The sequence below is a fragment of the Pleurodeles waltl genome, chromosome 4_2, assembly GCF_031143425.1.
Source record: "Pleurodeles waltl isolate 20211129_DDA chromosome 4_2, aPleWal1.hap1.20221129, whole genome shotgun sequence".
Classification (NCBI taxonomy): Eukaryota; Metazoa; Chordata; class Amphibia; order Caudata; family Salamandridae; genus Pleurodeles; species Pleurodeles waltl.
The window spans coordinates 181,238,466-182,391,898 of record NC_090443.1 but is presented as its reverse complement, the minus strand read 5'-3'; the positions used below and the strand labels follow the sequence as shown (position 1 = coordinate 182,391,898).

General features: G+C 45.6%; 1 protein-coding gene across 2 annotated transcripts; it reads left to right on the top strand.

Moving 5' to 3' along the window:
• The first annotated feature begins 190,894 nt into the window (after positions 1-190,894).
• Positions 190,895-1,008,619, top strand: VDR (vitamin D receptor). Of its 2 annotated transcripts, XM_069231046.1 has the most exons (10): positions 190,895-191,167; positions 278,950-279,055; positions 478,766-478,916; positions 514,134-514,264; positions 625,232-625,416; positions 720,693-720,783; positions 883,938-884,106; positions 931,552-931,703; positions 998,779-998,895; positions 1,004,845-1,008,619. In XM_069231046.1, the coding sequence occupies exons 3-10, from the start codon at positions 478,768-478,770 to the stop codon at positions 1,005,102-1,005,104; spliced, it is 1,254 nt and encodes a 417-aa protein (XP_069087147.1). In that variant the 5' UTR covers positions 190,895-191,167; positions 278,950-279,055; positions 478,766-478,767; the 3' UTR covers positions 1,005,105-1,008,619. The 2 variants fall into 2 exon arrangements, 1 of the variants encoding a protein (XP_069087147.1); XR_011202689.1 differs by lacking the exons at positions 478,766-478,916; positions 514,134-514,264; positions 625,232-625,416; ... (3 more) ...; positions 998,779-998,895; positions 1,004,845-1,008,619 and adding an exon at positions 284,750-284,985 and having other exon boundaries at positions 191,031-191,167.
• Positions 1,008,620-1,153,433: the final 144,814 nt, after the last annotated feature.

Genomic DNA, 1,153,433 nt, shown 5'->3' with positions numbered 1-1,153,433 from the left:
CAATTTTACCAATTTACATTGGCTTACTGGAACACCCTTATTATTCCCTAGTATATGGTACTGAGGTACCCAGGGTATTGGGGTTCCAGGAGATCCCTATGGGCTGCAGCATTTCTTTTGCCACCCATAGGGAGCTCTGACAATTCTTACACAGGCCTGCCACTGCAGCCTGAGTGAAATAACGTCCACGTTATTTCACAGCCATTTTACACTGCACTTAAGTAACTTGTAAGTCACCTATATGTCTAACCTTTACCTGGTAAAGGTTAGGTGCAAAGTTACTTAGTGTGAGGGCACCCTGGCACTAGCCAAGGTGCCCCCACATTGTTCAGGGCCAATTCCCCGGACTTTGTGAGTGCAGGGACACCATTACACGCGTGCACTACATATAGGTCACTACCTATATGCAGCTTCACAATGGTAACTCCGAATATGGCCATGTAACATGTCTAAGATCATGGAATTGCCCCCTCTATGCCATCCTGGCATAGTTGGCACAATTCCATGGTCCCAGTGGTCTGTAGCACAGACCCTGGTACTGCCAAACTGCCTTTCCTGGGGTTTCACTGCAGCTGCTGCTGCTGCCAACCCCTCAGACAGGTTTCTGCCCCCCTGGGGTCAAGCCAGGCTTGTCCCAGGATGGCAGAACAAAGGACTTCCTCTGAGAGAGGGTGTTACACCCTCTCCCTTTGGAAAATGGGGTGAAGGCAGGGGAGGAGTAGCCTCCCCCAGCCTCTGGAAATGCTTTCTTGGGCACAGATGTGCCCAATTCTGCATAAGCCAGTCTACACCGGTTCAGGGACCCCTTAGCCCTGCTCTGGCGCGAAACTGGACAAAGGAAAGGGGAGTGACCACTCCCCTGACCTGCACCTCCCCTGGGAAGTGTCCAGAGCTCCTCCAGTGTGCTCCAGACCTCTGCCATCTTGGAAACAGAGGTGCTGCTGGCACACTGGACTGCTCTGAGGGGCCAGTGCCACCAGGTGACATCAGAGACTCCTTCTGATAGGCTCCTTCAGGTGTTAGTAGCCCATCCTCTCTCCTAGGTAGCCAAACCCTCTTTTCTGGCTATTTAGGGTCTCTGTCTCTGGGGAAACTTTAGATAACGAATGCAAGAGCTCATCAGAGTTCCTCTGCATCTCTCTCTTCACCTTCTGCCAAGGAATCGACTGCTGACCGCGCTGGAAGCCTGCAACACTGCAACAAAGTAGCAAAGACGACTACTGCAACTCTGTAACGCTGATCCTGCCGCCTTCTCGACTGTTTTCCTGGTGGTGCATGCTGTGGGGGTAGTCTGCCTCCTCTCTGCACTAGACACTCCGAAGAAATCTCCTGTGGGTCGACGGAATCTTCCCCCTGCAACCGCAGGCACCAAAAAGCTGCATTACCGGCCCCTTGGGTCTCCTCTCAGCACGACGAGCGAGGTCCCTTGAATCCAGCAACTCTGTCCAAGTGACTCCCATAGTCCAGTGACTCTTCAGTCCAAGTTTGGAGGAGGTAAGTCCTTGCATCCCCACGCCAGACTGCATTGTTGGTAACCGCGACTTTTGCAACTTCTCCGGCCCCTGTGCACTTCCGGCGGAAATCCTTTGTGCACAGCCAAGCCTGGGTCCACGGCACTCTAACCTGCATTGCACGACTTTCTAAGTTGGTCTCCGGCGACGTGGGAATCCTTTGTGTAACTTCGGGTGAGCACCATTTCACACATCCTCATAGTGCCTGTTTCTGGCACTTCTCTGGGTGCTACCTGCTGCTGAGAGGGCTCCTTGTCTTGCTCGACGTCCCCTCTATCTCCTGGTCCAATTTGCGACCTCCTGGTCCCTCCTGGGCCACAGCAGCGTCCAAAAACGCTAATCGCACGATTTGCAGCTAGCAAGGCTTGTTGGCGTTCTTTCGGCGGGAAAACACTTCTGCACGACTCTCCACGGCAAGAGGGATCTGTCCACCAAAGGGGAAGTCTCTAGCCTTTTTCGTTCCTGCAGAAACCTCAGCTTCTTCTGTCCAGTAGAAGCTTCTTTGCACCCACAGCTGGCATTTCCTGGGCATATGCCCATCTTCGACTTGCTTGTGATTTTTGGACTTGGTCCCATTGTTCCACAGGTACCCTAGATTGGAAATCCACCGTTGTTGCATTGTTGGTTTGTGTCTTTCCTGCATTATTCCTCTATCACGACTTCTATGTCCTTAGGGGAACTTTAGTGCACTTTGCACTCACTTTTCAGGGTCTTGGGGAGGGCTAATTTTCTAACTCTCACTATTTTCTAATAGTCCCAGCGACCCTCTACAAGGTCACATAGTTTTGGGGTCCATTTGTGGTTCGCATTCCACTTTTGGAGTATATGGTTTGTGTTGCCCCTATCCCTATGTGTCCCCATTGCATCCTATTGTAACTATACATTGTTTGCACTGTTTTCTAAGACTATACTGCATATTTTTGCTATTGTGTATATATATCTTGTGTATATTTCCTATCCTCTCACTGAGGGTACACTCTAAGATACTTTGGCATATTGTCATAAAAATAAAGTACCTTTATTTTTAGTATAACTGTGTATTGTGTTTTCTTATGGTATTGTGCAAGTGACACTTGTGGTACTGTAGTAGCTTCACACGTCTCCTAGTTCAGCCTAAGCTGCTCTGCTAAGCTACCATTATCTATCAGCCTAAGCTGCTAGACACCCTATACACTAATAAGGGATACCTGGGCCTGGTGCAAGGTGTAAGTACCCCTTGGTACTCACTACAAGCCAGTCCAGCCTCCTACAACAGGACTCCTTCTGATCTCCTTCTGATTTTTTCACGGAGTCCCATTATCATACCTTTGAGAGTTTTATTAAACCTTTCAACCAGACCATTGTTTGTGGATGATAAGGAGTAGTGAACTTGTATGTTACACCACACTCCTTCCACATTGCTTTGAGACATGCAGACATGAAGGTACTACCTTTGTGTGACACCACTTCCTTAGGGAAGCCCACCCACGAAAAGATTCCTAGGAGGGCCTTTGCCACTGCAGGAGCTGTAGTGATCCTTAAGGGAATGGCTTCAGGATACCTAGTGGCATGGTCCACTACCACAAGGATAAACCTATTGCCTGAAGCTGTTAGAGGGTCAAGGGGGCCAACTATGTCAACCCCTACCCTTTCAAAGGGTACCCCAATCACAGGAAGTGGAATTAAGGGCGCCTTTGGTGTGCCGCCAGTCTTGCCACTGGCTTGGCAGATCACACAAGAGCGACAAACTCTTTGGTTTACTCTGACATATGAGGCCAGTGAAACAGGGGAAGAAGTCTGTCTGAAGTCTTACTTTAGTCCAAATGCCCAGCCAAAGGAATGTCATGTGCCAAGGTAAGAAGAAACTCTCTGTATTGCAAAGAGATGGCCAATCTTCCGGCAGCTCCAGGTTTAGGGTCCCTTGATTCAGTATACAGGAGGTTGTCTTCCCAATACACCTTATGGCTATCACCTACATCCCCATTCTGCTGTTTGACAGCTTGCTGTCTCAAACCCTCCAGTGTGGGACAGGTCTGCTGTGCCACACTCATGCTCACAACAACACTGTTAGCCACCCCATGCTGTTGTGAATCTCAACTGGGGGAGTTACTGGTTCAAAGAAAGTTGTGGTAGCCACTGATTTACCAGTAGAGTGCTTACTAGGCAATGATTTGGAGACATCAGCTTGGGCTGAAGTGGAGTTGGAGGCTCATGCAGCAATGCTGGGCATTCCAGAGCATATCTTTGCTCTCACAAGGGCTCAGGCCCAGAAGCAAAGAGGACAGGGAAACTTGGATCCTGGAAAAATGGACCAAGTACTTCCAAAAGCTAGGGGTAGAAAGGGTAAATCCTTGCCCACCATCCCTCTCTCTCCAGAAGATTCCCCTTTTGAGGAAGAGGAATCCTCTCCCTGTGCAGAACCTGCACCAGATGAGCTGGCAGCAGACACTGCTGAGCTTTTGAGTGCAGGGGGGCCTGCTAGGGAAGAGCTGAGTGTGTACCTTGTGGTACTTACACCCTGTGCCAGGTCCAGTTATCCCTTATTAGTAGAATGGGGGTGCTTCTGGCAGCTTAGGCTGATAGAAGGTAGCTATGGCAAAGCGGCTTAGCCTGAACTAGGAGACTTGTAAAGCTCCTACTATACCACTCATATCAGATAGCACAATATCATAAGATAAACACAATACTCAGAGTTACTAAAAATAAAGGTACTTTATTTTTATGACAATATGCCAAAAGTATCTCAGGGAGTACCCTCAGTTAGAAGGTAAGTAATATACACAAGTTATATGTACACAAACCCAAAACAGGTAACAGTAAGAAAAGTAGTGCAAACTATGTAGAATCACAATAGGATGCAAAAGGTGAACATAGGTCTAGGGGCAACAAAAACCACATACTCCAAAAGTGGAATGCAAATCACGAATGGACCCCAGACCTATGGGAGCTTGTAGAGAGTCGCTGGGACTGTAGGAAAATAGTAAGGGTGTCCAAGATACCCCAACCCAAGACCCTGAAAAGTAGGAGTAAAGTTCCCCTACTACCCCAAAACGACACAATAGTCGTGATAGGGGGATTCTGCAAGAACCACAAACACCAGCAAAACACTGAAGATGGATTCCTGGACCTGAGGACCTGCATGACAAGGGGACCAACTCCAAGAGTCGCAATAGTGTCCGGGGGGGCAGGAGCCCAGGAAACCCCGGATGAAGGTGCAAAGGGCTGCCTCCAGGTGGAAGAAGCCAAACATTCTGCAACAACGAAAAGGGCGAGGAACTTCTCCTTTGGATGGAAGATGTCCCACGGCATGCTGGGTGTTGCAGAAGTGTTTCCATGCAGAAATACCGCAAACAAGCCTTACTAGCTGTAAGGGTCGCTGTAGAGGTTTTTGGGTGCTGCTGGGGACCAGGAAGGACCAGGATGTTGCCCCTTGGAGGAGGAGACAGAGGGGGTACTCAGCAACTCAGACAGCCCCCACAGAAGCAGGCAACACCCGCAGAAGTACCGGAGCAGGCACTTGGAAGATCTGAGGATGGCGGTCGACTCAGAGTCACAAAGGAGGGTCCCACAACGTCGGAGTCCAACTCAGCGGGTTGGGCAATGCAGGACAGATTGCTGTGGACGTGGGCTAGGCTGTGCATGAAGGAAGTCTTGCAAAAGTGCACAGAAGCCCAGGAGCTGCAGTTCACACAGTACACAGGTTTACTGTCTGGCGTGAGGTGGCAAGGACTTAACTCCACCAAATTTGGACAGAAGGGCCACTGGACTGTCGAAGTCACTTGGACCCAGCTCCTGTGTTCCAGGGACCGCGCTCGTCAGGATGAGAGGGGAAGCAGAGGACCGGTGATGCAGAAGTTTGGTGCCTGCGTTAGCAGGGGGAAGATTCCGTCGACCCAGGGGAGATTTCTTCTTGGCTTCCAGTGTAGGGTGAAGGCAGACATCCCTCAGAGCATGCACCACCAGGAAACAGTCGAGAAAGCCGGCAGGATGAGGCACTACAATGTTGCTGGTAGGCTTCTTGCTACTTTGTTGTGGCTATGCAGGCGTCCTGGAGCAGTCAGCGGTCGATCCTTGGCAGAAGTCGAAGAGGGAAGTGCAGAGGAACTCTGGTGAGCTCTTGCATTCGTTATCCAGTGAGATGCCCACAGGAGAGACCCTAAATAGCCCACAGAGGAGTATTGGCTACTGAGAAAGGTAAGCACCTATCAGGAGGGGTCTCTGACGTCACCTGCTGGCACTGGCCACTCTGAGCTGTCCATTGTGTCCTCACACCTCTGCATCCAAGATGGTAGAGGTCTGGGAGACACTGGAGGAGCTCTGGTCACCTCCCCTGGTAGGTGCTGGTCAGGGGAGTGATCACTCCCCTTTCCTTTGTCCAGTTTCACACCAGAGCAGGGCTGGGGGGATCCGTGAACCGGTGTAGACTGGCTTATGCAGAGAGGGCACCATCTGTGCCCTTCAAAGCCTTTCCAGGGGCCAGGAGAGGCTACTCCTCCCAGGCCCTCCACACCTATTTCCAAACGGAGAGGGTGTAACACCCTCTCTGAGAGGAAATCCTTTGTTCTGCCTTCCTGGGGCCAGGCTGCCCAGACCCTAGGGGGGCAGAAACCTGTCAAAGGGGTTGGCAGCAGCAGTAGCTGCAGTGGAGACCCCTGAAAGTTAGTTTGGCAGTACCTGGGCTCTGTGCTGGAGACCTGGGGATGCATGGAATTGTCCCCCCAATACCAGAATGGTATTGGGGTGACAATTCCATGATCCTAGACATGTTACATGGCCATGTTCGGTGTTACCATTGTGACGCTACATATAGGTAGTGACCTATATGTAGTGCACGCGTGTAATGGTGTCCCAGTACTCACAAAGTCCAGGGAATTTGCCCTGAACAATGTGGGGGCACCTTGGCTAGTGCCAGGGTGCCCACACACTAAGTAACTTTGCACCTAACCTTCACCAGGTGAGGGTTAGACATATAGGTGACTTATAAGTTACTTAAATGCAGTGTAAACTGGCTGTGAAATAACGTGGACTTTATTTCACTCAGGCTGCATTGGCAGTCCTGTGTAAGAATTGTCTGAGCTCCCTATGGGTGGCAAAAGAAATGCTGTAGCCCATAGGGATCTCCCGGAAACCCCATTACTCTGGGTATCTAGGTACCATATACAAGGGAATTATAAGGGTGTTCCAGTGTGCCAATGAGAATTGGTAAAATTAGTCACTAGACTGCAGTGACAATTTTAAAAGCAGAGAGAGCATAAACACTGAGGTTCTGGTTAGCAGAGCCTCAGTGATACAGTTAGGCACCACACAGGGAACACATACAGGGCATACGTTATGAGCACTGGGGTCTTCACTAGCAGGATCCCAGTGACACATAGGGAAAAACAAACATACATACAGTAAAAATGGGGGTAACATGCCAGGCAAGATGGTACTTTCCTACAAGGTCTTATTCTTTTCTCAACTTTATCCTAAGTTTTTCTATCACTATTTTTTCTATTGAGTCCACCCCTAGGGTTATCAAGACAACTTATGAGAATCTTAACTTTAAAAGTCTGAGGGGACTGTGCTTAGAGAAAAGCTTAGGGATTGGGAAGAACTCCAATAAGCATTTCCCTTTAAATCTCCTCTTGCAAGACGATCAGGAGCATTCTGATAGTCATTTAGAACCAGAGGGGGAGGTTGAGGGGGAGTCCAACCAGGTAGATTCAGGAGAGGGTCCTCAAAATCAAAGGGAGGGTCCATCCACAGATCTTTCCACTAATAAACCTTCTAGTGTAGCTGGTTGTGGGAAGGGGGTCACACACAGGAAGGGCACCCTTCACACCTAGCTGCTAGGCCACTAGGGTTACACAAGTTAGGGAAAGATCAACTTCTGCTCATTCCTATGTCACCTCTGTCTCAGAGGTGTCCCACACATGAAACCCTGAGGACAATACCCTAGATAGGGAACTCAGAAAGCTGAAGTTGGAGGAGGCCAGACTGAGGCTGCAACAGCTGGATTTAGATTGGGAATCCCTAGCTGTGGAAAGGGAAAGACAGGGGTTGGGGTTAGTTCCCCATAGTGGCAGCAGCAAGAGCAGTTTTAGAAGCTATGGTGTTAGGGAAAACACATTTGATTCTAGAAACTTGCACACGATTGTTCCCCCTTACAAGGAGGGGGATGACATCTACAAGTGTTTTGCTGTACTTGATTGGGCCTGTAAAGTTCAGAGGGTCCCTCAAGGACAGTGAGCTGCTATACTTTGGTTGTACTTCTCTGACACAAGGAGGAGGTCTCAGACAATTACAACATTCTCAAAAATGCACTCATTGATGGTTTTGGGCTCACCACAGAGCAATACATAATTAAGTTCAGGAAAACCAAGACATAATCTTCACAATATTGGGTTGACTTTGTGGACTGTTCTGTGAAAGCTTTAGGAGGTTGGTTATATGGCAGTAACAGTGCCTGATTACTAGGGTCTGTATAATTTGATTTTGAGAGAGCATATACTGAATAGTTGTGTGTCTTATTTGTTACACCAGTATCTTGTCGGCTCAGATCGGACGTTTTCCCACGGCGTGTTGAAGGTTGCAGAAGTGTTTCCATGCAGAAATACCGCAAACAAGCCTTGCTAGCTGCATGGGTCGCGGTAGAGGTTTTTGGGTGCTGCTGGGGACCAGGAAGGATCAGAATGTCGCCCCTTGGAGGAGGAAACAGAGGGGGAGCTCAGCAACTCAGAGAGCCCCCACAGAAGCAGGCAGCACCTGCAGAAGTACCAGAGCAGGCACTTAGAAGATTTGTGAACCAGAGCTGGCTCAGAGTCACAAAGGAGGGTCCCACGATGTCGGAGGCCAACTCGGAGGGTTGAGCACTGCAGGACGGAGTTCTGGGGACCCAGATTAGGCTGTGCACTAAGGAATCCTTGGAGGAGTGCCCAGGAGCCGGAGCAGCTGCAAATCACGCAGTACACAGGTTTGCAGTCTAGCATGGGGAGGCAAGGACTTACCTCCACCAAACTTGGACTGAAGTATCACTGGACTGTGGGAGTCACTTGGATAGAGTTCCTGTGTTCCAGGGACCATGCTGGTCAGGATGAGAGGGGATCCAGAGGACCAGTGATGCAGTCTTTTGGTGCCTGCGTTAGCAGGGGGAAGATTTTGTCGACCCACGGGAGATTTCTTCTTGGCTTCCAGTGCAGGGTGAAGGCAGATGACCCCCAGAGCATGCACCACCAGGAAACAGTCGATAAAGCCGGCAGGATGAGGGGCTACAATGTTGCTGGTAGTCGTCTTGCCACTTTGTTGTGGTTTTGCAGGCGTCCTGGAGCAGTCAGCGGTCGATCTTTGGCAGAAGTCGAAGAGGGAACTGCAGAGGAACTCTGGTAAGCTCTTGCATTTGTTATCTGAAGAATTCCCCAGTGGAGAGACCCTAAATAGCCAGAAAAGGAGGTTTGGCTACCAAGAAAGGAGGATTGACTACCAAGAAAGGGAAGAGCCTATCAGAGGGGGTCTCTGACGTCACCTGCTGGCACTGGCCACTCAGAGCAGACCAGTGTGCCCCCACACCCCTGTTTCCAAGATTGCCAGAGGTCTGGGACACACTGGAGGAGCTCTGGGCACCTCCCCTGGGAGGTACAGGTCAGGGGAGTGGCCACTCCCCTTTCCTTTGTCCAGTTTCGTGCCAGAGCAGGGCTGGGGGATCCTTGAACCGGTGTAGACTGGCTTTTGCAGAGATGGGCACCATCTGTGCCCATCAAAGCATTTCCAGAGGCTGGGGGAGGCTACTCCTCCCCAGCCCTTCACTCCTATTTCCAAAGGGAGAGGGTGTAACACCCTCTCTCAGAGGAAATCCTTTGTTCTGCCTTCCTGGGCTGGGGCTGCCCAGACCCCAGGAGGGCAGAATCCTGTCTGAGGGGTTGGCAGCAGCAGCAGCTGCAGTGGAAACCCCGGAAAGGCAGTTTGGCAGTACCCGGGTTCTGTGCTAGAGACCCGGGGGATCATGGAATTGTCCCCCCAATACCAGAATGGTATTGGGGGGACAATTCCATGATCTTAGACATGTTACATGGCCATGTTCGGAGTTACCATTGTGATGCTATACATAGGTAGTGACCTATGTATAGTGCACACGTGTAATGGTGTGCCCGCACTCACAAAGTTCGGGGAATTTGCCCTGAATGATATGGGGGCACCTTGGCTAGTGCCAGGGTGCCCACACACTAAGTAACTTGGCACCCAACCTTCACCCAGTGAAGGTTAGACATATAGGTGACTTATAAGTTACTTCTGTGCAGTGAAAAATGGCTGTGAAATAACATGGATGTTATTTCACTCAGGCTGCAGTGGCAGGCCTGTGTAAGAATTGTCTGAGCTCCCTATGGGTGGCAAAAGAAATGCTGCAGCCCATAGGGATCTCCTGGAACCCCAATATCCTGGGTACCTAAGTACCATATACAAGGGAATTATATGGGTGTTCCAGTGTGCCAATGAGAATTGGTAAATTTAGTCACTAGCCTGCAGTGACAAACTTAGAAGGAGAGACAGCATAAACACTGAGGTTCTGGTTAGCAGAGCCTCAGTGACACAGTTAGCCACCACACAAGGAACACATACAGGGCACATACTATGAGCACTGGGGTCCTGCCTAGCATGATCCCAGTGACACAGGGGCTGAAACATACATACATACAGTGAAAATGGGGGTAACATGCCAGGCAAGATTGTACTTTCCTACACACCTCCCCCCCAAACAAAGGACAATAAGACTAGCTTTGTCACATGAGTCTTCATTGTCTAAGTGGAAATATCTGGAGAGTCCATCTGCATTGGAGTGGGTACTCCCAGGTCTATGTTCCACTGTATAGTCCATTCCCTGTAGAGATATGGACCACCTCAACAATTTAGGGTTTTCACCTTTCATTTGTTTTAGCCAAAGTACAGGTTTGTGGTCTGTCTGAACAATAAAGTGAGTGCCAAACAGGTATGGCCTCAACTTTTTCAGTGCCCAGACCACAGCAAAGGCCTCCCTCTCTATGGCAGACCAACACTATTCTCAAGGGGTCAACCTTCTGCTGATAAAAGCAACTGGTTGATCCTGGCCCTCAGAATTCAGTTGTGATAGTACTGCCCCAACCCCTAATTCAGATGCATCAGTTTGAACAATTAATTTATTGGAGTAACATGAGTTTTTTAGGACAGGTGCAGAGCACATGGCCCGTTTGAGCTCCTCAAAAGCTTTCTGACAGATAGCTGTCCATAACACCTTCTTAGGCATTTTCTTGCTTGTGAGATCATTAATAGGGGCTGCTATGGAGCCATAATTCTTGATGAATCTCCTGTTTTACCCTGTGAGGCCTAGAAAGGCCCTCGCCTGGGTCTGTGTTGTAGGGGGAACCCAATCCATGATTGTTTGGATTTTCCCCTGTAGTGGTGCAATCTGTTCTCCACCAACCAGGTGGCCCAGATAAACCACTTTCCCCTGCCCTATCTGGCACTTTGAGACCTTGATAGTGAGGCCTGCCTTTTGCAGGGCCTCCAAAACTTTCAAAAGGTGGGCCAGGTGATCATCCCAGGTTGACAGCAATATCATCTAGATATGCTGCACTGAAAGCCTCCAACCCTTGCAGGACTGTGTTCACCAACCTCTGAAAAGTGGCAGTAGCATTTTTCAAACCAAAGGGTGTCACTGTGAATTGGTAATGCCCTCCTATGGTAGAAAATGCAGTCTTTGGTTTAGCATCTTCTGCCAATCTAATCTGCCAATACCCTGCAGTTAGATCAAAAGTGCAAAGATACTTGGCAGAAGCCAGTGTATCAATGAGCTCATCTGCCCTGGGTAGAGGGTGAGCATCAGTTTTGGTTACCTGATTGAGCCTCCTGTAATATACACAAAACCTCATCTCCCTCTTTCCATCTTTGGTGTGAGGTTTTGGTACAAGCACCACTGGGCTAGCCCATGGGCTTTCAGATGGTTAAATCACCCCTAAATCCAACATTTTCTGCACCTCTTGTTTGATGCAGTCTCTGACATGGTTAGGCTGCCTATACATTTGAATTTTGACAGGCAGGCTGTCTCCAGTGTCAATTGTGTGTTCACACCAGGATGTTGTACCTGGTATAAGTGAAAAGAGGTCTGAAAATCAGCTTAGGATGCAGTTGTCTTTCTGTTCTGCAGTCAGACAATCTGCTAAAACTACTCCCTCCACTAAGGCATCTGCTTCAGTGGTGGAAAAGAGATCAGGGAGAGGGTCACTCTCTTCTTCCTGTCCCTCATCTGTTGCCATGAGCAGGGTGAGATCTGCCCTGTCATAGTAGGGTTTTAGCCGGTTGACATGAATCACCCTAAGGGGACTACTGGCAGTGCCCAGGTCTACCAAATAGTTAACCTCACCCTTCTTCTCAACAATTAGGTGGGGTCCACTCCATTTGTCTTGGAGTGCTCTTGGGGCCGCAGACTCCAATACCCACACCTTCTGTCCTGGTTGGTACTGGATCAAGACAGCCTTCTGATCATGCCATTGCTTTTTTAGCTCCTGGCTGGCCTGAAGGTTTTTACTGGCCTTTTTCATGTACTCAGCCATTCTGGATCTTAGGCCATGTAACATAGTCTACTATCCTGTTCAGGAGCTTTTAAAGGCTGTTCCCACCCCACCTTTACAAGAGTAAGTGGACCTCTTATAGGGTGTCCAAAGAGGAGTTCAAAGGGGCTGAAGCCCACTCCTTTTTGGGGTACCTCCCTGTAAGCAAAAAGAAGGCAAAGTAACAGGACATCCCATCTCCTCCTGAGTTTTTCAGGGAGTCCCATTATCATACCTTTTAGAGTTGTAATAAACCTCTCATCCAGACCATTTGTTTGTGGATGGTAAGGGGTGGTGAACTTGTAGGTGACACCACACTCCTTCCACATTGCTTTTAGGTATGCAGACATGAAGTTGCTACCTCTTTTGGAAAACCCTCCCTGGAAAAGATTCCCAGGAGGGCTTTTGCCATTGCAGGAGCTGTAGTGGTCCTCAGAGTTATGGCTTCAGGATATCTTGTGGCATGGTCCACTGCCACCAATATAAATCTATTACCTGAAGCAGTAGTAGGGTCAAGGGGGGCAACTATGTCAACCCCTACCCTCTCATAGGGTACCCCAACCACTGGAAGTGGAATTAGAGGGACCTTTGGAGTGCCGCCAGCCTTCCACTGGCTTGGCAGGTCACACAAGACTTGCAAAAATCTGGCCCAAATGCCCAGCCATAGGAATGTCAGGTGCTAGAGTGAGAAGAAACTCTCTGTACTGCAGGGGAATGACCAATCTCCTGGCTGCTCCAGGTTTTGGGTCCCTTGACTCTGTGTACAAGAGGTTGTCTTCCCAGTTTACTCTATGGCTGTCACTGACATCCCCATTTTGCTGTTTGACAGCTTGCTGTCTGAGACCCTCTAATGTGGAACAGGTTTCCTGTGCCAGACTCAGCTCTTCCCTGGCAGGCCCCTCTCCAACCAAAAGCTCAGCAGTGTCTGCTGCCAGCTCCTCTGGTGTAGGTTCTGCACAGGGAGGAAATTCCTCTTCCTCAGAAGGGGAATCATCTGTAGAGGGAGGGATAATGGGTAGGGATTTACCCTTCTTACCCCTAGCTTTAGGGAGCAATTGGTCCATTGTTCCAGGATCCAAGTCACCCTGTCCTTTTTGCTTTTTGGCCTGAGCCCTGGTTAAGGAAAAAATATGCCCAGGAATGCCCAGCATTGCTGCATGGGCCTCCAACTCCACTTCTGTCCAAGCGGATGTCTCCAAATCATTTCCTAGTAGACAGTCTACAGGTAATTCTGTGGCTACCACAACTTTCTTTGGACCAGTAACCCTCCTCCAGTTGAGATTCACAACAGCCATGGGGTGGCTAAGAGTGTTGTTATGAGCGTCTGTCACTTGGTACTGCTGACCAAGTAGGTGTTGATCAGGGTGGACCAGTTTTTCTGTCACCATAGTTACACTGGCTCCTGTGTCCCTGTAGGCCTCAACCTCAACACCGTTGATTAGGGGAAGTTGTTTGTACTTACCCATATTAAGGGGACAAGCAACCATGGTGGCAAAATCAATGCCACCATCAGAGACTACAACAGCCTCTGTGGTCTCCCTAACAAGACCAACCCCAACTACATTGCCAATAGTGAGCCCAGCCACACCCTTGGATTGGCTATTAGTAGTAGATTTCCCACCACCACTGCTATTACTAGGGGCATTAGAATTTGCAGCAGGGGCTGTGGTGGTGGGAGGTTTGGTGTTTTTCTCTGGACAAGTGGAACCACTTGCCCAATGGCCTTTGACTTTACACAAATAACACCAAGGCTTTTTAGGTTGATTATTAGAAGAGGATTTGGACCCACCTCCCCCAGAGGATTTTTGTGGGCCTGATGAAGACTCAGAATGTTTACTTTTGTCCCCACCTTTCTCAGAAGACTTACCATCCTTCTTCTTGCCATCCTTGTCACCCCCTGTATGAACTTTTCTGTTCACCCTTGTTCTGACCCATTTGTCTGCCTTCTTTCCCAATTCTTGGGGCAAGGTCAGATCAGAGTCCTCTAGGTATTGGTGCAACAAGTCAGACACACAATTATTAAGAATATGCTCTCTCAGAATAAGATTGTACAGGCTTTCATAGTCAGAAACTTTACTGCCATGCAACCACCCTTCCAAGGCCTTAACTGAACAGTCCACACAATCTGTCCAGTCTTGAGAAGACTCTTTTCTGGTGTCTCTGAACTTAATCCTGTATTGTTCAGTGGTTAAGCCAAATCCATCCAAGAGTGCATCTTTCAAAACCTTGTAGTTATTGGCTTCACTTTCTCTAACAGTAAGGAGCCTATCCCTACCATTTCCAGTGAAAGATAGCCACAAAATAGCCGCCCACTGCCTTTGAGGGACCAACTGTACCATACAGGCCCTCTCAAGTGTAGCAAACCACTTATTAATGTCTTTCCCCTCCTTGTAAGGGGGGACTATCTTGTGCAGATTCCTGGAATGTTGCTCTTTTACAGGATTGCTATCAGAAATACTGCTGCTGCCACCATGGGGAACTAACCCCAACCTCTGTCTTTCCTTCTCTATGTCTAGGGATTCCCTATCTAAGGCCAGCTGCTGCTGTTTAAGCTTCAGTCTGGTCTCTTCAACCCTCAACTTTTTGAGTTCCCTTTCTAACAAGTTATCCTCATGGTGGGTGGGTTGGGAATGCTTTGACAGAGAGAAAATGTGGGAAGTTTCAGAGGGGGACCTTTCCATAACTGTCTGGACCCTAGTAACCTGGCGTCTAGGGATAAAAGATGCCCTACTGTTGTGGGAGCCTTAATCACTACCAGCTTCACTATGTGTCCGGCTAGGGGGCAGGCTCTTGTAAGAATCCTCCCCAGCTTTCTCAAGGAACTCTCCTGAGTCAGACTGGGAAGCTTCACCATTCCCCAATCTCTCATGTGATGGTCCAGACTGGTTCTGGTCATCTACAACAAGCATGTTAAAGAGAAACTCTTTTGCAGGATTTTTTCCTATATTCAAACCTCTATCCAGGCAGAGACCATTTAACCTTTTGTAGTTTACACTCTCATATGTTGCATTAACAGTTTTGGGAGTGGGCTCTACAACAGACATGATAGTATAGGTTTAAGGATAGTGAGAAATAATTTTTTGGGGAACTTTTGAAAGCACAGAAAAAAAACTTTTTCAAACTTTGGAAAACTTTTAGAAGTTTTAAGAAATCTTTCAGAACTTTGTAAAAAGTTTTAGAATAGAAAAGTAAACTTTTTAGATTAAGTGTACATACACTGAACTATTTGGTATTTGATTCTTTTATGGAAAGTACAAAATGACAAAGTGGTAAAGCAGTTGCAAGTACTTATCCCACCGCTGCACCACCAATGTAGGAGACTGGCCTAGCTTATAGTGGGTGCCTTGTGGTACTTACACCCTGTGCCTGGTCCAGTTATCCCTTATTAGTAAAATAGAGGTGTTTCTAGCAGCTTAGGCTGATAGACGGTAGCTATGGCAAAGCAGCTTAGGCTGAACTAGAAGACATACAAAGCTCCTACAATACCACTTATATCATAAAGCACAATATCATAAGAAAACACAATACTCAGAGTTACTAAAAAAATAAAGGTACTTTATTTTTATGACAATATGCCACAAGTATCCCAGTGAGTACCCTCAGTTAGAAGGTAAGTAATATACACAAGTTGTATGTACACAAACCCAAAACAGGTAAGTAAGAGTTAGAAAAGTAATGCAAACAGAGTAGAATTACAATAGGTTGCAATAGGCAAACATAGGTCTAGGGGCAACCAAACCATATACTCCAAAAGTGGAATGCGAATCACGAATGGACCCCAGACCTATGGGAGCTTGTAGAGGGTCACTGGGACTGTAAGAAAACCGTCAGGGTGTCCAAGATACCCCACCCAAAGACCCTGAAAAGTAGGAGTAAAGTACACCTACTACCCCAAAAGGACACAATAGTCGTGGCAGGGGGGTTCTGCAAGAACCACAAACACCAGCAAAGCACTGAAGACAGATTCCTGGACCTGAGGACCTGCAAGGTAAGGGGACCAAGTCCAAGAGTCGCGATAGTGTCCGGGGGGGCAGGAACCCAGGAAACCCCGGATGAAGGTGCAAGGAAGCTGCCCCTGGATGGAAGAAGCTTAGGATTCTGCAACAACCAAGAGAGCTAGGAAATTCTCCTTTGGATGGAAGATGTCCCATGGCATGCTGAAGGTTGCAGAAGTGTTCCCATGCAGAAATACCATAAACAAGCCTTTCTAGCCGCAAGGGTCGCGTTAGAGGTTTTTGGGTGCTGCTGGGGACCAGGAAGGATCAGGATGTCACCCCTTGGAGGAGGAGACAGAGGGGGAGCTCAGCAACTCAGAGAGCCCCCACAAAAGCAGGCAGTACCCGCAGAAGTGCCAGAGCAGACACTTAGAAGATTTGTGAACCAGAGCTGGCTCAGAGTCACAAAGGAGGGTCACACGACGTCGGAGGCCAACTCAGAGGGTTGAGCACTGCAGGACAGAGTGCTGGTAACCCAGGCTAGGCTGTGCACAAAGGAATCCTTGGAGGAGTGCACAGGAGCCGGAGCAGCTGCAAATCACACAGTATACAGGTTTGCAGTCTAGCGTGGGGAGGCAAGGACTTACCTCCACCAAACTTGGACTGAAGGATCACTGGACTGTGGGAGTCACTTGGATAGAGTTCCTGTGTTCCAGGGACCACGCTCATCAGGATGAGAGGGGACCCAGAGGACTGGTGATGCAGTCTTTTGGTGCCTGCGTTAGCAGGGGGAAGATTCCGTCGACCCACAGGAGATTTCTTCTTGGCTTCCAGTGCAGGGTGAAGGCAGATGATCCCCAGAGCATGCACCACCAGGAAACAGTCGAGAAAGCCGGCAGGATGAGGTGCTACAATGTTGCTGGTAGTCGTCTTGCTACTTTGTTGCGGTTTTGCAGGGGTCCTGGAGCAGTCAGCAGTCGATCCTTGGCAGACGTTGAAGAGGGAAGTGCATAGGAACTCTGGTGAACCTTGCATTTGTTATCTGAAGAATTCCCCAGAGGAGAGACCCTAAATAGCCAGAAAAGGAGGTTTGGCTACCAAGAAAGGAGGATTGGCTACCAAGAAAGTTAAGAGCCTATCAGAGGGGGTCTCTGACGTCACCTGCTGGCACTGGCCACTCGGAGCAGTCCAGTGTGCCCCCAACACCTCTGTTTCCAAGATGGCAGAGGTCTGGGACACACTGGAGGAGCTCTGGGCACCTCCCCTGGGAGGTACTGGTCAGGGGAGTGGTCACTCCCCTTTCCTTTGTCCCGTTTCGCGCCAGAGCAGGGCTGGGGGATCCCTGAACCGGTGCAGACTGGCTTATGCAGAGATGGGCACCATCTGTGCCCATCTAAGCATTTCCAGAGGCTGAGGGAGGCTATTCCTCCCCAGCCCTTCACATCTATTTCCAAAGGGAGAGGGTGTAACACCCTCTCTCAGAGGAAATCCTTTGTTCTGCCTTCCTGGGCTGGGGCTGCCCAGACCCCAGGAGGACAGAATCCTGTCTGAGGGGTTGGCAGCAGCTGCAGTGGAACCCCAGAAAGGCAGTTTTGCAGTCCCCGGGTTCTGTGCTAGAGACCCGGGGGATCATGGAATTGTCCCCCAAATACCAGAATGGTATTGGGGTGACAATTCCATGATCATAGACATGTTACATGGCCATGTTCGGAGTTACCATTGTGACGCTATACATAGGTACTGACCTATGTATAGTGCACATGTATAATGGTGTCCCCGCACTCACAAAGTTCGGGGAATTTGCCCTGAACGATGTGGGGGCCCCTTGGCTAGTGCCAGGGTCCCCACACACTAAGTAACTTGGCACCCAACCTTCACCCAGTGAAAGTTAGACATATAGGTGACTTATAAGTTACTTATGTGCAGTAAAAAATAACTGTGAAATAACATAACGTGGACGTTATTTCACTCAGACTGCAGTGGCAGGCTTGTGTAAGAATTGTTGGGGCTCGCTATGGGTGGCAAAAGAAATGCTGCAGCCCATAGGGATCTCCTGGAACCCCAATATCCTGGGTACCTAAGTACCATATACAAGGGAGTTATATGGGTGTTCCAGGGTGCCAATGAGAATTAGTAAATTTAGTCACTAGCCTGCAGTGACAAATTTAGAAGCAGAGAGAGCATAAACATTGAGGTTCTGGTTAGCAGAGCCTCAGTGATACAGTTAGGCACCACACAGAGAACACATACAGGGCACATACTATGAGCACTGGGGTCCTGCCTAGCAGGATCCCAGTGACACAGGGACTAAAACATACATACATACAGTGAAAATGGGGGTAACATGCCAGCCAAGATGGTACTTTCCTACACAGGCCTTCAGACCCTGAAGGCTGGGTGCAAAGTACCTGTGTGTGAGGGCACCCCTTCACTAGCAGAGGTGCTCCCACACTTCATCTAGGCCCATTTTCCCGGACTTCGTGAGTGTGGGGACTGTAGGAGGCTGGACTGGCTTGTAGTGAGTACCAAGAGGTACTTGCACCTTGCACCAGGCCCAGTTATCCCTTATTAGTGTATAGAGTGTCTAGCAGCTTAGGCTGATAGATAATGGTAGCTTAGCAGAGCAGCTTAGGCTGAACTAGGAGACGTGTGAAGCTACTACAGTACCACTTAGTGTCATATGCACAATATCATAAGAAAACACAATACACAGTTATACTAAAAATAAAGGTACTTTATTTTTATGACAATATGCCAAAGTATCTTAGAGTGTACCCTCAGTGAGAGAATAGGAAATATACACAAGATATATATACACAATAGCAAAAATATGCAGTATAGTCTTAGAAAACAGTGCAAACAATGTATAGTTACAATAGGATGCAATGGGGAAACATAGGGATAGGGGCAACACAAACCATATACTCCAGAAGTGGAATGCGAACCACGTATGGACCCCAAACCTATGTGACTTTGTAGAGGGTCGCTGGGACTATTAGAAAATAGTGAGAGTTAGAAAAATAACCCTCCCCAAGACCCTGAAAAGTGAGTGCAAAGTGCACTAAAGTTCCCCTAAGGACAAAATAGTCGTGTTAGAGGGAAAATGCAAGGAAAACACAAATCAGCAATGCAACAACGATGGATTCCTGACTGAGGGTACCTGTGGAACAAGGGGACCAAGTCCAAAAGTCACAAGCAGCTCGGAGATGGGCAGATGCCCAAGAAATGCCAGCGGTTGGTGCAAAGAAGCTCTTACTAGGCTGAAGAACTGTGAATACTGCAGGAACGACAAGGGCTAGAGACTTCTCCTTTGGAGGATGGATCCCTCACGCCTTGGAGAGTCGTGCAGAAGTGTTTTCCCGCCGGATGGATGCCAACAAGCCTTGCTACACGCAAATCGTGCGTTTGGCGTTTTTGGACGCTGCTGGGGCCCAGGAGGGACCAGGAGGTCGCAAATTGGACCTGCAGAGAGAGGGGACGTCGAGCAAGACAAAGAGCCCTCACTGAAGCAGGTAGCACCCAGAGAAGTGCCAGAAACAGGCACTACGAGGATGCGTGAAACGGTGCTCGCCGAAGTTGCACAAAGGAGTCCCACGTCGCCGGAGACCAACTTAGAAAGTCGTGCAATGCAGGTTAGAGTGCCGTGGACCCAGGCTTGGCTGTGCACGAAGGATTTCCGCCGGAAGTGCACAGGGGCCGGAGTAGCTTGCAAAGTCGCGGTTCCCAGCAACGCAGCCCAGCGAGGTGAGGCAAGGACTTACCTCCACCAAACTTGGGCTGAAGAGTCACTGGACTGTGGGGGTCACTTGGGCGGTGTCGCTGGATTCGAGGGACCTCGCTCGTTGTGCTGAGAGGAGACCCAAGGGACCGGTAATGCAGCTTTTTGGTGCCTGCGGTTGCAGGGGGAAGATTCCGTCGACCCACAGGAGATTTCTTCGGAGCTTCTGGTGCAGAGAGGAGGCAGACTACCCCCACAGCATGCACAAGCAGGAAAACAGTCGAGAAGGCGGCAGGATCAGCGTTACAGAGTTGCAGTAGTCGTCTTTGCTACTATGTTGCAGGTTTGCAGGCTTCCAGCGCGGTCAGCGGTCGATTCCTTATCAGAAGGTGAAGAGGGAGATGCAGAGGAACTCGGCTGAGCTCATGCATTCGTTATCTAAAGTTTCCCCAGAGACAGAGACCCTAAATAGCCAGAAAAGAGGGTTTGGCTACCTAGGAGAGAGGAAAGGCTACTAACACCTGAAGGAGCCTATCAGCAGGAGTCTCTGACGTCACCTGGTGGCACTGGCCACTCAGAGCAGTCCAGTGTGCCAGCAGCACCTCTGTTTCCAAGATGGCAGAGGTCTGGAGCACACTGGAGGAGCTCTGGACACCTCCCAGGGGAGATGCAGGTCAGGGGAGTGGTCACTCCCCTTTCCTTTGTCCAGTTTCGCGCCAGAGCAGGGGCTAAGGGGTCCCTGAACCGGTGTAGACTGGCTTATGCAGAATTGGGCACATCTGTGCCCAACAAAGCATTTCCAGAGGCTGGGGGAGGCTACTCCTCCCCTGCCTTCACACCATTTTCCAAAGGGAGAGGGTGTCACACCCTCTCTCAGAGGAAGTTCTTTGTTCTGCCATCCTGGGCCAGGCCTGGCTGGACCCCAGGAGGGCAGCTGCCTGTCTGAGGGGTTGGCAGCAGCAGCAGCTGCAGAGAAACCCCAGGAAGGGCAGTCTGGCAGTACCAGGGTCTGTGCTACAGACCACTGGGGTCATGGAATTGTACCAACAATGCCAGGATGGCATAGAGGGGGCAATTCCATGATCATAGACATGTTACATGGCCATATTCGGAGTTACCATGGTGAAGCTACATATAGGTAGTGACCTATATGTAGTGCACGCGTGTAATGGTGTCCCCGCACTCACAAAGTTCAGTGAATTGGCTCTGAACAATGTGGGGGCACCTTGGCTAGTGCCAGGGTGCCCTCACACTAAGTAACTTTGCACCTAACCTTTACCAGGTAAAGGTTAGACATATAGGTGACTTATAAGTTACTTAAGTGCAGTGTAAAATGGCTGTGAAATAACGTGGACGTTATTTCACTCAGGCTGCAGTGGCAGGCCTGTGTAAGAATTGTCAGAGCTCCCTATGGGTGGCAAAAGAAATGCTGCAGCCCATAGGGATCTCCTGGAACCCCAATACCCTGGGTACCTCAGTACCATATACTAGGGAATTATAAGGGTGTTCCAGTAGGCCAATGTAAATTGGTAAAAATGGTCACTAGCCTGTCAGTGACAATTTGGAAAGAAATGAGAGAGCATAACCACTGAGGTTCTGATTAGCAGAGCCTCAGTGAGACAGTTAGTCACTACACAGGTAACACATTCAGGCACACTTATGAGCACTGGGGCCCTGGGTTACCAGGGTCCCAGTGACACATACAACTAAAACAACATATATACAGTGAAAAATGGGGGTAACATGCCAGGCAAGATGGTACTTTCCTACACAACCCCCCCCCCCCAAACGAAGGACAATAAGACTAGCCATTACCTGATGAGTCTTCATTGTCTAAGTGGAAATATCTGGAGAGTCCATCTGCATTGGAGTGGCTACTCCCAGGTCTATGTTCCACTGTATAGTCCATTCCCTGTAGGGATATGGACCACCTCAACAATTTAGGATTTTCACCTTTCATTTGTTTTAGCCAAAGTAGAGGTTTGTGGTCTGTCTGAACAATGAAGTGAGTGCCAAACAGGTATGGCCTCAACTTCTTCAGAGCCCAGACCACAGCAAAGGCCTCCCTCTCAATGGCAGACCAACGCTTTTCTCTAGGGGTCAACCTTCTACTAATAAAAGCAACAGGTTGATCCTGGCCCTCAGAATTAAGTTGTGATAGGACTGCCCCTACTCCTAATTCAGATGCATCAGTTTGGACATAGAATTTTTTAGAGTAACAAGGGCTTTTCAGGACAGGTGCAGAGCACATGGCCTGCTTCAGCTCCTCAAAAGCTTTCTGACAGTTTGCTGTCCATAATACCTTTTTAGGCATTTTCTTGGATGTGAGGTCATTAAGAGGGGCTGCAATGGAGCCATAGTTCTTAATGAACCTCCTGTAATACCCAGTGAGGCCTAGGAAGGCTCTCACCTGAGTCTGAGTGGTAGGGGGAACCCAATCAATAATTGTTTGGATTTTCCCCTGAAGTAGTGCAATCTGTTCCCCACCAACAAGGTGTCCCAGATAAACCACCTTACCCTGCCCTATCTGGCACTTTGAAGCCTTGATAGTGAGGCCTGCCTTTTGCAGGGCCTCCAAAACTTTCCAAAGGTGGACCAGGTGATCATCCCAGCTGGAGCTAAAGACAGCTATATCATCCAAATATGCTGCACTGAAAGCTTCCAGCCCTTGCAGGACTGTGTTCACCAACCTCTGAAAAGTGGCAGGTGCATTTTTCAAACCAAAAGGCATTACAGTAAACTGGTAATGTCCTCCAATGGTAGAAAATGCAGTCTTAGGTTTAGCATCTTCTGACAATTTGATCTGCCAATACCCTGCAGTCAAATCAAAAGTGCTTAGATACTTGGCAGATGCCAGTGTATCTATGAGCTCATCTGCCCTGGGTATAGGGTGAGCATCAGTTTTGGTTACCAAGTTGAGACCTCTATAGTCTACACAAAACCGCATTTCTTTCTTTCCATCTTTAGAATTGGGTTTTGGTACCAGTACCACAGGAGAAGCCCATGGACTGTCAGAGTGCTCAACCACTCCTAGTTCCAACATTTTCTGAACTTCTTGCTTTATGCAGTCCCTGACATGGTCAGGCTGCCTATAGATCTTACTTTTGACAGGTAAACTGTCTCCAGTATCTATAGTGTGCTCACACCAAGAAGTGGTGCCTGGCACAATGGAGAAGAGTTCTGAAAATTGTCCTAGGAGATTTATGCAATTATCTTTCTGCTCAGCAGTAAGACAATCAGCCAAAACTACACCTTCCACAAGAGCATCTTGTTCTGTGGAAGAGAAGAGATCAGGTAGAGGATCACTGTCTTCTTCCTGTCCCTCATCTGTTGCCATGAGCAGGGTGAGATCAGCCCTGTCATAGTAGGGTTTCAGGCGGTTGACATGGAGCACCCTAAGGGGACTCCTGGCAGTGCCTAAGTCAACCAAGTAGGTGACTTCACCCTTCTTTTCAACAATTGTGTGGGGTCCACTCCATTTATCTTGGAGTGCTCTTGGGGCCACAGGCTCCAAGACCCACACTTTCTGCCCTGGTTGGTACTGAACCAAAACAGCCTTCTGATCATGCCATTGCTTCTGGAGCTCTTGGCTGGCCTGAAGGTTTTTACTGGCCTTTTTCATGTACTCAGCCATCCTTGATCTGAGGCCAAGTACATAATCCACAATATCCTGCTTAGGAGCTTTTAAAGGTTGTTCCCAACCCTCCTTTACAAGTGTGAGTGGACCCCTAACAGGGTGTCCAAAAAGAAGTTCAAAGGGGCTGAAGCCCACTCCTTTCTGGGGTACCTCCCTGTAGGCAAAAAGGAGGCATGGTAGAAGGATATCCCATCTCCTGCGGAGTTTTTCAGGGAGTCCCATAATCATGCCTTTGAGAGTTTTATTAAATCTCTCCACCAGTCCATTTGTTTGTGGATGATAGGGTGTTGTGAACTTGTAAGTTACACCACACTCCTTCCACATGGCCTTTAAGTATGCAGACATGAAATTGCTTCCCCTGTCTGATACTACTTCCTTTGGGAAGCCCACCCTGGAAAATATTCCCAGGAGGGCCTTTGCCACTGCAGGAGCTGTAGTGGTCCTTAAAGGAATAGCTTCAGGATATCTTGTGGCATGGTCCACTACCACCAAGATAAACCTATTGCCTGAAGCAGTAGGAAGGTCAAGGGGGCCAACTATGTCAACCCCTACCCTTTCAAAGGGAACCCCAACCACAGGCAGTGGGATAAGGGGTGCCTTTGGAGTGCCACCTGTCTTGCCACTGGCTTGACAGGTTTCACAGGACTTGCAAAATTCCTTTGTGTCCTCAGACATCCTAGGCCAATGAAACAATGGTACCAATCTGTCCCAAGTTTTCATTTGACCCAGGTGCCCAGCTAAGGGAATGTCATGTGCCAGTGTTAGGAGGAACTTTCTGTACTCCTGAGGAATCACTAATCTCCTGGCAGCTCCAGGTTTAGGATCCCTATGCTCAGTGTACAAGAGGTTGTCCTCCCAGTAAACTCTGTGTGAGTCACTGACATCCCCATTAGCCTGTTTGACAGCTTGCTGTCTGAGACCCTCTAATGTGGGACAGGTTTGCTGTGCCACACTCAGCTCCTCTCTGGCAGGCCCCCCTTCACCCAAAAGCTCAGCAGTGTCTGCTTCCAGCTCCTCTGGTGTAGGTTCTGCACAGGGAGGGAATTCTTCTTCTTCAGAAGTAGAATCCACTGTAGAGGGAGGGATAGTAGGAAGTGGTTTGCTTCTACTAGCCCTAGCTTTAGGGAGCACTTGGTCCATTGTTCCAGGATCCAAGCTTCCCTGTCCTTTTTGCTTTTTGGCCTGAGCCCTTGTCAAAGCAAAAATATGCCCTGGGATGCCCAGCATTGCTGCATGGGCCTCCAACTCCACATCTGACCAAGCTGATGTCTCCAAATCATTCCCTAATAGACAGTCTACAGGTAAATCTGAAGCTACCACAACTTTCTTTGGACCAGATACCCCCCCCAGTTGAGATTTACAACAGCCATGGGGTGGCTTTGTGTTATGTTGTGAGCATCGGTTACTTGGTACTGGTGTCCAAGTATGTGTTGTTCAGGGTGCACCAGTTTCTCAATCACCATTGTGACACTGGCACCTGTGTCCCTGTAGGCCTGGACCTCAACACCATTTATTAGGGTTAGTTGCTTGTACTTCTCCAAGTTATGGGGGCAAGCAACCAAAGTGGCTAAGTCAATAGCCCCTTCAGAGACTAAAGTAGCCTCTGTGGTCTCCCTAATCAGACCAACCCCAACTAAATTACCAAAAGTGAGCCCAGCTACTCCCTTGGATTGGCTATTAGTAGGTTTGCTCCCACCACCACTGCTATTAGTAGGGACACTAGGTGTAGCAGTAGGGGTTGTAGTGGTAGGAGCTGTGGTGCCTTTCTTTGGACAACTGGGATCTGTTGTCCAATGGCCTTTTATTTTACATAAATAGCACCATGGTTTCTTTTCCTTGTTCTGATTAAAGGAGGATTTGGACCCACCACCCCCACCAGAGTGTTTTTGTGGGCCTGATGAAGACTCATTTTTAAATTTGTCCCCACCCTTGTCAGAAGACTTACCATCCTTCTTTTTGTTGCCATCTTTGTCACCCCCTGTATGAACTTTTCTGTTCACTCTTGTTCTGACCCATTTGTCTGCCTTCTTTCCCAATTCTTGGGGAGAGGTCAGATCAGAGTCCACCAAGTACTGGTGCAACAAATCAGACACACAATTGTTAAGAATATGCTCTCTCAGGATCAAGTTATACAAGCTGTCATAATCAGTAACTTTACTGCCATGTAACCACCCCTCCAAGGCCTTCACTGCCTGGTCAATGAAATCAACCCAGTCTTGTGAAGACTCCTTTTTGGTATCTCTGAACTTTATCCTGTACTGTTCAGTGGTTAAGCCATAACCATCCAGGAGTGCATTCTTAAGAACTTGGAAATTGTTAGCATCATTTTCTTTTACAGTAAGGAGCCTATCCCTACCTTTTCCAGTAAATGATAGCCATAGGATAGCAGCCCACTGCTTTTGAGGGACATCCTGTACAGCACAGGCCCTCTCAAGTGCAGCAAACCACTTGTTAATGTCATCCCCCTCCTTATAAGGGGGAACTATCTTGTGCAGATTCCTGGAATCATGCTCTTTTGCAGGATGACTATGGGGAATACTGCTGCTGCCACCATGGGTATCTAAACCCATCTTCTGTCTTTCCCTCTCTATTTCTAAAGACTGTCTATCCAAATCCAGCTGTTGCTTCTTGAGCTTCAGTCTGGTTTGCTCCACTCTCAATCTATTGAGTTCCCTTTCTAACAATCTGTCATCAGGGTGGGTGGGAGGGACATTTCTAGATACAGAGGTATGATGGGAATGAACAGAAGGAGACCTGTCCCTTACAGAGGGCACCCTAACAGCTTGGCTACCAGTATAATGTGAGAGCACACCATTAGTATGGTGTGATTCAACCTCTGTACCAACTATGCTAGACTGTCTAGTAATGGGCAGGCTGAGAAGTTTCTTTCCTGAACCTTTTCCTGGGGGAGTCCCTGGATCAGATTGAGAACCATTAGCTACTTTTTCTACAGATTGGGCACTTATGGCCTTATCCTGTACTCTAAGCATATTAATTAACAGTTCTAAAGAAGGATTCTTCCCTACACTCAAACCTCTCTCTATGCAGAGACTCCTTGCTCCTTTCCAGCTAAGGTGATCATATGCAAGTTTGGACAGTTCAACATTTTGGCCTGTGCCAGACATTTTTAGAGAGAGTTAAAGTGATAGACAAAGAGAAAAAAGTTTTCAGAACTTTTTGGAAAGACAGAAAATAAACTTTTTAAACTTTTAAGAACTTTTTGAAAGTTTAGAAGTACTTTTCAGCTCTTAGAAAAGAGTGAAAAGAGGAAATGCAAAACTTTTTGGCTATGTGTATATACACTGACCTTGTTTTGTATATTTTTCTCTTATGAAAAGTATAATGACAAGAGTGGTAAGTAGTCTCAAGCACTTATCCCACCACTGCACAACCAATGTAGGAGGCTGGACTGGCTTGTAGTGAGTACCAAGGGGTACTTGCACCTTGCACCAGGCCCAGTTATCCCTTATTAGTGTATAGGGTGTCTAGCAGCTTAGGCTGATAGATAATGGTAGCTTAGCAGAGCAGCTTAGGCTGAACTAGGAGACGTGTGAAGCTACTACAGTACCACTTAGTGTCATATGCACAATATCATAAGAAAACACAATACACAGTTATACTAAAAATAAAGGTACTTTATTTTTATGACAATATGCCAAAGTATCTTAGAGTGTACCCTCAGTGAGAGGATAGGAAATATACACAAGATATATATACACAATAGCAAAAATATGCAGTATAGTCTTAGAAAACAGTGCAAACAATGTATAGTTACAATAGGATGCAATGGGGAAACATAGGGATAGGGGCAACACAAACCATATACTCCAGAAGTGGAATGCGAACCACGTATGGACCCCAAACCTATGTGACCTTGTAGAGGGTCGCTGGGACTATTAGAAAATAGTGAGAGTTAGAAAAATAACCCTCCCCAAGACCCTGAAAAGTGAGTGCAAAGTGCACTAAAGTTCCCCTAAGGACAAAATAGTTGTGTTAGAGGGAAAATGCAAGGAAAACACAAATCAGCAATGCAACAACGATGGATTCCTGACTGAGGGTACCTGTGGAACAAGGGGACCAAGTCCAAAAGTCACAAGCAGCTCGGAGATGGGCAGATGCCCAAGAAATGCCAGCGGTTGGTGCAAAGAAGCTCTTACTAGGCTGAAGAACTGTGAATACTGCAGGAACGACAAGGGCTAGAGACTTCCCCTTTGGAGGATGGATCCCCCACGCCTTGGAGAGTCGTGCAGATGTGTTTTCCCGCCGGATGCACGCCAACAAGCCTTGCTACACGCAAATCGTGCGTTTGGCGTTTTTGGACGCTGCTGGGGCCCAGGAGGGACCAGGAGGTCGCAAATTGGACCTGCAGAGAGAGGGGGCGTCGATCAAGACAAAGAGCCCTCACTGAAGCAGGTAGCACCCGGAGAAGTGCCAGAAACAGGCACTACGAGGATGCGTGAAACGGTGCTCGCCGAAGTTGCACAAAGGAGTCCCACGTCGCCGGAGACCAACTTAGAAAGTCGTGCAATGCAGGTTAGAGTGCCGTGGACCCAGGCTTGGCTGTGCACGAAGGATTTCCGCCGGAAGTGCACAGGGGCCGGAGTAGCTTGCAAAGTCGCGGTTCCCAGCAATGCAGCCCAGCGAGGTGAGGCAAGGACTTACCTCCACCAAACTTGGGCTGAAGAGTCACTGGACTGTGGGGGTCACTTGGACGGTGTCGCTGGATTCGAGGGACCTCGCTCGTCGTGCTGAGAGGAGACCCAAGGGACCGGTAATGCAGCTTTTTGGTGCCTGCGGTTGCAGGGGGAAGATTCCGTCGACCCACGGGAGATTTCTTCGGAGCTTCTGGTGCAGAGAGGAGGCAGACTACCCCCACAGCATGCACAAGCAGGAAAACAGTCGAGAAGGCGGCAGGATCAGCGTTACAGAGTTGCAGTAGTCGTCTTTGCTACTATGTTGCAGGTTTGCAGGCTTCCAGCGCGGTCAGCGGTCGATTCCTTATCAGAAGGTGAAGAGGGAGATGCAGAGGAACTCGGCTGAGCTCATGCATTCGTTATCTAAAGTTTCCCCAGAGACAGAGACCCTAAATAGCCAGAAAAGAGGTTTTGGCTACCTAGGAGAGAGGAAAGGCTACTAACACCTGAAGGAGCCTATCAGCAGGAGTCTCTGACGTCACCTGGTGGCACTGGCCACTCAGAGCAGTCCAGTGTGCCAGCAGCACCTCTGTTTCCAAGATGGCAGAGGTCTGGAGCACACTGGAGGAGCTCTGGACACCTCCCAGGGGAGGTGCAGGTCAGGGGAGTAGTCACTCCCCTTTCCTTTGTCCAGTTTCGCGCCAGAGCAGGGGCTAAGGGGTCCCTGAACCGGTGTAGACTGGCTTATGCAGAATTGGGCACATCTGTGCCCAACAAAGCATTTCCAGAGGCTGGGGGAGGCTACTCCTCCCCTGCCTTCACACCATTTTCCAAAGGGAGAGGGTGTCACACCCTCTCTCAGAGGAAGTTCTTTGTTCTGCCATCCTGGGCCAGGCCTGGCTGGACCCCAGGAGGGCAGCTGCCTGTCTGAGGGGTTGGCAGCAGCAGCAGCTGCAGAGAAACCCCAGGAAGGGCAGTCTGGCAGTACCAGGGTCTGTGCTACAGACCACTGGGGTGATGGAATTGTACCAACAATGCCAGGATGGCATAGAGGGGGCAATTCCATGATCATAGACATGTTACATGGCCATATTCGGAGTTACCATGGTGAAGCTACATATAGGTAGTGACCTATATGTAGTGCACGCGTGTAATGGTGTCCCCGCACTCACAAAGTTCAGTGAATTGGCTCTGAACAATGTGGGGGCACCTTGGCTAGTGCCAGGGTGCCCTCACACTAAGTAACTTTGCACCTAACCTTTACCAGGTAAAGGTTAGACATATAGGTGACTTATAAGTTACTTAAGTGCAGTGTAAAATGGCTGTGAAATAACGTGGACGTTATTTCACTCAGGCTGCAGTGGCAGGCCTGTGTAAGAATTGTCAGAGCTCCCTATGGGTGGCAAAAGAAATGCTGCAGCCCATAGGGATCTCCTGGAACCCCAATACCCTGGGTACCTCAGTACCATATACTAGGGAATTATAAGGGTGTTCCAGTAGGCCAATGTAAATTGGTAAAAATGGTCACTAGCCTGTCAGTGACAATTTGGAAAGAAATGAGAGAGCATAACCACTGAGGTTCTGATTAGCAGAGCCTCAGTGAGACAGTTAGTCACTACACAGGTAACACATTCAGGCACACTTATGAGCACTGGGGCCCTGGGTTACCAGGGTCCCAGTGACACATACAACTAAAACAACATATATACAGTGAAAAATGGGGGTAACATGCCAGGCAAGATGGTACTTTCCTACAGGGACACCATTTTAAGTGTGCACTGGACATAGGTCAATACTTATGTCCAACTTCACACTGGTAAGCCCGAATATGGTCATGTAAGATGTCTAACAACTGGGAACTGTCCCTTAATACTGATTCCAGTGTTAGTTGCACAATCCCATGCACTCTGGGGGCTCCACAGTGGACACCCAGTACTGCCATACCATATCGCTCCAGGTGCCCTCATGACATACAGAATAGGGGGAACATTTTAAGACTCTTTAACGCCACCCGGATCTTAACAACATTGGTTCTAAGGACATTGCGTTTATTGAATTTCTGGACTCTAGGGGGTCCTACCCAAGGGACTCCACCCTGGTTTCGCTATTTTCTGCCACAATAGCTCAGTTTATTTTTTCTAAGAGAGATCTATTTCTCTTGTGGGGCATCACAATTATTCCCTATAAGGAGCCTGGTTATCCTGTGTTACTATCAGAATCCCAATGTTCAGTGGCTCCCACAGTATTGAAGCCCTTTTCAATTTTGAAAAGTGCCGTAGGTGGCACTTCTACTTTCAATGGCGCTCCTCGTACTGGTTCTGGTTCCCAGGGGTTCTCCAATTGGGATTGGTTGCCCTCTATCCTTTTGCATGGGTGTCCCCATTGACCCCTACTGATGAGTGGTTTTGTGCAAACACCTGGATGTCTGTCCTTATGCTCATGGAACATCAATGGGGTTGTGCACAAGTTTGCCTCAACTGACCTTTTAACATTTTTGAACAGTTACAATGTAATCAACCTTCAGGAAGCCTGGGCTGAGCACAGCTGTCCGCTGCCAGGGTATTTACAAATATGGAAACCTGCCCATAGAACAAGCAAGAATGCCGTGCTAAGGGAGGATTGGCCACCTACTTAACTGTTAAATTAAATGGGAGTATTTTGCCACTGGTTTGGGATGATAACTAGATCCAAGGGATTGTCATCGGGAACGGGACCGCGCAGCAAACCCTCATAGTAATTAATGTCTACATTGCTCCCGGAACAAAGGAAAAAAGGGGCAGGTTGTCTCGACTGATGCAGATTGTGGGCGACTTAGAGGGGAAATACACATGTGCTAATTACCTTATAACTGGTGATTTTAATAACAACCTGTTTCAGGATACAATGGAGGCTCTTGAGGGTCCCGATCTCTGTAATCGCCAGTTAATTCCCAAACAATTTAGGCCTCAGGGTTGTCTGCATTGCCCGTTAGGAGAGTACTTAGTAATGCACCTTAACAGCATGGGCTTCAAAGTTTTGAATGGCCGTTTACATGACAACATCCCCCCCCCGGTGGACAAGATCAGATGGTCGTTCCCACTCCTATTTAGACTATGCCATTTGTAAAATTGAACTGTTTCCTTTCATCTAAAGGTTTAGGATTTCTTCCCGGAGTGAGAGTGATCATTGTCCACAAATTGTATCCATCAAATCTAGATTTCCTGTACACGACGTCATGTAGGCTGTGGGTGTCGGTGTCTGCTCCGAGTCACTAAAGCGTATAAAATGGAATGCTTCTATTGGCGGCATAGTATTGACTGAATGTATTAACTTTTTGGATTCTGAGGGATCGGGTTGTGTGTCCCCAATTAAGTCATGGGTTAAACTTGCTTGCCTTTTATGGTGAAGGTTTCATCAAACCGCACGTAACTGCGCTCTATCCCGGTCTTTTGTCATCTCCAGGGAAACCAGGAATCTAAAGAAAGTGCGCTACAGACTAGCAAGGGCACTTAGAAAAAGCCTTGATTCTGAGTGTTTATTTACTAAATACAAACAATTGAGGAAAGATTATAGGAAGGCTGTTTACGATGACCATCAGGCCTATCTTAAACAGTTTTGGGTTAAACTTTTAAGTGCAAGTAAAGATCCAAATTCTATGACATTTTGGTCCCTTTTCAACAATCTAAATAGCAACCAAAGGGGCACTGGTGCTGTCAATATTTCAGAAGGAGTCTGGACGTCTTACTTGACTACCCACTTCTCCGCTAATGAACAGGATGGGAAACTGTTGGATGAGGGGGCTTACAGCTCTACTCCTGCTTTGTTTAAAACGTGTCTTTTGTTTACAGTGTCTTCAATTCCCCCGCAGGGAGTGAAGAAGTCCTTTCAACTACGTCTCCCTCATATCATCGAGAGAGCTAAGCAATTTGGAGCCCCCAGTCCCAACGGCCTTCCACAGGCACTGTTAAAACAGGATCCTCTCTTTTGGGCCAACCATTTTGCCCATCTGTTTGAGCATTGCCTCTTGACTTCAATAATTCATGATTCCTGGCCTGATGCCATCCTTCATCCTCTATATAAAATTGGTTTAAGGTAAGACCCTGCAAATTTTAGGATGATAGCCCTGCTGGACAATGAGGCCAAGTTTTATGCTAGCCTTTTGTTGCAAGATCTTCGTGACGGGGCTGATTCAAAGGCTTTAATTCCAATTGTCCAAACAAGGTTCTCTGCTGGCTCAGGCACTTCAACTAATTTATTAGCACTTTCAACTCTGATTGACAGGGCGATTCTGTCAGGTTTGACGTTGAATTGGTGTTTTGTGGATTTTAAGGCGGCATTTCATTGGATCCCCCGGAGTGCCCTGTGGGCTAAACCACAAAACTGGGGCATCCCTCCACTACTCCTGGGTGCTATCATAGAACTCCACACAAATACCTGGGTCCGTATTAAGCTTGGTGATGGGTGCTCCCTTTCTAGAAAAAATTCCCACCACCCGTGGTGTGAAACAGGGCTGGGTGCTTGCTCCCCTTCTTTTTAATCTTTTCTTCACAGACACATCAACGTCTCTTGACGCTGTTAATTCTCATCCCCCCCCAAGGTTGGCGGCTTTAGGCTTAGTCATCTGTTTCATGCTGATGATCTTGCATTATTTAGTTACACTAAGATTGGCCTTCAATGGCTGCTTAACAAACTTGCATCTTATACTTCCGTGAATCAAATGGAAGTTAATTTGTTTAAAACAAAAGTGGTCTCCTTTGGAAGGAAAAAACATTCAGGCTCTAGTTGGTATTATAAAAGCTGTAAACTTGTTTCCGACCAGTCTTATAAATATTTAGGGGTACACTTCGATTCCAGGGGCAGTTTTGTTAAACATAATAAGGAAATTGAACTCAAAGCTGTGCACTGCAGGTGGACTTCTCTAAATTATCTAAAGTTTTAAAGGGGCCGACCCTTCTTCCCCTAATGGAAGTTATGAGAGCGAAGATTATCCCTTCACTGGCCTACGGTCAAGAAATGTTGTTGGGCAAACTCTTGCCTATTGTAGGAAAGTAGCCTCTTTCTAGCAAGGTTACCCCCACTTTTGTCCTGTTTGTGAGTGTGTGTCAGTGTGTTCTTACTGTGTCACTGGGATCCTGCTAGCCAGGACCCCAGTGCTCATAGATAAAAACCTATATGTCAGTATGTTTTTGCCTGTCTCGCTGGGATCCTGCTAGCCAGGACCCCAGTGCTCATCGTTTATGGCCTAATGTGGGTGCCTGTGTGATGCCTAACTGTGTCACTGAGGCTCTGCTAACCAGAACCTCAGTGGTTATGCTCACTCTGTTTTTAAATTTGTCACTGTAGGCCAGTGACTTAATTTACCAATTTCAATTGGCACACTGGACCCCCCTTATAAGTCCCTAGTATATGGTACCTAGGTACTCAGGGCATTAGGGTTCCAGGAGATCCATATGGGCTGCAGCATTTCTTTTGCCACCCATAGGGAGCTCAGACAAACCCTTACACAGGACTCCCATTTCAGCCTGTGTGAAATAGTGCACACATTATTTCACAGCCATTTTCACTGCACTTAAGTAACTTATAAGTCAGCTACATGTCTAACCTTTACTTGCTGAACGTTAGGTGCAAAGGTACTAAGTGTGAGGGCACCCTTGCACTAGCAGAGGTGCTCCCACATAATTCAGGGCCATTTCCCCGAACGTTGTGAGTGCGGGGATGCCATTACACGTGTGCACTATATATATAGGCTAATACCTATATGTAGCTTCACACTGGTAACTCCGAATATGGCCATGTAACATTTCTAAGATCATGGAATTGTCCCCACATTCCAAAACTGGTATTGAGGAGCCAATTCCATGCATCCTGGGGGCTCTACCATGGAACCCCAGTCCTGCCAAACCAGGTCTCTGAGGCTTACACTGCAGCTACAGCTCCTGCCACCTCACAGACAGGGTTCTGCCCTTCTCGGGTCTGGTCAGCCCAGTCCCAGGAAGGCAGAACAAAGCATTTCCTCTGAGAGCACGGTGTTACACCCTCTCCCATTGGTAATAGGTATTACAGGCTGGGGAGGGGTAGCCTCCCCTAGCCTCCGGAAATGCTTTGAAGGGTACAAACGGTGCCCTCCTTGCATAAACCAGTCTACACTGGTTCAGGGACCCCGTCTCCCCTGCTCTGGTGGTAAACTGGACAAAGGCAAGGGGAGTGACCACTCCCCTGTCCATCACCACCCCAGGGGTGGTGCCCAGAGTCCTCCAGTGTGTCCCAGACTTCAGCTATCTTGCTTTGCAAGGTGTGGGGGCACTCTGGAGGGCTCTGAGTGGCCAGTGCCAGCAGGTAACATCAGAGACCCCTCTGATAGGTCCATACCTGATAAGGTAGCTACTCCCCCTCTCAGGGCTATTTAGGGTCTCTCCAATTGTTTCTCTTCAGATTCTGCTTGCAAGTTTCCTTCAGGAATCGTCTGCAATAACTTCAGACTCTTCTGACCTCGGATCAACCACAACCTGCTCCAAGAAATGCTGTAACTGCAACAAAGTGTCTAAAAGAGACACTTTTCTTCAGCAACCTCAGCTCCAAGTCAGCAACTGCAACAGTTTCCACAGTGTGCATGCTCTGGGGACTCCCTGTCTTCATCCTGCACCAGAAGGACCGAAGAAATCTCCCTTGGAGTGATGGAGTCACTCCCCTGCTCGAAGCAGGCACCTTCCAAGGCAACGACTGGTACCCTGGGACTCCTCTCACGGCGATGAGCGTGCTCCTAAAGACACAGACAACATAGACTGTCCTGAGGTCCTGCTAACGTAATTTGGAGGAGGTAAGACCTTGCCTTCCCTGTGTATTGTGTCTTCTTCACCTCCTGTGGCCTTTGTGCACTCTTTGCCAAATTCCTTCATGCACAGCCTGGCCCAGGTCCCCAGCACTCCACCTTGCGACGCTAAAAACGCTGAGTTGTTCTCCAGCGCCGTGGGACCTTCTTTTGTTGTGCTGCATCAACCACGTTTTGCACCTCCTTTGAACCCAGATCCTGCGGCTTCTGGGGGTTCTGGCTGGCATCCTGAGGGCTCTCTAAAGTGCTGAGAGCCCCCTCTTCTTCCTCACACAAGTTGAGGCCCCCAGGTCCCTCCTGGGTCCACCCAGCGCCATTTTGATGAAAAACACACTTTTGTAGTAGCCAATGCTTGTTGCCACCTTCCAACACAAAATCTCATCTGCAACAATCTTCACACCCTGGAACAACCTTTACATCATGAAGGAACCCTCTGGCATCTTCCTAGGGTGCATTTCTGCAGTCTTCTACTAACCAGGGACTCTTCTTTTGCACCCTCCTCTGGGTTGACAGGGGCTCCTGTCCTTCCTGGAATTTATTTCTACTTCTGAGCTTGGTCCCCTTCCTTTTCAGGTCTTCAGGTCCAATAATCAAGCAGTTGTTCTTTGCAGACTTGGTTGGCTGCTGCAAAATCCCAAAAAAGAGGTGTAGTGTGTCCTAAGGAAACTTGCAGTACTTTACTCCTCCTGTTTCTCTGGGCTCTGGGGTGGGGTAATTTACTTACCTTTACTGTGTTCTTACTCTCCCAGCGATTCTGCACACACTACAATTGTCTAGGGGGGAATTTGTGAAGCACATTCTACTTTTTTAGTATATGGTTTGTGTTGCCCCTTAGACCTATTTTCTCCCATTGCATTCTACAGCATTTCCTACTGTTTGCATTGTTCTATGACTATTTGCTTGTCTAATTTTGGTGTCTAGTGTATATATTGTGTATAATACTTACCTCCAGAAGGAGTATTGTCTCTAAGATATTTTTGGTACTGTGTCACCCAAATAAATACCTTTATTTTTGGTAACACTGAGTATTGTATTTCCTTGTGTGTAAGTACTGTGTAACTATAAGTGGCATTGCATGAGCTTTGCATGCCTCCTAGTTCAGCCTAAGCTGCTCTGCTATAGCTACCTCTATTAGCCTAAGCTGGTAGAACACTACTACATTTCACTAATAAGGGAAAACTGGACCTGGTATCTGGTGTAAGTACCCAAGGTACCCACTACAAACCAGGCCAGCCTCCTACACCTATTAAATAGGCCGGTCAATAAAATCTACAAGAGGGTCTTTCATCTCCTGCGCCTTGCTTCACACGCGCAGGTACAGTTGGAATTTGGGCTTCCAGAATTGGTGGCAGTTGGTGCTGGTGCTTTTTAGAAGCTTGTCATAAGCTGCGTCAGGCCACGGACGGTCACCTCGAGGCAGTCTTGTGGCAAGAAATTAGTGAGTCAAAATCGAAGGGTACTTAATCAAATTTTTTGGTTGAATGCAAACGGCGAATAGGTGCTGGCAATCTTTGGGCAAGTAATCCCCTCTATTCTCTGTTTAAACTAGATGTAAAAAGGTTTATTCAACTGTATTCGTATCACTCAGATTGTTCCCTCCTTGTTCAACGGAAACATGCCTGAGCAGTAATTGAATCCTTTAAGCCAGGTTCGTCCTCTAGCTTTTTTTCCTGCTCCTATAGGTTTTGGTTGAAAAAGGCCTTTATGGCCTTAAGGATGGGCCATTGTTTCTTTTTTTTTTAAACATCTACCCCAATGGCAGCTATCTCCCGGGGAAGGTGTGACATGTAGAGGCTGTAGTAATGCGAACAAAACTATTGATCACGTGGTTTGTCTGTGCCCAGGTTTACTAAAGGAGCGTAGATTTCTGCTTTGGAGCAAATGGAACGAACTGGGAATTTGCTCCTGTCGACAGGCTATAATCTAGACTTTGGACCCAGCCAACTCAATGCTAAATGTGTTATTGATTATATTTATTAACATTGCGCAATCTAAATTTAGTGTAACGCCGTGCATTGACACAGCGTCTTTCTCTGCCTCCGCGGTAGGAACGCGCTGGCGATATTCGGAGCGCCGTTCCCCACGTTTTTTGGTTTCCTTTGTATCGTGTCCTGGGAAGCGCATGTTACGCTCCCGGTCACATTGCCCTTACCTGTAGGCATTTTTTCTTCTTTCCTGTCGGTGGTGGCTTTTCTCTGGTCTTTTTTTGCTTCTTTTTCCTTGCCTTTGTCTTCTTCCTTTTTCATGTCCATGTTGTGTCCATCTTGTCTTCTTTCTGTTTGTATTTCCCAGCATGCTCTCTTTTTTATATACTGCTTTCTTTTTCCTATTCTTGTCTATGGGATTTTCCCAATTCAAGATGGTGTTCTTTTCCTCTCCTGTGATGTCACTTCCCCTTTTTCAGTATATAAGCCATTCAGTCTTGCTCTACCTTGCATTGCAAACACTTCCCTTTGGTTGTTCTCCTCACTCCTGTCCTTCTTTCCTGTTTTTTTGCCTTGGAGTATTTTTGCCTTGTTTTGTTCCTGTTGTCAAGTCCTGTTTTTTTCTTCTTCTTTTTTAGGAGTTCCTGTTTGATGTTTTTCCCCAGTTCTTGGGTTTTTCTTTTCCTCTGGGACTCCTTCTGGAGGGTACGATCTGCTTTGGCGTTCCCTGTCAATCAGCACCGTGGCTAATAGAAAGGGTCGCCCCTATCTGGGATTATCCAGAACCTGTAGAAGACCGGGTGTGTTCTCCAACCCTGTATCCAGAGGTGAGAAGTCAAGTGCAGTTTGTGACATTTAGTGCCACTGGGAGCAATGGATAAGCATAATCGGAATTATTTCCACGCTCTTGCCATAATGCCCGTTATTGGTCAGGTTGTGGAGTTCCAACGGTATCTGTTGGTATTTAGTGTAATTACTATTTAATGCACCACACACTTTAGGGCTTGTATTTTGTCTTTTTATGTATTATGTGGGGTTCTGGGCTTGGTGTTTCGTTTTATCCTTATATTTCAGGATTGTTTTACATTTCCTGGCAGGAATGTTTTCTTTTAATATGTCATGCGTGTTTAGATCAAGGCGTGTTTTTAGCATGAATTTAGCCTTTGGTTGTATTGTATTTCCGATTGCTCTTTCGCCTTTTGGTTGATTTGTATTGGATTTTATTATCTGTACAATAAATTATTCATTCATTCTATACCAACCTTCTTAGGTTTTCCAGGCAGCCCCAGCTGCTGCCACCTCACAGACAGGGTTTTGCCCTCCTGGGGTCTGAACAGTTCAAGCCCAGGAAGGCAGAACAAAGGATTTCCTTTAGAAGAGAGGGTGTTACACCCTTTCCCTTTGGAAATAGGTGTTACAGGCATGGGCGGGGTAGCCTACCAGAGCCTCTGAATTGCTTTGAAGGGCACAGATGGTGCCTCCCTTGCATAATCCAGTCTACACCGGTTCAGGGACCCCCAGTCCCTGCTCTGGCACGAAAATGGACAAAGGAAAGGGGAGTGACCGCTCCCTGTCCATCACAGCCCCAGGAGTGGTGCCCAGAGCTCCTCCAGAGTGTCCCTGTGTTTTGCAATCTTGGATTCCAAGGTGGTGGGGCACTCTTGGAGCATCTGAGTGGCCATGCCAGCAGGTGATGTCAGAGACCCCTCCTGATAAGTGCTTACCTGGTTAGGTGACCAATCCCCCTTTCAGGGCTATTTAGGGTCTTTCCTCTGTGTGTTTCTTCAGATTCGGACTCCAGCAGTAATACTCTGTATCTTTTACTTCATCTTCTACCGACAGAACAGCCTCTGACCGCTCCAGGAACTCTACAAAACTGTAACAAAGAAGCAAAGACGACTTCTGCAACATTGTAACGTCAGCTACTGCCAGCAACTGCAACAGTTTCCAGGTTGTGCATCCTCTGAGGACTGCCTGTCTTGAGCCTGCACCAGAATAACCAAAGGAATCTCCTGTGGAGTGACAGATTCACTTCTCTGCTTCAGCAGGCACCTCTCTGCAGCGACTATCCAGGGTCTTGGGTCTCCTCTCCAGAAGACAGGCGTGGATCCAGCATCACAGGTAGTGGACTAAAGTGACTCCGACAGTCCCAACGTCCAGCTGTCCAACTTTGGTGGAGGTAAGAGCTTGCCTCCCCAAGCATGACAGTACCCCCGTGCGCTGCATGACTTGCAGTTACCAAGGCTTGTCTGTGACCTTCCAAGAAGTTCTTCATGCACAGCACAGTTTAGGCTCCCAGCACTCCATCCTGCGACGCACAGCTTCCTGAGTGGTTCTCAGGTGGCATGGGATCCCTTTGTGTCGTGTTGCGTAGGCCTCCATTTGCACCTTCTTTGTCCCCTTGCTGTGGTATTCCTGTGCATGCCGCCTGGTCTTCTGAGGGCTGTCTGAGTTGCTGAGAGCCCCCTCTGTCTCCCGCTCCTGGGTAGAGGCCATCAGGTCCCTCCTGGTCCCAGGCAGTGCCATTTTCCGCTAACCGCAAGCTTTGCGTGTACCAAGACTTGTTGGCGGAATCCAGCACCGCAAACCAGACTGCATTCATCCGTCCAGCGTGGGACATCTTCTGCACCAACCAGCAACCTGCATGTGTCTTCTTTGGTGCAATTCTGACTTTGTCTTCTCACCGGTGGTTCTTCTTTTGCACCTTCATCCGGGTTAGCAGGGGCTCCTGTTCTCCCTTGACTCTTCAGTGCTTCTTGGACTTGGTCCCCTTCTTCCATTGGTCTTCAGGTCCAGGAATTAGCGTTTGTGTCTTGCAGTCTCTTCTGGTTCTTGCATAATCTTCTATCACAACTTCTTGTGTGTTTCAGGAAACTTACTGTGATTTACTCCTGTTTTCCTGGGCTCTGGGATGGGGTCTGTTACTTAGCTTTGGCGTTTTCACTCCCAGCACCCCTCTGCACACTACCCTTGCCTAGGTGGGAGACCGACTTTCGCATTCCACTATTTTGGTATATCGTTTGTGTTCCCCCCTAGGCCCATTGCAATCTATTGTGATTTTCACTATTTGCACTGTTTTCTGACTGTGTACTTACCTGGTTTTGGTTACTAGTGTATATATTGTGTATATTACTTACCTCCTAAGGGAGTATAGTCTCTAAAGTGTTTTTGGCATTGTGTCACTAAAATAAAGTGCCTTTACTTTTGTAACACTGAGGCCCTCATTACAACCTTGGCGGTAAATCCTGCTTACCGCCGTGCCGACGGCCGCCAAGATACGGTGCCCGCAGTGGTAATCCGCCACGGGTATTATGAGCCACACAGAGAGAATACCGCCACAACACAGACACCTACACAAGTCCGCCACACCAAAGGTCAGTGATAAACTGGCAACAGCAAAACCTACACCGTCACGCCAACATGAATACGCCCACAGTATCACGACCCACGAATCAACGCAGCAGTCTTTCAACCGCGGTAAACCATTGGCGGTACACACCGCTGCACTCAAAATACACACACACTTACAAAACACCACCACATTGGACAATTAAAACTACAAACACGTGACACACATACACACACCACACCCACACACTCACACCACTATAAAACCCACACCCACACTACCCACAACCCCTTACAATGAAAAAAAGGGACCAAGCACAGAGAGACAAGCAAAGAGCACACACTCAATCAGAGGCACAGAACACCATCACCCATACAGCATCCACGCACATCACAGTATACACCAAAACACATGACCCCACACATCACCTCGCACATCCACACAATATTACTCACACCACATCCATGGCACCCTAAAGTCACCCCAGGTTTTCTGAGGAGGAGCTAAGGGGAATGGTGGAAGAAATCATCCGGGTAGAGCCACAGCTATTCGGATCACAGGTGCAGCAGACGTCCATTGCTAGGAAGCTGGAGCTATGGTGGAGAATAGTGGACAGGGTCAACGCCATGGGACAGCATCCAAGAACCAGGGATGACATCAGGAATAGGTGGAATGACCTATGGGGGAGGTGCGTTCTGTGGTTTCAAGACACCAGATTGCTGTGCAGAGTACTGGCGGTGAACCCCATCTCCTCCCCCACAACTAACAACATGGGAGGAGCAAGTCTTGGCAATCATGCATCCTGAGGGCCTCGCAGGAGTAGCAGGAGGAGTGGACTCTGGTATGTCAAATCTTTCCTACTTCATCCCCCACCCTACGTGCATGCCATCACATACCCCCACCTGTACCCTCACTCCCATCACTCCATCACCTCCCATATGCCCCACCATCACAACACAACACACCCATCCCAATACCAAGCACTGCATGCAACAACAATGTATGGACACCCGTCACAGCCCTGCATGGACACCCATTACCACAGCATGCCCAGTAGAGAGACTCACCCAGCCCACACAATCAGCACTTACACAAGGCCAAGGCAACAGGGAAAGCACAATTATACAGGGAAACACATCTATTGCACAAGATGGCACACACAGATACAATAACAATGCATTTGCATCCCAACAGGACCCCTTCCCAATGTCACCAGAGAGGAGGTGCCCCCACCAACCAGTCCCCCCCAGAATAGGCCCACAGGGATGACAGCAGCTGTGCACGCCTGGATCACGATGACCAACCTGGCCCATCAGGGACCTCTGGACAGTCGGTTTCCCTGCCACAGTCCTAACCCACCACAGAGCCTCCCCCCTCAGGAAACACCACCACAACACCCCCCCCCCCCCCAGCATGCCTATACCTCTGTCCCCAGGACACGTCAATCAGCAATGTGTCCACCACTAAAGGGACCCCAGGCAACCCCACTAACACAGGACGATCAGGGACCTGGGATCAGTGGCAGTGGGCACACGGTTCAGGGGACAGAGGCACAGGACAACAGGGAAGCTGGGAGGACTGCTGTGCGCCAGGGGGAGGACAGGCCCAGGGAACCGACCCTCCAAGAGGCACTCTCCAACATCATGGGAGCATACCACCATTCCCAGGCGACCATGGGCACGGTACTGGCCTAGTTACAGGAGACCCAGCGGCTGCAGGAGGGACAGTACCTGGGAATCAGGGAGGACCTCACAAAAATCTACACCATCCTGGTCACCATAGCAGGGGTGCTGGCAGGCATGGGCAAGACCATGAGGGAGGCATTGGCACAACTAAGGGCCCCTGACACTAGCCAAACCGATGAACAGCCTTCCACCTCCACCGGCGCTAGTGGACAGGAGGCCCCGCCACAGGACCAACAGGCCACCAGTACCCCACCCCCTGCAGAAGGAGAACCACCCTGCAAACGGTCCCTGTGATCCAGGCAGAAGACAGAGAACATTGCCAAGACCCGTGCCAGGAAATAGGACTCTCCTGATTGTCACCCTTCTGTCCCACTATGACACCCTGTCCACCTTGAACTGCCATTACTCCCCTTAAAATGCCCCTTTGGACAATGCACCTGTGATACCAAGAGACTGGACTCTACCATGGACCTTTCTCCACCATTACCCCTGCCCCTTGCACGTACCCCCATACTATTTAGCACAAACAATAAACACCATTGAAATAGAAACCATACTGGAGTCAGTGTAATAATTGGACAGATTTATTCTTACAACATTCTCAAAGCATTGCAACATCTGTGTTCATTGAATTATACCAATATATGACAGTTGGTGGGCAGCAGTACATATAGCAGGAGCCAGATGGGGCACACAGATCTGAAAAAAGGGAATCTAAAGGGAACAGTCAGAGGCCATAGACAGAGGGTAAGAGGCTGCCATGGACAATGTCCTAAACATTACTGAAAAGTAAAGTTGAGTTACAGTCTCTTACCTGTGTGTCACTATAAGTACTGCTGTATAATGTTTGTTCTGTTGTCCACATCTTCTTCATCTGCCTCCTCTTCCTCATTGTCCACAGGCTCCACCGCGGCCACAAGACCATCACCAGGCTCATCCTCCAGCAGAAAAGGCAGCTGACATCTCAAGGCCAGGTTGTGCAACACACAGCATGCCACGATGATCTGGCACACCTTCTTCGGTGAGTAGTACAGGGATCCACCTGTCAGATGGAGGCACCGGAACCTGGCCTTCAGGAGGCCGCAGGTCCTCTCAATAATCCTCCTTGTTCGCCCGTGTGCCTCATTGTAACGTTCGTCTGCCCTTGTCCTGGGATTCCTCAGTGGGGTCAGAAGCCATGAGAGGTTGGGGTAACCAGAGTCACCTGCAAATATCAAGGGACAACTGTTAGACACACACTAAGCCTTAGGGACAACCTCATACTCAGATCCCAACTTATACTGTGTGGGGACCTTGGCATCACCTAATGGCCACACCCGGTGCCTCTGGAGTTGCCCCATCACATAAGGGATGCTGCTATTCCTCAAGACATAGGCGTCATGAACTGAGCTAGGATATTTGGCATTCACATGGGAGATGTACTGCTCTGCCAAACACACCATTTGCACATTCATTGAATGATAGCTTTTTCTATTCTTGTAGACCTGTTCATTTCTGCGGGGAGACAAATGCCACATGTGTACCATCAATGGCACCAATGATGTTGGGGATATGTCCAAGGGCATAGAAGTCAGCTTTCACTGTGGCCAAATCCTCCACCTGGGGGAATACGATGTAGCTGCGCATGTGTTTCAGAAGGGCAGACAACACTCTGGTCAACACGTTGGAGGACATTGGCTGAGACATTCCTGATGCCATGGCCACTATTGTTTGAAAGGGGCCACTTGCCAGGAAATGGAGCACTGACAGGACCTGCGCAAGAGGGGGGATTCCTGTGGGCTGGCGGATAGCTGACATCAGGTCTAGCTCCAATTGGGCACTGAGTTCTTGGATTGTGGCACGATCAAGTCTGTGTGTGATGATAATGTGTCTGTCCTCCATTGTGGACAGGTCCACCAGGGGTATGTACACTGGAGGATGCCGCCATCTCATGATCTGCCTCAGCGGTTGTAGCCTATGGAGGAGAACAGTGAGCAGAAGGTCATTTATCACATACATGGCACAACTGTTTTTGAATTAATGTCACAGAAGCAGTGTGTGAATTTAAGAGTCAGTATATGTGCCAATATGTGCTGTGACGCAGTTAGGTGCCATGCCATGTGCCCCCCTGAAATGGTGGCTGCCTGACCTATGAGGAGGGACAGGGGGAAATGAGGTAACTGCGCTGGCGTTGTGCTGCGTCGTGGTAGGCGGTCGATGACCGCCGCGCAACTCCGCATTGGTTATCATTGGGCCCTGTGGGTTCCAGGAGCCAATGGCGATGTATGCCAGTGGTGACAGTATGCACCGCCGCAGACGTCACTGACATTTTCTAGCTATTCACTCAATTGCTACCTGACTATCAACAGGAGAGGACGTACACTGCAAGTGCTGCTGTGACCTGAGTCTGGAAGCGACAATGGCTGGAGTGTCTGGGGAAAGGGCCCCTGTCTTCATTGCAGAGGAGTGGAGGAAACTGGTGGATGGGGTCCTCCCCCAGTACACATTACACTATGGTCCTCCAGACAAACAGGTGAGCAGGATGTGTGGGAAATGCCTGTTTGGAGTGGTGTGGATGTAAGGCACATGTTGGGGCGTGCTAAGGCGTCCTGGCCTGAATGCTGCATGAGAAGTGGTCAGTGTATGTGCATCAGGGCATGGGTGGGAACTGGTAGGCAATGAGTATGACGCTCCGGTCAGGTGAGTACTTACATTTTCCCCTGTCTTTTCCCTCTAGGTCAGCACCCACCAGAAAAGGGGTATTTGGTGTGCAATCGCCAAGGAGGTGCAGACCCTGGGGGTCTATCATAAGCAGAGCACCCACTGCCGCAAGAGATGGGATGACCTGCGCCGCTGGATCAAGAAGACGGCGGAGGCCCAGCTGAGGCTGGCCTCCCAACGTGGAAGGGGTGCCCGTTGCACCATGACCCCCTGATGTTCCACATCCTGGCAGTGGCCTTTTCAGAGTTGGATGGGTGCTTGAGGGCATCACAGCAGCCACAAGGCGATGAGTACAGATTCAGAAAGCTGACTTTGCGCGCTTTAGGTACTAGCTAGATGGGGGATGTGAGCTGTGGGTGCCCCTAGGCCAGGGCGTTCATGGCAGGGTAGGTCCCTTGTTTGCAGGCTCTGAAGCACTCCTACCCCAGTGGTACAAGTGGCCAACTACTACTGGGCAGGGTCCTGTGGGTGTCAGGTGTGCAGATGCTGGCATTAGGCATTGTACCCCATGGGTTGGTGACTACCTTAGTGACTGGTTGGGCATGGCCTAGTGCATAGGGCAGCTCAGTGTGTGTTGTGTACGCCAACGGTAGTGGTATTGCTGGCATTAACCAAGTGTATCCTCTGTCTCTTCCCCCTTCTTGTTTTGTCACCCTGTCCTTGTGTGCATTAGCATCACCTGGCAGAGGAGCAGAGGCACCGGCGACGGAGGGAACTGTAGCCCACATGGCCCATGAGGGCGAATCCACTGAGGGTGAAGGCAACAGTGGGACGGAGGGCGAGGGGAGGTCCACAACGGGGACAGGAGGGGATACCAGTGACAGTGACTCCTCCTCTGATGGAAGCACCCTGGCGGTGGCAGACACCTCTGTGCCCACCCCAACAACAGGTACAGCCGGCACCCCCCCACCAGCACCGCCCTCCCAGCAGCCCCTCAGCGTGTTTCCCGTGCCCGGTCACCCAGGAGGATGGGCATCTCCTTCGCCCCAGGCATCTCAGGCGCTGCCCCAGTCAGCCCTGCTGCCCTCATTGAGGAGGCTATTGCCCTCCTGAGATCCCTCACTGTTGGGCAGTCAACCATTCTGAATGCCATCCAGGGTGTCGACAGACATTTGTAACAAACAAATGCATACCTGGAGGGCATTCATTCTGGTGTGGCAGCCCAACAGCGAGCATTTCAGGTTCTGGCCTCAGCACTGATGGCAGCCATTGTCCCTGTGTCCAGGCTCCCCCTCCAACTTCCATTACCCCAACCCAATCCCCTCTACCTCACCCTATCCCAAGCACACCGTCAGACCAGCATGCACACACATCAACACACAAAAGTGGCTCAGGAAAACATAAGCACCACTCATCATCACACAGGCACTCACACAAGCACCATACCCATGCACACATACTAACATCCACTTCCTCCATTGTGTCCCCCTCCTCCTCTTTGTCCACCTCCCTCCCAGTAGCATCTCCACTCACACCTGCATGCACTACATCATCAGCCACTGCTCAATCACCAGCACACCCATCACAACACACCCCTCACAAGCAATCACCACCCCTCAACCATGCACACATTCCCTGTGTCCTCTCCCACTGTGTCTGTGAGCCCTCCTCCCAAAGTACACAAACGCAGGCACACCCCCACTCAACAGCCATCCTCCTCACAACAGCCTCCAGCCCATGCACATTCATCCAAACTCAGCAGACGTTCACCTCCTACAACCACTACCTCTTGCTCCACTCTCACACCCCCTCCATCTTCCCGTCCCAGTGTGTCAAAGAAACTTTTCCTGGCTAACGTTGACCTCTTCCCTACACCTTCCCCCCATCCATTCTCTAGGGCCAGGATGTCTAGATTACAGGTGAGCACCTCAGCCACCAAGTCCGCATCCACTGTGGTCCCTGCATGTCTGAGAGGATTGAAGGGGGCAACCGTCAGGGCTTGCAGTGTGCCACCTACCAATGCAAGAGACCACCCGATTTCATCACCTGCCAAGGTTAAGAAGGGGCCGGCATGCAGCACGGACAAGACACACCACCCATCCAGCAAGGCCTCATCCAAAACAAAAGAGGACAGTTCCAAGGGCCTAGCAGCGTCTACCAAGGTGGGGAAGGGACAAAAAAGCAAAGGCAAGGCACTTCAGGACTCGGAGCCTCCAGGTGAGGGACTGGTGACCACCATTTGTCCTGACAGGCCAGCAACCTGTACCACGGTAAGCACCGGCGCAACAACCGCCACCTGCACCGCCACCTGCACCGCCACCTGCCCCCCCCATCTGCACCGCCATCTGCACCACCCCCTGCACCGTTGCTGCCACAACGACAGACACCAGCATCATCCCCAGTGAGCAGCCATCCAAGGCTGCTGGAGACCGACTGGTGTCTCCCTCCACTACTACTAGCACCTGCACCACGGGCTGCACCAGCAGCATCTCCGCAGCAGACACTGCCACAGGCACCACCACCTGCACCGCCATATACACCGCCACATTCCCAGCCAGTGCCACTACATCGGACATCAGCAGCATCCCCAGTGGGCAGCCATCCGAGGCTGCAGGAGACGTTCTGGACCCTGCACCCACCACTTGAGGAACCACCAGCAGCACTGGCACTACCAGCAGTTTGCAGCCTAAGTCGCCGTAGGATGGAGTCTGTCTCTGCCTCCATGGAGTATCATGCTACCTGTTCCCTGCACATCTCGTGCCTCAGACACCCAGGTGAGGGAATGTTAACTGCCACACCCCAGGTGCAGTATCACTGGGCACAAGGCCCCCTCCAGAACCAGTGGAGAAATGCATCCACTCACCCAATTCTTGGCAGGATGAAGCAGACTGGGCACAAGGCCCCCTCCACAACCAGTGGAACATGTCACCCAGTTGAGAGACTGTGGCTTTGCACTCCCCAGGACCAAGCAGTGGGCAAACCACCCACTTGAGAGACTTGAGTGACTGTGGATGTGCACTCCCCAGGGCCAAGCAGTGGGCAAATCACCCACTTGAGAGATTTGAGAGACTGTGGCTTTGCACTTCCCATGACATCGTTGTGGACATGTTCCCCCTCGAGGAGCAGTGGCGTAGTACCATCTTCCGGCTGAGGTGCCCCCCTCCCATTCCCCCTGAGGTGCCTGTGTTTTTCGACCTGATACCCCTGCAGTGTTCTCTCCGTTTTGAGGCAGGAGTCAAGTATGGGCTTCGCCCATGATTTTTGCAATGGACAAAGTACGGCCCTCTGTACATATTGTACATATTTGTATAAACAGTTGTTTGCAATCGTTAACTTTCTATGCATTTTCTAAATATCACAGATTTGACTCAATTCCTTTTGTCCTTGTGTTCTTCCAGGGGGTTACAGGTGTATCTGTAATGTTCTTGGATCTGTTAGTGTGAATGGTGTTGTGGGCGGGGGTGGGGGTTGGGGGTGTTGTGTGTTGCATGTTTGTGTCCCTCTCTTTTTCCTCCCCCCTCCTCTGTGTGCTAGGTGCAGTAATCTCCGTCGTCGTCGCCGCCGCCCTCTTTCAAATTCCTGGTGTATTAGCAGATACATAAGCATTGGGAGGACCTGCAGTTCCGGCTCCATAGCATCCTGGTTCTTCGCTGAGTGTGGAAAGGTGAGTGGTTCCCCTTCAGTGTACTGTTTCTGCCGTGTTTTTGATGTCATTGGTACTGCCCCGGAAAATCTGGTGGATTGGTGCCTTGTAATACGCTGGGCGGTACAGGAAGGTAGCCTCTTTCGAGTCTTGTTACCCCCTCTTTTGGCCTGTTTGTGAGTATATGTCAGGGTGTTTTTATGTCTCACTGGGATCCTGCTAGCCAGGGCCCAGTGCTCATAGTGAAGACCCTATGTTGTGAGTGTGTTTGATATGTGTCACTGGGATCCTGCTAGCCAGGACCCCAGTGCTCATAGGTTTGTGGCCTATATGTGTTCTCTATGAGGTGCCTAACTGTATCAATGAGGCTCTGCTAACCAGAACCTCAGTGTCTATGCTCTCTCTGCTTTTAGAATTGTCACTGCAGGCTAGTGACTAATCTTACCAATTCTGATTGGCACAGTGGAACACCCTTATAAGCCCATAGTATATGGTACCTAGGTACCCAGGGTATTGGGGTTCCAGGAGATCCCTATGGGCTGCAGCATTTCTTTTGCTACCCATAGGGAGCTCAGACAATTCTTACACCGGACTGCCACTGCAGCCTGAGTGAAATAACATCCACGTTATTTCACAGTCATTTTACACTGCACTTAATTAACTCATAAGTCACCTATATGTCTAACCCTCGCTTAGTGAAGGTTAGGTGCAAAGTTACTTAGTGTGAGGGCACCCTGGCACTAGCCAAGGTGCCCCCGCATTGTTCAGGGCAATTTCCCCGGACTTTATGAGTGCGGGGACACCATTACACGCGTGCCCTACATATAGGTCAATACCTATATGTAGCTTCACAATGGTAACTCCGAACATGGCCATGTAACATGTCTAGGATCATGGAATTGTCACCCTAATACCATTCTGGTATTTGGGGCGACAATTCCATGCATCCCCGGGTCTCCAGCATAGAGCCCAGGTACTGCCAAACTAACTTTCCTGGGTTTTCTCTGCAGCTACCGCTGCTGTCAATCCTCAGACAGGTTTCTGCCACCCTGGGGCCTGTGCAGCCCAGTCCCAGGAAGGCAGAACAAAGGATTTCCTCTCAGAGAGGGTGTTACACCCTCTCCCTTTGGAAATAGGTGTGAAGGGCCTGAGAGGAGTAGCCTCTCCTGGCCTCTGGAAATGCTTTGAAGGGCACAGATGGTGCCCTCCTTGCATAAGCCAGTCTACACCGGTTCAGGGATCCCCTCAGCCCTGCTCTGGCGCGAAACTGGACAAAGGAAAGGGGAATGACCACTCCCCTGACCAGCACCTCCCAGGGGAGGTGCGCAGAGCTCCTCCAGTGTGTCCCAGACCTCTGCCATCTTGGATGTAGCGGTGTGAGGGCACAATGGGCAGCTCTGAGTGGCCAGTGCCAGCAGGTGATGTCAGAGACCCCTCCTGATAGGTGCTTACTTTTCTCTGTAGCCAATCCTCCTCTGTGGGCTATTTAGGGTCTCTCCTGTTGGTATCTCAGCAGATAACAAATGCAAGAGCTCACCAAAGTTCCTCAGCACTTCCCTCTTCGACTTCTGCCAAGGATCGACCGCTGACTGCTCCAGGACGCCTGCAAAACCGCAACAAAGTAGCAAGAAGACTACGAGGAACATTGTAGCGCCTCATCCTGCTGGCTTTCTCAACTGTTTCCTGGTGGTGCATGCTCTGAGGGCTGTCTGCCTTCACCCTGCACTGAAAGCCAAGAAGAAATCTCCTGTGGGTCGACGGAATCTTCCCCCTGCCAAAGCAGGCACCAAACTTCTGCATCACCAGTCCTCTGGGTCCCCTCTCACCCTGACGAGCGTGGTCCCTGGAACACAGGAGCTGGGTCCAAGAGTCCCCGACAGTCCAGTGGCCCCTCTATCCAAATTTGGTAGAGGTAAGTCCTAGCCTCCCCACGCCAGACAGTAATCCTGTGTACTGCGTGAACTGCAGCTGCTAGGGCTTCTGTGCACTTTTGCAAGACTTCCTTTGTGCACAGCCTAGCCCTGGTCTCCAGCACTCTGTCCTGCATTGCCCAACTCGCTGAGTTGGACTTCGACGTCGTGGGACCCTCTTTTGTTGCTCTGAGTCGACCGCCATCCTCAGATCTTCTAAGTGCCTGTTCAAGTGCTTCTGCAGGACCTGCCTGCTTCTGCATGGCTCTCTCAGTTGCTGAGTGCCCCCTCTGTCTCATCCTCCAAGGGGCGACTTCCTAGTCCTTCCTGGGCCCAGGCAGCACCCAAAATCCTTAACCGTGACTCTTGCAGCTAGCAAGGCTTGTTTGCGGGCTGTCTGCGTGGAAACAACTCTACATCCTCCAGCATGCCGTGGGACATCTTCTGACCAAAGGAGAAGGTCCTGGCACCTTCTGTCGTTGCAGAATCTTCGGCTTCTTCCGCCCGGAGGCAGCCTTTTTGCACCTTCATCCGGGGTTTACTGGGTTCCTGCCCCCCAGGACACTTGTGTGACTCTTGGACTTGGTCCCCTTCCTTTACAGGTCCTCAGGTCCAGGAATCCGTCTTCAGTGCTTTGCAGTCAGTTGTTGTCCCCTATCTCGACTTTACTGTCTTTCTGGGATAGTAGGGTAACTTTACTCCTATTTTTCAGGGTCTTGGGGTGGGGTATCTTGGACACCCTTAGTGTTTTCTTACACTCCCAGCGACCCTCTACACATTACACTAGTCCTAGGGTCCATTTGTGGTTCCCATTCCACTTTTGGAGTATATGGTTTGTGTTGCCCCTAGGCCTATTTTTCCCTATTGCATTCTATTGTGTTCGATAGTGTTTGCACTACTTTTCTAACTGTTACTTACCTGATTTTGGTTTGTGTGTGTATACTGTGTGTATATTACTTACCTCCTAAGGGAGTATATCCTCTGAGATACTTTTCGCATATTGTCACTAAAATAAAGTACCTTTATTATTAGTAACCCTGAGTATTGTGTTGTCTTATGATATAGTGCTAAGTGATATAAGTGGTATAGTAGGAGCTTTGCATGTCTCCTAGTTCAGCCTAAGCTGCTCTGCTATAGCTACCTCTATCAGCCTAAGCTGCTAGAACACCTCTAATCTACTAATAAGGGATAACTGGACCTGGCACTAAATGTAAGTACCACAAGGTACCCACTATAAGCCAGGCCAGCCTCCTACAGGTGGTACATTGTCTTCGGCCTTTCTATTGGCGGTGACCGCCGCAGTGTTTGCTGCTACCGCCATGGTGGTCAGTGTGTTAAAGTGGCTGTCTATGTTGGTGGTTTCCGACGTGGTCGTGATCCCATTTTTTTGTCCGCCAGCCTGTTGACGGTATACCACTGCTTTATCACCAACCGCCAGGGTTGTAATGAGGGCCTGAGTATTGTCTTTCATGTGTGTGCGTAATGTGTCACTACAGTGCTGTTGCAAGAGCTTTGCATGTCTCCTAGTTCAGCCTTGGCTGCTCTGCCTACAGGTACCTCTAGACAGCCTGGCTTCTAGACACTGACTACATTTCACTAATAAGGGAGAACTGGATCTGGTATAAGGTGTAAGAACCTTTGGTACCCACCAAAAACCAGGCCAGCCTCATGCAATTATTATGAAGAACTCTCCCTCTATCATGGCATCCTTCTTGCTAGGCATTTGGACAGTGAGCGAGCCTTTTCATGTAAAGCTGTAATTCAAAATGTAAATTGTTTGTTATTACTCATGGTTTAAATATGTGGGGTGAGGGAAAACAGAATGCACCCCTTCCTGTGTAAGGCTGGGGCAGGGAAAAACGCAAGGGTCCAGCTATTGTGCCAAATGGAGACCAAGAGGTGGTCATCTCAGTCAACTGGTGTAGTGTGGGTCCACAAAACAGACTAGGCTGTGGCACCATGGTGTATTTTAGCAGCAAACGTTTGTCTCCTGGGATGAGAGTTGCTGCTAGGTCCTGCATAAACATTGCCTGGCCACATTGTATCGGCCATAAAGTTATCGAAATGTGCTGAAAAACGGAAGCACACAGTGCAGCCTTTTGAGGCTGAGACCAAAGAAAGAGTCACAATTATCAAACAGTAACTGAAATAACCACGGCTAAAATGGGCAAAGGCTAGACATTTAAGAGAGATCTTGAAGTTTGAACAAAAACCTAAGTGTGACACCTGACAGCCTTAGAGTGGTCTTCCACCACTTTTTGCCTGCCTCCTCCACTCTTCTGATCTACTTTTTGCTTGTATTAGGACTCTGTGCACTTTAACACTGCCAACCAGCACTAAAGTGCTTGTGTGCTCACCCCTAAATTTGATTATATTGGTTCAACCCGTTGACATATTTGATTTACTTACAAGACCCTAGTAAAGTGGTTCTACATGTACCCAGGGCCTGTAAATTAAATGCTACTAGTGTGCTTGCAGAACTGATTGTACCACCCACTTGCGCAGCCCTTTCACCATGTCTCCGGCCTGCCATTGCAAAGCCTGTGTGGGCAGTTTTCCACTTCCATGTCGACATGGCAAAATAAACCTTTTGCCAGGCCCGAACCTTCCATTTTTATACATTTAGGTCACCCTTAAGGTAGTCCCTGCACAACCCAGAGGGCAGGGTACAATATATTTAAAAGGCAGGACATATACTTTTACGTTTAACATGTCTTCGTAGTGAAAAATTCTCAAATCTGTTTTCAATTGCTGTTAGGCCTATCTCTCCCATAATATAACATTGTGATTACCGTATTACAATTATTAAGTCTAATTCCCAATTAGGAAGAGATAAACACACAAATCTGGAGTCTCTGGAATCACAATTTAAAATCCAAACTGATGGTGAAGTCAGATTTTAAATTGCAATTCTGAAAATGCACCTTTTAGAAAGTTGGCATTTTCTTGCCTTAGCCATTTACTGCTGCCTGTCTCTGATCACATATCTGGGGTAGTTGGCAGTTGGGCTTTGTGCATTCCTCCTAGAGAGCCACATACAATGGGAGCTAAGGTGTGTGTCAATGGGCCATCCCTGACAGAATGGGAGGGAGGAGCTGGGCACAGCCTTACTTACACCTCAATAGGCTCTGTCCTGTCTACACACAAATGCTGTATACCACCATTTAGTGAGCCTTAAGTCAAGGCAGGAAGGGCAGGACTTCTGTACACTTCAAAGACCTGTCTTTGAAATCTCCCCCACTTCAAAGGTACTATAGGATATAAGTACTGGAACTTAGACACCACCATTTCAGTACATTTCTGGACTGGTAGATACTCTGCCAGGAAGAAGGACTGCTGTGCTGCTGAAGGGCTGCCACTCTGCTGGACAGCACTTTGCCGGACTCCTGCTTTGTTGTGCTGATCTGCTGTCTGCTGACCTCTTGCCTGGATAAGAAGCAATGCACCTGCCTCCCTCTTGAACCCAGAAATCAGGGTGACTCCCAGGCTAGTTGGCTGGCCTCCAGATCTGAGGTCGCAGGGAAATAGCAGACTTTCAAGCACCCTGTTTCTGCACCTAGACTATGCCATCTGTGAGTCTGTTCCACCAAGTGGTGCCATCCAGTCCTGGACTCTTAGATGTGGGCCTTAGGTGCTCTGCCTTTTCTGGTCCTCATTGGAACTGATGCAAAGCATTGCTAAGCCATCAAAATGTCTGACTGCACATTTGGCAGCCTCACCGGACAGAAAACAGCCATTACAACACAGCTGTTTCCCCGACTAGCCTGTACCACGCATGTGTTACAACGCATGTGTCATTAACACGAATAGCCTTTGCCATGCGTGGTAATGCTGGTGAAGGCTATTGGCGTTGTTAGAGGAAACAGAAAGATCATTCAGTTTCCTCAGAATGAGATGCACAGGACTTAGGAGTGAGGTAAGAGGGATTGGGCCTGCGGGCTGGGGGTACTGCTTTAGGGAAAGGGGGTAGGTTCTAGGGCAGGGTAGATGGTTTTCGGGCTTAGGGGAGGGGGATTGTGCCTGGGGTGGGGGAGTACTGTTTTAGAGAGGTGGGTTATGTTTTAGGGCAAAGGGCGATTTTCTGGCTTAGTGTGGGGGGATTGGGCTGTGGGTACTGTTTTAGGGAGGGGGTGGGGGCATTAGGTTTTAAGATGGATGGGGTTTTGGGCTTAGGAAGTGGGATTGGGTCTGGGGGTGGTGGTACTGTTTTAGGGAGAGGCAGGATGGTTTTCAGGCTTGGGGGATATTGGGCCTGGAGGTGTACTGTTTTAGGGAGGGGGCGGGGTTACGTTTTAGTGCAGGGGAGACAGTTTTCAGGCATAGGGTGGGGAGGATTGGGCCTTGTGGGTGGGTACTGTTTTAGAAAGGGGCAGGGGTTATGTCTTAGGGCGGGGACGTTTTCAGGCTTAGAGTAGGAAGACAATTTTAGGGCTCAGGACAGGGAATAGGGTTGGACTAATTTAGGGTTCAAGGTGGGGGGTATTTTTTTAGAATGACTGGGTGGGGGGGAGTCACGCTAGGACCTTTACCACGAGTATGCCTTTGAAACACAAACGTTCACCATATAATTAGTTGTAAAGGCGTGCATGGTAAGGGATATGGGTAGTAATGGCATATTTGTTATAATGCATGCGTAATGCGTGGTTGCGACATACATTCCACCGGACTTGATGCCGAAGCCCCACAAAGCCTTGCCACACAGCTGCCAGCTCATCAGAACCAATGAAACTCAATGACAAATCCTGCAAAGCCTCCCCCCACAGCTTCCTAGGACCAACGCAAAGTGGCGGCAAGGCCCGCACAGCCTCCCCATATAGTTTCCCAGGAATGATGCAAAGCAATGACAAGTCTCGCAAAGCATCACCACACAGCTTCTCAGAACTGATGCCGGACAATGAGAAGTCTTGCAAAGCAACACCATGTAGAGTGGCCACCAGTATTTGGGGTAGTGTGTTCAGCAGGCTCAAGTGGGTCCCTGTAGCCACCCTTGCTCCATCGGTGTCAACCTAAACTTGTCACTTTGTCTGGGTCTGGATGACCGGATTACCCACTTGGCAATTTGCACTTTTCTGCTCTATTTTCACCGAAATCTTTAAAATTGCATATCTCATGATCTACTGATTGGATTTTTGTAATTTTGGTCTTGTTTTATTTATTAGAATCCGAGTTATTGTTGTAAACTGTGTGTGGTGTTTTGACTGTTTTACTATTTGAAGTGTTGCACAAGTACTTAACACACTGCCTGTAAGTTGAGCCTGACTGCTTTGGGCCAAGCCACCAGAGGGTGAGCACAGGTTAATTTAGGGTTTGTCTGTGCTTTACCCTTATTAGGATTGTGGTTGCTGCCTGACCATGGTTCACACCCTAGTCAACCAGTAACCCTTCTAACACTCTGCAGCAAGGAGATGAATTATTTGCACATTATAGAGCATCATAGGTGGCTGCATTGCCAGTATGTCACTCTGACAGTCTCTGTCAGGATCTCTGAGAGGAACTTGTGCGATAATCTTGGGCGAAGTCCTCTCTGAGTCAGCGGTCACTTCATGTGGATGTTATAGTATTGGTCACCAACCTTTACCTTATGCTGGGATTTTGGGGGGGCATTTCCATTAAATTCTTGACATAACCTTTATGCATCAATTCAAACTACATGGTTTATGTTATATGCATTACCTGACCTTGAAAGGTAATAATAGTTATCGGGGAACATATGCCAGACTGATGTTGCATTAGGTGTTTTTTCAAGGTTGCTGCCTTGGTGATTTGACATTTTCACAGGGTCTTCAAAAGTAAGGACAGATGGTACATAGGTCAAAGGTAGACAGGCACATGATCGAGATAAAATGGAGCCTGGTCTGCACAAAATAGAGTCTGGCCTTTGGGTCTTTACAACATCCCGAGTTTGTATGTCTGAATATTAGGTAGTTGGGCCAAAGGTACATAGATGATCTCCTAGTTAGGGATTCAGTTTGGTTGATAAGAATATTTTAACTAAAATTCATGCTTTTGGAAGGGAAATAAAAAAACCTTCATGTCTATTAAACATTTCTAAAATCAGCATAAACATAAAATTAATATATATGAATTATCAGTAAATATGTAAAACAGCATAAAATAATGCAGTAAGCTTTGCGTGCTTCAAGAGATAAGATAAAAGGTTAACTTTTATAAAAATACATTATCATAAAAGACAGTGTCATACTATATTGTCAATCAGGAATATATGTGTTTTGACATTTAAGCAAACCAAGCATGATACTGAATATGCTGAATTGATGAAAAATGATTGCTCATGAGGTGGTCGCACCAGGTAATAGCTATATCTCTTGAGCACTCAGAGATGGTGAGAGTTCTCTATTCAGTGGCTCAGATGCTACCAGTGATGTGAGCCAGTGTTCAGGAAGTTCCTCAAAGGGTGATGCTGGTCCATCATAACGAGCATCTTGTAGAATTGGCAAATGCATTGCTCGCATTACCTCTGGTGTGTCTGCTATGGTTGTAGGACCGCTTCCACATCTAGGAAAGCCACTGGGGCTTGCTTCAGGTGTAGACCCAAGACTATTTCAGTTGTACCGTTCATACACCAGAAGACAGGTTTCACTTGCAGAGCATCAATTTAGTGAATGTGAAAGGACATCATCCAGCCCTCACTGAGTTTGAACAGCAACTTATATCCCAGATAGTAAGCTAAGGTTTCTTTGCACTTTTGCTTATTTAGATAAGTGTTCTCCCTTTTAGTGATTTCCTTGTTCGGGTGAAAGATGGCAATACAACCGTTGATAAGCAGAAGTATGGTAAGGAAAGACTGAAGAACAAGGAATTAAAAAAAGTATGGTATCACTCCCAACACAGCCTTAAATTCAAGCCACCAGACGAGATCTGCTGTTTTTAAAAAAGTGCACAATACCAGTTGTTGTCAAGTCTTTAAACATTGTATGAGCAATATCAGAAAAATGATTTGGGTATTGTGCTAGTAACGCCTTCTGAATCTCTTAAGCATTTCTGTCCATCTGCAAATCATAAGTTTCTGCCACAGAGGTCAAATACCTCTTTTTGTAGGAACACCTCGAACAGTTTGCTAATTGTGTTATAACGCATATCTTACATAAGAATTATAGGCCAAGGTTCACCACTGATCACGTGTTGAGGTGATGGGTACAAGGTTCTTCCACAACACTGTACTGTTTTACAAACTGTTCACATAAGGTTGGTCTGGTTCCAACCCGCAGCAACTGATGTGGGTTAGCATTAAATAATATTTAATAGTTTATGGTTCATGGGGATAGACAAAATCGGAGTCGCTAATAGGACACACCTAAATCCAGGCATCAAAGTATTACACGTTTCATGCAAAGAAATTGAATCACATAGTAGTGAATGGCCAAGAGGATTTCTGTAGCTAGAAGCACTGATGAACACAGGGTCGTCTTCGGGAGAACACATGTAGCAAAAAAGAATTTTCCATGAATTAAATAAGTGTGAATTATTATTTTTTTCATACCGGCTTAGTGATGGATATTTTTGGCAATTATGAAAATGAAAAGTTTTAATGAGCAGAGAAATCATTCCCTGTGCAGCCATGTTACAGGTGGATTTTCACTAAATGAAAATGGTGCTCCATCCATTTGCTCAATACTTAACAAAGCGTATGTGAATTCTTTTTAGCATTGTTCTCTGTGTCAAGGTCTAATTTTAAGACTCAAAAATGGCTGTTTCATTCAGAAGTTGTCAGGGCACAAAACCTACGTTTGTAAAGCCCAATGTAATAGTAATATAGCTCTGAATTGAGCATAGCCATCCTGTAAAAGACCTAAGGCTCCTTTAAGGGGATTTAATGCTGAAGACATTATGGCCCTCATCATGACATTGGCGGTAAATGCCGCTTACCGCCCTGGTGATGGCCGCCAACATACCGCCACGGAGGCGAACATTGGTTAGCCAAATTATGACACACACACAACAATCTGACAGAATACTGCCACATACACAAATCCGCCAGACCAAAGGTAATGTGGTAAAGTGTCAATACCAACACCCATACTGTTACGCCAACAAAACAACACCCACCACATCATGACCCACGTATCACCACGGCGGACATTCAATGGCGGTAAACCATTGGCGGTACACACCGCCACGCTCACAATGGACACCCAAATACTAAATCACACAACATTGGCCAATACCAAAAACACACACCTGACACTAATACACAAACCACACCCACCCACAGCACTATAAAACACCCACCCACAACCCTTTCCAAATACAAATTATTGCCATGAAACTGACACCAAGACCACTGTGAAAACTAGACAAACACACCACATACACCCATACATCCCTCACGCACCCCACTTCACACACCCAACCACATTACCCAACACCCACACACCTAGACACCACACAACACCCATGTCCCCACAAAGGCACCCTCATTTCACTGATGAGGAGTTGTGGGTCATGGTGGAGTAAATAGTCAGAGAGAGCCACAGCTGTTTGCAGCACAGGTACAGCAAATATCCATTGCCAGGAAGATGGAGCTATGGCAGAGAATCGTGGACTGGATGAACGCCATGGGACAGCATCCAAGAATAAGGGACGACATCAAGAAGAGGTGGAACAACCTACGGGGAAGGTATGTTCCGTGGCAGCAAGGCACCAGCTCGCCATACAGAGGACCGGCGGTGGACCCTCACCTCCTCCCCCACAGCTGAAGAAGCAGCAAGTCTTGGCAGTACTGCATCCTGAGGGACTCACTAGGGTAGCCAGAGGACTGGACACTGGTGAGTCAAGATTTACTACTTATCACCCCCATACTTGCATGCCATCTCACACCCTCACCCACACTCCCATCACTCCACTCCATCCCACACACTGCACCTACACATCTGACTAACCCCAATGCCAAGCCCTGCATGCTATACCAATGCATGGACAGCCCTCCCTGCCCTTCACGGACACCCATCACAAAAGCATGCACAGAATAGGGGAACTAACAATCTCACAATACATCAACATACAAAGGTGAAAGTGCAACAGCAACGATAGCGAGGAAGCTAGGGGTGTACAATATGTCACAGACATGAAGCATAATACATCACTTACATCCCCACAGGTGCCCCAGCCAATCTCAGCTGAGAGGAGGTGCCACAACAAACCAGTCCCCCAACAGAAGATGCCCCCAATGATGACAGTAACTCTGGACTTCTGAATCTGGATGAACTACCTGGCCCATCAGTGACCACTGGTCAGTCGGTCACCCCAGCCCACTCTCAGTCAACCACAGAGCCTCCCCCATCAGCATCCAACACCACAGCACCCACCCAGCATCCCCACACCTCGGTCCCCAGTACACGTCAATCAGCAGTGTGCCCACCTGTACAGGGACCCCAGTCCACACCTCGCCCCCAAGACAATCAGGGACCTGGGGTCAGTGGCAGTGGGCACACCATTCAGGGCACACAGGCAAAGGGCAACAGTGACACTGGGAGAACCGACTCTCCAGGAGGCACTAACCAAGATCCTGGGGGCCTACCAACAATCCCATGACACGATGGGCCAGATCCTTACCAACATGCAGAGGAGAACAAGCAGCTGCAGGAGGAACACCATCAGGAGATCAGGGAGGACTTGCAGGCCCTCAACACCACCATGATCTCCATAGCAGGTGTGCTGGCAGACATGGCCAACATCATGAGGGAATCGACAGCACACCAGCAGGCCCCTACCACTAGCCAGTCTATTGACCAGCCCTCCCCTTCCACTGCAGCTAGTGTGCAGGAGGCCCTGCCACAGGACTCACAGCACACCAGCACCCCTCCCCCTGCAGAAAGGGAACCACCCCACAAACATTCCCTGCAACCCAGACAGAAGCCAGAAATACTTGCCAAGACAAAAAGCACCGCCAGGAAATGAGACTCTCCTGATTGTCCCACTTGTGTCCCACCCTGTCACCTTGTCCACTTTGAACTGCCTTTGCTCCCCTTCCAATGGCCCCTTGGATACTGCACCTGTGCTACAAACAGACTAGAACAATACCCTGGACTTTCCTCTACCATCACCCCATTCCATTGCACCTTTCCCTCAAATATTTGCACTACAATGAACAACCTTGAACACAACTTGAGTGACACTGTTTTATGCGTTGAAAATGTGCATTTATGGGAACAGTGACATCTATTGATAATGATCTGAACACTGTGATTGCATACACATAATGACCTGTAGCTGTCTGTAGTAATCACATCAGGACACTGTTGTCATATCACCAACATCTGTAAAATGACAAGCCATAGGTGACAGTAAGTTGTGATGCAAAGGAAGTGAATGCCTTCATGCCACAGCCACCCAGATAAAATCAATAGTCAGAGTGATGGTCAGTTCCACTGTCTCACCTGTGTCTCATTGGAAGTATTGACCTATAACTGACGTTCTGTTGTCCACATCCTCATCTTCTGCCTCCTCATCCTCACTGTCCTCAGTGTCCACTGCTGCCACAGGGTTATCTCCAGTCTCCTCCTCCTGCAGGAAAGGCACATGTTGTTTGAGGGCCAGGTTGTGCAACATGCAGCACGCCACTACTATCTGGCAGACCTTCTCGGGTGAGTAGCACAGGGATCCACCTGTCAGATGCAGGCATCTGAACCGGGCCTTTAAGAGGCCAAAGGTCCTTTCGATCATTCTCCTGGTTTGCCCATGTGCATCATTATAACCATTCTCAGCCCCTGTCCTGGCATTCCTCACAGTGGTCAGGAGCCACGATAGGTTTGGGTAGCCAGAGTCACCTGCAAGTATTGAGGGACAAACAGCCTTACACAATGCTATGGGGATAACACCTGAAGGCATACACTGACATACAGTGGGTGGGGACTCTGGCTCACCTATCAGCCACACCCTGTGCCTCTACAGTTGGGCCATCACATTTGGGATGCTGCTATTCCTCAGAACAAAGGCGTCATGCACTGACCCAGGATACTTGGCAGTGACGTGGGAGATGTACTGGTCCGCCAGGCACATCATTTGCACATTCAGTGAGTGGAAACTCTTCTGATTCCTGAACACCTGTTCATTCTGGCGGGGGAGGGGACAAACGTAATATGTGTACCGTCATCACCCCAATAATATTTGGTATTTGTCCCATTGCACAGAATGTTGCCTTCACAGTGGCCAAATCTTCCACCTGGGGGAAAGCAATGCAGCTGCACATGTGTTTCACCAAGGCAGACAATACCCTTGCCAGCACGATTGAGCACATTGGCTGTGACATTCCTGCTGCCAAGCCCACTGTCACTTGGAAAGAACCAGTTGCCAGGAAATGGAGCACTGATAGAACCTGCACAAGAGGGGGGATCCCAGTGGGATGACAGATAGCTGATATAAGGTCAGGCTCCAATTGGGCACACAGCTCTGTGATAGTGGCCCTGTCCTGTCTATAATTGAGTATTATGTGCCTGTCCTCCAGTGTAGCCAAGTACACAAGGGGTCTGTACACGGGGGTTTGTCTCCTCCTCCTATTCATCCTCAGTGGTAGATATTTAAGGGACACAAGAGTGAGTAGGCTGTCACAATTTGAACAATGGAACCACCACCTCAGTGTGCATACAGCATTAATGTGATGGGACAGTGGGTACGGCAATGTATGTGCAATTTTTGACAATGACGAAGTTATGGAAGATCTGAATGTTGTCCACCACCAAGAAATGGCGACCGCCTGTCCTGTATCTAGGGGCAGGTGGAAGTGAGGTAACTCCGCTGACGTTGGGCATCATGGCAGAAGGCATTCTTGCACGTCGTGCAATTCCTAATTGGGTAATATGGGGCTCTATGGAGTACAGTGGCCAATGCGGATCAGCGGCAGCAGTGACGGTGTACACCACCACGCCATTTTCCAACTAAATCCTTACTTGATTCCTGAATCTCCACAGGACAATACCTACACTGCGTGTGCTGCTGTGACCTGTGTCTGGAACCTACAATGGCCTGTGTGACTGGGGGAAAGGGCCCCTGCCTTCACTTTGATGGAGTTGGAGGGCTTGGTGGATGGGGTCCTACCCCAGTATGGACAGCTGTATGGGCCTCCAGACCAACAGGTGAGTACAACTTGGGCACAATGCATCTGGGAAGGCTGCATGGAGATGTGTGTGCAGGCATCCTGTCATTTGGGGGGGCATGTTTGGTGGTAGTGTACATGTTGGTGCTGGGCGATGTGTGTGCAATGGAGTTGGAAATGGGATTTGTGGGCCGTATGTGTGAGAGGCTGGATTGCATGTGTAATACTGTCCTCCTGTCTGTATTACCTCTGCAGGTCAGTGCCCATCAAAAGAAGGGATTGTGGTGTGCCATTGCCAAGGATGTGCGGACCCTGGGGGTCTACAGCAGGCGGAGCACCCACTGCAGGAAACAGTGAGAGGACCTGAGACACTGGGAACGGAAGACTGCGGAGGCCCAGCTGGTGATGGCCTCCCAACGAGGAAGTGGTGCCAGTCGGAACCTGACCCCCCTGATGGCCAGCTAACTGGCGGTGGCCTACCCAGAGCTGGATGGGCGATTGAGGGCATCACAGCAGCCACAAGGGGGTGACTACAGTGGGCATTACTACAATAATTGGTAGGTGGCATGGGATTAGGGTGGTGGGTGTGAGTTAGTGGGTGCCCCTTAATGCTAGGACAAACATTGCAGCGTGATCCAGCTCAAGGGTAATGGTGTATAGCAAATGCAGGTAACCTAGCTCGGTTGCATGCCATGCCAGTCAGGGCTTTGTGGGTCCCAGGAGGGGTGCAGTTGGCAGTGTTTGGCCCTCATCTTGCTGTGGCATATAGCCAATTGAATGCCAGTGCAATGCATAGTGCTCAATCCTGATCCCTGTGTGTGACAGTACTGTGTATGCCAGCTGTGGTCTTGGTGCTGTAATAGACACGGTGCTCCCTTTCTCCCCCCCCTCCTTTTCCTTCTGTCATCCTGTTCATGTGTGCATTAGCATCATCTGGCGGAGGAGCAGGGGCACCGGCGACAGGGGGAGCTGTATCCCTCAGGACCCAGGAGGCAGAGTCCACCGACGCCGAGTGAACCAGTGGGGCAGAGGGTGAGGGGAGCACCATGCCAGAGACAGGAGGTGACAACACAGACTCTGATTCCTCCTACGATGGAAGCTCCCTGGTGGTGGCGGACACCTCTGTGACCAGCCCAGCTACAGGTACAGCCGCCATCCCTCGTACCAGCACCGCCATCCTAGTAGCCCGTCAGCGAGTTGCCCATGCCCGTTCACCAAGGAGGGTGGGCATCTCCTTTGCCCCAGGCACCTCAGGCCCTGCTCCAGTGAGCCCTGCTTCCCTGAGTGAGGAGGCTATTGACCTCCTGAGATCCATCTCTGCAGGGCAGTCAACCATTGTGAATGCCATCTAGGGGCTGGCATCCCAGATGCAGCAATGCAATCAATTCCTGGAGGACATCCATGGTGGACTGGCGGACCAACAGATTGATTCAGTCTCTGGCCTCCTCTCTGATGGCAGCCATTGTCCCTGTTCCTACCGTCCCCCCAGCAAATACCACTTCCCAGCCCCAGTCTCCTCAACCCCAACCCATCCCATGCACACATACAGACGTGCATGTACACAAGACATCACACAAGAGTGGCACAGTCAAACACAGGCACCACACTTCAGTCCACAGAGACTCACACAAGCAACAGACAGTTGCACACACATCCACATCCACTGCCTCCACTGTCTCCCCTCTTTCTCCTCCAGCTCCCTCACAGTCACTTCCACACTCCCACCTGCATGCACTGCTTCAACAGCCACCACCAGCATCACCACACCAAGCAGCACACACACCTCACTAGCAGACACCTCCACAACATCCATCCACGTGTCCCCTGTGTCCTCTTCTACCCTGTCTGCCCCTCCCTCCTAAAGGACACAAACGAAGGGACTCAGACACTCAACAGCCATCCACCTCACATCAGCACACTGCCCATGCACCTGCACCTAAGTCCAGCAGCCAGGAAAAAGAAGGATCCCACTCCAGCAGACAGGAAAGGGAAGGATCCCACTCCACCAGTGAGGAAAAGGAAAGATCCCTCTCCACCAGCCAGTAAAGGGAAGGATCCCTCTCCACCAGCCAGGAAAGGGAAGAAGCTCTCACCTCCTGCAGAGACTGTCAGGGTCCCAACACCACCACCACCAGTGGGCACGGGCCCTCATCCCCTGCTGAGACACAGCAGCCCTCACTTCCTGCAGAGGCTGGCAGGGTACCAACACCACCACCACCACCAGTGGGCACGGGCCCTCATCCCCTACTGAGACACAGCAGCCCTCGCCTCCACCAGAGGCCGGCAGGGTACCAACACCACCACCACCAGAGGGCACGGGGCCCTCGTCCCCTGCTGAGACACAGCAGCCCTTGCCTCCAGCAGAGGCTGCCCAGGAGGCACCTTCCCCAGCTGAGACACATCAGCCCTCACCTCCTACAGAGGCTGCCCAGGAGGCACCTTCCCCAGCTGAGACACAGCAGCCCTCACCTCCAGCAAAGGGCATGTAGGCCACCCTCCAGGGACTGATGTACAAGGGGCCCCCCTCCAGAACCAGTGGGCAAGTTTCCCACCTCAGAGACTGTGACCTTGCACTCCCCAGCAAAGGGAAATGGGCATGGATCCCCCTCCAGAACCAGTGGACACGTTCCCCACTCAGAGACTGTGACCTTGCACTCCCCAACAAAAGGAAATGGGCATGGAGCCCCCTCCAGAACTAGTGGGCAAGTTCCCCACCTCAGAGACTGTGACCTTGCACTTCCTAGCAGAGAAAAATGGGCATGGACCTCCTTCCAGAACCAGTGGACATGTTCCCCACCTCTGAGACTGTGACCTTGCACTCCTCAGCAAAGTGAAATGGGCACAGAGCCCACTCCAGAACCAATGGGCAAGTTCCCCACCTCGGAGTCTGTGACCTTGCACTCCCCAGCAAAGGGAAATGGGCATAGAGCCCCCTTGAGAACCAGTGGGCACGTTCCTCACCTCAGAGACTGTGACCTTGCACTCCCCAGCAAAGGGAAATGGGCATGGAGCCCCTCCAGAACCAGTGGGCAAGTTCCCGACTTCAGCTGAGATGCCCCCCACCCCCCTTCCCCCTGAGGTGCATGTCCATATCCAAGATGTTGCCCCTGCACAGTTTTGTGCAGAGTTAGTCAGGATCAAGTTGGGGCTTGGACTGTGCCCTGTGGCTATGTGAGCCTTTTGTACTTTGGACTGGGCATTGGCCCTTTCTGGTCAATTGTTCATATATCTTTGTTCTCCAATTGGTTCATATGGTGGCTGTTGGCATGCAATTACAATCTCAGTACCGCCGACCTGTAGTCCTTGTATTATTATGCCATGTGCCATTGGTTTACATCTGCAGCTGGTTGTGTGCATGGTGTGTGTGTGTGAATGGTGTGTGTTGTGTGTGTGTGTCACTCTCATTTTCCTCCCTCCCTCCCTTGTGTGTTAGGCAGCTGTACTCACCAACATCGTCTTCGTCGGCATTGGTGGTCCAGGTGGAGCATGGCGTAGAAAAGCATTGGGAGGACTTGAAGTTCCAGTTCCATGGCGGGTTTGATCTTCTCTGTGTCTCAGATGGTGAGTCTTTGGTCTTCTGTGTTCTGTTTCCTCCAGGCTTTTGATGGTGTTGGTACAGCCACGGATATCGTAGCAGTTTGCTGTGTCATGGTATGGTGGGCGGTACCTTGTCTTCTGCCCGGTTGATGGCTACCGCTGTAGTGCGGGTTGTTAACGCCCTAGTGGTTGGTGTGATACATTGGCTGTCTATGGGAGTTATCACCGCCAGGGTCTTAATTTGGCGGTAATTACCGCAAGCCTGTCGGCGGTATTACCGCCACTTTTACAGTCACAGTCAGTTTCATAATGAGGGCCTCTATTATTTATAGAATAAACTATTTAGGAAACTGTTTGCATGACATTTTTGATAATTTTAAAAAACTGGTGGCAAGTTTTTTTTTCTAAATGTGAAATTCTTTTTGCATCTTCTCTTTATGAGTATTTGTTCCATTCATTAAAAATGGCATATGCCCTTATTGCTATATTTCAGTTATTTCTAGTGGAACATGGTCATAGGAGCAAATAAAAAAAAAACATTGTTAGACTTGGCATCCTTAGGGTGGTCGTACCCCAGATGTTTTGCCTTTACCTCTGGTTTTGTTGCTGTATCTTTTTGTTGATCTCAGGACTTTAAGCACCTTACCACTTCTGACCAGTGCTAAAGTGCATGTACTTCTCCCCTAAACATGGTAACCTTGGTGTATCTACAATTGGCATATTCAGTTTGCATCTAAGTCCCTTGTAAAGTGGTATACCATATACCCAGCTCAGGTAAATCAAATGCTGCTAGTGAGCCTGCAACAATGATTGTGCCACCCACTTAAATAGCTCTGTACACATGTCTCAGGCCTTCCACTGCAGAGCCTGTATGTGCAGGCTCACTGCCACCCTGACTTGGCGCCTAAAACCTCCTACCAAGCCCTAAACTCCCCTTTTCTTACAGATGAGTCACCCCTAAAGTAGGCCCTAGGTGGCCAATAGGGCACAGTGCCATGTAAGCAGGACATCTACTCTTACATTTTTCATGCCCTGGTGTTGGAAAACTCCCAAAGTCATCTTTCATTACTGTGAGGCCTGCCCCTCTCATATGCCAGCATTTGGAATTTTTTATGATACCTTTAGGCTGTAATTCCTGATCCGAGACAAGTAGCTGCATCATGTTTAGTACCTTTAAAGTGGTAATAATAAATCCTCTTTACTCTGATTTATTAGTACTGTTTTAGAAATGCCACTTTTAGAAAGTTCAAAAAAACAAAACAAGGGGTTGGACTCATTTAATGATCAGCAAGGCTAAGCAACAAAAATCACATAAACAATCTTGGGATATACAGCTGCATAGGAGAATGTTAACTGTGAAGGCAGCCAGTGCTGATGAGGCAGAGGGAGAGGTAAAAGAACTGAATATGATTTGAGAGTGGGATGAAGCAAGAGAGCGGCTCCATGGAATAACCTTTTAAACCTTATTGTCCCTGATGGATGTTGAATGGACATTTGTGGCTAATGGTTCCTCCCCTTGGTGTTCTTCTATGTATATTGGGGCCTTGAAATGAACAGATTGACAGGCCCCGTAGGATTAAGTTACGGAACGCCCAATACATCTACTTACTATGTATCACTATTGTAATGTTTATGTGATTTTTGTTGTAACAAACGTTTAATCAATAATATAAGTTGTGATGAGCTAAAATCATTTCTGCACATTGAGTGTGTTTTCTGTGGTCGTCTCTGTGTACAGCAAAACATTATACGTTACCTTTTAATATGCATGCTGCATGTTGAATAAGAATCACTGTGACTTATCCACATGACCCCAGATTAAAAGACCAGAGAGTCAATTATTATGGTGAGCACTGGATTTTTTTCTTTCATTGCTTTTAGAAAGTGGGCATTTCTCTGCACTCAATGCCCTGGGACCCCACGGCCTATCTCCTATACATGTCTGCCCTGGGCTGAGTGACAGCTACACTTGTGCATTCCCTCCAGACACCCTCAACACAAGATACTCAACTGCATCTGCATACTGATGGGTCTCCCTCGGGAGGAGGTTGGGAAGGGCTCACACTTACACTTCAAAGGATACTGACCAGAACCCACACAAAGGGGGTGATTACCTTCCACTGATAGTCTGGAGCCAAGGCTGAGCTGAAAGGGGGGCCTGTGCACTTCACAGAAATCTTTTGAAGTCATCCCCCACATCAAAAGCACTTTCTTGTATAAGTACTGGGTCTCTGACCCACACAAGACAGTACACTTCTGGATTCAAGTAGACTGTGCTGGAGTAAAGACTGCAGTGTACCAGGATCGCCACTCTGCCAGATTTGATGGTTCTCAGGAACTGCTGCTCTGCCCTATTGTGCTGCCCTTCTGCCTGCTGCCCTTTGCCCTGTACCAACAGAACGCAGCAGGCATCTCCCTGGGGCTCAGAGTGTCCACAAGGACTTGCTGGTCTGCCCTCCCTGTCAATTACATCTTGGGGACTCAAAAGACTATGCTCCGTGACCTGCTGCAATTAACTTCTGCACTTCTCTTAACTGTCTCAGTCAGGGCTTCTTGCCATGCGCTACCCGAGTACTAGCATTACTAAGCCACTGACCATTGCAATTTCTGGTTGCCTGCCAATCTGAGGCACTCCGGGACCTGCTGTCTGTTGCTGCTTCAAGTGATGTAGGAGGCTGGCCTGGTTTGTAGTGGGTACTTTGGGTACTTACACCTTATACCTTATACCAGGTCCAGTTATCTCTTATTAGTGAAGTAGTAGTGTTCTAGCAGCTTAAGCTGATAGAGGTAGCTATAGCAGAGCAGCTTAGGCTGAACTAGGAGACATGCAAAGCTCCTGCAATACCACTTATAGTTACACAGTACTTATTCACAAGTAAAGGCAATACACAGTGTTACCAAAAATAAAGGTATTTATTTGGGTGACACAGTACCAAAAATATCTTAGAGACAATACTCCTTCTGGAGGTAAGTATTATACACAATATATACACTAGACACCAAAATTAGACAAGTAAATAGTCATAGAACAATGCAAACAGTAGGAAATCCTATACCATGCAATGGGAGAAAATAGTTCTAGGGGCAACACAAACAACAAATTCCCCCGAGACAAGTGTAGTGTGTACATAATCGCTGGGAGAGTAAGAATACAGTAAAGGTAAGTAAATTACCCCACCCCAGAGCCCAGAAAAGCAGGAGTTAAGTACTACAAGTTTCCTTAGGACAGACTACACCTCATTTTTGGGATTTTGCAGCAGCCAACCAAGTCTGCAAAAAACAACTGCTGGATCATTGGACCTGAAGACCTGCAAAGGAAGGGGACCACGTCCAGAAGTCGAAAGAAGTTCCAGGAAGGACAGGAGCCCCTGCCAACCCAGAAGAGGGTGCAAAAGAAGAGTCCCTGGTTAGTTGAAGACTGGAGAAATGCACCCTAGGAAGACGCCAGCAGGTTCCTGCATGATGCAAAAGATATCCCACGGCGTGAAGATCGTTGCAGATGAGATTTTGTGTTGGAAGTCGCCAACAAGCCTTGCCTACAACAAAAGTGCATTTTTCATCAAAATGGCGCTGGATGGACCCAGGAGGGACCTGGGGGCCTCAACTCTGTGTGAGGAGGCAGAGGGGGCTCTCAGCACTTTAGAGAGACCTCGGGATACCAGCCAGCACCCCCAGAAGCCACAGGATCCAGGTTCAAAGGAGGTGCAAAACACAGTTGATGCACCACAACAAAAGAAGGTCCCGTGCCGCCGGAGAGCAACTCAGCAAGTTGAGCGACCGAGGGTGGAGTGCTGGGGACCTGGGCCAGGCTGTGCATGAAGGAATTTTGCAAAGAGTGCACAGAGGCCTCTGGAGGTGAAGAAGAAACAATACAAAGGGATACTGTTGTTCTTGTGGAAGGCAAGGTCTTACCTCTTCCAAATTGCGTCAACAGGACCTCAGGACAGTCTACGTCAATGGTGCCCACCCTCTGTGTCCTTAGGAGCATGCTCGTTGCTGTGAGAGGAGTCCCAGGGTACCGGTCATCACCTTGGAAGGTGCCTGCTTGGAGCAGGCGAGTGACTCCATCACTCCGTGGGAGATTTCTTCGGTCCTTCTGGTGCAGGATGAAGACAGAGAGTCCCCAGAGCATGCACACCGTGGAAACTGTTGCAGTTGCTGACTTGGAGCTGAGGTTGCTGAAGAAAAGTGTCTCTTGTAGACACTTTGTTGCAGTTACAGCGTTTCTTGGAGCAGGCTGCGGTTGATCAGAGGTCAGAAGAGTCTGAAGTTGTTGAAGAGGATTGCTGAAGGACACTTGCAAGCAGAATCTGAAGAGAACCCACAGGAGAGACTCTAAATAGCCCTGAGAGGGGGATTGGCTACCTTATCAAGTATGGACCTATCAGGAGGGTCTCTGACATCACCTGCTGGCACTGGCCAATCAGAGCCCTCTAGAGTGCCCCCACATCTTGCAAAGCAAGATGGCTGAAGTCTGGGATACACTGGAGGAGCTCTGGGCACCAGCCCTGGGGTGGTGATGGACAGGGGAGTGGCCACTCTCCTTTCCTTTGTCCAGTTTCCCGCCAGAGCAGGGGAGAAGGGGTCCCTGAACCCGTGTAGACTGGTTTATGCAAGGAGGGCACTATCTGTGCCCTTCAAAGCATCTCCAGAGGCTGGGGGAGGCTACCCCTCCCCAGCCAGTAAAACCTGGGAATGGACACTGGTAAGTCAAATCTTAACTACCATATACCCCACCCTACCTGCATGCTATCACACACCCCCACCCTCACCCCCTCCCCTATCACCCCAAATCCTCACTAATGTACTAATAACACAAACCACTCATCCCAACACCAAGCCCTGCATGACACAACTAAGCATGGTCACCCCTCACCAAAGCATGCTCACTGCACATACCCAGAACAACCCCCTAACCATCATCACACAAACCCACACACAGGAATGCTTGCACTGGGGTACACGCACACCCACCCATTGCACACCATTACACACACACATGCAATAATCATGCTCTCATATCCCTGCAGGACCACTAAGGAACGTCACCACACTGGAGGGTCCAGACCCACAGAAGAGGCCCACAGTGACGACAGCAGCTCTGCCCTACTGGATCCTGATGACCAGCCCAGACCATCGTGGGCCTCGGAACAGTCGGTTCCCCTTGCACAGGCACAGCCCAACACTGACCTTCCACCCTCTGGTAACACCAGCACAGCACCCACCCAGTGGGCCCATACCTCCATACCCAGGACACGTCAATCAGCGGTGTGTCCACCACTGCAGGGAACCCAGGATAACCCACCACCCCAACAACAACAGGGACCTGGGGGCAGTGGTAGTGGGCACACGGTCCAGGGGACGGAAGCACAGGAACACAGGGGAACTGGGAGGGCTGCTGTGCGACAGGGGGTGGATAGGCCAAGGGAACCCACTCTCCATGATGCCCTCTCCTCCATCATGGGAGCATACCACAACTCCCAGGAGACGATGGCGACGGTCCTGGCCAAGTTTCAGGAGACCCAGCGCCTGCAAGAGGAGCAGTATTTGGGGTTCAGGGAGGAGCTCAGAACCATCCGCTCCGCTCTGGGCACCATCGCAGGGGTGCTGAAGGACATACAAAAAACCATGAGGGACACCCTGGCACTCCAAGGGTCCCCTGACACTAGCCTGGACGATGAACTGCCCACCACCTCCGCCGGCGCTAGTGGACAGGACACCCCGCCACAGGACCACCACACCAGCACCCCACCCCCTGCAGACGGACAACCACCACGCAAGCGGTCCTTGAGATCCAGGAACAGGACAGAGCAAGATGGCAAGACCCCCGCCAGGAAATGAGACCACCCTGATTGTCCTCCCACTGTCCCACTTTGTTACCCTGTCCATACTTTAACTGCCCCAGCTCCACTTCCTATGCCCATATGGGAAGTGACCAATAGACTGGACTCTGCCATGGACATTCCTCCACCGTCCCCCATCACCATTTTACAACCCCCCTCCATTTTTGAGCACTTAAATAAACACCCTTGAACCACAAAACAATCTGGAGTCAGTCTGTGATTTGGTTAATTTGTATTATCAATGACAGTGTCAAAATGCGTTTTCAATTTTAAAACCAACATACCTATGTCACACATCACAAGTCCTTGAAGGATGCAAGCAGATGACACACGTTGGTAACCACACCTGTGAAACTGTAATGGAAAGGTACAACTCAGTGACCAAATAGTGCTATGGAATGACAGACATGATAGAGGTAGAAGTGTGAAAGTGAATGTAATGGTAAAAAAGAAATGTTCTCACCTGTGTGTCACTGGAAATATTGCTGTATGACTGACTCCCTGTTGTCTATGTCTTCTTCCTCAGCTTCCTCCTCATCACTGTCCACAGGCTCCACAGGCTCCACAGCTGCCACAACACCGCCATCTGGACCATCCTCCTGCAGAAAAGGCACCTGTCGTCGCAAAGCAAGATTGTGAAGCATCGAGCAGGCGATGATGATCTGGCACACCTTCTTCGGTGAGTAGAATGGGGAACCACCTGTCATATGGAGGCACCTGAACCTGGCCTTCAGGAGGCCGATGGTGCGTTCGATCACCCTCCTAGTCCGCCCATGGGCCTCATTGTAGCGTTCCTCTGCCCTGGACCTGGGATTCCTCACTGGGGTCAATAGCCAGGATAGGTTGGGGTAACCAGAGTCCCCTAATAGCCACACACGGTGCCTCTGGAGTTGACCCATCACATACGGGATACTGCTATTCCGCAGGATGTAGGCGTCATGCACAGAGCCAGGGAACATAGCATTTACCTGGGAGATGTACTGGTCTGCCAAACATACCATCTGTACATTCATCGAATGATAGCTCTTCCGGTTCCTGTACACCTGTTCACTCCTGTGGGGGGGGGGGGGGGCAGAGCTACATGGGTCCCATCAGTAGCACCTATGATGTTGGGGATATGTCCAAGGGCATAGAAGTCACCTTTAACTGTAGCCAAATCCTCCACCTGAGGGAAAACGATGTAGCTCCTTACATGTTTCAGCAGGGCAGACAACACTCTGGACAACACGTTGGAAAACATAGGCTGGGACATACTTGATGCCATGGCCACTGAAGTCTGAAAAGACCCACTTGCAAGGAAATGGAGCACTGACAGCACCAGCACGTCAGGGGGGATTCCAGTGGGATGGCGGATTGGTGACATCAGGTCTGGCTCCAACTGGGTACATAGTTCCTGGATAGTGGCACGGTCAAACCTGTAGGTGATGATTAAATGTCCTTCTTCCATTGTCAACAGGTCCACCAGAGGTCGGTACACCGGAGGATTCCGCCATCTTCTCAAATGTCCAAGCTGACGGTGCCTAGGAAGGACAACAGCGACCACAGAGTCAACAAATTTCCAGGTATGTATCCACAGATACACAGAACACGACACCAAACACAAAACTCTTCCTGTATGTGTGTTGAGTGTAGGCCCAGGTATGTGTGACGAAGTAGTAAATGAAGCCATGTGGGCCCCTGAAATGGCGGCTGCCTGGCCTCTAAACTGGGACAATGGGATGTGAGGTATCTGCCCTGGCGTTGTACCCCGTCGCGGTAGGCGGTCGTAGACCGCGGCGCAATGCTGCATTGGTTAACATTGGACCCTATGGGTCCCAGGAGCCAATGATGAAGTGCGCCGGCGGTGATGATACGCACTGCCGCGGACGTCACCGCCATTTTCTATCTGTTCAATCACTCGATACCTGATCTTCGACAGGAGAGGACCTACACTGCATGTGCTGCTGTGACCTCGGTCTGGAAGAGACAATGGCTGCTGCGTCTGGGGAAAGGGACCCTGCCTTCACTGCTCAGGAGTTGGAGAAGCTCGTGGACGGGGTCCTCCCCCAGTACACGCTACTCTACTGTCCTCCAGACCAACAGGTAAGTACACAGGGAACACGTTGTATGGGCTATGCCTGGGTGGAGAGGGCTGGTTGTAAGAAGGAAGGGGGCAGAGTTCAGGGAACATGAAGGACTGTGAATGCATGTGCCACATGGCAAGGGTAGGGATGGGGGCCACTCACATTGACGGTGCAGTTGGTAATGACTTTTCTTCTTCCCCTGTGCATGTCATGTAGGTCAGCGCCCACCAGAAGAAGGACATTTGGCATGCCATCTCCAAGGACGTCCGGACCCTGGGGGTCCACCAGAGACGGGGCACCCACTGCCAGAAAAGATGGGAGGACATTCACCACTGGAGCAAGAAGACGGCGGAGGCTCAGCTGGGGATGGCCTCCCAACGTGGGAGGGGTGCCCGTCGCACCATGACCCCCCTGATGTTCAGGATCCTGGCGGTGGCTTACCCGAAGTTGGATGGGCGCTTGAGGGCATCACAGCAGACACAAGGGGGTGAGTACACTCTCATTCTGGGGACTTTGCGCGCAGTGGAGGGGTCTGGGTTGGGGGAGGAGGAATATGGGTTTCCCTAGGCCAAGGCGACTTACGTAGGCTAGGCACCTCCGTAATGCAGGCCATGTGCCACTCCACCTCACCTCAGTAGAGGGCCAAGTACAGGTATACATGCCCCTGTTGCATCCATGTGTGCAGATGTCCACCATAGCCATGTAGGCCAGATCCCAGGAATTGCATCCGTAGTGGCCAAGAGCACGGCGTAGTGCAGGGGGCTGCTGTGTCTGTATTGTCGGCCAACGGTAGCTGTAAGCCATGCACTCAACCTGTCTTTCTTCTGTCGCCCCCCCCCTTTTTCTGCTCTCCCTGTTCTTTTGTGCATCAGCATCATCAGGCGGAGGTACAGTGGCACCAGAGCACGAGGGAGCTGCATCCCACATGGCCATGGAGGGCCACACCACGGACTCTGAATACACCAGTGGGATGGAGGGCGAGGGGAGCTTCACGTCGGTCACTGGATCACCAACCAGCGACACGGACTCGTACGCCGATGGGAGTTCCCTTGTGGTGGCGGCACCATCTGTGCCCCTCACTTCTACAGGTACAGCTGCCACCTCCCCTACCAGCACCGCCCTCCCAGCAGCCCCTCAGCATTCGCCCCGTGCCCGCTCACCCAGGAGGGTGGGCATCACCTTCGCCCCAGGCACCTCAGCCCCTGCCCCTGTCACCCCTGCTGCCCTCAGTGAGGAGGCCATTGACCTCCTCAGGTCACTCACTGTTGGGCAGTCTATCATTGTTAATGCCATCCAGGGTGTAGAAAGGGAGTTGCAACACACTATTGCATTCTTGGAGGGCATTCATTCTGGTCAGGCTGCCCATCATCGAACCCTGCAATCTCTGGCCTCAGCACTGATGGCAGCCATTGTCCCTGTTTCTAGCCTCTGTAGGAGGCTGGACTGGCTTGTAGTGAGTACCAAGGGGTACTTGCACCTTGCACCAGGCCCAGTTATCCCTTATTAGTGTATAGGGTGTCTAGCAGCTTAGGCTGATAGATAATGGTAGCTTAGCAGAGCAGCTTAGGCTGAACTAGGAGACGTGTGAAGCCACTACAGTACCACTTAGTGTCATATGCACAATATCATAAGAAAACACAATACACAGTTATACTAAAAATAAAGGTACTTTATTTTTATGACAATATGCCAAAGTATCTTAGAGTGTACCCTCAGTGAGAGGATAGGAAATATACACAAGATATATATACACAATAGCAAAAATATGCAGTATAGTCTTAGAAAACAGTGCAAACAATGTATAGTTACAATAGGATGCAATGGGGAAACATAGGGATAGGGGCAACACAAACCATATACTCCAAAAGTGGAATGCGAACCACGAATGGACCCCAAACCTATGTGACCTTGTAGAGGGTCGCTGGGACTATTAGAAAATAGTGAGAGTTAGAAAAATAACCCTCCCCAAGACCCTGAAAAGTGAGTGCAAAGTGCACTAAAGTTCCCCTAAGGACAAAGTAGTTGTGTTAGAGGAATAATGCAGGAAAGACACAAACCAGCAATGCAACAACTGTGGATTTCCAATCTAGGGTACCTGTGGAACAAGGGGACCAAGTCCAAAAGTCACAAGCAAGTCGGAGATGGGCAGATGCCCAGGAAATGCCAGCTGCGGGTGCAAAGAAGCTTCGACTGGACAGAAGAAGCTGAGGTTTCTGCAGGAACAAAAAGGACTAGAGACTTCCCCTTTGGTGGACAGATCTCGCTTGCCTTGGAGAGTCGTGCAGAAGTGTTTTCCCGCCGGAAGCACGCCAACAAGCCTTGCTAGCTGCAAATCATGCATTTGGCGTTTTTGGACGCTGCCGGGGCCCAGGAGGGACCAGGAGGTCGCAAATTGGACCTGAAGAGAGAAGGGACGTGGAGCAAGACAAAGAGCCCTCACTAAAGCAGGTAGCACCCGGAAAAGTGCCAGAAACAGGCACTACGAGGATGCGTGAAATGGTGCTCGCCGAAGTTGCACAAAGGAGTCCCACGTCGCCGGAGACCAACTTAGAAAGTCGCGCAATGCAGGTTAGAGTGCCGTGGACCCAGGCTTGGTTGTGCACAAAGGATTTCCGCCGGAAGTGCACAGGGGCCGGAGTAGCTGCATAGTCGCGGTTCCCAGCAATGCAGCCCAGCGAGGTGAGGCAAGGACTTACCTCCACCAAACTTGGGCTGAAGAGTCACTGGACTGTGGGGGTCACTTGGACAGAGTCGCTGGATTCGAGGGACCTCGCTCGTCGTGCTGAGAGGAGACCCAAGGGACCGGTAATGCAGCTTTTTGGTGCCTGCGGTTGCAGGGGGAAGATTCCGTTGACCCACGGGAGATTTCTTCGGAGCTTCTGGTGCAGAGAGGAGGCAGGCTACCCCCACAGCATGCACAAGCAGGAAAACAGTCGAGAAGGCGGCAGGATCAGCGTTACAGAGTTGCAGTAGTCGTCTTTGCTACTATGTTGCACACACTAAGTAACTTTGCACCTAACCTTTACCAGGTAAAGGTTAGACATATAGGTGACTTATAAGTTACTTAAGTGCAGTGTAAAATGGCTGTGAAATAACGTGGACGTTATTTCACTCAGGCTGCAGTGGCAGGCCTGTGTAAGGATTGTCAGAGCTCCCTATGGGTGGCAAAAGAAATGCTGCAGCCCATAGGGATCTCCTGGAACCCCAATACCCTGGGTACCTCAGTACCATATACTAGGGAATTATAAGGGTGTTCCAGTAAGCCAATGTAAATTGGTAAAAATGGTCACTAGCCTGTTAGTGACAATTTGGAAAGAAATGAGAGAGCATAACCACTGAGGTTCTGATTAGCAGAGCCTCAGTGAGACAGTTAGTCACTACACAGGTAACACATTCAGGCACACTTATGAGCACTGGGGCCCTGGGTTACCATGGTCCCAGTGACACATACAACTAAAACAACATATATACAGTGAAAAATGGGGGTAACATGCCAGGCAAGATGGTACTTTCCTACACAACCCCCCCCCCAAACGAAGGACAATAAGACTAGCCATGACCTGATGAGTCTTCATTGTCTAAGAGGAAATATCTGGAGAGTCCATCTGCATTGGAGTGGCTACTCCCAGGTCTATGTTCCACTGTCTAGTCCATTCCATGTAGGGATATGGACCACCTCAACAATTTAGGATTTTCACCTTTCATTTGTTTTAGCCAAAGTAGAGGTTTGTGGTCTGTCTGAACAATGAAGTGAGTGCCAAACAGGTATGGCCTCAACTTCTTCAGAGCCCAGACCACAGCAAAGGCCTCCCTCTCAATGGCAGACCAACGCTTTTCTCTAGGGGTCAACCTTCTACTAATAAAAGCAACAGGTTGATCCTGGCCCTCAGAATTAAGTTGTGATAGGACTGCCCCTACTCCTAATTCAGATGCATCAGTTTGGACATAGAATTATTTAGAGTAACAAGGGCTTTTCAGGACAGGTGCAGAGCACATGGCCTGCTTCAGCTCCTCAAAAGCTTTCTGACAGTTTGCTGTCCATAATACCTTTTTAGGCATTTTCTTGGATGTGAGGTCATTAAGAGGGGCTGCAATGGAGCCATAGTTCTTAATGAACCTCCTGTAATACCCAGTGAGGCCTAGGAAGGCTCTCACCTGAGTCTGAGTGGAAGGGGGAACCCAATCAATAATTGTTTGGATTTTCCCCTGAAGTGGTGCAATCTGTTCCCCACCAACAAGGTGTCCCAGATAAACTACCTTACCCTGCCCTATCTGGCACTTTGAAGCCTTGATAGTGAGGCCTGCCTTTTGCAGGGCCTCCAAAACTTTCCATAGGTGGACCAGGTGATCATCCCAGCTGGAGCTAAAGACAGCTATATCGTCCAAATATGTTGCACTGAAAGCTTCCAGCCCTTGCAGGACTGTGTTCACCAACCTTTGAAAAGTGGCAGGTGCATTTTTCAAACCAAAAGGCATTACAGTAAACTGGTAATGTCCTCCAATGGTAGAAAATGCAGTCTTAGGTTTAGCATCTTCTGACAATTTGATCTGCCAATACCCTGCAGTCAAATCAAAAGTGCTTAGATACTTGGCAGATGCCAGTGTATCTATAAGCTCATCTGCCCTGGGTATAGGGTGAGCATCAGTTTTGGTTACCAAGTTGAGACCTCTATAGTCTACACAAAACCGCATTTCCTTCTTTCCATCTTTAGAATTGGGTTTTGGTACCAGTACCACAGGAGAAGCCCATGGACTGTCAGAGTGCTCAACCACTCCTAGTTCCAACATTTTCTGAACTTCTTGCTTTATGCAGTCCCTGACATGGTCAGGCTGCCTATAGATCTTACTTTTGACAGGTAAACTGTCTCCAGTATCTATAGTGTGCTCACACCAAGAAGTGGTACCTGGCACAGTAGAGAAGAGTTCAGAGAATTGATCTAGGAGATTTATGCAATTGTCTTTCTGCTCAGCAGTAAGACAATCAGCCAAAACTACACCTTCCAGAAGAGCATCTTGATCTGTGTAAGAGAAGAGATCAGGTAGAGGATCACTGTCTTCTTCCTGTCCCTCATCAGTTGCCATGAGCAGGGTGAGATCAGCCCTGTCATAGTAGGGTTTCAGGCGGTTGACATGGAGCACCCTAAGGGGACTCCTGGCAGTGCCTAAGTCAACTAAATAGGTGACTTCTCCCTTCTTTTCAACAATTGTGTGGGGACCACTCCATTTATCTTGGAGTGCTCTTGGGGCCACAGGCTCCAAGACCCACACTTTCTGCCCTGGTTGGTACTGAACCAAAACAGCCTTCTGATCATGCCATTGCTTCTGGAGCTCTTGGCTGGCCTGAAGGTTTTTACTGGCCTTTTTCATGTACTCAGCCATCCTTGATCTGAGGCCAAGTACATAGTCCACAATATCCTGCTTAGGAGCTTTTAAAGGTTGTTCCCAACCCTCCTTTACAAGTGTGAGTGGACCCCTAACAGGGTGTCCAAAAAGAAGTTCAAAGGGGCTGAAGCCCACTCCTTTCTGGGGTACCTCCCTGTAGGCAAAAAGGAGGCATGGTAGAAGGATATCCCATCTCCTGCGGAGTTTTTCAGGGAGACCCATAATCATGCCTTTGAGAGTTTTATTAAATCTCTCCACCAGTCCATTTGTTTGTGGATGATAGGGTGTTGTGAACTTGTACGTTACACCACACTCCTTCCACATGGCCTTTAAGTATGCAGACATGAAATTGCTTCCCCTGTCTGATACTACTTCCTTTGGGAAGCCCACCCTGGAAAATATTCCCAGGAGGGCCTTTGCCACTGCAGGAGCTGTAGTGGTCCTTAAAGGAATAGCTTCAGGATATCTTGTGGCATGGTCCACTACCACCAAGATAAACCTATTGCCTAAAGCAGTAGGAGGGTCAAGGGGGCCAACTATGTCAACCCCTACCCTCTCAAAGGGAACCCCAACCACAGGCAGTGGGATAAGGGGTGCCTTTGGGGTGCCACCTGTCTTGCCACTGGCTTGACAGGTTTCACAGGACTTACAAAATTCCTTTGTGTCCTCAGACATCCTAGGCCAATGAAACAATGGAACCAATCTGTCCCAAGTTTTCATTTGACCCAGGTGCCCAGCTAGGGGAATGTCATGTGCCAGTGTTAGGAGGAACTTTCTGTACTCCTGAGGAATCACTAATCTCCTGGCAGCTCCAGGTTTAGGATCCCTATGCTCAGTGTACAAGAGGTTGTCCTCCCAGTAAACTCTGTGAGAGTCACTGACATCCCCATTAGTCTGTTTGACAGCTTGCTGTCTGAGACCCTCTAATGTGGGACAGGTTTGCTGTGCCACACTCAGCTCCTCTCTGGCAGGCCCCCCTTCACCCAAAAGCTCAGCAGTGTCTGATTCCAGCTCCTCTGGTGTAGGTTCTGCACAGGGAGGGAATTCTTCTTCCTCAGAAGTTGAATCCACTGTAGAGGGAGAGATAGTAGGAAGTGGTTTGCTTCTACTAGCCCTAGCTTTAGGGAGCACTTGGTCCATTGTTCCAGGATCCAAGCTTCCCTGTCCTTTTTGCTTTTTGGCCTGAGCCCTTGTCAAAGCAAAAATATGCCCTGGGATGCCCAGCATTGCTGCATGGGCCTCCAACTCCACATCTGACCAAGCTGATGTCTCCAAATCATTCCCTAATAGACAGTCTACAGGTAAATCTGAAGCTACCACAACTTTCTTTGGACCAGTTACCCCCCCCCAGTTGAGATTTACAACAGCCATGGGGTGGCTTTGTGTTATGTTGTGAGCATCGGTTACTTGGTACTGGTGTCCAAGTATGTGTTGTTCAGGGTGCACCAGTTTCTCAATCACCATTGTGACACTGGCACCTGTGTCCCTGTAGGCCTGGACCTCAACACCATTTATTAGGGTTAGTTGCTTGTACTTCTCCAAGTTATGGGGGCAAGCAACCAAAGTGGCTAAATCAATAGCCCCTTCAGAGACTAAAGTAGCCTCTGTGGTCTCCCTAATCAGACCAACCCCAACTAAGTTACCAAAAGTGAGCCCAGCTACTCCCTTGGATTGGCTATTAGTAGGTTTGCTCCCACCACCACTGCTATTAGTAGGGACACTAGGTGTAGCAGTAGGGGTTGTAGTGGTAGGAGCAGTGGTGCCTTTCTTTGGACAACTGGGATCTGTTGTCCAATGGCCTTTTATTTTACATAAATAGCACCATGGTTTCTTTTCCTTGTTCTGATTAAAGGAGGATTTGGGCCCACCACCCCCACCAGAGTGTTTTTGTGGGCCTGATGAAGACTCATTTTTAGATTTGTCCCCACCCTTGTCAGAAGACTTACCATCCTTCTTTTGGTTGCCATCTTTGTCACCCCCTGTATGAACTTTTCTGTTCACTCTTGTTCTGACCCATTTGTCTGCCTTCTTTCCCAATTCTTGGGGAGAGGTCAGATCAGAGTCCACCAAGTACTGGTGCAACACATCCGACACACAATTATTAAGAATATGCTCTCTCAGGATCAAGTTATACAGGCTGTCATAATCAGTAACTTTACTGCCATGTAACCACCCCTCCAAGGCCTTCACTGAATGGTCAATGAAATCAACCCAGTCTTGTGAAGACTCCTTTTTGGTCTCTCTGAACTTTATCCTGTACTGTTCAGTGGTTAAGCCATAACCATCCAGGAGTCCATTCTTAAGAACTTGGAAATTATTAGCATCATTTTCTTTCACAGTAAGGAGCCTATCCCTACCTTTTCCACTAAATGGTAGCCATAGGATAGCAGCCCACTGCCTTTGAGGGACATCCTGTACAACACAGGCCCTCTCAAGTGCAGCAAACCACTTGTTAATGTCATCCCCCTCCTTATAAGGGGGAACTATCTTGTGCAGATTCCTGGAATCATGCTCTTTTGCAGGATGACTATGGGGAATACTGCTGCTGCCACCATGGGTTTCTAAACCCAACTTCTGTCTTTCCTTCTCTAGTTCAAAAGACTGTCTATCCAAATCCAGCTGTTGCTTTTTAAGCTTCAGTCTGGTTTGTTCCACCCTCAACTTATTGAGTTCCCTCTCTAACATTCTGTCATCAGGGTTGGTGGGAGGGACATTCCTAGAAACAGAGCTATGATGGGAATGAACAGAAGGAGACATGTCCCTTACAGAAGCCACCCTAACAGCTTGGTTGACAGAAACATTACTACCAGTATGGTGAGAATAAATGCTTTTGCTATGATGTGAGACAACACTATTTGTATGGTGTGGCTCATCATCATTACCAACTATGCTAGACTGTCTAGTAATGGGCAGGCTAGGAAGTTTCTTTCCTGAATCTTTTCCTGGGGGAGTCCCTGAATCAGATTGAGAACTATTAGGTACTTTTTCAACAGATGAGGCACCTATGGCCTTATCCTGTTCTCCAAGCATGTTAAGTAACAGTTCCAAGGAAGGATTCTTCCCTACACTCAAACCTCTCTCTATACAGAGACTCCTTGCTCTTTTCCAGCTAAGGTTGTCATATGCAAGTTTGGACAGATCAACATTTTGGCCTGTGCCAGACATTTTTAGAGAGAGTTAAAGTGATAGAAAAAGAGAAAAAAGTTTTCAGAACTTTTTGGAAAGACAGAAAAAAACTTTTTAAACTTTTAAGAACTTTTTGAAAGTTTAGAAGTACTTTTCAGCACTTAGAAAAGAGTGAAAAGAGGAAATGCAAAACTTTTTGGCTATGTGTATATACACTGACCTTGTTTTGTATATTTTTCTCTTATGAAAAGTACAATGACAAGAGTGGTAAGTAGTCTCAAGCACTTATCCCACCACTGCACAACCAATGTAGGAGGCTGGACTGGCTTGTAGTGAGTACCAAGGGGTACTTGCACCTTGCACCAGGCCCAGTTATCCCTTATTAGTGTATAGGGTGTCTAGCAGCTTAGGCTGATAGATAATGGTAGCTTAGCAGAGCAGCTTAGGCTGAACTAGGAGACGTGTGAAGCCACTACAGTACCACTTAGTGTCATATGCACAATATCATAAGAAAACACAATACACAGTTATACTAAAAATAAAGGTACTTTATTTTTATGACAATATGCCAAAGTATCTTAGAGTGTACCCTCAGTGAGAGGATAGGAAATATACACAAGATATATATACACAATAGCAAAAATATGCAGTATAGTCTTAGAAAACAGTGCAAACAATGTATAGTTACAATAGGATGCAATGGGGAAACATAGGGATAGGGGCAACACAAACCATATACTCCAAAAGTGGAATGCGAACCACGAATGGACCCCAAACCTATGTGACCTTGTAGAGGGTCGCTGGGACTATTAGAAAATAGTGAGAGTTAGAAAAATAACCCTCCCCAAGACCCTGAAAAGTGAGTGCAAAGTGCACTAAAGTTCCCCTAAGGACAAAGTAGTCGTGTTAGAGGAATAATGCAGGAAAGACACAAACCAGCAATGCAACAACTGTGGATTTCCAATCTAGGGTACCTGTGGAACAAGGGGACCAAGTCCAAAAGTCACAAGCAAGTCGGAGATGGGCAGATGCCCAGGAAATGCCAGCTGCAGGTGCAAAGAAGCTTCGACTGGACAGAAGAAGCTGAGGTTTCTGCAGGAACGAAAAGGGCTAGAGACTTCCCCTTTGGTGGACGGATTTCTATCGCCTTGGAGAGTCGTGCAAAAGTGTTTTCCCGCCGGAAGGACGCCAATAAGCCTTGCTAGCTGCAAATCGTGCGTTTGGCGTTTTTGGACGCTGCCGGGGCCCAGGAGGGACCAGGAGGTCGCAAATTGGACCTCAAGAGAGAGGGGATGTCGAGCAAGTCAAAGAGCCCTCACTGAAGCAGGTAGCACCCGGAAAAGTGCCAGTAACAGGCACTACAAGGATGCGTGAAACGGTGCTCGCCGAAGTTGCACAAAGGAGTCCCACGTCGCCGGAGACCAACTTAGAAAGTCGTGCAATGCAGGTTAGAGTGCCGTGGACCCAGGCTTGGCTGTGCACAAAGGATTTCCACCGGAAGTGCACAGGGGCCGGAGTAGCTGCAAAGTTGCGGTTCCCAGCAATGCAGCCCAGCGAGGTGAGGCAAGGACTTACCTCCACCAAACTTGAGCTGAAGAGTCACTGGACTGTGGGGGTCACTTGGACAGAGTCGCTGGATTCAAGGGACCTCGCTCGTCGTGCTGAGAGGAGACCCAAGGGACCGGTAATGCAGCTTTTTGGTGCCTGCGGTTGCAGGGGGAAGATTCCGTCGACCCACGGGAGATTTCTTCGGAGCTTCTGGTGCAGAGAGGAGGCAGGCTACCCCCACAGCATGCACAAGCAGGAAAACAGTCGAGAAGGCGGCAGGATCAGCGTTACAGAGTTGCAGTAGTCGTCTTTGCTACTATGTTGCAGGTTTGCAGGCTTCCAGCACGGTCAGCAGTCGTTTCCTTATCAGAAGGTGAAGAGAGAGATGCAGAGGAACTCGGATGAGCTCTTGCATTCGTTATCTAAAGTTTCCCCAGAGACAGAGACCCTAAATAGCCAGAAAAGAGGGTTTGGCTACCTAGGAGAGAGGATAGGCTACTAACACCTGAAGGAGCCTATCAGCAGGAGTCTCTGACGTCACCTGGTGGCACTGGCCACTCAGAGCAGTCCAGTGTGCCAGCAGCACCTCTGTTTTCAAGATGGCAGAGGTCTGGAGCACACTGGAGGAGCTCTGGACACCTCCCAGGGGAGGTGCAGGTCAGGGGAGTGGTCACTCCCCTTTCCTTTGTCCAGTTTCGTGCTAGAGCAAGGGCTAAGGGGTCCCTGAACCGGTGTAGACTGGCTTATGCAGAATTGGGCACATCTGTGCCCAAGAAAGCATTTCCAGAGGCTGGGGGAGGCTACTCCTCCCCTGCCTTCACACCATTTTCCAAAGGGAGAGGGTGTCACACCCTCTCTCAGAGGAAGTTCTTTGTTCTGCCATCCTGGGCCAGGCCTGGCTGGACCCCAGGAGGGCAGCTGCCTGTCTGAGGGGTTGGCAGCAGCAGCAGCTGCAGTGAAACCCCAGGAAGGGCAGTTTGGCAGTACCAGGGTCTGTGCTACAGACCACTGGGATCATGGGATTGTGCCAACTATGCCAGGATGGCATAGAGGGGGCAATTCCATGATCATAGACATGTTACATGGCCATATTCGGAGTTACCATTGTGAAGCTACATATAGGTAGTGACCTATATGTAGTGCACGCGTGTAATGGTGTCCCCGCACTCACAAAGTTCAGGGAATTGGCTCTGAACAATGTGGGGGCACCTTGGCTAGTGCCAGGGTGCCCTCACACTAAGTAACTTTGCACCTAACCTTTACCAGGTAAAGGTTAGACATATAGGTGACTTATAAGTTACTTAAGTGCAGTGTAAAATGGCTGTGAAATAACGTGGACGTTATTTCACTCAGGCTGCAGTGGCAGGCCTGTGTAAGGATTGTCAGAGCTCCCTATGGGTGGCAAAAGAAATGCTGCAGCCCATAGGGATCTCCTGGAACCCCAATACCCTGGGTACCTCAGTACCATATACTAGGGAATTATAAGGGTGTTCCAGTAAGCCAATGTAAATTGGTAAAAATGGTCACTAGCCTGTTAGTGACAATTTGGAAAGAAATGAGAGAGCATAACCACTGAGGTTCTGATTAGCAGAGCCTCAGTGAGACAGTTAGTCACTACACAGGTAACACATTCAGGCACACTTATGAGCACTGGGGCCCTGGGTTACCAGGGTCCCAGTGACACATACAACTAAAACAACATATATACAGTGAAAAATGGGGGTAACATGCCAGGCAAGATGGTACTTTCCTACAGCCTCCCCCCTCCAACTTCCTCCACCCAGACCCAATCCCCTGTACCCCAGCCTATCCCAAGCACACCATCAAACAAGCATGCATACACCTCAACACACACAAGTAGCTCAGGCAAACATAGGCATCACACAACCCACAGGCACTCACGCAAGCATCACCCACATACAGACACAGCAACATCCACTGCCTCCACTGTGTCCCCCTCCTCGTAGTCTCCCTCCTCCCTCCCAGTGTCGTCTACACTCTCACCTGCATGTACTACATCTACAGGCACTAGGACTCACACCAGAACACCCAGCACCACACCCCGCTCACCTGCACTCACCACCCCCACTACCATTTACACGTCCCCCTGCCCCCAAAGTACACAAACGCGGGCACCCACACATCCAACATCCATCCACCTCACGACAGCCTCCAGTACCTGCACCTGCACCCAAAACACCTAAAGTTACACCTCCTACAACCACCTCCTCTTCCTCCACTCCCAGACCCCCTCCAGCTACCCATCCCAGTCTTCGTCAGCAACTCTTCCTCAGCAACGTTGACCTCTTTGCCCCCACCCCCACCCCTCCAATTCATAAGTCGCGTAGTAGCACCTCAGCCAAAAAAACTCCAGGACCTGTGGTGCGTGTTCAAGGTGTGTGGAGTGCACTGGCCACCAGGGCAGCCAGTGTGACACGGAGCCAAAGCACTGCCAGTCCACCCCCTGTAAAGCACCTCAAATTGGAAAGTGGGCGACGGGACAGGGTGAAGACTTCTGGCGGCAAAACTGCTCACAAGGGTCCCAGGGGGATTGCAGAGTCAGCTGTGAATCCTCCCAAGGTGGTGAGGGACCAGAAGAAGTCTGCACAGTCTGGTAAGAGCAGAACGGCGGAGCAGGGCGCCATCCTCACCCGGCGGCCGGGACGCCACCGCCAGCACCGTCGTCACTGGTCAGGAGACCACTGCCAGAGTCAGTGCCCTGGAGGGCAGCAGTATCGTCACTGGTCAGGAGACCACCGCCAGAGTCAGTGCCCAGGAGGGCAGCAGTATCGTCACTGGTCAGGAGACCACCGCCAGAGTCAGTGCCCAGGAGGGCCCTGGCAGCCACAGCCACGCTGGGCAATGAGGGACCGTCATGCCACACACCAATGCACAGGTCAGAGACCGCCATGGCAAAGCACCGCTGCACAAGGAAAACACCGCCATGGCAAAGCACCGCTGAACAGGGCAAAGCACCGATGAACAGGTCAGAGACCGCCATGGCAAAGCACCGCTGAACAGGGCAAAGCACCGCTGAACAGGTCAGAAACCACCATAGCAAAGCAACGCTGAACAGGTCAGAGACCGCCATGACAAAGCACGGCTGAACAGGTCAGAGACCGCCATGCCAAAGCACCACTGAACAGGTTAGAGACCGCCATGGCAAAGCACCGCTGAGCAGGGCAAAGCACCCCTGAACAAGGAAAACACCGCCACATCAAGCATCGTTATCCCATGTGCAGCTGGGACAGTGACGGAACAGGAACCGTCACAGGGAGCCTGATGCAGTCTGGGCACCATCCCCCCTCCAGAACCAGTGGAGACATGCATCCACTCCGTCTGTCCTTAACAGGATGAAGCACTCTGGGCACCAGTCCCCCTCCAGAACCAGTGGAGACATGCATCCACTCCATCTGTCCTTAACAGGATGAAGCACTCTGGGCACCAGTCCCCCTCCAGAACCTGTGGAGACTGTTATCCACTTGAGAGACTGTGGTTTTGCACTCCCCAGGATGGTACAGTGGGCAAACCACCCCCTGTAGAGACTTGAGAGACTGTGGCTTTGCACTCCCCAGGATAGTACAGTGGGCAAACCACCCACTGTAGAGACTTGAGAGACTGTGGCTTTGCACTCCCCAGGATGGTACAGTGGGCAAACCACCCACTGTAGAGACTTGAGAGACTGTGGCTTTGCACTCCCCAGGATGGTACAGTCGGCAAACCACCCATTATAGAGACTTGAGAGACTGTGGCTTTGCACTCCCCAGGATACATCAATGGGCATGGAGCCCCATCGTGGATCTGGCGTGGTGCTGTAATCCGGCTGAGGTGCCCCCCCCTTCCCTTCCCCCTGAGGTGCCTGTTGTATTTCTATCTGATGCCCCTGCAGTGTTTTCTCCATTTGTGGACAGGTATCTAGTGTGGGCCTCGCCCATGCATTTTTGGACCAGTGGTGCACGGACATTGATATGTGCATACCTGCACTACTTCTCATAATGTATATCATTTTGAATGTGCATATATATATCTGTATATATTTGGAACTGTATTTTGATACACTACAATGTTTGAACTGATTTCCTTTTGTCTTTGCATTCTTCCGGGGGGGGTTGTAGGTTGTTACTGTGATGTTTGGAAATGCATTGATGTGTGTGTTGTAATGTGCGAGGGTGGGGGTGGGGGTGTTGCGTGTGTGTGTCCCTGACGTTTGCCTCCCCCTCCCCTATGTCATAGGTGCAGTACTCACCGTTGTCTTCGGCGCCACCATTGCTGGTGTTCGTAGATGAGCAGGAAGACAAGGAGTATTTGTAAATCCGGCTCCATGGTGTCCTCCTTCCTCGTGGAGTATGTTGAGGTGAGCGTTTTCCCATTGCAAAAGCTGTTTCTGCCATGTTTTTATCCACGGTGAAACCGCCCCGGAAAAGGTGGCGGATTGGCGGGTTGTGATACTGTGGGCGGTACATTGTCTTCCGCCTGTCTGTTGGCAGTGACCGCTGCGCTGCTTGTCTGTACCGCCATGGTGGGCGGTGTGTTAAAGTGGCTGTCTATGTTGGCGGTTTCCGCCACGGTCATAATTCCCTTTTTTTGTCCGCCGGCCTGTTTGCGGTATTACCGCACCTTTAACACCGTCCGCCAGGGTTGTAATAACCCCCTAAGGCCCATATTTATACTTTTTTAGCGCCGCATTTGTGTCGTTTTTTTACACAAAATCTGCGCAAATGCGGCGCAAAAAAAAGTATAAATATGGGCCTAAGGGTGTCCAAGATACCCCACCCCAAGACCCTGAAAAGTAGGAGTAAAGTCACCCTACTACCCCAGAAAGACAGTAAAGTCGAGATAGGGGATTCTGCAAAAACAACAACTGACTGCAAAGCACTGAAGATGGATTCCTGGACCTGAGGACCTGCAAAGGAAGGTGGGGCAGGAGCCCACTAAACCCCGGATGAAGGTGCAAAAGGGCTGCCTCCAGGTGGAAGAAGCCGAAGAGTCTGCAACAACGGAAGGTGCAAGGAACTTCTCCTTGGGTCAGAAGATGTCCCACGGCGTGCTGGAGGATGCAGATTTGTTTCCATGCAGAAAGACCGCAAACAAGCCTTGCTAGCTGCAAGAGTCCTGTTTGAAGATAATGGGTGCTGCCTGGGCCCAGGAAGGACCAGGAGGTCACCCCCTGGAGGAGGAGACAGAGGGGGCGCTCAGCAACAGAGAGAGCCCACGCAGAAGCAGGCAGCACCCGCAGAAGCACTTGAACAGGCGTTCAAGAATCTGAGCAAGGCGGTCATCTCAACACAACAAAAGAGGGTCCCACGAAGCCGGTGGTCAACTCAGCAATTTGAGCAATGCAGGACGGAGTGCTGGGGACCTGGGCTATGCTGTGCATGAAGGAATCCTTGCAAAAGTGCACAGAAGCCCTAGCAGCTGCAGATCACGCAGTACACAGGATTACTGTCTGGCGTGGGAAGGCAAGGACTTACTCCACCAAATTTGGACAGAAGGACCACTGGACTGTTGGGGTCACTTGGACCCAGGTCCTGTGTTCCAGGGACCTTGCTCGTCAAGATGAGAGGGGACCCAGAGGACCGGTGATGCAGAAGTTTGGTGCCTGCGTTAGCAGGGGGAAGATTCCGTCGACCCATGGGAGATTTCTTCTTGGCTTCCAGTGCAGGGTGAAGGCAGACAGCCCTCAGAGCATATACCACCAGGAAACAGTTGAGAAAGCTGGCAGGATTAGGCGCTACAATATTGCTGGTAGTCGTCTTGCTACTTTGTTGTGGTTTTGCAGGCGTCCTGGAGCAGTCGAAGAGGGAGATGCAGAGGAATTCTGGTGTGCTCTTGCATTCGTTATCTGAAGATGAACATACAGGAGAGCCCCCTAAATAGCCCTCAGAGGAGGATTGGCTACCTAACCAGGTAAGAGCCTATCCGGAGGGGTCTCTGACGTCATCCTCTGGCACTGGCCACTCAGAGGTCTCCATTGTGCCCTCGCACCTCTGCATTCAAGATGACAGAGGTCTGGGACACACTGGAGGAGCTCTGGGCACCACACGCCAGAGCAGGGGCTGGGGGCTCCCTGAACCGGTGTAGACTGGCTTATGCAAGGAGGGCACCATCTGTGCCCTTTAAAGCATTTTCAGAAGCTGGGGGTGGCTACTCCTCCCCAGCCCTTAACACCTATTTCCAAAGGGAAAGGGTGTAACACCCTCTCTCAGAGGAAATCCTTTGTTCTGCCTTCCTGGGCCAGTGCTACCTGGACCCCAGGAGGGCAGAATCATGTCTGAGGGGTTGGCAGCAGCAGCAGCTGCAGTGGAAACCCCAGAAAGGTAGTTTGGCAGTACCCGGGTTCTGTGCTAGAGACACGGGGGTCATGGAATTGTCCTCCCAATACCAGAATGGTATTGGGGTGGGGTGACAATTCTATGATCTTAGACATGTTACATGGCCATGTTCGGAGTTACCATTGTGACGCTATACATAGGTAGTGACCTATGTATAGTGCACACGTGTAACAGGTGCTAAAAATACATACATACAGTTAAAATGGGGGTAACATGCGAGGCAAGTAGGTGTACTTTACTCCTACTTTTCAGGGTCTTGGGGTGGGGTATCTTGGACACCCTGACTGTTTTCCTACAGTCCCAGCTACCCTCTACAAGCTCCCATAGGTCTGGGATCCATTCGTGGTTCGCATTCCACTTTTGGAGTATATGGTTTGTGTTGCCCCTAGACCTATGTTTGCCTATTGCATCCTATTGCAATTCTACACTGTTTGCATTACTTTTCTGACTCTTACTTACCTGTTTTGGGTTTGTGTTCGTATAACTTGTGAATATGACTTACCTTCTTACTGAGGGTACCCACTGAGATACTTGTGGCATATTGTCATAAAAATAAAGTACCTTTATTTTTAGTAACTCTGAGTATTGTATTTTCTTATGATATTGTGCATGTGATGTAAGTAGTATGGTAGGAGCTTTGCATGTCTCCTAGTTCAGCCTAAGCTTTGCCATAGCTACCTTCTATCAGCCTAAGCTGCTAGAAACACCTCTATTCTACTAAAAGGGATAACTGGACCTGGCACAGGGTGTAAGTACCACAAGGTACCCACTATAAGCCAGGCCAGCCTCCTACAATGATCCCTCTCCCTCCCTAAGTGTGGCCACTTCTTCAGACCATGCATGCACCGTGGCCCAAACCACAAGGAAACAGCAGCCGCCCGTAGGAAGAACCCAGCACAACCCATTCTCCGAACAGAGTGTATGACTCTATTGCTCTCACTTAAACTAAGAGGACACAATGCCAAAAGAATTCAGCACTCCTAGTCTAAATAATGAATTTATTAAGCACTTCCCAAATACCAAATAAAAGTCATACAAATATATGAAAATAAGCATACAAATCAAATGCAACAGAAAATGTGTATATACAAAGATAAATGCAATTATCAAGTGGTCCAGACTTAAAAGAAAGAAATGTGCAATGTGTTCACAGAGCATGTATACATACGCTAAATAATCATGATTTAAAATGCATCACCAAAGGGGATTGACATCATCCTCGCCAGCGAGACTGGGGAACACTTGGCCAGCCAAGCCAGGAGACCCCCGATTGGGATTACAAATTAGATCCTGGGCAGCGCGTCTGCTCCACAGGCAAGTTCCTTTCTTAGCGCCAGTACAGGGATGCCCCCCACATTATTGGATAAACAAGAATGTCCAGAAGGTCCGGGCCCCTTTGGACACGAGAGCGGATATTCAGTGGAATCAGGGACATAGGGAGGTGATGCCTCAGGTAAGACAAAAGATATTGAAATTTGCTACACCTTGTAATAAGCAAGAAACTCAGCAGTTCATTGGCTAGTTTTGTTTTTGGAGGCAGCATATCCTTCACTTGGCCTCTTTGTACAAAGTGATTTGAAAGAAACATGAGTTTGAATGGGGAGAGCAGCAGCAGTGTGTGTTTGAATTGGCAAAAGAGGTGATTCAACATGTTTTAGACTTGTGGCCAGTACAGGAGGGAGACACGGATTAACATGTGACAGTTCAGGGGAAATATGCAAACTGGATTATGTGGCAAAGAAAGAAGAAAGGGAAGAAAGAAAGTGCCCCTAGATTTCTGGACCAAAAAGTTACCTGAAGCTGGAGAGCGGTACACTCCATTTGAAATGCAGTTGCTGGCGTGTTATTGGGCTTTGGTGGATACAAAGCAGATGACAATAGGGCAAAATGAGATTCTGAGGCCCGAGATCCTGATAATGCAGTGGGTGATAAGTTCACCCAAAACTCACTGAATAGGGCATACACAAGAAGCGAACGTCATTTAGTGGAAATGGTACATGCCGGACAGGGTCAGTTTGGGACCAGCGGGAACTACAGCCCTGCATGAGAAGGTGGCACAGGCCCCAGTGGAACAGGAGAGGGTGTTGCAGGAGATGCCAGAGATAAGAGTGTGACCAGTGAGTCACCAGTGAAGTGGGATGAGCCATTTGAGTCCTTGTCCCGTGAGGACAGGAAGCATGTATGCCTCATCGATGGTTCAGCAAGTATGTGGGGGCCAAGAGACATTGGAAGGCAGTGTGTATAATCCTGTAACCAAGAAGCTGCTTTATACTACTGGAGATGGGAAGAGTAGTCAATATGCAGAATGGTATGCTGTGTATCAAGCTTTAAAGCAAGAATTACCTGGGAAATGTCACATTTATACTGATTCTTTGTCTACTGCCAATGGGCTAGCTACCTGGCTCCCGACGTGACATGCACATAACTGGCAAACACATTCGAAGGAAGAGTGGAGTAAAGAATTGTGGCAGGAAATTTGGGAATTGTTACAGCAAAGTACCATCACAATATATCATGTAGATGCCTACTCTCCCACTGACTCACTAGAATAGTGGTTTATTCCCTTGAAGACAAAAAAGCCAAAATCTCAGAGGCAGACGTGGCGACACAGAATTCTGACTTGGTGGGGATGGCTAAGTGGGCTCACCAAAAATGTGGCCACCTGGGAGCGAAGGCGACTAACAGATGGGCAGAGATTAAAGGGATGAACATTGCCCTAGATATACTCAAAACTGTAATAATCCAATGTCCTGTTTGTGAATTCACACAACAGAGATCTGTCACGCTGACTGATAGAGGTCAGTTGGGGAGAGGAAAGTTGCTGGGGCAGATATGGCAAATCGATTACATCAGGCCAATGCCAATTAGTCGGGGTTGTCAGTAAACCTGCACAGTGGTAGATACTTACTCTGGCTTTTTGATAGCATTTCCATGTAAACACGCTACTAAGACACTAGGGCCCTCATTCCGACATTGGCCGGCGGCGGTCGCCGCCGGCCTGTCGGGGGCCGCCAGAATACCGTTCCGCGGTCGAAAGACCGCGGCGGTGATTCTGACTTTCCCGCTGGGCTGGCGGGCGGCCGCCTTCAGGCCGCCCGCCAGCCCAGCGGGAAAGAGGCTTCCACGATGAAGCCGGCTCGGAATCGAGCCGGCGGAGTGGAAGCTGTGCGACGGGTGCAGTTGCACCCGTCGCGTATTTCACTGTCTGCGAAGCAGACAGTGAAATACATTTAGGGGCCCTCTTACGGGGGCCCCTGCAGTGCCCATGCCAGTGGCATGGGCACTGCAGGGGCCCCCAGGGGCCCCGCGACCCCCCCCTACCGCCATCCGGTTCCCGGCGGGAGAACCGCCGGGAACTGGATGGCGGTAGGGGGGGTCGGAATCCCCTCGGCGGCGCAGCTAGCTGCGCCGCCTTGGAGGATTCCTATGGGCGGCGGTACACTGGCGGGAGACCGCCAGTGTTGCCGGTCCGACCGCGGCTTTACCGCTGCGGTCGGAATGCCCATTGGAGCACCGCCGGCCTGTCGGCGGTGCTCCCGCGGTCCTCCACCCTGGCGGTTTGAAACCGCCAGGGTCGGAATGAGGGCCTAGATATGTTGATGTTGTACTATGGAGTTCCACTCCAGATTCAAAGTGATAACTTGTCACATATTAAAGGTAAGTTGGTGCAAGACTACTGTTTGCAGCACAATATGGAATGGATTCATCATGCTGCATATTACCCACAGGCTGCAGGATTGAGTGAGAGAATAAATGGATTGTTGAAGTCTCAGTTGAGAAAGCTGTCAGATGGATAGCTGAAAAATTGGAGAGATCGTTTGAATGAAGCGTTATAAATACTAAACAATAGACGTTTGATAAATGCAGAAACTCCTTTAAGGTGAATGCTGACCCCAGCCTTACAAATACAACCACACGTGGCGACCAATACTATTACGAATTGGGAGACAAAGACAGGAGCATTAGCTCCGTACTAAGCAAAACCAGAGGCTGCAGGTCTTGATTTGCACGATTTGAACATGTACAGACTGAAACCAAAAGATGTGGTACTCATTGAGACAGGAGTCAACATATTTTCCCCAGAGCATTTCGGATTGATTGCTCCCCAATCTGGGTTGGCAGTCAAGGGTATTCAGGTCATGGGGGGGAGTGATCAATGTAGGTTACGAAGGCAAAATCGAAGTAATTTTTTATTGAACAGCTGAGACACTGATTTGATAATGCAAACGGGATCATTCCAGCGTAAGGAGGAATAGTAAAAAAGGAGACTACCCCAGCCCTTCTTACAGGGTGAAGGGAGGGAGGCTTTGGTTCCACTGATAAAAATCCGGGTGCTAAATCATCCCCCTGAGCCAGCAGAAATCATAGCAAAAGCAAAAAAATGTATTCTGTTAGTCATGAAAAAAAGACAGGAAAAGTGAGAACATGTTCCTTGCGAAAATAATCAAACTTCTCTCTTTTACAGATCATACTACAAGATTTCTTTGTTCCGGTTGTAATTAATGGAGTGCATTTGTGCATGTCTGAGTGGAGCAGAGAGGGACCGAAAGCCCCCAACTCCAAAGTGATCGACCAACAGCGCAGATCGGCACCTCTGCTGCATCTATCTGAAAATATATGGATATACTCAGCAAAGACTGTGCTTAACAGGTCAGATTTTTGCATGACGAATATGAAAAGTACCACTGGTGTCATTTCCACCTGCCTAATTGCCATTTCAACTCCTGCTGTGTTTTGCTGCAACTATTTAACACTACCAATAAGGATGAGGCGGTGGAGGAAAGTGACGTATAAAATCATTTTTTACCTTATGAGTACTGCCGGTCTTGCCAAGAAACCACTGATGATAAGTGGAATAACTTACACAAATAAACACCTACAATGTCACCGCCGGTGACGTGTTATAATTTAACTTGTGATGCCAACAACAGCAAATGTGCCCATATGTGACTCCTATTCTTAAGTCTCCCTGTCTTTTATACCTTAAACCATCTCAAGAAGAAGGTTCTAGCCCCCCCTTCTATCATAATTGCTGGCTGTACTTCGGTCAAGAAAACCCATAGAAGCTGGCCAGGCTCCCAATATTTATTCTGAGACAGACTTGTACATTCCTCTGATAAGAACAGTCTCAGCCTTGAGAACTTGTATCTAGCCCGCATCTCACATAATATGTTCCAGCACTGTCTGGCTCTTCGCAGGGGAAGAAAAAAACCTGTTTTGTAAGGAAAAATACCTGCGCTGCCTGGCAACTTCAGCAGGGCACAAACTGGAGTCGCTCCCGTAAAATGGAGTTGAAGGTCGTATAATGGTTACATCTAAATAGCATCACAGTGATGCAGCCAGGTGCAGTAAGAAACAGCCGCCACTCATAAGGACAGCCTCAGCGTGGCCCCCGCCTTCTGACTATGGCTCCCACACTCATCCACCAGCAGCCTTTGAGCCAACACCGTACTGCAGAGCCCGAGGGCCCAACACCGGTTGCTCTAGTAAGCAAGATACTAAGGGTTGTGGGCATACGGAGTAACAACTACCAATCCGATCCTCTTCACCCATGGCCGTATTGCCACCTCAACCCAGTCGGAATGATTGGGTTCACACTACTACTGACAACCCCAATGGAGACCGCACTGTGGTGATTTTTATGAATCGCTGTGGTGACTTCCAGATTACAACACAAAGGCATTAGTGATTTGACAGCACTATGGTGATTATAATAATTCTAAAATTAATAATCCTGTCTTTTACTGATGGGATTTTAAATACCGTCTATTTTTACAAACTTGTGTGAAGCCTAGGTACTGTAGGAAAGTACCATCTTGCCTGGCATGTTACCCCCATTTTTACATGTATGTCAGTTGTTTTCGCCTGTCTCACTGGGATCCTGCTAGCCAGGACCCCAGTGATCATAGTTTGTGGCCTGAATGTGTGTACCTGTGTAGTGACTAACTGTGTCACTGAGGCTCTGCTAATCAGAACCTCAGTGCTTATGCTCTTTCTGCCTTTAAAATTGTCACTATAGGCTAGTGACCATTTTCACCAATTCTAATTGGCACACTGGAAAATCCTTATAATTCCCTAGTATATGGTACCTAGGTACCCAGGGTATTTGGGTCCCAGGAGATCCCTATGGGCTGCATCATTTCTTTTGCCACCCATAGGGAGCTCAGACAAATCTTACACAGGACTGCCACTGCAGCCTGAGTGAAATAACGCACTCGTTATTTCACAGCCATTTTACACTGCACTTAAGTAACTTATTAGAAACCAGCTCTCTGTGGTTTTCTCTGCAGCTACCGCTGCTGCCGCCCCACAGACAGGGTTCTGCCTTCCTGGGGTCTGGGCAGCCCAGTCCCAGGAAGGCAGAACAAAGGAGTTCCTATGAGAGAGGGTGTTACACCCTCTCCCTTTGGAAATAGGTGTTAAGTAGCCTCTCCCAGCCTCTGGAAATGCTTTGAAGGGCACAGATGGTGCCCTCCTTGCATAAGCCAGTCTACACCTGTTCAGGGAACCACCAGCCCCTGCTCTGGCGTGAAACTGGACAAAGGAAAGGGGAGTGACCACTTCCCTGTCCATCACCACCCCCAGGGGTGGTGCCCAGAGCTCCGCCAGTGTGTCCTAGACCTCTGCCATCTTGAATGCAGAGGTGTGACCACACAATGGAGGCCTCTGAGTGGCCAGTGCCAGCAAGTGACATCAGAGATCCCTCCTGATAGGTGATTACCTCACTAGGTGGCCAATCCTCCTCTGAGGGCTATTTAGGGTCTCTCCTTTGGGCTTTTCCTCAGAAAACGACTTGCAAGAGTTCACCAGAGTTCCTCTGCATCTACCTCTTTGACTTCTGCCAAGGATCGACCGCTGACTGCTCCAGGACGCCTGCAAAACTGCAACAAAGTAGCAAGAAGACTACCAGCGACAATGTAGCGCCTAATTCTGCCGGCTTTCTCGACTGTTTCATGGTGGTGCATGCTCTGGGGGCTGTCTGCCTTCACCCTGCACTGGAAGCTAAGAAGAAATCTCCTGTGGGTCGACGGAATCTTCCCCCTGCTCCAGCAGGCACCAAACTTCAGCATCACCGGTACTCTGGGACACCTCTCATCCTGACGAGCCTGGCCCTTGGAACACAGGTGATAGACCCAAGGGACCCAGACTGTCCAGTGGTCCAACTGTCCAAATTTGGAGGCAGTAAGTCCTTGCCTCCCCTCTGCAGACAGTAATCCTCTGTATTGCGTGAATTGCAGTTGCTAGGGCTTCTGTGCACTTTTGCTAGGAATACTTCATGCACAGCCTAGCCCAGGTCCCCAGCACTTCGTCCTGCATTGCTCAACTCGCTGAGTTGACCACCGTCTTCGTGGGACCCTCTTCTGTAGTGTTGAGATGACCGCCATGCTCAGTTTTCTTGAACCCATGCTGAAGAACGTCTGCGGGTGCTGCATTCCTGTGCATGGACTCTCTGTGTTGCTGAGGCCCCCCTCTGTATCCTCTTCCAAGTGGCGACCTCCTGGTCCTTCCTGGGCCCAGGCAGCACCATTTTTCTTCAACCACAACCTTTGCAGCTAGCAAGGCTTGTTTGCGGTCTTTCTCCAAAGAAACAACGCTGCATCCTCCAGCACTCCGTGGGACATCTTTTGCACAAAGGATAAGTTCCGAGCACCTTTCGTTGTTGCAGAATCTTCAGCTTCTTCCATCCAGAGGCAGCCATTTTGCACCTTCATCCAGGGTTTAGTGGGCTCCTGCCCCCCCGGACACTTTTGTGACTCTTGGACTTGGTCCCCTTCCTTTACAGGTCCACAGGTCCAGGAATCCATCTTCAGTGCTTTGCAGTCTGTTGTGGTCTTTGTAGAATCTCCTATCACAAGTTTAGTGTGTTTCTGGGAAAGTAGTATCACTTTACTCCTACTTTTCAGGGTCTTGGGGTGGGGTATCTTGGACACCCTTAGTGTTTTCTTACACTCCCAGCAACCCTCTACACATCCCTCTACGCATTCCACTTTCTTAGTATATGGTTTGTGTTGCACCTGGGCCTATTGCATCCTATTGTATTCCATAGTGTTCACACTATTTTTCTGTTTACTTACCTGATTTTGGTTTGTGTGTATATTTTGTGTATTTTACTTACCTCCTAAGGGAGTATATCCTCTGAGATATTTTTGGCACATTGTCACTAAAATAAAGTACCTTTATTTTTAGTAACCCTGAGTATTGTGTTATATACCTATATGATATAAGTGGTATAGTAGGAGCTTTGCATGTCTCCTAGTTCAACCTAAGCTGCTCTGCTATAGCTATCTCTATCAGCCTAAGCTGCTAGAACACTACTAATTTACTAATAAGGGATAACTGGACCTGCACAAGGTATAAGTACCATCAGGTACCCAGTATAAGCCAGGCCAGCCTCCTACAGGTGTCTGCGGTGGGCGCTTAGCAGTGGAAACTTCAATTTGTTGGCAGATGTCACAACAAAAGACATACTGCTTGGCCTCATTGTATAGGCCTGGCCACCAAAAACGGGCTTGTAACAATTGTATTGTAGCCGCCACACCAGCATGGGCAGATGCAACCCCCTCATTTGCTGCTTTAATCAACTCTGGTCTTAAATCTTTATTGGGAATTTCTCGAACCCCTACCCCTGGTCTCTTAACCTCAACGTTTAGGCAGCCTCGTATGCGGTAGGAATATTTAGCAGGAAATGCTTTTGGATAGGGCGTACCATCAGCAGTAGCTTTCACAACAGCCCATATATCTTTGTCCAGTTTCGCAGCCAAGCGAGTTACTGCAGCAACAGTGGCCGTAGTGACTACTGATTTTGCAGCTGCATCAGCCAGTGTATTACCAGCATAGTGGATTCCAAAGCGCTGGTGTCCAAGTGTATGCACAACATTGACATTTGGTAGCGTTTTCTTAAGATCCACTACTTTTCCCCACAGTTATCTGTGTTTAATGACGTTAGCTTTAGAGTCTCTGAACCCATTCTGGTGCCAGTAATGCAGGAATCCATTGAAGGACTGGACACAATAGTACGGATCACAAACAATCAGTGTTAGCTGTGCAGGAGCCACATATTCCAGTACAATCACCAGAGCCTTTAGCTCTGCTAGCTGTGCTGTGCAATCCCCTAGGGTTTGCGTAAATGTATGTTGAGGACAAAATTTATTATCCTCCATGTAGCCACTTACGACTGCGCAAGCAGCGGAGTATTGGTGCTTGTGCCAATTGCAGGTTGTGCAGAGCCATCGGTGTACATGACTCTTTGATACTGATCAATAGGCAGTGTGTTTGCAGGAACTAGGTATTCTAGTGATTGCGATATAACGCGGGTGCCTACGCCAATGCCCAATCAATGGCGTAGGATTCTGCAAGCTCCTCTGAAACAAGAGGTGAGAAAGAAGGTTTGATAATATCTTCCCCATATGGGCAGGTACGGACAAATTCAGGCGGCCAATCTTGTTCGGCCAACAAGTTATCGTATATGTTCACTATGCGATCCCAAAAGATTGTGTTTATTGTACATTCAATATCTCCTTCTAACTGTAGCGTTCCTTTGTACACCCTATCAGGCGTGGAGACACGCATGTCCGCAGTTTCTACCTGTAGAAAGTCATCAGTTGTTTTCACCTCCAGATGATCTAGAAGATTCCGGTGAGCTATTGTGACCTCTGACGCGCTGTCTAGTAGCGCTACTGCCCATGTCCTGTTCTTCAAGAGGACCCTCTTCTTGAGTGGCATGCCGAACTGCAACAGCTGCCACCTTTTTCTTTTTAAATTGGGGTTTTTGTTGGGAAGGTTTCTCTTCCTTTTGAACAGAAACCTCTTATGAGCGTTGTGATTCCTGTCTTGGATTCATGTACTCTGTTCTTTGCTCTGACCAACCTACCTCTCTCACTGCGTTTTTCCAGTGAGTCCTGAAAGGTACAAGATTGGCGTGTATCAGTATATTGATATCTGTCAGGCGTTTTTATATTATCTCTATTTCTGAGATTATATTTATTCTGTGGGGTTCTCCTCTTTCTTTTTTAGGAGTTTGTTGTTTTTTATCCCAGCATTTCCAATTACCCTCAGGAGCCTGCTTGGTAAAATCTTTATTAGATTTACCCTGAAATTGTGGTTTTGTTTGTCTGTCCCCCAGACTATGTCGACTACTGCTAGAGTAGGTCTCTGCGCTAATCTTTGGCAACTCACATTCATGATCCTGTTGAGGAACATCCCAGAGCCGCATGTGCTAGTGCTAGTGCGACCGCTTCCCCTCTAAGGTTACTTAAAATGATTGAGGATACTGTGGCAAAGTTGCCCATTAATTGCATCCCCAAGTCTAGGGCCGGGCAGCCCCGTATTCTTCTTGAATTTGTTTCAACACTTCCAGTAAGTTGGCAAGTGTCGGTGCACTGTGTGCGGTAGTATAGAGCGTAGCAAATACCGTGCCCCATGTATTACAGTTATCTGCTGTGGGAACCGTCCCAAATGGCAAGCACATTGTTAGTATTCTATGATTATCTTGAGGTCCCGTATGGGAAAAAAGTGCTTCCAGTGCATTTATTTTTTTGAGCTAACTAAAACAGAGTTTCTTCTCGTTTGGTGGGTACTTTACCCATGATCGAATGTACAGTCGTAGGATTAATTCCTGGTGTCACTGTATGTGGTTGCGCTGGAGCAGCACGTACTGGGTTTGTATTTAATGTTTGAACTACAAACTGTACTAAACGTCTGTATATTGCCATCAGATCAGTATATAAACGATGGACTTCAGTTACCGTTAGGTTCGCGGCAGCAGGGTGAGGTGTATAAGTGGCCAAGAAAGGCCAGGTAGGACCATCATTACTTAGAGGACCTAACCTAACAGGTAAAATTGTGTAGGGTAGAGTGGCATCAAGCCAATTATTATGTTCTTGATAAGATAAAGGTATTTCTAAATATGCATACACTCTGTATTGTCCAGGTACGTTTACAGGTGTATAATGATAAAATGTATTTGTGTTCCCAGCAATTGCTGGAAAAGTGACTCAAGAATAAAATAGTTCTGTTCTAAATGTGCAGTAAGGGGCGGTCTCATATTTACTGCAAATGCTACCTGTTGTAGGTTTCGCCAAAATAAACGGTACGTTTGTTCAGAGATAAGCACGCCAAATGGGGATTATCCTTTTAGAGTTCAAGCTTGAACAACCTCCAGCGTCAGATAGGCGTTCCCTACTTAGCTGAGGAGGAAATACTCAATACCACGAACATCTCTGTATATAGTACTGAGGTGTCTTTGTATATAGTGAGACGGAGACACTCAGGAGGACCCGAAAATTAGAGCCTGACCAAACGTTGGCGGCACCATGTCGCGTAGGCTCTCATTATTCTAATGAGACTACTGGATTTTGAGCGGCAGGATCGCCTGCGGTGTGGGAGACTTGATCTGACCCACTACAGGTGACACCTGTCCCCCCAATCCGGGTTTTGATCCGGCTAGCTAGCAGTGACTCCTCGATTGGGCAGCCGAGCGCATGACATAGATTCTCAGGGAAACCGTGGTCACTCAGGTCTCATCCGTTTCTCTCAATTACATTAGTCTCACATACCCAATGACAAACAGAGGCAGTATATGTTTCAATAATGTTTTAATGAAGCGACTGCATCTTGTACCACGTTCATTGGCAACCTATCTTACTACAGCCTTGAAAGAAGCACAGAGTGAGCAAGAATGTCTTGTTTGAGAACGCAGTGCTGGCCTACGCAAAAACAGCTATATAGAGTAAAATAAAACAAGACCGCAAAAGTGGCTATTGTAAGAAGAATAAAATGAAGCTGAATAAAATATATCTAGGTTAAAGTGCACAGGGGCAGGCCTAGTATGCTAAAATAACGTGCATGGAGCTATGACTAAAACGGCTACAAAACAACACAAGTAGGGCACCCTTTACACCTAGAGACCAGGTCTCTAGGGTTCCACCAGTTAGGGAGAGATCTATCTCTGCTCATTCTCATATCACCTCAGTCTCTGAAGGGTCTCACATCTTCCATCCTGAAGATAACTCCCTAGATAGGGAACTCAAAAATCTGAGATTGGAGGAGGCTAAACTGAGGCTGACACAGCAACAGCTGGCCCTAGATAGGGAAGCCTTAGCTATAGAAAGAGAAAGGCAGGGGTTGGGGTTAGTTTCCCATGGTGGCAGCAGCATTGAAAGTTTCAGGACTCATGAGGTCAGGGAGGACATTAGCTCCAGAAACGTGCACAAAATTGTTTCCATATACAAGATGGGGGATGATATTCAAAAGTGGTTTTCTGCACTTGAGAGGGCCTGTAAGGTTCAAAGGGTCCATCAAAAGCAGTGGGCTGCTATACTTTGGTTGTCTTTCTCTGACAAAGGGAGGGACAGACTCCTCACTGTTAGGGAGGAGGATGCAGACAACTACTACATTTTAAAGAATGCACGTATTGATGGTTTTGGCCTAACCACTGAGCAATACAGAATCAAGTTTAGGGAACCCAAGAAAGAATCTTCACAAGATTGGGTTGACTTTGTTGGCTGTTCTGTGAAAGCTTTAGAGGGTTTGTTAAATGGCAGTAAGGTGTCTGAATACCAGGGCCTGTATAATCTGATTTTAAGAGAGCATATATTGAATAGCTGTGTGTCTGATTTGTTGCACCAATATCTTGTGGACTCAGATCTGACCTCTCCCCAAGAATTGGGAAAGAAGGCAGACAAATGGGCCAGAACAGCGGTGAGCAGAAAAGCTGATATATGGGGTGACAAAGAAAAGAAGATAGCTGGTGAAAAGTCTCAGGATAACCTGGGGATAAAAGTAAGCACAAGGATCCTTCTTCAGGTCCACAACACTCCTCTGGGAGTGGGGATAAATCATCGTCCTCTTCTTCTCACTCTGCACACCATAAAAAGCCCTTGTGCAATGTGTGCAGAGGTAAAGGCCATAGGCCAGGGCACAGGTCCTGCCCAGGTAAAGCCCCTGAGCCTACCACCACTAATACATCAAGCCCTAGTGCCCCTAGCAGTAGTGGTAATAGTGGTAGGACTACTGGCAGTAGTCAAACAAAGGGTGTAGTTGGGTTCACTTTTGGGTCCATCATAGAAACTGGCGTAGACACTCCCAAGAAAGTTTCTGTCACAACTGGTGGCATTGGCCTTGCCACCTTGGCTGTTTGTCCCCTTAACACAGAGAAGTACAAGCAGTCAATTAAAATAAATGGGGTTGAGGCGCGGGCCTAAAGGGACACAGGTGTCAGAATCACTTTGGTGACTGAAAACTTGGTGTCACCTGCACAACGCCTCTCTGGACAGAAGTACCAGGTTATTGATGTCAACAACTCCACTCAGTCTCTCCCCTTAGCTGTAGTGCAACTTAGTTGGGGTGGAGTTACTGGCCCAAAGCAGGTGGTGGTATCACCTAGCTTACCTGTAGACTGTCTCTTAGGTAATGACCTAGAGGCCTCAGGTTGGGCTGAGTTTCGGACCCATGCAAACATGCTGGGTATCCCTGAGTAACTGCTTCCTCTCATTTCAGGTGAAATGAAAAAGCAGAGAAAAAGACCTGAAATCTCAGGATCCTTCTCCACCAACAGGAAAAACGTGTATCAAAGTATCCCTTCCCCACCCTACCAATAACAATACCATTCCTGTGGTAGGACAAACCTCTCCTGGGGTGGAACCTGTGCCAAGGGACCCCAATCTACCACTGCTGGACTCCCAAAGGTAAAAGTACCTCTCTGTGGAACCACTAAACCAGATGTGCAAAATTGAACGGTTTTAGTAAATTTGGAGCAACCCTCGGGCCCTCCCAGAGAAACATTAGTGCAGCAGCCCTGCACTACCTCTGAACACTTAGGACAGCAGCCCTGCCGTGCTCCAACCCAAGAGAAACGGCAAACCTGTTCTCTCTTTCAGCCATATGGACAAACTTTTTGCCCAGCTATGGCTTTACTGAGACAGCATCCCTGTTTTGCATACTCTTCCTTAGGACAGCAACCCTGTCTTGACATAGGCTCAGTGGAACAATCCCACTTCCCAACTTTACATTTTACTAATAGAGACTCTGAGAATTTACACTTGCACTGTTTTCTAGGTAAAAATCTCCAAACAGGGTGATTTACATCCCCACAGGGAAGTAACCATACAGGGGATGATAAAGGGAGTAAATACTCTATTGCAGATCTACTCTCCACTTATCACCACTTAGACAATAAAGTCTCAACTGGCCAAGCTTAGCCTAATTGTCCTTCGTTGGGGGTGGGGGGGTTTATGTGAGAAAGTAGCCTCTTTCTAGCATTGTTACCCCCATTTTTGGCCTGTTTGTGAGTGTTTGTCAGTGTGTTTTTACTGTCTCACTGGGATCCTGCTAGCCAGGACCCCAGTGCTCATAGTTAAATCCCTAATTGTCAGTGTGTTATGCCTGTCTCACTGGGATCCTGCTAGCCAGGACCCCAGTGCTCATAGTTTGTGGCCTATGTTTGTTGTCAGTATGCTTGACTGTGTCACTGAAGTTCTTCTAACCAGAACTCCATTGCTTTTGCTCTCTCTACTTACCAAATTTGACAGTACACTTTAGTGACTCCATATTCCAATTCTGATTGACACACTGGACCCCCCTTATAAGTCCCTAGTATATGATACCTAGGTACCCATGGCATTGGGGTTCCAGGAGATCCTTATGGGCTGCAGAATTTCTTTTGTCACCCATAAGGAGCTCATACAAACCTTTCATCAGGACTGCCACCGCAGCCTGAGTGAAATAGTGCGCACACTATTTCACAGCACTTTTTACACTGCACTAAGTAACTTATAAGTCACTTATATGTCTAACCTTCATTTACTGAAGGCTAGATGCAAAGTTACTGTGTATGAGGGTACCCTTGCACTAGCAAAGGTGCCCCCACGTTGTCCAGGGCCAATTCACCAGACTTTGTGATTGTGGGGACACCGTTTTAAGCATGCACTACATACATGTTAACACATATATGTAGCTGCACAATGGTAACTTCGGATATGGCCATGTGAGACATCTAAGATCATGGAAGTGTCTACCTGATCCAAATCTGATATTGGGGGCCAAACCCATGCACCCTGGGGCTCCACCATGGGCCCCCATTACTGCCAAACCAGCTCACTGAGCTTTCCACTGCAGCACCAGCTGCTGCCACCTCACAGACAGGTTTCTACCCTCCTGGGGATTGAGCAGCTCAATCCCAGGAAGGCAGAACAATGCATTTCCTTCAGGCTAGGGGTGTTACACCCTCTCCCATTAGAAATAGGTGTTACAGGCATGGGAGGGGTATCCTCACAGAGCCTCTGGAAATGCTTTGAAGGGCACAAACGGTGCCCTCCTTGCATAATCCAGTCTACACAGGTTCAGGGACCCCCAGTTCCTGCTCTGGCGTGAAACTGGATGAAGGAAAGGGGAGTGACCACTCCCCTGTCCATCACCACCCCAGGGGTGGTGCCCAGAGCTCTTCCAGAGTGTCCCTGGTGTTAGCCATCTTGGATTCCAAGGTGTGCGTACCATCTGGAGAACTCTGAGTGGCCAGTGCCAGCAGGTGATGTCAGAGACCCCTTCTGATAGGTGCATACATGGGTAGGTGGCCAATACCCCTCTCAGGGCTAAGTAGGGTCTCTCGTCTGGGTATTTCCTCAGAATCGGTATGCAAGATTCCTCCAGGACTCCCCTGCATCCTCTGCTACAGCTTCTGACCGTCGGATGAACTGCAGACTGCTCCAGGAACCGCTGTAACTGCAACAAAGTATCCAGGATGACTCCTGTGACCTGCAACTTCAGCTTCAGCCAGCATTTGCAACAGTTTCCAAGGTGTGCAAGCTCTGAGGACTGTCTGTCTTCACCCTGCACTAGAAGAACAGAAGGAATCTCCCATGGAGTGACGGAGTACCTTTCCTGCTTCTGCAGGCATTCTTCTGCGATGACAACCGGTACCCTGGGCCTCCTCTCCTGACAACAAACGTGCTCCCTGGAACACAGGTTGTGGACCAAAGTGACCCAGACTGTCCAAAGCTCCAGCTGTCCAAATTTAGTGGAGGTAAGAGCTTGCCTCCCCGTGCTGTGACAGTACTCCTGTTCACAGCGTCATCTGCAGCTCCTTGGGCTTCTATGCACTTCTTTCAAATGTTATTCATGCACAGCGTAGCCCAGGTCCCCAGATTCCATCCTGTGACACACAGCTCCCTGAGTTGATCTCTGGCTGTGAGGGACCTTCCAGTGTAGTGCTGCAACGACCGCACTTTGCATCTTCTTTGTCCCCATGTTCTGGGACTCCCATGGGTGCTGGCTGGTCTTCTGAGGGCTCTCTGAAGTGCTGAGAGCCCCCTCTGTCTCTCCTCTGTCTCCCTCCTGGGTCCAGGCACCATCTTTTTGACGCAAACAGCATACTTGCTTGAACCAAGGCTTGTTGGCGGAATCGAATGAAGCAAACAACCTGCATCCAACAACTGGACGTGGGACATCTCCTGCACCACACAGGAACCCGCAGCCATCTTCTTTGGTGCTCTTCTGTACTTTTCTTCTCACTGGAGAATCCACTTTTGCACCTTCTGTTAGGTTGGGAGGGGCCCCTGTCCTTCCTGGACTCTTCTTTGACTTCCGGACTTGGTCTCCTCTCTCCACAGGTCTTCAGGTCCAGGAATCTATGGTTTGTTGCTTGCAGTCTTGCTTGGTTCTTGCAAAATCCTTTATCACGGCATGTAGTGTGTCCTGAGGAAACTTGTACTTTACTTCTGCTTTCCTGGGCTCTGGGGTAGGGTATTTTACTTTCCTTTGGAGTTTTGCTACACTCCCAGCGCCCCTCTACACACTACACCTGCCTAGGGGGAATTTGACATTCACATTCCACTAATTTAGTACATGATTTGTGTTGCCCCTAGGCCCGTTGCAATCTATTGTATTTTCTACTGTTTGCACTATTCTATGACTGTTTACTTATCTGATTTTGGTTACTAGTGCATATATTGTGTATACAACTTACCTCCAGAAGGAGTATTGCCTCCAAGATATTTTTGGCCTTTTGTCACTAAAATGAAGTACCTTTATTTTTGGTAACACTGAGTATTTTCTTTTATTCTGTATCAGTACTGTGTAACTATAGTGCTATTACAGGAGCTTTGCATGTCTCCTAGTTCAGCCTAAGCTGCTCTGCTACAGGTACCTCTAGACAGCCTAAGCTTCTAGAACGCTGCCTACATTTCACTAAGAAGGGATAACTGGACCTGGTATTAAGGGTAAGTACCTTAGGTACCCATTACAAACCAGGGCAGCCTCGTACATTGGTGGTGCAGCAGTGGGATAAGTACTTGCAATTCCTTTACCACTTTGGAATTGGTGCTTTTCACAAGAAAAGTGTACTCCAATACTTAGAGCTATAGACAGTTATACCTAGCAGTCATTTGTTCAGTTTCAAAAAGTTCTTTCAAACTTTCTAAATGTTTTACAAAGTTATGACAAGTTTTTCTTTTTCCACTAAAAAAGTTAGGTGCAATAGTTTGCTAAGGTCTTACTCTTCTCTCTAACTTTTTCTATCACTATGTCTTCTATATTCTATAGAGGCTACCCCCAGGGTTGTCCAGACCACTTATGAAAACCTTAATTTCAAAAGTCTAAGGGTCATGTACAGCCAGATGAGGAGGTAGAGGGGGATTCTAACCATATAGATTCAGGAGAGGGTCTTGAAGATACAGGGGAGGGTCTTTCCATAGATCTTTCCCTTAACAAACCAAATAGTGTAGCTGGTAATGGAAAGAGGTTTCACACAAGTAGGGCACCCTTGAAACCTAGAGAACAGGTCACTAGGGTTATACCAGTTAGGGAGAGATCTACTTCTGCCCATTCTCATATCACCTCAGTCTCTGAAGGGTCTCACATCTCCCACCCTGAGGATAACTCCCTAGATAGGGAACTCAGAAAGCTGAGATTGGATGAGGCTAGACTGGGGCTGAAACAGCAACAGCTGGCCCTAGATAGGGAAACCTTAGTTGTAGAAAGAGAAAGGCAGGAGATGGGGTCAGGTCCCCATGGTGGCAGCAGCATTGAAAGTTTCAGGACTCATGAGGTCAGGGAGGACATTAGCTCCAGAAAATTACACAAAATTGTTCCCTCATACAAGGTGGGGGATGATATTCAAACGTGGTTTGCTGCACTTGAGAGGGCCTATAAGGTTAAAAGGGTCCCTCAAAAGCAGTGGGCTGCTATACTTTGGTTGTCCTTCGCAGCCTAAGCTGCTAGACCACTGCCTACAGTTCACTAATAAGGGATAACTGGACCTGGTACAAGGTGTAAGTACCTTAGGTACCCATTACAAACCAAGCCAGCCTGCTACACAGACACCCTTCTGCGGTGACAGCCGGTACTCTGGGATTCCTCCACTGACTATGAGCGTGCTCCCTCGAGCACAGGTGGTGGACCGAAGTGACCCAGACTCTCCAAAGGTCCAGCTGTCCAAATTTGGTGGAGGTAAGAGCTTGCCTCCCCATGCTGCGACAGTATCCCTGTGCACTGCGTCATCTGCAGCTCCTTGGGCTTCTGTGCACTTCTTCCTTAACGGTCTTTGTGCACAGCATAGCTCAGGTCCCCAGCATTCCATCCTGTGACGCACAGCTCCCTGAGTTGTTCTCCGGCAACGTGGGACTCTCCAGTGTAGTGCTGTGATTACTGCACTTTGCATCTTCTTTGTCCCTGTGTTCAGGGACTCCTGTGGGTGTTGCCTGGTCTTCCGAGGGCTCTCTGAAGTGCTGATAGCCCCCTCTGTCTCCTCAGTCCGAGTTGAGATCCCCAGGTCCCTCCTGGGTCCAGGCAGCTCCTTTTTTATGCAAACCACGTACTTGCTTCAACCAAGGCTTTTAGGCGGAATCCAGCAACGCAAACAGCCTGCATCCAACAACTCGACTTGGGATATCTCCTGCACCACGCAGGAACCCGCAGCCATCTTCTTTGGTGCTCTTCTGTACTTTTCTTCTGACCGGAGAATCCACTTTTGCACCTTCTTCTAAGTTGGCAGGGGCTTCTATCCTTCCTGTACTCTTCTTCAACTTCTGGACTTGGTCTCCTCTCTCCACAGGTCTTCAGGTCCAGGAATCTATTGTTTGTTGCTTGCAGTCTTGCTTGGTTCTTGCAAAATCCTTTATCACGACTTGTAGTGTGTCCTGAGGAAACTTGCTGTACTTTACTCCTGCTTTCCTGGGCTCTGGGGTAGGGTACTTTACTTACCTTTGGTGTTTTCTTACACTCCCAGTGCACCTCTACACACTACACTTGGCTAGGGGGGAATTCAACATTTGCATTCCACTATTTTAGTATATGTTTTGTGTTGCCCCTAGACCCATTGCAATCTATTGTATTTTCTACTGTTTGCACTATTCTATTACTGTTTACTGTGATTTTGGATACTAGTGTATATATTGTGTATAATACTTACCTCCAGAAGGAGTATTGCCTCTAAGATATTTTTGGCCTTGTGCCACTAAAATAAATTACCTTTTTTTTGGGAACACTGAGGCCCTCATTACAACCCTGGCGGTAAATGCCACTGACTGCCATGCTGACGGCCCCGACATACCGTGACCGTTATGGGCATTATGACCCACACAAAGAAATCCGCCACTATACAGACACCCACACAAGTCCACCAGCCCAAAGGTGAGTGATAAACTGGTGGTACCAAAACCCACACTGTTATGCCAACAGAAATACGCCCACAACATCATGACCGACGAATCATGCAATAAACCATTGGCGGTACACACAGCTGCGCTCAAAATACACACACACTAACAAAACAACACCATATTGGACAATTCAAACTGTACACACCTGACACACATACACACACCACACCCACACACCCAATCCAATATAAAAGACACACCCACAATACCCACAACCCCTTACAACAAAAAACAATATTGCCACCAGAGAGAGAGAGACAAGCCAGGAGCACCCACTGAATCAGAGCCACATAACACCATCACCCATACACCATCCACACACCTCACAGCACACACCCCAACACATCACCCCACACACCCTCACACATACCACTCACACTACACCCATGGCACCACAAAGACACCCCAGGTTCTCAGAGGAGGAGCTAAGGGTCATGGTGGAGGAAATCATCCAGGTAGAGCCACAGCTATTCGGATCACGGGTGCAGCAGACGTCCATTGCAAGGAAGATGGAGCTATGGCGGCGAGTCGTGGACAGGGTCAACACTGTGGGACAGCACCCAAGAACAATGGATGACATCAGGAAGAGGTGGAAAGACCTACGGGGGAAGGTGCGTTTCATCGTAGCAAGACATCAAATAGCAGTACAGAGGACTGGCGGTGGACCCCCACCTCCTCCCCTACAACTAACAATATGGGAGGAGCAGGTCTTGGCAATCATGCATCCTGAGGGCCTGGCAGGAGTAGCAGGACGACTGGACTCTGGTAAGTCAAATCTTTATTACTAACACCCTCCCTACCTGCCATCACAAACTCCCACCCGTACCCTCACCCCATCACTCCACCACCTCCCACACACACCACCATCTCAACCCACCCATCACAATATCAAGCACTGCACGCTACACCAATGCACTGACCCCCATCACAGACCTGCATGGAAACCCATCACTAAAGCATGCACACTCTAGACAATCACCTAGCCCACCAAATGACTATTCACACAAGGCAAAGCTGCCAGGGCAATAACAACCATAGAGGGCAACACACCCATGCACAAGATGTCACACGCAGAAACAATAACACTGCATTTACGTCCCCACAGGTCCCCCACCCAAGGTCACCGGAGAGGAGGTGCCAGCATCATCCAGTTCCCCCCCCCCCAGGAGGGGCCCACAGTGATGACAGCAGCTCTGGACGCCTGGATCTGGATGACCAACTTGGCCCATCAGGGACCTCTGGACAGTCGGTTACCCAGGCATAGTCCCATACCACCACAGAGCCTCCCCCCTCAGGAAACACCAGCACAGCACCTACCCAGCAGGCACATACCTATGTGCCCAGGACACGTCAATCAGCAGTGTGTCCACCACTACAGGGACCCCAGGACACCCCGCAAACACAGGACAATCGGGGACCTGGGGTCAGTGGCAGTCGGCACACGGTTCATGGGACAGAGACACAGGACAAAAGGGAAGCTGGGAGGACTGCTGTGGGGCAGGGGGAGGACAGGCCCAGGGAACCCACTCTCCTCAAGGCACTTGCAGGGATCCTGGGAGCATACCACCATTCCCAGGAGACGATGGGCCAGATACTGGCCAAGTTGCAGGAGATCCAGCGGCTGCAGAAGGGACAGGGGATCAGGGAGGACCTGAAAGACATCCTCACCACCCTGGTCACCATTGCAGGGGTGCTGGCAGGCATGGCCAACACCATGAGGGAGGCAGTGGCACAACAACGGGCCCCTGACACTAGCCACACCGAAGAACAGCCCTCCACCTCCGCCGGCGCTAGTGGACAGGAGGCCCCGCCACAGCAACAACAGGCCACCAGCACCCCACCCCCTGCAGAAGGAGAACCACCCCGCAAACGGTCCCTGCGATCCAGGCAGAAGCCAGACAACATTGCCAAGACCCCGCCAGGAAATAAGACTCTCCTGATTGTCACCCTTGTATCACACTCTGTCACCCTGTCCACCTTGAACTTTCATTGCTCCCCTTCCTATGCCCCCTTGGACAATACACCTGTGATACAAATAGACAGGACTCAATCCTGGACTTTCCTCCACCTTCACTACAGCCCTTTGCACATCCCCCTCTACTTATTGGCACTTAAATAAACACCATTTAAAAAAATACAAGTATGGAGTCTGGCAAATGATTGAACTATGTATTAGTTTAACAAGCTTTAAATACTGCAATACAACTGTACAGTAATGTATACATAGGAATGACCTGTAGTAGGCTGCAGTCAACACACCAGGAGCCAGAGTGGGGCACAGATATCTGAAAATAGAGATGTAAAAGGGTACAGTAAGTGGCCATAGAATTGGGAGATTCTGCCTGCTATGTACAATGTCAAACACAGAACTGTCAATGTAAAGTGAAGTATTGTCGTATTATTACAGTTCTGTTGTCCTCATCCTCATCCTCTGCCTCCTCATCTTCACTGTCCACAGCGCCCACTACTGCCACACAGTTATCTCCAACCTCATCCTCCTGTAGAAAAGGCACATGGCGTCTCAAGGCAAGGTTATGCAACATGCAGCATGACACGATTATCTGCCATACCTTCTTGGGTGAGTAGTACAGGGATCCACCAGTTAGATGGAGGCAACAAAACCTGTCCTTCTGGAGGCCAAAGGTCCTCTCGATAATCCTTCTTGTCCACCCATGTGCCTCATTAAAACGTTCCTCTGCCCTTGTCCTGGCATTCCTCACTGGGTCAGTAGCCAGGAGAGGTTCGGGTAACAAAAGCCACCTGCAAATATCGAGGGACAACTGTTAGACACACACTAACTCTTAGGGCCCACACCATACCCATACACCAACATCCACTGGGTGGGAACCAGGGCTCACCTATTAGCCGCACCCTGTGCGTCTGGAGTTGAGCCATCACATATGGGATGCTGCAATTTCCGCAGGATGAAGGCATCATGCACAGACCCAGGATACTTTGCATTGACATGGGAGATGTACTGGTCCGCCAGGCACACTATCTGCACATTCATTAAGTGAAAGCTCTTTCTATTCCTGGACACCTGTTTATTTCTCCGGGGGGGGGGTCAAATGCAATATGTGTACCATCAATAGCCCCAATAATGTTGGGGATATGTCCCATTGCATAGAAGTCAGCTTTCACTGTGCCCAAATCCTCCACCTTTGGGAATACAATGTAGCTGTGCATGTGTTTTATCAGAGCAGACAACACTCTGGTCAGCGAGTTTGAGAGCATTGGCTGTGACATTCCTGCTGCCAAGCCCACTGTCACTTGGAAGGACCCAGTTGCCAAGAAATGTAGCACAGATGGGACTTGCACAAGAGGGGCGATCCCGGTGGGCTGACGGCTCCAATTGGGCACACAGCTCTGTGATTGTGGCCCTGTGAAGTCTATAGGTGAGGATGATGTGCTGTCCTCCATAGTTGCCAAGACCACCAGTGGTCTGTAAATGGGAGGATGTCTCCATCTTCTATTCATCCGCAGCGGTTGTAATCTAGGGGGCAAAACGGTGAGCAGCTGGTCAGTATTCCACATTTCCAAACACAACGCTGCATTGCATGTTGTGACTGTAACAGTATATTGTTGTAAAGGGCCAAATGGTGCATATGTGTACTGTGACGCAGTTAGGTGCTAAGGCCTGCTCCCCCTGAAATGGCATCTGCCTGTCCTGAATGGAGGAACATGTGGAAGTGAGGTAATTCCGCTGACGTTGTGCGCCGTTGCGAGAGGCAGTTGAGTACCGCTGTGCAACTCCTCATTAGTTAACATTGGGCCCTATGGGTACTGTGGCCAATTGGGATGTATGCCGGCGGTGATGGTACGTACCTCAGAGGACATGACCACCATTTTCTATCTGTTCACTCACTTCCTACCTGACCTTCAACAGGAGAGGACCTACACTGCAAGTGCTGCTGTGAACTGTGTCTGGAACCGGCCATGGCTCGTGTCACTGGGGAAGGGGCCCCTGCCTTCATCGCTGCAGAGTTGGAGAGACTGGTGGATGGGGTCCTACCCTAGTACTGAATGCTGTATGGGCCTCCAGACCAACAGGTGAGTACACTGTGAGCACGATGCATGGGGCATGAATGCATGGAGTGCTGTGTGTGAGTGCCGCGTGTAAGGGGGGGTTGGTGGAAGGGTCCTGGGCAGCGTGCTGCATGTATGGTGGGCAAATGTCTGTGCGTAAGGGGATGTGAGGGCTATGGTGGGACATGTGTGTAAGAGGCCAGACGGTCTGACTGATCCCTTTTTCTATGTGTATTTTTCTGCAGGTTAGCGCCCATCAGAAAAAGGGTGTCTGGTGTGCCATTGCCAAGGACGTGGGGACCCTGGGGGTCTATGGCAGGCTGAGCACCAGCTGACGCAAACGGTGGGAAGACCTGAGACGCTGGGCATGGAAGACGGTGGAGGCCCAGCTGGGGATGGCCTCCCAACGAGGAAGGGGTGCCCATCAAACCCTGACCCCCCTGATGTCCCACATACTGGCGGTGGCCTGTCCGGAGCTAGATGGGCATTTGAGGGCATCACAGCAGCCAAAAGGGGGTGAGTACAGTTCCCCAATATACTACTTGTACGTGGTGGGATGGTCTCCGGGTGGGGGATGTGGGACTGTGGGTGCCCCTAGGACAGGCCGGACATTGCAGGGTGGGTCTCATGTTGGGCAGGGTATGATGTGAACCACCTCCAACCAAGCTAGTAGGCATCAATTACTGGGCAGGGGTCTAAGAGTTTCAGGTATATTGCTACTGGCGTTAGGTATTCCTGTCCATGGGCTGGTGACTAGCATTGTGACTGTTAGTGCATTGTCTAATGCATAGGGCTGCTCCCTGTGTGTGTGTGTTTGTGTGTGTGTGTGTGTGTTGTGTACGCCAATGTGGTGTTGTTGGCACCATTGATCAAGTGTATCCTTTGTCTATTACCCCCTTTTTGTTTTGTCACTCTGTCCTTCTGTGCATTACCATCATCTGGCGGAGGAGCAGAGGCACCAGCGACAGAGGGAGCTGGATCCCTCATGGCCCAGGAAGCCAAATCCACTGACGGTGAGGGCACCAGTGGGACAGAGGGCGAGGGGAGCACCACGGCAGAGACAGGAGGGGACAGTTCGGACAGTGATACCTCCTCCAATGAAAACTCCCTGGTGGTGGCGGACACCTCTGTGCCCACCCCAACTACAGGTACAGCTGCCACACCCCATACCAGCACTGCCTTTCCAGCAGCCCCTCAGCGTGTTTCCCGTGCCTGCTCACCCAGGAGGGTGGGCATCTCGTTCGTCCCAGGCAACTCAGGCCCTGCCCCAGTTAGCCCTGCTGCCCTGAGTGAGGAGGCTATTGACCTCCTGCGATCCATCTCTGTTGGGCAGTCAACCATTGTGAATGCCATCCAGGGGCTGGCAGCCCATTTGCAACAAACAAATGCATTCCTGGAGGGCATTCACTCTGGCATGGGGGCCAACAGAGATCAATCCAGTCTCTGGCCTCCTCTCTAATGGCAGCCATTGTCCCTGTTTCTAACCTCCCCCCTCCAACTTCCACTACCCAGTCCCATTCCCCTCAACCCCAACCTATCCCAAGCACACAGGCAGGCCAGCGTGCACCCAGGACAACACACAGGAGTGGCTCAGGCAAACACAAGCACCACACATCATCCCACAGGCACTCACACAAACACCATCCAGATGCAGACATACCGACTTCCACTGCCTCCACTATGTCCCCTTCCTCCTCAACCTCCCTCCCAGTACCGTCTCCACTCACACCTGCATGCACTACATCCTCATCCACTACCTCCATCACCAGCACGCCTATCACTACACACCCCTCACTGGCAGTCACCACCCCTACACCCATCCACACGTCCCCTGTGTCCTCTACCACTGTGTCTGTGCCCCCTACTCCCAAAGTACACAAACGAAAGCACTCAGACACCCAACAGCCATCCACCTCACAACAGTATCCAGCCCATGCACCTGCACCCAAACACAACAGACTGACATCTCCTACAACCACTTCCTCTTCCTCCACTCCCAAACCTTCGCCCTCTTCGAGCCCAAATGTCACTACGAATCTTTTCCTCTCCACCGTTGACCTCTTCCCACCTCCCAATCCCTCACGTCGGGCCAGGGTGGTCAGAACCCAGGCAAGCACCTCAGCCACCCAGTCCACGGCCACAGTAGTGTTGACAGCTACTGCAGGTGGGAGGGGATCCCAGGAACCAGCCAGCAGCACAGAAAGTGTGCCAGCACCAGGTGCATCAAGGAAGTGCAAGGAGGCGCCATCAGCTGCGAAAGGGAGGGACAGGGGCAATGAGGCACCACCAGCTGCGAAGGGTAAGGGCAAGGAGGCACTCTCAGCTGCGAAAGGGAAGGGCAAGGAGGCACCACCAGCTGCGAAAGGGAAGGGCAAGGGGCCTGCACCTGCAGGCAGGAAGGACAGGATGCCTGGTGCTGGAACTCATTCGGAGCCCCCACCACCAACCATGGTGGTTCAGCCATCTGAGGCTGCAGGGGAAGGGCAGGAGCCTCCCACCACCACTGCCAGCACCGCCACCACCACCAATGCCAGCAGCAGCAGCCCCAGTGGGCAGCTGTCGGAGGCTGCAGGGGAAGGGCTGGAGCCTTCTCCACCACTGCCAGCAGCAGAAGCTCCAGAGGGCAGCCATCCAATGCTACAGGGGAAGGGCTGAAGCCTCCCCCCACCACTGCCAGCACCACCACCAGCACCACTGCCAGCAGCAGCCCCAGTGGGCAGTCATCCGAGGCTGCAGGGGAAGGGCTGGAGCCTCCACCCACCACTGCCAGCACTGCCACCAGCCCTGCCACCACTGAGCAGCCGTCACCGCCGGCAGGCAGTGTGTAGTCCTGCCTCCATGGGCTGTAGTGCGTCCTGGCCCCTGCAAATCCTGTAGGTGTGACACCCAGGTGAGAGACTGTGACCTTGCACTCCCCAAGATCTGCACCACAGGGCACAAGGCCCCCTCCAGAACCAGTGGAAGAAGCCATACACTCAACCCATCCTTCCCAGGATGAAGCACACTGGGCACAAGGCCCTCTCCAGAACCAGTAGAAGAAGCCATCCACTCACCCCATCCTTCCCAGGATGAAGCACACTGGGCACAAGGCCCCCTCCAGAACCAGTGGAGAAGCCATCCACTCACCCCATCCTTCCCAGGATGAAGCACCCTGGGCACAAGGCCCCCTCTGGAACGAGTGGGCAAACCACCCACTTGAGAGATTGTGGCTTTGCATTCCCCAGGACCAAGCAGTGGGCAGACCACCCACTTGAGAGACTGTAACTTTGTACTCCCCAGGACCAAGCAGTGGGCAAACCACCCACTTGAGAGACTGTGGCCTTGCACTCCCCAGGACCAAGCAGTGGGCAGACCACCCACTTGAGAGACTGTGGCCTTGCACTCCCCAGGACCAAGCAGTGGGCAGATCACCCACTTGAGAGACTGTAGCCTTTCATTCCCCAGGACATCGCACAGGGCATGTAGGCGCTGTACCATCTTCCATCTTCTGGCTGAGGTGCCCACCCATTCCCCATCTCCCAAAGGTGCCTGTGTATTTTCGACCTGATGCCCCTGCAGTGTTCTCTCTGTGTTGTTGCAGGAGTGAGGTTAGGCCTTGGCCTATGTGATCTGGCCCTGTAGCCCACGGACATTGAGGACTGGGCAGTGTCCCAACATTTGTAAATATGTATATACGTTTGTATTTTGCTGGACTTCTTCATGGTATTTTATCGTATTACACTCACTTTCTTCCAATCATTTTGTCCTTGCATTATTCCTGAGGGGTACTGGGTGTCTATGTAATGTTACTGCATCTGGTTGTTGCGTGTGTGTGTCACTCTCTTTTTCCTCTCCTCATCCCTTGTGTGCTACGCGGCAGTACTCACTGTGGTCGTCTTCGCCGGCGTTGGTGTTCATAGTGCAGGAGAAGGGAGACGAGCGCGGGAAAAATGTGCAACTCGGGCTCCATGGCGTTGTGGTTGTTCCCTGATTCTCCAGAGGTAAGTCCTTTCACTTCTGTGTTCTGTTTCCGCTGTGCTTTTGATGTCGTTGGTACCGCCCCGGAAAAGGTGGCGGAGAGGTGTGTCATATTACTGTGGGAGGAACATTGTCTTCTGCCTGGCTGTTGGCGGTTACCACCGTGGTGCTTGTTGATACCGCCAATGCGTCGGTGTGTTAAAGTGGGGCTCTGTCTGGGCGGTTTCCACCGTGGTCATAATTCCATTTTTGTTACAGCCGGCCTGTTGGCGGTATTACAGCCGCTTTATCACCGACTGCCAGGGTTGTAATGAGGGCCTTAGAGACTTTATTAATATACACTTTATTTGTCTGTAATATTAGTTAGGTTTCTAAGCAGTCACAGATCCCCTGAGGAGGCTTTGCGGACCCCCAGGGGTCCCCGGACTACAGATTGGGAACCACTGTGCTAGAATGTAGAGCAGTGGTGATGTATGCTGAATCTGAGTAAATGGTGACCTCTAATCTCTCAGCTCACAGTAATGCTTCACTAATGGCCATTCATTCTGCAGCCTGTGCTGAAAAAATGAGAAGGTAGTGTCATCTGACTAATTATCTGTAATGTATCAGATGATCCCTGCTGTTCACTTCTTACGACTGCTATCCAGAATGTCTAATCCCAATTTCCTGATCTATGAAAGAGGACCAAATAACAAAGAGAAACATGCTCCCTGGGATGGGGGTCTTCTCCCACCTTAATTCCCTCATCTGGTATGTAATTAGCACAGTCATGTACTTTTTCAGCGTCAGTAACTAGGTGTGCAAAGAAATTCGCTGAATTAACTGTGTGACAGTACACCACTTGCAGTGATGCTACTGAAAGTACTACTTTATATCCAGATGCTCTCTGAGCTGTGAGGCCTTTTGTAAGATTGTAAATACCACATGCTCTACATAAGGTGTTAAAGGTGATCCCATCACTATGGTGGTGATTTTCTGTAATGCAAATACTGCCTTAGCAAGCGTTTGCTCACATGGGTAGTGACCTTTCATGACAGCATCTAGATATCCTTTGAGTCAGTACTGCTGTCATTGTTATTCCATAACAATGACAGAAGAGGTTGAATATTTTATTGTAGTCAGGTGTACCTAACACTGGAGCATTTGTGATTGATAACTTTAGCCCCTGAAATGCTGTCTCTCTTTCATCAGTCCAGTTTATTTTGATCTCATTGGTATGGGTCAGAGGTGGTGCAGTCAGAGTGGCATAACCAAATACCCACTGTTTCACGTAATTGCAGAGTCCTAGGAATTGCTGCATTTGTTATATGGTGGTGGGTTTAAGCATGTTTCTGATGCTCTCTGCTCTGTCAGGTATCACCCTCCTCCCAGTTTTCGATATTATCTGCACCAAATAGTGGACTTCTATCTGCACATATTGCAATTTGTGCTTGTCCACTTTGTATCCTTTTTCTGCAAGCATGCAAAGGAGACCAATAGTGTTATCTCTACATATGTATTCAGTGGTACGTATACCATAATGTCATCCATGTACTGTAGAAGAGTACTTTTGCATTTTAGGTTTGCTAAATCTTTTTCACTGTCATGTTAAAGATACTCAGGGACTCACAATAGCCCTGTGGAAGCCTTCTATAGCAGTTTTGGGTTTGTTTGTATGTGAAATCTGTTAAATATTGACTATCTTGGTGCAATGGAATGCTGAAAAATTCATTTTTTAAACCAATCACCGAAAAGTGGGGGCATGTGTAGGAATGCTTGTCAGTATGGCAAACAGGCCTGGTACCATTGGAAACTCTGGTATTACTATATCGTTCAGGGAGCGGAAATCTTGAATCATCCTCCAATTCCCCCACCTTAGTCTTCTTTATAAGGGTGAGGTTCTCTCACATATTGCTCCCTGCTCAATTAATGCCTGAATTGTGAGAAAGATACCTTTTTCTGCTTCTTTGGGCAAGATATACTGATGTACCCCAGGCAGTATCGCCCCAGGTTTCAGTGTAATTTTCACAGGCTCAGCTCCTTTAATCAGCCCCACATCGTGTGTCCCCTTTGCCCACAGACCTTCTGGTACTATTGCCAAATCTTTTTCTCTTATTGTACTGTCTTATGCATGTTTTGGCACTGTCCTGTATTTCAACTGTACTCTAAAGGTGATATTCATTTCAAATACCACTGTCTTAATTGGTTGGCTGTCATCAAAAATGTCTTCAACTGATATATCTCTCAATTTGACCCCTGGATCCGTAAATACTATTGATGCCCACATTTCCTGTCTCCTGTCAAATACTATCAACAATGCATATGTTGGCCTTATTTCAAGTGCTGGTATTTCAAATATCAAATCAGGTTCAGCTATAGGATCCACAGACCTGTCAGGCCTGAATAGTAGTTCTTTTGTTATTTGCGCTTTCTTCCCCAGCAGTGCTGTTGAGCGTGCAATCAAAACATTTATGCCATGCAAAAAGGCCTCTGTGTCAATTGGACTTGCTCTGACCTGTTGTCTCAGATCCTCATGACCTATGAGTGACAGCATCCTCCCTGGTGTGACAGAGGTTGTGGAACATGCATTTTACCCATGTTCCAGAAAAGAGATGGTCTTTTTAACTTACCCAATAGATCTCTTCCAAGAAGGTTGATAAGTGACTTTGGGGAATATAACAATGGTCCTTCAATTTGTGTGTCTCCTACAATCATGCTCACTGATTCAGCAAAAGGAACCCTCCTGACAGCCCCAGAAAACCCCTGTGTGTCCAATGACTTGTGAGAAAGTGGTAGTGTTCCTTCCTTTATACACGATTTGGTGGCCCCAGTGTTGATTAGAAAACGATAGGGCCGATCTTCTATGGCTACCGTCACAGTGGGCTCCTCATTTGACCTGTGGGTTACCGATTGAATTGGGCACATAGTGGTTGTCTGTAGGCTCTTTCATTGACTACAATTGTTGGCCGTCACTCCAGACATTTGGGGTTGTGCATAAAATGAATTGCCTCCTTGTACTGTTACTCCTCCCATCTGGACTTGTGTTTGTCCTCCTGTAGTGTTTCTGACACCGTGGGGTATACTCTGTGGTATTGGTCCCTATTGTGTGGTCCACTGAACTTGAGGGACCTGCGGGGGTCCCTGTATTGCTTGTTGCCGGGGTGCCCATTGCATCTGTTATGGCTTCATCTGCCTCTGCAGAGTGATCCATCCTTGTGCTTGCTCATCGTTCTACTTTGGCCTCCATTCCCTTGCAAAATGACCCATATTGTGTTCCCTCTGTGTTTTTCCAGTTACATCCTACTTCCTGTACCCATCATTCTTTAATTCTGGTGACGAATTCTGCAATGTCCTCCATCGGTTTTATACTCTCTGTCATAAGGGCTCCAATATCTGGTTTGTCTGGGTATGTCCGTTGGATCGCATCCCAAACATTTTGACAGACATTGTTAAAAAATGACCCAGCAGACTGTGTATTTATCAATGGTATTTGATGGAACCCTCCTCTGGCCAAAATTGTATTTACTTAATCTCCCACTACAAAACTCAGCAAGCTTTTAACATAGCCCAAGGTGACTTTAACGCTGTGTTTTTCAAAGCATCCTATTCATATTCCCGCTCCCTTAGACAGCGCAGGTAATGCTCTCTTTAAATTCTCCTTATACAATTGTGGCCATGGTATATATGTGGGTACTTGCCCACCCTTGAAAATGAGGGGTAACTGAGTTATTGGTTGAGGGTTTATTGGTTTATTGGCCTTAGGCCTAACCATGAATCTGGTCTATTACTTTGTATTACTTCAGTTGGTTTGTCTATAGCATACTGCTCCCAGACTGCAAGGCACTCTTGCATGTGGGGTAGTTCCAATCTGGGGCACCCTGTCCCTGCCATATACAATATTTTGCAATTGCTAAATCAAAGGGTTGAAAAGACACTTGTCGGGCCATGGCTTCCTCTCCTCCTTTTTAGTCCACCTTGCCAGTTCATCTGAGAAAGATTGGCAATAGTAACTACCCTCCTTTTGTTCTATTATTTCTATGGGTGTTACCTGCTCGTCTTTAGGATTGATTTCTTCCTCATGTCTGAGGTGTCTCTTGCTGCCATTAGTAACCCCATGTAGGGCACGGGTGGAAATTATATGGTCTCCAGTTAGTTTCCTGTTCCTCTGCACTCCTGTTAGGCCTTTCTTCACACTCCCCATTGTCCTCTGGCCCTGCTACGTCTTATGACTTAGTCAGGGGTTTATTATGTTGTGGCGTCTCTACATCCCTTTCCCATCCTTCTTCTTCTCTTGTCCGTTCTTCAACTGCCTCTTTCAAAATCTCTGCAGAAGTGACATCCAGCCTAGGAACAACATGTCTCATAGTCCATTGCCCTCGAAGAGGAGCACGACTTCTAGATCGTGCTGCCTGTCTGACGGTATGCTACCATTCATTTATTAGACTTTCCCTTCGGTCTGGTTCTGGACTGGCCCGAGGAGTTGTAAGGGTGGGGCCGAATTTGCCTCGGCTCCCTGTGATTCTTGTTTCTCCTCTTTGGGTGCAATCCTAAAGAGATCCTGGTACCCTAAAGCTTGCAGAATGGGATAAAGATCATAAGGGGGGTGGCTTTCCCCCCAAGGCTTCTCTGGGGGCTGTGTTATTGCCTCCTCGGGTGCTGTTGGTTTCACATTTTTTTTGTATCACAGATTACCCGCCATAACGACAGGGTAGCTTCTCTTTTATGTCTTTTCTTTCTCTTATACTTAGAGTGAATATAAGTTTATGTATGTTCCGCTATGTCTTCATCGAATGTCCCTTCCTTTGGCCATGGCTGAGCTTAGACTTTAGTACCTTTGTACCATTGTTTACAATTGTTAGAAATGGGGTCTCTAGTTGGCAGTCAGTCTGCACTTTGTCCAGATAGGGACACTCATTCTAATCAGGGCAATGGAGATCCACAGTTCAGATAACCCCTTCTTACCTCTTTGGTAGCTTCGCTCAAGCAATCAGGCTTATCTCAGAGGCAATGTACAAAGCATTTGTACAAACACACACAGTAGCACAGTGAAAACATCACAAAAGCACTCAACACCAGTTTATAAAAATAGTTAATATTTATCTGAGTAAAATAAGAGCAGAATGACAAAATTAAACATACACAAGCAAAGATACCAATTTCAAAGATTAAACTTCCATATAACGCTTAGAATCACAACAGCTCCAACTGGGGTTCTCACGGAGACGTAGGCGGAGCCGCTCTCAACAATATGATGCCACACGCAAGGAGGGCGGCACCGGTCACGGAGCGGTACAGACCCCTAGGTACAGTACCTTTGGTAATGAGGAAAGAGGCTGGTGCAGGAAGTTTGGGAGGTGAGGCGTTGCTGGATCCAGTGCGGCATTGGTTCCTTACTGCAGAGCAGGGGAGGTGATGAAGCATCAGATGCAATGGGAGACCTCTCAGTGGCTGTTGTCATGCCATGGGGCTACAGGGCCTGCAACGGAGTCTGGTGTCAAGGATGTCAGTGACACGGCACTCGGGACTCACGAAGTCGAGGGACCAGAGAAGCTGCAGCGGCGTCAGGCCTGCGGTGTCAGTTGTAGTCGTAGCACTCTAGCAGGGTCCACGACTTTGGGTGCAGGCGGAGTCGGGCAGCAGCATAGTTCCTGGAGTCAGTGCACCTGGTTCGTCTTATTTTTAGGCCAGCTTTCACTCCCAAGAGCCCAGAAACCGGAATAGGCACCACCTGGCGAATTAGGGTCCACAGCAAACAAACCCAGAGGCTGGAAGGTAAAGTCTTTGATGTCCCTGAGACTTCTTAACAGGAGGCTAGCGTAGTCCAACCCTTGGAGAAACTTCACAAGCAGGATACACAGCAAGGTCCAGTCTTTGTCCTTTTTAAGGCACAAGCAGCAACTGCTGGCCAACCCAGCAAAATACACACAGCAAAGAGGCAGTACTCCTCCTCCAGCTCTTCTCCTTGGCAGAGGTTCCTCTTGATCCATAAGTGTTCAAAAAGTCTGTGTTTTTGGGTCCACTATTTATGCATTGCATGTTGTGACTGTAACAGTATATTGTTGTAAAGGGCCAAATGGTGCATATGTGTACTGTGACGCAGTTAGGTGCTAAGGCCTGCTCCCCCTGAAATGGCATCTGCCTGTCCTGAATGGAGGAACATGTGGAAGTGAGGTAATTCCGCTGACGTTGTGCACCGTTGCGAGAGGCAGTCGAGTACCGCTGTGCAACTCCTCATTAGTTAACATTGGGCCCTATGGGTACTGTGGCCAATTGTGATGTATGCCGGCGGTGATGGTACGTACCTCAGCGGACATGACCACCATTTTCTATCTGTTCACTCACTTCCTACCTGACCTTCAACAGGAGAGGACCTACACTGCAAGTGCTGCTGTGAACTGTGTCTGGAACCGGCCATGGCTCGTGTCACTGGGGAAGGGGCCCCTGCCTTCACCGCTGCAGAGTTGGAGAGACTGGTGGATGGGGTCCTACCCTAGTACTGAATGCTGTATGGGCCTCCAGACCAACAGGTGAGTACACTGTGAGCACGATGCATGGGGCATGAATGCATGGAGTGCTGTGTGTGAGTGCCGCGTGTAAGGGGGGGTTGGTGGAAGGGTCCTGGGCAGCGTGCTGCATGTATGGTGGGCAAATGTCTGTGCGTAAGGGGATGTGAGGGCTATGGTGGGACATGTGTGTAAGAGGCCAGACGGTCTGACTGATCCCTTTTTCTATGTGTATTTTTCTGCAGGTTAGCGCCCATCAGAAAAAGGGTGTCTGGTGTGCCATTGCCAAGGACGTGGGGACCCTGGGGGTCTATGGCAGGCTGAGCACCAGCTGACGCAAACGGTGGGAAGACCTGAGACGCTGGGCATGGAAGACGGTGGAGGCCCAGCTGGGGATGGCCTCCCAACGAGGAAGGGGTGCCCATCAAACCCCGACCCCCCTGATGGCCCACATACTGGCGGTGGCCTGTCCGGAGCTAGATGGGCATTTGAGGGCATCACAGCAGCCAAAAGGGGGTGAGTACAGTTCCCCAATATACTACTTGTACGTGGTGGGGTGGTCTCCGGGTGGGGGATGTGGGACTGTGGGTGCCCCTAGGACAGGCCGGACATTGCAGGGTGGGTCTCATGTTGGGCAGGGTATGATGTGAACCACCTCCAACCAAGCTAGTAGGCATCAATTACTGGGCAGGGGTCTATGAGTTTCAGGTATATTGCTACTGGCGTTAGGTATTCCTGTCCATGGGCTGGTGACTAGCATTGTGACTGTTAGTGCATTGTCTAATGCATAGGGCTGCTCCCTGTGTGTGTGTGTTTGTGTGTGTGTGTGTGTGTTGTGTACGCCAATGTGGTGTTGTTGGCACCATTGATCAAGAGTATCCTTTGTCTATTACCCCCTTTTTGTTTTGTCACTCTGTCCTTCTGTGCATTACCATCATCTGGCGGAGGAGCAGAGGCACCAGCGACAGAGGGAGCTGGATCCCTCATGGCCCAGGAAGCCAAATCCACTGACGGTGAGGGCACCAGTGGGACAGAGGGCGAGGGGAGCACCACGGCAGAGACAGGAGGGGACAGTTCGGACAGTGATACCTCCTCCAATGAAAACTCCCTGGTGGTGGCGGACACCTCTGTGCCCACCCCAACTACAGGTACAGCTGCCACACCCCATACCAGCACTGCCTTTCCAGCAGCCCCTCAGCGTGTTTCCCGTGCCTGCTCACCCAGGAGGGTGGGCATCTCGTTTGTCCCAGGCAACTCAGGCCCTGCCCCAGTTAGCCCTGCTGCCCTGAGTGAGGAGGCTATTGACCTCCTGCGATCCATCTCTGTTGGGCAGTCAACCATTGTGAATGCCATCCAGGGGCTGGCAGCCCATTTGCAACAAACAAATGCATTCCTGGAGGGCATTCACTCTGGCATGGGGGCCAACAGAGATCAATCCAGTCTCTGGCCTCCTCTCTAATGGCAGCCATTGTCCCTGTTTCTAGCCTCCCCCCTCCAACTTCCACTACCCAGTCCCATTCCCCTCAACCCCAACCTATCCCAAGCACACAGGCAGGCCAGCGTGCACCCAGGACAACACACAGGAGTGGCTCAGGCAAACACAAGCACCACACATCATCCCACAGGCACTCACACAAACACCATCCAGATGCAGACATACCGACTTCCACTGCCTCCGCTATGTCCCCCTCCTCCTCAACCTCCCTCCCAGTACCGTCTTCACTCACACCTGCATGCACTACATCCTCATCCACTACCTCCATCACCAGCACGCCTATCACTACACACCCCTCACTGGCAGTCACCACCCCTACATCCATCCACACGTCCCCTGTGTCCTCTACCACTGTGTCTGTGCCCCCTACTCCCAAAGTACACAAACGAAAGCACTCAGACACCCAACAGCCATCCACCTCACAACAGTATCCAGCCCATGCACCTGCACCCAAACACAACAGACTGACATCTCCTACAACCACTTCCTCTTCCTCCACTCCCAAACCTTCGCCCTCTTCGAGCCCAAATGTCCCTACGAATCTTTTCCTCTCCACCGTTGACCTCTTCCCACCTCCCAATCCCTCACGTCGGGCCAGGGTGGTCAGAACCCAGGCAAGCACCTCAGCCACCCAGTCCACGGCCACAGTAGTGTTGACAGCTACTGCAGGTGGGAGGGGATCCCAGGAACCAGCCAGCAGCACAGAAAGTGTGCCAGCACCAGGTGCATCAAGGAAGTGCAAGGAGGCGCCATCAGCTGCGAAAGGGAGGGACAGGGGCAATGAGGCACCACCAGCTGCGAAGGGTAAGGGCAAGGAGGCACTCCCAGCTGCGAAAGGGAAGGGCAAGGAGGCACCACCAGCTGCGAAAGGGAAGGGCAAGGGGCCTGCACCTGCAGGCAGGAAGGACAGGATGCCTGGTGCTGGAACTCATTCGGAGCCCCCACCACCAACCATGGTGGTTCAGCCATATGAGGCTGCAGTGGAAGGGCAGGAGCCTCCCACCACCACTGCCAGCACCGCCACCACCACCAATGCCAGCAGCAGCAGCCCCAGTGGGCAGCTGTCGGAGGCTGCAGGGGAAGGGCTGGAGCCTCCCCCCACCACTGCCAGCAGCAGAAGCTCCAGAGGGCAGCCATCCAATGCTACAGGGGAAGGGCTGAAGCCTCCCCCCACCACTGCCAGCACCACCACCAGCACCACTGCCAGCAGCAGCCCCAGTGGGCAGTCATCCGAGGCTGCAGGGGAAGGGCTGGAGCCTCCACCCACCACTGCCAGCACTGCCACCAGCCCTGCCACTGCCACCACTGAGCAGCCGTCACCGCCGGCAGGCAGTGTGTAGTCCTGCCTCCATGGGCTGTAGTGCGTCCTGGCCCCTGCAAATCCTGTAGGTGTGACACCCAGGTGAGAGACTGTGACCTTGCACTCCCCAAGATCTGCACCACAGGGCACAAGGCCCCCTCCAGAACCAGTGGAAGAAGCCATACACTCAACCCATCCTTCCCAGGATGAAGCACACTGGGCACAAGGCCCTCTCCAGAACCAGTAGAAGAAGCCATCCACTCACCCCATCCTTCCCAGGATGAAGCACACTGGGCACAAGGCCCCCTCCAGAACCAGTGGAGAAGCCATCCACTCACCCCATCCTTCCCAGGATGAAGCACCCTGGGCACAAGGCCCCCTCTGGAACGAGTGGGCAAACCACCCACTTGAGAGATTGTGGCTTTGCATTCCCCAGGACCAAGCAGTGGGCAGACCACCCACTTGAGAGACTGTAACTTTGTACTCCCCAGGACCAAGCAGTGGGCAAACCACCCACCTGAGAGACTGTGGCCTTGCACTCCCCAGGACCAAGCAGTGGGCAGACCACCCACTTGAGAGACTGTGGCCTTGCACTCCCCAGGACCAAGCAGTGGGCAGATCACCCACTTGAGAGACTGTAGCCTTGCATTCCCCAGGACATCGCACAGGGCATGTAGGCGCTGTACCATCTTCCATCTTCTGGCTGAGGTGCCCACCCATTCCCCATCTCCCAAAGGTGCCTGTGTATTTTCGACCTGATGCCCCTGCAGTGTTCTCTCTGTGTTGTTGCAGGAGTGAGGTTAGGCCTTGGCCTATGTGATCTGGCCCTGTAGCCCACGGACATTGAGGACTGGGCAGTGTCCCAACATTTGTAAATATGTATATACGTTTGTATTTTGCTGGACTTCTTCATGGTATTTTATCGTATTACACTCACTTTCTTCCAATCATTTTGTCCTTGCATTATTCCTGAGGGGTACTGGGTGTCTATGTAATGTTACTGCATCTGGTTGTTGCGTGTGTGTGTCACTCTCTTTTTCCTCTCCTCATCCCTTGTGTGCTACGCGGCAGTACTCACTGTGGTCGTCTTCGCCGGCGTTGGTGTTCATAGTGCAGGAGAGGTAGACGAGCGCGGGAAAAATGTGCAACTCGGGCTCCATGGCGTTGTGGTTGTTCCCTGATTCTCCAGAGGTAAGTCCTTTCACTTCTGTGTTCTGTTTCCGCTGTGCTTTTGATGTCGTTGGTACCGCCCCGGAAAAGGTGGCGGAGAGGTGTGTCATATTACTGTGGGAGGAACATTGTCTTCTGCCTGGCTGTTGGCGGTTACCACCGTGGTGCTTGTTGATACCGCCAATGCGTCGGTGTGTTAAAGTGGGGCTCTGTCTGGGCGGTTTCCACCGTGGTCATAATTCCATTTTTGTTACAGCCGGCCTGTTTGCGGTATTACAGCCGCTTTATCACCGACTGCCAGGGTTGTAATGAGGGCCTTAGAGACTTTATTAATATACACTTTATTTGTCTGTAATATTAGTTAGGTTTCTAAGCAGTCACAGATCCCCTGAGGAGGCTTTGCGGACCCCCAGGGGTCCCCGGACTACAGATTGGGAACCACTGTGCTAGAATGTAGAGCAGTGGTGATGTATGCTGAATCTGAGTAAATGGTGACCTCTAATCTCTCAGCTCACAGTAATGCTTCACTAATGGCCATTCATTCTGCAGCCTGTGCTGAAAAAATGAGAAGGTAGTGTCATCTGACTAATTATCTGTAATGTATCAGATGATCCCTGCTGTTCACTTCTTACGACTGCTATCCAGAATGTCTAATCCCAATTTCCTGATCTATGAAAGAGGACCAAATAACAAAGAGAAACATGCTCCCTGGGATGGGGGTCTTCTCCCACCTTACTTCCCTCCTCTGGTATGTAATTAGCACAGTCATGTACTTGTTCAGCGTCAGTAACTAGGTGTGCAAAGAAATTCGCTGAATTAACTGTGTGACAGTACACCACTTGCAGTGATGCTACTGAAAGTACTACTTTATATCCAGATGCTCTCTGAGCTGTGAGGCCTTTTGTAAGATTGTAAATACCACATGCTCTACATAAGGTGTTAAAGGTGATCCCATCACTATGGTGGTGATTTTCTGTAATGCAAATACTGCCTTAGCAAGCGTTTGCTCACATGGGTAGTGACCTTTCATGACAGCATCTAGATATCCTTTGAGTCAGTACTGCTGTCATTGTTATTCCATAACAATGACAGAAGAGGTTGAATATTTTATTGTAGTCAGGTGTACCTAACACTGGAGCATTTGTGATTGATAACTTTAGCCCCTGAAATGCTGTCTCTCTTTCATCAGTCCAGTTTATTTTGATCTCATTGGTATGGGTCAGAGGTGGTGCAGTCAGAGTGGCATAACCAAATACCCACTGTTTCACGTAATTGCAGAGTCCTAGGAATTGCTGCATTTGTTATATGGTGGTGGGTTTAAGCATGTTTCTGATGCTCTCTGCTCTGTCAGGTATCACCCTCCTCCCAGTTTTCGATATTATCTGCACCAAATAGTGGACTTCTATCTGCACATATTGCAATTTGTGCTTGTCCACTTTGTATCCTTTTTCTGCAAGCATGCAAAGGAGACCAATAGTGTTATCTCTACATATCTATTCAGTGGTACGTATACCATAATGTCATCCATGTACTGTAGAAGAGTACTTTTGCATTTTAGGTTTGCTAAATCTTTTTCACTGTCCTGTTAAAGATACTCAGGGACTCACAATAGCCCTGTGAAAGCCTTCTATAGCAGTATTGGGTTTGTTTGTATGTGAAATCTGTTAAATATTGACTATCTTGGTGCAATGGAATGCTGAAAAATTCATTTTTCAAACCAATCACCGAAAAGTGGGGGCATGTGTAGGAATGCTTGTCAGTATGGCAAACAGGCCTGGTACCATTGGAAACTCTGGTATTACTATATCGTTCAGGGAGCGGAAATCTTGAATCATCCTCCAATTCCCCCACCTTAGTCTTCTTTATAAGGGTGAGGTTCTCTCACATATTGCTCCCTGCTCAATTAATGCCTGAATTGTGAGAAAGATACCTTTTTCTGCTTCTTTGGGCAAGATATACTGATGTACCCCAGGCAGTATCGCCCCAGGTTTCAGTGTAATTTTCACAGGCTCAGCTCCTTTAATCAGCCCCACATCGTGTGTCCCCTTTGCCCACAGACCTTCTGGTACTATTGCCAAATCTTTTTCTCTTATTGTACTGTCTTATGCATGTTTTGGCACTGTCCTGTATTTCAACTGTACTCTAAAGGTGATATTCATTTCAAATACCACTGTCTTAATTGGTTGGCTGTCATCAAAAATGTCTTCAACTGATATATCTCTCAATTTGACCCCTGGATCCGTAAATACTATTGATGCCCACATTTCCTGTCTCCTGTCAAATACTATCAACAATGCATATGTTGGCCTTATTTCAAGTGCTGGTATTTCAAATATCAAATCAGGTTCAGCTATAGGATCCACAGACCTGTCAGGCCTGAACAGTAGTTCTTTTGTTATTTGCGCTTTCTTCCCCAGCAGTGCTGTTGAGCGTGCAATCAAAACATTTATGCCATGCAAAAAGGCCTCTGTGTCAATTGGACTTGCTCTGACCTGTTGTCTCAGATCCTCATGACCTATGAGTGACAGCATCCTCCCTGGTGTGACAGAGGTTGTGGAACATGCATTTTACCCATGTTCCAGAAAAGAGATGGTCTTTTTAACTTACCCAATAGATCTCTTCCAAGAAGGTTGATAAGTGACTTTGGGGAATATAACAATGGTCCTTCAATTTGTGTGTCTCCTACAATCATGCTCACTGATTCAGCAAAAGGAACCCTCCTGACAGCCCCAGAAAACCCCTGTGTGTCCAATGACTTGTGAGAAAGTGGTAGTGTTCCTTCCTTTATACACGATTTGGTGGCCCCAGTGTTGATTAGAAAACGATAGGGCCGATCTTCTATGGCTACCGTCACAGTGGGCTCCTCATTTGACCTGTGGGTTACCGATTGAATTGGGCACATAGTGGTTGTCTGTAGGCTCTTTCATTGACTACAATTGTTGGCCGTCACTCCAGACATTTGGGGTTGTGCATAAAATGAATTGCCTCCTTGTACTGTTACTCCTCCCATCTGGACTTGTGTTTGTCCTCCTGTAGTGTTTCTGACACCGTGGGGTATACTCTGTGGTATTGGTCCCTATTGTGTGGTCCACTGAACTTGAGGGACCTGCGGGGGTCCCTGTATTGCTTGTTGCCGGGGTGCCCATTGCATCTGTTATGGCTTCATCTGCCTCTGCAGAGTGATCCATCCTTGTGCTTGCTCATCGTTCTACTTTGGCCTCCATTCCCTTGCAAAATGACCCATATTGTGTTCCCTCTGTGTTTTTCCAGTTACATCCTACTTCCTGTACCCATCATTCTTTAATTCTGGTGACGAATTCTGCAATGTCCTCCATCGGTTTTATACTCTCTGTCATAAGGGCTCCAATATCTGGTTTGTCTGGATATGTCCGTCGGATCGCATCCCAAACATTTTGACAGACATTGTTAAAAAATGACCCAGCAGACTGTGTATTTATCAATGGTATTTGATGGAACCCTCCTCTGGCCAAAATTGTATTTACTTAATCTCCCACTACAAAACTCAGCAAGCTTTTAACATAGCCCAAGGTGACTTTAACGCTGTGTTTTTCAAAGCATCCTATTCATATTCCCGCTCCCTTAGACAGCGCAGGTAATGCTCTCTTTAAATTCTCCTTATACAATTGTGGCCATGGTATATATGTGGGTACTTGCCCACCCTTGAAAATGAGGGGTAACTGAGTTATTGGTTGAGGGTTTATTGGTTTATTGGCCTTAGGCCTAACCATGAATCTGGTCTATTACTTTGTATTACTTCAGTTGGTTTGTCTATAGCATACTGCTCCCAGACTGCAAGGCACTCTTGCATGTGGGGTAGTTCCAATCTGGGGCACCCTGTCCCTGCCATATACAATATTTTGCAATTGCTAAATCAAAGGGTTGAAAAGACACTTGTCGGGCCATGGCTTCCTCTCCTCCTTTTTAGTCCACCTTGCCAGTTCATCTGAGAAAGATTGGCAATAGTAACTACCCTCCTTTTGTTCTATTATTTCTATGGGTGTTACCTGCTCGTCTTTAGGATTGATTTCTTCCTCATGTCTGAGGTGTCTCTTGCTGCCATTAGTAACCCCATGTAGGGCACGGGTGGAAATTATATGGTCTCCAGTTAGTTTCCTGTTCCTCTGCACTCCTGTTAGGCCTTTCTTCACACTCCCCATTGTCCTCTGGCCCTGCTACGTCTTATGACTTAGTCAGGGGTTTATTATGTTGTGGCGTCTCTACATCCCTTTCCCATCCTTCTTCTTCTCTTGTCCGTTCTTCAACTGCCTCTTTCAAAATCTCTGCAGAAGTGACATCCAGCCTAGGAACAACATGTCTCATAGTCCATTGCCCTCGAAGAGGAGCACGACTTCTAGATCGTGCTGCCTGTCTGACGGTATGCTACCATTCATTTATTAGACTTTCCCTTCGGTCTGGTTCTGGACTGGCCCGAGGAGTTGTAAGGGTGGGGCCGAATTTGCCTCGGCTCCCTGTGATTCTTGTTTCTCCTCTTTGGGTGCAATCCTAAAGAGATCCTGGTACCCTAAAGCTTGCAGAATGGGATAAAGATCATAAGGGGGGTGGCTTTCCCCCCAAGGCTTCTCTGGGGGCTGTGTTATTGCCTCCTCGGGTGCTGTTGGTTTCACATTTTTTTTGTATCACAGATTACCCGCCATAACGACAGGGTAGCTTCTCTTTTATGTCTTTTCTTTCTCTTATACTTAGAGTGAATATAAGTTTATGTATGTTCCGCTATGTCTTCATCGAATGTCCCTTCCTTTGGCCATGGCTGAGCTTAGACTTTAGTACCTTTGTACCATTGTTTACAATTGTTAGAAATGGGGTCTCTAGTTGGCAGTCAGTCTGCACTTTGTCCAGATAGGGACACTCATTCTAATCAGGGCAATGGAGATCCACAGTTCAGATAACCCCTTCTTACCTCTTTGGTAGCTTCGCTCAAGCAATCAGGCTTATCTCAGAGGCAATGTACAAAGCATTTGTACAAACACACACAGTAGCACAGTGAAAACATCACAAAAGCACTCAACACCAGTTTATAAAAATAGTTAATATTTATCTGAGTAAAATAAGAGCAGAATGACAAAATTAAACATACACAAGCAAAGATACCAATTTCAAAGATTAAACTTCCATATAACGCTTAGAATCACAACAGCTCCAACTGGGGTTCTCACGGAGACGTAGGCGGAGCCGCTCTCAACAATATGATGCCACACGCAAGGAGGGCGGCACCGGTCACGGAGCGGTACAGACCCCTAGGTACAGTACCTTTGGTAATGAGGAAAGAGGCTGGTGCAGGAAGTTTGGGAGGTGAGGCGTTGCTGGATCCAGTGCGGCATTGGTTCCTTACTGCAGAGCAGGGGAGGTGATGAAGCATCAGATGCAATGGGAGACCTCTCAGAGGCTGTTGTCATGCCATGGGGCTACAGGGCCTGCAACGGAGTCTGATGTCAAGGATGTCAGTGACACGGCACTCGGGACTCACGAAGTCGAGGGACCAGAGAAGCTGCAGCGGCGTCAGGCCTGCGGTGTCAGTTGTAGTCGTAGCACTCTAGCAGGGTCCACGACTTTGGGTGCAGGCGGAGTCGGGCAGCAGCATAGTTCCTGGAGTCAGTGCACCTGGTTCGTCTTATTTTTAGGCCAGCTTTCACTCCCAAGAGCCCAGAAACCGGAATAGGCACCACCTGGCGAATTAGGGTCCACAGCAAACAAACCCAGAGGCTGGAAGGTAAAGTCTTTGATGTCCCTGAGACTTCTTAACAGGAGGCTAGCGTAGTCCAACCCTTGGAGAAACTTCACAAGCAGGATACACAGCAAGGTCCAGTCTTTGTCCTTTTTAAGGCACAAGCAGCAACTGCTGGCCAACCCAGCAAAATACACACAGCAAAGAGGCAGTACTCCTCCTCCAGCTCTTCTCCTTGGCAGAGGTTCCTCTTGATCCATAAGTGTTCAAAAAGTCTGTGTTTTTGGGTCCACTATTTATACCCATTTCTGTCTTTGAAGTAGGCAGACTTCAAGGGAAATACTCTCTTGTTCACAAGATACTGCCTTGACCAAGCCTGGCTCTAGACACACTCCAGAGGGTTAGAGACTGCATTGTGTGACGACAGGCACAGCCCTTTCAGGTGCAGGTGTTAACTCGTCAACCCGAGGAAGACCCATCAGGATATGCAGGACATACCTCAGCTCCCTTTGTGTCACTGTCTAGAGAGAATTTACAAACAACCCAACTGCCAGTCTGACCCAGAAGTGGATTCCACAGGCACAGAATGGTTAAGCAAGAAAATGCCTACTTTCTAAAAGTGGCATTTTCAAACAGACAATCTAAAAACCAACATTACCAAAAGATGCATTTTTAAATTGTGAGTTCAGAGACCCCAAACTCCACATCTCTATCTGCTCCCAATTGGAAATTACATTGAAATGAGGTTTAAAGGCAATACCCTTGTTAACCTATAGGAGAGATGGGCCTTGCAATAGTGAAAACCAATTTAGTAGTATTTCACTATCAGGACATGTAAAACACTCAGTACATGTCCTACCTTTTAAATATACTGCAACCTGCCGATGGGGCTGCCTTAGGCCTACATTAGGGGTGTCTTATATGTAGTAAAAGGGAAGGTTTGGGCCTAGCAAGTGGGTACACTTACCAGGTCGAATTGGCAGTTTAAAACTGCACACACAGACACTGGAGTGGGTGGTCTGAGGCATGTTTACAAGGCTACTCATGTGGGTGGCACAATCAGTTCTGCAGGACCACTAGTAGCATTTGATTTATAGACCCCGGATACCTCTAGGGCACTTTACTTGGGACTTACTAATAAATCAAATATGCCAATCATGGATAAAGTGATTAGTAATACAATTTAGACAGAAAGCATATGCATTTTAGCACTGGTTAGCAATGCTAAAGTGCCCAGAGTCCTAAAGCCAACAAACATTGGTCAGAAAAAATAGGAGGAAGGAGGCAAGAGGGTTTGGGGATGACCCTGCAAAAAAAGGCCAGTTCCAACAACAATACTTTTGTATCTTTTTCGTGTCTGAAGAAAATGTTTTTATCATGTGTTCCAGAGAGGTCTCCATGATCCCCAAACGATGCATTTCCCATGTGTAGCTCCTGTTTATTTGTCTACTATCTTATACCCCTTTTGGACCTCATCTCCTTTACTGATATGTATTCTTCTTTATAAATATTGCTAACATTTGGCAATGGTAACCGCATATTGATCTTATGCAGTTTTATGTGACTTCATATATATTGTTGTGAGACCAAATCAGACAACATCAGCCATACTTATTGCTGGCCTGTGTAACACTTCTTCCATGGTTATATCTGGGGCGGGTGCATTCATGGAAGGTCTAAGTGGATAAATGCGTTACAACATTACCATCAATGTAAATAACTTGTTGCAGTGCTCGGGATGTGGTCTCCCACTCATGTTTTAAACTCCTGAATTGTGAATGTGTGTGAGAAGTGCATCAAGGAGAACCTCTAATATAATAGGTGACTATGGCCCTCATTAAGACATTCACGGTATAAGCTGCCTACTGCCGCAGTGACGGCCGCCAAAAGACAGACGCCGCAGCTAACATCCGTCCGCCAGATTATGACCACAGTCGGATTTCCGTCACAAGAAGGGCGGAAATCTGGCTGTGGCCAAACTGGCAGATGGTGTTAAGATGGCACTGCTACCACCAGCAGCGCCACGCCAGTAGACTGTCGCCAGCCATATTATAACAAATAATACGGCCTGGCAGTCTTCTGCTGGCGGGCGCTGCTGGCGGTAGCAGCGCACCATCCCGTTCCCTGCCAGAAGACCCCCTGGATGCAGGTAAGTCAGGCTTCTGACAGGAGAGTGGGGTGGGGACTGTTGTGTGTGGGGGGGGTTGTGTGCATGAATGTGTGAGTGTGTGTGTGAATGCAACTGTGTGTGTAGTATTGTTTGCGTGGGTGTATGCATGTGTGAGAATGTGTGTAAGAATGGAAATGTGAATGCGTGTCTGCATGTCAGTGTGAATGTGTGTACGGATGTGTGTGAGAATGAATAGATTCATGCGTGAATGAATGTGTGTATGCCAGTGTGAGTGAGTGTGTGTATGCATGGTGCGTATCTGCGAGTGCGTAAATGGGGGGGTGAGGGTTCAGAAGGGGGGGAGCGTGGATGGAGGGGAGGTGGTGGCATCTGGGGAGTGTTTGGGGGGTGGGTGAGTGTGAGAAGGTAGCCTCTTTCTAGCCTTGTTACCCCCACTTTTGGCCTGTTTGTGAGTGTATGTCAGGGTGTTTGTCACTGTTTTCACTGTCTCACTGGGATCCTGATAGCCAGGCCTCAGTGCTCATAGTGAAAACACTATGTTTTCAGTATGGTTGTTATGTGTCACTGGGATCCTGCTGGTCAGGACCCCAGTGCTCATAGGTTTGTGGCCTATATGTATGTGTCACTGGGACCCTGTCACACAGGGCCCCAGTGCTCATAGGTGTGCATGTATATGTTCCCTGTGTGGTGCCTAACTGTCTCACTGAGGCTCTGCTAACCAGAACCTCAGTGGTTATGCTCTCTCATTACTTCCAAATTGTCACTGACAGGCTACTGACCATTTTTACCAATTTACATTGGCTTACTGGAACACCCTTATAATTCCCTAGTATATGGTACTGAGGTACCCAGGGTATTGGGGTTCCAGGAGATCCCTATGGGCTGCAGCATTTCTTTTGCCACCCATAGGGAGCTCTGACAATTCTTACACAGGCCTGCCACTGCAGCCTGAGTGAAATAACGTCCACGTTATTTCACAGCCATTTTACACTGCACTTAAGTAACTTATAAGTCACCTATATGTCTAACCTTTACCTGGTAAAGGTTAGGTGCAAAGTTACTTAGTGTGAGGGCACCCTGGCACTAGCCAAGGTGCCCCCACATTGTTCAGAGCCAATTCCCTGAACTTTGTGAGTGCGGGGACACCATTACACGCGTGCACTACATATAGGTCACTACCTATATGTAGCTTCACAATGGTAACTCCGAATATGGCCATGTAACATGTCTATGATCATGGAATTGCCCCCTCTATGCCATCCTGGCATTGTTGGTACAATTCCATGATCCCAGTGGTCGGTAGCACAGACCCTGGTACTGCCAAACTGCCCTTCCTGGGGTTTCACTGCAGCTGCTGCTGCTGCCAACCCCTCAGACAGGCATCTGCCCTCCTGGGGTCCAGCCAGGCCTGGCCCAGGATGGCAGAACAAAGAACTTCCTCTGAGAGAGGGTGTGACACCCTCTCCCTTTGGAAAATGGTGTGAAGGCAGGGGAGGAGTAGCCTCCCCCAGCCTCTGGAAATGCTTTCTTGGGCACAGATGTGCCCAATTCTGCATAAGCCAGTCTACACCGGTTCAGGGACCCCTTAGCCCCTGCTCTGGCGCGAAACTGGACAAAGGAAAGGGGAGTGACCACTCCCCTGACCTGCACCTCCCCTGGGAGGTGTCCAGAGCTCCTCCAGTGTGCTCCAGACCTCTGCCATCTTGGAAACAGAGGTGCTGCTGGCACACTGGACTGCTCTGAGTGGCCAGTGCCACCAGGTGACGTCAGAGACTCCTTGTGATAGGCTCCTTCAGGTGTTAGTAGCCTCTCCTCTCTCCTAGGTAGCCAAACCCTCTTTTCTGGCTATTTAGGGTCTCTGTCTCTGGGGAAACTTTAGATAACGAATGCATGAGCTCAGCCGAGTTCCTCTGCATCTCTCTCTTCACCTTCTGATAAGGAATCGACCGCTGACCGCGCTGGAAGCCTGCAAACCTGCAACATAGTAGCAAAGACGACTACTGCAACTCTGTAACGCTGATCCTGCCGCCTTCTCGACTGTTTTCCTGCTTGTGCATGCTGTGGGGGTAGCCTGCCTCCTCTCTGCACCAGAAGCTCCGAAGAAATCTCCCGTGGGTCGACGGAATCTTCCCCCTGCAACCGCAGGCACCAAAAAGCTGCATTACCGGTCCCTTGGGTCTCCTCTCAGCACGACGAGCGAGGTCCCTCGAATCCAGCGACTCTGTCCAAGTGACCCCCACAGTCCAGTGACTCTTCAGCCCAAGTTTGGTGGAGGTAAGTCCTTGCCTCACCTCGCTGGGCTGCATTGCTGGGAACCGCGACTTTGCAGCTACTCCGGCCCCTGTGCACTTCCGGCGGAAATCCTTTGTGCACAGCCAAGCCTGGGTCCACGGCACTCTAACCTGCATTGCACGACTTTCTAAGTTGGTCTCCGGCGACGTGGGACTCCTTTGTGCAACTTCGGCGAGCACCATTTCACGCATCCTTGTAGTGCCTGTTTCTGGCACTTCTCTGGGTGCTACCTGCTTCAGTGAGGGCTCTTTGTCTTGCTTGACATCCCCTCTCTCTTCAGGTCCAATTTGCGACCTCCTGGTCCCTCCTGGGCCCCGGCAGCGTCCAAAAACGCCAAACGCACGATTTGCGTCTAGCAAGGCTTGTTGGCGTCCTTCCGGCGGGAAAACACTTCTGCACGACTCTCCACGGCGAGAGGGATCCGTCCACCAAAGGGGAAGTCTCTAGCCCTTTTCGTTCCTGCAGAAACCTCAGCTTCTTCTGTCCAGTCGAAGCTTCTTTGCACCCGCAGCTGGCATTTCCTGGGCATCTGCCCATCTCCGACTTGCTTGTGACTTTTGGACTTGGTCCCCTTGTTCCACAGGTACCCTAGATTGGAAATCCACAGTTGTTGCATTGCTGGTTTGTGTCTTTCCTGCATTACTCCTCTAACACGACTATTTTGTCCTTAGGGGAACTTTAGTGCACTTTGCACTCACTTTTCAGGGTCTTGGGGAGGGTTATTTTTCTAACTCTCACTATTTTCTAATAGTCCCAGCGACCCTCTACAAGGTCACATAGGTTTGGGGTCCATTCGTGGTTCGCATTCCACTTTTGGAGTATATGGTTTGTGTTGCCCCTATCCCTATGTTTCCCCATTGCATCCTATTGTAACTATACATTGTTTGCACTGTTTTCTAAGACTATACTGCATATTTTTGCTATTGTGTATATATATCTTGTGTATATTTCCTATCCTCTCACTGAGGGTACACTCTAAGATACTTTGGCATATTGTCATAAAAATAAAGTACCTTTATTTTTAGTATAACTGTGTATTGTGTTTTCTTATGATATTGTGCATATGACACTAAGTGGTACTGTAGTAGCTTCACACTTCTCCTAGTTCAGCCTAAGCTGCTCTGCTAAGCTACCATTATCTATCAGCCTAAGCTGCTAGACACCCTATACACTAATAAGGGATAACTGGGCCTGGTGCAAGGTGCAAGTACCCCTTGGTACTCACTACAAGCCAGTCCAGCCTCCTACAGTGAGCCTCCTACCAGTGACAGGGAAGGAATTCCCTGTCACTGGTTGGGCCTACCACCATGGTTTTCGTGGCGTTATGAACGCCACAAAAACAATGGCGGTAGGCAGGGTCAAAATGGCGCAGGTTGTACAATAGCAGCTGTTGGGCTGGAGATTGTTATCTCCGGCCCGGCGGCTGCTACTGCCATGGCGGTCGGAGTGGTAAATTGGCGGGTTGGCTGCAGCCAGTGTCATAATGTGGCGGTATGTACCACCAGCCTGTTTGCAGTACTACTGCCACATTATCACTTACCGCCGCGTTCATAATGAACCCCTATGTTATTATTTCAACCCGAGGGGTGTTACATGGGCATGGGGGATCTCCATGAGCCCATTGAAATATTCGTTTTAATTCATGGTATATGTTTTCTACCACAGTGAATCATCAGTCTCACTCAGGGGAGTTATTATTAATCTTTACATTTGATATTTCATTTTTGTTCCTCGTGTTTTTATCTGAGATGTTTCCCCACTTCCAGGACACTGTAAGGCTTTCTATTTGAATATCAAAAATATGGCAAAGATCTTGCACTCCTTCTTCCTCACTTATATCAGACTGCATGACAGTCGGAGGGGACCCTTGCCACTTATCTATATTTTGCCCCTTATGATCATGAAATACTGTACCCTTTATGTCATCCTCCTTACTCAATGGGGGATATCTACTTGCTACTACTGTGCTTTTCGGGCTCGCAACCAAGGCTCTGACGGTACTTAGGGCAAAGTCAATTGACACCAACCATCCGGTCGTCCCCTTACCTAAACATCAGACTGATGCCTCAGCCCTGTGTCACTCTCCCCTAAAGATGCTTTCCAGATATGTTAAATCTGGGAATTTGGGAACCAGGCATCTGAATTATTCAGAGTAAGGCCTGCTGGCACCGGTCCCATGACCGTCTCTTTGCTACATCAAACTGCACACGTTACCTGTTCCACCTCACTACTTCTACTCTGGCCCTCCGGATCTAACCGAGATACAGCTCAGCCACTCCTAAAGGACTGTCCCTTCCAGGACCTGTCTCCAGGGAAATACACTATTATCTGTTATTCCTCCCTTCTATATCAAAGGGGATTCACACTACCTAGTCTTCCAGTCTAACCGAGAAATCACCACATTTGATTTTCCTAAACATAACACTTCATTCTGAAAAAAACTCATGGGCCAGCGGTGCTTGAGATGGCGGTGCCCTGTTCAGCGTGGCTTGAGATGGCGGTGCCCTGTTCAGCGTGGCTTGAGATGACGGTGTCCTGTTCAGCGGTGCTTGGGATGGCGGTGCCCTGTTCAGCGGCGCTTGATATGGCGGTGCCCTGTTCAGCGGTGCTTGAGATGGCGGTGCCCTGTTCAGCGGTGCTTGAGATGGCGGTCTCCATTGCAGGGACTCAGCTGCTGGCGGTCCTTCATGGCCCAGCGGGGCTTTTGCTGGTGGTCCGGTCCTGGGCAGCTGGGCTGGTGCTGGCGGTCCAGTCCTGGGCAGCTGGGCTTGTGCTGGTGGTCCGGTCCTAGGCAGCTGGGCTTGTGCTGGCGGTCCGGTCCTTGGCAGCTGGGCTTGTGCTGGCGGGCCTGTCCTGGGCAGCTGGGCTGGTGCTGGTGGTCCAGTCCTGTGCAGCTGGGCTTGTGCTGGCGGTCCGGTCCTGGGCAGCTGGGCTTGTGCTGGCGGGCCTGTCCTGGGCAGCTGGGCTGGTGCTGGCGGTCCGGTCCTGGGCAGCTGGGCTTGTGCTGGCGGGCCTGTCCTGGGCAGCTGGGCTGGTGCTGGAGGTGGCCTCCTGGGCAGCGGGGATGATGGCGGTCTTCTCCGCCGTGCTGCTCTTCCCAGACTTGCCGGGTTTCTTGTGGCCCTTCACCACCTTGGATGGTGTCACAGCTGACTCCACACTCCCACCGGGACCCCTGGGAGCGGCTTTGGTGGCTGGAGTCTTCCCCCTCTCCCGCCGGGCACTGGCCAACTTCTGATGCTTCACAGGTGGGGGACTGTCTGTGCTGTGGCTCCGTGCCACACTGGCTGCCCTGGTGGCCGGTGCACTCCAGATTCCGGTGACTACAGGCACCACTGATCCCGGAGATGTTGTGGCTGAGGTGCTAGTTCGGGACCTAGGAGATGGACGGGGTGGGGGAGGTGTGGGAAAGAGGTCAAGGTTAGACAGGAAAAGTTTTTTGGACACACTGGGACGGGTAGCTGGAGGGGGTATGGGAGTGGAGGAAGAGGTGGTGGTTGTAGGAGGTGTTCGTTGGTGACTTTGGGTGAAGGTGCATGCTCTGGAGGCTGTCGTGAGGTGGACGGCTGTTGGGTGGGTGTGTGCCTGCGTTTGTGTATCTTGGGAGGGGGTGTCACAGACACACTGGGAGAGGACACAGGAGACGTGTGAATGGTAGTTGGGGTGCTGACTGCACGTGAGTGGGGTGTGGTGGTGGGTGTGCTGGAGAGGGACGTAGTAGCTGTAGAGGTAGTGCATGCAGGTGTGAGTGTAGATGAGACTGGGAGGGAGGAGGGAGACGAGGAGGAGGGGGACACAGTGGAGGCAGTGGATGTTGGTGTGTCTGCATGTGTGTGATGCTTGCGTGAGTGCCTGTGGGATGTGTGGTGCTTATGTTTGCCTGAGCTTCCCTTGTGTGTTGACGTGTGTGCCTGCTGGTCTGTAGGTGTGCTTGGGATAGGCTGAGGTACAGGGGATTGGGTCGGGGTGGAGGAAGTTGGAGGGGGGAGGCTAGACACAGGGACAATGGCTGCCATCAGTGCTGAGGCCAGAGTCTGAAAAGCTTGCTGAAGGGCCACCTGACCAGAATGAATGCCCTCCAGGAATGCATTTATTTGTTGCAACTGCCTTTCTACACCCTGGATGGCATTCAAAATGGTAGACTGCCCAACAGTGAGGGACCTGAGGAGGTCAATGGCCTCCTCACTGAGGGCAGCAGGGGTGACTGGGGCAGGGCCTGAGGTGCCTGCGGCGAAGGTGATGCCCACCCTCCCGGGTGAGCGGGCATGGGGCGAAGGCTGAGGGGCTGCTGGAAGGGCGGTGCTGGTAGGGGCGGTGGCGGCTGTACCTGTAGATGGGGGTGGCACAGATCTTGCCGCCACCACAAGGATGCTCCCATCAGAGGATGAGTCTGTGTCACTGGTGTCAGCTCCTGGCCCCGCCGTGGAGCTCCCCTCGCCCTCCGTTCCACTGGTGAAGTCCGAGTCCGTAGTGTGGCCCTCCATGGCCATATGGGATGCAGCCCCCTGGTGCTCCGGTGCCACTGCTCCTCCGCCTGATGATGCCAATGCACACAAGAACAGGGAGACCACAAAAAGGGGGGGACGACAGAAGAAAGACATGTTGAGTGCATGCATTACCTCTACCGCTGGCGGACACGACAGACACAGAAGCCCCCTGCACTACGCCGCGCTCTTGGGCTCCACTGTTCAATACCTGGGAAATGGCCTACAAGGCTATGGACGACATCTGCACACATAGATGACACAGGGGCATGACTAGGTGTACTTGGCCCTCTACAGAGGTGGGCTGGGGTGCCACATGGCCTGCCTTACGGAGGGAAATTGCCTACGGAACTCGCCCTGGCCTAGGGGAACCCACAACCCACCTCCCCCACCCAGACACCTCCACTGCGCGCAATGTCAGCAGAATGAGAGTGTACTCACCCCCTTGTGGCTGCTGTGATGCCCTCAAGCGCCCATCCAACTCTGGGTAGGCCACCGCCAGGATCCTGAACATCAGGGGGTCATGGTGCGACGGGCACCCCTCCCACGTTGGGAGGCCATCCCCAGCTAAGCCTCCGCCGTCTTCTTGCTCCAGCGGCGAATGTCCTCCCATCTTTTCTGGCAGTGGGTGCTCCGTCTGTGGTAGACCCCCAGGGTCCGGACATCCTTGGCGATGGCATGCCAAACATCTTTTTTCTGGTGGGCGCTGACCTACATGAAATGTACAGGGGGAAGAGTAAGTAATTACCAACTGCACCGTCAAACTGATTGGCCCCCATCCCTACCCTTGCCATGTGGCACATGCATTCACCGTCTTTCATGCACGCAGCACTCTCCCCCCTTCCTTCTTGCATCCAGCCCTCTCCACACAGGCATAGCCCATACAACATGCTCCCTGTGTACTTACCTGTTTGTCTGGAGGACCGTAGAGTAGCGTGTACTGGCGGAGGACCCCATCCACGAGCTTCTCCAACTACTCCGATGTGAAGGCAGGGGCCCTTTCCCCAGACACTCGAGCCATTGTCTCTTCCAGACCGAGGTCACAGCACCACTTGCAGTGTAGGTCCTCTCCTGTCGAAGATCAGGTATCGAGTGATTGAACAGATTGAAAATGGTGGTCACGTCCACGGCGGTGTGTACCCTCACCACCGGCGTACATCGTCATTGGCTCCTGGGACCCATAGGGTCCAATGTTAACCAATGCAGCATTGCGCCGCGGTCTTTGACCGCCTACCGCAACAGTGTACAACGCCAGCGCAGTTACCTCACATCCCATTTTCCCACTTTAGAGGTCAGACAGCCGCCATTTCAGGGGCCCACATGGCTTCATTTTCAACTGCGTCACACATACCTAGGCCTAGACTCAACACACATACAGGCCACCTTTTGTGTAAGAATGGTGTTCTGGGTAAACTGTGGGTATGTACCTCTAAGTTGTTTGACTCTGTGCTCGCTGTTGTCCTTCATAGGCACCGTCTGCTGGAACATGTGAGGAGATGGCAGCATCCTCCGGTGTACCGACCGTTGTTGGACCTGTCGACAATGGAGGAGTGACATGTGATTATCACATACAGGCTTGACCGTGCCACAATCCAGGAACTGTGTACCCAGTTGGAGCCAGACATGATGTCAGAAATCCGCCATCCCACAGGAATCCTCCCTCATGTGCAGGTGCTGTCAGTGCTCCATTTCCTTGCAAGTGGGTCTTATCAAACAACAGTGGCCATAGCATCAGTTGTCTGCCCTTCTGAAACACATGCGGAGCTACATCGTTTTTCCTCAGGCGGAGGATTTGCCTACAGTGAAAGGTGATTTCTATGCCCTGGGACACATCCCCAACATCATAGGTGCCATTGATGGGACAAATGTGGCTTTGGTCCCCCCGCAGGAGTGAACAGGTGTACAGAAACCGGAAGAGTTATCATTCAATGAATGTACAGATGGTATGTTTGGCAGACCAGTACATCTCCCATGTGAATGCCATGTTCCCTGGCTCAGTGCATGACGCCTACATCCTGCGGAAGATGCAGCATCCCTTATGTGATGGGTCAACTCCAGAGGCACCACGTGTGGCTATTAGGTGAGCACCTGGAAGCAAGACGGTGGGAATGGTTGTCTGGGTCTGGGGATATCCCTACAGGTTAGTGCGTGTCTAACAGTTGTCCCTCGCCATTTGCAGGTGACTCTGGTTACCCCAACCTGTCATGGCTACTGACCCCAGTAAGGAATCCCAGGACAAGGGCAGAGGAACGCTACAATGAGGCCCATGGGCGAACTAGGAGGGTGATCAAGCGGACCTTCCGCCTCCTGAAGGCCAGGTTCTGGTGCCTCCATATGACAGGTGGATCCCTATTCTAGTTACCAAAGAAGGTGTGCCAGATCATCGTGGCCTGCTGTATGCTTCACAACTTGGCTTTGCGACGACAGGTGCCTTTTCTGCAGGAGGATGTCCAGATGGCGGTGTTGTGGCAGCTGTGGAGCCTGTGGACAGTGAAGACGAGGAAGCAGAGGAAGAAGACATGAACAACAGGGGCTCAGTGATCCAGCAATATTTCCAGTGAGACACAGGTAAGAGTACAGACCTGCCTACTACATGTACTTTAACACTACTACCTCTCTACTGTCTGTCGATTTCACCCAGTGTACGGTCACTGAGTTGTCACTTTCCCTTACGATTTCACAGATGTGGGTCCCACTGTGTGACATCTGCTTAGATTCCTCATGGACTAGAGCTGTGTGACATAGGTATGTTGACATTACAATTGAAAGAGCATTTTGTCACTGTAATTGCTAATACACTATTTCAAAATCACAGACAGACTCCAGATTGTTTTGTGCTTTAAGGGTGTTATTTAAGTGCTCAATATTGGAGGGGGTAGTGAAATGGTGAGGGGTGATGGTGGAGGAATGTCCATGGCAGAGTCCAGTCTATTAGTCTCACAGGTGCATTGCCCATATGGGCATAGGAAGTGGAGCTGGGGCAGTTTAAGTAGGGACAGGGTGACAAAGTTGGACAGTAGGATGACAATCAGGGTGGTCTCATTTCTTGGCGGGTCTTGGCATCATGCTCTGTCTTGTTCCTGGATCTCAGGGACCGTTTGCGGGGTGGTTCTCCCTCTGCAGGGGGTGGGTGCTCGTGTGGTGGTCCTGTGGCGGGGCATCCTGTCCACTAGCGCCGGCGGAGGTGGTGGGCAGTTCATCGTCCATGCTAGTGTCAGGGGCCCCTTTTAGTGCCACAGTGTTCCTCCTGGTGTTCACAAGTTCCTTCAGCACCCTACGATGGTGCACAGAGTGGAGATGATGGTTCTGAGTTTCTTCCTGAAGCCCATATACTGTTCCTCCTGCAGGCGCTGGGTCTCCTGAAACTTGGCCAGTACCGTTGCCATCGTCTCCTGGGAGTGGTGGTAGGCTCCCATGATGGAGGAGAGGGCCTCGTGGAGAGTGGGTTCCCTTGGCCTGTCTGCCCCTTGTCGCACAGCATCCCTCCCAGTTCCCCTGTGTTCCTGGGCCTCCGTCCCCTGGACCGTGTGCCCACTGCCACTGCCCCCAGGTCCCTGTTGTTGTTGGGGTGGTGGGTTAGCCTGGGTTCCCTGTAGTGGTGGACACACAGCTGATTGACGTGTCCTGGGGACGGAGGTATGGGCCCGCTGGGTGGGTGCTGTGCTGGTGTTTCCAGAGGGGGGAAGGTCTGTGATGGCCTGTGACTGTGTGAGGGGAACCGACTCTCCAGAGGTCCCCGATGGGCTGGGCTTGTCATCTAGATCCAGTTGGACAGAGCTGCTGTCATCACTGTGGGCCTCTTCTGTTGGTGGTGTGGACATGTGTGGACCCTCCTGTCCGGTGACATTGGGTAGGGGTCCTGCAGGGTATAAATGGATGGTTATTACATCTGTGTGTGGCATGGTGTGCAATGGGTGGGTGACTGTGTACCCCAGTGGTTGCATTCCTGTGTGGGACCTTGTGTGATGATGGTTTAGGGGGTTGTATGGGTATGTGCAGTGGGCATGCTTTTGTGATGGGTGTCCATGCTTTGTTGTTGCATGCAGGGCTTGGTGTTGGGGTGGGTGGTTTGTGATGTTGGGACATATGTGAGGAGTTGGAGTGCTGAGGGTGAGGGTGGAGGTATGTGCTGGCATGCAGGTAGGGTGGGGGATGTAATAGTTAAGATTTGACTTACCAGAGACCATTCCTCCACCTACTCCTGCAAGGCCCTCAGGATGCAGAATCGCCAAGACCTGCTCCTCCCATGTTGTTAGTTGTGGGTGAGGAGGTGGGGGTCCGCTGCCAGTCCGCTGAACCGCCAGGTGGTGTCTTGAGACCACGGAACGCACCTTCCTCCGTAGGTCGTTCCACCTCTTCCTGATGTCCTCCCGATTTCTTGAGTGCTGTCCCACAGCGTTGACCCTGTCCACTATTCTTCGCCATAGTTCCATCTTCCTTGCAATGGAGGTGTGCTGCACCTGTGATCCGAATAGCTGTGGCTCTACCCGGACGATTTCCTCCAGCATGACCCTGCGCTCCTTCTCCGAAAACCTGGGGTGTCTTTGCCGTGCCATGGGGTGGTGTAGGTGATGTGTGGGGTGGCGTGTGTGGTGATAAGTGTGCTGATATGTAGTGGTGTGTTGTGTGAGGTGCGTGGAAGTTCTGTGGGTGATGGTGTTGTGTGCCTGTGGATGCTGTTGTTCTTACTGGTGCTGTCTCTCTCGGGCCTTCTTTCTGAATTTTTGGTCATAGGGGTTTGTGGGTGATGTAGGTGTGTGTTTTATATTGTAATGGTTGTGTGGGAGTCGTGTGTGTATGTGTATCAGGTGTGTGTATTTTGAATTGTCCAATGTGGATGTGTTTTGTAAAAGTATGTGTATTTTGAGCGCGGCGGTGTGTAACGCCAATGGAATACCGCAGTTGAAAGACCGCCGCGTGGATTCGTGTGTCGTGATAGTGTGGGCGTATTTCTGTTGGCGTGACGGTGGAGGTTTTGTTTTCGCCAGTTTATCACTGACCTTTGGTGTGGCGGACTTGTATGGGTGTCTAGATTTTGGTGGATGCCGAACTGTGGGTCATAATAGCTGTGGCGGAATTCCGCGGCGGTGTGTTGGCGGTCTTCTGCACAGCGGTAAGCGGCTTTTACCGCCAATGTTGTAATGAGGGCCAATGTCTTATATAGTCACACAATCACAATGATGTCTTATTCATCAGCATGCATATTAAATGAAGGGGTTGCTCAAGCACATTGTAATCGCTAATAATTTCAGCAAGAAGCAATAGTTTCTGCAAAAACATTTAACTACAAAATATGACTGAAGTGCATTGACTATTGATGCATTTTTAGGAGTAATCACATTGTCTTTCAGTCTCATGCTCTGAAGCATATCAGCATTTCCCTTCCTGTGCATCTGCTGCTCTGCAATGTGTAACCAAAAGGCTTATCATGTTCCCCTGTATTGCCGTGATCTGCATTCTTTCTCATACACCTGTATTACAATGCAGCCTATAATGCATGCTGTGATCTTCCATTTCTGTTGTGTTACTAATTATGTTTATCATCTATAACTTGTGTCTGCCTTTCATCCAGGCCCCCACTCTATTATTGTTCACTAATCTGACATCGTAAACAGCTGGGGCTTGTGTTTGTCCTTGACCACATACAATTCTACACTTTTTTTGCTGATTTGTGCTTAAGCAAGAGTGGGCCTTCTCTCTTTTTTACATTTACTATGAGGGGGAAGAGAGTTGATGCAATGCAGGTGAGAAGGACTCCGCAAAGTTGCACTCACCCATGCGGCCTCATGTTGGAGCAGCCGCTGCTGCCTGGCACATCCCTGAGCCTCCCAGTCGAGCACCTGGTGAGCCCTCTCTGGAGGGTGGTGGTGGGGGAATTCGTCCACCTGAAGCAGTGGGTCCCAACAATGTCTAATTTGCCCCATCTTGCATCCGTCGTGAAGCGAGCAGCCACTCCTGATGGAAGATACCCATGGGAGTAGGGGCCGCAGCGTAGCACCTGCAGGTCATGGGCGATAGCAGCAGGCTGCGTCACACCACCACATGGGCCTAGGGGCCGCTTCAGTAACGCAGCTTTCGGTGGCACGAGGCCATCGCTCACCAACACAGCCTGTGCAGTATAACGGTGCCACAAAAGTCCAGTGAGGGTTCTCCTGCCAGGGGTAGGAGGCTGGCCTGGCTTATAGTTGGTACCTGAAGGTACTTACACCTTGTGCCAGGTACAGTTATCCCTTATTAGTAGATTAGTAGTGTTCTAGCAGCTTAGGCTGATAGAGGTAGCTATAGCAGAGTAGCTTAGGCTGAACGAGGAGACATGCGAAGCCCCTACTAAACCACTTATATCATATGCACATTATCATAAGAAAACCCAGTACTCAGAGTTACTAAAAATAAAGGTACTTTATTTTAGTGACAATGTGCCAAAAATATCTCAGAGGATATACTCCCTTAGGAGGTAAGTAAAATACACAAAATATATACACAAACCAAAATCAGGTAAGCAAACAGTAGAAAAGTAGTGCAAACACTGTGGAATACAATAGGATGCAATAGGCCTAGAGGCAACACAAACCATATACTAAGAAAGTGGAATGCAAACCACTTAGGGACCCCCATTGCCTAGTGTAGTGTGTAGAGGGTCGCTGGGAGTGTAAGAAAACACTAAGGGTGTCCAAGATACCCCACCCCAAGAACCTGAAAAGTAGGGGTAAAGTCATACTACCTCCCTTGAAACACACTAAAGTTGTGATAGGAGATTCTGCAAAGACAACAATTGACTGTAAAGCACTGAAGACAGATTCCTAGACCTGAGCACCTGCAAAGGAAGGGGACCAAGTCCAAAGGTCACGAAAGTGTCCAGGGAGGGCAGGAGCCCACTAAACCTCGGATGAAGGTACAAAATGGCTGCCTCCGGGTGGAAGAAGCTGAAGATTATGCAACAACAGAAGACACCAGGAACTTCTCCTTTGCACAGAAGATGTCCCACGGGGTGCTGGAGAATGCAAAGTTGTTTCCATGTAGAAAGACCGCAAACAAGCCTTGCTAGTTGCAAAGGTCGTGGTTGAAGAAAATGGGTGCTGCCTGGGCCCAGGAAGGACCAGGAGGTCGCCCCTTGGAGGAGAAGACAGAGGGGGTGCTCAGCAAGACAGAGAGCCCATGCAGAAGCAGGCAGCACCCGCAGAAGCACTTCAGGCGTTCAAGAAATCTGAGCACGGCGGTCGTCTCAACACTACAAAGGAGGGTCCCATGAAGCCCGTAATCAACTCAGCGAGTTGAGCAATGCAGGACGGAGTGCTGGGGACCTGGGCTATGCTGTGCACAAAGAATTCCTTGCAAAAGTGCACAGAAGCCCTAGCAGCTGCAGTTCACGCAGTACACAGGATTACTGTCTGGCGTGGGGAGGCAAGGACTTACCGCCACCAAATTTGGACAGAAGGACCTCTGGACTGTCGGAGTCACTTGGATCCAGCTCCTGTGTTCCAGGGACCACGCTCATCAAGATGAGAGGGGACCCAGAGGACTGGTGAAGCAGAGGTTTGGTGCCTGTGTTAGCAGGAGGAAGATTCCATCGACCCACGGGAGATTTCTTCTTGGCTTCCAGTGCAAGGTGGAGGCAGGCAGCCCTCAGAACATGCACCACCGGGAAACAGTCGAGAAAGCCAGCAGGATTAGGCACTACAATGTTGCTGGTAGTCGTCTTGCTACTTTGTTGTGGTTTTGCAGGCGTCCTGGAGCAGTCAGCGGTCGATCCTTGGCAGAAGTTGAAGAGAGAGATGCAGAGGAACTCTGGTGACCTCTTGCATTCGTTATCTGTAGAGAAACCCACAGGAGAGACCCTAAATAGCCCTCAGAGGAGGATTGGCCACCTAACCAGGTAAGCACCTATCAGGAGGGGTCTCTGACATCACCTGCTGGCACTGGCCACTCAGAGGCCTCCATTGTGCCCTCACACCTCTGCATTCAAGATGGCAGAGGTCTGGGACACACTGGAGGAGCTCTGGGCACCACCCCTGGATGTTGATTGACAGGGGAGTGTTCACTCCCCTTTCCTTTGTCCAGTTTCACGCCAGAGCATGGGCTGGGGGATCCCTGAATCGGTGTAGACTGGTTTATGCAAGGAGGGCACCATCTGTGCCCTTAAAAGCATTCCCAGAGGACAGGAGAGGCTACTCCTCTCAGGCCATTAACACCTATTTCCAAAGGGAGAGGGTGTAAAACACTCTCTCTGAGGAAATCCTTTTTTCTGCCTTCCTGGGACTGGGCTGCCCAGACCCCAGGAGGGCAGAAGCCTGTCTGTGAGCTGGCAGCAGCGGTAGCTGCAGTGAAAACCCCAGAGAGCTAGTTTGGCAGTACCCGGACTCCATTCTGGAGCCCCAAGGATGCATGGGATTGGCACCCCAATACCAGATTTGGCATGGGGGAACAATTCCACGATCGTAGACTTGTTACATGGCTATGTTCGGAGTTAGCACTGTGAAGCTACATATAGGTATTGACCTATATGTAGTGCACGCGTGTAATGGTGTCTCCGCACTCACAAAGTCGGGGACGTTGCCCTGAACTATGTGGGGGCACCTTGGCTAGTGCCAGGGTGCTCTCACACTTAGTAACTTTGCACCTAACCTTCACTAAGTGAGGGTTAGACATATAGGTGACTTATGAGTTACTTAAGTGCAGTGTAAAATGGCTGTGAAATAACGTGGACGTTATTTCACTCAGGCTACAGTGGCAGTCCTGTGTGAGAATTGCCTGAGCTCCCTATGGGTGGCAAAAGAAATGCTGCAGCCCATAGGGATCTCCTGGAACCCCAATTCCTTGGGTACCTAGGTACCATATACTAGGGAATTATAAGGGTGTTCCAGTGTGCCAATCAGATTGGAATATTGTAGGAAAGTAGCATCTTTGTGGTGGAAACCGCCAACAAAGACAGCCACTTTAACACTCCGACCGCCACGGCGGTACAAACAAACAGCGCAGCGGTCACCGCAAACAGACAGGCGGAAGACAATGTACCGCCCACACTATAATGACAGGCCAATCCGCCACCTTTTCCGGGGCGGATTCACCGTGGATAAAAACATGGGGGAAACAGGAATTTCGAAGGGAAAACGCTCACTTCTACACACTCCACGAGGAACGAGGACACCATGGACCCAGAACTCCAAATTCTACCTGCGATAGTCTTCCTGCTCCTGTACCAGGAGCACGAACGCCGGCAGCGAAGACCACGGTGAGTACTGCACCTACGACACAGGGGAGGGGGAGGCAAAATACAGGGACATACACAAGCAACACCCCCATCCTCACCCACTACAACACACACACTAATACATATCTACATATTATAGTTACACCCCCCAAACCCCTGGAAGAATGCAAAGACCAAAGGAAATGATTGTTACCATTGTAATCTATTAAAATACAGTACTATAAAATATATATACAGGGAGTGCAGAATTATTAGGCAAATGAGTATTTTGACCACATCATCCTCTTTATGCATGTTGTCTTACTCCAAGCTGTATAGGCTCGAAAGCCTACTACCAATTAAGCATATTAGGTGATGTGCATCTCTGTAATGAGAAGGGGTCTGGTCTAATGACATCAACACCCTATATCAGGTGTGCATAATTATTAGGCTCTGCATAGAAAGAGGTTTAAGTGTAGGGAAGAATCCCCCTAGAGAACTGTTAGTGAATATGCTTGTTGAACAGGATAAGACCAGAGCTGGCACAACTGTTGAAAAGTTAGCTGATGGTTCCCACTCTGATTCTGGGGCACCCCTAGCAAAAGAGGTGGGAGGGAAACTTCCAAGCCTGCCCCCTAGTTGATAACCTAGCATAGTTGGAACTGATGTTGAGTCACATCATACAGATAGTGTGGTCTCACATCACAGTAAGAGTATTACTTCACATCATAGTAGAAGTGCTGTTTCTGTGAGCCAAGCTGTTAGGGTGCCATCTGTTAGGGTCAGGTCTCCTTCTGTCCTTTCTCATCATACTTCTGTTTCTAGACATGTCCCTCCCACCCACCCTGATGACAGATTGTTAGAAAGGGAGCTCAATAGATTGAGAGTGGAACAAACCAGACTGAAGCTCAAGAAGCAACAGCTGGATTTGGATAGACAGTCTTTAGAAGTAGAGAAGGAAAGACAGAAACTGGGTTTAGAAACCCATGGTGGCAGCAGCAGTATTTCCAATAGTCATCCTGCAAAAGAGCATGATTCTAGGAATCTGCACAAGATAGTTCCCCCTTATAAGGAGGGGGATGACATTAACAAGTGGTTTGCTGCACTTGAGAGGGCCTGTGTTGTACAGGATGTCCCTCAAAGGCAGTGGGCTGCTATCCTATGGCTATCATTTATTCGAAAGGGTAGGGATAGGCTCCTTACTGTGAAAGAAAGTGATGCCAATAATTTCACTATTCTTAAGAATACACTCCTGGATGGTTATGGCTTAACCACTGAACAGTACAGGATGAAGTTCAGAGAGACCAAAAAGGAGTCTTCACAAGACTGGGTTGATTTTGTTGACCATTCAGTGAAGGCCTTGGAGGGGTGGTTACATGGCAGTAAAGTTACTGATTATGAAAGCCTGTATAACTTAATCCTGAGAGAGCATATTCTTAATAATTGTGTGTCTGATTTGTTGCACCAGTACTTGGTGGACTCTGATCTGACCTCTCCCCAAGAATTGGGAAATAAGGTAGACAAATGGGTCAGAACAAGGGTGAACAGAAAAGTTCATACAGGGGGTGACAAAGATGGCAATAAGAAGAAAGATGGTGAAAAATCTCAAGATAAGCATGGGGATAAGGGTAAAACCAAAGATCCCACTTCTAATCTTAAACACTCTTCAGGGGGTGGGGATAAAACAAATTCTTCCTCTTCTTCTCAACCTACACAAGTTGAAAAGCCTTGGTGCTTTGTGTGTAAAAACAGAGGCCATAGGCCAGGGGATAAGTCTTGTCCAGGTAAACCCCCTGAGCCTACCACCACTAATACATCAAACTCGAGTGCCCCTAGCAGTAGTGGTACTAGTGGTGGGACTGCTGGCAACAGTCAAGCAAAGGGTGTAGTTGGGTTCACTTATGGGTCCATCATAGAAACTGGGGTAGTCAGTCCCAAGACAGTTTCTGTCACACCTAGTGGCATTGGCCTTGCCACACTGGCTGCGTGTCCCCTTACAATGGATAAGTACAGGCAGACAGTTTCAATAAATGGTGTTGAGGCCTTGGCCTACAGGGACACAAGTGCCAGTATCACTTTGGTGACTGAAAACCTAGTGCATCCTGAACAACACATCATTGGACAACAGTATAAGATGATTGATGTCCATAACTCCACTAAGTTTCTTCCCTTAGCTATAATTCAGTTTAGTTGGGGTGGAGTTACTGGCCCTAAGCAGGTGGTAGTATCACCTAGCTTACCCATAGACTGTCTCTTAGGTAATGACCTAGAGGCCTCAGGTTGGGCTGATGTAGAGTTTTATGCTCATGCAGCCATGCTGGGCATCCCAGAGGAATTGTTCCCTCTCATTTCTACTGAAATGAAAAAGCAAAGGAGAGAAGGCCTGAAAACTCAGGATCCCTCTCCAACAACAGGAAAAAGGGTATCACAGTATCCCCTAACCACCCTACCATTCAGGATACCATTCCTGTGGTGGGAGAAACCTCTCCTAGGGTGGCACCTGTTCCAAGGGAATCATCAGTTGGCAAAACTGTACTCCCTGAGGTGGAAGTACCTCTCTGTGGGATAACTAACATTGGTGAGAAAAAGAGCACCATTTTAGTTAACATGGAGCATCCCTCCAACCCTCCCAGAGAAACTTTAGTGCACAAACCCTGCACTACCTCACAACACTTAGGACAGCATCCCTGCCCTAGCGTGGAGCTCATAGGACAGCATCTCTGCCCTGCTCCAACTAAAGAGAAACAGCATCCCTGTTCTCTCTTCCAGCCATATGGACAAAGTTTTTGCCCAGCTATGGCTTTACTGAGACAGCATCCCTGTCTGGCATTTCCATCATTACAAATAGGTTCAGTGGACAATTCCCACTGCTCTAAACTAAAACTTACTGATAGAAACTCTGAAAATACATCTTCACATTGTTGCTTAGCTAAAAAACTTCAAACAGGGTGGTTTACATCCCCACAGGGAAGTAACCATATAGTGGATGATAAAGGGAGTAACCAGTCTATTGCAGAGCTACTCTCTACTTATCACCACTTAGACAATAAAGTCTCAACTGGCCAAGGTTAGCCTTATTGTCCTTTGTTTGGGGGGGGGGGGGTTGTGTGAGAAAGTAGCCTCTTTCTAGCCTTGTTACCCCCACTTTTGGCCTGTTTGTGAGTGTATGTCAGGGTATTTTCACTGTCTCACTGGGATCCTGCTAGCCAGGGCCCAGTGCTCATAGTGAAAACCCTATGTTTTCAGTATGTTTGTTATGTGTCACTGGGACCCTGCTAGCCAGGACCCCAGTGCTCATAAGTTTGTGGCCTATATGTATGTGTTCCCTGTGTGATGCCTAACTGTCTCACTGAGGCTCTGCTAACCAGAACCTCAGTGGTTATGCTCTCTCATTTCTTTCCAAATTGTCACTAACAGGCTAGTGACCAATTTCACCAATTCACATTGGCATACTGGAACACCCTTATAATTCCCTAGTATATGGTACTAAGGTACCCAGGGTATTGGGGTTCCAGGAGATCCCTATGGGCTGCAGCATTTCTTTTGCCACCCATAGGGAGCTCTGACAGTTCTTACACAGGCCTGCCACTGCAGCCTCAGTGAAATAACGTCCACGTTATTTCACAGCCATTTACCACTGCACTTAAGTAACTTATAAGTCTATAAGTCACCTATATGTCTAACCTTTACCTGGTAAAGGTTAGGTGCAAAGTTACTTAGTGTGAGGGCATCCTGGCACTAGCCACGGTGCCCCCACATTGTTCAGGGCAAATTCCCCGGACTTTGTGAGTGCGGGGACACCATTACACGTGTGCACTACACATAGGTCACTACCTATGTGTAGCTTCACAATGGTAACTCCGAATATGGCCATGTAACATGTCTATGATCATGGAATTGCCCCCTCTATGCCATCCTGGCATAGTTGGCACAATCCCATGATCCCAGTGGTCTGTAGCACAGACCCTGGTACTGCCAAACTGCCTTTTCAGGGGTTTCACTGCAGCTGCTGCTGTTGCTAACCCCTCAGACAGGTTTCTGCTCTCCTGGGGTCCAGCCAGGCCTGGCCCAGGATGGCAGAACAAAGGACTTCCTCAGAGAGAGGGTGTTACACCCTCTCCCTTTGGAAAATGGTGTGAAGGCAGGGGAGGAGTAGCCTCCCCCAGCCTCTGGAAATGCTTTCATGGGCACAGATGGTGCCCATTTCTGCATAAGCCAGTCTACACCGGTTCAGGGACCCCTCAGCCCTGCTCTGGCGCGAAACTGGACAAAGGAAAGGGGAGTGACCACTCCCCTGACCTGCACCTCCCCTGGGAGGTGCCCAGAGCTCCTCCAGTGTGCTCCAGACCTCTGCCATCTTGGAAACAGAGGTGCTGCTGGCACACTGGACTGCTCTGAGTGGCCAGGGCCAGCAGGTGACGTCAGAGACTCCTTCTGATAGGCTCCTTCAGGTGTTGCTAGCCTATCCTCTCTCCTAAGTAGCCAAACCCTCTTTTCTGGCAATTTAGGGTCTCTGCTTTGGGGATTTCCTTAGATAACGAATGCAAGAGCTCATCAGAGTTCCTCTGCATCTCTCTCTTCACCTTCTGCCAAGGAATCGACTGCTGACCGAGTTGGAAGCCTGTAAAACTGCAACAAAGTAGCAAAGATGACTATTGCAACTCTGTAACGCTGATCCTGCCGCCTTCTCAACTGTTTTCCTGGTGGTGCATGCTGTGGGGGTAGTCTGCCTCCTCTCTGCACTAGAAGCTCCGAAGAAATCTCCTGTGGGTCGACGGAATCTTCCCCCTGCTACCGCAGGCACCAAAGAACTGCATCACCGGTCCCCTGGGTCTCCTCTCAGCACGACGAGCGAAGTCCCTTGAATCCAGCAACTCTCTCCAAGTGACTCACACAGTCCTGTGACTCTTCAGTCCAAGTTTGGTGGAGGTAAATCCTTGCCTCCTCACGCCAGACTGCATTGCTGGGAACCGCGACTTTTGCAGCTACTCCGGCGTCTGTGCACTTCCGGCGGAAATCCTTTGTGCACAGCCAAGCCTGGGTCCACGGCACTCTAACCTGCATTGCACGACTTTCTAAGTGGCCCTCCGGCGACGTGGGACTCCTTTGTGCAACTTCGGGTGAGCACCGTTTCACTCCTCTTCGTAGTGCCTGTTCCGGCACTTCTGCGGGTGCTGCCTGCTTCTGAGAGGGCTCCTTGTCTTGCTCGACGTCCCCTCTTTCCCCAGACGCAATTGGCGATATCCTGGTCACTCCTGGGCCACAGCAGCATCCAAAAATCCTAACCGCATGATTTGCAGCTAGCAAGGCTTGTTGGCGGTCTTTCGGCGGGAAAACACTTCTGCACAACTCTCCACGGCGTGGGGGATCAATCCTCTAAAGGGGAAGTCTCTAGCCCTTGTCGTTCTTGCAGAATCCTCAGCTTCTACTGTCCAGTAGCAGCTTCTTTGCACCCACAGCTGGCATTTCCTGGGCATCTGCCCATCTCCGACTTGCTTGTGACTTTTGGACTTGGTCCCCTTGTTCCACAGGTACCCTCGACTGGAAATCCATCGTTGTTGCATTGCTGGTTTGTGTCTTTCCTGCAGAATTCCCCTATCACGACTTCTATGTCCTTTGGGGAACTTTAGTGCACTTTGCACTCACTTTTCAGGGTCTTGGGGTGGGCTATTTTTCTAACCCTCACTATTTTCTAATAGTCCCAGCGACCCTCTACAAGGTCACATAGGTTTGGGGTCCATTCGTGGTTCGCATTCCACTTTTGGAGTATATGGTTTGTGTTGCCCCTATCCCTATGTGTCCCCATTACATCCTATTGTAACTACGCATTGTTTGCACTGTTTTCTAAGACTATACTGCATATTTTTGGTATTGTGTACATATATCTTGTGTATATTTGCTATCCTCATACTGAGGGTACACTCTGAGATACTTTGGCATATTGTCATAAAAATAAAGTACCTTTATTTTTAGTATATCTGTGTATTGTGTTTTCTTATGATATTGTGCAAGTGACACTAGTGGTACTGTAGGAGCTTCACTCGTCTCCTAGTTCAGCCTAAGCTGCTCTGCTAAGCTACCATTATCTATCAGCCTAAGCTGCTAGACACCCTATACACTAATAAGGGATACCTGGGCCTGGTGCAAGGTGTAAGTACCCCTTGGTACTCACTACAAGCCAGTCCAGCCTTCTACACCTTCTGTCTGTGATTCTGGACGGAGGGGTTTGTGGGCGATGTGGGTGTGTGTTTAATATAGTATTGAGTGTGTGGGAGTGGTGTGTGTATGTGTATTAGGTGTGTGTATTTCGAAATGTCCAATGTGGTTGTGTTTTGTATATGTGTGTGTACTTTGAGTGCGGCGGTGTGTACCGCCAATGGAATGCCGCGGTTGAAAGACCGCCGCGTGGATTCGTGGGTCGTGATATTGTGGGTGTATTTCTGTTGGCCTGATGGTGGAGGTTTTGTTTTCACCAGTTTATCACTGACCTTTGGTGTGGCGGACTTGTGTGGGTGTCTGAATTTTGGTGGATTCCGTGCTGTGGGTCATAATAGCTGTGGCGGATTTCCGCGGGCACGGCGGTGTGTTGGGGGTGTTCTGCACGGCGGTAGGCGGCTTTTACCACCAATGTTGTAATGACTGCCATAGTGTGCACAGAGTCCAAGGGTTCCCCTTAGAGGAAAGATAGTGGCAAAATTAGATAATTGTAATGCTCTATTTTGTGGTAGTGTGGTCGAGCAGTAGGCTTATCAGAGGGTAGTGTTAAGCATTTGTTGTACACACAAAGGCAATAAATGAGGAACACACACTCAAAGACTTAACTCCAGGCCAATAGTTTTCATATAGAAAAATATTTTTTTTTAATTTATTTTTAGAACCACAAGTTCAAGATTTGAAGTAAATACATAACATGCAAGGTACTCCGCACAGGTAAGTTAGGAACTTTGAATTAGAGCAATAGCATACACAGTTCTAGTAAAAATGGCAATAAGCTAAGTTCCAGGGGGAGGTAAGTAAAGGTTAGTCTGTCAGGTAAGTAAGACACTTACAAGTCTAAGTTCCTGGCCATAGGCAGCCCACTGTTGAGGGTTCAAGGCAACCCCAAAGTTACCACACCAGCAGCACAGGGCCGGTCAGGTGCGGAGGTCAAAGAGGTGCCCAAAACACATAGGCGTCTATGAAGAACAAGAGTGCTCCAGTTCCAGTCTGCCAGCAGGTAAGTACCCGCGTCCTCGAAGGGCAGACCAGGGGGGTTTTATAGAGCACTGGGGAGGGACACAAGCAGGCACACAAAACACACCCTCAGCGACACAGGGGCAGCCGGGTGCAGTGTGCAAAGCAGGCGTCGGGTTTTGTATTGGATTCAATGGAGGGACCCGGGGCTCACTCTAGCGGTGCAGGCAGGGCACAGAGGGGCTTCTCGAGCCAGCCACCGACTGGGCTGGGCAGAGGGTCGCCTGAGGGACACTCCTGCATTGAGGTTCGGTTCCTTCTGGTGCTGGGGGCTGCGGGTGCAGTGGTTGGTCAAGGCATCGGGTTCCTTGTTGCAGACTGTCGCAGTCAGGGGGAGCCTCTGGATTCTCTCTGCATGTGTCTCTGTGAGGGTCCACGGGTGTCGTCTCGGGCTACTCACGAGGTCGCAGTTGCCTGGGAGTCCTCCCTGTGGTGTTGGTTCTCTGGAGCTCGAGCCGGGGGCATCGGGTGCAGAGTGTGAAGTCCCATGCTTCCGGCGGGAAGAGTGAGGTCTTTAAAAGTTGCAAGAAAGTTGCAAAAGTTGTTTCTGTTGTTGAGAAGAGCCGCTGCTCACTGGAGTTTCTTGGTCCTTTGGCTCAGGGCAGTCCTCTGAGGCTTCAGAGGGCACTGGTCCCTGTCGGATGCGTCGCTGTTGCAGTTTTCTTCAAGTCAGAAGACAGGCCGGTAGGGCTTGGGCCAAAGCGGTAGTCGTCTCTGTCGTCTCCGCAGGGCTTTCAGGTCAGCAGTCCTTCTTCTTGGTTCAGGTTGCAGGAATCTGATTTCCTGGGTTCTGGGGTGCCCCTTAATACTAAATTTAGGGGTGTGTTTAGGTCTGGGGGGCAGTAGCCAAAGGCTACTGTCCTGGAGGGTGGCTACACCCTATTTGTGCCTCCTCCCTGAGGGGAGGGGGGCACATCCATATAGGAGGCTGGCCTGGCTTGTAGTGGGTACCAAGGGGTACTTACACTCTGTACCAGGCCCAGTTATCCCTTATTAGTGTAGAAGAGGTGTTTCTAGCAGCTTAGGCTGATAGAAAGTAGCTATAACAGAGCAGCTTAGGCTGAACTAGGAGACATGCAAAGAGCCTACTATACCACTGGTGTCATATGAACAATATCATAAGAAACCACAATACACAGATATACTAAAAATAAAGGCACTTTATTTTTATGACAATATGCCAAAAGTATCTCAGCGAGTACCCTCAGTATGAGGATGCCAAATATACACAAGATATATGTACACAATACCAAAAATATGCAGTAATAGCAAAAGGAAGTAATGCATGCAGTGTTAAGTTACAATAGATTGCAATAGAAGCACATAGATATAGGGGCAACACAAACCATATACTCCAAAAGTGGAATGCGAACCACGAATGGATCCCAAACCTATGTGAGCTTGTAGAGGGTCGCTGGGACTGTAAGAAAACAGTGAGGGTTAGAAAAATAGCCCACCCCAAGACCCTGTAAGGTAGGTGTAAAGTGCACCTACAACCCCCAGAGAGCACATAAGTCGTGATAGGGGGATTCTGCAAGGAAAACCAACACCAGCAAAGCAACAACAGTGGATTTCCGGACCTGAGTACCTGTGAAACAAGGGGACCAAGTCCAAGAGTGGCGACAGTGTCGAGAGTGGGCAGATGACCAGGAAATGCCAGCTGAGGTTGCAAAGGAGCTGCCACCGGATGGAAGAAGCTTGGTGTTTTGCAAGAACGAAGTGGACTAGGAACTTCCCCTTTGGAGGATGGATGTCCCACATTGTCAAGAAGCTTGCAGAGGTGTTCCCACACAGAAAGACTGCAAACAAGCCTTCCTAGCTGCAAGAGTCGTGGTTAGGGTTTTTGGATGCTCCTGTGGCCCAGGAGGGGCCAGAATGTCGCCACTTGGATAAGGAGACAGAGGGGACGCCCAGCCAGTGAGGGAGCCCTCACAGAAGCAGGCAGCACCCGCAGAAGTACCAGAACAGGCACTTGGAAGAGGAGTGAACCGGAGTCCACCCGAAGGCAGAAAAGGGAGTCCCACGACTCCGGAGGACAACTCAGAAGGTTGTACACTGCAGGTTGGAGTGTCAGGGACCCAGGCTTGGCTGAGTACGAAGGAAATCCTGGAAGAGTGCACAGGAGCCGGAGCAGCTGCAAATCATGCGGTACCCAGCAATGCAGTCTAGCGTGGGGAGGCAAGGACTTACCTCCACCAAACTTGGACTGAAGAGTCACTGGGCTGTGGGAGTCACTTGGACAGAGTTGCTGAGTTTCAGGGACCAGGCTCGTCGTGCTGAGAGGGGACCCATAGGACGGGTGATGCAGTCTTTTGTTGCCTGTGGTTGCAGGGGAAGATTCCGTCGACCCACGGGAGATTTCTTCAGAGCTCCTGGTGCAAGAAGGTGGCAGGCTACCCCCAGAGCATGCACCACCAGGAAACAGGCGAGAAAGTCGGCAGGATGAAGCGATACAAGGTTGCAGTAGTCGTCTTTGCTACTGTGTTGCGGTTTTGCAGGCGTCCTGAGCAGTCAGCGGTCAATCCTTTGGCAGAAGGTGAAGAGGGAGATGCAGAGGAACTCTGGTGAGCTCTTGCATTCGGTATCTGAAGAATTCCCCAAAGCAGAGACCCTAAATAGCCAGAAAAGGAGGTTTGGCTACCTAGGAAGGAGGATAGGCTAGTAACACAGGTAAGAGCCTATCAGAAGGAGTCTCTGACGTCACCTGCTGGCCCTGGCCACTCAGAGCAGTCCAGTGTGCCAGCACACCTCTGAATCCAAGATGGCAGAGGTCTGGGGCACGCTGGAGGAGCTCTGGGCACCTCCCCTGCGAGGTGCAGGTCAGGGGAGTGGTCACTCTCCTTTCCTTTGTCCAGTTTCGCGCCAGAGCAGGGCTGGGGGAACCCTGAACCGGTGTAGTCTGGCTCATGCAGAGATGGGCACCATCTGTGCCCATCAAAGCATTTCCAGAGGCTGGGGGAGGCTACTCCTCACCAGCCCTGACACCTCTTTCCAAAGGGAGAGGGTGTAACACCCTCTCTCTGAGGAAGTCCTTTGTTCTGCCTTCCTGGGCCAGGCCTGGCTGGACCCCAGGAGGGCAGAAACCTGTCTGAGGGGTTGGCAGCAGCAGCTGCAGTGAAATCCTGGGAAAGGCAGTTTGGCAGTACCCGGGTCTGCGCTGGAGACTCGGGGGTTCATGGAATTGTCTCCCCAATGCCAGAATGGCATTGGGGTGACAATTCCATGATCTTAGACATGTTACATGGCCATGTTCAGGATTACCATTGTGACGCTATACATAGGTAGTGACCTATGTATAGTGCACGCGTGAAATGGTGTCCCCGCACTTACAAAGTCCAGGGAATTTGCCCTGAACAATGTGGGGGCACCTTGGCTAGTGCCAGGGTGCCCACACACTAAGTAACTTTGCACCCAACCTTCACCAGGTGAAGGTTAGACATATAGGTGACTTATAAGTTACTTAAGTGCAGTGGTAAATGGCTGTGAAATAACGTGGACGTTATTTCACTCAGGCTACAGCGGCAGGCCTGTGTAAGAATTGTCAGAGCTCCCTATGGGTAGCAAAAGAAATGCTGCAGCCCATAGGGATCTCCTGGAACCCCAAATACCCTGGGTACCTCAGTACCATATACTAGGGAATTATAAGGGTGTTCTAGTATGCCAATGTGAATTGGTAAAATTGGTCACTAGCCTGTTAGTGACAATTTGGAAAGCAGAGAGAGCATAACCACTGAGGTTCTGATTAGCAGAGCCTCAGTGAGACAGTTAATCTCAACTTGGGGGGGGGGTTACTGGTCCAAAGAAAGTTGTGGTAGCCACAGATTTACCTGTAGACTGTCTACTAGGAAATGATTTGGAGACATCAGCTTGGTCAGATGTGGAGTTGGAGGCCCATGCAGCAATGCTGGGCATCCCAGGGCATATTTTTGCTTTAACCAGGGCTCAGGCCAAAAAGCAAAAAGGACAGGGAAGCTTGGATCCTGGAACAATGGACCAAGTGCTCCCTAAAGCTAGGGCTAGTAGAAGCAAACCACTTCCTACTATCCCTCCCTCTACAGTGGATTCAACTTCTGAGGAAGAAGAATTCCCTCCCTGTACAGAACCTACACCAGAGGAGCTTGAAGCAGACACTGCTGAGCTTTTGGGTGAAGGGGGGCCTGCCAGGGAGGAGCTGAGTGTGGCACAGCAAACCTGTCCCACATTAGAGGGTCTAAGACAGCAAGCTGTCAAACAGGCTAATGGGGATGTCAGTGACTCTCACAGAGTTTACTGGGAGGATAACCTCTTGTACACTGAGCATAGGGATCCTAAACCTGGAGCTGCCAGGAGATTAGTGATTCCTCAGGAGTACAGAATGTTCCTCCTAACTCTTGCCCACGACATTCCCCTAGCTGGGCATCTGGGACAAATGAAAACTTGGGACAGGCTTGTTCCCTTGTTTCATTGGCCTAGGATGTCTGAGGACACAAAAGATTTTTGTAAGTCCTGTGAAACCTGTCAAGCCAGTGGCAAGACAGGTGGAACTCCAAAGGCACCCCTTATTCCACTGCCTGTGGTTGGGGTTCCCTTTGAAAGGGTAGGGATTGACATAGTTGGCCCCCTTGACCCTCCTACTGCTTCAGGCAATAGATTTATCTTGGTGGTAGTGGACCATGCCACAAAATATCCTGAAGCTATTCCTTTAAGGACCACTACAGCTCGTGCAGTGGCAAAGGCCCTCCTGGGAATATTTTCTAGGGTGGGCTTCCCAAAGGAAGTAGTATCAGACAGGGGAAGCAATTTCATGTCTGCATACTTAAAGGCCATGTGGAAGGAGTGTGGTGTAACTTATAAGTTCACAACACCCTATCATCCACAAACAAATGGACTGGTGGAGAGATTTAACAAAACTCTCAAAGGCATGATTATGGGTCTCCCTGAAAAACTCCGCAGGAGATGGGATATCCTTCTACCATGCCTCCTTTTTGCCTACAGGGAGGTACCCCAGAAAGGAGTGGGCTTCAGCCCCTTTGAACTTCTTTTTGGACACCCTGTTAGGGGTCCACTCACACTTGTAAAGGAGGGTTGGGAACAACCTTTAAAAGCTCCTAAGCAGGATATTGTGGATTATGTACTTGGCCTCAGATCAAGGATGGCTGAGTATATGAAAAAGGCAGTAAAAACCTTCAGGCCAGCCAAGAGCTCCAGAAGCAATGGCATGATCAGAAGGCTGTTTTGGTTCAGTACAAACCAGGGCAGAAAGTGTGGGTCTTGGAGCCTGTGGCCCCAAGAGCACTCCAAGATAAATGGAGTGGTCCCCACACAATTGTTGAGAAAAAGGGTGAAGTCACCTATTTAGTTGACTTAGGCACTGCCAGGAGTCCCCTTAGGGTACTCCATGTAAACCGCCTGAAACCCTACTATGACAGGGCTGATCTCACCCTGCTCATGGCAACTGATGAGGGACAGGAAGAAGACAGTGATCCTCTACCTGATCTCTTCTCTTCCACAGAACAAGATGCTCTTGTGGAAGGTGTAGTTTTGGCTGATTGTCTTACTGCTGAGCAGAAAGACCATTGCATAAATCTTCTAGATCAATTCTCTGAACTCTTCTCTACTGTGCCAGGTACCACTTCTTGTTGTGAGCACACTATATATACTGGAGACAGTTTACCTGTCAAAAGTAAGATCTATAGGCAGCCTGACCATGTCAGGGACTGCATAAAGCAAGAGGTGCAGAAAATGTTAGAACTAGGAGTGGTTGAGCACTCTGAAAGTCCATGGCCTTCTCCTGTGGTACTTGTACCAAAACCCCATTCCAAAGATGGAAAGAAGGAAATGCGGTTTTGTGTAGACTATAGAGGTCTCAACCTGGTAACCAAAACTGATGCTCACCCTATACCCAGGGCAGATGAGCTCATAGATACACTGGCATCTGCCAAGTATCTAACCACTTTTGATTTGACTGCAGGGTATTGGCAGATCAAATTATCAGAAGATGCTAAACCTAAAACTGCATTTTCAACCATTGGAGGACATTACCAGTTCACTGTAATGCCTTTTGGATTGAAGAATGCACCTGCCACTTTTCAGAGGTTGGTGAACACAGTCCTGCAAGGGCTGGAAGCTTTCAGTGCAGCATATTTGGACGATATAGCTGTCTTTAGCTCCAGCTGGGATGATCACCTGGTCCACCTATGGAAAGTTTTGGAGGCCCTGCAAAAGGCAGGCCTCACTATCAAGGCTTCAAAGTGCCAGATAGGGCAGGGTAAGGTGGTTTATCTGGAACACCTTGTTGGTGGGGAACAGATTGCACCACTTCAGGGGAAAATCCAAACAATTATTGATTGGGTTCCCCCTACCACTCAGACTCAGGTGAGAGCCTTCCTAGGCCTCACTGGGTATTACAGGAGGTTCATTAAGAACTATGGCTCCATTGCAGCCCCTCTTAATGACCTCACATCCAAAAAGATGCCTAAAAAGGTATTATGGACAGCAAACTGTCAGAAAGCTTTTGAGGATCTGAAGCAGGCCATGTGCTCTGCACCTGTCCTGAAAAGCCCTTGTTACTCTAAAAAATTCTATGTCCAAACTGATGCATCTGAATTAGGAGTAGGGGCAGTCCTATCACAACTTAATTCTGAGGGCCAGGATCAACCTGTTGCTTTTATTAGTAGGAGGTTGACCCCTAGAGAAAAGCGTTGGTCTGCCATAGAGAGGGAGGCATTTGCTGTGGTCTGGGCTCTGAAGAAGTTGAGGCCATACTTGTTCGGCACTCACTTCATTGTTCAGACAGACCACAAACCTCTACTTTGGCTAAAACAAATGAAAGGTGAAAATCCTAAATTGTTGAGGTGGTCCATATCCCTACAGGAAATGGACTATACAGTGGAACATAGACCTGGGAGTAGCCACTCCAATGCAGATGGACTCTCCAGATATTTCCACTTAGACAATGAAGACTCATCAGGTCATGGCTAGTCTTATTGTCCTTCGTTTGGGGGGGGGTTGTGTAGGAAAGTACCATCTTGCCTGGCATGTTACCCCCATTTTTCACTGTATATATGTTGTTTTAGTTGTATGTGTCACTGGGACCCTGTTCACCAGGGCCCCAGTGCTCATAAGTTTGCCTGAATGTGTTACCTGTGTAGTGACTAACTGTCTCACTGAGGCTCTGCTAATCAGAACCTCAGTGGTTATGCTCTCTCATTTCTTTCAAATTGTCACTAACAGGCTAGTGACCAATTTTACCAATTTACATTGGCTTACTGGAACACCCTTATAATTCCCTAGTATATGGTCCTGAGGTACCCAGGGTATTGGGGTTCCAGGAGATCCCTATGGGCTGCAGCATTTCTTTTGCCACCCATAGGGAGCTCTGACAATTCTTACACAGGCCTGCCACTGCAGCCTGAGTGAAATAACGTCCACGTTATTTCACAGCCATTTTACACTGCACTTAAGTAACTTATAAGTCAGCTATATGTCTAACCTTTACCTGGTAAAGGTTAGGTGCAAAGTTACTTAGTGTGAGGGCACCCTGGCACTAGCCAAGGTGCCCCCACATTGTTCAGAGCCAATTCCCTGAACTTTGTGAGTGCGGGGACACCATTACACGCGTGCACTACATATAGGTGAATACCTATATGTAGCTTCACAATGGTAACTCCGAATATGGCCATGTAACATGTCTAAGATCATGGAATTGCCCCCTCTATGCCATCCTGGCATTGTTGGCACAATCCCATGATCCCAGTGGTCTGTAGCACAGACCCTAGTACTGCCAAACTGCCCTTTCTGGGGTAACACCCTCTCTCAGAGGAAATCCTTTATTCTGCCTTCCTGGGCCGGGGCTTGTAGGAGGCTGGACTGGCTTGTAGTGAGTACCAAGGGGTACTTGCACCTTGCACCAGGCCCAGTTATCCCTTATTAGTGTATAGGGTGTCTAGCAGCTTAGGCTGATAGATAATGGTAGCTTAGCAGAGCAGCTTAGGCTGAACTAGGAGACGTGTGAAGTTACTACAGTACCACTTAGTGTCATATGCACAATATCATAAGAAAACACAATACACAGTTATACTAAAAATAAAGGCACTTTATTTTTATGACAATATGCCAAAGTATCTTAGAGTGTACCCTCAGTGAGAGGATAGGAAATATACACAAGATATATATACACAATAGCAAAAATATGCAGTATAGTCTTAGAAAACAGTGCAAACAATGTATAGTTACAATAGGATGCAATGGGGACACATAGGGATAGGGGCAACACAAACCATATACTCCAAAAGTGGAATGCGAACCACGAATGGACCCCAAACCTATGTGACCTTGTAGAGGGTCGCTGGGACTATTAGAAAATAGTGAGAGTTAGAAAATTAGCCCTCCCCAAGACCCTGAAAAGTGAGTGCAAAGTGCACTAAAGTTCCCCTAAGGACAAAGAAGTCGTGTTAGAGGAATAATGCAGGAAAGACACAAACCAACAATGCAACAACTGTGGATTTCCAATCTAGGGTACCTGTGGAACAAGGGGACCAAGTCCAAAAGTCACAAGCAAGTCGGAGATGGGCAGATGCCCAGGAAATGCCAGCTGCGGGTGCAAAGAAGCTTCTACTGGACAGAAGAAGCTGAGGTTTCTGCAGGAACTAAAAGGGCTAGAGACTTCCCCTTTGGTGGACGGATCCCTCTCGCCGTGGAGAGTCGTGCAGAAGTGTTTTCCCGCTGAAAGAACGCCAACAAGCCTTGCTAGCTGCAAATTGTGCGGTTAGCATTTTTGGACGCTGCTGTGGCCCTGGAGGGACCAGGAGGTCGCAAATTGGACCAGGAGAGAGAGAGGACGTCGAGCAAGACAAGGAGCCCTCTCAGCAGCAGGTAGCACCCAGAGAAGTGCCAGAAACAGGCACTACAAGGATGTGTGAAATGGTGCTCATCCGAAGTCGCACAAAGAAGTCCCACGTCTCCGGAGAACAACTTAGGAGGTCGTGCAATGCAGGTAAGAGGGCCGTGGACCCAGGCTGGACTGTGCACAAAGGATTTCTGCCGGAAGTGCACGGAGGCCGGAGTAGCTGCAAAAGTCGCGGTTCCCAGCAATGCAGTCTAGCGAGGTGAGGCAAGGACTTACCTCCACCAAACTTGGACTGAAGAGTCACTGGACTGTGGGGGCCACTTGGACAGAGTTGCTGGATTCGAGGGACCTCGCTCGTCGTGCTGAGAGGAGACCCAAGGGACCGGTAATGCAGCTTTTTGGTGCCTGCGGTTGCAGGGGGAAGATTCCGTCGACTCACGGGAGATTTCTTCGGAGCTTCTAGTGCAGAGAGGAGGCAGACTACCCCCACAGCATGCACCACCAGGAAAACAGTCGAGAAGGCGGAAGGATCAGTGTTACAGAGTTGCAGTAGTCGTCTTTGCTACTATGTTGCAGATTTGCAGGCTTCCAGCGCGGTCAGCAGTCGATTCCTTGGCAGAAGGTGAAGAGAGAGATGCAGAGGAACTCGGCTGAGCTCTTGCATTCGTTATTTAAAGTTTCCCCAGAGACAGAGACCCTAAATAGCCAGAAAAGAGGGTTTGGCTACCTAGGAGAGAGGATAGGCTACTAACACCTGAAGGAGCCTATCAGAAGGAGTCTCTGACGTCACCTGGTGGCACTGGCCACTCAGAGCAGTCCAGTGTGCCAGCAGCACCTCTGTTTCCAAGATGGCAGAGGTCTGGAGCACACTGGAGGAGCTCTGGACACCTCCCAGGGGAGGTGCAGGTCAGGGGAGTGGTCACTCCCCTTTCCTTTGTCCAGTTTCGCGCCAGAGCAGGGCTAAGGGGTCCCCTGAACCGGTGTAGACTGGCTTATGCAGAATTGGGCACATCTGTGCCCAAGAAAGCATTTCCAGAGGCTGGGGGAGGCTACTCCTCCCCTGCCTTCACACCATTTTCCAAAGGGAGAGGGTGTAACACCCTCTCTCAGAGGAAGTCCTTTGTTCTGCCATCCTGGGCCAGGCCTGGCTGGACCCCAGGAGGGCAGATGCCTGTCTGAGGGGTTGGCAGCAGCAGCAGCTGCAGTGAAACCCCAGGAAGGGCAGTTTGGCAGTACCAGGGTCTGTGCTACAGACCACTGGGATCATGGGATTGTGCCAACTATGCCAGGATGGCATGAGGGGGGAATTCCATGATAATAGACATGTTACATGGCCATATTCGGAGTTACCATTGTGAAGCTACATATAGGTAGTGACCTATATGTAGTGCACGCGTGTAATGGTGGCCCCGCACTTACAAAGTTCAGGGAATTGGCTCTGAACAATGTGGGGGCACCTTGGCTAGTGCCAGGGTGCCCTCACACTAAGTAACTTTGCACCTAACCTTTACCATGTAAAGGTTAGACATATAGGTGACTTATAAGTTACTTAAGTGCAGTGTAAAATGGCTGTGAAATAACGTGGACGTTATTTCACTCAGGCTGCAGTGGCAGGCCTGTGTAAGAATTGTCAGAGGTCCCTATGGGTGGCAAAAGAAATGCTGCAGCCCATAGGGATCTCCTGGAACCCCAATACCCTGGGTACCTCAGTACCATATACTAGGGAATTATAAGGGTGTTCCAGTAATCCAATGTAAATTGGTAAAAATGGTCACTAGCCTGTTAGTGACAATTTTGAAAGAAATGAGAGAGCATAACCACTGAGGTTCTGATTAGCAGAGCCTCAGTGAGACAGTTAGTCACTACACAGGTAACACATTCAGGCACACTTATGAGCACTGGGGCCCTGGGTTACCAGGGTCCCAGTGACACATACAACTAAAACAACATATATACAGTGAAAAATGGGGGTAACATGCCAGGCAAGATGGTACTTTCCTACACAACCCCCCCCCCCCAAACGAAGGACAATAAGACTAGCCATGACCTGATGAGTCTTCATTGTCTAAGTGGAAATATCTGGAGAGTCCATCTGCATTGGAGTGGCTACTCCCAGGTCTATGTTCCACTGTATAGTCCATTCCCTGTAGGGATATGGACCACCTCAACAATTTAGGATTTTCACCTTTCATTTGTTTTAGCCAAAGTAGAGGTTTGTGGTCTGTCTGAACAATGAAGTGAGTGCCAAACAGGTATGGCCTCAACTTCTTCAGTGCCCAGACCACAGCAAAGGCCTCCCTCTCAATGGCAGACCAACGCTTTTCTCTAGGGGTCAACCTCCTACTAATAAAAGCAACAGGTTGATCCTGGACCTCAGAAATAAGTTGTGATAGGACTGCCCCTACTCCTAATTCAGATGCATCAGTTTGGACATAGAATTTTTTAGAGTAACAAGGGCTTTTCAGGACAGGTGCAGAGCACATGGCCTGCTTCAGCTCCTCAAAAGCTTTCTGACAGTTTGCTGTCCATAATACCTTTTTAGGCATTTTCTTGGATGTGAGGTCATTAAGAGGGGCTGCAATGGAGCCATAGTTCTTAATGAACCTCCTGTAATACCCAGTGAGGCCTAGGAAGGCTCTCACCTGAGTCTGAGTGGTAGGGGGAACCCAATCAATAATTGTTTGGATTTTCCCCTGAAGTGGTGCAATCTGTTCCCCACCAACAAGGTGTCCCAGATAAACCACCTTACCCTGCCCTATCTGGCACTTTGAAGCCTTGATAGTAAGGCCTGCCTTTTGCAGGGCCTCCAAAACTTTCCATAGGTGGACCAGGTGATCATCCCAGCTGGAGCTAAAGACAGCTATATCGTCCAAATATGCTGCACTGAAAGCTTCCAGCCCTTGCAGGACTGTGTTCACCAACCTCTGAAAAGTGGCAGGTGCATTTTTCAAACCAAAAGACATTACAGTAAACTGGTAATGTCCTCCAATGGTTGAAAATGCAGTCTTGGGTTTTGCATCTTCTGACAATTTGATCTGCCAATACCCTGCAGTCAAGTCAAAAGTGCTTAGATACTTGGCAGATGCCAGTGTATCTATGAGCTCATCTGCCCTGGGTATAGGGTGAGCATCAGTTTTGGTTACCAAGTTGAGACCTCTATAGTCTACACAAAACCGCATTTCCTTCTTTCCATCTTTGGAATGGGGTTTTGGTACCAGTACCACAGGAGAAGCCCATGGACTGTCAGAGTGCTCAACTACTCCTAGTTCTAACATTTTCTGGACCTCTTGCTTTATGCAGTCCCTGACATGGTCAGGCTGCCTATAGATCTTACTTTTGACAGGCAAGCTGTCTCCAGTATCTATAGTGTGCTCACACCAAGAAGTGGTACCTGGCACAGTAGAGAAGAGTTCAGAGAATTGATCTAGGAGGTTTATGCAATTGTCTTTCTGCTCAGCAGTAAGACAATCAGCCAAAACTACACCTTCCACCAGAGCATCTTGTTCTGTGGAAGAGAAGAGATCAGGTAGAGGATCACTGTCTTCTTCCTGTCCCTCATCTGTTGCCATGAGCAGGGTGAGATCAGCCCTGTCATAGTAGGGTTTCAGGCGGTTGACATGGAGCACCCTAAGGGGACTCCTGGCAGTGCCTAAGTCAACTAAATAGGTGACTTCTCCCTTCTTTTCAACAATTGTGTGGGGTCCACTCCATTTATCTTGGAGTGCTCTTGGGGCCACAGGCTCCAAGACCCACACTTTCTGCCCTGGTTGGTACTGAACCAAAACAGCCTTCTGATCATGCCATTGCTTCTGGAGCTCTTGGCTGGCCTGAAGGTTTTTACTGGCCTTTTTCATGTACTCAGCCATCCTTGATCTGAGGCCAAGTACATAATCCACAATATCCTGCTTAGGAGCTTTTAAAGGTTGTTCCCAACCCTCCTTTACAAGTGTGAGTGGACCCCTAACAGGGTGTCCAAAAAGAAGTTCAAAGGGGCTGAAGCCCACTCCTTTCTGGGGTACCTCCCTGTAGGCAAAAAGGAGGCATGGTAGAAGGATATCCCATCTCCTGCGGAGTTTTTCAGGGAGACCCATAATCATGCCTTTGAGAGTTTTATTAAATCTCTCCACCAGTCCATTTGTTTGTGGATGATAGGGTGTTGTGAACTTGTACGTTACACCACACTCCTTCCACATGGCCTTTAGGTATGCAGACATGAAATTGCTTCCCCTGTCTGATACTACTTCCTTTGGGAAGCCCACCCTGGAAAATATTCCCAGGAGGGCCTTTGCCACTGCAGGTGCTGTAGTGGTCCTTAAAGGAATAGCTTCAGGATATCTTGTGGCATGGTCCACTACCACCAAGATAAACCTATTGCCTGAAGCAGTAGGAGGGTCAAGGGGGCCAACTATGTCAACCCCTACACTTTCAAAGGGAACCCCAACCACAGGCAGTGGAATAAGGGGTGCCTTTGGGGTGCCACCTGTCTTGCCACTGGCTTGACAGGTTTCACAGGACTTACAAAATTCCTTTGTGTCCTCAGACATTCTAGGCCAATGAAACAGGGGAACAAGCCTGTCCCAAGTTTTCATTTGTCCTAGATGCCCAGCTAGGGGAATGTCATGTGCCAGGGTTAGGAGGAACTTTCTGTACTCCTGAGGAATCACTAATCTCCTGGCAGCTCCAGGTTTAGGATCCCTATGCTCAGTGTACAAGAGGTTGTCCTCCCAGTAAACTCTGTGAGAGTCACTGACATCCCCATTAGCCTGTTTGACAGCTTGCTGTCTGAGACCCTCTAATGTGGGACAGGTTTGCTGTGCCACACTCAGCTCCTCTCTGCAGGCCCCCCTTCACCCAAAAGCTCAGCAGTGTCTGCTTCCAGCTCCTCTGGTGTAGGTTCTGCACAGGGAGGGAATTCTTCTTCCTCAGAAGTTGAATCCACTGTAGAGGGAGGGATAGTAGGAAGTGGTTTGCTTCTACTAGCCCTAGCTTTAGGGAGCACTTGGTCCATTGTTCCAGGATCCAAGCTTCCCTGTCCTTTTTGCTTTTTGGCCTGAGCCCTTGTCAAAGCAAAAATATGCCCTGGGATGCCCAGCATTGCTGCATGGGCCTCCAACTCCACTTCTGACCAAGCTGATGTCTCCAAATCATTCCCTAATAGACAGTCTACAGGTAAATCTGAAGCTACCACAACTTTCTTTGGACCAGTAACCCCCCCCCCCAGTTGAGATTTACAACAGCCATGGGGTGGCTAAGTGTGTTGTTGTGAGCATCGGTTACTTGGTACTGGTGACCAAGTAGGTGTTGTTCAGGGTGGACCAGTTTCTCTATGACCATAGTCACACTGGCTCCAGTGTCCCTGTAGGCCTGAACCTCAACACCATTTATTAGGGGTAGCTGCTTGTACTTATCCATATTAAGGGGACAAGCAACTAAGGTGGCTAAATTAATAGCCCCCTCAGAGACTAACACAGCCTCTGTGGCCTCCCTAACAAGGCCAACCCCAACTAAGTTACCAATAGTGAGCCCAGCTACTCCCTTGGATTGGCTATTAGTAGGTTTGCTCCCACCACCACTGCTATTAGTAGGGACACTAGGTGTAGCAGTAGGGGTTGTAGTGGTAGGAGGCTTGGTGCCTTTCTTTGGACAACTGGGATCTGTTGTCCAATGGCCTTTTATTTTACATAAATAGCACCATGGTTTCTTTTCCTTGTTTTGATTAGAAGAGGATTTGGGCCCACCACCCCCACCAGAGTGTTTTTGTGGGCCTGATGAAGACTCATTTTTAGATTTGTCCCCACCCTTGTCAGAAGACTTACCATCCTTCTTCTTGTTGCCATCTTTGTCACCCCCTGTATGAACTTTTCTGTTCACCCTTGTTCTGACCCATTTGTCTGCCTTCTTTCCCAATTCTTGGGGAGAGGTCAGATCAGAGTCCACCAAGTACTGGTGCAACAAATCAGACACACAATTATTAAGAATATGCTCTCTCAGGATCAAGTTATACAGGCTGTCATAATCAGTAACTTTACTGCCATGTAACCACCCCTCCAAGGCTTTCACTGAATGGTCAATGAAATCAACCCAGTCTTGTGAAGACTCCTTTTTGGTCTCTCTGAACTTTATCCTGTATTGTTCAGTGGTTAAGCCATAACCGTCCAGGAGTGCATTCTTAAGAACTTTATAATCATTAGCTTCATTTTCTTTTACAGTAAGGAGCCTATCCCTACCTTTTCCACTAAATGATAGCCATAGGATAGCAGCCCACTGCCTTTGAGGGACATCCTGTGCAGCACAGGCCCTCTCAAGTGCAGCAAACCACTTGTTAATGTCATCCCCCTCCTTATAAGGGGGAACTATCTTGTGCAGATTCCTGGAATCATGCTCTTTTGCAGGATGACTATGGGGAATACTGCTGCTGCCACCATGGGTTTCTAAACCCAGTTTCTGTCTCTCCTTCTCTACTTCTAAAGTCTGTCTATCCAAATCCAGCTGTTGCTTCTTGAGCTTCAGTCTGGTTTGTTCCACTCTCAATCTATTGAGCTCCCTTTCTAACAATCTGTCATCAGGGTGGGTGGGAGGGACATGCCTTGAAACAGAAGTATGGTGAGAATGGACAGAAGGAGACCTGTCCCTTACAGAGGGCACCCTAACAGCTTGGCTAACAGAAACATCAGTACCACTGTGGTGAGAATAAATGCTTTTGCTATGATGTGAGACAACACTATTTGTATGGTGTGACTCCACATCATTACCAACTATGCTAGACTGTCTAGTAATGGGCAGGCTAGGAAGTTTCTTTCCTGAATCTTTTCCTGGGGGAGTCCCTGGATCAGATTGGGAACCATTAGCTACTTTTTCAACAGATGGGGCACTTCTTGCCTTATCTTGTTCTCTAAGCATGTTAAGTAACAATTCCAAGGAAGGATTCTTCCCTACACTCAAACCTCTCTCTATGCAGAGACTCCTTGCTCCTTTCCAGCTAAGGTGATCATATGCAAGTTTGGACAGATAAAAATTTTGGCCTGTGCCAGACATTTTTAGAGAGAGTTAAAGTGATAGAAAAAGATAAAAAAGTTTGTCAGAGCTTTTAGAAAGACAGAGAAAAAAAACCTTTTTAAACTTTTTAGAACTTTTTAGAAAGTTAGAAGTACTTTTCAGCACTTAGAAAAGAGTGAAAAGAGGAAATGCAAAACTTTTTGGCTATGTGTATATACACTGACCTTATTTTGTATATTTTTCTCTTATGAAAAGTACAATGACAAGAGTGGTAAATAGTCTCAAAGCACTTATCCCACCGCTGCACAACCAATGTAGGAGGCTGGACTGGCTTGTAGTGAGTACCAAGGGGTACTTGCACCTTGCACCAGGCCCAGTTATCCCTTATTAGTGTATAGGGTGTCTAGCAGCTTAGGCTGATAGATAATGGTAGCTTAGCAGAGCAGCTTAGGCTGAACTAGGAGACGTGTGAAGTTACTACAGTACCACTTAGTGTCATATGCACAATATCATAAGAAAACACATTACACAGTTATACTAAAAATAAAGGCACTTTATTTTTATGACAATATGCCAAAGTATCTTAGAGTGTACCCTCAGTGAGAGGATAGGAAATATACACAAGATATATATACACAATAGCAAAAATATGCAGTATAGTCTTAGAAAACAGTGCAAACAATGTATAGTTACAATAGGATGCAATGGGGACACATAGGGATAGGGGCAACACAAACCATATACTCCAAAAGTTGAATGCGAACCACGAATGGACCCCAAACCTATGTGACCTTGTAGAGGGTCGCTGGGACTATTAGAAAATAGTGAGAGTTAGAAAATTAGCCCTCCCCAAGACCCTGAAAAGTGAGTGCAAAGTGCACTAAAGTTCCCCTAAGGACAAAGAAGTCGTGTTAGAGGAATAATGCAGGAAAGACACAAACCAACAATGCAACAACTTTGGATTTCCAATCTACGGTACCTGTGGAACAAGGGGACCAAGTCCAAAAGTCACAAGCAAGTCGGAGATGGGCAGATGCCCAGGAAATGCCAGCTGCGGGTGCAAAGAAGCTTCTACTGGACAGAAGAAGCTGAGGTTTCTGCAGGAACGAAAAGGGCTAGAGACTTCCCCTTTGGTGGACGGATCCCACTCGCCGTGGAGAGTCGTGCAGAAGTGTTTTCCCGCTGAAAGAACGCCAACAAGCCTTGCTAGCTGCAAATCGTGCGGTTAGCGTTTTTGGACGCTGCTGTGGCCCTGGAGGGACCAGGAGGTCGTAAATTGGACCAGGAGAAAGAGGGGCCGTCGAGCAAGACAAGGAGCCCTCTCAGCAGCAGGTAGCACCCAGAGAAGTGCCAGAAACAGGCACTACAAGGATGCGTGAAACGGTGCTCACCCGAAGTCCCACAAAGAAGTCCCACGTCACCGGAGAACAACTTAGGAGGTTGTGCAATGCAGGTTAGAGTGCCGTGGACCCAGGCTGGACTGTACACAAAGGATTTCTGCCGGAAGTGCACGGAGGCCGGAGTAGCTGCAAAAGTCGCGGTTCCCAGCAATGCAGTCTAGCGAGGTGAGGCAAGGACTTACCTCCACCAAACTTGGACTGAAGAGTCACTGGACTGTGGGGGCCACTTGGACAGAGTTGCTGGATTTGAGGGACCTCGCTCGTCGTGCTGAGAGGAGACCCAAGGGACCGGTAATGCAGCTTTTTGGTGCCTGCGGTTGCAGGGGGAAGATTCCGTCGACCCACGGGAGATTTCTTCGGAGCTTCTAGTGCAGAGAGGAGGCAGACTACCCCCACAGCATGCACCACCAGGAAAACAGTCGAGAAGGCGGCAGGATCAGCGTTACAGAGTTGCAGTAGTCGTCTTTGCTACTATGTTGCAGTTTTGCAGGCTTCCAGCGCGGTCAGCAGTCGATTCCTTGGCAGAAGGTGAAGAGAGAGATGCAGAGGAACTCGGCTGAGCTCTTGCATTCGTTATCTAAACTTTCCCCAGAGACAGAGACCCTAAATAGCCAGAAAAGAGGGTTTGGCTACCTAGGAGAGAGGATAGGCTACTAACACCTGAAGGAGCCTATCAGAAGGAGTCTCTGACGTCACCTGGTGGCACTGGCCACTCAGAGCAGTCCAGTGTGCCAGCAGCACCTCTGTTTCCAAGATGGCAGAGGTCTGGAGCACACTGGAGGAGCTCTGGACACCTCCCAGGGGAGGTGCAGGTCAGGGGAGTGGTCACTCCCCTTTCCTTTGTCCAGTTTCGCGCCAGAGCAGGGCTAAGGGGTCCCTGAACCGGTGTAGACTGGCTTATGCAGAAATGGGCACCAAATGTGCCCATGAAAGCATTTCCAGAGGCTGGGGGAGGCTACTCCTCCCCTGCCTTCACACCATTTTCAAAAGGGAGAGGGTGTAACACCCTCTCTCAGAGGAAGTCCTTTGTTCTGCCATCCGGGGACAAGCCTGGCTTGACCCCAGGAGGGCAGAAACCTGTCTGAGGGGTTGGCAGCAGCAGCAGCTGCAGTGAAACCCCAGGAAAGGCAGTTTGGCAGTACCAGGGTCTGTGCTACAGACCACTGGGATCATGGGATTGTGCCAACTATGCCAGGATGGCATAGAGGGGGCAATTCCATGATCATAGACATGTTACATGGCCATATTCGGAGTTACCATTGTGAAGCTACATATAGGTAGTGACCTATATGTAGTGCACGCGTGTAATGGTGTCCCCGCACTCACAAAGTCCGGGGAATTGGCCCTGAACAATGTGGGGGCACCTTGGCTAGTGCCAGGGTGCCCTCACACTAAGTAACTTTGCACCTAACCTTTACCAGGTAAAGTTTAGACATATAGGTGACTTATAAGTTACTTAAGTGCAGTGGTAAATGGCTGTGAAATAACGTGGACGTTATTTCACTGAGGCTGCAGTGGCAGGCCTGTGTAAGAATTGTCAGAGCTCCCTATGGGTGGCAAAAGAAATGCTGCAGCCCATAGGGATCTCCTGGAACCCCAATACCCTGGGTACCTCAGTACCATATACTAGGGAATTATAAGGGTGTTCCAGTAAGCCAATGTAAATTGGTAAAATTGGTCACTAGCCTGTTAGTGACAATTTGAAAGAAATGAGAGAGCATAACCACTGAGGTTCTGGTTAGCAGAGCCTCAGTGAGACAGTTAGTCACTACCCAGGTAACACATTCAGGCACACTTATGAGCGCTGGGGCCCTGGATACCAGGGTCCCAGTGACACATACAACTAAAACAACATATATACAGTGAAAAATGGGGGTAACATGCCAGGCAAGATGGTACTTTCCTACACAACCCCCCCCCCAAACGAAGGACAATAAGACTAGCCATGACCTGATGAGTCTTCATTGTCTAAGTGGAAATATCTGGAGAGTCCATCTGCATTGGAGTGGCTACTCCCAGGTCTATGTTCCACTGTATAGTCCATTCCCTGTAGGGATATGGACCACCTCAACAATTTAGGATTTTCACCTTTCATTTGTTTTAGCCAAACTAGAGGTTTGTGGTCTGTCTGAACAATGAAGTGAGTGCCAAACAGGTATGGCCTCAACTTCTTCAGTGCCCAGACCACAGCAAAGGCCTCCCTCTCTATGGCAGACCAACGCTTTTCTCTAGGGGTCAACCTCCTACTAATAAAAGCAACAGGTTGATCCTGGCCCTCAGAATTAAGTTGTGATAGGACTGCCCCTACTCCTAATTCAGATGCATCAGTTTGGACATAGAATTTTTTAGAGTAACAAGGGCTTTTCAGGACAGGTGCAGAGCACATGGCCTGCTTCAGCTCCTCAAAAGCTTTCTGACAGTTTGCTGTCCATAATACCTTTTTAGGCATTTTCTTGGAAGTGAGGTAATTAAGAGGGGCTGCAATGGAGCCATAGTTCTTAATGAACCTCCTGTAATACCCAGTGAGGCCTAGGAAGGCTCTCACCTGAGTCTGAGTAGTAGGGGGAACCCAATCAATAATTGTTTGGATTTTCCCCTGTAGTGGTGCAATCTGTTCCCCACCAACAAGGTGTCCCAGATAAACCACCTTACCCTGCCCTATCTGGCACTTTGAAGCCTTGATAGTGAGGCCTGCCTTTTGCAGGGCCTCCAAAACTTTCCATAGGTGGACCAGGTGATCATGCCAGCTGGAGCTAAAGACAGCTATATCGTCCAAATATGCTGCACTGAAAGCTTCCAGCCCTTGCAGGACTGTGCTCACCAACCTCTGAATAGTGACAGGTGCATTTTTCAATCCAAAAGGCATTACTGTGAACTGGTAATGGCCTTCAATGGTTGAAAATGCAGTTTTAGGTTTAGCATCTTCTGATAATTTGATCTGCCAATAACATGCAATCAAATCAAAAGTGCTTAGATAATTGGCAGATGCCAGTGTATCTATGAGCTCATCTGCCCTGGGTATAGGGTGAGCATCAGTTTTGGTTACCTGGTTGAGACCTCTGTAGTCTACACAAAACCGCATTTCCTTCTTTCCATCTTTGGAATGAGGTTTTGGTACAAGTACCACAGGAGAAGCCCATGGACTTTCAGAGTGCTCAACCACTCCTAGTTCTAGCATTTTCTGCACCTCTTGCTTTATGCAGTCCCTGACATGGTCAGGCTGTCTATAGATCTTACTTTTGACAGGCAAGCTGTCTCCAGTATCTATAGTGTGCTCACACCAAGAAGTGGTACCTGGCACAGTAGAGAAGAGTTCAGAAAACTGACCCAGGAGATTTATGCAATGGTCTTTCTGCTCAGCAGTAAGACAATCAGCCAAAACTACTCCTTCCACCAGAGCATCTTGTTCTGTGGAAGAGAAGAGATCAGGAAGAGGATCACTGTCTTCTTCCTGTCCCTCATCAGTTGCCATGAGCAGGGTGAGATCAGCCCTGTCATAGTAGGGTTTCAGGCGGTTGACATGGAGCACCCTAAGGGGAATCCTGGCAGTGCCTAAGTCAACTAAATAAGTGACTTCACCCTTTTTCTCAACAATTGTGTGGGGTCCACTCCATTTATCTTGGAGTGCTCTTGGTGCCACAGGCTCCAAGACCCACACTTTCTGTCCTGGTTGGTACTGAACCAAAACAGCCTTCTGATCATGCCATAGCTTCTTGAGCTCTTGGCTGGCCTGAAGGTTCTTACTGGCCTTTTTCATATACTCAGCCATCCTTGATCTGAGGCCAAGTACATAATCCACAATATCCTGTTTTGGAGCTTTTAAAGGTTGTTCCCAACCCTCCTTGACAAGTGTTAGTGGACCCCTAACAGGGTGTCCAAAAAGAAGTTCAAAGGGGCTAAAGCCCACTCCTTTCTGGGGTACCTCCCTGTAGGCAAAAAGGAGGCATGGTAACAGGATATCCCATCTCCTGCGGAGTTTTTCAGGGAGCCCCATAATCATGCCTTTGAGAGTTTTATTAAATCGCTCCACCAGTCCATTTGTTTGTGGATGATAGGGTGTGGTGAACTTGTAAGTTACACCACACTCCTTCCACATGGCCTTTAAGTATGCAGACATGAAATTGCTTCCCCTGTCTGATACTACTTCCTTTGGAAAGCCCACCCTGGAAAATATTCCCAGGAGGGCTTTTGCCACTGCAGGAGCTGTAGTGGTCCTTAAAGGAATTGCTTCAGGGTATCTTGTGGCATGGTCCACTACCACCAAGATAAACCTATTGCCTGAAGCAGTAGGAGGGTCAAGGGGGCCAACTATGTCAACCCCTACCCTTTCAAAGGGAACCCCAACCACAGGCAGTGGAATAAGGGGTGCCTTTGGGGTGCCACCTGTCTTGCCACTGGCTTGACAGGTTTCACAGGACTTACAAAACTCTTTTGTGTCCTCAGACATCCTAGGCCAATGAAACAAGGGAACAAGCCTGTCCCAAGTTTTCATTTGTCCCAGATGTCCTGCTAGGGGAATGTTGTGAGTAAGAGTTAGGAGGAACTTTCTGTACTCCTGAGGGATCACTAATCTCCTGGCAGCTCCAGGTTTAGGATCCCTTGCCTCAGTATACAAGAGATTGTCTTCCCAGTAAACTCTGTGAGAGTCACTGACATCCCCATTAGCCTGTTTGACAGCTTGCTGTCTTAGACCCTCTAATGTGGGACAGGTTTGCTGTGCAACACTCAGCTCCTCCCTGGCAGGCCCCCCTTCATCCAAAAGCTCAGCAGTGTCTGCTTCCAGCTCCTCTGGTGTAGGTTCTGCACAGGGAGGGAATCCTTCTTCCTCAGAAGTAGAATCCACTGTAGAGGGAGGGATAGTAGGAAGTGGTTTACTTCTACTAGCCCTAGCTTTAGGGAGCACTTGATCCATTGTTCTAGGATCCAAGCTTCCCTGTCCTTTTTGCTTTTTGGCCTGAGCCCTGGTTAAAGCAAAAATATGCCATGGGATGCCCAGCATTGCTGCATGGGCCTCTAACTCCATGTAGGAGGCTGGACTGGCTTGTAGTGAGTACCAAGGGGTACTTGCACCTTGCACCAGGCCCAGTTATCCCTTATTAGTGTATAGGGTGTCTAGCAGCTTAGGCTGATAGATAATGGTAGCTTAGCAGAGCAGCTTAGGCTGAACTAGGAGACGTGTGAAGCTACTACAGTACCACTTAGTGTCATATGCACAATATCATAAGAAAACACAATACACAGTTATACTAAAAATAAAGGTACTTTATTTTTATGACAATATGCCAAAGTATCTTAGAGTGTACCCTCAGTGAGAGGATAGGAAATATACACAAGATATATATACACAATAGCAAAAATATGCAGTATAGTCTTAGAAAACAGTGCAAACAATGTATAGTTACAATAGGATGCAATGGGGAAACATAGGGATAGGGGCAACACAAACCATATACTCCAAAAGTGGAATGCGAACCACGAATGGACCCCAAACCTATGTGACCTTGTAGAGGGTCGCTGGGACTATTAGAAAATAGTGAGAGTTAGCAAAATAACCCTCCCCAAGACCCTGAAAAGTGAGTGCAAAGTGCACTAAAGTTCCCCTAAGGACAAAGAAGTCGTGTTAGAGGAATAATGCAGGAAAGACACAAACCAGCAATGCAACAACTGTGGATTTCCAATCTAGGGTACCTGTGGAACAAGGGGACCAAGTCCAAAAGTCACAAGCAAGTCGGAGATGGGCAGATGCCCAGAAAATGCCAGCTGCGGGTGCAAAGAAGCTTCTACTGGACAGAAGAAGCTGAGGTTTCTGCAGGAACGAAAAGGGCTAGAGACTTCCCCTTTGGTGGACGGATCCCTCTCGCCTTGGAGAGTTGTGCAGAAGTGTTTTCCCGCCGGAAGAACGCCAACAAGCCTTGCTAGCTGCAAATCGTGCGTTTGGCGTTTTTGGACGCTGCTGGGGCCCAGGAGGGACCAGGAGGTCGCAAATTGGACCTGAAGAGAGAGGGGACGTCGAGCAAGACGAAGAGCCCTCACTGAAGCAGGTAGCTCCTGGAGAAGTGCCAGAAACAGGCACTACGAGGATGCGTGAAACGGTGCTCGCCGAAGTTGCACAAAGGAGTCCCACGTCGCCGGAGACCAACTTAGAAAGTCGTGCAATGCAGGTTAGAGTGCCGTGGACCCAGGCTTGGCTGTGCACAAAGGATTTCCGCCGGAAGTGCACAGGGGCCGGAGTAGCTGCAAAGTCGCGGTTCCCAGCAATGCAGCCCAGCGAGGTGAGGCAAGGACTTACCTCCACCAAACTTGGACTGAAGGGTCACTGGACTGTGGGGGTCACTTGGACAGAGTCACTGGATTCGAGGGACCTCGCTCGTCGTGCTGAGAGGAGACCCAAGGGACCGGTAATGCAGCTTTTTGGTGCCTGCGGTTGCAGGGGGAAGATTCCGTCGACCCACAGGAGATTTCTTCAGAGCTTCTGGTGCAGAGAGGAGGCAGACTACCCCCACAGCATGCACAAGCAGGAAAACAGTCGAGAAGGCGGCAGGATCAGCGTTACAGAGTTGCAGTAGTCGTCTTTGCTACTATGTTGCAGGTTTGCAGGCTTCCAGCGCGGTCAGCAGTCGATTCCTTATCAGAAGGTGAAGAGAGAGATGCAGAGGAACTCGGCTGAGCTCATGCATTCGTTATCTCAAGTTTCCCCAGAGACAGAGACCCTAAATAGCCAGAAAAGAGGGTTTGGCTACCTAGGAGAGAGGATAGGCTACTAACACCTGAAGGAGCCTATCAGCAGGAGTCTCTGACGTCACCTGGTGGCACTGGCCACTCAGAGCAGTCCAGTGTGCCAGCAGCACCTCTGTTTCCAAGATGGCAGAGGTCTGGAGCACACTGGAGGAGCTCTGGACACCTCCCAGGGGAGGTGCAGGTCAGGGGAGTGGTCACTCCCCTTTCCTTTGTCCAGTTTCGCGCCAGAGCAGGGGCTAAGGGGTCCCTGAACCGGTGTAGACTGGCTTATGCAGAATTGGGCACATCTGTGCCCAACAAAGCATTTCCAGAGGCTGGGGGAGGCTACTCCTCCCCTGCCTTCACACCATTTTCCAAAGGGAGAGGGTGTCACACCCTCTCTCAGAGGAAGTTCTTTGTTCTGCCATCCTGGGCCAGGCCTGGCTGGACCCCAGGAGGGTAGCTGCCTGTCTGAGGGGTTGGCAGCAGCAGCAGCTGCAGTGAAACCCCAGGAAGGGCAGTTTGGCAGTACCAGGGTCTGTGCTACAGACCACTGGGATCATGGGATTGTGCCAACTATGCCAGGATGGCATAGAGGGGGCAATTCCATGATCATAGACATGTTACATGGCCATATTCGGAGTTACCATTGTGAAGCTACATATAGGTAGTGACCTATATGTAGTGCACGCGTGTAATGGTGTCCCCGCACTCACAAAGTTCAGGGAATTGGCTCTGAACAATGTGGGGGCACCTTGGCTAGTGCCAGGGTGCCCTCACACTAAGTAACTTTGCACCTAACCTTTACCAGGTAAAGGTTAGACATATAGGTGACTTATAAGTTACTTAAGTGCAGTGTAAAATGGCTGTGAAATAACGTGGACGTTATTTCACTCAGGCTGCAGTGGCAGGCCTGTGTAAGAATTGTCAGAGCTCCCTATGGGTGGCAAAAGAAATGCTGCAGCCCATAGGGATCTCCTGGAACCCCAATACCCTGGGTACCTCAGTACCATATACTAGGGAATTATAAGGGTGTTCCAGTAAGCCAATGTAAATTGGTAAAAATGGTCACTAGCCTGTTAGTGACAATTTGGAAAGAAATGAGAGAGCATAACCACTGAGGTTCTGATTAGCAGAGCCTCAGTGAGACAGTTAGTCACTACACAGGTAACACATTCAGGCACACTTATGAGCACTGGGGCCCTGGGTTACCAGGGTCCCAGTGACACATACAACTAAAACAACATCTATACAGTGAAAAATGGGGGTAACATGCCAGGCAAGATGGTACTTTCCTACACTCCACATCTGACCAAGCTGATGTCTCCAAATCATTTCCTAGTAGACAGTCTACAGGTAAATCTGTAGCTACCACAACTTTCTTTGGACCAGTAACCCCCCCCCAGTTGAGATTTACAACAGCCATGGGGTGGCTAAGTGTGTTGTTGTGAGCATTGGTTACTTGGTACTGGTGACCAAGTAGGTGTTGTTCAGGGTGGACCAGTTTCTCTATGACCATAGTCACACTGGCACCAGTGTCCCTGTAGGCCTGAACCTCAACACCATTTATTAGGGGTAGCTGCTTGTACTTATCCATATTAAGGGGACAAGCAACTAAGGTGGCTAAATCAATAGCCCCCTCAGAGACTAACACAGCCTCTGTGGTCTCCCTAACCAGACCAACCCCAACTAAGTTACCAAAAGTGAGCCCAGCTACTCCCTTGGATTGGCTATTAGTAGACTTACCATCCTTCTTCTTGCCATCTTTGTCACCCCCTGTCTGAACTTTTCTGTTCACCCTTGTTCTGACCCATTTGTCTGCCTTCTTTCCCAATTCTTGGGGAGAGGTCAGATCAGAGTCCACCAAGTACTGGTGCAACAAATCAGACACACAATTATTAAGAATATGCTCTCTCAGGATCAAGTTATACAGGCTGTCATAATCAGTAACTTTACTGCCATGTAACCACCCCTCCAAGGCCTTCACTGAATGGTCAATGAAATCAACCCAGTCTTGTGAAGACTCCTTTTTGGTCTCTCTGAACTTTATCCTGTATTGTTCAGTGGTTAAGCCATAACCATCCAGGAGTGCATTCTTAAGAACTGTAAAATTATTGGCATCACTTTCTTTCACAGAAAGGAGCCTATCCCTACCTTTTCCACTAAATGATAGCCATAGGATAGCAGCCCACTGCCTTTGAGGGACATCCTGTACAACACAGGCCCTCTCAAGTGCAGCAAACCACTTGTTAATGTCATCCCCCTCCTTATAAGGGGGAACTATCTTGTGCAGATTCCTGGAATCATGCTCTTTTGCAGGATGACTATGGGGAATACTGCTGCTGCCACCATGGGTTTCTAAACCCAACTTCTGTCTTTCCTTCTCTAGTTCTAAAGACTGTCTATCCAAATCCAGCTGTTGCTTTTTAAGCTTCAGTCTGGTTTGTTCCACTCTCAACTTATTGAGTTCCCTTTCTAACATTCTGTCATCATGGTTGGAGGGAGGAACATTCTTAGACACAGAAGTGTGATGAGAATGGACAGAAGGAGACCTGCCCCTTACAGAGGGCACCCTAACAGCATGGCTAACAGTGTAATGTGAGAGCACACCATCTGTATGGTGTGACTCCACCTCTGTACCAACTATGCTAGACTGTCTAGTAATGGGCAGGCTGAGAAGTTTCTTTCCTGAATCTTTTCCTGGGGGAGTCCCTGGATCAGATTGGGAACCATTTGCTACTTTTTCAACAGATGTGGCCCCTTTGGCCTTATCTTGTTCTCTAAGCATATTAAGCAACAATTCCAAAGAAGGATTCTTCCCTACACTCAAACCTCTCTCTATGCAGAGACTCCTTGCTCCTTTCCAGCTAAGGTGATCATATGCAATTTTGGACAGATCAACATTTTGGCCTGTGCCAGACATTTTTAGAGAGAGTTAAAGTGATAGAAAAAGAGAAAAAAGTTTTCAGAACTTTTAGAAAGAAGGAAAAAAAAACTTTTTAAACTTTTAAGAACTTTTTAGCAAGTTTAGAAGTACTTTTCAGCACTTTAGAAAACAGTGAAAAGAGGAAATGCAAAACTTTTTAGTTATGTGTACACACACTGAACTTGTTTTGTATATTTTTCTCTTATGAACAGTACAATGACAAGAGTGGTAAGTAATCTCAAAGCACTTATCCCACCGCTGGTCCAATGTAGGAGGCTGGACTGGCTTGTAGTGAGTACCAAGGGGTACTTGCACCTTGCCCCAGGCCCAGTTATCCCTTATTAGTGTATAGGGTGTCTAGCAGCATAGGCTGATAGATAATGGTAGCTTAGCAGAGCAGGTTAGGCTGAACTAGGAGACGAGTGAAGCTCCTACAGTACCACAAGTGTCACTTGCACAATATCATAAGAAAACACAATACACAGTTATACTAAAAATAAAGGTACTTTATTTTTATGACAATATGCCAAAGTATCTCAGTGAGAACCCTCAGTATGAGGATAGCAAATATACACAAGTTATATGTACACAATACCAAAAATATGCAGTATAGTCTTAGAAAACAGTGCAAACAATGTATAGTTACAATAGGATGTAATGGGGACACATAGGGATAGGGTCAACACAAACCATATACTCCAAAAGTGGAATGCGAACCACGAATGGACCCCAAACCTATGTGACCTTGTAGAGGGTCGCTGGGACTATTAGAAAATAGTGAGGGTTAGAAAAATAGCCCACCCCAAGACCCTGAAAAGTGAGTGCAAAGTGCACTAAAGTTCCCCGAAGGACAAAGAAGTCGTGATAGGGGAATTCTGCAGGAAAGACACAAACCAGCAATGCAACAACGATGGATTTCCAGTCGAGGGTACCTGTGGAACAAGGGGACCAAGTCCAAAAGTCACAAGCAAGACGGAGATGGGCAGATGCCCAGGAAATGCCAGCTGTGGGTGCAAAGAAGCTTCTACTGGACAGAAGAAGCTTAGGTTTCTGCAGGAACGACAAGGGCTAGAGACTTCCCCTTTGGAGGACGGATCCCTCACGCCGTGGAGAGTCGTGCAGAAGTGTTTTCCCGCCGAAAGAACGCCAACAAGCCTTGCTAGCTGCAAATCGTGCGGTTAGCGTTTTTGGAGGCTGCTGTGACACAGGAGGGACCAGGATGTCGCAAATTGCGCCAGGAGGTAGAGGGGACGTCGAGCAAGACAAGGAGCCCTCTCAGCAGCTGGTAGCACCCGGAGAAGTGCCAGAAACAGGCACTACGAGGATGCGTGAAACGGTGCTCACCCGAAGTTACACAAAGGAGTCCCACGTCGCCGGAGACCAACTTAGAAAGTCGTGCAATGCACGTTAGAGTGCCGTGGACCAAGGCTTGGCTGTGCACAAAGGATTTCCGCCAGAAGTGCACAGGGGCCGGAGTAGCTGCAAAAGTCACGGTTACCAGCACTGCAGTCTGGCGTGGGGAGGCAAGGACTTACCTCCACCAAACTTGGACTGAAGAGTCACTGGACTGTGGGAGTCACTTGGACAGAGTTGCTGGATTCAAGGGACCTCGCTCGTCGTGCTGAGAGGAGACCCAAGGGACCGGTAATGCAGCTTTTTGGTGCCTGCGGTTGCAGGGGGAAGATTCCGTCGACCCACGGGAGATTTCTTAAGAGCTTCTAGTGCAGAGAGGAGGCAGACTACCCCCACAGCATGCACCACCAGGAAAACAGTCGAGAAGGTGGCAGGATCAGCGTTACAGAGTTGCAGTAGTCGTCTTTGCTACTATGTTGCAGTTTTGCAGGCTTCCAGCGCGGTCAGCAGTCGATTCCTTGGCAGAAGGTGAAGAGAGAGATGCAGAGGAACTCTGATGAGCTCTTGCATTCGTTATCTAAACTTTCCCCAGAGCCAGAGACCCTAAATAGCCAGAAAAGAGGGTTTGGCTACCTAGGAGAGAGGATAGGCTAGCAACACCTGAAGGAGCGTATCAGAAGGAGTCTCTGACGTCACCTGGTGGCACTGGCCACTCAGAGCAGTCCAGTGTGCCAGCAGCACCTCTGTTTCCAAGATGGCAGAGGTCTGGAGCACACTGGAGGAGCTCTGGACACCTCCCAGGGGAGGTGCAGGTCAGGGGAGTGGTCACTCCCCTTTCCTTTGTCCAGTTTCGCGCCAGAGCAGGGCTAAGGGGTCCCTGAACCGGTGTAGACTGGCTTATGCAGAAATGGGCACCAAATGTGCCCATGAAAGCATTTCCAGAGGCTGGGGGAGGCTACTCCTCCCCTGCCTTCACACCATTTTCCAAAGGGAAAGGGTGTAACACCCGCTCTCAGAGGAAGTCCTTTGTTCTGCCATCCGGGGACAAGCCTGGCTTGACCCCAGGAGGGCAGAAACCTGTCTGAGGGGTTGGCAGCAGCAGCAGCTGCAGTGAAACCCCAGGAAAGGCAGTTTGGCAGTACCAGGGTCTGTGCTACAGACCACTGGGATCATGGGATTGTGCCAACTATGCCAGGATGGCATAGAGGGGGCAATTCCATGATCATAGACATGTTACATGGCCATATTCGGAGTTACCATTGTGAAGCTACATATAGGTAGTGACCTATATGTAGTGCACGCGTGTAATGGTGTCCCCGCACTCACAACGTCCGGGGAATTGGCCCTGAACAATGTGGGGGCACCTTGGCTAGTGCCAGGGTGCCCTCACACTAAGTAACTTTGCACCTAACCTTTACCAGGTAAAGGTTAGACATATAGGTGACTTATAAGTTACTTAAGTGCAGTGGTAAATGGCTGTGAAATAACATGGACGTAATTTCACTCAGGCTGCAGTGGCAGGCCTTTGTAAGAATTGTCAGAGCTCCCTATGGGTGGCAAAAGAAATGCTGCAGCCCATAGGGATCTCCTGGAACCCCAATACCCTGGGTACCTCAGTGCCATATACTAGGGAATTATAAGGGTGTTCCAGTAAGCCAATGTAAATTGGTAAAATTGGTTACTAGCCTGTTAGTGACAATTTGAAAGAAATGAGAGAGCATAACCACTGAGGTTCTGGTTAGCAGAGCCTCAGTGAGACAGTTAGTCACTACACAGGTAACACATTCAGGCACACTTATGAGCACTGGGGCCCTGGATACCAGGGTCCCAGTGACACATACAACTAAAACAACATATATACAGTGAAAAATGGGGGTAACATGCCAGGCAAGATGGTACTTTCCTACACGGGATCTCCTGGAACCCCAAAACCCTGGGTACCTAAGTACCATATACAAAGGAATTTTATGGGTGTACCAGTGTGCCAATGAGAATTGGTAAAATTAGTCACTAGCCTGTAGTGACAAATTTAAAAAGCAGAGAGAGCATAAACACTGTGGTTCTGGTTAGCAGAGCCTCAGTAATACAGTTAGGCACCACACAGGGAACACATATAGGCCACAAACCTATGAGCAATGGGGTCCTGGGTAGCAGGGTCCCAGTGAGACATATCAAACACACTGACTATATAGGGTTTTCCCTATGAGCCCTGGGCCCTGGCTAGCAGGATCCCAGTGAGACAGTAAAAACACCCTGACATATACTCACAAACAGGCCAAAAGTGGGGGTAACAAGGCTAGAAAGAGGCTACCTTCCTACAGTAGGCTGAATGGAGGTGTGAGGACAGTGTCCTCCAACGCAAGGTTTAAGCTTATACAATATAACTACTTTCATCAGGTGTACCTCACCCCCAAGACACTGAATGTTATGTATCCCACAAAAGAGGCAAGTTATTCACGATATGGAGTAGGGAAGGCAGACCTTTTACACATTGCTTGGTCGTGCAGGTCCCTCGGCCCCTTCTGGCATGAGATAGTGGGGAAGCTTAATGAGGCTACGGGGTGGAATTTACACCTTGATATCAAAATGCTATTGTTGTGCCAGCTTCTGTATCCAAAAGTAAGGAAACGGAGTAGGAAGTTTCTGCTTTTGGGGCTGGTACAAGCGAAGATCCATATAGCTATGTGGGGATTGGCGAAGGAGCCCCCAATGGGGGGAGAGTGGCTCAGGGACATGTCGAAGTGGGCGGTGGTGGTGGAGGTCCATAGAAAACAGACTAGGTGTGATGATAGGGTGGAAGACAATATCTGAGCATAGGCGCCATGTTGGGCGCACTGAGGAACCCCCCAGACTCCCAGTCACCTTGAAGAGGCAAGGGTGGGACTATTTGTAGGCTTGAAAAATGGACGGCCCCAGAGAGGGATATCAGGCATGGTGCACTGAATGGCTAGGTGGGCCCTTAACACAGGAGTGTTTCCTTTTGTTCTTGGCGGACTGCAATCAAAAATGGTATGTAGATGATCATGGAGAGCAGTGGGGGCAGGTAGGTGAGTTCTTCGTTATTTGTCAGATCTGCAGATGACCATGTGGTACTGTGATATATTGTATGTGATGTTGAAATGCAATAAAAACCGTATGGAAAAAGATTTAAAAAAAAAGAGGCAATGAACCTCACTTGTGTACATAATTCTATAGGAAATGTCACACAAAACAGTGAGGAATGCCGTTCTGTGCATTGCATGGTTCACATTCGTTGCAGCTGGCATATTTACCCTGCGCTACTTTATGATGAGTAGAAACTGCCACTAGACACAACTTCATCTCTCGCCAGCAAAAAGTATAATCACCGGCGCTATCATGACATTTTTGTGAAAACAGCACGTGCTTTGAATATCGAGTTCTTTATTTCTGAACACGGCGCCTCTAATGAGGTCAACGCCAGGAGCGGCTGCACCACTCCACCGCCCAAAAGTTGGCCCCGAACGACGCCCGCAGCCAGCCTGCCTACAAGCACGTGCGAAGCTGTACGTTTATGCCTAGACTAACTGAAAATCATGTGAATTGTGACAGCCGGCACAACCCACAGAGTTTTCACACACATGCTCAGGAGCTGCGCCACACTCCACTAGCAAGACTAACTAGTTTTGAAATTCCCGACTCCCCGCCAGCGGTCACTGGATGTAACTCTTCAGCCTGACGCACAGAACTAGGACATGACGTCCATATCACGTGGCGGCGCGTCATGCTCTGGTTTCTTCCTCTAATGGGAACTGATCAGTACTGTGCTTGATGTCAGGTGAGAGAGTCCGGAAGATCACTGAAACCTTACGGGACGTCCTATGAAACAGGCATTGGATAGTTGGAACGTCTGTTGAGCTTTTCAGTGAGCCACAGGGCTGGGGTTGTAAACAACCTAGAACCCTCTGACATCCGGTTAAACTATGGACGCCATTTAAGAGAACCTGTGGCACGGAGTGGTATCCCTCACCGCCTTTTGGCCACGGACCTCCAGAGCTCAGGTAAGAAGTTGAAGGGGTGTTTTCTTAAAGCTGTGAGTGAAAGACATTCGGGACCGAGGGTCAACTATTATTCTCTTCAGGAGGAGGAGCTCCCTATTGACAAGTATACGAACCCCCGTAGGTTCCGTTTGGTACATGGGGAAGCTCATTGAGTACGGCTATTTAACGTTGTTTGTCCCACTCCGACGGTACTCAAATTAAGTTTCTTAAGCGTGTGTTTATCATAAAATGCCGTTTGCATCCTCCGCACCGCAGGGCGCTTCTCCGAAGTACACAGCAGAAAGAATCCGTGCTGATTTGCAACGGACTTTATTTTGAAGAGCTGTGAAGAACCGCACTTCACAAAGATACCTTCATTATTCCTTTAGCAAGTCCAGAAGTCCGAACCTCCTTCAAAATACCATACTACATATTCTGTGCTGTAGAACCTTTAAAAAATAATCAAAAATTGACATTTTATTTTCGTTCTTTTTTTTTATAAACATCCACTGTTCGGACAACGGCAGTTATTTGTAATATATTGCGATATTATTATTGTCTATAATTATATGAATTCGGATTAATTTCAGAAACAGGTAGTGAGTATGTATAGACGCCACCATGCCTTTGAAATATAGTATACAGGGGCAATACTTTGGCTGTCTCGAATTACCTATATATGATGCTTATTTTATAAGCATGTCGTTCAGCCCTATTTGCATTTACATATTCCTCACGAGTCTACTTTTAAAGATCTCTCTGACATTTATACAATGTTTTTATTTTTCATATACTCCAGCTAATTTCTTGTAATTGTTAGTTCACTTTTAATTAATAGTTTTCTAAAGCTTGTTACTGTCTGTTGCATAGCGATCGGAAGCCTTGCCTTGTCATGCTGTTCACACCAGTTTGTTTCTCTTATGCCCACCCCAGTTGTCTTCAGGCAAATATGAATCACACAGGCTTCCGCATACCGTTGTCCAATTACCAGGCACACGTTTCCCTCTTGTGGTCATTTCCCGAGATTGCTACCATTGCCGATTATAGAGTCAGGCTCTATTCCTGTGAAACCTCCCACGTGTATTTTTTTTTTCGTGTGTTTGTGTATAAGTGCAAGCTTTTATAGACGTTTTTCAGATCCAATTTGTGTTAGTTTTACTTGTCAACTATTTGGAATGAGTTTCAAAGGTGTGTGTGTGTGTTTTTTTTAATGTATTTTTTTAAATGCCATCCTAGTCTTTTTATCTTTCCCAGTGAACGCAGTCACACATTTTTACGAAGTGTATTGTTTATAGTTGGTTCTACACGCCTTCTAAATTTGCATGCGTCAGTGCCTCAGTCTGCGAGAGGAAGATCTGTAGTCCCCATTTATAAGCCTCCGATTTGCCTCGGTGACTTGATTTTTAAGAATCGGAAAGTTGAGAAACCATCAACTATGGCTTTCACAGCTATACACCAGTCTGGCTGCTGTTCAGCATGGCTAAACGTTAGTGGGGTGGGGTAGTTTGGGATAGAGTGGAAAGGGGTAGAGTGGGGTAGATTGGCGTAGAGTGGAGTGGGGGAGTTGGGTAGATTAGCGTGGTAGGTTGGAGTGTGCTAAATTGGAGTGCAGTAGATCGGGGTAGAGTGGAGGGGGATATATTGGGTTAGATTGGAGTGGGTAGGTTGGTGAAGAGTGGGGTAGATTGGGTGGATTATAGTAGGATGGAATGGAATGGATTAGGGTAGATTGGAGTAATTTGGATTGGGGTAGAATGGAGTTGAGTGGGGTAGATTGGGGAGTGTGGGAGTTTGAAGTGGTGTGGGGTAGTTTGGAATGGATGGGATAGATTGGAGTGGGGTGATGTAGTTTTGACTGGAGTAGATTCAAGTGGGGTAGACTGGGTAAGAGTGGATGGGGTAAAGTGGAGAAGAATAGATTGAAGTGGGGTAGAGTGGAATGGGATTGATTGGTTGGATTATGGTAGGGTAGATTGAAGTGGGGTAATGGAGCAAGATAGATCGGAGTGAGGTAATCTTGAGGTGTAGAATTGGGTAGATTGGAGTGGAATTGAATAAAGTGGTATGGGGTAGATTGGGATGGGGCGGAGTAGATTGAAGTAGGGTAGATTGGAGTAGGGTGGATTGCATGGGAGTCGATTGGAGTAGGGTAGTTTGGAGTGGGTGAATTGGGGTGGAGTGGGTTAGATTGGACTGGAGTGGGGTATATTTGAATGGCGTGGGGTAGGTTGAGTGGAATGGAGTGTGTTGGAGTGGGATAGCTTGGGTAGATTGAAGTGGGGTAGAAAGGGATGGAGTTGGATATATTAGAGCGGAGTCAAGATTAGAGGAGGGTAAATTGGATGGAATATAGTAGGGTAGATTTAAATGTAGTGTGGAAGATTGGAGTGGAGTAGATTGGGGAGGGGTAGGTTGGAGCAGCATAGGGTAGATTGCAGTGGGGTAGATTGAGGTAGAGTGGGATAGAGTAGATTGAAGTGAAGTAGTTAGAGTGGAATGGGTTAGATTGGGGAGGGGTAGATAGGACCAGGGTGTAGGAAAGTACCATCTTGCCTGGCATGTTAACCCCATATTTCACTGTATATATGTTGTTTTAGTGTATGTGTCACTGGGACCCTGCCAGCCAGGGCCCCAGTGCTCATAAGTATGTGCCCTGTATGTGTTCCCTGTTCGATGCCTAACTGTCTCACTGAGGCTCTGCTAACCCGAACCTCAGTGGTTATGCTCTCTCTGCTTTCCAAATTGTAACTAACAGGCTAGTGACCAATTTCACCAATTCACATTGGCATACTGGAACACCCTTATAATTCACTAGTATATGGTACTGAGGTACCCAGGGTATTGGGGTTCCAGGAGATCCCTATGGGCTGCAGCATTTCTTTTGCCACCCATAGGGAGATCTGACTATTCTTGCACAGACCCTGGTACTGCCAAACTGCCTTTCCTGGGGTTTCACTGCAGCTGCTGCTGCTGCCAACCCCTCAGACAGGTTTCTGCCCCCCTGGGGTCAAGCCAGGCTTGTCCCAGGATGGCAGAACAAAGGACTTCCTCTGAGAGAGGGTGTTACACCCTCTCCCTTTGGAAAATGGTGTGAAGGCAAGGGAGGAGTAGCCTCCCCCAGCCTCTGGAAATGCTTTCTTGGGCACAGATGTGCCCAATTCTGCATAAGCCAGTCTACACCGGTTCAGGGACCCCTTAGCCCCGCTCTGGCGCGAAACTGGACAAAGGAAAGGGGAGTGACCACTCCCCTGACCTGCACCTCCCCTGGGAGGTGTCCAGAGTTCCTCCAGTGTGCTCCAGACCTCTGCCATCTTGGAAACAGAGGTGCTGCTGGCACACTGGACTGCTCTGAGTGGCCAGTGCCACCAGGTGACGTCAGAGACTCCTTCTGATAGGCTCCTTCAGGTGTTGCTAGCCTATCCTCTCTCCTAGGTAGCCAAACCCTCTTTTCTGGCTATTTAGGGTCTCTGTCTCTGGGGAAACTTTAGATAACGAATGCAAGAGCTCATCAGAGTTCCTCTGCATCTCTCTCTTCACCTTCTGCCAAGGAATCGACTGCTGACCGCACTGGAAGCCTGCAAAACTGCAACATAGTAGCAAAGACGACTACTGCAACTCTGTAACGCTGATCCTGCCGCCTTCTCGACTGTTTTCCTGGTGGTGCATGCTGTGGGGGTAGTCTGCCTCCTCTCTGCACTAGAAGCTGCGAAGAAATCTCCCGTGGGTCGACGGAATCTTCCCCCTGCAACCGCAGGCACCAAAAAGCTGCATTACCGGTCCCTTGGGTCTCCTCTCAGCACGACGAGCGAGGTCCCTTGAATCCAGCAACTCTGTCCAAGTGACTCCCACAGTCCAGTGACTCTTCAGTCCAAGTTTGGTGGAGGTAAGTCCTTGCCTCCCCACGCCAGACTGCATTGTTGGTAACCGCGACTTTTGCAACTTCTCCGGCCCCTGTGCACTTCCGGCAGAAATCCTTTGTGCACAGCCAAGCCTGGGTCCACGGCACTCTAACCTGCATTGCACGACTTTCTACGTTGTTCTCCGGCGACGTGGGACTTCTTTGTGTAACTTCGGGTGAGCACCGTTTCACGCATCCTCGTAGTGCCTGTTTCTGGCACTTCTCCGGGTGCTACCTGCTGCTAAGAGGGCTCCTTGTCCTGCTCGACGTCCCCTCTACCTCCTGGTCCAATTTGCGACCTCCTGGGCCACAGCAGCCTCCAAAAACGCTAATCGCACGATTTGCAGCTAGCAAGGCTTGTTGGCCTTCTTTCGGCGGGAAAACACTTCTGCACGACTCTCCACGGCGTGGGGGATCCATCCTCCAAAGGGGAAGTCTCTAACCCTTGTCGTTCCTGCAGAAACCTCAGCTTCTTCTGTCCAGTAGAAGCTTCTTTGCACCCACAGCTGGCATTTCCTGGGCATATGCCCATCTCCGACTTGCTTGTGACTTTTGGACTTGGTCCCCTTGTTCCACAGGTACCCTAGATTGGAAATCCACTGTTGTTGCATTGTTGGTTTGTGTCTTTCCTGCATTATTCCTCTATCACGACTTCTTTGTCTTTTGGGGAACTTCAGTGCACTTTGCACTCACTTTTCAGGGTCTTGGGGAGGGCTATTGTAACCGGGCGCCTCAGGACGCCCCTTCCCCGTCGAAGGAAACGACCGACAAGGGATACCCCGGGGGCACCCGAGGGATTCCTGACGTGATGACGTCCAACGTCATCCGTCAGACAAGAACAGTCGACGAGAGGCGAGCGGGACGCGTCCGAGAAAGAGAAGCCGACGTCAAGCAGAGCCGGAGAGAGGAACGCCACGGATCGCCGAGACGGAAAGGAAGCTCCGCCGTAGACGAGGATCGACGCGAGGAGAGCGGAAAGCCTTGGGCGCCTCCCGCCCCTGCCGAGGCGAAGTCGGGAGATCCCCTGCAAGCCGGCCACGTCCCTGGAGGGGCGTGGCCAAGCCAGGTACGAGCGTACCGGGACTGGGGCTGGGGTTCTGGGTGGTTGGCTGGATTTAAGGGGGTTAAGGAGGGAGGGCTGAGATCCTGTAAGGAAGGGGAGCTCATCTGAGTAGGAATACCAATAATTAAAGAATAACCACACCCTCCGTATCCAGACCAGGGAATAAAAGTGTGAGAGGGTCACAGAGAGGACACAACAAAAGGAAGGCACGAAAACGAAAAGTAACCCCACATTCCTCCACCTCCACAGATACCCCCCCCCTTCACTCCTTACTAACCCTTATTAAACCGTGTATAAATAATTTGCCCCACTTACCTGTTCCTTTTTCCTTCTTTTGTTTGGGAAATCCTGGGCCATGAATACCGGGTGAACAAGACCTCTCCCTCCGAACCGGACCAGGCCGTCCCAAGAACACCAAAGAGCCCTGAAAAGAAAAGGGAATTATTTTATTTTGGACTTGGAGTATAACAGTTTGGCGGACAAGTCAGTGTTATAAATCCCAAACGAGCAAGAAAATAAACCTACTACCCCCTTAAGTGCTGCGTCTATCACCTTCTTCCAATATTCCCTCGACGCGGGAAAAAGACCCCGCCACAGTGGTGTCAGAAGTGGGATATTGGAAGAGGCGACCGAGACGGCCCAACCATGGAGGAGAAGTGTACCATATCCGATATGATGCAACAGTTGGCCTCCGGACAAAGACACCTGCAGTTAGTGTGGGAAGAGCAACAAAAAGAGGCCAAATTGGAAAGAGAGGCACTACAAAATGCCCTTAAGAGTCAGGCCACCATAATGGCCAACAACCAGTTGGTTCATGAAACCGCCATTAAGAATCTCACAGATACCATCGCTGCTACCCGTGTACACCCAAATGTGCCCAGTTCGGTCTTACAACGATATCAAGAAGGTGAAGACCCCGATGCCTTTTTCACCAATTTTGAACGAGTTGCTACTTCCGCTACTTGGCCTCCGGAACGATGGGGCCAGTATATCGCCCCCTTATTGACGGGGACTCTCCAAGCCGCCTATCAAGCGGTAAACCCCGGTGGAATAACCCCCTATAAGGATATTAAAAAGAGCATCTTAGAACGGGTGGGTTTTGATTCTGAACATTATCGCGTCCGGTTTAGGAAAGCCAAGTGGGGACCCAACGAAAATCCCCGGGCCCTATATTTTAGGATCAAAGATCTGGGTCTCAAATGGTTGGGCCCCATAGGGACAAATCGGGAAGACATTATTGAGATCGTGCTCTTAGAGCAATACATGGACGCGCTGCCTCCGTCCACGCGCAACTGGATCAAACAACATCCAAACCCAGATACCAATGCTACCATCGAGTTGGCCTGCGCCTTTCATCGCTCCCTTGAGTTCAAAGTAACCCCCCCCCCCCGGTCAACACCTAGTCCCCTGCGTCTGACTTCGGGAACATCCTCGACAGGGGGACGAAGAATCAATGAGGACATAGGGAGGACCCGGGGACTGGATAGGCCCTATATACAACAACCTCAGTGCTTCAGTTGCGGGGAATGGGGTCACATAGCTCGAGGATGCCCCCTGAAAACAGAAAAACCGGAACCCATGGAAATAGGGGTTACTAGGGGAAGAGTCTTTTATACAGGGAAAAGAGACACCCCTTATAAAAAGAGACTCGTTATCAATGGGAAAAGCACAGTGGCCCTCATCGATTCAGGTTGTAGCCAGTCTGTGGCCCGGGCTGGGTTGTTCGACGCCCATGACTGTACTTCGGGACTCACGGTATCAATCTGTTGCATCCATGGAGAAACCAGAGAATATCCCCTAATCTGGACAACCCTTACCTGGGGAGGAAAAGAAATACCCATAAGAATGGGTTTAGTAGAACAACTGGTTGAAGAAGCTATTATAGGAACTGACTTTTCGAAATTCCCACAACTCCTAGACAGCCTCAGACAGCTCGAAGAAACTAACAACTGGTGGAAAGATGCACCTTTCTCCGGTGAGCCTTTATCACCTCCGAGGGTACGACCTAAACTCTCCCGGAAGGAGAAAAGAATAATGAAGACAGCCTATACTCAAGACCTCTCCAGCACGCCCCGGGTAATTACAAAGGTCCTCGCCTTCACTGCCCTTCCCAGCTTCCGGACTTCTCAAAGAGAAGACCCCAGTCTGATTCATGCATGGAAAAGTGCACGGCCACGGAAACCTCAGGATAAGGGTCCCTCGTTCACCATAGTCAAGGACCTATTATACCGAGTCACATACAAAGACCAAGACGAAAAGAAACAGTTGATAGTTCCAGAACCCTATAGACAACAAGTTCTAGACTTAGCACACAGTCAGCCGGGGGGCGGACACTATGGGAGGGAGAAAACCGAGGAGTATTTGTTGAGAAAATTTTACTGGCCAGGGATATTTTCCCAGATTAGGAAGTTCTGTCAACAATGTCCAAAATGTCAATTGATTGACCCAGGCTCACGGAGAAAAGCCCCTTTACAACCCCTCCCCATCATTGATGTGCCCTTCTCCAGAATAGGGATGGACCTCGTTGGCCCTCTTCTACCCTCGTCGAGAGGCTATCGTTATATATTGGTATTAGTGGATTACGCCACAAGATACCCTGAGGCTATTCCTCTCTCTAGTATTAACACCAAGAGTGTTGCACACGGCATGATAGGCTTCTTTTCCCGAGTTGGGTTTCCTCGAGAAGTCCTAACGGACCAAGGGACCCAATTTATGTCCAACCTGATGACACAAATATGTCAGCTATTGGGGATCAAACAGTTACGGACGTCGGTCTATCACCCACAAACCGATGGCTTAGTAGAGAGATACAACCGTACCCTCAAATCACTACTAAAGAAAGCTATCTCGGAGACAGGTAAGGACTGGGATAGGAAACTTCCCTTAGTATTATACGCAATCAGGACACACGAACAAGCCTCTACGGGCCATAGTCCGTTTGAACTGTTGTTTGGGCGACAACCACGGACCCTACTAGACATGGCCGCTGAGATGTGGGAAGAAGAAGACGGGGAAAAAAACATTCTAAAATACGCACATGAGTTAAAAACCCAACTACATACAGTATGGGAAAGCGTAAGGGAACACATGGAGAGGGCCCAAGACAAGCAGAAAAGGAATTCTGATCGGAATACCCAATTGAGGTCCTTTTCCCTAGGAGATAAAGTGCTAGTTCTTCTTCCCAGTTCCGATAACAAATTATTGGCAAAATGGCAGGGACCCTACCCCGTAACAGGACTAGTAACTCCCGTAACGTATAAAATTCAGCTTAACGATACCCCCCCTAGATCCCAGATCTTCCATGTTAACTTATTAAAAAGATGGGAAGAACCACCGAACGACCCAAGGCACGGCTGCCTAATTAATACAGTTAAGGAACTAGAGATAGGCTGGTGTCCCACTGACCCCCCTTGCGAGAGGGAGATCCCTCTCATTAATACAGAGATCTCGATTCAACAAAATAGACAGTTGAAGAATCTCTTCGATAAACACGTTCGGGTGTTTTCCTCGATACCCGGTAGGACACGATTGGTACATCATCATATCCTCACACCACCTGGGAAGACCGTGCGACTAAAGCCTTATCGTATCCCTGAAGCTAGGAAAACCCTCGTAGAAAACGAAATCGAGAAGATGTTAGATCTAGACATCGTAGAACCTTCCCACAGCCCCTGGTGTTCGCCCGTGGTATTGGTGCCCAAACCTGATGGGTCTATACGTTTCTGTATTGACTTTAGACAGGTCAATTCCCTATCACAATTTGACACCTATCCCCTTCCAAGGATAGACGAGCTCTTAGAAAGATTGGGGAAAGCAAAATACATGTCTACGCTTGATTTGACCAAGGGATATTGGCAGATCCCGTTGGGTCCCGAAGACAAAGAAAAGACGGCTTTCGCTACTCCCTCCGGATTGTATCACTTTAAGGTTCTCCCTTTCGGGTTGCATGGCGCCCCCGCCACCTTCCAACGTCTCATGGATACCATATTACGACCTCATACCAGATACGCGGCGGCCTATCTGGATGACATCGTTATTTTCAGTGAGACCTGGGAAGACCATGTGACCCACATAGATCACATCTTCTCGGCTTTAGGGAAGGCTGGACTGACAGCCAACCCCGCAAAGAGCCGACTGGCTTTTAGGGAGATCTCCTACCTGGGTTATCACATTAGCAACGGTATACTTCGACCCCAAAAGAATAAAATAGAAGCCATCCTACACACCAATGCACCCACCACGAAGAAGGGAATCCGTTCCTTTTTAGGTCTAGTGGGGTACTATCGAAGGTTCATTCCCCACTATTCCAGTTTGGCGGCCCCCCTAACCAATCTTTTAAGAAAAGGACAGCCCAACAACATCCCACAACTAGACCCGACTCAACTTCATAGTTATCATACCTTGCAAAGGTATCTCACCACTCAACCGATATTGAAATGTCCTGAGTTCGACAAACCCTTCCATCTCCAAACGGATGCCTCCGATGTGGGGGTCGGGGCTGTTCTCTTTCAAAAGGATGAAGATGGGGTGAACCATCCCGTCGTCTTTATTAGCCGTAAGCTATTTCCCAGGGAGCAAAAATACCCCATTATAGAGCGCGAATGTCTGGCCATTAAGTGGGCTATCGAAAGTCTCCAATACTATCTTTTGGGCAGACCTTTCCTACTATATACGGACCATGCACCCCTTACGTGGCTCTCAAGATACAAGAATACCAACAATCGTATTTTGAGATGGTTCATCGAACTCCAACCTTTCTCCTTCCAGGTGTGCCACCTCCCTGGTGACCTTATGGGTCAGGCTGACTATCTGTCCCGCTTTCCGGATCTGGTGGGGCTCGATCAGCCCCATTCATGTGAGGGGATGTGTAACCGGGCGCCTCAGGACGCCCCTTCCCCGTCGAAGGAAACGACTGACAAGGGATACCCCGGGGGCACCCGAGGGATTCCTGACGTGATGACGTCCAACGTCATCCGTCAGACAAGAACAGTCGACGAGAGGCGAGCGGGACGCGTCCGAGAAAGAGAAGCCGACGTCAAGCAGAGCCGGAGAGAGGAACGCCACGGATCGCCGAGACGGAAAGGAAGCCCCGCCGTAGACGAGGATCGACGCGAGGAGAGCGGAAAGCCTTGGGCGCCTCCCGCCCCTGCCGAGGCGAAGTCGGGAGATCCCCTGCAAGCCGGCCAAGTCCCTGGAGGGGCGTGGCCAAGCCAGGTACGAGCGTACCGGGACTGGGGCTGGGGTTCTGGGTGGTTGGCTGGGTTTAAGGGGGTTAAGGAGGGAGGGCTGAGATCCTGTAAGGAAGGGGAGCTCATCTGAGTAGGAATACCGATAATTAAAGAATAACCACACCCTCCGTATCCAGACCAGGGAATAAAAGTGTGAGAGGGTCACAGAGAGGACACAACAAAAGGAAGGCACGAAAACTAAAAGTAACCCCACATTCCTCCACCTCCACAGATACCCCCCCCTTCACTCCTTACTAACCCTTATTAAACCGTGTATAAATAATTTGCCCCACTTACCTGTTCCTTTTTCCTTCTTTTGTTTGGGAAATCCTGGGCCATGAATACCGGGTGAACAAGACCTCTCCCTCCGAACCGGACCAGGCCGTCCCAAGAACACCAAAGAGCCCTGAAAAGAAAAGGGAATTATTTTATTTTGGACTTGGAGTATAACAGTTTGGCGGACAAGTCAGTGTTATAAATCCCAAACGAGCAAGAAAATAAACCTACTACCCCCTTAAGTGCTGCGTCTATCACCTTCTTCCAATATTCCCTCGACGCGGGAAAAAGACCCCGCCACAGCTATTTTTCTAACTCTCACTATTTTCTAATAGTCCCAGCGACCCTCTACAAGGTCACATAGGTTTGGGGTCCATTCGTGGTTCGCATTCCACTTTTGGAGTATATGGTTTGTGTTGCCCCTATCCCTAGGTGTCCCCATTGCATCCTATTGTAACTATACATTGTTTGCACTGTTTTCTAAGACTATACTGCATATTTTTAGTACTGTGTACATATAACTTGTGTATATTTGCTATCCTCACTCTGAGGGTACACTCTGAGATACTTTGGCATATTGTCATAAAAAATAAAGTACCTTTATTTTTAGTATAACTGTGTATTGTGTTTTCTTATGGTATTGTGCAAGTGACACTTGTGGTACTGTAGTAGCTTCACACGTCTCCTAGTTCAGCCTGAGCTGCTCTGCTAAGCTACCATTATCTATCAGCCTAAGCTGCTAGACACCCTATACACTAATAAGGGATAACTGGGCCTGGTGCAAGGTGCAAGTACCCCTTGGTACTCACTACAAGCCAGTCCAGCCTCCTACAATTACCCCACCCCAGAGCCCAGGAAAGTAGGAGTAAAGTACTGCAAGTTTCCTTAGGACACACTACAAGTCGTGATTAGAGTTATTGCAAGACTGCAGACAACAAATGGTGGATTCCTGGACCTGAAGATGTGCAAAGGGAGGAGACCAAGTCCAGAAGTCAGAAGAAGTTCCAGGAAGGACAGGAGCCCCTGCCAACCCAGAAGAGGGTGCAAAAGAAGAGTCCCTGGTTGGACGAAGACTGCAGAAATGCACCCAAAGAAGATGTCATGGGTTCCTGCATGATGCAATGGATGTCCCACGAAGAGATGTTGGATGCAGGTGAGTTTTGGTGCTGGATTTGTCCAGCAAGCCTTGGTTCCGGCAAAGTCGCGTTTTGCATCAAAGTGGTGCTATCTGGACCCAGGAGGGACCTGAGGGCCTCAACTCTGCATGAGGTGGAAGAGGGGGCTCTCAGCACTTTAGAGGGCCCTCAGGATGCCAGACAGCACCCACATGAGTCCCAGGACACAGGGACAAATGAGGAGCAAAATGCGGTTGGTGCAGTACTACAAAGGTAGGTCCCAAGCCGCCGGAGGTCAACTCGTGAGTTGAGCATCGCAGGATAGAGTGCTGTGGGCCTGGGCCAGGTTGTGCATGAAGGAATATTGCAAATAGTGCACAGAGGCCTCAGGCGGTGAAGAAGATGGGGTGCACAGGGGTATTGTCTTACTCGGGGAAGGCAAGGTCTTACCTCCTCCAAACTGGGACAGCAGGACCTCAGAACAGTCTGTTTTGAAGGGGTCCACCACCTGTGTTCCAAGGAGCATGCTTATTGCCAGGAGAGGAGTCCAAGAGAACCAGTCGTCGCTTAGAAGGTGCCTGCTTGAGCAGGGAAGTGACTCTGTCTCTCCACTGGAGATTTCTTCAGTCCTTCTGGTGCAGGGTGAAGACAGGGAGTCCCCAGAGCGTGGACACCGTGGAAACTGTTACAGCTGCTGGCTGGGGCTGAAGTTGCAGAGGAAAAGTGGCCATTCTGGATATTTTGTTGCTGTTACAGCGGTTCCTGGAGCAGTCTGTGGTCGATCCGAGGTCAAAGGATGAAGTAGTAGTTGCAGAGGATTTCTGCTGGAAACTTGGAAGTAGAATCTGAAGTGAAACCCACAGGAGAGACCCTAAATAGCCCTGAGAGGGGATAGGCTACCTTATCAGGTATGGACCTATCTGGAGGGGTCTCTGGCGTCACCTGCTGGCACTGGCCACTCAGAGGAAAGCAAGATGACTGAAGTCTGGGACACACTGGAGGAGCTCTGATCACCACCTCTGGGGTGGTGATGGACAGGGGAGTGGTCAATTCCATTTCCTTTGTCCAGTTTCACACCAGAGCAGGGACTGGGGTCCCTGAACCAGTGTAGACTGGCTTATGCAAGGAGGGCACCATCTGTGCCCTTCAAAGCATTTCTAGAGGCTGGGGGAGGCTAACCCTCCCCAGCCTGTTACACCTATTTCCAAAGGGAGAGGGTGTAACACCCTCCTCCCAAAGGAAATCCTTTTTCTGCCTTCCTGGGACTGAGCTGCTTAGACCCCAGGAGGGCAGAACCCTGTCACTGAGGTGGCAGCAGCTGTAGCTGCATTGCAAGCCTCAGAGAGCTGGTTTGGCAGTACTGGGAGTCCATGGTGGAGCCCCCAGGATGCATGAAATTGGCTCCCCAATACCATTTTGGACAATTCCATGATCTTGGACACCTTACATGGCCATATTCGGAGTTACCGTTGTGAAGCTACATATAGGTATTGACCTATATGTAGTGCACGCATGTAATGGCGTCCCCGCACTCACAAAGCTCCAGGAATTGGCCCGGAACTATGTGGGGGCAACTTTGCTAGTAGAAGGGTGCCCTCACACTTAGTAACTTTGCAACTAACCTTCAGCAAGTGAAGGTTAGACATATAGGTGACTTATAAGTTACTTAAGTGCAGTGAAAATGGCTGTGAAATAATGTGTGCACTAGTTCACGCAGGTTGGAATGGCAGGCCTGTGGAAGGGTTTGTCTGAGCTCCTTATGGGTGGCAAAAGAAATGCTGCAGCCCATATGGATCTCCTGGAACCCCAATGCCCTTGGTACCTAGGTATCATATACAAGGGACTTATAAGGGGGGGGGGGGGGTCCAGTGTGCCAATTGAAATTGGTAAATGAAGTCACTAGATTACAGTGATAAATTTAAAAGCAGAGAGTATAATCGCTGAGGTTCTGGTTAGCCGAGCCTCAGTGACACAGTTAAGCACTATTGAGAACACACACATTAGGCCACAAACTATGAACACTGGGGTCCTGACCAGCAGGATCCCAGTGAGACAGGCAAAAACATTCAGACATAGAGGCAAAAATGGGGGGGGGGGGGGGTTAACATGCACAGAAAGATAGTACTTTCCTACAAGGATCCCACAGTTTAGACAATCCAGGTTATCTGGTTTCACTATTGAAATTAAGCTGCCAGATGCATATCACTGTCTCTCTCCTGATTTACATCAAATGTCACTGTTTGTTTTTTATTCTTGGCGCACTATGAGATAAACCCTCGCAGACACAGCAGTCCTGCCCCAACCCAGGGAAGCATTTATTTCAGGGTGCTACAGCCCCTCCTCACCCTCTCTTAACTTTTACCCCTACCTATGTCATCCTTGGATTTGAAATATATGCTTACTCCGCTCATGCTTGAAAAGCCCAAAGCTTTGTGTTTTATTTGTTTTTAGATACAGTACCATATTACGATATTCATATTTTCCATATGTATTTCTGAGATATATGCTCATCTTGGTCAACGATATCCATACAAATGACACAATGAATCCAATTTCAGAATTTTGAACCCTTCCTATATAGTACCTCTCCACCTCTGGCAAAAAGTCTATATTTAACATTTAGATTAGGGTTTCTCCCTCTTAGAACATTCAGCAGGAATTGGAGGAACAAACAGTCTACTGATTACCCTGTTTGTGGTATGTTTTCGGAGACAATGGAGCATGTTTTGTTTGCTTGTGTTTGGTATTGCGGCATATGCCGTAAATGACAGTGCCCACTCTGTCTAAACTTAAGGGTTACATGTTACCTTGAGACCAAACGAATTCCGAGGATAGATACTTTTGGCTTAATTGTATCTTCAACAATATCTCGCTATCTGTTCAACGTTTGGCACAAGCGTGATAGGTTTTTGAAATCTAGCATACCCCCACTGTAATGCTATAGTATCAGATGTTTCGTTAGATACCTTTCTACTGATATTTGTTCTATGCTTTATATTGGCCTTCTGATATCTGCTTCCATATTGTATGAAAAAACAAAACAAAGCCCTGCAACGACCTCTTAAGTTGCTGTTCTGATTTTAGTCATGTTCCTAACGAATATACTATGGGAACTTTGTTATACTGGCTAGGGAATCTAGTAGGGGGATTTTTTTGCGAGTAGGGAACCCATTCTGTTATTTTTTTAAAACATGTTTTATTTTAGGAGGTTCATTTACTAATCGAGATTTTTGAAGATGGCTTCTTGTTTTACATAGTGTGTATCCTATGAAGTTTATATATTAATTGTATAGCTGTTTCAGTGTCTAAAGTGCTTAATTTCTTTTGCTATTACATGAATTTGTGATGTTTTAGGGTTTTTATATCGAATCATATGTTTTAATAATTATTGTTTTTATTGTTGCTTACTTTGATGGTTAATAAAATTGTCACAACTTTGTACTGCTTTTTACAAAACCATATCCATCGTTTAATGTACAGCAACACGTTGTTGACGACTAGAAAAATCAGATGAGCGTTTGCCAGCAGATCCTCAGCCCTTTTAAGCAGGTGGGCCGGCTGTGGAGGATAAAGTGGTCGTTTTACGTAGCAGGCTGGCCACATTTTATCCTAGGCCTGGGTGTATATGGTGGCAGGAATGAATGGACTTTTGCCACACTTGTTACCTAAATTTGCCCCTCTTATAAAATACGTGACCTATTGAATATCGTTCTTGTAGAAATAACGTGGATCACAACGATTCAATGCTCTCTGGATCTCTGTTTTTCATACAACGAACCTCTGTACAGTGAGCGGTTGAGATACAATAAAACGGCTTATCTTGGTCACAGGGCAGTAAGTCAGCGTTTTAGAACATTGTGACTTTGAACTGTGCTCTTTTCAAGATTTCCCTGCCAGTGTGACGACTGGGATCAGTAACGTGGTCGGGAGCAATGATTCGGTAATATAACTGTTCAAAAATTTTACTTAGTAACACCAGAACTGTTTTGGAAAGTATTTGTAGCCTTATTTTTACTGATAGTCGACAGATTATTTATTCCGGGGGAACGCGGCAAACCGGTAATACGGGGAGTTAAAAGAAACGAAAGGCAGGGCTCTGTTCACCGAAATAGAACATCGTGTTTTACAGGAGGTGATGCAGGCATGGTGCTGCTGCGACATATCAGGCGCAACAGGCTGTTATGATGCCAACCGGTATTTTAATCGCTTTGTGCAGTGACTGCAGTAGTTGTCTCGCCTCGTCTTTTTTTCTTTTGTCGGCCTGCCTTGCAAAATGTTTTCAAAACAATGTCTTCCACATTTTTTGGTAATAGCTATATTTGTGTTAGTGCAAAGGGTGTTCTTTCAACAAGTTTTACTTGACACAAAGCTCGTAGCATTGGATGTTTATTGCAGGAAGTGGATAACCAGCCGCACCTCTCAGATTTCATAACCATTACCTCCTCGTCCTCCTTCACTTGATTTTTTTTACAATATGAGATAGAGGAGGGTAAGCAAAAAATGACCGGGCGAGCCGGGCCGATGGTGTAGCTGTGCTCGAAGAACCCGTGCCCGAGGTAAGCCCTGAAAATGTTTGGCTCGTAAATTGTGCAACAGAGACACATAAACATATGATAAAGACAACGCAAAATTATTTCAGCTGAGCACATATAATTATATCCCTGCATTGAAAGCCCTTTTTTTATTAAAAGTGAGTTTTTAAACATGAACTTCAAAATCTTCATGCCTCCCAACTATGACAACAATGCCATTAATGAATAAAGACTCAGTTGTCATTTGCACCATATATGTGATCTAAATTCTTAAATAGAGCAACATTGCAGTCTATTCAAATCAGACACAAGCGATGGGCTTGTATGGCACACACCCTGTACTCGTGTAGTTCAATGCGTTCACAAATGGTATAAGAAAGTGAAGCACAGTAAAATAAAATATTTGCAGACGATCACAAAGTTTGGTCAAGTGAGGCAGCCAGAAAAAAATCCTAGGTTTTCTAATTTCACATTGTCATTCAGCCACAAGATGAATATCTATTTTCTCTTCTGTTTTTCTTAATATGTTAATGTTTTTGGCTCAACACTTGAAGCCATGTGTCAGTCGGAAGCCACATGAAAGCTCAGCTTGCTTGAGCTTTCGATGATCACCTATGTCTAATATGAGGCATCCCTGCCTCTACAGGCAACTCCCGCTCACCAGCGCAAAATAAAAGGCTCCTCCCCCTCCGTCCTCGTTGAGCTCTTTCATGGTCTCCACAGACGCTAGTGGAGCAGTGTGCAGGGCCTCAGAGACATTAATTGGATAGCAAAGGAAGAGTGGGGTACTGCGGTGCACGCACTCAGCCCTAATGCACCGCTTCAGCTTGAGAGAGGAAGAGGGAGAGGCTTCTTGGGTGCAGTTTGATTGGGGTTGTACGGACAAAGTCCGGCTGGTCCTGTAATACTCACTCTGCACTTCCGGGTGAGGGAGCATCAGGTGCACGATACGGGGGCAGTAGGACTCCTTAGGGTGAACACCTGGTAAGAAGACAAATTCAGGACAGTGGCAGTAAACTTTCAGGGCAAAGGGTCATAATTCAGGGCAAAAGGTAATTTTTACAGACACATTGGACAATGTTGCACGGTTAGAAAAGAGAGCTGACAGAAGTACAGGTCAACATTGTTTTATGTTTTTTTTAGTTTGTTTTAAACATTGTCGTGTTGAGCAAACACTCACACGTAGCTGCACAGATTTAAAGATGAGAAAACTAGCAAACATATACAATCCAAGCAGAATTGGCTGCCAAAGTAAGGGGCAGTTTTTACAATTATTCCCCAATACCATGAATGATAATGCCAGAAGCAGCGCTCTGTTATTGAACATAGGCTTAGAGTTCACAGAAAGTAGCACTCCTAGAGAGTGTGAAAAAGAGAGAAATGATGGTGAGAAAGAAGGGGAGGGCTATATACTGAAAGGGAGAGAGACACACAAGTCTTGAACAGTGGAAGAAGAGAAAAAGCAAGTGAGCATGAGCAAGCTGATAGCAAGAGCAGATGGTGAAAAGAAGATGAGGTAGAGAAAGGAGCAAAAAAACTGACTGATGCTGAGGGTGACAGAGGGTTGTAAAGAGAAAAGGTAGAGGGAGCACTTAAAGACAAGGTGGAGGGAACTGAGAGAAAGCATGTGGGACTGAAAGGTAGATGCGAATGTCAAAGTAGAAGAGTGGATGGAACTGAGAGAGAAAAGGGATCTGGGAGATGAAGAGGTGGAAATAAGAATGATTAAAGACATGATGTGAGGGTTCACTTTGCAGCTTGTAATTCAGACCTTTCAGTCCCATTTCCGATGCACGATGTGTTTGAAAATATGGTGCTAGTCTGCTCTTTCCTTTTCACGCAACGCAGCACACCAACTTCACTTGCTGTGCTGTGTTGTTTGAAATGTTAGTAGATATCTCTTAAAGATTTGGCACAGGTGTCCAGACTTATCTTGGACCTTGAGGTGCACTCTGCTGCCTTTTGGCTAAGGTCTCACTACAGAATCGGCATACACATACAGACAGAAAATCACTGCTTGTTAAACAAGCATTTTCAATGCAATGGGGCTCGCATTTGCTCGAGTTGGAGCTATTTGCATTGTAAACTCCTAACCTAACTTTTCTTGCCACACAAATTGAAAGAAAAAAAAAAAAACACAGCGCGATTGCGCTATGTAAACCCCAGCACGATCGTGCTGCGGGGAAAATTAACAGATAAATTACTCCAGAAACCAGGCTCAAAACATAGAGCCTCGTATGTTTCTAGTAGTTTACCAGTGCTGTATAGGCGGGCTAAACACCGGTAAAGGCATGACGTATGCCTGCCTTTCACAAATGAAAGCAAGCAGATTTTAAAGAGCAAGCTCAGGATCCAATGAAAGAGACTGACGTGACATGGGCGTGGTTTGAAGCCCAAAGAGAGATTACTTTATGGATGGAGCTCTTTGCGCTCTCCCATAAAAAAGGCTATTGCCCAAAGAATGAGGGCGAAATCCATCCAAGATTCCAGCCTGGAGTATTTGTCTGGCAGGTTAGTGTGACACTAGAAGATTCTGTGATTAGAACACTTCAGTCATGAAATGCAGGGTTTTCTACTTGTACTTTTTGTTAACCATTTACTTGAAACTGTTGTTACGAAAACGTTACAGAAACACGGATTACAATCAAATTAAAGACTTCAGTTCATAGCACTTCTCTACCAGCCTGTCCCACAATCAGCTGGAATGCTTTTATCTCAGGGCCTGGGGTACTGTAGGAATGATAGCTACGTCCTTGCCAAGACTAGCTTTAATGCTGGTGCCAGATGGTGTGAGATTTGTTGTGCTCCCCCCCCCCCCCCCAGCCTGCCTTCTCCAAAGATTCAATCCGTATTACCTTCCGATGCTGCCCCTCATCCCTACATAGTCCTGCTCTCATGTGAATTTAATTCCTTTTACAACGCTACTTATGTATGAAGGGCAGAGTGCATTATATCACACACATTATACAGAGACAGTGGTGTGTAACTGTGTAAACCAGGGTATGTAGGAAATGCCACTGAAGACCATGGGCGCTGGAATTAAGCAATTGTGTCTGTGGCGATTTTTCTACAATAACAGATTTGCTGCATTTGCCACATAATCTGCAATCTGCTGCGTAATGTGCAGAGTTTAGCTAAAACAAATCAAAAGTTACTAAAACGTGGCAACACGTGTTTCTGCACAGTGGTAGGCCCCTTGCAAAGGTTGACCGGTCACCTTTCTGGTGCTTAAATCTATATTTGGGGGTTAAGCTGGTACTAATGAGGCGCAGCCAATACCCAGACAGTGTTAACCTGTTTAAAAATGACAAAATATTAAAATAATACTATAAAAAAATGTGCAGCATTACACTGCATAACTTAGCTTTTCTTGTTGCATAATTTGGCCCTTCTGTGCAGCATAATTCCAGTAACCCTGCTTAAGACAATGAGGACTACAACATGTGTAGTGGCCACATGTCATCCATACAAGCAGTCATTATTAAATGTTTAGTCTGGAGAAATACAAACTCAGGATTTAAAACATAATATAGTGGTTGGAGTTGTTTTAATAAGTATTTATTATTACCCAAAGGAACCCTATTTAGCAACCTCCAGAATATTGAAAGATTAGGGAAGCAACAATAATGTATTAAACCCATGCCTTGCAGATTCCATGCTCCTGTTTGATTCTGGTGCATAATTCCAGTGGCCCTGGCTATGAAACAGGAGAGGGCCACATTTTGCGGCAGGTTTGACTAAATCATTTGGGAATGAAAGGCAAACTAAGTGGTATATTTTGTGATAGTATTGCTTTGTTATTTTCAGATTTTTTTTTTTTTTAATTTATTTTTTTTACACTTGTTTAACCCCTTCGCTGCCAGGCCTTTTCCCCCTCCGGTGCCAGGCCTTTTTTTGGCTATTTGTAGTTCGCGCTTAGACCCTCATAACCTTTTGTCCACATAAGCTACCCATGCCAAATTTGCATCCTTTTTTTCTCCAACATCCGAGGGATTCTAGAGGTACCCAGAGTTTGTGGGTTCCCCTGAAGGAGACCAAGAAATAAGCCAAAATACAGCGAAATTGTTTTTTATTTTTTTATTTTTTAAATGAGAAAAAATGGCTGAAGTAGAAGGCTTGTGGGTTTTCCCCTGAAAAGTGGCATCAACAAAGGGTTTGCGTTACTAAAATCACCATCTTCCCAGCTTTCAGGGACAGGCAGACTTGAATCAGAAAACCACATTTTTCAACACAATTTTGACATTTTACTGGGACATACCTCTTTTTTACAAATTTTTTTTGTGTGCTTTCAGCCTCCTTCCAGTTAGTGACAGAAATGGGTGTGAAACCAATGCTGGATCCCGGAAAGCTAAACATTTCTGAAAGATAGACAAAATTCTAAATTCAGCAAGGGGTCATTTGTGTAGATCCTACAAGGTTTTCCTACAGAAAATAACAGCTGAAATAAAATATTGAAATTGAGGCAAAATAAAACAGCCATTTTTCTCCATGTTTTACTCTGTAACTTTTTCTTGCGATGTCAGATTTTTGAAAGCAATATACCGTTACGTCTGCTGGACTCTCTTCTGGGTGCGGGGATGTATAGAGCTTGTAGGTTCATCAAGAACCCTAGGTACCCAGAGCCAATAAAGGAGATGCACCTTGCAATGGGTTTTCATTCTATACTGGGTATACAGCAATCCATTTGGTGAAATGTAAAGAGTGAAAAATAGGTATCATGAAAACCTTTGTATTTCCAAAATGGGCACAAGATAAGGAGTTGGGAAGCAGTGGTTATTTGCACATCTTTGAATTCGGGGGTCCCCATACTAGCATGTGAATTACAGGGCATTTCTCAAATAGACGTCCTTTTTACACACTGTCTTACATTTGGAAAGGAATAATGCAGAAAAACACAAGGGGCAATAACACTTGTCCTGCTGTTCTGTGTTCCCCCAAGTCTCCTGATAAAAATGGTACCTCACTTGCATGGGTATGACTAATGACCGCAACAGGAAACACAACATGGACACATCACATTTTCCCAAAGAAAACTGATGTGTTTTTTGGATAGGGGCTAGCTGTGGATTTTGGCCTCTACAGGGATGTGGAATTCCTATTGCCCGACGCCCGGGACATCTTGTTTGGGGTCAAGGGCAACCAGTTTTTATGTTTACTTTGTCCTTGGGACAAGTAGGCCCAACCCTCCGCAGCACAAACCCTTTGGCTGCTTGTTTACAGAGAGTGGAACTCTCTGCAGTTGAGGTAATGTGTTTCCAAAAGATAATGCTGTTCAAACTTGTATTTATGGTTCATTATTTGAAAGCCTTCATTATTAGGGTGAGTGCTGTAAATAAATGTTTTAAGGTCACACTTCACTACTGACGTTGGTTCCAGCACAAAAAAAAAAAAATGTGTATACACATGTCTGAAAAGTTTAGGCTATGAGGCTAAGTATAATGCTCCCAGAATGCTCTCTGATTAGATGCAAATGAAGTGTCATTTAATAAAATGTGTTGATGCATGCTAGTATTTCCCAAAAATATTTCTAATGGAAAAATCAGTGTAACCCTTTTCAACACGAATATGGGAAGCATGAAAATAAACAAACACTGACAAAGCCAACTGATCAGACATATTTTTATAAGTCTTTTAGTTTCATCAATGCGTGTCTTATTTTGACATGGCTTTTGTAATATTTTGCATTGTACATTGTTGTGGGAGCTACCAGGCCCTCAACATTGTAACAAACACTGGCAAAAACCCCCCAAAATGTTTTTGAATTCTAAAAGCACACGTTGCCACCAGTGGCATAACAAAGGCCCGCAGCCGCCCTCCAGGGGGCCCCTTCAGCACAGCACCTGCCCTGAGTTAGTCTGGAGGGGGGGGCTCCTCCATGTTCTTTGCAAAGGGGCACCCTCCAGTTTCGTTACGTCACTGATTGCCACTGTAGTTCCTGACACTGAACAAAACTACTTTGTGTGCCAATATGCTCCTTGTGGAAGAGCAGAATGCGATCACTCACAGTAAAGCCAGCCGAAAGAGAAAGAAATAGAAGTTTAATACAAACAAAATGTCTTTGTTAACACCAGACCTAATTAGGGACCAAGACCCACATGTAGGTTGCTTTTTGCATGTCGCAAACAGCGACTTTCGCTGTTTGCGACGTGCAAAAAGCACATTGCGATGCAAAAACCCAGTTTTGTGATTCGGTAACCTGGTTACCGAATCGCAAAACGGGTTGTCGCAATTAGGAAGGGGTGTTCCCTTCCTAATTGTGACTAGCAGTGCAATGTAGGATTGTTTTGTGACCGCAAACGCGGGCGCAAACCATTCGCAGTTTGCACCCATTTCAAATGGGTGCTAACTCTTTCGCAAAAGGGAAAGGGTCCCCATGGGACCCCTTCCCCATTGTGAATGTCACTGTAAACATTTTTTCAGAGCAGGCAGTGGTCCTTGGGACCACTGCCTGCTCTGAAAAAATGAAACGAAAACGTTTCATTTTTCGTTTTTGTAATGCATCTCGTTTTCCTTTAAGGAAAACGGGCTGCATTTAAAAAAAAAAAAAGAAACTGCTTTATTGAAAAGCAGTCAAAGACATGGTGGTCTGCTGTCTCCAGCAGGCCACCATCCCTGTGAGGACCGCTATTCGCAAGGGGGTTGCAAATTGCGACCCACCTCATGATTATTCATTAGGTGGGCATTTGCGAAGCCCTTGCGAATCACAGATGGTGTCAGGAACACCATCCTACATTCGGATTTGCGACTCGCAAATTGCGAGTCGTAAATCTGAACCTACCTACATGTGGCCCCAAATTCTTAAAGAAAGTCACAAAAGTGCACCCATGGTATATGTCGTACCCCTATAAAATATTTGGGAACTGTATTTTAGCATGGGTAAATACGCATGTGTAGATTTGCTCATGTGAAAATCTATTGAGCATTTGCAAGTTCATTTTCCCTCCAGCCACTTTCTTCCCAACCCTGGAAGAAGTTCTAATTCTGCCATTGTCAGGAGTAAATGTCCAACCTTTCTTATTATGGGAAACTATTAGAGAGAAGCTGGTGAAAATCTTTAAAACATGCAGGTTAGTAGGTTTGCAGACTCAAAGGCATTCCAGCCCTGGAACTATTGCTTATTGCTTCCTCCAGCCCCAGTATGCAGATCTGCAGAAAGGTGGCAAAATAAGGAAATTGCTACAGTAGGGATTGAAACTGCAAGTATTCAAGCCCTGGCATAATCAGAGAGGCTGTTATCAGAGCTCTTCATAATGAGATTGCTGCCATAATTTGTCGCCACACTACATGGCACCAAAGGGACAAGTAGATCTTTTTACAGGACAAGTAGATTTGAGAAGCAACCTGTCCCCTGGACAAGTAGATATTTTAATAAATTCCACACCCCTGCCTCTAGCTCTGCCGGCACCTAGGAAAACCTATCAATCAATCAATGATAACTTTATTTCAGCTAAAAGCCATAAAAGTATGCAATGAACACCATATCATAATTATACAATAGATCAGTTACGAAAAAGAGATAAACAAAAAGTGCCAAATAATGAGTGAGTTATAAAATCACATCATTGTTAAAACAGCGCGAAACAGACATAATCTTAAAATCTTAAAATCCTAAAATATTACAATATTAAGATATTAAAATATAATGGGCCACTATATATTAACTCCAAACAATTAACAGCTGCTACATTAAATAATCCTAATCTAAAATCAATTTGTTAAAGTACACAATTATAACAATTCTCTGGTTCTTATAGCCCATGCGTTTTGCAGGTATCTTGCAACTGAAAAGACTACCTTGTCAGTTGTATCAGTTGTCAAAATGCATAATGATGTATTGCATTCCCTTATCCCCATTGACCTACATAACAGGATAATCCACTTCTTCCTGGGGGCCAGATATCTAGGACAAAAAAACAAAGTGTGCGAGTGACTCTGGTTTCTCTTGACAGTAATGATGACAGAAGGTCAGGTTGCAATCCTCCATCCTCCATCTCGCAGTAAATGTCTTGAGCGGGAGAACCCTAATCTGAATTTAATAAAGAGGGTTTTGGAGTAAGGAGGATTTACATTATCCATATAGGCCTCAAACTTAGGGCTACATTTATGGTCCAAAAACGGTAGGGTCCGGCTACCTTGTTTTGTTTTTTTTTAATTTTTTTTAAGACAAAATTTGCACCAGAATATTCTCCCAGTAGCACCTACTTATGCGCACTTTTACTTCCTTGGTCAAGTTGTGTGGAGTTTACACATGTCTCTGATATATCTAAACCAGGGGATTTTTAATGCACAATCACCCACAAGAAACTCATCTGTTGCTGTTTGGAAGGTGGACAAATACTCAGAAGTCCAGAGACGGACCCAATACATAAGAGGTCTTAAAGCAATTTCATTATGAACCTCGTTTAAGGCTAAATCAAATATAAGAGAGGTACTCATCGGCAGCCGCAAAAAATTACATATAAAGCGGTTTTCTACCGTCGTCAAACACCTAGAGTTAGAGTGCCCCCAAAGCTCGGCACCATAAGTTGAAGCTGCCACTGCCGCTGCTTTGTAGACTGTAATAGCGGGTGAGATCTCCCTTTCCGAAATATTAGCAATTTCCCTCCCTGTCAATGCTGACCTCTGTCTAAGAACTGACAAACTCTTCCCAATCTGCGCAGACCACTGTTGATCATCTGCTAACCTAAGCCCCAGATAGTCGAATTGACTCACTCTCTCTACCGGATGGCCTGCTATAGTCACTGTCCCCCTGAATGATTTATGTGGATTAAAAGCCATGAACTTTGATTTGGTTGGATTTATTTCAAGTCCTCTACTGGAGCAAAAATTGAAAAAAACATCCATTTTATTTTGTAGGCCCATTGGAGTTCTTGAAATTAATAAAGTATCATCAGCGAACATTAAAGTGGGGACAGAGGCTCCTGCTAACTTTGGAACATCATGTTTACAGTGTAACAGCTGGTCCACCGCACCATTGATAAAAAGATTGAACAATGTGGGGGCCAGGACGCACCCCTGCCTGACCCCCCCTATTAACAGGTATAGCTTCTGTTAAATCAGACCAACGTACCTGAGCATAAGTCCCCTTCTGTAGGTACCTAATCAATCTTAGTAATTCTTTGTCAAGTTGGTAGCTCTCCAGAACATTCCACAATAAGTCCTGTGGAACCGTATCAAAGGCAGCTTTTTAGATCGATAAAAGCCACATACAAGTGGCTCTTATTGAGTGACAGGTATTTCCAGCAAAGAAGATTGAACCTGAACGCCTGATCTATTGTGCTCACTCCTTTCCTAAATCCTGCCTGGAAGTCGGAAAGGATGTGAGAAGCCTTCATCCATGCCTGTAGTCCGTTCAGTACCTGCTTGCAGAATATTTTTTGGCTGACATCGATTAGACTTATTGGCCTATAATTAGTTGGTTCTTCCCTAGGCCCTTTCTTGAAAATAGGGACTATGATTGCTCCTTGCCACGTGGGGGGAAGTTCTCCACCCCTCAGTATCTCATTACTGAGCGCATTTAAATATAAAGACCAGGTTGTCGATCGAGACAAGTATAAATCGCTGGGATACCATCTAGGGGCCTTCCCTTTACGTACTGATTGGAGAGCCAAAGTTGTTTCTTTTTGAGAAAAGAAATCCAAGTCAAATTTAGGTAGTGTAACTATCTCAACAGTTGGTATATAGGAAATAAAGGGCCCATTGGGTTTTAATAAAGGGACAGTAATGCTACAAATTGTAGCCACTCTATAAGTTTTTAAAATGTGACACCCAAGTTTCTGGCTGGATTACGGGGTAATTCTCCGCAGTTCGGGAGCTACCTTTACCGGTCACCAATTTCCAAAATAGTTTAAGATCCTTCTCATGAAGTGCATCTACCAACCCATTCCAATATTTAGTTTCCCACTCTTTTTTAGCATTTTTTAGTACTGCTTTGTACGCGACCCTGGATACTCTTATCTCTCGGCAGTTCCCTGCCTTCAGTGCCCCCAATAACTGTGTTTTGGCCTGACAGCAAGAGTTAGAAAACCACCTCAATGTTCTGGCCCCAATTTCTGCCCGCATCCTTACTACCTGGAAATGTGGTTTTAACCGATTGGTCAAAATACTGTGCAAATTGATCAGATCCAACTGTACAAAATCAGTATATTTCAAGGGTGAAAGCGCTGATGTGACTATTTTGTAAATTAATAACTGAAAATTTGCATAATCTTCCACCAGTTCCCATTTCACATTTTTATAATCATTCGTCATAATTAGGGCATTGCCCTTGATCCACTTAGTCAATGTTTTACAACTAAATAAGGTAGTAGAAAAGGAAGTACTCAGAGCTTGGTGGTCACAATCATTACGTGAAAGAACGACCATATCGATAAGAGATTTCCAGAGCGCGTCATCTACTAAAATATAATCTAGATGACTCGAAAATGGACCTTTCTTGTATGTAGGCAACGCCGGGGTGTCTGACGTCGTGTTCCCATTTGCTATTCTTAACCCCTTTGCTTTTATTAGATCCTCTAATAGATCTAATGCTCCCCCTGCTTTCTTAGTTGTGGCCTGGACCGGCCCAGATCTATCCCATGGATCTGCAAACTGTGTTCCTTTTTGCTGGTAGTCGCCTCTACAATTCAGTTGCATATTATAATCTCCTGCAACAATTAAGCCCTGCCCCCCTGGTAAACAGTTCAAGAGGTCTGTTAGCATACTTATCGAAGCGGTCTGAGACCTTTGAGGGCTAGGTCTAACATATATGTTTACAAATACTATACGAACGGGCCCCCTTGGACTGTTGAGTTCGACCTCGACAGCTAGTATGTCCCTAGTGGGGGTTGTTAGCTCCTTCGCCTTTGGGAACATATCATGTTTTAGCCAGATTATCAAACCCCCTAATGCCCTGCCAGATGGTGATGGGAGCGCGGCCTTCTGAAAGGTCCAATAACCTACTCTATTAATCCCAGAAGAGGCCCATGTCTCCTGCAATAAAATAATATGGTTTTGGTCTATGAGGCTACACTAATCAGGGTTAGCTATTTTTTTTTAAGCAGACCTGCCACGTTCCAAGATAGGAGATTAATTAGTGAATCAGTTCCATCCCCCATATCTTGCAGCTTCTCTGTATTCTCACTTAAGTAAGGCGTTACTCCGCAGTCCATTTCCTCTGCTTGGTCACTACAATGTACTCTTGGCTCTACCCCCAGCGTACCCAATGTCTGATTGCTTAGTATACAGGGGTCCAAAGCCATTTTACTGGGTATGCCGTCTCTCCCATCCTTCACTATGGGGGCTTCACGTCAATCTATGGTCGAAATTGGGCTGCTCCTATGATCCCTTCTTGAAGTACATGTGCTGGGGGGCATTGGGATGTTATATCTCTCTTTAAAAAAACAGATTAGCCAATGATTGGGGGATTGTTTGGACAAGAGACACTTGGGATGAAGTACCAGGTCTCGATCTTTGATCAAGTGCCAAGAGACCCTTTACTAGACTCTTGCTGCTCAGTTTCAGCCCTATAAGGTCTGTTCCTGAGTATTCTCTTGAATATCTCTGGACAGTAACTATGTCATCCCTTATAATAGACGTACACTTCTTTACCCCCATTATCCAGTGAGTTACTTTGTTCTTAAGGGAATCCCCTTGTTCTTTTAGACCATAATTTAGCTTGGGGACGTTTGTCATATATACATCAAACTGGCTGTACTTGGTCTGGCTTGATGGGGCACTTTGCGGAGGACCTATAAGACTTTTATCTAAAAATTCATTTCTATGCGCCGCCTGATTAGCACCTTTGTTCCGGTTTGTGTCACATTTTTTTAAGCTGACCACAACAGGAAGTGCACTTTCTTCCCCATGGGAATTTTGTGTTGCCACTCCAGCCCTCTTTCCCCTGTGTATTCCTGCAGTGAATGTCTCAACTTGTTGGATTTGCCTAGGTAAAGAGTTAGGCTCAAGTTTAGACGAAGATTTCCTTATACCCCCAATTACGGCAGATATGCCGTCCAACTTCTCCTATATCATGTGGCTGAAAGATATAAGATACTCTCTGAGGCTCAGAATTTCAGCTCTTATTTGTACTAACTGTGCCTCAACAGGGTGTTCCCCCTGAGTAGCTAAGTGCATTAGTGGCTCCTCAGTTTCCCTTGAGACATTCCTCTGTAAGTCAGAGGATGCTAAGGAGGCAAGAGGTAAAAAACGATTAGCGCAATTTATAAGGGGTAACACACTGCCCTGCTGACTAGGCAAACTCAGTTTGGGGCTCTCTATTATATTGGTCGAAGCTTCTGGCGTAATAAGTTCTAAGTTAGATCCTTGTGGTGAAGGTAACGGCAATTCTCTGTTCACAGGGGTGAAAAAGGATTTTATGTCGTTGGTGACAGCAGTAATCCCTTTCTTAAGGGGCTTAGAGGGCTTAGTAGCTAGCAAACTTTCTACTTCCTCTATTAGATCATCAATTTGGGTAAATGTACAGTTTTCAGCAGCATGTCGAGGTACTTTCTTCGCCCCTCCTAGCCCAGTGGGGTTACCATTGGCTTTCCTTTTCCCCATCCTGGTGGGTTGTTGAAGTCCCTCAGGTTAGATTGCGTGAGGAAAAAGCCAAGAGGGCACAAAACGAGTTTATGGGAAGTGAATCCCAACACCCACGGGCGGAATCTGATCTTTCAGATACTCAAAATAAAATTTGTAGGGACTTAGTCCCACCACCAACAGTTGCAAGCAAAAACAGCATCAAGTATATAAGAATTTGGGCCTGCCCCAATGACAGTAACTAAATGCTGCTCTTTTAATTTACTTTACATAGTCTAAAAGTTAGTCTCCGTCATGTAAGCAGCAAACAATGAAAAGAAAAAAGAAAGCACTAAGAGAGAACCTCCTGACAGCCACGTGCCTGTATGTCACCAAATCCAAAGGCCTTAGGAGAGATGTCAGGGGGGGGCCCTGCCTCGCCTCTTCCTGGCAATGACTGGCAAGGACAGGCCCGCCCTTGGCCCGGGCGCATTGCGCGAGAAATGTATTTAAAGGGCTCCTGGGCAGCCCCGCCTCCTCCGAGTGTCTGTTCGCGCCTCCCGTAGAGAGGGAGCACGAGAAATGAATTTAAAGGGCTCCTGGGCAGCCCCGCCTCCTCCGAGTGTCTGGTCACGCCTCCCGTAGAGCGGGAGCGCAAGAAATGAATTTAAAGGGCTCCTGGGCTGCCCCGCCTCCTCTGGGTGTCTGTTCGCGGCTCCTTTCAAACCCGCACATTTTGGAAAACTAGACACCTAGGGGAATCCAAGATGGGGTGAATTGTGTGTGGGGCTCTGACCAGGTTCTGTTACCCAGAATCCTTTGCAAACCTCAACATTTGGCCCAAAAAACACTTTTTCCTCTCATTTCGGTGACAAAGTTCTGGAATCTGAGAGGAGCCACAAATTTCCATCCACCCAGCATTCCCCCAAGTCTCCTGATAAAAATTGTACCTCACTTGTGTGGGTAGGCTTAGCGCCTGTGACAGGGAATGCCCCAAAACACAACATGGACACATCACATTTTCCCAGAGAAAACCGAGCTGTTTATTGCAAAGTGCCTAGCTGTGGATTTTGGCCTCTAGCTCAAGTGGCACTGAGGGAAATCTACCAAACCTGTGCACTTTTAAAAACTAGACACCTAGGGGAATCCAAGATGGGGTGACTTGTGGGGCTCTCACCAGGTTCTGTTACCCAGAATCCTTTGCAAACCTCAACATTTGGCCAAAAAAACACCTTTTCCTCACATTTCAGTGACAAAAAGTTCTGGAATCTGAGAAGAGCCACAAATTTCCTGGTGGGTAGGCCTGGTGCCCGCAAAAGGAAATGCCCCAAAACACAATGTGGACACATCAAAATTATTAAATACTAAACCACCTGTTTTTGCAGGGGATGGGGACCTGCGTTTTTGGTCCTGGGCCCAGCAGCCATATAGGGAAACCTACCAAACCCAAACATTTCTGAAAACTAGAGAAGGGAATCCAGGGAGGTGTGACTCGCATGGATCCCCCAATGTTTTCTTACCCAGAATCCTCAGCAAACCTCAAATTTAGCTAAAAATGTCCAATTTTTCCTACATTACTGTGTAGCATCACCGCACCGGGACAAATTGCCTTCCACCCAACGTTCCCCTCACTCTTCCGGTAAAAATGACACCTCACTTGTGTAGGTGGGGCAAGTGCCTGTGACAGGGAAGAGCCAAAAACATGTTGAAATTGAGGGGGAACCAAAGCTGGTCCAAAAGGGCAGTTTGAAAATAAAACATTTTTAGGCTGACAAGTGGGGCAGAATTTTTATCGGTATAGATGAGACAATGGCGGGTGGTAGGAATTTTGTGGATTGCTGCAGATTCCGGAAGTATCCATCACAAAAATGTGGGAAAAATGTGTGATTTCCAGCAAAGTTGGATTTTGCAGGGCATTGTGGATAAGAAAATGGTGCGGGTGCATTTGAAGCACACCACCCTGGAATCGCCCAGTTGTTCAGTTTTCAAATGTGTCTAGGTCTTGTGGATTTTTCTACATGGCAGCGTCCCAATGTCCAAAAAGTGCAGCCCTCACCCTTCCAAGAGGGACGTTTTTGAGAGTCAGCCAAGCTCTCATGGCCCAAATGTAAAACCCAAACCAAAAATAATCAAAGGTCCTCTTGATTGCCGTGGGATAAGATGTTTTAGTGTGTGTTGGGAGAGCTGAAAGACTGTTACCCCCTTCATTTGGGGTGGGGGCAAAACCAGGCCCATACTGGTTGGTTGCCACCACCCAACATTTTTTTTTTTTTTTTTTTAACTCCCTCGCATCTAGTACACTTTCTGCCCCCCGGGGTGTGGATTGGGGGTAATTGTCCCATCTGCCCACAGGTGGGCAGAACAACTTTGGCCCCATTTATTTTGGGTGGGGTATGGCCGCACCCCCACCCTCTTATTTTGGGGGGAATAAAATCTTCCTTGTTTTCTGGTGGGTTTTCTGTCCCCCTTGGGGGGCAGATGGGCCTTCCAAAAATAGGCCAATCTGCCCCCAAGGGGGACAGATATGGCCAACAGTAATGTGCCCCCCATGGGGAGCAACCCTTGCCCAAGGGGCTACCCCCCAAACAAAACGCAGAATACATACATACACACACACCATCCCTGGTGCCTAAGTGGTTTCTGCCCCCCACCCCAAGGGGGGAAGAAATGTACTACAACAAATTTCCCCCCCCCCCCCCCCCCCCCCAGGTGAACGACCCTTGCCTTAAGGGGTTGCTCCCCTCACATGAAACTGACAACAACAAAAAATCCCTGGTGTCTAGTGGTTTCTGCTTCCCTTGGGGGCAGATTGGCCTAATAAAAATAAGCACAATTTGCACCCCAGGGGAGCGGCCCTTGCCTAAGGGGTTGCTCCCCACATAGAAAAATAAAAACACACACCAAAAAAATAAACCCTGTTGTCTAGGGGTTTCTGTTACAGTTGCCCTGTTCATATCTGACTGTGCTATATTAAGATTGTATTTTATGAACTGCAATTAACATAAGTATCTCTCTGACAAAAAAATAGTAACCCACTGAACTATCTACATAAAAAAATAGTTTTTGATTTGCATGTTACGCATTGTTTTTTGCAGGAGGAACACTATCCCTCTGCTCTACTTTTAGATGAGTCACAAGGCAAAGCAAACAAACATTAACCACCAGAGTTAAATGTAAGTTTTTTTTTTTGTTTTTTTTAAACTACTGGCACACAAGGGACTCTGAAGTCTGTGCCTTTAACCCTGTAAGAAGTGTCAAAATGCAGCCCTCCCTCAGAGCTTGGCCCCTGTGCGGTGACACCAGCCTCTGAACAAAATCAGAATGCCATGCCTTAGACAGGAGGAAGCACAGCATATGCTGTGACTGTACCGAGAGGCCCATTATCATTCTGTGTGTGACAATGGGCCAGCAATTAGATTAACAGGCCAACAGCATTCTGTGCCATGCTGAGGAGGGTCTGCTTCAGACCCTAGAGTTTACAGGAGTGTGAGCTGGCCTCCCGATGCAGAAATGAGGCTTCCAGCAGGTGGAGAGTACATCTCACTGCAATGCTAACGGACGGTCTGTGAAATTTACAGACAGAAGGTCACCCTAGGACTCTTCAAAAGTGCGTAAGCAGGCAAAAGAATTAAAGTAATTTTTGTTCTTTTTTTCTTGAAGCAGTGATCACTATGTGTTTTTTTTTTTTTTTTGGTCTTCTGCCATGGAAACCAAGTGTGAAGGATAAGCCCAACTACCAGGTGGGAGGATCCAAAAGGGGGAAGACCTCAAATTTTCCAAAGTGTGGAAAAAATACATTTTGGTTTGTTTGGTACTAAGCAGTCAAATCAATTAGAAAAGGCTTTATTTCAGACACCAGGGCCATAAAACAACAAATGCAAATAAAACCGCACATAACGGATAAATAGGTAAAAAGTACAATATAGTACAATATGACCTATGGCAATCATAATTTTTAAAAATGGACTGCTAGATATTGAGATAGCAGGATAAAATAGTTTATATACAAAATAAAACTCTAAAAAGTATTATTATTAATAAATATAATTATGACCAGTTATAGAGAAAACAAAAAGTAAAGTATAATAAGCCAGATAAATTTAGGGAAGGGGTGGGGGTACCTTTCTGTGAAGTATCCACATAGTCCCCAGTAACTTGGCGACTGGTTTGGCAAGAGAAAAACTGCTGTCCGATTTCAAAATACAAAGGGTGTCCAAATGACTGTGCTGGTGTAAACACATGCAGGTGGGAGCTAGCCATATTCTTCAAGGTCGGTGTTAGAAATGGGGTCTTTTGTTGGCAGTCAGGTTACCACCTGTCCAAGCAAGGAATCTCACTCTAGTCTGGGTAGAGGAGAATCACACTCGGTTAACCCCCGCTCACCCCCTTGGTAGCTTGGCACGAGCAGGTAGGCTTAACTTCAGGAGCAATGAGTAAAGTATTTGTACCAGCACACACAGTAATACAGTGAAAACACTACAAAATGGACAGCCCACCATTTTAGAAAAATAGGTAATATTTATCTAAATAAAACAAGACCAAAATGACAAAAATCCAACATACACAAGTCAAGATATGAATATTAAAAAGAATAAGAGTCTTAGGCCCTCATTTTAACATTGGCAGTAAATCCTGCTTCCCGCCACGGTGACGGCCGCCAACATACCGCCGAGGTGGCAAATATCCATTCCTCATATTATGACACACACCAATCCGACAGAATACTGCCGCATACACAAATCTACCTGCCCACAGGTCAGTGGTAAACTGTTGGTTCCCACACCCATACCGTTAGGCCAACAAAACAACGTCCACCACATCATGACCCACAAATCACCACGGTGGACATTCATCAGCGGTAAACCGTTGGAGGTACATACCGCCGCGCTCAGAATGGACACCCAAATACAAAACACTACATTGGCCAATATCAAAAACACACACCTGACATCCATATACACACACCACACGCACCCACCCATAACCCCATAAAACACACACCCACATTACCCGCAACCCTTTACGAACAACATTTACTTCCAGGAGATTGAAACGAACTGCACAGAGACAACTAGACACATACACCACATTACTCAACACACTCTCACCAACACACACCACACAAGTTAAGGGTCATGGTGGAGGAAATAGTCAGGGTAGAGACACATTTGTTTAGAGCACAGGTACAGCAGATATCCATTGGCAGGAAGATGGAGCTATGGCGGAGAATCGTGGACAGGGTGAACGCCGTGGGACAGCACCCAAGAACAAGGTACGACATCAGGAAGAGGTGGAACGACCTATGGGGGAAGGTGCGTTTTGTGACAGCAAGGCATCAGCTTGCCATACAGAGGACTGGCGGTGGACCCCCACCTCCTCCCCCACAGCTCAGAACATGGGAGGTGCAAGTCTTGGCAATCATGCATCCTGAGGGACTCTCTGGAGGACTGGACACTGGGGAGTCCATATTTACTACTTATCGCCCCCCCCATACATGCATGCCATCACCCCCCCTCACCGTCACCCTCACTCCCATTACTCCACTATATCCCACACACTGCACCTACACATCTGACTAACCCCAATGCCAGATCCTGCGTGCCTTACCAATGCATGGACAGCCCTCCCAGCCCTGCATGGACACCCCTCACTAAAGCATGCACAGCATAGGGAAATTAACAATCCCACAATACATCACCATACACAAACAAAGCTGGTAGGGCAACAGCAACAATAGATGGGAAGCCAGGGATGTACAGTATGTCACAGACAAGAAGCATAATACAACACTTGAATCTCCACAGGTTGCCCCAGCCAATGTCAGTGGAGAGGAGGTGCCTTGACTATCCAGTCCCCCAACAGTAGATGCCCCCAGTGATGACCGTATCTCTGGACTTCAGTATCTGGATCAACAACCTGGACCATCAGGGACCACTGGACAGTCAGTCACTCCAGCCCTCTCACAGTCCACAACAGAGCCTCCCCCTCAGTATCGAACACCTCAGCACCCACCCAGCATACCCACACCTCAGTCCCCAGGACATGTCAATCAGCAGTGTGCCCACCTGTACAGGGACCCCTTGTCCACATTTCGCCCCCAAGACAATCGGGGACCCGGGGTCAGTGGCAGTGGGCACACCGTTCAGGGGACAGAGGCACAGGACAACAGGGACTCTGGGAGGACTGCTGTGCGCTAGGGGGAGGACAGGCCCAGGGAACCGACTCTGCAGGAGGAACTCAGTGAGATCCTGGGAGCCTACCAACATTCCCATGACACGATGGGCCAGATCCTTGACAATGTGCAGGAGAACCAGCGGCTGCAGGAGGAACAGGATTAGGGAGGACTTGCAGGCCATCAACACCACCTTGATCTCCATAGCAGGGGTGCTGGCAGACTTGGTCAACATCATGAGGGAAGCAACAGCACAGCAGAGGGCCCCTACCACTAGCCAATACATTGACCAGCCCTCCACTTCCGCTGCAGCTAGTGGGCAGGAGTCCCTGCCACAGGACCCACATGCCACCAGCACCCCTTCCCCTGCAGAAGGTGAACTACTCTGCAAACGTTCCCTGCGACCCAGACAGAAACCAGAGACACTTGCCAAGACCACTGCCAGGAAATTAGACTCTACTGATTGTCCCCCTTGTGTCCCACACTGCCACCTTGTCCACTTCGAACTGCCTTAGCTCACCTTCCTATGGCCCCTTGGATACTGGACCTGTGCTACAAACAGACTGGAACAATACCCTGGACTTTCCCCCACCATCACCCCATTCCAGTGCACTTTTCTATAAATTTCATAGCACTACAATAAACCCCCTTGAACACAACTTGACTACTAGTATTTTGTGAGTTGAAAATGTGCATTTATGGAAAGTCACATCTAGTGCAAATGATCTGAACACTGAGAGCATAGAAATAATGACCTGTAGCTGTCTGTAGTCATCACATAAGTACACAGTTATATCACCAACATCTGTAAAATGACAAGGCATAGGTGACAATAAGTTGAGATGCAAAGGAAGTTAATGCCATCATGCCACAGCCACAGCCACACAGAAAACATCAATAGTCAGAGGAATGGGCAGTTCCACTGTCTCACCTGTGTATCATTGGAAGTATTGACATATAACTGCTGTTCTGTTGTCCTCATCCTTATCCTCTGCCTCCTCATTCTCACTGTCCTCTGGGTCCACTGCTGCCACAGGGGCATCTCCAGTCTCCTACTCTTGCATAAAAGGTACATGCTGTCTGAGGGCCAGGTTGTGCAATATGCAGCCTGCTACTACTATCTGGCAGACCTTCCCGGGCAAGTAGCACAGGGATACACCTGTCAAATGGAGGCACCTGAACCTGGCCTTCAGGAACCCAAAGGTCCTCTCGATGATCCTTCTGGTTTGCCCATGTGCAGTCCTGGCATTCCTCACAGGGGTCAGGAGTCACGATAGGTTTGGGTAGCCAGAGTCACCTGCAAGTATTGAGGGACCACATATAGTCTCACAAAATGCTATGGGGATGACACCTGAAGGTATTCACTAACATCCAGTGGGTGGGGACTGTTGCTCACCTATTAGCCACACCCTGTGCTTTTGTAGTTGGACCATCAGATTTGGGATGCTGCTATTACTCCGGACAAAGGCGTAATGCACCGACCCAGGTTATTTGGCAGTGACGTGGGAGATGTACTTGTCCTCCAGGCACACCATTTGCACATTCATTGAGTAGACACTCTTACGATTCCTGAACACCTGTTCATTTTGGGGGGGGGGGGGAGGGAGGGGGGGGGGGAGACAAACGCTATATGTGTCCCGTCAGTCGCCCCAACAATATTGGGGATATGTCCCATTGCATAGAATCCGGCCTTCACAATGGCCAAAATCTTCCACCTGGGGGAAAGCTATGTAGCTGCACATGTATTTCACCAGGGCAGACAAAAATCTTGCCAGTATGATTAAAAACATTGGCTGTGACATGCCTGCTGCCAAGCCCACTGTCAATTGGAAATAACCAGTTGCCAGGAAATGGAGTACTTGCACAAGAGGGGGGAGGGTCCCAGTAGGATGACGGATTGCTGAGATTAGGTCAGGCTCCAATTGGGCACACAGCTCTGTGATTGGGCCTTGTTTAGTCTATAGGTGAGTAAAATGTGCCTGTCCTCCAGTGTAGCCAAGTCCACAAGGGGTCTGTACACAGGGGGTTGTCTCCTCCTCCTATTCATCCGCATTAGTAGGTATCTAAGGGACACAGGAGTGAGCAGGCTGTCACAATGTGAACAATGGAACCACCCCCTCAGTGTACATAGTGCATTTATGTGATGGGACCGTGGGAATGGCGAGTTATGTGCTAATCTAGGCTGTGATGCAGTTAAGGTTGATATGACTGTTGCCCACCACCATGAAATGGTGACCACCTGTCTTGTATGGAGGGACAGGTGGAAGTGAGGTAACTCGGCCGATGCTGGGAATCGTGGTGGAAGGCGGTCTTGCATCTCCGTGCAATTCCTCATTGGATAATATGGGGCTCTGCAGAGTACAGTGGCCAATGGGGATCAGCGCCGGATGTGACCGCCATTTTACATCAGATTCCTCACTTGTTTCCTGACCTTCAACAGGAGAACACCTACACTGCGTGTGCTGCTGTGACCTGTGTCGGGGAACCTACCATGGCCCCTGTGACCGTGGAAAGGGCCCCTGCCTTTACTGGAATTGCTGGATGGGGTCCTACCCCAGTACGGACTGCTGTATGGGCCTCCAGACCAACAGGTGAGTACACCTTGGACATAATGCATGTGTGAAGGATACATGGAGATGTGTGTGCAAGCATTGTGTCATCGGGGGGAGATGTCTTGTGGTGGTGTGCGCCGGGTGATGTGTGTGCCAGTGGTGATGGAAATGGAATTGTTGGGCCATATATGTGACTGGCTGGATTGTATGTGTAATGGTGTCCTGCTGTCTGTATTACCTCTGCAGATCAGCGCGCAAGAAGGGATTATGGTGTGCCAAGGACATGCGGACCCTGGGGGTCTATGGCAGGCGGAGCACCCACTGTCAGAAACGGTGGGAGGGCCTGAGACGCTGTGCACGGAAGACCACGAAGGCCCAGCTGGAGATGGCCTCCAAATGAGGAAGGGGTGCCCGTCAGAACCTGACCCCCCCTGATGGCCCGCTTACTGGCGATGGCCTACCCTGAGCTGGATGGGCGCTTGAGGGCATCACAGCAGCCACAAGGGGATGAGTACAGTGGGCTTTCAAACTATAATTGGGTAGGTGGTGTGGGATCCGGGTGGTGTGTGTGAGTTAGTGGGTGCCCCTTAATGCCAGGTCAGACATTGCAGCGTGACCCAGCTCAAGGGTTATGGGCAAGTAACCTAGCTTGTTAGCATTCCATGTCAGTCAGGGCTTTGTGGATACCAGGAGGGGTGCAGTTGGTGGTGTGTGGCCCTCATCGTGCCATGGCATCTAGCCAAATCACTGGCAATCCAATGCATGGTGCTCAATCCTGACCCCTATGTGTGACTGTGCTGTGTATGCCAACTGTGGTGTTGGTGCAGTACTTGACCAGTGTTTCCTTTCTATTTCTCCCCCCTTTTTTCTTCTGTCATCCTGTCCATGTGTGCATTAGCATCATCTGGCGGAGGAGCTGGGGCACCAGCGACCGAGGGAGCTGCATCCCTCAGGACCCTGAAGGCACAGTCCACTGACGCCAAGGGAACCAGGTGGACGGAGGGCAAGGGGAGCACCACGCTGGAGACGAGGTGACAACACAGATTCAGATACCTCCTCCGATGGAAGCTACCTGGTGGTGGCGGACACCTCTGTGACCACCTCAACTGTAGGTACAGCTGCCACCCCTGTACCAGCACCGACCTCCCAGTAGCCCCTCAGCGAGTTGCCTGTGCCTGCTACCCAGGAGGGTGGGCATCTCCATTGCCCAAGGCACCTCAGGCCCTGCCCCAGTGAGCCCTGCTGCCCTGAGTGAGGAGACTATTGACCTCCTTAGATCCATCTCGGGATGGCTCCACCATTGTGAATCCAGGGGCTGGTATCCCAGATGCAGCAATGCATTCCTGGAGAGCATCCACAGTGAATTGGCGGCCCAACAGAGATCGATTCAGGCTCTGGCCTTCTCTCTGATGGCAGCCATTGTCCCTGTTCCTACCACCCCTCTTCTAACTACACTTCCCAGTCTTCTCAACCCCAACCCATCCCATGCACACATACAGAGGAGCATGCACACAAGACAACACACATGAGTGGCACAGTCAAACACAGGTACCACACTTCATCCCACAAGCACTCATGCAAATACCAGACGGTTGCAGACACAACCACATCCATTGTCTCCCCCCTCCTCCTCCTCCTCCACCTCCCTCACAGTCAGTCCAAACACCTGCATGCCCTGCATCAACATCCACTACCAGCCTCACCACACCAAGCAGCACACACACCTCCTATCAGACACCTCCACTACATCCATCCTCGCATCTCCTGTGTTCTCTCCCACCCTGCCTGCTCACCCCCCTCCTAAAGGACACAAACGCGAGCACTCAGACACCCAACAGCCATCTGCCTCAAATCAGCACACTGCCCATGCACTTGCACCCAAGTCCAGCAGACGTACACCTCCAACAACCACTCCCTCAAACTCCACTCCCGTCCCTCCTCCCGCCCTAAGACGCTTTTCCTTGCCTAACTTGACCTCTTCCTCCCCCCCCCCCCTTCCTGCCCGTAAGAGCAGGATCCCAATCACCTCAGCCAAACGGTCCACGCGGACAATGGAGGCACCTCCTAGTCGTGGTGGAAAGACATTGAAGGGTCCCACTCCACCAGCTATGAAGGGGAAGGAGCCCGCACCTCCTGCCATGAAGGGGAAGGAGCCCGCACCTCCTGCCAGGAAGGCTAAGGAGCTCGCACCTCTTGCCAAGAAGGCTAAGTAGCTCGCACATCTGCCATGAAGGGGAAGGATCCCACGCCTCCTGCCATGAAGGGGAAGGATCCCACGCCTCCTGCCATGAAGGGGAAGGATCCCACGCCTCCTGCCATGAAGGGGAAGGATCCCACGCCTCCTGCCATGAAGGGGAAGAAGCCCTCGACTCCAGCAGAGGCTGTCAAGGTGACACCACCTGCACCAGTGGTCAAGGAGCCCTCACAGCCAGCTGAGGAAGTGCAGCCTACTCCTCCAGCAGAGGCTGCCCAGGAGGCACCTTCACCTGCTGACACAGTGCTTCACCTGCTGACACAGTGCAGCCCTCACCTCCAGATGACAGTGCTGCCCTCACCACCAGCCGAGGGCATGTAGGCCACCCTCCAGGGACTCGGGGACTGCTGTACAAGGGGGCCCCCCCTCCAGAAGCAGTGGGCATTTTTCCCACCTGAGAGACTGTAACTTTGCACTCCCCAGCATGGAGAAATGGGCATGGAGCCTCCTCCAGAAGCAGTGGGCAAGTCAGCCACCTGAGAAACTGTGATCTTGCACAACCCAGCAAAGAGAAATGGTCATGGAGCCCCCTCCCGAACCAGTGAGCATGTTCCTGTATTCGGCTGAGGTGCCCACCATCCCCCTGAGGAGCCTGCCCACTTGCAAACTGCTGCCCCTGCAGAGTTCTATCCGGATGATGTCAGGATTCGAGTTGGGCCTTGGACTGTGCCCTGTGTCCATGTGGGCCCTTAGTACTCTGGACTGAGCACTTGCCCTTTGTGTACATTTGTACATATCTGTTTTTCGTACAATTGGTTCATTTGGTAGCAGTTCACAATCAATACATTCTCATTACTGCATTCTCGTTGTCCTTGCATCATTGTGAAGTGTCGCGTGCCATGGTTTCTCGTCTGCAGCTGTTTTTTTTGTGTGTGTGCGTGTGTGTGTGTATGGTGTGTGAGTGTGTGTCACCCTCCTTTTCCTCCCTCCCTCCCTTGTGTGCTGGGTGGCTGTACTCACTGTCGTCTTCGTCAGAGTTGGTGTTCCAAGTGGAGTATGGCGTAGACGAGCATGGGGAACACTTGCATTTCCGGTTCCATGGCGGCTTTGTCCTTCTCTGTGTCTCTGATGGTGAGTCTTTCGTCTCCTGTGATGTGTTTCCGTCAGGTTTTTAATGGAGTTGGTACCGTCCCGGAAATCGTGGCAGTTTCCTGTGTCATGATATGGTGGGCGGTACTTAGTCTTCCGCCTGGCTGTTGACTGCTACCGCCGTGGTGAGGGTTGTTAACGCCCTGGCGGTTGGTGTGGTACATTGGCTGTCTATGGGAGTTATCTCCGCCATGGTCCTAATTTGGCAGCAATTACCGCCAGCCTGTTGGCAGTATTACCGCCACTTTCACTCACCGCCAGTGTCATAATGAGGGCCTTAATCTTTAGAAAACAGTGAGAACGCTGTTGTTACGCAAAGTACCTGGTTAGTGTCCAAAATAAAGCCGCACGGACGAGTGTGCGTCGGAAAAGGGTAACGATGCGTTGATTCCTTACTCACAAGTAAGACCGTGCGTTGTTTCCTTCTCTGGTCGGGTCGGCGATGTGTCGGTTTTCTCTCTAGCAAGAGGGCGATGCCGGGTGAGGGGGGGGGGGGTTGAGACTGCATTGTGTGTGGGCAGGCACAGCCCTTTCAGGTGTGAGTGACCCCTCCACTCCTCCCCTCCCTCCCAGCACAGATGGCTCATCAGGATATGCAGGCTACCCCCCCGCTCCCTTTGTGTCACTATCTATAGGAGAGGTGCAGACAGCCCAACTGTCAAACTACCCAAACAGGGACTTCACAAACTGGCAGAGTCACAGAATGGTCTGACAAAGAAAATGCCTACTTTCTAAAAGTGGCATTTTCGAACACACAATCTAAAAACAAACTTTACTAAAATAAGTATTTTTAAATTGTGAGTTCAGAGACCCTAAACTCCAAACTTCTGTCTGCCTCCAAAGGGAATTTGCACTTCAATAATATATAAAGGCAGCCCTCGTGTTAACCTATGAGAGAGATAGGCTTTGCACAGTGAAAACCAAATTTGGCAATATTTCACTGTTAGGACGTATAAAACACATTTATTTAGTATATGTCCTACCTTAAACATAGACTGCACCCTGCCCATGGGGATACCTAGGGCCTACCATAGGGTTGCTTACATGTAGGAAAAGGGATGGTTCAGGCGAATTGGCAGTTGAAAACTGCACACACAGACACTGCAGTGGCAGGTCTGAGCCATATTTACAGGGCTACTCATTTGAGTGGTACAACCAGTGCTGCAGGCCCACTAGTAGCATTTGATTTACAGGCCCTGGGCACCTCTAGTGCACTCTACTGGGACATACTAGTAAATCAAAGATTCCAATAATGGAAAGACAATTACACCTACATTTTACATAGGAGCACTTGCACTTTAGCACTGGACAGCAGTGGTAAAGTGCCCAGAGTATCAAAAACAGCAAAACCGAGTCCAGCACACAGCAACGACCTTGGAAACAGAGGCAAAAATTTAGGGGAGACCCTGCCAAAAGGTTATTGTGTAGAGTTCCCAAACCAGCCTCTGGATTCAAGCCTCATGCCTATTCCAGTTCCCTAAGGTCTAACCATACATAACGTTCTGTGGCAAGGAAATTAGTCATTACTGGAGAAAAGAGCAATCATTCTGGTTCCTGAGGAGCAGATTTGCTCTGAGGTGTATTCAGTACTGTACCTGGTACCTAGAGTGGTTAAGACGAGGGTGTCCCTCGGCCAGAAAATACCTGGTGTGAAACTCGCACATCTGGTAATTCTGTTCCTGGGCACACTCAGCAAGTTAGAATAACTTGCGGAGTGTTTCCACAGGGAACAGTGCTGCAGACCCCTCGCAGTGAGGGCTTCAGTAGGGTCTGCTAGTAGTAGAAGGAACGTAAATTGACATATATTTCAGTCAAGTCTTGTCCCAATGTAATCACAGTGCAATAAACCAAGGCAGAGCTAGTGACTATAGGAAACTGGCCAGAAAAGTTGGGTCCTCTCATGTACTCTCCCTTGTTATATCTGACAGTAAGCTGCGACTAATATATATTTAGCCATATAACTATACAAATATCATTATGATGCAAGCACAAAGATAGATATGGAGACTAATGACCCTATTCAGGGGGCCACAGTGCAGAACCTGCGTATGGGGCCCCAACTGTGGTGGTTGGGATCATTTGACACTAATGTCTTGAGGCCTGTTCTAATCTAGCTGTGTAAACAGGGTCAAGTACAACCACGCTGCACTTGACTGAGTGATGAGGGCAAGGAGTCAACAGCTTCACAGTGAGGTGGGACAATAGATCAGAAATCGGCAGTCAATAAGCATCGGAAACAGTAACGTCAGTGCTAATCATTTAGTTAAAAATAAAGTATTTTAATCTCACAGCAACACAAAGCACTAACGTATGCAACTTATGTACTGGGATAGTCATTAGTCAAGCACAGATGCAGATCACTTGCTGTTTATCGACCACTTCTTTAGTTTAAGCAAAAAAGCATTGTAATTGAAGGTTCCACTTTGCACAGCTAAGACAATAGCTTTCAGTTTTTGCCAGTGCAGGCCTGGTATTGCCTGCTCAGTGAACATGTGGCTAATAAAACTAAAGTTTTGACTAACTGATGTGGCACATGTGGAGCTGAATGATGTGGTGCATGATCTTTAGCCTTTGAGGTCTACTCCATTGATTCAGGCTCACACGCACCGGTCTCGCTCTGCATTCAGCCAACAGAATTGAACAGAGTGGCAGATGCTGCTCTCTGGCAGTTCTGCAGATGCGAGTGCAGATGAGTACTCCTTTTTTTTTTTTTTTTTTTTTTAATACACCTGTGGCCTCCGGCCCATGCCAGGATATCCTCTGCAGCGGTGAGGACAGCTTCTCACAAGGGTTCACCTTATCAGGCAGTGGCAACACTGGTCCTTGGGGCAAATTGCAGCAATGCCAGACAGCACAGTGTCGTTTTGACTGATAGCTTCTTTACTCAATTTACTACAAGAACAAACAATGGGAGAGTGACCTCAGAAGTTAGGATAGGCACCAGCTTCACTCCTACTGGTTGTTGGACAGGCATTCGCCTTCCCTCTCTCACCAGGAAAACAGGCTTCTAGTTAGCAAGTTCAGGCTACAGCTGTGGTTCGTTCACCTCTGGGAGACTGGTTGTCATTCAGACACTAGCCCTGGTTACACAGTAGATCTTCAAGTACTCTACAGAGCACTCTGCCCCTTGTTCAAGAGTAACTTGGAACTAGAACAAAGTGGGTTGTGTGTGTCCCACTTACGCACACTTTCCAGAGAGGGGCTGTGGATCCAATCTCTAAGGTCTAGGAGCATGTTGTTGGCTACTCCTTTACAAATGCCATTTTCTGGCTGTCGTGCAAACATAGCATGTGTGCAAGAAATACTTCTGAGAGCAGGTACCAATAAGGGGCTGTAAGCAGAAGTTTAAAAAAAAAATGGGTATAAAGAAGTGTGAGTGCTTTCCCACATGGCTGTCATCAGCCTTCCTGAAGCATTAATCAGGGATAAACAAAATGCCAGACCTTGCCTAGAAACTGCCCCACCTAGAACAGCAGAATCTGCTGACTCACCGTGCTCTCCCTACCATCCACCAAGTGGCAACTCCTTGACAAAACGTCCCAATAGAATGTGTGAGGGTTGCCATGTCTCCAGCCTTCCTTACCTCAGTGCCTCTGCTTCCACCCTCTAGCTGCAGGAATTAATCAATACATGTATTTGGGAAACTGTAGCCATGTTATGCCAGGCTAAATCAGAGTACATTCCTAAATGGAACCCACTGGTCCCAGCAAACATACATCTATTGTACAGAGACTCTTGTTGCCATGTATGGCCTGACATAAATAAAGCCCACATGCACCTGACACATGCCGGATGTCACAAGGGTCTGAGTACCACATTGAAGCAGAAATTTACTCCCACTCCATCCGACTCATGCAGAATTGTGATGGCCATTACAGCACACCATAATTACCACTACTGTGTGTCAGAAGATTAATAGGTGTTATAATTAACTTCTCTTCTGAATTCCCACCTCACAGCACCAGTTACTACAGGTTTGCCATTTATTTTCTGAGTATTTTCTCCTAATAAATGTCACCTGTTTTTCCCTAGTGACAAATGTCAGAGGAAACTTGTGGGGTGTGGTAATTGATGCATAACTTGGAGTTCGATCTGAGTCCAAACCTCCTTTTGTGTATCAATCGGAATATAAAACCCAACTTGGAATCAGAGCTTACATGTCTGGAATATTAAATAAGGCAGTAGGTTTGTTAACAGATTTGCCTAGGTCTGTAGTACCATTTTCCTGGCCTATCAGTGCTCTTGGGTTCGAGTATATTGTATTGTAGCAGTATTTAAATAATGTTTCATAATCCTAATGAGGTGCGGGAACACATTTCTGGATGGGTAGATGCTACTTGCACTTATTGTGTTTTATTGCTGTGCCTGTGCATGAATTTAAAGTGAAAAAGAGTGAAAGATAGGTTGCTTCAGCATTAGATTTTAATGTATGTATATAGAGAGAAAGGGTGTGTGTGTGTGTGTGTGTGTGTGCAAGCGAGCGAGCTTGGATGTAGGTGAAAAGTGAGAGGACAGGCAAGGCCATGTATGTCAATACTTTGGTCTTGGACTGGTTTGTATTTACAGTTCGAACCACATTGACTTCAGGGCAGTGAAAGTGCCCAGAGATGGGATAGGCGAAAAAAACACAGGCAAGGCATAGTGCAACAGGACTTACACCACCCACAGCACGTTTTGCTTAAGGAAATGGTTACCAGGGAAGAGAGCAGTTTCGGACAGCTGAGGCATTAATTAGAATCACTATCTAGAATCTGTTAGAATATAATGTGTTTTTCATAAGGTTTTAGGTTACCTAGTGCCTGATTTTATGAATGGTTTCAGAGCACTAAGAAAATAAAACAAAAATGCATTAACATTTGTTTTAGGATTGTGGCCCCTGCAGTATTTTAGTCGGATGTCTAGCCCAGAGCTCCGCAGCCGCCGGCCCACTGGTGCCAGCTTAATTCCCCAGCTGCCCCGACCCTGCCCCTCATGTTACTGCTCTGTGTTGGGGATGCACTTTGGTTGCTACTGGAGGAGGTGAGAGGCCCATGCCGCCAGACAGGGCAGATAGAGTGAAGCCGTCCATGAGGTGCTGCATGGCCTGTAGCAGGACTGGCTGGAGCATGCGGTGGGCCACACTGATGCCTTGGTGGCTGTGAGCCCTGAGGCTGGAGCAAGGAGCCCTGCAGCAGTGGTGAGGCTGGTGGGACCAGGACAGTGGCAGCGCAACCTTGCTGGGCTGGCCCTGAAGTCAGGCCGGGCTGTGAGGAAGCGCGCCCACCATTTTGTGAGGAGATGAGCTGTGCTTGCCTGGGCCATGTGGCAGAAGTGCAGCCCTCTCTGTATGGTGACTTGTGGTGCCCCCTCCAATCTGGAGAGTCCTAGGGCTGGTGAAAGCCCCCTAGAATTGAATTTTGCCCTGGGACCAAAGAAGTGAAGGACCGGAGTGGCTGCTTGTCTGGAGGGAGCAGTGCCAAGGGAGCTGAGGAGGCAGTTGAAGGACACCTTGGAGTAGTGGTCTTGGGACGTGGGACCAGGTTGGCTTCAAGGGGTGCCTGGGGCGGAAGTAGGTGCCTCTAGGAAGTGAATTGGCTCCTGGAGAGAGACTGGGACTAGTGGAGCTGGGGAAGCTGCCTGGGGCTGGTGCTGACAGATCTGCCCTGGAGTGAAAATGTTTAGGTGTGGACGGGGAGGTGTGCCCCCTGGGCAGTTCCATCTGTCCCCTGCGGCAGTGGTGTGGACCCTTGAGGGGTCCTTGCAGGGTGTCCTGTGATTTCCTATTTCTGCCTCTGGCCTGGGCCAAGTGAGGAGCTGGCCGATATTGGTGTGAACTACAACCAGCCAGCAGGTGCTCTGGTGATGGCGCAAGTGACCTGGACTGTGCGTTCTAGGGACTGTGTGAACTAAGTGGGGGGGGGGGGCCAGCAGTAATAAAGTTGAGTGTCTGAGACAGAGGGTCGTGAGCCCGGCCGGTCCAGCTGTGGATTGAAGACTCACACTGCCACAATACTGGCTATTCAAGACTCAAAATACACCCTTGAGTACAAGATCTTGGCGGTGTTAATGACCTCAGTCTCTGGATGGTTAATTACACCAAGTTGCCTGAGAGGGTCACGGATGGTGAATCAAGCACAGCCCAGATTCACCCATCAGTGGCAGATCATGAGGAGTGGTTGATCGGCTGTAGAGGGAGGTCCTCTGCAAAGGTGTAGGATGCTGAGGTGTGCTCCCGATGGAACAATGTCCAATTGGTGGTGGTTCCTAAGAAGGCACAGGGCCCCTCAACAGAGCTGTTCGTGGAGCAGTGGCTGGCCGCTGAGGTACTGGGAGGGGTGGTGACGCCATTATTCTCTGTGGAGAGGGCGCAATAGGGCCCAAGCTGCCCTTCAGCACTAGGGGCGCAGCCTAGACCCGTTGTGGCTCATTTATTGAATTTTAGGGACCAATATCACATACTGCAGGTGGTGCATCCTACAGGCCCTGATGGATTGAGAACTGTCCGGAGCATCTATCCTGCTTATACGACAGCAGTCCAGCGTAAACGGGAGTCGTTTTTGGCAGGCAAGAAACATTTGCAACAACTCATTTTCAAATATGTGTTGTTGTTTCTGTTCTTTTCCTGGGTCAATGTGGGCTCTACAGTGCACTTCTTTACGGAGGGGAAGGAGATGTGGGATTCGCTGGAGAGACAGAATCACATCAGGGGTGTGGAATTTATTAAAATATCTACTTGTCCAGGGGACAGGTTGCTTCTCAAATCTACTTGTCCTGTAACAAGATCTACTTGTCCCTTTGGTGCCATGTAGTGTGGCGACAAATTATGGCAGCAATCTCATTATGTAAGAGCTCTGATACTAGCCTCTCTGATTATGCTAGGCTACTACCCTAGTAGGGCTTGAATACTTGCAATTTCCATCCCTACTGTAGCAATTTCCTTATTTTGCCACCTTTCTGCAGATCTGCATACTGGAGCTGGAAGAAGCAGTAAGCAATAGTTCCAGGGCTGGAATGCCTTTGAGTCTGCAAACCTACTAACCTGCATGTTTTAAAGATTTTCACCAGCTTCTCTCTAATATTTTCCCATAATAAGAAAGGTTGGACATTTACTCCTGACAATGGCAGAATTAGAACTTCTTCCAGGGTTGGGAAGAAAGTGGCTGGAGGGAAAATGAACTTGCAAATGCTCAATAGATTTTCACATGAGCAAATCTACACATCGTATTTACCCATGCTAAAATACAGTTCACAAATATTTTATAGGGGTACGACATATACCATGGGTGCACTTTTGTGACCTTCTTTAAGAATTTGGGGCCACATGTCGGTAGGTTCAGATTTGCGACCCGCAAATTGCGAGTCGCAAATCGGAATGTAGGATGGTGTCCCTGACACCATCTGTGATTTGCAAGGGCTTCGCAAATGCCCACCTCATAAATAATCATGAGGTGGGTCGCAATTTACGACCCCCTTGCGAATGGCGGCCCTCACAGGGATGGTGGCCTGCTGGAGACAGCAGACCACCATGTCTGTGACTGCTTTTCAATAAAGCAGTTTTTTTTTTTTTGTAATGCAGTCCGTTTTCCTTAAAGGAAAACGAGATGCATTACAAAAACGAAAAATGAAACGCTCTGAATTTTTTTTTACAGTGACATTCACAATGGGGAAGGGGTCCCATAGGGACCCCTTCCCTTTAGCGAAAGTGTTAGCACCCATTTGAAATGGGTGCAAACTGTGATTGGTTTGCGCCCGCGTTCGCGGTCACAAAACAATCCTACATTGCACTGCGAGTCGCAATTAGGAAGGGAACACCCCTTCCTAATTGCAAGTCACAAACCCGTTTTACGATTCGATAACAAGGTTACTGAATCGCCAAATTGGGTTTGTGCATCGCAATGTGCTTTTTGCACGTCGCAAACAGCGAAAGTCGCTGTTTGCGACATGCAAAAAGCTACCTACATGTGGGTCTTGGTCCCTAATTAGGACTGGCGTTAACAAAGACATTTTGTTTTTATTAAACTTCTATTTCTCTCTCTTTCGGCTGGCTTTACTGTGAGTGATCGCATTCTGCTCTTCCACAAGGAGCATATTGGCACACAAAGTAGTTTTGTTCAGTGTCAGGAACTACAGTGGCAATCAGTGACGTAACGAAACTGGAGGGTGCCCCTTTGCAAAGAACATGGAGGAGCCCCCTCTCCAGACTCACTCAGGCCAGGTGCTGTGCTGAAGGGGCCCCCTGGAGGGTGGCTACGGGGCCTTTGTTATGCCACTGGTGGCAACGTGTGCTTTTAGAGTTCCAAACCTTTTTTTTTTTTTTTGCCAGTGTTTGTTACAGTGTTGTGGGCCTGGTAGCTCCCACAACAATAAAGTGTTAGAAAAGCCATGTAAAAAAAAAACACACACATTGATGAAACTAAAAGACTTATAAAAATATGTCAGATCAGTTGGCTTTGTCAGTGTTTGTTTATTTTCATGCTTCCCATAATCATGTTGAAAATAGTTACACTGATTTTCCATTAGAAATATTTTTGGGAAATACTAGCATGCATCAACACATTTTACTAAATGACACTTCATTTGCATCTAATCAGAGAGCATTCTGGGAGCATTATACTTAGCCTCATAGCCTAAACTTTTCAAACGTGTATACACTTTTTTTTTTGTACTGGAACCAACGTCAGTAGTGAAGTGTGACCTTAAAACATCTATTTACAGCACTCACCGTAATAATGAAGGCTTTCAAATAATGAACCATAAATACAAGTTCGAACAGCATTATCTTTTGGAAACACATTACCTCAACTGCAGAGAGTTCCACTCTCTGTAAACAGGCAGCCAAAAAGGGTTTGTGCTGCAGAGGGTTGGGCCTACTTGTCCCAAGGACAAAATAAGCATAAAAACTTGTTGCCCTTGACCCCAAACAAGATGTCCCGGGCGTCGGGCTATAGGAATTCCACATCCCTGCACATGATGCCGCAGAGGGTTCCCCTGAGTGGCAGACCCGGTGGCCACGACGGCGTTGGTGTATGGGGTCCAGAGTGACTCCCACCAGGGCAGAGGCACACATGGAAAGGGACAAGGTGGTCGTGGAGTTGCAGTGTGGTCTTCCTCAGGCCTTGGAGCTGCCACTGTATCCTTTGCAATGGAGGTATTGTGGTGTAGGGGGGATTGGAGGCAGCGCAGACAATTCACACATGCTAGCAAGAATGGGATCCCAAAGTGTAACCAGGGACCTTTCCCTTTAGAGTCTTATCCTGGAATGTGAACGGACTCGGGAACAAGCTGAAGCGAGGGGAAGGTGGGTATATGAGATGGGTAATAAGGTCGGGAAATTGCTGGCCTGGCTGGCCCGGAGGAGGAAGGCCAGCTGTGGATCCTGATGGTCTGTACGGTGGGAGGGGGTAAAGGTCGGAGAGGTCAAGGTCACTGTTATAGCCCAGACCTTCTCTTGTTATCTTCTCAAGTTTTATGCATCATGGCTTTCGGAGGAGGTGATGGATGGCCTGTGGGGGGTTTGTATGGGATCTTCCGATGCTGCGCCTGGGTTGGGAGGCCCGTGACACACTTGAGGTGGAGATTACAGAGAGAGAAATTGCTGAAGCCCTGACCCATTTTAAAAGTGGAAAGTCCTCAGGTCCTAAACGCTTCCCTTTGGAGTTCTTCAAATGTGTGAAGAGTAAGCTGCTCACCTGTTATTGATCAACGATTGGGTGCTGGCGGACCAGGGAAGCCGGGCCTGAGGGCAGACAAGCAGGCGATGGAGCTATGGGTTCACACAATGGCTTTACAGTGCAGGGATAGTATTGACTCTCCTGGAGCTGACTGCCTCAGTGTTTGGGATGTAGCAGAGGGTTATGGTCAGGAAGGGCTGGGCAGGTCTGTTGACTTCAGAGACGTGGTTGTTGGATTTTGGGTGCACTGGCAGAGCTCTTTAGGCTGTTGGGCTACAAGCAGTGGGATTTGATTGGCATTTCGAAGGTAAGAGACCTTTGGGGAGGCAAGGATTTGCTGTCATTGGTGGACCTGAGGGACCAGTATGAGATAAGGGGTGGGGTCAGCTTCTATGCTAACTGCAGATTAGATCTATTCTACGGCGGAGGAGCACCTATCCTGAGGAGTTGGAAGATGAGATCCCAATGGAGTACCGGGTGTTGGTCGTCCCTCTTAGAAGGCATGCTGTTATTGTTGTTTGAGTGTTGCTGTCGGCAAGACTGCTGGTTTAAGAAGGACATTACTTATGTTTGTAGGTGACTATGCCAATCCTACAACAAGTCACAACTGTCATCCCAACCCTCCTGGCTCACGAGCAACACCTCACCAAAAACCTAAACAGTAAAAGGGGATTTGTTGCAGCCTACGGACTTAAGCATTCAACATCCGAGGGAGTGTTGTGGTTAAACTGAGATTATCCCTTTCTCACATGAACAACATGTCTCAATCAAACATGCAGGCAATGAAGGAGATGCAGTAAAGTTTTCAATAGGTTTTAATAACAAGACTGCAATCTATGATAAATTGCATGGGCTGCAATGATTAGGATAATGAATAATGCAAGGAGCAGAATTGTGAACACGAGAGTCATTAATACAAAGACCCCCACCATCGTGCAATAACCTGACATGATATGATATATGCCGTAATACCCTAGCATGATGAACCTGACCGTAACCTAAGGAGAGCTAGGTATGATAAACCTAATCTGCCAGTACCATGTCCAGGAGAAGAGCCCCTCCCCAACCCTTGTTATCTCAGAATGCGGACTCTAGCTCAGACTCCGTGGGGGACACACAGACTAGGTCAGCGTCAAGATGACTTGTAACATGGATAGCGTCAGAGGAATCTGGTAGGAATCCCTCTGACTATCTGTGTGAGATGTATTTATACAGATCTGATCGGACCCCTGATGTAGGCCTGTTCCCAAACAACAGATAAGAAGAAATGCTTGGGCGGCAATCACATAAACAATTCCCTGGAAATTACAAGAGTGGGAAAGTACCTAATGCGAACACCTACATCTTATTTCTTTTTATGCTGATGTTGACGCCTTTGCAAAGTGGCACTGATAACGTAAAACAAAACATCTTCCTAACTAGAAGCATAGCGGCCATCTTCGGAATATATAATTAAATAAATGTGCTAAAACAGAGCAAGCTAATGAGGTTAAAAGTCACTAGGTGACAGGGGCACAAGTCTGCAAGCCACAAGGCTAAGCTAACTCCTGCTTCCCATTAAAACAAGATAGGATTCACTACACTGTGTCACAGTTATATTCCACACTACTTGACCACTGTCAGGCCCTCCTATGGCAGCTATGAAAGCGTTGGGAGTTGGATTTGTGTTGTTTGAAGGATGATGAGTGGGAAGCGGTGTGTATGTATCAAGGGAAGGTGACTATTTGGGCGGGATTCTGGCTTGTTGAGCTGAAGCTGTTGCATCAGGCATATTTCATGCTTACAAAGCTTCAGATGACACGGAGGTGTGATTCAGATCAGTGCCTGTGGAGCTGCAGGCAACTGGGTACACCGATGCACACAATTTGGGGGTGCCTGCTGGAGCGTCCTTTTTTAGGAGGGAGTCCATGACAAGCTCTTTGGGATTATAGAGGAGGCCTTAGTGCTCACATCCTTATTGGTTTGCTTGGGCATTTGCGGTGAGGTTACACTGGACCGGTACACATTCTTATTGTGTAAGGAGGTACTGGCGGTGGCCGGAAGGGATGTGGTACAGCTTTGGGGCAGCGCAGTGCTTCAGACTCTGGGACTGGGAGGCCAGTGTGGAGTTGTGCTTGCGAGCAGAGGACCCAATATACAGGGGGCGGAGCTGCCTCTGGAAGTTTGGAAAAATATGGCACAAGTGGTCTGATGATGATGGGTGTGAATTTGTCTATTTTTGGTGGGTTGGGGTGTTCTGGCTATACGTGGGAGCGAGTCTGGTGGTGGGCCCTTGGAGTTCACAAACTGAGTGTCTTAAACCTTCAGTCTGATCTCAGACGGCCATTGTGGATTGGGGAGTCTACATGCATATGTTACAGCTACCCGAGGGGTTTACTTTGTGTTCTGTATCATTTGTACATGTGTTCAGTGTGAAAAACCTGAATAAAAAGTAAAAAAAAAAAAAAAAAATTACATTTTAATACACTTTTTTTTGTTGTACTTTTTGGGTGGCTTAATCTTTCTCAGCTTGTTTTTACAATATCCCTGCCTCTAGCTCTCTTACCTGCATCCTGGAGGAATCTTTCATTCTGAATCTTGAAGCCCTTTTAGCTCAATGTTTGTTATGCGCCTGGTCAGTGGTATACAGCTTCAGTTATTGGTTATTATAAAATAAGTGTATTATGTGGCTTATACAAACTTTTACCTGGGGCTCTCTTCTATGTCATAGAAATGACTTCAACTAAAACATTCTCTGGTTTTATTAATGATAAACTATGACATGTGCCCTATAATAAGCATGTTTGACAACACAACTTAGTGCAATCATACCTGTTGACTAGAATGGGGCCTAGCTATCAATATTGCTGAATATACGTCCAGAGGATGTTATGGTCTGTTATGGGCCAAGTGCTCCCAAAGATCATTGTCCAGCGATTCCACAGGAGTCCATTTCTCTTTCTTGCACAGGGCACAACGCAACCTTGCTTTTAAGATTAAATTAAATGTTGTTTTTTGTAGATCACAGAGGTCATCTCCTCCCAAAAGTGACTGTTTTAGTCACATATAGACAATTGTTTTGACGTTTCACTGTGTTTTAAAGACAACTTAGTCTCAGTTGTTCGTAGAGCGAGGTATGCAAGGTTCAAGTCTGGTTAGGGCTGAATGACTGGCTCATCTATCATCCTATGGAGACTTGCAAGCAAAAATAGAGCTGAGTCAAGCATGTCAGACACTGCCTAATTGCCTTCATTGAGACTTAACCCTCTTCCTCTTTACTATGTTTTTATGGCATGGCTTTACAGCACAGCTGTCGCCAGACAATTAAATGAGCGTCACTAGAGAGGGGCCTTGGCTCGGCCCACATGTTGAGAGCCAGGAGCACATGTTTTGACTGGGCAGAAGTTGTGTGCTTCCACAATACTTGCCTTCCACACAGCTGTGATCATTTTGTTTATTTAGCCATCTGCTCGCGCTTGATCTTTCAGTGGAACACACCAGACATTAGTATGATATTAAAGTGTCTTAGATAACTAGATAGTTTGTGGTGTTTGTCTTTGACAGAAGCATAGATGGGAGGGGACAGTTATTAACCTACATGGAGCTTTAGGTCCTTGACAGGCTTGATAGAGCAAATGTCACCTGACTGTTTAAATTACACCGATATCATTCTGTAGTTCTTTGCTTCCAAGCAAATACAATCCATTCCCATGTGATCTACTTGTAATGCTTCATATTACCTTACAACATTCCTTTAGAGCCAGGCCTACAGGCATTGCCAATGCGGGTTTAATTCATGGGAAGACAGTGAGAATAACAAGTAAAGAAAAAAATAGTATCCAGCCTTCCCTTATGTTTAACGTTGTTCAGAAATGATGTTTTGAAAGTTTATACATATATCGAGTCACATTGAATTGAAATATTAACTTGTATTTTTTTAACATAGTGTACTTCTTTTAGGCCAAGACATAATTGAATACAAAGTGTTTTTCTCTGGTGCAGAAGGGGCAGAACATTAGATAAACATCCAGTTGCTGAGTAGCCAACTTGTAACCATTAAAACTGGATTAAAATTCCAACTTCCTCCCTTGACTAAATTGTGTTATCCTAAGCAAATCACGTTATAACATTGGAACATAGAAAGCACCCTTGAAGACCATGAAGTGGCACAGGGCCAATAATGGGTGGTATAGGCCCTTTCCTCCAACATTCTAATATTGGTCTTTGTATATCTCATTTTATTAAAGTTAGGACATCCAACCTTCAGTGGGTGGTATGTTGTAGTAGCCTTGTAGCCCTTCTTTCTTGGGCCAGAATAGTTGAAGGCCATCTCCCTCTTTATAGGCACTCGCCTCTGACTCAGGTTTGTAACTGATTTAGGCCTGGCTTAAAAGTCTAAATTATTTCACTGTATCTCATTTTAGTTGAGTATCAAATTTAATGTTCTCTTGAAGAAATTTGGTTCAGGGTGTGTGATATAAAAGAACATCATTTAGATATGGTTTATTAGGCAACAGTGCTGCTCCACATTCAGTTACGATGATTGCCATTTATACAGTACACACGTTAAACTGACATCGGTTTGTTCACTCATGGCAGTGTTGTTGGGATAATGAAGGATGAGAGTAGTTAATGTTTGAAAACTATTTTAGCAGATATCAATAGAGTGATATCATCTAATGTACTAAAATGAAACTTAGTCATCAGAAATAACATATATTTATGATCTGAAATAGTCATTCTCATGTTCTTATAGGATTTTGTATCCTTTTCATGTTGAGTTTTTGAGGGATTAGCTTGGCTCGCTCTCTTAGAGCCAAGCCCGACCCAACTTGTTTCTGGCTAGGCTGTTCCTATGAATGTCTTTGCTTACCCACCTCTACATTCTCAATGTGAATTTATTTACCTTCAGAATTGCACTTTCTGCATGAAATATCTGTCAGCAACACCTCACTTGCCCTATGCCTCCATCCTCCACTGCCCTTTCTGATATTATTGTTTCCCTCATTGTCCCTCATCTTCATCCCAGTTATTCCTAATGAAGCAATTCCACCTCCATGTGATAGGATGCAGAGTAGTGAACACAGACTCACAACTTCAAAGGCAGGCAGCAGCAACAAATCATTGTCCAGACAAAATCTCACTTTTATGAAGAGCAGTTATTTATACCACTACCCACGCAGAGGAAAAATACAACTTTCACAACAATTACACAGTTCCCCTTGAGGTCAGGGGTTTAGTTTTTATCTGGAGATTCCCTATTTCACTGGGTTATTGCCCATTCCCTATCCAAGGTTTCCCCACTAGCTGTGTGAGTTTCAAAAGTCCACTTTGACTGTTAGTTAAAGTAATAGTATTCTAGTGCTGCAGTGTTACAAGCAGCAAGTTTCCCTGGGGCTTACAGGCCTGAAACCAATCTTACTTGCAGTGGTAGGTGTGAAGCATTTAGAGTTCCTGAGTGTGGCCCCTCCAAGGTCACTCACAGTGGTTGCAGCCACATTCGGGTCAGACGGCCGCATGCACCCCAGGCTGCAGCACTCAGTAGAGTCTCTCACTAATGGTTGTGCTCCTGAAGTGACTGGAAGTTTTCTACAGACTCTCCTGCAAGGTAAGTGTTCATTCCCCTCCCAGTTGCGTGTGACTAAGACCATCCTTGTCCCTAGCCTAGGTAACCATGCTCCCATAGCGTCCTCAGTTCTCTGGCAGTGCAGAACAAGTCGTAGTCTTTGGTGCTCTAGGTGACTCCTTCTGTCATACATGGTCACCACAACTCAGTCCACAAGCTTCAGTCTGATCAGCCCTGTGATACTTTCCACGGCGGCCGCTCCTGGCATACGGCATCACTGTTTGTTTCACTACCCCACAGGGTCACAACTCCTTTAGTCACAGCAGTCTTTCTCTGGCCACTCTTGGCACACGGGGTGGTTACTTTGTTACCACTAAGGGCTACGGCCCTTTTCCACACTGCAGTCTTTCTCTGGCAGCCCCTTCCTGGCATACAAGGTTGCTCCCTCGCTACCGTGCATGTACTCAGGACACATCAGCACAGCTCAACACTTGGCTAACGTCCTCTCACAGGGAGTCCACTTGGCACAACAGGGCTCCCCACTAGTACTTGCTCCCTGCAGCACTCTCACCTGCCCCACAGGGCACACTGATCTTGGCAAGCAAGCAAGCAGACACTGGCACTATGTGCTCCAGGGCAGACGCCAGCAGGGAGGCTTGCAGGTCTTGAACCCCATTCCTGTTCACAGGCACAACTTTTGCAGAGCTTCCCCTCCTCAAACAGCCAGTCTGGTTATTTGACAAATTACAATTTCTGGGGCCTCAGCCTCCCCTTCTTGTCCATATTCAGACACAAAATGTAATTTAGGGTCTTAGTCTGTTGAGACCTTTGTATGGTAAAGACATGTACCCCTGACCTGAGTGTCCAACTGTACTGTTGTCTGGAACCCTGTAGGAACGTACCATCTTGCCTGGCATGTTACCCCCATATTTCACTGTATATATGTTGTTTTAGTCTGTGTGTCACTGGGACCCTGCCAGGCAGGGCCCCAGTGCTCATAAGTATGTGCCCTGTATGTGTTCCCTGTGTGATGCCTAACTGTCTCACTGAGGCCCTGCTAACTAGAACCTCCGTGGTTATGCTCTCTCTGCTTTCCATATTTGTCACTAAAAGGCTAGTGACCAATTTTACCAATTCACATTGGCATACTGGTACACCCATATAATTCCCTAGTATATGGTACTAAGGTACCCAGGGTATTGGGGTTCCAGGAGATCCCTATGGGCTGCAGCATTTCTTTTGCCACCTTATAGGAAGCTTTGACAATTCTTACACAGGCCTGCCAGTGCAGCCTGAGTGAAATAACGTCCTTGTTATTTCACAGCCATTTACCACTGCACTTAAGTAACTTATAATTCACCTATATGTCTAACCTTCACCTGGTGAAGGTTGGGTGCAAAGTTACTTAGTGTGAGGGCACCCTGGCACTAGCCAAGGTGCCCCCACATCGTTCAGGGCAAATTCCCCGGACTTTGTGAGTACACGCGAGCACTGTACATAGGTCACTACCTATGTACAGCGTCACAATGGTAACTCCTAACATGGCCATGCAACATGTCTAAGATCATGGAATTGTCACCCCAATGCCAGAATGATCCCCCGGGTTTCTAGCACATAACCCGGGTACTCCCAAACTGCCTTTCCGGGGTCTCCACTGCAGCTGGTGCTGCTGCCAAACCCTCAGACAGGTTTCTGCCCTCCTGGGGTCCAGGCAGCCCTGGCCCAGGAAGGCAGAACAAAGGACTTCCTCTGAGAGAGGGTGTTACACCCTCTCCCTTTGGAAATAGGTGTGAAGGGCTGGGGAGGAGTAGCCTCCCCCAGCCTCTGGAAATGCTTTGATGGGCACAGATGGTGCCCATCTCTGCATAAGCCAGTCTGCACCGGTTCAGGGATCCCCAAGCCCTGCTCTGGCGCGAAACTGGACAAAGGAAAGGGGAGTGACCACTCCCCTGACCTGCACCTCCCAGGGTAGGTGCTCAGAGCTCCTCCAGTGTGTCCCAGACCTCTGCCATCTTGGAAACAGATGCTCTGGGGGTAGCCAGGAGCTCTGAAGAAATCTCCCGTGGGTAGACGGAATCTTCCCCCTGCAACCGCAGGCACCAAAAGACTGGGTCCCCTCTCAGCACGACGAGCGTGGTCCCTGGAACTCAGCAACTCTGTCCAAGTGACTCCCACAGTCCAGTGACTCTTCAGTCCAAGTTTGGTGGAGGTAAGTCCTTGCCTCCCCACGCTAGACTGCATTGCTAGGTACCGTGTGATTTGCAGCTGCTCCGGCTCCTGTGCCCTCTTCCAGGATTTCCATTGTGCACAGCCAAGCCAGGGTCCCCGATACTCTAACCTACAGTGCACAACCTTCTGAGTTGTCGTCCGGCGTCGTGGGACTCCCTTTTGTGACTTCGCGTGGACTCTGGTTCACTTTCCTTCCAAGTGCCTGTTCAGGTACTTCCGCGGGTGCTGCCTGCTTCTGTGAGGGCTCCCTGACTTGCTCTGCGCCCCCTCTGTCTCCTCATCCCAGTGGCGACATCCTGTTCCCTCCTGGGCCACAGCAGCACCCAAAAAGCTCTAGCAAGGCTTGTTTGCGGTCTTTCTGTGTGGGAACACCTCTGCAAGCTTCATCGCGATGTGGGACATCCATCCTCCAAAGGGGAAAGTTCCTAGTCCTCTTCTTTCTTGAGGAACTCCAAGCTTCTTCTAACAGGTGGCAGCTTCCTTGCACCCTCAGCTGGCATTTCCTGGGCTCCTGCCCACTCTCGACACAGTTGCGACTATTGGACTTGGTCCCCTTGTCTTACAGGTACTCAGGTCCGAAAATCTACTGTTGTTGCATTGCTGGTGTTTGTTCTTCCTGCAGAATCCCCCTATCACGACTTCTGTGCTCTCTGGGAGTAGTAGGTGCACTTTACACCTATCTTACAGGGTCTTGGAGTGGGCTATTTTTCTAACTCTCACTGTTTTCTTACAGTCCCAGCGACCCTCTACAAGCTCACATAGGTTTGGGGTCCATTTGTGGTTTGCATTCCACTTTTGGAGTATATAGTTTGTGTTGCCCCTATACCTATGTGCTCCTATTGCAATCTATTGTAACTTTACACTGCTTGCATTACTTTTCTTGCTATTACCTGCATAATTTTGGTTTGTGTACATATATCTTGTGTATATATCTTATCCTCATACTGAGGGTACTCACTGAGATACTTTTGGCATATTGTCATAAAAATAAAGTACCTTTATTTTTAGTATATCTGTGTATTGTGTTTTCTTATGAAATTGTGCATATGACACCAGTGGTATAGTAGGAGCTTTACATGTCTCTTAGTTCAGCCTAAGCTCATTGCCATAGCTACCTTCTATCAGCCTAAGCTGCTAGAAACACCTCTTCTTACTCACGAATAAGGGATAACTGGACCTGGCACAAGGTGTAAGTACCTCTGGTACCCACTACAAGCCAGGCCAGCCTCCTACAAACCCTAATGCAGATTTTTTTTTTGTTTTTTTTTTTTTGTTTTTTTTTTGTGGTCATAGGTGGACACAGATCATCTGTGTGTGCCATGACATAGGCCTGTCTAATGGATTATGGTCTTCTTGGCCCGGTAGGGGCACCAAAAAGTGCTGCCCTTGTAGTGGTGGAAGGTTTCACCAGAAGTAGTTTAGGCGTGGTGGTGGCACCATACAGCGTAGTGGTAAGTAGTAGGGAACAGGACCCTTTTACCCTGTGTCAATGGGGTGAGCGCAACTGGCTTATCCACCTTTTTAAAAGTTCAGCTGCTGTGTGTTTATCTCACCCTTGGCCTACATCGGGTAGCTGTGGAGTGCTGCATAGCACGGGAATGATGAATCTGCGTTAGTTGTATGTCTCCCTGGAAAGGTACAGTACACAGATGGCGCAGTACATGTGTTATTACTACATGTGCAAGGGTGTATGTATGCCTTAGAGGAATACATTACATGAGAGATGTAGTGACGTGCAGTGTGTGGAGGAACTGCATACCCTGAGTGTATGTGTGCTTGTGTGAATGAAGTGTGAAGAGTTGTGCAGCACGCACAGAGTGAGTGTGTGATGGCAGTGCATGTTTTCAAAGTAAGCACATCCTGGTTGAATATAGGAAAGCTTCAGTACTGAACAGTGCATACAGATTGAGTGTTTATCCTGAATGCATGTGTCCAGGTAAATGTACATTGAGAAGTGGTATTAGACCTGGACAGTAAGTATGCTGAGAGTGTACACTGAGTAAATGTGTTTGCAATGGTATATTTTATGGAGGTCCCAGAGTTCCATTTTTGGAAGTTCATGCCGGCCTGGTAAAACATGAAAGGGAGAGGAACCTCCCCAAACAGATTAGTGTATAGCACCATTTCTGTGCGCTGGGTGGGGACACACTGGAGGGAAGGAAGTTCCTTTCCATCTCAAAAGACAGCTTTTTGATTCTGTGATGGATCACAAGGAAGGGTCCTGGACACTGGTCCTGGAAGGTACTGGATGATGAATTATTTTGTGTCGTCCTCATCATCAAATACTTTTATTCGGTTCAAATAAAAACCATAAAAGACATCAATTATATACATCCAGAATTCTCAAACATACAATAAATAACAATATTAATAACAATTTCGAATACCAAAAGCAGCATTTATATAATTCAACACAGCCTGTATTATCTCTCCATTTCCCAAATTGTATAAGTAAGAAAAAACAAGGTGGCTAGACCTAATACCATTGGATATACAAATTGGATGTAAAAACCTTCTTCTGGGTGCAATTTAGAGGGTACAAAAAAGGTCAAAGTGCTTTGAGGTGTTTTACCATCACAGCAGCATGGCGGAAGTTTCTTAAACCAGGTGCCACGGGTAGGGAATGCTACCAAATAATATATAATATTCAGATGCAGCCTGGTAAGTAAAAACCTGTCCGCTCAGAACTGATAATGTCCAAGTATAACATAGGGTGTAGTTGCCATAGTGGCATCCTCTCCTGATCCCTAGCTGTGTTTAGTTTTGGTTCATGAATTAAATGCCAATATGTCTCCTTGATCCTTTTAATATCCCGTCCCGCTAAAAAGTCCTGGGGAACTCCCCTGCCCCAAGACGGAGAAGAGTAGAATGAACGTATCTAAGCCAGGGTATGTCCATCAACCGTGATAATGAAACAGTCCTGGATCACTGTTCTACACAAGTGGGCTTCAGAATTTGACCAAATGTTTAGCCATAGAGATACAGGTTGGAGTTTCATATAGTCCGATATGCCCCTCAGGCCTACTTCTTCATGACAAAACATTTCCGAAGTAGATTGTGGGACTGCTAATAACCTTCTTAGAAACTTGTTTTCAGCTACTTGAAGACTTGAACAATCAGCATGGCCCCAAACTCCTGCTCCAAATGGTGCATAGAAGAGCATTTACTTTTAAAAACAGTCAGCATCTCTTTAACAGGTTTGTGCCCCAGCTTTTTAGAAAATCTAAAAAGAGCATCTATGGCTCTTTGGAATTGCATTACGCGAACACTTACTAAAAATTTCCAATTAAAATCTACATCAATGGGAACCCCCAAATAAGTCAAATTTAAAACCTTAAGTATTTCTACTCCTAATGCTTGCTGTGACAGACCTCTTTCGTAAAGGAAGATGAAAGGGAGAAGTGCCTACTTCAAAAGAAGCTGAACCCCAATATAAAATTTCAAAGACCCAGACCCTAAATCACATTTGGTGCCTGGAAACCGGCTATAAAAGGGGGCATTGAGTCCCCAAAAATCTGTCACCTGCCAAGCAGCCAGATGGGTTGTGTGAGTAGGGGAAGCTCTGCAAGACTTCGTCCTCTGACCAGACCTCAAGGCCAAGGCCTGCAAGTCTCTGTGCTGGGTGAGGGGACATCACTCGGGCAAACCAAGACCACCTGACCTGGAGCCAGCATGACCAGTGCCTGTCAGCTGTCAAGACCAGTGTGTCTGTGAGGAAGAGGAGAGCTTTGGAGGAAGCGGAGTCCAGTGAGAAGCCCTACCATCAGGGCTCTGCAGCTGGAACAGCCTGTGCCCAAATGACCACATACTCTGGAAACCCTATATTCTAGTAGGAGATGCCAGTACCAACACTGCCAAAGAATTCGGGCCGCTGCCTGAAGGAGAGACTGAGCCTACTGCTTGGGGGTTGGACCTGCCCTGTGAGGGAACTACCCCGGATTCACTGCGGATAACTGCCTGAGATGTCCTGGACAACGGCACATCCTCACCGGTTTCATTTAGGAGCTGAAGAAAGGATTCCCTACCCCAGTTAAAGAAAGTCAACCCATTGCTACTTCTTAAGCAGGGATCTGCTCTGACATCTGAGGGAACTCTGACATACCACTCTGTAGAGGGAGCCTGTGCCCCTGGGTGCTAGTGCAAGAGCTGCAAGCAACCCGACCTCCTAAAACTGGGCAGGATTTACGGGTGTGCGTTTGAAGGCGTCCGCTGCATCACTGAACTCTTCTGTTTTGTGAGAGTGGATAAGATGAGCTAGTAGGGCTCTGGGGGAGCTCCTGCAAATGGTACTGCTGCACCATTGCACCATAGACACTTTTGACTAAGGGCCTGATTTAGATTTCGGTGGACCGGTTAATCCATCACAATGGTGACGGATATCCCATCTGCCGAAATATAAATCCCATAGGAAATAATCGAATTTGTATTTCGGCATATTGGATATCGTCTGCCGAAATCTAAATCAGGCCCTAAGTGCTTAAAAAGGCCAGTAGGGAGAACTCCTGAATAAGGCCTAATAATTTGCATTCCCTGATGCAGCCACCTATGAGTGGGGAAAACCCTGAACATGAAAGAGAATTGGACAGATATTCACTTGACAACTACCAGAGCCCCAACCTCAAGGGGGATTGTGTTGTTGCATTTGGATGGCGCATCTCTTTGCATGTGTAGAGTTAGAAATTAAATACTACATTTTCTATGAAAGTATTTGGCTGGACATTGACTTTTTGTTTGTACTGTTTGCACTGACTTAAGAGTTGTGTTCACTGACGTGTACCTACTTCGCCCCCTCTTCCCCAGAGGGAACCTTCACTGCTCGACTGCAGCTACCACTGAGAGTCAAGTGCAGAAGGGGTTCTTGGCCCATTTGAGTGGGATCCATATTAAGTTGGGCCCCAGGACCTCAGGAGTAAAATGCCTCAAACACCATAGTTGAGCCCAGGAACCCCTTTGTGCCCCATCGCCTTCTGAAAGGAGATCACAAGCAAAGTCTTGCAGAGCTTCCCCTCATCACACAACCCATCTGACTGCTTGCCACATGATAGTTTTAGGGGTCTTATCTTCCCCTTCTTATTGTCCATTCCCAGTCCCACAACACAAGCCATGGGAGTGACTAGATTTCACACCTGTATGTCAGCCACTCTCTCTCTCTCTCTCTCTCTCTCTCTCTCTCTCTCTCACACTCTCTCACACTCGCTCTCTCTCTCCCTCTCTCTCTCCCTCTCTCTCTCCCTCTCTCTCCCTCTCCCTCCCTCTCCCTCTCTCTCCCTCTCTCTCCCTCTCTCTCCCTCTCTCTCCCTCTCTCTCTCTCTATCCCCCCCTCTCTCTCTCTATCCCCCTCTCTCTCACACTCTCTCTCTCACACTTTCTCGCTCTCTTCAGCGGCACAAATACATCCAGCACTTGCAGTTAACATGCACACACTGCCCATCACTGCATCCTTTATGTATTGTACCACTCAGATGCGCGCGCGCACACACACAGCATGTGCAGTTAACATGCACACACTGAACCCGTCATGTGTTGTACCACTCAAACGCTCACATACATCCAGGAAATGCATTTATTCTGCACCCACTGCACAGCACCACACCCCTTCAGGTGCTGTACCACTCATAGCACAGGTACCTCCAGCACATGCATGCACCATGCACACAGTGCTTAGTACTTCACTATCACCGATTTGCATCCTTCTCAGGAACACATACCACATGCATGGATACAACACTTCTGCACTGCAGTTCACAGCAATTAGATGTAGGTTGAGGGTGACTTAATCACACAGCAGCAGAACTTTACAAGTGAGTAAATCTGTATGTCTTACTCCAGTGACACAAGTTAACAAGCATTTACAATGCAACTGGTCTCGCGTTTGCTCATGTTAGAGCTGATCGCGTTGTAAACTCTTAACCCGACTTTTCACCTATCGGGCAAAAGTGCATTTATGTACATAACCCGAAAAAAAAGTGAAATCAAGTATGTAAAGCGCCCACGAGCCCGATGAAAAACAGCGAGCCTTGCATGTTTTCTGTACTTGGTCGCTGCGCTCGAGGAGAGCTAGCCACCGGAAAAGGCATGACATATGGGTGCCTTCGACTAATGAAAGCAAGCAGATTTTATTAGGGAAGCCCACGAACCAATAAAAAGCACTGACGTGATGTTTGTAGGAGGCTGGACTGGCTTGTAGTGAGTACCAAGGGGTACTTGCACCTTGCACCAGGCCCAGTTATCCCTTATTAGTGTATAGGGTGTCTAGCAGCTTAGGCTGATAGATAATGGTAGCTTAGCAGGGCAGCTTAGGCTGAACTAGGAGACGTGTGAAGCTACTACAGTACCACTTAGTGTCATATGCACAATATCATAAGAAAACACAATACACAGTTATACTAAAAATAAAGGTACTTTATTTTTATGACAACATGCCAAAGTATCTTAGAGTGTACCCTCAGTGAGAGGATAGGAAATATACACAAGATATATATACACAATAGCAAAAATATGCAGTATAGTCTTAGAAAACAGTGCAAACAATGTATAGTTACAATAGGATGCAATGGGGAAACATAGGGATAGGGGCAACACAAACCATATACTCCAGAAGTGGAATGCGAACCACGAATGGACCCCAAACCTATGTGACCTTGTAGAGGGTCGCTGGGACTATTAGAAAATAGTGAGAGTTGGCAAAATAACCCTCCCCAAGACCCTGAAAAGTGAGTGCAAAGTGCACCAAAGTTCCCCTAAGGACAAAATAGTCGTGTTAGAGGGAAAATGCAAGGAAAACACAAATCAGCAATGCAACAACGATGGATTCCTGACTGAGGGTACCTGTGGAACAAGGGGACCAAGTCCAAAAGTCACAAGCAGCTCGGAGATGGGCAGATGCCCAAGAAATGCCAGCGGTTGGTGCAAAGAAGCTCTTACTAGGCTGAAGAACTGTGAATACTGCAGGAACGACAAGGGCTAGAGACTTCCCCTTTGGAGGATGGATCCCCCACGCCTTGGAGAGTCGTGCAGAAGTGTTTTCCCGCCGGATGGACGCCAACAAGCCTTGCTACACGCAAATCGTGCGTTTGGCGTTTTTGGACGCTGCTGGGGCCCAGGAGGGACCAGGAGGTCGCAAATTGGACCTGCAGAGAGAGGGGACGTCGAGCAAGACAAAGAGCCCTCACTGAAGCAGGTAGCACCCGGAGAAGTGCCAGAAACAGGCACTACGAGGATGCGTGAAACGGTGCTCGCTGAAGTTGCACAAAGGAGTCCCACGTCGCCGGAGACCAACTTAGAAAGTCGTGCAATGCAGGTTAGAGTGCCGTGGACCCAGGCTTGGCTGTGCACGAAGGATTTCCGCCGGAAGTGCACAGGGGCCGGAGTAGCTTGCAAAGTCGCGGTTCCCAGCAATGCAGCCCAGCGAGGTGAGGCAAGGACTTACCTCCACCAAACTTGGGCTGAAGAGTCACTGGACTGTGGGGGTCACTTGGACGGTGTCGCTGGATTTCGAGGGACCTCGCTCGTCGTGCTGAGAGGAGACCCAAGGGACCGGTAATGCAGCTTTTTGGTGCCTGCGGTTGCAGGGGGAAGATTCCGTCGACCCACGGGAGATTTCTTCGGAGCTTCTGGTGCAGAGAGGAGGCAGACTACCCCCACAGCATGCACAAGCAGGAAAACAGTCGAGAAGGCGGCAGGATCAGCGTTACAGAGTTGCAGTAGTCGTCTTTGCTACTATGTTGCAGGTTTGCAGGCTTCCAGCGCGGTCAGCGGTCGATTCCTTATCAGAAGGTGAAGAGGGAGATGCAGAGGAACTCGGCTGAGCTCATGCATTCGTTATCTAAAGTTTCCCCAGAGACAGAGACCCTAAATAGCCAGAAAAGAGGGTTTGGCTACCTAGGAGAGAGGAAAGGCTACTAACACCTGAAGGAGCCTATCACAAGGAGTCTCTGACGTCACCTGGTGGCACTGGCCACTCAGAGCAGTCCAGTGTGCCAGCAGCACCTCTGTTTCCAAGATGGCAGAGGTCTGGAGCACACTGGAGGAGCTCTGGACACCTCCCAGGGGAGGTGCAGGTCAGGGGAGTGGTCACTCCCCTTTCCTTTGTCCAGTTTCGCACCAGAGCAGGGGCTAAGGGGTCCCTGAACCGGTGTAGACTGGCTTATGCAGAATTGGGCACATCTGTGCCCAACAAAGCATTTCCAGAGGCTGGGGGAGGCTACTCCTCCCCTGCCTTCACACCATTTTCCAAAGGGAGAGGGTGTCACACCCTCTCTCAGAGGAAGTTCTTTGTTCTGCCATCCTGGGCCAGGCCTGGCTGGACCCCAGGAGGGCAGCTGCCTGTCTGAGGGGTTGGCAGCAGCAGCAGCTGCAGAGAAACCCCAGGAAGGGCAGTCTGGCAGTACCAGGGTCTGTGCTACAGACCACTGGGATCATGGAATTGTACCAACAATGCCAGGATGGCATAGAGGGGGCAATTCCATGATCATAGACATGTTACATGGCCATATTCGGAGTTACCATGGTGAAGCTACATATAGGTAGTGACCTATATGTAGTGCACGCGTGTAATGGTGTCCCCGCACTCACAAAGTTCAGTGAATTGGCTCTGAACAATGTGGGGGCACCTTGGCTAGTGCCAGGGTGCCCTCACACTAAGTAACTTTGCACCTAACCTTTACCAGGTAAAGGTTAGACATATAGGTGACTTATAAGTTACTTAAGTGCAGTGTAAAATGGCTGTGAAATAACGTGGACGTTATTTCACTCAGGCTGCAGTGGCAGGCCTGTGTAAGAATTGTCAGAGCTCCCTATGGGTGGCAAAAGAAATGCTGCAGCCCATAGGGATCTCCTGGAACCCCAATACCCTGGGTAGCTCAGTACCATATACTAGGGGATTATAAGGGTGTTCCAGTAAGCCAATGTAAATTGGTAAAAATGGTCACTAGCCTGTTAGTGACAATTTGGAAAGAAATGAGAGAGCATAACCACTGAGGTTCTGATTAGCAGAGCCTCAGTGAGACAGTTAGTCACTACACAGGTAACACATTCAGGCACACTTATGAGCACTGGGGCCCTGGGTTACCAGGGTCCCAGTGACACATACAACTAAAACAACATATATACAGTGAAAAATGGGGGTAACATGCTAGGCAAGATGGTACTTTCCTACACAACCCCCCCCCCCCAAACGAAGGACAATAAGACTAGCCATTACCTGATGAGTCTTCATTGTCTAAGTGGAAATATCTGGAGAGTCCATCTGCATTGGAGTGGCTACTCCCAGGTCTATGTTCCACTGTACAGTCCATTCCCTGTAGGGATATGGACCACCTCAACAATTTAGGATTTTCACCTTTCATTTGTTTTAGCCAAAGTAGAGGTTTGTGGTCTGTCTGAACAATGAAGTGAGTGCCAAACAGGTATGGCCTCAACTTCTTCAGAGCCCAGACCACAGCAAAGGCCTCCCTCTCAATGGCAGACCAACGCTTTTCTCTAGGGGTCAACCTTCTACTAATAAAAGCAACAGGTTGATCCTGGCCCTCAGAATTAAGTTGTGATAGGACTGCCCCTACTCCTAATTCAGATGCATCAGTTTGGACATAGAATTTTTTAGAGTAACAAGGGCTTTTCAGGACAGGTGCAGAGCACATGGCCTGCTTCAGCTCCTCAAAAGCTTTCTGACAGTTTGCTGTCCATAATACCTTTTTAGGCATTTTCTTGGATGTGAGGTCATTAAGAGGGGCTGCAATGGAGCCATAGTTCTTAATGAACCTCCTGTAATACCCAGTGAGGCCTAGGAAGGCTCTCACCTGAGTCTGTGTGGTAGGGGGAACCCAATCAATAATAGTTTGGATTTTCCCCTGAAGTGGTGCAATCTGTTCCCCACCAACAAGGTGTCCCAGATAAACCACCTTACCCTGCCCTATCTGGCACTTTGAAGCCTTGATAGTGAGGCCTGCCTTTTGCAGGGCCTCCAAAACTTTCCATAGGTGGACCAGGTGATCATCCCAGCTGGAGCTAAAGACAGCTATATCGTCCAAATATGCTGCACTGAAAGCTTCCAGCCCTTGCAGGACTGTGTTCACCAACCTCTGAAAAGTGGCAGGTGCATTTTTCAGACCAAAAGGCATTACAGTAAACTGGTAATGTCCTCCAATGGTAGAAAATGCAGTCTTAGATTTAGCATCTTCTGACAATTTGATCTGCCAATACCCTGCAGTCAAATCAAAAGAAGTGCTTAGATACTTGGCAGATGCCAGTGTATCTATAAGCTCATCTGCCCTGGGTATAGGGTGAGCATCAGTTTTGGTTACCAAGTTGAGACCTCTATAGTCTACACAAAACCTCATTTCCTTCTTTCCATCTTTAGAATTGGGTTTTGGTACCAGTACCACAGGAGAAGCCCATGGACTGTCAGAGTGCTCAACTACTCCTAGTTCCAACATCTTCTGAACTTCTTGCTTTATGCAGTCCCTGACATGGTCAGGCTGCCTATAGATCTTACTTTTGACAGGTAAACTGTCTCCAGTATCTATAGTGTGCTCACACCAAGAAGTGGTGCCTGGCACAATGGAGAAGAGTTCTGAAAATTGTCCTAGGAGATTTATGCAATTATCTTTCTGCTCAGCAGTAAGACAATCAGCCAAAACTACACCTTCCACAAGAGCATCTTGTTCTGTGGAAGAGAAGAGATCAGGTAGAGGATCACTGTCTTCTTCCTGTCCCTCATCTGTTGCCATGAGCAGGGTGAGATCAGCCCTGTCATAGTAGGGTTTCAGGCGGTTGACATGGAGCACCCTAAGGGGACTCCTGGCAGTGCCTAAGTCAACCAAGTAGGTGACTTCACCCTTCTTTTCAACAATTGTGTGGGGTCCACTCCATTTATCTTGGAGTGCTCTTGGGGCCACAGGCTCCAAGACCCACACTTTCTGCCCTGGTTGGTACTGAACCAAAACAGCCTTCTGATCATGCCATTGCTTCTGGAGCTCTTGGCTGGCCTGAAGGTTTTTACTGGCCTTTTTCATGTACTCAGCCATCCTTGATCTGAGGCCAAGTACATAATCCACAATATCCTGCTTAGGAGCTTTTAAAGGTTGTTCCCAACCCTCCTTTACAAGTGTGAGTGGACCCCTAACAGGGTGTCCAAAAAGAAGTTCAAAGGGGCTGAAGCCCACTCCTTTCTGGGGTACCTCCCTGTAGGCAAAAAGGAGGCATGGTAGAAGGATATCCCATCTCCTGCGGATTTTTTCAGGGAGTCCCATAACCATGCCTTTGAGAGTTTTATTAAATCTCTCCACCAGTCCATTTGTTTGTGGATGATAGGGTGTTGTGAACTTGTAAGTTACACCACACTCCTTCCACATGGCCTTTAAGTATGCAGACATGAAATTGCTTCCTCTGTCTGATACTACTTCCTTTGGGAAGCCCACCCTGGAAAATATTCCCAGGAGGGCCTTTGCCACTGCAGGAGCTGTAGTGGTCCTTAAAGGAATAGCTTCAGGATATCTTGTGGCATGGTCCACTACCACCAAGATAAACCTATTGCCTGAAGCAGTAGGAGGGTCAAGGGGGCCAACTATGTCAACCCCTACCCTTTCAAAGGGAACCCCAACCACAGGCAGTGGGATAAGGGGTGCCTTTGGAGTGCCACCTGTCTTGCCACTGGCTTGACAGGTTTCACAGGACTTACAAAATTCTTTTGTGTCCTCAGACATCCTAGGCCAATGAAACAATGGTACCAATCTGTCCCAAGTTTTCATTTGACCCAGGTGCCCAGCTAAGGGAATGTCATGTGCCAGTGTTAGGAGGAACTTTCTGTACTCCTGAGGAATCACTAATCTCCTGGCAGCTCCAGGTTTAGGATCCCTATGCTCAGTGTACAAGAGGTTGTCCTCCCAGTAAACTCTGTGAGAGTCACTGACATCCCCATTAGCCTGTTTGACAGCTTGCTGTCTGAGACCCTCTAATGTGGGACAGGTTTGCTGTGCCACACTCAGCTCCTCTCTGGCAGGCCCCCCTTCACCCAAAAGCTCAGCAGTGTCTGCTTCCAGCTCCTCTGGTGTAGGTTCTGCACAGGGAGGGAATTCTTCTTCCTCAGAAGTAGAATCCACTGTAGAGGGAGGGATAGTAGGAAGTGGTTTGCTTCTACTAGCCCTCGCTTTAGGGAGCACTTGGTCCATTGTTCCAGGATCCAAGCTTCCCTGTCCTTTTTGCTTTTTGGCCTGAGCCCTTGTCAAAGTAAAAATATGCCCTGGGATGCCCAGCATTGCTGCATGGGCCTCCAACTCCACATCTGACCAAGCTGATGTCTCCAAATCATTCCCTAATAGACAGTCTACAGGTAAATCTGAAGCTACCACAACTTTCTTTGGACCAGATACCCCCCCCCCCCCCAGTTGAGATTTACAACAGCCATGGGGTGGCTTTGTGTTATGTTGTGAGCATCGGTTACTTGGTACTGGTGTCCAAGTATGTGTTGTTCAGGGTGCACCAGTTTCTCAATCACCATTGTGACACTGGCACCTGTGTCCCTGTAGGCCTGGACCTCAACACCATTTATTAGGGTTAGTTGCTTGTACTTCTCCAAGTTATGGGGGCAAGCAACCAAAGTGGCTAAGTCAATAGCCCCTTCAGAGACTAAAGTAGCCTCTGTGGTCTCCCTAATTAGACCAACCCCAACTAAATTACCAAAAGTGAGCCCAGCTACTCCCTTGGATTGGCTATTAGTAGGTTTGCTCCCACCACCACTGCTATTAGTAGGGACACTAGGTGTAGCAGTAGGGGTTGTAGTGGTAGGAGCTGTGGTGCCTTTCTTTGGACAACTGGGATCTGTTGTCCAATGGCCTTTTATTTTACATAAATAGCACCATGGTTTCTTTTCCTTGTTCTGATTAAAGGAGGATTTGGACCCACCACCCCCACCAGAGTGTTTTTGTGGGCCTGATGAAGACTCATTTTTAGATTTGTCCCCACCCTTGTCAGAAGACTTACCATCCTTCTTTTTGTTGCCATCTTTGTCACCCCCTGTATGAACTTTTCTGTTCACTCTTGTTCTGACCCATTTGTCTGCCTTCTTTCCCAATTCTTGGGGAGAGGTCAGATCAGAGTCCACCAAGTACTGGTGCAACAAATCAGACACACAATTATTAAGAATATGCTCTCTCAGGATCAAGTTATACAGGCTGTCATAATCAGTAACTTTACTGCCATGTAACCACCCCTCCAAGGCCTTCACTGCCTGGTCAATGAAATCAACCCAGTCTTGTGAAGACTCCTTTTTGGTATCTCTGAACTTTATCCTGTACTGTTCAGTGGTTAAGCCATAACCATCCAGGAGTGCATTCTTAAGAACTTGGAAATTGTTAGCATCATTTTCTTTTACAGTAAGGAGCCTATCCCTACCTTTTCCAGTAAATGATAGCCATAGGATAGCAGCCCACTGCTTTTGAGGGACATCCTGTACAGCACAAGCCCTCTCAAGTGCAGCAAACCACTTGTTAATGTCATCCCCCTCCTTATAAGGGGGAACTATCTTGTGCAGATTCCTGGAATCATGCTCTTTTGCAGGATGACTATGGGGAATACTGCTGCTGCCACCATGGGTATCTAAACCCATCTTCTGTCTTTCCCTCTCTATTTCTAAAGACTGTCTATCCAAATCCAGCAGTTGCTTCTTGAGCTTCAGTCTGGTTTGCTCCACTCTCAATCTATTGAGCTCCCTTTCTAACAATCTGTCATCAGGGTGGGTGGGAGGGACATTTCTAGATACAGAGGTATGATGGGAATGAACAGAAGGAGACCTGTTCCTTACAGAGGGCACCCTAACAGCTTGGCTACCAGTATAATGTGAGAGCACATCATCAGTATGATGTGATTCAACCTCTGTACCAACTATGCTAGACTGTCTAGTAATGGGCAGGCTGAGAAGTTTCTTTCCTGAACCTTTTCCTGGGGGAGTCCCTGGATCAGATTGAGAACCATTAGCTACTTTTTCTACAGATTGGGCACTTATGGCCTTATCCTGTACTCTAAGCATATTAATTAACAGTTCCTAGGAAGGATTCTTCCCTACACTCAAACCTCTCTCTATGCAGAGACTCCTTGCTCCTTTCCAGCTAAGGTCATCATATGCAAGTTTGGACAGTTCAACTTTTTGGCCTGTGCCAGACATTTTTAGAGAGAGTTAAAGTGATAGACAAAAGAGAAAAAAGTTTTCAGAACTTTTTGGAAAGACAGAAAAAACTTTTTAAACTTTGAAGAACTTTTTGAAAGTTTAGAAGTACTTTTCAGCACTTAGAAAAGAGTGAAAAGAGGAAATGCAAAACTTTTTGGCTATGCGTATATACACTGACCTTGTTTTGTATATTTTTCTCTTATGAAAAGTACAATGACAAGAGTGGTAAGTAGTCTCAAAGCACTTATCCCACCGCTGCACAACCAATGTAGGAGGCTGGACTGGCTTGTAGTGAGTACCAAGGGGTACTTGCACCTTGCACCAGGCCCAGTTATCCCTTATTAGTGTATAGGGTGTCTAGCAGCTTAGGCTGATAGATAATGGTAGCTTAGCAGAGCAGCTTAGGCTGAACTAGGAGACGTGTGAAGCTACTACAGTACCACTTAGTGTCATATGCACAATATCATAAGAAAACACAATACACAGTTATACTAAAAATAAAGGTACTTTATTTTTATGACAATATGCCAAAGTATCTTAGAGTGTACCCTCAGTGAGAGGATAGGAAATATACACAAGATATATATACACAATAGCAAAAATATGCAGTATAGTCTTAGAAAACAGTGCAAACAATGTATAGTTACAATAGGATGCAATGGGGAAACATAGGGATAGGGGCAACACAAACCATATACTCCAGAAGTGGAATGCGAACCACGAATGGACCCCAAACCTATGTGACCTTGTAGAGGGTCGCTGGGACTATTAGAAAATAGTGAGAGTTAGCAAAATAACCCTCCCCAAGACCCTGAAAAGTGAGTGCAAAGTGCACCAAAGTTCCCCTAAGGACAAAATAGTCGTGTTAGAGGGAAAATGCAAGGAAAACACAAATCAGCAATGCAACAACGATGGATTCCTGACTGAGGGTACCTGTGGAACAAGGGGACCAAGTCCAAAAGTCACAAGCAGCTCGGAGATGGGCAGATGCCCAAGAAATGCCAGCGGTTGGTGCAAAGAAGCTCTTACTAGGCTGAAGAACTGTGAATACTGCAGGAACGACAAGGGCTAGAGACTTCCCCTTTGGAGGATGGATCCCCCACGCCTTGGAGAGTCGTGCAGAAGTGTTTTCCCGCCGGATGGACGCCAACAAGCCTTGCTACACGCAAATCGTGCGTTTGGTGTTTTTGGACGCTGCTGGGGCCCAGGAGGGACCAGGAGGTCGCAAATTGGACCTGCAGAGAGAGGGGACGTTTAGCAAGACAAAGAGCCCTCACTGAAGCAGGTAGCACCCGGAGAAGTGCCAGAAACAGGCACTACGAGGATGCGTGAAACGGTGCTCACCGAAGTTGCACAAAGGAGTCCCACGTCGCCGGAGACCAACTTAGAAAGTCGTGCAATGCAGGTTAGAGTGCCGTGGACCCAGGCTTGGCTGTGCACGAAGGATTTCTGCCGGAAGTGCACAGGGGCCGGAGTAGCTTGCAAAGTCGCGGTTCCCAGCAATGCAGCCCAGCGAGGTGAGGCAAGGACTTACCTCCACCAAACTTGGGCTGAAGAGTCACTGGACTGTGGGGGTCACTTGGACGGTGTCGCTGGATTTCGAGGGACCTCGCTCGTCGTGCTGAGAGGAGACCCAAGGGACCGGTAATGCAGCTTTTTGGTGCCTGCGGTTGCAGGGGGAAGATTCCGTTGACCCACGGGAGATTTCTTCGGAGCTTCTGGTGCAGAGAGGAGGCAGACTACCCCCACAGCATGCACAAGCAGGAAAACAGTCGAGAAGGCGGCAGGATCAGCGTTACAGAGTTGCAGTAGTCGTCTTTGCTACTATGTTGCAGGTTTGCAGGCTTCCAGCGCGGTCAGCGGTCGATTCCTTATCAGAAGGTGAAGAGGGAGATGCAGAGGAACTCGGCTGAGCTCATGCATTCGTTATCTAAAGTTTCCCCAGAGACAGAGACCCTAAATAGCCAGAAAAGAGGGTTTGGCTACCTAGGAGAGAGGAAAGGCTACTAACACCTGAAGGAGCCTATCACAAGGAGTCTCTGACGTCACCTGGTGGCACTGGCCACTCAGAGCAGTCCAGTGTGCCAGCAGCAAATCTGTTTCCAAGATGGCAGAGGTCTGGAGCACACTGGAGGAGCTCTGGACACCTCCCAGGGGAGGTGCAGGGGAGTGGTTACTCCCCTTTCCTTTGTCCAGTTTCGCGCCAGAGCAGGGGCTAAGGGGTCCCTGAACCGGTGTAGACTGGCTTATGCAGAATTGGGCACATCTGTGCCCAACAAAGCATTTCCAGAGGCTGGGGGAGGCTACTCCTCCCCTGCCTTCACACCATTTTCCAAAGGGAGAGGGTGTCACACCCTCTCTCAGAGGAAGTTCTTTGTTCTGCCATCCTGGGCCAGGCCTGGCTGGACCCCAGGAGGGCAGCTGCCTGTCTGAGGGGTTGGCAGCAGCAGGAGCTGCAGAGAAACCCCAGGAAGGGCAGTCTGGCAGTACCAGGGTCTGTGCTACAGACCACTGGGATCATGGAATTGTACCAACAATGCCAGGATGGCATAGAGGGGGCAATTCCATGATCATAGACATGTTACATGGCCATATTCGGAGTTACCATGGTGAAGCTACATATAGGTAGTGACCTATATGTAGTGCACGCGTGTAATGGTGTCCCCGCACTCACAAAGTTCAGTGAATTGGCTTTGAACAATGTGGGGGCACCTTGGCTAGTGCCAGGGTGCCCTCACACTAAGTAACTTTGCACCTAACCTTTACCAGGTAAAGGTTAGACATATAGGTGACTTATAAGTTACTTAAGTGCAGTGTAAAATGGCTGTGAAATAACGTGGACGTTATTTCACTCAGGCTGCAGTGGCAGGCCTGTGTAAGAATTGTCAGAGCTCCCTATGGGTGGCAAAAGAAATGCTGCAGCCCATAGGGATCTCCTGGAACCCCAATACCCTGGGTACCTCAGTACCATATACTAGGGGATTATAAGGGTGTTCCAGTAAGCCAATGTAAATTGGTAAAAATGGTCACTAGCCTGTTAGTGACAATTTGGAAAGAAATGAGAGAGCATAACCACTGAGGTTCTGATTAGCAGAGCCTCAGTGAGACAGTTAGTCACTACACAGGTAACACATTCAGGCACACTTATGAGCACTGGGGCCCTGGGTTACCAGGGTCCCAGTGACATATACAACTAAAACAACATATATACAGTGAAAAATGGGGGTAACATGCTAGGCAAGATGGTACTTTCCTACAATGTTGACAGGGCTCCGAGCCCTTTTCTAAATACAAAAGAGTCTCCCTGCGATACGCATGCGCGAGCGCATGCAACGCAGGCTCGACCCTAAAAAGGACCTGTTCACTCTTACTGATAACTACAATGTAAGCTGCCACCACCGCGCTTGTGCTGCTTAACTCTTGGTGAAGGGAATAGCCTTCCACCACTATGAGGGTAACTCTTTGAGCGCCCCTCCTGGTCCAACAACAACATAATCCATGAGACAGGCATGTGTCATGGTGCACACGCATGATCAGTATTTGCCTCTGACAACAAAAATCTGACAGTAAAATGTACAGGTAGTCACTTTTGACAACAAAAATCTGACAGTAAAATGTACAGGTAGTCACTTTTGGCAGGAGTTTACATTTATGACCATGTAGAGGACTTTTCCGTCCCAACATATACAAATCCCTGCATCATCCTGTTTTTTTCCTAGCTCATCGTGAGATGAGGACTATAGGGAGGTGGAAGGTAGGTCCTGAGGAACTTGGACCTAAGCTATCTGATCTTTAAGTTACCCTTTGTTTTTTTTTTTTCTTATTCCCCTTTCCCTGATGGTCTTGCAGGGGGTTAGCTTTGTAGAGCTTCAGTTCTGAGTAGTGAGCAGGATATTTTGGCTGGAGTTATACCTCACTATAATAATCATAATTTTATTGCCATGCCTGTTGTAAAAGTTCATTTTTGGGGATTGAAGTGTGCATGTTTCTGGAGAGGAATAATCGAGGCTTGGCACTTGTACATGATGCTTGTTTCCTTTGAGCATATTTGGAGCACTGGAATGTGCACCTACGCAATGGGCAGACTCTGGAATGTGCACATTTGGACTTTAATTTTGGTGCCCTTGACGTGGAGGAGGTTGAAATGTCTCCCCTATAAAACGTTGATCATTTAGAGGTAAGCAATTTTGGTTTAAAACATAGTGAACTGCTTTCTTGGTTGATCTGTACAGCTTTATACAGATATGTGGAAGCATGATAGAAAGAGGAGACCTGGGTCTCCAGCTCCCTTTACAAGCTCTTCTGCATCCAGGGCCACTCTCCTCTAGCAAAAAAAGCAGTTAAGCTCATAGGTATTCATTTGTTCGTTAAAGAAGCAAGGATTAAGAGGCTGAAATATTTAACTATGGCTGAATTGGGTAAAAAGAACAACATTCCTTTTGACAAGAGGAAAATGACTGCTTTGGTGTCAAATTCTAATTAATTAGGTTCACAGGGGCGGATGTGAAAATTACCCTTGATGATTATGTAAGAGAAAATATGGGGTTCCCTGGTGCCTTAGGAACCTGGTTCACCGACAGATACTTTGCTTAGACAGTTTAAATACACCTCCATGTAGTGGATGTAATTTTCTGGTAGTGGAAGAACCTGTATAATCTCATCCTTCTCAAGTTAAAGCAGAAATTAAATTTACTGGACCTTAAACTTCCCGTGCCTTTGCACTCTGCAGGTGACTGTCTTGTGGGGAGAACCTCCATGACAGAGGAGACATTTTTCAGAAATGCAACAGATAAAACAAGTGACTCTTCACTTAAAAAAGTTTAATTGCATTGCCATTTGGCTTTAAGGTGAGAAATACATAGATTATACTTTCCAGCCCCATATTTCAGATTTCATGAAATTCTTTAAATCTCTTGAAAAGGGGACAGAATGTTAATTTCTCTTGCATGCGATGGTGAGGCAGATTGAGTTTTTTCCTGCATACCTTTCAATGTAGTTAAGGCTTCTGCCTTGGCTGGTGGGATGGTGAAATCTGTATCTTAAGGATTACATATGGATTCTTCTCAGGAATCATCTACCTTATGTATGCCGTTTGTGGATGCTCCCCTTTTTGGTCAGGATCTTATGTTGTTTAAGGAGAAGAAGTGTTCAACCCTATTCAGATCCAGCTAGCAGAACTTCACCTCCGCTCCTGCGGGAAGGAAATCTTTCAATCTGCCTTCTAGATGTCATCAACAAACTTTTTTCAAAAGTAGAAAAAGACCCCAGAGCAAGTGCCATCAAAATAAAAAGCATTGAAGCCATCGTGGCAGAGGACTTGGTTAAGTTCAAAATCGTCCCTGGTGACTGGTGGGAGGACACTATGTATAAAAGTGATTCTTTTAATTCCAGTACTGCACTTTATGATAACCCTAAACGAGAAATTCATAGTTTCATGTTCCAATTCTCAAGAAGCACTAGATGCACCTGAGATTTTATGTTCAAGGGCGCACCTTTTTAATTCCTGGTACTCCAATTTGGACTGAGATCTGTCCCATTGGTATTCACGCAGGTGGTTGCTCCTCTTGTTGCACAATTGCATTCTGCATGGCTGGCCTCTGTTCCATTAAGCGTACTACTGGCTTCTCTATGCTCAGTGATATCCTAAAGAGAGGGCTTAAAGGTGGTCTGCATCTGTCTGAAGACCTATGGCTTTCTTCTAAATGAGCAGAAATACCAGATGGTGCAAATTTCAGGACAGCTCAGTACATTAAATTATGCAACATTGACTCCAGTTTCCCAGTCAATCAGAAATTCGTTAAGGTGGTGTTTGATTCAAAAGAATATTAGCAAGGAGTTTCCTTTTCCATCAAACCCTCCAATAATGATAACTAACGATGCCAGCCTGTTAGCAAGGGGTGCAACTTTAGAAGACAGTTGGATACTGGGTCTCTGGTCTCCTCCAGAGTGCCTCCACACCTTCAACTGGATGGGATAATTTCCTGTGTTTTAAATCCACAGGCATTTCAAGACTGCCATCAAGAATCAACAAATGTTGCTAAAATCATACAATGTGGTCACAGTCTTGAACATAAATCTCCAGGGGTAAGTGATACACTTCATGGAGGATTGTCAGCCATCTTTTAGGGTCCTGAACAGAGAATCTCCTGTTGTCTGAAAGGGATTCCCTAAACAGGAAGTGTCCGTCTTCCCTGAAAATAGTTATGACCTCTCAGGACTTTTAGGTACTTTACAGATGGTTTGGGACTCCGGGAACTGACCATTTTGCTACTTGGAGCAAGGCATAAGTTCTGATCTTTTGCCCCAAATTTAAGATGGGCAGTTCTTAGGAGAGGGAAGCTCTTTTAATGTCTTTGCTTCCCTCTCTGTTGTTGACCAGGCTTCAGAAAGAAGAGAGGGGAACCATTGGATTAGTACCTTATTGGCCCAGGAGTTTTCTGGTTCCCCCTTTTGGAGTATCTAGAAATTCAAGTTCCATATAAAATTCCCTCTTGTCCTCCCCTTTGTCAAAGCATGAAGGATATACTTCTAGAAATAATCATCTTATCAGTTTGTAGGTTGAGAGGAGGAGGTTGCAGCAGAAAAGGTTCCTCCTTATTTGGCAAAAGGGATCCAACTTCCTAGGAAAGAGTCCACTCGTTAATCCTTTGCCACTTTAAGTCTTTTTGAACATGGTACATCTCCAGTGTTAGATTTTTGACATCTGGTAGTTCCTTTGGGAGGGCTTTTTAATATGAATTTGTCTTTCAATCTTTAAGTCTATATGGACAGCAATAAGAACCTTCAGAGAACCATGGGGCTCTTTATATGAAGGAGAGAAGTTAGTGTATAATGCCTTTTAAGAGTTTTTTACTATCCGGACCTTCTACATTATTTTCAAAGTTTTGATTTCTGTAAATGTGACAATTTATGTGACTTTTGGAAAGGAAGATCAAGTAAAGTAAGTTTCTTCCTTAAATATTAATTGACTATTATGCGATGTATCATATTAACAATTGCTTTAGCATATTTGGTATGTGGCATTCCTGTTCCAGAGAATATTTATTCAAGGAAGATCAGCAAGGAGGTTGGAAACCTCTTTGGCAGACTTTAATGGAGTGATCCTGTTTGATTCTGTTGAATTGCGACTTGGGAAATTCTTCATACCTTTGGCCATCATTATAGACCTTATTGGCTGCTTAATATGCACAAGAGCATGGGGGCTCATGTGTAAAGCTCTTTAATGTCATAATTAAGAGAGTTTCAATAAATCAGTTTGTGTACATTGAAATCTGGTATGACTTTTTATTGTTAGCAAAGTTAATTTGTGCACAATGGGGGAGGGAGCACACTGCATCCCATCTCAGCTGAAGTTCACTCCATTGCATCCTGATAAATGCAGTATGCTTACTTCAAAGTTGCTGTAGTTTGTCACCAAAGTTGGTGGCGGTAGTGCTTTTATGTCTAGACACATGTTTCTGGGTTTAGCCGCAAAAGTAGCAAAGAGCAGAGAAAAGTCATTTGGGGTTGTTGGTATGCTGCCAAGTCTTCACAGGTCACAGTACCATCTCCTATTGTATGTAGTTTCAAAGTGGGCTGGGGTCACAATACCCAATAGCACACATTCCAGCGTATTAGGGATGGGATAGCCTAAATTTGTTTAATTTGTGCCAATATTTTGTTCCAGTGGGGCGAATTGTTGGGCAATCTCACCAAATGTGGTGGAAATTTCCCAGCATCCCACATCCCCTCCAACAGTTATTGTGCATGTCAGGGTGAATCCTTTTAAGTTTCTCAGGGTACAAGGACCAGTCATAAAGAAGTTTATAATGTTTCTCGCAGAGCCCCATAGATCTATTAAACTTGGGAATATCTTTGTATAGTTTGGTCCAAAGCTTAAGGTAGTAGCAAGGACTGGCTCCTAAAATGGGACGTGGTGAGGGTCTGCTGCCTTCAGTAAGGCATATAGATACATCCACAGGAAGCCCCAGCCTGTCGAACAGATTGCTCCACTGGTAAGTAAGTCCCTTGTGGCTGCAGATCGAATGCTAGGTTGTGATACCCAGTGTTTCAGCTGGGTATAATGGAAACACTCAGAGGCTGGTAACTTAAAGTCCCAGCAGCAGTTCTCAAATGTTAGGAGCTCTGTCCCATGAAACAAGTCAGAAATCTTTAAGTAGCGTCCCTCCAGTTACCTGTCGAAGGGACCCAGGAGAAGGCCGGTGGAAGGCCGGATTGTAGTGAATAGGGGTATGTGGAGAAGGAAAAGTTGTCCATTGATGTGACTTAGTCACTGTGTCCCAAACGTGTGGCGGTTGTGGGTATACTCAAATAAGCTTTGTGCAGACGATCCTGCAGAGGCTTCCACAACACATCCCATATTGTCCGCCCCATCACTGCTCTAGGCTCCCTGAGTGACTATTCAGATATTACTCGGAGTTGTGCTGCATGATAGTACTTTTGAACATCTGGTACAGCTAGACTCCCCGACTCCTAGGGTCAGAACTCTATAGGAGAGTCTCGTTCTACGGCCCTGCCACACAAACTGCGTTATCAGGGAGCGTAATTCCCTAAATAAGTCTCAAGGAACCTCTATCGGAAGCCCTTGGAACAAATATAAAAGACTAGGTAGCACTGTAATTTTGATCACATTTATGAAACCCTTCCAAGTGAGGTAATTCAACACCCAGCGTTTAATATCGGCCTTCAAGCAATGCAACAAAGGAGGATAGTTTGCTTTATATGGGTTCTCTACTTTGTAGGTGAGCTTCACCCCCAACTATGTAATCTTCCTCCTGGCCCACTGAAATGGAAACTGAGAGACAATGCTGTGGGGAGACTTGAGAGCTAGTAAAACGTCATCCGCGAATAGGCATTGTATTTGTTCATCTGCCCCCAAAATGGATCCCCTGAATACCTGGATTGGCTCTGATCTAGCTGCAGTGGCTCTATACTGAGTGCAAACAGCTAGGGGGACAAAGGACACCCTGTCATGTCCCCGCCTCAACTCGAAAAACAGAGGTAAAGCCATTTATCTTAACTCAGGATCGAGGATGCGCATAGATGGCCATTATCTTGTCAATGAATCGTTCACCAAACCCAAACCGCTGCAGTGTAGCCACCAGGAATGACCAGTCCACCTTGTCAAAAGCTTTCTCAGCGTCTAACGCCAATAAAATTGCAGGGATATTTTTCTTATTCACCTTATCGATCAAATGAGTCACACGTCTCAAATTATCATGCGTTTGGATGCCTTTGATAAAGCCCGACTGATCTGTATTGATCAGATCGGACAAAACTGATTCCAAGCTTGTGGCCAGAATTAGGGTACATATTTTTACATCTAAATTGAGAATGGCAATCTGTCATAAGGAGGCACACTTTTGGGGCTCCTTACCTGGTTTTGGGAGGACCGTGACCAAAGCTTCGCTCATGGAAGGAGATACTGCTGCTATGTCCCCTATATGGTTAAACAGTGTGGACAAATATGGTGTCACTTCAGAGCTGAAGGTTTTACAGAAATGTACATTGAGTCCGTTGCGACCAGGAGGTTTATTACATTTGAGACAATCAGTGGCCATGCACCTCCTCTCTCAAGATGGAGTTGTTCAAGTCTTTGACAATTTCCCGGGGAACCTTCAGCGAGTCAAGGTAGGATGTTTTGATCTGCCCCGTGGACTGGGTCAGCAGTATAAAGCCCCTTATAAAACTCTCTAAATGCTCGGGCTTTACCCTCCTCCTTGTATTGCATCCTGCCATCTTCGTCCTTGATCAATCCCATATATTCCTTTTCCTGCTTCCTCCTTAATTGTCTTGCTAACAGAGGACCTATGTTATTACCCTTATCAGAGGTGGTTTGCTTTAGGCTTGAGAGTGTGTGTTTAGCCCTATTAGCCTAGATTGCATGGAGTTTAACTTTTAAGGATATTACTTTTCATTGTACAGATAGTGAAGGTGTAGTTTTGTGGGCTGGGCTTTCTCTGCCAAGAGTAATTCTTGTTCTAGTGCTGGCCGGTCACTAATAATTTGTCTATGTAATGTGATCATTAGCGAGGTACGTTTGCCTCATAACACCGCCTTGAAAGCTTCCCAGGTCGTGGTATAGGAAGTATCTTCGGGTCATTAAGAGCAAAGAAGTCCCTTATCGTCTTTCTAAATTTGTCTCTGAATTGTCTATCTCTCCTAAGAGCATTAGGAAAATACCATCTGCTAAATGTGGACTTCAGAGCAGGCCAGTCGAAGATAGCCTCGAGGGGAGCAAGGTCAGATAGGAGGATGGGGTGGATGCTTCCTGACCCGACCACAGGTTGGAGGCATTGACTCACAGACATGCTCAATACTGGAATATTATCTATGCGTGTAAGAAAAAATGTATAGTGCCTAGTGGTAGATTTACAGGTGAGCCATACGTCCAGGAGACCAAATTCATGCAGCGTGGATTGATAAGGAGTTGGAGACCCCCCCCGTCCCCCTGAAGATCTATAGTGATGTGTGGAGTCCAGTTATGCCCCCTTCTGCAAAGTCTCCCAGTGTTGCCAAAATGGGTCATAAGAATGTGGACTGACCATTATTGGGGGGCGTATAGCATTGCTATAGTACATCGCTTCCCTCTAAGAAGACCCTTAACCATTAAATATCTCCCCTCCCTGTCAGTCTTACTACCCTGAATCTGAAAGGGAATCGAAATGTGGAAAAGCAGTGCCACCCCATTATGTTCAGTAGTAGCGGAAGAGTTGTAGATAAGCAGGTATCGCCTATGGTGGAAGTGGTCTGGGGGGGATAGAACACATTGCCTCTCACCCCAGCACAATTCACGTGTTTCTTGGTTTCGCCTTTCTACAGAAGAAAACAAAAGTAGCAGAGAAAAGTCATTTGGGGTTGCTAGTATGCTGCCAAAGTCTTCACATGTCATAGTACCACTCCACAGGCAGGTGCATCCCAGGTGAGCTTGTCAGCTCAGTGGCTCAGGGGGAGTCTTTTTAACAAAATGTGGGAGGAAGCACACTGCCTTTCATTCCAGCACAGTTCACCCCATTGCGTCCAGGTAAATGCAGTACGCTTACTTCAAAGTTGTTGTAGTTTGTCACCAAAGTTGGTGCAGTTAGTGCTGTTCTCTCTAGATACATGTTTCTGGGTTAGCCCATCATCAGTAGAGAGCAAAAGTAACAGAGCAGAGAAAAGTCATTTGGGGTTGCTGGTATGCTGCCAAAGTCTTCACAGGTCACAGTACCACTCCACAGGTGCATCCCAGGTGAGCTTGTCAGCTCATTGGCTCAAGGGAGTCTTTTAAACACAAGGAGGAGAGAGCACACTGCCTCTCATCCCAAAAAAGTTGACCCCATTGCATCCTGGAAAATGCAGTTTTTTTTTTTTTAAGGACCGCAAAGCCCCACCTAAATCATTGGGCCTCCAGTCTCTCTCCACGGCCTACAGACTGCTGCATAGATTCAAGGGGTTTGGATGAAATTATTATTTTTGAGGGAGTCAGCAACAGCAATCATCCAATCCCCTGTATAGGGCCTGTAGAGGGCGTGGCAGAACACAAGAGAGGTGGAGGCAATCAGCCTTCCTCCTCTTCTGCCTGTCTGGCCAATAACACAGGAAAGCAGCCCTACTTCCACTATCTTACAGCATGCTTTGCCTGTGGGAGGGCAGCTGATTCATTTTCGACAACAATGGATGTCCATAACATTAGACAATTGGGTGTTGAGCATTGTCAAAAATGGATATGCCCTACCCCTCCAAGAGCTCCCCCTTTCTGCTGCAACACCGTTATTGTTCGCAAGAATTACTTTTGCTCCAGCAGAAACACAAACCCTACTTTTAAATGGTGCAGTAGAGCTAGTTCCGGAGCAGGAAAGAGGGCAGGGTTGTTATTCGAGATATTTCCTGATTCCCAAAAAGGATGGGCCTTTACGTCGAATCCTGGAGCTAAGGATTTTGAATTCATTTCTCAAGCAGGAAAAATTCAAAATGCTGACCCTGGCTCAGATTTATTTTGAGCAGAACAAAGAAGACTGGATGGTTTCCATTGACTTGCAGGATGCATATTTTCACTTCCTTATTATGCAGTCATACCGAAAGTATCTATGGTTCATGGTGGGAATGCAACACTACCAGTTTATGGTCCTTGCGTTTGGACTTACTTCCAAATCTCAGGTCTTCCCGAAGGTGGTGGAAGTGGTTGCAGTGCATCTCAGAAAGGGAGTTATACCAGTGTCCCTTACCTGGAAGATTGGTTGCTCAAAGCCAAGACTCCAGAGTTTGTGCTGCACAGGGGTGTGGAATTTATTAAAATATCTACTTGTCCAGGGGACAGGTTGCTTCTCAAATCTACTTGTCCTGTAACAAGATCTACTTGTCCCTTTGGTGCCATGTAGTGTGGCGACAAATTATGGCAGCAATCTCATTATGTAAGAGCTCTGATACTAGCCTCTCTGATTATGCTAGGCTACTACCCTAGTAGGGCTTGAATACTTGCAGTTTCCATCCCTACTGTAGCAATTTCCTTATTTTGCCACCTTTCTGCAGATCTGCATACTGGAGCTGGAAGAAGCAGTAAGCAATAGTTCCAGGGCTGGAATGCCTTTGAGTCTGCAAACCTACTAACCTGCATGTTTTAAAGATTTTCACCAGCTTCTCTCTAATATTTTCCCATAATAAGAAAGGTTGGACATTTACTCCTGACAATGGCAGAATTAGAACTTCTTCCAGGGTTGGGAAGAAAGTGGCTGGAGGGAAAATGAACTTGCAAATGCTCAATAGATTTTCACATGAGCAAATCTACACATCGTATTTACCCATGCTAAAATACAGTTCACAAATATTTTATAGGGGTACGACATATACCATGGGTGCACTTTTGTGACCTTCTTTAAGAATTTGGGGCCACATGTCGGTAGGTTCAGATTTGCGACCCGCAAATTGCGAGTCGCAAATCGGAATGTAGGATGGTGTTCCTGACACCATCTGTGATTCGCAAGGGCTTCGCAAATGCCCACCTCATAAATAATCATGAGGTGGGTCGCAATTTGCGACCCCCTTGCGAATGGCGGCCCTCACAGGGATGGTGGCCTGCTGGAGTCAGCAGACCACCATGTCTGTGACTGCTTTTCAATAAAGCAGTTTTTTTTGTTTGTAATGCAGTCCGTTTTCCTTAAAGGAAAACGAGATGCATTACAAAAACGAAAAATGAAACGCTCTGAATTTTTTTTTACAGTGACATTCACAATGGGGAAGGGGTCCCATAGGGACCCCTTCCCTTTAGCGAAAGTGTTAGCACCCATTTGAAATGGGTGCAAACTGTGATTGGTTTGCGCCCGCGTTCGCGGTCACAAAACAATCCTACATTGCACTGCGAGTCGCAATTAGGAAGGGAACACCCCTTCCTAATTGCAAGTCACAAACCCGTTTTACGATTCGATAACCAGGTTACTGAATCGCAAAATTGGGTTTGTGCATCGCAATGTGCTTTTTGCACGTCGCAAACAGCGAAAGTCGCTGTTTGCGACATGCAAAAAGCTACCTACATGTGGGTCTTGGTCCCTAATTAGGACTGGTGTTAACAAAGACATTTTGTTTTTATTAAACTTCTATTCTATTTCTCTCTCTTTCGGCTGGCTTTACTGTGAGTGATCGCATTCTGCTCTTCCACAAGGAGCATATTGGCACACAAAGTAGTTTTGTTCAGTGTCAGGAACTACAGTGGCAATCAGTGACGTAACGAAACTGGAGGGTGCCCCTTTGCAAAGAACATGGAGGAGCCCCCTCTCCAGACTCACTCAGGCCAGGTGCTGTGCTGAAGGGGCCCCCTGGAGGCTGGCTACGGGGCCTTTGTTATGCCACTGGTGGCAACGTGTGCTTTTAGAGTTCAAAACCTTTTTTTTTTTTTTTTTTTTTTTTTTTGTTTTTTTGCCACTGTTTGTTACAGTGTTGTGGGCCTGGTAGCTCCCACAACAATAAAGTGTTAGAAAAGCCATGTAAAAAAAAAACACACATTGATGAAACTAAAAGACTTATAAAAATATGTCAGATCAGTTGGCTTTGTCAGTGTTTGTTTATTTTCATGCTTCCCATAATCATGTTGAAAATAGTTACACTGATTTTCCATTAGAAATATTTTTGGGAAATACTAGCATGCATCAACACATTTTACTAAATGACACTTCATTTGCATCTAATCAGAGAGCATTCTGGGAGCATTATACTTAGCCTCATAGCCTAAACTTTTCAAACGTGTATACACTTTTTTTTTTTTTGTACTGGAACCAACGTCAGTAGTGAAGTGTGACCTTAAAACATCTATTTACAGCACTCACCGTAATAATGAAGGCTTTCAAATAATGAACCATAAATACAAGTTCGAACAGCATTATCTTTTGGAAACACATTACCTCAACTGCAGAGAGTTCCACTCTCTGTAAACAGGCAGCCAAAAAGGGTTTGTGCTGCAGAGGGTTGGGCCTACTTGTCCCAAGGACAAAATAAGCATAAAAACTTGTTGCCCTTGACCCCAAACAAGATGTCCTGGGCGTCGGGCTATAGGAATTCCACATCCCTGTACTAGACTGCATCCATACAGCTTATGTGAAATGTTTCAGTATTTAGTAGATGGAGTTTAACATGGTAGGAAACTGGGCACATGTCGCAGGTCTCGAGTCAATGGAAAAGGGACACCTTTGCTGAGAGGAAAACTGTCTTGGGAGACCTGTGTGGAAAGGTTGTAAAAGACTCCTGTCCCTTCTACTCTTGTTGCTACAAATAGTAGTGGTTACTAGCTGGTTGTCAGACAGAGAATGCAAGTCCCTGGTCCAGCAGTAACTATGCTAAACTACGTCCTTCCCCAAGTTGTTCAAGAGCAGGCGTATTTCACCCGCAGAGCCTCAAGAGAGATCGGGGAGGAAAGATGAATAGGAAAACATTGATGTAGAGCTGTTTAACTTCACCTTAGATTCTTTCGTCACCTTCTTTGGATGGCTCTTGTGGACTGCCAGCTCTACTATCATCCAACACTGTAATTGAATTTGAGATTGCTTAGCCCGCCAGTTTAATACAAATTTATATATAGAGTTCTTCTGCTGACCTTAATGATCTGCTTGTGTTTTAAACTAGTGCCAAGTAGAGTCCTACAGTTGGACTTCTCATTACATTTATTGTTGACTAGCTGAATCCCTGTAAAAGACAATAAAACTATTAATATCTGTAGCACAGGTGCTTAGTAATTTAGTAATTTTATTCAATATACCTTGTTTAATTACCTAATTTCCTACTTTAGTTCAGTCTTTTAAGGACCTATTAAAATCTTTTGTCGTATTCTTGGTACTACTGTTATTACCTTGTTATAAATTTTGTTGAAAAACCTTAATGCTCTCCTAATTTGTATATGGATTATGAGCTTTATAAGTCTTAGAAACTGTGAAGTAATCAGTAACTTAAGTGTCTTATTGCTGTAAAAATAAAATATAACACACCTTAAATGCATTATCTATAAGAAAAAAGGTTTTTAACTGTTTGACATATGACTGAAATTATGTTTGTGGAACCTCTCTGTTCTTGAATCTAGGATTTTACCTTCCACAGAAGAAGTTGTTCAGCCACAGGTGTTGCGCAGACTAGAGATCCTTGTTCCTCATCTCTGGAGGAAGCAGAACAGGACGGGTCATACACAGGTAAGCAAAAAAAAGTAAGGCCTCTTTAATCTACTGCCACGCAAGCCTTGCAAGGCAGTGGATAATGGGTGTCATTTTTATATCGGACACCAAGATGACTGCCGAGACCTTGGTGATCTTGCAAGTTTTGATGAAAACTCTTGGGATTACAAAACCAAACGGTGATGAACTGTCTTCCTCGTTCATATGTGAGTGTGGTGGGCAGAGACACCAGCTTCCATCTCCAAGTGCGCACAGCAGAAATCCAACCCTAGAACCTGTTGAAAACCTGCATGGAATGCCTCTGTATCACCCCTGACATGAAAGTATGGCATGGCCTGTGATGTGGATATACGTATTTTGACCAATGGGGCAACACCAGTTCAGTTTTGTACACGTCGTTCAGCAGTGATCAAGGGCACCTTAAAAAGTTAGTGCAGGGGTACATAACCTCAAGCATTGTAGCCAGATTTGCTCTTATTGTGGATTTGGTTGCTGTGACCTTTCACAGTTGGGAGCATTCTCAGTTACCTGTGGCCACATATCAAGGTGCCTGAATTGTGATTAAGGGGCCAGAGGCTGTAGGAGTTATGTTGATTTCAAGCGTTACCTCTTCAGTACCTGCGATGTAAAATTAGACTTGAGACCGAAGAACCATTTGGGTCCTGATTTTCGAAAATGGGTAACTTGCTACGACACTATCTCGAAGACTGGGACCATTGGGCGATTATACATCATTATCTAGAGACTTGTCCCTCTGTTTCTTAACTTTTCTGAATCAGTATTGTTCTGGGACAGTACCCAATAAGCTACTTTCTCAATAAATATTCAGTTTTTTACTAGTTTAGATTGCCATCAATTTTCTGTCAAATTTTTATATTTGTATTAAGTGTTCTGGACAACATATAACTGGATCGATGATTTTTAGAAAAAATACAAACCATTCTGTTATTGCATAGCCTACAAAGATGAGTTAATTATTATATTTTTTCACAGGATTGTTTACACCGTTTCACCAGTCTCCTGTAATCTGAATTCCAAAACACAATAACATTAACAATCGGACGATCTTTCCAAAACGTATCACTAAAGTGACCCTCTCTGTAGTAATCTGCTGTTGTTTATGTCTAGGGTGTGTTGTGCAATTAATTAGTAACCAACTGGAACATGAGATTTAAACAACTCTTAAGCTTCAATGTGGTTTCACTCCTGTTCGTGGGAAGACTTAATTGGACAGGAAGTGCTTTTTACAAATTTAAGAATGAAGCCTTCATCATCTTGTTCCTGAGTGATAATTTTCAATGATTGTGGCATATACCCTTCAGCAGAAGAGTACAGACGTTTATAATTCTATGTTGGGATCGGAGGCGAGAATTATGCTTTTCTCTTTTGATTAACAGCAGCCATTTTATGGACTTGAAAATATAAAACTACTTTTCCCAGAACACTAGGGAACCAACAACAAGTCCAACATCCAATCGGGTCAAGGGAATCCTCCTCATAGTCTTTCTTGTGGTCCAAGCTCCCTCTTTCTTCGTTGCTCAGCAGCCTCAGCTAAGTAACTTTTTCCTTTAACTTTTTCCTTCTCTGTGCTTAATTGTGTAATATGGGTGTTTAAAGGCATTGGCAAACCTGCATGTTTCCACTAACCCAGTCTCTTCCTTCTAGATCCCTGTTTCAGGTTGCGGGACTGCTACACGCTTCTTACACGACAATTCAGCCCACTTCGACAACAGACACTGCGATGCATCCTGCAGCTCACAAGAGGGCGCTGTAGGCTGCTTCTCTGTAACTCTGTGTGTCTCTGTCACAGAATAGAGAGATCTAAGTGTGCGCCACAAGAAACTTCAGAGTTGCAGTAGCCTTGTCTGCCTTACCTGGGTGATATCCTGTTAGGAGGGGTTGGGGTGTACCGTCCCCTTCCAACCGTACTCCTCCTGTGGGGTCTGTATTAATGGCTGCACAGGCTGGATTCGGAACACTGTTCCGGGGTAAGGCGCTCTATCAATATGGGAAGAGTGTCCATTGGGTGCAACTGTGTGGCCACAAGCACACACATATCTACTGGGTTCCCCAGTGCCGCCATCATTTGCTGCATGCATTAAAATAGTGACCGGCCTAGGGCAATTTAAGTTCCTTAATCCTCATAACTGAAGCAATATTCCAGGCACCACACCTAGAGTACTTCCCCTTCCCCCCCTTTTTTGGAGGATATATACTATGCAGAGGTCACAGAGCACCTAAAACGAGCAGGACTCTCTCCTACATGCTGTGGGACGAAGTGTCCAATGAGGCTGTCGATGCCTTTGTCTACCATGCCTTGAATGAGGCTATGTGGCCCCTATAGCAGAGTCTCACACAGCAAATGTCAAACTGCAAAAGCCTGATATGCCCAGGCAAGAACCTCCCCCACCCAAGATTCTTCGGCGGAAGCCACCCAACCCCTAAAGAGGAAGTATGACATGGGAGCGGATCATAACATGTTTGCGCAGTGAAAAAGGTCCTTCTTTGCCCAGGTGCTCCGACAGGCTGAACCTGCCAACCCTCCCATTGCATACCCAGATCCTTCACACCTAGACTCTCTGGAACAGCCTGATGGAAGAGATTCTCAGGTGGATTCAGACAACAACGCAGGCCTGTCTAGACCCTGGCGCCCAACCCCCGAGCCACATCCCAATGTGGAGGTAGCATCCAATAGGTTGAATCCCTATGACATAATTCATCCCAGATCGGCAGAGTGGGCCCCAGAGGATAAGGTAGCGAAGTACATGGCTGGTCATCTTCGCAACCCCTTAGAGAAGGAAGCACGCAGCTGCTGTAGAGCTGAGTGCCCCCACCCCATCCATAAAAGAAAGGTTGCCCTGACACCAAATATGGACCCCAAGATAGCCACCTTTTTAGCCAAGTTTATTAAAGACCCCAAAAAGGGCATTGATAGGTCGTGGCGTTCTTGCCAGGCCAAGTTGCTGGATGCCATAGGCTCTGTGACTAAAATCTTAGACATGACAGAGGTGGCCAAGACCTCCAACTCTCTCATCCTTCCGGATGTCTTCTCAGGGTAGGCACAGCCCATCATATTCTTAGTGAATGCGAACTGTGCACTTTCTACTGAATGCCGCAGGTCATTATTATTTAAGGTTGATCCCAAATTGTGAGACCTCATTCAAGGCGAGAGCTTGGGGCCCAAGGAGGTCTTTAGTAGGGCCCCTTCGTGAAGGAGTTGGGGAAGGTTGTGGCTACGTTTACCTCACTTTACAAGGCGCAAACCAACATCAAACGCATATTTACCCCTAGGGTTTTCCAGGCCGCCATCCTGGTAGGGGCCACACGACAGTCTACTTTCCCTCTTCCAGTCCCCCTAGGGGCCAAGGCTCCAGATGAGGACAGTGGCAGAACAATGTGTGCTTCAAATCATTCGATACCAGGAGAGGCCAGCAGTTCCATGGATAAGGTGGCTTCAAGGGCCATTCAGGCAGTTCCTCTGCCAGCGGTAAGTATCGTCCCTTCTTCCCATCTAAAGGTGAAGGGACGTCTAGCACGTTTTTTTCAGGCCTGGATATCCATCACATCAGATGCATGGCTTTTTACACACCATACAGGGTTTCCACATCCAGTTTTACGGGTCCCCCAAACGAAAGTGTCACCCATGTTCTGCTTCACCGAGCGCACTTCGCCTCTTATCGACAAGTATGTCGAAGGCCTCCTACAGAAAGGAGCCATTTGCCGCTCGGCAATCCATCCCAACGGTTTCCTCAGCAATCTTTTTCTAGTAGGCAAGACCAATGGCGGGTAATAAACCTTTGGGAATTCAGTGAGTGACTGGTCTACCGCCATTTCAAGATTGAGGGCATCCACCTTCTCAGAAACGTCTTGCTCCCTTCGAATTGGATGGTACATCTATACCTTAAAGACGCTTACCTGTTGGTTACAATAGTTCCTGCACTCTGTTGATTTCTCCAATTCATCTGGCGGTTCCAGACTTCAAGTTTTTCAGTTCGGCCTTTCGTCTGCATCATGGTGCTTCACGAAGGTCCTCAAGCAAGGGGTAGAATACCTCCTGGCACAAGGAATACAACTCATCGTCTATTTAGACAGCATTCTTCTTTTGGCCCAGTGCCCCAGGAAATTGGCCCTTCAGCTTCAAGCAGCAGTAAACCTTCTGCAAGGCCTAGGGTGCATCTTCAACAAGAAGAAATCTCTTCGGTCTCCCTCTCAGAAAATTACATTCCTAGGGCAACACTACCACCACCTCCTTGAGTCTCCCGTCCTGGAAAATGGCTAAGATTCACCAGGAGCTACACTAAATGTTAGATAAACCTCAGACCTCTCTCCCGCAGATTGCCCACCTGGTGGGTCTAACTGCCACCTTCAATCCAGGCGATCTTCCCGGGGCCCATCCATTAATGAGCCCTCCAACACCTCAAAACTCATAATCTGAAGAAAGGTCTAACTTGGTCCTAGTCTGTGCCTCTATCAGAAGAAGCCAAGGAAGAAATAGCATGGTGGCTCACACACATGGAAGCGTGGAAAGGGAGCGTGATCTTCGGCTCCACTCCGGACCTGATCATAGAGTCGGACACGAGCAGGATGGGGTGCCAAGTTTGCTGACTTCCCCACAGGAGGAAGTTAGTCACCACAGAAACAGAGCTTTCTAAAGATGGGCAATGTTTCTGTGGTGCGTTATATCAACCACTTGGGCAGATCTCGGTCCAGGGCTCTGGTGGAATTAGCGAAGACCTTCTCACATTTCTAGCTGGACAATCATATTTCGGTCACAGCAGAATACCTTCCGGGTCAGGCGAACCAGGTGGCAAATTGGCACTTCTGACAATTCCGGGACTCAAGTCTATAGAAACTAGACCCTCAGGTCTTCCAAATTGTTTCGGGAAAAGTGGAGTCTGTTTTCAATAGACGTGGTTGCCTCCCATCTTGATCACCAGCTAGCCAGGTTCTTCATCTGGAAGCCAGATCCCCGACTTTGTCAACGGACGCATTTCTCCAGGACTGCAGGAGTCCAGAGAAAGAATATGTGTTTTCCCCCCCTTCTCGGTGATCACCAGAGCATCAGCCCAGTGCAGTGTTTCACGTCTTATGAGCTGATGATGGAAGACGTTCGCTGTCTGGGTGAAAGACAACTGCTAATAGTATTACGCAAGCCCTTTAAGGCGGTGTCTTCACCTACCATAGCCCGAGGTGTTAGGTGGGTAATGCATGAGGACAGTGTTGATGTTAAGACATTCAGAGCTCATTCGGCTAGAGGAGCAATGGCCTTAAAAGCTTTTTGCTTGGGTGCATGTTCGGAGGACATAATGAATGCAACAGCTTGGTCTTCAGACTCTGCCTTGAAAAGATTTTACTTTAAGCCGGTATTGGCGGTAGCACAGATGGTGGTAAGTAAGCTTTGAACTAGCATAATGCTCACCTCCGGTCCGAACATAGAGTGAAAATTTGCCTAGCTTTCGTAAAGGAAAGTTTCAATTCTGTTAAGGACACGGAGGCGAGGATTATCCCACACAGGCGAGGAATACCTCTTGCTTCACCCACCTGCTTTGGAGTAAGTAATTTCACTTTTTAGCTTGCTTGACAGTTGTTAAGATATGTATGTACTCCGTATGATGATGCCTAGACATCTCACATGCATTGTTTACAGTTTTGATGGTCACTTGGTGGGATTATCCCTTTGGCAAACCATTTATGATGTTTATCCCTTTGTAGGATCTGATGGTTTGAAACAGGACACGTGAAATGCGATCTGTGACCTGATTCATGCGAAGAAAGAGGGAGTTTGGACAGCAACGTAGGACTATGTGGCGGACTCCCAGCACCTGAATGCATTTTGGACTTGTTGTTGCTTCTCTAGTGTTCTGGGAACAGTAGTTGTATTTTTTCAACTCAATAAAATGGCTTCTGTTAATGTAAGATTCTATTAAAGCGAAGAGAGAAAAGCATAATCCTGGCCTCTGTGTCCTTAATAGAATTGAAACTTTCCTTTACGAAAGCTAGGCAAATTTTCATTATACTCCATTTCCCTCAATGCTCGTGCTGCACTCGCACTTAGTACCATGAAGCCACATAATATCAATTCTGTGATGGTGGCACTTTAATCTGTGTAGCTCTTTTGTGGTATTTATTAGGGCCTGATTTATGTTTGGCACAATTTATATCCTCAAAAATAAAACTGTGAGCATATGTTTATGAATCTTGTTTAAGTTATGCATGCCTATATAACCTTATCAAGGCATCTGTCTGAAATCCATCTGGACAAAATCTTTGTATGAAAAGGACCATAATCTGAAATCTAAAAACACATTGTAATGCAATTCCGTTTATTATTGAGGTTGATGATTGTATGTAGCTGATTAATTTTTCATAGTTGTCATGTATTTACACTTTACAGACATACTAATATAGTGTTTACTCTGATAGATACAACTACCTGTTGATTCTCCAGTATTAGATCTTTCATAGATTCACATGCTTGAATCATCCCCATCGTCGAGGTGGGAGTCCCACGGTAACTTCAAATACATATAGCAATAAGTGTAACACACTAGGCGCTAATGACCCAAATAGGCACTTTTATAGCGTATCCATGTTCCCTTTTTTTTTCTTCTTTTTTTTTAAAAAAAGGAACCAAACTTGAACCACAGCCAATCAGGTATCAACACCCTCTAGAATACTTCCAACAGAGGCTGTTTCCCTCAGATTTTCTACCACATGTCGTGTGAAGGGAATCTCCCTGAGCTCTGCTGAGTTCATTCTTCTGACAGGATTATTTTCTCTGAGAGAACCCAGCTTTGCAGTGGGCAATATGTCCCAACAGACTAAGAAAGGACTTTTCAGAGACTGTGGCAGTTGTGGGAAGAAAAGACTGCATATTGATGATCCCCACAAGAAATGCATCTACTGTCTGCATCCAGATCACAAGGTTAGAGACTGTTAGATCTGCCGCACATTTAGTCACAAAACCCTCAAAGACTGTGAGGGTAGGCTTTTGTTGTGGCTCCAAAAAAAGCAGAAGACCATGGAAAATCTGTCTTCGGATGAGAGTGAAGCCTCATCTCCCACTTCTCGCTCTTTAAAAAGACCTGGAGAGAAGGGAAAACTGCCTACAGAGCCTCCAAGAAAGATGGCTAAAAAACAAAATATATCTCTGTGGAAAAACATAAGCGCCAGGAGATTGCTACCTCTGGATCAGAGACCCACTTGAGACTCTTAAAAAAGGTTCAGTCAGAGCCTACCACACCTGTGGGGAACAAAGGCACCCCCAAGAAGTGCTTCTCTGTCCCTGTCGCCGGAAAAGGACCCGGTAAGGTTCTCCTCGGATGCTGCCAAAAAAAGGCCCTTTGTCAACCCCGTCGACGGTCACTGCAACAACGGTAACGTTGACGTTTACTACAGCGGTCCCCCGATCGTTACATCGTCGCCACTTTCATCGACTACAATCATTACCAGCAAGATCTATAAGATTACGGAAACCTCGTTGTTCCATCCGTCGACGGTGGCACTCCCGTCGACAAAACACCCGACGACGAGAGCGAAGAAGGTACAGTCGACTAGCAAACCAGCAACGACGACACCGTAGACGAGAAAACAGTTGACGACAAACTCCACCGATGAGGACATCGTCGTCGGGAGAACTGTCGATGAGGAAATCAGCAGTTTCGTTTGCGCAGCCGTCAACGACGGCACCTTTTTCAGGAGATTTCATGGTGCAACAGCACTCTGCAAGATTCCTCCCTCTTTCATCCCCATGCGGGAAAAAACATCTCCAATTCTTCTGAGGCATACCTCCCCAAGCAAGGTGTTGCCGTACCCTCCTCAGCATCTCTTGGATGATGACGATTACATTTATTCTCAGGAGGAGGGAATGTTTGGTGCAGCCAGTAGTCCGTCGCAACTACATGTAAAATGCCACGACCTGGATGAGGAGGATGAAGGGCAGGAACAGCCCACCTATTCGTCCTCTGCACTCCAACAGGATCCATCATACCCCTTATTTGAAACGGAGGCTTCCTATTCCATGCCTAGATCTTTAGTGTCAGACCTCCATGGTATGTTGAAGGATTATTATTGAAGGTTTCCACCATCGATGCCGGTGACTCCATCCAGGCCCTACAACCCGCAGATAGCTCTGCAAACCCAGAAGCATCCCCTTTGTTCACCTACCACAGGATGATCATATCTCTACAGATGAGGAGAGGGAAGGTGAGATAACGGAGACAGCTCCGAGCGAGTTGGATGAATACCTCATTCCTACACCGCCACCAGCAGGGCCAGTTGATTGATCCCCGGAGGACAAAGGTGGCTTCCATAATTTGTTGGAAAGGGCGGCCAAAAGATTTGACTTGCCCATTATCTCCCAGGAAACTGATTGTTTCCTATACGACTTTAAAGAGCCTTCAAAGAGGTCAGGTAGGGCTGTTCCTATAGTGGATTTCCTGTGGCAGGAGGGGTTAAAGGCAATGAAAAATCCGGCAACAATACCTTCCCAGATGTCACGGCTTGAAAAGAAGTATAAAGCCCCTGATAACCCTCTGGCCAGGTTAGTGTCCCAACCGGATTCTGTCATATCTCAGGCAGCGCAACGTCACTCAAAGAACCCTTTGGCACCAATCACATCACCTCCAGACAGGGATGGACGGCGTTTGGACAATATTGGGAAGAAATTTTCCTCAGTGGCGGCGATTACATTGAAGGCGGCTAACTCGTTAGCCATCTTGGGCAGGTATGATCGCCAAATGTGGGCAGACATGTCTGCTTATACAGACCTTTTGCCTGAGGATGCTAAGTTGGAGCAAAGAAGGTGTTACAGGAGGGTGAGAGGATTGCAGCTGAGATCATCAATTGCGCAATTCACATTTCACTGACAGGTTTCTGGCAGCTGGCAGGTGCAGCGGTCTTGCGTAGACCGGGGTGGCTGAAGTCTACTTCCTTTCGCCTGGAGGTTCAGAGTAGAATTCTGGACTTAGCGTTTGATGGGCAAAGCCTCTTTGGGAAGCATGTGAATGACATCCTGCAAGCCATCAAGACCTATACAGACACAGCGAAATCCCATGGTACATTACAGTTCAGGAAACAGCCTTTTCGAGGTGTGATTGGTAGAGAAAGTTACTCCTTTTGGGAGTATAGACCGCAGTACCAGTCCTCTCCAGCAGGACCCCGACAACAATACAGTCCGCAACAGCAGCATTATCGGTTGCCACCTACCGCTGCTTATAGACATCCCGCAAAGGGAAGATCCGTTGCCTGTGGAAGAGATAGCAGAAAGCAATGACTAGACAGTCATACCAGCTTCCATCACTACCTGGGGCTCGAGAATTGGGGGTCGCATCACTTCTCACTTCCTTCGATGGTCAAGCATAACATCCGACAGGTGGTCGCTGGATATAGTGGCCAAGGGGCATACTCTAGAGTTCATGCAGAGACCACCAAATATCCCTCCGTCAGGTCCTCCGCCTCCACGATTAAAGCACTCCTCAAGAAAGTGTATGTGATGTTGCGCAAACGGGCAATAGAACTGGTCCCAACTCTTCACAGGAACAGGGGATTCTATTCACGCTTCTTTTTGGTAAAGAAGCATTCAGGAGACTGGCACCCCATTCTAGACTTAAGATCATTCAACAAGTTCCTGAAGAAGCAGTCGTTCAGTATAGTAACGCTACAGGTCATCTTGCACCTTTTGAATCCCGGAGATCACATGACATCCCTAAACCTCCAGGATGCATATTTTCACATCCCAATACACGGAAACCATTGCAAATTCCTCCGGTTCAGGGGTAGCTGGTATGCATCTGCCGTTTCGTGTCCTTCCCTTCGGTTTGAAATCAGCCCCCAGAATTTTTACAAAGATGTTAGCTCCAGTAGCAGCACACCTACGCCAGTTGGGCATGCAGGTTTTTCCCTATCTCGATGACTGGCTCATCAAGGCATCCTCAAAAGCTCAGGTGGTACACCACACAACTGCCTGTCTCCAGTTGTTCGAGGATCTTGGGCTTACCATCAATTATCAAAAATCACACATTCGCCCCACGCAGAAACTGAATTTCTTGGGAGCAATACTGGGTACTGTCTGAAGCAAGGCATACCCGTCTCAGGAGAGAAAACAAAAGCTGTCCAGTTTTGCCCAAAAGCTCTCGACAAAAAGGTTTGTTTCAGTTCGAACTTGCAAGTCATTAATGGAAATGATCTTGTCATGCATTCCCCCTGATCCCAAATTGCAGACTACGTATGCAGCCCCTACAGGAGCAATTGGATGCTCAGTGGCTTCAGGTGCAGGGTTCATTCGAGGACCAAATTCTCATCACACCAGCAATGCTGGCTGGCATGTCTTGGTGGGCGACACCAGCCAACTTGTCCAGCGGCCTCACATTTCTTCCTCAAGTACCTCGCTACATAGTGACAACGAATGCGTCCCTCGAGGGTTGGGGTGCCCACCTTCAAGATCTGCGAATAAGCGGGTCCTGGACTCGAAAGGACAAGCAACTCCACATAAACCAGCTAGAGCTCAAGGCAATAGATTTGGGTCTAAAAGCTTTTTTACCAAGACTTCAAAACTCTGATGTTTTGATCAGGACGGACAATACCCCAAGCATGTTTTATCTAAACAAGCAGGGTGGCACAAGGTCTCTACAGCTCTCACAACAGGCTCAGAACATCTAGAAATGGGCCATAGCAAACAACATTTCTCTGAGGGCGGAGCATGTGCCAGGACAGACCAACATCCTAGCAGGCACTCGGAGCAGGACGATTATCACGAGTGGGAACTAGACCAGGAGGTTCTCAACCAACTCGTCCGTATATGGGGCAGACCAAATATCGATCTGTTTGCCACATACGAGAAATGCCCCTATTATGCAAGCAGGCTTCCCCAAAAAGGGTATTGGGGGAATGCGTTTTTGATGAGATGGTCAGGGGTCTATGCCTACGCTTTTCCTCCGATCCTACTGATGCCAAGGGTCATCAGCAAGATGAAGAGAGAAGGATGTCTCCTTCTGCTAATAGCACCCAGGTGGCCCAGACAGGTGTGGTTCACGGAACTCCTCATGTTCTCAGAACAGCCACATGTGCTACTCAGACGGACGCCAACCCTTTTGACCGTTCACCAGGGCCAGGTCAGGCATTCGGATCCGTCATCTCTACACTTGTCGGCCTGGCTCCTGAATTCAATGAATATGCCACTTTAGACATCTCAGAATGTAGGGCAATCCTAGCTAAGGCCAGGGCGAACACCACCAATAAGACTTGAAGATTGAAATGGAAGCTTTTTTGTGTGTGGTCTGCTGCGGAAGGAATCCATCCTATCACTTTGCTTCTGGAGCAAGTACTTCCTTATTTGTTACACTTGGCAAAATCTGGACTCTCGTATTCCTCCATCTGAGTGCACGGGGCAGCAATTTCAAGGTACCGTCAATCTCAAAACCCTGCCTCGTTACATTCTACCAGGATTGTGAAACTATTTCTTAGGGTTCTTTTTCTAGCCTTTCCACCGGTGCGTAAACTCCACCGTTATGGTCCCTAAATGTGGTATTGGGACAACACATGAAATCCCTTTTTGAGCCAATCCACAGGACAGAACTGAAATTCATCTCATGGAAAACGGTGTTGTTGCTGGCTCTTACTTCAGTCAAAAGGGTAAGTGACATACAGGCCTTTAGCATCAAAGAGCCTTTTCTTCAGTTCACCACTACTGGCGTGATTCTTAGGACGAATCCTAAATTATATTCCGACGGTACCCTCAAGTTTCCATTTAAATGAACCACTCATTTTGAAAACCTTTTTTCCTAATCCACAGACGGTAGCAGGAAAAAACGTTGCAGTTGTTGGATATTAAGAGGTGTTTGAAATTTTACCTTCAAAGAGCCCGGAACATCGCAAGTCAGACTAGTTATTTGTGGCCTTTGGGGATGCGAGGAAGGGCTCACCAGTGTGTAAACAGACCACTGCAAGGTGGATCGGCCTAGCAATCCAATTCTGTCATGCTCAAGCAGGTAAATCGCTCCACAGCCAGGTTAGAGCTCACTCTACAAGGGCAGTAGCCACGTCGGCAGAGCTCTTTGCGGGAGTACCCCGTACAGCACATTTACAGAGTGGCCACATGGTCCAGCCAACATACTTTCACAAGACGCTACTGTCTCGAAGAGACGAATAACATGGACACAGCGGTGGGGCAAGCAGTGCTGAGGCATCTATTCCGTTATGGTGAGCCTCTCTGGTCATCCCACCTTCCAAGAAAAGGATATGTGAACTACGTTTCCTTAATCTGGTCAATGTTAACTTTTCTGCTTACAATTATTGTGGTTATAATTATTGTGATTATCTTGATATTTATTGTGGTGTTTATGACTATGATTATTGTGCTTATTGTTATCTTCCTGTAAAGATTAATGTAGTGCTATCTGGTAGTAGCTAGGAGTAGTATTACTACTCCTATTATTATTATTATTATTATTATTATTATACATCTATTATCTAGTTGCACAATATTACTGCTCGTTACCCTAATTCAAGCATGTGGATCTATGAAGGATCCGAAACTGGAGAAGAAAATTAGTTACTTACCTGTAACTGTGGTTCTCCAGTATTGGTATCTTTCATAGATTCACATGCGACCCCACCCTCCTCCCCTCTGAGGTTCCCCTTATAGATGAACTTTCTGCTTCACACTTGTACTAGAAAATCTGAGGGAAACCGCCTCTGTTGGGAGTATTCCAGAGGGTGTTGACACCTAATTGGCTGTAGCTCAAGTTTGGTTCCTTTTTATAAAAGAACATGGATAGGCTGTAAAAGTGCCTATTAGGGCCTAGTGTGTTACACTTACTGCTATATGTATTTGAAGTTACTGTGGGACTCCCACCTTGATGACTGGGGTGATTCAAGCATGTGAATCTATGAAAGATACCATTACTGGAGAACCACAGTTACAGGTAAGTAACTAATTTTCTTCCTCACCTTATGAATTCTCACAACGCGCCAGCATTCGATAGAAATTTTCGTCGACGAGGACGTCACAATTGCATGGCTCTGCACGCGACTCCATCTGACATCATTGTGGCAAAAAAGAAGTCCTGGCTGGCGTGCTGACATCAGTTCCCTTTTTTTCTGCACCTTTGATGCTAACAGTTTTTCCCTGGCTCTCATGTTTTGAAGTAGTTGTTGACGAGTTACAATGTCTCTACCTGTAAAAATTGGTTTTTAAGCCTTGTCATGAGTGCGGGGGTCAAATGCCGGTTACAGATACTCATGAGGACTGCTTGTGGTGCCTAAGCTCTGAATACGACTTGGAGGAGTGCATGTCCTGCCAGCGGATTAGCCCGAAGGCCTTGAAGGAGAGAGAGGCTAAGGTCTTCTTGGCAAATGCTAAGAAGGAGAATAAGGGTCATCTAAGATCTAAGGCAAGGGACTCTTCTTCACATAAGTCCTCGAGGTCACATAAGAAGCGGCGCCGGTATGATTCACGACGCTGTTCTTCCCGGGATCGGTCTCGGTCCCCTCTGAGACGGCATCGTATGGCGTGGGAGGTCAGTCCAACGGTCACCACTGAGCCTCAGAGTCCACAGGCTTCTCCGGCGCAGACGTTGATGGAGGTCTTCGAGTCCCTGGCTAGACCTCTGGTTCACTTTTCTCCTGTGTCAACTCATGGTCCGGAGTCGGGGTGCAAGCTTTGGATTCGGTTCGAGCGCCTCAGGATGAGCAGAGGTTTCCTGACTCCGGGAGCGGATCCATCAGCGTTCCTTAATGCTATGTTTAGCATTTTCAACAGAGCTATGGCTCCTGCTGGTACACCGGCTGATCCCACGGGTCCATTAGCTTTCACGCTGGGTTCGCCGGCGTCATAAAAACAGGCCCCATTTGTACCCTTCTATCCAGGTGAAGGTGCTGGTTCGGCGCCGATGACGTCACCCCAGATGTTGCCGATGGAGTCGGCGCCGGAGGGGTCCTGATCGGGCCGCAGTTTCTCTCCACCGGAGCGCCCATCTGCTTTTAAACCAGCGTTGTAGACGTCTGCTAATTCTCTGTCGATGCCATGGTTGGAGGCCAGACGGAGGTCGAGAAGGAGGACCTTGAGGCTCTTGGAGGAGCAGGAGTACCGGCAATAGCTGTTTGAGGAAGGGGAGATTCCTGAGCCTATGGGTGAATTTCAGGGCCTGGACTCTGCAAGTGGCCTAGATACATCCGCTGAGTAGGATCTTTCATCCCCTGGTGAGCTCACAGAGGAGGCTGCATCTTACCACAGTGTGTGTGATAAGAAAGGCTGCAGAGTTCTTGGACCTTCCTTTACCAGAATCGGAGGTGAAGACGAACATTCTGACTGAGGTGTTGCATCATTCCTCTAAGTCTTTTGAGCCCCTACTCCCTTTTAATGATGCCCTTACTGAGCCCATTCTAGACATTTGGAGGAAGCCTTTCACGTCTCCAGCGGTTTCCATGACTGTGGCTAGGAGGTACAGAGTTGCTCCAGGGGATCCACAGTTTTTGTTTCTGCATCCAACACCTGAGAGCTTCATAGTGCAAGCCTCTTGTTATGCCCGGTCTGCACCTGGTTCGTTCCCTGCTACTCCATCAGATAGAGTCTAAGCGAATGGCGCAAACAGCAAAGAAGGGTTTCTCCTCGTGCAGTATGGCCTTGAAGTCTGTCAATGCTACCTGTATGCTGGGAGGTATATTCATGCCCGAATGGACACAGCAAGAGATGTTGTGCCAAGCTTGCCTCAGGATGTGCAGGGACAGTTTGATGAACTCCTGTTGGATACTGAAGCAGCAGCCAAGCAGGTAATTCAGTCTGTTTCGGATACAGCAAATTCAGTTGCCAGGGCAATGGGCACTTTAGTGGTGACCAGGAGGCATGCGTGGCTTAGGTCTTCTGGCTTTTCCTTGGATGTTCAGACCTTCCGTTTGATGGCGAGAAGTTGATTAGACCCAAAGCCTGCCAACCCTCTCTATAGGTCTAATATAGGGCGGGGGAGGGTTAGAACGCAAGTGGCCACCCAGCAGCCTCCCGTCTCATCTTCTTCCTCTGGGGGAACCACTAGCAGCCCTAGTTTTCGGTCAATCTTGCATCATACTTCTCCCATAGGGGGGAAAGGCTATTTAATTTTCTCCACAAGTGGGAGTTAATCACATCAGACTCTAGGGTGCTGAATATTGTGGGGAAAGGTTATGCCCTTCCTTTTCAAGAGTTTCCCCCCTCTCATCCCTCCCGGTCATTCGTTTTGTATGGAAAATCATCTCCTGTTGCTTCAGTACGGAGATGCAAGTCCTTTTGTTAAAGGGTGCAGTGGAGTTGGTTCCAGAGCAGGAAAAGGGTCAGGGATGCTATTTCCTGATTCCCAAGAAGGATGGTCGATTGAGTCCTATCCTAGACATGAGGATTTTGAATTGGTTCCTCAAATAGGGGAAATTCAAAATGCTGACCCTAGCACAGGTGCTTCCTACGTTGAACAAGGAAGACTGGATGGTGTCTGTCGACTTGCAGGATGCGTATTTTCATACCCCCCCATTCTGTCGCACAGGAAGTATCTCCGGTTTGTGGTAGGGTCGCAACACTACCAGTTTGCGGTCCTTCCTTTTGGTCTTACTTCTGCACCTCAAGTCTTCACGAAGGTGATGGCGGTGGTTGCAGCGGACCTCAGAAGAAAGGGAGTATCTGTATTCCCTTACCTCGACGATTGGCTGATCAAATCCGGGTCCCCAGAGCTCGTGCTGCATCACTTGCAAATGACAACACAGTTGTTCAACCTGGGCTTTATGGTAAACGTGCCCAGGTCTCACCTGGAGCCCTCTCAGCGCCTCCTGTTCATAAGGGCAGTACTGGACACAACATTGGATCGGGCCTACCCTCCACCTGAGAGGATTCAGGACTTTCAGGCGTTGATTCCAATGTTTCAAAAGGGAGCAGCTGTTCTGGTCCTCAAGGCCCTACGTCTGCTCGGTCTGTTCGCTTCTTGCATTCTGTTGGTCACTCATGCACGTTGGCACATGAAGGCTCTCCAGTGGTGCCTCTGCAAGCAGTGGTCTCAACAGAAAGGGGATCTCAGAGTCGGCGATCTCCAGAGACACTGCAGCGGATCTTCGATGATGGTCTGTGGACGGCAACCTTTCCCAAGGAAGGCCATTTTGCCTCTCACCTCTGGTGGCCACGGTCATAACGGATGCTTCCAGTCTAGGGTGGGGAGCTCATCTGGGGGACTTAGAGATCAAAGGCCATTGGTCTCCAGCAGAGCAGATGTTTCACATCAATCTGTTAGAATTACGGGCAATATGCCTGGCTCTCAAGGCCTTTCTCCCGTCCCTTCACGGCCAGTCAGTTCAAGTCTTGACGGACAACACTACCACAATGTGGTACGTCAACAAGCAATGAGGTGTAGGGTTGTACCTTCTTTGCAGAGAGGCTCTAGGGCTATGGTCCTTGGCGCAGGACAACATCAGATTTGCATAGTAGCAAACCATCTGGCTGGAGTTCTCAATGTACGTGCAGACAGTCTGTCGGCATTTCTCGGCCGTCCATGAGTGGCGTCTCCATCCAGACCTGGTTCTTCACATCTTTCGGATGTGGGGTTTTCTACAAATAGATCTGTTTGCCACTCAGGAGAACGCATACTGCCTGTCGTTCTACACCCTCCAGCATCCTGTGCAGGGGGCATTGGGGGACGCGTTTCAGATGTCCTGGTGCGACCAGTTGCTTTACGCGTTTCTCCCCATACCCATGATTCCTTGGGTTCTGAGGAAGATTCGCCAAGATCAGGCTCAAGTAATTTTAATGGCCCCTTATTGGCCAAGAAGGGTGTGGTACACAGACCTTTTCCAACTCTTACTGTACTCTCCACTCAGTCTCCCTCATAGGGCAGACCTCCTCTCGCAGGGGCCGATTCTACAACCCCACCTCCAGAGCCTGCACCTACATGCCTGGAGATTGAACAGGGCAATCTGAGTTCCTTTTCTCTCCCTCCAGAAGTGGTGGATGTTATCTTATCTGCCAGATGACACTCCACCAAGACTGTCTATGCTAACAGATGGGCAAAATGTGTTGCTTGGTGTGGAGAGAGGCAAATTGATCCCTTAAAGGCCCATTTTTCTGATGGATACAACTACCTGTGGATTCCTCACCTAATGAATACTCCCATGGCGCCAGCATTCGACGGAAATCTTCTTACTAGTCTCTGCACGTCGACGTCCCTCTAGCCCACGCGACGCCGTCTGACGTCATACAGGCAATAAGAGGTCCTCGACGACGTGCCGACGCCAGTTCCCTTTTTTCCGTGCATTCGAAACGGTTATCTTCGAGGGAGCAACTGTTACTTTTGTGGTTACAGTGTATTTTTGCTGCGTAGTCTTTCGCTGTGGTAATAATGTCGCAGAGAAAGTCTGGATTCAAGCCTTGTCGTGAGTGTGGAGGCAAGATGTCAGTGACGGATCCTCATTCCGATTGCCTTTGGTGTTTGAGCTCCGACCACGACGTCTCGACTTGTGATTCATGCCAGCACATGAATCCAAAGGCCCTCAAGGAACGTGAGGCGAAGCTGTTTATGGCGAAATCGAAGGAGAAGCATCACAAGAAGTCTTCTTCACCAAGACATCGGCGTCATCGAGACTCCCGGCGTCGTAGAGAATCTCGGCGTCATTCAAAGGAGACTCGTTCCAGGTCTTCGGATCGGCGCCGAAGGACATGGGAGATCAGTCCCACGGTTACGCCGCATCCTTCGACGCCGTTGCCCTCTCCGGCGTCTCCGACTTCACCTGGACAGGCGTCGGTGATTGAGGTATTGGAGCCTCAGGTGTTTTCTCCGGCGTTGCAGACGTCGAGGCCGGCGTCGGGGTCGCCTCCGAGACAGGCACCCCAGTATCCGGCTTTTCCCACCCCTGGAGCCGATAGTTCCGCATTCTTGAATGCGATGTATGCCATCTTCCAACAGATGGCTCCAGGGGGTGCTCCGGCTGGGCCTTTGGCCTTTTCATTGGGTGATCCTGCGCCTCTTCGGCCGGCACCCTTTATGCCCTTTCTCCCTTTTGGGAACGTGGGGTCGGCGCCGGTGGCCGCTCCGGTGGCTTCAGAGGGATTGGCCCCGGGGATTTCCACCCCGTCGACGTCGGGATTTCGGCCTGTGACTCCGGTGGGTCCATCTGCTTCGACTGCTCTTTCGTCGGCGCGAAGTTACCTGTGGCGCCGGACGCGGCGTCGGTGGCTTCTGAAGATCGGCGCCGATCTTCGACTTCGGCGGAGGCATTGTCGACTCCGCGTATTGAACAACGGCTTCATTCGAGGAGACGTGCTCTCCGTGTATTAGAGGAGCAGGAGTACCAACGAGCCCGGAGGAAGGAGAGCTAGAGGACTCGGGTGATGGGCTGCGTGGTCTGGAGTCGGCCAGTGGGCTGGACACTTCCCCTGAGTGGGATCTTTCGTCCCCGGGAGAATATACTGAGGAGGCTGCTTCCTTTCACGCAGTGGTACGGAAGGCAGCTAGTTTTTTGGACCTGCCTTTGCCGGTGGTGGAGGCTAAACAAAACCTTCTAACAGAGGTGCTACATCCGGCCTCAGCTGCGGCGGAGCCTCTTTTGCCATTTAATGACGCTCTGCTGGATCCGGTGTTAGAGGTGTGGAAGAGGCCGGCATCTTCCCCAGCAGTTCACAGAGCCGTGGCCAGGAGGTATCGGGCGGCTCCGACTGACCCTGGTTTTCTGTCTAGGCACCCTACGCCGGAGAGCTTGGTGGTGCAGGCCTCCTGTTCATCCAAGTCAGCGCCTGGTTCTTTCCCGACGGTGCCTGGGGACAGAGATTCAAAGAAACTAGAGGCGCAGTCCAAGAAGATTTTTTCGTCCTGCAGTCTGGCGTTGAAGGCCACCAACGCAACCTGTATCCTGGGGAGGTATATTCATGCTCTGATGGATGACATTTCCTCATCATTTACAGAGCTTCCCCAGGGTCTTTTGGATGTTGTTTCAAATGCCCAGGCTGCTGCGACCCGGATTATCCAGACGGGACTGGATACGACCGACTCGGTAGCCAGAGCAATGGGCACAACTGTGGTGGCAAGGAGGCAGGCCTGGCTCCGTAACTCGGGCTTTTCTGCGGATGTACAGTCCACATTGTTGGATCTCCCGTTTCATGGGGACAAACTGTTTGGAGCCAAGGCTGATTCGGCCTTGGAACGTTTTAAGGAGAGCAGGGCCACGGCTAAGTCGTTAGGGCTCCAAGCTCCTTCTTCCACGGCCTCTTCCAGATTTTTCAGGAGGTTTTGTTGATTTGGGCGTGGCTCTTCCTCCTCTTCCTTTCGGGGAAGATATCAGCAACCTGCCTCTTCCCATCCCTATAGATCTTTTAGAGGGAGAGGTAGGGTCTGCACCAGAGGAGCCTCTCAGCAGCACTCTGCCTCTTCCTCATCCTCTGGCGGGGCGCAGCAGGGGAAGCAGCCTTAGGCTTCCACCATTTCCCACTCACTCCTCTCCTGTAGGGGGAAGATTACAGCATTTTCTCACCAAATGGAAGACTGTTACAACGGACACTTGGGTTCTCAGTATTGTGGGAAAAGGCTACACCCTTCCCTTTCGGGAGTTCCCGCCCCTCATCCCGCCCCGCCCTTCTTATTGTTCAGAAGAACACCTCCTGTTGCTAGAACAGGAGGTACAAGCCCTCCTTTCAAAGGGCGCGGTGGAGTTGGTCCCAGAGCAGGAAAGGGGTCGAGGATGTTACTCAAGGTATTTCCTGATTCCCAAGAAGGATGGTCGTTTGAGACCAATCCTGGACCTGAGGATCTTGAATTGGTTCCTCAAGCAGGAAAAGTTCAAGATGCTTACCCTAGCACAGGTGCTTTTGGCGTTGAACAAGGAAGACTGGATGGTGTCTGTCGACTTGCAGGATGCTTACTTTCATATCCCGATACTCAAGTCACACAGGAAGTATCTCCGGTTTGTGGTGGGATCGCAGCACTATCAGTTTGCGGTCCTTCCGTTTGGTCTTACTTCAGCACCTCGAGTCTTCACGAAGGTGATGTCGGTGGTTGCGGCAGAACTCAGAAGGAAGGGGATAGCAGTATTCCCTTACTTGGACGACTGGTTGATCAAAGCCAAGTCCCCGGAGCTTGTGTCGCATCATCTGCAGTCAACAACCCAGTTGTTGTTCGACCTGGGTTTTTCGGTGAACGAGCCCAAATCTCCCCTAGAGCCCTCTCAGCACCTCCTGTTCATAGGGGCAGTACTGGATACAACATTGGGTCAGGCCTTTCCTCCGCCTCAGCGGATTCAAGATATTCAGGATTTGGTTCCAATGTTTCGAAATGGAGCAGTAGTTCCAGTCCTCAAGGTCCTTCGTCTGCTCGGTCCGTTTGCCTCCTGCATTGTGTTGGTCATGCATGCTCGCTGGCACATGAGGGCTCTTCAGTGGTGCCTCCGAAGGCAGTGGTCTCAACACAAAGGGGATCTAGAGAGTACGGTCAAGATCTCCAGAGATGCTGCTGTGGATTTGAAGTGGTGGATTGCAAGCAACAATCTTTCACAAGGAAAGCCGTTCCAGCAGTCGCCACCAGTGGCCACAGTCATAACGGATGCTTCCACTCTAGGGTGGGGAGCTCATCTGGGGGATCTGGAGATCAAAGGTCTTTGGTCTCCAGAGGAACAGATGTTTCACATCAATCTGTTAGAGTTACGGGCTGTACGTCTGGCTCTCAAGGACTTCCTCCCTTCCCTTCGTGGTCAGTCGGTACAGGTCCTAACGGACAATACTACCACGATGTGGTACATAAACAAGCAGGGAGGAGTGGGGTCGTACCTTCTCTGCAGAGAAGCTCTTCGACTAAGGTCCTGGGCAAAGGACCATCAGATTTGCTTGATAGCAAACCATCTGGCCGGAGTCTTGAACGTGCGTGCGGACAGTCTCAGTCGCCAATTCTCGGCAGACCACGAGTGGCGTCTCCATCCAGATCAAGTCTGTTTAATCTTCCAGAGGTGGGGGTTTCCTCGGGTAGATCTGTTTGCCACTCGGGAGAACGCGCATTGTCCGTTATTCTGCAGCCTCCAGTATCCGATGCAGGGAGCGTTGGGGGACGCGTTTCAAATAACCTGGTGCGGCCAGTTGCTTTACGCGTTTCCTCCCATACCCTTGATTCCTCGAGTATTGAGGAAGATTCGCCAGGACCGGGCTCTAGTCATCCTAATAGCTCCGGATTGGCCAAGGAGGGTATGGTACTCCGACCTTCTCCAACTCTCAATGTGCCCTCCGCTCCGTCTCCCTTTCAGGGCAGACCTCCTCTCGCAGTCGCAGGGGCAGGTTCTACACCCCAACCTCCAGAGTCTGCACCTACATGCCTGGAGATTGAACGGGGCAACCTGAGTTCCTTCTCTCTCCCGCCTGAGGTAGTGGATGTTATATTAGCGGCCAGGCGACACTCCACTAAATCTATCTACGCTAATAGATGGTCTAAATTTGTTGCGTGGTGTGGAGAGAGGCAGATTGATCCTTTGCATGCTCATCTATCGGACGTTTTGTCTTTTGCTCTGTCTCTAGTGCAGAAAGGTTGTGCAGTGGCTACCATTAAGGGTTATTTATCGGCCTTGTCAGCCTTCATATGTCTTCCAGACCAACCATCTTTATTTAAATCCCCTATTGTTATCAGATTCTTGAAAGGTCTTCTAAATAAATATCCTCCAAAGCCATTCGTTATGCCGCAATGGGATTTGTCCTTGGTCCTGACTTTCCTTATGGGGTCCCCTTTTGAACCTATGCATTCTTGCACCTTAAGGTATTTGGTTTTAAAAACAGTCTTCCTGATAGCTATAACATCAGCAAGGAGAGTGAGTGAGTTGCAGGCCTTATCAGTAAAGGCCCCTTATACAACTTTTTATGGGGATAAGGTGGTGTTGAGGACCAAGGCTGCTTTCCTCCCGAAGGTTGTTTCACCTTTCCATTTGGCTCAGGCAATTACTTTGTCCACGTTCTATCCTCCGCCTCATCCTTCCAAAGAGGAAGAAAGACTGCACCGTCTGGACCCAAAGAGGGCGTTGAGCTTCTTTATTGATAGAACAAAGGATTTCAGGCTGGAGGATCAGCTGTTTATTGGATACGTGGGCAAGAGGAGAGGAAAGGCAGTCCACAAGAGAACACTATCCAGGTGGGTTGTTCTTTGCATTAAAATCTGTTACTCTTTGGCAAAGAAGGATCCTCCTGAGGGCATTAGAGCTCATTCCACCAGAGCTAAGTCGGCCACTTCGGCCTTGGCCAGAGGTGTTCCTGTGGTCGACATCTGCAAGGCCGCAACTTGGTCGTCCCTTCACACTTTTGCAAAACATTACTGTTTGGATTCTGAGGTTAGAAGGGACGGCCATTTTGCACGGTCAGTGCTGCAGGATTTCTTGGTTTGACCATTTAGGCACCCACCGCCGGGCGTGGTACTGCTTTGGGACTCTATTCATTAGGTGAGGAATCCACAGGTAGTTGTATCCATCAGAAGAACGAGTTACTTACCTTCGGTAACGACTTTTCTGGTGGATACATTAGCTACCTGTGGATTCCTCACGGTCCCACCCGCCTCCCCGTTGCCTTTCTGGTCTTACCAAGTAATCCTTGAGTACGCTCCTCTTGGTCTTTGAGGGTGCAATAGATGTTGTATATATTATATTTGTATATATGTATATATCTTTGTGTATATACTTGATGTGTATATATATTTTTTTTTAAAAGAGAGAGTTATATATATATATATATATATATATATATATATATATATATATATATATATAAAAGATTTACAGTTATTCATGCAATGTTGTGTATTTTTACAATGTAATGGGATGTTGCCTTGCTCTTTCATTGCATTGCCTGGTTGTTCTCATGCACGTAAAAAATGATTGGTACTGACGTCGGCACGTCGTCGAGGACCTCTTATTGCCTGTATGACGTCAGACGGCGTCGCGTGGGCTAGAGGGACGTCCTCGTCGACGTGCAGAGACTAGTAAGAAGATTTCCGTCGAATGCCGGCGCCATGGGAGTATTCATTAGGTGAGGAATCCACAGGTAGCTAATGTATCCACCAGAAAAGTCGTTACCGAAGGTAAGTAACTTGTTCGTCTGGTGTTTTGCTTTTTGCCCTTTCCTTGGCGCAGAAGGGATGTGCGGTTGCGACTATGAAGGCTTATTTATCAGCGCTGTCGGCCTTTCTGTGCCTTCCTGATCAGCGTTCCTCCCACTCAGTTTGTCATGCCTCGGTGGGATTTGAATTTGGTTTTGACTTTTTAATGGGTTCACTGTTTGAGCCTATGCATTCTTGCCAATTGAGGCTTTTGGTTTTAAAAACAGTTTACTTATCATGTCGGCTAGGCGTATGAGTGAGCTTCAGGTTCTTAGTGTGACACCTCTTTTTATGCTGACAAGGTGGTGCTGAGAAACAGGGCGGCTTTCCTTCCTAAAATAGTCACTCCCTTTCATATGGGCCAGCCTAGAACACACTCATCCTTTTACCCTCCTCCTCATCCATCAAAGGAGGAGGAAAGACTTCATCGGTTGGATCCAAAAAGTGCTCTGAGTTTCGACACTTGGAGGACAAGAGACTTTCGAGTTGATGATCAACTCTTCATTGGATATGTGGGCAAGATGAGGGGCAAGGCTGTCCACGAGAGAACCCTTTCCAGGTGGGTCATTCTTTGCATAAAGATTTATTATTCACTGGCAAAGAAGGCTCCTCCTGAGTATATTAGGGCCCATTCCACCTGGGCTAAGTCTGCCACTTCAGCCTTGGCTGTAGGTGTCCCAGTTGCTGAAATTTGTAAGGCCGCCACTTGGGCTTCTCTCCACACTTTCGTTAAGCATTATTGCTTAGACTCGGAAGTTAGGAGGGACGGCCATTTTGCACGTTCTGTTTTGCAGGATTTCTTGGTTTGACCGGTCAGGCACCCACCACCGAGTGCAAGACTGCTTTGGGTTTCTTTTCTTAAGGTGAGGAATCCACAGGTAGATGTATCCAAGAATAACAAGATACTTACCTTCGGTAACGCTTTTTCTGGTGGATACAGTTGGATACAGTAGCTACCTGTGGATTCATCAAAGTCCCAACCGCCTCCCCGTTGCCTGTCTGATCAGACTTCTTTTATTATAAATGTATAGAAGTTTTGGATGTTTTTACATTAAAAAAATATTGTGGTTCATATTTGTATTTGGATTGGTGTGTATATATAGTTTATTGTGAAGTCAGTATTCACCTGTTCGCCTCAAAGGCACGTAAAAAATGGTGAAACTGACGTCAGCACACCGGCGAGGGCTTCTCATTGCCACAATGACGTCAAACGGAATCGCCTGCGGAGCCGTGCAATTGTGACGTCCTCGTCGACGTGGGGAGCTAGGAAGAAAATTTCCGTTGATTGCTGGTGCATTGGGAGAATTCATAAGGTGAGGAATCCAAGAGTAGTTACTGTATCCACCAGTTCATTTTGCTTAAATGTGTTTTTTAGATGTTTTAGTCTGGTACATTTACACAATAAAGTGGCCTTGTACTACAAGACAGCAAATTTTAAGATTGGCAGTGTTTTTTTTCTCACAGTTAATTAACAGATGAGGCCGAGCCCCACCTCGAGAGAATTCATACTGACCAACAGGTTACTTTCCAATGTGCAAGTCTTTGGATTGTGTGTTAAAAACAATAGTTTTAAAATCCTTTACCATAAGTATAAAAATGATATTCAATCCAGTACTGCAAGCAAACGAAAATGTTTACAATTGAGAACACAAATTAAGTTTACCATCCTTTTGTTATCCTATCTAGTGGTCGTGATAAAGAAAACAGTAGAATTCATTCTATATAGAATTTAAAACTCCTTTGCTTGAAAAACAAAAAGTTTGGCACACTATGCAGTTTTGTCGTCACTACCCTAAGAGGGTAGAGTTAGTGTAACTGAAGCTTTCTTTCTAGATGCACCTTGTCTTTTTTTTTTTTTTAATCAAGATCTGCAATACGCATTCCCTAAGTGCCTGTTTCCAAGGACTGGGTTCCATGTTGTTTTTGCCATTTGTTGTTAGAAACTTGGAAATGATTCAGCCTTTCAGTCTAAATATGTACTCAATGAAGCTTGCTCAAGTGGACTTCTTTAGCCTAATAAAGTTATAGAGCTTGATGTTTATTATTGTTAAAAAATGTGGTCTGCTGCTGCCATTGATGGCATGCAGCACATTACAAAGCACCTAATCTAACCGTAATGTGGAAAAGGATAGTCATTTACGAAATAGGTTCTTCATGTTGTCCAAGTGTCATTTTAAAAATGTAACTATTGCAGTGGCCTACTGTGTGAAATTACATTATTTGTGATGAGTGTGAGTCCTACACAAGTAATAGGTTCTCAGTTGCCTCCTTACTGGGAACCAGGCACCCATTACAGCAATTGAATCTCTCAGGGTAGTGAAGCAGAGCATTCCAAGACCTATTCAGGGGAGGTGTTATGTGCTAGTAATCACCACTGTCTGGCAAGCAACAATGCTCAGTGCTTTTGCTTTTGAAAATATTTTTTTCTGATAGAGACTTTTAACAGCAGATTCCTCAACTTGTAAATACTTCTTCGGGTATAAGACTGGATCTGGAACCTTTTGAGCAGTACCTCTGCGCATCGATAGGTGCCACCATGTGGCTCCACACTGTTGCTGCTTTGCTCCTGAAATGACTTGTAGAGACAATGGCACTACTCCTGATCGCTGACGATGGTTCCGTTCTTTCCATACCACCAGACACGGATCTGAAGCTGCCTCATGTCTCTTTGTGTCCATCAAAATCTAATTAAAAGAACAAACTGTGTGCAATGCATAATATTTCTTCCCAAGCCGACAGGGTTTAAACCTTGCAGGGACTGCCTCAAGTAAATGTCTGACAAATGTCCATTATGTTTGCCTATGGTGCCGGGGGTTAGCTCACGACTGTAAGCCTGCAGCGCATGCCCATCGATGAATCCAAAGGCCATTCGGAAATGCGAAGCTCTACATCACCAAAACCAAAAGACCCTGCTTTTGGATTGAAGTCCAAGGGCTGGTTGCAATCTTGTTCATGGTCCAGAAGTCGGTTCTGATGTTTTGTCATCGCTCTCTAAACCCTTGGGTAAGTCAAAGAAAACACATAAGAAATCCAAGCAGAAATCAGCCTCTTGCTACCTCTCTCATACACCGGCGAAGGAGTGAGTGTGTCATCAGTCTTGCGCCTTAAGTCGATTGACATCAGTGCCAAATCCCCAACTTGTCCCAACACAACCCAAGTTTCCAATGCCATCTGCAACACTTAGGCTGATCCAAGAGTTCAGTGAGACTATGCTCTGACTCTTGGGATCCGTTTCAATTTCCCCTGGTGCTCCAGCAGGCCCTCAATGCCAGTTGGACCCTCGGAACCCACCACTGGGCCCTTATCAACACTTCTGCCAGCTCCACATCCCATGCTAGTTCTTGGTACACCGGCTTAATCAACACCAGAAGATGAGACAGTCATTTTGATCTCTGATTCAGAGTAGGCGCCACCCAAACTCATCCATGGCTGCGCTTGGTGTCCATCGAGCCACAACCCTTGCCCAATCAACTTGTGCCTCTCAGCACCCCTGTTCCACAGGAAAGGTCTTGATCTCTCCCTATTCGCAATAGACTCTGACATAGAGTATGATAGGGTGTCGTAGTTGGACTCTTGCTCGTAGGCGAGATTACTGGTTTAGGGATGACAGTACTTTTGTTCATAGGTGACTAGGCCAATCCTACAACAAGTGGCAACTATCTGCCCAACCGTCCCGGCTCACAAGCAGTACCTCACCAAAACCCAAACAGTAAAAGGTGATTTCTGGCAGCCTTTACGCATGGACTCTAGAATACGACCTCTCAGGGGAGTTGTGGTGGAACGGAGGTTACCCTTTTCTCACTTTATTAATAAGTCTCAATCACACACAGGCAATAAAGTAGATGCAGAAAATTTTTCAATTGATTTATTAAGAAGACTGCAATCTACTGTAAAATGCAGGAGCTGCAATAATTAGGATAATGAACGATGTACGAAGCAGAATTGTAAAGCTGCAAGTCGTGAATACAAAGACCCCCACCATCTTGCAATAAACATAAGATGTAAAATCCCTAAAGCCCTAGCATGGAGAACCTAATATCTAACCTAACAAGAGCCCAGGTGTGTTTAAACCTAATCTACCAGTACTAGGTCCATGAGAAGCGCCCCCAACTCTTGTTACTGTGGTGACACGAAGACTGGGTCTGCATCAAGGCAACGTGCAGCATAGATGGAATGAATAGCATCTGGTAGGAATCCCTCTGATAACCCTGTCTGTGTGAGATCTATTTATACAGAACTTGTGGAACCCCTGGCTCAGGTATGTTCCCGAAGAATAGATAAGGAGGCGTGCTTGAGGCGACAATTTTATATAAACAATTCCCACAAAAAGTACACTATGTTCCTGTCTCATGTAAGTGGGAAAGGGACATGATGTGAATACCTACGTATCTCACTTAACTGTGACGCTGATAGTGGCGCCTTCACAAAATGGCACTGATAGCGTAAAATCAAAACATTTCACTAACTATAAACATAGCAGCCATTTTGAAATAAATAAATAAATAGGCTTAAACAGAGCAAGCAAAATAGGTTAAAAGATGCTAGACGCTAGGTGACTGGGGCACAGGCCTACAGGCCTGCAAGCCAGAAGGCTAAACTAAACTCCAGATTACCATTAAAACTAAATAGGATCCCCTACAGTGGTAGATATGTTTAGGCCACCCTACTGTGAGGAATATTTATATGAGGACCTACAGGATGCAGTATCCTCAGTCCCGCTCTTGATACTGGACTAACCACATCTCCAGGCCCTACCACTGAGGAAAGTGCCTCCTTCGCATTGGTTATGCGAAGGACAGCTGAGGTTCTCGACCTCCTCACCCCAGCTCCCCACCTTGGAGGTCAAAACTAACATTCTAATTGAAGTTCTACAACTAGGACAGACCAACATTGAGGCCCTCTTATTCCTAAATGAGGTCCTTAGAGAGACCCTTTAAGGGCCTGGGCTAAATCTTGTTCTGATTCCCCCAGTGAGTTGCCAAATTATACTGTGCAGTCACCCTGCCCCCAGCAAGCTCATATTTTTGACCCAGCACCCTTCTACATAGAGATTGCTGGTGCAAGCTTCCACCAGAAGGACAAACCCTATTACCTTCCTAACTACTCATCTGGATAGGAAGTCAGAGGGTTGAAACCTTTTGGAAGAGGGCATTTTCTTCCACAGATTTGGCTCTATGGTCCATCAATGCCAGCTGCCTTTTAGGTTACTATTCTTACGCTTTCTGGGACTTTGTTGCACAAGTCCTCCTAGGTGTCCTGGAAGACCTTTGCCCTATCCTAACCTCAGTTATTCAGGATGGCTGTGACAATGCCAAGTTTACAATACTTTGCGGCCTGGATGACACACATTGCATTGGGTAAGCCATTTGCACTAGCGTTTTTATCCATCACCACACCTGGAAGAGATCTACAATTTTCTCGGGTGATTTTACTGTTGTCCCTTATGGACATGCCCTTTGATGGGATGTGCCTTTTTTGAGCCAGAACGTGCTCTTTTTTTTGGAGTGCTGCAAAGAAAGCAGGGCCACATTGCACTACTTATGGTTGTCCGCCCTGCCAACTGCACCAGCATTTTCAGTCCTTGCACGGCTCTGTCAGAGGCATCCTGTACATACAACCACTTAATGCTTAGCAGGGGTCACCAGCCTTTTCTTGGAGGCTGTTGTGGCACCCATTGATCCTGTGGTCAGGGAAAATGCACCAGTGTGAGAAAGTAACCTCTTTCTAGCATGGTTACCCCCGCTTTTGGCTTGTTTGTCGCTGTGTTTTGACTGTGTCACTGTGATCTTGCTAGTCAGTGTAGGAGGCTGGCCTGGTTTGTTGTGGGTACCAAGACAATAGTCAGTGTTACCAAAAATAAAGGTAGTTTATTTGGGTGACACAAGGCCAAAAATATCTTAGAGACAATACCCCTTCTGGAGGCAAGTATTATACACAAAATATACACTAGACACCAGAATAAGGTAAGTAATTACACATAGGATAGTGCAAACAATAGGTAAAGCTATAGAATTCCTATTGTTTTCACTATCCTAGGTCTAATTACTTGCCTTATTTTGGTGTCTAGTGTATATATTGTGTATAATACTTACCTCCAGAAGGAGTATTGCCTCTAAGATATTTTTGGTACTGTCACCCAAATAAACTACCTTTTTGTATCCCTGAGTATTGTCTTTACTTGTGTATAAGTACTGTGTAACTGTAAGTGGTATAGTAGGAGCTTTGCATGTCTCCTAGTTCAACCTAAGCTGCTCTGCTATAGCTACCTCTATCAGCCTAAGCTGCTAGAACACTACTACATTTCACTAATAAGGGATAACTGGACCTGGTATAAAGTGTAAGTACCTAAGGTTACCACTGCAAACCAGGCCAGCCTCCTACAACAGTGGTAAACAACTCTTCGCTTCTAAGTTGGCGCAAATCTTGGATAGGTGGAGAACAGAGGCCGCTGGTTTGTGGCAGAGGCGCTGCTCCACATCACCCTCCTGGAGCTGAGAGTCATTTGATTGACGTGGAAAACCTTCCTGCCCTCCATCAGGGGAAGGTTCTTGCAGTTGCTCACAGATGCCTCTGGAAGTGACTTGACCATCAAGGAATCTTCCTTCACCACCACAGAGAATGCGAAATGTCAGCAGCTCTGTGTGTTGGACTTTCCAGTCGGTCTCTCTCGCTCGCTCTCTGGTACGAGTTCCTCCTATGGTGGTACTCAAGAGTTCTTTGTGCCTTCTCTGTGATAACCTCTTACCCCAGCTTATCATAGTGGCCTCGGATTTGGCACAGAGAGTATGATAGCCAGGGCTGTTGGGCTTGAGCATCTGTCCTCCAAGCAGATTGCCTATCTGGGGGGGGATCTGTTGTTAGGGCAGAGTCTCATAACCAGCGTCCTCAGTCTCTGCCTTCGTGCTTGGACATTGAGTGGTGACAGCAGGATACCCTTGAACTGTCTCCCAAGATGATTGATTTCTTCTTAGCAGCCAGACATACCTCTACAAAAACAGTATATGCCTAGTGGGGCAAGTTTGTAGTCTGGTACGACACACAACAGATAGACCCTCTCCATGCCAAGTTGTCCTATGTTTTTTTTTTTTTTTCTCCTCTCTCCCTCGCCTGTCAAGGCTTTCCTTTGAGCACAATTAAAGGGTACCTTTAGGCTCTTTTGTTCTTTTGTACGGTGCCAGGTCAGCCCTCTTTATTTAAGTCACCTGTTGTGATGCGTTTCATGGAAGGACTCCAAAATTTGTTTCCTCCTTCACCTTTTGTTATGCCGCAGTGGGACCTTAACCTGGTCCTCACATATTTGATGTGCACTCCTTTGAAACTCTGCACAACTCTCTTTTGCAGATTCTCACAGTGTTCCTTGTGACCATAGCATTGGCTCGAAGGGTGAGCAAGGTCCACGCTCTGTGTTAAACAGCTGTATGCCACCGTCATTATATTATATATAAATATATAGCACACACATACATCAGGTATGTGGAAATAACTTGTATCATATTTCAGCCTGTATCTCATTTCATCTCTAGTGGGTGCTGAACCCCACAATCTTAATACTCCCCTTGCCCTCCCCCTAACCTATAACACATGCAGCATCAGAATATAAAAGGATGCCATTTTGAATATGCCAGGTCTGTTGGCTTTGGCAACGAGCTACCATGTTATACTTCAGCAATGTACAGTCATTGGGATTAATAAAATAACTGGAAAACATTGCATTGTTCTGGCCCTGTGGATTGGGTCCTGAGGTTACCATTGGTGCACCAGCCCTTGGATGGTCCCTTCCTTCGTCCTTGCACCACCGCTGCAGAGGTGGGGGCACCGAGGACAGAGAGTAAGTTCGAGAAGAGGAAATGAAATGAAGATGCACCGGCTCTGGCCAACCCCTGGAGTATTTCCTGAAAATTGCAGCAGAGCTTGTTTTTCTTTTTTTAAAGGTCAAATCTTTGGAAGTTCATTTATATCTTTGTCCCTGGTGGGCTAATTCCCGTGATGATCCTTGACTTGTTTTGTTCCTGGTGGCAAGCTCTAGCCACCAGGAACAATTTACTTTACTCCTGCTTTTCTGGCCTCTGAAGGAGACAGTTTGCAGTGAGGTAGTTTTACTGGCTTTCTGTGGTTGTCTTATCTGCTCCTGGCACCTAGTACTCGTCTCCTGCTGGTGAGGGCATCTAGCATAGCCCCTCAGCTACCAGCCTGCAGAGCACCCTCTCTGCCCTCCCAGGTCCTCTAGCCTCCTGTCTGTCTTGAAGGGCAACAAGGGGGAGAGGGGGCACTGGAGTCCAGGTCTTCCCCCAGCTGGTCCTTAGGGGCCATAAGTCGGGTGATGCCACTGGTCCTGGCGAGATCCATCTAGACCTATTGGTAAGCTGGAGACAAAGTCCTTAATCCATCTTGCTGGGCATCAGGTGGCTCCTTTTTCCAGTTGGCTGTTTTTGTGCTGTCTTCGCTCCCAGGTCCAGGAACGTCTTCACTCCTCTCCTTCGTGCAAGGTTGTATAAATGGTGGTGGAAAGTTCTAGATACCAGGCTCTCCTTTCCAACTCTAGGATGCCTCCACCCTTGTTCCAACCCTCCTGCACAGCATTCTGGGACAATGGGACAAACCAATATGGCTCAGTCACGTTTTCTCTTTAAAGAGCTACTCTGAGGGTCTTAGCTTCACCCCTAGCAGACATCACTGCCGTATTCCTTCCCTCCAAAACTTCAAAGGGGAGCAGCTCTTGTTTTGGCTCCAGATGTCTCGGCTTCCTCCTTTGTTCAAGTGAGCCTGGGCTGACCCAGGTCAGCTGCAGTATAATGGCTACACATCAAATGCCCCACCCTCCCTAAATATATCCTAGAATAGCAAAATGTATAATCTTGTTTTTCTGTGGTACTTCAGTGAGCGTGTCATTTTGCCCAAACACCATAACAGCGAGTCTGACACAATTTGATGGCTTAAAGAATTTATCATATAAGTGCTTGTGTAGGCCACGCCCCCTATGAAGATATACATGTATTTGTTACTGCTAAAATTGGCACATTTTGGACTATCCTTCAATGACTCATGTTCCAGTATTTATTTTCATTATAAGGAAAACCAAACAAAGTTTTAGGCATTCTATTACTAAACATATGGGAAAGTGTGAAGATGCTTTTAAACTTGTCAACCACACTGTTAGGAAGGGGTCTCTAGTTGGCAGTGGTTTGTTCCCTGTCCAAGTAGGGACCCTCACTCTAGTCAGGGTAAGGAAGTGGCACAGCTAAGATAACCCCTACTCACCCCTTTGGTAGCTTGGCACGAGCAGTCTGCTTATCTCAGAGGCAATGTGTAAAGTATTTGTACACACACACACAGTAATACAGTGAAAATGCCACAAATGTACTCCGTATCAGTTTAGAAAAATAGCCAATATTTATCTGACTAAATCAACACCAAAACAACAAACGTCCAACATACACTGGTAAAGATACACATTGTCAAATAATTAATCGTAGTAAAGAGCTTAGAAACACAATAGCTCCAACTGGGGCTACCATGGCATCTTGACAGAATCGTTCCCAACAGTCCAACGCCACTCGTAAGGGAGTGCAGGCCGGCCACAGAATTGCACAGACCCCCGGTACAGTGAGGAATGAGGAAACAAAAACATTACTTGGAGTCTGGTAGGTGAGGTGTCGCTCGAGTCAGTGCGGCATTGGTTCCTTACTGCTATCTGGGAGGTAAGGCGTTGGATCCTTGCTGCTAGGCAGGGGAAACAAGGCTTTGGTTTCTTACAGTTGCAGGTGAGGTGATGCGACGTTGGTGGCGAGGCGCCTGTTACTTACGACCCTGCAGGGTCGATGAATCCAGCAGATCAAAATGTGAGGCGCTGATTTTGTGGTGTTACGATCACTCCACGGGGCCACAGGTGCTGCAGCAGAGTTTGATGCCGCAGACGTTGGTGACATGGCACTCAGGACTCATTCTGTGGCGGGACTTCAGCGGTGCTATGGTAGCATCAGGCCTTTGTTGCAGGTCACTGTTGTTGCACTCAACAAGGACCACGGCTCTGGTGCAGACGGCAGCGTGGAGTCGGAGAGTAGCGCCGGTTCTGAAGTCACTCTGGAGTTGATGTGGTTAGTTCTAATTTGCACCAGAACTCCCTTCCAAGAGCCCAGGAAGTGGTTTTGGCACCACTTGGGAAGTCCAGACTCTCAGCAAGAGAGCTCAGGCGCTGGTAGGTGAAGTCTTTGGCCCTAAGAATTCTTAACAGTAGGCAAGCTCAGTTCAAGCCCTTGAAGAACCTTAGAAAGCAGCATGTGGGAAGCAAAGTCCAGTCCTTTCATTCCCAGGACAGAAACAGCACTCTGCAGGCAAGCACAGCAAGCAAAGCAACAGGCAGAGTGGCAGTCCTTCCTACAACATCCAGCTCTTTTTCCTATCAGAATGTCCTCAGTCGAGAAGGATTCTAACTCTGTGGTGTCAGAGGTCCAGTATTTATACACATTTCTGTCTTTGAAGGAGGCAAACTTCAAAGAGAAGTCTTTGTAGTGCACAAGACCCTACCTTTCCCTTCACTGACCCCAGACATACTCCAGTGGGTTGAAGACTGCTTTGTGTGAGCAGAGGCACAGCCCTGTTCATGTGCAAGTGTAATCTCCTCCTAGCTACTCAGGAAGACCCATGAGCCTAGTGATGAGCCATCAGGATATGCACGGCACATCTCAGCTCCCTTTGTGTGACTGTCTAGAGTGAGTGCACGAACAGCCCAACTGTCATCCTGACCCAGATGTGTATTCCACAGACAGACAGAGGCACACATTTGTGAAGCAATAAAGTGTCCACTTTCTAAAAGTGGCATTTTCAAACTTACAATGAAAAACTAACTTCTCCAAAAGATGTATTTCAAATTGTGAGTTCATAGACCCCACATACCGTATCTCTATCGGCTCCAAATGGGAAATTTACACTTAAAAGAAATTTCAAGGCAATCCACATATTAACCTATGGGATAGATGGGCCTTGCAATAGTGAAAACGAATTTAGCAGTATTTCATTATCAGGGCACGGAAAACGCACCAGTACATGTCCTACCTTTTAAATACATTGCACCCTGTCCATGGGGCTGCCTTGGGCCTAACTTAGGGGTGATTTACATGTAGTAAAAGGAAAGGTTTGAGCCTGGCAAGTGGGTTCACTTGCCAGGTCGACATGGCAGTTAACTGCACACACAGCCACTGCAAGGGCAGGCCTAAGACATGTTTACAGGGCTCCCTCTGTGGGTGGCACAATCTGTGCTGCAGGCCCACTGATGGCATTTGATTTGCAGGCTCTGGATACACATGGTGCACTATACTAGGGACTTACTAGTAAATCAAATATCACAATCATGGATTACCCAATCACCAATACAATTTAGACAGAGAGCACTTGCACTTTAACACTGGTCAGCAGTGGTACTGTCCAGAGTTGTAAAGCCAACAAAACAGGTCAGAAAATGATAGAAGGAAGAAGGCAAAAATATTTGGGATAACCCTGCAAAAAGGGCCCGGTCCAACACACACCCACGCCTTTCTCTGGTTGCAGACTTAATATTTTTTGGGATTCACAAACATACCTAGAAGATTGTTTGGAAAGCTGCACCAGGTGCAGGTTTTCAGTTGTACTTCCTGGAAGGTTATGTGACTATTTCTAAGGGATCCTATTTCTCTTCTATGGAATGTTCCACAGTGGTCCAAGAGAATCTAGCCCCATGTGCGCACACATTTTTTTCTTTTTCTTTTTTCTCTGTGGGGAAATTATTTTGTTTCTGTAGAGAAAGAAAGCCCTTCCACATACACCCCCATCAAATGAGGGTATAGGGCATTTCTTTCCCCTTCCCACCATGGAAGAGCACTTCCTCCTGACTTTTAATGGTAAAAATCTCTGATTATTTCCATGGTGGAAAGAGACAACGAGAAATTTGGGAATACCCATGAACATACATGTTTCCCGGCATGGCCAAACTTCCAAAGCAAGCTATTTCTTTGAATGATGATTTTCCACCTCTTTGGTTGGTGATTTGTTGAGCTCTTGTTGAAGAAGTATTTTGTTTAGCTCCATGGACAACTCTAGAACGCCAGACGGTAGTGAGTTGCCTGTGTTGATGTCTGACAGTATTAGGTCTTGAATTTTGTTTTTTAAAATGGTCATTGAGGACTCCATTAAGAAATACAGTGATTTAGTGCAAGAGGAAAAGCATGGATAGAAACCATCTGAGTTCATAATTAGGGCTCCTGGTTTGAATCATTTTTTGTTTTTGATATTTCTGTCCGTATTTATCAATATTTATTTTCTTGAGATCTTGTCAGAATTTATCCATTATAATTTTATGTTCTGTGAATAAAGGAAGGTGTAAAATGGTATATTTCCACTTTTATTTATTTAATTAGTAAACGTGCACTCGTACTTTGACCTCGTGTTTTAGCAAATTAAGCGGACAAATGTAACATACCAATAAACCCACACGTAAATATTAGCATTGTACTGTAAATAAATGTTGACATATGTTTTTATTTAAGGAATTCTCACCCTGTTTTTTTTTTAACCCCACTCACCATATATCTGCTCAGCTGTTAGCCTGGAATTGATGAACAAAAGTATGAAAAGTAGCTCAAAAGAAGCCCAATTGTTTGTATTTTCCCATTTTTAAAAAGAAATGCAGAGAGGGATCACATTATTTTCTATCTATACTTATCAGTAAAAAACAGTAAAAACTGACAACTAGGAGCCTTAGGCATAATATTTATCCATTGCTTGATTAAGGGCTTACGTACTGATCAGGTTCATGAAGACATGCACAGGCAAATATCCCACCTTCATTCACACCTTGAAGTCTTGACAAGGATTCACTAGCAGTACCCTTCACTTGTTCTCCCCCCTACTTATCTGATTAACACCAGTTTATTCACAGGGGCACCTCCATGTCTCAAACGATCCCTATTTCACGCGGAGTCTTGCATTATTGCTTGCTTGTCTTCAGAGCACTCTACTCTGATGATAGCAGCACCATGCAAACTTAATTAGGGCTGATCATATCACAGCAGGCCTCTTAATCTTGATCACTGTTAGCCTAGCTACATAACTATCAAGGACAGTTGTGAATCTCCCCCAGATGTGCATTGGTCTGTTACACTACTTCCCTTGCAAATCAATTGCTCATCGCAGACCCCTGCAGCTGTTAAACCCTGAATTACTTGCACAGCCATTGGCAGCAATCCACTTTCCTTTTCAGTGTAAGACTTGCTTAGAGACCTTATAGAGCTGTGCCATCAAGTGGGTTTATTATTGGGTGGAATGACAAGGTAAACAGTGATCTACAGGGCTGATTTAGGCAGGGAGATAGAGGTGACCAAAATGATGCAACAGAAAACGGGCATCAGCTAACTGGCGGAAAGGAGGGGAATGCCCAACCCTTTCTTAATGGTCCTACCAGAATGGATAATTAAAAAGACTCAGTAGACTCACTGGTTGGAGAAAAGGAGGGAACTACTCCTCTTCCATTTGGCAATAATGGGATGAACTCATATGCTACCATGACAGAGAATCCAGGTAGTGTTCTACAATACAAAATAATCTGGTTATTTCATGAAAAAAGGGGGCATAAGGTTGCCAACCTCAAGAACTCACTAGGGTCACTGGGGTAACAGAATCAAATAGGAATTCGACCGAAGAGAAGAAACTATGGGCAAAAAAGAAAAAAGTAAAAATATGACCACCCACGAGCCTCACATGGCAATTCAAAAGGCAGCTCATGAAGTGATAATTATTAGTGAAAGTGAAATGACACAAACATCCAAACACTATAAATCACAGTTCCTGGGTTCCTCAAGGGACCTGTGACAAAACCAAGGAAGCCAAACACAAAGACTTAATGTACTTGGGGATGAAAAACTGAAGGAAGAAGTTGGCTTCTGAAATACCCAAATTCTTACATGCCCTAACAACCAGGACAATTGTAGGAAAATAATGACAGAGTCCTGTTTAAGGGAGCCAGTTTGCTTCCCCTTCTCCTCTTTGGGAAAGGAGGACCACAACCGCACCAAGGCATCAATCTCAAAAGAAAAATAATCTGATTGACAGTGAATGAGACATAACAGCCCAACCTGGAAGAAGGCCCAGACCAAGGTTTGTGCAGGAGACCTGCTGCGCATAAGGTTGCCTCTGCCCTTTAGACTCCACACTGACCTTTAGTTGTGTACTCAGTGGGGAAAATGTATAGGGACCTATCACCTTTTCAGTTTGGCTTGAACAAAAGTAGACTATTCCTGAGATCTACAGCCATTAAACAATACAAAGTAGGAAGTAGATCATACACAACCAGGGAACTGTGTTATTACTAAGGTCAACAACCCACAAGAGAGCAGAAATCGGAACACTGTAAGGAACAAAGGCTACAAATGACTCCCAAAGAATCTTGGATAAGATACTGTGTGCAAAAGGGATGTGTGGTTAATACAAAGAGCAAAGACTCCATATCAAGCAGCAGAAGAGGATGGCTTGCCAATAAAATGACTGTGAAATTGCTGCCTAATAGAGTTCCTGTGCAAAGTAGTTAAATTGCTAAGCACACTGTCTGAAATAAGGACCATCATAGAGCATTCATCCGCAACAGATGCCTTTAACGAAAAGTACAGTGGATCTCCCAAGAATAAACAAAGAAAGGGGCGCCTTATGGAAAGCCACCCTGCACCTAGAGCCAGCTATGGAGCAGGTAGCAGAATAAACAACTGGGCCTAAGTCAAAACATTTGCAACAAAGGGATGGCATTGCGGTTTCAAAAATCACATGTAGTAAATCAAGCAAAACACACTAGAAAATGGGTGCATGAGAAACGGGGAAATGAGGTCCTTGAATGGAAAAACATTAGTTTCTAATTGTAGACAGTCTGGCAGCATAAAAGATCTAGCACAATTTAGTAAAAGAACCAAAACTTTAAAAAAAAAGTTATGCTAAGAAGCAGAGTCAAAAGAAAAAATAATGAAACCAGCTTTCCTCTAATTACTGTGCAAGGCGAGGACCTGTAGCAAACCTTTGCTGTGCTGAGCCAAAAACCATGACCATAGGAAGTAACTGCCCATAGTGGGTTGTGCATAATAAATTCACTAAATAAGAGTCCGAGTTACTAATGGTTACAGCTGGTTACATTACCTCAATGTACATTGACATTTCTGTCATTTCTTACAAATTAAAGCCGAAATACGATTTAAAATTTACGAGTTATGGTTAGCTCTGCAGAACAACCATGCAAACCATAACAGGCCCACCAAATGCAGTGCTTATGACCAAACAAATTATCACCAATAAGTAACACCTAAAACCATGTCATTAAATAACATTTAGTGAAACAGTAACTAATATCATATTCTTAGATATAGATAGTAGAAGTGCTAGCATGAAAAATAATCTGGACAGTAAAATCATTTGTAATTGTACCTGGTACATCAGGGGTGAAGGTATGGTGTATAGCAGGTCTGTTATCTGCACTTTCTTGGATAAGTACATTTTGTTGTAGCTGTCTTGCATGGTATTTTGTAGTTAATCATGGAAGATAATGCAATCCTGAAACGTGACCGCTTTTATACTGTAATGATCTTCAGCATGATTATAATAGGTGAGAGGTGTAACCAAGAACTAGACCGATTATTAATGTTTTTAAAAAACTAGAGCAAGTTTTCAATCCACAGATAGAAGGAATAAAAAAAAAATAGGAGACCCTGATCACGAAACTTAGATCATCCACAGAAAGACTAATTGGCTATTGGAGTTCAAGTCTTACTTCCAGGTTTTGGCTCTATCCAGGTCAAAGCCAGCATTTTCCACTAGTCTACAAATCATATATGAGTGACTTCTTTCAATCCTCTACTAGTAGAGTGCTCTCACAGGGTCAGCACCTGGTTCCCTTCATCTAGTGCATCGCCAGTCAGACACAATGGTGTACTTTGAGTCTTTACCTGCTAAGCTCGTAGGCCCACAGGGTATTCGCTTGAAGACTGAAAACTGAAAATGTATGCGTAGGTTCCATTTATTGGCACTCTATTATAGCATAGCATTGGGAGCTGCTGGAGGAGCTAAAAGATTAAGTTGTGATGAACTCTTCTAGCCACATATTCCTTTAAAATATTACCAGGGGCCAGGCTAGATCCATGATTTTTCACAGTAGTGCTCCTGGGTGTCTGTAGATGGCGCTGTGGAATCCATTCTACTCTAGAAGTGTCAAACTGGAGCCACATTTAAATGCCAGCCCTGCATGCCTACGTCAGTCCCTTGCTTTCTTTGCCTGTGAACGCTGATCCGAAGTTCTAGTCCACCCTGTCTCTCATCGTTTTTGATGAGTTTTTCCTTTTTACATTTTCATATCCAGTGTGCATGAGAACAGTATCCCCTCTTTAAAAAATAAAATAAAAAAATAACAGGATTCTAACCTTGCTTTGACTACCCAAAACAAATGTAGGTGTCAGATCCACACCTTTGGTCTTTGGACCCGGGCCACAACTCCAAGCTCTGTGAAGAATGCTTCATCCTGAACGCAAAAGTGATCTGGAACCACTGAAATGAAATTGTACATTGCCGAATATCAGAAGAAACATGCCAGTCCCCTCGAAATCAAGGGCATGGTCATTCCACCCCTCTGGCCCATATCCGTGACAGGTCTTCATGGTGGTCGAATCCCTCTAGTAAATCAAGAATGCCATGTGGGATTGTCCACGTCCCACCACCACCACTCTTATCTCCAGAGAAGTTGTAAGGATATCAAGGTGCCACTCAGCTCAGTCCTGATCTTCTTTTAAGAAGCTGATTTTACAATTGATCCTGATGCACCCAGAGTTTCCCAGGTCATATGTGATGCTGCAGCAAATCGAAACCTTTAGGGAGGCCATGTTTCGCATTTTTGACATTCCTCTTGTGCGCCTTTGGGCCCCAAGAAGCCGCATGGTCCTCCACTCGGGCTACCACTGGCAAATCCTTCCTTGGCACTGTTTGTGCCTCTTGAACCTGCCTTTGGTTTCCCACTGATTGTGACCACAATGTATGCTGCTCCTGTCAATTTCGATGCTGTTTCTAGTGCTGCCAGCACCCAGGAGGAGACACTTTACTGACTCCACGCTGAACTCCTCTTGGCCCGACTGAGGTTGTATCCCAAATTAACATTTTCTACCTCTGAGCCTCTCTTAGGTGCTCCACCAGTTTTTGGGCTTTCCTTGCTTAAACAAACTCACAATGCAGCCTATTATGCCATTCGACCAGGCCTGGATACTACTGATTGCTTGGGGTGAGCAGTTGACATTAGTGTGGTGCTCTGTTGCCGCTTATGAATGGGATCTGAAGGGTTCTCTGGAAATGTGCCGGCATCCCTTAGGGATACACTTTTCAACTGATCTCTCCTGCTTAGTGAGCAGGCTGATTCTTTAGTTTGTCCTTAGTAGCTCACAGTCACCCTGCAGAAGGCAGGATGAGACATTTCCTTCAAGGGTGGCAAAGTATCACAGCAGGCAGGTGGGACCTTCAGATCGTTCAACAGGACAATACCCATCTGGTCCTTTCTGCCAGCTGCATCTTCTTCTCACTTTCAGAGAAACACCTTTCCCTCTTTTTGCCAGAAGTGCACCTTGTACTGATCAGCTTGGCCATAAAGTGTGTACCACTCTGGAAATAGACTGGTTGTTACTCCTGCTATTTCCTTGTGCCTTGTCCTGTTTTAGATCTTCATCCCCTTTGAGTGCCCTCTTATGGATAGACAAAATGCTCACATTTTCCCACGTTCTGTTTTTCCTTGTTCCAGGCAGCTGCATGATTGCCTTGGGCCTGCAATACTTTCTTCTGCCTTTTGTTCTGCCCCACAAACGTTAACTGCTGTTTAAGGCTACTGATAATAGTTTTCTCCTACCTCAATGACTGGCTGTTGAAGGTGGGCTCACCAGTCAGTCGTAGACCATCTCCAGTTGATGGTGAACCTCCTGATATTGTTGGGGTGCTCAATCAGCAAGCCGAAGTTCCACCACACTCCTTCTCAGAGGTTTTCTTATTTAGGCGCTATTCTGGTCACGGTGCGGTTCAAGGCCTTTTCTCCATCACAACTAGTCTACAACATTTGGGCTATGATCCTGTTGTTTCAGCCTCTTTCCTGGATATAGGTGAGAGCATTTCTGAGACTCCTTGGCATGCTGGCCTGCTTGTTTGCTTTGTAGTATTATATGCAGGCTCTGCAATGGGATCTGAAGTGTCAGGTTTCAGAGGACAATACATGCAGTGGAGGCTGCGTGACTGCAACTCGACCAACAAACAGACCCCCTCTTCCTTTCCCACCCTGAGATGACAGTAGTGACTGATGAATCCCTGACAGGTTGGTGAGGTCATCTAGGAGACGTGGAGATCCGAGAACTCTAGTCCCCAATGGAAACCAGGTTCCAAATTAATCTGTTGGAGCTGCGGGCCATCTACCTGCCATTTAAGGCCTTCCTGCCATCTATCAAAGGAAGGCTGGTGCAAGTTCTGATGGACAACTCCACCGCCATATGTTATTGAAATGAGTGACTACTGGGTCATGTGCCAAGAGGTGCTGTACCTCGGGAGTTGACTGGAACATCAGGGTGTTTTCCCTGATCATGAACCACTCAGTGGTACACAAAAGGCCTGACAAGCATGGTAGGAAATATGTGTTAAATCAATAATTTACTACCCTTATATAATTAGACAAACGAGACAGTGTGGAACAGATTAAGGAAAGTTTTTGTAGTCCCCCCCACCCCCTTTGCTAGAGAACTGTCACTATGGATGCTGCAGCCACTTCAGCGCATCATAGAGGTGATGTTAACCCGGTGGAGGGATCCTTTTGTTCCAAAAGGCACAGAAGAGCTTTTGCGTGGGCCCAGGACAATTTCTTTCATATGCCAGACTGGCGAGAACAGCCATGGAAATATAGACAGGTGTCTCGTCCACCTTGCCTTCCACCCACACACCGGAGGGGGATGCTACAACTAGGCATTACACAACATACCATCTCCCACATGTATAGAGCTTTAAAACTTGATAAACCCTATAGGGCAACTAAAGGCAGAGCGTGATGTGTAGCAGACCTAGGAGACCAGCTCATAGATGTAACATGGAATTAGGTATGTGCACAGCGATGGGAAGTTTGGAGTAATCCCGATCTTGGATCTTTTTGCCACCTTTGAACGTGCAGTGTCAAAATATTTGCACCCAAGAAGGTTCTCTGTAGGAGACTTCTTCAGACTAGAGTGAAACACAGGACTCCTAGGCCTTTCTCCTCCTGCCTCTCCTGCCCTGAGTTCTGAAGGAGATCAGCAAACAATTAGGCTCAATCCATACTAGTGGCTCGGAATTGGGCCAGGAGAGTGTGGTACTCGGAAATACTGAGCATGATGATTTGTCCTCCAGTCAGGCTATCACTTCGGGAGGATCTTCTGTCATAGCTGGTGTTAGAAATGGGGTCTTTGGTTGTCAGTCAGGTTACCCCCCGTCCAAGCAAGGACCCTCACTCTAGTCAGGGTAAGTCGAACACAATCCAAATTATCCTGTGCCCACCCTCTGGTAGCTTGGCACTGAGCAGTCAGGCTTAACTTAGAAGGCAATGTGTAAAGTATTTGTGCAATAAATCATACAATAACACAATATAGCAGAACAAAAATACATCACACAGTGTTTAGAAAAATATATAATATTTATCTAGATAAATGCAGGTCAAAACAATCAAAGATGCAATAAGTAAATGTAGAAATATCACTGAAAAGTGATATAAAGTGTCTTAAGTCTTTTAAAAGCAAACAAAGTCTCTTTCAAGCACAAAGTACCTGGTTCGCGTGAAAAAGCTTTGCAAACAGCCGCAGAGGAGGAGATGCGTTGAAAGAAAGGGGGGTGCGTCGATTTCTCGGCTGCACACGCGATGCATTGTTTAGTTTTCACACAGGGAAAGCTGTGCGTCAATTTCTGGCGTTTGTTCGTGGATGCTCTTTGGCTTGCGGGGTTTTCAGACGCTCCTGGGACGATGCGTTGATTTCCTGTGCTGGCAGGACGAAGTGACAGCTGTGTCGATTCGGTGGTCGTTGCGTTGAATTTTCTACCGCATGGCAGGCCCTGCGTCAATTCCTCTCTGGAAGTTGGGCTGCGTCATTCCGGTTCAGCTGTTTGTCGTTTCGGTGAGCCGTGCATCGAATTTCCAGTCACTACACTGGCACTGCGTCGATCTTCTCGTAGCGAAGTCAGGCTGTGTCGTTCTGGATCGGTGTGCAGTGAAATTTTCACCGCAGTGCAGGCTGTGCGTGGTTTCTGCCGAATTTCGCCGCACAAGGAGTCCTTCTTGTAGAGATTGAAGTCTTTTTGGTCCTGAGACTTCAGGGGACAGGTGGCAAGCTCTATCCAAGCCCTTGGAGAGCACTTCTTCACCACAGCCAGAGAGCAGCAGGGCAACAGCAATACAACAGTCATTCACAGAAAGCAGTCAGGTGATTACTTTGGGCAGCCAGGCAGTTCTTCTTCGCAGGATGCAGGTTCTGGTTCCAGTTTTCTCCAGGAGGTGTCTGAGTTGGTAGTGGCAGAGGCCCTGGTTATATACCCAAATGTGCCTTTGAAGTGGGGGAGACTTCAAAGAGTGGCTTAGAAGTGCACCAGGTCCCCTTTAAGTGAAATCCCGTCTGCCAGGGTCCCAGTAGGGGGTGTGGCAGTCCTTTGTGTGAGAGCATGCCCTCCACCCTCCCAGCCCAGGAAGACACATTCAAAATGCAGATGTATGCAAGTGAGGCTGAGTATCCTGTGTTTGGGGTGGGTCTGAGTGATTGCACAAGGAGCTGTCAACTAAACCCAGCCAGACGTGGATTGTAAGGTACAGAAAAATTTAAGTGTAGAGAAATGCTCACTTTTTAAAAGTGGCATTTCTAAAATAGTAATATTAAATCCAACTTCACCAGTCAGCAGGATTTTGTATCACCATTCTGGCCATACTAAATATGACCTTCCTACTCCTTTCAGATCAGCAGCTACCACTCAAACACTGTATGAGGGCAGCCCCAATGTTAGCCTACGCAGGGAGCAGGCCTCACAGCAGTGTAAAAACGAATTTAGGAGTTTTACACTACCAGGACATGTAAACTACACAGGGACATGTCCTGCCTTTTGCCTACACAGCACCCTGCCCTATGGGTTACCTAGGGCACACCTTAGGGGTGTCTTACATGTAGAAAAGGGGGAGTTTTAGACTTGGCAAGTACTTTTAAATGGCAAGTCGAATTGTGCAGTGAAACTGCACACACAGGTCTTGCAATGGCAGGCCTGAGACAAGGTTAAGGGGCTACTTAAGTGGTTGGCACTATCAGTGCTGCAGGCCCACTAGTAGCATTTAATCTACAGGCACTGGGTACACATAGTGCACTCTACTAGGGACTTATAAGTACATTAAATAGTCCAATTGGGTAAGATCCAATGTGATCATGTTTAAAGGGAGCGAGCGTATGCACCTTAGCACTGGTTAGCAGTGGTAAAGTGCACAGAGTCCAGCAAAAATGAGGTCAGAAAAAGAGAAGGAGGAAGGCAAAAAGTCTGGGGATGACCCTGCAGAAAGGTCATTTCCAAAAGCAGCTAAATAGGTTTCTGCACAATCTACATCTCCATTATGGAGACTGACCGGTAGAATCAGTCTTTTTTTCCAGCTACCACTGGAGGCTGTAGAAGCATCCTCACTAGCATGTGTCCCCCTACAAAGTCTATTTACACCCGATGCTGGGACAGATGTGTGGCCTGGTGCGAAGCCTGCAGCACAGACCGTTTAGCCACCCTTGTGTCAGCCCATCCTTGTATGCACTTACCGCTTCACCAGAGGCCTATGCCTACAGCGACAACCATAGGTTAGAGTATTTGGCAGTTGGAGTACACCAAGTCCAACCCAGTGCTAATCCATCCTGTCTAGTGGGGAACTGCTGGGGACATCATCCACTGGCAGTTTTTAGTGGTGGCCATTTTGGATTGGGCTTGGCCTGTTTGAAGACATCACCTGGTCGATGGGTGCCCCAATCTTGAAATGGGATAAAGCATGCTAGTTTGGCACAATTGTTTTAAATGAACTGCACCCTTTAGCCCTCCTCCTATGTGTTGCCTGCTCCTTCTGTTTCACATTTGTTCAACTAACTGCAACAAGGGACCAGCATTATCATTACTCCTCCTATGTGTGTTATAAGCAGCCTGCTGTTGCTGTCTCCACTTTTGGTTCTGGAGGCACCTGCTCTATCCTTAATGGGCATATCAAAATCTAACCATAAAGTCCTGAGGCAGCTGTTGATCTCAGAGACCTTAGCTGGACAACATTCACATACATAGCAAGCTTCAGAACAAAAAATGGATGCATCCATCCTGGACTTTATGCTGATGTATCTAAAGGCTATTTGGCATCCATGGAGAAAGCGTCGTAGGACACAGTCAGCAAGCTAAAAAGCATAGTCACAAATATGGATGTCTTCCAAACACAACTGGTCCATACAAATGAAAGAGGCACGGAACTAGAGACTAAACTGTGTAGGGCCCTGGATTAAGGGTGAGAAATGTGAAACATGCAGAATAGAATCACAAACCGGTAGGGTCGTAGCTGATGGAACAGCACTAAATTTTATGGTGTCCTCAATCAAGAAAAGGGAGAGAATATTTAAAACTAGCTGCCTACAATCTTACAGACCACTGTTGACCCACCATTAGAATTTCAAAGAGAGCATAGAATGAGAAAGTATAGGGACACCACGTCTGACAATCTCAGACCGATCATAGCATACCTTCTCAGTTATGGCCAGATGCGCTGTCTCCTCATTTGAGGCAGCATGGACCCTCTCAGTATAAAGGGGGAAAATCACAGAGGGGTGCTGACTAGTAGATGAAGACTAACCTCACCAGAAAAAAAGTTCTTAGCATTGTGGCCTACTCTGAAACATAAAGGAATACATCGTATAAGTATATATCTAGCCTGTTGCATCCGGCAACCATAATAGTTTCAATAAACTGCATCACCTGTGAATACAGCAACCCTGCTGCGTTGGAATGCTTCCTGAGTGCATCCCTAGGAATGGACACCAGAGAGACAGAATCCTGCACTCCAGTGAACCTTAGAGAGGGAGGTCTGTGGATTGAACATCAACCTGTCTCTCCTAAGGGAGAACAGGGCTGCCTAACTAATCTTCTCTCTAACAACCAACAACATAAACAGCATGGGCAGTCACCAAAAGACAGGGACAAATCCAGATCTCCCTTAAAATGCCTTTGGAGTGACCAGTGATCTAAAAGTGTGGTTTACAGCCCACCTTTCATTATGCCTTTCTGTGGCCAAACTCAGTATATATTACCTGGGCTAAAGTAAAGTCCACAGACAATCAGTATCTGTGCTAACCACTTGGATTCATACCATTACAGTGTCACCCAGCTATTGTATTTCACCATTTCTGACTTAACCTCCGAACATGGCATCGAATGAGCTAGTAGTGATGTCACTTAATGTAAATGGTCTCAACAGCTACAGCAAACGCAAAACAATCTTATCCTACAAGGCTACCAACGACTCTGATATAGCCTTATAGAAGGAAACTTACCTATAGACCATTGAACTGTCAGAACTACAATAAGAGTGGTTGGGAAAGTGATCTATGCCATAGGTCCACAGCCCAAGAGGGGCGACAGTACCAAACGTATACACAAACACTGCCTGAATACTTCGATCCTGGACTGATCATGATGGGGCTCCCTGCTTGCCAAACTTGGGGTACAATCCACCTACTTAATAGTGGGCATCGTCTACGAGCCCAAACTTACTACAGATAGCTGTTAGAAACCAGATGCACTTACATCCTAATGGAGGAGTCTAGAACCTCACGATTGGTCCATTCCTAGATCTCACATGTCCCTTGCAAACTGCCTGCAACTAAGGTAGAATGGCACTTTCTGACTTATTAAAGAGTCACTCAAGACATGAAATACACTTTTTATTCTCATCCTCATGTGGATACCAGAACTGATTTATTTCCCGGATCTGGAGCCTTGAATGCAACCTCTTCAATATAGTGGTTAATGGTATGTCAGATCACTTTCTCATTACAATAGAAGTGTAGCTGAGGGGTCCTCTAACCACTGAGAGGGCCATGGAAAATGCCAGTTTGAAAATGTAGGGACCCTGAAGCTAAGAGGGTGCTACTGCAGCACCTTCAGGACAACAAAACAACTAATGAGGGCTTGGCAAGCTCCCCACAAACTTCATGGGCGGCCTGCAAAGCCTACATGAGAGGTCCACTAACAAGAGATTCTGTCCTCTACCAGAAGAAATTCAGAGATCAGGTGTCAGCTAGATCAACATATCAAACTACTAACTGAAATATAACGCCACAACCCCACAGAGGCCAGTTTCTGGCAACTTACACAAGCCAAAATATATTTTAACTCAATGTTCATGTCATTTGCAGAGAAAGCCTTAGGGCACATAAAACAACATTGAGTTTGTCAGACAAGCAGCAGGGTTGCAAACCAAATAGCAGAAACAGCTTGAAGTCCATCGCTCCATACCCATCCGTTTCCAAGGGGCCTTTTCACTCATTCAGAACAGATAACAGACGTATTTGCCAGTTTCTACAAAGAACTTTACCCTTCAGCAAAGGGGACGGAACTGATGCCAGGTGAGGTGTCATTCTTTGAGAACCTGCGTCTTGCCACCTAACGGTGGCTTCATCCATTGAGATGGACAGATTAAATTTCCGAGGCTATCAAAAACATTCACACAGGCAAGTTTCTGGGGGAAGACCACTTTCTGAAAGAGTACTTTAAGGTGAAAGCAAAGATCCTGGTCCCTCTGATTTGCAAATTATGTAAAGATATAAAAGACACAGCCTCTCTTCACTCAAAATTTAAAAAAGCCAATATCATTCTCCTTCCAAAACCTGACAAAGACTTGCAGTTTGTTACTATATACGGGCATGAAAATTCTGGCTCAAATCTTGGGTACCAGGATGATACACTAAATTCCATCCTTGGTCCACAGATACCAAGTTGGCTTTGCTCCAAGGAGGTCTTTTACTAACCACATCTGACTGCTCTATAGTATCATTTGGCAAGGGAACACAGACTAAGAGAAGAAGGTTGCTTTATCTCCTGATTGCTGAAAACGCTCTTGATTGGGTTGAATGACCATACCTTTTTTCTACAATGTATAGGCTTCAAGGAAGGCTTTGTACAACTGATTTGATTCTTATATGACACTACCATGGCCTTAATTAATTGTAACAGCTAAATGTCCTGATTTTCCATCTTCAGAGGGACGGAACAGTGGTGCCGCATCACCCACCCTTTTCCAAATAGTGCTGGAACCACTAGCAATCAAAATAAGAGCATTCTTACAAATCACAGGAATCCACACTGCAGCTGGGGAAATAAAGCGACTTATTGGGAGTTTCTCAGATGTCCTGGGATAAAAGTGAGGTTCTCCTCTTAACCGGTTTATTCACCCAGACTCTTTACCAGGATCACTAGGACAATGATCTGCTAACACAATTAAATACCTAGGGATCCTGATAGAGAATGACCTGGAAAAACATGGAACTCTTGTTGGCAGAGACGACTATAGACTTTGCAAGATGGTCCCAGCTGAGACTCTCCCTGAAGGGACGAATGCAAACCCTTAAAATGTTGACAGTGCCCGCTTCAGTTGCTTATTCAGATAATACCAATTGGCCTCCCAAACATATTTTTCTGACTCTGAATAAAAAAATAAAGGCTATGTCTGAGACGGCCAAAGACCCCGCCTCAAAATGAATAAGTTGCAAGCACACACAACCTCGGGTGGCCTATGGCTGCCTGGCGTGTTTCTCTACTACAGAGCACACTGACTGGCTCAACTGGCATCTTTTTTTTTTTTTTTCATCTGATCTAGAGACACTGGATCTCGTTCTTATCAAGCAGTAGCTTATAGAAGGGCTGATCAGCTCTGACTTGCTATTTTTAGCCATGGCGTCTGAGGATGGACATTCAAATCCTCTTCTTAAAGAAACGGTACATGTATGGGAGGTAACACACAAACAGCTGCATTTTCCCACATAGCTACATGAGCATACCCCCATTTGGAGTAACAAATCTGTCAAGATGGACAGCTGCATGTTCTACTGGGCGGCCTGGTCCGATAGCAGCATCTTTACCGTATACCAACTATTACAGGGCAAAGAGCTGAAATCATTTGTGAACCTGCAGAAAGAATTCCAGTTGTACACACAACAACAATGGAGATACTTCCAACTGAAACATTGCTTAACCCAAGCTCTTTGGTCAATCCTGAAGCTCCATTCCGCAGATGGGGATCCATGACTACCTGTGTCAGTGGAGCCCATATACTGGTGTGATATCAGGTATATTTGCAACACTATTAAAAGAGCTTCACTCTTGTCCTCTCAGGATCCACCTGAGAGAGAGCTGGTCAAGGAAATTGGGGAAAGAATACTCAGAGTCTGACTGGAATGAAATTCTTGACACTTACGAGATGGGCCCTATGGTAAGCTAGACTTAAGCTCACCTATTTCAAACTCCTGCTTGATTGGCATTGTTGCCCATACACATTACAAGGGGCCAGTCTGATCTGTAGGGCTGCCTTTTGGGCATGTGGACACCAACATGGAGATATAGTACACCTGGTTGATACATTTTGCTTCTCTTCATACATTTTGGATGCAGGAGATTCACACTGTAAACTCAAACGATGATCTGCATCTACAACCGCCAAAGGAACTGATTTTTCTCAGTGACACTCTAAAAGTTCTTGATATTAATGACAACACAAGTGCTGGATTGATTCAGCAATGTGGGTTGGCACGGTGGTGAACCTGAGATGATGGAAGCAAGGAACCCCTTCTACCCACACTGACTGGATGCAAGACATGTTGATAATAGCATCCCACAAGCATATTGCTACACTATGTTGGACAGAGGTCTTTAAGCAGATATATGGCTACCCCTTCTTTAGCCAGCCTTGAATGCACGTAGTACAAGTTAACACCTTGGTGGCGGTTTGTATTGACATAACCTTTTGGGTTTGATTTGACCTGTCTTAGCGGGATCTATTAGTTCAAAACGAGGTACCTTTGTTGATTACATAGAAGGCAATCCTGTTATATAGAAGCCAGTTCTGACAACTCATGGGCTTTTGTCTATAATGTCTCTGCAGATTTTTGTTTATAGTGATGCAAACTTGTACACTTACATTGTACCTGAGGTTTATCCCTTTTGAAGATTTTATTGTAAAATGAAAAATCAGGATACCCATGGGCTTTTTCATTTTCTCATTAATAGAACTTTATTGTTTATAGAGATGCAAAAATGTTTACTCATTGTGTACTTGATGTTTATACCTTTTGATGGGTTTCTTGTAAAATGGAACATTTTAAATAAAGAATTGATTAAAAAAATATTTGCCTCATGTCAAATATAATTAATATTACTACTGCAATCATTATTAAGCTTGCTGTTATCAGGTATAAAAGTACAACACTGTTGAAAACCTTTACCCTGTGACAAACTTTCAGGAGATAAATATCTAATGGGAGTTGATTTTGCATCACCATCTGATTCATAGCTATTATCTTTGTTAATTCAGAATAGTGCTCCGGAAGTGTTAGTAGCCAAGCAATCCACTATAGTAGACCGCTTTCTAATTTTCACATCATTCAAAGCCACACCAGTAGAAGGTATCAAAAGACTAAACACACCAATCAGTCAATGACCAAAGCCATACTTGGTTTTTGTAAGGCAAATATTGCTCTTCTTTTTCATTTAATTCATATGAAAGACATGGGAAAAGACTAAATAGAGGTAGCAGCTGTCCACGTAATTGTGGGAAGTTAAACTGAGCTGTCCTACCACAGACATAATAAATCCTGCAAAGTATTGTTTTTTCACAAGTCAAAAACCTGTTATCAACCACAAGACTCACTATTTCCAACCAATTCAATAGATTAATCACTGATTTTTTTCACTCATGGTACGCATTGTTCCTTTCTTTTCTTCATCCACTCTCAATCTTGAATGCATTCTTCAATACCTGAATTTCTCTTCAGCCTCTTCTTGCATCAGTCTCTCTTGCTTCCCAATAATTTCTTCTAATTTCACCTTTCTTTCATTATATTATTTAATAAATTCACTCTTCACTTCACTCAGGTTACACACAAGCTTGTTTTTAGTCATGTCAGATTTTGATTATGCAACCTAGCTTAATCTCAGATGATTAGAAATGGGCTCAGTTTTAGAAAGCTCTCCCAAGGAAACATTGAAATCTGTGAGGTAAGGTGCAAAGATTTCAGGAGAAGTCAAGGGAGAAATGTGCAAGCATAACAATTACTAACTTTAATAATAGTTGTGTACTCTGACAACACTTTGGAATAAAAAATTTCTCTAAAATCGCCCAAAACCTATCTTTGTGTGCTAGTTTTGTGTCTTGTGCTCTATTATATGTAGTGGTTAATACTTTACTCCATCAGTAGCAAAATCTTCTCAACCGGTGAAGCCAAATGCAACAGTCAGCCAACTAAAATATTGTATTCAGAATTATTAACACCATTCACAAATTAGTTTGCAAGTGGCATACTTATTCTATGGAAACACATTTTTAAAGAGTAAAAATAAAAATCTCATCACTAATTCTAAAGATACAAAATCCAGATTCAAAACTTCAGCGACTTAGAATATTCATTTCATTCGCTCAGTTCATTTGTACATTGTAAATCCAAGAAATAGACCCAATTATCTTCAACTGGAAACAAAAGATAAGAAACAAAACATACTCTTATAATCATGAAACACTGTGCACAAAAAATCTCATAAATCCAAAAGAAAAGCTTTTCTTTTGATTTGCACTATTACTCTTGTTGATCTCTTGGCTACGTCTGTTGACTTTCACTGTCAATAAAGTCTTGTACAGCTTGCGCCTGTTATTCTCTGATTCTTTCTGGTCTTTGGACTTTCTTGAATACTGTTTTCCCTACCTCTCACAGGTTCAGGCTACGTATCTCTGCAATGGACATTTTCATTTTCAGATCACTTGTAACCACTGCTGCATTGTCGTCTTCACATGACACTTAGGGGGTTATTACAACTTTGGAGGAGGTGTTAATCCGTCACAAAAGTGACGGTAACGTTACGGATATACCACCAGCCGTATTACGAGTTCCATAGGATATAATGGACTCGTAATACGGCTGGTGGTATATCCGTCACTTTACCGTCACTTTTGGGACGGATTAACACCTCCTCCAAAGTTGTAATAACCCCCTTAGTTAGAATTTCTATCTGAAACAATTTCACTCTCAAACGGACTTTTGGAAACTAATATTTTAATCTTCGCTCTTCGATATTGAGTTTCTTGATTTGTGCTTTGTTCTTGATCTTGTTCAACTTGATTTTGATCTACACCATCCCCTTTCAGATCCACTAAGCAAACTTGAGTGATAAACTGTGAATCAGCAGTTGTGGCCACCGCTTCCTCATCTGCTGTCTTCACTCTCTTCAAGTGAGATACACAGACCAGTGTGGCAAGCCTCCACACTTCACAGCAGTGTTCATCACAAGGATCACCATGTATAGCCCTATCCACCTCAGCTCCAGGCTAGACTTGCAAATGTGCTTCTTCACTGCAACCCAGTCCGCAGGCTGTTGGTTGTGGTACAATTCTTTTTTTGCTGAAGGTGTTAATAAATTAACCTGATGATAGATACTGCAGATGACATGAACCAGACCTTTGCAGTAATCCAATACAGTATTATCCCTTTTGACACAGGTGTAGCTGACATGATGCAAGAGAGATTTTTGGCCCTCCCCATAAGAACTTAAGTGGTCATTACGAACTCTGCGGGAAATCACGCCGAGTTCGGTGCTGGCGGTCTAGAAAACACCCCGCCTGCCACACACCGAACATTCCGCTGGGCCTGTACATTGCCAACGGCTCCCCATGGAGCCGTCATCAATGTAGCAGTGCGGCGGTGTTCATAATTACCACCTTAGTGTGGGGAAAGTCCTGTTTTTTTATTCAGTGTATCTCTGGCACTCACCAGAACGAATTGAAGTCCCTCTGGCCATTTCAGTGACATTGAGGTACACACCAACTTGGACTACAGTATACCATTAACTCTTTCTACGATTTCTAATGCTTGTGGTCTGTAGCTAAAATTGAACTTCTGTTCAATTTGTAAAGCTGTGCACAGTAGCTTCATCAACTCACTGTCAAAGTGAGTACTGTTATCTGATTCTAAAGAGGTTGGCAAACTGAATCTATGGATTAATTCCTTCATTATTATTTTTACTGCCATGGCTTTGCATCTCCGGGTTGGGTATACTTCAGCCCACCTTGAGAATAAAAGTCAATCACTAGAATTCACCTAAGATTATTATGGACAGGCATCATAACAAAGTCTAATGGAATTATGCTAAATAGTCCTTCAGACTTTCCTATGTGACTATGTCCCCAGGGTTATCTTTCCTGCATTCATCTGCTGGCATGTAACACAACGCTGACAAAACTTTTCAGCTATAACTATAAAGTGAGGGTTGTACCAGTATTTGTTGTAAGGACATTATGGATAACATTGAATTTGGTAGAACATATTGCTTGTTATCTGTTATCCTAACTTCATCATCACCTTTTTCTGCGTGCTATTTTTCACCAGTTTTACTTGCCATCATCTGGTGCATCGTCTGGGAGCTCCCTGCTCTAACTCAAAGTCTAACAGGAAAAAATATGTAGTGTCATTTGTACTGTCATTAATGGTTTTACATTGTTCTTGTTCTTGGTCTTTTGAATTAATTGTTATACATTGAAGGGCACAATATTTTGCTACCTTGTCAGCATACGTTAATCCTATTGTTTTCAGTTTTATGGGCAGTGCCTTTTACCACTGAAATCTCTTTAGGTAGCTGTAATGCTTCTGGCTTTTTCAAACTATATTCCCCATTTTGAATTGGGGTGTAGTGTTTTGCAGATTTTATAACTGAACCCTTATGGCTCTGGACAGACTACATAGTCCTATGACATACTTGCTAAAGTGGAATGTAATAAAAGCTTGGTTTAGAATTTTGGAGTTCACATATACACACAGAAGAAAAAAGACGTGTAATTTACAGCTCTGAAACACTGAGTAGTCAGTGTAGTCATTGACGGGTACCTAGGCTGGGGCAGGACTCTACATAAGTATTTTGAAGAAGGATTATGCTGCAGATGAGAGTTCACCGTGGTCCAAGCAAACTGCTTGTGCTTGCCCCGTGTGTCACTGTTGAAGTACAGAATCAACACTTCATGCCGTTCGAGTCCCAGCATAAGTCCAGCCAAGTAAAACATTTGAAGATAAGGAAACCTTTACGGAGAAGTCTACGCATCATTGGTCAAGAAAATCGGGACGAGGCCTTACAGAAAAGTACTGAGCTGTCAATCAAGATAAAACTACACATTATAAAGAGCGTTAATGATGATGGCGGATACAACCAGGTTTACAAAGCGCAGATGAAGATAATCAAAACTTATCCAGTATTGGATCTTTCATAAATTCACATGCTTGAATCATCCCCGTCATCGAAGTGGGAGTCCCACGGTACATAAAATAGCAATAATTAACAAATAAAAGTTTTTTGCAATAGACTATAATGAAAACAGTAATTGCTCATATAGCCTATCCATGTCCTTTTGTGAAAAGGACCCAAACCTGCCTGTTGACCAATCAGGCACCTGCACCCTCTAGAACACTCTCCAGAGAAGCTCCTTCCCTCATATTTTCTACCGCACGTCGTGTGAAGGGAGTCTCCCTGAGCTCTGCTCAATTTTCTACTACTTCAGAACCTTTTTTCTCTCAAAAGAATTTAAAATATGTCGGATTCTTCTAGAAAAGGCCTTTTCCGCCCTTGCAAGACCTGTGGAAAGAAAAGGCTCCATGTGGATGATCCACATAAAGACTGCTTGTATTGTCTCTACCCACAACATCAGGTGAAAGACTGCAAGATATGTCGCACTTTCTCCACAAAAACCCTCCGGGACCGTGAGGGTAGACTCCCGACATGGTTACAGGCTAAATCCTGTACTTCAGGTGAGGAGAGTGGGTCAGAGAGGCCACACAAAAGGTCCAAATCTGAGGACCTGGGCCAGGCAGAAAAATCTAGAAAGAGGCAGAAATTACATCATGGAAAGGGCTTACAGATTTCAATCTCCTCTGAGCCTTCCTCTCCTCTTCAAAAGAAGGAGTCCTACCGTCTTTCTCCTTCTTCAGAGCCTTGTACCTCTAGAAAGGTGACTCTAAAAATCAAATCGACGACACCACCGTCGACGACCGTGACGACGACGACGGTACTAACAACTACAGTCTCCAATAAATCGTCGACGAGACTGTTGTCAGCGTTGACTACTCTGACATCAACGGTAAGGGCTTCTATCCCCTCAATCAAACCTCCGTCTACGAGAACTCCAGAACGGAGTGCGTCGTTGACATCATCGACGACGACAACATCGTCGCTTATAACACAGTCGACGACAGCCCCGTCGACTATAATATCAACGACGACAGTGTCATCTGCTGTTTCACCGTCGACGAGGACACCGTCAAAGAAGCCGTCGTCGACGAAGCCACCATCGACGAGACCACCGTCAATGGAAAAATCAGTACTGTCCACAACATCTTCAACTCTGACACCATCGACAACGACACTGGTGCCTGTCAGGCAGATAGAAGCTACTCCTACTTCTTCCAGGTCTCCGGATCTCCGAGCCATGGTCACGATCACATCTCTGCCCTGACCAGACTTTTATCCCATAGACACGTCTCCAAGCAAAGTGTCAACTTTAATACCCAGTCATCTTCTTGACTGGGAGGAATCTGATGAGGGTCCATTCGGAGATGCACACAGCCCATCACAGCTCCACGTCAAGTATCAAGAAGAAGATGATGAGTATGACCAATACCAACCATACTACTCACATCAGGAACACTATTACCAACCAAGAGAGCCTCAGCCTAGAGACTCTATACAGATGCCTGCCTCCTTAATCCAGGATTTGCAATCTATGCTACAGGATTATAGGAGAAGGTTCCCAGTGGCAGCAGAAGGTCAGCCACCACCGCCAGTCTCTCCTGTTACACCAATCAATGTCCCTCCTCCTCCAGCTACTCCAAGAATGACACCCCACTCTGTTAGCTGCACCCCCTAGAGATGAAGGTTCCACTTCAGGGGAAGAAGAAGAGGAAGGAGAAATGTCTACCCCGCAACACCCTACTGAGGAATGGGATGACTACTTGGCCCCCACTCCTTCTCCACCACCTCCTCGCCCCTCTGATTCTCCACCCGAGGACATAGGTGGTTTCCACAATCTTATGGACAGAGCTGCTGCACGCTTCCACCGTCCAACATCTGTCTCCCAGTCAGAATGTTTCCTGCATAATTTTAAGTAGCAGTCAAGGAAGTCTGTACGGTCCATTCCTATTATCGATTTTATATGGAGCGAGGGTACAAAGATTATGCGCAACCCGGCAACAGTCCCACCAGTCCCGCAAAAACTGGACAAGAAATACAAGGCAACCCAAGGCTCTCCGGCATGTCTTACTAGCCACCCAAAGCCTGACTCCGTTATTTCACAAGCTGCTCAAAGGCGTTCTAAGAACCCATCGATGCCTATCTCTACTCCTCCAGACAAAGAAGGACGGAGATTGGATAATATAGGCAAAAGATTCTCATCTATGTTGGCAATCACTGTCAGAGCAGCAAATTAATTGGCAATCCTGGGTCGTTATGACCTGCAAATGTGGTCGGACATGCAACCTTTCTTGGACCTCATCCCTGAAAGCAAGCAAGCAGAGGCACGGAAGATCCTCCAAGAGGGTGAGCGTACATCGGAAGAAATAATCAACTGCGCTCTTGATATAGCCTCTACTGGTTTTCGTCAGCTAGCAGGTGCCGCTGTCTTACGCCGCCAACGTTGGCTCAAAGCCACATCTTTCAGGCCGTAAGTGCAGTCCTGTATCTTTGACATGCCCTACGATGGCGAATCTCTCTTTGGCAAGCACGTAGATGACGCGCTCCAGGCCATCAAGACCAACACAGACACTGCCAAGTCCCTAGGTACCCTGCAGTACCAGAAAGAGCCCTTTCGAGGTGCTAGAGGAAGAGGTTTCACCTCATTTTGAGGTGCCTTCCACAGGCAGTACTAGCAATCCCAATATAGGCCTTCCTACCACCAACAGTACAGGCAACCATCTACGGCTTCCTACGCCAGACAGGGAGGAAATTGAAGACCGGGTTCACAAACCAGAGATCAACCCAAAAAGCAATGATCTTCTCCAGGCACCGGCTATGCTTCCCCAATGTTCACACCATCAGCAAATAGGAGCAAACATTTCCAACTACATCCAGGAGTGGAAGAAAATAACATCAGACAATTGGGTGCTGGATATAGTGACAAGAGGTCATACCCTGGAATTCATACAAAAACCACTGCATCATCCACCAATATCAGGCAGACCTCTCCATCTTCGTCTGCTTCAGCGGGAGGTATTCATTATGCTTGCCAAGGGAGCTATAGAGGCAGTTCCAGTTCAACAACAAGGTCTCGGATTCTACTCCCGTTTCTTCCTAATAAGGAAGAAGTCAGGGGAATGGCGTCCTATACTAGATCTCCAGAAACTCAACAAGTTCCTTCGGAAGCAATCTTTCCGGATGATCACGCTGTCAGATATCCTGCACCTCCTCAATCCTGGAGATTTTATGACAACTCTGGATCTCCAGGACGCCTATTTCCCCATACCAATACACCAGAAACATCACAAATATCTCCGCTTTACGGTAGCCGGTGCCCATTATCAGTTTAAAGTCCTACCATTCGGGCTGAGATCAGCTCCAAGAATCTTCACGAAATGCCTTGCCCCAGTCGCAGGTTTCCTCCGAAGCAAGGGTTTCCAGGTGTTTCCATACCTGGACGACTGGCTCATAAAAGCTCCGTCAACACTACTAGCCTCCAAGGTGACAAACGCTTGCTTAAAATTTTTCCACAGTTTGGGGCTAACAGTGAACCTACAGAAGTCAGTCATACTTCCCTCATGCAGAAGAGTTTTCCTGGGGGCAGAATTAGACACTATCCAGAACAAGGCATATCTCACTCCAACAAGGCAGCAGAAGCTAACCCACTTGCTTGTCAGACTCTCCACAAAAGAGTTCGTTTCAGTACGACTGTTCAAGTCACTTCTGGGCATGATTTCCTCTGCCATCGTCCTAGTTCGACTAGCAAGACTCAGAATGAGACCACTGCAAGAAGAACTGCAACTCCAATGGACCCAGTCGCAAGGGTCCTTCGACGACTTAATAACTATCACACCAAAAATTCGGCAGGCGTTGAAGTGGTGGTCTCACACCAACCACCTCTCCCAAGGTCTTACTTTTCTAGCACCAATAACAGACTTTGTCACAGATGCCTCCTTGGAAGGCTGGGGAGGCCATTTGCAAGACGTGCATTCAGGGCAGATGGTCCGATCTCCAGAAAGGAATGCACATAAACCTGCTAGAACTGAAGGCGATCCATCTCACGCTCAAAGCTTTTCTTCCACGCATCGCATGGTCCTCAGTGTTAGTCAGAACGGACAACACAACAAGTATGTTTTACATCAACAAGCAGGGAGGAACAAGATCCTCTCCCTCTCAAGGGAAGCTCAGTCTCTTTGGGACTGGCTCACACTGAACAATGTCCGCCTCAGGGTCGAGCACCTGCCTGGGGTCAACAACGCCCTAGCGGGCTCTCTCAGCAGGACGGACGACAACTGCCACGAGTGGGAACTCAACCAGAACATACTCGCCGGCATCTTTCAACGATGGGGTCCGCCGATCCTAGACTTGTTTGCCACCAACCTGAATGCCAAATGCCAGTTCTACGCCAGTCGATACCCACTCCCGGGGTCGTGGGGAAATGCTCTTTTGATGAGATGGTCCGGGTTCTTTGCCTATGCTTTTCCCCCACCCCTCTGATTCCCAGGCTCCTCAGGAAAATTAAGTCTGAATGCTGCAGGATCATTCTTATAGCCCCCAGATGGCCCAGACAGTCCTAGTACACGGAGCTCCTACTCCGGTCCGTGGCCAATCCAGTCCGCCTTCTTTGCAACCACAATCTTCTAACGAAGAATCAGGGTCTCATCCTTCATCCCAACCCAGCTTCGCTGCAATTGCATGCTTGGCTACTGAGTACAGAGAGTTTCACAATATGAACATCGATCAGGAATGTAGACTAATATTATCTATGGCACGAGCAGAGAGCACAAATAAGACGTACAAACTCAAGTGGAAGAGATTTTGTGTTTGGTGCTCTCAGAACAACTTTCACCCGTTTCAAATTAACCCTGAGCAAATTCTTTCTTACCTGCTCTCACTCTTCAAGGCTGGTCTTTGCCATGCATCAGTCAAGATTCACCTAGCAGCTATAGCCTCATATAGACGATAGGCTGAGATGCCCTCTATCGGCTCATCCAGAATCATTAAGCAGTTTATGAAAGGGCTTTTCCGCACTTCCCCCCGGTGCGGTTACCTCTGCCAGAGTGGCACCTTAATATAGTCCTGTCTCAGCTCATGAAAGCTCCTTTCGAGCCCATTCACAGGGCGGAACTCAAGTACATCACATGGAAAGTGGCAACCCTGCTTGCTCTCACTTCTACCAGGAGAGTCAGTGATATACAGGCGTTCACTACAAAAGAACCCTTTTTAGTTTTTTCTGAGGACTTCGTTATGCTCAGAACCAACCCCAAATACATTCCCAAGGTGCCATCTTCATTCCATCTCAGTGAGCCCATGGTACTACGAACCTTTTTTCTAAACCCCACTACAATCGCAGAGAAAACTCTACACTCTTTGGACATCAAACAATGCCTCAAATTTTATCTTCAAAGTACCAAGCAAATCAGAAAATCAGATCAACTCCTGGTATCTTATTCTCTTGGACAACAGGGAGCAGGAGTCACCAAGGCCACTATAGCCCGGTGGATTTCCTCGACAATCCAGTTCTGTCACACCAAGGCAGGAAGACTGTTGACTAGGCGACCAAGAGCCCACTCCACGAGAGCAGTCTCCACATCGGCTGCTTTGTTTCAGGGTATTGCCCTGGATAAGATATGTCAAGCTGCGACATGGAAAACTACGCACTCCTTTACGCAGCACCATTGTTTGGAGTCATCACAGAGAACCGACTCTCTAGTAGGACAAGCTGTTCGACGCCATTTCTTTCATTAAGGTGAGACCTTTCCTTAGATAGAAATGGTTTGATATGCAAATAACCGTGATTTCCATCATATATACTTTAATATGCTTCTATATAAGTATATGTATGTATATCTTTATATGAATATATATCTGCATTTATACCACAAATATTCAGTATACGTGTAGATGTACTTAAAAGTATCTATATTTCTCTGAAGCTCATAATGCAAGATTTATGAGTTAACTATTTTATATTGGGAATAAAGGATTTTCATGCTCGCACCCTCCATCCACTGCGGTTATAATGTTTATCAACAGTACTGCTGACTATTCAGATTCAAGCATGTGAATTTATGAAAGATCCAATACTGGATAAGAAAACAAGTTACTTACCTGTAACTACAGTTATCCAGTATTGGTATCTTTTATAAATTCACATGCGACCCACCCTCCTCCCGTTTGACGCTCGCATTTCCTCTCAGGTTATAATCGTTCACTCTCGTGCTGGAAAACACGAGGGAAGGAGCTTCTCTGGAGAGTGCTGGTGCCTGATTGGTCAACAGGCAGGTTTGGGTCCTTTTCACAAAAGGACATGGATAGGCTTTATGAGCAATTACTGTTTCCATTATAGCCTATTGCAAAAAAACTTTTATTTGTTAATTATTGCTATTTTATGTACCGTGGGACTCCCACTTCGACGACGGGGATGATTCAAGCATGTGAATTTATGAAATATACCAATACTGGATAACTGTAGTTACAGGTAAGTAACTTGTTTTCTTTCCTAATAATGCTTAGAACCGAAGCACTGGCTGACAGAACAAGTAAGAAAGAAGCATACTGTCCTTTCACGTACCAGAATCTTGATAAGTGGAGCATTCTGACCTCTGCACCGGGCGGGGAGACCCAAGAAGAGGCACAGGGGTTGTGCTCACTGAGCTGTCTGATAACTGAAGCTGCATAACACCAATGCTACCAGGTGGCGACTCAGAACAACTCCAGATGTCTCCAAAAGGGACTGAGCTCTGAGAAAGACCAGAAGGTCAAAACCCTATAGACTGTCCTGGATGACCCAGAGGCCAATCCCTCACCAGGCCTCAGTGATGATGCAGGCTCTAATACACAAGAGATAGCATCTGAAAGAGCTCCACCCTCAATGCCAACCACTCCCATGAACAGTTACAATGCTGCTACCTTCCAGAAACCACCTTTCGATACTGATAAAAAGCAATATTCTGGCGATAGATGGACTGCTTAGAGGCATTTGAAGATTTCATTGATGCATTTGAAGAGACTGATAACAGAAAGATTAAGTATCTCAAAAATCTTTTGGCAATGGTGTGAAAGAAGTCATAAGCAAAATGGCAAGAACTTACGAAGAAGTCAGATACCGTCAGATTAAAGAAGCTTTGAATCTCAAATTCAATCCAGTGCCAAATGTTGATTATGAGAGATACATTTTCAGTTAAGAATGTCAGAGAATTGGTGGAACATCAATGGGTTTGTGGAGAGACTCCATGCACGAAACAAACTTAAGTACAGTTTATTTAATGATGAAGAAGCTATGAGAGTTATTTATGGATGCTTGTCAGAATAATTTAGACAAATTGTGAGATTAACTCTTATTCTGGAGCAAGTGTTAATGGCTGCCAGAGCTGAAGAACATGCTGAGATACAAGCTGCTGACATTGTGACCAGAGGTGCCCATAGTGAATCAATCATGAGTGTGAAAAGCAAGGCAAAAGAAAAAACTGAAGGACACATATTTATGTCTACATGTAAAAAGAAGTTATGTTTTAGATGTAAATGTTTGTTTTCACACAAAAGTAAATGTCGTGGCATTGGATAGATTATGTTATGGGGGGTGGGCGGAAAGAGAACATTGAGAAGTTGATTGTCTTCTAAATTATCCTCAAACAGTTCTTCCACTTCAATATTGGTGAAAGTGAAGAAAACGATTGTGCTATGTCGATGTTTACCTGAGAGAAACGTGTGCATGTTGGACACACTGAAGAAAAATGTCAGGCACAGAAAAGTTGATATGCCGAAGCAATGAAATCATACAAACACTGTCCAAAGATTACATTGAAAATAAATGGTTGTGTTTTAAAACTTTCATTATTGACAGTTATTAATTATTGCCTGAAGCGAAATGCAGTGAACGATCTCCCTTACCGCAGCTTATGCCATCAAAAACCAAAGTGTATATATAGGCAGCATCGACACCCATAAAGATTCAAGGTTCAGTGCTTCGACGCCTCGTCAAGGGTAGTAAGCGCTATATAAATACTATTACAATTCAATACAATTTGTAACAACAATGAAACATGCTTCAAGGTACAGCGTTAAGTGCCTGTCAACTCAGTTTCAATACAGCTGCAGTTTTCTGTGAATTACGACATGAATACTCATCACAAAATAGTAAGTCAATTCTTTTCAGTGTTCCATGGTTTGGGAAAGCTTAGGACTATGAAAGTAGAACTGCATATTAATGAGGATATCCGTCCTGTTGCGCAGAGACATAGACAAATTGCTTTTCATTTACATAAAGCTGTTGAAAAATACTTGAATCATTATTTAAGTATGACATTATTGAGCGTTCCACTGATCCAACTCCATGGGTTTCTCTGCCATAGTAGTAGTGCCCAAAAAAGACAGTGACGAATCTGTACGCATTTGAGTTGCAAACTCAAACTTGGCAGTTGAACAAGAACGGCATCCAGGTGCACTCATTGGTGCAATAATAATGCAATTAAATGGAGCTTGCCTCGATTTGGAATAAAGGTTATCATCAGATGGAACTCGAAGAAAATTGCAGTTACATTACAAGTTTTTTTACACATGTTGGTCTGTTTCGAAACAAGAGTCCGTTTTGGGGTATCATGGGCAGAACCTTGCCAAGACCTCATTTGACGTACTATATAGCCTGTGGTAAATGTGTTCAGTTATATCTATGACATATTCGTTTTTTGAGCTAAACAGAAGGAGCACAAAAGAGCTCTCACACAAGTATGTTGTTTACTCAGTGATGCAGGTTTGACTTTAAATGTAGGTAAGTGTGAGTTCAACAAGACAAAATTAAAATTCTTTGGCCATATCTTTTCTGATGGTATGTCACCTGATCCTGCAAAAGTACAAGCTCTGTCAAATGTTGATCCTCCACAAGGTGTTTCGATACTATGTTCATTGCTTGGCATGGCCAGTTACTGTTCAAGGTACATCCAAGACTTTGCTACTGTTTGTTTTCAATGGTCACAAGAATGTGAGAGACGTTCCAGAGAATCGAACACACCGTTGAAAATGCTACCGAAATGGCATACTTCAGTCCAAATCTTCATACAGGGGTTAATTTTGGATGCTAGCCCAGTCGGTTTAGGTGCTATCCTTGCACAGCACAGTGGACACCCAAATGCTGAGGCATACTGTGACCTATGCTAGTAGAAGTTTGTCTCAAACAGAACATGCTTACCGGCCACCTGAGATAGAAAGTTTAGCCCTGGTATGGCCTTGTGAACATTTCCATTTATTCCTCTACAGAAAGCCTTTTACGCTAGTAACTGGCGATTAAGCTTTACTGTATATCTTTGGCAATCCAAAAACTAAGATGCCTCCTCACATTGAATGATGGGGACTGCAATTGCAAGAGTATGATTACACAGTTGTGCATCATCCAAGAAAGGATCAGAATCCTGCGAATTACTTTTCCAGAGTGCCTATGTAAGCTCACGGTACTCCATCCAAGACGGCTGAAGCTTAGATTAATTTAATTGTAAAATCAAATGCACTAGCTGCTATCTTGTTAGCCCATATTATCACTTCCACAAGCCATGATAGTGACATGCTGAAGTAATGACATAATTACACATCAGTCATGGAACCAACACACTCGTCCTCTCACCAGTGATGGTGAAAATAAAAAATACCATAAATGTCAAGGATGTGTTGTCCATAACTCAGAAAGAAGTTACACTGCGAGGGTTGAGAATTCTGTTCTTGAGAGTCTGCAACAGAAAGTAATTGAAGTGGCTCACAAAGTACATTGTGGTAATGTTGCCACAAAAAAAGAGCTCTCCTAGACCAAGTTTGGTTTCCGTACTTAGATGAAAGAGTTGAAAAGGATCTCATGGCCTGTCATACATGCAACTGCCCTTCTGCCAATGTTACTCAACATACTCTGAACATGTCAGAACTCCCCAAGCATGTATGGGAGAAAATAGCCATTTACATCTTCAGTCCACTGATGGTGATTGTGGATGAATACACCTGTTTTTCTTTGATAGTAGCTCTCTTACCCACAAATCACGAATGAGTCATTGGAAAACTACATTGCATCATTGTGACATGGGGCATTGCAGCAAGTGTGAAGTTTGATGTTAGCCTACCTTTCAAAAGTCAAGAATTCAAAGAATTCTCAGAGCGTTTGAACATAAAGCATCAAAAGAGTACACGTTTGTGGTCACAGGCCAATGGACCTGTGTAGCATTCCAGGAGTGCACTAAAGAAAGCAGTACGGTGTGCAACTCTAGAGCAGCGCCATTTGAAAATTGTTCTAAATTCTACTCTACGAGCTTATTGTTCAACACTCCACTCGATCACAGGTGAGAGTCCTGCAGCTTTGATGTTCAGGAGAGCAATAACGACTAAGTTACCCCAGTGGACCACAAAGAGAGGAAAAACACTAGGGCATGCTTCGTACCAGGGACTTGGTTAACAAGCAGAAAATGAAAATGTATAAAGACAAGAGGCGACATGCAAAGGATATCACGTTTAAAAGAGGAGACTTGGTGATTGCCCAGCAGATGTGCAAAAGAAAATCTGGTGCTCCACGTGATGCTGAAACTTTCCATGTGGTGTCTACCGAAGGACACCTGGTGACTACCCAGCGTACTGTGAAGTCTGTTACCAGAGACATTTCTCGCTTTAGGCTTTTGATTGTTTGGTCTTCAAATCGGGATGGTGAAGAAAAGACTGAACCTGAAAACTTTGTGACTACTGTTACTTCTTCATCTTCTTTAATGATCTCTGTCATTGAAGATGACAGCCTACAAATTCTGTGTGTGTATATTTGTAAAGAAATGTAATTTTTCATTTAACATAGGGAGAGATGTAGTGTTTTGCAAGTATTTTGACAGAATCGTTTTGGCTCTGAACCAACTCCGTAGTCATGTGACTTTGTCGCTAGCGTGAAATGTAATGAAAACCTACTTTAGAATGTTGGAGTTCAGACACATGCAGAAGAATAAAGACGTGTAATTTACATGTCCGTGTGTGGTGTAGTTGTTGGCGGGTACCTAGGCTGGGAGGACGCTACACGGGGTACCAGAAGATAGCATAAACCCTTTTATGACCACGGTTTTCTGAAATTGTGGACCACATTAAAACCATACTGGCTGTCTGTGTAAATATTCACTCTCAATCCATTGGCCTAGTAGTATGTTCTTGTTAAATCAGATTTGGTGCTTGTGCTGAGGATACAATTCACAAGTAAGACACAACATTTGATATGGTGCACACTGCACATGCTGCTCTTAATGTTTGACGATAGTCTCTCAGACAGTCATCCACAAAAACCATGTGATCAGCCTGTTCAAGTGAACATCTTGAATATCTGGCTTTGGTATGGCACACAATTTGGTTACATCAATGGAGTTGTGATCACAATCTTTATCATTTTTGCTTGCAATTAGAAAACATTTTGCAGGATTCCAGACATCTTCAATCTGAAATGTTGTCAGTCGCTAAAATTGTCTGCTCGTTTTCAAACAGCTGTTTGTCAGATGCTCGGTTTGAGTATGAGTTAGCTACATCTCAACTGAATGAGGGACCAGCACAATAAGTTCATAACCCATCAGAAGCCATACATCTTGTTACAGTTGCTAGAGAAACTACTGTTATCACTTTTAAGCAATTGGGAAGTACTGGGCCTACTTGGTCTGTTGGGATGGGGACTAAACCACAGGCCTCTTCACTTCTCCGTAAGTACTAATGATGCATGTCCTTATCTTTTATGACTGAACCCATAGAAATGTTCCTCGTAATTTGGCTTTCATAGTGCCAGTGCACTAAACAGTTTCTCTGACCTTGAGTAAGGCACTCATGTATTCACCAAATACCACCTGATCGTTAACAGAACTGTGAGTAAGCCTCAGTAAAGGCTTTACAATTAGGTAGAAGTTTGGAATCTACTGCTTACAAGTAGCCAACCATTCCTAAAACATACCCACTTCTCTTTTTGTAGCAGCAGAAATGCATTCTATAGACACCTTTCGCACCCCTTTCTCAATATGGTGTCCCAAGTAGAAAACTTCATTCATACAGTGCTGCATTTTTGTGTGTGATACCCTGTACGTATTATCTGCAAAATGATACAAGAGTGCAATTGTATCTAAATTGCAATCTTATTTTCTTTTAAATGAGACCATGAGATCTGTCTTCAATATACTGTACCAGCACAGAATTACAGAGCAGTTGCAGCCTCTCCAACTCTTTCTTTAGAATGTGACTTAGGATTGAGGGACTTTTCGTGTACCCTTGTGGGGTACAAGACTGCATGAGAACTATACTCAAACATCTGAGCACAAAGAGATACTATCTTCATAAAGAGGAATGGAGAAGAAAGCTTGGCACAAGTCATTTACTATGTGCCATTCTGCATCCACAGGAATCTGAAATAAAATAACAGCAAGATCCTGTACCACAGGACAACCTGGGACTACAATGTTTATTAAATTTTACAAAGATGTTGGACCATTCTCAGCTTTTTTTAAGCCCATTATAGGTGAGTTACAAGGGCTCCCTAGCACTTCCTTTAAAATTCCATGCTCAGTCATCTTTTAAATTACAGGTTTTTTCCTCACCTCTGCTTACCATGTAAGCTTGTTCTGAGAAGTTGAGGTATACTGCAGTTGGTTTACTCTACACTTTTAATCAATCCAATTCCTTTGCTTGTAAAATCCCATACCTCCTCTTTCACTGTATGTCTTGAATCAGTTGGTAAATCTTCTTTTGTAAGCACTGGGAATAAATGGACTTTTGATGCTTAAATAATTGGACGCTTCATTCTCTTGCCTGCTTTTGCACTGGTGATTCCTGGGGTGGGACTTCATCCGCCAGGCTGCAATTTATCCCTGAGGCAGAGACATTTGCTTTGAAACATTAAAAGCACTGGAAGCCACCCGCGGCGCTGGCTGCATGTGAGTCATATCTGGGCGAAGAGCGGGGCTCTTCAGCGCCCAGAGGAGACTATGCTGGGTCCACCCCCTAACATCCACCTTAAGGTACTGTTAGGCATATTGTCTTCTTTCTTCTTTTGATCTTGTATATAATGGTGCCATGAGCTTACTGTGTCAGCATGGGGAAACGAAAGTCCACAGTGAATCCTTTTCCACCAGCACAAGGTACCACTTTGGATAGTGGGTGGTGGGAGTGATCAGCAAAGAAACTGAGCTAGCAGGACAACATTTGTTGTTCTTATCAGCTTCAGACGTATGTCCCCTGCTGATGAGGACTTGACCTCGTATTTGAGAGTCGCAGGGGTGGGCGCACCAGATATTGACTCTGTGGACACTGCTGGAGCTTGTGCTTGTGCTCCAGCAGGTGTGCCTGTTGGCCACTTGGAAGAAGGTGATAATTATCCTCAATCGCTCTCAAAAGGAGTTAAGAAAGACCAAGCAGGAAAAAGAAAGAAAACATGGGATGAAGGGAGGAGGGGTCAAAGAAACAGTGCCCTGGCCCATCGACCCAATTACCAACACAGTTGATGTGCCCGGGCGTTAACGACATGAGGGATTGTGAAGGTGCTTCTCGGGCAGCTCAGGCTTGTGTACTTGTGTCATTGAAGCTATAGCGACCTTGCTAAGCCCACTTATTTTCAGGCTTGATAACATTGAGAAGAGGTTGGGAAGACGGCATCCTCCTTCCTGTACCTCCTGTACCCTTGGCTCTGCCACTACCGCTTCCCTGGCAGCCTATCTCCGTTCATAAAGGGCAGACAAGCGTGGCTTTGCAAGGACATAAACCAAGGTGCATGAGCTGTGTCCCAGGACTGCGCTATGGGCATGAACAAACAGCGGCCAGAGGCTTTGCAGCACCACCATTGTTAAGTAATTCCCTCATCTGCCCCCAGAGTGTACGCCCTAGTCCTCAAAGATGGGCCGGTGTTAACACCAAACACAAGGGAATGTTATCATGAGAACACCATGGATTGCGCTGTGGGAAAAGGAATCTGCAGGGTAGTGCCTTATTGTCACTTTCAAGTCTTGCAGTTTCAAAGAATCACTAGTTTTTTTCCACTGTCGGGTCCTAGGACCCATTGAAGCAGTACTGCTAGGGGACTTTTTTCGACCAAAAGGCTCCTTGTTCAGAACTCCTTTGAACCATTGTCCTCATTAGAATATTTAGATTGACATTTTGATTGGTGGGATCGGGTCACACAGTCAAGTTCTCCAGCGACCATAACGAGGCTGGGGTCATCTGGATCCGGGGAGCCGGAAGGGGTAATGGCGGGATCCATGAGTCCTGAGGCTGGTGAGATACTGGGGCCTCCCAAAGCCGGGCAGCGTGGATTGTTTTAGGGAAGGAAGTGGTGACTTGAGAATACGGTCTTGGAACATAGCTGTCATTCACAATAAGCTCACAAACCCAGATTGGATCTAGCAAATCGGTAAAGCTGATATTATTCTCCTCCAGGAAACATGGTCACTGGTTGACTTTAGTGTAGACAGATATCATTCCTTCTGCAGTAGAGCATTCCCATTGAGTTTGAGGCGAGCTAAGGGAGGCATAACCATTTTGATTTCAGTCAAAATGATAGGCATCTTATCTAGAATCATTAATCACTCAACCCATTTCCAGCTGATCCTGTCACAGATTCCCTATTCATATGGGAGATTTTAACATGAAGCTATGTGGAGCCAAGGGAGAATATGGGGAGGGATCTTTGCATTTTCAACGCATATTATTCGGGAATGCTGTGTACAGAATCATGGCAGCTAAGCATTTGGTCTTAGGAAAAGAAATTAGGACGGAGGGTTGCCATTGCTCCCTACATTTACGGGGGCCACAAAGGGAAGTGAAATAGACTTCTTCAGTTTTTCCTCAGACTTGTCCGACACAGTACTGGGGTATGAGTTGTTAACTCTTGCTTAAATGATCATAACCCCCTACATTTGGTATTCAGTTTGCTTGTAGGGACTCATGACACTATACCACTGACCTACTCTCGCAACAAGGGGTTTGGGATTAAATGGGAGTTAGTCAATAAAAAAACGATTTCTAGTGAACTTGGTCAAAAGTAACTGGAAATCATTCTATGTCTTGACCTCGGTAGTGGGATCTTCTAAGGCTCTCAAAGATGCATTTTGTGCCTTTTGTGTTGAAGTTGATAAAGGTTTGAGGCGTAATAGAGCAGCCTCTGGTTAGCTGGTTTAACTGTGCTTGTACCACAGGCCATAAATAGTTGAAAGCAGCCTTATCTAAATCACCCTGTCTCAGAGACCATGTTCTGAATGCAAGACAGCCCTATGAATTTACATTGGAGACTAGGAGATCAGAGGTGAGAAAGGCCACCTGGGAAGAGTTGGGTAAAGCTGTCAGTCTGAAAGATAGCGCCTCCTTCTCAGATCTCACTCCCTCTTGGTCTGAAGATTTAGTTGTGCCGATATTCAAAAGGGGAAATCACAATTCACCTGTCTGTTATTGACCCATTTCTTTCCTGCATAGTTCTTTAAAAATTCTGGGGAGGGTACGTGCTGTGAAGCTAGAAGGGCTGGCTGCAGGATAACCAATGTTTATCAAGAGCCCGATACGGATTCCGGCCAGGAGTAGGTACCCGTTGAGCAATGTCTTACATCTGACCATCAGTAAATATGTTAAAGCTAGAAAGGGCACCATTTACCTTGCATTCATGGACCTCGCCTCTGCCTTTAACCTGGTCAGTAGGAGGAAATTGTTTTGGGGGATGGCCAGAATGGGAATTGACAAGGGACTGTTCAGATTCTTACAAAGACTGCATGGGGATGCTACTGTAATTGCCAGGTCTGGCGGAGAAGGGAGACTTGGACATAGCATTCAGTCTCATCTTGTAGTGAAGCAGGGGTGTGCGATGGCACCGTTCCCGTTCCTTATTTATGATAATGATCTAGAAGCACATTTGACCAAAATAGGGAAAGATCTGCCTACGATAAAGTCCCAGGCCTCTCCCACTCATTTTAAATGCAGACGATGTGGTACGAAAGGCAAGAACTGCTGATTGGCTTACAGCTTCTTTTAGATTGCTTTTATTCTTTTATGGGGAATCTGGACATAAAACAAATTTACAGAAGTCTTTTAGAATGAGATGTGGCCCAGCAAATGTTACAAATTTGGTCATTTTTTGGGGGGAGATGGAAATCCAGAGGCTAAAGTAATTCACTTAACTGGGGTTGCCCCTTGATCAAAGTTTATCCTGGACAAATTCATATAGTTCTAGGGCTGCATGAACCTCAAAGAGTTGTTGAGTTGATTTTCTCTTTTTCCAGGCAGTTGAGACAAAAACTAGTTGGAGACATGACTGATATATACAAGAGCAAATGTGTGAGTTATGGAGCAGGAGTATGGAGTTATAAAGGCCCAGGGATATTACAACAGGCGGAAAACAGCTTTGTGTGAAGAATGTTGGCAGTCGCACAATCCACCCCTGCCTTTGTGTCTTTCAGAACTAAGGGTGGGTCCCTTGGGGGGGGAAAGGGGGGGCAAAATTAAACTAGAATCGCCCTTATAGCTTACGTTCAGTCTGGGGTAATCTGGATGCGCAATTGTCAATAGATGTCTTGGGGGATTGTCTTTCTCTTGATCATGTGCTTGAAATCCCACAGCTAAGCTGTATTGAGAAGGAATTTACTGGCGTTGGATTTCCAGGACTGTTTAACAATCCAACGAGCACTGACACAAAGGCCATATCTAACAGGAAAGAGGCCTTTTGGAGCATACAAAGTAGACTTCACCAAGAGGAGTTTGACACGCTCTCGGCCAGTCTCAGCTATAAATTAATTATTCAAACGTTAGGGCTTGACGATTATCTCTCCTGGTTTCATAAGGGCAATGTGAGGTTTTATTTAACTAGACTGTGTATTCGTTTCTTGCATTTCCTAGTGGCTTTCCCTAGAAACATAGCCTGGGGCACTTTATTACCTTGTCTGATTAATAACATTGCACAGCAGAGCACAATGCACTTCAGTGCATTTTGCACCCTGTATACCCATGACAGGAAACGTTTTTGACCCCCATTTTTCACTCTTAATATCAGCTCTCATAGGGAGGCTTTTGCACGCCTGTGAAAACTAGAGAATTTGGAGATGTGTTGTTGTAGGAAATTCTGTCAATCTTGCTTTGAGAATAAGAAATAGGTATCATGCAGTATAAACCTCCCTACCTTGTTCACTTGAACTGTGCTCTGTAGGTCAGTGGACGTTTCTGCAGTATCTCCTGTATGTCTTAGAAGTGTTATACACAGAGCTGATGTGGCTTAATTTGTTTTATCCTTTTGAATGTGTATTTCTTTTACTGGTTTTTATGGTATGTTCTATGAGTTGTTTTACTATTTTCTGCTGGGATTGTTAATCATCAAAGGATTAGGGGCAGATTGTTTTGGATTGGAGTGGGGCGGATTTGTTTTAGGTTGGAGTGGGGCGGATTTGTTTTAGGTTGGAGTGGGGCGGATTTGTTTTAGGTTGGAGTGGGGCGGATTTGTTTTAGGTTGGAGTGGGGCGGATTTGTTTTAGGTTGGAGTGGGGCGGATTTGTTTTAGGTTGGAGTGGGGCGGATTTGTTTTAGGTTGGAGTGGGGCGGATTTGTTTTAGGTTGGAGTGGGGCGGATTTGTTTTAGGTTGGAGTGGGGCGGATTTGTTTTAGGTTGGAGTGGGGCGGATTTGTTTTAGGTTGGATTTGTTTTAGGTTGGAGTGGGGCGGATTTGTTTTAGGTTGGAGTGGGGCGGATTTGTTTTAGGTTGGAGTGGGGCGGATTTGTTTTAGGTTGGAGAATATTGCCTTGCATTATTTAGAATAAGATAATCATCCTCTTTTGAGAACAATGGTCAGGAGCAAAAACGAAGCATGAGTGCAAAGTGAAAAAAGAAGACTTGGCAAAATGAAAAAAAAAGTGTTGACTATAGAAAATAAAACTTTGCAGGTTTGCTTGTCCTGCTGTTTTTGCCAGTCGCTTGCCTTCTGTTTGCAGGGCCCTCAAAGCTAAAAAAGTACCTCAATCATGTCGGGGGCAGCAGACAGGCACTGATTAAGTTGGATCAATCAGTGCTTGCTCCCTTCTTCAGACCTTAAGGGAAATGATACTTGGCCTTTCAGTGACGAACAATGAAGATTTAAAGAATAGAGCTACGCAAGCCAACAAATGGTTCGCAATTGGCAGGCTCCAAATCCTTTTTAGTTAACAACAGAGTCTCGCAAGTGAGACCCATGCGCTTGTGCATACTCTCACTTTCTTGACCCTAAAAAAACACTCTAAAAGGGTCTTTTAGCCCACCCATTGCGTTCCATTTGTTAGATCCATTATCACTCTCCTATTCTGCTTTCTAATTTGGCCGTGTGTGTGAGGCATCACTTCCTTGTCTTTGCGTGGAGCATTGACCAAGTGCAGATTGATTTATCTTAATTGATATCAATCGGGTGCTCACACGATGATGGTACTATTTCTTCTTTTTTGACATTTTCATATAGCACTATATAGTACTTCAATCACTGTGTGAACAATGAATGGACACTAATTAAGATAAATCAGTGAACTAAAAATGTCATCTGGTAGCCAAGCTTCATTTTCACCTGCAGAATAGCCAGTCTTGCACACGTGCTCAGTGGCCACCTAACTGTGCCAGAGTTGGATAACTCTTCCCAAGGTGGCTTTGACCTTCCTGAAGTTGGCAACATTTGAACAAAAACAAGAGAGCGTCTTGGGTAAATAAAGATTAAGAAGCAGAAAAAAAACCATATATTAAATGTGCATCTCCTGCGTCCGGAGAGTACTGATATCGGGCAGTGACTTGAAAGGAGAGAGTGGCATCTCATAGAGTGTCTTGACAGTGAAATAAATACTTGTGCTATGTCTATGCACCATGTTGTATTGGGCACACATCTGCTAATACGTATGTAGCCTTAAAACAAACACGCACTTACACCCCCTCGCCAGAAAGGGAGCAAATACTCAAAACGATTAATACCTCCTTAGTATGTTACTTTTTTTCAAGATATGTATCATCCTTGAAATCGATTTTGTAAAAGGACTTTCCACCTAAATGTGTGTTAGTCTTTAGTTTTTTTTAATCCAGCGATTAACCGTTTTTTCCTAATTGTTTGTCAACCAGCTGTAGTGAAGCAGTTCCGGTTTCATTTTAATATTATACTGCAGTGGTTCCCAACTTTTTGACTTTTTGACTGTGGACTCCCAGTTTCTCATTACTGGAAACCAGGAACCCCCAATAAATCATTATTGGAATCGGGGGAGAACCCCCTTTAGGAGGCTGGCCTGGCTTATAGTGGGTACCCTGTGGTACTTACACCCTGTGCCGGGTCTAGTTATCCCTTATTAGTAGGATAGAGGTGTTTCTAGCAGCTTAGGCTGATAGAAGGTAGCTATGGCAAAGCTGCTTAGGCTGAACTAGGAGACATGCAAAGCTCCTACTATACCACTTGTATCATAGGCACAATATCATAAGAAAACACAATACTCAGAGTTACTAAAAATAAAGGTACTTTATTTTTATGAAAATATGCCACAAGTATCTCAGTGAGTACCCTCAGTAAGAAGGTAAGTAATATACACAATATGACTGTACACAAACCCAAAACAGGTAAGTAAGAGTCAGAAAAGTAATGCAAACTGTACAATTAAAATAGGATGCAACAGGCAAACATAGGTCTAGGGTCAACACAAACCATATACTCCAAAAGTGGAATGTGAATCACGAATGGACCCTAGACCTATGGGTGCTTGTAGAGGGTCGCTGGGACTGTAAGAAAACAGTCAGGGTGTCCAAGATACCCCACCCCAAGACCCTGAAAAGTAGGAGCAAAGTAAACCTACTACCCCAAAAGAGCACAATAGTCGTGATAGGGGGATTCTTCAAGAACCACAAACACCAGCAAAGCACTGAAGACGGATTCCTGGACCCGAGGACCTGCAAGGCAAGGGGACCAAGTCCAAGAGTCGCGATAGTGTCTTGGGGGGGGGGGGCACTTAGAAGATTTGTAAACTGGAGTCCACGCAGAGTTACAAAGGAGGGTCCCACGAAGTCGGAGGCCAACTCAGAGGGTTGAGCACTGCAGGACGGAGTGCTGGGGACCCAGGCTAGGCTGTGCACGAAGGAAATCCTGGAAGAGTGCACAGGAGCCGGAGCATCTGCAAATCACGCAGTACACAGGTTTGCAGTCTAGCGTGGGGAGGCAAGGACTTACCTCCACCAAACTTGGACTGAAGGATCACTGGACTGTAGGAGTCACTTGGATATAGTTCCTGTGTTCCAGGGACCACGCTCGTCAGGATGAGAGGGGACCCAGAGGACCGGTGATGCAGTCTTTTGGGGCCTGCTTTAGCAGGGGGAAGATTCCGTCGACCCACAGGAGATTTCTTCTTGGCTTCCAGTGCAGGGTGAAGGCAGATGACTCCCAGAGCATGCAGCACCAGGAAACAGTCGAGAAAGCCGGCAGGATGAGGCGTTACAATGTTGCTGGTAGTCGTTTTGCTTCTTTGTTGCGGTTTTCCAGGCGTCCTGGAGCAGTAAGCGGTCGATCCTTGGTAGAAGTCGAAGAGTGAGATGCAGAGGAACTCTTGTGAGCTCTTGCATTTGTTATCTGAAGAATTCCCCAGAAAAGGAGGTTTGGCTGCCAAAAAAGGAGGATTGGCTACCAGGAAAGGTAAGAGCCTATCAGAGGGGGTCTCTGACATCACCTGCTGGCACTGGCCACTCAGAGCAGTCCAGTGTGCCCCCAACACCTCTGTTTCCAAGATGGCAGAGGTCTGGGACACACTGGAGGAGCTCTAGGCACCTCCCCTGGGAGGTACTGGTCAGAAGAGTGGGCACTCCCCTTTCCTTTGTCCAGTTTCGTGCCAGAGCAGGGCTGAGGGATCCCTGAACTGGTGTAGACTGGCTTATGCAGAGATGGGCACCATGTGTTCCCATCAAAGCATTTCCAGAGGCTGGGGGAGGCTACTCCTCCCCAGCCCTTCACACCTATTTCCAAAGGGAGAGGGTGTAACACCCTCTCTCAGAGGAAATCCTTTGTTCTGCCTTCCTGGGCCAGGGCAGCCTGGACCCCAGGAGGGCAGAATCCTGTCTGAGGGGTTGGCAGCAGCTGCAGTGGAAAGCCCGGAAAGGCAGTTTGGCAGTACCTGGGTTCTGTGCTAGAGACCCAGGGGGTCATGGAATTGTCCCCCCAATACCAGAATGGTATTGGGGTGACAATTCCATGATCTTAGACATGTTACATGGCCATTTTCGGAGTTACCATTGTGACGCTATACATAGGTAGTAACCTATGTATAGTGCACGCGTGTAATGGTGTCCCCGCACTCTCAAAGTCCGGGGAATTTTCCCTGAACGATGTGGGGGCACCTTGGCTAGTGCCAGGGTGCCCACACACGAAGTAACTTGGCGCCCAACCTTCACCAGGTGAAGGTTAGACATATAGGTGACTTATAAGTTACTTATGTGCAGGGAAAAATGGCTGTGAAATAACGTGGATGTTATTTCACTCAGGCTGCGGTGGCAGGCCTGTGTAAGAATTGTCTGAGCTCCCTATGGGTGGCAAAAGAAATGCTTCAGCCCATAGGGATCTCCTGGAACCCCAATACCCTGGGTACCTAAGTACCAAATACAAGGGAATTATATGGGTGTACCAGTGTGCCAATGAGAATTGGTAAATTTAGTCACTAGCCTGCAGTGACAAATTTAGAAAGCAGAGAGAGCATAAACACTGAGGTTCTGGTTAGCAGAACCTCAGTGATACAGTTAGGCACCACACAGGAAACCCATACAGGGCACATACTATGAGCACTGGGGTCCTGCCTGGCAGGATCCCAGTGACACAAGGGCTAAAACATACATACATACATACATACATACATACATACATACAGTGAAAATGGGGGTAACATGCCAGGCAAGGTGGTACTTTCCTACACCCCCACTGAGTTATTGCTGGAAGCCGGGTGACCGCACCATAAATACTGAAAAAATACAGAAACAAGCATTCAATAAACAAATGCACAAATCATAACACATTTTACTTAATTTGCAAACAAATTAAATAAACAATAAAATGTAATTTAATAGGACGGTCGGAGCGTTTTCAGATCCCGTTGAAGCCACACCTTATGTATACTATATTTAGTTTGATGCACCTGCACTGCTCCTTTGAATCAATCTGAGGATACTTATTTATTTTTTTAGCCTTCAGTTTTAAATTCCTTGACATTTAAAGTACATGTTAAAATTGTCAATCGTACATTTAGCCACTTGATTTATATATACTTTAATATTCTGTTAATATAACATTTTTAAGCAGTTGCGGACCTCTAAGGAGGCTTCACTGACCCCCTAGGGCCCCAGATCACAGGTTGGGAACCACTGTTCTACTGCATGAACCGCTGTCCATGAAAGACATTTCAACTTTCCATCCAAACAAGCCTCTTCTCCGTGTGTCCCATTTTTGCTACATATGGGCTGTAGGCAAGGGCATACAAACAACGAAACGCGGCCATAATTGTAGTCTAGCATTCCCTGTAAATCCAAGCTCACAATCACAACACCGGCCACGAGCGGCCTATGGGGGGCAGGTGGTACCGACCCTTCTTCTCGACCACGAAGAACCCCCATCCCCCAAACACCATTCACAACAGAGTGCTAAATCAGTCTCCACCAGTACAGCTCAGCATTCTCCTCCCTTTATTGACAACTCCTATTGCTGAAATGCTTCAGCTGAAGTGTAAGGCAGGGAGCCTCTTGTGATGTGAAAGGAAGGAGGGACAGACAGCGAAACATACCTTCTTGCCTGGGTGCCTGCGTGCTTTATTTTATACGTTGTTACCTGAAGGTAAAAGGTAGTTTACCTGAAAGTAAAACAATTGAAAAAAAGTTACAGAATATTTTTTTAAGACACCCCCTTGACCACGATCTTATGCTCCTTACCACACCCCGGCTACGTGTTAAAAAGTTCCCGTACCTTTTTAATGCACTTCGACCGCTGCAGAGCAGAGTCACAAACGTCAGAACAGGGTAGGTGCCGTCCTTGAACAGCATGCCATTATACAACTGGTCTAGCTATTCTGTGAAACGGTATGAAAGTGTGTATTGGAATAAAAAAAAACAACATACTTCTAGTAAAAAAAAAAAAAAAAAACAGTAATAGCAAGGAACAATGCCTGTTACAGTAACAAGTGTACAAGATTTCAGTAGCGATGGTCAACTTTATCGAATTTATGGCCTTTTAAATATTCCCCTCTCGTATGGAAAAAATGAAATATTTTTAGTCATGCATATGCCCATGATTCTAGGATCACCATGTAGTTGTTCTATTTCTATTCTTGTAATGCATGTTCCTACAATTTGTAAGCACTATTTTATACTGTTAGTTTTAAATGAATTTGCTCAATGGCTGTATTGATTGACAGGGTCTTAATTAAGGGGCAGGACAAATCTCAGTAAGCAGTATTTAGTGGAACAGCATAAGTCAAAAAAACAACCATTGGCAAAGCCAGTAGGTGTCCCTTGTGCAAGATCTGTTGGTTTTGTAATTGTTTTTTAAGCTGTGTTGTACAGCAGTGCAGTCACTGTGCAGTAAGGCTAAAATAAAACATCTATGACACAGTCAATGCTGGCTGCATCATGATTTTTTTTTTTGTTTGTTTTTTAACTTTGTTATGTTGTACAACTACTGCTGCGCAACATGTCTGAAAGATATTTAAACAAAGCTCTCTGATGTGGCCAGCGTTGACCACACTTCTATATTATTCACTTTGTCATGTTGCTGCTGTACAGCATGCCTAAAAAACATTGGAAATGCTAAATGGACCTTGCATAGCTGAGACCTATCGGCCTTGCTAATGCTTGTTGTTCTTCTGATAACACCTCTGAATTATCAGAACTATTCCAATCGAACCAGATAGCTAACTTCAGCACCTTTTTGTTAAAAACTACAATTTTTTCAGTAACAATTTTCCTGAGCCTTTCCTCCTCAAAATGTAGTCTTTGTTTGCTTACGGAATCAGGATATTTTGATTGGGACAAGATGGATGTAGATATCTTCATTTGGGTGGAGCTTCTTTTGATTTTACCCTTCCTGCCAGTCAAGATGAGTTAAAATTACGATGCACTGGCAAAGCCAATAGGTGCTACCTCTGCAAGATCTCCTGGTTTTATCAGTGTTTTTTAGACATGTTGCACATCAGCACGGACTGCTGTGCAAAATTGCTGAAAGTAAAGAAAATAATTGGATTTGAATTTATAAAGTGCTTTCTACCCATGATGAGTTGTTAAAGTGCTTTATTCTGGGCAGCACACTGCTCCAAAACCCAAGGTTAGGTGCATTAATAAATACATAAGGTTGGGAACATAATAAAGCACAGAGGCTTCAGTTTGTTGGGTGTGAAAATTGCTACTACCACGCTGCATAGTATAGCTTTCAACATCTACTCGCATTAGATAACACATTAGATAAATATGAAATGTCATTGCCTTTCAAATAAGAAATTCTACAAGATAAATATAATTTTGAGATTGCTCATTAACACCAACCTTCCAGGCCCCTAAGAACACATGGTGACCCCTTTTGCACCAGTGAAAGGAATCTAGTCTTTGCACCTCCATCCCCACATTTTACAGAAAATCCCTGCCTGTTAGTACTTTTTTCCTGGAAGCTCGGGCTATGGAGATTTGTTAATGTCGTCTCAGGGGTAGGATGAAACACCAGCTGGAAAAGTAGTTTTGTTAGGTTTACCTCACCCTATTGATTGCTACAACACAGTAAAACTGAAACCACAAAATAAGCACACTTGTTGCACACACTATGCATGACCCTGCAGAGCAGAAAACAAAAGAAAACCAACAGGCCAAATAGGTTTTCAACAGGAAACACAATTTAGAATTTCCAGTTTTCATGTGTGACTAGGTCAGCAAGTCAAGGCTTCTCCATTTTGCATTCTGAGGCCAGCAGTACACACAGTCCTATTATAAAATCAGTATCACAAGTTCCAGAATGCAAGCAAGAAAAACCTGACTAGGAGGAGCTTTCACGCACGAACCTGGTAAGCTCAGCAGCGCTGCATGTAAGAAACTAGTGCATTCTGGGATTTGTAGTCTGCTCGTTCTTCTTACACTTGACAAGTCTTTTTTTTTTTTAGGAAACAAACAGCTCCCCTCTAGAGTGCAATCAATTTCTGCTGACTTTCCAAATAGCCACTTGAAGCGGGAGTAAAAGCAGTTTGTTTTTCCAAACAGAAGTCAGAACAAGAAGCATCATTGTGGCTATGAGGCCCACAGCTGGCAGGATGAGAAGAAGAACATGGGAGGGGGTGGAAGAGACAGGGAGAGCAAGGACTAATCTGATGTGGGTGGGAGTGACGGGGCAAGCAACAATGGTAGCAGAGATGGGAGGGACGGGGAGGGATGAATAGGGTCTGAAAACACGCTAGTTGGGTGCTAAATTAATACAAAATTACCTCTGAAAGTGGGCTGCCATTGGAAGGACACTGGCCGCAGACAAGAACCTGTACTTGGTCCAAACTCCATGGAAGAGCAGCCAAACTCAGAGAGAGTGGGAGGAAGAGGGGCACTGCCCAGTGAGAAGCAAGAAAATGAAAGCGACAAGAAAGCCAACCAATGGTAAGTAAGGGCTAGACAAGACTGTTTCTTTTTTTTTTTTTAGGTTTCGCCTGCTGCTTGTGAAATCTATTGTAATCAATATAAATCTTAAAAGGGGCATACCTCCCGCCCTTACTTTTCATTTGTTCATGTGCTTGCCACTTACTTTTTCTCCATTTCTATTGGTTGATGCCTGCTATTTCTTGTTGTTCTTTATGTGTTTTTCTTATCATTGGAGCTTGGCCAAAGTACTCCTTCCTGTTAACTTTTCATCGCTTTGGTTGACCTTCTTTGTTATTCGTCGAGCAAGCGTGTTTGGTGGCTGCATGTGCTTTTACTTTTGTCCTCCGCCCTTCACTTAATCTCCCCACTGTTGTTTCCCACACTCCTATGTATTTGTTTCACATTCCCCTGCCGCTGTTCATTCTTTTTTTTTATTTTAGCAATTTAAGATAGCACTAACTCGATCCAAAGGTATCAGAGCGATTTACTTGAGCACTGACTGACCAAACTCACATAAGTTGAAAACGGGGCTATCTGAGCAGGAAATAACACAGAGGGGAATGTTACTGCAAATCTAGGCACTTGCACCAGTTCCATGGAAACATTCACAGGCACAGAGAGTAAGTATACATGATTTGCCCAGAATTACATTACCCTGTTCCCCAGCATCAAGGTTGGCGCTCTAGCCCTTAAACTACATTGTATGCTTGAATCAAGATGAACAGCATATAAGATGGCTTCCACTGCTTTGGAACTCACAACTAAAATGAATTTTCATTATGCGTTCCAAAGCAGCGCTGGCCATCTTTTTTTTAATTTTTTTGATCATTCTTGTTTTTTTCACTTGCTTCCATGCACTCCATACGAGTGTAGGTGTTTTCACTGCATTGTCTTTTAAATTTCAAACTTTCCATTCAGGTACTGTTATTATTATTTCTTGCTTTTGCTGGCACATGTATGTAGCGCAAACTAGAGCCAAAGGTATTGGTGTGCTTTACATGACTGAGCTTAGGCTGTTAGTAGCACTGCCACTCATTTTATGTCCTGGACTTCAAAAAATGTCAATCCGACGGAGGGTTTTATTTAAATTTTTCTTGGTTTCATTTTCCCAGAAGCACTATCCCTGCAAAGCACCCCGCTGCAGACTGCTTATGTCACTATATCCAATGTCTCAGGAAGATGGAAATAACTAAAGAAGCATTGCTACAGCACAAACCAGTTCCTGTTTGTGATGCCTTAGCTGAAATTTTACTTCCTTCATGCCTCTGGCACACAGGCTGTTTCAGAGCTAAAAAAGCGTACCACGACTCTAATGTAACTGGTGCTCACGTACAGCGCTCCAGTACCTTCGGGTTGGTTTGGCGCTATAAAAAGCTGCAAGAAATAATACATAACACATACAATCATTTCTTTTACCTACTTCAGAGTATGTTTTCCTCCACATGACCTTCGTCTGCTTTGGGTTAAAATTTGATGGCTGAGTCAATATGAGAGATGTCAAAGTTGAAATCTGAGCCACGTCCCTGATTACAGCATGGCCCAGTGGGTGAAATCAAAGTTGAAAGATTAGCCCACTTCTTCTATCTTAAATGTCATATTTGTTGCATTTATCTGTTTGACCTCCAAACTGTACTAGGCCTTCATTCCCTGTGACACGTGTAATAAACTAGAAAAATGAAAACTGCATTGCTAGGCTGAGAGCCATTCAGATGGCAGTGCTGCTTCCTGCTAGTAAACACCAGTTGCAATAAACTTTGTCCAAAAAATTATGAAGAAATGAAGGGTTTTGTGCTGATCGCTTAAAATGTATTGAACCTTTTATGCAGCGCTGTCACGTTGTAATAGTCTGCACCCCAGTTTTGTGCCTGTGGAGTCATAAAAATAAGTCATTACATATTATGTGGGCACATGCCAGGCTTTTCCTTGGCTTTTGCTTCCATCAGTCAGGCCTTGTATTTGGTAGTTTATGTGCAAGCCACTCCCAAACCAAACCTCTGTTTTATTTATTAATTTTACATTTGGCAAGTGTGAAGATAGGTCAGAGGACACTGGTAAACATGTGTGCCCAAGAACACATGAAATATGCTAACACAGAAACTTGCGCGCTCAAGGGCTACTAACACTAAACACAGTTTTTAGGGTCGAGCACGCTCAAGAGCTCTGGCCTCTGTTGTAATCTCTCTGTGGGCTTTTAACCACGCCTATCAGTTTGGTTGGTTCGTGGGCATGCCTTTTCAAATTCGCTTGATTTCATTAGTGAAAAGCATGCACACGCCATGCCTTTTCCAGTATTTAGCCCTCCTCTACAGCACCAGTAAACTACTGGAAACATACCAGGCTCCTTGTTTTCCAAATGGCTTCTGCACTATTTCTTTTTACTTCCTACGCAGCACGATCCAGTAGTCGGGCGCTTTGCGTGACATCTACCCTGTTACATGGATAATCATACTTTTGCTAGTTACATGGATAATCATACTTTTGCTGGTTACATGGATAATTCTACTTTTGCCAGTTACATGGATAATTGCACTTTTGCTGATACGTTTCACTGCAAGCGAACTTCTGTTTCCTTTTCTGTGTCTCTTTCACTCTCATGGCGACCGTCTGCTCGCATATCTGAAACTGTTTTACTTTTCACTATCAGTTTGTGGCAAGAAAAGTCCGGTTCGGAATTGACAACGTTCATAGCTCTAACTCGTGCAAATGCTTGTTATATTTTACATCTAAGAAGTTTGCTCCGTGGCTTCTGTGTTTATTTTGTGCATGCAAACTAGTTTAATTGCATTTATATAGCACTTACTACCCCTGACAGTGTTGATGCATTTTATTGGGGGTGGGGGAGGGAGGGTACTCACAGCTCCCCACAGCCCTGCACCCAGAATTTGCACAGCTAGCATCTTGCGAAGGGAGGATGCGTTCAACTACAGGTCACTTAATTCAGGTGGCCTGGGCCTTTTAAAATGTATTTTGGCAGTGGTGGGGGCCAAGATGTGGTTGTAAAAGGGCTGCGAGATGTCAGCTTTTCTCCCCTGCAATTTTACATGGTTATTACTTCCAACATGGCACCTGCCTGAGAGTCACACTGTGACCTCACACCCAGCCCTACGAGTGCCAGGGAGGAGAGAGATGGCCTGCAGATCCACTTGTATGGAGTGCTACCTGGCAAATTAAAGAAGAATGTAAAACAAATGTGTGCTGACAGGGCGAGATAAATAGTGTTAAGAAGCACGCTCTTGGTAAACGCTGTGCAGCCTTAAGCAAAAGAAAATAGTTCCACCCACCAAAGCGGATGAGAATGAGTAATTGGGCCACGGGAGACTGTTACGAGAAACACAGAAGGGAAAACAGGAAATAAAACACTACAACCAATAAAAACAGAGGAAAAGTAAAGTGGCAAGCACACAGACCAATCAGAAGTGAAGGCGGAATGCATATGATATGATATGTTATGATATTTTAAATACAATAGCTTTCACAAGCACAGCTCAAGCGCTGTGCAGGCTATACCTAAAAATGTTGAAATAACAAAGTAATACTATTACAAAATGTGCTGTTATGCTGCCTAATTTGCCTTTTCTCGCCCCATTTTTTTTACTCAACCATGCCTCATAATTTGGCCCTCTTCTGCCTCATAATTCCAGTGGCCCTAAAAATACCTTAGCTCTTAGGTGAGCATAGGCGAAATCTATTGGCTTTGCCAATCCTTGTTTATCAAGTGATTTCACAGGGACAGCTCCTGTGCTGTATGCACTGTTCAGCCGAAACTTAAAAAGCAAGAAATTCCTTTTTCTCCAAATCCAGCAGAGGAAAAACATTGAGGATGGGGTGGCAGGAAGGAGGTGCGCTCAAGCAGGCATCAGAAATTACTTCATCTTCTTCTTGACAGTAATGTGGATTCACTTTAAATTTAGTTGCCGCAAAAATAAACTAAATCTGTATGCCGTTGTAGCTCATTACTGCCAGTAGATATCAAAATTTAATTTCTAGATTGGTACTCAACGTGTAAAAACATATTTCTCAACAGAGAGTGACGTTTAGCCACAGGAGTGAAGGATTATTTTTATGCAGCATGCAAAGAAAGTGTAATAGAAAGTAGCATCAGAAAGCTCTGTGAGCCTGGTCTCTCACAATCCTAATTATGTGACTTTTTCTGGAGGATGCACCTTGTCTTGTTTCTCTATGCTGTAACTTATACGTTTGTTAAATAGGATTACATTCCGTTGTATCAATTATATGTATTTTGTTACATTTTTAGAGTTGTCAAATGTGGCAAGTAAATCTTTTGTTGCACAGGCTACACTGAAAAGCAAATGAGTCAAATGACTCCACTATAAATATAGCACACATATCTCTGTGGCTGTATCTCATTTAAATAGTCTAAAGACACATCAAAAACCCAGTATCCTGAAATAAGAACGGTAAAAATACAGAGCGGACACAATCTTAGACCGCATCTATAGGAAAGGGACAATGGCACCTCCTAAAATTACTGATACATACTCGTCCGGAAGTATTTTTTGGGAAATGTACATTTATCTGTTCAGGCTGGATTCGGGGCAGTTATTGGGCACTAATTGTACAAGTATTCTGTGAAGTATGCTATTGATAAGGAGCAAAATATTTGTATGACTACCAGTGGTGGTGCTCATTTCTAGTTTGGTGTGCCACAGATGTCATAAGATTTGTTTGAGATATTGTTTCGTAGACCATGACTACATACTAAAAATTGCCAGGGAACAGCGACTTTGGACACTAGAACATGCTTCTGTTCATACAGGGAGTGCAGAATTATTAGGCAAATGAGTATTTTGACCACATCATCCTCTTTATGCATGTTGTCTTACTCCAAGCTGTATAGGCTCGAAAGCCTACTACCAATTAAGCATATTAGGTGATGTGCATCTCTGTAATGAGAAGGGGTGTGGTCTAATGACATCAACACCCTATATCTGGTGTGCATAATTATTAGGCAACTTCCTTTCCTTTGGCAAAATGGGTCAAAAGAAGGACTTGACAGGCTCAGAAAAGTCAAAAATAGTGAGATATCTTGCAGAGGGATGCAGCACTCTTAAAATTGCAAAGCTTCTGAAGCGTGATCATCGAACAATCAAGCGTTTCATTCAAAATAGTCAACAGGGTCGCAAGAAGCGTGTGGAAAAACCAAGGCGCAAAATAACTGCCCATGAACTGAGAAAAGTCAAGCGTGCAGCTGCCACGATGCCACTTGCCACCAGTTTGGCCATATTTCAGAGCTGCAACATCACTGGAGTGCCCAAAAGCACAAGGTGTGCAATACTCAGAGACATGGCCAAGGTAAGAAAGGCTGAAAGACGACCACCACTGAACAAGACACACAAGCTGAAACGTCAAGACTGGGCCAAGAAATATCTCAAGACTGATTTTTCTAAGGTTTTATGGACTGATGAAATGAGAGTGAGTCTTGATGGGCCAGATGGATGGGCCCGTGGCTGGATTGGTAAAGGGCAGAGAGCTCCAGTCCGACTCAGACGCCAGCAAGGTGGAGGTGGAGTACTGGTTTGGGCTGGTATCATCAAAGATGAGCTTGTGGGGCCTTTTCGGGTTGAGGATGGAGTCAAGCTCAACTCCCAGTCCTACTGCCAGTTCCTGGAAGACACCTTCTTCAAGCAGTGGTACAGGAAGAAGTCTGCATCCTTCAAGAAAAATATGATTTTCATGCAGGACAATGCTCCATCACACGCGTCCAAGTACTCCACAGCGTGGCTGGCAAGAAAGGGTATAAAAGAAGGAAATCTAATGACATGGCCTCCTTGTTCACCTGATCTGAACCCCATTGAGAACCTGTGGTCCATCATCAAATGTGAGATTTACAAGGAGGGAAAACAGTACACCTCTCTGAACAGTGTCTGGGAGGCTGTGGTTGCTGCTGCACGCAATGTTGATGGTGAACAGATCAAAACACTGACAGAATCCATGGATGGCAGGCTTTTGAGTGTCCTTGCAAAGAAAGGTGGCTATATTGGTCACTGATTTGTTTTTGTTTTGTTTTTGAATGTCAGACATGTATATTTGTGAATGTTGAGATGTTATATTGGTTTCACTGGTAATAATAAATAATTGAAATGGGTATATATTTGTTTTTTGTTAAGTTGCCTAATAATTATGCACAGTAATAGTCACCTGCACACACAGATATCCCCCTAACATAGCTAAAACTAAAAACAAACTAAAAACTACTTCCAAAAATATTCAGCTTTGATATTAATGAGTTTTTTGGGTTCATTGAGAACATGGTTGTTGTTCAATAATTAAATTAATCCTCAAAAATACAACTTGCCTAATAATTCTGCACTCCCTGTATTTTTCCAGATTACATAATGGTAGTGCAGCAGCACACCCGCCATGCTTTCCGAGGGGTCCAACAATGCCTGCTTAAAAGTGATATCTGTTTTGCCCTTCTGTATCTGGTGTGACTGAGAATTCAAGCAACGGGTAAGACCCAGATCTTCGAGTCTTGTGTGGAAACCTGGGCCTAGTTGGAGAGTGTAGAAATAACCCAACTCGGAGATAAAAGGCAGAATAAACCAACAAACCAAATGAATGAGGGGGAGACTGAGTAATGTCAGAGGGATGTTCCACTAAGGAACAAGCTGCTAAGGAAAGGATGTGACTTGTGGAAGACGTACTCACTCTGAGACCTCAATAGATGTTGTCTGACTCTGAACACAGTTTGGTTGAAGCGGATGAAGGATAAAGACACGATTGGTGCCTTAACTTTAGACATCTTGGTTTGAGGCCTGGGGCTGACCCCCATGACCTCTGAGTTTATTTCTTGAACAGATTGCTCAAATAGCAAGTTTGGAATCTCAAACACTGGTAAGGGGTCATGATGACATAAACAGAACTATTTGTGAGATTTTCTTACTGTGCCCCACCAGCATACCCTCATCGCCAGCCTTTCCATGGCGTTCACGCTGCTTTGGAAAGGCTGATGGTGAGGGGAGTTGTAATCAGCCAGGCAGTGCGGAGTTCAGCCCCCTAAACCCCCCCCCCCCCCCCCTGACTAACTACAACTCGGACCACCTTCAGGTCCTTGGGAACCATGTCCCCGGCGAGGAAAGCAGTCCCCTGATGGGTCCGCCCACCAGGGTTGTAATTGGGTGGTCGGACCGCACGAAGTGCAGCTGTCTGACCGTCAATGCGAGTGTGGCATTCCTCAGCCCACCACACTCGTAATGAGGCCCTAAGTGTTTACATGTTTAAAATGTAGAGCGATCCAGGTTTCATGCCTGAAAAAATTAAGAATGAAATGGCATTGCAATTATTTGGTACTACCTATTCAGCTTTTTCTAGAGTAGCATACCTCTGGTTGTCCCCAGGGGTTCTATACATAGTGGCAATGCGCACAGAGGTACCAAAGGCAGTTATGCTATGTTGGAAGGTAGACACTTAACGATGATGAGCATATACACGCCTAATGTGAACCAATCTCAATATTTGGAAGTCCTGAACCCTCTGTGGCTTGAGTCTTGCGACACCTACTGTTTATAGGAAGAGGTTTCAACATGATAATGGATGTGGTGAGGGGCAGGTTGATGCTGCAGTTCCAAGGGTTCTCCATTTAGAACGCACCCATAGTACTTTTCTGGGTGGAGATAACACTGGGGACTGGTAAAAACTTGGAGCTAGACACCCAGAATCGATTGAGTTTGCTTACTCTTTACCAAAGCATGTGACACACACCAGGCTAGACTTTTCTTGACCTGATTGGGAGGAGCATGGGAGATTTGACACAGAGCGTGCGTGAGTCATAAGATTTCAGACTATAATCCACTGGTGTTATTGATTTGAATAGCGCAAATTAGAGCACATATACCCACATTGTGACTTGAAAAAGAGGCACTACTAGACTCTGTCTTCTGTTACGAGGTGGGATTACTAGTGAACAGTTATTGCCAGGAAAATGGGGGCTCAGTAAATGAAGTGGCCACTGAATGGGATGACTTCATGGTGGTAATTAGTGGCATCTGACTGAAGAATGAACATGGAGTCAAAGTGACAAATGACTTAGTTTTTGCTGGCCTTAGCGCTCTACAAATTCTGCACCTGCCACCCAGTGCTAAAGTGCTTGTGCTGTCTCCTAAAAGACAATTCATGTTTGTTGTCTTTGGAATTGTGATGAAAAATTCTAACTTACAGTGAAGTCTGATTTTGAATTACAGTTTTGAAAATGCCACTTTTAGAAAGTTGGCATTTTTCTGCCTTGGCTATTCGGTGCCCTCAGCTTGTCTCTCGGTCACAGTTCGACTTTGTGTATTCCTTCTAGACAGACCCACAAAATGGGGGGCTTAGGTGTGCCTGAATGGGCCCTCACTGACTGAATGGAATGGTTCTTGCCTCCACTGAAAGCACTGCATACCCCCTGTACTTAGTCCGGAGATGGATTGGGGGGGGGGGGGGGGTGGGATGGCAAGGGGGTATATCTGTACTTCAAAGGCATGCCTCTAGAAGCTTTTCCCGACTTCAGAGGCACAACTGAGTATAAATACTGGACCTCAGACACCAACTCTTCAGTACACTTCTGGACTTCGGACAGGAAGGAGGATTGCTGTGCTGCCGAAAGGAATTTAAGCTTTTGGGTTCTTCGCAACTGCTAACAGGCCCATTGACGCCAAAAGCTTGTCACCTGTAGAGTCTGCCAGTGCGAAGTTGAGTCAGCCCAACCGTTCATGCTACAGCATCGTCAGGGAGAGCCATAACGAAGCACTCAAGATAACATCAGGATCTTCACAGCTAAAGCAACGCCCATCAATGACACAAGGCGTGCTCTTTGCACTGCATTGGCGACTGTCCACGATGCTTCTCTGCTCCTCACAGCCCCTGACACCACGAATGGGACTCTGTGGTGGACTGAGAAGGTAACATTTCAGCAGAATTAACATGGCCCATGTGTCCGACTAACGCTCCACTGCGGTCAGCCTGATTGTGTGACTTTCTTCCCGACTCCCAGGACCTGATAACCGCAAGTGGCATATTGGACTTTTTGGCACTATTTACACTGCAATCATTAAAATTGCACATCTCCGAATCTACTGATAGGGTTTTTGAGGTTTTGGTCTTTTTTTATTCACTAAAAATTATTAGATTTTTCTAGCCTGCTGTGGGATCCTTTGTGTGGTGTTCCGACTTATGTACTGTTTTAAGTGTTGCAGAAATACTTTACACAGTGCCTTTAAGTTAAGCCTGACTGCTCTGTGCCAAGCTACTGGAGGTTTGAGCACAGGTTAATTTAGGGTTGGCTTGTGCCTCACCCTGACTTGGGTGGTTGTTTCTGCTTGACCTGGGCTTACACCCCAGTCATCCAGCAACCCAGTTTCTTACATTGGTAGTTAGTGGTGAATATTAGAACTTGTGTTTGTCCAGTGCCATGCACTGATATGTTTTGTACACTACTGTTAGAAATGGTGATCTCTGCCTTCTAATGCCAATAGGGCATCCTTCCGTCCTCAGGAAGTAAAATACCCCACAGTCCATCCTCCTCAGGGATACTGTGCACTACCAGATCCTCCTCATACTCCTGCAACCACTGGCATATGTCATCCCCCTCCTTGAAGCTAGGTAACAAATCTGTGAGTATGTGGGTTTTGTTCCTGACACTAGTCTCCAAATTGCTGCCACCACTGGACTCCACCTGCAGCTCTGGCAAGTCCAGAACACTCAAACTACGCTCAAGAGCCAATTTTTCCCTGCCAAAGGCCTTTCGCGTGGGCTCATTATTCTAATGAGGCTGCTGGATTTGGGCGGCGTTATCACCTGAATTGTGAGGAATTGAGTCCAGTCCCACACCATGTGATAACTGTTAGCCTAATCTGTTTCTGGCCAACTAGCAGAGCCTTATCTCTACCCAAGAGCAAGGGTGATTAGTGGCACCTGGGCGCATGACAAAAATAACTCCTCAGGGAAATCGTGGTGTATCAAATTTCATCCTTTTTCCCCTCAGTGACATTAGTCTCACACATACAAAGACAAACAAAGGCAGAAAATGGTTCAATATGATGTATTGAATCAGCAGCGTCAGATAAAATGGAATGTATTACAATAATTAGAATGATGAAACACGCTAAAAGCAAAATGGTGACAAGAAAAGTGAAACACAGGAAAAGTCCCACAGTACTGTCACTATGCGTGTAATGTAAGCGGTTCCTACCTAAGCTATGTAAGAACAAAGCGTAATAAGCCATAATCTGCCTTTCAGACATCATACCCCATACCTAAGCAAGGAAGCCTGTTGGCTAGAGAGACACCATCCCCATGTAGTCCAGGGAACCAGTAGTCTCAGCAAGCAGCTGTAGCAAAGTCAATCATCATGCAGTTGTGGTCATCTGGATGGAATCTCCCTCTAACATGCATGGGACAGAGAAATGTTTTTATAATAAAACAGCTGCTGCTCAGAGAAAATGTCCCCATGTAAGGATGTGTATGTTTCTGTGCATGTTGAAGACGCAATGTACTAGTTTGTAGGCAACTCTATCTTGCTGCAGCCTTGAGGAAAGCACAAAGTGAAAAGAATGTCTTGCTAAGAAACAGTGCTTTCCTAGGCGAAAGAACAGCTAGATTAGGAAAATAAAGCAGCACCATGAATGTGGCCTATGTTGAAATAATAAAAATGAAGCAGAATAAAATGTAACTGGACCAAAGGGCACACGCGGCAGAACTTGTTGCTAAAATAACATGCTTAAAGGCTGCACTAAAATGGCTATACAACACTCTCCCCTTGCTGGTTCAAAGGTGGTAAAAGGCCTAACATCAAAATAAAAGCTATTAAAAAAGCTCTCCTCTAAAAGAATAAAAGAAAAAAAAAAAGAAAAAAAAAAATGTATACATAAATGTCAACAATGACAAGTTAAAACACACGTGAGCAGGGAAAATATTTGAAGGGGTCAATTGAAAATGTTATCAGTGGCGCCAATAAAACCAAATTTAAAAGTCATTGTCTTTTTAAAAATCTCCAGTTACATCCGGGTCAATTGAAGCAAGGAAATGTTCCACCTCAGCAGGTGATAAGGTAACAAAATAGTTGTCAAGGAAAACCAAAGAGCACTCGTGTTCCAAAGCCTGGGCTCCAGCTCAGGCAGCAGCAATCTGTGTTGTTCCTGATGTTGAGTTAAGAGCTGCATGATCCACGAAGGTCAACACATAGACAGCTTTCCTTAGCAAACGCACCCTCAACGCACGTCTGGCAATGAGCCCTCTGCAAGAACATCAGCAGATCAGCGTCCAATGAATGGAAGTGCCGCGTAGAAAGACAAACATTTAGTGCACATACGAAAAGGCACAGGAGGCATCGAAACATGTGCTGCACACAATCCAAAACCGGTGTGAATGACAGAGACCAGTTGCACTCAAGTTCTTCCTGGAATGGTGTTCTAAAATACTGCATCATGCGTTCACAACACAGTTGCGCTGGTGGAAGTCCTTTCAGTCCTCCTTGTGATGGGACAGCCATTACGCAGACAAAATAGCAACAGCAAGATGCCACCTTTTATAGCCAAAGTAAGCAGACACCCCCCAAAAAATACACAAAAATATCGAGTGTATGGTTGAAGGCATTAGGCCAAATATAGAGATGGTGTGATCAAAACCAGAACCAGCAGCCTTAAAGAAATGTACAATCCCAGAAGTACTGGACATGTTAAAAATTTGTCACAAAAATGTCTCCGAAAGTTTGTATTTAAAAAGGACTGTATTTCTGAAGATTACCTTGCAACTTGAAGCACATACGTCCGTGTGCAGATGTAAGCGTCACATCTTTTTGAAACAATAAAGCCTTTAGTCTGCTCATCTAGTCAAAATTCACATTTGAAGTAGCAATGTGAGGCCATATATCTGCTACTTTAGTTTGTTGAGTAGGGGAAAAAAGAACATTCCCCCAACAGGTGACCATTTGAGAGACCAAAACAACAAAAGCTATTCCAGTTTGCATTCTGCAACAGCTCTTTCTGTTTAGAAGCACATAAATTCCATTAGAGAGCACCTGGAACGCAGGTCTAAATAAGGGGACTGGAACTCACTTCAGATAGCAAGCTAAATTTGCTCCTGAAGCATTACATGCCCTGTGCAAGGACCACTGCTTACAAACCATTGAATGGCTCACAGAAGTCTTGCATTCACTGCCGCTAAGAAAGACTTCTTTCATGCCATTGAAACATTTGTGCAAAAAGGGAAGCTCCCACACTTCATGTATGTAACTATCTCCTAGCCTTTCATATCTGCCTACTGGAATGTATATCAGTCAGGACGTGAATTGAAGTGTTGAAATAGGCAGATTATTATTCCTGTGTATTTACCGTTTAGCAGATGGCATTTCAGCCCCAGTAAAAGACAACTTTTCAAATTTCTCGATGTTTAGCATAACATAAGTTTGTTCCTTCTTAGCCATTATTTGTTGCTGTCGCATCAAATTAAATGTTTGCGCTAATGTGTTGCCAGAGAACGCAACCAATTTCAGTGTTTGTATTGTCAAACCCAACTGCATAATGTACCTTAGCTGACTCTGTCCATGTTGTAAGAATGTCATGTGACTTTGCACAATGTCAATTGCAGAAAAAACTGTGTTGCTTAGTGTTTATATGCGGTCGGACAAGGTGTTAATTACATTATCTACAGCAGCTAATACTTTCTGTAAATTCTCCTGATCTATTTGTCTTAACTGGGCGTCAGCTTCTAGTTGAGAGAGTTTCCAAATTATAAACTGCATATAAGAAACGCTTTTTACGTTGTCTGCGGCGGCCTAGCAGGAAATCCTGCAAGTCTGTGTTATTAGACAAGACTGAGGTGTTCCTTAACAGCATCTAGTGATGAACTTTTTAACCATGGCTGCCATAATCTGGTCTATTTGTTCTAAAACCCCTGTAGAATTGACAAAACGTTCATGGCAACAATTTGTGTCTGCTGGACACAAAAAAGACTCTCTAGGGCGTGAAAGTGATGTTAAATGTTACATTTTGGACCCACTCATCAAGCTGATCTTCAGTTGCATTAATATATTTTTGCCATTTTTAAAATTTAGCAGAGGCAGAGATACTGGGCGACTTCAAGTCCATAATTTTTGCAAGTATAAACAACTTGTCTGTTGTACAGTTTTGTTTAAGAATATCATCTGAACAGTTATCAGACATGCTCTAAATAAAGCTTTGTTTCCCCTTAGTTGCCAATTTTTAGTTCCCCATACACTTTTGAAGTCAGTCGACTTCAGCCAATATTCAAAGCCTTCTATAGCCAACCAGGAAACAAAGGGATCAGAATAAATCAATTTTGTGTCAGTTATAATGTTGCATTGCATCACTGTCAATATGAAATAATATGACTCAGCATTTTCAACTTTGTGCACAGAAAAATATGCAAACTTCAGAATATGTTTTGGAACTCCCCACTGGCGGAGCTGGAAAATGTTCCCATTGTGTGTAACGAAAAGTAGTCTTTGGGGTACTTGATCTTTGAATGTAATAATGTCCATAATAATTGTTGCATAACATATCTCCATAGTTTTCTTTTGATTGATAAACATCTTCACTTTCAAATACAGTAAAATATTCCAATTCAGATAGCATACAATCAGCTGTTTTTACATCCCAATCATCAGAAACAACTCCTGATAATATTACATCGTTCATTGACTGTTTAAATACATAAGGAATTTGAATAACCTCCGTCAGGCCATATATATATATATATATATCCAAGGGTACTTTATCCCAAACAATCCCATCAGGAATTGGTATCGCTGAAATGTTTACTAGGGACAAGTCTCTGCAGACCTTATGGGAGGAAAAATGTGGTTTTAGGACCTCATCCACCAGTTCAACTGTAGAGCATTCAGAAAGGTAATTACCATGTATTAGTAGAAAGAAGACAATGAAAAATCCAATCCAAAGAATGAAGGCAAGTACAGTTAATAGGAGCCACAGATAGTTCCATGGAAGAATGAAATAGTTAATTTTGAGCCAAATGATCAGCTTATGTGCTCTTGACAGACTTGATGCAGAAGAGGCAGATGAGTAGGTTCATGGTGTCATTGATATCGGGAAAGTATCCAGAAACAGTACGTGCAAAAACTGAAGCCGTGTTTGGAAGAGGAGAGCTGGCAGAAGTCAGCTGGCACAAGTCTCCCTTGGTGGTTCATAATAGATTATTCCATCCTTTGTTGATTTGAGTAGAATCCCTCAACATTGTTGACGTTACTTGTCGCAGAACAAGTTAATGGGACTAATGAAAGATCATTTTCCACCCTCCCCAAGCTCCGGAGAGCTGTTAGCATTGCTGCTCAAAACCTTTACAGGAATGTCCTGGTCTGTGAGAGGGATTTGGATACTACCCAGGAGTCTTCTAGATCTGCTGTGAAGGATCAGCCATATGATGTAGCTTGACATTGTCGATGGAGACAAAGTGATTTTCTTTAGAACCAGGCAGCGTTGGTAGAATATCAGTTATGTTACCATGTATTCCCAGAGCTGGAACCGGCGCATGATAGGAAGGACTGAACTCTTTTTTTTTTTTTCACAGCATTCGTTTCAAGCACCGGATCCCTAATTTTAGAAATCCTGCTGGTAGGTGTTTTTAGTGCATCCCTTATTACCAAGAAGGCGGCTTTGGAAAATGCTTTGTTGTCACGGAACTGTTGTAAGTTCTGCAAGACAGTGACACACTCATTTATGTCAAAAGGTGTATCTGCCACAGATTATTAAGTGCTCATTGGACTCCATACAGGTGATTAAGCCAACTATGACCCATGCCTAATACTCTGGCTGTTAAGGAGTGCTTTAAATCGTGGTTTCTTTGCTCCATGTCACTGTTTTAACTCAGGTTGAAATGGAGACGAATAATACAATTGGAACCCCTAACAAAGCCATGGTGTCCCTGAATGGCCTTAGGGCGAAAGCAGGGGCCTGTTCCAAGTGGAAAGCCGCAACTGCATATGTGCGGATAAAGATTTGCAAATTTTTAATAACAGTGCGGGTGTCAGCCGAGGCTTGTGGCCAAACCCATTGAAATCTGGAACATGAGTCAGCAGTGACTAAGATGTATTTGTATGCACTATCAGGTGTCAGGGGCCCACAGTAGTCCAAGTACACACATTGTAAAGGTTTGTTGGAAATGAGGGATGTCTGCGGTGGGTGTTTGATGGTGGACCCTTTTATTTGCTGACAGATGTCACAATAAAGGACATCCTGCTTGGTCTGTTTGTATAGACCTGGCCACAAGTATCATGCTTGTAACAGTGAAATAGTAGCCGCCATACCAGCATGGACAGAAGCAACTCCCTCATGCGCTGCTATAATCGACTCCGATCTTTGATCTTGGTTGGGGATCACCCACCCCTGGTTATTGCCATTAGGGCAGTATCGAGGCTAGATATGCGTTAGAAATATTTAGCAGGATGCCTTTGGCATCGGCTTGCCTTTAGCCAAAGCTTTCACAGCAGCCAGTGGTTCATCATCCAACCTCGTCCATGAACGAGTTATTGCAGCAACAGAAGCTGTAGCTCAGGGATGTGGAATTGCTTCTTAAATCTACTTGTCCTGTAAAAAAAATCTACTTGTCCCTTTGGTGTCCAGTAGTGTGGCGACAAATTATGACAGCAATCTGTTTATGTATTATCTCTGATAATAGCCTCTCTGATTATGCCAGGGCTACTACTATAGTAGGGCTAGAATACTTGCAATTTCAATCCCTACTATAACAATTTTCATATTATGCCACCTTTCTGCAGATCTACAAAATGGGGCCGTAGGAAGCAGTAAGCAATGGTTTCAGGGCCGGAATGCCTTTAAGTCTGCAAACCTACTAACTAGCATGTTCTAAGGATTTCACCAGCTCTTCTCTAATCTTTTCCCATAATGAGAAAGGTTGGTAATGGACTCCTGACAATGGCAGAAGTAGACGTTCTTTCAGGGTTGGGAAAAAAGTGGTTGGAGGGAAAGTGAACTTTTAAACGCTCAATAGATTTTCACATGAGCAAATCTACACATGCATATTTGCTGGTGCTCAAATACAGTTCACAGATATTTTCTAGGAGTCCGATTTCCTGGTCTACTTCTGTAAGTTCTTTAGAATTCACGAAAGCCACTAATTCAAAGACATATACCATGGGTGCACTTTTGTGAGTTTATTTAACAATAGGGTCCCTAATTAGGTCTGGCGTTAAATACATTTTGTTTTAATTAAACTTCTATTTATCTATCTATCGTCTGGCTTTACTGTGAGTGGATCGCATTAGCTCTTCCACAAGAGCATATTGACACACAAAGTAATTTTGTTCAGTGCCAGGAACAACTGTGGCAATCAGTGGCGTATCGTAACTGGGGAGGGGCCCCCTGCAAAGAATATGGAAGCCCCCCACCCCTCCAACCCCCCTCGAGACTCACTCAGGGCAGGTGCTATGCTGAGGGGTCCCCTTTGAGGGAGGCTGCGGGGCCTTTGTTACACCACTGGTGGCAATGTGTACATTTTGAGACCAAAATCTTTTTTGCCAGTGTCTGTTACAGTGGTGGGGGCCTGGCAACTCCCACAACAAAAATGTGTTACAAACGCCATGTAAGAACAAGAAACGCATTGACGAAACCAAAAGACTCACAAAATATATATTTTTTGGATCGTTGGCTTTGCCAGTGCGTCTTTGTTTTCATGCTTACCATAATCTTGATGAAAAGGGTTACACTGATTCTTCTATTAGGAATATTTTTTGGAAATACCAGCACGCATCAACACATTTAACTAAGTGACGCTTTAAAGTAATACCACTTAAAATTTCCTACCTGCATTTCTTTCTGGACATTTCATTTTGAAAGCAAAGAATCATAACTCTTGCTTACAAGCTTCTGCAAACATTTGCATCTAATCAGAGAGCATTCTGGGAGCATTTTACTTAGCCTCATATTGTTAAACTTTTGAATCTTTTTTTTTTTTTTTTTACTGGAATCACTGCCATTAGTGCAGAGTGACCTTAAAACGTTTATTTACAGTGCTCACCCTAATAATGAAGGCTTTTCATTAACCCCTTCGCTGCCAGGCCTTTTCCCCCTCCTGTGCCAGGCCTTTTTTTGGCTATTCGCGGTAGTTCGCGCTTAGGCCCTCATTACCTTTTGTCCAGATGAGCTAACCAAGCCAAATTTGCGTCCTTTTTTTCCAACATCCTAGGGATTCTAGAGGTACCCAGACTTTGTGGGTTCCCCTGAAGGAGGCCAAGAAATTAGCCAAAATACAGTGAAAATTTCGTTTAAAAAAAAAAAAAAAAAAAAATGGGAAAAAGTGGCTGCAGAAGGCGGCTTGTGGTTTTTCCCCTGAAAACGGCATCAACAAAGGGTTTGTGGTGCTAAACTCAGCAGCTTCCCATCTTTCAGGTACAGGCAGACTTGAATCAGAAAACCCAATTTTTCAACACAATTTTGGCATTTTACTGGGACATACCCCATTTTCAGCCTCCTTCCAGTCAGTGACAGAAATGGGCATGAAACCAATGCTGGATCCCAGAAACCTAAACATTTCTGAAAAGTAGACGAATTCTGAATTCAGCAAGGGGTCATTTGTGTAGATCCTACAAGGGTTTCCTACAGAAAATAACAACTGAATAAGAAAAATATTGAAATTGAGGTGAAAAAAACATCAATTTTTCTCTACGTTTTACTCTGTAACTTTTCCCTGCAATGTCAGATTATCGAAAGCAGTATACCGTTACGTCTGCTGGACTCTTGGTTGCAGGGATATATAGGGCTTGTAGGTTCATCAAGAACCCTAGGTACCCAGAGCCAATAAATGAGCTGCACCCTGCAGTGCGTTTTCATTCTATACCGGGTATACAGCAATTCATTTGCTGAAATACAAAGAGTAAAAAATAGCTATCAAGAAAACCTTTGTATTTCCAAAAAGGGCACAAGATAAGGTGTTGAGGAGCAGTGGTTATTTGCACATCTCTGAATTCCGGGGTGACCATACTAGCATGTGAATTACAGGGCATTTCTCAAATAGATGTCTTTTTTACACACTCTCCTATATTTGGAAGGAAACAATGTAGAGAAAGACAAGGGGCAATAACACTTGTTTTGCTAATCTATGTTCCCCCAAGTCTCCCGATTAAAATGATAACTCACTTGTGTGGGTAGGCCTAGCGCCCGTGACAGGAAACGCCCCAAAGCGCAACGTGGACACATCACATTTTTTTTAAATAAACAGAGGTATTTTTTGCAAAGTGCCTACCTGTAGATTTTGGCCTCTAGCTCAGCCGGCACCTAGGGAAACCTACCAAACCTGTGCATTTTTGAAAACTAGAGACCTAGGGGAATCCAAGATGGGGTGACTTGTGGGGCTCTGACCAGGTTCTGTTACCCAGAATCCTTTGCAAACCTCACAATTTGGCTAAAAAACATGTTCCTCACATTTCTGTGGCAGAAAGTTCTGGAATCTGAGAGGAGCCACAAATTTCCTTCCACCCAGCGTTCCCCCAAGTCTTCCGATAAAAATGATACCTCACTTGTGTGGGTAGGCCTAGCGCCCGCGACAGGAAATGCCCCAAAGCGCAACGTGGACACATCCAATTTTTTGAAAGAAAACAGAGGTGTTTTTTGCAAAGTGCCTACCTGTAGATTTTGGCCTCTAGCTCAGCCGGCACCTAGGGAAACCTACCAACCCTGTGCATTTATGAAAACTAGAGACCTAGGGGAATCCAGGATGGGGTGACTTGTGGGGCTCTGACCAGGTTCTGTTACCCAGAATCCTTTGCAAACCTCAAAATTTGGCTAAAAAAACACATGGTCCTCCCATTTCTGTGGCAGAAAGTTCTGGAGTCTGAGAGGAGCCACAAATTTCCTTCCACCCAGCGTTCCCCCAAGTCTCCCGATAAAAATGATACCTCACTTGTGTGGGTGGGCCAGGTGCCTGCAACAGAATAAGGCCCAAAACTTGTAGAGATAGAGGGGATAGCACAGCGAGTTTATAAGGACATATTCTTTTATACATCTTTAGACGGACTCTGCTTTGGGGACCCACATAAGTGAGGTGTCATTTTACTTGGGAGACTGAGGGGAAAACTGGGGAGTAGGAATTTTGTGCTGGAGCGGTGATCCTACTAAGAAAAGTCAGGAAAATATTCCTTTTTATGCAAATTTTGAGGTTTACAGAGGAGTCTGGGTAAGAAAATGTTGGGGGAGCCACGCAGGCCGCACCTCCCTGGACTCCTTGGAGTGTCTAGTTTTAAAAAATGTCTGGGTTTTGTAGTTTTCCCTAGATGAAGGGCGCACCCAGGACCAAAAACATAGGTGGGCCCTCCCCCCCCAAACACAGGTATTTTTGTAATATATCATTTTGATGTGTGCACATATGTCCGTGATGTGCCAAACACTAAAATTGTGAAAAGAAACACACTTAGGTTATGTGAAAAAGACCCCTCACCCACCAATCAAGTTGGTGGCATGCTTCATCATCGGGGTCCCACCCGAGGCACCTAGCGTGTCACAGGTGTGCTGCGACGCCTGATTACAGCGGAGCAGGTTTTGTCATTTTTACCACACATACTGGTTGAATTTGGCACGAGGGTGAGTGATGGTTCAGTGGATCAAATTTTTTTAACAAGAGATTTCACGAAAATGAAATGCACTGTTAATAACTGAAAGGCGAAAAACTGAACCAGTGACTCGCAGCTCGTGAGCTGTAAAGCCGCGACAAGGCACCAACCGCTTTACAGTCCATTCACACACCTTTCATACATGACACGCACAAGACCATTCACACCGCCAGCCACGGGCCCAGCACATTACAACACTCACATCGACAGACCGCGCCACTCAAGGGCCCATCACTTACATACGCCCACATGCCTGATACAAGAATCACACCAGCTGATGGGAGTGTGGACTGGCGTTTGGCTGGCACCGCCAGCCAAGCGCCACCCCAAGCACACGGCCAGCCAAGCCCCACCCCAAGCACACCGCCTTCCAAGCCCCACCCCACGCACACCGACAGCCAAGCGCCACCACACGCACACCGCCATCACTTTTTTTTGTTTATAAACAACAAAGAAACCACTAATTATAAAATAAGCACAAAACTACAAAAGCTCTAACTAAATACATGACAGAGATGCCAACCGTGAAACATATGAAAATATAAAACAGACCGCTTACGCTCACGGTATTTCCCAGAAGTTTTTTTTGGTATAGTAACTTCTATAACAGCTGGGCACACACAGCCCAGGCTTTGAAGGGCATTCGGGGCAGTACATCCGGCTCTTCCTCCGGATTAATCTCCGGGCACATACTCTACATTTCTTTGTGGGCAAGTCTTTTTTGGGAGTGGGAGGAATGTGATCTGGAAAGTGTCGATCTTTCAATCTGCCACATCCTCCACCACTTCTACTCTAGGAACTCTTGCCGGTTCCACCACAATAAGGCTTTCTATCACCGACTCCTGAAATTTAACAAATGTCATCGTTGACTCAGGTGAACAATCCTTGTACACAATGAAGGCATTAAAAGTTGCCAAATGAAATAAATGTAGGGCCAACTTTTTATACCACACAAGACTTATGAAGAGCAGTGTAAGGTTCCAACCTCTGATCTACTCTATCAACACCACCCATGTGCCTATTGTAGTCCAAAATGCACGCAGGTTTGCGCACTTCCGCAACCTGACCCCAAACAGCCACAGGGGAAGTACTCTCATCATGGATGGTCGATAGCATGTACACATCCCTCCTGTCTGAAAATTTCATAGCTAGTAGCTCATTATTCCGCAAGGCACTGCACTGTCCCCTCACAAGTTTCTTACAGACAAGCTCCCTTGGATAACCTTTCCGGTTAGAACGGATTGTGCCACTAGCAACAGTGTCCACTCTAAACAACTCCTTGAACAACTGCACTCCAGTGTAGAAATTATCTACGTACAAATGGTGACCTTTGTTAAACAGCCGTCTACCAAGTTCCCACACAATTGTTTCGCTAACTCCAAAAGTGGCTGGACAACCAGGAGGGGCAATACTGCAATCCCTACCAGTGTATACCCGGAAATTATACACATATCCTGTACTGCTTTCTGACAGCAGATATAATTTAATCCCATACCGTGCCCTCTTACTAGGAATGTACTGCTTAAAAACTAAACGCCCCTTGAAAAGGACCAAAGACTCGTCCACACTTATCTCTTTGCTTGGAACATAGACCTCTGAAAACCGATCCACAAAATATTCAAGGACAGGCCTAATCTTAAAAAGACGGTCACAATCAGGGTGATCTCGTGGCAAGGCTAAAGCATTGTCTACAAAATGCAGCATACGAAGAAGAAGCAAATACCGATTACGTGTCATAGTTGCAGGAACTATAGCGGTTGCCATCAAGGGACTAGTAGACCAATAAGAAGCCAGTGACGGCTTCCTGATCAACCCCATCAAAAAAGTCAAACCTAAAAACCTTTTCATCTCTTCCAGATATGTGGGAACCCACTGAGTAGCTCTAGACTGAGGCTTAAGTCTGGCAGCGTTGTCCCGCAAAAATTGCTCTGCATACACATTTGTCTGCTCCACAATCTCTTCCAAAAATACATCGTCCATAAACAAGTGAAAGAAATGGACAGGCAAAAAGTTTTCCGTATTAACTCTACACCCTGGGAGACAAGTAAATGCAGGTAACTGTGGCTGCTCCATGTTTGGGGCAATCCAGGTGTCAGGTCTTCTAATGGGAAACCCTTCAGCCCCAGGCTGCTGCACTCTTGGCACATCAATGTCCTCCTCTAACACAGGCCCTTCATCTCCACTGAGAGTAGCTTCCTCATCAGAAGAATACTCTCGGACAGAAAACTCACTTCCAGAATCTCCTGCTTCCTCCTCTGCCTCAGATGCAGAGTCAGTGTCGTAATCATGGTCTGAAGACGACTCAAAGAGCATGCCAACAACCTGCTGAGCGGTCACTCTGCGGCTAGCCATGATCCTCACTAACAACAAATGGATTGCCAACAACAACTAGCACTAAAATAAGTAATAAAGAAAGTGTAGCTTTATCACAAAGAGTTATGTACTAAAAAAACTATACAACTCACTTGCCTGAAAAAGCTACTCACCAAGCAACTACTCTGCACAGACACAGCAATCACCAATGATATCCCACTAAAAAGAAAAAAGAAAAAGGCAAATTAGACATATGACAACACAAACATCACTGTGCTCAAATCTAAGGACAATGTCAAACACCCAATACTGCATTTAGTACACCACCTACAAACATGTCATTCATGCATGTCAACAATACTCCTTTGGAGTAAATTGCTTTCACTTACCTAAAACATGCAACTATGCAAACCGCAGGATGACTACTGCCAAAACCGCAAGGATCCACAGCAAAGGAAGCAAAAGCGTTGAACTAGAAGAAAAAGAAGAAATAAATTGTTATAATCACAAATACAAATACTTCGCCAGTTGACAAACACCCCACCACCAAGAACTTAGAAGTTGTCGCTGGTACCTAAGTGGATCCTGCCCCCCTCGGGGGTAGATGGGCGTAAAACAATTGGCAAATCTGCCCGCAAGGGGGGCAGAAATGGGCAACACCTCTGTGCCCCCTTTAGGGGGTGACCCTTTCCAAAGGGGGCACCCCCAGCACAAAAAAAAAAAAAAATCCCTGGCGTATTGGTGGTTTCTGCCCTCCTTGGGGGCAGATGGGCCTACAAAAATAGGCCCATCGGCCCCCAAAGGGAGCAGAGATGGCCAATGTGAACTTTCCCCACTTTAGGGGGGCGACCGTTGCCCAAGGGGTGCCCCAAACACACACCACACAATCCCTGGCGCCTAGTGTGCTTCCACCCCCCCGGGGGCCAGATCGTCCAAAAAAATGGCTGGTCTGCCATCCGGGGGGCAGGAACAGAAAAAAAATAGCCCCCCAGGGGAGCGACCCTTGCCCAAGGGGTTGCCCCCAAAAAAACCAATAAAAACAAAATCCCTGGTGTCTAGTGGATTTCGCCCCCCCCCCCCCTTGGGGGCAGATCATCCCAAAAATTGGCGATCTGCCCCCCCGGGGGGGGGGGGGGGGGGGTGAAACACTAAAAAAAATAGCCCCCCAGTGGGGCGACCCTTGCCCAAGGGGTCGCCCCCAAAAGAAACTTTTCACAAAAAATAAATCCCTGGTGTCTAGTGGATTTCACCCCCCCCCCTCCCCCTGGGGGCAGATCCGCTGGAAAATTGGCAGATCTGCCCCCGGGGGGGGGGCGAAATACTAAAAAAAAAATAGCCCCCCAGGGGAGCGACCCTTGCCCAAGGGGTCGCCCCCAAAAGAAACATAGCCCAAAAAATCCCTGGTGTCTAGTGGAGATTCCTGATCGTGGAGCAGGAATCTTGTGAAAACAGGCACAGGGGGAAAGGAAAAACCCTTTCCTTTCCCCCCGTGTCTGTTCTCCCCCCCCCCCCCTCAAAACCCCACAAACGGAAAGGACTCACCTTAGAGGGTCCTTTCCACTCGACGCGCTGGAAGCAAATGGCTTCCAGCGTGTCCGGCAACACTTGATGACGTCGGCGCGCTGTGCGTGCACCGACGTCATCGGATTGCCGGGGGGGGGGGTCGGGTGGAAGGGGAAGGTCTTCCCCTTCCATTCCCGCCTTGGGGGGGAGGGGGCGCACATGGGGGCCGCGTTAGCGCTCCCCCAAGTTCCCGTGTGCCTTGGACGAGGTGACCTCGTCCAAGGCACACGGGAACTGTAGCCTTGGACGAGGTCACCTCGTCCAAGGAACAGAACGGGTTAATGAACCATAAATACAAGTTCAAACAGCATTAACAAATACACACATATTAACCTCACCTGCAAACAGTTTCCTTCTCTGTAAACTGCCCGCCAAAGGGTTTGTTCTGCAGGGGGTTGGGCCTACTTGTTCCGAGGACAAAATAAACATGAAAACTGGTTGCCGTTTACCCCAAGCAATATGGCCCCGGCGATAGGAATTCCACATCTCTGCGTAGCTAATGCTGCCTTGGCCGCTTCATCGGCCAAGGTATTGCACGTAACGTGTATTCCAACACTTTGATGTCCCAATGTATGTTCTTCATGGACATTGGGTAGCATTTCCTTTTGATCCGCTACTTTCCCGCACAGAAGTCTGTGTTTAATGGTGTTGCCTTTTGATATTCTATAACCCCTTCTAACGCCAGTAATGCACATACTCATTGAAGGACTGGACACAGTAGTGCGAATCACAGACGATTAATGTTCACTCTTCTGGATCTGTGTGTTCCAGAGCCTTGAGCTCTGCTAACCGTGCAGTGCCGTCCCCTAAGGTCTGTGTGTTGTGGATGGAATTCACCATCTTTCATTTAGCCACTCATGATGTTTGGTGCCTACTGCGGGCTGGGCTGAACCATCTGTGTACATTATTATTTGATATTGTTCAATTGGCAATGTGTTTGCAGGAACAGGGTATTCAAGTTCATATTGGCGAAATTTTGAGTTTGTAATTTTTGGTCAAACATATAGTCAACATCAGTGGTCGTCCAGAGACGTTGGCCATTGAATCCAATGTGGATGTAGTGCCTTAGCGTTAGGAACACTGGCTTTGGTGACCGCCTCAAGTGTTGTGATGGGAGATACGACAGTAATGCATTTCCCCTGGGCCAGAGGTCTCTCTTTAATCACAGCCATCTGAACAGCAGTCAGATTTTTTTTTTCTGTGGGAGCAAAGCATTGTTCATCTATGGAATATAGATGTAATTTGTATGCAATCGCGACGGTCTCACCCTCATTGAGTGTTACATAGGTGAAACCAATGGCATCAGCAATTACTCTGATGACCAAGTGTGTTTTGTTGTCCCTTGTATGTAAGTGTTTAGCTGCAAGCATGTCCTGTTGCAAAGCTCTGAAAATGCGTGTGTGTTCAACTGTTCAATATTTGCTTCAAAAGTCAGGACGTATTAAGTTGTATAATGGTTTAATCCGTTGTGCATAATCTGGAGTGTATATTCTGCCAAATATTAAATAGCCCAATAACCATTGGAGTTTATTGACAGGTTTAGGTAGTTGCAAATCTGTGCATTTCTCCAAAAATTGGGGCGCTAGGCTCCTGGATTTATCTGATAATTCGTATCCCAAAAAAGCAGGACACTTAGAAAAGCTATTTTTGTTCTTTTAAAATTAAATTTGTAGCCTAATTGAGAAAATTCCACAACAGTGCTGGCCACCCGTCTTAAATGTTGTATGAGATCATCATCCGCAAGGTAGATATCATCTATGTAGGACAGTGCCTTGGGTCAATGTCGTGAAAAATTGAAATGACATTTTGTATGGCAAATGTGCATGTATGACTGTTTAAATGTCTGTAGTCTAAGGCTATTCTATACAAATGGTTTGGCTAAGGGGAACAACAGATTGTTCATTATTGAGACACAGGGTTTGATTACACCCTAGTACTCTAGCTGTGTGAGGATTTCCCTCATGGTTGCTTTAGCTTCATGCTTTATTGGGGTTGAGGGTGGAGATGAGATTTAATTGGTGTGATATGGTAGGGGGAATCTTTATCCCACCCTATGTGGTTGCAATATAAAGCGGGTGCCTGCACCAGTGCCCAATCAATGACTAAAGCTTCCCTGAGCACTAGGGGAACAAGGGGCAAGAAAGAGTGTTCAATTACCTCTTTCCCATATGGGAGATTACAGACACATTCTGGTGGCCAACCCTTTTTCGGCCAGTAAAATACCATAAATAGCACAATGCAATCCCAAAAGATGGCATCTATTGTGTGCTCAATGTCCCTTTCTAATTGTAATTTTAGTTTATACACCCTATCGGGTGTGGAGACACACCTGTCCACAGTCTCGACTTGTGAGAAGTCATCAGTTGCTTTCACCTCCTGTTTGGTGGGTACTTTACCCATGATCGAATGTAGAGTTGCAGGGTTAATGCCTGGTGTGACTGCATGTGGTTGCACTGGGGCAGCACGTGCTGGGTTAGTGTTTAATGTCTGCATTACAAACTTCTAACAGAATGTATATTGCTCAGTATGTAAGCGGCAAACCTCAGGTAGCACCAAGTTGGCTGCAGCAGGATGCGGTGTAAGGAGACCCAAGAATAGAATATTTCTGTTCTGTAGGTTGGATGAGCCTCAACTACAAATGTTACAGAACACCCCCTCCCCCCCCCAAGGCTGAAAGGCCTTTTGCTAGCAAATGAGCAGTGAGGGGAGGTCACATGTTTAATGCAATTGCTACCCGTTGCGGGTTCACCATGGTGAATATACTTTTTCAGAGATAAGGACACCAAATGGGGATTGATCCTTTTAAGATTCAAGCTTAAACTACAGCATTGGATAGGTACTACCTACCTCGCTGAGGAGGACATCCTCAATACCATGGGCATCTCTGTATATATTATTGAGGTGCCTTTAGCATGTAGTGAGGCAGAGATATTTTGGAGGAGCCAAAAATCAGTGCCTTACCAAACATTAGCAGTGCAATGTTGCGTGGGATCTCATTATTCTAATGAGGCTGTTGGATTTGGGCGGCAGTATCACCTGAATTGTGGGGAACTGACTCCAATCCCACACCATGTGACAACTGTCGGCCTAATCTGTTTGCGGCCAACTAGTAACACCCCATCTCTGCCCAAGAGCATGGATGATCTGTAGCAACCGGGCGCATGACAAGAATGACTCCTCACGGTAATCATGGTGTTTCAGATCTCATCCTTTTCTCTCAGTGACATTAGTCTCATACATGCAAAGACAAGCAGTGGCAGAAAATGATTTTATAAGATTTATTGAATCAGCTGCGTCTTAGATAAAATGGCTTGTATTGAACAGGGCGACCTCACCTGGCCACTGCCCTCGTACTGAGTAAGTCACGCCGCCTTCCCCCAGTCCAGAGACGGAATGGCAGGAGAATCAGAACGTGCCCTTCTTGCACAGCTGGGTGTGATCCCACGAGTGTGTCCCCTGGGCTGATGTGTGTTAACGCTGATCACCCCCCCCCCCGGTGTCATAACTGTAGTCTGGAGCAATCAGAACTAGCAAGTGTGTCTTCATTGTTGAGGAGGGGCAGGGAAGCTCCACACATCCTTCCAGCTGTCCAGTTCCTAAAGAGCCCTGCACCTAGTTTTAACAGCAGAGGAGTCACGCTGCCATTCGGCTCCCAGGGATAGGCAAGGCTGCTGCACGGCGCTCCTCCCTGGGGTTGTCACTTGCTGCTGAGGGCTCACTGTCAGAGACGAGGAATTCCTTCTGAGGCCGTGCAGCACGATCACCATGGCAACCCAGGACTCAGCACGGAAGTCTGCCAAACAGTGAAGTTCTGCCTGTTTCTGCATGGTGGCGTCCTAAACCTAGAAAAAGCAGTCAAGCTGAGACTAGTCCCAGCTAAGTGCCCGCCATGCGTTGAGGATAAAGGGAGGTGCCCCACACACCCTAGAGGTTGTAAGTGTTCGATACGAGGTTAGTGGCAGAAACAACAGGAAAAATATCCCACTTTCCCTTGATGTACTCACGGGAAATTAGGCCCATTAAACACTCACTATGTGCTATGAGTGGAGGGGCCACGACCAAGGCTTTTCCACACATTGGGCCCCTGAGAGGGCACTTGGGGGAACCACAAGGCAGGCAGCAGTGTCCAGGGAGGCCAGCACAGTGAGGCACTTAATGACGTTTCCTCCTGGCAGTCCAGCAGTGCCTATGTGGTCCAAAGTCAGGGAACAGACTGGCAGCAGAGCAACAAGCATAAAATTGATCTATAGGAGTCCTTTGTGCCACCCAGCAGTTCTTCTGGTAGAGGTCCAGTCCCAGTTCCAAAGGTGCTCTCCAGCTCATGGGGCAAGAGCCCCTGTACTTATACTCCAGAAATGCTTTTGTCTAGGGGGTAACCTCAAAAGAAAACTTTCAAGCCAACCCTATCTGCAGACTTCAGTTGGGGGTAATCAGTCCATTGTGCAAGGGGCCTTTTCACATATAAGGTGTGAAGGACTCTTCCTCTCCCCAGCCCAGGAAGACTATTAGTATGCAGATGCCTCTTCTGTCACACCCAGCCCCTCCTGTGTTATGGCTGTTCGGAAAGTATGCACCAAGTTGAGCTGTCCCTCTAGCCCAGACATGGATTTGAGTCAGGCTACAAAGCACAAGAGTTATAAGCACAGAGAAGTGCCCACTTTCTAAAAGTGGCATTTCCACAATAGTAATAAAAAATATCCACCCACACCAGTAAGTAGGATTTCTCACTACCGTACCAAACATGCCCACTTTTCTCCTCACAGATGATAAATTACCACTTCGACATATATAAGGGAATTCCCAATGCGAACCTGTGAGAGCAGCATTCACAGTAGTGAAAAACAAAATAGGCTGGTTCTCACTACTAGGACATGTAACACATAAAAATGTGTCCCACCTTTTGAATACATAGCAGCCTGCCCATTGGGCTATCTAGGGCCTATCTCAGGGGTAACTTAAGTGTAGTAAAAAGAGAGTTTAGGCCTTGGCAAGTATTTTGACTTGCCAAGTCAATGTTGCAGTAAACGGCGCACACAGGCGAGGCAGTGGCCGGCCAGGGACAAGTTTGAAAGGCTACTTCTGTGGGTGTCGCAATCTGCGGTGGAAGACTAATAGTAGCATTTAATTTACAGGTCCCGGGTACATGGTATACCACTTTACAAGAGACTTACAGGTACATTAAATAAGCCAAAAAGGTGTAAGCCAGTTATGCCAAGTTTTAGGGGAAGAGAGCACGTGCACCTTAGCACTGATTAGCAGTGGTAAAGTCCCCAGAGTCCTAACGCCAACAAAAAAAAGGGTCAGTAAAATAGGCAGAGAAAGGCAAAACGTTTGAGGATAACCCTGCAGAAAGGGCCATTTCCAACAACATCCATCCCATATCTCAGACCAATTTGAGTTCTAGTTTATCTCTGATTTGCCTTTTTGCTTTTCCTAACTTCTCTGTCTAAATGTTGTGCCTGAATCCACACCTGCAGGGATAGAGTTTGAGCTGGGGAACATGGATGCCTACATTGTGGCCCAGCTGAATGAGTTATGAAAGGAGAGGGGTCTTCAGGAAAGGGCACCACCAGGAACTTGGCGCTTCAAAGGTGCTGAGGGCCTGAGTGAAAGTCCACCAGCCACTGGCTTCAGCAACAGAAGAATATGATGATGTGGAAAGACAAGGAGAGTACCTGGATACCAATTGTGAGATGCAGCAGTTTGTTGAGGGGGATGATGTCTCTCCTGAGTTGGAGCTCCCTGCCAGGGCAGGGAATAGCATGCTTTCCCAAGGCCTGTCCCCATAGAAGCTGGTGGACATGAAGGCAGAAAGAGAGTTCAGGCTGGAGATGGCCAAACTTAGTATGGGGGAAAGGAAACTGACCATTGAGGAAAACTGGCCTTAGAGCGACTGGCTAGTGAAACAAGCCTCAAGGAGAACGACCTCAATGCAAGGCAGGCAGATTCCAGAATTATTGATGGCAGCATACCACCAGTCGCCTCTGGTGAAAGGAGGGTCCTTATTTCAAAAGGTCTTGTGCTTGACTTTGTTGTGGCGGATGACATGAACAAGTTGTTTGAAACATAGGAGATGACTGTGCGGTGCATAGAATCCCTGAGGGAGATTGGGGAGGTAGCCTCTGGAAGCACATCCTTAGTGAGAGGAGGGATGCCCTGCTGACCCTAGATAAGGGAGGCAGGTTCAGTTATCCCCCAAGAAGGAAACTAGTCAGGAAGTATGGCTTTCCCCCTGAGAAGTATAGGCAAAACTTTAGGAACAGCTAGAAGCTGCCCAATCAGGCCTCGATGGATTTTGTGGACTCCTTTTGCAAGGCACTAGATAGTTAGGTGAAATTCAGTGAAGTAAAAGATTATCAGAGTCTGTATAAGTTGATTGTGAAAGAGCACATGTTCATTATTTGTTTTGCAGATCTGCACCATCACCTTATTGACAGTAAGCTCACTGACACCAGGGAGCTTGCTAAGGAGGTTTACTACTGGATCTGCAGCAGGCTTCACAAGAAGGTATCTGTGAGAAATCACCACACGGGTGGCAGGAACCCCTCCAGAAGAAAAAGGAGGGAGACAAAGAAACAGGGAGTTCTTGTAAGGTCCCCAATCTAGCTCTAAGCGTCTGCATTCCCAGTCCTTGCCTGAACAGAAGTGTTTTCCTTATAATAGGTCTATAGGGAAGGCACCCCCTTCTGCTATTAATGTCAACAGGTTGGGCACTACAAGGAGGATACCAAGTGTCCCAAGCAGGCACAGCCCCCCTCTTGTGTTCTGAGACAGGGGTTTGGTTAGTGTAGTGTTTGGAGAAGAGATTGCCCCTGATAGTATTGGGGACAGAGTAGAGGTTACCCTGGTCTCCCTGCATGATGTAGAGATGGTAAGGAGAGCTTACATTAACACTAGGAATTAGAGGCACTGGGTCACCATCAACGGGCAGAAGTTAGAGGCTCTGTCAGAGATTGGAACCAGCATGACAACTATCAGATGTCATCTGGGGACATTAGATCAAGTAGTCCCTACGCATTCCCGCAATTCGTTGCAGCTGACAACAACCCGACGACCATGAGAATCACTATATAGTGGCTCTGGTTGTTTTGGGGGAGGGGGTGGTGGGAGATGCTCAAGTTCCTTGAGGTTAGCTGTGAATCTGTCCATACCATTGAATTGTCTGCTTGAGAATGACCTAAAGCACACCACCTGGAAGGAGATGGAGTCTAGATCGCACTTGGAGATGTTGGGGTTGCCTGAGTGGGTGTGCCTGACCGTACTGTCCATGGCTGCCCTATAGCATAGTCAGGAGAGCCTAGAAGAATGGCCCAGGTACCTGCAAAAAAAGAAGGGCAAGGTATGTGGGAAAGCCACACCTGAAAGTCCCACTGTCCAGGAGGATTAGCCTGAAGGTGGCACCTCAGAACCTACATTGGCGGGCATTGCGGCGCTTTGGGAAATCCACCCAAGCTGACCAACTGGAAACAGGAAGGGGGGGGTCCCACAAGCGAGGAGTTCTGCAAGAAGAATGGTTTGCCCTACTCTTGAGGGCCTACGGTGGTACGCCAAGGCCTAGGCAGCTGGGGATACCTCTAGTGATCACCTGATTTACTGGGAGAATGTTCTCCTGTATAGTGAGCCTGAGGTTCCTGAGCGAGGTGCAACCCTTTTGTTGGTGGTCCCCCAGTGCTACTGGGCCTTCCTACTGTTGCTGACTCATAATGTAACCCTGACAGGTCGTCCAGATTATGGCAAGATCTTTGAAAGGTTTGTTACCCACTTTTATTAGTATTGGATAAGAATGTCCTCAGAAGAGTTCTGCAAGTCAAGCCCTACCTGCCAGGCCAGTGGCAAGTCAAGAGGGAAGTGCAAAGCTCCTCTGCAGCTATTCCTTCTCTTTTGCCCTCCAGTTCAATGTGTGTGCATCAACATTATTTAGCCTTTGGACCCCAAGGCATCCCTTGGCAATATGTTTTTCCTACTCTTGGTTGACCATGCCACCTGGTACCCGGAGGCTACCCCTCAAAGGATGGTGACAGTGCCCATGGTTGCCAGGACACTGATGGGGGTATTTGCCCGTGTGGGGTTCCCCAAGGAGGTAGTATCTAACCTTGGTAGCAGCTTCATGCTGGTGACATGAAGTCTATGTGAAAGGAGTGTGGGGTAATCTGCAGGTTCTCCACTCCTTACCACCCCCAAACTAATAAGCTTGTTGAGAGGTTCAGCAAGACCCTCAAAGGCTTGATCATGGGCCTTTCAGAGCCTTTGTGGCAGAAGTGGGACATCCTCCTACCATGCCTTTTTTTTGCCTACATGGAGGTCCCACAGAGGGGTATTGACTTCAACTTCTGTACAAGTGTCCTGCGGGAGGCCCTCTCACTCTGTTGAAGGAGAGTTGGGAGCAAGCTTCCTGGAAGCCCCACTGGATGTTTTCAGATACATGCGTGCACCCTATATGCGTTTCTGGAAGAATACCAGGAAAAATCTGGAAGACAGCCAGGAGCTCATGAAACAGTAGTATGACCAGAAGGCCACTTTGGTCGAGTTTCAGCCTTGCAAGAAAAGCGATGGTGATGGAGTCCAGGGCCCTGCAAGACAGCTGGTCTGGGCCTTACGTGGTGAAAGAGTGAGGACACCTGCCTGGTGGACTTCAAAACTCCTAGGAACCCTTTAAGGTTTTTGCATGTCCGTTGCCTCAAACCCAACTTTGTGTTCTCCACAGTAACCATGCTCATGGATGATGAATTGGAGAGTGAACCTCTCCCCGACCTCCTTTCTTCCAGGGAGCAGAATAGGTCATTAGAGGGTGTTAGTTTCTGATGGATACACCTACCTGTGGATTCCTCACCTAAAGAATTCTCCCCTCGCACCAGCTTCGACGGAAATTTCTTCTAGCTCTGCACGTCGACGATGACGTCACAATAGCCCAACTCCACGCGACGCCGTATGACGTCATATAGGCAATAAGAAGCCCTTGTCGAGGTGCAGACGTCAGTTCCCTTTTTTCTGTGCCTTCGAATAAAGTTTTTTCTTCGAGGCTAACAGGGAGCTACAGTTGCGCATCTGTAGTTACTATGTCGCAGCCAAGAAAATCTGGCTTTAAGCCTTGTAACCAGTGTGGGTCGGATGTCGTTCACTGACCCCCATGAAAATTGTATATGGTGCCTTAGTTCCGACCATGAAGTCGAGTCATGCAGTTCCTGCCAGCGCATGAACCCTAAGGCGCTTAAGGAAAGAGAGGCTACATTTTTCCTGGTCCGTTCCAAGAACAGGAAGGAAAGGCGGCATCGTAGAGAGCCTTCTTCGAAATCTTCGAGGACTCATCAGCGCCATGGAGACTCTCGGCGCCGTCAGATCTGCATCTCCGTCATCTTGGTGCCGTCTGACGTGGGAGATTAGCCCGACCATCACTCCTCCGCCTCCTACGACTCCGGCTTCACCTTTGTCGGTGTTTGAAGTCAAGCCTCTTCAAGAACCGGCGGCTTCTCCGGAGCAGGAGATGCCTGGTCCATCATCTGCTTCTATGCCGGCGCGGACACCACAAACATATCCAGCTTTCCCGGCGCCGGGTACGGATCCTGCAGCATTTTTAAATGCTATGTTCAATATCTTTTCCACCATGGCGCCTGGTGGAGGGCTTACGGGTCCGTTAGGCCCTTTGGCTTTTAATTTGGGTGCTCTGGCTCCTTACAAGTCGACACCCTTCATGCCATTTTTGCCTTCTGGAGCTGTTGCAGCGCCAATGCCTTTGGCGTCGCCCAGGAGACCTGTGACGCCTACAACGTCTGCAACTCTGGCACCGGTGGATTCTCCACGGATCCAGTCCACAGTCAAGGTGCCTGTGGCGCCGGAGGGTCCGGCGTCGGATGGATCCGAAGAGCGGTGTCGGCGTAGATCTTCAGCGTCAGCCGACGCCTTATTGACGCCTGGGCTCTAATCCAGGCTCTGGTCCTGAAGACTAGCTTTGCGCCTCCTGGAGGAGGAGGAATATAGCAGACAACATCTGGAGGAAGGTGAAATCTTGAAGTCTTCAGGTGATTTTCAGGGCCTGGACACTGCAAGTGGTATTGACACTTCCCCTGAATGGGATTTGGCTTCCCCTGGGGAGTATACCGAAGAGGCTGCATCTTTTCATGCAGTAATTAGGAAGGCTGCAGACTTTTTAGATCTTCCTCTTCCGGCTGCTGAGGTGAAAAGGAAACTTTTGACGGAAGTCCTGCATCCGGCTTCAGTGGCGGCAGAGCCTCTCTTGCCCTTCAATGAGGCTCTCCTGGACCCCATCAAGGACATTTGGAGAAAGCCTGTGACTTCTACAGCTGTCAACAGGGCGGTAGCAAGGCGCTATCGTGCGGCTCCAGGTGACCCAGACTTCCTCTGCAAACACCCAACTCCTGAGAGTTTGGTTGTTCAGGCATCGTGTTCCTCCCCGTCAGCCCCTGGTTCGTTCCCCGGGACCCCTGCAGACAGGGAATCAAAGAAAATGGACCACGTAGCAAAGAAGGCCTTTTCGTCATGCAGTATGGCCTTGAAGTCGACCAATGCAACCTGCGTTTTGGGACGTTATATTCATGCCCTTATGGAGGAAGCAAAAGGTCATCCTAACCTGCCACAAGAGGTGTTGCATTTGTTATCGGACGCTCAGGCGGCGGCGACCCAGGTGATTCAGTCTGGGTTGGACACCTCAGAGTCTGTGGCAAGGGCTATGGGTACATCCATAGTGTTGAGGCGTCAGGCTTGGCTGCACTCATCAGGCTTCTCTTCGGACATACAGACAACTCTTCTGGATCTGCCTTTTGATGGGGAAAAACTCTTTGGGACAAAAGCAGATTCTGCTCTTGAACGTTTCAAAGAGAGCAGAGCCACAGCAAGGTCGTTAGGACTTCAGGCAGCCTCTACCTTTAGGTCATTTAGGAAGTTTAGGGGTTTTGGGCGTGGCTCCTTCTTTCGTGGCAGGTTCCAGGCACCACAACAATCTGCAAGCTCCCCTGCCTTACTGATCCTTCAGGGGCAGGGGCAGAGTACGTACGAGAGGAGCCACCCAGCAGCAATCTGCCTCTTCCTCGGGAGGGATGCAGTAGGAAAAGCAGCCTTAGTCCTCCACCACTCCCTGTTCACTTGTCTCCGGTAGGGGGGAGACTTGCCCAATTTCTTCCAATGTGGGAGTTTATAACATGAGACTCTTGGGTCATTGACATTGTGAAGAGGGGGTATGCTCTTCCCTTTCGGGAGTTCCCTCCTCCCGTCCCTCCCCGCCCATCCTTCTGTTCGGAAGACCATCTTCTGTTACTGCAACAGGAGGTATTATCCCTATTGTCAAAAGGTGCAGTAGAGTTGTTTCCCGAGCAGGAGAGGGGTCAGGGCTGTTATTCAAGATATTTCCTGATCCCCAAAAAGGATGGTCAGTTGAGACCAATTCTGGACTTGAGGATTTTGAATTGGTTCCTCAGGCAGGAAAAGTTCAAAATGCTGACCCTTTCACAGGTTCTTTTGTCGTTGAGCGAAGGAGATTGGATGGTGTCTGTCGATTTGCCGGATGCGCATTTCCATAGTCCGATCCTCAAATCGTACAGGAAGTATCTCCGGTTTGTGGTGGGATCGCGGCATTATCAGTTTGCGGTCCTCCTGTTTGGTCTTACTTCAGCACCTCGAGTCTTCACAAAGGGGATGGCGGTGGTAGCGGCAGAGCTCAGAAGAAGAGGGATAGCGGTGTTTACCTATCTGGACGATTGGTTGATCGAGGCCAAGACTCCAGAGCTCGTGCGGCGTCACCTACAGTCCACAACGCAGTTGTTGTTCGACCTGGGTTTTTCAATCAATGTGCCCAAATCTCACCTGGAGCCCTCTCAACGCCTCCTGTTCATAGGGGAGTACAGGACACAACATTGAATCGGGCCTTTCCTCCGCCCCAGCGGGTTCAGGACATTCAGGCGTTGATTCCGATGTTTCAAAATGGAGAGGTAGTTCCAGTCCTCAAGGTCCTTCGTCTGCTCGGTCTGTTTGCTTCTTGCATACTGCTGGTCACTCATGCACGCTGGCACATGAGGGCTCTTCAGTGGTGCGTCCGCAGGCAGTGGTTTCAGCACAAAGGGGTTCTCGAAGATTCGATAACGATCACCAGAGACACTGCGGTGGATCTTCAGTGGTGGGCGGCGATCGGCAACCTGTCGTAAGGAAGGCCGTTCTCGCTGCCTCCGCCGGTGGCCACAGTTGTAACTGATGCTTCAACTCTAGGGTGGGGAGCTCATCTGGGGGACCTGGAGGTCAAAGGCCTTTTGTCTCCAGTGGAACAGAGGTTTCACATCAATCTGTTGGAATTGCAGGCAGTACGTCTGGCTCTCAAGGCCTTTCTCCCTTCCATTCACGGTCAGTCGGTTCAGGTCCTGACGGACAACACTGCCGCAATGTGGTATATAAACAAGCAGGGAGGAGTGGGGTCGTATCTTCTTTGCAGAGAAGCTCTTCGACTCTGGTCCTGGCTTCAGGACCACAAGATTTGCTTGATAGCAAATCATTTGGCCGGAGTTCTGAATGTACGTGCGTATGTTCTCAGTCGACGCAGCTCGGTGGACCACGAGTGGCGTCCTCATCCGGATCCGGTTCTTTACATCTTCCAGATGTGGGGGCGTCCGCAAATAGATCTGTTTGCTACTCAGGAGAACACGCAGTGGCCGTTATTTTGCAGCTTCCAGTATCTGGTGCAAGGAGCTTTGGGGGAAGCGTTTCAGATGTCCTGGAAGGGTCAGTTGCTTTACGTGTTTCCTCCCATACCCCTGATTCCTCGAGTTCTGAGGAAGATCCGCCAAGACCGGGCCCAGGTCATCTTGATAGCCCTGGATTGGCCAAGAAGGGTGTGGTACACAGACCTTCTCCAACTCTCTCTGTGCCCTCCGCTCCATCTCCCTTAAAGGGTGGACCTCCTCTCGCAGTCGCAGGGGCAGATTCCACACCCCCACCTCCAGAGTCTGCACCTTCATGCCTGGAGATTGAACGGGACAATCTGAGTGCTTTTTCTCTCCCACCGAAAGTGGTGGATGTTATTTTATCGGCCAGGCGACACTCCACCAAATCGATCTATGCAAGTCGATGGGCTAAATTTGTACGTTGGTGTGGAGAGAACCGAACTGATCCCTTAAAGGCTCACTTGTCTGATATATTATCATTTGCTCTTTCCTTGGCACAGAAGGGATATGCAGTTGCCACAGTTAATGGCTATTTATCAGCACTGTCTGCTTTTCTGTGCCTCCCAGATCAACCTTCCTTGTTTAAATCTCCAATTGTTTTGAGGTTTGTTAAGGGGCTCACTAATAAGTTTCCGCCCACACCATTTGTTATGCCTCAGTGGGACCTTAACTTGGTATTAGCATTTCTAATGGGATCGCCTTTTCAACCAATGCATTCTTGTGTTTTGCGTTTGCTGGTTCTTAAGACTGTATTCCTGGGAGCCATAACATCGGCCAAAAGAGTCCGTGAGCTTCAGGGTGCAGAGTCTCCATACCTTTCCTTCTTTAGAGACAAAATGGTGTTAAGGACCAAGGCGGCTTTCCTCCCGAAGGTTGTTAGACCCTTTCACTTAGGGAAGTCTATTATTCTCTCTTGCTTTTACCCTCCGCCTCATCCATCCAAGGAGGAGGAGAGGCTCCACCTACTGGATCCACGAAGAGCATTGAGCTTCTTTGTCGACAGGACGAGGGAGTTCAGGCAAGATGATCAGCTCTTCATTGGATACATGGGGAAGAGGAAAGGCAGAGCAGTCCACAAGACAACGCTGTCCAGGTGGGTCATTCTCTGTATTAAGCTTTGTTATTCCTTAGCTAAGAAAGAACCACCTGTGGGGCTTTGTGCTCATTCCACCAGAGCTAAGACTGCCTCTTCGGCTTTAGCTAGGGGTGTTCCTGTGGTTGACATATGCAAGGCGGCAACTTGGGCATCCCTCTATACTTTTGTCTAACATTATAGTTTGGATTCTGAGGTTAGGAGGGATGGCCATTTTGCTCGCTCGGTGCTGCAGGATTTCTTGGTTTGACCATTCCGGCACCCACCTCTGGAGGTAGTACTGCTTTGGGACTCTATTCTTTAGGTAGGTGTATCCATCAGAAGAATAAGTTACTTACCTTTGGTAATGCTTTTTCTGGTGGATACATTAACTACCTGTGGATTCCTCACAGTCCCACCTGCCTCCCCATTGCCTTAAAGGTTGTTCCACGAAATCCTTGGGTGGGCGCCAATTGTCGTGTGTGTGTGTGTGTGTGTGTGTGTGTGTGTATATATGTATATATATATATATATATATATATATATATATACCTACTTTATGTATATAGTTATAGCATGTATATGTATTTCTTTCTCTGGTTTTGATAATTCAAGTACTCATGATTGATTTTGACTGGCATATTTAGTTTCTTATTATTTTTATTGTTATAACTGTTGCGTTTTCACTTCTTTTGATGTGATGATGTTCTCTTCAAGGTCAAATTTTCACCTGTTCGCCTCTAAGGCACGTTAAAAAAAAAAATGGTGATAACTGACGTCTGCACGTCGACGAGGGCTTCTTATTGCCTAGATGACGTCATACGGCGTCGCGTGGAGTCGGGCTATTGTGACGTCATCGTCAATGTGCAGAGCTAGAAGAAATTTCAGTTGAAGCTGGCGCGAGGGGAGAATTCTTTAGGTGAGGAATCCACAGGTAGTTAATGTATCCACCAGAAAAAGCATTACCGAAGGTAAGTAACTTATTCTTCTCACCTACCCTTCCCCCAGACCAACAGAGAGACTGCCGCCATTTGCAGGGGCAGTGTGCCTCTCTCTTCTTCATCACCTCAGGACTCGCTACACAGTGCACCAAACGATATTGATACTGTGGAAAGCATGCTTGTGAAGTAAGATTTAAAGGCTATCTGATAGGGTGAGAGCCAGCATTATGGAGGAGGTCCCCAAGATGTTGGAGTTAGGGGTTATTGAGCCCTCAGAAAGCCGTCTGTCCAATCCAGCGGTGCTGGTCCCTAAGGCTGCTCATCCAAGAACAACTCCAGAACTTAGGTTCTGTGTGCATTCCTGGAGCTGCAGTGCTGTCACCAGGACTAACACACACCCCGGGCCACAGAGCTAATGCACTCATAAATCGATTGGAAGCTGCCAAGCTCTTCAGCACGTTTGATTTAACATCTGGGTACTGGCAGATTGCCTTGACCAAGAGGGCCAAAGAGAGGACTGCGTTCTGTACCCCAGAAGGACACTTCAGTTCTGGGTAATGTCCTTTGGAGTGAAAAATGCCCTTACTGCCTTCCAGAGCTTGGTCAACCCAGTCCTGGCTCAGTTGGAGAAATTCAGTGCCCCCTATCTAGACGACATTGCAGTCTTCAGTTCTAGCTGGGAGGACCACCTGTGTCACCTCAGGCAAGTGCTTGAGGCTCTACAGAGGGCAGGACCGACTATCAAGACCAGTAAGTGCCACATAGGGCTGTGTTCAATGGCCTATGTGGGTCACCACGTAGTAGGAGGCAAGGTGAAGCTCCTCCACGGCAGGATCACAACCATCCTGGCTTGAGAACTGCCCCCCAAAGACCCAAACACAAGTGAGTGCCTTCGTAGGCCTCACAGGGTATTACAGATTTGTCAAGAGTATGGCACCATTGTTGCACCCTGGACACAGCTGACTTCTAGGAAGAAGAACAGACAGGTAATCTGGAAAGGGGAATGCCAGAACGCTTTTGATACCCTGAAGGAGGCCCTGTGCACAGCACCAGTGCTCAAGTCCCCTGACTTCTCCATGGAGTTCATTCTTTGACAGATACCTCTGGGCATAGCATAGTGGCCGTGCTCTCACAGCTGAACTACGAGGGATGGATCAAGTTGTAGCCTTCATCAGTAGGAGGATACTTCCTTGTTAACAGAGGTGGAAGTCTTTGCAGTGGTCTGGCCTCTAAAGAAGCTGAGGCATACCTGTTTGGCGCTCACTTCCAGGTTCAGACAGACCACAGACCCCTCAGCTGGCTAATGCAGATGAGGGGTGAGAATCCCAAACTGTTCACGTTGTCCATCTCCCTACAGCGAGCGGACTTTATGGTGCAACACCATCCTGGAACAGACCACGCCAGTGCTGATGGTCTCTCCAGGTTCTTCCGCCTTGTTGAGGAGAACTCCCAAGGAGAACTTTTTTCTTTCAGTCCTCCTGTTTTGCTGACTTTGATTTTTCTGGCCCCACGCTCTGCAAATTTTACCACTGCTACCCAGTGCTAAAGTGCTCTTTCCTTAAAAATATGGTAGAATTAGCTTATGCCTAATTGACTTATTTAATTTACCCATAAGTCCCTAACAAAGTGGCACTACCTGTGCCCAGGGCTTGTAAATTCAATGCTACTAGTGGGCCTGTAGCACTGATTGTGCCACCCACTTAAGTAGCACTTCAGAGAGGTCTCGGACCTGCCATTGCAGCTTGTATGTGCAGTTTTAAACTGCCATTTTAACCTGGCAAAACACAACTTTTCCAGGCCCAAAGCTTCCTTTTTAATATTTATATGTCACCCCTAGACTGACCCTGGGCAGACCTGGGTGCAGGGTGCAATATATTTAAAAAGTAGGACATGTACTTTTGCATGTCCTGGTAGTAAAAAAACTCTTAATTATTTTCTTTGTACTACTACAAGGCCTATCTTTCACATAGGATAACTTTGGAGTTACCTTATTCCATTATATGAGTGTAATTTCCAAATGGGAGGAGGTACCTATTCATGTTTGGTGTCATTGAAATTTTAGTGAAAAATCGTAACTTATGGTGAAGTCTGATTTTGTTTTTTAAATAACAATTTTGAAAATGCCACTTTCCAGAAAGTTGGCATTTTCCTGCCTTAACCATTTGGTGCCTACAACCTAATCTGTCTCTGAGTCACATGACTGGGTATATTTGACGATTGGGCTTTTGTGTGCCCTGTAGACTGCCACACACAATGGGGAGCTTAGATGTGACTGGATGGGCCATCAGTGCCATGATGGGAGGAAGAAGCTGGGCCCGACACGCGTTCTGCCTCCACACAAAGGGCTGCATACACCCTGTACTTAGTCTGAAGCCAGGGCAGGGCATCTGTGCACTTCAAAGGCATGCCTCTAGAACTCCCCCCCCCACTTCAAAGACAAAATTGGGTATAAATACTGACCTCAGATACCAAGTCTTCAGTACATTTCTTGACCTGTCCATACTCTGCCAGGAAAAGGACTGCCTGGCTTCTGCTATACCGTTGCACTGCTGGACTATTGTCTTGTTAAACTGATGCCCTGCTAGAGGGATTGGACTGCACCTGAAGCCAAGACTTACAGAATGACTTCAAGGGCTACTCTGCCGGCCTCCTGTGCAGGGCCACAGGGACATAAGACTTCCAAACTGGGGTGGCATGGTGAGCAAAAGAACGATGGATTAAACCCAGATCTATGACTGGGGGTGAGTGTTTGACAATGTTCAGCATTCCGTCCATCACTTGTTGTTTTTTGCTACATAAGACTTCCAACCAACTGAACCAGCACTCCGATTCAGCTGAAGTAAGCCCCTGAAACCAAGTGGCATCCCTCATGTCCTGGACCCTTAGTGTGGCTTCAGAGAGGGTGAACTTAAGTTTTTGGACTCTGCGAGCATGCCTGTTGGTGCTAAAAACTTGTAACTTGCATAGCCCGCGAACTCTAAGTTCCCTCATTCTGACCCTTCATGCTACAGCTACTGCTGCTTGTAGGGAGCACCATCACAAAACATCAGCCTGACCACTGTCGACGACATCAGGATCTTCACACTTCAGCAAAGTCCTTCGATGATGCAAGGCCTGCTCTTCAAGCTATGTCAGCGGCTGTCTGCAACTCTTCCCCGCTCCTCACAGCGCCCAACACCAGGAACAAGACTCTTTGCGCTGGACTGAGAAGTTAACTTTTCAGCAGGATAACCTCTTTACGGTGTCCGACCCGTGCTCCATCGCGGTCGGCGTGAACATGTGACCTTTTTTTCTGGACATGCAAAGCCAGATATCTGCTAGTGCTTTTTGGGCTTTCTGGCCCTCTTTACACTAAAATCTGTCAAATTGCATATCTTGTATCTACTGATTGGATTTTGTCATTTTTTTTTCCTTGTTTTATTTATTAAATAACTCTAAGGTGGTCATTCTGTCTTTGACCGCCAGGGCGGAGGACCGCGGGAGCACCGCCGACAGGCCGGCGGTGCTCCAATGGGGATTCCGACCGCGGCGGTAAAGCCGCGGTCGGACCGGCACCACTGGCGGGCTCCCGCCAGTGTACCGCCGCCCCATTGAATCCTCCACGGCGGCGCAGCTTGCTGCACCGCCGCGGGGATTCCGACCCCCCCTACCGCCATCCAGATCCCGGCGGTCCGACCGCCGGGATCCGGATGGCGGTAGGGGGGGTGGCATGGGCATTGCAGGGGCCCCCGTAAGAGGGCCCCTACATGTATTTCACTGTCTGCTGTGCAGACAGTGAAATACGCGACGGGTGCAACTGCACCCGTCGCACAGCTTCCACTCCGCCGGCTCGATTCCGAGCCGGCTTCATCGTGGAAGCCTCTTTCCCGCTGGGCTGGCGGGCGGTCTGAAGGCGACCGCCCGCCAGCCCAGCGGGAAAGTCAGAATTACCGCCGCGGTCTTTCGACCGCGGAACGGTAATCTGACGGCGGGACTTTGGCGGGCGGCCTCCGCCGCCCGCCAAGGTCAGAATGAGGGCCTAAGTATCTAACCTGCTGTGGGATCATTTTTGTGTGGTGTTTTCACGTATTTACTGTTTGAAGTGTTGAACAAATACTTTTTACATAAGTTAAGCCTGACTGCTCTGTGCCAAGCTATCAGAGGGTTGACCACAGGTTAATTTAGGGTTGTTGTGTACCTCACCCTTACCAGGATTGCGGTTGCTGCTTGACCAGGGCTCCCACCCTAGTCAACCAACAACCTCGTTTCTTAAAACAAATCATTGTCAAATTCTAGAATCGGAAACTGAAATTGGGGCTCCTGAAAAAAACAAAACGCAGTGTCTACGCCTGGTGCCCATGAGCCAAGAGTAGAAGCTATGAAGGAGCATGCAGTGGTGGTGGACAGACTAAGTGGAGGTCACTATAAAGAATATTTGTCCAGTTGGCCAGGCAACACTATGAGGGAGACTGGGTAGCCCACATACTGGTGTGGTTTCTACACGCTGAAGGTGATATTGGCCATTAGCTGTACAGTAACCAACACGGTGGGATATAGATTACACATTCTCCTCATACTGCATTTCATTATATGCCACACCAATTGGCTACCGTAACAGGAGACGTATCTTACTTACAAAAAGTTACATTGCTGAGCAGCAGGAAGGCCTGGAAGAACCTATAACCACACATGAAATGAAGGCTGCCATAGTTTGTCTAGTCAAAGACAAAACAAATGGGATTGATAGTTTGCCTGTGGAGGTTTGTGCAGCGTATAAGAACAAGTTAGCCTCTAAATTATTACAAGTGTATGAGGACTTACTGGAAAAGTGGTGTGCTTCTGGAGATCATAACTGTCCAAGAGTAGTTGTGCTCCCTAAGCAGGGATGGGGTCTACGTGATATGTGGTTATACAGGCCATTGACCCTGAAGAACTCTGAATATAAGATATTAGGAACGGTACTGGCTCATAGACGTATTCTATTACTGAAGGCTTTGTCCACCTTGACCAAAATGGTTTCATTCCAGGGAGAAATTCATACAGGAACCTGAGGTATTTATTTAATATCTCAGACAGAACCCCTAGACTGCTAGTGACTCCCCTGAGGCGCTCCCCAGGTATCCAATAAGCTTTCAACACCCTACTGTGGCCGTTTGTATTGTGGGGTTTACGCTAATGGAATTGTTATCAACATACAGAGATGTTTCAGGGCTGCAGGTGAACTGGAGTAAATTCCTGTTCCCAATGCATGCAGTTGAGGACACCCCTTCCCCTATTGACCCTGAAATTCTGCCAGCCTCGATTTCTAACACCTTTAAATATTTAGGTGTCTGGGTCTGCAACAGTGATGAACAACAGTTGATAAATGGTAATGTAAGAAAAGCAGTCACAGGAATCTGTTTCTTGATGACATGTTGGAGAATATATTTCTGAGAGTCTAAGGAATCTTGTTAAGTCCCTACTTTCAGGCACTATATTTTTTTTGCAGAAAACCTTGTTGGAAATATCCAGAGTTGTTTTGTATTTATTGAGCACTATATTGTTAACTAGTGCTGTACTGTGTGAATTTTGTATGGCAAATGTGCGTGTATGACTGTTTAAATCTCTGTAGTCTAAGACTATTATATATAAATGGTCCAGTTTGGCTACGAGGAACAACAGATTGTTCATTGGTGAGACACAGGGTCTGATTACTCCCTGGTACTCTAGCTGTGTAAGGATTTCTCTTACGGGTGCTCTAGCTTATTGCTATATTGGGTATTGGGGTTGAGGTTGGGGATGAGATCTAATTGGTATGATATGGTAGGGGGAATCTTTTTCTCAACCTACGTTGTTGCAATATAACGTGGGTGCCTGCGCCAGTGCCCAGTCAATGGCTTAAGTTTCCCTGAGCTCTCTGGGAGCAAGGGGCAAGAAAGAGTGTTCAATTACCTCTTCCCCATATGGGAGAGTACAGATAAATTCTGGTGGCCAATCCTATTTGGCCAGTAAAATATCATAAATGGTACGACGCAATCTGAAAAGATGACAAGTATTGTTCGCTCAATGTCCCATTCTAATTGTAATTTTAGTATATACACCATATTGGGTGTGGAGACGCGCATTTCTCCAGTCTCGACTTGTAAGAAGTCATCAGTTGCTTTCACCTCCAGATGCTAGTGAAGATTCCGGTGAACAATTGTGACCTCTACGTCGCTGTCTAGCAGAGCTAGTGCCCATTTTGTGTTCTTCTGTAAAGCTTTCATCCTGAGTGGCATTTCCTATAGCAATTTCTGCCACTTTTTTCTTTTTGAATTGTGTTTTTTGTTTGAGATGTTTCTCTTCTTTTTTAAGAGAAACCTCTGACGAGCGTTGTGAATCCTTTCTTGGTTTCACATACTCTCTTCGCTGCTCTGACCGTCCACCTCTCTCACTGTGTTTATCCGGTTAGTCCTGAAAGGGGTCTCTGAATGCGAAGATGCTTCCCTTTTTATTTTAGGTGTTTGTTTTTGTTTATTCCAATGTTTTTTAAAACCCTCAGGTGCTTGCTTGGTAGAATCCTAATTGGATTTACCCTGGTATTTGGGTTTAATAGGTCGCATTTTTGATCCTGTGCAGGAACGTCCCTCAGCTGCATGCGCAATGCTAGTGCAACTGCTTCCCCTGCTTAAACAAAGTAAAATTGAAGATACTGTGGCAAAATTGCCCATTAACTGCATCCCCAAATCCAAGGCCTGGGAACTCCCGTATTCATCTTGAATTTGTTTTAACACATTCTGAAGATTGGCAACTGTTGGTGTTCCGTGTGCAATAGTGTAGATCGCAGCAAATACTGTGCCCCAGGTATTGCAGTTATCTACTATGGCAACCATCCCAGATGGCAAGGACATAGTGAGTATTCTCTGTTTATTCTGGGATCCCGTAGAAGGAAAAAGTGCTTCCATTGCATTTGTTTTGTGAGCTTACCAAAATGGAATTTCTTCTCGTTTGGCGGGTACTATACCATTGATCAAATGTACAATTGCAGGGTTCATGCCTGGTGTGACTGCGAGTGGTTGCGCTTGGGCAGCACATGCTGGGTTAGTGTTTAATGTCTGCATTATGAACTGTACTAACAGTCTGTATATTGCTGTAAGCTCAATGGATAAGTAGCTAACCTCAGCTACTGCTACTGTGGCTGCATCAGGATGCGGTGTGTATGTGGCCAATAAAGACCAGGTAGGACTGTCACTGCTCAGAGGACCTAACATATTGTGTGTGATAGGGTGCCATCAAGCCAGTTATTATAGTCTGGAAAACATAGAGGTATCTCTAAGTATGGATATGCTCTGTATTGTGCAGGTATGTTAGCAGGTGTGTAGTAATGAAATGTATTAATGTTCCCATGAACTGCTAGAAAAGTGACCCAAGAATAGAATATTTCTGTTCTGTAACTTGGATGAGCCTTAACGATTGTTTAATAGAATTGCTACCCGTTGCGAGTTCACCATGGTGGATATACCTGTTCAGAGATAAGGACACCAAATGGGGATTGATCCTTTTTAAGATTCAAGCTTGAACAACCTACAGCGTTGGATAGGAACTACCTACCTCGCTGAGGAGGACATCCTCAATACCATGGACATGTCTGTATATATTATTGAGGTGCCTTAAGCATGTAGTGAGGCAGAGATATTTTGGAGGATCCAAGAATCCGTGCCTTACCAAACATTGGCGGCGCAATGTTGCGTGGGATCTCATTATTCTAATGAGGCTGCTGGATTTGGGCGGCAGTATCACCTGAATTGTGGGGAACTGACTCCAATCCCACACCATGTGACAACTGTCGGCCTAATCCGCTTCCGGCCAACTAGCAGCACTTCATCTCTGCCCAAGAGCAGGGATGATCTGTGGCCACCGGACGCATGACAAGAATGACTCCTCACGGTAATCGTGGTGTATCAGATCTCATCCTTTTCTCTCAGTGACATAAGTTTCACACATGCAAAGACAAACCGGTGAGAATGATGAAACACGCTAGAAGCAAAATGGTGACAAGAAAAGAGAAACACAGGAAAAGTCCCACCATACTGTCACTATGCGTGTAATATATGCAGTTCCTACCTAAGCTGTGTTAGACCATAGCGTGATAACCCCTAATCTGCTCTTCAAGACCCCCCGGGAAGACATCATCCCTCATACCTGAGCAAAGAAGCCTGTTGTCTAGAGAGACACCATCCCCATGTAGGCCAGGGAACCTACAGACTCAGCAAGCAGCTGTAGCAAAGTCAGTCAGCATGCAGTCGTAGTCATCTGGCTGTAATCTCCCTCTGACGTGCATAGGACAGAGAAGTGTTTTTATAATAAAGTGGCTGATGTTCTGAGAAAATGTCCCCACGTAAGGATGTGTATGTTTCTGTGAATGTTGGAGGCACAGTGTACCACTTTTCCTGCAACCCTATCTCACTGCACCCTTGAGGAATGCACAAAGTGAAAAGAATGTCTTGCTAAGAAACGCAATGCTTTCCTAGGTGAAAGAACAACTAGGTAAAGAAAATAAAACAGCATCATGAATGTGGCCTGTGCTGAAATAATAAAAATGAAGCAGAATAAAATGTAACTGGGACAACGGACACAAGCAGATCCCTAGTTGCTAAAATAATGTGCCTAAAGGCAGCACTAAAATGGCAGCAGAACAGGCCCTTTTGGTATCTGCCATCCTTTCCTGGACTAAGGCTATCTAGCTGCAACCCGAGGTCCCTCTCCTCCCGCCTATCTCTAAGCTCCTCCGGGGACAGGGAATGTGAGATGACACTGGTCCTGGCACTAGACCTAGCAAGGGACTCCCTATCTATGGGGGTCCTCCTTCTCTACTGGCATCCCTGCCCCGTCATTTTCTCCATCTACTTCAAACTCTTCGTCGGTCACTGTCCCCCTGGGGGGTGGACTGGGAACCCTTCCACTCAGAGTCCTTACTAATCTCCGGTTCCTCTTCAGGGTCTCCTTCAGAACCACTGCCCCTCTGGTACTCTGCTAACACTCTTTAACGGTATCTTTCAAAATAGTGCAGGGCTTTAGGAAGGTCTGCTATATGGGCTTTCCCATTTACAGCTAGTCCCTTCTCCCTGCAGAAAACCTTTATCACCTCCACAGTTTAGTGGAACAGGTCATCTAAGACAAAGGTTAACCCCATTTTGGCAAGGTACAAAAATGAAAGTGCAACAACAAGATTCCCAGGTGTAAGAATATGAATAAGGGGTAATAATTAAAAGCCACTGATGTGAGAGAACAGGAGAATCACAAAAATACAATACGTAATGTGCTGAGTTGCAGTGCAAAATTAGTCACTGTGGTATCACGCAAACCCTATCCCCACCACTCATCACCAGTGTTAGAAATGATGTTCCTGGTTGGCTAGGGTGTGCACCTAACCAAGGCAGAATCCACCACTCTAGTTAGGGCAAGGCGGTTACACGGCAAAGATAACCCATGCTCAACCCCTGGTAGCTTGGCACAGAGCAGTCAGGCTTATACTCAATGGGTAAAGCATTTGCGCAACACACTTACACCAGTGACACAATAAATACACCACAAAAGAGACTTCACATAAGATTTATAAAAATATAAACTGTATTATGCATAAGTCATAGACCAAAATGACATAAATCAGTAATTACTTTGCCACTAGGCAATTGTTACAATATAATAATGATTACAATAAGGAGACTACTATGAGGTTGTCAAACATCAGGGAAGAAGCTTTACTGTGCAGTTTATGCAGTTATTATGACAGTCCTGTTATTTTAGCATTGCAAGGGAAAACAGCATAAGTTACAACATCAGGGCATGAAATGTAGCAAAACATCATCAAAATAGGGCAAGTGAAGTGATCTTGTTGGGAGGCTAAACACATAAATCACCGTAAGGCTATATGCCCCTGGCAGACAAAGAAGATATGAATAACAATACATCATTAATAAAGAGGGTAAACCACCTATGCATGCCGAAACCATTGAGTCAGTGCACGCCGGCGCTTCTATCAGAGGTTATATGGTAGCTTAGTTGCCAAACATAGGATACAAAAACACCTGCACTCCTACCAGCAATGTCTGGGGCACCTGTTTCCAAACACCACCCTGCCTTGTTTTGAGATCCTCCCCAGAGGCTTAACTCCCAGGAATACGAGGTGAGTTCCAGAAGATAGGTTCAAACACAGGGAGGGAGGGAAGGGTGGGTGGAGGAGTCACCACCTGACAGGATTCCTCAGGTCAATCTCGCCGGGTCACTCCCCTCATACTGAGTAAGTCACACCTCCTTTTCCCGGTCCAGATACAGAATGGCAGGAGAATCTGGACATGCCTTTCTGGCACGGGTCGGGTGATCGCACTAGTGTGTCCCCTGGGGTGATGTGTGCTACTGGTTCCCAAGACCCAGGTGTATCAACTGTGGTCCAGAGCTATCGGCACTAGCAAGTGTGTCGTCACTGTGGGGGAGGGTCAGGGAAGCTCCACACATCCTTTCAGCAGTACCCGCCGCCATCCAGCTGCCCTGTCCCTAAAGAGCCCGGCACCTAGTTTTAACTGCAGGAGAGTCGTGCTGCCATGCGGCTCCCAGGGACAGGCAAGGCTGCTGTCCAGCGCTCCTCCCTGCGGCTGTCCCTTGCTGCTGAGGGTTCAGTGTAGGATATAAGGAATTCCTTTTCAGGCCGTGCACCTCGATCACCACGGCAACCCAGGACTCAACAGGGAAGTCCGCCACACACTGAAACGCTGCCTGTTCCTTCACGGCATCGTGCTAAACCCACGGGCGGCAGAAAAAGCAGTCAAGCAGAGACTAGTCCTAACGAAGTGCTCACCCTGCGATGAGGATAAAGGAAAGCGCCCCATACACTCGAGAGGTTGTAAGTGCTCAATACGTGGTTAGTGGCAGAATGGGCAGGAAAAATATACCACCTTCCTAGGTGCTAGATGTATCCACAGGAAATGAGGCTCGTAAAACAATCAATATGTTGTATGCGTGCACGGGCTACAACCAAGGCTTTGCCACACATTGGGCCCCTGAGAAGGCACTTGGGAGAACCACAAGGCAGGCAGCGGTGTCCAAGGAGGCCAGCATATTGAGGCACTATATGGCCATTCTTGTTGGCAGTGCCTATGTGGTCCAAAGTCAGGGAACAGGCTGGCAGCAGGGCAACAAGCAGAAACGCAATCCAGATAAGTCCTTTGTGCCACCCAGCTGTCCTGGCAGAGGTCTAATCCCAGTTCCAAAAGTGCTTTTTAGACCATGGTGGTAAGAGCCCCTGTACTTATACTCCAAAAATGTTTTTGTCTAGAAGTAACTTAATAACAAACCTTTCAAGCCAGCCCTGCCTCCAGACATCAGCAGGGGGTAATCAGTCGGTTGTGCAAGAGCAGGTCACAGCCTATTCATGTGTAAGGTGTGAAAGACTCTTTCTCTCCCCAGCCCAGGAAGACTATCAGTATGCAGATGCCTCTTCTGTCAGACAGCCCCTCCTGTGTTTTGGCTGTCTGGAAAATATGCACCAAGTGTAGCTGTCCCCCTGGCCCAGGCGTGGGTTGGAGTCAGGCTGCCAAGCACTAAAGTTACAAGCACCGAGAAATGCCCACTTTCTTAAAAGTGGCATTTCCACAATAGTAATAAAAAAATCCACTCACACCAGTAAGAAGGATTTCTCACTACCATTCTAAACATACTAAACATGCCCATGTTACTCCTCACAAATCAGTTATTGCCACTTAGGCATATATAAGGCATTCCCAAAGGAAACCTGTGAGAGGAGCAGCACTCACAGTAGTGAAAAACAAAATAGGCTGTTTGTAACACATAAAATATGTCCTACCTTTTACATACTTAGCACCCTGCCCATAGGGCTATCTAGTGCCTACCTTAGGGGTAACTTAAGTGTAGTAAAAAGGGAGTTTATGCCTTGGAAGTATTTTGACTTGCAAAGTAATTGTGGCAGTAAATGGTTCACGCGGGCAATGCAGTGGCAGGCCTGGGACAAGTTTGAAAGGCTACTTCTGTGGGCGCCACAATCTGCGCTGCAACCCTACTAGTGCCATTTAATTTACAGGACCAGGGTACATGTTATACCACTTTAGAAGGGACTTACAGGTAAATTAAATAAGCCAAATAGGTGTATGCCAATTATACCAAGTTTTAGGAGAGAGAGCACATGCACTTTTGCACTGATTAGCAGTGGTAAAGTGCCCAGAGTCCTAAAGCCAACAAAAAGAGGGCCAGAAAAATAGGCAGAGAAAGGCAAAAAGTTTGGGTACAACCCTGCAGAAAGGGCCATTTCCAACATCTACCTTCTCATATCTCAGACCAATTTGAGTTCTAATTTACAGTTGCGCCTGAATCCAGACCTGCAGGGATGGAGTTTGAGCTGGGCAACATGGATGCCTACATTATGGCCCAGCTGAAGGAGTTATGCAATGAGAGGGGACTTCAGCAAAGGGCACCACCAGGAAGTGTGAAGCTTCAAAAGGCCTTGAGGGCCTGGGCAGAAGTCCACCAGCCACTGGCTACAGCAACAGAAGGATATGATGATGTGGAAAGACAGGGAGAATACCTGGATACCAATCTTAAGATGCAGCAGTTTGTTGAGGGGGATGATGACTCTTCTGAGTTGGAGCTCCGTGCTAGAGTAGGAAATAGCATGCCTTCCTAAGGCCTGTCCCCAGAGAAGCTGGTGGACATGAAGGCAGAAAGAGAGTTCAAGCTGGGGATGGCTAAACTTAGTATGGAAACTGACCATTGAGGAAAAACTGACCTTAGAGCAACTGGCTCAAGAAACAAGCCTCAAAGAGCTAGACCTCAATGCAAGGCAGACAGAGTCCAAAATTATTGATGGCAGCACACTAGCAGTATCCTCTAGTGAAAGGAGGGTCCATATTTCAAAAGGTCTTGTGCCTGACTTGGTTGTGGAGTATGACATCAACAAGTGGCTTGAAGCATATGAGGTGACTTTACAGGTGCATTCAATCCATGAGAGAAATTGTAGGGCTAGCCTCTGGAAGCACATCCTTATTGAGGGGAGGAATGCCCTTCTGGCCCTAGACAAGGGAGACAGATTGAGTTATCCCCCATGTATCCTACTGACCATTTGTGTAGGACCACATCTTGCGACCCTGTACAGACTTATCAAGAACTTGTGATACTATGTTGAAACCACAGAAACTGATCATTGTTTTTGTGAGTTGTGTGTGTGTGTGTGTGTGTGTGTGTGTGTGTGTGTGTGTGTGTCTCAAAATGATGTTCCACCTAGATTAGTTCTAACAGAATGTGAATCCAACATTAGTAATGTCACCCAGACAGCATGGCCTTAGGGTCCCTTGATGTGTTCGCCCTCACCTCCACAATACAGGACCTACAGAAGCAGGTAGAGTTGGCACAGGTGGAAAACCAAAACCTGAGATCACATATGGCAGGAATGTCCCACAGTCTATAGAGAGTACAGTCCCAATTTGGGGGTTCTGTTCTTATCCCCTCTTCAGGATATGTTAGTTCAGGTATTCACCTGCTGCAGGTACCATCATAAACCAATTAGCGGTGGCACTGACCGCTCCAGAACGCTATTGGGGGGGGGGGGGGGAGGGGTTCCCCCCCCCAGAAACTAAAAATCTTTAGACTCAGTGCAGGCTACACTTTCTTTGCAGGCCGTTAGCTTTCCCATCCCCGAAGTCATGTGTGGCCTTTGTCCTATAGTACCCTTCAGGCGATGCAGCAGCCTGGTCCTCCACGTTGGTGGCTAATGACAACCCCAAACTCTATTCTTTTGACCGTTCAGAGGTGGAACTCCTGAGGTTTTTTTACCATTATACCACCACTCAAACAATGGAAAATGAACTACTTGAGTTGCGATTAGGAAATTGCGATCTGCTAAGCTACCTAGTCTAATTTAACTGTCTTGTGGTAAAGGCGAACTGGCCAGAGGCAGAAAGGGCCTCTCTCTTTTATCGAGGACTACGGTATGACTTAAAAGACTTGCTGGCCCAGGTGGTAGATCGTCCCACCATTTGTGATGCACTCATAATGCTTGTCCTGCAGCTGGATCAGAGACTGTCGGAAAGAAGGTGTGAAAGAAAGCATGCAGAGGGGCCCTTCTACCCCCAGAACTCTAAAGTGAGACTAAAGCACCAAAAAACACGCCAGACGCTCCAGAACCGATGCAGATCGGGGCTATTCGCCCACCCCTTACCAAAGCCGAAAAAGAAAAGAGATGGCATGACAACCTGGTCAAAGTGTACAATTTGATAAGACTGATCCAAAAAAAAAAAAACACAAAGATTCCCCAAAGGACCGGCTGCCATCAAAACACAGCCTCCAATGTATCCTATTGTGGTCCCACCATTGAGCTTACCCAACATCTCAGTGTTACTGGACTTGTGTAGTTTTGTGATTGGTCATTTGCTCGTATGCACCATATCCCAACTATTTGAAAGACGTATGTGTGTTAGAACTGTCATCCTTTGCGTGGTCTTCCCCCAAAACCTTTTGCCTGATACTTCTGCTTACCTCCTCTTTTTGCTGATTCTTTTTGTTGGCTTTGGGACTCAGAGCACTTTACCACTGCGGACCAGTGCTAAAGTGCGGGTGCTTCATCCCTAAACATGGTAACATTGGTCTATACACAATTGGTGTATTTAATTTACTTGTAGGTCCCTTGTAAAGAGGTATACCATATGCCTAGGGTCTTTACATTAAATGCTACTAGTGGGCCTGCAGCACTGATTGTACATCCCACTTATGTAGTCCTTTAAACTTATCTCAGGCCTGCCACTGCAGAGCCCATATGTACAGTTTTATTGCCACCTCGGCTTGGCATTTTAAAACGCCTTGCCAAGCTTCAACCTCTTCTTTTTTTTTTTCTTCAATTAAGTCACCCCTAAGGTAGGCATCAGGTTGCCCGTAGAGCAAGGTACTGTGTAAGTAAAAGGTAGGAAATGTACTTTTTACGTTGTGCACGTCCTGGTAGTGAAAAACACCTTCAATTGTTTTTCACTAATCTGAGGCCTACTCCTCTCTCAGGTTATCATTGGTAAACACTTAATACACCTTTAAACTGTAATTCCTGATTAGAAAGAAGTAGCTTTGTCATGTTTCATAACTTTGGAATGGTAATGATGAATCGTCTTTACTGGTAAAGTCAGATTTAACATTGCCATTTTAGAAATGCCACTTTTAGAAAGTGGACATTTCTCTGTTTTTACAATTTTGTGCCCCTGCGGCATGTCTCCAATATATATCTGGGGTGGGTGACAGCTACACTTTGTGTATTCAATCTAGGCAGTCACAAACACAGGAAGGTTAGGTGTCTCTGAGTTCTTATGTATTCTGATGGTTCTTTTTGGGCAGGAAAGGCAGGAGGGGCTGACATACCTGCATAGGCAGTGGCTGTCCCCCACACAAAGGTATAATTACCCCCTGCTGATAGTCTGGAGCCAGGGCTGAGGAAGAGAGGATACTTGTGCACTTCAAAGACCCTTTTTTGACATCACCTCCACTTCAGCTGCACATTTGGGTATAAGTACTGGGTCTCTGACCCCACCAAATTAGACTCTTCTGGACCTACAGCTGGACTCCGTCAGAAGAACTGCTGTGCTGCATCAAGGACTGTCACACTGTCGGACTTCTGACCTGGATGGACTTCTTTCTGTCCTGCTGCTCTCTGACCTTGCTGAAGGAGAGCTGGGCTCAGTGTTGCACCCCAAAGTGATATCCAAGGACTTGTTGGCTTGCCTCCTGTCGTTGGAGACTCCAAGATATCCAAGTCTCTACCACTGCCCCTATGCCTTGTTCACTGGAAGTGGACCCAGGTATTTGCACAAGTGAAATCGACACATCTTCTGCCTGCTGGAAGGAGTAACCAACACATCTACCCTGTTGTGGGAGTAAAACTGGCTCATCGCACTTGGGGCCAGACCAGCCCCTCTGTAACTGCCTCGCCGACTGATGAATCCACTGCCTGCTGGAAGCGGCACCCACCTTATCCGCATCAGCGCAGCATTGAAACCACAGCGCCATCGCTGAAAGAATATTGTTGCATTACTTGGACAGCATGGAGAAACCTGGCCTACTGACTTCAGAATCAACATATCGTGGCTTTGAAGCTAGTCTTTGGAAACCAACTTATTGCCATCAATGCAAATGAAATATCAAAGCAGCCCTCGACTGTGATAGTGACATTGACACATCTACTGACACATAGACCCTGCATCTTGTGCTTGCGACCAGGATCAAGCTCCTCTGTTCCCCGGGCCTGCTTGGCTCTTGTACCTGGCCCACGCTCCATCGTGGTTGGCTCGAACTGTTGACTTTGCCTCGTTCCGCCAGGACCTCAAGTAACCCCTAAAGCGATATTTGTTTCTAAGGGTTAGAACTCTTATTCTTCTAAAATCCATAACTCAACATCTACTCATTGGATTTTTGTTGTTTTGGTTTTGATGTATTTATAAATCTGTTGTCTATTTTTCTAAGCCTGTCTGGAGTCTTTTTGTGGTGTTTTTATTGTTATGGTATATGTGTGTGTGTTGCACAAATACTTTACACATTGCTTCTTTAGATAAGCCTGATGGCTCTGTGCCAAGCTAGTAAAGGGTGAGCACAGGTTAAACTTTAGAATGTATCTGACTTACCGTGACTAGAGTGGTGATAACTGCTTGGATTTGGTGCATACTTGTGCCAACTAGAGACCCCATTTTGACACTGGTGATCAGAGTTAAGGATAGGACTTGTGTTTGTGCAATACCATATAATAACTTAGTGTTCACTACAGTTCTATACTAAGACCAGTTCAAACCCATTTGATCATTCTGATCAGTCTTACATTTTTTTTTTTTTTTGCTAAAACCATTCTTCATTCTGGAGAAGCAGCACCTGCACCTACTGTAATTGATTTTGAGCTTGCTAGATTACACTGTGCCCCAGCTGCAAGCTTTTTATAAGGATTTTCAAGTGTCTACTAGGGCCTTCACCAGGAAGGTTGAGCTGCAGAAGGCTTTGTGAGCCTTGATGGAAACCTAGGTAGCAGGATATGACAGCCCAGGGAGGAGGAGCAGGAAATCCCTGAGGTGAAGGATGACCTGATTCTGGATACCAAAGTGGATTTACAACTACCTGAAGAAGGAGCCAACAACGTGCTGGGAGCATTAGTGGTTCCCAGAGCAGGGAGCAAGTGTCCAAAAACCTGTCCCCAGAGGAGCTGGCAGGCAGGACGAAGGTAAGGAAGCTTACGTTGGGGCTTCCAAAGTTTAAACTGACTCTTGAGGAGAAGAATTTGGCCCATGAACTCAGAAGGACCTGGACATAAGAGTCCTAGCAGTAGGGTCCAGCAACATAATTTTGGCAGCATAACTGCAGTGTCCACTGGTGAGTCAAGAGTCCGGATACCCAAGGATTTGGTGTCGACTTATGTGGTGGGGGATAATTGTTTGCAACCTATGAAGTGGCTCTGAGAGTTCACAAGGTCCCAGAGGAGTTCTCGTGTGGTAGTTTGTGGAGGTACATGCCCACAGTGGGGATCAATATATTTCTCACATTAGAAGTGGGGGACCAGACACAGTACACTGCCTTGAAGACCATGCTATTGAACAAGTTTGGGCTGACACCTGAGAAATGCCGACAGAGATTCAGGGCCAGTCACAAGATTGCAGCACAGAGCTGGGTGGACTGGTTAGACTATGGTAGCAAGACAAAGAAGGGCTGGGTGAGGGCAGCAAAGCAGATATGATACAGGGCTCTACAACGTAATTTTGAAGGAACACATGCTTGATCTTTCTTTTACAGAGCTGCACCAACACCTGCTTGATAGTAAGCTTTCTGACCCCAGGAAGCTTGCTGAAGAGGTTGACATGTGGGTCAGCACCAGAGTGCTTAAGGACATATCTGGGGTTGTGGGGCACACAAAAAGGTGATCAGGGTTCCCATCAGAAGATAGAGGGGAGGGGGAGATAAAAAGGCAAAGTTCTCAGAAGGCCCCCAAAGCAACGCACAGGGGAAAGGGTCTGGTTCTCATTACAAATCTGGCCACTAGAAGAAAAGCTGCTGTGACAGAAGTCAGCAGCCCAAAGGTCCTAAGTGCTAAAAGTATGGCGCGTATGGACACTGTAAGGGGGATACCAAATGTCCAAAAAGAGCACAATGTCCCACTGGAGGGAGAGTCCTGGGGGAGATGAGTGTAGTGTTGGGGGAGGAGTTTGTCCCAGTTACTGGGAGGCTGGTTTAGTGTGGTTACTCTGGTGTCCCTGGGTGACATTGAGATGGTTCCTAAGATCCATGTGCCCTCTAATATTACCATGTATAGGCAATGGGTCACAATCAATGGGCAAGGTGTTGAGGCGCTGAGGGACACAGGTGCCAGCATGACTATAGTACAAAGTCAGCTGGTGTTCTCCGAGCAGGTGATACCCAATGCATTACACCAAATTGTGGTGGCTGACAACAGATAGTCGCTGCCCAGTGGCTCTTGTTCCATGCGAGTGTGGGTGAGTGTTAGGTCTTCTGAATATTGCAGTGAGCCCTGCTATGCCTGTGGTGGGTTTGCTTGGTAATTACTTTGAGCACACTACCTGGAAGGAGGTGGAGCTCAGGGCTCACATGGAAATGTTGAGGTTACCTGAGTGGATTTGTGCCATGGTCCATGACCAGGTCCATGGCTCCTCAGGGTGAGAGTCAAAAAATGCTGGAGCCTGGAAAAATGGCCAGCTACCTGCTAAAAAGAGGAAATGCAGATGGTGTTAGAAGTGAGCCCCTGAAAGCTCTCACAGTGAGGTGGATCAGGCACCTACAGTGCCTGCCCCAGAACCCACTGAGGAGGATGCATTCTGTAGGACTTGTGGGACCTGCCAGGCAAGTAGAAAGTCAGTGCAGAGGCTTAAAGCCCCCCCCCCTTAATCCCCTGCCTATCATTAGCACACCCTTTGAGACAGTAAGCATCAACCTTGTTGGGCCTATGGATCCCCAGACTGCTTCAGGAAACAGGTTTGTCCTGTTAGATCATGCCAATGGGTCCCCAGAGGCTATCTCTCTGATGGCCACAATTGCATCTGCAGTGGTAAAGACCCTGATGAGGGTTTTTACCTGAGCGGGTTTCCACAAGGAAGTGGTGTCTGACAGGGGCACCAACTTCATGGTTCTGACTCTGGAGGGCATGATTAGAGGCCTGCCCGTGGCATTGAGGAAAAAGTGTGATATCCTCTCGCCAAGCCTTCTATGTGCATAGAGGGAGGTGCCACAGAAGGGAGTAGACTTCAGCCCCTTTGAGCTTCTGTATGAGCACCCCTTCTGAGGACCTCTGAGGCACAAAGACAGATGCTCATCCCATTACTCGGGCTGATGAGCTTGTTGGCAGATTAGGGGCTGCCCAGTACTTAAATACTTTTGATCTTACATCAGGGTACTGGCAGATTGCCCTAAAAGAAGGTGAAAAGGAGAAGTCAGCCTTCTCCAATCCAGAGGGCCACTATCAGTTTAGAGCAGAGGTCTTCACACTGGGGGGCCTCAAGTGATCCCAGGGGGGCGCCAGACTCTGGCCAAAAGAAGCATTATACAGATCACAGGCCTTTGTTTTAAGCAGAGGCATGTTATTGCATTTTTAAAAAGGCAACAGCACTTAACTGCAATGTTTAATTAGGTCTAGACATATTAAAACATTGCCATTATTATAAAATAATTGTGCAAAATTCTGGGGGGCCCAAAGATTTTTATTTTTCAACTGGGGGGCACAGCGTTAACAAGTTTGGAGACCACTGGTTTACAGTGATGCCCATTGTACTCAAGGATGCCCGTGCCACCTACCATAGATTGGTGAACCAGGTCCTTGCTGGCACGGAGGCCTTCTCAGCAGCCTATTTGGATGGGCTACCTGTCTTCAGTAGCAGCTGGAAGGATCACATTTTTTACATCAAGGAAGTGCTTCAGGCCCTGTAGCACACAGGCATGACTATTGTGCCAGGTAGTGCCGGATAGGGCAGGGGCCTTTGGTGTTCTTGGGACAACTGGTGGGTGGGTGTAAGGTGAAAGCCCCTCCAAAACCAAGGTAGAAACTATCATGGCCTGGGAAGCCTGCAAAACCCAGATTGAGGTCAGAGCATTCTTGTTCATCAGTCAGTACTACAGGAGGTTTGTCAATGGATATAGCACGATTGTTGCCCTTTGACAGAGCTGACTTTTGAGAAGCAGCCCAAAAATGTGATTGGGACAGAGGTATGCCAAAAAGCATTTGGCTCTCTTAAGCAGGCTATGTGCACAGCCCCTGTGCTCAGGGCCACTGACTTCTCCAAAGAGTTTATCATTCAGACGATGCCTCAGACCATGGCATAGGGGCAGTACTTTCACAACTTAATGAAGAAGCCCTAAACCAACCAGTAGCCTTCCCCTCCAGGAGGTTACTCCCCAGAGAAGCTTTTGCTGTGGTCTGGGCACCAAAGAAGTTGAGACTGGTTTGGTAATCACTTCCTGATTCAGATTGACTACATGCCCCTCCGGTGGCTCATGCAAATGAGGGGTGAGACTCCAAAATTGTTGAGGTGGTTCAATTACCTACAGGGTATGGACTTCAGGGTGGAACATAGACCAGGAGTAGACCATGCCAATGGTGATGGGCTTTCCAGGATTTTCCACCTTAGTGATGAGAACTCTATAGAGATTGGATAGATCTCCCCACTTTCAGCTGGGGGAGGGGCACATCTTGGATCTGTCATCCTTCGGGTGTCTTCCCCCAAACATTTTTCCTGCTTACCTACTCTTGTACTCATTCTTTTTGTTGGCCTTAGGACTCAGCACTTTACCACTGTTGACCAGTGCTAAAGTGCATGTGCTTCTTCCCTAAACATGGTAACATTGCTGTATTCCAAATTGGCATATTTAATTTACCTTTAAGTCCCTTATACAGTGGTATACTATGTACCCAGAGCCTGTAAATTAAATGCTACTAGTAGGCTTGCAGCACTGATTGTGCCACCCACTTAAGTAGCCCTTTAACCATGTCTCAGGCCTGCCACTACAGAGCCTGTGTGTGCAAATTTACTGCCACCTTGACTTGGCATTTTAAAGCTTGTGCCAAGCCTTAAACTCCCCTTTATTTCCCCATATAAGTCAAACCTACAGTAGGTTCTAGGTAGAAACAAAAGCAAAAAAACAAGAGAACATCACTTTCAATTTAGACAAAAACTACTTCAGTATTCATAGATTTTCATCAACATAGATGAATCCAACACAAATACAGATACATAAGTGTCCAGCATAAAGAGCCATCAGAATGCAGATGAACACTGAGACACACTTAACCTTCCTGTGTCCAACATAAACTCTTTCTTTTCTGTTACTTGAAATATAGCATTATCCTAGTGTACGGGTTCAGTGATACCCTGTGGCCCATGTGTGGTAGTGGCACAGCAAAGCACCCTTGTGTGATTCCTTTGGAGATGTATAACTCCTTACTGGCTAAAACTGGCCTTGTGTGGGTGTATTTGCCCTCTTGAATCAGTGATTTTACGCTAATGCATTTTGACCTTCTTTGTGGTACTGGTGATTAACTGTGAAGGTCTTCCTCAGGCTTCTAAGTACTATAGCAGCCTCTCAGATGCACCATGTGTGCTTCTACACCATTGAATCAGGAAATGAGGTATGTGATTCTAAAGCGACAAGAGGATGGGTACCTCCTCTATTAATAAAATTGAACCTACTGATCTAAATGCATGATTACAGGTACACACTATGAAGGCTCCTGCTTATATTTGGCCCCCGGGACATTAACGACTGGCATATAGTCATGGCAAGTAAGGTCTTCCTTCCTTTTCTCACACAGTACTGAACTTTGTCACCTAGTACTGATTTTTCAAATTATTTTGCTTTTGCACTTGAGTCATTTATACATACTCATACAATGTTGTACCCTTCTCCAGAAATTGACCTCTGTAACGGAATACGCAGTCCTTTTGAACAATATTACATTGAGAATGTTAGAAGGTAACACTCTGTGTTTTCATTTCTCTTTGGGGTATTTTTTACTTTCTATTCAGGGGCTCCACCTATCCATGTATAGTATAATGGGACATGTACATTTCTGGTGCATGACACTTTTTCCAGTTTATTTGTATTTAGTGTCTATCATTAGAAATTGCACAGCCCTGAGGAAGACCTTCACCGTTAATCACCAGGCCCACAAAGAAGGTTGAAACATTTTGGCTGAAAACCAGTGGGTCAGGAAGGCAAATACACCCACAGGAGGCCAGTGATAGCCATTTATTAGAGATCATAAGAAGTTATATATCTTGTTATATATCTCCTAGGGAATCACACAAGGGTGCTTTGCTGTGCCCCCTCCACACATGCGCCACAGGGTATCACTGAACCCCTACACTAGGATAATAATGCTATTTTCCCAGTAACAAAAAAAGGAAGACTTTGGCCCTTATTACGACCTTGGTGGAGGGGTTTCCTCCATCACAAATGTGACGGATAGCCCGTCCGCAGTATTATGATCTCCGTTGAATATAATAGGATCGTAACATGGCGGACGGGATATCCTTCACATTTGTGATGGAGGAAACCCCTCCGTCAAGGTCCTAATAAGGGCCCTTATGTTGGACACAGGAAGGTTAGGTGTGTCTGAGTGCTCATCTGCAGCCCAGTGTCTCTTCCTGGGCAGGAAGGGTGGGAGGGGCTGGCATACCTAAATAGACACAAAGGACTGATTACCCCCTACTGACCTATATGTAGTGTCATAATGGTAACTCCGAACATGGCCATGTAACATGTCTAGGATCATGGAATTGTCACCCCAATATCATTCTGGTATTGGGGGGACAATTACATGCATCCCCAGGTCTCTAGCACAGAACCCGGGTACTACCAAACTGCCTTTCCGGGGTTTCTACTGCAGCTGCTGCTGCCAACCCCTCAGACAGGATTCTGCCCTCCTGGGGTCTGGGCAGCCCAGTCCCAGGGAGGCAGAACAAAGGATTTCCTCTGAGAGGGTGTTACACCCTCTCCCTTTGGAAATAGGTGTGAAGGGCTGGGGAGGAGTAGCCTCCCCCAGCCTCTGGAAATGCTTTGATGGGCACAGATGGTGCCCATCTCTGCATAAGCCAGCCCACACCGGTTCAGGTATCCCCAGCCCGGCTCTGGCGCGAAACTGGGAAAGGGGAGTGACCACTCCCCTGACCAGTACCTCCCAGGGGAGGTGCCCAGAGCTCCTCCAGTGTGTCCCAGACCTCTGCCATCTTGGATTCAGAGGTGTTGGGGGCACAATGGACTGCTCTGAGTGGCCAGTGCCAGCAGGTGATGTCAGAGACCCCTCCTGATAAGTGCTTACCTCTTTCAGTAGCCAAGCCTCCTTTCTCAGTAGCCAAACCTCCTTTTCTGGCTATTTAGGGTCTCTCCTCTGGGCTATTCCTCAGATAGTGAATGCAAGAGCTCACCAGAGTTCCTCTGCACTTCCCTCTTTGACTTCTGCCAAGGATCGACAGCTGACTGCTCCAGGAAGCCTGCAAAACCGCAACAAAGTAGCAAGAAGACTACCAGCAACATTGTAGCACCTCATCCTGCCGACTTTTTCGACTGTTACATGGTGGTGCATGCTCTGAGGGCTGTCTGCCTTCACCCTGCACTGGAAGCCAAGAAAAAATCTCCTGTGGGTTGACGGAATCTTCCCCCTGCTAACACAGGCACCAAAAGACTGCATCACCGGTCCTCTGGGTCCCCTCTCATCCTGACGAGCGTGGTCCCTGGAACGCAGGAGCTGGGTCCAAGTGTCTCCCACAGTCCACTGGCTCTTCTGTCCAAATTTGGTGGAGGTAAGTCCTTGCCTCCCCACGCCAGACAGCAAACTAGTGTACTGCGTGATTTGCAGCTGCTCTGGCTTCTGTGCACTTCTCCAAGGATTCCTTTGTGCACAGCCTAGCCTGGGTCCCCAGCACTCCTTCCTGCAGTGCTCAACCCGCTGAGTTGGACTCCGACATTGTGGGACCCTCCTTTTGTGTCTCTGAGTTCACCGATCTTCTAAGTGCCTGCTCCGGTACTTCTGCGGGGGCTCTCTGAGTTGCTGAGCGCCCCCTCTGTCTCCTCCTCCAAGGGGCGACATCCTGGTCCCTCCTGGACCCCAGCAGCACCCAAAAACCCCTAACGCGACCCTTGCAGCTAGCAAGGCTTGTTCCTAGCCCTTTTCGTTGTTGCAGAATCTTTGGCTTCTTCCACCCAGAGGCAGCCCTTTTGCACCTTCATCTGGGGTTTCCTGGGCTCCTGCCCCCCCCCTCAGTAACTCTGAGTATTGTGTTTTCTTATGATATAAGTGGTGTAGTAGGAGCTTTGCATGTCTCCTAGTTCAGCCTAAGCTTCTTTGCCATAGCTACCTTCTATCAGCCTAAGGTGCTAGAAACACCTCTATTCTAATAAGGGATAACTGGACCTGGCACAGGGTGTAAGTACCACAAGGGACCCACTATAAGCCAGGCCAGCCTCCTATATATCCTCAATTCTGTTTTTTCTGATTTTGCAAATCTAGTTACCAACCAGCCCTCCTTTCTCTGCTTTCCTGGTCTGACCACCTTGCTATTTCTTTCTTGGTCTCCTATGCCAAACCATCGCTCAGTAATTCCACTGTCCAAGTAGTACTGGCATGACAGTCGGCCAAGTAGACTCCTTTCAACCTCTCCCAGGTATTCGATGTGTCGATAAAGCCAAATCTCAGTGAGGGAATTGGATCACTGAAGTTTTAGATCAAATAGTCTCCTGGGCTAGCAGGACTTTTTGAAGACACAAACCATTGGTGGAGTGGTTTAATGACTATGGGCCTGATTCTAACTTTGGAGGACGGTGTTAAACCGTCCCAAAAGTGGCGGATATACCACCTACCGTATTACGAGTCCATTATATCCTATGGAACTCGTAATACGGTAGGTGGTATATCCGCCACTTTTGGGACGGTTTAACACCGTCCTCCAAAGTTAGAATCAGGCCCTATCTCTTAGCTCTCAAAAAGAAATGTAAGCACCTGGAGGATCTTCGGCTTAGAACCTACGATACAAGTAGCAAAGGCAACTTTCTGACTAATTTTAAATTATATCAAAGTCACATCAGACAAGCTTGTTGTGAATAATATGCAACAAAATTCAATTGTCCTGAAACTCTTTGCAAGACATTTTTGCTATTTTTAAATCACTTTTTTCTTCATCTCGAGTCTCAGCCTCCAAATTCCCATCAGAGGATGGCTGTAATGCCCTGGTGCAGTTTTTCTCCAAGAAAGTGGCAAATATGTATGCCTCCTTTCCTGCAAAGCCTAGAGAGGCTTCCTGTCCTAATACCTGGTTGGAACCCACAGACGACGTTTGAGGCAGCTATCTTTTAAGCCTATTGAAACTGAAGAGCTGTCTTCTTTTATTGCTTTGATCAAGTCTGGCTCCCCGCTTCATCCAGCATCCTCCTCCATTTTATAACAGGGTTCGGAAGCTGTCCAGCCTTTGCTTCTCGAGGTAATAAACAGCTCCCTGACAACGGGCAGAGTTCCACATCGTTTGAAACACGCTTTGGTGGTCCCACTCATAAAAAATACTCTTTTTTTAAAAAAAATTTTTTAGAACCTACTAAACCCGAAAACTACTGGCCCATCTCAATGCTACCATTTTTCTCCAAGATCACAGAAAAATATGTCAATCTACAGCTCTCTAACTGTATTGAGGCTAACGACCTACTCCTCAGGATGCATTTGGGCTTTCGCCTTGCTTACAGCATGTATTCTGCCTTGCTGCTTGCCACGGAATCCATCCATCAAATACTAGATGCCGGTGACACTGCAGCACTGCAAATGTTGGAGCTCAGTGTTGAAATCCAGCTGCCGAATTGCTTCTCCCGTCCCATCGGAGTTTCCTGAGCAGAATTTGGAGTCATCATTGGACATCCTCCAGCACAGATAAGTGTCAGCTAACGCCACCTTTGGTTTTTGGGTCCTGGCAGTGAATAAAGTCACTATTCTTGTTTACCTAACAGAGATCGTTGCAGAGACCAATTTGGTGCACTTGTGCTTTATTCGACTATAGGAAAATCAGCCGCAGTAGCCCTACAGTGATCCTAATCACCATTATTTTAGTAGGACCGTGACCTGCGACCCTGCATGGACTTTTTGAAAACTTGTGATACTATGTTATATTATGTTATAACTACAGAAACTGAGCACTCTTTTTGTGAGATAAGTGTTTTCGCTGTTTGTGTAAACTATGTTATCTTAAGAGATCTCAATGTTATTAATGTCTGATAGTGTTTAAGGGCCTGATTCAGATTTCGGCAGATGGATTTCTCAGTCACAACTGTGTCAGATATATTGTCCACCGAAATATAAATCCCATTATTTCTAATGGGATTTATATTTCGGCGGACAGGATATCTGTCGCCATTATGGCAGAGTAACCCATCTTATGATGTCTAAATCAGGCCCAAAGTCTTCTCTCTCATTGAGCCTTCTTAACAGGGAGCCATGCTCCGTTCAGGCAGGACCTAATCGGGTGAGGAGCAGTAAATCAGAAGTTATCAAAGTCACATCACTGTGAGTATAGTGTTTGTGCACAGGTTGAGTCGCCACTAGCTGTAGTGGGACAGCGGACATTGAGTCAGTCCTGGCACTGAGGCAAGGCTAGATGTTCTAGCTGTGTCTCCTTCCAGCAAAACGAACATACACCGGTCAAACCATTTTTTATTTTTATTTCTTTTGTTAATTTGGTGTTTGTTCCTATACCCCCTTCCTTTGGGAGTATCAGTTGGCACCCGGTTAATTCTATCCGCTTGCTATCGTATACTTTCAGAATCTTTGTGGGACCATGCTGCCTCTGCGACTGAATGCAGAGAAAAGAACATGTTCCACCTAGGCTGGTCCTGACTTCTTACCTTAGAATATTCCCAAGTTGTCATACTGGATCTGAAAGTGTTTGAAGAGTACCCCCGTGTGCCTGTAGGTGGCATAATTCAGCTCCACGTTGGCATCGACTGCACTGCAAGTGACATGCGCAGTACCTACATAGTAGCCATTCTGGCATGCTGACGTACATGCTTTCCTTTCTGCACCACATTGCACCGATCTGTGAAGAGCTACCATCAGGGAGATTTTCTCTCCTGCTGTGACAGGATGTCCCCTCAGAAAAACGTCTGGTTGTAAACCATGTGGTGCCTGCCACATGCAGACGTCTACGACAGTCCCACACTTGGTTTGTTTGTGGTGCTTGGAGAGGGGGATGACTCCAAGACGAGGATTGGTACGGCATGCTACTGAAGGCGCTGATGGAACATTTCCTCAAGCTCCTTCCTGCCTGATGTTGGATGACTTCTCAATGCTCAAGATCCAGGTTGCTACTAAGGTCCCGGAACCTTTCACTGAGCCACACCCAACGATCATCGTCAAGCTAGAAATCTTTGGGGAAGTCAGGTAGGTCCCACATACATAAGAAGTGGAAGAGGTCTACGACTTATCCATGCCTGTTGAAGTCTTCTGATGAGGTGTGTGAGCGTTGTCACTCCAGGCATTGAGCTAGAGGGCGTACCCTGAGTCCAGGTCTGATTTGCAATTTTTTTTTAATTTCCCAGAGCCACCCTTGCCCAGCTTAATGAATTTTTTTAGGCCATGAACCTCATATTTGGGTGGCCCAGGCCCTCTTGAGCACCTTTGGTTGCCACAGGCTTGGGAGGGCCCCCACTGGATCCTTGCCGACGGGTTCATCCTCGGTGCCAGTCTGGCCCCATGGATCCCATGATGGATTGGGAGTGGAGCCGCTGGCAAGAACAAGACCTTCCTTGGTGCCCACTCCAGCACCCACACTGCCAACACCTCATGGTGCCATTGTCATTCTTGACTCTAAAATGGATCTGGACGGGCATCGCCCGACAACGGCTCCTGCACCGTGCTCTCCAAATCCGAGGCAGTGCCTTTTGCCTTTGACAGGCCTGCAGAGGGAGATGAACTGGAGTGGGCTGAGAATGCTTATGGATATCAATATGCCCTAGATGAGAATGAGGTCAACCGGTTTGACCTACTGGTGGAGGCCAGTGGGTTAGACACCTAACCTGACATGGTGGTGTGGTCTCGAACCATCAGCTACCCACAGTGGCAGTCAAAATGGACATCTTGGCAGAAGTGCTTCAGCCAGGAGTCTCCTCTTCCAAATCTTTATGCCCCTGTAATGAAGCTCTTACCGACATCCTACTCAGGCCTAGTCCAAGCCCTGCACAGGGGCTCCTGCACATAAGCCAATTTCCCACCACCGTCGCCCCACTCCTGAGTACCCCAGTTTCCTACCCCGGAGAGCTTGGTGGTCCAAGCCTCCACCACTAGAGTCACCCCCGGTGCGTTCCCCATCACTCAACCAGATAGGGACCCCCAAGAAGATGAATACCTTTGACAAGAGAATGTTCTTTTCCGCCAGCCTTGCACTGTGGTCAGTGATTACTGCCTACATTTTGGGCCACTATTCCTATTCGATCTGGGATTCAGTTGCACAAGTGCTGCATATGGTCTCAGAGGAAGCCTGAGCCATACTCTCCCAAGTTATTGTTGACGGGAGAGGGCTAGCAAAGTTCACCATACGATGTAGACTCAACATGACTGGGTAGCGCAATTTAATTTTTGGGGCCTTACAGGGCCACGCCTGGCTGAGAATCATTGTCTATTTAGGGGATGTTCAAGCTTTGCTTATAGACATGTCCTTTGACGGCTCTTGCCTGTTTGGAGTGAAGGGGGGACTGGCCGGTGCGATTTAAGGATAGCAGAGCTATGGCTAGGTCCTTGGGCTTGGCTATGGCCCCTAGTCACCCTCAGTCCACTTTCTGCCCCTCTTGTTTCCACAGAAGGGGGCTCACACCACGTCCATATCCGTTCAGCCACCACGGCCAACAGACTTTCCAGCCTTTCTGGCTAAGCCATTGGTCCCTAAACCATGTGGGAAAGGTAGCTAAAGGTCGGGCCAGTCTTTTTCCACCCCTGCTTGGCAGCCGCAGCCACCAAACCCCTTTAGTTCACCCTCTGACCATCATGGACAGCTAGTGGGGGGCAGAACATGCCATCAATTGCATTACTGATGATCAATAACTTCCACCTGTTGTGTATTGCAAATCACCCAGAGGGGCTACTCCCTCCCCTTTGTGATCACCACTCCGTGATCACCCCTCCACCGATGCCACCAACTTATGACTGGCTGATGGAGGACCACCTCTCCTTGCTCCGTCAGGAGTTGCTGGTTCTTTTGGCAAAGGGAGCCATATAGAGAGTGCCTGTATCAAGCATAGGTCATAGTTACTATTCCCACCACTTTCTGGTACCCAAGAAGGACAGAGACCTTCTTCCTATCCTAGACCTGCACCTTCTGAATCTTTCTGAAAAAGGAGAAATTCAAAATGCTCAATCTCGCGCAAGTTCTGTCTGCCCTGGATCCAGGAGACTGGATGGTAGTGTTGGACTTGCAGGATGCATATTTCCACATTCTTACCCTACCCTGCCCACAGAATTACCCACGATTCATGATGGGCCAAGATCACCTTCAGTTTGCAGTGCCCCTTTCGGCCTTACCAGCGCCCCTCCGGTGTTCATGAAAGTGATGGTGATGGTTGCAGCTCATGTGCAGAGGTGAGGGCTTCCAGTCTTTCACTACCTTGGTGATTGACTGTTGAAGCGAGTCTTGCCCCTGTCAGCTGTCTCCCACCCCCAGACTATGGAAAAACATCAGCCTTCGCTTAGGTTCACTGTCAAGTGTGCTGAAATCCCACCTGACTTCCTGTCAGGATCTCCTTATCATTGCAGCTGTCCTAAAGAATATGCAGTTTCGGACCTATCCTCCATAGTGGTGAGTTAAGGATATTCAGGTTATGATACAGATGTTTCAACCTCTGTCCTGGATTTCTGTGAGAATGACCCGAGGTTGTTGGGCCTCATGGCCTCCTGCATTCTGTCTGTAACCCATTCCTGTTGGCATATGCAGGCTCTGCAGTAGGACCTGAACTCCCGGTGTGCACAGCATAAGGGACATCTCTTAGGCCTGGTCCAAATCTCAGAGGGAACTGTGAAAGATCTGCAGTGATGGCTGACAAACTGCGATTTAGTCAGAGGTAGACTCCTCTCTGTTCCCCAACCAGAGCTGACTGTCCGGAGAGATGCATCATTTCTGAAATAGGATGGCCATCTAGAAGGGATGAGAATAGAAGACTCTGGTGGAGACTGGGCTCCACATCAACCTGCTGGAGCTTCAAGTGATTCTCTTGGAATTAAGTCCTCCTTCCTTCGATCAAGGGAAGGCTGGTGCAGGTGTTTACAAAGAACATCACTGCCATGTGGTAAGGCAACAACAGTGTGGGATGAGGTCATGGACTCTCTGCGCCTCTGGACATGACTGGAACACCAGAGCAGTTCCCTGATGGTTCAATGGCTCTCTGAATGCCAGGGTGGAGGAACTCAGCCAAAGATGCCTGGCGGATCATGAATGTCGCCTAAACCCAGAGGTGGTGTAAGGCCTCTTTCAGCAGGGGGGAGAACCTTGGTTAGATCTGTTCACCACCACCGACAATGTGCAAAGTCTGTAGTTTTATACATTGAAGTTTCCAAGGCGACTCTTGCTCTGAAACGCTTCTGCTATTGAGTGGTACTCTGACCTCCTGTACGCCTTCCTGCCTATACCACTTGTGCCCTGAGTTCCCAAGAAAATCAGGAAAGACTGGCCCCAAGTTCTTGTGGCCCCGGATTGGGCACGGAGAGTCTAATGCAAAGCTGTTGAACATGACCATCGGTGCTCGATCAAGCTTCCTCTTTGCGAGGATTTCCTGTCGCAGCAACAGGGAAGTGTTCCACACCCTTCTCCTTCATGCATGGAGATTGAGTGGCTACAGTTGACAGCCTTCGACCTTCCTCACCAAGTCAGTATACGCCTTCCATTTCAATAAATTTGTGACATGGTGTGATTCAAAAACATCAATCCTCTTTCTGCACCTCTCTCTAAGGTTCTTTTATTTGCTCTACCTTTGGCCCACCAGTGGTCTGCTCTCTGCATAGTTTAAGGTTATTTATCACCCATTTCAGCATTTTTGTGGGTGCGATACCAATTTTCTTTATTCAAGTCACCTGTTGTGGCTAGGTTTTTTAAAGGCATGCAGCAAGTTTCCCCCCAGGCCATTCATCCTGCCCCACTGAGATCTCAACCCTGTTCTAACCTTCTTAATGTGTAGCTCTTTTGAACCCCCGCACAATTGCTCTCTTCAGTTATTGACCATCAAAACGTCCCTCCTCGTGGCCATTACATCTGCCAGGAAGGTCAGCGAATTGCAGGCACCCTTGGCACATATTTCCTATACCATCTCCTTCCCAGATAGGCTGGTCCTCCAGACACGTACCTGCTTCCTTCTGACCTTTGTTACTCCTTTCCATGGAAGCCAGAACCTCACCCTGCCTCCCTTTTTTGCTCCGCCTCATGCCTCTAAAAAGGAAGAGAGGCTCCTCAGTCTTGACCCAAAAAAGAGCTTTGTTGTTTTACATAGCACAAAAGAGTTTCTGGCAGACGATGAGCTCCTACTGGGGTAAGTAGGAGCCAAAAAAGGGAAGGCTGTGAAGAAACAGGCCATCTCAAGGTGGCTAGTGCTCTTCATTAAGGTGTGCTACACTTTAATCAAGAAGCTACCCCGTGAGGGTTAGTGTGCTCATGCCATCTGAGCTAAGGCTGTGACCACTGCGTTAGCCCGCGGAGTCCCAGTCCTGGAAATCTGTCAGACAACAGCATGGGCATCTTTGCACATGCTAACCAAACACTGCTTTCTGGACAGTCAGGTCTGTCGTGATGGGCACTTTGTCCATTTGGACCTTTAGGACTTTATGATTTCAATTGGTTTTTCAGACCCACCTCCGGGTAGGAATTGTTTGAGTATCTATTCTAAGGTAAATAATCTGTGGCTAGAAATGTCTATCAGATGAACAGGTTATCTACCTTTGATGATGCCTTATCTGGTAGAGACTCTATCTAGCCTCAGATTGCTTACTGGCACTCCGATCCTCCCCGCACTTTTAACCGATTGCCGTGTAAGGGATACCCTCATCAGGGCCTTAGCATTACACAACAGTGTTCAGCTCTCATCGCAGAAAATCGCAAAAGTACCTGAAGTCACTGTGCCTATTTAGGTACCGCACACATCATTTCCAGCATTGATGATGCAGAGCTGAATGATGCCACCTACCGGGGCGCAGGATTACTGCTCAAAAACTTCTGGATCCACTTTGATGCCTGCTGAATATTCTTAGGCAGTGATACTCAGAGTAAGGCCCTCCTGACCATTACATGCAGCTCCCCAGTCAACTGCAGAATTAACATTTAAAATACGTTAAATAAACGGACAAGCATTTATTTAAACTTAATGGAAGTTAACAAAAGGAAGTAACTAGGCTGTTCTGCACCTCTGAACTAAAGGAACACCTCCATTTTTAAAGACATCTTGCAAAAACCATATAATGATATGATAAAGTATCTTAAGAATTCAAAAAGATATTTCATTAAAGTCCTCGTATGTGTGATAATGAAGAAAAAGGAGGATTAGTGAAATAAAATTGTTTCCTAGGATCACCCAGATGGGTAAAGTGGGGAAGCTGGGATTTATCCTAGGTTTTCTGGTTTCACATTGTGCAATTCAGCCATTATATATGCATGGGTTGCTTCCCTTAAGCGCACCTTATTCCCACACTCCCACCTCCCCCGACCACCACTGTGCTGGTATCAGTGTGACCCACGGTCACACCACTGACCAATCTTTTTTGGCCCCTGGGAAAATCATTACCAATGTTCTAAGGTAAGGAATCTGCAGTAGAAAGAGCCCCTGCCAGATAAGGGGTTACCAAAAGTAAGTAACTTGTTTATTTCAAACAGATACCTCTGATTCCAAGAAAGACTTGAAAAGAGGAAAGGAGGGTGAAATCGCAGAAGACACCTGGGACAAGAACCTTAAATATGCAAAGTAAATGATCAGGAACTCCCGGTTCAAATTCACTCAAATTAATTACATTCACCAAATGTACTTATCCCAGGATTGAATCGTTAAAATGTTTCCAGGAGTGGTAGATACTTGCCCCACATGACTCAAGACATACTTTTATCATATAGTGTAGGAGTGCGCGCAAATCCAGACATACTGGTATGATAGCACAACAATTATTAGAGTAACCTATGGTCAAGATATTCAGTTGGAACCACTGCAGTGTTTACTGGGTCAAATCGTGAGGCCCAAGCCAATTAAGGAGATATGTAAATTAGTTGTTTTGACCTTGGACATTGCTAAAAGAAACATTGCAGTGGAATGGAAGGCAGTAAAGACACCTGCTATTCAGAAGTGGCCATGTGATGTTGTTAAATGGACATAGTTTGCTTGGTATTAGGCCCATTACCTTAGAAGCGATGACACGCTAACTGGAAGCTAATCAGTCACATGCTGCACGGCAACTTGTAGCCCTGGCGTGGAAGAAGACCATTGCCTCCTCCTTTGCTCAGTGCATCATTCGCCTGTGGCACCGGATGGCAATGGAACAACTCTCTCATAATTTAATGCAAACTGATGCTAAATTTCAATATGTTTGGCGCTCACTGATCCACTATCTGACCCACCTGGAGTTCACATGTTTCCGTTCTCCGAGGTTGAAAGCTTCACAGCTCTTTGATTAATTCTCCTCCCGGTGCTTAACTCCTGTGGCTGACTCCTCCCCCCTCACCATTCATAACATCCATCTATGCACTCTGACATTGCCTGAATTTGGAACTTTATATGGACAATTTTGACCTAGAATTGTTGTATCCTGTTGTTTCTTTGTCTTTTTCTTTGCAGCATGTAATTTTGGTGATGACCCTTTCGCGTGGCTGACCAGTACTGAGTGTATTCTTGTTTTCCTGCACTTCCCCACTAACCCCACGCTATGTGTGTTTGCTCTGTAAACCCTGGTTTCCTGTTATACTATGTTGGTGTTTGGCACCCATGTTGTACTTTATTGCAATGAGTCGTAAACCTTCAATAAAAAGATTATCAGCAAAAACATGGATATTGTTTGATTTGACAACCAACTCTTCTAGCTCTTGAAAGAGAAATGCCAACGTATCACCATAGACTCATGAGACACAGTCTTAATGGCCTTAGATGCATGATCAGATGACTGGCCTCTCTGAAGGGTCAATCGATTGTGCATTAGAGATGAACCCTTGTTAAGGTAATAGAGCTGGAAGTGTTTCTGGTGTACAAGTCAGTTAGACATGTGGACGAATTTGATATGTGATTAACTACTTGGGGAGGGAGGAGAGGTACCTTTTTTCATTTTTATGGGCGAGCGCAAAGCGCTCCGCCCATGATGTAATCTCTCTTTGGGCTTGGAACCATTCCCAGGTCACGTCATTCACTTTCATTGGTTCCTGGGCTTGCTCTTTAAAATCTGCTTGCTTTCATTTGTTAAAGGCATGCATACGTCATGCCTTTTCTGGTGTTTAGCCCACCTACACAGCACTGGTAAAGTACTGAAACCATTCGAGGTTTGATGTTTTCAGCCCAGGTTTCCAGACTACTTTATCTGTTTATTTTCCCCACAGCGCAATCGCGCTGAGGTTTACATAGCGCAATCGCGCTGAGGTTTACATAGCGCAATCGCGCTCCGTTTTTACGTTTTCAATATTAGCGCGATCGCACTGCATTTTACATAGTGCGATTGCGCTGTGTTTTTTTTCTTTTAATTTGTGTCAAGGAAAGTCCGGTTAGGAGTTTAAAACGCAAATACCTCTAACTGGAGCAAGTGCGAACCCTGTTGCATTGAAAGTACTTGTTCTATTTGCATATCACTGTTGAGGGTTACATAGGTTGGTCATAAATTAATATGGCAGCCACCAGTAGTTACAGATTGGTGATGCTACAGTTAATTTGTTAAGATTGCCAAAGATTTTGCTATGTATGTGGAAGCTGAACTCTGAAATCTGGCATAACTGTAAACATACGAAAAATTTAATAAAGACCAACTTTTTTTTAATAAAAAAAGATGTATTCATAATTCTTGGGGATGAAGATTCTAAAAGACTGGTAAAATGGGTATGTTTCAGGAATGTGAGGCTTCAACAATTGGGCCGCAACGTGGATGCATCAAAACCAGTTCTGTAAGACACTCTTTCTCCTCTTAGAATCCTGCCATAGAGGGTGTAGAGCTAGCCTTTAGGAGTAGCCTTAGTGCCACTTCTGTGTGTGTCTGTGGACAAATCCACTTGCTTTTTATTTCAGAGAGTAATTTAAGAGAGCTTCTTCAGCTAGCTTGTCTGCCATTTTAGCAAAGCTGGACTATTTTAATAAATTGGTGACTGGGAATTTCCATTTCTGATTTTGTAAAGTAACTTGAGCCTACTAGTGAAGAAGAAATGTTGGTGTGTTTCAAAAGGCAAAGCTCTGACCAATTACCTGAAGACTATGGTAAAAGAAAGGTTTGAGTATATGTATAAAATTCACACTCTTTCTTCCCCCGAAGGCTGCCTGAGCTAAAAGTTGAAATTAAAATGAGAAGTGTTTATAGTGTTGCACCTGCAATACTCTAATGAGGAAATGCTGATGAACTTTTTATTTTGCCCAGTATATGTTGTTGCCTGATTAAGTTGGCTGTAAATTTCTTGGGTCCCAATGAGTAAGAGACACTCAGTAACCTAGAAGATGAGCTTCAACGCATGAGCCCATGATGGTCCTACCTGTGCAGCACAGTTTATTGGTAAGGTTTGGAAGAGGCATAATCGACTAGGTAGAATTTAGGCAGTACAGCTTGGAGCGAGCATTGTTGTTCTCCTTACTTGTGCTGTACAATAAAGAGGGGTGCAAAACCCCATGTCAAGTTTGATCTCCTGATTGGAAGTTCTTCGGAAAAGTCAGCGGAGTGAGGAGACATTGCGAGTCATTTGATGTAACCTCTCCCTTCCTCACCCGATTTACTGTATGCACATTGGATACTCCTTTTGTTTGTAGATTAGGATTGATTTGAACCTGTGAAGCAATGTGTATTTTTATTTGAAAGAGTGCATAATTTATAGAAGCTGATAATTTATTATGTTATTGGAGATTAGAACCAGGTCGAGTGCATCACTTTTTGGAGTCCCAACTTTGCCGTTTATGTGCTTCACCACATCTAGCATCAAGACCATATGTATGGCAATCTGGTGCCCTCTAACAGCCTCTTTTGGTGAAGCTTCAGGATGCCTATCTACAGTGGCCTTAATGTGGCAATGGACTTGATAAAATGTTGATTTTGTGTTTGTTTCGAGGATTACCTTTTTACCAACCATAACTTTAATACTTGTATTAATTTGTTTACTTTCCATTATTTTACATCTTACGTCATCTAAAGCATCCCCCTCTCACCAGAAATAATATATAGCATAAGAACACAATCGTTTTGGACTTCCTGGATGACTCCTGGGCTATTAGTGACATCTTCGTAGGTAGACATGGGTCATTACATTTCTAATCTTTCTTAGATGTGTACCTCATGTCATGGGTGTTAGCACTTTATAGGAATGAATTACTTGCTCCTGACACTGGTTCCAATAATGACTTTGCAACTATGCACCCATGGTCTGAAATTTGCTAAAATATTTGCTTTAAAAAGAGTGAGTGTAGGAGGCTGGCCTGGCTTATAGTGGGTACCTGCTGGTACTTACACCTTGTGCCAGGTCCAGTCATCCCTTAGTAGATGAGTAGTGTTCTAGCAGCTTAGGCTAATCGAGGTAGCTATAGCAGAGCATCTTAGGCTGAACTAGGAGACATGCAAAGCTCCTACTATACCACTTATTTCATATAGCACTATATCATAAGAATCACAATACTCAGAGTTACTAAAAATAAAGGTACTTTATTTCTGATGGATACAAACTACCTGTGGATTCCTCAAATTATGAATTCATCCTTGTGCCAGCATCCGACAGAAAGTTCTCTTCCTAGCTCTCCATGTTGACAAGGACGTCACAATAGCACGGCTCCACGCGACTCCGCCTGACGTCACCTTGCCAATAAGAGGTCCTCGTTGGTGTGCTGACGTAAGTTTCCTTTTTTTTGTCCCTTTGATGCCAACATTTTTTTCCTGGCTCGTTGAATAGTGGTTGTTACAATGTCTCCTCCGAGAAAATTGGGTTTCAAGCCTTGTAGTGAGTGTGGAGGTAGGATGTCGGTCACGGATCTACATGAGAACTGCCTTTGGTGCCTTAGCTCTGAGCACAATGTCGAGGGGTGTGGTTCGTGTCGGAGTATGAATCCTAAGGCACTTAAGGAAAGAGAGGCCAAGCTTTTCTTACAGAAGGCTAAGAAGAAGGACCACAAAAGGGCTTCCTCTCACACCTCTTCCAGGAGGCATAAGAAGAGGCGTCAGCATGACTCTAGGCGCCGTCATGGTTCACGGCGCTGATCAACACAGAGCCGATCGAGGTCTTCATCAACTCGATGTCGGAGTAATTAGAAAGTGAGCCCTACTGTGACTCCGCAGCCTCAAAGCCCAGAAGTGTCTCCGACGCCTTCAGTATATGAGGTGGCTCCTCATGGCTATCTCAGTTTTCTCCTGCGCCACAAGAGCCTGATGTGCAGCAGCAGGATCAAGAACAGCGTTATCCTGCCTTCCCGGCTCCGGGAGCGGGTCCGGCGGCATTCTTAAATGCCATGTATGCGGTTTTCCAGGCTATGGCCCCTGCTGGTGCACCGGCGGGTCCCACAGGGCCATTAGCTTTTTCTTTGGACTCCCCGGCTCCATATCAGTCAAAGCCGTTTATGCTGTTCTGCCTGGTTGAGGGAGCCGGGTCGATGGTGTCTCCTCGAGGTATGTTGTTCCCCATCTACATCCGTGGCGCCGTTGCCATCTCCGTGTCAGCCGACGCTCTCCCCTGGCCAGCCGGCTCCATTACCTGTGTGCCAGACGACTTCGAAGGAGGCGCCGTTGAAGTCAGTGTCGGCGCCGGGTCTGAGTGATGTTCGGATCCATGCATCTTCTGTGCCTGGTCGGGATTCGATGTCAACGCCGAGGTTAGAATCCCGCTTGAAGTCTCGGCTAGAGGCCTTGCGTCTTCCTGAAGAAGAAGAATACCGGCAATTAGAAGAGGGGGAGCCTTCGGAGGAATTCCAAGGATTGGGGTCAGCCAGTGGATTGGATACTTCCCCGGAATGGGACACTTCATCTCCGGGGAAGTTTACGGAGGAGGCAGCGTTATTCCATTCGGTCATTAGAAAGGCAGCGGACTATTTGGACCTGCCTTTATCTGCAGCAGAGGTAAAGACAAATCTACTGACTGAGGTGCTGCATCCTTCTACATCATCAGCTGATCCTTTGCTGCCCTTCAACAAGGCTTTGTTGGAGCCTATTATGGACTTGTGGAGGAAGCCAATGTCTGCTCCAGCTGTTAATAGAGCGGTGGCAAAGAGACATAGCGGGGCACCCGAGGATCCTGGGTTCCTCTCACGTCATCCAACCCCAGAGAGTTTAGTGGTTCAAGCGTCTTGCTCCACAAAGTCTGCTCCTGGTTCGTGGCCCCGTCTGATAGGGAGTCCAAACAAATGGAGCAGTCCTCAAAAAATATCTTTTCGTCTTGCAGCATGGTGCTTAAGGCTGTGAACGCTACCTGTGTGCTGGGCAGGTATGTCCATGCCCTTATGGATTCTGCCAAGGCTACGGTCCGGGATCTGCCACAGGAGGCGCAGAAGCCTTCTGGAACACTCTTTTTGGATGCGCAGGCTGCAGCACAACGGATTATACAATCTGGCCTTGATACCACTGACTCGATTGCTAGAGCGATGGGGACATCTGTTGCTACAAGGAGGCATGCGTGGCTGAGGTCCTCCGGATTCTCCTCGGACGTACAGACCACTTTCCTTGACTTGCCCTTCGATGGTGAACGGCTGTTTGGAGAGAAAGCTGATTCTGCCCTTGAACGTTTTAAGGAGAGCCGAGTGACTGCAAAGTCCTTAGGTTTACAAGCTACCCCTGCTGCTCCGTATAGGTCCTTTCGCAGATTCAGAGGGTTTGGTCATGGGGCGGTGTTTCGGAGGCCCCAGTTCTCGGCCCAACATCCTGCCAAGCCGTCTTATCGACCCTTTAGAGGGCGTGGGAGGGCTAGAGTTAGAGGGGCAGTCCAGGGGCAGTCCAGCAACACCCTTATTCGTCATCCTCTTCCTCTGGTGGACAACAGCAGGGAATGCAGCCCTAGTTTTCCACACTTTATCGAGCATGCCTCTCCTGTAGGGGGAAGGCTTCATCTTTTTCTCCGCAAGTGGGAGTTGATAACAGCATACTCCTGGGTGTTGAATATTGTGGAAAAAGGATATGCTCTCCCCTTTCAGGAGTTCCCTCCTCCCTTTCCCCCTCGTCCCTCGTTTTGTTCGGAGGACCATCTTCTGTTGTTGCAACAGGAGGTTCTGACCATGTTATCAAAGGGTGCGATAGAGTTGGTTCCGGAGCAGGAAAGGGGTCAGGGCTGTTATTCAAGATATTTCCTGATCCCCAAGAAGGACGGTCGTCTGACGCCGATCCTAGACCTGAGAATTTTGAATTGGTTCCTCAAGCAGGAGAAATTCAAAATGCTGACTCTGGCACAGGTACTTCTGGTGTTGAACAAGGGGGATTGGATGGTGTCTGTCGAATTGCAGGATGCGTACTTTCACATCCCTATACTCCAGTTGCACAGGAAGTATCTCCGGTTTGTAGTGGAGTCGCAACACTACCAGTTTGCGGTCCTTCCGTTTGGACTTACTTCAGCACCTCGAGTCTTCACAAAGGTGATGTCGGTGGCTGCAGCACATCTCAGGCGGAAAGGAATAGCAGTATTCCCTTACCTGGACGATTAGTTGAACAAAGCCAAGTCTCCGGAGTTGGTGCTGCATCACCTGCAGGTGACAACCGAGTTGTTGTTCGACCTGGGGTTTTCAGTAAACGTGCTCAAGTCTCACCTGGAGCCCTCTCAACGCCTCCTGTTCATAGGAGCAGTATCCGTTCATAGGAGCAGTACTGGATACAACATTGTATCGGGCCTACCCTCCGCCTCAGCGGATTCAGGACATTCAGGCGCTGATTCCAATGTTTCCAAATGGAGTGGTTGTTCCGGTCCTCAAGGTCTTACGCCTGCTTGGACTGTTCGCTTCTTGCATTCTTTTGGTCACTCAAGCGCGCTGGCATATGAGGGCTCTTCCGTGGTGCCTTCGCAGGCAGTGGTTTCAGCACAAAGGGGATAGCGAGGCTTCGATAAGGATCTCCAGGGACATTGCAGCGGATCTCCAGTGGTGGGCAGTGGACGGCAACCTTTCCCAAGTAAGGCCGCTCTCACTACCACCTCCAGTGGCCACATTTGTAACGGATGCCTCCACTCTAGGGTGGGGTGCTCATCTGGGGGATCTGGAGATCAAGGGTCATTGGTTCCCGGTGGAACAGATGTTTTATATCAATCTGTTGGAACTGCGGGCGATACAGCTGGCTCTCAAGGCCTTCCTCCCTTCCCTTTGCAGTCAGTCGGTACAAGTCTTCCGGACAACACTACCGCGATGTGGTACATAAACAAGCAGTGTGGAGTAGGGTCGTACCTTCTCTGCAGAGAGGCTCTGCGGCTCTGGTGCTGGGTTCAGGACCATCAGATTTGCTTGATAGCAAATAATTTGGCCGGGGTTCTGAACGTACGTGTGGACAGTCTGTTGGCGCTTCTTGGCCGATCACGAGTGGCGCCTCCATCCAGATCCAGTCCGGTACATCTTCGAGATGTGGGGGTCTCCGCAGGTAGATCTATTCGCCACTCGGGAAAATGCGCACTGCCCGTCGTTCTGCAATATCCGTTGCAAGGAGCGTTGGGGGATGCGTTTCAAATACCCTGAGGCAGCCAGTTGCTTTATGCGTTTTCCCTCCCCATACCCTTGATTCCTCGGGTCCTGAGGATGATTTGCCAAAACAGAGCCCAAGTCATCTTGATGGCACTAGATTGTCCGAGAAGGGTGTGGTACACAGACCTTCTACAACTCTCAAAGTGCCCTCCGCTCCGTCTCCTGATCAAGGCAGACCTCCTCTTGCAGGGGCAGGTTCTTCACCCCCACCTCCAAAGCTTACACCTACATGCCTGGAGATTGAACCGGGCAACCTGAGTCTTTTTCTCCCCCTCCGGATGTAGTGGATGTTATTCTATCGTCCAAGCGACACTCCACTAAATCCATTTATGCCAGTAGGTGAGCTAAATTTGTTAATTGGTGTGGAGAGGAGCAGAAAGATCCCTTGAAGGCCCACCTTTCCGATGTTTTGTTATTTGCCCTTACTTTGGCAAAGAAAGGCTGTTCAGTAGCTACAGTGAAAGGTTATTTGGCTGCTCTATCGGCTTTTCTTTGACTCCCGGATCAGCCCTCTTTATTCAAATCTCAGATTGTAAATAGGTTTATTAAGGGCTTACTTAATAAGTTTCCCCTCACACCTTTTCACATGCCTCAGTGGGATTTAAATCTTGTGTTAACATTTCTGATGGGTTCACCATTCTAGCCCATGCATTCATGTCCTTTAAGGTATTTGGTTCTTAAGACAGTATTCCTTGTTGCTATAACTTCTGCTAGGAGGATTGGGGAGCTTCAAGCCCTTTCCGTAAAACCCCCCCTTTACCTTGTTTTTTCCTGATAAAGTGGTACTGAAAACCAGGGCGGCTTTCTTGCCAAAAGTTGTCACTCCTTTTTATATGGGACAGGCTATTACCCTTCCCTCTTTCTACCCTTCTCTCCACCCCTCTAAAGAGGAAGAGAGACTCCACCGATTGGACCCTAGAAGGGCTTTCAGTTTTTATATTGAGAGGGCGAAAGACTTTCCGCTAGAGGATCAGCTGTTCATGGGGTATGTTGGTCAGTGGAAAGGCAGAGCAGTCCATAAAAGAACAATCTCCAGGTGGGTCATTCTTTGTATAAAAGTTTGCTACTCACTAGCAAAGAAAGTTCCTCCTGAGAGAATCAGGGCTCACTCCACCAGGGCTAAGTCGTCCACTTCGGCCCTGGAAAGGGGAGACCTGGTGGTGGACAGTTGTAAGGCGGCAACTTGGGCGTCCCTCCACACTTTCGCTAAGCATTACTGCTTGGATGGTGAGGTTCGGAGCAACGGCCATTTTGCGCGATCTGTTTTACAGGATTTCTTGGTGTAATCAGACGGGCACCCACCTCAGAGAGCGGGTCTGCTTTGGGACTCTATTCATAAGGTGAGGAATCCACAGGTAGTTTGTATCCATCAGAAGAACAAGTTACTTACCTTCGGTAATGCTTTTTCTGGTGGATACAATAGCTACCTGTGTATTCCTCACAGTCTCGCCCGCCTCCCCGTTGCCTGTCTGATTGCACTAGGATATGTGGCTGTATAGATATATGTATATATTGATATTTTTCTCTGTATGTGTATATATACATAGGACGCATAAGAATAAGACGCATCTGCAGCAATGAAGACACTTGTAAAGGCCATCTACAGGAGCTTGTTAGATTATTTAAAAAGCGAGGCTATCCTCTGCATATCATTCTGCAACAAATTGACAAGTCTTTGCAGTTACCCAGGGAAGCACTTATTTGGAATAACAACAGAAGAAACAAAAGTGACAGAATCCCTTTTGTAGTTGACTATCATCCATCAGCTCCCAACTACAGAAATATAATACAAACAACTTTTCTCTTACTATCTACTTGTGAAAACTTGCAAAAGCTTTTTCCAAAACCGCCAGTCATTGCTTACAGCAGAGCTCCCAATTTACGATCACTTACTGTGAGAGCTGAACTTAAGCAAGCTGTAACAAATGCAGGAGTTAATTGCTGTGATTCAAAAAGGTGTATCACATGTAAATACCTTTTACAAACATCATCAGTAACTAGCTCTGTTACAAAAAGGACCTATGGAATAAGACAGCATCTTACATGTCACTCTACATGCATTATTTATGTGATTCAGTGCCAACGTCAAAGCTGTAAAAAAACAACATGTAGGTCAAACTGTGAATGACTTCCGCACACGATTCAGGAACCACAAATCAGCAATAATTAACAAGAAACTTGACCAGCCTGTAGCCAACCATTTTAACCTTGTGGACCGTTGACTATCAGATTTGAAGATTTTCCCTGTGGAACATGTTTTAAAGGAAGAACTACTGGACATCAGAGAAAATTTCTGGATGTACCGTTTAAAATCACTGCATCCAGATGGACTGAACATCACTGACAATACCACTTGATTTCTGCATATCTGAAGAGTTCTCAGGACTGCATTGATTCCACATTCCAATTGGAATCTTCACTCATGATGCGTTTTGAAAATCCACCAGTGTCTGCTGTGCAGTCACTGAGCAAACAATCTTGTACTACCTGAGGAAGGCGGAAGCTGAAACGTTGTAGTAGAAATATATGTTCGGTGGCATGTGTAGCTGCAGATACACATGCTGTGCATAGTCCGCCGTCTGGTGTTAGGTCGGAGTGTTACAAGTTGTTTTTCTTCGAAGAAGTCCTTTCGAGTCACGAGACCGAGGGACTCCTCCTCCTTTGTTTCCATTGCGCCACGAACAGATGTACACTGGGTAAGTGACATTTTCCTTTTGTTCTTTAGTGAGATCATCTGTTTGAGTCACTTCTTTCTTGGATATTACATTTTCTTGTGGCTCATTGTATCCTTTGGGATCCAGATTTTTGCCCTGGCTGGCTGTTGTTTTCTTGTGATCCTGCACCTTCCAGTGTGTGTGTGTGTGTATATATATATATATATATGTATATGTATATATATATATATATATATATATGTATATATATAAATGATGGTTTTTGATTATGTTGCATCATGAGGGTTTTATGTATATATGTGTTGATTGGAGTTGTGGAAGTCGGTTTACACCTGTTCGCCTCAAAGGCACATAAAAAATGGGTGAAACTGACGTCAGCACGCCAACGAGGACCTCTTATTTGCACGGTGACGTCAGACGGAGACGCATGGAGCCGTGCTATTGTGACGTCCTTGTCGACGTGGAGAGCTAGGTAGAGAACCTTCCGTCGGATGCTGGCGCAAGGATGAATTCATAAGATGAGGAATCCACAGGTAGCTATTGTATCCACCAGAAAAAGCATTACCGAAGGTAAGTAACTTGTTCTTTAGTGACAATGTGCCAAAAATATCTCAGAGGATATACTCCCTTAGGAGGTAAGTAAAATACACAAAATATACACACAAACCAAAATCAGGTAAGTAAACAGTTAGAAAAATAGTGCAAACACTGTAGAATACAATAGGATGCAATAGGCCTAGGGTCAACACAAACCATATACTCTGAAAGTGGAATGCGAACCACAAATGGACCCCTATTCTAGTGTAGTGTGTAGAGGGTCACTGGGAGTGTAAGAAAACACTAAGGGTGTCAGATACCCTGAAAAGTAGGAGTAAAGTGATACTACTTCCCCAGAAACACACTAAACTCGTGTTAGAGGATTCTGCAAAGACCACAACAGACTGCAAAGTACTGAAGACCGGTTCCTGGACCTGAAGACCTGCAAAGGAAGGGGACCAAGTCCAAGAGTCGTGAAAGTGTCCAGGGGGGGCAGGAGCCCACTAAACCCCGGATGAAGGTGCATAAGGGCTGACTCCGGATGGAAGAAGCTGAAGATTCTGCAACAGCGAAAGGTGCTAGGAACTTCTACTTTGTGCAGAAAATGTCCTACGGAGTGCTGGAGGATGCAGAGTTGTTTCTTTGGAGAAAAACCACAAACAAGCCTTGCTAGCTGCAAAGGTCGTGGTTGAAGATAAAGGGTGCTGCCCAGGACCAGGATGTCGACACTTGGAACGGGAGACAGAGGGGGCCCTCAACAACACATAGAGCCCTCGCTCTCTCTAGCTGTTATTTGCCTGGGCTAGCACTGCGTTCTTAAACAAGACATTTTGATCACTCTGTGTTTCTCTCAAGCCTGCAGTAAGATAGGCTGGCGAAAACGTGGTAACGCTTTGTCTCTGGTATTCATAGAAACATACACATCCTTACGTAGGGACATTTTCTCAGAACATCAGCGGTTTTATTATAAAAACACTTTTCTGTCCCATACACGTTAGAGGGCTCTAATATAGCCAAGGTAGTAATTAGTATTTTGACTCTAGTGACAATATGGTAGTGTTATTTCTATGCTTCACTCTTCTTGTCACAATTTTAATCCTGTCATGCTTTAATGTCCTGGTTATTGCAGTACATGCTTTACTAACTAAGATGCAGTTGCTTCATTAAAACCTTATTGAAACATATACTGCCTCTGCTTGTCCTTGTACATGTGAGACTAATGTAACTGAGAGACTAGGATTTCCCTGAGGAGTCAATTGTGTCATTCGCTTGGCTGCCCAATCATCCCTGCTCTTGGGTAGAGATGAGGCACTGCTAGTTAGCCGGAACCAGAAACCCGGATTGGGGCAACAGGTGTCACCTGTAGTGGATTAGACTCAGTCTCCCACACAGCAGGCGATTCTGTAGCTCAAAAGCAGTCAGATGAATAAGTGAATTGATCAGTGTCTCATTTGCAATAATTGTTTTTGTATTCTGCTTAATCGTGACTATATTTTTCTTTCTGAGCGACAGAATAAACTTTGGTACGTAGTATATGATTCTGGAAGCAGAAATTGAGTACCTGTGCACAAGGAGAATAGACTGTGAAGTAGATTGCATGATGAGCAAGTTAGACATTTTAAGCTTCTTTGATTTCTTCTATGGTCCTAAGAGGTTACAATAGACAGAGCTCCTCTGTCTCATACAAAATGTTGCCCTGAGCAGGGATTCTGAGGCTTTGTGAATGCGTTTGTAACTTATGATCACCATAGGCAGTTTGCTGTAGCCAGTATCTCCTTCTCCTTAGCGACCTCCTCTCTGAACCATTAGTCCTTGGCCTACATACTCGGGACTAGGCAGAAGAGATCTTCACATTACATGTAGTGTATTTGTAAAGCACGTTTATTCTGGTAATTAGCATAAATCAGTGCCATACATTAAATTGTGAATCTCCTGCAGTTCTTTCAGGCCCATTATTCATCCTCTTGGAATGGCTAATCGTTCAGTGTTTGAATAACCAATCTGCACTTATGTGAGGAAAGGTCTGCTTTACTCAGAATAAGTCATCAGCTGTTTGTGTTAGTTGGTACAAGCACTATTGAAGAAACTAGATTCTTGAAATTCTCTGATATATTTATAAGGGCTTTGTCTGGTGCTTCACATATATTGAGTTGATTATGTAATATGTATGCTAATTCAAACCTCACTCTTGTATTTGCAACCAGATTCTGCTCTGCTTTAATCACTTGAGTTCTGAAGAAATCCAGAAGTTGGACTTCTTTTCTGATCTCCCTCAAACATTGCCGGGTTGATTTAGATGCCACTGTGGACCCCAGCTTTTATGCTACAGCGATTCTCAGTCTTTTCTACTAGATATTATTCTATGCAACTCTGTGCTCCTAAATGTGGGCAGGTGCTATTTTGTTATGTATTCAAATGCCTGCATTAAAAAATGTTCTAGGATGAATGTGTTGACGCTTTATTACTTATCTCTTGTAACGTAGAACACTATTTTCGTTTTGTAGAAAACCTCATTCTGATAGATAGTTCTACCTACAGATTCTTCCCCTGTAGAACAGGCCCCAGGCTTCAGACTCGATCCATTAACCATTATGATGTCACCAGTAGAGGGTGCTGAACTCAGTCGGCGCTTGAAGTGACGTCAGGTGAAGTCACTGAGATCATAAAGCACCTGCCCTGGCAAATCAATGTCAGTTCCCTTTTTTCTACACCTTCAATGCAGTTCCAGAGCTTAGATCTCTGCTGAAATTCCTTAAAATTTTTCGAGTAACAAGAAGTCCCTATTTTTTCATTAAAAAATCAGGTTTTAAACCTGTAGTATTTTGAGGGACAGATGCCCATCACGGACCCCTAGTCAGTTTGCTTGTGGTGTCTGAACATGATTCCAAGGCCTGCTCCTCGTGCCTCAGCATGAACCCAGGGCCATCAAGGAATGGGAGGCCAAGCTCTTTATGGCCAGGGCAAACGACAGCCATTTGTGTTGCAAGCGCTTTTGATGTAATTCCCACTCTCCATCCTCCTTGTCTACAAAGCGGCAGAAACACCATAAGAAAGCAAAGAAACACTCATGAGGAAAGTCTCATAAATGCTCTCAGGCTCCCACAGATCTGCTGTCCTTGGAACCGGAGTTGGTCGAGATACCACCTGAGGATACTCCACACAGCCTTGCTCTTCCTTCCAGTCTGGGTCCGGATAGACCTCTGCAGTGTCTTGTGCCCTTGACGCCGGAATCCATTTGCCAAATTCCTGGCTTTGGGCTTGGATGCAGCAGCATTCACTAACGCCATGTATAGCGTTTTCATGGTCATTAATGCCCTGTGGAGCCCTTTTGGGCCAGCCAGCTCCACGATCACTGCCTCGCTTCTCACCTTTCCATCTGATGCTAGTTGGCACTGTGCCTTCTGATTTGACGAGGATGCTTTCCTGCTTTGATCTGGTGCTCTGCTTTTCTGTGCCACAACAGAGTCTGCAAACAGCACCACTTCCACCGCTGCCTCCACTAACACTGCAAGACCAGGAGCCACCGGCGTCGCAGACGGGCATCAATCCTAGAATCTGTTCCCTCAGGGAAGCCCAATGCTTGCTTGAATGAGATGGCCTATAGGACTTGCCTCCATTAAATCTTTGACACAGACTACGACCTTGTAGAGTATTTGCCCTATGACAACCCAAAATAGGACCTCCTCCAAGAATTTCAAGGCTCAACATTGACAAGTTACCTGGATACTTAACCAGAATTGGCCATGTAATTTCTGACTGGGCCCAACATCTGAGGTAGTGTCCCTCCACAAAATAATGCTAAAGGCTCTGGAGGCCTTGGAGTTGCTGCTCTTTTCAGTAGAGACACACCGCAACGTTCTGACTGAGGTCCTTTTAACATCATCAGCAACATCAGGACCCTTTCTGCCCTTCAGTGAGGCCTTGCTGACACCTGTCCTGGCAGTTTGAGAAACCCTCATCTACGTCAACAATACACAGATTTGTGGCCTACAGCTACTGCTCAGTGCCAAGTGACCAGCTGTTACTCTCCACACACCTGTTACTAAAGAGCCTGGTTATCTAAGATTCTTGCTCCAGTATGCAGTTGGGTGGTGCCATCCTGACTATGCTTTGAGATAGGGAGTTTAAAAGGTTGGAGGCTTGGAGCAAGAAACTTTATTGGCAGAGGATATAGCACTAAAATCCTTAAATGGCAACTGCCTTTTTGCTCGTTATAGCCCTGCCTTATGGGACATGACCCAACAGAGGGTGCCACACATCCCCACAGACATGAAGGAGCATCTTCAAGAGGCAATCGCCAGTGGTCAGAATGAGTCTCTCCACATCAATAAATCTGGACTTGACACAGCTTACTCTGTTGCCGGGCCATGTGGAACTCCATTTCCATCTTTTGCCATGCTTAGCTCCGGACATCCAGCTTCTCCTCAGATTTTCAATCCAATCTCATGGATCGTCTGTTTGATGTGTTATGCCTCTTTAGTGATCAGGCAGATTATGGGCTGGAGAGATTAAAGGCTTTGAATGTCATAGCGCTCTTCCGGTCCTTTCGCTGTTTGAGTGGTTTTCCGGCACCTACAGGAAAGCAGTCCTAGTTTGTTTCTCCAACCTCACACAGAACCTGTGGGAGTGTGGGTGTTACATTTTCTTCTAGCCTGGAAGGCCATAACTTCAGACCATAGTGGTATACCCTTACATTTCTTGAGGTTCCACCCCAGTCACCCATCCCATCTCCTCCTCCTTCCTCACCTCCCAGTCATTTGACCATTTTGTAACAAGAAGTGGTAGCTCTCCTCCTGGAAGGGACCTGGTGGTTAATGCCAGTCATTTAAATAGGCTAAAGTTGCTACACGTGCTAATTCATGCTGCGCAAAAGGATGGTTGTCTGCGTCCCATTTTAGACTTCAGGAGCCTAAACTTCTTCCTCAAAAATGGAGTTGGAGCTTGGAGACTGGATGGTATTACTGGACCAGCAGGCTGCGTCTTTCCATATTCTTATCCTGCCTTCCCCAAGGAACTACTTGTGGTTAGGGTCTACACAATACCAATGCACAGTACTAACCTTTGGTTTGACATCAGGACCTCAAGTCTTTACAAAGGTGGTGCCAGTGATTGCTGCCCATCTCCGCCATCAGGTGTACCGGTATTCCTGATGACTGGCTCATCAAAGCCAGCTCGTCTGACATAGTGATACACCCCTGCTCTTTGACTTGGCTTTTCGATCAACATGCCCTAATCTCACCTGTGGTCCTTGTACTGACTCCATTTCATAGGAACGGCACTTGACACCACTGTGCTCCACGCCTTTTCTCTTCTGTAGAGAATGTCAGACATCCAGGAGATGGTGCCTTTGTTCCAACCACATGCAAGAGTCCAAGTTCTGAGAGTCCTATGATTTCTAGGTCATCTAGTTTCTTGCATTGTCCTTGTGTTGCATGCACATTGTCACATGAGAGTGCCCTGCAGTAGCTCCAATATGGGGGACATCTATCAGATTCCATCACGATCTCCCCCAACTCCTCAGTGGAAGAGGCTTGGTGGGGAAAACAAGTCAAACCTGACATACTAGCTGGCCTTTACCTCAACTCCAGCCATGATGACGGTAGTGATGGATGCCTCCACCTTGTGAGGTGGTGGGGGAGGGGGAGGGTCACCTGAATGATCTGGAGATCAGAGGCCCCTGGTCTCCTAAACATCAGGGTCTTCACATGAGCCTACAAGAACTATGGACAATTTTGCCGACTCTCAATGCCTTCCTCCTTTCCGTTGTAGATCTGTCCAACCAGATCTTGACAGACAGCACAACTGAGCTGGCCTTATCTTGCCGATCACCAGTGTCGTCTTCTACTGTAGGTAGTCCAGAACATCTTCGTCCACTGGGGCACACCTTGGGTGGACCTATTTGCCTCAGCGGAAGTTGCTGATTGCCAGCAGTTCTACGTCCTCCACTATCTGTTGAGGGGAGCCTTGGGAGACCCGTTTCAGTTGAAGTAGAACTTTTAACTGCATTACATGTTCCAACCCCCCCAACCTGCCCCCCCTCCCCCCCCCCCCCCCCCCCCCCAATATCATTCATTCCTCTGGTTCTGAGATGATTAGGCAAGACTGGCCCAAGTCATTCTCATGGCAGATGAGGGTATGGTAAGCAGACTCCTGCTCAACTCTCACGTGTCCTCCGCCCCACCTGCCACTCAGGCCGAACCTTCTCTCCTGTTCGGGGGGTGGGGGGGAATGTTTCTGAACACCCCCTTCACTAAGTTGTCTTATTCCAGCAGATGGGACAACTTTGTTGCATGTTATGCAGACAAGTTGTGGAACCCTTGCAGGTCAAGTTAACCCAGTTTGCACTTTTCCTAACACCAAGGTAATGTTCTGTTGGCACTGCCAAGGGATATTTAGTTGCCTTGTCTGTAGTCTTCTGTCTGCCAGATCAGCTACCCCTGTATGATACCCTTCTTGCCATGCGTTTTCCTAAAAACGTCACCAGCCTTTTTCCTCCAAATCCGTTTGTAGTTCCTTAACAGGTGTTGAATTTGGTTCTTACGTTCTTAATGGGAACTCCATTTGAGCCCCTTCATAGTTGTGTCCTTCACATGTTGACCAGGATTCACAACAATCACCTCACATAAGTTTTAAGATTTAGTTACTATGCAGTTGATCTAAAAAGAGACAGCCAAATACTGTCCGCAGAGCAGTTTAAGCAAGCATTACGGCAATGTGCTGCTCAGACGATTTAAGACCGAACATTTAAAAACCAAAGGCTGTAGGGACGTTATAGTTACGAAATAGAAGACGTTATAGTTAGGCTCCCATTTTAATCGCACAAAACCATAGCAATTCAACAATTAGAGTTATCGCAAGTAAGTATAACTCGTGCCTTGAGGTAACTATAACTCGCACCCTCGCAGTGCACTGTTTTTTTGTTACAAATGTTACTACAAATATTACAGTGATATTATCAATGATGTTATCAAAAATGTCATGAGTCCCATAATTTGTGGGGTAGTTAGCAGTGCAGTAACAAGCGGAGTGTTTGCTGTGACTTGGCTGCAGCTGTCACTTGTCTTGGGCACCCTGGAGGGTGGCAGTCCCCAGGGCCATCAGTGGCTCCTCGAGGGAGGTCCCCCTCCAATGTGGAAGGATCCATGGGGAGGTGGTGGTCCGCCGGGGCTGCAGAAAGGCTGCGTGGCCCCCGCACATAATTTAAACATAGCCCCGGAGAGGCGGTGGTCCACTGGGCAGCGGGGGCAGTGCAGCCCCCCCTCACTAAATTTGATCAGTGCCTGTGGGAGGTGGTGGTCCCCAGAGCTGCGGGTTGGCTGCATGGTCCACCCCCTACACAATGAGATCAATGCCATGAGGAGGTGGTGGTCCCTGGGCTGCAAGGGGGGGGAGGCAGCCCCCGCACTTAAATACTGCCCCCAAGACCTGGCCCACCCAGGGGCTTAAAAAAGACAAATCGCAGGAGACCGCGTTTCGTTTGTTTGGGTTTTTTTTAATTTATTTTTATTTATACTTTTTAGCCCTCAGGTGGGGGGGGGGGGTTCCCTCTGTAGAATAACTTTGAAACTGTGTTGAATTAACAGTGTACTATTAGGAAGTTGAGGTTCCCATTTAACTGTATCTGATAGTTTAACCTCCAGAAAATCAAATCTATGAACTTTTTCCGAGAGTTCATTACAAACTTCTACTGTGCAGTTCTTTGCAGTGCCGGTCTTCGAAAACCCTGTATTTAGTTTTAACTGTGTTCAGCTCAAGGCCTCTGGATTTGCAAAACCCCAAGATACTTATCAATTAAAGTCTAGAACCCCAGTGGAGTCTTGGAAATAAGGAGCAAATCATCCACAAAGGGGAGGATTGGGACCTTTTTGTTATTTATGGTTGGTACAATCCACGAGTTCGTCCACCACATCATTTATATACAGGGAGAAAAGGGTCGGGCAAGGACGCACCCCTGGTGCACACCTCGCAGGATTGGTATGAGATCTGTCAGTTCTACCTTGCTACCCCAACGGACCTGGGCATAATTCTTAGCATGCAGCTTTGCAATGAGATGGATCACGTTCCCTGGAGCACCCACGTTAACCAGGAGTCTACAGCGATTTTCACAGGGAACAAGATCAAAGGCAGCTCTGAGATCTACAAAGGCCACGTATATTAAGTAATGCATATTTCCTGAAAAGAATAGCAAGTCTAAAAACCTGATCAAGAGTAGTGGTCTTCGGGTGAAAACCAGCATGAAGAGGGGACAGGATGTGTTCTTCTTGTACCCATTTTAATAGTTTGTTTAGGAATTGCCTTGCAGATACTGTGAGTCATCTATAAGGCTTATGGGCCTATTGTTGGTCTGAATACAGACATCATACTTTTTATAAATGGGAATTATTTCTGTCCCTTCCCATGAGTCAGGTATTTCCCCTCCGGCCGAGATGACATTGGATAGGAAGTTGACATAACTAGTCGAACTTGGGGCACTGATTTATACAGGTCTCCAGGTATTTTGTAAGGGCCAGGGGCTATAGCTGATTTTAAAAGACAGATGGCGGTCACATTGTCCTCAAGGCTAAAGATCATAGTACTGTTTGCTCCAGGATCTACTGCTAATGTGTCCTCTGTGGGAATCCTCAAGCCAGGGCTCGGGGAAAGACCATCAAGGTTATCTTTGCCATACAGCATGGAAAAATGAGTAACCCAAGTATCGGGTGGAGTGTGGTGCCGGTATGTTCACACTATCATTACTGTCATGCAATTTTATTATGCACCAGAAAGACCTGTTATTTTCACAGCACAGAGCAAAGGTTGCTAGATCTTATTGTCTCAATGTTTCTTAGCTTTTGCAAGAGCAGATTTGTAATTCCGCCTGGCCTCTATAATATCCACCCACTTGCAACTCTAAACAGCTGTTCTTAGTGCTTGTTTTGCTGGTTTAGATTAGGGAATTAACCATTTTACCTCCTTCCTGCAGTCTGGTTGCTTATGGTCAATTCCCCTGTAAAAAAATATCTTGAAGCTTTATGAAAAGCTAATTATCAATATTTAGCATAGGAATTGCAGAGCTAGGGCAAGCCTTCATAATCAGGTAGGGAATCCACAAGGAAGCCCTACATCTCAGAGTGCAGTTTATGATTTGACATAACATAGGGCCAGGAGATTCTCTTGCGTTAGTTAGCTAATGTGGGCTCTGGTACTATGGGAAAACAAACACCAGAGGGCCATCCTTAGGGCTTCGCCAGAGAGGAATACAAACAAGGAGTTATGATGGCTGTATGTTTGAGTTTTAACTTTCATATAAACCAGTAACGGCCAGAGCCTTACGTCTAGAAAAACATAATCAATTACTCTCATGTAGAGACCTCTTTTCAAAGTGGGCGCCCGCTCAGGATCTATATTGATACGCCCCTTACAAGGCCTTATCCCTGACCAACAGATACAGAAGCTAGTTGGAGAGGAACGCCAGAGCAGTTACACTGTGGATTTTCTGATAAATGGTGAATATTCCATTGTTCATCTTCTGCCTCTATTAGCTCTCTGATGTAAGGCAAGAGCTCAAAGGAAGTATTGAAATCCCCAGCCACTATTATCTTTGCGCGTTGCTGGCATGATTCAATTAGTTCATCTAGGAGAGCTAGAACAGGAGACTCACTGCTGGTAGAAACAGATCTTACATAGACATTTATTAATGCCAAGCTCATGCCAGAATGGAATTTGATTGTAATCCCCATGATATCAGGGGAATTAACCCTCAAGGCAGTATGTGAACAGAAGAGATCATTTTTTTGCTAAGATCAGGAGCCCACCTATAGCCTGCCCAAATTTCCCAGGGGGCTTTGCTTCCACACTGTAGGTCACAAAACCATTTGTACACACTCTATTGGTTGCCCAAGTCTCCTGAAACATTGCAATCTCCAATGTAAGATATCCAATCAGAGTCAACCAATTTAAGTTTAATGCCATCCAAGTGCCATGAGAATATAGTAATATTAGTGCGGGAGTCAGAACCACCAATAGGGCACTAGACATTACATGATTGTGCATTTGCAGCCAAAGCAGAACTGGACAAGTTGCCATCAGTGCTAGCCGACCGCCCCATTTGTATACCAGGTATATATTGTCCAGGTATTAAGACATCAGTAGCAGGGGGTGGAATTCCTGGCTCAAAACAATCACCCATTATAACAGACTCATCGTGAGGTGTCAGTCAATTGCATTCAGATCAGATTCCTCTGGTATACAGTGCACCTGGGCTCCTGCAAACACTGGTTAGGATGATTCTTCGAGCAGTACAGGATAGATTGGGGGTGATATCTTTAACCTGATTTCTGTCTTGCGCAAACCCGCAAGATGGCAGGTGCCCATTTCAAAGTTTATAAGGTTTTCTGCCAGAAGATCGTTTTTCAGCATCATGAGGATGTAATCACGAGTAAAGGAATCTGCAGTACATCGCCTAGCATAAACAATGTCCAACCTAACTATAGAGAGGCAATTGAGTTTTTTCCTACGCCAATGTGTAACTTTGTTAATCAATGAGTCAGTACCCTCTAATGATCCTGAAGACAGTTTATGTACCTTGGTCATATAGATTACTTTCCTGGGGTTATCATCTTGGCTATTTTGCGATGGATTCCTCTGGAGAGGAGGGTGCTGCCATACTGTGTCCTTGTAGAAAAATGGTACTGCCTCCTCTGTAATAAACTTAGCAGAGGGTAGGTCACATTGTTGAACAAAAAGAGGTCTAGGACTGTCCTTCGTGCCCAACAGGGGCAACTGAGTTTTAGCAGCGTGACCTGACTCCTGGGTATAAAGAGATGGTCTGCTCGAAGGGGGCTCCATTTCAGTAGGTTTAGCTCCAGTAAGTGGCAGTTGTTTCATTCTCTTATTCACCTTGCCACATATGCATTCACAGCAGCATTTATTAATTTGCTCATTTGTTATTTTTTTAAATAGAGAAAAAAGTAACCTCTTCAAATGATTCTATTTGTAATGGAATAATACTTGATCATCGTTATTTTCAGGTGACTGAGAAAAAGCACTGGGATTGTTGTTGGTTTCAACCACAGGTTGTATTTGGGACGGTTCCGGGGGTTTGAGAGGAGGCTAGCTGATTCCCTCAGTTATAATTAAGGGAGAGAACGTGTTCGAACAAGGTATGCTTGAGGTAATGTTCACTTTGGGAAACAATGGTTCCCAAGGCAGTAACAATGGATCACTGGGAGAAGATTTTCCATGTCTTACAATTTCCAGTTCCAAAATCCCAGGGAGTTCAGGGGCGTTTTGAGTATCGGCTGCAATTATACTAGATAAGCTCTTAGATTTCCTGAATATATCTGGCAGTTTCGTTGATTTATCTCTAATTATAAGTGCTTTGGTATTCAGCTGTGACTCTACTTTGTTAATTAGGTGGTCAATATCCGTAAGCATACAGTCTCTATTAACATCAGTAGAGAGCCCTAGACCGCCCTTCTGGGGATTCCTTATTTTTTTAGCACAAGCTGAGCATCTCAATGCTTCTGTGGCTTACTGCTTCCCCATAATTGTTAATAGCTTTCAATATTGACAGGTACTGCAGTTAGAAAACAGCTTAAGAATTATTGCAATATAAAATTAACTTAAAAAATCTGTGCTGCTAGTTTCCACAGGGTCGTAAGTTAAAGAGAATTTGCCTCGCCCAACCTCTTCTGAGTGATGAGGGTGAAGGCGCACTGGTCTTGGCCCGGTCTTTGCCCAAGAACATGCCCAGGCTCGTCTGTGCGCATCCTGCTGTGTAGGACAGAGCCACTGGTTTTAAATGCTGGACGTGCTTTCACTGGGGGCGTGGGGTGGCGGCTCCTGCCGCTATGGATAATGGTGCCCATAGTCTTGGGCTCACAGTATGGCTGTTCCTCACGCTGTGGGACAGAGATGCTGGTTTTAAGTGCTGGACGCGCTTTCTCTGCAGGCATGGCAGCAGCTGCCATGATGAATAATGGAGCCCGTAGTCCTAGGCTCACGGTCCAGCTGTCCCATTTCAGCAAGATTCCATGTCTAAATTTGACATAAGGCATTCTCGACATCATAGACACTATATTGCCTAGAAAATGCTCAGAAGAAGAGGGGCACTTATAATGCAGACGTTTTTCAGATAGCAATGGCAGAACAAGTAAGCATCTTCCCTATCCTTGTTAAAAAAAGAATGGTATTGTTTGATCAGCTTGTTAAATCACTTTGTGAATCAGAGTGGCTAGATGTGAGCTATATTTTTCTGTTTTTAATACTTCACATGTATTGTGAAATACACAATTATACAATTAATTGTATACAGTTTATGAAGGAATTTGATTAATAAATTACGTTTATAATGAATTTTGTACAGTTGAATATTATGGACAATGAATTACTGTTCAGTTTTGGAATTGCAGTTTGTCTTGGTTATGGAAGGGCTGTGTCTCTGGGTTGTGACCAAGATTCCGCTGATAGTCCACACTGAAATATGTACGCAAATAGTTAGTTGTCAATATTCCAGAATGTAACGTAATGGTTTGAGTCCCAGAATCATAGAAAATTACATTTTAAATACTATATTATGAAATTAGAAATAGTAGATATATTTGTTTATTGAGGCAACGGTCTGTCAGACCCTGCAAGCTTAAGGCTACAAATATTGTGATATTGGGTCTGTGTGTAAGGCCGTGCCAATTATGGGGCTTTGAAGCCCTTTGTGCTGACTTCAGTCTGTGGTTGTGGTTTCGATTTATCAACCACATAAATCTTGGCAGGGTATTTAACTCCCAAATCATGTAAGTGGGGACTTGGAGAATACGCTTATGGAGGGTATCCATATGAAGCTATTAAGTAAGGATAGGCTTTATACCCTTTCAGTCTACCCTGTGTTAATTGTTTAGTATGCTGTCTGTTTCTGGTGGTCCTTTCTTGTGCCTTTTATCTAATCTTTCTCAGTTGTCATTTCCTGATACAGGTTAGGTCCTTTCCAACTGTTAGGGATAGCAAATAGTGGTAGACTCGTCTTATGACTATTGATGGCTCAGAAGAGGGATTGCAGGAAATTGGTCCTTAAGAGTTTTATGCATAGGGTTGGTTTCTTGTGCTTTTATAGGGATGGGTGGTATTAACCGTGTTTCCTGACTCCCATCTGTGAGGAGAGGGATGTTGTCTTGCACCCATCCTGCTCTGTGTGTTGCTTAACCTTGTTGGTATGTGCTGTTCTATGAATGGGCAACAAACTTACTGTGGCAGAAGAGTAGACGTTTGGATCATAGTGTAGGATATGTGCTGTTGTGCTCGACATTGGAACTGCTATAGTGTGCTTAAGGCAAGAGGCTTAAGGGTGAGATCAGTGCAAAGAATAGGTGGTGGTAGTGGTGACTGAACAGGGAGAAGTGGGATAGCTGGAAATTCCGGGGAGTCTTGTGTGGTCCTGAATGTGAGTGTTTGGATGTTTGTTTTATTATTATATTGGGTGTTGTGCTCTGTGTAGAGGCAATGGTTTGAGCTGATGTGAGACATGGAGAATTTTTGCTAAAGTGTGTGGTATGGAGTAATATACTGTGGTTTCACTTACAATTATGTGGACGTTTGTTCCATCTGCCCATGTAGGAGGTGGTGGGGATCCCTGAGTGATGAGGGATTAGTAAGCTTGTGTGTTGGTTGATGGATGTTTGTGGTGCTGAAAATGATGTTTGTAGCAGAGAGAACTGCGTGGTGTAGTGTACAAGGGTGTGCCTGGCGATTTGTAACAATGTTGTGAAAAGTGATTTATGGATGCACATTGGTTATTGTGTTGGGGAGTGCTGGGGTGGGGTGAGCTGCAGAGAGAGCAAGTCTGGAGCAGTGGGTACTAAAAGGTTGTGTAGATTGTGCTTGTCTGGATTAATGTATTGAAGAGAAGTTGAGGTGCTACGGGGGAACATGTTTTGGAGTGTGTTGTATGTTTGGGCGGTTTTGTTTTGTGAAGTGAATGGTGGATTGAAGAGGGGTGTGTTGTGTGGAGTGGTTCTGGTATGAGTGCTGTAATGTGTTTCATGGAATTGCTTAGTCATGTGGCATTACAGATGGTTGATGTGTGACAGAGAGAAACTTAATTAAGAAATAGTGTTTAATATGCGATGGCAGTGATAGGGGGGACTGTGTGAGAGTTGTGCAGGTAGGGCTGTGCAAATCGCTAGATTCTTGCCAGAGGGAAAGTGAACTTTTAGTGTAGGGTGGGAATTTGGTCTGACTTGTGGTTGTGCATATTTTGTAACTTATGTTCTGTTGGCTTTTTGGGTGGTAGTGTGAGGTGTCATGCCTGATGTGCATGTAGTCTGTTGGTAGATATGTCTGTTAGGGGGTGTGTATCATGTTTTGGTCTGAAGTAGGCTTCTGTCATAGGTGGTGTTTGGTTAAGAATGGTAAGAGAAGTTGCTGGCATGTTTTTAACAGGTTTTCAGTTAACTTTGATTACAGGACAAAGTTTCAGCATAGCACTTTTCGTCATTGTGTTACAAAATTAATTGGGCACATTTATGACCAGCCTGAACCTTAACATCCCAGTGATTAATGGAGTAAAAGTTCAGCTCCGTGAAAACTCAATTACAAATCTAAAAAATTAATGTGATCTGATTTTTTAATTTCTTGTGACCAGTGGGCTTTTTCGGACCTGCGTGTAGCAAATCTTCTATGGCTGTTGCCGAATTGGGTCACATCAGTGTTGGCTACTGTATGCACCACACAACCTTATCAATTGTGGGATGAATATAGTTGCTTACTTTGGGTCCTGTGCTCACTATTGTGGCTATGGATATTGCATAGTCCATGTGCATTTAACTTCTAGGCCCGTTTCCATTCTTTCTTCCTATATTTCATAGAATGGTGCTGACTGTATCTGCTTAGCTGGTCCTGGTGATGACCTCATCTGTTTTTCGACAATTGAAAGAAAAAAAACGATGGCTACTAACTTATCTGATTGAGACTTCTAGTTGCAGATTCCTTACCTTAGAATTTCCCCCAGGCGTCAACTGGATCCAGAGATTTTTCTTTGAGCAATACCCTTGTGCGCCGTCAGGTGGGGTCAGTGGACTCTGTGTCAATCATTGGCATCACGTTCATGTAAAGGTGCCACCCCGGCACGCTGATGTCGGTTCTTTTCTTTCTGCGCCGGTCTACACATGGATCTGGGAAAGAGGTAGCCGTAGTCGCTTTTTGACTGACTTTTGACAATTTTGTTGACAATTTCTTACTTACTCGGTGCGTTGAGATGTCTTCCCATAAGACCGGATTCCAGCTGTGTGACTCCTGTCACTTCATAATGTCGGTGACGGTTCTGCTTCTAGTGTGCTGGTGGTGCCTCGAGCACGACCATGACCCAAAGTTGTGCTCCGAGTGTCAGGCCCTGAACCAGATGGCTTTGAGGGAGAAGTCCCTAAAGCTCATGGCGGTCGACGCTCCGCTCCGTGTTGCTCTAGGTCTCGCTCGAGAGGGAGGTCATGAGACCCCAGGCAACGCCATCACCACTCGTCCTAGTCCACGCTAAGTCCTCTGGACATTCGGGTCACAAGAAGCATTAGAAGAAGAACACACATTCTTTGATTTCACTCTGTCACTCGCCTGATGCAACGCAGGAGGAGCGTTGTTCTTCTAGGCCTCCATCCTCAGAGCTTTTTTTTTCATTTTCCAGGAGCTGCAGCCACCCCTGCCCAACTCAAAGTTCTATGAGGCCATGCATCTCATTTTTGGGCAATCTGACCCTCCTGTGACTCCCTTGGGCTCAGTAGGATTGGCAGGGGCCCACCTCGGGTTCCGCACCGGCAGCTTCGGCCTCAGCTCCGGAGGGCACCCCAGAATCCATTACCGGATATGGTCCAACACTGATTGTGCCATTGCAAACTTCCCCGGTACCGGTTCACAACTCAAGGCTCCCAATACCGGTCGGGCCCACAATTGACATCAACCCCATACTCATTCCCGTCTCCGACCAGGCGCCGGAACAGGATTGCCTGATGTTGATTCCAACTTCAACAGGGATTTAAGTCTCCAGATTGGATCCTGACCCTTATGACTATGGGTACAGGTACTGTGAGAGTATGGAGGGGTTGCTGGACCATATGAAATTCCAGATTGAAGATCCCTATGCAGACTGGGCTCAGGAATTGGATGAAGCTAGTGGTCTTGACTCCTCCTCTGACTCTGGCATGCTTTTCCCCCCTACCATGGCTACTGAGGAGAGGGGCCTCCTACTCAATGGTGGTGCAAAGGGCAGCTGAGGTCCTGGGCCTAGAGCTGCCTTCCATGGCTTTCAGGACTAATTTCCTGTTTGTGGTGCTTCAGCCTGAGGCTTCCACATCTGAAGCCTTTTTGGCCTTTAATGGTCCTGCTGGGGAAGTGGTCTAAACCTAGCTCTGGGGCTCCTGTTAAGAAGACAATCACCTGCCGCCATAGGCATGTGCCTAAAGGCCCTAAATTCCTGACCCAGCATCCTACACGAGAGCGTCTAGTCATCCAGGCTTCTTCCTCTTCTGGTGCATTCGCTTCCACACCCCCGGACAGGGAATGAAAAAGACTGGACCAACTTGGGAAGAAAATATTCTCTTCCTCTAGTCTAGAATTGCGGTTCTTGAACACTGCATGCCTTTTGGACCACTACTCCCATACTTTATGGGATACGGTTGCGCAAGTGCTGCCACAGGTACTGGAGGAGGCCTAGGCCATTCTTTCCCACACTGTTTCACAACAGACTCACTAGGCAAATTGGTTGGGTTGATGGTGGCCCTACGGTGCCTCGCTTGGTTGAGGATGTCTGGCTTCTCGGGGAATGTCCAGCAGTCACTTATGGATGTGCCCTTCAATGGCACCCATTTCTTTGTAGAGAAAGCGGACTCTACGCTCAACTGCTTTAAGTTGTCCTGGCTACTGCTCGTCCCTTGGCCTCACACCTGATCCTCGGCCCCCTCAGCCTGCCCCTTTCGTGGCTATGGAAAGGGTGCCCAACCACGTCCATTTCCCTCCAGCCACTGTGCCGCGCATGCTTCCCAGCCTTTGCGTAGACGAGGACAGGGAATCAAATGTCTCCATAGATCAGGAAGCCTGCGGTTGACTCAGTCCACCACCCCCTGCTGCAGCCTTCAAGCCTTCCTAGTCCGTATCCCTATCCCGGACCAGTTGGCTGCAGGATGTGCCATCACCTGCCCCACTGGGATTCCATCACGATGGACAGGTGGGTTTTGCAAATCACCTGAAGGAGCTACTCCCTCCCCTTCAAGACTATCCCTCTGGCCATGCCACCATCCTTCAATTGGATCACAGAGGATCACTTGGCTCTTCTCTGTGAGGCAATTTTGGCTCTTTTGTCCTAGAGGGCCATAGAGAGTCCCTGTGCCAGCAGTAGGTTGTGGTTGTTATTCTTGCTACTTTCTGGTGCCGAAAAAGGACAAGGGCTTCTGCGTTATCCTAGACCTCCGGTCCCTGATCTCTTCCTCAGGAAGAAGTTGTTCAAAATACTCACTCTGGTTCAGGTCCTATCTGCCCTGGAGACTGGATGGTATCATTGGACTTGCAGGATGCCTACTTCCATACTCCTGTCCTGCCTGCCCACAGACGTTACTTGCAGTTTGTGATAGATCACAAGCTCTTTCAGTTCACCATGCTCCTCTTCAGCCTTTTCAGCGCCCCTCGAGTGTTCACGAAAGAGATGGCGGTGGTAGCAGCTCATCTGTGCTGGCTAGGGGTTTCATTCTTCCCCCTACCTCGTCGACTGGACGTTGAAGGTGGGCTCGTCCCAGGCCGTCGTCTTCCACCTCCAGACTACGGCAAACTTCCTGCATTCGCTGGGGTTCACTATAAACGTTTACAAGGTCACCCCTGACTCAGTGTCAGATGCTACCTTTCATCTGGGCTATTCTGGACACTGTGCAGATTTGGGCCTATCATCCTGAGTGGCGAGTCCAGGATATTCTGGCTTTGATACCGATGTTTCAGCTCTGTCCTGGGTTTTGGAGAGAATGACTCTGAGGCTGCTGGGCCTCCTGCATCCTGCTGGTCACACATGCCAGACGGCATATGCCTGCTCTGCAATGGGACCTTGAAGTTCCAGTGTGTGCAGCATCAGGGGAATCTCTCCACCATGGGTCCAGGTCTCGGGGGTACTGCGCAAGATCTGCAGTGGTGGCTATCGAACCGTGATTTGGTCACACGCAGATCCCTCTCCCTTCCCCAACCAGATCTGACTGTAGTGACAGATGCATCACTCCTGGGATGGGGTGGCCACATGGGGGAGGCAGAGATGAGAGGTGTCTGGACCCCAGCGGAGTCCGGGCTTCACATCAGTCTTATGGAGCTCAAGGCGATCAGGCTTACATTTGCATATGGCTGGGTTTGAACTGGAATTGCATGGCAAGCAAAAAACTGATGGATTAAACCCAGATCTGTGACTGGGGGTGAATGTTTGATTTGTTCTGCATTCTGTCCATCATCTGTTGTTTTTGCAATAGAGATTGAGTGGCGGCAGTTGGCAGCTTTTGACCTTCGGCCCAAAGTCTGCAGTGTTATCTTGGCAGCAAGGCGTACCTCCACCAAAACGGTATCTGACTGTCGTTGGTATAAATTTGTGGGTTGGTGTACCAAAAAGTCTGTTAATCCCATCTGTCCACCTCTGTCTGAGGTGCTTTTGTTTGTCCTCTCTTGCCCAGCAGGACTCTACTCTAGGCACCCTTAAAGGTTACTTGTCGGCCACCTCTACTTTCGTCAGGCTACCTGATCATCCCTTCTTGTTTAAATCTCCCATTGTTGGGAGGTTTCTTAAGGGGCTTACCCACATGTTTCAACCTAACCCTGTTCATAATGCCCCAGTGGGACTTGAACTTGGTACTCACTTACCTTTTAAGTGCTCCCTTTCAGCCCCTTCATGATTGTCCGCTGCGGCTTCTAACCTTAAAGACAGCTTTTCTTATTGCCATCACCTCGGCACACAGAGTGAGTGAGCTGCAAGCTCTTTCTTCGAAGCCACCCTTTTTCTCTATCCACCCTGATAAAGTGGTGCTTTGTCCTAGGGCCTCTTTCCTCTCTAAAGTGGGCACGCAGAGGAGAGACTCCACCATTGGATCCAAATAGAGCGTTGGCATTCTACATCATCTGTACCAAAGACTTCCGGGTGGACCATCAACTCTTTGTTGGTTATGTGGGTGCAAAGAAAGGATGGGTGGTGCAGAAAAGGATCATCCCTCGATGAGTTGTTCCCTGCATCAAAATGAGTCACTCTTTGGTTGAGAAGCAACCCCCTGAGGGGAGGTATGCTCACTCTACCAATGCATTAGCACGTGGAGTTCCAGTCCTGGACATCTGCCAGGCAGCAACGTGAGCATCCCTGCGCACGTTCACAATACACTACTGCCTGGACAGTCGGGTCCGCAGGGAAGGCTACATAGGTCTTTGGGTCTTGCAGGACTCACTAGTATGATCTTGGTTCCCAGGCCCTACTCCGGAGAGGGTATTGCTTGGGTATCTATTCTAAGGTAAGGAATCTGCAACTAGAAGTCTCTATCAGATAAACAAATTACTTAACTTCGGTAACACATTATCTGGTTGAGACACTTTCTAGTTGCAGATTCCTTACCAACCCAACCATCCTTCCCGCTCTGCAAACTGATTTCTAGGGACAGGGACTTCCCTTTCAGGGCCCTAGTTCTGGTGCACCAGTCTGTGTTCTTCATGGGTCCTCACTTGTGGCGTGGAAAGTCATGAAAAGAAACCGACAACAGCACACCGGGGTGGTGCCTATATACCACTGTGATGTCATCATGGCGCTCATGATGCCAACAACTGATGCAGAGTCAAATGACGCCACCTGACGGCATGCAAAGGTAGTGCTCAAAGAAAATTCTACGGATCCAATCTGATGCCTCAGGGAAATTCTAAAGTAAGGAATCTGCAACTAGAATTTGTCTCTATCAGATAATTTGTTACCGAAGGTCAGTAACTTGTTCTTTTGGCATATAAAACTGTCTGTTCAAATTAGTTAAGCTGATCCGCTTACCTTGTTTTGTAAAAATGAGAACTCTTCTGTGTGCCATTTTTTACACTGTGTATAGCCGAGTACGTGGTAACTTTTTCACTGCACCATGTGCACCTAATTGCCGCCATTTCAATTAATTTCTATCATATTGTTGTTTTAAATAAATTTGTATTTAAATTGGAATTAGGTAGCCTGCAGGCCTTTGCTTTCATTGATACTGTACAGATTTCTCAATCAACTTAAATTCTAGTAGTCCCAAACAGAATATTTGATTGCATGAACGCAGTTAATAATTTTCTCAGTTATTTATTAGTTTATTGTGTCTTATTGAGCTAAAAACAGAAAAAGGAAAACATTTATGATTTCAGGATAAGTTATGGCAATAATTTCACCTTAAGCTACCTTAGAAGCAATTTATCAATGGATTTCACGTGTCATGCATAATTTGAAAAGCTGTCTACTAGATGTGCACCCAGAGTATATCAAACTAAGACACTTTGGGTCTCTATTAAGGCAGCAGAGCTATGGGACAACTTTCCAGGTCTAGCATGTAGTTACAAGATAAGAATGTGTTTAGGTTATTGTTGAAAATTAGTTACAGGCACTTGCATGTAGAAACCATTTGAGAATTGTTTGGTTGAAATATGTCATCCATTTGGGTTCTCATTATGAGCTGCACGTTAAAATTCCCTTATTTCCCCACCCTGGAATTACTTTTACCGGCAGTCCCAGTAATTTGTGGATTGGGAAAAAAACAATGGCTCCTGTTTTGGGGGAATACCATGGGGCTAGGGGTATTTTAGCACCAATCCTGCACCTCCAGCCCTGTAGTTTCACACAGTATTGTGTTGTGAAAAACAAGAACTATCTGGTGGATCGGAATTTAAGTGTCTCAAAGTTTAACATTGTTAGTCCCGATTTTATAGCACACCTTGGGCTATTGAAGTATTGGAATTAAGGCAAAATAGCAGGTGATCATTTTTTTGTTGGCAGTTAATGACAGTCTGTTATGTTACATTATTGAACACAAAGCATTGCCAGGTACAGAGTTGTAATTATGTTTTGTGTGCCCCCCCGAGTTACATTCTACATGTGTGGGTCTGGCTTTCATTTATCTGGGTCATCTCCATTTCGGTTGCTTTATGGCTTGCTGTAACAACTGATCCAATCCTGGTGGAGTTTACTCTTGTGATTCAGTCTTCTGTGAAACTGCATCTCGTATTTTGGTCTGCTTTGAGAAGTGTTGTATTTAGAATACGAACTTTTAAGTTCCGCTCATTGTTGTAATTGGGTCATGTGATTCTTTCCTCAATTCCTGCTTTCGATTGGTGCAGATGGTTACTACTCCCTCCTTGTGCACTTTTGTAACCTCCCAAGAGGACTGCCCCTTTTACTCTTACTCTTTTTTTAATTTAGGTTCCCTTGTGCGTGCTATTTTTTTAATTTGCCTCTTCTGTGACAGAACGACGGCCACTTCACGCACGCCGTGCTTCATGTTGAACGATTTGGTTTGTTCTCTCTCATGGCGGTATTTTATGGGAAGCCCTTCATGTCAAAATTACAGCTCCCCATATTGGACACCTCCTGAAATGTATAGGTGCTGCAAGATGAATATGACACACACCAGATTGAATGTACCATGTGTCAAAATAATTATGATACCTGGCAGAGTGAATCTGAATTGAACCAAAACAAATATGAAACCTGGCAGAATGAATATGCTACTTAGTGATTAATATGAATAACACACACACCAAATTGAATATGAAATGTATTGAAATATATATAAATCATACTGAAATTAATATGGCCCTCACTGTAAACAATAGAGCAATCACTGAAACGAACACAATATTCACCAAAAAGAATGGGGCATTTCTTGAAATGATTGACTTATGCCAAGAGAAATATGATTTACATTGAAATTAGTATGGCAGATTGAAAATAATATAAAGTATTGAAATGAATATATTATATTATGAAAACAAAACAATGCACATTGAAACTAATACAATGTACATTGAAATGAACATTAAACATGTTGCAATTAATTTGAATTGTGTTGAAATCAATATTACCGAGATGGCAATGAATATGAAACACATAGAAATGATTAGGAGATGATTGAAAATGAATATGGCTTGTGTTGAAATGAATGCAATCCCATTGAATTGAAGTTGACATGCCTTCAAATGAGTATGACCACAGCTGAAATTCACATGAGATTTGTTCAAATTAACATGGCACCCCTTGAAATTATTATGACACATTAAAATTAATATGATACACATTCAAATTAATGATATATGTTAAAATTGATAAGTTGCATTTTAAAATTAATATGAAAAGTGTTAATATGAATATGACATCCATTGAAATAAACTTCACATTGATTGAAAAGAATATAATCTGTTAAAATGAATATGACATGAGTTGAAATGAATATGACCTTCATTGAAATTAATTTGACATGTTTTAAAATTAATACGAGTAACTTTAAAATGATCATGACATTTATCACAATGAATATGGCTTGCATTAAAAGTGATATGATACACAATGACATGATTATGATATATGTTGCAATGGATATGATTCATGTTAAAATTAAGATGTGTTCATATGAATGAAGCATCCATTGAAAGAAATATGACACATGCTAAGATGAATATGACAAGCATTGAAACAGATATGAGCTCCACCGAAATGAATTCAACATGTCTTAAACTGAATATGACCAATGCTGAAATTAAAATGAAACTTGTCAAAATGAATGTTATGCTTTGAAATGTATATGATACACAGCAAAATAAATACTGCATATATTGAAATTAATATGACCTATGTTGATATGGATATGACCTGTGTTAAAATTATTATGACAGGTGTTAAGGTGAATATGACATCCATTGAAATGAATGACGTTTATAGAAAGAAATATGACACATGCTAAGATGAATATGACATGCATTGAAACACATATGAGCTCCACCGAAATGAATTCCACATGTCTTAAACTGAATATGACCAATGCTGAAATTAAAATGAAACTAGTCAAAATGAATATGTTATGCTTTGAAATTGATATGATACATAGCAAAATAGATACTGCATATATTGAGATTAATATGACCTATGTTGAAATGAATATGACCCATGTTACAATTATTATGACAGGTGTTAAGGTGAATATGACATCCATTGAAATGAATGATGTTCATAGAAAGGAATATGACCCATGTTAAGATGAATATGAGCCACTTTGAAATGAATATCACACATGGTGAAATTAATATGGCCCACATCAAAAGTAATATGACATTCTGTAACATGAATATCACACTTTTTGAAATGAAAATGACACTGTGAGATAAATGTAACGTGCTTTGAAAAGAATTAGGTAAATATTGAAATGAACACAAGCCATGTTTAAATGAATATGGCTTGCTCTGAACTTAGATTGATTTGCTTTAAAATTAATATTACATATTGAAATCAATGTTACATATTCTCAAAGGGTCACATTACGAGTTTGGCGGTTTGTGCACCACCATGGCGGCGGTGTGAACGCCATCTGCTTGGCAGTCAGACCACAGTATTAGGATGCTGGCAGTCCCATAGGGAAAGACTGCCGCAGTCCCGCCAGCACCACCAGGCAGCGCAGACCACCGCAGCGGCTAGGCAGGCCAAAAAGGCCGACGGAGCCAGTGTTTCAGATGGAAACATTATGATGTTGCCTACAGCCAGCATGACCGTGGCAGTCCAACCACCACAACCCAGCGGATGGAAACGGAATGCACAAAGGAAGCAACTCACCTGCAGGCAGTGTTACATGACCTGTGCCGCCATGGAGCCCATCACACACACACACGTCCTGCCGCAGGTGCTGCTCATCGATGGACCCACATTGCAACACAATGGAAGGTCAATGGGATGCACAATAGGTTGTGAAACAAATATCCAAAGCTCACAATGCAAACAATACCTGCATAATAGTGATGGCGACATCAGGAGCATTCATGGACACATTTCACGTTGCATATGCCCCTAAAGCAGGATTTGCATAGGAACTGATCCTTCACGTATTTCAGGGACAAACAATATTTGAGCCAAGTGATATGCCTAGCTGCAAAATATGTAAGCACAAGTCAAGAAAGCACATACAACGGCAACAGCATGGTCCAGACATCTAGATGATGTAGCTGGAAGGTGCACACATCAAAGTGGACACATGGTCAGCTAAATCCAAAGGAAACTACCACACTCTAACGCTCTCCATGTGTGGACAAACAAAACTCTAGCTCCGGCACATGAGACAAAAGTACAATCTATATCAGAGGACAAATCTACACCATACATGCTGACAGTGGCCAGCACTTGATGAAATACTTACCCTAGCATGCATAACACAATGCAATGACACCCCAACTGGATCAACACCCACATATCCATACAGTGAACATCTACCCTTGTCTTGGGTGACAAACACTTCCCACAAAGTCAGATATTGAAAAACAACAGCAAATGTGGTGGATGTGTCTGTGGGTGTTGTGGTGGTGTCTGGGGGTATGGTGACTGAGGTGTGTGTGGCTGTGGGTTGTGAGCTGTTATAGGAGGCTGGCCTGGCTTGTATTGGGTACCTTGGGTATTTACACCTTATACCAGGTTCAGTTATCCCTTATTAGTTAAATGTAGTAGTGTTCTAGCAGCTTAGGCTGATAGAGGTAGCTGTAGCAGAGCAGCTTAGGCTGAACTAGGAGACATGTAAAGCTCCTGCAATACCACTTATAGTTACACAGTACTTATACACAATAGAAGACAATACTCCGTGTTACCAAAAATAAAGGTACTTTATTTTAGTGACACAAGGCCAAAATTATCTGAGAGGTAATACTCCTTCTGGAGGTTAGTATTATAGACTATATATACACTAGACACCAAAATCAGGTAAGTAAATAGTCATAGGATAGTGCAAACAATAGAAAATACCATAGAATGCAATAGGAAGAAATAGGCCTTGGGGCAACACAAACCATATACTAAGAAAGTGGAATGCGAATCACAAATTGCCCCCCTAGGCAAGTGCAGTGTGTAGAGGGGCGCTGGGAGTGTAAGAAAACCACAAAAGTTGGCAAAATACCCCACCCCAGAGCCCAGGAGAGTAGGAGTAAAATACTGCAAGTTTCCTCAGGACACACAAAGTCGTGAATAGATTGCAAGAACCAAGCAAGACTGCAAGCAACAAATGGTGGATTCCTGGCCTCGAAGACCTGTAAAGAGAGGAGACCAAGTCCAGAAGTCGCACAAGATTCCAGTAAGGACAGGAGCCCCTGCCAACCTAGAAGATGGTGCAAAAGAGGATTCTTCGGTTGGAAAAAGTCTGCTGAAGAGCACCAAAGAAGATGGCTGTGGGTTCCTGCATGATGCAAAGGATGTCCCACGTGGAGATGTTGGATGCAGGCGAGTTGTTGCGCTTGATTAGTTCAACAAGCCTTGGTTCAAGCAGTGTTGCGGATTGTGTCAAAATGGCGCTGCCTGGACCCAGGAGGGACCTGGGAGCCTCAACTCGGAGTGAGGATGCAGAGGGGGCTCCTAACACTGGAGGGAACCCACAGATGACCAGGCAGCACCCACAGAGGTCCCAGGACATGGGGACAAAGAAGGTGGAAATTCCGGTTGCTGCAGCACTACAAAAGAAGGTCCCACGCCACCGGAGAACAACTCAGCGAGTTGAGCATCGCAGGATAGAGTGCTGGGGACCTGGGCCAGTGCATGAAGGATTCTTGCAAATAGTACACAGAGGCCTCAGGAGGTGAAGATGACGTGGTGCACAGGGGTACTGTCACAAATGGGGAAGGCAAGCTCTTACCTCCTCTAAATTTGGACAGCTGGACCTTAGGACAGTCTGTGTCGAAGGGGTCCACCACCTGTGTTCCAAGGAGAGGAGTCCCAGAAAAACGGTCGTCGTCTTAGAAGGTGCCTGCTGGAGCAGAGAAGTGACTCTGTCACTCCACTGGAGATTTCTTCGGTACTTCTGGTGCAGGGAGAAGACAGGAATTCCCCAGACCGTGCACAACGTGGAAACTGTTGCAGTTGCTGGCTGGAGCTGAAATTGCCGAAGAAAAGTATCCCTTGTGGATACTTTGTTGCTGTTACAGCGGTTCCTGGAGCAGGGTGCGGTTGATCCAAGGTCAGAGGATGAAGTAGTAGTTGCAGAGGGTGAAGTAGATGTTGCAGAGGATTGCTGAAGAAAACTTGCAAGCAGAATCTGAAGAGAACCTACAGAAGAGACCATAAATATCCCTGAGAGGGGGACTGGCTACCTCATCAGGTAAGGACCTATCAGGTGGGGTCTCTGACGTCACCTGCTGGTACTGGCTACTCATAGCCCTCCAGAGTGCCCCCACACCTTGCAAAGCAAGATGGCTAAAGTCTGGGACACACTGGAGGAGCTCTGGGCACCACCACTGGGGTGGTGATGGACAGGGGAGTGTCCACTCCCCTTTCCTTTGTCCAGTTTCACGCCAAAGCAGGGGACAGGGGGGGGTCCCTGAACTGGTGTAGACTGGTTTATAAAAGGAGGGCACCATTTGTGCCCTTCAGAGCATTTCCAGAGGCTGGGGGAGGCTACCACTCCCCAGCCGGTAACACCTATTTCCAAAGGGAGAGGGTGTAACACAATGCTCTCAGAGGAAATGCTTTGTTCTGCCTTCCTGGGACTTAGCTGCTCAGACCCCAGGGGGGCAGAACCCTGTCTGTGAGGTGGCAGCAGCTGTAGCTGCAGTGCAAGCCTCATGGAGCTGGTTTGGCAGTACTGGGTGCCCTTGCTGGAACCCCCAGGATGCATGGAATTGGCTCCAAAATACCAGATTTGGAATAGGGCGACAATTCCATGATCTTAGACATGTTACATGGCCATATTCGGAGTTACCATTGTGAAGGTACATATAGGTATTGACCTATATGTAGTGCACGTGTGTAATGTCGTCCCCGCACTCACAAAGTCCTGGGAAAAGGCCCTGAACTATGTGGGGGCACCTTTGATGGTGCAAGGGTTCCCTCAAACTTAGTGCCTTTGCACCTAACCTTCAGCAAGTGAAGGTTAGACATATAGGTGACTTATGAGTTACTTAAGTGGAGTGAAAATGGCTGTGAAATAGTGTGTGCACTATTTCACGCAGGCTGCAATGGCAGGCCTGTGCAAGAGTTTGTCTGAGCTCCCTATGGGCGGCAAAAGAAATGCTTCAGCCCATATGGATCTCCTGGAACCCCAGTACCCTGGGTACCTAGGTACCATATACTAGGGACTTATTAGGGGGGGGGTCCAGTGTGCCAATTGAAATTGGTAAATGAAGTCACTAGCCTACAGTGACAAATTTAAAAGCAGTTAGAGCATAAGCACTGAGGTTCTGATTAGAAGAGCCTCAGTGACCCAGTCCAGCACTATACAGACACACACATTAGGCCATAAACTATGAGCACTGGGGTCCTGACCAGCAGGATCTCAGTGAGACAGGCAAAAACATACTGACATACGGGTAAAATGCGAAGGAAGATGGTACTTTCTTCCAGCAGTATTTCATATCAGGACATGTAAAATACCCCAGTATATGTCCTACCTTTTAAATACACTGCACCCTGGTCATGGGGCTGCCTTGGGCCTACCTTAGGGGTACATTACATGTAGTAAAAGGGAAGGTTTGGGCCTGGCAATTGGGTGCACTTGCAGGTTGAAATGGAGGTTTAAAACTGCACACAGACACTGCAGTAGCAGGTCTGAAACATGTTTACAAGGCTACTCATGTGGGTGGCACAATCAGTGCTGCAGGCCCAATTGTAGCATTTGATTTACAGGTCCTGGTCACACATGTTGCACTATACTCACATGTTGCACTATACTAGGGACTTACTGATAAAACAAATATGCCAATCATGGATAAACCAATCATCAGATCAATTTAGACAGAGAGCACTTGCACTTTAGCACTGGTCAGCAGTGGTAAAGTGCTCAGGGTCCGAAAGCCGGCAAAAACTAAATGTAGCACATAGTTGAAAACATATATTTATTTTAGTTAATTAATTTGTGTTCATATCATATCCTTTCAGAATATTTAATATTAATTTCAATATGTATTGTTAATTGTAAAGCAAATCAACATCGATTCAAAGCAATCCATATTTAAACAGTGACCATTTTAATTTACACATAGCTTGTGTTCATTTCAATATGTGCTTTATTCATTTCAAAGTATGCTATATTTATCTCATATAGTTTCATTTCCATTTTAATAAGTGTCATATTAATTTTAATGAATGTCATTAATTTTGATATGGGTCATATCAACTTCATCAGATGTCATATTCATTTGAAAATGGTTCTTATAAATCTTAACATGTCATATTGCTTTAAATGAATGGTATATTCGTGTCGGTGGATATCATATTCATCTTAACACCTGACATTATAATTTTAACATGGGTCATATCCATTTCAGCATAGGTCAAATTCATTTCAATATATGCAATATTCATGTCTGTGTATCATATTGATTTCAAAGCATAACATTCAGTTTGACAAGTTTCATTTTAATGTCGGCATTAGTCATATTCAGTTTGTCATGTTGAATTAATTTCAAAAGGGCTCATATTCATTTTATGTCCTATTCATCTTAGCATGTGCCATATTCCTTTCAATAGATGTCTCATGCATATTAACACATGATATTGATTTTAACATGACTCATACCAATTGTAACACATATCATAATCATGTCAATGTGTGTCATATTACTTTCAATGCAAACCGTATTCATTTTTTTATAAATGTAATGTTCATTGCACATTATATTCCTTTCCGAATAATGTACTTTCATTTCAGTACCTTATATTCATTTCAAGCTGTCATATTGATTCCAGTGTGTGTCATATTCCTCTTGGCATGTCAGTCATTTCAAGAAATGTCACATTCTTTTTGACGAATATTGTATGTGTTTTAGTGATTGCTTTATTGTTTACTGTGAGGGCCATATTTATTTCAGTATAAGTGATATATATTTCAGTATATCTCTTATTAAATTCTGAGTGTGAGTTATTCATACTAATCACTAAGTAGCATATTCACTTTGCTGGTTTCATATTTGGTTTGGTTCAAGTCAGATTCACTCTGCCAGGTATCATATTTATTTTGACACATAGTATATTAATTCTGGTGTATGTCATATTCATTTTGCAACACGCTATGCATTCCAGGAGGTGTCCTATATAGGGAGCTGTAATTTTGACATGAACGGCTTCCCATAGTATTTCTCTATTTATTTTTTACACTTTTACAAAGTGCAAACTCGACACAAAGGTATTACAGCGCTTTATATGATTCCCAGTTTTGGTAGCAAGGGGAGATTAAGTAATTTGCCCGGAATCACAGGATGTTGAACCAGCACCGAGATTCGCCTTAGTAACAAGCCTGCCACATGTTTGCCAGTTTTTAACTCCCCTAACAAGCCTAGCACAGACTTGTAAAGATTGTAAATACCTCCCTTCCCCACAGTTGACTAAGGGATAACTGTGCACATTTCAGTACCACTGAGGGGTGTGACTCAGTACCTGTAAGAGGGATGACTCGCTGAAAACCTTTATACTACTAACTGAAGACGTATGTTTTTCACTCAATGATAAGGAAAGTGAATCTCTGGCCGAGCTGTTGAACGAGGTTGAGTGGTCATCGCTCCTCAGCCATCACAGGTAACAAACGTGCTGTTGTAGGAGTGCAAATGTAATAGTGTAAACAAAATATACAGATATAAACATGTCACACGCAAAGATACACATTTTCTATATACGATCAAAAGAATAAGACTTTTGGTTGGTTCCCTTTGAGTTGGTAATTACTACCTGGACAAATACACTTTAAGATTCAGATACATATTGTCAGGACTGACTGTAACCCCTCCTGCACTAGGGAATGCGACCACTTCTTTCAAGGAGTGTTTTTAATATTTGGTGTTATTAATTCCAGGGTGGCGATTGAGTAGAAGTTAAAGCCAGCTCTGCAACCCGCACTCTTGTGCTATTTGTTCTTCCAGTCTGATTGCCTGTTTACAATGCTTCTCTGCCTGCAGGCAATGCCTGCCAACAGCTAATGCCTACCAGACGTGTCTGCCTCCAATACTTGTCTTCTGCATTGTCTGCCCGCAAGTAAAACTCAACAACAAACTTCCATACAACACCTGCCTACAACACTTACCAGCGAGTTTCGAGTCTACAAGGTTCAAGTTCAGAAAGCTGCTCTTTTTTGCACAACCTTCTTTATCTGTTCGAAAACTTAAAGACCACGTAGCCTGTTTCAAGCAGATTTTCAATTGTGAAGAGGTGATAGCCGAGACCTGATTACGGTCTAACTCCAGCATTTCTAAAGCATAGGAAAAAAATCCTACAAATAATAGACCTACAGTTATTATTCGTCAGAATGTCTTTCCTCAGCAAGGACCTTAATGTATTATCTTCACTCCTAGCAAGGCAGGCAACCCAGCGTACGATCCCTGCTAAACCTTGAGCAAAAAGGCTTCTTAACCCCATCTCCAACCTTAAGGCCGCCACAGAGTTAGCCGAGTTCATAGAAGTGAGTTTTCTAATACTTTTTCTTTCCATCAAATTCAAAGCCCCCACTTGGAAATATCAATCAGTTCTGAACGATAAGGGAGGAATGCTGAACTTTTGCACGATCGACCGCCAAAAGATGTACAAAATCCCTCCTCCCAGTAGCCCTATACAAGGCCCCTAAACCTCTTTCTTGGCAGCCAGCTTTACATTTATTGTTTTCTAGGTGAGCCTTATCACTGAGATTCCCACACATTATCTTCCCCAAGAAAGTATGAGTTCACAATTTCAAGCCTTTGAGCCCCTAGGGACCAGTGAAAATTAGGGAACTTCATTTTTTTTGTTTCCATGGAAGCACATAATTTTGCTTTTAGAAGCATTAACCGTTAAACAATGGGCATCCGTGTACTGTGACAAAAACTGGAGACAATTATTTAAGCCTTTAGGTGTTGAATCTAAAATTATAATATCATCATGGTATAATAGGCCCTCTACAGATTTACCACCGATTTGCGGGGCAAAGACCTCACTCTAAGAGAGGTAAGAAAGAAGATCTGAAATATATAAAGAGAAGAGCAGAGGTGCCAAGAGACACCCTTGTTTTAATCTATTCAAGGTAGGTATCTCTTGGGACAGACCTTTATCCCCCCCTAATAATATTCTACACCAAGTAGAAGAGTGAAGCGCAATCACTAGTTCAAGTAAGATGTTTGGCATACTCAAATTAGCAAGCTTTCCAGACAGCAAGTCTCTATCCACTTTGTCAAAAGCTGTAGAAAAATCAATAAGAGCAGCATAAATCGCTCCACCTCTTTCTTTCACGTACTTTTCAGTGATTACTTGAAGCGCTGCATTATTGTCCATTGTTCTATATTAACGTCTTAACCCTGTTTGTTCCAGAAGAATGATATTGTTTTCATCAGCTCATACAGTTAGTCTAGATAGCAGACATTTAGCAAAAAATGTTCCCACTGCATCCAGAAGATCGATATGCCGATAGTTGGCAGGACAATTTTGATCGCTCTTCTTAAATAAAGCCAAGATGATACTTCCGGTCCAAGAAGGGGGTATACTTCTGTTTAAGAAGCAACTTCTAAAAACAACACATAGAATCTTACTTCACGAGCGAATATCCTGCTTTATTACAGAGATGGGTAATTCATCTGGACCCACTGCAGCAGAGAGGCGTATAGGTCGAGTAGCCAGCTCTATCTCCTTTTCTGAGGGGAAATCATAAGAGTGAGAAATCTCACTTACGAGGAGCTGGTTAGTTTCTATCCCATTTAATCCATAAAGGGTGGAAATAAATTCAATCCAACGAGCCTCAGTTATGGCTGCAGGGGATGAGCGCTTTTTTGACCCACATCCTTCACCAACCAAAGACGTCTAGCCTGCCCCTTTACTGTGGTTTCCCTCAGGTGAATGGAAAGCCTATCCCAAGAGTCCCTTACGAGACAAGCCTTCAGACACCTCCTGCTTTTTAAAAGGGGCAACCATGAGTTCCTTTTTGGAGAATACACTAAGTACTGAATCCTAACCAAGGATTTTTTTCCCTATTCAATGCAAGTAATGGACAAAGAATCACCTTAGATCTTCTTTTAGGGGATCCTATAGAAGATCTGATTAACAGCTGCTTCATAAGCTGAGCAAAGTGTTCCACGTCATTACCCTCCCAGATATCCAGCTTCACAAGAGCAGATTCTGTTATCTCGAACACATCTGAAATTCTTCTATGATCCCACTGAGTCCTCCCTGTCTTTTTATGAAAATTGGAGACTAGCCCGTCCAACTCCCAGGACACCGTTGTTAACATGTTCAGATCCAATGAGAATACGAGCAGGCTATGGTCACTGACCGGGGGTATTCATGATCTTTAAATCACTTAACAAAGAAAATTAAGTTTAACCTAGCACCAGGTAATCTAAGATTGCTTTTCCCCATGGAAAAACATGCATATATGAAGCTGGAGAATCTGAGAGAGAGACCTCCCATTTGCTGTGATACAATCGTTTGTAGGAGTTTGCCTCTCTTATTTGTTCTTATCAAAAAGGAGAAAAACACTAGGCGGAATTTGCAGGGCTTCCCCTCTCTCTATCTCGTGAACTTGAAGCAAGACATGATTTGATATGTGGCAGTTTAAATCTCCTACTAGAACTACAGAGGGGGTTGCTTGCTATCAAGAGCGTTATTTATATAAGTAAAAACCGTCTGCAAAAGAGCACTATAGACCGCTTGAGGCGGGATATAGGCATTGACCAATAACAGGTGAGTAGAACCCTGGATCTCATCATGAACATGAAAGGTTAAAGACATAAAAGAATTACTCTGATCTTTGTAACAATCAAACTTCCACTTAAGTTTAGTTGATAAGACAAGCAATGCCCCACCTTAGCATGCCCTTTTCTGGAAGGTGTGGCCTTACAATCTATAACATAATACTTATCCCACAATAGATCCCTGTCACAACATTCTCCTGGAGGCAGATCAAATCTGGACTTAAAGAACTGAGAAGATGTAACTTCTCCCTACTATACTTTACCCCTGTGACATGAAACAACTTTTAGGTCAATGCTAGTTGTGGGGTTGCAGCAGGAACCTAGACCCCAGCGCCTGATTTAAGACACTCGGTAGCCGGCCCCACCCATCCAAACCATCCTTACATTTTTGATCGGAAGCAATTGATGCTTCCCGCAGTGACACCTGCCTACAATTCCCTCCCAAGAAAACTAAGATCTGCAAATATGCCGGGGACCTATGCTTATACTGGTAGTTAAAACTGTGAGAATTATGGAATATATGACATACATTATCCCTTTCCACTAGCGTCTCTTCACTAGCACCATTTCTTTTCATACCCAGGTACGGAACAACATCAAAACCGTGACGCTGTAAATAATCAGCATTTTGTAGGACCAAGTTAGCCAATCACTTAGAACAAAAGGTAATCCTTGACTTAAAACACACTTTAGAATCTCATAAAGAAACCTGGTCAATGTCGCAACTTTGAATTGACCTCAAAGGGCCAGACTACAAAAAACAATTAAACAATGTAGATCTATTCAAGATTAAATCTGCGTCAAAGATTGGAATAAAACCTACTATAGCTGAATCCACATTGCAACCAGGTAAAGTGGTTCCTTCCAAGGGAGCAAGGCCATTAAAATGTTCCTTCAAACTTGGGAACGTAAATGACTGGGCCATCGGGTTCAATGCAAGTAGCGACCCAGAAGGATGTTCATTGAAGGACTCAATCACTGACCCCCTCGCTAACTCCGGCAGCTACCCCTATGGTCCCACATTCAATCCCTACCACTGAGGGAGAAGGGGTAACCATGCAAGAAACCACCATGCATCTTTGCGGGGGACCTATCACTTCTGAAAATTTAACTTTCCTTCTGCCTTTCTTAGGAATCCTTCAAATTGTTTTTTTCATCCCTCTCAATTTTTTTCCTCGTCTTTTTCTTTCTCACTGTCAGTGGAGGATCAGGAGAGGCCATGGAACTATTCTGGCTAGACAATGCTTTGCATATTGGGCATACGTCCCGCTCAACGGCAATAGTATTTACCGACTGCTTACTCTTAACCGAGGAAAAGTCAAGAATAAAACATATAGAGTCCACTGGGCTTTCAAACAAAACCCCTTTAGCAATAATCTCTTTACACTAGGGTTTTCCTGCCTGGGTGCTAATGTCCACATATGAGTGCACAATTATGTTCTCTGGCTCTCTCGATGACAACGGGGGGGGACACCCGATGACACCAAAAATCCTTGGTTCAAACTCCCAATTTTGTTCTCCTTAGTCACTTCCTTCAGGGTGGCTGTCACAGAATCAAGAATACAATCAGACCTCCTAAAAGATGTCTCCAAAAGTTTTAGAATCGAAGAAAGCTAATTTTCTAGGCTAACCATGGAAGTTGAAAACTTAACCTCCTGGTGTGGAGGTTGACTAGGCAAGTTACTGCTTACATCCAAGGCTGGAGTCACAGACAGGTGAGACTACACAGAATCATGAGTGGAAGGAGTGCTACTAAACAGATGCAAACCTGTCGGTGGAAGCATAGATAAAGGACCCCCAGAGGATGGGGGATAATCCTTATCCTGATACCCATACCTCCTACAGAGATCTAGATCCAAATTGAGCAAAGTGAAATCTCGTAACCCAATATCTGGAGTCCCCGCAGCCCTCAATTGGGGAGAAATCTCCTGAAGAACTTTGGAAGGTTTAAGCGTTCCTCCATGGGCCACTGTGGATGGGGAAGGACTGACAAGTACGTGGGGGGAGAATTAAGATGAGGGAGACTGAGGCACTCCAGGCAGGTCCTGGGTTCTCTGCAAAAGGGCCTCCTGGGGGTATGTACCATATGCACCCCCTCCCCCCAATTCTACTGTCATCATAGCGTGGCTCCCTTGAAAGCCCCCCCCCCCCCCCCCCCTCTCGACAGGATTTATTTTGGCTCCATGCCAGATGTCATGCCCGATGATGTGGCATCATTCTACACCTGAAGGTTCTTTTATTTTTCCCACAAAGTACGAATTGGCCTTATTCCGTAGGGGATTAGATTCCATTTTTATATGCAAGCGCGCTGAGTGCAATTTCTTTAAAGTCATAGGTTTAGGAGTACAGAAAGGAGAAAACAAGTTCTTATAATTCTTTGGGCCTTTTATATCCAAGGCAGCTATCACACTTCTTTGGGTGATTCCCCACAATCCCGATTCACTGCGAAAGGGGGTGAAACCGCACTGTCCTTAATCACCGCACCTGTAGCAAGACTTAGTAGCACCAGCAAAGTTGCAGGAGTACAGGTTTACAACAGCATAAATCAGCAGTCTTTAGGAAAATCTTTTATATTTTCACAATTTTTACCAGTTTTAGGGTCACACAAAACCTCATCAGACCCTCCTGGCTCGTCCGCTCATTCAAAAAATAAAGGGCACTTATGATGAGGTGCAAGCATCTGTTTTCTGCCTTATGTGGTCCTTTACCCTCCTGGCTGCTCAGAACAATGCACAAAATCACTAATAGGGTGCAGGGTAATGCTGTGTTATCACAATCTTGCAGATGACGGCGTACACCGCACCGCTCCCAGAACTGTCTCGGTTAGCTCCTTCTCAAACTATATTCGGCACGATTTTCAGCCTGGCCAAAGCCGCTACCACCACGACACGCTTTCTGGCTGCCTCCTGTAATTAGTCCAGCAATCCGCTGCAATCCGAGGAGCCACACACTGGCCTAACGCCAGCTGCTTCTGCTCATAGCAAACTGCCTGCAGCCTAGTGTGTCCCGCTTGCCACAGGCACTCCAGTCACCGTTGCTGTCACTCGATGCTCTCACCGGGGGCTGTTTTCTGACCGTGTTCCAGACCCTCTCTGGTGCCTGCTGCTGGGCAGGATGCTGGTTGGAGGTGCTGTGGGCCCAGGAGCTAAGGACCGCCAAAGCCGCGGGCTCACGAGAACCCCACTCCACTCCCCTGTGCCACCACATTGGGGGGGGGCAATGCTCCTCCTTCCTTCCTCCTCTTCACGGCAGCAGTTTACCAGCAATTTAGTACTCTCTGCAGTATGTACAAGCAGAGAATGTCTCCATCCAATGTCTGCCACGGTAGCCTGCTTCAACGTCTGCAGTAAATGTCTGCAATACCAACACTCCTCAATTTTTTGAAAACCCAACTGTTTTCTATATTATTCTGTCTGGTTTGCCAGTCTGCCTACCTCCGTTGAATCTGCCTATTTTGCCTGATGCAGTGACTGCTTGCGTTGCGTGCATACACAGATTGTCTGCAGTTTGCCTGTAAATGCCTGCCTGTCATGTGTGCCTGCCCTTTAACCCAAGAAACATGACATATGGGTCTTTGCAGTTACGATTCGCAAAACCTTCCTCTGACCACGCCTCAAACCAAAGCAGTGCTTCTGAGATATCTTTAGCATCACCGTCTGGTAAGGAAAGCAAGGGAAACGTACAAATCCTTCCTCCCTTTGGCTAGGGGACGGTATTACTAAATACAAAATAAAAGCCATCCCAAAAAAGACCCACAACAAGGATATAAACATAAAAGGATTGTCGAAAAGGCACCGGTTTTAATACACTACACATGTAGCTGTAGCATTACTCATATTATAGTAGAAATAAATGTATCTGATAACATTTGGGGTTTGTGTTAATGTGCGCAATAGTTAATTGCGAAGCGTGTCATAAAATATAGGTCCCTGAAAGAAAATATGTGGGTTAGAGGGTAGTATATAAAAAAGGGCAAAAAAATGAATTCGTACAGTGATCTGATGTAATGACAGATAAGGAAACCGACTGCTGATGTGGTCATTGAAACATGTGACAGTAAGAAATTTGTTACAAATCATATGTAGGAGGGGATGTGAAAGTGGCGGCCTCTCCTAACTGTGATTCAGAGAGGAATGTATCTATGGTTTTTAACCTCAGATCGGTAACAAACCATTGATCAGATACTGACACCGCAGAAGGGGTGGTACCTGATATTTCCAAAATGGAAGAAGTCAGGAATATGTCCCTCCGGGACATCTTCCCCTTTTGTAATCGGGACGGCAGCCAGGGCGGGAGCATGCAATAGTCCAGTGCATAGCTGCATCATGCTCCCTCCCAATTTTTTCTCAAATAGGAAACTTTTTTTTTAATAAAAAAAAAGGCAGCACCGGTCTACTTAATAGATACAATTGCCTTTTTTTTAAAGAAAAGAAAAAACAGGTTTCAGTTTGGGAAAGCAAATAGAGTACAGCAATACAGGCGTTTTTAAGATTTAACATTATTACTTTCTGTTGCAGCATCACTGTTGCTTTTATTCAGTTAACTTTTGTTTGGAGTAGTATTTATATGACGATTGTATTTTCATTTTTCACCCTCTAGTAATGGAGCTGATGGCAACGAACACCTCCATCACGGATCCAGATAGTGTGTTTGACAAAAATGTACCCCGCGTATGTGGCGTCTGCGGAGACAGAGCGACTGGTTTTCATTTCAATGCAATGACATGTGAAGGCTGTAAAGGATTTTTTAGGTAAAGTTTATTTAATATACTTCCCATAAACAGTGATTGATTTCTGTAGATGTCTTTGTTTGATTAACTGGAGGGCGGGCCCCCCTAGGGGGGCCTGAAGTGATCCCAGGGGGGGCCCCAGATTCTGGCAAAAATAAATATTATACAGATACCAGGCCTTTATTTTAAGCAGGAGGATGTTATTGCAGTTTTTAAAAGGTAACAGTACCTAACTGCAATGTTTAAATAGGTTTAGACATATTTAAACATTGCCATGTTTATAAAAATAATTGTGAAAAATTCTGAGGGGGGCCCAATGATTTTTATTTTTCAACTGGGGGGGCGCGGCATTAAATAGTTTGGAGACCTCTGGATTACTGGATGTCAAGCGTTTTAACTTCAATCAGTGCTTCGTTTCACATCGTTTTACGTTTCATATAAAACAAATGTTTGCATCAACTGTGGTAGATTACATTTTAAATTTAGGTGTATATTTAGAATTTGAAATTTGTCTCTCCAGAACCATATGAATTTGTCGCCCATTCTTTCTGCTGCTAACCATGTACTAAGTCACTGCGAAAATAAGAAAGCCCTTGTCTCGGGCTACAAGCAGCAAAGTACGGCAGAATGGAGTACAACATTCGCTTTTCGGATAATGGAATAATTCTGTTGGTGTAGAGATGGTATTTTGACTTTCAATGTTGTTACTATAAATTTATGGAATTTGTGTAATTTTTGGGCTTTGGTTTTATGTTGTTGTGGGGTACTGTCATTGTGAAGTAAGGAAAGGATGAGGATAATCCTACACTCTGGCCTGGCATATAATTTATATGCATTTCATTTAAATCTGCATGCATTTATAAATATATTTTCTTTCACATAAATCCTCAGCTCACAGAGAGGCAGAACCAGTGAACAATTACTTTGTACAGCTAGGAAGAATCTTTGGACAGACCATTTCTCAGGACTAATTGTCTCTTTCCTTAAAGGATGCTGAACAGTTATTACAAAACACTCCGCAAAGTTCTGGGTATGAGACTACTACCGCTCATGCCTGAGTAGTCCACCCCGACCAAAACAGGTTTATTTCTGTCAGATCAACATTCAAAGATTACATACCAGGCTCAGTGACTAAGAAGTTTGATGGCATTTATCTGCTACTGGGTTGTTGCCGCAAATTGTTTCTCCTTCAGTGATGTGGGGGATGGGGCACTTGGTGTGACGTGTTCAGCATTCGTAGATCAGTTACAGAGTGCATTAAGTCTTTTGTTATTTTGTTTCTCCTTATGTGGAGTAAGAGAATAAACCTGAGGTAAAGTCTCCAAGTAGCTTTTATTTACAGTAATTGCATCAGTTCAGGCACAAGGATAACTATGATCAATCTAGAAAACATAAAAACTAACATTAACACTTAACCGTACAAACTGCTTCAGAGCATCTGGATTAAATCAATATGTACATTAACAAAAGGGCCTGGGGGAGGGCTAGGCATCAGAAGTTGTTTTGACACATTTACCAATGCTGTAACATGACAGTACTTCTCAGCAATAGAGGAAAGTTAGGTTCAATTCCATGAGTGCTGGTAGCACTTATAATTTCATATTGGCTTACATGAGCAAAACCATGGTACAGCCGGGCTAAGTTTGCAAGCAACACTTTGGGAGCACTCACCATTCCTTCTTGTCTCACTGCGGTCCTTGTGTTTTGTAACCGTGCTTTTTGTTGTCCAGAGCTCCCTACTCTAACTTGGTGACTCTTAAGGTGGGCAATAGTGGCTCAGCAACCCTGGCTACATAGAATTACCTCAGAGTCCATGGACAAAGGTGCCTTTTAGCAGTTCAGTCAGCAAAAGTGTTGTACTTGGATACTTCATCTTGAGTGTTGGTGTGCAGCATGTTTGACAACAGCAGCCTTTAAACAGAAAAAAAGTTGTGACTCCTTTTTATGTTGGATAATCCATCACTTTTCCAACTTTCTTTGCCCTGCTTCACCCCTTGAAAGAGTTGAAGATACCCCGTCTGCTGCATCCCAAAAAGGCTTTGTTTCTACATTGATCTCACCACAGTTCATCTGGTAGGTGATCAGCTATTTGTGAGGTTCTCTGGGGCCTGCAAAGGCGCAGTGGTGCAAAAAAAGATTCTGTCAAAGTGGATAGCCCTCTGCATCAATATCTTCTACGAGTTGGTCAAATAGAGGCTTCTGGAAGCTCTGTGGACCCATTCCACCCCAGCTAATGCTACCATCACTGCATTGTCATACGTAGTGATGATCCTGGACACCTGTTTGGCTGCAACAAGGGGGTCAGTGCACACGTTCACAAAGCACTAGTGCCTTGACGGCCGTGACCAATGGGAAGGGTGATTTACCTGTTTACTCCTGCTAAGCTTTTTGCTTTGAGCCCACTTTACAGTACATAGTAGGTAGTGCTTTGGTATTTGTTCTAAAAGGGAGAAATCTGTGATTAGAAGTATGCATGTACTCTATCAAACTTCAGATTGCTTACTTCTCTCCCATATCCCTTTTCTGCAGAGTGATCTCTTTTTACCTTTAAAAAAAGGCCTCAAATCACAGTTCTGCATACTAATAACAACAAATGGTTTGTGCTTTTCTTCCTATGGGGCAGAAAGTGTCAAGTTAGAATATGATGCAGACATGTAGGATTGGTGCTAAAAAGGTGCTCTGCTCTGTAACATCCGTGGCAGAAAGAAGCTAACTCAGAGCTCATGGCACTGCAGATACTGGTGTATTTAGTGTAACTTCTTCTTAGTGGGGGTGGGGGGGATCGACCTTCTCTGGTTCCATTGATGATATGAATTACACATCGTTGGCACCTGTGGACCACAGGGTAAACAGTACCTGTGAAAGTAATTAAGTTAAATCAGGAGACATGGCTGCTTCATTCACATTACTTAGACAATTTCTACTGTTGCACAATAGAGCAAGTAGTTTGTTTTCTTGTTGTGGGTTTATCTAAGAACGTACCTTCCAGAGTGTAAAATGCATACTACTTAGCTTACAGAGAATTCCTCTGCCTAAAAGATAAGTTGGGAAAGTTGGGCGCAGCAAAATGGAAAGTTTATTACTAAAGGGTCAGAAACTATAGTAAGGAACTTGTTAATTAGAAATATCTACTTCATCTGTGGATATGCTCGAGTGAGTAAGGTGAAGTCAGAGGTTTTTTTTTTTTTTTTTTACTGAATGACTAGTGCCTATGTCAATGAGACAAGTACAATGGTTACCATTAATGATACTATCTACATAGGGCCCCTTTTGAATTACTTGGATTAAGGTAGTCTTGGCACAGCCAACATCTAGGGCTATCCTAAAATTCATGATAAGAGTTTTGAGTAATCTGATGATACCTCAAGTGACCGGGGACTGCTGGTACATTGCATTCAAAATTGGAACAGTTCCATTTATGATGCCTCAGATGTCTGCAGAAAAGTTACGTCCTCCTGCTACTCTATCCCTTATATTACCTTTCCCTGCTCCCCACGTTGTTCATCCTTTTGCAGGACTACCCATCCAACACCCTTAAAGATTATCTGCATGTTCTGAAACTTCAGTGACATCAGTTTTGTTTCCACATAATCATTGTTAGTATTGCACGAAAGAAAGATAAACCACTGTCAGCAGTTCAGCATACTTATTTGTCATCCGATTTGCATGGTTTTTCCCCTAACATTTTGCCTTCAGATCTCCTGTTTTGCCGACTTTGCTTTGGGCGGTCTGGCCTTGGGACACTGTGCACTTTGCCACTGCTAACCAGTGCTAAAGTGCTTGTTCTTGCTCCTTACAACATGGTAAAATTGGCTTACACCCAGTTGAAATATTAAATCTACTTGTAAGTCCCTAGTAAGGGAGCACTGCCTGTGCCTAGGGCCTGTAAATTAAATGCTACTAGTGGGCATATAGCACTGCTTGTGCCACCCAATTAAGTGGCACTTTAAGCATATCTCAGGTCTGCCATTGCAGCCTGTGTATGTGCAGTTTTAAACTGCTATTTTGACCTGGCAAACTAAATTTTTTGCCAGACCCAAACCTTCCTTTTAAATACATATAGGTCACACCCAGGGTAGGCCCAGGACAGCCCAGTGGGCAGGGCACAGTGTATTTTAAAAGTATGACATGTCCCTTTGGAAACTAAATCTTTTGCCAGACCCAAACCTTCCTTTTAAATACATATAGGTCACACCTAGGGTAGGCCCTGGACAGCTCAGTGGGCAGGGCACAGTGTATTTAAAAAGTAGGACATGTCCATTTATGTTTTACATGTCCTGGCAGTGAAAAACTAAATTAGTTTTTCACTGCTGCAAGGCCTACCTTTATCATAGGATAACATTGGAGATACCTTATTACATTTAAAAAGCTGTAATTTCAAAATGGCAAGAGGTGACCAGATCATGTTTGATGTCGTAATGACAAATCCTAACTTACGGTGAATTTGGATTTAAAATTACAATTTTGAAAATGGCAGTTTTAGAAAGTTGTCATTTTCCTGCCTAAGCCATTTGGTGTTTGCAGCCTGTCTCTGGGTCACAAGGCTAGGTGAAGTTAACAGTCCGTATTTCCGTATTTGGGTATTTGTCCTAGAAAGCCACACACTGTGGGGAGCCTAAGTGTGCCTGGATGGACCATTACTGGCAGGATGGGAGAGAAGAACTGGGACCGGCCCTACATACACTTGAATAGGCTTTGTTCTGTCTCCACACAGAGGGCTGCATATCCTCACAGTCAGTCTGGAGCCAGGGCTAGGAAGGCAGGCCATCTGAACACTTCAAAAGCTTGCCTCTAGAAGCTTCTCCACAACTCAGAGGCACAACTGGGTATATATACTTGACTGCAGACACCATCACTTCCATACACCTCTGCACCTGTGAATAATCTGCCAGGAAGAAGGACTGCTGTGCTGCTGAAAGGACTACTGCTCTGCTTGACTGCTGTTCTGAAGGACTTCTTCTGTGCTGTGCTGACCAGCTGCCTGCTGTCCTGTTGCCTGGGTGAGAAGGACTGGACCTGCACCTCTTGAACCCAGAGTGACTTCAAGAGCTAGTTGGCTTGCCTCCTGGTCTGAAGCCCCAGGGACACAATAGGGTTTTAAAAGCATTGCACATGGACTCTGCCATCTGAGTCTACTCTGCCAAGTGCTGCCAACCCAGTCCTGGACCCTTGGAAGTGGGCTTAAGGTACTCTGCCAGCTTCTGTGGATCCAGGGGAACCAGTGCATCCCCTCTGTTGTGCGGCGCAAACTATAGCAAAACCAAGACATCTCCGCTGCTGTTTGGATTGGACTCGTTGCAAAGACCCACATCACCTCAACCCCTATATTGGAACCTCCGGTGCGCAGCGCATCCTTGGCACCGGTCCTGGCATCCCTTGTCGACAGCAGCCTCAACGACTACTCTGGACTATGTATTGTAGCCTCACAACTTCGTGGAACCGATGCATGCCATAGCTGCATACTGCTGTCCTGACGCCGGACTCAGCATTGTAAGCCACGTTGATGGTATCCTCGAGGACAACTCAGGCCCTCGAATCGCAGCCTTGCTGTATCTCAGAACCCACGCATAGCTTCAGCTACACAATGCAATGAAATTGATCCTCGCAAAGCTCCGCAAACCAGGATTTAAGAAACTATGTTCAGCGGGCCTAACAGGGTGCTTGTAGTTACCTCACGCTTCATCGCATTCAGCCTGAACTGGTCACATTGTCCTTGTCTGGTGCTATTTTCACGAGAATCTTTAAAATTGCATATCTCCGGTTCTCTGAATGAATTTTCCTAACTTGGCATGGGGTCCTCTTTGTGTGGTGTTTTCACTTTATTACTGTTTGAAGTGTGGCACAAATACTTTACACATCGCCTCTAAGTTAGCCTGACTGCTCTCTGCCAAGCTACCAGCGACCTGAGCACAGTTTAAATTAGAGTTGGCTTGAGCCTCACCCTGACAAGGATTGTGGTTGCTGGTTGACCAAGGCTCACCCTTCAATCAACCAACAACCCAATTTCGAACAGTAACCAACTGACTACTAACATTCAGTAGCAATCCTGTACAAAAGCAACACCCACAGCTTCCTGTCCATATCTGGTAGTGCAGCTTATACCAGAATATCTCTTGATCACAACCTTAAGTCTGTCCAAATAATTAGCCCGTGGTTCACCCTTATTTTGGTTACATTTTGATATCTTAGTATTTTGGTTCCCCGGGCACACGCCTACAGTCTCTTTCAGTTGAGCATCTTTTGCCATACTCAAGTCTTCTTCATTGCCCTGGCCACATTGACTTCTACACCAAATTGACTTCTACACAAAGCTTTCCCTCACCTTGCTCAGTGCCACCAATTGCAGTAACTGATTCCCATCTCTCCAATTAGGCCTGTATAATTCAGACACATTCTGCAGTTCCTCTCGTAACTGAGATGGGGATGCATTATTGTTGTGACTGGACGTCTATGGCCTGCAAGTCCCAGATTCTATTGTGCCATGTAGAGGGGCAGCAGGAGAGCAAGCAGCTCTACAAGAGAGTACCTTGTCCCCAGTGGCACCGGAGGCGTCTTTGTTGTGGGTAGACTTCTGGGGGCTGCAAGTCCAAGCTTCCATTGCGCCCTGTGGCATAGGGGCAGGAGAGCAAGCAGTGCTACAAGAGCATACCTTGTCCCCTGTGGCAAGTGATGCGTTGTTGTGGCCAGACTTCTGGGGACTGCAAGTCCCATCTTCCAATGCGCCTTGTGGAGGAGGTGTAGGTGAGCAAGCAGGGCTACAAGAGCACATCTTGACCCCCATGGTACAGAACGCATTGTTACTGTGGCTGGACTTCTGGGGGCTGCAAGTCCCAGCCTCCAGTATGCCCTGTGGAGCGGGTCAGGAGAGCAAGCAACGTTTCAGGAGTACACCTTGTCTCCAGTGATGCAGGCTGTGCCTCGGCAAAACTTGGACCACAGGTGGGTCCGTCCACACCTGGAGGAGACTGGGATGGGCCACCTCCCTAATGTATGCCTTCCTGCATCTACCTCTCAACAAGTAAGTGTGGCCACGCCGGGGGACTTTGTTTAAAATTCTTCTTGAGATACCTTCCATGTGGGGCCCCCCTCTCTGACTATTTTTTTTTTTTTACCATTAGCTGCTGGAAAAACGTGATCCAGTTCCCCAGTTCTACTGCGTTCTTATCTCAGTTTGAGTTATGGGCAAATAAAAATTGTCTCCTGTGCCACGTGCCCACAAACGTCAGTGCAACAGCTCCAATGTATTGACCTATTTGACAGCTAAAGTCTGAGCAATAACTAATGAAATCATCTCAGTTGAAGAAGAATTGGGGCTGGGCTTATCCGCTGCTAAACAAGCTGAAGGCACTGCAGATGGTAGGATGCCTCTTGTATTGGGTGTTCTTACATTAAATGTGGATTCAAGACAATATTTGATGAGTAACTCATACTGGCCTTGTTTGCACTCATTCATGCTTTTTGATTCTTTCCCAGAACCATCCCTAATGAAATTCACAGTTTGAACTACCCTACTAGGCCAGGTTAATTACTCTGTAGGACCATTTGGGTTGGCATTGCCTTCCTCCTGGTAGTGGAAGGAGAAGAGGGGAGAAGCTGACACTCAGGTGACAAGACTGGGATTGCCCTTCAAAACTGTAAAATGCATAACAAGCAGAAATCTTTCTTGGAGAGAAGGAGACAGTTTTGAAATCTCAGGGTCAGAAATGAGGCAGAAGGAGAGCTCTTACAGACTATACCTTAATTTTTGCACGGGATACTGTGCAGGCAGTGGGCCAACCTGTTGCTGCTCATAGGAAGTCTGTCTTGGGTCAAGAAATGATGTGGCATCTTTGGATTGAGCAGAAACGCCACCCTTCTAGACTTCCTCACCCCTGCTTTTTAACCTCTGTACAAAGTCAAAGATGTGAGAGGAGAGGGCGCTACAGAGGAGAAAGGAAGGTCCTACAGAGTCGACAAACCCATACCTAGACATCACCCTAGGCTTGTAATTTCCGAGACTGTGCACTGGCTCCCCCCCTACTTTCTCTCTAGGAGCTAATAGGGATAGGGGGTGGACTTGCTATGGACCCTGAAGGATAGATTTCTCTTGTATTTCTTTTTACTTCAACCCCAATTCTAATCGGAGATGCCACCAGGCATTGTTATCACAACCCCCTGCGAGACACATGGGTATCCTGCAAGTAGTGAGGAAGCCGGTTGACCTGTCAAGAACAGGCCGGTATAATAGTCTACTTGGAGAGCCAAAGGCTGCTGCTGAGAGAGCTAGGAACAGTAGGCCAGGACCCTAAACAGGTCTCATTGAAGGAAGAACAGAGTACAAATAGAGATTCCAGAGAAAATCTTCTGATGTGTTAACATTCAAAATCCCACACATCTTTATCATCTTTATGGCTACAAGAATGTATTGGCTTGACCTGCACTGACTGACCCTAATTCTCAACTCTAAGTAAGAGAGAAAAAGGGGGGGGTGGGAGTGTCAGAATTTGAGGGCTAAATGGCAAGAGTCCTCAACAAAAAATTTAAAACACACAGCAGTATGATGTTTGTTAAAGTAAGTGTGTTGCATCCTGGTACATATTAAAACACTATGGACATGTTGAAACCTATTCTAATGAAAGGTTAACATGTTTTGTTGCCCACAGCCTGAATTTTATCAGGACCAGAGGCCAGTACAGCTCATTGAGGATGTCTCTTGGATGTGCAAAAAAGCCAGTAAACTGGGTAAAACATTAGCTAAGTGCAGTACATTTAAAAACAAAGCCAGACCAGCCCGGGCAACCCAGATTTGTAAATTCCCTCTTGATATATCTTAACCAGGGAATGTCCCGCGCATTTGTCAAGAGAAAGACCATCTTCCAAACGTCTCTTGATAATTGTACATCCAGGTTTTCACAGACCCTGGCCTTAGAGTAGTTCCAATGTAATTTTATCCCCTAAAGGGACTATCACTAATTCTGATAAACACATAAAGGGGGGAGGGAGGGGATTGTGGAACGGCCAGCACTGTATGCAGAACTTTATTTTCAACCTCTTGAAGTGTCGCCCGACCTGTATAGGCCCAGACACCCGCTCCATAAGTTGCCACCGAGATACATTTGCTCTTGAACATATAGATCATTTCTGTAATGGGTTTATGTCCCAACCTCCTAGCAAAGGAAAAAAAAACGATTCAACAACTCTGCGTCTGCGCAGCCCTAAAATTGTGCAAGTTGGCTGAGATAAATTTTGGCCAAAAGGCAGACCCAGAGAAGTGAATGAACACTCTGGGTTTCTGTACCCACACCCTCCCCACTCCCTCCCCACTCCCAAAATAAAATGTCTAGGTTTTTACATTTTTTGGGGCAAATGCTCATTGTAAAGGACTTTTGTAAGTTCGTTTTAAGATCCAGGTTCCCCATAAAAGTATAACATTAATCTGAAAGAAGCTGTAGCCCATTAGCAGTTCTTGCTATTAGGAGTGTGTCATCTGCATATGGAAGGACTGGGAGAGCTCTGGACTTTTTCATAGGCAGATCCTTCTCCCATTTGATCAAATGAGCTTCTAAATTATTATTAATACAAATGAGGAATAAGAGCGGGCCAACATATACCCTTGCCTTTCTGCTAAATAAGACTGAATGCTATGAGTAAGTGCGCCATCTCCATCATACTTTATTTTAACTTTTTTTTTTTTTTTGGGACAAACCAAACACAAGACCCAGGGACCCACAGTCACTGTATCGATCCAATACATTTACATATTATCTGAATGAGTATGTTAATGCAACAGTGATTCTCAGTTTTGAAGTATTCACCGTACTTCTCCCATACCGTGTCTGGACCTGTTGGGCAAAAACAGTAACTCTGTCCCCCCCTTTCGCCCCTTACCCACCTAGGTCTCCACTTTAGTGTTTTAGTAGTTGTTGTGTATCCGAGTCTATTCTTTGCATGGGCCGTGATTTGTATAGTATGGTCGCTCCTGGCCTCGACCTGCTAGTAACATCTCTACAAAACCTAACCCTTATAACATTGTTCCAATGCAGTCTTTGTAGATCACGGATTAAACCCTGGTCAGTTCCCAGCCTGGCAATCTCCTCCCACAACTTCCTCCTCTTGACCAGATCAAAAGCAGAGGAGAGGTCCATGTACGCTAGGTGAATGCTAACCCTCCTAGCTTTGACATATTTGCCTATGGTCAGTTGTTAATTAAGACACTTGACAGTCAAGAGAATTGGAAACTGCAGATCATGACATCACTGTTTATACAGCAGTTCCCTTAGGAATGCAAACCTGTTTATAAAGCAGTTCTCTCAGGAATGTAAACCAGAAAGTTTGGTTTTCGTCAGTCAGATGTGAATTTATTCTGGGTGTCGGACAAATCAAAGAAACGTCATATTGGAGTCCTAGTACAAGTGCAAATACAGACGTGACTGGCCAAAGTAACCAATTGGAAAAAAACATGAGGCTTGTCATCAGGACCCTAAAAGGGGGGAGTATGAAACAGAATTGGACTGTGAAGTATGGGCTCCCGCATGATCAACACTAGGTAGTTTTTGGTTATCAAATGCTTGCCTCAGGCAGCAGGAGTGCCTCATAAGCTCCTGCAGGGGATTCTAAATTTACATTTTCTGTGTGTGCTGCAGTAGGAGGACTGAAGCATCACAGAAGGAGTTGGGTTGTGTTAGAGGTAACCCAACAGCAGCGATGGATATCCAACACCCAGCGAACCCCATTTTGAAAGGCTTCTCTTTAAGTCTCCTCGGACACAGGAAGAGCGAGAATGGAGATGTTTTCAGCCTTCAACAAAGACTCTTGGAGTGTAAACTCTAGCCCAAAGCTTCTGAGTAGCACGGATCTTTGTTACCAGAAAATAGTGTAATTGTAGAACTAACACTCTCACATATCAAGAAAGCATTCAAATATTTATTTCAGTACCAAACAGAATTTTTAAAATACTGCATAGTACTGATGCCAGTGTGAGTTATATTAATTGCATATTTTTATAAACACCTGAAATGTTTTCAGTATTAAAATGCATTGTTAAAGGGCTTACGTTTTACATTTAATTAATATGGTGAAAAATTGACAGAGCCCGTAGGCCTACCCCTTTCTTAACACACTCCTCATGTTATGATAGGCACATGCAGAGAATATGATTTATTTTTGTAAGCGGTTGGTACGCTGGCGAATAGAGGTGCCGCCAGCAGAGGGAAACCAGGGTACAGTTAGATGATTACTTGACCTGGGTGACCTTTAGTATTTTTTACACCACAATTGGTTAGGAGGCACATAGAGGTTGTCCCTATAGGTATGTCCACTTGCCATTCTGTATGTTTCTTTTTGTACTTAGTTTTTGTAATGCATTCCTCCACTTAGGGAACCCTGGTGCTAAGAAATTACTGACCAGTGGAAAGATGGAAAGAACGCTACACTTTGCAGGGCTAAAGTCAGATTTTTATGGATCTAATCTGTTTATTATTATTTTGCAAATATTACCATACCGAATACAACACAATACAACTCAGGGCAGTAGATAACATATTTCACTCCAGCAAAGACCACAGCACTGACGGTGGAAGATCTGCCCATTGAAATCCCACTCTCCGGGCCACACCGAAAGCAGCCTCCCACCATCCCCATATCATAACCCAGAGAGTCAGCGAGCAGCGCTATAACACTTCCAGATTGTGGGTCCTGCTAATGTGCATCCCCCCAACAAATAAATAAAACATACGAACAATGCTTCCCTCTAGAGTCCAAGTCCTCTCCATGTCTCTCTTGGGCCCCACCACTCCCCTCCCCGACTTCAGTTCTCCAAAGTCTGCCCTCCCGATAACCTGCACCTAGATTAAGTCAGTCTCAAAACCCTCAAATAGGCCGGGCATGTTAATTCCGTAAACTCTGAAGATAGAATCTGAAGAAATGGCTTCCATAATTCATTCAAATCACTCACTCGCTGCTGGGAGGCCAAAGAGAGTTTTCCATAGCCAGGATAAACCACAGCTTCTGTAACCATGCCGTCCGCGTCGGCACTCTGTCTGTACCCCAGAGAGCAAGAATCTGCTGTAACGCAGCGTTATGCGCCAAGGCCATCTGCCTTCCGTTTTAGCGATCTTAGGGGGAAAGTAAGGGGATTGGGTAACCCCAGCACCATATACGATGGGAACCTTGGAATCTCAGTGTGAAATGCCGTATCTATATCATCTAGTATACTTTCCCAATAACGATGTAGCTTGGGACAGTGCCATAGTAAATGCACCAGTGTACCTGTGGCTCCACAACCTCTCCAGTACCGATCTGACTTATCAGGACTCCATGCATGGATGCGCGCTGGAGTATAATACCAGTAGGAGCTACTTTATATGATGTCTCTGTCCCTGCTGCATTATAGGCTGTGTGGTGTGTTCTATAGAATATGCTGTCCTACTCCTAGTCTGTAAATTCCCTCCCCAGTTCTCTCTCCCATCTCAGCTGCCCCTTCGACTTGGGCGGTCGCTTCTCCCCCTGTAGGAGTCGATACAGCTTAAAGATGACACTCTTATCACCCTTCTTTAGCAGCACCCATTTCTCAAATGGTTTAAGGGGCCTATCTATTAATGCTCTATTAGCCGGAAGGAGGGCCCAGTGCCGAACCTGATAATACATCAACCTATCCACCTCCCGTAAGCCGTACATCTCCTGCATCTGGTCAAAGGACAATACCCCTTGTTCATCGAAGAGGCTTCCCACTCTCCTTCAGCCCCCCTCGTACCAGCGTCTCAGTCCCTCCAAATTAAGCCCAGGCTCGAAGTCTGGAATCTCACCAATGGGGGTCATCGGGGACGGAAAAGACGTCAACCCCAAACGACAAGCCACAGTGTCCCATATTCGCAGGGTTACTCCCGTGACCGGAGAGGAATAAAGTCCCCTAGCTCTATGCCGACGTAGGAGCCAGGACTCCAACCATATATGGGAGCCAGCTACCGCTTGATCCATAAAGCAGCAATGTTTCTCCGTGAGCGGACGGCTCCACTCTAAAAGAAAACGCAACTGCGTTGACTGGAAGTAACGCAGGAGGCACGGAATCACTAATCCTCCCCCGTTCTTAGGGCGATACAAAACCTGTTGCGGCAGTCGCGCCAGTCGGCCCTCCCAAATAAACCTCAGGACCGCCGATTGAAGAGTGGCAATCGTCCGAGGAGGTGGGGTCACCGGGAGCGCTTGGAATACATAAAGAATACGTGGTAAAACAGTCATCTTAACCGCCGCCAATGCCTCCCCCACGACTCCAGATCTCGCTGTACCTCACGGAACAGCTTCGTATAATTCACGCTCGCTGTCTTCGCAGCCGAAGTCGCCAGATCTACACCCAAGTAAGAAAGGCGTGTAGACGACCACAGGAAGGGGTATCTCACTCTCAGATCAGCCTCAGGATCCGAGTTCATTGATAAGCTCAGGATCTGCGATTTCTCCATGTTCACCTTAAATCCCGAAACATGGCTAAACTCATCTAGTATCCTCAATAGCGCAGGCAACAAGGTCATAGGCTCTGCCACTGTAAGGATAACATCGTCAGCATAAAGAGTAATAAGATGGTGGTCCCCATCGAATTTTACAAAGGAGACCGAAGGGCGGTCGCGCAAGCGCTGCGCGAGGGGCTCCATGTAGAGCGCAAACAAGAGGGGTGAGAGCGGGCATCCCTGTCTAATCCCACACCTAACTGGGAACGGTAGGGAGAGCACGCCATTAACCCGAACCGCCGCCCTAGGGGATTGATAGGCGCATCGTATCCAAGATCTAAACCCGGGGCCCAGACCAAAACGCTTCAACACCTGAAAAAGGTAAGGCGAGTGGACTCTTTCGAATGCCTTTTCGGCATCTATAGGTAAGAAGAGCGTGGCCCTACGAGATCGGTCTATTTTATCTAACAAATGCAGAAGCCGCTTTGTGTTATCACTACATTGACGATGTGGGATAAAACCGGACTGGTCCGGATCAATAAGACCCGGCATATAAGAGTTAAGGCGATGTGCAAGAATCCCAGTAAACAGCTTTGCGTCAATATTCAGAAGCGAAATCGGTCTGTATGAAGCGCACTCTTCTGGGTCTTTACCTGGCTTATGTATAACAGCAATGGTAGCATCTAACATACTAGGCGTCAAAGCTCCCGTCATCTGAAAGGAATTAAAAAGACGCACAAGGAGCAATGCGAGCTCCGCACAGAAGGTCTTGTAGAATAAAGCTGTGTACCCGTCAGGACCCGGAGACTTTCCGGCCTTTAGGCGCAAGATAGCTGATATGACCTCCTCTGCTCCAATCGGCAGATACACCAGGGACGCCTCCCTCTCCCCTAGAGGGGTAAGTGCTATGTCCTCTAAATAGGGTTCCAGAGCCGTGTCATCCCGCACGTCTGCCACATACAAGCCCTGGTAAAAGTCTACAAAAGCTTCAGCAATTTGATCGCTCGAGTGGGCCTCCCCCCCGAAGGGAAACAAATTAATTTTATCGCCGAAGCTGCCCGTTGCGCTCACAGTCGGTGGGCTAAGAGTTTTCCGCACCTGTTGCTGCCAATATAATATTTATGCTTAAGTCGCACTACCGCATACTCCGCCCTATCCCAATCTAGTCTTTTCAGTTGCTGCCTCACCTTCTCTAATTCCCGCCAAGTTCTCGGTGCGCCTGTGAATTTGTGGGCACGTTCCAGTATGGCCACCTTCTGCTCCAGCAGCTCCCTTATCTCCCTCCGTGTCTTATTGTCTCTTGCAGACAGTGCCATCACCTCGCCCCTCACCACTGCTTTCAAAGCCTCCCAAACTGTCTCCACAGAAGTACTACCATCGTCATTGAGGCTAATGTAGTCCACGATCGCGCGTCGAAGCAACTTTACTACCGTCTCACTCTGCAGCAAGGAATCCCTAAAACGCCAAGTCGGTGTGCCCACTCGAACAACTTCCATGGAAAGCTCTATGGTAACCGGAGCATGATCAGTCAAGGCCCTCGGTTCGATCGTGGCCTCCCTAACTCGTGGCAGAAACTCGTGTGAGGCCAGGAAAAGATCAAGCCATGGGTAAGTCTTGGACCCTGCTGAATAAAAGGAATAATCTCGCAGCGTAGGATGAAGCTTCCTCCATACATCCTCCAACCCACATTAAGCCAGCCACTGTCGTCCAGCCTCAGATAGTGCCCCTCCCTGCCCAAAGCATTGGCTCGAGCGGTCAAGCTCGTTGTCCATTACTAGATTAAAATCTCCGCCCACCAAGATGGCGCTGTCCGGTGAGCTAAGTGTTGAGGAAACTACCTGTCTCAAGAATGCCTCTTGCTGAACATTTGGAGCATAGAGGGAGGCAACGGTGAAGAAGAAGGGCCCCAATCTTACTCTAATAGCCAGGAACCTGCCTTGCACTTCATGTTCCTTCCCCACCACTTCCCCGGGGAAGGACCTTGAGAGCAGTATTGCCACCCCTGCATGCTTCGAAGCTGCCGAAGACCAAAGTTGTCTAGGAAACCAGCGCGAGCGCATGCGGAAAGTGTCTTTGTGCAATAGGTGTGTCTCCTGCAATAAACAGATATGGCTCCCAGATTTCACTAGAGCTGACAATATCTCGAGCCGCTTGGTCGGATTGTTAAGCCCTTGGACATTCAGACTCAAGCACTTAACTGCCATACATCTCAGGACAGAGTTTGCCGTGAGGTGGAAGGGATCTGTAGGGCGACCAGAACCTAGGCCTAACACAATACCTCAGCCGATCTAGGCCGCACGGCCCGCCCGTTGTAGCCCATAGACACCAGTCTCGCAGGGAAGCAAACCAACATAAACTTATAACACACAACAAATGCTCAGAGCAACAAAGTCCTCTCTCACACCTCCCGAAGAGGAAATGTCCCAACGACGCAGTAGAACCACACCATATCGTCCACCGACCCCGCCCAGACCTCGCTCGAAGGATCGTAGGCTCGCCCAAGCTGCCTCCAACCGATCAACAGCTCCTGGTTCCCATCACCTAGGCGCTTGTCCCAGCCGCCACAATGCTGACTGCCGCTTGACGTTCCGATATCTGCTCCGGCACAGTAGGACGCTGTCTATTTCTCCGTTTCTCCCTCCTCTGCCACTGCGGGCGGGGCCCATCGGCTGCCCCCAGTATCAAGGCCGAGCCCTGGGTATCCTCCTCCAAACCCAGGATCCGGTTCGCCTCCGTCAACAATTTCACCTGACGAAGCTGCTCCTCCCAGCGAAAGACAAGGCAAAACGGGTGACCCCACGAGTACGACATCCCATGTTCACACAGGTGCTCTGTGATAGGCTTAAACTCACGCCGTCACTGCAAAGTCCGAACCGAGAGGTCCTGGAATAATTGGAGCTGATGACCTCTAAAGTGGACCTGCGGGAGGTTGCGTGTTCACTGCAGGATACTATCTTTCAGCCCAAAGTTTTGGAGGCACGGCAAAATATCCGTCGGGCGGTCCCCGGCTCCACCAGGGCGACACACCCGGTAAACTCTGTCCAGGATGATCTCTCGAGGCTCCTCCGGATCAAGGACAGAGCGGAACAACGCTATCACAAAGCCACCAATGTCCTCCTTCTTGGCCCCCGTCGGTACCCCTCTAATGCGGATGTTATGCCTGCGGGACCGATTCTCCAGATCTTTCACCGCCATCTGGAGGAGGTCCTGCTGCTCCAGCAAGCGAATAACCTCCTGCTGCAGGTCTGCTAGCTCCTCACCCCGGGCCGTTTCTCCATCTTCAACTTGTGCTATTCGCTCGCCCAGGGAGGTAAGCTCATCTCGTACCTCCTTCACCTCCTAAGATATGTCCTTACGGAGCTCCTGTAAGTAGCTACAGAGGGAATCAAACAGGGAGGTAAGAAAAGCCTTTGTGACAGGTGCCACTTCATCCTCTGCCATCTCCCTCCGCATCTCAGGGCCTTTCGTGGACGGCGGCTCCTCATGTGCCTCACCCAAGACCGGACGTCCCCCCGTGAACATGTCCCTCACCGTCTGGTCCCTCTTTGCCTTAGAGGTCGCCATCACCGCTGACCTCAAACTGCGGATGGACAGGTCAACCAGTCGGACCACTGCACTTCACACCCGGGCATCAAGTGCTCCTGGCCGCACAATTCCGCCAATGGCCGTGTGGCCTCCTAAAGCAGTCCAGCCTCGCTTTGGCCCAAGCCCATCAAATGCCCGCCAGCACCTCTAACACCTCGCCATACAGCTCAGTCGTACCTCAGTAACCTCTGTCTTCTTGGGCCCCTTATGAATAGACCCAGCAAACAGGCACCGCCATCTCCAGGACCAACACCTATCATAGCACTGGTCTCCCGGTGGAGATTTCCTCCTCAGAGGCTCTGGTCCTGAGGGCTGCCACTTCCGCGGGCGAGCCGGCGGGTCCCCGGCGCACGTCAGGGCACGTCTCTCAGCCCTTGTGTCAGCCGCCGGCGCCAGCCCGCGACGCGCCTCACCTCACGCGCAGGACTAGCCGCGGGCGCTCTCGGCTCTGTGGGGCACCCAGGGGTTCCCTCACATCGGGAACCACGACCGGCCCCCCCAGGCTGGGAGATCCGAGGCAAATAAGAGGCCCGGGCGGCAAAGATCGGAACCGCGCGTCCGTTCAGTCCGCCATCTTGGCCACACCCCCAAGTCAGATTTTTTGAGCTTTACATAATTGCAAAAAATTATTTTTCTTTCTTTGCTTTGGAATCCTGAAAATCGAAGATTCTTTGGGGATATGAAGAGCAATGTGAGAGGTGTCTCAGACTCGACGTAGAATGTTTCGTGGAACAAGTAAAGGGATTTGAAAATCACCCACTGCTTGATAGGCAGCGAGCGTAGGCAAGCATGAACTGGGGTCGCATGTTCTTGTCCTGATAACTTGGTCATTAAAAATAAATGCTGCATTTTGTATTAATTGTCGGGAGAGGGATAAGATACAAGATGCTAAGATCTAGGTACAAAACCTTGTAGTAATTTTGATGAGAAGAAGCAACCCATGAATGTTTTGCACTTTTTACAGGAAAGTCAAAAAAGGTTCCTAATTCTTCTTGGAACATAAACTTGATTAAAACAGGAACTGGTCACACTTTTAATCTGGAGGACAATAGTCCACTGAAAATCAAATTTGACATTAAGATTTTTGATGTACCCTACTGAGGTAGAACAATCTCCCGCACATTGGAGCAGAAAAGAATGTGCTGGAAAAAATATAATCATTACCTCTGTTGTATCTCAGTGCAATCCTGGTTGATTATCAATCATTCAGGCCTTCACTTCCGGCAGACTTCGATGAGAATTGTTTGTACTGCTCTTGAAGTAGATGGAGATTTTTAAAATGATTTTAATGTCATCCGCATACAAGCAAAAGGCGTAACCAAGCAACTGATGTAAAGAAACCAAAGGAAGAACATATACATTGAAAAGTAATGGATATAGGGTGAAGCCTTGAGTTACACCGTGTGTGAACTCCTGTACTATTGATACGAACGAGGGAAGAGCAGCCTTTTGAATTCATTTGTCAAGAAGGTCCCAAAACTATTCAAATGCTCTGCCTTAGACACCAAGGCTGTTTATCTTGTCAATAAGGATCTGATAATTCACTGCATGAAACACCACCGACAGGTCCAACAGGATAAGGGTAGCTAGTTGGGCCATGTCAGCGGAATGTGAAGTACAGTGATGACAGCTTAAATACTGCACTAAGTATGAAAGTCAGCTTGTATGAGATGAAATACATTGTTGTTCTCAACAAAGCTCAGATGCTGATAATAAACAACTTTTTTTCAAAAGATTGAGTCAAATATGGAAGTTGCAAAATCGACAGAGAGAAGCTGGCTGCAAAGTTGGTTTCTTCAAAATAAAGGCAGCATTCTTTTTTAACCTCTTTGTCTTTTGTAACAGACATATCAGCTAATGATCTCCTAAGTTTCCCCAGTAAACTCAAGCACTTTGTGAGGTTATTCTACCCTTGTACATTGTAAGTATTATTTGTCAGTTGAGGTGTCTGAGCAGTCATGTCTAGTAATGATGTGTGTGCATTATATGAGAAGCGGTAGGTACTATCATGCAAATATGGGCTATCAAACACAAAGCTTGACTGTTGGTGTCAGTTGTTACCCTTTGTCTCTCCCCCTTAATAAAAAGAACTTTCCAAACATTGGAACTAAACTCTGTGTCCAAACCATGAATCTTCAGCTTGGAGGGGATACCAGGATTAGAGTCCCAAGAGCAATCCTCCCTCCATTTTCTCTTCTGATCACTGTAGGGGTCTAAAACTCATTGGGGTGTAATGGCCTTGTCTACAATTAACGGCTAGTCCCTGCCTACACACTTTTTCCCCAGCCCTTAGTTAATCTATGCATCGGACCAGGATGGACCTGTATAAGCTTGGTTCAACCATCATAATCTAAAATCATCTGGAACTTGGCCGCGGTTCAAAGGATCTGGCCCCTCCTGAATAGGTGGGTCAAAACCCTTTCCAAACCTGTTGTGATGATCTCCCCCCTGGTTTAAGATCCCTTTGTTTATTCATTGCTATCTTCCAGGATTTATTTGTTTTCCTCAAGATGGTCGCAGAGGAGTTAGCTTCATTTTGTTCAGTCAAGCCCAGGAAAGTGCATGCTTCGTCCATGCAAAAGAGTGCTGTCTGCCCTCCTGAAGAAAGATGATCTGCAGTGGATGACTCCACCTATATTTGATGTCTTCTGACCTCAGCAGTTCTGTAACGGATCTAAAGGACTAACATTTTGCCAAAGGGAGTGGGATAAGTCTTAAAACAGCTGTTGAATGAGAATGGGCCTCCTTTCGGGCTTCGTCATAATAATGTCCTTTTCCTTCTAAAAATTCACTTTGGTCACTACATCTGAATGGGGTTCCTTCTGATTTTTGACATTGTGAGAGCCTGTACATCTTATCCAGATTGATCTGGGTTTGGACTGGTCATTCCTTATGGCTTTGAAGAGGTGTTGTAAGTATTCTGTGAGACTGCTTTTTGAAATGTCCTTGGCTAGTCCATAGATGTGAATGGTACTCTATTGCGATCTATTCTCAAGATGTTTGCACTTCTGTAGAAGGATATGTTGTTGTCAGTCATGTGTTGTTGTAGTTAATCACAGTTGTTAACTTGTTTATTCAGTCCTTTTTCCACTTCTACTAGATTCCCCAATCTATGATGTCTCTGCATATGCTGGAGGTCGCTACGGAGATTCGATTTGAGCTTTGAATATCATCTTTCATTTTTAGAAAGGCTTGAATAAAGAAGTCCATGGTGATGCCTTGATCTAGATGTGCCTCAGACTCTGGTACGCCACCAGATTCCACTTCCAGGCTACCCTCTTTGTGCATGCTGGTCCTGTGTGCCTTGGATTAATGTAGTAGGTCTTTGATGGACTGCTCCGTTTTTTTACCCTTCTGACAGTCCTGATTACATAGTTTGGTGCAATGACCTGGACCTTGTGGGCTGAGTGCTACAGAGACTTCCAGTTCAGGTGCACTTTAAGATAGGGGTCTGTTATCACCCCTCTCCGGCTGGGGTTGTTTCTGAGCTGGGAAATTGCTCTACAGCATTTCCTCCTGGGCAGTGACAGCCCACGGAGCCCAGTTTAGCAGTCCCCTTCACCACTGGCCTAGTGTAGCTATGTTCTAAATTCCAGCAGCTATGTTTTGATTGTCAGAGGCCTTGCACAGGTTTATTGGGTGCTGTGCGATTGAGGCACTCAGAGCTGGGGTGGAGTGCACCATATCCAGACTTCTGCCACCCCCACAGTATCAGCTCCATTGTTCCATCAAGCCCCTAGTTTGAGCCACAATGGTATGGGCCCAACCACTCTTTGTTCGGTGTAATGCCATTTTCAGCTTTAGTCATAAAGGCCTCTCGATTATCAAGTCACTAGGAGCTTAGTCCATGAGTGGCTCACCATGTATCCTCTTTGAGGCTCCCCGTGAGTCCTGGGCAATGTAAGAAGGGGTTGCCTTTCCTGAGGCTACCAGCTGTGCCCCCTACTGTAGTAAGACCCTTATGACACGCCTTAATCTGCACTGGCCAAAAATTGCTGCAGCTGTGCTAGCCTCCTGCACTGCTGCAACCTGGAAATCATTAGGCCCCCTTGGGCCCAATGTCTGTCTCCCTGTCTCTGGAAGCAGGGTCACTGCACCTCCAAATTTTGCTCTGCGGACATCAGGGGTCGCCACTTGGCTGCTCAGGACCCCCCTGAAGATGGCGCCCACCATCTTGATTTAATGGTAGGGTTGACTTCTCTGGTCTTTCCAATACTGGTTTAAGAATCTTGTCTTCTCTTAAATCTCCACCTGGTTGGCTACCTTCTCGGTCTCTCCCAGCCCCCAATACTGTAAACTCCCTCTAAGTGGGCCAGCATTTTACACCTGGGCCGGGAGTTCCCCGCTTAAATGTCAGCCATCTTCAGCCCCTGACCACACCCCCTGTGACTTTTGTAATGTGATGCTACCAGCTATATGGCAAAAAATATAAAATTAGATTTCTGTTTTGATAAAACTAATTTCAGCCATATTTTATTTCATAAATCATAAATATGAAACTTGCAAATCTGAGTCCCATTTACAATCTATTCCTGATTTCAAACGCCCAGAAGTATTTTAATTGCAATTTATTATTAATTAATGATGCCCTGGGAATGGAATCATCCTCAATGGATGCAAAATATTAGTGGAAAAATATTACCACTAGTGCATTTGGTAGACTATGAAGGAAAGTCTGATTCCAGCATGTTTAAAAAGTTTATATTTAAGTTGAAAACAGTCTTATACAGTAAAAGACAGTTGAAGGTCTTGAAAAGGAATTATTGTGTCATTGTTGATCCAGACAGTACCATTGATGTGCCACTCTTTCCAGTAAAGTTATCTTCTATTCAGTTGTGTCTGTTTATTACACCAAATGGAAGAGGAAAGGTTAAATCCTTCTTTAAGTATCATGAAAATAAAAATGAATGTGAATTTTGATATGGTTTATTTAAGATTGGAAATAGTTAGAGTTTTAGCCATTTAGGTATGAATAATAATACTCCAAAACAAGATCTTCACAAAATACATTGCAAAATACATTCAAATGAATTTTTCAAGGATCATGTATTGGAGTATTAGAAAATTAATTAAATATATGCATTAAGTATATTTAATGTACTAATGGAGCCACTTGATGAAATCAAAATACAATGATTTTTGCTAAATACAACACAATTTGAATGACTATGACAAATTAATTTTCTCTAAAGCAAGTAGAGCTGGTTTACATGTCACATCTGTGTGTACCAATCAGTATTGACATTGATAGCAACAGAGGTATCCTTTGTGAGTACTGTTAATATGGTTGAACCTATCTTGGTTTACAAGGGCCACACTCCAATATTTAGGCAATTAATGTGTTGTAGTAAAGTGCCCCTTTTTTATGGTCACCCCCACTTTTTTGCCCCCAATGTGGATGTGTTATACTCTGTTAGTGCACTGGAAGCCTACTATCCGGACCCCGGTGCCTGTGTTCTCTCCCTAAATTATGTTGACTTGGTAATTACCTGTTTGGCAAGACTTTACCCCCTTATACATCCCTAGTAGGTGGCACCCAGGGTATCCAGCCCATAGGTGGTAAAGGGGTCCCAGGGCTGCAGCACAAGTTTGTGCCATCCTGGGTGACCCTCCCAAAGTATTGATGGCAGGCCTGCCAGAGCTGTGCAAACCGCTCAAGTTCGACTTTTCCCTCACCAAGAGTGGCACAGTCCCATGCACTACCTTATGTGTAAATCAAACACCCCTTAGGTGGCCTCTGTAAACCAGGAGGCTGGGTGCATTATATTTAGGGTGCAGACATGTAAGCATGAGCTTCTAAGTCTCTATAGTGTCCTTTCCATTAAGGTACAACATAAGTGAAGGCTGGTCCATGGGCCTTAAGCTCCGATTGATTAGGGCTGGTAGCGCCATCATGGTACCACCTAGATATGTTGCTTTTGGTGTCAAACAACTTGCCTTCTCTCCCTCAACACAAATTGTGTGTTGAGGGACAGCTGGCATGCACCCAGGTAGCGCACTAGAGGTTGCTCACCTGTTTGGCACCCTCCTTTGTACTCTGGCCGAGAAGCCCGCTCTTTTTCTTGCGCCTGCTGTTGCCAGGACAGGTTTCTGATCTCCTGCCAGGCAGCCTTGGGGCTCCCAGAGGTCAGAAACAAAAGGCTGAGGCGGCCAGCTGGACCATACCTCTGCCTCCCCAGTCGGGCTAGTGAATAGAGCCGTTAGAGCAGTGAGCTTCAAAGAATTCACTGCCCCTGATATCAATCAGCGCTGTCCTCCAGCGAGAAAACAGCCCTCCACCTGCACCTAGGCACATTTGCTTGTAGACCGGTGGGAAATTAGGTATGCAGGACGGTGCACACCCCCAGCATGTTTACCAACCCTCCAGGGTGAGTGGCCCGGTCTGGGCACTAAATTCTGGTTTCTGTCCTCTGGGTAGCTCAGGGTGACCTGTCCCACCAGATATGGTCCCCTCAGGGGCGGATTAGCTGCAGGAGCTAGCTGCCCATAGGCCAATAGTTTCCACACCCTTAACTCCCTTAAATCCAGGATTTAAGGGACACCCTTGACACTAGAACCTCAGATCTGATCTGATCAACCAACTTCAAAGAAGGACCACAAGAATTTACATCACTGACAACTGGACTCTGCCCACTCCTCCACAGCAAAAGGAGGAGACTCGGTCCCTGAGGCAACAGACTGGGAAATGCGTAATCGATCTTCGTCCTTGACTGGGACACCTGTAGAAGCCAGAAGCACCTTCAGTGTCCCCTGGACTGATGACACCAGTCCCCTGCAAACTGCAGCTGAAAACAACCACAGGATCCAGTGTTTCACCAGCCATCAAGCCTGCTATGGGATTGTTGAAAAAACAGGTGATCCAGTGTTTTCTGTGAGTCGTAGTCCAGCCTGCCTCCAAGTTCAGGCAGCTACCTCACTCCCTCAGACCCTGGTAACTTTCCAAAGGAGTCCTGCACCCTTACCGCTGCCAAGGCTGGTTTGTTGCCAACCCGTTAACTAACCCCTTGACTTGATGCTAAAGGGCAAAACGTGAAGCCTGCATCTGACATCTGCAGCCCAGTCCCAGCTGAGATTTAGCATCTTCTTGTCACCATAAACGTACCAGTGGTAAAATCAGCACCAGTGCGAGCCCCATTCAGCACCACGGAGCCTGACTGCTCTTTGCCACACTACCAGGACTGAGCTAAGGATTTACTAGTGTGAATCCAAGGACCATCTCTCGGGTATAATGTGAATATTACATGTTGAGGACTAAATCCCACACCAGATAATAGTCCACTTTCCTACACTTGTAAAACAGCATTGCAAGCATTATGTATAGCAGTAGTGTTCAACTAAATTTAGATGACATCTCAGAGGATTTACTTGTATAATAGTGTTATAAAGCTTTAGTTTGTTTTAGGTTGCCCATATATTTGGCATCACTACAAGCTTTCTGTTTAGCAAGATGCAAAATAATAAAAACTCCACGGACAGCTTTATAAGAATCCCACTTTTTTGCAGTGGTTATGGTAGAAGAGATACTAAAGGGAAGAATTAATTTGTGAAAGGATTAACTCATCAGCAAGTTCTTATCCTCTCTCCCCTTTCTTCTGTACCTCAAAGCCTCCATGAACAGAATTAATGTGGATGGCTCTTGGGGAACCATGCCATAAACAGCCAGTTCCTGTCAACTATTGTTTTATAATGTGTACCTTTGGTCCATTTTCAGTCTCCCAAATCATGTCAGTCACTATAGACCACCACTTATCACTCGTCAGGTCTTTCCAATGGTCAGACATTGTTTCTTGTAACTTCAGTTCATTCAGAGGCTCTTACTTTTATATGCCTTCCAACTGCAGAATGTCCTGGCTTGGATCTTTTTGAATCCCTCCTGAAGCTGACAGAATAAATTGTAGCACTCCTTCCTCAGTGCTATTGGTTGCCACTGAGAAATTTCACGCATTTAGTGAAGTGTCTCCCTTTTGACATCTGGTGTTAGTGGCAGGTGGCAGACTCAAATATTGACCAGAGCAACCACTGTGTGTGTGTGTCAACAGAAGCTTTATTCGATCAATGATCATCAAAGCAATACATAGTCAATATCACGATAAATATAATATACAAATATAAAATAGAATTCCATCTCAAAATCACATGGTAACGCCACCTAAAAGAATAAAATACAAATCTATCCTAAAATCATAATACTAAGTAAAAAGATCACCTCCACTGACCTGACTAAACAGGGAGAACTTACTAATATAAAAGTTCCTTATGCGCCATGCTGACAGTAAATATTTACTAACAGAATATATTAACATTTTGGTAGAATCACTTTTTAAAATCCTCAGTGCTAGTGCACATTCCCTTATTCCCATTTCTCGACATAGATCACGGATCCACTTGGACCTAGGAATTATGTATGCAGGGCAAAAAAACAAAGTGCACCATTGATTCAGAAGTGTTACCACACACAGGACAAGTATCATTAGTTACATTTGAATCCCATCTGCGCACCAAGGTCTTCAATGGTAAACTCCCAAAGCGAAATCTAGCATATAGGCTTTTGCCTAGAATATCAGGTATAACATCTAGATAAGGTTCGAACCTTGGGTACCATTTGATGTCAATAAATAAGTTGGTTAAGCGACCGCATGATTTGTGGTTAATAACATCGTTCCTCAAATAAGACCAATAGACACATTTCAGTGCTTTGAGATGGACTTTCTCAAGTTTGTGAGGGTTCTCCCAGTAATCTCCCATCCCCAATATCTTGAACCAAGTGGATACATGCTTGACCCATGGAATAGAAGCTGAATTGGTACATGTTAACAGATCTAGGAGTGAGGCTTTGTAAATGTCTAGTTCAGGGGCGGTCCATAGCCTGACCCAGTACAACAAAGGTCTTAAGTTTATCAGGTTGGCTATCCGTTTTATACCCAGATCTAAAAACAAGGGGATCAGTGCAGTACTAGGGGGACAAGCACAGAGGGCCCTTGCAAAGCTATTCTCCCCGAAGGTGAGCCTGTTGGTGTCAAAAAAAAGCCCCATACTTCCGCACCATACACAGCAGCTCCCTGAGCCTTTGCTCATAGATCTTGATAGCTGGGGAGACCGTTTTTGTGGTGGTACTCCTGTAGAAGCGCAAGATGGATGCTGCATTATGCTGGAAAAGGCCAGTGCTTTTATTCATCTGTTCTTCCCAATGTAAATTGTCAGTTATCCTTACTCCTAGGTAATCTATAGAACTGACCTTAGCCAGGGGATCACCATCTAGATTGATGGTAAAGTTCTTCCGCTTCCCAGAGCGCAAGACCATTAGCTTTGTTTTCTTGGGATTTAGCTCTAGACCATAATCCTGGCAGAATGCACTAAATCTGTCAATAAGGATTTGCAAGCCCATGGGCGTCTTTGAAATTAGAAGCGAATCGTCGGCAAAGAGAAGTATAGGGATTTTTTGGGTCCCTAAAGTAGGGGCATCGCTCTGGCAGGTCATCATAACCTGTACCACCTCGTTAATAAAAAAAGAGAACAAGAGCGGTGCCAACACGCATCCCTGGCGAACACCCCTATTTATGGGGATTTAATCGGTCAGTTCGCCTAGTTTGCCCCAACGAACTTGCGCATAAGTTTCTTCATGCAGGCGCTTTAGTAAGGAAACTAGATTGCTAGGGACCCCTATTCTGTATAGGACTACCCACAACTTCTCCCTTGGAACCAGGTCGAAGGCTGATTTCAAATCAACGAATACAACGTATAATGGCTGATTAGCAAGGACAGTGTGTTTCCAATACAACACAGCCAGCCTGAAGACCTGGTCCACTGTACTAATTCTAGGTCGAAATCCTGCCTGAAGGGGGGCTAATACCTTGTGTTCCTTGGCCCATTGCATTAATCTGCCAAGAAGTTGTTTGGCAAAAATCTTTTGCAGATTGTCTATGAGACTAATCGGCCTTTAATTTACTGGTAAATTTGCGTTACCCCTTTTGTACATAGGTATAATCTCAGCACCCTTCCAGGTTGTAGGGATCTGCCCACCTTCGGAAATTTTATTGGAAAGTGCATTAATGTACCAGACCCATATAGAGGGTTCTGATCTATAGAGATCCCCTGGAATCTTATTGGGTCCTGGGGCTTTCCCAGATTTTAGCGAACGAATTGCCTCAGAGGTTTCTTCTATGGAGAAACTAATAGGGACCTCGGTGTCTAGGAAACCCCCTTCCAATAGAACAGATGGGGGTACCATGTCTTGCGGGAAGCCAGGGTCTTCTCTCACGCCAAGGTTAGTTGGAGCCTCTGGGGTATCAATTTTGCCATAGAGGGAAGAAAAGTGATCCACCCAACTTTCTGGTTGGATTCATAATGGTAGTTCTACCCCCTTGCTCTCTTTTAGCTAAGAGTTCCCAGAATAAGCTATTGTTGTTAGATTCGGTTGCATCTAACAACTCCTGCCAAATTGAGTCCACGCAAGTTTTTTTAGCTCGTGAAATGGACTCCTTGTATATACGTCTGGCCAGCTGAATATCCCCTGTGGACCCTTTCATAATAGCATTTTTTACCCCTGACTTGGCCCTAGAGCATGATTCATCAAACCAAGTGTTGTTGGTCGGGGTCCCTCCTTGCAGCCTTACCCCACTCTTCCTATAGAAAATATCTTGAAGTTTGACAACCATGTTTTCGTGAATGCGAAGAATAGGGATGTCTTGAGGGTCATAATCTTGGTAGGGTGTCAAATTGTCTAAAAAGGATGAATATATTACATTCAACAGATAAGGATTTGACACCACCTTCGGCCATCTGACCTTCATGGATAAATTCTTCACAGTGGGAGTAGGGACCATAGTAACTAAGTTATTAGCGGATCGACAAAAAACATCCCCAGAAATAGACAATAACAGTGGATAATGGTCACTCTCACTTCTAAGATCTACCTTCATATCTCTGAGCTGTGGCCACAGTCTTACCTCAACTAAAAAATAATCGATTACACTTGTACAGATGCCTCGTTTGAAGGTGGGAGCAATGTCCAGGTCAGAGGGCATGCGGCCATTGCAGGCCCTGAGACCATGCTTCCAACAAAGTGAGGCCAAATTGGGCTGCTACTCGAGTACAAGGACAGTAGCGATCAGAATTCAGTTGCACAATCCCCCATATTTGACCCTCCTCCATAGTTAGGGCACTTAGTAGTGTCAATTGTTCGAAAGTACAGTTTATGTCCCCAGCTATAATCATATAAGATGAGGATTGAATAGTATCTAAGAACTCAAGGAGTTGGATTAGGGTCTGAGATTCTACTCCACGTGAAACTGATCGAGCATAAACATTAATAAGGGTTATAAAAAAATTCTGGTGGAATGATATTTGCAACCCCATCAAATCGACACAATCGAATTGTAAGATCTTGTAGTCACATTGTAGTCTTTTGTTCAAGAGAATTAACAGCCCCCCTTTTGCACGACCTGACCCTCTTTCTGAAGGTTGGGCGGGGACATTAAAGGAAAGAAACCCATCAATAGTAGTCCTGTCCTCGGCCCAGGTTTCTTGGAAGAGGCAAATGTCTTGGGTATTTACATATGAACACCAGTCCTTGTCATCCAATTTTCTCCCAATACCAGCTAAGTTCCATGACAATATTGATAGACCACCGGTAGCATCAGGTATAACTCTATTTAACTGTGGGGCATTGTGAGAAAGTAGCCTCTTTCTAGCCTTGTTACCCCCACTTTTGGCCTGTTTGTGAGTGTATGTCAGGGTGTTTTCACTGTCTCACTGGGATCCTGCTAGCCAGGGCCCAGTGCTCATAGTGAAAACCCTATGTTTTCAGTATGTTTGTTATGTGTCACTGGGACCCTGCTAGTCAGGACCCCAGTGCTCATACGTTTGTGGCCTATATGTATGTGTTCCCTGTGTGGTGCCTAACTGTCTCACTGAGGCTCTGCTAACCAGAACCTCAGTGGTTATGCTCTCTCATTTCTTTAAAATTGTCACTAACAGGCTAGTGACCAATTTTACCAATTTACATTGGCTTACTGGAACACCCTTATAATTCCCTAGTATATGGTACTGAGGTACCCAGGGTATTGGGGTTCCAGGAGATCCCTATGGGCTGCAGCATTTCTTTTGCCACCTATAGGGAGCTCTGACAATTCTTACACAGGCCTGCCACTGCAGACTGAGTGAAATAACGTCCACGTTATTTCACAGCCATTTTACACTGCACTTAAGTAACTTATAAGTCACCTATATGTCTAACCTTTACCTGGTAAAGGTTAGGTGCAAAGTTACTTAGTGTGAGGGCACTCTGGCACTAGCCAAGGTGCCCCCACATTGTTCAGGGCCAATTCCCCGGACTTTGTGAGTGCGGGGACACCATTACACGCGTGCACTACATATAGGTCACTACCTATATGTAGCTTCACAATGGTAACTCCGAATATGGCCATGTAACATGTCTATGATCATGGAATTGCCCCCTCTATGCCATCCTGGCAGAGTTGGCACAATCCCATGATCCCAGTGGTCTGTAGCACAGGCCCTGGTACTGCCAAACTGCCTTTCCTGGGGTTTCACTGCAGCTGCTGCCAACCCCTCAGAGAGGTTTCTGCCCTCCTGCGGTCAAGCCAGGCTTGTCCCAGGATGGCAGAACAAAGGACTTCCTCTGAGAGAGGGTGTTACACCCTCTCCCTTTGGAAAATGGTGTGAGGGCAGGGGAGGAGCAGCCTCCCCCAGCCTCTGGAAATGCTTTCATGGGCACTTTTGGTGCCCATTTCTGCATAAGCCAGTCTACACCGGTTCAGGGACCCCTTAGCCCTGCTGTGGCGCAAAACTGGACAAAGGAAAGGGGAGTGACCACTCCCCTGACCTGCACCTCCCCTGGGAGGTGTCCAGAGCTCCTCCAGTGTGCTCCAGACCTCTGCCATCTTGGAAACAGAGGTGCTGCTGGCACACTGGACTGCTCTGAGTGGCCAGTGCCACCAGGTGACGTCAGAGACTCCTTCTGATAGGCTCCTTCAGGTGTTGCTAGCCTATCCTCCCTCCTAGGTAGCCAAACCCTCTTTTCTGGCTATTTAGGGTCTCTGTCTCTGGGGAAACTTTAGATAACGAATGCAAGAGCTCATCCGAGTTCCTCTGCCTCTCTCTCTTCACCTTCTGCCAAGGAATCGACTGCTGACCGCGCTGGAAGCCTGCAAAACTGCAACATAGTAGCAAAGACGACTACTGCAACTCTGTAACGCTGATCCTGCTGCCTTCTCGACTGTTTTCCTGGTGGTGCATGCTGTGGGGGTAGTCTGCCTCCTCTCTGCACTAGAAGCTCCGAAGAAATCTCCCGTGGGTCGACGGAATCTTCCCCCTGCAACCGCAGGCACCAAAAAGCTGCATTACCGGTCCCTTGGGTCTCCTCTCAGCACGACGAGCGAGGTCCCTTGAATCCAGCAACTCTGTCCAAGTGACTCCCACAGTCCAGTGACTCTTCAGTCCAAGTTTGGTGGAGGTAAGTCCTTGCCTCCCCACGCCAGACTGCATTGCTGGTCACCGCGACTTTTGCAGCTACTCCGGCCCCTGTGCACTTCCGGCGGAAATCCTTTGTGCACAGCCAAGCCTGGGTCCACGGCACTCTAACCTGCATTGCACGACTTTCTAAGTTGGTCTCCGGCGACGTGGGATTCCTTTGTGTAACTTCGGGTGAGCACCGTTTCACGCATCCTCGTAGTGCCTGTTTCTGGCACTTCTCCGGGTGCTACCTGCTGCTGAGAGGGCTCCTTGTCTTGCTCGACGTCCCCTCTACCTTCTGGCGCAATTTGCGACATCCTGGTCCCCCCTGGGCCACAGCAGCGTCCAAAAACGCTAACCGCACGATTTGCAGCTAGCAAGGCTTGTTGGCGTTCTGTCGGTGGGAAAACACTTCTGCACGACTCTCCACGGCGTGAGTGATCCGTCCTCCAAAGGGGAAGTCTCTAGCCCTTGTCGTTCCTGCAGAAACCTAAGCTTCTTCTGTCCAGTAGAAGCTCCTTTGCACCCACAGCTGGCATTTCCTGGGCATTTGCCCATCTCCGACTTGCTTGTGACTTTTGGACTAGGTCCCCTTGTTCCACAGGTACCCTCGACTGGAAATCCATCGTTGTTGCATTGTTGGTTTGTGTCTTTCCTGCAGAATTCCCCTATCACGACTTCTATGTCCTTTGGGGAACTTTAGTGCACTTTGCACTCACTTTTCAGGGTCTTGGGGTGGGCTATTTTTCTAACCCTCACTATTTTCTAATAGTCCCAGCGACCCTCTACAAGGTCACATAGGTTTGGGGTCCATTTGTGGTTCGCATTCCACTTTTGGAGTATATGGTTTGTGTTGCCCCTATCCCTATGTGTCTCCATTGCATCCTATTGTAACTATAAATTGTTTGCACTGTTTTCTAAGACTATACTGCATATTTTTGGTATTGTGTACATATAACTTGTGTATATTTGCTATCCTCATTCTGAGGGTACCCTCTGAGATACTTTGGCATATTGTCATAAAAATAAAGTACCTTTATTTTTAGTATAACTGTGTAATGTGTTTTCTTATGATATTGTGCAAGTGACACTTGTGGTACTGTAGTAGCTTCACACGTCTCCTAGTTCAGCCTAAGCTGCTCTGCTAAGCTACTATTATCTATCAGCCTAAGCTGCTAGACACCCTATACACTAATAAGGGATACCTGGGCCTGGTGCAAGGTGTAAGTACCCCTTGGTACTCACTACAAGCCAGTCCAGCCTCCTACAGGCATCCTCTAGAGTTGACTCAATGGTAGAGCTCAAAGGCGGCTCCTCTATTTTGCCCCCTCTAGGAGCTTCTTGGAATATAGGCAGTCATACAGGCTTGGACGAGATGGTATCAACGCATAAATTACTTGTGGTGTTATTGGTCATTTGTACATTTGATTTGGCCTGTAATGCATCGACTTTCCCAAACTCTAAATTGATACCTCCCCTTTTTCCTTTAACCGAAAATGGGTGAGTACAGATATCAAAAGCAATAAGATGATCAATCAGGGACTTATCATAGGACTCAATAGAAAAAATATCATGATTAGACTACTTGGGGCTCAGCCGTTTGGCATTTAAAATGTCCGAGCGTATAACCGATAAACAGCCCTGCTGGTTTCGAAGCCAATAGATGGCTTTGTTTGTCCTGGACTCATGGTCCTCTTTCACTCCTTGCGGCAACCTGGGGACATTGATCATGAAAAAAGTATTGGGCCCATGTTTATAATTTTGATTTTTTGTCAGCATACTGGAGCCAATAGGGGCTCCCTGGGGAGAAAGAGGACAAGTGGATTCAAAGGTGGATACAAGTGACCCTCTTGAGTTCGAAAGGGGACACTCCCGTGCACGTCTGAGGTTGTCCGGTTCTTTACACCTTCCAAATCCCTGCAAATTTGGAGGAGAAAAGGGGCAACCAGTAGGGGCAGCGCAGTTTAACATAGCGGCCCTCTCAGAAGGAAGGTGTATGTTGCCCAGCTGATCGTGTGTAGATTTATCTACAGGACGTGTCAGCTGCACATCAATATTAGCTCTAAGTACCCTTTTCTTTAAATGAGGATTGACTTGTAATCCAACCGCCATCTTTGGTTGCGAAATCCAATCAGTCTTTATGGATTCATCTTTCCCCCCTTTCCTCACTTAAGCAACATTTGCATCTGGACGGATTTACTGATCTTTCCTGAACAAGTTGGGTCAATAGCTGCACCATACCCTTAAGTTCATCTACTCTCTGCAAGATGAGAGACATGTTAGGTTCAGAGGAAGGTTGGACCAGTAGGGAGTAGGTAGTTGGAATAGGTGGAGGACTAAGGATCCTAGGGTCTAGAGCTTCTATCGAAGAGACGTGCGTCCTAGGTGTAGCCACCTCCTCGGATAATGGCTGGAACCGGTTATTACAAGGGATGTTTGGGATCACATTAATCACAGGACTTAACGGAATGGGAGCAATGAACAAACTTGTTTCCTCTTCTCTTTGAAATAAGCTTTGATTAGAAGTGCAATCCTTAATTGCGTCCTTTACTTCACTGAGTGGGGAATGGGTTGGGGTGGACGCATTAGATGAAACCCCTACTCCATTAGTTGGAGAATTAAGTTCTGGAGCTGTACCCTTGTTCTTCTTATAAAAAAATTATTGGATCCTCCTGGGTTGTGGCGGGACCTTCTTGGTACCTGCATTGCAATTTAAAATTGCCTCCACCTCCTCAAACAGATGGTCTATCTCCTCAAATGCTTTGAAGCCACAGCCTTTAGGCTTACTAGCTGGCTTCATGGAGCGTTTTTTCTGTTTTTTGCATTCGAGCCGGGATTCCGGAAATCGACAGCCTTCCTTTTCCCCATAGGAGCTGAAATAAAGTAATTGCCCAAATAATATAAATAATTAGGACACTTACTCAGTCACCGAGTGCAAAAGTATGGAGACGGGGCCCAGCCCAGCCTCAGTCGGTCGAAGACGGGCGTAGACGGGCCAGTCTTGGCCTGGGCGCGCGTTAATAAGAGGTTTCCAGCGAGGTGGACCGGTCCGGGAATAGCGTCCTGTTCCCCAGCAACACAGTTCAGCGTCCCGCAAGGGGCGCGCGTTAATAAGAGGTTTCCAGCGAGGTGGGCGGGCCGGGAATAGCGTCCTGTTCCCCAGTTCAGCGTCCCACTGTTATTTCTCTGAGGTCAAAACATTTATAACCATTAATGTTGAATAAGAGTACTAGTGTTATTTACTTGGAAATTAAAAGAACAACCGTAATAAGCACTGTAAAAATATCAATTAAGGGCCTTATTACGAGTTTTGTGGTCCGAGGACTGCCAAACCCGCGGTGGCGGTCGGACCACCGCACTCCTGGCTGTCTGACTGCCAGATTACAACCCTGGTGGTCGGACCATCAGGTGACCTCCACCACAACCAGGATCCTGGTGTAGTGGCGGCAGTCAAGTCATAGTCAGCCACAGTGGTGCTGAGTTCAACACTGCTGTGCTGATCGCAAGACCCCTTTCCTCCAGCCATGAAAAGGCTGGCGGACAGACAGTGCTGGGGGCCACAGGGGACCCCCAGTCCAGCACCCTCAGAATGTATACTACCTACTACAATGCTGGGGTCCTCCTTTGTGTGACAGAATTGGCGTTGGCTCCATTAGGGCAGAGGCCAATGTCGCTGCACTGTTTCCACTGGGCTGACCGGCAGAAATCTCCTAATATGGAGGTTTCCACCAGTCATCCCAGTGGAAATATTGTAATTGGGCGGGGGTGAGACCACCGTAATGAGGCCCTAAGTCGTTATCCTTTTCAAACCATATGGATGATATACCACTCTTTGTTTTGCTAATAGGTTCACTCCTTTCTTTTGCCCAAATTCTGCTTGAGCATTTACTTTTTAAAATCTGACTAAGGTTGACTGGCCTGACTGAACTCTGGATTCAGAAACCGTCTCTCGAACAGTCTCCATATTCTTGAAAAAACTCTACTTATAATAGTGTCTATAAGGACCTGTTTTTTTATTTAACTGATTCTTATTTCTCTGCTTTCTCCCTCTCCAAACTTATGTGTGCACTTATGCCAGTAAGGTTACTTGTAGGCCCAGTCACAAAATTATTTAGTTAGATGTCCTCTAACAATACACTGATATTACACATGTTGTTATGGGAAATGGTTAAATGACAAACCTTGACTCCTCAGGGGCACAGATTTCTTAAAGGTAAGTCATGCAGTTCCACTATTTATGCTTTTGAATATGTTTCAGTATTTTAGGGGTTGCCCACTAAATATTTTAGCAGAAAGTGTTTTCAGAAACATATTCTCCACTAGGAAATACTGTTTACCTATAGCTAAAATATTTCTAGTTTGGCAAAGAAATGTGATGCGTCCAGTGTTTCGTCACACGTTGTTTGTGTTAGCGGTTTATACCCTAGCACATTTGGTGAAGCTAAATTGCAATGTGGGTGTACACAGTAGTATTTTTAAACGTACGCTGAACTTGTACATACATTTTAAGAACAGATCGGACTTTGAGAACATTTTGGGCTGCTTTTTTATACAGCATGTTGGTTTTTGCATTTCCCCCAACTGATATTTGATTTATGGTAACACCCAGGCATACTCAAAAATGATAAAATAAACTAGGAAGTAAAACGTGAAAATAAATATTTTGATGTTTAATTTTATGGTTTAGATAATTTCCTTTTTTAACTTTCTGCTCAGTTTGTTCTTCGTTTGGTCTTAAAAATAAATATCTATATTTGTGTAGGAGGAGCATGAAAAGGAAGGCAATTTTCACATGTCCATTTAATGGTGATTGCAGAATAACCAAAGATAACAGACGTCACTGTCAATCTTGTCGACTGAAGCGCTGTATTGATATAGGCATGATGAAAGAATGTAAGTACCAAAAGTTATTTTTCTATATTAAAAAAAAAATCAGGCAAGTTTGTGTAGACTACTTGGTTTGCACAGGATATACTAAGAAGTCTCGCAAACACACTTTGCCAACGTCAATGCGCTTATGCTCTGCAGGACCTGCTACATTATTATTTCCTGTTATTGTCCTAGCCTATGTGGAATTTTATGCCGTGGTGCCCGTAGCGCAAGTTCTGGTTGCAATTATGTTTTTCTTTCTGCAACTATGCTTCACCCAGACCAGGTGTGGTGTTCCACCACAGAACCGTTTCAGGTGTCTGTAAAGATTTAATTATTGTCTTTTTATTTTTAATTTCAATATGTATTGTGCGTTTTAACATTTTTATTTTAAGAAGTAAAGAGTAAAAGACTACTCTTTTCAGTTGTTTTTTTTAATAGTAGTGTAGAAAAAAATTAAACTTAAATGTCGAAACAGTATAAATTTAAAACAGTTGATCCTTGGTGTAGTTATTACCAGACTACTTAATTCCCGAGACCCACGCACAAAATTTGCAGAACAAACAATGTTTCATGTTTTCACTTTGCACAGTCACATAGCTGGTTATGAGCTGTTGTTTTTTTTTATTTATGAAGTTGACTCACACACTTAATTTGGGGTTCCAAACAGAGCGTCTTTCTACACAGAAAAATATAAATTTGGGTACAATGTGAGAAAGTTGCTTTTTCTTTTTAAACGTGGGTTGAACCCTGCAATTCTGCATTCTCTGCTGTGGTACAAATGGTGTTCTAAGCACCGAACAGGCAGTATGCCATATTGTTGCAATGTTCGTGCTCAGTGACATTGGCATTCCTTCTATTGTGGTGTCACTGGATTTGAGCATAGTGACTGGGGCATTCTAGGAGCTGATGGGGAAGGAGATGGTTGAAAGTGCGGTGTTGAACCGACCGCTTTGCTGTTTGTCGGTGTCATTTCGTTTTGATTAAATAAAGTTAATGTTTGGACTTACTTTCGTTGATCATTCTCGACAGTTTTGGCGACGAGGAGAGCAATTACATAATTCATTTGAAGAAATCAAAAATGATGTTGCGGACGCTCCAACTTTGTATGGGTTTGAACCCATGTTGCAAAGTATTGTGCCAGCTCGAAGGGCATTGGTGCAACTTTATCTCAAATCGATAAAGAGGGTTTTGCGAGAACCATTGCTTTTGCCTTGTGTTCAATTACTCCTACAGAAGAGAGATATTCTCTGATTGAGCACGAGACATTGGTTGCATTTGGAGTGTTTCAGACTCTACATTTGGGGTACAATGTTCTGTTAAGATGTGACCATAAACCACTTACAAAGGTCTTGACCACCAGGGGGTTAGTTACAGCTTCTCCTCGCAAAGCTCGTATGTTGGTTAGACTTTTGCATTTTATTTACAGCATACAATATGTTCCCGGGGTCAAAATGTGGTGGCAGATTTTATTTAAGCAGAATGCCACTAACTGTACATGGTGGAGAGGATACTGATATTGACCCGTTTACTGTAGCCAATATTTTGGCTGATTTCCCTGGCATTACTAAGGAGGAATGGGGACAAGCTCAAGTTCACGATGACATGTTGATTGTAGTCAGTAATTACAAAAAGGATGGCCTAAAAAACACTTGTTAGATCAGTGTATTCGTGTATTTTGGGAGTTGAGGCATGAACTTTCTTTAGAAGGTGGATTAGTTTTAAGGAATGGCATGGTTATTCCTCCAACGTGTTTAAGACAAAGAATTGTTGGTTTATTTCATGAGGGACATTTAGGTATTGGAAAAACTAAAAATAAGGTTAAGTGTGCATATTGGTGGCCAGGTTTGAATTCAGATATTGAAACGAAAGTTAGAGATTGTCAAGCTTGTAATAGGTCTGACAAGACCCAGGTCACGTTAAAACCACTGTTGCATCCCATAATTTGTCCCAACAGACCTTGGGAAAGGATTGGAATTGATATTGCAAGACCGGTAATGTATGAAGACAAACAAAAGTATTTACTGGTGTTAGTTGATCGTTTCACAAAATGGCCTGAGGTGGAGATTAACAAGGCGGATGTAACCTCAATTATATGTTTCTTGGACAAAGTGTTTTTGAGAGAGGGTTTATCTAAATGTATTGAGTGATAATGGTCCCCAATTCGTTTCACGGATTTTCAAGTAGTTTGTGGACAGGGAGGGTGTTTTGCATAATACTACTTCTTTATATCATCCAGCGGGTAATGGAGCAGTGGAAAGATTCAATTGTGTGAGTAAGGGTGTCATTCAATTAGCCAGTAATAATAATTGGGATTGGAGAAGGGAATTAATGCGGAATTTGTGGTCATACAGAACCACGCCGTGTGATTCCACTGGGTTTTCACCATTTATATTGATGAGAGGTAGGATTCCCATTGGAAAAGATAACGTGGCTTGGATGACACGTGATAAGAAGGTGGATTGGACACTTAAACAAGTGAAACAAAACATTAAGTTTTCCCAAGAACAAAGTAAATGGTATTTTGACACTAAACACAGGTGTAAAGAACAAGTCATCAAAGTTGGTGATTTGGTAAAGATCAAGAAACCTCGTTTCATTGGAAAAGGTTTTAATCGATTTTCAAATCCTCTTAGGGTTGAAAAAATGTACTGCAATTAAGCACTGTTGAGCGATGGCAAAGTATGGCATATGTCATCTTTGTCTCTGTGCAGAAATGTTAATTCTGATCCAGCTGAGAAAAAGAAAAATCATTCCTGAAAACAAGGAATGCAATTTTCACTGGCTAATGGACTGGAAGAAGTCAAATTATAACGAGATTGGACCGTTGTCAAATGATCAGTCAAGTCAGTTATAAATAGTCAGACGGAGAATTCTGCAAAGAAAACTAGTAGATTTGGACGTTTGATCAAGAAACCAAGCAGATTTCAAGATTATGTTTGTTGTGTATGAAGTATTTATTATTTGTATCATGTTTTCTGCTTGGTTAAAATGTAAACATGCACTTGTTTAATTTTCTTTTGTTAAGGGGAAGATGTGTTGCGATGTTCGTGCCCAGTGACATTGGCATCCCATCTATTGTGGTGTCTCTGGGTTCGATCATAGCGACTGGGGCATTCTAGGAGCTGATGGGGAAGGAGACGGTAGAGAGTGCGGTTTTGAACCGACCGCTTTGCTGTTTGTTGGGGTCATTTTGTTTTGATGAAATAAAGTTCACGTTTGGACTTACTTGCGTGGATCATTCTCGACACAGGCTGTGCCTCTGAAAGACCTGTGGGGCTGGGGCCAAGTCACATGCTGGTCTCAGTCTCTCTTGTGGTTGACTAACCCTGCCTCCACCCTTCAAAATTACTTAATTGTATGGAATCTCTGCATAAAGTCTGACGTGTGTGACTGACTTTTCCCTGATTCTAAAGGCATCTCTGGGGCAGTGATCTCATAATCTGAATGTAAAGACTGTCATGTGACAGTATTCGTTAATTCTCTTGATTCCTGTCGAGGATTCTCCACACATATGCTTCCATTGGTGATGCCCGCTTTTCAATCCCCACGCCCCTCGCACGCCACCACCATAGGCTGATGTACCAAAAATGAAAAACAAACTAGACAACAAATGCGAGATCCGAACTGTCGGGATCAGAATTAATTATAATTATATTGTGGTGTTACAGTTAAGCTCGCGTTTCTCCTGGCAGCCTAACTGCAACATCAATTAAAATGTTCAACTCTTACAAAAACTCTTGCACTTTGAGTTCTAATAACCTTCACCTTTCGCATGAACATGGCTCTTTCCACTGCAAGGAAGTGGGAAGCAGCATATTGCATGCCTGTGACACAGTCTTTGTGCACCAGCCACAGACTGGACCCCCTCCTCCACGCACAGGTGTTTGCCCAGCTCCCACCAGCAGGCAGAGTTTCTATCCGTTTATAACCTCCCTCATAAATTAGCTTTCTGTGAGCTAAACAGAATGTGAGAGCTAAGAGGCAGAATAACCTGTGCAGCCAACCTCAGTATTTCTGCACTGCAGGGTTTATTTTTGTATACTCTCTGTAATAGGCATATTTATGTATCAAGGTCCCAGCAGTCCAAATTGTTATTTGTACATTTTTGTACTTTTAAAATGAAAGATATTAGGCCTTAGAGACTTATTTTTTATGAAGCGTGGTGTTCAAGACTATTAAAAGAGACCCTGCGCACAGTTTTTCTCTTAAACGACCTTAACACAAATTATATAAATCAGTAGAACATTTGAACAGTATGCAGGACTTACACTTATGCAAAGATGGTCTTTCAGGAGGTTAGGGGCCACCTTTCTTGACATTGATTACACTTGAGTTGAGGGCACCACAGAATTCCACATCATGCTATAAAGTTCAACAACACACCACATAATTCCACTCCTCTACAAGCCACTCCACAACACTTAATCCCACTCCACATAATTCCCCTACATTAAATACCACATAATTACTAGCCACATAATTCGAATGCACATCATGCCCCATAATTCTACTACACATAACACCACTCAACACCACACAATTCCACGCTACACAATTCCACTACACATAACTACACTGAACACCACACAACTCCATGCCACCCAGTTCCATAAAAACAATTCCCCTCCAACCCGCATAATTCCAGTCCACATCACATACATCTACACACACCATAACATAGCTAAAATACAGTAACATTGACAAAGTCTATATCTCTCGAATTGCCAAGACCTATTGGCTTTGCCAATGTATATTAATCTTCTTCCATTATGCAAGGAAACCCTATTCATCTGATCATTTTAGCACCTACCCCCCCCCCCCTTGTCGCAGGGCCCTGAACTCTGCAGCTCAACAACTGAATCCCATCTGTATGTGGCTCTAGCATCTCTGCTAGAGGCCCTATGTGCACCATCACGACTTCTGCCCACAGCTAACGACAAATCCAAGTGTATAGCTGTGAAACTGCTAATTGAGCAATTTTTTTTTGCTTTTGATATGCCTCAGACCCTGGAGGTTCCCACTGGGCCCCTTTTGCACCGTCAGCAGCCTTATAACAATGCAGCTTCCTGGCAGATGTCGTCCTTGTTCCTCCGCTTTTTACTTGCAACGTAACCCCACGCTTCAGCCAATACTGATTCTCTTTAAAAAAGAAAAGTCTCGGGCATGGTGTGGTGTATCGAGAACATATCCATCCATGCATGTAAACACTGGCTAAAAAAAGCATTGGGAAAGCCAATAGGTCTCGCCTAGTGGCGTTGTTGGTTTTGGCAATGTTTTGTAGCCATGCTGTGCAGTGGCACTGATGCTTTGCAGCTTGGCTAAAACTAAGTTTAAAAGTGCTTATAACTTAACAGATAGGATCGTCGCTCTCCAAAGAGGCCACGGATTGGATGTGCATGTAATCAGAACACCTTTATGATCCTTATACAGACACTGAGAAACCTGCACTGTCTTCAGCCTTCACTCCAGACTTCTCTGTTGTGTCTTTTACGAACACCAACTCACACCCTGAATCACCCAGACACCACAATCAACCAGACACAACAAATCCACTCCACACCACACAATTAGACGCTGCACAATTCCACAACTAACAATTCCAATACAGCCCACATAATTCTGCTCCACACCACATACATCCACTCCAATCCATAACACATGGGTAAAAGATATTGTCATTTAAAATGCCAATAGCTCCAACTCTCGAGCTTCAAAGACCTGTTCTCAACAGATAGGAGCATGTCCAGGTTTCTAGGTCAATGCGCAATCTAGGTATTATCAACTCTGATCATTCTCTCAAAAATCAAGTGACCCAGATCAGCAAACCTTGCTAATGCCAACTAAAATGGTTTAAAGGCATTTCCAAAGCCATTCATTCTGATCAAACAGTTTTAAGATCCCAAAAGCAAGACCTATTGCTGTTTCTTATTGCCTTCAGTGGCCTACAGCTGGAGTTTGTAATCCTTTTCCCATAATGTTATCTAATTTCGTCAGTGGAAGTGCAAGGCACTAGGTAACGGCCTCTTTCTCATTACTTTATCATTATATATACTCTGTTTAATTACAATGACATGTTGTGAATGATGTTCATTTATTTTTGAAACCCCAGCTATAGGCTGCGTGCAGTTGTTTTCACATCTACTTACATGTTGGGAACGCATTTGATGCAAGGGACTACTGTTTAACTTTCCAATAACTATGAGGAAAGTTCATGAACTTGAGAAAATATTGGTTGAGGAAACTTTTTGATTTAGCCTTGAGGAAGTCCAGTGAACGGGACAAAACATGTCGGCTGAGAATTTCTTCAGAAACATCAACGTTCTATGTGCATTTACATGTGTCATCAACTACTTCAAGTCGAAGATAGTTACAATAACAACATTCTTTGTAAACTTCACCTTTTACGAATTTGAACTGTTTTTTAAGTGAAGAAGTAAAATTCACTTTGTTACATTATACAAAGGCTTGGATGACTTCTCTAATCTAATACTATGCGTCAATGAGTTCTGTACTGGTTTGCAACTATTTGTTATTAGGAGGCAATAATTGTGATTAAACCTTTCATTCTTTATCTGCCATGCTCCACTACACAACTAAATTGTTAATTTGATGCTGTGTTGCGCATCTGATTGAGACACACTTTGGCAACCGCTGTATTAGTAGCATAACTACAGATTCTAGTACTATTGCTGCAATCATTGGGGATGTGCGACATATCTAACCATTTTTGCACCCTTGTTTTGAGTCTGTGGATTTCAAATATGTCCAGTCTTTTGCCTTTGATACCTCAAATCTTGTTAGATTTGAAAACAAGCAAAACAGAGCTTTTTTTAACAGTTTTCTGGGCTAGACCTAGCTTATACATTCAAATCAGAAAATCCATTCTCCAAGAGATGCTCTGTCAAATTTATGCTAGCTGTGTTTTTTAGGTTATGTGGCTATTCATCTGGAATTTGTTTTTAATTATAAGGCTTCAGGATGCACGCCACAGTGGTGTTTTCACAAGGACTTGTATTTGGCAGATTCTTCTATAATCTGAGATGTGTCTAATGTATCTTCCTGTATATGATTATTCACCTTATGAATACTAGACACTCGTTTAAGTTTTTTTTTCTTTCTTGCCAGCAGTGGCTCTCAGGGAGCATAAGGTGAACATCTTGCCATTCCACCTGCAACTCCTTGTCCAGATAGGACATCACTGGCATATATTAGGTGCAAACTGGTGCACAGGTGTTAGTTACCCTTTTTTCTGCTCCTCATTGATGCTGTATGGACTTCTCTTGGTGTCTCATTGACAAATTTGTCAGCTATTCAACAGTGGCTACGTAAAATGTTTCCTTCTTGCCTCAAACCCTGGAGGTAGTGCTGCAACAAAATGTCTTTTTCCGACCCCCTCACAAATGTATGTGATGTATGGGATTAAGACATGATGCTGCGGCCAATGACTCTTGTGCCTCTGTGCACCAGAAGGCCATCAAGAAGTGGGAGACCTAAGAGGTCGTCCAACAACAAAAACAATCAGATGACTGATGTTAGACCTGACACTTAGGGTGGTCACCTCCAACTTTTTGCCTGCCTCCCTCCACTTTTTGACACTGTCTTTGCTGGTTTTAGGACTCTGCACACTTTACCACTGCTAACTGGTGCTAAAGTGCATATGCTCTCTCCCTTAAAACATATTAGCATTGATTCTTACCATATTGGCATACACAATCTACTTGTAAGTCCCTAGTAAAGTGCACTAGAGGTGCACAGGGTCTTTAGATTCAGTGCTTCTAGTGGGCCTGCAGCACTGGTTGTGCCACCCACATAAGTAGCCCCTTAACCATGTATCAGGCCTGCCTTTGCAGGGCGTGTGTGTGCAGATTCACGGCATTTGAAATTACTTGCCAAGCCTTAAACTCCCCTTTGTTCTAGATATGGCACCCCTAAGATAGGCCCTGGGTAACCCAGAGGGCAGGGTGCTGTGTAGGTAAAAGGCAGGAGATATACCTGTGAGTTTTATATGTCCTGGTGGTTGAAAACTCCTGAATTCGTTTTCCACTGCTCTGAGAATTGCTCCATTCATAAGCTAACATTAGGGCTGCCCTCGTATATTGTTTGAGTGGTAGATTCTGATCAAAAAGGAGTAGACAGGTCATATTTAGTATGGCCAGAATAGTAATGCAAAATCCTGCTGACTGGTGAGCCGAATTTTATATTACTGTTTTATAAATGTCACTTTTAGAAAGTGAGCATTTCTCTGTACTTAAAATCCTTCTGTGCCTTACAACCTGCATCCAATCCACGTCTGAGCTGGGCTGGTTAACAGCTTTCTTGTGCATTTCACCCAGAAAACCACAAACACATAATGCTGAGTCACGCCTGCACACATCTGCATACTGAAAGGGTCTTCCTGGGCTGGAAGGGTGAAGGGCCTGACACTTATATTTCAAAAGGCAGTGGCCTGCCCTCACACAATGGACTGCCAAACCCCCTACTTGTGCATTTCAAAACCACTCTTTGAAGTCTCCCCCACTTCCAAGGCACTTTTGGGGTATATAAACTGGGTCCCTGACCCTACCAACTCAGACACTTTTTGGGACAGACACTCTGCATCAGAACCTGCAACCTGCCAAGTGCCTGGCTTCCCAAATGACTCACCAGGACTGGTTTGCTGTAAAGGACTGCTGCCTTGCTGGCCCCTAGCTCTCCAAGGGGTTGGATTGAGCATGCCTCCTGTTTCTTAAGTCTCAGGGCCAAAAAGACTTCATCTCTGCAAAGAAACTCCTTGTGCGATGAAAATCGTTGCACAGCCTGACCAGTGGTGAGAAAATCACTGCATTGCCGAACCAGAAAGACGCAGTCCGGCTTCCTGAGTGGAGATCGATGCAGCATCAGCGTTGCGACCAGAAGTTCGATGCACAGCCCTATGGATCGACGGAACGCTGAGCCGGAAAGGTGCAGCCCGAGTTCCTGCGGGAGGAATCAACACAGTACCTGCCATGCGACAGAAACTCCGACGCATCGCCCACCAGATCGACCCAGCACCTGTGACTTCTTCCTGCATGCTCAGATTTCCACGCATCATCCTTGGGCGTCAAGACACCGCATCTCAAAGATGATTCAAGTCTGCGTGCCAGAATTCAACACAAAGCCCTTGCCGCGTGGAAAGGAATCAACACATTGTCTGTGTGCGCCCTGAAATCTAACACACACACACCTTTTTCCACGCATCTCCTCCTCTGCGGTCCTCGAGCGTGTCATTTTGAAGCAAACCAGGTACTTAGTGCTTGCAGGAGACAATTGTTGCTTTTAAGAAATAAAGACTCTTCTTATCATTACAAAAGTGAACTTTCAACTGGTGATTATGAAATCCTGATCGTTTTGACCTTAATTGAATCAGATAAATAACCTATATTTTTTTAACCTGTGTGGTGTCTTTTTGTGGTGTTCTCACTGTGTTATTGCATGATTTATTGCACAAATACTTTACACATTGATTTCTAAGTTAAGCCTGACTGCTCAGTGCCAAGCTACCAGAGGGTGGGCACAGGATAATTTGGATTGTGTGTGATTTACCCTGACTAGGATTGTGGTCCTTAGTTGGGCAAGGGTATATACTTCTGCCAAGTAGAGACCCCATTTCTAACAACTGAGAAGTCCTCTTCTTTCTCAAGTAAGTATTCCTGTTCCTGGGCCCCTTTGGAGTGTTTGTTGTTCCTTGATGTCAGACGAGACTGAAGTTTCCTGATCTGTTGACCATTCCTGTGAGATTGGTTCCTCTGGCAGCTCTGACCCCAATGCCTCCTAATACTAAAAGTCTACACATTCTGGTCCTGTCATCTAAAGCAGTCACCCATTGATCATTCTGACCCTTCTTCTGCATCAACTTTGAAATCCATAACGCAGAACCAACAAAAACATTCATGTGGCTAAGGAGCAGGTAAGGGTGAATTATAAAGATGAACCACTAGGTGAGCCACTCAGCTTGCCCAAAATTTCACCCTCTGGGATGAGATGTTCGTTTCAGATTCAGATGCCTTGGCTGGGGAGGATAGAGATTATGGCTGCGGTCAGGATGATGACTCAAACTGTCCATCTCCTCTTGCCTTACAATACTGATGACGTCATTTATGTGGAATTATAAAATGTCAGTGATCTAGATACTTTACCAGAATATGTAATTTCCTACCTCTTTGGCCCAGATTTCAAGGATATCTCCTCTTTAACTAACAGTTGTTCAGAAGGAGGCCGAGGCCTTGTAACTTATTTTGCCTTCTCTGGTTGTGAAGTCTATAATTCTGACTGAAATCTTGTAGTCCTTCTTAGGCTGTACACAGGCCCTTGCTTCCTTCTTGACTAGGCTCTACTAAGCCCTATAGAAATTGCATGGGAGAAACCTTTTTTGGTCCATCAGTCCACAGTCAACTCATCAGATACCATAGTCCTCCAGATTTGTCGTTCCATCTGTTACCAGAGAATCTGGTTGTTCAGGCATGATTTTTCAAGCAGAATGCAAATGTTTACATCGCGGCTTCCCCAGATACAGAATCAAAGAAGCTGGACTAGTTGGGTCACAAATTTTTTGCTTCAGGCGGTTTAGCTGTCTGCATGGCTAATGCCACATGCTTCTTATTCAGGTATGTTCATGCCGTATGGGAACTGTCCAAACCTATGGTTGCCAGCCTACCAGACCATACCAAAAAGCCATTATCTGACATGGTGAGTGACAGCATAGATTCATCCAAACAGATCCTGAAGTGTGGTTTGATACCGCTAACTTCTCAGCTGTCACACTACATCAACATGCTTGGATGCGTTCTGTTGCATTTTCAGGGGATGACCAGGTTATGTTCATGTACATGTCCTTTGATGGAGAGTGGGTTTGGAGCAAAGCCCAACTCTTCCTTAAACATTTAAAAAAACAGCAGGGCTACAGTCTTCCCATGGGGGAGGGAGGGAGGTGGCCTACCATTTGGTTGACACCTTGGGAGGTGATCACTGCAAAATCAGCTGGAGGTACCCCTTATCTTCAAATCAACCCCCACAGACTCAACCTTCCTTAAGAAAATACTAATCGATTCATGCCTTTATCTTGAAGGATAGGTAGAAGTTCCGAAATTGCTGCGAAAAAGACCATATACATGGTGGCTCTGTTGGAGATAGGAAAAGGCTTTTACTTCCTTTACTCCGCGTTACTCAAGTAAGGAAGGGTCCTGAGACCTGTTCTGGATCTTCGTGTGTTCATCCACTGGGACAGGTTCAAAATGTTGTTCCTTTGCCAGGATTGGCCTTGAACACTGAAGATTTATTAGCATCCCTGGAGCTCTAGAACATTGACTTGCATCTGCCAGTTCTCCCTGTCCATATGTGCTACTTGAGTTTCACAGTCAAATCCTGACATTATCAGTTTGCGGTCTTCCAGTTCAGAGTGAAGACAGCATCACATCTTTTTGAAGATACTTCTGGGCATGGCTGCTTCGCTGCAGAGGTTGGAAGTCCATGCCTTTACATACTTTGACAGTCTGCAAATTAAGGCATAGTTCCTGGCACTTGTCCAGGGAAATCTCCAACAGACGATAACTCTCCTCTATGATCTGGGCTTTAATATCAACATCCAGAATTCTCACCTTATTCTTGCACAGATGCAGACATTTATTGGTGCAGTGCTCAGTGCAACCCTTATGAAAGCCTATCCTGCTCCTGCAGGATTTGTATTTGTTAGGCCTCTTGGGCTCATGCATCCTGTTGACCCCTCATGTCACATGAATGGGAGCCTCCAGTGCTGTCTGACATGGCAGTGGTTGCAAAATCAAGAAAGACTCTTGGCTCTGAAGCATATTTTTCAATCAATACGATCGAAAGCAAACTGGTCATCACAGACCGAAATTAACATCAGTTGGATTTCAGATGTTCAGTATCAAATAACAGAGTAGCAACAGAAATTTTGGAACCCATTAATAAGATAATTTTTCCCTATTACCAACTGTACCTCAGCTCGTTGATGACATGGTTTTGGCCCTCTCTCATCCCTTTATAGTACAGAATGTGGGCAAAGCAAATAATGTTCTTCCAAACTGTAAAGGGAATGCTGAGCACTGGTGTCTGTAAATATTTAATATTTTTATTTGACATATCTATTCAACTTGTACATTCTTTTGCTCGGGCAGTCTTGTAATTTTTTTATTTTTTATTCCAGCAAGTCAACAATAGAACAAGCTTTCGCTAGGCTTTGAACACCCTTGAATTGCACTAACTCTGCTAGCAAACATTTTGTCTAAAACCAATACACTATTTGCAAATCATTTTGTCCATATTGACAATTAGACCTGACAGCCTTAGGGTGGGCTTTTTCCAAACTTTTTGCTTGCTTGCTTCACACTTTTGCTGATTTCTTTTTGTTGGCCTTAGAACTCTGAGCACTTTACAACTGCTGACCAGTGCTAAAGTGCACGTGCTTTCTCCCTAAAACATGGCCTGATTAGTATATATCTAATTGCTTATCTAGTTTACTAGTAATCCCTAATAAAGGGTACTACATGTTCCTAGGGGCCTGTAAATTAAATGCTATTTTGGGCCTGCAGCAAGGCTTGTGCCACCCACTTAAACAATCCTTTAAAACATGTCATTGCAGCGTGACTAGAGTATTACACTGCCATGTCAACTTGGCATTTAAAACCCCTTGCCAAACCTTAAACTCCCCTTTTACTACATGAAAGTTACCCCTAAGGTAGGCCCTAGGTAACCTACAGGGCAGGGTGCAATGTAATTAAAAGGCAGTACACATACTTTTACGTTTTTCATGTCCCTGTAGTGAAAAAACTCTCCAGGGCTAATACTGTAGTAAGGCTTGAATACTTGCAATTTCAGTTCCTACTTTAGCAATTTCCTTATTTTGCCACCTTTCTGCAGTTCTACATACTGTGGCTGGGTGAAGCAGTAAGCAATAGTTCCAGGGCTGGAATGCCTTTGAGTCTGCAAACCTACTAACTTGCTTTTTTAAGGATGTTCACCAGCTCTTGTCTCCTCCTTTCCCTTACTGAGAAAGGTTGGAAATGTACTCCTGACAATGGCAGAAGTAGATGTTCTTCCATAATTGGGAAAAATGTGGTTTGAGGGAAAGTGAATTTGTAAACCTTCAATAGATTTACACATGCATATTTGCTCGTGCTAAAATAGAGTTTACAAATATTTTTTAGGAGTACGATTTCTTCATCTACTCCCTTAAGTTCTTGTGAATTCGTGAAAGTCACTAATTCAAAGACATACCATGGGTGCACTTTTGTGACTTTCTTTAAGAATTGGTTCCCTAATTAGGTCTGGCGTTAATGGCCCAGATTTAAGAGAGCCAAGCGCCATGCAATGAGACATTAGCTTCATTTTTTTTACACTAATGTGGCGTCAGGTGGCCTAAAATGCTGCGCCAGATTTACAAAGTGGTGCAATGCATGCATTGCGTCACTTTTTAACCCCTCGTACCACATCATGCCTGCGCTAGGCATAATGTATGCAATGGGGCGTTCCCCCGGTAGGGGGCTGAAAAAATGGCAAAAAGAAATCTAAGAGATTTCTTTACATCATTTTGCCGGCATTCTTAATGCCTGCTCAGAGCAGGAGTTAAAAAGGGGCACACCATTGGATACAATGGGCCCCTATGTACTGTTCAGGGTTTACACCAACGTTTCAGAGCTAACCCTAAACAGTACATCAATAGCGTCAACATTTTTTACGCTATTGCTCCCTACCCGGTGCCATGATGTGCCGTATTTTAAATTCGGCGCACCCATGGTGGTAGTAGGTGGGGTGCAAGGAAAGGGGCGCTGCACTTGGTGCAGCGCCACTTTTCATAAATATACCTATTTGTTCTTATTAAAATTCTACCTCTCTCTGTATTGGCTGGCTTTACTTTGAGTGATCACATTTTGCTGTTCTGCAGGGACCATATTGAAACACAAACTTTTGTTCAGTGCCAGGAGCTACTGTGGCAATCAGTGGCATAAGAAAACTGGAGGGGGCCCTCTGAAAAGAACATGGAGGAAGGCCCGCTCTAGACTCACTTAGGACAGGTGCTGTGCTGAGGGTGCCCCCTGGAGGCTGCGGGGACTTTGTTACACCACTGGTGGCAATGTGTGCTTTTTTAGAAGAAAAACTTGTTTTTGCTTTTTGCCAGTGTTCCTTGCAATGTTGAGGTCCTGGCAGCTCCCAAAACAAAGTGTTACAAAAGCCATGTCAAAACAAGACATACATTGACAAAGCCAAAAGGCTCACAACAATTTTCGGATCGGTTGGCTTTGGCAGTGCTTGTTTATTTTCATGCTTCCCATAATCTTGTTGGAAATGGTTACACTGATTTTCCATTAGGAATATTTTTGGGAAATACTTGCATGCATTTACACATTTTACTAAACAACGCTTCAAAGAAATAGCACCTAAAATTTCATAGTAGCGAAACGTTTTTTTTTCTACTTGTATTTTTTTTTCTGAACGTTTTATTTTGAAAGCAAAGAATCATCACTGTTGCTTACAAACGTCTGCAAACATTTGCATCTAACCAGAGCATTCTGGGAGCATTATACTTAGCCTCATATTTTTAAACTTTTCAAACGTGTATAGTTTTTTTTTTTTTTTTAAGTGGAACTACTGTCCGTAGTGCAGTGAAACGCTTTTACAGCGCTCACCCTAATAATAAAGGCTTTTCATTAATGAACCACAAATACAAGTATGAACTCCGTTAACATATGGACACACATTTCCTCAACTGCAGACAGTCCCTTCTCTGTAAAGTGTCAGCCAAAGGTGAGAGTTGCAAGGGGATGGGCCTACTTGTCCCAAGGACAAAATGAACATGAAATTGTGTTGCCCCTGACCCCAAACAATATGTCCTGGGCGTCGGGCTATAGAAATTCCATATCCCAGGGTAATGAGTACACCTGTTATGTTTAGTACCTATGGAATTGTCATGACAAATCCTCTTTAATGGTAAAGTCAGATTTATTATTACAATTTTGAAAATGCTACTTTTAGAAAGTTGGCATTTACCTGCTCTTACCCTGTGTGCATGCAGCCTGTCTCCAGTACACATCTGGAGTGGGGTGGCAGCTGGAATTGTGCATTCCATCAACACAGCCACACACAAAGGGAGCTTAGGTGTGACGAAGTGCCCATCTGATGCTGATGGGCCATCCTGGGCTGGATGGGAGGGAGGAGCTGCCATACCTGAATAGGCAGTGCCAAGTTTCAACACAAAGGGCTGAATACCCCACTGTAGTGAGTCTGGAGCCAGGGCAGGAAGGTAGGACCTCTGTGCATTTCAGAGCCCTTCTTTGAAGTCTCCCTCACTTCAAAGGCACTACTGGGTGTAAGAACTGGACTTCTGACCTTGCCAACTTAGTACACTTCTGGACACGTGGACACTCTGTGCTTCTACAAGGCTGTTACTCTGCAGGACTTCTGCCCTGGAAGATCTGCTTTCCTCCTGTGCTGACATGCTTCCCTCCTTGCCTGGGTAAGAAGGACTGGACACACAACACTTGAACCCAGAACCATAGTGACTCCAAGGGCTTGCTGCCTTGCCTCTTGTTCTTCTGAAGTCTCAGGGACACAAAATAATTCCAACTTATCACCTTCAGCACCTGGACTTTGCTTGCTGCAAGACTTGCACTGCCGAGTAGTGCCAATCCAGTCATGGGCCTTTGTGAGTATAAAGGGTTGCTCCAGTCCAAAATCCATGCATCTATGCTGTTGCGCTGTTGCTGACTAGCGCATCTCCATTGACGCGGATGCATCACTACTGCTGCGAGTGTCGTGGACACGGTATCACTGTCAATGCTGTTGCATCACTGCATTGCTGCTGCTGCGAGGATCAGGAGCACCGCATTGCTGACTGCACAACGCATTGCCTCCTTACCGGACGCATCTCCAACTTTGCACGGCTCAGAGCCGAAGCATCACCTTAATCTTCGGGATCTACGCCCGCGCCTTGCTTCTTGACCTCAACGTTGACGCATCTCCGAACCAAGGTACAATTTCAGCAGATCAGGGGTGGTCCCTGTACCCAACCAGGGTTCCATTGCAGTCGGCCTGACTTTTCAAATTTGACCCAGTCTTCCGCGACCAAATAGCCCCGGTTGGCGCTTTATGGTTTGAAGATTTACAACTACTTTTATTCTTTAAAAAATCATCTGTCAAGTTCTAATAAATAGATTTGTTCTCGTTTTGGTCTTGTTTTGTTCATTAAATTAAGCTTTGCTTTTCTAACCAGTTGTGGTATCTTTTGGGTGGTGTTTTTACTGCTTTGCTGTTTGAAGTAATGCACAAATACTGAACACATTGCCGCTTACGTTAAGCCTAACTGCTCTGTGCCAAGCTACCATGTGGTGAGCACAGGTTAATTTAGGGTGTGTGGTGTCTTACCCCCACTAGGATTGTGGTTTCTTCTTGGACAGGGTGCGTACCTCTGTTACATGACATGTGGGTCTGAGTAAAAATGGGTGACGGAATCTCACTAACCAGTAAGATCTATAACACAAGAGGACAAAAATAGGGTTGTGTTCTTACCCCATTACTTTTTAGTCTCTATGTGGCAGACATGGCCGTTAACCTGTTTAACAACAGGGCCTATCCACCAAAAGTAGGCGGGATGACAGACCTGTTACTAATGTATGCGGACGAGTATGTAGTCCTCAACTAATCAGGAATCGGCCTTCAGCAGTTGTTGAACCAGCTTGAATAGGTTTTTTCCCCAACAACTACCTATCAGTAAACTATGTAAAAAATGAACATTCTGCACTTTGTCAACAGATTAGGAAGGAAGCGTGGCTGGCACGTAAACAAAGATATAATCAAATCAGTCGCTATGTATAAATACCTGGGAATATAGTTTGACACCAATGGCTCATTTGTCAGACAAGAAGGAGAAACTGAAGGAAAAAAATCTATCTGATGCTCGCCTTCCTGAAATTAGCAAACAAATTAACATGACCTTCGCTAAAACCACGGTTTGGTGTAATAAAAGCAAAATGTATGCCTTCTTTATGCTACTGTTGCAACTTCCTCCTGTTAGCCTGATAAAACAGTTAGACAGCACAGTGCAACCTTTTCTAACTATTGTTTAACTTACCACAATCAACATCCCAAGCCTAAATCAGGATGGATTTCAATCTGGTAAACCAGCGAATACATCAGGCCCGTCAAATTGCATGTTTCTCACAAACTGTAAGAGAACTGAGTGGTGCTCATTAAGATTTCTTTTATGGAAAGAATAATGGACGTGCCGCAAAGTAAGATCACACCTTGATATCCTGACTAAATCAACTTAAAACCCTGTTGGAACTATGAAACAACAGTCTCTCTACTCTTTTGCACTCTACAGTTGAAACTGTCTCTGCCTTAAGCACACTATTACTTTATTGAACCCCTATGTCCATGGTTCATTGCCATTTTATCACATGGAGGCAACATCGGTCGAGCTAAAACGTGATATTGTGAGACTGAGATATGGAGTATTCGATACTGCAGGATTGGCAATATCCTCGTTCTTCTATGAGCTATCACTGTTGCCAACACTGGAAGGAATCTGTGCCCAAGTAGCTTGCTGCTGCCAACGTTTAGATCGAGTGCTGTAAATTTCTGCTCCTTTCCTTTCGAAAATCAGGCATCAGATCTTGGCCGCTAACAATCAAGAAATGTTTCAATCCATCAGGTGTGCAACTGGCTAGTGGGACTGCAAAGTACTTTGAACTGGTTTCAGCTAAGCAGTCAGCAATACGTATAACCTAAAGTTCTAAATTTTGTCCATGAGCCAAATCTGCTGAATGACCATTCTGTTTTGCCTTCACCTTGACAACTATATAATGTTTGATTCATATTTTGTAATAGTTTTGAAGATTGATTTATAGCTAGTGAAGGTTTTTATTACTCACACATTTTTTAGATCTTAAGTCATTAAAATTCCTTTTCCTATCTATCTGCCCTATTTAGTCAGAGAACCCTGGATTTTGATTTGCTTATTATTACATGTTGACATTACTGTGGATTTGTGTATTCTGTCAGTTAGTTTAGTGCATTATATTAGTCAGCTGTTGTGGATGTAGTAATTTAGGGCCAGATGTAGCAAAGGTTTTTACCCATTCTGTGTCTATGGGAAAAAGTGTTCGTACATATGGCCCTTAGTTATCTGCTTTGTCTGCTAGGATAGTGTGAAGTATCTAAAGTCTGGCTGTGGTGAGGATATATAATTTGTGAGATGGGTTGATAAGACCTTTAGACCTTTCTCAATTTGAACCCAAGTAAGGTTGCAAGACTTGTGTGTGAGGAGACAGTGGTAGCCTTACTCGTTAGAAATTCTAGGTGGCATATTTATAAATGTCAGGTAGGTTTATAGCACCTTATTGGTTCTACAGAGATTCTTTAATCAGATTCTAGCCTGTTTCTTTTTTAATAGAAAAGATGAGATCAATTGATCAGTTCTTTGGAAGAATGCATTTGGCTAATCAGGTGCCTGTCGAATAGATAGTTTGGAATGACATCCTCATTTTGATGGTTCTAAGTATTTCCTACCATTTAATAAACTTTAGGGACCATTCCTCTAGCTGGTCATAATTTTTTTCTTTGAAAACAAAACAAAACAAAACAAAACTATTTTTCGTTAAAAAGAAGTTTCCCTGATGCTGTCAAAAAATGAAACATTTAAGTAGTTTAGGTATTTCAGTTGCTAGCTGACACCAGATTGTCATAAAATGTCAGAAGTGAATGTGACTATCCATGTTATCTCTGTTCAAAGTCTGTTTTGAGACCCTAGTATAGTTATTAATGTTGTCTAATATACTTTTCTGCTTCCACGGGAAACAAATAGTAAGTAGTCCACGTAGGCAGCAGTCCAGCAATCTGATAGTTTCAACTTTCAAGTTTATTTTTATTTATGATACAGAACTCCCATGGAGGTCCACATAAAACAAACATATTAACAAAACCATAAAAGTAGAAAACCAAAACCTTTGTAGACAATTTACATTTCCCATTATTAAAGAAAAGAAAAAAAATCTTTTGATAAAGAAGTTAATACAAAGATAAAAAGCATTAAAAAAAGTTAAAAATTCTATAATATAAAATTTCACTTGGGGGTGCAGAAAAGGCGTGTAATAATTCTGAAGCAGTGTGTAGAGAGAGTTTGAGACGTATAGGATGTAAGGATGTAACCATCTACAACGGAATAGTAGCAAGGCCAGGCATATGAAAACAACATGATTCAGGTCTTGATCACCATTTTGACAGAGATTACAAGTCGCTGAGGATCCATACCATCTAGCCCGCAATGTTTTGAGAGGGAGCAGCCCCTGTTGCAGTAGGAGCCAGAATCTCCTGACCCCATGAGGCAGGTTCCGGCTGAGTTAGGGCTGCATTTCCTTCAATCGTATAGTATTAGTTACAGGTTGGAAGCTCTGCCTGTGTGCACAGGCCTTTTTATCCAGGCGGAGGCTTGCGGACCAAGTTACTTACCTAATTATGGATTTTGGCTGTAACGGAGGAAGTGTGGGAATGGATGTAGGATCTAACTGTAAAAGATCTGTGGCATATGTAAAGTTCCTGCCAATGGTGTATTTCATTCTGCTGCTGGCCAAAATTATTATTTTTTAACAATGACCTCAAAGAGTCATCACCACAAGTCATCTTGCTAACCACCCAGCGTACGACCCCTGCCAGCCCTTGAACAAATGCGATTCACAAGCCCATCTCAAGCCTTAAGGTTGCTGCTGAGAGGGCAGGGTTTGTATGTATAATATTCCTCAAGACGCAGCCCTCTAGTTTATCGAGAAAACCCCATTTAGAAACCAACATGTTCTAGGCCATAAAGTAAAGCCGGAGGTATCTTTGCCCTGTATACCTCTAAGAGGTGTTTGAAATGTCGCCTACCGGTTTCCCTGTAGAGGGCGTTCAAGCCATTAGCTTGGGATAGAGCCTTGTGTTGGTTATGTTCTATGTGCACCCTGTCACTGAAGTTCACGCAAACAATTTTACCCAAAAAAGTATGTGAATTTACCCTTTCAAGTTTCTGAGCTCCCAGTGACCAGCAGAAACTGTCGTATTTAAACCTTTTTTATTGTGAAAACCCAAGATTTTACTTTTGGAGCAATTTATTTTTAAGAAATGGGCTTCTGTGAAATGCCTGAGGGCTTGAAGTCGATTGTTTAGCCCTTTTGGGGTGCAATCCAGTATGACTATATCATCGGAGTAGAGCAAACAGGGTATTGGCCGTTCTTCCAATATGGGGGTGAAGCCCTCGCTCCGAGTTAAGTGGGTGGGTGGGTAAGTCAGAGATGTACAACGAAAACATCAGCAGGGCCAGCATGCAACCTTGTTTTAAACCATTCTGAGTTGGAATTTCATGGGACAAGCCTCTTTTTCCCCCCCTAACAATACCCTACACCAGGTGGAGGAATGGAGGGCAGCCACCAGATCTAAGAGAATACCAGGCATGCCTAATCTTGAGATCTACTTTATCAAATGCCGTAGAAAAATCGATAAAGGCTGCGTAAATCACCTCCCCTCTCAAGGAGACATATTTCTCATTTATTACCTGAAGGGCCGAGATGTTATCAATTGTACAATGCTTTGCTCTAAAGCCCTGATTGCTTCAGAGGGATGATTTTGTTCCTTTCTGCCCAGTCACTAATCTGGGAAAGCAAATATTTGGCAAATATTTTGCCAACCGCATCCAGCAGAGCAATCTGGCAGTAGTTCCCGGGACAGTTGCGGTTCCCTTTCTTGTATAGGGGAACAGTAACATTACCCTTCCAGGATGGAGGAGTTTATCTGGTTTCAGAGCAGCAGTGAAAGACCTGGGACAGGATTTTACTCCAGGTAAGAATATCATGTTTTATAGCTAGAATAGGGATTTAATCAGGACCCATTGCAGTCGAGCTACGCATGCCTCTAATGACATCCTCAAATTCTTTTAAAGTGGGATATGTATGAGAGGGGTCGGCACCAGTTTGAGGAAGCTCCATGGTATTCCCATTGGATGCATAGAGACCAGATAAGAAAGTGGACTAGCTTGTTTCGTTGATGGCCATTGGAACGGATCTAGTTCTTGTGCCACACCCATCTGCAACCAATGACCAGAAGCGCCTTGAATGGCCGTTAAAATCTGCTTCCCATACATTGAGCCGGAATTCTTCTTATTAATAAGCCCAACTGAGTATGCCTTTCTAAAGTGTATTCCTTGTATTGTTTACGGGTAAGATCATTGATTTCTCTGGTCAGTAAAAGTAGGGGGTGGGGTTTTACCGTATGCTTCCTCTGGGCCTTCTGGCGGGTGATCGTAATTAGCTGCTGCATAAACTCAGAGAGTTTCTACAAAACATCTGCAGTTCTCAGGATTGCCAGAGGTGGTCTCTAGAATACCATCAAACCCCTTAAGCCTGTTGAAGGACCAATGCGTTCTGCCAGTTTTAAAATTAGCCTTTGATTTCGATCCCTCCAGGGATCAGCAGGGAGAACTTTCAGATTAATAGAAGCTACTGGAGTATTATGATCACTGAGTGCAGTTTCTATCACTTTTATGTCTTGTACCAAGGCGAATGCCGGATAGCTGGTTACCACATAATCTAGAATAGCAGTACCCCCCAAAGATTTGTGTGTAATGGGCTGGTGAGTCGGAGGGGAGTGTACCATTTGCTATGATACATTTGCTCATCTCCAGGTGCTCAAGGAGAAGCTTATCAGTTTTAACTTAATGGGGAAAGACACAAGTGGGAATCCCAAATGCTTCCTCTTTTTCCTTATCCTATAATTGTAAGAGGGCTGGATTTGTAATTTTACTGTTTAAGTCCCCAACCATGATAATTCGAGTCGCTGGCTCCCTATCACAAAGCTCATTGACAAAATGGAATATCTTAGCTAAAAGGCTATAGTGGGGGCCGTCAGGGGGGGTATAGGAGTTTACCAACGCCAGAGGAGCTCCATCAAACCCTTCACCATCACTGTATAAAATATAGCCAGGAACAGATTGCTGGAATCTCTGTAACATTCTTAACGCCAGTGAAGCCTATTAGTCAGCAAGCAGGCTACCCCACCCTTAGCACGGCCTCTCTTTGAGGGGGTAGCGTTACGGCAAAGCGAATAATACTTGTTGCACACGAGCTCCCCAGTAGACCAAGTTTCTTGTAAGCAGATTATGTCTGCATTTAGAGTGATCAAAAACTCATTTTTTTCCCCCTTATTGTATATGCCAGCAGCATTCCAAGAGTGGGTGTTGACACTTAATTTTGGGGGTGGGTTCATCAGGGGGTCCCTAAGTGACACTTCCCTGCTGTATTTCCCTATATATATTTTTAAACCCTGTTGACCGTGAGGGTGGTTGCCAGGAATACTTAGGGATAGGGGAAATAGACGTGCTTCCTAGCACCTTCAAAGGGGATACTGTGAAAACTTACCAGATAGCATGCTCCCCACCTTGCTCAAAACAGGGACAACATCAATACCTTTACATTGTAGCCGTTCAAAAGTATTTAAAATTTTGTTGACTATCAATTTTGAGTAAAAGAACACTCTTGTTTTGAGGCCAAAACCCGAGTCCTCCAAGATACCAAGTGTAAATCATTACTTTCAATTAGGCTAAGCGACTCAACCTTCGAAAAAACACCTTAGAAGTTAAGATCTATTTAAGAAAATGTCTGTGTGAAACAGAAGCATAAAGTCTAAAGCCAAAGTATCCACATGGTTTTGACACTTTTCCCTTCTTGAGATTGGCGACTGGTCCGGCCAGTCTTGAGCCATGTTGGAGCCCCAAACAGTTGTGCCAGGGGATTTAGAAGTAGCATACTTGACTGTGATGTAGACGTACTTTGCCTCAAGATTGGGCCATCCATGTCTGGTTCGCAGGAAGAGCATAGAGGAGCGTCAGTTACTCGAGATACAGTGATTGCAGTATGGTGTTGTGGAACGGGAACATCCAGGGTTAGATGGTCTTGTGACAGGGGAAAGCCTTAGAGAAGCGTACCTTTCTCTGACCTTTTCCTTTTTTTTTTTTTTTTTTTTTTTTTTTTTTTTTTTTTTAGAAAACCTTCAATTTCGTTTTTTGACCCTCTTGAGATTTTTCTTTTTACACATTGGCTTTTGCTTGGATAGACAGGGTTCTCCGGTCACAGTGTTAGCCTTTGGACGTGCTTTAAAAATGGGAAATACTTCCTGTGCAGTACTTTAGAGATCAAAATTCAGGCTTTTTCCTGTTGAAAAATCACTCAATACAAATCTGATGAAGTCTACTGGGCTCTCGATAGAAACTGAGTTTGTGGGTAGTATCTTAACCTGAGGCTTCCTGGCCTGGGATCAGAAGTCGATCCCGGGATGAGTACCCATGTTCTTTTTAACACAAGGCCGTGCTGAAGCTTCTTCTCGTTGTAATGTGAGTGTTTCGGAGTTACCGCCTTTGCTAGCGATTAGTTATTTTAGTATGGCTGTAACAGTGTCAAAGATAGTCAGATCCCCAGACATATTTTTCTGAGAGATTTAGAATAGATGATAGAAGTCTCTTTAGGCTAAGGAGAGAGGAAGAAACCTGTACAGTTTGATCCGGGGGATTACTTAGGAGATTTAAATTTAAGCTCAAATAAGGAGTCACTGAGAGATGTAAGCATAATGAGAGATGGTTAGAAGGAGTACTGCTGAAGAGCTGCAAGCCCGTAGACAATGGCAGGGGAGAAGGCTGGAGAGTATTCTGTCCCTGTTGAGGACCATACCTTTTATATAATTCTAAGTCCAGATCTGGAAGGGTGAAGTCATCCAAATGAGTTTCCAAGTCAATACTTTGGGGGGGGGGGGGGGTTTCTTTCATAGCTCCAAGCTCCCTTGAAGGGGAAGAACAGGCAAAATTAGAAGCTGAAGGGAGGATGGCACCGGGGGATGGCGAGGCAACTTTGAAGGGACCAAGTGCCTCAGTATGGAAGGAGGATACTATGGATGCGGAGGAGTCCTGATTGGCTTCAGCAGAGATGTTAATACATGCCAACTCTTTCAAACTAGGATGCTGCACATCTCCCAGCGGAGATGTGACCAAGCCTTCTCTTTGTCCCAGAAAGAAAACATTGATTTCTACATTTTAATCCCGGGGCAACTGCACCCTTGTTGCGGAGAGGATTGGATTTGGTTTTGGAACAAGACCTCCCCAGGAGTAGACAGCCATATCTCAGTTTTTTTGCAGTCATTGCGCCTTTTCAATGCTTATAGTAGACCGTTACAGATGTTTCCTTAGGCTTGGGGCTCAGATGACAGTCCGGAAAAAGAAGAGATGCACCGCTGGAGAGCCCGATCAGGGGTATATTAACAATCAGGTGGCAATACCTTATGTGCAAGGGGAACAAGAGATAAAAGGAGACAGGGAAAAAAAGGCAACAAGCTGCACCACGAGGGGTCTGTGGCCACTTTGTTACCTTGGCACTGTTGGCCTCTCCTGTAGGATACCTCCCCTCTGTTCCTCTGGGGAGCCCGGTGGGCAACCCGAGCCTTCCAGTATGCTTTTAACTCTTTTCCGGATGTGTAGCTCCCAGTGCTGGCAGCCAGAAGTGTTGGATGCGCAGCACGAATCTTCTCTGGGTATAGGTCGCGCTGGGAAGGGTACCGTAAACATAAACCACACAGCCCTTTCATAGTAGGGCTGTGTGATAGACCAGAACCATCAGATTTGCTGCCCCCAATTGTGGGAGCCTCCTATGAGTTTGGGCTCACTGCTGCTGGGTTATCAGATGCTTGTGGTCAGGGGCCTCTCTGTCGGAGACCCAGGTTGCTGCTTTCTTAGTATGGCAGGCTGCACCAACACAAGCCTACTGCACGGCCTATGTAGCTGGAACGAATCCCTCAATGCCCACGTTGTATTGGGGAACGCAGCCTTCTGATGCGTTGTGCGGGCTGGTGCTGGCCTTAGAGCGGTCTGTGGCCTGCACGGTCCTTTCCAGTTGCTGGGGGGGCTCAGGCTCCCAGGGAGAGCCGGGGGGGACAGCGTCCTGCAGACCTGCAGTCCTTTGGCAGAGCAGGTAGTCAGCAGAGCCTCCCTGCCGTGAGGTGCGATCTCCTCTGCGTCTCCTCAGCGAGGACCCCTGAGGGAGGAGGGTTGGGGGGGCACCGAGGGACTGGAGGACACCCGAACAGTGCCCACTTCTGCCTCCAACCTCTGACCTCCGCTGCGGCGACAAGCATACGGACTGTGGGCCACCCGGCACCAAACATGCCGCACTGCGGCTTTGGCAACTTCTCACAGATGCTGCCGACGGAAGGGCCGGTGGTCGACCTCCCGAACAGACTCCCAGCTTCCATGACTTCCGCAGCTCTGTTCAGATCAGTCGCTCGGGATAGCCGATGAGTAGCAGCCGACAATCCGACTTGCAGGCTCTGGGCTCGTGGCTTCGGATGACGTCACAGCGCATCTCAGCAATCTTCTAGGTGGATGTCCAAAGTTGGAACCCAGGCTGTCCTTTGTAAGACTTACCAGTGAAAATTTGATTGATCGCAGAAATAGGTGGAGTGATAAAAGATTCCCTTTTCTTGTTCTTTGTCCTAATTTGTGTTGGCTGGATAGACTACTATTTATTACTATTAGTGGTGGGGCATCATTAAGTGCCGCAATATTGTGTATGAATTGTTCTCCAAAGTGTTTTCTAGGGATACTCACAAAAACGTCTAGGAAAAATTGTCAAAACCTTTTCTGTACCCAAGGCAACTGCAGCCAATAAAGAGGTTTTTTTAATTTATATTTTCTATAATGCGGTAGAAAAGGTACATATCACATGAAAATCTACCTCATATTAGTGTCGGATGCATGAGTTTCTGTGGAATTGTTTCTTCTCTGTTTGCCATGATTTTGTCAAACAACTTAAACTCCAATTGATTTAAGAGATGGTTCAGTAATTTTAATAAGCGTTTGTTTTGGAAAATCTATAATGCAAGTCTCCACTGTTGTTGCTTGAAAATTCCCCAGATTAGCATAATGTTTGAATAAGTTAGTGGACCTGTTCTTAGCTACATAATGTATAAAACAGAGCCCCAAAACCATAGGAGCCTTTTGATTCACCTCTGTTCACGGAAATTATCACTTTGCTAAATTCTGTTGTTTTTTTCTAGTAGGCTTTTAGTTACTTTTGCAATTGTTTGAAACACTATTTTTTTCAAAAAAAGTTAAGCATTCTTCTAAATCAGTAGTCCGCACGGAGTATATAATGGGGCTTTTTCCCTGAAGTGCGGTGTAAGTAGATTTCTTGTGGATTGTCCCATCCTTAGCCTTAATAGTCATGAAACTAAGTTTTTGTTTGCATTTCAGGAAATGTGCTTAGGCTCTTCCCACTTTATTTGGTAGCAAATCTTCTTAGCCTTCTCTTGTTTTACCCACAAATGCAGCATTCTGCTCAATATATGGGTATGCACAGTTCGAGATCCTTGAGCCTAGATAGATCTGCATTGCCATTTAAATGGAGGTGCCCTTGTTAAGGTTCTTTGATCTTTTCCACGTCTGATTAGTTCTGTTTTATAATCTTTATCATTCTTGGCCATAACCTTGATCATTGAACCTCCTAACGTGGCATTTAGGGCGTTCAAAAAGCTTTGTTGAGAAGAACAAGAACCTTTGTCTCCTATGAATTGTTCAGTAGCCTCTGTTAATGAAATCCTACAATTTGTATCCTGTACGAGTTCCTCGTTCATCCTCCAAGCTTGCTATTGGTATTTTTGTTTATATAGGCTGGGATGAGTTTCCTGAGACTAGAATTTGATGTATATGTGTAGCAGGGGTATGGAATCTCTATAACCTGACGCCCCGGACATATTGTTTAGAGTTAAAGGCAACATATTTTTTTGTCCTTGGATAAGTAGGCCCAACTTCCTACAGCGAAAACCCTTTGGCTGCTAGTTTAAAGTACTACATTATGGATCTGTGAAACAGCATTGTCTGCAACTAAGATGAAATTTGTATCCATATGTATATGCTGTTCAAACGTATATATGCATGGTTCATTAATGCAAAGCCTTCATTAGGGTCAGCGTTCTTGGGGAATGCAGTGAGCTTGGCTTGCATTAGTGACAGCGGTTCCAGTAAAATGTGTTTGCAAATTTTAACAATTTGGGCCTTCTTATAATCACCCATAATGCTTTCTGATTAGATGCAAATAAGCGCAGACGCTTGATTGGTGATTGTTTGCTTTCAAAACAAAATTACACAAGCGTTTTGCTGAGGTATTGTGCAGTTAAAGGTACCATTTCTTTGAAACGTAATTTGGGGAATCTTATTTGTTAAATGCAAATATTTCTAGTAAAGTTTCACAATGGAGAATCGGTGTAAAACAATGCCGCAAGATTATGGGAAATATTCAAATAAACAAACATTGGCAAAGTCAATAGGTCTGCTATAGATTGGCAGTCTTTTGACTTTCAGTGTGTGTTTTGTTTTAACATGTTTTTTTTTAAATGTTATTTATTGGGAAGCTGCACTGCCATCGCCTTTAAAAAAAATAGCTAAATTATGTCATTTTAAATTCATGCATGATGTAATATGTGAGTTCATAAGCTCGCTGTGACGTCACTTTAACCTTTAGTTTTTTATCCATAAATGCCTAGGTTTGTTTTAATGTAAAGTTAAATATAATTACTGTACTTGACTAACGTCACTTTGCCTTTTTGCAGTGACTGCGTGTGCGTCTGTACAAACACACATTTATATATATGAGTATGTGTATATGTAAATAACTCTAATAAAGTCAAAATGTTCTGACTAACAGGAAGATTAGGAGCCCAGTTTTTAAAGGAAGTAACCAACGTTCATCCCTGGTGTATGTCAGTGCATTACTGCAAATTGACAACTTTCATGAATTCCCAAAACAATTACAGAATTAAGCCTGAAAACTGTACTCCTGGAAAACGATTTTGTGAATTGCATTTTCACAATGCACATATACATTTGTTCATGAAAAAAATCTGCTGAGCATTTGCAAGTTTACTTTATAAATAACCCTTTTTCCACACCCTGGAAAATGTTTTACTTCTGCCCTTGTCAGGAGTAAATTTTCAACCTTACTCAGTGTGGAAATAAATTAAAAAAGAGTTGGTAAAAACCCTTAAACATGCAAGTTACTTCCAGCCCCGTTATCTAGATTTACAGAACAGTTGCAGAATTGGGGTGTTACTAAATCCAAACCATAATGTACAGGGAGTGCAGAATTATTAGGCAAATGAGTATTTTGACCACATCATCCTCTTTATGCATGTTGTCTTACTCCAAGCTGTATAGGCTCGAAAGCCTACTACCAATTAAGCATATTAGGTGATGTGCATCTCTGTAATGAGAAGGGGTGTGGTCTAATGACATCAACACCCTATATCAGGTGTGCATAATTATTAGGCAAGTTCCTTTCCTTTGGCAAAATGGGTCAAAAGAAGGACTTGACAGGCTCAGAAAAGTCAAAAATAGTGAGATATCTTGCAGAGGGATGCAGCACTCTTGAAATTGCAAAGCTTCTGAAGCGTGATCATCGAACAATCAAGCGTTTCATTCAAAATAGTCAACAGGGTCGCAAGAAGCGTGTGGAAAAACCAAGGCGCAAAATAACTGCCCATGAACTGAGAAAAGTCAAGCGTGCAGCTGCCACGATGCCACTTGCCACCAGTTTGGCCATATTTCAGAGCTGCAACATCACTGGAGTGCCCAAAAGCACAAGGTGTGCAATATTCAGAGACATGGCCAAGGTAAGAAAGGCTGAAAGACGACCACCACTGAACAAGACACACAAGCTGAAACGTCAAGACTGAGCCAAGAAATATCTCAAGACTGATTTTTCTAAGGTTTTATGGACTGATGAAATGAGAGTGAGTCTTGATGGGCCAGATGGATGGGCCCGTGGCTGGATTGGTAAAGGGCAGAGAGCTCCAGTCCGACTCAGACGCCAGCAAGGTGGAGGTGGAGTACTGGTTTGGGCTGGTATCATCAAAGATGAGCTTGTGGGGCCTTTTCGGGTTGAGGATGGAGTCAAGCTCAACTCCCAGTCCTACTGCCAGTTCCTGGAAGACACCTTCTTCAAGCAGTGGTACAGGAAGAAGTCTGCATCCTTCAAGAAAAACATGGTTTTCATGCAGGACAATGCTCCATCACACGCGTCCAAGTACTCCACAGCGTGGCTGGCAAGAAAGGGTATAAAAGAAGGAAATCTAATGACATGGCCTCCTTGTTCACCTGATCTGAACCCCATTGAGAACCTGTGGTCCATCATCAAATGTGAGATTTACAAGGAGGGAAAACAGTACACCTCTCTGAACAGTGTCTGGGAGGCTGTGGTTGCTGCTGCACGCAATGTTGATGGTGAACAGATCAAAACACTGACAGAATCCATGGATGGCAGGCTTTTGAGTGTCCTTGCAAAGAAAGGTGGCTATATTGGTCACTGATTTGTTTTTGTTTTGTTTTTGAATGTCAGAAATGTATATTTGTGAATGTTGAGATGTTATATTGGTTTTACTGGTAATAATAAATAATTGAAATGGGTATATATTTTTTTTTGTTAAGTTGCCTAATAATTATGCACAGTAATAGTCACCTGCACACACAGATATCCCCCTAACATAGCTAAAACTAAAAACAAACTAAAAACTACTTCCAAAAATATTCAGCTTTGATATTAATGAGTTTTTTGGGTTCATTGAGAACATGGTTGTTGTTCAATAATAAAATTAATCCTCAAAAATACAACTTGCCTAATAATTCTGCACTCCCTGTATATAAATAAGTCTTGGCATAATTGGAGAGGCTATTATCAGAGTTCTGATGTAATGAGAACTCCGCCATAATTCGTGACTTTACTGCATTGCATCAAAGGGACAAGTACAATTTTTACAGGCCAGGTGGATTTATGAAGCATCCCGTCCCCTGGACAATAGATTTGTTTTTTTTTTATTCCAAATCCCTGATGGTTTGCATGGACTCCAGGAATCTGAAGATACTGGCTACTCTCTGGGCTCTTTCTTTTTCAAAGAGATACAAACAAACATTCTTAAAAATGACAAAACGCCAAGAGCCCTCATTTTCAGGTCTTCTCGCTTTCAGCATGCAGGGAAGTTACATGCATAAGTGAGAGCAGTTCAGTCCATCAAATTGACGGGGACTAAAATTGGCTTTTCTTAAAATTACACCAATGATACAAATAGACTTTAGAAAGTGTTTTACTTGCAAATTCTTTCAAAAAGGCAAACCACTGGCAGTCGCTGAAAGTAGCATTCCAAACCATTGTTTTTCATTCATTGTGCCACTCTTGAAAAAGACTCACCTTTATGCAGATCAGTACTGACCCTATTCCTCGTGGGAACTGTCCACCCCGAATTGCCAGAAAAGCCCCCTTTGAGAACAAAGGTAAGAATATGATGAGGTGCTCCACGAAGACTTTCTCCTTTTGAATCGTGCCATAAGTGTGGCTATTGGTTCTGCAGAACTAGCTACTTTGGCTACTGTCATTACATCACTTTGTGACAGTCTTCTGGGTTATGTTGCGGCGGACAAGAAATGTACTTCTTTGGGAAGTGAGATTATCATCAATCTGGCCAAAATGCTACCTATTTCTGAAAACTGCAGCTCTGTAGCTTTTCTCTCTGCTGGGCTTCTCCCTGTCCTCTTGCATATTCATTGGCCCAAATGCATTGCTGTGTGCAATGCCTAGAAGCTATAGTGGGCGGACAACGGGGATGATAGCATCAGTCGTTTCCTAACAGCAAAGCAATCCTTATCATGGTGGTGCAAGATGAATAACCTTATCTAGGGATGTGTTTCCTATTTATTTATGTGTTTATGTGTATTTATTTATTTGCTTGCTGTACTTATAGAGCGCAATCCTGATTCTAAATGGGGTATCACGGTGCTAGGAAGCTCTCTAGCCTTTCCACTGTGAGGAAAATGCTGATTTTTAGATCATATACAGGAGGGACGTTATCCTGAAAAAAAAGGAAGGTTTTTATTTATATTTTCTAAACCAGAGATGGTTGTCACTAAGGCGGAGATCAAGAGGTAGAGAGTTCCACTGGGCCGCAGCCAGATAAGAAAAGCAACGGCTGGCTGGTCTGACTTTCCTTATTCGTTTAGCTTCGGCTAGAGCTAGATTATGAGATCTCAAGTCACGTATAGGGTTAGAAAATTCAACTCTAGCCTGTTGTGTTTTGGGCCCAGTATTGTACAGTGCCTTATGAGAATGATTTAGAAGTTTAAAGCGGTCTCTTTTTCACATTGGTAGCCAATGTAATGTTGCCATGCAAGGAAAGCTGAAGTGAATCTGTCCATATTATAAATTAGTTTATCAGCAGCGTTTTGATTTACATGTAATGTCGTGAAGAGGTAATCAGCCATGCCCACATATAGAGCATTACCATAGTCCAATCAACTTGTTATAAGAGCTTAAACTATGGTTCTTCACCAGGTTATTGGTATCCACTTAAACAGCCTTCTCAAGAGTTTGAGGATGCCATAACGTTTATCGCAGGTGGTCCTGACATGTTCCTGCATAAAAAGATTGGCCATTTTTTTATCCTGTTTTTTTTTTTTTTGTGATGTTTTGGGAGTGAGCTTATCCCCAAGTGAGTCCGGCCGCCATAGATCAGATGGGCTTCCCCAGAATAGCAGGGTCTCTTTTTTCTTAGCATTTAGTTTTAAGCAGTGATTTGTCATCCATCCTGCTACTTCAGGGAGGCATTCAATTAATTTACCTGGAGTTTCGTCTTGTTTCTCCCCCAGTGATCTAATCATATAGATGTCATCTGAATAAGAATAGACCTCAAAGCCCTATTGTCATATGATTTTTGCTAATGAAGAAGCTTAGACTTTAAGGAGAGTCTGACTCAAAAAGGAGCCTTGAAGCTATCCGCATTTGGATGTGTAAGAATGGGATCTGATTGTACCCAGCTGAACTGAATGCATTCTATTGTTTAGAAGTGAACCACTGTAGGGATTTTGGATATAAGCCTATTTTGGGAAGTTTGTTGATCAGCAGATTATGGGAGATGATATTGAAGGCTGAAGACTGATCAAGTAGGATCAGGGCAGCGGCCTTGCCCTGATCAACTACTGACCTGATGTTGTCCAGTATGGCTAACAACGAAGACTCTGTGCTATTTGTTGCTCAAAAGCCAGTCTGTGAAGGGTCCAATAGTGTATTATTTTTTTTTAAACTGGTTAACTGACAATTCGCTAGTTTTCCAACCTTTTTGACATATACAAAAGAAGAGATATTTGCCAGTAGTTGGAAAAGGATGGAAACATCAATTTCTGTTTTTTTGGCTAAGGGTGATAATACCGCTTCTTTCTAAGTCCCTGGATATATTTCCTCTGAAAGAGATTGGTTGGAAATTTGCGTTAAATGGGGACACAGTATAGTGGCTAGTCAAGAGTAGATAAAATGAGGGTAGTGATCAAGAGGGGAACCAGATTTGACCTCTTTCGTCAGCTTTATTATCTGTTCTTCCATGATTCTTTAGAAAGCGCCCAGATGGATATTGACATCTGGGTGAGGGCCCATAGAATCCCATGGAAATTGATCCAGAGGTGGTTGGGTCTCGAAGGATGGATAGATCTTTTCAATTTTGTCCATAAAATAGTTTCCGATTTCCTCACATTGGGACTCTGTGGGGAGAATCGATTGGGATAGACAAGTCAGCTGGGCAAGCTCTTGGACAATTTTAAATAATTATTTTGAAGAGCTGCTATTCTCTACAATTCTTCAGATAAAATAACCCTCTTTGGGTCTCTTCAGAGCTTTATAGTATTTTTTTCAATTCATCTTTGTATTTGTACAGTTTTATTTCGAGAATACCTCCACTTCTGTTAGAGATTTTTGCATTTCCTTTTTGTTAATCTTAATTCAGCAGAATATTATTTTAGCTTTCAGAGGAGTGCAGCAAGTTAGTGTGCTTTGAATTGCAGCATTGAAGGTTTCATTCTGATTAATAAGGTGCTTGTCAACATCATTCAGCGGGAGGATAGAACGATTGGAGAATGTTTCCTCAGCTATGCAACTCCAGGATCTCTTGGGAGCTAAGGGAGCTAAACTGAGGCTGGACTGGCTTGTAGTGAGTACCAAGGGGTACTTACACCTTGCACCAGGCCCAGGTATCCCTTATTAGTGTATAGGGTGTCTAGCAGCTTAGGCTGATAGATAATGGTAGCTTAGCAGAGCAGCTTAGGCTGAACTAGGAGACGTGTGAAGCTACTACAGTACCACAAGTGTCACTTGCACAATATCATAAGAAAACACAATGCACAGTTATACTAAAAATAAAGGTACTTTATTTTTATGACAATATGCCAAAGTATCTCAGAGTGTACCCTCAGAGTGAGGATAGCAAATATACACAAGTTATATGTACACAGTACTAAAAATATGCAGTATAGTCTTAGAAAACAGTGCAAACAATGTATAGTTACAATAGGATGCAATGGGGACACATAGGGATAGGGGCAACACAAACCATATACTCCAAAAGTGGAATGCGAACCACGAATGGACCCCAAACCTATGTGACCTTGTAGAGGGTCGCTGGGACTATTAGAAAATAGTGAGGGTTAGAAAAATAGCCCACCCCAAGACCCTGAAAAGTGAGTGCAAAGTGCACTAAAGTTCCCCTAAAGACAAAGAAGTCGTGATAGAGGAATAATGCAGGAAAGACACAAACCAACAATGCAACAACGATGGATTTCCAATCTAGGGTACCTGTGGAACAAGGGGACCAAGTCCAAAAGTCACAAGCAAGTCGGAGATGGGCAGATGCCCAAGAAATGCCAGCTGTGGGTGCAAAGAAGCTTCTACTGGACAGAAGAAGCTGAGGTTTCTGCAGGAACGAAAAGGGCTAGAGACTTCCCCTTTGGTGGTTGGATCCCTCTCGCCGTGGAGAGTCGTGCAGATGTGTTTTCCCGCCGAAAGAATGCCAACAAGCCTTGCTAGCTGCAAATCGTGCGGTTAGCGTTTTTGGACGCTGCTGTGGCCCAGGAGGGACCAGGAGGTCGCAAATTGGACCAGGAGGTAGAGGGGACGTCGGGCAAGACAAGGAGCCCTCTTAGCAGCAGGTAGCACCCGGAGAAGTGCCAGAAACAGGCACTACGAGGATGCGTGAAACAGTGCTCACCCGAAGTTACACAAAGGAGTCCCACGTCGCCGGAGACCAACTTAGAAAGTCGTGCAATGCAGGTTAGAGTGCCGTGGACCCAGGCTTGGCTGTGCACAAAGGATTTCGGCCGGAAGTGCACAGGGGCCGGAGAAGTTGCAAAAGTCGCGGTTACCAACAATGCAGTCTGGCGTGGGGAGGCAAGGACTTACCTCCACCAAACTTGGACTGAAGAGTCACTGGACTGTGGGAGTCACTTGGACAGAGTTGCTGGATTCAAGGGACCTCGCTCGTCGTGCTGAGAGGAGACCCAAGGGACCGGTAATGCAGCTTTTTGGTGCCTGCGGTTGCAGGGGGAAGATTCCGTCTACCCACAGGAGATTTCGTCGCAGCTTCTAGTGCAGAGAGGAGGCAGACTACCCCCACAGCATGCACCACCAGGAAAACAGTCGAGAAGGCGGCAGGATCAGCGTTACAGAGTTGCAGTAGTCGTCTTTGCTACTATGTTGCAGTTTTGCAGGCTTCCAGCGCGGTCAGCAGTCGATTCCTTGGCAGAAGGTGAAGAGAGAGATGCAGAGGAACTCTGATGAGCTCTTGCATTCGTTATCTAAAGTTTCCCCAGAGACAGAGACCCTAAATAGCCAGAAAAGAGGGTTTGGCTACCTAGGAGAGAGGATAGGCTACCAACACCTGAAGGAGCCTATCAGAAGGAGTCTCTGACGTCACCTGGTGGCACTGGCCACTCAGAGCAGTCCAGTGTGCCAGCAGCACCTCTGTTTCCAAGATGGCAGAGGTCTGGAGCACACTGGAGGAGCTCTGGACACCTCCCAGGGGAGGTGCAGGTCAGGGGAGTGGCCACTCCCCTTTCCTTTGTCTAGTTTCGCGCCAGAGCAGGGCTAAGGGGTCCCTGAACCGGTGTAGACTGGCTTCTGCAGAATTGGGCACATCTGTGCCCAAGAAAGCATTTCCAGAGGCTGGGGGAGGCTACTCCTCCCCTGCCTTCACACCATTTTCCAAAGGGAGAGGGTGTAACACCCTCTCTCAGAGGAAGTCCTTTGTTCTGCCATCCTGGGACAAGTCTGGCTTGACCCCAGGGGGGCAGAAACCTGTCTGAGGGGTTGGCAGCAGCTGCAGTGAAACCCCTGAAAAGGCAGTTTGGCAGTACCAGGGTCTGTGCTACAGACCACTGGGATCATGGGATTGTGCCAACTATGCCAGGATGGCATAGAGGGGGCAATTCCATGATCATATACATGTTACATGGCCATATTCGGAGTTACCATTGTGAAGCTACATATAGGTAGTGACCTATATGTAGTGCACGCGTGTAATGGTGTCCCCGCACTCACAAAGTCCGGGGAATTGGCCATGAACAATGTGGGGGCACCTTGGCTAGTGCCAGGGTGCCCTCACACTAAGTAACTTTGCACCTAACCTTTACCAGGTAAAGGTTAGACATATAGGTGACTTATAAGTTACTTAAGTGCAGTGTAAAATGGCTGTGAAATAACGGGGACGTTATTTCACTCAGGCTGCAGTGGCAGGCCTGTGTAAGAATTGTCAGAGCTCCCTATGGGTGGCAAAAGAAATGCAGTAGCCCATAGGGATCTCCTGGAACCCCAATACCCTGGGTACCTCAGTACCATATACTAGGGAATTATAAGGGTGTTCCAGAAAGCCAATGTAAATTGGTAAAATTGGTCACTAGCCTGTTAGTGACAATTTGAAAGAAATGAGAGAGCATAACCACTGAGGTTCTGATTAGCAGAGCCTCAGTGAGACAGTTAGTCACTACACAGGTAACACATTCAGGCACACTTATGAGCACTGGGGCCCTGGATATCAGGGTCCCAGTGACACATACAACTAAAACAACATATATACAGTGAAAAATGGGGGTAACATGCCAGGCAAGATGGTACTTTCCTACAGTATCCACTTAAACAGCCTTCTCAAGAGTTTGAGGATGCCATAACGTTTATCGCAGGTGGTCCTGACATGTTCCTGCATAAAAAGATTGGCCATTTTTTGATCCTGTTTTTTTTTTTTTTGTGATGTTTTGGGAGTGAGCTTATCCCCAAGTGAGTCCGGCCGCCATAGCTCAGATGGGCTTCCCCAGAATAGCAGGGTCTCTTTTTTCTTAGCATTTAGTTTTAAGCAGTGATTTGTCATCCATCCTGCTACTTCAGAGAGGCATTCAATTAATTTACCTGGAGTTTCGTCTTGTTTCTCCCCCAGTGATCTAATCATATAGATGTCATCTGAATAAGAATAGACCTCAAAGCCCTATTGTCATATGATTTTTGCTAATGAAGAAGCTTAGACTTTAAGGAGAGTCTGACTCAAAAAGGAGCCTTGAAGCTATCCGCATTTGGATGTGTAAAAATGGGATCTGATTGTACCCAGCTGAACTGAATGCATTCTATTCTTTAGAAGTGAACCACTGTAGGGATTTTGGATATAAGCCTATTTTGGGAAGTTTGTTGATCAGCAGATTATGGGAGATGATATTGAAGGCTGAAGACTGATCAAGTAGGATCAGGGCAGCGGCCTTGCCCTGATCAACTACTGACCTGATGTTGTCCAGTACGGCTAACAACGAAGACTCAGTGCTATTTGTTGCTTAAAAGCCAGTCTGTGAAGGGTCCAATAGTGTATTATTTTTTTTTAAACTGGTTAACTGACAATTCACTAGTTTTCCAACCTTTTTGACATATACAAAAGAAGAGATATTTGCCAGTAGTTGGAAAAGGATGGAAACATCAATTTCTGTTTTTTTGGCTAAGGGTGATAATACCGCTTCTTTCTAAGTCCCTGGATATATTTCCTCTGAAAGAGATTGGTTGGAAATTTGCGTTAAATGGGGACACAGTATAGTGGCCAGTCAAGAGTAGATAAAATGAGGGTAGTGATCAAGAGGGGAACCAGATTTGACCTCTTTCGTCAGCTTTATTACCTGTTCTTCCATGATTCTTTAGAAAGCGCCCAGATGGATATTGACATCTGGGTTGAGGGCCCATAGAATCCCATGGAAATTGATCCAGAGGTGGTTGGGTCTCGAAGGATGGATAGATCTTTTCAATTTTGTCCGTAAAATAGTTTCCGATTTCCTCACATTGGGACTCTGTGGGGAGAATCGATTGGGATAGACAAGTCAGCTGCGCAAGCTCTTGGACAATTTTAAATAATTATTTTGAAGAGCTGCTATTCTCTACAATTCTTCAGATAAAATAACCCTCTTTGGATCTCTTCAGAGCTTTATAGTATTTTTTTCAATTCATCTTTGTATTTGTAAACTTCTGTTAGAGATTTTTGCATTTCCTTTTTGTTAATCTTAATTCAGCAGAATATTATTTTAGCTTTCAGAGGAGTGCAGCAAGTTAGTGTGCTTTGAATTGCAGCATTGAAGGTTTCATTCTGATTAATAAGGTGCTTGTCAACATCGTTCAGCGGGAGGATAGAACGATTGGAGAATGTTTCCTCAGCTATGCAACTCCAGGATCTCTTGGGAGCTAAGGGAGCTGAACTGAATGTATTTTATCGCCTGTACGCGTGACAGAGAAAGTAATTAAAATTATCTGTCCAGGTTAAGGGGCAATATCAGGGATTTTAGTGTCTTTCATATTGGAAAAGAGGGGACTAGTGTAGGACCTGCTCTGAGGGGCGGCTGGCAGCACATTTAGGGGGTGGGGAGAATAATAAAATAAAAACCACTTACCTCGCCGCAGCCGCCGCCGCCACCTCCACCGCGCCGCTCCTGCTGCCTTCACTGCAACCCCAGGCTCCCAGCCTGCCCTGCGACCAATCTTAACACTGCTGTCGTGCAGCGTTCGGATTGGTTGGAGCACCAAGCCAGGCCGCTTCAAGGCAGACTGGGAGCCTGTGCCTGCTGTCTCCAACCCGGCAACACAGTGCTGGGTTGGAGACAGCCTAGTGCACATGTGTGTTTGGCCGGCCCGAGGGCTTGCTTTTGGCATGCTGGCCGTGCTGCCACGCAGCTCCCTTGTATTTATTGCCCCTTCTCATGAGGAGTAGATAGCTAAACTGACAAAATGGCGTTCAGGTGATCAGCCCTTTTTGTTTGGTGTGGTTTCCAACCTACCACTACCTCAAACAGTGGCACAGAATGAAAAACCTAAAACAAAGGCCCCCAATGTTCTAGTTCAGTTCCCCTTGAGCAAGTACTTTGTTTGGAACAGTTTTTGATTTAAAACAAAATAATACAATCACCAACAACAGGGTGATTAAAATAGCAGCACTCACAGATGTGCAAAAATGAGCAAAATCAGAAAATAATAAAGCGCCAAATGCAGTAAGAGTGGCAGCGCACCCAAACTTATGGCTCTTCCTCATGGGGACTAGACCGCTAACCGGACAAAAAGGCGTTCGGGGAATCAGCATCCTACCAAATGTTTCTGTTCAAACTGTAGTCAGTGGCTCATACCTTACAGTCCATGGTGCACTTCTAATCAACCTGTCAATGCAAGGTACTTGGTCAAAGAAGGAAACACTATATGACATGCATTTCCTGGAGCGCAAGACAGACTGTACGTCGCTCAAATTTTTCTGAACATCTCTGGCAACAGACAAAATATATTGATTCAGACTGTCAGTGTTACTATAATCCACTACTGCATTTGTGATATCCTCCAGTGGGGCACCCAGCTGAAATGCTTTAGAGGACATTCCCCCTGCTTGCTAAGTGTGCCCTGAACACTCCTATAATACCAGCCTCCCTCAAGACCCAACGCATCCATTGGGCATTCATGACTGAAGACTGCCCATTGTGGCTTCCGCCGGGCCATCAGGAGTTGCTCTTGCATGTCCGGCAAAGTTCCTCTGACCCATGTGTTTTCAGGCATCGTACTATACACAACGTAGTAGAATTGGCAAACACCAGGTAGAATATGATTCTAGGATGGGACTTAGTCCGTCTGCTAATCATAAAGGAGACCCCTTAAGGTTTGTTTTACCTGTTTTATCCAGGGATCTAACATCTGAAACCCTTCTACAGAGCACCAGGCACAGCAATATGGCCAACTTGACAGTAAGTTCTTTCTTTGACATAAACCAGTTAGGTTGCCAAGAGAGAAAAAGGTTGAGGATCTGATCAACATCCCAAGCATTGAGGCTCCGGCGGCAAGGAGAGACGGACGCCCACAACAGTCTTTGCACAAAAGGATGCTCTCCCACTGGGAAACTATTGATTGGAGCATGGTCCGCCAATATGGCTGAGTGAAAGGCATTAATAGATCGATAGGTCAGACCCTCAGATGACAAGTCAGACAAGAAGTTGAGTATCTGGATGACATCTGCAGCTACGGAATCCAAGTCACGTCTCATACAACAACCCATCCATTTCATCCAGGCGGAGCTATACCATTTGACTGTGATGTCTGTCTTCCTGCAGCGGAGAGTTCCCGACAGTGAACACCCCAGCCTGATCCATTGACGTCAGACTCAATGATCAGGTCTGGACTGAATCCGAAGATTGCTCTCCCATTCCAGGCCTCCATGTGGGAGAGCCACCATTGAATTTCCTCCCTTGCCTCTTCTGACAAGGGCACCGACTGTGAGTATGTGAACCCTTTCGCATGTGATGGGCCTTGAGGCGTTGTAATGCACAATAATTCAGTGGCCCTGGAAAAATCACCTGAATGGATGATTACAGAAGCCCCACCAGACGTGCTAGTTGTCGTAGGGAGGTGTACTGTCTGGAGAGGGCTTGCCGCAATTCGTGCCGCATCTTTTACATCATCCGAGATGGAAGACGTATGGTGGTCGCGAGGAGTCTGTCACACACCCCAGGAACTCTCATGTTTGCAAAGGGGTCAGAAGTGATTCACTTTTGTTCATTACAACCCCCAGACCCTCCAGGAGGTTCATCGTCGTCAACAGCTGCTTAGATAACTTCTTGGGGCACTGACTCATAATGAGCATGTTGTTCAAGTAAAATATGATCCACACCCCCTGCGCGCAGGGGCTCTACCACCAATTTGAGGACCTTTGTGAAGCACCAGGGTGCTGAAGACAGACGGAAGAGGAGCGTGGTGAATTCAAATGTTTGGTTGTGCCAGAGAAACTGAAAGAAGCTCCGATTGGGCAAAAAGATCGGAACAGTCAGGTAAGTGCCTTTCAGGTCCAGACACACCATCCAGTCAAATGACTGGAGTACATCACGTAGGAGATGGATCACTTCCATCTTGAAATAGCAGTACACTAGCCATTTGTTCAATTCTCTGAGGTTCATTATGGTTGTTTGCCCTGTCTCGCTTGTCGACAAGGAAGAGGTTGCTGATGCAACCCAATGGTGAGACATGGTCTGGCAGATGACCCCTTTGTAGAGGAGGGCCTCAAACTCCTGGTCTAGGAGATCGCTCTCTGCCAGGAAGAATGTTAGTGACCTTGGACACGCCACCTCTCTTGGCGACCTATAGAACTTGATCTGAAAACCCCTGATGGTCTGAAGGACCCATGTGTCTTTTGTGAGACACCCACCTGTGCAAACATTTCACCAGCTGGCCCCCTACTTGTAGTTGGGAAGCAGGGCAAACACTCTCCGTTATTGGAAGAGTTGGATGCTTGTCCCCTGGAGCTGCCTCTGCTGTGGAATTGCTGGTCTCTGATGGGGTAGGGATTTGCGAAGCGGACTGATCATGGTAATGCCTGCACTTGGAGCCTTGTCGCTTGTAGGGTGGGTTCGTGAGGAGAAACAGTGGACCAAGCTGCCCCTGCCATGGCCGCCCTCCTGGAAAACTGAGGGTTAAAAATCCTTTTGATGGCAATTTGGACCTTGTTGAGGTATGAGAATGATGAGGTCTCCACAGATTTCCCCAGCTCCTTCATGAAGGGGTCGCCGAAGAGGTCCCCTTGGGCCACTGTCCTAGCCTTTGAGGATGCTAAATTGCTCAATTTAGGATCCATTTTAATTAGCAAAGAGTGACAATGCTCTCTGGAAAGGGCACAGTTAGCGTTCTCAAAGAATATGCTGGACTTTTATGCCCCGGCAGAGAGGACCAGAGAGATCAATAAACCTGAGGCCTTGGCATCTTCAGCCATGCCCAAAATGTTTGTGACCAGGCCCACTACGGCCAGGACTTTGTCCTGGCACAAATGCTAAGACCAGTTGATCCCCGTGCTAGGGTCTCTAATGAATGTAGCCAGGAAAGTGGGCATCCTGGTATAAATCTCAGGGGTAGGGACTGCTTTCCCCCTCCAAAGAGGGCCTGGGTCAATCCGCTTTCAGATGGCGGTGGGCCCCTTTCTCATGGGATTTGCGCAGGCGACCTGTGACATATTTTGCCACTATCGGAGCAAGGATCCATTCTGCTGAAAGAAGGGGCGCCAAGGCCAGGAAGTGCCAGAAGAAATAGGAAGGGGATCCAAAAGCCCATTGGTTGGACAAAAGGGTTAGACAGAAGGCTGGGTTTGGGCGAGGAAGGCCTGCTTAATGGCCCAGAGACATCTTGAACCACCCCTGTAAGCTTCCTCTTTGAGCTTGTAGTCCCCAGATCCATGGGTGCCTGCGGTCGAGAGCTCTTTGCCTTTCAGGCAGACTGCGGAACAGTAAGCAATGTTAAACGGGGGCTATAGCCTCTGAGACTGCAATGTGTATAGAGGCTTCAACGGCCTCGTTAAACTCGTCATCCCAGGGATGGAAGGACAGGGCCTTCTCCTCAACATATGTGCTCTGACGTCTCCATGGCACTTAGGGGAGAGCAAACTTGGTGACAAGCGAGGCTATCTATGTGGCTTTGGGGATCCCAGTTGGATTGGGGGAGACTGGAGGCCTCCAAATAAACAGGGGCGGGGGATTAATGCACTACACCCCATTTATTTATCGGGTCAGCTTGGAACAGTGTCCCCTGTACGGCCTGCATGGCACAAATGATATTAGGTCCGAACCTGCATGGTGTGACAAAATGGGGAATTAATACACCTTTCAGAGTGTCAAAATCCGGCTTGCATGGACAGAATAGCTAAATACTGACCCCTTAGGTCATTGACAATGGTACAACACAATACGAACCCATTCTGAGCTTCAAAGCATTAATTCGGTCAGTTATGGACCCTGCCGGCACCTGGTCTGTTTCCAGGCTGGGATAGGCTCCAGACAACTCTTGCAGTGCATGTCTCCCAATTCCAAAGGGAATCTGACAGACACATGTTGCGGAGCCGAGGGGGCTGCCCTAGGTGTGTGCCACAGTGCCACCTAGTGGTAGGAGGGGTGCACTGCATCTGCAGTCCTCAGCCTTTGAGCAATTCATCAGCGTGTAAGGAGTGCTGGAGCGCTCTTGTGGCATCACCAATAAAAAACCTGCAAAAACAAGTTAGTGAGGCGACGGGAGGCAAGAGAAGGGAGCAACACTTATTTGCAGCTGCTGAGCAGCAGAGAAAAGAGAGGCAGCATGGACATTGTTGATGGACTATATTGGGACTGCTGGGACAGCATTCGTTGTTGATGTGATATTCCAATGACTTGAGAATGTTAGTTTTGTAATGAAGCTAAAGTGAAAATAGCTGCTGTTTGGATTTATAGTCAGCAAAATAAAGATTACAAAGCATCATCGTCCCCTCCGATCAAAATCAAAATCTCCTACGGGCATTCAAAATCTTTCAAACATCTTTCTGAATTCTATGTTAGGACTAACATAGAATTCAGAAAGATGTTTGAAAGATTTTGAATGCCCGTAGGAGATTTTGATTTTGGGAGAGTGTCATCAGCAAATAGTTAAGTACTCACTTATTCTCTTGTGAGAACAGGGGCAACATGTGGACATTTACCAAGAAATTCAATAACTCAAATTACATAGAAAATAAAGGAACTTAGGGCGAAAATGCACCGTTGGCATACACCTCGATTGAGAATAGGTTAAGTTAATTATTTTTGTGGTCCCCACTTTACTTATGCCAATTTTCAGTATATAAGCGAATGATTACGTTTAAAAGAATTTTTGGCAGGTTCATTTTGTGCAATACTTCCTCCAATATATCACAATGCTGGCTTTCGAACTCTGATTTTTAAATGCACTGTGAGAACGAACAATAAGATTTCTAGAGTAGGCCAAAGCTAATTGTAAAATATGCTGACATAATTTGTGTAGCTTTGGGAATTTACAACTGTTGCAAGAAATTCCCAAAATTATGCCATTATGTCACTTTGTGTCATTAAGTGCCATCTGTAGTATAAATTTACCACCATCCACTGTAAATATTTACCACAAACAGAACACGAGCAGATGTTGTTCACATTGCCTTTGCTCAATACATCCCTTGCCAAAAATTGATTTTGCATATTACATAATTTTGCTGAATTATGCTAAAGCATTTTTCGAGTATTTCATACACCCTTGATCCAGACCTGTATCTCTGTAAGCTCAAGATTTGGATGGGACCTCTTTCCATGGAAAGATAGTCCATGTACCAGGAGTATAAAATCTTTTTCACTCTACGCGGGTCTAGAAGGGGAGCTCCAAATGGGTACTAGATGCAGGTGTTCTTTGAGGAATGAGTACAGACTGTAGTTTTCCTCAAATAGGCCAGAGCCATGTCTCAGAACAGCCTAGCTTTACATACAGACAGTGGGAAAACAAGTTCTCTGGTCAGTACCCTTCTGCTGAACACACTGGCATTACATATTTATACTATTTCCACTAATATCATTGGTCTTGATTAAACTTATGGGTTTCTGAGCAATGATGATCTTAAAGCCCAGGCAATGGTGAGTTCCAGACCACCTTCAAACCATATTAGAGACTGCTGTGAAAACCAAGCCTGCTAATACAGACGGCAGGGACAATTATTCCCCCATAACCCAAACCTTATTGAATATGGCAGCATGGGCAGTTAAACCTTCTTCGCTCTTGCATGGAATGTTCTAAAAGAAGCAAAAACAACTTTCACAAGTAATGGTTATGCTTTCAGATGGATAAGGTTCTGCTTGTGGTGAGAGAAGCAGGGTGATAATGCTTTTCCTGCCAAGAGGTAATTTTGCCACACCTGTTTTACCTCGCTGAATTAAGTTGCAATGGGAGTCATTTAGAGTTTACCTTGAGGCTATAGTAGCATACAGAAAAAAAACAATAAATATACTTGTACATGATCCCAGTGACTAAAGATGTTCTGGAGAAGTTGTTACCACCTCAGCCTATAGAATTAGTGACCTGCAGGCCCATTCCTACACAGTTTTCATTCTCATAGGGTAGCAGTGAGGCACTTTATTGTTAACCTAACATAGTTTACAGACTTCCCTCTAAATCAATCCATTAATCTACCAGATTTCTTCGTTAATCCTGCTACTTCGGTGCAATGTTCCCCACCTTACCTGGATGTCAGGAGTGTTTTCATTTTTACCTAGAAAGATGAAAACGTTATGAAAATCAAGAAAGCTTTTCATCAATTGGGGCCTGAAACAAATTGGGTTAGCTGTGTCTAAATAAATTCTCTGTCGTTTGATTATTTCATGCATTTCTCTCTTTTACCAGTCAGCAAATAAGCTCTTTCCTGGTAATCAGTGTTAAAGTGCATGTGCTTCTCCCCTAAAACATGGTAACATTGGTGTATCCACAATTGACATTTATTTTACCAGTAAGTCCCTTGCATAGTGGTATACCACATACCCAGGGTCTGTAAATTAAATACTACTAGTGGGCCTGCTGCACTGAGTGTTCCACCCACTGAAGTAGCCCTGTAAACATGTCTCAGGCTGGCCATTGCAGACCCTGCGTGTGTAGTCTCACTGCCACCCCAATTTGGCATCTAAAACCTCTTGCCAAGTCCAGAACTCCCCTTTTTCTTACATAAGTCACCCCTAAGGCAGGCGCTAGGTAGCCCAAAGGGCAGGGTGCCATTTAAGCAAAAGGTAGGGCATGTACCTTTTTAAGTTTTTCATGTCCTAGTATTGAAAAACTCCTAGTCATTTTTCATTACTGTGAGGCCTGCCCCTCTCTTAAGCCAGCATTGGGAATTCCTTATAAAATCTTAAAGCTGTAATTCCTGCTCAGAGATGGGTAGCAGCATCATGTTTAGTACCACTGGAATGGTAAGAATTAATCCTTTTATCGAATAGAGACTTCTAGTTGCAGATTCCTTACCTTAGAATTTCCCCAGGGATCGGACTGGATCTGGGCATTTTTCTTCGCGCAATACCCTTGCACGCCGTTAGGTGGTATTTTTCGACTCCATGGGCGTCGTTGGCATTGTGGTCACTGTGATGACATCGGGGTCGTATATAGGCGCCACTCTGGCACGCTGACGTCAGTTTCTTTTCACTACTTTCCACGCCAGTAGCATGGAGCCATGAAGAACACTTAGAATGGTGCGCCAAAACAAGGGCCCTTAAAGGAAAGTACCTGTCCCTAGAAATAAGTTTGCAGTGCAGGGAAGATGGGCGGGTCTGTAAGGAATCTGCAACTAGAATATGTCTCTACCAGATATATTGTTACCGAACGTAAGTAACTTGTACATCTGATAGAGACTTCTAGTCCTTACCTTAGAGTAGATACCCGAGCAATACCATCCCAGGTTGTGAGCTGCGAACTAAGATCGCACCAAAAAGTCCTGCAGGACCGAACGGCCAAAATAGCCGTCTCTGCGGAACTGAGTGTTCAGGTAGTAATGCTTGGTGAATGTATGTAAGGCTGCCCACGTTGCGGCCTAGCAGATATCCAGGACTGGAACTCTGCATGCTAATGCTGTGGTAGCAGCAGTTGCTCTGGTTGAATGAGCGCGCAAACCCTCAGGGGGTTGCACATCTTGATGTAGAGGACTATCCATGGCTCTAACTCCCTCAACCACCTCTCTTGTGACTAAGGAAGTCCTTGCCTTCCCTGCACGGAGTACTTGGCAGGTGGCACTTTGCAACAGGTGAGCCGCGCTTTGGGGTTCTGCATGCTGCTCATCCCCTCTCTGACCCTGCCTGCCGCAAAGCTGCGCAGCCGTGTGAGAGGCCGACCAGCATGCCGACAGTTGGGAGTACATACTTGCCTGCTAGCCTGGTCCTGTCCTCAACTCCCATCACCCTCCTGCCCAACTCTGCTTCCCTAGCCTACAACCAAGAGCTTTCACGGCCTGTGAACACCAGATTCCATAGTGGGCCTTAGTGTCATATGCAGCCAATGTCGAGCACCCGTTGAAACACAACGCTGCCTCCCAGAGAGGGGGGGTCTCTTCCTGACCCATTTGGAGTTTGTGGAGCCCTCTTGAAAAGAGATTTGAGGGACGTTTGGGACCCTCCCACTTCTGCGGAACCCACTCTTGTCTCTGTCCGCACCCCCAGCTGTGAGATTAAGGAAAGACTGCATCAGACTTGAATGATGCCACAAAGTGCACCATCCCTCCTAGTGGCGATCCGAACCGCATTGGGGCTTCTTAAATGTTGTCAGTAGAAATACCTACTTTATGATTTGACATAGACATGAACATTACCATTTGTTTGTGGAACCAGCGGGACCAGCGAGGGCCTGGATTGCATCTATCAGCAATCCTCGCGCCTGGAGTCACTCATTGCAGTTTTGCTCATCCACCAAGGGCTTATCAGCGTATTTACCCTCCTGCAGCACGGGACCTTGTTTGCGAAACCAGTGTGACTAGTGGTGGCCTAGCCTGCATCTACCAGCAATCCTCACAGCTGAATGGGTTATTTGCAGTTTTGCCTACCCCCTGCGCCTTTCAGCATGTTTACCCTCCTGCAGTTTGGGACATTGTGGAACCAGCTGGGCTGGCGGGGCCTGGACTGCATCTACCAGCAATGCTTGCACCTGGAGGAGCTCTTGGCAGTTTTGTCCGCCCACCCAGTGCTTATCAGCATTATAACCGTGCCACAGCGCGGGGCATTGTTTGTGGAACTAGCGGGACCGGTAGGGGTTGGAATGCATCTACTAGCAATCCTCACACCTGGAGGTGCTTTTTGCCATTTTGAACTCTCACCTAGAGCTTATCAAGTAATTTACCCTCCCGCAGCTGGGCCAAGATGGGCCCTTTTGAGCCCGTTTTGGCCAGGAAGAGGCTGGGCTGGGCCACCCCTCTTGGTTCCTTGTGGCAAAGGTGCTGTTTGACATATTTTAAGCTGCTATTGGGACATGTTTAGCATATTTTGAGTGCCTGTTTGCTGCAGCTATTTTGAACTGCCTGTTGAGTATATGTTCACCCTCCATTTGAGATGGGAAAACAGAAACTTAGAGGGAGTAATCCTGTTTCAGCCTCTCCCATTAAGTAAACCTCCATTGATCACATGTTGGAGAGAGCTATGGGAGTGATCAGTGCTGAGATTGAACTGAGAGTAGGCTTTCAGTAAACTTGGGAAGAGCTTCACCTGGAATGCTGCCGTTGATGAGTGTCCCTTGATCTTCAGTAAAAACGCCACAGATCCCTACCACCCCACTCCAATTTTTACCACCTCCTTAGAGGCCACCAAATCTGCATCATTGCCAGCGGGCGATACTGACAGCCCCTATTCTGAGCTAGCCAGGAAGACCAAGAGGGGTAATCGCAGTCAGCAAACTGGTAACACCTATAAACGACCTGAGGTCAACCCATAGTTAGTGCCAGGGGTGGAGTCTCAAGAACTTTCTACCTCTGGTTCCCATCCTGGTGGGGAGTTGGGGACTCTATTCTCCAACATGCAAAGTTTGGACTGCTTTATGGAGGGTTGCCTAGAGAGGTTTAGAGAGCTGTTAAAATCTGAGCTGTCTCCCTTTTTCTCTCGCCTAAACTGTATTGAAGCCCAACTCGTGGCATTATCAAAGTCGGACCATCCCAAAATTGCCGATCACACTTAGAGAGATCCCTGAGGGGCCTGTTTTGCAGCACCATCCAGTGCCAAATGTGTATCAGTATCTCTCAAGTCAGCACTCTGGGGCTAGTTCTGGATGGACCGACCTGTTATCTGAGAGGGTTTGAACATCAAGAAAAAGCAAAGAATCACCTGTTGGCAATAGCAGACTTTGTATTTCTGGAAGGGCTAGGGCAGTCTACCCTAAATTACCACCAGAGTGCACACCTTACTTAATTATTTTAAAAGACATCCGAGTGTTACCACTACACAGCCGATCTAAAGGCCGATCAAGAAGTAGCTAGTTACACCTAAAGTGCCAGCATTAAGATTCTGTATTGGAATGAAACAGGGATCCGTGGAAAACTTGTTAGCCCTGATTGGATATTATTTGTCATTGAGCATGACATAATCTGGTTGCAGGAAACATGGGCCCTAGATGAGTCCCATCTATATGCTTTTTAGTGCCTAAACGTTCTAGCAACTCCATCTAGTTTGGGAAGACCTAAAGCTGGACATTCTACCTTTCCTTTTTTGTCACCAAATTGACTGAACTCAGAATTATGGAAGTTAAATCTACCTGCTTTTACCAGTTGTTCCTAATCATTTTCCCAGATTTGTTTGACATGTTGATACATTTTTATTGGAATGTGTTTTGATGATAACTTAACAAAGGTTATTGATGACCTTCAAGAGGACATTTTAAGTGTTCTGCTCGGACATAGAGTTCTTCTTGGTTGGGCAGGAGATTTTAATTTACACCTATGAGAGGATAGTTCTGTTAGTCAAGTCAGTTAGTCAATTACAACTTTATTTCGGCAGTAAGACATAAAATGCAAGATGGTACAGTGCACAAGCATTAAAAAAAAAAAACAAATTCATATAAATAACACCAAAAGACGACAAAACATATAAAATCACTGTCAATAAAATTCCAAAAGATCAGGAGGGAATTGCATCTCTTTCACATTAAGATCTCAGGTTAAATTTACAAGCTCATACCGATCTTTAATTCGAATTGCACTCTTAATAAAATTTAACACAGCATGGCACAAATCAATCAAAGTTATTTTTTGTAAAACTTATATTGTAAGACGGTATTTTCTAAGCTCCCCTGGACGCAACAGTGGAGTCCAAAAGATCCTTCTTTGATCTCCATAGAATGGACAGAATAAAATAAAGTGACAAGTGCTTTGTTTGGTGACATGATCACAATAACAGAGGGAAGGATCCCGCAGCCAAAAGCATTGTGTCTGGAAAACACCTTTAAAATGGATCAAATTGAATCTAAAATATGTAAAAAGAAGCCGGTGATTTGGGTGCTCAATCCATCTGAAATCTGGTTCCAGTGCTTTAACCTGGACAGTCTGCAAATAAAGGTCCACCGATTTCATATGCAGGACACCTCTTAGCCTCTCCTCCCCACAGCGAATGCATACCTAGATTTCACAATCAACTTGGCGTTCCTTGGAAGACATGAGGGGGAGTTAAACCAATCAATTAAACCTAGATTCTGAAGGCCCGATTTTACATACATCAACCACGGTATCTTGTTCACATTATCTAGAGCTAGACAGTTTAGCACAACAAGCTCTACTAATGCTGCTTCTGGATTTTGACAACACTTAATCAACAATAAGAGTGGTGAGACTTTCATTTGATCGGTTATAAGGGAGGCCCACCTCCTAAAGGCATCTAACATTTGCTGTATTTTTTGGGACTGCAAGCAACTTGTAGGTAAAGGCATTCTCAATATATTGGAAATGATGTGGTTTTTGGTAAGTCCAAACCCCTTCCCCATAAATAGCGGCAGCAATACATTTAGCATGATACAGGGCAATCATCTCTGCTAGAGGTTTGTGGCCTAGTGACCCAGCAAATCGAAAAATGCCCTCCCCATGTCATGGTGTATGATTTTTAATAGTTTACTTTTAAGTCCAGGCCTTCCATATATTAAGTAAGGAGATCTAATAGCTTCTGCAGTGTAGTAGGTGTGCGAGCAATCAGAACTGCATCATCTGCATACAAAAGTATTTGCACAGAAAAATCCCCCACCCCTGGGACATCCACACCTGTCCTGGATAAATGATTTGTGATGCCATTAAGATAAATTAGGAACAAGAAAGGTGCTAAAATACAACCGTGTCTGACACCTCCGATGGACTTTATTGGAGATGATAATTCCCCTTGTGGGCCGTATCGAACCGATACTTTGAGATCATAGTGCAGACATCTCAATAAAATGAGCAAGTCTGAATCCACCCCCCATTGTCTGCATGATCTTCCATAATTTATCCCTATTAACCAAATCAAAGGCGCTTGACAGGTCAATAAATGCTATATGGATGGCGCGACCCTTAGCCTTTACGTATTTACTAGTGATCAAACTTAGATTTAGTATTTGCTCCACCGTTCCTATACCCGGCATGAAACCAAACTGAAGGGGTGTTAAAATCTTGTTCTCTTCCGCCCATGTCTCAGGTCGGGCGAGGATAACCCTTCACAGGATCTTTGCTGTGTTGTCTATTAGAGATATTGGCCTATAACAGGCCAGGCACGATTTATCTCCCTTTTTAAAAATGGAGACAAGGATGGCCATTTTCCATGACTCAGGGATTTCCCTCACCAGATCACTTCTTAAAACATTTGTCACAACTGGGCCACATAAATCTAGGTTTGATTTAAAAATATCAACAGGGACCCCGCCGGACCTGGGGCTTTACCGGAAGTAGATTTTCCAAGTGCAAAGAGTACCTCACTAATATCTGTGGGGAACTTCAGGGGACCTGGCTCTGATTGAGAAAGACAAGCAGTGGCCCCATAAAGGGGCTGGCCACTTTCAGTTGGGTGAAAAATACTCTTGAAATGTCACCCACTAGGCCTCTGGAATTATAGCTTCCAATTTGAGCGTGTCATCCACAGAAAAATAAGGATGATTTATGATGGACCAAAACCTCGCATTATCCTAAGTGAATTGGCCAAGGCCAGCTCTTTCCAGGCCCTATCTGTTATAGACCTGTTCCTTTCTTCCACGGCAGACTGGTATGTCTAGCCTTTTTAACATCCACAGGGTTGTGCAGAGACTTTTTAAGCGCCGCCTTTAGATGCTTGTGCGCCGCAGAGCAGGTGACGTTGAACCAGCAATGGGGAGAAATCCTAGGGAGGGGATTATGAATGACCAAACCTTCAGAAATCGCCCCGCATAAGGTTTTAAATCCCATTAGGACTGAGCTGTTAGAACGATCCTCATCCAAACATGCAATAATGGACTCTTGGACCCTGGACGATTACCTGGTTAAGGCTAATATGGTCGGCCTTTGCCCAGTTGAGCTGAAGTCCTTTATTCCCCCTTCCTTACCGTGGCAGCCTGATGCTTGTAACTGGTCACATAGGTCCCAAACAGAAGCGGGGGGACTTTTGCCAGGATTTAAAGGCCCCCCTAAATTCAAATTTTTCATTTAAAGGGGGCTCACTATGGGAGGACCCAGGCAATTACTAGCCTCTAAGGTGATTTTACCATTCATGGCTCGCAATATATGGACAGTCTCCCTTGATGAGACGAGCCCACTTACTACCCCCCACCCCCCCATTTTTAAATACCCACCACCGGGGGAGCCATCCATATTGTTCTTGTTGCTGTTGGAGCACCCTGGGGACACCATTTTAATTAGTCAGTCAACCTACTCAAAAATGTCAAAACAGTTAGACACTGGGACATTATAGGCCAGACTGTCTGTGGGGCACTAGTATTTATGAGACAAGAACGTACAGGGAATTGTACTAGTGGGGTAGGCTGCACGATCCTGCTAAGTTCATGTGGCGGTTTATAAAAATGCCCTAAGGGAGGAAGGTGGATATTAGTATGGCCTTCACAGGGATTCTTGGTAATGACCAACAACGTTTGAACCAGGGCAGGGTCTTTAAAATTAACTATAACACAATGCCCGGGGAATCCTTTCTACTCCTCCCAATCCTCTGTACTCTGAGCGTAAGGAGTATATTATGGGCCGGGGGGAGTTCTTGTACTTTATGAACCAGTGCAGACACTTATTAACCAAATTGTTGTGTGATTCTAAATGTTCTGCGCCGAGGCCTGGTACTCCTGTCAGCACTGTTACATAAGGGTGTGACTCTGTGTTAAATTGATAACAGGGACGTTCCTAGTTTCTCGCAACGTACCCTCCCATTAACCCCTTGTTGAAGGGTTAGTACTAAGCCCTCCCCGCTAATTGACTTTAGTCCCCTATCATGCCCTTTATCATGCCCAGCCTCACCCAGCATCTTTCTAGGGGTGCTGTCATTATTGCTAGCAATCTGTGCGACTATGAAGACTGCAGCTGAGCTATCTGAGTAGGCTGAATAATCTGGGAGGGTTGGGTCAGCTGGGTAGGCTGAATAGGTAGAGACAGCGATGGAGGTAACAGTGGCGAGGGCTTGATAATATCCTTAGGAGAATGTTCCACCGCTGTCAGCCAAACCAAGAAGGGAGCAAGTTGCAGTTTCAAAATCTCTTCAAACCTACCCACCAACTATTCTACCAAAAGAGTCACCCAGCTTGGCCTAGAATTATGTGCATTGTCAGTAATATCAGCAGCACATGTTCCAAGCCGATGAAGAATAAGTGAGCATATGGTAGGGTTGGAGATGGTATTATTAGAGCCTTGCTTTAGCCGAACAGTCTTTTTTATGCATTTAGCAGCATGCTGATCCCCCGCCTCCTGATGTTCCAGCAACCCCCCCCTAGTGCGGAGTAAAACCCAGGCTGATTGATGTTTGATCAGAAACCAGTTCATCAGGGATCAAAGCGTGTGAGCTGGGCATACAGGGCGCAGTGTCTGGCACTGGTCCAGCATTACTGGGGACTCTGCCGGAAACATTGTTACTCGGTATCAGAGTAGAAACACCCTCCCCTGGCAATGAGCGCAACAAGTCCAAAGATCCCAAGTCCAGGGGTCCCATAGAAAGTCTCCTCTCAGTCATCTGAATCTCTGTGGCGACCACCCCAATCGCCCGCTGGGGCATCAGATCTATGGATGTTGTCTTTGGGTGCCCAGGAGCGTCCCCTGTACATTTACGCGTGACCATTGCAGGTGCCAGCACCCAGCGAACCCCAACAGATCAACTGGCCCGAATCCAAACACTTGACGTCCTGAAGTGACTCCCGGATAATCAGCAAAATCAATAGTCAAGAAGTGTGAATGCTGACATAAATAAGCACAATAAAAGGAAGGCTCTTTTTTTTTTTTTTCTTTCAGTCAATTCGTAACCAATGTATAAACAGCAAAGTAGCACATGGCAATGACACTTGCACTTACCTCCACCTCCTGGTCTTGCTGCCACCTCCACCCACACGCACAGGACTATGCTGGATTATACTATAGCAGAGCCTCCTTTAGTGTAGCCCCAGTGACCTCAATGTCATCAATGTCTGGCAACTATAGCTGACACCGAAAAAAAAAGTGCCTCTAACACTTTTACTGACACCGTTTTGGTTACCATAAGCCTGCCTGTGCTCCACAAACAGCCACAAGCAGCCACAAAGAAAACCGGGAGCGGAACCAGAAGCAGGAGCAACAGGGTTGACGTGGGCAAAGCCAGGGGGAGGACAACATAACAGCTTCAGTGCTTCGCAATCAGCTCAGCGCATAGCCCGAACTGTCATCCTGAGTAGTTCTGTTAGTCCTTGTGAGCTGAGAAACCAGGAAGGGGTGGAAGTGACACACTTTAAGCACATACTTTATGGGGATGCAGCCAGTGTAGTTTTGTTTGCTAGTATTTTGATTTTAGCCATAGATTGCAGAGCCTCAGTTGCATGTCTCTCCCCCCGACATTTAGTGGCAAAGGGAGGAATTTCAACATTGATCACGTTATTATCTCTAACAGTTTTTGTTCCTTGCTGCAAAATTATGAGGTAGTGACCAGATGTAATTGTGACCACAATCTGCTAATTGTTTCTTTACCCCTAAATCTGGTTGAGAAGGGGTACAATGACATCAGTCATCTAATTGAGTAGTCACATTATGGGAGCATAAGATATAAATGGGAAACGATTGATGAGGATAAATTCATTCATGATATTATTAAGAAGAATCAAGGGGCTTTCTTAGGTATAACCTCCAGTGAAGAAACACCTATTAGTTATAGAGGCTTTTGGCGATGTCTGTCTGTTCATCTATTTTTGCTAAGATGTTAACTAACAAAGCCAGAAGCAATAAACCTTTGAAGGGATGGTGTTATCACTCATGTACCTCTGTGAACAAGTGACTCAAATGGGCCCTAATAAACAAAATCCGCTCCCAGGAAGAAATCAAGTTCTTTAGGAATGACTATAGTAAAACTTTAGAACAAAGGAAAGCTGAGGAAGCACGAGAGGATTTGGAGAATGCAACCACTTTGAGGGACAATGTAAGTTTTTGGAAGATTGTGAACAAACCCTTTTTTTTTTTCAAGAGATAAATAACCCAGTCTCGATACTAACAGCCACGCATACTCCTGGTTAGAACATTTCACTGCTGTATTTAGCTGTGGAAAGGAAATTTTCCCATCAGTAACTTCCGTTGAATTACAGCCGAGTCCAGAAGAACTTCATTTACTTAGTCAGTCAATTCAGGTCAAAGATGTAGCAGCAGGAATTAATCAGAGCCGATCTGGGGAAGCGCCTAACCCAGACGGGGTCCCTATGGACCTTTTTAAATCCAGTTTTATTTTGTGGGCGCCCATTTTTAACAAATGTTTTTAGGACCGGTGTCACAGGTCATCTAATTACATCATGGAAGGTGGCAGTGGTGGTACTGATTTTTTTTTAAAAGGGAACAAAAACCTGCCTAGCTACTACCAACCAATATTTCCTTCTGGACAGCTCATGTAAGATCCTGGACAGGGCTATTGCATCCAAACCTGAGGTGGGGATAGAGGAGAAGCAGTTACTCTCTATGGCACAATATGGGTTTAGTAAAGGTGTAGGCATCATTGATCAATGCCTAAACCCTCAGCTCACCCTGGGAAAATGTCCTTGCAAAGGGGAGGTCTGTCCACCTGGCATTTATGGAACTCTCTAGCGCATTTGAAATGGTAAACTGCCCTACTCTGTGGTCCAATATGGACAAACAAGGGTTGGACAAGTCATTGATATGTGTTGTATAGGATGCACTCACACACTTTGGTGAAAATCCGGTATGGGATAAACTGGGAACTCTCTCTGCAAATTAGGTCCTGGAAAGGTGTGCAGCAAGGTTGCGTGTTGGCTTTATTAGCTCTTCTAATGTTGATGCTTCTAAGCCTGCCTGATTTTTTTTTTTTTTTTTGCGTACACTGTTGTAAAGATCATAAAACTCAGCCTTTCACAGACCCTGGAGAGTTCTTCTCTGCATTGGATGTGCTGGTTCATGCACACTTTCATATACAGGAGCCCTGATGGCTGTCAGAAATCCTGCTATTTTCAAAATTTCAGGGTTTCTGACTGCCAAAGTGCTTTGTACAATGAAAGAAACCCTTTCTATGAGTTGGAAAAGTCTTCTTGGCTCAAAAAAGGGCTTTTGTGACCCTTTTCAAATCGCTAAGAGTTGGAGGAGTGAAAGGGATGTCCCCTTCCTTTTTACGAGTCAGAAAGGTATGTATCATTGGTTCGTGCTCGGAGCTGGTAACCATTAATCAGTATGTTTTAACGCTAATTTTCATAGGGCAAGATGTTCTAGTGGAAGAGCTTCCTATTTGGAAATTGTGCCAGCAGCCTCAGTGGAATCAGATAGTGGTCTCCAGGGCCACTAGCTGCTTTCAGTGTATTCCCAACAGAAAGCTTTTTTTAATAGCACCTGTCACAGACTTCTTACAGTGTACCCCTTTTGGGAATGCAAATGCACTCAGGGATTTCTGTAGTCCCTTGCAGATGTTCATTCCTACTTTTGTGGCCAATCACAGGTGTGTCCCAAATTGCAACCTCTCTAATATGAATTAGGTAGGTTTTTTGTGACCACCTCTGAAGGGAAATTCACCAGCTACTATTGTATAAGTGACACCTTTAAATTGCAGCAAGTCACAAAACGTTGGTGCACAATATACACTCAACTCTTTGTGTCCTGTCTCTGCGTACGTCAGGCCATTACTGTTCTGGCGTACCCACATTCAGCAGGGAATTATTCTTTCATTAAGTATTAGCAATAAAGATTTCTAAGATGCAGGAATAGGACTACTAGTAAGTAACCAGTCTGGAGGAAGGAGGCTGTAGGACTAGAAATGTAAACGCCACTACAGTATTTAACTTGCACTTTCTTCTTTGTTGTTAGTTTGGCATTTGGAATGAGTTGGTTGTTTACAACAATTTTGTACATCTCATTGACGCATTCCTTGCTTAAGTGTTCTGATAGATACTTATAACTACAGATTCCACACCATTTGAATATTCCACATTAGTCTGACTGGATCCAGATATTTTTAAGCAGTACTCTGGTACGCAGGTAGGTGGTGTCATGCAGCTGTGCTCCACGCCGAAAGTGATGATTGCAACCACATGTAGGTGCTTGAGTGTGCTGATGTCATTTCCTTTTTCTCCATGCCACCAAACGCTGATCTGGAACTATCCCTCATCTCTTCACAAGACCTTTATCTTCAAAATTGTTTCAGAAATCCAGTGTGCAAGGGAAAATGTCACCTCAAAAGACTACAGGGTGTAAATGTTTTACAGACCGTTGCAAGCAAATGCCTGTGAAATACCCTCATTGGTTTGTCTCTGGTTACTGGGGTCAGAACACAACTCCAAGCCCTCCAGTCTGTGCCTTGATTAATCCCAAGGCCATCCAGGACCATGAGGCGAAGTCTACATTGTCACTCACTGTAAGATTCCACGACTTGACCATTCAAAGTCGAAAGGAAGGTCCAGTTCCCACTCCATAAGTCATTCCTGTGGCTGATCATCATCTCGGATGGCAAAAAAAGTAGCTGAAGAAAAAGCATAAAATGTCCAAGCAGGATTTGGGCCTTTCCTGTCACTCTTGAACTCCAGAGAAGGATGGAAGACACTGTAGTGCCTTTTGTCTAATTCCTGAAGCTGTTCACCTTTGGAGCCAATTCTGATCCTTGTTTTAAGTCAACAAGAATTTCCATGGCTTTCGCCACTACCACAACAAAGTGAAGAATTCCATGAAACCATGCTGCAATTCTTTGGTAGCTGTACCAGTCCCCTCTGTTGCACCTTCAGGTCCCAAGGAACCGTAAGAACATCTTCCGGAATTCCTTTGGTGGGTCCACTATCAATGGCAATGGTCCCTGCTACAGGCAGTGCACCCGCTTCGCTCCTTGTTCCGATCTAGGCCCATGACTCACACGAGACCTTGGAGTAGTGATCAGTTGACGTTAAATCACGAACTAACTTTCAAACTCCATATGATCTTTAAACAGTATGAATCTTGCAATTCCTAATTCATAGAAACTGTAAACTGAAGGATGCTATGGGCTTTTGGAGTATAGTGCACAAAGGGAATCTGTGTGCAGCCTCTTCGGAGGGTCTAGGATCCAGTATTCCCCCTGATTGTTGGTATGATCAATTTAGTCAAATGTATTCCTGTGGGGATCATTTAGGGATGAAGGGGAGTGGAATCATCCTTCATAGAATTAAGAGCTGAACCCAAGAAAAATACATTCATAGCTTTGCACAGTATAGGTTTCAGGAGGGCCTTGGGGCCCAAGAGCAGTGCCTAAATCTACCTCTGATTATTGGGAAATATACAATTGGTAAGCAAGGAACCCTATACCTAGTTTTCATGGACCCCAGTAGCACTTTTGATCGAGTGAATCATTCCAAACTTTGGGGAATACTGTGTGAGTTAGGCTTGTCTCACCAGATCTTTGATTTCCTAATGGCCTTGCATGAGAGGGTCAATGCATCGGTTAGATATGGAATTGAGGGGGGAGTGCACAGACTCTTTTTTTTATCTCCATAGGGGTGTGGGACAGGGTTGTGTCCTGGTCCCAGTTTTATTCCTTTCATTAATGGTTTGCATCCCTTTTTAGTTTCTCCTGATATGGATCTCCCAGTAGTAAATGGTAAACAGGTGCCGTGCCTTCTATTTGCTGATGATGTATTTTTGCTCTCTTTGACCCCCAATGGTTTATTGTGCATTATTAATGCTTTTGTAACATTTATGGATGACCTAGATCTTGAAGTCAATGTATCGAAAACACATTACAAGGTCTGCGTGAAGCATGCACAGAAAATCAGTCCCATGGTGATAAAGGGGCATCCCATTAAGCCAGGTCAAGGAGTTCTCATATTTGGGAGGTAATTTTAATTTCAGGGGCAGTTGGTTACCTTGTCTTTCCAAACTGTGTTCCTGCTTTAATGCCTTGGTGAGGGCTGTGTTGGAATTGGCTTTAAGAGTGGGTATTAAACCAATTTTACCTTTACTAAAAGTGCTTAAGCTTAGATGTCTCCCCATTTTAACTTTGGGGGCATCTATATGGGGATACTGGGACTGCCATAGCTTACAGCAGGAGGAGAATCGATTTTGCAGGCACTTGCTTGGGTTGGGGCCTGGAAGTCCACAGTTTTTTTAATATGAAGAAACTGGCCTAGGTTTTGTAGAACACCGTATTAAGCTTGCACCACTGTTACTGTGGCTCTCGGTCTAGGGCAATATGCACACCAAATTTAATAGGGAGATGATTTCTAACTGTTGGTCGTGTGATCTGGTTCGCAAAATCCCCTGGCTGAGATACATCAAGGCTTTTGCTAACAGGTTGGGAAGACTGGAGCTGCTCTCATCTCTGCATTTGCTGAATAAAGGGGAGGCCGGATAGGTTGAAGAAGCATTTTTGACACTAACACATGTGACTAGACTGGCAAGGGAACTTAAAAAACCCTGCCAGAGAACTTACATACTATTTAAGACATGTCAAGGTATTGAAACTTACATTCATAAGATAGATAATGTATGGGAGAGGTCACTCTTGACTAGGTTCCGGTTGGGCTCTACTAGGTGCAGTCTTTGCTTTCCCATAGGCCAGTTTGACACTAAGGCCTCATTCCTCTGCCTGCCAAACTTGTTAGGTTGGAAGACCGCCGCTCCAGTCTTCCGCCTGCTGGCCCTATTATGATTTCCCTCTGGCCCAGCAGGTGGAAACAGCATTTCCGCACGCTGGCCCAGCGGAAAACTATCCACAACATCAATGCCGGCTCAAAATCGAGCCAGCGGCAATGCTGCAGTGCGTCGGATGCGACAGCCCCTGTTGCGCTTTTCACTGCCTGTAATTCAGGCAGTGAAAAGCGTAATGGGGCTATCCATGGGGGCCCCTGCACTGCCCATGCCAAGTGCATGGGCCTCCATGGGGCCCCTGGCACTCTGTCTCTGCCAGCCTTTGCAAGGCAGTGGAACCGCCACGCAAAAGCTGACAGACACAGGAGTCGTAAGCTTCCCTTGTGGATTAGGACCACCAGCACCACTATGCCTTCGGCCGGTGAATAAGTGGCAGTGCCGGTGGTCGGACAGTGGCTCTTTGGCCATGATCATAATGTGGCTGTCGGATCACTGAATTGGCGGCCGTCTGACCGCCACCGCAAGTCTGGCAGTTCTAGGACCGCCAGACTCGTAATCAGAGCCTAAATGTATTCTGGTGTACCTCTGTGATAATTCTTCCCTACAAACTTTAATGCACTTTACTTTCTTTTGTATATAATATGAACCTTTTAGGCATAGATATTTATTACTGCTTATTAAAGTTCCAGCAATACAGGTGTGCTTTTTATTATCTTTGTGTGGTTGCTGACCCTGCTGTGGGGTCTGCTGTTGGGACCTTTTTAAAACAATTAATTACAATGGCGTATTTTTGTAAATTTTTAAGTTATATTGAGGGGATGTTATTGTTTATCACATATGTAGGTTGGGTTCAGCTCTTTTATGATTATTTTTTAAAATCGATTGAAAAAATTATGATGGATAGTTCATAGAAAGAACACACATGGACAGCCAACACGGGCTCGAGGTAAGAACACAATTTCTTCAGGGCTGTAAAATAACAAATTGACAACTTTAATTACACTACATAAGTTTGCAGACTTATAGAACAATATACGAAATCTAAAATTGGCATCATAATATATATAAAAAACACTAGTTATCAAACTAATTCATATGAATAGATATCAATATTTTAGTAAATTAAATAGCCTAACAGCATTATTAATAAATGCATGAAACTTGAACCTCAAAGAAATAATTTTGAATCAAAGAATAAAGGAAAAGGAAAAAGTGGGAAAAAGAGGAAGAAAAAAATACTCAGATAAGTCAATGCCCTGAGTAGCTTATCTCTAGAAACGTATTTATAAAAGCAAATAATTCTAAGCACTTGTAGAGACGATTTGATGAATAGCTATATTGCACCACATGTGCTTATTGATGATGTCTGCAAAATAACCGACCACACATCACCACAAGAAAACAGTGTGGAATCTAAAAATAAAATGGACCTCAGAACAAATCAATAATCTTCATGCTCCAAATTGATTCAAAATCATAAATCCCCTGATTACAACCTCCTAAGTACCTTCTTACCTAATCCTACCAACTCTTGACCACTTAACATCATATTGCTATGACTTTCCTCGAGAAATGTTCCAAGCTCATCCATAGTTTCTGAAGATAATCTCACATTCTGCTTCACAATTTTAAGACCCGTTTTGATTCTCAATACGTTCACCTGATTTTCCATTGCAAGATTAAACTGGCAGATAATATGCAAACCAACTGAAAAAACATCACAGCTTATATAGCGTTCTCCTGCATTTGGCATCTGACATTGCTTCCCCCAGCTTCCCTTACCAGTTATTCAAAAATAACCAATCAGCGTTAACTTTCTACCTCAACGAATGTGCTGTGAGTGCCATACCTAAATAATCATTGACAAGTCAGCCTTGATTATGCAAATATCCACATATTGCATTCAGCCTCCTTATTATGTTCAATAGCAGGAAAACAATATATGCGGAGGATGCTTAAAATATGTATAACAAAATTATAATATTGAACTGTGGTCTCATCCGATACTGTATCACCTCCTTGTCAGCACAGTCCTTGTTCATAGATCTGATTAAGTAACAGCATCAATCCCACTATCCAAACCAACATTCAAAAGAATGTCGTAATAAAGGAATTAGAGGAATAATTCTCAAATCTCAGAGATTACTTGCACACATTAATCATAAATATATCAGTCCACAACCAACAAGAAACTAGAAGGGTGACCAATATCAAAGAGTTACAAAGACTTCCTTAATATTTCCCACATCACATGGTATATTCACGAACCATGGTTCGCTTTCTCATGGCATTGGCTCTTTATATCCTGTTTTATGTTCACGAATCAGTCAAGAAAGCCACCAGATACAAACATAGGAGCATATGCCTAACTCTACATAGGAGCATATGTGGCATCGGTCTACGGTCATGATCTCATTTCTCTTATATGATATACCTTTGTACTTGCCAACCAGTCATAAGAGACCCATTCCAGTTCAACACAATATATCTCCAATATGGATAAAAAAGAAAAGGTTAATATTGCCACGTTCAGTGGCACTAGGTCACTAATACAAGTCCTGTGTTATCAAAAAGAGCTTTCATTCTACAGTCTGTTAGAAGAGCTGACAGCCAAACATATCTCTTTCATTCTAAGGGATATTACGGGGATATAAATCATAATTTGCCCATAGTTCTCAATATAGGAGGGGATATCAAGACCATTCTTAACAGTCCTCAGAGTATCAATCCACCACGTCTCATTACATCTGAGTCTGTTCTCGATCTCCTTCTCTGTAATACTTCTGCACATCATCAATCCCAAATAATGCAATCTGATGGGTTTCCATGGAACTATGTTGCTCAGAAATGTGTCCGTTATATAGAGATCTGTTATCATGGGCTTCTGTGATGACATCCTGTCCACCTTAAGGGTTATGCTTTTCAGTGTCACTCATATTGTTTGCCCCTTTACTACTTTAAGGAGAGTTGGACATGATTTGGCTGTCCACCCCGCCACGTCCCCAGCATCAACAATTTTGCCCCCTTTGTGGCTATGGTATGGGCTTCTAATATTGCCAAGTTCAATCTGCCCAGAATCCCCAGCAGTCCATTCATGGCTGTGGTACCGGCAGACCCACGGACAACTGGGCAACTTCAAAATCACTGTAGTGGGTCCTTTGAAGCACAAACCACCCTGTCATGGGCAGGATCTGGTATTATCTGACAGTGTGGGAGGCACTAACTTCAGACATGTGGATCCTATAGATTGTCCTGTGTGGTTCTGCTCTACCATTTTGTCACCCCACAGCACCTTCTACCATCATCAGAGCGGGTGACTGAGGAACTGTTGCATAGGTTCTCATTAGGGTAATGAGGCTACTGGATTTGGGCAGTACTCCTAGATTGTGGGTACTCAGTACAGTTACACACCCGGTGACACCTGTTGGCCTAATTCAGGGTTTCCGGCTAACTAGCAGTGCCTCATCTCTGACCGAGATGATTGTGGCAACCGAGCTCATGGTAAGATAGACTTCCCAGGGAATCGTGGTATATCAGATCGCATCCTGTTCTCTCAGTTACCAAGATCTCACTCAAAGACCAAGACAACAGAGGCAGAATATATTTGAATAAGCATTTATTAAAATATCTGCATCTTAGTTAAAAGCATATGCATAACAATAACGAGAATAATAAAAAACAGTAGGAGCAGGCATGTGACTAAAAATGTAAAACACAAAAACAGTCCTACCATGCTGTCTAAACAGGGGAGGTAGCCCCTCACCTACCCTAAGTATGAGCACAGCATACTAAGCCTAATCTGCCCTTCGGGTTTCCCCCTGGGAAAACCAGACCCCTCATACCTGAACAAAAGGGCCTGAAGTCTAAAGAGACACCGTGCCCAATCTGGATCAGGACTCGGTCATCTAAGCAAGTAGCTGTAGTGAAGCTTGCAGCAATCAGCATACAGTCGTGGTCATCTGGCTGGAATCTCCCTCTAACTTGTTTGGGACTAAGGGGTGTTTTATAATAGAACAGCTCACATTCTGAGAAATGGTACCCACGTATGAGTGTGTTTTTCTGTTAATGCTGGACACACAGCATACCACGTTTGTCGGCAACCCTATCTGACTGTAGCCTTGGGGAAAGCACCAAGTGAACTCTGTCTTACTAAGAACACAGTGCTCTCCTAGGCAAAAGAACAGTAAGACAGAAAGAAATAAAACAGCACTGTAAATGAAGCTATTCCTTGAAAAATAAAGCAATGCTGAATAAAATGTGAACGGGTTAAAGTGCACAGCTGCAGGCCTAGCTAGCTAAAACAACGTGCTCAGAACATGGCTAAAATAGCTACACAACAGACCATCTGTACCTCTTGCAGGAGGAAGTGCAGGTCTTTCATTCCAAAGAGCCATAGAGAGAGTGCAGGCATCAGACATACCGCTGCTTTCCAGTGCCGAAGAAGGTTAGAGGCCTTCATCCTATTTTAGACCTTAACCCGCTAAATGCTTTCCTGAGTAAGGACAAATTCGGGATGCTCACCTGGTGCAGGTCTTGTCTACCCTCGACCATCAAGACTGAATGATAGTGTTGAACCCGCAGGGCACTTATTACCACATCTCTGTCCTGCAGTCCATAGGCACAATCTGTGGGTTGGTGAAACAGGAGCATTTCAATTTGCTTTGCTCCCTTTTAGCCTTACCAGTGCCCCCGGGGTTGGAGGGGTTCACAAAAGTGATGGCAGTGGTTGCTGCACATCTTCCAAGGTCAGCGGTTCCAGTCTTTCCCTACCAATGGGTGCTAAAGGTGGGCTCACCCCTGGATGTCGTCACCCACCTCCAGACCACGGCAAATCTCTTCATTTTTTGGAGTTCACTATTAATGTGCTGAAGTGACACCTTGCTCCTCACAGACACTCATTGGAGCCAATCTGGACACAGTGCAGTTACATGCCTTCCCCAGAGCAAAGTATCCAGGACATTCGGGATATGATCCAGATGTTTTAGCCTCTGTCATAGATCACATTGAGGATGACTCTGAAGCTGCTGGGACTGCTGGCCTTCTGCAGCCTATTGGCCAAGCAGGCTGGGTAGCATATGCAGGGGGAACTGACATCCCTGTGTGCACAACCTCAGGGGGGAGCTTCTTTCCCTTCTCCACCCAAAGCTAACAGTGGTAATGATGCATTGCTTTGGGGTTGGGGCCACTTGAGAGAGGTGGAAATCAGAGGCATCTGTCCCCTGGCAACCTTCTGGAGTTGTGTGCCATCTTGTGGCACAGAAGGCCTTCTTGCCATCCGTCAAAGGGAGGCTCATGCAGGTTCTCATGGACAATTATCCTGCCATGTGATAGTGCAACAGTCGAGGCGGGTGATGTTGTAGACCCTGTGCCAGGAGACACTGTGCCTCTGGAAGTCGCTGGAACACGATGGGGTTTGCCTCATGATACACCAAGTGTCAGGATCTATAAATGCCAGGACTAATTAATTCAGCCACTGACGCCTAACAGATTTTGAATGACAGTTGCATCTAGAGGTGGTATAAGATCTCTTCTGCAAATTAGGATACCTTGGCTCGATCTTTTTGCCACTTGCAAGAACCTGCAGTATCAGCATTTTTTTGCTGCTTTCCAAATCATCTCTCTTTCTGAGAAGTGATCTGCCTACATTGTAACTCTGCAGTCCTTTCTGCTGATACCTCTCCTGCCCCGATTTCTGAAATAGATCAGGAATGACCAGGCCCAAGTCATCCTAGTGGTGCAGGATTGTGCATGAAGAGAGTAGTATCCAGAACTCTTGGACATAAGCATCTGTCAGTTCCAGCAGCCATCAGCCATCTTGGGAGGATCTTCTGTTGCAACAGTAGGGAATGGTACTGCCCAATCCAGTCTTCACTTCAGTGCTTGGAGATTGAGCAGCAACAGCTGACTGCCTTCTACCTCCCTCCCGAGATTGTAGATGTCATCTTGGCAGCCAGCATTTCTGAACAAAATATCCCAGGGAAAAGTTTGTGGTTTGATGGGGTACTCAAAAGATTGACCCACTTCATGATAGGTTATCTGATGAATTGCTTTTTGTGTTGTTCCTAGCCCAGCAAGGACTTGAGTTGTGCACACTTAATGGGTGCCTTTTGGCTCTTTCTGCTTTTTTCCAGTTACCAAATCAGCCTTCTTTGTTTAAATCACCCATTGTGATACATTTTTGAAGGATTTGCAAAATTTGTTTCCACCCTCTCCCTTTATCATGCCTTAGCCCTCACCATCCTGATGTGTACTACTTTTGAATGGCTGCAGAGCTCTCCACTATGGGTTCTCACCCTCCAGATAGTGTTCCTTATTGCCATAACATCACTGCAACAGGTGAGTGAGCTGAAAGCCTTTTACATCAACCCACCATACTGTACTTTATTCCTAAACCTAAACAAGCACACCCTGAGAGCCTGAGCTTCCTTTCTTTCAAAAGTGGTGACTCCTTTTCACTTTTACGTCAAGCAAAAATATCACCCTACTAACGTTCTTTGCTCCACCTCGCCCCTCCAAATAGGACAAACTCGATCGGCTGGATCCTAAAATTGCTCCTAGCTTTTTCACTGATCGTACCAGGAAACATCGTACAGACAATCAGCTGTTTATGGGATTTACTGGAGCGAAGAAGAGCAAGGCAGTGCAGAATAAGACTATGTCTCAGTGGGTCTTGCTCAGCTTTAAAATCTGTTATACATAGATCAAGAGGCCGCCCTCAAAAGGTTTGCAGGATCATTCCATCAGATCAAAGGCTGCTACACTGTATTAGCATGCAAAATACCTGTTCTGGATATTTGCCAGGCTGCTACATGGGTGTCATTCCTTAGGTTCACAAAGCACTACTATCTATACAGTCAGGTGTGTTGAGCTTGACATTTTTCCTGCTCGGTCCTATAGGGATTTTTGTTTTCCGCCAGTTCACAGACCCACCACCTGAGAGCTGCTGCTTTGCTATCTACTCAAAAAGTGGCAAATCTGTGTAAGAACAAGTTATTCACTTATCTTTGCTAACACGCTTTCTGGTAGATGCTTTATCTAAACGTTGATTCGTTACCGACTCTCCCAGCCATTCCAATCTGTGCAATGTGCTCTTTTCCACCTAAAAAGTTCCCATGTATAGATATTTGCACATAGACTAAGGCAATTTGTTGTTAAGCTCTGTTTCGGAGTGTGTGCAGCCTAGAAAGCGTCTGACATCACTGTGCATGTGTGGTACCTCTGTTGATCTGTGCTTTACTTCCTAAGTGAAACAATGTCAGCAAGAAGCAGCACTACGCCACCTAGTGGTGTACAGTGATACTGCTTAGAAAATGTTAAGATTCAGTCCGACACCTGGGGAATATTCCAACGATGATTTATCTGCGGTCAGGTAAAGTATCTATCAGTAAGAGTGTCACAGAAGCTAAGTAACTAGTTTTTTTTTTGGGCATGGTGGGTTTGTGTGCAGCTTGATTTGAGGGCTTAATAACATGTTTAGTTAAAAGTGCTCAAATAAATGTAAATACAAAGCGTTTGTGAGCCAGAGGAAAATTGGAGAAAGGTCAGACCAACTGTTGTACCATTACTTTACTTGCTTCAATATTGTTAGAGACTACAAAGTCTAATGTTTGGAACGTTGTGTGGATTGGGGCCATTCACAACATGTCAGAACCCCAAGGCTAGCAAATTTTCCAAGATGTTTGGCGAGCATTTAGGGTTTGCTTTGCCTATACACATTATCAGTACTTTCTATGGTTGTGATTGCGCAAGTAGGGCAAGTTCAAAGTACCTCTTTAGCAAATGAGTTTTGTTTCCTGTAGAGGCGATAGACTAGTGAAGTTACTGGGTTACTGTGTAGGTTAATAATACATTGCGCTGCTATCAATTCAAGGTGTACAATGTATCAAGTATCTATGCATAGATACATTTTGAATCATGATTGAGGGCTACTTGCTTCGAACCTTTTTTACTTTTTGGTTTCCACATTCGTATGAAGGAACACGTCATAGATTTCTGGCATTAGGTTTAATCGTTATTGTGCCATTTTAATAAACATATATAGTTAGTTTTTTTTGATGTTTAAGAAGCATGTTACCCATCTGTTAGAAATGGGGTCTCTAGCTGGCAGTTGGTTTGCACCCTGCCCAAGTAGGGACCCTCACTCTAGACAGGATAAGGAAGATACCTGCTCAGATAACCTCTGCTCACCCCCTTGGTAGCTTGGCACGAGCAGTCAGGCTTATCTCAGAAGCCATGTGTAAAGCATTTGCACATAACACACAGTAATACAGCGAAAACAGTACAAAAGGACACCACACCAGTTTTAGAAAAATAGCCAGTATTTATCCATATAAAATGACCAAATATCATAAAAATCCAACAAACCATAAATAGGATAAAAAAATTGCAAGGATTACTTAAGAAGACAGTTCCTTGAAGTCAATAGCTCCGTCTGGGGCTATCACGGCATCGTGAACAACAAATCCGACAATTCATGCCGGCAGCGGCCGCAAACAGTACCTTGCAAATGCGGGATGTTGTGATTTTCGCGATGATGTCCAGAGAGCGCCGTTGCAGAGTGTGTTCCGGAGGTCGGTGCGGGGGTCATGGGGCCCTTGAAGTCACATGCGTTTCAGATTGAACTCCGGGCTGATGAAGTCAGGAGTGCTGGTATGGATGGCGGCGGGGCTGCGGTGCGAAGCGGGGCGATGCGACGTGTGGTGCCCACATGACACGGTGCAGGCAGCGGCGTCGGTGAGACCAGGGCTGCCGTGTGAAGCTGGGCAGTGCAACGTGTTGTCACCAGGTCAAGGTGCTGGTAGTGGCAGCATTGTTACTGAAGCGCTGTCTTCGGTAGGCCCAAGTTGGCGGTGCAGGATGTGCTATGTGCGGCATCCATGGGTCGCGTTCAAACAGGGACCCCTGGTGACGACACAGGAGTCGATGGTGCTGGCATTGGTGGACTAGGGCGGCGGTGCGGGACAGGACGGGACTTCGTGTACCTGACGAGCGGTGTCCACAGACCACGGTGCAGGCAGCAGTACCAGTGCCAACCGGAGTGGCTGCATTGGGGATGCCTAGGCTGCACTGTGAGCAAGGCGATGCCAGAGTGCGGGGTCCACAGGTCACAGTGCAAGAAGCAGCTCGGTGGCGGTGTCAGATGGCAGAGTCAGTGTTACCAGGGTTACGGTGTGAAGTGGCGCGGTGTGGCTCCGTGCAGTGGTGGCAGGTCATGGTGCAGGCCAGTGGCTTTGCATGGTTTTTCTTCTTGAACAGCATAGAACACACAGTTCCTAGTGATGCAGGCAGATGAAACTGAAGTCTTGGGTATCTCTGAGACTTCCAATAGGAGGCAAGGGAGAACTCTTTCAAGCAGGATACACAGCAAAGTTCACCCTTTGCTCTTTTTTAAGGCAGAAGCAGCAACTGCAGGCCAACCCAGCAAAACACACACAGCAAAGGGGCAGTACTCCTCCTTCAGCTCTTCTCCTAGGCAGAGGTTCCTCTTGATCCAGAAAGATTGCAAAAGTCTCTGGTTTTGGGTCCACTACTTATACCCTTGTCTGCCTTTGAAGTAGGCATACTTCAAAGGGAAGTCTGTTGTTCACAAGATCCTGCCTTGCCCAAGCCTGGCCCCAGACACACTCCAGACTGCATTGTGTGATAGCAGGCACAGCCCTTTCAGGTGGGAGTGACCACTCCTCCCTCCACTCTAGCTCAGATGGCTAATCAGGATATGCAGGCTACATCTCAGCTCCCTTTGTGTCACTGTCTAGAGGGAATTCCCAACAGCCCAACTGTCAGTCAGACCCAGAAGTGGAATACACAAGCAAGGGGAGGCACAGAATGGTTTAAGCAAGAAAATGTCCACTTTCTAAAAGTGGCATTTTCAAACAGACATATTAAAAACCAACTTTACTAAAAGATGTATTTTAAAATTTAGTTCAGAGACCCCAAACTCCACATTTCTATCTTTGTGTCAGTTCAAAACTGCACACAAAGACACTGCAGTGGCAGGTTTGAGACATGTTCACAGGGCTACTCATGTGGGTGGCACAATCAGTGCTGCAGGCCCACTAGTAGCATTTGATTTACAGACCCTGGGCACTTCTATTGCCCTTCAAAAAAAAAATGTATTTATCATTGTCAGTCGTAACATATAACAGACACATTGAAGTGCAGTACCATCCGCTAGAACAACATCACAGTCCGTCATTGCAAAATACATACGATGGTAGTGATAACTATAAGCTTTGGTTGGGCAGTGGCCCATATAACGCCCACAAGAGACAAAGTGTAGATAATAACATGGATAAAGTGGATATCCGCATTAGCTTGCATCAGGCAAAGTCTGCAAGGCCAGCGAGGAAGCAGCAGTTTATTTTTAAATAGTCCCTCAGTGGTTGCCAGAAATCCCTAGGTCTACATGAAACTGGCTGGAGCGAGGTGTACATTTCGCTATTGGTATCACAGGTGAGACTGGCCAACCAGGAGGCAGCGCTAGGTGCATTTTTAGATCCCGAACGGAGCGCTAATTCCCACCTTGCCAATAGGAGCGATATCGCAGTGGGGCTCCCAGTGGACTTTGGCAATTCCCCAGTGTATCCGAGCAGGACTGTAAGTGGGTCAGGACTCGAGAGGCCCCCCCACAATGACCGAAAAGCAATCATGCACCTCGCACCAAAAGCTACTAATATTGGGGCAAGTCCATGACATGTGTAGGAAGTCTGCAGTCGGTGCTCGGCATTTGGGGCAGGCCGATGAGTGAGCTGGGTCGATACGGGCCTTATCACTGCTGGTCTTCTAAGGAATTTAAAGTGGGTAAGCTTGTGGTGCTGATTGGGACGACAAATCAACTTTGTGCACAGCATGCATCCCAGACTTTTTGGGGCACGGGTCGTCCCAGATCCCTCTCCCAGGATCCCTTTGCCCAGCATCTGGAACCGGAAGGGCCCTAAAACACATTAAATATAGCTTAGAAACCAATCTTGCCCCTAGTCCGCAGAAGCCACCAGTGAGAGTGGAGGAAACTTGGCCGGCGCTAGTGTGTATGTTTGATAACGTGCGGGCAGAGCACTCTGCAGTCGGCATGGTATGAAATGTTTCAATTGTGTGGCATCAGTGAAATGGGAATCTGTAGTACTGGAAAATGTGTTTGTCCGGGAAGACGCATCCAAAGGTATGAAGTTCAAAGGTCTGCAGCGTGCGCTGAACCAGCTCCTTGTGTGTGATTGGTATGAAAGGATTATCGATCAGTTTCAGTGCAGAGGGATACAGTGAATCACAGTGAAGTAGGCGGGCAAAGGTCCCCAAGCACCTGAAGTGAGTGGGGTTTAGTGGTCGGGGCATGGGAAGTGGTGTTGTGTGTAAGGTTCCTTGTTGCTCTATGTCAAAGCAATCTATGCGTGCATGGAGATCTTGAAAGAGTTCTGGAGCGTCTGTGTTGGGTGCATAGACGTTTACAAGTGAAATCTTACAGTTATCTAATAGCCCCATTACCATGACATATCTACCCTCACTATCCGACCACGTCGACAGTGGCTTAAATGGTACAGTTTTATGAACCAAGATACGCACCCCCGGGAGTAAGTGCTGTGGCTAGCAAAATAGCGGTGTAGGCCCCACGTGGACCCAAAGGAGGGCAAAGCGCCACTGGGGAGATGAGTCTCCTGTAAGAAAGCAATCTGCACTACATGTCTGCGAAGGTATTGCAGCACCAATTCGCCCTTGCGGGGATTATTGAGGTCACGGATGTTCCAGGACATGAGTCAGAGGTCTAATGAGTTTCTCGCCGCTGAGTTGTCAGCCCTCGCGTGTTAGATAAGTGTGGTCATGTACAAAGCTGTTAAGAGTAACATTACACTCCACTGCATAACAAAACAACTCATCAACACCCATCCTATAGATGTAGACCGTCCTCCCCCCCCCCCCACCCCCCCCCCATATCCAGCCTAAAAATGCCAAGTGAAACCCACATAGCCCCAACCAAAATCCATTACAACAAAGAACAGATATTGTGTATAGAGCCATGGGAGCATGACAACTCAGCCACAGAGAACTCCTAGTTAAGTAGCAGGAATGTCAGAGTGGACGGTCTGTTTATGAAATCTGTGGAAAGGCTGCAGAACAGAAACATGGCATTGTTCAGAAGTAACCTCAGGCGATTTATTGTTAGGCAACAAGACAGGGACCCTGAATCAACCAGCACAATCTAGTCGGGGGAAATAGTTCCATGCTTGAGGCAGGCCTGTCGTTCGAATTGTCGCGGTCAAGGGCAGACCCACAGGGCAATCCACTGAGACCAGGGTGTTGCTTGCAGAAAGCAATGGCATCCTTAGGGTTGTCAAAATAGCACTGTTTACCATTCACTTCAACTCTCGACCTAGCTGGTTATAGCAGACCATATCGTACACCAGCAAAGTGGCGCACCGCATTGACCTCAGAACATTTCCACTTGACTTCCTGCCCTGTGGACGTGAAGTCAGGAAAGAGGGAGACCACTGCACCCTGGTATTGCAAAGGACCCATCTCATGGCCAATCAGAGGGTAGTGTCACGGTCCCTATAATTCAAGAGGCGAGCAATTATCAGGTGGGCAGGCACCCTGGGGGGGGGAGGGGCGAGGCCCTAAGGTGCGGTGTGCCCTTTCCACCACAAAGGTGGATGTGAAGCTTTGTCGTCCCAGCAGCTCTGTCAGTAGGTTCTCCATAAACAAGTCCAACCGGCCAGTGTTGGTGGATCATGCAATTCCAGCTATGTGCAAGTTGATACAGCACCCTTGTGCCTCTAAATCCTCGTTTTTAATAGCCACAGTTTTCAGCCTCCCCTCTACTTTCTCTAGGCGTTTTTTCAAAGTTGCTGTGTTGTCCTCAATAGCAGCGATTCGACCCTCCGCACCCTCCAAACATTATTGCTGTTTGTCCAACCTGCTTCCCATGTTATCCAATCTGGAGGTGAGTAGATCAAACGTGGTATCAATGTCGCGAACCCAGCCCGCAGATCCAGCAGAATATCCTGCGCTGCAATCGCACCGTCTTGCACCACATCATCCCGGGCTGCACCATCATCCCCTGCTGGGGCGGTAGCCATGTCCACCTGCAGTCTCTTTTAAAAGGGGAGCTTATGCTGTTTAGGGTCACCACGGCCCGGGGCCTCACCACAGCCTGGAGTGGCTCCAAGCACCAGCAGGTCACTCATGCCAGCGCCCAAGGGCTGGGGAGGCCGAGGGAAAGAACTATCGCTCAGGCCGCACAAGACGCTCAAACGGGGTCCATCTCAATAGCAAAATGTATCTAGTGCACATGATGGAGACATATCAGGCCCAAATCATGAATATCCAAACGAGATCTGCAGCCTCGAAACCTGGTTCCTGGGCTGGCCAAGCCCACAGCATGCGCACAGCCACCTCCGGTAGTTTAGCAGAAGGCAACAGCAACCCCCCCGCCGTCACCATATACTTCCACAGCAGCAGCCAGGCCAAGGTCCCACAGCAGCAGAGCACGCCATCAGTCACCCCCCCACGGCTCAGCAACACCAGGCCTCATGCCTGGGGGGGGCTTACAGTGTGCCCCCGGTCACAGTCTGGTTTTGGGGGGGGGGGGGGGACGGAAGGGGGGGTGTTGAGTGGACAGCAGCAATCTCCTCAGGTAGCACTGTGCTTCCTGTAGGCCCACGCCTCAGGCTGACCTGAGGCCCCTGTCGCCTCAGGCCTCTGAGGTGCATAGGCCGTCGGACACGGGCCGCAGCGTTAGCAGGGCCCGCGCCCAGTAATGCGGCTGCCGCGGCTCACCCCCACCCACTTCTCACCGCTCTGTTGTTGCCGTGGGTTCCTTATGCGGCGTCCGCTGATCTCCGCGGTATCATGGGAGATGCTGCAGGAGCTTCACCATCATACGGCCATCTTCATCGGCTGTGTGGCCAAGCCCCCCCAGTGCATTTTACTAGGGACTTACCAGTAAAACAAATAGGCCAATCATGGATAAACCAATCAACAGTACAATTTATATAGAGAGCACTTGCACTTTAGCACTGATTAGCAGTGGTAAAGTGCGCAGAGACAATAAACCAGCAAAAACAGTCCAGTATACCATAAAAACAGGCGGTCAGAAGGCAAAAAGATAGGGGCGACATGCCAAAAGCTGCCAGGTCTAACAACATGAATCTTGAGTTGTCATGGAAATCTGAACTCTTGACAATATTTAACTCGGATTGGGTTACAAGAAGGTGATATCTATTTTGGTCTTGCTAGTTTTTGAACTTGCAGAAATGTCAACATAGATGGTTTCAATTAGCTTCTTTATGGAGTCATTTTAAAAATTTTCCTTGACAATTTCAAGGAGAGGGCAGTTATAACATCCAGAAAAGTGAAATGGCAAAGGGGCATTTCAGTTGTGAAAGAAATCTGTAAGCATTGTGTTAATGTTCCTTCTGTGTTAAATGTTTATTCTGCTGAGATTGAAGAAACATTTAAACATTTAATATCAAGTAGCAGGTGCATATAACAGTTGTGGAGACGAAAGTGACGAGGCCCTCATTTATGGGGCTACTTGGTGTCCCAAGGGAAATAGCAAAGGGTTCAAATCTGCGACCCTGAGACCACTTGCTTCCTTTTCTTATTAGTGTCTGTACTCTCCCTGATGTACTAACTGTGGCTAAGAAAGCATCCACAACATGTCTATAGCAATTGGCAACAATAATCCCATTAATGAGCCTACTGGAGTGGGGGGTCAAGAGTAAGACAAAAAAAGGACAATCTTGTAGTCTTAGGCTGTCAAATACCCCACTGATCTAGAATTTATCTAAACATTTGTTCCCAATGATGGTCATATTATCTTGGAAATCCTGTTGGCCCTATAAAGGAAATTGTCCTCAAATCTTGCCCTTCTAGAGAAATTTCTAGTGGGTTCAGATCATGTTTCCTTGGTTTTTACAGACATATTACATGTTTTGATAATGTAAGGGGGAATCCATTACAGGATTTACCTTCCAATAAGGAGGCAGTCTCTCACATAGAAGGCGTAGGTATTCTTTTAAGCATTGTGCCAGTGCCTACATCATCAGAAGAACTTTTAAGAAACTTGATATTGCTGGGGGAATCCTGCAATAACTGGTCGCCTGATCCAAAGAGGAAGGAGACTGAGGATTTAATCTCAGAATGTGCCATCCTAAATGATGAAGAGCCCTGAGATCCTCTTATGGAAATGAAGCAATGTGGGATCAATGAAGGAACCCGAAAGAATAAGAATGCAACTGATGTCTGTTCATTGAAACCATTGTTTAAAGAGGAAGATGGGATTGCAAGAGCAATGGATGTTGCTATATGTTGCAAAGACTTGTCCACCCCACCAAGCATTAGTTTATCTGACTCCTCACCAGTAGATATGTATCCCATTTTTGCCTGCAGGAAAAAATCTATGCCCGATGGAGTAACAATTGATAACACTGCCTCGAGGATGAAGGTGAAGCGGACACTGATTTCAGAAAGAGGACCACATAGGGCAAGGTTTGATTGTCACCAGAAATAACCGGACTTTAAGGGCAATTAAAAAACACAGGCATGTACCCTATGGCCATAGCTGATATCTGCCCCTTAACTGTGGGAATGGCAGTAGTCTCTCCTTCCTCTACTCATTTCTTTCTATCTACCCCTACCTCACATGATGAGCACCTTGGATGTTAAACTCGCTGGCAGAGCCTTGCCAACTACCTGAGCAAAATGGACAAATGCACTTTAAAGAGGATTTGATAGAGTCCCTCTGTGCTGTGATGCTCATTTAGGGCAGTGCTTAATTTGTGCTTGTTGTTTCCGGTGCTGAGCACCAGCACTTATTTTTGAGTGCTGGGCTTATTCTTCTGCCTCAAGTATCTGCTGCGAGCAAAAGACACATATGGGAATGACAGAGGAAGAGAAAAACGAAAAAGCGTCACAAATGGGAGAAAGTAGAAAGCTGCTAGGGTGAGCTGAAGGGACAGGAAGTGGCTTTATATGCATTGAAGAGGCCCGAGATGGCTTTAAGATTACGCTTCCTCAGTATTCCGTGTTCACACATTTAATTGCAGCAGCCGTGTGTTTAAGAGTAGTTCTTTGGGCACCGACACCTTTTTATTTACAAATTAAGCACTGATTTAGGGGCAACACTGATTTATGAATCCCCTGTATTGGACTTCTTCAAAATATTCTCTGATGTCTCTGCTAGGTTACCCCTAAAAAGGTCACGTATATTAGATATTTTTAGTTTGATTCTTCCTCTATGATTGCTCACTTCTGGTATAAGTATAATACTCCCCTTATCAGAGCCAATGCCCAGTTGACTTCCCAAGATTCCTCCTCTGTGCCTACTGAGGATCGTCAGCATAGAGAGACAAGCAGGGATTGACTTTCCTTTCGCGGACCTCCCCAATTAAGCTCTCCGAATGCTAATGACGACTCCTGGAATTTTCTCTCATGGAACATTGTAAGCTTGATATTTAAATTTTCTGATCCATCATGGAGAGCCTTTGTAGATTCCCTTGATGTCTGCTTGCTGCAGGAAACCTGGTGTACAGAGCCACTCTTCAGGACAGGTTTCACAAATTTCTGATGCCTCACTCTGAAGCAAGGAAGAGACCATCCTGGTGGTGGCGTACCCGTAGAGTGAAGAATTTGTTAAACTGCAGAGTTAGGAGTCTGTGTATGAATTTGCTAGCTATACTAGGCCTCTCACTTTCCAGGGGGAAGAAGCGTATTTATACTTTCAATGTGTGCAATAGAACGTTTGGCCTGAACAAGGAATCTGCCACTTAAGCTAGACTTAGGCATTTTTTTAGCCAGCCTACCTCTAGGCGAGCCACTAATTGTTACTGGTGATTTTAATGTGACATTTGAACCCCTGGACAATTCAGAAGTAGATCTAACCCAGCAAGAAGATTCTGCATTGTGTATTCCACAGCTAGATCTTTCCCCCAGTAAAAAGGGATTCTGTTTTAGCTAACCAACTTTTGGGCTTGACCCTGAGTTTTGACCTTAGTACCTGTAATGGCAGATCTTTGTCAGATCAAGGTGGTGCGCACACATTTAAGAGGCAAGATCAGTTGAGCAGAATTGATTACATACTGTTAACCTTCCAATAATGTCCATTTGTTGGGGACATGACAATCATTGAGAGGGAGGACATGATCACGATGCTCTTAAACTCAATCTAAAAGGGGTTGTGACGTCCAATTCCAAGGCCAGTAAGTCAAGTCTCCGAGGGGATGTTACCCTTACAAACAATAAGAGGGCACTAAAATGAGTACATTTCTGGGAACCCCCAACTTAATGAAACAGGTGTATACTAAGGTTGCGGATACCCTGGAGAATATGAGCAACTTACTTCCTCAAGACGTAGATCCCAGTGTCCTACTTATACACCATGAGGAATTGTTCACCACTCGGCATGACCTGCTATCAAGAGAGCCTAAAAGCTCAAACAAACAGGCTACTCAAAACCCTTGGTTTAACAACCAATTCAGGCTTAAAAAAACTGCCTTAGTGAGTGCCATAAAGGCAAAATGTTGGGGAGAAATCCCCCTGCCCAGGAGAAGTACAGAGAGGAAATGGCCCATGCCAAATTAAACTACGAGAATGAGATCCGGACCAACCTAGTGGACGCAGGCAAAGTAAGGGGACTCCAAGACCTTCTGGGGCATAATAGCGCTTGCAGTTGTCACGCTGTATCAGCAGTCGACTATTACATTCAACCACAGATGTAGATTGAGCAGTTTGAGAATCTTCATATTGAAAATGGTGTCACTCATAGTGAGGCTTCAAACCTGAGGGCCAAACTCATAAACAATCAACTTGTACCCATTGACCTATCCATTAACTAGACTATTCAGACTTTAAATACTACAGCTCCCGGCAAGACTCCTGGACTGGACTACGTTCTGGGCAGTTTATATGCTGCTGAGCCAATGAAACGGGGTCCCTATCTCAGTCTTCTCTCCTGCATAATTTTGGATGGTGTTCCCATTACAAAATCGTGACAAAGTGCTGAGATCCTCCCTATTTTTTAAGAAGGACTGGCGGGACGATCCCTGTAACTACAGACCTCTTAGTCTTATTGATGGCCTACAGAAACTGTTCTGTTAGTAAATCTTAGGGAAACTCTCCAAATAGGTTACAGAGAACCATATCTTATCAGACCCCCAAGCGGAGTTCTGACAAAAAACCAGCACAATTGACCAACTTTTCTGCTTTTGTGCTATCTACTGGAAAATTGTTGTGCTGGGCAAGGGTCACTTGTATGTGATCTTTGTTGATTTAAAAACAGCATTCAACTCCATTCCTGGCCATAAGCTATAGGACGTCCTAGGCCTCATGCGGGTCCCGGAAAACATTATAGAGGTGCTAATTAGTCTTCATGAACACAACTTTGCATATGTTAGGTATGGGAACAAGGTAGAACTATCCAATTCTTATAGAATCGAGAAGGGCTTCCACCAAAGCTGTGTTTTTTCCTTTCACTATTTTACACTATACATCAACAATTTAGCCCAGTTTCTAGATTTTCCTGGCAATGATGCTCCAAAAATAGGTGCCACCAAAATTCCTATGCTGCTGTTTGCCAGACTATACTTTTTTTGTTTCTAAAACCCCTGCAGGCCTTCTGGCCCTTTTAGATAATTTCCTAGTATTCTGCGCTGATAGAGGGCTTGAGTTAAACATGAGTAAAACCAAGATTATGGCTCTTAACCTGTAAAAAAGGAGTGAAAACCAGCATCATACTGGTTGGTCAAGTGCAAGATTTAATTTATCCGAAAGTGAGACTGTGGCAAATATTTAGCTGGAAGCCACAAATAAGCAAGAGCACACTCAAGCTACAGCAGGAAACAGGGACTGTTCTTAAACTAGTAAAGAAGATTAAATCCAGGACCCTCTCCCCACCCGTAGAAATCTACAATGTTAAAGCCAAAAGTACAACCCTCTTCAGCATGGAACTGTGGGGCCATGTTAAAGGATTCGGGCTCACCATTGTGGAAAATAGGTTCTTTAGGTCCATTTTAAACCTTCTGCTGAGCACTCCCTGCCTTCCACTGCTATTAGATAATGGAGTTCACCTGGTTTATTTTACTCTGAAATTAAGATCACTGCTCTACTGGCACAGACTTTATAAGAATCTCATGGTCAGCGTATATGAAAATAGGCTATACAGTCTAGACCTACATCCCCTCTGGGTCTGTCCAGATGAAGCCTGTACAACATCTAAACAATTGATCAAGGGATCAATTGACTAAGGGAGTGCCTATGGAGAGAGGAACTAATGAGTTGTAAAACAGGCAGCCTGACCGTTAGATTTCTTGATCATAAAAATATTCCTGCATTGGAATTATCTTTTGATTCTATCCAGGACTTTTACCTAAGCAGTTGTATTTAAAATTCAGATATATGACCTTACCTATTATGTTTGGAGATGGAATGTACCACTTGGGTGTAGAGCCAAGGGTATCAACAAGTCTGACCTCGCCTTGGAGTGACTCAGTTGGTAGAATCCAGAAGTGAGGAAAGAGGTTAATAAAAGGGACCCGGGTTCGTGCCTCAAGGGCATTAAACAACGTAACACACTGTCCGCACAAGTTATTTATAGCTGTGGCCCACTGCTAGTGTCTCAGTCACAACTACTGGCGACAAGGTGGCACTCACCCACAGTGCTGGATGCTGCTCCTGCCCCTCGCGGAATCCTGTATGTCCCGCTGTGCAGCGTTTGGAGAGTCTCCAGTGGCTCTGCCGCACCGCTTTGACGTCCAGATAGGCTTGCACATGGCAGTGCATGAGCGCGTTCACCATTCACGCAAAGGCGCCCCTAAAATTTGTAAAAAAAAAAACTCCAGTTTCTCCGCTGCGCTGCAGTACCAGCAGTAGACCCTGCAGAATGATGAGGCTTTGGGGCCTTACTTTACTGCCGGCCCTGCCAAGATACTGATGGCTGTCCAAGTAGGTGTCTGTTGGGCTGCTGTTGTGGCCTGATTACCTTTGTTTGCCTGTCTTTGGCGGCCCGGAGAGCTGCCCATGTTGCTAGTGTAGCCTGGGTCGGGCTGCTACTGGCTTCCCGTTGTGGTGCCTGTTCCCCTGCTGTGGCCTGTGCCAGACTCCCATTGGTCAATCCAGTCTTTGGACTTCCATCTGGTGCACATCTGGTCTGCTCTACACGTGACCCTCCGCTATAGATCAGACCCCACCCACTTTGACTACCTAGTCTGATGGTCCATCTGCCTGCTCTACTTGGAGCACTTACGTGCCTTTTTCTCAGCCAGTGATCACAGCCCTAGATTGGTGGTCCCCTTCTCCACTCATCATGACTTCAATTCTGGCATTGGAACCATTTGTGATGGATGGCCCTCTTCCTGCCCTAGCGCCCAAGTGGAAGGATTGGGTGTAACATCTGGAGACCTATTTTGCAGCAATAGCACTAGGCAATGAAAGACGTTGTCCCGTGCTATTACATTTGAAAGGTGCAGCGATCCATAAGCAGGGAAAGTCTGTCGTGGAAGTTGGCCCTCCTTTCATATACTCGTCATTGAAACAGGCTTTGTCGGCTCATTTTGCACCTTTGGCAAACCCTGACTACGAACGGTTCCCATTACATCAGACTCGACAGTTGCTGGATGAGTCCGTGGACACTTTCTACACTCTCATCTCAAGGACCTAGCCAGCACTAGCACCCTGCCAGATGCTAATGATAAAATTCGAGCTCAGTTCATTCAAGGACTCTATTCTGTCAAGATCAGGGAAAACATTCTACAAGTACCTGGAATGTCAATGGCTGACATTTTGACAATGGGTCGATCCAAGGAACTCTCAAAAGTGCGAGCGATGCACTTGGAAGCGGCTCTGCAACGACAGGTGAAGACTGAACCAATTAACGCATGTCTGCCGTGAGCACAGACAAGAAGACACGACCCAAAACCAACTCAGGGCCCAAGACATGTTGCAGCTTTGGAGAGTCATACCCCCAGCAAGGCAGTTGTCCTGCCCAAAGAAGGTGGTGTTCGGCCTGCAATAAACCTAACTATTTTGCAGATATCCACGCTCTACAACCCAGTGGGTATCCACAGAGGCGTGGCCCCACATGCAACATCCTCCTGGCTGGACATCAGCTACCAGCGCTAATTGACACAGGAGCCTCAATTAACATTCTGGTGCAAGATTTCCTAAAAACACTTCCCACGCAACCTGTCTGACAACCAACATTCACCCAAGTCTTTGCGTATGGCTCTTCAAGGCCACTCCAGCTTGCATAAGTATTCACAACGGAAACCCAGCATGACTCTCACTCCACTCGTGCTAAAGTCTATGTAACCAAAGTTGGCTCTAAAAATGCTGTTGAGCTGCCGGACCGCAGAACGCTTACAGTTAGTCATTTCTGCCTTCAGTATGCATCAGGGAAGCGTGGCTGAATTAGTGGATGAATTTGCAACCTTATTTGATGGCAAAGGATGTCTCAAAGACTGCCTTGTACGCTTGCACATTGATGAATCTATGTAGCCTGTTACATTGAAACATCAGAGAGTGGCATTCCACCTGTGCCCCAAGGTAGAGGCAGATTTACTAAAATTAGAACAGGCAGACATTACAGAAAAGGTCAACTGTCCCACACCCTGGGTATCATGATAGTGGTGGCACGAAAACCCAAGTAGCCCAGAGAGGTCAGCATCTGCGTGGATATGCGCCTACCCAATCTGGCCATCAGACTGGAGTGACACCTGATGCCCACAGTTGATGACATTGTAGCAGAGGTCCGTGGCTTGAGGTGGTTTTCCAAAATGAACCTCTGTGTCGAATCTCATCAGTTACCGCTTGCAACCGAGTCAAGAACAATCACCACCTTCTCCACCCATATGGGTTTGCAAAGGTATAAACGCCTCAGTTTCGGAGTGTCCAGTGCTGCCGAATCTTTTCAGGACATCATCTGAGGGGTTTTGGCTGGCCTTGATGGTGTCATCAACGTCGGCGATGAAATTCTGGTGCATGCCCCTACCGTGGATGAACACTTAGAATGTCAGAGAGTGACATTCCAGAGATTGAGGGACAGCGGTCTCACACTTAACAAGGAAAAGTGTGCTTTCCTTCAGAAAGACATTGCCTTCTTTGGGTACTGTTTCTCAGAGGAGGGGGTCATGCCAGACCCCGCAAAAGTCCACGACATCCAAACAGCTCCATGCACCCACCAATGTCACCGGGGTACATCGTTTCGTAGGGATGGTTACTTACTGTGGGCTTTTCATCCAGAACCTAACTGCCCCACTTAGGGAACTGACAAAATCCAACGCCACATGGAACTGGGGGCCCGCCCAAGAGGAGGCTTTTCAAGCCACCAAGAAAGTGTAGTCAGCAGACGCCACCCTGGCATACTTCGATCCCAGAAATGAATCAGAGCTGTCCGTGGGTGCCGGTGCTTTTGGTCTAGGGGCGGTACTGTCACAGAAGATAATAAATTGGGAATGGGCTCCAGTAGCATACATCAGTCATGCCCTAAAAGAGACCGAAGAATGCTACTCTCACATCAAAAAGGAGGCCATTGCGGTGCATTGGTGTTGTCGCAATTTCCACCTCCATCGATACGGTCAACCTTTCACATTTCACACCAACCCTATCCAAGGATTGAGAAATGGATCCTCCAGTTGCAGGATTACCGGTTCTCCGTGGTGTAACGGCCTAGGGCCCAGAATCCAGCAGACTGTTTGTCTCGATGCACCCCGCCAGCCACTGGTGAAGAGGAATCTGAAGCCGAAGAAATGGAGGAGTATGTTGGGCTGGTGGTAGAATGGTCCAGATCCTTGCCGATTTCCCTTGAAGACATCTTTCCGGTCCCAGCCAAAGATGGCTGTATCCAGATAGCCATCTCCACCATTGTCTCAGGGACCCGGAGCACCCTAACTCATAATGCGTCTCATCGCACAGAGGACTCAAGACTGACACTGGCATCGTTACACAATGTTCGTCTGAATTGGTAGTGTCCCTGGAGGGAATGTCTAATGAGAGGCCCACGATTGCTGATTCCGAAGATGGTACAACAAAGGGTGGTTGACCTCGCACACACTACACATCAAGGAATCGTCAGGACTAAGGCCAGACTGAGGTGCAAGGTGTGGTTCCGTCACCTCAATGATCTGGTGGATCGAACAGTGAGGCAGTGTCCACTGTGTCAGGCTACCAGTGTTGTAGAATCCCCGGTTCCCATCATCACTGACTATTCCGCCATTCCCATGGCACAGGGCCAGTGCTGACTTTGGGAGCCTACCGGGTGGCCGCCTATGCTACTATTCACAAAATACCCTGACGTTGAGATTGAGTCCACAACTGCCAGCGAAACAATACCGTGGTTAGAAAAAGCCATGGCCATTCCCGGATTACTTTACAAACTCCGAACTGACAAGGGCCCTCTGTTTTGTAGCCAAGAATTTGCTGAGTATTTGCAGTCAAGAGGTATTCGTCACCGAAAGTTCACACCCTGGTGACCCCAGGCCAACGGCAAAGCGGAGAGATTTATGCAAACATTAAATAAAGTTCTCCAGATGGCCCTCGTCAATGGACAGAATATGGAGTGTGCTCTTTACTCTTTTTTGAGAGAATATCGCTTCCCTCCGCAAATTGCAAAATTTTTACACGCTGTATTGCTAATACACATTTGTTACTTTACAAGAGTCACAAACAGCCCCTCCAGTAGCAATTAAATCTGAAGCCCTGCCAGTAACAACTGTCAACGTGGTGGGTGTTTTTCCAAATAAACAGCTCCATTTTGCACCGGAACATGCTTTGAATCGCACGTTTTAAAAGTTTCGGCCTCCAATGTACAATTCTTTACTATAACAGCTGAAGGCACTGCTTGATGCCCCTTGATGATCTACACACCTCATCGAATTCTGTCTGTAGCACTGCACTTTATATTTTATTTTTTTAGTGCATACCCAACACTATGCGACTTTTTAAGAGATTGTCATCTTAATACCTTTTGGAGGCACTGCGGTTTATTTCTTTGCACGTTGTACTGTCACACTTTACTCTAATGTATGTGTATTTTTAAAGAAATCGTATGCATGTATTTGTTTTAACTGTTTTAATGGATTATGAACCCGAGATACACAGGTTTGCTTGCTTACTTCTGGTGACTTGATTTTAGTGAATCCTATGATCCAGGGTGAGAAACAGAAGTTATTTTACTTGTGTCAAATTTAGATCTGCACAAGAGGTATACATGATTATGAGCGTTTGAGAGCTTGCATAGAATGGGAATCAGTGTGATACTGTTCCACCTAATGTCAAGAAATGTCCCTGCTGACCCCCCCCCCCCCCAGTCTAGCAACCCATCATACTTTACCACAAGCAATTAGGTGTGATGCTGAGCAGCTGGTGGTTACGATGAAAGAGGCCAAGAGGGATGTGTAAAATAGGTCAAAAAGGAAAAAATGTAATAGACCGAATGTGCTTGAACTATCAACAAACAGCACTTGGGCCTTACTACCAGCAGTCTTAAAAAGCAGTACAGCACCCTCTAGGGCAGCTGCCACTAGAGAGTAGGGGGAGGGTTTAGCTTGATACCCCTAGCCAGCCCATTTAGTTATAGGGAGAGAAAGTTGAATCAGGCTAGTGGAAGAAAGGAATTAAACACTTTGAGAATTATAGCTGGATTTGTTTTGGTCCATTGGATAAAGTAGAGGATCGAGTGAGAAGCCTTTATTAGGGTGAATGGTACCTATTGTTTCCAGGAGACATAGGCAACCACAGAGAAGAGCATGAAGGGCTCTAATATATACTAAGCTCCAGCAATTAGGCTGAATGTGGGTCACCCATCTGGTGACCTAAAGATATGGTTGTCCTCAAAACTATTAAGCCTCATTTGTCCCATTGTTGTCTACTAACAGTGCATATTAGATTGGGTGGGAATCACCCAAAAAGAGGGGGGGGGCAAGGATGTCTTGAATGTCTATGTCCCTCCAGGTAGGAAAGATTGAGGTAAACCTGTGTTGGATGCCTATTTTAAGGGTTAGATTTGATTGAGTTGAAATACCACAGCACACCATATTAGTATGTGGCGATATAAGTAACTCATTGAGACATGCTGCAGAAAGGAGTGCTCTCCCAGACGAAGAACCTGTGTGGGGAGTACCTGAAGTGGTTAAAAGAGGCAACAGGGAGAGTAAGTGCTGAGGGACAGGGTTCAGTTCTGTGTTGTTGACCTGTTTCTAAATCACCTCGCAGATGTGACCTTTCATGGGAACAGGGGCTCATCTATTATAGATTTTATCCTAGTAAACATTGAAGCCTGTTCAGTAGTGAAGGATATGTGGTTAGTACCCTGTCTAGATAGTCAACATAACCCACTTGTTGCATCCATTTTTGTTGATCATAAACTGGAAGTTTCTACTCTTGAAGACACTTTTAAGAGAAGTGACGCCATAGATTCCCAGCATGGCACTCAGAGGGCTGTCAGGTGTATCCCTAAAAAAAAAAAACACTTTGCCTAGAACTTGGGAAATTCAATCCAGCCTAGTATAGAGAAATTGATGGCGGCAGGGCTTGAAGAGGTTGACAGCAATAGTGCATGGTCCCATTTGAACAAATTGTTACCAAAATGTCCCCTTTTCTGACAACTTCCAAAAGTGTTGATCATACAAGCTGCAAACAACCATGCTGGCAACTGGTTTGATCGTGAATGCTGGATCAGGAAGGAGGAGCTGTCTCATGCTCTGTCATGATACCACTGATTCAGATGAGATTTTTACTAGACTAAGACTAGGGAATAAAAAGTTGATTGGGGGGAAAGAAGCTTGCGATGTCTCAAGTTGAGGGTTAAGGTGAAACAGTCAGGATTAATACTATAGGATCTTATTACAAAGGGATACAATCAGTATAAGGATAACAAGGTTATGTATTTTGGGGCTCAGGAATAGGTGTCACACTTCACTAGGCTTTATGCCTGGAAATAGTTCCCAACAGATTCCAACTACATTTATCGATTCGCCCTTGAGTGTGGGTGAAAGGCACTTTTCTGAAGCTGAGCTTGAAGAGGCTATTTTACAGCAAAATACAAATAATTCCTGGGGGACTCACTTCGTATCCATTGATTTCGATAGGGCTGATCTCTCATTATGGATCTCAATCTTTGTTCGAGTTTTTAATGCTGTGCCATCATCTGGAAACACTTCTAGATCATGGTGTATGGCAACAATTGTTACAATATTCAAGAAAGATGTTAGAATGAATCCATCAAACTACCGCCCAATATCACTACTACATGGTGCGGGCAAGATCTCTTGGTGGGTGTTTTTCAACCACATGCAAGGTCGAGCTAAATTATATATATATATATATATATATATATATATATATATATATATATATATATATAATGGCACTCCCTGATGCTTTAAGTATCAAATTACATTTATTCACAGAGCAGCATATCAAACACCACATGCATTTCAACATTCCGTCTTTCTCAAGTGTTTTCAGTTTGTAGGCATAAATTGTTCTCATTAACATGGCTTTTATTCTTTCAGAGGCATTCTGGGAATTATACTACATTGTGCCTCCTTTCAGAGTCTTTGTTCAGCTGAGTCTAATAAGCCCTATTTCCTAACGACCAACTCCTGCTGATTTTACTGGCATTCAAACTGTTATGGGTAAAACATTGTTTTCATTGTTTCTGCTCAGTACATTAAAGCTCGTACTTTCACTTGTGAAAACAACACTCTCAAAAAGATGTTTATCAGCAGAACTCCTGTTTAAACATTTCAGTAAAGCTTTCTCAGCAATCACCACTTCAGATTTAAACTTTGCACTCTTCTTTAGCTCTGCTGCATAACAATACACATTTACTGCTTTGCCTCTGGGCCCTTTCTCCCCGAAAACATATTCAGTTCATGGCTGCATCCTTATTGTGACATTTCATTTCTGGACATCTATTCACCAAGTCTTTGAGAAGGACGTCCACTTGTTACAGGATAGCGCAAGGCGCATTTGAAGTCTTTATATTTCTTCGTCTCCAAGTGTTATGTACACTCGCAGAAGATTAGTATCTCGTCACCTATATCCTATATTCATTCATGATGTTTCCATTTCATTTCACATATCCAGGCGCTTCCAGTGTGTGTGTGTGTGTGTGTGTGTGTGTGTGTGTGTGTGTGTGTGTATATATAGACACTCAAACAGGTTTTAGAAGGGGTATAGGGTGTAGTTGATTAGGTCACCTTCTTATATTGCATATTCGTACAGAAAGTACTGCAAAGGAGAGCCCCTCTCTATCTAACGTTTATTAATTTGAATTCAGCTTTTGACTTAGTAGATAGAGATCTACTCTTGTTGGTGTTACTACAACAAGAGGCAGTACATCAGTATTTGATTACAGACTTGCAGAATCAGCATAAAAACACAATAGCTCAAGTATGGTATGGGCCCAAGGTGGAATGCACAAAGAAGTTTGCAGCATGAATCCTTTTCTGGTTTCACATGCTGTGCATTATTCCACTATCTAGAGGTTGCGTCTGGAATTGCCTTTTTCCTTTTCTCGCTCTTTTTTTTCCCGTCTGCAAACATCATCAACCACCATTTGGTTGTATGCCCGTCCTCTTCTGTGACATCAGACGATGCCCTGGATGTTACTGTGCATAGTCGAATTCTTAAGATACTTTTTTCTGCCATTACGCTTGGTAGCAATGGAGGAGCATTGGAAAGTTTTTCGAAAAATTAGACGTTTTATGGAAAATTTAACATTTAGACGAAGACCACAGGTAAAGACAACAATGAAAGAAAAGGGGGGACCCTTTTTTCTCTTCTTCCCTGCAGGGGACTCCACCGGTGACAGCCTCGTGTTAGGAGAAGTAAGGCAGTTAGGGGTTATGGAAATTCTGCCCCCACAAGTTGCCCAAAGAGATCCCTATGAGGTCTGCGATCTCTGTCTCCTGAAGGATCATCGAGACAAAGAGTGTGAGGCCTGCACATTGTTTGTACCCGAGACCCTAAAGGTACATCGACGACAGAGGGTTGGAACACTGCGCCACCATGGCCAGCACCCAAAAGCCACAAGTTTCACTTAAGCACCGCAGCCTGTCGAGCAAAGACAAGGACAACGTCAAGAAGGCAGAGAGAGCCCAGGAGAAGGCCCTGAGGTCGAGATGAACAAGTTACTTACCTTTGGTAACGCTTTTACTGGTGGATACACTAACTACCTGTGGATTCCTCACCTTATGAATTCGATCTTTGCGCCAGCATCCGACGGAAAGTCTTCTTCCTAGCTGTCCACGTGGACGAGGACGTCATAATGGCACGGCTCCACGTGACTCCGTCTGACGTCAACGTGCCAATAAGAGGTCCTCGTCTGCATACTGACGTCAGTTTCACCTCATTTTTTTCGTGCCTTTGAGGCGAACCAGTGAAAACCGACCATGAAAATAGATATATATAAATATATACAAACACAAAAGTCTTGTCTGTTGAATCCATATATTTACATTATTACCTTAAATACATGAATAAACAAAAACAAATATATATATATATATATATATATATATATATATATATATATATATATATATATATATATAAAGAAACATTATTCTAAATACTGCAAGATAAGTGTGTAACCAGGCAGGCAACGGGGAGGTGGGAGGGACCGTGAGGAATCCACAGGTAGTTAGTGTATCCACCAGAAAAAGCGTTACTGAAGGTAAGTAACTTGTTCTTCTGATGGATACAACTACCTGTGGATTCCTCACCTTATGAATAGAGTCCCAAGCAGTAGCGCACTCGGTGGTGGGTGCCCGCCTGATTACACCAAGAAATCTTGTAATACCGAGCAAGCAAAATGACCGTCCCTCCTCACCTCAGAGTCTAAACAATAATATTTTACGAAGGTATGGAGGGACGCCCAAGTTGCCGCTTTACATATATCTATTAACGGAACTCCTCTCGCTAGGGCCGAGGATGCAGACTTAGCCCTAGTAGAATGGGCCCTGATACCTTCAGGAGGGACTTTTTTCGCCAGAGAGTAACAAATCTTAATACACAAGATGACCCACCTGGAGAGTGTTCATTTCTGGACCGCTCTGCCCTTTCGCTGTCCAGCATACCCAACGAACAGCTGATCATCTAGGCGAAAGTCCTTAGTCCTCTCCAGGTAGAAACTCAGGGCCCTCATAGGGTCCAACCTATGGAGCCTCTCTTCATCTTTAGAAGGGTTAGGAGGTGGGTAAAACGCAGGTAGGGTGATAGACTGCCCTATATGAAAAGGGGTGTCAACTTTCGGCAGAAAAGCAGCCCTGGTTTTAAGGAGGCTTAATGGAAAGTGCTTGAAGCTCTCCAATTCTCCTGGCAGATGTGATTGCGATTAAGAAAACAGTCTTCAAGATGAAATATCTCAATGGACATGAATGCATGGGCTCGAAAGGCGAACCCATCAAGAACGTCAATACAAGATTTAAGTCCCACTGAGGCATGTGAAAGGGAGTAGGAGGAAACCTATTCACCAAACCCTTAAGAAACCTATTTACAATTGGAGACTAAAATAAAGATGGCTGGTCCGGAAGGCAAAGAAACGCCGACAGAGCTGCCAAATAGCCCTTAACTGTAGCTATTGCACAGCCTTTCTTTGCCAAACTAAGAGCAAACAAAAGAATATCTGAAAGGTGGGCTTTTAATGGATCTTTTTGGTTCTCTCCACACCAAAGCACAAATTTTGCCCACCTACCGGCATAAATAGATTTAGTAGAGTGTCGCCTGGGCGAGAGAATAACATCCACTACATCCGGAGGGAGAGAAAACGAACTCAGGTTGCCCCGTTCAATCACCAGGCAAGAAGGAGGTGGGGGTGTAAAACCTGCCCCTGCGATTGTGAGAGGAGGTCTGCCCTGAGAGGGAGATGGAGCGGAGGACACTGAGAGAGTTGAAGCAGGTCTGTATACCACACCCTTCTCGGCCAGTCCGGAGCCACCAAGATGACTCTGGCCCGGTCTTGACGAATCTTCCTCAGAACTCGAGGAATCAAGGGTATGGGAGGAAACGCGTAAAGCAACTGGCCGCTCCAGGACATCTGAAACGCGTCCCCCACCGACCCTTGCATCGGATACTGGAGGCTGCAAAATAACGGGCAATGCGCGTTCTCTCGAGTGGCAAATAAATCCACCTGAGGAGTACCCCACATCCTGAAGATGTGGAGGACTAAATCTGGATGGAGACGCCACTCGTGATCTATTGAGAAGTGATGACTGAGACCGTCCGCTCATACATTCAGTACCCCAGCCAAATGATTTGCTGTTAAGCAAATCTGATGGTCCTGAGCCCAGGACCAGAGTTGCAGGGCTTCTCTGCAGAGAAGGTACGACCCTACTCCTCCCTGCTTGTTTATATACCACATCACGGTAGTGTTGTCCGTCAGGACCTGAACTGACTGACAGCGAAGGGAAGGGAGGAAGGCCTTGAGTGCCAAACGTACTGCCCGCAATTCCAACAGTTGATAAGCAACATCTGTTCCGCTGGAGACCAATGACCCTTGATCTCCAGGTCCCTCAGATGAGCTCCCCACCCTAGAGTGGAAGCATCCGAAATCACTGTGGCCACTGGAGGAGGCAGTGAAAACGGTTTTTCTTGGGAAAGGTTGCCGTCCTCTGCCCACCAAAGAAGATCCGCTACAGCTTTCTTGGAGATCTTTATTGAATCCTTGAGATCTCCTTTGTGCTGGAACCACTGCCTGCGGAAGCACCACTGAAGAGCCCTCATATGCCAGCGAGCATGAGTGACCAACAGAATGCAAGAAGCAAACAGACCTAGCAGACGTAAGACCATGAGGACTAGAACTGCCGCTCCAACTTGAAACAACGGAATCAGCGCCTGAATGTCCCGAACCCGCTGAGGCGGGGGGTAGGCCCGAAACGTTGTGTCCAGTACTGCCCCTATGAACAGAAGGCGTTGAGAGGGCTCTAGGTGAGATTTGGGCACATTTACAGAAAAACCCAGATCGGACAACAACTGGGTTGTCATTCACAGATGAGACAACACAAGTTCTGGAGACTTGGCTTTGATCAACCAATCGTCCAGGTAGGGAAAAACTGCTACTTCCCTCCTTCTGAGATGTGCTGCAACAACTGACATCACCTTCGTGAAAACCTGAGGTGCTGAAGTAAGTCCAAAAGGAAGGACAGCAAACTGGTAGTGTTGCATTCCGACCACAAAATGGAGATACTTCCTGTGCGACTTGATTATCGGAACATGAAAGAACGCGTCCTGCAAGTCGACAGACACCATCCAGTCTCCTTCGTTCAACGCCAATAGCACCTGCGCTAGGGTCAGCATTTTGAATTTTTCCTGCTTGAGGAACAAATTCAAAATCCTCAAGTCTAGGATCGGCCGTAACCGACCGTCCACTTTGGGAATCAGGAAATATCTTGAATAACACCCCTGACCCTTTTCCTGCAACGGAACCAACTCTATAGCGCCCTTTGCCAACATGGTGACAACCTCCTGTTGCAACAACAGAAGATGGTCTTCTGAACAAAAGGAGGGACGGGGGGAAAGGGAGGAGGGAACTCCTGAAAGGGGAGAGCATAGCCCTTTTCCACAATTCTTAGCACCCTCGAGTCTGTTGTAATTGACCTCCATTTCTGCAGAAAAAGACTCAATCTTCCCCCTACAGGAGAAGTATGGATGATAAAGTGGGGAAAACTAGGGCTGCTTCTGCTGTTGTCCACCAGAGGAGGATGACGAAGAAGAGAGCTGCTGGGCTGGACCTCTAGCCTTACCCCTAACCCGCCCTCTAAAGGCACGATAGGGCGGATTGGCAGGTTGCTGGGCATAAGACTGTGACCTCCGAAAGGCAGAAGCTCGAATGAAACCTCGAAACCTGCGAAAAGGTCTATAAGGCGTTGTAGTAGAGGTCTGTAATCCCAGGGACTTAGCTGTAGCCTGACAGTCCTTAAACCGTTCAAGGGCAGAGTCTGCCTTGTCCCCAAACAGCTTTGCCCCATCAAATGGAAGGTCCATTAAGGTGGATTGTACGTCTGAAGAAAATCCAGAGGACCTTAGCCAGGCATGCCTCCTTGTAGCCACCGATGTTCCCATGACCCTGGCTTGGAATCCGAGGTATCCAGGCCAGATTGTATAATCTGCTGTGCAGCAGCTTGCGCATCCAAGAAAAGGGACCCAAACAATTTCTGCATCTCCTGTGGCAGCTCCTTCGCCATTTCTTTAGCAGAGTCCATAAGGGCGTGGACGTATCTGCCCAGCACGCAGGTAGAATTAGTAGCTTTAAGGGCCATGCTGCAAGATGAAAAGATCTTCTTTGAAGACTGTTCCATCCTCTTGGATTCCCTATCAGTCGGGACTCCAGGGAATGTTCCAGGGGCAGTCTTCGCAGAACATGACGCCTGAACTACCAAGCTTTCCGGAGTTGGTGCTGTGACAGAAAAAACGGATCTCCTGGAGCACTTCTATGTCTCCTCGCCACTGCCCTGTTCACAGCTGGAGTTGTCACTGGCTTTTTCCACAAGTCCATAGGCTCAGTCAAAGCCTCATTGAAAGGCAGCAAAGGGTCAGCACTGGACGAAGAGGGATGAAGTACCTCTGTGAGCAGGTTAGTTTTTACCTCTGCCACAGACAAAGGCAAATCCAGGTACTCAGTTGCCTTCCTCACCACTGCATGGAAGGAAGCGGCCTCTTCAGAAAACTCCCCCGGAGACGCAATGTCCCACTCCGGGGAAGTATCCAAGCCACTTGCAGTGGCAAGACCCTGGAACTCATCCGAAGGCTCGATCTCGCCTTCCTCAAGCTGTCTACATTCCTCCTCCAGAAGTCTCAATGCCTTTCTCCGAGATCTGAGATGTGTTTCTAGGGCTGGCGTCGACAAAGAATCCATCGACGCCGACGATCTCGAACCCCGAACGGGACCAGGAAGGCTCCTAGGCTCATCCGGCGCCGGTGCCGGCGCCGACACAGAGTCAGCTGATGACTTTCTCGGAGTCAGTTGGCCGGAAGGTGATGGAGCCGGTCTGGATGGAGACATCAACGACGCCGGATGGCGCGGAGAAGGAGTCAGTTGACGTGCAGGCGGATCCACAGTCACAGGTGGAGGACTCCTGCCAGGGGAGACCCTAGGCGCCGAACGGCCAGTCTCTGTAGGGCAGAAGGGCATGAATGGAGCAGCCCTGTACGACGCCGGCGAGCCCAAATTGAATGCCAATGGCCCCGTGGGACCCAACGGTGCACCAGCAGGGGCCATGGAGTGAAAGACTGCATACATCGCATTAAAAAATGCAGGCGGATCCGTCCCTGGAGCCGGGAAAGCCGGGTACTGTTGTGCAGATGTCTGCTGAACATCAGGATCCCTCGATGCCGGCGAAAACTGAGGGCTACGTTGAGTGACCTCAAAAACTGAAGCCGCCATTGACAACTCCGGACTCTCCTGCTGAGGCGTGACAGTAGGACTCATCTCCCATGTCTTCTGGCGTCGTGAAGATCGAGACCTCGTTCAGCCCCGCTCCGAACGGCGCCGAGAGTCATGATGACGCCACTTCTTATGCTTTTTGGGAGAAGCATGGGAGGAATCCTTTTTATGGCCCTTCTTCTTAGCTTTAGCCAAGAAGAGCTTCGCCTCACGCTCCTTCAGAGCTTTTGGATTCATGCTCTGACACGAAGAGCAACCTTCCACATCATGCTCCGAACTAAGGCACCAAATACAGTCCGAGTGGGGGTCGGTCACTGACATCCGACCCCCGCATTCTCTACACGGCTTAAAACTGGACTTTTTCGGAGGCGACATTGTAACCACCAAAAATCGTTACAGTTAACAACGAGCCAGGAAGAAAAACCGTTGGCGTCGAAGGCACGGAAAAAAGGAAAACTGACGTCAGTACGCCGACGAGGACCTCTTATTGGCACGTTGACGTCAGACGGAGTCACGTGGAGCCGTGCCATTATGACGTCCTCGTCGACGTGGACAGCTAGGAAGAAGATTTCCGTTGGATGCTGTCGCAAGGATCGAATTCATAAGGTGAGGAATCCAAAGATAGTTGTATCCATCAGAACTATGAGGCAGACACCACAAAGAGACAAACGGCGAAGACACTGTTGAAGGATGCTGAAAGAAAGGCGGCTAAGGTAACAAAGCCAACGAAAGGCTGTGACCCAAAGACCCTGGACTCGACGATTGAAGTTCAGCTGAAGCACAAAGAGCATGGATCCCGACCGAGGGTTACCAAGGGTGGCAAGACAACATCAAAACCTTTGACAACACCATCCAGTTAAGAGGGACTGAGAGAAAAAACTAAAGGCAACATTGAAACCTTTGACAACACTACCCAGTCAAGAAGGACCGAGGGAGAAAGAGAAAATTTTGGACCCAAAAGACCTGGCAATGCCAAAAAAGAGACAGTCACAGTCGCTCAACACTGAACAAAAAGTGCTCAAGGTTGAATGCAAAAAGAGAAGTCTTGAGGCCAAAATCGCTGCTGACCTGCAATAAAAGAAGTTTGACAAATCTCAGAAGGATTTTAGAATTCCTGCCAAACCTTCAACGTTGGCTGAGGCTGAATGCGATGAGTCTGCTTTGGAGCCCTCAGCAACACCAGAACCTTACAAAGAAGAGCAGGAAGAGTTCTGCGAACTCCAGGGGGGTGCAGAGGCTACAAGGTTCATTGAGGAGTCGTGGCAAGACCTCAATGCTGATTCTCCAGATGGAGTAGACAACTATCCTTCAAGGTCATAACCAATGGAGGACTTAGCCCTCTACAGCAGCCTCATAAAAAGGGCTACTGAAATCTGTGGAGTCCAGTTAGAGGAGGAAAAAAGGAATTCTTGCTTCCTCCTTGAAAATGTACTGCCTTCTAACAAGGGGAACTTGTATTTACCCATGCCAAGCCACTGGACCAAGGGAAGGAGGCATTCAGTGAACCAGCCACCAGTAATGCTGTATCAGCAGGAGTAGAGCAAAAGTGCAAGTCATCTACATCCAAGGAAATGTTGCTGCAGACTCCGTAATTTTGACGACTGCAAGGAAAAAAATTCCACACATCTACAGTCCCACTGCCTGAAAAGAAAAGCAAGAGACTCAACCTGGTTGGCAGGAAAATAGAGAGGGAGGCTGAAACCCAGCGGCGGATTGCGAACTCCAATGCCCTATTGAACAGATATGGACATCAGCAGTGGGGTGAGATAGAGTCTGCTGTGCAACATCTGCAAGAGGAATATAAGAAAAGACTGTGATGCAGGAAGTAGAAAAACAATGCAAACGTCTGCTTGAAATCAGCAGTAGATGCTGCAGACACTGTCAGCAGGCAGGTGTGCATGGGCACTACACTAAGGTGGCATGCTTCGCTCAGGGTGTCCGGCTTCAAACTAGAGGTACAGGTCTCTATAATCAGTATGCCCTACACAGTAGATGCCCTGTTCGGCCAGGTGGTCGTTGAGTCCTTGCAACAACTCAAAAAGGGCAGTGAAACAGCCAAGTTAATGGGGGCTCTGCAATACACAGGATCATCCAGAAGGGGAGAAAAAACCTTAGCCCAAAGACCCATGGGTAAAGTGCCTTTTTAATCGGGGCAGCTATATCAGCAACCGCAAGGCAGCTCACACCAAGCTGGTCATCAGATCATGTAGCAACACTGGCAACATCCTGCTAGACATTTCAGCATGAAAACACTCAAAAGGAGTTATACCAATTCTAAAGAAAGGAGATTATATGGCAATCTGAGACCTAAAGGGTGCTTACCTACACATTTCAATGAGCCCATCAGACTTGTTTTAGACAAGTTGCACTATCAGTTCACATTGTTGCCTTTCAGCATAAAATCAACACCATGGGTCTGCACAAAGTACCTCACTGCAGTAGCAGCACGCCTAGGAAGACAGGGCATTCATGTCTACCCATACTTAGATGATTGGCTAGTAAAGACATAATCAAAACACAAATGTCACAAGAATATTTAAACAGTGATCACTTCACTACAAAATCTCAATAAACCACAGAAAATCATCACCACAACCGGAACAGGAAAAGGTGTTCCGGGGAGCAGCACCAAACTAAAGGACATTGCAAGCATATCCTCTCCAGAAGAGGGTATAGGCAATCACAGACCAAGATTGCCTATACTAGAAGGGGCAGTCTGTGACAGCAAGGACAGTCATGAAACTAATGTGCATGATGGCATTATGCATACCACCTGCAAGACTGCACATACAACCTTTCCAGGAATGGATCTGCAACAAATGGTCACAAGCATCTGGGAGTTGTAAGGCTCTAGTGATTGTTACAGCAGAGATTCAAAATGAAGCACAGTGGTGGAACTCCAAGGATGTGGCAGTGGGGAGATGATCCAAGACACCAACTTCAATGGTGACCATCACAATGGATGTATCCCACAATGGTTGGGGACCACACACAGATAACCTGAAGATTCAGGGCAATGGAACAACACAGATTCCCTGATGCATATCAACTACCTGGAAATGAAAACAGTTTTCCTAGTCCTCAAGCATTCTAAACACACATCACAGGTCACTTGTACTAATACAAACAGACAACACAACAGTGGTTTTCTATCTCAACAAATAGGGCGGAACAAAGTCATTCACCCTGAACAAACTATCCCGAGAGGTATGGCAATGGGCAATAACTCCTAAGATCACACTGTAAACAATTCACCTACAAGGGAAAGGAAACACAGAGCTGGACAGACTAAGTAGACACGAAAACTGCCCTGAAAAATGGGAACTAAAACAACTGGACACTGGAGAAAATATTCATGGACTATTCATGGCCAGAAATAGACCTGTTCGCAACAAAAAAGAAAGCAAAATGCCAACGCTTCAGGTTTCAACACCACCAATAAGAAGGGAATGCCCTGTCAATTAACTGGTCAGAGATTTGCTGACTCATTTCCTCCAATACCTCTATTACCAAAGGTGCTGGAAAAGACAAAGCAACCAGGGATGCATTTCATCCTCATTGCACCACAATGGGCAAGACAAACCTGGTGCTCGGAAGTGCTTGAGATGTCCAGGGTACAAATGATGACAATCAAAGCAGAACATGATCTGCTAACAATACAGGAGTGGAGAGTGTACCACCCAGAGCCAGCAACACTCAGCCTAGCACCTGAATACTTGGAATATCGAAACCTCAGACTGCTGCTTAGAGCAATGGTAATCTTTAAGTAAGCAAGAAGGGCTATTACACGAAAATGCTATGCAGCAAAACAGGGAAGATACGTTCACTGGTGCACAAATACCAGGGTCACTTCAGGGAACAGGTTTTTCTGATAGATACATCTACCTGTGGATTCCTCACCTTTTGAATATCCCAGTGCACAGCCCTCAATGAAAATTTTTTCATAGCTCTCCACGTCTATGAGGACATCAATCACATGACTGAGTCTTACATCATGGGAGCCATAAGAAGTCCTCGCTGGCGTGCTGACATCAGTTCCCTTTTTTACAAGCCTTTGACACATAACGGTTTTATTTAGCTCTCCGTTGGAGATACTCTGTATCTAAAGGAATAGACATGTTTGTTTGACAATGTCTCCCCCTACGAAATCAGCCTTTAAGCTGTGTAGAGAATGCGGGGGTCACATGTCTGTGACAGATCTGCATGTGGGGATTGCCTTTGGTGTTTGAGCTCTGACCACAATGTTGAGGAGTGTCCCTTATGTCAGAGCATGAATCCCAAGGCCTTAAAGTAGAGGGAAGTGAAGCTTTTCCTGACAAAGGCAAAGAAGGAGGAGAAACAGGGTCACAGAAGGTCTTAACCTCAATCAGTCACCCTCTCATCGTACCTCAAGATCTTCCACGAAGGAGCATAAAAAGAGGAGATGCAGTAGCCCTCTGCGCCAGTCCTCTAGAGATGCGACTCCACAGCAGCATACGCCTTCTCCGAAGTCAGTCAAAGGTTCACCGGCGCCGTCATTGGTGGAGATTCTGGTGACACCGGTGATGGCAGTGCAGCAGTTTCTCCGGGTAACTTCCCCAGATCTGGAGCCATAAGTAGTAGCAACAACGCCAGGCCCTTCTCCGCCCCAACAGCAGAAGCAAGGCTTTCTGACCTTTCCAGCTCCTGGAGCAGATCTGTCACATTTTTTTAATACCATGTATGGCATCTTCACCAGGGCCATGACTACCTCAAGTGCACTGGCTGGCCCCATGGGTCCATTGCCTTCTCTTTGGTAGGATTCCCGGTGCCATACCAGCAGGCTTTGTTCCTGCCTTTATTACCGATGGCCCAGTTACCCTGACCTTTGCCGGCGCCGAGTAAAATTACTCCTTCGCCGACTAATACTCGGCAGGAATCATCTGCGGCAGTGGTGCCCATTCCGATGTTGGAGGGGTCTCAGCCGACGTCACATCACACGACTACATCCTGAGTTGGCCCCGAAATGCCAGTACCCAAGTCACCGGTGCCGACATCGCAGATGCAGCTGTATACTCTTCTGAAGCCGTTGCTGGAGTCGAGGCTCAGGTCCAGGACGGAAGCTCTGATGCAATTGGAGGAGGAACAGTATCTTGCCTCACATTCTGATTCGGACCTTGAGGAAGGCGGGATTATTTCCCCAAGTCATGACTTTGAGGGAATAGAGGTCACAAGTAGTTTGGATACTTCCCTGGAGTGGGAGTTATCTCCACAGGGGTTGCCTCCACCTGAAGTGACTTGTTACCACTCAATCATTAGAAAAGCAGCTGGGATGTTGGACTTGTCTCTCCCAACAACAGAGATTAAATCTAATATATTGACTGAGGTACTTCACTTTTCGGTGTCATCCTCAAAGCCTTTGCCTCCATTTAACAAGGCTTTGACACAGCCAGTTTTGGAAATTTGGCAAAAGCCTACGTCGGCCCCAGCGGTGTCGAGCAATTGCTAGGAGGTCTAAGATTACACCGGGTGATCCTGAGTTCCTGAGTCATCATCCGACGCCGGAGAGTTTGGTGGTGCAGGCCTCATGCTCTTCAAAGTTGATGCCTGGTTTCTTTCAATCGGCCCTGGCTGAAAGGGAGTCCAAAAGGATGGAACAGACAACAAAAAAAGGTCTATTCGTCTGGTAGTATGGCACTAAGATCAGTGAATGCCACTTGTGTGCTGTGTCATTATATACATACCCCTATGGACTTGGCCAGATCGGTCCTACCAAAGCTACCAGATGACATTTTTCAGAACTTTTGAATGACGGGCTGCAGCTAAACAAATCATTCAGTCAGGCCTGGATACAGCTGTCTGTGTGGTCAGGGTGATGGGTACATCGGCCGCCACGTGAAGGCATGCCTGGTTGAGAGGTTCTGGTTTTTCCACTGATGTTCTGAATACCCTGATGGATTTATCCTTTGACGGTTTCAAGCTGTTTGGGGGAAAGGCGGATTCGGCCTTGGAAAGGTTTAAGGAGAGCAAAACCACTGCTAAAACATTGAGGCCCTCATTCTGACCTTGGCGGTCGGCGGAGAGGCGGCGGTCGGACCGCGAACAGACCGGCGGTATTAAAAATGGCATTCTGACCGCGGCGGTCACCGCCGCGACCGACCGCCACTTCCCCACTCCGACAGCCACGGCGGTCATGACCGACGGGCTGGAGTCTGCGCACTCCGGTCCGGCGGTCGACCCAAGACCGCCAACGGTATCATGACCCTGCTTACCGCCGCGGTTTCTGGCGTCCGGGAACCGCCATGCGAACCATGGCGGTAGGCACTATCGGGGCCAGGGAATTCCTTCCCTGGCACTGATAGGGGTCTCCCCCACCCCCCACTGCCCCCCCGAGTCCTCCCCCCACACCCTCCACCCCCCTGCCACCCCCCAGAGGTGGTACGAACCCCCTCCCCACCCGCACCCCGACATGCACATACACGCACCCCGACATGCACACACCCCCAACATGCACATATACACACCCCCTACACACACACACATACACAACGGGGACACATACCCGCACACATACATGCCGACATGCGCACCCGCCGAACTAAACACATTGCCCATAGGCACAGCAGCACTCCCCGCCCGCATGCACGCACTCACACACCCCCTCTACACACTCACACGCACACCCCCATGCACGCACACATCACACAACACCCCCCCACCCCCTCCCCTCACGGACGATCAACTTACCTTGTGCGTTGGTCCTCCGGGAGGTGACAGGAGCCATGGGGAGGTGACCGCCAACAGAAGACCGCCAACAGAAGACCGCCACACAGAAATGTGGGTCGTAATTCTGTGGGCGGTGTTTTGCTGGCGTGGCAGTGGAGGTTGACCAGTCTCCACTTTCCCGCCGACCGCCAGTGTGGCTGCTGGCGGTTTTCCGGCGGAACGCTCCCAGCGGTCAGAATGCGCACAGCGGCATACCGCCGCGGTCGGCGGTCTTCACCGCGGCGGTAACTCGGCGGTCTTGCGAAAAGACCGCCAAGGTCAGAATGAGGGCCTGAGTCTTCAGTCTCTCTCCTCAACCTCTATGTAGGTTTAGAGGGTTTGGATGAAGTTACACCTTTTGAGGGAGACAACAGCAGCAGCAGTCATCCAACCCCTGTATAGAGCAAGACAGAGAGATACAGCCCATCAGCCTTCTTCATCATCCTCTTCTACCTTTCTGGCCAATAATGCTGGGAAGAAGCCCTAGTTCCTTCACTTTATAGCATGCTTTGCCTTTGGGAGGGCAGCTGATTCATTTTCGACAACAATGGATGTCCATAACATCGGACAATAGGGTGTGGAGCATTTTCGAAAATGGATATCCCCTACCCTTTAAGAGTTTCCCCCTCCCTTTCCGCCTCAGCACAGTTATTGTCTCAAGAACATCTACTTTTGCTCCAGCAGAAAGTCCAAACCCTTCTTTTAAAAGGCACAGTAGAGTTAGTTCTAGAGCAGGAAATGGGCCAGGGGTGTTATTCCAGATATTTCCTGATTCTCAAAAAGGTCAGGTGTTTACGTCCAATCTTGGACCTAAGGATTTTGAATACTTTCCTCAAACATGAAAACAATTAAAATGCTGACCCTGGCTCAAGTTCTTCTTGAACTGGAATAAGAAGACTGGTATGGTTTCTATCTGTTTGCAGGATGTGTATTTTCACATCCCTATTCTGCAGTCGCACATAAAGCATCTCCGGTTCATGTTAGGGACACATCACTTCCAGTCTGAGGTCCTTCCGTTTGGACTTACTTCCGCTCCTCTGCTCTTCACGAAGGTGATGACAGTGGTTGCAGCGCATCTGAGAAGGTGGGGAATACCGTATTCCCTTACCTGGATGATTGGCTGCTGAAAGCAGAGTCTCCAGAGTTGGTGCTGCACCATTTTCAGGTGACAACCCAGTTGTTGTGCAGCCTGGGCTTTGCGTTAAATGTGCCCAAGTCTCACCTGGAGCCCTCTCTGTTCCTCCTGTTCATAAGGGCAGTATTGGACACAACAATGAATTGTGCTTACCTTCCTTCCTGCTGATTCCGATGTTTCAGGATGGAGCTGCTGTTCCAGTCCTAAAAGTCCTACGCCTGCTTGGGCCTGTTCGCTTCCTGTATTCTGTAGGTCACTCACGCACGTTGACACATGAGGGCTCTCCAATGGTGCCTCCACAAGCAGTGGTTTCAACACAGCAGAGATCTCAAGAAATCAATAAGGATCTCCAGGAGTTTTCAATGATGGAGTGTGAACGGTAACCTGACACAAGGGAAACCGTTTTGCCCACCACCCCACAGTGGTAACGAATGCTTCCACTGTAGCGTGGGGAGCACATCTGGGGGATCTGGAGATCAAGGGACTTTGGCCTCTAGACGAACAGATGTTTCACATTAATCTGTTGGAATTGAGGGCGATAAGTCTGGCTCTCAAGGCCTTCCTCCCTTCCATTTGTGGTCAGTTGGTACAAGTCTTGACAGACAACACTACTGCAATGTGGTACTTTAACAAACAGGGAAGAGTAGGGTCATATCTTCTCTGCAGAGAGGCTTGACGACTCCGATCCTGAGCTCAGGACCATTGGATGTGCATAGTAACAAACCATTTGTCTGGAATTCTCAACATACGTTCTTAACATACGGGCGGACAGTCTCAACCAGCATTTTTCAGCCGACCACAAGTGGCAACTCCTTCTGGAGGTTGCTCTTCACGTCTTCCACTTATGGGGGCTGTCTCAGATAGACCTGTTTGCCACTTGAGAGAACGTACACTGCCCGTGGTTCTGCAATCTCAAGTATCCAATGCAGGGAGCACTGGGGGATGTGCTTCAGTTGCACTGAAGCAACCAGTTGCTTTACACATTTCTCCTCCTATATTCCTCGGGCTAGGAGGAAGAGTCACCAAGAAGGGTGTAATACACCTACCTCCTCCAGCTCTCACTGTGCCCTCTGCTCTGTCTCCTTTACAGGGTCGACCTCCTCTTTCAGTTGCAGGGGCAACCCCCACATCCAGAGCCTCCACCTACATGCCTGGAGATTGAACAGGCAACCTGAATTCCTTTTCTCTTCCTGCTGATGTGGTGGACGTTATTCTATCAACCAGGCAACACTCCACCAAAACTGTCTATGCTGGTAGATGGGCCAAGTTTGTCAAATGGTGTGAAGAACGACATGTTGGCCCTTTAAAATCACACTTATCCAATGTTTTGAAATTTGCTCTTAATGCAGTTGCAACAGTGAAGGGCTATTTGTCTGCACTGTCGGCATTTATTGGTTTGTCTGACCAACCCTCATTGTTTAAGTCCCCTATAATTTTAAAGTTTCTTAAAGGTTTGACTAATGTATATCCCTTCACTCTGTTCACCATGCCTCAGTGGGATTTAAATTTGGTTTTAACTTACCTGATGGGTACACAGTTTGAGCCCTTACATAGTTTTCCAATGAGGCTCTTTATGATATAGACTGTTTTTCTCGTTGGCTAGACGTGTTATTGAGCTGCAGGGTGATTCTGAGAACAAGGACGGCTTTCCTGCCAAAGGTAGTGACAATTCATTTAGGTCAGTCCATCACCCTTCCGGCCTTTTACCCTCCGCCCCATCCCACTAAAGAGGAGGAAGGGCTGCATCATCTGGATCCAATGAGTGTTGGGCTTCTACATGGGCAGGACGAGCAAACTGAGAACGGATAATCAGCTGTTCATCGGCTCTGCAGGGAAGATGAAGGGCAAAGCCGTCCACAAAAGAACATTGTCAAGTTGGGTCATCCTTTGCGTCAAAATATGTTATTCTTTGGCAAGGAATTAACCTCCTGAGGGTATAAGAGCTCATTTGATCAGAGCGAAGTCTGCTACATCTGCATATGCTGATATTTGCAAGATGGTGACTTTCGCTTTTCTTCACACTTTTGCAAAGCATTACTGCTTGGACACAGAATTGAGGAGGGACGGTCACTTTGCCCGTTCTGTTTTGCAGGACGTCTTAGTATAAGCTGACAGGCACCCACCCGCAAGTGTGGGACTGCATTGGACTCTACTCAAAAGGTGAGGAACCCACAGGTAGATGTATCCATCAGAAAAACAAGTTAATTACCTTTGATGATGCTTTTTCTGGTAGATGGTGTACCTACATGTGGATTCTTCTCTGACCCACCCGCCTCCCAGTTGCCTGTATGGATATACCAAGAAGAAAAATGTTTGTATATTTTGTATATATTGGAAATTGTATATATAGAATGTATGTTTTTATATAAATGTTATAAATCTTTGAATAGAGTTTGCACATGCTGTGCTTGTGATGTTGGTGTTCACCCATTCGCCTTGAAGTCATGGAAAAAAGTGGGTAAAACTGACGTCAGCATGCCAGCAAGGACTTCTTATGGCTCCGATTATGTCAGAGATGTCGCACTCGGAGCCATTCCATTGCGACATCATCATCGATGTGGAGAGCTATAGAAAGGTTTCTGGCGAGTGCTGTGCAGTGGAATATTCAAAAGGTGAGGAATCCTAAGGTAGATACTGAATCCAGCAGAAAAAGCATTACCGAAGGTAAGTAACTTGTTCTTCACATCCCCAGTGGTGAAGAGATTCTTAGAATGGGCAGAAAGATCAGTTCCAGTACCATTGTGGAACCTAAATACTGTGCTATCGCAGTTGATGACAAAGTTCTTCAAACCTATGTACAAAACAGATGTAAAATCATTAACTCTCACAACTACGTTGTAAAATCATTAACTCTGAAAACAACGTTCCTAATCACAAACACATTGCTACGCAGAGTAAGCAAATTGCAGGCATTAACAATTCAGGAACCATGGCCCGTAAAGTATCGATGGTCCAAAAAATTCCCTTCCTGGTGAATGCCCAATTAAGGGAAATAATTAAGTGGGAACTCAAGGCTTAAGGGGTATGGACCATAACCCCTTTCGTAAGATACTCCAACACAAGTAAAAGGATGAGAACCCACATGCAACAGTTGAGTCAGGTTCGTCTTTAATTAGAACTTCAGAAATCCAATTGGGGGCAAAATACAGAAAAAAAGCCAAATGACGAAAAATGTGGTAAGGTAAATCCAATAAATTCAAAGAGAGTAGAAAAAACTGCAACAGGCGACACGTGTTTCGCCCCCTACGGTAGTTCCACCTGGGGCTTTTTCAAAGCTGAAAACGAATTCAAAATAGGTACAGTGAGGTCACTTATAGACCTATAAACTCTAATTTCCTCAAATAATTGGAATCTGAGCATGCAAAAATGTCATGCAGGTCTGTGACCAATCCAAAACTCCAGTGGACAATAATACAAAGAAAAAGATATTTGAGGTGAGGGATAGGGGGACACAAGAGGTCCCATTACCCCAGTGTATAGTAAAGAAAAATGTGGTTAATTCCGAAGAATACAGGAAAGGAAAGATATAGTGAAACCATAACAGTCCAGAGCAGTTCTAATTATTTAGTCCTGCTGTTAAAGCGATTATTCAATAGGAACACCCGTGAGAGAAGTACAGATCTCTAATTCAAATAATTGTTAGCAGGTTGCACGTGCTGGAAAATTCAATAGTTAATATATTTAGTGAGTTGTAAGCACAACTGAATATTGGTGAGAATTTCATAAGGACCACCAAGGGAGAGGTATATGATTAATCATACCAATGTAGTATTCATGGTCATTCATCACTTCATCATAATCATTGGTCTGAGTTTGAAGAGAAAATATTTGACTAATTAAAAAAAAAAAAAATCCCCTAATTTAGAGACAGATATAACATTTGTACAAGTTCCTGACTGACAGTGCAAAAGATCGTATTCAATGTTATAGAGTTGATGAGAAAAGGTGGAACAAACTAATGCCAGCCAGTTTAGCAAAAAAATATAAAAATAAAATAAGTAGTTATTGAATTGCAGTGATCCTTGTTCCCACAAAGATGTTAACATAAATTAGTGACTACCCTGATTACTACTACATTAAAGGTAACATTTTAAAGGTGTGGCTTAGAAGTTACAGGCAGCACCAAAAAAGCTTGCAAGCTCCGACTAGATAGGAGTTCGAGTCCTCAACATAAATGAGTGAAGCTTATTATGTTCATATTTATCATAATAATAATCATTACTTGAAATACGGCAGCCCTGTTATCCAAAGAAAGGCTTTCCGAGTCAGAATGGAGAAAGCTTACCCGAATACACAATTTTTTCTTGTCGAACGGCAGAGAGTTGCCAAAAACGCGTCTTATTTGGGCGCCATCTTGAAATGGCGTTCACCCGTACACGCACATTTACATAGGGGGCTAGCCTGGACTTGTGTTGTCCGTTTTCGCTGTTACGGTCGGAAATGTAAATATAGAAGGGAAAAAAGGGTCGCCATATTTAGACGAGTACGGAAGCCCGTGTTTCTTCTAGATAAGTGCTCCATAAGCTGGAGTGTTCCTAAACGGTTGATCAACATATTCAGGTACATTTACGGTGATCCTTGAAGCAAAATTAGATTGAGCGCCAAGCTTGTATTAAAAATCATCGGTTAAGAAGAAGAAAAAAAGAAAAATGAAGAAAGTAAATCATAATAAATGGCACTATATACTACTAAGGGAACAAAAAATTGGGAACAGTAATTTGAATAAAGAAAGAATTAAAACAGAAAAAATGCTATGAGAATATAAATGAAAGAATATGTTGAAAAGGATGGACATGTGAATGAAGTGGAAAGTGATTCTTTTTCAATACAATGAGAAAAATTCAAGTCTAAGAGTGCACAGAACATTTACATTTCTTTGTACATCAAAATATATCGATGATAATTAAAGCCAGTAATGCCATTCCGGATCCTTGTTGAGACCTCTCCGTACGGTGTCATAGCGGATTATGAGGCGACTTTCATACTGACATAGTTGGAGTTGCAGATTACCCCCTCTGCGATGGGGTTTCAACAGTTTGTGACCACTAAATGAGAAGATACGGTCATTGGGATGATGTTCCAAATAGTGTTCCACCAACGGTTGTTTAGTGTCATTTTTTTGTATATTGTACAAGTGTTCCTGAATCCTGATCTTTAATGCTCGGATCGTGCTTCCAATATATGCTTTTTTACAAGGACAAATAATGATATAGACAGTGTAATTACTTTCGCAATTAATGAAGTCTCTAATCTTAAAGTTTTGATCATTAATCAGAACAGTTTTAGATTTTGAAAGACCGAATTTACAGATGGAACATTTCGTACAGCAATAGAAGCCATTGGGTTTTGGTAATGCACTTTGTGTTGGAGGTGAGTCCAAGTAAAATGAAGAGCAAATTTTATCTTTAAGGTTGGAAGCCCTTCTGAAGCCCATTTGGTGATATGGTAAAACATTTTGATTGATAGAGGGATTGTTATGAAGGAGATACCAATGTTTATAAAGTATTTTACGAATCAGATGGTGACCATTGTGATAGTCCGGGATAAAACGTATCACAGGGTTCTTATCATCAATCTTGGGCTTATAAAACATCATATTGCGGTCAGAATTGGCATAGTGTTTTTTAGTCTTATTCAGATTGTGAATAATGTAGCCTCTGGTGGAGAGGCATTGCATGATTTCTGTAGACACTTTCATAGTCTGTGAGTCCACTACAATTTAGTCTTGCTCTCCTAAATTCTGCCAGGATGTTACGTATGATACTTGGTGGATGACAGCTGGAAGCATGTAAAATAGAGTTTGCTGCAGTCTTTTTTCTGTGAAGACGAGTCTGTAACTGATCATTCTTGATGTATAAGGTTAAATCCAAAAATTCAATTGTTGTTCTAGAGTATTTATAGGTTATATCTATGTTCCATCGGTTGGGTGTTAACGATTCCAAAAAATGTTGGAGTAACGATTCTTGCCCTTCCCATATTAAAAAAATTTCATCAATGTAGCGGCCCCAAAAGATTATGTGCTAAGAGAAGGTTTCAAACTTATTATTCCAGAGCCAAAAACTCTCTATGGCTCCCATAAAGATACAGGCATATGGTGGAGCAAATTTTGCTCCCATTGTTGTCCCTTGAAGTTGTAGATAGTAGTGACCATCAAAAAGAAAAAAAATATTCTGAAGACAGAACAAGAGTAAGTCCATTATCATTTTGTTCCGTTCGATGTAGTTAGCCGGTCTTGTGGAAAGACAACTTTGTACTGCTTCTAAACCATCTTGATGTTTAATTGAAGTATAGAGGCTAACTACATCTATTGTTGCTAAGATATAGTCGGACTCCCAGTCTATATTTTGCAATTCTTGTAAAATGTCTTTAGTGTCTCTTATAAATGATGGTAGATTTTGTATAAAAGGTTGTAACTCAGAGTCTATTAGTGTACCCAGGTTATAGCACACAGAGTTAATTCCGGAGATGATCGGTCTACCTTTGGGGGGATTGTCACCTTTATGTATCTTTGGTAAGATGTATAAACTCGGAATAGTTGGATTTTGAATGAAAAGAAAATTCCGTTCTTCAGTCAAAATTATTTGCTTAGAGTGCCAGACATCAAGTAAGTCTTTGAGTTTCCTTTGAATCCCCCGTGTGGGATTCGTTTTAAGCTTTTTGTAATGTGTTTCATTGTCAATTTGTCTATGTATTTCATAAAGATAGTCAGCTTTGTTGAGGATGACAATATTTCCTCCCTTATCAGCTTCTTTGATAACAACTGTTTGGTCCTTTTTAAGTTTATCAATGGCCTTTTTGTGTTGAATGTTGATATTTCTTGGTAAGTAATGTTGTTTCTTTATTTATTTCCCAAATTCTTTATCTAAGTCTTGTAATATTGCTGTAAAGAAGAGATCTATTGAATTACCCGCTGGTAAAATTGGTGTGAATGTAGATTTAATGGGAAGATTGAATGATTTATATGATGAGGTTTCCAAATCTAATCCTTGCGATATGTCATCCACTGTTAGGTCTTGTTCTTCAATATTGGAAAGATTACTCAATAGACATATTGCTTCTAAATCTTTAATTGCAAGTCCACCTGGGCTTGGTGATAATTGAGTTAAATGTCCATCAGATGGTGTTGTTGAGAAAAAGGACTTGAGTTTGAGTTTCCCGATAAATTTAAACAGATCTATTTTTGTCTGGACGAGGTCTCAGCTGTTTGTTGGACAAAATGATAATCCCTTGTTCAGTATTTCGATTTGAGCACTTGATAACATGATGTCAGATAGATTGACGATCAGGTTTTGGTCTGTTCGCAATGTCTTGCTTCCTTGCTTCTCGCTCTTTTCTGTATACCTGTCTGTTTGGGTTCTTCCATTAAGATACCTGGTGGTCTTGTGCGGTTATCTTGTGTAGTACCTAAGCGATGTCTTCTGACTTCCTCTGAAAAATTTACAGTCAGTAGATTAGAATTCTAAGTCCACTTGGAATCAGTTCACGTTCCAAATACTTTTTAAGTGACACAGCTTCCCACCACTTTAAGGTTTCTTTTTTCAATGCTCGTTCCAAGGCTAGAAGAGTACTTTTGGCTGACATTGGGTTAGATAGATTAGATCTTGTAGTACTAATGCCCGTGGTGCTAAATACTTGATCCAATTTTGCATTCCGTAATTCAAGTCTATTTGTCTGATTGGCCATGATTGTTTCTAATTGTCAAATTTTTTTGTTGAGGAAAAATACTGGTTTGTTCAAATATATACCTTAGTAGGAGGGAAACTGAAGACAGTTCTTGTAAAGTATCAATGGTACAAAAAATTCCCTTCCTGTTGAATGCCCAATTAAGGGAAATAATTAAGTGGGAACTCAAGGCTTAAGGGGTATGGACCATAACCCCTTTCGTAAGATAATCCAACACAATATATAGGTCTATAAGTGACCTCACTGTACCTATTTTGAATTCAGGAACCATACCTGCAAATAAACAAGGACAGGGTGGTTCTCAGAACTAACCCACAGTTTATGCCAAAGGTGATAACCCAACCCACTTTCATGTTAACCAAATTATTCAGCTACCACCTTTCTTCAAAGAACAGAAGACACAGACAGTTAGGGCCCTAAACAGGTTGGATGTGAGGAGAGCTTTCATCTACAATCTGCAAGAAACAAAAGAGTTTTGCAAAAGAAATCAGTAGTTTGTCTCATTTGCCAAAGCAACTAAGGGTTCCCTATTAATTAACGGAACACTTTCAAGATGGATTGTGGAAACAATAAAGACTTGCTATTCTAGGGCAGGAATAACACTGCCTACACACCAAGGAGCCCATTGGGCGCAATGCTCGCCTTCCTAGCAAACATATCAGTGGAGGCAGTCAGTGCAGCAGTAACATAAGCATTACCACAGACTTTTGCAAAACATTGTGTGGATATCCAAGTGAATAAGGAAGCACAGGTGTGATAAAGGGTACTTATACTTATACTTATACTTTCTAACATTTTCACATTTCGTCCCAGCCATCCCATATGAGGGGAATTCACTACGGAATCTAATGTACAGCCTGTAAATCTAGAAAACGATTCATGATGCAAAATGAAATGGTTGCATACCAGCAGGAGTAGTTTTGCAGCTTGAAGAGTTTTCTGGATTCACATGCGACCCACTCACCTTCCCGGAAATAGGAGATGTTGCAACTAGGTGGGAAAGAAAAGAACAAGAAGAAGGTATCCTGAAAAAAGAGAAAGAAAAGAAAAAACAGAAACCAAAGATGGCTACTACGCACAGGAGCATCCGGGGCTCCATCTGATGGTCATGCAAGGGGATTGACATACCACAAAATGGTAAAGCAATAAAGCAGGCGACGGGAGCAGGAGTGAGTAAAAACAGTAACTTTCTTGAAAAGCTCTCTTAATGAAAAAAAGTAGTCCTCAAACACTGCTTTAGAATGACCGCTGCGTAGGTTTAGAAGTAGTTAATCACTGCTCTTGGAACAGTTAAACCCTGTAACAGGCATGATGCATGCATGCCGTGGATAAATCTGAAGAAGGATTAACAGAGCAACGTGGGAGCCACCAAATGGCAAGCCTATGGGCGGGCTGAAGCTGTCAAAGCAGATACACCATGTCTTGGTTTGAGACAGTGCACAGGTGCCGTCTAGAGCTGAGACCTAAAAAGAGAAAAGGAAAAAGACAATTACGAGCCCAACCACTAGATGGAAAATTAATACACAGCATGTGAATCCATAAAACTCTTCAAGCTGCAAAACTACTCCTACTGGTAAGTAACCATTCCGTTTTCTGACCATCACTGGGGTGCGCCAAGGGTGTATACTGGCTCCCTTGCGCTTCTCATTATTTTTTTAACGATCTTGGCGCCCACCTAGAGAGCCTGAAACTGGATAGCCTGAGACTCAGTCATTTGAGGATCTCTGTGCTATTGTTTGCAGATGTGATCCTGTTGTCTCTTACTGAGCTCCCAGTGCATACGCAGCTTAAGTGTTTGGTTGATTAATGTTTGTGGAAATACTTGATACTTGATGTTTCTAAAACTAAATGCATGATAACGAAGCCAAAGACTATGCTAAGATGCACCTTTTGGTGAATCATGAGCTTATGGAGTGGTTGAACTAATTTGGCTAGCTTGGCATTTGATTCGACACAAAATTGGCATGAAGCCATCAAAAGGTAAAAACAGCTGCAATACTAAAGCAGGTTGCAGCTGCAGTCATTAGATGTAAGCAAATCTAGGGGGGCAGTCCTTGAGCATGCTACTGTATGTACATAGGGTTAGGGCAGCAGCAGTACATGGAGCAGAAATCTGGGGTCCTTTAGGTTCTTCAATATTCCAGAAAGTTGAGAGTAGGTTTCTAAGTTCAATATTGAACAGGTAGGCCCTAGCTACACTTTATCTGGAATTGGTCATTAAACCCATTTCTAATAATATTACCCTTGTTGTGATACTTTATATGGTTTGTTTACATAGGAATAGCCATGCAGGTATTTACCAAGAATCCATAAGAGAGGTAATTCTCCATCCTGGACCACTTGGGATGCCTTGGTGGGATCATCTTAGAAGTACCGTAAAGCTAATTATGATTATTTACAAGTATTTACAAGGATCCCTGTATGATTAAAGGGGAGACACTGACTAGGACTAGAAGGCCTATTGGCAATACAAAAATCAAAATGTAAATTATTTTAGCAAGAATATCCTTTCGTACAAGGATTAAGAAAATACCTCTGTAATATGATTTTCCTAACATTAGATGAGCAATTGTTTCATGGTTTTGGATACATGTTTGAAAGCAAGGTCTTACTCATGTTATCTCTCACTTAATTGTAAACACACTCTCCTCCCTTGAAGTTTAATTTCAGAATCATCATTTCAAACATTAGCCGTACTTCAAACTGGTCTTTATGATGATGTGGGCATGTATGTGTAAGATGCATTGCATTAAACTAATCTTGAGTAGGTGCAATGGGGACATTTTATGCTGATTTCGAAAGTAATGTACGTTTGGAGAAAGAAAATGTAATTAAATGTCAGTTAAGATAAGGTCGTTTGACTTCGATATGGAAGTACTGTTGTAAAAATTTAGTTCATGGGCTTTGTTACGAGTCCAGCTCTCCACCTCCCTCCACTCCATTTTAAACATACTTTTTGTTCTTGACACGCCAAGCATTTTTGTGTGGCTGCTTTCTTTGTTTCTATTTTCAACATGGGTATACTACCTTAAACATAAAGAATTTAGTTGTGTAAATGAGGATTTTTTCAAGTCAACTGAAAAAATAAATAAATTGACCTTAGGCAAAAGTGGAAGAGAGCAAGAAAAGAGAATTTGTGGTTTGTGTGTGGGAAGAAGTTTGCGATTTTAATTTGCCTTTTTCTTTGAAGTTATTTTGACTGATGAAGAGGTCTTGAGGAAAAGAGAAATGATAACCAAAAGGAAGGAAGAGGAAGCGCTAAAACAGTCACAAAGACGTAAAATATCTGAGGATCAGCAGAGAATAATAGACATTCTTTTGGAAGCCCATCATAAAACATATGATCCTACGTACTCCGATTTCAACCAGTTCAGGGTATGCATGATTTCTCATTCATAATCTAATTATGTTGTTTATTCAGCAGATGTGTGCAAGAGACCATCATATTATAGTAAAATGCGTAAGATGCATTGCACTGCCTAGCAAAGTAATTATAGAATATTCTTTATAAAATATTAAACATGTATGCTTTGTTTTTTCTTTGTTTAGCTATTCAAATATTATTAAAGTTGCTTTTTGGTTCTATGTCAGGACCAGAGGGGAGGATTATGCTTGCACTTTCTTCACTCTATTAACAGCAGCCAAGCAAGCAACAAAACTTAATTTCCCATAACCGCTTGGGAAAAGATCAAAAGTCAACATTAAGAAAATATCCAATCAACAGTCCATGGTCATTTGATAGTCCTTCATCGATGTTGCTGCCTGCTCTTTCTTCGCTGCACCCATAGCCCAGCTAAGTGCCTCTGGCTCCCGGGCCATTTATTTTCTCTCATGCGCTGTTATTGATGCTTTATTATGACTTTTTTTTTGCCTGTTTCGCTGACATTAGATAATATGCACTGCAGCCATGGGAATGCTTGTGGCTCCTCTGTGTCTGCTTCATGTAACTGATGAGCGTCCCAGAGCTTAGGGGGTAATGTGGTGTGGTCCTCCAACCACTAGAGGGCACCTATTGCACAGCGCAACTTAGCTCCTGTCTACAGGCTTCTGGGGATGACGCTTTACTCAAAAAAGCATCACATTTGTCACAGCGTGGCCGGCCGGGTACCTGTTATCGTGACTGTGTCCCTCACGCCTGGAGCATTAGACCTCTTTCTGGGGTCGGTTTCTGAAGAATTAGCAAGTGACACTAAATTTGCAATGCGTGGATTGCCCAATTAACATTGAAAGGGCATTTGGTGTCTTGTTGGGATATTCCCTGCAGTTGGCCCCTTGGGCTATCTACATTTCTGGCTGGGAGACCCCCACCTGTTAATACTACCCTCTAAACCTACCTGGCGACCCCAGGTTCTATCATCACTGGTGACCTCCACCTATTGCTGCTACCTTCTACACCTACCTGGTGACCCCTGGCCCTAACATCTATCATTGAACACTGGTAACCTCAGTAAGTACTTACGAGCACTATGAGAGTCAATGAGGAAACCTATACAGAGGAGGAAAACATAACTTCCCTCCACGTAGACAAGCTTTTCTGTTAAATTATAGATGTCGCCATCTGGACGGAAGTCAAGCAGGCCGTAGCCCCCCTGGAGCAGAAACTTATGAAATACGCAGAGAGCTGCGATAAACCCCTCCAAGGGAGGAAAGGAATTATCTCTGGGTTTGGCTACACAACCTGCGCTGCCTCCTAAACGTAAGAGAGACCCCAACCCCGGCATCGACCTGGACACTTTCGACAGGCTAAAAAGGGTCTTTATGGCCCAGTGCCCTCTGCTGGAATCAGACTTCCAAGCTCTTGGCCCTTTGAAGACCCCACTCCCCAATCCACTCTCCCTGTCCTTGCCCAGGTACTCCTCCTCCAAACAAAGACTCCCAGTCCGGCTCGGACAGGAATCAGGACATGGAGTCCCACCCATGGCGCCCTTCTCCTCAAGCTCATACCTCTGAGACCTCTGCCGATGATACCTCCCCCCCATAGGACATCTGACATGCTAAAACCAGAACAGTGTCTGCACCCCCCTCAGTAGAGTGGCCCCTATGGATAAAGTCACAACTTATGTTGCGGGCGGCTTTGCAAACCGCTAGATAAGGAGGTCCGCTACCATGTACGCGCAGAATGTCGCCACCTGTCTCTGGGCGATAAGGTGACAATGACCCCCAGAATTAGATGAGCGGATGGCCCCTTTTCAGGAAGCAGATCGACTGGTCCTGGCGGGCTTGCCAGGAGAAGCTTCTGAACATCCCCGGCCCCTTAACCAGTATCTTGGAAATGGATGAAAATGCCAAAGCGTCTGGCATCCTTATCTCCCCATATATTTTGTCAGGCTGGGCCCAAAGGGCTTTTATCTTTTTGGGGAGCGTGAACTTTGTCATATCACTCCACACCAAGATAGCCCCAAGCTGGGGGACCTCACCACGTCAGAGGTGGACCCTGTCGCCCAATTGTAGTTGTTTGGCGACCTGTTTTGTTCGGGACCTAGGAATGTTTGTGCAGACCTTTAACTCTTTGGACAAGGCTCAGATGTCCATTAAATGTATTTGTACATCCCCAGGTTTTCGACAGGGCAGGCCAAGTCAATGGGTGCTTGGTCGGCCAATCGCAAACTCCGGCTACTGGCAGAGGTTATGGTCAGAAGTAAGGTCAGTACCCGACTCCTCCAGATTCAGGACCTTCTACCCTGCCAGGCCCTACCCCATGCATAGGGGATCCAGAGGCGGACACAGGCAGTGGCTTTCATGGCTCCTCTCGAGGTGAGTGTCCAACTATTTATGCATGATAAGAGGCACTGGGTATCTCTCACCTTCAATGCATGGCTACTCCAAACTGTACAGGGTTTCCATATCAAATATTTTGGCTCACCTACCCAAAGAAAGCCTTTTATTCCACTGGTCTTTTAAGCCATGGACAAGGAGCTATTGGACTCCAAGGTGTCAGAACTGCTGCACAAGGGCGCGATTGTAAGGACGTCCTCTCATCCAATGGAGTTCCTCAGCGATATATTCCTCGTGGGCAAGCGGGACAGACCAAAGACCAGTCATCAACTTGAAGGAATTCAACGAGTGGTTGGTTTACCGCTACTTCAAGATGGAAGGTGTTAGAAGTGGGGTCTCTCGTTGGCAGTCAATTTACACCCGGTCCAAGTAGGGACCCTCACTCTAGTCAGGGTAAGAGAGATACACAGCTCAGATAACCACTTCTCACCCCCTTGGTAGCTTGTCACAAGTAGTCAGGTTTATCAGAGAGGCAATGTGTAAAGGATTTGCACCAACACACATAGTAACACAGTAAAGACACGACAAAAGGACTTCATACCAGTTTAGAAAAATAGCCAATATTGATCTAAGTCAAACAAGACCCAAACGACAAAAATCCAACATACACAAGCAAAGATATGAATTTTTAAAGTAAAAAGAGTCTTAACCATAGAAATCAATGGATGCGTTGTTTTAGCACAAAGTACCTGGTATATGTGAAAAATAAAGCCACGCAAGTGTGTGTTGGAAAAGGAAGTAATGTGCTGATTCCTTACTTGCAAGTAAGGCCGTGTGTTGATTCTTTCTTTGCTGGCTAAGCAATGCATTGGTTTCCGGACCAGCAGCCTCAGGTCTGTGCAGTGATGTTGAAGATTGTGACGCCCAGGGACAATGTACGGAAAATCCGGATGCACACCAGCGATGCATCTGCATTGAGCTGGCAATGCGTTGATTTCACCGGCGCAACACCAATTTTTTTTAGCCACTGTGCAGGTGCTGTGTAGATTTCTCTGCTGCTCAGCTCCAGTGCGTATATTTTCTCTCTGGTTCTGCCAGCTTCTCCTTCCAGAGGCCCAGGGTCCGGATGTGACACCACTTGATAAGTCAAGTTGTCTCAGCAAGAGAGCCCAGGTGCTGGCAGATGAAGTCTTTAATGTCCCTGAGACTTCTTAACAGGAGGCAAGCTTAGTCCAAGCCCTTGGAGAATCTTCACAAGCAGGATACACAGCAAAGTTCAGTCTTTGTCCTCTTTAAGGCTGACGCAGCAACTGTAGGCACACCCAGCAAAGCATACACAGCAAAGGGGCAGTACTTCTCCTGCAGCTCTTCAGCTCTTCTCCTTGGCAGAGGTTCCTTTTGATCCAGAAGTGGTCTAAAAGTCTGGTGTTTTGGGTCCGCTACTTATACTCATTTCTGCCTTTGCAGTTGGCAAACTTCAAAGGAAAGTCTCTGTTGTTCACTAGATCTTGCCGTGCTCAGGCCCCAGACACACTACAAGGGGTTGAAGACTGCATTGTGTGAGTACAGGCTCATCCATTTCAGGTGCAGGTGTCAGCTCCTCCCTCCCCCTCTAGACCAGGATATCTAGGGCACTCCTCAGCTCCCTTTGTGTCATAGTCTAGGGGAAATTCACAAACAGCCCAACAGTCAGGAGCCCAACTGTTTGTCTGACCCTGACGTGAATTCCACAGTCAGGCATAGGCACAGAATGGTTAAGCAAAAAAATGCTCACTTTCTAAAAGTGGCATTTTCAAACAGACAATCTAAAAAGCAACTCTACCAAAAAATGTATTTTTAAATTGTGAGTTCAGAGACCCCAAACACCAGATCTGTATCTGTTCAAATTGGAAACTGCACTTAAAAGAGAGTTTAAGGCAATCCCCATGTTAACCTATGGGAGAGATAGGCCTTGCAATAGTGTAAAACGATTTAGCAACATTTCACTATCAGGACATTTAAAACACACTAGTACATGTCCTGCCTTTTAAATAAACTGCACCTGCCCATGGGGCTATCTAGGGCCTACCTTAGGGGTGAATTACGTGTAGTAAAAGGGAAGGTTTGGACCTGGCAAGTGAGTACACTTGCCAAATCGATTTGCCAGTGCAAAACCGCACACACTGACACTGCAGTGGCAGGTCTGAGACATGTTTACATGGCTACTCATGTGGGTGGCACAATCAATGTGCAGGCCCACTGGTAGCATTTGATTTACAGGCCCTCAGCACCTCTAGTGCACTTTACTTGGGACTTACTAGTAAATCTGATATGCCAATCAGAGATAACCAATCATAATTTATACAGGGAGCACTTGCACTTTAGTGCTGGTCAGCAGTGTTAAAGTGCCCACAGTACCAAAAAACGAAGACCAGCTCACAGTCAAAACTACAGGAAGCAGAGGGAAAAAGACAGGGGAAACCACACCAAGGAATTGGATGGTATGTCTCGGTCTCAAGGACTCCTGCTTAACTCCTCACCATCAATTCCTTCAATTCTAGTGGTGGGGGCAGAAGTTCTTATTTAGGACTCTTACATTTGGTCTCTCATCCGCCTGTTGTGTTTGACCAAGGTGATGTGGCCGGTATTGGAGTTCCTCAGGGTTCGGGGCATCTGCCTTTTCGTCTGCCTAGACATCCTCCTCCTGATGAACCAGTGCCCGCAGTTTCTGTTGTCATATCTGCTGGTGGCGGTCCCCCTCCTTGAATCTGTCAGCTTCTTCATCAATGGTCTGAAATCGGTCCTTACGCCTACCCAATCATTGGTGTTCTTGGGCTTTGTAGTAGACTTAGTTTGGGCCAGACTCAGCCTTCCCTTGTCGAAGGTAAACAGGATTAGACACAAGTTGTGCCAGATGGTGACCAAACCGTTGAATTCCCTCCACCATATGGAGTGAGTGGAAGGCCTATGGTTGTCTTTGATTTAAGCCATATTTCTGGGCCCTCTCCATTATCATGCCCACAGCGCCATAAAGCTGTTCATTTGTGGAGAGTGCGCAGGTGGTCACCTCAACGGACGAGGCAAGCAAGGCATCGAACAGCTGGATGTTCTTTCTTTCTCTCTCCTCTTCTCCCCCCCCCCGCCTTTGTCATAGAATCCACAGCCAGCAGCTCAGGATGTGGTGTCTTCTCCACCGGAGGACAGTGGTCCTCTCAAGAAAAATCCATGAACATAAATTGCCTCCTGAACCTAATAAGCTCCTAGCAGGTTTGTTCGTAGTCAAACGTTGGACCAAGTACCAGGTAAAATGCTGTGCCTTTCTAAAGATGGACAATGTTGTGTCAAGTGCTGTATATAAACCACCTGGGGGGCACCAGCTCCAAACTCTCTCGGACCTGGCCATGTACTTTTGTGAGTACTGCCTTGCGAACAAAGTCACAGTGACAGTGGAACACTTTCCGGGGACATCCAACTAGGTCACCAGTTGGCACTCTCGGCACTTGAAAGACACGAATCTCTGGCAACTGCATCCAACAATCTTCCAAGCTCTTTAGGCCAGGTGGGGCACATTCTCAGTGGACCTTTTTGCGTCGCACCTGGATCACTAACTACCCAGGTATTTCAGCTGGAGACTGGACTCCGAGGCGCTGCCTCAGATGTTTTTCTCCAGGACTGGTGCCAGGATCAGGGGTATGCCTTTCCCCCACCTGCCGTGATAAAACGTCTCTTGGCGCAGGTGCGGAGGCAGCAGGTGGACCTGATGCTGATAACACCATTCTGGAAATTACAAGTCTGGTATTGGGTTCTACTGGAACTTTCTTGGGATTTTTCCAATCCCTCTACCCCTCCTTCTCAGTCTCTTCAGAGATCCCAACAGGAATCACTGTCCCCTAGTGAGGGAGAGGTCTCTATTACTTACGGCCTGGAACATTACAGGTAACACTAGAAAGTTTTGGGAATTCTGAGACATGCTGCAACACTCCTTTCCAAGGAATGGTCAGACAGCATTATCAAACGCAATCGATCGGCATGTTCTCGTTGGTTGGGCTGGTGTCACCGGAGACACTTGGATCCAGTGGGGGAGAATGTAAATTTTCCGGCCCACCTGGCTACAGAAGGTTTGGCCTATAGATCAGTTAGCACCTTTAGGTTGGCATCCCGGCGGGACATGTGCCAGGGAGTGATCGCCCGGTGGGAGAACATCCCATGGTGAGGAAACGTCTGAAGGGTATCCACTTATCCCTTCCCACGAAACCCAGATACTCAGCTTTGTGGGATTTTAACAAGGTACTCCACCTGTTTTTGCAATGGCAGACCAATAAGTATCTTTCACAGAAAGAGTTTTCAGCCAAACTGGCCACCCATTGTGTCTCATCTCTTTTAGATGGATATTGGATCTCCGGGCACTGGGCCATTACAGGTAGAGTATTCACCCTGGGTGGGGTTACTTTCCGTATTTCTAGATGAGCAAAATGTAATTCACAGGTGGTTTCCTACCCTTCTTTTCCAGATTCCTCAAAGTAGTGCTTGGTCAGATGTATCAAGTGTTATGAGGCAATGACAGTGGATGTTCGCCCCCAAGGGGAGAGACAATTGTTGATTGCCCTCAAGAAACCTTTTTGTGTAGTCTCCTCACCGACTATCACTAGATGAGTTCGCTGGTTAATGCAAGAAGCTGGCATTGATACTAAGATATTTGGGGACCATTCGGTCAGAGAGGCTTTGGCCTCGTAGGCGTTCTTTCTTGGGGCTCGTCTGGAGGGCATTCTCAATGCGGCAGATTTGTCTTCGGACTCCACATTCAAACGATTTTACTTTAAACCAGTTCCTAATATGCCATCACTCGTGGTGGGGAAGCTTTAAACCAGCGTAATCCTTTCCTTTGGTCCTGACATAGAATGAAAAATGTCCTAGTTATTGTAACAGAAAGTTTCAGTAGTATTAAGGACACAGAGGCGAGGATTAACCCATCCATTATGGCATACCTATCCCACCCTGGGAGACGATCTTCGTAAAAGTGGGTATACTTCTAGGTATTTTTTGGGGTAGTATTTTGCCTCTACCGGACTGATGCCTGTTGTATTGATGATTGCTCAAATTTCATGTAATTTAGTATGGAGTTGCGGGTATGGAGAGTCACTTCGTTATGTTTATCTTGCATTCAGGTTGCAGGAGTCAGCAACATCGATAAGACTATCAAAGAACCATGGACTGTTGATTTGATCTTGGTCTTTTCCCAAGTGGTTATGGGAAATTACGTTTTGTTGTTTGCTGGGATGCTGTTATTAAAGTGAAGAAAGTGCAAGCGTACTCCTTGCCTCCATGTCCTTAATAGACTTGAAACTTTTGGTTATGATAGCTAGGAACTTTTTCATTATTCAGCTAGTTTTCCTGCGTGCATGCTCATCTTTGTATTTGGTAAATTTTAAGCATGCTTTTGACTGTCTGATTTCATTTTTTGTGTGAAATTTTTATTTAGATGGACTGTAGCACAATTCCATACATTTGAATCATGTTAAGAAATGTAAAAATTTCAAAAGTTAAGGGGACAAGTTGTGATATTTCTCTAAGCCAAATTAGTAAAATCCATGTTGTCTTTCTTGAATGGATACTCCAATCTCCCTGTGTACCGCTGGTGGGACAGCAGCCTGCTCAGGCATTTTGTGGCCCAAGCTGTGACTCATGTTCAGGGCATCAGAGTCAACTTGCAGATCAGCTCCCTCCCCTTCTGGCAACCACAACCGCAAAACCACTTTCATGCGTTTTTTCAACACACACCCAACCCCTGAAGGAGGCAGGATCAGACATTTCCTCAAAGGTTGACAAGACATTACTTCGGACACATGGGTCATCCAACTGGTCAAGCAGGGCTGTGCCTTACCATTCTTTTCTGTTCTGATGCACTCCCCCAATTCCCCCAAACAACATGGCTGACGGATGAACATTTGCTCATTTTGCAGGAGACAGTACTGCCTCTTGTGGCCAAAAAAGCCAAAGACATGGTTCTGGCCTCAGAAAGAGGAACTGGATGTGCCTCCTGCTGCTTTCTTATGCTGAAAAACTACTGGAGCCTTCGTTCTATTTTAGCTATCTGCTCTCTCAATGCCTTCCTGTGGAAGAATAAATTCAAACTGCTCGTGCTGGCCAAGGTCTTATCTGTCCTGCATTCTAAAGGCGAGATGGTAGCGTTCGACCTGCAGGACTCTTTTAAATGCACGTTTTCCATAATTAATTTACTTGTTACTCCCTATCAGTGGTACTAATTGTACCCAGGGCCTGTAAATTGCTTGTTACTAGTGGGCTTTCAGCAGTCGTTATTCCACCCACTAAAGTAAAACTTTAAAACAAGTTTCATATCTGCTATTAAATCCTGTAGTGCAGGTTTAAACTGCCAATTCGATCTGCCAAAATACACCTTTTGCCAGGCCTAAACCGTTCTTTTTAATAAATATAAATCACCCCTAAGATATGCCCAAATGTCAACGAGCATTGGATTGTCCTGCAGTGTGAGAAGGAGTATTGAACCTGCTAGCTTCTTCCCAGGCTACTTGAGGGACCTGACCTCCTGTCTGAGCTACAGGGACCCATCAAGCTTCAGAGGTCTCCCTGCAACTGCTCAGCTGACCTGCTGCACTGGACCTGCCTCAACCTACAACTGGGCCTTCCTGAGCCCTGCTGGAGGGAATTGCTGATCCTCAAGAGATGCCTCCCCAGGTCCTGGAAGATTGGCTGGCATCAGTTAAGCTCTTCCTATGTAGAAAGGAGAAATCCTGCAGTTTTGGGCTCCTCACGTCCCTGACCGGCCTGTTCATTCTGAGACTCTGCCTCCTGTGATGATCTTCAGCGCAAAGCTCCAGTAAGCCTGACTCTTTGCGCTACAGTGACCACCAGTGACGACTAGCAGCGTGAGGTCGGCAGTTTGTGCTACAGCAATGACAACTTGCGGTGACTGCCAATGCAAAGCTCCACCAACGACCATCCACAACGTCCAACCTGATCTTTGAGAATCACCAATGACCATCCGCGATGCCATGCTTGCTTTTCGCATTACAGCAAAGAACATCCAAAACACTCTTCCTACTCCTCGCGGCCTCCTCCACTGTGAACGGAACTCTTTGTGGCGGACTTTGAGAAGGTGACCTATTTAGCTAGACTAACCTGGTCTCTGTATCTGGCCCGTGCTCCATCACAGTCGGCCTTAACTTTTGACTTCCTCTACTCTAGCACAACCAGATAACTGTGAGTGGCGCTTTGTGCTTTTAGGTACTATACGTACAAAAACCTCAGAGTTGATTGGATTGGACTTTTATTGTTAGTGTATTTTTTTATTCAGTAAAATTTGTCCCATTCTTCTAAATTGGTTTTGTATTTTTCTTCTTTTGTCTATCTTTTATTAATGTTTGTGTGCTGCATAAATTCTTTAGAATTTACCCCCCAGCCTGTATGCTTTGTGCTAAGCTACCAAAGGGTAGATCGCAGGTTACTTTAGTGACTTTTGTGGTTCACGCTGACAAGGATTGTGATTGTTGCTCGAGTAGGGCTTCCACTCCTCTCAACCGTAAACCTAGTTCCTTACAGTATATATGCATCGCAAAAGATAGAGTGTAGCTCACAGACAGAAGATAGTGTTTTATTACAGCAAATATGATGACCACACGTATTTGATGTTTGACCATCCATTGTATACTACAGATATTCACTCTGCCTATGTTTCTCCACCCTGGGGTAATTTATAGTCTGGAAATTCAATACGACCAATTAAGATTAAATACTATACGCCTATGTAATTAATGCCTATGAACTATATCTATATCCCAAATTGGCTTTGTCTTGCTGTCATATGATCTTAACATCAGGAGAAGAGCATTTTTTCTTATTTTGAATAAAAACGTTTATGGCATTATTTTTACAGCTACTTCATCCATGCCAGTACTATTTGGAGTCTAACTTGACAGCGCAGCTGTCTCCAGACCTTGTGTGATCATCAGAAAAAGAGCTTTGACTAGCACTACTGAGAAAAGGGTTTTAGCTTCACTCACCTAAAGATACATTTCCCACAGCTTTTGAATGGGAAGAAGTTGTGTGCTTCCACGGAAAAAGAATGATTGCATTGCACTTTATTGTTGGAAAGTTTAACTTCCTTATAGTAGACCCAAGTTGGTTACAGTGAGACGTCAGCGATGCCATAGGTCTGACCTGTCTATTATAAAACTTTACAACGAAGGCAGTGAGCCGGACTAATTTAATTTGTAAAGGATATGGTTACTCTATTACAGCCTATAGACATGTATTTAGTTACATGAAATCGTGCAGCTTACTGCAGCAGGCAAGAGTTTTGGAGTTGATTACCCATTATGGCAACCCTGTGGGATTGCGGTTTCTCACTGTTAATCCTTATTATGCCCTTTTAGGAGTAGTTGTATTTTGTTTTGCCAGCTGTAATTGTGTGTCCTTCTGTGTTTATGACTGTATGTTCTCCCCTGCCAGGTAAGGTAAAGCCCCCAGTAATTGATGAAAACATGGCTTGAGGAGTCAATCCTCATAGCAGATGTGTCAAAGGCCTTCATGACAGCTGCAGTTGGGAAGGCCCCAGGTCCTTATGGAGTGCCATTTGATCTGTTAAAGCAAAATTGAGATTTGTGGGCCCCTTTGTTAACTCATGTACTGAGAGCAATGTTTGTCAAGTCCCCCAGATTACTGGAGGGAATCAATTATAGTGCCTATATACAAGAAGAGGGATAGGAACCTCCCTGTTAATTACTGTCCTTTCTCAATATAAGATTATTTGGCAAAAAAATGTAGGGTGTGTATATCTGGGCAAATTGGGAGAATGGGCTGAGGAAAATTCCTTTTTCTCCAAAGTCCAGTGTGGGTTCCGGCCTGGGTTGGGCACTGTTGAGCAGGCAATAAACCTTTCATTAATTCTTGGGAAGCATGTCAAGGCCAGGAGGGGTGCCATACATATAGCTTTCATGGACCTCTTCTGTGCCTTTGACTTAGTGGACAGAGGGAAATTATGAGAGCTAATGGACCAAGCTGGCATTGAACCCCATTTACTGGATCTCCTTAGGCGCCTTCATTGGGACACAGCCACCAAAGTCTGTTACATGTCTAATGGTGTCTGTACACATTCTTTTAAGGTGAAACACGGATGCATGTTGGCTCCTTTTTTATTTTATATTAATGTTGTTGAGTCTGCCTGATCATCTAGTGTCAAAAATGTTCCTAAGGTAGCATCACACAGCGAATGGACTGCTGGCCCTTGTAGATGTTTTTAATGGTTTTATGGAGGATCTTGCATTAAAATTAACCACCAAAAACGTTTTATCTTGACCTGTGGTCGAAGGAAACAAGGTATAATAGTTTTTTTATTGGGACAACCCCTATTGCCAAGGTTCCTAGCTTCAATTACCTAGGTATCTTATTTGACGCAAACCTGAGTTGCGACAGGATTACTGTTTTAATAACACAGAGGTTGGCAGTTTCATGTGAATCCATTTGTAGGTTTGCAAAAAAAAGCTAGGTCATAAGCTCCACAGAGAAATGGTCACACACTAAGTGTAAATGTCTTGCATCCGGTACATACGGTGTGGGTGTATGGGGTTACGCTGGTTGGGGTAACCAACAGACATCTAAAAAAACATTTTTCTGTAGACGTCTTGCCACCCCGAAGACGACACCCAGTTTCATTTCACATCAGGAGCTTGGACTTTGCTTTTCGGAGGACCACGTAAGTGGCACCACTTTTTTTGTGGCCCAAACTGTGGTCTACCCCTGGGGCTAGTTCCTCATCCTAGATAATAGAGCACTGCATGAATCGGAGTCACATGCCTCCTATTCCTGGTTAGCATATGTAAAAATACTTTTTCTCAGCTGGGGTTAAGTGATATCTTTGACCATCCAGGAAGTATTACTCCTAGATGGAAGATGTTCTTGGAAGAACGGTTTCAAGAGGACAGAGAAACGGCAAGAATAGCTAAGGCCCTCAACATGGTCTTGATCGTTAGGTATGTGGCGATTTCTACCTCCACAGGGATGGAACCATACTTAAGCTGGGTTTTCAACACTGAGCACGGACTTTATCTCACACAGCTTCACCTCAACATGGTCTTTTGTTTGATTAAATTTCCCAGGCCAGGTTCTTGGTTCACCATGCTCCTGTGTTGTCATCTCTGCCAAATCCACTATGCACTTTTTGCATTTTTGCACACTTTACCGCAACTTAAAGTCCCAGATTTTGTACCCTGTCCTGAGAGAGAAGATTCTGAAGACCCATAAAGAGGGTCTGTCCCTTTTACAAAGTTTGCCCTCTCCGACAATCTGTTTCTCTGACTTAAATTTTATTCTTGCTGCGTTGAATCTGAAGAAGAAATATGCTGTATAAAGACGTCTCAGTTGTAACGTATCCTCATCTTTTGATTGTTTGCTTTTGTGGACACAAATGTATCAGTCTTGTGAATCATGTGATTTTATGTAATTTTAATATGGACCCAAATGAGCTCGGAAGTTTTTCAGGTTCTAAATTCTTCAGGATTTATTTTCATCATGCTGGTTTCTATAAGTATTTGGACTGTTTTTTAAAATATGTTTTTATTAGAATCGCCTTTTTGATTGTGATTTCTGTACCCATCAAACTTTGTAATGTATCATTTTATCTGATGTTTGTAGTGTGTATTTTATCATGTGCTTTTATGGTCAGTTTCTGATCGAATACAGATTATTCAAGAGGCACAAGACTGTATGTCTGATTATTGCCTAGTGGAAAATCTTAGCCTCAATATAGTAGGCCTTTAATTTTTCTTTTGAAAAGCCAATGTGTAGAGAAACTCAAGAGAATGTATAGAAATGTATATATTTTTTAATGAAAAGGACCTGACAGTCTGCACTCATCCAGGCTACAAGCACCTAAAATAAGCTGGAACCTCCCAGAACACCCTGCTTTTTCAAGATTGAACTGAAGGAATAAAGGTGGATATGAAATAGCTCTTCCTCCTCTTCTGCATCTACTTCAGTAAGGTATTTCCTTTGTCCACTCTACTCTGTACATTATTGATCCTGTTCACGACCGCAGGTGAACTGTCTATTACGAAAACTATTTTCAACAACTCTACAACTGTGTTGTTATCAATACTATTGATACTTTCACAACATCTCGTTCAAGCCATGTTGAGATTAAATCAGCCAGAACCATAATGTAGTTCACCCAAACCTCAACTCAAATAGGGCCTTCTAGAACAATGTAAACGTTCTTGCATGGTATGCCCTTAATAGACATAAGGGTGATCGTAACGTTTTTTAAATGTTGTCAGATCTCTGAAATGCCACACAAGATTGGACAACGTTTTTGACTTCTAGGTAATAGTTTGAATACTGGACACTGCAACAATGCCTTAATCGTTCTTAATTTTTCTGTGTAATCTTTAGCACCATAGATATCTGCAGCCTCCTCTTTTGCTGTAGTGCTTGGTCAAGAATCATTCACCATAGCAATCTCTACAGTCTTCCCACTCTGCATCCTTGTTGTTCCTCATTGATGTTGGAAATCTAGATCGTAAATAAATAATAAGGATTTTTGATCCAGGAACATATGTAATTTTGTAAGTGTAACCCTGTAACGTCATTGAGCCAGCTTCTCTGGGATTCAGTGTGTGGGCGCTCTGACTGTTGCTCAAGTCCCCTTCAAAAGCAAGCCTATCTGTGTCTGTTGAGCCTGGACGTCACCAGCCATGGTGAACCAGAAGGTAACTCTTTGTGGGTATACTATTCTCTAGTTAGCTATTTGGTCTATTTAACTTCAACTGTCCGCAGCCTCGTGAATTATGTATTATTTTGACAACCAAAAACCTTTTACTGTCTCCCAAGGCTTTTCACCTTCTAACACAATTGATCTGTTTACTACTTTATATCCAACATGTGAAAAAAATAAGCTGCTACTGTGTACCATATGATCAGCTATTAAACACAGGACAGAAATAGCAGAACTTCATGAATCCTTACATCTAAGTTTCTGTTGTCTGACTGAGACTCTGCTCAGTGAGACCACTAACTGGTCTCTGGATGAGCTCCTCACAGCAAACTTCTGTGATAAAAAATGATCAGATCTCCAGGATAGAGGACTAAGTTGCTACTCTTTTTAGGACATTGCCGCCTCCCTTTAAAAAAATCTAGGACATCTTGGATTAGTTCTGTGAAAACAAAATAATTAAATAAAAAATAAGGCCCGTATTTAAAAGAAAATGACGGAGCGTGACCCTGCGCCGAAATTGGCAGCGTCGCACTCCTTTATTTAATTGAAAACAGGCGCACTCCTGTATTGTCCCCTGCGCTGGCGCTTAAGCTGCCTAGCACCAACGCAGGCATCCTTGCACCATCGTGCAAGGATGTCTGCATTGAGGGATTTGATTGTTTGTGTGGGAAGGTGTCCCTTCCTGCACATAAACAATCACTAATGGCATTTTGGTACTTCTGTGTGTGCTGCAAAATGCAACACACAGACGTGGCAAAGCGTAATTTTGAAATGATTGTTTATGTGCAGGAAGGGACACCTGCCTGCACATAAACAATCAGGTCTGGCATTTTACTCTTTCTGTGTGTGCTGTAGCAATACCCATTGCACGCCCCTTCCATGCAAAGGGCTGCGTGTTAAGGGGTTGTATTTACAACGTGGCGTTAAGCCACAAAAAGTGGCTTAACTCCACCTTGTAAATACGGCTCGGGGCATTGTGCCACCTGAGAGTCACGAAAAGTGACGCTCCAGTGGCACTAGGGGCACTTGAATATGCCCCTAAATATTTTTCTCATTTATGGCCCGCCAGATACTTCAGTGGAAAACTCAGAGGCACCTATAATGACATCTTCACCTTTTTGTTGAACAATTCTACATCTATAGTACTCTGCAAATTAATTATTGGCTAGACCAGCAGCAGTCTGCATCCAGTTGCTTTCTTCATAACATATTCTTCTGGACAAAAGATAGGATTAAGAAGAAAAGAAAGGAAGTGGAGATTGTTATTCACGAGAAGCTTGACAGAAAAATTAAATGGTGCTGGATGATTATATCATGACTGTTGTGTCTGCTAAAAGCAATTATTGCAGTACTAAGATTGTCAATGCTCCTAATCCTTTAGGATAATTGGTCTGATAGTAACAAACTTGTGTTCTTCCACCTAATGTTCCACCTGTAGTTTCTCCTCAAGTTGTGTCTTACCAATTGGATGCTCATTTCTAAAATCATTAACGTAAGGAAAGATATAAGTACTGATGTGACTGTGTACATTGCCATCACTTTCTTTGCTACCCAACACTATGTGTAGCAGTATAGCTTCTTTTGCATTTTGTCTTGTCTCTCTGAGCAAGAAGTCAGCTCTATCATCTCTTTGGTCGAAGCATCATGGTCACCCGACAACAACTGTCCAGCTAAAGTTATGAAAAAACAAGCCAACTTCATTTTGTCTAACGTAATTTTTGTTCTCAACCAGTCTTTCACCTGTAGGGGTCTTCCAGCCTTTGGCAAACAGCATGGTGACGCCTCTGCTGATAAAACCTTCCTTACCTCTGACAATAAATAACTGCTGTTGTATTGCCTTACTACCATTTTTGGCAAAGGTGATGGAGAAGCTAACTTTTCAGCAACCTAATATGTGTTTGAAAGGGGATATACTACTCTGTCCTCTTCAGACAGGCTTTAGATGTGGGTATAGGACGCAGTCAGGTATTACTTCCTTATTTGATGACCTGTGCGTGATCTTGGAGAAGTTGGTGTACTTGACTTGATTGAACTCCCGATGGCCTTTGATACCATTAATCATACCATCTAATCAGACAGGGTTTAAAACCTTGGTTACAATCTGTGTCAGCTGTCAGATGGCTTTAATCTTTTCTCCATATCCACCCTTTAAATGTTTACTTTTGTTAAAAATGATATGCTACCATCCCTTTAAATTGGGGGTTACCTCAAGGTTCAGTACTTTTCTTATTGCTTTTTAGTAGTGATGTAGCCCCACTCGTGTCAGCTTTGATGGCTATGACGGTCTATATATTTTTTTTTTATGCTGATGACCCACAAAAGCTCTGTAAACTCCAAACCGACACAAGCAGTTTTCAACTTCTTGCAAATACTCTTCTTTTTGTAAGACTGGGGATGACCTGTAATTTTCTTAAACTGAATCTGGGCAAGACAGCAGTATTAGTCACTAAAAAATCTTCCAGAAAACTAGCAAACACCTATGTGACCTGCCACTATGGGTCCATCAGGAGATTACAGCTAGTGCAAAATGTCACTCTATGCACTATTACCGGCGCCTCCTCCAGGGAGCATCTCTTCAACCCTAAAACATCTTCACTGGTTATCCATAAAGCAGATTTTTTTTTTTTTTTTTTAAATGGCTTGGTCATGATCCATAAGATTTTCCAAAATGGCTTCCCCTCTTTGGTAGCCAAGAAATTTTGTAGTATGAGTCTTCTCTTAATATTTGCCCTTGAAGCAACACCTGCTTACTGTGCCTCAAATTTGTTTATTTTGGAAGCTGAGTTTTTTTCTATGCTGCCACAAGGGAATGTAACACCTGACCATCAAAGTTGCGTAGACATGTCAATACCCAAATTTAAAAAGGAAGTAAAAAAACATGCTTTTCAAGTCTGGTTTTTATTCATAATTGTTCTAGCACAAATGTAGAAGGTTACTTAGCGCCAAGAAGCTCCAGTGATCATGCTCTCAATAAATAACCTAAAATAAAAAAAAAATGAGAGGCTCACAATCATAGCCCTAGTTGTAAGTAGTCTGTCAGCGGGGAGCAGTTTAGTGAGCAGTTTATGGTCACTCCTCAGTTCAAAGTAGTTACCCTCCACATTTTCAGAAGTGTTCATTACTCCAAGTGCATCCAATTGTCTTGTGTTTGAAAAGAGAGTATCTTTGTTCCTATGACTGAGAGTTAACACACCTATGCTCTCCTCACCAATCTTTGCTTCAACAGTACTACTCTCAGTCCCTAGAATCCATAGATTTGATGCCTTAGGGTCAAAAACCTTTAAATTCTGGTGCCTGGCATACTGCATCCTTAACACTCTTAGAGGCAAACCTACTTCCTCACTACTCACATTTGATTTGTTTTTTAAATCACATATGCATTGTAAATGTAACACTTGAAGATTCTAGATAAATGTGGAACAGAGCTCAGCCAGCTCATTTCATGACCCAGTTGTATTACACGTTATTCTGGGAGGTTGCATATTGGAAATTCAAATTTTAAACCCTTCTCTTAAAGTATGGTCAGCACTCATTTTAACATTTGGTCAAGGTTCCTCTTTAGTATTCACTGGCCAATACAGTGACCTCTTGAAAATACCATATTCCATTCACCATCTTGAAGCTTTCATGAATTTGTCCCCAGAATGCTGCCTAGAATTTGCTGAAGATAAGTCTACAGTATTGAACCAATAAACCCCACTAATCAATTCCAGCACCCAGTTGATATTCAGAAATGGGAAATTGTCAGTAAGTAGGCTGTAATTTAAAACTCTGTGCATAATCTCACCTTGCAATTGATGCAACACTCCAATTTCAGTGGTGTCAATCATTCTTTTGACTCTACGGGTGTCAATCTTCTTATCCTTTTTTAAAACCGAAAGGTTAAACTGCAGTAACCTGTGATATCAATTGTATCATCACGCCTCACATCTATATTCACATCTGATGATACTAACCCTTCACCTATTCCACTGACAAATTTATCCTTCCATAGATCTTCGACAACTACATGGTGATCCAGAGCCCATAACTGTTTACTCCAGAACCACCTATGGCCATGAAAACTGGCTTGTTGAAAGCATTCTTCCCTTTGACATTCAAAATTACATTGATTTTACCACTACCTGAGATTAAATAATTTCATTCTCTACATTTTACATTGACAGTGTCACTTTTGTTTCTACAAAAATGATCAACAATTTAGCAGTTACTGCATTTCATCTTAACACCACACACATGCATGCTTAGAGTTTAACATGCCACCACATGCATGAAGTTTTCATCAAACACAAATTTGTAATTCTTGAAATCTCTTAAAAACAGTTAAGGTTTTCTGCCAAAGTGATTTATGTTGAAATGCCGGAAGCAACCAGTTTTTATTAAATTCTGTGATACAGTCCGAAGAAAGGTGGCAGCTGTTGGGACGGAAAAATCTTCTGCATGGTGATGGAGTGCCCCAGCTGCAGCTATATCTGGATTCTTGGTACTGATTTTTCATCGTGGGTGAATATAAATCATATGTGTGCAATTATGATTTAGGCCTGTCTGATGGGTTGAGAGAGACACACAAAGTGTTACCATGCGAGTGATAAAGAGGATGCCCTTACTAAGTGTTAAGTAGCACGAGCGAGCTGATGGCAGCACACCATTTTTGGAATAGTGATCAGTTGAGTTAACTGGTCTTTTTACCTGTGTCATTGGATTGAAGCATACCAGCCCACTTAGGTAAAGGTCCTCTGCTTTGTACCTAACTCTCCATTGGTCTACATCATGGTAGTATGTAGCACTGTGGGGCACATGTAAAGTTGCGTGTGCCTGCTGTAATGTATGTTGCATGCGGGTAGTACAGTACAAGGACCCCTTCCTGTGGACTCCATATTTAAAGCCCGGGTCCTTGGGAAGGCATGTGGAAGTTGATGATCCATCCCAGACAGATTTGTGGATTGCCTGTATTCGCTACAGATTTGTGGGAGAAGACACACACACACACCAGAGGAAGGGAAAGCCAGGATCTCTTGTGAACTAGTTCTTTAATTCAAAAACGTAACTGGAGATTGAGTTGATAAGAGAATCATGTAACTTATTGATAAACCTATATCAGTGAGGCTGATAACCAGGCATGATTCTCTAGTCACTCCTATGGCCTGTGTTTTGGGGCTATCAGGTTTGGAGTCACTCCTTTTTTGACAGACTGCGTCCTGGACAAAAGACAAAACAGAAGAATGGGCATTTCAAAGTGGGCAACCCCCACAGCATAAACTTCAAGTCTAAGCCACTAAATCACATGTCTGGAAACTGACTGTAAAAAGAGGAGCTTGAACCTCCAAAAAGTGTCATACTGTAGATGTATATCAGCGTGGAGAAGCTGAGCTGGACTTATGCTTGTTGTGACCAAAACTGGGGACCTAGGTCTACTAGTCTCCGTGCTGGGTAAGGGTGCTTCAGCCAGGACAATTAAGACCACTTGCCTTAGAGCTTGGAGCATTAGAATCTACCTGCCTGCCAGCCGAGACTACAGGACCATCCGGTGGACTCAGGTAGGTTTACTGCATGTCCAGAGAAGCATCGTAGAAGCCTGTCACCTCTCCCACAGCATCAAGACTTCTGCTCATCGCTGGGCCACTGACATGCTTCCAGGCCTTCTATATCGTAACTCCAGTGAAAGCAGGTAAGACTGATTACTGAGTTGTCAAGCCTGTGAGAAAACATGCTCTGACTGAAACGCTATGGCACTGAGATAGTTTCACTTTTAAGTAGCACTTGTGGAACTTCTAAGGCTTGTGCTCACTAGTGGGCCTAACCTGAATATTGCCTCACATAAAGAAGGCAGAACCACAGTTCTTAGACAGGGAAATGGGACTCCGGATCTCACCCGGACAACACCTGAGGGCTGACCTTATGAAAATGGTTTATATTATTTGTTGTGTGCTATATTTCTGTTTGTGTTTGTACATAATTACTACATTTTTCATAAAAGCAAATATCTGACTAGACATTACTTTATTGGTGGTTGCTTAGCATGTTTTGAATCTTTGCTTTGAGCCAGTAGAACGTCAGGCCTCAGGGCATCTGGAGTAAAAGGCCTCAACCCCCCACGGCTGTAGCTCCTGCTTGCCCTGTGGCTCTCTGGCAGGGATTCTGACAGCAGCTACATTACATGACTTATGTAAGGTATATAACTTGTGTGACACCAATACCCTTCTAGAAGCTGGAAAGTTGTCTGTGTGCATCCAGCAATGTGCAGGTCTTCTGGTTCAAGGTGTGTTATCAAGCATGCTGTTACACTAACCGCAAATGAGCTCTTGTGACTGTGCCACGCACACATTTTTTCTAAAAAAAGACCCAGATTTTATTGATTTTAAACAAAAACATGCAACAACATGTCGGGAGGCTGAACCATATGAAGTTGAGAATAGGTCAGCCATTTGACAAGTAAACACATCATTTGTCCCCTAGTTATTATGCTGTCATAGAATCACAGAAAATGTGATCAAATGATCATGTGGGCCCAGCAGCTGAAGAATGGTTCTTGCTGGCTATCATTTTTGGGAACCATAGTATAATAATGGTGCAGCTCTCCCCTCCATATCCCCCCTCCCTACTCTGCTCCATGTCTTGCACCATGGTATGGTCTAGTGTTAGGGATCAGCCCATTGTGTAGCGAGAGAGGACACCGCTAGCAGGGTTCATCTGGAAACCCATGCGTCTAACTGCAGTAGTCTATGGGACCTCCGAGTTGATACTGTGCTTGCTCTAACATGGTGTTCTCTATGAACGCTCCCCACTAAAAGGCTGTGGCTTGTTATATGGGGTTTGGGTGTCAGCGTTTTCAAGTGCATGTACTAGGGTGGACCAAGCCTGTGCTCCCTCCAGAGTTCCCTGTCCAACCCTGGCCTCACAAAGTTTCACCATCTCCTCCAGTTTAACCTACTTAGCAACCTCTGTTTCCAGGTCAAAAAGGTAGGGCCTCTCGTCGCTTTTCATTTCCTAGTAATCTCTCTTTTGGCTATCAAAAGTGCCAGGTCTTGGAATTGGCTGGATATTTTCAGTTTGGACTTGTGGGGTACCAACCCAGCATACTATGCCCATGCATGTGGGGAACTTCTCAGTCCAGCACCCCAGCTAACATGTCGGCTACAGCTGTCCAGTGTGATGTTATCGATGGACAGGCCCAGAACTTGTGGAAGAATTCTGCAGCTTCTGCATTGCACCTTGGGCATTTAGCTTCTGCTAACCCAAGGTGCTGGGATAGTTTTCCAGGGGTTAAGTACGGCCTGTGCAGTACGTAAAAGTTAATGAGTTCAAATTTGTCATTCCATGATACTTAAGGGATGCCACTCACACATAGTGGCCATACCTTTGTACTGGAGTGCAAAAGCATAGATTTTATTTCTCAAAATTACATTGAGATGGCTTTGAGACTCCTCAACCCTTCAACAGGAATATTAGCACAGTTTACATGGTGCCAATTGGCCTTAAAGGGTAGATTGTTTTTACAGTAGGTTAAAGCTAACAGACAGTTACTTCTGATTGATACTTCTAACCTCAGAATCCTCACCTTAGAATATCTCCAAGGCACAAAAGTGTAGCAATGCTTGCACGTGCCACTAGATGGTATTGTGTGATTCTATGTCAGCACCATACTGCCGTGGAAGTGACGGAGTGGAGTCCCATATAAGTGCTATGGCTGGTCACTGATGTCATTTCCTTTCTATCTGCGCTTTCTAACAGGGATCCAGAGGTGTTTTCGACTATTCCAAAAAAAGTTTTTTTTATAGTGGGTGTGTGTGTGGAGGTGGGGGGGGGAGGGCAGTGTTCAAGCCATTCACATGACTGCAGGAAGCAGGTGTAGGCCACGGACCCACATGATGTGCGCTTTTGGTGCCTGGGCTCCAGGCATGACTGAAAGTTGTGTAAAAAGCTTGCCTTACTATCCGTGGGTGATTTGAGACCAGAAGGCAAAGTTGTATGTTGCTGTATACACGAAGTTGTTGAGGCCTTTGCTCCCGACCAAATTTCCTGGCCTGGCCTCAGCCCTGGTTACAGGGCTGCTCCCGCCACCGTTCCACTCCTCTTGAAATCCTTTGGTAAGTCGAAGTCCAAGTGCAAGCATAAGAAAGCGAAACTACTCTAGACCTTAACTCGCCACTCTCACTCCAAAGAGAAGATGAGAGGGCATCAACAGCCACTACTTTGAGGTCACAGAATCGATTTCTCAGTTTTTCTTGATGTGTACTGGTCTTCTATGCTGTTGTCAACCCAGGAGATGACTGCAAATTTTCAGTGTGATTCTGTCTTTCTGGTGCATCTTAAGGCGCCAAGGAAAAATAGAGGCCTTCATTTGTTGTACCACCAACACAATTATGCTTTTGGCTCTAATTCTAAGCCAAGATATTTGTTGATGATGATCGCGATAGGAGTGGCTTGCCCCCACCCCCTCCTCTTTACACTGATATTCCTTATACTTTGATTACTAAAATGCTCCAGCGCATGGGGCACCAGCGCAAGACGTGCATTATCAGTGGTGGTTTGGAGGGAAACTGCGGTACTAGAATATCACCTGGCCTCCATTGAGAATTAAATATTTTGACAGACATTCTACAGCTTAGGTCAACATCATCTGAGCCATTGCTTTCATTTTATGATGCCCTTACAGACACTTTGTTAGATACTTAGTCTTAACCATGTTCTTGCATGCCTGTCCACTTGTAGTTGGTCAGGCATAATAGCCCAGCACCAGGTGATCCAGACTTTACCACCAAAACACCCTACTCCAGCAAGTCCTGTTGTACAGGCCTTACCAGTAAGGCGAATGCTAACTCCATTTCCAACCAATCCTCCGGATAGAGAATCAAAAACCTTTGGAAAAATATAGGTTTTCCTCTACCATCTAGGTGCTATGATCCATATATGCAGCCTGCCTCTTGGGATACTGCACGCATGGCCAGTGAATTTTTGCCAACAGTCTTGAAGGAAATTAGGGTATCTTTTGCTCAGACAATACAGGATGGCCAGAACACATTCAAGAATGTTATCCACGCCTGGTTTGAGTACCACAGACTGCAATGGAAGGGCGGTTAACTAGTGTTGTCTTTTGTAGACATGCCTAGGTGAGGTCCATCTATTTCTACTGGGGATGTACAAGCTTTGTTAATGGATATGTCCTTTGATGGGTGTCACAGATAAGGTAGACTTTGCCTTGGAACGCTTCAATGATAGCACTATGGCACATTCATTGAAGTTGTTGAACCCTTCTAAACAATTTTCGCACCAGTTCTGGAAATTAAGTAGCTCTTACAGAGTGTTAAGGTATAATCAGAGACAGCCATTTCAGTAGTGATGCACCAGACAAACCTGTCTTTTTGGGGTCACTGAACCTACACACAGCGTGCAGGCCAGTAGGGTCATCAGACCTCTAACTCCCCTTTACCTGGGGCAACAATCAATCCAACAGGAGGCAGGTTCTAACATTTTCTCACTGGTTGGCAATCCAGTTTGTAGGGCTAATGGGTCTTACAAAGACTATGCCTTAACTTTTCTCCAATTTTCTCCCCAGCACCCCCAGTAGCCCTAGATCTTTTCAAGGGTGGTTCTGAGGCATCTGGTCCTCTTAGTCTCATGCATCCTCCTTTTCAACTGTGCCTGGTGGCACATGCTATACAGTGGAACCTGAAGTCCCAGTGGCCTGGCATCAAGGCCACCTTTTCAACACCATCCAGGCCTTGGAGAACATTGCTCAAAGCCCAAGGAGGTGGCTGAGAACTGGGTGACAGACCTCAATTTGCCCTGTGACAGACAGAAAAACAGACACACACACACACACTCTCTCTCTCTCTCTCTCTCTCTCTCTCTCTCTCTCTCTCTCTCTCTCTCCCCCCCTCTTCCCCCCCCCCCCCCCATCATGTGTTAACAATTTGCTGGATTGCTAATTTGTTTTGGGATTCATCTGTAGGAGGTAAAGATCAGAGGACTCTAACTTTGTCTACTGGAACTGAGGGTGGTTTCTCTGGCAGTGAAAGCCTGTCAAATTAGCCTTTTGGGAGCATTCCATCAAGCATCTTGGATTGGTACTTTGTACAGTTTTATACAATGATGGACAGTGTGTGATGTTTAGTGTATGGCCAACTTGGAGTGATGTGCTTAGTTTTGTTCCAAGTTGGCCAACACACTGCCGCAAAACATGGCAGCAAAGTAGGAGCTTTAAAGCAATGACTTACTATGGACAAAATACAAATCCGACATGGTCGCCCACTGCTATGTTTAATGTTTCAAGATTTTATTGTAATCACACATTAACTACTTTTTGTGGCAGTATATGATCTTTTTTTCTACTTATATTCTTTGAAATTATCTTGCATAAACTTGTTGAGTTTGTGTGTGCTTTACTGTGGGTCTGTAAGACGATGAATATGAGAGTGAGTAAGTGTATGGATGAGTTGGTGCACAAGTGCTAGTACGAATACTAGAATGCTTGTATTAGGATTTACTGAGTGCCTAAACTCATTAGTGACTGAGGAGGCACTTTTTAATTATAGAACGCATTGCCAAATGCCCGTTCTACTATTATTCAGAAGCTGTGCAACACATTGACCTATTCCTCCATTCTTTTAAGCTTAGCAGGACTATGTATTTATAGTAGTAGTTCCTTGTGCCCCCAGTTTCTGTGTGCATTAATAACTCACGACAAATACATTTGAGACAGGCCCTATCTAAGATCCAGAAGGACCACTATAACATCAATGACCATATTGTCAGTGGCATCTCAGTGAGCAAAGGTTTCGTCAGCAGCTTCCACTGAGGTGAGCATCTCTCTGCCTTCTGACCGTCCTCTGTTGGAGCTCACCTCATATATCACTATGACCTCACCATCACCTTCAATGTTGGCTCCACAGCCACTATCACTGCTTCCTATGTTCTATTGACTGGTAAACCAGACCTTTATCCTCATTGCTCTACCAGCAAAGTCCCTCCACAGCCTCCCCCGAAACTCCTATGAGGAGGAGAGTCCCTAGGAGGCTGCTTCCAACACAGCAAAGTAAAATGTATAGTTTAGTTTCGAAAGGACAAAAACATTCTCCAGGAGGACAGGTAGATGCGACAGAGAGCATGACTCTTAACACCCTTCTCTTGATGATGATGAGGAGGTCTCATCTATCTTGAGAGATAGCCTGTATTATAAAAGCTGGGGATAACAGGAGCCTCCGATGCTGCAGGTTCCAAGGTATCGTTACGAGCATCCAGGACATGATGTAAACTTTCATCCAAGGTTACCAGTCACTCAGGACCAACGACTGCTACCACCTAAAAACCTTCAAAGCCTCTACTACTACACCAGCAGTGCACTTTTGCTGGCCCTCCATGCTAATCTCAGTTATATATAACCAATGATTATCATATCGAGGACAAGGAAGAAGGGAATGTTCTACTTAGTGGTCAGTTCATCTGAAAGAGCCTTACTGCTTGTCGCAGTAAAGGATGCATACTTCATTCTCTACGATTCCTGCAGCTCTGTGTGAAAGTCAGTGAAGCCCTTAGCGATTGTGATACTTTATAGGTAATTGAGAAACTATGTAGACTTCAGATGGTGTCCATCTACTTTATTAGTTCACCCTAAATCAGATTCCGTTTTAATGCAAGCATCTGTGCAACTCTGTAGTCAATGAAGGCCTTAGTGAATATGATAATTTATAATAAGTAGGTTTGAAACCAATACAGACTTCAGAAGACGCCCATCTACTTTATTAGGACACCCTAATGCGGGTTCCGTTGTAATGCAAGCATCGCTGCAGTGGCAACGTAATCCTACTTTGCTCTATACTGCTTCCCTGGATAGCAAAGACAGAACGATGGACGCAGTTTGAAAATGTGTTTTATATGCAGCACCCTTTGTCGACATGACTGTCGACAAATTCTGCAAACAGATGGTGGGGGCTGCAGACGTATGGAAGCAGAGCCAATGTCGTCGTGACTCCTTTATGGCAGAGTTGCAAAACAGAATATTGGATATACTGTTTATTTCAAAGTCTTTATCGGTCACCATATGGATTACCACACTGCAGCATATACAATGATATATACTGAAACCGCTAAATGCCTAGGTGCAGAGTAAGTTTGAAACTGTCAGTCCTTTTGATTTGTATAGGCTGTAGCCAGGTTTTCAGCCCAATAGTCATCAACTGTAATGATCAAACAAGCTTTATTTCCGAGGCCCTGCTACATTTAACACAGCCCATTCAAGCAGCCCAGGTCATCATTTTCCACACCGCCTTCCAGAAGAATGGTGGTGACCAATCCAAGTCTCTGGTCGAAGTAATTGACTTTCACCAGTATCGACTACTATACGTCCATTGACTATAAACCAGGGCAAGGCAATGGAGATGACTTCCACCTTTGTCTGGGTATGGTATGCAGTCACAGGGTGACCTTTACCTGGTTCATCATGGTCATGCCCTTGAGTTCATTCAAAGGCTTTTTCAACTTCTACAACAGAAGACAGATGACCACTATTTGCATCTGCTACAAGTTAAAACTGTGTCAAGGGTACAAAACTGGTCCCTTGCCCACCCCCAAATCGTAAAGAAACAAGATTTTTTTATTTGAGATTCCTTAAAGAAAAAAGGCAACTAGCGGTTAGTTTTAGATCTGCATTAGTTTACCTTAATAAACAATTAAATCCATAGTAACCCCTAAGGAGGTTCGCCCCTTACATAAATATGGAGAATTCATGACATTATTGGACTTACAAGATGATTACTTTAATATCCACATTCATTGCAAGTGTGCACGTACCTGTGATTTGAGAGCCAGCTGTCATTATCCTTTCATAGTCTTACCTTTCAGAATGAAATATGCACCAAAAAAAGACAAAACGTTACACATATCCTTCACAAAGGCCTATTTTTGGAGGTTCCACTCTCCCCTGCACCAACCACTGCTATTCAGTTCATGGGGGTGATCCTAGACGAGGCTATAGGGAAAGTGTTCTCTTTAGAAGAATGCTTCCATCACATTCTGTCAGTAGTTTTACATTGCACTTCGGTGAAACTGGCCAAGTTGCTTCCGGTGATGTAAAATTACATTTCTCTCATCCTGTACTACTCTATCTGGGTGCGGCCACTGGAAGACAAATTGGACAACGAATGGGCACAGGTCTTAGGCTTTTCCGACGATTATTTTTCAGACATTCCCCACGTGAAAGTCACGGTTACTTGGTTGTCTCAGAGATGCAACAGTTGCCATGAAGCAGCACCTCCACTTGGAAGGCATCTTTGAAGGATGATGATGATGAGGATTAGTTTGACACAGAGGTGTTTGGGCATCCACCTGCAGAAGTGGTCCACAAAAGTCCAGTGGGCAAATAGTCTCATCTGCACATCAGCGTCACTAATCTGAGAGCCATCAGAAATTGATTGCAGTCATTCCTCCAAAGGAGGAGTTGTTGGACTGTGCTATCAGAACGACTGCACCACCTTGATCTGTGTGAACAAGCAGGGGGACCAAGGTAAGTTGTTCTGTCAAAACAGGCCTAATCACTATGTAGATGATCAATTCAGCATAGGATTACACTGCGGACGCAACATGTGCTGGATGTGAGAGATCATTGGTTTGTCAGCTTAGCAGACTTACTGCATTTTAAACATGAATGGCAGCAAGTCATGAGGTTACCACGTTGGGGCAAGCCTGATCTAGATCCTTTTGAAACCAAAGCAGCTAGATGTGTTTCTTCTACACCACCAGGCTCTGAAAACCAGTGTTGAAGTTGGTATGTTTTCGATAGCATGGTAAGGGGCATTAGTGTCTTAGCCAGATACTGCTTGAGCTGTTGCAGAAGACCATCAGTAAGATTAAGTGGGAGCCATTTAGTATCATCCTCATTACCTCCGTATCACCAAGACTATTGATTCACAGACTTACGATATCTTTCAAAAGCACCTCACATTCCTCAGAGCTTATGCCTGGAAGCTCTTCTTCCAACCCAGTGTCTTTCAGCTTAGCAGCCTGTCTCCTAAACGCATCAAATTCACCCAAATAGAAACCTCACTAGACAGCATCTTCTTTGGCAGAAAATAGGTCAGGCCAAGGAAGAGAGATTTTGTGCGACGAAGGTCAACACCATTGCTGTCTCAACCTCTCCAGTTTCAGCAGTGCTTGCTGAATGTGCCCCAGTTGGGACTCGAGCATACGTCAGTAGCAATCAGTCTGTCAGGTAGCTATTTCAGGTGTCGCTGTTTGGCATAGCAACCAGCACCTTTCACATGTGGAAATATCATAAACGTTTGCTAAAGACCTTCCAGGGCCATGGTGGTCCCTTAAAGTGATGCTTGCCAGTGATTCCATATGCTAGTTTATTTTATACAGTGTTCAGTCTGAACATGTTTTGTGAAGGAGACCTTATGGGGCCTTTCAAGTTTCTATTTCTCCTGTTTCATAGGGACACCATTTCTTTAGGATCCTGGGGCCATGGCAATGTGGCTGCAACCTCTGTAATGATGGATGATTGATTGTTGGTTCCAAGGGCGTGCAGTAAAAGACTCCAAAAGAGTATTAGTGTCGTTCTCCAAATGGTGGGAGACAATAGGATTATGCGACTTTAGTTCATGTTTCTCTATAGAGATGACTGAGTCTATGCAGTAGTACATCCAAGAGAATACCACTGATAAACAAGAAGTAAAATTCCTTGAAGGCTTTATATGGTTAATTACCAGCCATTTCAGAAAAGCCTAGAGTTTGCTGGATGAATTGGGGGCTGCAGCTCCCCACCTCCCAAAAAAATGCATTTTGGAAAATATATTAAAAGGTAGTGTATCCCCTTTACAATGGTATCTTGCAGTTTATAAACTTCTTGGAGAGATATGTGTCATTGAACACTAAACACTGTGAAAGCAGGAGGCAAAAGTCCTGGTGCTGAGTATGGGTCCAGCTCATCCTTTGGCATCTAAGGCTTAATGTTAAAACCTTGGGGTGGGAGGGTGTGGGGTGTCCCAGTTTTTACACACCACCAGCTATCCCCTTGCTTCACATATCCTTAATGGCACACAACACTGTAGTGGATCATGTGAGAAAACTGGGCTGCAGAAGCCCCTTAACTTTTTGCTCCCATTTCTCACTTTTTGCTGGTGTTGACCTGACTCTGATGGTGCCCTGGGCACTGCTTACCAGTCGCAGGGCCTGTGCTCTGAGTAAAATGAGTATACAAATTAGGCTATTTATAATTGGCTGTGTCAACTACCTAGAACTCCCTAGTATATGGTAGGGCCTGTAGGTTTAGGGACCCCAGCATAGATGGTGCACCCATAGGTGCCCAGTGTCATTTTAAAGTCAGAACTGCCTTGCTGGCTGCTTTTAAATTAAAGTTACCTTATCTTTACATATAAGTCAACCCTTAGGAGTGCTCCAGGTGCCCCCAGGGTTGGGTGCAGTGCAACTATAATCAGGGGCCTTATAAAAGATGTTGTATAAGCCCTGGTGATGGAAAATAGGTAAATTAGTTTTCCTTCATTGTAGTGAATAAGCACCATATGCTAAAATGGGGAAACTTTATTTCAAATTAATAAAGTCCCAAAAGGAGCTAGATATTTCAAGTTTAGTATAAATCCAACAGCTGGCCATTGTTGAGTTTAATGTAATTAGTTCAGGGAAAGAGTTTTAGAACTTTATCTGAAAGTTGCCAACTTCAGCTCTGTGGTGCCCTTCTATGATTGGCCAGCCTCTGGCAGCCTGACCAGGCTGCATTGATGAGGTATGAAGTGGCCTGAGCTGAAGACAAAGGAAGTGCCTGGGGGAGGATATCTGCCTCAGTAGATGTTGAAACAGGATTGGGGGAGGAGAGTAGCCAAACTGGTCTTGGAAGGAGGGAAGGACATTTGGAGCAGCTCAGGATCTCCCCAATTTCCTGAAAACTCATTCAACCAAATGCCCCATTGATTAGATAAGGAGAGGGCAGGAAAGAGGTGTGCTAAGGAATTTTAGCCACACCAGTGGGTGGACTCAGTGAGACCTAACCTCCAAAATTCTGATTCTGCCATTTTAGATTTTTAGGAATGTTGCTTCCTGGGATTGACTTTTTGTTTTTGCCACAATTCCCAGGAAGTGGTCATCCAAGAGGGTGGTGGCCTGCCTGTGATTAGACAGTGCAATCCCCCCCCCCTCCCCCCACTTTAACCCAATGAAGGAGGATAAATATGGCAGAGTTGCACCCACACCTCGGATCCTTTCTGGAAGAAGATACCGGAGAAGAGTGACCGCCCTGCTGGACCCCTGGCTTGCACCTGGACACTTCACTCATAATGACTGCACCAGCTGCAGACTTTGGGCTTCAACAAGAAAATGACTTTGCCTTGCTTCTGCAACTCCAGGAGTGAAATCCCTGTATGCTACAGGGACAAAGGAGTTGCCCAGAGTCCCCTGCAAGAAGAACCCAGCTGACCAGTGTCTAGTGGCCATTTGAGGATTCTGACCAGGTGCATTCTGGGAATTGTAGTCCTAGCTCCCACGGAGCAGCTCAGAGCTTCTGGAACCTTAGATCGAGTTGTGGACACTTCGAGGACCCAAAGGACTTCAGTAACAAGATCCAGAAGTTTGGAGACATTTGGAGCAATTGTTGTAAACAGCTCCATAAGTTGAAGAGGTGCATTGTAGGAGTTGTAGTCCCAGACCCCAAGATGCAAACCAGAGCCTGTGAACCCTTGGCTGGTCCTGTGGACCACTTTCCTGTATCAAGAAACACTTCTGAAAGTAAGTGTGACAATGCTATATTGTGGGTGGCCTGAACTCTGGACTTTGTCCCTATCCACTGTGATCTTTTGTAACCCTTTGATCGATGTTTGCTTCTGAGCGCTAGAATTACTTTTAATCTTTAAAAAATATCATCTCCGGTTTCTTTGCGTTGGATTATTGTTGTTTTACTGTCATTTTAAAGATAAAAATAAACCCTATTTTTATAAATTGGGGTTGGATTTTTATTGAGTTTTGTGTCTCCTGAGTTAAGCCTAACTGCTCGTTGCCAAGCTACCAAGCGTTGAGCTGGAATTAATTTATTTGAGACTTGACTGGACCTAGTGCGGGTTAGTGGCCTATTGCTAAGTGTAGGTACTTACCTGCCCTTACCAATCATCCACTTTCCAACAGATCATATTTATTTTTAATGGGAATCAAAAGTTTAGCTTAGCCTTCTGGCTTGCAGGCCTGTGCCCCCATCACCTAGTGACTTTTAACCTACTTAGCTAGCTCTGTCTTAGTCTATTTATTTAATTATTACTTTGAAAATGGCTGCTGTGTTTATATTTAGTGAAATGCTTTGATGTTACGTTACCAGTGCCACTCTGTGAAAGTGTCACTATCAGCGTCAAAGTTAAGTGAGATACATAGGTATTCACTTCATGTCCCTTTCCCACTTATGTGTGACAGGAATATAATGTACTTTTGGAGGGAATTGTTGATATAATTGTCACCCCAAGCATGCCTCCTTATCTATTGTTTTTGTGATATACCGGAGTCAGGGGTCCTACAAGATCTGTATAAATACATCTCACATAGACACCATTATCAGAGGGATTCCTGCCAGGTGCTGTCAGTGTCTTCTATAATGCACGTCGCCTTGATGCAGACCCAGTCTTCATGTCACCAGAGTCTGATCTAGAGACCTCATTCTAAGGTAACAAGGGCTGGGGGGCACATCTCATGGACCTGTACTAGAAAATTAGGGTTAACACACCTAGCTCTCGTTAAGTTAGAGATTAGGTTGTTCATGCTAGGGTTTTAGGGATCTTTTACATTCCATATTATTGCAAGATGGTGGGGGTCTGTGTATTTACGACTTATCTTTACACTTCTGCTTCTTGCATTGTTCATTATCCTAATCATTGCAGCTCATGTATTTTATAGTAGATTGCAGTCTTGTTAATAAACCTATTGAAAACTTTACTGGATCTTCTTCATTGCCTGTGTGTGAATGAGTTTTATTGCTCATGTGAGAAAAGGGTACTCTCAGTTTAACCACAACTTATCTGAGATGTTGCACTCTGGAGTCCATGTGTAAAGGCTGCCAGAAATCACCTTTTACTGTTTGGGTATTTGGTGAGGTACTCTTTGTGAGCCGTATGAGTTGGGCCGACAGTTGTGACTTATTGTAGGGTTGGCTTAGTCACCTACAAACAAAAATGCTGTCATCCCTAAACCAGCAGTCTCACCTAGGAGTGAGAGTTTAACTACGACAGCACCTCTCATGTACTCTGTGTACATTAGTCAACCGTAGCTATGACAGACCGCAGTCATTGTTCTGTTGGGTTTTATGCTGCTTTAATACATTTTAACTGTATATGACATGCACGCTTGCATAGAATACACTTAAAATCGGTGCTAAACCTAGGTTAAATAAAACTTCAGAAATTAGCTCAGAGAACCACAGTTAAAGTGGAATTATTGTTGCAAATATACTCTAGAATCCACAACTCTCGCAACAGTTAAGTAAACCATAACTTGCACGGCACACACAATGCTCATGACCTCATTACTGACAGATGCAATTATAAGTGTTGTAGATAATTTTAAAGATTCATTTATATATTATATTACCCTTACCTTTGTGCAGTGAGATTAAATATCATCTTATCCTTAACACTGTGAAAGAGATGACCTTGAATATAGTTTTATTATTAGTTGAGAACGTATTATTATTGGTTTCATAAGCGTTACGGTTTGGTGTATTAATTATGGAAGATGGGCCTAATTTTGGAATGTCATTTCTTCAGGTTTTTTTTCACAGCCCAAAAAATAGACATGAAGTGTGTTTTTTTTTTTTTCTTGAATTTCTGAGTTTTTTTTTTTTAAACCTATGTTTAGGTGTTCTAATCAAAGCTGACCATAACTTAATTTTAACTTTTGTTTTTTCAGTGATATATTTTTTCTTATACTATACCCAACTGTTTCTGTGTCCAGCCCTGCGAATGCGTGCAACGGTGATTGGCTGAAGAGCACACTCTATGGCCAGGTTCTGCACCCTACTTGCACGGGCAACTAACCTGTTGAACACACCCTTCAGCCGAATACATCAGATATTTGTCACATGTACTGGCTGTCCGAACCCCTGCTGGGTCTGGCTGTTCAGTGATGAGCTTGGCCTTTTCCAAGGCACTCCTTTGCAAACCCTCAGAATTGCCCCAAAACAGGGTTTGCGATACCTTGGTGACTTGTGGACTGTTGTTGCACATTTTCCATGTCCCATGTACCATCGCCTCCTTTTGGTGCCTGCTTGACAGATCTGCTCAAAAATTGCCATTCCAATCCCAAAGTATGTAAACATTCTCTTTATTGGAAAGTTGTGTACAGACTCTACAGATAGCACCAGTTATTAAGAAATAAAACCATGCATTTTCAATTAATACTGTGACCCTAACCAACTCCACAAAGACACTATTCCTGCCTGAATTTTTATATATATATATATATATATATATATATATATATATATATATATATATATGTGTGTGTGCATGTATATGTGTGTGTGTGTGTGTGTGTGTGTGTGCATGTATATGTGTGTGTGTGTGCATGTGTGTGTGTGTGTATATATATATATATACACATATATATATACATAGGAGGATGCAGGATCACAAGAAAACAGCCAGCCAGGGCAAAAATCTGGATCCAAAAGGATACAATGAGCGACAAGAAAATGTAATATCCAAGAAAGAAGTGACTCAAACAGATGAGTCACTAAAGAACAAAAATATATTTCTACTACAACGTTTCAGCTTCCGCCTTCCTCAGGTAGTACAAGATTGTTTGCTCAGTGGCTGCACAGCTGACACTGGTGGATTTTCAAAAAGCATCATGAGTGAAGATTCCAATTGGAATGTGGAATCAATGCAGTCCTGAGAACTCTTCAGATGTGCAGAAATCAAGTGGTATTGTCAGTGATGTTCAGTCCATTTGGATGCAGTGACTTTAAACGGTACATCCAGAAATTTTCTCTGATGTCCAGTAGTTCTTCCTTTAAAACATGTTCCACAGGGAAAATCTTCAAATCTGATAGTAAATGGTCCACAAGGTTAAAATGGTTGGCTACAGGCTGGTCAAGTTTCTTGTTAATTATTGCCGATTTGTGGTTCCTGAATCGTGTAACTAGCTCTGTTACAAAAAGGACCTATGGAATAAGACGGCATCTTACATGTCGCTCTACATGCATTAGTTATGTGATTCAGTGCCAACGTCAAAGCTGTAAAAAAAACAATATGTAGGTCAAACTGTGAATGACCTCCGTACACGATTTAGGAACCACAAATACTTATTCTCGAATCCACACTCACACTGTTACACTTACTCTCACACCCAGGCTCTCTCACAGTCACTCTCACATCCAGAGAGATGTTCTTACGCTTTTTATCACATTAAGGCAGACACTGTCACACTCTACTCACACCAAGACTGAGACTGTCACACTTACTCTCACACCTAGACAGACTCTTATCATGTCATCTCACACGCAGAGACACACTCCCACTCACATTCACACCCACACAGACACTCTTACACCCACTCTCACATCCAGCGAGACATTTTCACACTCCCTCTCACACCCAGAAAGAGAGTCTCATACTAATATAGACACTGTGACACATAGGCCCTCATTATGACGTTGGCGGTCTTTGAGCAAGACCGCCAAAGCCACGGGTGCCAGAAGTCTTCCGCCCACCATATTACGGGTACTGCTGGATTTCCGCCACCATTTGGGTGGAAATCCAGCAGTAGTCGTGCTGGCGGACAGAGGCACTGGGACGATTCTACCACCAGCCCCGCCACTCCAGTAGGACTCCGCCCACCGTATTATGTGCAATAATGCGGCCTAGCAGTGTCCTGCTGCCAGAGATGGAAGCGCCTGTTCCTGTTCCCTGCCAGGCGGCCTCCTCCCCGTACCAGGTAAGTTGATCGTCCAACAGGGGATGGGGTGGGAGTATGGGGGGTGTTGTGTGTAAGTGTGTGTTGTCTGCGTGTGTGCATAAATGTGTGTATGCATGATTTTATGCATGTCTGAATGTAGAAGTGAGTGCCTGTATGCATGCAAGTGTGTACGCGTGTGTGAGTGTTGTGGTGAATGCGAGTATGAGTGTTGTGGTGAATGCGAGTATGGATGCATGTGAATGAATGCGTGTATGTCAGTGTTGGTGAATGAGTGTATGCTAGGTCCGTGTGGGTGTCTGTGTGGGGCGGGGAGCTGTTTGGAGGGCGATCTACCTGGAGCAGAGAGGGGGGTGGGGATTTTGTTTGCTGGGGGAGGGGAGCTACCACCGCGGAAACCCTCATGGAAAGGTGTTCTTCTGTGGACTGCTGGGTCTCAGATTCTCATCTCTGGCCCAGTGGGTCCGACGCCCTGGTGGTACAAGTGGGCATGTGTCGGGTTGGCAGATGCCACCCCGCAACACTCATAATGTGGCAGTCTTCACCGCCAGCCTGTTGGTGGTGAAACCGCCACCTTTACCCTGGCGGTCAGAAGACCGCCTGGGTCATAATGACTCCCTAAGTCTCACACCCAGAGACTCACTCTGACAGTCACCCTCACATGGAGACATACACTATCACACTCACTCTCTCAGCAGGATAGGCACTGTCACAGCCCTCTCACAGCTAGAGTGATGCTGTAAAATCCAGTGTCCAGACAGACTGTCAGTACAAAAGGGTTCTGGGGCCAATATGTGGGCACTGATGCATATAAATGAGTTAGGGTACGAATTCTATTAGTAAATACATTTAAATTAATATGCCACATTGGAAGAAAATGTGTACAGGATGTTAGAAATTGTTTTTTTGCTTTTTTTGTTTTTGTGATTCGCGGATCCGTAGGACGTTAAAAAAATAAGTATTTAAAAATATATATTTATTTGTGTATGGTTAATGTATTGGCTTTCAGACGAGCCTTTGTGATTATGATGTGTAGGTGACTGCTACTGATGATAGAGGATGCAGTATCTCAAGTTATGCAGAAACACCTTGTTGCTTTTGTCTGTTGGGTGAACTCATCATTTCTGTATATACCCTCCATGTCAAATCGTAAGTTGTTGTGATATATTGCCCCCTGTTATGGTCCCTGATGAATGCAGAAACAGTTTTATTAACATGTTTCCTGGATTTATCTATTTCTGGGCAAAATTGAGTTGACCAGTTCCACTTCTGCCTTTGGCAAATGTTTGAAAATACAAATACAGTGTGTGGGAAAAGTGTAATTAATTATCCTTCATTAGGCTTTCCAAACCAACCCCAGTAACTGTACCTAGGTCGCTGCCACCGCAGTGCACAAACATAAGGTCTGGATGTGGGCAATCCCTAACTAGTTTCAACCAAAGGGAGTAATTGATGCCACTTTAACCCTCTCTGGAAGACCCAAGTAATAACCACATTGGATAAACCCAGGTTCCTGTCAATGCCACTTCTTTTTCCACTCTCTCTGGCCCAAAACACAAAGCTGTGTCCCACAATCCACACTCTGAGTACCTTGGAGGTAATCTGGAGAAGCACACATGAGATGGCTGCAGCTGAATGAGGCTGGTATGTAATGAAATTCAGTTAAAGTGGAGGGTAGAGGTTAGAATCTGAAATAACTGATTTAATTGGCTCTTGAAAGTGTTTGTTGGTGGATTTGGTAATGAGGTTATGTGGATTGTAAGTAAATGTTGGATTGGCTTTACAACAATTGTAAAACAGATTACTGCCTGTGATATATTTGTTGTGAAAGCTTCAACCACACCTGCTAAAGATAGTTTGAAAATAAGTATGTTCCAGTCGAAAACTGTTATGAACTTGTGACCTGCTGCAGCAGAATTTTGCAGACTGTGTAACAATGGTAACACAGCCAAAGGAGCATGACGGCGAAGGGTATACAAAAAAAGACTAGACCTAATTCATTGTTGCAAATGTAGAAGCTAGAATGATTTGCAATAATTATTTGCTGTTCAGATTTGCCTCTGTGTCTAAAAAAACTAAACCAAAAAAAGAAACTTTATAGATGTGTGATTTTTTTAAATACTTTAAAGAAGTCATTTTCGTATTTCTCTGCGAATCCGTTTGCGGATTTGCACGGGGTCTGCGCTGAGCTCCACTGTTAATCTGCAGATCTGCCAAAAACATCTACCAAATTGGGCTATCTTTTGAGGAGTGTTGGAAAAGGTTAAGTATAGAAGCCAGTCATAAGTGGCAGACCATACGTTTCACATGAAAGGGAGATTGTGATTGGTTTTTTTATTGAGTAACCTTGAAAGCAAATTTGAAAAGTTTGCCATTTCATGCTTGTCTGCTGTGAGTGGATTTCCATTCTTGTGGTTGGTTTTCTGTACATTTTTCAGTAAGAAGAAATTCTAGCTGATACTGCAAGGCAAACATTCACTGCAAGAAGCACACACAGCAGGTATGTGTTGTAAAATTGACTTTATATTAGAAAGTATTAGTAAAGGAATTAATGAATACTAGGTGAATGCAGCTCAGTAGTTTGCTACCAAAATGTCATCACAGATATACATAGTAGGTTTATAATGTAATTGATATAAAGAAATATTGTACAAGCCAGCCAATAAAGGACTAAAAGGATTTAGTAGAAATTAAAAAAGGCGGTTCAGGCGCATTTCTGTGTTTCGGTGTACTTAACTGACCCCTGTTCCACATTGGAGCTAGTATAAAAAACGCAGTGATTACTTATTAAAACAATAGAAAACGTTGTTCTTAATATTCATGCCTATACTGATCTTGATATTTATTGATTATATCTGGGGTTTTCTTGAACAAGTTCTTGGCACCCGCTGCAATGGATCACCATCTCCTTGAGCTCATTACAAACTGGTGAAATAGATCTGTTTTGCAGAGTTGGAGCACCCAAAGAAAAAGATGGACCTGGTGCAGAAGGATCTGCAGCTTTCTTTCTCATGTAACACAGATATGTTCACTCATGGTACATTTTCACTTAGTGCAAGTACCATAATTGTACTTTTTCTCTGTGCCTATCGAAAGGTATTTTCCATATAGAGTGCACTCCACATATCTGGCAAAAGCTTTGTTTTCAAAAGTAGGGATAGTTGGATATATGTATATCATATATTCTAATGTTAATTTTAAATAACAGCTATGTACTTTTGTTTGTCAAAAATCAGTGTGACTGTTGCCCCCCCAGCTCCCCACACGATTCAAAGATGAGTATCTATATGCACTTAATTTATAGTGCAAAGGTATAGAAACTGGGACAGTGGGGAAGGGAATATGATATGCCCTAGTAAACTTTGTAATTTTTATACAGAAAAATACAGTTCTTCCCTCTTACAGTTAATGATATGATTTGTATCACAGGTTGACATTTTAATATGTTATCAATATGGAACTTTCACTTTCATTTAGGTTTTCTCTTTTATACAGATTAACCAAGCTATTTACTGTGCTATTGTTAGTAAGTAGTTATATATCACATACTCAGACACACACTGATGCATACAGTAACACATCGAGGCACATATTGATGGATATACAAACACATTCAAGCGGACACTCATTCATACAGTGTCACAGCCAAGCACACCCTCATGCATATGCTATCATACCCAGGCGCACATTGATGCATATGCTATCATACCCAGGCACACACTGAGGCATATGCTATTATACTCAGGCACACACTGATCCATACGAAGGCACTCAGGGACAAACTAATGTGTACACAAACCCATTTGTGCACACACTGATGCACAGTGTAACATAAGCAACAATACACTGTTTGTCATAAAATTTACAAAAGAGGACCACGTGCATCGTAGATTGGACTGCCTTTGCGTCACAGGGGCATACTCCTAAGGCTGTACTCCAGTCATTCATAGTCGGGAAAGTTACAAGACGATGGAAAGTGTCTAATCGTAATCTTGTAAGGACAAAACGCTGTTGAGGGTTTGTCACACTTATAGGTAAGGCTGCATGCCTTCCGTGGACAGAATTAGTTGGTTGGACATAACACTGGACTTTTTCGATTCAGCTTCCCATCGCTGGTCTTCCAGGTACTTCAGTGTCAAGGCCCTCAATTCTTTCCTGGTTATTTTTCCCAATGATTCTGGGTTTGTATAATAGTCTTTACAACCCATATTTCCAAAAAAGAGCATAATATATTTCAACCAAGGAACTCTTAGCGAGTGAGTTAGCCTCATACAATCAAATAGGATAGCCTTGTTTAATCCAGTGTGCTCCGAGGTCCACACTTTGTGCCATAATAATAATGGCTGTATCTTTATCAATATCAGCTACAAAAGAAACCCCTAATTCCACATGGCTAATGTATGACGATGTACCGTTTGGTACCATTAACAAGTATCTGAGAAAATCATTCTCCACCGTCTGATTCGGGTTACAATTAGTATACCCCCAAATACCTGAACAATACATGGCAGCCGGGATGCACTTAGCTTTGTAGATTTTTACCATATTCGGCGGGGTAATCCCCACTAGCCTTTTAGAAAAAATCTTCAGAGCCGCTGTTGTTTTAATTATCTAGTCTTTTTTTTAGTTTTCACACAATGTGCCCAGGAACCCTGTTTGTCAAACATTATGCCCAGATATGAAAAGGTACGAGCTATCTCCACTTTGTCCTCATGGAAGGTAGTATTGTAGATCTTACCCGATTGCCTACCGCAATTCATTATAAAGGTTTTGGACTGATTAACTGTAAGTCCCAGATCTGTCATAAAGGTTATGCAGGTGGTTAAGAGTTTTTGGAGGGCTAATGGTGTCCTAGCCATAAGTACTGCATCATCTGCGTAAAGCAGTACAGGGACAGCACGGTTGCCTATTTGGGGAAGGTCTTTACATTTGCTTATCAGATCACGTTCTAGATTGTTTATGTATAATGAGAACAAGAGTGGAGCAAGAACGCAGCCTTTGCGCACCCCTCTATAAATGCCGAAAGGCCTAGTGCATTCCCCTCTCATCCCGTATCTTACCCTTGCTCTACATCCGGTATACATGTTCTATATAAACTGAACTATTGTTAATTCGACCCCCATGCTACTTAAAATGTCCCATAACTTCTCATGTAATAGGCAGTCAAATGCTGAGGATAGGTCTATAAAGGCCAGATACAAGTTACCCTCGCTGGTCTTTGTGTACTTCCCCACTAGGAGGCTTAAATTCAGGCCCTGTTCCACTGTACCTATTCCTGTGCGGAAGCCATACTGCACTGGGGATAAGATGTCATTTCCTTCCGCCCATGTTTGTAGTCTATTTAAGATTATTCTCCCCGCTAGTTTATCTGTTGTATCAAGTCGGGAGATTGGCCTGTAGCAAGCTGGGTTGAGGCGGTCACCTTTTTTATATATAGGGATGATGATGGAATCTCGCCAAGCCGATGGGGGGCCTTGTGTACAAAAGGCCCTCAATACCTGTTTCATTAGAGGGCCCCATAGGTGCGTGTTTGCCTTGTATAAATCTATTGGGACACCGTCGGGGGCCCGGCACTTTCCCCGCTTTGCTTATATTTATGGCTTCCACTACCTCCTCTAAACTAAACTGGGGTATTACAGCCGAACGTGGGCCTTCCTGAGTGTCTGGGGCCTTTAAGAAGACCGCAGAATCTATGTCAGTAGATTGGCAGTATATTTTAGAAAAATATACGATCCAATCCTCTTCCGAAATTGCAATTTCCATTCTGGGGATGTCTCTATTCCCTAACACAGGAGTATTTATTATTTTCCAGAAGTGGATGTTATCCTTTGCAAGGCTAGCTTTATGTAAATTTTCCCACAAATTTCCTCTCAGGGTGGATTTCCTCCTTTTTTATGGCTGTCTTATATGCCTGTCTACACATGCGTATTTCAATCGGGCATCTTATTGGGGGCACTAAAAGCTTTTTTTAAACTCGTGTGTGCCTTTGTGCAATCATGGTTGAACCAGCCACTTTTCCTTTTTTTCCCCTGCCTTTCCCGACCTGGCAGTAAGAACTTCCTTCACGCCTTGCGTTATCTGAGAAAAAGCACTTAAACATTTTTCTGGTTCTATGTCCTCACTAAGGCAGTCTACGAAGGCTTGCTTATACTTACATAATAGCTGTTTCATTAGAGCCTGTGAATCTATCTAAGACCATCTAAATGTATATCCATTGCTCGGGGCTAATTCAATGTTGTTTACCATTGTGACCTTCTCGTCTTTAGCCAATGTAACAGGAGTTAGTGAGAGTTCCAAACTCTGAGGGAAGTGGTCGCTTATTGCAATGTCATGAATTGTATAGTTAGTAAAATAATATGAAAAATGGGTTGACATTAAAACCTAATCGATCACCGTATCAGCGCCCCGTCCATTAAAAGTTGGTTTAAACTGTGGTTCTTTGAAATGTAATTTGTTTCCAAAAGACAGGTTATGTTTTTGGGCCACTAAGTTCATTGCATCTCCTTGGATGGTATGTGAGAAATTAGGCCTTAAGCCAGTGTCTTCAGTGTCCCAACCACACACCTTTTCCGAAAGTTCTTTACAAAGATGAACATTAAAATCACCGCCCCATATAATAAAAGTCTCACGTCTATTATTTGCACATATTTTCTCTGGGTCCTCTCCCATCTCCGTTAAAATATTAAGAATTTCTCTTGGTGATGCATTGTTATAAAAATTAATAACTACTAGCTAAGTATTCTGATCCAAGTTACTCTCTATCATTTGGTAGTGTGGTCTCGTAATTCGCATTTTTAAATTCTGTAGACACAGCTTATTGGAAATGTATCTGCATAAGCCTCCTTTTGGTCTACCATGCTTGGTCTGCATTGCTGGTGTGTGGAATGTCTTATAGCCATTTATATGAACAGGGTTTAATACCCAAGTCTCCTGGAGGCATATGCAGGAGAAATCATCTATAAAGTTCACCCAGAGCTCGTTATTAATCTTACTAAGGCCTGCCACGTTCCAATAAAGTATGGCTATTTCCATGTTCTGATGAAATTGGGAACACACATTATCTGTGATTGGTGGGGGTATGCCACCATCTGTTGTATAGATTGCTATCGAAAGAGGATCTCTCTGGTTTGACTGGGTCTCTGCGGTTTTCCTATCGGATACCATTGCATGCGTTGTATCTCCCCTGTTCATACTAGGCCCTTCTGTGTTTGCTTTCTCTGGACCACTTCATAAAAGGAGTCTTTCTTATTCATGCTGAGTCAATCCAGACCTTCTAGTGTTGTAAGAGGTTGGAATCTATTACTAGAAAAAAGGGGTTTGGATTGTTTAAGGATTGGTTGCTTACTGATTGTAGGTTCCTAAGGTTACACCCTAGAGATTTTTGATAGAAAAATCCGAAGGGTAATAGGGAGATTCCTTGGTAGGTGGCTTGTTTGGCTTAATTCACGAAGAATACTGTCCACTAAGTTTGGGGATTTGAATGAAAGGACCACACAGTCTCCTTCCAGTTCTTTCTCCCTACTTCCTACCCACTTGACTCTTCTAACCATTTTTATATCATCAAAAAGGGCCCCTGTCCTTCCGGAACCCAAACGTGTTCCTATCCAGTTCAAAGCCTTATTCCTCAATACTGCCCACGTTTCCCGCTGTTGGTCACCTATAGAAGGAACATTTGCCAAGAACACCACGTATAGAGTTGCCTCCGGAGGAAGGTGTAGAAGGTCGCTTGGAGTATGTATAGACTTCAAAGGTCTTATTCCACTACGTTGGCTCCCTCCTATGTTTGGCTGGGACTGGTTTGTCCTGGCTAATGGTGGAATATTAGGTGCTATCATAGTTGATTTATAGGTAGTATTTTATGCTATTAAAGAGGGTTGTAATTTAGTCATAGGCTTTGAGGACAGATGTGAGTGATCAGTACTTGATAGTATTAGTGGCGGCTGTAGTTTAATCAGGGTCTTTGAGGTCAGATATAGATCATCTGCCCTGCCTTGCATGGTAAGTTGTGTATTGCACACAGGATTTAGAATCAGCAAAGGTATGCTAGAATCTTGTTTCGCATGGTGTAGGCCCTCAAGTTGTATAGACTTTATAATTCCTACACCTGCCTCAACCTTACTCTCCACCACTTTTAAGCACTCCGTCAAGGACTCCAGTGAAGCCCCGATTGATGATTTCAAAGTATTTACTAAATCATAAAGATTTGCAAGAAGGGTTTGAGTCGTGTCTGCTGAGTTACTTGGGAGTTTCTTTTGTGATGGTTTCTTTAATGGCTGCCTGCCAAGTGTAAATACTGAATCTTTCTTAGTCACTTTTTTAGAAATATCGGCTGCCTTCTCTACCACCGGCTTCCTTGGGCGTTTAGCTACAGGTGAAAGATCGTCCGGGGTATAGATTAAGTCTGAGGTATTTTGAATACAACCATTTAAATACCTTGCTTCTCTATTCACTTCCCCGTTATCACTCTGATTAGAATTGTCAGGTATCCCAGTATTCTTTGGTGGTTGGGTAGTATGTTCTTTGGGTATCAGCATTTTTCCTTCTACATTGGCAATTTGTTTGTATATCATCCCCATTGCCCCTGAGATATATTTTAATATGGATGTACTATCTTTTAAATTTGGTGGGTGATTCAATGTTGAATGCTTTCTTTTACCCATGTTTCATATACTATCACTTTAATTCCAATATGGAGGAATGAGGATGTATAGAGTGTACCAATTGGGTTGACTTACCAACACCAAGGGAGCACCACCCTGATTAAATACATTAGATGACTTAACCAAGGAAATTAAATACACAATCCAAGTCAATAATCGATATTTAGCGGTCTGCTCAAAGAGTAAAGTCAGATATCATATAAAAGAACGTTCTCAATTATGTGTCCAGCGCACAAGGGCTCCTAGAATGATCTTGAAGTTGGTGTCCCGCCGGGTACTGGAGACGAGGCAAAGAGGTACCAAAATGTTTCAAAAGTGCTGCCGTCTGGTCTGGAATGAGTGAGGCTTCTCTTTCCCCGCTCCGATTCAGTTGATGTTTTTTGTAAGGTTCTGACCGCGGGCCCCCAGAGAGCAGATTTTAGAGGGAGGGCCCAGCCCAGCCTCTTCCTGGCGATGACGGGCAAAGGACGGGCCCGCCCTTGGCACACTGTTGTGTTCACTAACACACCCAGTCACAAACTGATGCGTACACTACCACACTCAAGCACACATTGATGAATACAGAAACATACCCAGGGACACAGAAATGCACACTCCAGCACATCCAGGTAGACACTGATTTATACAGTGGCACACCCAGGCACACACTGACGCCTACACTGATACACCCAGGAACATACTGATGCATACACTGATACAGCCATACACACAATGATGCATACATTAACCCATTTATGGACACACGTATGCATGCACTAACACATCCAGAGACACGCCGATGCAAACACTGACACATCCAGGGACACACTAATGCACATGCGGACAGATCCAAGCACTTATGGTGCAGTTACAGATCCAGGCACACTGATGCATACACTGACACAGCTAGGCATACACTGCTGTATTCACTGACACACCCAGACACAAACTGATGCATACACTACCACACCCCAGCACACACTGATTCGTACACAGACACATGCAAGGACAAACTAATGCATACTCCAATATATCCACATAGACCCTGATTTAAACAGTGACACACCCAACGACACACTGATGCATATACAGCCACACCCAGGAACATACTGATGCATACACTGACACAGACATGCACACAATGATGGATACACTAGCTCATTCATGGACACGCTTATGAACACACTGACACATCCAGGGACAGTCATGCACACGCTGCCAAATCAAAGCACACAGTAAGAGATCCAGGCACACACTTATGCACACCTTCACACAGCCAAGCAAATACTGCTGCTTTCACTGACATACCCAGTCATATAATGATGCATACACTACCACACACTGTAACTTACACTGAGACACCGAAGCACACATTCATGCATACACTAACACACACACCCAGGCACACACTGGTACAAACAGTGACACACCCAGGCACACACTGATGCATATACTCACACACTTGGGCACACACTGATGGATACAGTAATGGACCTGAGAGACCTAGGGACATACTGATTCAATCACTGACACACCCAGGTACACCCTCATCCATAAACTACAAAAATAAGAACACGGACACAGCTCCTTGTAGTAAATATGGCAGGTCTAAAAATAACCTTTTTTTAAGTTTTAACAAAGAAAACTGTTTTTTAAAAGATTTTAAATTAGTTTGTTTTTTGTAATAGAAATGGCTTAAAAACAACTTTTATAAACAAGAAAACTACATGCGAAACTGTTGCATATTCGAAAAACTTGTTTTGCTAAATAGAAAATAAGTAAAAGAAATTAACAGCAGTGGCTCTTCACTTTTTTCAAGCATGCTCATTGTATCTGCATTCTTCAACAACAACCACAAGCTTTATTCGGTCACAAGCCATCAAAGCAACACAATAATAAATAAATGAATGTGATATATAAAAAGGAAACAGTACATTCCCAGTTAAAACAATTAAATAACAAATCCATTATAAAATACAAGTACCCAATAAAAGCTCATAAATCGGCCACATCACTCCCTATTTGCAAAACATTTTATGTGTATACCATACTAAAACCTTACTAACGGCAATGATTAATACACTAGACCCGTGACTTTTTAAAATCCTCAATGCTATCGCACATTTGTTCATCCCCATTTCCCGACAAATCATACGAATCCATTTGGACTTGGGGATGAATAAGCAGGGCAAAAAAACATGAAATGTTCGACTGTTTCTGGAGCACCACCACACACAGGGCATATTTCGGAGGTAACAGTATGTCCCCAACCACTAGGCAAAGGCTTCAGGGGCAGGGACCCAAAGCAAAATCTGCCATATAATCCTTTGCCTAAAAGATCAGGTATCACATCTAAGTAAGATTCAAACTGTGGGTACCATTTAAAATCAATAAAACAGTTAGTTAATCGTCCTAGGGATTTTCAGCAAATATAGTCATTCCTCACATGTGACCAATGGGCAGACTTCAAAACTTTTATATGGGATTTCTCTAAAATGTGGGGATTATCCCAAAAGTCTCTTAAACCCAAAGTGCGGAACCAATTGGATACGTGCTTTACCCAAGGAATAGAGGCCGAACTAGGCCTCCCTCGCAGCTCGAGAAGTGAGGTCTTAAAAATCTCCAGTTCGGGAACAATCCAAATCCTTACCCAAAATATTAAGGGTCTTAGAACAATTATATCAGCTATTTGATTTAAACCCAGGTCTGCAAATATTGGGATCAGTGGAGTACTACGAGGGCACGCAACCAAAGCCCTCGCAAAATTATTCTCGCCCCAGTTAGTTTATTGCATTTGGTAGGTCCCCATACTTCCACACCATAAACAGCAGCACCCTGTGCCTTGGCCACATAAATCTTAATTGCTGGGGATTCAATTTTAGAGGTCGTACTCATAAAAAAGCGCAAAATAGAAGCCGCTCTATGTTGTAGAAGACCCGCACTTTTATTAATCTGGTCCTCCCAACACAGTTTGCTAGATAACCTCACACTCAGATAATCAAATGTGCTAACCTTATTCAAAGGGACTCCATCCAGAATGATGGTACATTTTTTCTTACATGGTCCCAGCGGAAAAACCATCAATTTGGTTTTGTTAAAATTCAGCTCCTGGCCATAATTCTGACAGAATAAATTAAATCTATCAACAAGGGTTTGGAGCCCCATTGGTGTCTTTGAGATAAGAAGAGAATCGTCGGCAAATAAAAGAATAGGAATTTTCTGGGCATTTAGGGTGGGGGCATCGTTCATGCACGAAAGCATATCCTGTACCACCTCATTAATAAAAAGAGAAAACAAGAATGGAGCTAGAACGCAACCCTGGCGAACTCCCCTGTGAATAGGGATTTTCCCAGTCAGCTCGCCTTGGTTGCCCCATCTCACTTGCACGTTTGTGTCTTTGTGCAGCCGTTTTAAAATCTGAATAATACTGACAGGGGTCCCTATTTTATACAGCACTTCCCATAGTTTATCCCTAGGGACCAAATCAAAAGCAGATCTCAAATCAATGAAGACAACATACAAGGGTTGCTTGGCGAGGATTACATATTTCCATTTTAAAATGGCCAACCTAAATACCTGATCCACCGTACTGATCTTGGGTCGAAACCCTGCCTGGAGGGGTGAAAGGATCTGATGATCAGTGGCCCAACTGGTTAGTTTCCCCAAAAGTTGTTTAGCAAAAATCTTTTGTATAGTATCAATTAGACTAATCGGTCTATAATTGATTGGAAGATTTGCGTTGCCCTTCTTGTAAATAGGAATAATTCCTGCCCCCTTCCACGTGGTCTGGATTGGGCCCCCTTTTGCTATTTGATTCGAGAATAAATGTATGTACCAGGCCCAAATAGCAGGTTCAGATCTACAAAGATCACATGGGATCTTATCCGGTCCTGGAGCTTTACCTGGCTTGAGGGAATTAACTGCATCAAGGATTTCCTCCAATGAAAAGTAAATATAGTCCTCATAATCGTGGAAACCCTCTCCTGAAGAATCAGAAACAAGGTTCAAAGCTAACGTAGACAGAGAGCCCTGTTTTGCAACATTAGCTGCCAGCTGAGTACCAGAAAAATGGTCCACCCAACTTTCCAGTTGGATATAGTTATTAATTATATTCCTTCCCCCTCTTTGATGTCTGGACAGCAATTCCCAAAATAGTGTGTTATTATTTGATTTTGAAGCATCCACTATGTCCTTCCAAATAGAATCTTCCCAGGTTTTTTTCGCTCCTTTGGTAGTTTCCTTATAAACAGGTCTTGTTGTATCTCCCCCAGAGACCCAGACAGGATGGCTTTTTTTAACCCAGACTTGGCCCTAGAACAAGCTTCATCGAACCATCCATTACTTACCAGATCGGCACCACACTGTCTAGCCCCTTTTTTTTAATTATAAAAAAAGCTTTGCATTTTTAGAATCATAGTGTCATGCAGACCAAGGAGAGGGATATCATTTGGATTCGAGTCTTCATAGACTGCCAGATTATCAATAAACAATTGGTAAATCCCACATAACAAATATGGATTAGACATCACCTTTGGCCACCCTACCTTCTTAGAGCTGTTATTTAAATTGAGTGAGGGGACTATTGTGCGTAAATTATTGCAAGTTCTCCTCAAAGCACCGCCTAAGAAAATAAGAAGCAAGGGAAAATGATTGCTTTCACATCTCAAATCCACCCTCATGTCCCTCAGAAGGGGCCATAATCTCACATCCACCAGGAAATAGTCGATTACACTTGTCAACCTACCACGTTTAAATGTGTGGGCAATATCCAAATCTGAGGGCATACGACCATTGCAGGCTCTAAGACCATACTTTAAACATAAGGATGCCAATTGTACAGCCACTCGAGAGAGCGGGCATTAACGATGACTAGTTATCTGTGGAATGCCCCATATTTCATCTTCCTGAACCATTAACCCACTACACATATCTAAAGGTTCAAAGGTACAATTCAAATCACCCGCTATAATCAGGGTGAATGAGGATTGTAAAGTGTCTAGATAATCAAATAGTGTTACTAAAGTCTGAGACTCAGAACCTCAAGGGACTGACCTTGCATAAGCATTCATAATAACAATATTTAGATTTTGTTGAAATGAGATTAGTATCCCCATTAAATCAACACAATCAATATCCAAAATTTTAAAATCACATTGCAGTTTCTTATTTAAAAGGATTAAAAGCCCTCCTTTTGCACTGCCAACAGCCTTCTCTGATAATTGAGCAGGAGTATTAAATGAGAGAAAGCCGTCAACATTTATAGGGTCCTCTTCCCAAGTCTCCTAAAATAGGCAAATATCTTGAGTATTTATATATGCGCTCCAATCTGGATCATCCAGTTTCCTCACAAGACCAGCTACATTCCAAGTCATTAATGATAATCCGGAATTGTCTGTCTCAAATCTGTAGATCTGGGGGCTAACTTCCACCTTTGTAATCTCTGTAATCTCCTCCTCAGTAATTCCAATAGGTCCATCCATGTGAATAGCCGCGGGGATGACCCCCCCTAGATACTTCCTTTGTAGTGGTTAGTCATACGTGCTCAGTCCACAAATTACCCACTCTTCACTGTGGGATCCCTTCCTTGTTGATGGTCCATGCATCCATAGGTGGCAGATTGGAGGACATCATCAGGTTTTAGGGCAAGGGTAATTCCTTCCCTATTCAGCCCCCTGGATTGGCGGGTACGTAAATCAAAAGCTATAAGTTGACCCACCAATACCTTGTCGAAGAACTGGATGGAAATTATATTGCAATTGGACCCCTGGGGACAGAATCTCTTTGTTTTGGAAATATCCGAGCGAATGGCTGAGAGGCAATTCCGTCAAAAACGTAACCAATGAATAACCTTGTTGATCCAAGACTCCTGGTCCTCAACTAAACCGGATGGCAACTTAGGAACATTGGTCATAAAGATAATATTGTCGCCAGACTTTATACCCAATTTTTTTTATCAAAGTTGTTGGGCACCTAAGTCATTACCAAGGGGAGGATTAATGATAGTAGAAGGTTCTAATAGCCCGTTTACAAAGGTATGAGTAGTGGGAGTATCAGCCCCCTAAACTACATGATCAATAGTAGCTTTACAACCCCTTAGACTTTGCCTATCCAAAGTGGTATTAGGCTTGATAAATTTACTGGCAGGACTCACCATAAAATTCCTATTGGTTGAGGTGATTGGTCCCCGTCTCTTGTTTGTTCAGGATTTGTTTGATTATCCTCCGAGCAGAGGCCAGCCCTCACTCAGAGAAAAATTTGCAAGTCCCCCAGGAATAGTATTAATAGGGGTAGTTGACTTAATCGCAGCAGACTTAACAGAGCCCTTTCCCATCATCTCATCCTGTAAACTACTGCATCCACACTGGTGTACCACTTTACCCTTCACCAGTTTGGCTAAATGCAGTACCAGACACTTAACTTTGTCGACCCTCTGTAGAATAAGGGCCAAGTTAACTTCGCAAACAGAAGGAGGTTCAGAACCATTGGATAAAAGGGGACTAGCCATTTAGTAAGACATCATTAGACTGGATAATATCCTCAATAGCAGAGTTGGTCGTGGGATCTTCCTGATCTAAAATAATATCACAGCCCTCAGCCAGGGGACCATACTGATTAGAACATATTATATTTGGGATAACCCTTATTTCGGGGCTAAGGGGTAAGGGTACGGTTGTTACATCTTCAACATCTACCACAGGTAATGCCCCCTGTCTGGGGGGTGGGGGGGCAGCTAGGAGCACTATACAAGGGACCTAGGGAGGGTGAAGGAATAGTGGGGCTGAGGTCTAACGGACCTTCCTCACCATCCCCCTTAGTAATTGGGTCTACTTTTCTACCCCTCCTCTTCCAAGAAAAAAAACTCCAGTATCTTCCTTACTTGGGTCAGAGCCATCTTTGTGGTCAGACTTACATTAGTGCTTAAATCTGAATCGCCTTTCAATATGGCCTCGACTTCCTCAAGTAATATGTCAATCTCATCTAATGCTTTTGGGTCGCAATCCCTACCTGTTGCTGGTGTCCTAGGGCGAGTTTTCGTTTTTTTTTATTTATTTTTTTATTTTATTTTATCGCTCAACATAACAGGGGGTCCGCAGCCTTTCTTTTCCCCATGGTGGGAAAAAGGTAGTAAAAGTTAATTACCAAACAGCCAGCGATAGAAGGAGAAAAGAAAAATGCCACAGGCTCTTACTGGATGCTTAGACCTTCTGCCAAGGGGCTAGCCCTGCCCGGCCTCGATCGGGCGATGACGGGCCCGTCTTGGCCCTGTCTTCGTCTGGGCACGTCCCGCGAGGGAGCGCATCAATTTCAGTCTCCAGCCGGGGGCCAGGCAAGCCGGGAAATGAAGTCCTCCCTCCCCGGGCAGCGAGCGGTGGGTTGCCAAGGACGCGTCCCGCGAGGGAGCGCGTCAATTTCAGTCTCCAGCCGTGGGCCAGGCAAGCCGGGAAATGAAGTCCTCCCTCCCTGGGCAGCGAGCGGTGGGTTGCCAAGGATGCGTCTCTTTTTTCTCAGTGCCTCTGGAAAAGTTTTTCGACATAGACTGCACTCCACATATCTTGCACAAGCTTTAGTCTCAGAAGTTTGGATAGTGAACCATCTACACAAATCACTTTCCTTTCTATGGGCTCCATGCACATTTTCATCCTGTTCGTCCATGCTTGCAGATCTACCGGGAGCTCTACATTAAGCCATTTCAAATCCCAAATACCAAAATACACCCTTCTTCAACAAGAAATAACAGCAGAATGACTGTTGGGTGTGGTTTCTTTGAAACGCTTGATGTGGTTCTCATGAACCAATGGAAAGGTAGGAATTTCTTTTTTTTTTTTTTTTTTCCTTTCTCCGTCTCTGCGGATTCTGTGAGAAATCAGCAGATTCGCCATATTTTCAAAGTGCGTTAATTCCATATAGATAAATAGTACAAGGTTTTATGAGGTGTACAACACATATAATGTTATAATATATTTAAATTTACACAGTATTACATTCAAAAGAAGTTTACAACATAAATATGTGAATCTGTTGATCACAGTACAAAGTGCACTGTACACATGGTTGGAGGAAAAACCATAGAGTTCATTCACTCGTAAGTTGCGGGTCTGTGGAAAATCTGCAGATCCAAATTTTTTCACAAATGAAAAATTAATTTGCTGTGCAGTAAATCCCTATCATATTATTATAATATTTCGTATAAATAAACTTCATTGGTTTTGCCTACTGTTTGCAATACCTTAAATTTACTGTTTTCAAACAACCAAATGATAAATAATACATTGTTTCATCAGTATACGATGATCATATAATTCCAAAAAAATAAATACATAACGAGTCACCATATTTTCCATGACCACAGCAACTACATTTAATAAAAGAAATACAAATTTACAGGGAGGTTATAGTTAGGAATTTGATTTGAAAAAAACATATAAATTCACTGGAAAAAAATAAAGGTTACAGGAATGTTATAGTTAGGAAAAATAAATTTAAAAAATATAGAAATTCACTGAAAAAAACCTAAGGTTACAGGCACGTTAAAGTTAAGAAATACTTGTAAAAACAAATTCACTGAAAAAAAACAAAGGTTACATGGAAGTTATAGTTAAGTTCTGAATTTACTCCTACAAAACCTAAGAAATTCAGCAGTTACCTGAGCTAACTATAACTTGCGCTCCCGTAATGCACTGCTTAATACCTCACAGATTACATCACTCACGACATGGTCAGTGACATCACTCATGACATCTCAACTGCCTGTGCTCTCAACATTTTCGGATGGGGGTTCTCAAAGCACGGGTTGATTAATATCCACAAACTCCGAAGTACTTTCCCAACTTCCAGGTACCTCTTAATGGATGCCCCCCTCCCGGGTTGGCTGCCTTTGGGGGGAGGGGGTTGGCCTCAGGCCAACCCACCATGCACATGGCCGAAGGTGGGGGGGGGGGGGGTGGAAGGGGGGGCGGTCTGCTGCATGTGGGAGGTTTGCCGCAGGGCCTATATTACACTACTTGGACCACAATTTACTTCTACAGGAAGCCCGCAAGATATCAGACTATGATATTCCCAGATTATACCTTGGTGGTGCAGCATCAGCAGAACTCTTTTCTTGCAGTAATAAGGTACTTCTGTTCACTGGACATAAGCTAATCACTCCTTTTCCCGGCACAACTACATGTAATAAATGATGGCCGGACGTCATTCTTCATAGACCCCAAAAATGCCTGGGACTGGATCCCACTGACTCGGATTGGCAAGGGTCTGAATCTGTGGCTGCCCTCTATGAGGGAAGACACTGCTGCTGTCGCTGGAAACATTCCCTGGACCATGCAACACTCCGGACATCGAGCATCTGATTCACGAGCAACGTTTGGCCTTAAAGGTGGCTGGAACGATCTGAGACCCAACACCCTTATCTGACCTAAACGAAGAACTGTATAAATCCACCAGTGATGATAGCTCCACATTGACCTGCCTTCCAAGTTAGACTCGGTTGCTCCTCCCCAAATCACGCCACCAACTGCTGAGGACCTTGGTTGTGTTCCGCTGTAAACTGTACAGTACTCCTTTTGCTCGTGTTGTGCACCTTATGAGGGCATGTTGTGTCCATGTTTGGTGAAATGCTTGATGCCTTCATTTCCCCCACTCCCTCCTTCCCCCTCCCACTTCGCTCATCTTTCCTTGCATTATCGCCCTACTTCCCCCTCTCCTTCCCCTCTGTATTTCCCCCTGCTCCATCATCCTGCAATATGCACTCAACTTGTATGGGATGTTCCATTTGTTGCCATGAACATGTTTTTGCACTTTGCTCGTCACCTTTTGTTCATAAGTGACGAGCAACTGGCTATTTTGAGACTGCCTCCTGTTTGCTTTCATCACTACTCATCCTCCGATGCACATTCTGATTGTCAGAGGGACAAAAGATCCTATGCTATTGTGCATTATTGACTGATTGAACTAATACATGGCTCGTGGTTAGTTGCACTGTACCCAACCAGCATGAGGTTTTTTCAAGCTCTGTCTCTTGCACGTAATGTCCACCCCCACCCCTCTGGTCAGTTTACCACCATCTACACATCTTTTCAAAGTTGTCCCTCTGCCCTTATCTTATTCTTTGTTTTGTTGTTAAGTTGTTTTTAGTCTCCGTTAGTTTCACTGCTCATGCCCACTCTTGTTAGGTGTGGTGGCATGGATTCCCCCCTCCCCCCTCCTTCACACGCAGCACCCAGAGTCATGGTTAACGTAAACATACTCACGTGGACGTCAGGGGAATGCACACTCCTTCACATAGATATGCAGTTTATTTATATTTACATGGCCGATCTACACGCATATAAGGGGGGTCCAGCGTGCCTATTGAAATTGGTAAATGAAGTCACTAGCCTAGAGTGACAAATTTAAAAGCAGAGAGAGCATGAGCACTGAGGTTCTGATTAGCAGAGACCCAGTGACACAGTAAAGCACTATACAGGCACACACATTAGGCTATAAACTATGAGCACTGGGGTCCTGACCCGCAGGATCCCAGTGAGACAGGCAAAAACATACTGACGTACAGGTATAAATGGGGGTAACATGCCAAGAAAGATGGTACTTTCCTACACTCGGGTTAATTGGTAGAAATCATGCCTTGACTCCTTTGACGCGGGTATTCCAGACACTGTCTATCATCTCGGAGGCGTTTGCCTGACCTGGCAGTCTATAACATTCGAATACTTGGGTATCTGTGTTTATCACAAGCCTCCTGACCTGTTTGACTGCAACCTTACCCAAACGGTGTCCTCAATATGGGCGTAGTTCATATTCTGGAAGTCGCTTCCCTTTTCCGTCACAGAGTGGATAGCCCTTGTCAAGATGGTAATGACTTTGTTTACTGCATTATTTTGCCACTCTCCCTCTTTACATCCCTAAATCCTTCTTTCACACACTTGAGAACCTCACAAGGGAATTCCTCTGGCAAAACACGCGCTGTAGGGTGGCACTCCAAAAACACTGGGGCATTTCTACTGCAACGGTTTCCCTATGCCATTTGAAACCCTGGTGGCAGAAGAGGGACTCAAACATGTTCATTTTATGCTACACAATTCCATATTAGATGCATGCTGTGGGGTATGAAGCAGGAACGTGTAATGCACCTCATCACCATTTCATGGGCACAGGCTGCCACTTGACGTGGTGGTTCGCTGACTCAAATTCAAATCAATCTTTATTCAGATTTTACTCCATAAAAGATAAACGATCTCTTTAAAAATGATAATGATATACAATAAAATACTTTTTAAAAAAAACATTACTAATGAATAAATAAATAAAACCTTTGCTGCAACAAATTGGGCGATTCTTCATTCTAATACCCGGAGGTTTTCTAAATACGACAGCTTTTTTCTTTGTTCTATGGCATATAGGGTAAATTTTATCACTGCATCACATTTCTCATTAGTATCCAATTTACATAAATAATTAAAAGCTTCTCTACAATAAAATAATTTGTTAATAACAAATAAAGGTTTTAAAAAATGTTTCCTAATGTCATGATAAAATTTACAAGATATAATAAAGTGCATTGTAGATTGTGCAAATCGTCCCACACAGGGGCACTTCGGTAGACTTTTACTCCAAATCCTCACCTTTGAGAAAGCTACCAAAAAGTGCAACATTCTAAAGCGCATTCAAGTCAGATAAAATCTATCCTGAATGTTTGCAACTGTCAGTAAGTAATTTGGCATTACCTCGTTAGTTTCAGTCATATAAAGTGCTACTGTTGATTTCCTACATTCTCTATTTTCTCTCTCACCATCCCTCCATGCCATTAGTTGGTTTTTCAATTCTTTCTTGCTAAATTGGAGGATAATACCTGGATTTCTAGATTTATGCCTTTCAACAAATCTTTTAAATGCATGAACCATGGAATTCTATCCCGGTATTCTAATGTAAGGCAATCTTTAATAATCTTTTGGGTAAATTGCGCCCCTTCTTTAGACCAGATGCCATGCCAAGCCAACAGCGCATTGGTATATATTAGATCTTCTACATAAGGGCAGCCCAGTTCCTTATGTACCATAAATGTGGAGGTGGTATTTGGCACTGCAAGTAGTCTACTAAAAAATGTGTTCTCTAGCACTTGCAATGAATGGATCTCGGGCATCAAACCCCAAAGGGCAGAACCAAACGTAGTGCTGCTAATTGATTTACTTTTGTAAATTTGCAACATTTCCCTAAGAGGTTTATTACCAATTTTTTTTGAAAATCTGAAAACAGCCTCAGTTGTCCTAATATACTTCATCTTGGTAATTTCTAGATGTTGTTTCCAATGACCCATATTAGAAAACTGTATACCCATATATGTAAATCTATTCACCTCTTCACATTTATGGCCCTTAATAAAATTAATTTTCTTCCGGGCCTTTCCCTGTCCACAAGTCATTACAACAGTTTTGCTCATATTCAGCAACATATCTCTTTCCTCCATAAATTCCACAAAGCCCTCGATTAGCCGCTGCAACCCATTTGCAGTTCGTGACAGCAGTACTGCATCATCTGCGTAGAAAAGGACTGGGATAGAACATTCTCCTATTTTAGGGGTATCAATTTCTATATTTTTTAAGTGGGCATCTACTCCATTTATATAAAGGGAAAATAAAAGGAGCGCCAAAACACAACCTTGACGTATTCCTCTCCCTATCCTAAAACCTGGGGTACACCCGCAGTTTCTTCCATATCTCACCCGCGCTGTTAAATGGTTATATATTTGCGCCAAAGAGCTTATTATATCTGAGGGCGCACCCATATCTATTAAGACTTTCCACAGCTTTGCATGATTCACCAAATCAAAAGCGCTGCTCAGATCTGCAAAACAAAGGAACACATGACCCTTCCTTGCTATTGTATATTTACTTATTAAGTTAAGGTTTATACATTGTTCCAGAGTACCAACCCCAGGTCTAAATCCCAATTGAGCCTCTGTGAGTATGATTGTTGGTTGCCCATAACTCTAGTCTTTCTAGGAGTACTCTTCCCAGCAATTTAACAGAGGTATCTAAAAGGGAAATAGGTTGATAGCATTTGGGGTCACCTCTAGCTCCCTTTTTAAAAATAGGAACAATTATACTTTCAGTCCATGATGTTAAAATATATCCCTTTGTCACACTCAAAAAAACTTGGTTCAAAATAGGGCACCATAGATCGACGTGTGTCAAATAGGCATCTACTGGCACCCCGTCAGGGCCCGGTGCCTTCCCTTTCAAGCATCTTCCCATAGCAGATTTGACTTCCCCTAAACTAACTGGTTTCAAGAAGGGTGGCTTGATCTCAATTATCCCAGTATTCGATAAGTGAATAGTCAGATTATCTGGGTTAAAAATTGAGCCAAAATGAGAAAGCCATTCCAATGATGGAACGTGTACTGTTATTTCGAGTGCATCACTATTTTTTAGGAATGGTTAGTTAATTGTTATCCAGAATAGAGTACTGTCCCTAGTGTTGTTGCTTGCTCAAGATTAGCCCATGCCCTAGCTCTCAGTTGTGCCTTCCTGGTCTTTAGTGCATTTTTGTAGCTAGAGCGTTTAATAATTACTTCTTCCCTATTTCTTGGTCGAGCCTGCAGGGCTTGTTTTAATTCCTGGCTTGCTAATGAGCAATTATGATCAAACCACCCCACTTTTTCTCTCTTTTTATTCCCCGATGTTCTCACTAGGCTTCTTGCGATGGCGTTTCTAAGCTGGTTAAAAGATCCTAAAATCTCGTATGGACTTTGATTATATTCTGTACATGTAAACATTTCTTGACGGTGTTGTGTCACAACTTTTTTCATCACATCTATTTCATTTACCCCAGTCCATTTAATTACAATTCAATTTTCCCTTCTTATTCCTATATTCGTTGCTAATCGTTCACCTCTGTTAAAGGGTTTAGCTAATCTCATAATAAGTAACAAGGGGTGATGATCACTATAGATGGCTGGCTCAATCTTCAGGGATTCGACCATATCTATATTACTCTTAGAAATTAATATGTGGTTGATTAATGAAAAATGTCCTCTTCCTATAAACGTTGGAAGCTTCATTCCCTTAAGCCCACCTTGTTCCGTCAATTCTAAATAATATCTCGATAATATTTCATTCAGTACAATTCTGTAATTATTATGCAAAAAGTGCGATTAAGCGCTTCCCCCATCGTCGATAAATCCACATGTCTTTCCTATAGTATTCTGGCATGTCCCGATATTAAAATCTCCAGCCCATATTATTGTATAACTAGAAGTTATATCATTTATAAAGATCTGTAGATCATCCTGGAGGGTCGATGTCACTACTCTATTTGTGTCATCAAATTTATTATTGTAATAGTTTATTAATACAATTCCTAAAATTCCATTTATCTGTAAATATAAAAACTGATAGGGGAATCAAGGGAGGATTTCACTAATGTATACGGTACCAATGTTGAAATCAGTATTGCTAATCCTTCCTTTGCCCTACCACTGGCTGAGGCAGAAGCTGGTGTGGAGAATATGGCATATCTTTCAATAAAAAAGCATCCCGTATGCCATGTCTCTTTTAGGCAGATTATATGTGATGAGCTTATTATGGTCTTCCATTCCTTCTCAACCATTTTCGTTTTTACTCCAGCTGTATTCCACGACATGAGTATAATTGAGTCTCCTGCTAGGGACCTCCCATCTGACTCAACATCACCATTACAGCTTAAAGATTTTAATTTGGGCACTACAGTAATAGATTGTATTTTGTCAGGTAGCAAAATCCCTTTTCTACTCATGTCCTCCTGCTGTCAGTCCAAATCCTCCATGTTACTCAGGGGAGCGAATCGATTGGAGCACTCTAGTTTATTATGCCTATCCAAATTACTGGGTATATTCCTTGTAGCCCCTATGTCTCTTGTACCTGAGATATTCATCATTCTATAAAAATATCCTAGGGGAACAGCCTTAATCTCCCTTCTCAAAATTTTACAAGTTTGATGTCTTATATCCAAATCCACTAGTAGTTGACCCACAAAACGAGGATTACGGAAATTGACCACAATGCAATCTCCCTCTTCTTCCTCCAAATGTCCCACCCAATCGACTCTCCTTGCAAATAAAATTTCGCAAAATAGTATATCTGGTGTACATATATTCTCTGACATCCAGTGTACTACTTTATTACGTAAATCTGGCCAGGTCTCAATGATGTTTGGTCCCAATTTGGGAACATTTTTAAGAATGATTGTGTATGGAGTAACATCTGGCGGTAGTTGTAATACCTCTTTCACAGATCTATTTTCAATCGAGGACTGGCATCTATGATTTCTGTCCAATTGCTCCATTTGATTAATCATAGGTACCTTAGACTGGGGGATTTCTTCCTGTATGGGGTACCGGCATTCCATACTTCTTTTATTAGGGTCTGCTTTCCCTGTCATTGCACTGTTCCTTATATCTACAGCCGCTTGACTCTCATTTGATATAGTGTCGCTACCAAGGGACAAAATGTTCGCATTAGTCACTGAATTAACACTTACTTCTATCTTAGTTATGCGTTCTTTTATCTCCTTGAATTCTAACAATACTTTTGACTCTATATGGTCTAACTTGCCATGCAATTTCTTGAAAAGAGCTTCCATACGTTTTTGTAAGACACTGCACTCCCACTGACTCCTCTGTCGCTGTTGGGAAAACAGACCTGGGCTGTCCCTGCACAGATAGAGTGGAAAACTATTGTGGACTATCCTGTGCTTGTCCCACGCAAAGCGTGCTTCTGCCTAGAACAGTAGTATATACTCCACACCGCCTACATCACTCCTGACTAGATAAATAATTTTTACCAATGCCACTTGCCACCACTCCTCCCTCCCTGACGCTGCACTGATACACATGCTGTGAGAATGTCCCTCCCTTCACCAATACTGGATGGGTGTCACCACAAGCTTTGCAACCTGCTTAGAACAACTTTTTAGGTCTTTTACCATTGGGACAAGAAATATAGAACTACCACCCGGTGCATGGACCTGGGTCTTCTTTTGGCCAGGAGTTTGATCACACGCATATGGAAGTCCCCAGCACCTCATATGCTCAATGTTTGGGAGATCGCCGTTCAAGCCCGGGCCTGAGCTGAATGCGCTACCATAGACAGTGAAGACACACAGGCCTGTGAAAATACCTGTTAGCAGTTAGCTGGGACATCATCCTAGCTGCTCCCACACCGCCGACGAGCTACTAGGGGATGCCTCATCTCCAGCAACTGCAGGCGCCCACTCGACTATCAACATATCACCCGGAATGCCTGTTGCTCACCCCTTGTAAGTTTGATAGAACAGCTATTTTTTTTTCTTTTTTCCTTTTTTCCCTCTTATTCACTCCCACTGTCTCTCTGTAAGGGTGCTCCTTTTTCCCCTTTCCTCCGTTTACACTGTGGCATGGACCTGTTGCAAGTACTCCCTGTTTGGTTACCATTTTTGTTACTGCTCGTTTCATGTATTTCACTAATTGAATCTTTTTACTGTTGCAGCGGTATCATCTCATGTTAACTCCTGGATATGTTATGTGCAATATATCGCTTCTGTTTGATTGTAAAATGTACTATTTGTATATTAAACATACGAAACCACAAAAATGCAATTAACAGATTAAAAAAAGAGAAGATTACATCAACCTAACCAAAATAGCTCAATATCATCCTTCCCACGGTTTACATTTAAGTGGCCTAGCCCTTCACCGCATTCTAAGTAGTAAACTCTGGTAAATGGAGATTGCAGATTCTCTGTATTTGGCCCACAAATTGTGACTTTATTACCCCTATAAATCCAGTCTAAGAATACTCTTCTAATCATCAGGAAGGAGTTTATAACATCCCTTTTCAGCAACAAATGTCATTTTTCTGTAGCCTTCCCGTACCTTTGTGTTTCTGTTTTTCCTGCATTTTATTTTACATTTTTCTGAACTGGTTCTGGTGCCTAGTGATAACCAATTGTGAATGTCCCACCAATAAATAAATAAATAATACGGAGTGCAATTATAGGATGTACAGAAGGGAATCATTATTACTATTAGAAACCTTGAACCCTCTACAGAGGAACAAGCTCTTTCTTACTTACCTATGCTGCCATGCATATTGCAGCCCGGCTGAAACACCAAGAATTGATGAGAAAATATAAGCTATTTCCACATGACTTCCCAATAGTGACTATGGTTAGGAAAAGGTCCAATAATCTAGTATTTTATCCCTCCTATGCCTCTCCATAAGACGCCAGAATTCTTTTGCAGTCTGGCAGAAGGTTTAGAGAGGTTTTTTTTAAGCACATTGCTTATACCAGGGCACCATTGAGTTGTTAGTCATCAGCAGTGGTTGGAAATGAAAGAGATAATGCAAGTAACAATACGAAGATTATGTGAAGAATAAAAAAGATGCCAAAGACAGAAATTGAAGAGGGACAAACAATGTCCTTCCTTTGCTTAAAGTCTTTACTCAACACCGCTGCAAAGGGTCTGTTGTAGTAAGAGCTGCATTGCTCGACATTTCATGGTTAAAGCCAATGGTTCAGGTTAATGTAATTTCCATGTTACTTCAGTCCAAAAGTGAATGATCCACTTAATGAAAGAAATGGAAGTCCTGTGGATTAGAGGTCTCATTAAAAGATGATCCCTTATCCAGCCTAGGGAGGAGTTAACAACAATTCTTACAGAAACAATATTCTACACAACTCCCTGGAAGTGAGTTTCAAACAACAAACACACTGCAGCCCCCTGAACCAAAGCAATTGTTTTGTAGGCAGGAATGTGGAAAGGACACAACTCAAGATGTTTTGCCATAACTAACAAATCTTGTTCATCTCCAGATCATTTAATAGCAGTAGGAACTGTCTCATGGATTACCAAAGCAAATGGCAGAGAAAGTGATGTTAAATATCATAAGACATGGTTGCTGACTAGGTCAAATAAACAAACAACTTACAGTAAAACTAAAGCATTAACATAAATAGAAGAAATCACGTACCTTTCATTGCATCAGGAGATTAATACATTGCTGCTCAAGGAAGTAAAATAAATGGTGCCATTAAGACTAGACAAAGAGGTTATTCCAATTACTTTTCCGATACCAAAAAATAATCTTAATTTATGACGAACATTGCACTGGACTTAAGTTTCCTTTTTCATTTAAAAAAACATTACATTGCGTTTTCACATAAAGAACAAAATCTATCCACAGTTCAAGTGGTTGTCATCAACCAAGAATTATATGTAAGAGGTGTACATTTCACACAAACTGTGGGTTCACAGTCAATACATCAGAAGTATTTGTATCAGCTCTAATAATATGTGACATCTTAAACCCAGGATTCTCAACTTATCAAATAGTTGTATTAGCATTGTTTAACAGATCTGGGTCTTCATGAAATTTCCTGAATTATAATTAAATGTCCACTGGCCCCCTGCAGTGCCTGTTCCACCGTTTCTCAGAGTATATTAATAACTTTACATATGCAGGATATGTGGCAAAGCTGTGCTTCCTTTGAATGTCATCCAGTGCACTCTGGTTACAGCGGGGTCTTTATTTTATGTAACTCTCCTCAGGTGAGGAACATTCTATATAAGTACTTAAAGTGGGTGTGTGATGATTCACTCCCTGTGCTCTCTTGTCTACCCCAGGGGGCCTGCCTGTGAGACTTCCCATTATTCTAATAACGTTCTGGACTTTCTACTTCATGCATATACTGGTTTCCAGGATCCTGGACACTATTTTGAAATACCCATTCATTCCAGGTCCATGTTGGATTTTGTGGAAACCAGTTTTCTCTTGCTAAAAACTCCATTACCTGGAATTCCCTCCGCTTCGACTCCCCCTCTGTAGGCCAAGGATGGCTGGATGAACTCAGTACATCAGTAGCTGCCAAGTGCTAGCCAACTCATGCTTGAAGAATGGGATCACAGGGAGCTCTTTAAAGTCCCAATTGTCTTCAGCCCAGCATTGGTCATTCGTAGCTGTGTTCCTGTTTGACTGACCCTTGGATTCCAGCGTTTCCTGAGCGTTAGCTATCTTTGTTTCCAGAGTTTCTGAGCTATTGTTAATCCTTGACTCCTGATCCAACACTATTTTTGTGCAGCCTTGTACTCTCTCTACGTCTGTATTTACCTTTTTCCCTGTCCCTGCTTCCTTTCCTTTTACATTTAACCCAGATTCAAGTTTGCTACCTTTCTGTTCGCTATATCTTGGCTTCTAGTTTCCTTTTGTGGTTGTAACTTGCTTCGTGCCAAGTGTGTCCTTTGTTTTCCCTTATTTCCTGTTAGCAACTACTTCTTGCTTGCTACTTGGCTGTTGTGACTGAGCATTTATTCCTTCACCCTTGCTGTAACCACCTTACGTGTTCCTGTTTGTTCACCAGGATCCATGGGCACAGCTGACAACTTAGGCTTTGTTTCTTGTCCAGTGTGAGTATTGTCTTTGAGTTCATTTTATAACATTACCATAGGTATCAGCTCCACAGACCCTGTCTCTGGATATATAGCCTGCATGTGGATACTTGTAATCCGTATCTGGAATAGCAGTTGTGAATAAGGAACATACTCCATTATTAATGCGCGAAGCTCGCTAGTGCCTCACCCCCCATTCCCTTTATTGTTAACATAGTCGGAAAAGTGTTATTTTTGTTTTGCTGATAACTTTGGCACCGTTTGATAAATCTTCACCAAATTTTCTAAAAATAAATGTTGACGCTAACTTCAGCGTCTGTCTGAAAAGCTTCAGGTAAACCATCACGTGGGAAAAGGGGGGGAGGGGTCCCAAAACACTTTTTCCCTGGGCATTTTTCCCTAGGGATTTTGAACAGGAATAGTGCCCGAACCACTGGACCGAATTACACCAAATTCGGCAGAAAGGTTGCTCTTCATCCAGATAGTGACATTTTTGTTATTTGGTGTAAATCTTTTCAGTAGTTTTTGTAAATTAAAGAAAATCCAAATTCGTACAAATAGGGATGCGAACGCTCCACAAAACCTCCCGATCTTGTGCTGAGATCTGATTGGCTGCCAACACTTCAACAAGGAAGTATTGGTAGCCATGTTGGGATTCGGCTTCAGCCTAGTCCCTGAAAATAAACGCTTGTTTCAGTGAAGCCCCCAGGTGGGCCAAGTCCCGGGGGCAATAATGTTTTATATGGGGGGCCATCCAGCCCTCTGCAGCCCTGGGGGACCGCCACCTCCCCAGGGCTTTACACAGAATGGATGGGGGAGGCACCTGGCCCCCCCCCCTGCAACCCAGGAGACCGCTACCTCCCCGGCACTATCCTTAATGAAATGCAGGAGCTGTGCAGTTCAAAGGACCACCACCTTCCCTGGCCCCATTTAATATGCTATGACAGCTCTCACCAAGCACAAGTACACGCAATCTGCTTTCAAACAGGGAAACAGATGAAAACATTGCTCCCCCAAGCAGGGAGCTGCTATTTAAAGCAGCTCCCTGCTTATGGGAGCCGTGCCGGCTCCTGCAGGATGTGGGAGACGGCTAGACTCCTGGGCTAATGGTCAACGTCTTGTGCTGTCACTCAGTAGGCTGAAGGTTCTAATCCTATTATCACTTGGCAGTGTGTTTGTTTATTTACTAGTGTTTTAACTGTTAAACCTTCCTAGTGATTGAACATTCACATTTTTTTTCCAATCATATGGATGAGGTGATTGTTATAGATATTTCTGGAAGCATCATAGTAAGGAGTCACCTATGGCCTACATGTTAAGGTCACAGACCCTCACACTGAAAGTTGAGGGTTTTACTCCAGGTGTGTCCATGCTAATTTTCCTTTAATTTCTTTTAAACTTCAAAAGTTTAAGGTTCATACTGAAAAAAACTCTTTATAATTGACAAATAATAATTCTTTTTTCAATGTGCCAAGAAATATCTCATTCATCAAAGCCTAAAAAAAAGTATTTATCTCTCTGCCTCTCACTCTTTCTCTCGCTTTCTCAATTTCTCTCTTTCAATCTCTTTCTCACACTCTGACTCTTACGCATCCAGTCACAGACCCACTCGGGCAACCGCCTACAGACCCACTTAAACCTTTGTGCACCCACTCACAGCCCCACTCAGACCGGCCTGCACCCACTCACAGACCCACTCAGACTCTCACACGGCCACTCACAGACCCACTCAAACTCACACAGCCACTCACAGACCCATTGAAACCCTCATGCACCCACTCACAGACCCTCACAGACCCACACAGACCCTGGTGCACCCACTCACAGACTCTCTAAGACACTGATGCACCCCCTCCCACACCCAGCTATACCTTCTCACACCTATTCACACGGGGCGGGATTTATAGTTACCTTAGGCCTTAAGTTATAATTACTTGAAATAACTAACTATAACTGCTGCATTTGTCTGGTTCTGTGCAAGTAAGTTAAGAACCTAACTATAATGTTCCTGTAACCTTTGTTTTTAAGTGAATGAATTTATATATATGTATATGTTTGGCGTGTTTTGCTATGTATAGCTCTTCCAACATCTAGTGTTGGGCTCGGAGTGATACAAGTTGTTTTTCTTCGAAGAAGTCTTTTCGGAGTCACGGGATCAAGTGACTCCTCTTGGTTTCAGTGTGCATGGCCATCGACTCCATTATTAGATTGTTTTCCCGCAAAGGGTGAAGGAAGGAGTGATAGAGTATAGAAATACAAAGAGATGTCCATGTAAATGTATATACATATGTACAAATGTAAAACTTTAATGACTACAGGCTTCTGGGGAGGAGGGAGGGTGCATGTGAATCTGCAGCACTACATGCCACTAACCGATGTATACTGGGTAAGTGACATTTTCCGTTCAATGGCGTGTGTAGCTGCAGATACACTTGATATGCATACACTAGAAAGCAGTTAATCCTCCCAGAACGCAGTGGCTAGCCTGTAGGAGGTGAAGTTGTTTGAAATAATGTCTTTAAGACAGCTTGGCCTACAGTGACTTGTTACTGTGAGAAAATATCAACACAGTAGTGTTTTGTAAATGCATGTGGAGGTGACATGTGGCTGCTTTACATATCTTAACCATTTGTATGTTCCCTAATAATGCCATTGATGTTTGGTTGATGTGAAAAGGAGATACTACTTTGGTTGAAATGTTTGACTTTTTCTGAGAACAACTTTGTGTACTTGGAAAAAGGTTCCTTCAAGAGTGAACGCTTGTATATCACTAACTCTTCTTAAAGAGGAAATAGCTACGAGGAAGGCGCCTTTCCATGTTAGAAATTGTATTTGACAAGAGTGCATGGTTTCAAAAGGTGATCCAATGAGTCTGGTCAGTACTACATTTAAACTCCACGATGGAACAGGTGGTGTTCTAGGTGGAATAATGCGTTTTAATCCTTCCATGAAAGCTTTAATCGCAGGAGCTCTGAATAGAGAAGTGTGTTGAATAGTTTGTAAGTATGCAGATATTGCAGTTAGGTGTATTTTGATGGATGAAAAAGCTAAATTTGATTTCTGCAATTTAAGTAAATTAAGTAATATTTTGTATAGATGTTGTAAGTGGATCAATGTTTTAGGTTGGCAATAGAAAACAAATATTTTCCACTTGTTTGCGTAGCATTGTCTAGTAGTAGGTTTACGTGCTTGTTTAATTACTTCCATACGTTCTGGTGGAAGTTTTAGATAACCAAATTCTGACTTTAGGAACCAAATTGCTAGATTGAGTGAAGTTTGACATAGTTTGCTGACCAGAAAGGGAAGGAGTTTGGGGGGGTGGGGGGGGGGGGGGGTGGGAGAAGCATAAGCAAATTACCCTGACCAATTGATCCACAGAGCATTGCCCATGGATAGGGGATGTGGGTGTCTGGATGCGCAGTTTTGACATTTTACATTTTCGCTTGTTGCAGATAGATCTATGTCTGGTGTTCCCCACTTTTAAAAGTACTTTTGAAGTACTTGGGAGTGACTCTCCCATTCATGTGTTTGTTGGTAATTTCTGCCTAGGAGGTCTGTCAGCTGATTGTTTATCCCTGGAATATGAATTGAATATAAATGAATTTGATTGTGAATTGGCCATTTCCAAATTGTTTGGGCTAGAAGGGACAGTTGAGATGAATGTGTCCTGCCCTGTTTGTTGAGGTAATACATGGTTGTCATGTTGTCTGTTTTTATGAGAACATTCTTCTGTTTGAGAAGAGGTTGAAATGCTTTTAGGACAAGAAACACATCTAATAATTCTAAGTGGTTTATGTGTAGCTGTTTCTGTTTGACACCCCACTGCCCTTGAATGGTCTGATTGTTGAGGTGAGCTCCCCAACCAATCATTAATGCGTCTGTTGTGATTATGGTCTGAGGCAAGGGTCTTGAAATGACCGCCCTTTGAATAGATTGCTGCGATTGCACCATTGAAGGGACATATGTGTTTGGCAGTCCATCAACACTAGATTTTGAAGTTGACTGTGTGCCTGTGACCATTGTTGTGAGAGGGACTGTTGTAAGGGCCTCATGTTTAGTCTTGCATGTGGAACTATAGCAATGCAAGATGCCATCATTCCTAGAATATTCATGATAAATCTCACAGTGTATTGTTGATTTGGCTGTATGAGTGGTATGACATTTTGGAAAGCTTGTATCTGTTGTATATTTGGATAAAGCTAGGGCTTGTTGAGTATTTAGGATAGCACCTAGGTAAGGTTGAAGGTGTGACTTTTGGTAATTTAGAGTGAACCCTAGGGTGTGCAAGGTTTCTGTCACGTAATAAGTGTGTTGCTGTCTCTGTACCAGTGTCCTCAAGGCACTAAATTCTAGTAGCCTGTCTAAGAATTCCTCACATGTGCCACATGTGGATCTTGCAAAGAGGAGGAAATGATCTGCCATCACGCCTTTCTGAAGTCAGTCATCTTGGTACAGGGCTTCCACTGAATTGTATTTGCCTTCTGTCTGGTCATCAAATATAAATTGTGAAACTCTTTTAGTTATACAGATGGACAAGATCAAAATATGGTGTCCTATATGTTATTAATCTGTACAGCCAGTCCCACAGGCACAACATAAAAATGAACAAAATATCCCTCAACCCACATCTATTGGGGTAAAAAATGTTTGAGGGCTCCATCGCTTGACATCTATCTAGTAAACAGCTCTCTCTCCTCTGTGCCTATTTTAGCTCCCTGAGCAATATTGTAACTTGGAAGCCAGAAATAGCTCCCAATATCTAGCAATCTAATAGGGCAGTTTTTGGGTATCTAATTTAATTCTGCCCACAGCGGCAAAGTCATTATAATATTCAGTTCTTGAAATAATTATTCTATTCAGTTTCTGAGGAGTAGACTAAAAAACTCTTCACTACATGTAAGCGCCTAGGCAGTATATTATCTGTATCAAGGCTACTCTACCCACCAAGGACAGTACTGCTACTACATTTGGTGCCGCTATAGTTATTCACCCTATGTTCCCTGTTATGTAGGGTTCTTAGTTATGCAACAAAGTAGTGTGCCACAGGAAACCCAGAGCAGGATATCATACCTCACTTTTATGATTCCGTGCCATCAAACAGTACCATTTAGAGGTTTTCCAGTTGGTGTACAAGCTGGACACAGTGCCAAATTCTTGGGTTATCTGAAGCATTTGGAGAACCAAAACAGCCAGGTCTCTCAATTAAAGTAGCGTATTATTGTGTTATAATGCCCCCTGTGTCAATCCCTCATTGCCTCAGCTCTATTCTCTTAAAAATATATGTTAGTGGTGCCATTACAAGAGTTTTCAGAATAGGCATTGGGGGCTTCCTTGGCGAAGGCCAGTCTCCAATTTTCAATTCCACAAGATAATCTTACTTGCTTTAACTCATGCTAGTAGTTTGGGGGTGGAGAAGGCAGATCCATTTTGGAACAGTAGGACCAAATTTGTAGCATTTGAGCACTTGATACATAAAGTCCTAACCAACAGTATTGAGTGCCTTCTCAATGTGTGGAGAGGCTATGGTAAATATTTTTCTTACATGTGTAAGTAGGTGTTGTACTTAATTATTATGGATTTGTGTTGTTTGGAGGAATTAAACTCAAATGGTCTGGATGTACCAGATCTGCAGTCACACCGAAAATCTGTCTTACTGTGCCTCCACATACGATTTTGCTGTCTATCTGTGTTTTTGAGACCTGTAGTCTGATTGAACTCTGCCAGATTTGGGAATTGCAACAATAAAGTCTGTCCCTATGGTACTTGAGAGACTGCCCTTCGGAGATTCATCAAAGACCTCTAGGAGCTTGTCCAATATCAACCCTGTCTACCTCTGGCAAATTTGCGTGAGTAGTCCATCCAAACCAGGAGCCTTCCATTGTTTCATTCCCTCATGGGTGGCATGTAGTTCCTCCTTCACAGGAGGGAGTCCAGCCCCTCTCTCTGCTCTGCAGACAGTTGTGATATGTTTAAGTCAAAAACAACAAGTGATGGACGGAATGCTGAACATTGTCAAACACTCACCCCCAGTCATAGATCTGGGTTTAATCCATCGTTCTTTTGCTCACCATGCCACCCCAGTTTGGACCCAGCCATATGCAAATCAGTCTTGACCCTGTTCCTCATGGGAACAGTCTAGACCGAACTGCCAAGCCAGGTCCTCACTGGACCGGAAACCAGCATCCTGGGACCGGTTTCGGGGTTTCACCCCTCATCAGCCAGGCTAGCTTGAATCCAGTGGCATGGGAAGCACGGGACCCACGTCTGGGCATACCCTTCCCACTTAGGGCGACAAAGCAAAAACAACAAGTGATGGACGGAATGCTGAACATTGTCAAACACTCACCCCCAGTCATAGATCTGGGTTTAATCCATCGTTCTTTTGCTCACCATGCCACCCCAGTTTGGACCCAGCCATATGCAAATCAGTCTTGACCCTGTTCCTCATGGGAACAGTCTAGACCGAACTGCCAAGCCAGGTCCTCACTGGACCGGAAACAAGCATCCTGGGACCGGTTTCGGGGTTTCACCCCTCATCAGCCAGGCTAGCTTGAATCCAGTGGCATGGGAAGCACGGGACCCACGTCTGGGCATACCCTTCCCACTTAGGGCAACAAAGCAAAAACAACAAGTGATGGACGGAATGCTGAACATTGTCAAACACTCACCCCCAGTCATAGATCTGGGTTTAATCCATCGTTCTTTTGCTCACCATGCCACCCCAGTATGTTTAAGTCACCCAGACAGGTTCTTCCTTTATGTGATCAGAGGTTTTAGTCAATGCTCAAGGCTTTCAAATAGAAATCCATGTTTGTCGCTGTTTGAGTACATTGTGACTCCATTTTGTTTAACAATACATAGGATTGGTTACCTTTCGGTTTGCTTTCTGTGTAACCATACCAGCATTCTCCTGACTTTTCACCTTCTCCCTTAAATCTGTGGTTGAAGGAACATTCAAACTAGTTCATCTAGTTTCAGACTGTATACTACTTCTCTTTCTAGGGTGACCTTTGTCTCTTTGGTCACATTACTGTCTGTCTGGAGTTGTTTGCTTACCCCACGGATTTTCCCTTGACAGGTTCCCCTCTGTACTGCTTTCATTGTATCCCACTCTAAAGCCCTAATGGAGCTCATTACGCCATATTTGCTACAATATTTTTCAAACTTCTGTCCTGTCATCATGGACAGTCACATCTTGTAATACTTCTGCCATTATTTTCCAAGTCTGTACTCTGGGCCTGGCAATGTGAGGTGTATAAAGACCAGTGTGACAAGAATGCTGTATGAATTGTGTGGTTGTGCTGGGGAACAAAAGAAGTAGATCTTGTCATTGGGTGAGGTTCCTATGACACATTCATTGCCCTCAATTGCACTACTGTCCTGGGTGCAGCACCCATTTTAGGGAGTGTCCTGTCTGTCTTCCCAGACATTACCACAATTGCCTTCTCAAGCCCTGTCCAGCAGTCTGCAGAACATATATCTTACCTGGAATACTGGGGACATAAGCACTGAGGAGGTACAGTTCTTTTCCACCCAACATCCCCCTATTGATGACAAAATCATCTTCCGGGCCCTATATTTTAGGGAGTTTCAGTAACAAGGTTTACCACACTTATCCACACAACAACTTCCATGGAGTATAATGAATAGGGAAAAGTAATAACCCTTCCCAGTGTCCCCCACATTTCAGTGCCCTTTTTTTGTGCTCTGCCATTCATGTAGGTTTCCTCTACATTCTTTATCTTTTAAGTGTGTAAGGACCATGTGTCCCTTTCTGTAGTTGTGCAAACCCATCACGTTTCATTATAATTCTTTCCCTTGCAGCAAACTAGTGATTGTGCAAAGATTATGGCCCTCATTACAACCCTGGTGGTCGGTGATAAAGTGGCGGTAATATGAATTATAACCATGGTGGTGAGAACTCACATAGACAGCCACATTAACACACCATCTGCCAGTGCAAAAACAACAGCCACCACGGCTGTAGCTGCCTACAGCCAGGCAGAAGCCAATGTCCCACCCACTGTATTAAGGCCCTCTAATCTGCCACCTTTTCCGGGGCGGTACCAGGGACAACAAAACCCTGGCAGAAACACTACACAGAAGTAAAAGGACTCACCATTGGAGACACAGGGAGCAACCATGCTGCCATGGAGCCCCAGCAGCATATCTTCCCCATGCTCTTCTGCGTGCTGCTCCACCACGAACACCAACGATGGCGAAGACTATGACGGTGAGTACAGCTGCCTAGCACACAAGGGAGGGGAGGGGGGAAGAGAGTGACACACATGCACACCATACACACAATCAGCTGCATTAATAAAACATATATACCCTGTACCTCGGATGAAGAATGCAAGGACAACATGAATTTACCAAAGTGAGTGTAGTAAGATCAACACAGTAGAAATAAGAAATATGCAATGTAACTGGTATATGAAAATGTACAGTTCAAGGGACACTGCCCAGTCCTCAGTGTTTGTGGGCTACAGGGCCACAGGCCAAAGTTCAAAGCCCCACTTGACCCCTGCACCAATACGGAGAGAACACCACAGGGGCACCACAGGGGCATCAGTTGGAAAATAGGCAGGCACCTCGGGGGGACGGCGAACGGGGGGCACCTCAGCAAGCAGATGGAACAAGACCACTTGTTCTGGAGGGGGCAACATGCCCCATGCTTTGTCCTGGGGAGTCCAAGACCACAGTCTGTCGAGTGGGTGACTTGCCCACATGCTCTGGAGGGGGCAACATGCCCTGTGCTTGGTCCTGGGGAGTGCAGGGCCACAGTCTCTCGAGTGGGTGACTTGCCCACATGCTCTGGAGGGGACAACATGCCCTGTGCTTGGTCCTGGGGAGTGCAAGGCCACAGTCTCTCGAGTGGGTGACTTGCCCACATGCTCTGGAGGGGGCTACATGCTCTGTGCTTGGTCCTGAGGAGTGTAAGGCCACAGTCTCTCTAATGGGTGACTTGCCCACATGCTCTGGAGGGGGCAACATGCCCTTTGCTCTTGATCCTGGGGAGGCTGGGGTTGGTGGGTGGCTTACCCACTGGTTCTAGAGAGGGCATCGTGCCTTCTTCTCTTGATCCTGGGGAGTGCAAGGTCCCAGTCTCTCAGGTGGGTGTCATACCCACTGCATTAGCAGGGGCCAGGCTGCACATCAGCCCGTGGAGGCAGGACTGCATACCGTCTGCCGGCGGTGATGGCTGCTTGGTGGTGGTGCTGCAGCCGCTGGTGTGGGGGAAGCTCCAGCCCATCCCCTGCAGTCTCGGATGGCTGCCCACTGGTGGTGGTGGTGGTGCTGCTGCTGCTGGTTGGGGGAAGCTCCTGCCCATCCCCTGCAGCCTCAGGCGGCTTCTCAGTGGTGGAGGTGCTGGTGGTGGGGGGAAGCTCCAGCCCATTCCCTGCAGGCTTGGACGGCTGCTCAGTGGTGGTGGTACTGCTGCTGGTGGTTGGGGGGGGGGAGCTCCTGCCCATCCCCTGCAGCCTCGGACGGCTTCTCAGTGGTGGTGGTGCTGCTGCTGGTGGAGGGAAGCTCCTGCCCATTCCCTGCAGCCTCAGACGGCTGCCCAATGGTGGTGGTGGTGGTGCTGCTGGTGGGGGAAAGCTCCAGCCCATCCCCAGCAGCCTTGGACGGCTGCACAACCATGTTTGGTGGTGGGGGCTCTGTCTGAGTCCCTGTCCTAGGCCCCTTGTCCTTCCTGCCTGCTGTTGCTGGCTCCTTGCCCTTCCTGGCAGCAGCTGGGGCAGGCACCCTTTCCTTGAGGCTGCCTGATGCAGGCTTCTTCACCCTCTGCACAAGTGCCCTGGATCCTTTTGCACCACAAGTGGGTGTGGAGACTACTGAACCCGTAGACTGAGTGGCTGAGGTGCTTGCCTGGGTTTTTGCCACCCTGGCCAGACATGTAGGACGGAGGGGAGGGGTAGGGAAGAGGTTAATGGTGGAGAGGAAAACCTTCTTAGGGACATTGGGGTGGGAAGAGGGAGAAGGTTTGGGAGTGGAGGAAGAGGGCGTGGTTGTAGGAGGTGTCTGTCTGCTGATTTTGGGTGCAGGTGCATGGGCTGGATGCTGTTGTGAGGTGGATGGCTGTTGGGTGTCTGAGTGCTTGCGTTTGTCTATTTTAGGAGGGGGGATACACAGTGGGAGAGGACACAGGGGACGTGTGCATGGCTGTTGTGGAGGTGTCTGCCAGTGAGATGTGTTTTCTGCTAGGTGTGGTGGTGATGCTGGTAGTGGATGAGGATGTAGTGCATGCAGGTGTGAATGTAGACGCAACTGAGTGGGAGGTGGAGGAGGAGGAGGAGGGGGGAGACAGTGGAAATTGTGGATGTTGTTATGTCTGCATCTGGATGGTGTTTGTGTAAGTGCCTTTAGGATGATGTGTGGTGCTTGTATTTGCCAGCACCACTCGTGTGTTTTCTTGTGAGCATGCTTCTCTGTCTGTGTGCTTGGGATAGGTTGGGGTTGAGGGGAACGGGATTGGGAAGAGAAAGTTGGAGGGGGGAGGGTGGAAACAGGGACAACGGCTAGGAGGCCAGAGCCTGGAATGATCTCCCAAAATGCATCAAAGTCATACCAATCAACCAACAAGTTCATGCAGAGTGATAATGGCGGCTATTCTCAGAGTCTTTTTAAATTGGGTTGTGCAACAGAATGCCAGTCTGTTTAGTGTTTAATGATTATTCTTCCTCATGCAGTGTTCTTTTGGCATTTACCGCTTCTACCAACCGTGACATCATCTTCCATCATCACTGTTTCCTTTGTGGGTCATCTCGGACGACAGCTGTGACTACTGGTGTGATCTGCTTCCACTCTCGTTAGTGGAAATGAGGCAATTCCCAAACATCTAGACAGTCCCATGCTGAAGAATTAGACACAGCTACCTTTATGCAGTTTCAGCTTTGTTAGAAAGATTAACATGTGCCTAAATCCTGTTTGCGGAGACTTCTTTTATTGGCTTCAAATGAGTGGTGCTGGGGCTGCACCCACAGAGTGAAGGCAGGAAATGTTTTGATTTTTGTCCCTTTATATTGTGCACATTTATTCTTACTGGCCCATTGCAGAAAAGCATCCCTGTACAGAAGTTCAAGAATCTGTCTAAAATGGCCCACGGCTGTACAAGGATTGGACGTGATGTTAGTGCTCTTTGTGCTCTTCCTAGTGATAGCATCTTAGCTATTTCTTTTGGCTTCAAAGTTTCCATCAATCATTTCTCAAAAACAGTTTGGTCGAAAGGCCCTGCAGTTATTGTTACTGGATTTTACATCTGCACTTTCCACCCTTGCCTCAAGGTTGTGTTTGGTCTTCCATAGTTCAATTATTGTAGCCCACATTTCTTGCATGTTGTTTTTAAGGGTTCCCACTGTGATGTCTCTCGTCCTCATGCTTTCTAGCATGTTTTCAATTTATCTCTGCAGACACTGAATCGATCTTGTGCTTGAGCTGTTTCGAAAGTCTACTATTGCCTTCAGGACATCATTTGGGGTGGGCACATCCAAGCTTCTGTCACCTTGTATCTCATATTGTCATCTCACTGATGCCACACAGATTCCTATGTATGTTTCTTAAGGTTAAGGAAATTGCTGTCAGTATTCCATGTCTTCATTTCTGGACCCCCCTGGATCACCTCTTTGGGGAACTTTACCTTCTTACAGAGCCTTGGGGTGGCCACAGTTGCCACACCAAACCTCCAACATTTTGGAGCTACCATCTTCACAGCACACATTTACCCTCAGGCTGCCTTATGATTATAATCAAACTGTGCTGTTGGATACCTTCACTTTCGGCAGGCTATTAGTGCAGATATGTGTGGTTGGATGGAGCATCCACAAATCACCTTTCAGTGACCATTTTGCTGGCCAAATATAGTTTTTTAAACACACGTGTTAATATGCAAATGCTTCACATGCTAAAAGATGCCTGCAGCCATATCCTGGTTGTGGGAAATTGGTTTGGTGGTTGAGGTTGGTGTGAGCTCTTATCAAGCAACAGCCACAATCCTTGTCAGGGTGAACCACAAATAGTCTCTAAATTAACCTTTGCGTAACCCTCTGGAAGTTTGGCACAAAAGCAGGTAGTCCTATCTTAGAAGCAATGTTTAAAATATTTATGCAGCACACAAACTGCAATAAAGTGAAAACAAAATACAAGAAAAATCATACACCAATTTAGAAACATATAGTACAATTTAATACATTCTTTGACATTGATGAAACAAAAATCTAATCAGTAGAAGTGGAGATAGACAAAAAGTTACAAGCTAAGACTGACCTCGACGGAGCACTAGCCAGATACAGGCACCAGGTTAATCTCACTGAAAAAGTTACCATCTCTGAGTCTGGTACGAAGAGTCCTGTTCAGTGGAGGAGGCCGCGAGGAGCAGAGAGATCATTTGCGATGGTCGTTATTGTATCTCGAAGAGCAGGCATGCATCACTCTGAAATTTACTTCCTCCCTGCCATGCTCCCAGGATGTCTGGGGTGACAAAAGGCTAGTGTGAAGTCCTTTGTGAGTGTATTGAGGCAACTCCTTTGAAATCTAAGTGTAGTAGGTGACTGCTGCGCCCCTCTTCATCCTGCTAACATCCAGCCCTCCTTTGTGAGACTGTCTGGGAGGAATAGACACAGGCCAGCTACATCTAGTCATGTGACACAGGCTACAGGTACCTAAATGGTTAGGAGAAGAAAACACCAACTTTCTAAAAGTGGCGTTTTGATAATTTGATTCTACCATTAAAGAGCATTTTCAATAAAAAATTTTAAGAGACCAAATGTGAAATTTCTACCTGTTCCCAAGCAAAAGTTATCACTTATTACATGTAATATAATAACCCAGTGTTATCCTATAGAAGAGGTAGTCCTTGAAGTAGTAAAAACAAGATTAAATGTTTTTCACTACCAGCAAATGTGCAACTTAAAAGTACATGTCCTACTTTTTAGATACAATGCATCCTGCCCTTTAGGCTGTTTAGAGCCTAACCTAGGGGTGGCGTATGTGTATTAAAAAAGAAGGTTTATGCCTGGCTTATTTTGCAAGCTGGAAATGGCAATTTAAGCGGCACACAGGCTGAAATGGCAGGACTGAGATGTTTTAAAAGGGCTACTTAGGCGGGTGGTACAGTATTGCTGCAGGCCCACTAGTAGCATTTGATTTACAGGTCCTGGGGTCATGTAGTCCTACTTAACTAGGGACTTGTAAGTGAAACAAATGGGCCAATTGGATGGAAGCGATTTTTACAATGTTTAAAGGAGAGAGCACAGGCGCTTCAATTTCATTACCAGTGGTAAAGTGCGCAAAGTCTTAAAGGCCAAAAACACATGTTCAAAAGGTTTGGGGGTAGCCCTGCAGAGAGGGCCACATCTGATACCAGTGCATTCAAACTACTGAAATGATTGCAGGTTTTAATGGTTCAGGAGTTCATATACGTTTAAGGTATTACCTTTCAGATGAAGTCAGCAACCCAATATTAACAAAATGTCTATTGGTGGCTACACACAGATCTAAAAATGTGCATTCATGTATATTAGTATCTGGACGTTTGGCTGGTACAGTAAAATTCATTCCTCCACTGCCAGCAAAACCTGAAATAGATTATAGATTGCCTCTATCAACTGGGATTTATTGTGAACATGAAAAAGTCCTCACTCATCCATTCTCAAATCAAAGTATATTTGTGGGCAGAACTCAACAGTCAAAAGCTTGTTCCCGCTCCTGTTCCTGGAGCCGGCAGAGCCGTTCTTGAGGCCAGTCCTCATTGCACTTCAAATCCTTAGTTAATCCTAAAAAGCATAAGGAGTCAAAGTGGAGTTCTGCTACTTCTTCCCAATGTCTAAGTCGGCTGACTTTGGCGCTGATTCCACAATTGACTCTGGTGCAACCTGAATTTGTGGGGCCTTCAGCCAAGCAGTGTGAGATTGAAGAGTTCTGCACAGCTATGCTGCAGCTCTACAGATGTCTGCTGACTCCCTCTGTTGCGTCTTCAGGCCCCACAGAGCCGAGATCCCCTTCTCTTGTATTACCACTGGTATGTTTGCACTCAGCTTCAGCAGAATGAACTGCGCAGCTTCTGCCCTTGGCTCCAGTAACACCGCCGCCTCTGGCATCCACTACCACCCCAGGCCTGGGTAAGTCAACGCCGACTTCGCCATCAGAATTGGTGGCCCCCATCATCTTTTCTGATCCTGACTCCATGCCAGTGTGACTTCAACAGTGTCACACTCAAATCCCACTGAGGTCTCAGCATTTGCTTTACCTCGAGGCAGATAACATTCCCTCCACTTCCAGATTCGAACAAAGATGGACAGGGTGATGAGTTTTCTCTGCCCTATACAGACGATTATTAGTATGAAGACCTTCACAGCACTAGTGTTTTGGCTACTTCCCCAGAAGCAGTCCTTTTTCCTCCTCCCTTGCCAACAACAGAAAAATCTGACTCCTACGCTGTGGCTGTCCATAAGGCGACAAAAGTGCTTGACCTTCACCTCTACACCATGAAGGTGAAAACAAATGTACTTTCTGAGGTTTTGCAGCCTGACCAGGCTGCTTCTGAGGCTTTTCTCCTATTCAATGAGGCCTTGATTTACAACGTAGGGCCTTGTACCAGTCTCTCTGTGAGCCATCAGATTTCCTGGCTTAACTGTCCTGCTCCAGTTTTTTTTTTTTCCTGTACTCCTCTCCAGAGTGTCTTGATGTGCAAGCTTCTACTAGTTGCACCAACCCCAACAATTTTCCGACCATTTCCCCTGATAGGGATCCAAGAGAGTAGAGGATTTCGTAAAGAGGTTGTTCTCCTCAGTCAGCTTAGTCCTCTGATCCAATAATGCCACCTGTCTGCTAAACCACTACACCCATGCCCTTTGGTACTCGGTGGCACAAGTCCTCTGGTGTTCCGGACAACCTTCACCCTGTCCTCTCTCAGGCACTTCAGGACTGTTGTGATGCAGCCGAGTTCACAATTCACTGTGGCATGGACACCACCAACTCCCAGAGGCAGGCCATAGGCACTAGTGTCAACCTTCACTGCCATGCATGGCTTTGGTCCACTGGGTTCTCAGGCTACATTCAGCCCTCGCTGATGGACATGCTGTTCAATGGGGCTCGCTTATTCGGGATAAGACCGACACTGCTCTCTGGGCGGCTCATGGAGAGTAGGGCTCCTCCTCTCTTTCTTGGCTGCTCTATCCAGCCAGTCAGCAGCAGCAGCAGCAATCCCACTGGTCCTTTTGTGGCTTCAGAGGAGGCATTTGGCTTCAGGAGAGGCATTCCCTGCTGTCAGTCTGTCCCACCCCAGCATGCAACCCACCAATTTTGCAGGAGAAGCCGTGGTGCCTGCTGCCTCAGTGGCCAGCGTTAGCATGCTGGTCAGTCCACCGCCCCCTGCAGCCCCACCTGCCATACCTTTTTAGTCTACCCTTGCAGGGTCATAGCCACCATGTGAGAGACAGAATCCACCAATTCTGTCCTGGCTGGCAGCCGATCACATCGAACAGGTGGGGTCTTTCAAATTTTCTGCAATGGGTATGCCTTGCCCTTCCTTTTGTCTCTGCTGCAGTTCCACCATCTACAGCGGACCACCTCTCCATTTTGTGGAAGGAAATGCTACCCCTTTTGGTCAGTGGTGCTGTAGAGAGGGTATCAGTGCCAGAAGTAGTTGCTATTCCTGCTACTTTCCAGTGTCCAAGAAGGATGGAGGTCTGCAACCCATTTTAGATCTGCACCTTCTCATTCTCTTTTCATGGAGGGTGAAATTCAAGATGCTCAACCTGGCCTAAGCCTTGTCCACCCTACATGCTTTAGGCTGGATGGAACACTGGATCTGCAAGATGCCTATTTACATATTCCCATTCTGCCGGCCCATTGGCACTACCTGTGGTTCATGGTGGGAGAGGAGCATTTCTAGTCCACTGTGCTCCCCTCTAGACTCACCAGCACCCCCTCAGGTGTAATGAAACTGATGACAGTTGTGGCAGCACACCTTTGGAAGTCGGGCTGTGTTTTGCTTTACTGCTGACTGAGCCAAAATACACACACTGAAAGGAGTTGAAAAGATTCTCTTGAATGCACTTCTTAATCTGAAGAAGACATTTATTATATATTTTTGCAAGGCTTGTGAAGAAAGGCCTGTATAGCCAAAAGTGTACCTTTAAAATTTGCAACAATCAAGTAAGACCATGTACAAAGCATCTTCAATCTATGAACAGCAAATATATACATGCAAGGATACCAAAATGTATATTGATATATGTATATATATTCATTCACAATGCAAAGCAAATAATTAATAAAAATGCATCACCGTAGGGCCTGTCTGGTCCTTCGTCTTTCTCCTGCCAGCAAGCCAATGACCCCGTTTGACTGAAACAAGAAAGAGAGAACTCTACCCTCACGGGAAATATATCAGGCATTCGAGGTCTAAAATCCTGATTGAGGTCTCTGAATCTCCCACTGTCGACCTGGGTCTCTTATATATCTTAAACAAATGAGAAAAGGGCTTTCTGGAAAAAAACCTCCCGCTGCACAAGAAGTATTAAAAAATTCTGGCTATTTTAGGTCAGGGTTGAAAGAAACAGGTTGGAACTGGCCAGTTTTCCAAGGTGTGACGCCTAAGCCGTTCCGTGCTGTACTATGAACATTATTCTAGTACATGCTTATCGTGCTGACTGACTGACTCCTCCACGTTATGTCCTAGCTCTTCGAGAGAAAAAGAACACGCAGAATAGAAAACACGTTGCATAACATGTTTTGTACGGAAAATTACTCACACCTTTAACGTGGCAATGAAGCTAAGGCTAAGCTAAATACAAAATGGAGTCTGTAACTGGTGACCACTAATGTGACGGTGGACAGCTAAGCCAAGTGCAAAGTGATGCAACACGAAGTCAGTGGTCAGAACACCAATATCACTACAGGCTTTCAGTCTTCCCCTACCTCGACATCTATCTGTTGAAGGCAGACTGGCCCCAGACAATAGTCAGCCACCTCCAGACTACGGCAAACCTCCTGTCATCCTTGGGGTTCACTATCAACGTGCCAAAGTTACACCTTACTTCACCTCAAATGCTCCCCTTCATCAGAGCCATCCTGGACTTGGTTTGGTTATGAGTATTTTTCCCCAGGAAAGAGTCCAGGACATTCAGGCTATGATCTTTCAGTCTTGATCCTCGATTTCAGTTAGGTCGACTCTGAGGCTGCTGGGACTGATAGCCTTCCGCATCCTGCTGGTCGACCATGCCAAATGGAATATGTGGGCTCTGCAGTGGGATCTGAAGTCCCAGTGGGCCCAGCATTAAGGCGATGTCCCCGGCCATTCCCAGATTTTCAGAGGAGATCTGCAGTGGTGGCTACTGGACCATGATTGGGTCAGCGGTGGACTCCTTTCTCTTCCCCAAACACACCTGACAGTGCTGACTGATGCATTGCTTCTTGGTTGGGGTGGCTTCTGGGAGAGGTGAAGATCAGAGGCCTCTGGTGTCCAGGGTAGTCTTGGCTCCATACCAGCCTTCTGGAGCTGGGGGTCATTCACTTAGTGCTGAAAGCGTTCCTGCTATCCTTCAAAGGGTGGCTGGTACATGTGCCCATGGACAAAACTACCATGTGGTACTGAAACAAACAGGGCGGGTGGGGTCTCGGACTCTGTGCCAGAAGGCCTTGTGTCTCTGGTCATGGCTGAGCCACCATGGAATTGGGATGGTGGTAAATCACCAGGCAGGATCATTGAATGCTACGTGGCCGAACTCAGCCTGCTACTCCTAGCCTATCATGACTGGCAGGTACATCCGGAGGTGATGCAGGCTCTCTTCTGCGAATGGATAGAACCTTGGCTCAATCTATTCACCACTGCTGAGAACATGCAGTAGCACCATTTCTAAATATTGGAGTTTCCAAGTCATCTCTCGGGTCGGACACTCATTCTGCCTCTAATAGAACTCGAGACACCTGCATGCCTTCCTGGCAATACCCTTTCTGCCTGAGGTCTCAAGATGATCAGAACGGACTGGGCATGGATAGTGTGGTATCAAGAACTCCTGGGCTTGAGCATCTGTCTCCCGAGGAGGCTGCCTCTCCAGGAGGATTTGCTGTCCCAGCAGAACATTTGGGTTCTCCACCTCGTCCTTCATGTGTGGCAATTGAGCAGTGACAGCTGAGCACCTTCGACATTCCTCTGGAGGTTGTTGATGTCATCTTAACAGCCAAGCATTCCTCGTCGAAAACTGTATATGCCTGTTGTTGGAACAATTTGTAGTTTGGTGTGGCACTTGTCAGGTTGACTCTGTTTAGGCTAAACTGTCCAACGTCTTATTGTCTGTTCTGTTTCTAGCCGAGCAAAGCCTTGCTCTGGGTACAGTTAAAGGTCATCTTTCAGCCCTCTTGGTATTTTTACGGTAGCCTGAGCAGCCCTCTTTATTTAAATCATCTGTTGTGATGTTTTTTTTTTTTTTTTTTTTTAAAGGGCTGGAACATATGTTTCTCCCTTCTTCTTTTGTGGTGCCCGAGTGGGGCCTGCTGGTGTTCTGCGCTCCACTTCATCCGTCTACGGAGGTGGGGCTTTATTGCTTGAATCCTAAAAGGGGACTCATATTTCACACTGATAGCACCAAAGACCACTGGGTGTGCCTTCGGCCCATTGTGGAGTTTGCCTGAACGAAGAAAGGCAAAGCTGTGCAAAAGTGTGCTATCTCATGTTGGATCGTGCTCTCCCTTAAGATCTGCTATGCACTTTGGAAGCAGCCACCTCCGGATGGACTGCTTGCTCATTCCACCAGTGCTAAAGCTGCTACCACTACGTACTCATGCGGCCTCCCTATTATAGGCATATGCCAACCAGCTGTGTGTGTGCGCCCCGCCATACATTCATGAACGGTTAATGTGTGGACCGAAGGTAAAGAACTTGTTCTTTAAGTTAATCAAAAGATGCATCTACTATCTGTCTCCAACATCCAAGTACACCAGCTGAAAGGGGTTCATGCTGTGGAAGTCCGAGTCAGAAGAGCCGCAATATACTGCATACAACACACAAAGCCAATAAGTACAACTCAGCAGTTTTTCATTTGTGTAGGGACAACATGATTTCCAACACATGTTGACTAAACATTATTCTGTAGGCATTCATCTCAAGAAGAGGCTTAAGAAGTACAGGCAGTATTAAAACATTGTTTGGCTCTATTTACTTTCCATCTCCTTCTCACCATTGGTAAACACATTTTATAATATATGCAGTGCAGAATAGATTTGTGCTCAAAATGTATGTTTATATAACAATAGTTTTGCCTTCCTTCCAACTCCCCAGTGAAGGAAAGGAGTTACTGCCCCTTACATTCAACACAAAAAATGTAGAGTAAAATAGTTTTAAACCTCAAATTCTTGTTATACCTTTTTTAAGACATATATATATATATATATATATATATATATATATATATATATATATATATATATATATGGGTGGGTGTGTGTGTGTGGGGGAGGGGGTGTTAAATCTTGGTGCACCTGTTTTAACACACAACATGAAACACACTTTTTGGGTCTTTGCTTGGCAGCTGTACTACTGGTAAGTTCTAGGGGCAATAAAATGTTCATTTAAACAGAAACTACAGCAGAATAACTTCATCTTTACAATTTCGGGACTTTCATTGGACTGCAGAGTTGAAGTAAGCTGTTCATTCCTTACACCTTGAATGCAACCTGAGGCCCCTTCAGAGAACATCTAAAGTGGCCTACTCTAGCTACTGTGATTCTAAAAGCAGTACGCTAATACAGATCCCATGCTCCTATTAAGGAGAGGCTGATGTTTGTGTGCAGAAAAACAATAAAAACTATCTGGCTGTTATTTAACTAAATGTAAGTGCACTTGCTTTGTCAGTGTAACTACCAGTTAACAAGTTCAATTCCTTCTTGGGCTAGTTGGGCATTTACAGTTTGAAAAGTAGAATGTTTCACTGTAGTATCATCAGCTATTGATGAAGCCAGCCAGTCCCTAAAATGTGTCAGCAGACTGTATACAGGGAGTGCAGAATTATTAGGCAAGTTGTATTTTTGAGGATTAATTTTATTATTGAACACCAACCATGTTCTCAATGAACCCAAAAAACTCATTAATATCAAAGCTGAATATTTTTGGAAGTAGTTTTTAGTTTGTTTATAGTTTTAGCTATGTTAGGGGGATATCTGTGTGTGCAGGTGACTATTACTGTGCATAATTATTAGGCAACTTAACAAAAAACAAATATATACCCTTTCAATTATTTATTATTACCAGTGAAACCAATATAACATCTCAACATTCACCAATATACATGTCTGACATTCAAAAACAAAACAAAAACAAATCAGTGACCAATATAGCCACCTTTCTTTGCAAGGACACTCAAAAGCCTGCCATCCATGGATTCTGTCAGTGTTTTGATCTGTTCACCATCAACATTGCGTGCAGCAGCAACCACAGCCTCCCAGACACTGTTCAGAGAGGTGTACTGTTTTCCCTCCTTGTAAATCTCACATTTGATGATGGACCACAGGTTCTCAATGGGGTTCAGATCAGGTGAACAAGGAGGCCATGTCATTAGATTTCCTTCTTTTATACCCTTTCTTGCCAGCCACGCTGTGGAGTACTTGGACGCGTGTGATGGAGCATTGTCCTGCATGAAAATCATGTTTTTCTTGAAGGATGCAGACTTCTTCCTGTACCACTGCTTGAAGAAGGTGTCTACCAGGAACTGGCAGTAGGACTGGGAGTTGAGCTTGACTCCATCCTCAACCCGAAAAGGCCCCACAAGCTCATCTTTGATGATACCAGCCCAAACCAGTACTCCACCTCCATCTTGCTGGCGTCTGAGTCGGACTGGAGCTCTCTGCCCTTTACCAATCCAGCCACGGGCCCATCCATCTGGCCCATCAAGACTCACTCTCATTTCATCAGTCCATAAAACCTTAGAAAATCAGTCTTGAGATATTTCTTGGCCCAGTCTTGACGTTTCAGCTTGTGTGTCTTGTTCAGTGGTGGTCGTCTTTCAGCCTTTCTTACCTTGGCCATGTCTCTGAGTATTGCACACCTTGTGCTTTTGGGCACTCCAGTGATGTTGCAGCTCTGAAATATGGCCAAACTGGTGGCAAGTGGCATCGTGGCAGCTGCACGCTTGACTTTTCTCAGTTCATGGGCAGTTATTTTGCGCCTTGGATTTTCCACACGCTTCTTGCGACCCTGTTGACTATTTTGAATGAAACGCTTGATTGTTCGATGATCACGCTTCAGAAGCTTTGCAATTTTAAGAGTGCTGCATCCCTCTGCAAGATATCTCACTATTTTTGACTTTTCTGAGCCTGTCAAGTCCTTCTTTTGACCCATTTTGCCAAAGGAAAGGAAGTTGCCTAATAATTATGCACACCTGATATAGGGTGGTGATGTCATTAGACCACACCCCTTCTCATTACAGAGATGCATATCACCTAATATGCTTAATTGGTAGTAGGCTTTCGAGCCTATACAGCTTGGAGTAAGACAACATGCATAAAGAGGATGATGTGGTCAAAATACTCATTTGCCTAATAATTCTGCACTCCCTGTATTTGTGTTTCCCTATTGCGTGTCACACTTTTTCAACATTTCTCAATGAAGATTTAAAGGACTTAGGCCCTCATTACAACCATGGTGGTAAATCCTGCTTACCGCAGTGCTGACGGGTGCCAAGATACCGTGGCCGCGGCGGTAATCCACCACAGTTATTGTGACCCACACAGAGAATACCGCCACTATACAGACACCCACACAAGTCCGCCACACCAAAGGTCAGTGATAAACTGACTATAGCAAAACCCACACCGTCACGCCAACAGGAATACGTTCACAGTATCACGACCCACCAATCAACGCAGCAGTTTTTCAACCGCGATAAACCATTGGCGGTACACCGCCGCACTGAAAATACACACACACTTACAACACTACACCACATTGGACAATTCAAAATACACACACCTGACACACATACACACACCACACCCTCATACTCACAACACTATAAAACACACACCTACATTACCCTTAACCCTTTCAAAAAAAAAAAAAAAAAAAGACCAAGCACAGAGAGACAAGCAAAGAGCACACACCCAACAGAGGCACACAACACCATCACTCATACACCATCCACGCACATTACAGTATACATCCCAACACATCACCTCACACATATCACTCACAGCACATCCATGGCACCTCAAAGACACCCCAGGTTTTCTGAGGAGGAGCTCAGGGTCATGGTGGAGGAAATCATCAGGGTAGAGCCACAGTTATTCGGATCACAGGTGCAGCAGATGTCCATTGCAAGGAAGATGGAGCTATGGCGGAGAATCATGGACAGGGTCAACTCCGTGGGACAGCATCCAAGAACCAGGGATGACATCAAGAAGAGGTGGAACGACCTACGGGGGAGGGTGTGTTCCGTGGTTTCAAGACACCAGATTGCTGTACAGAGGACTGGCGGTGGACCCCCACCTCCTCCCCCACAACTAACAACATGGGAGGAGCAAGTCTTGGCGATCATGCATCCTGACGCCCTCGCAGGAGTAGCAGGAGGACTGGACTCTGGTAAGTCAAATCTTTACTACTATATCCCCCACCCTACCTGCATGCCATCATATATCCCCACCCGTGCCCTCACTCCTATCACTCCAACACCCCACATCTACCCCATCACAACCCACACATCCCAATACCAAGCCCTGCATGCAACACCAATGCATGGACACCCATCACCACAGCATGCCTAGTAGAGAGACTCACCCAGCCCACACAATCAGCAATCGCAAAAGGACAATGTGACAGGGAAACCACTATTACATAAGGGGAACACACCCATTGCACAAGACGGCACACACAGACAGGATCAATGGTACCAATGATGTTGGGGATATGTCCCAGAGCATAGAAGTCAGCTTTCACTGTAGCCAAGTCATCCACCTGGGGGAACACAATGTAGCTGCACATGTGTTTCAGCAGGGCAGACAACACTCTGGTCAACACGTTAGAGACCATTGGCTGAGACATCCCTGATGCCATGGCCACTGTAGTTTGAAAGTAGCCACTTGCCAGGAAATGGAGCACTGACAGGACCTGCACTAGAGGGGGATTCCGGTGGAGTGGTGGATAGCGGACATCAGGTCTGGCTCCAATTGGGCACACAGTTCTTGGATTGTAGCACGATCAAGTCTGTATGTGATTATAATGTGTCTGTCCTCCATTGTCGAGTGGTCCACCAGGGGTCTGTACACCGGAGGATGCCGCCATCTCATATGCGGCCTCAGCGGTCGTAGCCTATGGAGTAGAACGGTGAGCAGAAGGTCCTTTACCACATAAATGGCACAGCTGTGTTTGCATTAATGTCACAGAAGCAGTGTGTGTAATCTAGAGTCAGTATATGTGCCAATATGTGCTGTGACGCAGTTAGGTGCTATGCCATGTGCCCCCCTGAAATGGCGTCTGCCTGACCTCTGAGGAGGGACAAGAGAAAATGAGGTAACTGCGCTGGCCTTGTGCAGCGTTGCGGTAGGCGGTCGAAGACCACCGTGCAACTCCGCATTGGTTATCATTGGGCCCTCTGGGTTCCAGGAGCCAATGGCGATGTGCGGTGACGGTACGCACCGCCGCGGACGTCACCACCATTTTCTACCTATTCACTCACTTGCTACCGGACCATCAGCAGGAGAGGACCTACACTGCAAGTGCTGCTGTGAACTGAGTCTGGAACTGACAATGGCTAAGTGTCTGGGTAAAGGGCCCCTGCCTTCTCTGCGGAGGAGTTGGAGAAACTGGTGATGGGGTCCTTCCCCAGTACACGTTACTCTACGGTCCTCCATACAAAAGGTGAGTATCATGTGAGCATGATGCGTGGGCAATGCCTGTTTGGAGTGGTGTGGACGTTAGCCACATGTTGGGGGGTGCTAAGGTATCCTGGCCTGAATGCTACATGAGAGGTGGTCAGTTTATGTGCGCCAGGGTATGGAAGGGAACTGGTGGGCAATGAGTATGACGGTCCGGACGGGCGAGTAAGTACATTTTCCGCTGTCTTATCCCTCTAGGTCAGCCCCCACCAGAAGAAGGGTATTTGGCGTGGCATCGCCAATGAGGTGCAGACGCTGGGGGTCTATCACAGGCGGAATACCCACTGCTGCAAGAGATGGGAGGACCTGTGCCGCTGGACCAAGAAGAGGGCGGAGGCCCAGCTGGGGCTGGCCTCCCAACTTGGAAGGGGTGCCCGTTGCACCATGACCCCCCTGATGTTCCGCATCCTGGCGGTGGCATATCCGGAGATGGATGGGTGCTTGAGGGCATCATAGCAACCACAAGGGGGTGAGTACAGGTTCTGAATCCTGACTTTGCATGCTTTAGGAGGTAGCTAGGTGGGGATGTGGGCTGTGGGTGGCCCTAGGCCAGATCGATCATGCCAGGGTAGGTCTCTCGTTTGCAGGCTCTGAGGCACCCCTACCCCAATGGTACAAGTGGCCAACTTCTACTGGGCAGGGTCCTGTGGGCGTCAGGTGTGCAGGTGCTGGCGTTAGGCATTTTACCCCATGGGCTGGTGAATACTTTAGTGAGTGGTTGGGCATGGCCTAGTGCATAGGGCAGCTCAGTGTGTGTTGTGTACGCCAGTGGTAGTGGTGTTGCAGGCATTGACCATGTGTATCCTCTGTCTATCCCCCCCTTCTTGTTTTGTCACTCTGTCCTTGTGTGCATTAGCATCATCTGGTGGAGGAGCAGAGGCACCAGCGACGGAGGGAGCTGCATCTCACATGGCTCATGAGGGTGAATCCACTGAGGGTGAAGGCACCAGTGGGACGGAGGGCGAGGGGAGCTCCATGACGGGGACAGGAGGGGGATACCAGTGACAGCGGCGACTCCTCTGATGGAAGCTCCCTGGCAGTGGCGGACACCTCTGTGCCCACCCCAACAACAGGTACAGACGCCACCCCCCTACCAGTACCACCCTCCCAGCAGCCCCTCAGCATGTTTCCTGTGGCCACTCACCCAGGTGGTTGGGCATCTCCTTCGTCCCAGGCACCTCGTGCCCCGCCCCAGTCAGCCCTGCTGACCTCAGTGAGGAGGCTATTGACCTCCTGAGATCCCTCACTGTTGGGCAGTCAACCATTCTGAATGCCATCCAGGGTGTCGAGAGGCATTTGCAACAAACAAATGCATACCTGGAGGGCATTCATTCTGGCGTGGCGGCCCAACAGAGAGCCTTTCAGGCTCTGGCATCAGCACTGATGGCAGCCATTGTCCCAGTGTCCAGCCTCCCCCCTCCAACTTCCACTACCCAGACCCAATCCCCTCTACCTCAGCCTATCCCAAGCACACCTTCAGACCAGCATGCACACACATCAACACACAAAAGTGGCTCAGGAAAACATAAGCACCACGCATCATCACACAGGCACTCACACAAGCACCATACCCATGCACACATACCAACATCCACTTCCTCCACTGTGTCCCTCTCTTCCTCTTCGTCCACCTCCCTCCCATTAATGTCTCCACTCACACCTGCATGCACCACATCATCAGCCACTGCCTCCATTACCAGCACTCCCATCACAACACACCCCTCACGAGCAATGACTACCCCCACTACCATGCACACGTCCGTGTCTCCTCTCCCAGTGTGTCTGTGAGCCCTCCTCCCGAAGTACACAAACGCAGGCACACACCCACTCAACAGCCATCTTCCTCACAACAGCCTCCAGCCCATGCACCTTCACCCAAACTCAGCAGACGTACACCATTACAACCACTACCTCTTCCTCCACTCCCCCTCCATCTCCCCATCCCAGTGTGTCAAAAAAAACTTTTCCTGGGTAACGTTGACCTCTTCCCTACACCTCCCCCCCATGTCCTTCCCCTAGGGCCAGAATGCCTAGATTCCAGGCCAGCACCTCAGCCCCAAAATCGACATCTGCTGTGGTGCCTGCAAGTCCGTGAGGATCGAAGGGAGCACCTGTCAGGGCTGCCAGTGTGCCACCTACAGATGCTAAGGGCCACCCGATTCTGCCACCTGCCAAGGTTAAAAAGGGCCTGGCATGCAGCAGGGAAAAGACACACCATCCACCCAGCAAAGCCTCATCCAAAACCAAAGAGGACAGTACCAAGGCCCCAGCAGCAACTACCAAAGTGGGGAAGGGACACAAAATCAAGGGAAAGTCACCTCAGGGCACGGAGCCTCCTGGTGAGGTACTGTGACCACCATTTCTCCTGACAGACCAGCGACTTGTACCACGGTAAGCACCGCTGCAACGACCGCCATCTGCACCACCCCCTGCACCTCCGCTGCCACAACGAAGGTCACCAGAATCCTCCCCAGTGGTCAGCCGTCCGAGGCTGCTGGAGATGGGTCTGGTGTCTTCCTCCACTACTACAGGCACCTGAACCACTGGCAGCATGTCCACCGCCGCCTGCACCGATATATGCACCGCCACGTGCCCAGCCAGTGCCACTACATTGGACATCAGCAGTATCCCCAGTGGGCAGCCGTCCAAGGCTGCAGGAGACGTCCTGGACCCTGCACTCACCACATCAGGCACCACCACCAGCACTGGCACTACCAGCAGTTTGCAGCCTAAGTCGCCGCAGGATGGAGTGTGTCTCAGCCTCCATGGAGTATCATGCTACCTGTTCACTGCACATCTCTTGCCTCAGACGCCCAGGTGAGGGAATGGGAACTGCCCCACCCCAGGTGCAGCATCACTGGGCACAAGGTCCCCTCCAGAACCAGTGGAGAGATGCATCCACTAACCCACTCCTTGGCAGGATGGAGCACACTGGGCACAAGGTCCCCTCCAGAACCAGTGGAGAGATGCATCCACTAACCCAACCCTTGGCAGGAGAAGCACACTGGGCACAAGGCCCCCTCCAGAACCAGTGGAGAGATGCATCCACTAACCCAATCCTTGGCAGGAAGAAGCACACTGGGTACAAAGCCCCCTCCAGAACCAGTGGAGAGATGCATCCACTTGAGAGACTGGCTTTGCACTCCCCAGGACATCACTGTGGGCATGGAGCCCCCTCGAGGAGCAGTGGCGTAGTACCATCTTCCGGCTGAGGTGCCCTTCCCCCTGAGGTGCCTTTGTTTTTCAACCTGATGCCCCTGCAGTGTTCTCTCCATTTTGAGGCAGAAGTCAAGTGTAGGCTTGGCCCATGATGTTTTGGCCCACAGATATTTACAAGGGACAGTGTACAGACTTCTGTACATAATGTAAATATTTGTATATACTGATTTGTTTGAATTCATTTGCTATATCTGCATGTTCCAAAATATCACTGATTGACATCAATTCCTTTTGTCCTTGCGTTCTTCCAGGGGGTTATGGGGTGTATCTGTAATGTTGTTGGATGTGTTAGTGTGTATGGTGTTGTGGGTGGGGGGTGGGGGTGTTGCATGTGTGTGTCACTCTCTTTTTCCTCCTCCCTCCTCTGTGTGCTAGGTGCAGTACTCACCGTCGTTGCCGCTGCCTTCTTTCTATTCCCTGGTGTATTAGTAGATACACCAACGTGGGGATGACCTGTAGCTCGGGCTCCATGGCGTCCTGGTTCTTCGTTGAGTGTCGAAAGGTGAGTGGTTCCCCTTCAGTGAACTGTTTCTGACGTGCTTTTGATGTCGTTGGTACCGCTCCGGAAAAGGTGGCGGATTGGCCTGTCATAGTACAGTGGGCGGTACATTTTCTTCCGCCTGTCTGTTGGCGGTGACCGCCGCAGTGATTGTTGCTACCGCCCTGGCGGTCGTCGTGTTAAAGTGGCTGTCTATTTTGGCGGTTTCTGCTGTGGTCGCGATCCCATTATTTTTACTGCTAGCCTGTTGGCGGTGTTATCGCCGCTTTAACACCGACCGGCAGGGTTGTAATGAGGGCCTTAATGTTCTCAGCCTGTGTTATTCTTGACATAAGAGTGGCCAAAAATAAAATACCCACTGGTTCTTGCCTACCGCTGTCTGATGCAGCTCTCAGTGGAGGAGTACTTGCTCATGTCTGCTGACTACTGCTGAAACAGTAGAGAATGGAATAGTCTGGAACTGAGAAATAGTAAGCCACCAGGCGAACCTTCTCTATACCAAGTTTAAAAATATCTCTGAACTATAAGTAATTTATGCATTTACACACCTGATTGCAACCCATGTTGCACAATACAATTATAAATATTTACAGCATCTGTAAATTCTGGTAATATCCTGACTGTGGTTCAGGCCATATATAGTTGCCTTTGAGGATAGGTTCAACAGACAATTATCAGTGGAGTGCCAAATACATCACTTAAGGAGGGATGTGTTGCTACCTTTTTTGAATGCCACATATGAGATAAGCTATCACAGTACCCCTTCCATCTGGCTTTCCTACATATCAGATGGCCATGCCCCCAGTGTCCACCGTCAATTGATGCACACAGCTCACAGAAGCTCAACCCCTAGGAAGACCAGAGACTCAACAAAGCCATAGAGAATGGCAACGTCAGCAAAATAATCTTGCTAACATGCCTGTATTATTGTATTACCAGTACAGGGAGTTTATCAGATACACAGCTGCCACATTTTACAAGTGTGCAAGAAAAGGCTAAAGTGCATGACTCTCACAACATTTTATGATAATTCAGTTTGCTGAGGTACACACAAGCTTGACTATAGTCAAAACCAAGATCATTGTTTTAACATTCATGGATTATTCCGAGGTTTGAGAAGAACCATGCTCAACTCATCTTTTCATAACAAAGAATGTCAACATTCATTGGAGTAACAGGCTTGATGTGCTACTCCTCTCTGGTTGCCCTTGAACATTTTGATCTACAGCAGTGAAACAGTGATGATTAGGGCCAACAAGAAGAACCTTTTAAGAGATTTACTACAAACTAAAATGCATCCTTAAGCAGAACTAAGTTGAATCCATAGCACCAGTTATGTCCCTGTCACAGCTAAATTGCACACAACCTAGAGGTTGTGTGTGTGTCCCTGCTTCATTCCCACCATACGTGCTGCACAGAGCCAATAATCTTTCAGCATGGACTACTACTTTTCCAGTACTATATCAGTGACACTTTAGTCCGCTGCTCACCAAGCTCCTGCCATAGAATATTCTTCCCAAATAGAACTCAGCTCCTTACCTTACTACTGAGGCAACCACAGCAAACCACCCAAATGTTTTGAGTCAGTATCTGAAACCTCCTCCAACTCATACATGCCATAAAATATTGCATGCTCAAAATTAGGACTGAGCAATGCCCACTCTATCCAGAACAACACCATATTCTCTAGCAACCTACTTTCTAGGAACAGCTGCCTCCTGGTTGGCCTACCAGAAATGGTCAATATTATAGTATGTAGCAATTCACAAGACCATTGATGGTATTACAACATAAGCCGAGGAGATACAGCAAGCCAGAATTACCTGTTAAAGAAAAAGCTGGGAAAGCGATCATGGATAATAAAGCCAACAACATAGATGGGTGGAGCACTTTGTAGAACTGTTGAACCAGCCTGTGCTGCAGTCCCCACTAGACGTACAACCAGCTGACAAGGACTTGCCAGTCAACTGCAGCAGACTAACCAGTGAAGAAATACGGCAAGCCACCTCACATCTGAGAAATGGGAAGTTAGCAGGATGCAACAACATTCATGCAGAGGTGCAGAAGTCAGACATTAAAACATCAGTAGGCATGTTCTGCCCAATGTTTTCAAGGATATGGGAAGAGGTAAACGTGCCATCAGACTGGAAGGAGGGATATCTCATCAAGATCCCTAAGAAAGGTGACCAAATTAACTGCTAAACCTACAGAGGGATAACTCTGCTATCGACCCCAGGCAAAGTGTTCAACAGAGTCATCCTGAACAGAATGAAGGAACAAGCTGGTTTCTGCAAAGATAGATCATGCATAGTCACGATTGCAACACTGCGAGTCATCATTGAGCAGTCGATGGAATGGAGCTTCCCCCTGTATGTCAACTTCATAGACAATGAGAAGGCATTCGACATAATGGGCAAAGAAACCCTTTTGGAAACGCCTATGTCACTGTGGTGTGCCAGATAATCTTGAAAGAATCATCAGGACCTCTTACAAGAGAATGCCCTGCAAGATAGCCCATGGAGGACAACTCACAGAAGCCTTCAGAGTGAGGACCAGAATCCACCACAGTTGTTTGTCCTCACCTTTTTCTCTTCCTGCTAGCCATAGACCATATCATCAAGAGAAGACTGACAATGTGGCAGCCACATCAACACAACTTGGCCTTAGCATCCACAGGGGGAAAAACTAAGATCCTGAAGACTAACACATACAGCAAAGCTGCAGTCACTCTTGCAGGTGATGCACTGGTAGAGGCTGAGGCCTTTTCCTTACCTGGGCAATGTCATAGATGAGCAGGGCTGCACAGATGCCAAAGTCAAGCCAAGGATCGACAATGCAAGGGCTGCCATCATTCAACTAAAGGAAATCTGGAGCTTCAAGGACCTAATGCTGCAAGCCAAGATCAGGCTTTTTAACACCAATGTAAAATCGGTCCTTCTGTATGGAGCAGAAAGTTGAAGGACAACTGAGACCACCACCAACAAAGTCCAAACCTTCATCAACACCTGTCTGAAGAAAATCATCTAAATCTGTTGGCCAAACACCGTTAGCAGCAATTGACCTATGGCAGAAGACTTTCCAACTCTCTGCTCATGAAGAAATCATGAAAAGACGCTGGGGCTGGATTGGTCACACCCTTCTCAAGCCCACATTAAATACCACCAGGGGAGCTCTCACCCGGAACCTAAAAGGAAAAGAGGAAGGTCAAGAAACACCTGATGATGAAGTCTCTAGGCTGACTGCAAGTTGATGGGCTTCTCATCGAGTCAGATTGAAAGAAAAGCCCATAATAGAGATGGTTGGGGTGTCCTGGTTGATGATCTTTACATTAGGACGGGTAGTAGGAATAATTGAGTAAGGATGCCATTCACAGTTCAATAAACCATAACTGCTTACTTGTCATGCTGCTGAACTTCCCTCCTCTAGTCTACAACCATATATTCTTCTACTAGTTTCTTGATCTCTCCCTTTACAGACTGCTTCCCAGCATGTCTTGATCACAACCGATTCCAACCTTTGGATTTGTAGTCCCATCCCAGCTCAAAATAAGCAATCAATTTATTCATTACTATGCAGATCTTGGACTTTAACTAGGTAGTTAGTCCGCCTAACAGACTCCTGGTTGTGCACTTGATCAGAAGCCTGTCTCTTGTAGCCTCTCTAACCTGCTATACCATCAGATCCTACATCTCACTAAGGAAACGTGTTCAGTTGCCTTCAAGCCCTATTAAAGGTTAGCACTGCTAGGTTCACTTCACCTAAGTGTAAGCAGTAAGTATATTTCTAGAGACACAAAACTAGTAAAAGTAGAAGGCTCAAGATGACACTCATGGACCCACCTTTTTCCCACAAGAGGGGGGCTAGGTTGCTGACACCTCATGTATTGGGGGACATGAAGTGAAAGTTCCTCTTAGGCCATTTGTGAAATAGACCCAGGGACAGTAGTTCTTAGATTGATGTAATCCCTTGACCCGTTGTTTTTTCAAATTTTCCCTCACTCTCTGCATTTTTTGGAATAACAATAGTCTGGCAAGACTTCAAGTTCAGATCTAAGAAACTAGAGCATTACCCTTCAAAACAGCCTTGGGTCCACCGTATATACATCATTACTGGTCAGTGTCCAAAAAGGAATGGGTCTGCCGCAACTGACAGACAGGAGCTGGACTTCTTTGAGGCCCAACAAGATAATTGAAATCTTTGGTTGGTTGTGTTTCCATACATTGGTGACATTACACTGTATTTTAGGCTTGGGATTGAAAACAGATTTTTATAGGATGGTCTATATCTGAATGACAGAGACGGGGCAAAAAAAGTTATTGTATGGAACGGAACTGGAATAAGTAGCAGTGCTTCATGTTTGTTCAACTATTTCCATCATCACCTTTTCACTTTCATATCAGGGCTTAATGTTCTTTTTATATATTAAGTCCTGTTTGCCTGAGGAAGTAACAGTACAGTGGCGGAATGCCACATGATGAGGCCATCATGCAGAGGGGGATGAGGGGCTCCAGAGGCCCCATATTTCCCAGATATTCGCTGGCCTTAGGCTGAATAGGCACTGAAATTGCTGTAATGGTACAATTGTTTGATACATTCGATAAATGTACTTGGTAATATTAGGTCTTTAACAGTATATATTTTAAGCACTTCTAGTAATGAAGAAAGAATTGAAACAAATTTCTTTTGTAGCCCCCTGTCAGGCGCATTACCAGATCATCTTGTATTCAGACACCAAGTTTTTCTTCTGACAGTTCCTTGGATGCCTTTAGTTCTTCTCCTGGTAAGACGCAAATTAATAATTATTTTTATAAAAGTTTGAAATATATTGATACGTACTATCGTGGTTTGGGTATGTTGAAATGTAGTAATGGGTGGGTTTGGGAATTTGAATTTTCTCAAGTCATTTCATGTTATTGGTTCTTCACAATGAAAAATAGTATTCATTCAAATATGGTAATAGTCATTACAATCATAATTGTAGTTAATCTTAGTTAACAGTCAGTACAATGACACCAAATAAAATTGTTTCTCAGCGTTTCTTTCACCCATTTACTAATGTTTGTTCCAGAAGGTATTAGTTTGCAGATATTTAATGACACCAGTAATAGGATGAGCTTCACTGATTGTGTAAAGCATTTAGGGCAGGGGAAGGTGCTGGTGGCCATAATGTCCGAGAGAGAGAGAGAAAGGAGGGGAAAGTGTTCGTATGTCTGTAATAGAAGTCCTATCATCTTAAAGGATGGAAGTCATCACCCATACTTAGGTGGCATGCTTCATACATAAGATTTGCTGTGCCATGGACTTCATTTTCCACGAGTACATTGCTTTACAGTGTACGAGTGCCCTTTATTGAATAGTGTCTACATTCTGGTCACAATCCTTTTTTTGCTTTACTTATTGTATCACCCTACTTTGCTCAGTTTTTTATTGGGGTTCTTATCTATAAACAAGACGGTATTTAATCACCATATACTGCCCTTTACTGCACCTCCACGGTGCACAAACTATTCTGGGAACTACATCTCTTAAGCATTTAGCTCCTTGGGGCCCTGCATACGAACACGGGACAATGCATGCTGGTTTTCTGCCAGCCTGTACACACTCTCTCCTTGGATTCGGGCGACATTTAGAGTGGAAGGCTGCTGAAAAGGAGGTAAGACATTTGCACTGAGAACGATTGAATCTCCTCGAGCACCTGCTGTTTCTTTGTTTAGTACTGCCTCTGAATTTAACCTCTCCTGGTATTGTTAATATAAACCTGCATAGTTTGGGGCTTTACCCCCTACACCCCCTACTCTTCGTGATTTGAGTAACTGTGAGTTGCCTTTTACACTATTGGGAGGCCAATCATGTGCATGCCTGTTTTTTGGTAAACACTGATTATAGCTTTTGCCCATATAGTTTTTTGGGTTTCTCATTTTAATTTCTGATAGCTGTATTTTGGTAGTTCTATTTATGCCCCGACTGTATGGGCTGAGCTGGGGCCCGGGGAAGGATGGCACCCAGGAAGCCTACCAACCCCAGATATTTCTAAACCCTAGACAGGCAGCCCTGGCCCAGGAAGGCAGAACAAAGGATTTCCTCTGAGAGAGGGTGTTACACCCTCTCCCTTTGGAAATAGGTGTGAATGGCTGGGGAGGAGTAGCCTCCCCCAGCCTCTGGAAATGCTTTGATGGGCACAGAGGGTGCCCATCTATGCATAAGCCAGTCTACACCGGTTCAGGGATCCCCCAGCCCCGCTCTGGCGCGAAACTGGACAAAGGAAAGGGGAGTGACCATTCCCATGACCAGTACCTCCCTGGGGAGGTGCCCAGAGCTCCTCCAGTGTGTCCCAGACCTCTGCCATCTTGGAAACAGAGGTGTTGGGGGCACACTGGACTGCTCTGAGTGGCCAGTGCCAGCAAGTGACATCAGAGACCCCCTCTGATAGGCTCTTACCTTTCTTGGTAGCCAAACCTCCGTTTCTGGCTATTTAAGGTCTCTCCTCTTGGGAATTCTTCAGATAACGAATGCAAGAGCTCACCAGAGTTCCTCTGTACTTCCCTCTTTGACTTCTGCCAAGGATCGACCGCTGACTGCTCCAGGACGCCTGCAAAACCGCAACAAAGTAGCAAGACGACTTCCAGCAACATTGTATCGCCTCATCCTGCCGGCTTTCTCGACTGTTTCCAGGTGGGGCATGCTCTGGGGGTCACCTGCTTTCACCCTCCACTGGAAGCCAAGAAGAAATCTCCTGTGGGTCGACGGAATCTTCCCCCTGCTAACGCAGGCACCAAAAGACTGCATCACCAGTCCTCTGGGTCCCCTCTCATCCTGACGAGCGTGGTCCCCGGAACACAGGAACTCTATCCAAGTGACTCCCACAGTCCAGTGATCCTTCAGTCCAAGTTTGGTGGAGGTAAGTCCTTGCCTCCCCACGCTGGACTGCAAACCTGTGTACTGCGTGATTTGCATCTGCTCCGGCTCCTGTGCACTCTTCCATGATTTCCTTCGTGCACAGCCTAGTCTGGGTCCCCAGCACTCTGTCCTGCACTGCTTAACCCTCTGAGTTGGCCTCCGGCGTCGTGGAACCCTCCTTTGTGACTCTGAGCCAGCTCCGGTTCACAAATCTTCCAAGTGCCTGTTCGGGTACTTCTGCGGGTGCTGCCTGCTTCTGTGGGGGCTTTCTGAGTTGCTGAGCGCCACCTCTGTCTCCTCCTCCAAGGGGCGACATCCTGGTCCTTCCTGGTCCCCAGCAGCACCCAAAAACCTCTACCGCTGCCCTTGCAGCTAGCAAGGCTTGTTTGCGGTATTTCTGCATGGGAACACTTCTGTAACCTTCATCGCGACGTCGGGCATCTTCCATCCAAAGGAAAAGTTCCTAGTCCTCTTCGTTGTTGCAGAAATCCAAGCTTCTTCCATCCGGAGGCAGCTTCCTTGCATCTTCATCTGGGGTTTCCTGGGCTCCTGCCCCCCCCCTGGACACTATCAAGACTCTTGGACTTGGTCCCCTTGCTTTGCAGGTCCTCAGGTCCAGGAATCCACCTTCAGTGCTTTGCTGGTGTTTGTTGTTCTTGCAGAATCCCCCTATCACGGCTATTGTGTCATTTTGGGGTAGTAGGTGTACTTTACTCCTACTTTTCAGGGTCTTGGGGCGGGGTATTTTGGACACCCTGGCTGTTTTCTTACAGTCCCAGCGACCCTCTACAAGCTCCCATAGGTCTGGGGTCCATTCGTGATTCGCATTCCACTTTTGGAGTATATGGTTTGTGTTGCCCCTAGACCTATGTTTGCCTATTGCAACCTATTATAATTCTACACTGTTTGCATTACTTTTCTGACTCCTACTTACCTGTTGTGGGTTTGTGTACATATAACTTGTGCATATTACTTACCTTCTTACTGAGGGTACTCACTGATATACTTGTGGCATATTGTCATAAAAATAAAGTACCCTTATTTTTAGTAATTCTGAGTATTGTGTTTTCTTATGATATTGTGCATATGATATAAGTGGTATAGTAGGAGCTTTGCAGGTCTCCTAGTTCAGCCTAAGCTGCTTTGCCATAGCTACCTTCTATCAGCCTAAGGTGCTAGAAACACCTGTATTCTACTAATAAGGGATAACTGGACCTGGCACAGGGTGTAAGTACCACAGGGTACCCACTATAAGCCAGGCCAGCCTCCTACAGGATGGTAGAGTTCTGTGTGTGCTGGCAGATCCCACAGCAAAAGTTTGTAGCCAGCCATGGAAAGAGCGAGAAAAGTATATGCCTTAGGCATGTTTTTGAGGTTTTTTAGGATATTCTCGGTAGGAAAACACAATTGGATCCATGCAATCCAGACCACCCTGGATTCCCCGGAGTCTTGTGTCTAGAGAGGTTTGCAGGGCTAGTAGGGTTATCTTGGTGCCAGCTCACCCAGGGCCAAAATTCTGCACACATTCCCCATAGCGATTGAAAGGAAATTGGGATTTTTTTCTTGGTGTGGTGTTGACTCAGGCTGAAAGAGAGGAGATAAGCTCTCATTCTACTTTCCCTGCAGGCAGAAATACTGTCTGACACTCATGGATGGGGCCAGATTCCAGTGCCTATTTTTCCATGGTAGTTTGGTGGGCTTTAAACCCTCCCCCCCCGGGAGGCCATATCAGAGTGTTTACTCCCTATCTGCCCAGCCCAAGGTGTTGTCAGAAAGTCCACCATATCATCAGAGAAAAAAGGTCTTAGGTGTGGGGCTTGCCCATACTGGCACAGGATTGCAGACCCACACCAAGGTACCAGACTGTCTTTCGACCGCATGAAGGGGAACAATAGGGGGGCAATCTATCTTCCTGCCACTGGGAGCAAAAAGCCCACTAGACACTAGGAATGGCATTTAAAAAAGAGATAGTGGTGGTTGTCAGCCTCTCTTGGTATCTGGTCCTACCACCAGGCACTGGATAGGCTTTCTGTGTGTGTGTGTGTGTGTGTGTGTGTGTGTGTGTAATTCCATCTGGCTTGCCGTGAGGATGGCTAGGCAGACAGACTGTAAGCGTTGGGTTCTGATGCAGTGCCATAAGGGACCATACACCTGTTTGTTCTTTTGTGTACAATTAATTAGGGGAACTTGACACAGACCGGAACAGAGTGTGTGTGATTACAAAAATTAGAAATGCAATACTTGTCCAGTTTGTATGTCCCAGTTCCCCACTTTTGGCCTGTTTGTGAGTATATGTCAGGGTGTTTTTACTGTCTCACTGGGATCCTGCTAGCCCGGGCCCAGTGCTCATAGTGAAAACCCTATGTTGTCAGTATGTTTGATATGTGTCACTGGGATCCTGCTCATAGGTTTGTGGTCTGTATGTGTTCCCTGTGTGGTGCCCAACTGTATCACTGAGGCTCTGCTAACCAGAACCTCAGTGTTTATACTCTCTCTGCCTTTAAAATTGTCACTGCAGGCTACTGCTGCTGCGAACCCCTCAGACAGGTTTCTGCCCCCCTGGGGCCTGGGCAGCCTGGTCCCAGGAAGGCAGAACAAAGGATTTCCTCTGAGAAAGGATGTTGCACCATCTCCCTTTGGAAATAGGTGTGAAGGGCCTGGGAGGAGTAGCCTCTCTTGGCCTCTGGAAATGCTTTAGGGGCACAGATGGTGCCCTCCTTGCATAAGCCAGTCTACACCGGTTCAGGGATCTCCCCAGCCCTGTTCTGGCGCAAAACTGGACAAAGGAAAGGGGAGTGGCCACTCTCCTGACCAGCACCTCCCAGGGGAGGTGCCCAGAGCTCCTCCATTGTGTCCCAGACCTCTGCCATCTTGGATGCAGAGGTGTGAGGGCACAATGGACAGCTCTGAGTGGCCAGTGCCAGCAGGTGACGTCAGAGACCCCTCCTGATAGGTTCTTACCTCTCTCTGTAGCCAATCCTCCTCTGAGGGCTATTTAGGGTCTCTCCTGTGGGTTTCTCAGCAGATAACGAATACAAGAGCTCACCAGAGTTCCTCTGCACTTCCCTCTTCGACTTCTGCCAAGGATCGACCGCTGACTGCTCCAGGACGCCTGCAAAACCACAACAAAGTAGCAAGAAGACTACCAGCAACATTGTAGCACCTCATCCTGCCGGCTTTTTCGACTGTTTCCTGGTGGTGCATGCTCTGAGGGCTGTCTGCCTTCACCCTGCACTGGAAGCCAAGAAGAAATCTCCTGTGGGTCGACGGAATCTTCCCCCTGCCAACGCAGGCACCAAACTTCTGCATCACCGGCCCGCTGGGTCCCCTCTCATCCTGTTGAGCGTGGTCCCTGGAACACAGGAGGTGGGTCCAAGTGTCCCCGATAGTCTAGTGGCCCTTCTGTCCAAATTTGGTGGAGGTAAGTCCTTGCCTCCCCACGCCAGACAGTAATCCTGTGTACTGCGTGATCTGCAGCTGCTCGGGCTTCTGTGCACTTTTGCAAGACTTCCTTTGTGCGCAGCCTAGCCCAGGTCCCCAGCACTCCGTTCTGCATTGCCCAACTCGCTTAGTTGGACTCCGACGCCATGGGACCCTCCTTTGTTGCTCTGAGTCGACCGTCGTCCTCAGATCTTCTAAAGTGCCTGTTCAGGCGCTTCTGCGGGTGCTGCCTGCTTCTGCGTGGGCTCTCTTTGTTGCTGAGCGCCCCCTCTGTCTCCTCCTCTAAGGGGCGACCTCCTGGTCCTTCCTGGGCCCTGGCAGCACCCAAAATCCTCAACCGCGACTCTTGCAGCTAGCAAGGCTTGTTTGCGGTCCTTCTGCATGCTCCAGCACTCTGTGGGACATCTTCTGACCAAAGGAGATGTTCCTGGCACCTTCCGTTGCAGAATCTTCGGCTTCTTCCACCTGGAGGCAGCCCTTTTGCACCTTCATCCGGGGTTTAGTGGGCTCCGGCCCACCCTGGACACTTGCGTGACTCTTGGACTTAGTCCCCTTCCTTTACAGGTCCTCAGGTCCAGGAATCCGTCCTCAGTGGTTTGCAGTCAGTTGTTGTCCTTGTAGAATCCCCTATCTCAACTTTACTGTCTTTCTGGGGTAGTAGGGTTACTTTACTCCTACTTTTCAGGGTCTTGGGGTGGGGTATCTTGGACACCCTTAGTGTTTTCTTACACTCCCAGTGACCCTCTACACACTACACACTACACAAGGAATGGGGTTAATTTGTGGTTCGCACTCCACTTTTGGAGAATATGGTTTGTGTTGCCCCTAGGCCTATTTCTCCCTATTGCAGTCTATTGTGTTCTACAGTGTTTGCACTACTTTTCTAACTTTTACTTACCTGATTTTGGTTTGTGTGTGTACATTTTGTGTATGTTACTTACCTCCTAAGGGAGTATATCCTCTGAGATACGTTTGGCATATTGTCACTAAAATAAAGTACCTTTATTTTTAGTAACTTTGAGTATTGTGTTTTCTTATGATATAGTGCTAAGTGATATAAGTGGTATAGTAGGAGCTTTGCATGTCTCCTAGTTCAGCCTAAGCTGCTCTGTATAGCTACCTCTATCAGCCTAAGCTGCTAGAACACCTCTAATCTACTAACAAGGGATAACTGGACCCACACAAGGTGTAAGTACCACAAGGTACCCACTATAAGCCAGGCCAGCCTCCTACACCCAATCCCAAGGGGCTCCTTCAAGGGTTGGACTGACTATGGCCATTTCTGTCTTGCACACAGTCAGTGCATCTCCCAAGATGCTTTTTACCCCTGTGGCCATATTTGTAATACAACCCGGAAGCAAAGGCAACGTTTTTTCTTGTTTCCATTGTGCCACACCCCATACAAAGGTGAGAACGCCCCCTTGTGAGGGCACCAGCACAAGATGTGTGGTAGTGTGATGCATATTGCAGATAAAGATCCTCTGCCATTCAAATAGGCACTGAACACCACTCTGGGTCTTCCTGAACTCTGTTGCTGCACCTTTGGGAAGGAGCACTAAACTGTACCCTGGTCGATTTCATGTCTAGGGAAAGAGACAAATTAAGATTACCCTGGAAGGTTTAGGTACCTCTTCGTTGGGGCATGTTTTAATATCCTATGGGTCATTCCCGCTTCACTGGTGCTGATAAACTTTGACCTGACCTTGGATATTCATGGCTAGAACACTTGGCAGTTGCATGTGTGACTTGCCTGTTAAAGGGAATCTGCGTCCTCTGGCATGTGTTTTCTTGCCTTTTTAAATAATGTATCTTTACATTTTTCACCTGTTACTTGAACTCAAACTGTGCCGTGGATGGCCACACACCCTGATAAGTGAGCACAGGCGTGATAAGACCCCTGACAAACACAAACTTTGTTTAATGACTATATGACTCATAGACTTTCTGTCCTGATCTCTACACCCCCAAAAACCTTTCAACATTGTTCTTGAACATCAGTGGCCAGTCAGTCTACATTAAACGTAAGAAAACCCTGTCATACTTTGCAAATGAAAAGACAGACATTGTCCTGTTAGTAGAAATGCATTTGTACAGATTGAAAACCGATTAGTTATGTAAAGTTGTATCTTCCTCTGCAATCAAGGATACTGGGGCTGACTCTAAACCCCATTCTTTACACTTTAAGGGGTGTGTGACTACCCTCATTTATAAACATCTGTTAATCACTACCTGGAAAGTGTGGACTCTCCTATCTGGTCAATATGTTTTTGAGAAAATATCTTTACAGAATGTTACTCTTGTCATTGGATCTATATATACTTCTAGTGGTCCTAAGACCTTAGTTGTTACCAATCTCCATAGAATGTTTAGTCACTTTAGAGTGATATTGGGGAGTAAGAGGAATAACACCCTGGATCCCATCCAAAATTTGATCGGGTCATTCAGACTTGCAGCATATTATTGCCAGGGGCATATATCGAGAACTGATTTACTTTTGGACCCATGGAGCCTTCTTCAGTCCACAGATGATAAACACACATTCTTGTCCTGTGTTATTAGCACTGAAATCCAAATAGACTATTTCATATTGAGCAGATCTTTGTTCTCCAAAGTATGTGACTGTGAAATTGGTGAAGGCGACACTTAAGGTCATGCTCCCGTCAGACTTCATGTGGATTTAAGCCTGGTTGTAAACATATTTAAGACCTGGACATGAATGACTTAAAATAAAGGCACCCTATCAAGGATCCTGAGATACTCTCGCTGGAGTCAAAAGCACCTTTGTGACAGCAGCCATGTATTGATCATGTGGCAAACAAACTCAAGGTGTTGCTTAATGTAGGGCTCTGGCCTAGTTCTACAAGATTTTGCTTTCCCATCCACGGGTGCCTGGACTGAGTACAGAGTGCTATTGCGTGAGCAAGAAAGTCTAGCATCTTGAAGCCCCATACAACCCCACTGAGCATAACTGGTAGTGTGGTATCCGTGGTTTCTTGATTACTAACATTCCCATAAAGGGGTGAGGAATGTAGTGGTAATTCAAACCCTATTTCATTCTTTAGAAGAGCACACTCAAGGACTGCACTAAGAAAAACAATGTATATATTTAAGTGTTCATTTCAACAGCCTCATTCGGTCGCTTAGTACCTAACTAATAACCATACAGAATATAATCCAAGCAGCATTAATCCACGTTGCTAGCAGCAGGAATAATAGGAACATTTCTAACATGATTAGAATATTCTTAGCAGCCCTAACACCCTACAGACTACTTCTGTGCTCTTGTCAGGCCCGTTTTCTTGGAAGTGATGCTCTCAAGAGTCCCACCTGCTGGCATCACCGAGTTTTGTGTTTCAGAAGCATTGTTGTGGCCACATTGGGGAAAAGAAATGGGGGTGGGTACAGCAGGGTAGGAGACCTGGAAAGAAACAGTTCAGTCAACACTTCTACTTTTACAAAGAAATGTTTTTACAATACGCACCAGAAAATACTGGTTGTTTCCACTAAGAGAACAAAGTCCAGCATTACAGTTCATTTTTAGAACACAAAATTCTTGATATTCCTGAATCAAAAGTTGTAATGGTTATTTTCATGGTTCACTGTGAGTTCCCAAAATAAGCCTGTATATCCAAAAGAAAATCTCTCCTGAGGCGAACTAAGGGTTTGTTCCCAATGCGTGTCTAGCACAATGGTTGGCTGATCTCGCATTCACCAACCTCTAGTGCAGGCCTAAATGTGCCCCTCAACTTGCCACCTTACTGGAATGCTGATTTTTCCCCTATTGCCCAGAAGAAGGCACTACCTCATCTGAGAATCTGAAGAATGGGATTAGGGACTGAAAGCATGCCGAGCCAGAAAGCAATGTGGTGAAACACGGCTGCCTTGATCTGCACGAAGACCTGAAAAGTTCTCTGGAATCGGGAAATGCTTTGGGATGTTGGACTCCTTGATGGGGTAGCGCTTTTCAAAACCAAACACCAATAGCAAGCACAGCTGAGAGGACATTCTCTCTTTGAATACAGGTGGCGTCACAGAAGTTGGTACCCTCAAGCATGTCCCAGAAATAACGTGTTGGAAAAGAAAAGGGAAACAACAACTGAGTCAGCACAAAAATGAGTCACATAGTGAAGCCCAATAATAGCATGAATGTTAAAGCAAACAAAACAGTAAAAACATTGCAGTAATACAAGATATCTTGTTGTTTAAACATTGGAATATTTTGATGCATACATGCATATGAGAGGGTCTTTTAATACATGTGGCGTTTGGGAGTAAGATTTGGAATAGGTGGTTTCAACAAGAAAGTATGAAAAATGGACGAATCTTGATAGCACGGGCCAGCTTAAGCATAACTGGATTCATCTGAGTGTACTTCTGATGCCCCAATGACATAGTAATGAAAACAGTGACGATGTTTGAAGGTTACTTTTTTTTGTAGAGAGCCACAGTTTGTCTCCAGGTTTAAGTAGTACAAGGTTGTCAACCAAAGTCCGTGACCTCTTTGTACTGACTCATGGCATTCATGACATTGCAATGCATTGTCTATGGTAGATGTGCCATGTGGTTGAGGCACAAGGCAAGACTAGGAACCGAATTGTGATGTAAAGGCTGTAATGGAGGTAGATACCTAGGATCATATCCATAGTTTGCGTAGAATGGTGACATACAAAGGGTTGCATGATATGAGTTGTAAGCGAATTCTGCGTCCCACAATAATTCTAAATATGAGGAATCAGACAGGAGGTTGAAGCAACAAAGCTTTTCTAATCAGCTCAGTTTGGCCATCTCTTTCTGCATGGAAACTCATGGAAAGATGAATTTGGGGTTTCAAGGCACTGCACCACTTTTTCCAGAAACAGGAAGTAAATTGATATTATAGTCTTGGGTAGCTCGTGCAGACGGACCACATGATTGAGTACAATGGTCGCAGTGTCACTAGCAGAAGGAAGGCCTTTGCAGGCTATAACAAGGACCACCTTGGAAAGTCTGTCGACTACTATCACAATGATATTTTTACCATGATCCACAGGGAGGCCAGTGATGACATCAAAGAAAATATATACCAGAACTGGTTAGGAGTTGGTAAGGGCTTTAAAAGTCCTTTCTTTTTTAGAGTGGTTGGATCTGGCTTCAGTACGGCTTCACTACAGATATCATACTGCTCATTACTAGTGAAAACATCTTGTTTCCAGCCTGGCCATGAAAAATTGTTGTTTACTAATTCCAAGGTTTTGGTACAACCTGGGTGCCTAGCTAATGGCCAATTATTACACCATTGAAGTACCTTTGATTGTAACGTCTTGACCGTTACATAATGTTTATTCTCCTGAGAAGCTGGCTCATTACAGCTCTCACAATTTGAATGCTGAGATTTTCAGATTTTTTATTTTTTTAATGGTATGTATTTTTTTATCTGATCAAGGAAATTGTCTTTGTTAGTTAACACCAGTAATCTGATCTTGGACAATCGTGAGTAGTGGTTGATTAATAGTTTCTTTCAAGGTAGTAGCAGGCTAAGGCATCCTCTTTTTGGTTATCACTTCCAGGTCAAAAGGTTATAATGAAATTCAACTCTGCAAAGAACAAAGTTCACCTTAATTGTCTGGGTAACAATGCTCATGCCCAGCTAAGAAACTGGAGGTTACGGTGGTTGGTAAATATGGTAACAGGAAATCTGTCCAAAGCAAATAATGTCTCCATTCCTTGAAAGATCAAATACACATGGGGGGGATAGGGAGGAATAATGGTCCAGTGTATAATCTCCCTCTGTTAATACAATGCAACAAAAATCACGATACACTGTTCCAAGAGGGGCAGGAGAAAAAGTACAAAGGAGTCCTGTTTTTTAGGAGTAGAAATCCTCGCACACCCAAGTGGGTGTCATGTTTCTTCATTGGAGTTGCTCCTCGTCAGACCAGTGCTGCAATGTCTGACGGGCACCCCCCGAGGGGGGCTCTTTGCCGGAAATCTTTTCTCGATGATGCCAAGACCCCAAGAGTGAGTTTGGAAAAATAGAGGGAAAAAAGGAGAGATACACTAAAGGATAAAATTGGCTCACAACCCTAGCCTAAGAGTAACAAATGAATTAGTCCATATAGGGTACAGGCCAAGATTAAAATCGATAGGGGGAGTGCACCTGAGGTAATGATCACTCTCAACACTTATTGAAACACGGGAGGTGAGGCACTACCAGACCTTCCCTGACAAAAGGGTCAACATGTTTCGCGTCTCTATGGTCCAGCCGGATCCCATGACGCTTCTTCAGGACCAAAATAACATATACTTCTCCTACCAAAAACACAATACTGCCAAGACTCCTATAACCTACAACTGTCAGTTATAATGTCTCCAATCACTTACACTTAACTGGTGTAACTTGAACGTACTATTCCTACATGTCGCCCCTCCCAATTTGAGGAACGCACTTCATGGGACAGCATAGGCCGATGGCCGGGCGTAAAATTATTAATTCGCTCCTGAACCACGCAGGGTGACCTACCCCTGGCCGCACTCCCGTATAATTCATGCAGTCCCACGAAGTGCGTGAGGATTTCTGCTCCTAAAAATTAGGACTCCTTTGTACTTTTTCTCCTGTCCCTTTCCTCTTGGAACAGTGTATCGAGATTTTTGTTCCATTCCTTGAAAGCCTGCCCAATAGCCAGCAATTCTTTTTCAGCTATGTTGTTGTTTGGAATTAATTGTAGATCTCACATTCACCAAACCCCAATGCTGGCCTAAACATGCCCCCCCAACGTGCCAGCTTACCAGAGTGCTGTTTTACTCTATTGCCAATAAGAATTCCTGCTTAGGCGCTAGAATGTGGTACCTCATCCAAGCGTCTGAAAAAGGTGAGCGGGGATTGAAAGCACACTGAGCCAGAAACTGGGGTGTCAGGAAACAGGTGCCTTGATCTGTGCATAGCCTGTAACAACTCTCCAGAATGGAGAAAGCCTCTTGGTGTTTGGCTCCGCTGTGACAGCTCCTTTCAAAATCAAACATGAATAGCAAGCACGGCTGAAAGGAGACACCGTCTTTAAATAGAGTTACCGTCCCAGAAGTTGGTGCCCTCAAACATGTTCTAGAACTTACACATGCTGGAAAAAGGGAACAACAAATGAGTCAACACAGTCAGCACTGGTCAATTGAAACTGTTCCAGAACTGACATCTGCTGCCAAAGGGAAACTGCATCAGGGGCAGCAGGTCTCTTGGAGATGTGCCAGAACTGACCCAACCTGCAAAAGTGTATCAACAATTGAGGCATCAGTCAGCACAAACAAATAAGTCACATAAAGATGTCCTTTACTGGCATGAACGTTAAAGTAAACAGAATAATAAATACATTGCAGTAATACAAGATATCTTGTTGTTTAAGCTTTGGAACATTATTGTTACATGCTGATGAGTTGGACTTATAATACTTGCGTAAATGAGTTTGTGACAGTGCTACGCTATGACCGAAGCAAGTAGATAACTTACCTCAGGAGTCTATTGGGGCTCAATGCACTAAATACCTGTTCACATTGGATCTCCTGTGGTCATCAGACTTAAGCCGAGAGAGAGTGTTTAGAAAGGAGGGAAAATACACATCAACTAAGCACAGCTCCTCTCCTTTCTGTACCACCTACCAGCTGAAACAATGGATGCTGTGACAGTCTGGGAGGACCTCTCACGATAATCTGGGGCAAAGGCCTCTCTAATTCAGTGGTCAGTTCATGTGGTTCTATAGCATTGGCCACTGACTTTTACCCTACATTGGGTTTCTTTCCATTAATCCAAAACATAACTGGTATAAAACCAGTATGACGAAAATATGTGAACTCAGACCACATGCTAATTTTACACATCCACTGTCACTTAAAAATATAACTAGTAGCAGACTTGTGTTGCCTTTAGCAAAGTCATTGTTTAGAAGAATTGACACTTCCACGAGTTCTGCAAAAGATAATGAAAATCAGACAGTGGTCCAACAGTAGACAGACCAACTTAACATGATAAAAATAGAATCTGTCTTTGGGAGTTTGTGACAGCCCTGGTTCTGAGTATGACGTAATTTTATTGATTGGTAATAGATGACATGCTTATATGATATAATAATAGGGATTGTGCTTTATATGAAGAACCTAAATATAACCATTGAAAACTAGGTAAAATCAGTTTTCCTGAACAGAAATTTAAAACTATACATCTAAAATAATTCATCTAATAAAATCAGCATAAAATGGATATATGTAAAACAGCATAAAATTATGCAACAAGCTTTGCATGAATATTTTCTTCCAAGCCTTGCATGACTGAATCAGTAATACAAAACATTGTGTCATGTTAAGACCGTACTACACCAGTACATCAATTGGGAAGAGATGTGTTTTGAAAATGAAGTAGACGGGGCATGAAATTGAATATGCCGAGTTGAAAAAATAACCCGGCTTGGGGAAAAAGGAAATTAAAAAAGGAAAAATAGTCTGGTATTAACTCTTCTTCTCAAGGAGATTCATGACCGTCTTTTTATTCAGTATGGGATTATGTCCATGTGGAACATGGTGGGAGACAGCAAGACCCCTAACTTCCCCTACTCTCAATCACTGAGACCTCTGGTGCACGTGAAGGTAATGGCAACCTGCACAAAATCTTACTTGGACTTTGTCCCTAAGAGGAATGATCTTTGGTGCCATTAACTGTGGTGTCAAGCACAAAGAACCCTCTTGAGTTGAGTTAGAGGCGCCTTTGAGACCACTAGCTAGTAGAATAGGACTTTGCCCTACGCCAATGCGGTGTGCAGGAGATTTTTTAATGTATTGTGTGGACGTGGACTCGATTGTAACATTTATGGTGATTCATTGGTGAGCCGCTTAGCTAGATATAGCGAGGTTACTCACCCTTCCATGCAACGGACTTCATTTCCTGGCCTGCCCCTGGGTGCACACATAGATGCCGTATTACCCTAGACAGCTGAGGCAAGTGTTTTGCCTGCAGCTGAGGGGACCAATTGAGCTCTGACTGAAAATTAAAGCTGGTCGTTTGATGTGCATGATCAGTAGTTTGGCACGGTGAGAGAACGAAATAGGTTTGAAGAATCAACTCACCTTTTGGAGTAGTGAGCAAAGTGGGCTCATTGTGTGTTGCATCTGGGTACATTATGCTGGTCAGCATTCCCAGGGGTGAGCTGCGTTTCAAGTCTGTGGCCTTCAGCTGCTGCACTATGTTGGGTTTCGCTACAGTTGACCCTGGCATCAATATGAAATTCTGCTGCCCCTGTAGGGGGCTGCAGAGACATAGCAACCTGCTGTTTTCACATTTGAAGATGAGGTGTGGGATATCCGCTTCGTCACCAGGAGGAATTCTTTCTTTACGGATTTAGCTCTGTTGGAGTGCACATTATGGTGGTTAACACAATTTGTTGCGCCCATCAAATGAGAACCGGGATGCTGTGTTCCAGGTGGCATGAGAATATGTTTATTCTATGATATTCTTGAAAAACACAATGTCTAATTGTTATCCCGCAGGGACATTTCTTGTGTGTCTTTGTTTCACTTCTAGAGTGTGACTATAAAGGGCGTTGTCCTTCTTCTTGACCAGGAAGCCTGTAGTCCCTAAACTTATGGTAAGAACGATAAGCCTATGAACCTCCTTATTACAATTAAGGTGTTCAAAAAGTAGGAGGAGGAGAGATAGTATCCCTCCGGTGTTATAAGGAAATCTAGTAAGAACCCTTCAAGAGTTAGGGGGGTTATTGCATGACATGGGTCACCTATCACTAGTGTTTGCCGTGAAATAGGCAGTGGCACAAGTGATCAGTGTGCTATTCTGAGGGGTTTCCTACTGTTAATGGAGATGGCTCCCCCAACTGTGTTTGCCTATGTTTTTATGTTCTTACAGGTGGCCCGAGATATTCTTCTTTTATCTAAGGTACTATTTCCTACATGGGGTTTCCTTGCATTCTAAATTGGTGAAGAAATAATTAGACTAGGTAGCATGGTGAGGTAGGGATCCATGGCCCGATGAATTCCCGAGAACCATTGGGGCTTATGAGAATGGGCAGAAACATGTTGGCCGTTCAGTAGGTGACTCGAAACATAATTGTTGAGACATCACCTTCCTCTGTTTTTAACAATACCTGTGTTCTCAATTAATAAAGGTGAAATGCTGGGGCAACACAAAGTATTTTTAGTTTAGATACCTGGATCCCAGATTTTATCCAGTAGTCTCTTTTCGGCTGACGTGCTGACGTGTGCTGTGGGTGGTTATCGGCTTGGTGCCGGGGGCCGCAGGAGCAGGCCGGAGGCAGGTGAGCCGAAACAGCTTGCGGAGGCGGTGAACAGCTGGTGGTCGGCTCTGTGGGCCATAGGAGCTGGCCGCAGGAGCAGGCCGCGGAAGCAGTACAGCGGCTAACGGCAGGCCGCAGGAGCAGGCCAGAGGCCACGGGAAGTGGCACAGCAGCTCACGGCGGTTCACGTGCAGCGGGGGCCTATTGGCTTACAGTACAGTAGACGTTTGATAAGTGCAGGTAGGGCCTTTGGTGGGCCCATGGAACCCATAAAAACTCAAAATGTCAACTGAGATATTATGGTGTTGGCGTTGGAGGAAAACCAGGCACTGGTACATGGGATTAAGATTCAGGGAGAGTATAAATTGGGCCTCCAGGGAAAGGCCCTGAATACTAGTAAAACCTTTATTCATAACTACTTTTCAAAAGCAAGGGGATGGGCTTCTAAGATAAGGGGAGGAACAGAAGAGGACATCAAACCCTTGGGTGACCAAGATATACAGATCACTCCTTTGAATCGATTTTAGAACATGGTCAATTAACTGCCAACATTAACTGAGGAATGGCAAAGATCCAGTAGTTGTGTTACAGGCTCCAGTCTGGATGCTTCAATAATTGGGGAACTGATAGAGGTGGCAGATACAGCTTTAGAAAAAAGCAGTAGTAGTCACTACAATAGATCTGTCATAGATAGTAATCCAATGAGAACAGACAGCAGCCCAGGGACAACTGGATTTTCTTCCTTAAAGGTAAAACCTCGGCCTCTGACTGATGGTCATGTTAAACCCTCAAGTAAGAGAAAATTGTTAATAGAAGCAGAGATTCATCAGATAGCACAGTCTCAACAAAAGGAGTTTTATGAACAAGAAGTCCTTCATAATAGCCAGTCTTGCTCTACCTCTACAAAGTGCAATAAAAGGCCCTCAAGACACGCTCACTGCAACTGCACATGGTTGCCCGTCACTATGAGAACTAATTATGGAAAACCATGGTGGAGAGGAGGAGAAGAGGGGGTCCTCTGGTGCAGAAACAGCAAAGAAATATTCACCTTTAACGGAGAGCAGGAAAGAGGACAGATCAGGTTCTATGATAAACACCATAAATGTCTCCCTTTGAGCTGCAGTTAAAGCTCTTACTTGGCAGTCGCATACAATGGAGATCCATCTGGAATTAACACACATGCTGGCTCAAAGTATACTCACAATGGATGGAAAATTGAACTTAATAATTAAAAAGCTAGATAGTTGGGGAAACAGATGGAACAAAGGCAATATGATGGGGGGAAGCTGTAATGATGAAATAATAGATAAGCTATCGACCCTACCTGATATATTAACAAGACTTATTAACCACTGTAAAACTGCCCATGAAGTAGGTAAGAAGCTGAGCTGCCTGTCGCCTGAAAATAAGCAGCAGGAGCTACTTCCCCCAGAATTAATAGAATTAACAGAAACAGAAAAAGGAGGAATACCCAATCCAACAGATGATAATGAAGGAGGTGGGGGTATAGAATTAAGCAGCATGCCATCCACTACCACACTGATGCTGTTATCTCTTTCTGGAGTTCCCGCTGACTTGGATGGCACAAATAGACAAGTACCAATAGTTACTATCAAGCTGTTAAGCGGGCCTGACATTGGAAATAATCTACAGACATGTATAATAAGACAACAGAGGAAAAAGTTGAAGAAATCACTTGATATTACCAAAAAATAGAATAGACGGAGCCACAATGGGAAAGACACAAATGCTCCCAGTGATATCTCTGGGCAACTCGAGAGTTATCCAGTTTTCCAGCTGAAACCTTCCTTTCTGCACCCGCCCCTTGTCCACAATCACATGCTACAGAAACAACTACAGAGGAATCCTCTAATGCAGGGGTTTCAAATTTCCTACTGCTAATAGTGGGAAAGGTGGTTACCATGTTCAGTCATTAGGGCCTACAGCAGCTATCAATCAGGCGCTCTTGTATGTGATGATGGCGCAGCTCAGTGTAAAGGGATGCGTATAGCAAATTGGTGGCTCAACCCTAACGAGGAAACCAGTACAATTGCAGACTGGAGAGATAGAGACAGAACCTGGTCAGGTATTGCATCCTGAGGCTGAGGGTGGTGATGGGCAAATGGGGTATGGCAAGCTCATGAGGAAAATCACAGCAGCTGGAAAACTTCGGGGCGATGAGCCCACCCCAGTGGGTAGCACAGCGAGGGTTCCCCAAAACAATATCTCTATAAACAATGGAGGGCTATACATACATAAAAGATGCAAAGGGAAAAGGTCGATGCTGGCCTCCTCTAATCGGCGATTTATACAAGAAGAAACAACAGCCACATGTAATAATACCTCACTGATGGTACAACTTCAAGATAAACATGAGATGACACAAGTAAATTTCCACACATTGATGCAGCCTGTACAACTATGTTATTATTGGGAACAAGGACTCCCGCAAGAGGCAACCTCACCTATGGAGGGAATACCAGCGAGTCAGGCGCATGCCATGAGCACAGGGCAAAACCATCGGCTGTCTGATCATATAAATATTTGAGAATCCACTATTACACGTGAGTCAGTGTATGCGCAGGAACATTATGGGAAATGAAGTATAGACATTGTAAATTGCCAGAAAAACTATGAATTGCCTGCAGTCATATTTACCCCGCTATATGCATCACGGGGGTCCTGGTACGTCAACAATAGATGAGACATACTGCGCTTGCTGCATAATATACCATCGCTTTTGAATCTTACAACACAGGACCTAACCTCAGTACATTTCAACACCTATGAGTGGATCAGTCAGAGAGAATCCACACTGACAACATGGACTCATCAGAGCATTGTAGAAAGAATACCTGCAAATGAGGGTCTGCTGATAAGCTGGGGTATGAAAATCAGCAAACCAGAAATAGAATGATACGCCTGTGTTCTGTCAATGGGGAGGAAATCACTGAGTCCAGATAAGAAACCCCTTAGCACCTTGAGAGGAACCACTGAAATATAACCACTGACGGTGGATACATTAATCACTGTACCGGTGATAAGGAATATAGGAGGCACACAATATGCAGACGCCAAAAGCTATCTCAGCAATCAAGGTCGACGGGACTGTGATTGGCTTCCTGCAGCCCTGACCATAAAAGGAAAAATGCATTTTTAGCTGTAAAGATTCATCCCCCTATTAAACTAAAAGGTGTGATTAAGCTAGTAAGGTGGAATGTTGCCGGCCTGCACTCCCTTATTGCTAGTCTCAGTATTAGGGATTTTGTGAATAACACTGACATTTTGTGCTTCCGGGAAACCTTGTCAGTGCAGTGGAGCCTCTACCCATTCCTGGTTCATAACAAGTCAGACTCCCGCACAAAGAAAAAATCTATTTGGAAGATATATGCGAGGTTTAGCAACATATGTCAAATTAGGCCTGGTTGTCAAGGTGGAGGCCTGGGAGAAATCAACAAGGGATGTTCATGTGATAACCATATAACCATACATGGCCTGGCCTTTTCAAACAAACCAATGCCTATATCAATTATACATTTTTACATACAAGCAAGCCGAGAAAAAAAATATGCAAGGGTCAAATCAGTACTATCTTTATTGAAAGAGTTCTTTTATGAGCACCCAAACCATGAATATGTGATTGCGAGAGATTTCAATATATGTAACCTAGGTCAGGAGCTTGGACTCCCAGGTGATTGTGTAAGAATGGCTTTAGAAACTTTTTAAAAATAATTTGAGCTGGGAACGACTAATTGCAGCAAAACTGCTGTTGGTGCACTCATACAAACGTTTAGAAATAGCTCTACAATAGATTACACCTTTTTAAGCAAAATACTGTTGCTTAAGCCATAAGGTCACTAGTAGTCCTGAAAGTGATCACAATCCTGTGGCAATATAAATTGATCTTGGAGCTGGGAGACATTTGTCCTACAAGGCTGGTGGGAAGCAAGCACTATCCAGCTTAGGCCATTTGACAAAAGGGATTAAATGGAGCACGGCTTGCTCTGCTAAGTATGAATTATGAAAACAGTCCAACAGCCCGCTAAGGTTAGAAACTGGGACAAGCTGGGTGACCAGCCAGTGGGGAATTGTGATTTGTAAACTTCATGATGCGCTTAACAGCCTTGTACAGCATGGGCACCCAGACGACAAAAGAAGAGTAGTAGATAAATTCCTTGCATTCTGGGAATATCAACACAGTAAAAAGGTGTGCAGGCAGGCAGAATCACAGTATAGGAAAGATAAAACCCCTGTTTTGGAAACCAATAAAAGAGTACAAGAAATTAATTTGGAAATTGAAGATAAAGTACACAGAAGAATGCTGGAAAATAATACATGCATTGATGCCACCAAGGAAAACAGGGAATTTTGGGGCTATGTCAACACTCTCTTACTTACATCTGCCAGTATAAATAGTGTGGTTCCTGCTTGTGATTGGGAAAGCCATGTTGAAAATCTTTGTCTACCCAGATCTTGTAGATGCTTATGGCATCATGGGGCTGCAACACTTATTAGATGGCCTTTATAACAGGTCGCTAAATATCACTGCCAAGGCAGTGCAAGTCAAATTTAGCAGCAAACGCGATGGGGCTCCAGGGCCAAACTGCCTTCTGGGGACTGTTTTTAGAAACGACCCTGATTTCTGGGTTGTGCCCTTGACTTTTATTTAATGACTGTCTATATTTCTCAGTGATCCCAGAGGCCTGGAAAAGGTCAATATTGCACCCAGTTCACAAAAAGGGTATATTACGCGACCTGAAAATTACAGGCTGATAGTACTTTTGGACATGGATAGTAAGGCCTTTGCAAAAGTGCTTCTACAAGAGCTTGAAAATTAAATCACCGAAAATATTACACCCATATACCAGTCTGGGTATAGATCCTGCTCTTCCACGTTAGACAATGTATTTGCCCTCTCATACCTGGTTCAGAAAGCACAGAAGTCTCCATCCCAGCCGCTTTTTGCCTGCTTTATCGATTACAGTGCGCCTTTTGGTGGTGTGGTGCGCCGTATTCTCTGGTAGAAACTAGCGCCGCCTGGGGGATACTCAGAAAGTTGCTGGCATCTATTATTGTGCTTTATTCTGACACATGGGTGCGAATTAAGATATCTCAAACACATGCAACAAAGAAAATCTATACCAATGGAGGTTTAAAGCAAGGTTGTGTCATTGCCCTTACTCTCTTTAATATTTATATGGCCGATTCGGGTGTGGAGTTGCTTAAAGGAAATACATTTCCACCGAAGCTTGGGCAGACTGTGCTCCCCCTAATGCAATACGCTGATGACTTGGTCCTGCTTGCTTAGACTCGTATATGGCTGAAAAAGGGCCGGGACCATTACACTGCTACAGTGAAAAAAATGCATTACAGGCAAATGCAGCTAAAACCCTAGCCGCCGAGCCGAAAATCATCAAACAGACTGGAATCTTGGCCAGGTAAAAATAGAGATGGAAACAAAGTGCCAGTACCTAAGAGTTTGGTTATCAAACTCGGGGAAGACTTAATATCAGATAGCGTCACTGGCAGCAAAGACGCAGAGAATTACCTGTGCCTTCCCTAAACTTTGACTCAAATCTCCAACCTCCGAAGCAATTAGGAGAGTCATTAATGCAAAACTACTACCAATTGACTGTCAGGTCAAAGCTTACAAGAAGGTATTTCATATTCCTAGATCTACCAGGCACGGAGTGATATACCTGGAATTTGATTTAGTAAAAATCGAAATTGAATGCAAAATGGATGTTATCGGGTTTTACCATTGCATTTGCAGGGCCAACAATGATAGTTTGAGGGCGTCATTGAAATCTATATTTACAGATAAATCCAGTAATTGTGCTATCATAGGAGTGCCACAGAACTCCTGAATTTGGTTCCCTTTTATGCACTTGATGCACTTATAACGACGGCTCTGTTAAAAACAAGCATTTTCAATGCAACGGGACTCGCATTTGTTAGAGTTTGAGCTATTACCGGTGTAAAGCAAAAAACAAACGCAGCGCGATCGCGCTTTGTAAAATGCAGCGCTGTGTGGAAAATAAACAGATAAAGTAGTCCGGACTCCAGGCTGAAAACATAGAGCCTCATATGTTTTTGGTACTTTAACGGTGCTGTTTAGGTGGGCTAAACACCTGAAAAGGCATGATGTATGCATGCCTTTCACAAATGAAAGCAAGCGGATTTTAAATGGCAAGCCCACGAACCAATGTAAGTGACTGACATGGCATGGGTGTGGTTTCAAGCCCAAAGAGAGATAACAGAATGAACGGAGCACTTCATGCTCGCCCACAATGACTCTGATGGAGCATGGGGTGCGAGCCTCAAGGGAAAGTGACATTACTAGAATCAGGAACATCAGTGGCGCTGAGGGTTTATTGGAGTCTTATGCGACCAAAAGTGGCCAACCATATTTGAAGGCAGCATTGGGAGCGTGTACCCTTCAGAGGATTTTGAGGATGCGGCTCTTAACTCTCCCTTCTTGGGGTTATAAACCCCATTGGAAGGCTATCAGCAAGTGTGAGAAAGTAGCCTCTTTCTAGCCTTGTTACCCCCACTTTTGGCCTGTTTGTGAGTGTATGTCAGGGTGTTTTCACTGTCTCACTGGGATCCTGCTAGCCAGGGCCCAGTGCTCATAGTGAAAACCCTATGTTTTCAGTATGTTTGTTATGTGTCACTGGGACCCTGCTGTGCAGGACCCCAGTGCTCATAAGGTTGTGGCCTATATGTATGTGTTCCCTGTGTGGTGCCTAACTGTCTCACTGAGGCTCTGCTAACCAGAACCTCAGTGGTTATGCTCTCTCATTTCTTTCAAATTGTCACTGACAGGCTAGTGACCAATTTTACCAATTTACATTGGCTTACTGGAACACCCTTATAATTCCCTAGTATATGGTACTGAGGTACCCAGGGTATTGGGGTTCCAGGAGATCCCTATGGGCTGCAGCATTTCTTTTGCCACCCATAGGGAGCTCTGACAATTCTTACACAGGCCTGCCACTGCAGCCTGAGTGAAATAACGTCCACGTTATTTCACAGCCATTTTACACTGCACTTAAGTAACTTATAAGTCACCTATATGTCTAACCTTTACCTGGTAAAGGTTAGGTGCAAAGTTACTCAGTGTGAGGGCACCCTGGTAGATATCCTGTAATGAGTATACTTGTTGGGGGCAGGAGTTTTTAAAACCAATGCCCTTACCATCTTTACTCTATACAAGTTATTCTTATATTTGTTTTATCGAACGTATTGGAAAATAAGCATTATCCATGTACAGTATTTATATATACCAGAAGGATGAACACAAATGATATGTTATAAACATGAATTTTAACCTGTACATTCATTTTACACCTGGATATGACGGGGTTCTGGGCTTTAAAATCTATTATCCTAATTTTCCTGTTTTCTCTTGAACATATGCTCTATCCTATCTTGGGAGGATGAATGAAAGTCAATATGCAATACTTATGCATGATACTTGCTCATTTTAGGAGGCTCTTATAATGGGATGCACCCTCATTTCAACTTATTTTTTCAGGTCAATGTGCAATAAAATAGTGTTGATAGAGCTATAAGACCTTTATAAATGATGGAAATGACTTGAGTGATAGCATGCATTTCTTATGCACCCTGTTGGTCTATCCTGGGTGTATGAACTATGGAAGAATTGCTTATGCAAATGCACTTTCACAATTTCATTGATAATGCGCCTTGTTTTAACATTTCGTGCGGATGGGATTGCTAAGAGGGTTATATCATATAGGAGGCAGTTGATTTTTGGCATTATGCCAACATTGTAATATATTAATTCCTGGTGGTATTATATGATGGAGCACGCTTTATGGTGATTTTATTTTGTTGTATTTGTGCTATATAGTATGATATTTATAGGCAGATAAGATTTTTGATGCTCTAGCATCTTTTTAATGTTGTTTTTGCAATGATTTTTAGTGATCATGCAATAAAAACTACTACTTATCACAAACTCCCTCTTGCACGGAGTTATCAGGTGGTTGAGTCCACCCTGGTGGCACTGTCCTACCAAGGTGGGGAGAGGAAGGTGATAATGATGTATGACACTGCTAGATATATGAGGCTTCCTCTTCCATAAGGGGAATGACCTCCCCCTCCCCCAGTGACCATAAGAGGCACAATCAGTCCTCAAAAGGAGGTAGGTTGGTAAAGAAAGCTACAATTGGGTTTCTCCACTACAGCAGTAACATTTGGTTATGTTTGTTCTAAGATTTAAGGGGTTATTTGTCCTCTCCATTTTATGTGATTGAAGGAGAGTATTGTATTTGTAACAGCCTCCGTATTTCTGAAGCAGTTCTGGCTGTTTGCAAGTCATAGTTTTCTAGCGAAAAGGCACTTCTCTTTGTAGTAAAACTACAACAGGTTTACTAATTTTGTCTTTCATATCGATTCTAGGCCAAGGAACACTTTTGAATACACGTTGAGGTGAGGGTTACAAGGTTATACCACTGCATTGTATTATTTTAGAAACCGTAATCACAAAGTTGCTGGGTTCCAACCCACAGCAGCTGATGTTGGTTAACATTACATACAAACCATTATTTAAAAGTGTGTGGTGTATTAGGATAGACAAAATGGAAGTTACTGATAACACATGGTCCAAACCAGGCATCAAAGGGTAACACATCACATGCACAGAAATAGAATTGCACAGTAATGAGTGACATTAAAGAATTTCCGTACTGATAAACACAGGGTTGTCTTCGGATCAACACATGTAGGAGAAAGGAAATTTCCACAAATGAGATGAAATGTGATTTGTGCAGGTTTTCATATTTGTCCAGTGGTTTCTATTTCGGTAATTATGAAAAGAGAAAGAACTAATCAAAAGAGAAATGGCTCCACGGATCAGCTATGTAACAGGTGGATTTTCACAAACAGAAACCATTGTTGCTTCCATTCGCTCATTCCTTAACAAAGTGTAGGAGGATTCTTTCTTAGCCAATGTCTTTTATTTTATTGTTAAATTGTAGGGCTCAAAACGGCTGTTTCGTTTAGAAGCTGCAAGGGCACATAATCTGATTGAAGATCTTGTAAAGACCAATGTAATTTTATTACAGTACTTAACTGTGCCTGATCATGTTGTAAAATACTCAAGTCCCCTTTAAGGAGATCTGTGTTATGTTATTTAATAAATACGCTCTCTTGGAGAGTGTGTGCATGCTATTGTCGATAATCCTGAGGACTGCTTGCATATTTTCTTTATTTGTCAGATTCTTTTGTTGGCTTCTCTTTCAGAGAATTTGTTTCATTCATTATAAATGGCATATAAACCTGTTGCTATGTATCGTTTAGTTCTATTGGGGTGTGGCCCTGGAGGAAGTCAAAAAAATCCATGTTTCCTTTAATTAGGAACACAGCCAGAAACCTGGAATGTGCCGCTAACCAACTGTGACACACCTTACCCACACTAACTGCAGTAACAACTATAATTATGCCTTTTTATACTAGGGATTACGGTGATTAGCTTTTGGACCTGGAGTGTTTGAAAATAAATGAAACATGCATGTGTTGTAATTATAGGGCCATAAGGTTATTATGACGAAATATAAGTTACATTTTGGGATCATGGCATTTATTTCAGAGATTGAAGTGTTTAGTTGCTGTAGTCAGTTGGTGAATAGTGTTGAATCAGCATTTGGTATGGAGGGCTTTTTAATGTCTGTCATAGTCCCAAATCCCATACAGGTAGTCTCTTGGATTGTTTAATTCAGAAAAAAACATTTCTTTAGGCACAATCCTTGCTCAGAAAATAACTGCTTTATCTTCAACTTGCCAATATTTGGCTCGTCAAATATTTTTGCCATCAGTATTTTCTTTGCCATATTCATGCTCCTGAATGGCCAAAGCCTGGTTGGACTCCTCTGAATAAATCAATTTTTGGTCGGAATTAATTTTTTCAGGAGTTGTGGATGTTATGCAACATGGAAAGCCGAGGGTTAGGACCGGTTCTTACTCTGAAAATAGTGAAATTTCTTTACGACATTTGGATGACACTTAGAGGGTGGAGCTTTGCAAAGTTCTCATAGTGTGTAATTATATATTTCTCTGGCATAATTAGTTCGATGCATGTAATAGTGTGATGAATGAGGAAACCAATACACTGGTTTATCATTCAAGTCATTCAAATAGGGATATTCAGTGATCACAGTTGTATATGCATGTAAATCTTACGTTTCCCAGTCTGTGCCCCAGTCATTTGAAATAAAACCATGAATATTCACATGAGTCGTTGAAATTTGCAAAAAATATGGCAGATGCAATGTCCTAATGAGTCCCATAACCTCATAAAGAACCCTTTCTCAAACTATAATCTCAGACACACGATAAGCTGTAATGTTTGCAGTGTAGAGATCTCGTCCACCTTTGTGGGAAGAAAGATGCGGTTGCAGCTCTCAAACCATGGACTGTGGAACAGTTCTTTCACAAACTTAATGTTCATTCAGTAGTATCAGAACGTTATCAGCTACAAAATGAAAAGAAACACTTTTGTAGCAATCCAAACATAGGACCATGGAGATATTAGTTACCAGTCACAAAACCAATTATAAGCAAGAAGAAATCGATCATGTTGAATGACTGGGGAGTGTGGTGAAAAGTAATTTGTGCAAAACACAAATTCATTCTCATAGAGTGTTGTTCCTCAAAAAGGCATCATCTCAGTCTACGGTGACTCATGCTAGGTTCCATAGGTTCCATGGCATTGATTGAACATAAGCAACTGTAGTAATTGCGTCAGATTCTTCCATGGAATCCATTGCTTTGTGTAAAGTTGGAGACACAGTAGAGCTGATTATCGCTGGCTGGTTACTCAAGATGGTGATATTGTTGTACTCTTGAAGGGGTATTGCATTCAGAGTAGGGAGAGGCTCAACTTTGAATCTTTCTTGATATTGAGGAGGGGGTGCTGTACAGGATCGGCCATGCAGTGCTTTTTAATGTGGTCAAGGGATACTGGTCGGTTTTTCTATGACCCAACAGTGCATGAATAATTAGTTTGTTTGCCTCTTATGACAGCAACTGGAAAGGGTGGCCTGTAGTAAGACCCAAAGGTTTGTTTATTGTAAACATTTTACCAAACCATATCACCTGCTTGGGGGACTCAATCGTCAGCTGCTGGTGGCACCTTTTTTTTACTTGTGGCATCTTTGGAATGCTTCATATTAGGTCGCCTGTGTCTGACCTCTTGGATGATCTGTAAGAGTTTTAAACACAGATGCACGTCAAATTCTTTTTCTAGCACCATAGGCACTCCCAAGAGTACTTTGTATGGAGTGCAGCCTCCCTGCACTTTTCTAGACAAGTTATTTAATGCTCTCTTAACTTCATATAGGTGATGGTACGCACTAAGATCTGAAATCAGCACCCTAGAAGTCAGCCTTTTTTTAAGCCTGCCATTAGGTCTCTCCATTACCCTGTTACTATTAGATCAAAATGGGTTGCTGAGCTGCAGACATACTTGCAGAGCTGACGTAGCATCCCTGTGAAACTTTGAGGCAAGCACAGGACCATTGTCTGAATTAAATGTATGGACTGCTCCCATGGCTATAAGATGTTGCAAGTCCTTTACAACTGCTGGATCACCTGCATTTCTCTGCAGGCCCACCCACAGGAATCGCCAAATGAATCCATAGTCACCTATATGTAGTTATCAGTGAATGGAATTTATTGGCGCAACATGGTCAAAACCTAAAATTCTAAATAGTAGATTAGAGACTGTGAGGGAAGTGTGCTTGTGCCTTCTAACACTAGAAGCTTTATTCTGTGACAAACATCACATTTTCTCTGACCTGTTTAAGAAAACATGACCACCAGTGGTGTCGCTGTAGCATTTTTGTGGTTGCATTTATCCCTGCACGTGCAGACACCAACCCCTCATGGGCTGCTCTGAATAAATCTAATGTAGACAATGTATTAGGAATTATTCTAGGTCACACTCTGGGTATCTGAATTGAGGGTGCAGGTGTATTTGAGAGGAAAACCGACTAGTGGTGGTTCGCTGTTTACCTTGACCTGTAGCTCTGATAGCATATGTGTTTCGCTCTTAATTTGAGATCTGGTTAGGACCGCTAAATTAATAGTCTTTGGGCCTAAATCAGCTGCACAGTTCCCTTTGGTGTGAATATTGTGACTCTAATGGCCCAAAGTATCCATAATGTGGACCAGTGGAAGCTTGTCTTATAAGACAGCTACCCCCACCGAGCAGTTTATTCCTAATTGGTTACTCTTTTGAATCTTTGAATCGATTTGGCTACCTCTGTTTTAAATTTACATTGTAACCTTGTATGCCGAAGGGTGAATATGACACTATTAGTGTGGTAACTAACTCATCAGCCTTCTGTAGTGCAAGTGCCAACGCATGAATCTTCACATTTTGTGCAAAGCTGTCACCTAGGATTCTGGTATACGTGTGCTGTGAGTAAAACTCACCATTTTTAATTACACTCTGCTAGACATGAGGCAGAGTACTTTTGTTTAGACCCAGCCATGGGTTGCGCAAAGTCAACAGTATAAAATACGCTTTGATATGTCTGCTTGCCAATTCTGAGGTATGTTCTGAGGAATTTTCTACTCATATTGGAGAAAAGCTTCTGTCCAAAGGCTTGGATCACACTCAAACTTGACATGAACTGCAAAAAACAGAGGGCTACTGCACCCATACCGGATGTAGAGCTTGAGCGTCAGGAATGCTTTTCTTAGTGGTCGCTTGTAGTGCAGGAATGGGAGAAAGCAGAGACATTAGCTATTCTCATTCAATATAGCTATGTGGACAGCTGCTACAATGTTCACCACAGAAGCATAACATGCTTCAGATGGAGAATACAAGTGGATTTGTACGTCCCTCATTATAAATTACATATGTGTAACGCGGGTGGCTTGATGCAATATAGAATACTAAGTCTGCCTTATTTTGTCTGTAAATATTTTGTCTCCAGCATGCTTGCTTGCAACACATGCAAGGTATAAGTAAGATTGCTCATCCGTTGTTTCCTAGAAAACTTGGGAAAAATTAAATCATACAAGGGCTTCACTCACTCAGCACAATGTGGCAAGTTAGTCCATCCAAAGTTAAGAAGCCCCAGCAGGGAATGTAACTTCTTCAGTGTGTTGTGAGTCTGTAAGATAGCAAATTTCTGAAGGAAGTTGGGTGCCATTCCCTTGCCCTCACTGAATAATTCATATCCAAGAAAAGTCAGTCAGATAGGCGATTTTAGACTTAAGTTAATTTTGTAACTGGGTGATGATGTAATTCAGTATGTGGTCTACCCTAGTTAGGTGTGTGTCTAGGTCGTCATCTGTGAAGTAGATGCCATCAATGTATGATAGACCCTTAGGATATGGTTATAAGATTTCCATTTTACATGCAAAGAATAGGCCAGGGTTATTCCAGTACCCCATGAATAATTTTATTGAAGGAATATTGCACTCCATCAAAGCTGAAGGTGGTTAGATACTCGCTTTCAGGCACTATGTTTCAACTGAAAAAAACATTATAAGTGTCCAGGGCTGTATTATTTTATTTTCGTACTAGGTTTGTATTAAAGCTAGGCTGTGGGCTTTTTGAACTGCATATGTCCGTGTATGTGTGCCTAGATTCTTATAACCTAAATCTACTCTGTAAGATCTGTCTGGTTTTAAAACTGACAAAAAGTAGTATTCATTGATGAAAAACAAGGCACTTTAATACTCTGATGCAATTGATTTACTATTAATTTTTATATGGCTGTTGCTCCTGGCTTCATGGGATGTTGAGCCTCTGCTTGAGGCTCACTGCAGAAGGGAATGCCACGTAAAATAGAGTGTTTGTCCCACTCCATTTGGTTTCTACAGAGAGCTGAGGCTTGTTTGGCAGCCCACTCTTTTGTAGAAATGTCCTCGATATCCTCAGGAACTATAGAGAATTAGCTAATTGTATCAACTTCTCTCCTCAGGGTGCTTCCCTAATGAAGACCACAGTCCACTGATCTTCTGGTAAAATAATATAAAAATTTCCATATAAATGCAGCCAGAAGACTGTTTTAATTGAGTGCAGTATATTCCCCTCAATGTGTACAGTCAAACAATAAACCCTAACAGGGAGACTTATATATATATCTGTATAAAATCATCCGTTAGACGTTGCTTTTAGGTATTACTGGCCCGTGTACTCATTGTATCATGGCCTACAGAGGTATACATTTCAGTTAATATTCTCTGTAATTCCTGTTTTAAGATCCTGAACTGGAATTTTGGCAAGCCTCTGGTGTATAGCCAGAGCTGATGCTGCTTCCTTAATGTTGCTTAGGATGATTAAGGAAACTGTAGACAGATTTCCCATTAACTTCATGCCTAAGTCCAGAGCCGGTGCCGCTAATTTTGCCGCTCATTTTTGCCTTGTTTTAATACTTCAGGGATAACTACTAGTGAGGGTGTGCCATGCGTGTTAGTATAAATGCATTCAAATATACTCCACCAGATGTTGCACTGTTCTTGATGGTGGCACCATTCCAAGGGGATATCATATAGCATGTATTCTGTTTGCCTTGAGATGGCCACACAACCGCCACACACTGGTTGGCCTTGCGCGCAATCCAGAAGGCGATTTCAGCATGCTTCGTGAGCATCTTTCCCATGATAGTGTTTGTTTGTGGACAGATTGCTTGTACTACAACCTGCCCCTTCACTACTTGTCCTGCTAGAGCTGGTCTAGCATTCATGTTTTGGTTTATTATATAAGGAGTGTAATTTAAGATTCCTATGTAATTTAAGAATTCTATGACATCAGCGAGTGATATGTTCTCAGTATGTGAAAATGGCATTTAGCCAGCTAATACTGTCCATGTAGACCCTTCATTACAGAAGGGACCCAATCTAACATCCCTGTGTGTGTGTATACAGTAGTTCACCAGCAAGCCAATTCTGGTGTTCTTGGTAAGTCAAAGGAATATTTAGATACTGGTACCCCTTATAATGTACAGATGTTGCTGCCGATTTATTAAGCCTGAAACTGCCCTGAAGTCTACAAAAAAGTGATGGATGGAATCCTTAACTTAATTGAAGCCACAAGTAATTACTCAAGTAGCATTCCAGGCCATTGTTATTTTACAAATAATCTCATAGGAAAAGCAACGATGGTCAACAGTAATCCACATACCATTTGTCTTACAAAAAGTATTTTTCTCTTTTAATTATCAGTGTTCTACGTTACAACAGAACTGTTGCCCTGATGTGAAAAATCCAACCAGATAAACTGTTTAGATTGCTAATATCACTATAGAGTAACAGAGCACCCTGTAAACCATATCACAATATGTAATTCAGTAAGAAAGCATTGATTAACATGGAGCCCAGTTTTTTTTTATATATCAGTTATGCAATTAATATGATTCTTGAGGTGAACGCTGATTTTTATTATGATACAAATGAGGAATCTAATCTTTAAACGTGTTGCATGGTTAAAAAGTGTGTCACATAGTACCAGAAATTAGATGTAATCATATTAGTGGATTGATAATAATGCACCCATGAGGAGGATAACATCAGAACAAAGAGAAAATTGAGATATCTCGAAACGTCTTGAAGTGATTAAATAGAAAAATTACACCTTACCAATAGCCTGTACACAAGAGTGTACCTCGAGAAGTGTTTGCATTCAGTCAACACTTCACTTTTATAGGGCTGCGGAGCCAGGCGCTCCTAGACTTTTGAACCCCAGGCTGCCTCTGTCTAGCTATACCCTTCATTTTTGGAGCCAACCACCACCACAATGCGAGGTAATTAGGGGGACGCGCTAGAGACTACCAGGTGGGACTATTTATCCCAGACTGCTTTGTGGTCCCAAGAGCGGCCATTTTCCTCTGCACCTGCACCCACTTAACCAGACCAACGAGCGCTATATAGTGCTTGGGGGCACACTGCAGCGTAGGAAGCGCTAGAAACTAACTGGTGGGACTACATATCCCAGACTGCTTTGTGGCCCCAGGAGGCGGCCATTTTTCTCTGCACCTGCACCCACTTAACCAGACCAATGAGCGCTATATGGCTCGTGGGGGCACAGCGCAGCACGGGATGTTCGTGGGCCGTGCCCAGGCGAAGCGAAGCCCAAAGGAGGCCAGGCTGGGCCACCCCCCTGACAATTATGGTTTTTAAAGCAGAAGCATGCAGCAAGTAGTTGTGTAATGGATAGGATAGATAAACTCCTAGTTGACTGTGAGGATATTTTGACCTCCTCTCAGGACAGAGCATCTAAATGTATTCAGAGCGAAGGTTCCCCGGTAAGACCAAGAGAGGGCTGCAGAAAAGTCCCAGAGATGGTAACAATTTGTGGGGCCCCAGTTTTAACTCCTACAGGGCAGGGCATTGCGAGAAATGCAAATACTCATTCACCATTGTCACCAGTGAGTGCGCCTACATCCTCCAGAAGTGGAACCTTTTTTTTCACCAACCGCTTTAGTCCCTTATTTGATATATCACATGACAATCCTGACCTAAGTGTTTTAATGGGTGGGACAGTAAACACAGGAGTAACAGACACAAGCCCAGACCCGCCTAATGCTTTTACATCTCATGCATAAAAGACTTAAGAGAGGAGGAATCCAAGCTCAAAACCATGGTTAAATCCTTAATTCTGATGGTCAAACAGCTTACTTCCATTGACGTGACACCTAGTAAGGATTACAACTATAGCAACACGCTGAATCACCCAGGGTCCTTAACATTTCTGACCAAATTGCCCTCGAACACCGGTAACAAGGCTTGCATTTGCACTCCTCCCCCGTTGCTGTAAACCTGGTGCCTGGCACTGGTCACCCTACATCGGCCGGTGGGATTATGAATTCAAGTCAGGCCCGACGGACAAATACCTAAACAGGGGTGACAAACCAAGTCCTCATCATCAACTGCCTAGACTAATGAAAGATACAGTTCCAAATTATGTTGGTCAGCCTGCTCCCAATCGGGCTATTTCTAACAACACTGTCCTAATGGTTAATGTCCCCAAACCAGTGCTCAATTTGTGCTTGTTGTTTCCGGTGCTGAGCACCGGCACTTATTTTTGAGGGCCGGGGCTTATTCTTCTGCCTCAAGCATTTGCTGCAAGCAAAAGACACATATGGGAAACACGGAGGAAGAGAAAAACGAAAAAGCGGCACAAAGTTAGAAAGTAGAAAGCTGCAAGAGTGAATTGAAGGGGCAGGGAGTGGCTTTATATGGGTTGAAGAGACCCGAGATGGCTTCAGGATTACGCCGCCTCAATATTCCATGTTCAAACATTTAATTGCAGCAGCCGCGCGTTTAAGAGGAGGGCTTTTGGCACCGGCGCATTTTTATTTACAAATTAAGCACTGCCCCAAATTACGCCTACAAGCCCACAGGGAAGGGAGTTATTCTGTAAGAAACAAGGCGATCCATTGGATTCATCATGTGAGGGGCTATTACTCCATAATATGTGAGGACATAATTGATGCAGTTAGAATGCCAAACCCGGCTACCTGTCTTGACACCATTGAACTGACACTTAGGGGCTTGGTTGATAATCTGGTGGCCCTAAATGCAAGGACAAGCACCATAGGGTACTTACACATTCAGTTTAAGTACCCCAGTTCCTGCCGTGTGACAGGACAGGGTTCACCAACCTCTTAGCAGGCACCTCTAATCAAGATAAGAATGATTGACTCAGTGCACCACCCGACATTCCTGCTGACCTAATACCCCTCGCTTGCAACATACCTACTCCTGGTTTGACTGCTTTTCCTACAGCAGACTCTAATAACACCTTCCCCCTCGTCCCAGATCTAACCCACCAACTCAGGAGCACTTGGTTAACTCTGAACGTACCGCTCCTGAAGAATTTACAAGGATAGCATTCTGGAACGTGGCAGGTCTACTATCTAAGGTTGCCATAGCACACTGGTGTGATTTTGTTAATAGCTTCACCATAGTCTGTGTACAAGAAACGTGGGCAGTAAACCCAATCCACCTAAATGGTTGTAGAACCTACCCTACTCCGGCGGAACCATCCAACTCTGGCAGAGCAAAAGGGGGGGATCTGTACTTACGTTTCAAGCACCCTGAGAGCAACCAGTATAACTAGACTGGCTTAACAACCCTACGATCACATCGTTGTTGATGATACATCAGCAAAACAGGCGCTGGCCCTAATTAACTTCTGTAACAACATCCTGAAAGCTGAGTCAAAAACTGTGTTGACCCTTTTAAAAAGGGATACTGAAGCTCTCAGGAATAAAAAAAATTCCAATATTTGGTATTTCTATGGGGTGGAGATTTCAATGTGGGAGTTTGCACTAAGGCCTCAGAAAAGGCCTGCAGTTTAAGTGAAAGGGAGAACGCTAGGCACTCAGACTTCACGCACTATACCTGCGGGGAACAACTGAATGACCTTATATTCAATACTGACCTTGCATTCTGCAATGAGGTTTGCTGCCCGCCAGTCCCATTCACACGGACATTTAATTGGCATGGGAAAAACTCAGTGATAGATTACATATTGGTCCCAGACAGACACGCCGCAAGGGTTGGAAATTTCATAACTGCATGCAGTGACCATTTTCCCCTGAGCATAGACCTGGATATGGCATAAAGACATTTTTATCCCAAGCGCCACTTCCTAACTATTGTACGGTGGGAGCTATGGACATTAATAGGCTCAACGCGTACACCTCGCGCTGGTCAAAGAGTTTCTAAAAAAGTTGATCTGTGGTTGTACGCAGGCCTTTGAAAGCGGTCTAGACCTGGGATCTGACCCCGATGATATCATTGAGAGTTTCCAAAAGATTGCTGGGTACGTTAAGGAGGGACTGGTAATTACAGGTAGGGACAGCAGCAACAATAGGACGAGAGGGTGGTTTGGTGAACATTGTACCAAGGCCCATAGAACGCTGAAACTAGCACTACAGAAACAACCATGCTGTGTAAATGAAACCAGGGTGGCTAGGAAACACTACAAGCGGGTATTAACACGGAGGAAAACTGCTTTAAAAGAAGATATATGGGAGAAACTGCATGATGCAAGTACGAGTAAAGACCCTACAGCCTTTTGGTGGGTAATTAATTCACCCTACCTCCAGCCTGACACAGGTCTATCCCTTGAAATAGCCATTAGTGAGGGAGACTGGATTAGTCACTTTTCCAATATTTAGTCCAATCCCACTAAAAGGTAGGGGCTGACAGTAGATGCTGTGTCCGATAGCGATCACCCCCCCCCCCTGTTACCTTCCCTATCAAGCTGGCATTCACCTTGGATGAGATCATGGCTGCCCTGACTGCTAGTAAAGCCAGCAAGGCGCCTGGCCCGGACTTCATCCCTGTAGATTTGTTTAAAGCCAGCATGACCCTATGGGGGCCTCTGCTTACTCAAGTCCTGAATGCGTTTTGTCAAATTTGCCTATTGAAATCCTGGAGGTAATCACTCATAGTCCCAATCTTTAAAAAGGTTGATAGACATAGCCCAACTTGCTACCATCCAATCTTTCTCCTAGACTCGATGATAAGTGGCAGGCCTGGTTGTCCTGAACAGACTACAGGAATGGGCCCAGGACTAGAATGTTTTATCGGATTTACATTACAAGTTCCGGGAGGGAGTAGGCACTGTGCAACAGAGTCTTAACCTAAGCATGCTGATCGAGAAATATACTACTATCAAACAAGGGAGATTGTACCTAGTTTTTGTTGATTTAACTGCTGCCTTTGCGTAATTCATAGCAAGTTGTGGGCTATCATGGGGATCATTGGTTTGGAACTACCGATCATACAATTTCTCAGGGAAACATATCGTGGATGCAGTGCCAGAGTGCGCTACGGACCTAAAGGCGAATGTACCGAGCCATTTGGAATAGAGGGGGGTGTAAGGCAGGGTTGTGTTCTGGCACCCTTTCTCTTCTCCCTATACATTAATAGTCTGGGTAACGTATTATCTGCCAATTGTAACAACCTGCCCCAAATAGGTTCCTGGCCCGTCCCCGCCCTTTTATATACTGATGATGCGGTCCTAATGGCCCATACCCCCCTTGCTCTGCAACAGGTGCTAACATGTTTTGTGTCTTATATGGAGGAACTGGGGCTACTAGTTAACAAAAGCAAGACACCAGAATAGATTGTTATGCCCTTTTCCTACATGGGGATCATGTTTGACGTAAAAGGGACATGGCAAGTGGCAATTAGAACCAGAGGGCAACACCTCCAGAAAACTATTGCATCCTGTCTGCAAGGCTGGTAAGAAACCCCCAAGGGAGATACTTGCAGTGTATAAGTCCAAATGTATGTCATCAGCCATGTACGGGGCTGGCCTTTGGGGGCATGTAAACAAGGTCTCCTTACAGTTGAACGCCTTCCTGAGGTTATAGGTGATTGCCTTAGGTCTGCTAATGGAGGAAAAGTAAAATGGTTGGGCTACGTAAAATAAAATTATGAGTGATCTAGGACACCCAGACTACTACTATAAACCAGAAACACTACGAACTGTCACTAGAAAAAACCTAAAGAAAGACTGCTTGTCACATCTAGAGGAACTAAGTCTAACTGCTGAACTGTTTAAACCAAGTGTTATTAAAAACCAGCTGATCTTAACCTCACCTGGGATGCAACTGTATCTAAAGGAGGTGAGCAACGAACAGCACAGATTCGTCTTGACCAGGTTTAGGCTACATCTCTTCCATCACTTGGTGAGTTTTCCAGCCATAAACGACTGGTCGAGGCCTATGGCCAAATGCCCGTGTGACACGGCCACTGAGCAAAGTTCTTTCCATACTATTCTGTTCTGTTCATTGTATAACTCGCCAAGAAAGATACTATTGATGCCACTACTGAGATCCCTGAACTTCAGACAATGTCGACCAACTTATGTGTTCCTACAGTCTTTACCAACCATATACATCTGTAATATCATGTCTAAATTCCTATGGGCTATCCTTAGACACAGAAAAATAATACGTCATGCTATCGACTGAGAAGTAAATGAGACAACTATTGCTATATGCAACATGCTGGGTTGATTCTTAATCATTTTTACTGTTTTTACCTTGCCTTTTTATGATATTATTCTGAATAGTTCATGTATATATACGCACATATATTTTATTTTATTTTTAACATTTTTTCACAGTTTTTAATTACAAAACCCTGTATTTAACAGTTTTATTTTGTTTCAGCATTATCCATTCTACCTGAGACAATGTTTTACTTATGTTTGGTTTGTGGTTAACGTATGGTCTATGTTTTATTTTTGTATGTATGCTTTTGTGGCAAACCTCTGCCGAATAAAGCTTATTTGATTTGATTTAACTCAAGAAGTATAAAAAGTAAAATATATATCCTGATAGCCTGTATAGTAACATGAAAAAAAACGAAAAAACATGGATGAGTGTAGATTCTTTCTTGAAAATACCAAAATTTAATTTAGGTACGTACAAAAGATGCTAACCTCCCAAAAATCCCAAATATGAGTCAACAAGCTTTCATGGGAAAAAGTGAGAAAAGTCTTCTTAACATCTCCAATGACCCGCTTAGTCCTGTTGCAAATGTGCAGTTAATCAGCCAAGTCAAAAGCGCAATTTTCAGTTATTGCGATCAGTCGATAGCCTTGGTATTCTTCCTGGTGAATACTTCTGTGTAAAACACATGAGAAAAAACATAACGTCTACATTGTTCCGGAAAATCTGGACCAAAGAAGTCAAGCTTGAAAACAAAATGCCAAGGTAAACATTAATTGAATACAAATCAATCCACTATCCATACTTTCACGTTAACCTCTTAGCTGCTGGGCCTCCTCCCCCCCCCCCCCCCCCCCCCCCAGTGATGAGCCCTTTTTTGGCTATTTGGGGTAGTTTGCGCTTAGGCCTTCATAACTTATTGTCCACATAAGCTACCCACGCCACATTTGTGTCCTTTTTTTCCCAACATCCTAGGGATTCTAATGGTACCCAAAGTTTGTGGTTTCCCCTGGAGGAGACCAAGAAATTAGCCAAAATACAGTGAAAATGTTGTTTTTTAAAAAAAAAAAATGGGAAAAAAGGGCTGCCGAAGAAGGCTTGTGTTTTTTTCCCTGAATATGGCATCAACAAAGGGTTTCTGGTGATAAAATCACCATCTTCCCACCTTTCAGGAACGGGCAGACTTGAATCTGAAAACCACATTTTTTAACACAATTTTGGCATTTTACTGGGACATACCCTATTTTTACTATTTTTGGTGCTTTCAGCCTCCTTCCAGTTAGTGACAGGAATGGGTGTGAAACCAGTGCTGGATCCCGGACAGCTAAACATTTCTGAAAAGTAGACAAAATTCTGAATTCAGCAAGGGGTCATTTGTGTAGATCCTACAAGGTTTTCCTACAGAAAATAACAGCTGAAATAAAAAAAATATTGAAAATGAGCTGAAAAATCAGCCATTTTTCTCCACGTTTTACTCTGTAACTTTTTCCTGCAATGTCAGATATTTTAAAGCAATATACCGTTACGTGTGCTGGACCCTTCCGGTTGCGAGGATATATAGGGCTTGTAGTTTCATCAAGATCCCTAGGTACCCAGAGCCAATAAATGAGGTGCACCTTGCAATGGGTTTTCATTCTACACCGGGTATACAGCAATTCATTTGCTGAATTATAAAGAGTGAAAAATAGGTATCAAGAAAACCTTTGTATTTGCAAAACGGGCATCAGATAAGGTGTTGAGAAGCAGTGGTTATTTGCACATCTCTGAATTCCGGGGTACCCATACTAGCATGTGAATTACAGGCCATTTCTCAAATAGACGTCTTTTTTACACACTGTCTCACATTTGGAAGGAAAAAATGTAGAGAAAGACAAGGGGCAATAACACTTGTTTTCATATTCTGTGTTCCCCCAAGACTCCCGATAAAAATAGTACCTCACTTGCGTGGGTAGGCCTAATGCTCGCAACAAGAAACGCAACATGGACACATCACATTTTTACATTTAAATCTGGCGTGTTATTTGCAAAGTGCCTATATAAAGATTTTGGCCTCTAGCTCAGCCGGCACCTAGGGAAACCTAGCAAACCTTGGCATTTTTTTAAACTAGACAGCTAGGGGAATCCAAGATGGGGTGACTTGTGGGGCTCTGACCAGGTTCTGTTACCCAGAATCCTCTGCAAACCTCCACATTTGGCTAAAAAAAACACATTTTCCTCACATTTCAGTGACAGAAAGTTCTGGAATCTGAGAGGAGCCACAAATTTCCTTCCACCCAGCGCTCCCCCAAGTCTCCTGATAAAATTGCTACCTCACTTGTGTGGGTAGGCCTAGCGACCGGGACAGGAAATGCCCCAAAACACTACGTGGACACATCCCATTTTTTGACAGAAAACAGAGGTGTTTTTTGCAAAGTGCCTACCTGTAGATTTTGGCCTCTAGCTCAGCCGGCACCTAGGGAAACCTACCAAACCTGTGCATTTTTGAAAACTAGAGACCTAGGGGAATCCAAGATGGGGTGACTTGTGGGGCTCTGACCAGGTTCTGTTAACCAGAATCCTTTGCAAACCTCAACATTTGGCTAAAAAAAACACATTTTCCTCACATTTCGGTGACAGAAAGTTCTGGAATCTGAGAAGAGCCACAGATTTCCTTCCACCCAGCGTTCCCCCAAGTCTCCCGATAAAATTGATACCTCACTTGTGTGGGTAGGCCTGGTGCCCGCGACAGGAATAGATCACACAACGGTCAATGTTGGTCCTTACATGAGGCAGCTGTTGACCCTGGGGTGATCCATTCCTGACGCAGGCACTAGGTATAGGCACTCAAGTGGGGTAGTGTTTTTATCAGGACAGGTGAGGAATCACTGGGTGGTAGGAGTTTTGTGGATCCCAGCATATTCCTGTAGTTTGTGTGACAGAAATGCAAGAAAAATTGAGTTTTTATTCAACATTTCAGCTTTGCAGGTTATTCTGGGGAAGAAAACTTTGGAGAATCCAAACAAGTCACACCTCTGTGGACTCCCCCGAATGTCTAGTTTCCAGAAATGTTTGGGTTTAGTATGTTTCTTTATATGGGCGCCGAACCCAGGACCAAACACACAGGTGCCTGCCTTACAAAACCAGTTTGTATTGTGATAGATAATTTTGATGTCTCCACAATACGATTTGGGCGGTGGAGTTTGGGGTTGAACTAAATTGGGGAGCCCCCAAGAGAGCACTCTCTCTCTCTCTGCTTGTCGCTGCATTCACCTGCTCTCTGGGTTGGGCTAACCCACTATTACCCCGTTGCACAGACTGTGCTTGCAAAGGGACAGCAGGACTGTCCTCATCACCTCCCTCATAATTTACTGGAAGAAGAGTTACCGAATGGGACTCCTCTGACTGAAAAATCACTCCCAGAGTCTGCGCCATTGCCCTATCCCTCAGATGCTATTTCAGTATCTGATGTCTCAGTCTCTGATCCTATGTCATAGCTGTCCTCTATAACCCGAGTGACGGCAGCAGTCATCCATCAAGATGCCATCTCTGCTATTGGCTAACTGTTGCTCTAAAACACTAACCTACATAGACAGTCACTAAATCGAAGGTGTGTGTGAAATACGTGCAACAGTAGAGGCCACCTTACCTGCGCTTCTTCCCTCAATCAGCACGTTCTTTCAAGACACTCAAAAAATACCTTGTCACATACCATTCGTCACAGTCTTTAGCACCTCATGCGCCCAGTCCAACAATCATTATTGGTGCTCCCACTCCCTCCTCCTCAGATTCCCTCATTACCACCCAGCAAAAGTGCCCTTCATCTCTCTATAGACGCCACCCACCCCGCACATACATTTCATTTGTATTATAGCGCAGGTAATGGCTGACTTTACTAATGTACTCAGCTATTGACATAAAATACAGATTTGCTCTTTGCAGTAGGCATATAAACCTTCTGCGCTTCTTTATGGCACTAAAACTGCCACTAGACAAAAGTCTGATCCTTTTGTAGCAGAAACATAATCACAATACTTACTTGACTTTTTTATTGCTGCCTTAAAAGCTACAGTTGAAATGCGTCAGTTGAAGTATGTGCATTGCTTTGAAGACGCAAGCTGCAACTGCAAGACAACTGGTGGCAAATATATATATAGATCACTTTTATATGTGGGTCTGGTTTTCCTGGGGGCCGATCGCAGCCCCCAGGGAAACCACACATGTATTGACAAAAGTGATCTATATATATACAAATATATATAGATATATATATCTATATAGAGATATATCTACATATATATATATATATATCTCTATATAGATATCTATATAGAGATATATCTACATAGATATATCTATATATCTATATATATATATATATATATATAGATCTATATTTTTTTTTAGTAGTTGTATGGTTTCCTTGACTACACAGGGGGTCGCCTTGCCCACGGGCACAATCAAAAGAGATTGCACCCCCCCCAGGGGGCACCTACCTTTTAAAAAATATATATATATGCCCTGGGGGGTGGGGGAGGGCCCGTTTTCTGAGGGGGCCGTCCCCCCCCAAGTGAAATCCCTGGTGTCTAGTGGTATTTCCTGGCCCCCGGCCCCCGATCGCGGCCAGGAAGCACTTTCAGGAAGGCCTTGTAAGAAAGGGGAGAGTCTCCCCTTTCTTACGATGCCTTCCCAAACGTGGGGAAGGCTGTTTTGGGCCGTTTCCCCATTGGAGCAGGAAGCGGCCGCAGACGTCACAAAGGGGCGGGTGGGGGTTGGGGGGAGACACGGAAAAGCTCCTGTGTCTCCCGGGGAGAAAAAATAAATAAATCCTCGGGTGCGACGCACCCGAGGATTTATTAACCCCCTCCCTGGTGTCGGCCACTGGTCGTGACCCGCACCAGGGAGGTAGTGCGGGCATCGGCCAGTGGCCGACGCCTGCACCCAAGGGGTTAAAGCCTTAAATAAGGATATTCTATTAGTAATCCACTTGGATTCTTACATAAAAAGTATCATATACAGCAATAGTCTGCAAAAGCTCAACAGCCTCCTCATTGAGTGGAGCCTGGCAGACTGGGGCAGGGGGAGGTGCCTGCAGCAAACGTATTGCCACCACTTTTAGGGGAATGGCTACGGCCAACTGGGGAGGAGCAAGAGGGAGGGTGGAGATTAGAACGTAGGTGGCAGACGATTCAAGTGGAATAGTTGCATTACTGTCTGCCACCACTAGGGACTGGTCGTCTGTGGAGGCCTCTGAAGATGTCTAGTCGCTCAAGGCCTCCACACCAGTCCCCTCATCCTCCATGGCATAGTGTCCATTGGTGTCGGTTGTGTCTGCACTTGTACCACAGTGCCCAGCTTCTTCACCGCCAACGTGGATGAGGCCAGCTTTGCCTTGCCCAGATAACATTGTTAAAAAAGATACAACAGTTTGAGGATATTTGGGTAAATGTATGTGATCATACTGTAGCTCGCAAAACATTTGTCAAATCTACATGTTAAACTAGCTTCAAGGGAAGAATTCCACAAACCATTTGCTCACAGCCTAGAAATTTCTCATTCTAGCTCCCATACCATGTATGCCTTTTGTCTCTTATCCACTTTTATTTCTTTGCATGACAAATGGCATTGACATCATTAGTAAATACCTAGGCCTGGATATATTCCTAAACCACTTCAGTACAGAGAAAAAACTTTTCATATATCTAAAAGAGACCTGTTTGCGGCAGGATATTGACTCACCAAGATGGGATACTTCAACGTCTCTGTGATGGAACCTTCCATCTGCCATTGTCATTTCAGGTATCAGTTTGCGCACCATCATTGCTTTCCCATCAGGACATAACCAAGGACACTTACATGTCATTTGGAGTATGTTTTGCTCTGCCTGGAATGTGCACACGTTCCTATCTTTTGCAATCAATACATTCTGGAATGAAAAGTCATTTAGTTGACACAGACTGGCTTACATGAACATTTAGGAAGGACCGAGGCTTTATGACAATCTGCTACTGTCTACATTAAATTAATTGATTTTTGCTATTGAAACATTTCTCAAACAGATTTCAGATAAGGAATGATGCCATTGTTCACAGGTTTCCCGTCCCTTTGGTGCCGATGCTAATGATCATATTTCCGTTGTTCCAACTTACCAATGTACAGTCAGAAACAGCAACTAAGTGCCTACTATGCCATGCCACCAGTAATAGGGCCTACATTACCTACTCACAACTGTGATGGAGCATCACACCTGACCCAGTCCTCAAATGGGGCATGTTTGGTACAAATACTCCTGATAATATGGAGAAAATGCAGGTACCTCTTTGTTCACATACTGCCATGTATCTGCTCTAAACAGTACTTGGCTTGTAATGAGGAATCCAATGACAAAATTTAGCAAAATAAAATACATTCCAAAGACAGCATCAGACACTGTTTGAAAAACCTACTCCTCCAGAAATTCTTGTCTGCATTGGAAGTGTGTCAACAACATTGCTGTATATTAACAAGGCTAAACAACCAGTTTATCTACATACAGTAACTCAGCTTCTTGATGCTAATGTGGGGCCCTCAACTGCTCATTGAGCTATGGGTACACCACCATAAGGATGCAGACCATCAGATGGGTCAGGCTGTAGTGCACATGCTTACCTTGTTGGGAGGCCTGGGCGGGCTGGAATTCCACTGACTCTGGACAAAGGGAACAAGTTACTTTGGCAAATATTTCCCACTCAAAGATACCTGTTCCTTTGAGGTCCCATACAGCTGGCTTTACAGGGACAGGACCGCCCTGGTGAGGAGATCCAGCGCATCAGGGGAGAAGGCAGGTGCCCTGTTACCTGCTTTGCCCAGCATCCTGGCTACCAGAGGTCGGTAACAGCAGCAAAAAGCAAGAAGGTCCTATTGGCTACAGGGCTAGGAGGCAAGTGAGATTTTTTTCAATACAGCACGTACAAGTACACAGAGGACGTGATCAGTGACAGAGACTGACACGGCCACTAGCTTTTGTGCGTAGCTGTCACATAAGCCTGTGGCAGGGTCCGTTGTGGACTATTCACCACTACGCTGTCAACTTCCGCCGATGGCAAGGTCAGGCAGATGTCATTTTAGGGTGTGAAGCTGTGTATTTTTTAATTGTTAGTTCATCACCAGCCCTCAAACTGGAGGCTAGTGTCTATACAAATGTCAGATACAAACTGCACTGTTTTTGGCAAGCTATGGCACATTAAAAAGTGAACTGTGACTATGTTTGAGATCGATAGTGCTGAGGGGGAAGTAATACCTCAGTTGACCGTATTTTGAAAAACAAATAATACATTTCAAATGTATTATGTGCACATAATAAAAAGCGTACATGTAAAAAAAGACTTTTGAAGCAAAAAAAAAAGAATTGGTAACAATCGGTGTACATGTATGACACAATGAGATCCCTAGTGTTACCAAGACTTAAGATGTGTGATGATTATCAACGTGTATGGTGTGACCATTTAAGCTGATATTTTCTTTTCCATACATGCCTTCATTTGAATTCAGGCATGGGTTGGAGACAACCGCCTTAGGTCTTCTGCCCATTTCCAGACCTTGCCACCATGGAGGAAAGGGATGTTATTATGAAGGTTTGCTTAAATAGACAAAATATCCTGGATTTGTATTACCATCTGTATCCTGAGCTCCTGCCTCACAATTGGAATACAACAGCAAAAACACCAATAGTGAAACTCATGGCAGTACTATATTTTGTGGCCACTGGCTCTTTTCTATACACGTGGCAGTAGCTGGGGGCATGTCTCAACCAACTTTCAGTGGTGTACTAAAGGAAGTCCTTTCTTCAATGCTGAGACACATCAACAGCTACATTCAGTTCCCACAACAACATCATTTCACCACTGTGAAGGGAGTATTTAATGCTTTGGGTGAACTAAAACATATGGTTGGAGCAATAGATGGCATGTATTTTGCATTGTTGCCACCACACATAAGGGAACAGGTCTACTGCAATCGGAAGAACTTCCATTCCATCAATGTGCAAGTTATCTGCTTACCGGATTTGTACCTCTTAAGTGTGTGTTCCCTCTTTCCTGGGGCCACATGTTTCATCTGTACTAGAGAATAGCACCATACCCCTGCAAATGTCGTAACTTGGACCTGAGGGGGTCTGGCTTGTTGGGAATTACAATATGACCTGAGGATCATTTGCTTGAATCCTATTTTAGGAAGGCACAGTGGCTTGATATGACATTATTAATCTATTGATATGGTTGTTTGTGTAGGAGACTCAGCTTATCCTAGGAGACCATGGTTGTTAGCACCACTGAGAAATCCAACAACGCCATGGGAAGTCTGCCTCATTGATGGCCATGAAAGAACATGGATGCCAGTAGAGCTGTCTTTTGGGCTCCCCAAGGCCAGGTTTAAGTGCCTGAACAAGACCAGTGGAGCCTTCCTCTACTGACCCTATAAGGTGTGCCAAATCACCATTGCCTGCTGCATGCACAGCATCACCCTGCGACGTAACATCCCAATCATCACAGATGATGGAGACCGGGTGAGGATGTTGAAATGCCCAATAAAGATGACAGTGGTGAAGAAGAAGGAACTGACCTATATCAAGATGTTATTGGCCACTTCTTCACCTGAGTGTAAGTGTACCTTTTCATATTGTAACCTACAATGTCAGAACAACTTGTGACATTGGGAACATATCAGTTTGCAATGGTAATTTGATAGGAATGGTGTAGGAAGGTGGCTTTCTTCTAGCAGGGTTACCCCCATTTTTGACCTGTTTGTCAGTGTGTTTTTACTGTCTCACCGGAACCCTGCTAGTCAGGACCCCAGTGCTCATAGTTTGTGGCCTATATGTGTTGTCAGTATGCTTGACGGTGTCACTGGAGTTCTGCTAACTAGAACTCCAGTGGTTATGCTCTCTCTGTTTACCAAATTTGTCACTATAGTTTAGTGACTCCATATTCCAATTCAAATTAGCACACTGGACCCACCTTATAAGTCCCTAGCATATGGTACCTAGATACCCAGGGCATCAGGGTTCCAGGAGATCCTTATGGGCTGCAGCTTTTCTTTTACCACCCATAAGGAGCTCATACAAACACTCTTTCAGGACTGCCACTGCAGCCTGAGTGAAATAGTGCACACACTATTTCACAGCCATTTTCACTGCAACAGGTATCTTATAAGTCACCAATATGGCTAACCTTCAGTTACTGGAGGCTAGGTGCAAAGTTACTTTGTGTGAGGACATTCTTGCACTAGCAAAGGTGTCCCCACGTTGTTAAGGACCAATTTCCCAGACTTTGTGAGTACGGGAACACCATTATAAGCGTGCACTACATATATGTCAATATATATATATGTAGCTTCACAATGGTAACTCCAGATATGGCCATGTGAGGTGTCTAAGATTGTGAATTTGATCTCCCAATTCAATTCTGGAATTGGGGAGCCAATTCCATACACCCTGGGGGCATCACCATGGACCCCCAGTACTGCCAAACCAGCTCTCTGAGGTTTTCACTGCAGCCCCAGCTGCTGCCACCTCACAGCCAGGTTTCTGTTCTCCTGGGGGTTGAGCAGCTCAGTCTCAGGAAGGCAAAGCAATGCATTTCCTTTAGGAGAGGGGTGTTACACCCTCTCCCATTGGAAATAGGTGTTACAGGCATGGGGGGTATCCTCCCAGAGCCTCTGGAAATGCTGTGAAGGGCACAATGGTGCCCTCCTTGCATAATCCAGTCTACACCGGTTCAGGGACCCCCAGTCCCTACTCTGGCGCGAAACTGGACAAAGGTAAGGGGAGTGAACAGTCCCCTGTTCATCACCACCCCAGGGGTAGTGCCCAGAGCTCCTCCAGAGTGTCTCTTGCGTTAGCCATCTAAGATTCCAAGGTGTGGGGAAAGTACAAAGTGAAAATGTGTTGATCCTGGGACAAACACACCCACTTAGGATGGACAGATCTTGTACAGCAACAACTTGCACTGTGATTGAATTGAAGTTCTTGAGATTGTATCATATCTGTTTTCTGTTGTATGTTGCCATCAAGGCAATATGTCCCATTTAACTTGCTCAGAACACATGTGTATATCAAACCATAGCATACTGTTCTTCCTTCACATTGGCTAAATCTTCAGTTTGTGTTCAATTTAAGTAGCTGTTGATATGTTTCCTCATAGTTGTTAGAATCTTTTTGAGCACACAACTGGATGGTGGTTGTAACATTGCACCAGATACTGCTACAATGTCCTGTAATGGTCATGTGTTCTTAAATTGTGTTACTGCCAATATGTAGACTCTTGGTGTTATTGATGTAGGATTCCTGTTGTGAGGGCAGGATGTATGGCTCCAGTTGAGGTCCTGCATCATTTATAATTTGCCTATTCAATTTGATCCCATGTAATATTCCCTTTCTTACATAGTGATAGTGTCAAGGGTGTGGAGTGTCCATGTCTAAATGGCACAGACTATTGGGGTTATGTATGGTTTGTGAAACTCAACTTGGATGTCGGCTAAGACTTGTTGCCTATATATGTATGCCACAAGTACCTTTGATTTTGTTTGAATGAAATGGGTAACACATTACCTCTTTGTCATAATGAATTTTCCTTTGCAACTAACTGTTCAGTCGATTTGACAAAATGGTGGTGGAAGACGAGCATGAAAAAAGAAATGCCACAATAAATGCAACAACAGTCTTGGAGTTTGTTTTCTTATTATTTATTTCCATGACACAAAGGAACTGAAAAGTGTTTAAAACAATTAAACAATGAGGCAAAATTGTTGGAGGTCCATGATACAAAATAGGACTGTCTTCAAAAAAGGTAATTGTGTCCATGAAATAGCCCAGAGTGAATGGTAGATACACACTGGAGGATATTAGGATTTGCATCTCTGGAGGTGATGGTAGTCTTGCCATCCTTTCCTAGTGGTCCGGATGACCCTCCCCTCTGGGGAGGAGGGGGTGGGGCACAGGTGCAGGAACTGGTGTGGGAGGAACGAGCTTCTCATGTCACAGGGCCTCCCTGTCTGTGTCTGCCATTGGTGTACTTGATCCAGATGTAGAGGGACCACAGAAAGGTGCACAGGTTGTGGGAAAAACCCTGCACATGTGGTGATAGACATCGAAAAGCACCTCAGTCAGGGAGCTAATTTTTTCATTATGGCCGTAGATTTCCAACATGAGTGCCATCAGCACCTCTTTGATCTCCCGCAGCTCTATTACAATCTGACCCATCACGTCTTGGGACTCTTGTACTGCTCCCAAGACTTGGTCAATGGTGGTTTGACTGACAATAAGCATAAATCTGTCATACGGAATAGGAAGGCTGGGGCTGCATTGGTTGAACACTGGCCACACATGAACCACTTGGAAGATGATGTTGCTTGGATGATCCTGGGGAGAATTATACCAATGAAATTACGCAATGATACTGCACAGCACAAGAAAATAAACATTTATTAGATTTACAACCTTGGGACTCACAGACTGGGCCTTAATGAGATACTACCATGGGAAAATACTATAATTTAGTCATACCCTCGAGATGAGCCTCTGCCTAGATTCAGATAAGGATCCGCTTGTCGCTGGTTAGCCTAGGATATTTTATTGCGCCTTAACCCCTTTATTTATTTTGACATACATGTTATGATATGGAGATCTCTGGTAGAATTTTCAACTTTCAAAGTAAGTCAGATAAGTAAGGCTATCCATCTTATGGGAATCCTGTCCCCAGAAGGCATGTTGTACTCATTTTGGTGCTGGTCTGGTCAGTATATTTGTGTTTTCATCATAGTGATTGCTTGCCCTGTGCTGTTCGTGTCAGCGTTTCTATGCTAGTAATTTGAGACTTTCCCAGTCCCAATATGGTACCTATGATACAGATACAGCTGTGTCAAGGGAATTGCTGTAGTCTTGTTTGGTAATCCGTCTTCTACTTTCTAATCACATTGTAGTCAGCAGTCATTGTTTTTTTCAGTATAAATGCTTGAGTTTCTGAAGTTTGCATAACATTCTATGCTGTTCATGTAATTGTTTCAGAGTCGACCCAGTTGAGGAGGAAGATACAGTTTCAATTGATTGTCTTCTATTTTCTATCTTCTTAATATAAAAGGATGACTTTCTGTGTCCTTTCCCCATTTTGGTCCTTGAACATACAGTATTGACTGTTGACTTTGAGGATGAAGTCTACTGTCAGAAAGGTTAGCGCAATGATTCGTAGCACAAATCTGTCCCCTCTCGTTGAATATCTAGCTGAGCAACTACCTGTGTTTGCTCGTTAATTATGGACCTCTGCCTTTTACTGTTGCCGAGTGTGCATCCTAAGATAGTACAAGTTTCCCTTGTATGATTGTACTGACTCTACAGAAGTCCAGAATAGACGCTTAGACTTCTGTCTTGTCCTTTATTACGAAAGCTTGTCTACTGTTTTTATAAACCAGCTGTGTGCCTTTGTCTGTCCTCTCCTTAGTTTCCAATGAACTCCATTGTATTCCTGGTACTTAGCATAGTGCCGACCTGGTAACAGTGAGTGTTACATTTGAATAAGGAGATCAATGTTTTATCTTTTGCCTCCCTTACTTTGCCGGTTATACACCTTGGGTTTCTTAAGAGTAGGGATTTGGATATAGTTTTTGTCCCTTCATAACCTAGATTGATTTGCATTTTGAGCGCACTATTCTTGGTGTTCATTATTTATGCCTCATGTTTCTCTCATGGGGGTCTTAAGCTCATATGTTCCCTTGTATGCCGGTATGAGGGGCAGGAATACAGTGGCTAATTTCTTTGAGCCATTCCTTAACAGCAATGTGTGCGTTCTCTGGACTTCAAACAAACTTGCCCTTTCTGTACCCGAATTAGAAGCATAACTTGATTGTATACTTGATGCCGCCTCTAGAGATTTAGTCTGGTAGCCTCGTATTAAATATTTCGTTTTTTATGAAAGTGGGTATATACAATATGGACCAGTTACTAAACTTTGCTCTGTTACAGGTGACCTGAATAGCAGGTTTTGTTATCCCTGTGGAAAGGAGTCAGTAGTTGCATCTTTGCTAACCTTCAAGAGACTATGGCCCTCATTATGACACTGGCGGCAAATCCTGCTTACCGCCACACTGACGGCTGCCAACTTAACGCTGCAGTGGCAGATATCCATTAACCATATTATGACAAACACAAATCCGACAGAATACAGCCACATACACAAATCCGCCAGACCAAAGGTCATTGATAAACTGGCGGTCCCAAAACCCACACCGTTACGCCAACAGAACAATGCCTATCACCTGCACTGCCGCCAGCACTGCCGCAACAGACAAAGCCGCAAGCACCGCTGCGACAGACACCGCCGCAAGCACCACCATCACCCTCACCGCCCCGGCACGTCTATAGCCTCATTGACAGTCCCCAGCCTCTTCCCCAGTGGGCAGCTGTCCGAGGCTGCAGGAGACGTCCTGACGTGTCCCTCAGCTGGTGCTGACCCATGCACCACCGCCAGCACCGCCGCAAGCACCGCCACCAGCCCTGCTGCGTCCTCGGACACAGGCACCACCGCTGACATGGCTACCATCCCCAGTGGTCAGTCGTCTGAGCCTGGAGGAGAGTTCCTGGACCCTGGGCAGATTCCATGAGGAATTTCTTCCATCACTGTTTGCACCTGCATGTGGAAGGCGCAGCTACAGCAGTGTGGGGTATGTCGCTGCCTCCAAGGCGTATCATGCTACCTGAACCTTGCAAATCTCGTGGCACGCACACCCAGGTGAGGGAATTGTACCGGCCACACTGCACGTGGAGTACTCTGGGCACAAAGCCCCCTCCAGAACCAGTGGAGAGATACATCCACTACCTCAGTCCTTGGCAGGATGAAGCACTCTGGGCACCAGGCCCCCTCCAGAACAAGTGGAGTATCTCATCCACTACCTCAGTCCTTGGCAGGATGAAGCACTCTGGGCACAAAGCCCCCTCCAGAACCAGTAGAGACTATTATCCACTTGAGAGACTGTGGCTTTGCACTCCCCAGGATAAAGCAGTGGGCAAACCACCCACTGGAGAGACTTGAGAGACTGTGGCTTTGCACTCCACAGGATACATCAATGGGCATGGAGCCCCCTCGTGCAGCAATGGCGTTGTGCGCTCATCAGGCTGAGGTGCCCCTCCTCCCCCTGAGGTGCCTGTAGATTTTCGATCTGATGCCCCAGCAGTGTTCTCTCTGTTTCCAGTCAGGTATCATGTGTGGGCCTCACCCATGCATTTTAGGCCCAGTGGTCCACGACAACGATTAGTACACTATATGGACTTGTGTAGTTGGTGTACATATTTGTATATACTGAATTTAGACTTTTGACTAATGGATTTTTAATGATTACAATCGTTACAATCATTTATTTTTGTCCCTGCGTTATTCCAGGGTGTGGGGGGTGGTGTATATGTAATGTTGCTGCATGTATTTGTGTGTATGTTGTGTGTGAGGGTGAGGGTGAGGGTGGGGGTGTTGAGTGTTGCGTGTGTGTGTTGCTCTCTTTCCTCCACCTCTCCCCTGTGGTGTAGGTGCAGTACTACCCGTGGTTGCCGCCGCCACTGCTGTTCATACTCCTGGTAGAAGAGGAGGTAAACCAACATGGGTAACACATGAAATTCGGGCTCCATGGCGTCCTGGTTTCTCGTTGGGTGTCGAGAGGTGCGTGTTTTCCCTTCTGTGTACTGTTTCCGCCTTGCTTTTGATAGCATTGGTTCTGCCCCGGGAAAAGGTGGCGGATAGGCCTCTTGTAATACAGTGGGTGGTACTTTGTCTCCCGCCTGTCTGTTGTCGGTGTCCGCCACGCTGTTTGTTTGTACCGCCTTGGCGGTCGGAGTGTCAAAGTGGCTGTCTATGTTGGCGGTTTCTGCCACGGTCGTAATCCATTTTATTTCCTGCGGCCTGTTGGCGGTATTACCGCTGCTTTAACACCGACCGCCAGGGTTGTAATGAGGGCCAAAGTCTGAAGGTAAACTTTTGACTGAAGCCTCCCGCTTGCTGTAGCCGAGCAGGGCTCGAACATAGTTGCCCTCAAACTTTGAATTTGCTCTGGTCTAGTGTGATCAGATTACCAGATTGGCGCTTTTAGTTTCTATGCGCTAGAAAACATTCATTCTTTAAACATTCATAACTCCGGTCCCTCTTATCCGATTTTAATTGTTTCAGTGTCATTTTAAAGGTAAAAATATACTCTACGTTTATTAATTGATGTTGGATTTTTATTGTGTTTTACATATTTACTGTTTTGTGATTTGTAAATGCTTTGCTCGCCTGTCTCTCAAGTTAAGCCTTGTTGCTCATTGCCAAGCTACCAAGGGTTGAGCGGGGATTAATTTATTGAGCCCCGACTGGACTTGGTGGGGGTTAGAGGCCTATAGCTAATCAGTAGCATGCTAAGGTGAATAGTTAACAGCAGCTCACATGCAGCCACTGTGGGGAGGTCACAGTGGCATAGCACTCCTTGGGTACAGTCTATGAATGGCAGCAGCATGGTCCGCCTTTACGAAGCTTCTGTGTGACAGGACACTGTGCTTTAGGCGCAGACTTCTTAGGACAGCAGCAAAGTCCAACAAGAATTGTTTGCACAGAGAAAACTGTAACCTCCACACCTCGGGCATGAATATTGCTATTTTCAGACTTTCTTTGGCCGGTGCCCCAAACACAACACCGGAGGTGAAGCTGCTCCAGCACTTTACATCAGTCACTACTTCACAGGGTTGGTAGGCTCCTTTCCTCTCTCTGCAGCAGGTTGGCTTTAAGGCACTACAGGCCGGAAATTCAGCTTGTTCCAGCAAGACCAGAATCCATGTGATGTCCCTTCACCTCTGGAAAGCTGGCTGTCAGGCAGACACCAGCTCTGGTTTGAGTATTCTACAAAGCGCTTCATTCCTTGGTAGAAGAGAAGTTGCATCTGGAACAAGAAGGTCAGTGGCATCCATTTGTATACAGTCAAACGAGATAGGGTATCTGGAGTCTCTGTCAGTTTTAGAGCCAGTTTGGAGTGGTTCTTCTTTCAGAGGTCCTTTCAGGCTGTTAATCAGACATTGTTTTGCAGAGTGGTGTTCCTTACAGCAGAGTACTCTCTATCGTGTAGTACCCATAACAGTCATAAAGAGGTGTGAGCTTTCTCTACCTAACGCATCAATTGCCACACTGACCGTGATCAGGAAAGAGACAAAAGGCTGACTCATCCAAAGGACCTTCTCACCCTTAACAAAGTAAACTGCAGACCCTCCCTTCAAGGTGTATCAAATGCCAAACCTCGTGAACACTAATCAGCAGCTCCTCTCAACAAAATAATCTTTTGAATGTGTGAAGGAAGCTTGTTCCTTTGTCCCAACTTCACTGTTGAGCTCTCCTTCCTTCTGCTTCAGGAATGTCAGCAATAGACTCAGCAATGCACTTCCAGTGTCTGTCTAAAATTTAACCCACTGGCCTTCTTTATTCTGGTTCATTCATACACAATGCAAATACCCATCAGGCCATGTGCACACACATCTATAACATATACTTGGGGTGTTAGTGCTAGAATCTGAGTTAGAGCCCTTTCACGAGTGGCCAGTACAACTCTATTCCAGAGTCATAGATGAAAAGGTCTGATCTCAACTACTGATTAACAAAACTCGGTATGCTGCTACCACTGCTGTACAAGCTAAAACCATGATAGGGACAGGATTCCTTTGTCAATTAAGAGGAAACACCCGATGCATCCCTCCAGGTCACAGGACAGGTCTAGGACATCACTCATGTCAAGGTACAGACCTAGTCCTTCGCACATGCACTAGGTTATAGGGAGGATGGGATCAAAATAAATAACTAGGGTACCAGATAATAGCAATCAGGCTCTCATGGGCAATGGAAATCATCTGTATCCCATGCAGGGGACATTCCTGGCACAACACAGGCCAAGGGGGTTTGGCCAACCACAGGAATTCTCAACAGCATAGAGTTCCTTGACTTGCTTCATTGCTAGTACTTTTCCGTCATGGTGGAAATCATTCATTTGAATGTCAAATAACTTAACACCTCAGCTAATCAGATAAGCAGTCATCAAATTCTGAAAAAATCCGAAAACTCAGATGCTTCCATCTCCTGACTGGCAAGACAATCAAGAAGAGAATATTCTGGCAAAGACGACCTCATTTAAAGAGAGTCCTTTAAAGCCACTGACTAACTTCAGCACATGCTTCAGAGTATGTATCTAGACATTAATTCTTGGTTAAGAGTATGGATGACTTCCAGGTTACTAATCTGCAAATACCTAACACGGGGACATTGCTTAGGCAAACCGTGGTAACTGCATTTATTCATGTGGAATGAGCTTTTTCTCGATCACGAATACGCACACATAAGGAAATACAAGAGACTATCCCTCTGAAAATTAGACTGCTTAGACGACCCAAAATTAAATCACAGTGGCTGATAGCTGAAAAAGTGCTGATTTGACAAACACATCTAGCCCCAGGTTCCTTACTGTAAAATTCTCCCCCAGACACGAGACTGGATCTTTAAACTTTTTTCAATAACATGTCCGCGTGTCAGAAGAGGTTGTTGTGCAACTCCGTATCAACGTCGTACACCGAATGTGACGTCGATGGGGTCCATATAACCCTCTCGCCGATGTCAGTGCCTTTTCCCTGCTTGCAACTTGGATACAGAGTGGTTAGGAGGCTGTTTTCTGACCCACCTAAACAGTGTGAGGAGGAAACTGTGTGCTTTTTTCTTGAAATGTCTTTAGGGTTTCAGCCCTGTAGAACTTGTGGTAGGCAAATGTCAGTCCCAGATCCTAATACCATCTGCATATGGTGCCTCGGAGAACATCACAGCTCAGACAAGTGTGGTTCCTATCATCTTTGGCCGAAGGCATTGAGGGAGGGTTGTTTGAAAATCCTGGTGGCATGGCTAGCAGAGGCCCTGCATCATCATCTGTCCTCCTTGAAGTCCAGAGATAGCTCGAGGACTGTTCACATTCTGTTGGAATAAAAAGTCCGGACTTTCCTTACATCTTAAGAATGAACAGGACCATTCAGGAGAAGTGGTACTACTGAAGAAAACTGAATGAATTGACTGATGTGGAAATGAGCTAGTACTTTCAGAACGAAAGAAGTATGTGAAATAAAACAACCCTTTTCTTATGAAAGACAGTGTAAGGTTCAACTGCAGATAGAACCTTGAAGCTCACTTATTCTATGTGCTAATACAATGTCCACAGGAAAACAGTTTTTCAAGTGAGATGCTGCACCAGTGCCTTATATATCATTAATTTAAATGGAACCAGATTCAGCTCCCCTGGACGAGAAGACTTCCTTCCAGGAGAGTAATTTTCTGTAATCTCCCTAAAAGTACTTTATAAGGGGGGTCATGTAGAAGAAACATCTTTGAGGAGGACCTTTCCTAAGTGCTTAAATATCGACCAAGTGTACGTTACAGAAGCAAATTTAAAATTTGACTATGTGAGAAGAAGCAGATGCAGGATGATTATATCTTCATGGCAGGACTCTGCCTCATGATTATTTGACACATGGATAGACCCAATTGGATTTAAAGCCATAGGATGCCCTTGAAGTTGGCCTACACATAATGAGAACCATTTTAGCTCTAGGATACCTCAGTTGTACTATTGTCAATTGAATCAGAGATGCTGGTGGAAAAGCGCAGATAAAGTTCTCTCGCCCTACTTTGCATACTCTGTAGGCAAAGTTTAAGAATTTTGGTTTTGAGATGTTGCAAACAAGAATGCCCCAATCTAAGAAAATGTCCTTGAGGTCGTTATTAAGAAACCTTTCCTCAGAGGACCTGCTAAGCAAGTCTACTTCAGCATTCTGGAGGCACAGAAGACAAACATCTTTTATGGACAGGTTTACCACCAAAAGCCTCTTAACAGAATGCCTGGGCTTCCAGAGAAAGAGTCCTTGACCCGGGGTTACTTTTTTTGCTGAGATAGTATACTGCCCCATCTTCTTTATAATGTTGTTTGTTCCAGAGAAGGTATAAAGATGTTGAGAGGAAAGGTGTGGGTACATACTGGTTTACCATGTGTGGAACATTCCCATCCCAACATCGACCAATAATTAAAGGCTGTCATTTGTGCACTACACAAAGCAATTTGGATTCATAGGTAGGATATCCATATGTAAGCCTACCATTTCAGGAAGAGCATGTGTCTGATCTGTTTATGTGTGAGAGTGAGATTAGGGCCTAGGATTTTGTAGTCTCAATCTTGAAGCCGGAACTGGTGCTATTGGCCCCTCTATTTCCCTCATCAGGATAGGCAGGGGCTGCATCAGATCTGTGACTGACACCGTGATGTACATTGTCAGTTTAAAAGTCTCTACTTCAAACAGGTCTAATTTGATGTCAGTATTTCTTCCTTGCTGATAGGAGAGGTGTAGGAAGCTGGCTTGGTGTGTGGTGGACACCTGTGGTGTATTCACCTTATACCAGATCCAGACAACCCCTTATGAGTTAGAAACAGCAGGCCTCAAAAAATTATAAACATGTTACTAGACCTGCAGGTCAAGTAGATTGAATAATCTACTCAACCTTTCTATAATATACTTGACCCGGAAATGGGTCTCAGATTGTGTGATCCTAGGCAACATTGTATTTTACAGTCGCCTTTTTCTTCATTCTCACATATGAGTGCACCTTCAAATATGTGAGTTCAGCATTTCTGCTGTAAAACAAAAATAAATCCTCTTTTGTTTGATTAAATACACTAATCGTTTGCTCCATGTATAATAAATCTAGCCTACATATAGGGTACACATGAGCCATACATGACTTGCCTCTTAGTTTAGTAATAGTTTTGAAATCAGGGCAGGAGTGTTTCTCAGTTTGTTTAAACACTCACTTTTAATAACTATATTACCAAAGCATGATATGGTAGCGCACTATCATTTACAGACAGTAAATTTCCAAGAAATGTCCAAAAACCTTCCCACTAACTTGCAACTTTACCGATAAAACTATATAGTTTATTAACAATCATCTGTGAAAATTGGGTTTCAGAAAACATTTATCATTTGCACATCACCAAGTAAAGTGTTCTGACTTTTTTCCTATCCTATTAAAATATTTTTTTCATCACAAAGACGTACAAAAAAATAGTCTTTCACAGCTACTAAAATATATTTTGAAATGTTTGTAAAGTTGACTTAGTTATATAAATGTTGTGTGTTAGGAAAAACGGGATACCAAAAGCCTTTCATTTCACATAGGTCAGACAGTTCACCTTACAAAATCCTCAAACTGACTTTTGACCTCTGTCTCTGAACACAGAACAAATGTGACAAGAATAACAAAGGCATCTTAATTGCTAATTCAGTTTCTGACTGAACAGAACGCCTGTTCTCTGTCCACTCCCAGAAGGGTGAGTGGAATCTAAAAATAGCTCGACTAAAAGGAGTAGTTGAGTAGATTTTTCGAGCCCTGAATAGGGTCTAGAAATCCAGGGCTCTCTAGGTGTAGTTGTGGATGAGCAGCCAAGACCTATCTAAAGCGTAAAGCACGTTCAATACCACACTAGTCACACAGTAAGTTGTCAAACATGAACGGAACCACACAGTGTTAAAAAAATAAAGGTACTTTATTATATTAACACTAAACTAGATTACTTATTGACAGTCTACAGTATACACTATATGTACACAATCATTATTAGGAAATAGCATATAGGAACAACAAGCATTGGCAAGAAATAGTAGAAAATAGCTATGGCTCTAGGGGAGGGCCAAACTATATACTAAAATAGTGGAATTTGAAGTTAGGTCCCCAACGCAAAGATGTAGAGTAGTTAGTAGGGAATTGGGAGTACTTGGGACCCCAAGAGGTGAGTAATTAGATTACTCCCAGCGACCAGGACAGCAGAGGTTAGTTACCTGGTTTTCCCATAAGCTAACAATGGGACATAGAAAAGGAACTTTGCAAGAACAGGACTAGACCAGAGAAACCCAAATGTGGATTCTGGAAGAAGAGGACTGCAAGAGTTCAGTCCATGATGGAGTGTCCAGACGGGGCATGAGCCACTGCCCACCCTTCCGTGGGTGAAGATCTGTGTCGACGAAGGAGGATGAAGACTAGCTGCAGAGTCCAGGAGCTGCAGTGGAGTTCCTGGAGTTGTGCAGAAGATGTCCCACGCCGGTCATCGGATTGGAGAGAGGTCAGCAGTCAGGAAGAGTTCCAGAGCTGAAGAGGACCCAGCAAGGCCCTGGGGACTCGACCCTTGGAGGGGAGTTCAGCCTATCCCTCAGCAGTCGGGAGAGCCAGCAGAAGCAGTCGCAGCCCACTCAAGCAACCCACTGGCAGCAGGCACAGTAAGTTGCAGTGAGGCCAAGTCAGCACACATAGATAGGAGTCCCACGTCTCTGGAGCAGCAAAGAAGAGACTGTCCTTGCAAGGATGAAGTGCTAGGGGCCGGGGCTACTTGGAGCCTGAAGATCCCTCGGAGAAGGAGTCAACAGGCCTTGGTTGCTGTAAGAGCCCCGATGCACAGGGATTCCATCCTACAAGGAGAGGCAAGAGATCACCGTCTCCAAAGTTGGACAGAAGCCAGAGAGGACCAAGTCGACCACTCAGAACCACCACCTGTGTTGCAGGATACATGTAGTTCCAGAGGAGAGCAAATTCACGCAGCCGGATGCTTTGCCTTAGGTGCATGCAGATGTAGGTGAGTGACTTCTTCACTCCAAGGGAGATTTCTTCTTGCTTCTTGGTGCAGCTGAAGTCTTGCCGACCCAGGGGGATGGACAGCCGGGGAACTGTTGCAATTGCTGGAAGGAGCCAGGGAAAGAATGTTGCAAGGTGAGGTTGTTCCGGGAGTTGCAGCCTTGTTCCGTTCCTGAAGTGTCCCGTTGCAGTTCCGGTGACGAGGAGCAGAAGACGTCGATGCAGAGGAGTCCTGGTGGAGTCTTGCATGCCAGATCTGGGGACCCACCCGCAAGGGAGTCGTTAAATAGCCCTGAAAGGGGGATTGGTCACTTTGCACTGTGACCTCCTATCGGGGGGGGGGTCACTGATATCACCTGCCTGACCTGGCTGCTCAGATGCCCCCAAGGACCTCTGCAAATCTTGTTTCCAACATGGGAGAATCGAGTTGCGACCTGTAGGAGCTCTGAGCACCACCCCTGGGGTGGTAATGGATAGGAGACTTGTCACTCCCCTTTGGTTTGTACAGTTTTGTGCCAGGACAGGGACCGGGGATCCCTGGACTGGTGCAAGCCGGTTTATGCATTGAGGGCACCAAATGTGCCCTTCAAAGCAAACCGGTGGCTTTGGGAGGCTAGCCTTGTAACACCTATTCCAGGGAGAGGGTGTTGCATCCCTTCTCCCACAGGAAAGCCTTTGTCCTGCCGTCCCCTGCTTGAGCTGGTCAAGCAGCAGGATGGCAGAACCCTGTCTGAGGGGTGACAACAGCGTGGGCTGCCCGCCAACCCTGGAAGACTGGTAGCAGCAATAATGAGAGGGTCCTCTAAGAAGCCCCCGAGTGCATGGAATCATGCCACCAATTAGTATCGGGGTATGATTCCGACATGTTTGCTACCAAACATGCCTAGGTTCGGAGTTACCATTATGTAGCTGGACCACAGGTAGTGTGACCTGTGGCCACGACACAGGTAAAATGGCTTCCGTGCACTCACGACTTCCATTGCAATGGAACTGGACGTCGTAGGGGCACCTCTGCTCTTGCAGGGGTACCCTCACCCACAGGAACCTGCACCCTGCCCTTTGGGCTGAAAGAGCCTGCCATAGGGGTGCCTTACAGTGACCTGGTGCAGAGACCAGCAGGAAAAGGGAGTATGCACCTTTTCACGCAGGCTACAATGGCAGGCCTGCAGGCACAGTTTGCATGGGTTCCCACGGGTGGCATAATACATGCTGCAGCCCATCAGAGTCCCCTGGTGTACCTATGCCCTGGGTACCTGAGTACCATATCCAAGGGACTTATAGGGATACACCAGTTTGGCAATTGTGGGGTGTAAAAAGGTACCAGGGTAACACTTTGGAGGAGAGACCACCATCACTGGGGTTCTGGTGAGCAGGATCCCAGTGAAAAAGGTCTAAACACACTGACAGGCAAAAAGTGGGGGTAACTATGCCAAAAAGAGTGACCTTCCTTCAAGAGGGGCTTGAAGAAAGGTGATAGAGGGCAGCTTGCATAGATATTCCATTAGGAGGCCAAGTCCTGGAAGATAGCCCTGTTCACTTTTACCTTTGCTCTTAGGATGTTCGATACTCCTGGCCAATCATCACATGAAAGTCCATTTGACTACACTACGTGACTTTTCCTCATTGAAAGAAAGAAGGTAGGTGTTCTTGTGGGTGTGTTGGACATTTTCTGCTGTAGGTAGCAACTTTTTGAGTTGTCACTGCGTTGACAGCTCGAGATAAAGCTCAACCGATCCTGGTGCACCATTCCAGACATCAGTGCTTTCATTCGGACTACAAGGACTGATGTGGTATTTAGTCTCAGGTAGAAGATCAGTATGTATGACTCGCACACGAGGGTGAGTCCTTGCCAGGTTTCTAGCTTCCGTCCCCCTTTCCCTTCAAGTTCAAAGCCTGGTAAAAGGCCAGTCCCTGTAAGCAAGAGATGGTATGGCCAAATATCCATTCCAATACTCTGTGAGTTGCAGTGTTCCTTGAAGGACTTTGGCTATGTCATTAACGATGTCAGTGGTGAAACGTTACCTGGTTAAAAACCAGTTATTTCCAAAATCATTTGTTTGGACAACTTGATGGCCTAATTGAAATCGGACACTGAACATGTAGGTCTACTGCTTGTACTTAAGAGCCGAGCACACAGATCATATGCCAGTCTTGGGTGCTATGGTCCTCTTATGCACAGTTTCTAGAATGCGCAGTTGATGTATGGGGGTCGCCCTACTTTTGGCCCTCATTTCTCTAAGACGAGAGGACACTGATCTGAGAAATACCCACAGGACCGCTTTGAGTAAGTTCCATAAAATTATTATTGGTGTTGCCGCTTTATAATTATTAGCCATGAAGTTTGTGATTGCCTCTTCTATTTCTTTATAGCCATATTTTAGAGTGCATACTTGTTTGAGCCGCCTATTAGCTCCTCCTTTAGAAGGTGTTGGTGCCAAGACTGAGATCATGACTGGTGTGTGATCAGACTGTTCTATATTTCATCGTGCTTCGTGAGTATCTTTCCCATGAAAGCATTTGTGTTTGTGCTTATTGCTTGTATGGCCACCTGCCCCTGCACTACTAATCCTGCTAGAGTTGTTCTATCTTTCATGGTTCGTAGCACATATTGTAGGAGTTTCCTGTATAAGGAGACATTGTAATTTAACATTCTTACTACATCAGCGAGTGGTAGGGTTTTAGGGCATGGAAAGGGTCTTTGTCCAGCTACTGTTGGCCACGTAACCCCTTCATTACACATGGGACCCAATCTAACATGCCTGTGGTAACACATTAGCTCATCAATTCAGTTTTGGTGTTCTTGGTAAGGTAAAGAGATTTCCAGATACTGGTGTACTCTACAATGTACATGTGCTGCTATCATGTCAGTAGAGAAGCATGAAACTGCCCTGAGACAGTGTTCATAGCCTCAAACTCCACCCACTAGTAAAATGTTTCAGTGGCATAGTTCGCTTGTGCAGCTATTACAAACGTAACTACCCCTGCATCTGGGAGACCTCTGTTCTTGAGAGGTTGTGGAACTGCCTCTCAGAAATTTACTCTTATCGCAATTGAAAGAGCCTCCATTTTTATTTAACAGTTTCAATAAAACATGAGATTCAAATACATAGAAAACCACAGACGGGGAGTAACCTTTTCAGAAACAAGCTTGATAAACAGCAATATGTGCATTTTATTCTCTGTAGGCGGTAACCATGAATACTGACGTCTGTGTATTTGTAATGATGACTCTCTTGAGTGTGCATATTCAAAGGCTACTCAGAGGACTAACAAATGCTAACAGTTCATAAAGGAGTCAGGGATGCAGCAGTAATTCAAACCAAATGTTGTTCTTTAGAATATCACATCCATGTACTGCACTAGGACAAAGATACTATGGGCCTCATTTAGAGATTGGCAGATGGGGTTACTGTGTCACAAACGTGCTCTGTATTACAATTCCATTATTGTAGGAGGCTGGCCTGGCGTGTAGTGGGTACCAAAGGTACTTACACCTTGTGCCAGGTCCAGTTATCCCTTATTAGTAGTATAGAGGTGTTTCTAGCAGCTTAGGCTGATAGAAGGTAGCTATGGCAAAGCAGCTTAGGCTGAACTAGGAGACATGCAAAGCTCCTACTATACCACTTATATCATATGCACAATATCATAAGAAAACACAATACACAGAGTTACTAAAAATAAAGGTACTTTATTTTTATGACAATATGCCACAAGTATCTCAGTGAGTACCCTCAGTAAGAAGGTAAGTAATATACACAAGTTATATGTACACAAACCAAAAATCAGGTAAGTAAGAGCAAGAAAAGTAATGCAAACAGTGTAGAATTACAATAGATTGCAATATGCAAGCATAGGTATAGGGGCAACACAAACCATATACTCAAAGTGGAATGCGAATCACGAATGGACCCCAGACCTACGTGAGCTAGTAGAGGGTCGCTGGGACTGTAAGAAAACAGTCAGGGTGTCCAAGATATGCCACCCCAAGACCCTGAAAAGTAGGAGTAAAGTACACCTACTACCCCAAAAGAGCACAACAGTCGTGATAGGGGGATTCTGCAAGAAGAACAAACACCAGCAGTGCACTGACAACGGATTTCCGGACCTGAGGACCTGCAAGGCAAGGGGACTGAGTCCAATAGTCGCGACAGTGTCCAGGGGGGGCAGGAGCCCAGGAAACCCCGAATGAAGGTGCAAGGAAGCTGCCTCCGGATGGAAGAAGCTTGGAGTTCTGCAAGAAAGAATAGGAGTAGGAACTTCTCCTTTGGAAGACAGATATCCCACGTCGCGATGAAGCTTGCAGAGGTGTTCCCACGCAGAAATACCGCAAACAAGCCTTGCTAGCTGCAAGGGTCGCGGTAGAGGTTTTTGGGTGCTGCTGAGGACCAGGAAAGACCAGGATGTTGCCTTTTGGAGGGAGGAGACAGAGGGGGTGCTCAGCAACTCAGAGAGCCATCTCAGAAGCAGGCAGCACCCGCAGAAGTACCCCAACAGGCACTTAGAAGAAGAGTGAACCGGAGTCCACGCAAAGTTACAAAAGAGGGTCCCACAACATCGGAGGCCAACTCAGAGGGTTGTGCACTGCAGGATGGAATGCTGGGGACCCAGGCTAGGCTGTGCACAAAGGAAATCCTGGAAGAGTGCACAGGAGCTGGAGAAGCTGCAGATCACGCAGTACACAGCTTTGCAGTCTAGCGTGGGGAGGCAAGGACTTACCTCCACCAAACTTGGACTGAAGAGTACCTGGACTGTGAGAGTCACTTGGACAGAGTTGCTGTGTTCCAGGGACCACGCTCGTCAGGATGAGAGGTGACCCAGAGGACCGGTGATGCAGTCTTTTGGTGCCTGTGTTAACAGGGGGAAGATTCCGTCGCCCACGGGAGATTTCTTCTGAGCTTCTGGTGCAGGGTGAAGGCAGGCTACCCACAGAGCATGCACCACCTGGAAACAGTCGAGAAAGCCAGCAGGATTAGGCGCTACAATGTTGCTGGTAATCGTCTTGCTACTTTGTTGCGGTTTTGCAGGCGTTCTGGAGCAGTCAGCTGTCAATCCTTGGTAGAAGGCGAAGAGGGAGATGCAGAGGAACTCTGGTGAGCTCTTGCATTCATTATCTGCAGAATTCCCCAAAGCAGAGACCCTAAATAGCCAGAAAAGGATGTTTGGCTACCAACAAAGGAGGATTGGCTACCAAGACACAGGTAAGAGCCTATCAGGAGTCTCTGACGTCACCTGCTGGCACTGGCCACTCAGAGCAGTCCAGTGTGCCCCCAACACCTCTGTTTCCAAGATGGCAGAGGTCTGGGACACACTGGAGGAGCTCTGGGCACCTCCCCTGGGAGGTACTGATCATTGGAGTGGTCACTCCCCATTCCTTTGTCCAGTTTCGCGCCAGAGCAGGGCTGGGGGATCCCTGAACCGGTGTAGACTGGCTTATGCAGAGATGGGCACCATCTGTGCCCATCAAAGCATTTCCAGAGGCTGTGGGAGGCTACTCTTCCCCAGCCTTTCACACCTATTTCCAAAGGGAGATTAATATTAACATGTCTAACTTGATTGGAATGTTCCTTGCAACCTAATACCCTAAGTACTACTTCTATGCCTTACACTATGAGAGCATGGTGTAGCTAACTTGTCTCTAGGTGTGTTGGGATTCAGTTTACTGCATTGCTATTCAGAGAGGAGCAGCTGTGATTATCAGACTTCTACTGGGAGAGAGTTTTCCCTCAAACTGAAAACAGACATCAGCTGGGCCTGTTGCGAAGGCTCTCATTATTCTAATGAGACTACTGGATTTGAACGGCAGAATCAACTGCGGTGTGGGGGGATTGAGGTCCAACCCACTACAGGAGACACCTGCTGGCTTAATCCGGGTTTTGCTCCGGCTAACTAGCAGTGCCTCATCTCCACCCAGGAGCAGGGATGATTTGGCAGCCGAGCACATTACATAATTGACTCCTCAGGGAAATGGTGGTCACTCAGATCGCATCCGTTTCTCTCAGTTACATAAGTCTCAAATATACAAGGACAAACAGAGGCAGTATATGTTTCAATTAGGTTTTAATGAAGCAACTGCATCTTAGATAATAAAGCATGTACTGCAATAACCAGAACTATGAAGCATAACAGGATTAAAATTGTAACAAGGAGAGAGGGCATTAAATGGAACGCTACCATATTGTCACTAGAGTCACTACTATAATTCCTACCTTGGCTATGTTAGAGCACAGCATGTTAAGCTCTAGTTATGCCCTTCAGGTTCCCCGGGGAAGACATCATCCCTATACCTAAGCAAGAGGCCTGAGGTCTGCATAAGCAGCTGTAGCGAAGCTTTCGGCAATCAACATACAGTTGTGGTCATCTGGCTGGAATCTTCCTCTAGCGCGTATGGGACAGAGAAGTATTTTTATAATAAAACAGCTGATGATCTGAGAAAATGTCCCTACTTAAGGATGTGTATGTTTCTATGAATACCAGAGACAAAGCGTTACCATGTTTACCGGCAACCTATCTTACTGCGGCCTTAAGAAAGCGCAGAGTGAAAGAAATTTATTGTTTTAAAACGCAGTGCTGACCTAGGCAAAGAACAGCTAGATAGAAAAAAATAAAACAAGACCACAAATGTGGCCATTGTTAAAATAATAAACAAAGCTGAATAAAATATATCTAGGTTACAGTGCACAGAGGCAAGCCTAGTTTGGTAAAATAACGTGCATGAAGCTATAACTAAAATGGCTACACAACACCCTCCCCATGCTGGTTCAAAGGTGGTTCAAAGCCTAATATATAAAAGCTACTAAAGTACAACCTAAGATATATATAAGAATGTCAATAATGGCAAGTTAAAAGACATTTGAGTATATAAAAGGACAATTTGAAAATGTTAACTTGTGACGTAACAAAAAGGCTGAATTTCAAAAGTCAGTCATTTTGGAAGGTGCCAATCGAATCAGGGATAATTGAAGACAGGAAATCTATCATTTGGCAGGTGGTAAAGTAAGAATTTCATTGCCAAGGAAAACCAAGGAAGCATACATGTTCTAAAGCCTGGGAATCAGCCAAGGAAGCAGCATTCTGTGGTGTGCCCAGTAATGAGTGCAGAGCTGCATCCTCCATAAAGGGCAACTCGTAAGCAGCTTCCCATAGCAAACGCACCCCCAATGCGCATGTCTGGTAATGAGCCCTCAGCAAGAACATCAACAGATCAGCGTCCAATGAAAGAAAGCGCTGCATAAAAAGGCAAACGTTCAGTGCATGTTCGAACGAGCACCAGAGGCATCGAAACACGGGCTGCACACAATGCAAAGCCGGTCTGAAAGACAGAGACCAGTCACACTCCAATTGCTCCCGGAGTGATGCTCAAAAGTACTGCATCATGCTTTCATGGCACAGCTGCACTGGTGGGAGCACTTTCAGTCCTCCATATTGTGGCGGGACAGTCATTGTGCAGAAGAAGTAGCAATAGGAAAATGCCACCTATTATAGCCAAAGTTATCGGAAATCCTTCGAAAATACTGGAGAATATTGAGTGGATGGCTGATGGTATTCAACCAAATATAGAGAAGAAGGTATGAACGAAACCAGAACCAACAGCCTTAAAGAATTGTGCGATTCCAGTAGTACTGGATGCATTAAATATTCGTCCCAAGAGCTCACCAGAGTGTCTCGGAAAGTTAGTATTTAAAAGACACTGTATCTCTGTTGATGAACTTGCCACCTGACGTGCGTAGGTCTTGCGTGCAGATGAAAGCGCCACGTGTTTTTGGAACAATAAAGCCTTGTGTCTGTTCAACTTGTCAAAATTCACATTAGAAGTAGCAATATGGGGCCAAATCTCAGCTCCTTCCCTCTGTCTTGTAGGTGGAAAAAGTACATTCCCACAGCATCTAACAATCTTAGAAACCTAAACAACATAAAAGTATTCCGGCTTGCATCCCACAACAGTTTTCACTATTGAGGAGAACATAACTGACATTTGAAAGCACCTGGAACGCAGGTCTAATCAAAAGGACTGGAACTCCCTTTAGAAAACAAGCTAAGTTTGCTGCCGAAGCGTTACACGACCTGTGCAAGGACAGCTGTTTACAAACCATTGAATGGCTGACAGAAGTCTCTCATTCACTACCGCTAAGAAAGACCTCTTTCATGCCATTGAGACATTTTTATGAGAAGGGCAGCTCCCACACGTCATGGATGTAACTATCTCCCAGCCTTTAAAATCTGCTTACTGGAATGTGTTTTAAGCAGGACGTGAATTCAAGTGTTGAAATACGCAGAATAATGACCCCGTGTATTAACCACTCAGCAGATGGTATTTCCACCACAGTAAAAGACAACTTTTCTAACTTTTCTATCTTTAACATGACATAAGTCTTTTTTTTCTTAGCCATTAGTAGTTGTTGTTGTGTTAAGTTAAATGTGGAAAATATGTCCCTTGCGCTAACGTGTTGCCAGGGAACACTACCTGCCTTCAATATTTGCAGTGTCCAACCCAACAGGACCTTACTTGACTCTGTCCATGGTGTAAAGAAAACATATCACGTTGTATTATGTCTATTGCAGAAGAGACAATGTTGTTTAAGGTGTATATCCTGTCGGACAGGGTATTGATCCCATTATCTACAACAGCTAATGCCTTCTGTAAGTTCTCCTGGTCTATTTGCCTTAACCAGGTAGCGGCTTCTTGTTGGTAAAGCTTCCAAATGTCATTATATACTGCATATAAGAAGTGTTTTCTGCGTTGTTTTCTGGGGCCTAGAAGGAAGTCCTGTAAGTCAGTGTTATTAGACAGTGTTCTCTAACAGCATCTAGTGAGGAACTCGTCAACCATTGCTGGCATAGTTTTCCTACACTGTATGTTGTTGCTATACCCGTATGTTCGGATGACACAGAGCGAGGGTCCGGCCTACTAGTTCAAAAAACCCCAGTGGAGTTTATAAAACGTTTATGACACCCATTGGTATCTATTGGCCACATTAACCACACACCAGGATGTGACAGTGAAGCATTAAACGCGCCATTCTGGACACATTCATCGTGCTGATCTTCAGTTGCATTTATATACTTTTGACATTTGTAAAATTTCACAGGGGCAGGAATACTGGGCGCATTCAAATCCTTAATTTTTGCTAAGCCTAAACAACTAGTTTGTTCTACAATTTCATTTAAAAATATCATTTGAACAGGTATCAGGCATGATCTAAATAAAGCTTCCTTCCCCCTTATTTGCCAATTTCTAGTTCCCAACACACTTTTTAATTCAATCGACTTCAGCCAAATTTTCATAGGCTTTTATAGCCAACCGGTAAACAAAGGAATCCGAATAAATAAATTTCGGGTCTGTCAATAATATGTGTACATTTTCCATTGATGGCAATTTGAAATAATGTGACTCAGCATTTTTAACATTGTGCCCAAGTAAATATGCAAACTTTTCAGAATATGTTTCAGAACTCCCTTGTGGTGGAGTTGGACCATTTTCCCATTGGGTGTAATTAAAGAAAGTCTTTAGGGCACTTGCTCTGTGAATGAAATGGTTTCTATAATAATTATAGCAAAACATATCACCATAATTCTCTTTAGATTGATAAACATCTTCACTTTCAAATACAGTTAAATACTACAATTCAGTTATCATAGAATCAATTGTTTTCACATCCCCATCATCAGAAACAGCTCCGGGTATAATTACATCGTTCATTGAAAGTTTAAACACATATGGTATTTGAATGACCTCCGTGGGCCTCTTTATAGCAAATGTGACTTTATCCTAAACAATCCCATCAGGAATTGGTGTAGCGGAAATGTTCACGAAAGACAAGTCTCTGCGGACTTTGTGAGAAGAAAAATAGGGTTTTAGGACCTCATCCACCAGTTCAACTGTCGATCTTTGAGGAAGAAAATGACCATATATCAATTAAAAAAATGTTATAACAAAGCCAATCCAAGGAGGAAAGCTACTACAGTCAAGGAAAGCCACAGATAGTTCCATGGGAAAATAGAGTAATCTGTTTTAAGCCAGTTTATCAGCTTACATGTTTTTGGCAGTTCAGATGTAGAAGAGTCAGAGAAAGTGTTGTTGACTTCGGCGTAGTATCCAGAAGCAGTTTGTGTGAAAACTGGAGCCGTATTTGTGGGAGGAGAACTGGTAGGGGTCTCCCGTGGTGGTTCATAGTAAATGACACCATCCGTCTGTGTTGAAGTTGTGTCAAATCGATCAGTACTTTCAGTATTGTTTGTTGTAACAGATGTTAGTGGAACTAATGCAAGATCATTTTCCACCCTCCCCGAGCTCTGAGAAGTGTCAGCGTTGCAGCTTAAACTTGTAGAGGGACTTCTTGGCCAGTAGTGAGAGGGATTCTGGAACTACTGGCTGCTCCTCTTGGTCTGCTGTGCAGGATCCTGGTGTAACTTGACATTGTCGATAGATAGAAAACGATTTTCTTTAGCACCAGCCAACGGCAGTAGAATGACAGTTCTGGTACCGTGTATTCCCAAAACTGGGACCGGTGCATGATAAGAAGGACTGAACTCCTTTTTTTACAGCAACTTTTTCACGTACTAGATGAATGAAGTCACCATCTTGCCTGGCATGTTACCCCCATTTTTACCATTATGTAAGTTTGTTTTTGCCTGTCTCACTGGGATCCTGCTAGCCAGGCCCCCAGTGCTCATAGTTTGTGGCCTGAATGTGTGTATCTGTGTAGTGACTAACCGTGTCACTGAGGCTCTGCTAACCAGAACCTCAGTGCTTATGCCCTCTCTGCCCTTAAATTTGTCACTATAGGCTAATGACCATCTTTTACCAATTTCAATTGGCACACTGGAACACCTTTACAATTCTCTAGTATACGGTACCTAGGTACCTAGGTACCCAGGTTATTGGGATTCCAGGGGATCCCTATGGGCTGCAGCATTTCTTTTGCCACCCATAGGGAGCTCAAACAAACCTTTACACAGGGCTGCCACTGCAGCCTGACTGAAATAACGCACACGTTATTTCACAGCCATTTTCACTGCACGTAAGCAACTTATAAGTCACCTACATGTCTAACCTTCACTTGCTGAAACTTAGGTGCAAAGTTACTAAGTGTGGGGGCACACTTGCACTAGCAAAGGTGCCCCCACATAGTTCAGGGCCATTTCCCCAGACTTTGTGATTGCGGAGACACCATTACACGCGTGCACTACATATAGGTCAATACCTATATGTAGCTTCACACTGGTAACTCAGAATATGGCCATGTAACATGTCTAAGATCATGGAATTGCTCCCCCCATGCCAAATCTGGTATTGGGGTGCCAATTCCATGCACCCCGGGTACTGCCAAACCAGTTCTCTGGGGTTTTCTCTGCAGCTACAGCTGCTGCCACCCCACAGACCGGGTTCTGCCCTCCTAGGGTCTGGGCAGCCCAGTCCCAGGAAGGCAGAACAAAGAATTTCCTCGGAGAGAGGGTGTTACACCCTCTGAGAGAAGGTGTTACACCCTCTCCCTTTGGAAATAGGTGTTAAAGGCTGGGGAGGGGTAGCCTCTCCCATCCTCTGGAAATGCTTTGAAGGGCACAGATGGTGCCCTCCTTGCATAAGCCTGTGTACACCGGTTCAGGGAACCCACAGTCCCTGCTCTGGTGCGAAACTGGACGAAGTAAAGGGGAGTGACCACTCCCCTGTCTATCACCACCCCAGGGATGGTGCCCAGAGCTCCTCCAATGTGTCCCAGACCTCTGCCATCTTGGATCTGGAGGTGTGAGGGCACTCTGGAGGCCTCTGAGTGGCCAGTGCCAGCAGGTGACTTCAGAGACCCCTCCTGATAGGTTCATACCTGACTAGGTGGGCAATCCTCCTCTGAGGGCTATTTAGGGTCTCTCCATTGGGCTTTTCCTCAGATAACAACTTGCAAGAATCTACTAGAGTTCCTCTGCACCTCTCTCTTCGACCTCTGCCAAGGATCGACCGCTGAATGCTCCAGGGCGCCTGCAAAACTGCAACAAAGTAGCAAGAAGACTACCAGCGACATTGTAGCGCCTAATCCTGCTGGCTTTTTCAACTTTTTCCTGGTGATGCATGCTTTGGGGGCTGCCTGCCTTCATCCTGCACTGGAAGCCACAAACAAAATCTCCAGAGGGTCGACCGAATCTTCCCCCTGCTCCAGCAGGCACCAAACTTCTGCGTCACCGCTATACTGGGACCCCTCTCATCCTGATGAGCGTTGCCCCTGGAACACAGGTGGTGGACCCAAGTGACCCAGACTGTCCAGTGGTCCAACTGTCCAAGTTTGTAGGAGGTAAGTCCTTGCCTCCTCTCTCCAGACAGTAATCCTGTGCACCGCGTGAACTACAGCTACTAGGGCTTCTGTGCACATTTCCAAGAAATCCTTCGTGCACAGCCAAGCCCAGGTCCCCAGCACTCTGTCCTGCAATGCTCAGCTCCCTGAGTTGATCTCCGGCTTCGTGGGACCCTCTTTGGCAGTGTTGAGACGACCTCCGTGTTGAGAGTTCTTGAACCCATGTTCAAGTGCTTCTGCTGGTGCTACCTTCTTGAGCGTTGGCTCTCTACGTTGCTGAGGGCCCCCTCTGTCTCCTCTCCCAAGTGGCGACATGCTGGTCCTTCCTGGGCCGGGCAGCACCCTTTTTCTTCAGTCGCGATTCTTGCAGCTAGCAAGGCTTGTTTGTGGTCTTTTGCCAAAGAAAGAACTCTGCATCCTCCAGCACTCCATGGGACATCTTCTGCACAAAGGAGGAGTTCCTAACACCTTTCGTTGTTGCAGAGTCTTCAGCTCTTCCATCCGGAGGCAGCCATTTTGCACCTTCATCCTCCTGGCCCCTCCCCCCCGGACACTTTCACGACTCTTGTGCTTGGTCCCCTTCCTTTGCAGGTCCTCAGGTCCAGGAATCCATCTTCAGTGCTTTGCAGTCTGTTGTGGTCTTTGCAAAATCCTCTATCACAAGTTTAGTGTGTTTCTGGGGAAATAGCAGGATTTTACTCCTACTTTCCAGGGTCTTGGACACCCTTAGTGTTTTCTTACACTCCCAGCGACCCTCTACACACTACACTAGCCTAGGGGTCCATTCGTGGTTCGCATTCCACTTTCTTAGTATATGGTTTGTGTTGCCCCTAGACCTATTGCATCCTGTTGTATTCTACAGTGTTAGCAGTACTTTCTGACTGTTTTACTTCCCTGATTTTGGTTTGTGTGTATATTTTGTGTATTTCACTTACCTCCTAAGGGAGTATATCCTCTGAGATATTTTTGGCACATTGTCACTAAAATAAAGTACCTTTATTTTTAGTAAACCTGAGTATTGTCTTTCTTATGATATAGTACCTATATGATATAAGTGGTATAGTGGGAGCTTTGCATGTCTCCTAGTTCAGCCTAAGCTGCTAGAACACTACTAATCTACTAATAAGGGATAACTGGACCTGGCACAAGGTGTAAGTACCATCAGGTACCCACTATAAGGCAGGCCAGCCTCCTACACTAGATCCCCAACTTTAGGAATCCAGCCGGTAGGTGTTATTGGTACATCCTTAATTCCTGTAGAGGCAGCACTGGCAGATGCGTTGTCGTCAAGGGAATGTTGTAATTCCTGCAAGACAGTGACACGTTCATTTATGTCAAAAGGTGTTTCTGCCGCCTCAACGCCAGGACCATCAAGATCTGGAACATAAATTTGAGTTCCGAACAGGCACTGGTATGAAGTACGACCCACCAGGGACCACCTAGGCAGATTAAGGGCTCTCTGGACTCCATACTGGTAATTAAGCCAACTACAACCTGTACCTAAGTCTCTGACTGGTAAGGACTGCTTTTAATCACAATTTAGTCGCTCAACGACACTATTTCCATCTAGATGAAATGGAGATGAGTAATGAAGTTGGACCCCTAACGAAGCCAGTGGAAAGCCGCAACTGCATATGTACCGATAAAGACTCGTAAATCTTTAATAACAGTCTGAGCGTCAGCCGAGTGTTGTGGCCACACACATATAAATCTGGAGCAAGAGTCAACAGTGACTAAAATATATTTGTATGTACTGTCTGGTATAAGGGGACCACTTTGGTCCAAGTACACACATTGTACTGGTTTGTTGGAAATTAGGAGGGGTGTCTGCGGTGGGCGTTTGACGGTGGAACCTTAATTTGTTGGCAGATGTTACAACAAAGGACATACTGCTTGGCCTGTTTGTATAGACCAGGCCACCAATAACGTGCTTGCAATAATGATATTGTAGCCGCCACACCAGCATGGGCAGATGCAACACTCATGAGCTGCAACCCCCTGATGCGCTGATTTAATCAACTCTGATTGTTGGGAATTACTCGAACCCTCACGGCTGGTATTTTTGCTTCAGCTTCAAGGCAGCCTCCAATTCAGTAGGAATATTTAGCAGGAAATGCTTTTCGATAGGACATGCCTTCAGCCGTGGCTTTCACGACAGCCCATATGTCATTTTTCGGTTTTGTTCCAGAACAGGTTACTGCAGCAACAGCCGTAGCTACTGCTGATTTGGGGGCTTTATCAGCCAGTGTATTTCCAGCAAAGTGTATTCCAACGCGCAGGTATCCAAGTGTATGTACAACATGGGCGTTCAGTAGCGTTTCCTTCAGATCTGCTACTTTCCCCCACAGAAGTCTGTGTGTAATGGTGTTGCCTTTGGAATCTCAGAACCCATTCTAGCACCAATAATGCAAGTATTCATTGAAGGACTGGACACAATAGTACGAATCACAGACAATCAGTGTTAGCTGTGTAGGATCCGTATGTTTCAGTGCCATCACCAGAGCCTTTAGCTCTGCTAGATGTGCTGTGCAATCCCCTAGGGTTTGTGCGTATGTATGTTGGGGACAAAATGTATTATCCTCCAAGTACCCACTTACGACTGTGCAAGGAGCGGAGTATTGATGTTTTGTGCCTGTTTCTGGTTGTGCGGAGCCATCGGTGTACATGACTCTTTGATATTGATCAGTAGGCAGTGTATTTGCTGGAATTGGGTATTCTAGTTCATATTGCAAAAATTCTTGAGTTTTTAATTTTGGGTCAAAAATGTAGTCAACATCAGTGGCTGTCAAAGACGTTACCCATTGAATCCAACGTGGATGTAATGCTTTAACGTTAGGAACGCTGGCTTTCTTAACAGCCTCAAGGGCCGGGATTGGAGAAATGACAATAATGCGTTTGCCTTCGGCTAGTGGTCTTTCTTTAATGATGACCATCTGAACAGCAGTGGGAGCAAAGCGTTGTTCTGCTGCTAGTTACAAATGTGATTTGTATGCAATCGGGACTGTCTCACCCTCATTGAAAGTTACATAGGTGAAACCAATTGCACCAGCAATTACTCTGATGACCAGATATTTGTTGTTGTCCCTTGTGTTGTAAGTGTTGTGCTGCAAGCATGTCTGTGCACAAAGCTCTGAGAATGCATGTGTTCGACTGTCCAAAATGTCCTCAAAGTCAGGACGTATTAAGTCATATAAATGTTTTATGCGTGATGCATAATAAGGAATGTAAGTTCTGCCAAAATTTAGGAAACTCAATAGGGATTGGAGTTTATTTAATGGTATTTGGAGGTTGTAACTGCGCATTTGTCCAAGAATTGTGGTGCTTTCCTTCATTTGATAGCTCATATCCCAGAAACAGGACACTTAGAAAGGCTCTTTATTTATTTTTTTTACATTGAATTTGTAGCCAAACTCGGCAACTCCTACAACAATGCGGGCTACACGTCTTAGATGTTGCATCAATTAATCATCCGTGAGATAAATATCATCTACATAGGACAATGCTTCAGGGTCAGTGTCTTGCAATATTGAGGTCACACGAGTTGCGAACAGTCCTGGACTGTTCTTGTACCTCTGGGGTAAACAGAATTTTTTCTGGGAGCCTAGTGCACTGAAACTTGTTAAATCTCTACTCTCAGGTGCTATATTTTGGCATAAAAAAACATTGGAAATGTCCAGTGTTGTTTGTATTTTTTGTGCACTATGTTGTTCATAAGTGCTGTGCTATGTGAGTTTTGTGTAGTGTGACTGTTCAAATGTCTGTAATCTAAGACTATTCTGTACGAATGGTCCGATTTAGCCACTGGGAATAAGGGATTGTTCATTGGTGAGATGCAGGGTCTATTACGCCCTGATGCTCCAGTTGTGTGAGGATTTCCCTCACGGGTGCTTTAGCATCATGTTTTATTGGATACTGAGGTTGTGGTTGACGTTGATTTTCAATAGGAATTACATGATAGGGGAGTTTTATCCCACCATACATGGTTGCGATATAACTCGGGTGCCTGAGCCAATGCCCAATCAATGGCGTACGACTCTGCGAGATCCTCTGGAACAAGGGGTGAGAAAGAAGGTTTAATAACATCTTCCCCATATGGGCAGGTACATTAGAATATCACATATGTTTACAGCGCGTTCCCAAAAGATTGTGGGCTCAGTGTCTCCTAACTGTAACGTTACTTTGTACACCCTATCAGGCGTGGAGAAACGTATGTCCACAGTTTCTACTTGTAGGAAGTCATCAGTTGCTTTCACCTCCAGATGCTCTAGAAGATTCCGGCGAACTATTTTGACCACTGCCATGCTTTCTGATAGCGATAATGTCCACTTCTTGTTCTTCAATAGAGCCCTCTTCTTGTTCTTTGTCAGGATACTTCTATTCGATTTCCTCAGAAGCAGAAGACAACTCCTCAGTCCCGACCCGAGCTACTCACAACGAATATTAATTCTTCGTGCTGAGTACCCCGGAGGGGGAAAGGGGAATGGGATGGTAGAGAGACTGCCACAGAGATGATGAACGCCAGTACTCAGTCTGCCTCTTCACATCTAAGATTGGATACAGCACCTGCAAGAGTCACAGTCGCAATTACTAGGGACCTACAACATCAGTTTTTTCACTTTCTACTCTCAACACTTAATTCTCTTTAATTCTATTATTTCTTCACTCACCCTGAGTTCTCTGTAGCCTTGCTTCTCTCTATAAATGATAGCTCTTCTTAAAAAAATGCTTATTACTGATTCTGGAAGAACTTCTTAACCTTTGTTAGAGATTGGTTTTAAGTTGCTATATATATATATATAGTTGGTGATAATGCGTTCTTCAAATCAGCTGATGTTATTTAATTTCTCCTGTCTTATTGTGACTTCTGTCAATACTTGTATTTGTAAATGCTTGTTTATTAAAGTTCGTTTCTCCTTTCTTACTTCGATATTTGTTGATAACTTGTATTTGTAAATGCTTGTTTATTACAGTTAGTTTCTCCTTCCTTACTTCGACATCTGTCGATAACTTGTAGTTGTAAATGCTTGTTTATTTAAGTTTGTTTCTCTTTTAAACTCTGTTTTGGTTTATTACCATTGAATTTGTAAATGCTTATTTGTTAACAGTTCGTTTCTCCTTTAAACTTGGCCTTTGTTTATAACCTTGACATTTGTAGATACTTGCTCTTTTAAAGTTCGTTTTTTCTTTGACTTTAATATCTTAAACAAGAACCTTGTAAACATAAGGTTAATTCATACATTAACTCTGTAGCCTTGCCGACTTCCACGGGAACGGTCTACTATCAAACTCTTTGAATAAACCTTCACTATATTTATCTTTTTTCTGTAATATAATCTTCAATTGTAATTTTACCTCACAGGAATTTCTGTTCTGAAGCGCGCTCTCTCTCCACACAGCTGATTCCTGTCAGACCTCAGTTGAAGTGCAAGGCTTCCAGCTGGAGAGCTCGTAACCTAGCAACCAACCGATTGCAAGACTAGAACTGTAACTAACCTTCAGGACTCACAGCGGCCATCTTGGATCTTCTCTTCTTGATTCTTCTTTTGAAATAAGCGCAAGATTACTCTGCAAACCTTCTTCCAGTTTGGGCTTTGCTGTCTCCACTGAGGATATCTCTTTGCTTTTCTCATACACTTCTTTGTTTTGACTTGGCATGTTTGTGTGGTCATGACAGTACTCCCCCTCAAGGAACAGTTCTCCAATTTAGGTTTGCTTGGGTAGGTTCTATGAAAGTTTCTCACTAATCTTGAAGCATGTACATACTTGTGCGGCTCCCAGGATCGTTCCTCTGGACCATAACCTTTCCAATCAATTAGATAATAAAGCTGGCCATTACGGATTTTGGAATCTAAGATTTGATTGACCTCATACTCTTCTGCAGAGCTAATCTGGATAGGAATTGGAGGGGAGTTTTGACGTAAATTTGGAGGACTGTTCTTTAACAAGGAGACATGGAAAACAGGATGTATCTTTAGATGAGCTGGCAACTGCAATTTAACTGCCACTGGATTGATCATCTTGTCAACTTTGAATGGACCTATAAATCGTGGCTGAAATTTGCGATTTCCTTTGAGACGTAAATGACGAGTGGATAACCAAACTTTGTCTCCTTTTGAATAAATGGGGCTCTCTTCTTTTTCTATCAGCCTGAGTCTTATATGAGTTTTTTGCTTGAATTATGTTTTTTCTAGCCCTAACTAACGTGGTCTGCAAATCCCTCACCATTTCTTCTACTGCAGGCACTGAATCATCTTCTTTACCCAACATTACATTAGGATGTCTACCATGGTTCAGATAAAAGGGGGTGAACCCAGTGGTGGAATGAACAGCATTATTGTAAGCAAATTCAGCTGCCCACATCAACTCGGGCCATTCCTTCTCTTTATCGAATAAATTGAGTCTTAAATACTGTTCTAACTCTTGATTCACTCTCTCTGTTTGCCCATCGGTTTCAGGATGGTAACTGGTAGAGTAACGAGAATCAATTCCTAATCTTTTACTAAAGGCCTTCCAAAAGTGAGAAACAAATTGGGACCCCCTGTCTGAAACTAGAATTTTTGGGATACCATGGGCGCGTACTATGTGTTGTGTAAACAACTGTGCAACCTGTGGGGCTCGAGGGATTTCTTTCAAAGGAATGAAATGCGCCATTTTAGTGAAAGTGTCTACAAAAACTAGGATAGTGTTAAAACCTTGGCTACTAGGGAGGTCCACTATAAGATCCATAGTAACAGTATGCCAGGCATGGGGTGCAGTGGGCAAAGGTCTTAACAGACCTTGTGAAGCTGTTCTGTTTGATTTCCCTCTTTGACATTTGTCACAAGTTGACACATATTGTCTTATCTGAGTTTTCATTTTTGGCCACCAAAATTCTCGTTGTATTAGATTTTGAGTCTTTTGAATTCCTTTGTGTCCAGCCAATTGATCGTCATGATAAGCCTGAAGAATTTTTTCTTGCAGCTCCACAGTCGGAACATACAGTGCACCTTTAAAGTATGGCAAACCTTTTTTGATTTCTCTTCCTTGGCCTTCTTTGGACCACTTCAGCATTCCTTCGAATGTTAAGTTTTCTTGAATTTCTTTGGTTAAATTTTCATACAATATGGCAGATATGAACTTCTCTTGTGGAATAATCAATTCTTTTTCTGGAGGCTCTTTAACTGCACCGGTATCGATTCGAGATAGAGCATCTGCCTTCCCATTTACTTTTCCTGGTCTGAAAGTGATAAGAAAATCAAAGTCTGCAAAATATAGGGACCAACGCAGTTGTCTAGCTGTTAGAGTTCGAGCTGATTTTAAAAACTGTAAATTTCGGTGGTCCGTGTAAACGGTCACTTTATGCTTAGCTCCCAAAATGTAATGCCTCCACTCACGAAAAGTTTCTTTGACTGCCAATAGCTCCTTATCCGCAATTGAATAATTTATCTCTGGTGGTGTTAATTTTCGAGAGAAATAGGCCACTGGATGTAATTGATCTGTATCTTTAGGACGCTGGGAAAGGATACCTCCTATGGCAACATCTGAAGCATCTGCCTCCACATAATATGGCTCATCTGGATTGGGGTGAAGCAAGATTGGAGCTGAGACGAAGGAATTCTTCAAAAAATTAAAAGCATTTTCAGCTTCTTTTGTCCACTCAAACTTCACTCCTTTCTTCAACAATCGAGTAATGGGTGTGACTGTTTGAGAAAAATTGGATATGAATCTTCGATAAAAATTAGCGAACCCCAAAAAACTCTGGATCTCTCTGACATTGCAAGGAGAAGGCCAATGTTGCACTGTCTTTATCTTGGCAGGATCCATACTAACGCCTTCTGGTGACAAAATGAATCCTAAGAACTCAACTCGTGCCACATGAAATGCACACTTCTCCAATTTTACATAGAGATGGTTTTCTTGCAACCTTGTGAGGATGGATCGAACATGGGAAATGTGCTCCTGTAGATTGTCGGAAAAGATTAAAATGTCATCTATATAAACCACGGCAATCCGGTCGAGGAATTCTCGTAATATATCATTAACGAAATGCTGGAAGGCAGCGGGAGCATTGCATAACCCATAAGGCATCACTTTATATTCAAATAATCCGTATCGAGTCCGAAAAGCGGTTTTCCATTCATCCCCTGAAGCCACTCGAATCAAATGATATGCTCCTCGCAGGTCCAATTTGGTGTAGATTCTAGCATTCTTTACTTGATCTAATAAAACTGACACTAAAGGCAGTGGGTATCGATTCTTGATGGTAACCTGATTGAGGGCTCGATAATCAATGCAAGTTCGAAGACTCCCATCCTTCTTTGGTATGAAAAATAGTGGGGATGACACTGGAGATTCAGAAGGTCGAATAAAACCATTAGCAAGGTATTGATCCAAATACTCCTTTAAATGTTGATTCTCTGCTTCGGTCAATGCGTATATTCTGCTACATGGCAATATCGCACCTGGCTCCAGTTCAATTTTGCAGTCGTAGGGTCGATGTGGTGGCAATTTCTCAGCCTCCTTTTCATCAAAAACGGCGACTAAATCCTCATATTCTTTTGGGATTTCTGCTGTCTTTAGTGCGCAGATCATTGAAGAGTGTGATGATAAACAGGCCGCTTGGGACTTGGTGGACACTTCCACTCCATCATGAAAGCAATTCTCTTTGCAGTAAGAGGAATTCATGTTGATCGTTCTTTTGCTCCAATCAATTTGTGGATTATGTTCTGTAAACCAGGGCAGACCCAAAATGAGTTGAAATTGTGGAGCATCTATCAAATTAAAGATTATCTGCTCCTGATGTCCACCAAAACCTTGCATCTGAATTGGTTCGGTCTCATGGGAAATGGGTCCTGAAGAAAGATTGGTTCCATCCACAGCTCTTACTACTTCCAAAGTAGATTTCTTGATAAATCGAATACCCATTTTACGAGCGTATTTGATATCACAGAAGTTGCCTGTAGCTCCAGAGTCTATCATAACTGAGATCCCTTGAATTTCCTTCTCAAGGGTCTTAACTGATACTGTTTGTACCAAATGTGGCACGGAGGTTTGTAAGGTATTCGCCACTCGTTGATCTAAAGGAGTTGTCTTGGGTTCTGCTTTCATCAGGGCAACTCCCTCTACTGATGAAGCTGGCCTTTTCCCGACTGAAGAGCTTTGGGTTTCTTGGGACAGTTTTTAACAAAATGACCAGATGCACCGCAATATAAACATAGTTGATTCACTCTTCTTTTCTCTTTTTCTTCCTTAGATAAAGGACCTTGGATGGAACCAATTTGCATTGGTTCTTCTATCGTTATCCCTTCTCCGGCTCTCGTATGATAATTTCTTACACAATCAATTCTCAGGGGAAATGGTCGATACTCACTTCTCTTTTCTGCTCTTCGTTCAGTTAACCGGTGGTCAATCTGTAACACAAGATCAATTAACTCCGAAATTTCGGTGGGTCTATTTGGAACTTGTGCTAAGGCATCTTTCAATTCATCTCTCAGTCCACGATAAAATATGGCGGCTCTTTTTGACTCCGGCCAGGCAGTCTCTACAATGAGTTTATTGAAATGAGCCAGATAGGCTACTAGATCTTTATTACCTTGCCTGATTTCCAGTAGTTCATTGTCAGTGGCTTGAGCTGCAGTTCGCCGATCAAATATTCTTAAGAACTCTTCCTTGAAATTTTGGAAATTATATAAAAAGGATCATTTCTGAAAATTATTGGCATGGACCATGCGGCCGCATCTCCTGTCAGATAAGACAATATAAATGCCACTTTGGACTGGTCTTCGGAAAAAATGACTGGTCTACATAAAAAATGCAATGAGCATTGGGTCAGAAAAATCTGCGCCTTATTTGGATCCCCACTGAAGCGCTCCGGTTGAGCCAAAGGAATAATCGGGGAAACCGCATGAATTACTTGAGTGGATATACCTGCAGACTGTGAAGGGCTAGGGATTTGTGAAAACAGATTCATTTGATTTAGCGGTGTTCCCTAACTCATTTATTCGCTGTTTTATTTGGACTGTTTCTTCTATAGTGTTATTTAATTGTTTCTGTAACCCTTCCAAAATGGTGGCTAATGCTTTTATATCAATTCATTCTGCTCAGGAGGAAATCTGTTTTTTCCCTAAAATTAGGGTGACGGCACTTCAATCTGTCAGGATACTTCTATTCGATTTCCTCAGAAGCAGAAGACAACTCCTCAGTCCCGACCCGAGCTACTCACAACGAATATTAATCCTTCGTGCTGAGTACCCCGGAGGGGGAAAGGGGAATGGGATGGTAGAGAGACTGCCACAGAGATGATGAACGCCAGTACTCAGTCTGCCTCTTCACATCTAAGATTGGATACAGCACCTGCAAGAGTCACAGTCGCAATTACTAGGGACCTACAACATCAGTTTTTTCACTTTCTACTCTCAACACTTAATTCTCTTTAATTCTATTATTTCTTCACTCACCCTGAGTTCTCTGTAGCCTTGCTTCTCTCTATAAATGATAGCTCTTCTTAAAAAAATGCTTATTACTGATTCTGGAAGAACTTCTCAACCTTTGTTAGAGATTGGTTTTAAGTTGCTATATATATATATATATATATATATAGTTGGTGATAATGCGTTCTTCAAATCAGCTGATGTTATTTAATTTCTCCTGTCTTATTGTGACTTCTGTCAATACTTGTATTTGTAAATGCTTGTTTATTAAAGTTTGTTTCTCCTTTCTTACTTCGACATTTGTTGATAACTTGTATTTGTAAATGCTTGTTTATTACAGTTAGTTTCTCCTTCCTTACTTCGACATCTGTCGATAACTTGTAGTTGTAAATGCTTGTTTATTTAAGTTCGTTTCTCTTTTAAACTCTGTTTTGGTTTATTACCATTGAATTTGTAAATGCTTATTTGTTAACAGTTCGTTTCTCCTTTAAACTTGGCCTTTGTTTATAACCTTGACATTTGTAGATACTTGCTCTTTTAAAGTTCGTTTTTTCTTTGACTTTAATATCTTAAACAAGAACCTTGTAAACATAAGGTTAATTCATACATTAACTCTGTAGCCTTGCCGACTTCCACGGGAACGGTCTACTATCAAACTCTTTGAATAAACCTTCACTATATTTATCTTTTTTCTGTAATATAATCTTCAAATGTAATTTTACCTCACAGGAGTTTCTGTTCTGAAGCGCGCTCTCTCTCCACAAAGCTGATTCCTGTCAGACCTCAGTTGAAGTGCAAGGCTTCCAGCTGGAGAGCTCGTAACCTAGCAACCAACCGATTGCAAGACTAGAACTGTAACTAACCTTCAGGACTCACAGCGGCCATCTTGGATCTTCTCTTCTTGATTCTTCTTTTGAAATAAGCGCAAGATTACTCTGCAAACCTTCTTCCAGTTTGGGCTTTGGTGCCTCCACTGAGGATATCTCTTTGCTTTTCTCATGCACTTCTTTGTTTTGACTTGGCATGTTTGTGTGGTCATGACATTCTTCAATAGAGCCCTCTTCTTGAGTGGCCCGCAAACTGCAACCACTCCCACTTTTTTCTTTTTGTATTGGGTTTTTGTTGGGGAAGTTTCTCTTCTTTTTAAACAGAAACTTCTGTTGTGGGTTGTGATTCCTGTCTTGGTTTCACATACTCAGTTCTTCGTTTTGACCACCCACCTCTCACTACGTTTTTCCAGTGAGTCCAGAAAGGAACGAGATTGGCGTGTTTCAGTATATTGATATCTGTCAGCCGTTTTTATATTATCTCTATTTCTGAGATTATATCTATTCTGTCGAGTCTCCATATGCGGAGATTCTCCCCTTTCTTTTTTAAGTGTTTATTAGGTTTTTTTCCCCAGCGTTTCTTAGTACCCTCAGGAGCTTGCTTAGTAGAATCTTTATTAGATTTATTCTGAAATTGCAGTTTTGTTGGTCTGACCCCCAGACTATCTCAACCAATACTAGAGTAGGTCTCCGTGATAATCTTTGTCAGCTCACGTTCTTCTTCCTGTGGAGGAACATCCCGGAGCTGCATGCGCACCGCTAGTGCGACCGCTTCCCCTTTAAGGTTACTTAATATAATTGAGGATACTGTGGCAACGTTGCCCATTAGTTGCATCCCCCAAATCTAGAGCTGGGGCAGCCTGGTATTCATCTTGAATTTGTTTCAACACTTCCGGTAAATTGGCAAGTGTCGGTGTACTGTGTGCGGTAGTATAGAGCGTGGCAAATACCGTGCCCCAAGTATTTCGGTTATCTATAGTGGGAACCATCCCAAATGACAAGCACATAGTTAATATTCCATGTTTATCCTGGGGTCCTGTATGGGGAAATACTGCTTCTAGTGCATTTATTTTTTGAGCTAACCAAAACAGAATTTCTTCTCGTTTGGCGGGCACCTTACCCATGATGGAATGTACATCCGCAGGATTAATGCCGGGCGTTACTGCATGTGGTTGCGCCGGAGCATCACGTTTGTAGGTTTGTACATACACGGTTTGTATTTAATGTTTGCATTACAAACTACTAATCGTCTGTATATTGCCGACAGCTCAGCAATTAGTGGCGGACTTCAGCTGCAGTTACGTTCGCAGCAGCAGGGTGTGGTGTATAAGTGGCTAATAAAGGCCAGGTAGGATCATCATTATTTAGATGACCTAACATTTAAAATTGTGTGGGGTAGGGCGCCATCAAGCCTATTATTATGTTCTTGATAAGATAGAGGTATTTCTAGATATGCATATGCTCTGTATTGTGCAGGTGCGTTTGCAGGTGTATAGTGAGGAAATGTATTTGTGTTCCCATCAGCTGCTGGAAATGTGATCCAAGAATAAAAGATTTCTGTTCTATAGGCTGGGTGAGCCTCAACAACAAATGTGACTGGACCCCCCTGGGCCGTTAGGCCATGTTCCAATAAATGTGCAATAAGGAGTGGTCGCATATTGTGAGAAGGTAGCCTCTTTCTAGCCTTGTTACCCCCACTTTTGGCCTGTTTGTGAGTGTATGTCAGGGTGTTTGTCACTGTTTTCACTGTCTCACTGGGATCCTGATAGCCAGGCCCCAGTGCTCATAGTGAAAACACTATGTTTTCAGTATGGTTGTTATGTGTCACTGGGATCCTGCTGGTCAGGACCCCAGTGCTCATAGGTTTGTGGCCTATATGTATGTGTCACTGGGACCCTGTCACACAGGGCCCCAGTGCTCATAGGTGTGCATGTACATGTTCCCTGTGTGGTGCCTAACTGTCTCACTGAGGCTCTGCTAACCAGAACCTCAGTGGTTATGCTCTCTCATTACTTTCAAATTGTCACTAACAGGCTAGTGACCATTTTTACCAATTTACATTGGCTTACTGGAACACCCTTATAATTCCCTAGTATATGGTACTGAGGTACCCAGGGTATTGGGGTTCCAGGAGATCCCTATGGGCTGCAGCATTTCTTTTGCCACCCATAGGGAGCTCTGACAATTCTTACACAGGCCTGCCACTGCAGCCTGAGTGAAAAAAACGTCCACGTTATTTCACAGCCATTTTACACTGCACTTAAGTAACTTATAAGTCACCTATATGTCTAACCTTTACCTGGTAAAGGTTAGGTGCAAAGTTACTTAGTGTGAGGGCACCCTGGCACTAGCCAAGGTGCCCCCACATTGTTCAGAGCCAATTCACTGAACTATGTGAGTGCGGGGACACCATTACACGCGTGCACTACATATAAGTCACTACCTATATGTAGCTTCACCATGGTAACTCCGAATATGGCCATGTAACATGTCTATGATCATGGAATTGCCCCCTCTATGCCATCCTGGCATTGTTGGTACAATTCCATGATCCCAGTGGTCTGTAGCACAGACCCTGGTACTGCCAGACTGCCCTTCCTGGGGTTTCACTGCAGCTGCTGCTGCTGCCAACCCCTTAGACAGGCAGCTGCCCTCCTGGGGTCCAGCCAGGCCTGGCCCAGGATGGCAGAACAAAGAACTTCCTCTGAGAGAGGGTGTGACACCCTCTCCCTTTGGAAAATGGTGTGAAGGCAGGGGAGGAGTAGCCTCCCCCAGCCTCTGGAAATGCTTTGTTGGGCACAGATGTGCCCAATTCTGCATAAGCCAGTCTACACCGGTTCAGGGACCCCTTAGCCCCTGCTCTGGCGCGAAACTGGACAAAGGAAAGGGGAGTGACCACTTCCCTGACCTGCACCTCCCCTGGGAGGTGTCCAGAGCTCCTCCAGTGTGCTCCAGACCTCTGCCATCTTGGAAACAGAGGTGCTGCTGGCACACTGGACTGCTCTGAGTGGCCAGTGCCACCAGGTGACGTCAGAGACTCCTGCTGATAGGCTCCTTCAGGTGTTAGTAGCCTTTCCTCTCTCCTAGGTAGCCAAACCCTCTTTTCTGGCTATTTAGGGTCTCTGTCTCTGGGGAAACTTTAGATAACGAATGCATGAGCTCAGCCGAGTTCCTCTGCATCTCCCTCTTCACCTTCTGATAAGGAATCGACCGCTGACCGCGCTGGAAGCCTGCAAACCTGCAACATAGTAGCAAAGACGACTACTGCAACTCTGTAACGCTGATCCTGCCGCCTTCTCGACTGTTTTCCTGCTTGTGCATGCTGTGGGGGTAGTCTGCCTCCTCTCTGCACCAGAAGCTCCGAAGAAATCTCCCGTGGGTCGACGGAATCTTCCCCCTGCAACCGCAGGCACCAAAAAGCTGCATTACCGGTCCCTTGGGTCTCCTCTCAGCACGACGAGCGAGGTCCCTCGAATCCAGCGACACCGTCCAAGTGACCCCCACAGTCCAGTGACTCTTCAGCCCAAGTTTGGTGGAGGTAAGTCCTTGCCTCACCTCGCTGGGCTGCATTGCTGGGAACCGCGACTTTGCAAGCTACTCCGGCCCCTGTGCACTTCCGGCGGAAATCCTTCGTGCACAGCCAAGCCTGGGTCCACGGCACTCTAACCTGCATTGCACGACTTTCTAAGTTGGTCTCCGGCGACGTGGGACTCCTTTGTGCAACTTCGGCGAGCACCGTTTCACGCATCCTCGTAGTGCCTGTTTCTGGCACTTCTCCGGGTGCTACCTGCTTCAGTGAGGGCTCTTTGTCTTGCTCGACGTCCCCTCTCTCTGCAGGTCCAATTTGCGACCTCCTGGTCCCTCCTGGGCCCCAGCAGCGTCCAAAAACGCCAAACGCACGATTTGCGTGTAGCAAGGCTTGTTGGCGTCCATCCGGCGGGAAAACACTTCTGCACGACTCTCCAAGGCGTGGGGGATCCATCCTCCAAAGGGGAAGTCTCTAGCCCTTGTCGTTCCTGCAGTATTCATAGTTCTTCAGCCTAGTAAGAGCTTCTTTGCACCAACCGCTGGCATTTCTTGGGCATCTGCCCATCTCCGAGTTGCTTGTGACTTTTGGACTTGGTCCCCTTGTTCCACAGGTACCCTCAGTCAGGAATCCATCGTTGCTGCATTGCTGATTTGTGTTTTCCTTGCATTTTCCCTCTAACACGACTATTTTGTCCTTAGGGGAACTTTAGTGCACTTTGCACTCACTTTTCAGGGTCTTGGGGAGGGTTATTTTGCTAACTCTCACTATTTTCTAATAGTCCCAGCGACCCTCTACAAGGTCACATAGGTTTGGGGTCCATTCGTGGTTCGCATTCCACTTCTGGAGTATATGGTTTGTGTTGCCCCTATCCCTATGTTTCCCCATTGCATCCTATTGTAACTATACATTGTTTGCACTGTTTTCTAAGACTATACTGCATATTTTTGCTATTGTGTATATATATCTTGTGTATATTTCCTATCCTCTCACTGAGGGTACACTCTAAGATACTTTGGCATATTGTCATAAAAATAAAGTACCTTTATTTTTAGTATAACTGTGTATTGTGTTTTCTTATGATATTGTGCATATGACACTAAGTGGTACTGTAGTAGCTTCACACGTCTCCTAGTTCAGCCTGAGCTGCTCTGCTAAGCTACCATTATCTATCAGCCTAAGCTGCTAGACACCCTATACACTAATAAGGGATAACTGGGCCTGGTGCAAGGTGCAAGTACCCCTTGGTACTCACTACAAGCCAGTCCAGCCTCCTACACATATTAACTGCAATTGCTACTTGTTGTGGATTTGCCATAATGAACGGTAAATTTGTTCAGAGATAAGCACACCAAATGGTGATTATCCTTTTAGAGTTCAAGCTTGAACAACCTACAGCGTTAGTTAGGTACTCCCTACTTAGCTGAGGAGGAAATCCTCAATACCACGGACGTCTCCATATATAGAACAGAGGTGTCTTTGTATGTAGTGAGACGGAGATACTCAGGAGGACCCGAAAATTAGAGCCTGACCAAATATTGGGCGCCATGACGTGTAGGCTCTCATTATTCTAATGAGACTACTGGATTTGAGCGGCAGAATCACTTGCGGTGTGGGGGGACTGAGTCTAACTCACTACAGAAGACACCTGTCGGCTTAATCCGGATTTTGCTCTGGCTAACTAGCAGTGCCTAATCTCCACCCAAGAACAGCGATGATTTGGCAGCCAAGCGCATGACACAATTGACTCCTCAGGGAAATCGTGGTCACTCAGATCGCATCCGTTTCTCTCAGTTACATTAGTCTCACGTATACAAGGACAAACAAAGGCAGTATATGTTTCAATAAGGTTTTAGTGAAGCAAATGCATCTTAGATAATAAAGCATGTACTGCAATAACCAGAACGATGAAGCATAACAGGATTAAAATTGTGACAAGGAGAGTGAGCATACAAATAACGCTCCCATATTGTCATTAGTCACTACTATAATTCCTACCTTGGCTATGTTAGAGCACAGCATGTTAGGCTCTAGTTCTGTCCTTCAGGTTCCCCTGGGAAGACATCATCCCCCATACCTCAGTAAGAGGCCTGAATTCTGCATAAGCAGCTGTAGCGAAGCTTTCAGCAATCAGCATACAGTTGTGGTCATCTGGCTGGAATCTCCCTCTAACGTGTATGGGACTGAGAAGTGTTTTTATAATAAAACAGCTGATGTTCTGAGAAAATGTCCCTAATTAAGGATGTGTATGTTTTTATGAATACAAGAGACAAAGCGTTACCATGTTTACCGGCAACCTATCTTACTGCGGCCTTGAGAAAGCACAGAGTGAACGAAATGTCTTGTTTTAAAACGCAGTGCTGATCTAGGCAAAGAACAGCTAGATAGAAAAAAATAAAACAAGACCACAAATGTGGCTATTGTTAAAATAGTAAACGAAGCTGAATAAAATATACCTAGGTTACAGTGCACAGCGGCAGGCCTAGTTTGCTAAAATAACATGCATGAAGCTATAAATAAAATGGCTACACAACAGGCTCACCTCCTCTCTCTCGTGTCAGCTCTCAGTATAGGAATGGATACTGCAGCGTTCAGACAAGACAACTTTTGTAAACTGGGGCAAAGAACTCTTTGATTCAATGGTCAATTATTGAGTTGACCACTGATTCCACTTGGTGTAAAACATAACAGATATGAACCAGCATGGTGAAAATACGTCTACTCGGACAACAAGTTTATTATGTACATTCACTGTCAGACTTTGAAAAGTACATATCAAGGACATTGTAGCAGACTTGTGTTGCCTTAGGTGGTAGCAAAGTCATTGCTTGGATGAATTTACACTTTTGCATGTTCTGCGAAAGATAATGACATGCTCCATATGGACCACAAGTGGACAAGGCTACTTAATGTGCTAAAAAGGGAGAGTCTGGCTTTGGGATCTTAACACCGTGATAGTAGCCATGATCCGTGGGAAAGGCCACAAGCTACCAGAAATGGTCTGGTGTTGTTAGGATGACACACTCTCTAGGTGTCAGCCAGCGCTTTAGAGTCAAACTCACTCTATTAGGTTAGCTAAAGCTGTGACCTTTCCCCTAGGACTTTTGATGTGCAGCCTTTCAAGGCATCCATGGTGCGATTCAGATCCCTTTCCATGATAGTCTGATGTTTGATATAGCTAATTTTAAATATGCCTCCTGGTTTACATTTGGTCCATTGAGTGATATAAATGTTGAAATCTGGGAACCTACTGAAAAAAACACAGCCAGGGACCTTCTGACTTCATCAAAGATGCCCTTGCCTTTTTTACTTATAACTTAAGTTGTCGCGCACAAAGTATTGCAGCTCCCACGTTTTTGTGCAGGCTTGAGGAAAAAATACAGAATGGGGAACCATTTAGTTTTCAGATCTGTTCAGTTTTGTTTAACCAAATGGGTCAGTTGTATTACGACAGTCCCCTCCTCCCACTTGCCCAGTTTTTCCGTGTTTTGAATGGCAACAACTTATTCAGTTTTAGCTAAAACACTATGTGTTCCACAAAATAAATCTGTTTGGGGAAAACTGAAATAAAGAGAGAAAATACTTATTTGGAAAGGCAAAAGTAGGTTTAATCACAACGACCGGGAGAACAGTCACCTCCATAGAGCCAAAAAGCTCAACTCAAATGCCTGCTTGCTAGCAGCCCTTTATATAGTCACAAAAATGCTGACTTCATGCATATTATCTTAAAAAACAATAACAAGTCACAGAATAAAAAGTTAATAATATACTTTCACATAAACACCACATACCTTGCATCTTTAAACTCATGACCTTTTCTCTAGGTTCCCCTTATTGTAATCCTAACAGAGCTGTGATAGAACATTAAGCTTCCTTCGTATGTAAGTATTCATTGCTCTCTTTCAAAGACTTCTTATCTGACTCTGTATACTCTTGACAAAAGTTACATTTGACCAGAATTTTCCAACTTCCGTCTCTATTCACAATGAGAATGAAATACGTACTTGTGCGCTGTAATCATAAACTCTTTAAAGCTTGTTAAACATGTTTTCCCATTTACCCGAAACTTGCTTAGCTTATGTTCTGTTCTCTGGTGTACTCTCAACTACTTTGTGTCCTTGCAGTTGAGACCTGTACTGCTCTTTAACTAACTATAGTTCTACAACACTCTCTACTGATGTCTGTGATAGCGAGATTTCCTTGCATTTTATTTTTTTCTTAACAGACATGACTGTGAGGCAACTGCCAGTACAAGGCATACTGGGTTAGGCAAGTTCATTATTAAAGGTAAAAGAATGATTTTGTGAAAATCTAGCATGTAAAGGCTACATAGCTTTGACTGCATTTGGATAATGACAGATTTTTCCTTATAAAAGGGCGTGTTCTAATTTCAGAAATAAAGTGTTCAAGTATCTTCTCCAGCAGACCAGAGTTGTGTGTGTTTCAGAGTTTGTGAAGACATATATGATGTTTAACTTGGGTTACAATAAATGACAGTTACTTCCTCCAGCTCGGCCTGAGCACGAGCAGCCAGTAAGGCTTCATCAATCAATTTTTCCTGGGGATACCATAGTTGCAGCCTGGCATTGCAGACATCCATTGAGTATGAAGAAATATGGTACCCATGATTTAACAATTGGCCTGAAATTGTTTTGAATCATTGTGTTTGTTTCCATCTTTAATATTTGGTAAGTCAACAATTTCATCCTATTTAGTTGAGGCATTGGGCTTTTTTTTAAAGTAGCCTTCATGCTTGCTGGCTGATGGAAGAGGTCATTTGCATATAACCTACCTAGCAGAACCCTGTACAGTATTTAATTGAAAATGAATAAGCATTTGCAGATTGATAGTTTATGCCTTAAATAGTGCCCGTTTACCCTTTCCTTTGCTCTTTGGCGGAGACAGGGCTGGGCTCCACTCCCACCCCCTCCTCACTTAGGGTCGTTCCCACTTTTCTGAGTACTCTGCACCAGTGACAGATATGTCAGCCTTCATGAAGGCTGACAACTTTAGTAGGGCAGCTGTTCACTCTGGAGCATCCTTGGGCTCCATGTGACCAGTCCGTGATCCCTATGGCCTTTGGTGCCAACCTTTTGAGCCCTTCATACAACATCCAGCTTCAGGACCATTGCTGGTTGAAACTTTGGTTTTAAGCATGGCTTGCCCCTACATCGTGTCTAACACTATGTTGACTGTGTGCTACATATCAGCCTGACTCTGCACACAACACTACCTTCAGCGTCGATGGTCGGCAGAGGCACTGGGACTTTCACCTGAAGCCCTCTTGCTGGTCAAAATACATCCCTGTAGGAGAGAAGCATTCTGCCTCCTTGAGGGATAGTATGTCTCATATCACACTATGGGATTTGACTCATGTCTAGTCCCAGAATGGTGACTCTGGTCCGCCTTCAGATGTGTTCGCCTTCTAAGTGACCATTTGGCTGCACATGTCTCAGGATATTGACCCCATTCCAGGGCAGCTTCCCCAGAAATGTTAGCTTTTCCTTGTGTTATAAGGAAGGTAAATGAGGTCCTCAACCTGCCACTACCTGCAGTGGAATAGAGAGGCAATGTAGCCCTAAAGATATCCTAAGCGAGGCATTGTCCACTTCTGAGCCCCGGTTTCCATTTAAAGAGGCTCTCAGTGATTACCTTGGGCAAAAAATCATTGTGTCTGGTGGTAAATAGCTACATTGCCTGCTGGTACAGACCAGGACCATAGATCCAGAATTCTTAACCTTTCACCCCTCGCTGGAAACTTTAATATTGCAAAGATCCTCCTCTAGAGCAACATCATATTCTCTGGGACTGCAGTCCACTCCCAGGACTTTTTGTACCTTTACAAAGCAGACCTCCTGCTTAAAGGGTTTCCAAAAGAAATTGCAACCCTCCACGCTTGGTCAGCAGCAACAGAGGAAAACTATTTAAAGGCAATACTGAGGGGAAAGGCAATGGCTGCGACAGACAGCTTTTTCCCTCCTCTTTCTCCTTCTACCCTTCAACCCTTCCCCAGCACCACTAAGGAAGCAGCAGTAGTTTTCCATGGATGGCGCACAACATACCAGTTGGAAAATGTCCTCTTTCATACATGCCGGAAAGGCCATTACTTCACATCACTTCAGATCGCTGGGTCCTATAAATTTGTAGAAGAGGTTTGCATCCTACCCTCCCACCAGCACCCCGCCCCCCCACCTATGCTCCCAAGCTCTCCACCCCGTCCCTCTGAAGCTCTGAAGGAGACTGGCAGATCCTGCAGCAGGTGGTAGAGAATCTGCTACAGAAGGGGGCAGTAGTCCTGATGCCAGATCAAGAACTGGGACAGGGGTACTATTCTCAGGATTTCTTTGTTCCCAAGAAGGATGGTGGTTTGCAGCTGATCCTTAATTTCAGGGTCCTGAATTAATTTCCCAGAAAGTGCTAGGTCAACATGGTTCGGTAATGAACTCTGTCGAGCTGCAAATTCCTTGCAAACCATCCCTTTTCTCCATCTGGAGATCTTTGTGCCTTACCCAATAAGTTGGCAAGTTATATTATATGTACAACTGCTTGACTGTGAGTCTTCTCCATAAAGTCTGAAAGTTGCTACAAAAACATAGTTGAAAAGACATCAGCACACAGGTCCTGGCACTCTATGGGTTAGATGATGGCACCACAACCCCATGCCTGACATAGAGGAGCCTGCACCCCTTGCAAACGCCAGGGAAGATAAACAGCAGAGGTTTATGGACCAGGCTGACACGTGTGGAAATATTTAAAGGTGAAGAATCTGCAGGCAGACACAGTATCCATCAGAAAGATTTTGCAGAAGGTAAGTAAGGTTTTCATCTCACAAATGTGCCAATCTATGCAACTTCATTCATATCCAACACGCACCCAATACCTGCCAGAAATTGACAGTTTTCAATGTCAAGTTCAGCTGCGTGCTTTGCAGTGCCAGAAAGACTAAACATCTCACATTTCTAACATTGCTAATCTCATTCCTTGTAAACTTGATTTTATTAGTATTTTTCATAGTTAAAATATTAAATTACCAATACAAAAAAATATTGCAGCAGGAGCTAGCCAGAATCACCTTGTACATGAATTGTCGGACAGGGACCCCGCCAAGATGGGGTGCACCTCACCTTTTTAACAGCACTTGGCATAATAGTGCAAATCATTGGGGGGCCCAACATAAGTCCATGTCATTCCACTGCCTATGGTCCCCGGCATAGTTGTCACTACAGCTCGGTTTGGCTGTCCTAAGGCGAAGGAGGGGTGGGAGGGAGAAGGAGAGGGGGTGAGGGAGGGTGGGAGGGAGTAGGAGTAGGGGTGAGGGAAGGATAGAGGGGGCAAGGGTGGGGTGGAGAGAGGGTGGGGGCGAGGGTGGAGGGGAGAGAGGGAGAGCGAGCGAGGGTAGGGTGGGGGTGTTAGAAGGGGCGTGGGGGTAGGAGGATGGGGTGAGAGGGGGTGAGGATGGGGGCGCGGGTGGGTGGGTGTGAGAGAGGGTGGGGAGAGGGTGAGGTGGGGTCGAGGGTGAGTGGGGGCGAAGATTTGCGTGGGTGGGATGTGGGTGGGAGGGTGTTTGGGGGCTTTGGGGTCCCCGGGGGAGGTCGATTGGGGGTGCGGTTGAGTGGGTAGGGTGGGGGAGAGGGTGCGATGGCGGGTGGGTGGGGTTGGGTCGCCAGGGGGGTGTGATCGATTGGGTGCGTGGGTGTTGTGGTGTGGGAAGAGGGGCAAGAACGGCGGGGAGGGTGGGGAAGAGAGGGCGGGGGAGGGAGGGTGGCAGAGAATTTATACACCTCATACGTAAATGATGGAGAATTCTTTAGCACTCTGGAAAAGGTGCTGATTAAGTATGTGGCAATGCCCATAATTTGGGAACGTCTATTTTAACTGTGCGCTAGATGGGCGTCTGGATAGGCACCCCGGCCACCAAAAAGCAAAACCCTAAATGACGGCAAGTCTCAGGGAGTCGATGGACCGGTTATCCTGTAAGGACATAAGGTAAGAACTCCACCCAGGAGTGGAGGAGATTTCCTGTTTTCACCCCTGCCCACTGTGCAAATAGCTGATTGAATAGATTTCTGGTGTCGGGAGATTGCGCGACTAGTGTGCTGGGGGTCCACTACATGGTGCCACTCCTACTGGGTCATGCACCGCTGTTGTTAGAGTATGGAGTGGGGCGGCTGCACCCCAGGATCCCACTATGGTGACTAAGCCTTGAGGCACTGGGGGATAAGATCTATAGGGATATGATCCAGATGGTCTTTGAGGGATATTTTAAGGACAACTGGCATTCTATGCAGTAGAAGAGCTCCGAGTGGGACGCCTTGAAAGTAGTGCTGAGGGAGGTGGGCCGTTCCCAATTATGTGGCACTAGGTGATGCCTGGAAAGGGATCTAATGCAAGCAGATGGAGTGCTGACCGACCCACAGCAACAACCGGGGCTGCTGAAGGCGCTATATGCAGCGCAGTTGGAGGCTTGCTACGATGTAGCTGACATTTGGGACAGACTGGACTGTTTCACCAGGCGGGAATACAGGCAAGGGTTACATCGGGAAGAGGACAAATCAGGGCTCATGTTAGCATGGTATCTTAAGCGGGAGCGACCAAACCCCCACCCCTGCACATTCGTGGCCCCCCATTTGGGCATCAATGCTCTCCTGCGTGACCATCTGGCAGGGTTGAATGCAGCTCTGGCACTTGAAACTCACCAGGCAGCGGGTGTCTTGCTGGACAGAGTAGCGCTGGCTCCACTTAGGGGGAAAGTTTGGAGAGTGAGCTTCAGGCTAAGGAAGTCAGCAAAGCGATACGTGACATAGTCAACCGTAAATGCCCCAATTCCAAAGGTTTACTGGTGGAACTCTACCAAGCCTACTCTGCTTTACTGCTTCCCAAAACTCTGGGAGATGCTCCTGGACGCTAAACGACAGAGCTCGCAATCAGCAGCAATACGCTCATAGTGATGATCCCTAAGCCCAACAAAGACCTGAGGGACCTGAGCTCCTATAGACAGCTCTACATGTTAAATGTGGATATCAAGGTCATCTACAAGGTAATGGCCACAAGGCTACGGATGGTAGTGTCATGCCTGGGGGCAGATGATCAGTGCAGGTTTATGCTGGTGAGGGACACACACATGAATCTCCATTGTTTGTCACACGTAATGCACTCAATGCAAGGTATGGACCTGGAGGCGGTGCTGGTGGTGCTAGACTTCAAGACGGCCTCTCCTATATGCCTGGCCTACTGCACTGCCTTTTGTGTGGAGAGAGGCACAAGACAGGGCTGACTATGTGCTGCACTGAAGGCTGACAGAAGCATAGAAGTGACACACATCCGAGCAGGCTGGTCTGAGGATATGGGTGACACTCTTACAGATGTTAAGTGGAGGCAGGCCGGTGCCCTTGTGAGGGATACTGCAAGTAGCGCGTGCTTCAGGCTCACACATTTTTATTATTTGCACTGGGCATATCTCACACCACAGCTGTTGAACAGGATTTTCCCTGGTCGCCTGGCTGCATGCCGTAGATGCGCAATATCCCCGGCAGGTTTTCTAGACATGACGTGGATAACTTGTTTCTTTGTAAAGAAGTTACTATTTAAAAAAAAAAAAAATTCAAGCACAATATTTCACCATATTAAACAGCAAACTATAGGTGCTTCCTGTTTTTATCTTCTACACTACAATCTCATTCTTTAAAACATTAAAAGTTACATGTCCACTAAAGAGAGTGAAGCAGCAGTTAGGGGACTTAAATCTGTCATACTTAGCTATTTTACTTAACGATCGTGAATGTTGTGCACAGCACCTTGGAAATGACTTTCATGACCCAATCAACCTCATTTAAGCAGAACGCAATTTCGTTAAGTGAAACAATTAGTCTGCATCTAACTGAACAAAGTATGATTGCATTTATGAAAGGTGGTTCCTGCATCGCTCTTGCTCCTCCTTCTCTCTTCTGCCTGCTTTTGCCCCCCTTTTTGAGGTTCTTCTCCTTGCTTTTCCCTCTTCCTTTCTGCTCTCTTCCCCCCGTTTTCTGTGTGCCTTCTTGCTTTTCCCTTGTTTTCACTACTTTCTCATAGCCTTTTCTCCCATTTTTTGTGTGCCTTCTCCTTGCTTTTCTCTACTTTTCACTGTCTTCTTATTGCTTTTTGCATTGTTTTTTGTGTGCCTTCTCCTTCCTTTACCCCAGTTTTTCACTTCTTTCTCCTTGCTTTCCTCTAATTTTTCTTCTTGCATTTCCCTTGTTCTCAATGCTTTCTCCTTGGTTTTTCTCTCATTTTTTGTGTGCCTTTTCCTTGCTTTTCCCTAGTTTTCATTGCTTTCTTCTTGGTTTCCCCTCCGTTTTTGTGTGCCTTCGCCATGCTTTTCCCTCATTATCATTGCTTTCTCATTGCTTTTTCCTCAGTTTTTTGTGTGCCTCCGTCTTGCTTGTCACTCTTTTTCACAGCTTTCGTCTTTCTTTTCCCACTGTTTTTTGCGTGCCTTCACCTTGCTTTTCCCTGCTTTCTCCATGACCTGCAATTGTCTGGTTACCATGTTGGGTGGTTAGCCGCACTTTACAAATCCTGATTGATTGATTGATGTGTCTCTAATTATACCCAAGCAAATTATTAATATTTTGATATGTTTTGTCATCACTGATCAGAAAGAGCATATTCCCACATGAATTACAATTCTTATGGCATGCACCAGTGGGTTAAATCTCCTTTTTCTGAAATTGCATGTTTTGGTTTCCACCTCTTAACTAATTTATGCTACTATAGTACAAATTCTTAAAATGACGTTCTTCTGGGTAGCTTGTATCCTCATTTGTTATTGTCATTATATGTTATAATTCCTTTTATCCTTTTGTCTTCAAAAATAGTATTTAAACCTATATTTTCTTACACAAACATTCCACAATGTAAATACAATAATCAGTATTGAAATTGATGTGCTTGGTGCTTTTTCTATTCCTGCTATTGAGTAAAAATAAGTTTGTTTTATGTAATTATATTTATTCTTAAAGGCCTTGCATCTTCTGCAACAATTAAAATCTTGATGTGAATTTAACCATGCTATAGTGACTATGCACTAAAATGACCGCCAGGTGCGTGCTTTCCTGTGTGAAATAGAGGGTTTGCTAACTTCAGCTGAATGTATCACCCAGTCTGATTGCAGTATATTCCAGTACTTAATAATGATAACCAGAATTTTGCTAGACGCTGTGTTGTAAGTGGTGATGTCTAGTCACGTCCCTTTCTGTGTTCAATTCATGTGTTTTGTGAAAAAGTAAGTGTTCCAAATTTTTTGTCATATTTTTGGTTGTTGTTTTCGGTATAATCTTGAGATATCCTCTCAACCTGAACCTGTTAATCATTTGTAACCCTTTTGTATTCCTTTTCTTTACTTTTGCCCGGAAACGTTCAACACAAAGGATACTTCGCTTTAGGGTAGGCGAATGATGACTCGTGGCATGTAACATACTACTGTGAGCGGGTTATTACTGTTCAAGCTAGTGGTTTTGTGTCTCTTGTTTATTTTCAATTTGAGGTTTAAAAGTTTTATGTCCGTACTGCGAGTAAACAACAAATTTAAATCATTGACATTCAGAGATTTATTGAGCTTCTTTGCTTTGTGCTGTCTTCCATTCCAAAGCACAGAAAATCACCATGATTGGTCGAAACAAGATATGTCGTGTGTTGTGTATTCTTTTGCGTCCAGACTACATGCTTTTCCCACAGGCCCATGAGCTAGTTTTTGTAACTGGTTGACGAAGCTGGTGCACATCACAGTCTTCATCCTTTGTCAATCAACATATTCTCAAAAATGAATATGTTCTAAGTTAAACAGATTCAAAACATTTCCAAACACATTCTTCCAGTGCACTGAGGCACACAAGGACTTTGGCCAGTAGTGAGCAGTGTTTGGTATTTTAAATTTTACTGACCTTCTTTTTAGCATTTTATTCTTGGGGATTTAAAATTTTACTGACCTTCTTTTTAGCATTTTTATTCCTGGGGATTTTAAAACTTTATCAATACATTTTTCTGTTTTATTCCTGGTAACTTTTACTGCTGAGGCAAGGAAAGGTCTGTGTGACTGTTTTTAGAGACAATCCCTCATGCCACGCATTACTGCCATCTTGGGAGGTGCTCTAGTTGTTCTTCCGGGATTCCCTTTGAGCCTGGACCGGTATTTAATCATCACTGTGGTGTGGGTGAGAGATTGTACACATAGAGGCAACGCAAGTAATTTAGGCAGTTGTGAGCAGTGTTTGGCATTTTTAATTTTACTGATCCTCTTTTTAGCTTTTTATTCCTGGGGATTTAAAAAGTTTATTGATGTATTTTTTTGTTTTAATTTAGCAACTTTTACTGCTGAGGTAAGGCAAGGGCCGTGTGGTCTTGTTTAGAGCCAACCCTGTTGCCACACATTGCTGCCATCTAGGGAGGCGGTCTAGTTGTTCTTTAGGGGTTCCCTCTGAGCCTGGCCTGATAGTTAATCATCACCGTACCGCAGATGTCCAGCGGACACAGCGTGCCAAAGGTGCGCCTAAAGCAAGCTTGCCTGCGCCTAGCCAGAGTCAGTGGCCAGAGATGCTGCCCGTGTCACAGGCATGTTTAGCTTCCTCTTCGGAAGACCTACACACATATAAGGGGTGAGAGATTCATGGAGGCATGACATATCTCCTTTTGACCTGCCTACTACATTTAATGCCTTAAAGCAGAACTTACCTAACACTGAGTTTTAAGCCCAAACAACATAAAAAGCAGCAACACATTTATTCAGTCCAGATGTATTTACTAAACTGCAGGTCGCTCTTGAAATACAGCACAGAGATATTTATGTTCATACAAGATAATAGGCCAGATGTCATGTTTCTAACCAAAACTTGGCTAAAAGAGGAAAATTCCCCTGATGTTGTAATGGCCCTTCCCCCGGTTATTCATCAGAAAATCATAACCAGGAAGACAAGGGGAGGTGGTGGCTGCAATTGTTAAGGAGGAATGGAAAGGAACATTTAGACCCATTAATATTGCAGGCTGCCAGAGTTTACAGTTCTCAATAGAATTTTCGCCCACATTCATCTTCTCATGTATGGTGCTGTACAGGGGCCTCAGGGGCGACATCTCAGTTTGTCATAGCACTTCCTGACATAGTGGCAGAATACTGCTAAAAACAACCAACTTTACTCTTTTAGGGGATTTGAATGTCCATTTTGATGAAGCAGAGTGTGATATAGCCAAGAGTCCAGGCCAGGATCTAGAGCCATTGCAGTTAAATCAAACTGTTGTGGGCCCTGCTCACAGTCTCTGTCATTTATTGGACCCTGTGTTCACCAATCTCTCAAATTTATTTACCGAAGATGCTATTCCCATTCCTTGGTCAGATCACTATATAGTCCCTATTAGGCTTGAGATTTCATACAAAACAAATTATGCACCCCCCCCCCCCCCCAACAAAAGCCTAGTTGACCATGGTCTAAGCTTGACAATAGGGAATGGGTAAGGGTACTCACCAAGTCTGCACTCACTATAATAGGTGACAGAACAGAATGCCGCAAGATCTTAGAAAGGCGGATGAATAATTGTTTAAATATGGTTGTCCCGTATAAAGCCCGTAAGGCTCGTCACACAAAAAGGCCCCTTGGTGTACTCCTGAAGTGACAAAAATGAAAAGCGAAACAAAAAAGGAAAGGGAATGGAGTCAAAAATATGACAACCAAATTAAGACTCGAAGCAGAACAGGTATAAAAGAATATAAAATTTCTTCAAAGCACGCTAGAATGATTTAATGTATGGAAAACATTGAGATTGCACTAAACTCTCCCAAAAAAAAGTGTAGGATAGTGAACTCTCTAATGAAAGTTCCCTACAACACCTCTGGTTGTCCATCATGTACAGAGTGCCGTAACATGTTCGCAAAATGTTTCCAAAATAGGATTCTTAATATTCTCAACTTGGTTCCTGCATCAGACACAGCAATAACAGAAGACCCGGTGCAATCATGGTATGGCCACACACTAAAGTAATTCCCGGTACTCAAGTTAGAATCCTTGGAGTCTACTTTAAGATCTATCAAGTCAGGTTCTCCTCTTGATCCAGCACCACCATATGTTCTGCTAAAAAGCTGGAGTGTCCCCATGTTCCCATTAATGGATGGTTTGAATCTTTCTTTGGAGAGTAGTGTGATGCCCACGGCCTGGAATCAGGCAATAGTAAAACCTCTTCTTTAAAAAACCAACAAAAAAAAAACCAATAACCAATCTTGAATGCTGGAAAATTAAAGACCAATTTCACTTGTCCCAGTGGCAAGTAAAATTGTGGAAAAACATGTTAACAAACATTTAGCTGGTTTTCTTCAAACACACAAGTTTCTGGACCACACACAAACTCGTTTCAGGTGGAGGAGCATCACTGAGACAGCTCTACTAGCTGCCACAGAGGACTATCTTGTATCAGGGTGGTTCAGCCACCTTGATCATGTTAGACCTTTTTGTGTGGCATTCAGCACCGTTCCTCATTCTAACCTCATCCACAGGATGAAGGAAGTTGAAATTAAGGAGAAGGCTATAAAATGTATCAAAGCTTTTTTGAGGAACAGAAGCTTCAAGGTGTGTGAGGTCTGATCTCCTCTGATGTTTTTCCTCTTATGTGTGGGGTGCCTCAGGGATCTCACTTGGACCACGCTTTTTAATATTTACGTGCGACCCCTGTCAGAGATTTTCCGCTAGTTTGGCCTTGACCTCGTTTCTTACACGGACGACACACAAATTGTTATGCAAAAAGAACTGATGATGGATGGAACAAATAAAAGATTTGGCCCCAGTCACAAATCTTGTTTTTGCACCCCTTGCCATTCCAGTTTAGACCCAGCCATATGCAAATCAGTCTTGACCCTGCTCCCAGTGGGAACAGTCCAGTCCGAACTGCCAAGTATCCTGGGACTGGTTTCGGGACATCCCCCTCATCAGCCATGCTAGCTTGAATCCAGTGACATAGCAGGCAGTTCCCAAAATCAGGAAAGCAGGACATGGTGGCAGATCGTTTGCTTGCCTTGTACCTAAACTTTGAAATAATCTTCCCAGGTATTTGAAATCTCAACAGTCAGAAGCGGGGTTTAGGAAGCTTCTGAAGACACATCTGTTCTAATATTTCTGGGGTGTGTGTGCTACCTCTGATGTGGTTGAATTAGCGCTGAGACGCCCTGAGGGTAGCTATGCACTCTACAAAAAACAGAAAGAAAATCATTTTTTTGCTTGTGCTAATTCAATAGCCAAGCTCTAAAATAGTGCTGTAAGACAGTGTTTACTATAAGTAAAGAGAGCTCATAGGCCAGTTGTGATCAGTAAATATGATGATCCCAAGTTACATCATAAATTCTGCTCAAGAAATCTGCCCAATCTTTAATGCACAAGGGTAAAGATTCCACAAATCGTGAGCTGGCATAGCTTGCTGGCAAACAAGGTGGCCCCCTAATTGAGCACAGAAACTGTCTCCTGCTATGATCGTTGATGTAAACAAATGCACACCTTGACATTAGAAAGCATTCTCCATCAAGTGCTTGAAAACAACAGATTTAAGGTGAGTGGAGGTTGGCAGGGTCTTTTATTGGCCAGACTAAGTGCTAGATCAGTGTACCTCTGAAGCAGCCTCAGCGGTCTGATGGCATTTGTAGTGGTGTTAAGATCTGAAGGAAGGACCTTAATCGATTTCCTGGTAGTATTATATGGCCAATGATGAGACTGGGTTGCTGCTGGGGAACCTGACGGAGCATGAATGCGGTGAGTAGCCGCCAGACCTAGAGATTGGCCTGCCACACCACATCCCTGAAATAGCAGCTCTCTTGAGGAGAGTGACATTCTGAAAGGTCTCTGTGAGCTTGCCCATAACATGACCGCTACCCTCTCTGGAAGACAGCACTACAAAGTTAACAGCAAGAAGGTGAATAGCATACCTTCCCAAAATAGATCCAATAGTTTAACAGACAGATTGAAATTCGTGGTTTAAGATTTTTGTGGGCAGAACGGCACATCCTTTTTACCGAAGGGCAACCATTGACATTGGATTGAATACTTTCTTAGGCCATAGCTGGGACTGTGTCCAGCCAGATGGAACTTTCAGAGAACCATATCCGGGGATGGTGAAATAGTACTAGCCTGCCTAGTTGATCATGTACTACTCTCATACTACTATTGAGGTATTCAAACCCATAACAAATTATTTGGTCCCCTAGACAGCAATCCCTGAGCATTAATCTTGTCAATATTATAAAAGCCCACATGGGAGAGGTAGATGTAATATTCTCAGTGGGCTAGCTTGACATCCAAAGTTATGCTGAAGAATCTATTAGAAAAGAAAACTGCTTTTATTTTTGCTGAGACGGATGTACCTTATCGACAAAAGACATTAGTCTTTTTTTGTAGGGGACTCTCGTCCACTAGATCTTAGTGGCGTGCTTCATCATCAAGTCCTTGCCCAGGATTGAATCCTTCCGACTCATACTTGTAAATCAAGTGAGCACTTAAAGATCTTGGTACAAGATGGGAGGATCTGAAAATATAACTGCCTTGAAGAATCCCCCTGTGAATGGGTACAAACTTTTTATAGGGTCCCATGGCAAGATACAAAATGGATAACATTCTGTTGGCGGTCATTAGTTACTCCTGGATCAATGTTTAAGGTCTGCATGTTTCAGCCTGCTCATCCATGCCCAAGAATGTGACTAGGTTTTCATCTGGACTCGTAAGAGATCCCTTTCGAAATTAAATGCATAATTTGTGTATTCTGCACAATGTGGCACACTCACATTCATATATGCCACATATGCAAACCGATGTGCTTTTGTTGGGTCTCTATCTATTGGTACAAAGAGATCTTGATTAATCAAAAAGTTTTAATTGGTATTTCTTTTATATCGCATGCCCTGTGTCACTCTCTGATGTCCTGGATGCCTCTCATTCAAGGTGTTTTTGGTCAGGTGTGCCACACACAGAACTTCACCAATTATTGCATGAAAACACATCCTGGTTGTTATGACATTAATGCTTCAAATGCTTTGTAATGCATGTTGTATATGTCCATACATTTAAAATCACACATGCATTTTACATATCTATAGAAACGTGCTTGCAAATGCAGACATACTATGTCTAGAGAGGGCACTTGTGAAACATGACTAACGTATTTTTTTGATAAGGTAAAGAGATGTTAATAAAAATAAGAGTGGGGTTTCCGCTATTTTGAGTCTTTAAACCAGTCAATATGCAAAGTAAATGAACGTTTGACTATAAGAAGCAACCACAAAATGCTTAGTGTACTCGGTCGCTGGGCTACTCAAGGAGTGTGGAAGACTTGTCCAGCATCAAATGCCACAGCCCTCTCTTGGAAATGCTGGGTATCTTGTGTGTGATAGATACAAAAATGGTTGTGCTCACAAATAGACTTGACCAGATGACAGAGAGATTAGTCAGATATGACATAGCAGAACAATGGCATTCTGATCTTGAGGGTTAAATCAAGAACTCATGATCTATCCTGCCCAGTTAAGACTTCCATTAGAAGGGAATATTTTGCTGTTCACTAGAGCAAAAAACACTGTCAAGTTAATTGAAAAGAACTTTCTAAAGAACAAACCGGGAGCAGCTGAAACCGACAACCACAGAGACACCAGCTCCAGACAACTATAATGATCTCTGTTGAAAAAGTGTTTATGGATGGCCTGGCCACATGTGAGATATCTTACCGAACCAAGAAATATACACATTCTTGTTTAATCTACCTTTCTAATCATATTACAAAACATTTCAGGTCTTTGTGTTTATACCTTAATTATATTGTTTTATTCTAGGTGGACCCAGCTATTTCACCGTAGAAGCGAGTAGTAGACTGGTTTGACACACCCATTCTGAGGCCTGTTAGAATACTGCAGTGGTCTGTTAGAGAGCTGAATTTGAAGTTACATTTTGCTGATATGTTGGGGGGAGGCGGTGTTTAAGTTTACTAATCAACTAGAAACTACACGCCATGTCAAGCTCCGGGAAAAAACTCGGATGTATGATAGTTACTCTAATTCATCAAGTAATGGTATTCATTATAAGCATAAAACATTAAGATGAATCCGTTTGTTAACTGTATGACTTGGAATGTAAGGGGTCTAAAAAACCCTAAAAAACACAGTTGCTACTTGCCTATCTAAATAGACACAACCTTGATATTGCATGCCTCCGAGAAACATTGCTGACTAAGCAAACTACCTCAGGGTTAAAATGGAGCTACTCTAGATACTTTTCTTACTATGGCATCTATACAGGAGGCGTGACAGTACTAAAATGCAAGTTTCTTGATTTCGAACTCACAAATTTTTACACTGGTTTTTGCTGATTTTGTGTACTTATCCCAGATGTTTTCTAATCACTGGCTTGTGCTGCTGTCTTTGTGGACACAGTTTAATTCTCTGGTATTTTGGCACTGGTGATTCCCATCTGAGGCAGTGCAACACACCATGTTTAGAGAAGAAACATTGTCAACGTTAACTGGGTCCTTTCAGATTAAAGTATGATCAGTCTGAACTCAGGCTATCAGATGGGAAACCTTTAACACAGTTATTGGAGGGCTATTCATAGCAAAACATAATGGTGTCCTTACGTTGATTAAGACCCAACTCACCCAGAAAAAATCACTATTAAAATATCTTGTAAAACAGAATACAGAAGAACCATAAGTCACTGGCTGAGCTAAATAGAAAAATACTGTAATGCAGAGAAATGGTAGAAAGTGAGACACCAGAAAGAACAGTTGCTTTCCTTGTCACACTATGGGATAAAGACAACTTCGCAATTACAGTCTTGTGAATGAATGAGATTGGTCAAGTGTGCACTAGAGGAAATACTATGTGTTTTTGATTTTGTGAATAATGGTATAAAAATACCAGCTCATCTGAACAAGCACGGATGAATGATTATCTAGGTCAAGTTGCAGTGGCCTGAGTGGGTGCTGAGCTCAGATTTCCACTTTTAGGATCCTTAAATATTGAGAAGATAAGTCACTATGGATTCCTTTAGAAGTGGGAAAGCACCAATTCTGACAACCTCAGAGACAAATTTTATAAAGTGTTTAAGGATCAATGAGCCAACCAGGTACTCGCCATGTATAATGAAGCAATTGAGAGTACGATCTTAACTGCTACCCCCAGAGAGGGAGCGATTACTGCCCTTTTAAGATTAAGTACTTTATTCTACACAGTTAATTAAAACCATTACAAAGTTTACGATGCAGAGCACAATTATTTGGCACAGCCAAGTCTCAAGGCATAGTAAAAACCTAACAAACAGGTCTCATTGCACAAATATAAAGCGTTAAAAGGTCCCTCAAATCAAGGACATAAGATTAAGTAAGTACAGTGCTGTTGTCAAGCTGCAGGAGCATACAGAAAGGAGCAGTTTATGGTGATGAATTTGCATCATGTCAAGGAAACAAGCTGATTGAAACATGCCTCTTTATTAAAGTGCAAGTGCATAGTGATAGCAGCTGGTTAGTTGTTAGAATAAAAGATATTGACAATTATACAATACCTAAATGATAAAACTAGGTAAAAGTTAAGGACTGCAGAGACTGATCAGGGGCTACCCCTTTAGCGCCATGCAAGCACATGAAAATAGCACAGTTTAAACATTGGAACAAAGAAATTAGCATTATAAGGCACTAAAATTCTGAACCAATTAAAAGACAGGTCCTTCAAGAGGACGTCACATCAAGTGCAGCTGTAGAACATAGGCGGTGCAATAGAGTGGGGCTAGCTTTCCGTAGGGTATTGTGAACAGAGTTGCATACAGTTGATTAGTGGTCAACTAGAACCACAAGAAGACTGTCATAAATTGTGTCTTACTGGTGGTCCGATTGATTTTACTTGTGTTAGGGACCTCTCAACAGGTATTTCACCGTTCACGCAATTATTCTTGGGTCAGCCGAGTTAAGACAAGCTAGGGTGGCTTGTCTTCAGGAGCGCATCCCAAGCTGGTTCCAGATGGGGCATATCTACAGATCTAAAGTAGAACTGCAGAGGCAGATGGTGTGCAGCAGTTCCTCAGTTACAGAGCCACATAGTCAGCAGGTCATTTCCCCTGCTGTACTTTGACAGGGCCTCCTGTGCGTGAGGGATGGCAGGATCCCTACATGGTAAGTGAGATATCTGCTCATGACCCTGAAAGTTAGCGCTATTCCAAGGTATTCCTGTGTTCTTAGGACTTTGTAGCGGTTTAGTATGGCTCAGGCATGCGTGCTGTGCTCTAAAGTACATCTGTCCTCCAATGAGATTATTTTCATTGTTTTATGAATGGCCTTTTTAAAAACTTCATGACTTGTGGTGTAGGGGATCCTATTTAGTTTTATTGAGAATCAGGAGCTCGCTTAGCCTTCTAGCTTGCAGACCTGTGCACCCGTCACCTAGTGACTTTCTACCTACTTAGCTTGCTCTGTTTTAGCACATTTATTTCATTATTTCTTCCAAAATGGCTGCTATGTTTATAGTTAGGAAGATGTTTTGATTTCACGTTATCAGTGCCACTCTGTAAAGGTGTCACTATCAACGTCAAAGACAAGTGATATACTTTGGTAGTCACATCATGTACCTTTCCTAGTTATGTGTGACAGGAACATAATGTACTTTTGGGGGTAATTGTTTATATAATTGCTGCCACAAGCATGCCTTCTTAACAATTGTTTGGGAACATACCTACGTCAGGGGTCCTACAGGATCAGTACAAATACATCTCACGCAGACAAGGTTATCAGACGGAATCCTTACCAGATGCCATCAACGCTATCTATGCTTCACGTTGCCTTGATGCAGACCTAGCCTTTGTGTTCCCACAAAGTCTGACCTAGAGACCTCTATCCAAGGTAACAAGGGTTTGGGGGCTCTTCTCATGGACATGGTACTAGCAAATTAGGTTTATCACACCTAGCTATCTTTAGGTTGGAGATTAGGTTCATCATGCTAGGGTATTGGGGCCTATCTTTACATCTTATATTATTGGAAGATGGTGGGGGTCTTTGTATTCATGAATCTCATTTTTAAAATTCTGCTTCTTGCATTGTTTATTATCCTAATCATTGCAGTGCATGCATTTTACAGTAGATTGCAGTTTGGTAATAAAACCTGTTGAAAACTTCACTGCATCTCCTTCCTTGCCTGTGTGTGAATAAGACTTTTTGCTCATATGAGGAAAGGGTACACTCCGTATAACCACGACTCCTCTGAGACGGAGTCCATGCGTAAAGGCTGCTGGAAATCACGTTTTACTGTTTGGGTATATGGTGAGATACTGCTTGTGAGCTGGGAGGGTTGGGCCGACTGTTGCAGCTTGTTGTAGGAATGCCCAAGTTGCCAACAAATGTGCTGTCATCTCTAAACCAGCAGTCTTGCCTAGAGAAAGAGTCCAACTATGACATGGTGCCACAACTGATGGTGTTTTGGCACTAATTTACAGATGCCCTGAGTATCTCAAAAAGGAACCCTAAGTACCATTATACACAGATGTCATGGTCTTTGGGATAATTCTCAGCTGACAGGGAGCACCTAACTAGGCTGTAGGTTGTTCGAGCTCGAACTCTTTAAAGGACTCCAACCCCCCCCCCCCCATTTGGTGTTCCATCTCTTTACCCCTTTTGCAACATGGCGAACACCGTAGACATTCCTTAGAATGTCAGACATGCTTTAACACTACACCTAACAGGGCATTGCTTAACAGATGAGGACGGGGATGTCACAAAAATTGTAGAAGCCAATAAAGCTTACCAAGCAGAAACATTCAACTCCTGGATTAACTTTCCTGAAGAAAATGAAACTACATACACATTCTACACATACAGAGTTGCAAATGTACCACAACGGTACCAAGCATACCAGTACCTTGAAATACACTTTACTTATCAAGAACATCAGAAATGGTTTAATGGCACCCTACCACACGTAATACAACCCGTGAGATTAGGTCCTTTAGATAATGATGGACCAACATGGCCAGTGTTTGCCCCATATACACCACACCCCGGTGTTCAAAACATGCAGACAGCTGATCTGCGCAATCTTTACAATGAGCTAGTAACATATAGACGACTTGTTCAGTTCGTAATGCGAACTTTGAACACCAGCATGTCCAGCACCACCAGCACCCACTGGATACCAGGTGGTCATTACTGGGATGAACCCACAAACTGTACATTCTATCATGGGCATGGTTCCCGAGGAACCAGAGAAAATTCCATTCTGGATAGCCCAGAAAATAAATCAGCTGGAAGCTGTGTTTCCCCATAAAGGACCACAGGAGAAACATAGAATTCTCACAATGTGCTTGCCATTCGGAATGTTTCTCTCAGTGGACAGCTGCAATATACACTACCATGCATGGTACCCTGACACTTGCAAATTTGCTGGAAGTGTTAAAACAAATTCAGAACGAACACGGGGCTGCACCGGCCCTGGACTTGGGGATGAAATTGATGGGTAACTTCGACGCAGTCTCCTCAATAATACTCAGTAACACTACAGGGGAAGAGGTAGCGTTGGCTATATGCCAGCTGCTCCGGAAGATTCCACACTTGGAAAAGGAGAAACAGCTACAGATTTTTTTTTTTCGATACCTATACTAGTATTGGACAAGATAGTTTGGGATCCAAGCCGGAAAGGCGTGAGATTCAGAGTACCACCCCTAAGGAAGGTACCAAACAAGCACAGGAGGGTTCTAAACAGCACTGGGATGAACAAAAACAAAATAAAGACAGACTAAGTCAGAGAGCAGCCTCTCCACACCTGGACAACTCCGAAAGGAGATCTAATCTCACAAAGAGAGAACATATGAAAGCTCCTGACAGATATACTGATTCACGTCCCTCTCGTTCCTTTCAGGACGCAGCAGATAGACATAGCAAGAGAGTGGGCCGGTCAGAGCAACGTCCTGACTATGTGAAACAGTAGAAAGACTCACAGCTGTCTTCAGACAAGAAAGAAGATGAGTACCCACTTCAAAAGCCACAATTTAAAAAAGAAAAAGATGGCAGCACTTTCAATTAAAATACCAGCAAACTTGAGATCATTGCCGAAGAATAAGTTGTGGGCAGTGACCCAGCTGGACAGCGCAGCAGACGTCACAATATGTCTTTAGAGTCTGAAAGATCATCTATGCAACATTAACTAGCAACTTTATTGCAGTTGAGACTGCGGATGGGCACGTTCTCCCACCCGACAAAGTTTATGATTTAAATATCCAAATTAAGAGAGACATAGAGTGCACCATTAGTGTAATATTCTGGGATGAACTTAGTCGTGATATCCTGTTGGCTGAAAGAGACTGCCTCCTGAACACATCCATAAGCTGCCACGCGGGGAAGTTGTAATTTTGCCTTCTTTCTTCGATCTTGTTCCAGCAGCGGTAAAACAAGCCTATGCTGTCAACTGGGCTTTAGCTCAGGCCTTTGCTCTATATCACAACCATGTAGGTTGGGATAAGGGTTCTCCTTACCATGTAATACCGATTAGGTCTACACACCAGCCTCAGCCCCAATAGCCTTTTAAACAGGACGCTAAAGCTCCACTGAAGGAGATCCTCGCTCTGCTCGAGTGCTAGGGTGTAAGTGAGCCCTGTGTCTCTGTAATGAATAACCAGTTATTCCCCGTTGCAAAACGTGACCATTCATATAGAATAGTCTTAGATTACAGACACTTAGCCCTCATTATGACTTCAGCAGTCTTTTTTTGAAGACCGCCACTGCAGCCAGCAGACCACCAATGTTGGCGGTCTGCTGACCACCATATTAAGAGTCCTGAAAGGATACGTAATACGGAGTGGCTGAGTCCTGTACGGTGGTTCGTGCTGGCAGTGGAAAACACCAGGACCCATCCCTTCCAGAGGACCACCTAGCAAGAAAAGGTAAGTTAATTATCGGAAAGGAGAGGGGTGGGAGGTGTTGCGTGCATGTGTGTGGTGTGTATCTGTGCCTGAATGGGTGTGCGTGAGTACATGTCTGTGTGCGTGGAGGGCGTGTGTGTTTGGATGCAGTGGGGATGTGGATGAAAGGGGGTGTTTGGATGAGTGTCGATGAAGGGGTGGGAGGTGTGCATAAATGTGAATTTGGAGGAGGGTTTGTGAATGTATGCTGATGAGTGGAGGTGTTCATGGGGGGGTGTGGACGTACGTGTATGTGTGTGTGTGTGTGTGTGCCCGCAACAGGAATGGGGATTCCTGTCGCCGGGTGCGTGACCGCCAGGCTTTTTGTGGTGTGGTGACCGCCACAAAAAGTCTGGCGGTCTGCAGCCTCTTAATACGGCCGGCGGCATTCGGCTTACGCCAGCCTGGAGGAAGTCACTGCTGGAGGTGTGACCTATTTCATAATGCAGCGTCTTCACTGCTGTGTCCACGGCGAGGCTGGTGGCCTTCGAATGAGTGCTTTAAGCGACCACACACACACACAAACGTATACAAGACAAAATTCACACAACACAGTATTAATTAACAACATAGTGCATAAAAAATACAAAACAACCTTGGATATCACCAACAATTTTTTCTGTCAACACTTAGCACATAAAAATTGATACCTCAGTGCATTCTCATTCGACTCACAAAAACACTTCTGTTGTTTTCCCCAAGGCTATAAGAACAGCCCAGGGCTATTCTCAGTCCGTGTAAAATCAGTATTGCATGATATTGACCCCGAGGCGTTGTCCTATGTGGATGATATATATCTCACAGATGACAACCTCAACATTTGTCTTGCCAGGGTGGATCGGATTGTTCTAGGAATTGCAGCCCTTGGCTGCAAATTAAATTTTAAGACAACTAAAAGAGTCTTTCTCATTGTATTGTTCCTGGGACATAAGCTATCAAACGAGGGCAAGAGCCTGGCCCCATACTTTTTAGAAAAATGTGATCAACTCCAACCACCAAATACTATCACGAAACTGCAGTACTTACTCGGTTTCTTAAATTTTGGCAGAGCTTACATTCCTGACTATGCACAACAAGGCACTCTGACTTAATATGCCCAGATTTCTCTAGCAGACACTGGACAATTGAACACATGCGTATCCTGAGGATTGCAGCAAGATATGCTAAAAGCAAAACACTTACACACCCTTGACAACAAAACAAATTTGGTCATCAGAATAATTGCTGGTGCCATTGGTTCAATTATGTCCCCTTTAACGAAGGTGACACGTTGCCCATAGCTTATAAATCACATTTATATTCCAATGCAGAACAACACTTTGCACCCACAGAAAAAAATCTAACTGCAGTATAGATAGATAGCTGTCATCAAGGAGAGGCCACTTGCCCAAGGGAAACGCATTATTGTTGTTACGCCGGTACCAGCCTTAGAGGCTGTCACCAAAGCAAGCGTGCCTAATGCTAAAGCATTACATCCACATTGGATTCAGTGGGAAACCTCCCTCACTGCCATTGATGTTGATTACATCTTTGACCCAAAACTTCAGACACAAGAATTTCTCCAATACGAACAGGAGTACCCAGCACCTCTCAACATCTTGCCACTTGACAGATACTATACTATCATTTACACTAATGGTTCAGCACAGCCACATGTAGGTACAAAACATGAATATTCAGACACTTGCACAGCCCTGAGCAGAGTAATGAAGGATGGTGTATTCCACCCTAACAATACCTACACACAGACCCTATGGAACTGCACAGCAAAATTAGCTGAACTCAAAGCCCTGGAACATACTGATCAAAGGCACTTTACATCGATAGTGTGTGATTTGTACTACTGCGTCTATTCCTACAATGATTATCTTAATCATTGGTGGTTGAGCAGTATTAGCGACTCAAAGGGGAACACCATAAAACAGAGTACTCTGTGGGGAAGGGTAGCTGGTCTTAAGGATAAGCTACCTGATGCTCATATAGTCAATACATTGGGCCACCAACGTGTAGGTGTACACGTTATTGGCAACACTTTGGCTGATGAAGCAGCCAAATGTGCAGTATCTATGGCTTCTGTTGCTGCAGTGACTTGTTCCCAAATGAGACCGAATAATGACATTATGGCTGCTGTGAAAGCTTTGACTGAAGGCAAGCCTCTCCCAAAAGCGTACCCTACAAAAAATTCATACCATATCAGTGCACAGAATGTTGCCTTTGCAACAGTTCCTGGGGTTGGCGATCAAGTGATCCTCAACAAAGATCAATGATTCGATTTTAGCAAAGCAGTGCATTAGGGTTTCGCATCTGCTCATGCTGGTGTGGCGGCCACAGTAACACTATTACAGAAATGCTTCTGGTGGCCAGGTCTATACAATCAGACCAAGCAATATGTAGTTTGCTGTAAACTTTGCCAGCAGATTTAAGGGCTCAAATATCAAACGCCCACTGCAGACATCCCTCTTATTGTCCAGCAGGCCACTACTATGTGTGTACCTGGACCATTGTGGTCCCTTATATCCTGACAGTGCATACAGACACATCTTAGTCACTCTGGATCCTTGTTCTAGATTCCTGTGGGTGTGGCCACAGCAGTCGGCTGACGCTCGAACTGCTATAAAAGACTTGCTGATCTTTATCAGTACATATGCAGTTTCAGCATTCCATTCAGACCATGGCCTTGGCATTCATGGAAACCATGACGACAATGGATGTTGAACTCCATTACTCCTCACCCTACCATTCTGAGGGTAGTTTTGTCTTGGAGAGAACGAACCAAGATCTAAAGCAGTCTTTGGTATCTAGTTTATTAGGTTCAGGCCGCAGTTGGCTTCATCACTTATATGGTGTCCAGAGAGCACTGAATAATATGCCAAGACGGACCTTGGGGGGACGCACTCCTTATGAGGTCTTCTTTGGGATACCTATGTGTTAGACCTGACAGCCTTAGAGTGGTCACCCCTAACTTTTTGCCTGCCTCCCTCCACTTTTTGGACACTGATTTTGCTGGCTTTTAGACTCTGCGCACTTTACCACTGCTAACCAGTGCTAAAGTGCATATGCTCTCTCCCTTAAAACATGGTAGCCTTGAATCATACCTGACTGGACTATTTAATTTACTTATAAGTCCCTAGTAATGTGCACTCTCTGTGCCTAGGGCCTGTAGATTAAATGCTACTAGTGGGCCTGTAGCACTGGTTGTGCCAACCACTTAAGTAGCCCCTTTTCCTTGTCTCATGCCTGCCACTGCAAGGCCTGTGTGTGCAGTTTCACTGTCACCTCGACTTGGCATTTAAAAGTACTTGCCAAGCCTAAACCTCCCCTTTCTCCACATATAAGTCACCTCTAATGTGTGCCCTAGGTAACCCATAGAGCAGGGTGCTATGTGGGTGAAAGGCAGGACATGTACCTGTGCAGTTTACATGTCCTGGTAGTGTAAAACTCCTAAATTCGTTTTTGCACTACTGTGAGGCCTGCTCCCTTCATAGGCTAACATTGGGGCTGCCCTCATACAGTATTGAAGTGGTAGCTGCTGATCTGAAAGGAGTAGGAAGGTCATATTTAGTATGGTCAGAATGGTAATATAAAATCCTGCTGACTGGTGAAGTTGGATTTAATATTACTATTCTAGAAATGGCACTTTTAGAAAGTGAGCATTTCTTTGATCTTAAATCTTTCTGTGCCTTACAATCCACGTCTGGCTGGGCTTGGTCGACAGCTCCTTGTGCATTCACTCAGACACACCCCAAACACAGGGTACTCAGCCTCACTTGCATACATCTGCATTTTGAATGGGTCTTCCTGGGCTGGGAGGGTGGAGGGCCTGCTCTCACACAAAGGACTGCCACACCCCCTACTGGGACCCTGGCAGACAGGATTGAACTGAAAGGGGACCTGGTGCACTTCTTAGCCACTCTTTGAAGTCTCCCCCACTTCAAAGGCACATTTGGGTATAAAACAGGGCCTCTGCCCTACATCATCAGACACTTGCTGGAGAAGAAACCTGAACCAGAAACTACATCCTGCCAAGAAGAACTGCCTGGCTGCTCAAAGGACTCACCTGTCTGCTTTCTACAAAGGACTGCTGCCTTGTTGTTGGCCTGCTGCCTTGCTGAACTCTTGTCTGGCTGTGAAAGTGCTCTCCAAGGGCTTGGATAGAGCTTGCCTCCTGTTCCCTGAAGTCTCAGGACCAAAAAGACTTCTCTTTTTCACTTGGACGCTCCGTGCGCCGATATTTTTGACGCACAGCTTGTTCCGCGGCAAGAAAAACGCGGACGCTGATCGACGCGACGCCTTCGGGACGACCGGAACTTCAGCGCACAGCTTCGCAAGGACAACGCCGCCTGACCTCCAGAGGCGAAATAGACGCGACGCCTGCCGTGAGATCGAAATTTCGACACGCAGCCCCGCAGAACGATGTGCAGCCGGAAAACAAGCAGGAAAATCCACGCACAGACCCGGGACATCTGGTAATCCCCGCGATCCACAGAAAGAGACTGTGCGCGCACCGGAAAACGATGCACGATTTCCCCGCGTGAAAAATAACGACGCAAGTCCGTGTGTGCTGGGGAGAAATCGACGACCACACCCTTTTTCCACGTATCTCTTCCTCTGTGGCCCTCTGAGGAGATTTTCCACTCCAAACCAGGTACTTTGTGCTTGAAAGAGACTTTGTTTGCTTTTTAAAGACTTAAGACACTTTATATCACTTTTCAGTGATAGCTCTACAAATTCACATTGCAACTTTATTCGTTTTGACCTACAATTATCCTGATAAATATTATATATTTTTCTAAACAGTGTGGTGTATTTTTGTTGTGCTATATGGTGGTATTGTATGAGTTATTGCACAAATACTTTACACATTGCCTTCTAAGTTAAGCTTGACTGCTCGTGCCAAGCTACCAGAGGGTGGGCACAGGATAATCTTGGATTGTGTGTGACTTACCCTGACTAGAGTGAGGGCTTTTGCTTGGACAGGGGGTAACCTGACTGCCAACCAAAAACCCCATTTCTAACATTGGTGATCAGCGGTGAGGATATGACTTGTGTTTGTGCAGTGACATACAGTAGCTAAGTATTTCACTACCTACCCACAGTTGAGGATCAACTTGATTTTTATCTCTTTTTGCTAAATTTCGTTTTTTTTCTTCCTGACAATTTTCAAAAACTAAATCCTCACTCAACATGTCTCTGGCTGGGCCTCAAATGGGAGACTTTGACCTAGTCCTGTTGGATACATATACGGTCAAACAGCTAAGAGGGTTCTGCAGGGCAATGAGGGTACCCACCCAAGGGGCCTCCAAATAGGAGGACTTTCAAGTGGCGCTGAGGGCCTGGGCAGAAGCCTATTTAGAATAGGATGATGAGGAAGAGGAGCCAGAAAATGGCCCTTCAGAGGATTTGTTGCTATGTGTGGATGATGTTACCACTGCAATTGTGCCCCCTGCCAGACCAGGGAGCAGTGTCTCTGTGCAAAGCCTGACCGCAGAGGAAAGGGAGTTCCAATTGCAAATGGCAAAACTGAAAATTGAGGCTCAACAGGAGGAAAGAAGGGCTGAGAGAGAAGCCAAGCAAGCTGAGGCTGAAAGAGCAGCCAAACAAATTGAAGCTGAAAGAGAAGCCAAACAAGCTGAAGCTGAAAGAGCAGCCAAACAGGTGGAATCTGAGAGAGCTTTGGCTGAAAAGAAACTATTGTTGGCTCATGAAATGAGTCTCAAGGAGCTGGAGATCAAGGCGAGACAGTCTGAATCCAGCAATAATGGTGGCAGCATACAGACAGGACCTGCTGGAGAAAAGAAGGTTTGTATACCCAAAAATGTGGTGCCCAGTTTTGTGGTGGGAGATGACATAGATAAATGGTTAGCTGCTTATGAAGTTGCACTAAGGGCTCATGAGGTTTCTGAGGGGCAATGGGGGGTAGCTATGTGGGGTTATGTGCCGCCATTGGGGAGGGACACACTTCTCACATTGGATCAACCTGATCAAAACACATACCCACTTCAGAAAGCCACTTTACTTGCCAAGTTTGGGCTGACCCCTGAGGGATACCGTCAGAGGTTCAGGGACAGCACCAAACAAACCACACAAACATGGGTAGCTTTCTTTGACTTTTCCAGTAAGGCACTGAATGGATGGGAGCGGGGCAACAAAGTAGATGATTATAAAGGGTTATATGACTTGATTCTGAGAGAGCATATGCTTAATACTACTTTTACAGAGTTGCCCCAGCACTTAGTGGATAGTAAGCTGACTGATCCCAGGAAGCTTGCTGAGGAGGCGGACCTCTGGGTTAGCACCAGAGTGTCCAAGAAGGTACCTGGGGGGGACACCCACAAAGGTGGTCAGGGTTCCCAACAGAAGAAAGAGGGGGGAGATAAACTTACAGATAAGGAACTCTCCAAAGGCCCCCAAAAGAATTCCCAGGGAGGGGGTGGCAACCATTCCTTTTCCAGATTTGGGAAAAAGCCAGGGACCTATGATAGGTCAGGGAAATCCAACCCCAAATGCATGGTGTTACCAGTATGGTCACTATAAAGGCGACCCCCAGTGCTCCAAGTGAGCACCGTCCACTACCGGACAGACACCTGGGTTGACTAGTGTAGCGCTCGGGTGGGAGATGGACCCAGATAGCTTTGGGGAACAGGTAGAGATTTCCCTAGTGTCCCTGGGAGAAGGAGAAATGGTGCCCAAAGCCCACATGCCCCAAAATACTTCCAAGTACAGGCAGTGGGTCACCATTGATGGGCAGAAGGTGGAGGCTGTGCGTGACACAGGAGCCAGTATGACTAGTATCAAGAGTCAGCTGGTGTAAACAGAGCAGATAGTCCCTAATACATTCCACCAGGTCATAGTCGCTGACAATCGTGGGAGTCACCTACTGGTGGCTCTGGTTCACTTTGAGTGGGGGGTCTCTGGTACTCTGAAAGTAGCTGTGAGTCCTGCCATGCCTGTAGATTGCATGTTAGGCAATGATCTTGAGCATACTGCTTGGAAAGAAGTGGAGCTCAGATCTCACCTGGAGATGTTAGGGTTACCTGAGTGGGTCTGCATGACCACACGGTCCATGGCTGACCACGAGGGAAGTCAAGGGCGTCTGGAGCCTGGAACAATGGCCCAGAGGGCTGCCAAGAGGAGGGGCAAGAGGTGCGGGAAACCGGTCCCAGACGTTCCCGCAGTGGTTGATGGGGCTCCTGAGGAGGAGGCTCCCGAGCCAACTGGGGAAGACATTGCCACCCTAGGTGACCTACCAGATCTTGCTGGCTGGCAAGTTGAGGGTGGACCCACCAGGGAGGAATTCTGCAAGGCGCAGAAAGAATGTCCCACTCTAGAGGGTCTGAGGAAGCAAGCCTCAGACCAGGCGGCAGGTGAAGCCTCTGGCGATCACCACATATATTGGGAGAATGATCTCCGCTACAGTGAGCCTAAGGTTCCGGCCTTTGGGGCAGTGCGTACGCTGGTGGTCCCCGAGTGTTACCGAACCTTCCTACTGGGTCTGGCTCACGACATTCCCCTGGCAGAACATTTGGGGCAAGGCAAGACCTTTGACAGGCTTGTCACCCCCTTTTATTGGCCCAGAATGAGGACAAACTCAGATAAGTTCTGTAGATCTTGTCCTACCTGCCAGGCCAGTGGTAAAGCAGGGAAACGGGTTAAAACCCCCCTGATTCAACTTCCTGTCGTTGGCACCCCCTTTGAAAGGGTGGGCACCGACATTGTTGGTCCATTGGACCCCAAAACTGCCTTAGGCAACAGGTTCATCCTGGTTTTGGTGGACCATGCCACCCGTTACCCAGAGGCAATCCCTCTGAGGACCGTAACTGCACCGGTGGTGACCAGAACTCTGATGGGGATATTTACCCGTGTGGGATTCCCAAAGGAGATAGTGTCTGACAGAGGCACTAACATCATGTCTGCATACATGAAGTCTCTGTGGGATGCGTGTGGTGTAACCTACAAGTTCACCACATCCTATCACCCCCAATCTAATGGTCTTGTGGAGAGATTCAACAAGACCTTGAAAGGCATGATTGGTGGCCTCCCTGAGGCCATGAGGCGTAAGTGGGACGTCCTCTTACCATGCCTTCTCTTTGCTTACCGAGAGGTCCCCCAGAGTGGGGTGGGGTTCAGTCCCTTTGAGCTTCTCTATGGGTACCCTGTCAGGGGACCCTTAAGCATTGTCAAGAAGGGGTTGGAGAGAGCTCCCAAGGCACCCCCTCAGGATGTGGTCAGCTACATGTTGGCCCTCCGCAACCAGATGACCCGCTTCTGGAAAGAGGCCCAAAGTAACCTTGAGGCCAGTCAAGAGGTAATGAAAGGCTGGTATGACCAGAAGGCCACCCTGGTAGAGTTTCAACCTGGAGACAAAGTGTGGGTAATGGAGCCAGTAGAGCCTAGAGCTCTCCAGGACTGCTGGTCTGGCCCATTTGAAGTAAAGGAGCGGAAAGGGGAGGCCACTTACCTAGTGGACCTCCAAACCCCTAGGAACCCCCTAAGGGTGCTCCATGTCAACCGGCTAAAGGCTCATTTTGAGAGGTCTGAGGTCAACATGCTTCTGGTCACAGATGAAGGAATGGAAGAGGAGAGTGAACCTCTACCCGACCTCCTCTCTGCCCAAGAAGGTGATGGGTCAGTGAAAGGGGTCATCCTCTCTGACTCCCTGACTCTAAACCAGAAAGGAGACTGCTATGAGCTGTTGGAGCAGTTCTCCCCCCTGTTCTCCCTTACTCCTGGACTGATCCACCTCTGTGTTCATGACATTGACACCGGTGACAGTCTCCCTGTGAAGAACAAAATTTACAGGTTATCGGATAAGGTGAAAGCCAGCATCAAGGAGGAGGTCTCCAAGATGTTAACTTTAAGGGTTATCAAGAAATCCAGTAGTCCCTGGGCCAGCCCAGTGGTGTTGGTCCCTAAGGCCACTGCCCCAGGTGCGAAGCCAGAACTCCGGTTCTGTGTGGACTACCGGGGTCTCAACTCAGTCACCCGGACTGATGTTCACCCCATCCCCCGAGCTGATGAGCTTGTTGACAGGCTGGGCGCTGCCAAGTTCCTGAGTACGTTTGATCTTACTTCAGGGTACTGGCAGATCGCCCTGACTGAGGGGGCTAAAGAGAGATCCGCATTTTCAACCCCTGATGGCCATTACCAGTTCCGGGTGATGCCATTTGGATTGAAAAATGCCCCCGCTACCTTCCATTGGTTGGTTAATGGGGTCCTAGCTGGCAAGGATGCCTTCTGTGCAGCCTACCTGGATGACAAAGCTGTCTACAGTTCCAGCTGGGAGGAACACCTGCTCCACCTCAAGGAGGTGCTTCAGGCCCTGCAACAGGCAGGCCTGACCATCAAGGCTAGTAAGTGCTAGATTGGGCAGGGTTCCGTGGTGTACTTGGGACACCTAGTGGGTGGTGGCAAGGTGCAGCCACTCCAGGCCAAAATTGAAACTATCAAGGCCTGGCAACCACCTAGAACTCAGACTGAGGTGAGAGCCTTTTTAGGCGTCACTGGATACTACCGCAGATTTGTCAAGGGCTATGGTACCATTGTGTCACCCTTGACAGAACTCACTTCAAAGAAACAACCTAGGTTGGTGAATTGGACAGAGGCTTGTCAGAAAGCGTTTGACTCCCTGAAGGAAGCCATGTGCACGGCCCTGGTGCTCAAGGCCCCTGACTACTCCCAGGAATTTATCGTGCAGATAGACGCTTCAGAGCATGGCATAGGGGCGGTCCTAGCACAGCTAAATGAGGAGGGCCTAGACCAACCAGTAGTCTATTAGCAGAAGGCTATTACCACGGGAACAGAGGTGGAGTGCTATTGAAAGAGAAGCTTTTGCTGTGGTCTGGGCACTGAAGAAGCTAAGACCCTACCTGTTTGGGACTCACTTCCGGGTTCAGACAGACCACAGGCCCCTCAGATGGCTCACGCAGATGAGGGGTGAGAATCCAAAACTCTTGAGGTGGTCCATTTCCCTACATGGGATGGACTTTACGGTGGAACATCGCCCTGGGATTGACCACGCCAATGCTGATGGTCTCTCCAGATACTTCCGCCTTAGCGATGAGAGCTCCCAGGAGGTCGGGTAGCTCTCCCCACTTTCAGCTGGGGGGGGACACATGTTAGACCTGACAGCCTTAGGGTGGTCACCCCTAACTTTTTGCCTGCCTCCCTCCACTTTTTGGACACTGTTTTTGCTGGCTTTTAGACTCTGCACACTTTACCACTGCTAACCAGTGCTAAAGTGCATATGCGCTCTCCCTTAAAACATGGTAACCTTGAATCATACCTGATTGGACTATTTAATTTACTTATAAGTCCCTAGTAATGTGCACTCTCTGTGCCTAGGGCCAGTAGATTAAATGCTACTAGTGGGCCTGCACACTGGTTGTGCCAACCACTTAAGTAGCCCCTTTTCCTTGTCTCAGGCCTGCCACTGCAAGGCCTGTGTGTGCAGTTTCACTGTCACCTCGACTTGGCTTTTAAAAGTACTTGCCAAGCCTAAACCTCCCCTTTCTCCACATATAAGTCACCTCTAATGTGTGCCCTAGGTAACCCCTAGAGCAGGGTGCTGTGTGGGTGAAAGGCAGGACAGTGTAGTTTACATGTCCTGGTAGTGTAAAACTCCTAAATTTGTTTTGCACTACTGTGAGGCCTGCTCCCTTCATAGGCTAACATTGGGGCTGCCCTCATACAGTATTGAAGTGGTAGCTGCTGATCTGAAAGGAGTAGGAAGGTCATATTTAGTATGACCAGAATGGTAATATAGAATCCTGCTGACTGGTGAAGTTGGATTTAATATTACTATTCTAGAAATGTCACTTTTAGAAAGTGAGCATTTCTTTGCACTTAAATCTTTCTGTGCTTTACAATCCACGTCTGGCTGGGCTTAGTTGACAGCTCCTTGTGCATTCACTCAGACACACCCAAACACAGGGTACTCAGCCTCACTTGCATACATCTGCATTTTGAATGGGTCTTCCTGGGCTGGGAGGGTGGGGGGGGTCTGCTCTCACACAAAGGACTGCCACACACCCTACTGGGACCCTGGCAGACAGGATTGAACTGAAAGGGGACCTGGTGCACTTCTTAGCCACTCTTTGAAGTCTCCCCCACTTCAAAGGCACATTTGGGTATAAAACAGGGCCTCTGCCCTACCTCATCAGACACTTGCTGGAGAAGAAACCTGAACCAGAAACTACATCCTGCCAAGAAGAACTGCCTGGCTGCTCAAAGGACTCACCTGTCTGCTTTCTACAAAGGACTGCTGCCTTGCTGAACTCTTGTCTGACTGTGAAAGTGCTCTCCAAGGGCTTGGATAGAGCTTGCCTCCTGTTCCCTGAAGTCTCAGGACCAAAAAGACTTCTCTTTTTCACTTGGACGCTCCGTGCGCCAATATTTTTGACGCACAGCTTGTTCCGCGGCGAGAAAAACACTGCACGCTGACGCTGATCGACGCAACGCCTTCGGGATGTCCGGAACTTCGACACACAGCTTCGCAAGGACAATGCCGCCCGACCTCCAGAGGAGAAATAGATGCGACGCCTGCGGTGAGATCGAAATTTCGACGTGCAGCCCCGCAGAACGACGCGCAGCCGGAAAACAAGCAGGAAAATCCAGGCACAGACCCTGGACATCTGGTAATCCCCGCGATCCACAGAAAGAGAGTGTCCGCGCGCCGGAAAACGACGCACGACTTCCCCGCGTGAAAAATAACGACGTGAGTCCGTGTATGCTGGGGAGAAATCGACGCCCACACCCTTTTTCCACGTATCTCTTCCTCTGTGGCCCTCTGAGGAGATTTTCCACTCCAAACCAGGTACTTTGTGCTTGAAAGAGACTTTGGGGGTCATTCCAAGTCTGGCGGGCGGCGGAGGCCGCCCGCTAGACTTCCCCCCTCCGAAATACCGCTCCGCGGTCGAAAGACCGCGGAGGGTATTCTAAGTTTTTCCCTGGGCTGGCGGGCGGTCGCCAAAAGACCGCCCGCCAGCCCAGGGAAAAACTCCCTTCCCACGAGGATCCCGGGTCGTAATCGAGCCGGCGGAGTGGGAAGGTGCGACGGGTGCTGTTGCACCCGTCGCGTATTTCACTGTCTGCCAAGCAGACAGTGAAATACTTGTAGGGGCCCTCTTACGGGGGCCCCTGCAGTGCCCATGCCAGTGGCATGGGCACTGCAGGGGCCCCCAGGGGCCCCGCGACCCCCCCTACCGCCATCCGGTTCCCGGCGGGCGGACCGCCGGGAACTGGATGGCGGTAGGGGGGGTCGGAATCCCCTCGGCGGCGCAGCTAGCTGCGCCGCCTTGGAGGATTCCAAAGGGCGGCGGTACACTGGCGGGAGACGGCCAGTGTTGCCGGTCCGACCACGGCTTTACCGCGCGGTCGGAATGCCCTTGGGAGCACCGCCGGCCTGTCGGCGGTGCTCCCGCGGTCCTCCAACCCGGCGGTCATTGACCGCCAGGGTTGGAATGACCGCCTTTGTTTGCTTTTTAAAGACTTAAGACACTTTATATCACTTTTCAGTGATAGCTCTACAAATTCACGTTGCATCTTTATTCGTTTTGACCTACAATTATCCTGATAAATATTATATATTTTTCCAAACACTGTGTGGTGTATTTTTGTGGTGCTATATGGTGGTATTGTATGATTTATTGCACAAATACTTTACACATTGCCTTCTAAGTTAAGCCTGACTGCTTGTGCCAAGCTACCAGAGGGTGGGCACAGGATAATCTTGGATTGTGTGTGACTGACCCTGACTAGAGTGAGGGCTTTTGCTTGGACGGGGGTAACCTGACTGCAAACCAAAAACCCCATTTCTAACACTATGTATGTCCCAGATCTAGATGGCCCTGTTTTGATGGCAACAGACACACCTTTTGACATAAATGAATGTCTCACTGTCTTGCAGGTGCTTCAGCAATTTTGTGATAATTCATCTGCCAGTGCTGCCACCTTAGGAATAAGGGATTTGCCAACAAGTTCTACAGGCTGGATTCCTAAAGTCGGGGAACTGGTTTGTGAGAAGATTTCTGTGAAGGAGTTTGGCCCATCCTACAGAGCACCAGTCCCAGTCTGGAAATACGAGGCACCAGATCAGTAATCCTACCACTGCTGCCAGGCTCTAAAGCAAACAGATTTGTCTCCATCATCAACATCAAACTACACCATGTGGCCGATCCTGCACAGTAGACCCAGAGGTCCCTTGGGTAGTTGTAGGAAAGTACCATCTTGCCTTGCATGTTACCCCCATTTTTCACTGTATATATGTTGTTTTAGTTGTACGTGTCACTGGGACCCTGGTAACCCAGGGCCCCAGTGCTCATAAGTGTGCCTGAATGTGTTACCTGTGTAGTGACTAACTGTCTCACTGAGGCTCTGCTAATCAGAACCTCAGTGGTTATGCTCTCTCATTTCTTTCCAAATTGTCACTAACAGGCTAGTGACCATTTTTACCAATTTACATTGGCTTACTGGAACACCCTTATAATTCCCTAGTACAGGGAGTGCAGAATTATTAGGCAAGTTGTATTTTTGAGGATTAATTTTATTATTGAACAACAACCATGTTCTCAATGAACCCAAAAAACGCATTAATATCAAAGCTGAATATTTTTGGAAGTAGTTTTTAGTTTGTTTTTAGTTTTAGCTATGTTAGGGGGATATCTGTGTGTGCAGGTGACTATTACTGTGCATAATTATTAGGCAACTTAACAAAAAACAAATATATACCCATTTCAATTATTTATTATTACCAGTGAAACCAATATAACATCTCAACATTCACAAATATACATTTCTGACATTCAAAAACAAAACAAAAACAAATCAGTGACCAATATAGCCACCTTTCTTTGCAAGGACACTCAAAAGCCTGCCATCCATGGATTCTGTCAGTGTTTTGATCTGTTCACCATCAACATTGGGTGCAGCAGCAACCACAGCCTCCCAGACACTGTTCAGAGAGGTGTACTGTTTTCCCTCCTTGTAAATCTCACATTTGATGATGGACCACAGGTTCTCAATGGGGTTCAGATCAGGTGAACAAGGAGGCCATGTCATTAGATTTCCTTCTTTTATACCCTTTCTTGCCAACCACGCTGTGGAGTACTTGGACGCGTGTGATGGAGCATTGCCCTGCATCAAAATCATGTTTTTCTTGAAGGATGCAGGCTTCTTCCTGTACCACTGCTTGAAAAAGGTGTCTTCCAGGAACTGGCAGTAGGACTGGGAGTTGAGCTTGACTCCATTCTCAACCCGAAAAGGCCCCACAAGCTCATCTTTGATGATACCAGCCCAAACCAGTACTCCACCTCCACCTTGCTGGCGTCTGAGTCGGACTGGAGCTCTCTGCCCTTTACCAATCCAGCCACGGGCCCATCCATCTGGCCCATCAAGACTCACTCTCATTTCATCAGTCCATAAAACCTTAGAAAAATCAGTCTTGAGATATTTCTTGGCCCAGTCTTGACGTTTCAGCTTGTGTGTCTTGTTCAGTGGTGGTCGTCTTTCAGCCTTTCTTACCTTGGCCATGTCTCTGAGTATTGCACACCTTGTGCTTTTGGGCACTCCAGTGATGTTGCAGCTCTGAAATATGGCCAAACTGGTGGCAAGTGGCATCGTGGCAGCTGCAAGCTTGACTTTTCTCAGTTCATGGGCAGTTATTTTGCGCCTTGGTTTTTCCACACGCTTCTTGCGACCCTGTTGACTATTTTGAATGAAACGCTTGATTGTTCGATGATCACGCTTCAGAAGCTTTGCAATTTTAAGAGTGCTGCATCCCTCTGCAAGATATCTCACTATTTTTGACTTTTCTGAGCCTGTCAAGTCCTTCTTTTGACCCATTTTGCCAAAGGAAAGGAAGTTGCCTAATAATTATGCACACCTGATATAGGGTGTTGATGTCATTAGACCACACCCCTTCTCATTACAGAGATGCACATCACCTAATATGCTTAATTGGTAGTAGGCTTTCGAGCCTATACAGCTTGGAGTAAGACAACATGCATAAAGAGGATGATGTGGTCAAAATACTCATTTGCCTAATAATTCTGCACTCCCTGTATATGGTACTGAGGTACCCAGGGTATTGGGGTTCCAGGAGATCCCTATGGGCTGCAGCATTTCTTTTGCCACCCATAGGGAGCTCTGACAATTCTTACACAGGCCTGCCACTGCAGCCTGAGTGAAATAACGTCCACGTTATTTCACAGCCATTTTACACTGCACTTAAGTAACTTATAAGTCACCTAGATGTCTAACCTTTACCTGGTAAAGGTTAGGTGCAAAGTTACTTAGTGGGAGGGCACCCTGGCACTAGCCAAGGTGCCCCCACATTGTTCAGAGCCAATTCCCTGAACTTTGTGAGTGCGGGGACACCATTACACGCGTGCACTACATATAGGTCACTACCTATATGTAGCTTCACAATGGTAACTCCGAATATGGCCATGTAACATGTCTATGATCATGGAATTGCCCCCTCTATGCCATCCTGGCATAGTTGGCACAATCCCATGACCCCAGTGGTCTGTAGCACAGACCCTGGTACTGCCAAACTGCCCTTCCTGGGGTTTCACTGCAGCTGCTGCTGCTACCAACCCCTCAGACAGGCATCTGCCCTCCTGGGGTCCAGCCAGGCCTGGCCCAGGATGGCAGAACAAAGAACTTCCTCTGAGAGAGGGTGCGACACCCTCTCCCTTTGGAAAATGGTGTGAAGGCAGGGGAGGAGTAGCCTCCCCCAGCCTCTGGAAATGCTTTGTTGGGCACAGATGTGCCCAATTCTGCATAAGCCAGTCTACACCGGTTCAGGGGACCCCTTAGCCCTGCTCTGGCGCGAAACTGGACAAAGGAAAGGGGAGTGACCACTCCCCTGACCTGCACCTCCCCTGGGAGGTGTCCAGAGCTCCTCCAGTGTGCTCCAGGCCTCTGCCATCTTGGAAACAGAGGTGCTGCTGGCACACTGGACTGCTCTGAGTGGCCAGTGCCACCAGGTGACGTCAGAGACTCCTTCTGATAGGCTCCTTCAGGTGTTAGTAGCCTATCCTCTCTCCTAGGTAGCCAAACCCTCTTTTCTGGCTATTTAGGGTCTCTGTCTCTGGGGAAACTTTAGATAACGAATGCATAAGCTCAGCCGAGTTCCTCTGCATCTCTCTCTTCACCTTCTGATAAGGAATCGACTGCTGACCGCGCTGGAAGCCTGCAAAACTGCAACATAGTAGCAAAGACGACTACTGCAACTCTGTAACGCTGATCCTGCCGCCTTCTCGACTGTTTTCCTGCTTGTGCATGCTGTGGGGGTAGTCTGCCTCCTCTCTGCACCAGAAGCTCCGAAGAAATCTCCCGTGGGTCGACGGAATCTTCCCCCTGCAACCGCAGGCACCAAAAAGCTGCATTACCGGTCCCTTGGGTCTCCTCTCAGCACGACGAGTGAGGTCCCTCGAATCCAGCGACTCTGTCCAAGTGACCCCCACAGTCCAGTGACTCTTCAGTCCAAGTTTGGTGGAGGTAAGTCCTTGCCTCACCTCGCTGGGCTGCATTGCTGGGAACCGCGACTTTTGCAGCTACACCGGCCCCTGTGCACTTCCGGCGGAAATCCTTTGTGCACAGCCAAGCCTGGGTCCACGGCACTCTAACCTGCATTGCACGACTTTCTAAGTTGGTCTCCGGCGACGTGGGACTCCTTTGTGCGACTTCGGGTGAGCACCGTTTCACGCATCCTCGTAGTGCCTGTTTCTGGCACTTCTCCGGGTGCTACCTGCTGCTGAGAGGGCTCCTTGTCTTGCTCGACGTCCCCTCTCTCTCCTGGTCCAATTTGCGACCTCCTGGTCCCTCCAGGGCCACAGCAGCGTCCAAAAACGCTAACCGCACGATTTGCAGCTAGCAAGGCTTGTTGGCGTTCTTTCGGCGGGAAAACACTTCTGCACGACTCTCCACGGCGAGAGGGATCCGTCCACCAAAGGGGAAGTCTCTAGCCCTTTTCGTTCCTGCAGAAACCTCAGCTTCTTCTGTCCAGTAGAAGCTTCTTTGCACCGCAGCTGGCATTTCGTGGGCATTTGCCCATCTCCGACTTGCTTGTGACTTTTGGACTTGGTCCCCTTGTTCCACAGGTACCCTAGATTGGAAATCCACAGTTGTTGGTTTGTGTCTTTCCTGCATTATTCCTCTAACACGACTTCTTTGTCCTTAGGTTAACTTTGGTGCACTTTGCACTCACTTTTCAGGGTCTTGGGGAGGGTTATTTTTCTAACTCTCACTATTTTCTAATAGTCCCAGCGACCCTCTACAAGGTCACATAGGTTTGGGGTCCATTCGTGGTTCGCATTCCACTTTTGGAGTATATGGTTTGTGTTGCCCCTATCCCTATGTTTCCCCATTGCATCCTATTGTAACTATACATTGTTTGCACTGTTTTCTAAGACTATACTGCATATTTTTGCTATTGTGTACATATATCTTGTGTATATTTCCTATCCTCTCACTGAGGGTACACTCTAAGATACTTTGGCATATTGTCATAAAAATAAAGTACCTTTATTTTTAGTATAACTGTGTATTGTGTTTTCTTATGATATTGTGCATATGACACTAAGTGGTACTGTAGTAGCTTCACACGTCTCCTAGTTCAGCCTAAGCTGCTCTGCTAAGCTACCATTATCTATCAGCCTAAGCTGCTAGACACCCTATACACTAATAAGGGATAACTGGGCCTGGTGCAAGGTGCAAGTACCCCTTGGTACTCACTACAAGCCAGTCCAGCCTCCTACAGTAGTTCCCTATCCCTTCTCCCTACCCAACAGGATATACTTCTTCAAATATGAAACAACAACTCTTCTACCTACACCAGCATGTACAAAAATGCTACAAATGCCTTCTTGGGCATGGGGAGTGCGTATAGTGAGGAGCCCAAAGCATTATTCAGAAACATGTGCATATTTTTCAGGGCATGTCATTAAAAATGCAGTCATACTTCTTCAAGTTACCCCCTTCTAAAATTAGGAAACTTTTACTACCAAACACTAAATTGATCCATTCAGATTCCTTAATCTCCCGACTTGAAGTTGGAGTATAGGAATACTGAAAGAACAATAGTGATACAAAAAGTGTATGGGGAACACAAGTTTGGCAAATTCAGGACAGGGAACCCTTATGTAGAGCATGCCTTATTCCCTTTCAAATTATTTTCTTAATGACACAATTCAACAGACTTTGGTTAGCAAAAATGAAGGAAATGAATGCACCCAGTATCCCCACACTGGCCAAATTCACCAATTGGCAATCCTTCCTAAACATCACAAGGACGAATTAGATGCAAAGGTTGAGACTGGTACCTATAATTCTTCACTTTCAAGATTTCTTGCTAGGTCCAAGAAAGCCACGCTCTAAATGATTCCTGTTTGCCGTGTACAGTGAGATCTGGAAGCTTTCTCAAATGGAAGCAGCTGCTCGTTTAATGCAGATAGAAAATCTGGAAAAGGCTTTAGCTGTTGTCAATAAAGGCATGAATACTCGGTCCAACAGAATATACTCCTGTAATAACATTGTGTCATCTGCGATTGACATCATTCAGAATGACATGTCCTTTTTACACAATGGACAAAGTCAACTGCATTCCATCATGGAAATACATTAATAGTAGGGACCTGTTTGCTGCTTTTAGTTTATCCAGGGAACAACAGACAGTGGATAAAAGGGAAGGTAGTTTCACCATGATTCATATAGAAAAGTTAGAAAAGCTGTCTTTCACAGTTGCAGAAGGTCCATCTACAGTATGGCTTGAACACGGCATTATAAATCTACCCATTCCCACCTTTTGTTTCATGAAATGCTTGAAACATCTTGCAGTGGGCAGATACGAGTAGCTATTGATAGCTATATTAAAGAAGAGTGGGAGTTGCCCTTTGAATATAAATGTCTGAATGGTGAAACAGAGGTCTTAGCAGAAGCGAATGTGAGACTACTGTTAGTAATTTTATGATTTGCAAACAGGTGTCCCTGCATTGTCTTTGCAATGTGGGAATTGCAAACTTGGCCTGTTTTCTGAAGGGTACTCCCGTCCCTTTCTTTCATCCAACATTTCATATCCATTTGAATGGAAGTTATGTGGTCCTGAAAGAACAGAGCTGTTGTGGAATGAGACCAGGAATTGCCTATGCAATTTCAGTCTCCTAGATTGTAACTTGTTGTGGACATGTGTTATCCCCCCCCCACACACAAGAGGTAAGAGTAGCAGAAATGTGGGGTCACATTTATACTATTAAATTATGACAGGCTGAGCACACTAAAGGTGCTACTGTTCCAGAAACAAGTTGCGTTGACATCGGCTAGAGAGACATATGCTCATCAAGATCATCACCCAAGATCCACTCCCTGTGATTACCAACTTTCGCAAGCATTTTTTAGAGAGCTGATGTCCAGAGTATTCAACGCTTCAAGCACTACAGAGGTTGTGCACTTCTTTAAGGCTGTCGTGTCTGGATTTGTGTCCATCTTCCAGACTGTCTTAGGAGTCATTCCTTCAGCCATCCATTCACTATTTTCAAGTGCGTTTGGCGGCTTTCCTGTGACCTTGGCATTGATTGGGGGGATACTGCTGCTAATGTTCCTGATTCGCTGTGGCTGTGCCTTCTCAACTAAGCAAAGTGATGGAGCTACTTCCACCAGCCCAGTTGTGCCGTGATCGCATGGTGCAGTTCTTTTGTGCTCCATTGCTGGAGGACTTGGAGCATGATTGGTCACTGTCTTTCCGACCAATACTATGGTGCGTGTGTAGGAAAGTACCATCTTGCCTGGCATGTTACCCCCATTTTGAATATTTGTGTGTATGTTTTAGCCCCTGTGTCACAGGGATCATGCTAGACAGGACCCCAGTGGTCATAGTATGTGCTCTGTATGTGTTCCCTGTTTGGTGCATAACTGTAGCACTGAGGCTCTGCTAACCAGAACCTCAGTGTTTATGCTCTCTCTGCTTTCTAAATTTGTCACTGCAGGCTAGTGACTAAATTTAGAAATTCTCATTGGCACACTGGTACACCCATATAATTCCCTTGTATATGGTACTTAGGTATCTAGAGTATTGGGGTTCCAGGAGATCCCTATGGGCTGCAGCATTTCTTTTGCCACACATAGGGAGCTCAGACAATTCTTACACACGCCTGCCACTGCAGCCTGAGTGAAATAATGTCCACGTTATTTCACAGCCATTTTTCACTGCACATAAGTAACTTATAAGTCACCTATATGTCTAACCTTCACCTGGTGAAGGTTGGGTGCCAAGTTACTTAGTGTGTGGGCACCCTGGCACTAGCCAAGATGCACCCACATCGTTCAAGGCAAATTCCCCGGACTTTGTGAGTGCGGGGACACCATTACACACGTGCACTATACATAGGTCACTACCTATGTATAGCGTCACAATGGTAACTCCGAACATGGCCATGTAACATGTCTAAGATCTTGGAATTGTCACCCCAATACCATTCTGGTATTGGGGGGACAATTCCATGCATCCCCCGGGTCTCTAGCACAGAACCCGGGTACTGCCAAACTGCCTTTCCGGGGTTTCCACTGCCGCTGCTGCTGCTGCCAACCATTCAGACAGGATTCTGCCCTCCTGGGGTCCAGACAGCCCTGGCCCAGGAAGGCAGAACAAAGGATTTCCTCTGAGAGAGGGTGTTACACCCTCCCCCTTTGGAAATAGGTGTGAAGGGCTGGGAGGAGTAGCCTCCCCCAGCCTTTGGAAATACTTTGATGTGCACAGATGGTGCCCATCTCTGCATAAGCCAGTCTACACCGGTTCAGGGATCCCCCAGCCCTGCTCCGGCGCGAAACTGGACAAAGGAAAGGGGAGTGACCACTCCCCTGACCAGTACCTCCCAGGGGAGGTGCCCAGAGCTCCTCCAGTGTGTCCCAGACCTCTGCCATCTTGGAAACAGAGGGGCTGGGGGTGCACTGGACTGCTCTGAGTGGCCAGTGCCAGCAGGTGACGTCAGAGACCACCTCTGATAGGCTCTTACCTCTCTTGGTATCCAATCCTCCTTTCTTGGTAGCCAAACCTCCTTTTCTGGCTATTTAGGGTCTCTCCTCTGGGGAATTCTGGAGATAACGAATGCAAGAGCTCACCAGAGTTCCTCTGCACTTCCCTCTTCGACTTCTGCCAAAGATCGACCACTGACTGCTCCAGGATGCCTGCAAAACTGCAACAAAGTAGCAATACGACTACCAGCAACATTATAGCGCCTCATCCTGCCGGCTTTCTCGACTGTTTCCTGGTGGTGCAGGCTCTGGGGGTCATCTGCCTTCACCCTGCACTGGAAGCCAAGAAGAAATCTCCCGTGGGTCGACGGAATCTTCCCCCTGCTAACGCAGGCACCAAGAGACTGCATTATCGGTCCTCTGGGTCCCCTCTCATCCTGACGAGCGTGGTCCCTGGAACACAGGAACTCTATCCAAGTGACTCCCACAGTCCAGGGATCCTTCAATCCAAGTTTGGTGGAGGTAAGTCCTTGCCTCCCCACGCTAGACTGCAAACCTGTGCACTGCATGATTTGCAGCTGCTCTGGCTCCTGTGCATTCTTCCAGGATTACCTTAGTGCACAGCCTAGCCTGGATCCCCAGCACTCCGTCCTGCAGTGCTCAACCCTCTGACTTGGCCTCCGGGGTCATGGGACCCTCCTTTGTGACTCTGAGCTAGCTCCGGTTCACAAATCTTCTCTGTGCCTGTTCGGGTACTTCTGCGGGTGCTGCCTGTTTCTGTGGGGGCTCTCTGAGTTGCTGAGCACCCCCTCTGTCTCCTCCTCCAAGGGGCGACATCCTGGTCCTTCCTGGTCCCCAGCAGCACCCAAAAATCTCTACCGTGACCCTTGCAGCTAACAAGGCTTGTTTGCAGTATTTCTGCGTGGGAACACATCTGCAACCTTCATCGCGACGTGGGACATTTCCATCCAAAGGAGAAGTTCCTAGTCCTCTTTGTTGTTGCAGAAATCCAAGTTTCTTCCATCCGGAGGCAGCTTCCTTGCACCTTCATCCGGGGTTTTCTGGGCTCCTGCCCCCCCTGGACACTATCGCAACTTGGTCCCCTTGCCTTGCAGGTCCTCAGGTCCAGGAATCCGTCTTCAGTGCTTTGCTGGTGTTTGTGGTTCTTGCAGAATCCCCCTATCATGACTATTGTGTTCTTTTAGGGTAGTAGGTGTACTTTACTCCTACTTTTCAGGGTCTTGGGGTGGGGTGTCTTTGATACCCTGACTGTTTTCGAACAGTCCCAACGACCCTCTACAACTCCCATTGGTCTGGGGTCAATTCGTGATTCACATTCCACTTTTGGAGTATATGGTTTGTGTTGCCCCTAGACCTATGTTCACCTATTGCATCCTATTGTAATTCTACAGTGTTTGCATTACTCTTTTTACTCTTACTTACCTGTTTTGAGTTTGTGTACATATAATTTGTGTATATTACTTACCTTCTTACTGAGGGTACTCACTGAGATACTTTTGGCATATTGTCATAAAAATAAAGTACCTTTATTTTTAGTAACTCTGAGTATTGTGTTTTCTTATGATATTGTGCATATGAAATAAGTGGTATAGTAGGAGCTTTGCGTGTCTCCTAGTTCAGACTAAGCTGCTTTGCCATAGCTACCTTCTATCAGCCTAAGCTGCTAGAAACACCTCTATTCTATTAACAAGGGATATCTGGACCTGGCACAGGGTGTAAGTACCGCAGGGTCCCAACTATAAGCCAGGCCATCCTCCTACAGTGTGCAGCTGGTCTTCCATTCCACCTGGTGCCTCTTTGAGTGTCTACCTTCGGTGTGCCTTGCTGTTCAGCCGGTGCCTCCTGTGGAAACTCAGAACTGCTGGTGTTCCCGATAAGGGTTCATTTATAGTCATGCCCCATGAGTGACTGAGGCTGATTCGCAAGGCCACTTATGAGCCATCCTTGGTGAACTATCTGCCTTCTTCAGGCACTTTGGATAGTGCTGCCTTCGTTAGTGATCCTGTGCTTGAGGCTGCTGCACACTTCTGCTCCGTGGATCCGTCTGCCAAGCCTGTCATCAATTTGACATCGGACGATGTGGATTAATTTCTGGATACCCTTCCTTTCGATGACTTTGGAAACATTCTTCAAGATCATTACTATTGTTGAATAAATGTGTCCATTGGCTTTATTCTGAAGTTTCAAAGTTATGCTACAATTGCCTTTTGATCAAATTAACTTTGGCCCGCAGTGCTTGTCATGGTCGACATTTTGTCTCTTCGTATGTTTTAGCTAGTTTTAACTAGTTTTTAATAAGATTTTAGCTTGTTTTAGTTCAGATCATTTTAGCTTGGGTTCATGCACCTTCTCTGGTGTCGTCATTATGGCGTCATACTTGTCCCAGCAATTGGGAGGGTGTAGTGGATCCTATTTATTTTTATTGGGAATCAGGAGTTTGCTTAGGCTTTTGTCTTGCAGACGTGCCCTGTCACCTAGTGACTTTTTACCTACTTAGCTTGCTCTGTTTTATCACATTTATTTAATAATTTTATTACAAAATGGCTCCTATGTTTATAGTTAGGAAGATGTTCTGATTTCACATTATCATTGCCACTCTGTGAAGGCGCCGCCACCCGCTTCAAAGACAAGCATGATACACAGTTATTCACATAATTATCCCCTTCCCACTTACGTGTGACTGGAACATAAGGTACCGTTGGAGGGAATTGCCGCCCCAAGCATGCCTTCTTATCTATTGTTTGGGGACATACCTCCGTCAGGGGTCATACAAGATCTGTATAAATCCATCTTACGCAGACAAGGTTATCAGCGGGAATCCTTTCCAGATGCCTTCAACGCTATCTGTGCTACACGTCGTCTTGATGCAGACCTAGCCTTCATGTCCCCACAGAGTCTGATCTAGAGACCTCATTCCAAGGTAACGAGGATTGTGGGGCTCTTCTCATGGACATGGGACTGGCAGATTAGGGTTATCACACCTAGCTCTCTTTAGATTAGAGATAGGTTAATCACGCTAGGGTATTAGGGCATATTTTACATCTTATGTTATTGGAAGATGGTGGGGGTCTTTGTATTCACGACTCTTGTTTGTACAATTCTGTTTCTTGCATTGTTCATTATCCTAATCATTGCAGCTCATACATTTTACAGTAGATTGCAGTCTTGTGAATAAATCCTATTGAAGACTTCACTGCATCTCCTTCCTTGCCTGTGTGTGAATGAGACTTATAGCTCCTTATGAGAAAAGCGTACTCTCCATTTAACCATGACTCCTCTGAGATGTCCCATTCTAGAGTCCTTGTGTAAAGGCTGTCGGAAATCACCTTTTACTGTTTGGGTATATGATGAGGTACTGCTTGTGAGCCGAGAGGGTTGGGCCGACAGTTGCAACTTGTTGTAGGAATGCCCTAGTCGCCTACAAACAAAAGTGCTGTCATCCCTAAACCAGCAGTCTTGCCTAGAGCAAGAGTCCAATTACCACAGCGGCAACATGCCACAGTTCGGGCAGCCCATACTGAGTTACTGTTTCTTCAAGATAATCCCTTGCGGGCTAGGATGGCCTTTTCATGATGTCCTCCCACATACAATAGTTTAGTTAGTGTACCGCGGCGAGTTTGAGCTTATGGCAAAAGGGAGCAAATGCTGCTTGCCTCGCAAGGGACTGCTTGAAGAGCCCAAACTCTAGACTAATCTGGGCTAATGATGTGTAGCCGGGGAGCTGAACAATTTGTCTTTATATATGTGTTAATATTATGTCCATTGTTGTTGCATCCTGGCCCCAAGCAGCGTCTGATCCATATGCCAGGGTGGGTGTGACTTGGACTCTGGTGATTTCCTAGATGGAACTGAGTGAGCTTCAGATCAAGTTCTTAAACACAACAGAAAGCCCAGCCGCAAGGGCAATCCTCTTTCTTTAATTTCCGCCTTTTGGGGTTTGGAAGAACCCTTGTTGTTGACTAAAATGGCAATATATTGGTAGACCTTTGTCTTCTCGAGGGTGTTCCCATCAAGTTACCAGTTAGCTGCCCGGTTATGGCTATTTCTAGCTAAGATCATCATCTTAGATTTTGTTTTAGAGTATTCCTGTATTGCTCCCAAAAGGCAAAACTTGCCAACCCTGGTGCGGCTAAGTAGCACCAGGGCGGCATAAAGGAGATTTGACAGGTGTGTTGACCCTAGTTTCAGTGGCTGTGAATTGACTCGAAGCAGAGCTGCGGGAAGATCTGCTTGGAATAGGTTGAATAGTAGGAGTGCAAAGATGCACCTCTGCTTGAGGCTGCTTGGTGTCGAAATGGCCCTGGATAGGTTAGCACCATTGCCCAGTTTGATTTTGACCAACGTGTCAGAGTATACATTTTCAGTCGCTCTCAAAAGGAGTGTAGGGATACCCTAGCACTTTCGCTTTTCCCATAGCCTCTTGCAACTGACACAATCAAAGACTCCTTTATAGTCGATGTAACACAAGTAGAAAGGTAGCTTCTTTATTGTCGAGGAGTCAATGATAAGTGCTAGAGCCATCCGGTTCATGGTTGTGCCAGTGTATTTTATGAAGCCTGTTTGGTTTAAAGGGATGATATTGTTCAGGCTTGCCCATTTGCTGAGATGATCAAGTAAAATACCATTGCAGTATTTCAGCTTGTTCTCAATAAGGGCGACCAGCCTGTAATTCTCTGGATCAAATTTGTTTCCTCCTTTAAAAATGGGTGCAATTATAGAGCCCCTTCAGGAGGCTGGATTTGTGGCCCTTAACAGAGTGTTGTTGAAGAGTGGGGCCATGACTTTGGCCCAGATTGTCAGGCTCATCTTGCAAATGGCTTGAGGGATCATCTTGTGAATGGCCTGAAGGATTCTGTTTGGACCTGGCGCACATGAAATGCACCCCTTTGCTATCGGCCTAAGTAACTCTTTGGCACTGATGTAAAGATCACCACATTAGCTCAATGATAAATCCACAACCACTCCAAAGTCTTCTGGGTGTACTTCCCTTGATGTATGCAGTGTTTGGGTTGTTTAGCACATTTAAGTGGGCGAATAGATGTGCGGCCCACACTGCTTCTGGAATACTAGACTCCAGCTTTCCATTAGCAGAGCTTTTAAGGGTGTTCAACGTGACCCAAAATCTTTTGTAGTTGTGGTGTTTAACGTCCCAAATGAGTTTAGCCCAGAAGGTCTCAAAATCTCCCCTCTTTCATGCCTATATGCATGTTTGTTTTAGTTTTTTATGCTCCTTACGTTGCTGACAAGTGCTTCATTGGAAGGTGACCGACGAGCCATCCGAAGGGACGTATTAACCGACTGTTTCAGGTGTTTCAAGGCTCCTACCTTGTGAGGTTTTATGCTGGTCAGCGGAAGTCCATTGGTTTTGGGCCCTGGGAGGGTTAGCTTTTGAAGCAAACTTTGCCAGGAAACTTTCTAAAAATACCACCCATTGGTCAGTTGTGAAGCGTTCTAGTTGTTGGGCTTTGCACAGGAAAGATGTTGCTTCACTGGCCAGGGACTTTATTGGTTTTGATGACCATTTTCTCCTCCTTAGATTGGTGGAGTATATGAACCCCAGGAGATCTGTTGTCGGATTGTGTATAGTCAGCGTCAACAGGAGCTCCAATTCCTGAGAGAGATAGTCACTTTCTGATTGAACACCCAATCTGAAGGAGGCAACCGAGCTTAACAGTGGGAGAGATGCCAGTGTATAGTCTATTAAAGAATTTCCATGTGATGAGCAAAGCGGGTTTGCCGGTGGGATGTCACCCTTAAGGCGACTATTTAAAATCCGCAGACTGAAGTGCTCTAGCTTGCCAAGAAAGAATTGGCCCTTTGGGTCCCACCTGCCCAGGTTGGTTTGGTTTTGCTTAGGTATATTCCAATAGGAGTCTCTGTGCCTTTATGACTTTGTCTCTCAAAGACTGGTCGAGCAGTTTTATGTTGAAATCCCCATCATTATTAGAGATGAGCCCTGGAACGATCCCTCTACCCTGAGGATTGCCTCAATCAGTATCCTTGAAACTTCCACGCAAAATTTGCATGCTGGTAGGGCTTTGGTGTTTTTTATTATTATCGCTCCCTTATTTATCTCACTGTCGTCAGTTGCTTTATAGAGCATTTGTACTCTGTCCGAGTCCGTTTTTAGAACTGTGCTCCTGTCCTTTATGGCTGTTGAAAGTTAGATTCCCAAACCACTTTTGCTGCAGCCGAATTTTGTGTCCTTGGTTGCCGGTATGGTATTATAGGCAAGACCAGGTATCGCGACCCGCTCCTGCACCTAGGGTTTCCTGCAGGACTACAATTTCAAAGGATTGGAAATATCGGCGCAGGCCCATGTCTTCTATCTTGTCCCTCAAGCAATACATTGTCCAGGAGCAAAGTTTCAGTTTAGATGCCCTGTATTCAGATGCAACCTCATTAGTATCAGTTCACTTTGAATGTGACTTTGTTGGTGTTGACCCATTGAGGGTGCTTGTGATCCACTCCTAGTCATCTCTGTTAGGCTCCCTTGCCAGCTGGAACATTAGTTGGGATTCTAGATCCAGGCTTTAAGCCCTTTTACTGCCCTCCTAAGGCTGTGGAAGGATCCCGAGGCCAGACACTCATATAGGACTCTGTCACTTTTCAATGTAGACAATAGGATAATATCCAGGATCAAGGGCATTAGGCTTCTTCCTTATCAATACATGCACTTCAGATTCATTAAGATTGAGAAAGGCACAGGATAGGGTAGTCCTCTCTCCCCTTTTCTATTTTCATTGTCGATAGTAACACTTGAGGGTAGGATCCTGTAATTTAATCCAGATAATGCAGATAAAGGCATTCATTTCCCTTTGAAGGGGGTTCCAATATCGTTATATACAGATTATGTTTTTTGAGGTGAACCTGTCCCCTGCTGTTTAGGAGATAACCCTATTTAGGGACGTATGCCAGTGGTTGCCATATTTGATGATCAACTGGATATCTCAAAGCTAACATAGCTTGATCCCACAACTTTGATATGGACTGCTAAATGCACTAAGCGGGCAATACAGGAGGTTAATAGGAGGGCAGTGCATGACATAGTATAGACCTCAGCCTTACTGGTACAGTTCTACATTTGAAAAAGATGGGGGTTGGTAGTTTATAGTGCATGGGATCTCTAAATAACTCTGAATAATCTAAATAACTCTAAATAATCACGTATAACACTAAGTAAGATCACCCAAACACTACTGAGGTACTGGGTTTTTCAGAACCGGTACTGATCCGGTAACCCAGCGGTGCCAGGGTACACCCAAAGACCTCGGGTACTTTCCTGATTCAGACCACAGAAACTCAGAGTCTTCTAGGTGAAGTCAAAGATCGAATTTATTGGCTGCAACCAAGTAACAAGCGTCCTAGAAGTACAACAGCACGGTTTGTATGTTCTCAGGAGACTGTCAATGCAAAATCAGGTTTCCTTATATACAGTTTTTTAAGCTTCAGGCAAACATTCTTGACATTTTGGTTGGTCATTCACATGTTTTCACTACAAAGGAAAAAACAGTGTCATGATGAAACCTCATATTTCATGTCATCCAACCCATAATAAATTACCCGGCAAGGCCTAGTATTTTACATCAGATAAGTGTGGACCCCCAATAAAAACGGGCACCTCCCCCTCGTAAAGTAAGAAGAAGAAAAGAGCAGGTGCAGGTGTGAGCAAGATTAGGCAGGGTGTGTGAGCGATAATAAGGGTTTTATGGCATGGTGTGCCTTGATGCTATCTGATTCGGCCACTGGGAGAGGGACTGACCAAACAGGTTTGGCCTGAGGCAATGGTTCCAGCTTGCCCAAGTCAGAGAAAAGTCAATCAAGGTGTACGTGTCCTTGGAATCAAATCTGACTGTATTATAAGCCTATGTGAGGGCAACTTTTAAAAATGGGAGCCACGAGTGCAGGACGAAAATGGCGATTTCGAGGTGAAAACGCTGCTGGAATTGAGCGATAATGCTCATGCTTAGTGTACTAGTCATTATCGGTCTTTTGATACTAAAATCATACTGCTGTGGCAAAGTAAATTACATGGGTCCAGAATTTTTAGAACCACAAACCCTCCTTTTGCCCTTACATAGGCAATAAACCTATTCTCATGCTAATCTGAGTCCAGGTCTATGTTTCTAAAGTCGTTGAGATGTTGCTGTAACATCATCCTAGTATTTAGCTCGTCTCTTGGTGCAGGTTTCCTTATGCATGATGTAACACAGAAACCACATATCGCAGGAGCACACTGCACGCATAGACAGAAAAGGAAAAGAATGGCCAAGATCATCCCAATGACCATCAGAATCTTCCATCCCCATGCTGATATCAGTTCCCAGAACCATCCCATTAATGACCAATCTCCTTTATCTAAATGAATAGATTTGGAAATTCTATGCAGTTTGGAGATGGCCTGGTATACTGTTGGAGCGTTATCTGGGACAAAAACACAGCAACTCGATTGGATCAATGTATATACTCCACCCCGGTCTGCAAGTATGACATCTAATGCGACCCTGTTCTGAAGGGTCATAAGACGATCCGACTGGAGCTCAGCAGTCAAGTTACCAAGGGCACCAGCGGTTTCAGCCACGGTGGATTCAACCACTCTTATCAATTGCCTTATACTCCTGCTGTTACTTATTTGTCCCCAGAACGGCAGAAAACCCTTTACGAAGTCCCCAAATTCTTGTCCTGCAGTGTCTTCTTCACTGAAGACGCCTCTAACTATCCTTGTCTTGTGGTAATCTGCCGCTGCTGTGTAGGTAGGGGGCAACAGGAACGAAACGAAGCATGTGCCCGAAAAGTCAGGGGGCAACCATGTAAAGGCTCTATCATGGCAGATGAAATAGGTACCCTTAGCTGCCAAGAGCGGAGGGGAGGTCTGAGATGCGAAGACATATGTCTCAGTGCAGACGCTTTCCCCTAGCTGAGCTCTGGGATTCTTGCCAGTACCTTGCAGACACAGGTGACCCTGATGGGGTACAACCCAAATCAGGGAAGATATCTTAGCTTGCTGTTTCTCACTCATTGTGGCTTCATATCCTGTCATGTTCCATCCTATATATGCCATTGTCTCATCTCTGGGGATAGTCTCGTAGAAGATATTGTCCTTCATCATGTCTATGATACCTTTAACTAAAGCATCTTTCTTAGGGTTGTCTTCAGCAAAACCTAGGGGGTAGTGTGCATAGATGAATATCGTTCTGAATGCCCACACGGAACCATTGTGGCTGAAAGGCAGGATCAGATAAGGGATACCTTTATCTGCTGTGTGAGGCATAAGGCCACACACCCAACAGTTAGTTGTATTTATCACTAGTTGGTGTTGGTGCAAAAGCTTGATGAAGGAGTTATTAATGAACTCTAGTCTCCTAGCAGATTCATGTTTAGGGAGGAGTTGAAAAGAATGTGGGGAAACAGTGGAAGGAGGAGGTGTAGACGAGGTAGTGGGTGCCAATATCACGTTAAAACAGAATAAAATATATCCTATAAAAAACATAAGTATACTAAATAACATAAAAATGCACAGCAGCAAAAACCGTTTCCTGGTTATCGTTTCACATATTCTCTTCTTGAAACTCAGTCTTTCAACATGTTCTCCATTTTATAAAGATTCCATCCTCTCACCGTTGCCGTTCGTGGCGGTTGGTTTACTTCACTTAGGAGTGTTCTGAATGTTCCAGGCCGCCCTAGAACAAACCAGACCTGTAGACCTTGTGTCCATAGGCTACCCCCCTAAGTCTTTTCAGCCACGATCCTACAGCTGAACCCGGATGGAGGTTCAAAAAACACACAAAAAAGCAAAAAGTCATTCAAAAATAATTTTCCATATTGGAGAACTTTGCTAAAGGGAAGAAAAGTAAACTGTTTTATTTGTCCTTTATTCTTGGTCGTAGATTATAACGGTTAGTCCCAGGTATCGTGTGGTCCTGAAAAAGGAGTTCAGGTTCTGTAGTGTCCAATCGAACTGACGGTGATACTGCTGATTGTAAAATGTCATCACTTTCTTTCTCATTGAGTGTTCCTTTTATTCGTGCATCGCTGAAAGGCAGAAAACGTGGCACGGTTTCAGTCTCTGAGTCGGCGACACCTTCCTGGACCCACCGGTCATATGGCAGAGGTAGGGGTACCCTTTTGCAATGGGTCCCATGGATCCAGTGTTTCTTCCCTTCTACTCGAACAGCTGATCTTGTGGAGAGAAGAACGAGGTGCGGTCCGGTCCACCTGGGCTGCTCGTTTTTGGTTCGCTGAAAGTTCTTTATTAAAACCCAGGATCCAGGCTCAATGGGATGACCTGGAGATTCAGAGACCGGAGGCAGGGTGTCGTGGACCTGTTGATGTAAGACACGCAATTTAGCTGTCAATTCATACAGATAGTCCAGCAAAACAGGATGCTCTATCTCGCTAAACTTCTTGGGCCTAGGCACTCCCCATATATTGGCCGGGCGGCCGAAGACTATTTCATAAGGACTAAGTTTCACTCGTGAATGCACAGTCATTCTGGTTGATAGGAGTGCTAAGGGTAGAGCGTCAAGCCATTTGAGACCAGAGCTCGCTTGTATCTTGGCCAATTTTAGCTTTAGAGTGCCGTTATAGCACTCCACTAATCCAGCTGATTGGGGGTGATTTGCAGCGTGAAACTTTTGGTTTATGCATAGCCCTTCGCATACTTTCTTCATCACTTGACCCACAAATTCACTTCCATTGTCACTCCAGATCATTCTCGGCATTCCGAATCTAGGGAAGAACTCTTTCACAAGGGCTTTGGCTGTGGATAGCGCAGTATTGTCTTTTAGGGGATAGGCTTCCACCCATCTTGAAAAGGCACAAACAACAACGAGTACGTATTTTAAGTTGTTGCACCTCTCCATGTGGATGAAATCTAGCTGCAAAACCTCAAACGGATACGTAGGAGGTGCAAAATGACCAGCTGGAGTTGGGGTTCCTCTACCAGGGTTGTGTTTCAGGCATACCATGCAATTTTTAACCACATTTTCTGCGCACTTGGGAATTCCTGCATTTTGCCATACTGGGGCCAACAACTTACAAATCCCTTTCACACTGATGTGAGCCATTCCATGAGCCATTGTAACTACTGCAAGCACATACGCATCGGGTAGCAACCATCTTTGATGTTCTGACAACTCGACCCAACAACCATTCGCATCCAATTTACCCGTACTTTCTCTCCACACACTCAATTCTCTCTCTGTGGCTTCAGCTTGAATCGATTTCACGCTTTCTATTGTGTCTTCACACATTCCAACATCACCAATCCATCTTGCAGGGCCCGCAACATACATTCGGCTCATCACATTCCTTGCCGTTTCTTTTGCGACCTCGTCAGCAAATGCATTCCCACGACCAACATCATCAGTCACCTTTTTATGTGCGCTACACTTCACAATCGCAACTTGCAACGGTAAAGTAAGTGAATCAAGGAGCTCATTTACCAACTGACCATGCTGTATTTTAGTTCCATGCGAAGTCAGGAACCCACGTTCCTTCCACAAACGCCCAAAACTATGGGCCACACCAAACGCATATTGGCTATCGGTATAGATCGTCACTTTCATTCCTTTTGATACTGTACATGCTCTTGTTAGGGCTATTAACTCAGCTGCTTGGGCTGAATTATGTGGGATACGTGCAGCTTCAACAATCGTACACAAAGTTGTCACAGCATACGCCGCAGTCGTGTCACCATTCGGGAGCTTAAAGCATGAACCATCCACCCACAAAGTACCATCACTCTTTGCAATGGGAGTGTCCAGAAGGTCTATTCTCCCTTTCGTTTCTTCTTCTGTTCTATGGAGACAATCATGTTGTTCAGAAGTATCTAACTCCGTCACAATTGGCAATAACGTAGCTGGGTTAAGTGTAGTGCATCTTTTTATATGTACATGGCTTGCTAACAATGTCAACTCGTAACCTGACAATCGAGCACTAGTTAAATGCTGTGTCTTGGTTCTGTTTAACAACGTGTCCACTGCATGTGGAACCATTACAATTAATGTGTTATTCATCACTAAACCAGCAGACTGTCGGATAGAAACAGCAGCTGCCGCTGCCGCTCTTAAGCAGCTCGGTAGTGCCTTAGCTACTGGGTCTAAGGTTGAAGAGAAATAGGCGCATGGACGCTCCCTGTCTCCAAACTGTTGTGTCAAAACTGCTAACGCACAACCTTCTTTCTCATGGACATACAATGTAAAAGGCTTGCTGTAGTTGGGGGTACCCAACACAGGAGCTGAACATAATGCATCACGTAATTCGACAAAACTTTTCTGACCATCTTCAGACCATGGGACGGGATTTGGTGTATCTTTACAAGTTAATGCCACCAAGGGTTTGGCTATTAACGAAGAATTAGGTATCCATTGTCTGCAATATGATGTAATACCCAAGAAAGCACGCACTTCTCTTTGTGTTCTTGGAACACTCATTGCTGCAACAGCCCTGATTCTCTCTGGGGTCAGTTGCCTTCCCTCCTTCGAAAAGAGATTACCTAAATAGGTCACTTCTTTTTGACAATACTGTAACTTTGAAAGGGACACTTTGTGGTGTAAATCAGACAAATGACGCAATAATGACAATGTTGCTTCTTTGCAGATCTCCTTAGTATCTGCGGCAACTAGCAAATCATCGACATATTGAATGAGAGTGGCGCCATCAGGTAACATAAGAGTGTCAAGTTGTGCTTTCAAAGCCTGACTATAGATAGATGGACTTTCACAATAGCCTTGAGGAGCTCTCTTAAATCTGAAGCTTCGTCCTCCCAAATTGAAGCCAAAAATGTCCCTGCTCTCTTCTGCAATAGGGATGCTGAAGAAAGCATTTTTCAGGTCTATTACTGAAAACCAAGTGGCTGAAGCTGGAATCATTGTTAACAATGCAGTGATATCGGGGACGACTGGAAACTGTGGCACAACTATTTTGTTCACCTCTAAGATCAATTACAAACCTATAAACAGGTGGCTGAGTAGGGTCAGTATGCTTCAAGACAGGCAAAACAGGACTATTGCAAACGTTGCCTCTTGTCTCTTCAATTACATCCTTCTCAATCAGATCACGAATAATTGCCAACAACACTTTTTCCCCTTCACTAGAGATCTTGTATTGGGGAATACGTGGCATTTTAACATTGGCTTTTAATGTTATCACATATGGCTGAATTTCCAAAAGACCTACATCATTAGGTCCAGTAGCCCAAAGAGTATTAGGAAGAGACGAAAATTCTGGTGGAAATCTGTCCTTTGACAAATACATTGGTGAAACCACTTTCTTACCCAATGTGAGTTGCACTCCAGAAGGAGAGCAATACAATGTTGCATACAATCTCTTTAACAGATCTAATCCTAACAAGTTCTCGCCACAACCTGTTGTCAAAATAAGGGGTGTTTCAAATTTACAAGGTCCAACAGAAAGAGATATAGGGTTAGAAATCGGATTTCTAACTGGGGCGCCGGAAAACCCTACTGATATATTTGTTTCGCCAGACAAAGGTGCGCCAGGGAGTTTTGAGTGCATAATAGAACTCTTGGTAGCACCAGTATCCAACAGAAAAGGTTCTGACACACCTGATGCAATCACCTTAACATAAGGCCCACTCTGATCTACTGGAACTGAAACAACTCCCTCTCTTTGTCTATGGCTGTCCTAGCAATCATTACTGTCCAAATGCTCATCCTCTGTATAGTAATCATCAGTATAGTACTGAGCCGTCCTACCAGATCCATTAACCTGTTGATCAAATCTGTTCATTGAGTTTTGAGGGAGGAATGGGCGCGCGCTCTGGGGAACATATCCACGTCCTCTTCCTCTAGGTGCTTGTGGAACACCTCGACCTCTTAAACCGGAAGTACCATTTGCGCGCTGTAGCAAAGCAGGGCAACTATACTTGAAATGACCCTCTTCCTTGCAATATGAACACTGATTGGGACCTACTGGGATACGTGGTTGAGCATACTCGGCTCTTTGTGAGTTTCTCTGAAACGGTTGGGGCTGATAGTTATTCTGATAGTTGTTCTGTGCACCACTATTCTGACCACCACGTGGCGGGTACGCTTGTTGTAACAGAACCTTCGTTTTCAATTCTTTAGTTTTCTTCTCTACTCTATCTCTCTCATCTTTATCTCTATTTTCGTAGTACTGTGCAGTAGCCAATATCTGTGCTGAAGAGGAAACTGCCCAAGAACTCTCTGAGTCTTTTAACTTTTTACACAACTCAGGAAGCAGATTATGCACAAATTTATCGACGAACAAACGTTGACCACCTTCCGTGCTCATATCTTGACCACTGTGGTCCACAAACGTTTCTTCAAACCTGGTGAAGAAATCTGATACCGTTTCTTCTTTCTTTTGCTTACATGCAGACAATTTATCCCAGTTTACACGCATCGCAGGCATTATAGTTTTCATGTAATCAATAATCCTACCAGGAAGCTCTGTCACTAAAGGCTCAGGTTTAGCACCACCAATTTGTCGGGCATCTGCAGCAGCAATATTAGCCCATGTGTCACCTAACTCTTGAGCATGGTCTGTATGGTGAATCTTTCCCCATAAAGGCTGTGGAACAACATTCCCAAACAACATGTCTATGTCAGCTAAATGCATAATGCAAGACCCCCCAGTCTGTGACAATTCCGTGTAATACCCTGTAGGATTCTTACGGGGATCAGGCAATGTCTGCTTAAGGGCTAAAACTTCAGCTCGCTTCCATGGAACGTGTACCCATACACGCTGGAAATGAGGCAGGACAGGTGGATTAGCATTTGGGTCCCCTTCCCTCCACTGTGGGGGAACTTCTCTCATGGGGTACTGTTTCCCTTTCTTTTTAGCAGAAGAATCATATTTAAACAATAACCTGGAAACACCTTCAGTCCTAAACGACAATAACATCGCAACTGCTTTCTCGACATCTGAACCCACAATCAAACCTGTCGCAAAATCGAACCGTACACGACACAACTTAGGCGGATTGGGCTCCAAACCATTTTCCTCTAAATCCTCAGAAAGAAAAGTACACATTTTTTCAAAAACGTATCTCTGTTTCGGTTCTTCCCACTGATGGAAGACATCCATAACAGACTCTAGTTCATATCTCGCTGGTTCAGTAACCCATTTATGCGCCAAATAATTCAGTGTCTCTTTCTCCATACCATCAGGCAATTGGCTACGCAATTGTTTACGCTCTGAAACTGGGGTCGTAGCTAATGACCCAAAGAGAGGGGGTAAAAGACTAGTCACAGTGTTTGTCATTCTCTGACGGATAGAGGGAGAGGTTGACAAATGAACAGGAGGTAAAACAGAATGAGACAAGGCAGAGACAGAAGCAGTGTCAGAAACAATACCAGGAGTGGTAGTCGCCATAGTAGTCAAAGTTGTAGGAAGTAAAGGCAGAGCAGATGTCCAAGCCGGTGGCCCTTGAGGAGGCTGCACCGGAGGAATGGGAACCAACTGAAGAATAGCTGGTGGGTGCTGGGGAGGAGCAGGAGGCAATGCAACCACTGGTTGTGCAACTAGAGGTTGCGGAGGTGCCGTTGCATTCTGCGCATAGGGTGGTGGCGAACTTAGCAAATGCGACATTAGGGGATCTTTTTCAGAGTCTTTTGCTGCATCTTGCTGAAGAGGCGGCAAAACTGGATAGCATTTATCTACTGTCATTTTATGTCGCCTATGCAACTGCTCATTCAACTGTTCTACTTCGTTATCTTTAAACTGTATAGCAGCTTGCATAATCGAAATACCTTTTTCTCTCTTATTTTTCTTAGCTAATTTAATTTCCTTTTGCTTGGCTTCCTTACGCCATAAGCGGAAAGAATCAAACATTGCCGGCCGGGCTTTCTTCTTAAAAAGTCTAACTTCGAGGTTATCTAAGATTTCTGTGTCAAAGCTACCATTTTGGGGCCATTTTAAAACACCATCTTTTCTGGTGTAACGGATCCATACTTCATTATATGTGATGGGGCCTACTCCGTGCTTCACATATAATTCATAGGTTGGAGTTCCAATCGGAGGAACCGGACATGAGTCCTCCAACCGGGAGTCCCTTTTACAACCAAGACAAAACAAATTTCCAAGTCTGCTAAGACCAGGCATCTTCGCTCACTAGTCTAGCTTCAAACTTCAAAGGATTATCGTTTACGATAGTCTCGTGAATACACGAGTCCTTCGGCTTTGGTACTTGCAAGTTCCAAATCAAAGTGATCCCGAAGGGATACCAAACCAAATGTCCAACTAAGGACCAAACCAAGTGTCCAACTAAGGACTGGGAGACGCTCCACTGATACTTAACTGAAAATATCGATGACGTCACCAGAAGACTCGTTTTATCGTTTCGCTCTACCAAACATCAAGGGTCCAAATCAGGGCGACAGCCAGGGCAGCAGTCCTTCGTAGCCGTCGGGAAGCGGGGAACCTCGCAGCAAAGACTTTCGGACCACGTCGACATGCAGGGGTCGATGAAGTGGCGGCCTTCCTCCAGAATTTTCACACGAAGCTCCTCACGGACCTCAGGCTTGGACCGGTACCGCTGGTATCGCCCCACGTTGGGCGCCAACTGAGGTACTGGGTTTTTCAGAACCGGTACTGATCCGGTAACCCAGCGGTGCCAGGGTACACCCAAAGACCTCGGGTACTTTCCTGATTCAGACCACAGAAATTCAGCGTCTTCTAGGTGAAGTCAAAGATCGAATTTATTGGCTGCAACCAAGTAACAAGCGTCCTAGAAGTACAACAGCACGGTTTGTATGTTCTCAGGAGACTGTGTGTCAATGCAAAATCAGGTTTCCTTATATACAGTTTTTTAAGCTTCAGGCAAACATTCTTGACATTTTGGTTGGCCATTCACATGTTTTCACTACAAAGGAAAAAAACAGTGTCATGATGAAACCTCATATTTCATGTCATCCAACCCATAATAAATTACCCGGCAAGGCCTAGTATTTTACATCAGATAAGTGTGGACCCCCAATAAAAACGGGCACCTCCCCCTCGTAAAGTAAGAAGAAGAAAAGAGCAGGTGCAGGTGTGAGCAAGATTAGGCAGGGTGTGTGAGCGATAATAAGGGTTTTATGGCATGGTGTGCCTTGATGCTATCTGATTCGGCCACTGGGAGAGGGACTGACCAAACAGGTTTGGCCTGAGGCAATGGTTCCAGCTTGCCCAGGTCAGAGAAAAGTCAAGGTGTACGTGTCCTTGGAATCAAATCTGACTGTATTATAAGCCTATGTGAGGGCAACTTTTAAAAATGGGAGCCACGAGTGCAGGACGAAAATGGCGATTTCGAGGTGAAAACGCTGCTGGAATTGAGCGATAATGCTCATGCTTAGTGTACTAGTCATTATCGGTCTTTTGATACTTAAATCGTACTGCTGTGGCAAAGTAAATTACATGGGTCCAGAATTTTTAGAACCACACTTCCCTAGATATTCTTAGCCATTGTAGAATTAAATAAATATCTAAAGAATGGATTCTGATATTTTCACTGGAACCCCTCCCCCGTTGTTGCACAAACTAAGCCAGTAACTATGAACGCTCAACTAGATTGTTACACTTAAAATTTTTGCACCGTCTTTACTCCATGCCTGATATCATAAACAAAATAAACCTAGAGGTGCACACTTACTGCCGAACAAGAAAACAAGATGGTAAGATTTTTTCTATCTTCCATGGCAGTGTCCTAAAATCCTTGAATTTTGAGGGTCAGGTATTTGAGGCCATTCAATAAATTACCCAGCTGAGTATAGAGATTAATTCCACTGATGGCTCTTTTGGGCAACATGGAACAGGTCCAGAAATCTTACTTTTGGCCAAGCAGTGTATTGCTAAAACTTGAGTGTGAAGCCATTCCCCAAGAGTCCAAGTGGCTTAAAGATGCTGCTTATTTTAATGCATATGCCAAAAAATATATACAGCTATGTTATAAGGAAAATCAAGACTGAAAGATTTGTACAGGTTCTTAAGATGTTTACGTAATAATCGCTCTACTTAAACCAAATTGACTATATACTGTGATGATATGCTTAAATGGAAGTGGAGATGCATTACATTTTCAAGTGTGCAGGATAATGATGACAAATGCTGTGTTTCTTGACTCTAAAGCGTTGATATCAAAGTTATAATTGGTGTATGATAATATAAAAGTGCATACCTGTACTTGAGTGTTTATCTTTGAAAATGTTAAAGCACAAAACAATGAATGATAACGCAAAAGTGGACAGAAGATTATTAATATAGATAGTAGAAAACCTGCCTCCCAGGTAGATTCAACATTTTATTATGTACCTTTGGTAAAAGGTACAGAGGTAGACAGCTTGACTTTGTCTGCTCTCAGATATTGGTACCAAGCAATCCTATTTACTTCTATTTCTTTAGAGAATCATTGTCTCTGTTCATGACAGACATAGGGGGCTACATGTGTTTTATCATAGCATTCTGTCACCAATAACTACCTCAGCCTTATTATGATCTTTGTCAATAGGTACTACATTATCCCCTTTATCTGAGAATGTATTCATGATTTCAGCATTGTTTCTCAGGTTTTCAGTTGCTTCTTTTTGTGAAGGTGTTAAATTAGAATTTATGTTATTTATTATCTTCAGTTCTCTAATTACCATTTCATATAAGGTGTCCCTATTACAAAAAGGCACATTAATAACTAATTTGGACTTCATTTGGAAACCACTTGGATTAGAGGCATCCATCTCTAAATTCAGTTAATTTGATTTAGGCACATTCAAATCTGCATCAGCGTTTGTCATAGTTTAACCAAAATAAATTTCTAACTCCTGTAAGGCCAGTAGCACATCAATATAACCTATTAACAAATTATTGGATATTGTAGATGTAATTGAAGCATTCTTTGGTTTTGAGACCATGAAAGCATTTTTCAGTTTTAAATTTCTAATAACAGTTCAGTTCTGTTATTTTCATAATAATAATAATTGCATTGACAGAAAGACAGACCATTTTCAGTATTTCTTTTTCAGATGGAGGTAGATTTATTATGGTTTTCCCAGTACCACTGATTCATTCATTTTCTCTTTCATAGATCTTACTGTTGTGCTATATGCTGCAAGGTGTCTCTTTGTCCTTTGTCACATTGTCTTGTGCAGCACCTCATTTGTTTGCATTGCCTCCTCTTCGGTGGGTGTAATTTTGTTTTCCATTATTGTTTCTATCTTAGTAGATTAGTCTAAAAAAGTTCCCTGCCTAGTGACATCACTGCTTGTGGAGGAACTAGCTATCTCATCCCTATTTGTGCTTACATTAGAGCTTAATTCAAATGATATCAGTTGTTATTTCCTCTGATTAGCTAATTTTTTCAAATCATTCCTTAAAGCATCACTATGATTCCAAATATCAAGATTTTGTATTTCATATAGCTGAGTTTATTCCTTAAGATTTTTTATTATTTTCTTTGCTTTGATTTTCTCCCCATATTTGGTTAATCTCCAGTAGTGTAGCTTGGTGAGTGAGATTGGGAGGTGTGAGCTGCAGATTTTCCAACAATACATTGGCGTTTAATGTTAAGGTTCATGAGAGGGGCTTAATGGGCAGTGGAAACAGAGAGGAATGTAGATAGTTAGGGTTACTAAGTAAGAGAAAACACAAGATTCTCTAAACATAATCCACATTTTTGAAGCTTTTCAAAACTGAGGGAGGGAGAAATTGCTCAACACAATCAGTGTGATTAATGAAAAAGAGACTAGCCGATAAGCACAAGTATTGTAATAGTATCAATAAAAATTGCACAAGAAACAATGTCAGTGCTCAGTGGCCCCCAGTGATCACAAAGTGAAAAAAACATAACTGTGAATATAAATGTATGTATACATTTATATTCTCTGGAACAGTCGTGGTAGCATAGCTGGGATGGTCGTGGTAGCATAGCTGGTATGTAATTTTCTGTTGAATGCCTTCGTCCTTCCATAAATAAACCATGACCCAGTCTGTGCGCTAGAGTGTTGGGAACGTTTTTGACGTTATGTTCTACTTTCAAAGTCAACAACAACAGTAAGGGTCACATGGGAATTGAAACCTGATATATTATGTGAGGAATCCACAATGAACAAATAGTATAGAATTTATGGAGGCTAGTCGAACAGTGGGTATAAGCATACGGGTTGACTTCTGGGAACAAATCCTTATAACTCAGAATGGAAAAAGCACTAATTAAAATGTGCAGTGAGAACCCAGATGTGAGAATTAGATAAGAGAATGGATCAGGTACTAACAATAATTTATAGTAGACCACATGTGCAGTAATAATGCACCACCAAAATATAGTATATAATCATTAAAGTGACTAGTGTGTAGAATATAGCACCCCACATGAGTAAAGTACATTATTACTCATGTTGTGCCACAAGTCACCATGCATATGCAATAATAGGTTTTGAAAGTTGGATAATATACTAAAATCCTGACATCGATACAGTTGCTCAAGTGAAATAAAGAATTGAAAGACTCAGGTGCCACTTATCTGAAGAAAAACAAGGAACACGCTGAATTGACCATGAGATGTGGTCAGCAAAGTAGAACCATGCAGACCAGCAGTGCAATAAGTAAGTTATATCCCTTCTGGCTTGTGGTGCTTGAACATGGCTGACCTTTACCCTGTGAACTGCTATCCCTACTCGAAAAGGAAAAAAAACACTTAATAAGGTGAATTATCTAGAGAAACATTCAACAAAATGTTGCATAGAAAATATAAAAGTGTAATTGGTTATTTTTTTAAATTAATAGACCTAAAAAATGAGAGAATGAATGATTGTCACTGGACTTGCGTCACTACATGAGTTTGCGCTCACTTAATATTCTCCTGGAGGTCGCCTCTTCTCTGTGGTTTTGGTCAATCATCTATCACTTGCCACAGGATGTCACCATGTGTGTGGCCTGTTGTAAAGAGTGTGATACCATGGGAGCAATGGCCACCTTATAGTGGATACTAGTCCTGTGTTAACATTTTTATTTTGGCCTGTTGGGTAATTTGTCTGACGTAAATTAATTTGCAGGAGCACCAAATGTAGTAAGCAAAAAATAAGGAATTACTGTTTGAAAAGGAGTTGAGCCTGTGCTTCACATTGAATGTAAACTGACATGTAGTACAGTTACCACACTTATAATGCACACACATGTTAGGCAAACCCACTGTTTAGTTGTAGAATCTTTATTCATATTTCTGTCCCTACAGTATACAAAATAGTTTATATTATAACCAGTTTTATCAGAGTGAGAAGTCTAGCTCATAAAATATTTCAGTGTTTACATTTTTTGTAGCTGTTTGGGCAAACAGTAGTAACAGACTAATTTCTTGTTTTTCAAGTTTAGGTTTCAGGTTCAACAACTGTTCTGTAGAGGTAATCATACTTTCTCCATGACACCTTTTACTAGTTTTCGTTTGTATCCCCTAGTTTGTAAATGCTCCATGAGAGTCCTAGCTTATGCAACGCTGTCCTCTTTTAAACTGTAGTGCCAGTTGAGCTTCTGAATCTGTCCAAAACGAAGACCATCTCAGAGGGCCTGAAGCTGAAAACTCTATTTCAGTTGCGTAGTCTTTTCTGCTTCTTTTCTATACAGCATTGTATATGGTGGTCCATCCCGCCATCTTCTAAATTGATCAATAAAAGGGATTGTGCTCTATAACTAGGGTAGAATCTCAAATCGCCTCCATCTTTTAACCAGGTAAAATTCAAGAGGTGTAGGAGGCTGGCTCAGTTTATGGTGTACACCTATGGTGTGGCACCCTATACTGTGTCCAGGCAACCCTTAGTGATAGTAAATAGGTGTGCAGATAGCAAAAGCTCTCTAGGGGTAGCTGAGACGAGCAGCGAAAACTTATCCAGGAGAAATGTAGAGCACTTGCATTACCACAGTAGTCAGACAGAAACTCATTCACAAGAAAGAACCACACAGATGTTGCAAAAACAAAGGATTCTTTATTACAGCACTACTACTAGACTAGCATTAGTATATCTCCCTTTAGAGATATCTACACACAATATATACACAAAGCAACCAGCAGAAATAGCTTAGAATGTACAGGGCTCCATGAGGGAGGGGGGAGCAAATCATATACTAAGTGGAATGCAGTAAACCCAACAAAGGTGAGTATGGTAGTTAGCTAGGAGCCGGGGAAGAATCAAAACACCAGAGGTAAGTACAGTAAGTGTTCCGACCAAGTGCGAAGGGGTTACCTAACCAGTTGTCCCATAGGCTAATATAAGGAAGTCGATGTTGGAGTTTGACCAGTGGATCAGGCCGGTGGAACCCAGGTACGTATTCCGGACCTGGAGGACCTGAAAAGGAAGGTAACAGAGTCTAGCACCCCTGGAGGTGCCCGGTTGGAGCAGGTGGCAATGCCCACCCTCCTTGAGGTGAAGTTCCTGCGAGTCGGTGGAGGTAGAAATCCAGCTGCGGGGTCTAGGAGCTGCAGAAGGTCCCAGGAGTTGCCTGCGAGCTGTCCCTCGATGGGCTCTAGATTGCAAGGGGTTCAGATGTATTTGCAGAGTTTTGGGGGCCAGCAAAATCCAGAAGACTTTACCCTTGAGGGGGAGTTAGGGCTGGCCCTCAGCACACAGGAAGGACAGCAGAAGTTGTTGGGGCTCCCACAAGTGCCCCACAGGCGATGGACACAGGAGGCCTCAAAAGCACAACAAAACAGAAGTCCCATGTCGCAGGAGTTGCAGGACAGGGGCTGCATTTTGAGTTGCAGAGTGCTGGAGACCAGAGCTTCTTGGTGCCTGAAGATCTCCTGGAGGAAGAGTCAACAAGCCTTGTCAAAAACAACAGTTGCGATGCACAGAGGTTCCAGTCCAGTGGTCGGAGCAGTGGCCCCCAGTCTCCCAGTTCGTCAGAAGACAATCAGGACCCAGGGGAGGCCACAGACCCACCACCTGTGATATAGAGCTTTTCGATGTCCTTGGGACAGCAGACCCCACCAGCTGGTCGATGTTACACTCTAAATGCAGTGGGGGCTGTCATTGGTGCTGACCCAGTATCTACAAGTTTTTCAGACTCTTTTGTGGGATTGTGTATAAAGATGCAGTATCCTTATTGACAAGTAGTTCAGTTTCGGATTCAGATGGGTCTATTCATATGTGAGCTGTCCCTAACGTATGTCTGTGAAGCAAATGCAGAAATCTTTGTAGTGACCCAAAGGATGCCGAACTGACCCACAACCAGACAAAAGTAGTATGCCAAGGGAATATCTAACATCTTTGTGTATCTTAGGTAAGGTATACACCACAGGAATTCTAGCCGATTTTTTTAAGGAATAATTTGTTTTGGCTTAAACCCTTGTCTTTAAAAGTAACTTGAAGCGTGGTTCTCTAATTTTCTGACCGGAGATTTTTCACCAGTTTCGGATAGTATTTTTGATTACCTAATCTTTCAGCTTGATTTGTTATACTTTTGTTATATTTAAAGTTAATAAGAGGCAGCCGTTGTTCACATCTTATGTTGTATGGAGCAAAGGACCAAGTTCTTAGAAAGTTGCACGTTTCACAGCTACTCAATTGTAATCAGTTTAGAGACAGTCATAGAATTTAGAGGAATGTAAATAAAGGGCAGTCTCATATCAGTTGTACCCTTTTGTAAGGTGTGCTGGTGGAATGAGCAAAACAACTGCAACCTAAGCTTTATGTAAAAGAAACTGAGAAGGGTTAGCCTGTAGTCCAGGCCCACAGCCAAACCTTGCTTCTATCATGCCCAACAGGGGGTTTGTTGCTCATGTATGTTGCCATGTTACCTCAACCCCCAAGCCACTTTAGTATGTCCACAGAGGCTCACATCCAACCAGAGTGAGCAGGATCCTGTATTCCCTCCCATGTTAACAAACCATCATATCTGTAGATGGGTGTTGTGGATTACCCAAAGAATGTATGCCCTGTAATTTCCTCACCATCCCACGTTCATTCCGCTGCAGAACAAAGCCTAAAAATATCTTCTGTCTATCTTGCTAAAGGAGGTACACATCTTGCTCACTAAGGGTGCAATTGAATAGATGCCAGACTTCAAGAGAGATGAAGTTTGCTCCTCATGCTACTTCCTCATCCTCAGAGAGGTCGGAGGCTTCAGGCCTATCCTGGACCTTTAATTGAATGCCTTCTTGTTGAAGGACAATTTCTTAATGTTCACAATGAATCAGATCCAATCTCATCTGGACCTAGGAAACCGAATGGTGTCTTTGGACTTCAGTGACACATATTTTCATATACCCATTTTGCAGTCCCTGTGGTTCAAGATGGACCAGTAGCTATTTTACTTGTAGTGCTCACCTTTGGCCTTTCCTCTGCCCTTCAGGAGTTAATGAAAGTGTTGATAGCTGTCGCCTAACTTCCTTGGTTGACAGTTTCCGTATTCCTGTGGCTTGACGACTAGCTGTTGAAGCCGAGCTCTTCATAGGCAGCTATAGTCCATCTTTGAATGATGGCAGAACTACTAACATCGTTGGGTTTCATGAAAAAAGAGGGGAAGTCCTAACTGATTTTTTCACAGAAACATCAGTTTATTGGGGCAATCCCAGATATGGTGAGGTTCAAAGCTTTTTCTCCACCACAGTGCGTCCAAGACATTCAGACTATGATCACAATATTTCAGGTTCTTTCCTGGATCCCAGTGAGGATGCCTCTGATGCTTCTTGGCTTGTTAGAGTTGTGTGGCTGCTTTGCCAGTAAGACCAGGTGGCTCATGTCAATTCTGAAGTAGAACCTGAAAACCCAGTGGGCTCAGCATCCAGACTGGCTCACTTATTCCATCCAAGTCTCAAAAGAGATGGTCCACAGTGGTGGTAGATTGATCAAAAATTGTTCTGCCACAGACCATTCTCCCTTTCTCATCCATAGCTATTAGTGGTGACTGATGCATCACTATAGGGTTGGTGGGGAAAGTAATCTAGCAGAGGTTAAGATCAGAGACCTCTGGTCTCCAGTGGAGCTTCAGCTCCATATCAACCTTCTGGAACCTCAGTTTATTATTTTCCTGGTCAAGCAACAGCCACAATCCCTTGCAGGGTAAACCACAAAGAGTCACTAATTTAACCTCTATTAACCCTGGGTAGCTTGGCACTAAAAACAAAAAAAAAGGCTAAACTTAGAGGCAATGTGTAAAGTATTTATGCAGCCCACAAACAGTAATAAAATAAAAACACAACACAAAAAAATCCCCAACCAATTTGGAAACATAGAGAAAATCATAATAACTTATTTGCCACCAAAACGATCAAAATCCAATTAATAGGACAGGAGTTATGAATTTTTAAAGTATAAGGTTCAAAATAGCAATTTCTCAGGTTTGGAAAATGGCCACCTGGGTACCTTTAGCACAACATCCACGAATGCAGGAGTGGATGGAGACCTCTTGGGGTTCAAGACTCACTTAGGCCGGGTCCAGGTGTGGGTTCAAGATGGTGGGAGCCTGTTATGTCCCTGTGGCTCTGAACAGGAGGCAAGCTAATCTAGCCCTTGGAATCACTTCTGAAGTCCTTGGTGCAGGTGAAGTTGCAGCACTCCACAGCAGGGCTAGCCTTGGAAGAATCAAGGCAGGCTCCAAGCAGCAAAGCAGTCCTTCCAGGTACAGCAGCAGACTGGTAGAATGCACAGCATCAGGCAGTCCTCAGAGTCCTTCTGCAGATCCAGTAGTGAACTGAAGAGTGGATCTGAGAGACCTATTTTTATACCCTGGTGCCATACTCCTAGAAGTTGGGCGATGTTTCCAGAAGGGTTCTCTGAAGTACTGGGGGTTTCCTGGCTTCCAGCCCTGGCTCCTAGCTGGCTGATCTGACAATACAGGATCATTGGGCCTATTGTGTGGTGGCAGAGCCCAGCCTTTTCAGGTGCACGTGGGGCTGTGCTTAGCTCCACCCTCCCCCAACAACCCCCCCGTCCCCCGTCCCCCGTCCCCTGTACCCTATCAGGTCAGTTAATGGCCCATTCAGATTCTGCCAATCCCACTATTGTGTGACTGTCTGTGGTGAATTCACAAAGTCTCAACTGTCAGTTACACCACGTCATGTGACCTAAGGCAGGCACAGAGGGCTAAGGGCAGGAAAAGGGCACTTCCTAAAAGTGGCATTTTCAAGGTTGTAATGATAAATCTGACATTACAATTAAAAAGGGTTTATGATTACAAGCTCATAGATACCAAACATGGTATACCTACCACCTCTGGTTTAGGAATTATAGCTAATTAAACATAATCTGGAATCCCCAAACTTATCTTATGGAAGGGGTAGGCCTAACTAGTTAAAAACAAATTTTGGGGTTTTGCATTACTGGGACATGTAAAACTAAAAAGGACACACCCTTCCTTTTATTTACACAGCATTCTATAGGCTACCAAGGCCTACCTTAGCAATTACCTTATTTGTAATAAAAGGGGAGTTTAAGGCTTGGCAAGGGGTTTTACAGGCGAGTGGGACACTGCCATCAGGATGCAATGGCAGGCCTGGGACAGGTTTTAACTTGTTACTTAAGTGGGTGGCACAATATGTACTGCAGGCTTGCTGGTAGCTTTCATTTTACAGGCCCATGGTATACTACTCTACAAGGGACTTAGAAGTACATTTAATATGCCAATCAGGTATTTGCCAATCAAACCATGTGCTGGGGAGAAAGCACAGGCACTTTAGCACTGGTAAAGTGCACAGAGTACTAAGGCCCACAAGCAAAATCCAGAAAAAAGTAGGAGGAAGAAGGTAAAACGTTTTGGGGTGACCCTGTAGAGAGTGCCATTTGCAGCATCCATCAAGAGGAGGGTGTTGCGGATTCTCATGGATGACACAACTGCCATGTGATTCTGCGACAAACAGCACATAGTGGAATCCTGGGCCCTTTGTCCAGAGGATTTGCATTTTTTAGGGTGGCTGGAGCAGAATAACATATTTCTAGTCGCCAAGCACTTGATTGGGTCCATGAATTGCAGAGTGGATGAATCTGAATCTTTTGGTTGCACAGCACATAATTGTTCTTTAGAGAGAACCCTGGCTAGATCTATTCACCACTAGTGTGCAGTGTTAATGGTTTTGTGTGTTGGAGTTTCTACGAAAGGACCCATTATGGGGTGCTTTCTGGCTGGTATGTAATGAGGGATTTCTGTACACTTTCCCGCTGCTACCGCTCCCATCCTGAGTTCTGAGGAAGTTCAAGAATGACTGAGCCTAAGTCATCGTAATTGCTCTCTACTGGGCCAGGAGAGCATTGTACCTGGAATCCTGAGCATAAGAACAGACCTGTAATCAGGCTGTCACTTAGGAAGGACCTTGTGTCTCAGCAACAGGGCAAAATTATTTACCCAAGCATCTTGAGTGGTGGCAGTTGACTGCGTTTGAATTACCATGTGAGGTGATTGATGTCACTATGACTGACAGATGCCCTTCTGCAAAATCTGTATATGCTGGACTCTGGGGGCAAGTTTGTAACCTGATGTGGTGCCCAAGACACCAACCCTTTAAAAGCACAATTGTCAAACTTTCATGTAAAAAGTAATTTGTCGGTTCTTTTGTCCTTTTTAGGTTTGCCAGACCAGTGTCCTTGTTTAGTCACTAGTTGTATTGTGGTTAATGAATCGTTTGGCAAACATGATGCCCCAGTGGAACCTTAACTTGATGTTGACATTTCTTATGTGTGCACCCTTCAAGTCTGTGCTTAGTTGCTTGCTGTCTCCTGATTCTGACAGCTGTCTTTGTCAACACGATCATGTGAACTTGTCACATGAGTGAACTGGAGCCTCTTTAAGTGCAGCTGCCCTACGCAACCTTCTTCCCTGAGAGGTTGGTGCTGAGTACTCAGGTGACCTTTATACACTGGCTCGTCAATATTAAAGTCTCTTTACACCCTTGGGCTATCTGACCTTTAGGACAATGCCACCACCACCCCATTCCCACCAAAACACTCACTGAAGGGAGCTTTAATGGGCAGCCAAAGAGGTCAACAACCTCAAAAGTGCCGACTCCCTCAAATCAGTGAGAGAGTTCCTTGCCATCTGTAATATTGGGATCAGGTTATTGTATGGATTGACGTGAAGTTATATTTTCAATTTATAGTGGGCCTTCTTCTGCTAAGAGCTTTTCACCCAGAGGTGGACTGTCGGGGTCACCAATATGTGCCCTGTACTCACTTCCTAAGTGGAGAGTGTCACACATGTTTTTTGGGCCGGTCCAGCATATGCCTGACCGCGCAGAATATGGCTAGTTCCCACCTGTATGTCCTTGCAGCAGCATAGCCTTTTGGCCACCCTTCATACTTTGAGATCGGACTGCAGTTTATCTGTTGCCATACCAGTCGCCAAGGTTCTAGGGGCAATGTGGATGCTTCTCAGAAAGGCACTTGGCAACCCCACCCCTGCCCCCCCACCATTCTTTAGCTTTATCTGGCTTATTAAACATAATTTTTTGTTCCACCATAATTCATTGTAATAACATTCATTAGTACATATATAAGATGATATTTTATCCTGTTATCACAACATCTAGGTGTCTATTTTTAAGAATTATGATTGCCATAGGCCATATTGCTTTGTATTGTGCCTTTTTACCTATTTATATATTATGTACTCTTATTTGCATTTCCTCTTTTATGGCCCAGATGGCAGAAATAAAGTCTTTTTGAATTGGATAAACATGCAATTGAGAGAAAATTAGATGTACCTGGAGTCTTTAACATGACAGAACTCATCAGTTGTGAATAAAAAAACCTTGTTTTGTGGAATGGTGCCTCTAATGTGCACAGACCATTTTTCTGCCTGTTCCTTTGCTGTCCATTTACATCTGTTATACAGACATAACAATAACTAGGGGAGCATGCCCTCTGGAAGGAGAGGAGGGTTTAAGGATTAGGAATACAAGAGTAGCTGCTGTCGTTATCTTCCTGCTAACCCTCTCACTTCCTACAAAGGAAACATTTTAAAGTCATCAGAATCTCAAATGGCGAGGCAGAAATTCATGACCCACCTCGGCCTAGCCGAGACAAATTCTAATCATAACTTAATCAACCTGGACAACTCTTTTGGAATTCATGTTCAAAGCAAAGATCTTCCAAATTAGCTTGAAGTACCTGTAGGTGGCTGATCATACCCAGTGGATGTTTTGATGTAAAGATACCAGTTCTACCTTGACTCAGACTGTGAGCCCGAAAATACCTTCTCAGGGGGAATTCTAAAAAAAAATGCAGGAGACAGCTGACACAAAATAGAAGGGCTGGGGCCACACCATGTAACAAAATCATTCTGTTGATTTATAGATTAAAAAGCACTTTGTCCGTCCAAGTTAAATTTTGGGAAGAGACTTGGTAAGGATATGTCCCTCATTAATACAGACTTATGAAAGAATATGCAATAAACAATGGAAAAAAACCTTAGACAGATAGCACAACCATTGCATTTTAAACTGGACAGGGGCCTCTAAATAGAGGCCTCCTAGTTGAGAAGCCAGTAGTTTGTTTGGTAAGAATATAATTTGGCACTTATTCTAAGCTCAATATTTGCCAATCCAATCATATTCCTGGCTTGGCATTATCATTTGCTCCAGAATACAGGAATGTGTTAGCTTTGTTCTCTAGTGCCTGGCAGCCCAACCCTTCTTATATCATCATCTAAAATATTTCAGCAATATCCACTAAAGTGTGATTTACAGTGGGCTATGTTCTGAGATATGAGACAGCTAAATTAATCAATTGAATGCAGGACAAAAGTAGTGGCCATTTCAATTGGGTATGCCAGCTCTCACCATTTTTCCAACAAATGAAACCTTGTGGGAAAATAAAACCAGAATTTTACCAAGTCACTTTCAATCCATCATGATAATTATATACCAGTGTAGTACCAGGATAATGTTGTGTAACTCTCTCAACGAGGTAAACCAGGAGCATATCTTCAGTTTAGATTAGTTGCATGCCCTTTCAAAAGGTAAAAAGCTTTATTCTGTGGAGGAGAACTGCTGCCTGTACAGTAGAGAGTGCATAGCTACCACTTTGACATGCAACTACACCTTGTGAGGAGCCTACTGAAGGTGACTGCTTGTGGGTTTTGAGGCACCCTTGGTAGCAAATCTTCCATATGCAATCAGACAGAGCTTACCACAGAGCCACAGTTGACATGCATAAGTGAGGCACATGAATACCATTTGTTTGATAGTCTTCACCAGTGCAGTTATCTAATAAATATATCTGCTAGATGTAGGCTAGTGATCTCCTGCTGCAATTTGAAAGGTTTTTAAAATGCATAGACATTGCCTTTTTCTCTTGATACAAATATTTTGGGTTATTATCCTTTAAACACATGCAGAAATGTATGAATACATTCAACTTTTCATAAAGGAAAAAAAATGGTGAACACCCATAAACGATAATGCTCTGGTAATTTGAATTTCACTGGGGAGAATTCAAGAGCTGAGATAAAGCCCAGTGGATCTTTAAGTCTTAGGCATTGGGCTCCTTGTATCCAGAAGAAAATATTTTCTACCACAAACTGCAGAAGCCACTGGGTCATAAAGTAAATTTTCATTTGAAGCACCACATCAAGTGTATTTATTGGTATCCTGACGTTAAAGCGCAGAACATTTTGAATGAAGAACCTTCAGACCTCAAAAAATTAACAAAAGAAGAGTGTTGGAAAGTGGATTATTGGTAAGGGCAGGTAAGTGCCTGCACTTAGCAATAGGCCACTAACCCCCACTAGGTCCAGTTCGGTCTTAATAAATTGATTCCAGCTCAACCCTTGGTAGCTTGGCAACGAGCAGATAGGCTTAACTAAGGAGACATAAAAGCATAAAACAGTAGATAAGTAAAACAGCTGCCCTACGCAACCTTCTTCCCTGAGAGGTTGGTGCCGAGTACTCAGATGACCTTTTTACCAAAGGTTGTAACTCCCTTTACGTTGGGCAGTCTAGCACTTTATCAACATTCTTTGCTTCCTCTCACCCCTCAAAAGAGATGGAGAGGCTTCTTACTCCTGCGTTGGAACTTTCATAGATTCCCATGCTTGAATCATTCCCCGCCATCGAGATGGGAGCCCCCTATACCGTTAATTAAGTAGTATTAACATAGGTTTAAACCTAAAGGCCCTTAGGCCGCTCAGTTTAGCACTCTATCAGAGTCATTTTAAGAAAAAAGGGCCAAACTTCAGGGCCCACCAATCAGGCGACACCACCCTCTAGAACCTTCCTGAGAGAAGCTCCAGTTCCTCAGATTTTCTAAGCACAAGTGCATATAGGATATTAAAGAGAAAAGGGAGGTGAAGGTGAGCTTCTCTGGGGAGGTGGGCAGGTCGCATGTGAATCTATGAAAGATTCCAATACTGGAGAACTAAAATTACAGGTAAGTAATCATTTTCTTACTCCAGTATTGGAACTTTTATAGATTCACATGCTTGAATCAAAGTAGTAAGCAGTATTGATGCACATCATGCGCAAGATTATTCTATCTTGTTTAATCTGTAAAAACAGATCCTGTATGGATAGTGCTTGTATCTCACTGACTCCCTGTCCTGCGGAGTGGGAGAAGTGTGGCTCAATGGTTAGAGCGGCAGACCCTGAAGCAGAGATCTGGCTCAAGACCAGGGTTCAAGTCCCGCTTCGGCAGGTCTTGGGCTCAATTCCCCTTGACCAGATAATTCTCGCCTCGGTGCCTAATCTAATTCATGGGTCCCACTCTGCAACTCTGGGCAATAGCTTGCTTAATCTCCACAACGGCCCCAACAGCGCTTGGATGCCTGGCTTCACCCTGGGGGTGCTCAGGAGTGGGCACCTCACAGGGAAAAGCCAGGAGGGGTTCCATAGCGGTATGAGTACAGCGCCTTGAGACCCTAACGGGTGAGTAGTGCGCTATACAAGTGCTAATTTACATATTTACATTTAGTGGTGTCTTTTACATCTAAAAAGGTCCCTATTTAAGTCAACACACTGATACCAACAACTCTTCTATGCTCTGTATCTGATGGCGCACAAAGTGAGAAAGACGACAAAGTGACATCTATATGTAGGGGTGGTGCTTATATACACTCCTGCTTTGTCACATTTGTGGTGATTCAGAGCCACAAAGCCTCATCCTATATGCACTTGGCAGCACTGGTCATTGCATTCTCTAGATTCAATTTGGCGCCTGGGTGTGGAATCTGTGGATAGGTAGAGTATTCACCAAGAAAAGTGTCATCAAAGTTAAGTAACTTGATCATCTAAAAAAATCACTTAAAGTACAGTTGTGGTTACAAACTAAAACAGAAAAAACAATGAAATGTGTAAATTATGGTTAGAAGCACAATCCAATAACCATGCAACAGCCATACAAACTTTATTCGCACACCACATGCATTGCTTATGACCTTACCCTTGTTGACAGCCATGCTCTCACAATTGTTCCAAATCATCTTACAGATGAGATCCTATATAGAATTAGCCTTACAACTTTGACAAACAACTGAGTGTACCATCATTAACTGGTTTGATTATGTGTTGTTGTTTAAATACCTTTCACTTAAGTCATTTTTGTTTTATATTGTATATGCTGTGTGGTCATAAGCATTGAATTTGGTGTGCAGGTAATAATTTGAATAAAAAAGAACTAATAAACTACATGTAAGTGAAATCATACTTAAAGCATAAGATATAAAACAATTAAAAATCTTCCTGCTCTCTAGTGACTCTTCCGATGTAATGGTTCTGTCAATGTAATGACTCCTGTATATTTGCTTCAAATGTAGTAACCTACAATCACAGGCAGGACGCCTAAGAGAATTTAGTAGTTCAATGTATAACTCTTCTTTTTTCAAATTTTTTGCCTACAGATTGTGTTGCACCTAACTTTTTCAGTAGCCTGATGTTGACTGAAGAAAGTAGAGATGGTCCGTCTACGCCTGGTGAACCACAACTTTCAATGTTGCCTCATTTAGCGGACCTTGTAAGCTATAGTATACAGAAAGTTATTGGATTTGCGAAAATGATTCCTGGATTCAGGTCAGCCTTTTTGCAATGCCTAGAATTGTTAAAATCAGAAGGGAGCACACTTGTTATTATTTTTATTGCTACATTTGCAAGTATGTATTATTTTACTTGTCATTACATCTTATTCCTTGGCTTACAACCATCTGATCCTTAACTTATGTTTGTGAAATTCAGTAATAGAGTTATTATTGAAGACCATAAACGTTATATAACAGTTTTGTGGTGATACAGATTGAAAGAAAGCATGTCAGCAAATTACCAGTATTACATTGGTAATCCACAGAGACAAAACGTGAATTTACAGTAAATATTGCTAGTTAAAAAATAGAGAAAACAATTTATTTTGCCCAGAATCATAACTCTAACTTTGAGTGTATTCTTGCTAATATTTAAAAGCACAAATATTGCACTTCTAAATTCCATGCAAGCAACTTTATTAGGTTTGATAATCATAAATGTGCAAGGATGCACTGCAGGCAAACACATTTACCAAAGTACACTGGCTCGTCAATATTAAAGTCTCTTTACACCCTTGGGCTATCTGACCTTTCGGACAATGCCACCACCACCACCCCATTCCCACCAAAACACTCACTGAAGGGAGCTTCCATGGGCAGCCAAAGAGGTCAACAACCTCAAAAGTGCCGACTCCCTCAAATCAGTGAGAGAGTTCCTTGGTCTCTGTAATATTGGGATCAGGTTATTGTATGGATTGACGTGAAGTTATATTTTCAATTTATAGTGGGCCTTCTTCTGTTAAGAGCTTTTCACCCAGAGGTGGACTGTCGGGGTCACCAATATGTGCCCTGTACTCACTTCCTAAGTGGAGAGTGTCACACATTTTTTTTGGCCTGTCCAGCGTATGCCTGACTGCGCAGAATATGGCTAGTTCCCACCTGTATGTCCTTGCAGCAGCATAGCCTTTTGGCCACCCTTCATACTTTGAGATCGGACTGCAGTTTATCTGTTGCCATACCAGTCGCCAAGGTTCTAGGGGCAATGTGGATGCTTCTCAGAAAGGCACTTGGCAACCCCACCCCTGCCCCCCCACCCTTCTTTAGCCTTATCTGGCTTATTAAACATTATTTTTTGTTCCACTATAATTCATTGTAATAACATTCATTAGTACATATATAAGCTGATATTTTATCCTGTTATCTCAACATCTAGGTGTCTATTTTTAAGAATTATATTATGATTGCCATAGGCCATATTGCTTAGTATTGTGCCTTTTTACCTATTTATATATTATGTACTCTTATTTGCATTTCCTCTTTTATGGCCCTGATGGCAGAAATAAAGTCTTTTTGAATTGGATAAACATGCAATTGAGAGAAAATTAGATGTACCTGGAGTCTTTAACATGACAGAACTCATCAGTTGTGAATAAAAAAAAACTTGTTTTGTGGAATGGTGCCTCTAATGTGCACAGACCATTTTTGTGCCTGTTCCTTTGCTGTCCATTTACATCTGTTATACAGACATAACAATAACTAGGGGAGCATGCCCTCTGGAAGGAGAGGAGGGTTTAAGGATTAGGAATACAAGAGTAGCTGCTGTCGTTATTTTCCTGCTAACCCTCTCACTTCCTACAAAGGAAACATTTTAAAGTCGTCAGAATCTCAAATGGCGAGGCAGAAATTCATGACCCACCTCAGCCTAGCCGAGACAAATTCTAATCATAACTTAATCAACCTGGACAACTCTTTTGGAATTCATGTTCAAAGCAAAGATCTTCCAAATTAGCTTGAAGTACCTGTAGGTGGCTGATCATACCCAGTGGATGTTTTGATGTAAAGATACCAGTTCTACCTTGATTCAGACTGTGAGCCCGAAAATACCTTCTCAGGGGGAATTCTAAAACAAAAATGCAGGAGACAGCTGACACAAAATAGAAGGGCTGGGGCCACACCATGTAACAAAATCATTCTGTTGATTTATAGATTAAAAAGCACTTTGTCCGTCCAAGTTAAATTTTGGGAAGAGACTTGGTAAGGATACGTCCCTCATTAATACAGACTTATGAAAGAATATGCAATAAACATTGGAAAAAAACCTTAGACGGATAGCACAACCGTTGCATTTTAAACTGGACAGGGCCTCTAAATAGAGGCTTCCTAGTTGAGAAGCCAGTAGTTTGTTTGGTAAAAATATAATTTGGCACTTATTCTAAGCTCAATATTAGCCAATCCAATCATATTCCTGGCTTGGCATTATCATTTGCTCCAGAGTACAGGAATGTGTGTTAGCTTTGTTCTCTAGTGCCTGACAGCCCAACCCTTCTTATATCATCATCTAAAATATTTCACAATATCCACTAAAGTGTGATTTAGAGTGGGCTATGTTCTGAGATATGAGACAGCTAAATTAATAAATTGAATGCAGGACAAAAGTAGTGGCCATTTCAATTGGGTATGCCAGCTCTCACCATTTTTCCAACAAATGAAACCTTGTGGGAAAATAAAAACAAAATTTTACCAAGTCACTTTCAATCCGTCATGATAATTATATACCAGTGTAGTACCAGGATAATGTTGTGTAACTCTCTCAACGAGGTAAACCAGGAGCATACCTCCAGTTTAGATTAGTTGCATGCCCTTTCAAAAGGTAAAAAAGCTTTCTACTGTACAGGCAGCAGTTCTCCTCCACAGAATAGAGTGCATAGCTACCGCTTTGACATGCAACTACACCTTGTGAGGAGCCTACTGAAGGTGACTGCTTGTGGGTTTTGAGGCACCCTTGGTAGCAAATCTTCCATATGCAATCAGACAGAGCTTACCACAGAGCCACAGCTAACATGCATAAGTGAGGCACATGAATACCATTTGTTTGACAGTCTCCAACAGTGCAGTTATCTAATAAATGTATCTGCTAGATGTAGGCTAACTATCTCCTGCTGCAATTTGAAAGGTTTTTAAAATGCATAGACATTGCCTTTTTCTCTTGATACAAATATTTTGGGTTATTATCCTTTAAACACATGCAGAAATGTATGAATACATTCAACTTTTCATAAAGGAAAAAAAATGGTGAACACCCATAAACGATAATGCTCTGGTAATTTGAATTTCACTGGGGAGAATTCAAGAGCTGAGATAAAGCCCAGTGGATCTTTAAGTCTTAGGCATTGGGCTCCTTGTATCCAGAAGAAAATATTTTCTACCACAAACTGCAGAAGCCACTGGGTCATAAAGTAAATTTTCATTTGAAGCACCACATCAAGTGTATTTATTGGTATCCTGACGTTAAAGCGCAGAACATTTTGAATGAAGAACCTTCAGACCTCAAAAAATAAACAAAAGAAGAGTGTTGGAAAGTGGATTATTGGTAAGGGCAGGTAAGTGCCTGGACTTAGCAATAGGCCACTAACCCCCACTAGGTCCAGTTCGGTCTTAATAAATTGATTCCAGCTCAACCCTTGGTAGCTTAGCAACGAGCAGTTAGGCTTAACTAAGGAGACATAAAAGCATAAAACAGTAGATAATTAAACACAAAAGACAATAAAAATCAAACACCAGTTTATTAAAATAGATTATAGTTTTCTCTTTAAAATGACACTAAAACGACAAAAATCCAATAATGTGAACCAGTGATATGAATTTTTGAAGAATAAATGTTTTTAGGGCATAGAAACTAAAAGCGCCAATCTGGATATCTGGTTGTACTCAACCAGGGCAAAGTCAACATTTGAGGCCGGCCTGATAGAGCCCTGCTCGGATACAGTTAGCGGGAGGCCTCAGTAAAAGTTTTACCTTCAGATTTAGGGCCTGATTATGAGTTTGGTTGACGGTTTACTCTGTCCACCGAACTTCCAACAGGGAGGTTGCCGCCATACTGGCTACCTCCCAGCCGGGCCCATTAAGAGTTTCCTGCTGGGTCAGCGGGCAGAAACCTGAGTTTCCACACGCTGACCTAGCGGGAAAGACCCTACAGCATTGTCTCTGGCTCGTAATCAAGCCAGCGGCAATACTGTAGGATGCAGGGTGCACCAGCACCCTCGCAATGTTCACTTTCTGCACAGCAGATAGTGAATAGTGTGAGGTTGCCAAGTGCATGGGCAGTGCAGGGGCCTCCTGCACCCGTTCTCCGTCATCCTCCATGAAATGGCTTGCGAAGAATGAGGTTGTAATCCCTAGGGCAGCGCTGCCCTAGCAGCTTAGGATCACCACCTACTGCCAATCCGTCGGGATCTCTGATCCTGGCGGAGCTGGTGGTCTCATTGCAGCCCGACCGCTGGGGTTGAAATATGGAGCTCTGACCACCGGATTGGCGGCTGTCTGACCGCCATCCGCGAGTTTGGCAGTCTAATGACCGCCATACTCGTAATGAGGGGCTTCTTGAGGGTTAGGACTCCAACTCCCAAAATTGACCTGGCTCAAATCCGAAAATGACCCCTCGTCACTGGTCAGCTGATCAGTTTCTTCAGGGCTTGATAAAGGGGACTCGGATCAGCTATTTTCTACCTGTAGCAAACAGAGTCGCTTCTTGAAGCAGATGAAGACAGGCAAAGTCCTTTTATTGGTGAAGCCCAAGTGTGCAGCTTGTGCAGTCCTTCCAAATGTAGTGTCCAGGTACACGTCAGAGTTCCAGCAGGGCAGTCCTTCTTCTTCTTTGTCTTGTTCCATGTAGGGATCTGAAATGGGGTCGGCTCTGCCAGTTTTATCCTTGTTCCTGGGAGTGGGAAGCAATGGGGGGTGCTCTGTCAAATCACATGCAGGCCATCACCCTCTTCAGTGACCACTTCCTGGGAAGTGTGACAAAAATCAGTCCCAGGGAGCAACATTTCCCAAAAATTCAAGATGGCAAAAATTCAGTCTCAGAGGTTAGATCTGGCTGAGCCCACCCACTGGTGTGGCTAAGTTTCCCTTGGCACACCCCTTTTCAGGCCTCTCTTAATCTAATTAGGGGGCACCTGGCTATCTGGTTTTACCCAAATGTCCTTCCTTCCTTTGAAGTACAGTTTGGCTGCTCTCCTCCCATCCTGTTTCACCATCTGCAGAGGCAGTTCTCCTCCCCCAGGCACTTCCTTTGTGTTCGGCCCAGGCCAGTTCACACCTCATTAAGACAGCCTGGCCAGGCTGCCAGAGGCTGGCCAATCGGGAGGAAGGCACTACATAGAAACCGGTAACTTTTAGAAAGAGCTCTAAAACTTTAAGTGGAAGTTATATTAAATTCAACAGTGACAAGTTGTTGTTGGATTTATTCCACCTTTTAATGTGATACTAGACATTCTGGAAAATAAGACTTTATTATTTTAAAATAAAGTCTCCCCATGTTAGCCTATGGAGCTCATTCACTTAATTTGGGGAAACAAATTTAGCTATTTGTCCCTCACCAGGGCCTATAAAACAACTTTTATTAAGTCCCTGCTTAAAGTTACATTGCACCCATCCCATGTGTACACTTTAGGGTTGACTTATATGTAAAAATAAGGTAGCTTAAGACTTTGGAAGTACTTTTAATTCCAAAGTCGAATTTGAGGTTAACTGTAACTTAAACGCAGCCAGCAAGGTAGGCCTGCCTTTAAAATGACACCAGGCACCTCAGCAATGCATCTATGGGTGCACTACCTGTGCTGACGTCCATAAACCTACATTCCATACTATATGCTACGGAGTTTTAGGTAGGTTGATACAGTCAGTTATAATTAGCCTAATTTGCATAATCCATTTTACACAGAGCACTGGCCCTGGGGCTGATTAGCAGTACCCAGGGCAGAGTCAAGAGTCCGTAACCACCAGTATCTGTCCAGAAAGTGATGGGGTGACAAGGGCAAGGACCAGGATTTCCAACAAAGAGTATCGCCAATCTGCGTTTGATACCTAGGAGTTGTTGACCCATTTGCATTCAGTCTGCCCCAATCAGAAAATATGAAAATAACATTTTTTATTTTATTTCAAGGGTGTGGTCCCTTAAGACTTATAAAAAAAAAAGTTAACCTTCGAATTAGAAACATCTGCACTCTGGATGTCTGCATAGTACTTTTTGTTGATCACGTAAACAGGGGCAAAAATGTGCAGATGGAATAAAAGATGGACAGGAGATTCCAGACAGAACAAGTAACTCAAGTCAGCAGAAAGAAAACCGGGGTAGACCGCACCCAAAAATGTTTTTCCTGCTTAATGCAGCACCTTCTCATACTTTCCTCCTCCTTTTGCTCCTTCCTCTCCTCATTTTTGGATCTGCCCAGAGCTTCACTGTTAAGACTGCAGGAGATCCAGATTACAGACACTGGATTGGGTTTGTCTAGACAAGCCTACATCTCTCTTGCATTAGTATTATTACACTGTCTGGCCAGCCAACTGTCTTTTGTTTTTAAATCCATGTTCTTCATTCTTAAATCAGTTAACAACCAGAGACACACACTTCTCTCAAAGTTTAAACGGCATCACACCTCACACTTTCTCAGGACATCTGATCACTTGGCCAACACATACTGAAAAATGCTTGGCTAGAGATTGCTGAAAATATTTGTAGCAGGCACTTGGGACACAGGAGTTACTTGGCCCAATTAAGTCAATTGGACTTTAGGCTCTATTGTCCTGGAGCTGCCTCACTATTGGAACCAAATTTGAACACCAAGGACACCTCTTTACACTTGATAGAGTAGATAGTCAAAAGCGATGCAAGGCTTACTCATGGAGGTGGTGTGGGATAGGGACTCAGATCTCAGTATTTCCAGTTGTAAATATTAAATAAATGTCCAGTCAATAATTTGAGTTCAAAACGTAATACTCAGTTCTGCACACAGTTCCAAGAATATGCATAAAGTTATCTTTAGAGTGAACACACATCAGGAATTCAGTACAAAAATAATCACTGGGCTCAGTTATCACCTTGATTCTGGTTTTCTTGTCTCTCTAACTCATTACTCTGGGAAGAATGGAGGGTTTCCACTTGGTAAATCTAAACCAGTCTCTTTATGCATTCCTGGTGTAGTAATATGGTAATTTGGCTGTCAGGACTTTCCTTTTGTGACCAGCCAGTAGCTTTCTAAAGCAATTAAGGGAAGATTCTGATCAAGTGCACCTAGGAAGCTAATTCCACTTCTTTGCAACTGCCAATAAGAAAGCACAATCACCAAAAGTGACAGTTCTGGCTCTGGAAACCGCAAGAAGAAACAAAGCAATGAACTTCAGATAGTGAGAGGCCTTGTGCTGTCTGACTAAAGAGACAATGAAGTCTAGAAAATTGAGACAAATGGCTTTGCGATCTCTTACCATTGATTTAAAAACATTTCCCTGGCAAAGTGGAAGCCATAGTAGTAGTTTAAAAAAAGAAGTGATATGCTGGTCACCTTGCAAATCAAAAAGGCAGCTGAATTTTGAGTCACTCTTAAGGGGGGCCAAGAGGATGGTAGAATTGCCAAAATCTAAATGGGATTAAGTGCATTCATTCACTTGGGGCTGGTTTCATTAAACTTCCAGTCTACCTGCACAACTTCTCTCCTCTCATGTTGATAGGCTGTGTATTCCTCTCCTCTGCAGCACTCTCCCATAAACATTCCTCCACTACCCTTTCTGAATTCAGCAAACAGGCTTCTTCCTTCAAAGAGCTTCCTAGAACTACTTCAGTCTGAATTTCAGGATTGTTCCTAACCCAGCAATGGAGCTGGCAATCATGGACAGCAGCCCTGCGACGTAGTACAATGTTCGCTTTCAAACTTCCACTTAGAACCCTGGTACTGGCCAGTGTGATATCCCTATAACACTCAATTTGAGATTCTAGTCCATGTTTATCCTACTTTGGCAGACACAGGTGTGCATCTCAGGGTTCATCTCTGTTTTGGGTATGGTGTAGGCCTGGTTTTACAGGTGTAGTCCTCTTTGTTATAAACTGCTCGGACACTTTTTTGATCTGTTGATTTGTGAGAAATGGGCCATTGGAACTGGATGTTCCCTTTCTAGTGATGAAAAGTAATGGCACAAACATAGCGAGGTTCCCTACCTGGCTGATATTCAAAACTGTCTTCAGCACACCTCTTGAGAAGAGAGAACCATGAAAGGGGTGGAGACTTTCCTTGTATTTCAAAACAGCTTCTATCCCTGCTCTCAATTCCTATTAGTTTGGCACATTTCAAAGGGCAACGTAATGTTGCCTGTTTTCTACCAGTCACATCCCTCTCTGGCAGGCTTATTATCTGCCTGCATCTTGTCAGTAGTGCACATAGAAAAGTTCCAAAATGAATTCATACTTGTGCACAGTAAAGCGCCATACAGATACTCCATGCCCACTATGCTTCACTCTCTGAGCATATGTTCTTGTGCCATCCATATCCCATATGAGTGGAAAAGGGCCCAGTTAAAAAAGTGGCAGGCGTTTTAAAGCCTGGTCAGCAACTCCCCCTTAAAGCAAAAAAAAAACAAAAAAAGGGCTGCCCCTTCTACTGTAATATGTTGTTATCACCTCTGTTAGTTCTTTTCAGCCAAGTGAGATTACAGTTGTCACACTGAGAAAAGGGAAGTCCATTTGGTATGACCCTTCAGAACCCAGAGAATTGCTCCTGGTCTCATATCATATTATTGGAAGGCAGTCAGTGCATATTGATGATTGTCATGTGTACTGAGGTGAGGAATCAAAAACCTACGGACAGGTTGCGACTGGAAGGCACACAAGGGATGCACACTCTACAGAGATATGCAGGGGCACATTTCCGCCCTGCCAGACCATAACTAATTTCTCTCTGGACCCTCTAACAGGCAAACAAAAGAAATCAATTTTTTCACTACTCAGTTCTGTAACATGGAGATAGACTTTGTGTATGAGCTACTGTGATCCAACTTAAGGGAAAAACCGAAAGACTGCCAGCAGCGACCCACCACTGACATTCTATTACACCTCTACCTGATGAGAGCAGACTACAAGTACAATATTGGACAGACAGAGCCTTATCTTTTAAGACCTAAATAATTCAGTACACAATTGCTCAAAGAAACATTTGGGGGCATTTACACAGGAGTCTAAACCAGTCCCACCAGCATCAACCCCATAAATATCAAATTAATGGCAACAAATAACTGTAATTTCACTGCAGCATAAAAATTGACCATATTTTTAACAAATCCATTGGGATCCTGGGTGGCCTTAGTCAGTATCGTCCCTTCTGATGGATACTTCTAACAGCAAATTGCCCACTTTGTGAATACCACCAGGCACCAGACTGGAACTGGAGAATTTTCCTCAGCAATTACCTTGAGCGTCGATAGGTAGCATCATGCGGCTCCTCATCTGTGCCATCCCATGTGTGACATTGGTGCCCTTACAAAGTTGTCACGTGGATCTGGAGCTCCCCTCCCTTGAATTCTGTCAGGCCTGATAGACTTACTCCTTCATAATTGTTTCCAGTGTGCAGAGTTGAAGCCTATATAATGGTCCAAACACCACATCTGGGGTGGAACGGATCCAGTTCAAAGCCGCACGATGCCACCTACCAATGTGTGAGGGAATTGCTGAATCAAATTCTCCTGATGCTGTCTGGGGGTATTAACAAAGTGAGGAATCTGCAGTTAGAGGGAGTATCGATCAGAAAGAGCATAACTGAAAGTAAGTAACTTATTCATCACTTGGCTTCCATATCTGGGCACAGTACATGAAAGGTGTGTCTACAACCACCAAATACATATATACCAGTGATCTCTTGCCTTTATTTTTTTGGCCCATCATCTGCACTGGCACAACCATCCTCCAAGTTGTTAGCTACTGTCGTCTTCATTCGTATTTGGAGGTCCCCAAACTATCTAAAACATTTCCTAGTGACATCTGCTACATCTTTGTCCACTCATAAGTGGTTTGCAGCCATCTCATAATCAATGATAGTGCCCAAATATATTTGCAATGCCTTGGGCTTCTTCCTCGTTAGTACACTACATATATATTTACAAATGGAAAAGAAAACTGGTGAAAGAAGGTCAACATGAAGTTCGACTATTTGGAAAAGCAAAGTATATCGTACCAGAACTGTATCTTTGCTATAATATCTAGGCACTAATAGCTAGTGGGCTTAATTGAAGCTTGTTTCTTCCTAGCTTTCCAAAGGATAACATGCAATCTCATTCATGCCTTGAAAGTACTGTAGTACCCTGCCAACAGAGTAATGTATGGCTCCATCTCTTCCCTTGTTTTGAAAGGTAATAAGAGGCTGTTCACATTTAAAAAATCATATGAACGGATAATGCACTGGTCCATCTTACAGCTTTTCCTTCCTTAATGTTCCTTGCTGCTCTGAAACTGCCAAGAAAGTGGCTATGCCCAATGGGACTCCTCTTCTGGTCCTCGTCGATTCCAGCCTGTGGTGTATATACTGGTCACACATTCTACCTCATGGTCAGGATTACCTCTTGTTTGCCCATACCCACTGCATTCTGGGTGTTTTTGCACAACATTGGTATATGTTATAGAAAGCACCTTAGGGCGCTATCTCTTTGGGCTCATATGGATTCTTGTGTTTTGAATCACTCCTATTGTATATGTACCTATAAAGTGATATCTCATTTTACACCCTTTTCTGCAACTCTTTAATTTGTCATTTTTCCATCTCTCATTTTATTTCACACTCCACAGATATCTGTGTACAGCCACCCTAAGATAGCACAATAGCTCTGACACCTATTGAGTCCTGGTCTGGGCTGTATAATATATAAACCTTGCTAGGAAGAATTTCTTGAATCAACATAAACAAGAGTCATGCCTAGTCTGATTATCCAGATTTCCACTTGTTAAAATGAATGCAGTTTTCTATGCTGAATTATGCCTTTTGATTTATCTTGTTTGGAGTATATCACCCTTGACAATTCTTTATATTACGTGTGATGTTATTAAAGGGAAAGAAAGTTTCATACCCTGGACTCTTTAATAACTCTTTGCTCGCCTTCCGTGAACATTAAGAGACCTGCTTCCTTTTTTCATCGTATAATTATCCATTAACAGCAAGTATTTCACCTACCCCAATGTGCCATACCACAGTTGGCCCCCTGACTACTACTTATGAGCTTTTGCCCTAAACCTAATTTGTGATAGCAGCATCCATAAAACAAGTCCCCAACCTCCCTTTGAACCCTTGCTCTGCAACTCGTCAAAGAAACTCACTTCCTTACACTAGATACAACAGACATATGAACGGCTCCTTGGAAAAATCCCTATGAAAGTCAAACACTCAATATTGTCTTCATATACTAGGCACAGAGTTTCTAATAGTAGTGTTGGTAATGTGTTCTTATAAATGTCTGTCATAGACTTGCAGAATCGTAACAGACTCTTTGCTAAAAATGAGTGGGTCCCATGGAGTTACTAGGTACTGGTTTGTCATGGCTGTGAAATAGGTTTTAGTGGACGTTTTTAATGCACAGGTCTTATCTCTCTATTGACCTTGTAAGGGGTGTCCGGCAAGTGTTCTTAGGTGGCACTATGTATCTGAGCATTGTCTACAGAGTGGGTGAAATGTGTGCAAAGTAGCAAGATGGTGTCCTACATAGATATGCATTGAATTCTGGGTTACCCTCAAAAAGATGAATTCCTTCGACTTCATACTTAACTACGTGCAGGTTGTTACGGACATTACATTGGGTGAATCAAGCCCAGAATTTCAAATCATACTTATTATCTCTGCTGATTACCGGATTTCTTTTTTTTTTTTACTTGCCCTTCGGGTATTACCCACCATTCCACATCAGATGCAAAGCCATCATATTTGCCTAGTTCATTTTTCATGAGAATTTGCTGTGAAAGATGAATGAGGCTGTTTTAGTGGCTACAAACTTCTAAGCAACCTGAAATTTGATGCACGATTTAATGTGATACCAAGTTAAAGGACATGTACCACAGAACTCAGCAAGAAACACCAAGCAAGCAGCCAATTAAAAAAAAAGAATCCTACAAAAGAGGTTGCAGAATTCTTCCTCCTTGCCATAAAATCTGACTTGATTCGACCAGACTCATCGGAACTACTGTCCAAGCCCCTGTGCCCAAGTAATTTTTTGTAATGTAACCCTTTGTACAGACTTTTGCACTTTTATACATGCAATTAGTGAGGGATTCCAGAATGACTTCTGAGTAAACTGAAACCCTCACACAGTGCCCACTTAGTCCCTGTTAATATTGAAATCCAGACTTCCCTGAAGTAGAAATGCTCCGCCTGACCTCTATCTTGATATGAATTTCTTTCACAAAATGTGTTTTTCCTTTGTAGATGCATGTGGGTAACACCCCTCTCAGGTTAGAGAAAAAAACATGATAGCTTCTGCACCTTTAGATTTTAATGCCCATTGGTTTGCATTTGTGTCTGAAAGTGTTCGCTCCTTCAGGTGTATCATATATCATTGATAGTTTGTTCCACAGATTTTGAACAGCCATTCAATATTGATGAAATTGTTGCTATTTAAGATGTATCTCTTCTAACAAAATGAATGATATTTTAATGGACACAACGATTAAGTAAGATTTCACTCCATCACCACTGATGTAGATCATCCCAGAAGCATGTATTAAGACCTTAATCTTACCAGTGACAGCCGTTGTGTTCCATGTTTGTAGTTAAGCCTTAGCATTTTACATTGTCATCTGTTGGTAGTTTCTGCCCTATCTGGGCCCCCTGGTGCTATTCTTTTCCCCAAAGTCATCTTAATGCAAGCAGTTGCCATTTTGTCTGTAATGCAGTTAGCCTTTACTTTGAAAATGGTTTCTTGTTATCCAGCATTGCTTCCCAAGTGAATCCAGCCACAAGGGGCATGGTAAAATCCTAAAATAAATCCTGAAAACGTAACTCCTCCAGCAACCATGTGAGTAATATGCGAGACCAGCAAACCCAACAATCAAGCAAAACCGAAGGGCCAGACTCCATCCGAGTATGTGCTACAATCAGTTGTCTGCCAGCACCTGAAATCTAATGCACCATTGTTCTCACTAAATATGGAGCTACGGTCCAGAACATTTCTGGAAAAAGTTATTTACCCTTTTTTTCTTTGATCATATTTACTCTCAGTATCTTGTCTTTAATAACCTAAAGGTAATCATTTAAATTGCATACTGCTAAGTTGCTGAAACCTGGAATGTTGGTACAATGTAAACACACAAATAAATATGGCATTCTCTTTTGCCAATTTTTCACAGGTTCAGGTCTCTCTAGTTTATATATCATTTTGTTTAATTAAGACTGATAAAAGGAGGGAAGGATATTTGACAAAAGTACTTTATTTCACCCTGTTTACAGATCTGTGTTTAAGGGTTTTGCAGTTTACCACTGTTCATGTTGGTCGATTTATGCATCAACAGGAATCTTGCAGCACATGGTTTGCCGCTTTTGCTTCCCACCAATTAAAGTACCTTCCAGTTGGTCTTGTGACTGTTTCTCAGCACAGTAGTAGACTAGTAGGTGTGTAAGGTGTGTCTCATTCCTGTGTGCAGTGAGTCATAATGATTTGAGAAGGTAGAGATTCTGCTTCATGAGGTGTCCACTGCAGACTTCTGGCTCCTCTGTTTTTCCTGAACTCTTAGACCTGAGGCCACTTAGCACTTAGTGCTGCAACTGACTTGGCACCAACAACAGGAAAGGTACTCCAGTATCCAGGCATTTGTATTGAGAAGATGTGTTTCTTAGCTTTTAATTTTAGTGGGCAGGTTTATTCCAAAAGAAAACATAGGTTAGAGGAGAACAGATCTTCATATCATCTTAGTCCAAGGAAACCAGGATTAAATGCTACACTCTTTAGTGATCCACCTTTGCATTATTTGTGCGGTTTAACAGCCCCATCCTGGCCTTGTACTATGGTTGCCTACAAATTATGTTTCTATAGTTTGACATATTCAAATCATGCGAGGTGTGGTGTTTGACAGACAAACATTCATTCTAAACTTCTCCCAGCATGTACTGTGGTAAAGGCCTCCTCTTTCTGGTAAGGACTCAAGAGCAGGTGAGGTTCCCTGCATTCATCTTTGGAATCTGTAATAATAATTATTCTATCACATGGGTTGCTTGCTAAATTCACAAGCCTTCCTGAGTGGCAGCTATATATGTGATCATTTTCAGCAAGGGAATGTTGATTGGGTGGTGTCATAAGTTGTAATTTCCTCACTGATTTTAAGCAGATGTTTTATATTTCTGTCTTCTGTATAAATTAGTTGCTAAATATTTCCAAACTAATTTCAGATTCAGAGGTTCTTAAAGCCTATAAATGGTTGTACAGCTGACAGATGCCCACTGAGTTAAATGACCACTTCATTTAGATACCAGCCTCACATATCTTAGAATCGCATAGTAAAATGGCAACCTAAGGCGCTTGTGAAAAATAACAGTCCACAATAATCCTTCTTTAAATCAAAACAGTGTGCTACAAAGGCTTCTGGCTGTAGCACAGAATCACTTTTAATGGCACACTTCTACAGAAAATTGCATCTGTGTACATAGCAAAAGGCCTTATCTCTTAATTCTCTCATTTTTATGTGTGTCAGGAAAGAGGTTGTACTGGATGAAGGATTGGTCCACTTAGCAGAATCATGAGGGCTGAAGTACAAATACAAGATTTGTATCCACTGGTGAAGTAAAAACAAAGGTGGATGGGAGTATGTCCTCTAATAAGTTGGTCTTGAGTTCAGAGTACATCAGCAAGGTCGGTGCAATCTGAGCTTTGTACATGAAAGATTAGGAGCGATGGCAGTGACATGCTTGGTGTTGCCTCTGTGGGTCCCTATCAATATGTTTATTATTAATTTCTGTACCTTGTATTTGTAAATTGACTGAGGTGTTTTGGAAGTGCATTAATATAGTGTTTGATTGTAACCTTTAAAGACAGTGTATTTTTATTCCAGGCTTCTGTAGAGTTTGTTTCATAATATGAGGCTTCAGCAGTGGTGATGTTTCTATAGCCAGTGGGTTAGTTATCCATTTTGTTATGGCAATTTGGAATCTACATTTTTTATTAACTCTTTAAAAAAAAAAAAAAATGTTTTACTCGCAGGCGGATTGTGAGCTGTCATTGAGTCCTAGTGTATATCACAATGTGTAGGGCTTTATTTTAATGGACTGCTGTATAAGATGCTTTTAGAGTGCAGTTGAATATGTACAGGAGGTGGTTGACATTTGCTGTGGACTGATTCAGCAATATTTGTGGAGAGGTGGTGCTGACAGTTGTTCGGGAAGGTGTGGTGTTATTTCCTGGGTGGTTTAGGTTGACCATAGTGGGTTGAACATTAGGGGATTGTGAGGGGAGAGGATTCCTGCTACACTCCCTTATGCACTTGAACATATCCCTATAACTTGTTGATAGTTTTTAGATTGAGTCTCTTCAAGTCATGTTGTATATACTTTTTTGCTTACAGCCTTCCCATCGGTTTTCATTTGTTTATGTCACATCCTTTAACTGCTTCTGTGCCGGGGACGTAATAGTTACGTCCAGCAGCACGGTGCTCCTGTGCCGAGGGCGTAACCATTACGTCTCGGCACCAGAACTCTGAGCGAGCACTCCCTCCGTGGGCTTCCCTATCATCACCCACCCCCATGGCAAGGCTGGAAGGGGAATCGCTTCCCCTTCCAACCCCCCCCCCCCCCCCCCCCCCCCCAGTGACGTCTGATGACAGCCTGCTGACCTCATCAGAGGTCACCTCGCATTGCGCTGGAAGCATGCTTCCAGTGCGATGCGGAAGAGAAATGCTCAGCATTTTTCTTCAGCTTGGGAGGAGGGGACAGGCAGAGGCATAAAAGGAAAGGAAAAGCCTTTGCTTTCATGTCTCTGCAATCCATCTGGCAGCATAAATGCCCACTAGACAGCAGGGAATTGTTTTTTTTTACAGACGTATGCATAAGGGAGCGGCCCAAATTATTTTTAGGCCGATCTGCCCCTAGACACCAGGGATAATTATTTTTTTGTTTATTTTTTATATGTGCGGAGCAACCTCTTAGGCAAGGGTCGCTCCCAAGGGGGGCCAAATTATTTGAAGGGGGTAACAGTCTTTCAGCTCTCCCCCGGACACTAAAACATCTTATCCCACGGCAAGCAAGAGGACATTGCCATTTGCTCATTTTGGGTTTTGGTTTTACATTTGGGCCATGAGAGCTTGGCCAGCTCTCAAAATCGTCCCACTTGGAATGGTGAGGGCTGCACTTTTTGGACTTGGGGACGCTGCCAAGTAGAGAAATCCACAAGACCTAGACACATCTGAAAACTAAACATCTGGTTGATTGCAGGGTGGCGTGCTTCACATGCACCCTGCACCATTTTCTTACCCACAATGCCCTGCAAACCTCTTACTTTTACTTTTACTTTTACTCTTGGAAATCACACATTTTTCCCACATTTTTGTGATGGAACCTTCCGCAGTCTGCAGGAACCCACAACATTCCTACCACCGAGCATTGTCTCATCTATACCAATAAAAATTCTGCTGCACTTGTCAGCCTAAAAATGTTTTTTTTCAAACTGCCGTTTTGGACCTGCGTTGGTTTTGTCATGACCACACAAACTTGCCAAGTCAAATCAAAGAAGTGCATGAGAAAAGCAAAGAGAAATCCTCAGTGGAGACAGCAAAGCCCAAACTGGAAGAAGGTTTGCAGAGTAATCTTGCGCTTATTTCAAAGGAAGAATCAAGAAGAGAAGATCCAAGATGGCCGCTGTGAGTCCTGAAGGTTAGTTACAGTTCTAGTCTTGCAATCGGTTGGTTGCTAGGTTACGAGCTCTCCAGCTGGAAGCCTTGCACTTCAACTGAGGTCTGACAGGAATCAGCTGTGTGGAGAGAGAGCGCGCTTCAGAACAGAAACTCCTGTGAGGTAAAATTACATTTCAAGATTATAATACAGAAAACAGATAAATATTGTCAAGGTTTATTCGAAGAGTTTGATAGTAGACTGTTCCCGTGTGAGTCTGCAAGGCTACAGAGTTAATGTATGAATTAACCTTATGTTTACAAGGTTCTTCTTTAAGATATTAAAGTCAAAGAAAAAACAAACTTTAAAAGAGCAAGTATTTACAAATGTCAAGGTGATAAACGAAGGCCAAGTTTAAAGGAGAAAAGAACTGTTAACAAATAAGCATTTACAAATTCAATGGTAATAAACCAAAATAGAGTTTAAAAGAGAAACAAACTTAAATAAACAAGCATATACAACTACAAGTTACCGACAGATGTTGAAGTAAGGAAGGAGAAACTAACTGTAATAAACAAGCATTTACAAATACAAGTATTGACAGAAGTCACAATAAGACAGGAGAAATTAAATAACATCAGCTGATTTGAAGAACGCATTATCACCAACTATATATATATATATATATATATATATATATATATATAGCAACATAAAACCAATCTCTAACAAAGGTTGAGAAGTTCTTCCAGAATCAGTAATAAGCATTTTTTAAGAAGAGCTATCATTTATAGAGAGAAGCAAGGCTATAGAGAACTCAGGGTGAGTGAAGAAATAATAGAATTAAAGAGAATTAAGTGTTGAGAGTAGAAAGTGAAAAATTGATGTTGTATGTCCCTAGTAATTGCGACTGTGACTCTTGCAGGTGCTGTATCCAATCTTAGATGTGAAGAGGCGGACAGAGTACTGGCGTTCATCATCTCTGTGGCAGTCTCTGTACCATCCCATTCCCCTTTTCCCCCTCCGGGGTACTCAGCACGAAGGATTAATATTCGTTGTGAGTAGCTCGGGTCGGGACTGAGGAGTTATCTTCTGCTTCTGAGGAAATCGAATTGAAGTATCCTGACAGATTGAAGTGCCATCACCCTAATTTTAGGGAAAAAACAGATTTCCTCCTGAGCAGAATGGCAGAGGGAATTGATATAAAAGCATTAGCCACCGTTTTGGAAGGGTTACAGAAACAATTAAATAACACCATAGAAGAAACAGTCTAAATAAAACAGCGAATAAATGAGTTAGGAAACGCCGCTAAATCAAATGAATCTGTGTTTTCACAAATCCCTAGCCCTTCACAGTCTGCAGGTATATCCACTCAAGTAATTCATGCAGTTTCCCCTATTATTCCTTTGGCTCAACCCGAGCGCTTCGGTGGGGATCCAAATAAGGCACAGACTTTTCTGACCCAATGCTCATTGCATTTTTTATGTAGACCAGTCATTTTTTCCGAAGACCAGTCCAAAGTGGCATTTATATTGTCTTATCTGACAGGAGATGCGGCCGCATGGTCCATTCCAATAATTTCCAGAAATGATCCTGTTTTATATAATTTCCAAAATTTCAAGGAAGAGTTCTTAAGAATATTTGATTGGCGAACTGCAGCTCAAGCCACTGACAATGAACTACTGGAAATCAGGCAAAGTAATAAAGATCTAGTAGCCTATCTGGCTCATTTCAATAAACTCATTGTAGAGACTGCTTGGCCGGAGTCAAAAAGAGCTGCCATATTTTATCGTGGACTGAGAGATGAATTGAAAGATGCCTTAGCACAAGTTCCAAATAGACCCACCGAAATTTCGGAGTTAATTGATCTTGTGTTACAGATTGACCACCGGTTAACTGAACGAAGAGCAGAAAAGAGAAGAGAGTATCGACCATTTCCCCTGAGAATTGATCGTGTAAGAAATGATCATACGAGAGCCGGAGAAGGGATAACGATAGAAGAACCAATGCAAATTGGTTCCATCCGAGGTCCTTTATCTAAGGAAGAAAAAGAGAAAAGAAGAGTGAATCAACTATGTTTATATTGCGGTGCATCTGGGCATTTTGTTAAAAACTGTCCCAATAAACCCAAAGCTCTTCAGTAGGGAAAAGGCCAGCTTCATCAGTAGAGGGAGTTGCCCTGATGAAAGCAGAACCCAAGACAACTCCTTTAGATCAACGAGTGGCGAATACCTTACAAACCGCAGCGCCACATTTGGTACAAACAGTATCAGTTAAGACCCTTGAGAAGGAAATTCAAGGGATCTCAGTTATGATAGACTCTGGAGCTACGGGCAACTTCTGTGATATCAAATACGCTCGTAAAATGGGTATTCGATTTATCAAGAAATCTACTTTGGAAGTAGTAAGAGCTGTGGATGGAACCAATCTTTCTTCAGGACCTATTTCCCATGAGACCGAACCAATTCAGATGCAAGGTTTTGGTGGACATCAGGAGCAGATAATCTTTAATTTGATAGATGCTCCACAATTTCAACTCATTTTGGGTCTGCCCTGGCTTACAGAACATAATCCACAAATTGATTGGAGCAAAAGAACGATCAAGATGAATTCCTCTTACTGCAAAGAGAATTGCTTTCATGATGGAGTGGAAGTGTCCACCAAGTCCCAAGCGGCCTGTTTATCATCACACTCTTCAGTGATCTGTGCACTAAAGACAGCAGAAATCCCAAAAGAATATGAGGATTTAGTCGCCGTTTTTGATGAAAAGGAGGCTGAGAAATTGCCACCACATCGACCCAACGACTGCAAAATTGAACTGGAGCCAGGTGCGATATTGCTATGTAGCAGAATATACGCATTGACCGAAGCAGAGAATCAACATTTAAAGGAGTATTTGGATCAATATCTTGCTAATGGTTTTATTCGTCCTTCTGAATCTCCAGTGTCATCCCCACTATTTTTCATACCAAAGAAGGATGGGAGTCTTCGAACTTGCATTGATTATCGAGCCCTCAATCAGGTTACCATCAAGAATCGATACCCACTGCCTTTAGTGTCAGTTTTATTAGATCAAGTAAAGAATGCTAGAATCTACACCAAATTGGACCTGCGAGGAGCATATCATTTGATTCGAGTGGCTTCAGGGGATGAATGGAAAACCGCTTTTCGGACTCGATACGGATTATTTGAATACCACGTGATGCCTTATGGGTTATGCAATGCTCCCGCTGCCTTCCAGCATTTCGTTAATGATATATTACGAGAATTCCTCGACCGGATTGCCGTGGTATATATAGATGACATTTTAATCTTTTCCGACAATCTACAGGAGCACATTTCCCATGTTCGATCCATCCTCACAAGGTTGCAAGAAAACCATCTCTATGTAAAATTGGAGAAGTGTGCATTTCATGTGGAACGAGTTGAGTTCTTAGGATTCATTTTGTCACCAGAAGGAGTTAGTATGGATCCTGCCAAGATAAAGACAGTGCAACATTGGCCTTCTCCTTGCAATGTCAAAGAGATCCAGAGTTTCTTGGGGTTCGCTAATTTTTATCGAAGATTCATATCCAATTTTTCTCAAACAGTTACACCCATTACTCGATTGTTGAAGAAAGGAGTGAAGTTTCAGTGGACAAAAGAAGCTGAAAATGCTTTTAATTTTTTTAAGAATTCCTTCGTCTCAGCTCCAATCTTGCTCCACCCCAATCCAGATGAGCCATATTATGTGGAGGCAGATGCTTCAGATGTTGCCATAGGAGGTATCCTTTTCCAGCGTCATAAAGATACAGGTCAATTACATCCAGTGGCCTATTTCTCTCGAAAATTAACACCACCAGAGATAAATTATTCAATTGCGGATAAGGAGCTATTGGCAGTCAAAGAAACTTTTTGTGAGTGGAGGCATTACATTTTGAGAGCTAAGCATAAAGTGACCGTTTACACGGACCACCGAAATTTACAGTTTTTAAAATCAGCTCGAACTCTAACAGCTAGACAACTGCGTTGGTCCCTATATTTTGCAGACTTTTATTTTGTTATCACTTTCAGACCAGGGAAAGTAAATGGGAAGGCAGATGCTCTATCTCGAATTGATACCGGTGCAGTTAAAGAGCCTCCAGAAAAAGAATTGATTATTCCACAAGAGAAGTTCATATCTGCCATATTGTATGAAAATTTAACCAAAGAAATTCAAGAAAACTTAACATTCGAAGGAATGCTGAAGTGGTCCAAAGAAGGCCAAGGAAGAGAAATCAAAAAAGGTTTGCCATACTTTAAAGGTGCACTGTATGTTCCGACTGTGGAGCTGCAAGAAAAAATTCTTCAGGCTTATCATGACGATCAATTGGCTGGACACAAAGGAATTCAAAAGACTCAAAATCTTATACAACGAGAATTTTGGTGGCCAAAACTGAAAACTCCGATAAGACAATATGTGTCAACTTGTGACAAATGTCAAAGAGGGAAATCAAATAGAACAGCTTCACAAGGTCTGTTAAGACCTTTGCCCACTGCACCCCATGCCTGGCATACTGTTACTATGGATCTTATAGTGGACCTCCCTAGTAGCCAAGGTTTTAACACTATCCTAGTTTTTGTAGACACTTTCACTAAAATGGCGCATTTCATTCCTTTGAAAGAAATCCCTCGAGCCCCACAGGTTGCACAGTTGTTTACACAACACATAGTACGCGCCCATGGTATCCCAAAAATTCTAGTTTCAGACAGGGGGTCCCAATTTGTTTCTCTCTTTTGGAAGGCCTTTAGTAAAAGATTAGGAATTGATTCTCGTTACTCTACCAGTTACCATCCTGAAACCGATGGGCAAACAGAGAGAGTGAATCAAGAGCTAGAACAGTATTTAAGACTCAATTTATTCGATAAAGAGAAGGAATGGCCCAAGTTGATGTGGGCAGCTGAATTTGCTTACAATAATGCTGTTCATTCTACCACTGGGTTCACCCCGTTTTATCTGAACCATGGTAGACATCCTAATGTAATGTTGGGTAAAGAAGATGATTCAGTGCCTGCAGTAGAAGAGATGGTGAGGGATTTGCAGACCACGTTAGTTAGGGCTAGAAAAAACATCATTCAAGCAAAAGACTCATATAAGACTCAGGCAGATAGAAAAAGAAGAGAGAGACCCATTTATTCGAAAGGAGACAAAGTTTGGTTATCCACTCGTCATTTACGTCTCAAAGGAAATCGCAAATTTCAGCAACGATTTATAGGCCCATTCAAAGTTGACAAGATGATCAATCCAGTGGCAGTTAAATTGCAGTTGCCAGCTCATCTAAAGATACATCCTGTTTTCCATGTCTCCTTGTTAAAGAACAGTCCTCCAAATTTACGTCAAAACTCCCCTCCAATTCCTATCCAGATTAGCTCTGCAGAAGAGTATGAGGTCAATCAAATCTTAGATTCCAAAATCCGTAATGGCCAACTTTATTATCTAATTGATTGGAAAGGTTATGGTCCAGAGGAACAATCCTGGGAGCCGCACGAGTATGTACATGCTTCAAGATTAGTGAGAAACTTTCATAGAACCTACCCAAGCAAACCTAAATTGGAGAACTGTTCCTTGAGGGGGAGTACTGTCATGACCACACAAACTTGCCAAGTCAAATCAAAGAAGTGCATGAGAAAAGCAAAGAGATATCCTCAGTGGAGACAGCAAAGCCCAAACTGGAAGAAGGTTTGCAGAGTAATCTTGCGCTTATTTCAAAGGAAGAATCAAGAAGAGAAGATCCAAGATGGCCGCTGTGAGTCCTGAAGGTTAGTTACAGTTCTAGTCTTGCAATCGGTTGGTTGCTAGGTTACGAGCTCTCCAGCTGGAAGCCTTGCACTTCAACTGAGGTCTGACAGGAATCAGCTGTGTGGAGAGAGAGCGCGCTTCAGAACAGAAACTCCTGTGAGGTAAAATTACATTTCAAGATTATATTACAGAAAACAGATAAATATTGTCAAGGTTTATTCGAAGAGTTTGATAGTAGACTGTTCCTGTGGGAGTCGGCAAGGCTACAGAGTTAATGTATGAATTAACCTTATGTTTACAAGGTTCTTAAATTAACCTTATGTTTACAAGGTTCTTCTTTAAGATATTAAAGTCAAAGAAAAAACAAACTTTAAAAGAGCAAGTATTTACAAATGTCAAGGTGATAAACGAAGGCCAAATTTAAAGGAGAAAAGAACTGTTAACAAATAAGCATTTACAAATTCAATGGTAATAAACCAAAATAGAGTTTAAAAGAGAAACAAACTTAAATAAACAAGCATTTACAACTACAAGTTATCGACAGATGTCGAAGTAAGGAAGGAGAAACTAACTGTAATAAACAAGCATTTACAAATACAAGTTATCAACAAATGTCGAAGTAAGAAAGGAGAAACAAACTTTAATAAACAAGCATTTACAAATACAAGTATTGACAGAAGTCACAATAAGACAGGAGAAATTAAATAACATCAGCTGATTTGAAGAACGCATTATCACCAACTATATATATATATATATATATATATATATATATATATATATATATATATATATATATAGCAACATAAAACCAATCTCTAACAAAGGTTGAGAAGTTCTTCCAGAATCAGTAATAAGCATTTTTTAAGAAGAGCTATCATTTATAGAGAGAAGCAAGGCTACAGAGAACTCAGGGTGAGTGAAGAAATAATAGAATTAAAGAGAATTAAGTGTTGAGAGTAGAAAGTGAAAAACTGATGTTGTATGTCCCTAGTAATTGCGACTGTGACTCTTGCAGGTGCTGTATCCAATCTTAGATGTGAAGAGGCAGACTGAGTACTGGCGTTCATCATCTCTGTGGCAGTCTCTGTACCATCCCATTCCCCTTTTCCTCCTCCGGGGTACTCAGCACGAAGGATTAATATTCGTTGTGAGTAGCTCGGGTCGGGACTGAGGAGTTATCTTCTGCTTCTGAGGAAATCGAATTGAAGTATCCTGACAGGTTTCCCCTGAATTTCAAAATGTTTTTGGCTCTTCCCTGTCACAGGCACTTAGCCCACCTACAGAAGTGAGGGATCATTTTTATCGGGAGGCTGAGGGGAACGTTGGGTGGTAGGAAATTTGACCCGGTGCAGTGAGCCCACACCAAAATGTGGGACAAATGTGTTTGTGGGTAAGAAAACACTGGGGGATCCACGCAAGTCACACCTCCCTGGACTCCCTCCGGTGTCTAGTTTTCAGAAGTGTCTGGGTTTGGCTGCTGATCCCAGGATAAAAAATGCAGGTGCCCCCCTACCCAGCCCCCCCCCCCCCCCCACTCCACCCCCGCAAAAACATGTAGTTTTGTATTAGATCATTTTGATGTGTCCAGATAGTGTTTTGGGGCATTTCCTTTCGCAGGCACTAGGCCTACCCACACAAGTGAGGTATCATTTTTATTGGGAACACTGGGTGGAAGGAAATTTGTGGCTCCTCTCAGTTTCCAGAACTTTCCAGAAAAAGTTTTTTGGGGCCACATTTTGAGGTTTGCAAAGGATTCTGGGTAACAGAACCTGGTGAGAGCCCCCACAAGTCACCCCATCTTGGATTGCCCTATGTGTTTATTTTTTTTTAAAAGTGCAGGTTTTGTGGGTTTCCCTAGGTGCCGGCTGAGCTAGAAGCCAAAATCCACAGCTAGGCATTTTGCAAAAAACACGTCAGATTTCAATGTGATGTGTCCATGTTGCATTTCCTGTCGCGAGCATTATGTCTACCCATGCAAGTGAGGTACCATTTGTATCGGGAGACTTGGGGGAGCACAGAATAGCAAAACAAGTGTTATTGCCCTTTCTTTCTCTACATTTTTTCCTTCCAAATGTAAGACAGTGTGTAAAAAAGACACCCATTTGAGAAATGCCCTGTAATTCACATGCCAGTATGGGGACCGTGGAATTCAGAGATGTCCAAATAACCACTGCTTCTCAACACCTTATCTTGTGCCCATTTTGGAAATACAAAGGTTTTCTTGATACCTATTTTTCACTCTTTATATTTCAGCAAATGAATTGCTGTATACCCGTTATAGAATGAAAACCCATTGCAAGGTGCAGCTCCTTTATTGGCTCTGGATACCTAGGGTTCTTGATGAACCTACAAGGCCTATATATCCCTGCAACCAGAAGAGTCCAGCAGAAGTAACGGTATATTGCTTTAAAAAATCTGACATCGCAGGAAAAAGTAAAACATGGAGAAAAATTGCTGTTTTTTCACCTCAATTTAAATATTTTTTTTCAGCTGTTCTTTTCTATAGGAAAACCTTGTAGGATCTACACAAATGACCCCTTGCTGAATTCAGAATTTTGTTTATTTTTCACAAATGGTTAGCTCACCGGGATCCAGCATTGGTTTCACACCTATTTCTGTCACTAACTGGATGGAGGCTGAAAGCACAACAAATATTTAAAATGGTGTATGTCCCAGTAAAATGCCAAAATTGTGTTGAAAAATGTGGTTTTCGGATTCAAGCCTGCCTGTTTCTGAAAGCTGGGAATATGGTGATTTTAGCACAGCAAACCCTTTGTTGATGCCATTTTCAGGGAAAAAACACAAGCCTTTTTCTGCAGCCCTTTTTTCCCTATTTATTTCTGAAAAAACAAACTTTTTGCTGTATTTTGGCTAATTTCTTGGTCTCCTCCCGGGGAACCCACAAACTCTGGAGACTCCTAGAATCCCTATGATGTTGGAAAAAAAAGGACGCAAATTTGGCGTGGATAGCATATGTGGACAAAAATGTCATGAGGGCCTAACCGCTAACTGCCCCTAATAGCCAAAAAAAGGCTCGGCACAGGAGGGGAAAAGGGCTGGCAGTGAAGGGGTTAAAAATCCTTGCTTCCAGGTGGCTAATCTTTCCGATTTGTCCCAACTTTTTATCAGTTGTTCACGTCCTTGGAGCAGTGCTGCAGTACTTGTAACCTTCCACTTGTCCTATTTTAGCAAATGTAAAAGGGTTTGTCCAAGAGCACTGCAAAGGAGCTCTCAACCTTTTCAGTCCCTCTGACCTCCAACTTCCATTTCTTCAAACAGGGCTGTAATTTGTGTTTTGATTGTTTTAAGCTGGGAGCCCCGACACAGCCTTGTAACGCTTGTGTGCCTTTCTTCTATTATCCTTTCTGCTTTTTCAATCTGATTTGCTCAGTTATCCTTTCTATGTTTTAGAGTTAGTGTGCTTGTTTATTTATTCTTTCTATGCTTGCTTCATTAGTCCTATCTGAGTGTCCTTCGTGCTGTTGCTCATTCTCTTTCACCATGCACTTGATTGCTTGTGTTTGGTCCCTCAACTCTCATCCGTGAAGCCCCGGTTTAGTTCTGTGGTTAGTCCTTTCTCCCGGTTTATACGGCCTTTTCTTCCCCAGGTGGGTTATGCATGCGTACACCCTTGGCCGTTTCAGAGGCTTGCCAAGGTGTGGGAGACTTTGAGATCAGGAAAGACAGAGGAGGCAGTGAGTCGCACCCCTTTGTGGGAGTGCAGGCCTGTGCCTCAGCCAAGGCCTGTCTTGCTCAGCCTGGGGGTCCGGTGCTGGGATCAGCTCTCTGCTGGCACCAGGTGGGCTGCAGAAGAAGCATTGAGTGAGTGCAATCTGGGAGGAACAGTGCCTAGGAGGACAGGGAGGCTCCCCTGTTGCGTGGGCTGGAGTGGAGCAGAGTGAAAAAACACTTATAGGGGACCACTCTGTTTTCAGGGCGGCTCATCTGGTGATTTCATATGTTTTATTACACTGGAGATAAGTGTCTTCTGTGATTCAAATGGGAGCTGGAGTGTGTATGTTGGTGTGTTTTATTTCACTCCTGGTGGTTGCACGCATATGATAGTCAAATGTTTGAAGGATGGGTTGCAGTACTGAGGCTGGTGGTTGTGCGTTTGTTGGGAAAATGTGGTTGCAGTTAGACACCATGCTGCCTAATCTGTGGTGACTTCTAATGGTCTAACAAAAATACCAACCAGGGCTTTATCTCAGAAAATTAATCCACACTATTCGACGCAGGATCAGCATGTTAAAGCCTTTACCAGCATGCCCAGATGGCCTACAAAGGCCTCCCTGGTGAAGTCAAATGTATTGTTAAGTGAAATATGCTTTGACCTGTGTCTGTGTGCACCGAAATGTGAACAGTACAGATGTGTGTCTTAGCAACACTTAGGCATACATAATGAAGGACATCACATTGTCCTATATGTCCACGTTTAGGGGAAATGTGGACTTTTGTGTTGCTAAAACATACAGTTTTGTTTTGTGGCTCTGACTGCATACATTTCATTATTCCTGTTTAATGTACTGTGCCTTTAAGGTATTTACTTACTTCTTTAGAAAGTTGGGGAGTTTTGCCCAGAGGCAACCCTTTTGGTTTCGAACAGCGTGTCCCACTCTATAGTTTTTTTCCCCTCAACCATACCACTATTTTACTCTTTTGTGAAAAAAGTTTCAAGCTGAGCTTAGCTATATTGACTTGTTTACATGCCCATGACTAGTCATGTGCATTTTTGATTGCTGATGATAGTGCCAAGGAGGGAACTTGGAAGCAAATGGTTTGTACTTCATAGAGATGACGTGAAGGAACTTGGGTGATTGCATTTATATATCTATTTTTTTTTAATAACATTTACATCATGTTCTATTTATCCCAGGATAATATGCTGCATAGCTAAACACTTTAAAGGTCCAAAAGGTATGAGCTATTGGCTTTGCAAACACTTGCTAGATTTGCTTCGTCCCCTGTTCAGGCTTTTTGATTAGAATTGAACTTATCAAACATTTTTTGTGGCGGTCTTGACAAATGTAATCCAATAGGACTACAGGCTTTTTCAGGCGCTTGTCACCTCACTAACAACTTTTTTGCCCCCCTACTTTGAAACCAATTTAGTTAAGGGAATTACTTTTAATAGGAATTTCTATATCGCCTCTGAAATGTTTAATTTTAGTGAGGACTTTTTAAAAATTGGTCCTCAGGTCAGCTATGTCATTTTCTTAAGATTCAAAGTAAGAAACTTAGCCTTGCTTTGTCGAGATAGAAGTCACTGATTTGAAACCAGTCGTAAAATATATTGCTGGTGGTAGTTTTGGATCTCTACAACCTTATGTTTGTTATCAAGTTTCTCATAATGTGAGGCGTGTAATTTTGTTATTACTGAATGGTACTCTTCCTCTTATCACACTGAAAGCCAAATGGAAAAATTGACCCACCAACATCAAGGGCATGCAATTTATGTAATTTGGGTTCCCAGGATTTATTTCATGTATTTATATCTTTGCCCAGCTTTAAGTGACATTAGGAATCGTTTTATATATTTACTAGTAGTGAACTGTAACTTTTAAACTCATGATGAACTGTTTCACTTTATCGTTCATCATCCCTCATCCACCTAGATATGCTTAAAATGTGTATATTGCTGCTTTGTATGTGGTTATGACAGAAGATGCTAATGTGCGCAGATGTACTATCACATTTTTAATATCACTATGTATTTTGTTTTTGACATCAGTAGAGGTCTTCATCAATTGTTAATGAAATTAAATTGAATGATGAGGAATTTGAGGAATGGTCACTCTAATCCGATCGGCATTGTGATAAAGACAAGGTCTAAGGCTTTTTCCTTGATGTGCTTTGGTTTTGTTATGTGTTATTTAAAGTTTTGGGTGCCAAGGAAACCAAAGAGTTTTTTCTTGCTGGAGACCCTGCCCAGGAACCTTGAGATCCCTGAGATGGATATTGCTGCAGTGGCTTTTGGATACAGAGGTGATGAGAGTTTTAATTTCTTGTACTCTCGTCTTGTGCCCCTCTTTTCCACACTTGTATCTCTAGCTGCCTCAGCACTATTGAGCAAGGACTAGGCCTACAAATTATTTTGGTGAACTTATCTAAAACAGAAACTCTGGTGGCGTGGCCAGTGGGTTTATGGAGTAACCATCCGTACCTGCTGAATGCCACCCCCCATTTACTGCACTGACAGTATCACCAAAGCAGATCTGTGTCAGATTGAAGGCTATAGACAAAATTGAGCGGGGTTCATGGTTTCAAGAGTGGTGCAACTGGTCACTAAGTAAGACAAAGGATATGGTTGAAAAACTGCCCACTTGGCTAGGAAGTGCCCCATTCCCAGGATGACCCAGTTTGACCGCTGCTTTGGAAGTAATATCCATCAACTAGAACAAAAGAGGGCTGGCCAACAAGAGTCCGGGCCAGCAGGGGTAAGTCTGATGGGCAGCTCCAGGAGTAGCCGGGGCACTGACAGAGAGGAGTTCTTCAGGGCATGACCCCTGGCAAAAGAGGCCCTGCTGGAAGCTAATTCTCTTGGGTGCCATGTAGCTGTCACAGATCACCTGCATCTTTTAGAACCAGCCGAATTGGCATGAGATCCCGGGCTCAGCTGAAATATATACCCAGCTGGAAGGAAAAGCACCCATTTTTCAAGTGTGGAATGTGGGTAGCAGAGAAAGCTTTTGGCCTGCTCTCGCCTTAAAGGAACTATAGGAGAAAACAGGCACTATTCAAATGAAATTCTCTGATACACTATACAAAGGGCCAGATGTACTCAAATGCAATTTTGCATTTCCTAAATAGCGACTTCATAGAAATTATAGAAATTGCTATTTACGAAATTCAAAATGCTATGTAAAAAGATATTGATTTCCTAATAACGATTCCTACAAAGTTGGAATCGCTATTAGGAAATCGCAAATAAGGAGTCCCATTGCATTTGTGTCAATGGGCTGGTTTTGCATTTCCCAACTACCAATTTCCTATTAGGAAATCGCTATTTGGGAAATGAAAACCCAAGAATGGCAGCGGGCAAAAGGCCCCCCTTGGTGCATCCCAGAAATAGTGGTGCACATGTAGAGCACACATATGACCAAGGGGCATGTTTGTGCTCTATTGCAATTTAAAAAAAGCATTTTGGGGAGCATTATTTTAAATTGCAAATGGTAACTATCTACTTCAAGTCGATGGTAATTGCATTTTCTAAATGGCCAAACCGCATTTTTGTTTTGTACATCAAAATAGGAATCACAAATAGCTAATCCCTATTTGTGGTTTCCTAAAGGTCTTTGTACATCAGAAAAAGCTGTTTTGCATTTCTTAACGGCCCGAAATACCGTTTTGAACCGTTAAGAAATGCAAAAGAGTTTTGTACATCTGGTCCAATGTACTCAGCAGAGGCGGGCACCATAGCAAAATCCGAGCAGAGTAAATTTGAAACAAAGTGCTGTGGCTCTGGCAGGCCAGAAACATTTCCTTACCTGTTAACAATTATCTGAAGCGTGTTGATATCACTGACCACAAATGATGAGGAAAAGTTTTTCGGGGCTGTCACAATCCTACAGTGGTGGATTTCTGACCTAATTGAAAACCATCAGTGAGTGAGCTTCTCAGCCATAAACAAACCCAGAGAGAGGGCGGTATCTCACCTTGCATTGCACTTCAGTTTTCCAGAAAAACAATGAAGTCAACAAGACAAGTGTACATTAAAGAGTACATGCATCAGTTTTGTCAGATATCAAAAGTGAAATAGAAAACATTTGAGAAGACTTCAAGGTATGCTTCAGGGTATTGAAAAGCTATCTTCTCTTGGTGTCAAAGTTGATAATTCAGAAATAACAGGAGATGACTGTTCATGTTTAGAGCACTAGAAGTGGAACTTTAAGCTCAGAATACAAGCTTGAAGATAAAGCTTAAATACATTGAAATCCAGCACTGAAGGAGCAACATTCAGTGTTGAGGCCTGGCAAGAGAAACTGAGGAAAACAGCATTCAGTGCTGTGTATAGGAACTATTCTGTTCTTTTGGAGGAAGACTAGAGGAATGCCTCATCTGCTTAGACTACATTGACCAAACTGAGGGGAGATGGTCTTAGAGGTGACACACCCCCTCACATCCTCACATGAGAGCATTTCTTCAGTGGGAAGGAACAATTAATGGGACTAGCTTAAGCGAAGGGTGAACTCCTTCTATGCAGTCATAAGATCGTGGTATATCAAGACCTGGTGCCTGACAGATTTGCTCACCACACAGACTTTTGGCCGATTACGAAAGCAACCTGCAGTGGCCGCCATGGCAGTGAAAATGGATCTGTTATGCCAGAAAGCTTCAGCCAAAATGAAGGTAATTAAAAAAACTCCGAGGAGCTGCCCTTGAACTCTCAGGTAAGAGAGAAAGACACTTAGCTGTAACACAACAAACATCACAAGGACTTCAGTTGCCCTGAGGTATTTGCAGGTAGAGAAGGATGCTGGAGCCGTAAGATAATGGAGGGACATCAGTTAAACAATAGGACCCGCGATTCATTTAGGGGTGAATGGTGTTTGAATTCATGATTTACTTTGCCTTGGCTTTGGTTTGGGGTTAGGTTTCTAGATTGCCTAGATGATTGTCCTTCTGCTTCAAGACAAAAGACATAGAGTGGTCTCAGTGCTTCACTTTATAACTCCCCTGACAAACTTAGGTACAGCTTCACTGATGTGTAAATCCCAATCCTGTGAGGCCTCACTTTGAACATAAATGCAATTCACACCCTTTTCTAGTAAGTGGTGGTTCTTAATATGCTTAATGAAGCAAATTATTTATTTTGTTTACGCAAATAGCACATTTCTTAAAAAGGACAAGGCTTGTCTCAAATCTATATGGTTCCCAAGACAGTTGTTGTTCTTTGCTGCTACGAAAATGACTAGGGTTAGCATACTCTTCTCACTAAAAACTCAATCTGAGATACGGGACACGTATTTAGAGCACAACAGGTGACTGCTACTTGTGAAGATTAGACAGGGCAGTGCAGTGTATATTTCATCTAGTGTACTCTCTCCCAAACTCAAATCAAAACAAATTCCTTTATTATGTGGTGGTGATGAGTATGGGCAGAGCAAATGAGATCAGTCCCCCAAAAGGTGACAGGAAGATGCTTGCACTAGGTCTGACCAGTAGCATTTCAATCTTTTATTCTTTTGCCCGCCATGCCACTTCAGTTTGGACCCAGCCATATACAAATCAGTCTCGACCCTACTCCAACAGTAACAGTCCAGCGTGAACTGCCGGGCCAGGTCCTCCCTAAACCAGAACACAAGCAAACCAAGACTGGTTTTGTCTTGATTGAGACTCGTCAGTTTGGTGTAGCTGGGGCCAAATGAGTATAGAGTCCTTGTGCAACTGCTGTCCTAGGGCCTGTCTTACAAGGACTCTGCAAACTGGGACAAGTATAACCTTTTCCACTCTAGACATTGATTCCTTTGGTGGGCTTGCTAAGTGAGTCTGTGTCGGATGGACTCTACGCCAGGGTCAGTTACAGCAGTCTCTTCCATGATCATTTCCTCCTGCAGGGTTGAGGTTTCCTTCCCTTAATCACATATATGAAATGGGGACAACTTCTGTATAGAGATAGAAAATAACTGAAGAACTGATTGCTTATAGAAAGGTTCGAGTGTTTAAAGTTAACCTGAAGAAATTACAGGTAATGAATTGATCTCTCCCCAGGATTTGATCCGAAAGATAAAAGCTCACTTTCTCTTCCAGTGAGCATAAAATAACCTTACTTGATTGGATATGGAAATCAGACCCAAGGTGTTAAAGATGTTTCAGCCTTAGTGTATACCATCGCTGCCAAAATCTGGATAGAGCAACAGGCATGGCATGGCATGTGGGTGGGCTGCCATGGTTAGTTCGAATTGTGGCCATTAAGAAAACCATACTCTCCTAGATACTCTAACTTTTCCCAATATGCCCCTGACTGTGCCACTGCAGTTGCCTCATAACCGCAAAAGGGCTATTAATAGCTATAAAGCATAACTGAAATGATAATGTCTCTCTTGGAAAAAGAGGGTTAGCTGGGCCTACCCAATATCATCACATATTTACAAGTCTCTCAAATATGCTCTCTGGTAGAATTGGGGAGATCCGAGACCAGCAAGCACAAAGCTTTCATAGACTGGATCGTTGCAGATTGTCTGATAAGGACAATACTGTGGTTGAATAGCATGTTCTGTCACTTGGGTCTCTGTTCCTCCCAGGTTAGAAGTACAACTCTGAATGTAAGTGGCAGTCTAAAATGTGGAGGAGCCCTGATACTGTTCCCCTCCCCATTCATCCTGATAATGGGCAATCCAGAGTTTGCTGTAGCTGTTAAGGAAGACTTTTTCATTAAGTTGGGAATTAGAGGATGTGCTTGGATAGAAGAACTTTTTGATGAGGAATTATTCAACTGATTCAAGATTCTAGAGTTGATCTCCCAGAGTCGGAGAGGTTTAGGTACTGCAGAATAATGGATTGGGCTGTGCATCCGTCCATCAAACCACATGCTTTCTGACAAATCAAATGTTTCAGGAAGCGGCTCCTTATTGAGAATAGAGATGAGAGATTTCTCTCAGGCGTTTACTAAGTATTAATACAAACCAGACCAGTGACTAAGACTCCAGGGAAGAAGCGGTGGGAAGTTGAGCCTGGCCTCTCATTCACATAAAGGGAGTGGGAAGATATCTTCATTAGAACACACCCAATTGTGCAAAGCCTCAAGGCAAGAGAAGCAATAACAAAATTTATGATATACTGGTATCTCATACCAACTAAAGTCCTCAAACGAGGCTCAAAGCTCACTTTTGAAGTCCTGGAGGGATTGTTGGGGTAGATGTACACCTGTGCATGTAATGTAGAAGTGTCCTAATTTGCAGAAATGTTAGTTAGCAGTATTAGCTTTCCCAGATTCTTTGCCTACACACAACTGTGGCTCCCAAATACACAAACATCCTGCTTTGCTGAATCAGAGGCAAGCAAACATTGCGTTAATTGTATGCCGCAATACAAATTATCTAGAGAAAAACCTGAGTGCCAGGCACAAGAGACGCGCCTCCTAGGCCATGGTTGCAACTATGTGTGGAGACGTTAACGAGGGCTCAGGAATGCAATGAGATAGGGTTCAACACATACTATGTGCCATTTCTGTCCTATCTCTTGAGTTACTTAGGTGAATTCATCAAGCATAACTATCTTAAAGTTCTCTGTATCATACAAGCTGATATTTTTCAAATGTGATAAACACTGCATGCACAAATCGGGATGTTGGAGGACACGTGGGGCTGGATGACAGACTGGGAATAGGCTGGCATCCAGTTTGTGTTTGAAAGAGGTCCTTCTGGGTGTGTGGGAAGGATAGGGGTGATATGTTAGTTAATGTTTTATGAATTTGAATTACCCTCTTGAAACATTGCTGACAGTCATCATCACCTGCTAGTGGTTGTAACATAGCTACATGTGCATTGAACATGCTAATAAATGTATGTGATTATAAAAACAGATATTCTATTATTTCCAGCATGTTACATCTAACATATCAACCTTCTCTATGGCACTCAGTCTCAGATTTCCTTGCTCCTTTACCCTCTATCAGAAATCTTAGTGTATTATTTGACACAGTCGCACCTACAGTCCTTCATCTCTGCCATAACAACTGTAGTGAGATACCAACTACTTAGTATACCGCCCCTTCCACTCTGCCATACTCCTTATTAGTGTCCTGCTTATTGGCAAACTCAAGTACATGTGTAAACTATTTCTAGGTCTCTAAAGAACATGCATAATTTGCCAATAACAGACTGATCAACTTTGACACCCTCCCCAACCTTTTATCCTACACATCATTACATTTCCTTCACTTTCTCTTAAACCTCATATTCTTTTCTCTTGTTCTTTTCACTCACAGCTACAAATTCTTAACTACTAAGGAGCATATTTATACCTGTTTTGCGCCGCATTTGTGTCATTTTTTTTTTAACGCAAATTCAATGCAAAAGGAACCCCATATTTATACTTTGGCGCTAAACACGTCTAGCGCCAAATTTATGGAGTTAGTCATTTTTTGGACGTGGAAACCTACTTTGCATCAATGAGATGCACAGTAGGCGTTCCCATGCAAAAAATGACTCTATGGCCTTAGCGCCATATTTATCCCTCGTGCTAAAATCACGCACGGGGGGTGGGGTCAAATAATGGTGCAAAGCTTGCTTTGTACCATTATTTAACGCCTGGGTCAGGGCAGGCGTTAATGGACCTGTAGGCCTATTTCCATGGTGGAACACCATGGAATAAGCCCACAGGTGCCATCCCCAGGGGAACCCCATCCCAGGTCAGTATAGGTAAGTTCAGGTAATTATTTTTTTTTATTTTTTTTAAGTGCCATTGGGGGCCCTGAAATAGGCCCCACTACATGGCACTGGGTGCAGTGGCCATGCCCAGGGGACCCTGGTCCCCTGTGCTGGCCATTGGGGTGGTGGGCATGACCCCTGTCTTTTTTAAGACAGGAGTCATGTGGATGGATAGTTTTGTGTCAGAAAATGACGCTAGGGTGGTGAGTCATTTTGTTTTACTCTAACCTGCATAACGTCATTTTTTGGTTCAAAACTCACTTCTTACATACCTCAAGCCCCACCCGGCTAACGTCATTTTTCTTTACGCTAGCCTACCCTTTGCACCGGCTTGCACCATTCCATAAATATGGTGCCTGGCTGGTGCCCAGAAATGGTGCAAGCCGGTGCTAAACTTCTTGGTGCAAAACTGTGTTAGTGCAGTGTAGCCGGTTATCGGATAACGCGGCTCCTGACGCCCCGGAGTTGCGAACAACGCTCTACATCCGCTACGGGGACGACAAGGACGACCAGGAGGGACGTGGCTAACTAAGATACGGTCCTTCATAAAGGACAGTCTCTTTCAAAAAGGGGAGAGTGACGTCAGGAAGGGAGAGGGGAGGGACAGTACGGGGAGAGGCGAGGGAAGAATTTGGAGGGGGCAGAAAGGAGAGGAGCAGGATAAAGGAAAGGGGACTTAAAACTAAAGAATTCCTTAAACTAGACAAACTTAAAGAGCACTTGAGATAAATCCCTATTTCTGAAAAGATCACTAAGAGGTGACTGTTCACACACCCGCTTATTTCACAACTCTGCACACATCCCGGGAAGCGCTCTCTCTCTCTCTCTCTCTCTCTCTCTCTCTCCCCCCTCTTCTCTACTCTTAATACGAACTGATACCTCTATACAACCCCGACTTACCTTCATTTCCATTCCTCTTTCCGGTGCGTCTGGGAGCACGAAAAGAACATCTTCGCCAGTCAAGAGGGGACCTGGGAAAGATAGAGAAGAGACATTCTATGAGAAGGAGCACAACACACCTATATTGTTGAACAAAGCAATGGACTTTAAAGAACTGTTAATAAATTCACTGTTTCTCACCCACTCAAGCATCCGAGTCCTTATTATCACCTGGCCCACTGCTACAATGGTGTCAGAAGTGGGACATTGAAGGTGATAAAAGGATAAACTTAAACAGGAGCCCATGGGGGACAAACCCACTCTGGAGGACATGATACAGCAGCTAGCTGAAGGACAACAACACCTTCAGCTAGTATGGGAGGCACATCAGAGGGAGGCGAAGGAGGACCGTGAGGCACAACAGAGTGCGCTAAAGAGCCAAGCCACCATCATGGCCAATAATCAATTAGTGCATGAGACGGCCCTCCAAAAGCTCACGGATACCATAGCAGCTAGTCAGGTCCACCCCAATGTACCTAGCTCAGTGCTTCAGAAGTACCAGGACGGTGAGGATCCCGACGCTTTCTTTACTAACTTTGAAAGAATGGCCTCCTGTGCCCAATGGCTGGAAGACCGTTGGGGACAATATATCGCTCCCCTATTAACAGGCATCCTGCAAACGGCCTATCAGGCCGCTAACCCGGATGGTACCACGCCCTACAAAGACATTAAAAGAAGCATATTGGAGCGAGTAGGCCATGATTCTGAGTATTACCGTCTACGATTCCGGAAGATCAAATGGGGGCAGGCAGAGGATCCTCGGACCTTTATTTTAAAGTCAAAGACCTGGGGTTGAAATGGCTGGGACAGAGAGGGAGGATATTATAAAGGTAGTAATATTGGAACAGTATTTGGAATCTCTTCCCTCTTCCACTCGGAGTTGGATAAAACAGCACCCGAACGTCAATACCAATATAGCCGTGGACTTAGCTTGTGTCTACCATCGGTCGGTCGACTTCAAGAACCTAAGCCCTAAGAAATCGCCGAAACCGACTGTTGTACCTTTCAGGAACTTTTCTCAGAAACCCCCCAGAAGAAGCAGGACATTCCAGAATCGGAGAAAACCCACCTATACAGCAACCACAGTGTTATAGCTGTGGCGAGCGGGGCCATATAGCGCGATTGTGCCTTAGGAAAGGGGAAAAACCTGAACCCATGGAGATCAGGGTTACTAGAGGAAGGGTCTTGTGTACCGGTGGGGGTAATCCGTGGTACGAGCAGATGTGCTGAACCCTTCAGAACAAAATACCAACCAATGGGTATCAATCTGTTGTATACACAGGACAAAACCAACTACCCCCTGTCCCTCGTAAACATAGAGTGGGAAGAGAACCAGGATTTACTGCCAGTAGGGGTTATGGACTGCTTAGTGGAGGACTGGATACTGGGAACGGACTATATACGGTTCCCTGAGCTATTAAACAGGGCAAAATCGCAGACTATGTCTGAGGCCTGGTGGGCAGAAGCCCCATTTCATGAGTCATATCGAAAACAAACCATGTCGTACAAGACTCGCTAGACGGGAAAAGAGACAAATAAAACAACAATATCAGACCCCTGGAAAGGAAACGAAAGGAACGTAGAGAAAGTAGGGGCCAACATTACAGTCCCTCCTCTGTCGTTCAGAGTCAGTCAACGAGAAGACCCAACATTATGTCATGCTTGGAGAACAGCAAAATCTGAGTCTACTAATGAGGTGGGTCCCTACTTCATTGTCCAAAAAAATCTCCTTTATAGGGTCGTAAAATATAACAACATCGAAAAACGACAGCTAATAGTACCGGAACCTTATCGCTTACAGGTACTCTTTTTGGCACACAACCAACCAGGAGGGGGACACTATGGTAGGGAAAAGACCGAAGAATATCTATTGAGGAGATTTTATTGGCCCGGAGTTTATGCCCAACTCAGACAATACTGTGCTCAGTGTCCAGGGTGCCAACTAATAGATCCGGGAACCCAAAGAAAAGCGCCACTTCAACCCCTTCCTATCATTGAGGTTCCCTTCTCCCGGATCGGTATGGACTTGGTAGGTCCTCTTTTACCTTCCACAAAGGGACACACACATATTTTGGTGTTGGTAGATTATGCTACAATGTATCCTGAGGCTATACCCCTTTCTAGTATGACATCTAAAACAGTAGCACAAGCTATGATCACTTTCTTTTCTAGGGTCGGGTTTCCCCAGGAAATCCTGACTGATCAGGGAACACCCTTTATGTCCTCACTGATGAATAATATCTGTAAGATCCTTGGGATCAAGCAACTAAAGACCTCGGTTTATCACCCCCAGACGGATGGGTTGGTTGAGCGCTATAACCGTACTATAAAAACACTGCTACGGAAAACAGTCTCTGAATCTGGACGTGATTGGCATCAAAAGTTCCCTTTAGTCCTATATGCCATAAGAACACATGAACAGGCTTCAACAGGACACAGCCCCTTTGAGCTGGTCTTCGGGAGACAACCCCGTAGTCTGTTAGACATTGCAGCAGAATTATGGGAAGAAGAAGGGGAGGAGGAAAAACCTTTGTTAGAATACATACATAAACTGAAAACTCACCTACAGTCCGTATGGGAAGACGTGCGTAAACATCTAGGAAAGTCCCAAAGTAACCAAAGAGGTATTATGATCAAGGGACAAAACCCCGGTATTTCCAACCGAATGATAAGGTCCTGATATTAAGACCCTGCTCCGATAATAAACTCTTAGCTAGGTGGCAGGGTCCGTACACTATCTTAAAAGTCATATCCCGGTTACTTACCTGATAGAACTGTCCCAACACCCCAAAAGAACACAGATTTACCATGTTAACCTGTTAAAAAAATGGGAAGAACCTACAACAGCACCAAACCAATCGGCTACAGGTTTCTTAGTAACCCCTGAAGAACCACTAGACATAGTTATATCCTGCAAACATGGAGGAAACAGTAAAGACTCCCCATATCAATACCGACCTTACAGGGGGTCAGAAGACCCAACTAGAGAACTTGTTAAAAGATCATAAACAGTTCTTCTCTGGAATTCCTGGAAAAAACAATCTAATCCAACATCATATAAGAACACCTGAGGGAAAAGTAATAAGATTACGACCCTACCGTATTCCCGAAGCCCGCCGACACTTAATTGAAGAAGTACAAAATATGCTAAAACTGAAAGTAATAGAACCATCAACGAGCCCTTGGTGCTTCCCCGTTGTCATAGTGACAAAGCCTGGCGGTTCAATACGATTCTGTATTGACTTCCGTCGATTGAATGAAATTTCACTATTTGACACATATCCCATACCCAGAGTTGATGACTTACTAGAAAAGTTGGGAAAAGCCCGTTATATGTCAACCCTAGATTTAACAAAGGGATACTGGCAAATAACCCTCGCGCCAGCTGATAAAGAAAAAACAGCTTTCTCCACGCAGTCAGGGCTCTACCACTTTACTGTACTCCCTTTCGGTCTACACGGGGCCCCAGCCACATTCCAAAGACTAATGGACCACCTTTTGAGACTATTCCAAAATGTCACTGCTGCATATTTAGACAATATTGTAGTATTCAGCAACACATGGAATGACCATCTTACACACCTCCATGAAATATTCCGCACATTGCATAAGGCCGGTCTCACACTCAATCCAAAGAAATGCAATCTGGGACACGATCACATTGCATACCTGGGATATTTCATAGGGAAAGGCCAGCTATGCCCACAGAAAAGCAAGGTCGAGGCCATTCAGCATGTTCCTATACCCACTACCAAAAGGGAGCTTTGCTCTTTCCTGGGGTTAATTGGGTATTACCGTTGCTTTATACCTCAGTATTCTACCTTAGCCGCCACCCTCACTGATCTCCTCAAGAAAAACTTCCCGTCAAAATTACCATCCCTATCAGATAAACAATTATCTAGTTTCCACCACTTGAAAGCATGCCTCAGTACAGAACCAGTCTTACGATGTCCCGACTTTTCCAAGGTTTTTCATCTCCATACTGATACTTCGGACGTGGGGTTAGGGGCTGTGCTCTCACAACCCGACGAGGAGGGACAGGACCACCCTATTGTTTACATTAGTGGGAAATTGCTTCCCAGAGAATGTAATTATCCGATTATTGAACGAGAGTGGCTATCAAATGGGCTGTGGACAATCCGAGATATTATTTACTGGGCCGCCCTTTCGTGCTGTTTACAGACCATGCTCCTTTGACTTGGTTAGCATCCAATAAGGATTCCAGCTCCCAAATACTTCGATGATTTATGGAACTTCAGCCCTTTTCTTTTCAGATCCGGCATATTCTGGGTACTCTCCAAGGGCCCGCGGACTATCTGTCTTGCTTTCCAGATCCTTCGGCACTGTATCAGTCCCGATCTTGGGATGGGGTGTGTAGCCGGTTATCGGATAACGCGGCTCCTGATGCCCTGGAGTTGCGAACCACGCTCTACGTCCGCGATGGGGACGACGACTTGCCCAGTTCCCAGGGCAACGAAGATGCCGGAAACCACCTCGGGAACCCGGATATCCGGGTTCCCGAAAACACTGAGAGGGACGACGCACTCGGGGCGAGGAGGAGAAGGAAGGACAGAACGCCGACCGCGGGAAGAAGGAGATGAAGGAAACGGAAGAAGAGAGGAGGATCGGGACCAACGAGGTTCCCCCGAAAACAACCGGCCAACCGTGGGAGAAGAAGAGAGTTGAAACGCACGCACGCCGCTAACTAAGGTACGGTCCTTCATAAAGGACAGTCTCTTTCAAAAAGGGGAGAGTGACGGCAGGAGGGGAGAGGGAAGGGAAGAATTTGGAGGGGGCAGAAAGAACAGGATAAAGGAAAGGGGACTTAAAACTAAAGAATTCCTTAAACTAGACAAACTTAAAGAGCACTTGAGATAAATCCCTATTTCTGAAAAGATCAATAAGAGGTGACTGTTCACACACCCGCTTATTTCACAACTCTGCACACATGCCGGGAAAAAATCTCCCTCTCTCTCTCTCTCTCTTTCTCTTTCTCTCTCTCTCTTTCTCTCTCTCTCTCTCTTTTCATTTTCATTCCTCTTTCCGGTGCATCTGGGAGAACGAAAAGAACATCTTCGCCGGTCAAGAGGGGACCTGGGAAAGAGAGAAAAGAGGTATTCTATGAGAAGGATCACAACACCCCTATATTGTTGAACAAAGCAAAGGACTTTAAAGAACTGTTAATAAATTCACTTTCTCACCCACCCAAGCATCTGAGTCCTTATTATCACCTGGCCCACTGCTACATGCAGTTTTGCACCAACAAGTATAAATCAGGGCCTAAATCCCTTCCTCATCATCCTCACCTCACACACAATAACCAGTCCACTAATTCTCTACTTATTACTACCTCTCATTATCATCTCCCTGAAGCTTTCACAACCCACTCCTCCCCATTTAACTAAATGTGGATTCCTTAAATGATTTTATTCTCGCTTGCCAGTATTTGCTCTCATGATTAATGTTCCTGCTGGAGCGAGATGTCAGAGTATTGTCTAGTTTTAGTTTTGACTGGCCATAAAGTAGCGCAATGTGTTAATATGCCTGCTGCAAAGAACAGAACTGCATTTTATTTAGTAGCGGAGTGGATTAGTAAAGTCAGTCTTTACCCTAGCTTTAAAACAAGTGAAATGTATGTAAGGGAGGGAACTGTGGAGAGATGGGGAACACTTTTGCTGGGTGGTAGTGAGGGAATCCGAGGAGGAGGTCATAAAGGTGGGTGGGAGAAGGCGCCAAAAAAACTGTTGCACCGGGCTCTTCCAGCACTATAGCCGGCCATGGTTGGCAACCCTTGACCCTGCTTCTGCAGGCAGGTCGCTCCCCGCCCCGCCGCCCAACTCCATCCTCACCGTCTCTCCCTTTAATGTCCTTTCCCCTGCCGTTGTGTCCCCTCCCGCCTCCCCCCTACTTCTCTCACCGTTCTTGTTCTTTCCATTTCCATTTCCAGCTGCTGCGCCCCCTGCGGCCCCTCCCGCCTCCCCCCTCCTTCTCTCACCGTTCTTGTTCTTTCCATTTCCATTTCCTGCTGCTGTGCCCCCTCCAGCCCCTCCCGCCTCCTTCTCTCACCGTTTTTGTTCTTTCCATTTCCCGCCGCTGCGTCCCCTCCCGGATCCCCCCTCCTTCTCTCACTGTTCTTTCCATTTCCATTTCCCGCCGCTGCGTCCCCTGCGGCCCCTCCCGCCTTCCCCCTCCTTCTCTCACCGTTCTTTTTCTTTCCATTTCCCGCCGCTGCAGCCCCACCCCCCAGCCCTCTCATAGGACAGGCCCTCCCGCCTCCCAGCTGCCACTCCCACCCTCCCCTCCTCTTATGGCAGCCGCGGCGCGGTAACAAGGAGTAACCCTTGACCCTGCTTCTGCAGGCAGGTTGCTCCCCGCTCCGCCGCCCAGCGCCATCCTCACCGCCTCTCCCTTTAATTTCCTTTCCCCTGCCGCTGCGGCCCCTCCCGCCTCCCCTTCCTTCTCTCACCGTTCTTGTTCTTTCCATTTCCATTTCCTTCCGCTGCGGCCCCTCCCGCCTCCTTCTCTCACCGTTTTTGTTCTTTCCATTTCCCGCTGCTGCGTCCCCTCCCGCATCCCCCCCTCCTTCTCTCACTGTTCTTGTTCTTTCCATTTCCCACCGCTGCGTCCCCTGCGGCCCCTCCCGCCTTCCCCCTCCTTCTTTCACCGTTCTTGTTCTTTCCATTTCCCGCCGCTGCGGCCCCTCCCGCCTTCCCCCCTCCTTCTCTCACCGTTCTTGTTCTTTCCATTTCCCGCCACTGCGCCCTCTGCGGCCCCAGCCCTCTCATAGGACAGGCCCTCCCGCCTCCCAGCTGCCACTCCCACCCTCCCCTCCTCTTATGGCAGCCGCGGCGCGGTAACGAGGAGTAACTCTTGACCCTGCTTCTGCAGGCAGGTCACTCCCCGCTCCGCCGCCCAGCGCCATCCTCACTGTTCCTCCCATTAATTTCCTTTCCCCTGCTGCTGCGGCGCCTCCTCCCTCCTTCTCTCACCGCTCTTGTTTGTTCCATTTCCCGCCGCTGCGCCCCCGGCAGCCCCTCCCGCCTCCCCCTCCTTCTCTCACCGTTCTTTCCATTTCCTTCTGCTGCGGCCCCTCCTGCCTCTCCCTCCTTCTCTCACCGTTCTTGTTCTTTCCATTTCCCGCAGCTGCGTCCCCTGCGGCCCCTCCCGCCTGCCCCCTCCTTCTCTCACCGTTCTTGTTATTTCCATTTCCCGCCGCTGCGGCCCTACCCCCCCAGCCCTCTCATAGGACAGGCCCTCCCGCCTCCCAGCTGCCACTCCCACCCTCCCCTCCTCTTATGGCAGCCACGGCGCGGTAACGAGGAGCAGCCCTTGACCCTGCTTCTGCAGGCAGGTCGCTCCCCGCTCCGCCGCCCAGCGCCATCCTCACCATCTCTCCCTTTAATTTACTTTCCCCTGCCGCTGCGTCCCCTCCCGCCACCCCCCTCCTTCTCTCACCGTTCTTGTTCTTTCCATTTCCATTTCCCGCCGCTGCGTCCCCTGCGGCCCCTCCCTCCCCCCCCCCCCTCCTTCTCTCACTGTTCTTGTTCTTTCCATTTCCTGCCGCTGCGGCCCCTCCCGCCAGCCCTCTCATAGGACAGGCCCTCCCGCCTCCCAGCTGCCACTTCCACCCTCCCCTCCTCTTATGGCAGCGGCGGTGTGGACCGCGCCCAGCGCCAGAACACCTGGCCCTCCCAGACAAACCTACTCCCCCCTCACCCTCCACTCCCTCAACCTAGGCCCCCACCCCACATGCACCCCATGTAGCCCCACACACACTCATTGCCCCTTCACCTGCTACACCTGCCACTTCTCCTGCTCATCATCCCTCACACCACACACCAACCATAGCGACCCCACCCTCAACAAACACAACACCCCCATCACAAAACTCACCCACCCTGCCCCCACCAACCAACCCCGCAGCACACCAGCCCACAACCAGAACACACCCTGCAACAACACCCTCACGCACCACAGCAATGCCACCCACCACAACCACCTGACCTGCCTGCTACTCAACATCCGCTCCTTTCACAAACATGCCATAGAAGTCTGGGACCTCATCACCACACACTCACCTGACATCGCCTTCCTCACGGAAACCTGGATCAACCTCTCCTCAGAACCCGACATAGCCATAGCCACCCCCAAGGGATACAAACTCCAAAGCAAAGACCGCCTAAACAAGCCAGGCGGAGGCATTGCCATCCTACACAGAGACACCATCAAAGTCCCCACCAGCTCCCAAGACACTATCGGCAACACTGAACACATGCACTTCCTCGTCCACATCAACAACAACTCCACCCTCAGAGGTACACTAATCTACAGACCACCCGGACCACGCCCCGCCTTCTGCGACACCATCGCAGACAGCATCAGCCCGTACGCCCTCACCTCCACAGACTACATCATCCTCGGTGGTTTCAACTTTCACTTAGAAAGCCCACAAGACCACAACACTACCTCCCTCATAGACAACCTCAAGAACCTCGGACTCAAACAACTGGTCACCGCACCCACCCACTCAGCAGGACACACGCTGGACGCAATCTTCACCTCAAGCGAACACATAGCCTACACCCACACCACTGAACTCCTCTGGACAGACCACTGCTGCGTCTACTTCTCCTTCACCAAACCCACCACACCCTACCGCATGTGGGACAAGATCCCCACAGAACGACTAAACTCCCAACTGGCCCATAACCCCCCCCATACCAACGACCCCAACGTAGGAGCACACAACCTCTCCAAATGGATCACTACCTGCGCAGACACACTTGCACCCCTCAGAAGACACATCACCACCCGCAACATCAAGAATGCCCCATGGTTCACCCCTGAACTCCAAGCGCAAATGCCGCCAAGCTCAGAAAGTATGGAGACTAGAACCCTCCTCAACCAACTTCTCCACACTCAGAACCAACATTCGCACCCATCACCAACTCATACGCACTGCTAAAAGAGATCACTACAAGACACGCCTTGACAAAAAATCCCAAAACAGCAAAGAACTCTTCAATATCATCAACGAACTTGCCAAACCCAGAGCCAGCAACATAGACCCCCCCCACACACACACACACACAGCCCCTATGTAACGCCCTTTCCAACCACTTACTCCACAAAATCCTGGACATCCACAACAGCTTCACATCACACACACCCACCACACATACCCCTCTCCCACCCAATTCAACCCCCCTAAAGACCCACCCACCACACTATCCACATGGACCCCTACCACACACGAAGAAACCGAAAAAACTATGAACCCCATCCACTCCGGTTCCCCCTCCGACCCCTGTCCACACCGCATCTACAGCAAAGACCCCTCACAATCTGGGTTCCACAAAAACCACAGCACAGAAACCGCCCTTATCGCGTGCACTGACAACATCAGGACCAAAGTCGACAAAGGCGAGACCATCGCACTCATCCTCCTAGACCTCTCCGCAGCTTTTGACACCGTCTGCCACCACACATGCCTCCACAACATAGGAATCCGCCGCAAAGCCTTAGACTGGCTCTCCTCCTTCCTCACCGACCGAACCCAGGGAGTCCGCCTCCCGCCCTTCCACTCCAACACTACCAAGATCACCTGCGGAGTCCCCCAAGGGTCCTCTCTCAGCCCCACACTCTTCAACATCTACATGATCCCCCTAGCCAACATTCTCCGAGCACACGGAATCACCATACTCTCATATGCAGATGACACCCAACTCACCCTCTCTCTCACCCGCAACCCCACCACCGCCAAAACCAACCTACACGCTGCTCTCCTAGACACCGCCAACTGGATGACCACTAACCATCTCAAGCTCAACTCAAACAAAACCGAAGTCATCATCTTCGGACTCAACAAAACCACATGGGACGCCTCCTGGTGGCCCACCGCCCTAGGCCCCGCACCCATCCCCGCAACCCACGCATGCAACCTCGACATCATCCTCGACCCCGCCCTCTCCATGACACAGCAAATCAATGCTCTAACCTCCTCCTGCTTCCACACACTCCGCACCCTAAAAAAATCCTTCAAATGGATCCCCCCAGAGACCAGAAAGACAGTCACCCACGCACTCATCAGCAGCAGACTGGACTACGGCAACGCCCTCTACGCCGGCACCACACTCAAACTCAAACACAAACTCCAAAGAATCTAGAACACAGCCGCTCGCCTCGCCTTGGCCTCCCCCGACACGAACGAATCTCACCACACCTCAAATCCCTACACTGGACAAGAGAATCACATTCAAAATCCTCATCCACGCACACAAATCCCTCCACAATACCGGCCCACCCTACCTCAATGAAAGAGTAAACTTCCACGAGCAACCTCCGATCAGACGACCTCGCCCTAGCCACAGTTCCCCGCATACAGTACACCACCACAGGAGGCAGGTCTTTCTCCTACCTCGCCCCCTAATCCATAATTTTTTGCCCACCATGCCACCTCAGTTTAGAACCAGAAATATGCAAATCATTCTTGACCCTGCTTGTCATAGAAACAGTCCAGCCCCACTGCCAGGCCAGGACCCCTGAACCGGAACACAAGCAGCCTAAGACTGGTTTCGCCCTAGTTAAGGCTCTTCAGCCAGGGATAGCCTGGTTCCAGCGGCACAGTGAGCCCGGGACCTACATGTGGGCATACCCAGCTCACTTAGGTCGTCAAATGCAAAAACAACAATGTGATGGATGGGATTCTTGAATTAATCTCAGCCAATGGCAATCGCTCTGGGCCGCACCTCTATCAATTTTTTGCCCACCATGCCACCTCAGTGTAGAACCATCCATATGCAAGTCAGTGTTGACCCTGCTCCTCATGGTAGCAGTCCAGCCTGAACTGCCAGGGCAAGTCTTCCCTGAACTGAAACACAAGCAACCTAGGGCAGTTTCACTCTAGTTGTGGCTCTTCAGCAAGATGTAGCTTGGTTCTAGTGGCACAGTGGCACGGACCTATTCCTGGGCATTCCCAAAGCAAAAAGGGCAGCAAATACAAAAGCAACAGGGTGATGGATGGAATGCTTGAATTAATCTCAGCCACTGGCAGTCGCTCTGGGCCGCATCCCAGTCCATCATTTTTAGCCCACAATGCCACCTCAGCTTATAACCAGCCATAAGCAAATCAGTCTTGACCCTTCTCCTCATGGGAACAGTCCAGTCCAAACTGCCAGGTCAGATCTTCCCTAAACCGGAACAGAGGCAAGCTAAGACTGGTTTCTCCCTAGTTTGGGCTCTTCAGCAAGGTATGCCTTGGTTCCACTGACACATTCAGCCCGGGACCCACATTTAGGCATACGTGGCACACTCAGGGTGGCAAATACAAAAAAAACAAGGTGGTGGATGGAATACTCTTCTCGTCTGCTCCATTAATTGGTTCCTCTGCTTTGTAGCATGCACCTCACCTGCCTAAAGGGCTGGGAGCTGTCTCAGCTGAAGGCAGAACCTTTGTTGGGTATTATGTTTTTAAGGGAAACAGTTAGGGAGGAACTACCGTTTAGTGTTTCACTCCCACAAAATAGAGTGCACATCAGATTGCCTTTTGATACCTCCTGTCTGTTTTAAGCAGACTTGTTTTTTTTCCTACATTGGACTGGCAGCAGTGGCTGGAGCATCAAGCTCCACAGGAAGATGCAAACCCAAAAACGTGTAAAGTTCTGCCTCTCAATTCCTCTCGTGTGTATAGTTGCGCTTAACTACATTGTTGAAAACCAAATGTTTGCTGATGTTTTGAGGTCACTTTGCATTATGTTCTTTGCCAACGGACACCAGTTTTGTACATTTTTGACAGTTTTTTTGGTTTCCACACCTAGGGACCTCACTGCTGAAGATCAGATTGCTCTATTGAAGTCCAGTGTTATTGAAGTCATCATGCTTCGTTCAAACCAGTCCTTTTCGATGGAAGACATGTCTTGGACATGTGGCAGCAATGACTTTAAGTACAAGGTCAATGATGTAACTCAAGGTAATCAACTAAAAAACATTTTGCTTGCCTTCTGTTCAGGAAAGGTCCATATTATAACTGGCTTCATCTGAAAATTACATTGCCAATCAATGGGAAAGTATGATTATGTATTTTGACGTTTAATGTCCCTCTTTTGACTTTTTAACTGAACAGGACCAGAACACATTGTTAAATGATCGCAATCCATTATTTTGCAATATCGTAATAAAGCTGACAAGCTGGTTAGTTTTTTTTTTTTTTAATGCAGAGTACAACTGCTTGCTATAGGTGCTCTAGAAATGAGTAAATCGGGTTGAAATTTCGGGCAAAGTCTGACGACGGCTACAGTTAAATTAAGAAACCTGACGAGTGAAATGAGCAAAGGTGAGGAACATGAGAAACTGGAATTTTGAGATTGCTTTTACATTTTTTCAAACAACACAGCTCCTTGGGACCGTATTGATAATAAAGAACCACAAGAATTCATATTGGTTAAGAAAACACTTTATATTTAAAAATAAACACAGTATCTGGCCAGGAAAATCCATTTAGAGGGTTGAGCTGCAAGACCTGCTTATATATGAATAAGCAGAGAGAGGCGAGGATGATGAGGGAAGAACTCCTATGTTATGATGCTAGCATTTGTATATCGCCTGTGTACCAGGTTTGTTTCCTGGTGCTGGGTATCAGGAGCTGACACACTGCTTACGCAATTAGTCATAGGTTTGCCTGAATCTCATATTGCTGGGGGAGTATCTAATCTCAGGAGGGAGGGAATTCCAGATGTTGACAGCAAGAACAGGGAACATGGAAGCCTCTCAGTCTCTTTTTTAATGTTGGGATTGTAAGGAGATTCATGTGGGTAGACCTTTAATTGCAGGTGGGGGTAAATTATTTGTATTCTGGATGAGATAAAGGATGGGCTTCTGCCATAGAGGGATTTAAAATTGATACAGCCAGTCCTGAAGATAGTTTGTTGTTCTGCAGGTAGCCAATATAGTTTCTCATCGGGAGATTATGTGGCAGTGTCTGGGCTGTTGAAAGATTAGCCTAGCTGCCTGGTTTTATGCCAGTTGGAGTCTTTGATTGAGACCTTTTGACAGGCAAAGATAGAGAGAGTTTGCATAGTCTATCTTTGAGATGACTAAGGCAATAATGACCTGAACCAGGCCATCAAAGGTGAGGTTCTTGATTATTCACAGCTGTAGTAAACAGGAGAATGCTGCCTCTCCTAAATGGGGTCTCATGGACAGGTTCTTGTGGATGAGAACTCCAAGACTCTTTTCAGAGTTCTTAGGCTGGGGGTTGTACCCATTGTGAAGTGCCAGAGAGAGGAATTCCACAAATCGTGCTTAGTTTGAGTTATGAGGTTTCTGTCTTGTCAGAATTTAATTTAGTTGATTGCTGTTCATCCAGTCTCAGATGAACAGCATAGTATTTGGAAAGGCTCCCTTAGATTTGATGAAGTTATCAATAGTAAAAAGCAACTGGATGTCGTCCAAATAGTTATAGCTTCTGACTTTCATTTCCTTTAGGGAGTGCACTAGGGGACACATATACAGGTTGATCAGATGGGGGGTAGAGGGGGAGGGGAAAGATCCTGATCCCTGAAGTACTCCACATGTTAGATGGACCTTGGAAGAGTTGAAGGGAATACCTGGACTGATTGAGAGTGATTCTTTTAAAAAGATATAACACAAGCTAATGCCGAGTCTTGTAGGCCCTCATCCCTGACATGGCCAGCTAAAAGCTCATGGTCGACTGTGTAGAATGCGGCAGACAAGTCCACAAGAACCAGCGCTTGTGTTGTCACATAGGCTATCATTATTCTAATGAGACTACTGGATTTTGAGCGGCAGGATCGCCTGCGATGTGGAAGACTGGGTCTGACCCACTTCAGGTGGCACCTGTTGCCCTAATCCGGGTTTTGCTCCAGCTAGCAGTGCCTCATCTCCACCCAAGGGCGGGGATGATTGGGCAGCCGAGCTCATGACATAATTGATTTCTCAGGGAAACCGTGGTCACGCAGGTCTGATCCATTTCTCTCAGTTACACTAGTCTAACAATCACAATGACAAACAGAGGCATTATAGGTTTCAATAAAGCGACTGCATCTTAGATAGCAAGGCATGGACTGCAATACCCAGGACGATATACCTTGACAGGGTTAAAAATGTGACAAGGAGAGTAAAGCATAGAAATAACACTACCATATTGTCACTAGAGTCCATGAACTAATTCCTACCTAGGCTATAATGGAGCACAGCGCTTTAAGCTCTAATTCTGCCCTTCAGGCTCCCCTAGGAAGGCATCATCCCCCATACCTGAGCAAAGGCCTGAAATCTGTATAAGCAGTTGTAGCGAAGCATTTGTCAATCAGCATACAGTTGTGGTTCTTTGGCTGCAATCTCCCTCTAATGTTTAAGGGACAAGGAAGTGTTTTTATAGTACAACAGCTGATGTTCTGAGAAAATGGCCCTACGTAAGGATGTGTGTTTTCTATGAATGTCCGAGACAAAACTTGTACCACGTTCATCGTCAACCCATCTTACTATAGCTTGAAAGAAGCACAGAGTGAGCAAGAATGTCTTGTTTGAGAACGCAGTGCTGACCTACTTAAAAACAGCGCTAGATAAAGTAAAATAAAACGAGACCACCAAAATGGCTATTGTAAGAATAATAAAATGAAGCTGAATTAAATATATCTAGGTTTAAGTGCACAGCGGCAGGTCTAGTATGCTAAAATAACGTGCATGGAGCTATGACTAAAATGGCTACATAACAGTGTGGTGCCTGTGTCAGCTTCTTCTTGCATGTCATCCACAACTGAGAGGATGACCGCTTCAGTTGAGTGGGCTGGCCGAAATCCTCCCTTCTGGCGGGTCAAGGAAGTTAGATTCCTCTAGTAAGGAGAAGAGGTGTCTGGCAACATATGCCTCTAGGACATTTGCTAAGTATGGTAGCAGTGAAATTGGCCAGTAGTTTTTTAAGGTGTGTGGGTCATCACTAGTTGTTTTTGGAGTGGGACCACTATAGCTTCCTTAAGTGTCAGGAACAGCGCCTTGGCAAAGGGTCTGGTTTAGGAGGCAGATGGTGAAGTAAGGGAAATGTGAGAAAACTGTTTTTAAGACTCTGAGAGCAGGTATCATTAAGCTATCCTGACTTGACATTTTAGGGCAGGCCTATGAGGCAATCCTTGCTGAGTGATGGAAATATAGATAGTGTCAACAGGTTTCTGTCATCTGTGTGTGTCACCTTAGAAGGAGAGCTATCCGGTATGCTATCTTTTATCATCCTAATCTTCCCGATGAAGGAGTTGAGGGTGTCACATAGGATCTCTGAGTGGGTAAGATAGCAATAGTGACTGTATCAGGATTAGACATTTCAGAAGATTTCCTTTGACTTTTTCACAGAATTTAGGATTTTGTTAGAGAGAAAAAGGCGGATTTGGATTGTCTAATCATTTTTTTATATTCTTTAAGGTGTACAGCGTGGAGTTCCTTATTTTTGGTTGAATAGTTAACCCGCCATTTATGCTCTGCGCTGCAGAGTGTATTTTTAGCTGTTTTTAGATCGTCAGAAAAACATTTATGGAGCCTCGCCTGTTTGGATGCCTGGAGGGGAGCATGTATGTTCCTGGCTGCTATTAGCCAATTGGTGATTTCTTTCTCCTAGCGATCTATGCAGTCATATCAGTTGGGTGAAGTGATAGTAAGTTATTCCCAGAAGGAGTTAAGATTTATTAGAGACTAGTTTCTGGAAAGGATTCTATGACATGGGGGAGGTTTCGACGGGGTCAGGCCAATTAGTGAAAATGTAATTACGTGGTGGTCGGACCATGTACACGGGGTCACTGTGAGATTGGCCACCGATGGGTTGGTAGACCATACCTGGTCTAATGTGTGACATTTATTACTGGTGGGTAAGAACACATGTTGTTCAAAGTTTAAGCTGAAAAGCAGGTTGGTTAGTTCTACAGATAATTGCTCATTTGCCCAATAGTTGAGATCACCTATTAATAGAAATTTGACATGGTCATTGACTAAGGGAGACATGGATTCTGCAAAGAGTTGCGGTAAGTGCCACATATGGCCCAGGGGTCTATATACCACAGCACATGTGAGGGACGAGGCTGCCGAGTCGAGCTTAGTCAGAAGGCAATCGACCTTAGGGATAACAAATGAAGCATGGCTAGAGAACCTGAGATGTTTCTTAATTACAGCTACTACTTTTCTCCCTATTTTGTTTGTGGGTCTCCGTTTGAAGTGGGTAGTATCGTTCCGGGAAAGCAGCTAGGATATCCGGAGAGAATTCTTCGGTTAACCAAGTTTTGTTTACAAATGACATTTCTGGGGATTCAGAGTCAGGTTTCAGCAGGTGCTTGACCATAGATCTAGTGTTAAGACAGATGACCATAATTTGGTCAGTATTATGGTTGAGTTGAGTGGAGTGGAGTGGAGTGGAGTTCCTAAATGGGCATTTAACGAAGGGCTCAGTCGGTTTGATCTGTTCAGTGCCTGGGATGTTGTTATTTAACAGATATAGGTTATGTAGCTTTACCACGGTGGAGGGGGCTCTTTGGTAGCTTACTAAATGAAGATGTTTAAGTTCATCTGAGAAATTAGAAGAGTGTTTGGGGATAGTGACTGGTCTCTGGCCCTGGCAAGCCGTCTCACAGGAGCTTGCCTTCGCTGTGTCCGCGCAGCTGCTGCATTAAATGGGTTACAAGCTTTAACAGGCTCTGCCCCCTTCTTTCCTGATTGATTCCCCTTGTCCAATCAGTAAAGTTAGTAGATTGTGAACTACAAGTTAATTACACAGTTTCCACCAGCAGAGGTATGGCGATAAAGTGTTAAATTGTTTTAAAAATGTGCTCAGTGTTAAAAAGACGTATGCAGAAGCGCAATTTCAGTATAAGGTGTGTGCTGATTCTTTCACTGGTGCGTTTGCGCCACTGCCTACCTGTGTGTCATAAAGAGTTATAACTTCAGGGATAGCTTAAGGATTTATCCATTAGCTATTCCCATATTAACCATTTGCTAGTTTCAGCGATTGTTTGGTATTAGCAATAAACTATCACTCTTTGAAGGAAAGATCAAATATGGCTGTCAGTAGTTAAGATGGTTATAGAGATAAAATGCATAGTTTAGTGGGCTGCACACAGAAATCTTCCTCCCTTGCTTGTTTTGACCAAATTGGGTCCTAGGATGCTTGTTTCCAGTCCAGGGAAGACCTGGCAGTTCGGGCTGGACTGTTCCCATGGGGAACAGGGTCAAGACTGATTTGCATATGTCTGAGTCCAAACTGGAATGGCATGGGCAGCAAAAAAACGATGGATTTAGGTGCAGATCTCTGTACTGGGGGTGAATGTTTGACATTGTTCAGCATTCCGTCCATCACTTCTTTTTGCATTTGACCAAGTTGGGCATTTATGTCAGATTATAATTGGCAGAGTGAGGAAATGAGAGCTTGCAATAGGAAATAATATGAAATTTTTGCAAATGTGAAAGAACGCAAACACAGGATAATATTCGAAAACGTTGTGACTGTGATTCCTTCTCTTTCACAATTTATACATTTCCCCATTCCAGTCTTTGTTGTATCTTATGTTCCATAAATACAAGAATCAAACTCACATACAAACAACTTACATTGTCAAACCATAATTCTATCTCTCGCCAAAATCATCACCTTGATTGCTTCGTGTTCCCAACTGAATCTTCATACTTAAATATCCAACTAGCGTGGCATACAAAACTGTTCTTGTATTTGTCCATTCTGTATTCATACAATGAATCATTTGTATCTTTTGAGGTTAAATCTTTCTTTTCCACCAACATCACTTCTAGTCACTGAATAACTATTAACATAAATCAAACCAAAATCTGTACAACAATATGTTAAATGCTTCTGTAGTGTTAAATTCAATCTTCTGTATCCAAGACCAGGTCATCTGACAGGTTTTCATAATCTAAAAACACACACTCCCTCACGCACTCGTTCCCTCTCTCCTAACCAACAATATATTACATCTACAGAATGGCAGTCTCCAACAGCCTTGAATGTCATGTACATGCTCCACAAGGTTCTGTCTTTCACCCATAAGAGATGCAGCACTATAATCATTCCTCATCAACAAATCCAATCTTTCTCTAGTTCTTCTGGAACCTTTTCTTTGCAGTCCTAAAATTAGACAACTAGAATGCACATAACACTATACCAGCATAAAATCCTCATTCTCCACCTAAGGGTTTTGCACATATTCACAGTTGTGCTAGCTATTTAATCATATCCAAATAGTACTACATTGTGTTCCTCTTTACTGACATCCAAAGTAAGTAAAAACCTTAAAAAGTACACAAGACAAATATTGCAAACCAATAGCAAAGCACAAAATAAACGTAAAAAACATTAGCGCCAGACAATGCACAATGTCATGAGCGCGTTTGCAAAAATGGATTAGCAAAGTTAACAAAGCTTTACATAGTTTTTCTAAATAAATTTGCAAGTGTATAAGTGCGATGTGCAAGTTTACTAATACATTACCAAAAGAGAATCTGTGAACGCTCGCTCAGATAAGCTGGAAAAGAAGCACGGTTGCCAGCCTACAGTGGAACAAAGAAAGGGCAATGTAAAACGATAAACAAAAAACCTCCATATGGCGTCCGCTATGCCAACCCTTAGAATAGATGTTTTTGCTGTGATCTTTTTTCAATGAAATTCTCTTAAGGTCTGGCAGCCGTGACTGTACAGATATATTCCATAAGAAATCAATTAGTAAGCCATACCAACTTTCATTGAGGCCTACAAAATACGTATAGCTCCCTCCTGAAGCCTACGACAAGTTTTAAAATAAACTAAACTAAAATAAATGAAACAAAAAAATTGCTCAAGGTCACTAAGGCGCATTGATTTAGGTTACCACAACCTAGCCTAAATTGAATATTGTCAATTTTCTAACAGTGAAGAGGAAGCTCCTTACTTATACAGTATGAACTCACCTACTAGAATACCTACATGGCCTACCACCATCAGTAAATAAAAGGATCGAGCTTCCCAGTGAAATTATCCTAATGTTTTAGTTCTTATCAAGCTCCAATGCAAGAATTTGGCTATGCCACAGACTATAGATTATTTGGTCTCGGAATGCAGCCGTCTGATTGCCTCATAGCACTGTCTAGTTCCATTCTACCTACAAATGGGTAGAATCGATTTATTCCTCCTGACGGTTGTATCCTGGTTACAAAACTAAAAAGTATGTCATGGTTTCATCTGCCTGCAAAAATGCTTTGCTCAAGTTGGTGTTGGCTTTCCATTTTGAGCAAAAGCGATTGACAGGGAGCGTGCCATGCCGAAACTTAATATACATTTGTCTAGCTCATGGGTACTCACAAACATGTTCACAGGGGCCAAAACGTTTGGACTGTGATGGGCCCGAGGGCCGTATTGATGCCAGAGGAATGGCGGCCGGGCGAGGGAATTAGAAGGATTGGCTGCTAGGTATGGGTAGGCGAAGTGAAGGATATACGCCTAGTGACTGATTTGAGCAATATGAAACTAGGAAAACTGACATTAATCTCGTCTTCCCCACGTTTCCAAATTGTGTGATCCTAGACAATTGCTTACTTTCACTTTCCCTCCTTTTTGTCATAATCACATGTGACAGCAAAATTTCAGCATCTACACTGTAAAAATATGCTCCTGTGTTTGATTTAAAAAACTATAATATTGTTCATGTACAGTAGGAGCCCAGGCCACTCAAATCGCGCACAGAACATCTGACTTGCCTCTTTAATTCACTATTGGCATATTTGTCATGGTAGGGTAAGAATTAATGATTCTGAATTCATGTTTGAAAACTATCACTTTTAAATTAATACTTCTCATTGCAATGATAAAATAACTTGCACTTAGGTTGAAAGGTCATCATGTTAACTTAATACACTTTTTGAATTTTGAAGCAACTGTTATATTTTCACACTTTTGCCGCAAGATGTATTTAAAAAGGAACCTGTTTCTTAAGTGAAGCTCTGGACTCTCTAGTTACTTCCTTTCCACCGGTTAACCACAAAATAAACAATTGATTCTCTATTAAAGATCTTTTATTTTTAGAGCTGAATCCAGTGAACAGCAGCCGTGTGTAAAGGGCCGCATGTAAAGGTCAGGGGGGCCGCACGCGGCCCGGGCCGTACTTTGAGTATCCATGGTCTAGCTATTGGGACCATAAAAAAAATCAAGAAAATGTTCAAATCTTCTGTAATTTTTGAAATCAATAAAATCTGAAATAAGAGTCTCTTGATTTCTTTTCCTAACTTCCATCCCCCATTTATGAGCCCAAAATGTGTCCTTAACGAATTCCCAAGTAAGGGGTTTCTGATGGGCCTCACCTTTCCAGTGCTCGTCAAACCTTAGTTGCAGTCAGGTTTCCTTTGTTAAATAACCACTTTATTTTCTTATCGTAGCCCTCAAGGACCGGGTTGTAGTTCAATCTCTGCCAATAAAGAGCAGGTCTTAATTTAGCCTTATACATGATGGTTTCGTGCCAGTGTACCAAAGCAAATGGAGCAGGGCGAAGCTCTTGAGCAAGCTCAGCAAAGATCTTAAGAAAATTATTTTCGGAGGTTGTTAACACAGCCAACCTTGACAATCTCCAGAGCTATCCCCGTATAGGGCACTGCCTACTGCCCTAGAATGGTAAACAATTAGAGCTGGGTGTGCCTGCTTTGCTTTTGTGGTGTTATATAACCTAAATATCACTGAGACATATTGATAAAGTTCCAGGCTGCTTTTTTAAGTGATTCAATTCAGGACATATTAGATGTTGATCTAATTCACAAGTAGTCAAAGTCCTAATACCCTGTCTAATCTACAGCCTCCTAACTTAATGTACCTCCGAATGATTTGTGGGGGTTAATAGCCATACATTTGGTTTTGCCTAGATTTATGTCCAATCCAATCCCCTATCTGTGCAAAATGCTGCCAATCAGTACACTGATGCCTGAAGGCCACCCAGTGTTTTTGACACCAACAAAGTGTCATCTGCAAATAGCAGTGTAGGTGTGTCTTGGCCAGAGATCTTTGGGACATTGTTTTTTACAATCCTCCATTTGAGTGACCACATCATTTAACTAGAAAGAAAAAAGGGTAGAGTAATGCACACATCCTTGCCGTACCCCATTTGCACCCCTAAACAATCCATTAACTCGGCTTGCTGCCCCAGTGTACTTTCGCATAAGTGTCTTAGTGTAATCTGATTTAATACCTAGCAAATCTGGAGGAAACCCATTTTGTTTCAATACCTCCCATAGTTTTCTGCAAAGGACCAAGTCAAATGCGGATTTTCTATCCACAAAAACTACATATAAATTGGATTTCCGAACAACCACTGTTTTCCAGTAAATTGTTAAAAATCAAAACACTTGGTCGATATAACTAGTGTGTTGTCTAAATCATGCATGCAGGTGTGATAAGGCATTATGCTCTTCTATCTATAAGGCTTATAGGTTTGTAGTTCGTTGGTGTATCCCTAGCACCCTTTTTAAAGATTTGGACAAGCTCTGATAATTTCCAAGATTTAGGAATAGCGGCTCTGTCTAGTATCAAATTTGTAAATTTGTTTATATAATTAGCCCAGTTCTCAGGATCTGAAATCAAAAGCTCCCCTGGAATCAGCAGCTTTGCTGGGAACAATGCTCTTAGTGGCGCTCATGGTATACTTGTATTCTATGACCAAAGGGGTTACATTGACCCCCACACTCTCCCCCCATTACTGATGCCTCACTGGCAACAATCGCCACCTCTGTTCCCAGGCCGTATAGTTCAGAGAATGCTTATGGAAAACCTGTGTCTGGATGTAATTTTCCATGAGACAGTTTTTTTTTTCTGCCCCCACCCCCCATTAGCCACAGTGTGCCAAAATTTCCCAGCATCTTTTGCTTTCACTGCTTCATGTCTGCACTGTTTTCTATTGCTTCCTCCTGATTTAATGAGGTCTGAATTTGCACTTTGCAATGCTTAGACTAACTCCTTTTTAGAGCCCCGACAATCATTATTGCACCACGTTCTAGTTGGTTTTATGGCTGCTGTGCCCCTAGATTGATACTGATAGGAACAATCTCCCACTGTAGCATAAAGTTTCCAAAGGAAAACTGAAATGGAGGAATGTTTGAGATGAAGAGTCGTTATGCTGCCTAAATTCGCTACTGCAGCACAAAGAGCCTTTTTTATTGTTGCTGTGGGCTCAGGTTGCACCAATACTCTTGATTACTTTATCATTCGTCAGTTATTGGCTGACCTTAAGTCCCTAGATAGTGACACTGGAACATCCTCAAGATGATTTATTATGTCTATATATGTGTAGTGGATATCACTGGGGTCGCTATTGCTTCTTGTTAACTACCTTCACGTCTAATACGAATTTCCAAAGAGACAGGGATATCAACATTTTTTATTTTTCTATACTAACTTCATTTCACTGGTCTGCCATAATATTTCTATCCAGTGCACATACATTACTTCTGTTGTGTATAATTTGGTAATCGGTCTAGCAGTATCTGCTTTTGAGCTGTTAACATTTGCTGGCATAAAAATACAGACTTGTAGTCTGTCTTTATTAAAAATGGCATTCTCCAAAAAGAGCTTGAAATGTTCTATGGCCCAAACAAGTGCACATATTACGGGGCGTGGCCAAGCTGCCAAACATGGCGGACGTGAGCTTTTAGAGCTCTGCACCGCGTCCGGATAATCCGACTCAAATCAAGGTGGGCAGGGGGGCATCCCACTCCCCCCGAGGCTCGAAATGGAACAGGTGAGGCTCGACGAACCAAAAGCGCTGTGAACGGACCCTCGGCGCTCCGCAGAGGTGAATCGGCGCTGCAGCCGCGAAGGCCGCGCTGGAGGCCGGAGCCTTGGGCCTTGGCGCTGGAAGAGCGAGGAACTCTTTAAATATGCACAGAAGTGGCCTTGTGACCCCCCGAGCCACACCTGACCCCTGAACTGTGAACTGGAGCGGCTACGAGAAGGAGGAGATGCGTGACGCAGGACCCCTCTGACTGCACGGATTCCGTCCGGAGCCTGGGAGTAGGATCGGGCCCTGCGGATCTGGGGTTCTGGACATGCTGGCGGTGGATTCCCTGGCACTTTACAATTACTGGATAGCACTACACCCTCGCAGGTCAGAAGAAGAAGGAAAAACCAAAGCGTCCCTTACCGGGCTATGACCGGACCCTAAGCCGCGAGGACAACGTACGAGGGCCAGAGATCGGAGCGGAGCTACAAGGTTATAAAGAACGGAAACCTGAGGGCCTGCAGCGGGGCAACGATAGTCCGCCCCTGAGGACCACACTACAGGCGAGTGATTCGAATGCTTGAGGAACCGGTGGCCTCCTAGGATAAAAAAGGCACCCGAACCGGCTTTGTGTCCGCGTGGGCTGTGACCGGTCTACGAGACACAGTGGCTTCCAGGTGAGAGGCAGCACGAGCTGAGTGAGTGTACGTGTCCGCACGGACTGCGACCTGATGTTGGGAGTTGGAGCGGGACACCTGGGGAGGAGGGGGCATTAGGAGCGGCCTGGGCACCCTGGACCTGAGCTGAGGACCCCTCCGCCCCCCCCCCCGCACCCCCCCCCCCTCCCCTGAACTGCGCGTGAGAGGCAGATACAAGCTTGGGCAATCCGTAGGGACGAGCGGCCCATCACCATATAAATGGACTAGACCGTGAAGCAACCCAAGCCAAAGGTGAAAACAAGCAATGCAGTCCTGGGCTAGAATATGGGCCTAAATTCCACCGGGAAACCCCCCCTGGAGACCAGTGAAATTGACATAGAGGGAGGAGGCAACACCCACCTGGCAATCAAGCAAGAAAAAGAACTAGCGTACCCTATGCTGCCAGCACCTCGCGCAAAAGAAGATTCTCCCCCCGGGCGCGCCCAGGCGCCTCAAAGTGATAAATAAGCAAAATCTCCTGTGAACTCATGGGAGTCATTCGAACCACCTAACCGGGCTGCTCGTGCTGTCGCAGGGGGGTTGTCATCCCCTGGACAAGCGGGCCCGTCTACGCCCTTCCAGCATCCGGTGAACAGAAAATCCACCAAAGATCAAGTGCAAACTAACGAGCAAGGACGCGCAAACCTCTACGCTGGAAGTGTCACAAACTGCGATTCCTTACTAGGTAGGCCACTATGGGAGAATATTATCACGGAGCTGTGGTGAACGCGGGAGACGCGACTTGGAACAGATCTGTTTGATCCGGGTGGCAAACTACTCACCTAACCCCCCCTTGTCAGCCTAGATGAAACTAAACCAGAGCGTAAAGCGTACACGATATCCGACAAAACGGACATCAACGACCTGAGACTAAGCAGTACTTTCACTCCTCCCTCCCCAAATAAACGAGACCATGGCCGGAACCGGTCGACTGCGCTCGGGAGCCGGAACTGGGAAAATACAAGACTCGCCAAACCAAGACAGCCAAAAACTTGACGCAGTGCTGGCAGCAGTGGAACGCATCGTAGACTCCCTGGAACGTGCCCGTACGTCACTGAAAGCCAAAATTGATAAAGTAGCGGGCTACCTTGTCCTTCTCCACGCGGATCATCGCAATCTCACAGATAGAACCAAAGAGATTGAGGCCACAGTAAACAAATTAATACCCACGACCACCCAACTGAAGACAGGAATGGAAGACATGCAAGCCAGGGTCACAGCTCTAGAACGTCGAGTCGCAGACGCAGAAGGCCGCACTAGAAGAAACAACATTTGGGTAGTGAATCTGCCAGAAGGCATTGAAGACCACGACCCTGTGACCTACTCCGAAAGCTGGTTGTGGGGATTGGTACCGGAGGGCGAACAGACTCCTTTCTTCTCTGTAGAACGTGTGCATCGCATCCCGGCCCGGCCAAGACCGCCAGGCAACACTCCACGCCCATTCATCATTCGCCTACTCCACTACGCAGATAGGGACATTATACTAAGAGCGCTGAGAGCCGGCCCAGCCCCCCAAATAGACAACGTGCAGATCTTGCTATTTCCTGATTATACCCTAGCGGTACAAAGAAGCCCTTGAAGTGCAAGCTGCGCTCCCTAGACCTGACTTACTCTCTGTTGTTTCCAGCCAAGCTACGTGTTGTGACAGGAGGAAAAACACACTTCTCCACCCCTGAGGCAGCATGGGAATGGCTTGAGACATCTGGGCTGTCACCTGGTGGAGCGTCAGAACGAGCGGGACCACCACCTAGACCCAAGCGGAGCCACATCAGGAGGGATCGGAGGAGAAACTCGATCCACACTGACTTAACGAAATGCGGTCCAGACTTAGAACAACTAATTCAGGAGAGAAGAGAAGCGATTCACACAGCAGCAACGATAAGTGCATCACCCCCGCCGAGGATCTGACACAGAACTTTCTCAACCAAACAGTGACCGCCCCCACACGCCGGAACAGCTACTGGAGCCAGATCATGCAGGAGGCCCCTCCGTAACACCGGCAACTGCTGACAAAGTCTTTAAAAATAAATAAAGAGGGGGGAAAAAAAGAAAAAGAAACTTAGAACAATGCTTAGAAACTATGCACAGCAGGAGTCACCAAGCCAATGATACTCATATTGGCGTAATTTAAGAGATGTGAGACATTTAGCCTACTTCCTGTGCGCACACACTAGCCAACAACCAATAATATAAGCATCGGGGCCCTGGCCTCCGGCCCCTTGACACTATACCCGGGGGAGGGGGAGCCCCCCCTTACATGTCCCCTATCTTCCCACCTTTAACTGCCACATCCAGACCGGATAAGGTGCACGCCCAAGACACTCCCCCCTCTCCTCCTTTTGGTCTAACTTTGACCTACCCCCAAGCTCCTACCAGTGGAGACAAATAATGTACAGGTGTGTGTTGACACATTGTCGTTTCTGTTGGTTGGTTTGGGCGGTGACCTGTTGTCTATCTGCTCCAATGGCATTAGTTATGTTTTGGTCTTGCCGGCCGACACTTACTGAATCCTTTACACCTATCGGAAAAAGGGAAAACAATGACGAGTTCCGACTCGAAAGGACAGGGCAGGGAGTTATATCAGATAATCCAAAGTTTCCAGTATGGCTACATACACAACAATCACCTGGAACGTGAGAGGTATTCACACCCCCAAACGATGATACGCTATTTACTCCTACCTCAAACGTCACTCTGTTCACATAGCTCTCTTACAGGAGACACACATAACGAGCCTCGAGGTCCCCCGACTACGTCAGCGCTGGAGAGGACAATTATATGCGACAGGGCACTCAGCATACGCTAAAGGTGCGCTAATTTGGATTAGAGCTGGCACCCCCTTTAAGGTAGAGGGGCAGATTTTAGACCCACCGGGCAGATTCCTGCTAGTTAGAGGAAAACTTGCAGGTCATATGGTTGTACTAGGATCAATATACGCCCCAAACACGGACCAAACCACTTTCCTTCACGGGCTTTCCCACCAATTGGCGGGTTGGAGTGGCCTTTCATGGCTTCTCGGAGGGGATTACAATAGTGTAATCGATGTGACAATGGACCACTCCTACCCCCCGCTGCCTACATCGCCAGTGTTAGCGGCCTCAAAGGGCCTAGTGAACTGGACCCAACAATGGCAACTGGTAGATGTGTGGAGAGAGCGACATAAGTTGGACAGGGTTTACTCCTTCTACTCTGCAACACACTCCCTGCACGTACGACTAGACAGAATACTCTGCACCATGAACCACGCCATGATAGTGACAGATTCGGAATACCTAGGGCGCACGCACTCTGATCACAATCCCCTAATTGCACGTTTGTGCTGGGGTTCCCCATGCGGGGCTATTCCCACATGGAGGTTGAGGCCGGAGTTACTGGAAGACTCTGCTTTCCGAGCATCGTTAAGCGATGTAATCCCAGAATTTTTCGAATAAAATGACGGCACTGCCTCCTCGGGTTTGATAGAATGGGACGCATTTAAGGTTTTCATACGTGGACACTGCCTGGGCACTCAATGCAGCCTGCGCCGCTCTGTTGAACGGGAACTGACTAAAATAGAGCGGGATCTAATACAACCAGAGAGGGAAGCAACCAACAACCAGCCTGATCACTCGAGACTGCCAGCAATGCGCGCTGAGCATCTATCACTACTAGAGCGTCTGCGTTGTTTGAATTACTCCGCACACTCTGCAAGAACACACACATCCGCTGATAAAGCAGGCAAGCTTCTGGCCTGGCTGATTCGACAGGACTGCGAGAGGAAACCAATATTGGAAATCCTCTCGCAAACAGGGGAATTACTATACACGCCATAGGAGATACAATCTGAATTTGCAAGGCACTACGAGGCACTCTATGCCTCGAGGGCAACCTCGGACAACAACCCCAGCCTGGACTTCCTCACCGGAATAGTACTACCACGCGTGGAGTATGAACAAGCCGAAGCCCTTGAAGCACCCCTAGATGTGGAAGAAATTCGAACTAGTATCCGTGAGCTCGCATCTGGCAAAACACCAGGCCCAGACGGACTCCCAGTTGACTTCTATAAAGCCTTCGCTGTGCATCTGGCGCCCAAATTACTTGATCTCTACAAGACAGCTGAGCGAGAAGGCCATCTCTCAGCCACTCAGAGAGAGGCACTGCTGGTCTCCCTTCCTAAACCTGGAGGTAACCCAGTAGCAATGGGTTCATATAGACCATTGGCAATGTTGAATACTGATTATAAAATATTAGCCAAATTACTGGCAACGCGCCTTGCACCGGCTGTACCAGGCCTGGTACACTCGGACCAAAATGGCTTTGTCCCGGCCAGAGATACCTCCCACAACATTAGAAGGTTATTCCGAGTTATGCAATACGCGAAACGGGACTGGCCCCGAGCGGGCTGTCTCGTTTTAGACCTGGAAAAGGCCTTTGACTCCTTGGAATGGCCCTACCTGTTCGGAGTCCTTCGACAATTCAGTGCGGGACCATTCTTCACTCGCCTGACTAAGTTATTATATACCAGACCACTAATCCGAGTGAAACTGGGGTCTGAAATATCGGAACCAATTCGAGTGGGCAGAGGTACGAGACAGGGTTGCCCCCTTTCACCACTGCTGTTCTCACTCGCTATGGAACCTCTGGCAATAGCCATGCGCAGAGCGGGAGATGGCTGGGGTATCCCGTTAGGAGATAATACTCACATAATCTCACTATATGCTGATGACCTTCTTTTATATTTCCGAGACATCACGCGAATCCCTCCTGAGGCTGAGTTACTCCTACAACAATTCGCTCTCTCATCTGGCCTGAGTGTCAACTGGTCTAAATCCTGCCTCTTCCCATTCGACCCGGGTCTTCCTGACCCGAGACTTATTATTTCCGGAAACCCCGTCCCGTGGCAACCCCATACATTCAGATACCTGGGTATACGAATATACCACCGTGAGGAAGACATAGTTGAGGGCAATCTTGTAAGAGCAGTGTCCTCGGTTAAATCCCAAATGGTCTTCTGGAAAACACTACCGTTGTCAGTGGCAGGCAGGATAGCACTCCTGAAAATGGTGGTCCTACCCAGACTTCTATACTTCTTCACTAATCTTCCGCACTATGTTCCTCCTGGTTTCTTCAGGGCTCTGGAGTCGGGACTGAGGGAATTCATTTGGAACGATGGCCGCTGTAGGGTCGCCTTAAAGAAACTGTACTTGCCACCAGATAAGGGCGGACTAGCAGTTCCTAATTTGGAACAATACTACCTAGCGGCTCAACTTCAATGGATAGCCAGATGGTTGGCAGATCTTCAGCGTGTAGACACGGCATCAGAAAGCAGACCCTGGACACTCCCACAGATACAACATTTATTTCACCCACTCACGCAGGCACAAGCACCCCGACAACTCTATCTTAGGGTGGCTCACAAATGCTTTTGTCGCTCACTCCGCCTTACAAATACGCAGCTTCCCTTTGCACCAGCCTTGGCGATATTAGGCACACCAAGAGGTTCCAGAATCATGTCAGAATCAGAACTGCACACATGGCATGAGATAGAAATAGACACACTGGGAGACCTGTACGAAGACTCCCGACTGCTCCCCTTTGCCAGGCTTCAAGAAATGGGGCTACCACCAGGCCAATTCTTATTGCACCTCTCCTTGATAGAGGCACTGAGAACCAAATGGGGTGACATCTCTGTGGCTCCTCCCACTCACTGATTCAATACTTACAGGTGATAGGCCGAGGGCATCATTTAATTAGCTGGCTAGCAGATGCTTTGAGATCCCAAACCACTCTTGACAACGAAGCGCTGCGTATGGCATGGGAAACAGACTCAGGCGTGACAGTCACAATACCACGATGGAAAACTGCCCTTCCAGGCCATCTTAACATACCCCGCAATTCCCGATTCCGCTTAATCCAATACTACATAGTGAAAAGAGCATACCTCACACCGGCTCGAGTGAATAGATACTTTGCTTGCACAGATGCAGCCTGCCCCAGATGCCAGGTAATCGGAGCAGACTTACTACACATGCTCTGGTCCTGTCCTACCTTGAGCTCCTACTGGAGAGCAGTAAAGGAAAGCATATCCGACTGTACAGCGCTACAAATACCCTTTACATGAGAAGCATGCATATTAGGTTTATTTCCCAGATGCAAGCAACATAGAGCAGAAGTACGCTTCGCAGACCTGGGACTTATAGTAGCAAAACGATTAGTGACCCGCAGATGGAAATCGCCTGACCCGCCACCGACACAGGCCTGGAAACGTTTTTTCGAGGTTTGGGCGGGAGCTGAAGGCACAGCGCTGGCACGGGAGGAGGTTTTGGGGCTGAGACAGTTTCCATTGTCTGCTAGCTGGGAGGGAATGCTACTGCGGTTGCGAGATGAGGGAATGCACCCATCAGAAGAGGAAGTGGAGTAATACAGGAGGATGCCCTCCTGACAAGAAAACACAATGCATGGGGTAACTGAATAAGAAAAGTTAGCCAGATATACCTTGACACTGGAATTAAAAATGACAATGCTTACTTAACCTGACACCTGACCCAACCCTCCTATTAATAAACTGCTCCGCAACAATATAATCCCATCCCGACTGGAAATAATCACATAAGTGTATTCCACATAGGTGTCCATTGCCGGCAATTGTTGAATGTTAATCTTTTTCTCCCCTATTGTTTTGCACCCTCCCCCTCAATCTCAAATTAGCTTATATACGAAGCTCATGATTCCTTTACTTTTCTCCTCTTTGTATCTAATCAGACCACTCCAATTGAATACACATGCTAGAAATAAATTTAAATCAACATACACTGTATGAGCATGCTGATAAACATCAGAAACCCTATGGGGCCCCCCCTCCTGCAAATCTATAAAGGATTGATAAAGCTAAAGCTTAGCAAGTAACAGGTACAACATGATGTGATAACCATGGATGTCGTAACAACAGAAATGTATAACTGAATAACTACAAATGTATACCAAGTGATATGTTGCAGCAATGCATAATATATACAATATCAGTTATGTAATGATTTAAGAACACATGCCATGCTGTATTAAGTGTAAACAAATATAGAAGCATGAAGCAAAGTAAAGTTGAAAAATGCCAATAAACAAATTTGTGAAAAAAAAAACAAGTGCACACATTACTTTTCTCAGTTGGAATATGTTTGCTCTGAACTTGCTAACGTCGGACAGACAAGGCAATGTTCTCATCTTCTCTTGGGGCAGTTTCTCAGGCTTCCCAACTTTGACAAAGGCACCAGAGTAATCCATATGTTTTTCCAATAACACCCTTTAAGCATGGTTCTTCTTCCATACGCATAATTTCCCGCTTCAGCGCAAATGATAAAAAACCTACTTGAGTATAAATTTTCAACAACGTTCCCATCAAAGACTTTGGAAACATGTGCAATTTGCATTTCTCCTCTTCATCTTCTGCGGATTTCTTTTTTGTAAACATTAGGGACCAGATTCCTCTACAGTGTTCTCTGATCTTTACCTCCTAAAGCAGCTATTCCTTTTTAAGCTTCACAAATCTGAATTGTTGCATTTGTTTATTTAACTGATCATAAGTTCAAATTAACCAATCAAATGAATCTTGTTTTCTTTAAATGCCTCAGGACAGTTTTTTGGCAGATGTCAGGTTTTGACAATTTCAACCCACTTTAAAACATTTCCTGAAACAGATCTTCATGGATATGGCCTATAATGCGCCTACATCCTCCATTATCTGAAGCTGTCCTAACTAACTGTTTTGTGAAAGGGTCTGTTCTCATTTTAAACTTCCTTACTCCCCAGACTTTGCTCCCATACCTCAACTTTCCCTTCTTTCGTGTGTAACACTGATGTCTTTTGCTTCTCTTTTTTCCCCCTTTACCCTGTTTCCTGTTCCACAGTTTTGCAAAATGCACTTTATTCTTCACATACAGTAAAACTCTTTCAGTGGCTTGACTTAAAATTTTAAAACTCTAATGTGTGGACTTTCCTAATAAATGGAAGATGCGAAGCCCTTTCCTATTTGATTTTTACATCTACTGCCAAACTAATGTCAAGATTAGCAGGCTGTTGAGACCATTCTTAGCACCAACTTTGGCCTCCTTCATACAATTTGGATTCCCGCAGCTCTTAACATCGCCAATCGCTCTAAGGTAGTTTAAACATTAGTCACAGGTGGGGCCTGATGTGCAGCCAAGATGGGCGCACTCATGTCTCTCAGATCTTGATGATCGCCTACTACTGCGTTGAAGCTGATAGGGACACATGGATGGCAGCTTGAATGCCCCCACACAGTGGTGATCCTTCCTTTGACCTCCTGAGGCCCCTCCTGCTTTGGGTGTGGGGTAAATTGCAAGGCCTAACTGCCCTGCTTGTGCGGACCTCGGAGCCCCGACGGTGACAGGGTCGGCTGATTAGGCTGAAGCCAATATGCCTGCCTACTGTGGAGCTTTCAGGCCATGAGGGTGATGCTGAGGGTGGGAGTGAAACGCTGCTCTGGGGCGAGCTGTTACTACTGGCTGGCTTGCTCTCCAAGGGCTTTGACACTGTGACAGGCCACAGAGTGGCTGGGCGCCAAACCTATACTGAATGAGTTGAGTGGCTGGGAATGGCCCTCAGCATCATTACATAGCCCCACATTGCGCAGTTAAGAACAGCTGCTACCAACATTCTGTCACATCCAATCTTGGAAGACATTACTGTTTTGGATAGGCCCGGAGTTAAAACAGGGCACACACTGGTTGTGCTAAGCACCTGGGCCTCCTGAGGGCTCATTATTGACACATACCCCTTGGCCTGCAACACAAAGTGCTCATACACTGTGCAGTGTTTGCTGGACAGACCTGTTGAGAGGCAGCTGCATCTATCCTACATGCCCTGGGAGCACCCATCGCCCCTCTCTGCTATTTACTCTGGGCCCGCCTGGCCCACGACGATACCTAAGGCCATGGGCAAGGCGGATCAGAAAAGGCAGAGCAAACTCACTTTCGAGGGCCTTAACAGTGGGGACTGTTTAGCTGCTGTTGGGTAACATGCTACAGGAGCTCGCTGGGGGAACTCTCGGGGCCCAGGGGAAGCTACCAAGGACCTATTATTGGTCTTGAGGGCTGGTGTGGAAAGGGCTTTCGGGTTTGATTGTTACTTTATGGGACTCCGTGCAGTGCAATAGTGAAGTGTATTATTCACTGGCGTTATGATGTGACATATGACTTAAATACTGTACTTTATCCCCCCTCATGAAACAAGATCACCAGACTTAGAAATTATTGTCCTGGAATGTTAGAGGTCTCAACACCTGAAGTACAATTGGACAAGTCCTTGCATACTTGGAGCGTCATCGTATAGACATTGCTGTGCTCCAGGAAACCCATTTCTCACCAAAGCCTACCACCCCCCTTGCTAGGAGATGGGGCTTGCGTCAATATTTTTGCTCTTATAGCTCCTATTCCAAAGGGGCATGCATTTTAATTCACCAGCATGTGGATTTCAAGCTTAAGACAGGGAGGGGAAGTACATCCTCTTAGAAGGGACGTTGCATGATTGGAGCCTCATACTCCGCAGTACCCAGGCCCCAAATATAGACTGCCCAGATTTCTTCTGGGACATCATTGCCAATCTCTGCAATGCTGCCACCGCAACTATTATCTGGGGTAGGGATTTTAATTTGGTCTTTCATCCTATATTGGAAATTTCAAATAGCCTGGGACATAGACACCCATGTGCCGTAGAGGCACTCCTTGAAATTCAAGATACATGCTCTGTCATAGATATCTGGAGACACAGACACCTAACGGCTTCTGAGTTTTCCTTTATCTCCCTTCCCCATAACACCTCTGTCTGGATCGACTTCTGGCTAATAACTCCTGATGTGGGTTCCTGGGTACGGGGACTGGCACACCACCCTACAACACTCTCAGACCACTCACCAGTGAAAATGAGAGTAGGGTTTCCTAGACCGCATCTGGCTATGACACCCTGGAGGTTTCCTTGCAGTGCACAGCATTATCCAGTATTCCGGCAAGCTGCCATCAAGGAATACTTTGAAATGAATAAAGCATCTGTACCATCCGTAGCCATGCTTTGTGAATCCTCTAAAGCTTGCATCAGAGGGAACATAATTGCAAAGCACAGTGTGGTCCTCGGAGATGCAGCTACATCAACTCGAGCAGAAAATCAAACAATAAAGGACGAATTAGTGGAATGAACACACATACGCACGCGCGCGCGCTCTCTCTCTCTCTCACAAAACGGCAGTACCTCAAGTCATTGCCAGATGTCCATTTCAAATTAGAAGTCATTTCTTCAAATGTCCTCCAAAAACCTGAAGCTGTATGGCTTCAACATATAACTTTGTTTACATACCTTTGTTACTCTAACAGTTTGTGATTTTTTTTTGCTGTAGGATAAATAAATATGCTAATACTGGTTTATGCTAATGAGTTTATATGCCTTGATTACTATGGAATACTATGTTATGACAATATAGTATACCTAGGTACTGCCAGTCACTGGTAACCTCAAGTACCTCCGTTCTTGTTCCCAGCAAACTGTTTTATGACTGGCACTATGTATATGTGCCAGTAACATGCAGTTGCTTATATTAAAGCTTACCTATGGCTAAACTGTGCTGGCCGTTGGCCCTATTCTGTGGTAGGAAGAAGCAACATTTCAATGTCCGTTGAGCAAACCAATAAATAATGATATTTGATTGAAGGTCTTTTCATTCATATATTTGTAAATATTTTACTATGATTTTTTATTTTGGCTGGCAAGATAGTCACTAGCAAAACATGCAGTACCTTAAGTTGTAAGTAGATGTACCTTATAAATCATATGTAAATCTTATGTAAAAGCCTGAAAAATCTTCCTCAAAGCTGCGGTACTTCAAAGAATTACTTGGTGTCCCTCTTGAGTCAGAGACAGTTGTTCTTCACAAAGCTGAAGTATCTAAAGTCATTCCTAGATGTCCTCAAGTCAGGTGTAATTGCTTTAAATGTCCTTCACAAAGCGGAGGGTGTGTGACCTCAGCATAAAAATGTACCTATACCATCTTGCTGCTCACACTTATTTCCACTTTTTACTATTAGATAAATAAATATGACAGCCTTTTTATGATGGCCAGGCAGCACTGAACATTTATATATATATATATATATATATATATATATATATATATATATATATATATATATAACTCGACTCCAAAAGGTCCAGAAAAGGCGCGCTCACTTCATGTCGGTGCCTGCATCAGGGAAGGACCTAATCCCATCAATAATCTTCACACCAGTTTGACAATTAGGTCAAGGATGCGGCACTCACAGTATCACATCAATCTTCTTTTATTACATGAAAAGACCCCAAACAAACTAACACCAATGCGTTTCGACCTTCCCGGTCTTGATCACGTTTAATTTTTTTCTTGTTTACTAAGGGACACAACTTAGTTTACATAAATATTAGCAGACAGTGATAAACTCAAATTTGTTTGCCTTTTTTCTTAGCAAAGTTCTTTTTGAGTGGCACAGTACTTGTGTGCAAGTAAATTGCAGTTTCTTATAGTAAAGTGAGTCTATGGCTGAATTGTGCAGATCCGCTGATTTATGCTGAGGGTGTGATAGCAAATACATGGCTAAAGAAATTTCACCAGTGGTCCTTTTATTTATATAAATGTGTATTTTCCTATGTTTCTTTTTTGTAAACCTTGAGGCTTGTATGCCATGCATAAACCTGCAGCACCTCAAGTCCACTAGAAGTCCCTCAAGTCAAATGCAGAAGCCTTTAAAGTCTTTCCCACAGCTGCAGTACTTCAGGTGCTTAGTAGATGTTGCTCTCGAGTTAAATCTAATGGCTTGAAATCTTCCAAATCTGCAGCATATTATGTTGTTACTAGATTTCCCTTTCGAATCAGATGTAACTGGTTCAGATGTCCTTCACAAAGTTGCGGGGCGGTAGCTTCACCATATACATGGGAATATGCATGTTTGCTATTTTGAAGATTAGTGTTTGTTTTCTATGGGATAAATAAATATGCCAATAAATATGCCAAAGCTGGATTATGATGATGAGTCAGTATTGCAGCTTTCAGTACTTTGCCCTATTGTTATAGAAATAGGTGGCAAACTACTCTGAAAATTGACAAGCGACCCTGAGAACAATAATGCGGGATTCGGGCAGGGGTAACCACAAACACTATTAAAAAAATCCTGCCAATCCCTTATTTCTTTATTACACTAATGAGCCTTGAATCTATAAGGTATGAAATTGCTGAAGCAGAAAGCATCTCATAATTACATGTTTCTATCAGCTAAAATGCAAATGGTTTGCATCCCATATCCAACAGTCCTAATATAACAGAAATATACATATCAATCATTTACAAAATGAAAGTTGACCACCCCTCCCCAGAAAGAGGATCTTAAAACTCGCTCACCCACTTTTATCCTCAATTCAACCAATTAAAAAAGACTCAACATCATCAGGGTTGTGCATGCAGATGGACATAGGCACATAAGGGACACCTGAGTATCAAATATCACTGCTATTAAATAAATTATTAGCCTGTTGCTGTGACTTCGTTTTCCTGTCTTGCAGTTTGTTTGACTGCTCAACAGGTTTGAGTGCACGTCTGCAAGCAGAAGTTCTAATCAGGAAACTGAGTACCTTGTCCTCCCTCTGCCACCGCACACAATAGTGGCAAGGGGCAAATATGCACTGGAGCGTTATAAATTCATTTGATTTACTTACTGGTTAATCCCATTACTCTGATTCCATCTTCCTCGTTCTATTCTCTTGTGTGCAACTCCCAGACAGTTCCTCCTGCCCACCTAAAAGAAAAAACTGCCCTGGTTCCTCACTGTGGAAGGTCTGCTTCCTCACTTCAGGCGCTATATATCCACAGTAATTCCAGACATAGATCCAGAGTAGCCAAACTAAATTCCAGCCACACAGAACCATAAGTCTATCCCAGGAGGGTGAACATACTGTAAAGACTGGGACAATAAAGAATCTGAGTAATGGGAATACTGTAAGTATTTGAAGCATTACCTCCTCACCGTCTTCTACCTCTTAGTCCTTGGTAGTGAGGGTATACTCAAGGAGACATATGTACTATTCAGAAAGAAACCACTCATCCTAAGGACAGTTTGCACAGCACCTAACCACAGTGTGCAGAAATAACTGAGCCCCAACAGCTGCCGGGAAAATTACATTAAAAGAAAATGGCCTGCTGCACCAGCTGAACGTGGTGCACCACTGTGGGAAGCAAAGAAACTAAAGGAATCCTCCCTGCCCCCCCTGATGAAGGCTATGTCCAATGTAAACTGTACAACTCAGCAACAGTTGGCACTGCTGGAGATTCCACTTGCAACCCTAGATGTCATCCTACGACACAAGGCTTGTGCTGGCTGGAAGTACATTTGCTCCGCTATGTACTTGGATGAGTTTTTAGGGATCACTGGAACGGCTGGTGCAAATGGTTGCACACACCATCCTCCTTCTTCTTCCTCCCATACTTGAGCACCAAAAGGAGGATTTTGATTACACACAGGTTGGGCAGGACTGGCAACTGTGGCGCCTTGGCACTGGTGACATCCTCAATCGGTGAATGTCTCCATTCTGGGCCAGGTAGCATTAACAAACCCTTCCACTTAAGACCCCTGCTAATGTTGGTTATTCTGTGCTACATCAGTAGGGCTACTAGGACATAAAGGAACACTACCTTTTATTTAGACGGTTATTTGCATTTGGAATGCATGAAACTGTCTCAATGTGAGCAAATTTGACCAAGATTGGTCCGCTGAAACTGATACACATAGTGAACTGCCCAGGGAACTGAGGGCGACACCAAACTGTTGCTTCTTCAAGTTAAGGCTGGCCTAGCAGCTATTGATGGGAAGCTAGACATCATGTCAAAGCACCTAAATGTTCTCACTGAACATCTGGACCAACACAGTGTGTCTTTGAATGGTGCAGAATGCCATGTCTCGGATCTGGAGGATGGTATTGTGGGTCAAGTAACTAAAGTGCAGCAGTTGATAATGTCACTGCTGGTAGTCAAAGCTAAAAATGAAGATCCTGAAGCATGATTGTGCCACAACAACATCCGGATTTTGGGTCTGGTGGCTACAACAAATATAGAACCAAAGATATTTGTGGAAAATATGATGCAAGAGAAGTTTGGCTGGTACTACTTCACTGCCATTTTCTTTGTAGAATGGGCTCATCAGTTTTTGACATACGACCTATACCTGGAGTGCCCCCCACGTCTGTATATAGCTCACCTGCTTAACTATTGAGATAGGGACACTATCCTGAAACTGGCTAGAGAATAGGGCCCACTGTACTATTTTTCTTGACTTCACGATTGCGGGCGAGGAGGAAATTTACTGAATCAAAAAATCTGCTGCGCATTAAGGGGGTCAAGTATGTGATGCAGTAGCCTGACAAACATTGAAATTCTTTACAGACCACAGGGCTGCAATGGCCTTAGTGAAACTGTGTTGGGGACCTGGCGATTTGACGTTGCTGCTGAGTTCTCTGCAGAGGACAAACGCCCCACACCTTGACCGAAGAGCTCTCAGTGATATTGAATAGCAGCACCTTACCTACTGTATTGTGGACCATAATAATACCTGTGCTATGTATCCAATATCCTTAATGGCACAATTCAATATAGGTTATAATGCTATGTATACTGGGTGGTATTAAAAAAAATAGTTCATATTGGTCCTCTCTCCTAGATTGAGGCCCACAAGTCTACACCCACTTGTAAAACACATGTAGTTGTTTTTCTGTTTTACTGTAGTTTTGATATGGAGGGCAGTTTTCGCAGACAGTTTGGGTGATCATTCTCGGTGGAGCACTGATGGCCTGTTGCCTCATTGCAGGGTGGATGTTGGTGATTTGGAATGATTTAAATGGGTCATTATTTGTTATTAATGTTAATGCTTTGACTCGGCACTTCTCCACAGCATGCCAACATATTGCTGCAGCACTTAACACCATCTGCATCTACAGTTATACTGCTATATTTAGGAATGACGTGTGCCTGCTGCTTTGGATTCATATGGACTTATGCTTGTCACATTCAAACTTTAATGCCCTGGAATATCCGGGCTCTGAATAGTCACAAAAAACTGAGATTAGTTCAGACATACATAGATAAGCACTATGTATCTATAGCTCTGTTGCAGGAGACACATTTACGTTATGTTGATCCTAGCGGATTTGCTCAGGATTGGGGTAGTTGTTGCTACGTTACAGCATATAACTCCTGCTTTTGTGGAATAGCTATTTTTAATTGAAAACTGTTGATTATAAACTTAAGATTGAGTTTCATGACACACTGGGTAGGTATGTATGTAGCCATGAGTTCATTATTATATCACCTGGTGACTATCATATATGTATATGGTCCCAAATTGATTGTATGACTTTGTTCTAAGAGATGACTGAAATATGCCAGCAAATTTCTGGTTGTCTGATAATCTGGTGGGGAGATGTTAACTTTGTGATGGATGAGACAGAAGACAGATCTAGACATGTCAACTCCCCATCCAAAGTTCTTCCTGAAATACAAAATTGAGCTACAAATTATACACACTAACTTGCATGCCAAAAATGGGGAAGAGCATGGACTCTACTGTGCAGACTCCACTTCCAGAATAGATTTCTGGTGGTGCTCCTCTGATATGGTGTGGTGGGTGACCGAGCAGGGATACCTCCCCAGGAAGCTTTCGGATTACTCCTCAGTGTTCCTTTGAACGCCCTACTGGATGTTGCTTAGCAGTGGAGGCATTGGGGATTGCCATCCCAGGTGTTGTTGGAAACAGCCTTTAAGGTGGAAATAACCAATGCAATACATGAGTGATTTAAAGTGAACAGTGGAACTGTAGACACACATGCAATGCTGTGGGAAGCCTTAATGCCAGTAATCAGGGTGTCTCCATCGCTAAACAAGCTAGCATACTAAAGGCAATCTATACTCAACTCGAGATGATAGAAAGTAAAATCAAAGTCTTGAAGGCCCAACTTATGACACACTGATGCGAAGAGCAGGCTCACACCACATCTCCCTTGGGTTTCAGGGAGATGGCGCTCAGAGGTGTGAATGTATTGGGTGGGGAGATGCAGGCTCAACGCTAGGTGAGAGTGAGTGTCTCAGTGGAACCCCTCCGTGGCTGGTTGAAGACTGTTGACAAAATAATGTACTTAGCATATGAGACTAGCAAGGTGGACTCAGGCGAATCTCGGTCAAGAAAGCTACATTCAATGGGCACCTGCAAGGGGGTCGCTAGTCTGCACCCATACAACCTCCCTTCCCCCCCCCCCCCCCCCCCCCCCCCTGGATTTAGGTACTGCCTGATGTGCAGGCTCACAGTGCAGCATAACACTACTGCCGCCGATCAGATACTTGGACATCAGAATTCATAGAGATAAGGAGATGGTCACCCTTGATAATTATGGCCCAGTGATGGTTACATTATTACATATATAGGTGGAAAATGGATTAAAGAGCATCTCTTGATTGCTTGTAGAATGGCATTCACTAAAATGGTGTTTATGCCTTGGTTTTTATACCTGATTATGAACATACCAATTCCGTTGACGGAAAACTTCTTTACATTTATGCAATCCAAGCCCAGCAGACTAATTTGGGCCGGCCGCCGAGCCATAGTCAGATGGGATATTGTGACATTAGCACTGGTTGAAGGGGGATTGGACTTCCCAGATCCTGGATTTCTTTTGTATGCTCAAGCTTTGCTTTTTTTTTCAATTTATTGGTACCTCTCTCAGCCAGTGATGCCATATTTAGTTGTTGAAAAGCAAGCTACAACCTGGGTTTGCCCCACACTTTTCTTATAAAGAAATTACCCCACCCTTGAGCTGCCATAGATACAGTGGTTGCTACTAACAATGCATGGCTCAGACTGTGCAGAGTTCCCAGTCTTACTATGCTCTATTGGCTAACAGTTTCCCTCTTCGATAATCCATCATTGACTATCACCACTGAAAAAGTTTTGACAGACTCACTTATTACACATGATATGACTGAAATGGCCTTATGTATCTGGATGGTACATTAATACGGATTGTGCAGTTCAGAGATTAGCCTGTGTAAGAAAGTGGATTATTAGTTGGGGTGGTTGTAAGACCTCACCAAGTAATGTCACTGTTCTGTACCAGCTCCATTTGGGTTTCTTTAAACCAAACGCAGTCCTGGGTAGCTGTGGCACAGAGCAGTCAGGCTTAATTCAAAAGAAAACAAGTGTAAGGCATTTATCAGTATCAAAACAGTCAATAAGTGAGAAACACAACACAATAGAAATCACACTCCAATTTATAAAAATAATATTTATTTCTATCTTTAACTAGACATCAAAATGACGAAAATCTAATCAATGGAACCAGATTTAATTTTTTTGTAAGGTTTACGTAACTCACTACAATTCACTGAAAATGTTTTGTAAATCACTCCTTTTCATTCTTAGCGCCAACCTATGAGCCCCAAGTTCAAAGGTTCAGGCCAGAGTCAAAGTTTCAGGACGATTGGGATGGAGCGAGATGTCGGATGTAGGTTTCAGGTTGGTCCTGGTGAAGATTTGACCTTTGCACTTAGAAACTTCTCTGGTCCCTTGTTTCAACAACAAACTCATCAGCAGGGTCCTCTGCAGCTTGAATCAGGCATTGTCTTTGATGTCGGCGGACACTCTAGAGGTCCAGTGAAAGCCTGGTTTCTCAATGGCGTTCGAGGCTACCCACGAACCACAAGTAGCTATAGTATGATCTTCAGAATCTGTGCCCAAAAACAGTTATCTTTTGCTTTAGGCTCACAGGTTGTAGTTATGTGAGGATAAAGAGTGCTCTCTTCCACCAGCCAAGGGTCCAGGACCTGGAAGGTACCTCTTCAGGGCTAGGACTTGATCTCATGGGCTACACCAGAGGGGTCCAGGGCAAGTCCAGTGGCAACTGGTCAGATGGACCCTTATTAGGTGCAGGCTTCTTTCACTTTTGTGTCCCTGCAGCTTACCAAGAGGCTAGCCAGCTTGACCTGGGGGCACACTCACTGGTCCTTGGCACAGGTGTGAGCAAGTCCAGACTTTGGAGTCTCTAGTTACGGGTTCAACAGCAGGAGCAGCCTATCTCTCTTTCTGAAGTTCTGTTGTTGTGAGGACCTCTAGAACCCAAGTTTGTTACTCCTGTTTTAGCTTCATTTTATAGTTTGTATTGATTCCTTTTAGTAAGGCTGCCTTTAGCAATGATTTTCACATATTTTTATCAGCTTGCTTTTATTCTCGGAAAACGAGGAACAAGCTGCTTGTTTAGCTAGGGTATGCACATCATATATTCTGTACTTTCTGTCCAGGGCTAAAGAACTCTGTACACAATATGCTGGTTGTGTTGTCCATTTAGGAGACCCCTTCTAACACCTAGACACAGCATTGCATTGGCACTGTAATTCCAGTACAGTATGGTTTATTATAGAAATGGTGTGGTAGCCCAAAGGGGGGCAGAGGGCATTCCGGCCATGACTATCCAGTGCGACATGCAGTTTGTCTGGCTCTGATCGCCCAACCTCCTGAGGGGATTGCCAGCTACATCACGGACTAACTCCTGACACTGTTTCCAGGTAAGGGGTTGGGACTAATCACTTAGATAGGGCCAGGCAGAGGGGTACACCTGCTATGCTTTCAGCAGAGACATAGGGTTAGGTAGGAACCACTAGAACGTCTAGGATTATATACTGTATGATTGTTTATAATAGCACAAAAGGGGTAAGATCTGTTTCCACAGCTTTCCTGCGGAGTCAGAATGTCATAATCTCATTCCACTGCAGTACGTTTGGGGTTCAGGAGAGGCACTGTGAGCTACCCAGGAGTTAGGCCGACAGGTACTAATGGTGGGGATGGACCCAGTCCCCCACACTCTACCATCCTAAACACACCGTCCTATTATTATACTAGGAGTCGCTTAACACTGTCATGGTTCAGCAGGTACAGTCTTTTTTTGATGCAGCCTATCTTTCTGAGGTTCAGTAGGTGCAGTCCTTCTTCTGTTCTTTCCAAGGCCAGAATTCTTCTGAGGCTGGAAATCAGAGGTGCCACTCGAAAGCCAATTTCGAGTTTGTGGGTGGGTAAGACTCCCTAACCAATGAGAGAAATGTTCCCACAGGGCATCCCTGCCCACTCTTACATAATTTCTAGTGGATTTGGCACTAAACAATCCCACAGTGCATCTCTCTGCCCAAATCCAAGGTGTCAAAATGCTTCTTCCCTGGGTCAGAGCTATGGCTACAGCCCTGGGGTGTGACCACTTTAATGAGCTACCTCTCCTGGGAAACTGGTTCTGCTACTGGTTTTCCTCCTTTGGAAGATATTCCAGGCTATCTACGTACACAAAGTAGCGGACAAGCTAAGATGTGATTTGTAGGTACCTATCAAAGGCTGTATTTTATTTAAAAATGGTCCACCTGTTGTCACAGCGCTCTGGGCATCCCGTCAGGAGGAAGTCACACTTCTTCCCTCCAGCATATCTTTTATTCCCCTTTCCCAAGACACACACACACCTCTTGGCGGAGAGGGAGCAGACTGTCTCGGTTGACAACTGCATTAGTGAATCAGAAACAGCTACAAGTACTTTGAGGCAAGAAGGTGGTAACTTTCTAAAGTCAAGTTTAATGTAAATTGATTTGATAGCTTGGAGTACTATATTTGGTGATCTCAAATGGAATTTAGCACTTAACGGTTCTTCTAGTATAATCCCATGTTAGCCTATGGTGCTAACAGCCTTCTTACAATGAAACTTACAGTTGTGAGTTTTTACTGTTGGGGCACGTAAAACAGAAAAGGAATATGCCCTTCTTTTTAATATTTAGCCTCATGGTCTACGAATGCTTTCCCTAGGGGGGGGCTTACAAATATTGACAAGAAAGTTTTTGACTTGGCAGAACAGTTTATTTTCCATATAGGGTTGCCAGTTTAAACGTTGCCTGACTAGACTGCAGTGGCAGACATAGAATTATCTTTTTACTTTGTCACTGCAGCGGTGGCAGAATAAGTGTTGAAGTTCACTAATGACATCTAACTTATTAGCCCAGAGCACACTTTGTACCATATACCAGGGACTTGTATGTAAGTTAAAATGCCAATCACATATACAGGTTGACCAGTCAGAGCACATACACTTGGGCCAGGTCAGCAGGACCCAGTACACTTCAGAGTTGAAAAACCAACATTGTCAGTCCAAAACATTTGGGGGTGATCATGCAAAAAAAGCCACTTCCTTACATGGTAAGACTAATGTGCTTGACACATTTATATATAGCAAGGAACATGCCCTTCTGTAAAATATGCTTTTCCTGAGTTTCCCTAGGAGCCACAGCCATTTGCACATCTAACCAAGCATCTTAACCTTGAATTCTCTATGGGATGGGTTTCACAAACAAATAGGCTCTGGTCGTTGAGTCCCCTTTAGACCGCATGCCTGCAATGAGTCTGTGAGAAGAGGACCTGGGCAATTTGTGGGATGTTCGCACATGGTCTTCTTTTGGTTTTCGGTTGAAAACAATCTTCATAATTTTTAAACTCAAATTAACACACTTCCTACACAGATGATATCACATCCCTGCAAAGCTGCATAGGATAGATAGAATGGATGTTACCTTGTCCCATGAATGTCCCGGTTGTCATCAGCCGCAAGTTTACTTTTACTACCTAGCATGGGAATATCGGACTATACGAGTGCAGTATTGAATGTGATATATCCTGGGTTGTCAGGTCGGAGGTCCTGTTCACTCCGAACATTGCAGTGCTGTAGTGTTTTGCCAAAACTTCCAAATCACTATGACATCTTTTGGCGATACTTGTGTTTTTGACATAAAGGGTGTTTTTTTTACAGGGCCTGCTTCCTACACAGGAAAACTGGCTCAGCAGTGTTGTTGTCTTTGATGAAAATATAATTTATTTTTACAGATATGCTTCCATTTTGCTTAGACTCAAAGATATATGAGCATCATTGAGACTGTGTCTGGCACAACTACAAATCATTACATGTGATACTCGATCAGTACCACCCCGGATCTCATTAATTAGCTACCTGTTGTATCCTTGTTACAACATGAGCTTCTTACACATTAGTCAGAGGTGATGTTAAACCATCACGTTTGTAATGGGACTCATTCATGATATTGTTTGGCCAGAGCCTATGTAACTTGTTGAAGAAATGTAATTGGCGCAGTGCAACAATGACATGTGGTGCTCTATTGATTGGTGTCTGAGAATATGTTCTGTATTGTATATTAATGCAATAATAAAATGCATCAATAATGGTTTACGCTCCCATACTAATGACACATGGATGAACGAGTACTAACAAAAAATGGGGAATCTCAACAGCAGCTGCACAGACAGCCACCAAACACGGACTAACAGAGCTCAAACCAAAATGTTGCGTAATCCCTAGATGAAAGACCCTGCACCCACCACATGACAGTTTGGGGACATGGAGTCTGAGTGCCCAGAAGATCATGCAAAAAGGATAATTATGAAAGGACACAGTTGGCAGTATACAAGAGGGGGGAGGGAGAACACTGCCTTTCATCCTATCACAGTTCACCCCATCACATCCTGGTAAATGCAGTACTCTTCCTTCAAAGTTGCTTTAGTTTTTCACCAAAGTTGGTGCAGGTAGTGCTGTTATCTCTAGGCACGTGTTTCTGGGTTTAGCCCTTCATCAGTAAAGAGCAAAAGTAGTAGAGAGAAGTCATCTGAGGTTGCTGGTATGCTGCCCAAGTCTTCACAGGTCAGTCACAGTACCACTCCACAGGTACACAGATGTATCACAGATGAGCTAGTCAGCTCATTGGCTCAAGGAAACCTTTTAAAAACAAGGGGAGAGGGAGTACACTGCCTCTTATCCCAGCACAGTTAACCCTATTGCACCTTGTTAAATGCAGTATGATAACTTCAAAGTTGCTGTAATTTTTCTCTAAAGTTGGTGCATGTAGTGCTTTTCTCTCTAGACATGTGTTTCTGGGTTACGTCCTTCATCAGAAGAGTGCAGAAATAGTAGAGGGCAGAGAAGTCATCTGGGGTTGCTGGTACGCTGTCCAAGACTTCACCAGTCACAGTACCACTCCAGTTGGCAGTATGTCATGCCAAGTCAGTCTGATCTCAAAAAGAGAAGGTTAAGAGTAAAGTAAGGCAACAAAACCAGTAAGATACAAAAATGTAGTACTTCATTGGGGGAAAAAGGAACAGCCATTAGTACGCAGAAGCAGGGATGACAAAAAGACCAAGTCTTGGCAAAAGAAGATGACTGTAGGCCAATCCGAGATCAAGGCTGTTGGAAATGGCCCTTTTTGCAGGGTTATCCCCAAACTTTTTGCCTTCTTCCTCCTATTTTTTGAGGTCTGTTTTTGCTGGTTTATTGTCTCTGCGCACTTTACCACTGCTAATCAGTTCTGAAGTGCAAGTGCTCCCTATAGAAATGTACTGTTGATTGGTTTATCCATGATTGGCATATTTGATTTACTAGTAAAGTGCACTAGAGGTGCCCAGGGCCTGTAAATCAAATGCTACTAGTGGGCCTGCAGCACTGGTTGTGCCACCCACATTAGTAGCCCTGTAAACATGACTCAGACCTGCCATTGCAGTGTCTGGGTGTGCAGTTTTAAACTGCCAATTCGACTTGGCAAGTGTACCCACTTGCCAGGCCTCAACCTTCCCTTTTACTACATGTAAGGCACCCCTAAGCTAGGCCCTAGGTAGCCTTATGGGCAGGGTGCAGTGTATGTTTAAGGTAGGACATATACTAGCGTGTTTTATATGTCCTAACAGTGAAATACTGCCAGATTCGGTGTTCACTGTGAAAGGCCTATCTCTCTCATATGTTAACATGGGGGCTGCCTTTAAATATCCTTAAAGCGCAGTTTCTCTTTGAGAGCAGATATAAATTTGGAGTTTAGGGTCTCTGAGCTCACAATTTAAAAATACATCTTTTAGTGAAGTTGTTTTTTAGATTGTTAGTTTGAAAATTCCACTTTTAGAAAGTAGACATTTTCTTGCTTAATGCATTCTGTGACTCTGCCTGTTTGTGGATTCCCGTCTGGGTCAGTTTGACAGTTGGGCTGTTCACACCTCTCCTCTAGACAGTGACACAAAGGGGGCTGGGGTGTAGCCTGCATATCTTGATTATCTATCTGTGATGGAGGGGAGGGGAGGAGTGGTCACTCACACCTGAAAGGACTGTGCCTGCCCTCACACAATGCCGTCTCCAACCCCCTGGTGAGTGTCTGGGGCATGGTCTGAATAAGGAAGGATCTTGCAAACGCTTGGGACTTTGCTTTGAAGTTTGCCAACTTTAAAGGCAGAACTCGGTATAAGATGAAGACCCAAAACCCCAGACTTTTGGAATCATTCTGGAATCAAGAGGAACCTCTGCCCAGGAGAAGAGTTGAAGGAGGAGTACTGTCCCTTTGCTGTGTTGCTTTGCTGGACTGGCCTGCAGTTGCTGCTTCTGCCTTAAAAGAGTGCAAAGGGTGAACTTTGCTGTATGTCCTGCTTGAGAAAATTCTCCAAGGGCTTGGAATAGAGCTTGCCTCCTGTTGGAAGTCTCAGGGACACCAAAGACTTCAGTTTCCTCGACCTGCAGCACTGGGAACTGTGTGTTCTGTGCTGTTCAAGAGGAGAAACCATTGCGACGCCGTAAACGACGCCACTGGCCTGCACCGTGACCTGCCTATGCCACACAGAGTCTCATTGCCCCGCTTCGCACCGCGACCCTGGTCTCACCGACGCCGTCATCAGACGACTTCACTGAGCCACTGCTCGCACCGCGACCTGTAAGGCCCCGCACTCTGGCATCGCCTTCTCACACCGCAGCCTGGGCATCCCCGACGATGACGCTCCTGCTGACACCGGCACCGCTGCCTGCACCGTGGCCTGTGGACACCGCTTGTTAGGTACACGGAGCACCGTCCCATCCTGCACCACAGCCCTGGTCCACCGACACCAGCACCATCGGCTCCAGTGTCGTCACCAGGAATCCTTGCCTGCACCGTGGCCTGTGGACACCACTCCTGAGGTACACGAAGTTCCGTCCTGTCCCGCACCGCTGGCTTGGGCCTACCGAAGATCAGCGCTTCCGCAAGGACAACGCCACTGCCTGTACTGTGACCTGTGGACACCGCACATTGCACTGCCCCGCTCCACACCGCAGCCCTGGTCTCACCGATAACGCTGGACGCCGTCACCGAGCCGCTGCCTGCACCGTGACCTGTGGGCACAGCACGTCGCATCGTCCCGCTTCGCACCACAGTCCCGACGCCATCCATACTAGCACACCTGATTTCATCAGCCCGGAGTTCGAGCCCCGAGGTGCGTGACTTCAAGGGCCCGACGACTCCTGCACCGACTCCGGAACCGACACCAGCGACGCTGCTCTCCGTAGCTCACCGCGAGGATCACGACGCCCTGCGAATCCAAGGTACTGTTTGCGGGTCTTCCCGACAACACAGCTGGCCCGCGACGCCAGCCTGAATTTTTGGTTTTGTTGTTCACGACGCCGTGATAGCCCCAGGTGGAGTTATCAACTTCAAGGAACTGTATTTTTAAGTACATCTTGCAGCATTCATATTTTTATTACTGTATGTTGGATTTTTTTTATCGTATCTGGTCTTGTTTTAAATAGATAAACATTGGCTATTTTTCTAAAACTGGTGTGGTGTCCTTTTGTAGTGCTTTCACTTATTACTGTGTGTTATGTGCAAATACTTTACACATTGCTTCTGAGATAAGCCTGACTGCCCGTGCCAAGCTACCAAGGGGGTGAGCAGGGGTTATCTGAGTGGGTATCTCCCTTATCCTGACTAGAGTGAGGGTCCCTACTTGGACAGGGTGCAAACCGACTGCCAACTAGAGACCCCATTTCTAAAATAGGTTGTCAGCGGTGAGGATAGGACTTGCATTTGCGCTTGACCTACAGTGATTGGTGTACACTACTACCATATCGCAGACCATTACGTGCCACATACATATTTTTTTTTTTTTCTCTTTGACCTATTTTTGATCTTGAGTTCAAGTGAACCCCAACGACATCATGTCTCAATCAAGAGCGTCTTCAGTTGTATCCCAGGATTTTAGTTTTTGGGGAGGATAGGTTGGAAACCTATTCCATGAAGGAACTGAAGGCAGTTTGTAAAAACCTCAAAGTTCAGATCAGAGGCCTCACCAAAAAGGAGCTACAGAAGGCGCTGAGGGCCTGGGTAGCAGACAGAACTGCCAGTGGGCAGTCTGAGGATCCAAATGGAGAATCTACTGACACAAATTCTAGAGAAGATGTACTAAGGGTGCAGGAGCTGCCGGGGGGAGGTACACCCTGTGCCAAGCAGCTGTGGTGGATCAAAAGGACTGACTCCAGTGGAGCTGGAAGACAGGAGAGAAGCCAGGAGGCACCAAATTGAGTTGGAGAGATTAGAAATGGAGGCTCAGAGGGAGCAGAGAGCCATGGAGGAAAGAAAGATGCTTTTGGACCATGAGCTTAAAGTAAAAGAGCTGGATGTGAAGAGCAGGTCCAGCCAGGCTGGTGGCAGCAATTCCTCAGTGCAGTCAGACAGAATTGTGCACATTCCTAAAAACGTAGGGAGAGATTACAAGAAGGGAGATGACATACAGAGGTGGTTTCAGGGATATGAGGCGTCCATCCACATAAATGGGGTCCCTGAAAAGAATTGGGGAGCAGCATTGTGGAACCACTTCACAGGGGAGGGACACTTTGCTAGCTTTGGGTAAGGGGTACAACCTCACCTACGCTGACATGGAGGCCCTTCTCACTCAGTATGGTCTCATTCCTGACAAGTACAGGAATCAGTTTAGGCAGAGTAAGAAAACTGTGTCCCAGACCTGGTTAGAGTGTGTAGATTTGTTTTGCAGAGCATTGGATGGTTGGGTGAAGGGCAGTAATGTGACAGATTTTCAGGGGCTGTACAACTTAATTGCGTGGGAGCACTTGTCTAGTCTGTGTTTTGCAGAGCTCCGCCAGCACTTAACTGATAGTAAGCTGACTGACCCCAGGAAGCTTGCAATGGAGGCGGACCGCTGGGTGAGTACCAGGGTCCACAAGAAGGTTTATGGGGGAGACTCAGCCAAAGGTGGGCAGGGTTCCCAGGAGAAGGAGAGGGAAGTCAAGGGAGATGCAGACAGGTCCCAGGGAAAGGAGGGTGAAAAAGAGTCCCTGGCCCCTTCTGACAGGAAGAAGGGAGGTTCTGGTAGGCGGTGGCCCAGGGAACGTCATTTTCAACCCCTGTGCTTTGAGTGTTCCCAGTTAGGACACATGAAAGAGGACTCGGTCTGTCCTAAGACAACCCACATTGGTGGCCCCTCTACCGAGGTGGCTAATGTGGCATTAGTGGGAGGTAGCCCCCAGGGGCAGGTCATAGACCATGCCATGAAATCTCTTAGTTGGGAGGTTGACTCAGAGGGTGAGTTGGTGATCCCTGAGGGTGGGAGTCGTCACTTCCACCAGGTAAGAGTGAATGGGGTCCCAGTCACTGCTCTGAGGGAGAGTGGGGCTAGCCATACAATGATGGTGGAAAGGCTTGTCTCCCCAGAACAGTACACCGGCCAGGTGTGTAGGGTGACACCAGCCCATGGGCAGGACTTCTTCCGTCTTATGGCCCTGGTATCCCTAGAGTGGGGTGGGGAGGTGACCCAGAGGCGGGTCATAGTCAGTCCCCAGATGCCCATAGACTGCCTTCTGGGGAATGAGTTGCCCCAGGTGTCAGGGAAACTGGGAGAGGTGGCCCCCAGAGGCATCCTCACAGTTCAGTTGTCTGGGGGTACCACTCCAAGGCGGAGGGTAATGGATCCCAGCACGAGGAACAGGAGGAGGGAAAGCCCACCCCTGTCCTGTTCTCAGCCTGAGGGTACGGACCAAAGGGTGAGTGACCAGTCTCAGGACACCACTCCTGAACTTGTGGGAAGGGAAGTAGAAAAAGGCCACAAGTCACCTGGGGTTACTGTCGCCCACTTTTTAAAACCACAGAGGCTAGAAACCCTAGCATGGCCTGGGTCCAGGCTCTTGACACTGACAGCTGTCAGTGGCCTCTGTTGGTTGTTATCCTTGTGGTCAGAGTTTTCCTTGGGAGGGGGACTGAAGTCAGACCATAGGGGTAGCATTGGCCACATCACACTGTTGGCTCTGGTGGTACTGTCTGCCTACTGGGATGCATTTGTGAGCAAGTTAAGGTTGCTGCACAGATGGAGTTCTCAGATGAGATGGGGTGAGCAGGGGTTATCTGAGCGGGTATCTCACTTATCCTGACTATAGTGAGGGTCCCTACTTGGACAGGGTGCAAACGGACTGCCAACTAGAGACCCCATTTCTAACAAAGGCATAATCTCAGTGAATTGGAGGGGTCACAGAATGGAGCCCATGTCACTAGGAAAGCCAGGAATATCTGAACCTTGCGATCTAGAAGTGACATACACCAAAAGGTCATAGAAAGATGGTCAAAAGACTGACATTAGAAACTAAAAGGAAGGAGTTGCAGAGAAGGTGGTAGCAGTGCAAACCCCTCCTCCTTTCACATTTGTACTGTCTGGAGGTGAAAACAGGCAGTACCCCTAAGCATATCAATCAAATAGCCTATCTGACCATAGGGACAGTGCACACTATCCAGACCTCTCTTGGCAAATGGAATGATACAGAGCTGACCCCTTTCAGGCATCTTGGAGATGGCCGCAGAGAGCAGAACAACACAGGTAGTGAACAAGGTCTCCGGGAGTGCCAAATGATATCCCCTGTGAAGCTCCTCAATCAACCTGCAAACTATCGTTCTAATCAGTGACCGGTGTAGCAGACGATCTTCCTGGTCTTCATGAGAGTAATAGTGGGTAATAAACCCCCAAACAATGTGAGGGCAGTTAGGTTTATGTGATGAACTGACCAGATATACCCCAAATTCACTGTAATATCTCATTGTCAGAATTGGAGAAGCCTCCAGGAAAGTAAAAAAAAAAAAAAAAACTTTGATTGAGTAGTACAGACATGTCCTCTTCAAAAGTCAAGCCTATGTGAAGTGCGCCCCAACCCAACAGCAGTGAAGAGGTTGACTGAAAAGGATATCCAGAGCTGTAAAAGCCAGGAAATCCCCCAAGTATCTTGAGGCTCCACCTGAACTAATTGCAAAACAGCAAAAGGGTAATTAGAGTTTGTGGTGAGAGACTGAAGACCAACCAGCCAAGGTGGACTCAAAGCAGGTAGTGACCACTATCATAATCAGGTGCAAAGTATAGACCAAGCACAGGGATCATTAAGTGCCTGCAGTGTCCCTAAATAAGACACACAGATGTAAAAGAGCAGAAATGTCCTGATGGCACAGTCAAACTAGCAAATAGATGGTGAATGTTGAAACAAAGCAAAAACAACAAGTGATGGACGGAATGCTGAGCATTGTCAAACACTCACCCCCAGTCATAGATCTGGGTTTAATCCATTGTTCTTTTGCTTACCATGCCACCCCAGTTTGGACCCAGCCATATGCAAATCAGTCTCGACCCTGTTCCTCATGGGAACAGTCCAGACCGAACTGCCAAGCCAGGTCCTCACTGGACCGGAAACAAGCATCCTGGGACCGGTTTTGGGGTTTCACCCCTCATCAGCCAGGCTAGCTTGAATCCAGTGGCATGGGAAGCACGGGACCCACGTCTGGGCATACCCTTCCCACTTAGGGCGACAAAGCAAAAACAACAAGTGATGGACGGAATGCTGAGCATTGTCAAACACTCACCCCCAGTCATAGATCTGGGTTTAATCCATCGTTCTTTTGCTTACCATGCCACCCCAGTTTGGACCCAGCCATATGCAAATCAGTCTCGACCCTGTTCCTCATGGGAACAGTCCAGACCGAACTGCCAAGCCAGGTCCTCACTGGACCGGAAACAAGCATCCTGGGACCGGTTTCGGGGTATGTCGAAACAACCCAATGAAACTTGAAGGCAGTAGGGATCTGAGATGAAGCAGATTTCAGCTGGAATACCTGTTGAGTGTTTCCTGTTTTGGTAATGAGTGCATGTTTTAGGACAGCAGCATCACTGAGTGTGGGAGACCGAGTCTGTTCCACACCACCTTGGTAGCTGTTGGCCTGATTCTTGGCTAGCCTGCAATGCCTCACCCAGCCCTAGAATGGAAAGCTGATTTGTGGCCACCTAAATCTGACACTGAAGTCGTGGTAAACAGATGATACCCCTTTTGCTCACTCACTCAGAGACTCACACATGCTAAGACAGAATACAAGATGCAAAATGGATTTCAATGCATTTATTGAAACAATTGCATCATATTATAAAAAGCATTAGCTGCAGTAATTAGGCATGTGAAACATAGTACTGTGATTATCTTTACAATCAGTGTGAAAAGGATAAACAACCACACCATTATTGTAAGAACCTAAAAGCCTAACTATTTTTACCCACACCTTATGTGAAATATCTGAGGGCATATTGGTGATACCCATTCTGCCTATCCCGGTCTAAGAAAAGGACCCCGTTACCATGCCTGAAAAGCTCCTTCTCCTACTCGAAGTCCTTTCGAGTAGCTGAAGAGTCATACCAGGATCAACAAAGCTGTCAATGAAATGATGTGCTTCGCATGACGGTCATGACTGGAATGCCTTCTGCACCCCTTAGGGTTACGTGGTATTTATGTAATAAATCCTGTAGTGTTCTAAGAACAGGCCTGACATACTAATATGTCTAGAAATTGGAGACTGACTTCTGAGCTCCAGGAGTGGCAATGTAAGTTAGAAAATCATTTACTAAACATGACAGCCTTAAACAGAGCACAAAACCAAATGTGTACAAAGGGCTGATAAAATATGCTGCACAAACAACTATGTCTTTTCAGAATAAAGCAGCTGATTGAAATATTAAAACAAGCTAAAAACTGGATGTGCTTAAAAAATATGAAATTATTAAAAACGTTTCTACGTATAGAAGCTACAGGCCTAATTGTAAAATAAGGGTGTCCTACCCAAGCTTTAAGGAGAACCCACAACATACCCATCTAGGATTCCCCCAAACGGTCTGCGGTAATAGTGGCAGACCCAGGGAAGCAGCCCTGATGAAACGGGGGACACAAATAGGGAAGGCTGCTGTTGGATGAAAGAAAGAAACTGCCCCCAGAGAATCCCACAATGTTCGTCAAAAGATGCACGACCACAAACAAGCCCTGTTACTACCAGACCCCCAATGTAAGCTTGAGCCTGTGGACAGTCATTGTGTCTAAACTGGGATAGTGCTGGAATTGAAACATATCATAGGAGGCATTAACAGGAGATCAAAGACCCCAGAGCAATATTACACCTCCATTTACAGACTTTAATGGACAGAAGTCTGCAGGTGTTACTGCACATTACGTCACAACCAATAAATAGAGTAAAAAGAGAGGTGAGTACAGTCAGACTGCAAGTGAACAGACTGGAAATGGCAGGTGGACAGCAGAGGCCTCACTGGAAGACTACCTAATTACCTACAATGTGAGACTCAAGTACTATTTGTGCAACACTTCAAACAGTAAAATAGTGAAAACACCAAACAAAAAGATCCCACACCAGGTAACAAAAATACAGCAGAATTTAATAAATAAAAGAACGCCAAAACAACAAAAATTCAGTCTGTAGATCCTGAGATATGCAAAGAAATGTAGGTGAAAATAGTGTGTAAAAGCACAAAGTGCTAACTGTGGTTAATATGGTCACGCTGGTCTGGGGAAAAAGTCACCGGATGCAGTGGCATGAATGCTGGCTACAGGGACCTACTTGGGACCGCTGAACCCAGTACCTTAAATTCTGGTGCACCATTTGCGCTGTTTTGTTATGCAAGGCTTCAGGTCTGTTTCTATAAGCTATTTGGTGAGGCTCTGCCGGTCTTAGCATCACTTTGTGTCGGTTCCAGGGTGCAGTGTGGCGAGGCTTTGTGGGACTTGGTGTCACTTTGCATTGGTCCCAGAGATCTGTGCGTGAGGCTTTGCAGAGCTTGGTGTCATCATGCATCAGTCCTGACAGGTGTGCCCTGAGGCTTTACACCGCTCAGGGTCAATTCCGGCGAGGCTGCCAGCTGTGCAGTAAGACTTTGAGTGGCTCCACATTGCTTCATGGGAGTTCCGATGAGGACCTCAGCAGGGCTTGACAGAGGTACCTTCAGGCCTACTTCCAAGGGTCCAGGTGCTGGGTTCAAGGTTGTTGGAAATCTGTTATGTCCCTGAGGCTTCTGATCAGGAGGCCACCCAACCAGACCTTGGAGTCACTCTAGGTTCTGGGTCAAGAGATGCAGGTCCAGTCCTTCTCACCTAGGTAAGAGGGTAGCATGTCAGCACAGCAGAACTGCAGTCCTTCAGAACAGCGGTCCAGCAGGGTGGCAGGCATTGTAGCAGCACAGCAGTCCTTCCTGGCAGAGTATCCACAGGTCCAGAGGTGTGCTCAAGTGGTGTCTGAGGTCCAGTTCTTATACCAAATGGTTCCTTTGATGTTGGTGAGACATGCCTTTGAAGTGGACAGATGCCTGCCCTGGTTCCCGGCTAATTACAGTGGGTATGCAGCACTTTGTGTGGGGACAGGAAACAGCCTATTCATGTGTAAGTGAGGCTAAGTCCAGTTCATCCTCCCATCCTGCCCAGGATGGCCCATCAAGTCACACCTAAGCTCCCATTGTGTGTAGCTGTCTAGAAGGAATACACTAAGCCTAACTGCACCCAGTCATGTGACCAGAGACAGGCTGCAGGCACCAAATGGCTAAGGCAAGACCATGCCAACTTTCTTAAAGTGGTGTTTTCAGAATTGCAATTTAAAATCTAACTTTACCATAAGTTATATTTTTAAATTGTGATTTGAGACAACAAACTTGAATGGGTTACCTCTTCCCATTCGGAAATCAATCTTATAAAATGTAATAGGGCAACTCCAATGTTAATCTATGTATTAAAAAGGAAGGTTTGGGCTTGGCAGAAGGTTTACTTTGCCAGGTCGAAATGGTGGTTCAAAACTGCCAACATAGGCTCTGCAGTGGCAGGGCTGAGACACGTGTGAAGAACTGTTTAAGTGGGTGGCACAATCAGTGCTGCAGGGCCACTAGTAGCATTTAATTTACAGGCCCTGGGCACAGGTATAGCACTTTACTAAGGACTTCTAAGTAAATTAAATATGCCTGGTGGTTATGTGCCAATGTTAACATGAAGACAAAAAGAGGAAAACACACCAGATGCCAGGTCTAACATATACTAACTGACTATACCAGACCAGGAAGAAGAGGACGAGTCATAAATTAAAAATTCAGAATAAAAATCAATTGTGTTGCAACAGAAGGGACTGCTCTGACTAGGTTCAGGTACAGAGGGCAGAGAGAGAATATGTAAATGCAGCAAGAAAAAATAATGTTTAATAGAAGGTGAGCAAGCATGGGGCCTTGAAGCTTGAAAAACTGTTTGGAGCTGAATAAACCGACTCCAGCTGGAACGCAGATCTCTTTAGGCACCTACATGACCATGATAACAGTAGGCCTTGTACCATTAAATCTTCAGCTGAGAGTCTGTTATCAAAAGTATCAAGCCACGAGTGACTCTATATGAGGAGATCCTTGTGGGACTTAAGGCGCTGACCTACAGACCTCTGTAGACATCCAAAACCTGAGAGATACTGTCCTCTGTTGAACATCAGTTTTATTTCCAATCCAATATGTACTTTATTCTGTTTACAAAAAAAACAAAAAAAAACATAAAAGCAAAAGATATTAAACAAACAAATATTGCTCTTGTTTCCACCTTGCATAACCAGAGATAAAACCCTATTATAATTCATCATCAAATATTACATTTAAAAACATTTGTGCCAAAAGATACAAAAAAGAATCAATATAAAAATCCCACATTTTCTAGATGGTTAATCACTGTCACCATGGGCCACAAACATCAGTTAGGACATACTTTTACCTTAAGTAAATACATTGTTATTGTTTGGTAAGGGCAAAGTGAAGCCAATATAAGAATGATCCTTTTATAATGTTAAAAATACTTTTAGTTGGTAGAAAGGTACTTTGTCTGTTAATCAATGACGGTCCTTTTAGGGAGTCCCTGTTAGGTCAAGGGGATTATAATTTCACTGGCCTCTGAGAGGGACTAATGTCTCCTTATTTTTTTTTAATGTATTCTAGGCACTTCAAAAAGTGAAGTAATCTTTGAATCAGGTGAGAGGTATAGGCCTCACATGTATGAGTAGTACTTTGATGTGATAAGCAAGGAAATGTGTTATTGGCCCTGACGAAGGCCCCTTGACCTGATTGAGCTCTTAGAGAGGGCCGAAACATGTTGGCTTGGAATTAAGGGTTCCTGGAAACATTAAAAACCCACAGGAAATGGAAGGTCATTTGATTTTATTTATACCTTTGGTCCATGTAATAAAAAAACATTGTTGGGATATACCAGTAGGTATTTTTAATGATATTATCTGGATCACTGCTAATCTCCAGTTGGCATTTTTATTTTGCACTCCCAAGACCTCCTGGAGGAGTCCGTTCCGGTAGTATCATCTTACAGGGGTGTGGATAGACAGCCGATGATGAAGCATGCCACTATTTAATGGGTGAGGCTTCTATTCCAATTGTTGGAAGAATCTGTTTGGTTAGTAGTATTGGACCAATTGTCCCAACAACAAAGTAACTCCCATAACCTAGTTACTATGGTGTGATATACATTTTAAGTTGGGAGACCATGACTAGGTGATATTCTCTCACTCTCAATGTGTGATAAATGTGATTGAAGGACGGGGGGATTCCCGTAACACAAAAATGGTAGCTGAGACAGTTAACCCCAAAGTATGGCCGAAGGCCTTGCTTTTGATGAAGAGGTAATTTCCTCAATTCTAGCAGCACCGTCTCTGATTACAATTACAACTCTTTCTATTGGTAACCTAGGCACCAATGACTGGGACTCCTTGGCCCAACTAAAAAGGACACAGGTAAAAACGCTTTTACATGTAGCTATTATGACCGGGTATTTAAGGAAAAACTGCCCCCTGTGGTCTGATTATGTCAAATGCCCCATGCATATTTCTACAGGATAACGAGTTTAGAAAAAGCTGGTCCTTGATAGCATGGAAATGCACCAGGAACTGGTTAGTTCTTATCATTCAAACGGCCAAAAGACTGTCTGATACCTCACCGATCCAAATAAAAACCATGGAAAGCGGGCTAAAAACACAGGTTACATTGGCTGTTTACAAAAATAAATTAGAAGAGAACAACAAGACAATTAATGATTACAAAGAATGTCTAACACACAGCAGGATTGAGAAGTTTCAGAAGGATCTGAAACAATTTTCTTTTGAAGGAACTTTTCACTACCTGAATCAGGATTACCAACCACAGCAGTCTGAGAATTTGTATTTTTACAATTTTTATAGTTCGGGGTCGGGGGGGCTCAGTGAAGGATGGATTTAATAACAAGCACAGTCATTACCAGACAAGGAGAAGAGGACAGCGCCCTCCTAGGGGAGGAAGGAGTTTTTTCCAACCACCTCCATCTTTCCAGTTGGTACCATTTCCATATATGTGGAAACCACAACTTCAATACCCATTGCATCCCCCCAGTACTGCCCTCCTTGGCAGCCACACCCTATTTATTTAAGACGAGGCCAAAATTACGGAAGAGGAAGAAGGAAAGGACAGAAAATACAGTGTGCAGATCAGACCTGGAGGGAACAAGAACTGGACCCTCAACCAGGGTCCAGCAAAACAAATCGGCAGTAATCAAATTAAGTGACCAGGTCTTTACGGATATTCAAAAGCAAGTACTGGGAAAGGTTTGGGATTTGTTCCAACCCCAAAACCAGATATTTTTGGAGTACTACAGGAACTAGCGGAATTTTTTGGAAAGATCAAGTTGTCAGTATTTTTCGAGAACCAACAGTCCGACAATACTGAAGACACAACTAATACTTGCCTAAAGAGAAAATCACATTTTCTCCCTCCAACACATACTATGCCCCCAGAAGTATTATCTTTTGAAAAAACAGTGGCACAGGTGGTGGATAACCTTGGGCTCAGCACTTTTCACACCTTCCAGAATCTCTATACGGCAGAAACATTGGCTCTTAAAGAAATTAGTGACATGGACTCAGTGGTCATAAAACCGAAAGATAAAGTGGGTCCAACAGTTGTACTTCCGAAGGAGGTGTATAGACAGGAATGTCTGAAACTCCTTCAGGATCCCCACAATTATAAATTTCTACACCGGGAACCGCTCAGGGACATCCAAGAAGGTATTGAGTTCTTGGTGAAAATGGTGGAAAAAAAGAGGATGGATTATAAGTAGGAAAGCAGATTTTTGATTAGAGAAAAACCCAAAAGTCCCTTCCCTTTATATCTTAACCAAAGTTCAAATGGGTCGGACTCCTCCCTCTGGCAGACCAATTGTTTCTGGCATTGGATCCCTGCTGGGACCACTATCGAAATTCACTGACCATTTTCTGAGACCATTGGTATCTAGGATGCCTTCATTTGTGAAGGACACGAAGGACATGCTCAATTTAATGCAAGATATTGACTTTGAAATCGACAGAGACCTATTTATACCAAAAGATGTGGAGGCCTTATACACAAGCATTCCCCAAGAGGCCTCCTTGAAGGTTCTTGATTCCCTTATGGAATCGGTCCCATGGAATCAATTGCCCTAAAGGAGTTTTTCCTAGATTGCGCCCACTTGGCTTTGACTAGGAACTACTTCCAGTTTGAGGATATTTTCTACCTACAGACTCATGGAACATCAATATGAAATACTTTTGCGTTGAGTGTGGCATGTCTGTATGTACATGATTTTGAAATAAAATTAACCTATAGGAATGTAAACCCATTTAGGTCTAGTATCCATATAGGGAAACAAAACATAGAAGATAGTTTTATTGTCTGGAGCGGTAATGAGGAACCAGGCATATGAATTTGTGGAATGGTTGAACTCAATGGACACTTACCTGCGGTCCACCCTAAGGACTGAAAAATAGTCTATCACCTTTCTTGATTTTAAGAATTTGGGAAGCTGACTGGAAATTGCAAACAGAGGTCTATTACAAACCTACAGATTGCAACAACTTACCTAGGTATGACAATTTTCATCCTAAATCAGTGAGGGATAATCTACCCTTGGGCCAATTCCTTAGGTTATGTAGAAAACAACAGAACAGATTATGACAAAAATGTTAAACAACTCTCTGATAAGCTAGAAACAAAACGTTACCCGATCCCTTTGATCATGAAAGCAAAGAAGCGGGGTCAAAATAATGCTTGAGAGCAGCTGTTAGAAACTTTCACAAAGCCCCATTTGACGTGACTTATGTGTGTCTCTATTTTTGGTATTTATTCTAACCAATTAAAGAAAGACATCTTAAAACATTTTAGAATTTTGAATTCGGTTCTTGGATTTTGAAAGGCCATTATTTGCACTTAAGATAGGGAAGTCCTTAAGAATTTTTTGGGTAGATACCAGAGCAAAAAAGAGGCAAGCACAGACTCGTACAGTACAGACTTTGTGGAATCTTCCACCAGTGGTGGGCCACTTCCCATGTGGCAGATGTATTATCTGCCCCCTCACAAGTCAGACTAAACAATTAGACTTAGCCCTGAGAACCCCATGGATTTTGAGAAAACACACTACTTGTGACTCTACGAACTGTATTTATGTATGGATCTGCACCTGTGGCCTGAAGTACATGACCATGACCACTAGAAAAGTAAAGGTGAGGCTTAATGAGCACAGAAGCACATTCAGGTGTAAGAAAACAATTACAAAATTGATATGCCACTTTGTGGACTTTGCTCACTCTGAGAATGACTTCAAATGGTACATCGTCCAGAAGTCACAAGAGGCATCCGAGTGGCAACTTTTCAGGCTGGAACAATGTTGCATTTATAGGCTGTCCAGCTCCTCACCTGGGTTGAGCAATGACATTCCCCTGGGCACAACTTGCGGAGAGATAGGGTTCCCCTTGAAATCATTCTTGGATTGCTCATCCATAAAGGGGGCATGCCAAATCACTTTTTGCATACCGACACATATGGAAGATTCTTGTCAGAGGACCAATTTTGAATAATTATCTCCTGAATAAACGTCTGCTAGGAGTTAAGGGTGACATTTCTAAGGAAGCTGATAGGAACGTGAGCGGAATGGAATACATTGACAATAAACGATCCACTAATGAACATTGCTTGGCACCGAGGTAACAGACGGTTCAGAAGTAATTAGCAAGATTTTCAAAAAACATGGCTTGAAGGTTGTGACATGAACCCCTGGAGAGACTTTTTTTTTAATAATCTTTCCACTGTCCTGGGGTTGGTGCAGATACACGCAGTAGACATCACAGCCCATGAATACCTGGGGGAGGCGCTCGTCATTGACGTCAGATGCAATTCCAGAAGCACAGCGCCTGCACTTAAATAATTAGCAAATATTTTATAAAACCTGGCTCAAGGGTCGTGATGTGAACCCTTGGAAAGACGGGGGTTTAACTAATCTTTCCACTGTTCCGATGTTGGTGCAGACACACGCGGTAGACTTCAGTTCCCATGAATACTTGGGGGAGGCATACATCAATGAAGTCAGACGCTGGCCGCAGGTACGATTCAAGAAGCACCGTGACTACACGGATGTAGACTCCGGCAGTCTGTGACGGACTATGCAGGTCAGATGGCGGTGCGAGATCCTTGACGAAGTAAGATGACTTCTCTTTATGAGAGGAGGGCTTCGGGCCTCTTAACTCATTCACCCTTGGGTTTCTGATGAGTGACACTTTGATGTGATAAATAGGGAAAGTTGTTATTGTCCCTGACGAAGGCCCTTGGTCCCGACTGGGCTCTTAGAGAGGGCCGTAACATTAAAAACCCACAGAAAACTGAAGGTAGTTTGATTTTATTTATATCTTTGGTACCTTGTAATAAAGAAACATTCTTGGGGTATGCCAGGAGGTATTTTTAATAATATGATCTGGGTCCATGCTCTTGTCCAGTTGGCATTTTTATTTTGCACTCCCAAGAACTTTAGGTTGAGTCCACCCCGGTAGTATCATCTTAGCGAGTTGTAGATAGAGACCTCATGATGAAGCATGCCACTATTTAGTGGATTAGGCGTCTATTCCAATTCTCGGAAGAATCCCGTTGGTTAGTCGAATGAGAGGTTAGTTTAAAAAAAGAAAAAAAAAAAAACGTACTGGACGAAATGTTCCGACAATGACGTAACTCCCATAACCTAGTTACTATGGTGTGATATAGATTTTAAGTTGGGGGGACGTGACTAGGTGATATTCTCTCACTCCTAATGTGTGATAAATAGGACATACATTTAGCCCTCCACTCAACTTTCTTGCTCAAAGTCTCCATGCCCAGACAGGTACCTAACAACAGCAAACACAGCATATTCCTGAGTGTCACTTCTGAAGACTCTGCTTACTTCCCAATAGTGAGAGATCACCATAAGCTTGCAAACTGGGACGAGCCATCTTCTACAAGCAAAATAGTATTTTGGGCAAAAAAAATAGAACATGGCTACCTGACTCTGGCCATATCGGACAGAAAGGGCAGTTTGCAGTTGAAGGCTACTGCTGGAGGAGGGGTTTGGTGGACGTATTTTGTCCAAGTACTGTTCAAATTTAAAACTGAAACTTGTTCATGTATTTAATCCCAAAAAGCTTGCTTTAACTTAACAATACCTTTCTTTAATGTTGTTGGGAAATTCCACATCTCCTCCATCTCAATAGTTTCAATAGCTTGTTTAAGTTTACTTAACCAAAGGGTACATCAAGATTTATCAATGTGAATTTGTTCCTCCAGTGATTCCCTGGACCCCACCAATTTCTTATGAGACCACAGACGTACCCGGTACAACAAGGGCTTTAGTTGGACAGTTTGGTCAATTAGTTTTAATAAAAGATCAAAACAAAGTGGCAAAACAGGGGTACTTCGGGAAAGGTTGAAAAGCACTCTAATGAATGTGTTCTCTGACTTTGCAAGCAGGGCTGCGTCAGCACAGCCCCAAAGTTCCGCCCCATAAATTGCTCCTGCGACTGCTGTGGCCCCGTACATTTCAAAGGCTGGAGTTACAGCACCTATCAGAGAGGTCCTGTGTTTACTGCCAATGGCAGATGCTCTTTTTTGTAGGGTTGCCTTTCTTTTCTCTACCTGGGAGGACCAGAACAGATTATCTGCCAGTCTCACATCCAGGTAATCAAATGTTCTGATCTGTTCAAGGGTCACCTCATTCAGGATCTCCTGCCCTTAAAGGATCGGTGCAGATTTACCTCCAGACCTCTTATATCACAGAACTTTGAAAATCTGTTCAGCAGAATTTGGAGCCTAACCAGTGTTCTAGATATAAGAAGCAAATCATCTGCAAACATGAGCATTAGGCTTATCACTGCAAATATAGGCATCATGTTTGCATTGTAACAACCAGTTGCTATATACAAGCTAAGCAACTTTGGGGCTAACACACTGCCTTGCTCCCTGTTTATCGGGATCTTAGATGTGCGGTCGCCTTCAGAGTTCCACCTGACCTGGGTGTGCGTATCTGAGTGTAGGAACTTTAATGTTCTCAGAAGGTCAACTGGAATGCCATAAGACTCCAGTACCTTGCAGAGATTTCCCCTCAGGACTAAATCAAATGATGCCCTCAAATCATGAAGGCGACATAAAGGGGATCCTGCCTGATTGTAACAGAATTCCAGCAGATAACCCCAAACCGAAACATCTTGACAGAAAGAATTCTGTTGTCTAGGATCCATGCTTGCAGTGTAGCTAACACCTGCCTACAGAATATTTTTTGACTGTTGTCAATCCAACATTAGTCTGTAGTTCAATCACACGTCCCTCCTCCCCATTTTATTGATGGGAACAATAATAGCACCTTTCCAGGAGGGGGGAGTTTCCTCGCTTTCCACTATAGCAGTGGTTCCCAACCTTTTGACTTCTGTGGACCCCCACTTTATCATTATTGGAATCCGGGGACCCCTATCCCCCCCCACTAAGTCATTACTGAAAGCTGGGGACCTAATCTGTTTATATGATTTACATTTCTAAGCAGTCGTGGGCCCCCTGAGGAGGCTTTGCGGACCCCCAGGATCCCTGGACCACAGGTTGGAAACCACTGCACTATAGCATTACCTAGAGCAGTTAGATACGGGATCCAGATTTCTGGCTGTTACATATAAAGGTCTCCATGGGTGCCATTGGAACCAGGTGCCTTCTCTTTACTCATTAGTTTTAGAACCTGTGCGCTACCTCAAAGGTCAGTACGTCCCTAGAGCTGCCCCCTCCAAACAGGACCACTGATCTGTTGATAAAAATGCATCACTTGGATTTTTTTGTATTATATGCAGTGTGCACATCTATCACATCTGAGCAATTGGATAGTGCTATGGGCATTTTCTGCTCAGTATCAATGTACCATTCTCCATATGGATCTCCAAAATGGGTGACCCAGGCCTCAGGCTGTACCACTTAGTATAAGTGGTTGTCAATAGATCGAGTCCCAGTGGCAACTAGCTTCCAGAACGCCTTGGTACTTCTATTCTGCTGCAAGCTGGCCATTTTCTCCCACTGGTCCATCGCCCATTGGATCTTGGCTCGAGTCATTATGGACTTATACTCTTTCCTAGTGATCCCAATCTGCCTTGGTGCCTCCTTTTTTGCAGCTTTTACTAGGTTAGTTTTTGCTCTTCGACAACCTTGAATATACCAGCCTGGTAGCATGATAACCCCTTCTCTCTTTCATAAAAAGTTTTTTTTTTTGACAGTGCCATAAAGGCCACAATGAGATTTGATGAGATTATTGAGGACTTGGCCCACGCCCATAAAAGGAGCGACTGTAACCGGGCGTCTGTCGACGCTGGTATACGCGCGACCCCAGAGGCGGTGTTTACATACCCCCGGGGCACTCGAGAGAGTCCCGGGGGAATGACGTCAGACGCAGAAGGCGTCTCATGGAGCATAGAAAAGGTAGACGGACGATTCAGGGATCGTCGGGCAGAAGAGAAGGAGACCGGAGAAACACGGACGGAAAGAAGAGAAAAGCTGGAATGGCAGAACAGGGATACGGAGCACAACGCGACAGGAAGAACGGCAGAGAAGGAAGGAGACCTTAGGGCGCCTCCCGCCCCTACCGAAGAGAAGTCGGAGACCACAAAGGGGCCAGCACCCACAGGTACGTTCGTACCTAAACTGGGCTTTCTGGCCGGGGTGGTTAAGGGTAAAAGAACCAAGGGAGGGGAAGAAGGGGAGTACAGAGGGGAGGTCCTGTAAGGAAGGGAAAACCCTGTAGAAAGGGGGAAATCATACTGACTCTCCCTCCCTAACCTCACTGTGAGGAGAAGTCCGTCGAGGGAAACTGTGAAGCAACTAGAATATTTACGGGAAGGTGACAGTCACTATTGAATAGAAGTGTCCCACCACATACCCCCACACGTACCTCCCCTCCCATCACCCTACTAACCCCAATTAAAACCCGCCTTACCTCTTCACTTACCTATTTTTCTGCTCTTCTTTTGTTCTGGGGAAATCTGGGCTGCCGACTCGAGGGAAAGACCAGACCTCCTTCCATTTGGGAACAAGCCAGATTGGAAAGCAATTAAAATCCTGACAAGAGAAAAAGGACCCGGTTGAATAACAGGAAGCATACCTGAAACATAAGAATTTTAAAAAAGGACAACCTTAATTAATACTAAATAAATCACTTATCCACTCAAGCCTGCGCCTATAGAGTTATTCCAATATCTCTCTCACCTGGAGATAAAGAACCCCATTACAGTGGTGTTAGAAGTGGGATATTGGAAGAGGCGATCGGACAGGCTGAGACCATGGAGGGTACTCCCACCATAGCGGACATGATGCAGCAATTAGCTGAGGGGCAGAGACATCTGCAGATTGTGTGGGAAGAGCAACAAAAAGAAGCAAAAGTGGAAAGGGAGGCACTGCAAAGCGCTCTCAAAAGTCAAGCCACTATCATGGCCAACAACCAGTTGGTACATGAGAATACTCTAAAAACCTTAACCGATACCATTGCGGCCACCAGAGTACATCCAAATGTACCCAGCTCAGTCTTACAAAGGTATCGGGAAGGCGAAGACCCGGACGCCTTCTTCACCAACTTTGAGCGATTGCCACTTCCGCTACATGGCCTCAGGATAGGTGGGGCCAGTATATCACCCCTTTATTAACCGGGACCCTACAAGCAGCTTATCAAGCAGTAAACCCAGGAGGTACAACGCCCTACCAAGACATTAAAAAGAGCATCCTGGAACGGGTGGGCTTTGACACCGAACATTACAGGGCCAGGTTCAGGAAAGCCAAGTGGGGACCCTCCGAGAATCCCAGAGCATTATATTTTCAGATAAAGGATTTGGGTCTCAAATGGTTAGGACCCATAGGAACTAATAGGGAAGATATTATTGAAGCCATCCTCTTGGAACAGTATCTAGACGCCCTACCTTCCAATACCCGAAACTGGATCAAACAACACCCGAGCCCTGACATGAACACCACCATTGAGTTGGCTTGTGCTTTCCACCGCTCCCTCGAGTTTAAGACACCCCTCCAATGCATAATGCCTAGCCCTGTCCGACAGAACCTAGGACAAGCCTCGTCCTTGGGGCGCAAACCGGTAGAGGACCCGGGAAAATCGCGAGGAGCCGAGAGACCGTATCTACAGCAACCCCAGTGTTTTAGTTGTGGGGAATGGGGCCACATAGCCCGGGTTTGTCCCTTAAAAACTGAGAAGCCTGAGCCCATAGAAATAGGTATTACTAGAGGGCGGGTCTTCTTTACAGGAGGAAAAGATACTCAAGACAAGAAAGAGCTTTTCATCAATAAAAGACAAACTGTGGCACTTATCGATTCCGGGTGCAGTCAGTCCGTAATTAGGGCCGATTTAATAGACAGCCATACCTTCACTCCAGGACTTACTGTTTCCATTTGTTGTATCCACGGGGAAACGAGAGAGTATCCCATGACTTGGGCCACCCTTATGTGGGAGGGAAAAGAAACCCCTATAAGGATGGGAGTGGTTGAACGACTGGTTGAAGAAGCCATCATAGGAACAGACTTCAAAGACTTTTCGATACTTTTGGATAGTACAAGGACCAAAGAGGACATGAGTTCCTGGTGGAAGAGCACTCCCTTCTGTAACATACAAATACAACCCCAGGCTATTCGGCACAAACCTACGAGGAAAGAAAAACGAGAAACAAGGAAACTCTATCGGAAAGAGGTCCTGAGCCACAATGGGGTAATTACAAGGGTCCATACCCTCAAGGGTCTTCCCCGTTTCCGCATTTGTCAACTGGAAGATCCTAGTCTGATTAATGCATGGAAAACTGCCCAACCTCGAACCCTTGACGATAAGGGCGCCTCTTTTACCATAATTAAAAATTTGTTATATATTGAATCACTAGCAGTGAAGGGCAGGAAAAGAAATAGCTACTGGTTCCTGAACCTTACAGACAGCAGGTGCTACACCGGCCCATAGTCAAGCTGGGGGTGGTCACTATGGGAGGGAGAAGACAGAGGAGTACCTGTTAAGGAAGTTCTACTGGCCTGGGGTCTTTTCTCAGATCAGAAAATTCTGTCAGCAATGTCCTAAATGCCAATTGATCAATCCCGGACCAATGAAAAGAGCCCCTTTACCACCTCTTCCCATTATTGACATACCTTTTTCTAGGATAGGAATGGACATCATAGGCCCTCTTATACCTTCCTCTAAAGGCTATCGATATACACTAGTATTGGTAGATTACACCACCAGGTACCCCGAAGCCATCCCCCTCATCAGTATTAACACCAAGAGTGTTGCTAATGCAATGATAGGGTTCTTTTCCCGAATAGGTTTTCCCCGAGAGATATTAACGGACCAAGGTACCCAGTTCATGTCCAATTTAATGGCTCAGATTTGTTTCCTCTTAGGAATTAAGCAAATCAGGACTGCGGTTTATCATCCACAAACGGATGGGTTGGTGGAGAAATACAACCGCACCCTGAAAACCCTCTTAAAAAAATCAGTTCCAGAGTCCGGTAAAGTCTGGGATAGGAAGTTACCGTTAGTATTATATGCCATCAGGACACATGAGCAATCCTCTACGGGACATAGTCCATTTGAATTGGTATTCCGACGACAGCCTAGAACTTTATTAGATATGGCAGCGGAGTTATGGGAGGAGGAAGAGGATGGGGAAAAAGCCCTTTTAGAATATACCAGTGATTTAAAATCCCGATTGCAAACTGTCTGGGAAGACGTAAGGGAACATATGGAAAGAGCTCAGGGTAAGCAAAAGCAATATTACGATAAGAACACGCAAATGCGAACCTTCACAGAAGGGGACAGGGTCTTGGTACTTCTACCCAGTTCAGACAACAAACTGCTGGCAAAATTGCAGGGCCCATATAAGGTGATAGGGAGTAGTAACCCCTGTTAACTATAGCGTACAACTCACAGTAAACCCCCAAATATCGCAGATCTTTCACATCAATCTGCTGAAGAAATGGGAAGAACCTACAATAGGAAAGGAAACGTGATGTTTAGTTAATACAGTTAAGGAACTGGAAATAGGATGGTGTCCCACAGACCTCCCTTCCGAAGACGGGGTACCCCATAGAAACACAGAGATCACGTTCCACCAGAATAGACAGTTAACTCAACTACTCAACGATCATAACCGAGTGTTTTCCCCGATACCGGGTAAAACTAATTTAGTACAACACCAAATTATAACTCAACCGGGTAAAATAGTCCGGTTACGACCATATCGTATCCCCGAAGCTAGGAAAATTCTAGTGGAACAAGAAATAGAGAAAATGCTAGACCTGGGTATTATAGAGCCTTCACAAAGCCCCTGGTGTTCTACGGTCGTGTCAGTAACAAAGCCGGATGGATCTATCCGCTTCTGTATTGACTTCAGACAGGTCAATGCTGTATCCCAATTCGATACGTATCCCCTTCCAAGGGTAGACGAACTCATGGAAAGATTAGGGAAGGCCAAATATATGTCTACCCTAAATTTGACCAAAGGGTACTGGCAGATTCCTTTAGCACCAGGGGATAAAGAAAAAACTGCATTCTCCACCTCCTTGGGCCTGTATCATTTTAATGTTCTCCCTTTTGGGTTGCATGGGGCACCAGCCACCTTCCAGCGTCTCATAGATACCATATTGCTACCTCATACCAGATACGCTGCTGCCCATCTAGATGATATTGTTATTTATAGCGAAACTTGAACTGACCATTTGTCCCATTTAAACAGGATACTTACAGCCCTACAAAAGGCAGGTCTGACATTTAACCCCTCCAAAAGCCGACTCGCGTGCAATGAAATCTCGTACCTGGGTTATCACATAGGGAGAGGTAGAATTAAACCACAAATGAATAAAGTAGAGGCCATTCTACGCATAAAAACGCCTACCACGAAGAAAGAGATACGTTCATTTCTAGGCCTAGTAGGGTACTATCGAAGGTTCATCCCACACTATTCCACATTAGCCGCTCCCCTGACGGATCTCCTGAAGAAAGGTCAACCCAAAAATATTACGAGTCTCAACCTGATCCAGTTCCTTAGTTACCATACCTTACAAAGGTGTCTCACTACCCAACAGGTCTTAAAGTGTCCTGAGTTCGATCTCCCATTTCACCTGCACACAGATGCTTCCGACGTGGGTCTAGGGGCTGTTCTTTTTCAGAAAGATAAGGAAGACGTAAGTCACCCTGTAGTCTTTATTAGCCGCAAGCTTTTTCCAAGGGAACAGAGATATCCCATAATTGAACGGGAGTGTCTGGCCATCAAATGGGCGTTGAAAGCCTGCAGTATTACCTCCTGGGAAGGTCTTTTCTGCTGTACACTGACCACGCTCCTCTTACGTGGCTTTCGAGATATAAAGATACCAAATTCCGTATTCTGAGATGGTTCATGGAGCTTCAACCTTTTTCCTTCCAGGTTTGCCATCTCCCTGGTGATCTTATGGGTCAGGCTGACTATTTGTCCTGGTTCCCGGGCCCTCTGGGTCTCGAACTGCCCCATTCGAGGGAGGGGATGTGTAACCAGGCGTCCGTCGACGCCGGTACACGCGCGACCCCAGAAGCGGTGTTTATATTCCCCCGGGGCACTCGAGAGAGTCCCGGGGGAATGACGTCCGACGCAGAAGGCGTCTCATGGAGCATAGAAAAGGAAGACGGACGATTCAGTGATCGTCGGGCAGAGGAGAAGGAGACTGGAGAAACACGGACGGAAAGAAGAGAAACGCTGGAACGGCAGAACGGGGATACGGAGCACAACGCGACGGGAAGAACGGCAGAGAAGGAAGGAGACCTTAGGGCGCCTCCTGCCCCTACCGAAGAGAAGTCGGGAGACCACGAAGGGGCCAGCCACGTCCCCGGAGGGGCGTGGCACCCACAGGTACGTTCGTACCTAAACTGGGCTTTCTGACCGGGGTAGTTAAGGGTATAAGAACCAAGGGAGGGGAAGAAGGGGAGTACAGAGGGGAGGTCCTGTAAGGAAGGGAAAACCCTGTAGAAAGGGGGAAATCATACTGACTCTCCCTCCCTAACCTCACTGTGAGGAGAAGTCCGTCGAGGGAAACTGTGAAGCAACTAGAATATTCACGGGAAGGTGACAGTCGCTATTGAATAGAAGTGTCCCACCACATACCCCCACACGTACCTCCCCTCCCATCACCCTACTAACCCCAATTAAAACCCGCCTTACCTCTTCACTTACCTATTTTTCCGCTCTTCTTTTGTTCTGGGGAAACCTGGGCTGCCGCCTCGCGGGAAAGACCAGACCTCCTTCCATTTGGGAACAAGCCAGATCGGAAAGCAATTAAAATCCTGACAAGAGAAAAAGGACCCGGATCAATAACAGGAAGCATACCTGAGACATAAGAATAAAAAAAAGGACAACCTTAATTAATACTAAATAAATCACTTATCCACTCAAGCCTGCGCCTATAGAGTTATTCCAATATCTCTCTCACCTGGAGATAAAGAACCCCATTACAGCCACCTTCTCTGCCACTAAATTATATACTTGCTACAGTCGCCCATTTTATGTTCCTTCTGTTATTGGACTTTTCTATTTGGCTTATTGCCTCACTACTCCAGGTTTTATATACTCAAGAGTACACTGGCCCAAAGGTCTGCACAAAGGGCTTCTTGGTTGCTGTCTGGTGTGGGAATCACCCTCATATCAATCACATAGGGTCATACCGTGTGGTCAACAAATATGTAGTCAATCAAACACACACTTTATTCGGTCATAAATAGACCATCAAAGCATACACAATCTATACAATATATACAATGAAATGTGCATCACAATTAAAATACATAAATATCCATCAAATCATAGCTAAAAATATGAAAGCACACAAACTAAATTATCACATCCCATTGAAACAATTAAATCAATGCCATTCAAGTGTCACTTTTTAAGAAACCCCAAAAAATATGATATACCACCTCATAATTCATAAATATTTAGCCTAACCAATTTTGGTCAAAGACAGCACATATTAAACATTATTACCTAAATTAAATTATATCAACTTTCCTTTAAGAAGTAATTGCGTCTATGCCAAACAACCACCTAGAGCTTAATGACAGCAAAAACAGTTGCCTTGGAAGTGTTGCACTTTAAAATTCTAGAGCAGTTGCATACTGTCTAATGCCCAGGTTCACAAAAATAGAGTGAATCAATTTTCAGCGATAAGCTACATATGCTACATATGTGATCATCCAACTTGGGGACTGAGCCACAGGCTGGACACAAATTTGATACTTTTTTCCAACTACTCATAAAGGACTTCAAAGGTGAACATCCGTATCGAAAACAAATGTAGAGACTCTTAGCAAAAGGATTAGAAATGAAGTCCAAAAAAGGCTCAAAGTAAGTAGTACATTTTAATTTTTTTTAAACTGATTCAAAGTATTTGAGAAATTAAGGTTAAAAAGTGCATATTTCACGTTGCGGAGGGTTTGCAAAGCCAACAAATCGAAAGATAAGATCTGATTTGCTCCGGCTTCATCCACAAAGATGTGGCAGCAGTAAGTTTAGGACTCAGGGACTCAATCCCCTGTCTTCAAAAAACCTAATCTATATATAGGCAGTATTGGGATGCCCTCAGCCCATGGCCAATTTCTTTTATTTTTATTTTCTTTGACTTCGTGAAGGACCTTCTCTGAAAAAACGAAAAGTTAAAGTGATGTAGTTAGGAATTGTAATTATATCTTACTTTAAACTATTTACTTTTAACTATAACTGGTGAATTTAAATGGTTATGTGAATTTTACACTTTGTTTTAACTGACATTTTCTCCTAACTATAGCATCCTTTTAACCTTTGATGGCAGGGAGCCGGCTGGGGCCACAGGTGCATTGGGGCTCCCCCCCGATGCTCCTAACAAGGATGAAGTGGGAGCCCTGTGTGTGCTCCAAGGCACCCACCCTTTATTGGCTGGGCTCCAGGGATGTGGTCCCCAGGGCCGAAATTAGCCCAGGGAGTGGTACCACACTGCCCTCTCTCCATTATTAATTGGCCAGGCACTGGCGGATGGGATCCCTGGAGCTGAAATCGGCCTGGAGAGGGGGCTGTGTGCGCCCCTCTCCACTTCAAGAAGTAAAAGGCCCCAGTGGGTGGGTTCTCTGGGGCCAAATTGGTCCGGGGGGGGTCTGTGGGCCTCCCTCCCAGATTGGCTGCCTTTTGGGGGTCGGCTACAGGGCCTGGCCTTTGACCATGCGATTGGATTAACATATGATAATTAAATATGTCCCTCTCCCCCTTTACAATATGGCTGGGCCTCAGGGGTCGGGGTCCCTAGGGCCAGAAAGTGGCCTGGAAAGGGGCTGTAGCCCTCCACCCGACCCTCTACTCCCAAACACACACTCACACACTCTCTCTTACCCCCCCCCCCCCCCAAAAGAGATGGGAGGTTGGCTGCATGCCTCCCTTCTCCATAAATCCATTAGTGGGTCCCGGGGCCAAACCCTGCCTGTGGAAGGGGATCAGGTACCCCCCCCCTTCCCTAAGCAAATTTGGCTTGCCTCGGGGGATATGGTCCCTGGGGTCGAAATCAGCCGAGGAAGAGGAGCTGCGTGCCCCCATTCCAGGTTGGCTGCCTTTGGGCAGCTGGCCACAGGCCCTGTCTTTTGGCTGTGAGCGGATGTGGATAGATTAACGTACGATAATTAAATTTCCGTTTAAAAAAAAAAAAAAAACTAGAAATTCTCTGAAAAAAACAAAGGTTGCAGGGACATTATAGTTAGGACATAGAATTTAAAAAAACCTTAGAAATAAACTAAAAAAACAAAGGTTACAGGGAAGTTATAGCTAGGTTCACATTTTACAAACACAAAACCATAGAAATTCAGCAGTTAGTTATACTTATCTCAAGAAACTATACCTTGTGCCCTGAGGTAACTAATTTGCACACCCATGCACTGCTAATTATCCCACACTGGTCATAACATCTTCTATGACATCATTGATAATAGTGTTGCAACATTTGAAATAAAACTATTGATGAGAAAACAGTGCATGGCGGGGGCACAAGTTATAGTAACCCCAGGGCATCTCCCTGGGGCCAAGTCAACGTCAAATCAGGACGAAGGGGCCCGCCCCCTGCCAAAGGCTGTTTATGGCCTTCCGTAGGAGCTTTGAACACAACAAAATTTGGAAGAAAGGTAGCTTTCATTACACAGATTACGCTTTCACTTATTTGGTGTAAGTAGTTTTTGAGAAATTTAAGGAAATCCAAATTTGTATATCTCTGGCCGCGACGGCTTGGGGAATAATGAAGAGCTCATGCAGGGAAATGCACAGCTCTGATTGGCTGCCAAGGCTTCAACCAGGAAGTGTTGGCAGCCATCTTGGGACTCTGATTCAGCCGAGTTCATGAAGAAAATGTGGAAAAAAAAGTAAAAGGGCCAGGGTAGATACACCCTGACCCCTTAGCTCTAGTCCTGGCATCCCAGAGGTACCCCGCCATGGCAGAAAAAAGCATCTTTAAAAATAAAAAAAAAGGAATTTTCACAAATTCGTGAAATTTGTGAATTCACAGAATTATTATTTTTTTTTTTTAAAAGACACGAAAAACCAAGTGCTCGCTCCTGCGCTTATTTTTTTAAAGCCCTCAGTTGGCCAGGTCCTAGGGGAAAAGAAAAAATAAGGAAGGGACACACCATGCCCCAATCCCCCTCCCCCCCCACCCCCCAAAAAAAGGACTCTCAACTTTCAGTGTGAGGGTCTGTGACCGTGACCATCATGCCATAGGCAACTGCTTTCTATTTCTAAAGTCATTCATTCTCGCTCTCTTTCTTCTTTCTTTCTTTTTCTTTTTCTTTTCTTTTCTTTCTTTCTTTTCCATCCCATTATGGGATGGAAGAGAGAGACAGACAGGACCGCGAGGAGCCTGAAAGTCCCTGCTGTCCTAGCTGGCTCCCCACGTCCTGTGGTAGCCAGCATTGCTCCCACAAGCAAGGATCTGCATTTAATAGCAGCTCCCTGCTTGCGGGAGCAATGTTTTCATCTGTCTTCCCTGCACGCATATTTGCGTGCAGAGAAGACAGAAGAAAGCTCCGCTTTCTGCAAAGGAGAGCTTTTTGACAGCTGTCTTACAGAAAACGGACTTTGTTTGCTTTTGCTTGATGGGAGCTGTCAAAGCATCCTGGGACATAGCAGGAGCCGGCCCTGGGAGGTGGCAGACCCCAGGGCCATTTGTATATATTTGTTTGGGTGTATGTGTGTGTGTGTATATACTGTATAGTGACAGTGACTGTTTTACTGAGTTGAATGGGTTTCTGTGTAGCTAGCTAAATGGGCAAACAAGTAAATATGTAAGTAGTTCTATGTGTGAGTGAGAGGTTTTCTCAGTAGTTATAGTGACACATGAGTGACTGAGTGCTTTTATGGCTGAGTGAGTGGATGTTTGAGTGAGAGGCTGTATCAGTATCTGTATGTGTGAGCTAGTGGGTGCGCCAGTGACTGCATTAGTGAGTGTGTCAGTGAATGTATGGGTGAGTGTATCAGTGACTGTATAGGAGAGAGAGTATATGTGTTAGTATCTATAAGACTAAGAGTTGGTGTGTGAGTAACTGTGTTGATGACTGACAGGTTGTGTTATTTGTTGTAAGGGTTAGTGAGTGGGTGTACAGGTAGTTGTATGGGTAAGTGACTCATTGTCTTGGTGGCTGTAAGTCTGTATGACAAGATGTCTGTGTGATTACTGAGTAAGTGGGTGTATGAGTGGGTGTATGGGTGTGTGAGTGGCTCAGTTAATACAGGAATACGTGAGGATGATATCAGCTATGTAGGTGGGTGTGTAGCTGTCTGAATGGCCTGGGGTGTATACGTCAGTGAGTGAGTAATTGCATGGTAACGTGAGTGGTTGTGTGTCTGACTATGAGTAAATGAATGGGTTTGTGAGTGCATTTTATGATCAGCGAGTGTTTTTGTGTAGTTTGTGTGTAGTTGTATGGGTGTGTGAATGGGTATGTGAGTAGTTATGTGAGGTTTGTATGGACCTGTGAGTTGGGTGTGTGAGTCTTTATGTGGATGATGTCATCAGTGATGTCATTTGAGATGTTATCAGTGATGTCACTGACCATGTCATGAGTGTTGTAATATGTGAAGTCATAAGCAGTGCATTGCGGGGACATAAGTTAAAGTTAGGGCTGGTAACTATAACTGCTGGATTTCTATGATTTTTGCAAATAAATTCACTACCTAACTATAACGTCCCTGTAACCTTTGGATTTTTCAATTAATTTCTACTTTTTTATTCTATTCCCTAACTATAACATCCCTGTAATCTTTTTTTTTTTTCAGTGAATTTGTAAGGTTTTTTTAAATTCTATTTCCTAACTACTACATCCCTGTTAACTTTGTTTTTCAATTGAATTTCAAAGGTTTTTTTAATTCTATTTCATAACTGAACATCCCTTTAACCTTTATATTTTTCAGTAAATTTCTATGTTTTGTTAATGCACCAAAGGGGTTGACCAGAGGGCCAGGTCCTGCATTCAAGGGAAGAGCAAGGAGAAGGCACACAGACAAATGGGGATGTTGTGCATGCTGCTGCCTGCCTTTCCCACGTTCTCACTGCTTTTTCCTTGCTCCCCCCCCCCCCAGTTTTGCGTGCCTGCTTCTTGACTTTCCCTTCTTTTCACTGCATTCGCCTTGCTCTCTACGCTGTTTTGTGCTGCTTGTCTCTCCCTCCTTCTCTCTGTTTTCTTCTTCTGTTCAGCCCGGTTTTGTCCATGCCTGCTGTCTGCCTCTCCCTCCTTCTCACTGCTTTCTCCTTGCTCTCAGTTCAGTGTTGTGCATGTCTGCTGTCCTCCCTTCCCTCCTTCTCATTGCTTTGTCCTTGAGCTCAGCCCAATTTTGTCCATGCCTGCGTCCTGCCTTTCCCTCCTTTTCATTGCTTTTTTATTGTGCTCAGCCCTGTTTTGTGCGTACATGATGCGTGACACTCCCTCCTTCTCACTGCTCTTTCCTTGTGATCAGCCCCATTTTGTGCGTGCCTGCTGCCTGCTTCTCCGTCCTTCTCACTGCTTTCTTCTTGTGCTCAGCCCGGTTTTGTGCATGCCTGCTGTCTGCCTCTCCCTTCATCTCATTGCTGTGCCTTTGTGCTGAGCCCAGTTTTGTGTGTGCCTGCCTCTCCTTCCTACTAACTGCTTTCTTGTTGTTCTCAGCCTGGTTTTGTGCGTTCCTGCTGTCTGCCTTCCCTTCCTTCTCACTGCTTTCTGCTAGTGCTCAGCCCTGTTTTGTGGATGCCTGCCGTCTGCCTCTCCCCTCTTCTTACTACTTTCTGCTTGCGCTCCGCCTGGTTTTGTGAGTGCTTCCTGTCCTCCTTTACCACCTCCTCACTGCTTCGTCCTTGCACTCAGCCCAGTTTTGTCCATGGCTGCTGCCCACCTTTCCCTTATTCTCATTGCTTTTTTCTTGCACTCAGCCTGGTTTTGTGTGTGCCTGCTGCCTGCCTGTACCACCTTCACACTGCTTTTTCCTTGCGCTCAGCCTGGTTTGGTATGCGTCTGCTGCCGGCCTCTACCTCCTTCTCACTGCTTTGTCATTGCGCTCAGCCCTGTTTTGTGCATGCCTGCTGCCTCCCTCCTTCTCACGGGTTTCTGCGTGCGCGGAGCCTGGTTTTGTGCATGCTTACTGCTTTCATAAGCAAAGTTCTTAAACATGATGATTATGCGTACTATCCAAAAAATCTAAAATAATAGTGATGTGTGTCATATTAGTGGGGTATACATGACTGGAACCAGCGGCTCAACATAAACTGAAATTAAGATGCCCATGTATTATCGATGGCTACAACTTCTTTTAAAACAGCAATACGTTTTTATAAAAATCCAAACTATTGTTACCCAAGACGACATAGGTTCCTTAATTAAAATGGCAAAGTTCTGCAGTGCTTGTAGGTCATTTTTGCTTGTGGTGATAACCCACTATTAGACAAAAAAGGTTAATTAATAAACAATTATTCTTAAATTATTAACTTTGTACAGTATATGTAAATTAGAAACTTAGCATTGTATTGCTTATACATTCCATCAGTAAAAGGATATGTGATGACTGGGTTACATCAGTGAAGCAACTACAGTTCCTCATCCATGTTGTGTCCATGTGGGTATTTAGAATTGAGGTCCAGTATATATCTGCTCTTTAGGCTTCGTAACAGCTTTTCCCTATTCCCTCCTCTGTCCTTTTGTTCCTCCCTGTCAATTGTAAAAAAAAAATGTGTTAAAGATTGGGATTAGGCTCATGCATCCTTGTGAAATGTCAAGCTATTGGATAACTCATATCAGCCTTTTTATAGCCTTTATGTGGTCCGGAATTATCTTCTGAAAAGGAACTATTGTGCTCCCTACGTACATCAACTTGCATGGACACTGTAATACAAATCCATAGTAGTTTGAGGCACATGTGAAATGCTTGATGGTGTTTTTCTTTTTCCTGTAGATCAGACACATAAATCCTGGTTAGCGCTTTTACTGCTTTACTTACATTTGGGGCATTAAAAGAAACCCCTTTTGGTTTTAGCCATTTGCTATTTGAGTTTTCTTTTAAGTAACTTGGTACAAGCGTATCCTTTAGTGACTTTGATTATGGAATCAACTTTGAGTATGCACCAGTGTCTCCAAAGTATGTTTCTAATGTTGGTGCTGGCTTTGTTATAAGTACATATAAATTTGGGATGTGCATTGTTCGTTTTCTCTTTTTAAGCAAAACAAAGTTCTTCTCCGTTCAAGGAGACTACTTTACTTTTTACTTTCTTGAGAACTTTTCTGGGATACCCTTGCATCTCAAACCTGTTTCTCATAACCTCACTCTCTTTTTCAAAACTTATGGTGGTTCTACAATTCCTTTATCTGAGGAGCGGCCCATAGGGGATGCCCTGTTTAAGCTTAGTTGGATGATGACTTCTGGCGTGCAATTAGCTCTTACCAGCCGTTTCTTTGCGGAGCAAAGTAATCACTAGTGTACTATTACTCACAGTGACTTTAATGTCCATAAAGCTCACTTCTACTTTACTGATTTTAGAAGTGAGGCTTAAGTAAAGGTTATTCACTTACAATATAACAACTCCATAATGGGATGCATTTAATTTCTTCCTCATTCTTTTATGCCCACCTGCTCCTCCTCCAGCCTAATCACTATTTCATAACTGAGGGCAAAGCAGGTGGCCATCGATGTCCTGGACAGCTTTTTAAACATCTGTCCTTCAAATACAAACAGATTATTGTTGAGGCAAAATTGATCATATCAAGTATAATGTTTGTGGTCAAGTAATTTTATAGACCTCTTTTTAAGAAATCAGCACACGCTTGTAATCCCAAAACATGTCCAATAGATGTGTGTAAGGAAAGGTCATCTATTGTAATCAAAACATAAGTGTGGTCCCAATGTATATCATATTTTTAAAAATAATTTAATAAAGTCCATAGTAGCCCTACAATATGTTGGAAGTCTTTTCACTTGAGGTGAAAGATAATAGTTTTAAAAGATAGCATGTTTTCAAGGAGCCTCTGATTCAAGGACACTGCAGGGTGCCCTGGTGGATTTGTTCTGTCTTTGTTTTTGGAAGGCGGTAAAAGCATGGTGTTACTGGATGATCATTTTTCAAAAAGCAATATTCTTCAAAACTTAGTAAACTCTTATCTCTCATATTCAAAAGAATATCATAGTAAATACATGCAACCTATCTTCGTGTAATAGATAGAACCTTTCCATAACATTCTGAAAATATGAGATGGTGGTAAGCCTCCAGTCTATATTTGGAAATGTCCCACACTACCACCTTTGTCCATCACATATTGGTATAATTTGTCAATGTTTAGATTGCGATCCCTGTTGTTTTGTGAGATTCTCATCCATATTTCTGTTCTGTTTGGGTGCTAAGTTTTATTAGATCTTCTGTTACTAATTCTTGAAAGGTACCAGTGTTATCATGTCCTGTATTGGGAATGAACGTAGAACTTGGCTTATAACGACTTATCAAGTGAATGCTTAGTAATTGATAATCAAAACTACCTTTCTAAAATTATTGTTGCCTTTCTTTACTAGCTGGCCACAACCTAGAGCTGATGGAACCACTTGTTAAATTCCAGATTGGCCTCAAGAAATTGGCTCTACATGAGGAAGAACATGTACTTTTAATGGCAATTTGCATTGTGTCTTCAGGTGAGTACCAGGGCTCCCCAGTTCCCTGCTTTCACACACTACTATTTAAATGCCTAACAAGAGAGCAATGCTCGTGCATCGAAATGAAGAGTAGATGAGCATTAGTCTTTCCTGGAGGAAATTGTAAATAATGTTAATGTGCATTTAAAAAGTACTCAAGAAAAAAGGTAACTTGTTTGTGTAGTTTTAGGTCTCACCTACAGACGGCTTCAGCTGTGTATTGGCAATATGACCTATTGAATCAAGTGTAGGCTCAAAGTGGTTTTAGTGTCCACCCCTTGCTCAACGTTAAGTGACTTTCTTGTTTCTTTCCCTTGTCCTAATTCCATAGCTTTACTCCCTATTTTTGTGTTGTACCTCTCAAAGATCATTCCAGTCTCATGGTGTTTTGATTGGATGAATGTATTATTCCACTGTGACTTCAGACTTTGCTTTGCACAAGGGACTATTTTATATCCATTGCCTTGCCTTTCAGCTCATCCTGTTTCTTTCTGCACTGTGTTTTGTAACCTTTGTAAACTTGAGTGTCTGTCTGCTCACTGTCTTTTTGCAACTCCTGCCACGATTGTCAGTCAGCCATATTAAAATGCTTTTAAATTATTCCAAAATAGTTGGCCTTGTGAACATGTTTGCCTTTTTTAACTAAAAGAATAAACATTCCAGGTTAGAATCTTTTGACTTCTGCGGACCCCCACTTTCATTACTGAAATCCAGGGACACCCACTGACTCATTATTGGTATCTGGGGACCCCCGATGTGTTGTTACTTAAAGCTGGGGACCTAATCTGTTAATTGTAATTTTCTAAGCAGTCACGGATCCCCTGGGGAGGCTTCACAGACCCTCCTAGGGGTCCCCGGATCACAGGTTGGGAACCACTGGTTTAGGAAAAACCTCTACAAGAGTACCACCATGCATGCATATATGCAGTGTTAATCAACCTGATAATTATGTTTCTTAAAATAATAAAAATCACAACATGGTTGCCTCACATGCGTTCGTACATGCTGCAGCCATTGGCGAGGGAGGGGTCATTGGCAAAGCCAGTAATTGCCACGAGCAAGACCCATTGTCTTTGTCAATGTGTGTTTTCTTTTTATGCCTGTGACATGTTTGCTAACCAGTCATTTGGAGAATTCCGCTTAATTTTGCTATGTAAAAGTTACTTATTCTTTCAGGACTCTTTCCAAAATGTCACCAAAATCATTCTATTAGGCGTTGAAAAGAAGACCATGCTCACATTTGCTAGTTATTGCCCCAGACTATAGCACTTTTCATTCTGGGCAATATTTATCTAACTTTCGAAGGCTTCCAGCCATCAGAGGTGAGATAAGAATTAAGATATTTTCCTCTACCTACCATGAATTGTTTCTGGTTTCCCTGTGGGGGTATATGAGCCAGATATGGAGCAAACGGGTGAAAATATGTACGTTCAGTGCATAAACACATTTCATATTTGCATTTATTTGGAAGATTATTCAGTCAAACCTCTACACTTATATTTAGTCATTAGAATTTCTCTTTGCATCTTAACTATGAACCGAGTCTGGCACATCAGAGAAGAGGCTCTCCTAGTGTTGTGGAATGACTGACAAGTTCCCGCACTTTCATCACAGTAAGGTCTTGTTTCAGCTACATCATGTTAATGTATAAATAAAATAATACATAATCAAATGTGTATTAATATTTTCAATTTTATAGATATTTTATAGCACAGCAGCTTTATCTGTCTTCCGTAAAATAATCCCTAAAGGCTGTTTCCTTAATTCAAAAAACAAAATGTAATTAAAACTTGTGATGGTTTTAATGAAATGTCGAAGCACTGCACAATTTAGTGGTAAAGGTTTTCAATCTAGGTTACATTCATTTCTAACATTTCACCTACTATCGTGATTATAGAACGATCTGACGATTAGCTCAAACCTAACCTAATTGATAGGCAGGTAGATAATCAGTTTATTAGTCAATTAAGTAATAAACACCAGTTAAAACAGACATACAATAAAGTCAGTTCAAGATAAAAATATCAGACATGTAAAGTAATATAGATTTGTCTAACAAATGAGAGGCTTGCTTTAAAGGCAATACGATAAAATAAAGTGGACGGACCCAGTATTTCATCTTGTGCAAATAGGGCCTATAGTACATAAAGTAAAACAGTTTACATAAAATTAATACCTGGTATGTGTCAAAAATAAAGCTGCAAGGGCAACGGTGCGTCAGAAAAGCAAGCGATACGTTGATTCCTTGCTTGCAAGTGAGGCGGGGCGTCTATTCTTTACTTGCAAGGGAGGCCATATGTCAATTCCAGGTGCGCAGCCTCAGGTTCGTGCGGTGGTGTTGAAGATTTTGATGCCCAGGATCCGTGCATGAAAATTTCCAACATGCTGAGCGAAGAGTCTGAGCTTGAGAATAGGCGTTTGATCGTTTCTCCAGCTGCAAGGTAAGCGATGCTTCGAATTTTCAGTCATGGGACAGGCGACGCGTTGATTTTTTCTGAAGCACACACAGCGATCTGTGGATTTTCCCCTTCAGGTTACCAGCCTCCACTTCTAAGGGCCCAGAGACTGGATTTGGCACCGCTTAGCAAGTCAGGACTCTCAGCAGAAGAGCCCAGGCACTGTCAGATTAAGTATTTGATGTCCCTGAGACTTCAGAACAAGGGACATGCTCAGTCCAAGCCCTTAGAGAAACTTCACAAGCAGGATTTCAAAAAGCAAAGTACAATTCTTTCTGTTTTTCAGGCAGAATCAGCAGCAGGCCAGCACGGCAAAGCAATGGACCTCCTCAAGCATCAAGCTCTTCTACTTGGCAGAGATTCCTCTTGATCCAGAAGTAATCTGTAAATCTGGGGTTTTGGGCCCACTACTTATACTCATTTATGTCTTTTAAGTAGGCAAACTTCACAGGAAAGTCTCTGTTGTTCACAAGATCCTGATTTGCCCAGGCCTAGCCCCAGACACACACCAGGGGGTTGGAGACTGCATTGTGTGAGGACAGGCACAGCCCTTTCAGGTGTAAGTGTCAGCTCCTTCCTCCCCACTCTAGCCCAGTAGATTCACCAGGATACGGAGGACATTCCTCGGCTCCCTTGGTGTCTCTGTGTAGAGGGAATTCACAAACAGCCCAACTGTCAGTTTGACCCAGATGTGGATTCCACAGGCAGGCAGAGACACTGAATGGTTAAGAAAGAAAATGCCCACTTTATAAAAGTGGCATTTTCAAAGAGACAATCTAAAAAACAACTCTACTAAAAGATGTATTTTTAAATTGTGATTTCAGAGACCCCAAACTCCTCATGGCTATGTGCTCCCAAGGGGAACCACACACAAAGATATTTAAAGGCAGTCCTCATGTTAACCTTTTGGAGAGATAGGCCTTGCAGTAGTGAAAAACAATTTTGGCAGTATTTCACTAACAGGATATGTAAACACACCACGTACATGCCCTACCTTTTAAATACACTGCACCCTGCCCATGGGGCTACCTAAGGCCTACCTTAGGGGTGACTTACATGTAGTAAAAGGCAAGGTTTGGTCCTGGCAAGTGGGTACAGTTGCCAGGTTAAATTGGCAGTGAAAGACTGCACACACAGACACTATAGTGACAGGTCTGAAACATGTTTTAGGGCTACTTGTAGGTGGCACAATCAGTGCTGCAGTCCACTAGAAGCATTTGATTTACAGGCTCTGGGCACCCGTAGTGCACTTTACTAGAGACTTACCAGTAAATCAAATGTGCCAAACATAGAAAACCAAATACCAATATACTTTAGACAGAGTGCACTTGCACTTTAGGACTGATTAGCAGTGGTAAAGTGCCCAGAGTATCAAAACCAGCAAAAACTGGTGGTCAGAAGCAAAAAGTACAGGGAACCCACGCCAAGAGCTGCCAGGTCTAACGTGATCCAAATCGGAACAACTGCCGAAACCCCCTCCCATCCCCCCCAAAAAAATACATGGGGAGAAAGCCATGAAAACAAGACAAGCAAAGTTCAGAATCTAGTGCCCAGCCATCCTACTACACCATAATATAGTGGTTGACCACTTACTATGAGCCACACAGTATTTGCTTATCAGCCTATAGCAGAATTTAAATACCTCAAGCAGTCATTGCTTCATCTCAGTTAAATAGTGGCTTCCATACCATAATTCCCTTAGCCGTTGCTCTTTTTCCATTATAACGATACAGACACTCCTCTCAATGACACGTAGACAAAGATCTAGAAAGGCAGATCTCTGGAATAGCTATATCCCATTTCTCACCTTCCAAATCCACAAAGTGTGTAAGACAAAAGCATGGCTGCCAGCTAATTATAGCCTCTGTGTGCCCTTCCTCTCACTTGTAATTGCTCAATAAAATAGCTAAACTCTGAGATCCGAAACACCATAAGAGTACTACTCTGGTTACTCATGTGTAGCACCAAAATGCTGTACTCTTTGGCTTACAGCTAATACAACATCCTTGCAATCAAGCTATCCTTCACCGTGTAGAATGCTACACTTCTGTCATAGCACTTTGACATCCTGCCACGAGGCATGGAGCACTATGTAAGTACAAATATAATACCATCATTTAAGAAGAAAGCTCAAACATGACACAAAAGGAGTGGGCAATGTCATAAAAATTAACTTATTCTATTTTGATGGATTTTAATAAATGGCTTAAACTCTGAGATTCCTCCTCTGAGATTGGGTTTCAGCTGAGTGATCATAAGCGTATGCTGTGTAAATTTGAGACTTCCACACGCTGAACACAGTATGTTCTTTATGTCTGATGCACTAAACGAAACAGTACACTCCTACGACGTTGCTCCGTATGTTACAGAACAACAACTAACGGGTCAGTATATAAGAACGCAGTGATTGATGGACATCGACAAATATAATATCTTTCCTACCCGTACAATTGATATTCACAGGACTGTCATTCTCTTTGTACATATTTTTTTCTTTATTGCATTTACTCTTAACCTAAGCCAGTTTATGACTATCTGGGCTTTTCGTGTTTCAAATTTGCAGGTGGTCCTCACTACCTTATACTTATTGGTTACCAGTGCTTTAAATGGAAAAATAGAAGTGCAGGTACTCTGTAATAGAGTACCTGCTTGTTTCTGAGAAGTGCCGGTACTCTCCAATTAAAAGTATTACGTTTTTCCTGAGATATGCCGGTACTCTCCCTCTCAAAATAAAAAAGTGCCGGTACTCAGTACCGGAGAGTACCGGCCCATTTAAAGCACTGTTGGTTACCCTCCCACAAGTCCGTTTTTTCCCGAAGCCTTGGTAACTTATAAATCGCCGACTCCACTTATTTCCTTTCTGTTCTGCTGATAATTGTCATAATTTCGGCATTGCTGTATACCTGCAAGTTCAGTAAAATCTGTGACTAGGTTTCTGACCTTTATGATTTTTTGATCCTTTTAACCTAAAAAGTTTTCTGACGAAACGTGCATTTCTACATTTAGAGGCAGTAGTTTCTTTAGAATTCACCTACCTACAAACCTCGATGTTGTTAAAGGTAGTTACCACGATTGGTTGTACCAATTTGTATGACTGTGAAAGACAATTGCATCTTGTCTCTTAGAGTGTGAACCGTTTCGATCATAGTTTTACAAAGATCTAGGTCTACCATGGATAGAATAATTGAAATGAGGAGATAGTGAACTTCCCAGTCCCTTGAAAGTTTGATGAGCATTATCAACCGACATAATCATTGTTAATTTGCTTTGTGAACATTTTAGCAGTGCGATTTGACATTTATTTGTGCGTCAAATGCAGATATGAACAAGGTACTCTCTAGTCTTCTTTGTTTTGATGTGAAGATCCCCTAGGAATCTTGTTGTAGGTCGAGTTTTGTTTAATGTGCTTTGTAAACATTTGAATACAGACATGTGGGACTGTTCTGCGCTTTGTATGTACGACCTTGTAAATGTGTCCCATTTTGTTGTGTAGATCGCCCAGGAGTTCAAGACACAGCTTTGGTGGAGTCAATCCAGGACCGTCTTTCAGATGCCTTGCAAACATACATCATGTGCAAACACCCAGCCCCAGGGAACCACTTGCTTTATGCCAAAATGATCCAGAAGCTGGCTGACTTGCGGAGCCTTAATGAAGAACATTCAAAGCAGTACCGCTTCCTTTCGTTCCAGCCAGAGCACAGCATGCTGCTCACACCCTTGGTGTTGGAGGTGTTTGGAAATGAAATTTCTTGACTTTGGTGGTACTCATCTGGTCAACCCAGGGAGGGAAATTGGAATCATTCAGTAAAATTCTATATGCTGATATTAAGGAGAGAAATTGGAATCATTCAGTAAACTTTTATATGCTGATATTAAGGCAAGATTATTCAACCTGTCTGTGCATTTTCTACCATGAGAGTGAGCTTCTTTTTCTACTACAGAAGATGTTTAGTAGAAAATGATAACGTGTAACAAAGTGATACACAACAGTGGTAGAAGTCAGTCAAGTTTACCCTTCACTTGTAAATATTTGTCAATGGGTCCCCACAGAAAAAAAGATTTAATTGTTCTTCTTTCCTAACAGCTCCCAGCATTACAAGTGACTCTTGTGCTGGTGTAATGTCTTTTTGTGTTTAGTGGGTCCACTTAATTAATAATATATATTCTATAAGCCGTCCGTTAGAGCAGAACTGTCAAATGTATGCTTGCTACTGTCATGTATAATTGTGAAAAGTGATGTTCATTAGGGAAATAGTATCAACACCGCACCTCCCAGCGATAGTTGAGGAAAACAAAGCTCGCTGTTGCACACCTAGTGAGATCGTGCTTGCCTTAAGTGCATCAGTCAGTTCTGAGAAAACAATGTTTGTGCTTTAAAGCTTGTTCTATCTGGCCTCGGGCTTGGGTCGAGCTTTTTTGTTTTTGAATAAATATTTCATAACACCAGTACAGCATTTTACAGAGTTATAGGATAGAGTCTACAAATCGTTCACATTTAAAATAGGCTCAATAACTTTAAATAATTGAGCATATTTTTTTAGTATTTTAAAATATATTTTAAATTCTAAAATATTTCGTATGGCATGTTTACACTGTTTCACTGAACATTTACGCCTTTGGTATTATTCATTCAGGCCCTACAGTTAGTTGGTGAAACACACAAAAATATATGCTCACCCCATGGTCTACAGTCCCTCTGGGGTCTTTGGAAGCTATTGCGGGGGGTGGGGGGGTTATCTTGTGTTGGTTCAGCCAGTTGTATGCCATAACCATAGGATGGCCAGAATATCTTCAGACTCCGAACTCGCATCAATTAGCAATTATGTCACACAAAAGGATTCAGAAACAATGCACCAGATCAGTGATTCCCAACCAGTGGTCCGTGAACCACAGGGGGTCCGCAAAGCCTCCTCAGGGGGTCCGCGACTGCTCAAAAAATTAAATAATATTGAGAGATTAGGTCCCCAGCATTCAGTAATGACTCAGTGGGGTGAGGTCCCTGGATTCCAATAATGATTCTGTGGGGTCCACCGGTTCCACTACTGATAAAGTGGGGGTCCACAGAACTCAAAAGGTTGGGAACCACTGCACTAGATATTCCATTCGGAGTCTCATGGAGGAATCAAAAATGAATAATGGTAAACTGTTACCACTACTGTACCTGCCATGACATTGTAACCATCCATAGGTTGTAGACGACAAAGAAGTCCCATTTCCATATGTATAAAATCAAGCTGTGGCCGTTCCTGAAAAAAGCAATAGATGAAATATAGGAGCCATATGCTACTTCACACAAGCAAGTGATGGTTTCTGAAATTGGGAATAAAGTACCACAATTCCTTGATAAAATATGACATTCTTTATAACGCACACAAAGAAAGAAGGATCATCTTAAAAACGTTTTCACCTAGTTCTGTCTTTATAAGGGATGGGAAATACTTTGATTTTTCTAGCTGTCTGAGAGAAGCATTTGGCGTCAAATATACTGATAGAATGCTATTGTAGTCTCCCCAACATTGTATTCTGAGTCGAGCTGTTAGTGCAGACTTTCTTGTTGCTCGTACCGAGGCCAGGGTGCTGATTGATGTCTCCTGAATTACAGTGCTGACTTAGGCCTCCAGTATTATAGCTTTAATCTCTGATCACATGGCATTGTGTCATTTATACGAGGTATACATCAGCTATGGATGTTGTTATAGCGCTAAGAGTGGGCTTTGGGTTAACTCCTTGCTCATGTTTGGATAGCCTTGTTGCTGTTGCAGGTCTGTACTCTTGTTTGGATGACTGTTATCCCTATTTTTGTGTTTGTTTCGCCTAGGAGCGTATTGGTCATACAGTTTTCCAATTGTTTGAATTGTAGCCTTTCGCCGTTGACTTAAGGGGACTCATTTTTTTGCTTTTCCTTTGAACACTCCATGGGAGTGCAAGTGTTTCTTGTTCCTCTGCATAATTGCCTTCTCATTCTCTGTTTGTGCTTTTTGACCTCAGCCCGTCTGTCTTTATCATTCCTATTTTCATTATCCTGCGCTTCTACACATACTCTATTTTTTACACTTCTTCTAACACACATGTTGCTATCTGAACCCTTTGTCATTGTTTTTGAACGAGCTCTTGGCAGCTGCAAAGTGCTACTTTAGGCTTTCTTTTGTTTTCGCATAACACAAACATTCTTTAAGTGCGAACAGGTTGTATGTTTTAGTCCAGTTTGCCAACCTTGGTGGAAACCTCAATTGAAACAGACTGTAGGTTGGAAAGCTATAAGTGTAAGGGGCTTTTTGTCTGGCTGGTGAACAGTGCAGGATGGTTTTGCTTACTCTAGTGGCTTTCTCCAGTTGGCTTTTCGATTCTGAAACCATAGACCTCAGTCAGGTTTATCAGCAGTGGCCTAAAGGGTGAAACCAGATTGTCAGAGCATGAGTGCACAGTTGATGGATACTGCAGAGCAGACACAAGCTGTAAACTGGGCAAAGCAATGAAGAGATTTGAGCTTTCGCTTTTTCTTCCAGAACTGATGGCATGATTTATGTTTGCCCCTGGGACAGAGCTTCAAAATTAAGAAGTTTTTTTTTTTTTTTTAACAACAAATTTTATTGCGTTTCACAAGATCCACCAAACTGTATCTAAAAACATTTCCATAAGGAGTAACAATACAGTGAACAGCATTCAATTCCTCTACTCACATTCCCGGAACTACCCCTCCAGTCCGCCCCTTCACTGGGCCAAGGAATCTCTGTGACCCATGTCCCGTCCCGGTGGGCAAGCCACCAGCCTCATAGTCTAATTTCCTCATCCAGATATGTTGCCATAGTATGAGCTGGTGGCAGTAAGATGCCCCTCTAGTCTGCTCATCGCTGCCAGATTTTTGTGTGTTTTTGTGGACAGTCACATGCCTGAAATAGTGGTATCTCCAACCCCATACAGAAGTCAAGCCATATCTTCCATGTGGTCAGAGAGGGTGCTGTGGGGGATTTTCACGTACAAGCTATATCTCTTTTGGCTATAGTGAGGCCCAGAAAAAGGAGTGGCTCCTCGTATCTATTGCCCCCATCCGCTCCATAATGTGTAAGATGGCTAGTTTGGGGTCCCGTGAAATCTCCAAGGCGAGAAGCTCGTCTGGGCAGCCAATTACTCTCCACCAAAAGCAGTCTAGTGTGTCTTTCAGTGGCTATGCAGAATCATCATGGCGGGAAAATTAAAGTTTTTAGTAGGATTTCAGGGCAGTCTTTTATACTTGTCTGACGTTTGATCCAGCAGAGCTTGTATGTTGCAAAAGAAAATCAAAAATCAAAACTCACAAGCAAATACCTAGTTCCACAGCACAGAGCAGGGATTGGAAATGTGACTTAAATGCACAACAGATCAAAGCTTCCTCTGTGAAGTTCTATCCTTCCCTCTCTGATTGCACTCAGAGGCTCCACTATTCTGAGAAGGTCTTCTAAGCAGAAAGTAAGGCCGAAACCAGGTTCCATGAAACAGCAGGACTGTTCCAATGGCAAGAGTGGCAAAGCAGAGACTGGTTCTATCATTGGAGTACACAGTCTTCTAGTCAGCAAGCAGGTAAATCAGCTCAGCTTTTCCAGCTGGTTGTCGGAATCACAGAAATAGTACTCTTTTGTCGGACACATCTTAACTTTTAAATAGTAAAATCTGAACATCTGAGCAACTAAGGTAGCAATAGTACGCCACCTGCCTTGCCCTTATTATGCCGGTAACATCACCTACGGCTTTAAAGAATTGAGTGATGGCATTACAGACATGCCTTCTAGACAAGTAGGCTTTTATTTTCCCCAAGCAAATGCTTCGCTTTTGGCTGAGTTACCTTAAGTGGGATCAACATTTTCTGTTTTGGAGGGAGAGGGATATTCCACCTCTGTGACTGGTCGTGGCTTGACTCGCATGTTTCTACTATGGCCCTGCCCCTATTAAACTTCCTTCTTGACTTGGAATGCATATTTTAAGGAGTCCCTACTAAGGTGAAGTTCTCTATCAATGGAATACACAAAGGTTTTGACAAGTCGGGGACGTACCCCAGTGTAGCCAAGCCTTTTTTCACTGGCTAATTTTAAAGCTAGAGTGACCAGTACTATAGGGGACTAGTAAAGGCATGTGATTGCCACATAACCTATTACAACTCACTTTTAGAAAATAATTTTGATGCACTAACGGAGAAAAAACGGATGCTTTACATATAGTGCTTCCTGGAAACAATAAAGTACGGATCAGCTTTATAATTTATGCAGATAATGGTGCTTTAGATTTGCATTACTATGCTACCTAGCAAGTGGCTTCTGATCAACAGATCAGGTTCACTGTTAATGTGAATTGTCAGTGCTTGTCCCAATGTCAAGCAAAATTTAAAAAGTGAGTTTCTTTTTTGTTGTATTAAACATTATTATAGACGATTGAGAAAGACAGTAGGTCTGGCTTTAGCCCCCTATTGCAATTTCCGATAGCTTTGCAATTTTTGCCGACTGTGAGGTTTGTTTCGAAACTCTGCACAGGCCAATAGAGTGCACACATGTCAACACATTTTTATGAACGACAGCGGGTCACATGGAATCCTCAGACACTGGGAGACCTCCAATAAATTTGAGCTACTTCGTTGCTTTTATAAAAATACCTGTTTTGCAGTTTTGTAGATAGTGCCATTGGAATGATGCAATCTTGCAACCAGAGAGAGAATCTGAAAACCTAATCTTGGTGAACAGTATGTCCTTTGTGTTTGCTGATATTAAATATTGCAATTTCAACTACAACAGGTAGAATAATAGAATCTTTAAGTTTGGTGGGTGTAGTAACACACAGTTTCCCCTTATTATCCTTATAAGAGTTTGGATTTCCACCAACTTTGGCCTTGAAGGAGTGTCATTTACACCCATCTGGGTGAAATAATATTCAGTACAAGTATTATACCAACTCCTAATCCACTTGTTGCTATCAAATACGTGTCGAGCCTGTTCTTTCCAATGTGTCCAAAGTGATAAGAAGCTTATATGTCTATTTTTGAGGGGTATTCTCACAATGTTTAATATAAAAACATGGCATAACATCTAGACCTATAATTAGCCTAGTGGGTTATAAATGTGCCTTTTCACATTTTAAGATGGCAATTTTAGAGATATTAACTTAAAAGACAATATGTGTGTTCCACAAAGATAAGGAAGGATATTCAAGGATTCCAGTGAAGCAAACACTCTGAAAATGTTTGTGATTAGTTTTTGGTGCCAACATTACAAGGTCAGAGTATATGCTATCAATCTCCTATCTCTAGCATGAGTTTTTCAATTGTCTTGTGGTGACAACCATCCCTGCTGGGAAGACTGGATTTCAGTCTTTGTAGTGAAGTGTTTCATCGGAGTCTTTTTTTCAGTCTGTGTGAAAGAGAGCCAAAGACAGGTACACTTAAACCCTCAAAATGAGTGAAAATTCTCCCTGCCAATGGGCCAGTCCACTAAGGAGTTTTAAAGTTTTATTGTATACTGCAACTACGTTTTTACTTTGCAAGGTGTTATCCCAATCTGCAAGAAACTGGAAATAGGTTTCATCCAGGGTTAAACCGTACTTTAATTAATATAATGGAACTTCTTGGGGAAATGTGTTGTCACCCAACCCTTTTCCATTTTTGAAACCCCAGAGCATGTTAAATTAATATGTACCTTTTTGCCTGTTCAACTTAGATTTCAAGGAGTGGGAAATATATTGCATGCCTTATTTCTTTATGAAGATGCCTTTCTGCTTGCTTTGGAGTTCACACAAAAACCTTCTGATTTAATAGTTGTCACTTCTGCTGAAATACAAACATCATATCATCATCATTAAGGCTAAAAATCTGCTTGGTTTTGCAGGATTTCAGTCAATTCTCTTTGGAAAGATTTGGTCCTATGGTTCTACCAGTACAGATTGCTAAATTAGGAAATAAGATACCAGTCATGCAGTTGAAAAGTTTTAGATTGTAAAATATATCGTAAAAGTATGTCCATCCAACAATAAAACAACGTTAAAAACAATTGAACAATTCATTGCATAAAAAATCATGCATCAAATTGCAGCACTATACAGTGCATTTGAAGAAAGATCCAATCATCAAACAAACCTCGTCATTGCCTAGAATAAAATTCATAACATTTACAAAAAACAAAATGCAACGTTTGTTTATATGAATCATCACAAGGTATGTGTCAGTATTAGAGCTGCTGTACTGGCCTGGCAGAAAATACAAGTGGCAGATAGTGACAGACCTAAACCTGATTAACAACCCCTGCTCCCAGTGACTGATATTACACAAAAAATAGGATTCAGTGAGTGACATGGTTTGTACATACTGCCGAATGCTATGCTTACTCAATTCAGTGTTTTCCCATGTGAGAATTCTAAACTCAAATAAAGAGCCCAACCTTTGTTATGCTTGCAAATGGAAGCAGAATTTCCAAACAACTCATCTCCCTAGGATTGTACAAGTCTGTTTGATATAAGTCAGTCACAGAATACTTAGGCCTTTGTCACACTGTAAACAGTCTGTGATGACTTCCTGACAGACCATTATCTGAGACTTAGAACAATTAATATCCAAGTCTTGGTCGGCCATGAAGTTGTCAAAGGCTTCCACCAACACTTTCAAACTATTGAGAATACGCGCCAAAATACTGTGTGATCTGCGTAAGTAAAGGAGAGGAGGGAAAGCAATGGAGTTAGTCTTAGGAACATCCTGTGTCAGCTCTACCAATACCAACTTCAGTTTATTAATATGCAAAATGAAAAGGAGAGGGGCCAGGTACAACCCTGGTGCACCATGTGCCCTAAACTGAACTAATGGGTACTCTCGCCATTCAGTCCAAACCTAACTCTGGCAGAGAGGTTACAGTACAAGACATATAGAAAGTCAACTAACTTAATTTCCAGCACAATGCCAAGGAGCAACGGACAAAGTTTGGATCTGTTAACCCTTTCAAAGGGAGTAGAAAGACCGATAAAGGTGAGATACAATGGACTATGCTTGGCCAGAGGGTACTTACAAATAAATAAATGGAGATTTAAGCATTGCTGTATTGTACCGAGACCCACCCTAAACCCACATTGACAGGTGTTCAGAACCCCATGCGTATGGGCCCATGACCTAATTGTATTAAAATGACCCTAATACCTTAACAGATCCAGTCAATTAGGGAACTGGGCTGAGAGTGATGGTCTGTGCGATTCTCTTTTTTAAAGTTAGGGACAATGTTGAAATTCCATCAAGAGCAAGGCAAGTTGTTCTCACTTAGAATGTTGAAAACCTTAGTAACAAAAGGAAACCATAGGTTGATAATACTTTTAAATAAATCTGTGTGCAACCATTAGATTCACAGGCCTTCTTAGAAAGAGATTCATGCAAGGCTGCAATTACTTCCTGAAGATCCACTACAGGTTTGAAGTAAGAGTGGGATTCATGTAACCGAGAGCTACTGCAGTCACCAGTTGTTAAAGAATAAATACCTGAAAACTGCCAAAACCATTCCCTTCCTGTTAAATTTGAACTCACACTTGTTATGCCTATGTGGTTGGCTGCAATTGAATTTAGGGTATGCCAAAATATCTAGGATTTTTTTTAATTTTGTGCCTGTAATCCAAGCTTGTCGAGTAGTATACTTTTTCACTTTATCTGAAATGTGAAATAATTAATAGTAATATTCTTACTCTCCTTAGGTCTGTACCTTAAGGCACACTTATGTTTATTGCGATGGGTGGCTGCTAAACTGGGCCAACAAGGCCAACAGTCACATATTTGCTGCTGAGCATAGCTTTAAACTATATTGTAGTGGATGACTTTCTAAAATAATGGTTTTAAGTAAAAGGCTTTTAATTGCAAAACATAATTCATTGAAAGCTAACATGATATTACCGGCCCTCCCCCTTATCCAAAAGACTAATAAGGCAAAGTCTGACTTTGGATTTAATAAGGCACTCCAAAAAAATACCAGGATTCGAAAAATTCCACACAAGATGCAAATTATCATAATGGGATCTCAAATTACAAAGTACATTGGAGATGTTATGAATCACAGTTGTAGGAGCTAGCAGCACAGAGGTTAATAGGCTTGGTCACCAATATTCAAATCAATGATTTCGAAAGAATGTAAATGACTCAAAAGGCTACCGGACAAAAATATATAATCTTTGGTGGACCCACGCCCTCTACTAAACATGGTGGGAATAGGTGATGTACTAGAAACAACCCAATAATGTATGTTGACCAGATTGTGTTCTAAGATAAGTTTGCCCCGCTAAGTCCCTCTGTTGTTTTGGCTATCAGAAGTAGGGGCTAAAAAAATTCTGAGAGGAGAAATAGGTCATAAAACTAATTTCAATATCTAAGATAGCATTAAAGTCCCCACAAATCACCCAGTTAGATGCTGAAAAAGAAAAATTAGATGAAACCTACAAATTATCAATAAGATTGGCTTGGCGGACACCAAGATGGCCGTCCTTAGGTGAGGTTTTGCCGGTCGGGGCAATTAATCCTCAAATTTCTATATGAACCTGTGCCATCAGTGGTGGACTGGGGGGCCCTGACATGAGGCTGGGTCTACCTGGTGCGGAGGGTATGCGGAGCCCTGTTGTGACTTAGGCCTGCGGAGACTCCGGCCCTGGGGAAGAGGTGGTGCGACATCGGAGGAGAGGTGAGCTGGCCCTGCTCAAAGATGACAAAGCCCTGGTGTGAGCTGGTGCAACTCCCCCATGTGACTTCTGGCGCTTCCCCCCTGAACTTGTGGATATTGGAGAGATGAGTATTGCCTCGAAGAGGGGGGAGGGGGTGGGGGAAGACGGGGGGAGGATGCCAGGTGAGGCTCATGGATGGAAGTTTTACCTTACATGTTACCTAACCCCTGAAGGCCCCTATAGAGACTTCCTGGCTAGATGAGCTGCTGGTGAGGTGCCCCATGGTCCACTGGTTGCGCCCTGAGGAGTGTTCTCCTGTGACTTTTATACCCTCAAAATAGAAGCTAATTTGCACTGCCTTTGGCCCTGCTGGCTATGCTAGGGCACAGTGCAGCCCGGCAGATCGTTTGGGGGACTCCTTTCTGTTGGCCCTCCTTCACTCTCTCATAGGACTGCCCCTATACTGTGGCACTGCGGGAGAGAGCAACTATGCCAGAGATGCCCATAGGAGAAACTGTTCTGTAACTGATTGCCCCTGGCTGTGGCACCTGAAGTGGCCCCCTGAGCCTTGGCGTCTGCTCGTTAAGCGGTTCCTCTGCTACACAACAACTTTAGAAGAGCTTGGGTCAGGGTCGCCTGTAGGTCTGCCTGTGTTCCTGACCATTGCGCTGAGAGAGGCGAGAGGTGCTGTCTGGACTGTCCCTCCCATTTGCCCCCTGATGCTGTGTGGAGGGCCTCAATGGTGCAACCTCCTAATACCAAGCCTGTTTCAAAACTGCATGCATCCCTGCAGTTACACCTGGGATTCTACCTGCTGTGCGACTGGACATTGCCCTGCCTCCTATGATGTCTCTTGGCTTGGTTCAAACACTCACAACGCAGAATCTCTACATCATCTGAGCGAGCAACATGGGAAAGGCTGACCATAGGCAGACTAAACTCTTGTTTGATGTCCGTAAAAGTCTGGGGCCTTGAATAAGCCTGTATGATGAAGGCCGTATGGACCTCACCCCGGGGTACGCAGCCCAGACTGCTTCGATCAAAGCCATGTTCCTGGACTTAAAACGGAGCCTATCGGAAATAGACACCAAACTTGACCAACTTACAGACCGGATGGACCGGCTTAAAGACAGAGTTGATTCCAAACTTGACTAGCTTGAGCGTCGCACCTCAGACCTTGACGACAGGTGGCACTCATTTGATGAGTAACTTCTACAGATGGAAAAAGTACTTCAGGTCATCTGTAATAAAAATGAGGACCTAGATGGCCATTCCGCAGGAAAAATCTTCGCATAGTGGGGGTGCCCCAGTCCACAGCCATGGGTCGAATGGAGGACTACGTGGAGGGCATGATGCGATCGCTATTTGATGATAGTAGAATGAGCGCATAGGCCACTAGGTCAAATACCCCCTCCCTGGGCCCACGCCTGTCCCATTATTGCTAGACTTTTAAACTACAGGGACCCCAACACTGTACTTTGTTTGGCCCGGTGCAGTGTGCCATTGTTTATCAAAACAACATGCTCACTTCTGGATTACACCCCAGCAGTCCAGGCTGCGCGCAGAGACTTTCTACTGGTGAAAAGACCCCGCCGACTTCAAAACAATGTCAAGTACTCCCTGGTATATCCGGCCAAACTGAGATCCCAAGGCAGCTGCAAAGTTCGTGAAATCAATCCTGAAAAAGTTTTCTGATACCACCACAGCGCGAGAAGCTGAAGACAACGGCCACCTCAGTGACAATGGCTTAGCGGTGGGAGAGCTGTATCTCCTGCCGTGCCAGCTGATAATAACTACTGCATTTTCCTGACTGGGCTGCCCGGCCGGCCTGATAGCCCTCCAACTTTCCTCCCTGACCACCCATCCCCTTGCCGCGATGAAGAGATATTGGCCTCTCCACTGCCTCATGGGATGAGTCCCTGGATGTCTGAACGTTCCCCTTATGTGGGAGCTATTGTGGGTTGTTGTTTAGGTGGGTTCGGGAAGTCTGACCTGATGGGGAGGTCTGCGTTGGAGGCTGGTGGTATATGCCATGTCTCAGCATGTTGTTTGTTGTTAATATTGCCCTATAATTGTTTTTTACCCTGTCACTACACTGCACTCTTGCATTCTTCCCCTACATAATGCTGCAGATTTACTCCAACACATCCCTTGCATGATTCCACACCATCACATGCCTTTAATAACACACTGGAGTGGTTTTTCTGGAATATTCGTGGGCTAAATGATGCATGTAAGATGCACAAGACTCCGGCCGACTTGAGGCAACACACTATTGAGATTTGCATGCTACAGGAGATACACCTAACAGCGGACTCCAAGTCGCGACTGGGCGCGGGGTGGATTGGGGAAAGTCACATTGCTCATTATTCCTGCTATGCTTGCTGAGTCGCAATTCTTATACGCAAGAGACTCCCATGACATGTCAGAGAGGTCATTTGAAACCCGTCTGGGTGTCATGCTGTCTGGGTTGTTATATCGGCCCTTTCCGGTTGCTGTCAGTTTATGGCCCCAAAGTGGACAGTGTGGATTTCTTCACCGAAGTATGGCACCTGGGACTTTTCTTTGAGGAGGTAAATTCAATGCAGCGCAGGACCGGGCGATGGATCGCAGCAGTAACACAGGAGCCCCACACCCGGCTGCAGCGAAAGCACTGAGTACCATCATGAGTGGGCATGAGCTGGTGGATTTATGGCAAGTCAGACAAGATAATCGCAGGGAATTGAGGTGCATCAACACCACACACAACACCTGGTCCCGCAAAGACGTGGACCACTGGACTTGCACGCTCTCTGATCATTCACCAGTGTTTTTGAAAATGTGCATACCTTGTAACACGCAGAGATCCTTTACTAGGCAGCTACCAGCAGGTGCGCTGAGGGATTAGTTCTTTAGAGACGAGATAGGGGTGGCTATTATTGATTGGTTCACTTGCAAAAAAATGCCCTGGCATTCCCCTGGGACTCCGTGGGAAGCAGTTAAGGTGGTCATTAGAGGAGATCTTCCTGGCTAAACTACATGGTATACTCCGCTCGCTGCGCCATGACTTGTCTACTCTAGAGTACCAGCTGGGGGACCTGGAAAGACAGTATTGCACAACCATAGACGTGGAGCTTCTTGCTGAAGCTTGTGATAAAGTGTTGAGAGGTGTTCTACCTGGGGAAAGCTGCGAGGGTTAGCCGATATGAGGAGGATGACAGTGCTAGCAAAATGTTTGCTAACTTGATGCACAGGCCATGGGCCAGTTAATACATAGTTGAGCTTAGGGACGATGTGGCGTCCCGCAGGCGGGAATGGCAGCGGTACAAAGCGTAATGAAGACCTTTTACACTACACTATACTCCACTGCCCAATCCCCTACTGTAAAAACATACTCCAACTACTTTGAGACGATCAGTCTGTTGTGGCTGGAGGATGGCCAAAGGCAATTTTTAGTCTCCCCTTTTTCAGAAGAAGACATTGTTCAAGTCATCCGAAGTCTCCAGAGAAATAAGGCGCCAGGGCTGGATGGATTGACTGCAGCATTCTATAAAGACGACGCAGACCTCCTGGTGCTGCAACTCCTCGAGATGTACACAAAGTCCATTGCCTCCCCTGCTGCGCGAAGCGCTAATTGTAACAGTCCTCAAACCTGGCAAGGCTCCCAACAGGTGCAATTCATATGGATCACTGTCAAATATCAATATAGACAATAAAATTCTGGCAAAATTGATTGCCTCCAGACTGCTCCCCTTGCTGCTAACTATCATCTGCACGTGAGGTAAGTCGAGGAGGAAGGTTTCAGGCATTGTCAGACACACCCTGGCTCAACATTTCTTCAGTGCTTTCTAGCTTATTGTAAATTGTCTTAAGTTGCTCCTTGACCAAAATATTGAGTCTCGACAATAAAAAAAAAATATCAGATAGGAAGGATCCAATAAGAGTTTGTACAGTCAGCTCATTTTCGGGTGGTCTAAGAATTTTCCCACCCCACTTCATCAATTTAGCAGCTTGCTCAATAGTAGCAGACACTTATTTTCTGTGCTGGCTCAATGATGCCCGATTATTCTATGAGTGTGTCATGTGCAAGAACATTAACGTGTGGAGATTGATATCTTAGAACACGAGGGAACATCGCTGTCAAGGGAAAGTTTCCTTTTGACAGCTCAGTCTACCTGCTTACTACTCCTACTGCACAGGCTACAAAACAATCCAAACTGGAGTCATTGGTAGTGTACCTGGAAGTACCTGTAAAAGTACCTATAATCTTTTTTTTTTTCATAGCTATGAAGGAAGCAACTTCTATAGCAGGAGAAAGAGGGGTGGTCCGGCCTGGCCTTGTCAAAATCTGATGGGCGCAAACTGACCTGCGCTAGGTCTGGTCTTCGCCCATGCATAGCCGGGGCACAAACCCTGTACTGTGAGACACAAGAACGTGCTATAAAGCCCTAAGCCTCTCCTCCCGGAACAAAAGCTGTGGGAATTAAGTCCCCCAGCATCCACAGCAGCCTCAGAGCAGAACAAAGACTGGAAATAGTCCCACACTGCGGGATACAACAGCACTCTTTAAAGTGATGTGCCTCTCTTCCAGGAACTACGGCTGCTGGAACTAGAAGTCCATAGCAGCCTCCGAGGGGATCATAGATTTCAAAAGCGTCCAAGCTGTGGGACACAAGAATGCCCTCTAAAGCGCTAAGCCCCTTCTTCAGCAAACAAGGGCTGCTGGAATTAAAAGTCCCCCAGGGTCCACAGCAGTCTCCGGGCAGAACGCAGACTGGAAAGCATCCCATACCATATCAAAGGTCATGTGCTTGAAAGTGGGGAAAGGTTGGAAGCAAAGCGCTGTGGTTTGGCACTTTTGTTGTTTAGGGCTTTATACAATGATCTCACTGCTGCAACTTCAAAGTGTGCCTTGGTGAGTTGGTGAAGAGCTGCTCTGGTAACCAATCAATGGCTTCCAGTTAATTAGAGTATTATAGCATTCAGAAATTATTGGCAGCCATGTGTTGTCAGCTCACTGTAGCTAATAATTACAGTGAATACTTGGTGTGTTGTGTGTAGCCAAAGGACTTTACCAAATTTGATTGTGCCATGTGAAGGACTGGTATGCGCATTGTCTGGCTTTGCCCAACAAGGATACCTGGGTTGCCAAACTACCTATAGACCTATATCATTCACCCAACAGCAAACATTAGATAGATCATTTTAAATGATTCACTATAATTGGGTATTCTTATACCACTGATAGCACTTCTCTCGCAGCAATAACAAATAATCATCATAGCATAGCCAGTATCCTTCAGACCCGGCAAACACAGTTCAGGTTTTCCTTATGGTTTGGTATCTGTTCTCAACAGCACACATTATAATAAACAACACTCACAACTATTTACATTTCCCGAGCTGCACTTGGTGGTGCCGAGCCGCACAGATGCGTCTAATACTTTAAAGTCACATTGCACATAACAATTCAGGTACATAACAGACAATATTCAGCAGAACACTTTAGACAGATTACCATGCATGAATTTAACAAAGCACAAATATTACATATAGTTTATCACCTCATTCACAACAGTACCAGCGTAATACTATACAATGAAAACCGTGATCTCTTCCTACCAGCCATACACGTATGACTCACAAGGCCCTAGAAAAGCATAAACTTAGTTTATCAGAGGAGCAGATACTTGTGTTCTGTTCTGCAAGGAAAAATTGCACAACTAGTAAAACATGTTCTTATTGTAATTCCCCCTCAATAAAGGTCGGCTATTGCTGTATAGAGAAAGAGACCGGGCCAAGCTGATACTTCAGAATGCATATTTGAGCTTTAGCGGGTTGCAAATGCCCTTTTTTTAAGCGATATAACCCTAACAGTCCATGGCTTGAATGTTCTGGGGAAAAAAACACATGGTAGGCCCCTATAAGCCTGCAAGAGTATACTAAATTAGGCTCACATTTTGGGATGGCTAGCAGTCCAAAATCCTCGGATTTATGGAGGAAGTTCTAATTTAGGAGCAGCATAATTTCATTGTTGTGGAGTTAAATCCACAAGTTGACTCTTATCTAGATTTAATATTACCTCCCTATATGAGACGGGTTTCCATTAGTTCACAACTTCAAATTAGGCACTTTTTTATGTTTAAAATGACCATCTAAGTGACCATTATGATTGTGAAGTTAAGTCAAATTTGGGCTCATTTAGTTGACAATTTTTTTTTATCTTCAAAAAGAATGTTTGCTTTAGAACTATTATATATTTTTACCAAATTGTTTTTGTCTCAACAAAATGTTTTTTTTGACTTTGAATACTCTTTCCAAATTCCCTGTACCCAGTTAGACCAGTATTTCTTTACACGGAAGCACTCCGGTTTTAGTAAATGTGGGGTTCAGAAGATGCAAAACCCTTTTTGGCTATTAGTTGCCATGCTGAGCCTAAAGCAAATCTTTCAACCAAGCATCGCTATATTTCAGTGTTATACGTAAAAGCATATTACCTATTGAAGTATGTGTCCTTCCTGCAAAATAGCCCTTAAAAACTATTTCAGAAATGTGTTTTGTCACCTTGTGCCCATGAATTGCCTACAGACCAATGCTAGAGACAAATACTGGAAAAGACTGAGTGATGGCAAGTGTGGATGTGGATTTTTGCTTTAAGGAAGTGTAAATCTGTTCAGATCTGTCTGTCATTGTCTGAAGCTGTTATGTTTTGCTTTTTGACCTGTGAAGGCTTGTAATGACAAAGTAGTATGTGCTGCTTCCCTGAAAAGTTTGAGCAATAGCATCTTGTCCTAATTATCTGTCAAGCAATCAAAACAGGCGGCTCTTTCACTGCTCATCAATAATATGTGACAATACTAGTAAAGTCTGAAGCCACCAGTTCCAGAGCATTTGATGTTGTTATTTTGCTCTTGTACAGCGCACAGTCTACCGTAACTACTGCATTGGACACCTTCTAGTAAGTAGTCTGGAATATGACTTTCCAAAAGTTTCTTATGCAGACTTGTCTCTTTCAGTTCTGTGGAGGTGAGGTCAGTAAAGAGAGAATGTCCGTTTTTAAGGGTTCCTAGAGCGTTTTTTCAACTGAGTGAGACCGGTGGCCTGAACCAAGTTGCTTATATATTTTGTGGCACTGGTGCCCATTGCCCAGCAATGTACATGTGTGTATGTAACTGATGATATCAAGTACTGATGGATGACATAATAGTCAATTAATTGCCCAGGCAGACTCTCCTCGATACCTTAAAAGCCGAGCAGGTTTTTACCTTTACAGGTGCCTGTGCTCTCTGACTAGTAAATGTTAACTGACACCTGCTCTCACAAATTCCCAAACAGTTACTTAATAATGTAGCAAGGTAAAAATGTGTGTTGTACCTTCTCTAGTAGTTCCGGCTAGGTGTTTAAGCCTAACTTTGCTAGATGCATTTAGTATTTGCTCTTTAAATACTGGTCCGTCCATCATTGCTGAAATCATCTTCATGTTATTGTCTATTGCATAACCAAAGAGAGTAAGATTAAAAGTAAAGAATAATCAATGCACACATCTACTGTATATGATAAGCACTACTGATGGCCAGAATGTTTTGGTTTGTATGCCTCTCGATAGCACCAGTGATAAGTGCAGCTCAAACAAGTAGAGGCTTTGTAATGGTCAGATTTGTATTTCAGGTGCATTTATATACTGTTATGGCCATTAAAGCTATTTTTGAGTAAAGGTATTTCATAAAATACGGCTCCCTTTTAAAGATGCATATACAAATTAAACTCACCTTGTATTGCTAATGTGTCTTTTTTAATTCTTTGTCACCGTGGAGATCTAGGCTTTGATCAGCAGAGTTGTCCTTAATTTATTAAATTTTTTTATTTATCTCCTATTGCTTAGACTTTTTCAAGTAAAAAAACATGAATAGATGCAGTTTAATTTTTGCATTTTATTAAACGAGTGAACTTTTAAATATTCTGGTCCACCTCCCAGAGCAGACAAATAAATGTATTGGCTAGGGATTGTTTGGCGTTCTTTTAGAACTCTAATCTCAACCTATTAGTTGACTGGACTAAACTGATCCAATTAGATTTTTTTCCTTGAATACTTCAAGGTCCTATAATTTCTTGTCAGCCTCTCGAAAGGCTTATATAAGAAGAGTTTTCGTTTAAAAAACATGGGAGAAAAGTATTGTTGCACTCCACTGTAGAATTACGTTTTCCTTAGGTATCTGCATATTATTTTCTCATCTGTGTGTAGAACCTGATTATGAGTGTGCAGATTTATAAAATAGTTTGTAAAGCTAAGGAATTTAATGGCAAGCATCCATATCCGAACCCCAGACCGTTTTAATACTTACAATGTTAAACATTAAGACTAAAACACTGTACTAGAAACCTAGGCATCAATTCACCAAAACGTCAGGGGTAATAGAAGTGACATCACATTACCTTTCACCTTAATAACTTCGCCGGAAGTAACATCATATGACCCTTCACCCCGATTTTTCTCCAGTAGGGCATGTCACGTAAATCTAACATCACACTCTCACTGTCACTTTCATCTTCACCCCTTCACTCTCATTCTTATTCATTCTCACCCACTTGCATGCATTTGCTCGTAATCTCACTCATACTTAATTACACTCAGGCCAAGCTTTACTAAATCTTTACACCATGTTCGTGTCACTTTTGTGACATAAAACCGGTGCTGAGCGATAATGTGGGATTTACTATCCAGTGCAATTCATGATTGCATTGACTAGTAGCCCAAAATATCGCAACATTGCACTATGCACTGCTTTATGTTATTTTGCATCAAGTGGATGTTCCTTGGGTGGTATTTTGGCATTCCAGTGTAACCACACATACATTTTGAAACAAGACCCTATTTACAAACATTGGTAGAGAGAATTTGCAGTAAAATATTATGACCCCTGGAGGTAGGCTACCAAGGAAAAATGTTTCCATTAGTCCTCGTTTTTCTAAAATTGCATATGTGCTGCATGTACAGCACACGTGCAAAGTGGGGAAAAACTTAAAGCATAGTTGCAGTAACGGAAGGTACAACTTTCATCACAAAACCTATGCTTCAGAGAATGCACAGACCTTAGGGCTATGGTGGAAGGGTGTGTGTGTTGGCGTGATGCTTCCAAAAGTGCACCATTGCACAGGGAGAGAAACAATGCACCATATCTTAGGAAATATGCATTTTGTTCTCTCTTCCTTTAACATAACACAGTGTAGCATCTTTGATGCAGTGTTGCCTTGCATCAAAGAATAGTACATTTGGGTCTCAATTTCACACAAACCGACTCATTACCTGTAGCTGACTCACTCACTTTCACTCACACACACACATGCTCACACATAAAAACACATGCTCACACATACCCACGCTCTTACACAAACACATACACCCTCAACACGCACACAACATACGTTTAAAAACTTTTTTACTTACCACAGCTGCCACCAGAGGTCCCATTTCAGATAAGTGTGCTCCATTTTTTATTACACTAATAGTGAATACTAAAATATTATTGACTAATGGTGTTAAATTGGTTCATGGTGCTGTCTTTATTTCTATAGGTTTTGATTAATGTTTGCTTAGTTTTCCTAACTTTTACAACCATCCACAGGCCACATATTGTAAGAATACCTTCTGATATGTTGTACAGGAGGTTATGAAAAAGGTTTTAGTGAGATCAAAGATGCATGCGAGGGTCTGCCATCTTCGCCAAGTACCTCAGTACTTCTTTAGCCCATTATGTATCTGCACTACTAAGTGTTCTGTCTTCATGTTAGAGAGAGGGTCACATACAAAAATGAACGTAGTGACATAGACCTTTTTTCGTGGTCAGTCAAAGGAAAAGAGCTTAGTTATATAGTTTAGAGCCTCTAAGCAAAAAGCAAATAACTAGAGGGCTTGTTTTGAAACGTCATCCCTGGAACGAAGTGCAGACGTTTATATACTTATATACAATAAGTATCACACTCTCCGCCCCTCCCCCCCGCACACACACACACACACAGACACAGCCACTCCAAGTAGATGGATTGCTTGTGAGGTAGTGGATTCTTGTCCTGAGGCAAACAGTGAACTGATTTGATAAAAAGTATGAGTTAAATTATCCAGATCTGGGTGGGCCAATTTGGTAAGTATCTGAACTCTGTGGCCTCCATGATAATACTTCAGTAATAAAGTGCCTAGAATGAGGTTTCGGGATTGAAGACTGAGACTGTTTGAGACTGCCAGTCATGTGACATAGCAGTAATAGAAGTTGACAGTTATAAATCAGTCCAAGGCAGGATAGAACATGACTCTGGTCTGTGTAATCTGATAGAGCTAGGAAGACGTCTCAAGATCCGATTAAGAACAGCTAGTACACGACAAACATTGAAAGGAACCTCAAACGCCTGAGTTTATTATATCCAATGTATCTTATTAATGTCTAAAAGAAGTGTCAGACAGCCATAATTCTTATAGGTAATAAGCATACTGCTATTCATATCATAATGAGTAATATCTGACCAGAAAACTGCACTTCTTAGCATCACTTAGCTTCTCAATAAGTTCTGAGTTGCAGCCCTTCAGGTTCACTTACATAATCAATGTTTTTCCATTTTCATTGCCATTTAATGAACACCTCTAGTATTATAGCTTGTTCGAGATGCATGCCCCAGTTGTTAAAGCCCCTTTATCCAGGTTATAAGAGGGAGTAGGCCTTTAATGACCACTATAGCCTGAGGCAGTAGTGCCATAATGCTGTTAGAACATTCCACCAAGTGAGAGTAGCATGCTCTAAATTAAACAGAAAGACAAGCATTGGAATGTTGGAGCAGAAATTGTTTATCCGCCATTATGGGTCCTCTTCCACTCTTATTTTCTTAAATGGGGCGATATACCTCAGTTAGAAAACAACATTCAGGACCTTAATGTGTCAGGCAAACAGAAATGATGTTGAAAGTACAACTAGCCAATTAGGACATTTCAATAATTAAGAACATTGTTTGCTTCCTCTAAGAAACCTAGCTTCTTTGTTCAATGAAGTCTGAAGACCAACAGTGATACTAAGGTATTGCCAGGCTATATCCCTTATTAGTGTTAAAGATGAAAAAAAAAAAAGCAGAGTGGCACCAAAAAGTGAAAAAGTGTCCACGGACATCATAGTTAAGGTGTATCACTTTCATACTAACCTAAAATATCTGCCACTTGTAACAAAATGTTTCCATTATTTGAAGTGTTTTTCGAACTGTGATCTGATGCCTGCAGTTCTTCGGTCCACAATAGTTCCAGCTAAGTCTAATGCTTCATTTTACTCAGAAATATTGCAGCTTGTAATGGACTTTGGGACCTCCCTATTTAAACATTTGGTATTGACCTAATTTTCTCTCCTTAATAAATAAGGTAGTTTTTGCCTTAACAGTTCCAGCATCCTATGCGTTTATACATTATCTTTTTTGGGTTGTGTATTATTATTTCACCCACACAAAACCACAAGGCTAAAAGAAATAAAAGAAATACATTTGAGTTAGTCATTAGTAACCCGTCATTTAGGGCACTTTGAAATGAAAAACTGAGGTAACTTGCTATATAAAAATATGTTTTTATTATTTTAATTTAGAATTAATACAATTCCAGTGTTTGATTTAGTGCCCAAATAGAAGGGATATGGAGGGTTCTCCTGGGAGCCAAGGTAACCTCAGGTTGTTTCTAGATTTGTACTCATTGCAGACATCAGTATTGTTTCACTCATACCTCCTTTGTTACGCTGGCTGCCTTATGTACTCTTTGTAAATTCATCTCCTTTTGCCACTATGTTAAGGCAAAAACGTTCTTTAGACAGAAAATGCAGCAGATGATATTGATTAAGCATAGTCTCTCTTAGTGCTGCCATCTTTGCTTTTTGCTTTATAGGTGATGGAGCAGCATAAACCATCTGCAAGTTCTTTTACCTGGCTCCAGCCTTTTGTAGGCAGTGTCTTACCAGTATGTTAGAGACTAGGAAGAAGGGATATGTATGCACCTTGCACCATTTGAAGAAAAATCTTTAGCTACATTTCCTTATTTCACCCCCTAGACAGTGTTGTTCCCACATGTGCAGAGAATGTATGGCATTGTGTGATTAGCCCGTTTTGTTCACATTCTACCTGATTAACAAATGGTGCTGATTCCTGATTTTCAGACCTGTCACAGGATGTGGGTGTCTTCTTTCCACAGGTTAGTCTGCCAGATTTGCATTTGTTACCTGTTAAACCTCCTCCACTTCTGGTTGGTCTCTGCAGGAGTATTTGCATTCTACATGAATAACAAATGGTGCTGTTTTCTAATTTCAACACTGTCACTGGATGTGGGTGTCTCCTTTCCACAGTGTTCTCTGCCAGACCTGCGTCTGTTACCTGTTAAAACACCACTTCTGGTTGGTCCCTGCAGGAGTATGTGTATTTTCTTAGGTACACGCCAAAGTCTTTGTTTTCAAGTTCCATAACACCTGTAGGTGGGAAAAAACAAAAGTTGTGGCTCCAGGTCTAGCCAGTTGTGCAGCCTGTTTTTTGGGGTGCTCCATCCTGCATCAGTGAGTGGATTTCACAGGGAGACATCATCAGGGTCAAAAGTTTGTTTCTTAAATACCAGAAAACTGCTCGAGTCAGACACTATTTTAAAATGTTTGATAATAATAAATACATTGTTGAGATTGATCGTGCAAACCCCCCAAGCCCTATAGGAGACCTGGAGAACTTAAAAACCCAGGGTTTGTAAAAGATTAGGAGCCTTATTTTGAGTCTGGTGTATTGAATACTACTTCATAATGTGACAGATGCTTCATCTGACATACTAAAAGTGCATTATGGCTTAGGCACTTGTAAAACAGTGAAGAGGTTATCATCACATTTTGACCGAGTATCCCTTCAGCCAAACTCCAGTTAAGGCCTTACATGTTTCATTTCCCCCAGGTTTCCTGAGAAACATTTTGTCAGAGTGGCAAGGAACTAGGTAGCATATCTGTAATGGTGTACACATTCCTCTCAAGGATTTTTAAAGTGGTAGAGGATTGACTTCCAGGTATCAGATTTTTCCTGTTAACAAAGAACATTTATTGTGATGTAATGCCATTGAAGCTAAAGAGACACTCTTAACAGCAGCTGTTTTTGTCCTTACCCAGAGAGATTCATTGATGTACAGATTTTTGTCCTTGGAAGTGCTTTTTGCGAGGGATAAATAGTAGTAAGGTTTTAATACTGTTCTAAACATATAAATCCTATTGGTTTGCACACATGAAAAATGTCTCTCCCTACACAGACAGATTTGCAAAGCATTCTTTCTTGGTAGGTGGGAACCAAATATATTACTGGTGGAAGCGGAAATCTATATTTTCTTTGTAAGTGTGCTAAACACATGTTGACTTCAGACCTCAACAACAATATGGACTGCTCAGTTTCATCTGTTGCTCAACTAATGTGAAAATGAAACCCATGTATAAAACCACCAACTTGGCCTCAGAGCTCTAGTCAGCAGCAAAAGCATTTTGAATCATGTCAGTCAAAGCAGGTCTTTATAATTAAACGTTTTGCAGTAGTAGAAGATGCTGATCATCCTTCAAACTACTTACTTCTTCCAAAGTGTCTTCTCTGTACCAGAAGGCTCCTATACATGTATGCTTTCCCAGTACCAAAGAAACGACTAAAGCCTTTCCACTTAGTGGAGTTGAGATAAGTATAAGAATAATATGAAATGACCATAGGCAGTCCAAATTACATTGGGCACTTGTTTCCTGAAGCCTGCTACGTTTTGGATTTTTCAGTTATGTTGACATGAATCACCCATTGAAGAAGCCTGGGATATATCACTGATAGTATTTGTGAGGTAGCTTCCTAGGTGCAAGGTTACTTTGATAGTTTGCAGTAGCTTGTCAATGAAAAAATGCTTCTACAAAGATTTAGTTTGTTTTGTTTACCAGTTTTATAGGACATTAGTAGTAAAAATAAATCTTTTCAAATTATTTTTAATTGACTAGTAGCATGGTACACTAGGAAATAAATAGTAATTAGCTAAATGCATATCTGTGCTGCATAGATGAATACATTATTGCCAAATTGCTGGAAGTCTGAATGTTAAGAATGCATACACAATGGTTGAACATAAATTAAAAGTCTTTAAAATGTTTTAGACCATTCAAGGGACCCTAATTTGTTTGCTCAGCATCATAGCATTAAAACGTTTCATTCCACCATCCCTTAACAGTTTTTTGGTCTCTACTATTCCACACTATGGCCAGAGTAGCAGCTGTCATTGCAGAAAAAGAGAACTTCCTTGTGCTTAAATGTATCACACTAAAGAATCACAATGACATTTGCACAGATGTCCTTTATTTTATTTTTTTACTCTTTTTAATAATTTTAGTGTCAACACCATATAACACCACAGCGCATAAAATGGCATGATCAAATGTGACACGTTTATCAAATGAAGCACAGTGAGAAGGCCTTCACTTCCCATTTTCATGACTCTCCCCATGACTTTCAACTCTACCCAACCCTTCATTTCCCAAAATGCAGAACTCCATTGACTAGGTCTGTTCTAGGGCCAGTCGGGCAGTACATAGGTTCCCTCTGTAGGCAGTCCATTTGCCCCACACTTTGGACCACTTTCGGGGCACCCCCTTGCTTCATATACCTCACTTTCCGCCAGCATGCATCAGTCTATATCTGTTTTCCAGTCTTTAGACTTGGTGGAAACTCCCTTCTCCCAGGGCCATGCAATATTGCGTTTTACCACCTCAAGTCCCTGGGTGTCCCAGAGTCATTCCGTACGTCTCAGATCAGACATGTCCCAATCATTAATGAGGCACCATTTGGCATGAATTTCAAATGGTGTCCGGTTACAGAATTAATACAGCTAAGCACTGCTGTCCAGTATCCCTGTAGCACTAGGCAGCCTCACAAGATGTGAAAGAAGGAGCCTGGCTGGTCGCAACGTCTGCTGCACTCAATATTTGTTGCTCTGCCCATTTTTACCAACATAGTGCATTAAATAGATGCACTGTGAAGGATTTTCAGCTGTACTACATGGAATTGTGACCGTATGGCCACTTCTCGTGGGGATGCCATCGCTTCCTGCTATTCATCGTCCTCCAGGTTAACCAAGTCCCTCTCCCACTGCTCCCTCCGCTGAACCAATGTGTCTGGGGAGTCGTTAATAATATTTTTTTTGTAGGTCAATGAAATCACTTTGTGGGACATGTAGGTGTCTAGCAGTCTGTGCTCCAGTAGGGATGCCTCTGAGAGCTCCACCCCCTATGAAGTGCCGTCTGGCGAGCATGTCTTATTTGTAGGTATAAGAAGTATTCAGTTTGGGTTAGCAAATTGTTATTTTGTAGTTATTGGAAAGAGATAACCCCTCACCTGTTCCTAAAGGTCTCCCATCCTTGACATTCCTATTAGATCTCATTTAGCAAAACCCAGCTGATCCCCAAGTGTTCCCAGACTAGCTGTGTCCCAGACTGGGGTAGCCTGTGTCACCCTACCATTCCATCCCAGTTGAGGGTTTTATGCCAGATCTTCTGTGTCACTGCCATGGGTCCTGAAATACTTCAGGACGTGTCCCCCATGTATGGTTTGCAAAATGTCCCCTGGCTGCACTGCATGTCTGTCCACTTGATATGTGGGTTCATTTGGTGGAAGGTGCATCCAGTAGTGGACCGCTGTTAATTGTGCAGCCCAATAATATTTTCTGATGTCGAGAAGGGCTATGCTACCACCGTACCAGGACCTTGTCAGTTTCTGGAGGGCAATGCGAGGTGAGGCCCCCTTCCAGAGGAGTAGTCATATCTTACGTTCAATATCTCCGAAGCAAGAGTCAAAGATTGAAAAGGAGGTGTTATGTAACACATAAAGAAAGTGTGGGAGCGCCATCATTTTAAAAAGAGCCGCTCTGCCCAGCAGCGAAATAGGGCGAGTTCTTCAGTATTGGACATCGCACCTGAGACTTGTGAGTGGTTGCACTAGGTTGCTTTCAAAGAATTGTCGGCGGTGATATTGATCCCCATATATTGGAATCCATCTCGAACCACATTTATTGCACAATCACAAGGCGTTGTTACTCATCTCCATAAAGCAGATAGATTAGGGTTTTCGCCCAATTATTCATATTTCCCGAATAGGTACCGAATTGAGTGAATATATTCATGAGTCTATCTAGGATGAATGTCAGATCAGATACATATAGGAAGATGTCTGCGTAATGGGAGATTCTGTCTTCCCAGTCATCTGTCTACCTGAGTCCGCGGACTTAAGGATCTTGCCGGATCCCGCCTTGTCCAAAACTAAACTTGTAGAAAGAAAGCTGCTTCATCCAGCAATTCAAACTTACTTACACTGTTCATGTTTAGCTGCTAGAGGGATTAAGTGTAAAAGCACTGATAGGCAGGTAAATATCTTCACTAATGTTATGTTGACCCACTTCTACATGACACAGGTTCCATCTGGAAAAATCACAATTAAATCAATCAAAGGTAAAGGTACATTGGACATTAAACCTTGATCAACAAGCAAGCATTCAATCATGATAACAAAAAAAGAAACTGACCCACTGGTGCAGCTATAGCCCTATACTGCATTTGTAGCTTCATCAAAGCCATCAAGTGATCACCTAATAAGTGACAGATAACAGGTGCAATAGTGAGTATAAAAACAAACAACAATGGAACAGTCAAGTGATTGTAGGGTACAACTGTTGGACTGTGAGTATTCATGCACAAAGACTGTATTACAATTATTTAGTTCCAGTTGTCTTAGTCATTGACAGCGTTTCAACCCTAACTAATGTGTCAGGCAAAAGACATTTCATTTGAAGCAAGAGCAAAGTGCTGAGCTGGAAACGATCAGACGGAGTATGTAGGCTGCATCTGATTTGTTACAACTCAGCCCTCTGGTCTCCTAGTTCTTTATGTACAAAACACATTTAAAAGCTGGGGTTAGACCTTACCAACATTAATGAATGCTCAGTTTCATCTGTTGCTCAGCTTAGGTGAAATGAACCAATACGTACAACCACCAGCTGGGTCTTGTTGCTCTGCTTAACAGGAAAATCATTTTGAATCTTGTGTCAGTTAAAGCTGATCTTTATAGTTAAAATTTTGTCAGCAGTAGGAGGATGTTATTGGTCTCTGTAACACTTGTGGAAGCCTGTTTCCGAAACGTGTAGACTCTGTCTGATTGTTTCTAGCTCAATATTCTCCTCTTGCTTCAACTGAAATGTCTTTGTCCTGATGATGACCTCAACATTAGTAGGGGTCAGAACTGATAAACATTCTGACAATTGGAACTAAATAGCTATAATACTGTCTGGGTGCCGAATCTTCTGGGGCCAGCAACTGTACCCTACAAAAATCAGTTGACTGTTCCATTGTTGTATGTTTTTATACACTCTGCTGCATCTGTTCTTTGTCATTCACTGTGTAATAACCTGAGCACTTTGGTGAACCTACAAATTCAACATTGTATGAAGATATGCCAGTGGGCCCAATTTTTCTATTAATATTATTGAAGGGTTGTTTGTTGATCAAAGTTTGATGTTGAATGTTTTTATAGCTTTCATTGATTTAATTGTGATTGTTCCGCATGCAGTATGCAGCCATATATTTTTACGCTGCTGGTTCCAGGCGATATTTGGGCTGGCCCTGTTGCATTTAACAGCTTCTGTATAAAGCACTGAAAGCCAATGGAGTGGGTGCTTCTGACCTTAATTCATTGGCTCAATCAAGTTTTGGGTGTCTGCTCATCATTGTGTTGGAAAAAGGTAATGATGCTTCCTTAAAAGCTATTTTTCAAATTAATGAGCAGATTTAACCACTCAAAGAATCTTTACTGTCATTCCACTGCAAGGAGTTTGTTCTGCGCCATATTTTAACCAGACTGGCATACAAATGCCGCAGCAGTCACCTCTCTAAGTGTTAGATCTTGGCACAAAATAGAGGTAATGTTGGTATCATTGATAAACCTTCATACAAATGGTCCATCTGCAAGACCTATAGAACAGACAACAGTATTTTAATTTAGTTTACAACCATCCTTCATGCCCTTTTCTAATCTCAGAACGATGCCCATGTAGAGTGAAATCTGCTTATGGCATCAGATACCTTACTTATACCCACATTATCCCAAACTCTTTTCAGTTCATCACCTCTACAGGACCACCATGAGGCTCCATTAAATGCCTTCTCAGCATCTGCCAGCATCTTCCAGAAAGATGGGTAAAGGTTTTATGAACACCTCTGCATGGTTGATCATGCTTATGGTATATGTTTGTGTGGGAGGTGGTGTCCCTATAATGTTGTTAGCTTAAATTGTTATTCATCATCATCATCATCAAAGATTTATTTTGCCGAAGCCACAAAAACACACTAAAATATACAAAATACACAATAAATAAGTATAACATCATCACATCACAGAAAATGACCTTAAAATATAATACAATGTAGATGGATGCAACCAAAATATAACATTTTAAAAACAATAATTTAGATCACATTAGAAAAAGTTAACAGACCGTCCTTTGGAGATTCTACATAATATCCAAAGATTTGGCCAAAGGAACTACGAATAAAGAATGTAATCCGACCTTAAAATGCGGAAAGCCACAAGATGGCTACTCACGCACAGTTGTCTGCAAATAGGAGCCAACCAAGTACTGAGGGGCCAAGCGTAGTACGGACAAGCACATAAGATGTGAGCAACACTTTTCCTGTCCAAGGAACACGCTGGACAGATATCAGTGGACCCATTGGCCCATCCAATGGTAAATGTTCTCAAGGGCAGTGTAACCACCCTAAACTGAAAATATAACTTTTGATCCAAAGGCACTGTGATCAAGCACCAATAGATTCATAATCAGTTGATGACTTAAAATAATAAAATTCTTCAGCTAACCTAGATGGAACAAGTTTCCTAAAAGCATCTGCCTCCACACTATCCCAATAAAGGGCCTTGAAAACCTTCTCAGACAGGAAAAAGGTTGACGCTGGAAGTTGTTATTCATAATTCTTATCTTCAGTTGATTGTATTCTGAAGGAAAAAGGTTACATCAAGAAAAAACATTAATTTCATGTCGACTCTTCAGTCCACAAAGCAAAGTGAGACAGTCAGTAGATGAAAGTAATAGTGTTTACTTACAATTGCTTGATAAGAAGCTCTATTTCACACTTCCTTTTGCATTTTTGTAGTTCTACTTTACAGCCATTTATTAGGTTTGAGCGTGCAAGACCTCTGGCCCCTGTTGTAATCTTTCTGTGGGCTTTTAACCACGCCCATGTCACTCCCGTCACTTTCATTGGTTGGTGGGCTTGCCTTTTAAAATTCGCTTGATTTCATTAGTGAAAGGCATGCATATGTCATGCCTTTTCTGGTGTTTATCCCTCCTCGAGCGCACCGGCCACCTACCGAAAGCATATGAGGCTCTGTGTTTTCTGAATGGCTTCTGGACTACTTTTTCTTTTTATTTCCTAAGCAGCTCGATCTAGCCTGGGCAGTAGTGGAACGCTTTGCATGGCATCAACCCTGTTACATAGATAATTGCACTTTTGCTGGTTACATCGATAATTGCACTTTTGCCAGTTCGTTTTTTGGTGACTGGAGACTAAAAATATGTATTTGGGTTTTAAATAGTGTGCTATATGGTTGTCAGATAGTGAATTTCACTTTAGATTTCCATCCAAGACGTCGCTGGTCTGGAGTTAAAGGAGGTAAGGTTCTGTGCTAGTTTTCAAATTAACACCAATTTAACTATTGCCTTGGCGCCTTTCAAGCCTTATGTATTCAGTTTTGTAGCATTAAAAAAAACTTTACAGAAATGTAATTAGTGTTAATTCAGACTCTTTAACTACTCATCGATTGTAATTATTTTATCTAGTTCTCAAGTTAAATCAAAACGCCTTTCCGTGTTTTCCCTGCGGTTTAACAATACGTCTTTTTTTCCCCTAAAAACAAAGCCTACTGTTTGCGTGCCGCCTTTTGGAACTTTAGACTTATTTTACAAAATAAACAGTCTAATTGGAAATTACAGGTGTATGTAAAGGTGTGTTCCGTTGTTTTCTGTTGTGTTTCTTGCCTGTATAAAGGGTATGGAGAACATGGCACATGGTTGTCGGTCTCTGGCAAAACACTTTTATTGGCTGATACATAATCCTGTTGTCAAACCTCTGGGCGTCATGAGCGCGTAATGAAGTGTCAGCATTTTTTTCTAGTCTGGCTGAAAGATTCGGTCACTACAGGCTTATCTCTCTTAAAATATATGTGAAAAAAGTTGATGTTACTGACAAAATAAAGAACAAAAATTCACTCCTGCTTAGGGAACGTTTTGGATCCTGACTTTTAGATACATAGCAGTACTCGACATAACCGACATTTTTGAATGTAAAGTAACTTTTTACAGTGGTGTAGCCCCAAGACGCCTTCGCTTCCACTCCCCCAATACATCATAAGATGCAATAATATCAGAAAAATCTACGATTTTAGCGTGGGTCTCATTTTGTAGTACAGCAGACTCCGCCTTTCAACCTTTAAGACCGATCATTCAGATGACCTAGCAGTAATTGGATCTAGGTACAGCTTTTGAGGTCAATCGTTTGCTTTGGGAAAAAGTAGTTAAAGGAAGTGTCACTACTGTCAACCCGCCTGTTGAAAACAGTGACTATACTAGTGTCACCACCCCAAAAGCCGCATGGTAACCATGGTTATTGCTGACCGACAAGATAACTCGGTGTGCGCACCCCACGGCCCTCCTCGTGCAATGAGATGTTTTGAATTCCACACCCAAAACCGGAGTTAGCAATAAATGTGGCTCTCAGAAAAAGAAGTAATCCTCTTAACTTTATGGGCTGTGAAAATAGCACCTGTGCAATAATTGCAGATTAAATCATTATGAGCTCTACTCAAGCATGTGGCAGCGTACATGGTCTCACTCTGTCTATACAGGTGATTTACTACATTAGCGATATCTGCATCTTGTTTCTCCTGCAAAACATTAATTTCCTATTGACACTCCAGTTCTTTGTGACCTTGCCGACATCCTAAGTGGATAATTACTACGTAAGGAAAACGGCAAAACGTTACATATTTAGGGACAGAATTGTAATACTTTTAAATGTGTTGTTAATGTACTCTTTAGATACACCAAACTTGGAGGGGTGTCCTCTAAAAGGCATATAGTCTATGTAATTAAGGGCGTGGCTTAAACACACAAGCTAAATTTCTATGACTCCCATAGTTTTCCAGCAGACCGATATTTTGACGCCTTTGAGTTTTGTTATTACATTCATCTGTATAACACAACATCTGACATACACCTTTAAACACCCAGGACTACTGGTTTTGTCAGTGGTTGTTAGCTGTGTTAGAGAAGTGCGTAGCAACAATAATTTTTTGTTAATACTAAAAATATTTACATTGTGAAATTTTGACGCTGTGAATTAAGCATTATTGGGCCCTTTGGAGGGGGAAGTGGTGTTCAAAGTGTCAAACAATCCCATTACGTCCACTTTGTCTTAGATATGTATTTCCTTTTTCTCGCCACATCTCGATCTGCATACATTACCTCTATTTCCTACTCTGCATCCTCTTTCTCTCTTTTCGCTCACTCCTTAATGCACTTCGTGGCATCTTATTCATGTTGCTAGCTTCCTAACACAAAATCCACCCACTCTTGTCATCACTACATTTAAAAAAAAATGTTGCCTTGTCAGTGTTTTGGCAACTGGATTTCCTCAGAATATGAGGCTATTTTTCTGTGTACTCAGCAGAGAGGCCTAAGATTGGATAACCTTGTGTTCTGGATACTTTTTTTGACCCAGTGACTGGCAGTGTGAGAACGTGTCACTGCCTTCAGCCTCAACTCCAGAGCTTTAAATCGAGGCTCCCAGGCTGCTTGTTTCCAGCCCAGGGAGGACCATTTCTGGCAGTTTGGGCTGGACTATTCTCATGGGGAGCAGGGTCAAGACTGATTTGCAGATGCCTGGGTCTAAACTGTGGGTGTGGTGGACAGAAAAGCAATGGATTAAACCCAGATCTCTGTGACTGGAAGTAAATGTTTGCACTGTTCAGCATTCCGTCCATCATCTATTCCTTTTGTTTTTGTCACCCTCAGTGGGAAGGGTATGCCCAGACATTGGTACTGTGCTCACTGTGCCACTGGATTTAAGCTAACCTGGCTGATGAGGGGCGATAACCTTGAAACCAGTACCAGGATGCTTGCTTCTGGTCCAAGGAGGACCTGGCCTGGCTGTTTAGGCTAGACTGTTCCCATGGGGAGTAGGCTTAAGACTGATTTGTATACGGCTGGGTCCAGAATGGGGTGCTGTGGTGGGGGGAAGAAAACAATGGATTAAACCAGGTCTTTGTGACTGAGGGTGAATGTTTGCATTGGTCAGCATTCCGTCCATCATCTGTTCTTTTAGCATTTGGTCTCATCCTGGGACATGAATAATTGATTGTATGGTACTTTTTAGGTCGTATGTGTACAACCTCTTGTATACTTAAGTATACTTATACTTCCGAGGGCTTCCAGGTATTAAATTTGATACTTTGTGTCATTTAAAAATCAGAGGTCTAGTTGAAAAAATATTTACCACCAATTACTGTGCTGCTTTTCAACTCACTGACTTCTTAACTAACTGGTGCCATCATTTAGATGTACAAGGAAGGTTTAAAATATTCACGTTTTGTAGTGTAGAAGACAGAATTAAGTGTTATCAAAAGAAATAGAGCATATTGTGGATATTTTCAATTTAACGTACCTATGAGACCACAATCATGAAAAATGGCTAGCTATAACGTATGGTGAAATATGGTACACTTTAAAATAAAAAAAGACACGTTTTTGGAAGCAACCGGGAATGGCTTTAAGAAATTATTTCCATGAAGGCTCCTTCCATCAGGTGTTCCTCCACCTGTTTGACAAGGAGTCTTCTTTTAATGAGCCAGCAGTGATGAATCAACAGAACAAAATAATTAATGTTGAAAAAAATATATATAAAAGCATCAAAAGCAATCTGGTGGGGATTGGCTGGAGTCTAGGCATGTCATAAGGAATTCATTTGTTCACCGCAGTATTTTTTTATTGAAAGGTAGTGATTTGAGTATTCTGCCAACTTAATTTAGTTGAATCAGATTTTCACTCCAAGACATTACACACTTCGTTATGAACTTTTCACACTTTTATTATTCAGTTTGAAAGACATTCTTTTAATTGCTTTCTAAAATATGAAGATGGAATGAAGTTAAAGAGCCAAACCTTTGCTAGATTTTCAAATAATCAGTAGTTATGTAAATTAGTCTTCCCTAGATTAATATAATGAAAATCTGTCTGGTGTGGATGTTCTGTACTTGGAACCAGCATTGGCCCCCTCTGATGTAGACCATTGTCATGTGTTCTTTTGGGTATCCTTCCTCTGCAGGGATTTAAGAAACTAAATGAAAACTGGCCCAGCCCTTATCTTTTGTAATTATCTTTCTTGTAGTACCTAATCTACTAAAGCACATTCTACACCAGTCATTATTTATAGACTAGGTTTATTAGGAATATCATAGGAGCTGGGTAAAACAATCAAATGGATAATTTGAGACTGATAAGAAGTTGTTTATTCACTGTGAGCCTTTCATAACATCAGCTGACATATTTAAACATGCATTATTTATATGCTGGGCAAAATATGTGATGTTTTGTGTCTTATTTTTACTCCTATAACCCATAATCTACATCTACAACATGTGTGCCTTAGCTGTTATTCTCAACTGTAATATGCTTTAGGTAATGGTTGAACGTGGGTGCCCAGTTAGCTGCTCTGGAATGTGCCTAGTTGACGTAAAGAAATCTTAATGTACACAAAGTCACAAAATTTCCCTTTCAGTTTTGTTTTTCTTGTTTTGTTCTACCATTGCTGTTAAAAATTTACTTGAATATTCTGTTTTACTAAAGAAAAAGCTGCTTTAATAGACAGCTGTCAATATAACAAATACCGAGAAGAAATGCCACTACAGTAATTGATTGTGTTAAAATGCGAAAAACAAACTAATCAGTGACATGGAGTTTGGTAACTAATATGTTAGAAGCATTTTCCTTGTGTGGGTATTTTTGTTTTCATTGCAAGAATTCCATGGAAAATATACATATTAACAATAAAAAAAGCTATTGTTTTTTTTCTGTAATTGGGAATGGCAATGTTGCTACTTGATACATTGGATGTAAATTTTGTTGGTTGCATATGTATGTATATATATATATATATATATATATATATATTTGTGTGTGTGTGTGTATATATTGATCTATATTTACACTTACACACACACACATATATATAAATATATTTACATAAATATGTGTGTGTGTGTTTATGATTGAAAAAAGACCTATATTTAGATACTTATATAATTTGACAATTTGTAAAAGGAAATCTTCAGGTATTGTCCAAATTAGGAAGCAAGCAGTTGACTGTGAAATGAAATAAAATCTAAATTTGTATCGCCTGGTGTAATATATTTTGATAGTTTGTGTGGGAATGCACTTTATAAATTGACAGTTTAAAGCAAAATCTATTTTTTAATTATATGAAAAAGAATAGAGTTAAATGTTATCTTTCCTCTCTTACACTTGGACTTTGTGTAATTATGGAAATATTTGTTAAACAAAGTATCTATTAATGTGAACATTGCTTCAAAACTTTATGGATCTGACAAAGGGAATTGGATGTTTCATATTGTCTGTAATTTTTGCTCTTGCCTTAATAAAATGTTATTTGCTTTGTGCTAAATTGATTTCTTCTTGTCATCTTCTAAACTAAATCTACAATTATGCAAGCTAAAAAGATTAATTTCTTATTCAGAAACTTTCAGACTCAAGTCATGCAAGATAATGCTAGGTAGTAAGAGATGTTCTCCAGTGAAAAACCATGATTACCATCCTCACCCTTATAAAGGGTTTCATTTCATGAATTGTGTAGTATTTTAATTCTGCACTGAAAGCTCATATTATATATGATAGTCAGTTACACCCTCCAGTATGCAGTAGAACTCAAATTTGGTAAGACTGCATGATCTACTTAGAGCATAATCATGTTAACTGAGACTGTTAAATAAATATTGCCTTAAACATTTTAATCATACACTAAACTAAATTATTCTAGTGTTTTTGAAATTCTTTGTACCTGCACTATAATTTTCCTTTAACTTTGTGTCACATATTTTGGCAAGTTTGTTTGTAAATGATTTGAGAAGAACACCTCCTAAAAACATCTGAATTGGTTCCCCACTTAAGACATTTAAAACCTTCTTGTAATTGTGCACTTAAGTTCAGGTTTTAGCTGTTGTGCTCATCCTATGGAGTAAGAGCAAACTCCAAACTTCTGTGTTGATTTAACTCCTGTACCAACACTAATTGCACTTTTAAAACCTCTCTACATGGCATTATATTTTGGACTTAGGATTTAGTCTAAAAAGGTCTTATAAAACCTGAGACTGAATAGTGAAGTTCGAAATTATCTCTTTCTGGTTTCTTTCTACTTTAGAGAGCTGGGAATTGTAACCATGATGATGGAATTTCTATAAAACACATTGTTAAAAATAAATAAAAAAAAGTCAATTGTGTATCCATGTTTCTGAAGGATACTTTTACCTACAGATTCCTGACCTACTCCTGCATGTGCCCGACTGGATCTAAAAACTTGAAATAGCTCTCAGCTGGCAGTAATTGGCACTAGGTCCTCCTCGGCTCCAGGGTCTACCCCCAGATATGGCATCACAGAGTCATGTAAGGTGCCATGCCGGTGTAGTGACCTTAGTTCCTTTTTTCCCGTACTTCAACGCAGGCCTGGAATTACTCTCCTGTAAACATTTTTCCAAGTTATTTTATGTTGCATTGTTTTCAGGGATGTCTCCAAAAGATTTCAGGTTTTAAATCCCCATTGCTTTAGTCAGAAAAATATGTCACACTTGGACTGACACAGTGTCTCTGGTGCCTAAGGCCCAAGCAGAACTCCAAGTCATACACAAAATATTACCTCATGCCTCCTGGGGCCTCAAGGAGCTGGGGGCCAAACTCCTCTTTATGGTGTGGGCTTGGGATGAACATCAGATTCTGTACTGCTGCAGACTCTGGTCCCACTGGAGCTCAGGCCTGTCTTTGACCACCAAGACATCAGAAAGGTTTGCTTCCAAGGAGAAGTCAGTGTTCTGAAGATGAAGGCCTTTTTGTCAGGTCACGATGAAATGCACAGCAGTTGATGGAGCAGGGATCCCTATACATACTCTTGCCCCATGATGAATATTTTGTCAGGGTGAGGGTTGTTTTTCTCAGATTCTGATCCAATTCAGATGCCGGACATTGTGGACAACAATAATGTTGACTCCAGTAATTTAGGCAACCTTTTCACCCCCACTGGGATGTATGCTGATGATTATCTGCCCCTGCAGAATTCTAGAGGCTTCAGCACTTCCCCAGAGATGGACTTCGAGTGTCCATTCTGAACTCCCTGAGAGGAAGTCTCACCTCCAACACTCCATGTCTCTTCTTTATTAGGGCAGAGCAGTAAATGGTCTCTCTCAGGACCTTCCTGCCTCTCCAGTGAATTTGAGACATGTTGTGGGAGAAAGATATGATTCCAGCTCTGGTGCTCCTCTGTCTCCTAGGGTTGCTTGCTACTTGCATCTTGTTTGTTGCCCATACTCAATGTTACATGCAGACACTCCACTGGTGTCTCCATGTTCAGTATGCAAAGCACTAAGGAAACTGATTTAACAGCTTTGAGATTTCCTTAGATGCTACTATGGTGGTGGCTGGTGTGGGACTATCTCACTTGTGGGAATTTCTTTTACCACTTGCTGGCAGTTACCATTGGTGCCTCCTTCCTCAACTGGAGTAATCATATTGGATATTGGAGGTCTATGGTGGACATTGGAGCAGAGCGCACAAATCAGGCAGCTCATGTTCTGGGCTATATGCAAATCACTTAAGATGTTCCATCCTTTATTGATCGATCCAAATCCTGATGGACAATCACGCCAACAAGCACAGTGGCTTTGGCACACATCTCCTGTGCCTGGAAGCTCTGTGGCTGTGGATTTGGGCTTGGGTTTGGGCTTGCAATGTTTGTTTGGTCATGATCCAACTGGCAGGCTTCTATATGTGTGTATGTGGGTTACCTTTCTCTTTCTGTGTCATCTTTCAATCACAAGGGTGTCTTCATCCGGAGATGGGTTAGTCCATCATACCCCCTTGGGCCAGTTCTCTTATGAATCTGTTTGCCACCCACAAGAACAACTCACTGCCCACAGTTTGGAGCCCTACGGTTTCTGCTGCATGCAGCCTTGAGAGAAACACTGCACCCATCCTCCGTTTTTCTCGGGCTGTGAGGTAGTTGCATCCAGAACTGCCACAAATAATCTGGACCACACCAGACTGCCCATAGGTGGTATGGTACTCAGGACCTGCTATGTATCTTTCTGCGTCATTTCTTCCACTTCCACCTATGATGGATCTCCTGTTGCACCTTTGCAATATGAGGGAGAAATGCTACTTCCAAACCTCCAGAACTGCCACCTTCATGCCTGGCGATTGAGCAGGGCAATCTGAGTACCTTTGATCTACCTACTGAGATAGTTGACACAGTTATGTTGACAAGGCTTTTCCCTGGATACTTATAATGGCCATTTCTCATCCGTTTTGGCTTTTCTCTGTTTACCAGACCAGTCGTCCTTGTTTAAGTCTAGCATATTTGTGTTTTCTGCAGATGTTGACACATTTGTTTCCCCCTTCTACCTTTATGCTGTACTGGGCCCTTAACTTCGTGCTCAGATTTTTGATAGGTTCACTCTTTCAGCCTATGCACAGGTGCCAGGTACGGCTTCTCACTATAAAGACAGCATTCCTGATCACTGTTACATTGGCTCAGGGTGTTAGTTACAGGCTTTATTTTTTTCCTTCCTTTACCACCTTTTTTTTGCACAAACTGCTTCAAGGGACCAAGAGTTTTATCTTGCAGAAGGTTGTCATCCTATTTCATGTGAGACAATATACAAGTGTACCAAAATTCATTCTGCCTCTTCATTCCACCAACAAGGAGGAGAGACTGCACTTCTTGATACTTGTATTTACATTCAAAGAGCCTGCATAAATACTAGATTAATGATCAGCTTTTACTTGGCTATAATGGTTTCAAGAAAGCCAGTGTGAGTCAGTAGCACAACACCTCCTCTGGACTCTGCTGGAGATTAAGAACTGTTATGCCCTTGACAAGAAGGAGCCTTCTGAGGGCATCCTGGCTCATCCCACCAGGGAGAATGACACTACTTCATGAAAGTCGAAGAGTGTTCCCATCCTGGATATCTACAGAGCTGTGATGTTGACTTTGGGACACATTTAACCACACATTGGCTTGTCTCTGAAATCACAGGATTGTGATTTTGTCAGAAAAATGGTGCAGGACTTCTTTGACTGTCTCCTCTGGCTCACCATTAAGGCGGTATTGCAAGGGTACTGATTCATGAAGTGATGAATCTGCAGGTAGAAGTATCCAACATAAACATAAGTAAGTTAGCTTTGTTAACTCTCAGAACCTGTTTAGCGGGCTTCCTGGCATATATGCGTACTAGGCACCAACAGTGGTCGTTTAGGGTCTTTTACCACTGCTGTTCTTGAGTCTGACCTTCTGTAAACCTGCAATCTGAACACCAGGGAACCCCCTCAACACTTGATCCACAGTGGTATAGAGGCAAGCAATACAAGGTAAGCACATGTGCAGGCTCACTGTAAAATGTATGAGCATCATCCGTGGATGTGTGACCTGTAGCTCAGTCCTCAAAGTTCCAAACCTACGTTTTTAAAGTTATAGAATCATCCCATCTCACTTTATTTCAATAATTGAGACACTCATGTGATTTTCCAGCTTTACATGGTTATTGACACTCTGAAGTGATAAGTGGGTGTGCAGGGTTCTTCATTAAGATTATGAGGTCTTCCAGCTATCTTTGGATTCCGTCAGCGTGCCAGTGCGCTGGTTGGCAGTGGCAGCTCATGGGGCCATCTTCAATCTACTTTCATAGTTATTTTCTAGACAATTATTTGTGTATATTTAGTACCTGAGTTGCACTAGGAGGAGAAAGCAAGGCAGTGCTATATCTACTAACATATGTTCCTGCTGCTCTCTTCCCCAGTGCTAGTGCTCTTCAGAGCTGCAAAAGAGGTGTGTGATGTCTAACAGAGGTTTCTTTTTGGAGAGTTACCTAAGCATCACCTAATAACAAGCTTACACATACCTTAGAACATTTCCCATATTGCATGTATGCTGTATAGTGCATACACATGCGCTGAGGTAAAATGAGAAATAATTGTTAATTCCTGCTTTGAGGTTTCAAAGTAGCACAGAACACTATTTATGTTACTTTTAGAGCTTGTTGGAAATGGGGTCTCTAGTTGGCAGTGGGTTGCACCCTGTTCCAGTAGGGAATCTCACTTTAGTCGGGTTAAGGGAGACACACAGCTAATATAACTCGTGCTCATCCCCTTGGTACCTTGGCTGAAGCAGCTAGAGACAATGTGTAAAGTATTTGTATGCACACACAGTAATACAGTGAAAACATCACAAAGTACTCCACACCATTTGAGAAAAATAGCTAATATTTACCTGAGTAAAACAAGACCAAAATGACAAATATCCAACATACACAAGTAAAGATATGGATTTTCAAAGATTAAGTCTTAGTATAGCACTTAGCCCCATTTGGAGCTATTGTGTTTCTGTCACAGCATCTTGACTGAGTCACTTCCAACAGTCGGATGCCACTTGCGAAGGAGTGCGGGTCTGTCACAGAGTTGCACGAACCCCAGGTACAGTACCTTGGAAAACTATGAGGAAACAAAGATGTGGCACAGAGTCGGGAAGGGAAGGCATTGCTTGCGTGGGTGTGGCATTCATTCATTATTGCTACCAGGGAGGTGAGCCGTCGGTTCCTTACTGCTAGGCAGGAGAGGTGGTGTTGGTTCCTTACAGTTGCAAGGGAGGTGAGGCGGCTTCGGGGGCAATAGTTGCTTCCTTACAACAAGGCAGGTTCGATGAATCCAGCAGGTCAAGGTGCAAGGAGTCGACTTTGCGGTGTTGCAGTCACCCTGCGGGGCCACAGGTGCTTCAGCAGAGTCAGTGTCACGGACATCAGAGGCACAGTACTCGGGACTCATGCTGTGACGGCGTTGGGCCTGTGTTGCAGGTCACGGTCATTGTACTGACCAGGGATCAAGGCTCCAGTGCAGGCAGCGGCGGGGAGTCAGAGAGTGGCAGGGGCCCAGGAACAGTATTTGGCACCACTTGGCACTGGCAGGTGAAGTGTTTGATGTCCCTGAGACTTCTTAACAGGAGGCAAGCTCAGTTCAAGCCCTTGGATAACCTTGGAAATCAGGATGTAGAAAGCAAAGTCCAAACATTTCACTCCCATGAGAGGAACAGCAAGCAGCAGGCCAGCACAACAAAGCAACAGGCAGAGTGGCAGTCCCTCCTACAGCATCCAGCTCTTCCTCCTGACAGAATTTCCTCAGTCCAGACGTATTCTAACTTTGTAGTGTCAGAGGTCCAGTATTGTATTGTTTATTTGTAGGAGGCTGGACTGGCTTGTAGTGAGTACCAAGGGGTACTTACACCTTGCACCAGGCCCAGGTATCCCTTATTAGTGTATAGGGTGTCTAGCAGCTTAGGCTGATAGATAATGGTAGCTTAGCAGAGCAGCTTAGGCTGAACTAGGAGACGTGTGAAGCTACTACAGTACCACAAGTGTCACTTGCACAATATCATAAGAAAACACAATACACAGTTATACTAAAAATAAAGGTACTTTATTTTTATGACAATATGCCAAAGTATCTCAGAGTGTACCCTCAGAATGAGGATAGCAAATAGACACAAGTTATATGTACACAATACCAAAAATATGCAGTATAGTCTTAGAAAACAGTGCAAACAATGTATAGTTACAATAGGATGCAATGGAGACACATAGGGATAGGGGCAACACAAACCATATACTCCAAAAGTGGAATGCGAACCACGAATGGACCCCAAACCTAAGTGACCTTGTAGAGGGTCGCTGGGACTATTAGAAAATAGTGAGGGTTAGAAAAATAGCCCACCCCAAGACCCTGAAAAGTGAGTGCAAAGTGCACTAAAGTTCCCCAAAGGACAAAGGAGTCGTGATAGGGGAATAATGCAGGAAAGACACAAACCAGCAATGCAACAACAATGGATTTCCAGTCGAGGGTACCTGTGGAACAAGGGGACCAAGTCCAAAAGTCACAAGCAAGTCTGAGATGGGCAGATGCCCAGGAAATGCCAGCTGTGGGTGCAAAGAAGCTTCTACTGGACAGAAGAAGCTGAGGATTCTGCAGGAACGAAAAAGGCTAGAGACTTCCCCTTTGGTGGACGGATCCCTCTCGCCGTGGAGAGTCGTGCAGAAGTGTTTTCCCGCCGAAAGAACGCCAACAAGCCTTGCTAGCTGCAAATCGTGCGGGTAGCGTTTTTGGATGCTGCTGTGGCCCAGGAGGGACCAGGATGTCGCAAATTGGACCGTGAGGTAGAGGGGACGTCGAGCAAGACAAGGAGCCCTCTCAGCAGCAGGTAGCACCCGGAGAAGTGCCAGAAACAGGCACTACGAGGATGCGTGAAACGGTGCTCACCCGAAGTTACACAAAGGAGTCCCACGTCGCCGGAGACCAACTTAGAAAGTCGTGCAATGCAGGTTAGAGTGCTGTGGACCCAGGCTTGGCTGTGCACAAAGGATTTCGGCCTGAAGTGCACAGGGGCCGGAGTAGCTGCAAAAGTCGCGGTTACCAGCAATGCAGTCTGGCGTGGGGAGGCAAGGACTTACCTCCATCAAACTTGGACTGAAGAGTCACTGGACTGTGGGAGTCACTTGGACAGAGTTGCTGGATTCAAGGGACCTCGCTCGTCGTGCTGAGAGGAGACCCAAGGGACCGGTAATGCAGCTTTTTGGTGCCTGCGGTTGCAGGGGGAAGATTCTGTCGACCCACGGGAGATTTCTTCGGAGCTTCTAGTGCAGAGAGGAGGCAGACTACCCCCACAGCATGCACCACCAGGAAAACAGTCGAGAAGGCGGCAGGATCAGCGTTACAGAGTTGCAGTAGTCGTCTTTGCTACTATGTTGCAGTTTTGCAGGCTTCCAGCGCGGTCAGCAGTCGATTCCTTGGCAGAAGGTGAAGAGAGAGATGCAGAGGAACTCTGATGAGCTCTTGCATTCGTTATCCAAAGTTTCCCTAGAGACAGAGACCCTAAATAGCCAGAAAAGAGGGTTTGGCTACCTAGGTGAGAGGATAGGCTAGCAACACCTGAAGGAGCCTATCAGAAGGAGTCTCTGACGTCACCTGGTGGCACTGGCCACTCAGAGCAGTCCAGTGTGCCAGCAGCACCTCTGTTTCCAAGATGGCAGAGGTCTGGAGCACACTGGAGGAGCTCTGGACACCTCCCAGGGGAGTGGTCACTCCCCTTTCCTTTGTCCAGTTTCGCGCCAGAGCAGGGCTAAGGGGTCCCTGAACCGGTGTAGACTGGTTTATGCAGAAATGGGCACCAAATGTGCCCATGAAAGCATTTCCAGAGGCTGGGGGAGGCTACTCCTCCCCTGCCTTTATACCATTTTCCAAAGGGAGAGGGTGTAACACCCTCTCTCAGAGGAAGTCCTTTGTTCTGCCATCCTGGGACAAACCTGGCTTGACCCCAGGAGGGCAGAAACCTGTCTGAGGGGTTAGCAGCAGCAGCTGCAGTGAAACCCCAGGAAAGGCAGTTTGTCAGTACCAGGGTCTATGCTACAGGCCACTGGGATCATGGGATTGTGCCAACTATGCCAGGATGGCATAGAGGGGGCAATTACATGATCATAGACATATTACATGGCCATATTCGGAGTTACCATTGTGAAGCTACATATAGGTAGTGACCTATATGTAGTGCACGCGTGTAATGGTGTCCCCGCACTCACAAAGTCCGGGGAATTGGCCCTGAACAATGTGGGGGCACCTTGGCTAGTGCTAGGGTGCCCTCACACTAAGTAACTTTGCACCTAACCTTTACCAGGTAAAGGTTAGACATATAGGTGACTTTTAAGTTACTTAAGTGCAGTGTAAAATGGCTGGGAAATAACGTGGACGTTATTTCACTCAGGCTGCAGTGGCAGGCCTGTGTAAGAATTGTCAGAGCTCCCTATGGGTGGCAAAAGAAATGCTGCAGCCCATAGGGATCTCCTGGAACCCCAATACCCTGGGTACCTCAGTACCATATACTAGGGAATTATAAGGGTGTTCCAGTAAGCCAATGTAAATTGGTAAAATTGGTCACTAGCCTGTTAGTGACAATTTGAAAGAAATGAGAGAGCATAACCACTGAGGTTCTGATTAGCAGAGCCTCAGTGAGACAGTTAGTCACTACACAGGTAATACCTTCAGGCACACTTATGAGCACTGGGGCCCTGGATACCAGGGTCCCAGTGACACATACAACTAAAACAACATATATACAGTGAAAAATGGGGGTAACATGCCAGGCAAGATGGTACTTTCCTACACAACCCCCTCCCCCCCCCCAAACAAAGGACAATAAGACTAGCCATGACCTGATGAGTCTTCATTGTCTAAATGGAAATATCTGGAGAGTCCATCTGCATTGGAGTGGCTACTCCCAGGTCTATGTTCCACTATATAGTCCATTCCCTGTAGGGATATGGACCACCTCAACAATTTAGGATTTTCACCTTTCATTTGTTTTAGCCAAAGTAGAGGTTTGTGGTCTGTCTGAACAATGAAGTGAGTGCCAAACAGGTATGGCCTCAACTTCTTCAGTGCCCAGACCACAGCAAAGGCCTCCCTCTCTATGGCAGACCAACGCTTTTCTCTAGGGGTCAACCTCCTACTAATAAAAGCAACAGGTTGATCCTGGCCCTCAGAATTAAGTTGTGATAGGACTGCCCCTACTCCTAATTCAGATGCATCAGTTTGGACATAGAATGTTTTAGAGTAACAAGGGCTTTTCAGGACAGGTGCAGAGCACATGGCCTGCTTCAGCTCCTCAAAAGCTTTCTGACAGTTTGCTGTCCATAATACCTTTTTAGGCATTTTCTTGGAAGTGAGGTCATTAAGAGGGGCTGCAATGGAGCCATAGTTCTTAATGAACCTCCTGTAATACCCAGTGAGGCCTAGGAAGGCTCTCACCTGAGTCTGAGTAGTAGGGGGAACCCAATCAATAATTGTTTGGATTTTCCCCTGTAGTGGTGCAATCTGTTCCCCACCAACAAGGTGTCCCAGATAAATCACCTCACCCTGCCCTATCTGGCACTTTGAAGCCTTGATAGTGAGGCCTGCCTTTTGCAGGGCCTCCAAAACTTTCCATAGGTGGACCAGGTGATCATCCCAGCTGGAGCTAAAGACAGCTATATTGTCCAAATATGCTGCACTGAAAGCTTCCACCCCTTGCAGGACTGTGTTCACCAACCTCTGAAAAGTGGCAGGTGCATTTTTCAATCCAAAAGGCATTACTGTGAACTGGTAGTGTCCTCCAATGGTTGAAAATGCAGTTTTAGGTTTAGCGTCTTCTGATAATTTGATCTGCCAATACCCTGCAGTCAAATCAAAAGTGCTTAGATACTTGGCAGATGCCAGTGTATCTATGAGCTCATCTGCCCTGGGTATAGGGTGAGCATCAGTTTTGGTTACCAGGTTGAGACCTCTGTAGTCTACACAAAACCGCATTTCCTTCTTTCCATTTTTGGAATGAGGTTTTGGTACAAGTACCACAGGAGAAGCCCATGGACTTTCAGAGTGCTCAACCACTCCTAGTTCTAGCATTTTCTGCACCTCTTGCTTTATGCAGTCCCTGACATGGTCAGGCTGCCTATAGATCTTACTTTTGACAGGCAAGCTGTCTCCAGTATCTATAGTGTGCTCACACCAAGAAGTGGTACCTGGCACAGTAGAGAAGAGTTCAGAGAATTGATCTAGGAGATTTATGCAATGGTCTTTCTGCTCAGTAGTAAGACAATCAGCCAAAACTACTCCTTCCACCAGAGCATCTTGTTCTGTGGAAGAGAAGAGATCAGGAAGAGTCTTCTTCCTGTCCCTCATCAGTTGCCATGAGCAGGGTGAGATCAGCCCTGTCATAGTAGGGTTTCAAGCGGTTGACATGGAGTACCCTAAGGGGACTCCTGGCAGTGCCTAAGTCAACTAAATAAGTGACTTCACCCTTTTTCTCAACAATTGTGTGGGGTCCACTCCATTTATCTTGGAGTGCTCTTGGGGCCACAGGCTCCAAGACCCTCACTTTCTGCCCTGGTTGGTACTGAACCAAAACAGCCTTCTGATCATGCCATTGCTTCTGGAGCTCTTGGCTGGCCTGAAGGTTCTTACTGGCCTTTTTCATATACTCAGCCATCCTTGATCTGAGGCCAAGTACATAATCCACAATATCTTGCTTAGGAGCTTTTACAGGTTGTTCCCAACCCTCCTTTACAAGTGTTAGTGGACCCCTAACAGGGTGTCCAAAAAGAAGTTCAAAGGGGCTAAAGCCCACTCCTTTCTGGGGTACCTCCCTGTAGGCAAAATGGAGGCATGGTAACAGGATGTCCCATCTCCTGCGGAGTTTTTCAGGGAGACCCATAATCATGCCTTTGAGAGTTTTGTTAAATCTCTCCACCAGTCCATTTGTTTGTGGATGATAGGGTGTAGTGAACTTATAAGTCACACCACACTTCTTCCACATGGCCTTTAAGTATGCAGACATGAAATTGCTTCCCCTGTCTGATACTACTTCCTTTGGGAAGCCCACCCTGGAAAATATTCCCAGGAGGGCCTTTGCCACTGCAGGAGCTGTAGTGGTCCTTAAAGGAATTGCCTCAGGATATCTTGTGGCATGGTCCACTACCACCAAGATAAACCTATTGCCTGAAGCAGTAGGAGGGTCAAGGGGGCCAACTATGTCAACCCCTACCCTTTCAAAGGGAACCCCAACCACAGGCAGTGGAATAAGGGGAGCCTTTGGGGTGCTACCTGTCTTGCCACTGGCTTGACAGGTTTCACAGGACTTACACAATTCTTTTGTGTCCTCCGACATCCTAGGCGAATGAAACAAGGGAACAAGCCTGTCCCAAGTTTTCATTTGTCCCAGATGTCCTGCTAGGGGAATGTCGTGAGCAAGAGTTAGGAGGAACTTTCTGTACTCCTGAGGAATCACTAATCTCCTGGCAGCTCCAGGTTTAGGATCCCTTGCCTCAGTGTACAAGAGATTGTCCTCCCAGTAAACTCTGTGAGAGTCACTGACATCCCCATTAGCCTGTTTGACAGCTTGCTGTCTTAGGCCCTCTAATATGGGACAGGTTTGCTGTGCCACACTCAGCTCCTCCTTGACAGGCCCCCCTTCACCCAAAAGCGCAGCAGTGTCTGCTTCAAGCTCCTCTGGTGTAGGTTCTGCACAGGGAGGGAATTCTTCTTCCTCAGAAGTAGAATCCACTGTAGAGGGAGGGATAGTAGGAAGTGGTTTACTTCTACTAGCCCTAGTTTTAGGGAGCACTTGGTCCATTGTTCCAGGATCCAAGCTTCCCTGTCCTTTTTGATTTTTGGCCTGAGCCCTGGTTAAAGCAAAAATATGCCATGGGATGCCCAGCATTGCTGGATGGGCCTCCAACTCCACATCTGACCAAGCTGATGTCTCCAAATCATTTCCTAGTAGAGAGTCTACAGGTAAATCTGTGGCTACCACAACTTTCTTTGGACCAGTAAGCCCCCCCCCCCCCCCCCAGTTGAGATTTACAACAGCCATGGGGTGGGTAAGTTGTGTAGTCACACTGGCACCAGTGTCCCTGTAGGCCTGAACCTCAACACCATTTATTAGGGGTAGCTGCTTGTACTTATCCATATTAAGGGGACAAGCAACTAAGGTGGCTAAATCAATAGCCCCCTCTGAGACTAACACAGCCTCTGTGGTCTCCCTCACAAGACCAACCCCAACTAAGTTACCAATAGTGAGCCCAGCTACTCCCTTGGATTGGTTATTAGTAGGTTTGCTCCCACCACCACTGCTATTAGTAGGGACACTAGGTGTAGCAGTAGGGGTTGTAGTGGTAGGAGGCTTGGTGCTTTTCTTTGGACAACTGGGATCTGTGGTCCAATGGCCTTTTATTTTACATAAATAGCACCATGGTTTCTTTTCTTTGTTTTGATTAGAAGAGGATTTGGGCCCACCACCCCCACCAGAGTGTTTTTGTGGGCCTGATGAAGACTCATTTTTAGATTTGTCCCCACCCTTGTCAGAAGACTTACCATCCTTCTTTTTGTTGCCATCTTTGTCACCTCCTGCATGAACTTTTCTGTTCACCCTTGTTCTGACCCATTTGTCTGCCTTCTTTCCCAATTCTTGGGGAGAGGTCAGATCAGAGTCCACCAAGTACTGGTGCAACAAATCAGACACACAATTATTAAGAATATGCTCTCTCAGGATCAAGTTATACAGGCTGTCATAATCAGTAACTTTACTGCCATGTAACCACCCCTCCAAGGCCTTCACTGAATGGTCAATTAAATCAACCCAGTCTTGTGAAGACTCCTTTTTGGTCTCTCTGAACTTTATCCTGTATTGTTCAGTGGTTAAGCCATAACCATCCAGGAGTGCATTCTTAAGAACTTGGAAATTATTGGCATCACTTTCTTTCACAGTAAGGAGCCTATCCCTACCTTTTCCACTAAATGATAGCCATAGGATAGCAGCCCACTGCCTTTGAGGGACATCCTGTACAACACAGGCCCTCTCAAGTGCAGCAAACCACTTGTTAATGTCATCCCCCTCCTTATAAGGGGGAACTATCTTGTGCAGATTCCTGGAATCATGCTCTTTTGCAGGATGACTATAGGGAATACTGCTGCTGCCACCATGGGTTTCTAAACCCAACTTCTGTCTTTCCTTCTCTAGTTCTAAAGACTGTCTATCCAAATCCAGCTGTTGCTTTTTAAGCTTCAGTCTGGTTTGTTCCACTCTCAACTTATTGAGTTCCCTTTCTAACATTCTGTCATCAGGGTTGGTGGGAGGGACATTCTTAGACACAGAAGTGTGATGAGAATGGACAGAAGGAGACCTGTCCCTTACAGAGGGCACCCTAGCAGCTTGGCTAACAGAAACATCATTTCTACTGTGATGAGAATGAATGCTCTTGCTATGATGTGAGACAACACTATCTGTATGGTGTGCCTCAACCTCAGTACCAACTATGCTAGACTGTCTAGTAATGGGCAGGCTAGGAAGTTTCTTTCCTGAATCTCTTCCTGGGGGAGTTCCTAGATCAGATTGGGAACCATTTGCTACTTTTTCAACAGATGGGGCACTTTTAGCCTTATCTTGTTCTCTAAGCATGTTAAGCAACAATTCCAAGGAAGGATTCTTCCCTACACTCAAACCTCTCTCTATTCAGAGACTCCTTGCTCCTTTCCCGCTAAGGTAATCATATGCAATTTTGGACAGATCAACATTTTGGCCTGTGCCAGACATTTTTAGAGAGAGTTAAAGTGATAGAAAAAGAGAAAAAAGTTTTCAGAACTTTATAGAAAGATAGAAAAAAACTTTTTAAACTTTTAAGAACTTTTTGAAAGTTTAGAAGTACTTTTCAGCACTTTAGAAAAGAGTGAAAAGAGGAAATGCAAAACTTTTTAGTTGTGTACACACACTGAACTTGTTTTGTATATTTTTCTCTTATGAAAAGTACAATGACAAGAGTGGTAAGTAGTCTCAAAGCACTTATCCCACCGCTGCACAACCAATGTAGGAGGCTGGACTGGCTTGTAGTGAGTACCAAGGGGTACTTACACCTTGCACCAGGCCCAGGTATCCCTTATTAGTGTATAGGGTGTCTAGCAGCTTAGGCTGATAGATAATGGTAGCTTAGCAGAGCAGCTTAGGCTGAACTAGGAGACGTGTGAAGCTACTACAGTACCACAAGTGTCACTTGCACAATATCATAAGAAAACACAATACACAGTTATACTAAAAATAAAGGTACTTTATTTTTATGACAATATGCCAAAGTATTTTAGAGTGTACCCTCAGTGAGAGGATAGCAAATATACACAAGTTATATGTACACAATACCAAAAATATGCAGTATAGTCTTAGAAAACAGTGCAAACAATGTATAGTTACAATAGGATGCAATGGAGACACATAGGGATAGGGGCAACACAAACCATATACTCCAAAAGTGGAATGCGAACCACGAATGGACCCCAAACCTATGTGACCTTGTAGAGGGTCGCTGGGACTATTAGAAAATAGTGAGGGTTAGAAAAATAGCCCACCCCAAGACCCTGAAAAGTGAGTGCAAAGTGCACTAAAGTTCCCCAAAGGACAAAGGAGTCGTGATAGGGGAATAATGCAGGAAAGACACAAACCAGCAATGCAACAACGATGGATTTCCAGTCGAGGGTACCTGTGGAACAAGGGGACCAAGTCCAAAAGTCACAAGCAAGTCGGAGATGGGCAGATGCCCAGGAAATGCCAGCTGTGTGTGCAAAGAAGCTTCTACTGGACAGAAGAAGCTGAGGATTCTGCAGGAACGAAAAGGGCTAGAGACTTCCCCTTTGGTGGACGGATCCCTCTCGCCGTGGAGAGTCGTGCAGAAGTGTTTTCCCGCCAAAAGAACGCCAACAAGCCTTGCTAGCTGCAAATCGTGCGGTTAGCGTTTTTGGATGCTGCTGTGGCCCAGGAGGGACCAGGATGTCGCAAATTGGACCAGGAGGTAGAGGGGACGTCGAGCAAGAGAAGGAGTCCTCTCAGCAGCAGGTAGCACCCGGAGAAGTGCCAGAAACAGGCACTACGAGGATGCGTGAAACGGTGCTCACCCGAAGTTACACAAAGGAGTCCCACGTCGCCGGAGACCAACCTAGAAAGTTGTGCAATGCAGGTTAGAGTGCCGTGGACCCAGGCTTGGCTGTGCACAAAGGATTTCCGCCGGAAGTGCACAGGGGCCGGAGTAGCTGCAAAAGTCGCGGTTACCAGCAATGCAGTCTGGCGTGGGGAGGCAAGGACTTACCTCCACCAAACTTGGACTGAAGAGTCACTGGACTGTGGGAGTCACTTGGACAGAGTTGCTGGATTCAAGGGACCTCGCTCGTCGTGCTGAGAGGAGACCCAAGGGACCGGTAATGCAGCTTTTTGGTGCCTGTGGTTGCAGGGGGATGATTCCGTCGACCCACGGGCGATTTCTTCAGAGCTTCCAGTGCAGAGAGGAGGCAGACTACCCCCACAGCATGCACCACCAGGAAAACAGTTGAGAAGGCGGCAGGATCAGCGTTACAGAGTTGCAGTAGTCGTCTTTGCTACTATGTTGCAGTTTTGCAGGCTTCCAGCGCGGTCAGCAGTCGATTCCTTGGCAGAAGGTGAAGAGAGAGATGCAGAGGAACTCTGATGAGCTCTTGCATTCGTTATCCAAAGTTTCCCCAGAGACAGAGACCCTAAATAGCCAGAAAAGAGGGTTTGGCTACCTAGGAGAGAGGATAGGCTAGCAACACCTGAAGGAGCCTATCGGAAGGAGTCTCTGACGTCACCTGGTGGCACTGGCCACTCAGAGCAGTCCAGTGTGCCAGCAGCACCTCTGTTTCCAAGATGGCAGAGGTCTGGAGCACACTGGAGGAGCTCTGGACACCTCCCAGGGGAGGTGCAGGTCAGGGGAGTGGTCACTCCCCTTTCCTTTGTCCAGTTTTGCGCCAGAGCAGGGCTAAGGGGGTCCCTGAACCGGTGTAGACTGGCTTATGCAGAAATGGGCAACAAATGTGCCCATGAAAGCATTTCCAGAGGCTGGGGGAGGCTACTCCTCCCCTGCCTTCACACCATTTTCCAAAGGGAGAGGGTGTAACACCCTCTCTCAGAGGAAGTCCTTTGTTCTGCCATCCTGGGACAAGCCTGGCTTGACCCCAGGAGGGCAGAAACCTGTCTGAGGGGTTGGCAGCAGCAGCAGCTGCAGTGAAACCCCAGGAAAGGCAGTTTGGCAGTACCAGGGTCTGTGCTACAGACCACTGGGATCATGGGATTGTGCCAACTATGCCAGGATGGCATAGAGGGGGCAATTCCATGATCATAGACATGTTACATGGCCATATTCGGAGTTACCATTGTGAAGCTACATATAGGTAGTAACCTTTATGTAGTGCACGCGTGTAATGGTGTCCCCGCACTCACAAAGTCCGGGGAATTGGCCCTGAACAATGTGGGTGCACCTTGGCTAGTGCTAGGGTGCCCTCACACTAAGTAACTTTGCACCTAACCTTTACCAGGTAAAGGTTAGACATATAGGTGACTTATAAGTTACTTAAGTGCAGTGTAAAATGGCTGTGAAATAACGTGGACGTTATTCCACTCAGGCTGCAGTGGCAGGCCTGTGTAAGAATTGTCAGAGCTCCCTATGGGTGGCAAAAGAAATGCTGCAGCCCATAGGGATCTCCTGGAACCCCAATACCCTGTGTACCTCAGTACCATATAGTAGGGAATTATAAGGGTGTTCCAGTAAGCCAATGTAAATTGGTAAAATTGGTCACTAGCCTGTTAGTGACAATTTGAAAGAAATGAGAGAGCATAACCACTGAGGTTCTGATTAGCAGAGCCTCAGTGAGACAGTTAGTCACTACACAGGTAACACCTTCAGGCACACTTATGAGCACTGGGGCCCTGGATACCAGGGTCCCAGTGACACATACAACTAAAATAACATATATACAGTGAAAAATGGGGGTAACATGCCAGGCAAGATGGTACTTTCCTACATTATTGACATATCGAAACATAAAATCTCATAGTCAAGCGAAAGTCATAACAAGAAAAAAACATTAGAAAAAGTTCCATCTCAAGATACTTCTTGAGGATGTTTTACATGGTCCTTTAGTAGCTTTACTGGCTAAAACAATCCCAAAAAATTACAAACAAGTTAAAAACTGCAGTGATAAAAGTAAAAAGAACGAGAGTACACAACCCTATAAAATCAATAGACATAGGTGGTCATTACAACCCTGGTGGTTGGTGTTAAAGTGACGGTAAGACCACCAACATGCCGGCGGTAAAAAAAAAAATGGAATTACGACCGTGGCGGAAACCGCCAACATAGACAGCCACTTTAACACTCCGACCGCCACGGCGGTACAAACAAACATCGTGGCGGTAACCGCCAACAGACAGGCGGAAGACAATGTACCACCCACAGTATCACAACCTACCAATCCGCCACCTTTTCCGGGGTGGATTCACCGCAAACAAAAACACGGCGGAAACAGAACTTCAAAGGGAAAACGCTCACCTCAACACACCCCACGAGGAACCAGGACGCCATGGAACCAGAGCTTCACATTTTCCCAGCTTTCATCTTCTTGCTCCTCTACCAGGAGCACGAATGCCGGCGGAAAAGTCCACGGTGAGTACTGCACCTACGACACAGAGGAGGGGAGGGAAAAAACAGGGACACACACATGCAACACCCCCACGACAACACACACACTAATACATATTGATACATCACAGTTACACCCCACAACCCCCCCGGAAGAATGCCAAGACAAAAGGAAATGCGTGTAACCATTGTAATCTATTAAAATCCAGTACGCAAAAATATATTTTCACTATTAACAAATATATACACCAAGAAGTGAAGTCCAGGTATTGCTCCATTTAAGTCCGTGGAACACTGGGCCCACACTGCATGGGCGAGGCCCACACAAGGTACCCGAACATGACGGAAAGAACACTGCAGGGGCATCAGATAGAAATAAAACAGGCACCTCAGAGGGAAGGGAAAGGGGGGGCACCTCAGCCGGATGAGTGCACAACGTGAAATCTACGAGGGGGGCACATGCCCACTGATCAATCCTGGGGAGTGCAAAGCCACAGTTTCTCAAGTCTCTACAGTGGGTGGGTTGCCCACTGTTCAATCCTGGGGAGTGCAAAGCCACAGTCTCTCAAGTCTCTACAGTGGGTGGTTTGCCCACTGTTCAATCCCGGGGAGTGCAAAGCCACAGTCTCTCAAGTCTCTACAGTGGGTGGTTTGCCCACTGTTCAATCCTGGGGAGTGCAAAGCCACAGTCTCTCAAGTGGATAACAGACTCCACTGGTTCTGGAGGGGGCTTTGTGCCCAGAGTGCTTCATCCTGCCAAGGACAGAGGTAGTGGATGCCGGTCTCCACTGGTTCTGGAGGGGGCTTTGGGCCCAGAGTGCTTCATCCTGCCAAGGACAGAGGTAGTGGATGTAAATCTCCACTGGTTCTGGAGGGGGCTTTGTTCCCAGAGTGCTTCATCCTGCTCGTGGCAGACTCAGTAGCGTCAGTGCTCTTGGCGCTTATGGGCCAGCGGTCTTTGTGGCGGCAGTGACCATTGCAGCGGTGCTTGTGGCGGTGGTGTCCATTGCAGCGGTGCTTGTGGCGGCAGTGTCCTTGGCAGCGACTCAGCTGATGGCAGTCCTGTCTGGGCCTGCAGGGCTGCTGCTGGCGGTCCTGTCTGGGCCTGCGGGGCTGCTGCTGGCGGTCACATCGTGGCCAGCGGAGCTCATGGTGGTCGCCTCCTGGGCAGCGGGGCTGGTGCTGGCGGTCGCCTCCTGGGCAGCGGGCTGATGGCGGTCTTCTCCGCCGTGCCGATCTTCCCAGACTTGCCGGGTTTCTTGTGCCCCTTCCCCACCTTGGAAGGTGTAGCAGCTGACTCCACACTCTCACCTGTACCCCTTGGAGCGGCTTTGGTGGCTGGTGTCTTCCCCCTCTCTCGCCCGGCACTGGCCAACTTTTGATGCTTGTCAGGTGGGGGGCTGTCAGTGCTGTGGCTCCTTGCCACACTGGCTGCCCTGCTGCCTGGTGCACTCCAGAATCTGGTGACTACTGGCACCACTGATCCCGCCGATGTCGTGGCTGAGGGGCTAGGTTGGGACCTTGAGAGTCGGGCCCTAGGGGCCTGACGGGGTCGGGGAGGTGAGGCAAAGAGGTCAAGGGTGGACAGGAAACGTTTCTTGGGAATACTTGGACGGGTAGCTGGAGGGGATTTGGGAGTGGAGGAAGAGGTTGTGGTTGTAGGAGGTGTACGTTTGATGACTTTGGGTGAAGGTGCATGTGCTGGAGGCTGTCGTGAGGTGTATGGCTGTTGGCTGGGTATGTGCCTGCGTTTGTGTACCTTGGGAGGTGGCGTCACAGACACACTGGGAGAGGACACAGGGGATGTGTGAATTGTGGGGGTGGTGACTGCACACGAGCGGGGTGTAGTGGTGATGGAAGTAGTGGCTTTAGATGTAGTGCATGCAGGTGTGATTGGAGACGAGACTGAGACTGAGAGGGAGAAGGAAGATGAGGAGGAGGGGGACACAGTGGAGGAAGTGGATGTTGCTATGTCTGCATGTGTGTGATGTTTGCGTGAGTGCCTGTGGGATGTGTGGTGCTTATGTTTGCCTGAGCTTCCTTTGTGTGTTGTGGTGTGTGCATGCTGGTCTGATGGTGTGCTTGGGGTAGGCTGAGGTACAGGGGTGTGGGTCTGGGTAGAGGAAGTTGGAGGGGGGAGGCTAGCGACAGGGACAATGGCTGCCATCAGTGCTGAGGCCAGAGTCTGAAAAGCTCGCTGAAGGGCTGCCTGACCAGAATGAATGCCCTCCAGGAATGCATTTGTCTGTTGCAACTGCCTCTCTACACCCTGGATGGCATTCAAAATGGTAGACTGCCCAACAGTGAGGGACCTGAGGAGGTCAAGGGCCTCCTCACTTAGGGCAGCGGGGGTGACTGGGGCAGTGCCTGAGGTGCCTGGGGCGAAGGTGATGCCCACCCTCCTGGGTGAGCGGGCACGAGGCAAAGGCTGAGGGGCTGCTGGGAGAGCAGTGCTGGAAGGGGGGGGTGGCGGCTGTGCCTGTAGATGGGGGGGGGGGCACAGATGGGCCCGCCACCACAAGGGAGCTCCCACCAGAGGACAAATCTGTATCACTGGTCTCAGCTCCTGTCCCCGCCGTGGAGCTCCCCACGCCCTCCGTCCCACTGGTGAAATCTGACTCCGTAGTGTAGCCCTCCAGTGCCATGTGGGATGCAGCTCCCTCCTGCTCCGGTGCCACTGCTCCTCCGCCTGATGATGCTAATGCACACAAGAACAGGGAGAACACAAAAGGGGGGGGGATGACAGAAGAAAGACATCTTGAGTGCATGCATTACTGCTACCGTTGGCGGACACGACAGACGCAGAAGCCCCCTGCACTACGCCGCACACTTGGGGTCCACTATTCAATCCCTGGGACATGGCCTACAAGGCTATGGCTGACATCTGCACACATGGATGTCACAGGAGCCTGAGTAGGTGTAGTTAGCACTGTACCCAGGTGGGGTGCCACAGTGCCTGCCTGAAAAAGGAGTCCTAACCAACACACTCGCCCTGGCCTAGAGGAACCCACAGCCCACCTCCCCCACCCAGACACCTCCACTGCGCCCTGAATCAGCAGAATGAGAGTGTACTCACCCCCTTGTTGCTGCTGTGATGCCCTGAAGCGCCCATCCAACTCCGGGTACACCACCGCCAGGATCCTGAACATTAGGGGGGTCATGGTGCGACGAGCACCCCCCCCACGTTGGGAGGCTATCCCCAGCTGGGCCTCCGCTGTCTTCATGATCCAGCGGCAAATGTCCTCCCATCTCTTATGGCAGTGGGTGCTCCGTCTGTGATAGACCCCCAGGGTCCGGACGTCCTTGGCGATGGCACGCCAAATATCCTTCTTCTGGTGGGCGCTGACATACATGAATTGTACAGGGGAAAAAGAGAAGTTATTACTGTAGGAAAGTACCATCTTGCCTGGCATGTTACCCCCATATTTCACTGTATATATGTTGTTTTAGTGTATGTGTCACTGGGACCCTGCCAGCCAGGGCCCCAGTGCTCATAAGTGTTCGCTGTATGTGTTCCCTGTGTGATGACTAACTGTCTCACTGGGGCTCTGCTAACCATAACCTCAGTGGTTATGCTCTCTCTGCTTTCCAAATTGTCACTAAGAGGCTAGTGACCAATTTCACCAATTCACATTGGCATACTGGAACACCCTTATAAATCCCTAGTATATGGTACTGAGGTACCCAGGGTATTGGGGTTCCAGGAGATCCCTATGCGCTGCAGCATTTCTTTTGCCACTCATAGGGAGCTCTGACAATTCTTACACAGGCCTGCCACTGCAGCCTGAGTGAAATAATGCCCACATTATTTCACAGCCATTTTACACTTCACATAAGTAACTTATAAGTCACCTATATGTCTAACCTTCACCTGGTGAAGGTTGGGTGCAAAGTTACTTAGTGTGTGGGCACCCTGGCACTAGCCAAGGTGCCCCCACATCGTTCAGGGCAAATTCCCCGGACTTTGTGAGTGCGGGGACACCATTTCACGCGTGCACTATACATAGGTCACTACCTGTGTATAGCGTCACAATGGTAACTCCGAACATAGCCATGTAACAAGTCTAAGATCATGGAATTGTCACCCCAAAGCCATTCTGACATTGGGGAGACAATTCCATGATCCCCCGGGTCTCTAGCACAGAACCGGGTACTGCCAAACTGCCTTTCCGGGGGTCTCACTGCAGCTGCTGCTGCTACCAACCCCTCAGACATGTTTCTGCCCTCCTGGGGTCCAGCCAGGCCTGGCCCAGGAAGGCAGAACAAAGGACTTCCTCCGATAGACGGTGTTACACCCTCTCCCTTTGGAAAAAGGTGTCAGGGCTGGGGAGGAGTAGCCTCCCCCAGCCTCTGGAAATGCTTTGATGGGCACAGATGGTGCCCATCTCTGCATAAGCCAGTCTACACCGGTTCAGGGATCCCCCAGCCCTGCTCTGGCGTGAAACTGGACAAAGGAAAGGGGAGTGACCACTCCCCTGACCTGCACCTCCCAGGGGAGGTGCCCAGAGCTCCTCCAGCATGCCCCAGACCTCTGCCATCTTGGATTCAGAGGTGTGCTGGCACACTGGACTGCTCTGAGTGGCCAGGGCCAGCAGGTGACATCAGAGACTCCTTCTGATAGGCTCTTACCTTCCTTACTATCCTATCCTCCTTCCTAGGTAGCCAAACCTCCTTTTCTGGCTATTTAGGGTCTCTGCTTTGGGCAATTCTTCAGATACCGAATGCAAGAGCTCACCAGAGTTCCTCTGCATCTCCCTCTTCACCTTCTGCCAAAGGATCGATCGCTGACTGCTCAGGACGCCTGCAAAACCGCAACAAAGTAGCAAAGACGACTACTGCAACCTTGTATCACTTCATCCTGCCGGCTTTCTCGCCCGTTTCCTGGTGGTGCATGCTCTGGGGGTAGCCTGCCTCCTTCTTGCACTAGGAGCTCTGAAGAAATCTCCCGTGGGTCGATGGAATCTTCCCCCTGCAACATCAGGCAACAAGAGACTGCATCACCGGTCCTCTGGGTCCCCTCTCAGCTTTACACCTACCTTTCAGGGTCTTGGGTGGGCTATTTTTCTAACCCTCACTGTTTTCTTACAGTCTCAGCGACCCTCTACAAGCTCACATAGGTTTGGGGTCCATTCGTGGTTCGCATTCCACTTTTGGAGTATATGGTTTGTGTTGCCCCTATACCTATGTGCTCCTATTGCAATCTATTGTAACTTTACACTGCTTGCATTACTTCCTTTTGCTATTACTGCATATTTTTGGTATTGTGTACATATATCTTATGTATATTTGGCATCGTCATACTGAGGGTACTCACTGAGATACTTTTGGCATATTGTCATAAAAATAAAGTACCTTTATTTTTAGTATATCTGTGTATTGTGTTTTCTTATGATATTGTGCATATGACACCAGTGGTATAGTAGGAGCTTTGCATGTCTCCTAGTTCCGCCTAAGCTGCTATGCTATAGCTACCTTCTATCAGCCTAAGCTGCTAGAAACACCTCTTCTACACTAATAAGGGATAACTGGACCTGGCACAAGGTGTAAGTACCTCTGGTACCCACTACAAGCCAGGCCAGCCTCCTACAATTACCAACTGCACTGTCACAGTCATTGGCCTGCATCCCCACCCTTGCCATGTGGCACATGTACTCACCGTTGTTTCATGCATGCCTCATTCCCCCCCCCCCATCTTTCATCCACCCCACTCCACACAGGCATTGCCCATACAGCATGCTCGCAGTGTACTTACCTGTTTGTCTGGAGGACCGTAGAGTAGCGGGTACTGGGGGAGGACCCCATCCACGAGTTTCTCCAACTGCTCCGACGTGAAGGCAGGGGCCCTTTCCCCAGATGCACTAGCCATTGTCTCTTCCAGACTGAGGTCACAGCAGCCTTTGCAGTGTTGATCCTCTCCTGTCGAAGTTCAGGTATCGAGCGATTGAACAGATAGAAAATGGCGGTCACGTCCGCGGCTGTGCGTACCGTCACCACTGGCGTACATCTTCATTGGCTCCTGGGACCCATAGGGTCCAATGTTAACCAATGCAGAATTGCACCGCGGTCTTCGACCGCCTACCGTGACTGTGTACAACGCCAGCGCAGTTACCTCATATCCCATTGTCCCACTTTACAGGTCAGGCAGCTGCCATTTCAGGGGCCCACGTGGCTCTATTTATAACTGCGTCACACATAACTAGGCCTTGCCTCAACACTTATACATGCTAATTTCGGATTATGAATCGTGTTCTGTGTAAGCTGTGTGTTTGTACCTCTGAGTTGGTTGACTCTGTGCTCGCTGTTGTCCTTCATATGCACCGTCCGCTTGGACATGTGAGGATATGGCGGCATCCTCCGGTGTACAGACCGCTGGTGGAGCTGTCGACAATGGAGGAAAGACATGTAATCATCACATACAGGGTTAATCGTGCCACAATCCTGGAACTGTGTGCCCAGTTGGAGCCAGACCTGATGTCAGCTATCCGCCATCCCACAGGAATCCCCCCTCAAGTGCAGGTGCTGTCAGTACTCCATTTCCTTGCAAGTGGGTAATTTCAAACAACAGTGGCCATAGCATCAGGGATGTCCCAGGCTATGTTTTCCAACGTGTTATCCAGAGTGTTGTCTGCCCTGCTGAAACACAGGCGGCGCTACATCGTTTTCCCTCAGGTGGAGGATTTGTTTACAGTGAAAGGTGACTTCTCTGCCCTGGGACATATCCCCAACATCATAGGTGCCATTGATTGGACACATGTGGCTTTGGTCCCCCCCGCAGGAGTGAATAGGTGTACAGAAACCGGAAGAGTTATCATTCAATGAATGTGCAGATGGTGTGTTTGGCAGACCAGTACATCTCCCATGTGAATGCTCAATTCCCTGGCTCAGTGCATGACACTTACATCCTGCGGAATAGCAGCATCCCTTATGTGATGGGGCAACTCCAGAGGCACTGTGTATGGCTATTAGGTGAGCAGCTGGAACCAAATCGGTGGGAATAGTTGTCTGGGACTGGGGATATCCCTACAGGTTAGTGTTTGTCTAACAGTTGTCCCTCACCATTTTCAGGTGACTCTGGCTACCCCAACCTGTCATGGCTGCTGACCCCAGTGAGGAATCCCAGGACAAGGGCAGAGGAACGCTACAATGAAGCCCATGGGCGAACTGGGAGGATTATAGAGCGGACTTTTGGCCTCCTGAAGGCCAGGTTCAGGTGCCTTCATATGACAGGTGGTTCCCTATTCTACTCACCAAAGAAGGTGTGCCAGATCATCGTGGCCTGCTGTATGCTTCACAACTTAGCTTTGCGACGACAGGTGCCTTTTCTGCATGAGGATGGTCCAGATGGAGGTGTTGTGCCAGCTGTGGAGCCTGTGGAGAGTGAAGACGAGGAAGCAGAAGAAGAGGACATCGACAACAGGAACTCGGTTATCCTGCAATACTTCCAGTGAGACACAGGTAAGAAGACAAACCTGCCTACTACATGTAATGTAACACTACTACCTCTCTACTGTCTGTCCTTTTCACCCAGTGTATGGTCACTGAGTTGTCACTTTCCCTTACGATTTCACAGATGTGGGTCCCACTGTGTGACATCTGCTTTGTTTCCTCATGGACTAGAGCTGTGTGTCATAGGTATGTTGACATTACAATTGTCAGAGTATTTTGTCACTGTAATTGCTAATACACTATTTCAAAATCACAGACAGACTCCAGATTGTTTTGTGCTTTAAGGGTGTTTATTTAAGTGCTCTATATTGGAGAGTGCTGTAAAATGGTGAGGGGTGATGGTGGAGGAATGTCCATGGCAGAATCCAGTCTATCAGTCTCACAGGTGCATTGTCCAAAGGGTCACAGGAACTCGAGCTGGGGCAGTTTGAGGATGGACAGGGTGACAAGGTGGGACAAAAGGATGACATTCAGGGTGGTCTCATTTCTTGGCGGTGGTCTTGGCTTCATTCTCTGTCTTTGTCCTGGATCTCAGGGACCGTTTGCGGGGTGGTTCTCCATCTGCAGGGGGTGGGGTGCTGGTGTCGTGGTCCTGTGGCGGTGCCTCCTGTCCACTAGCGCCGGCGGAGGTGGTGGGCAGTTCATCATCCAGGCTAGTGTCAGGGGCCTCTTGTTGTGCCACAGTGTCCCTCCTGGTGTTGAGGACTTCCTTCATTACCCCTACGATGGTGCCCAGGGTGGAAGTGATGGATCTGAGTTCCTCCCTGAAGCCCAAATACTGTTCCTCCTGCAGCCGCTGGGTCTCCTGAAACTTGGCCAGTACCGTTGCCATCGTCTCCTGGGAATGATGGTACCCTCCCATGATGTTGGAGAGGGCCTTGTGGAGAGTGGGTTCCCTGGGCCTGTCCTCCCCTGTCGCACAGCAGGCCTCCCAGTTCCCCTGTGTTCCTGGGCCTCTGTCCCCTGAACGGTGTGCCCACTACCACTGCCCCTAGTTCCCTGTTGTTGTTGGGGGAATGGGTTTGCCTGGGTTCCCTGTAGTGGTGGACACACTGCTGATTGACGTGTCCTGGGGACAGAGGGATGGGCCCGCTGGGTGGGTGCTGCGCTGGTATTTCCAGAGGGGGGAAGCTCTGTGGTGGCCTGTGACTGTGTGAGGGGAACCGACTGTCCCGAGGTCCCAGATGGGCCGGGGTGGTCGTCTAGATCCAGTTGGACAGAGCTGCTGTCATCACTGTGGGCCTCTTCTGTGGGTGGTGTGGACAGGTCTGGACCTTCCTATGCGGTGACGTTGGGTAGGGGTCCTGCAGGGGTGTAAAAGCATGATTATTGCATCTGTGTGTACTATGGTGTGCAATGGGTGAGTGACCGTGTAACCCAGTGCTTGCATTCCTGTGTGGGACCCTATGTGATGATGGTTTGGGGGGGGTATATGGATATGTCCCGTGGCCATGCATTGGTGATGGGTGTCCATGCTTTGTTGTTGCATGCAGGGCTTGGTGTTGGGATGTGTGGTTTGTGATAGTGGGACATGTGTTGGAGTGATGGAGTGAGGGCGAGGGTGGGGGTATGTGGTGGCATGCAGGTAGGGTGGGGGTTGTAATAGTTAAGGTTTGACTTACCAGAGTCCATTCCTCCAGCTACTCCTTCGAGGCCCTCAGGATGCAGAATAGCCAAGAATTGCTCCTCCCATGTTGTTAGTTGTGGGGGAGGACGTGGGGGTCCGCCGCCTCTCCTCTGTACCGCAAGGTGGTGTCTTGAGACCACGGAACGCACCTTCCCCCATAGGTCGTTCCACCTCTTCCTGATGTCATCCCTATTTCTTGGGTGCTGTCCCACTGCGTTGACCCTGTCCACTGTTCTTCGCCATAGTTCCATCTTCCTGGCTATGGAGGCGTGCTGCACCTGTGATCCGAATAGCTGTGGCTCTACCCGGATGATTTCCTCCACCATGACCCTGAGCTCCTCCTCAGAGAACCTGGGGTGTCTTTGCCCTGCCATGGGGTGGTGTGGGTGATGTGTGGGTTGGTGTGTGTTGTGATATGTTGGGTGATATTTAGTGGTGTGTTGTGTGTGGAAGTTATGTGGGTGATGGTGTTGTGTGACTGTGGATGCCTGGTTATAGATTGTGGTGTCTCTCTCTGGGCTTCTTTCAGGATTTTTGTCGTAGGGGTTTTTGGGTGATGTGGGTGTGTGTTTTATATTGTATTGGATGTGTGGGAGTGGTGTGTGTATGTGTATCAGGTGTGTGTATTTCGAATTGTCCAATGTGGCTGTGTTTTGGAGATGTGTGTGTATTTTGAGCGCGGCAGTGTGTACCGCCAGTGGAATACCGTGGTTGAAAGACCGCTGCGTGGATTAGTGGGTCGTGATAGTGTGGGCGTATTTCTGTTGGCGTGACGGTGGAGGTTTTTTTTATCGCCACTTTATTACTGACCTTTGGTATGGCGGACTGTGTGGGTGCCTGAATTTTGGCGGATTCCGAGCTGTGGGTCATAATAGCTGTGGCGGATTTCCGCTGCCGCGGCGGTGTGTTGACGATCTTCTGCACGGCAGTAAGCGGCTTTTACCACCAATGTTGTAATGAGGGCCATAGTATTCTAACTTTGTAGTGTCAGAGGTCCAGTACTTATACCCATTTCTGACACTGTAGTAAGCAAACTTCAAAGAGAAACCTTTGTAGTGCAAAAGACCCTGCCTTTTCCTGCCCTAGTCCCAGTCACACTCCAGAGGGTTAGAGACTGCTTTGTGTAAGGACAGGCACAGCCCTATTCTTGAGCAAATGTCAGCCCCTCCTACCACTATAACTCATGAAGGACCATCAGCCTGGTGATGGGTCATCAGGAAATGCAGGCACACCTCAGCTCACTTGTGCGGGTGTCTAGAGTGAATGCCCAAACAGCCCAACTGTCATTCTGACCCAGATGTATTCCACAGACAGGCAGAGGCACAGATTGGTTATGCAAGAACATGTCCACTTTCTAAAAGTGGCATTTTCAAGCCTACAATCAAAAAACAACTTCACCAAAAGATGTATTTTTAAATTGTGTGTTCAGAGCCCCCAAACTCCATATCTCTATCTGCTTACAAGGGGAAGTTACACTTAAAAAGTATTTCAAGGCAATCTCCATTTTACCGTACAGGAGAGACAAGTCTTGCAATAGTGAAAACCTAATTCAGCAGTATCTCACTATCAGGTAATGTAACAAATACCAGTACACCTCTTACCTTTTTAATACACTGCATCCTGCCCATGGGACTGCCTTGGGACTACTTTATGGGTGACTTACATGTAGTAAAAGGAACTTGCCAGGTCGAAATGACAGTTTTAAAACTGCACACACAGACACTGCGGTGGCAGGTCTGAAACATGTTTACAGGGCTACTCATGTGGGTGCCACAATTAGTACTGCATGCAGACTAATAGCATTTGATCTGCAGGCCCTGGGCAACATAGTGTACTTTACTAGGGACTTACTAGTAAATCATATACGTCAATCATGGATAAGCCAATCACCAGTACAATTTAGATAGGGAGCACTTGCACTTTAGCACTGGTTAGCAGTGGTAAAGTGGCCAGAGTCCTAAAGCCAACAAAACATGTTAGAAAAAATAGGAGGAAAAAGGTAAAATGTTTGGGGATAACCCTGCCACAAGGGCCAGGTCCAACAGGGCTACTAAGTACCTTTGTTTTATGCTGGAAGATAAATACTTTAATAACACAGTAGGCTGGTATACATCACTCTTTGTGACTTTGCACCAGCGCAGTGTTGATAAATGTTCCCACGGTGTGTGTGTTTCTGGTGAGGTACTTATAAGCAGGAAGTGCAGAGGGTATAAGCAGGATGTGCAGAGGCGTGTCTTCCACTAGAGCACCCACAACAGCAAGAAAATCAGGTGTGAAGCACTGCACCACGCTGTCAAAAGATTGTTTTGGAAGTAGCACTTGGGGAGGTACAAACAACCAGCCCTGCCTGAAAGAGTCCCTTTTTATCTGAAGAGAATCTTCTGTCTCAACTGCCTCTTCCTACTAATAGTCCTGATGCCGGTGCTCTGAGTGCAAAGGTTTTCAGGCCCCCTACAAAGTGGTGGGTGTCGGATTTCTAAAGAAACCTCTTCTCCATCCTCCTATACTTCAGTATTTGGCTCTGTCCCCTCAAGCCCAGCAATACCTGGGGTGCCCGAGCCACAGCCTCCATATTGTGCCATGTTGTACCAAGGGCAATACAAATGGATCTCATTGATCTACTCTTGGGGCCCTGCTTACACCACCCCATAATACTGTACAATGCACAGTCGCTCTGGATGTTATTACAGGTTCTGAGTGCTAAATTCAAGCAGAACAGTACTTCAGTAAGGCTGCTAGGCACCACACCTGCTAAACAGGAAAAAAGTCATTTTATGATTAGCAGTTAAAAATATGCACTATGCTGCCATCATTGTGTAATGTATATGTCCCTGGATAAAGTAGTGTTGTGTGAGCTTGCAGGTCGACTTGGCGCTCTCCTCCAGACCAAAGTTCCAGGCTCAGGGTCTCACATCTTCTAGAATTGCATAGGCCAGTGCGCATGCATGATTGTCATGCAGGGAGACCAAAAGAAAACATTCGAGCTAGAAGATATCATGCAGATGGGTTTATTAAGGGTGGGGGTATGAGTATTATCATGTAGGGAACATTCCCATCTCACAGGAAATAATTTTTCTGGTGGTTTTTCCAGTCTACCTGCAGATTCCTTACCGATCCTTCCCTGTCTCTGCATCAGAGTACTTGAAAGAAAGGATTGGGAAAACACATTGATGCACCAGAATGGTGCCTTGTAAGACTTTGTAATGCCATATTGAGGAGTGAATTCCAGAGCTGTGACACAGCCATGGCACCACCTGTCTGCTCTGGAGAGCTATTTCCATAGTCCATATCTAGTCGAGCGCCTGACGGTAATTCATGAAGGAGGATTTTGCAGGTAGATAAAGTATCCACATGAACAACAGTTGCTGAAGGTAACTAAACTGTTGTTTTATCCCACAGTTGGGTGTCCTGGGCCAAGTATTCTCTTCAGACCTCTATTTATGACTGTTTTCGTATATTTATCCTTATATATAATATATTTTTGAAGGATAGTTCTATCTGCAGATTCCTCACATTTGGATTCCTCACCTTTTAAATATTGCAGGTGCCAGACTAAACCCAGAAAGAATTGTATTGCTTGCACGCTCCAGACAGTGGCATAACAAAGGTCTCTGCAGCCCCTGAGGTGTGTGTGTGTGTGTGTGTGTGTGTGTGTGTGTGTGTGTGGGGGGGGGGGGGCAGCTGCAGGTGGCCCCCTCAGCTTGGTATCCTGACATGAGAGCTCAAGAGTGAGTTCGGAGAAGGGCCCTCATGACCTTTGCAGTTTTGTTATGCCACTGACTCCAGAAGGAGGCGTCAACTCCATTACAATACCAGATTTGGCACCACGTGACATCACTGGATACAGAACGCCCCCTTCCCAGTCAACATGCTTTTGTCACTTCACTTTTTTCCATGCCATTAATACTGTCTGGAGCTGCCCAGCTCTCGGAAGTTGTGTTGTTATTCAACAATTTCTCTTTAACATTTTAACTGAGTTACAGGTTTCTGCTCAGATTTTGCCATCGCAATGGTACAGTTCCTAGCCCTGTTGAGACTGCGAGGGTCAGATGTCCATTACTGGCCTTCATTAAATCTGTCTCTGGGGCCTAGAATCTGACCACAACGTTAAGTAATGTCGGTCATGCCAGAAGATGCATCCCAATGCTCTTAAAGAGCAAGAAGCCAAGATGTGCATGGCTAGAGCAAAGGATGATTGTCGGGAACATTGAAAGTCTTGTCTGAGATCCAGGTCCCCATCTCCTCCAACTTCAAAGTTGTCACAGAAGAAGCACAAGAAAAAGAGAAGGCATAACATTTCGGCATCCATCATCCCAGGCAGACCAGGGGCACAAATAAGGTGACCCCATGCTGATGCCATCGACTCCAACCACTCTTGTGCCTGTGGTTCCATTTGAGCCAGTGCTAGCTCTGGATCCGATCCCTCCTCCGGCGCCCACTCCTCAGCCCCAATGTGATAGATGGTACCCAGAGTTTTCAACTCGTGGGACCGATCAATATCTCTTTCTGAACGCTTTATTCAGTATTGTTAATAGAACAATGCTCCTGTCTGGTGCTCTGGCTTGCCCCATGTAACTATTATCCCATTCCTTACAAGGCTTACCCAGCCCCCTGTTATCTGGTGCTTTTCATGCCGCTCCTGCTGATGTCACAGTTAAATTGAATGATTCTAAGACAATGCTGACTCAGCTTTTCCTTACTTCTTCTTTTCCATCAAAACCGCAACTTAATAACTCACCAGCCTCACTACCCATGCCACCAGTACTGCAGATGACTCTGACGCTACATTTGGCGACTCCACAACTGCAAACCTCATCGGACTTGCTTCTTCTATTACCTCACTACTCTAGAAGAGAGACACAAAAACTGATAAAGGAAGACAGATTATGTGCGGGTTCTGATCCTCAGGACGACACACTTACTGAGGCTATTCTTGGTCATCCAACAATGAACCCTATCTTTGAAAGTTTGAGAGAAGCCAGTGGCCTTGGCAATTACCCAGAGTGGGAGTTGTTATCCAGTAGAGGTCTCTCTCATCTGTAAGTGACCTCATCATTCTGTGATACACAAAACAGCAAATATTTTGGAGCAGCCCTTTACATCTACTGAGTTCAAATTGAATTGACTCACTAAGGTGCATTCTGTCTCCCATACTTTGGAAGCAGGCTTCCTTTTAGTGAGGCCCTGAGAGAATCCATATTGTCCATTTGGAAGAAGCCAATTATTCCCAGGGCTGTTTACAGATCTATAGCCTGTCACTATAAGCCTTGTCCTGGAGCCCCAAAGTTCCTGTCATCACATCCGCCTCCTGAAAGTCTGGTTGTGCAAGCGTCACATTAAAGCAAGCTGACTCCAGGATCTTTTCTTTAAAAATTATGAGATTGTGAGTCAACAAAGATGGATCCATCTGCAAAGAAAATATTTACAGCTGGGAATATGGCTCTTAAATCGTTCAATGCACCCTGTCTCCTTTGCAGGTATGTCAATGCCTTATTGAATTCTGCACAATCAGTCACCCCTAACTTCATCAGAAAGACAGGTTCACTTTATAGTGCTGTTAGAAGATGGACAAGCTGATGCAGCCAGTTATAGAATCAGGCCTGGATAAAAGATACTAAGTGGCAAGAGCAACTGGCACATCGGTTTCTCGTTGTTGTCACGCCTGGCTGAGGTATTCATGTTTCTCTTAAGATGTTCAGGCTACATTAATGGACTTAACATTTGATGGCTCTAGACTCTCTGGTGCTACCTCAACACTAGAGAGATTAAGGACAGCAAGGCTACAGCTAGAATTATTGGTCTAAAATCCCAACCTAGAGAATATTGACAATTTAGGAAGTTTTGGGACTTCAGTAGAGGTTTTTTCTTTTGTCGGTGCCAACAACCTTCAGCACAACAGCATTGTCCAAATCTCTTCTACAGATAGTACAGAGGGCGTGGCAGAGTAAGGTAGTGTGCCCTGCCTCTTCCTTCCTCCTCTTCTCTATCAACTGCAGGAAAGCAGCCCTGGTTCCATGTTGTTGAAACCTTCATCCTCCTTTCCACGAATGTGGAGGCCATTATCTGAGACCTTCGGGTTTTGCAAATTGTGGAAAGGCGTATGCCATAACCTTCCAGCGCACACCACCTCCCATTTCCCCCCAATATCATGCACTCCTGCAACACCATCTGTATATCCTTCAACAAGAAGATCAATCTTTTCTTCTACAGAGCACAATGGAGATGGTTTCAGAGCAGGCACAGTGTCAGGGGTGCTACTCTTGGTACTTCCTGATTCCCAAAAAAAGGACAACTGTCTCCATCAAATACTAGAACTCAGGCATTTGAGCACGTTCCTCAAAAAGGAAAAGTTCAAAATGTTGCCCCTAGCTCAGGTTTTGCTTGTCCTGGAAGAATAACTCAGTGGTGTCTGTCAATCTGCAGGATGCCTACTTCCAAATCCCTTTCCTACAGAATAGAGATTTGGAGGTATTCTCAAAGGATATTCAGTCCCACACCATAGGACAGGATCAAACTTTGGTCATTAATGGTTATGCTACTTGTGAAACAAACACATCTCTAAAAATGTTCATGTTGAAATGTAGCTGTAGCAAAAACTAGAAAAGAAATTGGAGTATGTATTAATGTACTTAGGAGTGTGATCCATACTGGTAAATGGCACGTTGCACAGCATTTCAAACAATTCCATCAGTGTTGCACAGTTATACTATATGGGTCTTGAGATAATTGATAAGCACCCAAGAGGTTAAGAGCAACATTTTTTATTTGCATATTAGAATAAGCACATCAAGGATAAATGAGGAGCAGACCTTCACCTGCTTTACATTAGGAATGTTGAAAATTGTAGACAGGTAACGCTAATTGAAGTGGAGTGGTAGATTTGAATTAATTGAACGTAAATTAAAAGAACGTTTTTCAACAGGCCCAGTCTACCGGTAGCAAGGGGAGCCAATATGAAGATTATATGCTTGGGGCAGAGTAACGCGGTGAGAGATGAGGAATGCTATTGAGGAATGTTTACCATACTTTAAGACTGGGAATGTTCTGAAAGTATTTTCATTACAGCAGTGCAGCTAAGCGCAAAAAAGAAAGTCTGAACACAAAATGTTTTCACTTATAATTGTATGGTTGTTCAACCTTTGTAATTTTCATCACAGGATTTGTCACAGTAAAATTAAACAGTTCAACTATTTATTCCCAAATTTTGAGGCAGATGGCAATTCTTAAACAGTGTGATTTACTCACAATTTAGGGAGTCTTCAGTTTGCTTGTGGCCTTCTTGTAAAAAGTTCCTGAAAGATAAGGCTGCACTTGAAAAATACTATGGGGGTCATTCTGACCCCGGCGGTCATGGACCGCCGGGGCCAGGGTTGGCGGGAGCACCGCCAACAGGCTGGCGGTGCCCCGCAGGGCATTCTGACCGCAGCGGTTTGGCCGCGGTCAGAAGAGGAAAACCGGCGGTCTCCCGCCGATTTTCCGCTGCCCAAAAGAATCCACCATGGCGGCGCAGCTCGCTGCGCCGCCATTGGGATTCTGACACCCCATACCGCCATCCTGTTCCTGGCGGTTCTCCCGCCAGGAACAGGATGGCGGCATGGGGTGTTGTGGGGCCCCTGGGGGCCCCTGCAGTGCCCATGCCAATGGCATGGGCATTGCAGGGGCCCCCGTAAGAGGGCCCCACAAAGAATTTCAGTGTCTGCTATGCAGACACTGAAATTCGCGACGGGTGCAACTGCACCCGTCGCACCTTACCACTCCGCCGGCTCCATTCGGAGCCGGCGTCCTCGTGGGAAAGTTGTTTTCCACTGGGCTGGCGGGCGGCTATTTGGCGGTCGCCCGCCAGCCCAGTGGAAAACCCAGAATCACTGCAGCTGTCTCATGACCGCGGTGCGGTATTCTGGAGGGGGGAACTCTGGCCGGCGGCGAGTTAGAATCACCCCCTATGTGTTTTTAAATGTGATTTCACTGCCTTAATTCTGAGTCTGAAAACCTCTCAGTTCCTAAAGCTTTCAGTTCCCTCAGAACCTTTTGGGAGCGACTTCCAGTTAGCCAGCACTTTGAACAGTTTAGGCTTCTGAACTCTGAAATGAAGATTTATCTCAGACCAGTCCACATCATACACCTGCATCTCTGAAGCCAAAGGCTTAATATTGGACTACATCTGGGTGACAGTGGCTCATTTCAAGAGAATGAAAAGCTTCCATGTTGAATACACCGGTGACAGTAACCATGTTATGCTTTGGTGCTCACTGTTGGTGAACGTAGATCTGAAGGCCCCTGTTTCCTTGCTGGGCAATCAAACTGATATCTCATTCGTTAAGCAAATTAGATGGTGATTAGAGCCCCCGGAAGAAGACAGTACTAAGCTAACTAGGTCCTTGACTAGTTTGAGTAAGGAAAGTGGTGTCTCAACAGCTATCTGGCCTAGCATTATAAATAGTTTACATTAAGTCTTTTAAAGTCTGGATGTACCAATGAGAACAGTTACTCCAAAAATAAAAGTCTACTGTAGTGTCACTAAGGAAATTAGCCAACTAAAAAGAAGAGTGAATCTCTGCAACAGATTCTTGGCGAAAAATAGAGAGAAAAAGTTGGCACGGATGGCATTAAAGTAATTTCAGAGGGAATACAGGAAGAAGACATGGGAATTTAATCAACTACATGAAGAAAGACAGTGCATAAAGCTATACAAAGCCTCAGGTCAACCAACCCAATGCCTTCCAGGTCCTGGTACATGGGATCTTGAATCCCAAGAATCAGCACAAGCACGGTAACATCACAGCATCATCCTGGCCAGCTTATGTTACTAAATTGTATGGCGCAATCCAGCAGGTGGAACCATCAAATCTTTGGGTTATAGCAGAGCACCCATGTGACCAGGTTTCCTATCTGACAGAGTACCCTCAGAGCCCTGGCTGTGTATCTCCGGCGACTAAAGTTTGAAGTCCAAAAGAGCATTAGATCGATGAGGTAGGCAGGTGCACCAGGACCAAACAGCCTTCCAGCCAGCATCTTTAAAGCAGCCAGCGGGGAATGGGCAGGGAATGTGCACTCCCTGTTCGACCAATGTTGAAAACATAACATCATTCGAGAGAGCTGGCGAGGCTCGATCCTGGTCCCTATACACATAAAGAGAATTGAAATCAACAGTGAGAAAACTAAAATCTTAGTGATTTGCAGGAATAACACCGAAAAGGTATCATGGCATCTGGGCACAAAAACTGGAGACTTTCCTGTCAGTCAAATACTTGGGAGTATATTTTAACTGTTGAGGTAGCTACAAAAGACCATCTAGCTGCCCGGAAGCTAGCTGCCTTGACATTAACAGTCTCATTTTGCAAATTATCCTGCACGATGAACAGCCCTGGTGTAACTGATTTATCCTGAGTGATAAATTCCAAACGAATGCCAATTGTAATATATGAAGCCTTCACTTTTAAAGATCAGCTAGAGGCCTGGCTAGATCGTGCCCAGAACCAATGTTATCGGGCCATTTTTACTCTGCCCAACTGCACTCCTGCAGAGTGCTTGCATCTTGAACTCAGCCTGCCAAGGCAGAGCCTAATACTAAAATCTAATTTTTATTGCCACTGGTGCCAAGGCAAGGAGTGCTGAGTCTGACACGCTGAGACACTTAGGGGCTGATTACAAGTTTTGCAGTCCGACTGTCAATAGTCTGATGGAGCAGACCACCGTATTACAAGTTTAGCGGTCGCACCCACAGAAGACCGCCAGCGGTCCACGGCCACTGGCAGATAGCACGGACCGCCACACTCACAAGCAAGCACAAACAGGCTGACAAGACTTTTTTTTTCTGCAGGACCCATTACGAGGTTGCACACCGCCAATGTGACCGTAGCGGTGCAACCACCATGGACCAGCTGGTGGAAACATACAGTATAAAGGGAGATACTCACCTGCAGGCAGCCTCACACGTCCAGTGCCGCCATAGAGCCCTCTGCAAACATCATGCCGCTGCACCTGCTCATCCAGAGACAAAGGAATCAATGTCGACGTGGGCGACACCAACCCTAAGTACACACACCTTCCTGTATCATTAAGCATGAAAAACTGCATGTAGCACCTGCAAACACATCATGGGGGGACTCCATGGGCAGCGTCACACGTTTTTTACAAGACTCACTTATTGACACACAGCAACATGGACACATACACACTCACAAGGCACACACTTTGGCCAGCACACACACACTGCACAGCAACACCACACAAATATACACAGCCACACAGTTCAGGCACAGGGAAAGTAAAGGCTACACAACCTTGTCACACACCTCAACAACACACTGCCAGGGACTGTCCACACATATAGCTCACATCTCAAACTCTGTGGCACGGAACAAAAACAACACCGCCAGTAAACAATCTAGCAATGGACACACACAACACACAGTTCACACCACAATGGAAGCACAATGCCATGCACACAGCACAAAGAGACAAGTACAACAGGAAAAACTTCACAACTATACCTACATATTTGGGATGGGGCCAACTGGACCTCCCAGGGAAGGAGACTGCACTGGTACATATCACACTCCCAACAGGACTTTCAACCAACATGTACACAGGAAATGGCCCTACATGGGTCAAAGAGACAAACAATACTAAAAACATTTGTCTTGCACACCTAAACAATGGGAAAGGGCAAGTCAACAAAGTGCCACACCTCCTACTGCAAGTAACAGACCTCAACAGAAACCAGCTGCCAGGGTCACACACCTAAATGTGCACAGGCACAGGCAAATGCAAACATAGGTAGCACAACTGAAAACACCCCATGTCTGCACATACAAAACTCAAGATGATACACATCACATCAGTACAGAAGCCGTATCGTGGGATTAAGTCCAACACCATACTTGCCCACATAGCTCAACACAATGCGAAATACACACTACAACAAACACCACACAATGTCACAATACCAACATTGCAACTACACCCACATACCTACACACACAACACATAACCTCCTCTTGGGGACACCAGCACTGAACACAAACTCATACTGCGAAACACCACCACATGGAGCAGTAAGCAGGTACAAACACACACAACTGCAGGCATGTTACTAAAGTCACACAGGACTACCATGAAGCTAGAAAAGAAGTGCAGGAAAAAGGTGTACTTCAAAATAAACAAATGTGCAGGTTTATTTAGTGCACAAACTCAAAGGCCATAGGCCAGTCCATCAATTCTGCCTAAATGGCACAGTGTTGAGCTCCTGCTTGACTCCTGACTGTCATGTAACCGCCATAGGCAGGGGCATCAAGGGGGGCAGGCAGGTACCTCGTGGATTACCTGGGGATGAGGGGTGGGGGGTCAGGGGAATCAGACTTGGGAGTGGGGTGTTTGGGCTTGGACTGGGGGGGGGCTTCTTCTTGGCAGGGGGAGGAGTATAGGTGCTTGCAAGAGGGGCAGAGGAGGCCTTGGAGGTGGAAGGGAGGGCCTTAGATAACACAGAGGACCTTTTGGGTGTGGTGTGGTATGGGGTGGGGGACAGATGTAAGGCCCAAGTCACTCGGGAAAAACATCTGACACACTGCGGTCATCAGAAGGGGATGGGATTTGGAGGTTGAGGGAGTGGTCCTATGATGTGTAGGTGTGGATGTGTGCTTGTGGGAGGAATGCTTGTGTGTGGGGGGTGAGTGGGGGCGTTGTGTCTTGGACTTAAGGGGGTGAAGGTGCTGGGGGATGCTGTGGTGGGTGGGTGGCTGTCTGTTGGAGTGGTGACTGCAGGTCAGGTATATGTGCTGGATGTAGGTGTGTGTAGTTGTGCTGTTTGCAAGTGTGATTGGGTTGGATGTTTGAGGGTCTGCTGGATGTAGTGGCTGTATCAGTGACTGTTGATGTTGTGCCTGTAGATATGCTTGATGTGTGTGTGTGTGTGAGAAGAGTAGGGATGGTGGGGGTGTCAGGGGAAGCTGTGACTGTTGCTGTGTCTGTGGGTGGATGTTGTCTGTGTGCGTGCCGCTGTGTCTGGGAAGGGGGAATTTGGACTGGGAAGAGGGAGGTGGAGGTGGATGGAAGGTGGGGGGTGACATTCTGCTGTCAGTGTGGAGGGCAAAGCCTGAAAGGACCTCTGTAGGCCAGCCATTGCACTGTGAATGCCCTCCAGGAACGCATTTGTCTGTTGGAGTTGTGTTGCCAGTCACTGGATGGTATTCACAACGGCTGACTGACCCACAGAGATCGTCCTCAGAAGGTCAATAGCCTCTTCACTGAGGGAAACAGGGGTAACAGGGGCTGGTGCAGAGTTGCCTGCGGCAAAGGAGACGTCCACCATCTTGGGTGAATGGCCGCGTCTAACTGGGTGGGGAGCAATAATGAGGGTGGTGATAGAAGGGGGGCGACGGGCGAGGATGGTACCGGGGGTCCCAGATAGGTCTGCCACCACTAGGGAGTGGCCACTGGACGAGGAATCCGAAGACAGTGACGTGGTCTTAGTCTCCCCTGTGGTACTCCCCTCGCCCTCTAGGCCACTGGGTCCCTCTGTTTCGTTGCATCTTGATCCAAGGTCCCGTGGCCAGATGCTGCCCCACTCGGCTCGGCCCAATCTCCTTCACCTGCCTGAGCTGATGCCCGCAAATACAAAGATAGATAGGGTCATAACAAGTACATAACTACCTTTCTGCCACAAGAGTGACAGACAATACCATCATGTCAACTAGCCCCCAGCAATACCTACAGCTAAGTGGCACATTCATGTGCCAGCACATACGCATGCACTCCTAACTGGACTGACCAAAGTCATGCACCAGAAAATCGGGATCTCAGACAACTAAAACCGAACTGATGAATTCTAGCAACCACAAAAACATACCTACAACTAGGTAACCTCTCCATCCTCACAGATGCGCCACATGCAGCAGACCCCAGTCAACTTGTAGCCAACAATGGTATCCCACTGTAAACTACTCTGCCGTATTTCACGCAAAAGCAAATGCACACCTCTAACTTGCAGTTAATGATGTACTAGCAATAAGAGATGATGCCAATGAAAACCAGCTAACTCAGATTCCTATCTGCAATATCCTGGAGTAAGTGACATGGAAATACCCATGTCACAATGGACACACACCAACAGTGTCCAGCTCAATAAGTTACACCTGTCCAAACTAAGTCAAGGAGGTAGTAGCAAAGTCACCCAGATAGGTCTCACATGTGGCATGAAAAGGACCAACATTGACATCAGGTCTAATATGTCAGGGAGAGATGTATTGAGAAAACACACAATGAATCAGCAAACCACAGTATAACCACCACTAATGTCTGACATCAATCACAATGACATCATCTAAGTGTGTGTTTAGTAAACATCTGTTCCTTGCATGTTGTAGAGTCACAGAACCCACAATGACCAATAGAAGGACCCCAAACCCTTGTCCAATGTGAAGCCACATCATTACCCACATCTCAGAAATTGCAAGCCTGCCATCTATCTGTGGATGAACGCCTGAACCCAAAAACATGTGATGTCAATATCACTGTGAGTCACTCCATGATATATTCTTACAGTCAGGGCACAATCACTATACAGGTGCAGTGCACTAATCACCATGATGCCACATCAAGGGCATGGGAAACAGAGTTGTTCCACAGTCTTGGTCTACCTGCCAGGTTCCTCAGTGTAACTGCAGTCCTGCATGTGAAATGACATACTGTGGCGCAAAAAGGTATCAGTCAGATGGTAACCAAAGGTGGCACACTCCTGTCTGTAGCACAACTGAAATGGACCACCTTTGTAATTGTACCAATACATCAACTGTTTTCCATGCACTAATATATATGTGACTACATACATCACCCCATCAACGCGGATAGAACGTGCATGACATTGCAGAAAGGAATGCATCCATAGGAGTAAAGGACACATGCTGACATGTGGGCACAATGGTATGTTGGCTACAGTCATGGGGCATAATTCTTGTCAATGAACATTCCCCACTTCCCCAGGGAATGTAGTTTCCAACACCTGCAGGCCTTTATCCATGTAAGCCATGTCACATCAATGCTGGGCGCTAACTCATCACAGACTGCAGTGATGCACCTGCATAAATCATACACTTTCCAACACCTGCAGGCCTTTATCCATGTAAGCCATGTCACATCAATGCTGGGCACTAACTCATCACAGACTGCAGTGATGCACCTGCATAAATTATACACTGAATCTTGTGGCAGATGTCTGCATACATGTATGCCCAGACACACAGCAAAGGATAGTGATCCCTCACCCACTTACCTATTGTCTGTGACATTCAGGGGAAGTGATCAGTGGATCACAAATCATATCCATCACAACTACAAATAGTACATGATTGTTCACTGCACACAGCCTTTTGTTGACCCTGAAGAGGAATTGGCTAGGGGAATCTCAACAGGATTGTACTAGGTTCCAGATTCAAAAGGCAAGGTACCCCAGTTTGTTACACATCATGTTAACAGAAACAATCTCCCATCAACTGTGTGACACGTGGCTCAGTCAGGGGGAGCAGTCTTTACCCCACTCATTCACCTGGCAATGGAACAGGCTAAAATTTGCTTTGCACTCACCCCCTTGTGGCTGCAGTGCTGCCCTCAAACACCCATCCAGCTCCGGGTATGCCACCACCAGAATGTGGGCAATTAGTGGGGTCATGGTCAGACTGTAGGAGGCTGGCCTGGCTTGTAGTGGGTACCAAGGGGTACTTACACTCTGTACCAGGTCCAGTTATCCCTTATTAGTGTAGAAGAGGTGTTTTTAGCAGCTTAGGCTGATAGAAGGTAGCTATAGCAGAGCAGCTTAGGCTGAACTAGGAGACACGCAAAGCTCCTACTATACCACTGGTGTCATATGCACAATATCATAAGAAAACACAATACACAGATATACTAAAAATAAAGGTTCTTTATTTTGAAGACAATATGCCAAAAGTATCTCAGTGAGTACCCTCAGTATGAGGATGCCACATATACACAAGCTATATGTACACAATACCAAAAATATGCAGTAATAGCAAAAGGAAGTATTGCAAGCAATGTAAAGTTACAGTAGATTGCAATAGGAGCACATAGGTATAGGGGCAACACAAACCATATACTCCAAAAGTGGAATGCGAACCACGAATGGACCCCAAACATATGTGAGCTTGTAGAGGGTCGCTGGGACTGTAAGAAAACAGTGAGGGTTAGAAAAATAGCCCACCCCAAGACCCTGAAAAGTAGGTGTAAAGTGCACCTATATTCCCCAGAGAGCACAGAAGTCGTGACAGGGGAATTCTGCAAGGAAGACCAACACCAGCAATGCAACCAAAGTGGGTTTCCGGACGAGAGTACCTGTGGAACAAGGGGATCAAGTCCAAGAGTGGCGACAAAGTCGAGAGTGGGCAGATGCCCAGGAAATTCCAGCTGAGGGTGCAAAGGAGCTGCCACCAGATGGTAGAAGCTGTGGATTCTGCAAGAACGAAGAGGGCTAGAAACTTCCCCTTTGGAGGATGGATGTCCCACGTCGTGAAGAAGCTTGCAGAGGTATTCCCATGCAGAAAGACCGCAAACAAGCCTTGCTAGCTGCAAGGGTCGTGGTTAGGGTTTTTGGATGCTGTTGTGGCCCAGGAGGGACCAGGATGTTGCCACTTGGATGAGGAGACAGAGGGGGCGCCCAGCAAGTCAGGGAGCCCTCACAGAAGCAGGCAGCACCCGCAAAAGTACCGGAACAGGCACTTGGAAGAGGAGTGAACCTGAGCTCACCCGAAGACACAAAAGGGAGTACCACGACGCCGGAGGATAACTCAGGAGGTTGTGCACTGCAGGTTAGAGTGTCGGGGATCCAGGCTTGGCTGTGCACAAAGGAAATCCTGGAAGATTGCACAGGAGGCGGAGCAGCTGCAAATCACGCGGTACCCAGGAATGCAGTCTAGAGTGGGGAGGCAAGGACTTACCTCCACCAAACTTGGACTGAAGAGTCACTGGACTGTGGGAGTCACTTGGACAAAGTTGCTGAGTTCCAGGGACCACGCTCGTCGTGCTGAGAGGGGACCCAGAGGACCGGTGATGCAGTCTTTTGTTGCCTGCGGTTGCAGGGGGAGGATTCCGTCGTCCCACAGGAGATTCCTTCAGAGCTCCTGGTGCAAGAAGGAGGCAGGCTACCACCAGAGCATGCACCACCAGGAAACAGTCGAGAAGGCGGCAGGATCAGCGATACAAGGTTGCAGTAGTCGTCTTTGCTACTTTGTTGCAGTTTTGCAGGCGTCCTGAGCAGTCAGCTGTCGATCGTTTGGCAGAAGGTGAAGAGAGAGATGCAGAGGAACTCTGATGAGCTCTTGCATTCGTTATCTAAAGAATTCCCCAAAGCAGAGACCCTAAATAGCCAGAAAAGGAGGTTTGGCTACCTAGGAAGGAGGATAGGCTAGCAACACAGGTAAAAGCCTATCAGAAGGAGTCTCTGACGTCACCTGCTGGCACTGGCCACTCAGAGCAGTCCAGTGTGCCAGCAGCACCTCTGTTTCCAAGATGGCAGAGGTCTGGAGCACACTGGAGGAGCTCTGGGCACCTCCCCTGGGAGGTGCAGGTCAAGGTAGTGGTCACTCCCCTTTCCTTTGTCCAGTTTCGCACCAGAGCAGGGCTGTGGGATCCCTGAACCGGTGTAGACTGGTTTATGCAGAGATAGGCACCATCTGTGCCCATCAAAGCATTTCCAGAGGCTGGGGGAGGCTACTCCTCCCTAGCCGTGACACCTTTTTCAAAAGGGAGAGGGTGTAACACCCTCTCTCTGAGGAAGTCCTTTGTTCTGCCTTCCTGGGCCAGGCCTGGCTGGACCCCAGGAGGGCAGAAACCTGTCTGAGGGGTTGGCAGCAGCAGCAGCTGCAGTGAAACCCCGGGAAAGGTAGTTTGGCAGTACCCGGGTCTGTGCTAGAGACTCGGGGGATCATGGAATTGTCTCCCCAATGCCAGAATGGCATTGGGGTGACAAGTCCATGATCTTAGACATGTTACATGGCCATGTTCGGAGTTACCATTGTGACGCTGTACATAGGTAGTGACCTATGTACAGTGCACACGTGTAATGGTGTCCCCACACTCACAAAGTCCAGGGAATTTGCCCTGAACGATGTGGGGGCACCTTGGCTAGTGCCAGGGTGCCCACACACTAAGTAACTTAGCACCCAGCCTTCACCAGGTGAAGGTTAGACATATAGGTGACTTATAAGTTACTTAAGTGCAGTGGTAAATGGCTGTGAAATAACGTGGACGTTATTTCACTCAGGCTGCAGTGGCAGGCCTGTGTAAGAATTGTCAGAGCTCCCTATGGGTGGCAAAAGAAATGCTGCAGCCCATAGGGATCTCCTGGAACCCCAATACCCTGGGTACCTCAGTACCATATACTAGGGAATTATAAGGGTGTTCCAGTATGCCAATGTGAATTGGTGAAATTGGTCAGTAGCCTGTTAGTGACAATTTAGAAAGCAGAGAGAGCATAACCACTGAGGTTCTGGTTAGCAGAGCCTCCGTGAGACAGTTAGTCATCACACAGGGAACATATACAGGGCACACTTATGAGCACTGGGGCCCTGGCTGGCAGGGTCCCAGTGACACATACACTAAAACAACATATATACAGTGAAATATGGGGGTAACATGCCAGGCAAGATGGTACTTTCCTACACCGACGGTACCATTTTTATTGGGAGACATAGGGGAACGCTGGGTGGAAGGAAATTAGTGACTCCTCTCTGATTCCAGAACTTTCTGTCACTGAAATGTGAGGAAAAAGTGTTTTTTAGCCAAATTTTGAGGTTTGTTATAAATATTTAACATGGGAAATGTTTCAATTCTGAAATTGAGACCGTGAATTAAATAAGATTGAGGCCTGTGGAAGGAGTAGGGCCTTCAGTTATGTGTGCTTTATGTTAGATATGTTTGCCTTTTTCTCTTCACATCTCATCCACCTGCACATTTTCAACCTGCTCTCTCCTCTTCAGCACATTTTGTTCACTCTTGCCTGAATGCAATTCCTCACATCCCCCTCATTTTACCACCCCAAACATACAGTGCACTTATTCACATTTAAGCAGATTATTTCCTTTTGCTTTTGCCCTATAAATATTTCGACCTCCGCGCACCCCTTCACACGCACACACACACACACACTGAATTTCAGTTGTAACTGGTATACATGACCATTGTTCTGTGTGCTCTGCAGAGACGCCAACACAACGACAGACACTTTGCTTTACCTTCAGCCTCAGCACCAGTGCTCTCAATCAAAGCCCCTCATAAACACCTGGCACAAGTCAAAGTGTGCACTATGCAAGAGTAATAAAATGCAGGAAAAAATACAGTAACAGAGCATGATGAAACAGCTAACTCTCTTGGCAAATGCATCATTAAGTAAAACATGTGAAATAAGAGAGGAACTAAATTGCTTTTTTAACATTCAATATTTGCATATCAATCCATGTTTTTTTATTGTAAGCACATACTTCTCCCTTTGCGCTTGAGTCCGATATTTGGATCAATTTCACAAGGGAACAAGAACACTTGCCGTCATTGGACCAAGTTCGTGAAGGAACAAATCCACTTCTAAAGGAGCCAGTGATTTGCAGCCATGGCCTGGGGTGTCACAGTGGGGGAGGTTAGAGTGACAAGGGGTCTACTACAATGGAAATAACGCAAGATTAGCAATATAACACTTACTGAAGCCAACACCCTAAGGCCCTCATTACAACATTGGCAGTAACTACCGCCGACCGCTACGGCGATGGCCGCCAACATACCGCTGCCGTGGCTACCAGCCATCTACGTGTATCATGACCGCCGACGGTATTCCAACAGAATGCTGGCAGAACACCGCCGATGGTCATGGTGGTGGATAGCGGTAAGGCGGTGCTGCTGGCAATAGCACCGCCACGCCAGCAAAACACTGCCGACCGTATCATGAGCAATGATACGGCCTGGCGGTGTTTTGCTGGCGGACGCTGCTGCTGACAACAGCACCATGGACCGTCTCCAGCCGGAGGACCCCCTGCAAGCTGGTAAGTCGGGTTCTCCGACAGGAGAGGGGGTGGGGGATGTTATGTGTACGTGGGGGTGTGTGTGTATATGTTATGGAATGCATGCATGCAGGTGTGAGTCGCGTTGAATGCATGCATGAATGAGTGATTGTGAGTGTTGTGTGTTGTGAATGCATGTGTATGACAAGGTATGTTGGTGTGTGTTGCGGTGTGTGGGTATGTATGTGTGCATGCGTGGGTGGTGGTGGGTATGCGTGTGTGCATGTGTGTACATGGCTGCACGTGTGGGTGTGTATATGTGCGGGGGCAGGAGAAGGAGGGGGTGGTGGGGGAGGATTCTGGGGAGTGGGAGGGGGGCGGGAGACCCCTATCAATGCCAGGGAAGGGATTCCCTGCCACTGATAGTGCCTACCGCCATGGTTTTCGTGGCGGTAAGTTTGGCACTAAAACTATGGTGGTAGGCTGGGTCGTAATCCTGAGGGTGGGATTGTGACGGCCGCCCTGGCGGTCGGTGTGTTAAAGTGGCGGTCTTTGATGGCGGTTACTGCCAGAGACAAAATCCCATTTTTGTTTAACACCGGCCTATTAGCGGTATTAACGCTGCTTTAACACCGACCACCAGGGTTGTAATGAGGGTCTAAATCACACATGCTTGCATCTACTCCTACTGCTTGACGAATTGGGAAAGGGTGGGATCAATGCCCGTGAATCACAGACGGCTGCCCTCACACAGGGATGAAGACTCTGATGCCCAAAATCATGATGCAAAAAGTGTCACTGGCTTATAGTGAATACTGCCTTAGACCACAATGGAAATGAAGGGCTTTAGAGCAGTCAGCCCTGTGTAGTGTGCCACAGTGTAGAAAGTTGATTTACTTCCTTGGTCCCGTCTCCTGCTTCAATGCGAGGTGGGCCAGGCAGCCTGGGACAGACATCCCAGACTTCGATGCATCGATTTGTTTAGCGTTACAAACGTTACGATTGCATCTCTGAACAAATCAATCTATTTATTAATTTTTGCTATAAATGTGTAGTAATTTTAGAGGGGCGCAGCCCTAAAGGAGAAACCGCCTCTGCACTTTCTGCTGGAATGTCCCAGCCTATGTTCAGTCTAGTATTGAAGGATGTGCTCTCAGCAATGTTAAAACACCTGGACAGCTACATCCAATTTCCTCAACATGAGGATTTTGCCCATGTGAAGGCTGACTTCTGTGGTTTGGCACATATGCCAAATGTGGTGGAAGCCATTGATGGTACACAGGTAGCCTTGGTTCTACCATATGGCAATGAACAAGTCTATCGGAACAGGAAGAATTTCCATTCCATCAATATCCAGGTTGTACGTTTGGCAGACCCCTAAATTTCACAGGTCTGTGCCCATTATCCGGGTTCAATCCATGACGCTTTCATCATGAAGAACAGCACAATTCCTGATGTCATGACTGTACCAAGAGAGGGCCTGGCTGATTGGAAAGTCACATATGTAATGTAAATTTTCTCAGGCAATGTCTGTTGCTATGAAAATGATGAGAGGGACTCATAGTTGCACATTTGTTGCATTCCCTTGCAGGGGACTCTGCATACCCAAACCATCCATGGTTGTTGACACCGGTGAGAAACCCAGCTACGCCAGAGAAAGTCCTCTTCAATGATGCCCATGGAAGAACACAGCGTGTCGTGGAGCGGGCTTTTGGGCTCCTGAAAGACAGATTTTGCTGTCTGGACAAGACAGGTGGAGCCCTCTTCTACTCACCCGAAAATGTTTGTAAGATCATTGTGGCCTGCTGCATGCTACACAACATTGCCCTGAGGAGGAAAATCCCATATATACCAGATGAGGGGAAGCTAGCAGCATCACCGGGTGAGCCCCCTGTAATGCCAAGTGAGAATGACCGTGATGAAGAGGAAGCTGGAGACTTACGGGCAGATCTCATAAATCATTACTTCACTTGAGTGTAAGTATGTCAGTTGATGTGATTTCTGTGACTGGGGGAGTGGAGGGGTCAGGATGTGTTGGGTGGGTTTATTTTCCACTAAAGACAGGGCTTCCCATGCTATGCAGTACACAGCCAAACTTTGCTGCCTAAGTCAGACTAGGACATGTAACTACCTTTATGATCTGCCTTGTGTCAGTCTCATTGCAATGTGAGTGGATCTACAGTACCTTGCGATGTGGTGTGGCTCATTGTAATAGGATGGACCCGAGATCAGGAAATTATGCTCTGTCCTCTGGCTGTGCCATGGTGTATGTAGAGTTGGCAGACCTGGTTTGGTATATGATAAGGCTCAAGCTGGTTACAACATCCACTCATCTGTTGGCCTATTCTATGGGCAAGGCCTGACAAAGCACATTCTACTGTGGTCTGGGAGGGCGGTCCCTTTGTGATATCTGGCCTGACTCAGTGTGGAGTAGACAATCTTGGCTATGGCAGTCCAGACCTTTTAACAGCTTATGTGCAGTACAGTGCATTAAAATGTTTGGTGTGACCAGACCCTTGTAGCATTGTGTTGCTAGTCATCCTCAGCATGACACTACCTGATACTCCTCCCTCCTTTCATTACCATTGTATGTCTTCCTCATGTGCATTACATTGGTTTAACATTTCAGAATTCTTACAAAATAGGTGTAATAGGCAGTGATTTTTGTTAAACTTGTGTTTATTAACATGTACATAGAATAATTGTGAAACTCTGAAAAAAATAAATCAGGTGAAGTGATCAGTCATGGTGGATGTAATCAATAGCGCTGATGTCACAACATTTTGAAGTCCAAAGTTCATTGTCGTACTACCATGGCCAATGGAAAATGGTAAGAGGTCAGTCAACAGAGAGAATCTGTGGCACACAAAGGAGTTCCATCAGGAAGAGGTCACTTCCTGGCAGTGGTTGGTGTCTGCCATCCGCACCTCCTGAAGTCTTGGATGTGTATCCCCGCTTGTGGGATTTTCAGTGGCTACAGATGCAGGTGTGTCGGAGGTGGGTGCTTCCCCTGAAAAAGGCTTCACTTCCAGTGGCTACCACAGATGTTGAAGGAGCAGGTGTTGCTGGGCCACAGGAAGGGATATGGTGGTGTTTGCGGTCCCTGATCAAAGAACTGCTGATCTCCTTGAACACCCCTGTTAGGGAGGCCAAGATGGTGTTTGAGGCCTCCTGCTTTTCCATTGCTTCACGATGGAAGTCCCTCTGCAGCTGCTTCATCTCCCTGAGTTTGGTAAGTACCTGGCACCTCACGCCTTGGGATTGTTCATAGGCTCCCAGAACTTGGCTGATAGTGTCCTGCGAGGCCAGGGACATCACCAGCACCTTCCTCCTGCTGGGCCACACCATCCCTCCCACCCATCCTACCCCCATGTGCCTGCGCCCTTGGTGCAGCCTGCCCTCTTCCTCTGGTTCTAGGTCCTTCATTTGGCTTGCTTTGACTCAGGAACCTAGACTGAAGGGCGTAAGATGCTAGTGACTGTCCTGGGGTCACAGTTTTTGGGGTGACTGGCTGCCTGAGATGTTGAGGCCACGGGGCTGGGAGGAGTCAATGTGGTTAGGGTGAGGCTCACTGATGTCACCTGACCAGGTTGCCCGGATAGTCCAGAACTGTTGTCAATGTCCACACGTTCAGAAGTGGTGTCGTAACGGAGGGCTTCATCATGGGGGTTGTGGCAGTCTCTTCAGTGGTGTCAGTAGTCGCAGTGGCTGCTCGACCTGTTGATGTGAGAGATACAATGTTACAGGTTGTATTGTGACATCCGCCTCAAATAGGTGACAGTGACATTTGGCTATGGCCATGTACACATTGCGGTTAGCAGCTTTCCCTTATGTGACAGGTTCACATGCTCTCCTTTGTAATGATCTGAAATTAGAGTAACATTCCATTTCAGTAAATTGGCTTTGAGTACCTCAGCACTTGGAGTGATGGTGATAGACATATATTAAGCCAGCAGGGCAGGCAAATAGTGGCTGGGCAGTATCTACTTTGGGACCTTTTAAGACCTAGTTGGCTGTTATGCTGGCAGACCCAATACCTTGCAGTATATGTGATAGCTGTCACCATGTGGTCAGTGCATTGTGGATATGTCTGTTACAAGTGCCATTCAGATGGTGCATTTTGAGGCGTTTGATTTGTCATAAAATGTTATAGTCTACATTTTGAGCTGTCCTTCCTGTCCACAACATTTCATCTTGGAATAGCTCCTCAAGATGGTTCTGATTGTGTAGCCACATCACAGGGTGTACTGTGACCTGTATCTTGGTCCCTCCCACGTGGATAAACTTCAACCATGAGTTCACAGATAGATGTACAATGTCACATGGACACTAGCCTGGTGATAGGAGTTACATGGACTTGCCCTTCTGGGATTTACAGTGATGTTTCTCCAAGTACTACACACAGTATACATGGGTCATCCTCTGAGATGAGTACACTTCCATTGCAAGTTAACCTACTAGGATATTTGAGCATATGATGAGTGGGCTGGTACTTTGAATTGGGTAGACCTAGCCTCCTAACTCAACAATCTTGAACTTATGTGCCATCCCCCCAGGTGAGTGCACTTCATGTGTGAATTTCCAGGAAAATTGTATTTTGGCAGGTGTTCACTGGACTGGTACTTAGAGTGGCAGTTAGGGATCCTCCTTTTGAATGTAGCCATTTGACTCCATGTATCACACACCATACAGGTGTGAGCCTTTCTAGAGGAGTACAGCTCAATGTCTGAGTAGAGGTGGAAGACTCATTACGGCAGAAAACACTGTGTTGGCTGACTGTGAATACTCTACCAGTGCATCATGGCCTTTGCATTCCTGTCATTGCCTGCCCTACACCCACACACTATACAGTTGTTATCATTTCTAGGTGAGTACAGTTCAATGGCTGAGTAAAGGTAGTTGGCTAATTGTAGCAGAGGAAGCTCTGTTGGCTGAGTGGGTTCGCACTACTAGTGCCTCTTGGCTTTGGCAGTTCTGTCAATGCTTGTGCTGCACGCTCACACTCCATAGTTGAGCTCCTTTCTAGGTGAGTATACTAGTTTGAGGCTTTGCAATACACTCTAATTTTGTATGTGATACGTAGTTGTAGTTTTGCGAATTGTAGAACAGTGTGTACTGGGAATTGTAGTGTTGTCAGCCTGTGTCCTGCACCCAGTATACACAGATAAGGGTCCCCCATGATAGATCACATGTGAGATGATAGATCACATGTGAGATGGCAGACAGTCGTCTTTGGACAGGTGGAGACTGGGCTGGTGATTGGGGTGCCAGTGAAGGGGTCCAAAGGTAAGCAGTGAGTATGCATGCCAATACATTGTCGTGCAATATTTTGTTGTTGTGACTTACCTGACTCCACTCCAATTATTCCTGTCAAGCCATCAGGATACAGGATGGCCAAGACCTTCTCCTCCCAGGATGTGAGTTGTAAGCAGGGAGGTGGGAGACCACCACCAGTTTTCTAAAGCTGCAGCTGGTAACTAGATGCCATGGAACGTACCTTCCCCCTGAGGTCGTTCCAGATGTTGTCCATGGGGAGGTGCCTACAGCATTCACTCTGTTGATGACCCTTTGCCACATTTCCATTTTCCGTGCATAGTAGTTTGCTGGACTTGGGGTCCAAATAAATGTGGCTCTACTCTAATGATTTCATCCACCATGACTCTTAACTCATCTTCAGTGAAACAAGGATTTTTTTCTGCGACTTGGGGGTGTTAAATATAGATTGGTGGGTGCTGGGAAAATGAACAGGTGACAGGGAGTAAATGGAGTAGGGAAGTGCAGATGGTTGTGATAGGGGTGTGTTGAGGGTATGTGGTTGGTGTAAATTGGAGGGGTGCCTATTCTAGTGGATTTGGAGTTTCGAAAATGTCACGTTGTCTTGCAGAGTCTTGCTGTGAAAATGCGAAGGATTGTGGTGTGTTAAGGGGTTTGTTTTATAGTGTGCTTTAAAGGTGTGTTGGTGTGGGAATGTCTGTCAGCGGTGTTGTTTTGAAATCCATCCAATGTGGTGGTGTGTTTTACTGTGGTGACCGTGAACCGCTGAGGTTGTTCTGCCATTGCTAGACTGTCATGGCTGAACCACCATTGCAAATAGGTTCGGTGGCTGGTTGATGGGTGAGCAATGCTAGTGGTCGGACCACCTATTTCCCACCCTCACGAGTCCTGGCAGTGTTGGCTTTTTGGCTGGCTTTTAGGGAGCCTGGCTGTGTGACTCGTAATACAGCGGTCTGTGTGACTGCCAACATTGCAGTCTTTTGGCAGCCTCCAGTATGGCGGTCTGACTGCCAAACTCATAATGAGGCCCTTAATCTGGAATACTATCTCAACCAAGGACCTGAAGTGGCATTGCTACCTCACATCTGGAGTTAAAGCCTCAGCAGCAGAAGAAATCTGGAGCAGTAAAATACCTCCAAAACTCATATTTAGAGTTTTATTTAAGAAAACCAGATCAGTTTCAAGTTCATCAGATATTGATGCTGCTTCTATGAAGCAACCTGGTATTCCACCCACCAAGTATGATGAATCAGGTGTTGTGGATTTCTTGGCCTTGCCCTGGAAAATGTCTTTGAAGCAGAGTCTATTACATTTAAGGTGTATATTGAACCCAGTGAAAGAATACCATTTTGGGAGAGCAAAAGGTACTACAGAGCTGTTATGCCAGCCCTGCAGAGCATCGTCTGAGTCTTTGGCACAAAAAACCTGCATCTGTGTCCCCCTAAGGCCACTTCAAAGAAATTGGCTGTGGCCACTTTTCCTGCAAGTAAGCTTGATATCTTGTCAAGATTAATTTACTGCCTGTCAGTCTGGGAAATTCCCACAATTATCAGCTCACTACCTGAAATGTATGTGTGAAGCAGTTAAGTACTTGAATGATAAAATCTTGTAAGTAGGTGATCCCTGCCCAAGTTCTCAGATGTGCACGTTCTGTTATATCTCTAATGTAGTGCTTAATGGTTAAATTACTAACTCGTTAACTGCACATTTGTTTAAGAACGACCAGTGTTTTTAGATATTAATTGCACCCATTGGTCTCTTGCTACAGCCTTGCAGATCGTATCCACAAATAGTTATTTTTATTAAACTGTCCCTTTCCCATGTTATCACCTAGAAATGAGGGATTGCATCTTACTTTTGAGGTGAGAGGGAATAGTACAACTTGATACGTTCTTAGCCCCCTGGAGAAATGTTCATATTTCCTTTTCAGTGGCTGAGTTGCTTATTCACCGATTTATATCAGTGTATGAGATTTTATTTGAGGAATTATGATATTTTTCTTTACTGATTATTGTTTTTAGTATTCTTTTTACCCATTTGTAAAGATTTAAGCTAATCGAAACAAATAGTTTTTTCACTTTACATACTTACTCTTTTTGCATGATTAGTACACTCAGAGTTTTTTAGATTCTTGCCAAGTAGCGTGTTTCTTGCATGTGAAGAGATTTAACCATGATAAATGCAGGATCCATTTTAATTCTTCAACAAAAGGATGAGAGAGGGAGTGCTGAAACTTTTTAAACACTCACCCCGAGTCACAGATCTGGGTTGAATCCATCGTTCTTTTGCTCCCCATGACACTCCAGTTTGGACCCAACCACATGAAAATCGGTCTTGACCCTGCTCTCCATGGAAACAGTCTAGCCCAGTGGTTCCCAACCTTTTGATTTCTGTGGACCCCCATTTTAACATTAATGGAACCCAGGGACCCCCACTGAATCATCATGGGAATCCGGGGACCCCCGCCTGAGTCATTCCTGGAAGCTGGGGACCTAATTTGTCAGTATTTGTTAATACTTATTAATTTTCTAGGCTCTTGCGGACCCCCTGAGAAGGCTTCGCGGACCCCCAGGGGTCCCCGGACCACAGGTTGGGAACCATTGGTCTAGCCCGAACTGCCAAGCCAGGTCTTTCCCTGGACCAGAAACAAGCATCTTGGTACTGGTTTTGGGATATCATTCCTTATCAGCCAGGCTAGCTTGAATCTATTTGCACAGTTAGCAAGGGACCCACGTTTGGGCATACCCTGGCCACTTACAGTGACATTAGCTACACAAAAGGATGATGGACGGAGTGCTGAAACTTTTCAAACACTCACCCGCTCTAAGTAGCCAGGATATGCCCACATGTGGTCCCTTGCTCACTGTGCCACTAGATTCAAGCTAAACTGGCTGATGAGGGGTGATAGCCCGAAACTGGTCCAAGGATGCCATGGATTTAACCCAGATCTGTGACTGGGAGTGAATGTTTGAAACGTTTCAGCACTTTGTCCATCATCTCTTATTGTTGCTTCATTTTAATTCTGTCTTTAAATAGGGCCTAGTTTAAGTCACTTCAGAGGTGCTGCGGCGGCGTTAGGCCAGCGGCCTTTTTTGCTGCACTCAGCGGAACCGTGGCTCCGGTGCAGGCAGTGGCACAGAGTCAGACAGCGGCGCTGGTTCCAAAGATGCGCTGGAGTCGATGTGCTTGTTTCTTATTGGTTATATCAGAACTCACAGAACTCACTCCCAAGGGCCCCAGAGGCAAGTTCAGTCTAAGCCCTTGGCAACCTTTGGAAGCAAGATGTAGTCAGCAAAGCCCAGCTCTTTTCACTCACGGGACAGAAGCAGCAGGCCAGCACATCAAAGCAACAGGCAGAGTTGCAGTCCCTCCTACAGCATCCAGCTCCTTTTCCTGGCAGAATGTCCTCAGTCCAAAAGGAGTCTAACTTTGTGGGGTCAGAGATCCAGTACTTATACCCATTTCTGTCTTTGTAGGCAAACTTTAAAGAGAAGTCTTTGTAGTGCACAAGACCCTGCTTTTCCCTATCCTGTCCCCAGACACAATCCAGGGGGTTGGAGACTGCTTTCTGTAAGGCCAGGCACAGCCCTATTTAGGTGCAAGTGTCAGCTACTCCCACCACTCCAGCTCAAGTAGACTCATCAAGAAACACAGGGCACACTTCAGCTCCCTTTGTGTGACTGTCTGGAGTGAACTCACAAACAGCTCATACTTGCATTCCACAGACAAGCAGCGGCACAGAATGGTTAAGCAAGAAAATGCCCACTTTTTCCCTATGGGAAATTACACTTGAAAGATATTTCAAGGCAATTCCCAGGTTACTTGATGGAAGAGATAGGCTTTACAGTAGTTAAAAATGAATGTAGCAGTATTTCACTATCTGGACATTAAAACACACCAGTACATGTTCTACTTTTTAAATGCACTGCACCCTGCCCATGAGGCTGCCTCGGGCCTACCTCAGGAGTGACTTACATGTAGTAAAAGGGAAGGTTTGGGCCTGGCAAGTGGGTGCACTTGCCAGGTCAAAATGGCAGTTTAAAACTCTACACACAGACACTGCAATGGCAGTTCTGATACATATTTGCAGGGCCATTCATGTGGGTGGCACAGTCAGAGCTGCAGGCCTAATAGTAGTATTTGATTTATAGGCACTGTGTACACATGGTGCACTGTACTAGGGACTTACTGCTAAATCAAATATGCCAATCATGGATAAACCAATCATCAATATCATTTAGACAGAGAGCACTTGCACTTTAGCACTGGTCAGCAATGGTAAAGTGCCCAGAGTCTAAAGCCAGCAAAAACGAAATTCAGCACAGGATCAAAAGCAGGAGGTCAGAAGCAAAAAGTCTGGGGATAACCCTGCAAAAAGTGCCTTTTCCATCAGATGTGGCAGAACTTCTTGCCTTCAGAAAGTAGTCTTACAGCAGACTTTATCAGATTTATGAGGGGAGCCAAGGTGGGGTTGTTTGTCTGTCCAAATGGAGTGTAATCCAGCTGCGCACAGACTAGATTTTGGATGACCATACAAAATTGTTAGGTTGCATCTATGATTTGAATTTTTTCAAGAATAGAAAAGATGCTCTCACACATTTATGGTTTGCTATAGAAATGTGTCAACATGGAGAGGCAAGGATAGGTAAAAAGTCAAAGCGAGTGACTTATCAATAGCCAAGTGTGAATAAATGTGGTTTTATGATGGTAGCAGATGAATTCAAGGTATACCATTAGCAATTGTTCACCACCAAGTTGTGAAGTTTGGAAAGGTGTTTTTTTGGAACGTAGGCAAAGGAGAAATTTTAAGGTAAATTTTGGTATTGTCAGCATAATGGATTGAAAAGCCTGAAGAGTCTCTTGTGGTTTGCATATATAAATGAAACACACTGGGTCAGCAGCTATATGTTTCTAGCCTCACCTGTTTTTCTGCAGGTAGCTAAGAATGATTTGAATCTATTGAGTTCCTTTGAGCCACGTATGATTCTTCAGTGTGTGAATTGGCCCTGCATGATCAGTGCTACTTTTAGACCAAGCAGGGTAGACACACTTTACCTTTATCACAAATGTTATAGATGCCAACTACACTCCTAAACACAGCGATTTCATTAACACTGCTCTTGCAAAAGTCAGGTTAGAAAGAGCTAGTAAGGCTTAATGTCTATATTTGCGGTAGGTTCACCTGAAACACATATTTCAAAAACTTTGGCAAACCATAGGAAGTTGGTGAATAGAGATAGCTCTGCATGCAGGTGTTTTACGTAAGGGTGAAACTGCCAGTTATTGGTTTGCCATGAAAAATGCTTCTTTCGCTATACAAGCCAGATATGCGCCAGCTCGCACAAGTCAAAGTCAACAGTTGAGAATGGATTCTCAAACTGTGGCACTGGTGAGTGCCAGCCGGGCAAGCACCCTGATTGGGGTAGATAAGGAAGAGAAACCTGGAGAGTTCTGTGTGGTAGCGGAGCTCGATTCTCACACTGGGCAATCCTCCATAGGAAAGGATCTGGTGAATAGCAATATTGATGGAGGCTGTGACAAACAAAATAAGGCCTAATGAATGTCTGCTTATTACAAAATAGCCTAAACCTTGTGTTGGCAAGACAGTGCCACAGGTTGAGCCTGCATTGGAGGATGATGCTGTGCAAACTTTAGAGCTAAGATCAGAGTCAATATCTGTGGCAATGATTGAGAAGACACCCATCCCCCTGCAGCACGTCCCGACAATGTGTGATCCTGGGCTAGTCTTAAAGTCCTTGCTGAGTTTACAGTTATCTATTTCAAGTAACAGGATCTCAGAGGGAAGCTTGCTTCACCACAATCAGTCAAGGCCTGAATATGTGGGGGTCGCCCACAGGAGGAAAGTCATTCTGAATTAGTCCAGTTCTTACCAAATACAATGCTGATAAAGATAAGGGAGCTAAAGACTTCAAAAGCAGAACAGATTTCAGCTCTCCACAACAGGCTGCCTAAAATAGAGCATAATATGGCATGGCTGCCTAATAGAGTACTGGAGACGGAATCTAGGAAATCAGACCTTGAGGATACAGTTGTATCCGCTCAGCAAGAGATGCACCGAAAATGGAAAAGGAAATGGGTCATCTTGAGAATTGTTAGACCTGGCATCCTTAGCGTAGTCTCCCCTGCCTTTTTGCCTCTGGTTCCTGTGTTTTGACTGTGTGCTGGACTTTGTTTTTGCTGGTTTTTGGTACTCTGGACACTTTACCACTGCTGACCAGAGCTAAAGTGCACATGCTCTCTGTGTAAACTATACATGTAATTAACTTTTCCATGACTGGCATATTTGATTTACTAGTAAATCCCTAGTAAAGTGCACTAGAGGTGCCCACGGGCTGTAAATCAAATGTTACTACTGGGCCTGTAGCACTGATTGTGCCACCCACATGAGTAGCCTTGTAAACATGGCTCAGACCTGCCACTGCAGTGTGTCTGTGTGTGCAGTTGTAAACTGCCAATTCATCCTGGCAAGTGTACCCACTTGCCAGGCCCAAACCTTCCAAACATGTAAGGCATCCCTAAGGTTGGCCCTAAGTAGCTCCATGGGCAGGGTGCACTGCATGTTAAAGGTAGGACATGTACTGATATGTTTTACATATCCTGATAGTGAATTACTGCCAAATTTGTTTTTCACTGTTGCGAGGCCTATCTCTCTCATAGATTAATATGCAGGCTGCCTTTAAATATCTTTTAAGTGCAGTTTCCCATTGGAAGCGGATAGAGAAATGGAGTTTGGGGTCTCTGAACTCACAATTTAAAAATACACCTTTTGGTAAAGTTGGTTTTTAGATTGTAAGTTTGAAAATGCCACTTTTAGAAAGTGGACATTGTCTTGCTTAACACCTTTCTATGCCTCTGCCTGCTTGTGGAATCCACGTCTGGGTCAAACTGACAGTTGAGCTGTTTGTGAATTCCCTCTAAAAAACACTGACACAAAGGGACCTGGGGTGTAGGTTAGATATCTTCATGAGCCTCATGGGCTAGAGTGGGGAGGAAGCACTTACACCTGAAAGGGCTATTCCCGTCCTCACACAATGTAGTCTGCAACCCCCTGGTGTGTGTCTGGGGCCACGCCTGGGCAAGGCAGGATCTTGTAAACAACAGAGGTCTTCAAAGGAAGAAAGGAGTATAAGTAGTGGACCCCAAACCCCAGACTTTTAGATTACTTCTGGATCAAGAGGAACCTCTGCCAAGGAGAAGAGTTGGAGGAGGAGTACTGCCCCTTTGCCTGTGAGTGTGCTTTGCTGGCTTGGACTGCAGTTGCTGCTTCTGTCTGAGAGAAGACAAAGACTGGACTTTGCTGTGTTTTTCCTGCTAGTGAAGTGTCTCCAAAGGCTTGGACTGAGCTTGCTCCCTGTTATTAAGTCTTAGAGCCATCAAAGTATTCCTCTGCCACCACTTGGACTCTCTTGCTGAGACTCCGACCCTGTGAAGTGGTGCCCAATCCAGTCCCTGGACCCTTGAAAGGTGAAGCTGTTGGAACCAAGACTTAAATCCACACACAGGAGCCATGCATGAGAAAAATCAACGCAGCACCTGCTTTGCAGCTGCCAAAATTGACGCACCACCTGCACCACGGCTCTTTACCACTGTGCACCGGAATTTCACACGCATTCTCGCTGGACGTCAAAATCATCGTTAACCTGCGTGGATCTGAGTCTGCTCGCCTGGAAATTGACCTATCGCTCTTCTGCGGGAGAGAAAAACGATGCATCGCCTACCCGACCAGAGTAGAAACGATGCACGGCCTCACTTGCGAGTAAGGAATTGACCCATCGCTGACTCTTCCGATGCATGCTCGGCCGTGCAGCTTTATTTGTGATGCAAACCCAGTACTTTGTGCAAAAACAACACATCCGTTGATTTCTATGGATAAAGACTCTTTTTATTTTAAAAATTCATAAATTTGCTTGTGTATATTGGATTTGTGTAGTTTTGGTCTTGTTTGATTTAGATAAATATTGGATATTTTTCTAAACTAGTGTTGTGTCCTTTTGTAGTGTTTTCACTGTCTTGCACTGTATTAGTGTGTGTGTTGGTACAAATACTTTACACATTGCCTTTGAGATAAGCAAGACTGCTTGTGCCAAGCTACCAAAGGGGTGAGCAGGGGATGTCTTAGGAGTGTAACTCCCTTACGCTGACTAGAGTGAGGATCTCTGCTTGGACAGAGTGCAAACTGGGTACCAGCAAGAGACCACATTTCTAACAAAAATAAAATCGAGGAACTTGAGAACTACACGAGACGTTTGAATTTGTGTCTTGTGGGTATACCAGAGGGGAACAAAATACAGAATGTGTCTCAGTAGGTGGCATCACTGATCAAAGCCCATGTGTTGCCTGAGATTTCAAGGGACCTGTCTGTTAAGAGGGCCCATCATGTCCCAGCTCAACACTCAACCAACTTGAAATACCCATCCACCATCTTAGTGAACTTTGCAGATTACCCTATCAAAGAACAGATATTGAATAAAGCAATTGAGAAAAAACATTTTTCCACTTCAGAAAACATCCAGTTTCACATTTTTTCAGATATGTCTGCATCAGTGGCTCGAGGCCGGAGAGAGTTTCTAAGACTTGAGGTCTTGTTTAGTACTCAGTGTCCAAGGCATCTATGGTATAACAATCCAAATTGAGGTTGTTAGCACAGGGCCAATTTCACCTTTTTATGAATGTTGAAGAAGCTCACAATTTCTTGTTCAAGATATAGTTTACATTTTTAGTGTTTTCGTTTTTTTCTCCTGAAGGTCTAGATATCTAGATAGTTAAACCGATGAAAGGTTATGAGTGGGAGGAGGGTTTTATCTTTTTTCCTTTAGGGAGGCTATAAACAATGCCAGGTGCAGGAAAATGGCACCATATGTTTGAGGTGTGGGTAGGGTGGCAATCCCCCCAGTGGGTCTTGTGGGTTTGAGGGTCACTAGGTTTCTGGATGGGGGAGTAGTACACTTAGGAATAATGTGCAGGTCTCAGGAGTGCTTCAGTGTAATCAGCCAGAATATGTGGTTGAGAAAGGAGTGCAGGAGTGTGAGAAAGCACCCTCTTTCTAGCATGGTTAACCCCACTTTTGGCCTGTTTGTGAGTGTGTGTGCATTTGTTTTTACTGTGTCACTGGGATCCTGCTAGCCAGGACCCCGATGCTCCTAGATAAAAACCTATATGTCAGTGTGTTTTGCCTGTCTCACTGGGATCCTGCTAGCCAGGACCCCAGTGCTCATAGTTTGTGGCCTAATGTATGTGTTATCAGTAGTGCTTGACTGTGTCTCTGAGGCCCTGCTAATCAGAACCTCAGTGCTTATGCTCTCTCTGCTTTTAAATTTGTCACTATAGGCTAGTTACTTCATTTACCAATTTCAATTGGCACACAGGCCCCCTTTATAAGTCCCTAGTTTATGGTACCTAGGTACCCAGGGCGTCGGAGTCACAGCAGATCCATATGGGCTGCAGCATTTCTTTTGCCACCAATAGGGAGCTCAGACAAACCCTTACACAGGCCTGCCATTGCAGCCTGCGTGAAATAACGCCCACGTTATTTCACAGCCATTTTCACTGCACTTAAGTAACTTATAAGTTGCCTAAATATCTAACCTTCACTTGCTGAAGGTTAGGTGCAAAGTTACTAACTGTGAGGGCACCTTTGCACTAGCAAAGGTGCCCTCACATAGTTCAGGGCCATTTCCCGGGACTTTGTGAGTGTGGGGACACCATTACACATGTGCACTACATATAGGTCAATACCTATATGTAGCTTCACAATGGTAACTCTGAATATGGCCATGTAACGTGTCTAAGATCATGGAATTGCCCCCCCCCCATTCTAAATCTGGTATTGGGGAGCCAATTTGATGCATCTTGGGGGCTCCACCATGGACCCCCAGTACTGCCAAACCAGTTCTCTGAGGCTTGCACTGTAGCTACAGCTGCTGCCACCTCACAGACAGGGTTCTACCTTCCTCGGATCTAGGCAGTCCCAGGAAAGCAGAACAAAGCATTTCCTCTGAGAGCATGGTTTTACACCCTTTCCCTTTGGAAATAGGTGTTACAAGCTGGTGAGGGGTAGCCTCCCCCAACCTCTGGAAATGCTTTGAAGGGCACAGATGGTGCCCTCCTTGCATGAGCCAGTCTACACCAGTTCAGGAGCCCCTTGTCCCCTGCTCTGGCATGAAACTGGACAAAGGAAAGGGGAGTGGCCACTCCCCTGTCCATCACCACCCTAGGGGTGGTGTCCAGAGCTCCTCCAGTGTGTCCCAGACTTCAGCCATCTTGCTTTGCAAGGTATGGGGGCACTCTGGAGGGCTCTGAGTAGTCAGTGCCAGCAGGTGACGTCAGAGACCCCTCCTGATAGGTCCATACCTGATAAGGTAGCCAATTCCCCTCTCAGAGCTATTTAGGGTCTCTTCTGTTGGGTTCTCTTCAGATTCTGCTTGCAAGTTTCCTTCAGGAATCCTCTGCAACTACTTCAGCATCCTCTGACCTCAGATCAACCGCAGCTTGCTCCAAGAACCGCAACCTCAGCTCCAAGTCAGCAACTGCAACAGTTTCTATGGTGTGCATGCTCTGGGAACTCCATGTCTTCATCCTGCACCAGAAGGACTGAAGAAATCTCCCGTAGGGTGAAGGAGACACTCCCCTGCTCAAGCAGGCACCTTCCAAGACGACGACCGGCACCCTTGGACTCCTCTCACAGTGGCGAGCATGCTCCTAAAGACACAGAAGGTGGACATCATTGACATAGACTGCCCTGAGGTCCTGCTGACGCAATGTGGAGGAGGTAATACCTTGCCTTCCCTGAGTGCGACGGTACCCCTGTGTACTGCAGCATCTTCACCTCCTGAGGCCGCTGTGCAAAATTAGCAAAATTCCTTCATGCACAGCCTGGCCCAGGTCCCCAGCACGCCATCCTGCGATGCTCAACTCGCTGAGTTGTTCTCCGGTGGCGTGGGACCTTCTTTTGCTGTGCTGCATCAACCATGTTTTGCACCTCCTTTGTCCCAGGATACTGCGACTCCTGGGGGTGCTGACTGGCATCCTGAGGGCTCTCTAAAGTGCTGAGAGCCCCCTCTCCCTCCTCACACAGAGTTGAGGCCCCCAGGTCCCTCCTGGGTCCATCCAGTGCCATTGTGACGTAAAACGCAGTTGTGACCTACCCAAGGCTTGTTGACGACTTCCAACATGAAATGATGTTTGTAACCATCTTCATGTCGTGGAATATCCTTTGCGTAATGCAGGAACCCGCTGGAATCTTCCTAGGGTGCATTCCTGCAGTCTTCGACTAACCGGGGACTCTTCTTGTGCACCCTTTTCTGGGTTGCCAGAGGCTCCTGTCCTTCCTGGAACTTCTTTCGACTTCTGGACTTGGTCCCCTTCCTTTGCAGGTCTTCAGGTCCAGGAATCCAGCAGTTGTTGTTTGCAGACTTGGTTGGTTGCTGAAAAATCCCAATCACGAGGTGTAGTGTGTCCTAAGGAAACTTGCAGTTCTTTACTCCTGCTTTTCTGGGCTCTGGGGTGGGGTAATTTACTTACCTTTACTGTATTCTTACTTTCCCTGCAATTCTGCACGTCACACTTGTCTAGGTGGGAATTTGTGATTCGCATTGCACTTTCTTAGTATATGGTTTGTGTTGCCCCTAGATCTATTTTCTCTGATTGCATTCTATAGCATTTCCTATTGTTTGCATTGTTCTATTACTATTTACTTGTTTACCTTTGGTGTCTAGTGTATATATTGTGTATAGTAATACCTCCAGAAGGAGTATTGTCTCTAAGATATTTTTGGTACTGTGTCACCCAAATAAATACCTTTAATTTTGGTAACACTGAGTATTGTCTTTACTTGTGTATAAGTACTGTGTAACTATAAGTGGTATTGCATGAACTGTGCATGTCTCCTAGTCCAGTTTAAGCTGCTCTGCTATAGCTACCTCTGTCAACCTAAGCTGCTAGAACACTACTACTTCACTAACAAGGGATAACTGGACCTAGTATAAGGTGTACGTACCCACTACACACCAGGCCAGCCTCCTACAGGGAGCATAATACAGCAGAATCATCAAATGGTTTATAAGGTCAGGGTGCTGTCGTACAGTGCCAGTGGTGTTTTGAACAAGTGTAAATATGGGGCTTTGATGAGGTGGCTCTCCACATTTAGTCCGAAGTTAATTTTTCTTAAGAAGACACATTTTAAAAAGAGTAACACAACACTCTACATCCCAAGGACATATTCCAATGCATATTTCCCCTCAGCCGGGTTCACAAAGCGTGGGGTGACGATTTATTTGGAAAGATCCAATGAATGGTAAGTAAGAAACATAATAAGGGATCCTGGTAGTAGATGGCTCTGGTTAAAGGTCTCAATTTAGGATTCCTCTTTGAATTTGGTGAATTATTATGGCTCAGTTTGTGATGATTGGAGCCATTGACACAGTTACATAAAGTTACTTAACCTCACTATGGGCACAGAAGAGCTGATGATATTCAGGGGTGATTTCAATTACATTCAAGATTTACTTTTGATAGATCAAAGAGGTCAAAAACAACAGTTACAACCAAAAGCTGCAAGGATGCTCACACTATAAAGGATTTTCAATTAGATGAACCCTGGCATGCGGACCATCCAAGCACTGCTCAATTCACTTTTCTTACGCTGATTCAGTACTGCCTCATGGCTAGATTTGTTTTAATTAACCCAGACAATTTGGTTAGAGGCAACAGATATTTTGGCAAATGCACTTTCTGATCACTCGGTCATTCTTATTCAGTTGATCTAGTAATATCTAGAAGACAGACTTAGATGGCAGGTTCTTTTTTAAATTGTTTTTGTTGAGTTTTCATGTAGCACAGCGTATAACACAGTAAAGCATATATCAGGTTGAGAAACATCTGCCCAGCCAGCATCTACACAGCCATACAAAATGGCTAAAAGTAAAGAAGAATAAAAAATAGAAATATACAACACGTGTTAGAACTTGGGTCTCTAGTTGGCAGATATTATTTATCTGAATAATACAAGACCGAAATGACAAAACTCTATTATACACAGGCCACTATATCACTTTTTAGAGGTTTAAGTAGTCTTAATCCATAGGAATCAATGAATGTGTCTTTTTAGAAGAAAGTACTTTTGTTGTAGTTGAGGGGTTGGAAAGCAAAGCAGTGCGCTGATTTGTCTGGCGTGGCAGAGGTGATGTGTCGATTCTTTTCTCGCAGGCAAGGGGATGTGTTGATTTCTGGGCTCGCAGCCTTAGTGCCTTACTGCGGTGCAGGGTTTGATGACACATTTATGCCCAGGGACGATGCTTTTAAAATCCCAATGAGCTGTGATGATGAAACAGGTGCTACTTCGATTCTGCAGGCGTTTCGTCAATATTTTCAGCGCAGTGAATTTTCTCTTTTAGATGACATCTTTGATGGACCTGAGACTTCTCAACAGGGGGCAAGCTGACAAGCCCTTGGAGATCACTTGTGGGGGGAAGGCAAAGTTCTTCCAGCAGAGTCAGGGAGCAGCGGGCAGTAGGGCAACAAGAAGGAGAGCAGTCCTTCCAGACAAACAGTTCAGATGAGTCATTTGGGCAGCACAGCAGTCCTTCTGACAGAGTCCTGTTGTAGATCCAAAAGTGTCTGATTTGAGGGGGCCACAGACCCAGTATATATATATATATATATATATATATATATATATATATATATGTACCTTGGAAGTATGGGAAACTTCAAAGAGTGTTTTTGAAGTGCACCAGTTCCCCTTTTAACCTAGTCCTGTCTGCCAGGAGATCTGTGGGGGGTTATCAGTCTTTTGTGTGGGCCAGGCCACTAGCCTTTGAAGACTAAGTGAGACCCCTTCCTGCCCAGGAAGACTCATCCGTATGCAGATGCAGCTGAGTGTCCTGTATTTATGGCTGTCTGGGTGGAATACACAATGGAAGCTGTCAACCAGCACAGATCAGACATAGATTGGAGACAGGCTGTAAGGCACAGAGAGCATTAAGTGCAGAGAAATGCCTACTTTCTAAAAGTGGCATTTCTAAAATAGTAATGTTAAATCCAAATGCACCAGTAAGCAGGGTTTCTCACTACCATTCCAACCATACCAGACATGACAATGCTACTCCATTAAAATTAGAAATTACAACTTAAAAGTATATAAGGTAATTTCCAATGCTGACCTATGAGAGGAGCAGGTTTCACAATAGTGAAAAACAACTTTGGGTGTTTTTCACTAATAGGACATGTAAGCCTTATGTGTACCTGTCCTACTTTTTACTTACATAGCACCCTGCCCTGTGGTATACCTTTGGCCTATGTTAGGAGTGACTTATATGTAAAAGGTGGGTTTAATGCTTAGCAAGTAATTTTAAATGCCAAATCGAAGTGGCAGTAAAACTACAAACACAGGTCTTGTAAGGGCAGGCCAGAGACATGGTTAAGGGGCTACTTATGTTGGTAGCACAATCAGTGCTGATGGCCCACTAGTAGCATTTAATTTACAGGCCCTGGGCACACTCAGTGTGCTTTACTTGGGACTTATAGGTAAATAAAATGTGCTAACTGGAAAGGAGACGATTTTTGGGGAGATAGCACAAGCACTTTAGCACTGGTCAGATGTGGTAAAGTGTATAGAGTCCTAAACAAGTTCAGAAAAGTGGAGGAAGACAGGCAAAAAGGTTGGGGGAAGACCATCTTAAGGCTGTCAGGTTTAACAACATACCACTCTGTAAACCACAGTCATCCCCCAATGTATATACTCCCCAATACTTCCCACAGAATAGAGTTCTTAGACGTCTTCCAATGTCAATATTAAATATGATGTTGAAGGGGCCCAAATATCCTTGGGTCTCAAGGGGAAAGGCAATTCTTCTGCATATAATTCTAGCTGGTAACTACAAAATACCTATCCAATATCCAGTTTTTTTTTGGTGGGCTTAAGCCTGCTGCCCCAGTAGAGTGCCACCCGTCTCTTTGCCAATAGCAAGACTCCAGCCACAAACCTCCAGCTTGCAGGTTGTATATCTTTCACCAGCCCAAGCAGACAGACCGTAGGCTCACAAGGCTTTGGTTCCGCCACCATGTCAGCGTAGGAGCCACTTTAGTCCAGTAGTTCATGACTGGGGCATACTACCAAGCCAGGTGTAGAAAACCTGGCTCCCTCTCCCCACATTGTATACAATTGGATCTTCATGAACCCCAAATATAAAATTTTAACCGGAATGTAATATGTTTGATGCAAGAACTTAATGTGGGTAATTTGCAGGTTGCAGTTGGAAGTTAGCATATGGAGTTGTGCGCAACAAAGCTTCTACTCTGTTTCCTCCAGGGTTTGGGAGAGTATGGCATTCCAATGCTCTAAGGCCTTGGCTGTAGTCAGCGGCTTATCCTTTTGTGCTGCATTATAGAGTTTAGTAATTAAATGGCGGCGTGTGGGGCTAGTAAGGAGCACCTGAAGCGTGGTCAAAGTAGGAGGTACTTTCAGAAGTTGAGGGTATTGTGCCCACGTAGCTACTTAGAGCCTGTAGTATAGAAATGTCATCAATTGGGTGTGAGTGTGGACTCCAGTGAACTCTTCCAGTGATATAAATGTATCATTAGGATGGACAACCTCCATAATTATGAGACTCGCTTGAGCCAGAATTTGGAGCGCCTTGTCCTCTTGAGGAGTGGCAAGGCTGGGGCATATAATGGAGGCTGTAGTTGTGGCTTGTATGGTGTTAATCTCAGTGCGTAGGACATCATCTCACCTATGTGTTATGATTGCAGCAAGCGGAATAGGATGTGCATTGTCATGTTCCACTGCAATATGTGGCGTGTAGTCATGAGGGACACACCAATATTGCACAAAATGTGCCTGCGCGCAGAGGTAGCACAGATAAAAACCTGGTGCATTAAACCAATCCATGGCATATGGCAAGGTCAGTATGTTCCAACTGATACGAGGTTGCTTACCAGCCCAGACCATCACCAGGAGTAGTGTACATAGTTACTGAAAAACCACGCTGTCAGGATGATGGGAACATTGACAAACTATAGAAATTATAGAAATGTAGGTAGCACCACCATTTTTAGAACCGCTATTTTATCTGCTAGCAGTAATGTCAGTGTCTTCCGTCTAGCCATCTGATGTGCTAGTTGTGAGATGGCTCTGCCATAGTTCAATAGGATTACCTGTACAGCATCTCTGTTTATCAATAGCCCTAGATATTTGACAGGTTTGGTGACCCACAGGAGTGGAAAACCATTTGAGTATGGCACAGCATACTCGGTAAGTGGAAATATCACAGATTGTGACCAGTTAACACATAACCAAGAATAATATTAACATTTAATATATTCTCTAATAAATGAAGCTACATGTATCGAAGAGGCATGCACACATAGCACCATATCGTCTGCATATACGGAAATGCTCAAGAAGCGCAATTGAAATCTCAAAGCATATGTTGCAGGTTGTTGCCTGATGACACACGTCAAGGGCTCTATTATTATGACAAACATTAATGGCAACAGTGGGCAACTCTTCCATGTGCCCCTACCTATAGGAAAGCTAGCAGAGTTATGTCAATAAACGCCCATTCTGGCTACCGGGTCCTCATATAGTAGGTACATCCAGCGGAGGAAGTGATCCATCATACCCATGTGGGCCAGAATGGCAAACTTGTATTCTCACACTATTGAGTATCAAGCCTTTCGGTGCATCTAATAAGCCTACAGCAGCCTGTAGATCAAGATCTAGGTAGAGAAATAGTGCAAAGGCTAAGCAAGTTGTTCGCAGTAGATCTAGATGGTATAAAACCATATTGATCTGGTAAGATCAGTTTAGTGAATTTTAGCCAGAACTTTTGTATCAATATTTATCAAAAACTCACAGAGCTCTAGCGCCTTATCTGGCTTCAGCAGAGTCACTTAAAGCTTCCCACAGTGAGGAGGTTAGTACTAATTTTGATAGACCTCTTCATGCATTGCATGCAAATGGGTTGCCAGGAGATCATAGAACTCCTCATAAAATTCACCTGTCAGACCGTCCAATCCAGGCGCCTTGCCATTCGGGAGTGTCATATCGCCTCCTTAACATCCTCAACCATAAAAAGTTGCATGAGGAACTCTCGCTGGCCCGGAGACAACTATGCTAGCATCACGTCCTCCAAATACAGTTTAGTCTCCGCTGCCGTGGTCGTCCCACATACACCATAGACCAGTATAAAATTGTTGAAAGGTGGTAACGATTGTAGGCGTCTCATTGTGTACCGGTGCATCTGCATCAGCAATCTTAATTATATATTCACTAGCCCTTGATGTCTGCAGCCTGCCAGTTAGGCTGCTACCAAGTCGCCCTCCCTCCCCATACACCTGCGCCACATGCCGCTTAGAAAGGAACTGTAAGTCTTGTGCAGTCAAGTCGTGGAATTTTGTCAGGTGCTCTTGAATCACAACCAGGATAGCTCCACTTTGTTTACATTCATAGTCCTGTTCCAGGGATTGCAACTTGATTTCCGTTTTGTGTAATTTCTTACATATGGCGCTTAGCACACCCACTTGAGTACTCATGCAGGCCCCTTTTATCATAACCTTGAATGCCTCCCAAAGTGTATCTTTCCCAGAGTTTTACCAAAGTACTCAACAATCGCAGCACAGATTTGGCCTTTGAACACATGATCTGGCAGTGCAGCTGTGCAGAATAGCCATGTAAAGTGGAGAGGGGCAGCGGCTGGCATCTCCATGCGCAACATTACTGGCAAGTGGTCTGAAAGTGTCTTAGGCAGATGCTCAACCCCGGCTACCCACGGGCAACTCTCCACTGAAATCAACCAATAGCCTTATGTAGACCACTTACCATGTACAGATGACACAAACTTGCCTTCCCTTGTGTGCAGGTGATGTAATCCCCAGTCATCCACCATGCCATAGTCTTTTAAACGCTCCGGTACGCTTGATCTAGCCTGTTTACCCTGCCAATCTATCCTAGCTGATCTGTCGATGTCAGGGTCCAAATATGTGTTCATGTCCCCGCCCCATAATATAATGGACGGTGCCAAGGTGTGTATATTTTTCCAAACCAGATGTAAAAAAAAGTCTGAGTCTTCCACATTAGGGTCCTGAGTCATCCACATTGGGGGCATAGTATAACATGGGTGCCATAAGGGATCCCCTGGGCAATCGCCACCCGGCCTTAATCTTCGACCACTGAGTGCGTGACTGTAAAGAGTACCCCCAGTTTCACCAATACCAGCACCCCTCCAGACGAGGCTAGATGATAAGCCACCCATCATGAGCCAACGGTTGTGTCTGCTGCCCATGCCAGGTGGGTCTGCTGTAGGAGTGTAATGTTAATATTATGTTGATCTAAGAAATTAAGGACATACCGGGTTTTGCAAGGATTGTTCAGCCCACAGATATTTCAGGTAACTACGTTACCTTACCAGCACCCTCACCCTCAGCCTGGCCATTGTGTCATGTGATGTGCAACACATGCCTGCAAGGCCACCCATGGAAGTGTACACTGGACTATAGGGCCAGCAATCCGGGCATCGGCAGGATATGTTCTAATACACCAACTAACTCCCCCCCACACTTCAGCATATCCATCCTGCTAATGACATTCTCCATGATAGCAACAGAAATATGAAAGAACACAACAAGCAGAAAATCATAACAGAGTTCTTTTCATCACACCCATGTGGGGAACTCCGTTCTGAGGTGACATCAGGAACCCTGCATCCCTCCAGGTGGCCGGAGGTGGCCGGGCTGATCTGGAGCATGCCATCTTACCAAGTTAAAGTATGCAGCTGGTATAGTCTCTCCACACAGTAAGGCATAGCTTCTGCTCTTCCACTACCTTCCTCAGCAGAGGAGGAGGCAAAGTACGCCCATTCCATGTCACATCTGCAATGTCAGAGTAGCTTAAACGTTCATGGTGCGAGTGGCACCAGTCTAGTTAGGAAGAACGACGACACTGTTCCACAGAGTGTCTCAGTTCGTCATCTGTGCTGTCTCTTGCTAGCTGGTCCTGCTGCTGCACTGTGAGGGTTTTCAGGTATTATTTAGCAGCTTTTGGAGTTGCACAGATTTTTGTTTCCCATCATGGTTGGTGCACAGCTGTGCAGCAGGATGCATAACGTACAAAATGCTTGCCTTCTGTGATTGATGCTTGATTCTTTCTATGCCGCCTGGAGCGCGACCATGAAATCAGGGGTAGAAAGCATTCTGATTGACTTGGTAGTTGTGATCCTTCTTTTCCCTCGCCATCCTAAGGACCACCTCTCAGTTTCGATAATTAAGAAGTTTTGCAACAATTGGCCTTGGAGGTACCCCTGGAGGCGAACCTGCCATCAAGGTTCTGTGTGCCCTCTCCACAATTAGCAGTGCAGAGAAGTTATCCTGGCCAAACAGGGTGGTGATCATCTGTTTTACAAAGACTTTGATTTTTCCTTTACTGATCGACTCCGGTATGGTGGTAATTCGCAAAGTATTTTGCCATGAGCGGGCCTCCAAATCTTCACTTTTAGCCTGGACCACCGGCATCGCTTACTCCCTATCCAGGCATTTCGCCCTCTCTGTGTGGCTGTCATCCTCTGCCTTGGAGATTCGCTGTCCTGCCTCTGTGAGGTGTGACTATTGTTTATTCAGTTAGGTGGCCATGTGGTCCATTTGAATATTCATTGAGTCAATCTTTCCGTCAATCAATTGGAGGCTTTGTTGCATAGCCAACATGGTAGATTCCGATGTAGGCTCACCCCGCGGGTTGGTTGGATGCTCAATATCTTGTTGTGCGTCTTGGGATGACATGGGAGTGCAGGGGACTCCAAGGTGGGGCACACATGGTTTTTGATGGTCTTGCTCATATTGCGATTTTATAGCCAACCACACTTTGCGTAAGTACTCTGCAATTCACTCTCATTGCTCACAGCACTTGGTGGGCAAAGTTGTGTTGCAATGGACTCAGTATAGTTGGCAGGGTTGTCTTTGTCACAAAGCACACTTCCCGAGTTTACCCCCTATTGCTTGCGGAGGTGGCAGTCTGGGGTTGTATAACAGTGTACCTCTCCACCAACCCCTGGGCTGAGGCGGGTGCCAGCTCCCCGCTGCCACGTTTGTATTGCTATGCAGGGCTCTCTCTACACCTTCTGAGTACTTTCTCCACAAGCACAACAGCCAACAATGGGGTGGCGGGAGGATTCACAAGTCCCCGTGTCTAATTTCTAAGTATAAAAGCCTTGTAGCGCTGGATCTTTGCGGTCAAGATCAGGTCTAAAATGAGCCTCATTTACAAAGTACTCACATCCAGCCCAGTTCGGGCTGCACCTGGCACCCGCACTCAATGGGGGAGACCAGCTCTGCTGCACTGGTAGACCTCGCAGCCTCTCGGCCCACCACTCCAGCATCACTGCAGCCGCTATGCTCTTCTCCCTTTCTTTCTCCACTTAAGCCTCACAACCCCAGCACACATCGACAGGTGGGCCTTGACCACTTGGGCCTGCACACAGGTATGGTCTGTCAGCCGCCCTGCAGCAATTCATTTGTAGTTGCGCAGGGAAGTGTTGGAAGGCCCATAGTGCAACCCAGTGCTGCTGCACAATGACCTCAGGCCGCGCCCACACAAGCAACATGGTGTTTTCCATCAATCTGGCATAAGGTATCACAGTCGCCGCAGCTACCTGGCTCCTTTCAGATGGCTCTCCCAGAGCACCGCTGGGGTCTTGGGTACACCTACTCCTTCAGATCTTCCCAGTCTCGATCACTGCACTCTGCTGCCCAGTTGCATTCCCGGCGTGGCCTACGCCTGCAGCAGATGCAAACAGTAGCCATTCTGTTAGGGTTTCACTGGTAGTCCAGGCGGCTGCATACAACCCGAACAGGTTGCCTGAACTCATCTGGGAGCTCTGTGTAGCTTCCTGAATGGCGGATGGTAGGATTGATGATGGATTATTTAGCCAGGCCGGCAGAGCTACACTAAAGTGCAGCCATCTTGCAATGGGTTCTCCGCCATGCCCACACACACACACACCTGGGTGGCAGTTTGATAAGTCCCTATTAGCCAATCAGTATTGGGTGGCAGAAACTAGATCATTCATAAAGGAATTGTTTTAGGTCAGTCACTATACGTCTTCAGATTTCAAAGTCTGGGAGGCCCTTTGGACTTTCATCTGAGGACGCCTTATAGCATATAAGGCAAATCAAAATAAGCTGCGGGCCTTTCGAATACAGGAATTGCAAGCACCAGATAATTCAGCTTCAAGTGCCTACACAGGGACAGAAAACAGGCCCACCTCAAAAGAATAGCTGGTGAGGGCTAAGCAGAATCTCCAAGATTTTTTTTTTCTTTGAAGAGATAAGTAGCTTTAGATCTTACCAGCTACGAATGTATGAGAAAGCCAGCAAATGGGGAAATTGCTTGCTTGGCCGACCTGGATCAAGCAGGATAAACAAATGGTTCATAAGGTTGAGAACCTCAGAACTCTCCAGATGGTAACTGAGAATTGGGGGGAAATTACCCAGGTCTTTGTGCAACACTATTGAAGCCTATATGAGCGTGCCTATTCAGTTTCATCCTCCAGTTTAGAAGGATATTTTAGTGCTATACAATTACCCCCAAATGTCAGGAACCCAAAAAGATGCAATACTAGTGAGAATAACCACTTCAGCGGTGGTACCGGCACTTTAAGAGATTCCCAGTGCAAAAAACCTGCAGGAATGTGGAATTCCACTAGAGTTCTATAAAAGCTGCTTCCCTTTCTCACTGATCTTTTGAACTCAATAAGGGAAGATGCAAGATTCCTCCAACACATAAAGCATCCACCTTTACTAAACCCGACAAATGTAATTTCATACCGGCTGATAAGTCTTCTTAATTTGAATATAAAATGTTAACTAAAGTTTGGGCATCTCATATTATTATGGTAGGACAATCTTTGGTCCATAAAGATATGAATGAGTTTAAATCTAACAGGCTCATAGCAGCAAACACATGTTTTTTAGTCCAGGCTATAGATTACTTTGATTGTAATCAAACCAAGGTAGCAATAGTAATGATGGCTACTGAAAATGACTTTGACCAGGTTAATTGGGGTGCCCTCTTTTGCAGTCTAAGAAAATCTGGCTTTCCCAACCAACTTATAAAAATGCTCAAACATAGGAGTGCAGAGACCAAAATTATTTTAAACTCTAAGATAGGGTTCTCGGAGAAAACAGAGGCACCCCCAGGAGTGCCCAATGTCTCCTATTGTTTTCATCTTTTTGCCTCTGGCAAAGATGATCCCCAGGACCGGGTCTATACGCTCACCAATAGATGGGATGCCAGAAATAACATTATTTGCATATGATACTATTTTATATTACATGGCGACAGGGTTAATGTTCATGGGTTATTCAATGTGATTCAAGATTTTACCAATATAGGTCGGTGCAAGATCAATCAAGGTAAAACTGAGTAGCTTCTATTTAATACAACCCCCAGTGGTCTCCCACGTGCTTTGCAGCATCAAGGTAACTTGCAGCGTCCTATCTGATATCTAGGGATCTTCATCACAAAAAGATATTCCTATTTATTCCAACTGAATTTCATTGCCGTGCTCTGGAAAGTTCAAGGTTTACTAGAAAGGTGGACTCTACTTTCATTGACACTGATTGGTAGGGTGGCACTTATTAACTGGTTCTGTGCCTTGGACGAGGTCACCTCGTCCAAGGCACAGGAACTGGGGGAGCGCTAGCGCTCCCCCCTGTGCACCCCCCCCCAAGGCAGGGATGGAAGGGGAAGCCCTTCCCCTTCCACCCCCGACCCCCTCCCCGGCAATCTGAAGACGTCAGCGCGCGCACAGCGCTCCAACGTCATCAAGTGTTGCCGGGATGCGCTGGAAGCCATTTGCTTCCAGCGCGTCGAGGGGAGAGGACTTCCGAAGGTGAGTCCTTCCGTTTTTGGGGGTTTTGGGGGGGGGGGGGGGGGGAACAGACACGGGGGGAAAGGAAAGGGTTTTTTCTTTCCCCCTGTGCCTGTTTTCACTAGATTCCTGCTCCACAATCGCGGGCAGGGCCCGCGATCGTGGAGCAGGAATCTCCACTAGACACCAGGGATTTTTTGGGGTATATTTCTTTTGGGGGCCTTTTTGTTTTAGTATTTCGCTACCCCCTCCCCCCACCCGAAGGCAGATCGCCGATTTTTCGGGCGATCTGCCCCCGGGGGTGGGGGGGGGGGGGCGAAATCCACTAGACACCAGGGATTTTGTTTTTATTGTTTATTTTGGGGGCACCAGGGATTTGATTTCTTTATTATAAGTTTATTTTGGGGGCGACCCCTTGGGCAAGGGTTGCCCCCCCGGGGTCTATTTTATTTAGTATTTCGCCCCCCCGGGGGCAGATTGCCGATTTTACGCCCGATCTGCCCCTGGGGGGGGGGGGGGGAATGCGAAATCCACTAGACACCAGGGATTTACTTTTATATGTTTATTTTGGGGGTGACCCCTTGGCAAGGGTTGCTCCCCTGGATGGCTATTTTTTTTTTCTGTTTCGGCCCCCCCGAGAGCAGACCAGCCATGTTTTTGGACTATCTGGCCCCTGGGGGGGGGGGGGGTCGAAGCACACTAGGTGCCAGGGATTGTGTGGTGTGTGGTGTGTGTTTGGGGGCACCCCTTGGGCAACGGTCGCCCCCCCAAAGTGGGGAAAGTTCGTATTGGCCATCTCTGTGCTGGGGGTGCCCCCTTTGGGAAGGGTCGCCCCCTAAAGGGGGCACAGAGCTGTTGCCCATTTCTGCCCCCCTTGGGGGCAGATTGGCAAATTCTTTTACGCTCATCTGCCCCCAAGGGGGGCAGAATCCACTTAGGTACCAGGGACAATTTCTAAGTTCTTGGTGGTGGGGTGTTTGTCAACTGGCGAAGTATTTGTATTTGTGATTATAACAATTTATTTCTTCTTTTTCTTCTAGTTCAACGCTTTTGCTTCCTTTGCTGTGGATCCTTGCGGTTTTGGCAATAGTTGTCCTGCGGTTTGCATAGTTGCATGTTTTAGGTAAGTGAAAGCAATTTACTCCAAAGGAGTATTGTTGACATGCATGAATGACATGTTTGTAGGTGGTGTACTAAATGCAGTATTGTGTGTGAAATTGTCCTTAGATTTGAGCACAATGATATTTGTGTTGTCATATGTCTAATTTTCTTTTTTCTTTTTTCTTTTTAGTGGGATATCATTGGTGATTGCTGTGTCTGTGCAGAGTAGTTGCTTGGTGAGTAGCTTTTTCAGGCAAGTGAGTGGTATGTTTTTTTTAGTACATAACTCTTTGTGATAAAGCTACACTTTGTTTATTACTTATTTTAGTGCTAGTTGTTGTTGGCAATCCATTTGTTGTTAGTGAGGATCATGGCTAGCTGCAGAGTGACCGCTCAGCAGGTTGTTGGCAAGCTCTTTGAGTCGTCTTCAGACCATGATTACGAGACTGACTCTGCATCTGAGGCAGAGGAGGAAGTGGGAGATTCTGGAAGCGAGTTTTCTGTCCGAGAGTATTCTTCTGATGAGGAAGCTACTCTCAGTGCAGATGAAGGGCCTGTTGTAGAGGAGGACATTGATGTGCCAAGAGTGCAGCAGCCTGGGGCTGAAGGGTTTCCCATTAGAAGACCTGACACCTGGATGGCCCCAAACATGGAGCAGCCACAGTTACCTGCATTTACTGGTCTCCCAGGGTGTAGAGTTAATACGGAAAACTTTTTGCCTGTCCATTTCTTTCACTTGTTTATGGACAATGTATTTTTGGAAGAGATTGTGGAGCAGACTAATTTGTATGCAGAGCAATATTTGCGGGACAACGCTGCCAGACGTAAGCCTCAGTCTAGAGCTACTCAGTGGGTTCCCACATATCTAGTCCCTTGATGGCAACGGCTATAATTCCTGCAACTATGACACGTAATCGGTATTTGCTTCTTCTTCGTATGCTGCATTTTGTAGACAATGTTTTAGCCTTGCCACGGTGTCACCCTGATTGTGATCGTCTTTTTAAGATTAGGCCTGTCCTTGATCATTTTGTAGATCGGTTTTCAGAGGTCTATGTTCCAGGCAAAGAGATAAGTGTGGACGAGTCTTTGGTCCTTTTCAAGGGGCGTTTAGTTTTTAAGCAGTACATTCCTAGTAAGAGGGCACAGTATGGGATTAAATTGTATATGCTGTCAGAAAGCAGTACAGGATATGTGTATAATTTCCTGGTCTACACTGGTAGGGATTCCAGTATTGACCCTCCTGGTTGTCCGGGCACTTTTGGAGTTAGCGAAATAATTGTGTGGGAACTTGGTAGACGGCTGTTTAACAAAGGTCACCATTTGTACGTAGATAATTTCTACACTGGAGTGCAGTTGTTCAAGGAGTTGTTTAGAGTGGACACTGTTGCTTGTGGCACAATCCGTTCTAACCGGAAAGGCTATCCAAGGGAGCTTGTCTGTAAAAAACTTGAGAGGGGACAGTGCAGTGCCTTGTGGAATAATGAGCTGCTAGCTTTGAAATTTTCAAACAGGAGGGATGTGTACATGCTGTCTACCATCCATGATGAGAGTACTTCCCCTGTGACTGTTTGGGGTCAGGTTGCGGAAGTGCGCAAACCTGCATGCATTTTGGACTACAATAGGCACATGGGTGGTGTTGATAGAGTAGATCAGAGGTTGGAACCTTACACTGCTCTTTGTAAGTCTTACATGTGGTATAAAAAGTTGGACCTACATTTATTTCATTTGGCAACTTTTAATGCCTTTATTGTATTCAAGGATTGTTCACCTGAGTCAAGGATGACATTTGTTAAATTTCAGGAGTCGGTGATAGAAAGCCTTATTATGGTGGAACAGGCAAGAGTTCCTAGAGTAGAAGTGGTGGAGGATGTGGCTAGATTGAAAGATCGGCACTTTCCAGATCACATTCCTCCCACTCCCAAAAAAGACTTGCCCACAAAGAAATGTAGAGTATGTGCCCGGAGATTAATCCGGAGGGAGAGCCGGATGTACTGCCCGAATGCCCTTCAAAGCCTGGCCTGTGTGTGCCCAGCTGTTTTAGAAGTTACCTCACAAGGAAAAACTTCTGGGAAATACCGTGAGCGTAAGCTGTCTGTTTTATATTTTCATATATTTCACAGTTGGAATCTCTGTCATGTATTTAGTTAGAGCTTTTGTGTTTGTAGTTTTGTGCTTATTTTATCATTAGTTAGTGGTTTCTTTGTTGTTTATAAACAAAAAAAGTGATGGTGGTGTGCGTGGTGTGGCGCTTGGCTGGCGGTGTGTTTGGGGTGGCGCTTGGCTGGCGGTGTGCGTGGGGTGGCGCTTGGCTGGTGGTGTGCTTGGGGTGGCGCTTGGCTGGCGGTGTGCGTGGGGTGGGGCTTGGCTGGCGGCGTGAGTGGGGTGGGGCTTGGCTGGCGGTGTGCATGGGGTGGCGCTTGGCTGGCGGTGCCAGCCAAACACCAGTCCACACTCCCATCAGCTGGTGTGATTGTTGTATCAGGCATGTGGGCGTATGTAAGTGATGGGCCCTTGAGTGGCGCTGTCTGTCGATGTGAGTGCTGTAATGTGCTAGGCCCATGGCTGGCGGTGTGAATGGTCTTGTGCGTATCATGTATGAAAGGTGTGTGAATGGACTGTAAAGCGGTTGGTGCCTTGTCGCAGCTTTACAGCTCACGAGCTGTGAGTCATTGGTTCAGTTTTTTGTCTTTCAGTTATTAACAGTGCATTTCATTGTTGTGAAATCGCTTGTTAATAAAATTTGATCTACTGAACCATCACTCACCCTCGTGCCAAATCCAACCAGTATGTGTGGTACAAATGACAAAACCTGCTCCGCTGTAATCAGGCGTCGCAGCACCCTTGAGACACGACAGGTGTCTCAGGTGGGACCCCGATGATGAAGCATGCCACCAACTTGGTTGTGGGTGAGGGGTCTTTTTCACAAAACCTAAGTGCTTTTCTTTTCACAATTTTAGTGTTTGGCACATCACAGACGTATGTGGACACATCAAAATGATATATTACAAAACTACCTGTGTTTGGGGGGGAGGGGCCACCTATGTTTTTGGTCCTGGGTGCGGCCTTTGTCTAGGGAAACCTACCAAACCCAGACATTTTTTTAAACTAGACACCCCAAGGAGTGCAGGGAGATGTGGCTTGCGTGGATCCCCCAACATCTTCTTACCCAGACGCCTCTGCAAACCGCAAAATTTGCTTAAAAAGCATATTTTCTTGACTTTTGTTTGTACTATCACCGCTCCAACACAAAATTCCTACTCCACATCGTTCCCCTCAGTCTCCCAAGTAAAATGACACCTCACTTGTGTGGGTCCCCAAAGCAGAGTCAGCCTAAAGATGTATAAAAGAAGAATATGTCCTTATCAACTCGCTGTGCTATCCCCTCTATATCTACAAGTTTTTGGCCTTATTCTGTTGCAGGCACCTGGCCCACCCACACAAGTGAGGTACCATTTTTATCGGGAGACTTGGGGGAACGCTGGGTGGAAGGAAATTTGTGGCTCCTCTCAGATTCCAGAACTTTCTGTCACCAAAATGTGAGGAAAATGTGTTTTTTTAGCCAAATTTTGAGGTTTGCAAAGGATTCTGGGTAACAGAACCTGGTCAGAGCCCCACAAGTCACCCCATCTTAGATTCCCCTAGGTCTCTAGTTTTAAAAAATGCGCTGGTTTGCTAGGTTTCCCCAGATGCCGGCTGAGCTAGAGGCCAAAATCCACAGGTAGGCACTGTTTTCTATGAAAATATGTGATGTGTCCACGTTGTGTTTTGGGCCATTTCCTTTCGTGGGCGCTAGGCCTACCCATACAAGTGAGGTACCATTTTTATCGGGAGACTTGGGGGAACGCTGGGTGGAAGGTAATTTGTGGCTCCTCTCTGATTCCAGAACTTTCTGTCACCAAAATGTGAGGAAAATGTGTTTTTTTAGCCAAATTTTGAGGTTTGCAAAGGATTCTGGGTAACAGAACCTGGTCAGAGCCCCACAAGTCACCCCATCTTAGATTCCCCTAGGTCTCTAGTTTTAAAAAATGCGCTGGTTTGCTAGGTTTCCCCAGATGCCGGCTGAGCTAGAGGCCAAAATCCACAGGTAGGCACTGTTTTCTATGAAAATATGTGATGTGTCCACGTTGTGTTTTGGGCCATTTCCTTTCGTGGGCGCTAGGCCTACCCATACAAGTGAGGTACCATTTTTATCGGGAGACTTGGGGGAACGCTGGGTGGAAGGTAATTTGTGGCTCCTCTCTGATTCCAGAACATTCTGTCACCAAAATGTGAGAAAAATGAGTTTTTTTAGCCAAATTGTGAGGTTTGCAAAGGATTCTGGGTAACGGAACCTGGTCAGAGCCCCACAAGTCACCACATCTTGGATTCCCCTAGGTCTGTAGTTTTCAAAAATGCACAGGTTTGGTAGGTTTCCCTGGGTGCCGGCTGAGCTAGATGCCAAAATCTACAGGTAGGCACTTTGCAAAAAACACCTCTGTTTTCTTTAAAAAAAAATGTGATGAGTCCACGTTGTGTTTTGAGGCATTTCCTGTCGCGGGCGCAAGGCCCATCCACACAAGTGAGGTATAATTTTTATCGGGAGACTTGGGGGTACGCTGTGTGGAAAGAAATTTGTGGCTCCTCTCTGATTCCAGAACTTTCTGTCACCAAAATGTGAGGAAAATTTGTTTTTTTAGCCAAATTGTGAGGTTTGCAAAGGATTCTGGGTAACAGAACCTGGTCAGAGCCCCACAAGTCACCCCATCTTGGATTCCCCTAGGTCTCTAGTTTTCAGAAATGCACAGGTTTGGTAGGTTTCCCTAGGTGCCGGCTGAACTAGAGGCCAAAATCTACAGGTAGGCACTTTGCAAAAAACACCTCTGTTTTCTTTAAACAAATGTGATGTGTCCACGTTGCGTTTTGGGGCATTTCCTGTCGCGGGCGCTAGGCCTACCCACACAAGTGAGGTATAATTTTTATCGGGAGACTTGGGGGGTACGCTGGGTGGAAGGAAATATGTGGCTCCTCTCTGATTCCAGAACTTTCTGTCACCAAAATGTGAGGAAAATGTGTTTTTTTAGCCAAATTTTGAGGTTTGCAAAGGATTCTGGGTAACAGAACCTGGTCAGAGCCCCACAAGTCACCCCATCTTAGATTCCCCTAGGTCTCTAGTTTTAAAAAATGTGCTGGTTTGCTAGGTTTCCCCAGGTGCCGGCTGAGCTAGAGGCCAAAATCCACAGGTAGGCACTCTTTTCTATGAAAAAATGTGATGTGTCCACGTTGTGTTTTGGGCCATTTCCTTTCGTGGGCGCTAGGCCTACCCCTACAAGTGAGGTACCATTTTTATCGGGAGACTTGGGGGAACGCTGGGTGGAAGGAAATTTGTGGCTCCTCTCTGATTCCAGAACTTTCTGTCACCAAAATGTGAGTAAAGTGTGTTTTTTTAGCCAAATTTTGAGGTTTGCAAAGGATTCTGGGTAACAGAACCTGGTCAGTGCTCCACAAGTCACACCATCTTGGATTCCCCTAGGTCTGTAGTTTTCAAAAATGCACAGGTTTGGAGGTTTCCCTAGGTGCCGGCTGAGCTAGAGGCCAAAATCTACAGGTAGGCACTTTGCAAAAAACACCTCTGTTTTCTTTCAAAAAATGTGATGTGTCCACGTTGCATTTTGGGGCATTTCCTGTCGCGGGCGCTAGGTCCAACCACACAAGTGAGGTATCATTTTTATTGGGAGACTTGGAGGTACGCTGTGTGGAACGAACTTTATGGCTCCTCTCTGATTCCAGAACTTTCTGTCACCAAAATGTGAGGAAAATGTGTTTTTGTAGCCAAATTTTGAGGTTTGCAAAGGATTCTGGATAACAGAACCTGGTCAGAGCTCCACTAGTCACCCCATATTGGATTCCCCTAGGTCTCTAGTTTTCAGAAATGCACAGGTTTGGTAGGTTTCCCTGGGTGCCGGCTGAGCTAGAGGCCAAAATCTACAGGTAGGCACTTTGCAAAAAACACCTCTGTTTTCTTTAAAAAAATGTGATGTGTCCACATTGCGTTTTTGGCCGTTTCCTGTCGCGGGTGCTAGGCCTACCCACACAAGTGAGGTGTCATTTTTATCGGGAGACTTGGGGGAACATAGATTAGCAAAACAAGTGTTATTGCCTCTTGTCTTTCTCTAAATTTTTTCCTTCCAAATATAAGGGAGTGTGTAAAAAAGACATCTATTTGAGAAATGCCCTGTAATTCACATGCCAGTATGGTCACCCCGGAATTCAGAGATGTGCAAATAACCACTGCTCCTCAACACCTTATCTTGTGCCCATTTTGGAAATACAAAGGTTTTCTTGATACCTATTTTTCAATCGTTATATTTCAGCAAATGAATTGCCGTATACCCGGTATAGAATGAAAACGCACTGCAGGGTGCAGCTCATTTATTGGCTCTGGGTACCTAGGGTTCTTGATGAACCTACAAGCCCTATATATATATATCCCCGCAACTAGAGGAGTCCAGCAGACGTAACAGTATATTGCTGTCGAAAATCTGACATTGCTGGAAAATGTTACCGAGTAAAACGTAGAGGCAAGGAAACCCTTGTAGGATCTACACAAATGACCCCTTGCTCAATTCAGAATTTTGTCTACTTTTCAGAAATGTTTAGGTTTCTGGGATCCAGCATTGGTTTCACGCCCATTTCTGTCACTGACTGGAAGGAGGCTGAAAGCACAAACAATTGTAAAAATGGCTATGTTACAGTAAAATGCCAAATTTGTGTTGAAAAATTGGGTTTTCTGATTCAATTCTGCCTGTTCCTGAAAGCTGGGAAGCTGGTGATTTTAGCACCGCAAACCCTTTGTTGATGCCATTTTCAGGGAAAAAACCACAAGCCTTCTTCTGCAGCCACTTTTTCCCATTTAAAAAAAAAAACAAATTCTTCACTGTATTTTGGCTAATTTCTTGGCCTCCTTCAGGGGAACCCACAAAGTCTGGGTACCTCTAGAATCCCTAGGATGTTGGAAAAAAAGGATGCAAATTTGGCTTGGCTAGCTTATCTGGACAAAAGGTTATAAGGGCCTAAGCGCAAACTGCCCCGAATAGCCAAAAAAAGGCCTGGCACAGGAGGGGGGAAAAGGCCTGGCAACGAAGGGGTTAAGATGACCATAGTTCCTTTATTTTGTATTTTTATTTCCTAATCTAACTATTAAAACCAATATTTCGAAGATGGCAGCGCGCTAGGATGTGCCCGTCCGCGCTCCGCCACTTCGACCCGCAAAACTGCTCTTCGGTCCGGCGGTGCACCCCAGTGGGCTTGTTGCCGTCCAGCGGTGGCCCTGAGTTGAGCTGCGCCGCTCCCGCGGGTAGAGCGGCGATCGGCCTCGGAGCCGCAGCATGGCCGTGGAGTGGTGTGGGAGATGACCTGGGCCGCGAGGTGGGCCCTCCCCCAGCGGCCATTGGATTTCAGTGCCGTGGGGTCGGAGGTCCTGGAAGGCCCAGTCTTGGCCTCGGCAGCGGCGGAATCGAAGGCCTTGGCCCTGAAAAGCCAGAGCGCTTTGGAGGAGGGGGTTGCCCCCATATGAGAAATTGAACCAGGGGCTGGAGGTTGGTGCCCCCCACCCTGGCGCATATGAGTGGGGCTGAGTAAAGGATCGTGGCCCCCGAAAGAAGACGGGGGGCCCTGCTGCTTTGCCCCAATACTGCTGCACCTCATCGCCTGAAGCCCAACTAAGTGCGGGCCCGCATATACGGTGGAAGAGGCAGTTGAAGTGAATATTTGTAAGCAGTGGCTGCCAGGTGTAGGACGCAGGTGCGGTCTCTGACACTGCGGTAATTGGGGATCAGTCTCAGGCAGAGACTTTGGAGGCCTTGTAGGATTGATCCGGCGAATCGATATTAGGCCGGCGTGCCATGGCGATGTCTAAATCCAAACTTGAGTGCTCAGTGAAAAAAATGCTTACGGGGGCACGCTTGACATCCGGGAGTATGGCGGAGGACTTACCTGCGGCGAAGGCCCTGGAGAGTCGGGTGGAGACGGACCCAGATCAGAGTTCTCCCATTATGAAAGGCTTTTTGACCTCCTTGTTTGATTCGCTCCGGAGCGATATCCAAGAGCTGCGTAGGGACATCTCGCATGAGGTGAAGGAGTTGCGAGGAGAGGTCACCTCCGTGGTAGAACGAGTGTCGCAACTAGAAGATGGTGAGATCCCTTGTAGTGAAGAAGTGGCAGGCCTGCAACAGGAGGTAGTCCACCTCCGAGAGCAGAGGACCTCCTCCAGATAGCTTAGAAAACCGCTCGAGGAGACAAAATATTTGTATAAGAGGGGCTCTGGTTGGTGCTGAAAAGGAGGACATTGGGGACTATGTGGCGGGCCTGTTTTGATCTCTGCTTGGCCCGGACGATACACAGGAGGCGGTCCTGGATCGGGTTCATCGTGTTGGACGTGCTGGTGGCCCTGGAGACCGCCCTCCGGATATCCTAGCCTGTCTCCATAATTTTGTTCTTAAAGAAAAGATCCTACAGCGGGCCTGCAATCTTCAGCAGGTAGTCTTTCGCGGGCATGAACTCCAACTATTTCATGACTTATCTGTGCGGACTCTGCAGAGGCGGAGAGAATTCAAACCGATCACGGATCACTTGCGAGTGCACAATGTGTCCTACTCTTGAGGCCACCAGTTCCGCTTGGTCTTCTGCTGGGAGGATCAGCTCCGGCAGGTGAAATCCGTTTTGGAAGCCAGCCATATTCTGGGTCTGGAGGACATAGGCCGCGAGGCGAGCGGGGAAGTGACCTTGCATGCTGGGGGTCCTCCCCGTTGGCGGCGGAAAGAGAAAAGAAGGAAGCTTCAACGCCCAGCGGCCTCGGAGCTGAGGTCGGAGAGAGAATCTGTTTTGAACAGCGTGGCCGCCGGAACTTTAGCCTAGGATGGGTAGTCGGGGTGCCTCTGTCTGCTTTTGCCCGCGCTGCTAACAACATGCTGTTTCTTGAAGAGGGTCGGGGTGGCGGGGGCGATGGACCTGGTTACTAGACATGGTTGGATATAATGCCCAGTGGAGACTTTACCTCGCAAAGATGGACGATCGAGGACTTCTGTGTTCTATGCACCTGTTGTGCGTGTTAGTTGAATGCTGTTGGGTTTCCCTGCGATACTGGCTTTTTGTAGAGATATTCCCAGGCCCGGGTGTGGTAGGGGGTCTAGATTTTTATGTGGGGGTGGCCCTCTGGCGTGCTCCCTTTTCTGTTGCTTGTCGCCCTCATTATAGGATATGATTATTAAATGTTTAAGCTTGAATGTTCGGGGGCTCAATAACCCCACCAAGAGGCTAGCCAGCCTGTCTGCCTTGGAGAGATCGGAGAGTCATATATGCCTTCTGCAGGAGACGCACCTAGTCTCAAAAGATACTTATCGTATGCACTCTAAGTGGTTCCCCAGGCAGTTCTGGTCTTCGTTACAATCAAAGCATGCAGGGGTGGTGATATTTTTGGCACGCTCATTCCCCGGGGAAGTGATATCAATATTGCACGAGGTTCCGGGGAGGCTCTTAGCTATGAGGTTGAGACTGGGTTTTTTTTCCTTCACGATTGCTTCCCTATACGCGCCTAACACCCAGCAAGAAATATTTCTAAGACAGGCTTTGACTCCGCTGCTCCAATCCCCTGATAGTGCCGTCCTGCTGGGGGGGCGATTTTAATTTGGTGATGGACGGGGACCTGGACCATTCAGGTCACCGGTACGGCAGACGGGGTCTTTGTCAGAGGCTGGTCGGCAGTGGCTGAGTGAATGTAGTCTGGTGGATGTGTGGAGAAGTGTGCACCCCACGTTAAGAGACTATTCCATTTATTCAGCAGCAACTAAAACATACGCTAGGTTGGACCTCTTTCTGGCAACTCAGGAGCTTCTCTCCCGGATTGGGGACTCGGTGATTGGGTCGCAATCCCTGTCAGACCATGCCCCGGTTACAGATGAGATTCATATGAACACAGAGGGGGTAGGCATATCGGGGTGGCGTTTTAGGTACTCGATGCTTCAGAATGGCACTACGTTAGAGGCGATTCGGGGGGCAATAATAGATTAACTCAGCTTTAATGATGATGGGACAACAAGCATTGCGACGCTGTGGGAGGCACTGAAGGCTGTGCTGAGGGGCGAGGTGATGTCGCTTTCTGCTAGGGACAATAAGGCAAGGAGACGACTCAGGGAGGACTTAGAGCAGCGAGTGAGGGTGTTGGAGCGTTCACATAAGCACACCGGCGCACCTAGAACATGGCGAGAGCTTCAGAAAGTGAGGAAGCAGCTGCAGAGATTGGACTGGGACAGGGCAGAGTATGCGGTAGTCCGCCTTAAACATAAGTACTATGCTGGAAGTAATAAATGCGGGAAGCTACTGGCACAGTGGTTGAGAGCGCAGCGCGCGGCGTCAATGATAAAACTGGTTTGCTGTCCCTCGGGAGCAGAAGTGCGTTCGAGCGGCCAAATAGCGGAGGCTTTTGCGGAATTCTATCGAGGATTATACGGGGCCGAGGAGCCCGGCACCTTAACCCCGGAATCCTTCTTAGAGGGTATAGCAATTACTCCCTTGACTGAGAGGGAGGCGACCTCGTTAGATCACCCTATAAGGGCAGAGGAGGTTATATCAGCAATCGCACGGCTGCAGACTGGGAAGTCACCTGGCCCTGATGGTTTCTCTGTGCTTTTTTATAAATCCTTCTGCATGGAACTGGTTCCCGTTCTAGTGCGACTCTTTAACTCCTTTTGTCACTCTGGCACCCTCACGCCTAGCATGTTAGATGCTACTATCGTGGTTATTCCGAAGCCAGGGAAGAACCCAGAGGAGTGCGCCTCTTATAGGCCGATCTCCCTCCTGAATATTGATGCCTAACTATTTACTGGCATTTTGGCACACCGTCTCAACTATTACATGCCGGGTCTTGTGGATCCCGACCAAGCAGGATTTATACTGCATAGGCAGCGTAGATATAATACCAAGCGAGTGCTTCATCTACTGGACAAAACTGAACGCTCTCGTAGGTAAGCGCTTTTTCTATCTATGCAGAAAAGGCGTTCAATAGGGTTTACTGGCCATATTTATTCAGGGTACTAGAGCGCTTCGGACTGGGCCCAGGTTTCATGGCATGGATTCGCTCCGTCTATTGGGCGCCTCTTTGCCATTCCCTGTCCAAAGGTGGACTCGGCAGTGGTGCCCCCTTTCGTCCCTCTTGTTCGCGCTTTATATGGAGCCTATGGCGCAGAGGCATCGGGATAACCCTCAGATCACGGGCATGAAGTTTGGGGGGGATGAGCATCTCATATCGCTATATGCGGATGACATCATTCTTACTTGGGCGGATCCTGCGACCTCATTGCCGTTGCTAATGGATGTTTTAGAGGAATTTGGACAGGCATCGGGATTCCGAATGAACATGCAAAAATCGCAGGCTATGGGCAAGTTCATCAGTGATGAACATGAAAGGGACCTGAAGGTCCGATTCCATTTTATATGGTCTTCCTCTGGGCTTCCATACTTGGGGATTGAGTTGAGCTCCACGGTTGCCCGTACGGCATCGCTGAATTACATGAAACTAATATGGGAGGTGCAGCGTGACTTAGAGACATGGGGGGGACTCAAATTGTCTTGGTTGGGCAGGGTGGCGGCAGTGAAGATGACCATCCTGCCACGTATATTGTATCTGTTTCAGGCGCTTCCGCTAGAGCCCCGGCCGTGAACGATAGCGACCCTCTAAACAGCGGTTCTAAGATTTATATGGAAAGGGAAAGCAACGTGGATACCGGGACGGGTCCTGTACCGCCCTAAGCAGGAGGGCGGGTTGGCGGTCCCCTGCCTCCTTCGATACTTACAAGCAGCACAGTTGCGTTTTCTCTTGGAATGGAGCCAGCCGTCTTCCGAGAAACATTGGTGCTTCATGGACCAGGCAGTGGCTGGCTCTCATATATGGAAGGAAACCTGGCTTAGGCACCGTCACAGAGCACAGGGGCTGTATGTATCCCCGGTCACGGAGGTTTCGATGAAGGTGTGGGATCAGGTGGCCGGCAGGGTGGGCTTGACGACCTTCCCGTCCCCAATGACTCCCCTGGGTGCGAACCCTGATTTTGGCCCGGGCCTCCAGTTAGAGGCACTGCGTCTATGGTACGAGGGGGGCTGTAAAAGGGTGGGATATTTATTTGATGAGCAGGGGGTGATCCCCTTTGACCAGCTGAGGGAGACAATCAGCCTGACTGAGACTGACAGGATGATGTATTACCAAATACGACACTGGGCCCTGCTTCCAGCCAATAGGATATTAATAGACAGGCCGTTAACAGCGTTTGAAAATGGATTCTGTTGAAAAAGGATGATAAGCATGCGGTTTCTGAGCTCTACACTCTCCTGCGGGGGAGGCCCGTCCACCCAAGACTAAGAGTCAACTGAGATGAGAGAGGGAACTGGAGAGAGACCTATCGGAAGAGGAATGTGAGAGTGTTTTCTATAGGGCGCACCACACAGCTTACAACGCAGCAGGCACCGAAACAGCCTATAAAGTGGCCTCCTCCTGGTACTACACCCCAACAAGGATCCATGCTTGGGATCCCGCTAAATCTAGTCTCTGCTGGAGGGGGTGTGGGGGAGGGGGGTCGCTTGTTTATTTACTATGGCACTGCCCCAAATTACATCGGTATTGGGAGAACATAATAGACATTATCGACACGGCGTTTAACACTCAGATCCCTAGATTCCCTGAGAATATCTTGTTGGGCCTTCCTAACCCTCACACTTTCCCCCTGAGATCATTGAAAGGACGTCAGATGGCCTTAGCTTTAAATGCTGCAATACAGTTGTTGTTAGCAGTGTGGGGGACTGACCAGATTCCGACAGTAGTTTCATGGCTACACAAGCTCTGGTTTATCCTTGCTATGGAAAAGCTTACCCTGACTTCTCAGCAGCGGGGTGGGGACTTTAAAGAACTGTGGCAACCATATTTACAAATTCTGTCTGGGGAGTTTTCAGAATTGACATGTCCGACTTATTTGAGGGTTCTGAACTTGAACTGAGTGCGTGGGGGCGAACCTATAGTGGAGATGTATATGTAGGACCGGGACTATACTGTAACGGGGCCTGGGACCGTTTTATTCTTGTATTATGAGCCAGCTGTGGGGAAACAAAGTTGTATTTTCTATTTAAGTTTTTTTTTTTTTTTTTTTTTTACCGCTGCGCATGGAGCAAGCTGTCTCTTATTGTAATGCTAATATTTTGATGTGTTGCATATGCGATGTTCTATACTTGAAAGCCAATAAACAGATTTGATCTATAAAACCAATATTTCAAGTAGTTGTATTCGCTTATAAGACGCTTTGTTAGGGAATAGAAAAATCCTCAAGGGTTAAATACTCAATTCTTCAGTTAAAGAAAGCCCAGGGAGGACTAATGTTGCTCCTTTTCCAGACTTATTACCAGGCGGCATTGCTTATCATTATTGCGCCACTCATTGAAGGGACTGGAGTGTTTGAGGACTTATTTTTTTAGAATATGGTGCAAGAATCAGCAATTGATTTTCCATCCTTCTTAAATTCTATGAAGCTTCCGAAAAAGACTAGATAAGAGGTGTTATTGGAGTTAGAAAATTGCATTAGTGCCTTGTTTAGATCTAGGCAAGTCCCAGCTTGTCACAGGTTCGTCCAGCTACAGAGCTGCAAATTCATGGGTTTGCAGTTATCTAGGATAACATTCTGATTTTAGAAATTCAACGATTTTATTGAGTTAGGGGACTTTTGTTTAAGTCAACATCTGTTAAAATATGAAGAGCTTATCCTACATTACAGAACAGCGTGTCAACAGTTTATGTTGAGCTTTCTTCAGATAACTATTTTTTAACAGCCAACCATCAGGAGTTCAGCGAAGAGACACAGACAACTGTTTGTTTCCTATTCGAGTGAGCTGACCAGTATCGGCAGTTGATACAGGGTTTCGCGGAAATATTCAGCTCAAGCTCTAATCAACCATTTTTTGGATAAACTCTACGAGAAAACCAAATGCAGATTATCAAAAGGTGACTGGTAGTTTATTTCTGATATGGGGCACAAATCCGTTAGGGCAGAAAATTTTAAACGGATGTCCTTTCTATTCCTATATAAACCGCACTAGCTCTGTACAAAATGTTCCCGTCTGTCCCCGTCCGGGCTTTCGATGTCAACTTGATGGAACCGATAATTGGATACACATAATTATGCATGTCTGAAACGTTATCAATTTTGGGAAGAGTTATTCTTAGCCCTTAACAAATGTTTACAATCTAGAATTGCACCAGGACCTTGTTTAGTATTATGCCGTGTTTCCAATGATTGTTGTAAAGTGAATACCAGTGGGCAATATTTCATTTCCAGAGCCTTATGGAATATCACGCTCCTTTATGCTTTAATACTGGAGATCGCCCAATATTCCAACTCCGCAAGGCTTGCACGAAACAATAATTAACAGCTATCTGGAAATCATTCGAATCTTTTGAAAATAATTTAGTGTAGATATCTAGGTGGTTTATTGGGTCTGATTCCGCAGGAAGATTCAACACTAATGTCCGTTCTTGTCATGGGGATTTAGAAACACTATGTAGGTACTTTACTGTGGAGCGGCCTCGTCTCCTTTACAAACATCTTCTCGCCTCCGCGCCCCTCCCCGCCCTGCTCCTCTGCTGGCTGCAGGGCAGGCACAGGCTCATGCTCCCAGCCTGCCCTGCAGCCAATCCTGACGCTGCTCAGAGCAGTGTCAGGATGCTCCCAGGCAGACTGGGAGCCTGTGCAGGCTCTCTCCAGCTCGTCAACTGTGTTGGGGGTTTTGATCACTTACTGCTGCTTGCAGTTTTCCTGATAAAAGTTTAGTTTCTGGGAATTTAAAAAACAATTAGGAACAATCAGGAATCATGATCCTTTGATATGACATTTCGGGTCATACTATGATTTAAAGGACCTGAAAATTATTTGATTTATAGGCATTCATCACATCCCACCTTTAGAAGGCTGGCCCTCTATGTAGCGTGCAAAGCTAGGCACACCGTGCAGGGGTTCATGCAAAAACACATTGGTTTACAGGGATAAAAACTAGATCAACAATGCTCTAATTTTTAAGGTAGCTTGGTCGAGCAGTTAGGCCAATGTTTGAGAATGTGCAAAGCATTTGTTGTACTCGCAACATCAATCTTGCAACTCACACACTCAAAGGAATAACTCAAGACCAATTTATAAAAATACTTCAGATTTGTATGTAGTTTTTAAGACCAAGATTATAAAAATTGGTTAAGTACTTTTTGAGATATGAAATTTTGAGGTTTAATAAAAATAGTCTTTTGTATGTAATTAGACACCTTAGGAATCAATTGAGGATAATCCTTAAAATTACATATAAAATCACACAGCGGGTTTACCAAGTCCTTCTTTTGCAGGTTGGTTGAGGTTGTCGGTGGGCACACTGTGCCAGCTGGAGAGGTTTAGGTGGTTCGCTTTTTGGGCAGAAGCAACGGGAGAAGGTCTCTGGAGCTGGTGCAGGGCCACTGCGAGGGACCACCTGGAAAAGCACTGCATAGGTAAGTTTAAAGGTGAATCCTGGGGGTTCCTTGGAGTGTCGCAGTCGCAAGGGGTGAGGTGCGACATGGTGGTGTACGTAAGAAATCCCTCAACTCAGCTGGCACCTGTACTAAGGGAATATTTATACGGTTTGAATGCCAATCTGGCCTTAGCATTAATTGGGAGAAATGACTGATATTGCAGCTGATGCCCTGAATGATACCGCTCCCACTGGAATACCTGCTGAAATGGTGCACTGATGCAGTGAAATAAATAGGCATATGGATACATAGGGACCCAGACATGGTGTGGCAATCTATGGCACAGCATTGTCAAAACTAGAAGACCTGGTAGAGCTGGATCAAAATATCACTTTCATTTGCAGATAGAGTGGCGGTATTAAGGATGGTCGTGTTACCCTGTTTCTTATACCTATTTAACAATATCCCTACTACACTAACTAGTGGGTTCTTTAAGCTCCTTAGAGTGCAATTGATCAAGCTAGTCTGGGTGGGACAGCCTCAACTGGGGTGGCAACTCCTGACTCTGCCGCACGAAAGAGGCAGCTTTGCAGTGCCTAACCTCCAACTATACTATTATGTGCACAGGCACAGCACGCATACTACTGGTATGATTAGCATGACTATATACAGTACTGCATCTGGCTGTTGAGGCAGAGGAGGTGCACCCTATGTTTCTTTGCCATGTACTACACACACAGCACACCAAAATCAGCACAGTAGACTGGACAGTCGCGACCTGCTGTGCACTAGGAGCATGGGTGGGAAGGTTACCCCTGTACGTCCCGGCACTACCTCTAGTTCATCATTCGGTGCAAGAGACTAAGGCACTCACATTGCACAAATTAATGGGAATTGTCACAACGGGGGGATCTCTACTCTGGGGGGACCTTCGTGGTCCCTGCTGATTTGCAACACATACAAAATGCCACTCCACTTTTTGTTTTATTTTACCACCGCCTTACACACGCCATAAAAGCCCTATACCCTACGTTCCCCGATGAGCCCCTGGCGCTGGGTACAGTCCAGTCCCAGCTCACAAGTCTTGTTAGGCAGGATCTGGTGACTAAACTCTACTTAGCTACACAGACTGACGTTCCCCCGTCACCCGACAAAGCACTAGAGTGCTGTAATTCTGGCCTCTCAAACCCCTGATGCAAGATGACTGGAAGTACTGCTGTGTGCCTCACCTCTCATTGCAACTTGCACATCATTCATTATAGATAACTACACAATATATATAACACGCCTATGAAATTGCAATGGTATGGGCTTTGGGGGGATACACAATGCACCCGCTGTGGGTAGACTGGGGCAGGCTTTGTGCAACTGGTGTGGGAGTGCCCCTGGATAAAGGAGTTCTGGGAAAAGGTGGTAGACACCTTGTGTGACATAACTACAGAGACAGTGCAGTGCACGATCCAGGTGTGCCTGCTGGGCATGGTGAAGTCACTACAGTCGTGAGGATGCAGATTTACGGCAAAGCACTGCTGCTGATCAAGCGTCTAGTGGCTATACATTGGGTAAAGCAATCATATCCTACACACACAATGTGGCTGAAAGATGGGGCACATTGCAGGGACATTTTAGAGGACTACGTGGAGGAACTGCCCAAAGCCTGTTGTCCTAATAACATATGGATACCTTTCACAGATTATCTCTAAAGGAGTAAGGTATCTATATCACCTACGCAGTAAAAGTGGGATTAAAACATGTGTAGTATAATCTCTAAAGCTGGATGTACTGAACTCGTTTGCATATGTACATATTATTGACCACATTGTTTTTGTATCCCTGCTGGTATGTACTGTAATTTTTGTTGGCAAGTTGATAATATGTTCTGTTTGTGTATGACTAAAATCCAATAAAAAACAAAAAAAACTCCACAACCATTTGCACTTGCGGAAGGGCTTGGTTCCATGAAATTTGCTGGCTGGTCTGATTCCTAGCCAGGAGTAGAGTGAGTAACCAGCAAGCAAAAAAAAAATGAGTGGGTGGTGACTCATGGTGTTTCCTCAGATTTACTTTTTCACTATAGCAGCTTCCACTCAAAAAGCATAAAAACACCCTGCATAAAAGACATGATTCAACACCAAAGAATGTTCAAGCTGGACAGAGTGGACTCTCGTCCCACCCCAATGGATCAAGATATGGCCCCAGCACAGGACACATTTACAGTACAGGCACCAGCCACCAGAGGAGACATGGAACTCTGCATGATAAAATTCAAAACCAAGCCATCTTTCCAGTGACTGACCTTTGCAAAATTAATCTTCAAGTTAGATTGGAGCCTACAAAGAGGGAAGACATTGCTAGTTCAAGTCGAAACCTTCGCGAAGGAGCAGGCTCATGAGCAGGATGTTCTCAAGTCTGAGAGAACTGGAGGCCCATCATACCCTGATCCTCTCGAAACTAGAAGATGGTGAAAACAAGTATCGGTGAAACAACATCAGGCTCAGAGTTATCAATCCGGAACTCCCCAACGCAGATCTTGAACAGCACATTTAGGAACCTTTCCACCATGGTCTCCCAAATGTGGAAATCATGGACCTCAAATGCTACAGTGCACATCAAGTTCACTCTGCCTACCAAATCATCCAAAAACTGCCACCTGACATGCTGACCAGAATACACATCAAGCTGCAAGAACACATTAGAGGGAAATCAAGGACTATAGGTACTATCTCTTTCAAAGGAGACTCAATCTTCCTTTTCCAAGATTTACCCCCAGCAACTCTGTCAAAGCATAAAACTTTCATTGCTGTCAATCCAGCTTCGTGCCAAGCATCAATCCCTTACATATGGAGGCACCCACTTTAACTGTCCTTCACATACCATGTGAAAGAGCATACTGTTCGCCACCCTGACAAGGCTGGTGAGATCTTGAGAATCTTTTTTTTTTTGTTGCTGCAATGGACTATGTGGACGACAGAGTGGACCAGCGCAACCGACCTCACCTGTAGAGGGCACTTCTGAAATGCAGAGAGGCAGGAAAGTGTAGATGCAGCAAATATCAGGAACGGTTCTCTGTAGCTTCAGAAGATGACTGATTTCCTGATTCCTGAAATTCATAACTTGGACCCACTGCATCCTATGCTGACTTTCAATGCTGATTTATCTGAAACCCCTTTTGATTACTTGATTATTTCCTTACGCATCATCTACTTACTTGAAGTCCCTCCATCCACAACCCTCTGGTAGCTTGGCACAGAGCAGTCAGGCTTAACTTAGAGGCAATGTCTTAAATATTTATGCAACGCTTCTGTTGCCTTAGCTCTCGTTGTCCCAATGAGGCTTCTGGATTTGAGCAGTAGCATCACTTGAATTATGGAGAACTGGGTCCAATCCCATGCCATCTGACAGATGTCAGCCTAATCAGTTTCCTGTCAGCTAGCAGCACCTCACCTCTGCCCAAGAGTAGGGATGGTTTGTGGCAAGTGGGCGTATGACATTGTGACTTTTCAGGGAAATTGTGGTGGATCAGATCTCATCCTTTTCTCTCAGTTACATTTGTCTCACACATGCAAAGACAAACAGAAGCAGGGAATGATTCAAAAAGATTCATTGAATCGGCTACTTCTTGCATAAAATAATATGAAATGCAATCAGTAAGATTATGAAACATATTAGCAAAATGGTTGCAAGAAAGGTAAAACACAAGAAAAGTCCTGCCATACTGTCACTATACAGATATGTGATTCCTACCTATGACACTAATGTGCTGTGTTAGAGTACAGCATGGTATGCCCTAATCCGCCCTTCAGGACCCCCTGGGAAGCCAGCATCCCCCATACCTGAGTATGACAGTAGTGAAGGAGCCTGTCCTCTATTGAGACGCTAATCCCATATATGCCAGGGAACTGGTAGTCTCAGCGAGCAGCTGTAACAAAGTCAGACAGCATGTGGTCGTGGTCATGGTCATGTGGATGGAACCTTCCTCTCACGAGAGAGATGTTTTTATAATAAAACAGCTAGTGTTCTAAGAAAAGTGTCCCCACATAAAAAAAATATGTTTCCCTGAAATGATAGCGACGCTGTGTACCACTTATGCCGGCAACCCTATCTCATATTAGCCTTGAAGAAAGCACAAAGTGAACGAATGTTGTGCTTTCCTAAGCAAAAAAAACAGGTAGATAAAGGAAAATGAAACATCCCTACAATTGTGATTGTTTCTAAAAGACTATGCTAAAGGACACAGGCAGCCGACCTGGTGGCTAAAATAAATGCTCACAGGCATCACTAAAATGGCTCCACAACACCCTCCCCTTGTCATTTCAGAAGTGGTAAAGCAGCCTAATTCCTAAGTTAAAAAGCAATTTAAATGCAATACCTTAAATCATATATACATAAAATAATGAAATGGACAATTTAAAATCTTTGCAGTGGCGCCAATTAAGTTGAATTTAAAAGTCAATGTCATTTTGAAAATCTCCAATTACATCCGGTACTATTGAATCATGGAAATGTTCAACTTCGGCAGGCGGCAGGTTTAGGCTCTGGGGTATCCCCCTCAAGTTCACCTTCTTCGGGACTGTGGGAGTTTCAGGAACGAGTATCCCCCTCAAGTTCAACCTTCTTCCGGACTGTGGGAGTTTCAGGAACTGGTTTACCGTGCCACTTGCAGTTCTTCTTTTTTTCAGGCATCTGGGCCATTCTTCGAGGCCCCAGGTCTCCTGACTAATATAACACAAGTATACCTTTCCAAAAGTGTCTGCCTGCGCAAGTTTTTACGGGCGAGTGATGTCTTTAGGAGTACCGTCAAGCATCAATGTTGACGCTAGGCATCATCATCGGGCTAACTCCTCGCCGGACCGGCACTGCAATGTCCGACGGGCCACCACTCAGACGGTGGTGGCTCTTTAACCGAAGATGGTGTTACTGATCAAATAAAATCAGTAGAGTGTGATAATGTAAGGTGGAGAAAGGAGAGTAAGAGGTGTATTAAAATTGGCTCTGGACACCAAATGTCTTTAATACTATATATAGGAGTCAGGCCAAGATTAAAAATGAAACTAGGAGTCCACAGGGGAGTAATGTACCCTATACTCCTAACAAAAAGTGAGGAAAGAAGGAGAAATACTCGATCCTAGCACTGGGAGGTCGACATGTTTCACGCCTGAACGGTCTAAAAAAGATCCAGTGGCGTTTCTTCAGGACCTTAAAAAAAACAACTTCTCCTTGAAAACAGATAACAATAAGTGCTGGAGGGTCACTTACAGTATATGGACTAAATAGTCACAGTCAGTAATCTATTGGGTCGCCCATCCCATTTCGAGATAAGGCATCATGAGGACGCTCAAACCTCCGACCAGAGAAGGAACCATTCTGTGCGGTCTCTGATCCGTTATGCACCTACCCTGGGGCGCGTCCTCGGGAACCCTCTTGGGCAGCCCTGGACCTGGTTGTCAGGCACACCCACTCAGGCAACCCTAACATCTCCAAGCGTGGCCTGAGCTCCACCTCTGTTCAGATGTGTGCTCTAGGTCACTGCCAAGCAGACAATCTGCAGGCATGAACAGACTCACAGCTACCCTCAAGGAACCTAAGACCCCCTTCTTAAAGGGAACCAGAGCTACTGGCTAGTGCTTCTCATGGTTGTTGTCTGCAACAACCTAGGTGGAATGCGTTAGAGACTACCTGCTTTGAGTTCACCAGATGAAATCTGACAGTCATCATACTGACTCCAGTGTCTCGCAGAGCCTCTGCTATCTGCCCATTGATGGTGACTCACTGCCTGTATTTTCTAGTGCTACTAGGCATGTGAGTTCTCTGCACCATCTCTCTGTCACCCAGGGACAGTAGGGTAACCTCTATGCTGTCCCCCACACTATGTAGGACAGTCTCCTCCCCAAGCACTACACTAACGTAGACCAGTGGCTGGCCATCAGTGGGGTGCTGTACCCGCTTGGGACACTGCATTTCCATTATGGTGCCAAACCTGTTGACAATCAAAGCACTTAGGGGGTGCCTTCCCTGATGACTTACTATCATTGAACCACTTCTTCTTCTGCTCAGTTGGGGATAAGGAATCCTGGCCTTAGAACTAGTTTGGGGACCTTTAGAGAACTCCTTGTTTTTATATTTGTCCATCCCTCCTTCCTCTGGTGAGGACTCCCCCCCCCCCCCCCCCCAGATACCTTCTTGTGGACCCTGGTGCAGATCCAGAAGTCTACCTCCTTAGCAGCCTTCCTGGGGTCAGTGAGCTTACTGTCGAGAAGGTACTGGCGCAGATATGCAAAACAAAGACTGAACATGTGCTCTCTCACAATCAAACTATACAGCCCCTGATAATCCTTTATTTCACTGCCTTTCGCCCAGCCACCCAGTGCCTTGAGAAAGGAGTCCACACAATCTACCCAGAACACCTGGTTTAGCTTCTGGCTGTCCCCAAGCTTCTGCCTGTACCTCAGGGATAAGGCCATACTTCCCTATTAGATACCTCAGCTTGTCCCCCTAATCTAAGGCCTCTAGAGTGTCCTTCACTTCACTAGGAATGTGCTTCCAGAGGCTAGTCACCCCCATTCCTATTCAGGGTTCCTATGCATCTGCAAATCCACTTCATACGCTTCAAACCCCTTGTTAATGTTGCCACCCATAGCAAAGTCAGGCACCAGACTTTTGAAAATGTGGATCCTCTTGTCTCCAGAAGACACTGCAATAATGCTAGCCTCTGCCTGCTTGGCTTTGAGGTCCATCTCTTTGAGGCTCTGTTCATGAGCCAGTCACTCTAAGGCCAGCTTCTCCTCCATGACCAGTTTCCTTTCCTCCATCCTTATTGTGGGCTTCTCTGACCTGAAACCCTTTCTGCCTTCCTCTCCATCAGCAACACTGGGGACAGGCATTGGGAAAACACGTTACTCTCTGTTCAGGAGGTACATCATCCCCCTCAGCAGACTGCTGCAGCTGAGGACTGGTTTCCAGATCCTCTCCTTGCCTGTCCACATCATCATCTTCTGTTGCTGTATTCAGTGACTGGCTGACTTCCACCCTGGCCCTCCGCACCTTTCGGAGCTCCACCTTCCTGATATTGCTCTTGGCTGGAAATTCCCTTTCTTTACAGAACTCCTTGAGCTGGACTATAGTGTAGGCATCCATGTTGGCAGCTCAAACTCCACCCTTGCAGGTGTGGATTCAGGCACAACAGTCAGAGGGAGAATTTAGAAAAACCAATGAACCAGTCAGAAGGAATTTAAACTCAAATTGGTCTGAGATATGGATGGTAATGTCTACAAAATTGCTGTATGGCACTGCACAGACACAAGACCTAATCCTCACCGCTGATCACTAGTGTAAGAAATTGGTTGTTGACTGGGGTGTGCGCCATAGTCAAGCAGCAACCTCAATTCTTGTCTGGGTAAAACCCAACCCTTAATTAACCTGTGCTCAACCCCCTGGTAGCTCGGCTCAGAGCAGTCAGGCTTAACTTAGAGGCGATGTGTAAAGTATTTGTGCAACACTTTAAACAGTAATAAAGTGAAAAACACTACACAAAAAGGATCCCACCCTATGTTACAAAAATAGCTCTTTCTCTAATAAATAAGACCGAAATGACAAAAATGCAATCAGTATAACCAAAATGCAATTTAAAAACTTTTAGTGGAAAATAGCAACAAAAAGCACAAAACACCAACTGTGGAGATTTGGTTGTGCCGGACTGTAGGATAGTACCATCTTCCCTGGCATGTTACCCCCATTTCACTGTAAGTATGTATATTTTAGCCCTTGTGTCACTGGGATCCTGCTAGGCAGGACCCCAATGCTCATAGTATGTGCCCTGTATGGGTTCCCTGTGTGGTGCCTAACTGTATCACTGAGGCTCTGCTAACCAGAACCTCAGTGTTTATGCTCTCTCTGCTTTCTAAATTTGTCACTGTAGGCTAGTGACTAAATTTACCAATTCTCATTGGCACACTGGTACACCCATATAATTCCCTTGTATATGGTACGTAGGTACTAAGGGTATTGGGGTTCCAGGAGATCCCTATGGGCTGCAGCATTTCTTTTGCCACCCATAGGGAGCTCAGACAATTCTTACAAAGGCCTCCCACTGCAGCCTGAGTGAAATAACGTCCACGTTATTTCACAGCCATTTACCACTGCACTTAAGTAACTTATAAGTCACTTATATGTCTAACCTTCACCTGGTGAAGGTTGGGTGCTAAGTTACTTAGTGTGTGGGCACCCTGGCACTAGCCAAGGTGCCCTGATATCGTTCAGGGCAAGTTCCCCGGACTTTGTGAGTGCGAGGTCACCATTACACGTGTGCACTATACATAGGTCACTACCTATGTATAGCGTCACAATGGTAACTCCGAACATGGCCATGTAACATGTCTAAGATCATGGAATTGTGGTATTGGGGGGGACAATTCATGGAATTGTGGTATTGGGGGGGACAATTCCATGATCCCCCGGGTCTCTAGCACAGAACCTGGGTGCTGCCAAACTGCCTTTCCAGGGTTTCCACTGCAGCTGCTGCTGCTGCCAACCCCTCAGACAGGATTCTGCCCTCCTGTGGTTTGGACAGCCCCAGCCCAGGAAGGCAGAACAAAGGATTTCCTCTGAGAGAGGGTGTTACACCCTCTCCCTTTGGATATAGGTGTGAAGGGCTGGGGAGGAGTAGCCTACCCCAGCCTCTGGAAATGCTTTTGATGGGCACAGATGGTGCCCATCTCTGCATAAGCCAGTCTACACTGGTTCCGGGATCCCCCAGCCCTGCTCTGGCACAAAACTGGACAAAGGAAAGGGGAGTGACCACTCCCCTGACCAGTACATCCCAAGAAGAAATCTCCTGTAGGTCGACGGAATCTTCCCCCTGCCAACGCAGGCACCAAAAGACTGCATCACCGGTCCTCTGGGTCCCCTCTCATCCTTACGAGCATGGCCCCTGGAACACAGGAACTCTATCCAAGTGACTCCCATAGTCCAGTGATCCTTCAGTCCAGGTTTGGTGGAAGTAAGTCCTTGCCTCCCCACGATAGACTGCAAACCTGAGTACTGCCTGATTTGAAGCTGCTCCGGCTCCTGTGCACCCCTCCAAGGATTCCTTCATGTACAGCCTAGCCTGGGTCCCCAGCACTCCGTCCTGCAGTGCTCAACCCTCTGAGTTGGCCTCCGACGTCGTGGAACCCTCCTTTGTGACTCTGAGCCAGCTCTGGTTCACAAATCTTCTAAGTGCCTGCTCCGGTACTTCTGCGGGGGCTGCCTGCTTCTGTGGGGGCTCTCTGAGTTGCTGAGCATCCCCCCTGTCTCCTCCTCCTCCAAGGGGCGACATCTTGGTCCTTCCTGGTCCCCGGCAGCACCCAAAAACCTCTACCGCGACCCTTGCAGCTAGCAAGGTTTTTTTGCGGTATTTCTGTGCGGGAACACTTCTGCAACCTTCAGCACGCCGTAGGACATCTTCCATCCAAAGGAGAAGTTCCTAGCTCTCTTCCTTGTTGCAGAATTCTAAGCTTCTTCCATCCGGGGGCACCTTCTTTGCACCTTCATCCTGGGTTTCCTGGGCTCCTGCCCCCCCTGGACACTATCGCAACTCTTGGACTTGGTCCCCTTGCCTTGCAGGTCCTCAGGTCCAGGAATCCGTCTTCAGTGCTTTGCTGGTGTTTGTGGCTCTTGCAGAATCCCCCTATCACGACTATTGTGTCCTTTTGGGGTAGTAGGTGTACTTTACTCCTACTGTTCACGGTCTTGGGGTGGGGTATCTTGGACACCCTGACTGTTTTCTTACAGTCTCAGTGACCCTCTACAAGCTCCCATAGGTCTGGGGTCCATTCGTGATTCGCATTCCACTTTTGGAGTATATGGTTTGTGTTGCCCTAGACCTATGTTTGCCTATTGCATCCTATTGTAATTCCACACTGTTTGCATTACTTTTCTAACTCTTACTTACCTGTTTTGGGTTTGTGTCCATATAACTTGTGTATGTTACTTACCTTCTTACTGAGGGTACTCACTGAGATACTTGCAGCATATTGTCATAAAAATAAAGTACCTTCATTTTTAGTAACTCTGTGTATTGTGTTTTCTTATGATATTGTGCTATATGATATAAGTGGTATAGTAGGAGCTTTGCATGTCTCCTAGTACAGCCTAAGCTGCTTTGCCATAGCTACCTTCTATCAGCCTAAGCTGCTAGAAACACCTCTATTCTACGAATAAGGGATAACTGGACCTGGCACAGGGTGTAAGTACCACAAGGTACCCACTATAAGCCAGGCCAGCCTCCTACACGGACCAGGCCAGGTCACATGTTCAGGCTGACTGTAGTGGAGTGTGTGCTGGCCACAGAGTCCCAGTTAGGCCAGCTGAACAAAGTACCTTAAATCCTGGTTTGCTGCAATTTGGGAGGATCTGTGTTGAAGATGTGTCACGCAGCCAAAGCAATGTGTTGGTTCTGAGATGTAGTGAGGCTGCAATGTGAGCTCTTGCCACAAGGATCCCGTTGAAGGGCTTGTGATGCAAAGCCCGGCATTGAGGATTGCAGACATGGCAGTATGTTGGTTTCAAGGAGCTTTGAGGTTGCGATGCAGAGTTCATTGTCGTCATCGAGGATGCCATCAACAAGGGATACGAGGGCCTTCTCCCAGGATGCATCGCACAACGGTGGTTCTGAAGAGGTTGCGGGCTACAGTGGCCATGTGGATCTTTGTGATAGGTCCCATCCATGCAGCAGCAGTGCTGCATCGGTTCTGTTCTAGGTTGTGCCATGCAGCAGAGGAGATGCGTCAGTTCCACTGAATTCACAGAGGCTAGCAGAGCACCTCAAGCCCACTTCCAAGGGTCCTAGAGTAGGGTTGGACCACTCAGCAGGGTAGGCTCACAGATGGCAGAAGGCTGGTGTAGGGTTTTTGGAAGCCTGTTACGTCCCTGAAGCTTCAGATCAAGAGGTCAGACACCTAGTATTTAGAGTCACATTGGGTTTTGCATTCAAGAGATACAGGTGCATACCTTCTCACCTAGGCAAGAGGGCAGCTGTCCTTCAAAGCAGCAGCCCAGCAGTTTGGAAGTCCTCTCAACATTACAGCTGTCCTTCCTGGCAGAGTGTCCACAGGTGCAGAAGTGTACTTAATAGTTGGTGTCTGACGTCCAATATGTATACCTGCTGTGCCTTTGAAGTGGTAAGATGTTTCTTGAGGCAGGCCTTTGAGGTGCCCTACTTTCTTGGCCCTGGCTTTGCACTAACTACATGGGGTATTTAGCCCTTTTTGTGGAGGTAGGTCACAGCCTATTCAAGTGTATGTGGGACTGTGCCCAGCTTCTCCCTCCCATCTTGCCATCAATGGCCCATCCACGCACACTAAGCTCCCTATTGTGTGTGGTGGTCTAGGAGGAATACATAAAGCCCAACTGTCAGCTACACCCACTCATGTGACCCAAAAACAGGCTTCAGGCCCCAAGTGACTAAGGCATAAAAATGCAAACTTTCTAAAAGTGACATTTTCAAAATTGTAATTTAAAATCCACGTCACCATAAATTAGGATTTTTCATTATAATTCCGAAGACACCAAACATTAATTAGTAACCTATTCCCATTTGGAAATTACAGCTTTTTAGATGTAATAAGGTAACTTCAATGTTATCCTATGGGAGAGGAAGGCCTTGCAGTAATAAAACACGAATTTAAGAGTTTATCACTACTAGGACATGTACAACTTAAACGTAAATGTCCTGCTTTTAAAATACATTGCACCCTGGCCTGTGAGTTGGTCAGGGCCTACCCTAGGGGTGACTTATATGTATTGAAAAGGAAGATTTGGGCCTGGCAAAAGTTTTATCTTGCCAGGTCGAAAAAACAGTTTAAATCTGCTCACACAGGCTGCAATGGCATGCCTGAGACATTTTTAAAGTGCTTCCTTATTTGGTGGCACAATCAGTGTTACATGCCCACTAGTAGCATTTAATTTACTAGCCCTCTGCCCAGATAGTGACACTTTACTAGGGATTTACAGGTAAATTAAATATGGCAATTGGGTATAAGCAATTTGTACCATTGATTAGCAGTGGTAAAGTACACTGAGTCCTTAAATCAGCAAAACCAAAGTCGGCAAACTGAAACGTTGAAGGCAAAATGTTAGGGGTAAACCACCTCAAGGATGCCAGGTCTAACAGGTAGTAACTGAGGGCCTGATGTAGATCTTGGCAGTATTACCACCAAGCTGCATCGGGGGTGGGCCTGAAAATGCTGTCAAGTCAGTGGTCTTCCGCCCACTGTATTTAGATATATTTTGGCTAAGCCGTCTTTGGCCCATGACGCAGTGTACTTTGTTGCACCAGCTACATACTGCAGCCAACGCAGGGGACACCATTGCCTATGAGTAGCCCCTCCATCGCCCTCTTGATGGCGGCATCCTTCTAAGCCTTATTAGATCATACAGTTGTGCCTAGTGGTGTGTCAGCCACGGGCCCATAATGGCAGGAGTCCATTGCGGATCCCATTCACTATAGTACTATGGCTGTGGCAATTGATTGGGTGCTAGCAACCCGCACCTGTTTTATATTGGACAATTGTGAACACTTGCAAAATACACTATAAACCACACTCCAATTCAGACCATTAACCTTTGCCATCACACTGCACCAGATCATTTGGATGCAAGAATTGCCACACACGAGACAGTTCTTTTTCTCTGTTTCTTTCCCTCTGTGTGTTTTTGGTTAATATCATATTTAGTGGGTTATTTGTCATCCTTTTGAGCACTAGTTTGGTTTTTCACAATAATTCACTATGGCATTGTTGTGAAATTCCTGTTTTTTAGAGGGTGAAGTGTCTGTCATGGTAGATGAAATCATAAGAGTACAGCCACAATTGTTTGGAGCATGAGTCCAAATTACTACCATATCCCAGAAGAGGCAAATGTGGTCCAGAATAATTGACAGAGTAAATGCTGTAGCTAACAATCTCTCCACCCAGGAGGAGATTAGGAAAGTAGGGGAAAGTCCATTCACTGGCCTCCAAGCATCACCTGGAGTCCCAGATGGCTGCTGGTGGCTCTCCCATCCCCTTATTACAACTCTTTCCCTGGGCGGAGAAGGTCTTGCAGATCCTACATCGTGAAGGCTTGGCATGAATCCCTGATGGCATGGTGTCTGGTAAGTTATACTTAGCAATGTCTCAGCAATTACAAATGGACTCCTGCTATTAATGTTTACGTTTAGAATGCTGCAACACCCTAAGCAAAACAGACATATCTAAACTTGACTCCACAAAATATATTGTCATACCAATTACTGACATCATCGTTGTAGCTCTCTTTTCAACAATGTGCAATATGTATAGTCAGATTGTGTGTAGTTCCCCATGGATCATCCCTTGCATTCGCTCTGCCCCTTGCTTTCTATCAAAGTATGCTGTTGTTTTTCCAAAAACAGTCCAAAACTACCACCATTTGCACAGGAACGTATAGTGTTTCTAAGTGGTATATTCTTCTATTCACATCATACCCATATGAGTGTACATGTTCCAAATGTGTGTTCATCTCCAATATAGTCATTGAAAGTGATATGTGTAGCTTACGATTCAAACAAGTAATGTCTGTGGTGTCAACAGATGACTACAACCACCATGATGCGGTATTTTTGGATGTGTAAATGAATAGTACAATGTAATGTTGCTGCACCGTTCTTTACTTCCATATGTCTACACATTTCAACAGCTAGTGCATTTGACAGTCACCATGTCATGCTATGGATTAAAATGTCACTTCTTGTGTATCTTAACCATGTTGACACCTGCTCATAGCTGAATAGAAGTGATGAAAATGCTTACATCATTCATTTTCTTTTGAATCCAAGATTTCAAAAAATGTGTTGTGGCATGCTGAATAGAAGTCGTAGCCTAACACAAGTTAATTTGAACTGTCCATATGATGACCAATTACAGTTTTATTTGTAATAGGAACCACTTTGAATCCAATGTATTGCAACGTAGGTCTTGGAATAGTCCAAACTCCAATCTACTCACCATTGTGTTGTGTTGAATGTCTGTCACACGTAACCTACGAATCAGAAATAACACCTGTGGATTTCTGGACAGCTCTACAAGGTCAGCACTGGAGATGTCATCTGTGTAAATCAGGTTGCATGTGTACAATATTGAAAATCACATAAAGGCCTAATCAGTCTATCACTCTGCTTCTAGTTTTTAGGTTGTCCCTTTTGTAGACAAAGAAACATAAAATTTACATACTATTCATTAATTACTTAGACCCTCATTTTCACTTTGGCGGTCAGCTGACCGCCACGCCGGTGATGGCAGTAGTACCGCAGCCAGGCTGGCAGTGAAGACCACCATATTATGACCACGGCGGTAATCCCTCCCATATACAGTCAGTGCACAGCCTGAACCGCCAGTGCGGTCCCGCCACCGACCACGGTGGTCGCCATCTTCAGCCCTAAAGAATACCATTTACTGCTCACCATATTACAACATGGCAGACTGCCAGAATTTCTGGGGCGGGACCGCCGCCCGAGAAAAGCTTGGTGGAAATGACCCATCTAAAAGGAAACACTCACCTCCAGGGACACAAAGGAGTCCACGGCCGCCATGGAACCTGAACTGGAAGTCCTGCCGATGCTGTACCACGCAATGGGAGTCTAGGAGCAGCGACGCCAACGAAGACGACGATGGTAAGTACAGCTGCCTAGAACACAAGGGAGAGAGGGGGCAGTGAGATACCCACATGCACAACACACATCATACACACATGGAGAACAGTACAACAATAACATAAGCCAGAAGAAAAGAAAGCCAGGACAAATACCTGTGATTCAACCACTGTATTCCGGTGGGAATAGCGCCCACAACAAAACAGGAACTATATACCAAGGGCCATTGGCCAGTCAAATTTGCCATGCAACCCACAGGGCAACGAAATAGGCCCAACTTGACTCCATACAGCCCAAGTGACTCCACTGGGCCGGGACATCAATGTGGAGGGCAGGCACCTCTGGGGGTGGGGGTGGTTTCTTCTTGGAAGTGGGGGTCTTTGGACTTTGGTTTGGGAGGGGGGGCTCTAGCTCCTCTGTTTAGGGGTGGGGGAGTGAGCCTGGAGGGGGTGGTGGGAGTGGCTGCCCTTTGCTCCATAGTGGGAGGTTTTTTAATGGGGGAGGGACATTTGCAACTAAGGGGACCATGAGAGGACTGAGAGCTGGAGAAACTGGGCTGGGGGAGCGGGACCTTATGTTTCGCGACAACACTGGATGGGTCAGGAGGAGAAAAGATGTCAAGGCTGGAAAGGAAAAGTGTTTTAGGTACAGTGGGGCGGAGTGTGGGAAGAGGTTTGGGAGTGGAGGTAGAGGGGGGGTTATAGGAGGTGTAGGTATGCTGGACTGGGTTGTAGGTGCATGTAAAGTGTACGTGTGTGAGGTGGATGACTGTTGAGTGTCTGAGTAGGAGCGTTTGTGTGTTTTGGGAAGAGGGGTGGCAGAGAGAGGGGGGAGGACAAACAGGTGGTGTGAAAGTATGTTGGGGTGGAGTCTGCAAGTAAGGTGGGCGTGCTGCATGTGGATGTGATGGTTGTGGTGGTGACTGCGCATGTGGTGATCTGCATGTCTGCTGTTGTGGTGACTGGCCAAGGCTGAACAGGTGGCATGATCTGGGACTGAGGATGCAGTGCTTGCAGGTGTGAGTGCTGATGTGACTGTGAGTGAGGAGGTGAAGGGGGGACAGTGGAAGCAGTGGCTGCTGTTGTGTGTGTTTCTGTGTGTTGGCAGTGTGTATGCTTGTGGTGTGATCTTTGGTGCTTGTACTTGTCTTTGCGAATCCTGTCTGTTGTCTTGGGTGCATGCTCGTCTGATTGTGTGCTTGGGATGGGTGGGGGGAGAGGGCTCTGGGACTGGGTACAGGTAGTTGGAGGGGGGACGGAAGAACTAGGGACACTGGCTGCCATCAAAGAGAAGGCCAGAGCCTGAAACGATCTCTGTAGTCCATCCAAGCCACCGTGAATGCCCTCCAGGTAGGCATTGCATTGCTGCATCTGGGATGCCAGCCCCTGGATGGCATTCACTATGGTTGACTGCCCTGCAGAGATGGATCTCAGGAGGTCAATAGCTTCCTCAGTTAGGGCAGCAGGGATGACTGGGGCAGGGGCTCAGATGCCTGCAGCAAAGGAGACGCCCACCCTCCTGGGTGAGCTGGCTGGGCAACTGGGTGGGGGGCTACTGGGAGGGTGGTGCTGGAGTACGGGGTGGCGGAAGATGACAATGCTGGGATGGTCCCAGAGGGGTCCACCACCACCAGGGAGCTCCCATCGGAGGAGGAATCAGAGTCAGTTGTTGTAGCTCCCGTCTCCCCCATGGTTCTCCCCTCACTCTCCAACCCACTGGTCTCCTCAGGATCGGTGGACACTGCCTCCTGGGTCCCGTGGGCTGCAGCTCCCCCACTCGCCAAAGCCCCTGCTCCTTCACCAGATGATGCTAATGCACACAAGGACAGGAGAAGAAAAGGAGGGAGGGTGGGGAAGAAAGAAAGGGAGAATAAGATCAATAACAGCAATAACAGCACATATGACATACACATCACAATGACTCACTGATAATTACACTATGCAGTAACAACCACAATACCATACCATTGCCTGGGAACAACAGCTGAAATGAACTCTGCAGACACAACCATCTGTGCCCCTACTGAGACTCACTAATCCATGTCTGCCTGTTGACAAAGGCACAGCTACACTACTCCGACAAAGTGCCTGCACAGCGTGCAATTGCCAGGTCACACCACTGAGGCTGTGGACATCAGAGCATCACTCCAACACTGGTGAGTCAGAATGTAGGCCCTTACTGAATCTGGAATACCAGCAAATGACCAATACCAATAGTACATACCACTCACCAAAGCTATGCAGAACTTGACAACATGACCTACAAGGGCATACTGTGCATACACTGACTATTACCTTGCATCCAAAGACCATGCCAGGCATCAGGAAAGACATGTACACAGTGTGTTCTCACCCCCTTGTGGCTGCTGTGCTGCCCTCAAGCGCCCATCCAACTCAGGGTTGCCCGCCGCCAGTATGCGGGCCTTTAGGGGGGTCAGGGTCCGACGGGCACCCCTCCCTCGTTGGGAGGACGTCCCCAGCTGGGCCTTTGCAGTCTTCCGGGCCCACCGTTGCAGGACCTCCCACCTGTTTCTGCGGTGGGTGCTCCGCCGGCTATGGACCCCCAGGGTCCGCACGTCATTGGTGATGGCACGCCATAACCCTTTATTCTGATGGGCGCTGACCTGCATAGGAAACACAGACAGAAGGACACCATTAACAACTTCTACATGTTACATTCTGTTACAACAATGGACTACATGCTGCATTGATCCCACGTTCATCTTACACATCTGTCGTACCTCTGTGTACATATTGCATGCAGCAAACAACACTCCCTAAAGGACGCACTGCATGCACACACAAACATCTACATACAGCCATGTCACATCCAAAATACCTAAAAGATGCTCACCTATTGACCTGGAGGCCCATACAACTATCCATACAACGGTAGGACCCCCATCCACAAGCTTCTCCAAATCCTCAGATGTGAAGGCTGGGGCCGTATCCCCTGTAGCATAGGCTATTGTGGGTTCCAGACACAGGGCACAACAGCTCACGCAGTGGAGGTCTTGGTAGGGTGAAGTCAGGAGACAAGTGACATGGGCATTTAAAAATGGAACGTCTGCGCCGGTAATCACCGTCACCGCCAAGGATGATCATCATTGGCCCTTGTGCTTCGTAGATTTCAATGTTAACCAATAAGGGGTTGCATGGCGGTTCAGACCGCCCTCTGCCATGATGACAAACGCTGGCGGAGTGAGGTCACTTTCACCTGTCCTCTGCATAAAAGCACAAATCCTTCAGTTGTGTTTGTGTGTTTATTGGAATGATAAAAAAAACAAAGGGATAGTGCAATAGAGTCGGTGATGGTGGACGAAATCTTTAGTGTAGTGGCCCAGTTAGTTTGTAGCACAGGTCCAGTATCCATGGGGCCATAGTAAAAAGGAGCAATGGCAGTCCAAAGTAAACAAGGTGTCTCCATGGCACAGAAGGAGACATGTAGGAGAGGCTCAATTCCTGGCAAGGGTTTGGGTCTTGTCTGCAGTCTCTTTTGGATGTCTGGCTCGCAGGGAACGTTTGCAGGTTGGTTCTTCTGCTGCAGAGAAAGGGGTGCTGGTGGTCTGTGAGTCCTGTGTCAGGTCCTCCTGTCCACTAGCTGCAGCAGATGTGGAGGGCTGGTCAGTACACTGGCTAGTGGAAGGGGCCAGCTGGTGTGTATCTAGGTTTGAGGACGCTGGGTGGCTCCTATGGTAGTGGGGTCCTATGTGGTGTGCTCTAGGGTGGACTGGGTGTTCCCTGTGGTGTCTGACTGACCAGTGGTACCAGAAGGGCCAGGGAGATCTTCCAGATCCAGACATCCTTAGTTGCTGTCATCACTGGACCTTCTTCTGGTGGAGGACTGGGTTGACGTGGCACATGCTGCCAGGTGACATTGGCTGGGGTACCTGTGGACATGTATGATATTTGTTCATTTAATTCTCAGATGCATATTCAGCATTTATGGGTTTCCCTATGGGATGGGTGTGGTTTTTCCACCTTTGGTTTCTGTAAGGTGATGCATTGTGGGATTGGTAGTGCTCAATGCTGACCATGCATTACTCATGTGTGTGAATGATGACCTTGGAGAGGTGTGCTTGAAGTGGGTAAGCATGCAGAGGAAAATTGTTGAGGGTGGTAATGTGGGTGTTTCTCTGTTTGGGATGGAGTGGGTTGAAGGGAAATAGGTTGACGTTGAGACATGCCATGCAGGTGTACATGGTGGTAGTGGTGGTGAAGTAATGGTGACTTCCCAGTGTCCAGCCCTCCAGTGATTCCAGTGAGGGCCTCAGGGTGCAGAATAACCAAGACTTTTTCCTCCCATGTTGTCAACTGTGGGGGAGGAGCTGTAGGTCCACCCCCTGTCTTCATAATGGCAATGTGGTGCCCGGATGCATTGCACGCACCTTCTCCCATAGGTCGTTACACCTCTTTCTAATTTCATCCCTTGTGAATGGACAGGTTCCCACGTTCACCTTGTGCACGATTCTCCGCCACAGCTCAATTTTCCTGCAGTGGATATCTGCTGGACCTTTGCACCAAACAGCTTTGGCTCTACCCTAACGATTTAGTCTACCATGACCTGCAACTTCTCATCAGTGAAACGGGGGTTCTTTTGTGGAGACATGCCAATTGTGTAGTCGCTATAGTGTGTGTGTTGTGCGAATGGTGGAATGTTTGGTGGAGGTGCAGGTTGTGTGAGAATGTGGGATACTGTGAAGTAGTGATTGCATGCAGTGTTGTTGTGTGTGTTTGGTGTAGAGATATGATGTGTGATGTGTGAGGCGTGAAGGGTGTATAGGGGGATGTGGTTTGTGTGTGCAGTTCAGTAGATGTGTGGGCTGGCAACATGTAGCATAATTTTCCAGTTTGCAAAGAATTGTGGGTTTTGTGGGGGTGTGTTTTATAGTGCTGTTGGTGGGTGTGTATGTGTGTGTCAGGTGTGGGTTTTTCAATCTGGCCAATGTTGGCTTCTGTTGTTGTGGAGTGGCAAAATCAACCAGCTGCTGTTGAGTGAACGCTGTGGTGATTCATGGATCATAATTTGGAGGGCATTTTGTTGTAGGTGTGGCGGGGAGGGTGGTAGGACCGACTCACTCCCGTCTTCATTGGCTCTGGCGGGATTGTAATTTTGGCTGCTTTCTGGTGGTTTTGTGTTTGTGACTCATGATATGGCGGTGGATTGCCTCCTCCGTGGCGGTCTTTTGGTGGCCTTCACCACGGCAGTCTTCGGCAAAGACTGCCAAAGTCATAATGAGTCCTTAGTCTTTGCAACCTTCACAGGTCCAACCACTGGGTCACTGGCCCAGTTGACCACCGTCTGCCAGCCAAGACACCCCCACTCCAGCCCAGGAGCAAGCCATCAGTGAGGACTCCACTGCTTTAAGTCTGGATGATCAGGAGTCAGTTGGTCCATCTGGTCTGTCTGGCCAGACAGCTCCAGTGAGTCTCACTCAGACCACACCCACACCTCCCATCCCAACTGTAATACCGCAGCTGCTCCCAGGGCACAGGCTAGTGGGGGGTAGGGGTCATGGGAGGGAATCTGTGGGCCAGCCAAATGAGGCCACTTTGTCTTCCAGACCACTGTTTACCAAGTCTTGGGATCAGTACAACAGTCCCAAGACATGATGGGCCAGGTTGTAACTGAGCTCTGGGAAATAAAGGAGGTGCAGAGGGAGCTCAGTGAAAGAATGAGCTCCCTGACTGGGGTGCCTTTTGACATCTAAACCCATATCTGGTACACCACTGCCATCCACAGGCAGGGAGGCCCTGCCACATGAGAAGCCTGCTCCTCCCTCCCCAGTCCCTGCACCTGTGCCCTCCTTACTCACCACATGAGACGGTTATCAGGACCAGAATGAGAGGATGGCAAGACCAACCAACTACCACCAGGAGCCACAGATCCTAATTTCCTCCAGTGTGTGTTTACCATTCACTCTGCAGACTATTTCAGGGACACATTTACTTTTTCTGAGGGCATGTGTATTTTGGGCATTGGACTCCAAACGGTATTTGCCTCTACTACCATGTTTCCATCCACCACAATAGATTGTATTTGTTAATTTCATCTTTTTTTATTCACCTTTCTTTTCTCTTGTGTCATGCAAATAAATGGTATGGATGGAAGCCTTGTCCATCTCCCACCATCATGTTATCAAATCTTTTGAACATTTGTTTGCCAAAAATGTTGAAATGACAAAGAGGTAAAGTGTTATCCTACTAATTCAAATAAAAAAGACTCAAATCAGAATGTATTTGGAACTTACATATGTTGGCAACAAGTCCTTGAATAAATTAAATCTGGGTTTCAATAACCAGGTCTAAAACCAATAGTCTGTGCCGTTCAGGGTTTTACGCTCCACAACCTTATCACCATGGAGCAAAGGGAATCTGCAATAGGATCAAATTAAATAGACAAACTATCACTGATGCATGATCTCAGTTAGAGCCTTACATCCTGCCCTTACAATAGGAATACTAGATTAATAACACCAATAGTCTATGACATGGAAATAACTACATTTGAGGCCACATGGCCATTACAGAACACTGTGGTAGTAACTGGTGCAGTTACACATTCCCCATTTAGTGGTGTGCTGACAAAAAGGTCTGTCAACTTTGAGAAAACACATCAACAGCTACCTTCACTGTCCACAAATTAAAGATTTAGTCAATGTGAATGAAGAACCGTATGCCAAGGCTTGGCATACACATGTGGTTTGAGCAAGTGAGGTGGCACATACTTCCTTGATAGCAGCATCATACAGAAAACAAGCCTGATACAATCTTCTGAACTTTCATAGTGCAAGTTGTCTCTGTAAAAGATTTCTCCATCCTAGGTGGTGTCTGTCCCAGGGTCAACACATGTTCACTTCGTACTTTCAAATAGCAACATATCACAGCAAACATCACAACTTTGAAATGTCCAAATGAAGATGACATGGTGAAGGACCCTGAAACAGAATAAGAAGAGAAAATGTATGTTATCACTTATTAAATGTAACTCAAATGGTGCATTATGAGTACACACATAGGTGGTCATTCTGACCCTGGCGGTCTTTGACCGCCAGGGCGGAGGACCGCGGGAGCACCGCCGACAGGCCGGCGGTGCTCCAATGGGGATTCCGACCGCGGCGGTAAAGCCGCTGTCGGACCGGCACCACTGGCGGGCTCCCGCCAGTGTACCGCCGCCCCATTGAATCCTCCACGGCGGCGCAGCTTGCTGCACCGCCGCGGGGATTCTGACCCCCCCTACCGCCATCCAGATCCCGGCGGTCGGACCGCCGGGATCCGGATGGCGGTAGGGGGGGTCGCGGGGCCCCTGGGGGCCCCTGCAGAGCCCATGCCACTGGCATGGGCATTGCAGGGGCCCCCGTAAGAGGGCCCCTACATGTATTTCACTGTCTGCTGCGCAGACAGTGAAATACGCGACGGGTGCAACTGCACCCGTCGCACAGCTTCCACTCCGCCGGCTCGATTCCGAGCCGGCTTCATCGTGGAAGCCTCTTTCCCGCTGGGCTGGCGGGCGGTCTGAAGGCGACCGCCCGCCAGCCCAGCGGGAAAGTCAGAATTACCGCCGCGGTCTTTCGACCGCGGAACGGTAATCTGACGGCGGGACTTTGGCGGGCGGCCTCCGCCGCCCGCCAAGGTCAGAATGAGGGCCATAGTTGGCACAAGCACAGTTAATCCCTGCCAATGACCACAGTACTCAATTTAAGAAAACTCTGATCCACTAACATCTTTGCCTTGAACTTTCCTGCACTGACGATTCCTAATTAGCATTGCAGACTGATAATTTCCCTTTGTCACAAGTTGTTCTGACATTGGAATTTACTATTTGTAAAGATAAGCTTACACTCAGGTGAAGAAGTGGTCAATGATATTGTGACTTAAGTCAACTCCTTCTTCACTACTGTCATTTTCATTGGGCGTTTCAAAATCCTCACCTGCATGCGTCTCCCTCCTCTGCAATTACAGGGATGTTCCTCCGCAGCCCGATGTTATGGAGAATGCAGCAGTCAGCCGTGATTTGGCACACCTTATCAGGTGAGTAGAGGAAGGCTCCATTGGCTTTGTCTAGGCACCTAAACCAGGCCTTCAGGTGCCTGAAAGCCCACTCCACTGGCCTCTGTGTTCTTCAGTGGGTCTCATTTAAACAAATTTCCATTGTCCCTTCCTAAACTAGGATTCGGCAAAAGATCATCAAGTCATATTATACTTATCAACAAGGCAGCCCCTCTCCAGCCCAAGTTGTGACATCTGCATGGGTATGGTTCTGTTCCGTAGTATGAATGAACCATGTGTTGGCCCAGGGAAGCAGGGCCACACACTTGAGATGTGTAAGTCTGCTAAGCAGACAACGACAACTTGTACATTGATGGAATGGAAGTTCTTCCAATTGTGGTAGACCTGTTCCCTTGCATATGATGGCACCAAGACAATGTGTTCCATCTATTGCTTCAACCACATGTGGTAGTCCACGCAAAGCATACAATTCTCCCTTCACAGTGGCCAAATTCTGTGGATGTGGGAATTGGATGTAGTTGTTGATGTGTTTCATCAAGGAAGCAGAGACTTCCTGTAGCACACCTCTGAAAGTTGGCTGGAACATCCCCCCAGACACTGCTACAGTGTAATGAAAAGTGCCAATGGCAACAAAATGCAGTACTGCCTTGAGTTTCACTATTGTTGTTATGGCTATTGGATTCATATTGTGAGGCATGAGATCAGGCTCCAACTGCTGACACAAATCTAGGATAGTTTGCCTATCTAGCTGAAATTCTTGATGATACCCTTTCCTCTATGGTGGCAAGTTCTGGAAAGGGCCAGAACACCTGAGGCATTCGCTTCCTGCCCATGGCTGGGTTCAGACGTCTGTATGTATGAAAAAGAAAATATCAGCTGAAATGGTCACACCATACTTTTTATGTCAACACACATCTGAATTCTTGGCAACAGTAGAAATGTCATTCCGTAATACATGTACACATATTAACATCACATTTTTGGTTCTCAAATTCTTTTTTATATTTTCTTTTCATTATGTGCAAATAATACATTTGAAATGTATTATTTGCTCATAATTAAAAAAAAATCTTAAAAATACCATCAACAGAGGTAGTACTTCCCTTGTGGTACTATTGGTGTCAAACACAGTTACAGCTCACATTTTATTGTGTTGTATCATGCAAAGAAAAATGTCCTTCTTATCTGACATTTAGAAATACACTAGCCTCCATTTTGAGTGCTGGTGACACACTTGCCATTGAAAAATGCACAGCTTCACAACCTAAAATGCCAGCTGCCTGACCTTGCCATCAGGACATTAGCTACCCGAGGGCCGTCAGAAGAAGTTGAGTGTGTAGTAGGTGGTACCCTTTCTGATGATCTCTGTCATAGCCTAACATGTGTGATGGCTTTGCACAAAAGCCAATAGCTGTGTCTGTCTCTATCACGATCACATCTGCTGTGTACTTGTACGCTGTTTTGTGAAAAAAAGCTCACTTGCCTCCAAACACTGCAGCCAACAAGACCTCCTCAATTTGTTGCTGCTGTTACCGACCTCTGGGAGCCAGGATGCCAGGC

Excerpts from the sequence above, each read along its gene's own strand:
- VDR (XM_069231046.1), top strand. The coding sequence starts at position 478,768 with ATGGAGCTGATGGCAACGAACACCTCCATCACGGATCCAGATAGTGTG. Across the intron at positions 478,917-514,133 it reads GGCTGTAAAGGATTTTTTAG|GAGGAGCATGAAAAGGAAGG; the intron begins GTAAAGTTTATT and ends ATATTTGTGTAG. Across the intron at positions 720,784-883,937 it reads TGCCTTTAGTTCTTCTCCTG|ATTGTGTTGCACCTAACTTT; the intron begins GTAAGACGCAAA and ends TTTTGCCTACAG.